The 1,153,433-nt window shown below is 39.3% G+C and overlaps 13 protein-coding genes, 2 non-coding genes and 2 pseudogenes across 43 annotated transcripts in view; 6 read left to right on the top strand and 11 right to left on the bottom strand.

The window, feature by feature from the left end:
• FAF1 (Fas associated factor 1) overlaps nucleotides 1-118,889 on the bottom strand; it is a 487,297-nt gene extending 368,408 nt beyond the window's left edge. For 2 of the 5 annotated variants that reach the window (XM_087445969.1, XM_087445971.1), the window contains exons 1-2: nucleotides 118,478-118,889; nucleotides 33,903-33,971 (exon numbers count right to left, since the gene is read on the bottom strand). In XM_087445969.1, the coding sequence (XP_087302095.1) occupies nucleotides 33,903-33,971; nucleotides 118,478-118,522 (114 nt within the window). In that variant the 5' untranslated portion in view covers nucleotides 118,523-118,889. Of the gene's footprint in view, nucleotides 1-33,902; nucleotides 33,972-109,852; nucleotides 109,957-118,477 lie in introns of those variants that run through there. The other 3 variants (XM_004438535.3, XM_087445970.1, XM_087445973.1) reach the window with 3 other exon arrangements.
• Nucleotides 35,781-55,508, top strand: LOC147914047 (elongation factor 1-alpha, oocyte form pseudogene; annotated as a pseudogene).
• Nucleotides 118,890-125,378: 6,489 nt separating the features above from the next.
• Nucleotides 125,379-131,563, top strand: CDKN2C (cyclin dependent kinase inhibitor 2C). The gene is made up of 3 exons (XM_004438536.3): nucleotides 125,379-126,593; nucleotides 127,047-127,186; nucleotides 130,661-131,563. Exons 2-3 carry the CDS (start codon nucleotides 127,058-127,060, stop codon nucleotides 131,036-131,038), a joined length of 507 nt encoding a protein of 168 aa, XP_004438593.1. The 5' UTR covers nucleotides 125,379-126,593; nucleotides 127,047-127,057; the 3' UTR covers nucleotides 131,039-131,563.
• Nucleotides 131,564-249,422: 117,859 nt separating this feature from the next.
• C22H1orf185 (chromosome 22 C1orf185 homolog) lies at nucleotides 249,423-325,103 on the top strand. Of its 6 annotated transcripts, none has more exons than XR_015555748.1 (6): nucleotides 249,423-249,572; nucleotides 261,649-261,700; nucleotides 262,291-262,740; nucleotides 270,535-270,642; nucleotides 321,681-321,717; nucleotides 323,060-323,121. XR_015555748.1 is itself a non-coding variant. In XM_087445967.1 (5 exons), the coding sequence occupies exons 1-5, from the start codon at nucleotides 294,300-294,302 to the stop codon at nucleotides 323,313-323,315; spliced, it is 735 nt and encodes a 244-aa protein (XP_087302093.1). In that variant the 5' UTR covers nucleotides 293,940-294,299; the 3' UTR covers nucleotides 323,316-325,103. The 6 variants fall into 6 exon arrangements, 1 of the variants encoding a protein (XP_087302093.1); XR_015555749.1 differs by lacking the exon at nucleotides 323,060-323,121 and adding an exon at nucleotides 322,921-322,931; XR_015555750.1 differs by lacking the exon at nucleotides 262,291-262,740.
• A 55,651-nt stretch (nucleotides 325,104-380,754) lies between these two features.
• On the top strand, nucleotides 380,755-419,099 carry RNF11 (ring finger protein 11). The gene is made up of 3 exons (XM_004438538.3): nucleotides 380,755-381,302; nucleotides 415,435-415,604; nucleotides 416,934-419,099. The coding sequence occupies exons 1-3, from the start codon at nucleotides 381,180-381,182 to the stop codon at nucleotides 417,103-417,105; spliced, it is 465 nt and encodes a 154-aa protein (XP_004438595.1). The 5' UTR covers nucleotides 380,755-381,179; the 3' UTR covers nucleotides 417,106-419,099.
• Nucleotides 419,100-427,643: 8,544 nt separating this feature from the next.
• TTC39A (tetratricopeptide repeat domain 39A) lies at nucleotides 427,644-469,453 on the bottom strand. Of its 7 annotated transcripts, none has more exons than XM_087445961.1 (19): nucleotides 469,296-469,451; nucleotides 460,848-460,952; nucleotides 452,565-452,696; nucleotides 451,649-451,725; nucleotides 450,283-450,350; nucleotides 448,482-448,546; nucleotides 446,361-446,460; nucleotides 444,965-445,030; nucleotides 442,888-442,996; nucleotides 442,319-442,386; nucleotides 442,183-442,242; nucleotides 441,097-441,258; nucleotides 436,159-436,250; nucleotides 434,554-434,674; nucleotides 432,139-432,250; nucleotides 431,613-431,727; nucleotides 430,380-430,496; nucleotides 429,998-430,082; nucleotides 427,644-429,815 (listed from the first exon to the last, which is right to left on the bottom strand). In XM_087445961.1, the coding sequence occupies exons 1-19, from the start codon at nucleotides 469,415-469,417 to the stop codon at nucleotides 429,369-429,371; spliced, it is 2,223 nt and encodes a 740-aa protein (XP_087302087.1). In that variant the 5' UTR covers nucleotides 469,418-469,451; the 3' UTR covers nucleotides 427,644-429,368. The 7 variants fall into 7 exon arrangements, 6 of the variants coding, with proteins under 6 accessions (XP_087302087.1, XP_087302088.1, XP_087302091.1 ...); XM_087445962.1 differs by lacking the exon at nucleotides 469,296-469,451 and adding an exon at nucleotides 468,562-468,708; XM_087445963.1 differs by having other exon boundaries at nucleotides 429,540-429,815; nucleotides 430,011-430,082; nucleotides 469,296-469,449.
• Nucleotides 469,454-488,795: 19,342 nt separating this feature from the next.
• Nucleotides 488,796-627,232, bottom strand: EPS15 (epidermal growth factor receptor pathway substrate 15). 6 transcript variants are annotated; one of them, XM_087445955.1, is made up of 25 exons: nucleotides 627,082-627,231; nucleotides 589,696-589,737; nucleotides 585,790-585,879; nucleotides 584,791-584,838; nucleotides 581,299-581,394; nucleotides 579,031-579,096; nucleotides 577,455-577,580; nucleotides 575,034-575,093; nucleotides 565,214-565,303; nucleotides 563,114-563,259; nucleotides 560,607-560,763; nucleotides 556,063-556,148; nucleotides 540,399-540,471; nucleotides 526,672-526,833; nucleotides 526,059-526,256; nucleotides 520,431-520,634; nucleotides 519,144-519,260; nucleotides 518,827-518,917; nucleotides 516,185-516,244; nucleotides 514,749-514,885; nucleotides 509,930-509,996; nucleotides 498,912-498,988; nucleotides 497,184-497,346; nucleotides 494,305-494,489; nucleotides 488,796-491,222 (listed from the first exon to the last, which is right to left on the bottom strand). In XM_087445955.1, exons 1-25 carry the CDS (start codon nucleotides 627,112-627,114, stop codon nucleotides 491,076-491,078), a joined length of 2,721 nt encoding a protein of 906 aa, XP_087302081.1. In that variant the 5' UTR covers nucleotides 627,115-627,231; the 3' UTR covers nucleotides 488,796-491,075. The 6 variants fall into 6 exon arrangements, with proteins under 6 accessions (XP_087302081.1, XP_004438599.1, XP_087302083.1 ...); XM_004438542.3 differs by having other exon boundaries at nucleotides 516,209-516,244; XM_087445957.1 differs by lacking the exon at nucleotides 565,214-565,303 and having other exon boundaries at nucleotides 627,082-627,232.
• Nucleotides 627,233-645,677: 18,445 nt separating this feature from the next.
• Nucleotides 645,678-645,784, bottom strand: LOC147914046 (U6 spliceosomal RNA). Its single transcript, XR_015555888.1, has one exon. It is a non-coding gene; the product is annotated as a U6 spliceosomal RNA (small nuclear RNA).
• Nucleotides 645,785-646,732: 948 nt separating this feature from the next.
• Nucleotides 646,733-646,840, bottom strand: LOC147914045 (U6 spliceosomal RNA). The gene has a single exon (XR_015555893.1). It is a non-coding gene; the product is annotated as a U6 spliceosomal RNA (small nuclear RNA).
• Nucleotides 646,841-656,812: 9,972 nt separating this feature from the next.
• On the bottom strand, nucleotides 656,813-689,170 carry LOC101402385 (calreticulin-like). Its single transcript, XM_087447077.1, has 9 exons — nucleotides 689,071-689,170; nucleotides 677,680-677,868; nucleotides 674,874-675,077; nucleotides 672,097-672,191; nucleotides 670,631-670,840; nucleotides 668,082-668,195; nucleotides 667,228-667,371; nucleotides 662,299-662,391; nucleotides 656,813-657,729 (listed from the first exon to the last, which is right to left on the bottom strand). Exons 1-9 carry the CDS (start codon nucleotides 689,168-689,170, stop codon nucleotides 657,481-657,483), a joined length of 1,398 nt encoding a protein of 465 aa, XP_087303203.1. The 3' UTR covers nucleotides 656,813-657,480.
• Nucleotides 689,171-709,089: 19,919 nt separating this feature from the next.
• On the top strand, nucleotides 709,090-879,881 carry OSBPL9 (oxysterol binding protein like 9). 5 transcript variants are annotated; one of them, XM_087445950.1, is made up of 25 exons: nucleotides 709,090-709,226; nucleotides 741,577-741,627; nucleotides 760,567-760,645; nucleotides 800,397-800,473; nucleotides 831,218-831,313; nucleotides 832,095-832,142; nucleotides 833,161-833,190; nucleotides 833,990-834,040; nucleotides 844,909-844,947; nucleotides 847,088-847,129; nucleotides 848,453-848,543; nucleotides 849,592-849,696; nucleotides 853,203-853,362; nucleotides 861,939-862,051; nucleotides 862,171-862,289; nucleotides 866,838-866,923; nucleotides 869,963-870,134; nucleotides 871,376-871,460; nucleotides 872,643-872,753; nucleotides 873,052-873,115; nucleotides 873,239-873,379; nucleotides 876,340-876,418; nucleotides 877,237-877,328; nucleotides 878,785-878,920; nucleotides 879,172-879,881. In XM_087445950.1, the coding sequence occupies exons 1-25, from the start codon at nucleotides 709,116-709,118 to the stop codon at nucleotides 879,244-879,246; spliced, it is 2,253 nt and encodes a 750-aa protein (XP_087302076.1). In that variant the 5' UTR covers nucleotides 709,090-709,115; the 3' UTR covers nucleotides 879,247-879,881. The 5 variants fall into 5 exon arrangements, with proteins under 5 accessions (XP_087302076.1, XP_087302079.1, XP_087302080.1 ...); XM_087445953.1 differs by lacking the exon at nucleotides 847,088-847,129 and having other exon boundaries at nucleotides 709,094-709,226; XM_087445954.1 differs by lacking the exons at nucleotides 844,909-844,947; nucleotides 847,088-847,129 and having other exon boundaries at nucleotides 709,094-709,226.
• On the bottom strand, nucleotides 819,140-819,641 carry LOC101405360 (H/ACA ribonucleoprotein complex subunit 3 pseudogene; annotated as a pseudogene).
• Nucleotides 879,882-880,190: 309 nt separating the features above from the next.
• Nucleotides 880,191-981,481, bottom strand: NRDC (nardilysin convertase). Of its 2 annotated transcripts, XM_014793780.2 has the most exons (33): nucleotides 980,985-981,481; nucleotides 947,587-947,911; nucleotides 944,425-944,558; nucleotides 943,487-943,556; nucleotides 943,249-943,330; nucleotides 942,005-942,158; nucleotides 922,024-922,097; nucleotides 917,236-917,331; nucleotides 916,086-916,208; nucleotides 914,119-914,176; nucleotides 912,081-912,154; nucleotides 910,140-910,209; nucleotides 906,937-907,014; nucleotides 905,461-905,581; nucleotides 905,322-905,380; nucleotides 904,984-905,038; nucleotides 900,006-900,110; nucleotides 898,076-898,199; nucleotides 897,430-897,516; nucleotides 895,513-895,632; nucleotides 894,356-894,407; nucleotides 892,964-893,114; nucleotides 890,610-890,737; nucleotides 888,519-888,681; nucleotides 886,586-886,617; nucleotides 886,196-886,334; nucleotides 884,292-884,339; nucleotides 883,948-884,000; nucleotides 883,442-883,525; nucleotides 882,771-882,861; nucleotides 882,386-882,502; nucleotides 880,972-881,061; nucleotides 880,191-880,803 (listed from the first exon to the last, which is right to left on the bottom strand). In XM_014793780.2, exons 1-33 carry the CDS (start codon nucleotides 981,326-981,328, stop codon nucleotides 880,606-880,608), a joined length of 3,699 nt encoding a protein of 1,232 aa, XP_014649266.1. In that variant the 5' UTR covers nucleotides 981,329-981,481; the 3' UTR covers nucleotides 880,191-880,605. The 2 variants fall into 2 exon arrangements, with proteins under 2 accessions (XP_014649266.1, XP_014649267.1); XM_014793781.2 differs by lacking the exons at nucleotides 943,487-943,556; nucleotides 944,425-944,558 and having other exon boundaries at nucleotides 980,985-981,480.
• Nucleotides 981,482-1,019,446: 37,965 nt separating this feature from the next.
• On the bottom strand, nucleotides 1,019,447-1,082,260 carry RAB3B (RAB3B, member RAS oncogene family). 2 transcript variants are annotated; one of them, XM_087445948.1, is made up of 6 exons: nucleotides 1,082,122-1,082,260; nucleotides 1,074,457-1,074,684; nucleotides 1,040,734-1,040,852; nucleotides 1,037,770-1,037,894; nucleotides 1,025,537-1,025,724; nucleotides 1,019,447-1,019,702 (listed from the first exon to the last, which is right to left on the bottom strand). In XM_087445948.1, exons 2-5 carry the CDS (start codon nucleotides 1,074,682-1,074,684, stop codon nucleotides 1,025,537-1,025,539), a joined length of 660 nt encoding a protein of 219 aa, XP_087302074.1. In that variant the 5' UTR covers nucleotides 1,082,122-1,082,260; the 3' UTR covers nucleotides 1,019,447-1,019,702. The 2 variants fall into 2 exon arrangements, with proteins under 2 accessions (XP_087302074.1, XP_004438605.1); XM_004438548.3 differs by lacking the exon at nucleotides 1,019,447-1,019,702 and having other exon boundaries at nucleotides 1,022,120-1,025,724.
• Nucleotides 1,082,261-1,104,552: 22,292 nt separating this feature from the next.
• Nucleotides 1,104,553-1,128,703, bottom strand: TXNDC12 (thioredoxin domain containing 12). The gene is made up of 7 exons (XM_004438551.3): nucleotides 1,128,474-1,128,703; nucleotides 1,116,454-1,116,514; nucleotides 1,110,783-1,110,835; nucleotides 1,109,885-1,109,958; nucleotides 1,108,384-1,108,453; nucleotides 1,107,366-1,107,449; nucleotides 1,104,553-1,105,373 (listed from the first exon to the last, which is right to left on the bottom strand). Exons 1-7 carry the CDS (start codon nucleotides 1,128,568-1,128,570, stop codon nucleotides 1,105,294-1,105,296), a joined length of 519 nt encoding a protein of 172 aa, XP_004438608.1. The 5' UTR covers nucleotides 1,128,571-1,128,703; the 3' UTR covers nucleotides 1,104,553-1,105,293.
• Nucleotides 1,112,745-1,116,471, bottom strand: KTI12 (KTI12 chromatin associated homolog). Of its 2 annotated transcripts, none has more exons than XM_004438550.3 (2): nucleotides 1,116,386-1,116,471; nucleotides 1,112,745-1,114,541 (listed from the first exon to the last, which is right to left on the bottom strand). In XM_004438550.3, exon 2 carries the CDS (start codon nucleotides 1,114,370-1,114,372, stop codon nucleotides 1,113,311-1,113,313), a length of 1,062 nt encoding a protein of 353 aa, XP_004438607.1. In that variant the 5' UTR covers nucleotides 1,114,373-1,114,541; nucleotides 1,116,386-1,116,471; the 3' UTR covers nucleotides 1,112,745-1,113,310. The 2 variants fall into 2 exon arrangements, with proteins under 2 accessions (XP_004438607.1, XP_087302073.1); XM_087445947.1 differs by having other exon boundaries at nucleotides 1,112,745-1,114,497; nucleotides 1,116,386-1,116,445.
• Nucleotides 1,128,704-1,129,789: 1,086 nt separating the features above from the next.
• Nucleotides 1,129,790-1,152,790, top strand: BTF3L4 (basic transcription factor 3 like 4). Of its 2 annotated transcripts, XM_004438553.3 has the most exons (6): nucleotides 1,129,790-1,129,888; nucleotides 1,133,129-1,133,195; nucleotides 1,136,706-1,136,819; nucleotides 1,147,733-1,147,934; nucleotides 1,148,930-1,148,989; nucleotides 1,149,527-1,152,790. In XM_004438553.3, the coding sequence occupies exons 2-6, from the start codon at nucleotides 1,133,142-1,133,144 to the stop codon at nucleotides 1,149,571-1,149,573; spliced, it is 477 nt and encodes a 158-aa protein (XP_004438610.1). In that variant the 5' UTR covers nucleotides 1,129,790-1,129,888; nucleotides 1,133,129-1,133,141; the 3' UTR covers nucleotides 1,149,574-1,152,790. The 2 variants fall into 2 exon arrangements, with proteins under 2 accessions (XP_004438610.1, XP_004438611.1); XM_004438554.3 differs by lacking the exon at nucleotides 1,133,129-1,133,195 and having other exon boundaries at nucleotides 1,129,867-1,129,888.
• The last annotated feature ends 643 nt before the right edge of the window (nucleotides 1,152,791-1,153,433 follow it).

Here is a 1,153,433-nt window from a genome sequence, read left to right as displayed (position 1 = left end):
ACAAAGAATCCTAAAATTCATATAGGGCAACAAAAGACCCCGAATAGCTAAAGGAATCCTGAGAAAAAAGAACAAAGCTGGAGGCATCACAATCCCTGACTTCAAAATATACTACAAAGCTATAATAATTAAAACAGCATGCTACTGGTACAAAAACAGACACACAGATCAATGGAACAGAACTGAAAGCCTAGAAATAAAACCACATATCTACGGACAGCTAATCTTCGACAAAGGAGCTAAGAACACACAATGGAGAAAGGAAAGTCTCTTCAATAAATGGTCCTGGGAAAATTGGACAGCCACATGCAAAAGAATGTAAGTAGACCATTATCTTTCACCATACACAAAAATTAACTCAAAATGGATCAAAGACTTGAAGGTAAGACCTGAAACTATAAAACTCCTATAAGAAGATATAGGCAGTACACTCTTTCACATCAGTCATAGAGGGATCTTTTCAAAGTCCACGCCTACTCGGACAAGGGAAACAAAAGATATAATAAACAATTGGGACCCCTCATCAGACTAAAGAGCTTCTGCAAGGCAAATCAAACCAGGATCAAAATGAAAAGACAGCCCACCAGCTGGGAGAAACTATTTGCAAATTGTATATCCAACAAGGAGTTAATCTCCATAATATATAAAGAACTCACACAACTGAACAACAACAAAAAAAAACCTGATCAAAAAATGGGCAGAGGATATGAACAGACATTTTTCCAAGGAAGATATACAGATCGCCAACAGGCACATGAAAAGATGTTCAACATCACTAATCATCAGGGAAATGCAAATCAAAACTACACTAAGATATCACCTTACACCTGTTAGAATGGCTATAATCACCAAGACAAAAAACAGCAAACGTTGGAGACGACGTGGAGAGAAGAGCACCGTCATTCACTGCTGGTAGGAATGCAAACTGGTGCAGCCACTAGGGAAAACAGTGTGGAGATTCCTCAAAAAATTAAAAATAGAAATACCTTATGATCCAGCTATCCTACTACTGGGTATTTATCCAAAGAACCTGAAATCAACAACCCAAAGAGGCTTATGCACCCCTATGTTCATTGCAGCATTATTCACTATAGCCAAGATGTGGAAGCAACCCAAGTGTCCCTTGACTGATGAGTGGATAAAGAAGATGTGGTATATATATATATATATATATATATACATATATACAATGGAATACTACTCACCCATAAAATAGACAAAATCATCCCATCTGCAACAACATGGACGGACCTAGAGCGTATTATGTTAAGGGAAGTAAGCCAGACAGAGAAAGACAAACACTGTGTGATTTCACTCATATGTGGAAGATAAACACATGGACAAAGAGAACAGATTAGTGGTTATCAGAGAGGAAGGGGGTTGGGGGTGGGCATAAGGGGTAAGGGGGCACATATATATGGTGACTGACAAATAATAATGTACAAGTGAAACTTCACAATGTTATAAACTATTATGACCTCAATAAAACACTTTTAAAAACACATTTAACCTAAAGGACAGATATAAAATACAACACCCGCAAAGTGAACATATTTCTAAAAACATAGAAAACAATAAAAAAACTGGATCACAAATTGAGCCATTAAGCAAGGTATTAGTTATCTAGTGTTGTGTATCACATTACCATAAATCTAGTAGCTTAAAACAACAAATACTGATTATCTCATAGTTTCTGTTGGTCAGCAACCTAGGCATGGCTTAGCTGAGATCTCTGTTTCAGAATCTCTCAAAAGGTTGCAATCAATGTGTCTGCCAGAGTTGGGGTCTCATCTGAAGGCTCAAGTGGGGAAGAATCCACTTCCAAGCTCATTTATGTAGTTTTGGGCATGATTCCATTCCTTTTGGGCTGTTGGATTGAGAGTTTCAGTTCCTTGCCACTATGCCTCACCAACAATGGTAACCTGCTTTATCAAAGCCAGCAAGGGAGAGAGTCTGTGGCAAGATGGAAGTTAAAATCCTATGTAACCTAATCACAGAAATGACATCTTGTCACTTTTTTGTATTATACTGGTTAGAAGCGAGTCACAGGTCCCACTCAACACTTAAGGGAAGGGTATTAAACAAGTGCATGAACACCCAGAGGCAGGAATCACTGGGAGCCATCTTAGAGTAGCCTGCCACAGAAAATATCAATAAACTGCAAAGGACTGAAATCATACAAAGTGTACTCTCCCATAATGCTGTAAATATGGCAGAAAACATTAACAAAGATTACTTTTAAAAAATCATATATTTGAAATTTTATACATATACTTCTATCTGTTTTTTCACTTTTACATTAAAAATTTTTAGGTTTTTTTTAGCTTACAAAAGAAATACTTGTAAAAACAAAAAGTAACCATTATGAAGTACAGTAAACAAAAATTGAATGTTGTCCATATTGCCATGCCTCACAAATATTTTGATACACATTATTCCATATTCTTTTCCCATGCATTTGCTAATTTGTCTGTATATGTATGTACACATACTTCTAAATGTATCCATTTGAACTCTAACTATAGCCATGTGAATTCTACATAAACCCATTTGAATTTGTTTTTATGTTTCCATTCCTCTGCTTAAACTCTCTACTGTATCACATAATAACATATTTTTTAATACTTGTCTGATAATTGAAATATTCGGATCTCCTATGGATCTGTTTCTATTGTCTTTTTCTCTTGGTTTTCAGTAAAATTTTTACTGCTAAGCCTTATTTTTCATTAAGTATCAAACATTGGGAATAAAAAACTGAGAGATCTATTTGAGGCTGAATTGGCTTTTGCTCTCGAAAGACATGAAGGCAAAAAAACAGATCATAGTTTAGTCAAAGATTGAAATGATTCAAAACTGAGCCTCATTTCTTCTGAGGGCTGGTCTACTTATAGTTCATTCTTATTCCTTAGGAGTATCCCTTCAGGGTCCCGAATGAAACTGTTTGGGGTGACCACTAGAGCTCTTTGATAGAAAGTGACCTATACTCTCCCTCATCCCTCCCACCCTCTAACCTGTGAGACTATGGCAATAAAAATACAATAACTGAAATTAAAAACTTATTAGATGGGTTTAACATCAGATTAGACACAACTAAAGAGATAATTAGTAAATAGAAGATAAATCAGAAGAAAATATCCAAATGAAGCACAGAGAGACAAAAGAATGGAATTATAGAATAATGAGTAAAAGAGACATATGGGACACAGTAAAAGCTATTACAAATATGTAATTGGATTCCAGACCTAGAAGAGAGAGAGAATGGGACAGAATCTTTATTTAAAGAGACAGTATTAATATTTCCTAAAATTGATGGACATCAAGACACATATTAAAGAAACCCTATGAACTCCAGGCAAGATAAATAAAACAAAAGCCACATCCAGGCACATATTAGTTAAACTGTTGAAAACCAAAGACAGAGAAAATCTTAAAAGCAGCCAAAGAGATATACCTTCTATGAGCAAAAATAAACCCAACAGCTGCTTTCTTCTCAGAAACAATGGAAGCCAGAAGAAAATAAAATGTCTTCAAAGTAACAAAAAAAATAGATAAACTTTCTAACCTAGAATTCTATATCCAGTAAAAACTACTCTTCAAAAAAGAAGTTAGGAAAAACATACAGTGAGATAAAGATATTTTTTTTTATAATTTTTTTATTTACGTTTTTTCCCCCAAAGCCCCAGTAGATAGTTGTATGTCATAGTTGCACATTCTTCTAGTTGCTGTATGTGGGACGCGGCCTCAGCATGGCCAGAGAAGCGGTGCGTTGGTGCGTGCCGAACCCGGGCCGCCAGCATCGGAGCACACGCACTTAACCGCTAAGCCATGGGGCTGGCCCAAGATAAAGATATTTTTGAAAACATATTTAAAAAGATAATTTTTTGTTAATAGACCCAGAGTAAAGCAAAAATTAAAAGATGTTCTTCAAGCTGAAGGAAATGGTAAACTAGATAGAAGGAAGGAAATACAAAAAGGAATAAAAAGCAATAGAAAGAGTAAATAGGAGGTAAATCTAAATGCATATGAACAGTATAAAACAATAACGTCTTTTAGCACTCAAAATGTATATAGAATTAAAATATATAACAAAATATATAAAATGTAAGGAGTAATAACTGGATGTTAAATGTTGTTCTAATGCCCTTGCTTTGTCTGGAAAGTGGTAAAACTCTTCATTTATATCGGGCTTTAAAAAACCAGGGGTACATGTTTAATCTGTATTATAATCACATTAAAAATAATAATAAAAATATATAATAAACAAAGATTGTATATCCTTGCAGGATACAAGGTTAATATATAAAAGTTAATTGCTTTCCTATATACCAGCAATGAATAATTAGAATTTGAAAGTAAAAACACAATAGCATTTACATTAGCACCCAAAAAATGAAACATTTAGGTCTAAATCGAACAAAATTCAGGCACAGATAGCTTCACTGATGAATTCTACCAAACATTTAAGGAAGAAAACATCAATCTTACACAAACTCTTCCAGAAAAAGAGAGAGGGGCAACATTTCTTGTTGCCAGATAAAATATAGGACACCAAATTAAATTTGACTTTCAGATAAACAATAAGTAGTTTTTAGTATAAGTATGCATGGGATTTTTATTTGCTAAATTTGGCAAGCCTTTATAAAGCCGGATAACCTTGATACCAAAACATGTTAACAACATTACAAGAAAAGAAAATCGTATATCAGTTTCTCTCATGAGCACAGATGTAAAATTCCTAAACAAAACATTAGCAAAGTACTTCCAGAAGTAAATGAAAAAGAATAATATATAACATTCAAATATCAATCAATGTAATTCACAACATTAACAGAACAAAGAAGAGAATTTCTATGGCCATTTTAATCTATGCAGGAAAAGTATTTAGTAAACCTGAATATCAATTATTAATTGCTAAAAGATAAATTTTTTAAGAATAGAAAGAAATAGTCTTAACCTGATAAACGGTAGCTACAGAAAATCTACAACTAACATCACTTTTAGTTTAAACACTGAAATCTCTACCTATAAGAATAGGAATGCTTCAAGAACGCTGACTAGCATCACTCTTTCCAACACTGTACAAGCAGTCTGAACAGTATAATATGCAAGAAAAAGAAATTCAAAGTATTTAAAAAAATGAATGAAAATTTAAAAAAACACCATTTACAACAGTAACACAGAAGTTTAAGTACCTAGAGAATATTTAATGAAAAATGTGCAAGACTGCAACAAAGAGAACCAGAAAAGAGTACTAAGAGACATTAAAGACAAATTCAATAAACGAAATGATTAATATTCTGTGTTCATGGATTTGAAGACTTTATGTTGTAAAGATGTTAATTCTCTCCAGATTCATCTTCAAATGCAATCTAATCTCAATTATAATCCTGGCAGATTTTTTGTGGAAATTCATAACCTGATTGTAAATATATACGAATATGCAAAGATCTAAGAATAGTCAAGACGATCTTGGAAGGGACAAAGTTCAAGGACCTACACCACCAGATTATCAAGATTTCTTTTTTAATTTACAGTAAATAAAACAGAGTAGTATTGAAGCAAGGATAGACAAACAGAGCAATGAAACAAAACAGAGTTCAGAAACAGATCCACACATATAGGAGCACTTGATTTATGACAAAGATGGCACCACAGAGAAGTAAGGAAAGAATAGTCTTTTCAATAGATGATAGTAAGTCAAATGGATAGCCATGAAAAAAAAACAAAACACAAAAAAACTTGAGCCTATCTCATACCACACACAAAAATCAACTCCAGATGAAGTACAACTCTAAGTATAAATGGCAAAAACAGTAAAGCTTCTAAAAGAAAACATCTAAAAGAACATCTCCATGAGCTTAGGGTAGGCAGAGCTCTCTTTAAAAAACAGGACCCAAAAAGCAAATTCAATAAAATAAAAGATTAATAAAGAGCTATATTAAAATTAGTCCTTCCTGATCATTAAGGACCCTATTAAAAGAGCAAAAATGCAAGACACAGAATGGAAGAAAACCTTTACAACACATAAAACAAAGAGCTCAGAAAATATATAGAATTCTTGCAAATCAACAGCAAAAAGATACACAATCCAAAAGAAAAATAAGCAAGAGATCTGAATGAGTATTCAGAAGAGAGCATACTCAAATGGCCATTAGTAATCAGGAAAGTACAAATTAAAACCGCAATGAAACACCTCTATATGCCCAAGAGAATGGATAAAACAAAAGGTTGACAATACCAATTACCAAGAAGGATGTAGGGTAACTAGAACTCCCATACTCTGCTGACAGTAATGTAACTGATACAGTCACTTTTGTGAAAGAGGTAGTGTGATGCAATGAAAATGTGGAGAGGACTGGGGGTAGAAAGGTGCATTACTGCAAGGAGCTATACTCTAACACAAAGGTGAAAAATGGAACCAGGCCAGTCTGAAGGATCTATTGTTTGGTGAGGCAGAATACACAAAAAAAGGCCCTATCCTTTAATTACTTGTTCAATAAAGTCTCACAATTTGGCTTTCACAGTGTTACCTACCGTGAAACACTAACATTATATGCTATAAACCATAAACTGCTTCACCCTCAACTAAGCACCCTCTCATTTGAGCCTAACCTCCTCAACAATGCTGACACCCATCTACTGCCTTCCTCAACACATTCCACCAGAGGAAAACAGGCATGCATGCCAGGCTAAGTAGGAAACCAAGACTGCTGCTCAGGATTAAAGGCAGTCAAAGGCAACACCCCTTCCCAAAAGTCCATTCCTCTTTCAGAGCATTTTGTACTACTGAGTGGAAACATCAGGAAACCAAGAAACTACCCACATACCCTTTTCATTTTTCCTATTCCACTTGTTTCTCCTCAATTTGGGCAGCTATATTGCATCCTGTAACTGAGCTGCCAATTATTGACAAACCAAGGGCCAGCATTTCAGTTGTTTAAACATCATGAGCCAAACTGCTTTTGCAAGTGAGTAAAATAAGAAAACTATCATTCTAAATAAAAAAGCATTATTAGTAGCGTGAAAGGAATTGTTAAGTTACAAAAGGAATAATAGTTTGGTCATTAGAATCTGGCATGCACGCACCATCCAAACCTTGGTGCCTTGCTATGTCTCTTAGTGGGTCAGGTAGGCTGGTGGAAAATATCTGCACCCACATCACAGAGATCTAGATTAAACACAGTCTGTTTAACCCTCTCCTCATGATCCATAGCGTGTCATTTAAGACACAGAGACATTGAAAAAAGGGCTGTCCTTAAAAATTTTCTGTGACAATCATTAGATCAACTCAGATTGACCACTAGGATCAATTCAGATTGACCACTTTGGCAAGCAGTACATCTTTTATAAAACATTTCCAAGTTTTACCAACCTTCATTTCACAATCTGAATAGAATTAGTTACTAGTTTATAACACAGATAAGCTATTCTATATTGTGGCTTCCTCCAGGGCTCAAAGTCTTGTTTATCAACTGCAACAGCTTCTTCTCTCACTTTAAAATAAAAAATAAATACATCTAAAACTTTACTGAAGAACATAAAAAAGAACATTTGAAGAAGTGGGAAGCTATCCCTGAACAGAAAAGACTATTGGAATGCTGCTAATTCCTCCCAAGTTGCTTTATAAGAATAAAGAAGTCCCAATAGTAATACCAATATTTTGTTTTTCTAACCTAAACAAAACAATTCTAAAGCCTATCTGGCAGGAAAAAAACAGGTGAGAACAAGCAAAACATTTTTGTAAAAGAAGTGTAATGAAAATACATTTTTCCATCATATGTAAGTATATCTTATGAAGTTACCTTAAGGAAAACGACTTGAAGCTAGTTCAAGAACAGATTTTAATAATCAAAGGGACCAAAAGAAACCCCAGTATATAGAAAGATCCAACATATGCTAAAAGTGACATTTCAAGCTGGAGAGAAAACAGGGGCTGTAAAAGAAAAAGTTCCTAAATAATTGAAATTAACAACTGATTGAGAAAAAAGTTAGATTACTGTTTACACAATAACAGATCCTATGTGGATTAAAGACTTAAATGTGAACAAATATGAAAACGCAGCAGTGCTAGGAGAAATATATGTGCATGTGTAATCTGATCTTGTAGTAAAGAAGCCCTATCTAAGTATACTAACAAAGGAAAAAACAAAAAAGAAGCTGACACACTTGACCACACAAAAATAAAAATGTGACGTCCAAGAACACCATAAATAAATTTGAACAAATAATAAGATAGGAAAAAAATACGTGCACATACATGATCATTAAAAAAAAAAAAGTCCATGTCTTTAATATAGACAGAGTTATAGAAAATCTCTAAAAAAATTTTTTTTAAATAACTGAAAAAATGGACAAAGGATACAAACCTCACAGGGAATCAATATAAATAACCAACGCAACATATGGGGGAGACAAAATCTCAACCAAAAAAATAAAAATTAAAACAAGATAACACGCTTACTTATCAGACTGGCAAATGTGTGTGTGTGCGTGCACGTGTGTGTGTACACATGTATACGAAAATATCTAGTGTTGCTAAGGATACAGTGAAAAGGCTTTCATATATGTATACTGTTTGTGGGATGGCAAATAGATGCAATCTTTCTGGAGGTTAATTTGATATAGTATCAAAAACATTAAAGAGGGTCAAGGAGGGAGATCCCTTTAAACCAGCAACTCTATCCTTAAGTATTTGGTTTAAGGAAATAATTAGGGATTTTTTATGTGATTTTTCTATAAAGATATTCTCTATGGTATTTATATTGTAAAAAACTAGAACAAACCAAATGAATAATAATTGGAGGCTGGTTAAATGCTACATCCCATGATAGGATATGACGGGGCCATTAAAAATCATGCTTTATAACAATATCTTATGACATTTAAAAGGAAATATTAAAAATAATTTATAAAAGAATCATTTGGGGGAGAGACTTATTTAAGCCAAATTACGAATAATACTTATTTGTAACCGGGTGGGGAAATAGCTACTCTATTTATTTTTCTAAATTTTATAAAAATGAACCCATATGACTTTTATAATTATAAAAAAGAAGTTTGAAACATATAATTATATTTGAAATATATTTTCAATCTAAAATGTAAAACTAGCAACTAGTTTCCTCTGCCATTTTTATTTTTAATTTGGGGGATATTTACAGGAAGTTTTAAAAAATTACACAAGTCAGGATAGCATAAGCTATGCTGCGGTAACAAATAACAGTCCAATTATAGTGGTTTAACAAATCAAAAAGTTTCTCACTCATGCAACACCTGCTGAAAGTATGGGCAACTCGCCAAGATAACTGTCTTCCACAAGGTAACTCAGTGACTGAGGCTGCTCCAATATTATAGCTCCATCATATGAACACAGCTTCCATCACGGCCACAGCTTAGGAGGAAAAGGGGAAGGAAGGAGGGAAGGAAGGAAGGAGGGAAGGAGGGAGGGAGGGATGTCCCATCTAACTTCAAAAGAGCTAGAAAAATCAACTTTTCTGTTTGCCAAAGAAGGAGTAATATGAAAAGGGATTTGGATTCATTTATTATAATACTATCTTTGTCACAGTGTTCATAGAATTATTGCAATCCAGGAGTCAATGCTGTAAGCAAACAGAAGCTTATTACTTATTCTCATTCCTCCATATACATTCTATGATCCAAGGGCACTTTAGAACCTGCAGTTTCCTAAGCCACTCTCTTTCAATTCATAGTGCCTTTACACCTGACATTACCTCTGTCTCAGCAACTTCCTTGTCTTCTTTCAAGATTCAAATGTCATTTCTTTTGTTAAGTCTTTCCTGATTCTCCTCTTATCTCCTTCCTCCTGGGTCCCTCAACAACAAATACAGGAAGAATACATAGGTGTATTCAGCATGTGGTATAAGCCTCTATTAACCAGCTTGTCATACTGTATTGTAGATACTGAGGTCTATATCTACCTTCCAACTACATTGGGAGCTCCTTAAGAGCAAAGAAGCTAGCTGGCCCACCTTTCTCTACACCAGCAGGTACATACAGTGTTGGGGTCCATTAAATGTTTGTTGAGCAAATGAATGAATATGATCAAAAGGAAACAAGGTCTCCACCAATAAGAGTTATCTCAAATTGCCAGCACTTTGCTGTAGTGGGTTGAATAGAGTGTTAAAAAAAAATCATGTCTACCTATAACTTAAAAATGTGACCCTATTTGGAAATAGGGTCTTTGCAGATGTGATTAAGGTAAGGACTGAGATGAGATAATACTGGAATAGCATGAGCCCTAAATTCAATGAGAGTATCCTTATCAGAAACCAAAAAAAAGGACACACACGGAAGGCGGCCATGTGAAGATGGAGGCACAGACTGGAGTTATGCTGCCACAAGCCAAAGAACACCAGCAGCCACCAGAAGCTGGAATAGGCAAGAAAGGATTCTCCCCCGCAGATCCTTCAGAGGGAGTGTGGCCCTGCCAACACTTTGATTTTGGATTTCTGGCCTCCAGAACTGTAAGAGAGTAAATTTCTCTTGTTTTAAGTAAATGTTGTAAATTGTTTAAGTAAACCTCGTTTTAAGACATCTAGTTTTTGGTAATTTGTTACAGCAGCCCTAGGAAACTAATACACTTGCTATCAGAAACATGAATGTGTAGTATGGAAGGGAAAATATGAAGGGTAAAAATGGGAGAAACCAACACATTTCCTCTCAACATATTTGCAAATACAGGGGAACAATTATTTTGAGCTTTTAGAGTGGTAGAGACATTAGCAACAGCTGCCTCAACAGTTGCTACTATTGTCCTATACTGGCACAGAATCCAGCAGGAGCAACAGGAACAAAGCGATCACCCATGGCACTTCTCAGACTTAGTATCAATTTTGATACTAGAGAGTTTTCTGGATTTCTTGATTGCCGGAGGTAATAAGTGCCAGTAGCATCCTTATAATACAGTACAGATGTTTTCTAAAGCTCCCTGTAGGACAAGTATGAAAGCTCAATAGATGTTAAATTTAAGTTTGCAATTGCAATAATACTAACAAGGAGACGTTCTCCACAGTGCATGTCCCAGTGAGGAAAATCTTAAAACCCAAACTTCACAGCCTTTGAACTCGATACGCATGTTCAGATAGTTAAGTTTTAAAAAAAAAACCTCTTTTTCCTGTCTTTCTGCTGCTTCAGACTGATAAACCTCTCTCTATGTTTTTAGGGAGCTGTTTCCTGAAGTGGGAAAATAACGTATTTTCCGTGTAAATCTGGAAATGACTATGTCTCTGGTTATGAAGTTCCATTTCTTAGTCTCTTTTGAAGCTAAGGCAGAAATGAGAGAGAAATTTTAGCTATTTACTTACCTAGTTTCACTTCTCTGAAAATAGAAAATATAGTTCCTTACAAAAATCAACATAGGCTTTGAATCTTGGAATCAATTGGGGGTGGGGCGCAGCAAGCAGAAGACGACTTCCTCTACCCTGCAGTGACCATTTTAAATTGTAAAGCTTCTCTCATAATTATTTCTGCTTTCCCAAATACTGATCCTATCCCAGACGCTCATCAAACCACATTATTCTTTTACCTGATCTCTCTGCATCTATCCAGTCTATCCCACTCCAATCCACCTACACGTTCTGTCAAAGTGAAACTTACAACACAAATGTCAATATGTCACATCTCTGCTCAAAAACCTCCCAGATGAAATCATAAAATAAGAGTCACTGGGAAAGATGGGGGGTGGCGGGGTACGTCAGAAAACATTTAATTCAACCTGTCATTAACTGGATGAGGTAACTGAGGCCTAGAAAGTAACAATGACTTGCCTAAGAGAGTATACCAAATAAGAGGCAGAGCCAAAAGTAGAAATCAGGTTCCCCAATTACCATTCCATTACTGGGGATGAATAAAATAAATAAATATAAAAGTTACAACTATGAAAAACTGATATATGCCAGCTTCCCTAAGGAAAAGTGTTTTCATAATGTTAGGATTAGATGGAGGTCCATTAACCTTTACTGAACACCTAATATGTGTGAGCTATGACTCTCAAGGAGTTCACAGTTTTATAGTTAAAATGTAGTTCTATAACAGAAATAGGCATAGGGCAAAGAAAAAGCACATAATTCAACCAGTGAAGGTGTTATGAAGACTTCCAGTAGGAACTTACACTTTAGAATCTTAAATGATAAGTGTAACAGATAACATGGCAGAGTGCAAGAGCCAGGGTAATAACAAATATGAGGGCATGCAGTCATGACAAACTACAACAGCTACAATTCCGTTTTTCAATGTGGCTGGAGAGTAGTAGAGATGTGAGGAAGCATGTAAAGAAGAGGAAAGAGAAGTAGGTAGGGACTAGATCATATGAAGTGCTTTGTTTGCTATTTCCATCCTATCAATGAAAAGAAGCAATATAATCAGATTTGCTTTTTAGAAAGATCCCTCTGTCAACAGCATGGAGGCTTAACTAAAGAAAATGAGGTTGACAGCAGAAAGACTGACTATGTAGGCTCTTTCAGTAATCCAAACTGAGACTTAGGCAACGGTAGTGTCCTAAAGAGTAAGAGAAAGATTTCAGAGAAGTGTGCTAGGAACATTGGAGGGAATGCAGACTTTAGAAACTAGAAGACCTGAGTTCAAACCTAAGAGTCACTCCTTACAAGCTCTACAACTTAGGGCAAATCACTTAACTTCTTTGAGCCTATTTCCTATCCTCTACTATGGAACTGTAAAAATGGAGACACCATCTAAATACAGTGGTTGCTGAGAGAATTTATTACGATTTATGAAAATCAACAAACACACAGAATAGGTTATTGAATAGGTACGTGAAAAATATTAGTTCTCTTCCCCAATTTCTTCTCCCCCTGTAGCCAATTAAATAAGAGGATAGGAACTGTAGGATGATACGCAGGTGGCTGACTGGTCCATCTGGGTAGATCAAGGAACCACAGAATATAAAGAGAGAAGTTTGCAGCACATTTCATTTAAGATACCTGTGTAACATCCAGGTGGAAGTGTCTAATGAGTGATTAGATAGACGACTCCAAGGCTTAGGAGAGAAGTCTGGGCATGAAGGTAGCTGGCTATGACCTGGGACACATTTCTCTAAACCTCACATTGTTCATTTGTAACATAAGAAAATACCACCTATCTTATCTATTTCACAAAACGGGAATAGAGTGTATATGATACTCTACATATGTTCTTTTAAACTGTAAAACATTCTAAAATCATGGAGTGGCATTATTAAAATGCAGAAAATCAATTAATAAATAATTATTGAGCATATAACGTATATTCAATAATCTCTTGCAAAAGATATGATTAGAGACAAAAATCAAACCAAAATAAAGTAAGTTGCACCATCCTAATGCCAAAGTTCACTTTTTGTGGAGATTTTGTCCCCAACATTCTTGTTTTGAAAAGCTTCAAGCCAGAGAAAAGCTGAAAGAACAGTACAATGGACACCAATAGACCTTTCACGTTGATTTAATAGTTGTTAACACTGCCAAATTTACTTTCATTCTGTCTGGCCGTATGCATATGCCTTTTCTTTTTGAAACATTTGAAAGTAAACTAAACATTATGAAACTCTATCCCAACATCTAATCTTAAGAACAAGGACATTCTCCTACATAACCACAACACCATAATGACATCCAAAAAATTTAATACTGACACTACATTGCATCTAAGATGCATCAAACTTCTCTAATTGTCCCTGTATATGTTATTTTCGTTGTTTTGGTCATTATTGTTTTGTATCTGGATCCAGTTAAGTCTTACATTGCATTTAGCTGTCTTCTCCTTTAACCTACAACAGTTTCTCTATCTTTTTCCCCTTTTTTTTTGGTTTTACATGTCATTAACGATTTCAACCAGGTATTTCACACAATGATCCACAGTTTGAATTTGTCTGACTGTTTTCTCATGATTAGATTTATTTAAACATTTTTGGCAAGAATATTACATAGGTGATGTTCTTCTTTATGAAATTTATAACATACTACATGTATTGATTTTAATGTGGAATCTACGTTTTCTACAAAAGAGGTAAAAGGCTAGTCAAATAACTTACATTATGTAAGTTCAAACACAACAACTGAAGCATAATTCTATGATCCAACACTTAGCCACAACAACTTGTGTTAAATACCTATCCAAACCAGAAACTCAATTAAGTCATCAGCTTTATGAAAACAGTAGAAAATAAGGTTGGGAAAGGGAAAATTCATTTATACTATGTGCCCTTTAAACTATACAGTGCCTCCCACAACCCCTCAAAAAAATCACATCATAAAGGCATGTTCAACTTCTTAAACATTCTTTGGTGTACTACAACAGGATGGTTTTACAGACTGGTACTGACACTACATATTGCTGAAACTGGAAGTCCCCTCGGACCTAGCCCCTTGCTACACGGGTGTCATACTCGACAAAAATAGCTAACAGTGAAGACGAACTATCACAATGGTAACTGTAAACTTATACTCCAACTATAGTATTACCATGGCCCAAAGATCTTGGGCAGCAATGGTTCTACTGCAGCAGTAAGAACAAGATCTAAAAGAACAGGTTTCAGCAACCACATATGACAGTAAATGAAAAAGACTCACGCTGAGAGACTGAACCTGAGTCCTCCTGAAAATATATATAAAATTCTGTCTTTAACTTTTACGTATTTTTCTTTCATCCATAGGTTTCAAAAATTTTTAAGATATTTGTAACCCAAAATAGTTTAAGAAAAAGTGATATATATGTATGCATGTTTATACACAAGCATAGTAGGAAAAAAAAAGACTAGAAGGAAATACACCAAAACGTCAAACAAAAGTTGTAACGTAAGATTACAAGTGACTTTCTCCTTGTTACTTTTATGTAGTTTTCAATTTTTCCAATAATATCTATGTAGTGTTTATTAAAACACAAATAATTATATTTTAAATATATGATTAATAGTAGTAAACTCAGAAGAAATAGGCTAAACCTAGCTTTGTTGTTCATCATTTGTTTCTTTACCTTTAAGGTTTTAGTAAAAAGGAAGATACAGGTAAGAACTCTAGGCCTTTGACTAGCAAAGAAAAAAAAGAGAAAAAGATACGAAGTTATCTGCAAAGCAACATTTTAAATTAGCCAGTCAATTAATATGATAAGAAACAGAAATACCTGGAGACAATGAAAAGCCAGATAGTAAAAGATTTTTTTGAAGAAGTTATTAAGGTAAAAAGAAAAACCCAGATATGAGGCATAAATTTTGAGATCAATCAAAAGCATGGCTTGAATAAATGAATAATTCCAAAAACTTCACTTGGACTATTAGTTTCTGTTTCCTTTCCATCAAACCTTCATACCAGTTGCTAAGCAATATCTGGCTAAGTGCTGGACTATTATACTTCCTGACTAACTAGGAATGCTGGATCATTACATTTCCAGACTAAGTAAGAGATTTGGACTCTGTTACATTTCCTGACTGACTAGGAATGCAAGGGCCTCATTATACTTTCTAACTCACTTGGAAGTCTGAACTTCATTGCACTTACTGACCAAGAATCTAAGATCCTGTTATACTTTGTCTAAGTATATTGAGTCCTGTCACCCTAAATAGGAGTGCTGGGTCCAGATACACTGACTAACTGCACTGAGGCTTATTATACTCAATAAGAGTACTTAACCATTTCACACTGAGTGATCAGAACCAATACTCTCACTCTGATGTAAAGCTCTAGATTTTGAGTTCCTAGATCAATGCAATCCAAATGGTCAAAGACAAGTAGGTACAAAAAGAACTGAAAGTCTGGGTAATGACTGCTTCAGAACAATAACGAGTTCTTCCATTGTTTCTTCACTGACAGGTATTATATAGCTTGCCATTTGAGGTCTTCTAAGAGAATACTTCTTTGTAATCCAAACCAATAAAATTTTATATCATTCTTAAGCATATATTTAAATGTTTCATGCATTAATGAGAAAAATCATTTTTGGACTATGAGTTATCAAATTGAAATGTTCTTGATACACACAAAATTCTCATCTACAGAGTCCTATAAAATCAGGCCCCAATCTCTTGTTCTGACTTCTCTTAGCATCCTCTCTCCTTTGCTCACTATACTCTAGCCACATCAGACTTCTATCTCTTCCTCAAACACACATTGGCTCTCACCTCAGGGCCTTTGCATTTGCTCTTCCCTCTGTCTCTACAATGCTTTTTCCCCAGATCTTTACATGGCTGGCTCCTCATTCCCAGGTGTCATCTAAAATGCTACCCCATAAAATAACATTACCTGAATCCACAACATAAATAACCCTCTCTCTATCTCTACAGTCCTGTTTGGTTTTCTTCATGGTATTTATCATATTCTAAAATTACATTATACATTTGTAAAATAACTTGCAGATAAGCTAGCTCCCACCCACCTAAGACTGTAAGTTCCAATAAGAGCACGAAACTTGTTTGTCTTGGTCACTGCTATATTTCCCAGTGCCTAGAAAAGTGCTGGCACATAGTAGTGACTCAACGTAATATCTGAATTAATTAATTAATAAGCAAAGGAGATAAACTCATTTTGGAATTACATATTAGCTTTACAGAACATCAAGGCAGGTGGTGAGAATAGAGACGTTACCAATGTCAATTAGCTTTGTCTAAAACCAAAACCTAAATTTGCTACTTGAACATCCTAGTGACAACATCTGACTTTTAAGACACTTTGAAACAAATGTGGTTACAAAAAGAAACATATGTCCATGGTGGAAGCAATTATGTCACTTTTTCCTGCTTCTGGACATGATCCCATAAACCTTAATACACCTCCTGAGGCAGACACTATCAACTGCCTTCACACACAGTGAAAAAAAAAATTGAAGAGAGTTGGCTTGCGTGGTAAAACTGTTTGCCATCGCTAGTATAGACTCTAGAGTCAGAAGACCTGGACTTCAAGTTTTGGCCCTACAGCAGTGTCAATATAATGATGGAACCAAAAAAATCTAGTCAGGAAAAGTGGACACATGGGATCTGAAAGACAGTGTAAAGGTGGCAGGCTCAATGAATTATGAATCCTAGTGTGCTTGAAGGATTTTCCAAGTCAGGTTATTAAAGGGTATGAGATGGGGGTGGGAAAGAGGGATGCTTAAAATTAATCTTATGAAAGAGGTGGCTGTGATTGGTAATGAAAAGGTTAAGGTTAAGATTATAACAGAGGGTGCCTGAGGCAGGATAAATGTTTGACAGGCTAGGAGGAAGAAAAGGTTTGAAGTGCTAAGAGATGGCATTCCAAATGAAAGGTTTAATAAGAAAAAAGGTACAGATATATAAAATTTGGTGGGACTTCCAGGTAACTGAAGTCAACAGAGGCTGCCTAACTATCTGTCATCCAATATTTCCATCTGTGTCATTTATCAATTTATTGACTCTCAGGTCTGAATACATATTTCAATTATGTTCTGTGATTAAAAAAAAAAAAAAGAATTCCTTTAAACATCACTATTTTAAAGTGAACACCATGTTAAGTTTTCTCAGTAGAGGGCAGTGGAAGGACACTGCAGAGGGAAAAGGCTCTCCTGCAAATTCTGGCTGCAGCATAGGAGACAGCAGTGTGGGAGTGAGGACACTCAACAGAGCTCTGCCCCAATTGTGGGCCCAGAACATGGTCCCTCTGCAACTCTGCACTCTTAGCCTAGTAATAAATCTTTCCAAGACCCTATCAACACGAAAACCAGGATCCAAAGGTTTCCTGCCCACCCACCAGTACCGATTCCCTCTGCAAGCCCGGGTGCACAGCTTGCCTATGGCCAGAGGGTTCACACCACACTGCTGCTCCTTCTGCAAGTCCCCCACCCTCCACATGCAGCCTGTGCCCAAAGGATCTCCAACTCCATGCAAGCCCACTCCACACCCACACTACTGACTGCTGATTTGCTCCCCGAACTGCACACCAGAGGGTGCCAATTACTTGCCCCGTGACTCCAAACCAGTTCTGGCCTGGCCAAACAGTGAACTTCTCTTCTATTCAGTGGGCTGAACTACTTCTCCAACAAGGTCTGAATCCCTTCTAAGTTTGTCCTTCCTGGCCTACCCTCCCTCAGCCCTAGGGTACAATACAGAGTTTAATCATATTTTCTACTTACTTGTTTATCATAGTTAATAATTCATTATATTAAACTTTACCTGTTTAAACTACTGCGTGGTTTTCTATGTCCTGATTGAATCTAGACTGTTATCCATCCAAAACAATACTAAACAACAAGGGGAAAATAAAGCTAAACGAAAATCATGCCCTCATCATGACTTGCAGAAAGAGAATATTGAAACTTTAAAACAACTATGAATAAAAAGAGAAAAATTATCAAATCCCAGTACACGATTTCTCATGTTCCTAGTCCCATTCCTACCCCACAAAGACAGACTCAGAAAAACTGAAGGGAAGACAGAAAGAGAGGGAAGCTAGAGAAGGAGATTAAAACTACTGACTGAGAGCCTAAGAACACTAAAAAGTGTATGAACAGATCACAGCAAAGATTACAGGAAAGGGACTTCAAAAAAGGCACAATTTAAAGCGGCAGGGATGACTTAAAGGGGCACTTTAAGAAACACATAGCTTCTATAAAAAGCAAAAAAGCAAAATGAAAGTGAGAAGCTCTCTTTGGCAAACAAGTGGTAAAGGGGAAAAGAATCAAAATGGGAAAATTTATGGTCTTATAAGACAAAAGAGAACCATAAGATCAAAGCACTCATTACTTCTCACCACCCCTCTATCCCCCCAACACAGACCAAAATAAACCAACCAAAAAACTGGCTAAAGTATCTGAACTTTTTTTGCTAAACTGACAGAAGAGGGCGCCATTAAATAAAAATCTTGTAAATCACTATTTTCATACTATTTCATACTATTTTCATAAAAATGAATATATGTATACGTTCAACAAATATATATAAGACCTATTGCAAAAAATCTGGAAATGAAATTTTATCTATATCTACGAGGAAAATTCCCTCCCAAAAAACAACCATGAAGCAGGAAGAAACTGTAAATCAATACTCCAGTATATTTAAATATATTTAAATAAGCATTTGAGGATATGAAAAACCACCTTGAATCAGAAAATTCAAAAACTATGAACAATAAAAATTTTAAAAGGCAGGGATAAATGAAAAAAAGTTGATGGTACTCGGGAAAAAAAAGAAAAAGACAAAATTCTCTCAGAAATGAAGAATAAATCACAAGGTGTCCAAGGGAAAACGGATGCCAACAAAATTAAATGCAGGGCATTGAGGAAAGGCAGAAAAACAACCAAGAGAATGAAAATAACATAATGAAAAAAATAAAAAGGATCAGAGAGAAAGCAGTGCAAGTGGAAAAGAGACAAATTAATTATATTTATATTGGCAAGTCTCTGAAAAAAATACAAAGCAATGGAACAGAACTAAAATTTAAAATTATAACCTAAGAAAGCTTTCCAGAAATACAAAAAGACATGAATCTATACACTGAATAGCTCACTCAATGCCTGAGGAAAATTAATCTAGAATGACCAACTCTGAGACATATTCTACTAAAATTACTAAACTTCAAATATAAAGATAAAATCCTCAAGGCCTCCAGGCAAAGATCAATAACTTACAAAAGCAAAAGAATAAGACTGGCATCAGCATTTCCGAACTAATATATAAACCAAGGCAATAATGAAGCAGTCATTTTTTAAAAATGCAATCGAAGAAAGTATGAGCCAAAGATTTTATATGCAACCAAGTTGTCCTTCAAATATCAGGGTGATAGAAAAATAGTTTTCAACATACAAGAACTTAGGGAATTCTGCACTAATCAGCCCTTCTTGAGAAATCTACTAGAGAAAGCTTCATCCAATCAACTGATGACTAAGAAAACTTTAGTAAAAGGACTGATGATTAATATTTTACAAATATATAAATATACACCACTAAAACAAAGATGAGATGCAGGGTGAAAGACTAATGGACAAATTTAAATGTTCTGAAAAAGTATAAGTAATACAATTTTTTAAATGGAAGAAGGAAGAGGGAAAAAGGAAAATAGAATAAGCACACTGATTGTTATATAGGCAAAAGGTAGGACTAAAGAATACTTAAAAATTGATAAATCACATAATAAAACACTTAAAAAGAAAACATGAGACTAAGAACATTAAAAAAAGTTTAAGTATAAAAGTAACCACAAGAACAAAAAATATAACCTATAAATGAAAGCAACAGCTATAAATAATAACTACAATAACTAAAAGTAAAATACTAAATAAAATAATACTATTTATTTTATAAATAAAACCATACTATATATTTTATAAATAAAATAAACCTATAAAAAAAGCAAAGAAAATATATCTCATAGAAAGCACAGCAAATACAGCAAAGCATGCATAATTTAAAAATATGACAGCATTGAGACCAAACACATCAATCATATTAGTGAATATGAATGGACTAAACTATTAAAAGAAAAAACTTTTCAATTCAGCTCATGAAACAAGACTCAACTATCTGCTGTATACAAGAGATATACCTAAGACAAAGTAATTCAAAATGACTAAAAATAAAATAAAAATATCAGGCTAATGGAAACAAAAAAAAAGAGAGCAGAGGTAGCCATCTGATATTAGTCCAAGTCTAAAGCATTAAATGTGACAAAGGTCACTTTTTAATGCTTAAAACCCACAATTCACAATGAAGATATTATGCTTTGGGATATGTATGCATGAAATAACAAAGTAACCAACTTCATGAAGGAAAATCTACAGGAGATTTAAAAAGACACTGAAATACACTAAGAGCAGACTAAATACACCACTCTCAATACAAGACAGATCAAGTGGACAAAACTTGATCAACCTGATCAAACAAAAATAAGAAAAGAGGTAGAAGATCTTGGATATATATTAAACTTTACATTCTGATAATAGGGAACACACCTCTCAAAAGACAATGACACATACACAAAAATGAATCATATGTTAGGTCACAAAGAAACATAATTTCCACAAAGTAGAAATGTTATAAACAGTACTCTCTAAATGCAACACAATGGAACTAGAAGTTACTAACAAAAACAAGAAAATAGGATCTTGCATCTGGAAATTTTAAAACCATCTACTAAACATTTATTGGGGAAAGAAGAAATACAAACTGAAATCACAGTGGTTTTTCAAAATAATGACAATGGATCATTAGAGAATTGGAAAGAGTATTGCTTCCAACCTTATTATGGAGAGAGAGAAAGCACAAGTTTATGACTTTTCTGGAACTCAGTGAAATGACAAGGTCACAGGGCAAATAACGGGCCCAAAATCTAAGACAGGTGCATGCAGAGAGAGACAAGATGTGAGCACTAGCTTACTAGGTAAGAGTTACACTAGGGTGATTGACAAATTGGTGGAGACTAACAGTGCACTGGTGAGAAAGAGTTAAGGCAAATATAGGGTGTCTGCAAGTTCTTGCAGGCTTTTTTTCCATGAACACCACCAAGTGCTCACAGAAAAATAATCAGCAGAGTCCTCAGAAAGTCTCTCCCAAGATGCAGAACAAAGGGAGAGGAGGAGCACACACTGTGAGGGGGGCACAGAACTCTGCCAGGACCCTTCCATCTCCCTCACAAAACAAAAGCCTTAATCTGAGAGGAGAAGAACAAACATTGTCACCTGAGGGCACTGGTGATATCCATGGGAACCAGATGAAGAGAAGAGTGAGAAAAATCCTCTACCTCAGGAAGAGGGGCAGGAAACCATACTAGGCTCAGAATTATAACTGGAGAGAGACAGTAGCTTTGAGAAGGTCACAAACCCAAGACCCAGGGACTCAATGCCTGCAGAAGACTTAACTATTATCAGAAAAACAGACTGCCCTCCAGTCCCCATGGCCAGGCTAGTTAGCAGAGTAACAGGTAACTTGCAGGAGACACACCATCTCTGAAGCACAAAGGGAAAATCAAAAGCTGAAGGTGAAGTGAGTATCAAAAAAAATCTCTAGCCAACCAGTCAACACCCTAAACACAAGGTATCAAAGAGGAATTTAAAGGTTTTGGTGTAGTAAGCAAAGCCATAGGAAAAAAAATCTCAAACCCAACCCTACTCAAAATTAGATCAACTCAAACACTTGCACTAAAGTCTTCCATTTCCAGACATAAAAATCATTTATCTTAGTCTCTACTATCCTACATAAAATACCCAGTTTTCAACAAAAAATTGCAAAGCATACCAAAAGTCCAGAAAAAGCACATTTGCAAGTGACAAGCAATCATCAGAAACAGATTCCAGGGCTGGCCCTGTGGCTTGGTGGTTAAGTGCGCACGCTGCGATGCTGGTGGCCCGGGTTCGGATCCCGGGTGCGCATCGAGGCACCACTTCTCCGTTCATCCTGAGGCCGAGTCCCACATACAGCAACTAGAAGGATGTGCAGCTACGACACACAACTATCCACTGGGGCTTTGGGGGGAAAAATAAAATAAATAAAATAAAATAAAATAAAATAAAAAAAAAAAGAAACAGATTCCAGTAGGATACAGACGTTAAAACTGACAGGGAAGGGCCGGCTCCGTGGCTTGGCGGTTGGGTGTGCGCGCTCTGATGCTGGCGGCCCGGGTTCGGATCCCGGGAGCGCCCCGAGGCACCACTTCTCCGTCCAGCGCGAGGCCGGGTCCCACATGCAGCAACTAGAAGGATGTGAACCTATGACATACAGCTATCTACTGGGGCTTTGGGGGGAAAAAACTGAATAAATAAAATCTTAAAAAAAAAAAAAAAACTGACAGGGAATTTATTTGTTTTTAATATTTTTTTGAGGAAGATTGGCCCTGAGCTAACATCTGTTGCCAATCTTCCTCCTTTTTCCCCTTTTGCTCCCCAAAGCCCCAGTAGATAGTTGTATACTATAGTTGTACATCCTTCTAGCTGCTCTGTGTGCACACCGCCTCAGCATGGCTTGATGAGCAGTGCATTGGTCCGTGCCCAGGATCTGAACCAGCGAAGCCTGGGCTGCCGAAGCAGAGTACGAACTTAACCACTACGGCACCAGGCCAGCCTAGACAGGGAATTTTAAATGACTATGATTAATATGTTAAAGGCCCTATATATAAGACAACGTGGGTAATTTTAGCAGAGACATGGTAACTATGCTAGAAATAAAAAACAGAGATGAAGAATGTCTTCAACAGGCTTATCAACAGAACTGTCACAGTCAAGGAAAGAATCAGGGAACCTGAAGATAGTCTATAGAAATTACTCAAACAAACACATAGAAAAAAAAAGATGGGGTAAAAAGAGAACAAAGAGCATCCAAGAACTGAATGACAAAATCAAACTATTTAATATATGCATAGCCAGAAACACAGGAGAAAAGAGCAGAAAAAAAATAACAACCAAGAATTTTCAAAATCAACTAAAGAGAGCTGGTGGTTGCACAACATTGTGAATACACTAAATACCTCTGAACTGTACACTTTAAAATAGTTAACTGTATGTTATATGAACTTAGTATCAGTAAAAAAAGAAAAATCTTCAAAACCACAGATCCAAGAACACCAAGCAGGGCTACAAATGCTACACACACACACACACATACACACACACACCCTTAGGCAGATCATAGTCAGACTGCTGAAAAATAAACACAAAGAGAAAAATCTTGAAGGTAGCCAAGGGGAGGAAAAAGACATTACACACAGAGGAGAAAATATAATAATAGCAATAGACTTCTCTCCAGAAACCATGCAAGCTAGAAGACAGTGTGACATCTTTAAAGTGCAGGAGGGGAAAAACAGAATTCCAGACCCACTGAAAGTACCTTTCAAAAATGAAGAAGAAATAAAAACTTCTTCAGACAAACCAAAAACTGAGAATTTACTGCCAGTAAATCTACTCTATAAGAAATATTACAAGAAGTAGCTCAGGCAGAAGGAATATGTCACCAGACAAAAACTTAAATATACATAAAGAAATGAAACAAATGAAAGTAAAATAAAATAATTTTCTCCTTATATTTTACTAGTCTAAAGGATAACTGACTACCTGAAGAAAAAATAGTAGCAACATATTGTGTTTATACCATATGCAAAACTAAAATACATAACAACAATACAAAAAATGGGTGAGAAGAATTGGAAATACAATGCTACAGGGCCAGCATGTTGCGCATGAAGCAGCATATTATTATTTAAATGTAGATTCTGACTGTCTAAAGATTATATTGTAAAACCTAGAACTACTAAAAAATAATTTTATGGGCCAGCCCTGGTGGCCTAGTGATTAAGTTTCACACACCCCACTCCAGCAGCCTGGGTTCAGTTCCCGGGTGTGGACCTATACCACTCATCAGAGGCCATGCCTTGGCAGCAGCTCACATACAAAATACAGGAAGACTGGCAACAGATGTTAGCTCAAGGCAAATCTTCCTCAGCAAAATAGAGGAAGATTAGCAACAGATGTTAGCTCAGGGCAAATCTTCCTCAGCAAAAAAAAACTTCTTTAAAAAAATAATAATAATTTTATAAGAGGTACAATGACAAATCCAAAGAGGAGATAAAATCAGTGGGCAAAAGTTTAATGAGAAACAGGATATTTGTATAGTCTCAACATATCTTCCCTTACAATATTTACTAACTACAAAGGGAAACATAGTAACTTTAAAGTGGAGAAACCTGAGAGACATCACCTTAAACCAGGTGTCACAAGTTAACCTCACCCGTAATAAGACATATTGACATCATGCACCTCCTGTTACACTGAGAAAGGCACAAAATCACATCTGTGGTATTCTTGCCAACAACGCATAAGCTCAGGCTATCATGAGAAAATACCAGACAAATCCAAACTCAGAAATATGCTACAAATACCTGATGAGTACTCTCCAAAAGTGTCATGGTCATGAAACAAAGAACTGAGGAATTATCACAGATTGGAGGAGGCTATGGATACATGAAAACTAAATGCATTGTGGATCTTAGATTGGAGCCTGAACCAAAAAAAAGTACATTACTTGAAAATTTAGTGATATTAGTAGTAAGGTCTGTAGTTTATAGTATTGTACCAACAGCACATAGTATGTAGTAATATTGTACCAAAATTACCAATAGTACTGTACCAATTGCTATCAATTGTATTGTGGTTATGTAAGATGTTAACAGGAGAAATTTGATGAAGCGTATCAAGAACTCTGCACTATTCTGCAACTCTTTTGTAATTCCTTAACATTTTTAGATATGCTCATGTTTCAAACATGCTGTTATCAGTCATTATACATTTTAAAAGTAGTCAGCCTCTCTGCATTAAATCAATTACTAAGAAAAACAATCCCAAAATTTAACCCTAGAATTTGTGAGGGTGCTATTAGACTTGCCATGTCCCTAAAATACAGACCTCTGACTATAAAGACTACTGACCTCTAGAACTATACCTCAATTTTGACATTAAGAAAAAGATAATAAACTTCCTGGTTTAAAAAAAAAAAAAAAGGTCAAAATGCCAACATGTTGGTAATAATGTGGCAATACATTAGGACTACTCAAATATCTTCAAAGACATCTACACAGTTGCTAGCCATGGATTTATTAAAAGTACCATGTAATGCATATTCCCAGCTATATCTATGAATCAAAGCGTATGCTTCTCCATAAAGCCCTTCCTTACGCACCCTAGCTGGAAGTCATTTTAATTCTTTCAACACTTATTACACATTCTCTTTAAATGTATATATGTGAGTATGTGTATGCATGGCCCATGCATTGGGGTGAAGGGAAGAGGAACAATGTAGCAAAAGCTAAATGTTAAAAGAGTAGTACCACAATAAGGGATTCAAAGCTTCAGAGACAGGAGAGAGGAGGCTGTTAGGGATTGGAAGGGACTAGACTTCAGGTGAGCCTTAAAAAAAAGGATAAAATCTGACTGGTAAACAACGAAGAGGGGAGGAAATCCATGGGACTCCTATAAAGCAAAAAGCTCAGTGGTAGGAATACATATACTATGTTTGAGATTATAGGCTAATTTGGCGGTATGAAGTCATACAGGCTCCAGAGTTATGGAGGCTCATTCATAATGAAAAGGCAGGGTTAACAGGTAGAGGGCCTTCAACATTAAGCTAAAGAAGATGTCCCAAATTCTATAACAGAGGCATTCAAAGAACAACTCCAATGTTCAGTTTCCTGTAACTAAAATGGATGCAGACAAAGCATAGTTAATCTTAGAGTACCTTGGTATCTCAAGAACTATAGAACTATTTACCATGTAGAGAAACTTTAAGCTTGGCTATGATTTTTTTTTTTTAAGACACAGAACAAGCGTGTGTTTGAGAGAAATCCATGCACAAGAGAGAAAGAAGTATTAGATGAGTACACCAAAAATATAAAAAATTACTAAAACATCAAATTAAACAAACCACACAACAAAATCCAAAAATAAGATTAAAAGAGAATGAAGTTGCTGAGAGTAGATCTTAAGCATTCTCACCTCCAAAAAAATTTTTTAATAAAAAAATAAATAAAAGAGAATGAAGAAAATGAGAACCTGGGGAGATATAAATAGGAAATACAAATTTTTGTATGTGAACATTTTAATTACCATTTTACTTAAATAAAGACAGAGGTATAACTAAACTTTCTAAGAAATTATGTTACCATTAAGTAGCAAATTTTTAAAAAACTGTCAGTATAAATATAAAGAATTATAAAAACAGATATTTTAACTGCCATATTATTTTCTTTTCCAAGCACACACTGATTTATGTCAGATGATCTTTGAAACCAGCAGGAGGAACTGCAAGTCATCACATTTACAGGTGTGCTAAACCACTGACTCGGCTGCAATGATACTTTGTTTAAACCACTTTCAGTAATAGAAATACATTAGTTAAATATCATAGCAAAGCAACTTGTTGAAAATAACTTCATTTTTAAAATCAAGCTAACTTATAGGTTAGCAAGCTTTATAAAATATCAAGATCAAACTGCATCTGATTGAACTGAACAATTTTAAAAACAAAACCATTTAAATTTTTATTTTCTTTTAAATGTTCAAGTCATAAGTAGCAAATACTACTTCTTTCAGAATTAGCATAAAGCCTTTAGCTTAGTTTCACAGCAGTGAGATGACTCCTTACTATTTCATTTAAGTATTTTGTGCTCTGAAACATAGGTTAGATAAACTATACTAGAAATCAGAAGGCAATAAATATTAGCCACATTTCCAAATTTCATTTAACAATGGGCACATCTTTTCCTGCTAGGTGATTAACACACCGCATTTTTACTAGGTCCTAAAGCCTCTCAACTTTTATCTACCATCACAGATTGGAGGAGGCTATGGATACATGAAAACTAAATGCATTGTGGATCTTAGATTGTATCTTGAACCAAAAAAAAAGTACATTAATTGAAAATTTAGTGATATCCTAACAATGGCAACAGATGTTAGCTCAGGGCGGATCTTCCTGAGATTTTGTAAAAGAGATGTTTGGTTCATGCAATAAAGTAATTCTAGAACTAGATTATATTTAAAGGAAAATACAACATATGGAGCAAAATCCAGTGAAGAAATACCTCAAGCTGCAACTCAAGGGGAAAAATGTGGACCTCAGACAGTTTTGATTTGATATGTGAACCACCGTGAGTTTAGTAAACTGGAATTTCGTGTCTGTACAAACTTAAGTTTTCCTTTGAAAGGTAAAAACCAATTCTTGCATACCCATTTAATTACACTGTAAGTAGCAGTAGTCTTTTATCGCACTAAGTTTTCTCCTGAGGCAGAATTGATCAAAATTTTCAAATAGGTTGGGTTATATGATGTGCTTTCTTTACGTTAGTATGGTACAACCAGCATAAACAGAAGGGGGGATAAAGATTTTTATGAGATGCTTGGGAAAAAATTGCAAAGGAAAGAACTTATTTGTGAAAAATATTTCTCAAAAAGCTACAACAGATAGAGACCATGTAAATTTTACTAGTGAGATAATGAAATCAGCCCAATCCTTTTCCTTGGGTATCTGGGTTATTCTTCCTCTTTCCTCAAACCTGATGTTTGCCAGATAAGGAAGAGTAACAGCAGTAAGAGTCAGAAGTCTTAACAGCAAAGACTTTTCAAATATCCAAATGATAGAAATGAAAAATAGACTTAAAAATGTGTGCTAATGATAAAATCGATCAGTCAAATAAGCATTTATTAAGCAACTACCATGTGCCAAGACAAGATTAATAAGAAACACAATTCTTTTCCTCTAGAATCTTAGAATCTATTTGAAAACAAAGTATAAACATATTTAGAGTAAAGTACCACTATGTAACTATAGCATAAAGTCTTTCACTTGACAACGTGAAATTAGTTGTGAGCAGCAGAAAGAAAACTATAGGAGTTCATAAAAGAATAACACTGGGTACAGAAAATGTAATAACCTTAAACCATGATTTTAAAGCTATGAAAATGTTTATGGACTGACAGACCTGGGTCCAAAATCAGTTTTACCCTTTATTAGCTGTGTAAGCATGGACAGTTTCCTTAACTTTGTTGGGCCTCAGTTTCTCATCTACAAAATAAAGATAATATCTTCCTATCCACCTTTTGAGACTGCTATGAAGAGTAAATGAAATAATGTAGGTAAATCACTTGACATGATACCTAGCACAAAGCAGACCCTCAACAAAAGAAGAGACAGTAGGAGTGGGATGGTGGTCAAATTACAAACTGAGAAATTGAAAAATTCTGTAAATAATGGGCTTCTAGTCCCTTAAAAACAAGGGAAACAAAGAAGGCTATAGCAAAGAAGGAGAAATTGATATGATGGTACATTCCCCTTCACAGCAACTTCTCTTCTGTCATAGCAAGGATCTGTGCAAACATAAGCCAGTGTCTAATGGCCATTGCTGAGGGGGAGCGCTCAATGCCTGGCTGCTTTGTGACGACAACAGAGACTCATTATGTCACTGGTTAGACTAGCTCATTCATAGAACTGCAGGTGTTCATAACACTGTATAAAGTAGAGAAGCAGTGCACACTCGAGGAACTCTATAGCCACATCCTGAGTAGGTATTAGAAGACAGTATTCTAAGGAATTTTAGGATAATCGTTAAGATATATTTCTTCAAAAGTGAAAATTGGTGGAATGGAAATGTCTCAAAACACCTCAATGAATCTTAAAATGAGACATTATGTGCATGATAATTTTCCTTGCGTTTGACTTTTCAGCGTTTATGACTTTATTGCACGCTTCTATTAATGCAAAATTATCTCCGAAGACTAGAAATTCAGTAATGATCCAGAAATAGGCTGATTTATATCATTTTTGCCTTAAGTTGAAACATGTAGCTAAAGATAAATACAAGCACTCTGAATAGAGTCTTTCTTCAACAAAATAGCTATGTCAGCACAGGCAGCAAACTAGAGCAGAAATGGAGTGCAAAGTTCAAAAATCATTTCCTAAGAGCATAGAGTACTTAAAATGTAGTATGGCTAGGTTAATGTTTACTTTTACTTTATTTCACTTAGCATTGGGTTATCAAGTATGTCAAATATCTTTCCCTGGATCTCCTAGAGCTTACTGTAAATTTTAATTTATTGAAGGAGTTTCATAAATACAGACCTTCTGTACAACAACTGGTATAGCATCTTGTCCTGTCATTATCTACATCATAAAGTTGTTAAGAGGATTAAACAAAATGGTATGTGCACAAGTGTTGCAAACTTATAAAGTTCTATTAAAATGTTTGTTATACTACTATTCATAATTGACTGCTTTTTATAGAATCTTGACAGAAATTAGGACATAGATTCCTCATAAATATTTCATGTATCAAAGAATCTTGAGTATGATCTAGTCCAAGCCCTTTATTTAATATGAAGAAGTTCAGAAGTTCAGAGAGAAGTAACTTGTCCTAGGCCATACCCAATATAATAATGACAAGAGGTTTGAAAAGCCAGGGCAGGCTCCTGATTCAAGATTAATGCAATGGGTTTACCACTATAGTTAGCTGTCTCACATTTTGATTACTCAAAATTAAAACAAACGATATAGATTTCTATTCTCCACTGGCCCAAATTCTTCTATACTGAAAACAGAAAATGAGCAGTGGGTCAATTCTGGAGCCCGGATTACAATTTATAGTGATCACATAGCATGCTTCCACGTAAGAAGCCAATCCTTTGGTAAAAGATTCTAATTCATTGCCAACAATTCTTCCTTACTTATTCACCTTTGTAGATATAAATAGAAAATACTCATCCGCAAGGAATGAATCAACTATAATGACATTAATCTTCCCTTAACTCTAAGTGCAAAACAATGTGAAAAATGAAAGTCTGAGGTAGATGGAGGCAGGGAGAATACTACAGGCTTCGTGTCAAGTAAAACAGTAGCTTGAGATGCTTCTCAATACTCTTCAAGTTCATGTTACTTTGTTTTCAGAATTTTAGCATATATAACCCAATATGCAGTTGTCCCAAAATAAGAAGAATCAACTCTGGGGTACTTAAAACATAGGGTGTAGAAGCACTGTTTTGTGGATAGCTATATAATGAAAATAATGTGCAGATCAAGCAAAGTGACTAATGGGTAAAATTCCTGGGACTGGGTTATATTTTCATATAGAATACTTTTTATTTATGTGCCTAAATCTATAAAATAGATAAAATACTTGCAATCATTTTTCAGGAAGTTATTCTCATTTCTGAGTATAACATACATGTATAAAAGACCATGTGTCTTATCAATTTTTCAGTATACTTCTCAAAGTCAGACACCATACATTATTACGTTTTTTTTAAGCTCCCACTGTATCTAGCATAAATCTGGATATACTGTAAGCACTCAGTACTGACAGAATGAGGTTTTTTTATTGGATTTTCTTATATTCATCACAATTCCAGATTGTAGTGGCTAAGTCACATTCCTTTATACTTCTCTAGCAAAATGTCCACAAACACTGAAGGAGAGGGCAGATATGTGCAGGAAATTTAAAATACAGGCATGTCCTAGGTTAAAGATTCAAATTATGCAAACTGTTCCACAAGGCCCATCAAACAGAGCAGTGATAATCATAATTTAGAAACACAAAATATAATGCACAGGCAAAATATAGAAAACACCATATAAAAAGTTCCATGATCCTAATGAAAAGTTTGGATTATTCAAAATATATAAACTTCATTTTTAAAAAACCACAACGTAAAGTGAGTGCTGTATAAAAACAGGAGAAATGAGAAAATTTATAGGGCAAGAGTTACATAACAGAGCAAACCTTTACTGTGATAAAAGTGGATTATTTGCAGAGGAAAGCCAGCTAGCACATATATTTCAAAAGAAAGCCCAAGTTTAAGGTTGTGAAAGATAGCCTGATGCTTTTGCTTAGGCCCAATACAGTATGAGATTACATTTCTGCAGAAATATAACATCACTGTTTTTAACCCAAGTGCTATTATAATATTTTCCCAAAAAAATAACACACAAATAGTTAGAGAACACCTGTACCATTCAATTATTTAATACTATCTGGGAAAATTCTCCCTTTGCAATACTCTAGATAGATTGGATTGAGAAAATATCCACAACCAACAGATGTTTTAATCTTCAAAACTAATGAACATGGACCAATAGGATGCAAATAAGGAAAGAACTTACATCCACCCCTTCAAATGGTAATTCTCACATCAGAGACTTATAGTCAATTACTCCCAGCCCACAACCTCCCTTTACTTCCACCTCATACCCCTCTCATCAGTACCATGCAATGGCTTGGTGGGATTTTTAACCTCAACCAATAATCTACATCAGCCTCTCCAAAAGATACCCTAAAAATACACAAACTAAATAAAGCGATGCACATGCTATTACAAAAGAAGCTTCAAGACAAGAAACCTGGGGACATCATTACAAATAAGTTGCTGCTCCTTCCCCCACCCACCCACACATAGAAATCATGGACATGTCACCTATACCATGCTTTGTTAAGAGTATAGCACAGTGGTAAAAGCCTGGATTTGGAGTCAGGCCATACAAATATCTGTAAATTTTGACAAGTACTAGAACATAAAAAAAAAGGAAGCACTGGCTTAATAAAATAGGCAATCTCAAAATGTACATAGTTGGTAAAAATCTAAATTAGTGTCACCATCCTGTAAGGCAATTTAACTACAAGTATCCAAAAACCTAAAAATATGTATATAATTTGACCCAGAAATCCAATTATGAATTGAATTTATTCAATATCATCTAGGAAAATAATAGGTTAAGTATGCAAGAATATACGTACCAGAATATTCTCTACAGTAATGTGTATAATAGGAAATATTGCAAAAATCCTAAAAGTCTAAAAGCATAAGACTGATGGGTAAAATTATTATGCTACAACCACACCATGAAATATCACGCAAACATTAAACAAACATTAAAAAGAACAATGAACAGTTACATTTGCTTGGATAGAAAGATATTCATAATAGATTAAGTGAAAAATGTAGATTACAAAATGGTAGCAATAGAACAATCTCATTTGTATGAAAAGAAGTTAATCACATAAGAGAAAATATCCTGGAATAATACACTCAAAAATGTTAAACAATTACTATCTCTAAGTGATGAGATTAAAGGTGATTATTACTTTCTTCTTTGTAAATTTCTATATCTTCTCATTTCATACAATGAACATTACTTTTACAAACTGAAAATAAAGGCTTTTTATAATATGAGTAAAAAAATTAATAGTAGTAAATCTACACAAAGCATATAAATAAATGATAGCTGATTATGTAAGTCCATGTATGAACCTGAATATACCTACATATCTAATCTCAGCTCTGTAAATACACATCTCAAGTTTTGACTTTCAAAAATTAGCACTTCTTTGAAATTGTAATTTAGGCTTTTTAAGGATTTCAAAGGATTTCACTGAGGGACATCTGTGTCATCCCAACACAACCAATACTGCTCCAATACTGTTGTACAATTCATTTTCAGTCTGCTTTGCAGTTGTAAATAAATTACAATTTTGTGAATGTGTAGTGCTGTGCTGGGCCTTGCCTTTTAAGTCAGGCCCCCCTGTCCCCCACGAAAAAAAATAAACAACTTCTACATTAAAATGTCAGAAGTTCATAAGGAAAACCACAGCAGAATGCCACTTCTTTAACAGCTTTAGAAAGGAGTAATCATCAGTAAGGGCCCCAGGAAATGAGGCAGAAACACCAAATAGAGTTATTCAGACATTCAAACAAGTCTGACTTTTCTCTCCTTCTAAGCATCTCCATCACAATACTACAGGGGAAGATGAACCTTAATACACAGTAAGATAAGAAAACAACTTTAAAAATTTTTTTAATTATCTAAGAATTCATAATAATTTAGTAATTTAACACTGAACTAAATAAGAACTTCATCTCAAAGATAAAATATTTAGATTTTATTTACTCAGATTAGAGTTACAGATGGGCGATGGTACACTGAACAACCTATAAGGAATGTTAAAGACATTCAAGAACTCATAAAATTTGATTACTGGTCAAATAAAGAAAAAAGTACTTGAAATAAGTCAGACAGAGAAAGACAAATACTGTATGATCTCACTTATATGTGAAATCTAAAAAGAAAACCAAACTCATAGAAACAGAGCAGTTTAGATTAGTGGTTGACAGGGGCAGGGGAGAATGCGTGAAGGTGGTCAAAGGGTGCAAACTTCCAGTTATAAGATGAATAAGTTCTGGGGATCTAATGTACAGCATGGTGACAATAGTTAACAATACTGTACTGTATACTTGAAAGTTGCTGAGAGAGTAAATCTTAAAAGTTCTTACCACAAAAACAAAAAGTAATAATGCAAGGTGATGGATGTGTTAACTAACATTGTGGTAATCATCTCACAATATATACATATATCAAATCATCACATTGAACACCTTATATGTCGATTATATCTTAATAAAGCTGGAAAAAAGAAGAAAGTACTTACCACTAAGTCCCAATTATTTTGTTCAAGCAATGTAATAGCTTCATCAATGTTTTCAATGCCAGTACATGCCTGGAAACAAAGTAAATAAGAATTTTAGATATAATTTTGGGAACGGGGAGGTTAATTAGTCTTAAAAGGTAACTAGCATGTGTAATTGAAGTTTGAATAGCTATATAAATAAAGCCACGACACTAAATGCCTAATACTTCTGAGCATTTTACACATATTGTTTGAAAACTGTTAATTACAAAGTAAATTTACATTACACTGAAATAAAAGACAATAAAATAAGGCAATAAAAGAAAGTATGTTTAAATGTTGACCTTTAGAGCCCAGGATAATCTCTAGATCTCTAATCGCCGAGAACAAACTTTTATTTAAAAGTTTCTGATGAACAACCATATGTAAAAAAATGAACTTCAATCCATACCTTGCACCTTATACAAAAATTAACTCAAAATAAATAACAGACTTAAAGTAAAACCCAAAAGTATAAAACTTCTAGATCTGTGCTGTCTGATATGGTAACCACTAGATACATGTGGCTAGTCAGCCCCTCAAATGTGGCTCAACTGAGTTAAGATGTGCTGTGTTAAATACACACGAGGGTAGGACTTAGCACAAAAATAAAAATGTAAAGTATCTCATTAATAATTTTTCTGTTGAATACATGTTGAAATGATCATTTTGAATACACTGGCTTAAATAAAACAGAAGATTTAAATTAATTTCACTTGTTTCTTTTTAAATTTTTAACATGGATACTAAAAAAATTAAAATTACATATATCACTTTCAGTCTATTTCTAGCATTGTTCTAGAAGAAAACATAGGAAGAAATCTTTGTGACCTTTAGATACAACAGCAAAAACACAATCCAAAAAACTGGTAAAATGGACTTCATTAAAATTAAGAACTACAGCTCTTTGAATGACACTGTTAACAGAATGAAAAGGCAAGACAGAGACTGGGAGAAAACATCTGCAAAACAAGTCTAATAGAGGACTAATAACCAAAATATAAGAAGAATTCTCAAAACTCAATTTAAATAAATTATAAATAGCAATAGGTTTTAACAGATACTTCATCAAAGAAGATACAAAGACGAGAATAAGAAAAATGCTCAACATCATTAGTCATTAGGGAAATGCAAAACAGAGAGAGAGATACAAATACTGACAATATCAAGTAATGGTAAGGATACAGAAGAACTGGAACTCTCATACATTGCTAGTGAGGATGCAAGATGATATAGCGCCTTTGGAAAACAGGTTAGCAGTTTCTTAGAAAGTTATGACACAGTAATCCCACTCCTAGGTACTTATCTAAAGAAAATACATTCATGTGAAAATTATACATGAATGTTTATAACAGCTTTATTCATAATCACTGAAAACATAAGACACCCCAAATGTCCTTCAACTGTACATTCATATAGTAGAAAACTACTCAGCAACAAAAATGAACAAATTATTGATAACACAAAACAATGTGGAAAAATCTCAAATGTATTATGCTACGTGAAAGCCAGACTCAAACTGTGATTCCATTTACATGACACTCTAGAAAAGGCAAAGTTCTAAGAACAGAAAACATATAAATGATTACCAGGAGTTTGGGTGAAAATAGGGGTTGACTACAAACATCAAGACAGAATTTTAGGGGGTAAGGGAACAATATGAATCCTGGATACCATAAAAAAACAACAAAGGCAAACAAGTGAGAGAACATTAAAAAATGCAATCTTCATTTTAAGCTAAATGAAAAGACAGGGATAAGCCAAAGATTCCAAAATACTAATAAAAGCTGCTAAGAACAGGTAAGATAGGGCAGAAGTTGCACAGGAGGAAGTGGAGAGAAAAACTACAGGGAATGCAGAATGGTCCCAACAGCAGCAAATATCAGAAAGTGCAAGCAAAAACACACTTCCTTAATGACAGGTGTAGGAGGTAAGTTCCAAGAGCCCATCCCTCCAAAGAAACACCAAAAAACTGAGCAAAAACTGTCACAATCAAATTTGTCAGAACTCTGGAAAATAGTCAAAGATTTACATCAAACAAGCAAATGCTAAAACAACAAAAAGGTGACATAAAAACAGTAGGAAAGCTTTGTGGCATTTTTATTTCCTTTTCCCCACTCTCAGCTCAGTGGCAGTCTTGAATACACTAGCCCACATTCCAACAGTTGGACCCTGGTCCCAAGTTCTACAGGGAACAGAGTAGACTTTGTTCTCAAAGAATTTGTGTTTGTCTGTTGTGACCTGTGTGAGAATACGTGAAGGACTGACTCAAGGCACTCTCCTTTGCTTCACCAAGTTGGAACTCTCCAAGGGCAGAAAAGCAGCTATACAGAGGGCATTCTTCAAAAACATTTTAAGGCAAACGAAAAACCCACTGCCACATGAGACAAAATATTACAGTTGAGGCAAACAAGAGACATGCCAAAAACCTGGAGGAAAAGCTGGAAAGAGTTTCTTTGGGCAATTAGGGCATTGAAAAACAATTTGGGAATTTAGAAAACCATGCATATGTCCAAGGCAGGACACCTACTCAGAGAAGACCTGAGAAAACTACTGGCTCATCTCTAGACTCAGCACAAGCAGAAGTGAAGGCTAAGAGAGAGTTGTAAAGAGCTTGCCTAAGGGTCAGAACACCCCAACACAGAGCCAGTCTCTAAAGATTGGGAAAGAATTTTCTTTCTTCTCTTCTTTTTCCTCTTTTCTTTCTTCTCTTCTTTTTCCTCTTTTCTTTCTTTTTATTTTCTTTTTTACTCCAGGTGTTCAAGGAAATCTCTCTCATAACACCAGCAGACCACAGCAAAAAAGAAAAAAAGATTTCAGAGACTGTTATGTACTAAATGTTTCTGTCGCCCCTCCCTGTAAAATTCCACATGTTGAAGCCCTAAGCCCCAGTGTGATGGTACTTGGAGGTGGGGCCTTTGAGAGGTAATTAGGTTTGGATGAGGTCATGTACGTGGGGCTCTCGTGATGGGATTACTGCCCCTTATGAGAAGAGATACCAGAGAGCTTGATCTTTCTCTCTCTCTCTGCCATGTGAGAACAAAGTGAGAAGGTGGCCATCTGCAAGTCAGGAAGAGAGTTCTCACCAGAAACCAACCATGCTGGCACCCTGATCTCAGACTTCCAGCCTTCAGAACTGTGAGAAAATAAATTCCCTTCTATGATATTTTGTTATGGTGGCCCAAGCAGACTAAGACAGGGACCACCCATGACAAAAAAAACCAAACATTACAAAAATAGTTTAGGGGGCCAGCCAGGTGGCACAAGTGGTTAAGTGCACATGCTCTGCTGTGGTGGCCTGGGGTTCGCCGGTTCGGATCCCGGGTGTGCACCAACGCACCACTTGTCAAGCCGTGCTGTGGCAGCATCCCATATAAAGTGGAGGAAGATGGCCATGGATGTTAGCCCAGGGCCAGTCTTCCTCAGCAAAAAGAGGAGGATTGGCAGATGTTAGCTCAGGGCCGATCTTCCTCACAAAAATAAAAAAATAGTTTAGGAAAGTCACTAAACAAACAAAAGCAACAAAAACAAACCATGAGAGGGAGGAAGAATCTAATTTCCAGAGTTGTTCCAGAGTTATCACATTTTAATATCTAAAATGTCCACTTTTCAAAAAGAAATTGTGAAGCATGCAGAGAAAAAAGAAAGTCTGGCCCATTCAAAGAAGAAATGATGTCTGTGAGGAAGAACGGACATCAGACTTACTAGACAAAGACTATCAATCACTATCTTAAATATGCTCAAAGAGCTCAAAGAAACCACGGACAAAGAGCTAATGGAAACCAGGACAATGTGTCAACAAATAGAAAATATCAATAAAGACATAATTATTTTAAAAAGAACCAAAAAGAAATTCTGGAACTAAAAAGTACAATAACTGAAATGAAAAATTAACTACAGAGTTCCAATGACAACTTTGGGCCGGCAGAAGAAAGATCAGAGAACTTGAGGAGAGGTCAACTGAAATTATCCAGTCTGAGAAACACAAAGAAAAATGAATAGAGACGAAGAGATATGTGGAAGCCCACCAAGTGTACCAACATACACACAACAGGAAGTCCCAGGAGGAAAAGAAAGAAAAGGGCAGAAAAAAGAAATGTGAAGAAATAATGGCTAAAACTTTTCAAATTTGAAAAAAGACAAGAAATGACACATTCAGGAAGTTCAACAAGTTCCAAGAAGGATAAATGCAAAGACATCCATACCAAAACACATTATAATCAAGCTATCAAAACCCAAAAAGAGGGGCTGGCCCAGTGGCGCAAGCAGTTAGGTGCATGCACTCTGCTTCGGCGGCCCGAGGTTCACAGGTTCAGATCCCGGGCATACACTGACACACTGCTTGTCAAGCCATGCTGTGGCAGCGTCCCATATAACGTAGAGGAAGATGGGTATGGATGTTAGCTCAGGGCCCATCTTCCTCAGCAAAAGAGGAGGATTGGCAACAGATGTTAGCTCAGGGCTGATCTTCCCCACACACACACACACACACACACACACACACACACACACACACAGAAAAAAAAAAAGAATCAAGAAAGTAGCAAAAGTGTTTCACATACAAGGGATCCTCAATAAGATTAACAGCTAATTTCTCATCAGAAACCACAAAGGCCAGAAGGCACTGGGATGATATATTTAAAGTGCTAAAAGAAAAAAAAAAACTGTGAACCAAAAAAACTGTCCTTCAAAACTGAAGGAGAAATTAAGACATCCTTAAACAAACAAAAGCTGAAGGAAGTTGTCACTATTAGACCTATGCTACAAGAAATGCTCAAGAGAGTCCATCAGGGGAAATTAAAGGACATGAGACAGCAACAGGAAGCCATACAAAGAAATAAAGAATACTGGTAAAGGTAACTACATAGGTAAATACAAAAGCCAGTATTGTACTTTCGGTTTGTAACTCCTCTTTCTTTTCTATACAATTTAACAGACAAATGCATAAAACAATAATTATAAATTGATGTTAATAGGCACATAATGTATAAAGATGCAAGCTGTGAAACAACACAAACGGGGAGAGATGGAGCTGTACAGGAGCAGAGTTTTTGTATACTATTGAAGCTAAGCTGGTATTAATTCAAAATAAATTTTTATAAATTTATAAGAAATTGGTTATTTCTTAGAAATAGCTAAAATATATACAGAATATATATATATATATTACATATATATATATATACAAAATAACTAAATAATATACAGAAAATAATTGAAAAATATACAGAAAAGGAAATGAGAAAGTAATCAAAACAGCACAATACAAACAAGTCAATTAAACACAAAATAAGGCAGTAATGAAAAAATTGAGGGGATAAAAAGATATGACACAGAAAACAAACAGCAAAATGGCAGAACTAAATGCTTCCTTATCAGTAATTATTTTCAGTGTAAATGGATTAAACTCTCCAATTAAAAGGCAGAGATTAGCAGGATGGATAAAAAGACATGATCCAACTATATGCTGTCTACAAGAGACTCACTTCAGATCCAAAGACACAAAAAGGTGGAGAGTGAAAGGATGGAAAAACATGCATGCAATTCGTAACCAAAAGAGAGGTTGGGTGGCTTTATTAATATCAGATAAAACAGACCTTAAGTCAAAAATTTTAACAAGAGAATAAGAAGAGCATTATATATTGATAAAAGGGACAATCCATCAAAAAGATATAAAAAATGATGAACACATACACACCTAACAGAGCCTCCAAAATATATGAAGAAAAAACTGACAGAATTGAAGGGAGAAATAGAGTTCTACAATAATAGTTGGATATGTCAATACCCTACTTTCAATAAAGAACAGAACGAGACAGAACGAAATAGAGGACTTCAAAAATACTATAAACCAGCTAGATATAACAGACATTTACAGAACACTCCACCCCAAAACAACAGAAACACATATTTTTCTTAAGCACACATGGAACATCCTCTAGGACAGAATACATGTTAGGCCACAAAACACATTTCAATGAATTTTAAAAGACTGAAATCACACAAAATATGCTTAAGACCAAAAAGGAATTTATAGCTGTAAACATCTTCATTTAAAAATAAGAAAAATCTAAAATTAGTAGTCTAACAATACACCTTAAGGAACAGAAAAAGAACAAACTAAACCCAAAGCCAGCAAAAGGAAGGAAATAATAAAAGATTAGAATAGAGATTAATAAAATAGAGAAGAGAAAAACAATAGAGAAAATCAACAAAACCAATGTTGGTTCTTAGAAAAGATTAACAAAATTGACAAACCTTTAGACAGATTGACTAAGAAAAAAGAAAGAAGACTCAAATTACTAAAATTAGAAGTGAAAGTGGGGATGTTACTACTGGCCTTACAGAAATAAAAATACTATGAACAATTATACGACAACAAATTAGATAACCTTGATGAAATGGAAAAATTCCTAGAAACACACAAACTACCAAAACTGACTCAAGAAGAAACAGAAAATCCAAATTGACTTATAACAAGTAAAGAGACTACATCAAAAGCCTCCCATCAAAGAAAAGCCAAGGACCAGATGGCCTCACTGTTGAATTTTATCAATCATTTAAAGAAGAATTAACACCAATCCTTCTATAACCCTTCCAAAAAACTGAAGAGAGAACACTTCCTAAGTCATTCTATGAGGCCAGCATCACCATAATAACAAAGTCAGACAAAGAGGGCACAAGGAAAAAAAAACTAGAGACCAATATCTATTATGGATATAGATGCAAAAATCCTCAACAAAACACTAGCAAACAGGAAACAGCTACATATTAAAAGGCTATAGACCATGATGAAATAGGATTTATTCCAGGATTGCAAAGTTGGTTAAACATAGAGAAATCATTACCCCACATTCATAAGCTGAAGGAAAAACAAAACAAAAAATCATGATCAGTTCACATGATACAGAAGAAGTAAAATCCAATAACCTTCCATGATAACACAAACTATGAATAAAAGGGAAATTCTTTAACATGATAAAAGACATTTATGAAAAACCCAGAACTAACATCATAATCAATGATGAAAGACTAAAAGCCTTTACCCTAGATCAGGAACAAGATAAGAATGTCCACTTTTGCCACTTCTATGAAACATTATTTTGGAAATTCTAGCCAGATAATTAGGCAAGAAAAGGAAATAAAACACAATAAAAATTGGAATAGAAGAGGTAAAACTATCCTTATTCCCAGATGATATGATCTTATATATAGAAAATCCTAGTGAATTCATACATTAAAAAAAAACTATTAAAGCTAATAAATTCAGCAAATTGCAGGATAAAAGACCAATACACAAAACTCAGTTGTATTTCTATATACTAGCAATGAACAATATGAAAAGGAAATTAAGAAAATAATTCCATCTGTGACATAGTCTAAAAGAATAAAATATTTAGGAATAAATTTAACCAAGGAAGTGAAAGACTTGTATACTGAAATCTACAAAACGCTGCTAAAAGAAATTTTAAAAGACCCAAATAAGTGAAAAAACATCCAATGTTCATGTATTAGAAGACTTAATATCATTAAGAGGACAATACTACCCAAAGTAATCTACAGATTCAATGAAATTCCTACCAAAATTCCAATAGCCACTTTGGAGAAATGGAAATGCTGATCCCCAAATGCATACAGAATTGCAAGGGGCCCAGAACAGTGAAAATAACCTTGAGAAGAAAAAAAAAATCAAAGTTAGAAGACTCACACTTCCCTATTTCAAAACTTACTGCAAAGCTACAGTAATCCAAACAGTGTGAAACTGATGTAGGATAGACATATAGACCAATATAATAGAATTGAGAGTCCAGAAACAAACCCATACATCTATGGCCAATTGATTCTTGAAGAGTGCCAAAACAATTCAAACGGGAAAGAATAGCCTATTCAACAAATGGTGCTGAGACAACTGGATATCCACATGCAAAATAATGAAGTTGACCCCTGCCTCACACCATATACAACTATTAACTCAAAATGGATAAACAACCTAAATACAAGAGCTAAAATCATAAAACTCAGAAAAAAATATAAGGCTAAATCTTCATGACCTTGAATTTAGTAACAGATTCTTAGATATGACATCAAAAGCATGAGCAAAAGCAAACACATACATATATTGGATTTCATCAAAATTAAAAATATTTGTGCGTCAAAGGACATTATCAAGGAAATGAAAAGGCAACCTATATAATAGGAGAAAATATTTGCAAATCATATGTCTGATAAGGGTCTAGTATCCAGATTATATAAGGAACTCTTAGAACTCAACAACAAAAAAACAAACTACCCAATTTAAAAACAGACAAAAGGGGCAGGCTCGGTGGCGCAAGTGGTTAAGTGCACGCGCTCCACTGTGGTGGCCCAGGGTTCGCCAGTTTGGATCCCGGGCGCGCACCGACACACCGCTTGTCAAGCCATGGTGTGGCAGCGTCCTATATAAAGTGGAGGTAGATGGGCACGGATGTTAGCCCAGGGCCAGTCTTCCTCAGCAAAAAGAGGAGGATTGGCAGATGTTAGCTCAGGGCCTATCTTCCTCAAAAAAAAAAATGGACAAAAGACTTGAATAGATATTTCTCCAAAGATATATAAATGGCCAACAAGCACATGAAAAGATGTTTAATATCACCAATCATTAGGGAAATGCAAATCAAAACCACAATGAGATACTACCTCACACTTACCAGGACGGTCATAATTAAAAAAAAAAAACAAACAGAAAATAACAAATATTGGCAAAGATATAGAGAAATTGGAACCCTCGTACACTACTGATGGGAGGGTAAATGGTTTTTCACGGCCGCTGTGAAAAAGCTTGGCAGTTCCTCAAAAAGTTAAACATAGTTACCAAAAGACCCAGCAATTCTACTCCTAGATATATATGACCCAAGAGAACTGAAAACAACTATCCAAACAAAAATGTGTACATGAATGTTCATAGCAGTATTATTCACAATAGCCAAAATATAGAGACAACCCAACTGTGCATCAATGGATGTCCAAACAATGTGCTATATCCATACATAGAAGGAATGAAGAACCGATACATGTGAATGACTCCAAAAACATTCTAAATGAAAAAAGTCAGACACAAAAGGTCACACATTATATGACTCCATGTATATAAAACATCACATATTATATGATTCCATGTGTATAAACATATATTCCATGTATATAAAATGTATATAAAACTAAGGGGTAAATCCATAGAAACAGAAAGCAGATTGGTAGTCGCCAAAGGCTGGGAGGGAGGAAAGAATGGGAAGTAATAAGCACAAGATTTTCTTTCAGGGTGATGAAAATGTTTTGGAACTTGATAAAGGCGGTGGTTGTATAACACTATAAATGGACTAAATACTACTGTATTGTACACTTTAAAATGGTTAATTTTATGTTACGTGAATTTCACCTCAATCTGAAAATTGTATTTCCTGAACACAAGGAGTTCACCTAAAGTGCCAAATAATATCCCTTGTTTTCAAAAACCAGTAATCAATCTGGGATAGCAAGGGTAGGATCAGACACAATATGTGCAAGAAGAGGTGTAGGCAAGAAACTTGGGAAAGGAGGATCCCAGTAGAGGCAGATGTCAGAAAATACCAGCCAAAAAAATAAACATACCTTGATTTTGAACAAATGAGGGAGCTATGCACTCATTTGTAGCAGCTTAGAACTATAAACAGAACCATACAAAGGAAACATATTGAAGGAACGGATCTTTGTGGCAGAGAAAGAAAGAAACTATAGTTTGTGGTGCCTAGAGAGATATTCTGGGTCCTTCTCACCATAGGAATCTCCTGGCGGTAGGGGTCAGGGGGGTCTGATCCAGAAAAATCCAACACATGCAATGATAAGTAATGAAAAAGGAAGGGGCACTGCATCAATACAAAGATAGTAACAGAACAAAAAGGATAAGGGGGCAGAAAAGGGCAGCAAAATATAGCAACAAAAATTACATTAAGGAGCAGATAAAAACTGTAACCAAACATTCTACCATAAATATGGCATATTTAATGAAGCAATGAACTCTAGGAAGTAAGACCATAAGGACAGACATCAAAACTCAAGGAAGAGACAATTTAAAAATAGAAAGAGATAAAGCACAAGGTAGCAAAATTCAGAAAAAAATTTGAGGGAAAAACACAAAACAAACAAAAAAGAAGACTAAATGGGAAAAACAAAGGGGAGAATAAACCATGCAAAACATACTACAGTAGATCCGGAAGAGAAAACAAAATGAAATTTACATTAAAAGATGAAGTTAAAAACACCTGAAAGAAATGCTAAGTTGGCAAAATTCTGCAGGTTTCACGGACATTCTATTGGTGAGGATTTGTAGCAATAGGCAGTCTTCTACGTTCCTAAGGGAAGTGAAAATTGATACAGCCCTGAAGGACAAGTATTGGAAAATATTTATCAAAATTACAAATGCAAATATTCATTGACCCAGCAGTCCCACTTCTGGGAACTTATCTATTTGTATACTTGCAAAATGATAAATGTACAGAGTTATTCACTGCAGCATTATTTATTATAGGAAAAACTGTAAATGATATAACAGTGAGGCCTGCCGCTCCTTCAGTTCCCATCAGCTTTCATCCTTTAGTCACTGTGAATCTCCAGCCACAGAGACAGCAAAAGGTAACAGCTTCTTCTATACATCACCTACATCATCAGGGTTAGATGTGGCGTCAAACATAAACATGGTTCTCCTTCGTACTCGTGAATTTCAGCTTTTCTTCCCAGCCGCCTGCCCTAATGACCTACAGTGACTTCAGGCCCACTACCATACACAGAGGCAGCAGCCTTTCATAAACTTCTTCACCAGCTTCCCTTTTTGATTCCTAGTTAGTGACTTTTCTCTCATCTTGGAACTGTCCCTGTCTGGATCTGGATCTTTACTTCCTCTCAGCTTTTTCCACAACTGTGTAAAGAATAATCCCTGTAATAAATCCTTTTGTCCATACTCACAGTGTTTTTCCCCAATCTAACCCTAACTGATACAATGAACCAAAAGTGAAAACAAATGACAAGAGCTTTATACGTCCAGTTGCAGATGCTGTGTATGCCTCACTCAAAGTTTCTTTCCTTGGCTGTTGAACCCATTTCCCACTTGCTACAGGTATTGGCTGCCAAAGGCTCAAAAAACCCTGCGCTATTCTCTGGAGGATTGCCCTTGGCTGACAGCCATAGAGCCCAGAGATGCCTGAGACATTACATGCCCCTCCCCAGGAGTGGGTCCTGGCCAATTAATTACTGATGCAGAGGTGTAACAGGGCCGCCTCCTTGACCCTGGGTGATTACAATCCTGTAGTGCAATTTTAGGTTCCAGAGCTCCCTATGTGAACAAACTGAGATAGACTTCTGAAACCATATCTCCATCTAGTTTTTTCCTCTGCCCCTACTCCCTTAACAGGTTTTCCTGAAGCCACTTTCTCAATAAATTACTTGTACGAGAATCGTTGTCTGAGACTTTGCATCTAAGAAATCCAACCTAAGACAGTTCTTGAACATAAAAGAAAAACAATCAATTCACAGTGAGTGCCATCAACTATCTGTGAGTATACCTAGTTCCCAAAGCTTTGACAATACCGAGCTTTTATTACATTTACCAATTTTTGTTAGTTTCATTGGTCATTTCTAATACTTTAAAGTTGTTTTAACTAGCAATTATTTAACCATGTATCAGAATTCCTACTGATTATTATTTCACAGTAGAAACATTGGCTCCCAGTGAAATATCCCAAAATGTGGTATATACATACAATAGAATATTATTCAGCCTTAAAAAGGAATGAAACTCTAATACATGCTACAACATAGATGAACTTGGAAAACATTATGCAAAGTGAAATAAGCCACACATAAAAGGACAAATATTATATGATTCCACTTATATGAGGTACCCAGAATAGGCAAATTCACAGAGCCAGAAAAGAGAATAGAGGTTACCAGAAGCTAGTGGGAGAGGAGGATGAGGAGTTATTGTTTAATGGGTACAGCATTTCTGTTTCTGATGATGAAAAAGTTCAGGAATTAAATACTGGTGATGGTTGACATTGTGAATGTACTAAATGCTCCTGAATTGTACATTTAAGATTGGTTAAAATGGCAAATTTTATGTTATGCATATTTTACCACAATTTTTTTTAGAAAGTCCTAACCAAACTGAATTACCATGGCACCTTTGGCACAACTCAATTAATTAACATATGTGTGAATCTATTTATGGACTCTATTCTGTTCCATTAATCTATATGTCTCATCTTCTCTCAATAAGGATACTATAGCTTTATATTAAATCTTGAAAAGAGATAGTGTAAATACTTCAACTTTGTTTTTTGAAATTATTTTGGCTATTCTATTTTAGGTCTTTTCTTCTCCATATAAAGCTAGGATTAGTTTGTCAATTTCTACCAAAAAAGCCAGGTAGGATTTTGATTGGGATTGCAGTGACTCTATAATCAATTTGGGGAGAACTGATATCTGACCAATATTGAGACTTCTGATACATAAAAATCCGTCCATTTAATTTAGGTTTTATGGGCCAGCCCCATGGCTTAGTGGTTAAGTGCGCGCACTCCGCTGCTGGCGGCCGGGGGTTCGGATCCCGGGCGCGCACCGACGCACCGCTTCTCTGGCCATGCTGAGGCCACGTCCCACATACAGCAACTAGAAGGATGTGCAGCTATGACATACAACTATCTACTGGGGCTTTGGGGGAAAAAAATAAATAAATAAATACATAAAATTATAATTTAGGTTTTATTTTTCTAAGAAATACCTACTTTGCACGTTTTATTTGATTTATCCCTAAGTGGTTTTTTTTAATGCTACTGTAAATGGTATTTTTAAATTTCTTTTTTAAATGGCTGGTATATACAAATACAACTCATTTTTGTATAGTGAATTTGTATATCGATTTGCTACTTCAAGTAGCTTTGCTGTAGATTCCTTATGATTTTAACTGCAAATAACTATGTCGTATAAGAATAGATACTTTTTTCCTTCTTCCTTTTCAATTTACAAATTGAAGTCTTTCATTTCTTTTCTTTGTCTTATTCTACTGGATAAAAGTTCCAGTAAGATGTTCAATAAAAGTGATTAAGAGCAGACATCCTTGCCTTTATCCCTATATTTGGGGGAAAACATTCAATCTAACTACGTTATTAGCTGTTGGTTTTTCATAGATACTCTTAATCAGGTTAAGGTTCTCCTCTATTCACAGTTTCCTAGGAGTTTTTACCATGACTTGGTGTTGCATTTTGCCAAACATCTTTCTGTATTTATTGAGGTGATATGAATTTTCTCCTTTAATCTATTAATATGGTAAATTCCATTGACTGACTTTAAAAATGATAAATCAACCTTATATATCTCAGATAAACCCCATTTAGTCATGCTATATTATCTTCTTTCTATATTCCTGGATTCAATTTGCTAATATTTTAAGGATTTTCACGTCTTCATTTTTGAGGATTTTGGTCTATAGTTTTCTTGAAATGTCTTTGTCTGATCTGGGTACCATAGTAACCTTGGCCCCTATAGAATATAAAAGGAATATGGACATGCTCCTTCCTCATCTATTTTCTGAAATAATCTGTGTAGAGTTGGTACCATTTCATCCTTAACCTGTTTGATAAAAATCTGCCAGTGAAGTGATTTGTGCCTAGAGTTTTCTTTTCTTTTTTTTTTTGAGGAAGATTGGCCCTGTGCTAACATCTGTTGCCAATCTTCCTCATTTTCTTTTTTCTTCCCAAAGCCCCAGTACATAGTTGTGTATCATACTTGTAGAGTTGTAGCTCTTCTACATGGGACGCCACCTCAGCATGGCTTGATAAGCAGTGAGTAGGTCCATGCCCAGGATCTGAACCTGAGGACCCCGGGCTGCCAAAGCAGAACGCGCAAACCCAACTGCCACACCGCTGGGCCAGCCCCTGTGCCTAGAGTTTTCTCAAGGGAAGTTTTTAATTATCAATTACTTTTTTTAAATTTTATAAGGATTTTCAGATTTATTTCTATTGGTAATGTGTATCTTCCCAGTTGTTGAATGTATTGGCAAAAATTGTTCTTAATACTCTCCTACTGTACTTTTAAGTCTGGAGGATCTATAGTTATGCTCCCACTTTCATTCTTAAAGCAGTATTAAAGAATTATCTTGTGAAGATGAAGAATTATCCTATTGATAATTTGTGTGGGAGGTACGCTCTTGATCAGCCTAGTTAGAACTCTATACTGGGCCAGCCCCATGGTTTAGTGGTTAAGTGTGCGCGCTCTGCTGCTGGCAGCCCGGGGTTCGGATCCCGGGTGCACACCGACGCACCTCTTCTCCGGCCTCATGGCCACGTCCCACATACAGCAACTAGAAGGATGTGCAGCTATGACATACAACTATCTACTGGGGCTTTGGGGGAAAAAAATAAATAAATAAATAAAATTAAAAAAAAAAAAGAACTCTATGAGTTTTCTTAATCTTTAAAAAATATCAGGGGCTGGCCCCATGGCCTAGTGGTTAAGTTCGGAATGCTCTGCTTCAACAGCCTGGGTTTAGTTCCCAGGTGCGGACCTACACCACTTATCACCAGCCATGCTGTGGTGGAGACCCACATACAAAATAGAGGAAGACCGGCACAGATGTTAGCTCAGGGTGAATTTTCCTCAAGCAAAGAGAGGAAGATTGGCAACAGATGTTAGCTCAGGGCATATCTTCCACAGTGGGAAAAAAAAATCAGTACTTTTTTTCTTTATTATTTGTTTTTTATTTCACTCATTTCTGTATTTATCTTTGTTCCTTCCTTCCTTCAACTTATTTTGCATTTCAGTTGCTCTTCTTCTAGCTTAAGGTAGAAGTTTAGATCAATGGTTTTAAACCTTTCCTCTCTTCTAAAATAAGCATTTATAGTTATACATTTACCTTTAATCACTGCTTTACCTACATCTCACAAATTCTGATATATGTGTTTTCATTATCATTTAGTTCAAAATATTTTCTAGTTTTCTTCATAATGTCTTCTTTGTCCCATGTATTATATTACTTAATTTCCAAATATTTAGCAGTTTTACAAACATCTTTTTGCTACTGATTTCTAATTTAATTTCACTGAGGTCAGACAATACATTCTCCCACTATACTTTTAAGTCTGGAGGATCTATAGTAATGCCCTCTCCTTCATTCTTGATAAGGAATAAAAAAATTATGAAGATGAAGAATAATCCTATCATTAATCATTTCTGTATGATTTCAACCCTTTAAAATTTATCAAGACTTCTTTAATAACCCAGCCAATGATTTGTATTGTTAAATGTTTCATAAGCACTAAAATAAAATCTGTATTCTGTTGTTTTTGTGGAGTACTTTATAAATTTACAACACATTGAGATTATTATCAGTTCTCAATTAAGTCTAGTTGTTGATAGTTTTGTTCAAATCTTCTCTACCTTTACTGAATCTATTTGTTCTATTAATCACTGAGAGAAGACTGTAGAAATCTCCATTTATAATTTTGAATTTATCTATTTCTGCCTTCAGTTGTGCTAATTTTTGCTTGATATATTGAGTGTACACAAATTTGGGGTATTGTCTTCTGGAAGAATTGATTCTCTTATTGTTATAATACGTTCCTTTTATCTTTGGTAATATCCCTTGTCCTAAAGTTTACTTTATCTAATATTCATATGGCCACCTAGCTTTTCAAAGATAGTTTGATAATATATCCATACTTTTAAGATAACTGTGGCTTTATTTAAACAGTGCATTTCTTTTAGATAGCCTAATCAGGCCTTGCTTTTCTCCAGTCTGACAATCTCTAGCCTTTAAATAGTGTGTGTAAACCATTTACATTTAATGTAATATGACTGGGCTTAAGTCTATTATCTTCCTATTTGTTTTCTAACTATTCTACTGTCTGGTAGCTTTTAGTAGTTATTTTTGATTTTGCTCTTCTGCAGTTCCCATATATAGATAGCATGGTGTTTGATTGTTTGGGGGTATTTTTATGACTCTGGGACAGCCTCCACTTTTATTCATTTGAATATTATCTCTCTCACATAATCTATTCTCTCTTTTCAGATCTTATACTTGTCATGTTGGTGCATCTTATTATAGCCTCTATGTCATCTTTTAAATTTTCTCCAAATATTTTATTAGTGATAAATTGCTCTAATTTATTTTCTATTTCTTTCTCTTTTTTTTGCAAATCTATGTAGGTTTCTAATTTACTCATCTATCAAGTTTTTTTTCTTTCAGGACTTTCTTTCAGATTCTTTATAAAATCAAATCTATTCTATTTTTCACCATGCCCTGTTCCTGCCTTATGAATTCTATTCTTTGTCACTCTATACAGTTTAAACATATCTACTTTAAAGTCTCTTTGAGATTGTTATCAATTCTCAAATTGTTAGTTCTTCAGTTTTGGCATCTGCTGACTGTGACTGTGGTTTCCCTGTGGCATATAATTTCTGACATTAGACTCATGTTTAGCAAGATTTATTTTCATGCTTTGGGTTTGGTGGTGTCCTTATAAAGTGTTTCTTGTATTTGCCTTGCCTGGAACTTTAGGGATTTCATTAGTTCTAGACCAGTTCTTATTTGTATGAATTCAGAATCTTAACCTTTTGATACAGTCTTGTAGCTCCAATTTTTTGAAGATGGTGCCTTTTCCCCCTATGTTCATATGTGAATGCTCACTTTCTTTACTACTTCCCTGAATCTATGGGTAGAATTTTACTAGATATTATTTCAAAGGTAGACACCAGGCTTTTCAAGTTCCTTGCTTATATAGGCTTAAGGTCTTATCCTTCATCTCTGGGCATGAGACCAGTCTCTAGCCCCTAATATCTATATCCAGTTTAAAAGGCCATTTGCCTTCAGTAACTGGTCATTGCACTGGCACTGATTTGCCTTTCAGGTTCTAGTATCTGAGAACTGTCCTTTCTTGCTTTCTAGCTTGACTAAATTTAATTTTTTGTTGTTGTTGCTGTTTTATTTTATTTTTTTGGTTGATTTTATTTAGTGTAAGCGAGGGTCTTTAGATCAATCTGCCATACTATTTGAAAGTCTATCATTCACTCTTTTATTTTCCTTTTTATGATAAAAGTAATTTCTTAGACATTAAAAGAAAAACATCCCATGCCCTGGTGTACCCCTTCACTCACATTTAACAATTTTATTATTTATCACATATATTTCAAATCCATTTTTTAAGTGAGAAAAGTTTACAGATGGTTTAAGTCCTCAACTCTTCTTCATTCCATATCCCTTCCTTCTTCCCTCCCCAGAAGTTTGACAGTTACACCATATGTTTTTATATTTTTACATTATATATATGAATTCAGATATAACAAAGAATATTCTATTTTTAAAGTCTTATATAAATCTTATCAATCTGAAACTATTCTTTCATTATATTTTTTAAAAATCTATGATATGGGGCCGGCCCCGTGGCTTAGCAGTTACGTGCGTGCGCTCTGCTGCTGGCGGCCCGGGGTTCAGATCCCAGGCGCGCACTGACGCACTGCTTCTCTGACCATGCTGGGGCCGCGTCCCACATACAGCAACTAGAAGGAAGTGTAGCTATGACATACAACTATCTACTGGAGCTTTGGGGGAAAAAATAAATAAAATTATTAAAAAAACAAAATCTATGGTATGTTTTCAAATATGGACACACTTTGTTTTGTTTTTGCTTTTTTCCTGAAGAACATTAGCCCTGAGCTAACATCTGTGCTGGTCTTCCTCTACTTTATATGTGGGATGCTGCCACAGCATGGCTATGGTGTAGATCTGAACCTGCTAACCCGGCCCAGCGAAGCAGAGTGAGCCGAACTTAACCACTACACCACGGGGCCAGCCCCTATGGACACTTTTTTTTTTTTTTTTTTTGGTGAGGAAGATTGGTCCTGAGCTAATATCTATTGCCAATCTTCCTCTTTTTGCTTGAAGAAGATTGGCCTTGAGCTAAATCTGTGCCAATTTTCCTCTATTTTATACATGGCATGCCACCACAGCATGGCTTGAAGAGCACTGTGTAGGTCCACGCCCAGGATCTGAACCCATGAACCCCAGGCCGCCAAAATGGAGTGCACAAACTTAACCACTATGCCACCAGGCTAGCCCCCTTATGGACACATTTTGAATATACAGATCTAGTTCATTTAAACTGTGGTAGAATATTACATTGTATGACTATCCCACAGTTTGTTTATTTTGGTTTTCATGAGAAAGAATGTTTGCAAAGCAAAAGCTGAGAACAATGCTGCAGTAAACACCCTCGTTTATGTCCTCTTGTGCACATGTTCAAGAGTTTTTCTTGAGTAGACACCTAAAAGTGAACTTAATGGGTTGTAGAATATAAATATCTCCAACTTTTCCTGGTTTACCAGATTTTTCTTTCAAATCCTCATAGTAATTTGTATGTCCAACAGATTTCAGTGAGAATGTATCCTTATCTGCTCAGCATGGTGCCTAGCACATAGATGTTTACTTTAAATAAACGACTAAATTAACGAAGAGAAAAAAATTTGACTACTTTATGACTACATGTGATATTACCTTTTTGGTTCCATGTATCTTTTCATTTCATGTATTACATTGTCATTACATCTATGCCATTACATTAGGCTTGATCTGACACAGTGGGGTCTATTTTAGAAGATACATGTATAAAATGTGTATACTTTTTTATTTTAAATTTTAAAATTTTAATTTTAAATTTTTAAATTTTTAAATTCTAATTTGAAAAATATACTTGCTTTATTGCTTTTTTTTTTCCCTCCCCAAAGCCCCGGTGCGTGGTTGTATATCCTAGTTGTAAGTCCTTCTAGTTCTTCTATGTGAGCCACTGCCACAGTACAGCAACTGACAAGACAGGTGGTCTGGTTCCACGACTGGGAAACAAACCTGGGCTGCTGAAGCAGTGAGAGTGCTGAACTTTATAACCACTAGGCCATCAGGGCTGGCTTGCTTTATTGCTTTTTAATTGCTTTCCTTTCTCTCCATTAAGTGACTGCGTGAGAGTTTATTTTTATAATTCTTAGTGGTTGAAAATTTAGTTCATATTTGTTAGCCATTACAAATAATGTGATGAACAATAATGTAATGAACATCTCTGTGCATAATATTTCTCTATATTTAAGAAGTTTTCACTATGATATAGTTTTAGAATTGGAATTGGTAGAGTAAATATTATGGATATTTTAAGTGGTGTTCACATTCATGTTGATAACATATTTTCCAAAAGTACAGTGTTGATTTACATTCCTTCCAGGAAAATGCTGAAAAGTTTAATTTACTATACTCTCATAGGATTGAATATTTTCATTTTACAATAAAATTTTCTTAATTTAAAAGGTGAAAAGTGGTATGTAATTATTTTAATTTGCCTTTCATTTCCTATTAGTAAGGTTGAGTATTTCTCCTCATCTGTGATGAGTAATTATATATCTATTTATGTAAGTGTTGGTTAAAGTTCCCCCATAAATAGACTCCAAAAAAGATTTCAAGTGCAAGTAGTTTACCTGAGAGGTGCAGGAGTCTCTGGTAGAGAAATGAGGACTCGTTATACAGGGAAAGGAAAGCAGCCTATAAACGGGTGTTAACAAACCAGTTACTACAATGAACAACCAGAGTTTAATCCTACAGGGAAACCCTGAAAATCAGTACAAAACACATCTCAGAATCAGTGGATGGGAGAGAGAGATGGCAGTGAGATGTGGTGAGTAAGAAATGTAAGCCATGAAGTACCATAAATGTAACCTATGAACATAAAGGCTTGGCGTGGGAATAGGAAAAGGAGCAAAAAGGAAAAAACAGAGAAGTATTGGGAAAAGGAGCACAAAGGGAAGGCTAAGCATAAAACAAGGATAATCAGTTTTATAATTTTATGTAAATTCAACTGCGTGGCCACATGTTATTACATCAGATAATTCCTTGAGAATTTTAGAGATAGACAGAGTCATTCCCCATTTCATTCACAGTCTCCTTAGGGCAAAAGTGAGATTAAACCCAAAAGCTGTTAGAAGTAAAAAATAGGGTTGATGCCTAAGTGACCAAGAAGAACTGTGCCCACGAACACTAGAACTAAAATGAGGAAAAACTTCAAATTTTATACAGCACTGAGCTCTCGAAAAATCAAAGTCAATTTTTTAAAAAAAGCAAGTGCTAAGGAGAGATTTTAAACATTATTAACTAAAGTGTATTCTAAGGAGAGATTTTAAACATTATTAACTAAAGTGTATTCTACTTAATCTCAGGGGTTAATTTTTCTTTTAAAGAATGAATGTCAGGGCCGGCCCCATGGCTTGGTGGTTAAGTGCGCGCGCTCTGCTACTGGCGACCCGGGTTCGGATCCTGGGCGCGCACCTACGCACCGCTTCTCCGGCCACGCTGAGGCCGCGTCCCACATACAGCAACTAGAAGGATGTGCAACTATGACATACAACTATCTACTGGGGCTTTGGGGGGAAAATAAATAAATAAATAAAAATTATAAAAAAAAAAAAAAAAAAGAATGAATGTCAAACACAGTCAAAAGTTTCCTTAGCAACCAGCTGAAGACAGATTCCCAGCACAACACACTGAAATATACTACTCTGTTTAAGATATTAAAACAAGCTCTCTCCCTATATTATTTTTCTCTCACCTTAATGTATTTTAATATTAAAATTATGGTTTTAATTATCTCATTCAAGATTACTTTGAGGAGATCACCAAAGAGGTGAAGGTCTATATCAAGAAGATCAATTACAACTCTGAGGCTATGCCCTTCGTGACCATCTCACGCTGGCACAGGGACAACATGCTGGCCAGCGGCAGCAAGATGCAATAGTTCAAAGACTGGAAGATTATCAAGAAAGAAGGGAATGTGGCAGGTATGACACTGCTAGATGCACTGGACTCTATCATCCCCACTGCTTGCCCCACCAACAAACCCTTGTATGTTGTCTACAAGATCAGGGACATCAGCACAATGCCTGCGGGCTGGGTGGAATCAGCTTCCTCAAGCACAACATGGTAGTAACCTTTGCCTCCTGCAACATCACTACGGAGGTCAAGTCCATACAGATGCACCACAAGCCCCTGCCCAACTAAAGCTTGGGCATCAATGTGAAGAACATGTCAGTGAAGGACATCAGGTGGGACAACAGGCAGCAAGAACAACCTGCCCTCAGAGGTGGGTAGCTTTCTCTCTCAGGTGATCATTCTCAGCCACTCTAGTCACATCACAAATAGCTACTCACCACTACTGGACTGCCACATGGCCCATATCACCTGCAAGTTTGCTGAGTTGTGACAGGAGAATAACTGCAGCTCAGGCAAGAAGCTTGAAGATAACCCAAAGCCCTGAAGTCCAGGGACTCAGCCATCATCCAGATGATCTCAGGCAAGCCCATGTGGCTGGAAAACTTCTCAGAATATCTGCCCCTTAGTCACTTTACTGTGCATGACATAAGGCAAACAGCGGCTGTTGGGGTCATCAAGGCCATAGAGAAAAAAGCAGCTGGTGCTAACAAAATCACCAACTCAGCCTCAAAAGCAGACAAAAAGTAAGTGGTGACAGCTATTTCAAGCCCTTCCAGACTTGGAGCAGCCTGCAGATCCTGCAGGTCCTGTTTACACAGCAGTGAGTGCCCACTCTCAAGCACCATCACCATGACCACATGCAAGCTTTCAGAATGCACGCTCCAGCACTGTGCTGAAGAATGCTGATGTAACTGTAGGTGTGGTGGACTGAAAAAATGGCCTAGAACCTATGAATATTACCTTATATGGCAAAAAATGTGATTAAATTAAGGATCTTGAGAGGAGAGTCTTATCCTGGATCATCTACGGGGGGGCCTAAATGTGATTCTCATAAGAGAGAGGCAAAGGGAGTTTTGAGATAAACACACACACAGAGGAAAAGGTGATGTGAATACCAAGACAGAGATTAGAGCTACGTGTCCCCAAACCAAGAAATGCTGACAGCTACCAGAAGTTGGAAGAGGCAAGGTAGGGATTCTCCCCTGACACGACCCTAATGAGTGTGAGCCTGCTGACATCATAATTTTTGGACTCCCAGTATCTGCAACTGTGAGAGAAAAAATTTCTGTTGTTTTAAGCCACTAAACTTATGATAATTTGTTACAGCAGCAATAGAAAACTAATACAGCAGTCACGTAGTTAAACAAATACTGACCAAGACCGAGCTATCTATACGAGATGACAAAAAATTAAAATCCCAAACCCAAAACTTTAGTTTACAAGGAAATGCCATTAAAATGCGGTAGAGATTCTTTAGAGAAATTCAAAATGTGAAAACCTAAACCCTCAACTCCCTGATTCTCCATCAATGTTGCAATCCTACTAAGAGGTTACACACAAAAAAAAAAATCAAACCAGTATTTAATAAGCACTATTTGCCAAGAATGCAAGTACTAGGAATAGAAACAACTTTTTACATTTGTTAGAAGTGACTAAAGAGCAAAAGTTTAACAAGATGTCAAAGTGAACACTATATACAGCTTTCTCCAAAAATAAACAGAACTTCCTTCAAACACATAAATACACACTGACACGTTTTTCTATATATTTAGTACACATCTCCCACTCGACCAAATTCTTTAGCAATAGCACCCATCCTCAATTAGCATTAAACATACTTTTAAACAAAATGATAAAAATAGGACATTAAAGACAGTCACATGAGTTGTCATGTATATGAAAAATCCCCCAGATTCAGTTAATCCCAGCTAAGAACCAAAAAAATAAAATAAAATAATCCTTCCTTACATCAAAAAATAAAACCTTAATCAGACTGAAGACATGAAGTTTGCCATGGCCTCCAAGTGAGCTCTTACAAATCACTGGCTTCAAAACTGCAAATAGGTGAGATCACAGGCAGTATTTCGAGCTAGCCCTATAATCACTTATTTCCTGAAAGCAAAAACCTTTCTTCTCTTACCCAGCCAAAGGTTTCATTAGCATCTAACTCCATGTATTAAATCCCTTCTTGCGTAAAATGTCTAGAGGTCTATTTATTATTTTTGTTTTTTACCAAACTCTGATAGAAAATGGTCTTCCTTTACAAATGGCCTCCATTGAGCAACAGTTGTATTAAAAGTAAAACAGGTTAAGCATAGTAGTAGTATACAGTCTTTCAGACTCTAGTTTTGATAAAACCATTCATCCAAGTCTCCCTTTAATTACCATCACCTCTATCTCTTTTCCTCTCAAAGACAAATGTTTTTGTTTTGTTTTGTGGGTTTTTTTAAACAAATAAGAATGCCCCAACCACTGCCCTGAAGAAGCTCAAGGTCTAAGAGGGCAAATAAACAGGTAACAAACAATACTATACCAGGATACGTGCTATAAGAGCATGTAAAATGTGCAAAAGGATTAAAAAGAGAGAGTAAATGACTCAGAGAGAATTAAGGAATGCACTCCAGTGAAAGTAGTACTTGAGCAGGCTTTTGAAACATAAAATGGAGTTTGTACCAGGCAGATAAAAAAGGCAGAGAACATTCTTTATAGAGAAAAAACATCATGGCCAAAGACGTGGATGCATGAAATTGTAGTATGTTTGGGAAAGTAAAAGTAGGTCAAAATCAAGAACATCTAGCACCCAGATCTTGGTTTCTAATACCATCCTCCAGTAAAAGGAACCAGGATTCCTTGGAGAAATGGCTAATTCTAGGATTGGGGCAGGCAATATACAAGATGAGCCTGGAACACCTTGTAGTGCCAGAAAGCAAGTGCTCAAATACAAAACACACACACACACACACACACACACACACACACAATGATAGGAATACATCAAAGGGATTCAGTAGCTAACTGAAAGAGCTCGCCATAGTCAAAGCTGGAACATTTGGGCAACAAAATTAATAAAGTAGCATTGAATTATAACTCAAAGTATAAAAGAAATATCCGTGGGGCCGGCCTGGTGGCGCAAGCGGCTAGGTGCACGTGCTCCGCTGCGGCAGCCCCGGGGTTCGCAGGTTCGGATCCCGGGCGCGCACCAACGCACCGCTTGTCAAGCCATGCTGTGGCGGCCTCCCATATAAAGTGGAGGAAGATGGGCATAGATGTTAGCCCAGGGCCAGTCTTCCTCAGCAAAAAAACAGGAGGATTGGCAGATGTTAGCACAAGGCTGATCTCCTCACAAAAAAAAAAAAAAGAAATATCCGTAAGTCCAGACTGACATATATATATACAAACACACAAATAAATAAATGAGAAGAGACAAATCTCCCATATAGAATTCCAAATAATTTATGTACTAAGCCTTCATTAAAGTGGAGTATAACTCCCCACTCCCTAAGTGTGGAATGCACAAAGTGACTTCCTCCCAAAGAGTACAGTATATAAAAGGGGGGATAAAAGAGTAACTTTACAGTGGAGAAACTTAATAAAAACTATCTCAGCCAGGTGATCAAGGTCAATGTCAACAATGCTAAGTCATGTAATGATATGCTGTGATAAAAAGGATAATTTACCTCTGTGGTCTTCCTCCCAAAAAAACCCATGTCTAATCATGACAAAAACACCAGACAAATCCCAACTGAAGGATATCCTACAAAATACCTGACAAGTACTCTTGAAAATTGTCCAAGTTATCAAAAACAAGGAATGTCTGAGAAACTATCATATAAAGAGGAGCCTAAGAAGACATGACAACAACTAAATGTAATGTGGTATCCCAGATGGAATCCTGGAACAGAAAAGAACATTAGGTAAAAATATTATATATTACATATTATGTAAAATATCCAGGTACTAAATGTTCCACTAGTTTCCTCTTTCTACCAACATGTAACAGTTTGGTTTTGAAAGTGTCCTCCTAGCCACATGCAAAAGAATGAAAGTGGACCATGTGCTATCGCCATTCACAAAAATTAACTCAAAATGGATCAAAGACCTGAAGGTGAGACCTGAAACTATAAAACTCATAGAAGAAAATATAGGCAACACACTATTTGACATTGGTTTTAAAGGAATCTTTTCGGATGACATGCCTACCCAGACTAGGGAAACTAAAGAAAAAATAAACAAGTGGGACTTTATCAGATTAAAGAGCTTTTGTAAGACTAATGAAACTAGAATCAAGATGAACAGACAACCAACCAGCTGGGAGAGAATATTTGCAAAACATACATCTGACAAGGGGTTGATCTCCATAATATATAAAGAACTCACATAATTGAACAACAAAAAAACAAACAACCCGATCAAAAAATGGGCAGAGGAAATAACAGACACTTCTCCAAGGAAGATATACAGATGGCCAATAGGCACATGAAAAGATGCTCAACATCACTAATCATCAGGGAAATGCGAATCAAAACAACACTAAGATACCACCTCGTGCCTGTTAGAATGGCTATAATCACCAAGACAAAAGCGCCTGTTAGAATGGCTATAATCACCAAGACAAAAAACAACAAATGTTGGAGAGGATGTGGAGAAACAGGAACCCTCATACACAGCTGGTGGGAATGCAAATTGGTGCAGCCTCTATGGAAAACGGTATGGAGATTCCTCAAAGAATTAAAAATAGAGATGCCCTATGATCCAGCCATCCCACTACTGAGAATCTATCCAACGCACCTGAAATCAACAATCCAAAGAGGCTTATGCACCCCTATGTTCATTGCAGCATTATTCACCATAGCCAAGAAGGGAGTCATATACATGGTGATGGACAAACAAAAATGTACAACCCAAAAATTTCACAATGTTAGAAACCATTAAAACATCAATTTAAAAGAAAAAAGAAAGTGTCCTCCTGACCTGGAAAAAAATGCTTCCTCATTCCAATTAGCTGTTTTCCCCCTTTAGTTTATTGATGACTAACAAAAACGGCCATGCTCTTTAAGACAAAATATAAGCATGAACATTGTTTTTTTTTTGTTTTTTTGGTGAGGAAGATTGGCCCTCAGCTAACATCTGTTACCAATCTTCCTCTTTTTGCTTGAGGAAGATTGTCGCTGAGCTAACATCTGTGCCCAATCTTCCTCCACCTCGTATGTGGGATGCTGCCACAGCATGGCTTGATGAGCAGCGTATAGGTCTGCACCCAGGATCTGAACCTGCAAAACCCAGGCCACCGAAGCGGAGCGCGCGAACTTAACCACTACACCACCAGGCCAGCCCGTTGAATGCTGTTTTGATGAGTACTGGTGTTGTATATTAATAGTCAAAACTATCTGCTTCTTTAAGTAATAGTCAGGGAACTAAATTAAGCTATTACACAAAAGTCCAAGAAACTAATAAAAAGCTAAGATTCTAGTCAGATAATAATTGTTTTTTGAAGCAGACATAGAGTGTCTGCTCTAGGTGGTTTCTTCTCATTTCACCCTAAGACCTAGAGATGAAATATAAAAGTTAACTATCAGAACTCAGCAATGAACACTCAAGTAACATAATTCTCAAACTAGGGAAACGAAGCCAACAGAGAACACACAAAATCAATTTGGTACTCCCAGCATAAAACTCTTACCCATTAGAAGCTAACTAACGATGTTATTTATTATGAGTCAAGCAATTTACATTATCTTTTAATCCTCTCAATAACCCTAAAAGGTAGATATTATGTCCCTTAAAATCCTTACACATAAAAATCTAAGTTATTTATTGTGAGCAAAGCAATTTACATTATCTCATTTAATCCTCTCCTTTAATCCTAGTATGAGGTGGATACTATTATGTCAATTTTAACAATGAGAAAGTTTCAAGGAGGTTAAGCAACTTGCCCAGAATCACACTGGTAGTAAATGAGATCAGAATTCCAAAGCCAGAACTCTTTCCACTCCACAGCATTGCCTCTCTCAATAAGTGTTTGCTAAATGAAAGTATAATGAATCAGAGAGATCAATGTAATTCATCTGTGACTAGTTAACTCAATTCATTAGAAGCCAACCAGAATTTGGTGAGTGCTCTGTGATGGGGGGGCAGACACAAAGACAACTATGATATATTCCCTATACTCAGGAATTCACTATAGAAGACACATGTGAACAATTAGCTCTACAAACCAGAATAAAATGGCTTATAATTATAACCTATAATACAGGTTAAAAACTATATCTCATGGAAGGGAAAAGAAAAACTCATTCCAATTGGATGGATGGGGAGGCATCATGGAGCAGAAAACATTTAAGCTGGATCATGAAGGATGACCAGGATTTCAACAACTGAAAAAGGAGAAACAGGTCATTGTAAGTGCTACAAGTGTATTTACAATGGGATGACAAACTTAAATGTCCTTTGAGGCTAGGTAGGTCCTTTAATCTGTGGTTCTCAAAAGTGTTATTCCCAGACTAGAGGACATCAGTATCACTTGACAACTTGTTTAAAATCTAATTTCTCAAGCCTGACCCCAAACCCCTGAATCACAAACTCTAGGGTAGGGCCCAGCAACCTGCGTTTTAACAAGCCCAGAGACTATTCTGATTCATGCTAAAGTTTGAGAACCACTGCCTTAAATGCCTGCGGTAGCCAGGTTTAGTAAGTTAATAAGATGTGAAAGGGACTGTGGAGGAACTCGCCTAAGAAATTCAAATTTCTAAAAATGTTACTGCACAAAGGGCATGATCTGCTCGCCACAAGACAAAAAGCCAACCGTCAAGAGGCAAGATGGTGACAGAGAAAGGGCAGTTTATTATAGCTTACTAGCAAGCAGGAAGATGGCCAACTAATGTCAGAAAGAACCATCTTACAGAACAAAGATTACAGGTCAGTTATATAGGGGGCAGGCCTTAGGGTGGGGGAGGCATCTGATCTCAGGGTGGGGCATCCATCTGATCTCCGGATGGAGGCAGACATCTAGTCTCAGGGTGGGAACATCCATCTGTTCTTAGTTCCTGATAAGTCTTTTCTTTTACTGAATATGCATCAGAGACCAGGGCAACACCCTATACCCTGGTCTTTCAGTTGTCATTGATGACGGCCATTTCTGCCCAGAGGTCATCACATTTCTAAGGAACTCAAGAGAAGAAAGTTATCAACTTATAGCAGCTGGGAGGGGCCATAAAATCGACAGAGTATGTCTGAGTTAATTAATCAGACGTCATTCAAAGCAACAATAGGATTTCTTTTCTACAATATGGCTTCCCTCATGTCAACCTTGTGTTGAGCTGGTATCAAAAACACCATGCCATACCATCCCATTTACAATTGCAACAAAAAGAATAAAATACCTAGGAATAAACTTAACCAAAGAGGTGAAAGATCTGTACACCGAAAACTATAAAACATTTCTGAAAGAAATTGAAGAAGACACAAAGAAATGGGAAGATATTCCGTGCTCTTGGATTGGAAGAATTAACATAGTTAAGATGTCCATACTTCCTAAAGCCATCTATAGATTCAATGCAATCCCTATCAAAGTTCCAACAACATTTTTCACAGAAATAGAACAAAGAATCCTAAAATTTATATGGAACAACAAAAGACCCCGAATAGCTAAAGGAATCCTGAGAAAAAAGAACAAAGCTGGAGGTATCACACTCCCTGATTTCAAAATATACTACAAAGCTATAGTAACCAAAACAGCATGGCACTGGCACAAAAACAGACACACAGATCAATGGAATAGAATCTAAAGCCCAGAAATAAACCCACACATCTATGGACAGCTAATCTTTGACAAAGGAGCCAAGAACATACAATGGAGAATAGAAAGTCTCTTCAACAAATGGTGTTGGGAAAACTGGATAGCCACATGCAAAAAAATGAAAGTAGACCCTTACCTTACACCATACACAAAAATTAACTCCAAATGGGTTAAAGACTTGAATGTAAGACCTGAAACTGTGAAACTTCTAGAAGAAAACATAGGCAGTATGCTCTTCGACATCGGTCTTAGCAACATCTTTTCAAACACCACGTCTGACCGGGCAAGAGAAACAATAGAAAAAATAAACAAATGGGACTACATCAAACTAAAAAGCTTCTGCACAGCAAAGGAAACCATCAACAAAACGAAAAGACAACCTAACAATTGGGAGAAGACATTTGCAAACCATAATTCTGATAAGGGCTTAATCTCCAAAATATATAAAGAACTCATGCATCTCAACAACAAAAAAACTACCAACCCAATTAAAAAATGGGCAAAAGACCTGAACAGACATTTCTCCAAAGAAGATATACAGATGGCCAACAGACACATGAAAAGATGTTCAAAATCACTAACTATCAGGGAAATGCAAATCAAAACTACAATGAGATATCACCTCACGCCCGTCAGAATGGCTATAATTAACAAGACAGGAAACAACATGTGTTGGAGAGGATGTGGAGAGAAGGGAACTCTCATACACTGCTGGTGGGAGTGCAAACTGGTGCAGCCACTATGGAAAACAGTATGGAGATGCCTCAAAAAATCAAGGATAGAACTACCATATGATCCAGCTATTCCACTGTTGGGTATTTATCCAAAGAACTTGAAAACACCAATTTGTAAAGGTACATGCACCCCTGTGTTCATTGCAGCGTTATTCACAATAGCCAAGACTTGGAAGCAACCTAAGTGCCCATCAAGGGACGAATGGATAAAGAAGATGTGGTATATATACACAATGGAATACTACTCAGCCATAAGAAACGATGAAATCCAGCCATTTGTGACAACATGGATGGACATTGAGGGTATAATGCAAAGTGAAATAAGTCAGAGGGAGAAGGTCAAATACCGTATGATTTCCTTCACTAAGTAGTAGATAATAACAACAATAAACAAACACATAGGGACAGAGATTGGATTGGTGGTTACCAGAGGGGAAGGGGGGAGGGAGGAGGGTGAAAGGGATAATTCGGTACATGTGTGTGGTGATGGGTTGTAATTAGTATTTTGGTGGTGAACATGATGTAATCTATTCAGAAATAGAAGTACAATGATGTACACCTGAAATTTTTACAATGTTATAAACCAATGTTACTGCAATAAACAAAAAATTTAAATAAATAAATAAATAATTTTCGATGACTACCAAAAAAAAAAAAAACACTATGCCAACAACAAAGAAAAGCATGGGCCCTGACACAACAGAGAAAAACACATCATTTTATATTCTCTTTTATTCATGTTAAAGTAAACGCAAGACAGTCTGGGTTAAAACTTCACTTCTGGCCAAGAGACAACTTCTGATAAACACACTCCTTTCTAGGCTGCTAACAACAAAGGATGTTACTGATTTCCATCCAGTGGCCTCTAAGAAGTTGTTTTTATGAAGAAGAATGAAATGGATGTCTAGCAACAAACAGACCAACCAAGGAACTGGCTGATATTCATGTTAAGGATAATAAAGCAGATTTCTTTTCTGTCAAAAAAAAAAAAGGAAAGGACTGTGTAAGAATGTCATGTTCCAAAATATGAGATTTAGACTGAATGTTTGTATACTACCAAAATTTGTATGTTAAAGTCCTAACCTCTATTATGGCTGTATTTGGAGTAAGGAAGTAATTGAGGTTAAATGAGGTCATAAGGGAAGAGGCTCTGATCCCACAGGATTAGTGTCCCTATAAGAGGAGACACTAGAGAATTCACTGGTTCTCTCTCTCTCTGCAAACACACACCAAGGAAAGGCCACGTGAGCAAACAGCAAAATGGCAGCCATCTGCAAGCCAGGAAGAGAATCCTCATCAGAAAGCAAACCAGCCGAACCTTAATCTTGGACTTCCAGCCTCTGCAACTGCAAGAAAATAAATTTTTGTTGTTTAAGCACCCAGTCTGTGGTATTTGTTATGGCAGCCCAAACTAATACAGATTTGGTAACAAGAAGTGGGGTTCTGCTATAACGAATACCTAAAAATGTGGAAGCGGCTTTGGAACTGGGTGATGGATGGAGGCTGAAGAGTTTTGAGGTGCATGCTACGAAAAATCCAGATTGCTGTGAAGGGACTGTCGGTAGAAATATGGATGTTAAAGGTGATTCTGGTGAAAGCTCAGAAAGGAAAAAGGAGAGATGGGAAGAAAGCATCCACTTGCTTTGAGAATACACAAATAATTATGAACAGAATGTTGGTAGAAATATGGATATTAAAGACCATTCTTATGAAGTCTCAGACCTTAAGAATAGGTTATTAGAAACTGGAGAAAAGTGATCCTTATTATAAAGCAGCAAAGAACTTGGCTGAATTGTATTCTCGTATTTTGTGGAAGATAGAACTCATGAACAATGAAACTGGATATTTAGCAGAGATTTCTAAGCAGAGTACTGAAGGTGCAGTTTGGGTCCTCCTCAACGCTTATAACAAAATGTGAGATGAGAGAGAGAAATTGAAGAAGGAATTGTTAAGCACAAAGGAACCAGAGGTTGAAGGCTTGGAAAATTCTCTGCCTATCCATATTGCAAAAAATGAGAAAGCTTGCTCTAAAGAGAACACTGAGGGTGCGGCTGAACAAGCATTTGATAAGGAGATTAGTATGGGTGTGAACCACAAATTTAATCAGCCACCTCAGCAGAAGGCTGAATAGGAATGTCATTATACTAGCAGAAACACTGCCAGCTGAGACTAAAGAGGACAGAAAAAAACAAGACAGAATGAAAGAAGGCTGTCAGACTGCTGGGATTTTACAGGACCAAACCATAGAGCTATACCACTACAAAAATTCAATATCCTTCAAGAAAAAGGAAGCATGAGGTCAGCCCCATGGCCTAGTGGTTAAGTTTGGCACCCTCTGCTTCAGCAGCCCAGGTTCAGTTCCCAGGTGCAGACCTACACCACCCATCAGCAGCCATGCTGTGGTGGCAACCCACATACAAAACAGAGGAAGATTGGCACAGATGTTAGCTCAGGGCAAATCTTCTTCAGCAAAAAAAAAAAAAAAAAAAAAAAAAGGAAAGGGAAGAATGACCCCAAAGGCAGTTTAGACATCTTCAGGGATGCCATTACCACCACAGGTCCAAGAAACAAGACTGCCTCCACTTTCATCTACAAGCCAGGAAGAGCTGTCGCTGGAAACCAAATTGGCCAAACCTTGATCTTGGACATCTAGCCTCCAAAACTGTGAGAAAATAAATTTCTGTTGCTTAAGACATTCAGTCTGTGGTATTTTGTTATGGCAGTCCAAACTAATTAATATATGAGGCAAGCTAAAATGTGGCATAATTTAAGAGCAACTAAAGTGGAGGAGGGGGGGGACAAAAAGAATAAATTTGACTTGTAAACTGTGATAAATTTCACATGAATGGTCCAGTTATGGAATTACCATCTTAGAGAGGAACAAAAATGAAATTCAAGCACACTACTTGGCTTTGCAATCTCAATAAGGGAAATCATACTTATTGCTTTTCAGCTTTGGAATCACCTTCTGGACCAGTGGTTCTCAATCCTGGCCACCTAAGAGAATTATCTGGATATCTTTTTTAAAATATCATTGCCACTAGCCCACACACTCAGAGATTCTGATAGAATGAATCCAAGTGGGATTCAAGTATTAGCATTGTTTAAAAAGGTCCACAGGTGATTCTAATGTGAAGCCAGAGAGAGAACCACTGCTCTAGACAACCTACAGGTATCATTTGGTAAAACTTAAAAATGAGAGAAAAATGAAAATTCAAAGGCCCCATTCCCAGAGATGCATTTTCAGATAATTTATGGAGGGCCCAAGAATCTGCATTTTAAAAGGTTCCACAGGTGATCCTGTCATACTTTCCACTACAAGAAGGGTTTTGTTCTTGTGCATAGGCTATTTACTCTGTTTGGAAGACTGCCTCCAAACTTGTCCAGCTGGTGAAATCATCTTGGAAGCCTGAGAACTTAAATACTTAAACACTTAAAAATAAGTTTGATGGTAATGCCCAAGTTAATTATTCCAAAAATCTGCCTATCTTTTCTTCTTTCCACTCCCCCACACTACCCAACAGAACAGTGAAGTTTTGAGTGAATACTTACTAAGACATACCAATAAATTGAAAGCAACACTCTGGAAAATTCTTGGCCACACCTACAGGTAACTTTTCCAGAGCCAGGATTGCTCACCATAAGATAAGAAACAAGCTCATCACTATTATCATCTTTCCCATTTATATAAGTAGTTTCTAGAATATCTGAATAATTTCATCCACCACACAGGAACATATTGAATACCTATAAGGAATTTCAATACTGAAGTGAGGAACTCTTTCATGGCTATAGAAAAAGTACATTTATGAGGAGATATACATTGAAAATATATACAAATGAAGCATAACTTTTTCAGCTACAACCACTGAAATTGGTAAGGTTTTTGCTATTCAGTTGATGTATTTGGAAACCATCTATGATTTTAAGTGTATTTTAATGATGACTTCCCACAAAAGGCATTGTTTGAAGAGCCACTATAGATAATAATGAGTAAGAAACAGTAAGCATCTAAAATGTGCAAGTTGTTATACTGAGCAATGATTAATGGACAAAAATAAATAAACATATGCATATTAACACATATATTTTTAAAAGAAATCATGTCCTACAATAATTAAGCTCAAAAAGAATAATATACTACAAAAAAATCTTTGGCCAACAAAACAAGAATGGAATATTTATATTGTAAAAAAAGATCTAAAATGGAAGATTGGATTCTTGCATGAAAAAAATACTAAAATACTAGGTTAATGCATATTCTTTGAAATGCAGTTAAGATATCTAGAATCAGGACTCATAAATGCCCACTACATTTGATAATTAGAAGAGCACTGTTAGCTATACCTGGAAAACCCTATTTACCTTGTTAAGACACAATTCAAATGCCTCTATAGTGTACAAAACATTGGGCCAACTAATCATTGTACAGGACAATTTGAATATCAAAAATAAAAATGCCTATACTTGATTGTAACATATTGAATAAAATAATCTATGAATCCACAGTCATTCGTTTAAAAATTAGATTTTTCTGAGGCTAAGTGTAGAAGAAATAACTGAACAAGGAAACTACTATTTTGTTATAAACCAATGTTACTACAATAAAAAAAAATTAAAATTAAAAAAAAAGAATACTATTTTGCCATTCCCAATGTAATACCTAATTCAGGGAAAGATCATAAATCGAGGCTAAAACCATTATGCAAACAGTTGTTGGAGATCAGAATATTTCTAAAATGCTAAGATTATCCACATCCTTATATTCCCAATTACTACGTATGGGTGCGAAACCTGGACAGTGAAGAAGGTTGACAGGAAAAAAATTGATTTATTTGAAAATATGGTGTTGGAGGAGAGCTCTACAGATACCCTGGACTGCCAGAAAGACAAACAAGTGGGTCCTAGAGCAAATTAAGCCTGAACTATGGCTGAGGCAAAAATCATAAAACTGAGGCTGTCCTACTTTGGGCACATCATGAGAAGGCAGGATTCTTTGAAAAAGACAATAATGCAGGGAAAAGTATACGGCAGCAGGAAAAGAGGAAAACCAAATATGAGATGGGTTGACTCCATAAAGGAAACTATAGGCATGAGTCTACAGAAGTTGAGAAGGGCTGTTGAGGACAAGACACTGTGGACATCACTGTCGCCAGAAGTCGGAGCCAATTTGATGGCAAGTAACAATGACAAAAGTATCACCCCCAGATTACTTGCTAATTTGCCAAACATTCATCCCCTAAACCAAATGATCAACCTAAACATCACAAATAGTGAGACAACATGAGGCTATAAGCTTTCTGATATGATAAAATATGCAGTCTACAATATCACACCACTCATCAAATACTTCTGCCAAAATGTTCAACTTAAGTCTAATTAAGCCTCTACACCTACAGGAGATAGAGGAACAAGTCGAATGACATCATGAAACAAGTGTATAAATCCAGAATGTGCAACACTCTACAAGACTATCCTGACTTTTCAACAGTCAATGTCACTTCCTCCCAATACCCCAAGAAAAAAGTTAGGGGAATTATTCCAGACTAAAAGAGACTAGGGACACAACAATCACATGCAATATATGAATTGCAATTGGATCATGGTTAAAGAAAAAAGTTATAAAAAAAAATTCTTGGCATAACTGGGAAAATTTCAGTGTTGACAAGATTTTAAATAATATTACGGAATTATTAATTTTCTTAGATGTAAGCATGGTACTGTGTATACAGAAAATTGTCCCCATTCTTAGGAGTTGCAGGCAGAAGTATTTAACAATGATGTATAATGACGTCTACAAGTTACTTTCAAATACAAAGCAACAAAACATATATGTATACAGTCATGCACTGCATAACAATGTTTCAGTTAAGAATGGAGTGCATATACGACAGTGGTCCCATAAGATTAGTACCTTATAGCCTAGGTGTGTAGTAAGCTATGCCATCTAGGTTTATGTAAGTACAATCTATGATGTTCGCACAATGACGAAATCACCTAACGATGCATTTCTCAGAACATATGCCCGTCATTAAGCGACGCATGACTGTACATAGAGAGAAACAAAGCAAACATAGCAAGGCATTAACTCTTGAATCTCTAGATAGAAGGTATACAAGTATCCACTGTGCTATTCTTTCAACTTTTCTGTATGTTTGAAAATTTTCATAATAAAAAGGTGAGGGTAGGGCCAGCCTCCAAGGCCTAGTGGTTAAGTTTGGCACGCTCCACTTCAGCGGCCCTGGTTCGGTTCCTGGGCACAGACCTACACCACTCGTTTGTCATTGGCCATGCTGTGCCAGAGGCTCACATACAAAATAGAGGAAGAATGGCAGTGGATATTAGCTCAGAGTGAATCTTCCTCAACAAAAAAAGAGGAAGATTGGCAACAGATGTTAGCTCAGGGCAAATCTTCCTCTGCAAAAAAAAGAAAAAAAAGTTGGGGGTAAAATAAAATCATTTCTTCTCATCTTAAAATGTTAAAAAATTTCACTTGAAAAAGACTTTCAGTAAATAAACTAAACAGCAAAACAATGAAATCTGTCAGATTTCACAATAAATCTCCATGAATTCTCACCAAAAAAATAAAAAACAAAAAGACACTAGATTTAACAATATCCAACATCTACTCAAAATAAAAATTCACAGCAAACAAGGAACAGAAAAAAACTTCCTCAACTTGATAAACGACAGCTATAAAAAAAATACCACTGGCCTAACACTTAATAGTGAAAAACTAGATGATTTTCCTCTAACATCAGGAATTAGACAAGAATGTTCCTTCTCACCACACCTATTCAACATAACACTGGAAGTTGTAGCTAATGTAATCAGATGAGAAAAGGAAATAAAAGAAATACAAATTGGAAAGGAAAAAATAAAACTGTCATTGTTAACAGATGACATTATTATTTATATAAAAAATCACAAAGAATCAACAACAATAACAGAAAACTCCTGGAACTACTAAGTGATTATAGATTTAGATTACAGAATACAAGGTTAATATTCAAAAGTAAATTGCTTTCCAAAAAAGATTCTAGAAAGATGGCAGAGAAGGAAGCACCAACAATTGGTCTCCACACCTAGACAACAATTACACTGGCAGAATCTGTCTGATGTAACTATTTTGGGGCTCTGGAGTCTATTCAAAGGCTTGCAACGTCCAAGGGAAGTAGTGGACTGTAAACTGCATTTAATTTCCATCAATTTCAGTTACTAACACAGTAGCAGCTACACCCCCATACCCCAATGCACACAGCCAGGCAAGTGTTCAAAAGAGCATGTTGACGCAGCTTACGGGAGCCATGGTGGGCAATAAGGACCCTCTCCTCCAAATATCATGGAATCTGTGTTACAGTAATCAAATCTTATCACTTTTGATCTCAGAGACACAGGCACAGAGGTGAGCAGGCATTTCTGCATTTAGCCCTCCAGCTAAAGTGACTTCCAGGGAATTTAAAGGGCTCAGCACCTTTTTTCTTTTCTTCCTGCTCTTTATTTTTCTCTTTTTCCCCTTTTGTGAGTTTAAGAACAAGGAAATTCGAAAGCTAACGCAAATACAGAATTTAGAATGCCACTGGTCATAACCAAGGAAAGGTGGAGTTTCAGAAAAGACCTGAGATGATCTTAAGTATAAACCTTAGAGTGATCTCTGGAACAGAGACAGCCTACAACAATTTAAAAATCAAACAAACAAAAAGAATGAACAAACAAACCAGCAAACCCTAAGGAAGGGGGAGAAATCTGATTTCAAGAATTACCACATTATTCACAATTTTCAACAAAAAATCACAAGGCATAGAAAGAAAAGAGGAAAGTAGAGCCCATTCAAAAGGAAAAAATGAACCAATAGAAACCACACCTGAGAAAAACAAGATGTCAAACCTACTAGACAAAGACTTTAAACAACTATCTTAAAGATGAAAGAACTAAAGGAAAACATGGAAAAAGTAAAAAAGATAACGTATGAAGAAAGTAGAAATATCAATAAAGAGATAAAAGCTAAAAACAAAAAAATTCTAGAGAAAAAAAGTATAACAACTAAAATAAAAAATTTACTAGACAAATTCAAAGGCATATTTGAGGAAGCAAAAGAAAGAATCAGAGAACTTGAAGACAGGACAATGGAAATTATCAAGTATGAGGAACAGGAAGAAAACGGAATAAAAGCGAATAGAGCCTAAATGACCTGTGGGACACCAGAAGCAGACTAATATAAGCACTGTGGGAATCTCAGAAGGACAAGAGAAAGAGAAGGGGGGAAGAAAAATTATTTGAAGAAATAATGGCCAAAAAGTTCCCAAATCCAATGAAACACATGTATATAAACATCCAGAAAGCTCAATGAACTCCACATAGGATGAATCAAAGAGTACCACACAGAGATACATAATCAAATTGTCTAAAGAGAAAGACAAAGAATCTTAAAAGCAGGAAGAGACAAGTAACTTGTCACATACAAAGGTCCCTCAATAAGATTACCAGCAGATTTTTCATTAGAAACTTTGGAGGGCAGAGGCAGTGGGCTGGTACATTCAAAGTTCTGAAAGAACAAAACAGTCAACCAAGAATCCTATATCCACCAAAATGTCCTTCAAAACTGAAAGAAGAAATTAAGACATTCCCAGACAAACAAGAACTAAGAGTTTTCCATTAGACTTGCCCTGCAAGAAATGCTAAGGGATGTCCCGCAGATTGAAATGAAAGAACACCAGACAGTAACTCAAAAATATATGATTAAATAAAGATGTCAGTAAAAGTAAATACATGGGCAATTATAAAGGTTACTATTATCGTAACAATGGTGTGTAACTCCACTTTTTGTTTTCTACATGATTTCAAAGACTAACGCATTTCTTTAAAAATCATTACAGTCGTGTCGCTTAACAATGGGGATACATTCTGAGAAATGTATTGCTAGGCAATTTGATCACTGTGCAAACATCATAGAGTGTACTTATACAAACCTAGATGGTATAGACTACTACACATCTAGGCTATAGTACTAATCTTATGGGACCACCGTCATATATGCAATCTGTCACTGACTGAAATGTTATGCAGCACATGACCGTATTAATGTAAAACCTAGACTTATTGTAACTTTGGTTTTTAGCTCCCACATTAGTTAGTTTTCTCCATAATTCAAGAGACTAACAATTCAAAACACTAATAGTTTATGTTTTTGGACAATGTATAAATATTAATTTGGGGATATCAATACCTGAAACAAGCGGGGTTAGAGCCGTTAAAGGAGCAAAATTTTGTATGATGTTGAAGTTAATCTGGTATAAATTCCAAACAGAGTGTTATAACTTTAGATGTTAAATGTAATCCTATTAATAACTACAAAGAAAATAGCTAAAGAATATACACAAAAGGAAATGACAAAGGAATTTTTCATTTGTTTCAAATGTTTCAATACAAAAATCATCTAAACACAAAAAAGATAACACGAATGAATACTGAGAATATTATGCTAAGTGAAAAAAGACACAAAAACGCAAATACATTGTATGATTGCACTTATATGATGTCATTTGAGTAGTCAAAATCAAAGAGACAAAGTAAAATGGTGGTTACCAGGGGCTAGGGTAACGGGGAGTTACTATTTAATCGATAGAGTTTCAGTTTTGCATGACGAAAAGAGTTATGCAGATGGTGGTGATGTTTGCACAGCAATATGAATGTACTTAATGCCACTGAACTGTACATTTAAAAATGGTTAAGATTGTAAATTTTATGTTATGTGTTCTTTACCACAATAAAAAAATATTAGGGAAAAAAAAGGATAATGGCAATGGTGCACAGCTCAGATTTGAGACAAAATTTTTAGTTACAATTTATACAAATTGAATCCAATACTTCTGAGGCATCTGTAGGATTTTCAGAATGCACTGTTCATGAGTTGGAAATGTGGGTCTGGAACTACATTTCTGGTAGTCACCAGTGTATTGTTCATAATTGAAGCCACTGGTATGAATGATGTTACCTAGGGAAAGCAAGTAGAAGACTGAGAATGGAACTGTATTAGTTTCCTACTGCTGCCGTAACAAATTACTACAAAACTTGGTGGCTTACAGCAACGTAAATTTATTATCTAACACTAAAGGAGGCCAGATGTCTTAAAATGGGTGTCAATGGGAATGCTTTACTTCTACAGACTCTTGAAGATAATGTTTACTTGCTTCTAGAAGCTTCCAGCTTCTGGAGGCTATCCTCAATCTTTGGCTCCTGGCCTTGCATTACATACCCTTTTGTGTGTCTGCTTTTGTTGTCAAATCACCGTCTCTCTGAATTTGACCCTCTTGCCAAACCCTTATAAGGACCCTTGTGAGTACATTGGGCCCATCTGGATAACACAGCATAGTCTCTCCATCTAAATATCCTTAACTTAATCATCTTCAAAATAGCTTTTGTCATATAAGGAAACATATTCAAAAGCTCTTGAGACTAGGATGTGAACATCTTTAGTTCTTCCTATCACAAAAATCCTGAGGAATATTTAAAGTGAAAGACCCTTCAAAGGCTTCTTTGCTTACGTTAATGGAAACATTCTCTCAATCATTCAGATTTGAACCTTAACCATCTTTGAATCACTTCTTAAGTAACTTCCACTCCCATTCCCATTCAGTCACCCAATTTTGTTCGCTCTTTCTTAGTGATGTATTTGAAATTCACTCCTATTGCACTCCCCATGTCACTACACTTGTTTAGATCCCCTGAAATATTATCATAGTGTTATTTCTCTCTGTGTGTTTTATATTTTTCCTCTTTTGGTCCATTCTACCCACCGACGTCAGACTAACCTTTGTACAATTCTGCTTTGGCCACTTCATCTCTTCTATTTAAAAATCTTCCATGGGTATCATTCCATCATTATGCAGCTCTCTTCTTAACTTCCAAAGCATTTAGAACATACATGTCACCTCTTGACAACTAGTATATACACCATTATACTATAAACTTTGTTTCAATGTATTTAACATGGTGGTTTCAGATGCTATTTTCCTGAATTAAGTTTTCCCAACCAGTTTTCTTTCGCCTTTAAATTGCCAACTGAGATTATCTTGTTTGAATGTTACTAAGCCACTCAAGAGGTAGAGATCTTGATTAACCCCCAGGTGTGGTGCAGCTAAAGAATGGAGAAGCAAGCAGGAAAAAGATGGTGGACCTGGAAAAAAGCATGGGGATAGTCTGAATTCACTCTTCGGCATGGCAAGGAAATGCAATTTTCATATATATTGAATGACCATCTCTGTAGATAGCTGTGGCTTCTGCCATCATAGTGGAACCCCCTTCCTAGAGGTCTGCCCAATGAACATGAGTACTCCAGCCTCAAGAGGCTTCCGGGTGGACGCTGGTAATAGGACCTGGGCTATAAAAAGACATGGATAGGGGACAGCCTGGTGGAGTAGTGGTTAAGTTCGCGCACTCCGCTTCGGTGGCCCGGGATTCGCAGGTTCGGATCCCAGGCATGGACCTACGCACTGCTCTTCAAGCCATGCTGTGGTGGCATCCCATATACAAAATAAAGGAAGATGGGCACAGATGTTAGCTCAGGGCTAATCTTCCGCAACAAAAAGAGGAAGATTGGCAGTGGACATTAGCTCAGGGCTAAGCAAAAAAAAAACAAGGCCTGGATAATATATAAGGTAACTGAGGACACTGTCCTACTTCTGAGGAAAATCTCAAGAGATGAGATTATAGTTATAGCAACTACTCAGAGAAGAAAGCTGGCCACATCTTAAGACCTATGAAACCCAAGAGAGGGAGCACCTAAGGGAGTTAATTTGGTTTTGACAAGAAGACTGAACTAAAAGGCCTATACAAGTGTAATCAGATTTTGGCTATTCTTTCTCTTTTACATACATTGTTTCTCTGTTGTTGTTGTTGCTGTTAGAAGTGTTGGTAATTATATTAAACCAATGATCAAAAGAATCTTAGTATTTGTCAGTCATGGAGAAATGAAGGTATCATATTCGCCACATGATGTGTTGTGGGAAGAATCTGACAAGGTGAAGAACCTATAAAGTTAGTCTTTACCTAGTGATTTAGAATTAGGAGATAATAGTACCACTTTTCAATGGAGCTCTTTTTGGTTTTCCTCTACTATTCTGATGAGTGTGTCAGAAGGCAAAAAATTACTACACATTTGTAACCAAGTAATCTATCCTGAAGAATATTCCACGTCTACTTGAGAAGAATGTATATTCCGTTGCTTTTGAATGGAATATTCTGTACATGTCAGTTAAGTCCATCTGGTCTAACACGTTGTTTAAGGCCAATGTTTCCTAATTGGTTTACCGTCTGGATAATCTATCCATTGATGAAGTGGGGTATTAAAGTCTCCTAACATTATTGTATTGCTGTCTATTTCTCCCTTTAGGTATGTTAATATTTGCTTTATATATTTAGGTGTTCCTATGTTGGGCACAGAAATATATACAGATGTTATATCTATTATTGGATTGACACCTTTATCATTATATAATGACTTTCTTTGTGTCTTATTAAAGTCTTTGTCTTAGAGTCTATTTTGTCTGATATAAGTATAGCTATTCCAGCTTTCCTTTGGTTTCCATTTGCATGGAATATCTTTTTCCATCCCTTCGCTTTCATTCTGTGTGTCTTCCTTAAAGCTGAAGTGAGTCTCTTATAGGCAGCATATAGTTGGCTCTTATTTTTGTATTCATTCAGCCACTCTATGTCTTTTGATTGGAGAATTTAGTCCATGTACATTTAAAGTAATTATTCATAGGTATGGATTTACTGCCATTTTATTAAGTGTTTTCTGGCTGTTTCATAATTCCTTTGTTCCTTTCTTCTTCTCTTGTTCTCTTCCTTTGTAATTTGATGATTTTCTGTAGAAGTATGCTTACATTCCTTTCTCTTTATCTTTTGTGTATCTACTACAGGTTCTTGTTTTCTGGTTACATAAGGCTTACATAAAACATCTCATATTTGTAACAGTCTATTTTAAGTTGATAACAACTTAAATCTGAATGTATTCCAAGGCTCTACATTTTTATTCTTACACACACACACATTTTATGTTTTTGATGTCACAATTTACATCTTTTTATCTTGTGTATCCATTAACAAACTATTGTAGTTACAGTTATTTTTACTATTTTTGTCTTTTAATCTTCATACTAAATTTATAACTGATTAACCCACCACCATTACACTAGGTTATCTTGAATTTAACTATATATTTACCTTTACCAGTGAGATTCATACTTTCATATGTTTTCCTGTTACTCATTAGCACTCTGTTGTTTCAGCTTAAAGAAGTTCTCTCCACATTTTTTGAGAGCCTATCTATTGGTGATGAACTCCTTCAGCTTTTGTTGTCTGGAAAACTCTTTATCTTTCCTTCAATTCCAAAGGACAACTTTGCCAGGTACAGTATTCCTGGTTGGCAATTTTTTTCTTTCAGCACTTTGAATATATTGAGCCACTCCCTTCTGCCCTGCAGTGTCTCCTGAAAAATCTGCTTATAGTCCTATGGGGATGCCCTTGTACAAAACAAGTTGTTTTTCTCTTGCTGCTTTTCGGATTCTCTCCTTGTCTTTAATTTCGATGATTTAATTATGTGTCTTGGAGTGGGTCTCTTTAGATTATCTTATTTGGAACTCTCTGGGATTCCTGGATCTGGATGTCTGTTTCTTTCCCCAGGTTAAGGAAGTTTTGAGTCATTATTCCTTCAATTAAGATATCTGCCCTTTGGGCCGGCCCCGTGGCTTAGCGGTTAAGTGCGCGCACTCCGCTGCTGGCGGCCCGGGTTCGGATCCTGGGTGCGCACCGACACACCACTTCTCTGGCCATGCTGAGGCCGCGTCCCACATACAGCAACTAGAAGGATGTGCAACTATGACATACACCTATCTATTGGGGCTTTGGGGTAAAAATAAATAAATAAATAAAATCATTAAAAAAAAAAAAAGATATCTGCCCCTTTCTCTCTCTTCTCCTTCTGTGACCCCTATAATGCAAATATTGGTCCACTTGATATTGTCCCATAAGTTCCTTAAGGTATCTTCATTCTGTTTCATTCTTTGTTGTTTTTGCTCCTCTGAATGAATGAATCCACTGCTCTGTCTTAGAGTTCACTGCTCCTTTCTTCTGCTTCATCTGGTCTGTTTCAGAACCTCTCTATTGAATTTTTCAGTTCAGTTATTGTATTCTTCAGCTCTTTGATTTCTCTGTGGTACTTTCTTATATTTTCTGTCTCTTTGTTGAAATCCTCACTTCGCTCATACAATCCTCACTTTGTTCTCCTGACTTCAGTGAGCATCTTATGACCATTATTTTGAACTCTTTTTCAGGCATATTGCTTATCTCTATCTTTTTAAGATCTTTTCCTGAGGTTTTATCATGTTCTTTCATTTGGAATATACTCCTGTTTCTTCATTTTCCTTAACTTTCTGTGTTGGTATCTGTGTATTAGGTAAAACAGCCATTCCTCTCAGTCTTGAAGGAGTGGTCTTGTATATGAGATGAACCCTATTGATTAACCCTGCCCTAGCTCTTGGTTATTTCCCAAACCTTTGTGATTATTCAAGCAGCCTTCTTTGTTTAGAGGTAGTTGAGGGTGTGCCAAGACCTGTCAGTGTCCCAAAGAGGTGGATCGCAGTCAGCACTTACATGCAGGCTGACTGGAAATTGAATCCTGGGGCAACAGCTACACTTCTTTCAAGGGAAGACTGGGAGATGGGTTGTCTGTCTGCTCCCTCTGCACTGAGCCCTGGGGTGACTGCCAGTTAACAACTGTTTCATTGTTTGCTACCATCCTGTTGAACCCATGAACACAAGCCCTGCTGACCACCAGAGCCAGGCTATCAGTATACGTGTCCTCTGGGTACCAGCCACAAAAGCCAAGGTACCCAACATGTCCATAAGCTCCTTTCTTACAGCTAGCAGTATTTGGAGCAGGGCAGAGGGTGAGCATAAAGATGGCACCTGCTGGCCTCCTCATTCTCTGGAAAGTATTGCAGTCAGGCCCTTTATGTAGGTTAAAATAAAAGCCTGCCCCTCAGGGTACAAGCATTAAGATAAGCAAATAGGCCTCTTTCACAGAAAGTCTGGGCATCTCTGTCTGCTGCCTTTGCACAGTGCCCTAGAAGATAGCTGGTTAAGAACTGTTTCTGTTTGTTACAGTCCTGTGTGACCGATGAACGTAAGCCATGCTGGTCACCAGAGCCAGGCAATCAAGGGTTATCCCCTCATCAGTAGCCACAAAAGCCAGGGTGTCAAATGTATGCATGAGCTCCTTTCTGAGAGACAGCGGGACCTAGAGCAAGGCAGAGAGCAGGAAGATGGTGCCTGCTGGCCTCCATGGTCTCCGGAGACTACTGCAGTAAGCCCCTAGATGGGTTTTAAATCAGAAGCCTGCCCTCAGACCAAAGTTTTTAAGATAAGCAAATAGGCCTGTTTCATGGAGAGACTGGCCACATTTCAGTCAGCTGACTGTGTGCTGGGCCCTGCAGGGTGAGCCACGGTGAGCCCGCCCAAGCCCTTTAAGAACTGTCTCTGAGTTCTCTATAGCCCTGGACGCAAGCCCCAGCAGCTCTCAAAACTAGATGTTTTGGGGGCCCAACTCTTAGATGAAAGTCTTAAAAGTTGGGGCGTCAGATGTGGGATCCAAACCCTTCGCATGTCAGAAAGAAGCTGGGAGTTGTTCGTTCCCCCCCGGTTGTGTGTTTCTACACGGAGGGTGGGTTTTATGGCAATATTGTGTCTCAGCCTTTCCTAATCTTTTCAATGTGGATATATCTAGTTCGCCCAATATGTAGGAGTTGCGCAGCTAGCTTCTGGATTTCTTTCAGAGGAAACTGTACTGTATGTAGCTGTAGATTGGATGTCTCCATGGGAGGAAGTGAGTTCATGAGCCTCCTATGTCACCATATCAAACCAGCGGTCTACATACCAATTATAACCTTCATAAAATAGGTAAATATTGCATAGAGGAAGAAACTCCATCTACAGTTCTGTCCTTAGGTATTGAGACCTATATATATAGACACACACATACAAACACACACACATACACATACATATGTATGTATATTCCCCCTAGTTTGGAGCGTGGTTCTCACAGAGCGAGACTGCTTTAATATTTAAAACATTATTCCAACCTTGGACTAATTCCAGCATCCTTAACCTTTCTCCCTACCACAATGCCTCTTAGTAAGAACACAAAAACCAACTTTTAAAGAAAATAAAATAAAACAAAAAAAACTCTTAACTGGAAAGTTTCATACATTGTTTGAAGAATTCTGAAACGTTAAACTGCTTTGAATAACTGTTGGACACTTTCTCAAATAGTTAAAACATTACCTTATGATCCAGCAATTTCACTCTTAAGTATTTATTCAAGAGAAATAAAAATCTTCATAAAATGAAATGTCCACAAAAATATTTGTACAAGAATGTTAATATCTCCTTCATCCATGTCAAAAAGCAACCAATGAGAGAGAGAAGTCAAGATGCCGGCGTAGGCAGACTCTGAACTCACCTCCTCCCGCAGACACAGCCAATTTACAACTACTCGTTGAAAAATTACCCGAGACAGAACTGAAAACTGGATAAGAGGAACTCCTGCAACAAACGACAATCCTAACTGAGGTGGAAGAGGTAGAATTCCCTTCTGGAGACAAAAAACGCCACCTCCACAAGCCACAAGTTTCACGGCTGCCCAGGAGCAGCCCAAAGGTACGCAGCCCTCCCTGGAAGAGCAGGGCCCTGAGACAGGGAGCGCTCCCGCTATAGACATTTTGTGGAGCCAGCACAATCCAGACAAGTGGCATAATATGTGACTTTGCCTGCTACTAAAACATTCGGGAGTACCACCAGAGAAGCTGGTTCACAAAGAAGTTAAAACTGGCTCTTAAAGGGCCCACACACAAACTCACCCGTTTCAGAAAACAACCTAAAATCACCAGAAAGAAAGGTGCACGGTGCTTTGATGAAAAGATACCCACCTGATAGGATCTGAGTGCATCGCAGTGAGAGGTGAGACCTCTCCAGGGACTGGAACATTGGCAGCGGCCACTGTTGTGGCCTGGTGTGGGCGTACTGTCACAGACACTATAGGAGTTCTCCCTGGGGCCGGCTAGCCCAGGGTCTGCCCCAACCACTAGAGCACCAATTTAATCCAGCTCAGCCAGGGCAGGAAGCCCACCCTAGAGACTGGCCCCACCCAACAACAAGCCCTCAGGCAACTTGTGGGCTTGCACAGACTGGTGACTACATTCTCTGCAGTCTGGCAACTGAGCCCACTTCAGAGGGGTAGGGCGTGCACAAGGAGAGGGTGGAGAGTGTGGGGCGGTGGTGGAGTGTATGGGGCTCCAGCCATGGAGAGACTGGGGACACTTATGAAGGTTGGGGTGTGCACACAGGGCAGGACTGTGTTGACTGTGTGTGTGGACCTGTGGGCAGCAGGGCTTGTCAGCTGCAGAAGACTTGTGCTTCTCAAACACCCACATAGGCTTTGCCCGACCTTCCAAAGCCTGAAACAAATGGGTGCTCCCGTGCCTGAGGCCAGCCCCACCCAGCTGCAATCCTCAGAGAGCTGACAAGAGACCTAAAGGCTGGAGGATTATAGCAATTGTAAGCCCCTGAGCCCAACAACCTGCCACGCTGGGGGTCTACTCACTTAAAAGAAATTCTGAAACACAAATGTGGTATTAGAACTTGCAGCAAACTGTGCTGGGGCTCCCCACACCCAATAAAGAGACTGAAGGCCCCACAACAACTACAAGCAGCTGAGCATTACAACAGCTGGCCAGGAGCATAACTCGGCCAACCTGGGCGCCTACAGGGAGAGCAAACAGGCCACAACAGAAGGACACACGTAGCCTACAAAGGGGTCACTCCTGGAACATTCAGAACTGAGGGAAGCACACTGCAGACCTCCTAAGGCATCACTTGTATAAGGTCACCTATCCAAGAGCAGGAGATGTAGCTCACCTACCTAATGGAGACACAAGCACAGGGAAAGAGGCAAAGGAATACATTCCAAGTAAAGGAACAGGACAAAACCCCAGAAAAGGAACTAAGTGAAACAGAAATGAGAAACCTACCCGACAGAGGGATCAAACAAAGAGTGTTAAGGATGCTCACTGATGTGGGGAGAAGAACAGATGAACTCAGTGAGAATGTCAACAAAGAAATGGAAGATATGAAAAAGAACCAATGAGAAATGAAGAATATGATACTGGAAATGAAAAATTCGCTAGAGGGACTCAAAAGCAGAGTAGAGGATACAGAAGAATGGGGGTCGGGCCTGTGGCTTGGTGGTTAAGTGCGTGCGCTGCAATGCTGGTGGCCCGGGTTCGGATCCCGGGTGCGCATCAAGGCACCACTTCTCCGTCCATCCTGAGGCCGAGTCCCACATACAGCAACTAGAAGGATGTGCAGCTATGACATACAACTATCTACTGGGGCTTTGGGGGGAAAAAATAAAATAAATAAAATCTTTAAAAAAAAAAAAAAAAGAAGAATGGATCTGCGAGCTGGACAAAAGACTAGAAGAAATCACCCAAGCTGAACAGGTAAAAGAGAAAAGAATTAAAAAGAGTGAGGACAGCATAAGGGACCTCTGGGACAACAGCAAGCGCACTAACATCCGTGTTATAGGTGTCCCAGAAGGAGAAGAGCGAGACAAAGGGGCAGAGAATCTATTTCAAGAAATAATAGATGAAAACTTCCCTAACCTAAGGAAGAAAACAGACGTCCAGGTACAGGAACCACAGAGAGCACCAAACAAGATAAACCCAAAGGGGCCTACACCAAGACACATCATAAGCAAAATTCCAGAATTAAAGATAAAGAGAGAATCCTAAAGGCCGCAAGAGAAAGACACGTTACATACAGGGGAAACCCCATAAGACTCAGCTGACTTCTCAGCAGAAACCTTACAGGCTAGAGGAGAGTGGCAAGATATATTTAAAGTGCTAAAAGGAAAAAACTTACAGCCAAGAATACTCTACCCAGCATGGTTATCATTCAAAACGGAAGGAGAGATAAAAGGTTTCCCAGACAAGCAAAAATTAAAGGAGTTTGTCACCAAAAGACCAGTACTACAAGAAATGTTAAAGGGACTGATTTAAGGGGAAAAGAGAAGACCACAAATAGGAAAAATTATCTATTTCCATGGTAAGAGGGTAATGGATACAAATGCACAAAAAAGAGCTTAGATATGATATCAAAAATAAATATCATGATATATATGATATAAAAGGAGGGAGGAGAGGAGTTAAAGAGCAGAGCTTTCAGACAGAGGTCAAACTAAAGAGGCCATCAATTCTGTATAGAAGGAGAAAGGAACAGAGAAGGACTACTAAAACACTGAGACAAAAAAAGTTAAAAAACGGCAGTAAGTACATACTTATCAATAGCTACTTTAAACGTCAATGGACTAAATGCTCCAATTAAAAGGCATAGGGTGGGGCCGGCCCCGTGGCTTAGCGGTTAAATGCGTGTGCTCCGATGCTGGCAGCCCGGGTTCGGATCCCGGGCTCGCCCTGATGCACCGCTTCTCTGGCCATGCTGAGGCCGCGTCCCACATACAGCAACTAGAAGGATGTGCAACTATGACATACAACTATCTACTGGGGCTTTGGGGGAAAAATAAATAAATAAATAAAATTTTAAAAAAAAGGCATAGGGTGGCTGATTGGGTAAAAAAACAAGATCTATACATATGCTGCATACAAGAGACACACTTCAGACCTAAAGACACTCACAAACTGAAAGTGAAGGGATGGAAAAAGATACTCCACGCAAATGGCAATGAAAAGAAAGCTGGGGTAGCAGTACTCATATCAGACAAAATAGACTTTAAAACAAAAACTGTAAAAAGAGACAAAGGGCATTACATAATGATCAAGGGGACAATCCAACAAGAGGATATAACACTTGTAAATATCTACCCACCCAACTTAGGAGCACCTAAATACATAAAGCAATTATTAACAGACATAAAAAGAGAAATAGATAGTTACACAATAATAATAGGGGACTTTAACACCCCACTGACACCAACGGAGAGATCATCCAAACAGAAGATCAATAAGGAAACACTGGCCTTAAATGACACACTAGAACAGATGGACCTAGAAGATATATACAGAACATTCCATCCAAAAACCAAAGAATACACGTTCTTTTCAAATGCACATGGAACATTCTCCAGGATTGATCACATATTAGGCCACAAAACAAGTCTCCATAAATTTAAGAAGACTGAAATAATACCAAGCATCTTTTCTGACCACAACGGTATGAAACTGGAAATCAACTATAGGAAGAAAATCAGAAAAGCCAGAAATACATGGAGATTAAACAAAATGCTACTGAACAATGATTGGGTCAATGAAGAAATCAAAGGAGACATCAAAAAATACCTGGAGACAAATGAAAATGAAAATATGACATGCCAGAATTTATGGGATACAGCAAAAGCGGTTCTAAGAGGGAAGTTTATAGCAATACAGGCCTATCGCAACAAACAAGAAAAATCTCAAATAAACAATCTAACAATGCACCTAAAGGAACTGGAAAAAGAAGAACAAACAAAGCCCAAAATCAGTAGGAGAAGGGAAATAATAAAAATTAGAGCAGAAATAAATGAAATAGAGACTTAAAAAACAATAGAAAAATTAATAAAACCAAGAGCTGGTTCTTTGAACAGATAAACAAAATTGATAAACCTTCAGCTAGACTCACCAAGAAAAAAAAGAGAGAAGGCTCAAATAAGTAAAATCAGAAATGAAAGAGGAGAAATTACAACAGACACCTCAGAAATACAAAAGATTATAAGAGAATACTATGAAAAGCCATATGCCAACAAATTCGACAATCTGGAAGAAATGGATAAATTCTTAGAATCATACAACCTTCCAAAATTGGATCAAGAAGAAATAGAGAATTTGAATAGACCAATCACCAGTAAGGAGATCCAAACAGTAATCAAAAACCTCCCCAAAAATAAAAGTCCAGGACCAGACGGCTTCCCTGGTGAATTCTACCAAACATTCAAAGACTTAATACCTATCCTTCTCAACCTCTTCCAAAAAATTGACGAGGGGGGGAAACTCCCTAACACATTCTACAAAGCCGACATTACCCTGATACCAAAACCAGACAAGGACAACACAAAAAAAGAAAATTACAGGCCAATATCACTGATGAACATCGATGCAAAAATCCTCAACAAAATACTAGCAAATCGCATACAACACATTAAAAAGATTATACACCATAATCAAGTGGTATTTATTCTAGGTATGCAGGGATGGTTCAACATTCGCAAACCAAACAACGTGATACACCACATTAATAAAATGAAAAATAAAAATCACATGATCATCTCAATAGATGCAGAGAAAGCATTTGACAAGATACAGCATCCATTTATGATAAAAACTCTGAATAAAATGGGGATAGAAGGAAAGTACCTCAACATAATAAAGGCCATATATGACAAACGCACAGCTAATATCGTCCTCAATGGTGAAAAACTGAAAGCTATCCCTCTAAGAACAGGAACCAGACAAGGATACTCACTCTCACCACTCCTATTTAACATAGTACTGGAAGTCCTAGCCAGAGCAATCAGGCAAGAAAAAGAAATAAAAGGGATCCAAATTGGAAAGGAAGAAGTGAAACTCTATTTGCAGATGATATGATTTTGTATATACAAAACCCTAAAGAATCCACCAAAAAACTTTTAGAAGTAATAAACGAATACAGTAAAGTTGCAGAATACAAAATCAACATACAAAAATCAGTTGCATTTCTATACACTAACAACAAAGTACCAGAAAGAGAAATTAAGAATACAATCCCATTTGCAATTGCAACAAAAAGAATAAAATACCTAGGAATAAACTTAGCCAAAGAGGTGAAAGATCTATACACCGAAAGCTATAAAACATTGCTGAAAGAAATTGAAGGAGACACAAAGAAATGGAAAGATATTCCATGCTCTTGGATTGGAAGAATTAACATAGTTAAGATGTCCATACTTCCTAAAGCAATCTATAGATTCAATGCAATCCCTATCAAAGTTCCAACAACATTTTTCACAGAAATAGAACAAAGAATCCTAAAATTTATATGGAACAACAAAAGACCCCGAGGAGCTAAATGATCCTGAGAAAAAAGAACAAAGCTGGAAGTATCACACTCCCTGATTTCAAAATATACTACAAAGCTATACTAACCAAAACAGCCTGGTATTTGGCACAAAAACAGACACACAGATCAATGGAATAGAATCGAAAGCCCAGAAATAAACCCACACATCTATGGACAGCTAATCTTTGACAAAGGAGCCAAGAACATACAATGGAGAATAGAAAGTCTCTTCAACAAATGGTGCTGGGAAAACTGGATAGCCACATGCAAAAAAATGAAAGTAGACCCTTACCTTACACCATACACAAAAATTAACTCCAAATGGATTAAAGACTTGAATGTAAGACCTGAAACTGTGAAACTTCTAGAAGAAAACATAGGCAGTACGCTCTTCGACATCGGTCTTAGCAACATCTTTTCAAACACCACGTCTGACCGGGCAAGAGAAACAATAGAAAAAATAAACAAATGGGACTACATCAAACTAAAAAGCTTCTGCACAGCAAAGGAAACCATCAACAAAACGAAAAGACAACCTAACAATTGGGAGAAGATATTTGCAAACCATACATCTGATAAGGAGTTAATCTCCAAAATATATAAAGAACTGATGCATCTCAACAACAAAAAAACTAACAACCCAATTAAAAAATGGGCAAAAGACCTGAACAGACATTTCTCCAAAGAAGATATACAGATGGCCAAGAGGCACATGAAAAGATGTTCAACATCATTAACTATCAGGGAAATGCAAATCAAAACTACAATATCACCTCACGCCCGTCAGAATGGCTATAATTAACAAGACAGGAAACAACAAGTGTTGGAGAGGATGTGGAGAGAAGGGAACTCTCATACACTGCTGGTGGGAGTGCAAACTGGTGCAGCCACTATGGAAAACACTATGGAGATTCCTCAAAAAATTAAGGCTAGAACTACCATATGATCCCGCTATTCCACTGCTGGGTTATCCAAAGAACTTGAAAACACCAACGAGTAAAGAAACATGCACCCCTGTGTTCACTGCAGCGTTATTCATAATAGCCAAGACTGGAAGCAACCTAAGTGCCCATCAAGGGACGAATGGATAAAGAAGAGGTTGTAAATATACACACAATGGAATACTACTCAGCCATAAAAAACAGTGAAATCCAGCCATTTGTGACAACATAGATGGACACTGAGGGTATTATACAAAGTGAAATACGTCAGAGGGAGAAGGTCAAATACCGTAAGATCTCACTCATTAACTAGTAGATAATAACAACAACAAACAAACACATAGAGACAGAGATTGGATTGGTGGTTACCAGAGGGGAAGAGGGGAGGGAGGAGGGCGAAAGGGATAATTCGGCACATGTGTGTGATGATGGGTTGTAATTGGTATTTGGGTGGTGAACAAAATGTAATCTATGCAGAAATAGAAGTATAATGATGTACACCTGAAATTTATACAGTTATAAACCAATGTTACTGCAATAAACAAAAAATTTTTAAAAATAAAAATAAAAAATAAAAAAATAAAAAGCAACCAACAACGCAAATATCCATCAACAAATGAATAAATGGATTGTGATACATTTGTACCATAGAATACTACTCAGTAGTAAAAAGTAATGAATTTCTGATACATGCATCAATATGGATAAATCTCAAAAACATTACGTTGAGTGCAAGTGGGAAATACAAAAAATTATATGCTATATGATTCCATATACACAATATTCAAAACTAGGAAAAGCTAATCCATGGTAACAGAAATGAGAACACTAATTGCTTCTAGAGGTGGGAAAACTGACAAGAAATGGACATGAGGGAACTTTTTAGGGTGATGGGAGTCTTCTCTATCTTAATCGGAGTTACAGTTTCAAGAGTATACTTATGTTGAAATTTATTAAACTGTACTCTTAAGATCTGTGCATCTTATTTTACGAAAGTATGCCTCAACAACAACAAAAAAGGGTTTTGGGGGGAAAAAACTAAAGAGCAACAGGTCTCTTGAAACCTATTTCATTTCATGCCTTCATTTATGCATTCAACAAATATTTATTGAGCATTGACTATGTTCTAGGCACTGTTCTAGGTGCTGGGGATACAGAGAATAAAAATATAGAAAACCCTGCTCTCATTACACATGTATTGTAAAGGGGGATATAGATAATAAACAAGATAAATAGTTTAAATACACACATATATTTAAGATAGTGATATATAGAGAATTAAAGTTGGGAAGGGGGATACGAAACATTGCGAAAGGTTGAAATTTTTAATAGGCTGGCCAGGGAAGACCACACTAAGAAGATAACTTTGGTTCGGGCCGGCCCCATGGCTTAGCAGTTAAGTGCACGCACTCCGCTGCTGGCAGCCCGGGTTCGGATCCCTGGCGCGCACCGACGCACCGCTTCTCTGGCCATGCTGAGGCCGTGTCCCACATACAGCAACTAGAAGGATGTGCAGCTATGACATACAACTATCTACTGGGGCTTTGGGGGGAAAATAAAGAAATAAATAAAATTATAAAAAAAAAAAAAGAAGATAACTTTGGTGCTTGTATCTGTGACTTGATTCTGTAAATGGAATATGCTTGGACATGGCATTATGACAATTTTGAGCCTAGGCCTTTAGAGGAATCATGAGTTTCAGCTTGCCCTCTTATATCTGTGTCATCATCACAGATGTGGACCCAGATAATCACTGGCTTATCTGCAGTCCCTTAAGAGGATCTTAGAATGAATACGCATGGAACATATCTGAGCCTAACGTGCTCAGGAGCCAAGTCCAACTAGACCTATAACTTGAAGCAGAGCCACCCAGACAAACAGCCTAGATCAGTCAACTCATAGCAAATGCCTAAATGAGAGTAAATAATTGTTGTTTTTAAGCCACTGAGTTATAGGGTAGTTTGCTGCTAAGCAATAGCATTACTTTGGAGTGAAATACTATGTCTGGGATTTACGTTTTAAAAAATACTCTATTAGTACTATACAATCATAAAAAGGAATGAGTAATTGTTCTATATATTACAATGAAGAGAACTTCAGAATGCACCCTTGAGTGAAAAAAAAAGTTGTAGAAAAGTTTGTATACTATGCTATCATTTAAGATTGATAATATGAAAATATAAACATATTCACCTCTATTTTTCTACAATGAGAAAGTAAAGAATAATTTTTTTAATGTTAAAAAAAAGGGAGAGTATGGGCAAAAGGGAAAAGAAAAGGAGCTAGACTGCTTTGAATATACTTTGATTTATAGATTTCACTTTGTAACCATGGAAATATTTTACATTATTATTCAAAAAAAAATTTTAAGGAATGTCAAAGATAGAGTAACAGTGACTGGATTTTCTCTCCTATCTGAAGCAAATTTAAAAATGAGACAAACTAAGTGACAAGAGTCCCAGTCAATTCAGTTATCTAACTAAATTAAACTTTGGTGGTTATTTCTGGTAATCTAGGTCCTTCTCCCTACTACTCTCCAATGAAACCTGGGCATTTATCAGACTACATTATAATTATTTCTTTACAAATCTCTCTTCTGTCTCCCCTACTAGATTCCAATATCCTGAAATGTAGGACCCATGTCTTAGTCATCTTTTTTATCCCAAGTGCACAGCCAAAATAATATTTGTTCATATCTAACGCATTTTCAAACTATCCCCACCCTTTGCTCAAGTTATTTCCTGTTTAAAGTGCCTTTAACGGCTTTTCTACTACTCAAGACACTTTATTCTGTAAAGCCTTCCCTTCTCTAACCATCTCTAGCCTCTAACCCATGAAAGAATTACTTACTTGTATTTTCTTAGGACTTTGTGTGTATATATCTCAAAGTCTCTGAGATATACATACGCATTAGCACACTCTATTCATGTGCTACTTAAGGACGGGAATGCATTCTGAGAAACGTGTCATTAGGCAATTTCGCCATTGTGCGAACACCACGAAGTGTACTTATACAAACCTAGATGATACCAGCCTATTACACATCTAGGCTATATGGTACTAATCTCATGGGACCAGGGTAGTATATGCAGTCCATCACTGACCAAAACATCCTTATGAGGCACATGACTGTATATGCTAATCATTTGTTTATACTGTCAGCCCTTCATACTCTCGGATTCCACATCTGCAGATTCAACCAACTGCCGATGGTGTACTATGTTTACAGTCTGCAGTTGGCTGAATCAAGGATGCAGGAACCCTCAAATATGGAGGGCCAACTAAAGGACTTGAACATCCACAGATTTTGGTATCTGCAGGGGGTCCGGGAACGAATCCCCTGTGGATACCAAGGGACGACTGTATATTTTCTCCTCAAAGATATAAACAGCATCTTGTTTATTTTTGTAGCTCCATCACCTATAACTATGTCTAGTATAATTGGTGGTAAAAATGTCTTTCAAAGGAATTAAATAATGCATCTTTAGTATATGCATGAATTAAATCACTGTGCATTATAGCAAAAATTCTGGTTTCATAACAAAAAAAATGTTGGAATATTTAGATATCTAATAGAAATTGCAATAAATAGAGGAGTCTAGATGTAACAGAGGATTTAAAGGGAGGAGGGGAATAGACTAGAAAGGACTCCATTTGCTAACCAACCATGTTTGTTATATGGTAATATACCTCTGGTAACAAATCCAGAAGCAGCAACAGATACTAACTACCACAGAGTTTAACTCTCCCTGGCTTCCTAGAACAAGAACTGACTAAGGAATAGTCTCCACTCCATTCTTTGTAGTCTCTTACTGGCTTGGTTTCCAGCTTGCTCTCTCAAAAGACTGTACATATAGGCTACTTCCTCCAAGTTCCTCTTCTGGAGCCTCACAAAACTATCTGTGCAAATGAAAACTGCATAAAAAGTCTGTTTAAGTACGGCAGTCCTCAAAAAATTAAACAGAGAATTATGATCCAGCAAGTCTAATCCTGGGTATATACCCAAAGAATTGAAAGCTGAGACTCAAATAGATCTTTGTACACTCACGTCCACACCAGCATTATTCACAACAGCCAAAACATGGAAGCAACCTGTGTCCATTGATGGAAGAACAGATAAACAAAATGGGGTATATATATATGACAGAATATTATTCAGCCTTAAAAAGGAAGGAAATTCTAACACATGCTCCAACACGGATGAACTCTGAAAACACTATGCTAAGTAAAATAAGCCAGACACAAAAGGACAAATGTATGATTCCATCTATGAGGCACCTAGAGGAGTCAAATTTATAGAGACAGAAAGTAGAATGGATGTTGCCAGGGGCTGGGGAGATAAGGGAATGGGCAGTTATTGTTTAATGGGTAGAGAGCTTCAGTTTGGGAAGATGAAAAAGTTCTGGAGATGGATGGTGGTGATGGTTACACAGCAATGTGGATGTACTTAATGCCACAGAACTGAAAACATAAAAATAGTTAAATGATAAATTTTGTTATGTATATTTTATTATAATAAAAAAATCCTGTTTAATTAAGATAAGCCCTTAGTAAGGCTTAGTCATGCTGAGAGTTTCCTACCAATGTCATCACAGCCAAGTTTTCAAATATCTCCTAATGCATTTCATTGTGGGGTTTACCATCCGAAGTTCAGACATATTCCTTCTTATATTACAGACGGTCCTAATAAGTCGGTTTATATTTCACTTTTCCCTATTTTGAGCAAAGATGAACAGCCAGTTTCCAAATGAATACTGATACCAATATACCCACCACCCAACTAAAAAATTACATAAGTATCAGTATTTTTGAAGTCTTCCAAGTGCCACTTCCTAATCACCTTCCTTTCCCCACTAAGTTAACTACTATTCACAATTTTGCCTTTATTATTATCTTGTTTTTAAGAAAAACCTCTTTCCATGAATGGGTAAAACAGTCATGAAACTTTTTTTTTTTTTTTTTTTTTTTAAAGATTTTATTTATTTAATTTTTTCCCCCCAAAGCCCCAGTAGATAGTTGTATGTCATAGCTGCACATCCTTCTAGTTGCTGTATGTGGGACTCGGCCTCAGGATGGAGGGAGAAGTGGTGCCTCGATGCGCACCCGGGATCCGAACCCGGGCCACCAGCATTGCAGCGCGCGCACTTAACCACCAAGCCACAGGGCCGGCCCAAGTCATGAAACTTTTATTTGACTAATAATATTTAGAAAATTCAAGACTTATTATTCACTTATTCATTATATTTATTAAGCACCTATTCTATTCCAGGCTTAAGAAGCTCACAGTTTGGTAAGAGAAACATAAACAGAAGTGATGGAAGAAAGGAGGGGTAGAGAGGAAGATACGAAGTGGAAAGAGGAGATAAAGACAGGGAAAGAGCATTCACGTTAGGAAACTAAAAATAACTCACTTTTATTAAAGCATAAATTTATGTCAGAGAAAAATTTTAAATTTAAGAATTGTTGGGAAAAATGAAAAAAAGAGTAATAGAGGAGTCATCCCCACATTATGAGAAAATTCAGATATATCCAAGGGATATTCAAAAGCAGAACACTTAGAGGACCTGAGCACAACACAAAGCAGACCATTATTGTCAGTGCTGCAATGGTAAGGACAATATGATTTCAAGAAGGTCACCAACTTCAGGAAAATAGACACAGAGGGTTTGAGCAGCAGCAAGACAAGTCACTACCACAGAGAGCACAGGATTGCACGCCATATGACTTCATTTGTATGAAGTCCAATAAAAGGCAAAACTAACACATGGTGATAGAAATTAGACCTGTGGCTTCCTATAAGGCATGGGGATTGACTGAAGACATCTTGAGGGAATCTTTCTGGAGCAATGAAAATGTTCTACATCTTTATGGGGTAAGGAAATACTACTCAGCAATAAAAAACTACATGTACACTCACATATGGATGAAATGCAAAAGCATTACGTCGAGGGAAAGCAGCAAGACACAAAAGACTGCATGCTGTATGACTTCATTTACATGAAGTCCAATAAAAGGCAAACTTGTTGTGACAGAAATCAGAACAGTGGTTTCCTATGAGGCAAGGGGACTGACTGGAATAAAACATGAGGGAATCATTCTAGAACAATGAAAATATTTTATATCTTTATTAGGGTGATGTTTAGAGGGGTATAAACAGTTATTAAAACTCATCAAATTGTCTGCTTAAGATGAGTGCATTTCATTGAATGTCAATTTCACATAAATTAAATATTTTTAGTTATAAAAAGTAAAATAAATGGACTTCTACTTACCAAAGGAAAAAAGCAAAGTAATAAAATTATGAAGTGGCAGAGATGTGACTTTCCTAATAATTTTCTTTAATATTCTTTGCCAAAACGTTTTTACATACCCAACACAGTTAAATTTACCACTGCATCTAAATCCTTAATAAAAAATTAATATATAACGAAAAGGCAAAATAAAGAAATTTTCAGGGCCGGCCCAGTGGCTTAGTGGTTAAGTGCGCGCGCTCCGCTGCTGGCGTCCCAGGTTCGGATCCCGGGCGCGCACTGATACACTGCTTGTCCAGCCATGCTGACGCCGCATCCCACATACAGCAACTAGAAGGATGTGCAGCTATGACATACAACTATCTACTGGGCTTTGGGGGAAAAAAATAAATAAAAATTAAAAAAAAATTAATATATAACGAAAAGGCAAAATAAAGAAATTTTCAGGGCCGGCCCCGTGGCTTAGAGGTTAAGTGTGTGCGCTCTGCTACTGGCGGCCCAGGTTTGGATCCCAGGCGCTCACCGACGCACCGCTTCTCCGGCCATGCTGAGGCCGCATCCCACATACAGCAACTAGTAGGATATGCAACTATGGCATACAACTATCTACTGGGGCTTTGGGGGAAAAAAAGGAGGAGGATTGGCAATAGATGTTAGCTCAGAGCCGGTCTTCCTCAGCAAAAAGAGGAGGATTAGCACGGATGGTAGCTCAGGGCTGATCTTCCTCAAAAAAAAAAAGAAATTTTCAGATAAACAAGAGTTGAGAGAATGTCTCACCAACAGATCTTTCTTGCATACAAAAATAGCAAAAAGTTTTTCATACAGAAGGGAAATGATACCAGATGGAACCTCTAATCTACACAGAGTGCCCATAATGGCAAATATGTGAGTAAATACAAGACATTTTTTTCTTGTTTTTTGTATTCTTTAAAAGACAACTAACTCTTAAAGCAAAGATAATAGCAATGAATTGTGAAGTTTATAACATATATAGAAGTAAAATACATGACAAGAATAAAACAAAGGCTGGGAGGGGGTAAATGGAAGTATGCTCATAAAATTCTTACATTATACATGAAATGGTATAATATAATTCAAGACAGTGTGCTAAGTAAGCTATGTATATTGTAATCCCTAGAACAACAAGTGGAAAAACAAAGAGGTATGAGAGGGATGGCCAAGATGATATCTGCTGGTCTCAGACTTAGGTAACCTGAAACTCTATTTCTGAAAACTTGTTCCCTGAGTAGTGTCAGGAATGGCCGTAAGAAAAATTTCGCACAATTTAGAAGGCAGAAGAGAAGCAGCCAGTATTACTGCCCTCAAAAAGTCTAGCTACGGCACAAGGTGCTATTGTAGCTCACACACACTCTCACTGATCTGCTGGCTTACCTCACTGACATGGAGCAGCAGACGGGTCTACAATTTCTCCAGATCTGGCCTAATTTTCCTCATGAACACAGATGTAAAAATCCTTAAAATCAAATCCAGGAATATATAAAAAGAACAACACATCATGACCAAGTGAGGTCTCTTCCAGCAATGCAAAGATGATTTACCATTAAGAAATCAGTGAAATTCACCATATTAACAGATCAATGGAGAGAGAATCTATATGATCATCTCACTAGAAGAAAAAAGCTGACAAAATTTAACACCCATTCATGACAAAAATTTTTAGCAATTTGATGAAATTTTTTCAACTCGATGAAAGAAATCTATGAAAAATCCACACTAACACCACACTTAACAGTAAAAGACTGAATAATTTCTCCCTAAGACTAGGAACAAGGCAAGGACGTTTGCTGTCACCACTTCTATTCAACACTGTAGGGGAGATCCTAGTCAATCCAATAAAGTAAGATAAAGAAAGAAAAAAGTCACAAGGACTGGAAAGAAGTAAAAATATCTTTTATTACAGACAAATGACTGTATATAGAAAATCTTCTGCATTCTTGAAAAGGAAAAACTCTCTAGAGTGATAAGTAAACTAATAAGGTCGCAGGATACAAACTAAGTATATGACGAAAGCCTTGTATATCTTCAAGAAATTAAACATAGAATTACCATTTGATCCAGCAATTCTACTCTGGGTATATACCCAAAAGAATTGAAAGCAGAGACTTGAACAGATATTTGTACACTCATGTTCACAGCAGCACTGTTCATAATAGCTAAAAAGTGGAAACAACCCAAATGTCCATTGACAGATGAATGGATAAACAAAATGGGGTATATACATACAACAGAGTATTATTCAGTCTTAAAAAGGAAGAAAATTCTGACACAAAGATGAACTTTGAAGTCATCATGCTAAGTGAAACAAGCCAGACACAAAAGGACAAATACTGTATAATTCCACTTATATGAGGTACCTAGAATAGTCAAATCCATAGAGATAGAAAGTAGAATGGGGGGCCAGCCCCATGGCTTAGTGGTTGGGTGCGCACGCTCCGCTGCTGGCGGCCCGGGGTTCGGATCCCAGGCGCGCACCGACGCACCGCTTCTCCGGCCATGCTGAGGCCACGTCCCACATACAGCAACTAGAAGGATGTGCAGCTATGACATACAGCTATCTACTGGGGCTTTGGGGGGAAAATAAATAAATAAATAAAAATTTTAAAAAAAGAAAGTAGAATGGGAGTTGCCAGAGGCTGGAGGAGAAAGGGATGGAGAGTTAATGTTTAATCAGTATGGAGTTTCAGTTTGGAAAGATAAACAAATTCCGGTGGTGACAGTGCACAGCAATGTGAGTGTACTTAATGCCACTGAATTGTACACTTAAAAACGGCTAAAAAGGTAAATCTTATGTATTTTTTACCACAATTTTTTTAAAGCCTACTGTATGGTTTCATGCACATAAAGTTTTAAAACAGGAAAAACTAATATATATATATATATATATAATGTTAGATTCAAAGTACTGGGTTATCCTAGAGCATAGGAGGATACTGACTAGAAGGAGGTTTCTGAAGTTCTACTTATATTCTGTTTTCTTAACCTGAGCGTGGCTTTCATGGAGTGTTCTTTTTGTGCAAGTTCATGAAACTATACTTTCTTTGCTATATGAATACTAAACCACCACAAAGTTTTGTTCATTTTTTTGTTTGCTTTAGTTAGTGACAGATAAACTGTGACTTTGCTGAGGTGAGGATCTGGATCATGCTCACAGCTAGACTGGTTTCAGGAGCAAGTCACCTGTCTAGTAAATGAGCCCTATTGAGAGTCCAACATCCACACTACAGTACCCATTTATTGCATGCTATTTGTCTTTGGCACATAGAGTACAATTCTTCTGAAATGGTGAAAATATTGTTTCTATCCCAAAAATAGTCTCAAAATGAAAGTCAACTTCTACTATTAAAGACAGAAGTAAATATAAAATGGAGAGGTCTAAGACAGTAATATGAATATCTCTAAGTATATAGAGAAAAGAAAGTCAAGGATATATACGTGAGTTAAAAAGATTTTTCTACATGTTAAAGCATTCCCAAGGCCCAGCTGCTTATAGTCTCAGTTGCATTAATTCTTTAGAATAAAAATATTGGCCCCGTGGCTTAGCGGTTAAGTGCACGCGCTCCGCTACTGGTGGCCCAGGTTAGGAACCCCGGGCGCGCACCGACGCACCGCTTCTCCAGCCATGCTGAGGCCACGTCCCACATACAGCAACTAGAAGGATGTGCAACTATGACATGCAACTATCTACTGGGGCTTTGGGGGGGGGGGAGGAGGAGGATTGGCAAGAGATGTTAGCTCAGAGCCAGTCTTCCTCAGTAAAAAGAGGAGGATTAGCACGGATGTTAGCTCAGGGCTGATCTTCCTCAGAGGAAAAAAAAAAAAAAAAACCTGTTTGGTCAGGTGTTCTAAATTTAAAAGCTGTGAAGGCAAACAAAATGATTAAGCTTTTATTTTTGCTTTGATCAAAACAAGAAATGCATTAGGAAATAATACTCTCACATATATCCAGAAATATCTAATATAGTTTTAGAATTAAAACAGAAAAAATTTATTCATGATTCAGGTAATTTATATGCAAGAAAGCAGAAAGGGTGTGCTCAAAAAGTGCTATTAAGTTCTGACTTGAGTAATAGTATACAAATTTTAACCTGGACATTAAAAAATGATACTTCAGGGACCGGCCCTGTGGCCGAGTGCTTAAAGTTCTGTGTGCTCAGCTTTGGTGGCCTGGGTTCGTGGATTTGGATTCCAGGCATGGACCTACTCTGCTCACCAGCCATGCCGTGGAGTCATCCCATACACAAAGTGGAGGAGGACTGGCACAGATGTTAGCTCAGGGAGAATCTTCCTCACCAAAAAAAAAAAAAAAGATACTTGAGCATGAATTCTGCCTGTTTTATGAATGTATGTGAACCAAAAAATTTATTTTCATAAAGTTGTTTTGTGAATGTATGCAAACCAAAAAGTTTATTGAGTTGATAAAGTTGCATAGATTAACATCCCTCCAAAAAGAGAAAAATTGGGGTAAATTTTACACACTAGAGAACAGATTCATTATAAGAGCTTCCATTCTCCTTTATATCCACAAGAGGGAGCAAACATTTAATACATCTTTATAGGGATGTCATTACATACTAATTTTCACACAAGACTTCAAGGGACACTAATTGGAAAAAAGAAGAAGAAAACAACAAAAAGTAATTAATTGAGTGTCTACCATGTGCCAGGAAGTGTCTGGAAATATAGCAGGTAAAAGATATAGCTCCTACTCTCAGGCTTCACAGTACTTCAGGCAATAAAGTATATCTAGAGACTTAAAAGATTCTTTAACGAACACAAACAAATCATTCTCAGCTTTTTTATAACATTACTGTAAAGTATAATTTATAAGTATTCAATCTGACCAGATACCACAAAGATGATGAAAAAGACTAAACAAATATCAGTAATTTATAGTCTACAACTCTAAGAGGCAAATAACATGGATTATGCAACTTATTATTTAAAGAATTCCCAGGAGGCTCTAAGATGCCATTATGTTTTTTCCAAGTGGACTCCAACGATCTAAGCTACTCTATCTTTTTCATTTACCTAAAGCGAAATGTAAGCAATTTAACATTGACTTAAGGGAATGTGGGTCTGTAGTTAACCGAGTATTTCAGGAGATGAGCATCTTTGAAATGTACTGATGAATAGTAAAATCACAATGCCGAACACTGAAAAATCTCAATCAGAGCCTATTTAATAACATTTGAATACAGCTATTTTTATACAAATTAAAGAAGAATGGATTCCAAAAGGGCATGATGAACTAGGTAGGCGACCTCAAGAGAGGTCTTTCAATTAGATGTGTCTATATAGAAGCAAAGGATAGGGTACAGTCCTTTTCAAGCAGGTATATTGTGCAGGAAACAATGTGTAGTGAAAAAATTCAAGTCTGAATCATAGCAGAACTGGCTTCAAATCCAAGCCTTGCCACTTACTAGCCCTGTGACTTTAGGAAAGTTATTAACCTCTCTGAGCCTCACTATTCTCACCCAATGGGAATAATAATCATCTTTCAAGGCTATTACAAGGATTGATGATAAAGTGCCTAACATAAGAGCTCAAATTAAACTGCAATTTATAGATGAGAAAACAAAAAGAAGGCCATATGATTTACCCAGTATTAGAAAGTAGAAAAATAGTGGGCCAGAACTTCCTTATTTCCAGTATGCTCTTTATCTTAAAGTCTACTGAGTCTGATATTAATTAATCAGACCAGCTTTCTTATCATTAGTATCTACCTGGTATAGCTTTTTTCATCCTTTTATTTCCAACCAAACTGGGTATTTATATTTCAAATGTCCCTCTCGTAAGCAATGTATTTCAGTTTTTCTTTTTTATCCAATCTGACAGTCCCTACTTTTGATTACTGTTTAGTCTATTTACATTTAATATAATTATTGATATCGTTCGGAGTTTATTAATACTGATAGAGTTTAAGTCTACCATCTTTTTTGTTTGTTTGTTTGTAATCTGTCCCAACTGTTTTTCTTCAGTTACTCTTCCTTATCTGCATTCTTTAAGGTTGAGCCTATTTGTAGTATTCCATTTTACTTCCTCTTTGGACTTTTTAACTACAGTTCTTCTATTTATTAATGGTTGTTCAGGAATTATGACAAGGCATCCATAACTTATCAGTCTACCTTGAGCTAATATTATTACCATATCCCATATAACGTTAAGAACCTTAAAAGAGAGTCCATTTACTTCTTTTCTTTCAGCTACTGTTGTCATATATTTTTACTTCTAAATAAAATGTAAAACTCCACAATATATTTTTATTATTTTTATGTTAATTGTTCGTTAAAGAAATTATGAAAACAGAAATATAATTTTTTATATTTACCCACATATATGCCATTTTCAGTGCTCTTCACTTCTTCCATAGATCCACATTTCCATATGGTATCATTTCTCTTCAGCCTAAAGAACTTCCATTAGCATTTCTTATAATATGCAGGTCTGTTAGCAACAAATTCTCTCAGGTTTTATTTTCTGAAAGTGTCTTCACTTTTACTTTTGAAGGATAATTTTGCTAGATATAAAATTCTAGTCTGATAATGTTTTTCTTTCAGCACTTAGTTATCATTCCATTGTCCCCTGTATTCCACTGTTTCTGATGAGACATTAACTACCATTCTTGTCATTATTCTCTTCATGGAACGTCTTTTTTTTCCTCTGGATGTTTTTAAGACTTTTCTCTTTATCTTTGCTTTTCAGCAGTTTGACTATGATGTGCCTATGTGTGACTTTCTTTATTTTAATCCTACTTGGTGTTCATGGAGCTTCTTGAACTTATAAATTTATGTCTTGCACCTAGTACCTGCAAAGATACTCAAAAGTCTTGCTAATAAGATCCACACAACCACAGGACATCTTTGGGGACTTTTTTTTTAATAGGAGGAATACTAGGAGCACTTCAAAAGAAGAGAGAAAATAGAAAAATTAAGACAATTACACACCTATTACTTTGCCATCAATTCATGTCAAATTTTAGAACAAATTCTTAAAGAGACGCTGGCCTATAAATCCTTAGAAGGGAAAGTGTGATCTTCATGAATAAATGACACCAAACATTTTTTGATAGGTAACTTGACTTGCATGTCAGGAACATAACATATATTTCCTAAATCTGGATTTCAATAAGGCAACTGACAAAATTTCTCCGATTTATTCTTAAAGATAAGATAGAGAAATAAAGACAAATGCTATCAGTCATATATTATCTTTGCAGTATGAATGTCTTCATCTAATTTCAATTTAATTTGCTTCAGTTCAATAAACACTGGTAGCCTGACATTTGGCAAGCACTGTGTTAGGTACTAGCAATACAGAGATGAATATGACACAATTCCAAATCTCAGGACACTCCGAGAGTATTAACAGACTGATGTTCATTACATATACAAATGACACAAAGCTAAAAGAGCTAATATTCTGATGACAAAATCAGGATCCAAAAAATCAGGATCCAAAAACTCAATCATATCCTTCTTATCTTACTTCATCTTATTTCAACAAGCTCAAAACTAACTAGTTCAGTTCAATTTAATATTCAGTGAGAAAACACTATGTGCCAGAAAGTGTGCTAGACATTAGGAATACTAAAATGAATAAGATCCAGTTCCTGGCTGTAAGGAACTCACAAATTCGTAAGAAAGACAAGTAAAATATTTACAAAGTAATGTGATAGTTGCAATGACAGATGTATGTATGTATAAGAATGAGAAATACAGAGGAGGGAGTAAGCAACTGCTAGGGAAGCCTTCATAGGAGACAATGTCTATGCACAAGTCTAAGGGATAAATAGAAGACTAAGAGGCAGGCAATGGCAGAACTCACAAAAGCAAAGAGAAACAAAATGATATAAGTTTAAGAAAATTACAAGCATCAAAGTATCACTATAGAACAAGGTATTGAGAAAAGTATAGGCTACATAAGGCCAAATCACAAAGAGCTTTGTCAGCCATACAAATGAACTTGATTTTCATCCTATATAAGCTATTGGATATGGAGTTCAGGAGAAGTTAGGAATGAGGCTGCTGCTTTGGGAGTGAATAGCACATATATAAAGGATGTTTAAAACCAAAGAAAAGATGATTATCCACAGAAACCATATGTGACGGGATAGAGTGGAAAGGAGAAGGGAACAAAGGCAGACCCTTAAGGTACATTAACACTTAAGAGACATACGAGGAAAAAAGAGAGAGAAATATGGAAGCATTCAGAATAGGACATAGGATCAATGAAGGGCATTTTTAAACTGAGAGAAGCTTGGCAAGTTTTTAAATTGGGAATAGGTTGAGAAGAGGAAGCCAGTAGAAAGGGAGATGCAGAAGCCAAAGGAAATATAAGGAAAAACTGACGTGGAAATTTCCAGATAAACGATTAGGAGCAGGTAGAGGCAATAGAAGTTAATAAAGATAAATATAAAGTTCTCTACTCAGCTTGGGAAATTCAAGTGATTAAATTTAGGATGAGGGAGATATGCCTTACCTGCTTGTGCAGCATTTTATGTTACTACCTATTAAATACGTCTTAAAATTGTAAGGTGACTGCATTAATAGTAATATAATGTGCAAAACTAGAGGGGGAGACCATTTTACTCTACTCCAAACCTCTTTTGGAATACTGTGTTCACTCTCAAGCTCCTCCATGGAAGTGTGCCATTAATAAGTAAACATCCAGAGGAAAGCAACCAAGTAATGAGTAGTGGAAAAAACTGGAAAATTAGGGCTCAGAGAATAAAAGTTAATGGTAACACAGTTGCCTTCATGTGGGGGGGAGGGAGAAAATCTGCATACGCCTAGAGTAAATTAGTAAGTTATAAAGGGGTAAACTTTTATTAGCTATACTAGCTGCCTTATAAAGTAGTGATCTCCCAATTACTTAGTATAATACCTGGCACAGAGCAGGTATTCAATAAATTTTTGTCAAGTGTATGAAAATATGAATGAAAACCATGTCAGTTAACATAGATTTCTCTGTATTCCTCACATCCTCACATCACAATTACATGTGAAATCATTCAATTATCTGTGGAATAAATGAATGAATGGTATACTCTCAGTACATACTTAGAGATTTAAAGCAATAAGAATTAAAGACACTGTTCATATATGAAGCACTATCACTAATACTATCAAAACTCCATGATATTCCCATCTCTTTTATCTCACTTATCTGATCATAATACCAACCAGGAAGAGAGGTATTTCTGAGTAAACACCTTGTTGGGCAAGCTCAGAGCATCCTATATGGGATTACTACAGCAATGGTGGAAAAGCAATCAAGATCCGTAACTCCACAGTTTCATACTTTCCCCATGAGTAACAAAAAGCACCTGCAACTGTAAGATGTGCCCTGGCAAGCAGGGAGTTCCTTGCAGCTATCTTCATGAAGGTCTCCTTAAAAACGCAGAAGGACAGCATCGGGAACTGAATCCTATGGCCAGCTATGTATATTACAAACGCCCTTTCATCAAAGGATGACTCAATAACCATGTTAAGCAGTGTACCTTCAGGATCCATCCCCTGGAAATGCCAAGGCTCTGCTATGATCACACACACACACACACACACACACACACACACACACACAAAATACGCATAGATTAAAAATAAATAAATAAATAAAAATAACCTAGTAGACCAGGAAAGGATGTGGTTGTTTCTTAGCATATTAATATTTTTATCTTGGCAAATTAAATTACTCCTGAATTATAGGTAGGATTTATGATCTAACAAACTCTTTAATCTTAACAATAAAAATATACTTAATTTTGGCATAATCCACACTTTAACTTTACATACTCTCCATGCACGTGTAAGTGGGAAGACTAATAACTTATGCAGTATTTCTCAGTTCTTAAAACAAAGCCATATTTAAACATTATCATCACGTGTTGTTCTATTGGAACAATAAAGGCAGAATAAAAAGTAAAAAATCATTGCAAAAGCAGATTGTACCAATACACACAGAAAATGACACATCATCTCACTGGCCTTTTCGTTTTGCTTAATATATCTTTTGTACCCTTTTAGGTTTCTGATTTTGTTTAAATATTCATTAAAAAGAGAAAAAAGCTGTTAGCACCTCTTTGCCAAAATAACACGTCTTCAGTTATTCAAATTTAGCACATGAAGTTAATTCCTTTCAAGTTTCTACCTTTTATTTTGGTTAGACAATTAATTAGTTTTAGGAAACCTTTATTCCACGACTACAGCTAAGGTTTTTACAAATAAAATTTAACTAGTAAACTACTTTAAATTTTCCAGGGACAACAAATACAGGCAAAAATTTACCAACTATTTTGGTAAAATGCTATGATTACATAGTATTACTATGATTGCTATGTTATTACTTCCTTGTAATAATCTCATCATCAGCCCTCTAATCCTATAGTCCATTAGAACATGAAGAGATCACACTAAAGCTTACAATCACCCCAAAGTCATTTTTATTTTGGCAGAACATCTTATTTACTTCTTATTATGGAAAATTTCAAGCATATATAAGAGTAGAGATAATAGTAAAAAGAACACAATAGCCTCTTCAACAATTACCAAGTCAAAGCCCATCTTGTTTTACTCCCCATCCACCTCACCCCAAACCCCTCCCAGATTGTTCAGAAGTAAATTCCAGACATCATAAATATTTCAGTATATCTGTAAAGGATAAGAATTTCTTTTTTAAAAATATAACCCAATATATTATCACACTTAAAAAACATAATTATTTAATTTCATCAAATATCCAGTCAGCTTTGGCAAAATGCTTCTTACTACATTATTCCAAATTAAGTACTAAGTAATGTTTTCCTCTTCTAAAATACAATATAGTTTAAAACAAAGTTCATGCGTATCAACTTGGGGCCAGCTTGCCTTGGCTGGAACCAATTCTATTATTTTTACCATAACATTACTACTCTTGTTTCAAGTTCCACTACTAGGACTTTAGGAATATACCCAAAACTGACAGTACTCCCAGAAAAATGAGGCAAAATTACTTCACATACATATAGATTTCACTAACACAATGCTTTACAGATACTGATAAACGCAAAAGTGAAGTAAAAAAATACCAGTGACAGGCTAATCTCTTGCTGAAGTACTAAGTAATCCCAATAGCAACCACTGCCACATACAGCTTCAAGATAAGAAGTAAATGCATCCCAGTTTTTTCTTCTTTTGATCCTTCTATTAGCCTCAGTAAATCCAGGGACACCAAAAAACTTTGTTCCTTTTGCTTTCCACAGAACTACAACAGGATGAAGGAATCAAAAACTAACTGGATACAGCTTTGATTTAAAAAAAAAAAAGGCAACCTTGTAAAGTGCAGTACTTACTAATTTTTTCCATGACTGTATTCATAACGATAGACAAAGGGAAACATGTTCCCCCATTGGAGGAGGGGAGGAGATGATCCAAAGAAAAGCAAGCCACATCCTCACAATTTCTTTGAAATTTAATTTCTATTTAAAATTCATGCAAATTTTATATTTACTTCATAATTGTTTTTAATTTTAAAAAACCACATATTTCTTTTTAAGTTACTCTAGTAAATTGGTGCTACAAGAAGACATGTGTATTTATTCTGTAGCTTTGAGTACTCCCTAGCATACCCATTTGAGAAATGTGGATACATGAGATCATAGACTTGCCTTTGGAGTAGAGCAGGCCTGAGTTCCAAACCCAGCCCTGTTATGACTATCTGCCATTAGATAATTACTTAACCTCTTTACACCTCCACTTTTTCATCTTTAAAATGTGAATAATAACAATGGCAATCAGATTAGATGGTATATACTGATTAGGTTGGATAATGCAAATAAAACACTTATTACAGAGGCCAGCAGAAAGTAATGCTCAGTAAACAGTAGTAGTAGCAGTTATAATTACCATCTCCAAAATCAATCTGTAAAATGAGGGGTTACCCACCTTAGAGGGTGGTAAAAACTGTGAAGGATCTAATATTTCACTCCACATACTTCCAAGCTAATAATTTAGTTTGTTACAATTTCATTGATGCTGGAGGAAGACACAAGACTCCTAGGTCAAAGACAAAGTACTTTATTATTCACAGCAACAGCACTAGACAGAGTGTCAGCATTTTTTTGCACCATTTCCCGAGTCCCATTTCCCACAGGGTAATACAGAGTGGGCCAGGTGACAGCTGCACACACAGTGGATTACATTACATGAGAGGAACCCTGAGCTTAGAGAACATGAATCTTTTATAATAGACAGTAAGCATGCCTATCCCTTCCTTTGGAGGAGAAAGTATCTTTATCTTCCACGCTGTAAGCAAACTTGTCATTTGGTCTGGAAGGAGACATTATCTAGGCTAGTTACAATACAACACCCTTGAAAAGGGTGTCTGGAACAATCAGTGCCTCTATTCGTAAGATGTGCAGAAATATAAGACACATGGAGAACTGTCTCCCAATAATATCCACCCCTGACTTCTAACTATCCTTGCTGTTGACAGTTTCTCAGGAGTATGTCACTCCAACAGCCACTGATTAATCTGACTAACAGAGGCTGGGACTACATCCATTCAAGTTGTCTCATACAGCATTTAATTAAGGCAGCTACTCATAGGCAGCAGGATGAGGCTAACCTTCAGAATTGATTTCAACCATGTTCCTCAGGGTCCCACACCCAAATAAGACAAAGAAATTCCATAAGCCATCAGGGTCTACCTCAGAAAGTCCAGTGGCTTTCTCCCTAAATTTCTGTATTAACCTTTCCACTTGGCCCAAGGCATTAAGCTAGGAACAACACGATGTATTAACACCTATACAGACTCTGCCTTGGCCCACAAGGAAAAAGTCTAGAACAATTTTATCATCCATAACAACTCTGGTCAGTGAGTTGAGGTTGACCTGAATGCTTTCCAGGGCCAAGGTGTGTCACTGATAATTTCAGCTAAAAAGTCAGAAATAAAGTTGGAACTACCTGTTCTAACTGAATGACTTCCCCCATAGGGATAATGGTCCACAGGGTACACGTAAATAACAAATCAGTCATCACTCTGGGAAGCTTCCCTAAGAAACCAAAGATAGCCTCATTTTGGAGACATCTCCGCAGTCATCTGAGGACTACAAGATCTACTGGTGGTGTTTCCTTAAACATTCAAACATGTAAGAGTCCATTATTTTTAGGAGGTAAACAAGTTAATGCCTGACTTCCACACAAGAAATACAGTCCTGAGAGCAGAGATAATGCACCTAGAAAGCGTGGGTTGTTTACAATTATTGGGTTCCTCGAAGTGGGACCAACGTCAGTCTGGGAGGTACTATCAACATGTGTCCCAACATGGCCTCCCAGCCAGGTGGCAGGCCTTAGAGTTTTCAGTTCATTTCAAATAATTGAGTCTACTCTTTGTTTTTGAAAGGACTGAATGAAGACAGTCAGTCCAAACTGTCCCATTTGTCCAGGCCACCAGTAAGCTGCCCCACAGAATCTACATGGAGGCTAGGGAATGGGGGTGGGATAGACATCAGGAGGTGCAGACAGGTGTTTTGCATGGAAGGTCCAGAAGCTGGGGCCAACCCCTGCTGTTTCCAATAGACTTCTCAGTAAGGTTGACGGGAATGAGAATCAAATGGTGATCAGAGCTGTCTAATGGGGAATGAGAGACCCAGTAGTCAATTAAATTTAATGTGCCTGCAACAGTTTGGAAGAGCTGTACCAGTGTATTTTCCTGCATGAGAAAGGCTTCAACTGTGGTTCTGAAAGACAAAGAATATTAATGTCTTTCCCTTTCCCAAAACTTCTGGGATCTAAGGTGTTTCCTCCCCAGGTGTCGAGATTGTTGTTTTCCCTCCACTGCCACATCATCAGTATGTCCCATTCCAGTAGCTATATAACTTCATCTTTTTTCCAGGCATCTCCTACTCACACTCAGTCCTTTCATCTGGAAATGTCAGGTGCAAGAGAGTCAAGGGAATTTTTATAAAACCTACAAAAACCCATTTATGATCTCCACTGACATGGGGATCATAGGCCACCATAGGGGGATTCAGCAAGCAGTGTCTTTAGCCAAGTGGTCATTATCTTTATGATCTAGGACCATGTCAACCCAACAAGAAAATCCAAGTGGCTGAACCAGAATTTAGTTTGAATCCCTAGGCCAACTTTTGGCAAGCTGCCATATAGAAGGCATAGACCAACAGGCTTGGGTTGCTGCTAGGAGAAAAAAAGATGCATCATGCCCAAAAATGGTCAGGGTGGAATACTGAATTTTCAAAATAGGGCTATATAACCTCCCACTCCTTCTGTCCTGATCATTACCCAGGAAGTGACCAAGATGAGATGATCCCTTTCTGGGGACAGTTGCATTCAGTGACCAAACTGACTTACGAAGGAGGAAGCTGTTCCAACATTCGACATACATCCACATACCAGATGCCTGTGGATGGCAGGGAGCATGGAAGGTCCCTCAAATATCTTGACTATCAGTTTACGGTTGAGCGGCTTCTGCGATAAAAAGTGCACCCCTGTCAGATTGTAAATGGTCCAGAAAGCCCAAAAGCATAACACAAATTAGTTTCAGGAGCCATGGTTGTGTGGCCAGTCAGCTAATTAGACTGGAACAGTAACAACATAACCAGAAAAAGCGTCAACAGCAATAAGGCACCACTGATAACTCCGAGAGGGAGGTCAAAGGTCCAATGTATTCCATCTGCCAAGCAGGCAGGACCCTCATTCCATGCAATGTGGCTTCTCTCATTATGTGACAAAGAAGTCAGCTGTTGGCAGGAGTCACAAGTCTGGCATGCAGTGGTACCTTCTGCATCAGAAACATAGAGTCCTTTACTTTGCACTCAGTTTATGATAGTTGATGTACTGTCACATCTGATACGACGATGCATCCAGGCAACAATGATGGCTCTGGGTAGTGCAGGCTCAATCAAAAGCTTGATTACAGTGGGCTTCATCAGAGAACAGGCCCTTATTGTGAGCATCTACATGAGTGATCCAGACAGTTTGATCAGCAGCTATAATTTGTTTCCATAGTTCACAGCTTCAAAGAGAACTGTTCTTTAATCTGCCAGTCTATAGTTTGCAAGTGGCAGACCAAATAGCTAGGCCATTGGCAACAGGCCAAAGGTCAGTAGAAACACAAGTTTCACGAAAGAGAGTACTGGCAAGAGCTATAAGAACAGCCTTGAGTTCTGTCCACTGAACAGAGCAATCCCATCCATTATCAGTCTGCATAGCTAGTGCAGAGGCTGAACAGCCCCAGAAGATGAGCAGAAACAATCAGTTTCAGCTTAGCTGAACCATTGGTGAACCAGGCCCAGGTTTAGGGAAACCTCTACAAACTGAGGACAGACCTCATTGAGTCAGTAGCTTTGCTTCAGACAGTGAAGTGAGGAATAATGCTTCCTCCAAAGGAGGGGCTGAGCCATAAGACATTATGTACCCCCATCGTCTTATCTCTCAGACAAACCAGTGATAGTTCTAACTTTGCTTTCTGCCCACAAAGGTTGCAAATTTGCCTCCTCTCACACTCAAGTGCAGGTGCACACACATCCGTAAATGTTGTCTGAAAGGAGGCAGAACCTTCTGCCCAGCCAGGACGATGTTAGTACTCACTGTCACATTGGGGAGTCTGAACCTGAGTTTCACTGATAAACTGGTAAAAAAAATTCCCTCTACCAGAAAGGAAATTTGAGGGTTGTTGAGAATTAGCAACAACCAAAGGAATGTTCAGGCAGCTGTCTTTGAACCTATTTCCTAGGACTCAGTCTGCAACCACCTCCCTAATTCCTCCTCATTAACAGGCCATAAAGCAGAGGATCACTTAACATGTTCCAGTTGCTACCAATTTCCATGAACTTCCCTCAAATTCTGTTAACCAGCCCATGAGGCCCTCACCCTTCCTCTTCCAGAAAGCCACGTGTCTGTCAACATCTCATCCTTGCTGCTAAAACTGTTAAGAGCAGTGAAGGATCTAAGATTTTATCCTACTCACAAGCTGACAAGTCAGCCTACCAGTTTCATGCATGCTGGCAGAAGATCTAGACTCCTGGGTTGGAGACAATGAACATTATGACTCATAGCAATATCAATAGTCAGAATATTAGCATTTTCTTACGCAGTTCCTCAGTCCCACTTTCCAGAGGGCGATGCAAAGTAGGCCAAGTGACACCTGCACATGCAGTGGACTGTGTTACACAAGGGGAACCCAGAGCCTAGAGAACCTAAAACTTTTCAAATGGATACTATGCATGCCTGCCCTCTGCTCCAGATGGAGACATTATCTCTGTCTTCCAAGGCTGCTCACTATACAAGCATCCTTGAAAAGACAGCCAGAAACAAAAGCAGTCAGTGCCTCTGCTCACAAGACATACAAAAACCATGGAGAACTGTATCACTGGATCCCAACACACAGGCACCATAGAATTTAGATGTTAAGAGTCTAGCACAGTATCTGGCACATGTAAAGCAATCAAAAGCTAGATGCTAATATTATTATTCCTCCACCATTAAACCTAAAATAAGAATGCTCAATTGTGTCTCCACCTCACTTTAACTAGATGCCAAAGAATACAACTAAAATTGACTTTAAAAAAAACAAGTTCAACCACTACTTTTCCCTTGGGAGAAAGAGGGTGGAGAGCCAGGAGGGCACAAGAGACAAAGCTTTACTCTCACTAACATTCTTTTATTATAGCTCAATCATTAAAGAATCTAGGGAACCAGGGTGAATTGCAGAGGAAAAAAAATAGGTGACTGGAACCTAATTTTAAAGCCATTAAGGTACACATAACCTGCAAACTTCTCTGCTTTTCTTTACCACAACTTGACATCTCATTCTTTTTTATTCCTCTATAACCATAAGTAAGTATAAAGGCAGGTGCAATTATCCTGTTATTTTTGCCAGACTGCTTCTCGCAGTTATCTCAAACTCACCTTAAAATCAATGACTAATGATTTAACATGGTAAACAATTTTGATTTGAAATTAAAATTTCTGCATAAAAAAAAAGTTTGAGAGTGAAACCATAATCAGGAAGAGTGACTGACACATGGCAATTCAATAATAGCATTCAAATTTTACAAAGTTCTTGGCCTTGTAGGGGAGGAAGAATTATTCCTCTACCCTCTAGGTTCTTCTGGCTGGTCTAAGAATTAAATTGACATGAGACAGAATAATAGTAAAAAATCAAACAAAGTTTCCACGAAGCTAGCTTCACCAATATTTTCTCCTGCTAATCTAAATTTAGAAAAGGAAAAAAACTCACCACTCTCACTTCCATTGGACCCTGCAGGCAGAGATCCAGGAGACTGACATGGTAAGAACTCCTACCTCCTGCCAGCTCTTGTCAGGAGTCCAGGATCTCTCAGCTGCAGTAGCCCAGGAGCGAACAACATCCAGCGAGTGAAGTTTTATCCCATCCTTGTCGCCAGACTGTAGGGGAGAAAGAACTATTCCTCTACCCTCTAGGTCCTTCTGGCTGGTCTAAGAATTACATTGACATGAAACAGAATAACAGGAGGAAACAAAAGTTTAATAACATGTATACATAGGAGAAACCCAGGAAAACTGAGTAATTTGCCAAAATGGCGAAAGCCACCACCTTAAATACCATCTTCAGCTAAAGACAAAGGAGGATGTTGGGGGTAGTGCTTTGGGACTTCAAAGGGGAGGAAGGCAATTTACATGCAGATGGAAAAGCAAATGTTTGATAAACAAATGTTTCCTGGGTTATCTATAGACAATGTAACCCAAAGAGAGAACTTTGATAAAAACGGGCTTAGCAAGGATCCTCCCAGTGTACCAGACCCAGAGTTATCTATGGTGATGGCCTGTCCTGAGGATAGGCTTTCTATCTTAAATTCTTTTAGGCAGTTAGAGGGAAGGTCAAAGTTTCTTTCAGAATCTTTTGTCCTTAAAAATAATCAAATCAAAGAGATACATTTTGGGATGGCAAATTCTGATCCCCCACAGCCTCAAGCCCTATTACCTTACTGAGTGCTCTATAAAAGCTAAACCAGAGGGGAGGTGTTTTGCACTTCTCTATAAATGGGTCACTTTGAGGTTATATCCCTCAATTCAACAAAATAGTCCAATTTTTATTCTCTCAATGATAGATTTTATTATTCAAAATCATATATCAGCAAATGGTAAATGCTTGAAAATACATAAAAATTTACAATTCTCCTCTATTTATCTGTACCATGACAGCCAATATTCATAACATTCCTTCAAAAAATATTCACTGAGCACCTCTTACTATAGGAACAGATGGTTAAGACACAGGCAGTTGTTCACTCAAAGAGCTGACAGTAGGGGAAAGAAACATGTAAAGTTATTAAAATCTGACATAAGACTTAAAAGAAGAGAAACATGTAGAAGATACATAAGAAGAAATGATTAACCCTAACTGGGCACAGACTACTGACGTTACAAGCAAAAGGCAGGTGATGGGTTTTGAAAGATAAATAGAAATTTTCCAAAGGGACATGAAAAATATGAGTTCAAAGACACAGAATCATGAAACAGCACATTCTATTGTAAGCATCAAGTATATACTCAAATATTCGATTTTCCTAAGTCATAAAAATGTACCAGTAGTTAAGATCACAAAATCAAAGAATCACTGGAATGGATGTGACTTAAAAAGCCATCTAGATCAACTGTTCTCAAGTATAGTCCTTGGATCAGCAACATTAGCATAACCTGGGAACCTGGTAGAAACGCAAATTTGCAGGCCCCACCCAAGACCCACTGAATCGGAAACTCTGGGGTGGGGTCCAGCAACCTGTGGTTTAACGAGCCCTCCAGATTATTCTTACACAAGCTAAAGTCTGAGATCCACTGATTTAGATCAGGGTTTTTCAGCACTACTAACGTTTTGGGGTGGATAATTCTTCATTATAGGGGGATGTCTTAGGCTCTATAGAATGTTTAGCAGCATCCCTGGCCTCAATCCACTAAATGCCAGTAGCAACCCCCAGTTGTGTCAGCCAAAAATGTCTCTAGACATTGCCTAATGTCCCCTGGGGAACAGAAATCACCCATGGTTGAAAACCAGTGATCTAGATCAGGAATCAGCAAACTTTCCTGTAAGGGGCAGAGTAAATATTTTAGGCTTTGCATGCCATGCGACCAACTACTCAGCTCTGCTACTGAGGGCAAAAATGGCCAAAGACAATATGTAAACGAACATGCATGACTGTCTTCCAAAAAGCCTTTATTGACAAAAACAGGTGGTGGTTGGCTTTCAGGATGTAGTTTGCAGACCCCTAATCTAGATCAATTACCTAAATTATAACTGAATGTCCTCAACCCCACTGCTGCCAAGAGATTATCCAGACTCTGAATCCCTGATCTAGTGCAGTCTTGTTTTCAGGTAGATATGGCTCTAGGCAGATCTCCATTTTATAGACTGAATAACTGAAACCCAGAAAGGATAAAATGACTTACTCAGAGAACCACAGCAAAAAAAAAGAAACGAGAAACTACAGCTCTGGTCTGCCTAAGCACGATGCTCCTATCTATGGAGGTGTGATCATATAATGCTACCTGTGAGGCATCCAAATGTTGTAGCACTTTGCAGTTAGTAAAATCTAGAAAGAAAAGTACTGGTTTCATAGGGGAGCAGGGGAGAATAACTATGTCTTAAAGGCCCAGATAGTAAATATTTTAGGCTTGTGGTCCATAAAGTCACTGTCTCAACTACTCACCTCTGTCACTACGGCAAGAAAGCAATCATAGACAACAGGTAAACGAATGGGTGTGCTGTGTTCCAATAAATCTTTATGTACAAAAACAGGCAGCCAGCTTACAGGTTACAGTTTCCTGACCCCTGATCTACAGAGTCCATAAAACCAGTCTGGCAAACAGGTATCAACCCAATCATGCTCAACAAATTAAAGACTTTTCACTCCATGGCTTCTGACCACCTGTGAGCTTAGAAGCATGGCAGTAGACTGGAGTGAATGGTAGACTAGAACAACTGGACAAAGTGCCAGCCACCCCTCCTACCCCCCCCACTTCCTTCCTTATGGCATGTCTGCTAGATGCCAGGCACTGTTAATTTATTTTATATGTAAGAGTTTTATCATTTGGAGAAATTACTGAATGTTGGGTCTTGTTTTCCTCTAGAATTCCAAGATATCTGACAAATTAAGCTAAAAAAGTGAACACTCTTACGTATACCTGGATAAAATCTTTGTTTCAAACCAACCCATGACCTTAGACAAGGCACTTCCTTCTTCTGGGTCTCAATTTCCACAAAAGGAAAAATGAGAAGCTGGAAATAGATGGTCTCTGAAGTTGCCTGCAGAGAACAAGTATGTAACTTAAAACTGTCACAAATGAAAATAACAGCTAAAATTTATTGAACACTTTCTATGTCAGACACCTGTTCTAATCACTTGACATGCATTAACTCATTTTTCATATGGGGAAACTGAGGCAAAGAGGTGTGAAGTGATTGGTCAAAGATCACAAGATGAGTGAGTGGCAGAGCTGTAATTCAAATCCAAGTGATCTGACCTCAAAGTCCATGCTATTAACCACTAACTACTAAAGTTCATTCTACATGCCAAAACCTTATTTTCCCAATGACCAACAATCCAAACACTAAAACAACATGATCTGTCCCTCTAATAAATAAAAAGGATGGTGGAGAAAGGAAAGAAAGGATGGTAACAAAGCTACTTTCAGCCATAGTATTCAATCTCCTGCCCAAGGCAACCTCCCAGAAAATACGCATGATGTTTCATGGATACTTAGTTCCACCCCTAACCCACAACATCACAAAGGATACCTATTTGTTTGGATCTATACCATTTCTACCCCCACAGTCTGGCATCCTCTTTTGTGGAAGATATTTCTTTATGCCAAACTAAAAGACAAAAGAAGAGGGATTCACACTTCATTTAGAAGGAAAAAATGTTATAAAGGGCCAGAAACTACTTACAAGCAACTTAGCAGTAGTGTCATGGAAGAGTCCATGTTTCAAAGAGGAGTCGATAGGCCAACGAAAACTTAAAAGTCCCATAGTGATAGTCCAATATATGAAAATGTATAAAGCAATTTAGGCAGCAAAGGTATTACTAGCTAGAAAGATCAGAAGTGAAAAGCAAAAGCACAATTGTGTTGTTTAAGAAACAACTGGAAGTAACATCAAAATCAATGCCAAATTAGAGAAGAAATAAAGGTACTCAATCTGTGACCACTGGAACTAGGTTCAGAAAGAATACTTTTTTAGCAAGGCAGATAAGGTTTTGTTTCTGAAAAAGTCTGAAAGAAAATGTTACTATAGTGACAGTTGTTCCTTTTTTTCCTTCACTTGAGTAGAACTATGATCTATGTATCTCTATTATCAGTAACAGAGAAACACAAATAGAAAAATATATGAGACCAACATGTGAGACTAATCTACACAGCTACACCCCCTTTTCTGTTCCCAAAGAAAAATTATGTTATAAAAATGTATCTTAGAGGAAAAAGAAATTAGCATGACATTAATTGAACGGCTGAGGGAGGGAGAGGGAAGACTCATTTTTTTGTTCATCTAGACCCAAAGTAAGACAACTAGCATTATTTAAATTAATTTGATAGCAACTATAATTCTGTTTTGGATAACTATTTTCACATTTGTAAGCAAACCAAATATGGTCTCAAAAGTTTCTTTGATCAAATGATTTTTGCTCTACACCTCAACCTGAAAAAAAAAAAGTTAAAGAATTCTACAATTACAAAAAGATTTGGAACTTTCACCTGAATGCATCTCTTTGTTATAAAAAGACATTAAGGAAGAAAAAAAAATTCTCATGATTCATCAATGCCTGCCTGTTTTTTAAACCCAGGAAATTCCTTTACACCCCCTCCTGGCTCTGGCCAGCCAGAACTGTAGGTGTACTACTCTATTCATTCCTTTACCAGTAACATACTATGCTAACATTATGTACGTTTAAAGCTGATTTTTGTTGACTATTCCAAATTCTAAACTCATTTGCTCAGAGTTGAATTTACAAATAATTTATTAAACAGGATGCTGTCATTCTCTCGATTCAAAATTTTGGTAGTGCAGTGACTATGGAAAACAGTACAGCAGTTCCCCAAAAAATTAAAAATTAAAATATCATATGATTCAGTAATTCCACTTTTGGGTATATATCCAAAAGAACTGAAAGTAGGGACTCCAACAGGTACTGGTACACCCATGTTCATAGCAGCATTAATGATTCCCAATAGCCAAAACATGGAAACAAGTGTCCATCAACAGATGAATGGATAAACAAAATGTGGTATATACATAGTAAAATGGAATATTATTCAGGCTTAAAAAGGAAGGAAATTCTGACACATGCTATAACATGGATGAACGTTGAGGATATTATGCTAAGTGAAACAAGCCCATCACAAAAAGACAAATACTGTATGATTCCACTTATATGACGTACCTAGAATATTCACATTCATAGACAGAAGGTAGAATGGTGGTTGCTAGGAGCTGGGGAGAAGGAAGAATGGGAAGTTATTATCTAATGGGTACAGAGTCACAGTTTTGCAACATAAAGAGTTCTGGAGGGCCCGCCCCGTGGCTTAGCAGTTAAGCGCGCACGCTCCGCTACTGGCGGCCCAGGGTTCGGATCCCCGGCGCGCACTGACGCACTGCTTCTCCGGCCATGCTGAGGCCATGTCCCACATACAGCAACTAGAAGGATGTGCAGCTATGATGTACAACTATCTACTGGGGCTTTGGGGGAAAAAAATAAATAAATAAAAATTAAAAAATAAAAAAAAAGAGTTCTGGAGATGGATGGTGGTGATAGTTGTACAACAATGTGAATGTACTTAATGCCACTGAACTGGACACTTAAAAATGGTTAAGTCGGCAAATTTTATGTTATGTGTATTTCACCACAAGTTAAAAACCTTTTTAATTGGCAGCTGTTTTTATTTGGGGGAAAAAATCTTTTAGAGGACAATTTCGAATATATTTGCTTATAATGACTTCACTCATCTATAAAGTCCCAAACCTATCCCCTTAAGTCTGAGCTGTAATCTTCCATCCACTACTTACCCAGTTATAAGAAACAAGGTAATTTATTTTTAAAATTATAGCTCAAGACTTGGGATGTAGATACTTGGATGATACTGGTTTCTTCTACAACTGAGCAAATCAATTTCCCCACCCAAAAGTGAACATAGCAAAATAACATTCTATTTACCCCATATAATTGTTATCCACTCCTCCACTGATTTCAACACAAGTCCTTTCTCAATATATTGAGTTGAAATAGTTAAAGAGAATACAAAAATCCTTCCCAAAATCTTTTCCATATTTAGACATTGTATTTATAAGAAACTATTATCTAGCAATAATCAAAATCTGAAACTTATTTTTAAAATCTAATCACATTTAAAAATCATGCCTCGGCCCGGCCCCGTGGCTTAGCGGTTAAGTGCGCGCGCTCCGCTGCTGGCGGCCTGGGGTTCGGATCCTGGGCGCGCACCGACGCACCGCTTCTCCGGCCATGCTGAGGCCGCGTCCCACATACAGCAACTAGAAGGATGTGCAGCTATGACATACAACTATCTACTGGGGCTTTGGGGGGAAAAATAATAAATAAATAAAATCTTTAAAAAAAAAAATAAATAAAAAATAAAAATCATGCCCCTTTCTACAAAAACAGCTCTAAGCTCTCAAAACTATTATTAACTTTCACAATCATATGAAGTAAATAGAATATAATTTAGTATATTCACTTTTGGGTGGGGAAACTGATTTGCCCAGTTACAGAAAAAATCAGTATCATCCAAGTATCTACATTTCAAGTCTTGAGCTGCAATCTTTAACGTAAATTACCTGGTTTATAATAACTGGATAAATGCTTATTTTTAATCCCATAAAAACTTGACATAATATAAAAAAAAAATAGGAAGAATAATCAATTTTAAAACTGAGTCCACAAGAGGAAACTGATCTGGAATCATCATTTGTAAGAGGAATACAAAGTTCCTAAACACACAAAAGGCTAATGTGCTTAACATGTATATAGTTTTTTAAATAACTTTATTCTACCAACAACGTTCTCTTACCTATTTGACAATATGAAATTAACTCTCAACATTTGGCAAACAATTGTTCACTGCACTACCATCAATGTGAAGAGAAAAACTTATTAGCATGTATTAATGTGATCAAAATAAAAGCCCAAATGCTTGTCAGAAAATCTTACTTTGCCTCCCAGCACAAGAATCCTAAATTTCCTGTCCTTGGCCAATATAAGGTTCACAGTAAGCATAATAATTGTCACAAATAATAAGAGAGCAAGCAGCTACAAGTTATCAGAGAAAGTAAAAAGTTTGGTGAAATCAAAACAAAGTTATAATTACCTTAAAACTCTTAATAAGGTAAACTACACTTTTTGTTGTTGTCTAAAGCCATTCCTACCAGAACATAACAATTTTATAACAGGATAAAACTACTAGAAATATAGAGTCCTTTTTCACACAACCGAATTTCATGTTAGATGAAAGACTGAATTACAGAATGAAAAAAGAAGAAAGATTTAAGACAGGCAAAAAAATCTCAGGCCAATCCTAATCCCACAAAACATCAAAATCTTGTAGTCAACTTTTATTTTCAGAACGCTTCTTTTTGTCTGAGTTTGGAATTATAGTATAATCAAGTGCAGATATATGCATATTCCTAAGATATCAGATACCACTGGGCAACCAGAAAAGTAAACTCTGGAAATGGCCAGCAGAATATTAAGCTGTAAAAATAAGAAACTTAAAACATCAGAAAAAGAGAGAGGAGAAAAGCCCAACAAAATCTCAGTAAGGAAAAATATTGCCTACCATGCAAGACTAAGTACCACAATGTCAGTTAAAGAAAGTGGGAAAAGTCTGCCTATACATAACAGTAGCTTCTAAGTGAACGCCAAAATGAATGGTTAAAAATCTCGCTACAATATTTTCTTCACCAAACATCAAAAGGCAAAGGTGGTGTTCACAAAGCATTAGTTATAACTCCAAGTCTTTCATGATGCATACAGCTCTACTTTCAAACTGCCTCCCTAAGATACTTATATGCCAGTATCACTACAGTTGGGTTCGGTACGGAAATAACATTTTCTTATCCTTTAAATTATTCCTGGAGAAAGGACATCAATCAAGCAATTCAAACCTGTAGAAGGGGAATCCGCAAATTTGAATTGGTAATTTATCAAGCTTCTGAATTCGCTGCAAAGATACTTTGGTGTATATATATATATATATATACACACACACCTACAGTCTACTTGCCTCCTCATCTTCCTACCCTCCAAAGATTCCAATAAAGCATCAAAGTCTCAAATGCTTATTTCTTCTTGAAAACGACCACAATGCCCCGCTACCCTCACCACCTCCTCCTCATCGTTCTTTTTTACTCAACCCTTAACACAATACACCACATCCACACCACCACACGCTCCACACCCACACTGCATACAGCACACACTCTCCTCATGGAACAACCCAAAACTCCTGACCCAAAACACCCATACTTAATAGCCCCACACTTAATACCACCAAATTATACACATTCCCCATATAATACAAGAAACACTACACAGTCCACACACAAAATAACCCCAATATCAAACACCCTTCAGCCTACAAATCCCATTCAAGCCGTACATAACACATTCTACACACACTCAACACAGCATATGAATTACACGTTCGCCCATGGCTCACAACGCGCGCGCGCGCACACACACCCCAAGCCACGTACCGTATGAAAGCCCAAACCACACACCACTGCAGTGCTCAAACAAACGCTGGGGAGAGGCCACCCTTCTGGCCTCGGGAACCCACGAGGTTGGAGACGGGAGGGGAACCGGGCCAGATACTTCACCTGAAAATCCGCCAGGATCATCTCCCGGTCCATGTTGGACGCCATGGCGGCCGCCGAATTCCGCGGCTCCGGGAGCGAAGCGCGCACCTGGGAGGGAGACGGCGCCTCCTGCGGCCGTCGCCCCCGCCGCCGCCGCCGCCGGGCGCCGAGGGGCTGGCGGGCGAGCCGGCGGGCGGGCCGGCGGGCCGGCGGGCGGGGCAGCGCGGGAGGCTAGGCGCTCATGCACTCGGTAACCTTCAGGCGCCCGGGCCGCCCGCCTGCGCCTCGCGGAGCCCGCGCCGCAGCCGCCTCGACAGGGAGGTTGGTCTGGATGCGGGTCCGATCTTACTGTCGCCGGCCAGGATGAGGGCAGGGTGCGCGGCACCCGGCTCCCTTCAGCGGCGGCGAGACCGGGGGGGGGGGGGGCGGGGAAACCGAGAGAACGAGCAGGCGGGCGAACGCCACGGCCGCCTCCGCCTCCTCCGCTTCCTCCCTAGCCACCGCCTCCGCCCCTGGTTGGCCAGCGCCACGGCTGTCGCACATTTTGCCTGTCATCGAGGTCGCAAAGCGCCGCTTTGCGGCTGCCACGTGACTGCCCTCCTGTCAAGCGCTGGGCGCGCGACTACCGGGCGGGGATCCGCGCGCCGCCGACCGGAACGCCAATCTGCAACTGCGGGAGCTTCAAGTCCCGCAACAGGTTATTCCGGTTTGGATTTGGAATTAAGCAAAGGCCTCGGGGTACCGCCTCCCTCAGGCTGGGGCGGGGATCAGATTCTGCGCCTTACCTGGTTACATAGTCACACACAGACACATCAAGCAAGCCTCACAAACGAACTCAACACACTCTCATAACCCGTCTAACAGCGTTTCATAAATATCCATTTTCTGTAACAAAATTTCACTAAAATACAATTTCAACAAAATACACTCAACCTCACTGTCAAAACCCGCTTACACACTGTCACACTCAATCCCAAGCCCTCTGATGCCTGCATCCTCAGACTCTCAGTAACACAGAGGTCACCAGACTCCCACGGAGAGACATGGAAGCTGAAAAAGGTGACAATATCAACCCCCAAGAAAAAGATGAGCATTTTTTGTTAGTTATGAGAAATAAAAAGCATTCTATTCCTGCAGCAAATTTATTTTGTAGAGCTGAGACAACATCTTACAAATGGGGAAAACTTGAGTCCAGCTTTTAATATAGTCAGCCTATTTAAAGTACTTTCATAAGTGAAGAAATTATATTTCTTCATAAATTGACAGGCTTTGAGCCAAGAATAGCCAAAGACTATGTACAATGAAGTGTGACAGTTTGTAATTGTCGTCCCAGCTGGAAGAAGAGTGACAGTGGAATATGTTCAACTTTGACCTCAGAAAATATTATCTTCTGGACTGTAATAGAGCATTTCCTTGTCTTGGAAAGTATTCGAAATCCTGAAAGTGTTAAGTAAGATTGTTGATTTTATGCTGTAGACTTAAAAGAAATACTAGGGAAAACACCATATAGACTCAAGGCCTAGGTCTTTCTATTCCCTGAACACAAAGAAGAGCACTACGGTGTTCTAAAGATCTAGGTTTATTCTGTGTGTTTTCTTTAAATGAATAGTCTGGCCTACAACTTGCATGTGATAATCTGTATTAAGACCAGAATGAGCTAGATAAGGAATAGAACCCTCCATTGTCACATTAATTAAAGTGTCTTCTTTAATTGCCATCCCTAAGGAAGTTAATTCCAAAATATACCACAAATGTGAATCTTGAAGTGAAATACAGTACCAGCGATTTAAGTGTGGCAATTCAGTTGTCCCATTCATATATGTCACTCTCAGCACAAGGCAGGTGAATAATTGTCTATAATTAAATGACCAGAATTAATGCAGCCTTGAAAAGTTGAGGTGTTTTCTGTGATGACATGGGTGTATACCTCAGAGCCCATTCAGATTCAGTGCTGCTCCCCTTCTCCCTCCCTGCTCTCCTTCTTGAAATTAAAACAGTGTGGTAATGTAGAAAGATGGGAAGAATACCCTAGACATTCAGGCATGTGGGTTCTAGTACTGCTTTCCCAACTAATTAGCTGGGGAAATTAGTTGAATGGGTTACTTAGTCTCTCTGACTTTCACATCTCAGGTGATGAGAAAACAATTATGAAAATGCATGGAAAATATAAAATATTTTTCAAAATGAGCATAGTCAGCATTTCTAGGCTTGAATTCTAACTCTGCCCCTTGACAAAACCTCTCATAGTCTCAATTTCTTTATCTCTAAAATGAGCTTATAAAACTTACCTCAGTGATTGTGAATATTGAGTGATGTAATGCTTGCGAAAACTCTTCAGAAACCTTAAAGCTCTCCAAACATATTAGTTGCTATTACTCTATATACCGATTCGTAGATGCTTTTCTCAGGGCCACCTCTTTCATAAAACTTAAGCCAACAAGGATTCGTTTCCTTTCTAATCATTGCTTTGACTATCATTACAACACAATTTAATGCTCTGGTAAGTTTTGTAATTTTTTTCTCTAATTGTTTCATCTATGTATGTTTTAATCTTTCCCCAAAGATTGAAAGTTCATTGAGATTATAAGCCATTTCATCTCATGTATTTTTATATTCATAGTTCATACACAGCAAAGTCTTGGGTACACAATAATAAATACTTTTGAATTTATTTTTATTGGATGTCTAGTATGTACAGGTACTTCACACACCTTATTTCACTTAATTTAATTCTTACAACAACCATCTTACAGAATAAAAAACTGCTCTGTGAAGTTAAGAATTTGCCCAAAGTCATGCCACAAGGTGACGGACCTAGTATTCAAGGCTAGGTCAAACTAGTGCTCTTTCCACTTACCCTATTGCCTCGCTGCAATTTACCCTCCATGCTGCAAAGTTTGTATAGTTCCTGAAGAGACTGATTCTTCCCTCTGACCTAACTATTCATGGTTGGATACCCAGCATACAGAGTAATTGTCCGCTACAGAGAAGGAATGAAAGAAAAATAAATCCTGAATTAAGAGAAAAAAAAATTCATTTTTCATTTCCACAGAATTCTTTCCTTAAGAGAAACAATTTCATTTCAGTGTCACAAACTGAGAGAATAAAAATGTATAAAGATTCTCTGTACATAAGTATGAGCAAAGAAAAATAATTTTAATCTACCCGTTACCATAGTTGGCCCACTGCATTAATTTATGGAGCTCAGCCTAATTCAAATATAGATCTGCTCCTAGAATCTCCATGTTCTTTGACCTTACCATTACTTTTTTTAAAGAAACTTGTATTTCATCTTTCTTTCAAATGCATATACTAAAGCTTATTTGTAGTTATTTTGCTAAAATTTTATTTGCAATAATTTTAGATTTATAGAATAGTTGCAAAGTTATATAGTTGCAAAAAAAATAGTTTACCTTTTATTCAGCTTCCTCTAATGCTACCGTCTTACATAACCATAGTACAGCTATCAAAACTAAGAAATTAACATTGGTACAATACTATTAATTATATTCTAGAGACACTATTCAGATTTTTACATTAATATCCTTTTTCTGTTTCAGGATCCAATCCAGAATACCACATTACGTTTAATCATCATGTTTCCATAGGCTCTTCCAATCTGTGACAGTTTCTTGGTCTTGACTTTCGAACAGTAGTGGTTAGGAACTTTATAGAATGTCCCTCAATTTGGGTTTGTCTAATGTTTTCTCAGAATTATACTGAGTTTATGGATTTAGGGTAAGGACACCACAGAAGTGATGTGTCCTCATCACATCATATTAGGGACACATGATATCAACATGACTTATTACTGGTGGTGGTAACTTGATCCTTTGGTTAAGTTAAACAAGCTTTTTAACAATACTGCTTGCTTATAATGTAATTCATGTGAAGATAATGTTGCTACAGAGTTAGACCCACACTTCAGTAACCAAAAATATGTTTCATCTAATGATTTAATATTCTTTAGGAACCTAGTGCCTGATCCTGGACTCTTAAGTAATGGAAAAAACATAAGATTTGGGGCCCCAATATCTGAGTTCAAATCCTATCCACTACTTGCTGGCTTTAAGTCACAATTTCTGTAAGTTTCAATTCCTTCACTTGAAAAATGGGGATGATTATCATATTTACCTCACACAGTTGTTAAATAATGTGTGCATCACATGTTATAACCATGAAACACTATACAAATATTAATTGTTGCTATTATGTTTAAGCTTTTGAATTGCTTACTGGGCATTTTTTTTCTTCACAAAAAGACTTTCATAGGTAGCCTGAGTACCTCTAGGAAGAAGCTTGCTGAATCTCAGAAATAAAATGCCAAAGCCACAATTATGAAATGATAGAAAGGTCCTCTGAGGGTACCAATCTGTTTTCCACCTCTGGTGGATCCATAAACACAACAACGAGGAAGACTTTGAGACTAGATAAAGAAACTGTAAATACCACATAAACATTTCCGTAAGTTAATCATTCAGAAACTGTGCATATTTGAGTCAATGAGGGAAAAGCACAAAATAATTTGATTACATTTCTATACCTTTTAAAATTAGTATGAACTGCTGAAAAAAAAATTCCATGACTGTTAGTATTTAATATCTAACTATAAAGCCTCTGTTTCAGTGTTTGAGAGACATGTCATTACTATGTTAAAAGAGAAATCACTACTTTCAATATAATAAATGCTTAACTGTGACTCTTTCTTGTACACCATGTTAGAATGTAAGCTTATTGAGGGCAGAGATACTCACCTTTGAATCTACTTTAGTGAACTAGTACTCAATAAATATTAGCTTTTCATTGCAGGTACTTTGTAGTGCTTACTTAGGCTCTCTAAACTAAGACTGCAACTTATGTGCTGCCAGGGCTGGTTTACACAATAAGCAGACTTAAGCATAAGCTTTAGGGCACCGGCAAAGTCAGAGTAAACAAAACAAAAACTTCTTGAAAGAATTTAAGATTTCAGTAAAATTATTGAAGAAGTCATCATGGGAAAAAAATCAGAACTTTGTTGGACTTCTTTACACTTATCTTTTGGTTTTGTTTTATTTTTATTTATATATGAGGTGCGGGTAGGACATCAAAATCTTTTCAGTGCTTAGGACCTCTAAAAAGCTTAATCCAGCTCTCTGTGCATCTTAAATTACCATAAATTTTATTTACTCAGTTATTCAGCAAAAAGTATTTTCACAAAAATTATAACACATGTATACCTATATTTTACATAACGAGTACAATTTAAGATTCTTACTCATTCCAGTATCTTCGCTTACCAAGGAACCATAATAAATGCTAGAAAGCAACTCTCATAAATTGGACTAATGCCAGTTATCTCTTATCAGCCAACAGTGCTACTATGTCATCACACCCTCCAGCTGAACTAAAAAATTACATAGTAAGTTCCCAGAATAATCAAAAGTAAATTATATTATTTATGGTATTTCCTGCTATAAGTGGAATCCTAAATGTTCTATTTGAAATGTCAAAATATATGTAAGAAAAGGGAGGAGTTAATTTCTTGTGTTGTAGTTCACGCTTGATTCACAATTCAAGTTTTGTTACCTAAGAAAAGAACTCTGGTTATTTTTTCCTCAACAATTCAGTTAAAGAAAACACTGCCAGATTCTTCCCAGTTTCCACTCTCCCTCCACCTACCAGCCAATCTGTTGCTAGATGATTATCCAGATGTTTCTGGTGTGTTGTTGCTAATACTCCCCTTATACTTCAAGGAGCTGGGTACAGATGTTTGAGAATATGCTTGCTAGAGGCCGGTACTAATTAGACTTGTCATTTTTTTGCTTGGTTTCATTTTGACCACTGGGTGCATCATGCAACCGTGTTGGATATTTTTAGGAGCAAAAACTATAGAAAGCAGTAGTTAATTAATCTTACATAGCTAAAAGAGGAAGTTAAAAGTACAGAGAGAACTGGTGTTTCAGATGATTGAAATAAACGATTAGGGAAGAGGCTATTCCTTTACGTTTAGACACCCCCTCCCCCACCAAAAAACCCATAGGCCCCCATCTAACTAGTCAAAGAGAGAACTTTGCCAGTAAAGAAACGGCCTTGTTAGAAAACCCCTCCCAAGACTTATTTTAAATTTTGCTTTAAAGTTAATTGCTTTTCTCCCTTTCACCGAAGAAATGGAATATTTCACAGTTTGGAGTCTCTGGAACATTAAGGCTTCAGAGTTCGTCATGATTTCTTACGTAAATCATCTCTCTAGTTTTCGTAAAAATCGGTCTATAAAAGACTTCTGCTTTTTCTGAGCACCATTCTTGCTCAGTCCGGGTCTCGCCCTCCAGCCCCACGGCCACCTCTGCCCACCGCGGCCCTGGACGTTGATCTGGCAGGTGCGAGGCCGAGGCCCGGGGCTGAGAGGAGGCCGAGCTTACACAGCGCGCGCCCCACAGGAGGCGGCAGCAGCGTAGGCCTGGCCGCCCGAACTTGGAGAGCCTAGCGGGGGAGCGCGGAGGCGGGCCGGCCTGCCCCGCCAGCGCCGGGGGAAGATCGCTTTGCGCCAGCTCGCTCTCCGCCTTCAAGCAGCCAGCGCCGCCGAGCCTCTAAGGCCCTGCGGTTCTCCGCAGCCGTCTTAATTAACAAGTCTCTTCCCCTCACCCCCGCCCCCGCCGGGCCCGGGGCAGCCCGGGGTTTCGCGTCGCAGATTCCATCCCGCCCGCCAGCCCGAGGAGGCCAAACCCGGCTCTGCGGGGCCGAACGCCGCCCCAGCTGGGGCCTGGCCGCGGGGCTGGCGGGTGGGAACCGGCGCAAGAGACGCGAGGAGGGAGGCAGGGAGCGAGGAGGCGGGAGAAAGGGTGCGGGGCGGGGGGCGGGGCGCGCGAGGCGGCGAGCGAGAGCGCCACCAGGGCGGAGGGCGGGGCGTGGGCGGCGCCCGGCCTTCCCGCTCCCGCGGCGCTGCAACTCCGCCGAGCCTCCTTAAAACTCTGCCGTTAAAATGGGGGCGGGTTTTTCAACTCAAAAAGCGCTCAATTTTTTTCTTTTCAAAAAAAGCTGATGAGGTCGGAAAAAAGGGAGAAGAAACCGGCACCGTCTCTGCAGCGGCAACAGAAGCAGCAATTGTTTGAGCGTAAAAAGAAGCAAGGGAGGGAGGGAAGGAAAAGAGCAGAAAGGGGGACGACGCGCAAGTGTCTGTAGGGTTGAAGGGAGCAGGGACCGGCGATTTGGGGGGACCGGCTACAAAAGAAACTGTCACTGGGAGCGCTGCGGCTCGGGAGGAAGCAGTGCTGCCCCGCTCGGCTCCAGGGCACAGCTGGCTGGCGGCCGCTGCCCTGTCGGCGGCGTAGGCTGGGGGCACAGGCCAGGGGACCGCGAGAGGTTGGCGAAGTGGCACCGGGCGCCGAAGCCGCTGGGCTCTCTGCGAGAGGGCAGCGGGACTGGCTGCGCCCTGGGATTGTGGCGACTCCCCATACTGAGAGGTTGGCCTGCGCTTCCCAGGACCCTCCCGATCTCCGGAGGCCCTCAGAAAACCGGGAAAGGAAGGAAAAGACAGCGGCGGCAGCTCAATGAGCGTCTACAGTAGGAAGTCTGAACTGGCTCGGTCGTAGGCGGGAAGTTACCGGTGGGCTGCCCTGTGCAGCCGCGATGCTGCCGCGCGCTGCCGCAGCAGCCCGGGCCCCGTAGACGCTTCCCGCATCGCTCTCCCCTTCCTCACGCTGCTGGGAGTCCCGGGACCCGGTGGGGCCGGCATGACCGGCTTGCCGGGGGCCCGCCGCGCGCCCGGCTGTCTCCGGAGACGCGCGCCGAGCCTGGCTCCCACGGCCTCCGAGGCTCGGCGGGGCTGCGGCAGCGCGGCGGGCGGGCTCCGGAGCCTTCCCGCGCGGCGTTAGCCCTCGGCTCGGCCCGGACGCGAATAAAGGCTCCTCTGGAGAAGCCGAGGCCACTGAGGAGTCGTTACAACCTGTAACTTGAGGGCCACGGAACTGCTACTCTCGTTTGCCTTTGGCGATCGTCTTTAACCCCCCGAAGCACGTCAGCATCCAGCCTTTGCGGCGCTCTCCCTGCAGCGGAGGACTCAGGACTACCCCTTCGGCGAGACGGATGGACACCGAGCCCCTCCGAGGACCTGCCCCTGCAGTTCTGGCTGTCGCGGCTCAAGTCACCACCGTGAACAAGGGTGGGTTAATACCTTTTCTTCCCCCCAACTGTCTTTTCTTCCGCGGTATTTTATGCCGTGATCTAGTCCCTTAAGTCTCCGCGCACATTCCTCACAGAGGTCTGTAGCGTAGGTACGTGACAGCTCTGCCTACATTTTACCCAGAGTAATTTACCAGGAATATATGTGTGTCTGTGTGTCTCTCTGTTGAATCACCAGAATTCTTCATAGGGGTTAAGCTAAAAAGCGAGGAGCGGAGCCCCTCTCCAATGGCTCAGTTTTGCTGAATAATCACGTGTGAATCGAGGGGCGGGCTTTTGGCAGGCAGATCTTACTAGTATTTACTACCAAGCTCTACTCCAGATTAACCATCCCAGTCGTTCTGTCAGTCTCCGATGCCATCATGCAGCCTGGTTAGGAGCAAAGGAAAGGGGAAAAAGAAAAACAACTAATTCATCTTTTCCCGATCGTCAGGACCCTAAAGAATGGCCGAGCCTTGGGGGAACGAGTTGGCGTCCGCAGCTGCCAGGGGGGACCTAGAGCAACTTACTAGTTTGTTGCAAAATAATGTAAACGTCAATGCACAAAATGGATTTGGAAGGACTGCGCTGCAGGTTGGTATCCAGCGAGGTGGGGAAAACAGGTCAACAATGTTGCCTACGTGACCCGGGTTTCTAGAATAACAGCTTTTAAGCTTTCAAGGGTGCAAAATTTCACTGTTTTTAAATCTAGTTGGTTGCCATATTTTATATCTTTAAGTGGGTCCAACTCCCTAAAATGACGTACTTTGAACAAACTCGTCAAATCCAGTAACATCCTCGATATCAAGTGGGTTCCAGGTTTGGTCTTAATTTTTGGAATGTTTTTGTGACGGTGGGGATGTTCAAGTAGTCGTAGTAGAGCCGAGTTTTTTGGGTTTTTTTTTTTTTTTAGACAGCTCTGTAAACACATTATTATGATTATTATTTGAAGTAAATACACTGCTATTAGTGGTTTCCGTACTTTGCTCCAATAATTGACTTTAACGTTAATTTTCTTGACTACTGGCGAGGGTGTTTTTCCTTCAAATGCTTCAAGTTTTGACAAACGACCTTTCCTCGTTTGGAATGGGTGGCCTGGGCACGGGGACAGGATGTACATTTCACAGTTAATGTAATACCATCCACCCATTCAGGATTGAGGAGGAATAAAAAGTTGAATTTTCTAATCGGAGCTCAGCTTGTAGTGTTTTTGTCTCTGCGGTCATGCCGTGGTATGTTCTAATTTTCAGTAATTAGATTTACAAGAAACAAATGAAACATGTCCAGCTGCCAAGTATTATACCTGATAATATTTTTTCCTCCTCTGAATGCTATGATGTAACTTAGTTGAAAGGCATAGAAACAGAAAAATGGCAAAGTAGTCTCAAATAGTTGCTTTATCAGAGTTCTGATGATATTCTTATGAGCTATTCTTATTCGGAAATGCAACACTTGAAACTGTTTTTGAAAATCCATTGGGGAAAGGGTTTTTAGAGTGCTTTGTTTTAGTTACAAGAATTAGAAATTTAAGTGTCAGAAGATATACTATTAACAGATGAAGTCTATACAGTCTGTACATTTTAAAATCAGAATACACCAACCTTGCAAAAGCTTCAGTGTTAAGGGAGCTTATGCATAGATACTAAATTATTTATCTTGTTATTTCAGGTAGATTAAGTGGGGAAAGGAATTTTTATCTTTTTCGACCTGGTGGTTTACCGGTGATGATAGCAATGCCACCAATTAAATATATTGAAAATTTTCCTGTTGAAAACTCAAAAGATTATATAAATCTCACAGAGAATGAGCCACTTAACCCATGTTCAGAATAAGATCTTACAGGACTTTTGACGAACAGGAAGACTGGGAGATTAATACTGGGGAAAAAAAAAGTTTTGACAAACATTTTTAATACAATTCTGCAATCTTGTTTATATTAAACATACTTATCGAGATACTAACACCCACTTATTGTGGCTTAGTCCTAGTACATATAATGAAACACACACAAATAGGAGTCCCAAGGCTTATTTTCAGTATGTATAATCCTGACTCTGAAGTTGTGTCATAACTCAAGAAAGAATTCTTTCAAAACAATTTCTAACACTACTATTATTTTCTGTGAAAGATGGCAAATTTTCTTCTTCAATTATGTTTATTTAACTCAACTGCAAAAGCTCCCCCCCACACACCCCTTCCTAGTGTAAGCTTTTCAATCAGGATAATATCAAAGGCCTTAATCGTACATTTCCTTCACAAAGATCCAAGGTGTGTCTGTCTCCTATTTTTCCCAGTCCAGGTTGTTAGATGTAACTAAATCTTTAGAGGCACTTGTGGTAAAAATGAGATTGTGTTAATTTTTAATAACCAAAAAATATATTTCATTGAAGTTCTTGAAAAATAAAGTGTGTCATTTTTACCACTGCCCCAAAGGAAGGGCTAAAAGTCAGCAGGGTTTTATCAACAGGGAGGCTTAATATCTTGGTCATCTATATAGTTTGCACTTATAAAATATTATCCATTCTAAATACATTTTATTACTTAATTTGTGATTATTTTTAAAACAAACATTTTAAAGAGATAGATCAACTTCGTATGTATTTTCCAATGGATTATATTTAATTTCACAAATGTTTGTGTCTCCTATGCAATCTATTTATTATAAATTTAGATTATTATGAATATACCTAAATATAAATGAAACCAGTTAAAATGCTGAAATTTTCTGGCATGTTAATGAGACTATATTTTTCCACAACTAAATTATATGTATTGTATAATTGCATGCTGCTCTACAAGATATTTTATAATTATGAAAGCTTAATAGAGACCTCTTATTAGAGTGAAATATATTCAAACAACAGTAGATAAGTCTTTGTCATGTGAATTATTTGTATGCTGATAGCAAATTTTAATACCACATTCTAGCTTTAAAAATGTTGGCAGTTTACAAATAGCTATTCCTAAATGCCTGATAATAACTGCAAAAGGAAATAAGATGGGATCACCAGTTGATTATTAAATGGGCTCAAACCACAAGACAAAGCTGTCTGTGTCCCAAAATACACATTAAATATCTTATTTTCTCTTCTTTTGCTCACTCGAAAATCAGGAGGCTAGTTAGAACTTTAAGAAACAGTAAGTAATATAGTATGATGACTGTTTCATTCTTTTCAAGAACAGTTGCCATACAATCATCTCCTATCTAATACACGGCATATTATGAACTTAGTCTTAGATAAATCAATATCATAAGCAATGGAGAACACAGTTGCTTATTACACACCTCAATAATCAGTAACATTTTAAAATTTCAAGTGAAAGATTCTAAGCCCTGAATACACCTACTAGTCAATATGAAATAACTTGCAAAGAAAAAAAAATTTTAAAAAGAAACACTTAGAAATTTAGGGCTATATCTATTTTGAGAGAACTTGTGAAAATTAATCATTTAAGGAAATACCAGGTCTGGATTCGTAACAGATCATTTTTACACTAGGTGATGGAGTCTGGTGTGTGGAAACACTTCTTTGGAGATTTAAAGAAACTCACTCTTCTTATTTATTTTCAGAAGCTATTTAGAAAATAAATTTTACCCACATATGATTTTCCAGAATTAATACCCCAGGCACATTTTATGAGCATGAACAAGCAACAAAAGAAGACTCTTATTTAAATCTCAAATTCCGTTTCTTTTATTTAATAAATTCATGAAATTACACAATTCTTCATGGGATCTAGAGAACTGAGTTGTCGCTGAATTTTATACAAGTTGGACTCGTTCTATTTTATTGATCAATTTATCCTACTTTGGGGACCGTTTAAGATATTCCATCATAGAAGCTCAATTTTTAGAAGTTTTCTTCTACTTTTACCTACTAGTACTTTCCTTCCTGCAACTGAGCCCTTTAAACCCCATCATATGGGTCTTCTCCAAGCACTCCTTAGCCAAAAATAAATAGTTCCATTAATAGAAGGAGAAATGGGTATTTTAAAATATTCTTGTGGTAGGAGCACTTGAAGGATTCTACCGTTTTAAGCATTCTACCGTTTTTTCTTCTTTTCTAGGTTATGAAACTTGGAAATCCCGAGATTGCCAGGAGACTACTACTTAGAGGTGCTAATCCCGATTTGAAAGACCGAACTGGTTTCGCTGTCATTCACGATGCAGCCAGAGCAGGTTTCCTGGACACTTTACAGACTTTGCTGGAGTTTCAAGCTGATGTTAACATCGAGGATAATGAAGGGAACCTGCCCTTGCACTTGGCTGCCAAAGAAGGCCACCTCCCAGTGGTGGAGTTCCTTATGAAGCACACGGCCAGCAAAGTGGGGCATCGGAACCATAAGGGGGACACCGCTTGCGACCTCGCCAGGCTCTACCGGAGGAACGAGATCGTTAGCCTGATGGAGGGAAACCGGGCGGAGGGAGCTGCGAATCTGCAATGAATGTGGGGAGGGCTCTCCTACACTGCGTTCTATCTTGTCAGTTAAATGGTTGGCTGTCCTGTTTTAATATCATTTGTTAAAATTCAGTTTTGTCATATTTTAAGCAGCTAGTTAAATCTGCTGAAATTGCTAAGTGGAAATCTTACTACAGGATTACGAATATATTTAAGCAACATCTTTTTCACCTGCAAAATCTTGAGTTCTAACATGTAATTGCAAATAGCTTTGGCTTTCTTCTGAATATTTTATCTTTCCTTGACTTTTTCCTTGCTTCTCCCTTTGCCCGTCTCAATACCCAACTTGGAGACTTTGTTTTAAAAATGGTTTGTCCTGATGCTTCTTTTGCCTAATTAAAACACTTTTCCAAAACAGGACAATGTTTTTCTGTGATTTCCACTCCTCTATAACCCCCACATAATTTGCCACTTGCTAAGGAGAACTGTACTAAAAGATGATGATGTTTTAAGTCTTGACATTAGAAAAAGTAGACCAATTGCAAAACTGGACACATTCTATTGATGCTTCAGTTATTCTTTTCTTCCTCTCCTCATGCCTCCCCCAAAAGATTTTACTTGGTGGCTAATATTTCTGCTTTAAAACAGAATAAGAACAATATGTTTTGAAGATCAAACCTGAAATTATTTCAGTGTGAATTTATCCTAATGTTCAATTTTCCCTTTTTCTCAAAGTTGAATAGTTGAATACAGGTTTCAGAAGTAGCGATCTGAAAAGAAATATATGTTAGCTGTAAAAGCCACTTTTAAAAGAAAATGCCACCTTAAAAGTCCTTCCCATTAGTTGAGTTTTAAAAAAAATTACAAAATGAAACAATTGGTTAAACACTATATTTCCAAAAAATTATACCATAAGTATACTAAGTGTAACACTGGCTTTTTCTCTCTGAATGTCAGAAATGTAAAATGTTTAACTATTAAAATATAATGCAAATACCAATGTTTAGGGGATAAAAAACTCAATAAGAAAAATATATATAAAATACATATAAGGGTCATAACTAATTTAGGGGCTTCAGTATAATAAATAGAAACTTTTTCAAGAAATAAATAGGCCACTCCTACATATAGTACTTGATTCTCACAAAACTTTTTAGAAAAAGCATATAAAATCTTTTTAAGAATATATTTAGCTAAAAATGAAAAATTTTGAATGAAATAGAAACATCAAATTTCCAAGAGAGTTTTCAAGCATCTACTACTTACTCTGTCATTTTAATTAAAGATTTTCACCAAAGGATTTCAATGCAATTACCGTTTATAAATTTATAAGTACTTAATTCATCATCTCCCACATGACCAAAGATGTTGTATGTGAAAGTTCTCTCCTTCTGCTTCATAAGCTCCCTGCCCTTGCTCCAAAAAGAACAAAATACTTCAAGGTTTATTGAAGGACATGGTTCTGATGCCTGCCCTAACAAGGATTGGAGTGGTTGCAGGCAAGTGGTTAGCAATAATTTATTTTCCATGATAGTATAAAAGAATATAGGAGAAAAAGTTTAATCCTTTTCATTTAGCACTAAAGTTCACCTTCCCTAAGTGCAACAAGACTTCAACTTCTGCCACCTCTAACCACAAGTCACTGAATAAATTTATTTTTGACAGCAACATGAAATTAACTTTAAAACATTTATTTTAAAGTTTAGAAAAAAGTAGAAATTGAGATAGTTTTGAAGGAAAAAGTGTTGCATTTTGGATTTAAAAACTAGAATCAATATACAAAATACACTGCTTGAGTAAGCTGATTTTCTAAACACAAGACTTCCTAAAAAATAAAAACAACCGTTCTTACAAGTTGCAACTGTAAAAATGGACGTTTCTGAATTTAAAGTCGAGTTTAATGGACTTTTCAGTATCCACCAAGTCTCGGCATTACAATTTCTCTTTAGAGATTTCGAATATAAAGACATAGGACGTTCATAAAGCTAAACAGAAGTATTTCTGCAATTGCTTTGTTCTCACGTGGTCGGAGCACAATAAGGAGAGAGGGAGCTCTATCTCTCTCAACAGCCTAAAATTTGCTAGGCATTAAAACATCGCCACATTTCTCTGGCTCTTCGCAGGAAACAGCTTTGCTAATCTAAGTATTTTAGAAATGAGTTATGTGGTCCCCTCTAGGAAATATGAAAAGCCATTATTCAATCTCTCAGAAACCTCGACAATATTCAGTAAGACTCTTGAATATGCCGAAATGTATAGGATGGAAGAAACGGTGCTGCTGAGTTTGATGGGGTCTTGTGTGCAGCGAGCTGAGGCGGGGAAGGGTCTTAACTTATTCAGATGCAGACTGGAGAGGCAAGTGCTAATTAATACAATAATCAGAGCCCCAAGGGACCACGCTATAGAAAGGATGGAGGATACTAAGCAGAGATGCGCTCTCCAATTCAGTTCTTCACTGCGTCCGCATCCACGTCGGGAAACTCAGGTTCAGACTTTGCCCAGTAAACTGAATCCGGGCTTACGTCTAGGGGGTGGGGGGAGAGCACTAACAGGACCTTAGTCCACGTTCTGGTCCCCAAGCCACTAAGCAAACTGCATTTTACCATATTTCGGCAGTGAATCAATAGTTTTCTGATAAACATTACGCATCTCGCAATGGTGTGATGAGCTCGTACACACACCACGCTGGGTGATTAATAAATAGATAAAAGAATTCTGTCCCGGGAAAGCAGTTCAATTGGTAATACTATAAATTCCCCTTATCGTGTTGATCAAACGAACGTTGTGGAATCCGTGGCCCGGGACTAGTTTCGAAATCTCAGTTCCCAAAAAGGTGTTTTCGGCTTTTGCCGGGGTTAGAAGTAATAGTCCAGAAGCACAGTGCTGGAGCGAGCAAGGGTCGTACTCGCAGGCTTCCTGACTGCCCTAAGTGACCTTCATCAAAAGGCTGCAGATGGGGAGAGTCCCTCTCTTGGTCTCTCGAGAATGTTTTGATTTTACACGACACTTCCAAAAAAACAGATCCACGCAGGGACCTAGTGAGAGGCAGGAGACAATCTTTCAGCCTGAGACCCGCGGTAAAGCTCTGCCCATAGCCAACCCAAGCCCTCTATGGAGGGGCTGCGAAGACATCCTTTGTGTCCCTTCGAAAACTCTCCAGACTCCAAACGCAGCTCCCGGCTCCCCAGTGAGGAAGCTAGAGCCCAGAGCTCCCTCAGGGCGCGCAGAAAAGCCCGGGGTGGGGGTGGGGGAGTTTCAAAACCGTTAGCTCGCGTTGTTTTTTTTTTTTTTTTCCCCTCCCTCGCTAAGGTTTCTTTTCTTTTCTCTTCCTGTCCAAATATTTCAAATTTCCGCGCCTTAAATAACAGTCTCCTTTTATTTAGTTAGTTTCCTCGGCAGGTTTGGCCGCCCGCTTGTCTCTGCCCCCCAGCGGGCCCGGGGCGCCTCGGGCGCCTCGGTGCTGCCTGCAGCCCCTGCGCGCTGCCCCCGGCCCAGCCTGCGCGGCCCGGAGCGCGCCCGCCGGAGCCACAGCCCCCTCTTGCCGCGACCTCGCCTGACCTGGCTCCCCGGGCACCCAGAGCCAACTCAGGCCGCCCCCCGCCCGGACGCCTGTCTGCCTCCCAGCTCGACTTCCCTCCCCGGACTTTGGAGCCTCTTCTGCTTTGGGGTTTGGATCCCGGTCGCCCTGGAGCGGCGGAAGGGCCGCGGCGATAGGAAAGCAGCGGAGGAGGCCAGTGGCCGGAGCCTGCCCCAGCCCCCACCCCGCGGGTAACCTTGGAGGCGCCCTCGGAGTGAGTGTGTGCGCTGCTGCGCCAGCCGGCTGGGGCGAGCGGGCGCACGGCGCAGCGGGCAGGAGGCGGGAGCGGGGGGCGGGGAGGGGGAGCGGGCCCCGGCGCCTCCCGGCCGCCGCCGCAGCGCCGCGGGAGCTGCAGGCTACCGGGGCGGCCAGGGTCCCCCGGCCCTGGCCCTCAGGCAGCGGTCCCCGAAGAGGCGGCGGCCATCCCACTGGATGGTTCCGGCGACCTGTGCCTGAGGACTGGGGCCGGAGGGCGCCGTGGGAGCAGGGTAAGGGGACCGGTGAGTGCCTAGCTCTCTGCAGAGGTGAGCTGGCGGCGGGACACGGCGCGGTGGCTGGAGCAACTCCATGCCCAATGCCAATGCCAGCACTCCCTCCTCCTCCCCCCATGACAGCTGAGGACAGCCGGGCTCCGAGCCTCGCGTCCAACTGCGAGGAGGCAAATGCCTCTCAGTCTTCTCAGCCCCTTAGACTATTCGGGAAGTTGCCCTAGGGTATTGCCTTTCCCCCTATAAATTACTGGACGTCCAGGAGTGAAAATGCACGTTCATTCGGAAAGACCCTCAGCGTGAAACACCGAGAATTGCAGGCCCGCCGGGACTTTGGGTGGGGCTGGGGCGCGCAAAACACCTAGAAGGGGTCTTGTTTTTTCAACCCGGAAAAGATCCGAAAATCGAGTTTTGATCTTCGGCGATGCCTCAAAAGAATAAAACCTCCTCAGGTCTGGATATTGACTTGGTAAATTAAGGTTCCAGTGCAGTGTTTTGCCATCTGCTATAGAAACATGGTGCGAGCTTCAGGTGTTAGGATGTGGGTTTGGAATTTTCTGTGCTGTCTTTAATCCTCAAAGACATTAAATAACAGCATGGTAACACACCCGGCAAGCGAGCAAAGGTTATCCTTGCCACCACAGCACCTGCAAAAGCACAAGTGGAACTCACATATTTTGCTTTCTGAATTCTAAAATGGCTTCTGAATCGTCCAGAGGTACCAGCACATACGAGGAGGGGGACGGGGGACGGGAGAATTTGTACATTTCTTAAAACTACACAGATATTATTACACTTCGGTTGTTCCACCTCACCTCTCTCTCTCTCCCAGCCCCCATCCTCATTGGTCAAGGAAGAATTTTAGTGTAGGCCTATTCAAAAATTCTATATACAGCCTTTTTCTCTTCCCTTACCCGCCCCCCCACCACACACACCAAAAAAAACCAGTCAGCCAAAAACATCAGCTCTTTTGGGGAGGAAGTAAAAAAACCACCAATCCTTATCCAAACTACCCGTCATTTCTTTTGAGCACTAAGAAGAAATTCTACATATGACCAACACTATGAAAGAAGAGATAATTTATCAGAACCTCAAACGCATTCAATTGGTATCATTAAAGTGATATTAATTGTCTTTTAACATTTAAATAATGGGACTGTTTCTGGAATTGATAGGTGAAAAGCTCAAAAATCTCCACTGAGATGTTTGGAGATGGAAGCTTCTGCTCTTCTTTATATTCCCTCAATACAGTAGTTATGTAGGAAAAAAAGGATACTTTATCTTGACCATATAAAGCAGTAGCATGCTAATTTTATTCGTTATATGCCTTAGTTTCTCAGATTAGTTATATAAATAGTGAAAGTTCACATATAAAGCAAAACTGACAATATCTTTTGGTTAATTTTTTAATTTAGAAATGCAACCAAATTATCACAACCATATTAAACTGCAGTCCACTCCCCTATTTCTTCTAAGTGTACACTTTGCACAACTTGCTGATAAAGAAATCTGCCCTGAGTTTAAAATGTATGCCTTGGAAACATGATTTCCTAAGGTAAAAAATAACTCACTGGTCCTTAGGAAAAATTATTCTATAATTTGGCTATTCTCTGTACAGCTAATGTAACAGTATCTCCTTCTCTTACATTTTGGAACTGTTGTAAAAGTCATTTGGGCCCAAATACTTCTTGTTCCATAGTTTTCTCCCTCAGATATTTTTACTAAGAAGTGAGTGTCCTCAATGATGCAGCAGCATTCTGATGCCCATTCTGCTAATTCAGACCAAACTCACACAGGCTGTTTAAAAAGGAACATGCATTTCTTCTTTTGTCAAAGTTTAGAACAGATATGAATGAATGTTAACATTTGAAAGGCCTAGAATAATTTTGCAAATCAGTTATTATAGTGTGGTGATGATTCCAGATGAAATTTTTTAAATCTCATATATTAGAAGAATAAATGGGATCAAATTATTAAATTAAGCAGCATTTGATGATGATTCATAGTACAGTGTTTCCTATCTCAATATTAAAATAAGCAATAGTGTGTATTGTGTTATGATTTTTAACTGTGAAAGATATTATATAATAATCACCATGAGATATAAAAGTAATTGATTGTTCCAGAGTCTCTTTTTCAATGTTAAGTAAAATATAATGAAAATACAGTAGGTTTTTAAAAAATATACTTCACTACACCATCACCTATATTTTTGGCTGTCCCCATCTTTTTTTTTCCCACTGTTTATATTTTTTTGCGTCCACATTTTAGATGATGAACAAAAATAGCATGTAGAAAGAGGTTTCCAATTCTCCTTTATTCCTGCTTCCTCAGCCATCTATTTCTCAATTCACAAACGTTATTTCAACTTTAAAAATCATGTTTTGTGATGCTAAAAATTATTATTCCCATTAATTTAAATTTATCACAGGCCTATGAGTGAAAAAGCATTCAGTGTGTATTTTGTTTAAAATAAAGTTAAGTGAAAAAAGTGTGGACATTAGGTTTAGCAAGTGTGTATTTATGTTTTGAATATAAATTAGTTGGAATCTTAAAACTATTTACTGTTTGACATCTGCTAAGATTTTCAGCATAGAATCAAGATCTAGAAAATCTTAAATTTAATTTCTGGTCTTCTGAAAATAATTTAATATATTTTAATTTGCTATATTAAGATAAGGCTAATTTTTTAACTAATAAAAAGTTAAAATGTTGATACTTAATAGAAAAATATGAAGAGAGGACTATGATATCAGATCCAAAGCAATGATTTTTTAAAAATAAATTACACCTACTGGTAAATTGTATATTTTAATTGTAGTGTTTATTATTTTATAGTTAAATTTTGCACTTGGCATGTGGACCAAAATTATCTATATTTATCTATAGGCATATGGTTGGTATTATGCAGGTAATCAAGATAATACTTTGTGGTCTTGTCCTATATGAGTATTTTTATGTATATGTGTGTATGTTTAGATATTTCTTACTAAAGTTCAGTACTGAGCCAATAGATATTTTGAACAAATGCTACCAATTCATTTCACATTACTATTTATATGTTAAATTATGATCTGCTACAGAAATATAAGCTGATGATTTTTTAGATATAGGTGAGATCATTTTAATTAATGATCCAGGGAAAGATAGAAATTAAAATCTTAGAACTGAAAACACTGATGCAGGTCCTAGTTCTACCTAGGTTATTGTTTCAAATTCTTGTCATGAGGCAAATATATATGAAAGCCACTTAACATCTACAATTAATGTAATCAAATTTGAAATATTAGGAATAGAATTATGATAGTGACAAGAGGAAGAATGGATATTTTAAATGTTTTAGATAGCCATGCTTGTAGGTTAATTTAATATCAGTTACATGGTGGGCAATTTGCTAAATAATCCAAAAGCAAGGACAAAACAAGACCAGTAAAAGATATTTGCCCAAGAATTCAAAAGCAGGGCAAGCAAGACTAAAAAAAATTTTTTTCATTATACTACCTTGGGAAATATAAACAAATTAATTTTCTTGGTATGGATAATTTTACAGTTTCCAGTGAAGTTTTCTACCATTTCATTTGGATAATGCTTTTAAAACACATAGCTAGAAAATAACCACTTACTATTTATGGTCATATTTTTAAATTACATATATAATATGTTTTAATTAAATACAACAGACACATATTCTGTCCAAAAATAGTAAGTTCAGCACCGTTCTGAAAGGGTGCGTGGATACAGTTGGACATCTGGACTAGACTGAGGGGCTGTTTAATGTGAAGCCGGAGTAGGGCCACATGGGAGAGAGCACTGAACTGACTGAATGCTGGCTAATTTGCTTAAGAGTAATCAGAATGGCTCTGAGCTAGTATAAATTGCCTACAGTTGTTTAAATACACCATGTACTTACTGGAAAAGCAAATAACTATATACAAAGACAATTAAAAGAAGGAATATATATTTTTTGCGTCCAGAGGGATATCACAGATGTCATGGGGAAAACATTAATGTAGCAATATAAAAGAGAACTGTACAGTATAACATCAGCTGAAGATAAAATCATTGCTTTCAGTTTCTTAAAAAAAAGCTTATTTATCATGTTTTAAAGATTTAAAATGCACAGTTCTTCAAACATATGACTAATATCTATAAAATACACAACACATACTAACTTAATATTCTAATTTTTTAAATTTCCACAAAAAAAGTACTCCAGAGTACCTTTTAGTTCATCAAATCTTATTGAAAGATCATACACCATACCCTAAGATCAGCAAATAAAGTTTGTGGCTTACCAACATAAGAGAATTTTAAAGATCAATGCTTTCTAAGGAAAACGTTCTGACTTGAATTACCAGGATGAAGATCTGGGAAATTTTAGTGGCACGTTTTGTCTTCTATGAACAAATAGATTATATTTAGGATCAATGTAAGATTAATTTAAATTTCTACAGTAAAGTAATATTTTATATCATTGTTTTGAGTTTAAATATATAGAATTTAAACAATAGAACTCTATATGGCCATGGTGAGATTTCTCTTTATTCAGCAACAGAATAGATTAAAGAGAAATCAGATCAAAACATAAAATTCAGACATAAAATTCAAGTTACAGAACAGCAATGATATTAAATCAACCAACAGAAAAATTGTCTCACACAAAAATCTTCTATTAATTTAGGGAAAAAGAGTGGTAAGAAAAAAATATTTAAATCTCTTCCCATTAGATTAAAAGATTACTAGTTTCTCATGTAATATTGTAAGAAATAAAATCCTAAACATTTAGGAAAGGGATATGAACATCCTAAAAAACAAGTGGGTCTCTGTTTAGGAACTGTGATAGTAATTGATCTGAGAGGCTTTTCTGAAGATATTTTAATGTAGTTATGAATATGTTAGCATGTAAAAAGTGCTGAATTATGTTGAATTTTGTCATCATATAGTAGGCTATTAAATTATATGTATACAAAGAAAAATGGAGATACTTTAACAAATGTCTTTTCTTTTTGGTACTTCTTAATTTATATATATATTATTTCAGCTTACATTTCAGTAAAAGGAGAGAGAAAAAAATCAAACACGTTAATAAATCAATACTTATTATTTTGCATTTGTATTACCTAATTTAATATTCATAACCCCCTCAGGGATTGGGCTTTATTCTCCCATTTTACAAATCAGGAAACTCAAATTCAATGATGCTGAATAACTTGCCCATGGTCACAGGCTGGTAATTTATAGCATAAGGATACAAACCCATGTCTTTTTTTACTTCATTATGGCCAGATGGAAAGATCTTTCAGGGAAATTATCACAAATCAGTCAACTCAACAATCATATATTAAGGACTCATTATTATAGTCACTTAATAGGTTTACGACCTTGGGACTAATTATATTCGAGGCTTTCCACATCTGTAAAATGGGGGTAATGATACCTAATTTGCCATGTTATTGTAAACAATAAATGAAATGTGTGTAAATTTCCTGGTACTCAGTAAGCCTTGAATAAATGGCAACTATTGTTATGGGAAATACAAAGTGACAGAAAATCCATTCTTGACCTCAAGGAACTTAAAAATTATTTGGGTAAATAAAGTTTACATATGGCATACATATAACAACTGGAAAGCAAGCAGGGTATGAGCAAGTGTGTAGTAGTATGTGGTGTAGATTGCACCAAAAAAGCAGCTTTATTAGGGAAAATCTTATTAGAAGGCTTATGATATGGACTTAAACATCCTACAGTGGAAAACTTCCCTTACTGAGAAGAAAAAGGAAAAACCACCTTAAAATAATTAACTGTTTTTCCAGCATGTACGCTGTGAGGGTGTCTATATCTAGCAAATATATCAGATGAACAATGGAAAGTGACTGCATGGACATAAAATATATTATAGAAAGCATACATAAGCAAGTATTTTGAAAGGTATCTTTCATTATCTTGGAATAAGTGACTATGATATTGTGATTCAAATGGAAATAGGAAAATACCTAGGAGTCTCACAATCATTACATAATGGGATCCATAACATAGTCAGTGTAGGATAGTAAATGAATGGCCTTAGAGGCAAATAAACTTTATTTCTAACGCTGGTGCTTAACTATGTATGTAGAGGAAATATTGGAACAGGCATTTAACTTTTCTGATCCTCATTTTCTCATTTGTAAAATGGGTATAATAATATTTACTTTACAGAGTTGTAATAATTAGGAATAATATTTATTAATAAGTCATTTCATACTCTAATATAGGAAACTTGGAAGTCCATAAGCTAATAAGTTTGCTGAGACTTAGATTTACATTTAAGGTAATTATTGATATGTTACAGCTTAAGTTGCAATTTTATTTTTTATTTTCTATTTATTCTCTCTGATTTTCATTTTTCTGTTTTCCTTTCCTGGCTTCCTGTGGGTTACTGGAATATTTTTAGAATTCCATTTTGATTTATCTATGGGGTACATCTCTTTGTATAGTTTTTTAGGGATTGCTTTAGGTATTACATCATACATACGTAACTTATCACAGTCTACTGATGTTGGCGTCTTATCAGTTTGAGAGGAGTGTAGAAACCTTACCTTCCTTTGTATTCCTTTACACTGCCCCCCCTTGTACTATAACTATCTTCCATATTTCCTCTACATACATTTACAACCACATCAGTGTTACAGTTTTCCCTTCAGGTGTCAAATATATTTTAGAAACCTCAAAAAAAGAAGGAAAATCTATTACATTTAATCATATTTTTGCTTATGATATTGTTTCATCCTTTCTAATGCTCCAAGGTTGCTTCTTTTAGTTCCTTCCTTTCTGTTTAGAGAACTTCCTTTATTCTTTTAGTGTAGGTCTGCTGGTGACAAATTCTTAGTTTTCCTTCATTCGATTTTCCCATCATTCTTGAAGGATGTTTTTGCTGGATATCAGATTCTGGGTTCAGAGTTCTTTTCTTTCAGCATTTGAAATTGTTGTGCCACTTCTTTCTGACCTCCGTGGCTTTTGATGAGAAATTCATTGTCATTTGAATTGTTTTTCTCTGATAAGTAAAGTGTTGTTTGTCTCTCTCCCTGCTCTCAAGATTTTTAATTTGTCTTTAATTTTGAAAAGTTTGACTATGATGTGTTTTGGTTTGGATTTCTTTGGGTTTATCCTTTCTGGGGTTCACTCAGATTCTTGAATATGTAGGTTTATATCTTTTGCCATATTTGGGAAGTGTTCAGCCATTATTTCTTCAAGTACTTTTTTAGCCATACCCTCTTTCTTTTTCTGGGACTCTGATGACATAAATATTAGATTTTCTGTTATAGTCCCACAGGTTCTTGAGGCTCTGTTCATTTTTTTTTCTTAGTCTAGTTTCTCTTTGTTCAGATTAATTTCTGTTGTTCTATCTTGCAGTTCACTGATTGTTTCCTCTGATCCCTCTATTCTGCTGTTGAACCCAATCATTGAGTTTTTATTTTGGTAATTATATTTTTCAATTCTAAAATTTCCATTTGTTTCATCTTTACATTTTCTATTTCTTTGCTGAGGCTTTCCATTTTTTCATTTGTTTCAAGCATGTTTGTAATTGCTTATTGAAGTATTTTTATGATGGCTGCCTTAAAATCTTTGTCAGATAGGTCTAACATCTCTGTCATCTCAGGTTGACAGCTATTGATTGTCTTTTTTTTTTTTTTTAATTCAGTTTGGAATTTTCCTGTTCTGGGTAGGATGCATGATTTTTGATTCAAACTTGGACATTTGGGGTTTCGTGTTATGAGACTCTGGGTCTTATTTAAATCTTCTGTTTTAGTCGGCTTTCTCTGACACTGTTATGGCAGGGGAGGAGAGGGGGCACACCACCTCATTACTGCCAGGTTTCTGATTTGGACTCTGCTGACAGGCAGAGTGGGGGCTATTCACTACTGCTGGGCAGGGGTGGGAGTTCTGGCTCCCCACTAGTGCTCCAACTGATACCTCCCTGCCTGGGAAAGATAAGAGTGCTTCATTACTGCTCCCCAGGTGACCTCCATTGACACTATGGAAATGGAGGGAAGTAGCCTTATTACTGCTGGGCAGTGGTGGAAGTCCTGACTCCCTACTAGGCCTCCTCTGACACTGCCCCCATTAAATTTTTAAAAATGTAATGTATTTAATTGTAAGCTTATATAATTTAAATTTTTACATGGCTATCTCTAACAACTGGCTCACAAAATTCTTGAAAATTTGACAGTCAGCTCTCATGAGCCAGCAGGAGCTGGCTCCAGCACAGTTCTGTAAAAATGCACATAACCTTTGATCCAGCAACTCTGTTACTAGGAATCTACCCTAAGGAATTCTAAATTTCTCTTAAATTCATCTGTACAACTGTTTACTTGACATCTCTTATTGTGTGTCTAATAGACATCTCAAATTTATTATGTCCAAAACTAAACCCTTAACTTTTATTCCATAAAACCTGTTTCTTCTCCTGTGTTTCCTATCTCAGTAAATGGCCCACAATCATGCAAATGCTCAGGTTAATCAGTCTTAACTCTTCTCTTCCTCTTACGCCATCTAAACTATTAGCAAATCCTGTTGACTGCATCACCAAAATGTATTATGAATCTGATGACTTCTCACCTTCTTCATCATTGAGCTTCATTGATTCTAATTAGCTAGTACACCAATCTCTGAAGTAATCGCTGTGGCTTTGTCTGACCAAGCCTGAGTTACACCCATCTCTGGGGGAATTGAGTCAATTCCACCCAAAGCACCTGGATGAATGGATTCTGGCAAAAAGACAATTTTGGCTATAATGTTGCAGCATGATCATTTAATTGTTTATGTTCTCTATTTTAAATATTAAATAATTCTATACATATATAGTAAACTAAGTAGGAGAAAAGGAAAGAAAAATAAGCATTTAGTTCTTATAATGCTCTATAAAATATTTTCATGTGTAGCATATTTTCAAATGTGAATTAATTTATGTGACCTAAACAAATTCTTTTTTTTAAAGAGATATTTTTAATTATCTAGAGCCAATTTGTTCTTTTTAAAAGGCCGTTAATGCTTCATCTATCTTTTTTCACATAGAATAGAACAATGTGATGATACATATGCAAATTCATGGCAAGTTTCTCTATATGGCAAAAGTATTTTTTTCTAAGGTGCTCTTTAATTCACTGCTCACACTTTTAAGTATGCTTACTTAAAAGTAAACATAAAAGAAGTCCTATTTTACACCTTTGTGCCAGTATCCATTTAAACCTTGGTTCAGTTTATTGCTGATTTCTCTGGTTTCTTCACTAGACCCACAAGAGAATAGTTTTCTTCATTTGAAATATATAATTGCCAAATAGGACATAGTTCTAAACTTGAAACATTCAGAGTCTTATAAAAGTTACCCTGACTTGTTAACTGCCGTAACTACTTTATATGCAAAATTTCAGAAGAATTATAACTCTTTAAAAGTGATAAGTTCTCTCCATTTAAACATATATGATTATTGCTGTTCAAGAAAGTTATGTCTGTTGGATGCAATTTACATATTTGATACACATGTAAGTGCTACTACGTGTGAGGACTTTGATAGGTGCTGAGATAGTCAAGAAGATGAACTTGGTTTTTGCCTACATGGAATCATAGTTTTGGCCTCTTTATATAGATGTTGTTTGTACTGCCTGCATATGATCTAGATGCTTAAATATAACTCTTTCAGCCAACTTTCAATGCCTTGTCCTTCAGGTATAAGGGTGCTCATGACTTCTGGCTGTCTTTGATTCTTGAGATCATCTCCTTCCCTTATTTCTTCTCTTAAACTTGTCCACATGTCTGTAAATAGTCCCTTTATAAAACTCTCTTAATTTAAGTGCTTTTGAACATGCCATCCATTTAATGCAAGGACTTTGATTAATATAGCCTATTTCAACATGCATTCTGAATGAAGGTTGATGTTAGAAATATTCAGATTCTGGTTAACCATTGACTTGTTTGGGAAAATGCTTTAAAGGGCTAGCTGCTTATCTTCTAAAATATGATTCCAGTCACCTCCTTTATCTCCACCTCAACATTGTGTTTGTTTCCATAATCACTTTTATCTAAGTTTTTTTACTTACTTATTTACAATCTTCTCCAGGAGACTGTAAGTTACATAGGGCAGGGACCATGTTTATTTTTTCACCATTGTATTCCTTGTGACTGGCATACAGTAGACACTCAACAAATATTTGCTCATCCATTTATTTAACAAATATTGCATACTGACTATGTGCCAGGCCTGTTTCAGATTCTGAAAACAGAAAAAATAAACCAAGTGTGTTCTCTTATGAAATTAATAAATGTATTCCAAGTCTAGATCTATGGGATATTAATAGCCCTTACATGAAAAAAGCATTCCATGGACAAATAAATTTGGGAAACAGTTCCTCAAAAATAGAATTGATTTTTTTGTTGAAGGTTTTCTCAGTTACTTTAGTAAGCAAATATGAATTTGCAAGAGGGGGTTGATATATCTGCAGTGTTTCCCAAGCTCTTTTCTCAGAGCCCCTTTTCAATGACAAAGTCAAAGATCAAGATTTCAAAGTAGGCCATAATTTGGGGGGGGGGGGAGCATGATTGTTGCTTTGGGTTTTTTAAGTGGGTCAGGAAAATTTTGACTAGAAGTGCAATTTCCCTATCTAATTCACTCCTATTTATCATCTTTTAATCAGTTGATTTAAAACGTACAACACAAAATTATTTTTATGATTTAAGAATAAGTCAGGCCTCTTTGAGAAGATATAAAACAAATTTAAATAGTTTTGCAGTTGACTCATGGAGTGATGTATAATTAACAACAGATCTTCAATATAATAGTTTACTCCTTAAAGAGGTGCAAACAACATTGAAACAATTGGCATAATTTCAAATTCATCTGTGTTTAATTCAGGGCCATGCCAATGTAGCCTTAATCCTTTTTACCAATTCACCAGGGTGGCCTACTGCACAAACCATACACCTTCTTATTTCTGTGCCTTAAATGTTCTTTGTCTCCCAGAAAAGGTCCTAGTTTCACCTCTTAATCGCTATGTCTTTGAAAAAATGTATCATCTCTGAGCCTCAGTTTCTTCAACTATAAAATGAGATAATAATAGCTACCTCACAGCATTAAATAAGATAATATGTATATTATTATATTAAATATTATATATATAAAATTCCTCTCATGAGTGGGAAATTACAGACAAGCCAGGGAATAGGCTAGAATGATGGATGTGGTAGTGGATTAGAGTTGGAGACATCAGTAAGAATGCATGTTTAATTAATACAGATACTGATGGTTAAATATGGAAATATTTATAGATATGCGTATATACATGGGTTAGTATATGCACACATACTTCTTTGTTCCATCAGCTGAGAGGGTTTAGAAGAAATGACACGCCAAACACAATGAGCAGCACTTAGCACCTAGATCTTGGCTTCTTATACCACTTTGCATGAAAAGGAATTGGGGCTCCTTGGAGAAATGGCTGATTCTAGGATTGGGGCAGGCAATATACAAGATGAGCCTGGATCATCTTGTGGTGTCAGTAAAGAATTGTTCAAAACACACACACACATTGGTGGGATACGTCAAAGAGGCACAGGGGCCAACTGAAAGAACTTCCAATGGCCAAAGCTGGAGCAATTTGAGCAACAAAATAAAAGTATTATTGGATTATAACCAAGTATAAAATAGATATCCAAAAGTCCATACTGATATAAATAAATGATTGAATAAATTAATAAATGGGGGAGAATAGACAAATCTCCCATGGGGAATTCCAAATAAATTATGTAGATACTCCAGCCTAAGGGAAGGGGAGCATAAGTATCCACTCCTTAAGTGTGGGCTGCATGTGGTGATTTTCTTCCAAAGAGTACAATATGGAAAGGGGAAAAAAAGAATAGCTTTCCAGTGGAGAAGCCTGACAAACACTACTTTAGTCATGTGATCAAGGTCATATTGGTGGTATGTAACCTTGATGTGATATAATGAAAATAGCACATTACGCTTGTAATCTTCCTCCAAAATACCCATAACTCATATCATTACACATCTATTAGCATGGCCAAAATCCAGAACACTGACAACCCCAAATTTGGGCAAGGATGTGCATCAACAGGGATTCTCATTCATTGCTGGTGGGAATGCAAAATCGTACAGCCACCTTGGCAGTTTCTTATAAAACTAAACATACTTTTACCATTTGACCCAGCAGTTGTACTCCTTGGTATTTATCCAAAGGAGTTGAAAACTTATGTTCACTCAAAAAGCTGCACATCGATCTTTATGGCACCTTTCTTCATGATTGCCGAAACTGGGACGCAATCAAGATATCCTAGGTAGGCGAATGGATAAATAAACTGTGGGACAACCAGACAAGGGAATATTATTCAGCACTAAAAAGAAATGAGCTATTAAGCCATGAAAAGATATGAAGGAATCTTAAATACATGGTACTAAGTGAAAGAAGCCAATCTAAAAAGGCTGCATATTGTATGATTCCAACCATATGACATTCTGGAAAAGGCAAAACTATGAAAACAGTCAAATGATCAGTGGTTGCCAGGGGTTGGGTGTTTGGAGGGATGAATAGGCAGAGCACAGAGGATTTTTAGAGTAGTAGAAATATTCTGTATGACACTATAATGATGGATATGTATCATTACAGTATATATTTGTCCAAACCCATAGAATATACAACACCAAGAGTTAACTGTAAGGTAAACTATGGATTTTGAGTGATTACGACATGTTAGTGTAACTTCATCAATTGTAACAAAAGTACCACTCTGTGAGGGATGTTGATAAAGGGAGAAACTACATGTGTGGTGGCAGGGGGTGTATGAGAAATCTCTGTACTTTCCTCTCAATTTTGCTGTGAACCTAAAACTGCTCTAAGGAAATAAAGTCTTTTTAAAAATTAACAAAATAAACCATAACTCCAGTCTAATCATGAGAAAAACATTAGACAAATTCCAATAAAGGGGCATCCTACAATATACCTGACCAGTACTCTTCAAACTTCTCAAGGCTTTCAAAAACAAAGAAAGCCTGAGAAAATGTTACAGGCAAGAGGAGCCTAAGGAGACAAGACAAGTAACATAGGTTCCTGGATGGGATCCTGGAACATAATAAGGACATTAGGTAAAAACTAAGGACATATGAATAAACTACAGACATTTAGTTAATAATAATTTATGTACTGGTTCATTAATTATAACAATGTACCATATTATTAACATCAGATGTTAATAACGGGAAACTGTGTGGATGGGGGGTATATGGGAACTCTCTGTACTATCTATTCAATTTTTCTGTAAATCTAAAACTGTTCTAAATGATGAAGTCTACTAATAAAAAAGAAAATTCCTCTCAACGATGCCTGATACGTGAAGCATGTTCAATAAGTGGTCTGCATAATCATTGTTATCATCATTATGATTAATAATGTAACTAATATTTTTTCCAGTTTGCATCAGTTTATGGTCACAAATATAATCTTATTTACAATTATCATCCTTGTTTCAATGGAAGCCACTTATAGCATTTGAGCTTTAGGGAGAATCAGACTGAGATTAAAAGCCTGGCTCTGAAACTTTACAAGCTTTGTGAACTTTGGCAAGTTATTTAGTCTACCTCTCCAATTTCCTCATTTTTAAGATGAGACTAACAGTAGCACCTACAACAATTGTCAGAATGAAATGAGGCAATTCATTCATTTTACTGATTTTTTTTGAGTGCCTACTATGAGGAAAAGCAAGAAAGGACAGGTTTTTTGGGGGGTGGGGGTGGGAATAGTAGGAATTTAGTTTTGGACCTGTTCAATTTGAGATGCTAATTAGATATCCAAGTGGAAAAGTGAAATAAATGGTTATATATGAGTGTCTTGAACACAGGGAAGTGGTCAAGGCTGGAGATGAAATTTAGCCTTACAGTTTTGAGACTGAATAAATTGACCTGGGGGATACTCCAACACTTAGCTCTCAAGTACAAGAAGAATGAGCAAAAAAGCCTGAGCAGGATGAACCAGAGAGGTAGGAAAAAAATTGGGAGACAATGATGTCACAGATACAAGAAAAGTTCAAGAAGAAAAGTGTTGAATGCTGCAGAAAGGTCAAGTAAAATGAGGAAAGAGGACTATTCATTGCATTTGGTAATACTAAGGTTGTTGATGACATTGACAGAGTAGTTTCAGTGAAGTGATAAGGGCAGAAGTCAGAATGAAGTGGGATGAAGAGTAAATGGGAGATGAGCAAGAATGGGCAGAAGGTGTGACAAGTTTGAGAATTTTGCTGTGAAAGGGAGCAAAGAAGTGAGGTGGTGACTGAAGATGAGTTTAGTGTCAAGGGAGGGTTTTTAAAGATGGGATACTAGAACATATTTGTAGGATTGGAATGATCCTGTGAAAAGAAAGAAATTTTGCATATACCTAGGTACTCAAAAAGTTTTTTGTTGTTGTTTTAGTTGTGTTATTATTATAGGATCTCCAATCTCCCACCTCCCAAATCTTACCCAGTTATATCTGGAAGTCTGAGGGTATCTCATGTGAGATCATGAATGGTTCTGCTACCATCTGTCATGTGATACTCTCCTGCCAGACTCCCTTCAATGAAATCTCCGGACTTCCAACTGCCCATGAAATTATTTAATAATGTTTCTGTACTGCCACTAGTCCTGAGGCTCATCTGGGATTTTCTGATGTCCATTCCAAAGGCAGTGTTTCCTGATGCTCCCAAAGCTGCTAGTGCCAATATGCTAAAATCTCTTAGGTGCCAAAATAAGTGGTGGATTTCTTGGAGTCTTGGATGGGCAATATTTAGAGCAGAAGAGGAGAGAATGCCCCTCTTCCTCACTTTTTATACCTGGGAACCAAGGTCTCCCCAGAGTAATTTCTAAAAATAGCCTGTTCTGTTTCTGGTTAGAGTACCAAGGGCCTCAAACTTAAGTCCATTAGCTGGAGCCCTTCTCTAGGACATACCTCGTGTTGGAGTCCCAATTTTTCTTTTCATCCTACTGCTTTTATGAATTCTGTATGCTCCCCAAACTTCATGCAAATCAGTTCATGCCAATTCCTGGTTAACTTAACACATTAGTCTTTTAAGTCTAAATCCCAGAAATAGGGATATAGTTTAGGCTAAAGCTTGAAACCTATCTAGAGTTAGCGGTGTACCAAGGATGGGGCAGTGGGATTGGTCTGCTCTGAATGAAGGCAATAAGGGGGTAAACTAAGTGTAGAGAATTAAAAACAATAATAAAACTGACTAAAAGTAGATCTGCTTTCTACTATCACAATGCACCATCACGTCTTTTTTTTTTTTTTTTTTTTTTTTGTGAGGAAGATCGGCCCTGAGCTAACATCCATGCCAATCCTCCTCTTTTTTGCTGAGGAAGACTGGCCCTGGGCTAACATCTGTGCCCATCTTCCTCCACTTTATATGGGACACCGCCACAGCGTGGCCTGACAAGCAATGCCTCGGTGTGCGCCCAGGATCCGAACCCGGGCCGCCAGCAACAGAGTGCATGCACTTAACCACTACACCACAGGGCTGGCCCCTCACCAGCACTTCTAAACCACGTCAGTGATAAAATACCCCTCTCTCCAAAATATTTTGTTAGTATAACTTCAAAACAATTCTGCAGTTGCACTGTGAGTTTTAATAATATATACACAAGCTTCCAATTAGCACATTTTTATCATTTAAACGTTGTAGTCTACGTGGAAGTTAATTTGGAGTCAGCCTCCAGAACACTCAGACTCAGCTACACATTTATTTTTAGAGTAAGTTCATAACGGTTCAGAATTGCTTGAGTTCACTACAGATACTGTTTTTGTCTCCAACTCCTATGCTACTACATATTTCTGCATTCAAACAGTAAATTTGATATAAATAATGATAACGCAGAGATAGTAAAGATGAAGAAATGAACTTGAGTTTCTTCAATTCTGTCATTTTACATGAGTATACGGCGTTCTTTTTTTTTTTTTTTATAATTTTATTTATTTATTTTTCCCCCCAAAGCCCCAGTAGATAATTGTATGTCATAGTTGCACATCCTTCTAGTTGCTGTATGTGGGACTCGGCCTTAGCATGGGCGGAGAAGTGGTGCGTCGGTGCGCGCCCGGGATCCGAACCCAGGCCGCCAGCAGCGGAGCGCACGCACTTAACCACTAAGCCATGGGGCCGGCCCTACGGCGTTCTTATTTATGTTTACAATTTCAAATTTAAAATGCAAAGGCATTTGAAAGCTGCTAATGTCAATCCTAAAGAAACAAAGATGTGTAATTTCTAGTGAAATGGGATTTTTGTGAATGTCTGCCAAGCTTATCCCTTTTTTTTTTTTGCAGGTAAAGATTTGCCCTGAGCTAACATCTGTTGCCAATCTTCCTGTTTTGTTTTGTTTTTTTTTCCCCTCCCCAAAGCCCCAGTGCATGGTGGTATATCCTAGTTGTAAGTCCTTCTAGTTCTTCTGTGTGAACAGCTGCCACAGCATGGCAACTGACAGGTGGTGTGGTTCTGCAACCGGGAAACGAACCCAGGCTGCGGAAGCAGTGAGAGCGCCAAACTTTAACCACTAGGCCATCAGGGCTGACTCCAAACTTATCCTTTTTGTTTAAGACCTTTCCTAACTATTTGTAGATATGTTGCTTCATTTGAAAGAAACTTTTCAAAATTAAAGTCAATAAAAAGAATTCTTCAATCAACAGTGAGTAAAGATAGATTGACAAATCTGGCTATGTTCTCTATTGAATATGAGTATGTGATGAAGAACAATTTTTATGAAGTCAATGACAAATATGCAGAAGTTAAGACTCAAAAACAAAATGTTATTCATTACTTCAACAGACAGATATGTAATTATAAGTTTCTTTCTCCTTTAAAAAATTAATTAATTAAAAAGTATTAACGCTTTGTTTTTTCTTCTTCTGTGCTGTAATATTTATTAATTTTTAATTTTTTTGTTTCCAACAAAAGAAGATTTTCAACCCATGTATATATGGTCAATTAATTTAGGACAAAGGAGCCAAGAATATACAATGAAGAAAGGACAGCCTCTTTAATAAATGATGTTGGGAAAACTGGACAGCCACATGCAAAAGAATGAGACTGGACTCTTATCTTACACCAGACACAAAAATCAACTCAAAATGGATTAAAGACTTGAATGGAAGACCTGAAACCATAAAACTCCTAGAAGAGAACATAGGTGGTAAGCTCCTTGATGCTGGTCTTGGCAATGATTTTTTGAACCTGACACCAAAAGCAAAGGCAACAAAACAAAAATAAACAGCTGGGACTACACCAAACTAAAAGCTTCTGCACAGCAAAGGAAACCATCAACAAATGAAAAGGCAAGCCTACTACATGGGAGAAAATATTTGCAAATCATATATCTAATAAAGGGTTAATATCCAAAATATATAAAGAACTCAAACAACGCTATAACAAAAAAACAAACAATTTGATTTAAAAATGGGCAAAGGACCTGTATAGACATTTTTCCAAAGAAGATATACAGATGGCCAGGAGATATATGAAAAGGTATTCAACATCACTAGTCATCAGGTGAATGTAAATCAAAACCACAATGAGACATCACCTCACATCTGTTAGAATGGGTATTATCAAAAAGATAAGAAATAACAAGTGTTGGCGAGGATAGAGAGAAAAGGGAACCCTCATGCACTGTTGGTGGGAATGTGAATTGGTGCAGCCACTATGGAAAACAGTATGAAGGTCCCTCAAAAAATTAAAAACAGAAATACCATATGATCCAGCCATTCCACTTCTAGATACTTATCTGAAGGAAACGAAAACACTAACTTGAAAAGATATATGTACCCCCATATCCATTGCAGCATAATTTACAATAGCCACAATATGGAAACAACCTTAGTGTCCATTAATGGAAGAACGGATAAAGAATATGTGACACACACACACACACACACACACACACACACACACACACACACAATGGAATATTATTCAGCCATAAAAAAGAAGGAAATCTTGCCATTTGCAACAACATGGATGGAACTTGGGGGCATTATGCTAACTGAAATAAGTCAGTGTTATGAGAGGTTTGGGGATTTGATCGGAGACGTAAAAGACATTTTTTATTTTAAACAAATGAACTGAAGGTATATTTTATTATATAGAGGATAGTAAAGGTGATAGTCTGTAAACAGATCTGAATAGGTCAAATATTAAGAGGGAAAAAATATTAGCTCGACTGGAAAGGGAAAATATTTATATTGAATGAAGAGAAATGACATAAATTAACTGGAAAGAGAAACACTAGGTTGACCGAAAAGAGAATATATTATTTTATATTAAATTAATTATTTTATATTAAATTAATTATTTATAATATTTATGCCCCATTGCCGGGAGAGTCCTGTCAATTGATGCGGCTGGGCAAGGATCCATGTCCTGGGCAAGGTGTCCCTTTCATAGGTGGAACTCTTATTGGGTCTTAGTTTTTAGCAGTTTTTATACCATCAGTAATTTTTAGAGTAAGCAATTACAGAGTTTGTAGAGCAAGCATTTAGTGTTTCTATGCACAAATGGTTATCAATGGAGTATGTGTACTGAGCCCCCTGGCTAAGGTCCCAGCCCAGTAGTTGTGTACGTGCATTGTTCTCTCTGGTTATCGTCCTAGCCCGGCACAGATGGCCAGTCTGTCCCGCGCTGTGACGCCCAAAGAGCCTTGAAATGTTACAACTTGCAACTCTCTCCGTGGGAGAAGGGCCAGTTTTCACCACGCAGAAAGTAGCTTTTATATTTTTTTTGTGCTGGTGGCTGTAGGTCAGTGGAGCGGCCAAACATGGGTGTACTCATGTCAAGACATATTTGGCCGTGGCCGTCTCTATTAAGTATAAGACATTATATGCATAGACAATGAACTTTGTACTTAAGTATATAAGGCATATCCAAGAACCTAGCATCTAATGACTATAATAATTATAAAATTATCTCACAATAAAGGACCCAAACCCCAAGGTAACTAATTAAACAATCTCTTAGAATATGAAATATTATTAACTTGATCTTGTAAATTATATATAGTATCAAAGATAACATTAGATAAGGTAACATGTAGGCCTAACAAATTAGCTTGTAGAAGTCCAGACCAGCCCCCATTACGGAGGGTAGCAGAAGGCAGGGCAATAGAGAAATTATAACTAGTTTTGTGTGACTGATTAGATATAGGCTTATACTGAGAAGTTGCTTGATGTTTCTGAGACCAAAATTTTTTGGCCAATCATAGTCCAGGTTACAGGTCCCACTGATGTAGAGCAGCTGCTCCAGCAGTGTAGAGTCAAAGGCTGTCCTACAGAGACATTAGTTGGTGTGTAGGTCTGCAGCAGACATGGAGTTGCAGCATAGCATAGTGAGCATAGCAGGAATATTTATTTACGCAAAGAAACAGAATTTTTAGGAACATGATATAATTGTTTATTTTTTGGATATATAACTATGAGTGTTGTAGTGGGCCCTTGGGCCACTACTTTTGTGGCATGGGGAGTCGCATTGGGTGGGTGGGTTACAGGCAACTGTTTTTTATTTTCTTGAGCCCGATATCATTTTGGCAGAACCATCCATAAACCAGGTATGTTTTTGTTGTTTTTTAGTCAATTGATCATATGAGACATTCCATTTAACAGGTGATTTTGTTATATCAGTCTTAGGCGATATAGTTGGCTCATTGCTATATTGAGACATTTGTTTATGTAATAGAGACAACCCTTTTGGGCCAGGTTTGGCCCGATCTTGAATATACCATTTTTATTTGATGCTATTAAATTTTTGTGTATGTCCAATTTTATGAGTAACAGGCGTGCTATGAATCTATTGTATGATGGGTATCTGGGGTCGCATAATTACTTTATGTCCCAGGGTAAGGCTTTTTGAGTCTCTTAGAGCCTAATAGTAGGCTAACAACTGTTTTTTAAAAGGACTATATCTTTCACTGGAACAGGGAAGCTTGTGACTCCAAAATCCCAGAGGATAATCACGGGCATCTTGTTTTTGCCATAAACTCTAGCTGGCATATTGATCAATGACATTTACTTGTAATTTAATGGGTCCTGGTTTAATTGGCCATAGATCTAAAGTAGTCTGAATAGCATGCTTGGCTGCTTTAAAGGTTTTTTTTGTTTTATTTTTTATTTAAATTTATATACATTTTTGGTAACTTTATATAAAGGTGTAAGGAGCCGACTTAAATGTGGAATATGTGTCTTCTAAAATTCAAATAATCTAATAAATTTTTGTGCTTTTTTTTTTGGTTACGAGGTGCTGCAAAATCTAATATCTTTTGTCTAGCTTTAGGTAAAATTTTTTGTTTTTTATTATTTTAAAGTATTTTTAAAAATTTAACATTTGAACTTGGGCCAAATCTGAATTTTAGCTGGATTAGTTTTTTATCCATCCTCCTCAAGTGTGTCTATTATTTTTTTTAACTGTTGTTGTACTCTTTTTTTTATTTCTTTGGATCATAATATTATTTATATAATGTATTATTTGGACATTATCAGAAGTAGCTACTTTTGCCAAGGTTTCAGCAACCTGTCGATGGCAGATAGTGAGGCTATGCACATATCCCTGAGGAAGCCTAGTAAAGGTATATTGTTGTCCCAGCCACGTGAAAGCAAATTGTTCTTGGACACTTTTAGGTATAGGTATGGTGAAAAAGGCATTAGCCAAGTCTATAACAGCATACCAAGTGCCTGGATAACATTGTATTTTTTTTATAAGAGTAACCAAATCAGCGACAGTATCTTGAATAGCTGGAGTCACTTTGTTTAGCTCTCTGTAATTTATAGTCATTCCCTATGTCTCATCATTTTTTTTTAACAGGCCAGATAGGATTATTTTAGGCTGTAGTTACCCTGTGAAGGACTTTTATAGCCAAATAATCTTTTATGGTTTCAGATATTTTTTGTTGTCCTCCAGGGATGCGATATTGTTTTTGATTGATCACTTGTGTGGCAGGTGGAATTTTTACTTTATGATGTAAATATTTCATAATTATAGTATTAATATGAAAAGACAAAGCTCTGACAGCAAATTGGTATTGTTTATTAGTCAAATTTAATGTCAATTTTTTTAGAATATTAATCTCAATTATATATTTTGGTATTCGCACAATTATAATTAGATATGTGCACCGGGGTAGTTGCCCAATTTGGATAGAAAGATTAGTGGTAACTGTCTGGATGTTTTTTTTTTTTTTTAATTTAGTTATCAGAATTGATGTACCTTGGAACTTAGTTGGATTCTCATAGATAAGGGTGGCCTCTGCCCCTGTATCTACAAGTGCCTGCACACTAGTTGTAGATCCATTCTTCCAAAATATTTTAATTGGTACATGTGGTCTAAGATCTTTTCTTATAGTGGCACTAATCGATACAGAGGTTTGGCCTTAAGTCAGCAAGAAGAGGATCCGAGGGAGGAGGCGGTGCACTAGGTGCAGTAGGCACTGGGTTGGAAGCATTCTCTATATTGTCCCTTTTATTTACTTGTTTTACATTCAGCCCTTTTTCTTTATATAGTTTCCATAATTCTTTAGTGTCAACTCTATCAATCTGGTCTTTGGGTACTCCTGCCCGAAGTAGGGCCAAAAACATATCACCTTGAGTCATTTTATCCTTTTTAAAGAATGTTTCTCTTTTTTTCCCTTCCTGGAGAGTTTTCAGTTGTCTGCCAGTCTCCCAAGTCTGCTAGCTGCATAATCTTCTTATCTGCAAGTGTTGATATAGGGTTTTCAGTTTTATTCATGAGAAGGGTTGTAATTATTTGTTTATATGCCAGAGGTGCAGTTTTTATCAACTTGTTTCGCACCTGGACACTTAAAGTCATTTCATTTAAAGCTTTACCACACCCCAGAAACACAGCCCGTTTCATGGTTTCTTCTCTCATCTTTTGGACACAATCTTTTAAAGTATACCACGGTCTATTAGTGTCCGGCCACATATCATTCGTGGGGTATTTATCTTGAGCTCCTTTTACTGCAAGAGCCAATAAAGTTGTACCATCAGTGTCTTGTCCACGATCATTTGGGGGGTGAGCATTCATGCTCCAATCTCTGAAAGCTCCCCGTATTACTGGATCATTGGACAAAATTACAAATTTAAAAGCATCTCCTGCATCCAGATTAATTTTTGTAGCGCCCATATCATATAGGCGAACAAGCCAGGTTATAATGGCTTCTCCAGGCTTTTGTGTAGCCCGGGCTAAAATATCAGAAATTTCTTGTTGGTTAAAATCCTCAATCACATCCTTCCTTACAGAATGATTACCATCCATTTCCATCCGCCGACAGCAAAGAGGATGTGCCTCTGTGTGTTTGGGCGGTTTTTCCTTTTACTCATAATCAGTTTCAGAATCATCATCCCAGATATCACCATCCCATGAGTCCGGGTCCCATTTAGGACCAGCTGATGCTATGGCCATATGAACTTTTCATTCATTTACCTTTCCTCTCCTCTTTCTATATTTATATTTGGCAACTCTTACAGCAGCCTTTTCTGCTATAGCTTGGTAGTTATGAGCCTGATCTCCCAGTGCATGATATTGACATTGAATCATAGCCAAGCGAGACTGCAAATCTGAATTTTCTTTTTCCAAGAGTGCCTTCTCTTTCTGTATCTTATCCCTATCTTCTATAGCCTGGCGATAAGCAGTCAACAAACACCAACCTCGCCGTGGCAAAAAAGAAACATCATCTTTCTTTTTCCTTTCCACCGTCTGCAAAGCTTTGGTCATATCCAATGGTTCAAATCATCGCAGACGAGCATCCCAAGCTTCACATAACCCTGACCTACGAGCCCACTCCCCAGCCAGAGTGCAAAAGGGAGGGTTCTCCCATCCTGGAATTTCTTCCACCTTGGCTTCAGTTACCTTTCGTTTGAATAGGAAAGGCATCTCCTTAATCGAATCCTGCTCACAGCACCAATTATGTTATGAGAGGTTTGGCGATTTGATCCGAGACGTAAAAGACACTTTCCACTCCAAACAAATGAACTGAAGGTATGTTTTATTATATAGAGGATAGTAAAGGTGATAGTCTGCAAACAGATCTGAATAGGTCAAATATTAAGAGGGAAAAAACATCAGCTCGACTGGAAAGGGAAAACATTCACATCGACTGAAGAGAAATGACACAAATCAACCGGAAAGAGAAACACCAGGTTGACACATTAAATCAATTACTTCATATCAAATCAATTACTTTACATTATTTTTTTTAATAATTAATTTATTTTTTCCCCCAAAGCCCCAGTAGATAGTTGTATGTCATAGCTGCACATCCTTCTAGTTGCTGCATGTGGGATGCGGCCTCAGCATGGCCGGAGAAGCGGTGCATCGGTGCGTGCCGGGGATCCGAACCCGGGCCGCCAGCAGCGGAGGGCGCGCACTTAACCGCTAAGCACGGGCCGGCCCTTCATTAAATCCATTACTCACAACATCTACGCCCCACTGGGAGAGTCCTGTCAATCGACGCGGCTGGGCAAGGATCACACGTCCTGGGCAAGGTGTCCCTTCCACAGGTGGAACTCTCACCGGGTCTCAGTTTCCAGCAGTTTTTATACCATCAGTAATTTTCAGAGTAAGCAATTACAGAGTTTGCAGAGCAAGCATTCAGTGTTTCCATGCACAAATGGTTATCAGTGGCGTACATGCACTGAGCCCCCTGGCTAAGGTCCCAGCCCAGTAGTTGTGTACGTGCATTGTTCTCTCTGGTTATCGTCCTAGCCCGGCACAGATGGCCAGTCTGTCCCGCGCTGTGACGCCCAAAGAGCCTTGAAATGTTACAACTTGCAACTCTCTCCGTGGGAGAAGGGCCAGTTCCCACCACGCAGAAAGCAGCTTTTATATTTCTTTTTGTGCTGGTGGCTGTAGGTCAATGGAGCGGCCAAACATGGCTGTACTCATGTCAAGACAGTCAGACAGACAGAGAAGGACAAATACTATGATTTCACTTATATGTGGAATCTAAAAAAATAACAACCCCAGACTCATAGATATAGAGAACAGATTGGTGGTTGCCAGAGGCCAGCGGGTAGGGAGTGGGCAAAATGAGTGAAAGTGCTCAAAAGGTACAAACTTCCAGTTATAAAATAAATAAGTCCTGGGGTGTAATATACAGCATAGTGACATTAGTTAACAATACTGTTTTGTATATTTGAAAGTTGCTAAGAGAGTAGATCTTAAAAGTTTTTCACAAGAAAAAAAAATTTTGTAACTGTGTTTGGTGATGGATATTAAGACTTACTGTGGCTGGGCCGGCCCTGTGGCTTGGTGGTTAAGTGCGCGCGCTGCGATGCTGTTGGCCCGGGTTCGGATCCCGGGTGCGCATCGAGGCACCACTTCTCCGTTCATCCTGAGGCCGAGTCCCACATACAGCAACTGGAAGGATGTGCAGCTACGACATACAACTATCCACTGGGGCTTTGGGGGGAAAAATAAAATAAATAAAATCTTTAAAAAAAAAAAAAAAAAAAAGACTTACTGTGGTGATCATTTCACAATATATACAAATATCAAATCATTATGTTATACACCTGAAACTAATATAATGTTATATGTCAATTATGTCTCAATTTCAAAAAAGATTTTTACTGTCTGCAGTTATTTTCTGGCCATTACTATTATTCATTTAATTTTCTGAATTTTACTAAAAATAATTTTGTCATCTAGAGGAGTAATGTGTTAACAAAATGATCCAATTCTGGTGTCAAATACACTAAGTATACCACTTCCTATAGTAGCAACAATTTAATATTTTAAGAATGAGGTTAAGAATATTCTCCTTTCTTGAACACTCCATGTCTCCAAATTTATGGCACTTTATTTTTCATATTTTATTCTGAATCATTCACCAATTAGTACATCTTACAAAATCACAAGTTGTCTTATTTCTCCAAATAGACTGTAAATTCCATGAGGGCAGTTCATGTAATAGGCAATCAATAAATATAAACGTAATAAATATTCTCACCTCATCCTAACAAGATCGAAAATTGAATTTAATTTTGAGGAGGAAAAAGGTTAAACACTGAAATGTAATGATTTCAAATTTAGCTGTTCACGTTCTGAGGCAACTCCATTCTTAATTAAAAGTAATCATTATTATAACAGTGGCACTCTCCCCCTCTGTAGCAGATGTCTCTGGTACCACCCATGTCACATATTCACAGCCCATCTCTGATTTCAGCTATATCTGTGTTAGGTCATTCCAATTCACTTCATATTGCCAGTGTCCTACTCAAATAAATCTGCATTCTGCCCGAGCGCTTTCTCCAGACATCATGGGAGCTTGCACAGCCCATTTGGCCAGCACAGCCCAGATGAGTGGAAGATTTGACCCCTATCTGGGGCACCACTCAAATGATAGGGTGTGGAGTTTGTGGATAAATGCTCCAGCTTCTTTGAAGTAGATTACAAAAACTCAATAACACGTCCTTATTTTTGATTTCCTCTTTCCCTGTTTTACTCTACTCACTCCCTCCCTCCTGATTCCTGGGATTACCTCCTAAATAAACTACCTGCCTCCTAAATAAACTACCTGCATCCAAGACCATGTCCACGACTCTGCTTTCAGAGAAACACAAATTGAAAATACTCTCCACCACTATATTCCAGTAACATTAGGGATTTTGTAGTTCTGTGAAAAGGGCAAGCTCTTTCTTGCCTCAGGACTTTTGTATATGCTATTCCTTCTACTTTTATGCTTTTTCCCATCTCATCAGTCAGGTATCAACTTAAATATCACTTCATAAGGGAAACTTTTCTTGAATCCTTAGAGCAGGTTTGATGGTCCCTTGTTTAATGCCCTTATATCAACCAGTAATTTTAGTTTAGTGGTACTTATTACAACTGCAGTTGAATATTTATTTGGATAATTTTAAAGTTGGTTTCCTGAATTAGGCTCTAAGCTCCATGAGGGCAGTGATGATGACTGTTCATGGCAAAATGCTCAGCATCTAGTAAAAAGTCCTGTGGATAGTCAACAAATATGTACTTAGTGCCTATCATTTGTTCAGCACTTTTCTAGACTCTAGGGATACAGTTAAGAACAAATCAGTCAAAAATTCTATCCTCATGGATCTTACATTCTAGTAGAGAGAACCAAGACAAAAATCAAAATATACAGATAAAATATGTAGTATGCTAGAAGATGGTAAGTGCTATGAGGAAAATAAAATAGCAAAGGGAAAAAGAGAGTGTTGAGGGAGTTGCAATTTTAAATAGGATGAACATGGAAGGCCATGATGAGGCGAGATTTGAGAAAACATCTAAAACATATGAGCCATATTGATATCTGGGTTAAGAGTGCTCAGGCAGAGGGAAAAATAGGTGCAAAGGCCCTCAGGCAGGAGAATGCCTGTCATGGGCATATTCAAAGGACAGCAATAAAGCCACTATGGTAGGATTAGTAAAGTGAGTGAAGGGAAAATAGGAAGAGATGACATCAGAGGTAGTGGGGGATTGTGAGGCAAATGATGTGTGACCTTGGAGAGTATTGTCAGGACTTTTACTTTTACCCTGAGTGAGATGAGAAGAAGCCATTGAAGTTTTGAGCAGGAAAGTAATATGATGTGACTTCTATTTTAACACTATGACTGAGGTTGCTATGTTGAGAAGGAGGACAAAGACAAGGATAGAAAGAGAGAGATCAGTTAGGATGCCATTGCAATAATCTGGGCAGGAGATTAAGATCACTTGGACCAGGAAAGTAACAGTGGAGGTAGTGACAAATGATCAGATTCTGGATATGTTTTAAAGAAAGAGCCAATAGGATTTGCCTCCAAGGTTTTGGGTTTGAACAAATAGAACTGAGATTGGAAAGACTGTAGGAGAAGCAGGTTTGGGGGTAAGATGTAACATATGAGATGCCTATTATATATCCAAATGGAGATGATGAGTAGGCAGTGGGATATACATAAGTCTGGAGTTCAGGGGAGAAGACTTAGCTGGAGATATAAATTTGGAGGTTGTCAGCATATAAATGATATTTAAAGCCATTAGATTGGATGAGATGCCTGAGAGTGTAAGTTTAGATAGAAAAAAGAGTAGGTAAAAGGTTTAAGTTCTGGGACCTTCCAATATTTAGAGGTCAGGGAAATGAAGAGGAACCAGCAAAGGACACTGAGTAGAAGTGGTCAGAGGGAAACAAAGAGAGTGTGGTGGGAATTGTGGAAGTTCTTTTCTGATTGCTTCAACTTTTGCAGTAAAATAGGAACTAAAGTTATTAGCTGAAAGTGCAAAAGTGGGAGAAGGAGGTGGAGATCTGAGGAAATAGAAGATATGAGTAGTTTTCTAGGAGAGTGGAAGAGTAAAAACACTAGGGTAATATAGAATGATTTCTAAATAGCATTGAGGGCCCACTTAAGATTAGTGATAATGGATTTAAAGTGAGAGCAGTCAGTATAGTTGTGTGTTTTTCTCCAGTCACATTTAGCTGTGTGAGTGTAATCAAAGGGTAGAAAGAGAGCTGAATTTAAGCACTTTTGCCACAGGAATATGAAAAAGTGAAAAAGAAGCTGGGTTGAAGATGTGTGGAAGGGAAAAATTATAATCATTGGCCATGGAGTTTAAATTAGGTAAGAATAGTGTGAGGTCATAAGAGGGATGAAGGACAATTAAAAAGATTCCCCAGAAATTGGAAAGAGGGGTCTATGAAAAAGCCCACAAAAATGCTATAAAAGACACAGCCACTGATTGTGCAACTACCATAAAGAAGATCTTGAAGGCAGATTATAACTATATCAGTTAAGTGAGATTTTTCTGCCTCTTACCTCTCCTCCTTCTCCCTTGTTCCAATCCAGATATAGCTTAGTGAATGGGGGAGGAGTGAGAGAGCAAAACAGTCAAGTAGAATAGAAGTCAATTATGTTGCTCCTCCCAACACAGGGTTTTACATCTGACACAGGTCAAGCTGGGTAAAGGAGAAGTTTAAATTGTATGAGAGTTTGAAGTAGGAGAGTTTGGACTGGACATTTTTTTGGTTTCAAAAAAGAGACATTTATTTGACTGGGGGATTTTTTTTTTTTAATTACTAAAAGTGACCTGCAAAGCTATGGAACCTCCTGAGATATCATGCAGGGATGAGGAAGAAAAAGTTGAGAGAGCAGTCTTGAAGGACTCAGTGGGAAAGAATAAAGCTACTTTCTGCTAGCACTGTACCAGGTCCAGCTTGTTTAGTAAAAAGGCTATAATTATATTATAAGGTAGGAAATGGTAAGTATAATAGGAAAGGAAGAGGAAAAGTTCTTTGAGAGTTGAGTGAAAAAAAGAATTCAAGAAGTAAAATGGAAGAGTTAGCATTTGAGCAGGACCCGAAAAAAACATTGGATACTTCAGAGTAGATAGAATTTAAAGGTGAGAAGGAAAGACTACTAACTAACAGGCTGTATTAGCCTGGGTTCCCTGGAAAACAGATCCTGAGGCAAAACTGAAGTGCTAATTTAAGAGTGAGGAAAAAGGGCAGTGAGGTAGGGAAAAGTTAGTGTCAAATACAATGTGGTACATTACTAAACTGGCCATTACTTCTCAAAGTTACACAGCCAGATACTTACCCAAACAGGACATCTCCAGACAGGTTATACCGAAACACCATGCCTTGGAAAAGTCTATTGAAGAAGAATGAAGAGGGAATTTACTGGCTGGCCACTCCTGTGTCCTGTCCCCCATTGTCAAATTTTGTCCCTCACAGAGTTAATTACCCTATACTTTCCAGTCACTTGGCCTCTCCTTTACTTTCTGGATAAGCAAGATCTCATACTCTGTGGCATGACCCTTCATCCTAGTCTGGAATTTGTGGGAGGAGTCAGAGACTTCAAGATTCAGTTGTGAAACCACTTGGATCCATTGGAGTCTGTAGAATTGGTCATGGAGGTGGTGGCTGGGGCTGAGCAAGCCACTGAGGGCCAGGAATACTAGTGGAAAATCTGCGGCAATGCATAAAAAGTGTCCAATATACTTCCAAATCTATCACTATAGCCTAGACAGTCCCACTTGGATGGCCCACAGGCCTCTCAATCTCAACGTGTCTAAAATCTTTTCAAACCCTTTTTATTATGATATATTACATATCAATAGAAAAGTAAAAAATAAAAATAAAAAAAAATAAAAGCCACAGAGGGAGAGAATGTATTTGCAACACATAAAACTTACAAATGACCCATTCTAGTAGAGTATATAAAAATCTCCTTCATATCATTAAAATGTAGACAACCCAGGAGAAAAAAGAGGCAGAAGGTTTAACATATATTTCACAAAAAGGGAAATCCCATAAATACATGAAAACAGTTCAACTTAGTTAGTAATCAGGAAAATTCACTTTAAATCATAATGATAATTCCCCTTGTAGATAGGATATAGTGAGAAGGATAGACCAATGTTCAGCTGCAACAACTGGAAAAAATGGATAAATTACAAAAATCGTATTTTTAAATACATCAGTGTTCATTTGGATGAAATAATATTCAGAGGGAAGAGCCTTTTCCAGGTAAGCTGACAATAGCCAACTGTTCTCTTTCCTCATTACACTTGCTGATTCTAGGCACAGACTGAGGAGTTGGGCTTGGCCTAGTCAGAGAGACTCCCTTGGGAGAAAGACGAACAGAAAACCATTTGACAGCCACATTGGCTGGCTTAGGGATTGGAATTTAGGGGCACCCCAAATGTGCAGCCAGTTTATCATATAGGACATTTTCTGACAGAGTGGAGCAGGAAGCTGGTGGATGTGGTCCTGGGCCAGGAAGGCAGAGTGAAATTTCATGATGCTTAGGAGACAGAGTCTTGCTAAAGTGAATGGGCCTGCAACAAAAAGACAACAGGTCTCCCACTCAAGAAATTTGCCAGATTTTAAACCTGCATGAGGAGAGAAGCAAAAGAATTAAGTTTAAAGTTTCCAAATATATTTCAGAGCTGAGGAGACAGAGACTCACCAGGCTTTCAATCAAAATCCTGGGATGGTCACACTTGAGGATGGGGCTGGAAAGGTAGAGTGAAATCTCTTGTGGTTTCATGGTACTCAAACCTCTGAATGAATCTCCAATGGTATTTCAGTCTTCTCTCACAGTAGGTCAGTACTGCAGACCTACCAAGCTTTCAATTAAAAGCTCAGAAGGGCCACCTCTAAGGAACAGTGACAAATCAGAGGTGGACTGAGTTTCACTAAAACTACATCTCAGCTCCAACCTAGCTGAATTCCAGATTGTACTGAGGTGATCTTCACTTTACTCCATTTACTTAACAGAGAAAAGAGTGATCTATCTCTGGGGGAAAATAATATCATCCATATTCTCTATGGTCCTATTATATACAGTGTATGCATATAATGAAAAAGTACAATACATATAAAGAGGAAAAAAAAATGACACCAATAATCAAGATAAAAAAAGAAACAAAAATGGAGCCAGAACCACAGATGATCCCTATGCTGAAATTAGCAGACAAGGACTTTAAAATAACTATTACAAATATGTTTTTAAAAATCAAAGAAGAGATTTTTAAAAAGTGGGTGAAAAGGTAGAGAACTTCAAGAGTGAGTCAAAATTTATAAAAAAGAATCAAATGGACAATCCATAAATCAAAAATACAATAACTGTAATAACAAACTCATTAAATAGGTTTAAAGCAGACTAGAAAGACTAGTGAACTCAAGACAGTTCCAATGAAAATATCCAAACTGAAGCATAGAAAGAAAAAAGAGTGAGAAAAACAGACCAGTAATAAAAGACATGTGTACACAGTCAAGTAGTCTGTCTAACATACATACAATTGGAGTCTTGAATAGAGAAGAGAAAGAGAATGGGGCTGAAGCAACGTTTGAAGAGATAATGACCAAAGACTTTCCAAAATTAATAAAAAGATAGCAATGCAGATTCAAGAGGGTCAGGATAAATGCAAAGATAACCATGCTCAGATACAATTTATTAAAATTGCTGACAATCAAAGAAAAAAAACCTAAAATCTTAAAAGCATCCAAAGAAAAAGGGCACATTCCCTTTAATAGAGCAACAGTAGATTTCCAACTGACTTTCAGCAGAAGCCAAAAAGATCATGAAATGATATCCTTAAATTGCTAATAAATAAATAAATAAATAAATAAATAACTCCCCACCTAGAATTTATACCTAGCAAAAATGTTCTTCAAAATGAGATAAAATAGGGCCGGCCCCGTGGCTTGGTGGTTAAGTGAGCGCGCTCCACTGCTGGCGACCCGGGTTCGGATCCCGGGCTCGCACCGACGCGCTGCTTGTCCGGCCATGCTGAGGCCGCGTCCCACATACAGCAACTAGAAGGACCTGCAGCTATGACACACAACTATCTACTGGGGCTTTGGGGGGAAAAATAAATAAATAAAATCTTTAAAAAAAAAAAAAAATGAGATAAAATAAAGACAGAAAACAAGCTAAATGAATTTGTTGCCAGTAGACCCACACAACAATACATTTTAAAAGATCTTCAGGCTAAAGGAAAATGATCCCAGAAGTACACAGCTGTAGAAAGGAATGAAGAATACCAGAAAAGTAAATATGTGGGGTAGTAAAAAAGAATACATATTTTTTAAAAAGCAGCAATAATACTGTCTTTTGGGGGTTATTACATATGTAGAAATAAAATATATGACAACAATGCCACGAAGGGAGGATGGGGGATAAATGTAGTTAGACTATTGTAAGATTCTTCTATTGTGGTAGAAATACTGATTTACTTTGACTATATTTACTGACTTATTTACTAATGATTATAGTAAGTCAAGGATAAATACTGAAATCTCTAGAGTATCATCCAATTTGATAGCTACTAGCTACATGTGGCTATTAAGTACTTGATGTGGCCAGTTCAAATTGAGATGCACTGTAACAGTAAAACACACCAGATTTGGAAGACATAGTATGAAAAAAAGAATATAAAATATCTCATTAACAATTTTTTATGTTTGTTACATGTTGAAATGCTAATATGTTAGATATATTTGGTTAAATAAAAACATTATTTAAAGTAATTTTACCTCTTTCTTTTTGCTTTGTTAATGTGTCTACTAGAAAATTTAAAATTAGGTATATGGCTTGTATTATATTTCTATTGGACAGCACTAATCTAGAGCAGTGGTTCTCAAACAGGGTTGATTTCACTACCCTAGGGAACATTTGGCAATGTCTTGAAAATTTTTGGATGTCACAACCTTGGGGGGAAGATGCTGCTACTGTGTACAGGTCAGAGATGCTGGTAAACATTCTGTAATGCACAGGACAGCCTCCATAACAAAGAATTATCTGCTCCAAAATGTCAATAGTGCTGAGGAGGAGGAAACTCTGCTCTAAAGTGATCCTTAATATAATAATGCCAAAAAAATGTGTAACTAAAAATTCACTAGTCCAAAAGAAGAAGAAGAAGATGATGACAATAGGAAAAGAAAAATAAGGAAACAAAAATTAGACAAGACAAATAGGAAACAAATAGCAAGATGACAGATTTAAGTCTAAATATATCATTACTTAAATGTATATAGACACTCTGATTAAAAGGTAAATATTGTCAGAATGACTAAAAAGCCAGATCCAATTATACACTGTTTATAGGAGAAATGCTGTAAAGATAAGAATAGATAAAGGTTGAAAATAAAGCCTAACCAAAAGAAAACTATTATGGCTATGTTAATGTAGGAAAAAGTAAAGATAACAAGTATTGTTAGATATAAAGGGATACATTTGACAATGATTAAAGTATCGATTCCAAAGGAACACACAACAATCCTAAATTTGTATGCATCTAACATAGCTTCAAAATATATAAAGGAAAGAAAGGAAAAAAGGAGGGAAGGAGAGAAGGAAGGAAGGGAGGGAGGGACAAAAGAAAGAAAGAAAGAGAGAAAGAAAAGAAAGAAAGATTGAAGTAGTCTTATATCTGTTAAAGAAATTGTATTCAAAATTAAAACCTTTTCCACAAAGAAAACTCCAGGCACATATGTCTTCACTGGGAAATTATTCCAAACATTTAAGGAAAGAAATAATACCACTATTAACAACCTCTGTCAGACTATAGTGAAAGAGTGAACACTTTCCAACTTGTTTTATGTAGCCAGTGTAACCTTTATTACAAAACCTGACAAAGACATTATAAGAAAAGAAAATTATAAGCCAATATATTCCATTAACCTAGATGCCAAAATCCTAAACAAAATATTAACAAATCAAACCCTGTGATATGTAAAAAGGAAAATACATCATGACCAAGTTAGATTTATTCTAGGAGGCAAGCGTGGTTTAACATTTGAAAAATCAATTAATTTAATTTACCACAATAGGAAGGAAAACAATATGATTCTCTCAATAGCTGCAGCAAAAGCATTTGATAAACTTCAACATGTATTCATGATAAAAACTTTCAGCAAACTAAGCAAAAAAGAGAACTTTAAAACTCTGATAGGGCCAGCCCTGGGGCTTGGCGGTTAGGTGTGCTCGTTCGACTGCTGGAGGCCGGGGTTCGGATCCCGGGCGCGCACCGACGCACCGCTTCTGCAGCCATGCTGAGGCCGCGTCCCACATACAGCAACTAGAAGGATGTGCAGCTATGACATACAACTATCTGCTGGGGCTTTGGGGGAAAAAATAAATAAATAAAATAATAATAATAATAATAATAAAACTCTGATAAAAGTTATCTATACAAAACCAGACCAAGGTTAAATTTCCTCTGAATTTGGGAAGATGTCATCAATGTTCACTACCATCTATTCAGTATTATACTAGAGGTCCTAGCCAGTGCAATAAGAAAAAAAATTTTTTTAATGTATGAAGATTGGAAAGGATGTAAAAGTTGCATTATTGGCAGATAATATGATCATGTATATAGGAAACCCAAGAAAAGTCTACAAAAAACAGCTGAATTTAGCAAGGTAGCTAGATACAAGGTTAATATATGAAAATTAATTATATTTCTATATGCTAGCTACAAATAATGGAAAGTGAAATTATAAAGCTATACCATTGACAATAACATGAAAAAAGTCAATACCTAGGAATAAATCTAACAAAAGATGTGAAAGATCTCTACACTGAAAACTACAAAACATTGCTTAGAGAAATTAAAGATCTTCATAAAAAGAGAGGTAATCCATGTTCATGGAGAAAAACCCTCAATATTAAGATGTCAATTCCCCTCAATTTTATCTATATATTAAATCCAGTCCCAATCAAAATCCCAGAAGGTTTGAGTTTTGTGAGTTTTGACAAGCTGATTCTAAAACTTTATAAAAATGAAAAGGACTTAGGATAGCCACAATAATCCTGAATAAGAACAACAAAATTTGAAGTCTTACTATAAATGTACAGTAATTAGTACATTGTGGTATCAGCAAAAGAATAGATATTTGGTCCCCCCAAAATACATATGTTGAAATCCTAACCCCCTATGTGATAGTATTAGGAGGTGGGGCCTTTGGGAGGTAGTTGGATCTTGAGGATGGAGCCCTCATGAAAATGGGATTAATGCCCTTATAAAAGAGACAGGAGAGCTTGCTCCTTCTCTGCTCTCCACCATGTGAAGATACAATGAGAAAATGGCCATCTGCAAACCAGGAAGCAGGCACTCACCAGACACTGGATCTGTGGGCATCGTGCTCTTGGATTTCCCAGCCTCCAGAACTGTGAGAAACAAATGTTTGTTGTTTAAGCCACCCAATTTATGGTAATTTGTTATAGCAGTCTGAAATGATTAAGACAATAGACATATAGACCAACATTGGTACAGAATAGAGAGTTCAGAAACAGATTCACACATATACAGTCACCTGATTTACAATGAAGTTGTAACTGTGATTAAGTAAGGGAAGGATTTTTTTTAAACAATGGTGCTAGATAAAGTGGATATCTGTTTGAGAAACAATGAAACTTAACAGCTAATTCATACCATCTGTAAGAATTAGTTGAGATGAATCATGAATCTAAATGTGAAGGCTAAAACAATTCAGTTTAGGGGCCGGCCCCATGGCTTAGCTGTTAAGTGCACACGCTCCGCTACTGGTGGCCCAGGTTCGGATCCTGGGCGTGCACCGATGCACCACTTCTCCAGCCAAGCTGAGGCCGCGTCCCACATACAGCAACTAGAAGGATGTGCAATTATGACGTACAAAAAAAAAAGGAAAAAAAGGAGGAGGATTGGCAATAGATGTTAGCTCAGAGCTGGTCTTCCTCAGCAAAAAGAGGAGGATTAGCATGGATGTTAGCTCAGGGCTGATCTTCCTCACAAAAAAAATAAAAAATAAAAAATAAAAAAACAATTCAGTTTAGAGAGGAAAATATAGGAGAATATCTTTGTGACGTAATAATAGAAAAAGACTTAAACAGGACACAAAGAAACACTAACTCTAAAATAAAAATTAATAAATTAAACTTCATTAAGAATTTGAGTTCATCAAAAACACTAGTAAGAGAGTGAAAAGGAAGTCTAGAGTCCAGAGAAGAGATTCACAAAAGATACATCTAACAAAGGACTTATATCCTGAGTTTACCAAGAACTCCCACAAATAAGATAAAGGAAAAAATAATTTTAATTTAAAAATTGATAAAAGAATTTAACAAATACTTCCAAAAGAATATGTCCAAATGGTCAAGAAGGATCAACATCATTATCATCAGGGAAATGCAACTTAAAACTACAATAAAATAACACTTGGGCCAGCCCTGACGGCCTAGCAGTTAACGTTCAGCGTGCTCTGCTTCAGCAGCCTGAGTTGGGTTCCCAGGCACAGAACCACACCACTTGTCTGTCAGTAGCCATGCTGTGGTGGCGACTCACATAGAAGAACCAGAAGAATTTACAATTATACACAACTATGTACTGGAGCTTTAGGGGGAAAAAGAAAGAAAAAAGGAGGAAGATTGGCAACAGATACTGGCTTAGGGTGAATTTTCCCTTGCAGGAAAAAAAAAATTAAAAATAAATACCACTTTGCATCCACCAGAATAGCTAGTAATGAAAAAGACTAAGAACATCAGGTATTGACAAAGATGTGGATCAACTAGAACTTTTCACATTGTTGGTGAGTGTGTAGATTGGTACAACCACTTCAGAAAACTTTTTGGCAGCATCCACTAAATCTAAACATCCAATTTCACTCCAAATAACCTATCCAACAGAACTGAATGCATGTATCTATCAAAGAACGCAAACAACATATTAACATATGCCAAGTATGTTTATAATACTTTTATCATGGCAAAAAATTGGAAACAATGCAAATGTTAGTGAACAGCAGAATGGATAAACAACTGTGATAAAATCACATGAGAGACTACACAGCAGTAAGAAATAAAACTAGTACTATATGTATTAATACTGATCAATCTCACAAATATTATCTTGAGTGAAAGAAGAGAGTCTAAAAAGAGTCCAAGAACAGGCAAAACTAATCCATGGTGATAAAAGCTAGAATGGCAGTTACTGGGGTGAGGGGTGGTTACAGATAGGGAAGGGGCATAAGAGAACCTGGAGTACTAGAAATGTTTTATATCGTAATCTGGGTGATAGTTAAAAAGATGTTTATATATCAAAAATTCATAGAGTTGTACACAATGCATTGTGCAATATGTATGTTATAGCTTAATGAAAAATAGTAGTATGGCTACCATTAAAAGTCTGACAATGGTCATATTCAGAACAAAATTTTAAATTATAAGATTTCATTGAAGACACTTCTTGACCTGGACCTCGCCTTTCCAGAAATATTTCTTCATTCTATCTACAGGCTCCTATTTACTTGCTATACGTATTTAGTGTTTTTTATAATATACCACACACTCTTGAAACTCTTTGCCTTTGCAAATGCTGTTCTCTGCCTGGAATTCCCTTTTCATCCTCTTATCTTACCCCAAATTTTCCCTAGTAATTTATACAAGATTTAAAGTCTTAATTCAATCAGTAAGTCTTAATTCAATGAGTATCTCATCCAAAAAAACCTTCCCTAGCCATCTCAGGCACAATTAGGTACCTCTTTGCTATTTTCTTTTAGCACCCTATCATAGCATTTTCAAACTGTATTATAAGTTTTGTTACCTGTCTAACCCTCTCGCTAAATTGTAAATCCTGGAGAACAACCATTATTGTTTGTTTGTTTTTTTAAAAAAAATACTATTAATACGTAGCATAGAGTCTGACATAAATTAGGCACAATAAATGTTTTTGTAAGTGACTGAACAAGAGAACAATTAGGGAAAACACTGGTAAGCTACTGTATTAAGTTTCTTCTAGATAGTTAGTAGTAGAGTCTGGGGCTTTTCTATGACCCACAGGCTGAAAAGACACAACTCCATAATTTCTGACTTGAATACTACAAGGATGGCACCCAATTTACTTCCTTCAGGGAGCCATTCAAGTATAGAAAGTTGTTCATATTCCCAGAAACAACTTTAGCAGCCAACTGATTTAAATAGAGGATAGATGATTTTCCCCAAGGCAGGCCCAACAATCGGTAGATTTACAATCTTTCCTTAAGAGTCAGGATGAGAGAAATAAAAACGAGAAAATCAGGCTAGCATAGTTTGTTCATACAGTCATTCATCAGGAATACAATGGCATTAAACATTAGAGAGTATAGAAGTGACTATCTTCATAGCACTTTTAAAATTAATTTATCATATTTAAAATTTTGAAAACAAAAATTTTCATTTAATTATTAACAAAACAGTATTTTCCTAAAATATCACAATCAGAGTTATACAGGATTAATTATCTTGTACCAAAATGGTGGGCATTTGATTGACAATCTGTGTAGGTAAACCTATAATTCAGCCTAGCTGTATCATTGCAGTACAATACACTCTTTATCTTTAAATCAGCAGAAGATGTTTTCAGTATCACACCAAAGCTTACTGGAAACCCTGTGGTTAGTCCCTATGTTCACTTTTTTTTTTTTAAACAGTTTTATTTATTTATTTATTTATTTTTGTGAGGAAGATCAGCCCTGAGCTAACATCCATGCTAATCCTCCTCTTTTTGCTGAGGAAGACCAGCTCTGAGCTAACATCTATTGCCAATCCTCCTCCTTTTTATTTTTTTCCCCCAAAGCCCCAATAGATAGTTGTATGTCATAGTTGCACATCCTTCTAGTTGCTGTCCTATGTTCACTTTTAAAGTAACTTTTAAATTATAAAACATTAACTTAGCAAAGATATAGTCAAATGTGTTTTTAAGATATGATTATTGTGGGCTGGCCCCGTGGCTTAGGGGTTAAGTGCTCGTGCTCCGCTGCCGGCGGCCCGGGTTCAGATCCCGGGCGCGCACTGACGCACCGCTTCTCAGGCCATGCTGAGGCCGCGTCCCACATACAGCAACTAGAAGGATGTACAGCTATGACATACAACTATCTACTGGGGCTTTAAGGGGAAAAAAAAAATAAATAAAATCTTTAAAAAAAAAAGACAATTATTGCATTTATTTTATTGTAAACTATTTTTTAAATTAGAATTGAAAGACAAATTGGCTGCTAGTCAATCTCTCAAAAATAAGTGTAACAGATCACGTTATAATCTATAGTAGTTGCTTATTTTGGTGTAATTTATATTTGAGATTGCCTCATCCATTACATTCCTATTGGTTTTGATAGTGATCTGATGTAATTTCTTTACCAATCTCTAGAACATGTTACAAAATCTGGTACAGTTTAGTCTGAATAACTTATGATGTTTTAATAGGAAATCCTGTTGCTGAATTTGTTAATATTCATCTACTTCTACTAGGATTTTAATGGTAATTTTGTTCTTGTAAACATAAGGTCAAAAGTATTATTTGGGAATGTGAATGCAAAACCAAATTTGGAAGAAAATGAACTACAGTAAACTTTTAACAGAAATGCAATTTGAGGATTTAGAAATTTATCATTTTAATGACACAAGAAATAAGCATTTCTCCTAAGAAGCCACCTGTAACACATTAAGTATAAATCATAGTTTCTCAAGTGCTGTTTTGGGACCTTTATGTTGCAATTCCAGATGCATAAGTTAAGTTGATTAAGCAAGGATATTGTTGCATTTGGGGTGAGCAAAAAGAAAGTGATGAAAGACAGGCCTTAAAATAAGTTAGAGGAGAAACACTTTGGAATTTAAACTTGATATAGAGTAAATGTGGGGAAAAAATAATCTAACATAAAGTAATTAAGATTTTAATGTATAAACATCTACATAGCAGAGGATCATTAATTTACGGATCTTATTAGATTTATTATTTTAAAATTGTGGCATGAAAAGTTTCCCTCCTATTTAAAAATATAACAAGACAGCACCAAAAGGTGTAAATTAGAAGAAAAACTATGTATTTTAAAATTTAAATGCACCATATAAAATACAGAGTTCAGTCTTAACCATAGAGCCTCTTAAACTTATACTAAAAATCCTTGTTATTTTTAAACAGCACTTTTACAGTGCTTACAAAGTACCAGTTGGTGTTCTAAGCATTTTACAAATATGAAGTCATTAAATCCGTCTAATAATCTTGTGAGGTAGGTACTATTATTCTCAATTTACAAGTGAGGAAGCATATTGCTTTCGGCTGGGTAAAACTTCCAACACATTGAAGTTTGATAACTTGCCCAAGGTTGCAAAGCTGGTAAGTGGCAGAACCAGATCTGAACCCAGATAATTGCTCCAAAGACTATAATCTTATCCACTATATGCCATGCTTCTTCCCCAATGCCTAATATTAAATCTTCAGAAGATTAACTGGTATCAGGTATAGAACCAAACTAAAATGGAGTCACTTATGTCAAGGGCAAAATGGAGATGGTCAATGCAGGTGCATAAAGGAAACTTAACCTAACCTTACAGAAATTTACAGCTCTTCTCAGAAACCAGCAGACGACACCAGCCATCCCCAAGCTGACCAGTCTATTCATGCCATCTCTGGACTTCCTTGTCCCCCTGACTCAGCTACCCTGATCCAAATAAGAAAGAAGACCACTAGGCAACCAATCAGCTGAAAAAGCCAAATAACTTCCGTATTTATCCCATAAAAATTCCTTAGTCTGTGAGCAACTCGGAACTCATTGCTCCCATAGCTTTGAGTTTCCCACCTTGCAGGTTAGAAGCTATGCAATAAACTCGTCTTTCTGCTTTGTTTTATTCAGTATACAGTTTGGTTTTTGACATTTCTTGGCATCAGAAGTGGAACCTGAAGCAGCAACCACGGTGACTTCCCTCCGGACATTGGACATGGGCACTGGTACCCGCCAAGCCCTTTAGGCTTGCTGCCTCCTTGGTGGATCAAGAGTCACAGGAGGTAAGCTCACTCAGATTCCAGGCTCCACTTTCTTGTGTTGATAGCCCTCCAAGTTTTATGGCAAGTTTGTTTGTGCCTAGCACATTCTACTGTCATGATGTCTGGCCAATCTAAAGAGGCTGCAGTTCCCTCCACAAGCCTTGTTCATGTTTTTTTTTTCTGGATGGCATGATCTAACAAAAGACAGTTTGGAAAACAATGGCCATTTTGGGGGATCTTTTGATCTTATTAAATTAGTTTTTCTGTGCAATAAATTAGAATCAGAAGGATCCAAAATTTAAAAACCACTTTGGGACTGCTGGTGGTGTGCACCTAAGGCCTTCTTTTGGCCAGTCTATAGTACCACCTCTTTGGTTACTGCTGGTATCCACAGTTCTGTTTCCTCAGTTACCACTGGTTTATGTTAATGTGCACGTGATATAAAGGAATAATAGATCTGTTGTTCATAGGATCTCAGAAGTCAAAGCCACAAAATTAGTGAGCACAGGTCAAATATTTAAAAGCTGTTAGAGAACTCACCACCTAACTCTAAGACTCTCATGCTAGGATAAGTTGGTCAGAGAATGGGTTAGGTTGACACCCGGGCACCTATCAACCTCAAGAAAATGTCTATGCAACGAGGTACGCTGTAAAACACCACACAATCCCCAACCTAGCAGCACATCCCTCCTAGGTATTAATTTGGCTCTGAGAGACCCATAGCCTAGCTAAAGAAATGGAATCCTCAAGTTTCAAAGAATTGAACATGCCCCCTTTCAGCAAAACTGCTTATTTTATATCTGAGATCTGTGGTCCCAGAAGCTGTAAATATCTACAAAAAAGTGGCAAAATCTTACAAAGATAACCTAGAATTACATGTGCTGCTTGACGACGGGGATACATTTTGAGAAATGTGTCATTAGGTGATTTCATCATTGTGTGGATGTCATAGAGTATACTGAAGGGGAACAAAATTTGCCACTCCAAAATGTGTCTCTTTAACATCCGAATTATTTTAGGCTGACTGTTTTGTTTTTTTTTTTTTGAGGAAGATCAGCCCTGAGCTAACATCTGCCAATCCTCCTCTTTTTGCTGAGGAAGACTGGCCCTGGGCTAACATCTATGCCCACCTTCCTCCACTTTATATGGGACACCGCCACAGATGGCTTGACAAGCAGTGCGTCGGTGCACACCTGGGATCTGAACCAGCGAACTCTGGGCCGCTGCAGTGGAGCGCGCACACTTAACCGCTTGTGCCAATGGACTGGCGCCTAGGCTGACTATTTTTAAGAAACAAAAGACTTAGAAAGTCTTTCTTGTTAACTGCCAGTTAACAAGACAATTAACTAACACTTAACCCCTTAACTGCCTAAAAAAATTCAGATAAACAAATCCTGTCTCAGAAAGCAAGCTATCACCATAGCATAACATGAACTCGGTGGTAGACAGGGAAGAACCTAGGAAAGCCTGTTTGTTGGGCTCCCCTCTGTGTTCTTCTGTTTCTGTGTGGCAAAACAAACTCTTATTTTCCAAATATTTGCTCCTTTTCACCTACCTGTGAATTGCCTTCCTTCCCTTTGAAGTACCTGACTCTCCTCACCCCCAACAACTTCTTTTGTCTTTAGCTGAGGATGGTATTTAATGTGAGGGCTTTGGTCATTCCAGCAAATTTCTCAGTTTTCCTGGGTTTCTCCCATGTATATACATTATTAAACTTTTGTTTTTCTCCTGTTAATCTGTCTCATGTCAATTTAATTCTTAGACCAGGCAGAAGAACCTAGAAGGATAGAGGAAATTTCTTACCCCCCTACAGTACTTATGCAAACCTAGATGGTATAGTCTACCATACACCTAGGCTATATGGTACTAATCTTATGGGACTATCATTGTATATGCAGTCTGTCGTTGACCGAAACATCGTTAAGGGGCACATGACTTTACAATGGCTGTTATGGTGAACATTCCAATTAGATAAGATTGTTCATTTAAGAAGTGCACTTGAAAGCAAGGGCTCCCGGGCCAGCCCCGTGGCTTAGCGGTTAAGTGCACGTGCTCCGCTGCTGGCGGCCCGGGTTCAATCCTGGGCGCACACCGAGGCACCGCTTCTCCAGCCATGCTGAGGCCGTGTCCCACGTACAGCAACTAGAAGGATGTGCAGCTATGACCATACAACTATCTACTGGAGCTTTGGGGGAAAAAAAATAAATAAATAAAATTATAAAAAAAAAAAAAAAAAGAAAAAGAAAGCAAGGGCTCCCAAACCAAACAAACAGAAAGGGATACCTATTTTAATTGGCATGTAGAAGCCTCCAAAATGACTCAAAATTCCAAAATAGCTTCATTGAAAGATTCATTGCAAAAGGCTAATGAAAAATTAAAGAGACAAGAAGTACCAAAATCAAAAGACCAAGACTGACTTGGCTCGTACCACTCCCCTCTATTCTCCTTTACCTGAGTACTCACAGTCTACTAATCCTCTGTCTGAATTGTCTTTCCACTCTGAAGAGACTACAAGACTGTAAATAAAAGTCTGCCAAGTTAGTGGCCTTACAGACACCCCCATTTCTACCTTCAAAGGAGGGCCCCCATATGGGGCCCTCCCAGGTTTGATGGGACTCTGAGGGATTTTCTGGTAAACTGCTACCAGTTATTCCCTTAAATAGCCAAGGGGAAACTAAAATTAACATTAATGGAAAACCTTGCCAAATTCTGGTAGATACTCTCTACTTTAGAGCCCACTTGCTCAGGAGTGTGCAGATTGGATCCTGGGAAAACTGGCAGAAGCTGGCAAAGGTTGAGAATTCTTATCCGAGTCAGCTCTCCCAGATCTCTGTCGGTAGTGCCCAGTCTATCTTTGGGAGTGGCTCTGAATCTTGGGAGGGTAGTATCTTTTTCACCCTCTTTGGGGACACCTCTTAGATTCAACAGGTTGTTCAATACTGCTAGGAATGTTTACTGTTTGGTCAAGCTGAAACCTGACAAGATATTCAAAAGGATTTTTTTTTAAAGTAGCTCTCCAGAAGTTGGTCAGATTCAAAGCTGATATTCAGAGCCTGATAGCTACTTTCTTGTTTTAGGCCTTCTCCCCTAAGCTAAAATGAAACTATGTACCCAGAGGGAAAGAAAAGTCTTCTGAAGCCTTTGTGGAAGGATTTACTAAAATATTCCAATGAAATCTAGAACATAGAAATCTTTTGATTTCCATGTTAGTTGAAGATCTTCTCCCTGATATAAAGAAGCAAATTGAGGATAATGTAGTTGGATGAGTGTGTCAGCCTAAGAAGTTATCAGGTTGCAACTCAATTCTTTGAGGAATTAAAAATAACTGTCCTTGTCTTATAAATTGGATCTTTACAAAAACAGAAAATGTGGCCCTAAGGATAGGTAAAAAGCCCACATATCCTTTTTACCAATCCCCAACGTCGCCTATTCGTCTCAAACAGCTTGTAAGTATTGTAAAATTCTGGATTTGGGAAACACACATCCTTCTTAGAGGAACTTACATTCTTTCCCTGTGCCTTTGAGATGTAAATGTTCTACCCAGTCTTCCCCAGAAACTCTAATCTAGGCCATCTCTTTGAAATGCAAACTTCAGGGAGGTAGTTCTTATCAGAATTTTGAAAAGGGAGGACAGGTTATTTGTAAACTAGGCAAATGAAAAATCTTAAAAGTTTTCTCCACAAAATATTAGTAAAAATTTATGTCATCTGAGCAGGTAAACTTAACTTCTTCCCTCTGTCAGCAACATGATTTGGATCCAACTGTTCTCTTATAAGCTAATGAGTTTTGCATTATTGTACCTGTGTCATGGCTACAATTTTTTCTGGTAACTCTTTTAAATGAATTATTTAATTGAAATACAACACACAAGCTTACAGCTCAAGGATCTTCCCATAATATACACATATGTATTCATCTTCCAGATGAAGACACCAAGAATTATCAGGTCACAAAATCTCCCTTCATTCAGCCTTCAGGTCAGTCCCTGCAAGTGAGCCCGCTGTCCTGATTTCTAAAAGTATAGATTAATTGTGCCTATTTGTCACCTGACCATGAAGGGAAACATATAAATGTAAAGTTTTTTTTTCTTTTATGTCTGGCCTCTTTCTCTCCCCATGTTTGTGAAATTCATTCATGTTGCTGTATGTAACAGTCATTCATTTATTTTCATTGCTCTCTGGTTTTCTATTTTAAGAATATACCACACTTTATCTGTTCTACTAGTATATTTGATTATATTATATAGCTTCTCTTTGTGTTTAGAATAGAAAAAAACTGACTATAATTCCAAAAGAATATTATTCCAATGCAGAGAACAGGTAAACACATAGGCATTTTTCATCTTTTTCATTTATCAGAGAAGGCGGAGATGTGTTGATGTTAACTTAGAATATTCTGTCAAATTTCGGTTTACTAGGGCAGAGTGAATTTAAGGCTGATTAATCCTGCGTATTACTTGGTGAAGAGGGACACAAGAGGGTGGATATTGTAGAAATGGACACATACAGCCATATTCTCTATAAAACATAAATTTATAAATTACTATTAAGAAATTTTATTATAAGCACCTAGTTCCTATGTTTCAGTAGAACCATATTTTAGTATTATTCTGTTGTTGTGTGGATGAATGAAGTATAAATAGTTTGAAGTGAAATTTTTTATCTTCTCCATGTTTCTTTTTTTTTTTTAATTTTTTGTTTATTGCAGTAACGTTGGTTTATAACATTGTAAAAATTTCAGGTGTACATCATTATACTTCTATTTCTGCATAGATTAAATCATGTTCACCACCCAAATACTAATTACAATCCATCACCACACACATGTGCTGAATTATCCCTTTCGCCCTCCTCCCTCCCGCTTCCCCTCTGGTAACCACCAATCCACTCTCTGTCTCTATGTGTTTGTTTACTGTTGTTATTATCTACTACTTAATGAAGGAAATCATATGGTATTTGACCTTCTCCCTCTGACTTATTTCACTTTGCATAATACCCTCAATGTCCATCCATGTTGTCACAAATGCCTGGATTTCATCGTTTCTTATGGCTGAGTAGTATTCCATTGTGTATATATATCACATCTTCTTTATCCATTCGTCCCTTGATGGGCACTTAGGTTGCTTCCAAGTCTTGGCTATTGTGAATAACGCTGCAATGAACACAGGGGTGCGTGTATCTTTACGCACTGGTGTTTTCAAGTTCTTTGGATAAATACCCAAAGTGGAATAGCTGGATCATATGGTAGTTCTATCCTTGATTTTTTGAGGAATCTCCATACTGTTTTCCATGGTGGCTGCACCAGTTTCCACTCCCACCAGCAGTGTATGAGAGTTCCCTTCTCTCCACATCCTCTCCAACACATGTTGTTTCCTGTCTTGTTAATTATAGCCAGTCTGACGGGCGTGAGGTGATATCTCATTGTAGTTTTGATTTGCATTTCCCTGATAGTTAGTGATTTTGAACATCTTTTCATGTGTCTGTTGGCCATCTGTATATCTTCTTTGGAGAAATGTCTGTTCAGGTCTTTTGCCCATTTTTTAATTGGGTTGTTAGTTTTTTGTTGTTGAGATGCATGTGTTCTTTATATATTTTGGAGATTAAGCCCTTATCAGATGTATGGTTTGCAAATATCTTCTCCCAATTTTTAGGTTGTCTTTTCGTTTTGTTGATGGTTTCCTTTGCTGTGCAGAAGCTTGTTAGTTTGATGTAGTCCCATTTGTTTATTTTTTCTATTGTTTCTCTTGCCCGGTCAGACATGGTGTTTGAAAAGATGTTGCTAAGACCGATGTCGAAGAGTGTACTGCCTATGTTTTCTTCTAGAAGTTTCATAGTTTCAGGTCTTACATTCAAGTCTTTAATCCATTTTGAGTTAATTTTTGTGTATGGTGTAAGGTAAGGGTCTACTTTCATTTTTTTGCGTGTGGCTATCCAGTTTTCCCAACACCATTTGTTGAAGAGACTTTCTATTCTCCATTGTATGTTCTTGGCTCCTTTGTCAAAGATTAGCTGTCCATAGATGTGTGGGTTTATTTCTGGGCTTTCGATTCTATTCCATTGATCTGTGTGTCTGTTTTTTGCCAGTACCATGCTGTTTTGGTTACTATAGCCTTGTAGTATATTTTGAAATCAGGGAGTGTGATACCTCCAGCTTTGTTCTTTTTTCTCAGGATCATTTAGCTCTTTGGGGTCTTTTATTGTTCCATATAAATTTTAGGATTCTTTGTTCCATTTCTGTGAAAAACGTTGTTGGAACTTTGATAGGGATTGCATTGAATCTATAGATTGCTTTAGGAAGTATGGACATCTTAACTATGTTAATTCTTCCAATCCAAGAGCATGGAATATCTTTCCATTTCTTTGTGTCTTCTTCAGTTTCTTTCAGCAATGTTTTATAGCTTTCGGTGTACAGACCTTTCACCTCTTTGGTTAAGTTTATTCCTAGGTATTTTATTCTTTTTGTTGCAATTGTAAATGGGATTGTATTCTTAATTTCTCTTTCTGCTACTTCGTTGTTAGTGTACAGAAATGCAACTGATTTTTGTATGTTGATTTTGTATCCTGCAACTTTACCATATTCGTTTATTACTTCTAAAAGTTTCTGGTGGATTCTTTAGGGTTTTCTATGTATAAAATGATGTCATCTGCAAATAGTGACAGTTTCACTTCTTCCTTTCCAATTTGGATCCCTTTTATTTCTTTCTCTTGCCTGCTTGCTCTGGCTAGGACTTCCAGTACTATGTTAAATAGGAGTGGTGACAGTGGGCATCCTTGTCTGGTTCCTGTTCTTAGAGGGATAGCTTTCAGTTTTTCACCATTGAGGATGATATTAGCTGTGGGTTTCTCATATATGGCCTTTATTATGTTGAGGTACTTTCCTTCTATCCCCATTTTATTCAGAGTTTTTATCATAAATGGATGCTGTATCTTGTCAAATGCTTTCTCTGCATCTATTGAGATAATCATGTGATTTTTATTCTTCATTTTATTAATGTGGTGTATTACGTTGATTGATTTGCGAATGTTAAATCATCCCTCCATACATGGAATAAATCCCACTTGATCATGATGTATAATCTTTTTAACGTATTGTTGTATGTGATTTGCTGGTATTTTGTTGAGGATTTTTGCATCGATGTTCATCAGTGATATTGGCCTGTAATTTTCCTTTTTTGTGTTGTCCTTGTCTGGTTTTGCTATCAGGGTAATGTCGGCTTCGTAGAATGAGTTAGGGAGGTTCCTTGCCTCCTCAATTTTTTGGAAGAGTTTGAGAAGGATAGGTATTAAGTCTTCTTTGAATGTTTGGTAGAATTCACCAGGGAAGCCGTCTGGTCCTGGACTTTTATTTTTGGGGAGGTTTGTGATTACTGTTTCGATCTCCTTACTGGTGATTGGTCTATTCAAATTCTCTACTTCTTCTTGATCCAGTTTTGGAAGGTTCTATGATTCTAAGAATTTATCCATTTCTTCCAGATTGTCGAATTTGTTGGCATATAGCTTTTCATAGTATTCTCTTATAATCTTTTGTATTTCTGAGGTGTCTGTTGTAATTTCTCCTCTTTCATTTCTGATTTTACTTATTTGTGCCTTCTCTCTTTTTTTCTTGGTGAGTCTAGCTAAAGGCTGGTCAGTTTTGTTTGTCTTTTCAAAGAACCAGCTCTTGGTTTTATTAATTTTTTCTATTGTTTTTTCAGTCTCTATTTCATTTATTTCTGCTCTGATTTTTATTATTTCCCTTTTTCTACTGATTTTGGGCTTTGTTTGTTCTTCTTTTTCCAGTTCCTTTAGGTGCGTTGTTAGATTGTTTATTTGAGATTTTTCTTGTTTGTTGAGATAGGCCTGTATTGCTATATACTTCCCTCTTTGAACAGCTTTTGCTGTATCCCATAAATTCTGGCATGTCGTATTTTCATTTTCATTTGTCTCCAGGTATTTTTTGATTTCTTCTTTGATTTCTTCATTGACCCAGTCGTTGTTCAGTAGCATTTTGTTTAATCTCCACGTATTTGTGGCTTTTCTGATTTTCTTCCTATAGTTGATTTCCAGTTTCATACCGTTGTGGTCAGAAAAGATGCTTGGTATTATTTCAATCTTCATAAATTTATGGAGACTCGTTTTGTGGCCTAACATGTGATCAATCCTTATTGGAGAATGTTCCATGTGCATTTGAAAAGAACGTGTATTCTTTGGTTTTTGGATGGAATGTTCTGTATGTATCTACTAGGTCCATCTGTTCTAGTGTGTCATTTAAGGTCAGTGTTTCCTTATTGATCTTCTGTTTGGATGATCTATCCGTTGATGTCAGTGGAGTGTTAAAGTCCCCTATTATTATTGTGTAACTATCTATTTCTCTTTTTATGTCTGTTAATAATTGCTTTATGTATTTAGGCGCTCCTAAGTTGGGTGGGTAGATATTTACAAGTGTTATATCCTCTTGTTGGATTGTCCCCTTGATCATTATGTAACGCCCTTCTTTGTCTCTTTTTACAGTTTTTGTTTTAAAGTCTATTTTGTCTGATATGAGTACTGCTACCCCAGCTTTCTTTTCATTGCCATTTGCATGGAGTATCTTTTTCCATCCCTTCACTTTCAGTTTGTGAGTGTCTTTAGGTCTAAGTGTGTCTCTTGTATGCAGCATATATATGGGTCTTGGTGTTTTAGCCAATCAGCCACCGTATGCCTTTTAATTGGGCATTTAGTCCATTGACGTTTATAGTAGCTATTGATAAGTATGTACTTATTGCCATTTTTTAACTTTTTTTCTCAGTGTTTTAGTAGTCCTTCTCTGTTCCTTTCTCCTTCTATACAGAATTGATGGTCTCTTTAGTTTGACCTCTGTCTGAAAGCTCTGCTCTTTAACTCCCCTCCTCCCTCATTTTATGTTTTTGATATCATATCTAACCTCTTTTTTGTGCATTTGTATCCACTGCCATCTTATCATGGAAATAGATAATTTTTCCTATTTGTGGTCTTCTCTTTTCCCCTTAAATCAGTCCCTTTAACATTTCTAGTAGCACTGGTTTCTTGGTGACAATCTCCTTTAATTTTTGCTTGTCTGGGAAATTTTTGATCTCTCCTTCCATTTTGAATGATAACCTTGCTGGGTAGAGTATTCTTGGCTGTAAGTTTTTTCCTTTTAGCACTTTAAATATATCTTGCCACTCTCTTCTAGCCTGTAAGGTTTCTGCTCAGAAGTCAGCTGATAGCCTTATGGGGTTTCCTTGTATGTAACTTGTCTTTCTCTGGCAGCTTTTGGGATTCTCTCTTTATCTTTAATTCTAGACATTTTGATTATGATGTGTCTTGGTGTGGGCCTCTTTGGGTTTATCTTGTTTGGGGCTCTCTGTGCTTCCTGTACCTGGATGTCTGCTTCCTTCCTTAGGTTAGGGAAGTTTTCATCTATTATTTCTTGAAATAGATTCTCTGCCCCTTTGTCTCGCTCTTCTCCTTCTGGGACACCTATAACACGGATGTTAGTGTGCTTGATGTTGTCCCAGAGGTCCCTTAGACTGTCCTCACTCTTTTTAATTCTTTTCTCTTTTACCTGTTCAGCTTGGGTAATTTCTTCTAGTCTTTCGTCCAGCTCACAGATCCGTTCTTCTGTATCCTCTACTCTGCTTTTGAGTCCCTCTAGCGAATTTTTCATTTCCAGTATCATATTCTTCATTTCTGATTGGTTCTTTTTTATATCTTCCATTTCTTTGTTGACATTCTCACTGAGTTCATCTATTCTTCTCCCCACATCAGTGAGCATCCTTAACACTCTTAGTTTGAACTCCCTGTTGGGTAGGTTGCTCATTTCTGTTTCACTCAGTTCCTTTTCTGGAGTTTTGTCCTGTTCCCTTACTTGGAATATATTCCTTTGCCTCTTTCCCTGTGCTTGTGTCTGCGTATTAGGTAGGTCAGCTACGTCTCCTGCTCTTGGATAGGTGACCTTATACATGTGATGCCTTAGGAGTCCTGCAGTGTGCTTCCCTCAGCTCTCAATGTTCCAGGGGTGACCCCTATGTGGGCTATGTGTGTCCTTCTGTTGTGGCATGTTTGCTCTCCCTGTATGCGTCCAGGTAGGCCGAGTTATGCTCCTGGTCAGCTGTTGTAATGCTCTGCTGTTTGTAGTTGTTGTGGGCCCTTCAGTCTCTTTATCAGGTGTGGGGAGCCCCAGCTCAGTTGGCTGCAAGTTCTAATACCACATTTGTGTTGCAGTATTTCATTTAAGTGAGTAGGCCCCCAGCGTGGCAGGTTGTTAGGCTCAGGGGCTTAGAATTGCTAGAAGCCTCCAGCTTTTAGGTCTCTTGTCAGCTCTCTGAGGACTGCAGCTGGGTGGGGCTGGCCTCAGGCACAGGAGCACCCAATTGTTTCAGACTTTGGAAGGTGGGGCAAACCCCCTATGTGGGTGTTTGAGAAGCACAAGTCTTCTGCAGCTGACAAGCCCTGCCGCCCACAGGTCCACACACACAGTCAACACAGTCCTGCCCTGTGTGTGTGCCCCGACCTCCCGAAGTGGACCCAGTCTCTCCACGGCGGGAGCCCCACACACTCCACTACCGCCCCACACTCTCCACCTGCTTCTTGTGCCTGCCCTGCCCCACTGAAGTCGGCTCAGTTGCCAGGCTGCAGAGAATCCAGTCACCAATCTATGCAGGCCCACAAGTTGCCTGAGGGCTTATTGTTGGGTGGGGCCAGTCTCTAGGGTGGGCTGCCTGCCCTGGCTGAGCTGGATTAAATCGGTGCTCTAGTGGGTGGGGCAGACCTGGGCTAGCAGGCCCCAGGGAGAACTCCAATGGTGTCTGTGTCAGCACGCCCACACCAGGCCACATCAATGGCCGCCGCCAATGTCCCAGTCCCTGGAGAGGTCTCACCCCTCATCGAGATGCACTCAGCGCCTATCAGGTGAGTCTCTTTTCACCCAATACTATGCACCTTTCTTTCTGGTGATTTTAGGATGCTTTCTGAAACGGGTGAGTTTGCACGCGGGCCCTTTAAGAGCCGGTTTTAATTTCTTTGTGAACCAGCTTTTCTGGGGGTACTCCCCAATGTTTTAGTAGCTGGCAAAGTCAGATATTATGCCACTCGTCTTGATTGTGCTGGGTCCACAAAATGCCCACAGTGGGGTCGCTCCCGGCTCAGGGCCCCACGCCTCCAGGGAGGCTGCGTACCTTTGCGCTGCTCCCGGTTGGCCGTGAAGCTGGCGGCTTGTGAAGGCAGCGTTTTTTCTCTCCAGAAGGGAGTGTCTGCCTCTTCCACCTCAATTGGGATTGTCTTTTGTTGCAGAAGTTCCTCTTATCCAGTTTTCAGTTCTGTCTCTGGGGTAATTTTTCCACGAGTAGTTGTAAATTTGCTGTGTCTGCGGGAGGAGGTGAGTTCAGAGTCTGCCTACGCCGCCATCTTGACTTCTCTCCTCCAGAGTTTGGTTTTTGACACGGGAAATTATAATGTATTTTGAGATTTTTTAATTGAATGAAATGTCAAAAAATATAAAAGTTAAGGGCATTAACTACATTCTACTAAAACTCCCCATAAATACTACAATTCCTCATGAAGATTTTCAACAAATGATCATAGAGATTTTACTTGAACATCTCCAGTGACAGGGAACTCACACTGAGGTAAGCAATTTTATTTTCAGAAATTAAATTTTTTTCTGAAATCTGGCTCCCTCAAGCTTTTATCCTATTCCTATCTTATCTTCCAATGTCACACAAAATTAATCACATTTTTCTTTTACACTGCTGCTCCTCAAATATGTGAAGAAACCAATTATGTTCTAATTTCCCCTCACCCAGACTAAACATTTCATTTCCTTCAAAATTTCTTTATGTATACAGTGGAGTTTACTCACATTTCTACTTTTTCTCCTCTGGACGTGCTCCAATCTATCTTGTATCTTTTAAAGTGCACCATTCCCAAACCAAATTCCATATTCAAGGAGTATTTTGACCACAGTAGGGTAGCAACATTATTTTTCATTCTAAATACTGTTAATGTAGATGAATATTGACTTTTTAGCCTTACAGACTCACATCAGGTTTATCAAAAAATAAAGCCGCTAAGATTTTTTTACATATACTACAGCTAACAAACATAATTTACTTATGCAATTTATTTTTGGACATAAATTCAAAATAATTTAACCTTATGAAATTGCATATCATTGGAGATCAGTATACCATTCCAGTCTGTTAAGATCTTTTAAAATCCTGATTATCTTACTTAACAAATTATCTATCTCTGCTCATTTTTCTCAGTCAAACTAGATTGGGACACTATCAATGTTTATCCAAGATAGCCATTTAAATACCAAACATGAAAGAAACAAAGCCCTACTACTAGCTTTTTAAAAATTTATTTATTAAATTAACTGTTTATTTTACAACAGTTTTAGATATACAGAATTATTTCAAAGATAGTTCAGAGACATATATCCCACACCTAGTTTCACCTATTGTTAACATCTTACATTGTTAGTATGTACATTTATCACAATGAGATAAGACTGATACATTATTATTAAGTAAAGTCCATAGTCAACTCAGATTTCTTCCATTTTTTTCTACTGTCCTTTTTCTGTTCCAAGATCTCATCTAGGATACCATATCATATTTAGTAGTCACATCTCATTGGGCTCCTCTTGGTTGTGACAGTTTCTCAGACTTTGCTTGTTCTTTATGACTTTAACAGTTTTGAAGAGTACTGGCCAGGTATTTTGTGGAATTTGTCTGATTTTTTTCTCATGAATGGACTGACGTTATGGGTTTTTGGGAGGAAGAGCACAGAGGTAAAATGCCATTCTCGTCAGAAAATATGACTACTATCAATACTATCAGTATGATTTATCATTGTTGATGCTAGCCTTGGTCACCTGGCTTGAGATAGTGTTTGTCAGGATTCTCCACTGTAAAATCACCTTCTCTCTCTCTTTTTAAGAAAATCTCTTTACATAATTTACTCTTTGAAAGAAAGTCAATATGTGCAGCCCACACTTATAAAGTGGAGATTTATGCTTCATCTCTTTAAAGGTGGATTATCTACATAAATTATTTAGAATTGTTCTGCATGAGATACTTGTCTATTCTCCCCCATGATTCATTTATTCAATCATCATTTACATCAGTATGGGCTTGTTGATATTTATCTTAGACTTTGAGTTATAATCCAATGCTACTTCATTTATTTTGTTGTTCAAATTGTTCAAGCTTTGGCTATTGAGAGCTCCTTCAGTTGGCTACTGTATGCCTTTGACATACCCCCAACATTGTGGGTGTTAGTTTGAGCTCTCTCTTACTTTCTGTCGCTACTTTCTTACTTTTTGGCTCATATTGTATATTTCTTGCCCCAGTTATAGAATTAGCCATTTCTCTAAGGCCTTCCACTAGTTTTTAATAACCAAAGACTGCCTCCAGCTTAAAACAAACCTATGATTCTTACTTATTGAATATCGTTATTTCTTCATTGAGGTAACTTTGGTTTATAAAATTATATAAATTTTGGGTGTACATCATTATATTTAGATTTATGTATAGTCTACATTGTGTTCACCACCAATGAGTATTATTTTTAACATAAATACTCATTTTGTTGCTTAATTATCAAGTCAACATGCCTATGCTATCCACTATCTGTTGTCAAAAGAGATTAGGTCCAGAGAGTGTTAGCTGAAATAATGGTTTCCTTCTTCTAATAAAGTTCTATTAACACTTTCTAATCACATTATCCAAAGAAAAGAAGAGGTTTATTTGATATGACTTCTTTTTAATTGAACACAGGCTATGTGCAGGTATGACTGAAAAGGATTAAGAACAAGGTATCACAATCTGAAGATAAGTCCAATTAAGTAAGGCTTTTAAAAATGCAAATACAATCCTAACATCCAGAAATGAAGAACAATATCTGGCAAACAATTTGTAATTATCCCTCTTTGTACTGGGTAGATACTTACTACACTGATTGTGAGCCAACAAACAAGTTCTATAACCTCAGAAAACAGGGCTTTTAGAGAAAGCTTACAAGATAGTAATGAAAATGATGAAAGGGTTGGGAAATAGGAATTAGTAGTAAAGGTTAAGGAACACTATATTACTCTAGAGAAAAGAAATATACAGGGTTATTTAGTAGTGCTCTTGAGGATTAAGACACCTCTTTAAGTGCCTAAAAGAGATTTAGACATTACTGAAAACATTAAAATCATTTGGTATGGTGGATTTTTGAGGAGGGCTTAGGATACCCTTTTGAGATTCCAAACCATGAGTCTCTCCAGAGATCAAAATCAGGATGCAATTAATTTAATCACTTGGAATCTAGGTCCAAAGAGAAATCAAATCTAAAATCAACTTATTGTTGGCATAACTTGCCCTCCTAATGGTATCTAAAGGACTAAAATATCTGCTCAGAGATAATTTTAGTCAATTATTTTATTTCCAGTTTTGGTATATGCTACATAGATATCTTATATCTTGAAAGATTTTGGTGCGAGAATATGTAGCTTTGTGATAGTCATAGCCAATGCATCAAGACGAAAGGACAAAATAGTAAGGACTAATTTAGAAAGGAAGAGGCAAAAGTAGTATTTGCAGATAATATGATTGCATATCTAGAGAATCTGAGAGAAACAACTGAAGATTTTTAGAAACATGAGAAACTTTCCTACAGTAGTTGGTTACAAAATAAACATGCAAAAATAAAAAGTTTTACTATATATGAAAATAAAACCATTGTGATGACAACCACCACCAAAAAAACCCATCCAAACAATGTCTAGTTATGAATTTGATAAGAAACATGCAAGACTTATATTGAAAAGCATAAACCTGATGGGGATAAATGAAGCTGATTAAATAGAAAAAATGCCTTATACAAGCATAAAAAATGCTATTTCTCCCATTATTAATTTGTATATTTAATACACTCACAATCAAAATAAATTTATTTTTTGGAATGTAACACATCATTCAAAAATTCTGAAAAAATTAATACATGAAAGGTCTGCTTCTGGAAAAATGTTGGACTTCACACTCTGAAGGGCTTTCCTACTATATTATAATCACATCCTGAATGAAATACAATACGCATCTTTTTAAAACTTTGGTGGGCATTCAATAAAGTGAAAGAAATTTCCAAGAGCCAAAATAAAGACACAGTGATATAAAACCTGAATTGTGAGGGGTTAGTAAATTCTAAAGTGGAAGTTCCATTGGAGTTAAATGCCAATACCAACACTAATATTGGGAGGTACAATGTGGATCCTGCCCCAAAGTGAAAGAGCTGAATTTTAAAGACTCCAATAATTAACTAGAGTTCATGAATGGGCTAAAGTAGTCCAATATTTATAGCATCCCTGGTTATTAGAAGGAAGCATAAATCCTCTTTGGAGGAAAGCAATCCCAATTTAGACCATCATGATTCTATATATTGAATTCAATAGATTATATGAACTCATAATATAAAACACACAAGGAAACAAGTCACCATGAATAAGAGTCAGCAAAATGACAACAAATTTAGGCCTTTAGGAACTTCATATACTAGAAGATCAGATAAAAGATACAAAATAAGTAAATTATTGATATATTTTAAAATTATCAATAAACAAGAGATAATCAAAATGATCAGACAAATTTGAAAGTAAATAAAACTTCTAGAAATTAAAAATTAAATAAAAGAAATTTTAAAAAATTGATGAGTTAAAGAATAGATTAGCTAAAGAAAAATGTGGACAATAGACCTGAAATATAAAGTAAGACAGATATAAGGCAATTTCCAAGAATTGCATAAAGAGTAATAAAGAAAATAGGAAAAAGAGCTTAAGAGCTAACATATGTCTAAGAAGATTCCAAGAAAGAATGGAGGAGATGTAATATTCAAAGAGATTATAGCTTGGAATTTTCCAGAATTGATAAAAGACATGAATATGCAGATATAAGAACCATAAAATGTACCATGCAGTATAAGCAAAAAGAAGACAAAAAATCCACTCTTAGATATATTGCTAAGAAACTCAAAAAACAACATAGATGAGAAAAGAGAAATCTTAAAAGTAGCCAGAAAGAAAGGGCAGGTCACTTATAAAGGAATAACATGTAGGGCCAGAGAGAAGACCTCTCAGAAGTAATCATAGAAGCAGAAGAAATAGAATAATATCTTCAAAGTGCTCAGAAAAAATAACCATAATATAATATAATATAATATAATAACCACAAAATTGTATTTCAAGAATGATGGTTTTTATTTTTTTTATTTATTTATTTATTTATTTTTAAAGATTTTATTTATTTATTTTTCCCCCCCAAAGCCCCAGTAGATAGTTGTATGTCATAGCTGCACATCCTTCTAGTTGCTGTATGTGGGACGCGGCCTCAGCATGGCCGGAGAAGCGGTGTGTCGGTGCGCGCCCGGGATCCGAACCCGGGCCGCCAGCAGCAGAGCGCACGCACTTAACCGCTAAGCCACGGGGCCGGCCCAAGAATGATGGTTTTTAAACAAAAAAAAAAACCATGCTTTTAGATTAACAAAATTTATGAGAGTTTACTATTAAGAAACCTAAACTAAAAATCTTCTAAAATAATTAATTTTAGGAATAGGGAAAATGATACCTGCAGGGTAGTCTACAATACATAAAGAAATAGTGTTTGTGTCTATATATATATATATATATAAAAAAACATGTAGAAAAATCTAAACAAAAATTGCCTGTAAGCAACAGTAACAACAACAATAACATTTACTTTGTGGTGTTAAAAATATAGAATTAAGGGGGAAGAACTTCTAGCTGTGGCAGAATGAAAATTTTAACAAATCCTCTCACCTCAAAACAACTATAAAACTGGACAAAATTGTTAAAAACAACTTTCACTACTCTGGAAATAGACCAGAGGGAAACAGCAAATTGAGAAGTGTTTGTGAAAACTGCTGAATAGTAGGAGTATGTGGAGTTCTTGCCTGGGGCTGCTTGTATCCATACATAAACAGGAAAGTATGACCCACACTCAGGAAAAATGCAGTTAAGGGAAACTTAATCTAGGTGGGTCAAGATGTTGGATTTAGCACATAATGACTTCAAAGCAGGTATTATAAACAAGGTTAAAAAATTTAAAGGGAACCATGTTTAAAGATTAAATAAAAATATGATGACAATGAGTAAACAAACTGGGAATATGAATATAAGTAGAAATTATTAAAAGGTAGCAAATGGTAATTTGAGAGTTGAAAAGTAAGATAAATAAAATGAAAAAATCACTAGATAGTCTTAACTGCATATTTATATGCCCCTTTCCCAAAAAAGGAATCAGTGAACTTGAAGCTAGATCAATACAAATAATCCAAACTTAATAACACAGAGTAAAATTGTTGAATAAAGATTAACAGTGCCTCAGAGACCAGTGGAGCAACATCAAGTAAACCAACATACATGTAGTGGAACTCTCAGAACGAGAAGAGAAGGAGAAAGGGGCAGAAAAATTATCTGAAGAATAATGGCTGAATCCTTCCCAAATTTGATTAAAAGAAAAAAAATTAACTTAGATATTCCAGAAGCTCAAAAAACCCCACATGTACTAAGAGAAAATCTTGAAAGTAGCAAGAGAAAAAACATTCATCAAGTATAGGGAAACAATAAGATGATTAACAGCTGACTTATCAGCAATGATGGAGGACGATAGGCAGTGGAATGACATATTCAAAGTGCTGGGGGGAAAACTGTCACCAAAGAAATCTATAATAAAAATTCAGGAAAAATAAAGATATTCCCAGATTAAACAAGATTGAGAGAATTCACTGCTAGCACACATACCTTATAATAAACACTAAGGAAGACCTTCAGGCTGAAAAGAAATAATATCAGACATTAACCTGAATCCATAAGAAGAAATGAAGAGCACTAGAAATGGTAAACGTGGGTAAATATAAAAATCTGTATAAATATCTATATTTCTCTTTTCGTCTGTTAATTTCTTTGAAAGAGAAGGCTGTATGATGCAACAATCATAACATTATATTGTTGAATTTATAACATATGTAGATATATATAACAATAGTAGTACCAAGGAAGTTGGTATATTTTGCTGGAATTGAGTCAGTATTAACCGTAAGTGAGATGGTCATAAATTAAGATGTGTGTTGTAATCCCTAGAGAAAACATTATGAAAATAATTACAAAATATTCTGTTAAAAAAATCAACAGAGGAATTGAAATAGTACACTAAAATGTATTTGTTTAAAACAAGAATGAAGTAAAGAAAGAATAGAGGAATGAAAACAGACATTAGACATATGGAAAACACATAGTAAAATAACAGATGTAAATCTAGCTACATCATAATTAATTAAATATGAATGGACTAAATACTCCAATTAAAAGGAACAGAATTTAAGGCTGTATAAAAGGCAAGATTAAACTATATGCCATATATAAGAGATACGCTTTTTTTTTTTTTTTGGTGAGGAAGATTGTCGCTGAGCTAACATCCATGCCAATCTTCCTCTGTTTTGTATATGGGACGCTGCCACAGCATGGCTTGACGAGCAGTGTGTAGCTCCGTGTCCAGGATCTGAACCCGTGAACCCCAGGCCGCTGAAGTGGAGTGCGTGAACATAGCCACTATGTCACCAGGCCAGCCCCAAGGGATACACTTTAGATTTAAAGACACAAATAGGTTTAAAGTAAAATGGGAAAAGACGTATCATTGAAAGAGTAACTATAAGAGAGTTAGAGCAACCATGTTAATATCAGATAAAATATATTTTAAGACAAAGAGGCACATTTTGTAATGTTAAAAAGCTCAATACATTAGGAAGATATAACAGTGAAAAATGTACACACGTCTAACAACAGAGGCACAAAATACACGAAGCAAAACTTGACAGAATTAAAAAGAGAAACGGAAAAATCAACAGTTTGGGGTGGAGACTTCAATACATCATTCTCAATAACTGAAAATCAATAAGGAAAGAGAAAACTCGAACAACACCATCAACCAACTTGTCCTAAGGCATTTTTAGAACAGTCTACCAAATAACAGCAGAATATACCTTCTTTTCAGCAATATATAGACTATTTCCCCAAACTGACCATATACAAAGTCATATGGTCATATGAAACTAGTCTCAGTAAATTCAAAAGGACTGAAATCATTTAGAATATGTTTGCCAATCTGTGGATTTAAATTAGAAAGAAATTTAGGAAATCTCCAAATATTTGTAAATCAACATAATTTTAAATAACCCATGGGCTATTAAACCCATGGGTTTCTTCGTTAACAAATCACAAGAGAAATTAGAAAATATTTTGAGAGGAATGAAAATGAAAACACAACATACCAAAATTTATGAGACAAAATCAGGGCCTAAAGGAAAATATGTAGCTTTAAATGCATATATTAGAAAAGAATAAAGATTTCTAGCCCATATCTAAGCCATAACCTTAACAAACAAACAAAAAAGCAAATTAAACCCAAAGTAAGCAAAAAGAAGGAAGTAATAAAGATCAGAGAGGAAATCAATGAAATAGAAAACAGAAAACAATTTTAAAAATCAATGAAACCAAAAGTTGATTCTTTAAGAGCATCCACAAAATAGCTAAACCTTTACCTAGATTGACAAAGAAAAAACAGAGAAGACAGAAATTACCACTGCCAATCCTACAGAAAAAGAGAGGATTAAAGGGATTATTTTGAACAACTTTATGCCAAATTAGACACTTTAGATGACATGGACAAATTCCTAGAAAAACAGAAATTACCAAAATTGACTCGAAGTAATAGAAAATCTGAATATACGTATAACATGGAAATAAACTGAATTAGTAATAAAAAGACTTTTACATACAGACACACATGCATGAGCACATGTGCTCAGATGTCTTCACAGATAAATTCTATCAAATATTTAAAGAAGAAATAATGCCAATTCTACATCAACTATTTCAGAAAACAGAGGAGGAACACTCCCCAACTCAACTTATGAGGCAGTATTACCCTGATACCAAAGCCAGATAAAGACATCACAAGAATATAAAAATACAGACCAATATCCCTCATGAATATAGATATAAAATCTTTAACAAAGTATTAGCAAATAGAATCCAGCAACATATAGAAAAGATTATACACCATGACCAAGTGAGATTTATCCCAGGAATTGGTTTAATATATGAAAACTCATTAATGTAATATATTGTATTGATAGAATAAAGGATAAAAACATGATAATTTCAGAAAAAACATTTGACAAAATTCAACATTTATTCATGATAAAATCTTTTAAGAAACTAAGAATAAAAGAGAACTTCCTCAACTTGATAAAGGGCAGCTAACAAAACCTTACATATGTAATATCATATTTTAATGGTGCAAGACCAAATACTTCCTCCTAATATCAGCATCAAGTCAAAGAAGTTGTCTCTCACCACCTTCTATTTAACATTTTATGTGAAATTCTAGCCAGTGTCTTATGGCAAGAAAGAGAAATTAAAGGCATACAGATTTAAAATTATTTCCTTTATTCCTATTTAATGTTTGTACTGATTATTTTATTGAAATGTAATTTTATGTTTGTTGAATCTAATAATAAGAAGTTTGGCTTGCTTTCTGTATGTCTTTGTTTTTAACTATTTCATTTTTTAAAATAATACATTCTTATTTTATTTTTTCAAAAGTATTGGTATATAATAGATAGGGAAATTTAAAAGAACTTTCACCATACGGAATTTGAGAAGTACTGTTCTATACTAGTTTGCTGTCCCTGTTTCCTACCTATATAGAGATTCTGGAACCACTTCTGCAGATTCTAAAGTTTCTGTTCAACAGGTAGAGCCAGTGCTCTAAAACAAAGTCTGTTAGATCAGCTACACATTACTTATTAAATGTATTATTGAATGTAAAAGAAGAAAGTTATAAAAGGGAGATGTTCATCAACAGCATAGAAAAGGAGGAATAAAACTATAAATATTAGCAATGCCTGTCTAAGCAATGTCCAAGGGTAAAAGGAGGTGGCCACATTGTTTGTTCCAATCAGATTTGCAAAGCCATGCCTACAAGACAGATTGATACAAGAAGCTGTAGCCACATAGCCAAAGGAAGTGACATAGTCTCATTCTTTTGGTAATACCCTTCTTTCTATAGAATCTTAATGGTGGCATTAACCCTTACATTCAGACTGTGGGTTTGTGGTTTCAAACAGAATGGTGAACCAGCAGCAGTTGCTGGCTGTCTCAGTGATTGTGCTACTGTCCTTGAGCTCCAAACCTACCCTTGTATACTCTGCTTTGTTAGGTTACAGCTGGGACTTTGCAAACCCTGGCTGGGTAACTGATAGGTTTCAGGACAATTCTCGCAACTAACACAGAAACTGTGAGAAAATTTCCAGGAGATTGAAAGTGGCTCTGCGAATAGGTAGCAATTGAGAGAGATTGCCAAACTTGAGGAGAAAGAAGAAACCTGCTCTTTTCTGTTTGTTCCATTTGGGCTTCTGTAGGCTTCCTGTGTACTCACAGTTCCTATAAGTGGCATCCCAGCAATTCTTCACTCATGCAAGAGTTCCTTCCTATCACATGAACTAAATACAGGATTCAGTCATTCCAACTCTTGTAGAACCAGCTTCATTGTTCCCTATTCCCCTCAAAGGCACTAGCTTCAGCCTGTGGTGTCCCCTCCTAAGAAGTTTTGGTCCCAGCCCCACAAGGCTCCCATTCAAACTTAGTGCCATCAGTAGCAATCAAGCAGCACTGCCTCCTGAGATGGCTGAGTTTCATCTCTGGCAGCCCTTTTTTAAGTTTCTAAATTTTAGTAACTGCAATCTCTTCCCAGTGTTCTCCCAGCACTAGGAGTGATAGCTGCTTTCTGCAGTTGCTGCTTCTGGGATACCTTAAAGTTCTCTGTTTACTCTTTCAGTTGCCTAGTTAAAAATATTTATATCAAGTTCTTTATATACAAATAACTAGTATGGTTGCTGTCTCTTGACAGACTCTGATCCATTGGCTCCCTCCACTGAATGCTTTACGGGAGAGGCCACAGGAAACGGGAATTGATAGATCTCAGGTCCATTCTCATCAACTAACTCAAGAACTGTGAGAAAACTTTAGAGAGATTGAAGGTTTTGGGGACAAAGTGTAGAAGAAAGAGTGTCCTGGAGTCAGAGAGGGCTAGGGACCACAGGTGGACAGAGATTTCTTTTTTTTTTTTTAATTTTATTTATTTATTTATTTATTTACCCCAAAGCCCCAGTGGATAGGTATGTCATAATTGCACATCCTTCTAGTTGCTGTATGTGGGACGTGGCCTCAGCATGGCCGGAGAAGCGGTGCGTCGGTGCGCGCCCGGGATCCGAACCCAGGCCGCCAGCAGCGCAGCGCGCACACTTAACCGCTAAGCCACAGGGCCGGCCCCAGAGATTTCTAACTGCACTCTTTTCTCTTTACTATTTTTTACATTTTTATTGAAGTCATAATAGTTTATAACATTGTTAAATTTCAGTTGTGCATTATTACTTGTTAGTCACCATATATATGTGCCCCTTTACCCCTTATGCCCACCCCCCTGCCCCCTTCCCCTCTAGTAACCACTAATCTGTTCTCTTTGTCCATGTGTTTGTTTATCTTCCACGTATAAGTTAAATCATGTGGTGTTTGGCTCTCTCTGTGTGGCTTATTTCACTTAACATCATACCCTCAAGGTCCATCCATGTTGTTGCAAATGGGATGATTTTGTCTTTTTTTTATGGCTGAGTAGTATTCCATTGTACATATATACCACATTTTCTTTATCCATTCATCAGTTGATGAGCACTTGGGTTGCTTCCACATCTTGGCTATTGTGAATAATGCTGCAATGAACATAGGGGTGCATAAGTCTCTTTGAATTGTTGATTTCAAGTTCTTTGGATAAATACCCAGTAGTGGGATAGGTGAGTCATATGGTATTTCTATTTTTTAGGTTTTTGAGAAATCTCTACACTGTTTTCCACAGTGGTTGCACCAGTTTGCATTCCCACCAGCAGTGTATGAAGGTTCCCTTTTCTCCACATCCTCTCCAACATTTGTTATTTTCTGTCTGGGTAATTATAGCCATTCTAACAGGTGTAAGGTGATAATCTCATTGAAGTTTTGATTTGCATTTTCCTAATGATTAGTGACGTTGAACATCTTTTCATGTGCCTGCTGGCCATCTGTGTATCTTCTTTGGAAAACTGTTCATATCCTCTGCCCATTTTTTGATCGGGTTGTTTGTTTTCTTGTTGTTGAGTTGTATGAGTTCTTTATATATTTTGGAGATTAACCCCTTGTCGGATTTATGATTTGCAGATATTTTCTCCCAGTTGGTAGGTTGTCTTTTCGTTTTGTTCTGGGTTTCCTTTACCTTGCAGAAGCTCTTTAGTTTGATGTAGTCTCATTTGTTTATTTTTTCTTTTGTTTCCCTTGCCTGAGTAGACATGGTGTTCAAAAAGATGCTTCTATGACCGATGTCACAGAGGGTACTGCCTATATTTTCTTTCAGGAGTTTTATGATTTCAGGTCTTACCTTTGAGTCTTTAATCCATTTTGAGTTAATTTTTGTATGTGGCAAAAGATAATGGTCTGCTTTCATTCTTTTGCATGTGGCTGTCCAGTTTTCCTAACACCATTTATTGAAGAGACTTTCCTTTCTCTGTTGTATGTTCTCGGCTCTTTTGTCGAAGATTAGCTCTCTGTAGATGTGTGGTTTTATTTCCGGGCTTTCAACTCTGTTCCGTTGATCTTTGTGTCTGTTTTTGTACCAATATCATGCTGTTTTGATTACTATAGCTTTGTAGTATATTTTGAAGTCATGGATTGTGATGTCTCCAGCTTTGTTCTTTTTTCTCAGGATTGCTTTAGCTATTCGGGGTCTTTTGTTGCCCCATATGAATTTTAGGATTCTTTGTTCTATTTCTGTGAAGAAACTCATTGGGATTCTAATTGGGATTGCATTGAATCTATAGATTGCTTTAGGTAATATGGACATTTTAACTGTGTTTATTCTTCCAATCTATGTGCATGGAATATCTTTCCATTTCTTTATGTCATCATTGATTTCTTTCAATAATGTCTTATAGTTTTCATTGTATAGGTCTTTCACCTCCTTGGTTAAATTTATTCCTAGATATTTTATTCTTTTTGATGTGATTGTAAATGGGATTGTATTCTTGAGTTCTTTTTCTGTTAGTTCGTTATTAGAGTATAGAAATGTGACTGATTTTTGTAAGTTGATTTTGTACCCTGCAACTTTGCTGTAGTTGTTGATTATTTCTAACAGTTTTCTGATGGATTCTTTAGGGTTTTCTGTATATAGAATCACGTCATCTGTAAATGGTGAGAGTTTCACATCTTCCTTGCCAATTTGGATCCCTTTTATTTCTTTTTCTTGCCTAATTGCTCTGGCCAAAACCTCCAGTACTATGTTGAATAAGAGCGGCAAGAGTGGGCACCCCTGTCTTGTTCCTGTTCTCACAGAGATGGCTTTCAGTTTTTCCCTGTTGAGTGTGATGTTGGCTGTGGGTTTATCATATATGGCCTTTATTATGTTGTGGCACTTTCCTTCTATACCCATTTTATTGAGAGTTTTTATCATAAATGGATATTGGATCTCATTACTATTTTTTATACTATGTTGCTTCATACAAGTTCAACAGCAACAACAAAAGTGCAATCTTAGTTGGGAAGACTAGGTTTTTACTGGCTGGTGACTATTGCTTTAGCACACTGAGATAAAATAAAATAGTACACTCAAGCAGAACTGATCAAGAGAAAAGAGAGAGATCAATAAAATGAGAAAGAGAGATATAAATAAAGGAAGAAAGAAAATACAGAATTAAAATCAGAAAAAAATCACAGATATAGCCAAGATTTTAAACTTATGTAAGCTATGATGAAAACTATATGCCAAAATATTCGAAAACATAGATAAAAAGAGAAATTCCTGAAAATATTTTTTAAATGGAAAAAATAGCACAACATGAAGTAGAAAACTTTCAGAAACAAATATCATTTAAAGAAGATGAAATGGGAGTCAGTTCCCTCTTCCTTTCCCTATTTCCCCTTTCCAAATGCTAATGTCAAAGAGTAGAGTTCTACCAAGTTTTCAGAGGACAGAACAAGGAAAAAGAGGGAGCAGTAATTCTTTTCATGAGGGAACAATAACCTTGACAGAGCATCCAAATAGGGATAATACAAGAAACTTACAAGCCAATTTCACTTATGAAAATACATGTAAGAATCCTAAATATTAGCTAACTGAATCCAATAGTGTATTTAAAAAAATGCAACATGGTCAAATGAAACTTAGCTTAGTAATGTAAAAAAACATAATTGAAATTAGCCACATTAATAGACTATGGTGGATATTTTGGATAGTTCTCTCAACCTCCATTTCTCTCTTCATATATTTGGAGAGGTTGGAAAGCTTAAAAAAGTACATCTCCCAGACTCCTTTGTGGCTAGGGTTCTGGATATGACTCAGGTTCTACCAATAGAATATACCCATGTGAGATTTGGAAGGTAAAATTGAGACCTGAGCTATAGCTCATGTCTGTTGCTGCTAGAAAACAGCTTTTGTAAATGTGCAGCTTTCTGCAAAAGCATTCCAGTCTCCGTTACCCTGTGAGTAAAGAAGCAATAGTCATGGCAATGCTTCTCCATCTGAATTTAGACTTTTTAATCTCTAGTTTCCTGTGTTAGACACTCATTCTTTGCCTTCTTGGGTGTAAGAGACCATTGCAGCAGCAGCTTCTTAAAGCATAGATGCAGTGGCCTCAGTGGTAGTTGCCCCCTAATGTATCACTTCAGACTTATTCTGGTAGTAATTCCAGGATGCTTATTCTAGAAGCTGCTCCTCAACTCTCCAAAGATTTGTAAGCACCTAATTCCCTGCGTTAAATTATATCCTGCTTAAAATACCTAGTATTGTTTCTGTTATCTGAAGCAAACCCTTATTAATACAGTATTCATTATAAGAAAGGGGTAACACTAGGGGCTGGCCTGGTGGCACAAGCGTTTAAGTGCGCACGCTCCACGGCGGTGGCCCGGGGTTCACCGGTTCGGATCCTGGGCATGCACTGATGCACTGCTTGGCAAGCCATGCTGTGGCGGCGTCCCATATAAAGTGGAGGAAGATGGGCATGGATGTTAGCCCAGGGCGAGTCTTCATCAGCAAAAAAAACAGGAGGATTGGCAGATGTTAGCACAGGGCTGATCTCCCCATACACACACATACACACACACAAAAAGAAATGGGTGACACTATAACAAAGTTACTCAAATATGCAGCATTTGCTTAGTAGTCTGGCAGTAGATGAAAAGGAAACAATTGCGTGCAGGAAAGTTAATTATCTTCATATGCTGTGGCAAAAAATTTGGTAAAATTATTGTCTTTGATATCTTGGAAATAAAACTATGTGCTGACAGAATCTGGAGCTCTAGATGAAGGGGTTAGAAAATAACAGCATATAGTGTGTCTTGGCTATTCCTTGCTGCTTGTAGCAAGATATTACAAGAAAGAAATTTGTTCAGACAAGAACTGGCCAATTTTCAAGCAGAGATGAAAGAGAACTCAGTAATCTCTTAAGGGAGATTCTCGCTGCCTGTGGACTACAGTCTAAGTTGACTCACACCCAGCAGGATTGGAAAAATACAACTACTTATATTCCTCCAAACCAAGAGAGTATATAGCTCCAGATTTTTCTCAAGCTTCTTCCATCAAGACTTCTCTTCTAGAAAATGGCAGTTAGACCTGCTGTAAAGATTAAATTAAGGGTGATGCTTTCCCACCCAAGCCTGTTATTAATTGAAATGGACTCACTATAGCTGCCATTAAATGAGAAACGGATAGGTCTTGTACAGACAAAAAACGTAATTAAGTTAATCTCAAGAAAGCAACTTGGTCTGTGATTATTAGCACATATAACTGCCTGGAAGTAAATCAGAAACCTACTAAATATTTTAGGAAATTGTGTTGCCAAAGAAATCATAAACCTGGCTTGTAGAAGCCTGTGATTGTGTCTAGGGGTGGATATCTTTGAATTTATCCTTCTTGGAGTCTGTTGAGCTTTTTTTATGTGTAGATTAATGTTTTTCATCAAATTTAGGAAGTCTTTGGCAATAATTTCTTAAAGTATTTTTTATGATCCTTTCTCTCTCTGCTCTCCTTCTGGTACTACCATTATGCATTATGCATATATACTATTATGCATGTGAGAATACATAATTGAGATTATCTAGTCTGAGGAACAGAAAGAAAAAAGAATTGACAAAAATGAACAGAGTCTCAGAGACCTATGAGACACCATCAAGCACATCAACATACGCACAATGGGAGTCCAAGAAGAAAAGGAGAGATAGAATAGGCAGAAAGAATATTTGAAGAAATAGTGGCCAAAATCTTCCCAAATTTGATGAAAAACGTTAATCTACACAACCAAGTAGCAGAATAGACTCCAAGTAGAATAAACTCATAGAGATTCACACCTAGAAATTTCACAATAAAACTGTTGAAAGAAAAAGAGAAAATCTTGACAGCAGCAAGGGAGATATAACTCATCAGGTAAAAGACGTCCTAAATAAGATTAACAGCTGATTTCTAATTAGAAGTCATGGAGGCCAGAAGTTGCGGGGTAACATATTCAAAGTGCTAAAAAAATAAAGACTGTCAAACAAGAATTCTATATCCAGTAAAACGATCCTTCAAAATTAAATGTAAGACATTACCAGATTAACAAAAACTGAGAGAATTCATCACTAGCAGACTTACACTAGAAGAAATACCACAGGAAGTCCTTTGGGCTAAAAAATACGCTCTGATACCATTTCTTACCTGTCAGATTGACCAAACTTTGCAAGCTTTTTAACACACTGTGTTGGTAAGGCTTTCAGGAACCAAGTGCTCTCATAAATTGCTGATGGGAATGAAAAATAGTACATTCCTTATAGAGGTGAATATAGCAATATCTAACAAGTCACATATATATTTATCTTTTGACCAGTAATCCCATGTCTGAGAATTTACCCTCAAAATACATCTCCAATAATACGAAAAGACATAAGCACAAGGTTATTCATCGCTCCATTATTTGTAATTACAGAATACTGAAAAAAACTTAAATGCTTATACATAGGAGATTGGTTGAATAAATCATAGTACAGCCACACAATAGAGTATGCAACTGTAAAAGAGAATGAGGAAGATATCTATAAACCAAAATGGAAGAATTTCCGGGATATACTGTTGAGTGAAAAAAAGCAGAATATATATAAGAAGAGTAAATATAATATGCTACCTTTTATGCAAGAAATAAGGGGAAATAAGAGAATATACGTATATCTACTGATTTTTCCAAAAAAGTAGCATTGGAAAACAAAGCAATAACTAATGTAATGACAACGTAACATATGTAATGTAATGGGACAAACTGACATCATCATTATGTAGTATTTGGCCAAAATGCATAACCTGAATTTAATCATGAGGAAACATCAGACAAACACAAATAGAAGGGTAAACTGACCTGTACTCTTCAAAAATATCAATATCATGAAAGACAAAGGAAATTTGAAAAACCATTCCAGACTAAAGGAGACTAAAGAGCCATAGCAAGAAAACGCAATGTGTAACCCTGCATTGGATTCTGTTTCAAGGGAAAAATGGCACAAGGACATTACTGAGACAACTGCCAAAAACTGAATATGGACTGTACATTAGATAATACTAATTTATCAATGTAAAATTTCCTAAATTTGGTAATTGTATTGTGGATATATAAGCAGATATTTTCCTGTTCTTAGGAAATACACACGGATGTATTTAGGGGCATTATGTCTACAACTTTCACTCTCAAATGACTCAGAAAATATCTTAAATATACTAAATATACGTGTACATGCGATCTAGCAATTCCACTTTGGGTATATAACCAAAAGAATTGAGAGCAGGGTCTCGAAGAGATATTTGTTCACCCATGTTCATAGCAACATTATTCACAATAGCTAACATGTGGAAGCAACCCAAGTGTCCATTGACATATAAATGGATAAACAAAATATGGTACACACATACAATGGAATATTATTCAGCCTTAAAAAGGAAAAAATTCTGCAATATGCTACAACATATATGAACATGCTAATACGTAGGATATCATGCTACAACATAGGATATCATGCTAATTGAAATGAGTCACAAAAAGACAAATACTATATGATAATACTTATATGAAATACTTAGAGTAGTCAAAATTACAGAGGTAGGAAGTAGAATGGTGGTTTCCAGGTGCTGGGAGGAGGGGAGAATGTGGGGTTATTGTTTAATGGGTATAGAGTTTCAGTCTTACAAGATGAAAAGAGCTATGGAGATGGATAGCTCTCCGTCTACATAGCCCCATCTCCATAGCATAGGATAGTTGCACAACATTATAAATGTATTTAATAGCACTGAACTGTACACTTAAAAATGGTTAAGATGGGTAAATTTTATGTCAAGTGTATTTTACCACAATAAAAAAATTGAAAAAATGCATATATGTATATATGTGTGTGTGTAGAGAGAGTGAAAGAAAAGAGCGATAATGAAAAAGTATCAAAACAAAAAATTAGTAAATTTCAGGGAAGAGTATACAAAACTTTGTACTATTCTTGCTACTCTTTTTTAGGTTTGAAATTATTTCAAAATAAGTTTTTAAAAAAGATACCAATTATCCATAGCCTTCAAATGGTTTTTTTTTTTTTACCAGTGTTTCTGCATTAAATGAACATATGATTTGATGATGAGTAATGAGAAATGACTATTGAAAGATAGGAGAAAAGAGGCAATAATTGAAAGGTTGCAAAGTTCAGAATGAGTCCAAAAGGAAACCAGATTTTTGAATAGTTATATCACCAAAACACAATTTATGAAAAGTAATTCTTAAGCAATAGATTATGTTGAAAATAGGCTACTAAATTAAAACCTGGGAGAGTATATAAGTTTTTTTACAAGTAATTCAGGTTTTTTATAAGTTTTTTAAATAAGTAACTCAGAAATGAGGCAGAAAACATATTAAACCTATTACACAGAGGAAGAATTGGCAAAATTTTGTGATGGGTAAGTAATGTCAAATAAAGAACTGGGAAATCAAAGAAGACTTTCAAGGTTTCAAGTAGAGCTAACTAATAATAATTGCATGCCGTAATAGAAAAATGCAAAGAGATAAGAGTTTAGTGATAAATTTTTTAAATAACGACTTTAGGTGTTTGTAGGAAATCCAATCAGAGACATTTTCACACTTCCTCTTTTCCACAGTCAAGTTTTACATTTCACTTTTACCCATTTCCTGGCTTCCCTCTTCAGCGCTTTCTTAAATTTCAAGGTATTCCTGCTATACACGTTTGGCTATTTTTGGAAATTCTCTCCACCCACTCATCAAATTCTCCTGTAAATTTTTCCTTCAGAACACTCTCTTGAATGATTATATTAGATATTTCATGAACATACCATTATTACTACAGCTATGGTGAACTCAAAACTGCAACAGCCTCAACTATTATTAACAATTATATATGATTAACTATAAATAATAGTTAATTATTATTAATAATATCAATTTCCATCTACTGTGCAAACAGGCTTTATTTTTAATAATTGTTTTCTTCAATTTTGATAATTTTCTTTGTTAAAGACTGTCTTAGTCTGCTCAGGCTGCCATAACAAAGTACCATAGACTGGGTGGTTTAAACAATAGACATTTATTTTCTCACAGTCCTAGAGGCTGAAAGTCCAAAATCAGGATGTTAGTACAACCAGTTTCTAGTGAGAACTCTTCCTGGCTTGCAGGTGGCCATCTTCTGGCTGTGTCCTTAATATGTTAAGCCTTCAACATATTAATTTTGGGGGGACACAATTCAATTTACAGGAAAGACCTGTCCTGTATATAAGTTTAACTTAAGCTAGTCAATGGGATGCCATTTGGATGTTATTCTTAAACTTGGCAGTATAGATGGAGCAAGAGACGATTAAAAACATATCCATTAATTTGTAAAGCATAAAAGGACCAATTTATGTCTCTATTAGCAACTTTGAGTATCATTTCATTGTTTAATATTCCTTTTGAAGAAATATATTTGTACAAAGAATAAAAAATTTGATACTAAAATGTAATAACTTGAACATTGGAAATGCATAAATGAGTATTAGTAGAGCAAATGAATCAAAATTTGGTGGTAATTTTGTCACACACAATGCTGTGTCAAACACTTTTCTCTCCAAGTTCTCAAATTCCCATGTTAACATGTTAACCATGGCACCATCTTGTGGATATTTTATCAAATAGCTGGGCTGGGCAAACATTTATATGGAAACACTGAGAACGTTTTATGAAACATTTATGAAAAAAATAAAAGTTTCAAAATTAAGTTGATAAAATAAAATGTTGGCAAGTAATCTTCCTCAATCTCTTTCAAAGAGCTCCAACTATGTAAGTAAACTCAAACCAGCTCCAGCAGGGTTACTTTTTCTTTTTAAAACATTTCTTGCATTAACTGCTTATATAAAATTTCAAACTGGCCAGTTTGAATACAGTTTTGAATACAGTTTGAATACAGTTTTGAATCTAATATACCAAATAGATTATATTTTAGTCTGATATATTTTAATGTGTATAGCCTATGTGTATGCTTGTTTACATATGTAAATATAAACGTGTGTGTGTATGCTACTGTAATTTTATATTGATTTAACTTCAGGATCTGTTAAGAGATGGAAATTGATGTAGAGTAGGTTTAAAAAAAATGAAAGAAATGTTTAAGAAATTTAAGTTTAATCACTCACTGGCTACAAACCACTTACTTTGAATCTAATTTTTCTGAGGTAGAATGAAACACACTGGTGATTGTCAAATATTAGAGGAGATATACCAAAACACATCAAGCTCTGACAATATCAAATCAAAAAGTATATATTATTTTAATATGAAGGATTTAAATATTTATTGACTATGATAGGAAATTACATTAATTATTATGATATTTTAATTAGAAAAGTACTAATCACACAATGTTTTAATGACTTCTTCAAAGAGTATACAGACAAATCATTGGTGTAATTAATGTGATTTTTCAAAAAGATTACTGAAAGTGTTTTTTCTGTAACACTTATATTGTAAAGATTCAGAATTTAGAGTTTACAATTACATTTAAAACTTTTCATTATTACATTTACACAAAGGAGAAAGAAAGGGGGAATAGTATTTAGGGTAGACCCTACTTAAGCTAGGCATTTAGATACATTATCTAATACAATCCTTCCAACAATCTTTTGAATTGGTACTGTTATTTCTACTTTGCAGATGAGGAAAATGGAGACTGAGTAGTTATTTAACTTACCAAGGTCACACAGCTAGTAAGAAGTCATAATTTTCACTCAAGTCTTCAAGCCCCAAATTCTTGTCCTAATACAATCCTGCTTCTTAGAAATTCAGACAAATATCAGAGATTTTAATCCAGAGATTAAAATAGAATTTAAAGATCTTTTTACTCAAAGTCCTACAGCATGCCAAATTAAAATTATTTAATTTTTCTTGTGCAAATTTTTAAATGTACTAAAATTAATGTTATTGCATTTTGAGACAAAATTCTTCCAGAATACAATACTATGAAAATATTGGAATGCTAGGTATATTATAACGTTCTAGATAGCTATAAACAAGAGTAGAACATAAGTAGCAAATTCCCTTAATTGTAACTCTCTTAAGCATTTTTTAAAAAATTTTATTTATTTATTTTTCCCCCAAAGCCCCAGTGGATAGTTGCATGTCACAGCTGCACATCCCTCCAGCTGCTGTATGTGGGTCGCGGCCTCAGCATGGCAGGAGAAGTGGTGCGACGGTGCGCGCCCAGGATCCGAACCCGGGCCGCCAGCAGCGGAGTGCACGCACTTAACCGCTAAGCCACGGGCTGGCCCTCTCTTAAGCATTAATATCCTTTTAATCATTATTTTCTTTTATTAAGTACTATAGCTTAAAACTCTTTATAAGTCTTTTAAAAATTAAAAAAGAATTATTATGGTAAGAACATTTAACATGAGATCTATCCTCTTAACAAATTTTTAAGTGTATAATATACTATTGTTAACTATAGGCACAATATTGTACAATAGATCTCTAGAATTTGTTCATCTTGTGTAACAGAAATTTGATACCCATTAAACAGCAACTCCCCATGTCCCCTTCCCCCCGAACCCCTGGCCACCACCATCATTCTCTCTATTTCTATGAGTTTGACTATTTTAGATACCTCATATAAGGGAATCATGCAATATTTGTCCTTCTGTGACTGGTTTATTTCACTTAGCATATTTGTCCTTCTGTGACTGGTTTATTTCACTTAGCATAATGTCCTCTACGTTCATCTATGTTGTGCGCCTATGGCAGGATTCTCTTCTTTTTTTTAAGGCTGAATAATATTCCATCACATGTATATACCACATTTTCTTTATCCATTCATCTATTGATGGACATTTAGGTTTTTTCCACATCTTGATTATTGTGAATGGTGCTGTAATGAACACTGGAATGCTACTATCTCTTCTAGATCCGGATTTCAATTCTTTTGAATATATACCCAGAAGTAGGATTTCTAGATCATATAGTAATTCTATTTTTATTTTTTGAGGAATCTCTGTACTGTTTTCCCTAGTGGCTGCACCATTTTATTTTATTTTATTTTTTTAAAGATTTTGTTTATTTATTTTTCCCCCCAAAGCCTCAGTAGATAGTTGTATGTCATAGCTGCACATCCTTCTAGTTGCTGTATGTGGGATGCGGCCCCAGCATGGTGGGAGAAGCAGTGCGTCAGTGCGCGCCCGGGATCCGAACCTGGGCCACCAGTAGCGGAGCACGCGCGCTTAACCGCTAAGCCATGGGGCCGCCCCGTGCACCGTTTTAGATTATTGCCAACAGTGTATATGGGTTCCAACTTGTCCACATCCTCACCAACACTTGTTACCTTTTGTTTTTTTGACAATAGCCATCCTAACAGCTGTGAGATGATATCTCATTGTGGTTTTGATTTGCATTTCCCTGGTGATCAGTGCTATTCAGCATCTTTTCATATACCTATTGGTCATTTGTATGTCTTCTTTGGGGAAATGTCTATTCAAGTCCTTTGTCCATCTTTAAAATAGGTTATTTGTTTTCTTGCTGTTGAGTTGTAAAAGTTCCTTGTATATTTTAGATATCAATCTCTTATCAGATAAATGGTTTGCAAATATTTTCTCTCATTCTATAGATTGCCTTTTCACTCTGTTGATTATTTTCTTTCTTTGCTGTGCAGAAGCTTTCTAGTTTTATGTAGTCCCACTTGTCTAATTTTGCTTTTGTTGCTTGTGTTTTTGGTGTCATATCCATATCAGTATCATATCATATCAATTATTGCCAAGCCCAATGTTATGAAGCTTTTCCCCTATGTTTTCTTCTAAGAATTTTTATGTCAGTGCTCTGTGTGAAGTGATATAGAAACCAGCCCCTTGGGTGGCACACTAAAAGATTGGGGACTCTAGGGGCATGCTCTACTCTTTCCTCTCCCTTCTGGGGGAGATGCCTCAGTTATGTGCCTTTTTCCAATCTTGCAGAGCCATGCCAGCTACAGGAATATGTCCATTCCCTTAGCTACCCCAGGCATCTGGACCATGCAGTTCTTTCAGCACGCCATGTGAAATGAGACAGAAGCTGGCTCCTCTAGGAGTGTACTGAAGGGCCAGGGATGTTGGAAGTTTGCCCCGCTCTTTCTGCTCCCCTCCCCCACAACAAAAGCAGAGTCACAATCTCTCTTGGTGCTGTGTTGTGATACAGGTAAAATGAAAATGATCTTTTTTACCCATTTCAGCAGCTGATCTCAGCCTTGTGTTTGTCTGGAGTACTCCAACTTCTTAACTGGATTCTGTACTTCTCATAAAGGTATTTTGTTGCTTATATCATAGTCAAATCTGTGTATGTGTGGGGGAACAAGGGCTAGGACTTCTGCCATCTTGCTGATGTCATTCCAACAACTCTTTTAGACATAAATTGTCTGACTCACTTATTAAGAAGATAAATGTACTAGAGGTTTGATAGAAATTGTTCAATTTTGTTCTGTGTTACATATACAGTTAGGTCACTGCAGCTATCATATATCAGTAGAATCACTGTTCCTTATAAATTTCCCCAACTCTTTTTTGGGATATTTTTTCAAAATAACCTAAAATTAAATGACACATTTTCTGGTCTACAATATCATTCAAAAAAAGCATTCTGAAACTCATTTTTTCCCTTAAAAAGTCTTCAAGCAATAGACAGCTCACAGAAAGAAAATACAAATATTTTCATACATTATTTTAAACGTTATTTTAAAAAATATTATTCCTCATAAGAAGAAAAACAAATTAAAACTACACTGTGATATCATGTTTCCCTATATTGGTAAAAAAGGTTGAATACAATATTATACGTGTGAGGATGTGGAGAAATATAGGCTTTCTCATACATTGTTTTGTTTTTAAATTTTTTATTTTATTTTATTTTTTTTCCCCAAAGCCCCAGTAGATAGTTGTATGTCATAGCTGCACATCCTTCCAGTTGCTGTACGTGGGATGTGGCCTCAGCATGGCTGGAGAAGCGGTGCATCGGTGCACGCCCGGGATCCGAATTCGCCCGGGATTCGAACCAGGGCTGCCAGCAGCGAAGCGTGTGCACCCAACCGCTAAGCCACGGGGCCGGCCCTCTCATACATTGTTTTAATTGAGCATTTTATTTTATTTTATTTTAAAAGTTATTTATTTATTTATGTCGTGAGGAAGATCAGCCCTGAGCTAACATCCATGCCAGTCCTCCTCTTTTTGCTGAGGAAGACTGGCCCTGAGCTAACATCTGTGCCGATCCTCCTCCACTTTATGTGGGATGCCGCCTCAGCATGGCCTGACGAGCGGTGTGTCGGTGCCTGCCCGGGATCTGAACCCGGGCCGCCAGCAGCGGAGTGGCACACTTAACTGCTACGCCACAGGGCTGGCCCTAATTGAGCATTTTAAATGATTCCATTTTTGTCTTTCTTAGCATATTAGTTATACTCCTTTTAAAAATCTTTTTTGTGGTTGCCCTAGAGTTTGGAATATACATTTACAGCTAATCTGAGTCCACTTTCAAATAACACTATAACACTTCATTGGTTGTGTGAGTACCATATAATAACAAAATAATCCCAATTCTTCCCTCCCATCCCTTGCATCATTGTTGTCATTCATTTTACTTATATATATGCATACATAAGCACACACATATAATTGAATACATTGTTGGTATTATTTTGAACAAAATGTTATCTGTTGGATCAATTAAGAATAAGAAAAACAAAAATTTTTAATTATTCTTTATTCCTTTTCTGATGCTCTTTCTTTATGTAGATTCAAGTTTCTGACCTATATTATTTTCCTTCTCTAAAAAACTTCTTTTAACATTTCTTGCAAGTCAAATCTACTAGTGACAAATTCTCTCAATTTTTTTGTTTTTTGCCTGAGAAAGTCTTTATTTCTCCTTCACTTTTGAAGGATAATTTTGCAGGGTACAGAATTCTAGGTTGTTGTTTTTTTCTCTTAACACTTTAAATATTTGTCTCCATTCCCTTCTTGCTTGTGTGGTTTCTGAGGAGAAGTCTAATGTAATTTATTTTTGTTCTCTTATGGGTAAGGTGGGTTTTTTTCTGATTTCCTTCAGGATTTTTTCTTTATTATTGATTTTCTATAATTTGAAAAAAATATGCCTAGGTGTAGTTTTTTGGGATTCATCCTGCTTGATGTTCTCTGAATTCCTGGATCTGTGATTAGGTGTGTGACATTAATCTGGGGAAGTTCTCAGCCATTTTTGTTTCAAATATTTCTTCTGTTTCTTTTTCTCTTCCTTCTCCTGTCATTATACAGATGTTACATATACAACATATGTAACACACATATGTTACAAGATACAACATTATACATATGTTATACCTTTTGTACTTGTCCCACAGTCCCTGGATATTCTGTTCTGTTTTTTTTTTTTTTCAGTCCTTTTTCTCTTTACTTTTCAGTTTTGGAGGTTTCTATTGATATATACTCAAGCTCAGAGATTATCTCCTCAGCCATGTCCAGTCTACTAATAAGCCCATCAAAGGCATTCTTCATTTCTGATATAGTGTTTTTGATCTTTAGCATTTATTTTTAGTTCTTTCTTAGGATTTCTACCTCTCTGGTTACTTTGCACATCTGTTTTTGCATGCTGCCTACTTTATCCATTAGAGCCCTTAGCATATTAATCATTGTTGTTTTAAATTCCCATTCTGATAATTCCAACGTCCCTGTCACGTCTCATTCTGATGCTTGTGCTGTGTCTTCAAAGTGTGTTCATTGCCTTTTAGCATGTCTTATAATTTTTTTCTTGATAGATGGACATGATGTACTGGGTTAAAAGAACACCTTAAATAGGCCTTTAGTAATGCAGTGGTAAGGTGTCAGGGGAGGGAAGCATTCTGTAGTCTTATGATTAGATCTCAATCTTTTAGTAAGCCTTTACCTCTGGGCTGTGAACTTCACAAGTGTTTCTCAGCTTTTTTCTCCCCGCTTAGGTGAGGCAGGTTGCCTACCGGGGGCTAGAGTTGGGTATTTCCCTTCTCGTAGAACAGTTAGGCTTTGATAATATTCCAGCAGGTTATGCTCTAGTTAACTAGTTTTCCCTGAGGGCAGGCCTTGTTAAGAAGAACAGAGTGGCCTGGCATATTTCAAAATGGTTCCTTTTCCCTTCCTCCTGCTGGAAACAGGAAGGGGATTTTTCTCTGATATTTATTGTGGGAACCGGGTCAAACATAACATTGTCGGGCTTTCCTATGACTGGGTCCCCTGAAGTTTTTAACTCTCATACTTGTCCACAATGAGCCTCCAGCAACTCAATTACAATTCAGGTTTTCCAACCCTGGCACTGGTTCCTGGTGTGGTGTCCACTCATGAGTCTCCGCTCTGGTAAGCTGTGACTCCCTGTATTCTCTTGTCTGTCTCTCCAATCTTGGGGGCAGTGGTTTGCCCTGTGTCCTCCTCTCACTTATGGATCCAAAATGATTTGTTTATTTTTCAATCTGTTCAGCTTTTTACTTGTTGTTAGGATGGAGTGGTGACTTCTGAGCTCCCTATATGCAGAACTGGAAACCAGAGGTCCTCATACATTGTTGATGGAAGTGTATGTGATATTTCCATGGAGAACAGTTTGGCAAAATCTATCAAAATTACAAATGTACATATCCTTTAACCCAACAAGTCCACTTATAAGAATTTATTCTACAGATTTATTCACATATATATGAAATGACATATGTAAAATGTTATTCATTGCAGCACAGTTTGCATTAGCAAAAGACTGAAAACAGCTTCATCTTCATCAACTGGGAGCTACTTATGTTCGTGTATTCATATTATGGAAAACTAAGCAGCCATACACATGAAACTGCTAACACTTGTTGCTTGAGGAGAAGGGAACAAAAATGGAAGGTAGATATTTCATTATTTACTCATTTGTATCCTTTGAATGATGAACCACCTGAACTTATAACCTCTGAAAAACAAATAATAAAGTTAACCCCTTGCTCCCCAACTTCTTTGCACCTACCTGCTCTGGTTCCCCAAGGACCTTAAACCAGAGATGGGCATATCTAACATATGGTAACACATACTCACCCTGAAGATCCAACTACGTGATGTGGACAATCTCTGCAACACAGTGGCACCCTGGCCCCTGCCCTCCCTCTGCCCCAGCTCTTTGTAAGATCAGCCTCTCCAAGCTCTGGGTGCTCTGGTATACTAGGTGGGGTCACATTTGCAGCCTGTAGTTTGAAAATTCAAGTCCAATGGATCCAGAGCAGAGCAGTGACTTGTCCAAGGTCACACAACCAGTGCAGTCCAAGAACTATGTCACCTGCCTCCCAGACTGTGGTCCTTTTCTCTGCCCCCCATTAAACCAATTTTGCCCTTTGGGAATGAATGAATGAATTTTTAAAAATCTCTAAATGTTGGAGTACTTCAAGACTCAGTTCTTAGACCATTTCTTTCTTTATAACTTCAGCCTGGACCTCTCCCTTGAACTCCAGACCTGTTTAATTGCTTCCTTGGTATCTTCAATTGGATGTTTAATAATATCTCAAAATTAATGTGTTAAAAACTGGACTTGATATTCATCCTCAAACCAACTCCTCCTGGCACTCCATACTTTCATTTATACAGACAAAAAACTTGGTCTCATCTTCTGACTCCTTTCTCTCATATCTCACATTCAATTAGATAGCAAATCCTATTGGCTCCAACTATAAAATATATCCAGACTTTTATCATTCTTACAACCCCCACTGTTACCACCCTGGTCCAAACTGCCATCATCTCTTATTTCAACTGTTTTAATCTCATCTCTTAAGTGATCTCCTTGCTTCTGCTCTTGTCCCCCCACCCCCGCCCCACCTCCCAGAATCTAGTCTTGATACACCAGCCAGGGTAATCTTGTTAATCTGCGAATCAATTCTCTTTTCAAAACACTCCAGTGGAGTCCCATCTCACTCACAGCAAAATTTAAGTCCCTACTATGACCCAGATGGCCTTCATGATCTAGACCTCCTCTCTTTAATCCTCTAACTTTATATTCAACAATTCTACCTTTTGCTCTCTCTGCTCCTGCCACACTGCCCTCCTTGATGTTGCTTGACGTGTCAAGTATGCTCCTATTTTCAGGGCCATTTGCATCTGCTTTTCTTCTTGAAATACATTTCCCCAAGAAATTTATGTAGTTACCTCCCTCACTTTCTTTAGGACTTGACTTGAAAGCTACCTTCTCAGTGTGGTCTTTCTTGGCCAACTTATCAAAAATTTCAACTCCATCCCAATGTTTCGTATCCTCCTTCCCTGCTTTAATTCTTAACTTAGCAATATGTTAAATATATGTGTGTATGTAAAGATAAATATATGCATTTATTTTGTCATTGTCTGTTCTCCCCATTACCATGCATGTATAATGAGAGCAGGGTTTTCTATATTTTATTCCCTGTATCCCTAGCATCTAGAACAGTTTTGGTGCTCAATAAGTATTTGTTGAATGAATAAATAAACGCATGAAGTGAAATAGGTTGGGGAGAACTACCACTCATTAGTTTTTTTCCCCCAATAGTCTTTTCTTATTGAAGCATGCTTTTATAAAATAAAATACACAGATCTTAAAAGGATAGTTTGATAAGTTAACAAACATTTACTCATTAAACTATAACTCCAATCAAGATAGAGAACACTGCTATCACCCTAAAATGTTCCCTTATATCCGTTTCCCATCAGTTCTCCCACCTCAAGTTCTCATTTCTTTCACCATAGATTAGTTTTGAACATCATGTAAATGGAACCACATAGTATATACAAATTCTTTTGGGTTTCCAACTTGCACTCAATGTAATGTTTACGAGATTTATCCATGTTGATGCATGTATCAGTCATTCATTCCTTTGTACCTTCGAGTAGTATTCCATGGTATGAATATATCACAATTAATTTATCTGTTCAATTTTTGATAGATATTTGGATTGTTGGCTACTTTTTGGCTATCATGAATAAAGCTGATATTAATATTCTTGTACAATATTCTTTTTGTGGACATTTCATTTTATGAAAATTTTCATTTTTCTTAAGTACTTAGGAGTGGAAAGTTCCTGGGTCACAAGGTAATGTATTAATTATTTAAGACAGTGACACAGTTTTTCAAAGTGGTTTACCATATTAGAATTCAACCAGCAATCCATGAAACTTGCCAGTTAAGTTTGTTTTGTCTTGTTTTCAGTTTTAAAATGTTCTTACTAAGAAGCAATGTGGCAAGGAGAAAGAATGAAGAATTAGTCCAAGGTTGGAAAGTTTTTTAAATATTAAAGCAGTCTTCCTGTTTGTCTGAGAACCAGGATCCAAAGTGTGGGGTAGAATTATATATTTTATATATATAATCATAATTATTATATAATATATTATATATTTATTATGTATTATATAATATATAAATATGTTTTTATATTTATAACAATATATCCTATATAAATTATATTACATATAATTAATATATTATATTATAATTAATATAATATAATAATTGATATAATATACATTATATATTATACATATACATTATATTTTATATATTATATAATCGGTAACATATATTGTTGTATATTAATATAATACATAATATTATATTATAATTAATATAATATACATACATTTATATACAGAGAATACAGATATATGTATAAAGTTTATATATATAAGATATATAAAAGCCTCAGTACCTAGGGCTGACTGTAGATGGAGTTTCTTCCTGTGTAAAATATCTACCTATTTTATGAAGATTAGACTTAGTACATAAAGTTTCTAGAAATGTTCCTGGTGATAGAAGTTCCTCCATAAAGCTATTGAATGAATAAATAAAAAATTATTCTAGTTGAGTTCACATTTATACTTCATAAACTGATGTGTAACACTGGCTGTTTCCCAGAGAATTCAGACAGCACAGAGGGCTACTTCCAAGAGGTTGTTTATTTTCTAGTAAGTTGAAGGAAAAATGAATTGTTAATTTTCTTCCTTTCAATTATTGAAACTAATAACTTAATTCTGGATAATTAATATTCAGAGTTATGATTATCTAAAAATATTAATTGGAACCACAAGTAACTAACATTAAAAGTGTAGACTCAAACAAAAATATAGAATTCTCTTATGTTTATTTTTTTCCTATTAGAAATCATCTAAAGAATTTTATTTTGATATTTGAGAGAGATACTCTCATTCTGCCAATAAGTAAAATGAGATCAAATGAAATGAAGTTTCATATCAAAGGTCAGATACTATCTTAGTTGCTAGTAGCAGGACAACATTTAGCACAGTGTATGGCTTACCGTAAATACTCAATAACACTTGCTGAACTGGGAATAGCACCAGATCTTCTGATTTTTAGTTTGGCACTCTTTCCACTCTATCATACCACCCTTTGCCATTTCACAGTTTGCAAAGGAAGTGTTAGATTTTCAGAAAAAACATTTTAGAACTAACAATTCAACAATGATTAGTTTTTATGTAATTTCAGCTCTTTTCTTAGAAACCTAGCTTCAAATACAGTAAAATCCACTGATAATGAGCTAGCAGGAGAAAACCAGAACGAGCTCCATTGACAGGTGGCACTACTGTCTCCTAATTTTAAATCACAAGGTAAATAAAGACTAACTCTATAGGCTCCTCACCCTGTCAGATTCTTCCCATGATACATCATGTGGCAAACATGATAATCTCATTTCTATATGAGTGACAAATCCTAAGACTCTATTGACAATCATTGGTTTAGTATAATTACCAACACCTCTAACAACAACAGAAAAACAATATATGAAAAAGGAAAAGAATAGCCAAAATGTGATTACACTTGTACAGGCCTTTTAGTTCAGAGTCTCCTTGTCAAAACCAAATTAACACCCTAGGTGCTCCCTCTTTTCGGTGTCATAGGCCCTAAGATGCACAACTTTCTCATCCTCTGAGTAGTAGCTATGACCACAATCTCATCTTTTAGGATTTTCCTCAGAAGTAGCAGTGTCCTCAGTTAACTTATATGTATTATTCACTTCTTTTTACACCCATAGGCTTGATTACCAGTAGTCTACCCTGGAGCATCTTGAGACTAGAATACTCCTGTTCAATGGGCAGTCCTTTAGGAAGGCAGTTCCAGCAGGGTGGCCGAAGCCCCAGCTATCTACAGAGACGATCATTCAACATACATGAAAATTGCATTTCCTTGGCATGCCAAATAGTGTGGATACAGGCTATCCTTGATATTTTTTTCGGATCTTTCTCCTACTACTTTCTGCACTCCTTAGCTGCACCTGTCCTGGGGACAATCAGAATCTCAACCGCTTGAGTGGCTCAGCAATTTGCAAAGAAAATAATCTCCAGTTCCTAATTTAAGGGGAAAAGAGAACAGTTTGGGCAAACTCAGTTCAGGAAAATAGCATCTCACACCACCACGTTACATACTTAGAAACAAAGTTTATAATATAATGTATACACTAAGGGTCAAGTAGTGGTATGCATATTCTAAATGCTATAGAAGTTCAGAAGACAGCTGCATAATGATGGATTGGGATTATGAAGGAAAATGGTTATAACAGCTCAGTCTTAAAGGAAAGGTTAGAAAGGAAGGAAGAGATAGATAAGAGTACAAAAAGGAAAATCAAGATGGGAGTCATAATGTGCGTGTGCATGTCATGTGTTGGGAGACGAATTTAAGTGAAGTCAGGTGGGATGTGTTCGTAGAGACCAGACAACAGAGGGCTTTGAATACCATGGAAGATTTTTAAGTAGGAGAGGTGAAATGGCCAAAGCAGTATTTTACAAAAATTAGTCTGATATTGGTGGTTAGAATAGACCAAAAGGGGAAAAGAAAAAACATACAGAGAGGAATAACACTATCACAGTATTTCAGGCATAAGGTACTGAGGATCCGAACAAGTGTAGTGACGTCTGGAATGGAAAAGGAGCGGATTTCAAATACATCACTAAGAAATGATGAACAAAACTGGGTCACTGAATGGGAGTGGCAGTAGAAGATAAGGTGAAGGATGGAGTCAAAGATGACTAAGGTTTATATCTGGATAACTGGTAGAACGACAGTTCCATCAATAGAAACAAAGAAGCCTTTGTGGGCTCCTTTATCTTAAATTTTCCTCAGGGTTTTCGTGATAGGCAGAAAAATGTCTCCGCAAAGATGTTTATGTCCTAATCCCAAGAACCTATTAATCTATTACCTTGCATGGCAAAAGGGACTTTGAAAATATAATTAAATTAAGGATATTGCAATGGGGATATTATGATGGATTATCTAGATGGGCCCAATGTAATCATAGGGGTCATATAAGAGTGAGGCAAGAGGGAAAAGTTAGAGAAATCATGATGTGATTACAAAAAAATAGGGACATGAAGCTACATAATGTGGGGCCAGAAGCCAAAGAATGATGGTAGCCAAAAGCTTCTAGAAGCAAGGAAACAAATTCTCTTCTAGAGCCTCCAGAAGTAACACAGCCTTGTTGGCATCCATTAGGACTTCTGACCTCTAGAATTGTAAGATCATAAATTTATGTTGCCATAAGCCACTAAATTTTGTGGTAATTTGTTAAGTGGCAATAGGAAATTAATAGTTCCATTCTCAGTCTTCTTGCTCTCCCTGAGTAATATCATCCATACCAGTGGCTTCAACTATGGCCTATACACTGATGACTTCCCAAAATAAAGTTCCAGACCCATATTTCCAACTTATGGACAGTGCATCCTGAAAATCCTACAGATACATCAAAACCACTGAACTCAATTTATATAAATTCTAACTCAAAAGTTTCTCTCAGATCTCACTGTTCTGTGTTCTACTGCTACTGCCTTCATTTTCATGCTCATTTATTCTAGTTTTACCAATTATAATGGCCTCTTAACTGATTTTTCTGCCATTACTCTCTCTCTAATTCAATGTATCTTCCACCCTGACATCAGTTACATTCTTTAAAACATGAAATGTCATTCTCTGTTCAAAAAACTTCAATGGCTCCATCTGCTTATTGAGTGTATAAAAGCCACGACCTACTTCTCTAGTCTCATCTGTCATAACGCAGTACGTATTCCATAAACACCTGCCTATTGAGACACCACAATTGCTGTTACAGCCTGAACATGTTTTCAGTTCTCACAAGGCCTTTCTCTATGACTGCTGGAATTTTTCCTTATTTCCCTGTGTATCCTTAGTATAAACTGCCACCATACCTGACACTTGAAACAACTTAACTTTCAGAAAGATAATCAGAGTAAAAAAATCAGTATAATTGATTTTGACCTATAATATCTTGAATAAATTACTTGTTTTCTGTAGTTCTGTAATCATATAGAACTTGTTTCCCATCTTCCAAAGAGAAGAAAATTCTGTTGGTGAACATGTGGGAAGAGCATCGCTAAGTGAGGTGATAAAGCCCACGTGAGGTGAAGTGGGTATCCTTGTAGAAGGTCTCTTAGGTGTAGAGTGTCAGAGCTTGAGCAGGGTGACAAGGAATATAGAAGGACAACCTGGCAAGGGATGTCAGACCCCAAGCAGGGTGAGACAGGCACTTGCATGGAAGGGTGGCTTGGCTTAGGATGTTGGAACCTGAGTGGAGTGAGGAAAAATCATCACAGGGGAGAGCAGCAAGAATGGGAGATTGGTTACATGCCTTCTCTAGAATGTCATATAAATAAAATCATATAGTATGTAGCCTTTGCATCTGGATTCTTTCCCTTACCATAATGCTTTAGAGATTCATCCATATTGTTGCATAAATTTTAGTTCATTCCTTTTTATTGCAGGGTAGTATTCCACGATATGAATGCAGCACAATTTGATTTACCACTGATGGACATTGGGTTACTTCTAGTTTTGACTATAATGAGTAAAACTGCTGCATGTACAGGTCTTTAGGCAGAGCTGTATTCATGTTTCTCTTCAGTAAATACCCACCAGTAGGGTTGCTAGTAAGCATACGTCTAACTCTATAAGAAACCGCAAAACTATTTTCCAAAGTGGATGTACTGTTCTCTATTGCCATTGGCAAGTAGAAGAATTCTGTGCCCTTGCAATTATTTGGTATTTTTAGCTATTGTTTTTAAAAAAATTTATCTATTTTAATTAGGTGGGTAGTGGTATCTCATTGAAGCTTCAATTTGCATTTCCATGGTGACTATGGATTTCAAACAAATTTGTATGTGCTCATTTGCCATCCACATATCCTCTGTAATATCTGTGTAAAACTTTTGCCCATATTTAAAAATTGGATTTTGCACCTTCTTATTATTGAGCTGAAAGAGTTCTTAATATTTGGACACAAGTCCTTTATCAGATATGTGTTTTGCAAATATTTTCTTACCATCTGTGGCTTGTCTTTTCATTTTCTTAACATTATCTTTCAATGAACAAAAGTTTTTAATTTTGAACAAGTTTTACTATTTTTTCTTTTATGGTTTATGCTTTCTGTTTCCTAAGAAATATTTGACTAATCTGAATTCACAAAGGTTTCCTTCTAGAATTTTTAATAGTTTTAGCTCTTACATTTCAGTCTATGAGTCGCTTCAAGTAAACGTTTGTAAATGGTATGAGTTAAAGGTTAAAATTAATTCTTTTGCACGCAGATGTTCAATTGCACCAACATTTACTGAAAAGATTATCTTTTCCCCCACTGAATTACTTTGGCACTTTTGTTGATAATTAACCATACATATGTGAGTCTATTTCTGGAATATCCATTCTGTTCCACTGATCTGTATGTCCATCCTTAGGTCAATACCACACTGTCTTAATTACCGTAGCTTTATAGTAAGTCATGAAATCAGAGACTGTGAGTCCTCTACTTTGTTCTTTTTTTTCAAAAATCATAGAGTATATAAACTTTTGTATCTGGATCCTTTCTCTTACTTAGCATGATGCTTTAGAGATTCATCCATATTGCTGCAAAAATTAGTGGTTTGTTCCCTTTTATATCTGGGTAGTATTCTATGATATGGATGTAGTATAATTTGTTTATTCATCAGTTGACAGACATTTGGGTTGTTTCCAGTTGTTAACTATAATGAATGAAGCTGCTGTGTATATCCACATATAGATTTTGTTTAAATCTGTGTTTACATTTCTCTTCCATATAAATTTTATAATCAGCTTGTCAATATCTTTTTAAAAAAGCCTAGTGAAATTTTTGTTGAGATTACTTTGAACCCATGTATCAATTTGAGGAAAACTGGCCTTTTAACTACATTGAGTCTTATGATTCATGAAAATGGTATCTCTCTCCATTTATTTATGTCTTTTAAATTTTCTATCATCAATATTTTGTACTTTTTAGCTTACAAGTCTGGACATATTTTGTTAGATTTATCCCTAAGAATTTATTTTTATAGTATTATAAATGATGTTTTTAAGGTTCCAATTTCCAATTTTTCATTGGTAATATATAGAAATACAATTTAGTTTTGTATATTGATCGTGTATCCTGTGACCTTATTAGACTCATTTAGTAGGTTTAGTAGCTTTTTGTAGATTCTTTGGGACTTTATACACAGACAATGGCTTTGTCTATAAATAAGGATTGTTTAATTTCTTCCTTTCCAATCTGTGTGCCTTTTATTTCTTTTTATTATCTTATTGAATTGATTAGGACTTCCAGTGCAATGTTGAACAGAAGTAATGAGAATGAGTATCCTTGCCTTGTTCCTAATCTTAGGGTAAAAGCATCCAGTATGTTAGTCGTAGGTTTTTCATAGATATCTTTATCAGGATGCCCTTTATAGATAGGAAATTTTAGCAAAGGCTTTAATTACCTCTGTTGAGATGATTATTTAGTTTTTAATTTTTCTCTCTTAATATCCTGAATAACATTGATTTACTTTCAAATGTTTAACAAATCTTGCATTCCTAAGATAAACCTTGCTTGATCATGATGCAATATCCTTTCTATAGCATACTGGATTAGATTTGCTATTAACATGTTCAGGAATTTTGCAACAGTGTTCATAAGGAATACTGGTCTGTAGTTTTCTTTTCTTCTAACATGTTTTTCTGGTTTTAGTGTCAGGGTATGCTGGTCTCATAAAATGAGCTGGGAAGTGTCTTGTCATCTTCTGCTTCCTGAAAGAGTTCGTGAAGAACTAGCATTATTTCCTCTTTAAACGATTGATAGAATTCACCAGTGGAGTCATCTGAGCCTACAGATTTCTTTGTGGAAATGTTTTAAATTAGAAATATAATTTCTTATATATATATATCTGTATTTGAATAAATTATTCTTTATATATATATGGCTACTCACATTATATATTTCTTCCTGAGTGAGCTTTGTTAGATCCTTTCAAGGAATTTGTCAATTTGTTCTAAGTTATCAAATTTATTGTTATAAAGCTGTTTATTATATCCTCCTTTAACATCTGTAGTAATGTGTTCTCTTCATTCCTAATATTGGTAAATTACATAAATTGCTCTTGATCAATCTTGCTGGAAGTTTATATATTTTATTGATTCTTTCAAAGTACCTGCTTTTGTTTTCATTGACTTTTCCCCATTTTTCTGTTTTCAGTTTCATTGATTCTTCTCTTTATTTCCTTCTTCTGCTTGCTTTGAGTTTAATTTGCTTTTTATTAAGTTGGAATCAAATATTATCTATTTGAGACATTTCTTATTTTCTGATAGAGGCATTTAATCCTACAAATTTCCCTCTAACCCCTGCTTTGGCTGCATCCCACAAATTCCAATATGTGTATTTACTTTCTTTTCTTTTTCTCCTCAGGTTGCTTTTAAAAAGTTTTTGGGGGCCGGCCCAGTGGCGCAAGTGGTCAAGTTCGCGTGCTCTGCTGCAGCGGCCCGGGGTTCGCCAGTTCAGATCCCGGGTGCGCACTGACGCACCGCTTGTCAAGCCATGCTGTGGCAGCGTCCCATATAAAGTGGAGGAAGATGGGCATGGATGTTAGCCCAGGGCCAGTCTTCCTCAGCAAAAAGAGGAGGATTGGCAGATGTTAGCTCAGGGCCAGTCTTCCTCACAAAAAAAAAAAAAATTTTTTTGAAATAAAATTCACACATGATACAATTCACCTATTTAAGGTGTTTAATTCAATAGCTTTTAGTGTATTCATAGAGTTGGTAATCATCACAACAATCTATATTTAGAATATTTCATCACCCTCAAAACAAACCTTGTGGGGCCAGCCCTGTGGCCTCGTGGTTAAGTTTGACATGCTCCATTGCTTCGCCGGCCTGGGTTCAGTTCCCAGGCACAGACCTACACCACTCATCAGCAGCCATGCTGTGGCAGCAACCCACATACAAAAACTAGAAGAAGATTGGCACAGATGTTAGCCCAGGGCAAATCTTCCTCAAGCAAAAAGAGGAAGATTGGCAACAGATGTTAATTCAGGGCAAATCTTCCTCAGCAAAACAACAACAAAAACAAAAATAAACCTTGGACTCATTAGCAGTTACTCCTCATCTCCCCCCACCACCCTAGGCAACAACTAATCTACTGTCTGTCACTATGGATTTGACTATTCTGGATATTTCACATAAATTTAACCATACAATATGTGGCTTTTCGTATGTGGCTTCTTTTATGTAACATAATGTTTTCAAGGTTCCTCCATGTTGTAACTTGTGTCACTATTTCATTCCTTTTTATGGAGAATAATATTCCATTGTTTGGATATACTACATTTTGTTTATTCATGCATCACTGCACATCAGGTCATACAGCTCTTCTCAACTTTTTAATGGCTGCATAGTACTCCATTATGTATATGTACCACAGTTTATCCCAATCAACCTCCTGTGGATGAGCAGTAAGTTTTTAAATTGGGAAGTGTGTGTACTTGAACTCTGTTCTTCTGTTTCAAGATCGTTTTGGCTATTCTGGGTTCCTGGCATTTGTATATGAATTTCAGTATCAACTTATCAATTTTTGCAAAAAAGACAGCTTGAATTTTGATAAGGATTGCTTTGAATCTGTAGATCAATTTGGAGAGTATAGACATCTAACAATATCAAATCTTCCAATCCAAACATATGGGCTTTCTTCCATTTATTTAGGTCTTTAAAAATTTTCCTGGGGGCCGGCCCGGTGGCATAGCGGTTGAGTTCATGTGTTCCACTTGGCAGCCCGGGGTTCACTGGTTCAGATCCTGGGTGTGCACCTACTCACTGCTCATCAAGCCATACTGAGGAGATGTCTCACATAAAAGAGCTACAACTCTACAACTATGATATACAACTATGTACTGGGGCTTTGGGGAGAAAAAAAGAAAAAGAGGCAGATTGGCAACAGATGTTAGCGCAGGACCAATATTCCTCAAAAAAATTTTTTTTCAATGATATTTTGTAGTTTTAGTGTACAAGTTTTGCACTTTTCTTGTTAAATTTACTTCTAAGTATTTTATTCTGTTTGATGTTATTGTAAATGAAATTGTTTTCTTAATTTAATTTTCAGATTGTCCATTGCTAGCGTATAGAAATACAATTCATTTTTGTATATTGATGTCTCTGCAACCTTGCTAAACCTGTTTATTAGCTCTAATAGTTTTTTCACGTGTGTTGGTGTGAATTTTTTAGGTTTTTCTATATACAAAATCATGTCATGTTCAACTAGGGATGGTTTCACTTCTTCCTTTCCAATCTGGATACCTTTTATTTTGTTTTCCTGCATAATTGCACTGGCTACGATCTCCAGTACAATGTTGAACAGAAACGGCAGGAGTGGACATCCCTGCCTTATTCTTGATCTTAGGGAAAAACTTTCAAGTCTTTCACCATAAAGTATGATGCTAGCTGTGGGTTTTTCACAGACACCCTTTATCAGGTTGAAGAAGTTCCCTTTTATTCCTTGTTTATCAAGTGTTTTATCATGAAAGAGTACTAGACTTTATCAAATGCTTTTTCTGCATTTATGAAATGATTTTGTGGTTTTTGTCCATTATTCTATTAATACCGTATATTAAAATGTATGTTGAACTGAGCTTGCATTCCTGGGGTCAGTTTCACTTAGTCGTGGTGCATAATACTTTTTATATGTGACTGAATTCAGTCTGATAGTTGATATTCATAATGATAATCTATATTCATAAGATTACTGGAAATAAATAGGCTGTTAATTTTAGGATATCTCATACATCATGAGTTGCTACTCTCTGGCTGCTTTCAAAATTCTCTCCGTGCCTTTGGCTTTCTATGTTTGGTTATGCTGTGTCTAGGTGTGGATCTTTTTAAGTTTATCCTACTTGGAATTTGTTGAGCTTCTTTTATGTGTAGATTAATGTTTTTCGTTAAAATTGGGAAGTTTTTGGCCGTTATTTCTTCAAGAATATTTTCTGCTCCACTCTCTTCTCTCCTTCTGGAATATCATTATGCATATGCTGGCACACTTGATGTTGTGCCACAAGTCTCTGAGAATCTAGTTATTTTTATTCATACTTTTCCTTCTGTTCCTCAGACTAGATAATTTCAATTAATCTTTAGGTTCTTTCTTCTACCAGCTAAAATATACTGTTGAATCCCTCCAGTGAATTTTTCATTTCAGTACCCTTCAACTCAAGAATGTATATTTGGCTCTTTTAAATAATTTTTATCTCTTTATTCACATTCTCTATTTGGTGAGGCATCATTCTCATACTTTCCTTTAGGTCTTTAGACATGGTTTTCTTTAGCTCTTCAAACATATTTAATATAGCTGATTTAAAATCTTTATCTAGTAAGTCTAGTGTCTGGTCTATCTCAGGGGCAGTTTTTATTGACTGCCTTTTTTCCAGTATATGAGCCATACTTTGTTTCTTTGAATCTCATAATTTTCTGTTGAAAATAGACATTTTAAATAATATAATGTGACAATTATGGAAATCAGATTCTTCCCCTTCCCAGGGTTTTCTTTTTTTATTGAGGTCATATTGGCTTATAACACTGTATAAATTCATTATTATGATATTTATTATATTATTATATTTCAGTTTCTGTATAGACTGCATCGTGTTCACCAACAATAGTCTAGTTTTTATCTGTCACCATACATATGTACCCATCTATCCCTTTCACCCTCTCCTTCATCTCCCTCATCCTCTGGTAACCACTAATCTGTTCTCCTCATCTATGTGTTTGTTTCCCTTCCACATATCAGTGAAATCATACAGTATTTATTTTTCTCAGTCTGACTTATTTCATTTAGCATAATACCCTCAAGGTCCATCATGTTGTTGCAAATGGCACAATTTTGTCTTTTATTATGGCTGAGTAGTACTCCATTGTATATATATACCACATCTTCTTTATCCATTCATCATTTGATGAGCTCTTGGGTTGCTTCCACATCTTGGCTATTGTGAATAGTGCTGCAATGAACATAGGGGTGCATAAATCTCTTTGAATTGTTGATTTCATGTTCTTTGGATAAATTTCGAGAAGTGGGGTAGCTGGATCATATAGTATTTCTATTTTTTTTTTTTTTAAAGGTTTTTTTTTTTTATTTATTTTTTGCCCCCAAAGCCCCAGTAGATAGTTGTATGTCACAGCTGCACATCCTTCTAGTTGCTGTATGTGGGACTCGGCCTCAGGATGGACGGAGAAGTGGTGCCTTGATGCGCACCTGGGATCCGAACCCGGGCCACCAGCATCGCAGCGCGCGCACTTAACCACCAAGCCACAGGGCCGGCCCAGTATTTCTATTTTTTAAGTTTTTGAGAAATCTCCATACTGTTTTCCATAGTGGCTGCACCAGTTGGAATAGTTAATTATCGCCATTCTGATGGCTGTGAGGTGGTATCTCATTGTAGTTTTGATTTGCATTTTCCTTATAATTAGTGATGTAGAACATCTTTTCATGTGCCTGCTGGCCATCTGTATATCTTCTTTGGAAAACTGTCTGTTCATGTCCTCTGCCCATTTTTTGATCAGGTTGTTCATTTTTTTGTTGTTGAGTTGTATGAGTTGTTTATATATTTTGGAAATTAACCCCTTGTCAGATATGTGATTTGCAAATATTTTCTCCCAGTTGGTGGGTTGACTTTTCATTTTGTTGATGGTTTCCTTTGTTGTTCAGAAGCTTTTTTTGTGTGTGTGAGGAAGATCAGCCCTGAGCTAACATCTGCCAATCCTCCTCTTTTTTCTGAGGAAGCTTGGCCCTGAGCTAACATCCATGCCCATCTTCCTCTACTTTATATGAGACACTGCCACAGCATGGCTCAACAAGCAGTGCATCAGTGCATGCCCGGGATCCGAACCGGTGAACCCCAGGCTGCCACAGCAGTGCATGTGCACTTAACAGCTTGAGCCACTGGGCCAGCCCCCAGAAGCTTTTTAATCTGATGTAATCTCATTTGTTTATTTTTTCTTTTGTTTCCCTTGCCTGTGGAGACATTCAAAAAGATATTACTAAGACTGATGTCAGGGGCCGGGCCAGTGGTGCAGTGGTTAAGTTCAGCACGATCTGCTTCAGCAACCCTGGGTTCATGGGTTTGGATCCCAGGCGTGGACCTACACCACTCATCAAGCCATGCTATGGCAGCATGTCACATGCAAAATAGATGAAGATGGGCACAGATGTTAGCTCAGGGCCACTTTTCCTCAACCATAAAAAACAAAAAGAAACACAGAAGATTGGCAACAGGGGTTAGCTGAGGGCCAACCTTCCTCACCAAAAAAAAAAAAAAAGGCTGATGTCAAAGCGTGTACTGCCTGTATTTTCTTCTAAGAGTTTTATGGTTTCAGGTCTTACATTCAAATCTTTAATCCATTTTGAGTTAATTTTTGTGTATTGTGTAAGATAACGGTCTACTTTCATTCTTTTGCATATGACTGTCCAGTTTTCCCAAGACCACTTACTGAAGAGATTTTCTTTCCTCCATTGTATGTTCTTGGCTCCTTTGTCAAAAATTAGCTGTCCATAGATGTGTGGGCCTTTATTTCTGGGCTCTCAATGCTGTTCCATTGATCTCTGTGTCTGTTTTTGTGCCGGTACCATGCTCTTTTGATTACTATAGCTTTATAGTATATTTTGAATTCAGTGAGTGTGATACCTCTAGCTTTGTCCTCTTTTCTCAGGATTATTTTGGCTATTTGGGGTCTTTTGTTGTTCCATATAAATGCTAGGACTCTTGTTCTATTTCCATGAAGACTGTCATTGGGATTCTGATTGGAATTGCATTGAATCTGTAGATTGCTTTCGGTAATATGGACATTTGAACTAGTTTATTCTTCCAATCCATAAGCATGGAATATCTTTCCATTTTGTTATGTCTTCATCAATTTCTTTCAATGATGTCTTATAGTTTTCAGTATATAGGTCTTTCACCTCCTTGGTTAAAATTATTCCTAGGTATTTTATTCTTTTTGTTGTGATTGTAAATGGGATTGTATTCTTGACTTCATGTTCTGCTAGTTCATTATTAGTGTATAAAAATGCAATGGATTTTTGTATGTTGATTTTGTATCCTGCAACTTTACTGTATTTGTTGATTATTTCTAGTAGTCTTTTGGTGAATTCTTTAGGGTTTTCTCTATATAGAATCATGTCATTTACAAATAGTGAGAGTTTCACTTCTTTTCCAATTTGGACCCCTTGTATTTCTTTTTCTTGCCTAATTGCTCTGGCTAAAATTTCTTATGTTGAGTGAGAGTGGGCATACTTGTCTTATTCTTGTTCTCAGAGGAATGGATTTCAGTTTTTCTCCATTGAGTATGCTGTTGGCTCTGGGTTTGTTATATATGGCTTTTATTATGTTGAAGTGCTTTCCTTCTATACCCATTTTATTCAGAGTTTTTATCATAAATGGGTGTTGGATCTTGTCAGATGTTTTCTCTGCATCTATTAAGATGATCATGTGATTTTTATTCTTCATTTTGTTAATATGATCTATCATATTGATTGATTTGCAGATGTTGAACCATCCCTGCACCTCTGGAATAAATCCCACTTGATTGTGGTGTATGATCTGTTTAATGTATTGCTGTTTCAGTTTGCTAATATTCTGTGATGATGTCTGCATCTATTTTCATCAGTGATATTGGCCTGTGATTTTCTTTTTTTGTGTTGTCCTTGTCTGGTTTTGGTATCAGGGTAAATTTGGCCTTGTAGAATGAGTTACGAAGATTCCCCTACACTTAAATTTTGTTGGAAGAGTTTCAGTAGGATAGGTATTAAGTCTTCTTTGAATTTTTGGTAGAATTCACGAGAGAAGCCATCTGGTCCTGGACTTTTGTTTTGGGGGAGGTTTTTGATTGCTGTTTCAATCTCTTTACTTGTGATTGGTCTATTCAGATTCTCTATTTCTTCCTGATTCAGTTTTGGGAGGTTGTATGATTCTAAGAATTTATCCATTTCTTCTAGGTTATCCAATTTGTTGGCATGTAGCTTTTCATAGTATTCTCTTATAATCCTTTGTATTTCTGTGGTGTCTGTTGTAATGTCTCCTATTTCATTTCTGATTTCATTTATTTGAGTCTTCTCTCTTTTATTCTTAGTGAGTCTGGCTAAGTGTTTGTCAATTTTGCTTATCTTCTCAAAGAACCAGCTCTTAGTTTCATTGATCCTTTCTATTGTTCTTTTAGGCTCTATTTAGTTTATTTCTGTTCTGATTTTTATTATTTCCTTCCTTCTGCTGACTTTGGGCTTTGTTTGTTCTTCTTTTTCTAGTTCTTTTAGGTATAGCATAAGCTTATTTATTTGAGATTTTTCTTGTTTGTTGAGGTAGGCCTGTATTGCTATAAATTTCCCTCTTAGGACTGCTTTTGCTGCATCCCATAAATTTTGGTATGTTGTGTTTTCATTTTCATTTGTCTCTAGGTATTTTTTTAATCTCTCCTTTGATTTCTTCATTGATCTAATAGTTGTTCAGTAGCATGTTGTTTAGTTTCCACATATTTGTGACTTTCTTAGCTTTTTTCTTGTAGTTGATTTCTAGTTTCATAGCATTGTGGTCGGAAAAGATGCTTGATATGACTTCAATATTCTTGAATGTATTGAGGTTTGTCTTGCTTCCCAACATATGGTCTATCTTTGAGAATGTTCCATGTGCACTTAAGAAGAATGCGTAGTCTGCTGTTTTTGGATAGAATCATCTCTATATATTTATTAAGTCCATCTGATCTAGTGGTTCATTTGAGGCCACTCTTCCCTTGTTGATTTTGTGTCTAGATGATCTATCCATTGATGTAAATGAGGTGTTAAGGTCACCTATTATTATTGTGTTGCCATCGATTTCTCCCTTTAGGTCTGTTAGTAGTGGCTTTATACACTTGGTTGCTCCTGTGTTAGGTACATATATATTAATGTGTTATGTCTTCTTGGTGGAATGTCCCTTTTATCATTATATAATGCCCATCTTGTCTCTTATTATCTTTTTTATCTCAAGTCTGCTTTGTCTGATATAAGTATGGCTACACCCACTTCCTTTCACTTGCCATGCGCTTTGACTACCATCTTCCATCCCTTTACTCTGAGCCTATGTTTGTCTTTAGACCTGAGATGTGTTTCCTGGAGGCAGCATATTGTTGGGTTTTGTTTTTTAATCCATCCAGCCACTCTGTGTCTTTTGATTGGTGAATTCAATCCATTTACATTTAGAGTGGTTATTGATATATAAGGGCTTAATACTGCCATTTTATCTTTCGTTTTCTGGTTTTTCCCTTTCCATTGTTTGTTTTCCCTTGTATTTCTGTCTGCCATTTCAGTTTGGTGGTTTTCTGTGATAGTGTTCTGAGTTTTCTCTTTATTTATGATTTGTGACTCTGTTCTGATTTTTTCTTTTGTGGATACCATAACGTTTGTATAAAAGATCTCATAGATGAAATAGTCCATTTTCTGATACCATCTTGTCTCCATTAGACTAAGTAGGTTCCATCCCTTTCCTGCTCCCCTCCTATGTATTTGTTGTCATAAATTGCTCTTTTTTGTGTTGTAATTTTTTGACCAAATTGAAGTGTTTATAGTTATTTTTGTGGCTTTCTTTCCCTTTATCTTTTGTCTTATAATTAAGTGTTTGCTAACCTGTTCTGATAGAGAGCTGCAGTTTTCTGATTTTTCTTTCTATTTATCTCCTTGCTCAAGACTTTGTAAACCTTTGCCTTTTTTTCTTTTTTTTTTTTCTGGTAGGAGGGCTTCCTTCATCATTTCTCATAAGGCATGTCTAGTGGTGATAAACTCCCTCAGCTTTGGTTTGTCTGGGAAAGCTTTTATTTCTTTGTCATATCTGGAGGATAATTTCACTGGATAGAGTATTCTTGGCTGATAGTTTCTGTCTTTCAGTATTTTGAGTATATCATTCCACTCTCTCCTATCCTGTAATGTTTCTGCTGAGAAATCCACTGAAAGCCAGATGGGGGTTCCCTTGTATGTTACATTCTTCTCTCTTGCTGCCCTTATTATTATTTTTTTTTTGTCATTGACTTTTGACAGTTTTAATATTATATGCCTTGGAGAAGTTCTTTTTGCACTGATGTAATTAAGAATTCTATTGGCATCATGTACTTGCATGCCCAATTCCTTCTCCAGGTTTGGGAGTGGAGAGCTATTCAAAGAAAGCTATTATTTCTTTGAATAAGGTCTCTGCTCCTTTCTCCCCGTCTTCTCCCTCAGGGATACCTATAATCCTTATGTTACTTTTCCTAATTGAGTCAGATATTTCTCAAAGAATTTCTTCATTTTTCAAAAATCTTAGCTCTTTCACCTCCTTCACCTGGATCATTTCTAGGTTTCTATCTTCGAGCTCACTAATTCTCTCCTCCATAAAATCTGCTCTATTTTTTATGTTTTCTACATTATTTGTCTCATTAATTATGTTCTTCATATCTGGGATTTCTGCTTGTTTGTTGTTGTTGTTGTTTTTGAGCTTCAATCTGTTTGGTGAAGTATTATTTCTGTTCATTAATTTTACTCGAGCTCATTGAGCTGTCTCTCTGAGTTTTCTTGTAACTCATTGAGTTTCTTTATGACAGCTATTTTGAATTCTCTGTCAGTCAGATTGTAATCTTCTGTGACGTCAAGTTTGGTTTCTGGGGAGTTGTCATTTTCCTTCTGTTCTGCTGCATTATTGTAGTTCTTCATGGTGTTTGATGAATTGATCCTCAGCCAGCACATTTGTGGTAGTAATCACCTTTTCTTATTTGGGTATGGTTTTGGGTGCTTTGGTTCTAGTCACCTGGGACTTGTGTTCTTCCATTGGCTCTCCATGGGTTTGGATGCCACTGTCCCATGCACCACCTGCGCTGCTATTCTCAGGTTGTTTTAGGGTGCTGGTTGCACCGCTGCCAGGGGTGCTGGGTTCAGAGGTGTTGCTGTTGGTGGCAGGGACCTAGGGACCTAGGAACTTGTATGAAGCCTCATCTGCTGGTGGAGTTGGTGTTGAGGTTGCTGCCACTGGGGGCTGGGTCACCAGTTCTGCTGTAGTTCCTGATGCTTTTGGTTGCAGATTCCACCTGCCACCACTGCAGGGGGCAGGGGCTGTTTTTTCTGTTCCTGCCCAATCTTCTTGTAGTTGTGCTGATCCAGCTGCTCCATGTTTGCATGGGCAGGGCCACTGCCCCTCATTGGGTGCTCTCATGGGCCAGGCCACCCCCACTCCATGAGCATTTTCAGGCAGGCCAGGCTGCCCCCTCCTTCACTCACAGTTGTGCTGGCCACTGCATGAGGATCTGCATCCTTGATAGCTGCCACTGGGGAGGGCAGGGAGCTGCTCCCGTAGTTGCACTGCTTCCCAGGGGTTCAGTCCACCCACCTACGGGTGTATAGCTGAATGGATCTCTCAGGTGTCCTGTTGTGCTGTGTAGGGAATTCTCTGTTGGTCAATGGATGTCTATTTGGTTGTAACTTAGAGAGAAGAGACAAAGGGAACAACTCACTCCACCATAATGCTGATGTCACTCCTTCCCAGGGTTTGTTATTGCTGGTTACTTATTTATTGTTGTTTATTGTTGCTGTTGCTCTTTATTTGCTCAGTGACTTTCCTTAACTAACTCTGTAAAGTCTGCATTGTTTTTCATGTGTGGTCACTGAAGGCTCTGCTCACTTACCTTAGTGGTCAGCTAATGATTACAGAGACTTCCTTAAATGCTTAGAATCAATAAGTCTCTCAGTGTTTACCAAGGGGCCCTGTGTGCACATTGGGTAGGCGGTTTACAATGCTGCTTTAGCTGTCACTTCATACTTGTGCAGACTCAAGTTCAGTCAGAGGTGAGATCTTAGTGCTTTATCAGATCTTTTCTGAGCACATGCACAGCTCTGTCATGTTCACAACCCTATGCATGTGCGTGGCCTTCTAAATTTCCGGGAATATGTTAGAGATTTTCAAAGCCTCATATGAACTTCTCTTTCCCCAGATTTTCCATTTAAGTTTTTGGTCAACTTCTTGTTTGCCTCAGATGTTATTGCCATGCTAGGCAGCTGTGATATTCAACAATTGCCTGTGACTGTTTATGAAAAATACTCCCAAAGAAAAGTCTGTTCAAACTGGGTGAGCTCTGAATCAGGTGAAATAAAGACAAGCTCCTGAGTGGGATTTCCCAGAGAACTGTCAGATAGCTCAAATAATGACAATTCTCTGATAATGGGGATTTGGGGGAGCTACAAACGTGGTCTGCCCATTAGTGGCTGCTAGGCTTCTGATTTTCACCATGATTGTGATACTGTTGGTTTTCAAGGCTACCAGTGAGCTAGAGAGAGGGAGATGAAAATAGGACAAGTTAAAATGCTACAAAGCTCACTGTGCTTACCAGGATCAGTCATTTTTCTTGAACAAATGCTCCCTGGATTGCTGCAAATATTTGGTTAATTTCCAGAGTTCTGAAAAAGTTGATTTTGATCATTTTTGCCATTGTTCTCTTTGCTGTTAAAGAGGGGAGGATATTTGGCATTCTTCATCACTCCCACTGAGGGCCCTGTGTTTTCATTTTCAGTCAATTTAGAATACTTCTAATCTCCCCTGAGATATTCTGTTTGACCTATGGGTTATTTAGTAGTGTTTTCCAGATATCTTTATGTTGTTTATGTCTAGTTTAATTCCACTGTGTTCAGAAATATACTTTGTATTATTTTAATTCTTTTAACTCTCTTGAGGTTTGTCTTATGACCCAGAATGTGGTCTATCTTGGCAAATGTTCCATGTTTAAGTACTTTTAAGTCTTTGATGGTGACACTCTTCCACATCATTCCAAAGAAGTTCTCGTATCTCAGTCTCATTAAATATCAGCCACTGCTGTGTCCAAGTTCAGTCAACAAATCAAGTAAGCTGTTAAGCTGCCACTAGCTAACACATTAAATCCATGTTATATTTCACTTGCCTTGGTCCAATTCCCTCAGAATTACTCTCACATTTCCCAGATTTCTGCTTATATATATTAGCAAAGTCTTTCAATCTTTTTGGTGGTGTATAAGCTGTTTCCTCCTGGGTCATAGTGTGTACTTGACCCCATGGAGCATGCTGATAATTGACCCTTAATTAAGGGTCTAATGGCAAAAGGGGGTGGCTGTAGTGGGTCTTGAAGAGAATGAACATTCCCTTTCAAGGCATCTGTACCATATAAGGTTATCACAATGTTTTCAAGCAAAGGAAGGCTAGTCTCCTTAGAAACAGAAGGGCAACTATTTTCATGTCAAGGGAGGCCCTCAGTGACTTGAGGGCTCCCGAGTGCTTCATCTGGGTTCAACCAAATGTCCCCATTCCAAGTTTCAAGATCCTCTTCTTTCCCAATTGCCATAGTCTGAATGTTTGTGTCCCCACAAAATTCACATAGTGGAATCCTAAAGCTTAATATGACGGTTAGGAGGTGAGGCCTTTGGAAATGATTATGTCCTGAAGATGGAGCCCTCATGAAAGGGATTATTCTCTTATGAAAGAAATCCCAGGGAGCTTCTTAGCCCCTTCCACCCTGTGAAGATACAATGAGAAGTCTGCAACCTGGACGAAGGCCATCACCCAACCGTGTTGTCGTCCTGATCTCAGACTTCCAGCCTCCAGAACTGTGAGAAGTAAATTTCTGTTTTTTATTAGCTACCAAATCTGTGGCATTTTGTTATAGCAGCCTGAACAGACTCCAATCAATTTTCTAAGTTTTTTTGCAGAAACTTGGTGGAACTATGAATTCAACTGATACTGTAATTCAGCAACATGCACAATTAAATTTTACATTTTATTTCTAGCACTATTAGCTCTTTGGCCATAAGAAATAAGAGATTATTTTATGATCATTAAAGCAGCTCTCTGGTTCTTAGACCACGACTTCAGCTGAGAGATAAAAGATATGAACTCATCATTTTCTTTCTGTAAACACTCCAGTGCACTCAATAGAACATATCCTGTACTAGTTCTTTTAGTCATCATTACCATATTGTTCAAGTGCAGTAGCCACTTTGGCTCACAAGTGAGTTGTTTCAGTTGTTATTTCTTGACAATCAACTGCAGGTGAAAGCATGATTATTTGTGATGATTTTGCATGGCATGGACTACTAGCATCCCACTTCCCATTGACAAAGATCTCAGCACTGCATTCAAGCCCAAGGGCATGACTAAATAAGTCTCCAAGTTCTATCTTTTCTGGTCTATCTCTTGGGACCACTCCCAGTACCACATCTGGATTAGTTAGGGTTTACTCAGCAGAAAGAAACCACATAGTAATTTGAAAAGAGAAAGTTTAATATAAAGTATTATGAATTACAACAGAGATTACTTACTAAGAAGAAGAGAATTCTAAAGAATACAGGAATAGTAGATACAGGGAGCAGCACTTACCTCTGTGGCTGAGCAGAGCATTCCAGGAAAGAACAAATTTGAGGGTCTCCATCCAGGATGTGATCTAGCCTTCATTGGAAACGGGGCAGCTGTGGCCCACTGGGGCCTGGGGGAAGTCATCTAGGAAGATTCCCTACCAGTAGAACTCACGGGAGTTGCTGCACACTGTGCAGGAAGCTGCCTTCTAAGGGTCCAAGGGAAGTTGTCCATGGGGAGGTGATATATGCTTGTGGTCACTGTATGCTGTTGGCCACCACACAGTTCAGAAGCTGTGTACTACAGAAGCCTGCCAAGGAAAGCATACTAAAACCAGGAAGAGAAACCAGTTCTTTCATCAATGTCCCTCTAGCACCCTGTCCTGAAAAAGATTGACATTGTATCACCAGGCAAAAGATAAATGTTTATATGTTCCAGTTCCATTTTTCAGAGCAGGCAAAAGAACTGAGGACCCGGAGCTGAGAAGTACTCGAAATATCTCTCAACAAATTACTTATTAATCATAATGATAAGAAACCTGATCTCTTACTCAAATGACCAAGGTTAACGTCATCAATGATGGAACAAATCAGCATTATGTGCCACCTAATGGGCAGATTAAAAATCCAAAAATTATTTTTTATATTCCTGTCCAAGATGCATAACCTCAATCTAATCAAGAAGAAACACTGATAGGTAAACATCTACAAAATAAGTCTCCTGCAATGTTCAAAACTATTGAGGCCTGAAAGTCAAAGAAAACCAAGGAACTCTTCTAGATTTAAGGAGAATAAAAGAAATCTGACCATCGGGATCCTGTTGCTATAAAAGACATTATTGGGACAGTTAGTGAAGCTTGAGTGGGATTTCTAGGAGTTCTTTGTACTGTTCTTGCAGGCTTTCTCTAAGTTAATATTATTCCAAAGCAAAATAAAATGAATAAATAAAATAAATAAGAGTCCCATCTGGTAATGTTGCATGTCTCATGAGAGCAAATGCAAATTCCTTAGAATGCCTTCAAATAATTAAGATAAAGTTCAAAAAAAATAAGCTCATAGTAAAAACAAAAATCATACAACACCCAAGGAAACAAAATATATGTGAGAGCCAACAGTAAAAACAGGTAGCAGAATCACATCCACAGACTTCAGAATCATTACAAACATAACATGAAATGTCCATGTTTGATATATTTTTTAAAAAGAAGGGATTGAGAATATGAATAAAGAGCAAGAGATTTCTGTTTAAAACAACAAACATAATATGGAAAACAACTGAATTTCTAGAAATGGAAAATGTTATACTCAAAATGAAGACTAGGAAGATAAATTTGAAGGAATTATTTTAAACTTAGCACAGGAAGAAGTGAAAGCAATTGATACACATGGAGGTTAGATTGAGAAGGTCTAATGTACATCTAATCAGTTTCAGAAGGAGAGGATAGAGGGAATGCAGAAGAAGCAGTATTTTAAAAGACAATGCCTTAGAATTTTCCAGAATTTATAAAAGACACCAATCCCAACAAATACCAAGCATTATAAATAGAAAAGTTTTACTTAGATACCTGGTAGTGAAACTGTATAATATAATGCCATGAAAATCCCCAAAGTAGCCAGAGAAGCAAAACATTCTGCCTACAAAAAAACCTGCTATTAGACTGACAGATGACTTCATAACACTAACAATAAAAGCTGAATGAGAATAGAGAAAGTAAGTTTCAATCTAAAATTGCCATTCTGGTGAAAATATCATTTAAGAAAAAATTCAAACAAAAGATAATTTTCTTTTTTATTATTATTATTTTTTGTGTGTGTGTGTGAGGAAGACCAACACTGAGCTAACATCCAATGCCAATCCTCCTCTTTTTTGCTGAGGAAGACTGGCCCTGGGCTAACATCCATGCCTATCTTCCTCTACTTTCTATAGGACGCCGCCACAGCATGGCTTAACAAGTGGTGCGTTGGTGCGCGCCTGGGGTTCACCGTAGTGGAGTGCCTGCACTTAACCGCTTGCACCACCGGGCTGGCCCAAACTAAAGATAATTTCAAACATACAAGAATTGAGAGACTTTGTCACCAATAGATCCTCAGTAAAAGAAATTCTAAAGGAGAAACTTCAAGTAGAAAGAAAGTAATCACAGATGGAAGGTCTGTGAGATGTGAGATGCATTATGTGCAAGAAGGGATAAATAATTATAAATATAAAAAGAATAATAAATAATTCTTACCTAAAAAGGTAATTCTAAACAAACATTGCTTTTGTAAAAGAATAACAGCATCATGAAGGGTTACAAAAGCAGAACTAAAGGACATGAAAAAAATAGTATGGAATCAGGAGGTTTTAATCTGAATTAAACTATTCTAGCCTCCCTATGATGTTTGGGAAAAGGATAAACATATAAAATAGTTTTAGTCTTTGATATAAGTATAAATATTAAAATATAAAATAATTTTATATAAATTATGAAAAGTATTTTAAAAACCACTAAAATATTAGAAATAGAGTATGTATTTTCCAAAATAATAGTAGGTAAAAAAATGAAATGAAAAAGATTCAAAAGTTGCAAAGAAAGTAGAAAAAAGAAACAATAAAAAATAGGATAATAGATAACACAAAATAAGATGATAAAGCAAAATAAGATGACAAATAGTATACTTTATACTATCGATAAAGTATATCAATAATTGCAGTACGTAGAAGTGTATAAAAGCTCCAGTTAAAAGACAGACATTGACAGACTTGATGAAAAAAACAAAATCTGGGAATATCTGGTTTACTAGTGACACATCTAATACCAAAGAATACAGGTTAAAAACTAAATGGATGGACAACGATGTACCAGAAAAATATTAACCACAAGAAACCTGGTATCATTATATTAATATAAAAATAGGCTTTAAGGGAAAAAAATATTAACAACATAGAGGATCACAAAGCAATTTACCAGAAGATTTAATAATTCTAAATTTGTATGTGCCTAATAAATTGCCTCTGTCTCTCTCATATACAGTCATGTGTTGCTTAACAATGGGGATATATTCTGAGAAACGCAGCATAAGACAATTTCATCATTGTGTGACCATCATAGAGTATACTTACACAAACCTAGATGTTATAGCCTACTACATACCTAGGCTATATGATGCTAATCTCATGGGACCACCGTCATATATGTGGCCCATTGGTGACCAAAACGTTGTTATGCAGAGCATGACTGTATGTGACATCTATGACAAAAATTGAGAAAACTACAAGGAAAAATATGCAATTCTACCAAGCATAGTGGGAGATTTTGTTTATTCTTTTTTTTTGTAAAATAAAACAAAGATAAAGAGAAATACATGAATATATAGCTTATTGTACTATTATAAGGTGAACACACTTGAAACTAGGTCAGAGGAACATACTGAATTGCATGTTCCTCTGATTCCTGTATTTCTTGCAAGGTGGCAGCTAGATCCAGAGGCTTGAACAGACTCAGGTTCATTCACATTGGCAAGACCATAGGTGGTGTTGCTGTCCTTCATTAAGAGGCACATCACATCTGGTTGTGATTTAACAACTATTGCTGCTTATAGCCATTAATTCACTGAGACTTCCAAATTGCTGATATTCTAGTTCTAACATTTTTTTATTATTATTTGAAATACTTCATTAAAGTGATGCTTCTCCTTGTCTATTATTTGGTTACCAAATGATATAGCTCATGGTAGGAAAGACAGGATAAATTCTTGATCTTTCCCTTTGTCAGTTTTCAAGTAACAAATTTGTTTCCTATCATTTTCTGAATATGACCAATTTTTTTTCTCACTATGAACTCATGGATTCTATGAGACTCAACTTATTGTAATTATGATCCTTATTGAAGCTCAATTTGTCACATATATGGCCAGTGGGAGCCTCTTCAACTTTAGGCCTGTATCCTTTTGATTTAATCCCAGTAGTCTTTGATAGCTTCCCTGCTACCTAGTATGACAAGATTTTCCAGGCTCATCTTGCACATTTCCTGGAATGAACCAACTTTCTAAGAAGCCCTGGTTTCTTTGAATGGCAAATGTTAATTCTAGACCACAATCTGGAAATGTGGGTACTAGAGTTGCTCATTATTACTGGGTTGGTCATTTTTCTACTCCTTTTTAGTGGACAGAGGCAATACATACATGTGTATATGTACATACACACACATATATATATATACACACATACACCTATATGACATCTCACAAGTTCCTAGTAGTACTTCCAATTCAAATTTAATACTACAGTGTTTGTATATGACTCTTCTATCTTCTATGTTACTTCTCTGTTTCCTCTCTTCCTTACTGAGAATCTGGGTTGTTAAAGACACAGGGTATGATAGTAATATTGGGAGATTTTAATATACTTCTGTCAGTAACTGATAGATCACATGGATATTTTTAGATACAGTAATATAGAATATTTAAATAGAATTAACAAGCTTGATTTAATGGGAATACTTAAAACATTGCATCTCAAACTGAAAAATTCATGTATCATTAGGGTATCAACAGGAAACATATGGCACACTTGAAAAAAGATAATTCAATGAGAGTTAATTTATAAGATATAGGTATAGGGAAATCATAAGGAATAGTTTATTAACCCCAAGTTTAATAGTAGCCAAGCTATCACTGCCCCAAAGAGCAAAGGGAAGTGAAGTTATCATAATTTGGAAGGGAAGAATTGTGTAGAATTAGCTCTCTTGAAAAGAACAATCATTATTTGTCAAGAGAGACAGCCAGGTGATCTTGCAGGAAGTAATTCCCTTGCAGGGGAATAATTCCCCTGACCTTAGTCTTATCTCTTCCTCCAATCTCCTGTTGGGGATCTTTCACTTTGATTACTTACTGCAATAACCTGATAATTGGTGTCCATACTTCCTTCCTTGCACACCTTCAGTATATTCTTAGCACAGCAGCAAAAATGATCCTGTTGAAACATAATGGAAAGAGGATGCTGATTGCTGCTTCTGATCACAGGTACAGAAAAAGAAGTGGGTAGCCATTGTTGCTACATTTCCCCCTATTGTTGCAAGCCCCTCCCCCTCCTGCTGAAACGACTTCCAGGAGATTTAAAAGGCCAGTGCCCTTTTTTCCACCCTTCATTTTTTGCTTTTCCTTTTTTAGGAGCTGGACATTAAAGACTAGGACCTTCAAAAACAACTGCATATATGGAGAAAATTACAAAGTGGCTGTGCATGCCCGGGAAAAGCCTTAGAAAGGCCTAAGAAGACATTAAGTTTATATGTCAGGCTGAACCTTGGCAAAGAAAGAGTCTACAACAATAAAAAAAAAAACAAAAACAAAACAGTAACAAAAAAAACAGCAAACCCTGGGGAAGGGAGAAAATATGATTTCCAGAGTTACCACATTATTAGGTTCAAATGTCCAACATTCAACAATAATCACAAGGCATACAAAGAAACAGGAAAATATGGCCCATTAAAAGGAAAAAAATAAGTCAACAAAACCTGTCCCTGAAAAAGATTTAATGGCAGATATATTAGACAAAGATTTTTAAACACCTGTCTTAAAGATGCTCAAAGAACTAAAGTAAGATATGGAGAGCCAAGAAAGCAACGTATGAACAAATTGGAAATATCAATAAAGAGATAGAAAACCTAAAAAGAAACTAAAAAGAAATTCTGGAGCTGAAATGTATAATGATTGAAATGAAAATTTCACTAGAGGGATTCAAAGGCAGATCTGATTGAGCAGGCAGAAGAAAGAATCAGTGAACTTGAAGATAGGACAATGGAAATTATCAATGCTGAAGAACAGAAAGAAAAAAGATTGAAGAAAAGTGAACAGAGCCCAAGGGACCTGTGGGACACCAACAAGCAGATCAACATACCCAACACAGGACTCCCAGGTGAAAAGAGAGAGAAAGGGGCAGAGAGAATATTTGAAGAAATAATGGCTGAAAACTTCCCAAATGTGAGGAAAGACATGAAAATAAACATCCAAGAAGCTTGATGAACTCTAAGAAAGATGAATTCAAAGAGATCCATACCACAACACATTATAATCAAACTTTCAAAAGCCAAAACAAAGAGCAAATCTTGAAAGCAGCAAGAGATAAGTGAAATCCTCACATACAAGGGATCCTCAATAAGATAACTAGCAGTGGGCCGGCTCCGTGGCTTAGCGGTTAAGTGCGCACGCTCTGATGCTGACGGCCCGGGTTCGGATCCCGGGAGCGCCCCGAGGCACCACTTCTCCGTCCAACGCGAGGCCGAGTCCCACGTACAGCAACTAGAAGGATGTGAACCTATGACATACAACTATCTACTGGGGCTTTGGGGGGAAAAAACTGAATAAATAAAATCTTTAAAAAAAAAAAAAAAAAAAAAGATAACTAGCAGATTTCTCATCAGAAACTTTGGACGCCAGAAAGCAGTGGGCCAATATGTTCAAAATGCTAAAAGAAAAGAACATCAACCATGAATCCTATATCTGACAAAATTGTCCTTCAAAAGTGAGGGAGAAATCGAGAGATTCCCAGATAAACAAAAGCTGAGGGAGTTCATTACCACTAGAACTGCCCTGCAAGAAATGCTCAAGGGAGTCCTGCAAGGTGAAATAAAAGGATACTAGACAGTAACTTGAAGCTATAAGGATAAATAAAGATCTCAATAAAGGTAAATACATGGGCAATTATGAAAGCTAGTATTATTGTAACAATGGTTTCTAACTGTACTGTTTGTTTTCCACATGATTTTTTTTTTTTTATTGCAGTAACATTGGTTTATAACATTGCAAAAATTTCAGGTGTACATCATTGTACTTCTATTTCTGCATGGACTACATCATGTTCACCACCAAAATACTAATTACAACCCATCACCACACACATGTACCGAATTATCCCTTTCACCCTCCACCCTCCCCCCTTCCCCTCTGGTAACCACCAATCCAATCTCTGTCCCTATGTGTTTGTTTATTGTTGTTATTATCTACTACTTAATGAAGGAAATCATACGGTATTTGGCCTTCTCCCTCTGACTTATTTCACTTTGCATTATACCCTCAATGTCCATCCATGTTGTCACAAATGGCTGGATTTCGTCGTTTCTTATGGCTGAGTAGTATTCCATTGTGTATATATACCACAGCTTCTTTATCCATTCGTCCCTTGATGGGCACTTAGGTTGCTTCCAAGTCTTGGCTATTGTGAATAAGGCTGCAATGAACACAGGGGTGCATGTACCTTTGCAAATTGGTGTTTTCAAGTTCTTTGGATAAATACCCAACAGTGGAATAGCTGGATCATATGGTAGTTCTATCCTTGATTTTTTGAGGAATCTCCATACTGTTTTCCATAGTGGCTGCACCAGTTTGCAATCCCACCAGCAGTGTATGAGAGTTCCCTTCTCTCCACATCCTCTCCAACACATGTTGTTTCCTGTCTTGTTAATTATAGCCATTCTGACGGGCGTCAGGTGATATCTCATTGTAGTTTTGATTTGCATTTCCCTGATAGTTAGTGATTTTGAACATCTTTTCATGTGTCTGTTGGCCATCTGTATATCTTCTTTGGAGAAATGTCTGTTCAGGTCTTTTGCCCATTTTTAATTGGGTTGGTAGTTTTTTTGTTGTTGAGATGCATGAGTTCTTTATATATTTTGGAGATTAAGCCCTTATCAGATGTATGGTTTGCAAATATCTTCTCCCAATTTTTAGGTTGTCTTTTCGTTTTGTTGATGGTTTCCTTTGCTGTGCAGAAGCTTTTTAGTTTGATGTAGTCCCATTTGTTTATTTTTTCTATTGTTTCTCTTGCCCGGTCAGATGTGGTGTTTGAAAAGATGTTGCTAAGACCGATGTCGAAGAGCGTACTGCCTATGTTTTCTTCTAGAACTTTCACAGTTTCAGGTCTTACATTCAAGTCTTTAATCCATTTGGAGTTAATTTTTGTGTATGGTGTAAGGTAAGGATCTACTTTCATTTTTTTGCATATGGCTATCCAGTTTTCCCAACACCATTTGTTGAAGAGACTTTCTTTTCCCCATTGTATGTTCTTGGCTCCTTTGTCAAAGATTAGCTGTCCATAGATGTGTGGGTTTATTTCTGGGCTTTCGATTCTATTCCATTGATCTGTGTGTCTGTTTATGTGCCAGTACCATGCTGTTTTGGTTACTATAGCTTTGTAGTATATTTTGATATCAGGGAGTGTGATACCTCCAGCTTTGTTCTTTTTTCTCAGGATTCCTTTAGCTATTCGGGGTCTTTTGTTGTTCCATATGAATTTTAGGATTCTTTGTTCTATTTCTGTGAAAATTGTTGTTGGAACTTTGATAGGGATTGCATTGAATCTATAGATGGCTTTAGGAAGTATGGACATCTTAACTATGTTAATTCTTCCAATCCAAGAGCACGGAATATCTTTCCATTTCTTTGTGTCTTCTTCAATTTCTTTCAGAAATGTTTTATAGTTTTCGTGTACAGATCTTTCACCTCTTTGGTTAAATTTATTCCTAGGTATTTTATTCTTTTTGTTGCAATTGTAAATGGGATGGTATTCTTAATTTCTCTTTCTGCTACTTCGTTGTTAGTGTACAGAAATGCAACTGATTTTTGTATGTTGATTTTGTATCCTGCAACTTTACCATATTCGTTTATTACTTCTAAAAGTTTTCTGGTGGATTCTTTAGGGTTTTCTATATATAAAATCATGTCATCTGCAAATAGTGACAGTTTCACTTCTTCCTTTCCAATTTGGATCCCTTTTATTTCTTTCTCTTGCCTGATTGCTCTGGCTAGGACTTCCAATACTATGTTAAATAGGAGTGGTGACAGTGGGCATCCTTGTCTGGTTCCTGTTCTTAGAGGGATAGCTTTCAGTTTTTCACCATTGAGGATGATATTAGCTGTGGGTTTCTCATATATGGTCTTTATTATGTTGAGGTACTTTCCTTCTATACCCATTTTATTCAGAGTTTTTATCATAAATGGATGCTGGATCTTGTCAAATGCTTTCTCTGCATCTATTGAGATGATCATGTGATTTTTGTTCTTCATTTTATTAATGTGGTGTATTACGTTGATTGATTTGCGAATGTTAAACCATCCCTGCATCCCTGGAATAAATCCCACTTGATCATGGTGTATAATCTTTTAACGTATTGTTGTATGCGATTTGCTAGTATTTTGTTGAGGATTTTCAGCATCGATGTTCATCAGTGATATTGGCCTGTAATTTTCTTTTTTGTGTTGTCCTTGTCTGGTTTTGGTATCAGGGTAATGTCAGCTTCGTAGAATGAGTTAGGAGCTTCCCCCTCCTCAATTTTTTGGAAGAGTTTGAGAAGGATAGGTATTAAGTCTTCTTTGAATGTTTGGTAGAATTCACCAGGGAAGCCGTCTGGTCCTGGACTTTTATTTTTGGGGAGGTTTTTGATTACTGTTTCGATCTCCTTACTGGTGATCGGTCTATTCAAATTCTCCACTTCTTCTTGATCCAGTTTTGGAAGGTTCTATGATTCTAAGAATTTATCCATTTCTTCCAGATTGTCGAATTGGTTGGCATATAGCTTTTCATAGTATTCTCTTATAATCTTTTGTATTTCTGAGGTGTCTGTTGTAACCTCTCCTCTTTCATTTCTGATTTTACTTATTTGTGCCTTCTCTCTTTTTTTCTTGGTGAGTCTAGCTAAAGGTTTGTCTATTTTGTTGATCTTTTCAAAGAACCAGCTCTTGGTTTTATTAATTTTTCTATTGTTTTTTGGTCTCTATTTCATTTATTTCTGCTCTGATTTTTATTATTTCCCTTCTTCTACTGATTTTGGGCTTTGTTTGTTCTTCTTTTTCCAGTTCCTTTAGGTGCATTTTTAGATTGTTTATTTGAGATTTTTCTTGTTTGTTGAGATAGGCCTGTATCGCTATAAACTTCCCTCTTAGAACCGCTTTTGCTGTATCCCATAAATTCTGGCATGTCGTATTTTCATTTTCATTTGTCTCCAGGTATTTTTTGATTTCTTCTTTGATTTCTTCGTTAACCCAGTCGTTGTTCAGTAGCATTTTGTTTAATCTCCATGTATTTGTGGCTTTTCTGATTTTCTTCCTATAGTTGATTTCTAGTTTCATACCGTTGTGGTCAGAAAAGATGCTTGGTATTATTTCAATCTTCTTAAATTTATGGAGACTTGTTTTGTGGCCTAATATGTGATCAATCTTGGAGAATGTTCCATGTGCATTTGAAAAGAACGTGTATTCTTCGGTTTTTGGATGGAATGCTCTGTATATATCTACTAGGTCCATCTGTTCTAAGGTGTCGTTTAAGGCCAATGTTTCCTTATTGATCTTCTGTTTGGATGATCTATCTGTTGGTGTAAGTGGAGTGTTAAAGTCCCCTACTATTATTGTGTTACTGTCTATTTCTGTTTTTATGTCTGTTAATAATTGCTTTATATATTTAGGTGCACCTACATTGGGTGCGTAGATATTTACAAGTGTTATATCCTCTTGTTGGATTGTTCCCTTGATCATTATGTAATGCCCTTCTTTGTCTCTTTTTACAGTTTTTGTTTTAAAGTCTATTTTGTCTGATATGAGTACTGCTACCCCAGCTTTCTTTTCATTGCCATTTGCGTGGAGTATCTTTTTCCATCCCTTCACTTTCAGTTTGTGAGTGTCTTTAGGTCTGAAGTGTGTCTCTTGTATGCAGCATATATATGGGTCTTGTTTTTTTATCCAGTCAGCCACCCTATGCCTTTTAATTGGGGCATTTAGTCCATTGACGTTTAAAGTAGCTATTGATAAGTACGTACTTACTGCCATTTTTAACTTTTTTCTTTTTTTTTCCTCAGTGTTTAAGTAGTCCTTCTCTGTTCCTTACTTCTTCTATACAGAATTGATGGTCACTTTAGTTTGACCTCTGTCTGAAAGCTGTACTTTTTAACTACCCTCCTCCCTCCTTTTATGTTTTTGATATCATATATAACCTCTTTTTTGTGCATTTGTATCCATTACGTTCTAATCGTGGAAATAGATAATTTTTCCTATTTGTGGTCTTCTCTTTTCCCCTTAAATCAGTCCCTTTAACATTTCTTGTAACACTGGTTTCTTGGTGACAAACTCCTTTAATTTTTGCTTATCTGGGAAAATTTTGATCTCTCCTTCCATTTTGAACGATAACCTTGCCGGGTAGAGTATTCTGGGCTGTAAGTTTTTTCCTTTTAGCACTTTAAATATATCGTGCCATTCTCTTCTAGCCTGTAAGGTTTCTGCTGAGAAGTCAGCTGATAGCCTTATGGGGTTTCCTTTGTATGTAACTTGACATTCTCTTGCGGCTTTTAGGATTCTCTCTTTATCTTTAATTCTGGACATTTTGATTATGATGTGTCTTGGTGTGGGCCTCTTTGGGTTTATCTTGTTTGGGGCTCTCTGTGCCTCCTGTACCTGGATGTCTGTTTCCTTCCTTAGGTTAGGGAAGTTTTCATCTATTATTTCTTGAAATAGATTCTCTGCCCCCTTGTCTCACTCTTCTCCTTCCGGGACACCTATAACACGGATGTTAGTGCGCTTGATGTTGTCCCAGAGGTCCCTTAGACTGTCCTCACTCTTTTTAATTCTTTTCTCTTTTACCTGTTCACCTTGGGTAATTTCTTCTAGTCTTTCTTCCAGCTCACTGATCCGTTCTTCTGTATCCTCTACTCTGCTTTTGAGTCCCTCTAATGAGTTCTTCATTTCCAGTATTGTATTCTTCATTTCTGATTGGTTCTTTTTTATATCTTCCATTTCTTTGTTGACATTCTCACTGAGTTCATCTATTCTTCTCCCCAGATCAGTGAGCATCCTTAACACTCTTAGTTTGAACTCTCTCTCAGGTAGGTTGCTCATTTCTGTTTCACTTAGTTCCTTTTCTGGGGTTTTGTCCTGTTCCCTTACTTGGAATGTATTCTTTTGCCTCCTTATTTTGCCTCTTTCCCTGTGCTTGTGTCTACGTATTAGGTAGGTCAGCTACGTCTCCTGCTCTTGGATAGGTGACCTTATGTAAGTGATGGCTTAGGAGGCTTCCAGTGTGCTTCCCTCAGTTCTCAATGTTCCAGGGGTGGCCCCTATGTGGGCTACGTGTGTCCTTCTATTGTGGCCTGTTAGCTCTCCCTATAGGCGCCCAGGGAGGCTGAGTTATGCTCCTGGCCAGCTGTTGTAATGCTCAGCTGCTTGTAGTTGTTGTGGGCCCTTCAGTCTCTTTATCAGGTGTGGGGAGCCCCAGCACAGTTGGCTGTAAGCTCTAATACCACATTTGTGTTGCAGTATTTCTTTTAAGTGAGTAGGCCCCCAGTGTGGCAGGTTGTTAGGCTCAGGGCCTTAGAATTGCTGTAAACCTCTAGCCTATTAGGTCTCTTGTCAGCTCTCTGAGGATTGCAGCTGGGTGGGGCTGGCCTCAGGCACAGGAGCACCCAATTGTTTCAGGCTTTGGAAGGTGGGGCAAACCTCCTATGTGGGTCTTTGAGAAGCACAAGTCTTCTGCAGCTGACAAGCCCTGCTGCCCAGAGGTCCACACACACAGTCAACACAGTCCTGCCCCGTGTGAGCGCCCCGACCTCCCCAAGCGGACCCAGTCTCTCCACGGCGGGAGCCCCACACACTCCGCCACCTCCCCACACTCTCCACCCGCTCCTTGTGCACACCCTGCCCCGCTCAAGTCAGCTCAGTTGCCAGGCTGCAGAAAATCCAGTCACCAATCTATGCAGGCCCACACGTTGCCTGAGGGCTTGTTGTTAGGTGGGGCTAGTCTCTAGGGTGGGCTGCCTGCCTTGGCTGAGCTGGATTAAATCGGTGCTCTAGCGGGTGGAGCAGACCCTGGGCTAGCAGGTCTCAGGGAAAACTCCAATGGCGTCTGTGTCAGCACGCTCACACCAGGCCACAACAATGGCCGCCGCCAATGTCCCAGTCCCTGGAGAGGTCTCACCCCTCACCGAGATGCACTCAGGGCCTATTAGGTGAGTCTCTTGTCACCAAAGCAGTGTGCACCTTTCTTTCTGGTGATTTTAGGATGCTTTCTGGAACGGGTGAGTTTGTGCGCGGGCCCTTTAAGAGCCAGTTTTAGTTTCTTTGTGAACCGGGTTTTCTGGGGGTGCTCCCCAATGCTTTAGTAGCAGGCAAAGTCAGATATTATGCCACTGGTGTCGATTGTGCTGGGTCCACAAAATGCCCACAGCAGGGGCGCTCCCGGCTCAGGGCCCCGCGCCTCCAGGGAGGCTGCGTACCTGTGCGCTGCTCCGGCGGCTGTGAAGCTGGCGGCTTGTGAAGGCGGCGTTTTCCTCTCCGGAAGGGAGTCTCTGCCTCTTCCACCCCAGTTAGGATTGTCCGTTGTTGCAGGAGTTCCTCTCATCCAGTTTTCAGTTCTGTCTCAGGGGTAATTTTTCCACGAGTAGTTGTAAATTGGCTGTGTCCACGGGAGGAGGTGAGTGCAGAGTCTGCCTACGCCGCCATCTTGACTCCGCCTCAAAACCTGTTTTCCACATGATTTAAGAGACTAATACATTTAAAGATAAAAAAAATATTGATGTAAAAGCTATTATTACTGTAACTTTGGTTTGTGTCTCTAAATCTTGTTTTCTACATAATTTAGGAGACCAATGCATTTAAAAGAATTATTAGCTTATTTTTGGGGGCATACATGTATAAAGATAGAATTTTGTGACATCAACAACCAAGAGGTGTGAGGATGGAGGTATAAAGGAGCAAAGTTTTTGTATGTGTTGAAGTTAAGCTGCTATAAATTAAAGGAAATTAAAAGGGAATTTAACACTTCACTACAAAAAAAAACACAACTAAACACTAAAGAAGACAGGAATGCAAGAAATGAGGGACAAAAAATCTATTGGGCATACAGAAAACAAATAGCACAATGACAGAAGTAAATCCCTCCTTATCAGAATTAATTTAAATGTAAATGGATTAAACCCTCCAATCAAAATACAGAGATTGGCAGAATGGATTAAAAACACATGACCCAACTATATACTGTTTACAAGAGACTCATTAGAGATCCAAAGACACAAATGAGTTGAAAATGAAAGTATGGAAAGAGATATTCCATGCAAATATTATCTACAAAAGAGCAGGAATGGCTATACTAATATCAGACAAAATAGACTTTAAATCAAAAAGGTTACAAGAGACAAAAAATGACATTATATATTAATAAAAGATTCAATACAGCAAGAAAATATAGCAATTGTAAACATTTATGCACCCAATGACAGACCATCAAAATATATGAAGCAAAAACTGATAGCATTGAAGGGAGAAAGATACACGCCTACGATGATAGTTGGAGACTTCAATACTTCTCTCACAATGATGGATAGAACAACTAGACAGAAGATGATTACGGAAATAGAGGACATAGCCAACAAAAAAAACCAACTAGATCTAACAGACATATACAGAACACTCCATAACATCAACAATAACATACCCATTCTTCTCAAGTGCACATGGAACATTTTCCAACATAGACCATATATTAGGCCACAAATTACATCTCAATAGACTTTAAAAGGTAAGTATACAAAGTATCTTCTATAACCAACAGCATGAAGTTAGAAATCAATAACATAAAGGAAACTGAAAAATTCACAAAACTGTAGAAATTAGACAACACTTTTTTTTGAGTTAACATTGTTTTACAACATATATAAATTTCAGGTGTAGCTCATTATACTTCAATTTCTGTATGGACTGCATCATGTTAACCACCAAAAGTCTAGCTACCATCTATCACCATAAAATTATGCCCTTTTACCCCTTTTGTCCTCCTCCCCTCTTTCCTCTCTGGCAACCACCAATCTATTCCCTATATCCATGTGTTTGTCTATCTTCCACATAAGAGTGAAATAATACAGTAATCGTCATTATCCATCTGATTTATTTTGCTTAGCGTAATATCCTCAAGGTCCATCCATGTTGTTGCAAATAGCAAGATTTCATCTTTTTTATGCCTCAGTAGTATTCCATTGTATGTATATACCACATCTTCTTTTTTTTTTTTTTTGCAAGGAAGATCAGCCTTGAGCTAACATCCATAACAATCCTCCTTTTTTTGCTGAGGAAGACCGGCCCTGAGCTAACATCTATTGCCAATCCTCCTTTTTTTCCCCCTTTTTTCTCCCCAAAGCCCCAGTAGATAGTTGTATGTCACAGTTGTACAACCTTCTAGTTGCTATATGTGGGACGCTGCCTCAGCATGGCTGGACAAGTGATGTGTTGGTGCGTGCCCGGGATCCGAACCTGGGCCGCCAGTAGCAGAGCATGCGCACTTAACCACTAAGCCATGGGGCCAGCCTCTACCACATCTTCTTTATCCATTAATCCATTGATGCACCCTTAGGTTGCTTCCACATCTTGGCTATTGTGAATAATGCTGCAATGAACATAGGGGTGCATATATCTTTTTGAATTAGTGTTTTGATGTTTTTTGGATAAATACCCAGAAGTAGAATAGCTGGATCATATGCTATTCCTATTTTTAATTTTTTAAGGAATCTCCTTAAAAGTTGGCTGCACCAATTTACATTCCCACCAGCAGTGTACAAGGGTGTCCTTTTCTCCATGTCCTCTCCAACACTTGTTATTTCTTGTCTTTTCAATAATAGCCATTCTGATGGGCATGAGGTAATACCTCACTGTAGATTTTATTTGCATTTCTGTAATAAGTAGTGATGTTGAACATGTTTTCATGTGCCTGTTGGCCATCTGTATATCTTCTTTGGAAAAATGTCTTTTCAGAGCCTCTGCCTATTTTTTTGATTGAGTTGTTCATTTTTGGTGTTGAGTTGTATGGGTTCTTTATATATTTTGGAAATTTACCTCTTATTGGATATAGGATTTGCAAATATCTTCTCCCAATTGGTAGGTTGTCTTTTTTGTTCTGTTGATGGCTTCTTTTGCCATGCAGAAGCTTTTTAGTCTGATGTAGTCCCATTTGTTTATTTTTTTCTATTATTTACCTTGCATGAGGAGACATATTTAAAAAGATATTGCTAAGACCAATGTCAAAGAGCATACTGCCTATGTATTCTTCTAGGAGTTTTATGGTTTCAGGTCTTATATTAAAGTCTTTAATCCATTTTGAGTTAATTTTTGTGCATGGTGTAAGATAATGGTCTACTTTCACTCTTTTGCATGTGGCTGTCAAGTTTCCCCAACACCATTTATTGAAAAAAACCTTCCTTTTTCCATTGTGTGGTCTTGGCTCCTTTGCTGAAAATTAGCTGTCCATAGATGTGTGGGTTTATTTCTGGGCTCTCCCCCACTTACATCAATGGACAGATCATCCAGACAGAAAGTCAACAAGGAAATAGTGGATTTAAGTGAAACACTTGATCAGATGGACTTAATAGATTTATAGAGAGCATTCCATCCAAAAACAGCAGAATACACATTCCTCTCAAGTGCACATGGATCATTCTCAAAGATAGACTGTATGTTGGGAAACAAGACAAGCCTCAATAGATTTAAGAAGACTGAAATCATCTCAAGTATCTTTTCCAACAACAATGCTATGAAACTGGAAACCAACTACAAGAAAAAAACTGGGAAAGTCACAAATATGTGGAGAATAAACAACATGTTACTGAACAACCATTGGATCAATGAAGAAATGAAAGGAGAAATTAAAAAATACCTGGGTTCTCAATTCTGTTCCGTTGATCTGTATGTCTGTATTCCTGCCAGTGCCATGCTGTTTTGATTACTATAGCTTTGTAGTATATTTTGAAATCGGGGAGTGTAATACTTCTAGTTTTGTTCTTTTTTCTCATGATTCTTTTGGCTATTTGGAGTCTTTTGCTGTTCCATATAAAGCTTAGGATTCTTTGTTCAAATTCTGTGAAAAATGTTGGGATTCTGATTGGAATTTCATTGAATCTGTACATTGCTTTAGATAAAATAGATATTTTAACTCTGTTTATTCACCAATCCATGAGCAGAGAATGTCTTTACATTTCTTTATGTCTTTAATTTCTTTCAACGATGTCTTATACTTTCAGTGTCTTTCACCTCCTTGATTAAATTTATTCCTAAGAGTTTTATTCTTTTTGTTGCAATTGTAAATGGGATTGTATTCCCGATTTCTCTTTCTGCTAATTCATCGTTAGTGTGTAGAAAGGCAACTGATTTTTGTATGTTGATATTTTACCCTGCAAATTTACTGTATTTGTTAATTATTTCTAGTAGTTTTTTGGTGGATTCTTTAGGGCTTTCTGTATATAAAATCATGTCATCTGTAAATAGTGACAGTTTTACTTCTTCCTTTCTGACTTGGATCCTTTTTATTTCTTTTTCTTGCCTAATTGCTCTGGGTAGGACATCCAATACTACATTGAATAAGAGTGTCAAGAGTGGGAATCCTTGTCTGGTTCCCATTCTTAGAGAGATAGCTTTCAGTTTTTCACAATTGAGTATGATATTGGCTGTGGGTTTGTTATATATAGCCTTTATTATGTTGTGGTACTTTCCTTCTATATCTATTTTATTCAGAGTTTTTAACATAAATGGATGTTGTATTTTGTCGAATAGTTTCTATGCATCTATTGAGATGATCATGTGATTTTATTCTTCATTTTGTTAACATGGTGTATCACATTGACTGATTTACAGACATTGAACCATCCCTGCATCCCTGGAATAAATACCACTTGATTGTGGTGTATGATCATTTTAATGTGTTGTTGTATTTGATTTGCTAACATTTCGTTGAGGATTTTTGTATCTATGTTCATCAGCAATACTGGCCTGTAATTTTCCTTTTTAGTGTTGTCCTTGTCTGGTTTTGGTATCAGGATAATGTTGGCCTTGTAAATGAGTTAGGAAGCATCCCAACCTCTTCAATTTGGGGGAAGAATTTGAGAAAGATAGGTATTAAACCTTCTTTGATTTTTTGGTAGAATTCACCAGAGAAGCTATCTAGTCCTGGACTTTTGTTTTGGAGAAGGTTTTTGGTTACTATTTTAATCTCTTTGCTTGTGATTGGTCTATTCAGATTCTCTATTTCTTCTTGATTCAGTTTTGGGACGTTGTATGATTCTAAGAATTTATCCATTTCTTTTTGGTTATCCAATTTGTTGGCATATAGCTTTTCATAGTATTCTCTTATGATCCTTTGTATTTCTGTGGTATCTGTTATAATGTCTCCTCTTTCATTTATGATTTTATTTATTTGAGTCTTCTCTCTCTTTTTCCTAGTGAGTCTAGCTAAGGGTTTGTCAACTTTGTTTATGTTTCCAAAGAACCAGCTCTTGGTTTCATTGATCTTTTCTATTGTCTTTTTTGTCTCTTTCATTTATTTCCCCTCTGATATTTATTATTTCCTTCCTTCTACTGACTTTGGGCTTTGTTTGTTCTTCTTTTTCTAGTTCTTAGGTATAGTGTTAGATTGTTTGAGATTTTTTCTTGTTTGTTGAGGTAGGCCTGAATTGCTATAAATTTCCCTCTTAATACTGGTTTTCCTGCATCCCATAAGTTTTGGTGTGTTGTGTTTTCATTTTAATTTGTCTCCAGGTATTTTTTTATTTCTTCCTTGATCCAATAGTTGTTCAGTAGCATGTTGTTTAGTCTCCATATATTTGTACTTTTCCAGCTTTCTTCTTGTTGATTTCTAGTTTCATACCACTGTGGTTGGAAAAGATGCTTGATATGACTTCAATCTTAAATTTATTGAGGCTTGTTTTGTTTCCCAAAATATGATCTATATTTGAGACTCTTCCATGTACACTTAAGAAGATGTGTAGTTTGCTGCTTTTGGATGGAATGTTCTATATATATCTATTAAGTCCATCTGATCTAATATTTCACTTAAGGGCAATATTTCCTTGTTGACTTTCTGTTTGGATCATCTATCCATTGATGTAAGTGGGGTATTAAAATCCCCTACTATTATTGTGTAACTGTCAATTGTTCCCTTTAGGTCTGTTAATAGTTGCTTCATATACTTTGGTCCTCCTAGGTTAGGTGCATACATATTAATAAATGTTATGTCTTCTTGATACATTGTCCCCTTTATCATTATATAATGTTCATCTTTGTCTCTTTTTACCATTCTTGGCTTGAAGTCTATTTTGTCTGATATAAGTATGTCTACACTCACTTTCTTTTGGTTGCCATTTGCTTGGGGTATCATCTTCCATCCCTTTGGTTTATCTTTAGAGCTGAGTTGGATTTCCTGGAGGTAGCATATTGTTGGGTCTTATTTTTCAATCCACCCAGCCACTCTGTGTCTTTTGATTGAAGAATTCAATCCATTTACATTTAGGGTGATTATTGATATATGAGGGCTTAGTACTGCCATTTTTTGTTAGTTTGTTTACTAGTTATTCTATTTTTCCATTGTTTCTTTTGCCTTGTGTTTCTGTCTGCCATTTTAGTTTGGTGGTTTTCTGTGGTGTGCTTCCCAGTTTCCTCTTTTTTTTCTTTTGCTGAGGAAGATTCGCCCTGAGCTAACACCCATTGCCAATCCTCATCCTTATTTTTTTTTTTTGCTTGAGGGAGATTAGCCCACTAACATCTGTGCCAATGTTCCTCTACTTTGTATGTGGGTCACCACCACAGCATGGCTTGACAAGTGGTGTAGGTCTGCTCCCAGGATCCAAACCCATGAACCCAGGCCACTGAAGCAGAGTGCATGGAACTTTAATTACTGGGCCAGGGGGCTGGCCCCTCCATTTCCTCTTTTTATGCTTCATGATTCTGCTCTGAATTTTTGTTTTGTGGTTACTATGAGGTGGTTATAAAACAACTCATAGACGAGATAGTCCTTTTTCTGCTGACAGCATCTTATCTCCACTTGCCTATGCAGGTTCCATCCTTTTCCTCTTCCCCTTCTATGTTTTTGTTATCACAAATTATCCCTTTTGGTATTGTGAGTTTGTTATCAAGTTGAAGTCATTATAGTTATTTTTCATGCTTTCTTTCCCTTTAGCCTTTATGATTAAGTGTTTACTAACATATTCTGGTATAGAGTTGCAGTTTTCTGATTCTGTCTGTCTATTTATCACCTTGCTTATAGCTTTGTATACATCTGATTTTTTGTTTCAGGTAAGAGAACTCTTTTCAAGATTTCTTGTATTGCAGGACTAGTAGCAATGAACTCCCTCGGCTGTTGTTTGTCTGGGAAAGCCTTTATTTCTTCTTCATATTTGAAAGATAACTTGGCTGGATAGAGTATTCTTGGCTGACAGCTTTTATCTTTCAATATTTTGAATATATCATTCCACTCTCTCCTAGCCTGTAGAATTCCTGATGAGAAACCTGCTGATAGCCTAATGGAGGTTCCTTTGTAGGTTATTATTTTCTTCTCTCTGGCTACCCTTAATATTTTTTCTTTGTTATTGACTTTTGACAGTTTTAATATAATGTGCCTTGGAGAATGTCTTTTTGTGTTGAGATAATTAAGTGTTCTATTAGTTTCATGTAGTTGTATATCCAGTTCCTTCCCCAGATTTGGGAAGTTCTCAGCTATTATTTTGCTAAATAAGTTCTCTGCTCCCTTCCCCCTCTCTTCTCCTTCTGGGATACCCATTATCCTTATGTTGCTTTTTCTTATGGAGTTGGATATTTCTCATAGAATTTCTCCATTTTTAAAAAATCTTAGTTCTCTCTTTTCTTCCACCTCAATCATTTCTAGACTTCTATGTTTGAGCTTACTAATTCTGTCTTCTATTGGGTCTGCTCTATTTATAATGCTTTCTACTTTATTCTTCATCTCATTTATCATGTCCTTCATCTCTAAAATTTCTGTTTGGTTTTTTTTTTGTAAGAGTTTCAATCTCTTTGGTGAAGTACTCCTTCTGTTCATTAATTTTATTCCTGAGCTCATTGAACTGTCTTTCTGAGTTTTCTTGTAACTCGTTGACTTTCTTCATGACAGCTAGTTTGAATTCTCTGTCAGGTAGACAGCAATTTTCCATGACTTCACGTTTGGTTTCTGGAGAATTGTCATTTTCTTTTTGTGATACCAGTTACTTCAGTTTTTCATGGTGCTTGATGAGTTGTTCCTCTGCTGGCAGATTTGTGGTAGCAACAACCTTTCTTATTTGGGTAAGACTTTGGTTACTTTGATTCTTAGCTGCTTTTTCTTGTATTTGAGAGCCTGCACTTTCCACTCTCCACTGCCCCTGCCAGAGGGGTAGTCAGTGCCCTTGTTGTGCTGCTTTTGCCTCCAAGGTTGCTGGTGCCTTGCTGCTTATGATGTCTCTGAAGTCATGGTTGTTGCCACTGGGGTCACTGGGCTGGTGAGCACTTCTGCTGCTTCCAGGGTTGCCTGGGTCATGGGTCTCCCCACCAAAGTGGGGGAGAGTGGGGTGGGAGCTGCGTTCACAGGCACCTCCACCATGTCTGGGGTTGTTGTGTCTGCAGACACTGCTGCTCAGGTGGGGGAGCCAAAATTTTGGGAGGTACTGCAGCTGGGAAGGACTGGAGTCATGGACTCTGCTATTGCTGTTACCTGGCTCTCCGTGGGCTCTCCATGGGTGTATGCTGTGTGTGCCACCTGTGCTGCTGCACATGGGTTTTCTGGGGTGCTGGCACCAGTGCTGCCAGAGACACTGGGTTCATGGGTGTCACCACTGTTGCCAGGTGGGCCAGGGTCATGGACAACACTGCCACCACCATGGGGTTCCTGAAGGCGCTGGTTTTGGGTGCTGGTGCAGTTCCTCAGGTCACAGGCACTGCCACCACTGCTGGGGACCCAGAGTCTTGTATAAAGACCCCTCTTCTGGAAGGGACAGTGTCTGAAGCACTGCCACCGGGGGGGGGGGGGCTTGGGTTGCAGGTACCACTGTTATTCCTGAAGCCTTAGGTCTCAGGCACTGGCACTATTCCTGGAACTTCAGGTCACAGGCACTGTGTTGCTGCTGGGGGTCTCGGGGTCTCACATGCAGCCCCCACTGCTAGGAGGGCCAGAGTTGAAGGCACCACTGCTGGGGGCTGTGTCATAGGTATCATTTTTGTTCCCAGAGTTTCTGGTCGTGGGCCCTGCAGCAGTTCCTGGCACCTCTGGGAGTGTGAGCTGCCTGGGTTCCTGGGGCCTCTGTTCACAGGTGTTATCACAGTTCCTGGAGCCTCTGATCTCAGGAGCTGCTGCTGCCGCTCCCGTGGTTCCACTGCCTCCAAGAGGTCCAGTCCACACACCTTCAGATGTATAGATGTATGGATCTCTCAGGCATTCTGATGTGCTGTGCAGAGAATCCTTTGTTGGTCTATGGATGTCCTACTGGTTGTAACTTAGAGGACAGAGACCGAGGGAACAACTCACTCTGCCATGATGCTGACATCACTCTCCAACAACAAGCTTTTAAACAACCAATAAATCAAAGAAGAAATCATAAGGAAAATTAGCAAATACTTAGGGATGAATGAAAATGAACACAACATACCAAAACTTAGGGGATGCAGAAAAAGCAGTGCTAAGTAGGAAATTTATAACTATAAATGCTTACATTAAAAAGCAAGAAAGATCTGAAATCAATAACCTAACTTTAAAACTTAAGGAACTAGAAAAAGAACAAACTAAACCCAAAGCCTGCAGAATGAAGAAAATAACAAAGATGAGAGCAAAGATAAATGAAATAGAGAATAGAAAAACAATAGAGAAGTCAATGAAACAAAAAGCTGGTTCTTTGAAAAGATCAACAAAATTGACAAACCTTTAGGTAGATGGAGTAAGAAAAAAAGAGAAAACACTCAAATTACTAAAATCAGAAATGATAGTGGGGACATTATTACTGATTCTACAGAAATAAAAAGGATTATAAGAGAGTACTATGAACAATTATACCCCCCAAATTTGCATAACCTAGATGAAATGGACAAATTCCTAAAAACACAAAACCTACCAAGACTAGATCACAAAGAAATAGAAAATCTGAATAGACCTATAACTAGTAAGGAGATTGAATCCATAATCAAAAATCTCCCCACAAAGAAAAGCCCTGCACCTATGGCTTCATTGCTGAATTCTACCAAATACTTAAAGAAGAACTAATACCAATCCTTTCATACATCAAATACCTTTTGTACATCAAAAGACTCTATCCACAGAGTAAAAAGGCAGCCCACAGAATGGAATAAAATATTTGTAAATCATATATCTGATAAAGGATTAAAATAGAAAATTATATATAGAGAGAACTCCTAAAACTCAACAACAAAAAAACCCAAACAACCCAAATCACAAATGGGCAAAGGACTTCTCCAAATAAGATGTATGAATGGCCAATAAGCACATGAAAAGATTTCAATCTTTTCATAGGGAAATGTAAATCAAAACTATAATGAAATACTACTTCACACCCAGAAGATGGCTAACATAAAAAAAAAAAAAAAAAAACAGAAAAGAACAAGTGTTGACAAGGATGTGGAGATATTGGAACCCTTGTGCACTCTTGGTGGGAATGTAAAATGGCAGGCCTGCTGTGGAAAACAGTATGAAGTTTCCTCAAAAAATTAAAAATAGAATTACTATATAACTCAACAATTTTACTTCTGGGTATATACCCAAAAGAATTTAAAGCCGGATCTCAAGGAGATATTTGTACACCCATGTTCATGGCAACATTATTCACAATAGTCAAGATATAGAAACAACCTAAATGTCTATCAACAGATGAATGGATAAAGAGAATATGGTACAGTAATGTGCCATATAACAATATTATGAAAGTACATTGGTTTAGGAATCTGAGAGTCTTGGATTCCGATGTAGTTGTGACTTTGGGCAAGTTAGTTAATATATCACCGTCTCAATTTCCTCATCTATAAAATGAGGATAATACCTCCTTCATAGTGTTCCTGTAAAGATGTACGGTAAAGCACCTGACACAGAAGGTAACCAGTAAATGTTCATTTCTGTTACTACTAGGATAGTCATTAGTTTTCTTCCCAAGGTAACTTTGTTCATTGGTAAGAAAGCACCCACCCTAGAGGTATTTTTTTATGACTGCTATCCTCCTAATGAGTCTAGGGAGATTGTGTTTCAATACTACTAATAACCCATATCACTAAAGACTAAAACCAGAAGCGTATTACTATTAGCAAGATTTTACCCACAAATATACATTCCTCAGGGAATGGAAGGCAATAGCAAGCACTGCCAGCTTACAACATTCCTTTCGCATCCACTTTCTGTTTTCTATTACAGGTGGAATCTCATTTTAATGAATACCATTTTAAACATCTGTTTCTACATAGTGAGGCTATTTTTGTGTTCTAGCAGATGGGCCACAGGAACTGTGCTTTGTTGACTTGGCTAAAACAAATTATAAAAAAATGAAAATTCTTTCTTTACAAGTACATCTATGCAGAAACAAGTATCTTAATAAGAGGTAATCATCATTTGTAAGTTATATATCCTGGCCTAGGCTACACGCAAGAAAACAGAACAAGGGCTGGGTGGGTGTGAGTGGGAGGCAGAATGGACTGGAAAGCCAGAGAGAGTAAAAGAAAAATAGATCAGAGTCTTAAAGTGAGATCTGTTAGAAAGTACAAACCTTAAGCCAGAACTCCACTTGTAAACATAACCCCTCCTCTTCCAGGGCATTCTTCACATGCTACCTCCTCTACAAAGCTTTTCCAATTCCCTCTAGACATATAACTCAGTTCTCTGCTCCTATACTCCCACTTGTTCTGAATCTGTGTAGTAGCATTTCCCAGTGTTCATTTTATACTTTTAAAGATAATTGTTTTGTGCTCTGTCCCTTTTCTCCACCAAAACTATGAGTTTAGATCTCTAGGATGAAGATGATTCAACTTCCCATGACCAACGTCTAGCAACAGGGCTTAATACACAATAGATGTTTAATAAATTCTCATTGAATTTAATATATATGAAGTATTGATATGCTGGAATTGAGTATTTTTACTTATCTTGGAAGCTCCTTGAGAGGAAAAAATGTGTTTCATTTCCACAGGCTTTGACACACAGATGCTCAGTGCCATGTGTTGGTTGAAAAAATTACTGAAATTAGTATGCCAAAGTTGGTAAAAATCAAACTTCTGACATTTAATATCTTTCAGGACTTGGATGCACAAATAAATCTACTACATGCTGCTGAATTAAATGCTAATAGTAAGTGACTAAAATATACTGTGTGCTCTGGGGAGACGCAGCTTAAATTAAGGCTCTTCATTCTAGCCACCACGGGGGACATGGGAGGGGGTGGTGGGTGTACCATGGGGGACAAAGGTGAAGCTCCCCAGGACAGGGGCTTGGAAGGGTTTGGTGGGCAGAGGAAGCTGGTTACCTCAAAAGAACCAGAGGCTAGAATACGGACTGTGGAAATTGACTCAAAGGAGCCCACCAGGAACACAGTGGAAACCTTGGTCCCCTTCCCTTAGATACATCAGCCCACGGGCTGGTGCCAACTTGAGCCAACCATTCCGAACGAGGCTCCAGGTTCCGATCCCCCACCCTCAGGTTTATCGCCCTTACGGCTTGGCTTGACACTGCATTCTGGGCCGAGGCTTTCCACTTGAAAGTCGCGCTCCAGCTTCCGGCCATCCGCGGAGGCACCTCTCAGTCACAAAAGCGCTGAGTGCGCGCCTCACCCGCAGGCTGTCGGCAGAGTGGCGGCCACAGGGGCGGTTGGCTTTGAGTGTCTTCCTGGTGCTCACTTGTCTAGCCGGAATTTCTCTCTTTCTCCCTTCCTGCCGCCCTAGGAAGCTTCAAACCGTTTGGAAAAAGAAAATGCCCTGGCTTCTGTCACTCCTATGGAGATTGGCGGCTTCAGTGGAGTTTCCTACTGCAGGCCTGAGTTACCGATATGGCACCCATTTTCGCCCTAATTTTCTCTCGCTCCCTTTCTTTGGCACCGCCTGGGCTTTGGAGTTTTGGAGTCTATGACTTCCCTCTCTGACCTAGAGTTCCTGGAAAAGCCAGTGCTCTAGTTTACTGCTTTGCCTTGCAATGAGGAGCCTCTTGCCCTGTTTGTAAGGGATAGGCCTGAATCTTAAAAGGATGAAGAAAGTGCTTAACTCTAAACTAAAAAACTTGCCCCATCTGGCCCTTCCACAATGGTCTTTGGAATAATGGCATGACCCTCTTTTCCTCTTCCTTGCATCTGAACACTTTCTGGAAAGAAACTAATTTTCTACCACATGCTAATTAAGGTAAAGGTTAAGAGCCTCTCCTTCATGTATGACCTCACTTTTGCAGGGGCTGCAGTGGTAATGAAGTGTAAACATTTTCCGGGTACAAAGTAATATCTGCGACTAACTTATTCCAAAATTAAGATTTGCTTAACTTTACAAAAGAATAAAGCATACAACATGAGAAAAGCAGCCAATTCCACTTGAATATATTTTCCATTATTATAATCCATCAAATATGTTTTTCAAAATGGAATTCCTTTTATTCACCGTCAGGAATGTGTATTCAAAGTTAACATTCTGCTCTTGAATCTCTACATCCTCACTCTTCTCTGAGTGTATGTCACACATAAATTTAATTGTGAGCCTATCTAATGTGTCTATTGAATAGGAAAAAGAAAGTTCAAAACAAGTTAGGAGGTGGTATAAATAGAGTGTGGGTTAGGTGGAGTTAGATGGACCTAAGCTCACTATTTATTAGCTATGTTTAACTGTAAGAAACTTCCTTATCTTAAATTGGGTTCCCCCACATCCAAGACTCTGAGACAAGGATTGGAGTACAAAGAACTTTATTTGGGAAGTATGGTGAGGAAATGAGACAAGGGAGGGAGGAAAGCCAATAAAAAGTGTGTTAACGAGCAGGTTACCACCGAGGGCAATCAGAACTCATTTCCACTGGCGATCTTCTGAGAGACTATATAAAATAGAACTCAGAATTGTCCCACTGAGAGATAAGAAAACTGGGATATTTATCTACCAGTTCCCTTCCCTCTGTGCTTGAAGGTTACTCTTGACACTGTTAACTCACTGGTACTTCCTTTGGGAGCCGTCCCTTGAGTAGCGTGCTCCTGCTGCTAGAGAAAACCCTCAGGCAGAAAGACAAGTGATTGAGATAGGAAGCCATTGGCATGGCATGAATGGGAATTGCCATTGAAACTGCAGGTAGTCTCCATGTAGGCCAGGAGGATGTGGGCAGGGCACTGGTAATGTTTGATACATTAATTAAGCCTTAGTTTCTTTCTCTGTAAACTGAGATAATAATTAGAGATTATAGTAGAGTGATATTAAGTACTTAGCCCATAAAAAATATTAATTGAATATGTTAATGTAATAATGTTGTATAATAATAATTAGGAACATCTTTTTTTTTTTTTTTAAAGATTTTATTTATTCATTTTTTTTCCCCCCAAAACCCCAGCAGATAGTTGTATGTCATAGGTTCATATCCTTCTAGTTGCTGTACGTGGGACTCGGCCTCGCGCTGGACGGAGAAGTGGTGCCTTGGGGCGCGCCCGGGATCCGAACCCGGGCCGCCAGCATCAGAGCGCGCGCACTTAACCGCTAAGCCACGGAGCCGGCCGTGGAACATCTTTTTAAATTTTTTAGCATGCATTCCTGTTTCCTCTAGTCTACTTCTATTCACACGTATTAGGATGCTTAGCTATCACATTACCTGGAAGATATTCCTAACCTGATTTCTTAACACCCTGCTCCTTCCCCTAAAATTATTTATGTCACCACACCTACTGTAATGAGAACAAAGACAGTGTAATTTTTCCTTCAACAAAAATATATGAAGCACTGTGACAAACTGAGGAGCATAAAGATTAAAAAGAAAGCCCACTTTCAGGATTTTACAATTCAGGCTGGGTATAAACCAAAAGTTAAACAACTAAAATATATTATGACACTCTGATAAAGGTAAACTCAAGGTTTTATAGAAGCAAAGAGGAGGAGTTAACTCATCCTGTCTATGAGAGTCAGAGAAATCTTCAGGAGATGTACCTAAGCTTACAGTTGATGAATAGGGAGAATTTAATGTGGAAGGATATAAACCAGATGGTTAATAATAGTTATCTGTGGAGAGGCAAGTGTATGTGTGTGTATGTGTGGAATTTGGAGGAGAGAGGTCAAGGTAAAGGAATACTTAACTTTTTTTTTTTTTTTTTGTGAGGAAGATCAGCCCTGAGCTAACATCCATGCTAATCCTCCTTGTTTTTTGCTGAGGAAGACCGGCTCTGCGCTAACATCTATTGCCAATCCTCCTCCTTTTTTCCCCCCAAAGCCCCAGTAGATAGTTGTATGTCATAGTTGCACATCCTTCTAGTTGCTGTATGTGGGACGCGGCCTCAGCGTGGCCGGAGAAGTGGTGCGTCGGTGCGCGCCCGGGATCCGAACCCGGGCCGCCAACAGCGGAGTGCGCGCACTTAACCGCTAAGCCACGGGGCCGGCCCAGGAATACTTAACTTTTTACTCTGTGTACTCTTTGTGTTGTATGAATCCTTTATAAAGAATGTGTACTCTACGATGTTATAAACCATTATGATCTCAATAAAATTACTGGAAAAAAAAAGATTATGTTGAGTGAAATAAGCCAGTCACAGAAAGACAAATACTGCATGATTCTGCTTATATGAAGTATTTAGAGTAGTCAAAATCATAGAGACAGAAAGAATGGTGGCTGCAAAGGGCTACGGGAGGGGGAAGTGGGGAGTTATTGGTTTACAGGTATAGAGTTACAAGTTTTACAAGATGAAAAGGATTCTGGAGATGGACAGTGGTGATGGTAGCACAACATTATGACTGTATTTAATACCACTGGGCTGTACACTTAATGGTTAAGATGGCAAATTTTGTTACGTGTATTTTACCACAATAAAAAAATTGGAGAAAAAACCCTAAATTAATGAATAAAATATTGTTGGGGAAGAGGATATTCACACAGTATGAAGGTATCACACACTCCACCCCACCCGGTTTAGTTATTAACTACAAAAGGGAGAAGTGATCTTTACAAGGGAGAAATCTGGTCACTGACCACTTAACCAAATGGTCAAACTCGGCATCACCAACAATGGAGCAAACTGACATGGATACACTGTCACCTATGTAGTATTCCTGCTGAAAATGCTTAATCTGAATCTAATCAACAGGAAACAATCAGAAAAGTCCAAACTGAGGGAAATTCTGCAAAGCAAGTCTAGCCTAGACTCTTCAAAAATAAACAATCCGTGAATTTCAAAAGAAGACTAAAGAGATGTGACAACTAAATGCAATGCATGATCCTATACCAGCTCCTGGATCCAAAATAAACAGTTTAAAGTGACAAATTCAGGAAAATTTAAATTGCATTTCAGACTGCATATTAGATAATATTGTGTCAATGTTAAATTTTCTGAGCATTAAATTTTGGTTACAAAAAAGGAAAAAAAAAAAAGAATGTGTGCTCTAAATTTGCTTGCGTAGTTAAACAAAAAATCATTAGCTTGATGAAAGAGGTTGAAGGGATACCAGAGAGAGGAAACAGCAAAGACACAGAGACTTCAGCTCAGGAAAATGCATTATATTCAGGGAGGTACATGTAGCATAGTATAGCTGTCGCATAATGAGCCTAAAGGGAAGTGTCAGGAAATCAAATTAGAGAGTTAGATTTGGGCCAACTCAGATTTGTAGGCTATTGTAGTAGTCAAACAGAAACGCACATGAGCATAAACTAACAAAGTTGGGGGGTGGGGCCAGGAGTGGAGGATACCAGAGATAAGAGGCAACAGCTACATAATGGTGCATAGATATAGAAGGTAAATGAGCACCTATCTCAACTAAGTTCTGTGAAAGAATTAAGCCCTAGTGACCTAAGGCATCTATTATATGCAATGAATTAATTTCCTGTGCATCTGGAATAGTACTAATTATGTACTGATCCTTGGAGAATTTGAGAAAATAGTCACTTAAATAATTTTATGTGGGCTGGCCCCGTGGCTTGGTGGTTAAGTGTGCGCACTCCGATGCTGGTGGCCCGGGTTCGGATCCCGGGCGCGCACCGAGGCACCACTTCTCCGTCCATCCTGGGGCCGGGTCCCACATGCAGCGACTAGAGGGATGTGCAGCTATGACATGCGGCTGTCTGCGGGGGCTTTGGGGGGAAAAAATAAATAAATAAAATCTTAAAAAAAAAAATAAATAATTTTATGTGTTCATATAAAGAAACTGGATTGAGAAATGCCTTGGTAATTGTATGGAAGATGGTTGCTTATTATTGGCTAAGATGGGTCCTGTATGTGTAGAAGCAAGTTTGAGTTTAGTTTTCAGTATATTGAATTTGAGGTATTTATGGGACATTTAGGAGGAGAGATGTGATAGCTAATTGAGTAAAAGATTCTGGAGCTTGGACTGGAGATCTAGACTGCAAACAAAGTTTAATGAATCATCAGCATATAGGTGTTGTAGTTAAAGCCATAGATTCATATGGATCACCCAGCTAATGTGAAAAAAAACAGATTCAAAATAGAGTCTTAGAGAACTATGACATTTGGGAGATGGACATTAGAAGATGAACCTTATAAGAAGACTACATCAAGAACTGGAAACCTGGAGAAAAATATGGCATAGAAGCCAAGGAAGAGAAAGAAGAATTGCAAGAATGATGGAGAGGTCAACTGTGTCATTACTGCAGAAAAGTGTCCATCGGCCATGGCAATATGCAGATCAGTGTTGACCTTAGTGAAGAGCAGGTTTGGAAGAATGGTGTGGGCAGAAGTAGTATTAGAGTGAGTTGGGAAGTGAATGGGAGGTGAGAAAGCAGAAATATTGAGAGTGAACAACTCTTCAAAGATGCTTAGCCATGAAGAAGAATAAAGGGTTTGTCTTGAAGACAGAAGAGGCTTTTGAATAGTACGTTTATATCTTAAGGGGAAAGATCAATAGAGAGAGGGAAGGAATAGTACAGAAGGAAGAGAGAAGTGATGATTAATGGTTTCTGAGCTCAGGTGGAACATTAAGCCATAGACAGAAGGGAGATTCTTCCATTGAAACTGGAAAGAATGAGATAAAGATGAGTACTGTTGCAGATTAATTTATCAGTGGCATGGAGGAAATTAAAGGAGTCTTGGCCTAATGGCTGGAATTTTCTCTATGAAATAGGAAATTAGGTCATCTGCTGAGCTAGTGGGAGGAAGCAATTAAATGAAATTTTGAAGAGAGACATGAAATTTTGGAATAGTTACTGAAGGGAATGAGAGAAAGGAACTAAGATTTATTGAAGGTCTACTATATGCCAGCCTCTATGGTAAATGCTTTACATACGTTATTGCATTTACTTCTAACAATCATCAGTATACACATATCAAGAAAGCTAAGGGCCGGCCCCGTGGCTTAGCGGTTAAGTGCGCGTGCTCCGCTGCTGGCGGCCTGGGTTCGATCCTGGGCGCCGCACCGCCGCACCGCTTCTCCGGCCATGCTGAGGCCACGTCCCACATACAGCAACTAGAAGGACGTGCAACTATGACATACAACTATCTACTGGGGCTTTGGGGGAAAAATAAATAAATAAAATTATAAAAAAAAAAAAAAAAAAAAAGAAAGCTAAACATCTTGCTCAGTTCTCATAGCTAGGAAGTGACAGAGCCAGCTTTTAAACCCAGAGTTTTTCTGGTTTCAAATCCTAAAACTGATACACCTCTAGGGTTTAACAAAACCCAAGGGAGTGCAATTAAACTTGTGGACCATGGGGTTTTATACTGGTAGGGAGAGAAGCAGGGCTGGAAGTAAAGCCAGAGAGTAGTAATAAATTGGAGGGAAATGGGAAGATCAAAGATTTGGAAATATCAATGTAGTAAAATTAAATTTACAGTGAGATTAAAGTAGTAAAAGCTGAAATAATGACCAGAGAAAAGCACATTATAGTCAAAGAGCAGAATATAGGAGTTAAAAATTCAGAGGTGAAGCATTTTGAGACTGAGGTGGGGCGGAGGTGGGCGAGGGCATGGAGAGTAGGGGAGAGTGATTATAGCTCGCATTTATTAAGCTTTTAGACTGCTAGATACTGTACTAGGCACTTTGTATGCATTATCTTATCTAATCCTCACAGTCCTTAATAAGGTAGATACTATCATTATTTCCATTTGAGAAACGAGGTGATTTTGATTGTTACTTTCCTGAATTAAGCTAATGGAATCAGATCTTCATAAGGCAGCTTCATTTTATGGTTAATTTTCTTACTACCTTCTTTAGCAGATTTTTTTCCAATGGTATTTTTACCTAGTTCTTAGAATTTTACAAAATAATTGTAATCATAATAATTAATGATTTAATATTGAATAACAAAGTGATTTAAAATATCTAATTTATTATATTATGGTTGTATTTCATTATGCTTTTCAGGTCAAATAAAAGGACTTGAATATTAGTGCTGAACTAAACTACTTATATTAGGCAGCTACCATCTTCAAATTCAGAGCAGGCCACACTTAAAAGAATTTAATTTATTAAAGTGTTGGGAAGAAAAATGATTTTATAGATGTTAGAAAAACAGAGAGTTTCAACAAAAAATATGACACAAAGGCAAGAATTAGCAACAAAAACTTTTATTTGGAAATATTTAAGGAATCGTGTTATAAGATGGACAATAAGAATATCAGTGAAATCAAAAATATCTGTTTTAAAAAATATAAACAAAAAGAAACTCAGTTCTATTTTAAAAGCAAAAATGATGTTGTTTGGAATTATAAGAAGTTTGAAGAAATGCAGGTATCAGATTATATATTATAAAGGAATTTTAAGTTACTTTAAGAAAGAAGGCAGTTGAAAAGAATATCAGTCCAACCCAGCTTAATAAATATTAACAATGTCATCTGACACATGGTTGGTAAATGCATTGAGAAAAGCTCATGAGAATAAAAAAGACTTAGTAAGCATCTCAGTATTAAATTTAACCAACTCTCTTCAGGATGATGAAAACTACCATTTGAAACCAAAAATAAATATTATGTTTTTAGTACATTGCTAATATTTCTTAACTCAAAGATAATTCATCAATTTCAGAACATAGAAACCATATGATATGTTTAAATTACTGCATTAAAAAATGTTTTATATGTTAAAGAGGAAAATAAAAGAAAAAAACCCCACAGTGTTTTATTTAAAGCATGTCATGAGGATTATGGTTTTTAAGTAGTTTAATAAATGGTAGAAACATTTGGCAAGTCTTCTCAGAAAAATCGTTTACCAAAATTTACCCAAAAAGGGAGAGTAAAAGTCCTTCAGCCTTCCTAATCTCAGTGAAACAAAAATCAACCGAAGTTCAGAGTCACCAAAAAGCATGCACAAGGTAACTCAAGAAAACTTTAGAATAAAGTGAATAACAGATTTTGGAACAGTTATTCAATATACTTTAAAAAGTAAAAGTAGAGCAGCAGCTTCAGAATTTATTTAAGAAAAGCTAAAATTCCTGTGTTCATTTAAATTGTTGAAGAATATGAGATTTAAATACAGTCAGATAATGGAATCTTCAGAACATTTTGAAAGAATTTCTTCCATAACTACAAAATAATAAGTTGCTAGGGCAAAATGGAAGATGTCACCAAAGAATCAAAAGTCGTATATGATATATTTAAATTGATAAGTGGTAGGAATGAATCACAAAAGAGATAGGTATCTAAAATAAAACATTCTGAAAAAGAAGCAAAATGTAAATCTAGAAATGTGATCTGTAGTCAACATCACATTTGAGTTATGAAATCACATTCAGATAATGCAAATATATCAAAAAGGATAATCACTCCATTCATTGGAAAATTCATGACAGTCTCCTAACAAGTTGAATGTATTACTTAAAGCTGTAAAAACTGCAGTCTTCTCATAAATATAGTTTTTTTTAAACTACAGAATTGCAGCATCAGGGGAAAACACAGGAATGTTTTTTATGAATGTAAAGTATAATTTTCTTCTGAAGGATTTAAAACTTGAAGGCCAAGAAGTCTTATGCCAGATAAACAAGATGAGAAAACCAATAGTTAATTTTACATATTCCTTAATTAGATGAAAACTCATCATCAAAATTGAACTTTCATAAGCTTGCTCCTTCAAGTTCCTGAAGTAAAAGAAAGAAGTGCTCCACAGATGATGAAATTGTCACAGTAACTGTTGGTAAGCTTTAGATCACAATGTTTTTTCTCTATATGAATGTGGTCTATTTCTCCCTTAAGATCAGTTAGCATTTGCTTAATACATTTAGGTACTGCCATGTTGGGTGCATATGTGTATACATTTGTTACACTGTATTGAATTACACTTGTTGAATTACACTTGATGAATTGACGCTTTTATCATTATGTAATGACCTTTTTTGTCTCTTGTTACAGTTTTTGACACAGAGTCTATTTTGTCTAATGTATGGTATAGCTTACAAAAGAGAACAAGAAACCAAGAGTTTGGTTTCCAGTTGCATGGAATATATTTTTCAATCCCTTCACTTTGAACCTATGTGTATTCTTAAAGCTGAAGTGAGTCGCTTATAGGCAGTATATAGTTGGGTCTTGTTTTTTAATCCATTGAACCACTCTATGCCTTTAGATTGGAGAAATTAATCCATTTACTTTAAAGTAATCGATGATAGGTAGGGACTTACAAATGCCATTTTATGAATTGTTTTCTGGCTGCTTTTTAGTTCCCTTGTTTCTTTCTTCTTCTCTTGCTGTCTTCCTTTTTGAACTGATGATTTTACGTGGTGGTATGCTTTTTATCTTTTGTGTATTTACTGTCAATTTTTTCTTTGTAGTTACCATGAGACTTATGTAAAACATCTTATAGATATACCAGTTTAATTTGATAATAACTTAAGTTTGATTACATACAAAAATTACCTTTTTATTCCCCTCCCACATTTTATTTTTTTGTCGTCATAATTTACATCTTTTTATATTGTGTATCCATTAATTATTACTAATTATTTTTAGCACTTTTGTTTTAACCTTTATACTAGAGTGAAGTAATTTACACCCCACTATATTACAGTATTGGAGCATTCTGAATTTCACTATATACTTACCTTTACCAGTGTGTTTTATATTTTCATACGTTTCAAGTTATTCATTAGTGTTCTTTCATTTCAGCTTGAAGAACTCCTTTCAGCATTTCTTGTAAGGCAAGTGTAGTGGTGATGAATTCCCTCAGTTTTTGTTTGTCTGAAAAAGTTTTTCTCTCTTCTTCATTTCTGAAGGACAACTTTTCCAAGTAAATTTTTCTTGGTTGGTAGTTTTTTCTTTCAGTACTTTGGATATATCACCTCACTCTCTCCTGGCCTGCAAGGTTTCTGCTGAGAAATTCACTGAAAGCCTTTTGGGGGTTCTTCTTGTATGTGAGGAATTTTTTTCTCTTGCTGCTTTTAAAATTCTCTCTTTGTTTTTTATTTTAGACGGTTTTATTATAATGTTCTTGGAGAAGATCTTTTTGAGTTGAGTTGAGTTGGGGACCTATGAGCTTCATGAACTAGGATGTCTAGATTTTTCTCCAGATTTGGGAAGTTCTCAGCCATTATTTCTTTAAATAAGTTTTCTGCCCCTTTCTCCCTGTCTTCTCCTTTTGGGACTCCAAAAATGTGTAGATTGTTTCTCTTAATGGTATCTCATAGTTTCATGTAGGCATTCTTCACTCTTTTTCATTTGTTCTCTGCTTCTTTCTTTCTTTGTTGACTGGATAATTTCAAATGACCTGTGTTCTACTTCACAGATTCTTTCTTCCACTTGATCAAGTCTACCATTGATCCTCTCTATTGCATTTTTCATTTCATTCACTGTATTTTTCAACTCCTGATTTTTTTTTTTACAATTTCTATCTCTCTGTTAAACATCTCATTTTGTTCCTGTATCATTTTCCTGATTTCATTGAATTGTCTTTCTGTGTTTTCTTCTTCTTTTTTTTTTTTTGTGAGGAAGATTAGCCCTGAGCTAACATCTGCCAATCCTCCACTTTTTGCTGAGGAAGACGGGCCCTTAGCTAACATCCAGCCAATCTTCCTCCACTTTATGTGGGACGCCGCCAAAGCATGGCCTGACACGCAGTGCATTGGTGCGCGCTCGGGATCCGAACCTGGGCCGCCAGCAGCAGAGCACACTCACTTAACTGCTATGCCACAGGGCTGGCCCTTCTGTGTTTTCTTATAGCTCACTGAGCTTCCTTAAAACAATTATTTTGAATTCTTCATCAGGTGAATCGCAGATCTCCATTTCTTTGAGGTGGTTACTGGAGAATTATTGTGTTCCTTTGTTGGTGTCATATTTCGTTTATTTTTCACCTTCCTTGAAGTTTTGTGTTGCTGTCTTCACATTTGAAGAAGCAGTCACCTCTGCCAGTCTTTACTGACTGGCTTCCATCAAACCTACTAGGGATTCTGAGGCTTTCTCAGACCTTTTCTATGGATACACCTTTTCCACACTTCTTGTTCCCTTTTACCGGGGGGATTTCTTAAGAATGTATGCCTTTTCTTGATCCTGCAAAGCAAGGCCAGGTGCTGACAGCCTGCCATTTGCTTTTCCTAGGGCAGGGCTAAATGCTCAAGTTTGTGTGCCTTCTCCCAATCCTACAGAGTCAGGCCAGCTTTCTGCATGTGCTCACTACTCATCTGCAAAGACTTGCTCGCATGGCCGAGATATGCACAGGAGGTCAGCTACAGGGCGTAGGGGTGTGGATGAGGCATGCAGAGCGTTAGGGCTGCTCATGGGCAAGCTGTGGTATCCAGAGGCAAGGTGTCCCCAGTAGCTTGTACATAGGCTTACTGTTGGAGTCCACAGAGTGGTTAGTAGGATCTGTGTCCCTTTGTTATAGTCCCCCCTGAGCCCTGGCTGCCATTCTTACAGCCCCTCCCCACCCCTCAGTTGTGCAATTCACAACTCAGTATTCTGGATGGGACAAGAAAGTAATGGGCCTCTATGGCAGTGCCCTGCACAGCTGGGGATACTGGGCACTCACTCACATGCTCTCACTTTCCCCTGTGGGAGAAACCACTGGCCGAGAAGATCTCTCTTGGTACTGAGCTGTGCCACCTTGGGGGAGAGGTGACATGGATAAAATGAAACTGTTCCTCTTACACACTCTTCAATGCAACCAATCTCAGATTTTTTATCTTTTGTTTTTTTTCCTGAGGAAGATTCACCCTGAGGTAACATTTGTTGCCAGTCTTCCTCTATTTTGCATGTGGGTCACTGCCACAGCATGGCTTGACGAGTGGTGTAGGTCTGCACCTGGGATCTGAACCCACGAACCTGGGCCACTGAAGTGGAGTGTGCCGAACTTAACCACTACTCCATGGGGCCAGCCCCTAGATTTTTTTGTTTTTTGCACCAACAGTGTGCTGGAACTTCTCCGCTGGATTTCCAGACTTTCACAAAGGCATTCTCATCTATGGGTGATTGTCAAAATCAGCGTTCTTTGAGGGGAAGATGATAGAAAACTCCTATTTCACCATTTTGGTGATGTTATTCCCCCAATAAATAAAGCCTTTTATTTTAAGTTCAAGGTAGGAATACATCTGATTAGCAGAAGATAAGTAAAAGTGTATTTAATAAGATGAAAATCATTCAGATTATGTGTAGCATAAGCTGAGAGAGTCATGATTAAATTTATGAAACAGCAATTTTGTGATGGGGTAGAAGAAATAGGAGACTTCCTAAAACATTTAATTATCTTTAAGAGCTTTTGGTTAATGATCTATGGATATTTTTGGTCATTCTTTATTCTTAACCCACCCAGATCTGGGTGGGACAGTAAGAATTTTAGTGGAATTTATAACTAAAATATAAAACCCAGAAAATTGGGAGATTTAACATTTTGAGTAAATTTTAAATCATTCAAATTAACCCAATTTTTTAAAATTTAGTATTATTTAAGAATTTTTGCCATCTGTAATTCCTGTCTTTTCTCAAACAAGGTAGATATCTATTTTTAAAAATATTGGCTTCAGGGTCCAGCCTGGTAGCATAGTGGTTAAGTTTTCCCACTCCGCATTGGTGGCCTGGGGTTCACAGGTTTGGATCCCAGGCTCGGACCTATGCACCACTCATCAAGCCATGCTGTGGTGGCATCCCATATACAAATAGAGGAAGATGGGCACAGATGTTAGCTCAGGGCTAATCTTTCTCACCAAAAAGAGGAAGATTGGCAACAGATGTTAGCTCAGAGGCAATCTTCCTCACGAAAAAAAAAAACAAAAAACAAAAAAAAAATTTCGGCTCATTATGTTCAAGAAACAATGGTTAATTTTTATATCTGGATAACTTCACAAATAAATGAGATTAATAAGGTGACAAAAACTAGCAGTTAGAATGTAATGACTAAGGCTGGAGGCTCTGGAGTTTAGCTCCAAGTAGGTTAAAAACTTTATCTAAGACTAAAAAAATGGTGAAGAGAGGGAAAAAGAAAGTATGTACAGCAAACAGAAGCTTTTCCTTAGTTTGCCTAAAACTATTTTATGATGAAAATTTAGTCTAGTTGTAGACATTTACAATTCTGAGTAAGAAGTAAACTCCAATTTACTGTCAATCTTGGATTTATTTTCCCTTTAAGATAAGGTAGGAAGCACTGGAATATTACTAATAGAAACATTGAAAAGATAATGGCTGGATCTGGCCCCGTGGCGTAGCGGTTAAGTGCGCACGCTCTGCTGCTGGCGGGCCGGGTTTGGATCGCTTGTCAACTGATGCACCGCTTGTCAGGCCATGCTGTGGTGGCGTCCCCTATAAAGTGGAGGAAGATAGGCATGAATGTTAGCTCAGGGCTGGTCTTCCTCAGCAAAAAGAGGAGGATTGGCATGGATGTTAGCTCAGGGATGATCTTCCTCACAAAAAAAAAAAAGAAAAAGAAAAAAGAAAAGATCATGGCTAAAGCCTCCTTCTTTTCAAGGTGTAATAATTTTGGAGTTCTTCTTTGGGGGTAAGTTGGGGGCCATCAACAAAGGCAGGCAGAATCCATTAGGTATGTCACCAACCCTACTTATTGTTTCTCAAACCGTTTTTATGTTACCCTTAGATTTATTTCTAGTACAAATAATAGGATACTTGTAAAAATAGCAAATTTAAAAAGTAACCCCAGCACTAGCCCAGCTAATTAACTATTACACTTCCTGATGGGGATCACAGGATAACCCGAAAACTAAAAATCAGGTATTATAACTATGCTGGCAGTTCCATTTACTTATTATTTTATTGAGGCCGCGTTGGTTTATAACATTGTGTACATTTCAGGTGGACATCATTATATTTCGACTTCTGTATAGACTGCATCGTGTTCACCACCAAAAGTCTAGTTTCCATCTGTCACCATACATATGTGCCCCTTTACCCCTTATGCCCTCCCCCAACCCTTCCCCTTTGGTAAGCACCAATCTGTTCGCCTTATCTATGTGTTTGTTTGTTTGTCTTCCACATATGAGTGAAATCATACAGTATTTGTCTTTCTCCATCTGACTTATTTTGCTTAGCATAATACCTTCAAGGTCCATCCGTGTTGTCACATATGGCAAGATTTCATCTTTTTTATGGTATTACACTGTGTATATATACCACATCTTTTTTATCCATTCATCCGTTGATAGGCACTTAGGTTGTTTCCAAGTCTTGGCTATTGTGAACAATGCTGCAATGAACACAGGGTGCATATATCTTTTAGAATTAGTGTTTTCATGTTCTTATTTTAACTTAATAAATACTCAGAAGTGGAATAGCTGGATAATATGGTATTTCTATTTTTAATTTTTTGAGGAATCTCCATAGTGTTTCCCATGCTGCACCAGTTTGCATTCCCACCAGCAGTGTATGAGGGTTCTCTTTTCTCTTCAACATCTGTTATTTCCTGTGTTTTTAATAATAGCCCTTCTGACGAGTGTGAGGTGATATCTCATTGTAGTTTTGATTTGCATTTCCCTAATAATTAGTGATGTTGAACAACTTTTCACATGCCTGTTGGCCATCTGTATATCTTTTTTGGAAAACTGTGTGTTCATATCCTCTGCCCATTTTTTGATCGGGTTTTTTGTTGTTGTTGAGTTGTATGAGTTCTTTATATATTTTGGAAATTAATCCCTTATCAGATATATGATTTGCAAATGTTTTCACCCAGTTGGTAGTTGTCTTTTTGTTTTGTTGATGGTTTCCTTTGCAGTACAGAACCTTTTTAGTTTGATGTAGTCCCATTTGTTTATTTTTTATTTTGTTTCCCTTGCCTGAGGAGACATGGTATTCAAAATGATACTGCTAAGACCAATGTCAAAGAGCATACTGCCTATGTATTCTTCTAGGAGTTTTATGGTTTCAGGTCTTACATTCAAGTATTTAATCTATTTTGAGTTAATTTTTGTGTATGGTGTAAGATAATGGTCTACTTTCATTCTTTTGCATGAGGCTGTCCAGTTTTCCCAACACCATTTATTGAACAGACTTTCCTTTCTCTATTGTATGGTCTTGGCTCCTTTGTCAAAAATTAGCTGACCGCAGATGTGTGAGTTTATTTCTGGGCTCTCAATTCTGTTCCATTGATCTGTGTGTCTGTTTTTGTGCCAGTACCATTCTGTTTTGATTACTATAGTTTTGTAGTATATTTTGAATGCAGGGGGTGTGATACCTCAGCTTTGTTCTTTTTTTCTCAATATTGCTTTGGCTATTCAGGGTCTTTTGTTGTTCCATATAAATTTTAGAATTCTTTATTGTATTTCTGTGAAAATTGTTGTTGGGATTCTGATTGAGATTATATTGAATATATTGCTTTAGGTAATATGGACATTTTAACTATGTTTATTCTTCCAATCCATGAGCACAAAATATCTTTCTATTTCTTTATATCTTTTTCAATTTCTTTCAATAATGTCTTATAGTTTTCAGCATATAGGTCTTTCATTTCCTTGGTTAAATTTACCCCTAGGCATTTTATTCTCTTTGTTGTGATTGTAAATAGGATTGTATTCTTAATTTCTCTTATGCTAGTTTGTTGTTAGTGAATAGAAATACACTGATTTATGTATGTTGATTTTGTACCCTGCAACTTTACTGTATTCATTAATTATTTCTAATGGTTTTTTGATGGATTCTTTAGGGTTTTCTATGTGTAGAATCATTTCATCTACAAATAGTGACAGTTTTACTTTTTCCTTTACTATTTGGATTCTTTTTATTTCTTTTTCTTGCCTAAATGCTCTGGCTAGGATTTCTAGTACTATGTTAAATAAGAATGATGAGAGTGGGCATCCTTGTCTTGTTCCTGTTCTTAGAGGAATAGCTTTCAGTTTTTCACTGTTGAGTATGATGTTGGCTGTGGGTTTGTCATATATGGCCTTTATTATGTTGAGGTACTTTCCTCCTATACCCATTTTATTGAAAGTCTTCACCATAAATGGATGTTGAATCTTGTCAAATGCTTTCTCTATGTCTATTGAGATAATCATGTGATTTTTACTCTTCATTTTGTTAATGTGGTGTATCATATTGATTGATTTGTGGATTTTTAACCATCCCCGCATCCCTGGAAAAAATACTACTTGATCATGTTGTATGATCCTTTTAATGTGTTTTTGTATTCAATTTACTAATATTTTGTTGAGTATTTTTCATCTATGTTCATCAGCGATATTGGTCTGTAATTTTCATTTTTTGTGTTGTCCTTGTTTGGTTTTGGTATCAGGGTAATTTTGGCCTCATAAATGAGTTAGGAAGCATTCTATCCTCTTCAATTTTTCGGAATAGTTTGAGAGCAATAGGTATAAAATCTTTGAATCTTTGGTAGAATTCACCAGAGAATCCATCTGGTTCTGGGCTTTTGTTTTTGGGGAGGTTTTTGATTGCTGTTTCAATCTCTTTGCTTGTGATTGGTCTATTGAGATTCTCTATTTCTTCTTGATTCAGTTTTGGGACATTGTATGATTCTAAGAATTTATCCATTTCTTTTTGGTTATCCAATTTGTTGGCATATAGCTTTTCATAGTATTCTCTTATAATCCTTTGTATTTCTGTGGTATCTATTGTGAATTCTTCTCTTTCATTTCTGATTTTATTTATTTGAGCCTTCCCTCTTTTTTTCTTAGTGAGTCTAGGTAAAGGTTTGTCGATTTTGTTTTTCTTTTCAAAGAAACAGCTCTTCATTTCATTGATCCTTTCTGTTGTTTTTTAGTCTCTATTTCATTTATTTCTGCTCTGATATTTATTCTTTCTTTCCTTCTACTGACTTTGGGCTTTGTTTGTTCTTATTTTTCTAATTCTTTTAGGTATAGTGTTAGAATGCTTATTTGAGATTTTTCTTGTTTCTTGAGGTAGTCCTGAATTGCTATAACCTTCCCTCTTAGTACTGCTTTTGCTGCATCCCATAAATTTTGGTATGTTGTGTTTTAATTTTAATTTGTCTCCAGGTATTTTTTGATTTCTCTTTTGATTTCTTCTTTGATCCAATAGTTGTTCGGTAGCATATTGTCTAGTATCCACATATTTGTGACTTTTCCAGCTTTCTTCTTGTAGTTGATTTCTAGTTTCATACCATTGTGGCTGGAAGAGATGATTTCAATCTTCTTAAATTTATTGAGGCTTGTTTTGTTTCCCAACCTATGGTCCATCTTTGAGAATATTCCATGTGCACTTAAGAAGAATGTGTAGTCTGCTGCTTTTGGATGGAATGTTCTATATATATCTGTTAAGTCTATCTGCTCTAGTGTTTCATTTAAGGCTACTGTTTCCTTGTTGACTTTCTGCTGGATGAGCTATCCATTGATGTAAATGGGGTGTTAAAGTCCCCAACTATAATTGTGTTACTGTCGATTTCTCCCTTTGTGTCTGTTAATGGTTGCTTTATATACTTTGGTGCTCCTATTTTATGTGCATATGTATTAAGAAGTGTTATGTCTTCTTGGTGGAATGTCTCTTTTATCATTATATAATGCCCATCTTTGTCTCTTGTTATTTTTTTTTGGTTTGAAATCCATTTTGTCTGATATAAGTATGGCTACATCTACTTTGTTTTGTTTGCCATTTGCTTGGGGTATCATCTTCCATCCCTTCACCCTGAGCCTATGTTTGTTGTTAGAGCTGAGATGGGTGTCCTGGAGGCAGAATATTGTTTGGTCTTGTTTTTTCATCCATTCAGCCACTCTGTGTCTTTTGCTTGGTGAAGTCAATCTATTTACATTTAAAGTGATTATTGATATATGAGGACTTAGTACTGCCATTTTATCTTTTGTTTTCTGGTTGCTCTATATTTCCATTGTTTCTTTTTCCTTGTATTTCTGTCTGCCATTTCAGCCTCATGGTTTTCTGTGAAGTGTTTCTCAGTTTCCTCTTTATTTATGATTTGTGACTCTGCTCTGAATTTTCGTTTTGTGGTTACCATGATGTTTGTATAAAAGATCTCATAGATGAGATAGTCCTTTTTCTGCTGAAAGCATCTTATCTCCACCTGCCTATGCAGGTTCCATCCTTTTCCTCTTCCCCTCCTATGTTTTTGTTGTCACAAATTATCCTTTTTCGTGTTGTGAGTTTGTTGCCAAATTGAAGTGGTTATAGTTATTTTTGATGCTTTGTCTCCCTTTAGCCTTTATATCATAATTGTTTACTAACCTATTCTGATATAGAGTTGCCATTTGCTGATCCTGTCTGTCTATTTATCACCTTGTGCAAAGCCTTGTAAACCTTTGCCTTTTTGTTTCAGGTAGAAGGGCTCCTTATACCATTTCTTGTAAGGCAGGTAGTGGTGATGAACTCCCTCAGTTTTCACTTGTCTGGGAAAGCCTTTATTTCTCCTTCATATCTGAAGGATTACTTTGCTGTATAGAGTATTCTTAGCTGACAGTTTTTATCTTAATATTTTAAATATGTCATTCCACTTTCTCTTAGCCTGTAGAGTTTCTGCTGTGAAATCTGCTAATAATGTGATGGGGCTTCCTTCCTTCCTTCTCTCTCCACCTGCCCCAGTATTCTTTCTTTGTCATTGGCTTTTGACGGTTTTAATATAATATGCCTTGGAGAAGGTCTTTTTGCATTGAGATAATTAAGAGTTCTATTAATTTTATGTACTTGTATATCCAGTTCCTTCCCTAAGTTTGGGAAGTTCTCAGCTATTATTTCTCTGAATAAGCTCTCTGCTCTTTTCTCTCTCTGTTCTCCTTCTGGGATACCTATTATCCTTATGTGGCTTATCCTAATTGAGTTGGATATTTCTCATAGAATTTCTTTATTTTTTTTAAATCTTAGTTCTCTCTCCTCTTCTACCTGAATGATTTCTATATTTGAGCTCGCTAATTCTCTCTTCCATGTAGTGTGCTCTCTTTCCAATGCTTTCTCCTTTATTTTTCATCTCATTAATTGTGTTCTTCATCTCTAAAATTTGTTTGGTTTTTTTTTTTTAGAGTTTCAGTTCTTTTGGTGAAGTACTCCTTCTGTTCATTAATTTTATTCCTGAGCTCATTGAACTATCTTTCTGAGTTTTCTTGTAATTTGTTGAGTTTCTTCGTTACAGCTATTAGAATTCTCTTTTTTAGTTAGATTGTAATCTTCTATGACTTCAAGTTTGGTCTCTGGAGAGTTGTCATTTTCTTTCTGTTCTGCTGTGTTACTGTAATTCTTCATGGTACTTGATGACTTGATCCTCCGCCAGTGCATTTGTGGTAGTAAACACCTTTCTTGTTTGGGTAAGGCTTTGTTTATTTTGATTCTGAGCTGCCTCTGGTTCTATTTCAGAGCCTGGACTTTTAATCCTCCACTCCCTCTTCCAGAGGCATTGTCAGTGCCCTCTTTGTGCTGCTTGTGCCTCTGAGGTTGCTGTTGCCTTGCTATTTACAATGTTGCTGCAGTCTCAGATGTTGCCACTGGAATCACCAGGCTGTGAGCACTTCTGCTGATTCCAGGGTTGCTTAGGTCTTGTTTTCCCCCACTGGCTATCTGCAGGCTCTCCACAGGCTCAGGTGCTGGCAGCACTGCTGCCAGGGCAATGGGTTCACAGGTGTCTCTGTTGCGGCAGGGGGCCCAGGATCTTGTATGTAGCCCCTGCTGCCAGTAGAGCTGGTGTTGGGGTGCCACCACTGGGGGCTGGGTCATGGGTTCTGCTGTGGTTCCTGAAGCCTCAGGTCACAGGTGCCACCTGCCACTGCTGGAGGAGTGGCAGGGGCTAAGCCACGAGTGCTATTGCTGCTCCTGCAGCCTCTGGTCACTGGCACGCACCAGTGTACTTTTTGAAACCTCAGGTCAGGGCACCCTGCTCCTGCTGGGGAAATCCACATTTTGGATGCTGTTCCCACTGCTAGAAAGACTGGCAGTGCCACTCCTGAGGGAGGGAGAGGGGGCTGAGTCACTGGCGCCACTCTGTGTCCTGAAGCCTCAGGATATATGCACTACCCACCACCACTGGGGAGAGGGTCAGGGGCTAAGCTGAGAGTCCTGAGTCTGCTCCTACAGCTTCTGGTCACCAGCATGTGCACTGGTGTGAGCATCCCTGGTGTGGATTGCCATGGCTGGGGGCTGGTGGCTGCTCCCCTAGTTCCACTGCCTCCCGGAGATCCAGTCCACCCACCTTCAGACATATGGATGCATGGATTTCTGAGGCATTCTGGTGTGCTGTGCAGAGAGTCCTTTGTTGGTCAATGAATGTCCTACTGATTGTAACTTAGAGGGGAGAGACAAAGGGAACAACTGATTCAGCCATGATGCTGATGTCACTCTCAGTTCCTTTTATTAAATTGTTAAATTTAACATTTCTTGGTTTGACATATGCAATGTGTCAAGTTTTCTTGCATATAGGTCAATTTTTGCATAATCTCCATACAGTCATCTCTCAGTGCCAAAAGTGCCATCCCTCGGGATGGTATCAAGTAAGGAAAGTGTTTTTCTTCATTTGTGCTTACTTTTATGTTAGATTTCAGTTAGTCCTCCTAACTTGTTGCCTTGCTTATCCAACATGGTTACTCCTTTGTAATAATCTCTTCAAAGGATAGTTTAAATTGTTTGCAAGGTTTTTCCTTGTTTGTTAATATTATCATTTAAAAAATCAACCTTAAGAATAGAACTTTGTTGATAATAAAAGATCAAATGATAAATTTCAGTTCTAGCATATTGGCTGAATAAATGCCTCATTGGAACTGTGCTGTAAAAAAATTGTAGTTGCTGGGGTAACCTACCAGTCACTTTTGCTGATTTGCGGCGGCTCCAAAGTAACAGAAAATAGTTGTCTAAGATGGAACTATCAACCTTATTGACAACTATTATAGACACTTGTTTTAACTGTATTACCTTGAATGAGGTATGGTGAAACCAGATGCAAATCAAAAGAGAGAAATCAGAAAGAGTTTTACGGTTTATTATACTCACAGCTCCAGGGAAAGAAACAGCATGTCACACAGGCCCATTCAAGGGAAGCACCAGGGTTGGTCATGAGGCAGAGGGAGCAAGGGGAACAGTGGGGAAGTGCCTCTATTTTGGTTTCTTCGGGAAGGAATGGGGTGGGGCAGGGTAAGCAGGCTTAAGGTTGGCTAGTTTGAATAATTTCAGCAGGCTTTGGAACCTAGGGGCTGTTCTTGCTTGTGTGGTACACTAGGGCAATTAGGGTGCATGTGCAGTGGCCTGGAGTGTGAGAACTCTATAAGAGAGGTGATTGGGAGTATGGACTTAATTGGCTGCTCAAGAAGAGGAACTGGCCAGTCTCTAGCCAGGACCTCAAAACTGGGTCAAGATAGCATTTATAAAAACTGTATTACAACACTGAATATAAGGAAAATTTTCACATATATAGTTTCATGAATGGCATTATATAAAACATATTTAATGTGTACAGACACATCTATAAGGTTGCTTGCAATAAGGTTTGCTAATTGTATTGATTTGATTCTCTAAGGCTTGGAAGTTTCAGATTGTTGTGGAATAGATTAGTCTATTTTTTCCCTTTTGTTCTTTTGCCAGTTTTGAGGAGGTTGAATTAATTTATATTCCCTTGGATAAAAAGAGTTATTTAAATATAACTTTTTACCCAAGTTATATTTAAATAACTCATTTTACCTTTTCCAGTTGTGCTTTTTAATTTCTTTGAATGGATATTACATGTACATGGGATAGAAGTCAAAATATACAAAAGGATAGGCACAATTAGAGAATTTAAATTGCATGAGAAATTTGTTTTCCTCTTAAAATTCAAATTGAAGACTTTCCAGAATAATGTATTGCCATTTATTAGTAGTAGTGTCAGTATTATTTGTACTTAAGTAATTGAATATCTCTCAGATGTTTGTTTAAATCTAATGATAAGCACTAACATAATGTTTTATGAAGTTGATAAGAATGAAAATAATGAAGCACTATATATTTTATTCCCATGCTAAATGCTATAAAAGCTATTTCTCAAAAACTATAAAAGCTTTTCTCAAAAGCTATTAAATAAATTAATGCCCACCAGAGGATGCTGCAACTGCATGCAAAAAAGCAAACAATGGCCTCAATGATATCATACCTGTCTAATTCGCACCAGGGAAACTAATACTTAAGTAGTTTTCCTAGCTGATGATGCACGTTTATCTTTTGGCCTATGACTCACTCACCTTTTGGAAGAAAGGTTATAGTGAAGAGAATCTGGGAAAATGCAGAGGAAAGTTCACGGATAAAACTAGAAGACTCCTTTAGTGAAAGTCAACAGACTGTTCTGCTGTTTGTACAATGAGCTTAAATAACATAATTGCTTATGTTGATTTGATGCTCTAGCAGCATCATAATGTTTACCATCTCTACTTCTACGTCCTTAAACAAGACTCCCCATCGCTGTAAAAAAAAAAATTGCCTCCAATGATTGAATTGGTGACAAATATAGGCAGTATCCCTTTCAAATTGACAATTCTGATCTTTTTATGGATGATAGTATGAAAATACACATTATCTTGAGGCAGCCTTTCCAACTTTCACTTAGTTAATAGCTGATTTCTTCAAGACTTTTATCACTCTCTGATAGTATTTTATTTGTTTATGTGTTTATTATTTGTCCCCTCCTCCTAAAATATGAGTCTCAGGATCACAGTGTCACTGGCTTTAGCACAGTGTCTGGCACATCTTGTCAGGTGCTCAGGAAATAATTGTGGAATTAATGAATTCTACTCCCATCGTGTAGCGAATCTTTGAATGGTAGTATGAACCATTCATAGTTAAATCCCTACTATGTGCTATGCTGCAAGCAAAATTTAAGGATAAATTTAAAAGTGTCAAGGGACACAAAACTGAATAATATGTAGCCCTTTTCTTTGAAGTAATAACCAAGTTCCAGAGAGGTTTTAAAATGTGTACCTTTCTTACTTTAAGAAAGGATTTAAAGTAGCTTCCAGTAAAAGTCACATGTAACAGAACTGATAAAGATATGAAAGATGAACGCTAGAAGGATAAATAGAAAAGTCATAATTTTAAAATTTGAGTTAACGTAATTCCCATAATCAAGGATGAATTTTAGTTTGAACTTTCTGATATTCAAGGCGAAGAAACACTAGGTGTATAATTATTACCTGACAAATGAGCACATTGTCTGTTGGTCTAAAAAGAATGTTTCTTGATATTGAATTCTAAAGTTTGTCACAGAATCCTTATATAAGGGACACTTAGAATTATATGATGGGTAATATAGTTAATGTTTAGATGATTATTCCCCACACAATCTTTTCTTTATTATATCCCTGCTAAAATATAAAGATGTAATATTAAAATATAACATTATATTAAAGGCAATTCTGTATAAATACTAATCTATTGTGGCTTAGGTATATTTTCTAGTAGTGTCACTTAATACAGGTATTACTTGGTTGTTATAGCCTTACTATTTCAAATTTCATTTGTCTGCACTGACTTTGTGAGAAGCTAGATAGCAATCAGTTCAAGATAACTATCTGATACAAAGTCATTTATTACTTTATTGAAGGAAAATCAATGTATTATATGGTAGACATATAAGTAATAAAGTAGATGATCTGTTTTGAAAATTAAGGTTAACTTTTACTCTCACCAGATTAATAACATATTTGATAACTTTTTCCAGCTCTTAATATGTTTTTCATTTATTAGCTAATTTAATCATTCCAAAACTCCCTGAGGTAGATGTCAAGAGGCAGAAACAGAATTCAACTCAGAGCTTCTGCTCTGAAGTCTGGTACCTTTTCCACTAGGGCTAGCCCGTCCTCAAAAATAGACGAGTCCCAAAAGTATCTGCAACGACGATGACATTTCCTTCTGTATTTAAATATCAAGGGGTTTCTATTTGTATTATTTATTTATTTATTACTGTTTTTTGTTAGTAAACATGATATAGATTATTTTGGCTTGAACTTCTTTTTTTGAAAGAATTCTTGTCACAATTTGGCATCAATCATTAAGGACTTGCTTATAATTTCTGCCTATCTGATTTTTAATATTATGTCTGGATAGACCCTTCCAGATAGTTACCTGTAAATTTATCCACAATAATTGAAAACACAGATATAACAAATGAAATTAGTTAGTATTATCCATTTGAAAATGGAAAGCATTTTCCATAAGTAGAAATATTGATTTTGGCATACTTGATATTAAACTGTTCTTTCTAGTTTGTGATGGTAAGGCTAGGACATTAGCTGTACATCATATACTGGTCTTCATGTCAAGAATGCAACACAACTTACAACAAAGTCTTATAGCAAGAACACATTCAATAAAATAATAGAAATAAGGAGTAAAGATTCAGGATTGGCAAAGTATTTTTTAAATAGAAAATCTACATATTAACTATATTTAACCTAAAATTTACCTCTGAGCTTCCTAGAAGCCAAAATGTAAAAGGAAACATGGTCAACTACACTGTTCTCCTTGACAAAAAGAAAAAAAAATTTTCAGTTACAATGTTTTTTTCTTGTGATAAGAACTTTAAAGATGTACTCTCTTAGCAACTTTCAAATATACAATACAGTATTATTAACTGTAGTCACCATGCTGTACGTTACATCCCTAGGACTCATTTATTTTATAACTGGAAGTTTGTGCCTTTTGACTACCTTCACCCATTTCACCCACCCCCTGCCTCTGGCAGCTACCATTCTGTTCTCTTTATCTATGAATTCAGTTTTTTTTTTTTAGGTTCCACATATAAGTGAGATTATATGGTACTTGTCTTTCTCTGTCTGACTTAACTCACGTAGCATAATGTCCTAAAGGTCCAGCCATGTTCTTACAAATGGCAAGATATCCTTCTTTTTTATGACCAAATAATATTGCATTGTATATATATATACCACATTTTCTTTATCTATTCATTCATCGATGGACACTTAGGTTGCTTCCATGTCTTGGCTATTGTAAATAATACTGCAATGAACATGAAGGTGCAGATATCATTTCAAGTTAGTGTTTTCATTTCCTTTGGATAAACACCCAGAAGTGGAATTGGTGGATCATATGGCAGATCTATTTTTAATTTTTTGAGGAATCTCCATACTGTTTCCCACTGTGGCTGTACCAATTTACATTCCCACCAATAGTGCACAAGAGTTCTTTTTCTCCACATCCTCGCCGACACGTTGTTTTCTGTCTTTTTGATAATAACCATTCTATCAGGTGTGAGGTGATATCTCATTGCGGTTTTGATTTGCATTGCCTTGATGATTAGTGATGTTGAGCATCTTTTCCTGTACTTGGCCATCTGTATATCTTCTTTGGAAAAATGTCTGTTTATATTCTCTGCCCATTCTTTAATTGGATTGTTTATTTTTTCACTATTGAGTTGTACAAGTTCTTTTTTTTTTTTTTTTAACTCTGGAAATGCTGTTTTTAAAGATTTTATTTATTTATTTTTTCCCCCCAAAGCCCCAGTAGATAGCTGTGCGTCACAGCTGCACATCCCTCTAGTTGCTGCATGTGGGACGCGGCCTCAGCATGGCCGGAGAAGCAGTGCGTCGGTGCGCGCCCGGGATCCGAACCCGGGTCGCCAGCAGTGGAGTGCGCTCACTTAACCACCAAGCCACGGGGCCGGCCCACAAGTTCTTTATATATTTTGGATATTAACTCCTTATCAGATATGTGATTTGCAAATATTTTCTCCCATTCATTAGGTTGCCTTTTCATTTTGTTAATGGTTTCCTTTGCTGTGCAGAAGCTTTGTTGATTGATGTAGTCCCACTTATTTATTTTTGCTTTTGTTGCCTTTGAAAAAAATTTAATTTCTCATGTAGAATTTCATTTAGAGACTATTTGGTGATATGGCAAAATGCACCCCCAATAAAAATCTTATAGAAAATACAGTAATGTTTCTTGTCAGTTCATGCAAAAGCTGACCTAAGTTATTTAAAAATAAATTTAAGAAGAAAGGTTGGATTACCTTATTTTATATATGGTTGGAATTTTATGCAATTTCTGTAACTATAAGGTTTATAACATTTAAAAATGTTTATAAGTGGGAGGAAATTCATGCTGTAAAGCATGAAATGGACAGAGGTCATATCAAATTAAGGATTGTTGTAGATGGGGTTGAAAACTTGAGGAAAAAAAGGAGAAAGATTAGAATATCGCAGTGGAGAATAAGTGACTAAAAATCTGCATGATTCATTGGATTTAATTTACTTAAATAAATATAGGCAGAGCATGAGCCAGTCCTGATCGCCTGGTGGTTAAAGTTTGGTGCTCTCACTGCTTCAGCAGCCCGGGATTGGTTCCCGGTTGCAGAACCACACCACCTGTCTGTCAGTTGCCACGCTGTGGTGGCGGCTCACATAGAAGAACTAGAAGGACTTACAACTGGAATATACAACTATGCACTGGAGCTCTGGGGAGAAAATAAATAAATAAATATAGGCAGAGCAGAACTCATCAGAGAAATAATTGTTTCTAAAGCCTCTGACCATCCATATAAGCTATTAGATTGTAGGACCTAGATCCATAGTTCATTGAGAATAAAAATTCTCATTATTCATGGTAGTTATGTTCTGTAAAGTTGCTGTGAATACTGAATTAACAAGTACTGAACCATTGCTCCTAGGGGAAAATATAGGGTTATGTTCCTGCAAGTCTGTGATTATAACATTTTCATCAACCAGTCAATACCTAATCTTGTTTTATGTGTGTTTTTGTTTAAAGACACTTTATATAGTATTGTGTTGATTCATTAACATTGAACTCACAGCCAACAGCAGCACCATAACTCATAGGTGAATGAAGCTTATCTAACATATTTCCTCTGTAGGGCACATCACAGCCTTCTTGCGCTTAGGACACTATATGGGTATTCTGCATTATGCTTGGGGACCATTTTAAACAGTGAAATCACCAGGAAAGAGCACAAAAATGCAGAAACCACGGCACTAAATAGATCATAAAAAGGGCAATTGTTTACAGTATGAGAGCTACATCAAGAAGGCAGAATGTCACCTTATTTGACCTCAGCTGAAAACACACACGTTGACAAGTTTTTCACCACTCTGCCCATATGTATGTCTGTAAATGACTACGAAAGCACTGTGAGTATTGATTTGGTAGTTACAAATAAATTTTAATGATTAGGTGAATTCACAAATACAGAATCTGTAAATAATGAGAATTGACTATAATTACTTTAGCAAGGTTTTAGATCCCTCTCTCATTGCAGAATTTAAATGGTTCTGAAAACAAAAAAGCTCCCAGAGACTCTTCTACTTATTTATTTTTTAACGTGTAGTGTTTTATTTCATTTCCATTGTCTTCAAATTTTTCTCTTTTCCATTTCTTCTTTAAAAATATTATAATTTAATTTTTTACTTTTTAAAACTGCTTTATTGAGAAATAATTGAAATACATATTTTTGACACTTTTGACAAAGTTTTAACGTACGCATACATATACATCACCACAATCAAGATAATGAGCATATTCATCACCTCCAAAAGTTTTTGCGTGTCCTTTTGTAATCCATCCTTCCCACCCTTCCCTGTCCCCCATCTCCAAGTAACCACTCATATGCTTTCTGTCACTATTGATTAGTTTGCATTTTCTAGAGTTTTATATAAATGGGATCATAGAGTATGTAGTCTTTTTTTTTTTTTTCTTTTCTTTTTGGCTTCTTTCACTCAGCAGAATTATTTTTAAATTTATCCATGTTGTTGTGTGTATCAATAGCTTATTTCTCTTTATTGCTGAGAGTATTCCACTGTATGAATATACTACAATTTAGTTACCCATTTATCTATTGGTGGACATAATAAAGCTATGAAAATTGTATGGACATATATTTCCTCTTCTCTTGGATTAATATGTAGGAATGGAATGGCTGGATCACATGGTAGATATATGTTTACCTTTTCATGAAACTGTCAAACTATTTTCCAAAGTGATTGTACCATTGTACTTTCTCACCAGCAAAGTATGAGAGTTCCAATTCCTCCCCATCCTTGCCAAACTTTGGTATGGTCAATTTTTTTAATTTTAGCCATGCTAATGGGTATATAGTGGTATCTCACTGTGATTTTAATTTGCCTTTCTCTAATGCCTAATGATGTGAAGAATCTTTTCATACACTTGCTTGTCATATATATATCTTGTTTGGTGAAGGATCTGCTCATATCATTTGCTGATTTTTAATTGGGTTGTTTGTTTTCTTATTGTTGAGTTTTGAGAGTTCTTTATATAATCTGGACACAATTCCTCGATTAGATATATGCTTTCTAAGATTTTCTCCCAGTCTGTGGCTTGTCTTTTGATTTTCTTTCTTAGTAGTGCCTTTTGAAGAAGAGAAGTTTTAAAATTTCATTTGACCATCTATTTTTTCATAGATTGTGCTTTTGGTGTCATATCTAAGAAATCTTTGCCTGGCCCAATGTCACAAAGATTTTTCTCCTATGTTTTCTTCTAGAAGTTTTATAGTTCCAGGTACCTTTAGTTTTTTTTTTTTTTTTTTTTTATCAATTTTGAGTTAAAATTTGTGGGAGGTATCTTGGGAGGTATAGAGCCAAGTTCATCTTTTGCATATGGTTATCTAATTATCCTGCACTATTGCATTGCCTTAGACACTTTGTCAAAACGCAGTTGTCCTCTTATGTATGGGTTTATTTCTGGACTCTATTCTGTTCCATTTTTCTATTTGTCTGTCTTTAACCAATACCATGCTGTTTTGATTCCTGTAACCTTATAATAATTATTGAAATCAAGTAGTTATCCCTCCAAATTTTTCTTCTTTTTTCAGAGATGTTTTGGCTATTCTGGGTCCTTTGCAATTCCATATGAATTTTAGAATCAGCTTCTCAATTTCTACAAGAAAGCTTGCTAGGATTTTGATTGGGGTTGCATTGAAACTATAGATCAATTTAGGGAGAGTTGACATCAAAACTGTACCATGTCTTTCAGTCCATGAGCAAAGTATATCTCTCTATTTATTTAGGTCTTCCTTAATTTCTCTCAGCAATATTTTGTAGTTGCCAATGTACTGGCCTTTCACACCGGCCTTTCATGTCTTTTATCAGGTTTACTCCTAAGTATTTAATATTTTTTATGCTGTTGCAAATTGTAATTTTTAAACATTTCAATTTCTGACTGTTTTTGATAGAATACAGAAAGATGATTTTTTTCTTTTGTTTGATTTTAAAAAATTTTTATTTTATTGTGATAAAAACACAACATGAGATCTACCGTCTTAACAAATTTTTAAGTGTATAATATAGTACTGTTAACTATAGACACAATGTTGTATAGATCTCTAGAACTTATTCATCTTGGGTAGTTAAGACTTTATGCCCATTGATTAGCAATTCTCCATTTTCCTCCTTCTCCCAACTCCTGGCAACCACCATTCTACTCTGATTCTATGAGTCTGACTATTTTAGATATCTCATATAAGTGGAATCACTCAGTATTTGTCCCAAGGTGACCAGCTTATTTCACTTAGTAAAATGTCCTCCGGATTCATCCATGTTGTCATATATTGCAGGATTTCTTTCTTTTTTAAGGCTGAATAATGTTCCATGGTATAGACCACATTTTCTTTATCCATTCATCCACTGATGCACTTTTGGGTTTTTCCCACATCTTAGCTATTGTGAATAGTGCTGTAATGAACATTGGAGTGCTAATATCTCTTCAAGATTTTGTTTTCAATTCTTGTGGATAAATATTCATAAGTGGAATTGCTGGATCATATGGTAATTCTAATTTTAATTTTTTGAGGAATCTCCATACTGTTTTTCATGAGCAGCTGCACCATTTTGCATTCCCACCAACAGTGCACAAGAATTTCAATTTCTCCACATCCTCGCCAACTCTTATTGACTTTTGTTTTATTGGAAAATAGCCATCCTAACAGGTATGAGGTGATATCTCATTGTGGTTTTGACTTGCATTTCCCTAATGTTTAGTGATGTTGAACGTTATTTCATATGCCTGTTGGCCATTTGTACGTCTTCTTTGGAGAAATGTCTATTCAAGTCTTTATGGCATTTTTAAATTGGGTTGTTAGTCTTTTTTGCTATTGGGTTGTAGCTTTTATGTTTTGGAAATTAACTCCTATCGTTTGCAAATATTTTTTCCCATTTTGTATGTTGCCTTTTCACTCTGTTGATTATTTCCTTTGCTGTGCAGAAACTTTTTAGTTTGATATAGTCTCACTTGTCTCTTTTTGCTTGTGTTGCCTGTGCTTTTGGTGTCATAGTCATGAAATAATTGCCAAGACTAATGTCATGAAAGTTTTTTTCTTGTATTCTTCTAGGAGTTTTACAGTTTCAGAAGACAACTGATTTTTGTATATCGATGTTGTTTCCTGCAATCTTGTTAAACTCACTTAATTGTTCTACTAGTTTATTTAAAATTCCATAGGATTTTCTACATAGATGATCATGTTCTTTGTGTGTCTTAGTCTATTCAAGCTGCTATAACAAAGTACCACAAACTGGGTGGCTTATGAACAACAGAAATTTGTTTCTCACAGTTCTGGAGGCTGGAAGTCTGAGATCAGAGTGCCCATGTGGTCAAGTTTTGTGCCTGGTGAGAGCCCTCTTCTTCCTTCTTGCTGTGTCCTCACATGGTGGAAGGGGCTAGGGAGCTCTGTAGGATCCTTTACATAAAAACACTAATCCCATTCATAAGAGCTCCACGTTCACATCCTAAGCACCACCCGAAGGCCCCACCTCCTAATACCATCACACTGGACATTAGGATTTCAACATATTAATTTGGGGGCACAAAATCATTCAAATCATAACAGGAGAATATAAACACTTATTTTCCCTTTTTAATCTAGATACCTTTTATTTCTTTTTCATGTCTGGTTGCACTGGCTAGAACCTTCAGTGCAGCATTGAATAGAAATTGTGAGGGGTCAGCCCCGTGGCTTAGCGGTTAAGTGCGCGCGCTCCGCTGCTGGCGGCCCGGGTTCGGATCCCGGGCGTGCACCGATGCACTGCTTCTCTGGCCATGCTGAGGCCGCGTCCCACATACAGCAACTAGAAGTATGTGCAGCTATGACATACAACTATCTACTGGGGCTTTGGGGGAAATAAATAAATAAATAAAAATTAAAAAAGAAAAAAAAGAAAGAAATTGTGAGAGCAGATATCCCTGTATTGTTCCTGATTTTAGGAGGAAAGCATTCAGCTTTCACAATTAAGTCTGGTTTTTTTTATTGTAAATGACCTTTATAAGGTTGAGGAACCTGATAACCAGGAGAGAGGTTCCCTTCTACCTTAGTTTGCTGAGAGTTTTTTTAAAATCAGGAATGGATGTTGGATCTTGTCAAATTTTTTCATGTCTATTGACATAGATCCATATTGATCATATGGATTTTCTATTCTAACTTGTTAATATGGTGGATTGCATCAATTGGATTTTTAATGCTAAAGCAACGCTGTATTCTTGGGATAAATCCTACTTGGTCATGATGTCCTTTCAATATAATTTTGGATTTAATTTGCTAAAATATTGTTTAAAATTTTTGTATCTATATTCATGATGGATTTATAATTTCAATTTGTAATTTCTTTTCTCTGTCTCTCTTTTTTTTCTTTTGGTCTGGTTTTGGTATCAGAGTAATGTCAGCCTCATAGGATGAATTGAAAAGTATTCTCTTGTCTTCAAATTTTTGGAAGCATTGTATAGAAGTAGTATTTTTTCCTTAAATGTTTGGTAGAATTTACCAGTGAAGCCACTTGGGCATGGAGTTTTCTTTGTAGGGAGAATTTTAACTACAGTATCAATTTTTTAAATAGATATGGGTCTATTTATGTTACCTATTTCTTCTCTAATGAGCTTTGGAAACGTATGTCTTTTAAGGAATTTTTCCATTTCATCTAAGTTGTTAAATTTATTTGCATAAAGTTGTTCATAACATTGCCTTATTATTCTTTTAATATCTGTAGAATCTGTAGTGATGTCACCTCTGTCATTTCTGATATTGGTAATTGTGCTTTTTTTCTTTTTATTGATCAGTCTAGCTAGAAGTGTCTCAATCTGATATATCTCAAAGAACCAGCTTTTGGTTTCATTGATTTTCTCTGTTGTTTTTCTGTTTTCTGTTTCATTGGTTTTCACTTTGGCTTTTAATATTTTTTTCTTCTGTTTACTTTGGGCTTAATTTTCTCTACTTATTATAGTTTTTAAGGTTATTCACACATTTTTTTCTAATATTTCAGTTTTTTGGGTATAGATTTCCCCCTAAGTACTGCTTTAGTGACATCCCACAAATCCTGACATGTTGTGTTTTCATCTTATTCGGGTTGAATGTTCTGTCAATGTCAATTAGATCCATGATGACACATGGCTTCTGAAGTTCCCTGGGGATCATCTCCATCCCAGTCAGCTTAGAGGGAGAAAGAACATGGAGCAAGGTGCTTGGGAGGTTTTTTTATGACATCACTTCTACTCAAATTCCATTGGTTAGAACTCAGTCATATGGCTTCACCTAATGGTATGGGAAACTGGAACATATAGTCAGTCTAGCTTGTTGCCTGGGAAGAAGAGGAAAATGTATTTGGACAAATAGCCAGCAATCTCTAACTATTCTCTAGAAGAGCTTCTATAAGATAAAAAATACTTGAATCATGGGTATACAGTAGAAATTGTAAAGTTATTAGGAACTGCTGTTTTCTTTGGGAGAAATGTTGTAACTGCTGATTCACTTTAAAGGATACATGTTCATTTAGGTTTTCTATTACTTCTTGAGTCACATTTTGTAAGTCACTTTTTAGGTATATATAATTTAGTATGTTTTAAAATATATTAGAATAAATTTGTTGAAAGTATTTTCTTATTTTAATTTCTACTTTAACTATAATTATGTTTTTTATTCATTTTTAATATTGCTTAATTATGCCTTTTTTTTTGTTTGGTTAATCTTACTAGAGATTTGTCAGTCTTATTAGTATTTGCCAAAAATCTTAATTTTTATTTCATTAATTTCTGTTCTTTATTTCCTTCCTCTACATTATTTGGGCTTATTTTGCTGATCTTTTTTCAACTTGTAATTTGGATGCTAAGCTCATAATTTTTCAGCTTTCTTTTCTAATACATGTATTTCGGGCCATACATTTCCCTTGAATTTAGCTCCAGCTTTGTTGCTGCAACTGTTTATACATAATGCTTTCATTATCGGTTAGTTCTATGTATTTTCAAATTTGCATTGATTTCTTCTTTAATACATGAGTTATTTACAGTGTGATTTTGAATTTCTCCAAGTATGGGAATTTTTCTTAGGGTATATATTAGGTTATTAATTTCAAAATCAATTGTATCATTATCAGAGAATGTGGTATATATAATAATGATTCTATAAAACTTGTTAAATCTTGCTTTATGGCTTGATATATGCATGTTAAATTTGAGATGTTTTCTCATTTATTATGTTATTAATTCCTTGCAACATTATCTCATTTATTCCTTACTTTAATTCTGTGAGATAGATATTTTTCAACTAAGAACATTAAAATCCAACCAACATGAGTAACTTCCAAGTTCACAGATCTAGTTAGTCTTTTATCCAATCAGAGCAGGTACCAACTATAAAAAATCAGTATGGTCAACTTTTTATAGGGTTGCATGTGAGCCCTGCTTATACTTCATTATAGATTTTTAAACCTTCAGAGCAAGGATTTATTCTTATTTAAGTAAGTGGCTTTTTATCCCTCACTTGGTGCTTCAAACAGTATCTCATACATATTTGGTGTTCAATAGATGTTTGTTGAATCGGAGTAAACCTGAGACTGAAATCTGGCAAAACCTTAAAAGAGTATAATAAACAGGTAATTTATGAATGAATACTCAAAAAATAAACCAGGACTTGTAGTTCTAGAAGCATTGCAAAAAATAATCTGAAATACTCCTGGCACAAATACCTAGTAATTCTGGTTAAAGATATAGATGTATATAGGTAACATATATATCTATATCTATCTATATACTTCATATATCTATATCTATACCTATCTGTCTATAGATATGTTAAAGGATATATAGATAGATCTAGCTAGATATGTTAAAGGATATATCTATATAGATATATCCTTTATATAGATATATAGGATAGCTCTATGTATAATATATAGATATGTATATAGATATACATCTATAGCTACAGCTATATAGATATATACATATAAAGGACATATCTATATCTATATATAAATATAGATAGATATGTTAAAGGATAGATGGACTGAGGAAGAGGGACCTACAAAGGCAATAAAGGTATAGACAGAGAAATGGGAGGAAAACCAAGTGAATTTAGTTTACAGATGCCAAGGCTAGAGAGAGAGAATGGTCAATAATGACCTTTCAATTTAGTGTTAATAAAGTTATTAATGAGCTCATAAATAGAAGTTATGAAGAAGCAGACATTCTCATTTTAAGAGTTTTGGCTTCAAGTGGTAAGGAAAGGATCAACTGTAAGCTGGAGGGTGCTATGGGTAGAGAGAGAGTTTTGTTTAAGATGGAAGAGTCATTACCTGGTTTAGGACGTGCTCTCTTTGGCTAGCTATCTCTTACTCATTCTGTAAGATTCAACTCATGTGTTATCTCTAGGAAACTGTTCTTGCACTGGTCAAACTGCCTCTGTTGTCTTAGCACTGTCAACAAGTCATTATCATAACACTTAGAATATTTTAATGAACATATAAGTTTAAATGTCTTGTCCCCTCCAGACTGTGAACTCCATGGTCACATGTTAACTATCTTTGAATTACTAATTCTTGGCAAGGGTTTGGCAATAGAAAGTCTCAGATAATGTTTAAATAAACTATGGACCCTTTTTTTTTTAACTTCCTCCTATCTTTCTGTAGATCTTCCTATGTCTGTATTTTGTATTTATTTCTTTCATTATAAAACCTATGATAATTTTTAATTGCATTTATTCCTTTTTGCATGTATGACCTACCTACTCACCAACATACTTGTATTATTCCTTTTTCTAATACTAGTGTCTAGCACAGTGCCTATCATTCATTCATTGAATAGTCAATCATTTCTTGAGTAACCAATCATTATCCTAAACTCTGAGAATATCACAGTGAAAAAGACTTATCTTCCAGTATAGGAAGACAGAGAATAGACAATAAACCAATAAGTAAAGAAGGTTATTTGTGATAGTAATTATTAAGGACAAAGAAACAGGGTGAAATGATAGAGTGACTGTTGAAAGCAAGGAGTCATTACTTAGGATACTTAAGGGCAGAATCAAGAAAGTAAAAATACTACCTTTGTATATAATGTTTCTTTATAATTATATTGACTAAACCTTCAAAGTGAGAGGGGATCTTAATGATCACAGAGTCAAGCCTTTTCATTTTACAGTTTGATTTAGAGAGGAAGTGTGTCTTGTTGAAGGTATTAGCAAATATGTAATTTGTTTTTCTCTTGGTAAAGTGGTTTGGAAACTTTCAGATTCTTCATACCTTATTGGAATTCCCCTGAGATGTAAATGGCCCCATTTAAACCAGGGACTGAAATGGTGTACTAATCACACCTGTTTTCTTCCCTAACAAGAGAATTTAAAAAGAGATAGTGAGGAGGACAGAGATCTTCAGGAGGAGAAAGCTAAGTGGGCTATAAGCACAGTAATAACAAGAGAGAAGGTGCTACAAGGAGACTTAGAGCATCTAAGTAAGGGAGTCAGGAATTACATATGAATCTTCAAAATTATTTTTCCTGATTTTTCTAAAATACTTACCGTAGAAAATTTGAATATACAGAAAGGTTTGGAGTGGAAATTATAACTATAAACCCTTACCCCAGGAATAACTAAATGTTGATTATTTTCCTTATACAAATATGTTTCTCCCTTTTTCTTTTTTTTACAAAATTGAGATCATATTGTTTTTATTTTTTTTAAATATTTTTTTAAAATATTTAAGAGAAAACCAGAGAAGTGAAAAGAAAAAAGAAAAGGACAAAGAATAACAAACACTCATGGAATCTCCTACTAAATAAATATTTTTGGGTCATATAAGCTTCAGATCTATAATTTTTTAAAGAAGTAAAACATTATAGATAAAGTCTAAGTTCATGTTCCGTCCATAGTCCCATTCTCTTTATTTCCTCCCCAGACACAACTAGTATCATGAATTTGGTGTATTTTAATACTTCTATTACATTAACATTTTAAAAATGGTATTATTTTGTGCTTTCTTTTAATGTGCATAAATGGAATCAGTACGTAATTGGAATAATTGAATATAAATTTATGGAAATTGCTTTTTCACTGAACATTGTTTTTCAGTTCTATTCATGCTGATACATATAGATCTACTTTATTAATGTCATAAGTGTTAAGCTTGATGAATTTTCACTGAACACACCTATGTAACCAGCACCCAGTTCAAGAAACAGAACGTTATCAGCATCCCTGGACTCCCCCTTATGTCTGTGTTTGAACTTTATGTCTGCTTTCTTTTGCCCGACATTATTTATGAAATTTATCTATTTTGTTGTGCATAGTTGTCGTCTGTTCTTTCCCATTGTTATAGAATAGTTTTTCTTAAGTCAATTCAAATTTTTTAATTTATCCATTCAAGTATTGATGGACATTTGGGCAGTTTCCAATTTGTGCCTCTCTCAAATAGTGACGCTATAAACATTCTAGAACATATGTTTGTGAACATATGTATGCACTTCAGTTTAGTATATGTCTAAGAATTGCTGGGTCGTAGGGCATGCATATGTTCAGGTTTAATAATAGTACCAAACAGTTTTCCACAGTATTGTACAAAATTATATTCCCACCAGCAGTGAATGAGAATTCAGGTTACTCTGCCTTCTTGGCAACACTTGATATTTTCTGTCTTTTTCATTTTAAGCATCTAGAGTTGTTGTTATCTCATTGTGGTTTAATTTGCATTTCCCTGATTATTAATGAAGTTTTCATATGTTTATTGGCCATTTAGATATTCTCTTTTATGATAATCTTAAATATTTAGCATTCATACTTAAATGTTTTTTCTAATAAAATCTAAAGATATTCAGTGTCTCTATTCTTCACCCAATCTAGACAAGGAAGGACGTTAGCAGTTTTTAAATTACCACTGTTCCCTCATTTACCAGTTGTATACCTTTAAGCAAGTTACTTAGCCTCGTTTTGCCTCATCTGTAAAGCGGGGAAATAATAGTTCTTAATTCATAGAGTTGTTGTGAGAATTAAATGAGTTAACATACATAAAGCACTTTGAACAGGGTCTGGCATATAGTATTTGCTATACAAATGTTAGATATTATTATTGTTGTTATTGGTGAAAGGGTAGACAACATACATCCAGGGGACAGAATAGAGAGTCCAGAAATAGACTGACATAAAAATAGCTAAGTGATTTTTGACAAGGGTGCAAAGACAACTCAATGAAAAAAGGATAGTCTTATCAACAATGGTATTGGAACCACTGGATATACATATATGCAAAAAAAAAAAAAAAAGAACTTGACCCATACCTCACACCTCATGCAAAAATCAATTCAAAATGAATCATAAATTAAAACATAAAACCTGGGTTAGGCAAAGAGTGCTTGGATAGGACCCATAGCACAATCCATAAAAGAAAAAAATTGATAAATTGGACATCACTAAAATGAAAATGTTTTGCTCTGTGAAAGACACTGTTAAGAGAATTGAAATGACAAGGCATAGACCGGGAGAAAATATTTCCAAATCACATATCTGACCAAGGACTTGTAGCTAGAAAGTATAAAGAATTCTGAAAATTCAGCAAAGATCTGAACAAATACTTCACGGAAGAAGTTATATGGATAGCAAATAAGCACGTGGAAAGGTGCTCAACATCATTATTCACTAAGGAAATGCAAAATAAAACCACAATGAGATACCACTGCACGTAAAATGGCTGAAATAATACTGACAATACCAAGCGGTGGTGGTGATACAGAGCAGCTGGAACTATGATATATAGCTGGTGGGAACGCAAGATGGTACAGCCACTTTGGAAAGCAGTTTGGCAGTTTCTTATAAATTTAAATATATACTTGCTACATGACCTTACTGAAATAAAAACTTATGTTCAAACACCTGTGTTGAAGTATATAGTAGCCTTATTTCTAACAACCCCAGATTGGAAACTGGGGTACATCTATAAAATGGAATGTTACTCAGCAATAAAAAGAAACAAACTATTGATACACACAACACAGATGAATCTCAAATGCATTATGCTAAGTGAAAAAAACCAGACTCAAAACGCCATATGCTATATGTTCCATTTATATGAAATTCTGGAAAAGGCAAAAGTATAAGGAAGGAGAATAGAGATGGAAAATAATCAGTGGTTGCCAGCAGTTAGTGCTTAACTGCTAAGAGGGAGTAAGAGGAAATTTTGGGGGGTGATGGAAATGTTCTGTAACTTGATTGTGATGGTGATAAAGCACTCTTTGTAGTTGTCAAAACTTATACAACTGCACACACACACACAAGTGAATTTTACTATACGTAAATTTAAATTTTTTTCATAGTAAAAACCTTCTTAGGTTGTATCTCTAAATATTGTTTCTCTGCTACTTCTCTATTCTCTCTTTTGGAACACTGATTAGTTTTACATTACAGCTCTTAATTTTTTCCAAGCCTCATAATTTCTTTATCATATTTTTTATTTCTTTATGTAATTGGGTGAATTTCTCAGTATTATCTTTCATTTCATTAATTCTTTATATTCAAAGAAGAGTTTACTCCATCTTAGGGGCCAGCCCGGGGGTGTAGTGGTTAAGTTTGCACGCTCCGCTTCAGTGGCCCTGGGTTCTTGGGTTCCAATCCCAGCCACGGGCCTACGCAACACTCATCAAGCCATGCTGTGGCAGGCGTCCCACATACAAAGTAGAGGAAGATGGGCACAGATGTTAGCCCAGGTCCAATCTTCCTCAGCAAAAAGAGAAGGATTGGCAACAGACATTAGCTCAGGGCCAATATTCCTCACAAAAAAAAAGAAGAAGAAAGAAGAAGGAGGAGGAGGAGGAGGAAGAAAGAAGGAGAAGAAGAAAGAAGGAGAAGGAGGAGGAGAAGGAGAAGGAGGAGGAGAAGAAGAAGAAGAAGAATTTACTCCACCTTAAAATTTTTGAGTTTTTCATTTCCGAAATTCCTCCTTGGTCCTTTTTTGAACTGGTCTTTTATTGGCAGCTCAGGACTCCTTTCTCTCAGAGATTTTGGTAACATAGAGTCATTCACTGTGACAGAGGATGGTTTGGTCTAGGTCTTGTCTCAATGATTTTCTCTGCTGCTTCTAGCTAATTCCTGCTTCCAGATCTCAGTGCCTAGCGTGCACTAGTGGTTTTAGCCTCTACTTATTTCTCCGTATTGCTTTTCTTTTGTCCATAGAGATCTTTATCTTATATTTTAGTACAACTATATCTTTTTAACTTTTTTTAAGTCATGGGTTTTATCTATATTGCTTTTATTGTTTAATACTATCTGATATTTCCTTATACCACTTATGGTATATACCATACTATACCACTTATACCACTTGACAGTGATTCTCAACTGGGGCAATTTTGCCCCCTAGAATACATTTGGTAATGCCTGGAGACATCTTTGGTACAATACACAAGACAGTCCCTCACAACAAATTATCTGATCCAAAATATCAATAGTATTGAGTGTTGAGAAACCCTGTACTAAGTAATTAAAGAATACTGTATTTTTCATATATAACATCATCATAACTTATTTAATTGACTTCCTAATGTGGGGCATTTAGAGGTGTGTTTTTTTGTATTATAAGTATCACTTTGATAAATAGCCTTATATAACTTTTTTGGTACCATTAATTAATCCCAAATGTAGACATTTCTGAACCCAAAGAAAACTAAGATTTAAGAGGCACCATCTTGAAAGCTGGAAATTACCTAGGAAGCAGCATAAGTATGGAGACAACTAAGTGTTTATCATGTCATATCCTCAGCAGAACTTATATTGTGTTCACACATTTAGATCTTCTATTGGTTTTATACTTTTAAACTCTTTTTTTCTAAATAATATACTCCAAAGTTGTCTTAAGGCCCTTCAGGTTCTATACAGCCTTCTGCGAAAGCTTTCTACAGTTTGCTTTATGCTTGGGTAGCAGAGTTCAGAATCTTAATGAATACTTGACCAACCTGACTCTAATTACCTCGTGCTTTCTTTATTTTTAATTTTCTTTAGTACGTACCGGTATTAATACAATTGGTAGCAGTGATAAGAAAATAGAAAAGAATAGAGGACTAGTTTTAATTTGCTACCTAACCCTAGTTCAGTTACTTCTCTTATCTGGGCCTCAATTTTATCATCTGTAAAAAGGAGTTACACCACATAATTCCTGTAGGCTTTTCCAATTATAAACCTATGATATGCTATTATTTTATATTGCTTTTATTTCGCTTTTGGCTATGATTTTTTACTGTTACTGCAATAAGGTAGAGATAAAATGTTTAAACATTTATAAGATCTTAAAAATCTCCTCCTATTTGTTCCTTATTACACTCATCTACCTCTTTGCAGTGATTGATAATACAAATCTCAAAATGAAAAGTGTTTTATGTGGGAACAATACTGGAAAAATGACATAAAAATTCACAGCTAGATTGCGAAGGGAGAAAACTAGATAAGAAAAAAGGAAGTGACACGTGTACAAAACAAATAAATCCTAGGTCTCAAATCCTGGCAGGGTCAGAGAAATGCACCCTGGGCCCTAATCAGCCAGAAGCTCTGTGTAATTCTCAAATTCAGGGTCTTGAAATTTATTAGAATTGCACAGGACCAGAATTCAGGCCTCCCAACCTCCTAGTTAATGTCTTAACACTACACAATGTAATATCATTTGAAATATTATATCATTTAATCTTACCTAGAGAATGAAGATACATGCATGAAATAATCTTTTACAATTTATTTGTATAGGTGTTTTTAGCCACTTAACCTATTTTCTGGCTGCTGGTGCTGTTACTTTGGGAATTGGTTTCTTTGCTTTGGCATCAGCTTTGTGGTTCCTGATTTGCAAACGAAGGTAAGGTTTATTAGAACATTTTACTTTTTTTTACTTCTAAAAATTCAATGAAAGACTTTTTCGAATGATATTAAACTTAAATAACTATAATAGTGTTGACTCTATAATTTGAAGTATGGTAGTAGACCCTTTGATTGGGGAGGGAAAGCTTTACATGTTGAAAATAGCCTGAAAAGAGAAGACCTAGTAGTATATAGTCTGGGTAGCATAATAGCAATTTTCATGCATTAAAATTTTAAGGAGTAATGAGATCGATTTTATTCTCTACAAGACATGGATTCGAATTATAATATAAGGCTAGAAATTTTCTAAATTTTTGACTACTAATTTAGAGTTTAAAAACATTGCTGAGAGGGAAAGACTCCTTCTTTAGGAGATATTTATTTGCTGACAGAATGCTCTGGTATGGTGTAAATGTAGTCTTTTGCCAGAGACAGAAAAAAAAAAAGATACTTGATGCCTCAGTTCCTTTCAACCCTAAAATTTGGTATTTTTAATTATTTAATCAGTTCAGTATTTGCTTTCTCTGATGTTAAAAAAAAAGTGTAAACTGTAACAAGATCCCATACACCGCTCCAGTGTTCCCTGTCTTAGCAAATGAATACATACTATCTACCCACTTGTACAAATCAGAAACTAGAAATTACTCACTTATTCATTCAACAAATATTTATTGAGTGCCTGCCATTGTTCTAGGTACTGAGGATACAGCTATGAACAGGTCAGACAAATTTCCTGTTTCATAGACTTGCATTGCCACTGGGAGGAGACAAACAATGAACAAATAAAGTAGTCAGGGAATGTCTCTTCAAGAGGGCAGTATTTAATCTGAGACCTGAGTTAAAACAAGAAACCAGACACGTGAAGATCTTGTGGAAGAGCTTTCTAAGCTGAAGGGATAACGAGTACAAAAACCCCAAATGGGAATGATCTTGGTAGTCAGTAAACAGAAGGAAGGCCAGTGTGAATACACTGTGGTGAGAGAGGGAAATAACGATGAGATTGAAGAGGTAGATAGGGGCCAGATCACATAGGAATTTGTAGGCTAGAGTATGGAGTTTGGATTTTATTATTTGTGTCATCAGAAGGTGTTAAGCAGGGGAATGACTTTATCATCATCATAATAGCTAACACTGAGTGCTTACTATGTACTAGGCATTGTTCTAAGTGCTTTACATGTTATCTCATTTAGACTTCCTAATAGCCCATGAAGTAGCAGTAATATTGTCCCCATTTTGAAGATTCTATAATGTCACCTGTAGGTGATTTACATTTTTATAACACTTTTTAAAATTTGAGATATAATTTACATACAATAAAGTACATAGATTTTAAATGTATGATGATGAACTTCAACAAATATATTCCCACGTAATCACAACCCCAGTCAAGATATAGAACTTTTCCATCACCCTGTAAAGTTCCCTCATGCTCCTTTCCAGGCATCACTCCCTACCTCCCACCCAGAGGCAATCATTATTCTAATTTTTAACACCATAAATTAATTTTGGACTTCATATAAATGGAATCATATGGACTTTTTATGTATGCTTTTTTCACTTAATATTTTTGAGATTCATTTCTGTTGTTGCATTTATCTGTAGTTCTTTGTTTTTATTGATGAGTAGTATTCCATTGTATGAATATACCTCAGTTTATCCCTTCTTCTATTAATGGACATTTGGGTCATTTCCAGTTTTTAGCTCCGAAGAATAAGGCTGCTATGAACATTCTTGTGTAAATCTTTTTGTACATGTGCTTTCATTTCTCTTGGGTAAATATCTAAGAGTGGAATAGCTGGATCATGCGATTAATTTTGTAAGAAACTGCTGACCAGTTTTCCAAAGTGGGTGCACACTCCCATCATCAATGTATGCGAGTTATGATTCATATTTTTAAAAGACTTTTCTTGCTTCTCTGTGGAGTCTGAATTTTAACGGAGCAAGAGTGAAAGCAGAGAGACAATTTAGGAGGCTATTGCATAGTCCAGGTCAGAGATGATAGCGTCTTGGACTAATTTGGAAGTAGAGGAGACGAAAAGAAGGGGCTGGATTTGATAGGCTTTGCAGGTAAATTTAGCAGGGATTCTTGATGGATTGGATGAGGTAAGGAAAGATAAATGAAATGGCAGAATTAATGCTAACACCTACATTAATGCTAACACCTCACGTTAAAACATGGGCAACTGAGTAGTTGATCATGCCATTTACTGAGAGGAGGAGATGATTAGGGTGGGGAGCAAGCTGAGAGAGTGATGATAAATGAGGAGTTGTATTTTGGATGTAAGTTTGAAAGTCTATTAGACGTCCGAGTGGAAATGTCAAATAGACACTTGGACATACATGGATGGACTTCAGGAGAGAAGTCAGGGCTGAAGATTTAGGTTATCAATGTATAGAGAGTATCTAAAGTCATTGAACTGGATGAGACTAAGCAGGGAGTGGTTGTTGAAAGAGAAGAGAAGAAGCTAGGACTGTGCCCTTCAGCACAGAGATCTAGCAGGAGTAGAAGAATCAACAACATCTGAGAAGGAAAAGCATAAGGGTGTAGTATCAAGGAAGTCAAGATTAGAAAATGTTTCAAGAAGCAGGTTATGACCAGTCATGTCGAAGATGCTTAAGAAGTCTAGAAAGATAAGAGTAGAGAAGTAATTTTTAGATTTGGCAACATGGAAGTTGTTAGTGACCTTGAACAGTTTTAGTGGAGTGATGGGTTCAGAAGCTTACCTTTGAGTAAAACATAAGACATGAGAAAATTGAGACAAGTATAGATATCTCTTTCAAGAAGCCTGCTTTTGTGAAGGCGAGTTGATAAATGGGGCAGTAGCAGGGGAAAATGTGAGGTCAAGGAAGGGTTTGGGTTTTTTTTCTCTCTGTCTCCATAGAGATGCTTGATAGCTCCCTCTCTCTTTCCTACCCCCACTAAATATGAACCATCACCAAGTTCTATTTATTTTACCTCATCAATTGCTCAAATCTATCCATTTCTCTCCATTACCACTGCCACCACCTTATCCTCCACATAGACTCCTGCAGTAGAAGTTATAACTGACCCTCTACATTCACTACGGTCCTCATTTAACCTCTTCTCCACACCTCAGCCAGACATTTCCAAATGCAGATCTGATCGAGTCACCCCACCCCTCCACCCCATCCCCACTGTATTATAAAGGACTTCCCATTGCTTTTCGGATAAAGACAAAATTACATGACTTCTAAGGCCCTGTGTGGTCTGCCCACGCATGCTCCCCAATTTCATCTCCCACTTTCTCTCTTGCTTTCTGTGCTTCTGCTACACTGTCCTAATCTGGCCATAGGTCTTGATACTTGATATTCTCTTTGACTAGGACATTCTAACTCCTTCATCTCCCATCCTCCACTGCACTCTACCTAATAACTACTACTGTTTCTTCGGATGTCCAATTCAATCATTCTTCCTCAGAAAAGCCTTCCCTGACATCCTTAGCCAGGTTAATTCCCTTTGTTATATAGTCACGCAGTACCAGGTAGCTTTCCGTGATAACGTTTTCCTCAGTCGTAATTTTTCGTCGTCTTGTGATTATTTTATTAACGTCTGTCTTCCTTACTAGTGTTTAAGCTCCATGAGAGCAATGACGGTTCCATAGGGGTAGTGGCTGTGCTTTTTGTCCCCCTGCCACTATATGTACAACATACTTGTTAAGTGAATTGAATTCCATGAACGAATGAGTCCTAATAGTTAATACCTCGTTAAGTAACATAACACGATCTCTAGAATTAATCTGGAAATTTTCTAGTACCTCTGAAAGAAGAAATGGCAATCAGCGTTACCTTTTAAATTGTTAAGTTTAGAATGACTGTTAGACGCTACAATCCCTTATACTTACCTGTCTTTGATCAGCTGGGGTTTTACTTGCTGCTTCATTATTTTTAACCCTCTCTCAAAATTGTTTGCGGTTGCATGGATAAAGATCACAGGTACTCTTCCCTTGTAAGTCATTAGTTTGGTTCAACTTCCTTCCATTTACTTTTGCCAGAGATATTATTAAATATAAAATTGACCAGTGAGTTTCATTTCATTTAATTTCCTTTGCTATTAAAGGCAGATTTATGAAAAGACTAACATTAAAGTTGATTGATTATCTCACAGCCAGAAAGAAGGATATCAAAAACTTCTTGTTAATCTTTAAACTAGAAATATTAACCATGCATAAGAAGTAGCTTAATTTACATTTTGTGAATAAAATAGGTGTAATGAAATCAATAACAGATAAGAATGGAATATATGATTTATGCTTTTAAAAATAAATATGTAGCAATATATTTATGCTGATTTTTAAATCTTTATGTATAACTATTGGGAACAGAATAATTTTAATTAGTTTATAATATAATTCATGTTTAGTAATAGTCTCTGTAAAATATGTTTCAGAGAAATATTTCAAAATTCCAAATTTAAAGCAACTGATGAGAGATGCAGGCAAAGACCATCAAAGGCGAAGAGTAAATCTCATGCTCAGTGTGTTTTTATTTCTCGAAATTTTCATACTGGAAGATTCCAATTACAGGTAGAGTGTAATAATTTATAGCAATCTTTTCAAATAACTCCTTTTGACACCACATCATTAGCACTGTTGTCTTTAAATTTGAAAGACGGAATATCCACTATTATTTTTAAATTCGAGAGAAAATAACATGGAGCTAAATTTAAATTACCCAAAGAGTTTATACTATAGGAAACTGAAAAACTAAATGGAAATGTCTCCTTCTACAGTTGCTTCTCTGTATCTCTAGCCTGAAAACCTACATTCCCCATATTGAAATTGTTATATGAAGATAAATGCCATAAGAAAAACAAAGCAAAATTGCCAGGCATCTCAGAGGAAAGAGATTTGGAGCTATGAGGATACTCAGATAACCAAATAACCTAACCAAACCAACTAATTGAAATTAAATACAATTTAACAAAGATTTATTAAGGCTTCATTATATTCGAAGCTCTGGGTCCCCCCTATTGAGGATAGTAAGATACAAACCCTACCTTTGAGGTACTAGTATAGCACAAGTGGGAAAGGCAGACACATAATTAACTTTCTGTAGTGTGCTGTCAGAGCAATGTTATATGGACAAATAAAATGAGGGAGACACCAATGGAAATTTAAAACTATGATATAGCTAAACAAAACACATACTCTAATGGTCTTACGGCATTACTAGATAAATAGCAACAAATTGATGGGATGTCAAAGTTTCATTATACCTCTTGAATATTGAACTTAAGTTGAACTCAGTGTTCATTTGTTTAACAAACATTTTTTGAGTGCCTTAAATATGGCAACACTAGTTTTGGCACTGAGGCTACACAAACAAATAAGTTATGAGTCCAGACCTAGATGAGCCCAAAGTTAGGAGAGAAGAAAAACATAAACTAAAAATTACAACATAATGTGATAAGAGCCGCAAAATTAAAGAAATGCAGACAAAGGAGCGTGAATTGAGGAAGGCTTCACAGAGAAGACATTTTTAGCTGGGTTTTAAGAAGTGAAAAGAAGTTTGCCAGGAGGAAAGGACATTCTGTGTTCAAAGGCTGATCTTCCTCACAAAAAAAAAAAAAAGAAGAAAGAATTATAATGTTTAAAGCCTAGGGCTCACAGAGGGGAGTGGTGGGAAAAGATCCTGGAGATGAGATCATGAGAAGCCTCATTTGCAGCCTAAGGATTTTGGATTTTACCCCATAGGCTATACAGATCCACTGGAGGCATTACGGGTTTATGGTCAAGGGCATAGACTGACGAGCCAGATGGTACATGTTAGAATCCTGGCTCTACCGCTACTAGCTGTGTAATTTTAGGCAAATTCCTTAACTTCTGTGTGTCTGTTTACTCATCTGCAAAATGAGGATGATTTCATCTCCATCGAATTGTTATGGAGAGTAAATGAATTAGTATGTAAAAAGCACTCAGAATAGTGCCTGGCCACATAGTAAGCACCATACGAGTATGCTGTTATGATCACTGGAGGGTTTTAAGCAGGCGGGTTTAATGATCAAGTTAATTCTAAAGATTATTAGCTCTGACTTTCAAGGAAGTTTGAAATAGAGATTGCATTGCAGAGAAAAAAATTGTTTCTGCGTTTGCATTTAATATTAATTGAATTTACTGTGTTCCCATCACATGCTAGGCATTTTGCTAGGAACTATTGATATAATGATGTCTTCATATCTAATGGTGGATACAGACAAATAGACAATTACAAAAATGTCATGAGTGCTATGGTGGAAGAAGTACATATATAGAAGTACTAAATTTTAGGTAAGGTTGTTTAGTCAGGTTATTCACTTGACAAATACGTAACAAGTGCTTATGTGCCAGGCACTGTTCTAGGCAAGTGGAAATTTGGTAATGATCAAGCAAGACAAGAGTCCCTGCTCTCATGAGATTTATAGTCTAGCGGGAGAGATAAATAATGTACAAGTAAACACAAAATATCATTCAGGACTCTTGATAGTCAGAGATAGGAACCTAATTCAAAAGAAAAGATAGTATAAAACGTAGTAGGAAAACATAGTATAAAAAGAATAAGGTAGTGCTGCCTTCAGCCACGATCAGATTCAGTACAAAAGAATTCTTTTTCATACTGTCCCTCTTTTTCTCGTCTCCGTTTCTGCCTGTGTATTGGCCTCTTTCTCTCCTACTACAGACAGGCAGGCAAGAGGATGAAAATTATAACGAAATTATGGTTTAATATAACATAGAACTAGATCTTGGTTTCTATAAAAGCTTTTATTGTGAAATACAGCATACGTACCTGATAACACACACACATAGTTTAAAGAATAATAAATGGAATCTTTTATACCCACCACCCAGAATAAGAAATAGAATATTACTAGTACCTTTGAGGCGTCCTGAGTCTTCATCTGTCTCTTACACTCTGTGCCCCCATCCTTCACTGAAGGACCCACTATCCTGTAATTGCACATTTCCTTCCTTTTATTTATGGTTTTACCACAAATGCTATAGATCCTTGAACAATGTATTATTAAATTAAATATGTTTTTGGACTCCATGTCTAATATCTTCTTCCCTTTTTGTACAATATTACATTTCCGAGACTCGTCTAGATTGGTGCATTATTTTTATTCTTATATGGTATTCTATTGTATGAATATATTAAATTTTATGTTATGCACATTTAGGTTGTTTTCAGTAGTTTTTTAAAGAAAATTTCTATAGGGAATATACCTAACAGTGGAATTGCTAACTCATGGGTTATGTGCATTTAATATTATTACATAATTTTGAATTGTTTTCCAAAGTAGCCGTATCAATATGCATTCCCCCAAGGCATGCATAAGTGCTAAGATTGCTCCATATCTTCAACAAATAGTGATATTTTTAGGCTCCTAAATTTTCGATGGATGTGTAATAGTATCTCACTGTAGTTTTTTCTTAATAAACAATTTTTTCAAGCAATTTTATATTCACAGCAAAACTGAGCAGAAAATACAAGTTCCCATATACGCCTTGCCCCCACACATGTGCAGCCTCTCCCACTATCAACATCCTACACCAGAGTGGTATATTTAACAATTGATGAACCTACATTGACACATCATCACCCAAAGTTCGTAGTTTACACTAGGATTCACTCTTGGTGTTACACATTCTTTGGGTTTTCACAAATATATATATACACACACACACATATATGTATGAGGGGAGAGAGAGAGAGATTGGAGAGATGTATCCACCATTATAGTCTCATACAGAATAGTTTCACTACTCTAAAAATCTTCTTGTTCTCTGCCTGTTCATCCCTCCCTCCCCCCAACCCCTGGCAACCACTGATTGTTTTACTGTTTCCGTAGTTTTGCCTTTTCCAGAATGTCATATAGTTGGAATCATACAGTATGTAGCATTTCACTACATACTGGCTTCTTTCACTTAGTAATACGCATTTGAAGTTCTCCCTGTCTTTTCAAGGCTTGATAGCTCATTTCTTTTTAGCGCTGAATGATATTCCATTGTATAGATATACCTCAATTTATTTATCCATCCACTTACTGAAGGGCATCTTGTTTGCTTCCAAGTTTTAGCAATTGTGAATAAAGCTACTATAAACATCCTTGTGCAGGTTTTTGTGTGGATATATGTTTTCAACTCATTTGGGTAAACATTGAAGAGAGTGATTGCTGGATTGAATGGTAAGAGGTGTTTAGGTTTGTAAGAAACTGCCAAACTGTCTGCCATAAGTGGCTGTGCCATTTTGCATTGCCACCAGCAGTGAAGGAGTGTTCCTGTTGCTCCACATCTTCACCAGCATTTGGTGTTGTCAGCGTTTTGGATTTTCACCAATAAAATAGTGTATAGTGGTACTTTGTTGTTTTAATTTGCGTTTCCCTAATGACGTATGATGTTGAACTTCTTTTCATATGTTTATTTGCCATCTGTCTTATCTTCTTTAGTGAGGTGTCTGTTCAGATCTTTTGCTCATTTTTTAATTGGGTTGTTCATTTTCTTCTGGTTGAATTTTAAGAGTTCTTTGTATATATTCAATAACAGTCTTTTATCAGATATGCCTCTTGCAAACATTTTTACTCATTCTTGTCTTCTCATTCTCTTGATATCTCACCACAATTTCAATTTGTATTTTCCTGGTCAAAAATGAGGTCATTGTCTTTTCTAAAGTTCATTGGCCATTATGGTGTTCTGTTATGTAAAATACTCGTTCAAATCTTTTACCTCTTTTTCTATTAGTTTGTTTTGTCTTTTTATTATAAAACTTCAAAAGAGTTATTTATTCTGAATAACTAATCCTTTGTCAGTTATATTAATTTCGATATCTTCATCCATTTTGTTGCTTATCTTTTCACTATTTTTATGGTGTGTTTTGATGAACAAAAAATTCTTTAATTCTTAATGTAACATAATTTCCCGGCCCTTTCCTTTATGATTTAATTCCTTCCTTACTCCGAAGTCATAAAGATACTCTTCTATGTTGTCTTCTAAGAGTTTTGTAGTTTTGACTGCATAGGTCTTTACTCAATCTAGAAGTGATTTCTGTGTTTGACGTAAATAGCAATCCAGTTTCACTTTTTTCTTTATGTTTGCCCAACTGTCTAGTAGCATTTACTGAAACTTTTTTGGAATTTTGAGGGGAACTGCAGTGCAGTTTTAGATCTATTTGGGGAAAACTGATTCTTTACAATATTAAGTCTTCTAATCCATGAACGTGATGTTTCTCTGTACTTCTATATGTTATCTTTAATCTTTCAATAAAGCTCTATAATTACTTGCATGAAAGTTTTGCACATCTTATACTAGCTTTTATTACAGGAAATTTTATGTTTATGCTTTTGTGATATGATTATTAAATAAACTCTTTATTTTGGAATAATTTTAGATTTATAGGAAAGTTGCAAAGATAATATAGAGTTCTCTTATACTTTTTACTAGATTTCCCCAAATGTTAAAATCTTAAGTTACTTAAGGTACATTTGTCAAAACTAAGAAACCAACACTGGTACATTACTATTAACTAAACTCCAGACTTTATTTGGGTTTCACCAGTTTTTACACAAATGTAATTTTGCTCCTTCAGGGCCTAATCCAGGATAGCACATTGCATTCTCTCTAATTTCTTCTGCTCTGTGACCGTATCTGAGTCTGTCCTTGTTTTGTCTGACCTTTACGCTTTAGAGGAATACTGATCATGTATTTTGTAAAGTGTCCCTTAATTCGAATTTATCTGATATTTTTCTCATTATTATACTGGGTGTATGGATTTTTGGGGAGGAATACCACTGAAGTGAAATTGATATGATTTAAAAAATATTTTATTGATGTATAATTACTTGCAACAGAATGCAAAGACCTTAGATGTTCCACTCAATGAACACTGACAATTGTATATACATTCAACCAATACCCAAAACAAAATACGGAACATTTTTATCTTCTGAAAAAGTTCCCATGTCCCCTTCCAGTCAGTTTCTCTGCCTATCCTAGGTAAGCACTTTCTGATTTCTATCAACAAAGTTTAGTTTTTATCTGTTCTCAGATTTCATACAAACGGAATCATATAATCTGTATCTTTTATATCTGGCTTCTTTCACTTAATACAAGTTTTGGGGATTCACCCATGTTATTTTGTGTATTAGAACTTCATTCTTTCTATTGATAAGTAGTATTACATTGTATGATAGACAACAGTTTGTTTATGTATTCTCTTGCTAGTGGACATTTCAGTTGTTTTCAGTTTTTGTCTAGCATGAATAAGGCTGCTCTAAATATTCATGTAGTTTTAGTGAGCATGTATTTTCGTTTTGCTTGGGACAATACCTGACCTTCCAATTACTCCACATCCTTGCCAACATTTGGTGTTATTAGTATTTTTTATTTTAGCCGTTTTAATGGGTGTGAAATGGCATTTTAATATACTTTGAATTTTTTTTTTTTTTTTGGTGAGGAAGATTGGCCACATCTGTCGCCAATCTTCCTCTTTTTGCTTGAGGAAGATTGTCCCTGAGCTAACATCTGTGCCAGTCTTCCTCTATTTTGTATATGGGATGCCACCACAGCATGGCTTGATGAGCAGTGTGTAGGTCCACAGCAGGGATGCAAACCTGCGAACCCCAGGCCCCCAAAGTGGAGCGTGCAAACTTAACCACTATGTTACTAGGCTGGCCCCTTAATATAGTTTTAATTTACATTTCTCTAATAACTAAAATGTTGTTGGACACCTTTTCATGTGTTCATTAGTCAGTGGTATATTTTCTTTTGTGACCTGTCTGTTCAAGTCTTCTGCCCATTTTTTAATTGGGTTGTTGATTTTGTTTGGTCTGTTTTTTAAATTAATGGCTTATAGGAGTTCTTAGAACAATTTGGATACCAGTCTATTGTGAGATATATATGTTGTGCGTATTTTTTCCCAGACTGTGGCTTGTCTGTTCATTTTTATAATGGTATCATTTGATCAGCAGAAAGTTTTCATGTTCATGAAGTCCAATCTGTGATTTCTTTTCTTTTAAAAGAAATTTGCATCCTGTCTAACAAATATTTATCTTTCTAAGTTTGTGAAGATATTCTGTGTTTTCTTTTCATTGCTCTATAGTGTTGGATTTTATGTTTAGGTCTATGAGATAGAGGTCAATGTTCATCTTTTTCCATGAGGGTACCCAGTTGTTCCAGAAAATTTTGTTAAAAAGACTTTTCTTTCCCCATTGAACTAATTTGTCACTTTGAACAAAAATCAACCTACTATATATATGTTGGTTTATTTGTTGAACTCTGTATTCCTTTTAGTGAACTATTTGTCCTTAAACAATACTATACTATCTTGATTACTGTAGCTTTATAGTTAAGCCATGGAATCAAGTATTGTAAGTCCTGCAACTTTATTCTTCTTTGTTCAAGAATGTTTTGGTTGTTCTAGGTGCTTTATTTTTCCATACAGTTTAGAAAGCAGCTTGTTTAGTTCTTCAAAAAGGCTGCTTGAATTTTTATTGGACTGGTATTGAATCTACAAATCAATTTAGAGAGAATGGACATCTTAACAACGTTGATTCTTCCAATCCATGAACATGGTATTACTCTACTTTTATTGAGGTCTTCTTTAATTTAAATTTATTAATTTAATTTGTTGAGGTCTTCTTTAATTTTGGTTCACAGTTTTCAGTATAGAAGTCTTTCACATTTGTTATATTTATGTATATATATTTTTATGCTATGGTAAATAGTATTGATTTTTAAATTTTATTTCTCAATTGTTTGTTGATAGTAAATGTAAATACTATTGATTTCTTTTATCTTCTTATTCTGAATTATAGATCAAGAAGTTAACAAAAAAATTTACAAAGATGTCCTGTATACCCATCACCTACTTCCCCTGATGATGAGTCTTACATAAATATACTTTACCAAAAGTATACTTTATACTTTATCATAAGTATACATTATCAAAACCAGGAAATTTAGACTATAGGCCTTACTCAGATTTTACCAGTTTTTGCACGTACTCATTTTTTTGTTGTCTTTGTATATAATTCTGTGACATTTTATCATACGTACAGATTTGTATAACCACCACCACAATCAACATACAGATTATTCTGTCACCACAAAAGAACTCCCTCACGCTACCGTTTATATAGTGACTCACTCCGTCCCTTTCCCTAACCCCTGGCAACCACTGATTTATTGTCCATCTCTATATTTTTGTCATTTCCAGAATGTTATATAAATGGAATCATACAATATGTGGCCTTTTGAGACTTACTGTTCTTCACTTAGCATAATACCCATACGATCCCTCCAAGTTGTTGCTTGTATCAATCGTTTTTTCTTTTTTATGGCTGAGTAGTGTAACATTGTGTGGATGTACCACAGTTTGTTTCACCATTTACCGGTTGAGGAATATTTGAGTTGCTTCCAGTTAGGAGCTATTACAAAATAAAAATGCCATGAACATTCACGTATAGGCTTTTCTGTAAATGTAAATTTTAGTTTCTCTAGACTAAATGCCCAGGAATGCAGTTGCTGGGTCATATGGTAAGTATGTTAAAGAAACGACCAGATTGTTTCCCAGAGTGACTGTACCACATTACATACTCACCGGTAATGTATAAGAGAACCACGTTTTCCACATCCTCACCATCATTTGGTACTATCAGTACTTTTTATTTTATCCATTCTAAAATATGTGTAGTGATTTTAATTTGCATTTCTTTAATGGATAATGATGTTGAACAGCTTTTCATATTTTTACTTGCCGTCCATATGTCTTCTTTGGTAAAGTGTCCAAGTATTTTGTCCATTTTCTAATTGGATTATTTTCTTACTGTTGAATTTAGAGAGTTCTTTGTATATTCTGGATACAAGTGTTTTTTGTCAGATATGTGATTTACAAATATTTTCTCTCATTTGGTGACTTGTATTTTCATCCTCTTAGCAGAGAATTTTGCAAAGCATAAGTTTTTAATTTTAGTAAAGTCCAACTTATCCATTTTTCCTTTTTAGATTGTGCTTTTGGTGCCCTGTCCAAGAACTCTTAGCCTAATCCTGGGTCATAAGGATTTGCTTCTATGTCCTCTTCTAAAAGTTTTATAGTTTTAGGATTTTTTTTTTTTATATATAACAGCTTTATTGAGACATAATTCACACACTATACAATTTGTCTGTTTAAAGTGTATAATTCAGTGGTTTTTAGATGTTCACAGAGTTGTATAACCATCTTCACACTCAATCTAGAACATTTTTATCAAGAAATGCCGAGAGGCCAGCCCCGTGTCTTAGTGGTTGAGTTTGGTGTGCTCCGCTTCGGTGGCCCAGGTTCGAGGGCTCAGATCCCAGGTGCGGACCTACACCACTCATCAGCCGTGCTGTGGCAGCGACCCACATGCAAAATAGAGGAAGATTGGCACAGATGTTAGAAGATGGTCAGGGCAAATCTTCCACGGCAAAAACAAAAAAACAAAACAAAGCAAAACAAAGAAACAAAAAAGAAATGCCATATCCTTAGCAATCACTACCCTCCATTTTCTCCCAACCATCCTAGGCCCAGACAACCACTAATCTGCTTTCTGTATTTATAGATTTGCCTATTCTGGACATTTCTTATAAATAAAAGCACACAATACATGGTCTTTTGCATCTGGCTTCTTTCATTTCGCATAGTGTTTTCAAAGTTCACCCAGGTTATTGCATATATCAGTACTTTATTCTTTTCCGTGGCTGAATAATGTTCCATTGAATGGATATATCACATTTTGTTTATCCACTTATCAATTGAAGGATATTTGGGTTGTTTCCACGTTTTGACTGTTATGAATAATGCTGCTATGAACATTCGTGTACAAGTTTTTGTGTGGACATATGTTTTCATTTCTCTTGGGTATACACCTAGGAATGGAAATGCTGGGTCAAATGGTAACTCTATGTTTAACTGTTGAAGAACTGCCAGACTATTTTCCAAATTGCCTGCACCATTTTATATCCCCATAGGCAGTGTTTGAAGGTTCCATTTTTTCACACCCTTGTTAACACTTGTTATTATCTGTCTTTTTTATTATAGTTATCCTAGTGGACATCAGGTGATATCTCATTGTGGTTTAGATTGGCATTTCCTTGAAGGCTAATAACGTTGAGAATCTTTTCATGTGCCTGTTGGATATTTATATATCTTCTTTGGAGAAATGTCTATACAGACATTTGTCCATTTTTTCACTTGGGTTGTCTTTTTACTGTTGAGTTGTAAGTCTTCTTCATATATTCTAGATACAAATCCCTTTTCAGATATATGATGTGTAAAAATTTTCTCCCATTTCATGGATCATCTTCTCACTTTTTTTTTAATTAATTTTTTATTTATTTATTTTTTCCCACAAAGCCCCAGTAGATAGTTGTATGTCATAGTTGCACATCCTTCTAGTTGCTGTATGTGGGACGTGGCCTCAGCATGGCCGGAGAAGCGGTACGTCGGTGCACGCCCGGGATCTGAACCCGGGCCGCCAGCAGTGGAGCGCGCACACTTAACCACTAAGCCACAGGGCCCTCTCACTTTCTTATAGTGGTGTTTGAAGAACAAAAGTTTTTAATTTTCATGAGTCCAATTTATCCATTTTTTTCTTTTGTTACTTGTGCTTTTGGTGTCATATCTAAAATCATTTCCCAATCTAAGGTCACAAAGATTTATGTCTAAGTTTTCTTCTAAGAGTTTAAAAGTTTTAGCTATTATATTTAAGTGTTTGATCCATTTTGAGTTAGTTTTTGTATATGGTGTGAGGTATAGGTCCAACTTCATTCATTTGCATATAGATGTCTAGTTGTCCCAACACCATTTGTTGAAAAGACTATTCTTTTCCCATTGAATTGCCTTGGCACCTTTGTCAAAAATCAATTGACTGTAAATGTATTTATTTCTGGAATCTCAGTTTTATTCCATTGATCTATATATCTATCCTTATACCAGTACCACATTGTCTTAATTATTGTAGCTTTGTAGTACATTTTATTATCAGAAAGTTCTCCGACTTTCTTCTTCTTTTTAAAAATTGTTTTGGCTATTATAGTTTTACATTTTATATTTCTATCTTTGATCCATTTTTAGTTAATTTTTGTACAAGGCATGAAGTTTAGATCAAAGTTCATTTTTTTGAGCTACCAATGTCTAATTGTTCCAGCACTATTTACTGAAAAGTCTATCCTTCTTCCATTGGATTTCTTTCGCAAGTTTTGTCAAAAATCTGTTGGGTATATATGTGTGGGTGTATTTCTGGATTCTCTATTTGTAACATTGACCTGTGTGTCTATCTCTACCAATACCACACTCTTGCTATACAGTAAGTCATAAAATTGAGCAGTATGATTCCTCCAACTTCATTCTTCTTTTTCAACATTGTTTTAACTTTTCTTAGTCTTTTGCCTATCTGTATAAATTTTAAAATAAACTTTCTCTAGCTATAAAAAATTTTGTTGAGATTGTGATTATAGATTAGTTTAGAGAGAATTGTCATCTTTACTACAATTAATGTTTATATTGACCTGTGTTCTGTGACCTTTATAAGTAAATTTATTACTTCTAGTAGTTTTTTATGGACTCCATAGGGTTTTCTTCATATACAATCATATCATCTGTGAAAAACATCAGTTTTACTTCTTTTCCCATCTTTATGGTTTTATTCTATTTTCTCATCTTATTGCATTGGGTAGGACCTCCAGTATAATGATGAATAGATGTGTTGAGAGCAGATATCCTTTTCATATTCCTGATCTTAGACAGAATACATTTAGCTGTTCACCATTAAGTAGGAGGTTAGCTATAGGATTTTTATAGGTGCATATTGTCAGGTCAAGGAAATTCCCTTCCATTCCTGGTTTCCTGAGGAATTTTCTTTTCAGTCATGAAGGATTGCTGAATTTTGCCAAATGCTTTTTCTGCATCTTTTGAAATTGTCCACATGGGGTTTTCTCTTTTATTTTGTTAATGTGAATTACATTAAATTTCAAATGTTAAACCAACCTTGTATTTCTGGAATAAACCCCACTGGATTTGAATTTGATTTACTAATATATTTTAAATACTTTTTGCATCTATGTTCATGAAGGATATTATTCTATAATTTTCTTATCTTGTAATATCTTTGTTAGATTTTAATATTAGAGTTATTCTGGTCATGTTTCCTACTCCTTTACTTTCTGAAAAATTTTTGTGTAGAATGGGTGACATTGCTTTCCCAAGCTTTTTTCTAGAATTCACCCAAGAAGTCATCTAGGTCTAGAGTTCTCTTCAAGAGAGAATTTTTTATTATGAATTTAGTTCCTTTAATAGATATTGGGCTATTTAAATGTTCTATTTTGTATGTTTTAGAAATTTATGTTTTTCAATGAATTTTTCCATTTTATCTAATTTGTTAAATTTATTGGCATAAAGTTTTTATAGTATCCTCTTATTATCCTTCTAATATCTATAGAATCTTAAGTGATGGCACTCTTTTTATTCCTGATTATATTTCTCTTTTCCTATCAGTCTTGCTAGGAGTTTTCAATTTTATTATTCTTAGACCTTTCTTCTTTTATAATATAAACATTTATAAATATTCAAATTTCCCTCTAAGCACTGCTTTTGCTGCATCCTCCAAATTTTTATGTTTTGTTTTCATCATTATTCAGTTCAAAATATTTTAAAGTTTCCTCTCTTCGTCTTTCATGATATTGACATTTTTGAAGAATGTAAGCCAGTTATTTTATAGATGATAGACTCTTCCTCATTTTATCTTTTCCTTTTGATCAGATTCACTTTATCACATCTGAAGGCATACAATGTTCATTTGCTCTTCACTAGTGATTTTTAGTTGGTCACTCAATCAAGATGATGTCTGTTTTTCCCACTGTATTATTCCTATTTTTACCCTAGCAATTAATAAACAATCTGTTTGGTGACACTTTGAAATCATGTAAATATCTTTCTCTTCATCAAACTCTACTTACCAGCTATATAAATTTTTCTCACGTGAGCCAATCTTTACAAAACTGTAGCAAAATTATGATTTTCGAATTCTACCACTCCCATCCATATTTGACATTTGGCCTTCTACTGTAAGGAGGAAGCTCTCCCTTCTTCCTTATTTTATTTATTTATTATCAGTATAAACTCAGGGATTTCTATTTAATCCATTACTATCATTACTTTGATGCTCAAATTTTCCCAAATTTAACCAATAGACACCCCTTCAAGATTGTTTCTCTGTCTTTTTGATGTGTCCCCACCAATTTTTGAGTCCTTACTTACTTCTGTTACTATAGCATCATTTTTAATAGTTGAAAGAATATTCATGGTACTAATATCCATATATCATCATACATTTAGCTATTTCCTTACTCTTAGAATTTTAAATTGCAGGTTTTAAAAATGCTAAACAATGTTGTGATGAACATTCTGGTAACTGAGTATTTCCATAAATCCAAAATTATGTACTTGGCATAATAAATTTCTAGAAGTGGATTTGTTAAATTGCCCTCCAGAAAAATTCTACCTATTTATATGTAGCAATACATAAGAATGCCTATTTTGTCGTTCTCTTAGTTTGGGTAGAATTTTAATCAATCTAGGGCCTTACTCTGTGGTTCCCAGACCAGCAACATCAGCATTACCCAGGAGCCTGTTAGAAATGCAGAATCTCAGACCCCGCCCAGATCTACTGAGTCATAATCTGCATTTTAACAAATTTCCCAGGTAATACATAGGCACATTAAAGTCTGAGAAGCAGTGTTCTAATATAATTTATATGGGACTTACAAATTGAATTGGTCCTAAATCCAGGTAAAGTCAGTCAGGAGCCTATATTGGCATTTATATTAATAAAAGGTGAAAGTGACAAAGAAATAAAGTTGGTTATTAAAAAAATGCTTATGTGTTAACCTATATATATGTATATGCTATATATATGTATACCCTATATATATGTATATCCTAAGCGAGTCTTTTGGAGGGACAAGACAATGCAGATCAGCACAGAATACTAAGACTGTTCCCCCAGAACACAACACGAGACAATGTTATTATCTCTCCAGCCTCATCTTCCCTCACTCCATCCCAGCACCCAATGTACTAGTCCATTGTGTATCTAGTAGTCTAAGGAAAACTTGAATCAGAACCACATGTGGAGTGTGTTACAATGCATACTCCCAGCCTGCACTCTCAGAGAATCTCCTTTAGTCGCGTCTGATATTATGCCCAAGAATCCACATTTTAACAAGCACACTGGGTGATTCTGATGCCCTGAAGTTTGAGAACTACTATACCATCACCCTTCCCAGAACACATCTGGAATGTATTGTTTAAGCAAATGTTTTATTTGCTTCAAAAGAATAAAAGTTGCATTTTTATAAAAGCCTTCATCCAGAATTGACTTTTTGTTGTTGTAGTTTAATGAAATGAGTAAGTCTAAGAAGTCTGATTACTTTTTTAGCCCTCTCTAGTTCTGACCAAGTGACTCTAGTTAGTGAGGATGGAGAGAAATAATCCTGTTGAACTCTATTTCACCCTTTATTCCCTGTGCTGGAGACTGCCTTCTTGAACTAATTCACATTCTTTTCAGAGGATACCTCAAAACTTTTCTGTCAATATAGTTTGGTGAAATAAATTCATATTGTAGGAAAAAACCATTATTCCATCAAAATGTTATTATGGTGTTAAAATATGTTATTATTATATGTCTAACATATTATAGAAATTATATAAAAACTATTCAGTTTTTAAAATACAAATAATGTTTTTTTATGTAGGAGGAGCAAAGAAAAAAGGAAACAGCACGTATAAAAGGTACTTTTTCTCAACAGTTTATTAGAAGAAATCGTAATCGACTTACAGCAATTTGTAACTTAAAGAATCAAAAGGCTACCCTAAATGTTATCTAAATATTTTTAAAAACCATGAAAATTCAAGGAAAACATTAATTTATTAGCATATGAATGGGCATATATTTTTTAGAAAACAAAATTTGCAATGTCATATCTTAAATTAAAATGTGAAATTTTAATTTTTGTCCCTTATTTATACCCAAAAATATCATAGTCAATGCCATATGGTAATGGTGGAGGGTCACAAGACATGAGTGTTTTGTAACCCTTTAGATATTGCTTATTATGTCTTAGTAGCTTGAAACATTAACCTCCTACATAATTTTAGAAATACTGAATGTAAAATGTAATAAGATATTTAAAACAGCTTTAAAACTTAATGTTATACATTAATATCAAAAGTTAATATGTAAAATATTATAAAAGATATTTTAGGGCATTGTATAAATGTGATATTTTCTAAAACTTAACATTTTTAAATACCAACTGTGCAGCATAAATAATGTAACAGGAGAAGTATGAGACAGAGTAACAAAAATCTAGATTGAAGTCCGTTTTGTATCTGATTTGTGATGAGTCATTTCCTCAAGTCTCAGTCTTCTCTTTTGTGAAGTGGTGCTAATAACTACCTTGAAGAATTATTGAGAGGATAAATTAGATATGGAAGTATGTCAAACTGCTTTGTAAATTGTAAGGCACTATAAGAATGTTAGTTGTTACTTTTATTGGTGTAAAGCCAGCCCATAGGCCGGTCCCGCTGTGGACCAAACATTTTGTAATCTGCCTACTTAAGGCGGCATGTATTTTTTAAATAAGGCAATATTTAGCTATAAATAGTTAAGAAACTATCTGCCTTTTCTGATTTTAAGGGACATTCCAGAACTGAGATTTCTAGCCTGTTTAGAATCTTTTCCTGTTAAAACAGGTTGATTTTATTTAGAATAGAGTTTTCTACTCTTGATTATCATGAAAGTATTGCTAATTCCCAGTTACATATTTAACATTGTATGGAGGATGGTAGCAACTCAGAATTTTCACTATAGCATCATCCTGTCCATTATAACCCTAAGAAGAGTCTGAATTTTAAAAAGAAACATTGCTCTTATAATTAAGATTTGGCTCACGAATATATAATATTCACAGTAAATCTAATTTTCCTTTATAGCAATTAAAGAGCACTCTAAAGATGAATTCTGCCTTGCAACAAAAAAGGTCATTTGTGACCCCCCAGAGTCCAGCTCGGCAACGAATCGCAGCAGTGTTACCTTAGGCTTATCAACATTACCATCTGATTCTCATTACAGCCAAAGCTTAGAAGCAGCTGATGACTGGTTTTCTGACGATTCTCTAGCAAAAAAGAGCTCTCCAGTGCCTTTTCTCAGGGAACCTCTAATGGAAAAAGTATTTTCATACCTGTCAACCATTTCATTAGAAGAATGTACTGAAAATGTACTGAATATGTCACTTTATGATGATCAAAAAGATGACAGCATTAAGGAAGTATTTTCACGAGGAAATACAGAGGTTGAAATACAAAACCTTCAACATAATGTTGAATGACTTTTTTCTTTTGAAACTTTGTATACACTGAAATCATGTAAAGTTAAAACTGAATTACCAGCTTCTGAGTCTCTTAACATGTCCATGCTAATATTGTTTTTTCTGTTCTTTACCATAGAGCGGTCCTACTTCCCTTGCCATTTCTTATTTCTAGAAACAAAATTACAAGACCTAGAGTGATAGGAACATTAAGCCTAACTCCTTGTATCTCATCAAAGGACATAATAAATAATACAAATGTATTTCAACATCAAGGAGAAATTCTTTAAGAAATCTTCAGTACAAATACATTTTTGAATAAAACATTCACAGCATTTCCTTATACTTTTGACATTTTCAATTTTATTTCAATGTGGGTAGGGCTGGACAGAATACTTCCATCAGCTTTTCTGGATTTTAAATACAAAAATCACCTACCATTCAAATCTTATTATGTCATGATTTTGGTAAGCAATATAATTTTGCTCCTCTAGGAGAGCCTGGAACACTGTGAAGAATCCAGAAAACAATTTTCTTTGCCCTTTCCTATGTCAGTTTCTCAGAATGGGCCCCCAACCCTTACCCTTCTATGATGAAAATGTGAGCCGCTATGTTCATGCGCACCTGACTCAAGCTCGATGAATCAGAGTTCCTCTCTAATCTGAGACCCTTGATCAAATTTCTATTCATGGTTCTGAGGGATTTCTGACATCTACTATATAATTAATATTTTTTCCTTTCTCCTAAATACTCTCCATGTAATTAGTCTCCATTTTTCTTTCTCTTGGGGAAAACAATTAATTAACAAAGTATAATATTACCTTTTGTGCTTAAATTACTCATACCAATATTTGTGCTTAACTTCCCAAGAAATAAATCATACCTATTACAATAAATGAAACGAAACTTGTCTCAAATAAGATAGTAGCATTATCCAGGCCTATCATTTCTGTCTGGGGGGAAATATTAAAAAGGATTAGAATACCTCTCTCGTTTGAAGCACCTGTCATTTCTACTGGCTGTGTGTTGTGAGAACATCTTATGGATTGTGAGAACATCTCTCTATATCCACTCCTAAATCTAAATAAGCTATTTCAGATCAAGGTCTGTAAGGAGCATTAAAAACAATTTTAATTGGTCTCTGTCTCTTGGTGTCCTACCAACTTCTGTCTTACTGCCTATCCTAGATAAGAGAGTCCTCTCTAATTTTGGTCAGATCCTAAAACTTCTCTAGGAATTTGGAGTTGGAGATAAGAGATTCTAGCTTTGGTCTCACTAGTCTCTGGAATAGATGAAACATAAATTGGGGAGCTGTGGGCTGCCATGTCCCACCTTTTGGTTTGGAAATAAAAAACAGCAAATCTACAATGAAAGTTCAGTGAAGCATTTGCAAAGTGAAAAGCAGAGATGAGAGATCAGGAGAATGTGATTCCTGACTTTCTAATAGTGCTCCTTTCCCTTGTTCCAGCCCTGCATAAAGCCTGCCCTTGGCTTGGTAAGGCTCCTTTGTATCCTAGTTATAAATACCTGTTTATGCTTAAGTTAGCAAGATTTGATTTCTACTCCTGGCCACCATCCCTGAGGCCTGTTTTTAACTGTTGTTCTTGGCTTTGGTAAGGTACTCTTGTAATTTTATAATGAATTATCCTTTTTGTATAAACTAGAAAGAGTTTTGTTTCTGTTACTAGAATCAAAGCATTCTGACCATAAATCTTGTCATTACAAATGAGAAATAAAGAGATCTATGCTTATAAAGTAATTGTTATACTATAATGATATAATAAATTGAATTTATTTCTTAAAAACACATTTACTTGTTTATTAATATGTTACTCTATATCATAGGTATATACATTGTTCTCTTTGAAAAGCCTAATGAGCAGTACCTATGAAATTACACCAGCCTAAAATAACCTTATTTTCAAGAACTGTGAAGAATCTCACCATCCATGCCAGCTGACAAGTTAGCCTGCAACAATTTCATGTCTCTTGGGTCAGCGACAAAGGACAGTTTATTATTCATAGCAATAGCAATAGCCAAAGTATCATCATTTTTGCATCATTTCCTGAGCCCAGTTCCCACTGGGGAGTGCAAAGAGGCCCAAATAATGGCTGCACAGTGGATTGCATAACAGGAGAGGAAAGGAACCTGAGATTAGGGAACCAAATTTTTTATAATGGGCAGTAATCATGCTTTTTGCACCATAAGAAGGTGCACTATATCTTCCAAGACTGTTTGCTATATAAACATCCTTGAAAAGATAGTTTGGCAGTCTGTGTCTGCTCACAGGCATGCAGAAATACAAGAGATCCATAATTAGCATTGCCATAGGGTATTAATTACAGTTCTTTTGATCACAAATACCTGAAAACCAACTCAAATTAGCTTAGGAAAAAATATTTTATTCTGTAAATAGAATCCAAATAATGGTTGAACAACTACATGTAGGAAGCACAAGGTTATAACTGGACCTGAAGAACAGAAGGAACAGGCTCAAATTCCATCTAGATTTCTCTATTTGTACCAGTCAAGGTTCAATGAGGGAAAATGAACCACTATCAGGTATGGGCTAAGGGATTTATTACAGGAATTATCTTAAACAATTGTAGGAGGAGCTGGGGAAGTAAAGGTTCAGGAGAGAAGTTGGAGAGTCAGAGAAGAAGTCACCAGTTAATCCAAGAAGCCACCTTGTCCAACTGCCACAATGAGACTGGGGAGGAAAGGCTTGTGGGAATGTCTACAGGAAGCTGTGCCTCTGAGTAGCAACTGCCTTGACAGTGTGCTGCCAAGCATCTGGTGGTGGCCCTTGGGCCATTGTGTATCAACAGGGTCAGCAGTTAGGAGGAAGAGCTGGACATTGGGAAGAAGAGCTGGACACATGGCAGAGGAGAGTGAGGACAATTCGGAACCTACTGTCCTCTCTGCAGTCTGTTACCATATCTAAGCATGATGACCTTCATAGAGTAATGGCTTCTGCTTAAATTATGCCTTCCAAATATTGCACAAATTCCTCTTTTGGCCAACTTTATCCCAGAATCATACAGGGAAAAGGATACTGGGAAACAGTTCTAGCTTAACAAGTTAGAGTACAAACCACCACTCATCAATTTGGCATTCCTTTACACTTTAAGCATATTTAAAACTTTCAAATAAAAAACAATAGCAATCATGTCCCCATCTTACATGATGCAATATCCCTCCTATAATAAAAAATGCATCAACTCTCTCTCCAAAGGAGGATACAAAGTCCCACATGTCACTTTATCCATCTTTGAGTGATGTTTGTTTCTCTTCTATGAGTCACAGACTTCCACTGATATTCTGTAACCCAAATAATGAAATATAGGGTTAGCCACTATTAACATATGCTAGATAGTAGAGGAATGAAATAGGGAAGAAAAGGAAAAGAATTGATATATATATTCATTTCAAAGTAAAAGTGAAATGCTCATAACTACTACTATCATTTCTATAACTTGTCACATGGTCTCAACTGAGACAGAAAGCAAAAAATTCACTACTGGATTACTAGGAGTAATAGTGAGAAGAGTCACTCCACTTTTCACCCCTTCTTTCTTGGACCTGAGAATCCTGGCCATGAAACAACCAGCACCATATCTTGGTATTTGAGTGTGTACCACATCCTGGAGGACATTACCTGGGCCATGCAAAGTATTGCCAGCCAGGGGGCACTAAAACTAGGTCTTCAAAAGGCCTCCCACCATTATATCAGGCTCTTGCTTCAGGTAATGGGAAAAATGGTAAGAAAAATGAATTCCCTGAGCATGAACCCACTGACACATCTCATTTGATGTGAAGTACAATTATTTCCTGGTCAGAAGCAAATCTTTCAGAATACCATGATGATGAATAAGGTACACCGAAGTCCAGGGATAGCAGTAATGGGAGAAGCATTTATGGTCTGGAAAAGCAAACCCATATCCAAAGTAAGTATATATTCCAGTGAGAACAAAGGTGATGTCTTTCTCATGGTAGAAGTGGTCCAATAAAATCAACCTATCACCAGGTGGCTGACTTATTCCCTCCAGGGAATGGGGAGCCAGTGTTGGTCTCTGCTATTGGCAAGTTGGGCTCTCAGAAGTGGCTGTAGTCACATCAGCCTTAGTGAGTGGAAGTCCATATTGCTAAGCCCATGAGTAACCTCCATCCCTTCTACCATGGCCACTTTGTTTATGAGTCCATTGGGCAAAGACAAGGGTGGCTGTTGAAAGAGGCTGACTGACAACCATGGAATAAATCATCTTGTCCACTTGACCATTAACATCTTCTTCTTACATTGCTCTTTGGGGAGCGTTTACATGGGACTCAAATTTATCTTCACATTCTATGCCCATTCAGAGAAATTTACCTACATATACCTTCCCTAGACTCCTTGTCACTAATGTTCTAATTGTACTCCTTGCAAGTCCCAAACCACCCAGCCAAACTGTTAGCCACTTCCAATGAATCAGTGAAAATCTATACCTCTGAACCTTTATCCTTCCAGACTACACAGTTAGATCATTGCTCAAAGTTATGCCTACTAAGACCTTCTTTCACCACTCCCATCAGGGCCGTACATGAGCAAAGCTGTAGTACTCCAGCTGTGAATTTTCAGATGATGCTGGCATATCATGCCGAACTGTCTGTAAACTAGTCTCAAGTATTTTCTTCCTTAGTCAACTGGTGACAAGTAACTCCACTTGATGCCATCAGTATGTGTTGAGAGAGAGAAGACCATGTAGCAGGAGTAAGAGCCATGGTTGTCTTAACCATTTCCTCATGCAATTTCTTTGTGCCTTCAGAATCTGCTCAAATTCAATTTTATATGTCCTAATGCTATTTGTGATCAAGTGCGGATCTACATGCCTAAGTTCATGTCTTAGTGAGTCAGCACCCAGTTCATGGTGAGGAGCTCAACTCAAAGGTAACTTGGTGGCCATGGTCACATATTAAGTCTCTACTAGTCTAATAGCAAGCCAGAAGGTGTTTCCAAAAGATAATAATTATTGGCAGGTGATAACATAGCTTTGTTTGGTATCCTATTGACTCTCATTAACCTATAGCTGCCTGCTGAAATCTCCATGCTGAATCCCTATCTGCTACAGACACTTCAGATAGGATGGATGTGCTGCGCCATGCGGCCCAAGTGGCAGAACAACTAACTTGGCAGGCTGGACCTGTTGCAGAGTCTTCTATTCTTCTGGGCCACACTCAGAACTGGAACTCTTTCAGGTTATTCAGTAAATAGGTCAAGGTAGCACAGCCAAATGAGGTATATGTCGTCTCCAAAATCCAAAAGAGCGCACTAGGCATTGCGCCTCTTTCTTAGAGACTGGAGAAGTCAGATGCAGCAACTAGTCTTTCATCTTGGAAAAAATATCCAGACATGCTCCAGACCTCTGGATGCCTTGTAATTTTACTGAGGCAACAGGCCCTTGAATTCTGTGGAATTTATTTCCACCTTCTGGCATGCATATATCTTTCCAAATTATCTAGGGTAGTTACTAATTCTTGCTCGCCAGGTCCAGTTACCATGATATCACACATATCCTGTGGTGTCCATTAATGTGGCATAGAGAAGATCAAGGCCTATTTGGACTAGATTATGACAGAAAGAGAGATAATATAGCTCTGGAGTAGAACAGTGAAAGTATAGTGCTGACTCTTACAGATGAAATAAAACTGCATTTTGGGGCTGGCCCGGTGGCGCAGCAGTTAAGTGCGTGTGCTCCGCTTTGGCGACCCGGGGTTTGCAGGGTCGGATCCTGGGCACGCATGGATGCACCGCTTGTCAGGCCATGCTGTGGCGGCATCCCATATAAAGTAGAGGAAGATGGGCACGAATGTTAGCCCAGGCTCAATCTTCCTCAGCAAAAAAGAGGAAGATTGGCATTGGATGTTAGCCCAGGGCTGATCTTCCTCACAAAAAAATAAAAATAAAAAAATAAACATTAAAAAAAAAAAAAACTGCGTTTTGTGGTCCATATTAATAGGCATTAAGAAAAAAAGCATTTGGGTCAGCCCCGTGGCTTAGCAGTTAAGTGCGCATGCTCCGCTGCTGGCGGCCCAGGTTCGGATCCCGGGCGCACACTGATGCACTGCTTCTCCGGCCATGCTGAGGCCACGTCCCACATACAGCAACTAGAAGGATGTGCAGCTATGACATACAACTATCTACTGGGGCTTTGGGGAAAAAATAAATAAATAAAATTATAAAAAAAAAAAAGAAAAAAAGCATTTGCCAGAGGAATAGCTGGATAGCAGATACAAGGGAAAGTGTTGATTTGCTCCAGCAATGAAGCAACAGTAGCTGTAATTAGAGGGACTACCTGATTAAGTAGTTTGGAACAGTCCACTTTCATTTTCTAAGCTCTGTCTGCCCTCTGCACAGGCCAAATAGGTAAATTGAAAGGAGATGTGGCAAGAATCACCACCCGTGCATCCTTCAAGTGGCATTAATCTCCCCAATCTCTTTATGTGATATTGCTTTTGGTTTACTATTTTGGTGGGGAGAAGCAGTTCTAATGGCTTCCACTTGACTTTTTTTTTTTTTTAAGGAAGATTAGCCCTGAGCTAACATCTGTTGCCAATCCTCCTCTTTTTTCTTGAGGAAGATTGGTCCTCAGCTAATATCCGTGCCCATCTTCCTCTACGTTATATGGGATGCCACCACAGTATGGCTTTGATAAAGCAGTGCATAGGTCCGTGCCCGGGATCCGAACCTGCGAACCCTGGGCCACCAAAGTGGAGTGTGCGAACTTAACCACTACACCACCAGGCCAGCCCCTCCACTTGACTTTTGCTACCATAATAGCCCTCATTTCATGGGTTAGGTAACCAATGTGGAGATTTTTCCATTTGCTAGGCATGTCTATTCCAATTATGCTTTCTAGAACTAGAGAAATAATCGTGGGTTGGATTTGGAACCTACTGGGCCCACTGAGATGGACCCAAACCAAAACTGCATTAATGACCTGACCTCAATAAGCCCCTATTTTGACTCGTGGACCACTGTGACATTTTAGGTCTCCAGGGATTAGAGTTAGTTCACAGCCAGTGTCTAGTAATCCATTTTAAAAATCTGATTATTTCCCTTAGCCTAATTGCACTGTCACACTGGCAAATGGCTGCAAATATTTTGAGGGAAGCCCTGGAGGAAGATTAACAGTGTAAATTTTTAGAGCAGCAGGGTCCTTCTTCAAAAGGCATCTTTTACCCAAAGGGCTCTGGGTCTGAGAACTAGCTCAAACCTGGAATGTAGTTGAGGAGCCACAACACTATATTGTGGTGACTCAAGTTAGACCTATTTATCAGACCTACAGCTTTTCCTCTTATTCAAATCAAGTAAGTCTTTATAGATTAAATCTGTTTCCACTGCGGTAAAAAACAGCTGAAGTGTCTGCTTGGCTGTTTCAGCCATCCGGCTGTTGTTTTGCCCCTGGATACCTTAGATTTTCACCTATGCATGTAAGAGTTCAAGAGTGAACTATGGCAGAGGAACTGAATAGACATTTTTCCAAAGAAGACATACAAATGGCCAATAGGTAAGTGAAAATGTGCGCAACATCACTAATCATCAGGGAAATGCAAACCAAAACTACAATGAGATGTCACCTCACACCTGTTAGAATGGTTGTCATCAAAAAGACGAGATATAACAAGCATTGGCAGGGATGTGGAGACAAGGGAACTTTTGTGCACTGTTGGTGGGAATGTAAATTGGTGCAGCTACTATGGAAAACAGTGTGGAGTTTCCTCAAAACATTAACAATAGAACTACCATATGGTTCAGCAATTCCACTTCTGAGTATATATCTGAAGGAGATGAAATCACTATCTCAAAGAGATATCTGCACCCCCTGTGTTTATTGCAGCATTATTTATAATAGCTGAGACACAGAAACAACCTAAGTGTTCATCAACAGATGAATGGGTAAGGAAAATGTGGTATATATATACAATGGAATATTATTTGGCCATAAAAAAGAAGGATATCTTGTCATTTGTAGATGGGCCTTGAGGGCATTAAGACAAACAAGTCTTTTTTTTTTTAATTTTATTTATTTATTTTTTCCCCCAAAGTCCCAGTAGATAGTTGTATGTCATAGTTGCACATCCTTCTAGTTGCTGTGTGTGGGACTCGGCCTCAGCATGGCTGGAGAAGCGGTGCGTCAGTGCGCACCTGGGATCCGAACCCGGGCCTCCAGCAGCAGAGCGTGCGCACTTAACTGCTAAGCCACGGGGCCGGCCCGAAGACAAACAAGTCTTAATAAATTTTAAAATATTGAAATGATACCAAGTTTCTTTTCCAACTGCAATAATATGAAAGTAGAAATCAATAAAAGAAAGAAAGCTGGAATATTCAAAATACGTAGATATTAAACCACATACTTCTGAACAACCAATGGGCCAAAGAAGAAATCAAAAGGGAAATTTAAAATTTTTGAAAGACATGAAAGTGGAAACACAACATTCCAAAACTTATGAGATGCAGCAAAAGCAGTTACAAGAGGGAGGTTTATAGTGATAAATGCCTAGATTTTTTAAAAAAGAAAGATCTTAAATAAACAACCTAAGTTTACACCTCAAGGAATTAGAAAAAGCAGAATAAATTAAGGTCAAAATTAGCAGAAGGAAGGAAATAACATGGATCAGAGTAGAAGTAATATATAGACCAGAAAACAATAGAAAAGATCAATGAAATGAAGAGCTAATTTTAAGATAAACAAAATTGACAAACTTTTAGCTTGACTAAGAAAAAAAGAGAGAAGATTCAAATAAATAAAATCAGAAATGAAAGAGGAGACATTACAACTGATACTGCAGAAATACAAAGATCATAAGAGATCATTATGAACAATTATATGCCAACAAATTGAACAATCTAGCAGAAACAGAGAAATTCCTAGAAACATAACCTACCAAGACTGAATCATGAAGAAACAGAAAATATAAATAGACATATTACTGGTAAGAAGATTGAATCAGTAATCAAAAATCTTCCAATAAGGAAAAGCCCAGGACCAGATGGCTTCACTGGTGAATTCTAGTAAACATTTACAGGAAAATTAATTCCAATCCTTCTCAAACTCCTCCAAAAAAGTTGAAGTAGAGGGAACACTTCCAAACTCAATTTACAAAGCTAGCATAACCCTGATACCAAAGCTAGACAAGGATACTATAAGAAAAGAAAATTACAGACCAATAACCCTGATGAACATAGATGCAAAAATTCTCAGCAAAATCTTAGCAAACGAAATTCAACAGTACATTAAAAGGCTCTTTCTTACACCGTAATCACGTGGGATTTATTCAAGGGGTGCAAGGATGGTTCAATATCCACAAATCAGTCAATGTGATACACCACATTAACAAAATGAAGGACAAAAATCATATGATCATCTCAATAGATGCAGAAAAAGCGTTTGACAAAATTCAACATCCATTCGTGATAAAAACTCTCAACAAAGTAGGTGTAGAGGGAATGTCCCTCAGCATAATAAAGGCCACATATGACAAGCCCACAGCTGACGTCATACTCAATGGTGAAAAGCTGAAAGCTTTTCCTTGTCTGACAAGACAAGCATGCCCACTATTGCCACTTTTATTCAACATAGTACTAGATGTGCTAGCCAGAACAATTAGGCAAGAAAAAGAAATAAAAGGCATCCAAATCAGAAATGAAGAAGTGAAACTGTCTCTATTTGCAGATGACATGATATTACATACAGGCACACCTCATTTTATTGCACTGCGCTTTATTGGACTTTGCAGACATTGTGTTTTTTACAAACTGAAGGTTTGTGGCAACCCTGCATCAAGCAAATCTATCCGTGCTGAAGGCTTAGGTGATGGTTAGCAATTTTAGCAATAAAATTGTATTTTTCAAATAACATTGTTATTTTAGACATAATGCTATTGTGCACTTAATAGACTACAGTATAGTGTAAACATAACTTTTATACACACCAGGAAACCAAAAAAATTGTGTGACTTGCTTTATTGCAATATTTACTTTATTGCAGGGGTCTGAAATCAAACCTGAAATATCTCTGAGGTACACCTGTACAGAAAATCCTAAAGACTCCACCAGAAAACTGTTAGAACTAATACATGGGACTCAGTAAAGTTGCAGGATAGAAAATCAACATATAAAGATCAGTTGCATTTCGATACACTAACAATGATCTGAGAGAAATCTGACAGAGATTTTAAGAAAGCAATCCCATTTACAGTAGCATTCAAATCAGGTACCTAGGAATAAATGTAATCAAGGAGATGAAAGGCCTGTACACTGAAAACTAAGACATTGGTGAAAAAATTGAACAAGACACAAATGGATTGGAAGAATTAATATGGTCAAAATGTCCATACTCCTCAAAGTGATCTACAGATTCAATGCAATCTCTCTTAAAATTCTAATGGCGTGTTTCACAGGCATAGGAAAAACCATCTTAAAATTTTTATGGAACCACAAAAGACCCTGAATAGCCTAAGCAATCTTGAGAAAGAAGAACAAAGCTGAGGCATCACACTTCCTGATGTCAAACTGTACTACAAAGCTATAGTAATAAAGACGTTATGGTACTGGCATAAAAACAGACACTTAGACCAAGGGAATGAAATAGAGAGCCCATAAATAAACCCACACATATACAACTAATCTTTGACAAGCGTGCAAAGGACACACAATGAGGAAAGGACAGTCTCTTCAATAAATGGTGATGGGAAAACTGCATATTCACATGCAAAAGAATGAAACTGGACCCCTATGTCACACCACTCACAAAAATTAACTCAAAATGTATTAAAGACTTAAATGTAAGACTTGAAACCATAAAACTTCTAGGAGAAAACGTAGAGAAAAAGTCCTTAACATTGGTCTTGGCAATGATTTTTTGTATTCGACGCTAAAAGCACAGGCAACAAAAGCAGAAATAAAAAAGTGGGACTACATCAAAACTAAAAAACTTTTACACAGCAAAGAAAACCATCAACAAAATGAAAAAGCAACCTATAGAATGGGAGAACATATTTGCAAACCATATATCTGAGAAGAGATTAATATCTAAAATATATGAGGACCTCATATAACTCAATAGCAAAAAATAATAATAATAATCAGATTTAAAAGTGAGCAAAGCAGGGCTGGCCCGGTGGTGTAGTGGTTAAGTTTGCAGGCTCTGCTTTGGTGGCCCAGGGTGCACAGGTTCAGATCCCAGACGTGGACCTATGCACCGCTTATCAAGCCATGCTGTGGCAGGCGTCCCACATGTAAAGTAGAGGAAGATGGGCATGGATGTTAGCCCAGGGCCAATCTTCCTCAGCAAAAAAGAGGAAGATTGGCAACGGATGTTAGCTCAGGGCTAATCTTCCTCAAAAACAAAACAAAACAAAACAAAAAAACAAGAACAAAGTACTTGAATAGATACTTTTCCAAAGAAGGCATACAATTGGCCAATAGGTACCTGAAAAGATGCTCAATATCACTAATTATCAGGGAAATGCAAATCAAAACCACAATGAGATACCACCTCACACCTGTCAGAGTGGCTATTATCAAAAAGAAAACATATAACATGCTGGTAAGGATGTGGAGGAAAGGGAACTTTTCTGTTGGTGAGAATGTAAATTATTATAGCCATTATGGAAAACAGTATGGGGGTTCCCCAAAAAAAATAAAAATAGAACTACCATATGATCCAGCAATCCCACCTCTGGATATATATCCAAAGGAAATGAAATCAGTACCTTGAAGAGATATCTGCACCCCCATGTTCATTGCAGTATTATTTACAGTAGCCAAGATATGGAAACAACCTAAGTACCCATTGATAGACGAATGGATAAAGAAAATGTGGTATACACACACACACACACACAGAGGAATATTATTCAGCCACAAAAAAGAAGGAAATCCTGCCATTTGTGCCAACATGAAGGAAACTGGAAGGCACTATACTAAGTGAAATAAGCCAGACAGAGAAAGACAAATACTGTGTGGTATCACTCATATTTGGAATCTTAAAAAAAAAAAGTCACATTTATAGAAACAGAAAGTAGAATGGTGGTTGCCAGGGGCTGGGGGGTGGAGGAAATGGGGAGATGAATAAGCTCTCAGGATGTAATGTACAGCATGGTGACTATAGTTAATAATACCGTGTTGTATACTTGAAATTTGCTGAGAGGGTAGATCTTAAGTGTTCTCACCAAACACACTCAAAAAAAGGGTAACTATGTATGGTGATGGATGTGTTAATTTGATTGAGGTAAATATTTCACAATGTATATATATATCAAATTGTCATGTTGTACACTTTAAATAATACTATTTTATTTTTCAATTATACCTCAATAAGACTGGAAAAACAACAACAACAAAACATTCCCCCAAAGCTGATGCATTAAATTCTATGGCTTTAGGAAACCATCAAACGCTCTTGAAGATCATGAGAATATCTTCATCAGCAGCCCAGAGATGAAAAAAAACAACAACAAAAACTGGAAAGCAGTAAGACTTGTGTTCTTTGGGGGAAATATCTTATCTGGTTTGTTTGGTTTTGTATTTTAAAATACAGAAAAGTACCATGAAAAATATAATAAAAAGTCATATGCGAATTCCCAGAATAAACAAATATTGATATTTTCTCAATAAAAAAAAGATTTGTTAGGTTGCATCCAGATCAGCCTTTAGTCTAGGCTTACTTTAGCTCCACTACTAAGGCGTTCCTTTTCTGAGAACTCTATCTGATGCCTAGGTGTTACCGCGTCCCACTCCAGCTTTGCACATAAAATGTTCCCAGCCCTGGGTGAGCTGTGGGAATTGTTTGGCCTACTGCTTTCTAATACTCTTTCCCCAGCCTCGGGTAATTTCCTCATAAGCATGTGCAGATCAATACTCAGCCAAAGACTCAGGGAACCCTCTGTAGATCTCCAAAGAGATTTCTTTGTGCCATTCCCCTGCCCTCTGGCACCCTGCCTCACCAGTTGTAGCTGCCTTCACCTCCCAAAACTCCAATATCCGTCTCCTCAACTCAACAAGACCACCAGACTCAGAATTTCCCTTCCCTCCTCCTCAGTGTGGAAACTTCCTCCAGGGAGTAAGTTGGAGAAATCAAAGAGTTTGCTTCTTTTATTTCCCATTTCTCAGTGTTCACAGTCCCACACTCCCTGTTACCCAATGTCTGAAAACATTGTTTCATCTATTTTGTCTGGTTTTCTAGTTCAGTGGAAAGGTAAAACTAGTCCCTGTTACTATCTCATGGCTAGAAGTCCAAGGCTCTCCTACCTCTGATTTTGTGTTCCTCAAATCTATTTTCTTCCTTATAAAGCCAGAGTGATATTTTATAAATGCAAATCTAATATTATCTCTTCTCACTTAAAACCCCTCAATTGCTTCCACCTGACACTAATCCCTATCTTGAACTCTGGGTTCCAATCATCCTAAGCGTTCCAGAAATTCACCAGGCTGTTTCATGCACCTGTGCCTCTTTTACTCCTCATTTCTCTATCCTTTAAAGGACAGCTCTCTGTGGTCAAAGGGTATAAACTTCTAGTTATGAGAAGATAAGTTCTGGGGATTTAATGTACAGCAGGGTTATTATAGTTAATAATACTGTATTATCCACTCGAAAGTTTTTAAGACAGTAGATCTTATGGGGCCCGCCCAGTGGCTTAGCAGTTAAGTGCGCGCGCTCCGCTGCTGGTGGCCCAGGTTCAGAGCCCCGGCGCGCGCCGACGCACCGCTTCTCCGGCCATGCTGAGGCCACGTCCCACATGCAGCAACTAGAAGGATGTGCAACTATGGCGTACAGCTGTCTACTGGGGATTTGGGGGAAAAAAGGAGGAGGATTGGCAATAGATGTTAGCTCAGAGCCGGTCTTCCTCAGCAAAAAGAGGAGGATTAGCATGGGTGTTAGCTCAGGGCTGATCTTCCTCACAAAAAAAAAAAAAAAAAAGACAGTAGATCTTAAAAGTTCTCACCACAAAAAAGAAATGATAATATGTAAGGTGATAGAGGTATTAGCTAATGCTATGGTGTTAACCATTTTGCAATATATAAATATATCAAATCAACATGTTGTACACCCTAACTTACAAAATGTTATATGTCAATAGCCTGGAAATAAAAAGGACAGCTCTCTGTATCCTTTATGGAGACTTCTATGTCCACTCCCTGCATTCAGGCACAGCCAAAGTCCCTCTTCCTTCATACCTACATTTTATCCAGCATTAAATTCAATTGTTGTTATTATTGTTAACCCTATTATTATGTGTTCATCACACGGTATTAAAATTATTTATATATCTATCTCCCCTGCTAGATTATGAGCTCCTTAAAAGTAGGGCTTGTCTCTTTTTAATGTTTCTATCCCCAGGACACAGCATAATGCATAGCACATAGTAAGTGTATAATAACCATATGAGAATTCAAAATTAGTCCACTTGGTTCTACCTCCAAAATATATCTCACATTTATTCTCTTCCATCTTATCTGTTGCTACCCTAATCTATCATCATTTTGTCTTGCCTATATTGCTGCAAATCTCATAACTATCTTCCTGGTTTTTTCTTGCCCTTGAACAATTCATTCTGTATACAACGTCCAGAGTAATATTTTGAAACATAAATCAAATTACTGTAGTCCCCTTCCCAAAAACTTCCAATGTCTCTCTATTGTACTAAAATAAATTCCAAACTCCTTACCATATCCTGTACAGCTTTATATGAGGCAACTCCTTCCTGCCTCATTGAATTCATTTCAAACCACCTCCCTGTAGCTCACTCTGGCCATTCTGTTTCTCAAATGTACCACACTTATTTCTGCCTTAGGCCTTTGTACTTGTTGTTCCCTCTGCTTGTAATGACCTACTTCTAGAGTTTTGCATGGGTGGCTGCTAAATATTATTCTGACTTCATCTCAAATATCACTTCCTTAGAGGGGCCTTACCTGGCCTTCATGCAGAGCAGGACCCCAGAAGAAAAAAAAAAAAAAACCTGTGATGTGGTATTGGGTTGGAATTAGAGGTATCAGTATGTATGTGTATGTATTATATGTGTGTGTATGTTTATTTATGCTGATACCTTTAATACTATAATACTAATACTATAATACTAATATATATATCCATATATATGTCCATAATATATATGTTAGTATCGATAACTCATCCCAGGGGAAAGAGCACAGGTAATGCCTAGATCTTGGTTTCTAAATACCATTCCCCACTCAAAGGAAACAACATTCCTTGAAGAAATGGCTGATTCAGGGCTGGGGCAAGGAAAGTAGAAAGTGAACCTGGAACATTTTCTGTGCCTAAAGTAAGGAAGTGCTCATAAATTGATGGGACCACGCCAAAAGGACACCAGAGCTAGCTTGAAGGGGCTCCCACTGGTCAAACTAGGGAAAATTTGAGATCAAAATGAATGATAATGGATTATAACATATTGATTAGACAGGAATCCATGGGTCCATACCGATAATTTTTTTAAAAATTTAAAGGGGATAAAAATAGAAAGCCAACTAATAAATGTAGAAAGAACGATGGAATTAGGAAATCACCAGTTTGCAACCTCCTTAGTAGTAATTGATTTATGCAAGAAGTCAGTTTAAGGTTTAGGATTAGGTTTAAGATTGTTGAGAACATGATATTCACAGTCCCACAGTCCCACTATATTCACATGCTAATCACTCACATTATGTGTAAAAGGGAAGAAAATACTTTTACAATGAAAAAATCTAAAAGTGATCAAATTTATATCAGGACATTATTGACCTCTTGAAATGATGCATTGAGAAGGATATAGCAACTCTCATGTAGTATTTCTGCACTATTTGCACACCCATGTTCAGAGAAGCATTATTTACACAATAGCCAAAAGGTAGAGCAACCCAAATGTCCATCAAGGAATGAATGGACAAACACAAAATGTGGTATATACACACAATGGGATATCAATCAGTCTTAAAAAGGAAGGAAGTCCTGTCACAGGCTACAACATGGATGAACCTCGAAGACATCATGCTAAGTGAAATAAGCCAGTCATAAAAAGACAAATAATATATGATTCCACATATATGAAGTATCTAAAGTAGTCAAATTCACAGAGACAGAAAGTAGAGTGGTGGTTGCCAGGGGCTGGGAGACAGATGGAAGTTATTTAATGAGTAGAGAGTTTCAGTTTTGCAAGATGAGAAAGTCCTGGAGATGTGTTGCACAACAATGTGAATATACTTAATGCTACTGAACTGTACACTTAAAAATGGTTAAGATAGTAAATTTTATGTTATGTGTTTTTTACAATTAAAAATAAAAATAAAAGGGAGAGAGAGAGAAAAGTACTTTAAGTAGTGGGAATGAACATAATTGATGCAAACAATACCGGTGCACTTAACCTATGAAAATTATAATAATAATAACAACAAACACTGACAGTGTTTATTATGTGCAAGGCACTGTTTTAAGCATCATACTTATATTAACTCATTTAATCTTTCTAACAACCCCATGACATGGGATCTATTATGATCTCACATTACTGGTGAGGAAATTAAGGCACAGAGACTTTAGATAGCTTGCCCAAAGAATGAATGAATGGTTTTAAGACTTTTCAAATTATTGACAGATAAATTAAATAGATGTTTTAGTTGGTCAGGCACGTGGGTAGTGATGATAGGCATAAAAAGAAGTCAGAGGAAGTGATAAAATCAGTTATAGGAAGACCCACAGGTTGGAATCTTCACTAATTTGCGGTGTTCCAAGCAGTGAAGTACTCAAAAGATTTAATTTTTGAGTACTCTTGGAATTATATTCTTCATATTTGATGTATATCTTATACGTTGATACTCTACAGAGTTGTATACAAAAAAAAAAGCCATGTATATAGTACTTGATTTAGCATTTTAAAGAGTAGCTTTGAGTACATTCAGTTTTTGTCTTAGGCCTAACGTTAAATACAATTATTCCCTCTCCCCATTCATCATTAAGATAGGATTCAATTGTATATTCACCTCTTTACTTCCTAAAAGAGTTTTCATTTAAATTGTTAACTTTTTTGTGAAACATTTATTTCCTGAGATTTATTTTATAAAGAGAAATGCCAGTGTTTATTTATTAAAGTAATAATAATACCGTTTAAAGTCCTTACCAATTGGAACTGGAAATGTGTATTACATTTCAGATACTCATTGGGTCGACTTTTGGCATGACTTTGGTGGTATGTAGATGATATATTCACTCAGGTAAATATGAATAATAATGAACAAATGAATGTTTGTTAAAATAATACTCATCTTAAATAATACACATCAAAATGCTTCCAGATGACAGAGTATGAGACATGATAACAATACCTAAGGGCCAGCCCCGTGGCTTAGCGGTTAAGTGCGCGCGCTCCGCTGCTGGCGGCCCAGGGTTCGGATCCTGGGTGCACACTGACGCACCGCTTCTCCGGCCATGCTGAGGCCGCGTCCCACGTACAGCAACTAGAAGGATGTGAAACTATGATGTACAACTATCTACTGGGGCTTTGGGGGAAAAAAAATAAATAAAATTAAATTAAAAAAAAAAAACACAAAACAATACCTAAGAGACTTAGAAGAGATGTTTATAACGATTGTGTACAAGCAAGTAAACTTCTGCAAAAGAAAACACTATTTTGTTATTGTTGTTGTTGTCATCAAGGAGAAAAAAATACAACATTTTATATTATGGATTATCATTATACAAAAATATAGCATATAAAGACTTGAAGGGAGTGGGAAGAAAAGGAAAATGCTTGCTGAGTTAGGGTTTAGAGATTGTTTTTATTTTAATAAAATTTTAGAGTTTAATTAGAAGTAAACATTATTAAAATTCTATTTATAAGGCAAATTAAAAATCAATCTTTATTTTGCCATGTTAAAGAGAGAAAATATTTTAAAACTTTTAAGAATATTGAAAATAACAGAAAGCAAAATCTTAAAAATGTTCTTTAAAAAAACACTTCAATCAAACTGTTCTTTTAATCAAAGAAACTGTCAATCTTTCTCAGGGGTGGGAAGAAAACAAAGGATTTAGATGAAAGCACTCTTTGATTTTGTCCAAAAGAATTTAGGCATTTAAAAATTCCGTATGCTTTTATAACCTTTTGATTTATTTAGTCTTACGTTTCCTGCCGTAGTTGAAACTTCCATAGCTGGTCTTCATAAGAGGTGGGTGCCTACAGTAATAGAAGAATGGAACGTGTGTTCGAGAACTACTATATTAATTTTCTATTTTGAATACTTTTTAAGAAGGCTAATAATGCTTTTTTTCTTTATTCAACAACTTTTGAGATAAATTTTGCAATTTTTCATTTTTCAAAAGGTTAAATAGTGTCTTGGATGGAAAGTTTGAATAATGTAATAAACCATGTAAAGTTTTCAGAACCTTGGGCAAAAACCTACTGCTGGGACTGAGGAAGAAGGGGACAACAGTGACGACCTCAAACACAGAGAGGAATCAGGTACTGTTGAAGCTCCTAAGATCTTTATTGACTGGGTCACTGTCCTCAGTCACAAAGACTGAAGGAGACGCCCCTTGCATTTTGGCATTCTCCTTTGCCTCAGAGGAGAACTTCCAGGACTATCCCTGCTGTGTATTTGGGGAGGTGAGGCGGGCAGGAGTTTGGCAGGATTTGGGAGATGGAGGAGACTTGGATAATACTGTTCTAGGCTCTCCTGGTATGATACTGCAGTGAGGACTTACCTGGAGAGGGAGACAGAAAACCCTCTTCTCAAAGGAGGAGAAATGCAGGTATTGTAGATGTGTTTCTATGTGACTGCAGAGCTCTTTGCCCCTTCTTTGACATCACCTCCCAGCTTCAGCTCTTGCTGTAGAGGTTAGGTGGCCATGACTGTACTAGGTGACCCCTCCTCAGCATCCCTTTGACTACAACAGAATGGATCAGAGTTCACACCTGGTCCAAGTTGAGTCAAATTCTTTTCCTCTTAGAAATTTCAAACTGGTATTCGAGAGTGATCAGATTCAACAGGGGAGACCAGAGGCTATCTGAATGTACTCCCGAACTAGAGGGTTGCTGGGCTTTTTCAGCATGGCTGTGTGAGGGTGAGGGCAGGTCAGGGCCATTTAAGGCCAGGCATTCTGAGTTTGATTCTGCCTCTGCCACGCATTGGATGTGTAACATTGGGCACATTAATCTTCCCCAAGGTTAAGTTTCCAAATAAGAAAGATACAATTAAGAGTGCTTACCTTGCAGCACTGATGTGAGGATTAAATGAGATAAATGATGTGAAATCGGTGTGGTTGATTGTGGGCAATGTTTTTGTAATGAAATTGAATAAAGTAGAAAATATCAGACCGTACAACGCATAGTAAGAGTTAGTATTGTTTTGTGAAAGTTTTGTTTCAGATATATGTGTGTAATGTGTGTGGTGATGGGTTGTAATTAGTATTTTGGTGGTGAACATGACGTAATCTATGCAGACATAGAAGTACAATGATGTACACCTGAAATTTTTACAATGTTATAAACCAATGTTACTGCAATAAACAAAAAATTTAAAAAAAAAGATATATGTGTGTATAAATGTGTGTGAGAACTGGATCATGTTGTAAAATATATTTCTTAGTACAGGTTGTGGTATTTTTTTTCTTACACTTAAAACCAGTGTTGCTCAATATATGGACCAGAGATGCTTACATTAGAATCATCTGGATGCCTATTAAAAATATAGATTCTTGAACTCCACTGCCCAGAATCAGAATTTCTGACAGTAGAGTCCAGGAATCTATATTTCAACTACTTCCCCAGATAAGTCTCACACACACTGAAACTTGAGAACCAGTGCTTTAAACCTACAGAAAGTATTCAAATGTTAGCTATTTTATAATTAAACTCATTCCTTCATTCAGACACTATTTATGGAACACAACTGTACTAGGGGCTCTGTGAGGGGCACAGAGGAGGGGGCAGTTACTCTATTTTGAGTAACGTAGCATCTGTCAACATAGTGTTCTGGAATTTTGGTTGGTCTGATATGTTTTGTTGCATCTGACTTCTTGCTTACAAAAGACGACTAACTCTAAGGCAAGAATTTCCAACCACTATGCCTCAAAGAGTTTACAAAAGTTCCCAAGGTATTGATCCCCCCTGCTCTCAGAAAGTTGAATTATGAGAAGCCTCCCATATTTACCCCAGTGTGTCATTTTGGGAAGCACTACTAAAGGGACAGGATGGTTAAAAATGGTGTAATTAATAGTCAAATGTGGATTAGAATTCATACACACTAAAGCCTACTACTCAAAATGTGATCCACAGACCAGAAGCACTGGCATCACCCGGAAGTTAGAAACACAGAATCACAGACCCATCCCAGACCTACATTAATGTTTGAGAAGCACTGAACTGAAGGAAACACGTAATCAGTTACCTAACTTTTGTGAACAAATTCCCACAAAGGTAACAATTTTCTGAAAAATAATTATTTAAAGTACACCTACTTTGTGCATCAGCAGAAACATTGGTGTTTCGTGGATATTGTTTTCTGACTATAAAATCATATGATCATTGTAGAAATTTATGAAAATTTGAAAAGTGGGAAAATTTATCCATAATAAGAAATGTATTCATAATTCCATTCCCTTTTCTCCTATAAAATATTAAAAAACATAAAAAATTTACGTTTCACAAAATTGGAATCATATATATACAAGATTTATATCTTACTTTTTTCATTTAATTTGTCGTGAGTATTTTCAGCAGTGCTTTTTAAAAAAATAAGATAGAGTGGTAGCTAGTTAAGATTTCCTTAGTATAGACAAGGTAAAGTGATGAATGTAGGCAGGCCATAAATGTGACATCCAATTCTAAAATGTCAGAGTTAAAAGGGGCCAGGCCTTAGATATTATTTTGTTTAAACTTTTTAGTTATAGTTGGAGAAATTTAAGCCCAGGAAGCAAAAGTGACTCACCAAAGATAATTTGCTTAGGTAAACAAATTTATTGATTGAACTATTATTATGTACCAAGACCTGTGGCAGGGTGACCAACTGGAACCATGGGGTTCCAGAGACATGGGACTTTCAGTGCTAAAACTGGAACAGTCCCAGGCAAACCTGGATGGTTGGTCACCCTAGTGCTACACATTAGAGCCAGAGCAAATTATGAGATCTGGCCTCTGCTCTCACGTGGAAGAGACACCTTTGTGAACAGATCATTACTATACGGCATGATAAGTACCAGAAGAGCACCCAGACTGTGAAGGAAGCAAGACTTCCGGGATCCTGAAACCTACAGGACAAGAAGGGAGTTAACCAGATGAAAGCCAGAGTAGGAATGGGGCAGTTTAGAAAGCATTCTAGTCTGAAAGATCACTACAATACAAGACATAGTAATGAAAAATAATACTAAGAATTTACTGTGCCAGGCACTATGCTGTTTATTACCTCCTTTAATCTTCACAAGGTTGAATTTGTCATATGAGTGATGAAGATGCCATTGGAGGGTTGTAAGCAGGAGAGAAATATAATTGTGTACTCTAAAGACAAAGGATCACTCTGGCAGTATGTAAAGTGCTTTAAAAAGAAAAAGTCGGGCCGGCCCCGTGGCGTAGCGGTTGAGTGCTCGCACTCTGATGCTGGCGGCCCGGGTTCGGATCCCGGGTGTGCACCGACGCACCGCTTCTCCGGCCATGCTGAGGCCGTGTCCCACATACAGCAACTAGAAGGATGTGCAACTATGACGTACAACTATCTACTGGGGCTTTGGGGGGAAAATAAATAAATAAATAAAATTAAAAAGAGAAAAAGTCTATTACATGTATGCTATTTTCAAATACCTGTAACTTAACATCATCCCCCAAACCCAGTTTCATAAGAGGGATTCCAGATTCCCAATACAGTTTAAAACCAAATTTGTCTAATACTTTAACTCTTCTCTTCTATTTCTTCTATTTCTTTCTATTTCTTTATTGACTTTCTACCAGTGTACAAAATTCTGTAAGGAAATTATGTTGTTAGGTTTTGTAGCGTGGGCTCCCTCTGTTGACTGTGTAGCAATATAACAGCAACCATCTGACATCTAGCAGAAAAAAATTGCTTTGGATCTTTACAGCAATTCTTTTCTGCTTTTAGGAAAATCAGAGGTCTTTGCCCCTAAATTACAATAACTTATAAAGTATTCAAATGCATATATGACCCAGTTATTGGTTCAGTTTTAACCAAAGAAATATTTTCATACTTGCAGTCACCATTTTCATTGGCATTGTTCCATTTCTTCATTAAAGAGCCATTTACATTCATTAAACTGGACAGCTATTTGAATTTCATAATAGAATTATCTAGAATTTCATTTCCTATTATGCCCATAGTCATACAAATGAACTTTATCATTAACATTTATCGGTAATAATCATTCATATCGGTAACAATCATGTCATTTCTATACAGCTCTCAGATCGCCTAAATCCGTGACAGGTTGGCTCCCAATTGCTCCAAATGAATGCCTGGCAGAGGCTGCAGTGAGAGCTTACCATGTGGGCCTGCCCTTTAGGACTGTAGACAGAGTCATTTGCTCATTCAACAACTGCCCAGTGGCACTTGCTCTGAACCAGCTGTATGCTTGGGAGACAGATTAATGAGATCATAGACCCTAATCCCAAGAACCTTCGGTCTAGTGAGGGAGATATTTGACATCTGAAGCAATATCTCTAACTCGAAGTAGACCATAAGTGTAATTATAATGATACAACATGCCATAAAAGCAGAAGGAAATATTAAATATGATTGAGAGAATTCAGGCAGACATCTTGGAGAGGATACCATCTGGCCTGAATCGGACATAAGCTCCATGATGGCAGGAAATTTTGTCTGTTTTGTTCTCTGCTATATCCTAAGTTCCTACAACTGTGACTGGCACGTAGTAAATGCTTAATAAACAGCTGTTGAATTAAGGAGTAGATTTTAAAATCAATAAGAATTTTACTGACAGAAAAAGGCAGGGAAAAACAATTTCCCTTTTGAAAAAGCTTATCCTCAAAACCACGGAGATTATTACCTTTTGCTTGTTTAACCTGCCTAAACCCGCCCCTTGGCTTCCAATATCTTTAGGATAAAATATTGTGCCCTGTCCACTTCTCCAGAGTCATATCCATGCGTGCCATCCCAAGCCATTAGGGTTGTCAGATGTCTGCTGGGGAATTGGACATTCTGTATTTCATCTATCTGTCCCAGAAATCAAAAATACAAAATATGATGTTATGATATGAATTGCTCATGTACCAGCTAATATAAAATATAATGTAGGTTATTAATGAACATTCTGATCCTGTGTATGTGTGTGTCAAATTGAGATCCATTCAGTTTCAAGTAATAGAAAAACCAGTTCAAATTGGCTTAACTAATGAAAGGATTTATTGGCAAATGTAACTGCAAGTCAGGCAATAGGGCAAACTTCAGGGCAGTTCAATCAGGGCTTCTCCTCAATCGCTCCTCAGTTGTCTCATCTCTGACCCGCTACGTATGTAGCCTGTATCCTTGGACTGGTTTCTCCCGTGGACACAAATTAGCAGCTAGCAGAAAGGAGATTATATGCTTTCTTGTTTACATGCAGGGAGAGAGAACATTGTTTCTCAAAACTAATGAAACTCTAACATATATAACTTTTTTGATTGGCAAATGTATAGTATCAACTATTACTAGTATTTTTGTTGAGGTCATCTAGAATTCCTGCTGGCTGTAAAACTACGAACAGTTCTGAGCTTTCTTTTACCTTTGCCCCATCACATATTCAGCTCTCTCTCCCCAGAGACCCCCCTTTGCCTAGCAAACTTTTACTGACCTTTCAGGACTACTCTTCCCTGGGAGATTTTCCCTGACTCTCAGTCTGGTTAGGCACCTACACAAGGCTCTTATGGCCCACTGGTATTCCTCCAGGGTAGCAGGTGACATACTGAAATGTGATTGTCTGTTTCCCTGTCCGGCTCTCCACAGGCAAGGAGCTCCTCAAGAGTAGCGTTATCAGATGCTTTTGGTTGTGAATAACAGAAACCTAATGCAAACTAACTTCAACAATTGGAGAAATTATTATTTCTCAAAATAGGAGGTGTATGGGTAGGGCAGGCTCCAGGACCTGTGATAGAGTGGTTCAACAGTGTCATCAAGAACCCATGTTCTTTCCCTCTCTCTACCATCTTCAGTGTTAACTTCATCCTCAAGCGGCTAACAAGATGGCTACAAAAGTTTCAGGCATCACATAATCTAGAGGAAGAAGAGGAACTTTCTCATTCTTTGGAATAAGGAAGTGTTTCCAAGAAACTTCCCAGCAAACTTTCCCTCATCTTCTTGGCCACCCCTAAACTGCTCACTGGCAAAGGGAATAATGTTACCACAAAGAGTTGAGGCTAATCATCCAAAGTAGGGTGGAAATTAGTAACTGTTTATGTTAGTTACTACAATAAGGTCTTGCTGTTGCTCCTCATCCTCTAGACTCTGATACTCTGTGGCTCTGTGCATCTGCCTTTGTGACTCCATTTCCCACCCCACCCTGAGACTCACTGCCATGGTCATATCCTAGACTCTAACCTTGCCAAAAAATGCATGTCTCCGTAATTTCAACTTCAAGCATCTCACTCTCTGACCTCCTATATTTCCAGCTCACTTTCTTTAATACTCCATCTCCAATAATCTTTCAATCCCACAGGGACTTATATTCCACTGATGATCCTACCTTTTCACAATCCCTTGCCCCCTTCATGTCCTCACTTCCCTCCCTACCCAGCTTAAATTCCATGGTCAGTCATTATAATCACTCCCTTGCGTATACTATCAACTCTCTTGCCCCCCTTCATTTCATGATACTCTTTTGGCAAGACTACAACCCTGCTCATATCCAACTCTCAGCTTATTCTGTGCACCAAGACCCCTGAGTGTTTCTGGAAAAAAAATACGTAACAATGTTAATTAGTCTTACTCTACTTTTAATGGGTCTTTACTGCTGAATAGTAAAGCTGGTCAACAATCCCAAGACATTTCACTAGTCCGTTTTGTCTTTCATTCTCCTAGATGAGCTCCCATCCGACTCCGTCTCCTAAAACCTCCAACATTTCCTTTCATGTGCTCGCGTTTAGCTACTTAACTCTGCTTATTCTCCTGAGAAAATAAAGGCAACTAGAAGAGAACTTCTGTAAGTTCCTACCACCATGCCTAGCCACTTAGCTGCGTCTACGCCCATCCCCTCTGTTTTCTCTGTTAATGTGGATTCACAGTCTATGAAACTAGCAGACCCATCCCTCTTCTTGTGCAGTAGATCATCCGTTCTCATCAACTCAAGGATATTGCCCCAGGAATTCCCCCATTCTCTATCTTGCATCACCAATATTTTTCTTTTCCACTAAATCAGTGGTTCTCAACCAGGGATGATTTTGCCCACCTCCCCTCTACCTCCCAGGAAGCATTTGGCAATGTCTAGAGACCTTTATGGTTATCATAACTGGGGAGGTGGAGGGATGTTACTGGTATCTAGTGGATAGAATGCTAGGGATGTTTCTAAACACCTTATAATGCAAAGGATGGCCCTCCACAACAAAAACATTATTCTGCCCAGAATGTCAATAGTGCCAAAGTTGAGAAACCCTGCACTAGATCATTTCTACAAGCACACACACAGAAATGCTGGTATTTCTCCCATCTGAAAAATCACCCTCCCCTGACTCCACATCCACTTCCAACTCCAACCCTATTTCCTGCTCCCCTTCACTGCAAAAGTCCTCAGAAGTCTTATCTAATCTCCCTGTGTCCACTTCTTTTCCTCTAAATCTCACTTAAACTTTTCCAGTCTGGCTATGGCCCCAACATTCCATCAGAATTTCTCTTGTCAAGGTCACCAATGACTTCCGTGTTGTTAAGTCCGACAGTCAATTCTCAGCACCACATGACTGAGTTGATCACTCCCTTTTCCTAGAAACATTTCCTTCATTTGATTCCTAGAATCCACCCTCTTCTGGTTTTCTTTCTAATTTTGATAATTCTTATCAGTCTCCTTTTCTGGTTTCTCATGTTTTAACCTCTAAAAGTTGGAGTGCCCGGAGCACAGTCCTTGGACTTTTTTCTTGTATATACTCACTTCCTTGGTGGCCTCGTAGAGCTTCAAATATCATCTATGTGCTGATGAATCCCAAATTTTTGTCTCTAGCCTACACCTCTCCCCTGAACTCCAGACCCATATATGCGGTTGCCTACTCATCATCTCCACCTTAATATTTAATATGCATATAAAGCTCGGCATGTCCAAACAGATTTCCAGATCTCTTCCTTAAAACCTGCTTCTTACTAGAAGGATGTGCAACTATGACATACAACTATCTACTGGGGCTTTGGGGGGAAAAAAGGAGGAGGATTGGCAATAGATGTTAGCTCAGAGCCGGTCTTCCTCAGCAAAGAAAAGAGGAGGATTAGCATGGATGTTAGCTCAGGGTTGATCTCCCTCACACACAAAAAAACCTGCTTCTTCCTCAGTCTTGTTCATCAAAGTAAATTACAGTTCTCTTCTTCTATTTCCTTAGGGTAAATCCTTGACTCCACTCTTTCACACTCCAATTAGATCCATCAGCAAACTTACCAAGCTCTACCTTTAAAATACAGTATATCCAGAATCAGACCACTTACTACCTCTAGCGCTATCATCCTGATCCTAGCCACCATCATCTCTCCCCTGGATTATTGCAATAGCCTCCTAACTGGTCTCCCTATTTCCATCCTTATCCTCCTTCAGTCTATTATTAACACAGCAATCAGAATGAAAATGTGACATAGTAAAGTAAATCATATCACTTCTTGGTTCAAAACACTCCAAGGGCTACCAGTCTCTCTCAGAATAAAAGTCAAATGTTTATAATGCTTATAATGCTTACTCTGCCCCAGTTACACTGGCCTCTTTGCTGCTTCTGGATCATATCTGCATACTCTAGACTCAGGGCCTTTGTACTTGCTCTTCCCTCTACCTGGAATGCTCTCCTTTTTGCAAAAATGCAAGGTCTTTGCTCAAATATCACCTTCTTAGAGGGGCCTTCCCTGACCTCTTTATCTCATTGATACCTCCTGTCTCTCTTTCCTGCTTTATTTTTCTTCTTGGCTCTTACTATCATCTAAAATACTATATATTTTGCATATTATTTGTCTGTCTCCTGCTAATAGAATGTAAGCTTCCTGAAGGCATGTCTGTTTTATTTACTGTTGTATCCCCAATGCCTAAAACAATGCCTCACACATAGTAGGTTTTCCATACTTGTTTTTGGAAAGAATGAGTCAACCACAATGACCACTACAAGCAGGGACTGTGTCTGACTCTTATCCGAATCCTTGGTGCCCAACAGAGACACAGAATAAGAACTAGTAACATAAAGGAATCTTCATTGTTGTTTTGAATAGTCGTGCCTGTCATGTGTTTCGGTGCTTTCTTGATTCTGATGGGCAACCGTTTCTCCCCTTTCTCCATCCCTCAGATATTCCTGTGGGGAGACAGAGATCTCCCTGGGCACTCTTCCTAAGTCACTTGATATCTGGGATCTGTCTATTCTCTTTCTCCTTTTCCTGGAACTTTTACCCTGACACCCTGTACCGCAGCCAAGCCCTGGGCATATATGACACCATCACTCCTGCGGACTCCATTTCTGGAACACCTATGCTTTCCACGTAATTTTAGGTGGCTGACACCCTTATCAGACTGATTTCTCCTTCAAGGCAAAGATGATATTTGCCTTTCCTGAGTCCCTAGTACTTGGGATAGGGCCCAGGACATACTAGGCACTCTATGAATGGTACTTGGACTAAACATTTGCCTTTTTCTACTTTATTTCCTGTCATTCTCTCCGTACTTCCATAGCCACCATAATACCTTAGTAAATTTATTAGTAGACATGTCTCTATGGTTTTGTGATTAAGAGCATAGGCTTTGGAATCCAATAGACTGACTCTGGGCTATGTAACTTACTGGTTATATAACTTTGGGCAAGATACTTAACCTCTCTAGCTTCTCTTTCTCTATTGGCAAAATGGAAATAATAATGCCACAGAAAGTTATGGTGAAAATTAAATTCAATAGTGTACACTAAGCCCTAGCACTCTGGCACATAATAGCTCAATGAATGATAGCCCTAATATTCTCTAGCCAACAACAATAATAATAATACAACTATGAATATCTTGAAGGTCAGGGACTGTATTTCTATCTAGAGGGTATAGACCTTGTGAGGCAGGAAAATGATGAGAGATGGGGCTAGTGATGCCAGTTGGAGCCACATTATAAAGGGTTAAGGAGTTTAGTCTTTATTCTTTACATAATGAAGAATAATCAAAGAGTTATGTCACACCTAAAGCAAAGAGCAAGTAAAGGTGAAATTTGTGAGTACCAAATGAGGAAGGCCAGGAGAGCTGCGTGGGGCCATGTTAACAACTCATTGAACTTGACGGTGACTGACATCAGTAACGCACTCAGGCTACAGTTACATGATGTCAGCCTTTCAGATGAAAACGGAAAACTTCAGTCAAACATCTGGTTGTTTAGTCTGCCCAACATCAAAGACCTGGCTGTTCTGGAACTTTCGGATGTTTGGCTGAACGGTTTAGTTTTCATCTTCATCTAAGGGGCCTGGTGGACACAATCACTATGATTTTTGTCAGCTTTAGGCTTGAGGTTTTTTTTTTTTTAATCAGAAAAACATTTTTATGACAACATAAAAGGGATTTTTTAAAAAGAAAACAAAACCCCCCTAATGCTACCTCTCTAAAACAACTGGTTTTATTTTTGCATATTCCCTTTATAGCATTTAAGTTTACATTGCTTACCCACAGTGAGCACTTGTGTCCTTTTCTTCGTACTTAGTGTAATACTGCAACATTTAAATTTTAACATGATTCATATTTGAAAATAATTACTATGGACTATTATCAATTGGATACGCTAGACATCTACTGAATTTTAATATACTGAGAGTGTTGGAAATTTTTGTTGCCTCCAATTTTTTATTAAAATGAATAACTTTTTTGTTTATTGATTTTTTTCTCTAAATAATTTCATAGGATAACCAGTTAAAGGCCAAACTATTTTTATGACTCAATATAGATTTCTATATTCCAAAGGAATTATTAACTTATATTGATAACAATAACGAATGAGTTCCCTATTTCACCACAATCTTAACATTGATGTTATAATTTCAGTGCTTTAAATTTTGGCCAATTGAGCCAGTTCTAACATAATATCATATATGTGATATGTTATAATATATTGTATATAATATGTATTATACATTACATGTAACATGTTTTATATATAATATATGTATATATTGTAATCTATATATGTACTTATCTCTCCTCTTCTCCCCAAACATCAGTAATTGAGAACAAATGATTATTTTAAAGGTATCAACTCACAATGAAAGAGAATGCAAGAGAAGTTGTCAGTGGACACATTTTTATTTCTTTATTTTTTATTATTTTTGTGTGTGTGTGAAGAGATCAGCCCTGTGCTAACATCTGCCAAACCTCCTCTTTTTTTGCGGAGGAAGACTGGCCCTAGGCTAACATCCATGCCCATCTTCCTCCACTTTATATGGGACGCCGCCACAGCATGGCTTGCCAAGCAGTGCCTCGGTGCGCGCCCAGGATCCGAACTGGCGAACCCCGGGCCGCCTCAGTGGAGCATGCACACTTAACCACTTGCGCCACCAGGCTGGCCCCTGGAAACATTTTTAGAAGAGGGAAAAGTTAGCAGAGTTGAGAAAGCTGAAGTGTATGCTGAGGGGAGATTTCAGGGGGAAGCTATAGAAACTAATAAGAATAAGAATAATATTATATTAGTATGTATCTTAGTAGATGTCAGGCATTGTTCTAAGCATTTTATGTATATAAACACATTTAATCCTCACAACATCCTTTGAGGTAGCCACTATTATTTTCGCCATTTTACAAATGAAGAAAGTGAAGCATTAGGTCAAATAACTTGTCCAAGTTCACATAGCCAGATTTCAAGCCCAGGCTATCTGGGTTCAAAGTCCATTCTCTTAACTACTACATTGTACTGCTTCTTGAGCAAGGCTCAATAATTTGAGGCACAGAGTATTGTGGAAGGCAGAGTGGTGTGGAGATTGCTGGCAAGTCTGTGTAGAAAGATGTTAGACTTGCAGCTCTCTTCCCCCAACTCATCCAACCAGGCTACTGTATCTCCCTACCCCAGCAGGAGACCAGAGATTTGATCTACAGAAAAAGTGCACCTGAGAGGCCAAAGCCCGGAGAAATTAGGCACCATAGCAGGGGGAGAGAAGGGTCAACTGAAAACAGGGGAATTAAGTGAATGTCTACTTACTGAATGGTGAGGCCTCTGCCTGCCTTGTCCTGCCCAGCTTAGAGCACTTGGATAGCCGGGCAGCCACACCCGCCTCTGACACCCGAGGGAAGAGACTGGAGAAATTGACCAGCTTCAGAAAACACAACTACAAATACTGATATTTTGGGGTCCCCAGCAAAATAGTCAGGTAACCTCCCTATTACTCTATAGTGAAGCCACCAATCAACAAGTCCCATGTATTCACACAGAGCTTCCAACTGACTTTTTAGTACCTCGCTACTAAATATGAAGGGCTGCAAAAATTCACCAAATATTTGAAAACAGACTCCAAAATGAAAGAATCAAAAGAAACAAACAGAAAAATGGAACTCCAAGGAAAAAGACAAATTAGGGAGTAGAAGAAAATTTTTAAATGATCATCAATGTACTTAGAGAGTTAAGAATAGATTTTTTCTTGAAAAGAAAAAATTTTACTCATGAAACAAGACTAGGATGCTTTCTTTTAATTAAAAAAAAGGAATAATAAGAGAATAAGAACTCATGAAAATTAAAAAACATGACAGCAGAAACTTTTTAAAAAATCAATAGATGTGTTGGAAATTAAAATTGAAGAAATCTCCCCCAAAAACAGAACAAAAAGATAACGAGTTCAACATTAGAAGAGATAAGAAAACTGGAAGACCAATTCAGGAGATCCAACATCCATGAGTTTCCAAAAGAGAAAGCAAAGAGACAAAGAAAAAGAAATTATTAAAGAAAGAATACAAGAAAAAATTTCCAGAACTGGAAGAATACGTTTCCAGTTTGTAAAGGCTTATTAAGGGCTGAGCACAACGAATTAAAAAAAAAAATCAAAAAACTATGGCAAGGTGCATCATTAAGAAATCTTAGGGGCCAGCCCCGTGGCTTAGTGGTTAAGTGCGCACACTCTGCTACCGGCAGCCCGGGGTTCGGATCTTGGGCGCGCACCGACACACCGCTTGTCTGGCCGTGCTGAGGCGGTGTCCCACATACAGCAACTAGACAGATGTGCAATTATGACATACAACTATCTACTGGGGCCTTGGGGAGAAAAAGGGAAAAAAAGGAGGATTGGCAATAGATGTTAGCTCAGGGCCGGTCTACCTCAGCAAAAAGAGGAGGATTGGCATGGATGTTAGCTCAGGGCTGATCTTCCTCACAAAAAAAAAAAAAAGAAAGAAAAGAAAAGAAGTTTTAGAACACTGGGAGATACAGTATGCTCAAACCTCCAGAGGAAAATAATGGTATCATACAGGGATAGAGAGAGAATTGAAATAACATTAAATGTCTCAACAACAAACACTAGAAACAAAGTAGCAATGCCTTAAAAGTTCCATGTAAAAATTATTTTCAACCTAAAATTCTATATCCTGAGAACTACCAATCAAGTGTGAAGATAAAATTAAGACATATTGAGACTTGCAAAGTCTCAAAAAAAATTACTTTCCACATCTTTTTTCCAGGAAGCTACTACAGGATATACGCCACCAAACTGAGAAAGTAAAAAAACAGAGAGAGAAAAACATGGGATTCATAAAACAGGAGATACAACACAGGAGAGAGGCAAAGAAAATCCCTAAGATGATTATAAAGGAGAATCCTAAGATGAAAACTGTTTAGCACATATAACGTTTGGAACAGGAGAATGGAGGGCTTCAGGACTCATATCTTTAGGAAAATAAATGGAACAGATAAATTACCTAGTATGTTTTAAATGTAGAAAATAGTGACACAGAGAACTAAGTAAATAAAAAAATAAAATTATTAACATCTCCTATAAGAAAAGTGTGCTCAAGAAAGGAAATATAATTATAGCACAATGCTTAGCTTAGCAGTAAACAATACTCGCAATAATTCGAAGAGTGAATTTTGATTTAGTAAAAAATTATATTTTGACTACAGTACAGAGAGGAAACAGAGACCTAGAGTGATGGAAGAGGGCTGAATCCTCATCTTTCACAATAGGAATTCAAAAGATAATGTCTAAAATTGGTAAATCGAAAAGAATCAGTATAAGCATATTATTTTTTAATGGAAGTAAATACCAGAAGAAATAGCTAAAAGAGTTTAAGGAAAAGGTTTGAGGTTAAGGATGGGTAGGGCTAGAGATCACAATTTTTCATCATAAGACTTATAGTATTATTTGACTTTATAAACAATGTGAATATATTATTTTGATTACTTTCTTAACTTTAAAATAATTTTTTTAACATTATATCATCTTCAATTCAAGTTCCTTAGCTGAAGATTTTTATCACGGGTTTATGTGCTGACTGCGAGTTACTTAACAAATGTTTATGTATGTGTTAGGTGTCTTCCCTGGCACTGGAGATAAATAAATGTGCAAAATTAAATATTTACTCTTAAATAGCTCACAGTACAGGTGGGAGAGAAAGATAAGTAATCAAGTGGTTATTAAACAGATGACAAGGGCTATAATAGAGAAATACGGAGGGTGCTATGGGAGCAGAAAGGAGTGTGTCTCTGGCTTGCCTTGAGACGGGGGGAACTGAGCTGCATCATAGAGGAAGATAATGGAAGGGAGAACTTTCCAGGCAAATGGAATTGATGTGAAAAGGGTTGGAGGTGTCAGCAAGTTCCCTTTGCCACATTTGTTAAGGTTAGAAGGCAGGATGTGCAGAATGCGGGATTTACCTCAGCCTTTGTTCAGTTTTATTTGGGTCAGGTCAAGTTTTTGTGGCCTTCTGTGGACATTTTAAAATCTCAGAAATGTTCTTAAATGCCCTCATTCTTAAAATGCTGCTGGGGTCCTGTCTTTGAGGTAGAAATAATGCATACAGCTATAGATGGCACAGCGTCACAAATGGGAAGGCCAGGAAAACTAAATATTCAAACTCTTTTGGTCCATGTGTCCTCTAATGGCCCCAGTGTGTCTGATTTGCCCTGTGTGGAGGATCACTGAGTTGTAGGCAGGTTCCTGACTTTCCAAATTATGAAAATGAGCTTTTTATCCAAGGCTTTCCAAGCAAAAAACAGGCAGCATTTAACTATCTTCCAAAATATTATGCCCAATAGAAAATAGATATTAGCTATGAAAATAAACACCAGTCCACGTACCCCTCAGTCCCCTTTCCTCCATCCCCACCACCACCATCCTAGTTCAGGCCTCGATATCAGACATTGCCACTGAGTCCTGACTACCTTCTCTGTGCTTCCAGACTCTTCCATTCAATCTATTTCTCCTTGCCAGCAGATTGTTCTTTCTAACAGAGACCTAATCGTGGCAGTCCTTTGATTAAAAAAACAAAAAAGAAAAACAACTTCAATGCCTCCCGGTGGCTTACAGAATCAAGTTCAAACTCCTTGGTCCTTGGGCCGGCCCCGTGGCTTAGTGGTTAAGTGCATGTGCTACACTACTGGCCTCCGGGGTTCGGATCCCAGGCGCGCACCAACACACCGCTTCTCCGGCCATGCTGAGGCCATGTCCCACATACAGCAACTAGAAGGATGTGCAACTATGACATACAGCTATCTACTGGGGCTTTGGGGGAAAAAAACAAGGAGGAAGATGGGCACGAATGTTAGCTCAGAGCCAGTCTTCCTCAGCAAAAAAGAGGAGGATTGGCATGGATGTTAGCTCAGGGCTGATCTTCCTCACAAAAAAAAAACTCCTTGGTCCAGCATTCCAGGCCTTCCATTACTTAGCCCCAAACTATATTTCTAGCACCCTCTCCTATCATTCTTTTATCCTCTCTCTCCACTTTCTACCCACTCCTCTCCATACACACACACAATGTTCTTTCTCTAAATTTCATCTTCCCTGAAACATTATTTTTAGAACACAGTGAACTTTCATGCCCTCAAACATCTGCATGTGTTTTTCTCTCTTAAAAGCCCTTTGGCCCACAAATCCCCTCCTTATCTGAAGACTTAGTTTATAATTTTATTTATTTATTTATTTTTCACCCAAAGCCGCAGTAGATAGTTTTATGTCATAGTCGCAGATTCTTCTATTTGCTGTATGTGGGACGCGGCCTCACCATGGCCGGAGAAGCAGTGCATCGGTGCGCGCTTGGGATCCAAACCCGGGCCACCAGCATCGGAGCGCACGCACTTAACCGCTAAGCCACGGGGCCGGCCCTGAAGACTTAGTTTAAATGTCCCTGCTTATGGTTAAAAGCATGACGTCTGGTCCACCAGAATCCAATCCAGGCTTACTAAATATGTGACTTGAGCAAGTTACCTAAGTTCTCTTTCCTTTGGAAATAATAGTAGAAAATAATAGTACCTACATCACAGGGTTGTTGTGAGACATAAATAAGAAAATACATGTGAAACACTTAGAACAATGCCAGGCATATAGTTAGAGTTCAATGGATGTTAGCTCTAGTTTAAAATAATAATAAATGAATAAGGAATAAATAAATAAATAAAATGTCCTCCTTTCTGAGAAGCTTTACTCATTTCTCCAAGGAAAATTAATCATTTTTTCTATTTCCCCCAAGGAAAATTAACCATAAGCAATGCAGATTGCTTATGACATTTACTTTCACATCTCTTCTACTTTATACAATTTCAGGCACATGGAATTTTTCAAAATGATTTTTTTTAAATAAAGTTATATTCGCTTCTGAAGTCTTTTTTAAAATATAATTTCAAAACTATTAAACATGGACTCAAATCCTGGATCAGCTACCTACTAATTATGTGATCTTGGACAACTGACAAAACTTCAGTTTCTAAATCTATAAAAAGAGGGATAATATCATTTATCTGACTGAGGATTCAGTGATAATTTTCCTTTTGAAGTTTCCCAGGGTCTGCAGATAAAGCCTAAAACACTTGGCCAGGCCCACAAGTCTCTCCACCATTTGGCCCTTGTCTACGTTTTGAGCTTTATCTCCCCCATTCTCCCTTGTACTTGCTGCTTCAACAATTCTGAAATGCTTGCAATTTCCTAAGCTGTCTAGTTGTCGCATCTTTGCACATGCTCTCCATTCTGTCGGAAGTGTCCTTCCCTTCACTTCTGCTTACTCAGTTCATCTTTATCCTTCAAAACTCATTAGAAGATTTATCGAGTACCTAATTATATATATTCTATGTTCCTGTGGTCATCCAACAAATGTCTAAATGCCATCTAGAGTGGTCCAACCACCTTCAACTGCATCAGAGCTATTAAGGCCCTTATAATTCACCTAACCTAGTCTAACACTGCCCCAGCTGAAGAAATAGTTCTAGAGAGAAGAGACTGACCCAGGGTCATGGAGATCTCAGTTATCTACTGTTGTGTAACAAACTATTGCAAAGTTTAGTGGTTTAGATCAACAACTATTTTATTATTTCTCACAATTTTGTGAGTCGGGAATCCAGTCACGGCTAGGCTAGTCTCTTCTTCTGCTCCACAGGGAGTCAACTGAGGTCGGTCAGTGGTATTCATATGGCTTCACTCACATGCCTTGAACCTTGGCAGAAATGGCTGGAAATCTAGCTTCATTTGGGCCCCTCTACCCTCCACACAGTCTCAATATGATCTCTCCAGCAGGGTACACAGTGGCTCAGGGCTCAAAGAGACAATGTTCCTTAGAGACAGGAAGTGGAAGTTACAAGTCGCTTAAGACTTGGGCTTGGAAACTAACACAGTGTCACTTCTGAAGTATTCTATTGGTCAAAACAATCGTAGAGCCCACCCAGACTCCAGAGAAGGAGACATAGATGCCATCTGTCAATGGTAGGAGGATCAAAGAATTTACAGCCATCTTTAATCTGTCACTGTCTGCCCTCTGGCCACAAATTATTTGCATTCTTCCCACATGCAAAATACATTCACCTCCTCAAAGGACCTATCCCCAGAATTCAGCCCATTACAGCATCAGACTCAGGATCAAGATCCATGATCTCATCATCTGAATAAGTTCCAGGTATGGATAAGGCTCCTCAGATGGTAGTTCCTAGGGTGTAGTTTCTTAAGCATTGTTCCTTTCAACCTGAAGATATCTGAATTAAAGAAATAAGTTATCTTTCCCTTACACATCCAACTACAATGGTGAGACAGGCATAAGAAAACTGCAACTGATACTGCTGTTCAAAAGAGGGGCTTGGGGGTGGTTGGTAGGGGGAATGGAAGCATATAGCAGTCACTGGTGCATAGAAATTCTGAAATCTAGCCAGGCACATGTTGCCAGTTCCTTAATTAAGGCCTAGTTCTGCTCCCTGGGAATGAGTCTCTGTGACTTTTGGTTCTGCCTCTAAGTCATCCTTCTTTTTCCATAAGAAATAGCCCATTTTGGGCCGGCCCCGTGGCTTAGCGGTTAAGTGCACGCGCTCTGCTACTGGCAGCCCCGGTTCGGATACTGGGCGCGCACCAACGCACCACTTCTCCGGCCATGCTGAGGCCGCGTCCCACATACAGCAACTAGAAGGATGTGCAACTATGACATACAACTATCTACTGGGGCTTTGGGGTTAAAAAAAAGGAGGAGGATTGGCAATAGATGTTAGCTCAGAGCCAGTCTTCCTCAGGAAAAAGAGGAGGATAAGCATGGATGTTAGCTCAGGGTTGATCTTCTTCACAAAAAAAAAAAAAAGAAATAGCCCATTTTTTTAGTTGAGTGGTTTTCTCAGCCTGTTCTCTGCCCATGGTAGATAGGGAGTCCAAAGACCTCCTTTCATTTTGTACTGTCTCTGTCAGTTTCAGGCCAAGCTAATGTAATCCTTTCAAAATTTGAGGAGTTTCCTGTGTATCAAGTTATACTTTATTCCATTATCCAAAAAACACACCCACAAATCTCTTTCAGATATAGCCTTTCTCAACCCTGTGAAGCTGCAGGAAGCTGAAGGAATGACACACTTAAGACTCTTAGAAACCCTATTGTTTAACACAGAGGGTCCATGAGGCACAGCATTAAGATCCTCAGAAAAAAAAATTTTCCCCCTAGGAATAATTTTGAAAGGATCTATGAGACTCTGCCTTAAATCCTTCTGAGGCCTTAACAAAATATTTTATAGTTGTGCCCTTGACTTGTCTTTACCCTGTGACCTCATTTTGCTGGCAAGACCTTGGATTTGATCTCCACCATGAGGCCATTTGTTCCTTTGAGATCCTTGTGCTGGCTGGAAGTACTATCCTGGGCCATTCTTTAATCTACCTCTGTCTTCTCACATTTTATCATAGACAGCTAGAAAAAGCCAGCTGACACTTCACACTTTCTGCCTGGAAACTCCCCAGCCAGATCCTCATGTTCATTAGGTACCTTTCTATTTTCCATGTTACCACAAGTGACCATGTTGCCAAACCTTCCTCCAGCTTCCAATAACAATTCCTGACTGTTCTGCAAGTCCTCACCAACAATCTTCTCCATGCCTCAAAGCCCTTCAAGTCTCCACTCATTGCCCAGTCTCAAAATCGATGTTGTATGTCATGGGCTTTGTGTTATAGAAGTGCCCCATTTCCAGGTATAAACTTCTATTGTGCTTACCAGTTGTTGCCTAAAAAAAAATCATTACATCTCTCAATTTTGTAGGTCGATGTTTGGGGTATGGATTGGATGATTGATTCTTCTGCTCCACATGGAGCAAAACAGGGTCAGCTGATGGTATTCAACCGGCAGTTGGGCTGGTCTGGAGGATCCAAGATAGTTTCACTCACATGACTGAGACATTGGCAAGGACAACTGGAAGGCTGGATTCGGCTAAGCCTTTCTTCCTCTCATGAAGGCTGGGCTCAGTCAGGCCCTTCTCTGCATGTAGTCTCAAAGCCTGTCCATGAGGTCTCTCCAAAGGGGATGTCAAACATGTTATATGACACCCAGGGCTCCAAGAGGCAGTATTCCAAGAGATAGGAATTGGAAGCTTCCAGTTTTTTAATCCCAGGCTTGGAAACTGACAGTATCGTTTGTGCCATATTTTATTAGTTAAAGCAATCAGAGTTTGCTCAGATTCAAGGAGAAAGGACACAGACACCATCTCTTAATAGGAGGAGCATCAAAGAATTTGTGGCTATATTTAATCTGCCACATAAAGAAACTTAACAGTAAAGCCAAGAATTGAACCCAGATCGTCTCTCCAGATGCATGCATGTGTCATTATAGCACTCATTCATTCATTCATTCATTCATGTTTCAACAAACATTTCTGGAATGCCCCGTCTGCATGTTAGACACTACGTTAGACACTGAGACAGGATATAAACATAAAAAAGGTATAAACTCTATTCTGGAATAGCCTACAGACTAATGAGGTCAGTAGACATGTCCACAGATAATGCTAGGTCTAATAGAGAGGTATGCCAAATGCTGGGTCAACACAGAAGAGGTAGGAAATATCTACAGTGAGGAAGAGGGAGTATCAGGAGAGCTTCCTAGTGTTGATTTGAAAAGCCTCAAAACGAATTTATTCGGGAATAGCCAAAAAAATTGCTATTTGGAATGTGCATGCTATGGCAAACCATAGGCAAATCCAACAAACAAAGAAGGGGAGCTGCCTTTATAGAGAAAAGAGGAGTGGTTCTAAAGGAAAGTCCATTGAGGGAAAGTAACAGTTCAGGGCAGCAATGGCTTCTCATTGGCTGAGCTGCAGCGTTTCCCATTGACTAGGCCATTCCTGGGTGAGGAGAGAAGTCTTCGTTTGGTATTAAAGTAGTTTTACTTCCTGTCCAAGATGCAAGTGTCAAGTCTCTTCCTGATGTACTTTCTTCTTGATGTAATTGATGATGTGTGATAGGGCATGAGAGCTCCCCCTAGAGGCCTTCCCAACTCCAATTTAGTTCATTTCCACACTAGAGAAATGAACTTATAGCTGAGTTTTAAAAGCCGAAGAGAATTTGCTGAGAAGAGAAGACAATGAAAGACATTCTAGGCATGGTCCAAGGGGCGGCAGGGTAAGAGAGCATGATATGTTTGGGAAACATTGAGGAGCTCACGTGGTTGATGTAGAGGATGTGAGGAGTACAAACCACTCAGAAATTACTTTAATGTTTTTTCCTGAGGCAGTCAGAGGTATAGGGAGAAAGTGATTGGAGACTTCATTTCAACTTAATGTTTTTACTATTGATGATTCTAAGAGTTGTGACTCCAAAGCTTTCCTTTCTGTGCTCCCATATGCAACCTCTCCCCCACTCCCCCATTTCTTCATCAAATCATGGCAATAGGGTTAGAGGAAGATAAGGTCATTTAGTGATATGTATTTACATCCAGCACATAAACTCCTGTCTTTCAATATGTGTGCAAGTATGGGTAACGGACTGTGTGTGATGAATATTAACCATGCCTTTTCATATGGTTATTTGAAGACTACACAGTGAGTCTGACCCTAGTACTTGCTGGAGTAGAAATTGACGTGGTGCAACTAAGAGGTTATTTTACTTGGCATCAGACTTCAACACACTAAGTCAGTGGTCCATTCCACTACCTGTCCTCTGAGATGCCTTTGTGAAAATTAGAAAAAGGTACATTCTCTTGGCAATACAGCCCCACACCAGGTTTCAGTGACTTGAAGAATAGAGTAAGGTCTGAAGTTCAGCTGCCACTTGTTTCCTGGCTTGGCATGTCCTTGTGACATGTACAAAATGTGCATCTCTATGTTCTGGCCTTGCCTGATTATTGGTGTTCCATTGTATTCCATCCATATTCAGAACAGAGCCTGTGGACACAAACCAGAGAAGCTAGTTTCCATTCCCTTCTCCTCATATCTCTTGATTCTAATGTATTCTGTGACTTACTGTTCAAATACCAAGCAAATCATCCTCTTTCTCTGTGCTTATTTTTCTCTCTCTGAAAGTTCCAACGGGTCTGGCCCCGTGGCATAGCGGTTAAGTGCTCACGCTCCGCTGCTGGCGGCCGGGGTTCGGATCCCAGGTGCACACCAATGCACCGCTTCTCAGGCCATGCTGTGGCGGCGTCCCACATAAAGTAGAGGAAGATCGGCATGGATATTAGCTCAGGGCCAGTCTTCCTCGGCAAAAAGAGGAAGATTGGCATGGATGTTAGCTCAGGGCTGATCTTCCTCACACACACACAAAAAAAAGTTCCAAGGACTGTCCCCTCCTATCCTGGAATATAGAGCCCCATTTGTCAGCAATAAGTTTGGCAAGCATAATACTCTATCTGTACTTTCACCTACCTCAGGAAAATGGTCTCTTTTTAAGTTTTTTTTTTTTCATTGCACAAACCATTTTGAAACACTAATACCAGGAATAAAGAGAAAGAGAGAGAGAGAACATTGCCAACAATCCTGTCTCCTATCAAATAAACCATTTTCATTTCTCCACATTACCTTGTTGACTATTGTCTCCAAGTTCCTAAATTCCAAACTCTGTCAACATGTATGTCATTTTTTCACTGTTTTAATGAGAGAATACATTTCATTTTATTTCTGTATATTTTACTAAATAGTATTTCCCAAAGGATTCTGGGAAGATGTCAGCATAGAAGAACTCTGAACTCACCTCCTTCCACAGACATGACAAATCTACAACTACCTGTGAAACAATTACTTCTTAGAGAGATCTGGAAACTGGATAAAAAGAACTCACAGCAAGGGACAACACTGACAGAGGTGGAAGAGGCAGAAATTCACCTCTGCTGAGGATAAAAACAGATCCTAGCTGTGGCGCAGGAACAATCTCAGAGGTATGAAGCTTTTCCCAGAGGAGCAGGGGGATCCGAGCAGGGGATCTACGCCACAGTAGGCATCCCAGCCTTTGGATTCAGCACAGTTGAGATGAGATCCCATAATAGCTGGCTTTGCTGGCTTTGAAAACCAGCAGGGAATACCCCCAGAAACACTATTGAACTTCAGAGAAAGAAAAGCTTGCACTCCAAGGGCCCATGCACAGATTCACCCATTCTGGAAATCAACACAAAAACACCAGAAAGAAAAGCACATAGTCCTTTGCTGAAAGAGCCTCGCTTGTTAAGCTCTGAGCACATCTTAGAGAGGCAAGAGTTGGCTTGGCCCACCTCCCCAGGGACTATGACACTGGTGGCAGCCATTATTGTGACCTAGTGCAGTCATGCTGACACAGACACCTGCAGACACCATTGGATTTCTTCTTCTGGCCTGTGAGCACAGGAGTTTGCGCTGCCCACTAGAGTATCAATTTAATCCAGCTCAGCTAGGGCAGGCAGCCTGCCCTAGGGACTGGCCTCACCCACCAGCAAGCCCAAGGTGAACTTGTGAGCACCTGTAGGCAGGGTGAGTGGGCCTGCCTCTGGCAGGGTGTGCATGTAGGCAGGCCGTGGGCAGTAGGACATGTCAGCCACTGTCAACTATTGCCACTGGCCATCTCAAACAGCCACACAGGGGATCAGCCCCACCTTCCAAATCCTGAAACAATTGTGTTGCTGCACCTGGGGCCAGCCCCATGCGTCTGCTCACCTGAGAGAGCCAACAACAGCTGCATGCTATAGAGAGCTGCACCAGAGGCCTGAGCAATTGTGAGCCCCTGAGCCTAACAACTAGCCACACTGGGGCCTGACTCACTTAAGAGCAAAACAGTAGCTGTGTGCTCTTAGACTTTGCAGCCAGCCATGTTGGAGCTTGCCCCACCCAATAAAGTGACCATAGCAGCCACACATGGCTGAGCCTTACAACCAGCTGGTTCCAGGGCCAGCCTAGCCTACCCGTGCACCTGTAGCAAGAGCAACCCTGCCACAACAGAAGGGTATATGTAGCCCACAGGGGACACTCCTGCAATATTTGGAATGGGTGACAAGAGGGAAGCACATTGCTGGGCCCCATAAGGCATCTCTTACATAAGGCCACATTTCCGAGATCAGATTATATCTACCTAATACATAGAAATAAACAAAGAGAAGTAGGCAAAATGAGGAGACAAAGGAATATGTTCCAAATAAGGGAACAGGACAAACCTCAGAAAAAGAACTAAGTGAAACAGAGATAAACAATCCACCTGATAAAGGGTACAAACTAATAGTCATAAGGATGCTCACTGATCTTGGAAGAAGAATAGATGAACACAGTGAGAACTTCAAAAAAGAAATGGAAAATATTAAAAAGAACCAATCAGAACTGAAGCATGCAATAATGGAAATGAAAAATTCACTAGAGGGAATCAATAGCAGAGTAGATGACACAGAAGAACAGATCAATGATCTAGACGAAAGAGTAGAGGAAATCACCCAAGCTGAACAGAAAAAAGAATTAAAAAGAATGAGGACAATCTAAGAGACCTCTGGGACAACATCAAACATACTAACATCCATATTATAGGTGTCCCAGAAGGAGAAGAGAGAGATAAAGGGGAAGAGAACCTATTTGAAGAAATAATAGCTGAAAACTTCCCTAACCTGAGGAAGGAAACAGATATCCAGGTACAAGAAGCACAAAGAACACCAAACAAGATGAACCCAAAGAGGCCCATACCAAGACACATTATAATTAACATGTCAAGAATTAAAGATAAAGAGAGAATCCTAAAAGCTGCAAGAGAAAGGCAACAAGTTACACACAAAGGAAACCCTCATAAGGTTATCAGCTGACTTCTCAGCAGAAACTTTATAGGCTAGAAGGGAGTGGCACAATATATTCAAAGTGCTTGAAGGAAAAAACATACAACCAAGAATATTCTACCCAGCAAGGTTATCATTCAGTTGGAAGGAGAGAAGAATTTTCCAGACAAGAAAAAACTGCAAGAGTTTATCACTACTAAACCAGCCTTACAAGAAATGATAAAGAGGGGGGAGGGGCAGCACGGTGGCATAGTGGTTAAGTGTGAACACTCCACTTTGGTGGCCTGGGGTTCACAGGTTCGCATCCCAGGCGCGGACCTATACACTGTTCATCAAGCCATGTTGTGGCAGCATCTCACATACAAAAAGTAGAGGAAGATTGGCACAGATGTTAGCTCAGGGCCAATCTTCCTCACAAAAAAAAGAAAAAAAAGTTAAAGGGACTTATTTAAGTAGAAAAGAAAAGACCACAAATAGGAATAAGAAAATTATCAAAGAAAAAAGTCACTGGTAAAGGCAAATACATAGTAAAGGGAGTGAATCAACCACCTATAAAGCTGGTATGAAGGTCAAAAGACAAAAGTACTAAAAATATCTATCTCCGTGATAAGAGGTTAAGGGATACACACACAAAAAGAGAGGTAAAATATGATATAGAAAACATAAACTGTGAGTGGGGGGAGCAAAAGTATAGGGCTTTTAGTAAGAGATCAAACTTAAGAGAACATCAACTTAATATAGATTGTTATTTACATAGGGTATTATTTATGAACCTCATGGTAATCACAAACCAGAAACCTATAATAAATATACAAAAAATAAAGAGAAAGGAACCTGAGCATAACACTAAAGAAAGTCATCAAATCACAAGGGAAGAGAACAAGAGAAGAAGATAGGAATAGAGAAGAACTACTAAAACACCCAGAAAAAAAGTAACAAAATGGCAATAAGTACATACTTATCAATAGCTACTTTAAATGTCAATGGACTAAATGCTCCAATCAAAAGACATAGGGTGGCTGAATGGATAAAAAAACAAGACCCATATATATCCTTTATATAGGTCTGAGACACACCTCAGACCTAAAGACACTCACAAATTGAAAGTGAAGGGATGGAAAAAGATATTCCATGCAAATGGAAACAAAAAGGCTGCTGGGGTAGCAATACTTATTTCAGGCAAAACAGACTTTAAAACAAAAACTGTAACAAGAGACAAATAAAGGCACTGAGTAACAATGAAGAGAACAATCCAACAAGAGGACATAACACTTGTAAATATCTATGAGCACCTAAATATATAAAGCAATTAGTAACAGACATAAAAGGAGAAATTGACAGTAACACAATAATAGTAGGGGACTTTATAACACTCCGCTTACATCAATGGAAAGATCATCCAAACAGACGATCGATAAGGTAACATTGGCGTTAACATTAACTAGATAGACTTAGTAGATGTATACAGCACATTCCATCTAAAAACTGCAGAATACACATTCTTTTTGAAGGCACATGAAACATTCTCCAGGATAGATCACATATTAGGCCACAAAACAAGTCTCGATAAATTTAAGAAGATTGAAATAATACCAAGCATCTTTTCTGACCACAATAGTATGACACCAGAAATCAACTACAAGAAGAAAACTGGAAAAGCCACAAATATGTGGACATCTGCTGCTAAACAACTATTGGGTCAACAAAGAAATCAAAGGAAAAATAAAAAACTACCTGGAGACAAATAAATGGAAATACGACATACCAAAATTTATGGGATACAGGAAAATCAGCACTAAGGGGGAAGTTTATAGCAACACAGGCCTACCTCAAGAAACAAGAAAAATTTCAAATACACAGTCTAACAGTACACCTGAAGGACCTAGAGAAAGAAGAACAAATGAAGCCCTAAATCAGTAGAAGGAAGGAAATAATAAAAATCAGAGTGGAAATAAATGAAATAGAGACTAAAAAAGCAATAGAAAAGATCAATGAAACTAAGAGCTGGTTCTTTGAAAACATAGACAAAGTTGACAAACCTTTAGCTAGATTAACCAAGAAAAAAAGAGAGAAGGCTCAAATTAATAAAATCAGAAATGAAAGAGGAGAAATTACAATGGACACCACAGAAACACAAAGGATTATGATAGTATACTACAAAAAGCTATATGCCACCAAATTGGATAATCTAGAAGAAATGGATAAATTCTTCGAATCATACAACCTTCCAAAACTGAATCAAGGAGACATAGAAAATCTGAATAAACCAATTACCAGTAAGAAGATTGAAACAGTAATCGAAAACCTTCCAAAAAACAAAAGTCCAGGGCCAGACAGCTTCCCTAGCGAATTCCACCAAACATTCAAAGAAGACTTAATACCTATCCCTCTCAAACTCTTCCAAAAGTTGAAGAGGACGGGATGCTTCCTAACTCATTCTATGAGGCCAACATTACCCTGATACCAAAACCAGACAGGGACAACTCAAAAAAAGAAAGTTATAGGCCAATATCACTGATGAACATAGATGCAAAAATCCTCAACAAAATACTAGTAAATCAAATACAACAATATATTAAGAAGATCATACACCATGATCAAGTTGGATTTATTCCAGGGATGCAAGGATGGTTCGACATCTGCAAATCAATCAAAGTGACTCACCACATTAACAAAATGAAGAATAAAAATCACATGATCATCTCAATAGATGCAGAAAAAGCACTCAACAAGATACAGCATCCATTTATGATAAAAACCGAATAAAATGGATATAGAAGGAAAGTATTTCAAAATAATAAAAGGCATATATGAGAAACACACAGCTAACATCATACTAAATGATGATGTACTGAAAGTTATCTCTCTAAGAACAGGAACAAGACAAGGATGCCCACTTTCACCACTCTTATTTAACATAGTATTGGAAGTCCTAGCCAGAGCAATTAGACAAGAAAAGGAAATAAAAGGGATCCAAATTGGAAAGGAAGAAGTAAAACTGTCACTATTTGCAGATGACATGATTTTATATATAAAAAACCCTAAAGAATCCACCAAAAAACTATTAGAAATAATAAACAAATACAGTAAAGTTGCAGGGAACAAAATCAACATAAAAAAATCAGTTGCATTTCTATACACTAACAACAAAATAGCAGAAAGAGAAATGAAGAATACAATCATGTTTACAACTGCAACAAAAAGAATAAAATACCTAGGAATAAACTTACCCAAAGAAGTGAAAGACTTGTACACTGAAAACTATAAAACTTTGTTGAAAGAAACCAAAGAAGACTACAGAAATGGAAAGACATTCAGTGCTCATGGATTGGAAGAATTAACATAGTTAAAATGTCCATACTTCCTAAAGCAATACAGATTAAATGCAATCCCTATCAAAGTCCCAGTAACATTTTTCACAGAAATAGAACAAAGAATCCAAAAATTTATATGGAACTACAAAAGACCCCAAATAGCCAAAGCAATATTGAGAAAAAAGAACAAAGCTAGAGGTATCACACTCCCTGAATTCAAAATATACTACAAAGCTATAGTAATCAAAACAGCATGATACTGGCACAAAAACAGACACACAGATCAATGAAACAGAATTGAGAGCCCAGAAATAAACCCACACATCTATAGAGAGCTAATTTTCAACAAGGAAGCCAAGACAATAGAGAAATGAAAGTCTCTTCAATAAATGGTGCTGGGAAAACTGGACAACCACATGCAAAAGAATGAAAGTAGACCATTATCTTACACCGTGCCTAAAAATGAACTCTAAGTGGATTAAAGACTTGAATGTGAGACCTGAAACCATAAAATTTCTAGAAGAAAACATAGGCAGTATGCTCTCGAACATCAATCTTAGCAGTATCTTCTTGAATACCATGTCTGACCAGGCAAGGGAAACAAAAGAAAAAATAAACAAATGGGACTACATCAAACTGAAAAGCTTCTGCACAGCAAAGGAAACCATCAACAAAACAAAAAGACAACCTAACAATTGGGAGAAGATATTTGCAAATTGTTTATCTGATAAGGGGTTAATAGCCAAAATGTATAAAGAACTTATACAACTCAACCACAAAAAACAAACAGCCCAATTTAAAAATGAAGAAAGGTTCTGAATAGGCATGTTTCCAAGGAAGATATAGTGGCCAACAGGCACATGAAAAGATGTTCAACATCACTAATTATGAGGGAAATGCAAATCAAAACTACAATGAGATATCACCTCCCACTCATTAGGATGGCTACTATCAGAAAAACAGCAAGTGTTGGCAAGGATGTTGCCAGGAAATTGGAACCCTCGTGCACAGCAATAACTGGAGATTTATTGTTTAATAGGTATAGAGTTTTGGTTTTACAAGATGAAAAGAGTGACAAGAAGGGGTGGTGATGATGGCTGCACAACATTATGAATGTATTTAACACCACTGAACTGTACACTTAAAAATGGTTAAGATGGGGGCCTGGCAGTGGCGCAAGCAGTTGAGTGCACTTGCTCTGCTTCAGCGCGCACCTGGGCACGCACCGACGCACCGCTTGTCAAGCCATGCTGTGGTGGCATCACATATAAAGTAGAGGAAGGTAGGCATGGATGTTAGCCCCGGGCCAATCTTCCTCAGCATAAAGAGGATTAGCAACGGATGTTAGCTCAGGGCTGATCTTCCTCACACACAAAAAAATGGTTAAGATGGTAAATTTTGCTTATGTGTATTTTACCATAATAAAGAAATTTGGAAGAAAAATTGTTACCAAGAATCTATATATGTTCTATTTTCAGTTTCCCAGCGTGTCATGACATTTGTCTCTACTATGCCTTCATTCAAGCTATCCTTTCTGCCTGAGTCCTTTGTCGTCAGTCCTCCCCAGCTGCTCCTGGTCATTCTACAAAAATCAAGTGTCAAGAAGGTTTTTTAACCCTCTATACCAGTGTTACTCAAACTTTAATGTGCATATAAGTCACCTGAGGATCATGGTAAAATGTACATTCTCATTTACTCAGTCTCTGGTGGGGCCAGAGACTTTGCATTTCTAACAAGCTCCCAGGTGATTCAGATAATGCTGATCCATGGACCACACTTTGAGTAAGAAGGCTTTAGACCAGCAATTCTCAAATTTTTTATCTTAGGACCCCAATACATTCTTAAAAACTTTTGAGGACCCCAGGGAGCTTTTGTTTATACAAATTATAACTATCAATATATGTCATGTTAGAAAATACATCTAAGAAATATAAAAATTATTTTTAATTCATTTAAAAATAATGATACTAAGCCCGTTACATGTTAATATATATATCACATTTTTATAAAAAATAACTATATTTCCAAGAAAAATGTTCTACATTTTTGTGATATCTCTTTACTATCTGGCTCCACTATATCAGAAATGGACAGATCCAGCAGGCAGAAAATCTGTAAGGACATAGTTGAACTCAGCAACATCATCAATCAATTGGATATAATAGATTTCTATAGACTACTTTATCCAACAACAGCAGAACATACATTTTTCTCTAGCTCACATGAAATATTCACCCCGTTAGACCACATTCTATGCTATAAAACATACCTTAACAAATTTAAAAGAATAGAAATCATATAATGTCTGCTTTCAGACCACAATGGAATTAAACTAGAAGTCAATAACAGAAAGATAGGGGGAAAATCCCAAAATACTTAGAGATTAAACAACACACTTCTGAATAACATATGGGTCAAAGAAGAAATCTCAAGAGGGCCGGCCCCATGGCTTAGCGGTTAAGTGCGCGCGCTCCGCGGCTGGCGGCCCGGGGTTCGGATCCCGGGTGCGCACCGACGCACCGCTTCTCCAGCCATGCTGAGGCCGCGTCCCACGTACAGCAACTAGAAGGATGTGCACCTATGACATACAACTATCTACTGGGGCTTTGGGGGGAAAATAAATAAATAAAATCTTAAAAAAAAAAAAAGAAATCTCAAGAGAAATTAAATAATATTTTGAAGTAAATGACAATGAAAACAGAACTTATCAAAATTTGTGGGATATAGCAAAAGCAGTGCTTAGAGGGAAATTTATAGCATTGAATGCATATATTAGAAAAGAAAAAAGATCTAAAATCAATCACTTAAGCTTCCACCTTAGGAAACTAGAAAAAGAAGAGCAAATTAAATCCAAAGTAAGCAGAAAAACAGAAATAATAAAAATTAGAGCAGAAATCAATGAAATTGAAAGTAGGAAATCAATAGAGAAAATCAATGGAACCAAAAGCTGGTTCTTTGAAAAGATTGATAAAATTGATAAGCCTCTAGCCAGGCTAACTAAGAAAAGAAGAGAGAGAACACAAATTACTAACATCAATGAAATGAAAGAAATGACAGAAGAATGAAATTTCAGAAATGAAAGAAATTCACTACAGATCCCATAACATTAACAGAATAATAAAGGAATACTATGAACAACTCTACACCCGTATATTTGATAACCTAGATGAAATGGACTAACTCCTTGAAAGACACAACCTGTCAAAACTCACACAATAAGAAATGGACAATTTGAATAAGCCTATATCTATTTAAAAAATTGAATCAATAATTAATAACCTTCCAAAACAGAAAGCACCAGGTCCAGATGGGTTCACTGGTGAATTCTACCAAACATTTAATGAAGAAATTATACCAATTCTCTATAATCTCTTTCATAAGATAGAGCAGAGGGAATATTTCCTCACTTATTCTAAGAGGCCAGCATTACCCTAATACCAAAACCAGACAAAGACATTACAAGAAAACTACTGACCAATATCTCTCATGAACATAGATGCAAAACCTCCTCAACAAAATATTAGCAAATAGAATCTAACAATGTATTAAAAAATTATACACCAAGCGAGATTTATCCCAGGTATGCAAGGCTGGGCCAACATTTGAAAATCAATTAATGTAATTCATCACATCAACAGGCTAAGGAAGCAAAATGGCAAGATCATATCAACAGACGCAGAAAAAGCATTTGACAAAAATCCAACACCGATACATGATAAATACTCTCAGTAAATGAGGAATAGAGGGGAACTTCCTCAACTTGATAAAGAATATCTACAAAAAGCCTACAGCTAGCATCATACTAAATGGTGAGAAACTGAAGGTTTTCCACTAAATTAAGGAACAAAGCAAGGATGTCCCCTCTCACCACTGCTTTTCAACATTGTACTGGAAGTTCTAGCTAATACAATTAGACAAGAAGAGGAAATCAAAGGTATACAGACTGATAAGGAAGAAATAAAACTGACTTTGTTCATAGATGACAAGATTACCTACGTAGAAAATCCAAAATAATCAACAAAAAATTCCTGGAACTAATAAGTGATTATAGCAAGATTGAAGGGTACAAGGTTAATATACAAAGGTTAATTGTGTTCCTATATACCAGCCATAAACAAGTGGAATTTCGGGGCCGGCCCAGTGGCATAGCGATTAAGTGCATGCGCTCTGCTGCTGGCGGCCCGGGTTCAGATCCTGGGCGCACACCAATGCACTGCTTGCCAGGCCATGCTGTGACTGCGTCCCATATAAAGTGGAGGAAGATGGGTATGGATGTCAGCCCAGGGCCAGTCTTCCTCAGCAAAAAAGAGGAGGATTGGCATGGATGTTAGCTCAGGGCTGATCTTCCTCACACACACAAAAAAATACAAGTGGAATTTGACATTAAAATTGAAATACTATTTACATTAGCACCACCAAAATGAAATACTTATGTACAAATCTAATGAAATATGTACGATATCCATATGAGGGAAACTACAAAATTCTGATGAGTGAAATCAAAGAAGAACTAAATAAATGGAGAGATAGTCCATGTCCATGGATAGGAAGACTCAATATTCTCAAGATGTCAGGTCTTCCCAACTTGATCTATATATACAATGCAATCCCAATCAAAATCTCAGCAAGTTATTTCATGGATATCAACAAACCAATTCTAAAGTTTTTCTGGAGAGGCAAAAGACCTGGAATAGCCAACAGATAATTGAAGAAGAACAAAGTCAGAAAACTGATGCTATCCAACTTCAAGACTTACTATAAAGCCAGAGTAATCAAGACAGTATGGTGTTGGTGAAAGAATAGAAAAATAGATCAATGCAACAGAATAGAGAGCCCAGATAGTTCCACGCAAATATAGTCAACTGATCTTTAACAATGGAGCAAAGGCAATACAATGGAGAAAAGATAGTCTTTTCAATAAATGTACTAGAACACTAGACACCCACATGCAAAAGAATGAATCCAGACACAGACCTTACACTCTTCACAAAAATTAACTGAAAATGGATCACATTTAAATGTAAATGCAAGTATATAAACTCCTAGAAGATAACATAGGAGAAAATCCAGATGACTTTGGGTGTGGTGATAATTTTTTAGAAACAATCCATGAAAGAAAGAAATGATAAGGTGGATTTCATTAAAATTAAAATTTTCTGCTATGCAAAAGACATTGTCAAAAGAATGAAAATACAAGCCACAGACTGAGATCAAACATTTGCAAAAGACATATCTGATAAAAGTCTGCTCTCTAAAGTATATTTTAAAAACTCTTAAAAGTCAACAATAAGAAAATAAACAACCTTCTTTAAAAAATGGGCCAAACATCTTAACAGACACGTCACCAATTAAAATATACAGATGTCAAATAAGCATGTGAAAGAAAATTTCAGGGAAATGGAAATTAAACAATAATGAGATACCACTACACACCTATTAGTATGGCCAAACCCCAGAACACTGACAATGCCAAATGCTGGTGAGGATATGGAGCAACAGGAACTCTCATTTGTTGCTGGTGGGAATGCAAAATGGTACAGCCACTTTGAAAGACAGTTTGGTAGTTTCTTGCAAAACTAAACATACTCTATCCATACAATCCAGAAATTGTGTTCCTTGGTATATACCCAACTTCACTGAAAACTTATGTCCACACAAAAACCTGAAAACAGACTGTTGGTGGGAATGTAAAATGGTACAGCTACCTTGGAAAAGAGTATGGCTGTTCCTCAAAACATTATACATAGAATTACTATATGATCCAGCAATTCCAATTTGGGATATACAGCCAAATAACTGAAGTCAGAGTCTCAGAGAGATATTTGCACACCCATATTCATAGCAGCATTTTTCATAATAGCTAAAATGTGGAAGCAACCCAAGTGTCCATCAATAGATGAATGGATAAGCAAAATGTGGCGCATATATATACACAATGGAATATTATTCAGTCTTAAAAAGGAAGGAAATTCTGCAATAGGCGACAACATGGATGAACCTTGAAAACATTATGCTAAGTGAAATCAGCCAGTCACAAAAGGACAAATACTATATGACTATACTTACACAACATACTTAGAGTAGTCAAAAACATTAAGATAGAAAATAGAATGGTGGTTGCCAGGGGCTGACGGGAGGGGAGAATGGGGAGTTATTGTTTAATGGGTAGTTTTGCTTTTACAAGATGAAAAGAGTTCTGGAAATGGATGATGGTGATGGTTGCACAATATTATGAATTTAATACCACTGAACTGGTATGGTATTTAATACCACTGAACTGTACACTTAAAAATGATTAAGGTGGGGGCCGGCCCCGTGGCTTAGCGGTTAAGTGCTTGCGCTCCGCTGCTGGCGGCCCGGGTTCCGATCCTGCGCGTGCACCGACGCACCGCTTCTCCAGCCATGCTGAGGCCGCGTCCCACATACAGCAACTAGAAGGATGTGCAGCTATGACATACAACTACCTACTGGGGCTTTGGGGGAAAAATAAATAAATAAATAAAATTAAAAAAAAATGATTAAGGTGGTAAAATTTATGTTAAGCGTGGATATTAATAAAAGAAATCTTGGGGCCAGCCCGGTGGTGTAGCAGTTAAGTGTGCACGCTCCACTGCTGGCGGCCCAGGTTCGGATGCCTGGCATGCACCAATGCACCGCTTGTCAGGACATGCTGTGGTGGCATCCCACATAAAGTGGAGGAAGATAGGCACGGATGTTAGCTCAGGGCCAGTCTTCCTCAGCAAAAAGAGGAGGATTGGCATGGATGTTAGCTCAGGGCTGATCTTCCTCACAAAAAAAAAAAAAGAAAGAAAAAGAAATCTTAACTAAATTGGAATTGGGAAGGCCTGTACGGGGAGCTCTCACGTCCTATCATACGTCGTCTATTACACCGTCAGGAAGAGACATACACTTGCATCTTCCTCAAGAAGTAAAACTACTTACTATTGAAGGAAGATTTCTTCTTCCACCCGGCAACAGTCCAGCCAGCAAGAAATAGTGTAGCTCTGCCAATGAGAAGCTGTTGCAGCCCTGAACTGTTACTTTCCCCCAGTGGACTTTCCTTTAGAACAGCCCCTCCCTACTCCCCCTTTTTCTCTATAAAAGCAAGCTTTGTTTTCCAGATTTGCCTATGGTTGGCCATAGCAGGCACAACCCAAATTGCAATTCTTTTGGCTATTCCCAAATAAACTCATTTTGAGGGTAAAATAACAGGTGAACTTGCTTTTAAGTTGACATAAGTGTATCTTACGACAATTAAAAAAATGGGGAAAAAAAAACCCTGTACACAGATGTTTATAGCAGCTTTATTCATAATTGCCAAAATTTGGAAGCAACTAAGATGTCCCTCAGTAGGTGAACGGATAAATAAACTGTGGGACATCCAGAGAGTGGAATATTATTCAGCGCTAAAAGGAAATGAGCTATCAAGCCCTGGATAGAGCTGGAGGAAACTTAATTGCGTATTACTAAGTGAAAAAAGCCAACCTGAAAAGGCTACATACTGTATGATTCCAACTATATGACATTCTGGGAAAGGTAAAACTATGGAAACAGTAAAGAAATTAGTGGTTGCCAGGGGTTAGGGGTGAGGGAGGGATGAATAGGCGGAGCATAGAAGATTTGGGGGGCAGTGAAACTATTCTGCATGAGGCTATAATGGTGGATACATGTTATTATAAATTTGTCAAAACCCATAGAATATACAACACTGAGTGAACTCTAACATAAGCAAGGATTTTGTGTGATAGTGATGTGTCATTGTAGGTTCATCAATTGTAACAAATGTACCATTCTGGTGCAGAATGTTGATAATGGGGGAGGCTAGGCACGTGTGGGGGCAGGCTGTATATGGTAAATCTCTATACCTTCTCGATATTGATGTGAACCTAAAACTGGTCTAAAAAATAGAGTCTATTTTTTTAAAAATGTGGCTCAATAGAAGATACTGGATTCTCATATCTGCTTCTGCATTAGATCTCCTGCTGTCAGAGAAAACCAGAGCCAGACAGAAGTTAAAGCAGTAAAGGCAAATTTTATTCAGGAACTATTGCAATAGGGGAAGGGAGACCTAAGTATAGAACTGGACTCCATTCTGAATACAGAAAGGACAAGTCGGGATTTATGGGCAAGGAACAGGGTGGGAGTCAGTGGATGGAAGATGGAAAATCACTAAGAGGAAACATCAGGGATAAGGGGAATTCTGATTAAACCTACTTGATAGGATTTTTGCTGAAGGCAGGCCAAGGTGGTCAGATACCAAGGATGGAGGATTCTGGCTAAACTGACTCAGCTAGATTCTTGCTAAAACTGGAATAAGTGGCAAGGACAGAGCCCAAGGTTAGGGCCTTAAGGGCTTAGAGGAGCCCACCTGGAGTTAGGTCATGGAGAGTTTTTGTCACTGCAATAGTCCTGGTTACTATTTTCAATTTTAAATTGTGTTTTGTGAGTAGGTCATACTCTCTGGTCTATAGGGCATTTCCCAAGGGCTCCTTTCTAAAGCCCGGTTAGGAAAAAAAGATCATTGAATAGCTACTTCCTTACAAAGGTATGTGTGGATGCCAAAGGCATTCAAGAGAAGTCTTCTCCCATTTCCTTATTTTTACACACTGAGGGAGGAATATCAGGATGAAAAAGACGTAGCCCCTTCCCACAACCTAATAAAGGCAACTGGTATGTGATTCAAATCCTGGCTTTACCCCTGAATAGCCATGTGAAGCCATATTTCTATTTCCGTAAAACATGAATATCAATACATACCTTTCAGGGCTCTTATGTGTCTGGCTCAGGCTGACAAATAGCAGTTATGATTATATATACTAAAAATTGTGTTAAAATATTCATACATGATATATAGATATACACAATATAATACAATAATAGATCCCATTTATTTTGTATTGTTACATATATTCCAACTAAGTGAAATCAAGGACAGCTACATGAAGAAAGTGATATTTAAGGAAGGTCTTAAAAGATGGCTGGATTTCAATAGAAGCGAACAGCATGGTAAAAGGTCAGAGGTGGAAAAGTATAGGGAAAATCGAGGGCATGGCAAGCAGAGTGATGTGGCTGGAGTTAGGATGCCTGGTCGAAGTCGGAGTCAGAATCACACAGGAGGTGAGGATGGGACGAAATGGTGCAAGGCCTTAATGCCATGCTAAATTTCTGAACCAAAAGTCTATGAATGCTCTCTGATCACATTTTTCATGGCAATAATGTGGAGAATGGATTGATGGTGCAGAGGCAAGGGCTTCATTAAGAAGCTGTAGCAGGGGCCGGCCCCATGGCCTAGTGGTTAAGTTTGGCACACTCTGCTTCAGAGGTCCAGGTTCAGTTCCTGGGCGTGGACCTATACCACTCGTCAGCAGCCATGTTGTGGCAGCGACCCACATACGAAAAATAGAGGAAGATTGGCACAAATGTTATCTCAGGGCAAAAATTCCTCAAGCAAAAAGAGGAAGACTGGCAACAGATGTTAGTTCAGGGTGAATCTTCCTCAGCAAAAAAAAAAAAGAAGCTGTTGCAATAGTTCAGAGGAGTCAAGGAAAATGGCAATGGAGGAAAAGAGGCAAATGCCTGAAATTTTCCTCCCAAAGGATCCAATAATTGCACTTTTCCAAGCTAGAGAATGAAGCAATGATTCTTGATGTATGGAAGACTCTGATATAAACCCAACATTAGGGATACACCTATTTATGTGGGAGCTATTAACGGGAAGGAAGGCAAGTCTAGCAGAAGAGGACATACAGCAAAAAGGCTATATTTAATATGGAATATGAAAGTATTTAAATAAGATAGTGATTTTGTAAAATAGGGACGTTTCTATTCTACAGTAGAACAGAAAAGCACTCAGGCCCATACTAGTTTAACACAGTCCTACCTCCAAGAATCCTCTCTGATTCTCATCCAAATGATCTATTCACTCTCCTCTGGGCCCTCTAAAAACCTTTGATGACGGGAGGCAGAAGGACTCATCTGTTTACTTGTCTTACCAGCTGGACTCTGGGCTCCATCAGGAACAAGTCAGGTCTGGTCAATCAGTTTCCCTAGTGCCTAGCATAGGGTCTGGAGCAAAAAAAAAAAAAATCAGTAAACGGTGAAAAAAAGAAATGGAGTCAAGACCAACTTCTTGTCTTCTTGTTGAATGAATCACTCTTAGGAGCATTCTCATCCTTCTTGTTTCCTTCCTTTGCACACATTGCTTCTTGAGCTGTTTGTTCATTCAACCCAGAAGAGAGCCTACTCTACCTTAGGCAATGTGCCAGGCTTTGCACAAAAAGAGGGACAGATGATTCAGCTTGATCAGGCTATGGCAGAGAAAAGCTCAAGGACTGAGAGCACAGAGGAGGTGACTAACCCAGACTGGAGGGTTAGAAGAGCCTTCCCAGGGGAAATGAAGCCGAGTCCAGGAAGGACAAGTGGGAATAACAGCTAGCCTGATGGGAAGTAGAAGGCTGCGAGTGGGGAGAAGTGAGTTTCTGTCAGAGAAACAACATGGGTAAAGGCTTCAGCCAGAGGGAACAGTTTTCTAGATAACCGAAAGTACTTTATTTAGACAGCCTAGAGTTTAGAATAGGTGACGAGACAATGCTGGTAATGAGATTGGGGAGGTAGTCAGATTTGAAAACCATTTAAGAATACTTATAACAGTATCGGGAAGCCATTAAGGTTTTAAACAGGGGAGTGACATGATCAGATTTACATTTTAAAAAGATAATTCAACTGTGCAAATAGTGGATTGGATGGGGGCAATGGCGAATGCAGGGAGAATAGCTGAGAGTGTTGCAGTAGTGTGGGCAAGAGATAATGGTGGCTTGGACTATGGTGGTGGGAATGGAAAGAAACAGAACAATCTCAGACATACAACTGGAGGAAGAATCTCTCTGGTTGTGACGGACGAGGATAAGGAAGTGACTGGAGACAGAGGGGAAGGTTCATTAGTGAGCTTGGACTTTATTCCGAAGGGATAAAGGGGAAGCCAATTAACATTTTAACCTAGGGAGCGAAAGAATCAGATATGGGTTTACAAATAGATCACCCGGCAGAAGGCAGTGAGAAGCCCGTCAGAACAGTGCACAGGTAAGAGCTGAGGTGAGTGGAGAAGAAGAGTATGTGGGAGGCGCGAGAGACCGAGAGAGGTTTTGGAGTCAGGTACCCAGCCAACTGTCAAAGAAAGAAAGAAACTGACGCAGCCCAGGAACAGCTGGGAGAGGGTGGGGGTGGGGGGGTGCGGCCGCGCGGCCGGAGCTGCCCACGCCTCCCGGCGCCGGGGGCGGGACCAGAGCACGCAAGGCGGCATGACGCAGGGCCGCAGCTGGCCTCGTTCTGGGCGCCGCCGCCGCTTTGAGGCGGAGTAGGATGAGGCCCGCGGCCGCGGCTCCGGCGTCGGCAGGGGCGGCAGCAGCTGAGGCAGCAGCTGAGGCAGCCGCGACGGCCGCGCCCCCCCCTCCTGACCTGGATTAGGCCCAGCAGCTCCGTGGCCGCCGCCGCCCCGCGGGGGGGCGGGGTGGGGAAGTGCTTCGTCTCCCCGCCCCCCCCGCCCCCCATCGCCGCCTCACAGGAGGCAACCGCCGCGACCCCGGCGGAGCCGGTGGCCCAGCCTTGAGCCCCCACCCCCGGGGACTGGCATGAGCGGCCCTTCGGCGGCGCCGGGGGGCGGGGGAGCCGCCGCCGCCGCCTGAGCCCCGGCCTGCCGCCCGACCCCACCTCGCTGACCGCGGCTGACCGCGGAGCGTGCGACACCCCGCCACTGCTTTCTTACTCCCCCAGATCACACACCCCAGCTCCGGAAGATGGGGAACTGCCTCAAATCCCCCACTTCGGATGACATCTCCCTGCTTCACGAGTCTCAGTCCGACCGGGCTAGTTTTGGCGAGGGGACGGAGCAGGATCAGGAGCCGCCGCCGCCATATCAGGTAGGGGAGGGTGTGTATTGGGGAGGAGGGGGTGCGAGGAGCAAAAACAGCTCCAGCCCAGATTGAGGGGGCTTCGGGGCTGTCACTGCCCCTGGCCTCGGCAAGGCCTGGCCTGGGGGGCGTTGACCCCCTTAGGCCTGGATCCAGGAGTGATTGCTCCCTACTTCCAGAATAGAGGGGATCCTTCACCTCCCCCTCGAGCATGGTGTGGGGATGGTACCCTCTGTCCTTGAGTTCTGGGATCCGAGTATGTGATCATAGCCCCTTGGCCAGTGACTGGTGGTTCGCTTGTGGAGTTTGGGAGTGACATTTTCCTGCCTTTATGCCTGAATCGTGGAATCTGAGCTGTGAGGTTTGGGGATGGTTTTCTTATCGCACCGGCAGCTGGATTGTGAGTTCTGGATAGGTGGTTGCCCCCCGCCCCTTTAAATTTTCATGTGTGATCGTCGTGTCCTGTCTCCCTCCTCCCCTCTTCCCTTGTCCGTTTGTGTCAGTTGGATCCGGTAGATGTTCATTTCTCCTTCTACTTGGGAGAAGACCTTTAAGTGGTCTTCAAGTGATTTTAGTCCCAGCGACATCGAGAGTTACTTGTTTACTTATATGTATATATTAATTTTTAATCCCTCCTCCTTTTGCCCCACCCCTATGACACACCTTTTAATCACGCTGACTTAATAAAACTTGATTATCTTGAACTTTGGAAACCTTTAAACCTGACTTGAGAAATACCTTCTGTTACTCGTTTGTCTCCGTATGTAGCAGACTTCCTCCTAAATAGTTTCATTGCTTTTTGTTCAACAATCAGCAGCCCCAGATGTGTTTACACAATTAATAAAGAGCTAAGACCTCTTGAGAAACCTCAAAATAGATACGTAGATGTTATAATCCGTAATATATATAAAAACTTTTCCTCTGCTTTTTCGATTTTAAATGATGTTGATTAAAAACTTTTTCCAGAAGGGCTCGGGTAGTTAAGTGGCTTAATGTTTTTCCTGAAGGAGGTTTAGTTTTCTAACTAGGCAGTTTCCTTTGTTGTTTCATGTGGTGACATCATTATCTAGTGTTATTCTTTTCTCATTCTTGTGTAAACCGGTGTCTCATCACACCAGAAAAACCTGATCACTTATGCTGGTTTTCTGGATAAAACCCTTCAGGGGTTTCATATATACCAATAAAGTCCAGTCTTAACTGTGTCATACAGAAGCCTCCATGACTTCTCTCACGTTAGGTATTCCAGGCCTACCAAATACACCAGCCTGTTCACACCCCTCTGCCTTTGCTCCAGTTGCTCCCTCTGCTTGGAGCCCTTCCCCCAAGGTCAGCCAGGTGAACATCTAATCTTCTTTGAGGACTCAGCTCTCTTGTGTCACCTGCTACCTGAAGTTCCTGTATTTCCCTCGCTCCCCCCTGAATCCATGCACTTCCTTGTTTGTGTCCCCCCCGAACCCTCCCTCTACGCTTCCATGAGCAGCACATATAACACTTGAGTGTTTATCCTTGTTTAGTTAGATGTATGTCTCATCCTTGGGCATTTCCCTCCTCCCTCAGTGTAAGCTGCATGCAGGTGGAGACCCTGTGTCTCTTGTTTGCTCTTGTATCCCCAGCATCTGGCTCACAGTAAATACTCAGTAACTCTGGGATAAGTGAAGACTATAAGCCCTTGAGAACAGGGTCTCTGTCCCCAGTGCTTCCAGCAATTTCTGGAATATAAGAAGCACTTAAATGTTGAATGAATTAATGAATTTGAATTCCATCTTATGTTTCGTAAGTTTACACACCCATTTCTTACAAAGAATTGTCACAGGGGAAGTCTTAAAAAATCCAAGCTAAATCTGGATGTCTTTCCACATCTTTGAAGCAAGTGAATTGTATTTCACTCTTCGTTTCCCTCATAACGTGCTTATTTCAGTTTCATGAGCAAATTTTTTTAGAGGTATGAAATTTTATTTCAAAATCTCCTTACACGTTCCCTAGCTCCTTTCCAGACAAATTGAGTATCTTTGATTTATTGCCCTCTTTCTCTTATCCTTATGATAATATAGTGTTAAGGATAACTCTTTAGAATTTATGGGAAGTGTATTTGCCTTTTCCAGGAGGACTAGATGATAAGGAGAGTTTTGTTGTTATCATGAAGGAACATTCTTTGAAACATGTTATTTGTGACAGTGGGAGTTTTTTGTGGTTGCCTTTTCCTGAAGTGAATGACCCAGATACTGATATGCAAATTTGGTATCAGTTGGAAGAAGAAAATTTCTTTAAAAGATGGTAACATAAAAAGAAACTTTTGTGGAAAAAATTTTGTCACCCCTGAAGGAAATAAATTCTTAGGAATGATTAATTTACATGATCTGAAAAACACCAATCTAAGGTAAATGATTTATATTTTCAGTGAACAGAAGTAACTTATTTTTTCTTCAGAAATAGTATATAATTAACAGAGCTGCAGGAGTATTGGCTTATTTCTTTAAAGAATAGTCTCAGCTGCAATAAGATTAAAAAAAAATTCTCAGGGGCCAGCCTGGTGGCATAGCAGTTAAGTTCCCGTGTTCAGCGGCTTGGGGTTCGCCCGTTCAGATCCTGGGCGCGGACCTAGTCACCGCTCATCAAGCCATGTTGAGGAGGTGTCCCATATAGAAGAACTGGAAGGTCCTACAACTAGGATATACAGCTGTGTACTGGGGCTTTGGAGAGAAAAAAGAAAAAAAGAGGAAGATTGGCAACAGATGTTAGCTCGGGGCCACTCTTCCTCAAAAAAACAAACAAAAATTCATAAAGGTAATAGCTGATTATAAAGGAACACACTTGGTATTTTGCTGTAGTGAGTAGTTAAAAGATGTCCTTTGTGTTTGTGTTGCACAATGTGCATATATGCCAAGAGCTCTGTATGGTGAACTTCTGTAAGTTCCAGTTATTTCCTATTAGCAGGATCTGACAGATTTGTTTTATTTGTTCATTTATTTATTTATGGTTAAAAGTAAGTGCTGCACCATTATGGTCAAAATTTATAGGCAGTACATGTTTCTCTCCTGTGTTTCTTTAGTGGCCTTCCAACAGGTCTCCCTGCTTTCACCATTGCCCTCCCTATACAGCCATGTGGTACCTTTCAGTCAGCGACCCACCTCATGTCCGACCTCATGTCCGACGGTGGTTCTGTAAGATTAGTACCATATGGCCTGAGTGTGTGGTAGGCTATATCGTCTAGATTTGTGGAAGTACACCCTATGATGTTCACACAACGACGAAATCAACTAACCACACATTTCTCAGAACATATCTCCGTCATTAAGCAACGCATGACTATTCTTAACCCACTAATGACCAGTCTGTTCTTAACCCAGCAGTCAGAGTGATTCTGGTAAAAACAGATCGTGACACTCTGCTCAACCTTCTGTGGATCCCCATTTCATTCAAAGTAAAAGATAAATTCTTTACAGTGTCCCATAAACCCTACATAGTCTATACCCCCTGCCCCCACACATACTTCTCTTGACACCTGTCCTACTGCCTCCCCCTGCTGGCTTCCCTTTAGCCTCTACGGCCTCTTTGTCCTGGGATACTCCAGGACCTTTGCCCTGGTTGTGTTCTGTGCCTGGAGTACTCTTCCCCCAGGTATCACCATGGCTGACTCCCTCACCTCCTTCAAGTCTTTACTCAAATGACACCTTCTTAAACCCTCTCTGACCACCTATTTAGAATTGCACCCTGCTTCAGCACCCTAGCATTCTCCCTTACCCTGTTCTGTTTTTCCCATGGCATTTATCACTTTCTAACACACTATCTTTACTTACTATATTTATTGTTTATTATCTGTCTCTTCCCACTAGGTGGTAAGCGCCCTGAGGAAAGGGGATTTAAAAAAAATTGTTTTCCAAGTTCCTAGAACAGTGCCTGGTACACATTAAGCACTCAATTACTGATTGAATAAGTAGATTTCTTTTAAATAAATTAACATATTTATTTTGAGGCAAGTGCAGTTGAATATCTTATAAGAACTATCCAGGGCCGGCCGTGGCTTAGCGGTTACATGTGCATGCTCCGCTGCTGGCGGCCCAGGTTCGGATCCCAGGCCCAGGTTCGGATCCCAGGCGCGCACCGACGCACCACTTGTCTGGCCATGCTGAGGCCGCGTCCCACATACAGCAACTAGAAGGATGTGCAGCTATGACATACAACTATCTACTGGGGCTTTGGGGGAAAAAAATAAAATAAATAAAATTTAAAAAAAAAGAACTATCCATATTCTTAGTGCCTTTTTTCCTTCATTATGGATCATTTTTAAGGAATCAATCCTAAAAATCAAATCCCAATAATATTAAATATAGGAATTGGTTTAAAATCATTATTGATAAAATAATTTAGGTGTTTTTTTTTCCTCCCTGTATATATTCTACAAGAAATTGTTTGTTTTTTGAGAAAGTAGTTGAATCCTTATCCTTAAAGAAATGGGAGGGAAAGATTAGAGCTTTTCTTGAATTAGAAGGTAAAAACAAAGAAATTTGGCATGCTCTCTGCTCTGTCCTTCCTGAATGTTTAAAAAGAGTAAAATGAAATCTGCCCTAATGGCAGTCTTAGAGGGGTTGTGGAGAGGGAGGATAAGTCATGAAAGGCTGGAGAATGAAGGTCTATAAGAGAGAAGGGCCAGGTAGGCAGCCCAGTGCTGAAAGGTATATGTGAACAGGTTGAGGTACCACTGTGACTCTTAAGACCCCCATTTGTCATATGCTAATTCAAGAGTGGCACTCTGTTAAAAAGAGCTTAATATTCATTGAACAAATTTTAAAGCCACTTTACAGTATTTCTATCTATCTGTATGTAGAAATAAAGATTGGTGTTTCTCAGTTTTGCAGTAGTTATATAGTTGGAGATTTACTAATCTCTTCCTCCTGTCATACCTACACTTTGTGATGAATACATTTGAGATTTTAAAATCAGAAGAAAAGAAGGTATTGTTAATACAGCAGTGAGTGCAAATATAGCTCTGGTTTTGAAGTCAGATGGAACTGAGTTCAAATCCTAGTTGCTACTTGCATGTAACATAGGAAGAGAATTTTATATCAGATTATGTTGTGTTTTGAGGAACTTCTTCCGCAAATACCAAAACATAACATTTTGGTTATTTCAAATTGTGACTGAGTAAAGCTTTCTTCAAGATGTTTTTTTTTTTTAAAAAAAAGCTTGGTCTCTCCTATAGAACTCATTAAAGTAATCTTCCTCCTTTAAAAATCTAGGATATAATAAAATACTTATTTTTAAGAATTCAAAGCTGTAATAATATATTAATACCTTGTTTTTCTGATATCTTTGTGAAGTTAAATTCAGGTAATTGAAGTTTTTTTTTATGTATTAGCATTTTGTTTACCACTTTGGTGGAAATTACCCAAAATGTATTTCACATATCTTGTTCTTATTAAACAAATTATTTAACTTAAAAAAAATTTCCTTTGTGTGAAATTTTATCCCTCCTCTTGAAGTTCTACCTTTTCACTGAGGTGCAGATGAACTCTAGCCTCTTTAATAAACCTTCCCTGACCACTTTTTTTCTCTCTCACTCTTTATCAAGTTTTTTTTTTTCTTTCTTTTTTTTTGTCTTTCTGAGGAAGACCAGCCCTGAGCTAACATCCAATGCCCATCCTCTTCTTTTTTGCTGAGGAAGACTGGCCCTGGGCTAACATCCATGCCCATCTTCCTCTACTTTATATGGGACACCGCCACAGCATGGCTTAACAAGCAGTGCATCGGTGTGCGCCCGGGATCCGAACCGGCAAACCCCGGGCCACAGCACCAGAGTACGCGCACTTAACCACTTGCGCCACCGGACCGGCCACCTCTCTCACTCTTGATTTCTTCAAGTACAATACTTTTTGTTTATGATATTTATCTGGAAATCATATGTTACCTTATTAATCAGGTCTTGGTGCTTTAACAGTTACTATTTTTCCGATTACAGTTTACTTAAAAATTAGAATGATGTGTTAAGATTTAAAAATTTTTTAAAGTGGAGTGGAGTGGTACCTTACACATTGTAGACACCCAGTGACTACTGTGCTGTCAACACCGTAATTGAAGTCCTCATTACCTCCCGGATGACCTAATTGATGTCTCCTCTCCTCCTCATTCATTTCATTCCTCACTGCTGATAAATTCTATCCAGATCAGATCCCTTGCTCTTAATCCTTAATGATTCTTCATGACTCATCACTGAAGATCTCTGTCTTAGTATTCCAAGTCACGATCTGGCTCCTTATATACTTTTTGAGCTTTTTGTAGCCTTGTATACAAGCTATACTCTAGTCAGACTGAACAGTTTGCTATATTCTATGAATGCCTTGTGCTTTCCACCCTCTGCCTTTGCTCATTCTATTCCCATTTCCCAGAATGCTCTTCCCTTAATAGTTCCCAATGTAAATTCTAGCTTTCAAGGTCCATCTCAAATGCCATGACTCCTTCTCTGATCTCCCCCAACACGAATAACTTTTTAATCTGTACTTCTTTAGCACTTTGTTCGCTATTCTTAGGACACCTTACCCTTCCTGTTTGATTTTAATTATTTATAACAATGTCATGTCTCCTCTACTAGAATCCAAGTCTGATGATTCATCTTTGCACTGCTAGAACTATGCTTTTCATATAGCAGGCCCTCAAATACTTGAATAAATGTGAAAATCAATGATTATGTCTTTCTGTAAGAGTGTGAACTTTTGGAGTTGTTTCCCTCTATATGTTATTCTCAGAATCCTGTGCTTTAGTATTTGGCCTTTGTACTTTAAAGGGTTCTGCTATTTTTCTCTCCCACATTAACTATTTTATCTGACTATATTCAGTTTTGTCCTGTCACTTCTAATTTCTAAAGTGCATGAGCTTTGGGAAAGTTAATCTCTTTACATCTTTTTTTAGTTGAGTTTGGTTTGTGCTCTGTGTTGTTCAGCTTGCCTCCGTCTTTATTTAGTCAATAAGCAAAGATATTTGCTTATTTATTTGTAACTATTGTTGCAGGGGTTTGGTTTATTTGTTTATGCCTGATCTCCCACTCTGGATGTCCTTTAATTAAGTCTGATTCTTTGCCATTAAGAATGTATGCACTTTTAAGACTAGGACAGTCTCTGTGTCAGAGTTTAATTCTAGAGCTAATTATAGGGTAACTTGAGAAAGTAGGGGTAATGAGTTGCTTGGTAAAAAAGATCTGAGAACTTGACTTTCTTAAAATATTTTTTAGTTAATACTTTCTAGAAACCTCCATATTTTATTGTAAAATTTAGGTCTTTTAAAATCTTAATATAATACTTTAGGTAGAATGGAATTCTTTTTTTAAAGATCTTAATTATGTTTTTTTCTAAATGGAAAAATTGTCACAGAATGGCTACTGTAGGTTCTCCCTGACGTTTTTCTTCAACTTGTGCCACTTCTTTCTCTCTGTCTTCTGTCTTTACTGTGTCTCAGCCAAGTTAAATTTTAGAAATGAGGAGGGACGTGAAAAGAGGATGGTTGTAAATACAGTTGGAATTAGATGTTATATTTCTGTCATCTTGCCTCAAGCCATTTGGGAATATAGTTATCGTCTATGTATTAACCTTCCTTCAAGCAAAGAGTTAGGGATGATGTATTTCTGTCCTGTGTTCAAATAGGTTATTAAAATATAGGCTGTAACAAATTTCCAGAGATTGATTCCTTACCAGTAACTTTTAATATTGAGTTTAACAAATATTTATGATATTGTTAACATGCTCAGAATTCAGAATTTTTGCAGTTGTGATATAAATGAAAGAAAGAATGAGGTGGTATAGATACTAAAGACTCAGAGTAGAAATATGAGTGAAAGATGTGAGGAAAAGCTGGCTTATAGACAGCCAAAGTGTGTGTTTTTGATAGCAGAAGAGATCGCTACATGCAATTGAAAAGTAAAGTGATAAGGGAGAACTAAATATATTTTCTGCTCTTGGGGAATCTGCCTGACCTTTTGATTTTGATATTCAAGTTGGCTTTATGGTGTGTTGCTTTTGAAGTCTTAGGAGAGTTCCTTATTTTAACTGATTAAAGAATGCTTTGAGATCAGTTTAATATGAATGCACATATACCTATCTTTTAATTAAATAGCCAACCTGGAGTGTGATCCCAGGGGCCAGTTGAGTAATTATCTTGTTACTTAATCTAGAGAGCATACAGTAAGATAACTAAGGGATCTGGAAGTCTGAGAATGAAGAAAGCAATATTCCAGGTATATTTGTTTCTAAATTTATTAAAGTTTTCTGAGTTCTTATGAAGCTTTAATGGCTTTAAAGCAGAGTGAGATTTTTATAACTGACCCAATTAGTTAAAATTGCATATAATTTTGTATAACAATTTAATTCTTATATTTGTGGAAAAAAAGAAGTTTATCATAAACTGAGTGGAAAGGCTTAAGGATAAAAACCAGGACACCTAGTTTCTTCTGTCAGTCAACAAGTATGTGTTAGGCACCAAGGGGAAAGGAGAAATGAGTCCTTTACCCCTAAGGAGTTACCATTTTAGTTAAGGGGACAAGATTAATGTCTATACATGAAGCATTTATTGGTTCATTGTGAAATAGTAATAATCAAGTATTAAATAGTTTGATGTAGACTTTTGAAGTTGAGGAATCAATTTGTGATAGCAGTGAATCACAGATTTACTTTTTAGCTTTTGAAGACTTCAAATGAAATCTTATGTGAACATTGGTGTAAAAAATGAACATAAGCAAAAGATCTTTCCTGATTAAACTGTGGGGTGCAGGGGGGTTTTAGACCTGAAATAATCATCATCAGTAGGTGATGAGCATGAATTTAGAGGGAGTTGTATAATCTTGTACAGTGAAAGTGTAATATGTGTATGTGTGTGTGTAAGTAAACCTTTTTATTGTTTATATACAATAAAGAGTACATCTTTAACAGTACAGCTAATAGTATCTTAACTGTATGGCCCAGTGAACTTTTACATATTATAACCACCATCAAGATATAGCCTATTTCCAACCCCCCAAAAGGCTCCCTCATACCCCCTCCAACAGTCAATACCTGTTTCCCAAAGGTAACCACTATTCTGACCTCTTATCACCGTATATTTGTTTTGCCTGGTTTTGAGCTTAAATAGAATAATTTGTTCAGCATTGTTTGTAAAATTCATTTATGTTGTTAAATATATGTGGCAGTAGTCCATATTGTTTTTCATTGCTGTACAGTATTGTATAAATGTGCATTTTAAAAAATCCATTCTAGTATTGGTATATATTTGGGTTGTGTTGGTTTTTGGCTGTATAAATCTATGAGCATTCTTTTTGTGTACGTAAGCACCGATTTATTTTGGGTGTATACCCAGGAGTGGAATTGGTGGGTAGTGGAGCAGATATATATTTAGTTTGTCCTACAACATTTTATTACAGAAATTTTCAAAAATAAAGAGAAGTCACAGAATTGTTTGAACACCTGTATTCCCACCACTTAGATTCTGTAGTTAACATTTTGCTGTATTTGTCTTAACACATATCCGTCCCTCTATCGATCCATCCTATTTTTTGACACATTTCAAAATAAGTTGCCAAATAGTTTTCCAAAGTGATTTCACCAATTTACATTCCTGTCAGCAATGGATGAGAATTCTGTTTGCTCTACATCCTTACCAGCACCTGGTACTGTCACTCCGTTTTATTTTAGACATTCTGATAAGTGCGTAGAAGTATGTTGTTGTGGTTTTAATTGGCATTTCCCCAATGAGAAATGTATACCAACATGCATACTAGTATGTGGTCTTTTGTGGCTGGCCTGTTTCACTTAGCATAATGTTTTCTCAAGATTCGTCTATATTGTAGCATGTGTCATGACATCATTCCTTTTTATTGTGAAATATTCTGTTCTATGGCTCTACCACATTTTGTTTAGCCATTCATCAGTTGATGAACATTTGGGTTTCCACTTTTGGCTCTCATGAATGTTGCTGTGAACATTTGTGTACAAGTTTTTATGGACGTGTTTTCATTTCTCTTGGTTATACACCAAGTGGTTATACACTTAGCGGAATTGCTGTGTCATGTAATTCCATGTTTAATCTTCTGAGGAACTGCCTAACAATTTTCCAAAGCACTTGCACCATTTTACATTCCCACCAGCAGTGCACAAGGGTTCCAGTTTCTACACATTGTCACCAAAACTTGTTATTATCGTCTTTTTTATTATAACCATCCTAGTGGCTATAAAATGGTATCTCGTGGTTTTGATTGCATTTCCCTAAAGGCTAATAATTTTGAGCATCTTTTTGTGTGCTTTTTGGCCATTTGTATATCTTCTTTGGAGAAAGGTCTGTTCAGATCCTTTGCCCATTTTTAATCATGTTGTCTTTGTATATTGAGTTCTAAGAGTTCTTTATACGTTCTAGTCCCTTGTCAGATGTATGATCTGCAAAAGTTTTATCCCATTTTGTTGGTTGTTTTTTCACTTTGTTGATGGTGTTATTTGAGGCACAAAAGTTATTCTGATGAGGTCCAATTTATTTATTTATTTTTTGTTGCTTGAGCTTTTGGTGCTGTGTCTTAGAAAGTTTTGTCTAACCCAAGGTCACAAAGATGTGCTTCTATGTTTTCCTGTAAGAGTTATATTTTTAGCTCTCACATTTCGGTATATGATCCATTTTCAGTTAATTTTTGTGAGTAGTGTAAGGAAGGCTCAGATTTATTCTTTTGCATGTGACTATCCTGTTGTTATTGCACCATTTGTTAAAAGAACATTCTTTCCCCGTTGTCTTGGCATTCCTGCCCAAAATCAGTTGTCCATAAGTGTAAGTGTTTATTTCTGGATTCTTCAATTATGGCCTATTGACCTATCCTAATGTTAGTACTACATTAGCTTTATAATAAGTTGTGAAATCAGGAAGTGTGAATCTTTCAACTTTGTTCTAATTATTCAACATTGTTTTGGCTGTTCTTAGTCCTTTGTGATTCCATATGGATTTTAGGATCAGCTATTAATTTCTGCAAATAAGCCTGCTGGGATTTTGATAGGGCCACTTTTAATTTTTCTTTTAATGAACCTACTGTGAAACATCATTATCACCCAAAGTCCATAGTTTACATTAGGGTTCACTCTTGGTGTTGTACACTCTGTGAGTTTGGACGAATGTATAATGACGTGGGTTCACCATTATAGCATCATATAGAATAGTTTCCCTGCCCTAAAAATCCTCTGTGTTCCACCTATTCATCCCTCCCTCCCCACTAACCCCTGACAACCGTTGATCCTTTTGCTGTCTCCATAGTTTTGCCTTTTTCCAAATGTCATATAGTTGGAATCATACAGTATGTAGCCTTTTCAGATTGGCTTCTTTCACTTAGTAGTATGCATTTAAGTTTCCTTTAGTAATATGCATTTGAGGTTCCTCCATGTCTTTTCATGGCTTGATAGCTCATTTCTTTTTAGCACTGAGTAGTTATTCCATTGTCGTCTTGTATCACGGTTTAGTTATCCATTCATGTGCTGAAGGACGTCTTGCTTGCTTCCAAGTTTTGACAGTTGAATAAAGCTGCTATAAACATCCATGTGCAGGTTTTTGGGTAGACATAAGTTTTCGGCTCCTTTGGGTAGATACCAAGGAGTACAATTGCTAGATTATATGGTAAGAGTATGTTTAGTTTTGTAAGAAACTGCCAAACTGTCTTCCAAAGTGGCTATGCCATTTTGCATTCCCACCAGCAGTGAGTGCGAGTTCCTGTTGCTCCACATCCTCACCAGCATTTCATGTCACTGTTTTGGATTTTCACCATTCTAATAGGTGTATAGTAGTGTGTGTGTTTTAATTTGCAATTCTCAGTGTGCCTACCCTCCCCCCACTTAGGTGGGACAGGATGGGAAGAGGGGAATGGAGTTGGATATTTCCCCTCCCCCATGTAGAAGGCTAGGGCCAGCTGGATTTGAGTATTTCCATTTCCTCCAATAGGTTAGGCTCTGATAATACCCCAGCAGGTTGGCTCTGGCAAAATAGTGTCTCCTGAGGGCAGTCCTTGTTAGGAAGAATAGAATGCTCTGGCGTACATCAAAATGGTTCCTTTCCCCCTCCCCCTGTTGGAAGCATGAGGGAATTTTTCTCTGATACTCACTATGAGGACCTGGTGCAGCTCCTGGAGATAAAACTTTAAAAAGTGTGAGGTCCCCCTGGAGTTTTTAACTCATACTTGTTTACACTGAGCCCCAGGAGTCCATCAATTACAGTTCAGGTTTTCCTACCCCAGCACTGGTTCTGCTGATGGGTTTCTGCTCCAGTAAGTTGTGATTTTCTGTATTCACTTGTCTGTCTCTCCAATTTTGGGATCAGCAGTTTGCCTTGTGACCTCACTTCTTTGACAGATCTAAGAAGAGTTGTTGATTTTTCAGTTTGTTCCGCGTTTTTATATTTGTTACGGTGGAGTGGTGACTTCTAAGCTTTTTACATGCCAGACCAGAAACTAGAAGTTATTAATTTTCATAATAATTCTATGAAAGTGAATATTATTATTCCCATCTTACAGATGAAGAAACAGGCTTAGCATTAGAGCTGGGCAGCCATGAGAATTGAGTTTTAGACAGTAGAGGTAATTGCACCATGTGGCAGAGGAATAGTAGAAGAATGGATATAGATATGATACACTAGATTTGGCTCAGAGGCAGTCAGTCGTGGGAACCTGGGAGTCCATGTCCAGTAGAGTGAATCTGTCAGAAGAATGGGATATTGGAATGAAGTGGTTTATACAGTGATAATTGAGGTAATGAGAATCCTTTATAATGAAGTTGGTTTTCTAAAAATATTTCATAGATCATATAAAGGCAGATTTCATATAGCACAACGGTGTTCTGCTAAATTAACAAAAATGCTGAAGGTAGCAAAGCGTGTTTTTGATGTTCTGTGTCCTTTTTTCTATCCTCAATTGATGATTCCCCTTTCACCTTTCTTTTCTCCCTTGGGGCTCCCTGTCTAATCTTTCTTTCCGAATTCAAAATAAGAGATGGTTGTAATCTTTTATCATTGATAGTAAGATACCAATTCCTGTCTATTAATTAAGGCTAATTGCAGTATAGTGGGATGTGTTTAATTTAACATTATCTCTGCTAGTCATTTGTATCCACTATGTTTCTTGCGTTTCACTGTGATATTTTTTAAAATGTAGAAGTAATAGCAGCAGATCTGGAGCTAAGAGGGCCGTGAAGCCATTGGTACTGATAAGTAATCCGTTCAGATTCATGGAGGCGCAAGGAGGTCCAAAAAAACAGGACTCTTAAAAAAAGTAAAAAAGAAGATGGGGTACTAAAATCACACAGGAGAATCCAGTGGATTCAGCTGTAGAAAGTACACCTGCAATTAGATTTAAGTGAAATGTTCCAGTTTAAACAAGATTTATTTTGGATAGATAAGTTTTGGATAGAAAACCTAAAATTTTATTATACATTTTTAACAACATTTTTTCAACATTAGTTGACATTAGCAAGACATGAGGTCATAACACTAATTTTTGTTCCAATACACTACCTTTGGTAGTAGTGTCTTACTAAACTGATTCTCAAGTGGATCCTTTTTCAAACTTCACAACCTTCCCCTTTTATTCTCACTCCTTCCCCTATAAATCACTGAAATATTGACTTCTGAGCAGATTTTCATCCCATTTTGTTGACTCAAAATTGTTAGAAAGATTAGTTTATTATACTCTGGAGGTAATAGAATGGTGCCTCCAGAGTCTTGAATTATGTAGGATTATTTGTGTTATTGAGTGAAGTCTATTCTGCTTTTAATTCTTGTACCTACTTTTTATCATTTTTTTCTCTTTGTCTTTTCCCACTGTCAGATGGTTCTTCATCTGCTGTTAATATGTCTGCCCTTGCAGTACCTCTTCTTCTAATATTCTGCATATTATAAAACCAGATAATCAAGCTTGTCGTAATGTTTCCTAGCAGCTGCCAATAGAGACAGCCCAAAGGCAGTATCTATGAGTAAAGCAGCATTTTTATTTGTGAAGAAACTATTTGGGGATTTGGATACATGGGTACCTTGTATTTTTTTTTAAGTTTAAATTTATTTTTAAAATTTCCTTGGCACAAATTTGCTTAAGTAAAGTTGATTTTAGCAGGAAGTCCATATGCATATGAGAGTAAAAAAATAGAGAAAGGGAAGGAACCGTCTTTAATGTTGAGTCAAGCTTATCAGTGTTGCATTTTTCACATGCGCATCCCCTCTTCCCCCCCCACTGCGTTTCATTATCTAGAATTTTCTCTCTTCCCTAGATTTTATTTCTCAAAATACTTTTTATTTATCCCTTAACACATGCTTTAATTAGCCAGGACTCCTTCTAAGGTCTAAGTTCCTAAGCTTGATGTAATCTTTAGATTGATGAATACTTTCCCTTAGGCCCACAAATCCCTATAGGATCAGGGATAGAACTGCATTTCAATGTAACTGATTTCCTTGGTAATCTTCTGTATTCATTCATTCAAAAACACTAAGAAGGGGTCCGTTGTCAGATTGGGGTCCCTGATCAGATTGCCAAAGGTTTCCATGCCACAAAGAAGGTTAAGAATCTCCCAGAGGCAGTCTTTGAGTTGCAAGACATGAGGGCATATCACTGCTGCGAGAACAACAAAGCCTTTGGGGTTTGTGCCACAGTGTTCTGATAGGTGTGTGGTATAGGAATTCAGTTAAATTTTGCCATTGCAACACTATTAGGTAAGTTATCAGACCTCATTTAAGATTAGGTAGCATGAAATGGGGCCATTTTAAAATGGCTGAAATTCTGAAATCCATTGAGAAAATGAACTTGAAGTATAATTTCTTAGTCACAGATGAAAAACTTTTGTATCACGAGGAAAACGGCAACATCATAATCTCAAAAAAAATGCTAAGACTGTGGGCTTTCAAACATTTTTTGGCAATTCATACTAAAAAATTTTACACCGTACTTCAGTTTATAAAAATGGAAACAATTTTCATATAACAGTGTTGACCCTTACTATATATTCTGTATGTTCTATTTCATTTTCTAAAAAGTCCTAGTTGTGACCCTCTAAAACCAATTTCAGAATCCACAATAGGTCATGACCTGCAGTTTAGAAAACACTCCAAGATATAGAGCCAAAAAGATAAGATTGTGAAATACATTTAAAATATTTTGCATGTCCGGTATCTCAAACAAGATCTCTTAGGAATCCAAACTTGCCTCTCTGTAAAAGAGCATTTTAGAGAAGTGGTTATGTGTTTATCCTGGGAATAGTCATTAAGATGCTTGTGCCAGGTCCTTTACATTTATTATCTTTATTAAGGATTTTGGACTTTATCCTAGATCAGTGGAAAGCTAGCCACTAAAGGATTTTAAGTGGGATGGTGGGGGGGTGACTATATAAATTGGATTTGCATTTAAAAAGTCTCTGAGAACAAATTGGAAGGGGATAGTGGTTATGGGAAAACTAGTTAGGAAGCCACTGCATTAGCGGATATTGTTGGGTAGGGTGTTGGCAATAGAGATGAAGAGTTATGAATTCTGTTGATAATTGAGACAAAAACAGCAGAATTTAGTAATGGATTATATGGAAAGAATATCCAGGAGATTAGGATAGAAACATCAACAACCAATTGTTTTGGGAGAAGATTGGCTGTGAAGTGGTATAGGAATAGGGCAATAAGGGGATGAGGAATTGAAGGTGGATTAGTTTGTTTTAGTGAAAAAGACTTGATTATGTTTATAAGCTGATGAGAAGGATCCAGCGAAAAGAAGAGGTTGAATAGGGAGAGCAGCAAAAATCTATAGTGTAAGGATTCTGACAAGGTGGAAACAGATGGAATCCAAACAGAGGTAGTAGGCTTGGCCTACATAAAAGAAAATAAAATCTTTAAAATTATTTTTTAATAATTAAGTATTAGGTAATACATTCATGTGGTCAAATTCTACAAGAGTACAGTTGAAACATCTTACTTGTGTTCTCCAGCCACTCAGTTCCACATCCCATAGGCAACTAATGTTAATGTTTTTGTGGATCCTTCTAGAGATTTTATACACATGTGCAAATACAAATAGTCCTCCCCCACCCCTTTATACAAAAAATAGCCCACTATACACACAATTCTAGACCTTGGTTTTTTTTTTCCACTTAGTGTATCTTCAAGCTATTTCCCTATCAGTACATAAAAAGTTTCATTCTTCTCTAGGGCTGCATAGTATTCATTGTATGTACTATTATTTATTTATCCAGTTCCCTATTTGATGGACATTTAGGTTGTTACCATTCTTTTGATAGTGCCTCTATTTTAACAAGATGGAAAGACTAAATGGAGATATGTACACATGTGGGCAGGGCTGTTGGTTCATTCTAGAAGTTAAGGGGCCCAAATGATCTAGGTGCAGAGAGCTAGAATGGTCCATTTTGGGGCCAGCAAATGGAAATTGAATATTTAGGTTAAAGAGCTGATATGTGGAGACTTACTTGGTCAAATGAACAGGAATTATACCTTACCTAGGGAAATCTAGCTGGGTCAGTAAACTAGATGGAGGTGAAGAGTCACTGGACCAAAGTTGGAGATAACAGCCAGGAGAATTCCTGAAACTGTGTGTTTTGTCAGTCAAGAGTCACTTTCAGTAGTCACCTTTTAATAACGAAGAATTAGGCCTACTTTTGGTAGCCTTAAACTGGGACCCTTCATTCAAGGGTAAATGGATCTATCCCATCTGGAGGGCAAGGAGCCCTTTTTAGGGCAAAGAATGTGTTTTGGGTTCAGAAACTCTCTAAGAAGATATTTCCACAGAATTGCCTAATTTCCAAAGAATTTCAGTTTTCTACCAGTGTTTATCAGTTATAGAACTTGTAATTGTAACCTAAAATAGAAAAATTGGTTAAGCCTAAATTATAAATTTGTTTGCAGAATTACTTAAGGCGCCTTCAAATGGTTATAATTTTTTCAACAATTTTAGTGGGTCTGTGATGTCACTCACACTGTTAGGTATCACGGGCCAAGTATAAGATACATACAAACATGAAACAGTACCAAGTCATGGGCACAACAGGTGCTACAGGAGGCTTGAGGTGCGAGAGCTAACTTTCGGTTAGAGTTGTCTGAGAGGGCTTCTTGTGGGACTGGTGTTCAAGTATCAAAAATCAAGACTTCCCTTATCCCCTTGTTTGGATTTTTTCCTTATATTCCTTCAAATGGTTTTTCTGTTTCTCTGGCAACCATCTAAGTTCACATAAGTGTTTCTTAACCCTTTCTTTGTTTAATAACTCTTGAGAAGCTGAAAACTATAAACCATAAATCCTCTTCCTAGAAAGATGCACAGAATTTTGCATGCAATTTCAAGGAATTTGTGTACAGTCACGTGCCACGTAACGACGTTTCAGTCAAGGACGAACCGCATATACAGACAGTGGTCCCATAAGATTAGTGCCGTATAGACTAGGTGTGTCATAGGCTATGCCATCTAGGTTTGTGTAAGTACACTCTATGATCGCACAGCAAAGAAATCAACTAACGACGCATTTCTCTAAACATTTCCCCATTGTTAAGGGATGCGTGACTGTACTCGCTTAAGCCCTGGACTTCAGATTAACAACCTCTGGTCTGTTATCTCAAACTTCTGTTCCTACCTGCTTTCATTGCCTTCTTCAATGTATCTTGTCTACACTGCCAGGTAACCTGTTAAAATACAACTTCTATGTTATACTTCTTCAGTGATTCCTCAATAGCTGCCATTTAATATAAAAGCCAAATCTGTAAGAATATTTGATTTCCTCTACTCCTGGAAATTTGACTGAATGGATGTGACAGGTCACATAGCTATTTTGTAACACCAGACAATTTTCTTTTCTTTTCTTTTCTTTTGTGAGGAAGATCGGCCCTGAGCTAACATCTGCCAATCCTCCTCTTTTTGCTGAGGAAGACTGGCCCTGGGCTAACATCCATGCCCATCTTCCTCCACTTTACATGGGACACCGCCACAGCATGCCTTGACAAGCGGTGCGTCGGTGCGCGCCTAGGATCTGAACCGGCAAACCCCAGGCCGCCGCAGCAGAACATGCGCACTTAACTGCTTGCGCCACTGGGCCAGCCCCCAGACAATTTTCTTGACTTATGGTACATAGCATGTTCTGTCATTGGATTTCATTACGTAATTCTAAACTGAGAATGGTTTGTGCGCTTTAAAAAGATATTTTGAAATTTGTTAACAATCTATCCTTTTTCTTTACTTTTATACTTTTAAGTATAAAAAAGTTAATTTCCACTGATTTGTATATCGTTGCATTCCAAGTTGCATTGTTGAAACTAAATATTGCTTAGGTAATAGTAGGACCCTGTATACAAGGGACTCTCAAAAGAAAATTAGACTAAAAACATATATATATGTATTTTTTGACTGATTCACTATATCTTAAAAATGAAGTTAATGTATGCTACAACACGGATGAACCTCAAATAATTATGCTAAGTGAAAGAAGCCAGACACAAACGGTCATGTAGTCTATGATTCCATTTATATGAAATATCCAGAATAGGTAAGTCCATAGAAACAGGTGGTAGCCAGAGGCTGAGGAAAAGGGGGAATGGGTCGTAACTACCTAGGGGAGACAGAGTTTCATTTTGGAGTGATGAAAGGGTTTTGGAAGTAGTTAGAGTAGTGGTTGCACAGCATTGTGAATATACTAAAGGCCACTGAATTGTTCTCTTTAAATTGGTTAATTTTATGTGATATGAATTTCACCTCTATTTTAAAAAAGTAGAGTTAGACTCAGCTGTGAAAGTCATGTTTTTAGCAGAATTAAATAGGCATTGTGACTTGTCTCTATTTTGCTTTCATTTTTCTGTTCAGCTTATAAATTGGATTTTCTAACAATAACTTTTAAAATTAGCTACTTAGTGACACCAACTTTATAAGGTTTTCTTTCCTTTTTTATAGTAAATTGCAAGTTAAATGCAGTTACTTAGAAATGAAAATTATAACTCATATTTTCAATACTCTGTTGCAACCACAGTTAACATTTCAGTGTATATTTCCATACAGTTTTTTCCAATGTAAAATATTTTTAAATGCATGTGTAATAGTACTCTCTAATATTTTTGCATCCTTTTAATTTTTACTTAATGTCATTTTATAAGCATTTTCTCATGTTGCCACAATTTTTAGAGCTCTAATTTTTAAAAGCTGTTAAGGGCTGGCCCCGTGGCTTAGCGGTTAAGTACGTGCGCTCTGCTGCTGGCGGCCCGGGTTCGGATCCCAGGCGCACACCGACGCACCGCTTCTCCGGCCATGCTGAGGCTGCGTCCCATGTACAGCAACTAGAAGGATGTGCAGCTATGACATACAACAATCTACTGGGGCTTTGGGGGGAAAATAAATAAATAAAATCTTTAAAAGCCGTTAAATAATCCGTTAAGTCTGTATTATTCTCCTGTACATTTAGGTTATTTCTTGATATTCCAAGGTAAGTTTTCTTGATTCCTGGTGGTGGTAGAGGAGATGATGAGATGTGTTTCATTATCTAGAAATTGTGCCAGGGAGCATTTTATGAAAAAGTAGTGTGCTGACAGTTTCGGTTGAAAATAAGTTACAAATAGCTGGCTGGTGAGTAGATAGCCTTGCTCAGAACAACTTTACATTTGGATTCTAAGATTAATAACTCTCCAGTAATCTTAACTTTTGTTTTATTTACATTTGTACTACCAAGGTCAAGTTAGGATGCTTTTTTTTTTTTTTTTTGAGGTGCATTGCCAAAAGGACTTAAGCACTCTAAATTCCATATTCTGCTAGTCTCCATTTCTCTTACTAGTTAAAACAGTTTCCTGATGTCCTGACCTGGAATTGAGCTCGAGGAAGAATCTAAAGACTAAACCTGATTTTTCACTTCCAGACTTGTAAGTGCTGATGTTTGGCATAATCTGAGTAGTCTAGTAGACAGATACCAGCATCTCACTACTCATTTAGTATAGCTCAACGTTGAGATCCAGGGCATTGTCGGTATCTGTGTCTTAAAGAGGATCATCATAAGACAACTGTAATTTTTCTTGTTTCCTATGTTAGGGTATGTTACATGAAACAACACAAACAATTAGAAGGCAAGCATTAGGAATATGATATTGAATGACTAGTGCATTAGAAAATAGGAACCACCTATGTAGAAGCTGCCACAGCTGATCTGACTAGAGGATGTAGCAAATGTCCTTGGTCAGACTAATTTTAGGCCTCCTCAGGAGACCCTGGTTGCTTCAGATAAGCAGTATTATAAGATCCTTATTCTTTTCACCTCCATCCTAAAATATTTCACTAAGCTTCTAGGAAAAATACCACAATAAAATGTAGGCGTTTTCAAAACAATTTTCAACAAATGGTGCTGGGACACCTGCATGTCCACATACAAAGAATGAAGTTGGACCACATACAAAGAATGGAAGTTAATGGTTCATCTACCTAAATATAAGAGCTAAAACTATAAAACTCTTAGAAAATATAGGAGTAAGTCTTCATGACCTTGGATTAGGTAAAGCCTTCCTAGATATGATACCAAAAGCACAAGTGATGAAAAAATAAATAAGACAGATATCATCAAAATAAAAAACTTGTGCTTCAAAGGACACCAATAGGAAAATAAAAAGACAACCTATAGAATACAAGAAAATATTTGCAAATCATTTATCTGATGAGGGACTGATGTCTGGGATATATAAAGAACTCTTAGAACTCAATAAACAAAACCCAATTTTAAAAAGGGTAAAGAATCTGAATAGTCAGTTCTCCAAAGAAGACATACAAATGGCCAGTTAGCACATGAAAAGATGCTTTACATCATTTGCTATCAGGGAAATGCAAATCAAAACCACTAGGGTGACTGTAATAAAAAAGACAGAAAATAAGATTTGGCAATGATGTGGAGAGATTGGAAGGAACCCTCATACACTGCTGGTGGGAGTGCAAAATCGTGCAAGTGCTTTGGAAAACATTTTGGCAGTTCCTCAAAAGACTGAACATAGAGCTATCATATGACCCAGCAATTCTGCTCCTAGGTGTATATCCTAGAGAAATGAAAACGTACGTCCACACAATCTTGTACACAAATGCTCATAGCAGGATATTCATGATAGCCCCAAACTGGAAACAACTGAAATATCCATCAGCTGATGGATGGCTAAACAAAATGTGGTATATACATACAATGCAGTATTATTCAGCAATAAAAAGGAATGAGGTTCTGATACATACTACAACATGGTGAACTTTGAAAACCTGCTGTTTTAGGCCTCCAAAGACCACATTAGTATGATTCCATTTATATGAAACGTCCAGAATAGGCAAATCTATAGAGACAGAAAGCAGATTAGTGGTTGCCTGGGGCTGGGGAATTTAGGGAGAAATGGGGGAATGACTGCTAATGGGTATGGGTTTTTTAGGGGAGTGGGGCGGAGATGATGAAAATGTTCTAAAATTGTAATGATGGTTGCATAACTCTGTGAACATACTAACAACCATTGAATTGTGTACTTTAAATGGGTTAGTTATATTGTGTGAATTATAATGGGGTGGTTTTCCACTTAGCCTTAAAAACTTTTAGAAGCCAATATACTTCCTAAAGAGTTAGTTTTGCAAAATTCTGACAACTAAAGTTCAGCAGTCTTTGGAGGAGATTAATTTTTATTGGTGATGTTAGCCCTGGTCCTTCAAAAAATAACTTTAGAAAAAAAGGAGGAGCGTGTCTGTTAGAGAACTTAGTGCAGTAAATGCAATACCAGACTTCCTGAGCTCCAAAGCCAACCCTTGGCTGCTACAGACATATTCTTTTTAGAATTAATACCTTTTTAAAAAACTCTCATCTTTTAACTCCTTAAAGGCTATGTGTATTCTGACTCTTGGTTTTGCAAAGAATTCTTGGGCTTATTAATCCTAGCTTTCAAATACGACTTGTATTTGCATCTTCCATTTAAGGATGAAAGGCAAAATTTTTGAAATGTGTGTTCTTATTCTTTGAGCTGGTAAAATTCAAAGATAGGATGCTTAAATGAGAAAAATTCTAGTATATTTTGGCTATAGCAAAGAAATGGTTCCAACAACAACTCATGTATTAAGAGGAATATCTCTTAGCCTACAACTAACCTGGAGATCTGCCTCACTGGTAAGCAATTCTTTGTCGGTAAGTGGTTGTCATTTCCCCTCTGGAAACCAGTTTGCTTGGTGAGAAGGAAAGAGTAGTCTAATTTAGGAAAGAAAATGGTGGTGGTGCTTAGGAGACTCTTGTTTTAGACAAAATTAATTCAGAGGAAAGATGCTTTATTTTAATAATACACATGGATTAGAATCAGAAAGCTGTCAATGAACCAAGGCAGCCACTCTCCCATTTCTCTTACCCAGGGCTTCAGCGTTTTTCATTTGTGAGCTCTCCTAATGACTGCTTCACTCAGCATTTCTAATCTGTCTTACATACCATCAGTTTTCTCATAACCTCAATTTACATATGCCTCTTATTTGCTGCTTGATGACCTTTCAGGTCACTTGATTCAGTTTTCCAATTCTAATTCTAAAGAAAGAATCTGATTGGTTCAACCTCTCTTCACCAGTCAGGAGGTGCAAGTCATCAAATGTTGGCTAGCCTATGGGTCCACTGGAATGCATGCCTGTCGCAGAAGTTGCCAGGTCCTGGGCAGTTTGGGGATAGTAGGATCTGTGAGTGAGGTAGTTATCTTTTCTTGTTTATTCCCTCTGTGTGCCGCTACTATAAGGGATTTAAGCTTCATAAGGATAGAGACCTTACCTTATCTGTCTTGGTCACCACTATATCCCGTTTGCCTAAAAGAGTCTCTGAAATGTGGTTAGGTGTTCAAGAAATTGATGCTTAGGCTCAAAATGTGACCTTGATTTCATTTGTCTTGAGCTTTAGGTGGATGAATAAGCTTATCTAATGATTTGCTAATGCTGAGTGCCTGTGGTGATAATGCCTACCAGCCCTCCCCCAGTTAGGATAATGTATATAACCCTGTAGCCAGCGCTGGTGGTCTAGGGGTTAAGATTCAGTGCTCTCACTGCAGTGGCCTGGGTCATTTCCCGGTCAGAGAACCAAACCACTTGTCTATCCGTTGTCATACTGTGGCGGCTGCGTGTTGCTGGGATGCTGAAAGCTATGCCACCAGTATTTCAAATACCAGCAGGGTCACCCATGATGGACAAGTTTCAGCGGATCTTCCAGACTAAGACAGACAAGGAAGAAGGACCTGGCCACCCGCTTCTGAAAAATTGGCCACGAAAACCCTATGAATAGCAGTGGAGCACTGTCTGATACAGCGCCGGAGGGTGAGAGGATGGTGCAAAAAGACCAGGCAGGGTTCTACTCTGCTGTGCACAGGTCTCTAAGAGTCAGATTCAATTCGATGGCACTGAGAAACAACAACAATGTATAACCTTGTATAGTAAGTGCTCGGTGAATATTTTATGCAATGAATGAAAGAAGCCAACTTTTTCATTTCTTTTAAAAAAAGCGGACAAATGCCAAACCACCTCCCTGGAAGCAGTGCTCTTTTTCCATCAGATCACTCTGGTTTATATCACTTTTTCATTAAATATAACATCATATCATTTGTCAGTATCATAGATGGGATGTTGACTTTTTTTCCCTTTCTATGTGTAATTGTTATCCTTTATGGTTCAGGAACTGCATTAATACTAATCTTTGGGGTTTTTTGTTTATTTGGGTTGGGTTTTTTTTGGTCAAGATTCATTGAACATCAGAGTTAGAATTTGCATTGAAACCATCTATTCCAAATCCTCCATTTTATGGCCTTAAGTTTCAGTCTGGCAAAATTCAGAGAAAACATTCCCAGTAGGAGACTGCAGCTTGGGAGGGGGTGGTGCCAGCAGCAGCTTGTAAGGCTGTAAGGAGAAAATCAGAAGAGCTGACTCTTATTTCCTACTGGAGGAAAGGATACAGCTTTTGGTGACAAGCTGCATTCTTTAGCAGTGACTTTATTTTTCCTTCACCGCAAACCAGACTTGTACTATTTCCAGCCTCAGCACATTATTTAGGCACTTCCCCACTGCATTGTTTTAGTTTCTGAAATTGTATCATATTCCCTAAATTGGGTCCAACTTTTAATGCAGTGCCTTTCAGATAGACATGTTCACTCTTTGATCTGTTTCTGTCTTTCTTGACTTGTAAACTCCCTGAGATTGAGGCCTATTGTATTTTTCGCAACATTCCTCATTTTATAAATGCTTCATTATATATTAACAAACAACTGGAATACGTCAGAGGTTTTTCTCATCAGAAGGTCAGACCTTACTTTTTTGTGTGACTGACCCTGTCTTTTCCCTTTGCTCTGCCTCAGCATATTTCCTAATCCTTTGTTCCTTTTCTATTCTACCCTCTTCCATGATGCTGCATTTCTTTTCCTAACACACATTTTAATTTTACATTATTCCTTTTCTTTAAGGCAAATAAATGCTTTTCCTTGGATTCTTTTGTTTTATTGTTGTTATTGTTTTGCGAGAAGACTTATGTGGAAAATTAAAGAAAGCATTAAGGAGAAAAGAATTGTTTAAATTTGTTTGAAATATATTTGCTTCTCTTATTGTGAATTCCCCCTTTCTCAAAATTTAAACTCACAGGGCAAGTACATGTGTGTCTCCTATCAACACTGAGGAAATGGTAGTTAGATAACATTTATAAGACATTTAAGTAGGTGATGGGGATAAAGGGAAGGGGGGAAGTCAGAGGAATCAGGAAGAATGAGATGTCTACCTTGGATGACTAGTGATGTCATTATAGGAAGGCCCAGATATCAAGCCCCTATCTTGGTGTAGGTACTTTACTTACATTTTCTTAGTTGTTCCTTACAACGCTCTTTTAAGACAGGTATTCTATTAATTTCTGATGAGAAACCTTAGGCTTAGAGGTATTAAGTAACTTAGCTATGGTCAAATATCTGATAAGTCCGAGAGCTGAAATTCCATGAAATGTCGTTGTTCTTTCTTCTGTACTTCTTTATCATTAACCTAGATAGTGGGCATAGAAATTCTGAGTTTGAGAAAGGTTGTAGAAGTAGAAAGAGATATTTAGCTTGGTTTTGGACATATTGAAGTTCTTGTGGGATGGGTAGGTAGAAATTTGAAAGAGGTGATAAACCAGGTATTGTCCCTTGGAGAAGGAATGTTGGTTGTAATTTGTATTGAGTTTTCATTTTTGGTTTTATTGTGGCTTAATCCAAATCATTAGCAATTTTTTCATAACATGGTTACAAAATCTTGATATGAATATCTGACATGGATTCCAAGAACATACTTTGATTTAAATCATTCAGTTATCCAGTAATGTTTATGGAGTTCCTACTACATGCCAGATACTGTGCAGAGTAAATAGTATACATTGGTAAGCAAAACAGACACAGTCCCTGCCCTTATCATGCTTATAGCCTAATGGTGTGGGAGTACATTAATCAAATAATCGTGAAGATAATCACACACCTTTTTAGCCCAAGCACAAAATACCTCATGAATTATATTCATAGAATAGAGGTGAGGGCAGCCAATTGAACCACCCTTGAAGGTGCCAGCATTTATATTAATTATCAATTTAATACTTGAGTGATTTAGATTTTCATAAACTGATTCATAGTATTCCTTTCTGTATTAAGCGCCCTTGTATGTTGGGAATGATTAATTTGTAAGCATTATTTTCCACAGGTCTTCAAAATCATATTTAGTGTTCACATTTGGGGGGGAACAGTGGAGGTAGGTGTCCTTATTATCAATCATTCTTAAAGAATATACATAGCAAAACAAAAACAACTTTATAATCCCGATGTTGTGGCATGTACACTAGCTTTATTAAGTATTTAACAATTGGCTAGGGGTTCCAGGAAATTTAAAGAAACACTGAAATGAAAGGAAACACTGGAGTAAGTTAATGGGTGACTATTTTTAACTATTAGTAGGTAACATTTTTAGTGGACCATTTATTCATCTATCCATTCAGTGAGAAGCAAAAACAGACATAATTCCTATCATGGATCTTACAGTCTGGTAGGGAGGACAAACATTCAAATTATAACTAAATGTAAAATTACAACTATGACAGATGCTGTGAAGGAAACTTACTTGGTGTATAAGAGCCTGTAATAGAGAATGGTTAGTAGGGAAGGTTTTTGAGAAAGTAGAAGTTGAACTGAGCTCTGAAGGAAGAAAAGGAGGTATATAAGCAGTGGTGATGGGGGAGAGTATTCTCATGCAGAGAGTACAGTAGGTGCCAAGACTTCATGTAGGAGAAAACAGGTTCTTTAAAGGATCTGAAAGAAGGCCCGTGGGGCTAGACAGCAGTGAGTGAGTTGTTAGATGAGGGAGGAGAGGTAGGTACATAGGTAGGTTATCAGACTATGTAGGGCTTTGGGGGTCTTGTGAAGGACTTGAGCCTCCATCCTAAGAGCAGTGGGTAGCTATTGAAGGATTTTTTAGGTGTGTGAGAGGAGGGTATAGGGTTGGATTTGTTTTGAAAGGATTGCTCTAACTTCTTCTGGGTAGAGAACGAATTGCGATTTTGCTAGCTAATATTGCATACCAGGGAAGAAATGGGAGCTTAGACTGGAATATTGGGAGTAGACATGGAAAGAAATGAACAGATTCGGTCAGTATTTCAATAGAAAATAAATTCACTGGAACTTGGTGATATTGAATATGAGGAGGGTAAGGGAGAGGAAGGAGCCAAGAATGTCTGTCTTACAGAACTAGGAAGATGATCATGTCATTCACTGAGACATGGAAACCTAAAAGAGGACCAGATTTTAGAGAGGAGTTCATTTTTGGACATGTTGCATTTGAGGTACTTTTGGAACATCGAATTGGAACTGTCAAGTAGAGCCTGGAGTTTAAAAGGGAGATCTAGACTGGAATATAAATTTGGGAATCATCTATATCTAGGTGGTAATTTTAGCTGTCAACATGGATATAGTTATTAGGTGAAGAGTATAGGGCAGGAGAAGAGGCCAGGACGAAGCCAGTTACATTTGTGCTCCAAATACAGTCACGTTCAGAGGTACTAGAGATTAGGACTTGAACATATGAATTTTGGGGGACACAGTTCAGCTCATAACAACATCTCTATCTCAAAAATGTTTTCTCTATGCTAAATAAATATTCAAAATAATAGTTCCTTCAGGTGTCTTTTTAAACTTACTTTGATAAAAGGAATAAAACACAAGTACTCTGTAACCACCATTGTCAAAACACACCTTTTTTCTCAAAGGAGCATTTCTAATGAACATTGCCAAATAAACTATTTGAAAACAAAGGAGTCAGTGCAGGCACTATCCATCACTCTGAACCTTATCTAGAATGTTCATCAATTCCATAGGAAGACTCACAGGACTTAGCATATAATTGTAATAACAGCTATGATTTATTACAGCAAAAGTACACAAAATCAGCAAAGGGAAAAGGTGCATAGGTTCACAGAAAGTAGGCACAAGCTTCTAAGAGTCCTCTCCCAGTGGAGTCATACAGAATGGGCTTAATTTCTCCAGCATGGAATTGTGCCAACATGTGTGAAGGGTTGTCTACCAGGGAAGCCCATGGTACTCAGTAGGCATCCATTGCCCAGCACATACCAAAATTCCAGACTCACAGAGGAAAGCAGGTGTTCAGCATAATTCCTACTGTTTACACAAAGATTTTAGGCACAGTGAGCCATCAGTTAGAGAGTGGTAGGAACTGTCCCAGAATCCAAATCTTTTAAAAATTGCTGTTTTTATATCTCTGTCTAATCTTCCTTTCAATGCCCTTTAGCCTAAGACATTAGAAACAAGATTCCATTTTGCCACCTAGAAAATACCAGTGGATCTCTAGTTACTAAACAATTAATAACTCATACCATACCTCAGTCCATTTTTAACAAGTATGATAGGAATTAAAATTAGGTGTGTGTGGTAAGAAGCGTGAGGCCACATCCATCTTTAAAATATCAGGAGTGGGCCGGCCCCGTGGCTTAGCGGTTAAGTGCGCGTGCTCCGCTACTGGCGGTCTGGGTTCGGGTCCCGGGCGCGCACTGACGCACTGCTTCTCCGGCCATGCTGAGGCCACGTCCCACATACAGCAACTAGAAGGATGTACAACTATGACATACAACTATCTACTGGGGCTTTGGGGGAGGAAAAAAAGGAGGAGCATTGGCAATAGATATTAGCTCAGAGCCGGTCTTCCTCAGCAAAAAGAGGAGGATTAGCATGGATGTTAGCTCAGGGCTGCTCTTCCTCACAAAAAAAATTAAATAAAATAAAATATCAGGAGTTCTTAGTCATTTCCTTCCCTCTATGGCTTTCTGAAAAGTTGCACGTAGACTGAAATTAGAATGTTGAATCATTTTAAATATCTAGACAGTACTTAGAGGGTTCTTTGGGTTTAACAAAAAATACCAAAGAAGAAAATATATCCATAATGTGAATAATGAAAAGGTAGAGTTTTTATTTTATTATTTTTGGGAGTAAGATTAGCCCTGAGCTAACATCCATTGCCAATCCTCTTCTGTTTTGCTGAGGAAGATTGGCCCTGGGCTAACATCCAAGCCCATCTTCTACTTTATATGGGACGCCGGCACAGCATGGCTTGATAAGCAGTGTGTAGGTCCACGCCCGGGATCTGAACCTGCGAACCCCAGGCTGCCGAAGCAGAGTGCACAAACCTAACCACTATGCCACCAGACCAGCCCCTAGAGTTTTTATTTTATATCTATTAATATGTTCTTCATTAGGTAGAGCTTTCCTTTTCTGCTGTCAAGGATTTTGGAGTCCCTTATTACCATAGTCTTATACCAGTTGTTCCAGTGTGAGTTCATATCCATCATATCTTAGTGTGAATCGCAGCTCATTAAGACTGGTCAGCTGGACTGGGACTAAGAATCAGGAAGGTAGTCTAGACTAGAAATGGTAATCCAAGGGTTGAAAAACTCAGAGCTGGCAGGGGTCATAACAGAGGCCAAAGAGTTTCTTCTATTGAGGGATAAGCCAGAAAGCCAGGGACAATAACAGTTAGCTTAAAGTCTGCAAACCAGAGTCGCTTGATGATGGGGAGAAAACAAAGGGTTAGAATAATTTACAAATGTTGGCATTTTACTAAACTCTTTGATGTTATCTTATATGATTCTATCATCACCCTCTAAAGTGGTGCTATTATCTCCTTTATTCAAAGATATTAAGAGACTTGGCTTAGGTCACCATGGTAAGTAGCAGAGACTCAAATCTTGTAATTTAATTTTTCAGACTGAAAATCCCATTTGCTTAAATAGCAATGTTTTTAAAACTGTGTTCCACTGATTCCTAGGATTCTGCAGAGGTACTCCAGATAGGGGTTGGCGATGGTAATCCTCATCCCTCCTAGGTCACATTCCATCCCAGCTGCATTCCACCCAAGTAGCTTAGTGCTAAATATTGTGATTATAAAGAAGATTCCTTTGAACAAAAGTTTCGTTGCTTAAGAAACTCATTGGATTAGTAGGCTGTGTTACCTTTTTAGACCAGGTAGTTTGAGAAAGTGACACTGGGTGATGGAAATCCTAAAGTTAGCACAAGGAGAAACTGTCCTTTAATGTTTTAAAACAACTTGCTGAGCATAGGTATCAGCAGAATTTGACCTTACAGTAAGAATTACCTAAAGTAGCTCACAGGAGTTCCAATCAAAGGTCAGACAGAGAAGGTATGATTAGACTTGGGAGTTTATTTTTCTATCAGTAATAGAATCTATTTTACAGAGACAATTAAAAGATGGATTTGATGTTCTTTGAAATTCTTAAATTCTAGAAGTTATTGAAATTATAAAACCTTTATCACAGATGAAAAACCTTTTATACAACCATTTATTAGAAATGCCTTATTTTGATGGCTTTCTTAAAATATCATTTCAATGTACTGTTCTTCAAAGTAATGTAAATGGACAAAATCCAGATCATTTAACTTACAGAATCTCCTTGCTATCGAGCAACCAAGCATGGTGTACTGGAAATTACTGGCTTAAAAGGGAAACCAGAATTCTAATTCTAACATTGTTAGTAATATATGACTGTAGGCAAGCTTGGACCTATAAAATGGGAGCGATGGTCTTAGAGGAGTACTAAGATTCTTTTTTTAAATGTTTTGCTTATCCTTTTCTTCTTCCTCTTTTTTTGATTAAATTTTATTTATTTCAATTTCAGCTTTATTGAGGTAGAATTAACATATAAAATTATAAATCCAATCCACTTCTTAAAGTAAACTTGGGATTGCTATAGTCATATAGTAGAGCTGCAATAATAGTAGCTAACATTTATTTAACAAGCTTTTATATGTGTGTCTGAGCTATGAAACTTTTCTGCATTGAAAATTTGCCTACTAGGTGTAAAACCTTGAAGAGGTGAATACCTAAACCAGCAATGCAACAGCCATATTTATGATCATTAATAACTAAAGGGTCATGCACCTTTTATAGGCACTATAAAGCCTGGTCAACAGTTATTTTTTCTAGTGCATAAAATAGGGCTTTAATGTACATGTTGCATATAAAAGATTTTCTGAGTTGGAGCTACAAACTGAAAATTTTTATATAGGTACAAAGCTCATTTAAAAGGAAATACTTATTTAAAAAATAACTTATTTATAAAACAAAAAATTGCCTATAGTCATAGTGCTGTAGATATACAGGGCTGAAACAAAGCTTTCAACCTGTACTAGAGAAATGCAGTCAGTTTGGTACTACCTTCCTGTGTGAAAATTAGAAGAATTGACATCAAGAATTGTCACTTGATGACTGCACTTGATAACTGAAGTTTCACTGTATTCTGTGTAATGTTCCTAATTCTCTTGTAGGTAGATAACACTTGTATAATTAAGCTGAGGCTAGAGGCAGAGTCTGTCAATATTGGATGGCAGGGAGGAGGATTGGGTAAGGCTTTATTCATGTCAGCAACTTGCTGGACAGGGTAGAATTTGGACCAATAGACCTGCAGGGAAAGGTAGAGGGAATAGCAAGAGCAGAGGCAGTAAGATGGAAAAGCATGGAACTTATAGGAAACAGCTAATTCGGCTGCAGTAACAGATAAAGCTCTTTGAAAGCAGTAATAGTTATAATAGCTACCATTTATTGAGTTCCTGCCATTCCAAGGTTCACCAGCTTCCTCAGTTAAGCCTTATAGTAACCCTATGAAGTAGGATCTAATCCAGATATGTTAAATAGCTTAAACATGGTCACTCTGTTAAGTGGCAGAGAAGTATCTTTTTTTTTTGTGAGGAAGATCAGCCCTGAGCTAACATCCATGCTAATCCTCCTCTTTTTGCTGAGGAAGACGGGCTCTGAGCTAACATCTATTGCCAGTCCTTCCTCCTTTTTTTTGTTACCTAAAGCCCCAGTAGACAGTTGTATGTCATAGTTGCACATCCTTCTAGTTGCTGTATGTGGGATGCCGCCTCAGCATGGCTGGAGAAGCAGTGCATCAGTGCGCGCCTGGGATGTGAAACCAGGCCGCCAATAGCAGAGCGCGCGCACTTAACCGCTGAGCCACGGGGCCGGCCCGCAGAGAGGTATCTTAAGATTGAAGTTATCTGGATCCAAGAGCCATACTTAATATTAATAATATGATGTCTTCTTCACTTGTTTGTTGTTGGTGTTGTCAAGTCGATTCCCACTCCTAGCGCCCCTGTGTACAGCAGAACGGAACCCTGCCTGGTCTTTTTGCTCCATCCTCTCACCTTCTGGTGCTATATCAGACAATGCTCTGCTGCTATTCATAGGGTTTTCATGGCCAATATTTTTGGAAGTGTGTGGGACCAGGTCCTTCTTCGTAGTCTGGCTTAGTCTGGAAGCTCTGCTGAAGCCTGTCCACCATGTGTGACCCTGCTGGTATTTGAAATACTGGTGGCATAGCTTTCAGCATCACAGCAACACGCAGCAGCCACAGTATGACAACTGACAGACAAGTGGTGTGGTTCCCTGACCAGGAAACAAACCCAGACCACAGCAGTGAGAGTGCTGAATCTTAAACACTAGACCGCCAGGGCTGGCTCTTTGCATGTAACATGCAGTAAATAAATATTTGGATGAAGAATATAGTTCTGGTAAGCATTCAGATGCTTGGTTATTGTTTCCTAAATGTTGAGATAGAAGTATGAAAGCACTTAAAGTAACCATTAATGATTTTATGTGGAAATTCATAAAACATGAAACTTTGAACTACTGGCATTTTACTAGTACCAGAGAATATACTCTTAATTATTTGATAAAGGATTTACTGGGTTTTGAGATCTTTAATTATACACTTGTTCTGAATCTCAGAGAAAAGGAATATTTAAAGTCTTAGATTGAACTGCCTTTGACAAGAAACTCAATAACTACTGTCAGATAAGGGGTTTATAAGAATAAGGCTAATTTAAAGGCACACAATGGCATCTTTCTAGGAGACATTGTGGTAGTTTCTTTCTCCTTGAATTAAATATTTCAGTATTTGAGCCTAATTTATATGTATGAGACTTTCCTCTAAAATTACTCTTTGAAAAGGATATTTATACTTGAGTCCTTATAGAGTGTCTCATTATGAGTGCTCCCTCACTTATTTTATTTTGAACCATAGAAGCCATTAGCTCAAAACAGCCTGAATTGATGCTAGTTCTGTATGATTATGGAGGTCATCTCACAGAATTTTTTTTCCCAAAGCTTAACACAAATTTAGCAGTTATTCCTGGAGGCATAATCTCACAATTGCAAATGTTGGCTGTCATTGTAAACAAGTGCTTAAATTGTAGAGATCATGAGTGATCCTACAGGGTGAATGGAAGTAACATTTTCTAACATAACATGGATAACTAATTGTGATTTGATGTAAAATTTCCCATGAAAACTTCATACATGGATTCAAAGTGTTGTGTCTCAGTTTATTCAAGTAGAGATGTTCTCTGGAAAACCAAATTATGTGGCTCAAAAATGGTTCTAACCACAGGAAATCATTAGGTCAAAAACTCACTGTCTTCCTCATACTTCATTGAGGTCTCTTAAAATGTCTTATCAGAGAGATTTTCCCTGAACATCCTGTCTAAAGGAGCATCTCCCATCACTCTAGGAACTTTATTTTGTTACTGTCAACTCATCACCTGGCACATAATAGATACTCAATAAGTATCTGTTGAAAGATTGTACAAAGAGTGTGAAAAAAATTATTTCATAAATGTGAGTTGAAAGAAAGCCATATGTCTAAATTAATATATTTTATATAGTAATATATACAAGTAAATGAATGTTATAAGTAGATATTTGGCTTTTTTTTTTGGTGAGGAAGATTAGCCTTGAGCCAACATCTGTTGCCAATCTTGTCTTTTTGCTGAGGAAGATTGGCCCTGAGCTAACATCTGTGCCCATCTTCCTCTATTTTATATGTGGGACGCCTGCCACAGCATGGCGTGATGAGCGGTGTATCAGTCTACTCCTGGGATCCAAACCTGCAAACCCTGGGCCGCCGAAGCGGAGCGCGCGAACTTAACCACTACACCACCAGGCCAATATTTGGCTATTTAATTTACATCCCCAAAAGCTTATGTATTCCATTTGGGAGAAAGGGTGGCCTCATTTGGCTCACTGTTATCATATCCAAATATGTATCCAAGATCTAAAAGGAATTTTAACAAAATTTATTGCAACAATCTCCAATCTTTCCAAATAAATAATAAATTAATTTTAAAGTTGTTGTCTATATGGAAAGAAAACAACAAGTTTGCAAATAAGAACAGTCTGTAATGGCCGGTTCTAATGTAAATAATGGTATACTGCGGCCACAAAATTCCATTGCGGCCTACAGAATATTGAATACAGTCAATTTGGTTAATTAATTAATTATATTGATTTATCTATTTGTGTATCAGGACTGAATATATCTGGGTTATATGATTTTAATGTAGAAATACTTCAAATAACATTCCATGCCAGTTTTTCAGTGAAGCTTGTGTTTATATCCTTTAAAAGTAGGTCACATATGCTAAGGTTAAGGCAGGGTAAAAAAGAATCTCATACTGCAGCACACTAGCCCAGCCTCCCTCTCTCCAAGCCCCCTCTCCCACCACCCCAGCCAAAAAAAAAGAAGAAATAAAAGGAAAACATTACCCTAGAAAACAGATTTTTAAAAAATAATCCTTTTCTCTGTTTTTTAAAATTTAGGAACAAGTTCCAGTTCCGGTCTATCATCCAACACCTAGCCAGACTCGCCTAGCAACTCAGCTGACTGAAGAGGAACAAATTAGGATAGCTCAAAGAATAGGCCTTATACAGCATCTGCCTAAAGGAGTTTATGACCCTGGAAGAGATGGATCAGAAAAAAAGATCCGGGAGTAAGTTTTAATAAATTTATATGTGCTTCAAAGGTCTATCTTCATAGATTTGCTTTTGGTAAATATTCTTCTGCATTTTGGAAGTCAGATACTTAATATAAAGAATTTTCATATAAAAAGAGCTAAGAAATGATGGTGTATTCTGACCATTTTATGTTGCCTGTGTCCATTTGGGTAACAGTTGACGTCAGTTAAAAATGATTCACCCGTGTGAGTGCAAACTAGTACCAACAGTGCTGGTGGCCTTGTCAGCTGAGAAAGCAGTTTAGCAATATGTCAAGGACCTTCAAGTCTATACCCTTGGAGACAGTTAATTCTAGAGATCTAGCCCAAAATGTGTACCTCGCTCTAACCCCTAGAGCTTTATGCACAAAGATATTCATCATGGTTTTTTTTTATTTAGTGAAAAACAACAGTAGAGGTATAGGTAATTGTGGTATAAGAATACTTTGGTAGGTTATACAGCCATTAAAATTGTTTGCTAAGGGATTTTAGTGATGTGAGGAAAACCTTATATCCATTTCTTAACTTGGAATAATTTTAAGCCTGATGAATATAAAATTTTACTTCTGGGGAGTTTTTGTCCTCTGAGCTCTTTATTGTCTGAGAATCCCTAATGAGGACAGACATTCTCCTTTTTGGATTGAGAATGGTTTTGCCAACACAGACATAATCTGATTTGCTATGTTGATTTTGGCTATTTGAGCCATAGCACCATTTAGTGCTCATAGTTAAGATCATAACCTATCTAGAATTCTGACTTCTGAAACACTGCAGAATTGGGTTGCTTCTTGAACCTGTAGAAAAGTGCAGTGAACTTGAAACTGGGGTTAATGAAGAAACCTTTAGCCTACAGCAGCCCAGTGAGTAGGCTGAAATTAGTGGTTCTGTTTTTACATATAGTTATTAAAATGAAAACTGTTTTACTCCTGGTTTACTGAAAACTCAGTTTAAGTAAACAAAGTTGATCTAACTGATGGTTTCCTACCTAAAGCATCACATTCTCCTTCAGGTGTCTTCTATAATATGTAGGTGTTTTTCAAGCACAGTTCTAGCAATGGACTTGGTCCCCATGTGGTCCATTTCTCTTTGCTCTGTTGATTTCTCTCAAACTCTGCAAATTCCCAGGGGATTAAAATAAGAGATTGTGGATGGATTAACACTTGTTAGGAAAAAAATTCAATTTGCATGCTTTGGTGGAAGGATGACAGGCAAGCCATTTTCATCTGTTCTGATTAACATTGGCTTTGTAATGGGATTTTAAAGAGTGTTCTAGGTAGATCACTTCTCTAAAAATGCTTTCTGATTTCTCTCCCTCACCCCCAACAGGTGTGTGATCTGTATGATGGACTTTGTTTATGGGGACCCAATTCGATTTCTGCCGTGCATGCACATCTATCACCTGGACTGTATAGATGACTGGTTGATGAGGTCCTTCACGTGCCCCTCCTGCATGGAGCCAGTTGATGCAGCACTGCTTTCATCCTATGAGACTAATTGAGCCAGGGTCTCTCGTCTGACTTCAAGTGAACCATCATTTTTTGGTGGTTTTGATCTTTTGTCACTGAGCCCAAAGAGCCAGGGATTAGGAATTAAGATCATGCACAAAAGTTTCCTAGAAATTCCTGAATGGCTGCAGATGTTGGGGAAAAGTACGTGATATTTTAGAAACTTAGGGGGAAAAGTAGGATGGTATTTTTATGTAAAGCCTTGACCCAGTGTTTAAAAATATAATTGTATTTAGATCTTGTTACTGCTCCAGTACATAGGAATTGTGTAAAGTGTTACAGCAGCTGTATATGTTTAAATTGTGTGTGTTGAAGATTAGGAAAAAGATAGTGGTTGTTTTTCCTAAATGAAATAACTTTGTTCTTCCCCCCTCCCAAATTCTTTTCTGAAGTTGCTGGCATTTGGGTCAAGGTTTTATTAAAAGCTACATTTTATAACACTGGCACAAAAAAAAAGTAGTTTTAAGCTTGTTTGCACAGTTATTTTTTTCCATTGGAAATGGAATTCATTGCCTTAGGTCTTTTTAAATAGTGTATTATCGTTGGGGCTGGCTCTATGCTTGAAAACCAGTTTATTTATAACCTGTTATAAGTGCTATATCTGTTTGCAGTTAGGAAATGCAGAATTCAAAGTGATCTCCTAGCTTGTAAGCAAACTGAGATGCACTATCCCTTTTCTATAAAAAGATGAGTTAATGTGTCAAGGAACCAACTCTAATAAAGTGGGGTTTAATATTACCCTTTCCTATATGTTTTATCTAATTATTTTGGTTGTTAATATGGTGATAATTAAAAGTCAAGGTAAATTTTAAGTATTAAGATTTCTGATTTATTGAGCTTGAATTATGCCACCATGCTTATGTAAAAATGAAAGTGGCACCATGATGAAACTGAGAAAAGTTTCTCAGTTGTAACAATTTTGATTTATTCTTTCCTGTGACCTCCTTCCCTGTTGTCTTGAACCATAGCAAAAGGATACTGCATCTCTTATTATTGTAGTGCTGAGGTTATTGAAGTTATATCAAACACATCTCAGTCTCTGTTTCTTGGAAAGGAAAGTCCTGCTAGCTGACTGGCAAGTCTAAGCAGGGAGAATTAAGATAAATGTATCTCATGTCTTGCACACATGCAGAATTTGTATAACCACATGACTTCATAGTTGTGATCTCAAAAAAGAAGGAATTTCTCCTTTTTCTTTTTCTTGCAGTTAATGTAAGAACACTCTGAATCTCTAAGCTTCTTAAGTGTTAGAGGTAGAGATGGTCTAGTAAAGATATAGTTGTAATGTTTTATCCATTTAGCATGTGTTTATTTTTCCTTATGTACTGAAAGGTGACTTATTTGTTCAGCTCAGTGATATTACAGCTAAAAATCATTCATTAGCAAAAAAGAGACGCAATCTCAACCTAACAAATCAGAAATGTTTCTTATTATTTTATATTGAGTTGAATATTTGACTCTTAACACTTTTCTACATACAGAACACAAGTTTCCTGAAGGTTCTTCATAATTGCATCATAGACGAATTTAAGTATGTCATAAGTACTGCTTAAAGATTCGACATTTGACTGCAGTATCCATATGTTGGTTAATTTTTTTATGAGCCCCATGATGGAAAGACTTAAAGATGAATTTGAGAAAAATTGAAAGAAATTAGATTATCAGGTTCTGTTAAATTGTTACATGTATCTTGCTTAAGTTTTTGTTCTAATTTATATCCACCCAATTACATAAAACAAATTTGGAGGAAACACCTAAAGTTGTGCAATATTTTCAGTGATATTACTTTTTCTATCCTTGTGTTTTCTACTTAAACATGATGTCTGTGTCATCAAGTATTATAGTCAGACTTTCTTTTTTCTAGATTGTTAAAATTGGTAAATGAACTTTTTTTTTAAAATCATCTTCTATGTTGCTGTTACTCTTTCTTTATTACAAGGCTTCTTTCACAGAAGTTTGGCAATAATATTGAAGGAACCAGTATTGAGCTGAATGCTTTTTTTTTTTTAGGTGCTTTGTATTCTTTAATTTTAATCTCCACATACCATGTTAAGAACCATCAATTTTGGCTTTTATTAAGTTAAATAAAGTTATAATACAGTTATAAAGGGCTAAAGTTAGAGTTGATTACATAAAAATATTCCCCAGGTTATCTAATCCTTCCTTTAAAACAGACATGTAAATTTAATGAATTACCTTTAAAGCTCTAGGTATATATACTTTTTGGGAAATATATTTTACGGCTTGGCATTTAATACCATCTAATCATAAATTTAGAAGTTTGATAGCTTTAAATTTTCTAAAGCCAAATAATAGGCGCACCATATTTAGATTTGGGCAAAATGTGTTCAAGCTTAGTTGTAGGATTTGATATGTCTGAAAAGCCTGACCAGGAAAAAAATAAACTCATCTTATTCTTTTAAATATAAACCCAACAAGTTGAAATACTTTCAGATATTTATAGTTTGGTTCACACAAACCTTTTCAATTCTATGAGTATTCTTTATGGGGAATCTCTTAAACTAGGTATTAGAAGACTCTCCCCCTACCATGTGATCTAAAACAGTATGATTTTACAGAATACAGTGAGCATTGAGGTACAAATTCTCGGCGTACAAAGCTCCTTCATAAGAAAGCATGCATTTTTAAAAAGGAATAACAATAAAACAGTAGTCAAAAGCAGAGCTGCCTATGGGCCTGAAACTATAAATGGTAAACAGTAAAGAAGGTAAGTTTCTTTGGCATAATTCAGAAACGTAGGCAGTTTGGTGGCTACCTCTGCTTATAAAGGCGTTGGCTAGCCATGAATTTCTTAGAGTTAACTGATTACACTTGCATGAAAGTGCATCATAGCCAATGCAATGACCTCAGCTAATTTTTTAAGCCTTTAATTTTGAAATTAATGGACATGAGAAAAGGTGGATTTTTGGTTAGTATCTCCTGAAATAATATTAAATTTACTCATTTGAATTTAAAGGTCATCCACTCTTTCACTGAGTGGGGAGACAGTCAGAGAAGATAGTTTGTAAATCCTCCTTCTTTACAACTCCCCTGCTCCAGTCTTACAGTCAACTAGACTTCCCTAAGACACATGCCTGGTTTGGATGTCCCCATCATGAGAGGCATGGGCATGAGAGCCATTAGAGTTCTGAGCAGTCTTCTCCTGACTGCATGATATTAATCGTTTGGAGACTTAGCCAAATTCCTTCTCATTTCTTCCCTCTTGGTCCTAGTTTCTAAGTATTTTGCCATTGAGGTCTCTCGTTTCTATCAATTTCATGCCCCTCTTACTGATGAAGGCTATTTGATGCTCATGCTTTCTTGAGAAAATGAATCAGTATTACATGTAGTCATGCACCACATAATGTTTTGGTCAATGACAGACCGCATGTACAGTGGTGGTCCCATAAGATGAGTACCATATAGCCTAGGTATATAGGAGACTATGCCATCTAGATTTGTCTAAGTACTGTAGGGGAGGAAGGAATTTTCCTCTACCCTTCTTGGTTCTTCTGGCTGGTCTAAGAATTAAATTGACATGAGACAGATTAACAAGAGAAAAACAAAAATTTAATAACATGTATACATGGGAGAAATCCAGGAAAACCAAGTGACTTGCCAAAATGGCCAAAGCCCCAAAAGATGCTGGGGGTGGGGAGAGCCAGGGACTTCAAAGAGAAGGAAGGCAATTCACAGGTAGGTGAAAAGGAGTAAATGTTTGGGAAACAAGTGTTTGGCCGCACAGAAACAGAAGAACACAGAGGGGAGCCCAACAAACAGGCTTTTCTAGATTCCTCCCTTTCTACCACCTACTTCATGTTATGCTAAGGTGATAGCTCGCTTCCTGAGACGGGTTTTTTAATCTGAATTCTTTTAGGCAGTTAAGGGGGAGGTAACAAGAAAAACTTTGTCTTTTGTGTCTTAAAAAGAATCAGTTTAGGGGCCGGCCCCGTGGCGTAGTGGTTAAGTGCACGTGCTCTGCTGCTGGTGGCCCAGGTTCGGATCCCGGGCGCGCACCAACACACTGCTTGTCAGGCCATGCTGTGGCGGCATCCCATATAAAGTGGAGGAAGATAGGCACAGATGTTAGCCCAGGGCCAGTCTTCCTTAGCAAAAAGAGGAGGAGTGGCATGGATGTTAGCTCAGGGCTGATCTTCCTCACACACACACAAAAAATCAGTTTAAAATAATCCTCATGTTAAAGAGACATTTTGGGGTGGCGAATTTTGCTCCCCTTTAGTACAGTCGATGATGTTCACACAGCGACGGAATTGCCTAACGACACATTTCTCAGAACATATCCCCGTCATTAAGCAACGCGTGACTGGATCGGCTGGCCTGTTAAAAGATTGGATCCACTCATTCATCTCTTTAAATACATTTTTTTCCTTAGGAAGATGTACACAAAACCTAGGTGCTTAATGAATGCTTGTTAAATAAAAAAGTAGAGAGTAAAAATGTCCAACTATAAAATTTCCATTGTTGCACTGAACATAATTACTGATTAACCTATTTGTTAGGTGAGATTTTCTTGAGAGCTATCAAAAATGCTCTCTGTAAGAATTTTTTCTCAGTTCTGCATATGTCAGAATAGGTATTTGCCTGTGGTCAGGCAATGGTTTAATGCTCACAATTCAGATTTAGACAGGGCTTTAGTTTGTGGTAATTCTAGTGAAACATAAGGGTTTAATGGAGTAACTGTAAATGTTTCATTGCATTATATAAACATCTTAAAATAGTACTTTTCTAAGTGGTTCAAAAGATATAGTAAGTGAATTTTATGCATTTAGGAAAAGTTAACTGGACTGTTTGCTAGCTCTGCACATAAAGTATTAATTTTAACTAGAGAAAAATAACCTCTATCTTTTCCTTTTTTTTTTTTTAGCTCCTAAGAGTTACATTACAGTACATTAAAGTTTATATTAAAATGACATGTAGAAGTTAGTAAATCGATGAGGCACATGTATTTTTGGAATATTAATTTAAATATACTTTGTAGTTTCTATTCTGAAAGTCTTGGGGTCTAAAAACATCCCACAAAAAAATGATTAGCCTGCTTAATTCTAACCAGTCCTTTTCTAAACCATACAGGGGTAATGTAAACAACAACAGCAGTACTAGGTGCTTGTTGATTATTCAGAGGTTGCTTGTCCAGATACGAGTATCCAGACTTTGCTTTTCCATTTGTCCTTTGACTATTTCCTTGCTCTTTAGCACTGAAACAGAAAATCCAGATGAATCCCTTTACAGCCCATTTCCTGATCCATAAAATTTTTGTTAGTGGCATCAGTGAAATTTTACAGAAGGGGTTTGGATTTATCTGCATGTTTTAATTGTCCACATTGTCCTTGTTTGTATTATCACTCTGAGTAATAGGCATAATCCATCTGATTAATGTTAATGATGATAGACTAAAACCATTTACCATTTCATAAAATTTTTAAGGAAACTTTAAGAGAGATACTAACTTTTCTTTAGATTTTTGTTTCTTGAGAAAAGTTTACTGTCCACTGAAAGATTCAGTCATCTTTGGATGCTTTCCACAGAAAGTTTTTCTCTGCATATGAATGAAGCAGCATTATCAATAAGGTACAGATTGTAGGCATCTAAAAGTGATTCTAATCAAAGGAGGAGCAGCACGTGTTGGCTTTGAACCCCTTCCATAACATCAGTGCTTGTAGGCCCCAGATTTCTTGGCACTGAGAAAACAGTTGAAAAAAGTAACTGAGGGTTTGCCTCAAGAGTCTGGTCATAGTGATGAACTCGGAATACTCGTGAGAAGACTTGGTTGGGTCTGCAAAGGTGATGAGCCTAGCTTTTCTCTGGGGGCCCACAGTTAATCTAGTCATTTAGGATCCAAAAGCAAGTCTTAGGCATTGTGTGAATTGGGAAGCCTGGACTATGCTATCAGAAAGACACTGAAGTTGGCTTCCAGCACTATCCATACTAGAGATGTGGGAATAGGCTACATTCTGCCAATTCCAGAATCAGAGCCAATCTTTCAGCTTTGAAACAGTGCAGAATAATGATCTCTGTTCATGAGAGTAGCTGAACTCAGCAAACATTATAAATTAATAGCTACAATTTTCTAGGGGTGTCCAGTGTGTGGGGAAGGGAAATTGTTTTTCACAAACCACTTGTCCTCATGGCCCTTGCTCACACTGATAATATCTATAATGTTATCTTGACACAAGGAAGAAGAATTCATCAACATTCTTCTTTCTGGTAGTGAGACAGGTGCTACTGTAGTGGGTATTTTCAGATGGGCTGTTATTGTAAGTCCTGTTCTCAGGACTATTTATTTCTTAAGAGTTAATGGTTTTGAAGTAAGAAATCGTATTTATAGGTATAGACTTTGATAAACTGGGTTTCTGATTTACTGTGAAGAGCCAAGAACATGAAATGCCAACTCACATCGACTCTTAGAGCCTGATTATCAATCACCTAGCATATTGAAAGTACTTTTTTCCCTAAGTCTAGTAGCTGGTGAAGGGACGATACGGTATTTTTATCAGCAGTTCACAGGCAGCAGAAGCAATTGGTGCTGGAGGCCTTTGGCATGGCACCAGCCTCTGAACGAACTTCCGTGTTTAACCCTATATAATCCATTCTTCACACAGCAGCTAAAATAATTTTGAGTAAATTGGATGATATCATTCCCTGCTGAGAACTTTAATAGCTTCCCATTATGCTGAAAATAAAATCCAAACTTCTTAAGGGAGATAATTGGCTTTCTGCCTCTTTTCATAGTACTCTACATTCTAGCCTCCTAGACTTTCTTTTTGTGCCTCCTGAAATGCCCAGCTCTTTCCTGTCTGTCTTTTGGGACTATAGTTTCTGCCCTGTAGTTCACTTCCCCAGATTGTTCAGATGGCTGGCTTCTTATCCTCTGGACCAGACACATCCCCTGTTTATTTACTCCATGGCTCTGAATCTTTGTTTACTTGTATGTCTTCCTTACCAGAATAAACTCCATGAGAGCAGGACAGTTAGATGCTCAACAGATTTATTAAAGGAAGGTAAGGAGAAGGTGGGGAAGAGGAGAGGCTCTAAGGAATCTGAGCATTTCTGACAGAGAGGAAGCCACCATCAAGGAGGTTCCCTTTGGAAAATAGGGATCTTATGATAAAGATTTCTGAGAGCGGCAAGAAGGGCAAAGGCAAAGCTCTTCCTGAGTGGGCAGCTTTGAAGAAAGGACATATAGTGAATACATGTTTTTGTCTGCCCAGTACCCCATCTTCTTTCTTAGTAATTATCCCCAACTGAACATATGACCTAAGTCGGATCAATTATAGTACCTCGCTCCCTTTCTAAGGCAGTGGTTTTCAAACTTCTATGTGCATCAGATCCACCTGGAGAGCTTATTAAAATTCAGATTGCTCAGCCTCACCGCTACAGTCTGGGTGGGGTCTGATAATTTGCATTCCTAACAAATTCCTTGATGATCTGATGCTGATCTGGGGAACCGCTGGTCTAAGGGATGGACATTTGAGCCAAGACAGACTAATCAGAATCCATATCTGGGATTTTTCATACAGGAGGTAGGAAAAGAAGCCCTTTTCTTCTGATCACAGAGCTGTAAGGATGTGAGGTCTGAGCTGCCATGTACCCTTGCCATGCAGAGAAGCCAGTTCAAGAGAATAGCTCTAACACGGGAGCAAAGCCAAGAGGTGGAGAAGCCCTAATTAAGGCACTAAAGCCCTTGATTTGATCATCCCCCAGGCCAAACCCACCACTGCCTTCCCACAATAAAGGGCCAGTAAATTCACCTAATTAATATACTAAGGGATGAGCTATGCTTTCTATTTATCCTCAGCAACCCTGTGAAGCAGTTGGCATTAGCACCATTTTACAGAAGAGTACACTGACTCTCAAAGCAGTGAAGTACTTCCAACTAAATTTGAATCCAGTCTGTGCTTTTATCCACTACCCCATGTAATTAATAGAACTTAAAGCTGGTATTTTCAGTAGATCAGGCTTTTATCTTACTATGAATTTGCTCACAACCTCTCTTCCATAGATAGTTGTCTGAAAGTCAACTCTAGTCCAGGGGAACAGACTTCGGGCCCATGGACCACTTTGACCCACAGATGTGATGTTTGGCCAGCCAGCACTCAAGTGCTTAAACAAAATTCTTTGAGTGCCTTTAGCATGATATGCTTCCCAGTTTGCCAATGTTCCTACCTCTTATTGTCTTATACCAAACCTCTTCTAGCTTGCTACCCCTCAGGCCTCCCTGCAGGCCTGAGCCTCTGCATCTGTTCAGGCTTCACTTCCCATCTCGGGAGTACCTGACTGGAACTCTACCTACCAATCTGGGGATTAGATCATGCCTTTTCCTCCAACAGCCCTGGATGATTTTATGAGCAAATACTGTTGCTTAAAGGTTGCCTTTTTTCTTTTGGCTTTGTCCAACTTAGACCCTATCCCTACCTCATGATGCCAAGTGGCTGGGGGAACCGTGCCACACAGACACATGCTCCATGTGTTCCTAGCCAAGGATTTCTAGTGTTTTGAGTTATTAGCCCGTACCTTTTCCATCCCTAACAGAGGCCCAAGAGTGAATATAAGTTAGATCCAACTTTAAACTGATAATTCTACAGCTTGACCAGCAGTTTAGCAAAGCACCGCCTTTAAGAGTTCAACTGCCTGGCTTCAAATCTTTCTGCTACATAACAGCTGTGTGATCTTAGGCAAGTTATGTAACCTGTGTCTCAGTTTTCTCAACTGTAAAATGGCAGTAACAGTCCCTACTTCATAGGGTGGTTATGAGGACTAGATACATGTAAAGTACTTAGAATAGCAATTGGTAAATAGTGAGCACTTAATATTAGCTATTATTCTTCCACCCAGAGCATACGGTGTCTGGTGTTCTGAAGTGTTTGTTAATCATATGAAGAAAAACAATCCAGTCCAGTCATTTGTGAGGTGTTAGCTGTGATGTGTCTGATGATCAACTTTTAGAAGTCCATAGCGATCTTCAGTAATTGTATGTCTTCTCAAAGGAAGGGCTCTATTACATTTCGTCGCTTAACAGTTGACTTATACAGTAGAAGCAATTCATAGATTGCCCATTTAGAAATGGATTTTTCAAGCCCCTAAACGTGGCTCCTTGTTTGTGGACTTAACCTGTTGGGCAGTAATGAACTTTGCATAGATTTCAAAGTTGCTGTGCTAACCCAAACAGAAAGGCACCTTCCACCCTTGGAACGCTGCATCTGAGGGCAGGGATGTGAAGTTTTTATTTGCTGCTTGGTTTTTGGAATCCAGGCACCTTTCATTTATTATTGAATTAATGTGATGTGGTAAGGACATAAGGAAACAGTTGTTGAAAAGGCACACTGTTAGGCTTTAAATTTGAAGCAAACAAGAAGACTGTTGTCCACCCCATCATCTTAGAAGTACACTTGGGAGTAACTCGGGAGAAACATGTCTTTGGATTTTATTCCCTTGTTGAATGATTCTAGCATTCAGCAGGCTGCGGCTTTCGGAAAACCTGGCGCCATTCTTCAGTTGCTGGGAATCTCCCACCTGGACCTCAGCCAACTCTTGGATTGGCGTTGGCCTTTTAGGGTCCTGGTTTTGTGGTCAGGTCATAGCTTTTTGCTGTGAATGACGATAGCTGTCTTGGAAAAACTCCCATTCTGACTTGAGAGATAAGGAATAGGGCATCCTGCCAACACGTGGGAGAGCTGATAGGGACCAGCACACTGCTGGAAGCCGGCATGCCAGTCCAAGGGCCTGCTACCAGCGAGAGGCAGACGCAGACTTTCTGTTTCCAGGGGCCTGTTCAGATCATGTTACACAGTTGCTACTTCCTAACAACTGAGTTCCTCTGTGGGGCACAGGATTTAGACTTTTCCCAAATGAGGAGTATTTGCTCTCCAGGTCTCCTGGGCTACTGTAGAGGCCCCTAATTGAGGAAGCCTATCATTTCCACTTGAGTTGCTTGGGGATATAGGGCTTTGGCAAAAGGTAGGGGTGGTATATATCTGTTGCCTCATTTTGGAGATGAAAACTGAGAAACAGATTCTAACTTGACCGAAGTTAGATTCAGAACTGTTGACAGCAAGAAAGAGCCTTAATCTAGTCCAAATTACTAATTTTTAGAGGGTCCATGACTTTTCCAAGGTCACTCCAAAAATCAGTAGCAAAGCAGGGACTAGAATTCAGGTCTCCTTATTTCCAGGCCAAAACTCTCCACCTGATCAGCTGCCTCTCTCGGGGCAGATGTGCTGGAAAGGTCTGCCCTATTAGAGAGAAGCAACGACCAAAAATTGTTCACAGAAGACACAATGAGAAGCCCGTGACAGAATTTTCACCTTCAAAAGCCTCTGCACAAGGATATGGTATCAGACACCCAAAGTTTCCACCCTCCTTCACATCCATGTTTTTGATAGACTATCTCAAGCTGCAGGTGGGATCAAGGAGGCAAAACCCACGGATTTCTCTTATCAGCCAGACTGCAGCCAAGGTAAAGGTGACTAGGCTAATTAATGAAGCCCAGCAGGAAATTAGCAACAACAAACACTGACAAGGAAACCACCCTGGCATAAAATTTTAAAAATAAAAGCAAAAACACATACAATGAATAAAAGGTTTTTTGAACTGCAATTTTGCAAATTATATCTTTGGTATCCTGTGACCAGGGCTGCTTTGACACAGCAGTAGGAAGCTTCTAATATGGAGGAGCCACAAAAGGCCCCCCTCATTCAGCAGGCTGGCTCCAGTTCACCCCATTCACCCTGCCCTGCCCAACAACCTAGGAGCAGGCTGGTCTTCCAGCATCCAGGCTTTGGTAGAGAGAGAGCTTGCAAAGGGCTCACTCTCTATGGAGAGCATTCTCTCGTCTGGTTCTAACAAAATGAGAAATTTTTTTGTCATAGCATTTCTGCTTTGACAGTACTCAGTGCAAAAGTAAGGGTTAGATGCGAGTTTTCTGCTTTTTTTCCTACTGAGAATATGCGTTACCTAAAACCCATGACTTCATTCAGTATCAGTCACAGGAGGCTGGTTAACTGTATATTAATAGATTAACCCACCCAGCCCCTGGCAAATGTTCAGAAGAGTTTGCTAAATACAGCAATGCTGGAAGACTGGGAAAGCTGTCTGTGGTTCTTCCCTTACAGAAATTGCATTCATGTAGATGAGGAGTCATATTTTCATAGATGAATCTTTTTACTGTGTACAATTTTCCTCCAGGGAAACAGTTAAATTGAAGTATGCTGTCATTAGATCGTGAATGGTGGAAATTGGTGGTGGTCACTGAACTTGAGTTCTCACTTGAACAGTCCCAGAGGCTGCAAATTCAGATACTTTTAGGGGCCAGAAAGGTAGGGTGTGTTTGAAGCAGCCTCTACTCTGCTGCAACTGATTGTTGGCTCATGGGAATAAGGCCCAATGTTGCCAGATCATTTTTTTTAAGTAAGAGGCCAGAAACCATATTTATTTGTGAAATCTCCCAATTTTTAAATGTTAATAACTTATTCTAAAAATTTTAAAACATCATGTTGTCTAAATAAAACATACATGGGCCATATGGCTTCTGCTCCAGACTTTCTGCCCTGCCCAGGAATTCAAGCAACACATATTTTACGGAAATAGATGTTGCATGATCTCTTAAGTGTGTGAGTTTTATTACTTAAATATTTCTTTTATCTTAACTGAAAAATCTAAGACACATACAACAAGCCAAGAATAACTATTCTACTTCTAAGAAAAATGCTGCCAGTAAATAAATGTACCTCAGACTGAAGTACAGAAGATTTTTACGTTTCATAAATTACTCCCAGTGGTCCAGTTTGGCATACAGTGAAACCTCCCCACCCCGAACTTCTTGACTTTGGCATAGAAAGGGCCCCTTCCATCAGGCCTGGGCATCCCCATTCCTTACCGGTGGAGACTGATTTTTCTACAGATGGACTCAAATGAAAATTATCTCACTAAAAAGACATGTTTGATTTTCTTAAATTGGAAAGTTACAAAGGGAGTGACAATGAAGTGCAAGAAGTAAAGTAGTGGGTGTCTGTGTGCGACCTCTATGCCGGACCCCAAAAGCCTCAACGCCTGAGGTGCAGACCCTCCTGACAGGAAGGGTCCTCTCAGCCCGGAAGCTGAGACCTTGTTGAAGTCTGAACAGCAGTCTGGCCTTTGGCATCATATAGATTTACCTCTAGATCAGTATGGGTTAAAACAAAGATTTACAGGTGGTTGGTTGTTGGTCTTTTTTTTTTCTTAAAAGCAAACTATGATCCCATCAATGTATTTCTAAGGAAAATGTAAACTGTTCATACATTCTGTTAAACATCACAGTGAAAAACAAGTACCCGTATGTGTGATAGGGCAGGCGGAGGGTCCACCTGCTCTGTCCTTGGCAAAGGCCCTTGGTCACACTGGTGACAATGCCAGCTTCGCTGCTGCACGGATACCTATGTCGTGCCATCCCATTGGAGCACCAGTGGACCCCAAAGGCAGGGCAGGGCAGGGCAGGGCAGGGCAGGGGGAAGGGGGCTTTCTGAAATGTTTCCAGGAGCTCTGTCCAGCTGTCTCCGTCTTCCAGCCCGGGAGTGCTGCACCAAACTACAAGGACACTGAGGAGACCATGGATCTGTTGCCATTCTCTAGGGAAGATTTGGCTTGGAGTGTGGCTGCCTGGATTCGAAAATGTGTCCTTGACTCCATGGAGTAATTCTTGTAGTTTTGCCTGGAAGACACCAGAGAATCAGACATATGAAGCTGCTCCAGGAAGTGCTTTTCCTTCCGTCTGCGCTGTGGGAGCCCACCAGCCAAGGAAGGTTTTTATAGGCTTAAATCCCTGTCCCTGTCCAAAGAAAGAGTTGGGCCCTGGCCAATAAGGATTAGCAAAAAGGGTATGTAGCCTCTCACCCAGGTATCATACCCTCTGGAACCACTCTTGGTCCTGTTGGGTCCCCAAGCTTGAGGGAGTCGTTTCAAGTGACAGATCCCTGGGCTGGAAGGCAGGAGACGTGGGTCTTCACACCAGCCCTGCAGCTAGCTTGTGGTATGACCCTGAGTGACTCACTCCCTGCTTCTGGGATTCCAATTCCCTGTTGGTAAATTGAGGAAGAAGCCTCCCTACGCCAGGTGAGAGCTGGGTGCCCAGGGACACGACCCTGGCCTCTGGACTGCCATACTGCCCTTGCCAGCGTCCCCCCCAATGGCTGCCTGGGCTCCTCTGCCCCCAGCCAGCTGGATGAAGCTGAGCTCAGGGGCGGCAAAGGACAGACCAAGGCTACCCAAGCCTTACTTGGCAGTTTCTAAGAGTTTGACAGCCTCTTCGTTTCTGCCTTGCTCCATAAACAGCAGGGCCAGCTCCAGCAGGGCATTTGGGATCAAGTAGTGGTCATATTTAATCTTCTTTTCACTGCAGGAGAGAGGAGGACATGGCTTACGGGCTCAGCCCTCGAGATGTCCTTCAGGCTCCTCCCGAGCCTTCACAAGTGGGAGGATCCAACCCACGCCCTCACTTGAGGTTTCCTGACCTGAATTCCAATTTAGGAAGGTTCCCCCTACCTAACCCCAGAAAGGCTTAGGATCCACAGCAGAGCCTTCCAGTCCTCTGCAGCTGGGGCCCCAGCTCCCTGACAAACCTATGGCTCATGTCGTGTCCTGAGCCTACCCCTGCCTCAATCCCCAAGCCCCTTTGCCAGGTTGAATGGTTTATTAAATTGGGAACTCTCTTGTCTCAAATCTGGCCCCTCTGACCCACCCTCCGTGCTGCCCTGCAGACATCCTTTTAAAACCCAAATCTGCCCTGCCCGGTATCCTTCCTGGCTCTCTTCTGTCTACAGGATAAAGTTCAGCCTTGTAAGCAAAACATCCAGGCCCTTCTCAGTCTAGCCCCCCCTTACTTCATCTGCAACTCTTTCCCTCCATAACTTCACCCAGGCAGAGAAGGACCATTAGTGACCACTGTCACTCTGATCTCAGGTGTCTCTCCTGTGTCCAGGCATTTGCACACGCTGTACCTACTCCACTTAAAACTCCTTCTCCCTTGCTTTCTCTGCTTGATCCACTTCCCAATTTAAATAGCATCCCTGGAAAGCCTTTCCTGGTACCTCACATTAGGCTGAGGCCCCTCCTCAGGGCACCTGCTGTCTTCTCTGCTCTCCTCCAGCACAGCCCTAATTATACCAGATTGGGTTGCCCCGGCTGTCCATCTGCAACATTTGCGCTCCCCGAGGGCAAGGGCAGGGCTGCTGAATTACAAACTCCAGGGGGCACCATTCACAGGAAACTCAGTGTGGATGGACTCCTGTAGCTGGGCAATCTGGTGGCCCTGGGGGACCAGGGCTGAATGATCTGTACCCAGCAAGGGTCCTGGCACAGGGTAGACACTAGTGCACGTGTGGTGAACGGGGGTGGGCTAGGGTCAGGCACTGGAGTGCACGTGAGGGTGGAGAAGCTCTGAAAATTCCACCCAGGAGACCCGGCCCAGCAGCAGGCCATCTGCAGCAGGAGCAGCCACAGAGGCACTTACTTGGCAGGAATGCTCCTGAAACTCTCCTCGGCCTCCTGGACACGGCCCAGATATTTCAGACACAGGCCTTTCAGCAGCTTCACCAAGCACTCATCATCCACTGCATACTCGTTCTCTGGGGACAGGCAGTGAGAGGGGAGACAGGCCTATTCACTTCTGCAGAGGTACTCACAGAGCCCCTACTCTGTGCTGGGCCCTGGGGACACAGAGGGACTCACACATGGTCCCCGTCCTCAGGGAGCTCACATCTGGGAAGGAAAGACGGATACTGAGACGATGACAACACAGTGAGGTCAGGACTGACTGAAGGAAGCCCGGGGGCTGCGGGAGCCCAGAGACCTTGACCCTACCTGGGGACAGGGGACAGCTTCCTGGAGGAGCTGCCACTGGAGCCCAGTCTAGAAAAGCAAAGGATAGTTACTAGGTAGAGAAGTAAGGAAGGACATTTTTGGTAGAGGGAACCTTCAACTGTAAAGGCCTATGGTCTGACCCAGCCTGGCAGGTTCAAGGGCCTGGGGGTAATCACCTGGGCCCTTTTCCAGCATCTCTTCAGCCTTGGTGATAACCTCAAGCATCCCGTCTGTCAGTTCCGGCTGCTTCCCAATCACAGCGTAGCCATTCCAAATGTACATCATTTCCTGAGGGCAGGGGAGCAAGTCAGTCCTAGGTTTCCTCCCCAGTGGGGCCTCAGTTTCCCCATCTGTAAAATGGGCAGCTGAGATCAGAGGATCACTAAAGGCCCTTCGAGCTCTAATCTTCATGACAAGTCTCAACCTAGCCTCTGAAGCTGTGGGCTTGAGAGGATTATGGAGGAGCCTCATGACTTATTTATTACTGAGATCTCACCTTACCCCAGGGAGGAGCTAAGAGGGACCCATATCCTCGCTGTTCTGCTCTAGCTGCGAAGAGTTTTCAGCTACTTTTCTGCTCGTGATTTCCCGGGGCACTATTATGCTCTCTCCCCAACTTTCTGTGTCCAAACTCTTCCCATCCTTTGAGGACCAGGCCATGCCCCACATTCTCCAGGAAGTCCTCCCTGCTCTAGCTGGCAGGGCCTCCTTCTATGTTGGAGGGACCATAATTTACTTAAGCACTTCAGGATTTACAATAGAGCTTAAGAATATGTCATCTCCTCTCCTCTTCCCCTAAAGCCTGGACTTGAGTCACCATGATGAAAACTATGAAACATATCCTGATTCCTTTTTTTGCCTTGACTGCCAGGAAGCTCAGAATATTAAACTAAATTTTCATTCATAGTAATTCTGTTAGCATTCCCTAAACTATCAAACCAGGTAATGGCTGTGAAAGTAACTTGCATACATAAAGTTCTAGAAAGACATTATTGTTATGGTTCTTGTTATTATGTTTTAGGAAGGGAATTGGAGTTTACACCAGTATTTCTCAAATTATTATATGGTCCCAAGTTAGCAAACGTTCCATTTAAAAAAAATGGTTCTGGGGCCGGCCCTGTGGCGTAGCAGTTAAGTGCGCATGCTCCGCTGCTGGCAGCCCGGGTTTGGATCCCGGGTGCGCACCGACACACCGCTTGTCAGGCCATGCTTTGACGGCATCCCACATAAAGTGGAGGAAGATTGGCATGGATGTTAGCTCAGGGCTGATTTTCCTCACAAAAAAAAAAAAAAAAAAGGTTCTGTGGCCCAATAAGTTAGGGAAAAACCACATCTTCAAGCTTGTTGGGGACTCACCATGCAGGTTAACATATAAAGGCTCCAAGAAGGTCTACAGTATATAAACTTTGTTTAGGCCAGTCTTTCCCAAATATATTTAATCACAGAAATCATTTTAGGCATAAATAGCATTTTGCAGATTATAGTTTGGGAAATTCTCCCCTAAATTGTTGGTATAGTTGCTTCCCCTGCTCTTTCTTGCAACATCCCACCCACCCCCATTTTGACAATAATAGCTTTACAGTATATTTTAAACTATAAAATATTTTAAAATTTGTTTAGAGATATTCAGGATATAAGCTATAAATAAATTCTATATAAATATTGAACCTTTCGATTTATAAAGTGTTTAACACATTTTATCAGCTCATACTCATAACTGCTCTAGGAAATGGGCAAGGTATATATTATTCCCACTTTACATTAAGGGAAGGGGGACCCTATCCAAGGTTACACAATTAGTAGATAGTAGAGCCAGGACCAGAGAAAGGTCTCTGAAGCAAGGCCCTTTCTACTTTTCTGGCTGCCTTACTATTTGAATAACAACAAGGACTCTAAGCAAACTGGAACCTTCTCTGACGCCTGCTCAAATCTTGCAGAGGATTAACACTATAACAGTGGTTCAGAATACGGGCTCTGGGACGAGACCATCTGGGTTCAAATTCTGACTCTCTAACTCACTAGCTGTGCAACCTGAACAAGTGATTTTATTTTTCTACTTATCTATTAGGCCTTATTATCCCCATCTGTAAAATGGGGATCCCAGCAGCGCCTACTCAGAGGGTTGCTGTGAGGATCAGATGAGGCAACAGGCAATGGGTGTCAGGAGTCTTGAAGACAGCACGTGCCCAACAGCAACGTCAGCTATTGTTGTTATTATTGCCGTCGTTTCAGAGATGAATACACCCAGTCCCAGGCCTCAGAAAAGCTCAGTCCAGTGAGGGAGGCAGTGTAAACAGTTATAATCATGGGACAAGACTGAAACAGACAGGGTGGGAACACCAACAGCTTGCCTGTCGCCCCACCCCACCCCCAGGAGACCAGCACTTCCTCAGAGGCAAGGCTGGCTCACACTCCTCTGTGTACCTCCCCCCAATCCTAGATGAACTGGGAAATCCTCACCAAGCCCCTGAGGCATGAGGTCTTTCTCTCTCATCCACTGGCCCCCGGGGCCATCGCTGTATCCCTGGCTCTCAGCTGATGCCCACAATCCCAGACTGGAGTGCAGGCCCAGTCAAGACTATCCTACCCACCAGAGCAGGGACTGGCAAGGAGACAGGGTTCGGGGAGAGGTAGCGTCTGGATTTCCGGATGGCAAACTTCTCCGTGGGTAGAGATTTCCCAGCAATCTTGAGTTTCAGGCCTGGCACGGCTCTGCAAGAGATGAGGACAGGGAGAGGGCAAGAAACAGCTAGAGAGGACCGACAGTCCCCAGCCTCTGCCTGGCCCCTCTCTCAGCCTCAGCTTCCCCAGCGGTGTGACGAGTGTTGGACTCACAGCCTGTGGCTGTGGCCTTATTTCACAGGCCCTGTCCCAAGACCTGACCACTTCCTGTGGCTTGGCAAAGGGCTCCTTCACACCAGCTGGCAGAGGGGACAATGTACCCAAACATCCCCAGGCCTCCTACTTGTCTCTCCTCCACTCCCAGGCCCCACTTCTGGAGGGCTCAGAGGAAATCTGACCCCAATTTTAAGGGGGGGACCAACAGCCAGAGAGAGGGCAGGACCTGCCCAAAACCACACAGCTCAAACCCTCAATTAACTCTTGCCACGTGAGCTGTGGCCTCCTCCACTGTTTCCAAAGGCAGAGAAAAGTGTGCATGTAGCCAGGCGAGCCTCTACATCTGGGGCCTCACCCGCCCACTCCATCCCACCCTCCAGTTTCTGCCACAGTCACCAGGTCTGGCTGTGACCCTCAGGCCTGAGCTGTCCAGGCCCAGGAAATAGCTGGACCTAGCTGTGAGGTCCCCCACCAAAAACGTCCCCTGCTTATTCACTCTGGAACCTCTCTGGGCCTCAGTTTTCTCATCTCTAAAATGGAGATGATGATACCTACCTTCACGGGCTTTCTGGAAGTTATATGAGACGGAGAAACAGAGCCAGTCAGTAAATGATCAACACCCTATGGCTGTGACAGAGTGGCTCAGGAAGCTCGGGCTACCTCCGCTTCCAGGTCTGCCAGGCGGGGCCGACCCTCACCACGACCAGGGGAGGGCCTCGGGTCCATCCTCAGCCTGCCAAGGCTGAGCCCTGCTCTCGACTCTTCACAGAAGGCAGATACAGCAGTGCACATAAGAATAAACACAGCCACCATTTAGTGGCTCCAGGCCCTACGCCAGGCTCTTTAAATATATTCTCTATTTGATTATCAAAACAGCCCCGCAAGGTAGAGGTGGTTATTCCCATTTTATAGACGCTGATATTGTCCACGGTGACACAGCTAAGACATAGCAGAGGCTGGATTTAATACTGCTTGCTTGATTCCAATTCGGGCTCTCTACTGCACTTCTCGGAGTGTATCAGGTTAACTCAGCAGAAGGAAGGACCCACTCCTCTCTGGACCTCAGTGTCCACATCTGTCCTACTGACCAGACGACAGAGGCCCAGTGGGAAGGATGTTAACAAGACCACTTTTGCAAAAGAAAACCTCTGACCAGATTCAAAGGGCTCTAGCAAGCAGCAGCAGGAGGTGATGGAAGGAATAACCGGCACATGGGGTGATCCTGGGGGAGGGTCAAGAAGCTCAGGGCCAGGGGAGATGACAAGCCCACCACCTCCCTCCCTGGCGCCCACAGCTCAGGGTGGCTGTGGGCAAAGCCTGGCTGAGGCCTATGACGGGGGTGAAATAGTAGGACCCACCTAAACAACTCCACTTCATCATCCCCGAACGGCTTGTAGTCTTCCTTCCCAAACATGCTGAGGTAGGCGGCCTTCATGTAGATGTAGGTGGCCTGTGCAAGGCAGAGCAAGTCAGATGTGAGCAACCTGCCCTCCAGTCACAGCCCCCAACTGGCACAAATCCCTCATTCAGCCCTCACTATGGCCCAGCAGAGTAGCTAACGTTATCCCCACGCCACAGGGGGGAAACTGAGGGAGAGGAAGCTTAGGGACTTGAGCTGTCAGTGCAATCCAGGACGGGCCCAGGTCAAAGCAGCCACCCTCTCCACTGTGAAGCAGCAGAGAGAAGGACCCAGGCAACCAGGGATGCACAGAGAGTGCTGAGGGTGGGATGGAGACACAGGGCAGGGCAGCAAGGGCTTCTGGGAAAGAATTACTTCAGACTGGAAGGCCAATGAGAAGATTCACAGAGACCCAAGAAAGGACCTTCCAGCAAGGGGAACAGCCTGAGCAAAGCCAGAGAGGGGCAGAGATGTGTATAAGTAAGATAGAAATAGGTAGTATAAAGCACGAGATGCACAAAAGAAAAGCTGTGAGGCCAGAAGAGTGCGCAGGGCCCTGGGTCAGGGCTCCGCTCGGGGTCCCTTGGTGAAACTGCCTTACTGTGTGCCAGGCACTTGACATATATCACCTCACTGGACCCCAGAGACAATGCCAGAAAGGCATCCATACCCCACCTCTGCTTCCTGGGACCGCAGAGCTGCTGGCAGCAGAGCTGGGCGTGACCCTAGGTTTGTGTGCCTTCAAGCCAGGTCCTTGCCCACTGGATCCACAGCCACTCCTGACAGGGAAGGTGTGGCCGTGCAGAGACCCCCTCCCCCAGCCGTGGAGCAGCCCTGAAAGCCACGCCCCTGCGCCATTGGTTCCCGGCGAGGAGCCTGGCTCTGTGCTGCCCTCCAGTGGCCGAGCCTTTCACTACAGCTCTGCCTCCCAGGGCTGCTGCCAAGGAACTAATACCTGCCTGTAGCGGAGAAAGAAGGGAATGGCGGGGAGGAGAGGGAGCTGGACATCCTGGAGTCTGCTCTCTGGAGAAGGCGGAAAGCGGCTTCCACCTGACGGCCCTACCCCTGCTGGAGCCCAGGGCCACGCCCAGTTCCACTCTGCCCTCAGCACTCACTCAGCCTGCGCCTCACAAGAGGAGGAGAAGCTGGTCTTCGCAGGGTGTGGTGGGCAGAATCTCCCCTCCCTGAAACCTTCCCACCACACCTTCATCGCGCTGTCATCCCTGCCTTCTCCCCCTCCCCGCCCTGGCACTGAGTCACCAAGGCCACCTGAGTTTACCTCCTATCTGGCTCCTGAATCCACTGGCCTTGCCCTCTCGCTCCCCTCCATGACTGCACCAGCCTCTACACCGTCTCCCGGCCCCAGGCCACCGGGGATGTCTTCCTCCTGTCCTAGTCCATAAGGCCTCCTAACCCTTCCCCCTGCTCCCACCCCCGCCCCCCTGCAAGCCACTCCCCACACCATCACCACTCTGGTCTTTTTAAGTCAGATCATGTCAGTCCCTCCTCGAAACCGTCTCACGACAGCCCATCGCACTTGGGATAAAATCCAAACTCCCTCTCACGAGGTCACGAGACCCTATTCCGTCCCCCCCAGTTTCTCTCCACTTTCATCTCCTACAGTCTCCCCCTAATTCACATCATTCTAGCCACACTCCTGTTTCTAGAATACATCAAACGCTCTCATCTTCAGCTCCCCCTCCCCGCCCTTTGCCTCCACAGCGCCCTCTGCCTGGAACTCGCTTCACTAAGATATCCGCGTGGCTGCTCCTTCACTTCATTCTGGTGTTTCTCAGGCCTCCCCTGACCACCCTGTACAAAAGAGCCCCTCCCATCACACCCTGCATCCTTACTGGAGCCTGACATTATATTTACTGTACACCTATTGTTTGTGTGTTTCTTGTCTCTCTCCTCACTAGAACATGAGCCTTGAGATGGGGTCTTTGTTTTGTTCACTGTTGTATGTCCTGGCCGAGAACAGGACCTGGCACATGGAGGTGCCCAGTAACTGTGGGAGGGATTTCTAAAGCACAGATATAAGCCACAAGCATCAAGGGCTCCCCCACGGTCAGCCTAAAGCCCAAACAGCCACTCACGGCCCTCCTGACCTGTGGCCCACCTTCTTCCATTTCTTCCCCATCACTCCCTAAACTCACCCCAGGCCTTTGCCCACGCTGTCCCTCTGCCTGGGATGCCACTGTCCCTTTTCTGCCAGGCTCATCCACTGGCTTCCACCAAGAGCCTTCTCCCCTCAGACAGCTCCCCCCACTGAGTCACCAGGAGTTAGGATGAGTGCAGCGACCTAGGGTTGTGAGACCCACGGACATCCAAGTTATCAAGGGACGTTATGGGGCCACACTGATGGAAAGCAGCAGCCACCTCCCCTGATGAAAGTCTCGTCCCCCAGGGTTGTCTGACTATTTGCCCACTGATTCTACACCTATTTTGCTGGATTACTCTACCAGCGTCTGTGCAGTCAGACAGTCCTTGTCCTCAAGAAGGTAACAGTGAGTGGCTTAGAGGGGGAAGGGTCCCTCTGCAGGCCCCCTGCACCCACACACCCTCCTCCCTGGAGACACACCACTCTGGGCGGCAGGCACCCTAGTTTCTGAGGCTTGGCCTCGCTGTTATGTTGGACTGGAGGGTCCTTTCATTTCCTCTACTCAGCCACCCTAATTCCTCCTCCAAGACTCAGCTCAGATGTCTCCTCTTCCAGAAGCCTTCCTTGTCCCTTGGCTAGGCTGCCCAGGGCTGCCTCTGAGCTCCCCTTGGATTCCCTCATTACAGCTCTGAGCACACGTGTCACTACCTCATTTCTGGCCATCTCAAGCTGCAAGTACTGGGGGAAACGCGAAGGCTCCACAGGGACAACAGGGAATAGTCCAGAGAGAGGGAAGGCTGAGGAGAGGGGCCGGCGCATATGGCAATGGCTACAGGCCAAGTCCCTAGAGCTGGAAGTTGGTGGACTCTATGGCGGCCAAGTGCTAGAGATTAGGAATGAATGAGGCCCCAGATTTCAGAGCGCTGCAACCCCCACTTTCACAGGAAACCCTTCTGAGGAAAGTGTAGCAGCGAGAGAGGGGCTGACCTCCCCAAAGTCACACAGCGAGCTGGAGACTGAGCTGACTCAGCCAGACTTCCTGACACCTGGGAGGCCTGGTCCTCCCTCTGCTTCTCACAGCAGCTGTGTGGCCACCCCGGGCCTCTTGCCGTGATGGTGGACCCAGCTTCCTGCCTCACTCCACAGGAAGGCTTCTACGTCACTTTAGCTCAAGAACACAGCCCCAGGCTGTGTTCTTGTTAGGAGTGGGAGATGGTGAGGAACAGCAGAGGGGGTCTCAAGGCAAGCTGGCCTCCTCAGGACTTGAGGAACAGGGGAAAAGCAGAGGCCCCTGAGTCACACAGATGTGTCTGTCACCAACAGCTGTGTGGGCCAGAAAGTCACACACCCTCTTTCAGCCTCAGTGTCCCTCAAGTGCTCGATGGAGGTAATAACTCCCACCTCACTGGGTGTGGCGTGGAGGAAACGGCAAGTGCTGGGCACACAGCTCAGTGGAAGCTGCTCCTCCCCCCGCCCCACCTGCCCCAGACCCAGAGACCTCCTTTCAGTCTGGTCGCCAGCAGGGTTACTGGAAAGGGACTTCCATGCAGAGGTGGTGGAGGGATGAGAAAGAGGGACTAGATGCAGATGACAAATAGTTCTCCCAACATGTGCCAACTCAGATCATTTCTAATGGCTGCCTGGAGTGTAGTGTGGAGAAGGCTTCTAAGGTCATGGTCAGGCTACGGGGAAGAGTACCAGGATTGACTAGCAATGTCTGCTGTGGGCAAGGGATAAGGTCATTGAGACATATGTGCTGTGTATTTGCCAGTACCAGATGAGATGCTCTCTGATGATCTAGATGATTCTAAGACTCGTGGTTCAGAATTCTGTGCTATCATTACCGTGAGGATAACGACTAATGCTCATTTCACCACTTACCATGACATTATAAGTTTTTGTCTATGGTAGGCATCTGTTTTGCTTTCATGGCATCTCTTTAATGCCCACCTCCCCACCAATACTTCTCTTCTGCAGAACCACCCCTCTCCTACTCCCACTCCATGAGGAGTCTTCCCACCCCTCTGTTTCCAGGCAATGACATGCAATCTATGCCAGACCAATGAGACTCCGCTATGGGATTTTGGTCGAAACCAAAGGGAAGATGGGAGTTAGGGGCAGGCAGCCCATGGCCATCCTGCCTGTTACATGGAAAGAACCTGCCGGCATAACAGATGTCATAGAGGAGAGCACAGCCACAGATAGAAAAACCAAGCTCAGATGATTTAATTTGAATTCCTGGATCCAGCCCTACCTTAAGTCAGATGTGCCTAGAATTTTCAGGTACTGAATATGAACCAATGAACCTTTTGTGTTTTAGACCTGCATAGTCCAACACGGTGGCCATCAGCCCCACGGGATTTTTAAAATTTAAATCTGAATTAATTAAAATTAAATAAAATTTAAAACATCCAGTTTCTCAGTTGCCCTAGGCACATTTCAAGCGCTGAGTGTGCACAGGCAGCTGGTGGCTACACCCTGGATGGTGCAGAAATAGAACATTTACACCCTAACAGAAAGTTCTATTAGACAGCACTCACCTAGACAGTGTGAGCCATGTTTCTGTCCTTGTGACTAAAACTCAACTGACACACTGTAGTTCTAAAGTTTCCCTGTTCCTCATGGTCTTTAGTTCCTTCCAACCCTGAGTCCTATTAGAATTTATGGTTCTGTTTCAATTCCAGCTGGGACATCTGTGTTCAGTTTGGGCCAGTTAGACTGGCTGTGTTCTGGGGGCCGTGGCCAGTCTGGGTTGGCCTGGTCTCCCACAGTCCCCGACACATGGTGTCAGCCCACCTTGGACCAGGAGTTCTCCTTGCTGAGCAGGTCGGCGTAGAAGTAGGCCATCTTCCACTGGCCCTTGTAGGTGAAACACCACATCAGCTCCCAGTAGCACATGTGGTGGAACTGCTTCCAGTGCTGCTGGGCCTCGCAGCACTCCTCGAACCGCCGGATGGCCTGTGGGCACCTGCTGGTCAGCCTCCGTGGGCGGCCCCCTGGCCTGCCCCCGCCCACTCTCTGCCCCCTCTGCCCCGCCCAACTCCACAGAGGTCCAGCCTCCTCCAGCGCACAGTGGTCCAGCCCCGCGCCAGGCTCAGGGGGCAGGGGCGCAGCGCTGGGGAGACAGGCGATCTGGCCTCCAGGCCTGGTGCTGCCCCCTAAGGCTTACACGACCTTAGGCCCAGTTACTGCCCCTCTCTCGGACACGAGTCTTTCAGCACAAAATGAAAGGACAGGATTGAGCTATAATGGAGGGATAACAGGCAGTGGAACGTGTTAATATTCAAGTGATATAGTAATGTCTATGCCTCAGACCAAACTCTGAAGGTTCCAGTAGCTCCCGCGAAGGGACCTGGACCTGAGGCATCTGTCCTGGGGCCAGCTGGAGGCACCAGAACTCCACGTTGTAGAGTCCGTCCTGGGCCCTGGCTTAGTGCTAGGGATTCTGCCAGGACCCTGATTCCCCACTCCCTCACCCCTTCGATGGCTCCCGCCCACCTCTGGAGTCTAGACTCCCCAGCAAGGCCGTCAAGGGGCCGGCCTCACCCCTCTGCTCCCTCCCGGCACCACCACTCCATTCACCAGGTTCCGGCCTTTCACCACGCCCGGACAAGCGGGTCTTCCCACCTCTCTGCGTCACCCGGGGATCTCCCTCTCCAGGAAGGCCACGGTCCTACAGCTCCCTGTCAATCCTGCTCACCACAAATGCCACCTCCTCCTCGTCGTCTCCGTCGGAAGTGCCTCTCCCGCCCCTGCTCTCTTGCTGGCTCCCTCTCGGGCCCTCCCTCGTCTGCCCCGTCCCTGAGCATGTCTGTGTGCGTCTTCCTGCTGACCTGGGAGACCCCGAGGGTCTCCAGCACCGGCCCGGACTCCATTACTCACGGCGTCTACATTGCCTTTAATGGCTTCAATCCGCCCAGCGAAGAACAGGAAGATGGCGCCCTGCAAGGACAGGCAGGTGGTCCGCGTGGGTCCACAGGGGCACGGGCTGTGGGGGTCTGGCGGGAGGGGGGCTCACCTTAGGGTATCGCTTCAGGTAGGGCTTCAGGAGCTTCTCTGCCTCCTCGATGTTGACATTCCCGGTGCCTGAAGGAGGTGGGGGGGACAACAACACATGTCACCACCACTGGCTCCTGTGACTTCCCAGCAAGCTACCAGGGGCTTCTCAGGGCCTCCGCCTCCCCCTCTGTGAAATAACTCTTCCGTCTCCAGGGAGATGTGAGGAGTAAATTAGTCAGTGCAGGTACCGGCCCCGGCACACCACAGGGCTCACCAACCAAGAACCCCTGCCCACCAAGGCTGGGCCCAGAACCCCAAGGGCCTGCCTGCAGCGTCCTCACACCCTCTACAAGGTGGCCATGCCCGACCCCATTCCACAGACGAGAAAACTGAGGCTGGACCCGGGTCACACTGTGAGGAAGTGAGTGGTCAGCCCCAGGACAGCTTATGCGGCTCTGTTGTGTCTGTTTTCAGCGCCCACCCCCAGTCCTGGGCGGAGCAGAGTCTGCAGCCCCTCGCCCTCAGACACCTGCCCTTAGAGCCAACCAAACCCCAGAGGCCCCAGTCCTCGCCCCGGGGTGCTCCTACCCAGCACGAAGGTGAGGAAGGTGTGGTAGCACAGCAGCAGCATGACGCAGAGCACGGCGCGGAAGCTGTGTCCCGCTGCGCCCTCCTCCAGCTGCAGCAGCCCGTAGTCCTGGTGAGAGAGGGGACAGGCTGAGGCCAGCAGGGCCTGAGCTCCCCAGGGCCCACCCTGGGACCCAGCCAGGGGCAGGGCCTGGGAGGTCACTGGACAGCTGTGAGGGCAACACTGCTGGAACAGAGGCAAGAGAGCACTGGACTCTGAGTCGGGAACCCTGGAGGCCGGGTCAGCTGCTCCCAGGCTGTGCAACCCTGAGCAAGTGGCTGCCCCTCTCAGTGACTCAGCCGCCTTCCTGGGGGCAGAGGACATTGCTGCCAAGGCCAGGGCAAATGCTTGGGTCTGGGAGTCCCCCGCCTCCTGAACAGTCCCTCCCCCACTGCCCCCTTTATTCACAGGCTCAGCCCCCCACCCCCCGACAGTGGGCGCTGAGGCCCTGAGCAGCCCCAGGTCTGATGGGGGAAGAGGAAAGAGAGAGACAGAGAATCCTAACCACAGGCTCAGGGTATAGATGGGGCTGTGAGGACTGCAGTCTGGGAAGGCTTCCTGGAGGAGAATGCTCCAGAGGAGGCTGGGGAGGAGCAAGAGGCCAGACCTCACTTGTTTCCCTGCCTGCAGTCTCTGCCCCTCTGTCTGTCCTCCAGGGCCTTCTTGTTCTTCCTAACACACAAATCTGACCTGCCTCACCCCCGCCTCAAACCCTCCATCACTCTCCTGCCTTCAGGATAAAATCAAAGCCGGAGCTGGTGCTGGAAGTCTCTCCCACTCTGGCCTCGCCACCCCCTCTTCCTGGCCAGACAGGCCACGCTGTCCCACCTCTGGGCCTTTCTCGTGCTCTTCTCTCCTGTCATCATCCTGAAATCCTACTCACAACCACGGGCCTTCTTATGAAAATAAAACCGAAAGGGATCTTCAGAGCCTCCGGGCAGTGTTTCCCAGGAACAGGGCCGGGGCCATGAACCACAGATGGCAGCCAAGATTTTAGGGGCCCGCGGACAGGCACGAGGCAGGGTCCCAAGTGAGGGTCTTCCCTTCTCAGCTCTCTGTCTGTCCTTCCGACAGCATCTAGGAGAGAGCCTCGGTCCTGTGCAGGCGTGCGCCGTGAGCTCCCTCTCTCACAGAGAGAACGGCCTCGGCAGACCACACAGTCCAGCTGGGCGTTCGTGAGACTGCCTGGTCATGGTAGTCGTCATTGTTATGATTACGTTCTTATCATGCCAAATAACATGGGTTTTCTGTGTAGTAAAGTTTTCTTTAGGTAAGTTTAAGTAAAAAATATGAGCCACTTTTGGGAAAAATAATACACAAATAATAACATAGAGGTCAGTGGACATGGCAAAAATCAGGAAGGGCCAACAAAAATCCAAGTTTGAAAAACACTGACCTGATCTAAAAAAAGCCTCTTGTTTTACTGAAGAGAGGCCCAGAGGAGGGCGGGACTTGCTCAGAGTCACAGAGAGAAGGGGGTGAGGCTGGACTGACCCAGGGCTCCTGACTTCCAGGCCAATGCTCCTTCCACCACACTGGGCCTCCTCCACTAGGGAGCCCTCCCTGATCTGCTACCTGGTACTCAGGTTCCTGTCCTCAGTATAGCCTCTGGGCACTTGAGTCCTCCAGTTTCTACCCTCAAGGCCTGATGCAGAGTAGGGCTTCCCTTGGGCATCTCTCAGACCAGAAAATGGTGCGAGGGGAAGGGACTTGCTCAAGATCTTCCTAGGGGAGAAGGACCAGTTTCCTGACACCTGTTAGGCTCAGAGAACACGACCCCAGGCCACTGCATGGAGTTGCCCTTCACACCCACCCTTACCCTAGAGCCTCTTCACCCTGTGAGAGGACAGGCAGGGATCACCAGCCCTATTTGACAGGAGAGGAGACTGAGGCCCAGAGAGGTCTGGGCCTTGTCCAGGGCCACACACTGAGGGGGGTGGAGGCAGGACTGGCACTCAGGCCCCGCAGCCCCACCCTGTCAGCCAAGCACCAGTCCTGGGGCTGAGCAAGCTGGGGGCCCCAGAAGGCAGGTGGTACCTTGTTTCCTGAAAACCCCACGAACTCCAGCAGCCGCAGGATCCTGGTAGGAAGCATGGACAGCGTCTGCAGGAACAAAGGCAGGTGGGCACGTGTATGGGGGGCTGCCCCTCCCACTCCCCAAACCCCCGAGTCCTGGGGTAACTCGGGGCTGCAGGCCCTGCCTGCAGAATGTCCACGAGGCCCCAGCTTTCCTGGAAAGCCAGCGTCCCCAGATAGAGAGGCGCCACCATGTGACAATTAGGAGCAGACTGCATCCGAATCCTGACCTCACCACTGCCAGTAGGGTCACCTTGGGTAAGCTACATATCCTCTCTATGCCTCAGTTTCCTCATCTGTAAAATGGGAATAACAATAGCCCCTATCTCACAGGCGTACTGTGCAGATGGATCAGATTTCTGTACGTGAAGCATGTAACAGGCCTGCACATAACTGTTAGCTATTCAGTGTCAGTACACTGAATCCCAGGGGCTTTGGCACTGCATCTGATCCTCAGAACAGTCCCGCAAAGAAGGGATTACTGCCCCTTTTGACAGATGGAGAAACAGAGGCACAGATAAGTGACAAGATACGTCCAAGGCCCCGCAGCTCCTCAGAGGACAGTCCGGCTATAAGCTGCTAAGGCGTCCCACGCACCCTGCAGCTTGTACCTCTCAGCACCAGGCCAGGATCTCTGCTCCCACTCTACACGCAAGGAAACTGCAACCCAGAATGAGGCAGGGACCCCCGCCCCAGCGCCTGCTCTTTGGACACGCTTTGCCCAGAGGGGAGAGAGCCACTCCCCACACACACACTCTGGACAGGCCCCTGGCCACCCAGGGCCAGGAGTCTAATCATCCAGGAGCAGCTCCTCCTCCCAGAAGCAGGCACAGCTATTCCGAGCCTCCCTGCCTCGGCTCACACTGTTCCTTCTGCCTAGAATGCCCTTCCCTGCCTATGGATCTTCCAAGATCCAGCTCAAATACCACCCCCTCCAGGAAACCTTCCCCACCTCTCCCAGGCAGGGTCTTGGCTCTCTGCTCGCTGTGGGTCAGCCACTGTTTCCAGGCCTGTCTCCTTCCCTGCCCGCAAGTCAATCTTTAACCGCCGGCTCTCCAGGGCAGAAAGGCCCTGACTTATTGTGTTTGTCAATTTCTGATGCTATAAACACTGCCACCATGGTGGATTTCAAGCTTTCAACTTGACTTGGAAAAGACTGCATAGAAGAGACTCTGGAGCCAGAGCCAGCACCCACCCCCACCCCAGCTGTGAGCCCCCCAGGCTGGCAACACGTCTGCTTCACCGCTGGGTCCCAGGGTGGCACAGGGCCCAGAACAGCAGCCCAGCAGACCACGTGTAGGGCTGGGCCGTGCAGGGGCCCAGACACGGTGGGCACGGGGAGGGGCACCCCACTCACCAGGTTGAAAGCCCCCACACCGAGCTTCACTCCTCCTTCAAAGTGCCTGTGGTTCTCTCCCTTGCAGTACTGTGAGGACTGCACGAGGCTGTCCAGCTCCCTGTGGGGGGATGCAAAGGCTGTTTCAGGCACATACTGGGGGCCTAAGGTTGCCCCCCACTCCCAGCTGATCTCAGAACTCGCTGCTGGTAGATTTATAACAGTTCTGGCAATCCAGAGAGCTGATATTCGAGGAATTCCTAACCCCATCTCCCATGGTAATAACACATTCCTTGCCCCTGAATTTCAGCCATCTTGGCCCTAGTGCACTTGCCTTGTCCAATGTCTGGGATTTGCTTGTGCTCTCCATTCTGTCTAGAACACTCCTCGGCACTACTAACATTTTAGGCCGGATAATTCTTTGTTCGGGTGGGGATGCTGTCCTGCCCATCGTCGGATGTTTAGCAGCATCCCTGGCCTCCACCCAGGCAGTGCCAGGAGCAACCTCCCCGCAGCTGTGACAACCAGATGTCTCCAGACATTGCCAGATGTCTTGTGGGGGCAAAATGCCTCTAGTTGAGAACCACTGGGCTAACTCCAACACCCCTCCTCCTTCAGGAAGTCTTCCTGGAGTCTCTTGGTTGGAATCCAACCCTCTTTCTCCTGGTCACCAACTGTGCAGAGCCCATATTCCAGCCCTCCTGGGGCAGGACAGAGGCTCTAAAGACATGCCTGCCTCCTTCCCGGACCATGAGCATCCTGAGGGCTTTCGATCAGCAAACTGAGGCCTCTCTGCGCCAGGCCCTGGAGGACAGCAGGGTGCAAAGCCACCAAGCTGCTGCCCTCACAACCCTCCTACTCTAGTGGACGGACCCCAATAAGTCACTGTGAGGGTGAGGAGGGCCTCAAAGGAGAAGAACCCTGGGGCCTGACCTAGTCTGGGGTTCAGGGAAGGCTTCCCTGAGGAGCCGACATTTGAGCTGAAACCAGAGGGATGAGGAGGGGTTAGCCTGGCACTGAAAGAATGCTCCTGGCAGACAGAACAGCATGTCCAAAGGCCCTGAGGTAGGAACGAGCTTGACATGTTTGAAGAACTGAGGGAAGGCCCAAATGTCTGAGGTAGAGAGGGGTGGGAGATGTGGCCAGGAAGGCAGGGGGAGCTCCCAGGAATGTCTCAGCAACGACCAGGGACTTTATTCTAAGAGCAAGAGGAGCGTCAGGAGTTGGCAGGGGGTGACCTGACAAGGTTTGTACTCTGGAAACGTTACTCTGGCGGCTGGTGGAGAGACTGGAGGGGCCAGAACACTTGCCTGGTTCCCTCCCACAACTCCAGCACAGAGCCACCAGGTAACGCAGTGCCCATGTATACTGCACAGTGTGGAATACCCCCGCAGTACCCTGAAATCAAGCTCGCAATATCTCTACAGGGAAATGGTCACATTAAATGGGGAAAATAAAGATGATAAATAGTCTCAAGTCAATTCAGGTCAACTTTTAATGGAAAATGAGTTTTAATGCCAAACTTGAGGGGAAAATGGGCTTTCAGAGCTTTTTTGATTTTGGAACTGTGGATAAGGATTGCAGCACCACGCTGGGTAAAAGTGCTCTGGACTGAGTCTTCATTCTTTCATCCATAAACATGGCCTATGTCCGGCCCAGTGCTGAGAAATCACCTGGCCCTTGGGGAGCTCCCAGCTTGGGGGGGGGGGGGGCGTGTGTGTGGACACCACCCCTGCGTACCGGAGAGCTCGAGGAAGGCTTCATGGGGAAAGTGGCATTTGGACAGGGCCTTCACAGACGTGTAGGAGTTCTGTGGCTGTTCTCAAAATTACTGTCCCTGGGTCTTTCCCACCGCCCCCACCACACCGAGCTGTTCGTGCAGATTCTGTGTCTCAGTTTCCCCTGCCTCAGGATCAGGCACAGACTAAGCACTCAGGGGAAACAAATGAACAGATACACCCAGAAAACCAGGGGAATAATATTCCAGAAAACTGAGGTCCTGAGGGTGCAGAAATCTGAGGTCACGCGGCATTTCAGGCTTCCTGCCTCTGGCCAGCGCTCTCTACCTCCCACAAAGCAGCCTGAGGGGCGAAGGGTACTGGATGCTGTGGCCCCAGGCACCCCCAGGCCAGCCCCACTCACTTGTAGGTCTGGTAGCTGTTGCGAACTTTGATGCCGCCCTTGATGAAGCTCACCATGTTCTCGTCCTGCAGGAGGGAGAGACGCTGAGAGCAGGGCCTGGGTGGGTAGCCACAGGCTTGAGAGGGATCACACAAGGCTCTGGCCCTGCCTGCCCTCTATCAGGGGCCCTGGGGGGATGGGGGTCAGAAGTCAGCCAAACCAGGCCCTCTACCCCTAGGACTTGAGATGAGGGTCTTGCTTGCCAAACAAGACCTCCAAAATGCCCACGGCTCGACCATCATCCCCCTTTACAGTCTCGCATGTACACAGACTACACTCTGGGAGAAAGCGCCGGAGGAGAGCTCCCGGTGATTAGCAGTGCCTCCTCCTGGTGGGGGAAGGGTGGGAAAGGAAGAGGGATGCTCATTTTGGGACTGTTTGGGTTTTTTACAAGTAGGTATTTATCACATTTGTAATTTAAAGCACCAATATCCTCAGCCCGCCCGGTAGTTCCACTCCTGGGTGTACCCCCAAGAGAAAGGGATGAACACGGGTTGCAGAGTCACCTTCAGGAATGTTCACGGCACCACCGTTCATGGTAGCCAAGCATGAGAAACAGCCCAAATGCCCTTCAGCAAGAGAACGATGGACAAACTGGTATATTCATAGAAGGGCATACTACATAGCCACAAGGCTGGGGGAAGGAACCAAGTCCACACAGCCTGAGGCCTTAACAAGCTCAAAGCCAACTAAAACATAACAATATGCTGTGCAGACATGAATAGGAAGCCGAGAAACCTATTGTTTAAAAATAAGCTGGACAATGATACCCTAAGCTCTGGGTGGCGCTTCCCCCTGGAAGGGGGGCAGGGGCCAGGTGGGAGGAGCCGGGGTGAGGAGACTGCCTGGCGGTGTCTGTTCTCTGGGTGCAGTTTGTGGGCGGTTGTTCATTTATGATGTGTAATAATAGAATCAACAAACAAAATAAAAGGCCATTCACAATGCAATTTTTACAGTGATCCTAATGAAGAATTAGGATTAATCTAATTCTAATCACCTGAGATCCAAAAAGTAGCTAACAAAAATAAACAGCACCCCAAGAATAAAATTTATATGTGCCTCTTCACCCCAATACACAAATTTACATGATTATACGTCATAATTATAACTCAGGCTTTTTGGTAAAATCATGAGGTAATGGTTTTCATAATTATTGCTGTGTGGTGAGGAGCACGGGCTCCGAGTTGGCCAGACCTGGGTTCAAATCCCAGCTCTGCCTTTTGCTAAGCATGTGACCCTGGGAAAATGGCTCCTCTCTTCTAAACTCTGCCTTTGCAGGCCTGTGAGGTGAAGATTAAATTAAACGCATGTAAAAACCAACATGCCATGTGTGTAAGGTAGATAAAGACTACACACCTGTCAGGTATGCACAAAGCCTGGTCCATCATAGGTGCTACAAGTCAACTTTTTGAGTGAATCAAGTTTGATTCACTTACACTTGTTCGTTGAATGAATCAAGTGTAAAGCAGGCTTTGTGACAATGCCTGTCACCCCATGTGACCCGTAGCGGGAAGACAGCAGTCCCGAGGTGGAAGTGCATCCTGGTAGTGGACAGGAACTCGTGTGCTCAGTGTGGACGAGGTAAAGCCCCTCCCCTCTGCCACGGAGACTGGCCAGGGCCGGGAGTGTTAGGGTGACTGAGCCCCAGTCCTCGCCTGAACCACAAGGGGGCTGAGTGTGGCTGCTACAGACCCTTCTGGCTTGGACATGGTGATGGATCTTCTAAATCCCCAGGCTGCCTGTGCAGGTAGAGGGCTCCTACCTGCAGGAAGGTCAGGGCGGCTCTCTGCAGCAGGCATTCCGCGTAGCACACCTCCGCGTGGATTTCCTCTGCGGGGAGAAGACCAAAGCCCTGTGGCCTCCTGGGACTCCTGGCAGGAGGCCCAGGCCAAGTCCTCCAACCCCCACCTCCCACAGGCAAAGGGAGCCTGAGTCAGCAATGCCCTCCCCAGCCCCCAGCTCTGGGTCTGTCACTGCACTCACCACTGTCCTGAATTCGCTTACGATTCCCCCAGTCTTCCACCTGGTTCCCCACCCCACCACCCAGAATGTCAGCACACGGCCCTGGGCCTCGCTCTCTTGTTCTCCGAGCATCCCTGTATGTGCCGTGCAACAACCCCCTAGGGTGCTGGGCAAGGAGAAGGCGCTGGGCTGAACGGATGAACAAAGATGCTGATCCAGGGAAGCCCACTGGCTGTGGGAGGCACGGAAGGAGAGCTAACACAGCCTGGGGAGTCAGGGAAGACTTCCAGAAGAAAGGGCATTTGAGTTGGGCCCTTGAATTGAGAAAGGACTGGAAGGATGAGGCAGAAAGAGCTTTCTAGGCAGAGGCCCAGGAGAGCCAAACAACTCAGATGTTGAGGACAGCTGAGCCATGGAAGGTTGAAATGGGGATGAGGTGGAGAGAGATTTAGGGGGCAGGGAAAGATGAGGAGAGGCAGAGGTCTGTTTGCAAAGGGCCTCGAACACTGATGGAGGACGGCAGGCTTGGTCCCGTGGGCAGCAGGGAGCCATGGCAGGTATGGCGGAGGGAGGGGCACCATCAGATGCACTGTTTCGTGCTGGAACCCTCAAGGGCTCTCGAGGTGGGAAGGCCATCCGCCCTGTACTGAAGAGCCCCACACTTGGCTGCTGCTGCCTCCAGGACTGCCACACGTGGCCACAGCACAAAGACGCCACGTGGGCTCTGGCAGCCCAGACCACCTCTTCCACTGCTTTCAGCTCTCACCCCAGGCTGTCAGCCTCTAAAACCACGTTCCCCTCTGGGGCACAGGAGATCACCACGATAATTAAACCAGTGACGGTAGTTTAACCACGCACAATTCTAAGCCCACCCTGGCCTGAGGAGCAAAGTGCACTGACCATGTGACAGCATTTTCTTTCCCCGACTTCCAGGTCCTCGGCAGGTCATGCTGTCAGGTCAGTGAGTCTCACCTGCTCCCCCTCACCTGAGAGCCACTCCTCAAAAGGCCCCAGGTCTGACCCATCTGTGTCCCAGCATCTAGGCCAGGGCCCAGCACCCCCTGGGCAACGACTGGGAGGATAACTGTCCCTTCCCGCCCCTCCCTGGGCCTGGAACCAGGCTGCCTGGGGTCAGTGGGCTGGAGAGGATGTCCCGAGTGCCATACCTTCTGTGAACTGCTCCATAGTGGGGCGGTGCACCAGGTTGCTGAAGGAATCTGTTACAGAGGACTTCCTCCGGTGCCTGAAAAAGAAAAGGGGCCTCAAGTCATTCAGTGAGGGTGAGCGAGGCTCAGACAGCATCTCCCGCCCCTCCCAAAGGACTCCACACGCACTGAACTGCAACTCCCCAAATCCAGGCTTTCTCACACCCCCGCCCCTCCTCCCTCTACCCTGGCCAGTTCCTAGTTACCCTTCAGGACCCAGCTCCGGCATCACCTCCTCCAGGAAGCTTTCCTGTTCCTCCAGCTGGACCCCTAGGGCCCCTTGAGCTCCCGTGAATCATGCCGGGATGCCACTGTGTGCGCCTTTCTCCCCGCCCAAGCACAGGGCATCAGAGGGGCCGGGGTCGGGTGATTCCCGGGGTGGCCAGTGCCCAGCACAGGGCCTGGCCTAGGGCAGGCATGAGAGTGTGCCCAGTGAACGATGACCACCTGTGCACGAACACAGGGTCTATTCATTCATTCGTTCAAGCAGTTAATGTGCACTGAACACCAATTATGCACCAGATCCTGCGACCAGTGTCTTCATTCAGTCCCACAACCTCCCTATCATCACACCCATTTTACAGATGAGGAAAGTTGAGTCCAGAGAGGGACTTGCCCAAGGTCAAAGAGTTAGTACGTGACAGAGCCAGAATTTGTCTCCTTCCAGTCAGGCCTGGCCCCTGGAAGCTGCTCAGTGACTGGCTCAGACAAGCCTCCTGAGGCAGTGCTGACAGGAACCGCTCTTAGCACCTGGGGACACGTCCTCTTAGCCAAAAGGAGAAGCACTAATAGTGGCATTTTAGGCACTGGGATAGGCCTAGGTGACAGAAAGATGGGCCTCACAACCCCTCATCCCTGCCCACCCCACAGCCCCGACCTCTGACACAGCGACTGCGCCTCCTTCATCATGTTGCCAGCAAGCAGGATGTCCTGAGGGTCAAAGGTCATCATGGCCTGCATCTCCAGGATGGTCGCGTACGTCAGTGAGTGGTACATGCTCTCCTTGGTTCTGCCAGAGAGAAGGGACACGAGAGTGCCAACTCCTAGGACTCCAGAGGTAGCTGACCCTGTGTTGATCACTCACCATCCCCCCCGCATCCTGCATGGGAGGAACAGAGGTCCAGAGAGGGGAAGGGACTAGCCCAAGGTCTGACCCTTCCAATGCTGCTCAAAAGACCTCGGATCCCAGCTCCTCCTCTTCCTGCTGAGTGGCCCTAAGTGACTTTCCAAATCTGAGCTTCAGTTTCTCATCTGTTCCACAGGCATGGCAGCAGCAAGGCTGGCCAGGACTCAGAAAGGGCTTAGCAATGTGTTGGCCTGAGGCCAGACTCCCCTGTGCCCAGGGCCTGCCTCTCGCCTTCTGCCCCACCTCCCACAGGCTGAGCCCAAGTCCCATCTGTGGGACCTCCTCTATCCTCAAGCCCCACCCCTGGACTTACCCCATCCTTCGTCCCTGGACCTCACTGGCCTCGCCACCTCCTGCCTCTTCCATCCCATCATCTGATCACGCTGCTCTGCTTAAGCCCTCTGGTGGCTTCCACATCCTATGAGATGATGCTCGAGCCTGAGGCTCCACGATACAGGCCCTGCCCACCTCTGCAGCCCAGCCCTCTTGGCACTTCTACTTCTGCCCCATGATCTGGTCACATTCAAGATTGTACCTCTGGCCACACTGGACCACACACGCTCTCCTCAAGAAAATCCCACACTTTCCGTTCTCTAGGCCTTTGCCCATGCTGTTCCCTCAGCTTGAAATGCCCTTCCCCTACCCCCACATCTCCTGACTCATCTGCCAAGGCCCTCAAATGCCTCAAAGGCCACTGGGAGTCCAGGGCTCCCTCCTCAGGGAGGATGTGTCTATAACTGAGGCACGAATCACACTGAATTTTTATCAGCAGAGGCTTGCTCTCTCCCCAGACCATGGGCACCTCAAGGACAGAGCTGGTGTGGATTCATCTCTGTCCTCAGCACCAGTGTGACAGGACTGGGCCAGCCGGCCTCAGGAAGCCTTCCCTCCGGCCTCCCTGCTCCTCCACAGCCCCAGGCCTCCCGACTGAAGGGTGTGTTGGCAGAGGGGGAACATTTAGTCTAACACATGGAAACAGCAGGGGGCAAGGAGAAATAGGAACGATGCCAGTCCCTCTCTGTACTTGGGGAAGTCACAACGAGTCTGGGCCTTGATTTATGCTTCTGCAAAATGGGGACAATAAAGCTGGCCTGCCCCAGTCTGCGTGGGACTGGCTGGGATTCCCAGTGCCTGGCACACAGTAGGCACTGGAGCGGTTGCCAGCCCCTTCCCCACACCCCTCGTTAATTATTTACAAAACTCCTCAGTGCCAGGCTGACGCTGGGAACTTCAGGGGAGAGAGTTTATGAGTAAGGTTTATAGACTGTTCTATTGTAAAATCACATGACTTTACCTATTTTCTTGCCTTTTTCATTCATAAAACACCTCTGTAAATTCAGTTACTTTTTTACTTCTGGGTGACCCTCAGGTGATATTAACCTTGGGAGTCAAAGGTTTCTGAAGGAAACCAAAGGCTGATCCACCCCTCACCAGCCCTGGTAGCTGTCAGGACACTCCCAGGTCTTTGTTAGAACTGTTAATCTGAGGGCAGTGGCTCGTGGAAAGGCGGCCATGGCCCACAGTGGGGACAGAACTCAGGCTCAGAGTCCCTCAGAACAGGCTGGAATCGTGGCTTCACCAGTTACCAGCTCTGTGATCCGGTGAGTCTCGTACCCTCTCTGAGCCTCAAGTTTCTCCTCTGTAAAATGGATACAATAACCCTTCCCTCTCAGGATTTTGTGTGGCTTAAATAGGATGCCCAGGCCAGGGCCACATCGCAGATGCTCAATAAATGTGAGTCCCTCCGTGTCCTGCCAGGGTCGAGTCATTGCCCCGGATAAAAACTTTCTACCGGAGGAGGGGTTTCCCTGGCAGCACAGGACCCAGCCCGGAGATAATGCCCTCCCCGCAGGGTTCTCCAGCTCTCAAGCCCCTGCCTCTCTCTTCCTCTCCCTGCCCAGGCGGCAGGCCAGGACTCAGCCCCACCCATCCAGCCCCACTGCTGAGCCCTCACTGGTGCTGGGCCCAGAAGGAGCGACAGCCCCGCCTGGGCAGCTGGCAGGCAAAGTGGAATTTCTAGTTTGAGGCCCAAGGCCCTGACACGGCCTCTGCAGCTGGGAACCCTGGCCCCTCCCCAGCCCCCCACTTGGAAGCCCAACTATGGGCTGGATGGGAATCTGGGACAGAGGTATGACAACCCCCCAGACCTCAGACACCCCAAGTTTAGTTTGCACTCCACAAAGTTCTTGTTTGCACATATAGCATCCAGACCCCTGGGAGCAACAGTCCCCTTACCTCTGAGCTAGACTGAGCTCTGGGACATGACGCCCACTGGGGTCCCACCTTCTGGGCCCAGACCAGCTGTCAAGATGGGGAGGGCACTGGAAGAGCCATCAGAAGAGCAGGGTGTTGGAACCAGCGACTCCATGGCCACCTGGAGGTCAGCTGAGCCCAGTGGCCCCCAGTCTTTCTCTCCTCTGCCAGTAGCCAAGGCTCAGGCCCTTGTCAGCTCCTTGTCAGCCATCCTTATCCCCACCATCCAGGCCTCCTGACTCTGACCCAACCCCCCTGGCTCCTTCATGGCCCCGCCTCACCGCCCCAGTCCCAGCCTAAGCCCTCAGTTCCCAAGGACTTCTTTGGGTGAGGCTGCTCCAGGCTGGAAGGCAGAGGCAGCCACCCCGCCTCCAAGCGGCTTTCCTTCACCCTTATATGCCCCCACCCCACTTCCTGGTTCTCTCAGGATCCCACCTCACTGCCCTCCTCTTCAGCCCAAGAATCTTCTGGGGGACCCACATCCACAGTCCACCTTCCATCACCCTGCCCTCTCCCTTCTGGGACCTGCCTCAGCTCTCTCCACTCCAGCCAGGCCACACGTCTCTGTTCCTCAAATATACTAGACTCTCATTCCCTGCCAGGCTTTTGCACAGGCTGTTCCTCTGCCTGGAAATGCCCTCTCCATCAGGTTGACTCTCATCCAGCCTATCGCAGCTTAAATGTCACTTCTTCCAGGAAGCCATCCAGGGCTGGCTTCAAGGGTGTGTGATCTGTGCAGTTACACAGGGCTCCATGCCTAAAAAGGCCCCGTGCTTGGTTTAATGCTCTGCTGTTGCTGTCTTGAAATCCTTAACAATTTTTGAACAAAGGACCTCACACTTTCATGTTGCAATGCACCCAGGAAAATTATGTAGCTGGTCCTAAAGCCTTCCTGACCAGCCCCTCCCTATATGAATTGGGGTCCCTGTATAACTCTCAGCACCACCCCTTATTGCTTCTTTCACTGTTTCCCTGCAGAAGGAACCCTGAGAACAGCCTCCGTCTCACTCAGTCCTGCAGCCCCAGCACCCAGTACCCTGCGAGGCACACGAGGGCACTCAGGAGGTATCACCAAATGAACCAGCGACAGGTGCCCAACCACCCCATCCCACACATCACACTTTGACCTCCTCATCGTCTCACAGAGTGGCTCTGCTTCTGGAGTCTTAAGTGATACCACCCCCCTCCCAACCACAACCTCCCCACCTCCCCGCTCTCTCCTTTATCACTCCCACTGCCCCATCACCCCACCTCCAGCCTGTCCTCTCTTCCTGCCCACCCAACTTAGCTTCCTCATACCAGCCACTCTCTTGTCAAAATACTCACTGCTGAGCCTTCCAATCTCCTGCTGCGCCCCATTAGGAAGCCCGGCCCAGGAGCCAGCCGCTGTCCACTTTCTCCGTGTTGCCACCGAGCAACGCTGGAGGAAGCCACCAGCCAAACGGACAGGCACACCCTGAGCAGGGGCACCAACCTTGGCCAGGCCACACACGCTACTCAGAAACTTCTCCCCTGGGGCCGGCCCCGTGGCTTAGCGGTTAAGTGCGCGCGCTCCGCTACTGGGGGCCCAGGTTCGGATCCCGGGCGCGCACCGACGCACCCTTGTCTGGCCATGCTGAGACCGCTTCCCACATACAGCAACTAGAAGGATGTGCAACTATGACGTACAACTATCTACTGGGGCTTTGGGGGGGAAAAAAAAAAAGAAACTTCTCCCCAGTCCCTGTCACCCCCCGCACCAGCCTGGCCCCTCACTCTCGGCAGGGGACTTTGCCTCTTCCCTCGCTGGACGCACCCAGAACTTCCTGCCCACCCCCCCCCAACACACACCTGTTCTACCTCCTTCACTCCGGGTGGTGGAGGAGGCAAGGGTGACGCCTCCCATCCAAGGCAAAGGCCTCCACTTGCTTGAGATCCAAGACGGCCCAGGAGGCAGAGCGTGGGTGGTGGAACCGTATGGGCCCGGATTTGAATCCTGCCTCTGCCACTTATCAACCGCGACCATTTATTTATCAAGGAAAACGAATGGAGTAGCTACCATGTGCCAGAGACAGTGCTCAGGGACAGACACGGCGCAAAGTAAAATAAACTAGAAGCTACTCAAAGAAGGGACGAACGGAAGGCAAATGCTGAGGGTGCGGGGAGGAGAGCTTGATGAGCCCTGTTACTCCCCATGGGCAAAGCACGGATAACAATTAAATGAGACATTGTGTGTACAATGAGGAGCAGGGAATGAAACTGGACCCCAACATCTTTGAAGCTTATAGGGTTACAAATGGGCAGGGGAGGCCATTTTTTAGCAAGAATTATTTCCTCTAGACCAGCGGTTCTTAACAGAGATGGGGGGCTGGCCCGGTGGCGCAAGCAGTTAAGTGCGCGCACTCCGCTGTGGCGGCCCAGGGTTCACGGGTTTGGATCCTGGGCACGCACCGATGCACCGCTTGGCAAGCCATGCTGTGGCGGCGTCCCATATAACGTGGAGGAAGATGGGCACAGACGTTAGCCCAGGGCCAGTCTTCCTCAGCAAAAAGAGGAGGATTGGCAGATGTTAGCTCAGGGCCGATCTTCCTCACAAAAAAAAAAAAAAAACAGAGATGGGGAGGTATTTTTATACCACCACCACCCCCCACACACACACGTTTGGCAATTTCTGGAAACATTTCTTCGTTGTCACAAGGCAGGGTGGGGAGTGTGCTAATGAAATCTACTGTTTGGGGAGAAAGCTCTTAAACTCAAAAAGAAAGGAAAGGTCTGTGTCTGGAACAGGGCAGGGGTTAAGATAAAGAGAAGCTACACTGCCTTAAGTGTGAGATAAACGGTGGCCTCATGGGAAGACCGCTTTCTCTGTGGTGCCTCCTTCAGGGCAAGCATTTCTTCTCAGGGGCCTGAGTTGCAGGACTCCTGGGAGAATGTCCCTATGAGGTGAAGGAGGGTGAGGCAGCCCCTCAACCAGGAGGGGTCTGTGCGGGGAGGCAGGGAGACTGGCAGGAGGGGTAGTGAGGCAGGCAGCCACTTAGGGACAGGTGATGACCAGGAGAGAAGTGGAGCCAGGTACCCTTCCAAAAACACTGGGAGGGGCACCTGGCTGTTCGGTGAGAGAGCAGGATGGGGCTTGGCCTGCCTCAGACGTGGCCACACTCTTGCTGCAGACCCGGCCCTGCCCCACCTCAAGCCCAGATCCCCTCAGAGGGTGGGGATGAGGTGTGGGGACTGCCACTGGAAGGACTGTTATAAGACTCATGATCATCACACCCCCGGAACCCTGACCCCCTCCAGAAGCTGGGCCACTGACCCCAGACAGGAGAATGACGGGTCAGTCAAGTCTAGAGAAATTGAACAGGCCAGACTTGGGGACTTGGGGAAAGCAGTCCCCCTGCCTCAGCATCTGCTTTCCCTGGGGGCTTGGGGGAACCCAGCAGGCCAACCTAGAGCTGAAAAGAGGGGATGAGGCAAGTAGGCAGCAGACATGATCAGACCCCTGGCCCCTCACCCCTACTCCAAACCCTGAATTCAGACAGCCAGGGCTTCTCTGCCCAGGCTGAGGAGCAGAGGATTCTTGTCTGGAGAAGCTGACATCTGGGGCAATAACATCCAAAAGCCAATCCCACCAATTATAAGGCTGCTTGGCCCAGACTTTCCAGTAGGCCTTTAAGCAAACTTGCTCTTAAATATGATCACACAGACAGCCAGGGACCATCTGGCATTTGAGAAAAACCCCCATGAGAAGAAGATTCCCCCATTAAACAGAAAAAGGGAACCTGGAGAGAGCCAAGATTATGCAGAAAAAGAATAAAACATTTTTAAAAGAGATAATATTCTGTGATAATAATACTTATTAGAGTACTTAACATGCCAGGCCCTGTCCTACGGATTCTCATATTCCAGATACAGATATAAAGAACAAAGTGCACTCATAAACCAGGAATGAGATGTTTTAGGGAAAAAAAGAACATTCAGAGAACAATACAGAGTACTAGGAAATTAATCATACGATTACACAAAAAAAGAAAAGTCAATAGAAGGATTTAATGATAAAGTTAAGAAAAGCTCCCAAAAATCAGAGGGAAAAAAAAAGAAATGCAAAAAGTGTAGGGAGAGATAAAAGCTTAGAAGAGGAATGATCCAGGAAGTCCAATATCTGACTTAAAAAAAGCCCAGGAAAGGGAAACAGAACATGGAGGGATCATATGAGAGAATTTCCTAGAACTGAAAGACAGAGTCTCAAAAAAATAAAAAAGACCTACATTCCAGGAAGCACATCACTGTGAAATTTCAGAATTGCAGGAATAAAAGAGAAGATCCTAAACATTTCTGGAGAGGGAATAAAGATCACATGCAAAGTTAGAAGAATTCAGGTTCTCACAGCTACAGTAGATGCTAGAAAACAGGAGTGTAATGCCTTCAAAATTCTGAGAGGGAAGATTATATCCATGCAACTCTTTCTTAGGAAATTTCTAGAGGACAAGCTCCGGTTAAATAAGGGAGGATACAAGAGAGAAAAAGCCGGATCAAGGAAACAGGAAAGAAGCACAGCAAGTTCCAGGAGACAGCTGGGAGCTGGCCAGTAGACAGGTCTGTCCTGCAGGGGACGGGTTTCCAGGAAAGGGAGGGACTGAGCACTTACCTGATATGTCTGAGCATTTAGGGAAAAACTCACAATAGGAGGATCGGATGGAGTGGTTATAGAACATTCAGGATAAATGTATAGCAAATTAGGCAAATGAAAAACAAGACAATTATTAACTCCAGAAAGGGAATGTGATCTTACAATGTACAACTTGTCTCTGCAATGAACACTATTACTGTTACAATAATGTAAATATTGATCATTGATTTAGCCAAATATTGTGATAGAATGATAAGAGGAAGATGAGGGAAGGGAGGTGGGGCAGGGGTACAAGAAAGCTAAACTCTTATCTACCAATAGATGATGTTTAAAAGTAAAAAACACTGGCGGGCCGGCCCAGTGGTGTAAGCGGTTAAGTGCGCGTGCTCCGCTGCGGCGGCCCAGGGTTCGCCGGTTCAGATCCCGGGTGTGCACCAACATACTGCTTGGTAAGCCATGCTGTGGCGGCGTCCCATATAAAGTGGAGAAAGATGGGCACAGATGTTAGCCCAGGGCCAGTCTTCCTCAGCAAAGAAAAAAAAAAAGAGGAGGATTGGCAGATGTTAGCTCAGGGCCCATCTTCCTCACAAAAAATACATAAATAAATAAATAAAAGTAAAAAAGCGTGAATTTTGTACTATGTGAATTATATATCTCAATTTAATTTCAGTCTCTAAAAAATTGAAAAAAGTGATAAGCAAAGAAAGAGCAGTAACAGCATACTATTTAGAAATAAGGCAGTAAACACTAGAAGAAATGGTTAACCATCGTGAGCACCCTAAACGGCTTGAGTAAAGGCAAGTCAAGTCTTGAGCAGGTTGCGGAAAAATACAGAAAAGGGGCTGTGTTAGAGCTGACGGGGAGAAACCCCGAGTGGACTCAGTGGCAACAAGAAATCAAAGTGGAAGAGGCCGAGAGAACCTAAGGGGAAGGAAGTCACAGTGACCTTGGGGAGGGCCTGGCTGCTCATGGCTGTGGAATGGGAGCCTGAGCCATTTTTATGAGATTCTCAGGGGTCACAGTGACCCAGAAGGCCAAAGGCATTCAGTTACACGGGGTTGCTCTCAGATAAGACCGCTGGTTCACTCTGACACCGCCCACCCCTACACTCACACGTGGACTCATGCACGCGTGTGCACACATGCCCCCACCCCCAACCTGGGCTGAAGCCTCACCTGGGCTTGAGGTAGCTGAGTGCTTCTGAGAACTGGTTGGTGAGGAAGAGGTCCAGGGCGGTCATGCACTGGTCCAGGGCCTCATGGAGGCTGCTCACAGGAGTCCTGATGGGAGAGATACAGGGTGTGACTCGGGAGCCCTCAACCCCCATCTTGGCCACAAGAGAGCCTCACAGAGCCCACTCGACCTTCCTGGTGGGCCTTGGACGCCTGTCACGAGCTCCTCCAGGCTGCCCACTCCATACCGGGACACAGGGACAATGTGAACCCACCTCTAACGTTCCCGAAGGTAGGAGGAGAGCACAGTGGGGATGTCATCTGAGATTTGGTGGAGGGGGCTGGGGAGGGGCCAAGGACAGGGGGGCAAAGAAGCCTGAGGAATAAATTATCTTACCCCCTACAAGGGTAAAGGGAGCCTTTGTGGCCCCTCTGACCCATTGGGCTTTCTGCCCCCCTAGGTGGGGCACAGCCCACCCACTAGGTCCCACTTCAACTCTTTTCTTCCTCTTTCTTCCCACCTTCTCCTGCCCTCCTCAGGCCTGCACTCTAGAACCCCAGAGACACTGTCACAATGGGCTATGGTGGCAGCAGACCTATAAGAGCTTCCCAGGGCCTTTTGTGCTCAAGGGTCACCTTCCCAACAGCACCTCCAGTACACCCCCCCCTTCCAGTCCTTACACTTACAACTCTTATCACTCTCTGACATGTGTTTTTTTACTTATTTTTGTATTTATTGTCTGTCTCCCTCCACTAAAATGGAAGCTTCCTGAGAGCAGGAATCTTTGTGTAGTTCACTGTTGTATCCCCAGTATCTAGCATCTGCTACAAAGTGGGCTTTTGATAAATATGTTAAGTGACTAAGTGAATGAATGAGTGAATGAATGAAGAGTGTAAAGCTAGGAGACCAAATCCCTGACCTTTCTGGGCCTCAGCTTCCCAATCAGAAAAACGAGAGATGAAAGTAGGAGATCCCAAAAGTCCTAGCTGATGGTCTTGAGAATGTCTCTTCTCAAGAGGTCTCTTTTGAGTGAGAGCAGGTTCCAAAAAAGGGCCTCAAGGATCTCAGTGAAAGGAGACCTTTTTCCCCAAGTTAGTTAAGAGCAAGTTCCTTCTCCGCCAGGTGAACGCCTACACGTACCTTAAGGCCCAGCTCTAACGTCTCCTCCTCTGATGCATCAGCAGATCTTCCCAGGCAAACTGAAATGTGTCCTGTTCAAACCTGAACTCCTGTTCGTTCTCCCAAATCTGGTCTTCCCCAATCTTTGCCACCTTAATAAATGACACCCCTTTACCCAGTTTCTCAAGCCAGAAATCTGATAGCCATCCTTGACACATCTCACTCCCTGGCCTCCCTTGCCTACTCCATCACTAAGCCCTATCAGTTCTACCTCCTGAATATCTCTAAATCCACCACCTTCCACGCTCAGTGCCCTCCGGTGCAGCCCACTACCATTTGTACCCAGGTCTGATGGAAGACCTCCTCATTCTCACCCCCCTCATCCCTGCTCTCTCTCCGTTAGACCAAGTTACCCTGTGTTTCATGTCTTTTAACTCTCCTTTGCCATCTCTTTCACACTCCCTGTTAGATTCTGAGTAACTTCTTTAGATCTTTCACTTCACTAATTCTCTTTAGGGTGTCTGATCTGCTACTTATCCTGTTTACTGATTTTTTTTTGGTGAGGAAGACCAGCCCTGAGCTAACATCTGTTGCCAGTCCTCCTCTCTTTGCTGAGGAAGATTGGCTCCAGGCTAACATCTGTGCCCATCTTCCTCTACTTTTTATATGTGGGATGCCTGCCACAGCCTGGCTTCATAAGCAGTGCGTAGGTCCACACCTGGGATCCAACCCTGCAAACCCCGGGCCGCCAAAGCAGTGTGTGCAAACTTAACCACTACGCCACCGGGCCAGCCCCTCTACCGAGTTTTTAATTTCAGTGATTATATTTTCATTTCCAGAAATTGCACTTGGTTCTTTTTCAAATCTGCTTGGTCATTTTGGGCAGTACTTTGTTCCCTGCTTATTGTTTCAAGTCCATCTTTGATTTCTTTACACATTTTTTTTTTTTTAAGATTTTATTTATTTATTTTTTCCCCCCAAAGCCCCAGTAGATAGTTGCGTGTCATAGCTGCACATCCTTCTAGTTGCTGTATGTGGGACGCGGCCTCAGCATGGCCGGAGAAGCAGCGCGTCGGTGCGCGCCCGGGATCCGAACCCGGGTCGCCAGCAGGGGAGCGCGCGCACTCAACCACCAAGCCACGGGGCCGGCCCTCTTTACACATTTTAAACACAATTATTTATATTCTATATCTCATAATTCTAGCACCTTACACTCTCAGAGAAACTAATTCTGCTCTTTCTTCTTTCCAGCGTCTATTGCTCACAATGACTTGTTTCTCTCTGTGTTTTGTAATCTTACCATGAGCTCCTATTTGACTGATCCCAAAGGGATCTTAGGATGAGGATCTATTCCTCCAGAGAGGATTTGCATTTACTTCAGCCAGGTTCCCTGGGGCACTACCACCTTGAGACACTTAAGTTCCTTTTTTAGTTTAGTATTTCCAGGACCACAAAGGGAGTATGTATTCAAACACAAAATCTGTGGTGAGGGCCGATCAATATGTATAATTTTCTAGGGAGCCTTTTTTCCCCCCACCACCACTGTCATCTGTCTTTGCAGGCGGGTAGATATTTTTTTCTGGTCAGTGCCCCTTCTTGCTGAGGGTGTGGTCCTTGAAGGTCCTAGATTCATGTGGTGGTGGTAGGAGGGCTCAGTTCCAGCTCTTCACGCTGTCACTGGGTAGGCCCAACACCTTCTTTCTCATCCCTTGAGTGGCTGTTAAAACTCAAGGTTCTGGGTTTCTGGAATCTGTAAATACTCCCAGGTTCCTGTGGCTTCCTCTTGTTTTCCACCCTGATTTCAGCTCCCTCCTTATTCTTGGCTTGAGAGGAGTTCTGTTACCTCTGTGGGAGCTCAGGAATGTATTTTAAAGGATGTTTGCTGTAAACCATCCAGCCTCTGGGTAGTTTTTATAAGGGAGGATGTTGGAAGCATTATTCCCTCTAATCCGTCTGTCTCATTATAGCTAAAGTTAAAAACCCAAATCTGACCATGTCGCTTCAGGACCTGAAATCCTTCACTGCCTTCCTATTACTCTTAGCATAAAGACCAAGCTCCTTTCCATGGCCAAAAAAGGCCCGAACGCAAGCAGCCTCTGTCCCTCTCTTCATGAGGCGGGGACAGTGTTTTCCTTCGTGCCCAGGGCTTCACCTAGTAACTGCTGCTCAGTCCACTCATCTCTGTTGGATGAATCAATGAAGAGGCAGTGAGTACCTACTGCCCCAGACATATAACTGCATTCTCTCCTTGAGCCCTCACAAAGCCCTGTGAGGAGGGCTTATCACCCTGAATGCAGATGTGGAGACTGAGGCACAGAGGAGGGGTGACTTTGCCAAGATCACACGCCCAAACACGGGTTCTAACCTGTTTCTGACTGAGCCAGTGCCCACCAGCTCAGCCCCAGAGAGTCAAGTCCATTGTCCTGGATTGTGTCCGTCTCTAAACAATTCCAGAGTCAAGAGCCTGCCTCTCATTTCTGCACACACCCCACCACCATCTGCACCCCCCAAGGAAGAGGTTTTGCCCTCTTGGTCTACCTGGAGAGACAGACGGACAGACAGCCAAGAGCCTTATTCCCTCCCCTGGCAGCCCCAGTACCTCTTCTGCTTAACTGTAGTGAGGGGGTCTGAGGTGACCTCTCCAGACAGGGAGCTGCTTCAGGCTGGCCCTGGGGCTGATTTCTTGCCTCCTTCCCTTTCACAAACACCCACTAATCTCTGGCTCTGGGCCAGGCCTGGGGCTGAGCTCTAGGGACACAGAGCTGACCCAGACCTGGGCCTGCCCTTAAGGAACTCATGGTCTAGAGAAGTGACAGATACAGGCAGAGGCAGTGACAGCCAGAGCCATCAGGGCTGCGATCACGGAAATGACTGGGTGTGAGGAGGTCCAGAAGTGGGGGTGGGGCACTCAAGGAAGCTTTCTAGAAAAGATGGCACTGATTTGAGGACAAGACGGAGAAAAAAGTCAAAGAAGGGGAAAGAGTGCGAGCAAAGTGCTGAAGGCATGATACCATAGTGAGGAGGAGGCACAAGGCAGGGCAGGAAGACAGAGGCTCTGGAAGGCCCGCTAAGTGGAAAGGTGAGGCAGGGGCATCCTGGCCAGCTGGGGAGCTCCAGAAGGCAGGAGACACTGGCCCTACTTGACTTAATAACAGCATTTACAACTACCCCATCACCACCATAAGAATATCGCTTCAAGTTATCTAAATTGATGACTGCATTATGTCACTCAGTCCTCCCACCAGCCCTGGGAGGCAGACGCTCTTATCTGCATTTGACAGATAAGGAAGTGAAGACAGTGAAGACAGGAATCTAGTCTCCCCCTCCTAGGAGCCTGAGAGAAGACAGAAATGCCTTCTGCAAAAGCAACCTCACCAAACCTTTCTCCTCCCCTGGCTGTGACTGACGTCCCTACTTCTCTGCCAGCTGCCCCCGTGTCTTCAAGGTGTCTCTGCTCCAAGCTACCTTGCCAGGCCATGGCCAATATAAGCCTGAGCTCCCGAGGGGTGATGGTGGCCTCTCCACTGTGCCTTGAGGAAACTGAGGCGTGGGGAGCACTGAGCTGGATGGAACGTGGAGCAGGGCTGGTGACCAACGCCAGGAGCTTTGGCATAGTCGGGGAGGGGGGCTTGAGGCCCAAGTGAGAAGGGAGCTGGAGGGTGGGAGGGGGTGTCAGGCAGCGTGGAGCCACCCCACTCTCCTCTTCCTTCCCACCTCCCCGCTGTAGTCTGCCTGGAAGCTGCTACCTTAGCGCCTGATGGGCAGAGCTGGGTGGAGCTGGGGGACTCTCAGTGTCCTTCCTACCTTGACCGCAGTCAGGGTGAGGTGGCTGTGGGGCAGCGGAGGCAGGGCAAGGAAGTCACTTGGGGAGCAGACCGGAGTCAGAGCTGGCTTTTCCTCCCTGCTCCACCATTCGGGGGAAACTTTGGCTCAGAGGGTGAGGCAACCTGTCCATGGGGGCCTGTCACTTCCAAAGAGACCTTTGTAAATTGCAAATATGATTGTGACTCTGCTTCCAAAGAGTCCCCATTAGCTGCACATAAAGTGAGTATCACGTGGCCCGGAGTGGTGCGGCGCGGCCTTGGAGAGTTTTGAAAGCAGACAACCCTGGACTCAAGCTGCAGCTCAGCAATTACTTGCTGGAGAAACTTGGGAAGGTTCTTTAACCTTTATGAGCTTCAGTTTCCTCATCAGTGGAATGGGAACGACAGTACCTACCTCCCAGGGTTGTTGTGAAGAATAACCGAGACAATGTAAAGCACAATAAGAAGTACTCAGGAAATGGTAGCAATTGTTATTTTTTCCTAAGATGATGTATTTCATCAATTCTTTTCTCAAGTAGCACCACTTTCATAATGAAACTAAGTAACTTTAAAAGATTGAGGGCACCTATCCAATGACCCAACGATTCCACTCCTACAGGGCAACCTAGAAGAACACCCATGTATGTGCAAAGGACAATCATACGAGAATATTCACTATTCAAATAGCAAGACACTGTGAACCACCTCAGGGTCCATCAAGAAGGCTGGCTAAATGAACAGATAAGGGTCTCCGCATCGGGTGGCATATCATACATCAGGGGAAGTGGGCACTGAAGCTAGGAGGATCAAGAAGGCTAAACCTTGGGAACCTGAAGCTGAGTGAGAAAAACCAAGCTGCAGAATGATTCACGCTGTATGACTCCACTTATATAAATTTTAAAGAACTACATATTTTTTAGACTTATACACAATCAGCAAAGGAATACAAACAGAGAAATGATAAAACCCAAACTTCAAGAAGGTGATTATCTCTGGAGAAGGAAGGGGGAGAGGCGTCTACAGGGGCTTCAAAGATCTCTGCCACCTAGTTCTTAAAAAGAGGAGTAGGAAATAAATGGAGCACAATGTTAATATCTGAAAAAGTGGGGTGGCAAGGGCATGGGGTTCATTTTATTATTTGCTATATTCTTCTGAAGGTTTAAAATATTTCATAATTGTTAAAGTGGTGGAGATGTAAAGCTGGTGTGTTCACCACTGACTCTCAGACATGGGGCCCAGAGCAGGCCTCGGAGTGTTGAGTGACTGGATGAGTGTCTATGGTGAAGGTGGAACTGCTTTGCCCTGCTCTGCTCAGACCCCACCAGGCTGGTTCTGACCAGGGGCAGGAGCAGATGGACCTGAGTGGCCTCAAAGAAGAGTGGGACCTGGGGAGTACGCAGCGGGGCAGGAAAGGTTCAGTATGAGGAAGACCTCCCCACCCCCACCCCACCGCCAGCGCTACCAGAGCGAGCTCCAGGGGCCACAGGAGCCTGGAGTTGTAGAGGGGACTCAGGCAGGGATGTGAGCGCGCAAGGAAGAGGGATGAATGTGGGAGTTCAGGATTCTTTGACAGGTGTCCTGTTCCATGCCTGCCTTCTCTCCTGGAAACCACTCTTCTGGGCCCAATGGGGTGGTGCTCAGTCAGGGCTAGGCAAGAGGGACCTCACCAGGCCCCAGATTTACAAATCCAGCCCAGAGCAGGAAGGGAGCAGCCAGCTCAGCCTCTGTATTGTTCCAGGAGGGACCAGAAGTCTGGAGAGGATAAAGGATTTGGCCAAAGTCATACAACAAAAATGGTCAAGAGAAGACTCACCAGGCAGCCCTTCCCCAGGCCAGGGTGTCCCCCAGCCACCCCACTTCCAAGCCCTCAGCCTGGGGCGCACACAGGCCCTGTGGAGGCCTCCAGCTGACAGCTGGCACCAGCCTCGTCACCTCCCTGTTCGTGTATTTGCCCTGAGGCCCTTGGCAAATATTGTCCCTGGCGGTGAGGCTCCAGATACGGCAGGCACCCCTCCCAGCTCACCTGGGCCGGATCTCCACCCAGCAACCTCCCAGCAGTGGGGGTTCCCAGCAGCCACCCCCTACCCACTGGGGCCCAGGAAAGGAAAGAGATGCCCAGGTCTCCCACCAACTGGCAGCTGTCACTGCTACAGAGGCAGTGTCGGGGTCCTACAGGGTTCCTCAGTGAGGTGGAGGTGGGGGTGGGGGCAGGCAGGAGAGCCATGTTGAAAGTGACAACACCCACTTGCACTACTCCGGTTCCTGCTGCGCCCAATGGGCCGGCCGGTTCATATCTTAGCCTTTTAACTCCTCCAAATATCCCTGAAGATGAGGCAGTGTGGCCTGCGGGTGGGGGCTCTGGCATCTGGGTTCAACTCCCAAGCCCACCTCTCACCTCTCGGGGGACCGAAGACAAGTCACCTAAGAGCTATGCCTCAGTGTCCTCATCTGTAAGGGAGGGGCTCAGTGAGCCCACCCACAGGTGTAACCGCCACGAGAGGAGGAAGGCGGCTCTGAACGTGGCTGTTACTACAGTGAGAAAGTTGGGACCCAGAGGGGAGGGGCCGCCCCGGGCGCCCAGCGCCTCCACTCCGCTCGCGCCTCTCGGCCGCCCCCTCCTCCGCTCCCCGGCGCGGCCCGGAGGCCGGCGGGCGGGGGCGCGGGGCCGCCGGGGGCAGCGGCTGGAGCCGCAGTGCGGCCGCGGGCGGGGGCGCGGGAGGCCCGGCCGGCGCCCGCCCCACGCCCCGGGCCCAGCGCCGCCCGCGTCCCCGGGGCCGCCCTGCCGAGCACTTACCCCGCGGGCGGAGCGCCCGGGGCGCCGGCCGTGGTCATCGGGGAGGGCGGGCGGGCCGCGCGCCCCGCCGGACGCCAGCCGTGGCCCAGGTGCTGCCGCCGGAACCCCGAGCCGAGTGCGGTGCGGACGCGGCGGCCGGGGAGGGGCGCGCCGGGGGCGGGGAAGGCGGCGGGGCCGGGCGGGCCTCGGTCTGCCCACCCGCGCAGTGGGGCCGCGCCGCCGCCCGGGGCTTCGGGCCCAGCGGGGCGGAGTGCGCCCCCATCCCCGCCTCCGCCAGGCGAGAGCAGGGGCGCCCGAGGTTTGCCGGCCCAGGCCTGAGCATCCTCTGCGCGCAGCCCCCGGGATCCGGAGCTCGCGCCTGCCGCGCACGGCCCCGCCTCTTTGGGGCCAGAAAGTTCTCCTAGACCTGAGGTCTCCCTCCCTGTCACTGTCCCCTCCCCCACAGCCCCGCCTCGCAGGGCCCCCGCCCCGACCCTCCATCACCCCACCGCATTGGTGGGGGGCGTTCATGCAGAGAGGGACGCTGCCTCCAGAGTCGGGCTTGGATTTTAATCCCACCCACTTGCCCACTGCCATACTGTGTGTGCAGGAGGCCAGAGGGCGGGAAATAACGCGGTTTAGCACTCATGCTAGCCAGCAGTTCACACTCGCCTTCTCAAATAATCCCCATAACTGCCATTTTACAGACAGGGAAACAAGCACAGAGTTCATGTGACTTCGTCACGGCCACTCACCTAATAAATGTCAAATTGCGGTTGGAACCCAGCCCTCCTGACTCCACAGTGCACACTCTTGCCTCTTGCCCCCTTGGTCCCCTCTCCCCTGAATCCACAGTGCCTATATGGGGGTCACCCATGACACTCCTCAGATATCCACTGTGAGCCCAACCTTGAGGTACACGTCTAGGGTCAGGGGTGGAAGCCAACCTGGTCTTCTGGCAAGAGCCACCGGCCCATGAGGAGTTAACCAGCCACCACCTCCAGGCCCCAGATGCTCTTAACAGTGACTCATCAGAGCACGTGGCAGCCATTAGAGCTGTCCCTTCACAAAGGCAGGGGACAGAGGGAGGAGGGACTCCAGCGCCCCTGGATCAGCCCTGAGCACCAGGATGTCAGAAGAGGAGAGAGGAGGAGCCTGCAGAAGCAGCCATAGTGGGAAGAGGGCTCTGCTTAGGTCCAGGAAGAGCCAGGCAGATTGGGCCTGGTGGCAGAGGGGTGAGGTTTAGGGGATTACTGTTTAAATCTAAACAGGCTGCCTGGAAAGGTTGTGAGTTCTTAATCTTACCCATATGTGGGCAGAGGCCAGATGCTCACTTTCAAGGATCATCTCACCTCTGGGATTCTCACACATAGGCATAGGAAAGATAATCAACTATAAGGAGCAGGCTATCATGACTTCCACCATCAGCTATAAGATTCCAGATAAGGGAGAGTGCCACCTAGGCTGGAGGAGTGGGGGCGCTTCGTGGAGAAGGTGGGCACAGAGTTGAGCCTTGAAGTTTATTATTTATACACAATGAAGTCGTGGAAAGGGTGTACCAGATGGGAGAACAGCATGGATGAAGGCACGGGGGTGGGCAAAAGCACACTGCTGACAGCTGGAGTTTGTGACGCTGGCGAGAAGGCCAGCAATGTGTGTAAAGAGGAGCCTGGGTGATGAGGCTGGGGGGCCCTCACACACGCCATGCACATTCAGATCTCTAGGCATTTGCACATGCTGTTCCCACCCTCTGGAACACACCCTTCTCCCTTGTCACTTTATTATTCATTCATTTAACCAGGTCAGTCCAGAAGCTTACAATTGGAAGTCTTCTTTTAAAAAAAAAAGAATACAATTTTACCAATATAAAATTGCCAGGGTCCTCCCAGAGCCTTGGGAGGGACCAGGTGAGTGAGGAGTTCTGAAGCTAAATCTTTACTGTATTCGACCAATATTTATTAAGAACCTGCCATATGCCAAAGCTTCTACTCACCCTACAGGTGTCAGTTCAGACGCTGCCTCTTCCAGGAAGCTCTCCCACGCTGGATGGGTCAGGGGATTCCTGGGCACACACTGCCCTAACCCCTTCTGACCTCCCCACATCACCCTGGGCTGACACCATCTGCGTAGGGTGATGGGGGAGTGAGGTTTGTATGTGACTGGCTCTGCCATCAGACTGGGAGCTTCTGGAGGTCAGACCTGGTCAGACGTCTCTGTGTCAGACACTAACACTGGGCCCAGCACTTGACAATTTCCTCTGAGGTAATGATTGTAATAATGACTGACGTTCATCAAAGGCTTATTACGTGCCACACATGTTAAGTGTATAACACGGATTATCTCCTTTACTGCTCCCTTTTCACCACCTCTCTGAGCCTCAGTTTCCTGCTCAGTAAAATGGAAATACTGCCCGCTTCAAAGGGTTGCAGGGAGGATGAAGAAGTCATGCCTGTAAAGTGCCCAGAACAGTGCCCGGCGTGTCGCACAGTGCTGTGTAGGTGCTCTGAGGGTGGTGGTGAGGTGCGTGCTGTCATTCTCCCCCTTTCCAGATGACAGCTGAGGCTCAGCAAGATAAGCAGCCCGGCTGCTTTCAGAGCTGCAACTCTCCCCACACCACAACAGCAGCAGTGATGCGGGGCCACTCACCTGGTGAGTCAGAGCATCGGAGTGGTCCACCCTCAGGAGGGCTCCACCTAGGCAGCCCCCAGGAGCTATGGCCCAGCCCCAACCCGGGGAGCCTGTGAGTCACCATGATTTCTGCCTCCCACCCAGGTGACCCTGCTCAGGTCACCTGCCCCTCCTGACCTCCAGCTGACAGCCGGGCCCTGGAGACCTGGATAGCATCCTGAGTCCTCGGCCCCTTCCCCCACTGCCAGGGCACCTGTTTCCCGGTGCTTTGTGCCTGAGAGATGCCAGGCCTGCTTTCCTCCTTCATTTTCTCCCCAACTTGCAAGAACAAATCACCGGGCTCACGCACTTCTCACTGGCTCTGAGGACCTCCATGGACTGTTTCACCTATACCATCTCTCAGCTGAAGGCGGCCCTCAGTAAATATCTGTTTAGTGAAACCTCCTCAAGATGCTCCAGAAATCTCTGTAGTAGCTTTATCTCCCATCCTACAGAGAAGAACACTGAGGCTTGGATCAAGTGTGCCTGGGACTCACGTATAGCCATAGCCTGAACCCAGGTCTCAACTCTATCCTGTAGGGGAAGTGTGTGGAAATGGGGGCGGGGGTCACAGAAATGGGGGTGCGAGCATGTGAAAAGTGATGCCATTGTAGTAGAAAGAGCTCAAGCTGTGAAGTCAGCCCTGCCTCTGCGTCTCTGAGCCTCAGTCTTCCCGTCTGTAAACCTGGGATAATAGTGCCAAGCTCTCAGGGATGTGTGAGGATTACTGAGCATTACTCGGGTGACCCCCGACCCCCTTCCCCATCTCAGCCGCCTTCTCAGTCCCTTCCTCCAGCCCTTTCCCTGACATGAAGTGCCCTCACCCCAACCCCCGCTGTCTCTACCAGCCCACAACTCCCCTTCTGAGACTCCAGAACCCTCCCAACCCAGCTGAGCTGGTGACTGTGAAGCGGGTTTTCTTAAAGTGAGTGAGCACCACCCAGTAGGTTACAGGCTTGGGCTCGTTAATAATTCACAAGTAAACAGGCCCATCAACAAAGGGCCCAACGTTCCCTGGCGAGGGGCCCTTAGGGAGGACCTAGACCTGCTCCTTGGGCGAGCCTCCTCCCTTCCCATGGACTCGGACCCCCACTCGCCGTGTAACCTTGGGCAAGTTTCTGCCCCACTCTGGCCCTTAAGTTCCCTCTTCCCACCAAATATAAAGGGGAGAGAAGGTTGGACCTGGAGCTCAAGGGCCCTCCCTGCTTGGATGTTCTCGGTTCTGGGATCTGAACTCTTCTACAGTCTGGTCTCCAGGAGCAGCCAAGGGTGGGTCTAAGGAGCAGCCGTGGTCAGGCACCAGAGACCAAGAACAGTTCTGACTGAAAAGAAGAGGCAGAGCTCTAACGAGGGGTTTCCGGCATTGAATGGCATCCTCTTGGAGGTTAGAAGTTGGGCTGCAGAGCCAGGAAGATCTGCTGGACTCCTGGCCCCACTACGTCCTAGCTGGCAGCCCCAAGCAAGTCAGCCTACCAGCTGGAGGCAGGGCAGGGAGTGGCTCAGAGAGCAGGTCTGACCTGCTCACCTGAGCTCTGACACCCTGGACCAGCGACTTCATCTCTGAAACGGGGATCATGACAGCACCAACCTCACTGGGTTGTCACAAGGATTAAATGAGGCAATATACACAAAGCACTTTGAACAGGGCCTTATCATTGTTGTTTGAGCTTTAGTTTCCTCACCTATAACGTAGGGATAATAGGATTGGCGTGAGCGTTAAATAAGCAAATGGACCTGAAAGCACTTTGGAGCCATGCAGGGCTGTCCAGAGAAGAGAGATTTCCCCGAAGATGTGCACCCAGACCTGGCCAGGAGCACGAGGACAGAGCAGCATTCACTGGACACCTACTACATACCTCAGGGCAAATGTGCTTCCTCAGGCACTGCCGGTGGGGATAGAAAGTGGCACCGTCTTTCTGAAGGGCAGGTGGAATCATGGACTGACAGCCTTAGAAAGATGACCCAGTGACACCTGGGCAGCAAAAGTGTCTTAAGAAATAACCACAGACACAAACAAAGATTTACGGGACAAGGATGTTCATCACAGTGTTTTCTGTAATAAAGATACAGCTGGAAATAACCTAAATGCCCATCAACAAGGAATTAGTTCAAAAAATTATGGTGAATTTGCAGGGTGAACCATACTGTAGATATTTAAATTGTGTTCATAGAGAATTTATTTGCCTGGATTACTGCATTGTCTCCTAACTAGTTTCTCTGCTCCTAGCCCTGTCCCCTTATTGTGTGTTCCTCATGCAGCATCAGACCCATTTGGTCAGAGCATGTCACTCTTCTGTGCAAAACCCTGCACTGGCGCCTGGTGTGGCTCAGTACAATGCTAACGTCCTCCCATGGCCACAAGGCCTGCACGGCCTGCACCCCATATCTCTCTGATACCATCTCCCTTCACTCTCTCTCACTCAGCCGCACTGGCCTCCTTGCTCTTCTCCAAATATGCCAGGCACGCACCCAAATATGCCCTTTGCACTTGCTAGTCCCTCTGCCTGGAATGCTCTGCCCACAGATATTCCCCTTATGACTCCCTCACCTCCTTCACGTCTCAGTTCAGATGTCACCTTCTCCGTGGGGCCTTCCCTGATTATTCTATTTATAATGGAACCCTCGCCCTCATACTCCCAATTCCTCTGCCCTGCCTTATTTTTTCCATAGCACTTGTTATCTGACATCCTGTATATTTTGCTTATTCATTTCTTCTCTGCCTCTCCTCATTAAATTCTACACTCCACAAGGGCAGGGATTGTTTTTTCTGGTTTTGTTCTCTAATATATTTCCAGTGCCCACAACAGTGCCTGGCACATAGTAGGTATTCAATAAATGTTGGTTGCAGGAGTGAGTTTTCTAGAAAGTGGGAAAATATTTAAAAAGTAGAATACATGGGGCCGGCCCCGTGGCTTAGCGGTTAAGTGTGCGCGCTCCGCTGCTGGAGGCCTGGGTTCGGATCCCGGGCGCGCACCGACGCACCGCTTCTCCAGCCATGCTGAGGCCGTGTCCCACATACAGCAACTAGAAGGATGTGCAGCTATGACATACAACTATCTACTGGGGCTTTGCGGGGGGAAATAAATAAATAAAATCTTTAAAAAAAAAAAAGTAGAATACAAAATTAGCACTGAAAAGAAAACCCTCATGTCTATGCATTTGAGAAAGCCTGAGGAGGCCTCAATTTCCTCATCTGTTAGAACTGGAGACAGCAAGGCCTCCCTGGTCAGAGGCGGTGGATTGAAGGTGATGACGCGTGTCAAGTCAGGCACAGTCGAGGGCAGATCTCGTTGTTATTACAGATGACTGAGGCAGCAGGGGGCAGGGTATGGGGGCATTCTGGAGGCAGGGGCTGAGTTCAGAGGGTGTCCGAGGAGAGAAGCTGGGGCTGGAGGGAGCAGTGGCAAGCGAAGGGGGAGAAGGGTGACGATTTGAAAGCAGTGCTGTGCACTGAGCCTGTGGAGACATCATCCCCCTTGACTGGCCTGTCCTGTGCTCAGGGACAGTGCCTCGGTGTGCCCTTCAGTGCCCTTCAGGAAGTACCCCCCGCTCCTTTACTTAAGAAGGCAGCAGAGTTACCTTCAATGGGAGACTCAGTTGCTCTATCTGGGGCGGGGTGTTTCTTAGCTGGAGATGAATTCTTGCAGGGGGTGGGTGCTTGCCAGAGCTGACTCTGCAAGGGAGAAGGGGACACTTGAGGCTGTGGGAGGGAACAAGCAGGGACAAACTTCATCTTGTGGGGAAAAAAGGGAATCAAAAGGAATGGAGTGTCTGACCCAGGTCTACCTGGATGGGGTGCCTGGTGTCCCATCCGCTGTCAGAAGTCCCAACATAATTGTCCTGGTTATAATATAATCAGTCACTTAGTAGGGTGGAGGAAGGATTTCACCTGAAAGCAGTAGATTTCTGCACCGCCATTCACCTGGGAAAAGGCTGATCTTGGGAAAGGAAAAGAAATCTTGATTGTCTTGGGTTAAGCAAGAAATTTCCTCCTCTCTCCTGGGAAGGAAGATGCTGGAAGACATACACTGGGCCCTCCCAGAAGAGGAAGTTCTCCAGGATGGCTGAGGGGCTTGAAGAGGGGCCACAGAATGATAAAAATCTTCTGTTGCTCACTCCCTGCTTCCTAAGCTGCTCTTCAAAGGTACAGCCAGGTCCTAGTCAAGCAGTGGGGAATGAGAGGAAGGGTCTGTCCCACCCTGGGGATGGGGTGATAAAGGGAAGAGCCTGAGGGACTACTCCCCCAGACCCCCTCCAGGTCAGGGTAGGGGTGGTCGTCAGGGAGAGAATGGGGCTGGGGCTGGCAAAGCCACAATTGCAGAAGGGTGGTAGGTGGCACAGGCCCCCAGAGGGGGGCCATGAGGGACTAGTTCCCAGCTCCCAGGGTGCCAAAAAACAGCTGGAAGACTCTGAGACAGATGGGCAGGGGTGCTCCAAGTAAGTCGTAACTAGGGTACTTCATGAAACTGTGGCTTTATTTCAAGGCCCACTTAGTGGCCACATCTATGCTACACCCCTGCCCCATCCAGCTTGTTTTCAGAGAACTATTTCTCCTTCCCTCCTCTCCAGCCCCATTGGCTGAATGGGAGGTGCATCCTCTTACTTGACCCTACCTCTTAGGACACAGTGATTGGTTGAAGGGAGGGCTGGTGGCGATGCCCCTTCCTGGCCTGGCCTGGCCTGGGGAGACGAATCAGAATAATCGGGAATCGCATTGAGGCACCACTTCTCTGTCCATCCTGAGGCCGAGTCCCACATACAGCAACTAGAAGGGTGTGCAGCTATGGCATACAACTATCTACTGGGGCTTTGGGGGCAAAAAATAAAAAAAAAAAAAAAAAAAAAGAATAATCGGGAACATTGGTTGGTATAGCACTGACTACGTGTCAGGCACTGTGCTCAGTGCTTCCCATAAACGAATTCATGCCATCCTCACAACAACCCTGTGAGGCAAGTGCTAACATTACCCTCATTTTACAGACGAGGAAACTGAGGCACAGAGAGGTTAAACAACCTGTCCAAAGTCACACTGCTGGGAAGTCCCAGAGTCAGGATCCAAAAGCAGCTTGTGTGGCTCCAGAGCACTTTGCGCTGCTTTGTCCTACTGTCCCAGGGCTGGAGCTTGGAAGCTGCTGGCAGCCCGGCCTTGCACTGAGCGGAGAAGTCCGTGAGCATTGAGAGAGAATGGAGCTGACCACAGAGACAAACTGAGTTGAGAGGCAGAAGTTTTCGGGAGAAGGACAAAGAAACTCAAACAACTAAAGTCACAGATTTGAAGATACATCAGAAACTGGCATGCTGGCAGAACTGAAATTGCAACCTAAATAATCGATTTCCCATTGACAACCTCAAGAAAGGACCAAAAATGTCCCAAGTCAGAATCCCTCTGGAAACGATAAAGAGGGACAAAGGTTACTTGGAGATTTCCATGGTATCCTTACCAGGGATTGAGGATCCGAGGGACCACAATGTGCCTCCAACACCAGGGCCCTCTCCTACCCTAGGCAGCTGCCCTCAACAAAGATAGATCAGAATCCTGGGATCAGTAGCTCCAACATTGTAGAACCTTGGAATTTTAAATCACAAGTCTGGTAATAAATGCCTCAATTCGCAGAATTTGGCAATTACAGAGTGATAACTCAGCACTGGCCTTGAGTCCAGATCCAGTCCCAAGGAAAGGACCCCAAAGCCGCCCAAGAGTTCCAGTCACCAAATGTGAAACACCCTACCCAAAAGCATCTGAGAACTCCTTGAGCTTGGGTTCAAGCTACGGCGAGAATTCTGTGGACAGCAGTCCCAACAGGCCCCCAGCCTTTCAGCTGGGCCCCTCCATTCTTGGGGAGACCCCTCCTCCCACAGCAGCTTGCCACTTAATTGCTCTCTCAAAAGCAATCTGCCTGCCTGCACTTGCCTGCTCCTTTGTTCCTGGTGTGTCTCCTGCAGGAACAGCCATGAGTGGGGGCTACTGGTATGGCTAGAAAGGGGCCCTATTTGTAGGCTGAGTAGATGGCAGTCCCCATCATAACATGCATGGGCATCATTTTCCTATCCTAACAGTTCCCAGCTAGTGCCTGGAAACCCACCATTGGCTCCCGAGCCTTTCAGAATTCCCTCTGTTCAATGCAAATACCTTAGAAGGAAGATTACCTCATGGCAGTGAACTCACTATTATTTATTTATTTTTTTGTGAGGAAGACCAGCCCTGAGCTAACATCCGATGCCAATCCTCCTCTTTTTTGCTGAGGAAGACTGGCCCTGGGCTAACATCCATGCCCGTCTTCCTCTACTTTATATGGGACGCTGCCACAGCATGGCTTGCCAAGCGGTGCATCGGTGCGCGCCCAGGATCTGAACCCGCGAACCCCGGGCCACCGCAGCAGAGCGTGTGCACTTAACCACCTGCACCACAGGGCTGGCCCCTGAACTCACATTTACTGAATACCAAATATGCCACGGTGGCTGTCTGTTAGGTCTTTTACCAATGTGACTTCACTAGGTTTCCCACCGCTCAGTGAGTAGCCATTATTTTACAGCTGGGTAAACTGAGGCTCACACAGATCAAGTAACTGAATCAAGGTCAGAGAGCCAGTAAGTAAGTGGCAGAGTAGGGGATGAGCCCCGTCCTAAGCCCTTCACCCTTCCGCCAGGCTGTGGGAGACGGGTGAGGGGCTGAGGTGGAGAAGTCACAGGTCCTGAGCTGGGAGAACAGAGACCTAGGTTTGTGCCTCAGGTGGGAGACCTTGTGGGGACAACTGAGAGTGAAAAATTCTCTGGGTATTTGTGTCCAGCAAGTTCCACCTGAAGTACAAGGCACATGTGTCCAGGCCCTCACATGTGTCCAGGCTCCCTACTTGGCCAGAGGGCCCCTTCTCCCCTCCTCCTCGCTGTCTCTCACGTCCCTCCCATCAGTAGTGATTCTGGGTCTCGCCTCCCAGCCTGTCCATTCACCACTTCTCAGTTCTGCCTTCTCAGCTGCTTTTCCCCCATTGCCTCTGTTCTCCTAATCCACATTCCAGCGTCCGTCCTGGGTCACCACGCCAGCCTCCCTTCAGGACTCCCGGTCTCCCTCCTCACTGTGACATCAGCAACATACACACATTTGAAACTCTGAAGGCTCCCCGGTGCCTGCAGGACAGAGCACAACTGAGTTCTCACGGGTAGGGCGGGCCTCGGGCAAGAAATCCATCTGGACACGGCCACTCCTCCCCATCCCAGCCAGGGGATCTCACCCTTCTCAGAAATCATTCCCCCATGTCCTCATCGGAACTGTGGCCCACTCTAAGCTTCATTGTGTGCTGGGCTCCGGGATCCGGGGGCAGATGAACTCTGTCCCCCACCCATGTGTAATGTGGAGACAGAAGAGGATGACTGACCGTGACCCAGCGCTGAAATGGCCTATCTGTCTGAAAAATCCTTTCTCCATAGGGTAGCAGGGTCATCTTTCAATATGTAAATCCCCTCCCTGACGCCCTCTAGTGGCTTCCCAACACAAAATGAAATCCCAACTCCTTGCTGTTCTGGGCAGCCTGCCTCCCCAGATCCCGCCAGGCACTGATCCTCAACCACCCACCCCACTTTCTGCTCCTCAGGCACACCTCAGGCTTTGACATGAGCCGTCCTCACTGCCAGGAATGCTCTGGACATAGTCGATTTTAGTGTCCATCACATTGCCCTATTTTAAGCTTTACACAGCATCAACTTCTGGTGTCCACTTGTTTACTTGCCTACTGGTTTAGTCTGTCTTTCCCACTAGAACACGGTCTCCTAGAGCACGGACCTGTATGTCTGAAGTAACACCATCTCTGCAGTGCCTAGCACAACGCCTGGAACAGGGTAAGTGTACAACAACGTTTGTTGAAAGTCTGAATGAGAGCCATGAGAGCAAAGCAAAGATGCTGGAGCCCTGAAAGCTCCTGAGCCTGACTCTAGGCTGGGGTCAGACAGGCTCTCTAAAAGAGATCACCTAACGTTGAGTCTTATGGGGTGAATGTCAGGCGCGGAGGATGGCATTCCAGGCAGAGGCAACCTGTGAAACCTGGGCCGCCAAAGCGAAGCACGTGAACTTAACCGCTATGCCACCAGGCCAGCCTGGTGGAAGGGTTTTAAAGCAGCAAAATGACAAGGTCTGGTTTGTGCTTTAGAAGAGACCAGTCTGGGGCTGGCCCAGTGGCGTAGTGGTTAAGTTCACACGCTCAGCTTTGGCGGCCAGGGTTTGCAAGTTCGGATCCTGGGCGTGGACCTACACACAGCTTATCAAGCCATGCTGTGGCAGGCGTCCCACATATAAAGTAGAGGAAGATAGGCAAGGATGTTAGCCCACGGCCAATCTTCCTCAGCAAAAAGAGCAGGATTGGCAACAGATGTTAGCTCAGAGCTAATCTTCCTCACCAAAAAAAAAAAAAAAGAAGACGACGACACCAGTCTGAAGGATGCATGGAAATGGGGAGACTGGAGGAACTGGGAAAGTTAGGGGCTGTTGCAATAGTCCAAGGGGAATGAACAGCTTTGAGAGACATCCAGGAGATAAAAATCAGCAGGACTTGGAGCCTGGGGTGGGCGGGAAGGAGGTGAGAGCCATGACTTGCAGGTTCTGGGCTTGGGCAACAGGGTGGATGACTCTGCCATTCACTGAGATGGGGACACAGGAGGAGGAACAGGTTTGGGGGGAAGATGTGGAGTCTGATTTGGGGTTTGCCAAGTTTGAGGTGCTCATAGGACAGTCAGAGGCACTGGAGGGCAGGGGGTGGGGGGGCTAGCAGCAGGGTGAACTTGAAATACGTAAATATGAAGGAATTGGGGGTCAAAGCTCAGAAGAGAGATCAGGGCTATCCCCTCTCTCCTGGAAACACATCTCAAGACACTAACTTATCCTGGAGGTGGGGACAGCTGGGGAGGTGGAGGCGACACACAGGAGGCAGTGCCACATCCCTGAAGGTTTGACCTTGGAGGAGCTGCGGAGCACATAATTCCACCTGGGACCCGCACTGGGTGGGACCCAGGATTTCCCCCCACATTGTGCCCCCAGATGTGGACAGCCCCTGGGAGGACAGTGTGCTTGCTGTCACCTGTCGGGGCACACGGTGCCGCCCAGGTGTCTGCTCCTGAGGCGCCGGGGAGGACCAGGTGCGGGAGCGGCCGGCTGAGGGGAGGCGCGGCGCCCAAACCTGACTCGCAGCGCGCGCAGGGTCCAGCTCCCGAGCGGCCCTCGCAGGTGGCCCACAGGCTGCGGCACTGGAGGCGGGGCTCGGGTAGGACCGGGCTGGGGGGCCGCCTCCTTCAGGCCCAGCACTGCCGGGGCCGTCACACGCGAACAGGGGGCACGTGGGGGTGTGCGAGGCGCCGGGCCCCGGCCCTCCCGCTGTGACCCCGCGCCGGGGAGCGCGCACACTGCTGTCCCCAGCTGTGCCCCTCAGCTGTCCCTGCCGTCGGCTCTTCCCCAGCCGCCCCTCCGTCCCATCCGCGCCTCCCGCCGAGTCCCCGCCCCCGCCCGGTACCTGCGGTCGCTTTTCCCGCAGGCCGCCCCCTTCCGGGCGGTCAGAAAGGCCATGGGCACGGGCTGGACTCGGACGGGGACGCGGGCGGCCCCTCGTGGCGGCGGTGGCGGCTCCGGCGGCAGCACCTGGGCGGGGCGGGACCGGCGGCTCCTCCCCGCCGCGGCGGGCGCCTCCTGCCTGGCAAGGGCGTCGGTGTCCCGGAGCCGAGCCAACCTGGGGTCCCATCGCAAGACCACTCCCGTCCAGAGCCGTGGAGACCCATCATTAGTCACAAGGAGACACCGAGGCCCAGGATGGCCAAGGATTTGTCCAAGGTCACACAGAGGGCCAGTGGCTGCACCAGGACCTACCCCAGGCCTCTCCACTCCCAGTCTAGAGCCCTGCCTCTGTACAGATGGGCGATGGTGTCACCAATGCCTTTCCCTCCTGCCGAAGTACAGAACCTACCTTAACCAGGGCTGCACCTAAATGGCGCCAGGGGCTTGGGACAGCCGCAAGGGCAGGGCACAGAGCAGGGGAGCAGGGAGGTAGGAAAGAGCTCTGTGGGCCTGAGAGCGGAGTCTGCTGGCCAGGCAAGGCACTGGGGCATGACCCCGTTCCCAGACTTCTGATTCCCAGACCCCTGTGGAGGCGGCAGTCAGAGGGGAATGAGACACTGCCTGTCTCCAGTAGAGACTTTCTTTGAAACCCCAGATTTTGTCTTAGGTCATGTGCATTTTTTATTTTTATTTTAAATAACTACTAACAAGTAGAAGAATCAGCTCTGGAGCGAGGTGAGCCCCCGGCAGTGCAGTCCAGCAGGCTTCCATGGGAAGCTCAACTACGGACAAAGGAGCAGGGGAGCACCTTGAGGAGGTATTTGAGGATGGATTCACCGGTCCCTAGAGACTTCTCTCAGTAAGAGAGGATGGGGGTTGAACACAGGGCGGAAGCAGGGTGGCTGACGGACTATTTCTGTCTCCTTTTGGGCTGGGCCTGTATCCTAGGCACTTGTGCAACACAAATCACGTGTCTAACAAATGATGACTGATTCTGACAAGTCTGAGACATTCTCTAATGGGCCAAGCCCTAGTTTCATCTTACTAAATACTCGCTTACTCTCACATTACAGTTGATGAAACTGAGGTTTAGAGGGGTTAACTGACTTCCCTGAGACCAAGCTGTGGAGCCAGGTCTTACACCCAGGTCTGTCTGCCCCATCTGGCGCTTCCCCCTAGCCTGCCTGTGGTCCGCAGGTGGCGTAGGCATGGAGTAGGAGGCCGAAGCAAAGCAGAGGGCAAGTGCCTCAAGGATCATCTGGGCAGGTTCTCTCACTATTCCTTGGTAGGCAGCAGAGAAAATACCTTTCCTCCTTTCTCTGAGCACTCATGTCACGGTCCTGGCAAATCAACAAGGGCCTGAGAATGCTGCCTATCTGACCACAAAGCTTGAGCTTCCAGATCTGGAAATTCCAGTTACAGTGCACCCAAGAGCCCAAACCCCTTCAGCACACAGAGCGTTGTCCAGCTTGGCAGCGTTGGGCACTGCAGATAGCCAACTTCCTCCTGGGCTTACAGGAATCAATACCACACAGCCTCAACGCTGGTCTCCTATAGGCCCAGAGCTCAGTCTAATCCCAGGTGGGATTCAAGTCCCTCCCAGCCTCTGCGCCCACAGCCAACACCACTTCCTCCAGGAAGCCCTCCTGTCTCTTCCCAATGGAGGAATCTCTCCTTATTCAGAGGTTACATTTTTATGTCTCTCCACAGCATTCAGCACTACATATTTTTCAACCCTTATATTAGTCATCAATGACCATATTAGTCCCACTCTTCAGATTTCTATCTGAAGGTACAGAGAATGTCTCACATCTGGGTCTTCCATGGAGCCTAGCACCACTGCTACACAGAGTAGGTGCTCAGTGTTGAGTAAATGAAGAAGGAACTACTATTTATCAAGTGTCTACTCAGTGGCAGGCACTGCGCTGAGGACCTTTAATTTAGCTCTAATCTGAACAACAACTCTGTTTTGAGAATGTTTGAGTCAGAAGTTTAGAAATGTTCCTGAGCTCAGCACAGGAGCTGGGATTCAATCCCAGGGTTCCCAAACTTCAAGCTTTGTTTCCTGTTCTCCTTTTTCTCCATCGTCTTCACTCTCATTATCTTCTTCTTCATCATTACCATCATTTGTTTAGAACTATATTAGGTATTATTTTAAACCCTTCACATGTACCAATTCATTTTATCCTCAAAATAATCCTATCAGGTATGTCCTTTTACAGGCCCAATTTTTATACTTGAGAAAGTGCAGCAGAGGATTAAGTAATCTGCTCAAGATCACAAAGGCCAGTTAAGTGGCAAAGCTAGGACCCAACCCAAGCAGCTAGATTTGAGTCTATCTCTTAACCCCAGTCCCAATCTGCCCCCCACACAAGCTCCTAAAATGCACATGGCATTTATAAACCACCTTCCCAAAGCTTATCTCATTTTTAATCTCAGAACAACCCCAAGGTAGAGCAGGTTTTATTCTTTCCCTTGCTCTGGAGCCAGACTGCCTGGGTTGGAATCTTGGCCTCACCACTTGGTAGTTGTGTGAAGTTCAGGCAAGTTACTTAACCTCTCTGTGCTTCAGTTTTCTCATCTGTAAAATGGGGATAACAGCACCTATCACAAAAGTTGCTGTGAGGATGACATGAGTTAATGCAAACAAAACAGAACAGTGCTGGACACACAGTGTGTGTCATGTGCACCTCCTACTATGTGACAGTTTTATCCAGAATCAGTGAGGAATGAAGTGTTCTGTATCAATAAACTTTCGAGATCACTGAATTTTATTCCCTTTCATTTAATCACAGACATTTTCCTAAAATGTATTATTACCTTTTCTGTCTTCTTAAACAGACATGACAGCTCTTACTTAGTGAACATCTGCCATGTAACAGGAACAAAGACTTTATATCCATCATTTTTAATCTTCACGACAACATTGTGAAATAACTGTTATCCCCATTGAGGTCCAGAGAGATTGAAAGATTTACCCAAAGTTACACAGCTAGCAAATGGTAAGGCCAGAATTTAGACCCATGTTTATAAGACTCCAAGGTCTGAGTTCTTTCTACAAGGCCAGGAACCTTCTCAGAAAGCTGGAATGAATCAGGGTTTTCTCTGAGAACATCAGTTCTTGCTTAGAGCCCAGGGTTGCTGCGTTTGACCTCTGTTACTGCTTAGGCCCAAAGGGCTGCTTTTAAGGCCAGGTGTGCAAAAGGCAGCCTGGTATGGTGCAAGAGCAGGTCTCAGAGCCGAGGCCCCTGGGCTGGAACGGGCTTGGTCTCTCCTAGGTTGGGGGGTCTTAGCCATGTCACTTCCATCTTTCCATACCTCATGTTAGAATTCTAAGTGTTGTGAGGATCATACAGGGTAATCTATTAAGAGCCTCAGTGCCAGACTCAGAGAAGGTCCTCAGTAAGCGTCAGCTACTTTTCCTCGTCTCTTCTCTTTTCCACAAAAGAACTCAGTCCTCTCAAGTTCTGACTCCAGAGGAAACAGAAAGGAGAGGCTGAGACTAGGCCCTCAGGTCTTGGGCAGCTGAACACATTCTATACACTTATTGGGGTGGGAAAGAAAAAGAGGTGGGGTCTCTCTACAAAGACATAGCTCCCCATCCATGAGATAATCTTTTATATTATTAACCTGAATACATAACATTAGGACCCACATTTCTTACTTGAAAAGAGATGTTTACAAAATCACTGGCTTTCAAACATTTTATCTTGTGACCTAGTACATATTCAATACCAAATTCCATTTCATGATTTTTAAAATACTGCTCATTAACATACTAAAAAATTTAGAAATGAAGTATAAGATATGCTTCAAAATAACATGAGAGGGAAGTGGGGAGGAAAATAAACCAAATAAGATTGGATGTGAATTGGTAATTACTGAAGCTGATTATTGGTACATGGTACTTCATTCTACTATACTACTGTGCTTACATTTTTTCCATGCTGCTCAATTCACTAAACTGATTTCATGACCCAACTAATGTATTACAGCCTGTTGTCTGAAAAACATCAAGTTAGAGAGTAAAATTATGCACATTTCGAAAGGATTCCATACTCTACAATCAGATTAGGGGTACTTTATTTCCTTCAAGTAGCATTTTCTCAAAATTTGTTTAAAGGGGAAAAACCAGCTTACATATTCAAGCCATTACTGATTAAATACCAGTCAGAAATTAAGATTACGAAGGAAACGCATTCTAAGGAGTTAGAATTTCAACATGAGTGTCATAGGAATCAGTGGCATGTTTTATTGTAGGAGTGATGGGGCAGATTTCCAAGTCTAGAAGAATCTGATTGCAGCATGGAGGATGGTTTGGAAGCAGAGAGAAAAACAGATCGGTGGCAAGGACATTAGGAGACTTTGACAAAAGTCTAAAAGAGATGAAGAAGACTTGAACTGGGGCAGTGGCACCAGGGATGGAGAGGACAGAGTTGAGAGACAGGAAAAGGCAGAATTGTTAGGACATTGTTGATGGTTTGGAGGAGGATGGGTCAGGGAGAAGGCCTGCACATATCCACTCAATAAATAATAAGATCAATGAAAGGGTGGAATCAGAGCCCAGGGGCTGAGATGTTTCACTAAGAACTCAGAAACGGGAATATCTACCTTAGGAGGAGGTAAACTACAGAGGCCACATAGAATGAATGAAAGCAAAAATATGCAAAGTCACCCCAAAAAGACATTGTAGCTACCCAACCAGCCAAACCAGACTGTAGCCTGATTAAACATACTAATCTAAAAAAACGTGTTCATCAGAGGGGCCCAGGCAGCCCTGGCTGCAGAGAGGGAAGAGCCTCCGAGGCAGGAGGCATCCAGGCACCAACAAGGGAGAAGGAATCTTGTTCAACCAATTGTGGGCACTCCAAACCTTGTGGCGACTTTTACTGGAAACTGACATTCTGGTCTTTACATCAGTCCCTGTGAACTTGCTTAATGGGAGCTCTATCTCTGTTTTACTAATGAAAATCAGGTTTCTACACTTGAAGGTCAGACCTCAGACCAGACTGAATTCACTAAAGTAATGAATGCCCTTAAATGAGGCCTCCTGGGAGACCGTCTGCCAGCCTTTTCCAGTCAACAGAGCCCTGACACCCAACAATGCAGCCTTGGGAGAGCTGTGCTTTTTTTATTTCAACGGTCACCATCTAAGAATACTGTGTCCTGGGGACATCTCCTCTAGGAAGCCTTCCCCAGTCCTCTCAGCTAGAACTACTCTCTCTGTCCTCTGGGTGTCCCAACATTTCTATCATAATCCTCAATATGCAATGTTGTGAAATTAACTGTAAGTAAATGTCTTATCTCCCCTGATGGCAAGGCCCTCATAGGAGTCTTCTGTCCCTGGCCCAGCACAGTACCCAAAACACAATACACCTTAGCAAAAGTGAATGGAATGACAACGATTTTCTCACTGGGCATTTCCAAAACTCACACAATATAGCACTTTCTGGCAGTAAGAGGTACATTATAGATCCATGCATGGAAAGTACTTTAATGTAAGTTTCCTTCAGCAGAGCAGACTGACTGAGCATGGATTCTGGAGCAAGATTGCCGGGGTTTGAATTCTAGCTCTGGCACTTTTTTGGCTCTGTGATCAAGTTATTTAACCTTTTTGCACCTCAGCTTTCTCATCTTTAAACTGGGAATAACAGTACTTAAAGGACTGCTATGGAGATTAAAATGAATCAGTATATATAAAATGCTTCAAATAGTACTGGCACATAGTAAACGTCATCTGTTAGCTTGCAATTATTACTGTTTTTTGAAACTCTATCCACAAGAAAGACTAGAGGTGCGTTACACTGTGAAGCAGAATCCACAGGTCAAGTCTAGAATAACAAGGTGCCACAACACTGCAAACTAACTGAGTAGATTGAATAAAACTAGCAGGAGAACAAAGAGAATTAGAAGTTAGCCCCTACTCCAGTGGCTCTCAAATAGAGGTCCCTGGGCCAGCAACCTGAGCATCATCTGGGAACTTGTTAGAAATTCAAATTCTTAGGTCCCACTCTAGACCTGCTGAAATCAGCAACTCTGGGGATGAGGCCCCACAATCTGCGGTTTCACAAGCCCTCCAGGTGATCCTGATGCTTGCTAACATTTGTGAGCCACTCCTTTGCCCTCACCACCTACATCTAATCAGACTCTAAGGCCTGTTAATTCTCCTAACTTGGTCCCCTTCCCTCAGGCCTCAGCCACAGCCACACTTTATGTCCCTACCATCTCATCTGAAGGACTCCAACAGCCTTTACGTGCTCTTCCTGCCTTACCTGGTTCCTTCCCAAAGCAATCCTCCAAATTGCCACCAGTGAGGTCTTGCTTACATACAAACACAAATACTTCACTCTTTTGCCCACAAACCTAAACTCTAGTCACAGTGGACTACTTCAATCCTTGCTGCTTGCTAGCACACTATACGGTCCCCTACCCCTTTGTCTTATTACAGAGCCACAGCCTCTGCCTAGAATGCCTTACCCTGTGAGGCAAACTCTTCAAAACCTACTCTTTGCCTACCTTCTTATGTATTCTTTCCAGGGCTTTGCCAGCACTGATAAATTATTTTTTTTTTTTGGTGAGGAAGATCAGCCCTGAGCTAACATCTGTGCCCATCTACCTCTACTTTATATGGGACGCCACCACAGCATGGCCTGACAAGCAATGCATCAGTGCGCACCGGGCATCCAAACCTGGGCCGCCAGCAGTGGAGCGCGCGCACTTAACTGCTATGCCACTGGGCCAGCCCCTAAATTATTTTTCATTTTTGCTAGCTTCATGGTTTTAAAATTTGTATTTCCTCAATAAAAGCAAGGTTGGCCATCTCCTCTACATACTTATCACTTATGGTAATATTAATAACAATGGTTGAGTGCTTTCATGTGTCAGAAACTATTCTAAATCCTGATCAGGATTAAATAGAATGAATTGGAAAATGTTTTATAAGATGCCACGTGCTACGTAATAGGTCTATTTCATTAATCCTCAAAGCAGAGACTACATGGATTATTCTATTTATGATATTTCTCCTCTGGCTCCTCACCTTTATCAGGAATAGAGAGTAGTGGTTAGAACTCTACAGCCAGTCTCCTGGGTTAATTCCCGCACTAGCCGCATAACTATGGCCTAGTTAGGGCACCTCTCCTATAAAATGGAGACCATAATAGTACCTATACATTACAGAGTTACTGTTGTTGTGAGGATTAAATGAACTAAGACATGTAAAGCACCAAACGATCCTGCCTGAAGCTTATCATGTTACTTGTTGTTATTATTTATCATGTCCTGTTCCGAGCATTTCCTATAAGCATATTTTTTCCACACAAAATGAGACAAAGCATGGTAAACTGGAAAGAGTATGTTTTAGAATCACAGAGATCCGAGTCATTCCTGGCTCATCTACTTATTAGGCATATGATCTGAAGCACATTATTTTAACCTTTTTGAGCCGCAGTTTCCCCAGTTCTAAAACACTAGAGGATAATAATAGTGCCAGTTGGGGCTGTTGTGAAGATTAAACAAGAACACACACAAAGTGCTTGACACATAATGTGCATTCAATAGCCAACAGCTATTTTCACTATTAATAACATGGCTGAATTTGTTTAATTAAAATAAATAATATTAAAAAGCTGTCCAAGTACAATCCTTCAGGACAGTCCTGTGAGTTAGGTGTTATGATGTTCATTAGATGAGGAAAATGAGGCTCTGGGAGGCTAAATAACTCTCAAAAATGGCAGACCAGGGATTCCACCCCAGGATTGTATGAATTTTTTACACCACAGTGCCCTCCTAGAGTCCATGTCACAAATCCTCCTTCAACAAACAGATGCTAAGCCACCTGTTTCAGGCACTGTCTCTATGCACACACATTTCCTATTTTTCACGAAACCGGACATGATAACTAAAAATAATAGTTAACATGCATTGAGTATTTATTCTACAGCAGGTACTGTCTCAAGCACTTTACACTTATTAATCTGTGCTGATTATATACCTGCCCCTCCTTGGACACAGCATGGACATGAGAGAACTATGTAAAACTCCATTTCAAATAGGATGTGGATAGTATGCTTTATTATTACTTAAAAGTTTATTGTTCTCATAATTACAAGCTACAATTTAGAAGTTTGAAACATAAGAGGAAATTCTACAAAGAGAGCACAAATAAACCTGAACAAGTATGTAGAAGATGGTTAAAACTTTCTTAGTGCCACTTTGCTCTCAGGAATACTTATCTGCCCTTTTCCAACACAGGCTCTGGAGCCAGAGTCAACAATGTAAAATATAACCACAAACGACTCTAAGACATTCACCCTACACAAGAGAGCATGGAGATATAGATACATACATATATATATATTTATATAATATATACATACTTTATATTGGTCCACTGAGTATACATATTTTAACAAAAGATAAGAATCTATGTAATCCAGTTAAACATATATAAGATTAGGGTACACTTATTACATTGAAAGTCGGTGTTTATAAGTTACATATATTTAGTTTTTCCAGAGTGTTTTTTTAATTAAAAAAAATACTTTAAAAGCATTTCAAACATCTGTTCATTTTACCAGTGCAAAAGAAGGTTGTTCAAGTCAACTTACCTTTTTCCTGAAGTGTAAGGGGAAGGAAAAAACCCAAAACCACTACCTATCACAACTCCCAACACTACCTTCTCAATCAACTTTTGCAATATATCCTTAGGTCACTGAATTAGTTTATCAAAATTAAAGCCTTGTCATTATAATTCAGCTCTTGCTTGATATGTATGACTTCTATGCTGAAATGTTTCAATTTATAAAAGTAGAAAAAGTTAGCAGTGCAAGAAAGTGGTTTAAGTTTGTTTTAAACTGCAGCAGTCCAATTGTGTGTGGAGAGAAAAAAAGCACCATTTCAAGTTGAAACGAATTGGATATTTTGGAATTTATTCATAGGCTAGGCAATAAGTTACTCTGATTAACACAAATCAATACCACCTTGACTTGGTGACCACAGAGACTTTTAATTAGTTTTTAGGTGCATTTTTCTTTATCTTAGTATTCAATACACTATCTAAGTCAGTAACTGATGTTAAAAAAAACTAAGATTACTCTGCAATTTACAGCCTACTTCACAGTCTATTTCAATTCAGCTTGTCTGCTAGGTCAGTTTTACAGGAGATAGGCTTTTATCACATGAAGAGCTTGGATAATTTGGCAGGTCCCTTCTCTCCCAATTAAAAAAACAAGATTTGTTTTGCTAGTCTGCCAATTTTATAGGTGAAAAACAGAGAAGAAGAGAATAAACTATTTTAAACCACAAAGATGGACAAAAAGCAATAATATGATTTAATACATGTCACTTTTTTCATTTGTATTCAGTGAAAATTATTACATTTCAAGTAATTGAGCCTTCATTAAAGAAAACAAAAATATATATATACAAAAAATTAAAGTACCTTCCAGTTCTAGCTTGCTGAAGTTTCTTCTGCAAAAGTAAAAAAATAAACCTACCATCAACTAAAGAAGACAGTGCCATAGCAGTGGCAGAATGGTTGCCATGTTAAGATTTTTGCTTACCTTATACTCTCATTGGTATATTTTAGGTGATAAATTTTCTCCACTGTCTAGCACTTAAAATTATGGAGAGGTATCTCTTTATCTAAAATTCTTTAAATCCAGCGAATTTTTTTTTAAGTATATTTCACACATGAGGCTTTAACATTTTTCTTTAGGAAAAGATTGAGTCCAAAGCTACAATGGTTCAACCTAAATTATCTCTTTTTCAATAGTGGAGTCAATTTACGCAAAATATTTTTCCTTGTCTATAAAAAACAAATTGAACAAGATTTTGATTATCAGGAAATACAAACATGCTCTTTAAATTGGCCAATGTGCACTATCAGAAATAGCATGCTCTTTCTCTTCCCCTCTCTCAACCATTCAAATCGGGAGAATATTGCAAACTTTAAGAACCCACTGGCTATCATTGGAGTAACTACAGAACACAGGTACCACAGGTGAAACTATTTCTCTATATTCCAGAAGGCAGAAGCTTGGGTGCTCTAGCTTTACACAGTAAAAGTAGCATAGGCAGGCAGAAGCTCACAGTAAATGCACACCAGAACAGGGGCCTAGGTGAAGTCTGACTGTGTTACTGCTTTTACAGGGGGAAAAAAAAAAAAAGACAAATCTTAAATGGAGTAAAAAAAAACCCAAACTTTTGTCACAGTTACAGGTATCTCAAACGTTTTGTATTCCCATGCTCATAGGTAGTTTTGATACACACTGTAAATAGCTTCGGTATTCAGGAAGAACCGTGTTGTGTGGTTGGCAAAGGACAGGAGAATTCTTCATGCTTCTGATATCTCAGATTTGCTGAGTGCAATAGCCAGCTCTAAGTCTTCCTGCTCTTGCTGATTCAGTCGGGCAAGCCTTTGCTCTTCCTCTCTCTCACTCTCCCTCTTGGCCCATTCAATCATATCTTCCTCAGAGGGATACTGCCATTTAAAAGACAAATGAAGGAGTGAATGAATAAATTAATGAGTAAAACAAATAAAAAGAAAAGAAGGAAAAATACTTTTTACAAAAGGACATTACTTGTTTCACCTGAAGGACTCTGAAAACAGTCTTATTTGTTACTTGTTGAATTGTTTTTCTGAAAACACATTCAGTTTTACTACTTATTTAACTTTAAAAATTAATGTCTACATATAGAAAATCTATAAAGCTAAACATTAAAACATTTAAAAAAAGCAGAAATACTTCAGGTGAATTAGATTTAAAAACAAGAGAGGGCTAGCCTTTTTATCTAATGTAAAACATTTATTACTTCAACTTTAGTGAGCATCCTCACATGATAAATCATTTTCAACTTAATCCCACTGGTGATTTCCTACCTTATCCTAGCCCTTCAGGTACAGAAGAAAGAATATGTTGATTTTCCTATATACAAAATAGTAGTACTGGTATATTAAACAAGATGTGGACCAAATCATTAAATCATTTTTTTAAATGCATTATCAAGATTTTGGCAGGCATTGAGAACTTTTTGACCCAGTCTAAATAAAACCTTAACACTGGTAATTATTAGGTCAGGGAAATATTTTTATCCACTCAAAACAGCAACCTTGGCAGTTACTAAATAAAAAAGTCTGGGGCCAACCTGGTGGCGTAGTGATTAAGATCATGCACTCGGCTTTGGCGGCCCAGGGTTTGCAGGTTCAGATCCTGGGCGTGGACCTACACACCACTCACCAAGCCATGCTGTGGTGACATCCCACATACAGAAAAATAGAGGAGGATGGGCACAGATGTTAGCTCAGGGCCAATCTTCCTCACCAAAACCTACATAAATAAATAAATAAATAAATTCTACTTGGTTTCAAGTCCTGTCATACAGAGGCATACCATAATAGGATGAAATGAAATTACTTTCCAGGCTTTTTGAAAATGGTGCCTTTTTTCCTAGTGAATTAGAGGCCCTTTGAAATTTATAATACTTAACAAATCTTTCATAATGAAAAAAGGAAGACATTCTTATTATGAGCTGCTTTATATTATATACTATATTGAGATTTTGGAGTATGAAATAAGCAAAAGTGCCTCAGCTACTACTCAAGACTTATTCCAACCACGTTTTGACTTGCTGAAATCATATTTAAGATATTAAATACCACAAACTGCCAGAAGGTTATTTTATACTAAGAGGATTATAATCTAAAAAGAGCAATTCTGGATTCTCTGCTTGAAACAACTCAAATTCCATCTAACAAAAATTAAATCAATATAATTCTGACACTCTATTTTCCAATATTCAAAATATTGATTCCTATTCTGTTCCTTGACATTCAGAAAAAGCCACTGGAACTAAAAGCCACTGGAACTAAAAGCCACTGGAACTTAGAGTACAGATTCAAAAGGTGGGTAGCTCAGTCTATTCTGTCTGCCTTAGTTGCATGCAGATTCCTGCCTACCTCCTTTCTAACTAGAAACGGCTGCAAGGATAAAGTGACTGGTTGAGCGACCCAGTGCTACACTAAGGGAGACATTTGGCAGACTGCGGCCAGGGTCACCTGGTCACTATATCTCCTATTTCCAAAACCATTTCAAGGGCTTAAGGTGATAAGTAGAGGAAAATTCCTTTGTTACAGAATAGGTAATGATAATGAAGGTCATTTCGCCTGAAAAAAAATTTGGGCAAATGAAACTTTGTTACTCTAAGAATTTTATTAAAAAAAAAATCCTTGTTTTTACCTGAATAATGGTGGAATATATGTCATTGCTTTATGTCCCTCCAGAGTTTGTTGCCCCATTTCTGTGATCTTATATGCCAGGCCCTGCCTATGCTGTTATCACAGCATCCTTCCATTCTTTTTTTAAAGATTTTATTTATTTTATTTTTTACCCCCAAAGCCCCAGTAGATAGTTGTATGTCATAGCTGCACATCCTTCTAGTTGGCTGTATGTGGGACTCGGCCTCAGGATGGACAGAGAAGTGGTGCCTCGATGCGCACCCGGGATCCGAACCCGGGCCACCAGCATTGCAGCGCGTGCACTTAACCACCAAGCCACAGGGCCGGCCCTATCCTTCCATTCTTTGTTTGTTTTTTTTTGTGAGGAAGATCAGCGCTGAGCTAACATCCATGCTAATCCTCCTCTTTTTGCTGAGGAAGACCGGCCCTGAGCTAACATCTATTGCCAATCCTCCTCCTTTTCTTTTTTTCCCCAAAGCCCCAGTAGGTAGTTGTATGTCATAGTTGCACATCCTTCTAGTTGCTGTATGTGGGACGCGGCCTCAGCATGGCCGGAGAAGCGGTGTGACAGTGCGCGCCCGGGGTTCCAAACCCGGGCCGCCAGTAGCGGAGCGCGCGCACTTAACTGCTAAGCCCCGGGGCCAGCCCCCTTCCATTGTTTTTACTGGTCTATTTTAGTCATTATGGGAGAATGCAGAGTAAATATGGAAGGCTAGTGAATTAGAGCACTCCAAATAATTAAAGATTGTTTAGCTCCTGACATTCGTATTTATTTCATAAAACTGACATTTACATTTTAAAAACGCTACCATATAAAACCAGACTTTCACTTTCTATTCAAAGAATCCCTGGCCCTGTCCTCTCATATACTAGTTGCTGACTGATGTCCAGAAATCATCAAAGCTTTATACACAAACACACATACACAGTTACAAATACACAAGCTCATTATTGGCATTATTCATCCAGTGGGCAGATAGCAAATGACTCTCTAATGGCCCATCATCCATAACAATTTGCAAAATAATAACTGTCAGGATTTTATTTATATTGTTTACCAAGACCAAGAGAAGAATTTGCAAAACAACTGGTATATACCACGAGAACTGAGATTACTAAAATCATTTGTGCAATTGAATAATTCTACAACCATCAAAACAGAATCAAACAGAAGCTCTGGTTGGGAGAAGAAGAAAGATCATTTTTAGTATGTTGATAAATTTAGTTTAAATGATGCAAATTTGGCAGATTCCAAAGTAATCTTTGAAAACTCTTCAAGCTGTCAATGGAAAGATTTTCCCCCAAACAGCCCATTCATAGTACTTACAGCACTGAAGTCAGCAAAATTGCTTGGGTCAGCCTCTTTATTGGTAGTGGTAGTAGTAGAAGTGAATGGATCACAAAACACATCAGGATCTTTTTCTTTGGGGCTGTCATTGCCTGGGAAAGGCTGAAATGGATCATTCAGTTTAAAGGGATCAGAAGAATCCAATTTGTTGATGGGTCTTTTCCCTGGATCAAAATCATGACAATTAACTCAACCAGCAAATATGGCAAACACAAACACACAAATATGAACATAGGGAGCATTAAAGAACTGGGGGTGAAGGATGGGTGAGTGCCTAAAACACATTCTTAATATGGTCTTAAATGGCCATAGCAGTCTGTCCTCAAATTTTTCACAATCTCTCAAATACATTCCAGCTCTATGTAGCCAAAAGAAAAAATAGCAAAGGGGGAGGAGATGGGCCAGAAATCATATTTTTGCCCAAAGAGTAAACCTTTTCTTCTCCAAAGCAGCATGTTCCCAAGAAGAGAGAAAAGGATAAAACAGGAGGAGAATGACAAAGAATAAAGACAGAAATGGCCTCTGCTGTTAGGACTTCTGCCTGATAGTTATCCACTAGTAGCAGTAAGGGCAAATGACCTTTGAAAATGCCAATATTCTTCAGATTTTTTTCTGGATCTATATACAACACCTGGGAGCATAAAATTAAAGATTATCTTGACAAACCCCACCCACTTTTTGCCACCTACAGTATTTCAAACTTAAGAATAAAGAGAATGTTTTGAAGCGCAGAGCCTAAAACCTTTGTGGTTGCTGACAAACTAATCTTTGACCAAACAACAGCATAGTGTTGCTCATTAACTCATCACTACTTTCAAACAAGTTGTCTAATTTTAAAGTCTTAAACTTAGTACTTCTTGAAGAAAAGATAAGAATGTTAAAATGTGGGCCAGCCTGGTGGCACAGTGGTTAAATTCACGAGCTCCGCTTCTGTGGCCCAGGGTTTGCAGGTTCGGACCCTGGGCATGGACCTACGCAACGCTCATCAAGCTGCGGCAGGCATACCACATATAAAATGGAGGAATATGGGCACAGATGTTAGCTCAGGGCCAATCTTCCTCACCAAGAAATAAGACAAAACAAAAGAATGTTAAAATGTCTTCAAATATATATTTTTCCTAAAATGGGATAAGCTGGTAATAGCAATCATAACAACAGATTTTTTCCATCACTGTAGCAGCTTACAAAAGATGTTCATTTCTCATATTTCAATAGATCCTTCCAAAAACCCTGTGAAGGTAGGCAAACTTAGAATTAGCGCCACCATCTAACAGCTCAGACAGCTGTTGAAATTGCACACTTAAGATCACAGAGCAGGTCAGAAGATATCCAGAATTAGAACTCAGATCTTTAAGCTCCCAGTCCAGTGCTGTCTCCAACAAACCATCCTTCTTTCCTTGACCTAGAATTTCTACAGTGATATATACTTGCTTTGCTGAAGATTCTTAGATTTAGTTAAAGCACTAGTATATTATTTTACTTAGGACTTAAAAAAATAACCTATTGGCATCATAGGTGTAAAACTTAAATGAGCAAATTGACTCATTTGTTTTTTAATATATTCTGACAACTTTACCCTCTAGCGATATATATGTAGGTTACTTTTCCTGAAAAGATAGAAATCATTTTACTTGTTTACCTGATTTTTCAACAGATAATTGAGTATTAAAAATTATACACGCAATTCTTTAAGTCAAAGAAGAAAAAAATAATCTGCCCAATAAATACCATAGGGAGATACTATGAAAAGGCAAGAATAATAATCTATAACTACTGTGGCTGAAAATTTATCAAGGAATGATATGATATATGATTAAGACAACAATGTACCAGATGTGTCTCCTCGCATAACAGCCTACCAGCAATGCAACCACTCAGGGGATTGCCTTTTTAGCTACTTCTCATGAACTTTATTATCTTCATTAAAAACAAAACAAAAAAACCTTTCCTTTGTATAGTGCTAAAAACAAAATGAAACAAAAAACAGAAAAATAAAAATATTAAGAATTTGTTTCTGGGGGCTGGCTTGGTGGCACAGAGGTTAAGTTCACGCATTCTGCTTCGGCGGCCCGGGGTTCGCCGGTTCGGATCCTGGGCATGGACCCACTCACCACCCATCAAGCCATGCTGAGGCGCCGTCCTGTATAGAAGAGCTACATCTATACAACTATGATATACAAGTATGTACTGGGGCTTTGGTGAGAGAAAAAAAAGGAAGATTGGCAACAGATGTTAGCAAAGGGCCAATCTTGCCTTAAAAAAAAAAAAAAAGCATTTGTTTCTGGACCAAAAGTCACTTTTATAAAATAAAGGAGTCTCTTATTAAGTGAGGTAAATAATATTTTCCTTCAAGAAAAACAATACTTTCTTTTAAATCACTATACTGCTGAATTTTGGATACCAAAAAGGCTATATAGTCTCACATTAAAGGATTTAAGAAAGACTTTACATTTGGCAGGAAAAGAAGGGGACTCTGAATTACTCTTGTCTTATAGAAATTAATTAAAACATCAAAGTGCAGGAAACTGTATTCAAATGGCAACCAATGAGCTTCCAAAAAAGCAAGAGATTTCATTGATACTTTCCTCTTCCCATTTACTGCCTCCCTAAAATAATTTAAAAAGAAATTAGCTCTTGCCAGAAAAGTAACTCAAGACAGTTACACATGCTGGTCTCTTAGGCACATGTCCGTAATTCTGTATTGAGGTCAGAACAGACGATAGCAGCAGGCTTCTGCCATGTTCTTTAATGTGTTTTGTTTAAGACCCTTTATATAAGTCTATAAATAAGGCCCACACAATACTTTTCAGAAAGCAAAAAGCATCTAGTTGACGTAGGAAAGGTACCAACTCTCATACCAGGTGGTGGTGGGCAGGGTCTTGTTGGAGTTCCGATCTTCGGTGGCAGTGCTGGGGGTACGTCTTCACTTTTGACCAGTGTCTCCTCAAGCACATTTTGTGTAACAACCATGCTGCTGACAGAGCTCGATGTGGCTGAACTAAAAGGATCTTCATTGTTGACCTTTGTTTGAAAAGAAATGTTTATATGTGGTTATATATATTATACCAACCAAACTGTATATGTAGTCTTTGGAAGAATGATTTTCAATATTATGCAGCCTTATTTCAATTCTGAGAGTTTGAGGGCCATTTTGTATTCAGGGCCAAAGGGAAAATTTTTTTAAAAAAATTGTTCTATATGAGTAGTGATTATAACATCACTACTTACTAAGGGCAACAGATCATACCAAAACAAGACAACTCTGGATTAAAGGTTTGTTAAGCTTCAGGCAATATAAAACCACCTGAGGCCCATCGTAAAGGGACTGTATGGTTTTCCTCAAATGAATATCTATTCCAAATGATAATCAAAGAAAAAAATATTGATTCCACACTTCCCAATACACTTAAATATAGGAAATTTAATACTAATACCAAAGAAAATGGCATCTTGAAAAACATGAGAGACACCTTAAAAGTCAATTTTTGAGGGCCGGCCCCGTGGCTTAGCGGTTAAGTGCGCGCGCTCCGCTGCTGGTGGCCCGGGTGCGGATCCCGGGCGCGCACCAACGCACTGCTTCTCCGGCCATGCTGAGGCCGCGTCCCACATACAGCAACTAGAGGGATGTGCAGCTATGACATACAACTATCTACTGGGGCTTTGGGGGACAAATAAATAAATAAAATTAAAAAAAAAAAAGTCAATTTTTTAAAGCACACTGATCCCATGGAATGATAAGTCTTAATGTAGGTCTGAAGACCCTGCCTTTCTAATATGAATCACTTTTCTATAATGAATCAGACATTACAATTTTAGATCTACTTAGGCCAGTGTTTCTCTACAATAGCACTACTGACATTTTGGGGTGGACATAATTCTATGTTGTGGGGGGCTGAACAGTGTGTTTTAGGATGTTTAACGGCATCCCTGGTCTCTATCCACTAGATATGAATACCCCTTCTCCCCAGTTGTGACAACCAAAAATGTCTCTAGACATTGCCAAATGTTTCCAGGGGTTGGGGGTTGGGTGGTAATTCACCCAGTTGAGAACTAGTGATATAGACAATTTGACATATATTCTAATTTTACTCTTTTGGCCTGAATCAATCCTAGAGCTACAACTGGAAAAGAGGTAGGGGACATATAGTGCTGGACTATGTGTATTAATTATCTTAATATTAACCCTAACAGCCTCAGAACATAAAATCAAGTAACCAACGCAGAGGAGATGGAATGAATGCCCAGATTTTACCAGCTATTGACCCAGGCCATATTAACAGGGGAAAAATGTAGTTCAGTTGGAAGAAACGTGTTTAAAAACACAGAAGACTCTTAAAATGAAGTTGTTGAGCAAACCCGTCAGTAGAAAATTATAATTAACTGTACCATTCACCATTGTCTTTATGTATAGAAATATGTCTACTTTAATTACATCTTATCTTTCATTTCTATCTAGAATCAACATTTGCTGTGACTCATTGAAATCAGGTTGCACTGTCTGTGAGAGGGTTATATAACTTAAAGGAAGGACTGCTGCTTTGGTGGAAAGAGTACATTTTACCTTCCCAATAGTCACTGCAGATTACCTTTGACAATATGCTGAAGTCAGCAAATCCATCTTCAAATGTTTCACTTCCAAAAACAGAAGCAAAGGGGTCTGTGGCTAAAATGAATAAAGAAAATCAATGCAACAGGACAGAAAGACATCAAATTTCATGTCTTTTTTTTTTCCTTTTTTTGTTTTTTGTGAGGAAGATCGGCCCTGAGCTAACATCCATGCCAATCCTCCTCTTTTTTTTTCTTTCTTTCTTTCTTTTTTTTTTTTTGCTGAGGAAGACTGGCCCTAAGCTAACATCCACGCCCATCTTCCTCCACTTTATGTGGGACGCCGCCACAGCATGACCTGACAAGCGGTGCATCAGTGCACGTCCGGGATCCGAACTCGGGCCACCAGCAGTGGAGCACGTGCACTTAACCGCTATGCCACGGGGCTGGCCCCCATGTCCTCTTTCACTTGGTAACAGTCAGACAGATGAAAAATATCTAATCCCAAATATTAGTTCCTGAATTTATGACTTACATCCACAAAGACAGTAAGCACATTGATATCCCCTCAAGATATATTCCTTTGTATAAATCAACTGATGAATGATTTAAGATCAAGAGCAGGTAAACTAACTCGAGGTAAAGTGTTTAAGGCTTTGGAATGCATGTCAAATAATATAGCTCCCATGTGCTTAAACTATTTCTCACAAAGACATCAAGAAGTAAAAAAAGCTAGACACCATTAATTTCACATTTCACACTCATCCTTCTAGGCCCATTTTAAATGCTACCTCATCCACAAAGCCTGGAATAACCTAGGTGTCTCTAATTCCCACAGCAAGAAGTGATTTCTTCCTTCTCTGTGGCACTGACAGCATTCTAGTTTGTACTATGGTTATCTGTGACTGATACATCACCCCTACTGGATTGTGAGGTCCTTTAAAACAGGGACTAAGCCTTATTTAATGAAGAATGAAAGGTCAAAAAAGATTTGTTGACCATACAGTAAATCCAAAAAAATAAGAAGATATAGTTCTTATCCCTGAAAATCTCACAGTCTAGTGAGAGACACGGAAACAAATAATAATAAAACAACCTTAAATGAGCTATTAGAGAGGTATGAAAACCTGTATAAGGAGTCACTATCCATCTGGGAGAACAGGAAGTGTCAAAGAAGGCCTGACATTTGAGCCAGGTCTTTTAAATAAGGAACAGAGTTTGCCAAATAGATGGTGGTGAGGGAGAGAAAGCTATTTCAGGCAGAAGGAACAGTAATTGTGAAAGCGATTATCTAACCACTGTTCCACAGGCATGAGAAGCTATCTGTTCCATCATAGTGTACTTACCAAATGGACTAACATTTTCAGCTGGAACAAACTGCTCTACTTTGAGACAGGCTTCACCTGTTCAGGCATAAGGGCTACCAATAAAGTCAAAGAATGTTTATAGGAATTGCTGCTTGATACAGGAAAATAGAAAGAAACAAAGGAAGGAGGGGAAAGAGAACTGCAAAAGAGAGGGTAAGACAGCAAGCAAAGAGGCACAGAAAAATTCTCCTAGCTGGACAGCCACATGCAAAAGAATGAAAGTAGACCATTATCTTACACCATACACAAAACTTAACTCAAAATGGATTAAAGACTTGAATGTAAGACCTGAAACCATGAAAATTCTAGAAGAAAACACAGGCAGTACACTCTTGGACATCAGTGTTAGCAGCATATTTTCAAGTACCACGTCTGACCGGGTAAGGGAAACAATAGAAAAAATAAACAACTGGGAGTATATCAAACTAAAAAGCTTCTGCACAGCAAAGGAAACCATCAACAAAATGAAAAGACAACCTAATAATTGGCAGAAGATATTTGCAAACCATGTATTTGATAAGGGGTTAATGTCCAAAATATATAAATAACTCATACCTCTCAACAACAAAAAAACTAACAACCCAATTAAAAAATGGGCAAAAGATTTGAACAGACATTTCTCCAAAGAAGATACACAGATAGCCAAGAGACACACAAAAAGAAGTTCAACATAGTGATTATCAGGGAAATGCAAACCAAAACTACAATGAGATATCACCTCATGCCTGTCGGAATGGCTATAATTAACAAGACAGGAAATAACAAGTGTTGGAGAGGATGCGGAGAAGAGGGAACTCCCATACACTGCTGGTGGGAGTGCAAACTGGTGCAGCCACTATGAAAAACAGTATGGAGATTCCTCAAAAAATTACGAATAAAACTACCATACGATCCAGCTATTCCACTGCTGGGTATTTATCCAAAGAACATGAAAACACGAATGCGTAAAAATATATGCACCTCTAGGTTCACTGCAGCATTATTGACAATAGCCACGACTAGGAAGCAAACTAGGTGCCCATGAAGGGACGAACTGATAAAGATGTGGTATATATAGACAATGGAATACTACTCACCCATAAAAAATGATGAAATCATGCCATTTGTGACAACATGGATGGACCTTGAGGGTATTATGCTAAGCAAAATAAGTCAGAGGGAGAAAGTCAAATACCATATGATCTCACTCATAAATAGAAGATAAAAACAAAAACAAACACAGAGACAGAGATTGGACTGGCGGTTACCAGAGGGGAAGGGAGGAAGGAGGAGGGTGAAAGGGGTGATTAGGCACACGTGTATGGTGATGGATTGTAATTAGTCTTTGTGTGGTGAACATGATGTAATCTACACAGAAATCAAAATATGATGTACACCCAAAATTTATATAATGTTATAAACCAATGTTACTGCAAAAGGAAGGGAAGGGAAGGGAAGGGAAGGAAAAGGGAAGGGAAGGGAAGGAAAAGGGAAGGGAAGGAAAAGGGAAGGGAAGGAAAAGGGAAGGGAAGGGAAGGAAAAGGGAAGGGAAGGGAAGGAAAAGGGAAGGGAAGGGAAGGGAAGGGAAGGGAAGGGAAGGGAAGGGGAAGGGAAGGGGAAGGGAAGGGAGGGGAGGGGAGGGGAGGGAAGGAAAAGAAAAGAAGAAAAGAAAAGAAAAGAAATTCTCCTTGTTCTTCCTCAACTCTTGGTCTTTACATCAAATCAGTTTCAGAACAAAAGTGTGCCCACCCAGCCATTTAAATGTGTAAAGTGTGCCTTTACCTCTAAAAATGAGTACACCAGGGACGTAAACAGAAGAAGGGGAAGGAAGATATATATTATTTTTGTTTGCATTGTCACCAAGACAATCACAGGGTGGAGGAAGTAAGTAAAAGGGGGTGAGTAGAAACACAGAAGAAAATCAGTCCATTAGGGATACACCAACAACTCTGAACCTGAGGGCAAGGTTGCAAGTCCAGAGTTACAAGAAATCCTACAGCTTTAGCTATGAAAGATGTTTTATCACTACATTATCTGCTGAGTCTCACAGCCTGGGGCGCAGCCTAGCCACGGGTGCTGTGTCAAGCTTTCCCTTCTTTCTCCTCCCCTTCCTGTAATTCCTGATGCCACAGCAGCTGAGGTACGGCCTCAGCAGGGTGCAGACGCTCTCCTGATTGGTAGAGGGTGACAAGGGAAAAGCAGTTGGGCTCATTTCACTGGACTGAAAAATCTGCTTCATGCTTTTTCTCCACCGCTGTCCCACAGCTTTTACAAGAAGGCATAACACATGTGGCAATAGTACTGAGTTAGGTCAGGTTTGACTGAAATATTGTGAAGTATATATTGTAAAAGAAATTAATAAAAAATATGACATTTGTGTATCAAGAATATGCTACATGTAGCCTACTGGAGTTTTTCTACACTTTCTTCACTAGAATAAATGACCTATTCAGCATTGGTCCAAACACTGGGGCACATATCCTGGATGAATGACAAAGCACTTTTGCCCCAAATTAGAGAATTACGATTTCGGCAAGAACTTTCTCACATACTGATCATGGCTGATATGAAACAGAGGCCTATACAGACACTGGAAGGACTCACTGAATGTGAACTTGTTCAGACTGCATACAAGACACCTGCTGAGGAGTCCCAGAAACACTTGGAGAAGAACTCAGAAGGTGGCTTTCTTCCTCTTGATGCACACAGGAGCTATGGGCCAGCAGAATGAGGCTTTAAATGCAAACATGACCTCACTAACACCCTCTTCTCCCCAAGAATAAAGGTAATGAACATTTTGGAAAAATACATAAAAGCATAATAAGAGAAATATCATCTATAAGCTCATTATCAGATATAACCCTCACTAATATTTTAGCATACTTCTTTAACAGCTTTTTTTCCTGGTATTTTTTTCCCTTACATATTTGACGATCATACTATGCTGATACGCTTTTTTTGTGAGGTGTGAATGATAAAGCTACATTTTAGGCATATCACTTTTTATCCCATTACCCTGATTTAATTCACAGCATGCATCAGTACTCGACATATTATATATTTCTTTATTGCCTATCTTTCCCATACAAGCTCTATAAAGACAAGAACTTTGTTTTGTTCACTACTGTATCCTTAAGGCCTAGAACAAGGTCTGGCAAATAGGAGATGCTCATACTTATCGAAAATGTTCAAAGAAAAAAGGGACAGAAACTGTCTATTTATTAAGGATCTTCCAAAAAGATAACATAACATATCTTAGCACAACCAGCTGACCAACAAGGAATAAGGGAAACCAGTTTTAACGCTCATAAATAATCTCCATAAAACAGCTGTCTACCCGAGAATCCTGAGAAGAGGAAGAAAACTTTTTTCCCCCAAATGACCCATTCATGACCCACAAGATAATCAAGCTCAAGTTCAGAGAAAACTTTCAAGAGATACTCATGAATAATCTGAGGTGTAGATGTTGGTCATTAACAAAGGATCCATTTTCTCAAGCTGGTCTCCAATTCATTCATTCAGTCACTCACTCACTCACTGACCCATTCATCCACTCACGTTTACTAAGCATCTATTATGTTCAAGGCTAGGTACTGCGGATTTAGAGTGGAATAAGACACAACACCTACCTTCAAGGAACTCATGATTTAATTGAGTGATATACATGTATACAACTGCCACACAGTAAGTGTTCAGGTTCAAAGAGAGCAAAAGAGAAGCAATACCTAGGTTTATGAGGAGGAAGCAAAGAAGACTTTACAAAAAATGTTTCACTTTCTTTTATTTGTGGACAGAAAAGAGGTGGGAGAAGAGGGAGACATATGCACACTATACACAAATATATTCATGCACTACATAGTGACGTTTTGGTAAACCACGGACTACGTATAGGACGACGGTGGTGTCATAAGATTAGTGCCACACAGCCTAGGTGTGTAGTAGGCTATACCATCTAGGTTTGTGTAAATACACTGTATGATGTTCACACAACAATGAAATAGCCTAACGATGCATTTCTCAGAATATATCCCCATCATTAAGCGATGCATGACTGTGCACAAATCCACACCTGTTCACGCACACACATTCTTTTCATTCAAAAAGTTAAGTGGCCTTGAAGAGACAGTTACGGCCTGTGGTTTGTGGAAATGGAGAAAATTAGAGAACAAACATGAAAGAAAGCAGAGCCTAAGAATAGTAAAATATGCGAACATCTGTGTGCTTAGCCTGAGTCATTGTCTACAAAAACGAAGACCTACTTGGCATTTTACTACTGCTGGAGTCAAAGATGCTCTGGGGAGGCCATGAGCTCCCTTCTACATCCTCAGGATATTATAAAGCTTTAGTTAAGAGTTGGACTGAGAAACTGCATTTTCTCAGTCAGGAGTTAGTAAAATATTCCATGCAAAAAATTTTCTAGCACCAGAACTAATCTCCCTTTATACTGAAGTGGAAAAAGAATTTTTACAAGTCAAAATAAAAATAAAAATCTCTCTCTCTCCATTGTCCCTATTTAACTTGGAACTAACAGAGTATATTACAAGTAACATTAGTTTGTGTTTGGAAACCATTAAACCAAAAAGTAGTAGTAGTAGTAATAACAGCAGCTACCATTTACTACGATAGGAACCACAATAAACACTTGAACATGCATTATCTCATTTAACCTACCCAACAAATCATGAGGTATAATTATGAACCTCATTTTATAGTTTAGGAAACTGAGACTAAAAAAACCTAAGCAACTAGCAATTTTATCTGAATAAGTGCAGGTAGCTGGACTCAAGCACCCATGTTCTAATCATGACAACCCCTCTGTAGACTGTTTATGTTTGCATTCAATTCAAAATCTTATGACAATGCAGCAGATTTGAGACAAATCATTAATTCATTTCTTCAGCAGTCAACTGGTAAGCCTCTGCCACGTCCCAGAAGCTCTGGAGTAGAAGAATAGGGATGCAACCAAGCCTCCCAGGTCTCTACTTGGGCAACTGAGTCAATGATAATACTATTCACAGAGATGTTTAGTATTGTTTTATATTTCATAGGGTGGACAACTTTACTTTCAGACATATACCTATGACACATTAAGTAAAAGACCATCAAATATAAATATATATTATACAAATATAATACAGATAATATAATAAATAATACATAATAATATAGGTAATATATAACATAAATGACAATAAAAATTATACACACATAAACACATATCTGGAGCACAAGGCTAGTGACCTAGACTTGTGGTTAGTAACATGATCAAATGTTAAGACAGACAACTCTGGCAGTCATGTAGATGAAGGACTGGCAGGTAAAGAGACTGGAGGCAATTTAGTATCCTAGTCCACGTAAACCACGATGAGGACCCAAACAAAGCTGAGCATAAGGAGGAACAGACAATCACAGTCCATTTGGGGGTAAAAAATCAGGAGTTGGCAATTTATTGGAGGTGAGGAATGATAGAGAAGAAGTCTAGGATGATTGGCTGAGGGTAAGTAATAGTGTCATTAATACAGAAAGAACATAGGAGGAGGTAAAGATTTGCTTTTGATTTTTGTTCATACTATATTTTGAAGGAGAGACTAATTAGAAAAGATGACTATTTCAATTTTAAGCATTGTTGAGCATGACACCTAAAAGGAAATATCCAGTAGGTAACTTGAAGGTACTGGAGGCTCAGAAGAGAGTTCAGGACTAGAGGACTAAATCGAGGAGTCATCACAAAATAGGCTGTAGCTGAAGGCACAGAACTGGAAAATGCCACCCCAGGAAGTGAGAAGAGCAGAAGCACCAGGCTAAATACAGAACTAAAAAGATAACCTCTACTCTTTAGCTTTTTCTCCAAGACTTTGAGATTATTCTCTTGCTCTCGTTTTGAATAAAAGGAGACATCTGTCCCAGATACCTCCTAGGAGCAAGCCGTCCTAAGGGAACACAGACCAGCAGAATATAGGGCAACAGGAAAATCTTTTAGAACATATTAGATTAGCAGTTCTCAAAGTGCGGTCCATAGACCCCCGAGTCCCCAACACCCTTTTAGGGAGGTCTGTAAGGTCAAAAATATTTTCAGAATATGAAGATGTTATTTATCTTTCTCATGGTGTTGATATTTGCAAAAATGTCACACAACCAATGGTGGGTAAAACTGCTGATGGCTTAGTGGGAATCAAGGTGGTGGCACCCAACTTTACCGGCTGGTAGCCATTGTATTCTTCCCCATCACAAACTCGCAGGGGGAAGAAAAAGGCCAACTGCACCTAAGAATGTCTGTCCTTGATGAATCAATAAAAATTATTAGTTTTAATAAATTGTGACCCTTTGGTACACACAATTTTTAAAATTCTGAGTGACAAAATGGGAAATATGCATAAAGCACTTCTGCTGAGTACCAAAGGATGATGGTTATCTGGAGGAAAAGCACTTGCCTGATAGTCTGAGAAAGAAGTTAACTAGCTGCTTTTTTCATGGAATGTCATTTTTACTTGAAAAAAGTGACAGATAAACAATGGTTATTCAGATTTGAGTATCTGGCAACATTTCCTCCAAAACAAATAAAGCTGAGTCTATCACTTTAAGGAAAAAAGATGTGGTTAGAGATATAAATCAGCATATAGATGGTATGGAAAGCCACGAAACCAAATGAGATCCCCAAGGGAGTACAGATAGAGAAAAAAAGAGGTCCAGAGTCTACGACCTAAAGCAACACAACACAAAGAAGTTGGGGGAAAGCAGAAGAATCAGCAAAGGAGACAAAAGGAATGACCAAAGAGGTTAGTAGAAAATCAGAGACCTCATCTGAATGTAGGTCCTCCTATTACTACTTCTTTAACTTTGTGAAACAGCTTCATCTCCCCATGTCTTGATTTCCTTGTCTGTACAATAAACATAATACCAATTATCTCATGTAGTTGCTGTGAGAATTAAATGAGACCAAGTACATATGAGAAAATGGTTAGCACATGGAGTGCTGGAACCACACAAGTGCTCAATAAATGGTATCTATTATTGTTACGATTAACAACAATAAATCTTAGCCCCCTCCTAGGCTATTATAGTCATTTATCCTACCACTTTACAGGAAATGAGCTGGGAGCTGGAATTGAAAGAGAAGACCAACAGAGGTAATAGAAACCTCTACAGTAAGGCTGCAATCGACCACTTCAGCCCTAACCTGACCATTCCTCTATCTATAAATAAGCTTTATCAAAATGTCTATTTTCCTTGAACATGTCTCCTTCCTCCACTCCTTGCTCATGTTACTCTCTCTGCTTTACATACTCTGGTTCCATATCTACTTATTAAAAATTCTAGCCCATTCTTTCTTTTTTTGTGTGAGGAAGATTAGCCCTGAGATAACATCTGTTGCCAATCATCCTCTTTTTGCTGAGAAAGGTTGGCCCTGGGCTAACATCCATGCTCATCTTCCTCTACCTTATATGGAACGCCACCACAGCATGGCTTGACAAGTGGTGGGTCGGTCCACGCCCGGGATCCAAACCTGCGAACTCCAGGCCACTGAAGTGGAGCACACAGACTTAACCACTACGCCACAGGCCAGCCCCCCAGCCCATTCTTTCAAGGCATACCACAAAAGCGACCTTCTGCTTTAAAATCATTCATGATTTACCCCAAATAGAGGTGATCTCCCTTTCCTTTAAATTTCTGCAGCTTTATGAACTCTCATAGCACTTACCATACCTTAGTGTGGGCAATCAGAAGTTAATTATAAATGTATTAACGTTTCATTTTATTCTCTTAGGTTACCCCTTCTAATCACATAATATCCCAGCAATATATTACTTTATCAGTTCAATAATGAGAGTCTAAAAAAGCACATATATTTTAAAAAGATATAATTTAACCACTGTTACTACAATAAGCCTTTTAGAAATCTTATTTGCTATCATTCTAAATTTTGGTTTAAACTAATACCCAGTACTACATTAAATCTTGTTTTCTATATATCTGCTTTTTACATTCCTTCTTCTTGCTACTCACGTGGGAAGTTAATTTTCAACCTGAAAACAAGTAACACACACTGCTAAATCTCATCTTGTTACAATTTGTACAATACAAGAAATCCAAACTGTGAAGGTATTTCTACTAATCTTTCTCTATGCTCATAATCCTCAATTTGCCACCATCAGCAAATTTGTGTACTGCATAACTCACCCTAATTTCATGTGGAAAAATAAGGCAACCAATTTCCAGCATGATATGTACACGTTTTGAGTCCACTTCCCTCTAATTCCCTGCTCTCCTACACAATAGCTGGTCTGTTTAATTTTTAAATGAATAGTGAGAAAGAAGCCGAGTTAGTTGAAAAAGCTTTTAGACTCTGTTAGACTTAGGTAGACTTAGGTGTGAATCTTGGCTTCACCTGATTAAAATCCAGCAAACCCACACCAATAGAGTTAAAATTAATAAGATTGAAAATGCTAAGTGATGGCAAAGATATTGAACAACTGGAATTCTCATACATTACTGATAGTAGATAAATTTTTACAACTATTCTGGTCATCTATTTGTCAGAATCCACTAAAACTTAACATCTTTCTAGCCCCATGATTCAGGAACCCCATTGCTGAGTATATACCTGCTATGATATATACTCAAGAGAACTGCATGCACATAACTATGATAATACATGTTCATTGCAACTTTATTTATAGTTGCCAAAGCCCACTAACTCAAAACCCATTAACAAGAGAATGGCTAATGAAATTGTGGATATAAATACAGAGGAATAAGTCACAACAATAAAAAACAATCTACTGAAGTATTCAAGAACGTTAGAGATAAACCTCACAGATGGTGTGTTGAGCCAAAGAATTTAGATATTAAAATTTAGACCTGATTCCATACAGTATGATTCTTTGAATATATTGGAATTCAATTTTGCAACAATCAAAATTTATGGTGATGCAAGTCAACATAGAGGATATTTATTTCCTGGAAAGGGACACAAGGGAGCCTTCTGGGATGTTGGAAATTTTCTATATCTGATCTGGATAGTTTTACCTGTGTGCATATTGACTGAAAAAAAAATTGAGCTGTTTACCAAAGAATAATGAAATTTATATATGTTTCTGTATTTATATTAAACCTTAATAAAAAGTTAAATGATAAAAAAAAAAAAATCCAGCAAACCATATAATCTTGATCAAGTTACTTAATGTTCTGGTCCTCAGTTTGCTGATCTTTAAAATGGGAATATTACTTAAAAGGTTATTAAAATAATATGTGGAAAATTAGATATCATAAATAAAGCATGAAGACTGGATGCTAGAATAACATTTAGCTTTTCTTTGTATTATTAACACAACCTATGCACTATTTGTAAAGTTATTATCATTACCTATTGGAAACCACTAATTTTTTAATTTAGGCCAAGATCCGTAAGAGTCAATGCTGACTTTGAAACTGCCAAGCAACACTGCCTTTTATGAAGCAAAAAACTTTTACTGGTTTTACTGATATCAGCTATGGGACATATTCTAGTAAAATACTTAACATGAACAATAAATGAGAAGATAAGTAGAAAGTGATACACAAACACTTATCATAATTATTATTGGTAATTACAATTGGGTATAACTGTGCAATAAAAGTAAATAAACAGGACAAATATATTTGGAGACCAAAATAAGTGTAAAAAAAAAGGGTAATGTTTACTGTTCAAAGAAATTGATAAATTATTTCCTTACCTGAATCGTTAGCTGCAACAACTGTTCCACCAGGAGCAAAAGGATCATTGTGCTTCAACATTTCTACCTAAACAAATTACACAAAACTATGACTGAGAGAGGCAATATTTTATAGCTGAACCCTCAGTGCCACACTAAAGAAAATATTCTTTACAAACTCTAAATTAAGGAATACAAGACATTAGGAACAAATGTCTCCCACTACTGATTTGCAATCTTATTAAATCGAAACCATCACGTATCATTTTCTTTTTATTTATTTATTTATTTATTTTTCCCCCAAAGCCCCAGTAGATAGTTGTATGTCATAGTTGCACATCCTTCCAGTTGCTGTACGTGGGACGTGGCCTCAGCATGGCTGGACAAGTGGTGCGTCGGTGCACGCCCGGGATCCGAACCCGGGCCACCAGCAGCGGAGCGCGCGCACTTAACTGCTAAGTCACGGGGCTGGCCCCATATCATTTTCTAATCTTCTTTTATTGTGAAATATAACATCCATTCAGAAAAGAGTATGAAACATATGTACAGTTTAACAAATAAGTATCAAATGAACATCTATGTAATCATCTCCTAGGAAACTGCCAATACCTCAGAAGTCTTTGCGCACCCCTTCCCAATCACAATCCCATCTCTCCTCTGTAGAGGTAATTACCATCCTGACTTTGGTGGTATTCATTTCTTTTCTTTTCTTCATAATTTTGCTACTTGTATAGATGCACACTATTTCAAATTTTTATTTTGAAATAATTTTATATTTTTAGAACTGTTGTAAAGCTTATACAGAGAGTTCCCATCCACCCTTCACCAGCTTCCTCTAATGTTAATATCTCATAAAATCATGGTACATCTACTAAAACTAAGGAATTAACACTGGTACAAAACTATGAACTACAGACTTTATTTGAATTTCATCAGTTTTTCCATTAATGTCCTTTTCCTATTCCAGGGTGATATGCTGCATTTAGGATGCATACTATTCTAACTCAAATATCCTAGTACTTAAATCAGAAAATGCTAGATTTCCATTTTCTAATTGTTATCTAAAAATACTTCTAGCATTCTGCCCCTTGGAGGAAACACACATGCTTGAGAGGGAGAGAGAGTGAGAGAGCAAGTGCAAGTGTGCTTCCTGCTAAAAAGATCCTGCCACTTTCAATAATAAGCCGTGTAAAAATCTGGATCAAGTGGCAAAGGTGAGTGGTTAAAAGAGTGAGGACTTTACCATAAGCCAGAGATTCTTGCTAGTGAATTGTCTTCTGACTTTACTTTTTAACCTTAGTCAAACAAATTGTATATTTAGGAAGATAACTGAACTTTCTCTTTCTCTTAAAAAAGGCTCTTTTTAAGAGGCCAGCCAAAAGACAGGTGAAAGGGGTGTGAAAAGAGTTTTAGAATATTTATCTCCTACTCTGACTCATGGCTATCAATGTCCTCTGTATTACAGGCTCTATTTCTATTTTTTTGTGTGTATGATTTTTCTGACTCCCAGCTTTTTATTTATTTATCTTGTGAGGAAGATCAGCCCTGAGCTAACATCCACGCTAATCCTCTTCTTTTTGCTGAGGAAGACCAGCTCTGAGCTAACATCTATTGTCAATCCTCCTCCTTTTTTTGCCCCAAAGCCCCAGTAGATAGTTGTATGTCATAGTTGCACATCCTTCTAGTTGCTGTACGTGGGACACGGCCTCAGCATGGCCCGAGAAGTGGTGCCTCAGTGCGCGCCCGGGATCCGAACCCGGGCTGCCAGTAGTGGAGCGCGCGCACTTAACCACTAAGCCACGGGGCCGGCCCCTTACAGGCTCTATTTCTAATCATCAATAAAATGGATATTACAACCGAATGTCAGAGGATATTGCAGAGCTCAATTTATAAATTTCTAAGTAAAACAAATGTATTTGAAAAAAGAAAAGTAATGCTAACCAGGGCTTATAGTATATTCTCTCTTTATAGAAGAGGACTCATTAAAACTACTAGCAAAAAGAAGTAATTAATACTAATGAAGTTTTCAGAACTGAACATGATAGTATTTATTTTCACTAATGCCAGTGATATTATTGTAAAACTTGCACTCTATCTTATACTGATTGTATCTGCTGAATGAATAAATAGCAATTGAAGAAAAAAAATTAAGCTGGTCTATATAGCAAAGTAACTTTCCATGGTTCCTAATATAACAGTCAAAATACTACTGTGAGAGAGTCACTGACATGATAACTTAAGTCACCAACTATAACCGCTTCTTCTCTTAATGTTAAGAAAAGGAAAATCTAACAGGCCTGGTTTTTAACAATAGCTTGCAGATTTTATTTGCCATCACAGAGAGAAAGAGAAAAAGCATGCCTATATGCACGTCAGGTTTAATTACTAGTCCTTCATCACACACTGTGCAACCACTCTAAAAGGCCATTGGCATAGCAAGGGAAACACGACAAACTGTGCAGCCCATAAACAAAGGAGCAAGTGGTCACAAAACTCTCTTTAGTTTGATAATTAGGCAATTTAGTACACAGAAATAATTTTCATAACTAAAATTCAGATGGTATGATTTTATAGATTTATGTTCCAAAATCCTCCTACAAGGTCACCTAATTTATCACTGAAATTCTCTCTCTCCTACGTCAGCCCTCCACTCCCTGCTTTCACGGCATGACTTAGCACCCACACAACGCTACCACACACTAGCTTGGAGGGTAGGAAATGACAGTTGTTTGTTTTGATTTGGTTTGGTTTTTAAAATTATGTCCCTCTGAGAGCAGAGACTAGCCTTGAGGGAATAGGAAAGACTTTTGGGGAGAGATTCATGTCTGGAGGCATAATCAGAAGAGGCCTCTGTTTAAAAAGAAGGAAGATCACAAAAAACAGAGGCTTTGTAGCCAGGAGGAATTACGCTTAAATCATAGACTATAGTGGTAAAGACCTTAAGATTTTGGTCAGAGAGACCAGAGTTTGAATTCAGTTCTACCCCTTATTAACTTACTACCACTTAATCTAAGTCTCATTTACTTTACCTTAAAAATGAGGATAATAACATGAGCATCAGAGAATTATTGTGAAGATTAAATGACGTAACACATGAAAAAAGCTTAGCACCATGCCTGTCACACAGAACACATTAGCTAAACGTAGCTATTATTACATTGCCAATTCGGTTTTTTTTTTGTTGTCTTTTTAATGGGGAAATTAAGAGCTGTCGGCAAGGGCAATGTTGCTTTCAAAAACTGGGGAGAAAAGAGAAAAAGTAAGTAGAAAGAATGGCAGAAAAATTTCACCAGGGGAGAAGAACAGGAGAAACTTGTTTATTTTTAAATTAGGAAGAGTTGCTTTGGCTTTCTTGTTCTTGAAATGCTAAGAGTGGAGAATGAGAGACTAGAATAAGGTGAGAGGAAAAGAATTCAGGTTGCAGCCAATTTTACAAGAATTTGGCACATGGGTCCACACTGCAAACTAACTGTTATAGGAAAACAGACTATCCAGTAGCCTGTGGAAACCACAAATATTCAGTTATGGAGGCATTCGCTCAGTTTACATCAATGGAAAATACCAGTTGTTGGCCAAGTAGCTCTTTACTGAGGAAAGTAAGGAAGCAATTCAAGAATACTAAAATCTACTACCTTTAAAAGAATCGATTACTCTTTTAAGGAAGTATTCTTAATCTAAGAGCATTAAAAAGACAAAATTTTTGCTTCAAATGCCTGTCAATCAACTGTTCCTTTCCGGGTCTGGTTTACTTAAAGACGTGAAACATCCTGCCTCAAAAATAAACCTCTAGGGCCGGCCCCATGGCTTAGCGGTTAAGTGCACGCGCTCCGCTGCTGGCGGCCCGGGTTCGGATCCCGGGCGTGCACCGACGCACCGCTTCTCTGGCCATGCTGAGGCCGCGTCCCACATACAGCAACTAGAAGGATGTGCAACTACGAGATACAACTATCTACTGGGGCTTTGGGGAAAAATAAATAAATAAATAAAATTTAAAAAAATAAAAAATAAAAAAATAAACCTCTAAATAAAAATTAAGAACAAAAAACTCCGAAATCATTCATAATTATTGAAATTGCATGATGGATACATGGAGGTTTGTTAAAATATTTCATTATATCACTCTGAGTATGTTTAAATATCCATAATATAAAGATTTTGTTTTTAAAGCCTTCAGATGATAAAGCACTTAGCTGTATGACCTTGGTTACGTTAATTTCTCCAAGTCCCAGCGTCCTTATTAATAGTTAAAACAGGGATACCAACACCTACTCTGCAAGGTTCATGTGAAGATTAGAAACAATGAATGTAAAGCACACAGAAGTACCTGGATCATAGCATGTTGTTATTAAATAGTGATTGTTGTAGTATGTATGTTCTCAAGCGAGTCTGACATTTAGTGGGAATTTGTACTTTTTTACAAGATTAACATTCCACATGTGTTTATAAAATAACAAATGATTTTTCTAAAACATTAATGCTCTTCCTTTTAAACTGATTTTCATTATTTCAATAATGCATACCAAACATTTCTGAAAAGCTTTACTTAAGACTGGTATATGGACTTCTACTCATTTATTTTAAATATCCCCAAGGGATATTTGGTCCTTTGAAGGATGGACTTGATTTTTGGATGACATAAGCTATTCTAGTCAATTCCAGTGGATGATCAAGCTGTGAAATACCAGTCTGAATCAAAAACTAGATGGGCTAGATGAGACTGAAATTTTTATATGGCCCATTAGAAGTAATATAAAAGAGGATTCTTTCATCACTGTATATTTCAAGAAACTCACTTAGGACACTTGTTATCCATTTGACAGTTTTTAACTCTCCCACTTACGGATGTATTACTGCTATTGCTGGTTGCACAGAAAGGGTCAGTACTTGAAGTGGCAAAAGGATCAGTAGAAGATTGCTTGAAGAAACAGTCAGACGCAAAAGGATCTGAACCTTTGAAAGGATCACCTCCAAATGGATCTAAGAAAATATAGCATAAATTTAAGAGACTAAAAACTATTACACTAAATTTCCTGTCACCTGAAGGCATAATTGCCTTAATTAGAAGACATTTTGAACTCCTGGAGAATCTAAGTTAGGTACTTTTATTATGATAATGATCATTAAAAAAGTACAGACATTTGCACCTAGTTAAACAGCTTTAATGAACGTTCTTTCCTACTTGGTCATCATTAACCCAAAGCAAATCAATAATTCCAACACTTACTACACAAATGTTACCTGTATGCTAGGTTTAAACAATTCCTCTAAGCTGGTGATTCTAATTTTGGGTGGGGATCACAGGTTCCTTTGTGGTTTTGATAAACGATACAGTCTTTCACCTAATAAACTTACTTTTTTTGTTGTTGTTGTTTTTTGTTTGTGAGGAGATCAACCCTGTGCTAACATCTGCCAATCCTCCTCTTTTTTTGCCAAGGAGGACTGGCCCTGGGCTAACATCCGTGCCCATATCCCTCCACTTTATATGGGATGCCGCCACAGCATGGCTTGCCAAACAGTGCATCGGTGCGCGGCCGGGATCCGAACCAGCAAACCCTGGGCCGCTGCAGCGGAGCGCACACACGCTTAACCGCTTGCGCCACCGGGCTGGCCCCTAAACTTACTTTTTAAAATTAGCATAGAATGTCAAGGGGTCCCATTTTAAAATCCTTATTCTATACTATCATAATTAAAGAAACAACAACAAAAACTTCTAAATGTATTTCTCTCCCTGAGTGCAAGGGTAACAGCCAATAGTCTGGAACAGGTTTGGGAAGCATAACTAAATGGTACACAAGATTTGCTTCCTTCTAATGCAAAAATCCCAGAGAAAGAATATCTTAAGAAGTCTGACATTTAGTAATTCTTTAAGATGTTTCCTTTTCCCTCATTCATACAAATAGGCTATAATCTTAGGAAAACAGAAGTTCTAAACCCTGCAGTAGTGTAGATCATTATACTCATCTAATCCTTGGCTAAGAAGGAGAAATCAGCCTAAATATTATTAAAAAGCACCTAAGTATAAACACTAATGTCAGTTTTAAAAGAGTAAAGCTAACAGTTTATTAAGCAAATTCACAAGAATCTACCACTTTCTCTCTGAAAATACCAGGCACATACAACATCTTAGTGAGGCCTTAGATAGTTTCAAAACTGAATAAAAAGCAAGTCCATTTCCTATAACTACCCAACTGTGATCTCTCATTCCTAAATACAACATAAGCTTATAATTAAGCAGAATCAGACTAACACTAAGATGGACCTCAACAATATACTGACCAATTTTCCCAAAAGTATACTGACCAATTTTCCCAAAAGGATCATCCTTGAAAGGATCACCTGTGATAAAATAAATTAGCAGAAATCAAAATAACAATATTTACTGTTGTGACATCATTACTTAAAGTTCAAACAACAGCAAAGTTTCTTAAAGCAAAGTTTGTTTCATTAACTCTGTCGAAGTAGATGAAACAATGAATGTCATCCACCTCCAGGAAATACTTAAAATAATAAAGAGTAAAGACAGAACATCAACACACCTCATAAAGAAGGCAAATTTTAGTTAGAGCCAACTATACTTACCTTTTGACTACAAGTTGAGGTTCCAGATGGAGGGCAAAAGACAAGCACAACAGCAAGACTTTTACTAACAAAATCTCTACCCTTCACAAGAGTAATGGATGCGTATTACCATCACCACATCAGAAATGAAAGACACTGACATTCACTGAAGTTTAAAAAAAAAACTCTTATGGAATTGAAGAGTCCAGAAACAAACCCTTACATTTATGGTCATTTGATTTTTGACAAGAGTGCCAAGACGATTCAAAGGGGAAAGAAGAATCTTTTCAACCAATGGTGCTGGGACAACTGGATATTTACATGCAAAAGAATAAAAAATCAAGTTGGACCCCTATCTCATACTATATACCAAAATCAACTCAAAATTGATCAAAGATCTAAATGTAACAGCTAAAACTATTAAACGCAAAAGAAAACATAAGAGTAAATCTTCATGACTTTGGATTTTAGATATGACATCAAAAGCACAAGTGACAAAAGAAAAAAATAGGTAAATTGGACTTCATCAAAATTAAAACAACATTGGGGTCGGCCTGGTGGCGCAAACGGTTAAGTGCGGGCATTCCGCTGCGGCGGCCCGGGGTTCACCGGTTCAGATCCCAGGCACGCACTTTATATGGGACGCTGTGGCGGCGTCCCACATAAAGTGGAGGAAGATGAGGCACGGATGTTAGCCCAGGGCCCGTCTTCCTCAGCAAAAAAAGAGGAGGATTGGCAGATGTTAGCACAGGGCTGATCTTCCTCACACACACACACACACAAAAATTAAAACAACATAAATTCCAAGAAAATATGTGCAAATCAAATATTTGATAAGGGGCTTGTATTCAGAACATGTAAAGAACTCTTACAAGTCAACAATAAAAAGTCAAACCACCCAATTAAAAAATGGGCAAATTATTTGAATAAACATTTCTTCAAGAAGATATACAAATGGCCAAAAAGCACATAGAAAAATGCTCAACAGCATTAGCCATTAGGGAAATACAAATCAAACTCACAATGAGATACTACTTCACACCCACTAGGATGGCTATCATCAAAAGGATAGATAATAACAAGTGTTGGTGAGGATAAGGAGAAATTGCAACCCACATACACTGCTGGTGGGAATGTAAAATGGTACAAACACTTTGGAAAACAGTCTAGTAGTTCCTCAAATGATAAACATAGAGTTACTGTATGATCTGATATATACCCAGGAGAAATAAAAACATATATCCACACAAAAATTAGTAATAAATGTTCAGAGCAGCATTATTCATAATAGCCAAAAAAGTGGAAACACCCCAAATGTCCATCAATCAATGAATAAGTAAAATGTGGAATATCCATCCAATGGAGTATTATTCATCAATAAAAAGGAATGAAGTACTGAAACATACTAAAATATGAGTGAATCTTGAAAATATTACAGTCAGTGAAAGAAGCCAGACATAAAAGACAATATATTGTATAATTCTGTAAATAGGCAAATCTACAGAGACAGAAAGTAGATTAATGGTTGCCTAGAGCTAGTGGTTAGGGGAACGGGAAGTGAATTCTAATTGGTATGGAGTTGCTTTATGCGGCGATAAAAAATGTTCTAAAATTAGATTTTGGTGATGATTATACAACTCTGTGAATATACTAAAACCATTTAATTGTGCACTTTAAACATACAATTTAATATATCTTTTAACACTTTATATATCTCAATAAGGATGTTTTCTTAAAAGGAGTTCTAATATCTAGGCTCATTTCTGCCAGGACTCTAAGGAAGTTATTTTATCTATGTGCCTCAGTTTCCCATCTTTAAAGCTGATATAAACTGACCTATCAGTTTCACAATTTGATTTTTGAAATAAATAAAATGCAAAAAGAGCTTTAACACAAGTAGTATTTAACACAGTTTACAGCGACATCAGATGTTTTAATTTATTAAATTATATTTCTTCAATAAGACTGCAGGCACCCTACGGGCAGCAATCAGGCTTCTAACTACTCTGACTTCCACTGGTTTAAAACCATGGTGTTGGCACTTTTAGTAAAAAATTGCTACTTGACTTAAGAGTATCCAATCTCCTCTTCTGGTCCACAATGTCTTCCTTTTGGTCCTTATTCTGAAGGAGAAACATACGTTTTTAATCAGGGGCTCCTAAGACACAATCAAAGGCTTAGTCTCAGGATTTGGTTGCCTGAAGAGGACAAATACTAGCAAATCTGAGCATATTACATCACTCTCCTCTACTTTTGTTACAAGAAGTAGGCTCTCAAAACAGAAGCCCTAATTCTTATACAGTTTATATATGAAAAAGCCTCTTTTTGTAAATCTATGATATAAAAATAAGAGTACTTACTGCCAACAAAAGGATCAGACTGGAAAAAATCCAAGTTTGTATCTGTAACTGGATCTGTCAGTGAACTTGATTCTACATTAAATGGGTCTTCCTAAAAATAATTTTAAATTAAAAAATGTTTTAGGAACCAAAGTTTTAAAAGGTAACATTTTAAAATAAAATAACAAGCTTTGAAAAATCAAATGATGGTAATATAACAAATATTTCCATAGTCATAAAGTCCACGTAACACATTTTTCTCTTTCCTTAACCTGAAATAGTATAACCCATCTAGGGAAAAGAGTGATAAGAACATTTACATACAAAATTATTTTTACCTCTTTTGAACATCTGTCACTGTTAAATTCAGGACAAACTTTTTCATTAACAGCTGCAGTCACCATTTCATTTTCATCAGTCACACCAGAAGGTGGTATTTCAGGACTACTTCTTGCCTACAAAATATTAATGCTACATGGACTAACAATGTATTTTCTACTTGGCAGAGAAAACTGACAAAGGATAACCAAAAATTACTAAAAAATAAAAAAAGACAAGCAGAACATATTCATTGAAGGACTTCTAAAATCTTTCTTAGAAAAATGGTATCACCAAGCATCGAAGTCATTCAGGCTCAAAACTACAGGTCATCCTTAACCACTTCCCTTTGGTCATCCCCTAGCTAGCCTCCAAGTCTTGCTGAGTCTACCTCCTACCTCTTTCTCAAATCCTTCCCTTCTTCTCCAACCCCAGTGACACTATCACCCATTTACAGTATCATCATTTCTCATCCAGATTACTGTAGTAACCTTCCAACTGCCTCCCTGCCTCCAATATGTGCCCTTCCAATCTATCCTCCTTATAGTAGCCAAAGTAATAGATCTAAAATGTGAATCTGATCATGACCCTTCTGGTTAGAAATCCTTCCATGGCTTCCCATTACTTTCTGGATTTAGACCAGTAGGTAATAAGGCTTAAGTGGCAGGGGGAATCTCTATTTTCTATCATCCTGTGTCTTTGAACGATAACCTAGTAATTTGCCTTCTGTGCTTAAAAGAATATTGTGTAATGTATCAAGACTGCACTGCCTAAATAAAATCATGTCTGTTAATTCTATATCTTTAATATCTCTCAAACTTGTATTCTTCTCATCATCCCTCCTGTTACTGCTTTTTGTTTTTTTTTTTTTGGTGAGGAAGATCAGCCCTGAGCTAACATCTGTGCCAATCCTCCTCTTTTTGCTGAGGAAGACTGGCCCTGAGCTAATACCCGTGCCCATCTTCCTTCACTTTATATGGGACACCACCACAGCATGGCCTGCCAAGCCGTGCATCGATGCACGCCTGGGATCCGAACCCTGGCCGCCAGCAGCGGAGCATGCGTACTTAACCGCTACACCACAGGGCCGGCCCCCCTCCCATTACTGCTTAAGTTTAGGCTAACACAACTCCCATATAGACCATTATAATAGTCCGTTAACGTATCTCTCTCTGTCCAGTCCCATTCTCTACTCCATTTTCTACATCTTCTAAAAGGTAAATGCAATCATGTCACTTCTTGCTTAAAATTCTTCAATGGCTACTCACTGCAGTTGATTATGAAGGTTATGGAACTATTAGACTCACTGGAGACTCCTGGTGGATGGGCTCAGACTCTAGATTGGCCTGGCCTTCAGCATGCTCATTAAGATTGGCTGTTTCACTGCTGCTGGTGCTGAGGCTGCAATAATCTGTAGCGCCATTTACAAGAATACTGTGTGGGCTACTGCACCAATTTAATTGATTATTCTGGTTTTCCAGTTCTTTCATTTCTATCAGTTTCATTTGCATCTGTCAACACAAAGCAGAAACACAAAACAAGATTTATTACTAGAAAGACACGTAATCTAAAAATGGCTATACCTTTAGACTTGGTCATGGATAAATTTGCTTCCATTAAGGAGAATCCTCTGGGAATGCAGCATGACTTAGAGAAAAGATGTTAGTAATCCATCCCAGTATATATAGATTCACTTCTGTACATCTTTTGAAAGCTCCAAGTATTTTGATTCAATTATCTGCATACTGGCAGTGCTTTAGGGTATAATTAGAAAAAGGGTCACAGTATTGGGGAAAAAACAGCAAAAGGACAAAGCAAGAGAAGATTTTGTGACAAAGCCTTAGGAGAGATAAAAGAAGTTGAAGGGGAGTACACAAGGCTTTGGAACCATCCATACTCCCATTAGGAAGGAGAGGAGTAAAGACAAAGGTAAAACGAGCTAGTGACCTATGCTCTGGCATTATTTATTAAGGGGCTAGAGCCCTAGGAGGTGGTCTCACAATCTAAGCTATACTAAACTGGTTAAATAAAGAACACTCAAAGTTTTTTTGACCACAATATCCAAGTGACTTTATACTCTTGGGACAATGGCGGGACACAGAAGGCAAGATTCAATAAGTTGTAATACATATAAAAGAAAAATGTTGGGAATCAGAGGGAGGAAAAAATGCTTATTTATACCAACACGTATAATAAAGAAAAACAAATTTACAAATAACAAAGAAACTGAAGAGAAGGCAGAATCAAAAAATGTTTCTAGTGAAAAATAATAATAAATGGAATTTTACCAAATAGTTCTCATTTCTCATAAAATATATATTTTTAATTACATTGGAATTCCTTTTATTTATTAGCATGCTATGTTTTTTGTTTTTAGCAAACATAAAAATTACCTATTGACAGTTCATAAATCAAGGCTCTGTTTCCCTAATCTTATTTTCCCCATAAGGTTTTTAAGTTGCTCAATTTGGAATCTGTAATTCACCATAGGTTTTTTCAGGGTCATAACCTGGGGAAAGAACACTATACTGGATTGAGAGAGAGAGGTAAATCTAGCTCTGTCACCTTCTAATTAGGTGATCTTAGTCAAAGTAACCTTTCCAAGCCTCCATTTCTTAATCCATAAAGGGAATAAGAATTATCTCCACAGATGATTATTATGTGAAGCAAAAAGAACTCTGTAAAATGTAAAGAAAAGTAAATGTATATAAATGACAGACAATGTACGTAAAAGTGCCTAGCACACTACATTTCTCACTATTACAGTAATTAAGTCTTCCTCTGTTCCTTTTCCACTAATTCACTCCATTTTTAAAAAGTTAAACATCTTGAGCTCTTTGAGGGTAGGGACCACAAATCTTGTTACCTTGTATCTCCAACACCTAGCACAATGCTGTACACTGTAAGTGCTTAGCATATGTTCAGTGAATGAACACAAATATTGTGCTTATAAATTTAAACACTGGGCATCAGTAAGCATATATATCTACCAAACCTGTATTTAGAACTTAAACTAACAATCCAAAAATACTACACATTTGTAACACACAGCTTATGCTTTGTATATTCCTAGTACTATAGAGCTGTGGCTTGTAAACTTTTTTTTACTATAATCCATAGAAAGAAACAGATTTTACATCCTAATCCAGTAAATATATATGTATATATTTTGATATGTCTGTGTGTGTATGTGTATACATAAATACACATGTGTAATAGAGACGTACACGCATATATATATAATTATACATACACACACATACATGCACATACAGTGGTGAAACAAGTGAAGTAATACTTACTCTTAACTATATATAATACACTCTGATGTTTCCTATTTTCTCTTATTTCTTTTTTTAAAAAAATTTTTATCATGACCATTAAATCAATTTCAATATCCACTACAACCTTGCAGTCTAAATTTTAAAACCTTAACACTAAAATAATACCCATCATAGAGATGAAGCAGTAACTGGAAATACTTGCCTATCAAATAGTTCTATTTAGGACAGTTTGTTCCTTAAAGTTATTTCTGAGACAATCAATAGAGATGAAGCAGTAACTGGAAATACTTGCCTATCAAATAGTTCTACTTCAGACAGTTTGTTTCTTAAAGTTATTTCTGAGACAATCAATAGTATCTTAAACAAAACTAGGATTTCTTGTGTCTGGCTCTCTCATGCAACTATCACTAAGCCCATGTTCTTCCTTAGTCTCTGCATAAACTTAAGAGGATATAGAAAAAAAAAATCATGCAACTAACACCAGCTCTTTGCAAATTGTGTAAGAGAAGTGCCAGGAATGCCAGGAACATTTGAATAAAAATAGTATGTAATGTATTCGCATAGAGTTAAGGTCAGAGGTTCTTTGCTTTTTTTTCTTGCTGCAAATACGACGTAAGAAGTAAAAATGAAGATTCAGCAAGTCAGAAAAATTTTCTTCGGTTATTCCTTTTTCCAAAAAAGCTATAGGTTAGCTTTAGAGAGCAATGAAAGTCTCGGGTTAATTTACAACTGGATTTTCATGTTTACAGACCCATGGGAATATACTGCCCTCTGTGGGAAAGACGCACAAGCCACTCAAACGTAAGAAATTGGTATATTTATTCTTAAGGTTTGGAGATCAGACACGAGGATATAATTCTTTCCACAGATATCAAATATATTCTAGCACACTTGGTAGTATAGTTTGTTGAGGCTATTTTCCTTACTCTCAAACACTGTTTTATTTTCTCAATGATAATTTATAATACCCAGAGTTCTTTCTACTTTTCTCATTTATACTCCTTCCTTTGGAAGAAGTCCCCTTTCAAAAAAAGTCAAAGAAAAGAAAACGAAAAGACAAGCCAGAGATTGGGAGAAATTATTTGGAAATCAAATATCTGATAAAGGACTTATACCCAGAATATATTTTTTAAAAACTCTTGTAATTTAATAATAATAAGACAACCCAATTTTTAAAAATGGGCAAAAGACTTAGGCATTTCATCCACAAGGATATACGCATGGCTAATAAGCACATGAAAAAATACTCAACATCACTAGTCATTAGGGAAATGCAAATCAAAAACGATATGAGGGGCCGGCCCGGTGGTATAGTGGTTAAGTTCACATGCTCTGCTTCGGCAGCTCAGGGTTCACAGGTTCAGATCCCGGGCATGGGCCTATACACCACTTATCAAGCCATGCTGTGGCAGGCGTCCCGCATATAAAGTAGAGGAAGATGGGCACGGATGTTAGCCCAGGACCAATCTTCCTCAGCAAAAAGAGGAGGATTGGCAACAGATGTTAGCTCAGGGGTAATCTTCCTCACCAATATCACTCTACAATGATATAAAAAGTGGTATCTCATACCACTTTATATCCACTAGAATGACTATAATCAAAAAGACAGACAATAAAAGTGTTGGTAAGAATGTGGAGAAACTGGAACCATCATATATTGCTAGTGGGAATGTAAAAAGGTACAGTCACTTTGGAAAACATTTTGGCAATTTAAAGTTTAAAAAAGTTAAACATAACCTTACAATATAACCAACTACGCCATACCCAAGAGAAATGAAAACATATGTCCACACAAAGAACTGTATATAAATGTTCATAGCAGCATTATTCATAATAACCAACAAGTAGAAAGACTCCAAATGCCCATTAACTGGTGAATAAACAAAATACTTTATAAACATACAATGTAATATAATGTTGATACATGCTACAAAATGGATGAGCCTCAAAACATTACCCTAAGTGAAAGAAACCACATGAGAAAGACTACCACATGAGAAAGTGTTTGATTTCATCTATATGAAATGCTCAGAAAAGGCAAATGTATAGAAGCAGAAAGCATATTAGTGGTTACCTAGGGGTAGGAGTGGGGACTGACTACAAAAGAGCACAAGGGATCTTTTGGGAGTGATGGAAAAGTTCCAAAAGTGGACTGTGATGTTTGAACAACTCTAAATTTACTAAAAATCACGAATTGTACCCTTAAAACATGTGAATTTTATAGTATGTAAATTATACTTCAAAAAATCAGTTTTTAAAAAAATTAAAAGAAGAAAACTATGTTAAAGAACATCCATTCATCTGGTAGCATTCCCACTAGGATAATTTCTTTTGGGTTATGTGTTTATTGAGTTTATTGAGCACCTACACTGGGACAAGAACTCTGCTAAATGATAGAGATAAAAAAAAAGGCTCAGTCTGCTGGGAGACAGACACATAAACAAATATATAGGGAAAAATGTTACTAGTGGTATAACAGAAGTATAGAGGCCAATAAAGGCAGGGTTCAACAAATGTCATAAAGAAATAAGAGGTTAAGCTACGTCTTACAAGATGAATGAGTAGGTAATTCATCTGCTAGACAAGGGTGGGGAAGGAAGCACATCGAGGGGAAGGACTTCATTATATATAATAATTAACAGAGAACACTAGACTAGGTTTGAGAAGATCTGGATTCCAGGCTGCAGCTCTTTTAAAGGCTATGTAACCACAGGCAAGTTACTTAACCTTCCTTGGCTTCTGTCTGTTCAAATTCAAAATGAAAGGAATGGACTACACAATCTCTATGCTTCTACCTAATCATCTTACTACCATTCTATAAAATATTATTCTCCATTTAGGGAAGCCTAGAAATAACAAAGCAAAGGATCTATCCTCTGGACCCACCACAACACTGCACATTTATCTGTATAAAGAACAATTTCCTAATTTAAAAAAGTAATCACAAAAGGGAAGACACTGGGTTATTATTTATTAAAAAAAGCATGACTTACTGAGCATTTATATACCAAATACTATGCAAAAATGTCTCACAGGTTTTGTCTCATTTAATCCTTACAGCAGCCCTAGGGGGTAGGGGTACTGTTAATGCTCCAGTTTTAAAGATGAAGAATCTGATACTAAGATAATTCAGGCAGTAAGTGGCAGAGCCAGCACTTTAACCTAAACTATCTAACCATGACTCCAATGATAATCATCAGATGTACAAAATGCATGATAGTTTTAACTCATGACCAATGACAAGAAACCTATTTGTAAAAAATGACTGAAAAAATGAATAATAAACTAGACAGAGGGAGAAGGAGCAAAAGTTGAGAAAGTATTATTTACTAAAAGGATATGTGGGGGCCAGCCCAGCGGCACAGCGGTTAAGTTTGCGCACTCTTCTTCGGTGGCCTGGGGTTTGCAAGTTCGATCCCAGGCACGGACCGACGCACTGCTTGTCAGGCCATGCTGTGGTGGCGTCCCATATAAAGTAGAGGAAGATGGGTTCAGATATTAGCCCAGGGCCAATCTTCCTCAGCAAAAAGAGGAGGATTGGCATCGGATATTAGCTCAGGGCTAATCTTCCTCACAAAAAAATAAATAAATAAAATAAAAGGATACGTGAGGGCCCATCTGAGTGTATTTCTCACTGACACAAAGACTTACTGAACTGATTTCCTGCTGTGAATCTTGCAGGTGCTGCTGAAGAGGTCCCAGCTGAGCCTTCCCTGACTCCACACTCTCCTCCAATTCTGCTGTTTCTTGCTGTAGGCGATTCAGCTCTTCCCTAGCTTTGGCCAGCTCTTCTTCATAAGTGGAGATCTGCGATTCTTGACTAGTTAATTCAGCTTTCAGGGATGAGATCTATAATACAGAGGTGAATTAGAAGAAAGGGAAATTAAAAAAAGAAATGTCATTAATATGTTCCATAATGCAATATGTTTATTAGTTTAGTTTACTATTTTAGTCTTTTTTGACGTATATTTTTGGTAGAAAAGGGCAATTAGGGGACAGATAGAGGAGAGTTGAAGGCATAGATATACCATACTTCCAGCTAAAATCTGGAAAAATAGGACATTAAGTGCCCTATGTCCCCTAAAGAGGGCCTGTAATTTCTGGATGAACCGTACTCATCTCCTTCATGTGCCCAAACTGTTGACCATATTGCCACCTAACAACAACAACAACAAGCAGCAGAGAACGTTTCCATCTTAAGATCTTAAGCCAGGAAAAGCAACTAAGGTATAGACACAGGCAGCAGTAAACGGCCAGACTTTACCAGCTGGGCCTCCTCAGCACATTTCTTTCTGACTTCCTTGAGCTGTTCCTCCAGCTGGGCTTTCTGCTCATCCAGTCCATCAAGGAGTTCCTGCACTTGCTGTTTCTGGGCCTGTAGTTTTTGCAGATTAGTATTCTCCCTTTGAACTTCATCTTGAAGATCCTGAAATATAAGAAAATTAACATATTTATTCTCTTTGGAGGCAGGGGAAGGTCAACAATTTTTAAAAGCCTATCTTAAGGGAAAATAAGGTCTTGTCTTATTAAGTCTATTGTGCTGGTGGACTGGAAGACTCGTAGCTTTAAACACAATCTCTACTTGAGGACTTCTTCCCTACGCTCCAGATTTAGAAATCCAATTTGCTTACTCACACCTGTCCTTCAGTGTCTGACTAGCTTCTCTAACATGTCAAAAACAGAACTCCTGGCATTTCCTCCCTAAATCCACTTTGTCCTCAATCTTCTCCCTCTCATTTTTTCTGGCCAAAAAATACTGCATCCTCTTTGACTCTTCTCTTCCTCTCACATCTCATCTCCAATCTGTCAAGCAAATCTTGCTGCATCTTCCTTCAAAATATATTCAACAATTGACCACTTTTTTCTTCAACCTTGGTCCAAGTCACTTTTCTCTCACTCCTGGACTGCTGCCTTCTCATGAGTTTCTGTGCTTCCACCCATGCTACCTTTCAGTTTATTTTCAGCACAGCAGCCACTGTTAAAAACCTATGTCAGATGATGCCATTCCTCTACTCAAAACTCTGCATTGACTCTCCATCTCCCTTACTGTAAACACCAAAGTCCTTACAGTGGCCCTACATGATCCCCTCTCCCAGCTTCTTTTCCTATTGCTCTCTCTCTTGCTCACTCTATTTCAGCCACACTGGTCTCACTGCTGCTCCTCAAACATGCCAGATATGCTCCCTTCTCAGGATCTTTCACTGATTATCCCCTCTTCCTAGAAAGTTCTTCTCCCAGGTTCCACACGGCTCAATCTCTCAACTTTTTCAAATCTTTGGTCAATTGTTACCTTCTCAGTGAGGCCTTCCTCACCACCACCAACCACCACCTCCCTCCCCTAATTCTCCTTCATATATAGCATATACTTTTATTTTCTAGAACAGCTTTGAGATAATTCACGTACCATAACATTCACACATTTATACGGTATACAATTCAATGGTTTTTAGAGAGCTGTGCAACCACCACCACAACAATTATAGAATATTTTCATCACCCCAAAAAGAAACTCCATATCCATTAGGAAGTCACTCCCTATTTCCCTCCCAATCACCCCAGATCTCGGCAACTACCAATCTACTTTCTATCTCTATAGCTTTGTCTGTTCGGGATATTTTATATAAATGGAATCACATAACGTGGTTTTTTGTGACTGGCTTCTTTGTGACTTAGCATGTTTTGAAGGTTTACCTGTGTTGGCATAAAATAATTATTTTAAACAGCTTTACTGAGGTATAAGTTACATAACATAAAATTTGCCCATTGTAAGTATACAATTCAATAAGCTTTAGTAAATCTACATCGTTGTGCAATCATCACCACAATCCAGATTTAGAACACTTCCATCACCTAAAAAGTTCCCTCAAGGGCCGGCCTGGTGGCATAGTAGTTAAGTTGACGCATTCTGCTTCAGTGGCATGGGGTTCACTGGTTCGGATCCTGGGCGCAGACCTACTCACCGCTCATCAAGCCATGCTGAGGCGGCATCCACACAGAAGAACTAGAAGGACCTACAACTAGGACACACAACTATGTACTGGGGCTTTGGGGAGAGAAAAAAAAAAAGAAGAAGATTGGCAATAGATGTTAGCTCAGGGCCAATCTTTAAAAAAAAAAAAAAAAAAAAAATTTCCCTCATACTTTTTGCAGTCAATCCTCATTCCCATTTCAAGCCCCAGGCAACCAGTGATCTGCTTTCTGTCACTATAGTTTTGCCTTCTGTAGAAATTTCACATAAATGGAATCATATAATATGTAGTCTACTGTACCTGGCTTCTTATACCTAGTATAATATTTTTGAGCTTCATCTGTGTTGTCGCATGTAAAAGTAGTCTGTTCCTTTTTATTGCTGAGTAGTATTCCATTGTATGGATACACATTTGATGGACATTTAGATTGTTCCCAGTTTTTGGCTACTATGAATAATAGAGCATATAATTTATTTATCTTGTTTATGGTCTATTTCCTTCCACTAGAATGTAAGCTCCATAAGTCCAGGGATATCTGTGAGTTTTGTTCAATGCTGTATTCCCAGTTCCCAGTATACAAGAGGTACCCTATAAATATTTAGTGAATGATGAATGATAACATAAAGATGTCAATTTTCTCCTAATTAATCTATACATTCCAATAAAAATTCTAGCAAGATTTTTCAAGGAGCGTGACAAGCTGATTCTAAAACATATTTGGATGAAAAACAAAAAAACACAGCATTATAAAATGTTAATGGACTTACCCTACTAGATATCATGAATTATTGGAAAGCTAAAATAATTAAGACAGTTTGGTGTTGATGCAAGGATAGACAAATAGATCAAAGGAACAGAAAAGAGAATTTAGACACAGATCTAGGCACACAGAAAAAATGATGGAAAGACATGACATTAAAATTAACTAGAGGAAAAGAGAACTAACTATTCAGTAAATGATGCTAGGAAAACCCATATGGCAAAAAGAAAAAAAAAATTAAAGTAAGTTTCTAAATCATATGAAACAGAAAAATAAATTCCAGGTAAATTACAGACCTAAACATGAAAGACAAAACTTTAAGATGTATAGAAGAAAATACAGATCTCAGTGTAAGAAAGAATTTCTTAGAACAAAAAAACATAAATGATTTTGAAAATGCTATATTTATTTATTCATCTATGTGCCAGACCTTATGCTTAACAATAAAGGCTACAGAGATTTTTTTTTTTAATGCAATGGGAAATCTCTGTACCTTCTGCATAATTTTGCTCTCAACCTAAAACTGCTCTAAAAAATAAAGTCTATTTTAAAAAAATACAAAGGAGACCCTAGGAGATAGATGAAAACAGCCATTGCCATTATCGTTACCACTACGAAACACAGCAACCAAGATGGTCTGACTCACTTATCCTCTGGCAATTGAGGTTTCTCATCTGAACCACAGAAAATCATTTCAGTGACTATTTTCCCATTCTCCGAAGAATGGTACATTACTAGCACCACTGTAGATGCAGAGTAGAGAGATTCATTCATTATATATAAATGATTCCATATAAAGACTTAATTCTCTCAAGGAACCACAAGTGAGAAAGATAACTCTAAGGCATGTGTCGGCAGGAGGTGTGCAGAGATCTCAAGGAGGGTGAAGTAAAATCGTGAACACAAATTTCTAAAAATAACAATATCTTTTTAATAACATACCTATTCAAAGACCCCAATAATCATTCATCAGAATAAGAATCTAAGAACAATGGAAGAAAAACTTATCAGAAGAAGGTCTCTGAATTATTGCATGATTTAGACAAGACAGCATCATCATCATAATAGCAAACACTTTCAATAGCGCTTACAATGTGTTAGGTACTGTCCCAGGCTCTTTACATATATTAACTCAATTATAATCCATAGGACAGATCTATGAGATAGGTACTATTGTTACTCACATTTTACAGATGAGAAAACTGAGGTACAGATGGGCAAGTAACTTGTCCAAAGTTATAGTCAGCAAGCGATGGATTCAAACCAGGTTCTGATTCCAGAGTTTGAGCTCTAAAACACTATGCTGTATACTGTCTGTAAACTAAATGTCTCACACGTGTGCCACCATTTTTCAAATATATGTAGATGCTTCTGTGACTAAATAAAACAATGAACAATGCCTAGAATAACTGCTTTTTATCTTGTATTTTCTCAACTGATTAATCTAAAAGTACAACTACTATCATGCTGCTTTCTTTAAAAAATTCCTTTAGAGGCCAACACAATGGAGGATCATGAAAGACTCTTCTTGGGCTAACATTCCATGAGTCTACGTAATTACAGATTCATAATGGTGAGCTCCACTAGTACTTTATCATTAATTTACCGGCATGCCTAACTTTGTTTATACTGTTAACTGATTCATACTCAAAATGGAGATATAGCTTTATTTTTTTTATTTTTTTTTAAAGATTTTATTTATTTATTTTTTCCCTCAAAGCCCCAGTACATAGTTGTATGTCATAGCTGCACATCCTTTTAGTTGCTGTATGTGGGACGCGGCCTCAGCATGGCCAGAGAAGCGGTGTGTCGGTGCGCACCCGGGATCCGAACCCGGGCCACCAGCAGCGGAGCGCACACACCCAACCGCTAAGCCACGGGGCCGGCCCAAAGAGATATAGCTTTAGATATGTACCTAGCACTGGCTCTCAATAAATACGTGCTAGTTTTCACTTTCCCTCCCTTGTTTCATAACTGGTTTTTCTGCCTTTGTTTCTTCCTATTCCAAATGTCCAACTTCCTTAAAAAATAATTCATTGCAAAGGAAATTTCTTGAATCACTCTGCTATTTCAAAAACATATGATGGTTCCCTCTTATCTGCAGGATAAAGTAAAACTGGCTACAAGACATTAAAACTTTCAAATCTGGGCCCCTTCCTCTTCTACCACCTTCCTTTCCTCATATTCACCTGTGCCTCAGCCTCAACAGACACTCTTCTTTCTCCAATAGACCATATATTTCAATGTCCCTGTGCCTTTCCTAAGCGATTTCCTCTGCCTGGAAGGCTCTTCTACACCATCATTATCTGGAATCTCACTACTCATTCTTCAAGGTCCAGCCAAATTTCATCTCCTCTGACCCACCTGGAGCTTCCTTTACTGGTTTTATAGCTCTTTACTTTGCTGTGCTCTCACAGCAGTTTGTACCTAACCTCTGTTACCACACTAACTACACTGTATTATAGCTACCCCCCTAAATAATAAACTGCTGAAGGACAGAGCCAATGCCTTATCTTTCTTTGAGGTTCCACAACCTAGTATAATGCCTAGCACATTCCAGACAATCAATTAAGCCATGATTTGCAACTATCACAAGGATTCTAGTATCTGGGAGAAACTTGGGAGATGTGCCTGAGGTTGACAGAAAGAAAGGACTTTACTGTCTTTCAATATACACTGAAAGGCTTCGCTCTGTATTTAAACTATAGCTAAATATTAATATTAGCCTCAAACTGACCTATGATAAATGCTTTTTGTTAAATTAAAATAATACCTAAATTTCTATACTGATTCAATATTTTTATAGTCTAGAGACCAAGATTGATCTGACATTTCAAATTTCCATTATATGGGCCAGCCCCAGTGGCCTAGTGGTTGAAGTTTGGAGCACTCCACTTCATCGGCCTGGGTTCGGTTCCCAGGTGTGGACCTATACCACTTATCTGTCAGCGGCCATGCTGTGGCGGCAGCTCACACACAAAAAGAGGAAGATTGGCAATGGATGTTAGCTCAGGTGCACCTTCCTCAGCAAAAAAAAAAAAAAAAAATTCCACCATATGGAAATAATTTTTACTGCATTAGTACATCACTGTGGCATGTACCTTTCTTGCGTTTTTGAGCTTATATATTTGTTTTTTTACATTATATTATGTGCTATTCTTACTCTTCACGAAGGCAAAACAACAGCTTCACTTTAAAATAGTAGCTTGAAAAAGCACAGTGGTTAATAATTTTTACTGCATTAGTACATCCCTGTGGCATGTACCTTTCTTGCGTTTTTGAGCTTATATATTTGTTTTTTTACATTATATTATGTGCTATTCTTACTCTTCACGAAGGCAAAACAACAGCTTCACTTTAAAATAGTAGCTTGAAAAAGCACAGTGGTTTGAAAAATTCTTATAATTCAATTTTAAAATATTTTAAAAGAATGTCACCTGCAGATCTAAAGTAATTAATTTTATTACTTTGGAAATATAATCCATTATAAATACCTTACTTTGTTGATAAAATTATTATAGAGTTTATATATAATGATATGCTGGCCCAAAAACCATTTTTTTTTTTAAGAATCCTGGGAAAAAATTTTTTCCCTTTCCTTTTAATTAAAAATATTCGGGGGGGGGGGGGACAGGAAAAATATCTGTTACCTCTTTCTATCTTCAAATATTCTAATCTAATTTCCTACCCTCTCTCAAACCCCAAAGAAAAATCTTGGACTTGAGGTCTCTAATCATATCTAGTCTTTATAATTAGATGCAATTTTGATGCCTCTGCTTTTACTGTAAATTCAATTAAGAAAAATAAAATTTACCTTAAAAGGGTCACATAATATAAGAAAATGTCTAGGACATAATGCTAATTTTTAAAAGCTGAATACAAAGGTGTATACAGTATGATCACAAATAAATATAAAGCCATTTATGTATATTCATAAAAATATAGCAAAATGTTAAAAACAGCTCTCCCTAGAATTGTGAAATCATGGAGTTTTCTCTTTTTATACTTTTCTATATTTTACGGGATCACTAATGGACTCATTAGTACTACAATCAGAAAATGTCACGTTTGGGCCGGCCCCGTGGCTTTGCGGTTAAGTGCACGCGCTCCGCTGTTGGCGGCACAGGTTCAGATCCCGGGCGTGCACCAACGCACTGCTTCTCCGGCCATGCTGAGGCCGAGTCCCACATACAGCAACTGGAAAGATGTGCAACTATGACATACAACTATCTACTGGGGCTTTGGGGAAAAAACAAAGCAGGAGGACTGGCAACAGATGTTAGCTCAAGCCGGTCTTCCTCAGCAAAAAGAGGAGGATTAGCATGGATGTCAGCTCAGGGCTTACATCCTCACAAAAAAAAAAAAAAAAAGAAAATGTCATGTTTGCAGTTTTTCAAGAATCACATATCTCTGGTGGATTCATACCAATATAAAAATATACTGATATGACTTAATTTTTATGTAAGAACTACCAATAGTAGGATTTCCTTTAATAAACTGAACCATTTTTCAAAACTAGTATTTGTAGTGAGCCACTTCAAACACACTGAAGATAGGTTTATGCAAGAAGAAAGGGAATAAACAAGCCAATATAATATTTACTCATTCTTGCCCTTTCTCTTCCAAAGAGCAAACACATTCACTCAAATTTCCCAACCTCACTTTTTAGCTACAGTAAAAATCCACACAGTAACACAAAAGTACAGGCCTTTAAGAGAAAGGCTACTGAGAAAATGCCCCATATTAGTGATATATTTTAAGCTGAATAGACATCCATATTAAAATTAATTATAATTAATGTTTCCCCATATCTATGTCTAAATAAGAGAAAAGAGATTCTCTAAAAAATTCCAATACTAATCTATATACAAAAGGGTCTTCTTTTTCAGTAAGCAGACTTAAAATTATTGAACTACACAAAATCAAAATGAACAGATATAAACACATGCACTAACAAGAATAAGAATCAAATTTCACTGCAAAATTACTTGTAAGGCTACCACCACTGCAACGCAATTTCCACATCAATATTGGTATCCAGATATAATTGGCTATTTTATTTTGGTACAGGTTTACTTATCCTGAGACTAAGTGAAGGCAACAGATGCACATCTCCCTCCCTGGCCCCCCACGGCCCCACCCGTGATTAGGGCAGTGGCAGGTTCTCCCAGCAAACAATGTCTTCTACTAAAATAGGATAATTTTCTTTTATCCTTAAGGTAACCCTTTGGGAAAATCCTCTCCTGAATCACTGCACGACCTCAGCACTACCAAATGCCATACCATCAGGTGAGTGACTAAAGGTGTTTGCAGGTGCCTTCCTAGTTATGCTCTATTTTCATGATTGTACTGTATTTGCCCACCTGTGCCATCAACAGCAAAAGAAAGGAGGATAGCAGCAATGAGAGAATGGTAAGGATGAAGTGAACAAGACTACTGTAACACAGTGCCAAGGTTTGTTTTAGAAAAATACCAAAGCAAGCCACATCCAAGGTTCCTTGTTTAGGAATGAAGGGATCCTTGAGCTGGGATCTTGGCTTTATTTAAAAAGAAACTTTAAGGAAAATGCCCTGTTTTCTAGAAATCACACAAATTACTGAAAATGATAAACTCATCCTCATCCTGCCACACTTCATGAAGTGCTAGGTGGGTAGCAGAAATAAAATTTAAACAAATACATAAAAACTCTTAGCTATATTAAATAGTAAAATAATTCGTTTTAGGAACCCAAGGCAGTTGTACAACTGAAGAAGTTAAGCATTAAACCTATGAAATATTAGCAACATGAATACATTTGCATTTGTTTCATACAAAATACAGAGTAAAAAATAAGCAAAAAAAGGACACTAATTCATGAATAAAATACTTAAAAACAAATATCAAAGCATATATACAGACATATACTAGTATATCTATACATGAAGAATTCTTAAAGAGAACAAGGGGAATTTTAAGTATTTTGGTAATCTTATAGAAAATGTTAATCATTTAATTGATTAAAAAAATCTCTATAGACTAATCCAAAACTAGAAATAATCAGGTACATTTATTATGTTGGCCTAATTTTCAAAATGGGAGTTATAGGCATATTCTTAATATAAAAAAAGTATCACCTACAGAGCAAGATGTTTAAGTCAAAGAACAGAAAGAGAGTCTATTAAACTAGGGTGGGTGTTAGAAAACCTCACTAACAACCTGCCTTTAGTTTCCAGTCATATGCTTCGCAGCATGTTCTAAGAACATTACCGCTAGGAAAAGAATGTTGAGCTCATGTATCTAATTTTATTTCCACCCAAAATAAGTCATCCCTCTCATCTAAGAAAAAAAACAACTGAGTGAATTAAAATGTAAAAAAACATGGACAATTACTATGAATTACTGAATCTTACTGATAAAGTATAAATAATTGGGAGTTTCTTTTGCATGAGGGCAGCTTGAACAATATGGAGAAGGCTGACTCTTCATGACATCTACTGAGCTCCCAGTCCTTTCTGCCTGTGGTTTCTGGATGTGTCTTGTCCTATTTTTAATTTCATGCACAAAATTGAAGTTTAATTATTTCTATTGTCAACAGCTTCTTTAAATTTACCTCTATCTAACAATATATTACCAAATATAGTGAAAGATATCATCTAAGGTACAATTTCTAAGCTAAGGAGCTCACAACACAGGCCTCAAGATATTGGAATCTATATACATACACACTAAACTAGTACAATAAGGTAACATACTGGACACACCATATAAGTGTATACACACTCCTCTGGGATTTCCAACACAGGAAAGACTAGTGTAGACTGAAGGGACAGAGAAGGGAAATTTTTTTTTTTTTTTAAATGTTTGTCATGGAAATTGTTTTTTGTTTTGTTTTTGAGGAAGATTGGCCCTGAACTAACATCTGTTGCCAATCTTCCTCCTATTTTTCCTTTTTTCCCCCGCAAAGCCCCAGTAGATAGTTGTACATCATAGCTGTACATGCTTCTAGTTGCTCTATGTGGGACGCTGCCTCAGCACGGCTTAATGAGCGGCGCATAGGTCCACGCCCAGGATCTGAACCAGCAAACCCCAGGCCGCCGAAGCGGAATGCGCAAACCCAACCGCTATGCCACCAGGCCAGCCCCAGAAGGGAAAGTGTTAGAGAAGTGGTGCGATTTGAGCTGAGGTTTAAGGCCTGGGTAGAACTCACATGAGCAGGGAGGTAAGGAACATTCTAGATTACAACAACAAAAGGTATAAGGGTGGGAATAAGAAAGAGAATGTGTTTGGCACACAGTTCAGAGGCAATCAAAAAATAAAGTAGTACAATAGGAGGGTTTGTATCTCATCTTCTTTTCTACCTCCAATATACCCATGAGGTATGAGATCCTTCCATCATTAACAGTGGCAGTGGGTAGCAGTAAGGATTTTCACATCTGAGAGTCATGATACTAAAAATGGTTTAGGAAGAAAGGGAAGAAGAGGATGGGATAAGCATTCATAACCTGACTTTAAACTTTTTGATGTTAGGTGATAAGGTGACAGTAGTGAGAAAGAAAAACACTGACAGAAATAGGAAAGTTCAATTATCAACAAGATCAGATTCATTTTAGACATACTGATTTTGAAATGATAAAAATCAAAATGCCTAACTGGAGATGTGAGACTGGCACTCAGGAGAGTCGAAGGCTTGAAAAATATTTGGGAGTCATCAGCAAATGGATGACAGAGGGTACGGAAAAGGAGGAGGTGAGGAAGGGAGACAGTACGGCAGTCAGTCCCTGGCAAAGGCAACAGAAACAGAGAGTCAGAGAGGCAGGAGAATATCTAGAAGAGCGCCATCCAAGAAAGCAGTAATCAATGCAGGAAGGACCAATGGATTTGGCCTTGCGATTATTGCTAGTCCTGGGGAGAAATATTAAAGCAAAGTGGCATGGTAAACAGCAGATTAAATAGGGTTACTGAAAGGATAGGAAGGGGAAAAACGGCCACACAAAGCAAAAAAAAAAAAAAAAAGAGAGAGAGAGAGAAATAGGTTGGTAGCTAAAGTGGCAGCAATAGCAAAAAAAAAAAAAGAGCATTTTCAAATTGGTGAGCCCTATGTGCAGATAGCCCTGAGTCAAGACAGAAGGCAGAGAAGAAGGAGCTTGACCAGGAAGGGAGGGTAAAAAGGAGATGACAGTAGGCTATAGAAAACTACTACCAATCAGAACATTTACTGAACTCTTACGTGGTGCCAATCACTCTGTGAGGCACTTTACCTGCAGTATTTCATTCTGTTCTTATAGCAACCTTAAGTGTTTGGTATTTCTATTATCCCATGTTACAGACAAGAAAACTAATGTGCAGAGTGGTTAAATTACTTACTTAGGATCACAAACCTAGGAAGAGCCAGAACCAGGAACTGAATTCAAGTTTGTCTGATATCAAGTTGTTCCTATAAACTCCTATGCAACACTGAAGAAAGCATACATATGAGGATGAATTCCTAAATATTTCTTGACTTCTCAGAAGAAAAATTTTAATAAAATGGTACACAGGCAGTTTAAGGTAGGAAAGAATGTGTGTCTACCTTTTCCCTTGAACAACAACAAAAAAGCCCAAGCCATAAACATTTGAGATAGAATGGCCTTTTATAGCTTTCCCTCCTTGGATCACTTTGGGCCTAACCTCTCCATAGAACTTGATGAACTAGCAGTGTACCTCATATGAGTTAACAGTGATCATCTCATGAAATAAAATTTGAAGGTAATCACTGGTTTGGTCTTCAAGAAAAAAATCTTGAACTGAAAGTTTTCAAGATGGTAGAATACGGGAATATACATAGGAAACAAAAATTTAGAAATTATGTAGTAGATTTTCTAATTTAACTAGATTAGGAAGATTAATATAAATGCAAAACAAACAAAAAAGAACTAGTCTTTTGGTGCTTTGGTCACATCTAAAGAGGCTTTGAAAGTTTGATTTCTGTGCTTGAGATTTGAGCTTGTATAATCTTTATCTGTGACTTTATAAATATGGAGAAAAGCAAGAACACTCGGAAAAGCCAAGTTTGGATTAGGCAAACACTCACTGATAGGTCAAAATTCCCTTACTTCTCTTCTGATGTCTTTGTTTTGGCATTTCTCATTAGCACCTACTAGAAAATAGGGTCAAAAACAAGCAGTGAAGTACATATTCTTTGATTCTGCTATTTATTAATAGCTCTAGTAAACTACCTTTGGCCAGAGAAATTAGAAAATAAGCACTAGGAGCTGGAGTTATTTACAGATTTTAATTATCTCTATTATTCCTAGGCTGTGCCTCATTACCAAAGGGTAAATCAGAGTTAACTCAATACATATCTACTTACTACCACTTCTGCTAAGTTGTTTTGTGCTTTAGAAAATTGAAAATGATCACTAAAATAAAAAGTTTCAATTACTTGTAGATGTCAACTATCCATGTCATTTTTAGTCCGGTGTCTCATTACCCTGGATAACACAGAGATACCTGTATTGGGGTGGAATGAGTAATAAATCTACCAATGCAAAGCATTAATCCACTGTTCTTTTTCAATGAACTTATGTTCAACCATTACAACTTTGTCTGTACTAACCATGCCCCAAGATGCCTTTTATTTACAGCATGCTATGTAGAAAAATTCAACAATTTAGACTTCCTCTGTCAATCATAAATTTTGAATTTAGCAAAGCTTAAGGTTTAACATATATCTTACCATCACCACTAAGTAAAGAAGGACAAGCAAATCCCCAAGACACTTTGACTGACAACAAAACTTCTATAATTATAAGAAATCACATATCTAAGGATAGCATTTGGCCTGAAAGGAATAATGTAAATTTGAATGTTCTTCTAAACTGGCTATTTAAATTCACATCCTTAAAAGATGGAGCAGGGAAAAATCAACAGGTAGACGTAAACAAATAACAAAATATTATCTATCACAAAAACCTTTGTACTTTGAAACATTATCTGGCTAAATTTAGAAGCTGTCCAAGATTATATCAGTAACTATATCTCTTCAGATTGAGAAAAATTTTGTAGATTATTTTATCTTCCATTCTTAAACTATTTTTAGGAATGACTCTTTTGCATTTCTTAAGAAGCTCAAAAACTGCACAAAAATAATATAATGAGGTAACCACCCTTCATCTCACTGCCACAAAGAGAAATATATTAGAGACGATCTCCTGACTTCTGCATCACCTCTAGGAAAATTCCAGAATATATAATAAATGCAGTCATCCAATAAGAGAAGCAACTTCCAACAAGAAGTCTCTCTGGCTTCTTCCTCAATCTCTCAGTAAATCATTCTCCGCACTCTAGCACAGTCCACCTAATAGACAATCTCTGGTGAATGTCCTACCTCAAAACAAAACAAAGGATCTAACAATTTGGAGCTGTCACCAATTTAAAACTAGCAAGACAAGCAGGGAAATCCAACATACAAGTAACGTGTTAAGAAATGCCAATCCGTGAGCTCTTACTGGCAACTGCTGCCAGTGCTTCTACATCCAACCTCCTGTATTTGCTGGTGCAGCATTCAGGAAGCGGTGCCCCAATAACACTGTCACATGCATTGCTTACTGCTCTAAAAGCAACACTGCCCAATTTTCTATATTTTTAATGTTTGAAATACCCCTTTTTGTATCATTTCCCAGTAGGAAACCAAAGTTTTATTTTCTTTTCTATTTGTAAAATGAAGCTACTTAACACAGCACTTGTGAAAATGAATTAAATCTCCTTATGTCAAAGTTTAAGATATCTTGGCTACTAAGCAACTTATAGTAGCAATTTAAATAGCAATTTTAAATTGTTCCATATCATTTCCCACCCTACCAGTATTACGAGAAACAGTACTTTAAAATAGTAGGTCTCTTAGCTAAAAAAAAATCTCAAATCCATGAAAAAGCAATTTGTGTTTTCATGATGATGATGATGATCTCACTCATTTAATTTTATTGGTATAATATTTACATTGTAAGTCATTCAAACTTACCTTTAATGATACAATATGCAGGTAAATATTATCTTAAAAATACTTTTAAAACTAGAAATTTATGCTGAAAAATATTGCTTTCTCATTGCAGTGTAATCTTCACAGGCCAGAATTCAGAAAAAAACAATCATTTTGCAAAGATGAATATTTCTATCATATAAATAATAGGTATTCCCTTGACCTATTCATCAATACCACAACAGTCACATAGTAAATGACCCTATACATTTAAAATGAATCCTCCTAAATCAGAAATGAAACACTGAATTTTACAGTTCACGTACCTGAACCTCGCTTGTCCTCTGTTTAATACTATCTTCTTTCTCCTTAAGGTCCTGTTCCACATTATTCTTTTCCCTAGAAGACCAGCAAACAATGCAAGAATATTTGAGAACATCAGCTACAGCCGGTATGGTTATCCATCCTCCTAATCCTGAATCACTTTTTAAATACATAGTGAAACATTCAATTTTTAAACGAAGGGCAGACTTCTACCCTCTTTTAATTATTTATGGAATAGAAATCAATATAAGCTCTGTTTGTAAAAAATAAATAAATAAAAACGCTTTCTCACTAAAATGTGGTGAAACGAGAATAGATTAAAAAAGGACGAGGAGAAATATAATCAATGAAACACTCAGGTTTCACTGACCTCACTGTTGCTATGGAAATGCTGTCCAATGAAAACTGCTGGTGAATAAAAGGAGGGGTTGCATCAGCTCTGTAAGCTTAACCCTTAAGTATACTGTCAAATCAAATGAAAATGGCTAATAGAAACAGTCAACAATATTAAGAAAAGGATATTTACTGAAGTGTTAATTTCCCCTTAAATCACTGGTGTGCACCAATTTTAGAATTAAAAATTCTATTTTTTCATCTATGTGGATGAAACAACATAGAGAAAATGGAAAAGACTGTCAATACACAGGCCATTTGCTCCATCATATACCGCATCTGCTCAAAAAGCTATTTTAGGACCACCTATCAATCTCAATTGATCAAATATATACAACAATGTATACTAAGTAATAAAAGAATCACATTAGCATTTATCTCTTTCTACTCTTCAGATCAAACATGCTAGGATCCACTTGCATTTTGAAACATCATTATCTAAATTCTTATATGGTTCCATCAAAGATGGATTCCTAATGAATGAATCTTAAGCAACCTTAGATTCACAATTACAAAATAAAGCTATTTCTTTTGATGTCATAAATTTAACTGCCTGTTTGTACTGATATCACACACACGCGCGCGCACACACACACACAGAGTCCTTCTTCACTTTCTTTTCTACAAAATGAGAGAAAAAGCCATAGAACTCTGCAGCAGTACATTTTTGGGTTAGGGGCAAAGGTAAAAGAAGGCAGCATGAAGAAGGGAGGATGGCATTCAAGAAGTCCTCCAGACTAGTATTGCAGAGTTTCTCCTTAGAGCTTCATGACTATATTTCAGTTTTGTCCCAGACATAACTCAAACATAAGCTCAGGCTCCATTAAGCTGTAGCATAAAAGAAAGTGCGAAAATTAGACCAAATGAGATACTTAAGGGACAACCGCATGCTACATTCATATTTCTCACCTTTTTGAGGTGAGATTTAATGTAGACATAAATCAACTGTTTTGGATATACAGACACAATGTTCTTAAGATTTGTATGGGAGAAAAAAAGCACAAGAATAAAGCTATTTGTACACTGCTACTTTTAAACACTTCAGATGGCCAAGGAGCTCAATAACCGTTTGTCAGATGGGTCCCAATGTGGGTCTCGATGTCGTGGAGATTTTAAACAGTCCCTTACCATGCGAACCATTGTTGCAACCCATTTCTCCCATACCTCAATCTACTTATTATGCAAAGGTCATTCCCCACCTCCAACCCTTATAAAAATTAGGTAAAATGGAAAAATAGAAAAACACAGGAAGAAAAATCTAAATATACCCCACAAATTCTGCAAACTCAATCTTGGAAATTTTTTCTTTCCTCCTCATGCAGGCAGAAGAATGTTTTCAGTCCTGTTGCAGCATGTCACACATAAGTCACATGAAAAACCAGGCCCCTCCCCGCAGCCCAAATCCTCAGAGGCATTCCATACAAGGTCAATATCAATTCAGCTCCTCATTTCCCACAGTAGATAACAACAAAAACAGAAAACATTACACGGTATCATAGATCAGCATTGCACACACTCATGTGCATGCTTGTATTCAATCCTTTCTCCTCCATTGTTAACTGCTGTTACTGACAGTGTCTGCTCAGAAGATCAAGTGTGCATGTAGGAAAACAGGGCTGCAAGAAGGCAGCGAGCTGACTTAACGTAGCCAAGGCAGAAGAATGGGAGAGCAAAAGAAGGAAGCTCACTTGGTAAAAAAGGAAAACAGATTACAAAGGATTCTCAGCTCTAACCAGCAAACACAGTTTATGACTGGGTAGAATGGAGGAAGCTTAGAAAGCATAAATTTCTCTTCATAATTTTGGGTGTTAGAGCGGTGGGGAGCAGTGGTGATATCTCCGAACATATTCTGAAGATCATTCCCAACTAAATAAAAGATGGGAATCTTCAGGTATTAATTTCTCTTAGTACTAAGATCAATTAAATTTAATTTTTGATCTACTTTCATCTAGTAAAATTCTGGTCTCATAATAACTCCTTTTATTACCAAGTAGTGTATAACATACATTACTAAACAGAAAACTTAAACAATAAAATGATCAGTTGTATTACTTTCTATAAAAAACATTACAATTGAAAATTTGTCCTATAAATGAGACTGAAAATCAAATAATTTTCTCAGTAACTTATATTATAATTTCACAGATGCCAAACTGTCATTCTGTGATATTCCATAGACTCTTAAGCTCTATAGCTATCCTTCTCATTTCATGCAAGTAAAAATACCTAAACACACATTTGGGTGCGCTAAGGATGCTTGTCCATATTTTTTACTTCCTCTCTTTCAAATAACAGGTATATTTTTCTAAAGGTGACAGATGCATAACTATACAAAGCGTTCTGTTTAACATTAGTAATTTAAAAACTTAATTCTTTCCAGATTCTGTGCCACAACAAAAAACAATAATTAGATGTAGTTTCCTAAGGAGCCCACCAATATATGCGGATGAGACAGACATAAGATATATTTCAAAAACAGGTATGTGAGCATTTTGCCCAAAGCACTAGTCATCTTGGATATCAGAAAAAGCTATTGCCTTAACCTTAGTAATATCCAGGAAAGGAAAAGGAAATGTCCCACACACCCTCTATCTTAAACTTTCTCCCTGGCCCTATTTACTCCCAAGATGCTGGCACATCCTAAGGAATACCAAAGCCATAAAGAAGGGCCAGGGATAGAGCTCCCTGGTGTTCCAAAGGCTCACTGTCCTATGGATCCTAGTAGCTGAATACGCAAGGAAAGCAAAGCACAAGTCAGGCTTTCAGAAGCCTCAAGTTGATAACTGCATAAACCTATTATGAAGCAGTGAAAAGCTATTCGTAAGGGCAGTCAAGCTCAGGGACCTTGAGTCCATGCAATTCACTTTCATTTTCCCAGGCTCTGTTTATGGGAAGAAGGGAGCAAGCAATCTGTCTTAATTTTGATATAACGCTAATATTGTCAGAGAAACAGGATTAAGTCACCTTCAAAGTCCTTCCCAGATACATAGTTTATGTCTTTTTTTCTGAACATAAGCATCTATTACTTTCCAACCAGAAAATAATAAAAATAAGAAACCAGCTGGAAACTTAGAAAGTTGTGAAACTCATGAAGGTATATTTTTCAGTCCTGAAACTTATTTATGCTCTTATTATTAAGTAGTTTAACTGCCAATAACTCTCTCACAAGCCAACACAGAAAAGCATGTTATTCTCATTATGTAGTCTTCAGGAAGGCATCTGGGTCTTAAGGAGAGCAAGAAAAGGGGACTAAAACTGGAGACCTGGGCTCTAATCTGGCTCTGCCATGAAGTAGTTTTTCTGACTCTGATTAGGTCACATAACCTTTCAGAGCTTCAGTCTCATTTTTCGTTATGCAGATGCTAATATCTCTACCATCTTAAGATTTGCAAGGTGAAATGTACAAGATGTCATGTAATTACGAAAAAGCAGGCTTTGAGCTTATGCTGTGGTTTCTTTTTACTCATGATATTAACATTACTTAGAATTTTAAATAACATTGATAGAGTAATTTTTAAATTTGTTAAAAAGAATTATGGGTTACAAAAAAGTTTAGAAAACATTGATTCTAATACACAGTTGTTGAATATGTAATGTAATCACTGAAATCTCTGCCCAAAAATCTTGTCTAAATATTCAAAATAATCTAACTACTCTCTACTTTTAGAAACTTATTATATGGTTTTCAAAGCATAAGACTTGGAATAAAATAGTCCAGAATTCAAATACTGGCTCCATGAGAGGTCATCTTAGTTAAATCACTACAGTAACAGCTATTTGTTCTGGCTGATCCTCCCTTACCCTACCAGCAACCCTTCTTTTGGGAGACTGCTCCTCTCCTTCTCCCTCAACTATCATCTTTCTGCCCATTACGGTTCAAGTAGAAGATGCCATCTTTTTACAGACTCAACCTTTCGGAGCAATGATTGGCCGGGGACTGACTCCTGTCCAGAGCTTAACCAGTCACCAGTATCTCACCTCACAATCACAGGAATTAACTCAAGAACGGGCCCATGACCAAAGCCAAGGCAGTCAGAATCTTTATCTAGGAGGTCTTTATTTGGAACTAATGGAAAACTACTACTACCACTATGATATCTACCACTACTACTACTAATAATAGTAATAATTACAGAAACTAGCATTTATTAAGCATTTACTAAAGGATAGGTGTTACGTGATAAGCACTTTAAATGGATCTCATTCTTAAGAAAAATCATTCCTGTGAAATGATGAAGATGGACAATTGCGAGTCCAGGTGCTGCTGGCACTTGTTGTCCCTGCCTAAAGAATAACAAACTTGTCACACAAAGAAGCTGAGGAGAAAGGCAGAGAGACAGAGCATCTTTTAGGGCTTAGGCCTTGGCTCCTATCACCCTCTCCAATGGTTAATTTTATGTACTAACTTGGCTAGGCCACGGTACCCAGATATTTGATCAAACACCAGTCTGGATGCTGCTGTAAAGGTATTTTTTAGATAAAATTAACATTTAAATCAGTAGACTCTGAGTAAAGTAGATTACCCTCCAAAGTGTAGGTAGGCCTCATCCAATCAGTTAAAGGTCTTAAGAGAAAAAAGCTGAGGTCCCTCAAGGAAGAAGGAATTATATCTCCAGACTATCTTTAGACTTGAGCTGCAACATCCACTCCTTCCCTGGGTCTCCAGCCTACTGGTCTGTTCTACAGATTTCAGACTTGCCAGCTCCCACAGTCGTGTGAGCCAATTCCTTAAAATAAATTGAAGAGAATATCTACTTTACATATCATATGTGGGGATTGCTGTGAGGAGTGAAAGAGAAAATACACAATGAAACCCAATATATCTCTGTGCAACTTTAAGACCTATCTACTGATTCAACAAAGAAATATTGAATCCTACTACATACTAGTCACTGTGCTACACTTTAAGGATACAAAAAACAATGAGACAGGTCCCTGACATTAAGAAAGTCTCAATTCAGTGTGTGAGGATTGGGCAGAAGAATACAAAAAGATAATTGCAATGTAGTGTACCGGGTGCTACAACGGGTAAGCACAGGGTGCTGTGGGAACACAGAAGATGGGTATCTTGACTGTCCCTGCAAAGGGTCAGAAAAGGGTTCCTTGGTATCAGTGAAGGCAGGTTCACTAACTGCAAAACAAGCTGTGCAGATAGTAAATGGTATGTTTATCAACAGAAAGTACTCCACCTGGAAATGCTTTGTGAAGGAGGTGAGACGTCAGCTAAGCCTTGAAGCAAAGAATGAATGTTGGGTAGGAAAATGGCATTTCAAATGCAAGAGAGAGCTTATGCAAGAAAGCACAGAGGATGTAAGCAAAATGGCAGACTAAGGTAGATTAAGAAAATTTCTCAAATTTTATGAAATACACAAATCTACCCTGCAAGAAGCTCAGTGAACTCCAAGCAGGAAAATCCAGAGAGACCCACACTGAGACACATTATAACCAAACTGATGAAAGACAAAGACAGAATCTTGAAAGCAGTAAGAAAAGATTTGTCACATATGTACAAGGGATCCTCACTAAGATTATCTGGATTTCTCAGCAGAAACCTTGAAGACCAGAATGCAATGAGATATTTAAAGTGCTAAAAGAAAAAAATTGTCAACTGAAAATATTCTGGCAAAACTGTCCTTCAGAAATGAGGGAGAAACTAAGATATTCCCAGATAAACAAAAGCTGAGGGACTTCATTACCTTTAGACTTGTGCTACAAGAAATGCTAAAGGGAGTCCTTCAGGCTGAAATGACAGGATGCTATTACATAGTAACTCGAAGCAATATAAAGACCTCCAGTGAAAGTAAATACATAGGGGGAAAAAACCCAGTATTATTGTAATTTGGGGTTGCAACTCCCCTTTATATTTTCTATAGGATTTAAAAGACAAATGCATAAAAAATAATTACAAATCTATATTAGTGGATATACAATGCATAAAGATGTAATTTATGACATCAATAATAAAGTGGAGAGGATAGAGCTCATAGGGTAGAATATTGCATGCGACTGAAGATGATAGCAAGTAAATCATTCAGTTTGCGATGATCAAATTCTGGAGATGAATAGTGGTGATAGTTGCACAACAACCTGAATGCAATTAATGCCACTGAATTGTACACTTAAAAACGGCTAAAACGGTAAACTTTATGCTACGTATATTTTACCACAATAAAAAAATTAATGAAAAAGAAAAAAAAGAAAGCACAGAGCTGAGAAAATTCTGTAGGCTAATTTATCTAGGATGGAGGGTTCATGTGTGTTAAATAAAGTTGGAATGGTAGCACTTCAGTGCTAGGTAAAGACATATAGAGTTTTAATATACAGGCAATGGGAGTCCCTAAAGGTTTCTGAGCCATGCATTTTCACACTCTGAATGGCATTATTTAGCAACACGGCTCTGAAGTTCCCTGCTGGCTTCTGCCCTGTGGAAGCAAAAGGAAGCAGAGGCTCTCATTGCTCAGAAAGCTGACGACAACTGCTGGAAAGGCAACAGAACACTCTGACACTGCTTATCTTGCGAACTGTCAGAAGTCTTGAGCTAGATTAGAGTAACAACTATAGACAGTTAATGAGAAAGCCTTGGCTTGTAATTCAAACCAGTCTGAAAGTCAGAGGTCCTTTTACTCTAAGAATTCTTGGTGAGTTGATAAAAACTTAAAGTTTGAGAGTCAAGATACCGATTTGTATCTTAAGTTTTTCTCTAAAAGTTGCCTTAATTACACACTCTCTGTATGACTGTGTATTATTTCATTCTTTCAACAACTAGTTATTGAATATCGACTATATGCCAAACAAAACTAAAGTTGGGCACCTACTTATAATTTGCTGGGAAAACAAACATTGCCATTAATTATAAAACTATAAGATAAATACTATAAAAGTTTAAGTGCCTATGGTACTATGGGAATAACTAAACTTAGTTCTGTTTTAATGAGTTTTATTTTTGAAAAATAAATCAGAAAATATGTTCATGGGCACAAATTATTAAAAAGAAAGCCTAACTGGAATCAAGAAAAACTCAAAGTTTGGGGTGTGGCTCATACGACCACTGCCCTGTCAGTGGCAGGATCCAAAATTAGATGGTTCATTTTTTAAAGAGGGAAATAAAAGTTTATTTTGCAAACCCCAAATAGTTAATTTATTCTACTTATCTAGCAGGACAAATGAGATTAAAAAAAGTAAAAGAAAAGAATTTTAAAACTAGGCCTTAGTTTTCTTAATTATAAAATAGGGATAATAAAGTTGATGCGGAGGACTAATTTATATTACATCTAGAAAGAGTTCAGCACAACGCCTAGCAAACAATAAGTGCTTAATAAATGTCAGCTATATTATTACCATTATACTATTTACTAGTATAAAAGTACCTTTACTGGCTTGTTGAAAAGTTGTAATGAAGCATCCAGAGTGACTGCAGTTAGGAATTAAATATGTTCGTAGAGACTGACTCCATCAAAATCCTTTAGGTGCTAAAATTTCTTGGTAGCTATTTTTGTCTCCCAAAGACATACTGTAACACATCTTAAAAACTACTGCTTGGGGCCGGCCCCGTGGCATAGTGGTTAAGTGTGCGCGCTCCACTGCTGGCAGCTTGGGTTCGGATCCCGGGCGTGCGCTGATGCACCGCTTGTCAGGCCATGCTGTGGTGGCGTCCCATATAAAGTGGAGGAAGATGGGCCCAGATGTTAGCCCAGGGCCAGTCTTCCTCAGCAAAAAAGAGGAGGATTGGTGTGGATGTTAGCTATGGGCTGATCTTCCTCACAACAACAACAAAAAAAACTACTGCTCTCTTAAAAGAGGTAAGTGCCCCTTAATAAGCTACCAGTGCTACAAAATAATGCAAGCAAATGAAACATAATTTTTACAGAATACAATTGATTCAGACCAAGGTGGTCCAAGAGAAATATAATGCAAGCCACACATGTAATTTTAAATGATCTAATAGCTATATATTAAAAAGTAAAAAAAAAAGTGAAATTTATTGTAATATGTTTTATTTAACCCAATATATCCAAATTCTTTTTCTGAAATCCAGTATACTTTATACTAACAGTACATCTTAATTTGGATTAGCTGTATTTCAAATGCTCAATAGCTACATACAGCTAATGGCTACTGTATTAGACTGTGCAGACTCAGACTTTAGCAAAGAGGGTTTCAAATAAGGGAAGTCTCCCTAAACAGAGGTTTTAAATGATGAGCCATGCACTTTACGTGAAAATGAATTAAAATGCCTCCTTACTACCAAACAAATGCATACTACAACCTAGAGCTTCAATTACTCAATCAGTAATGCCATTCTTGAGTCACAATTGAGAGTTTCTAGTATCAGTACCACAGATACTAGATCTTTACAGGGCTAGACACAGATCAAGTTGGATTATATAAGCAAAAGAGCTCCAGATTCAACACTATAAGCAACGCTCTCTCCAGAGCTAGAGCTAATGGTTTCTAATGGTATTTGAACTGAACTAAACCAAAAACATAAATTTTTAAAAAATTCAAACCATATGCTAACACTGTCAAATATCCTTTAAAAAATCAGTTCCTAAATATAACTTAGTAGAGATCTACAGATTCTGGCTGCACCATTCTAGTCTCTCTTCAACTAGGGCAAGTGTTCTTCAGCTTCTCCAACCAATGCTTGCTGAGAACCTGTTCAGTAAATGCTGTGCTCTACGTGCTGAGCTGGGTGTTGGGGACGATGATGATGAAGATGATGATTTATATAAAGCAGACATAGCACAATGTCTAGTAATTATAATTATAATTATCTATCCTGTTTACTGGTCCAAGACCAGGATAACAAACTGGCCTGACAGGATATAGCTTTTACTTCCTGACGTTCTTGCTAAAAGGACAGAGACAGGAAGGAAGTAGAAGACAAATAAATATTAACTTCTGCCTCAGCATAATTCACCACCAAACTATCTAAGTGACTGAAGCAATTTCTTGGTATGTTTTGCTTTTTCACTGCCAAGAACTTCTCTATTTGAGCCACTTTACTTTCAGAGCAAGGGTTCTTAAAAACCGGCCCATGGATAGTTTTTAAGCATCTGGGACTCCTGAAATAAATGCAAATGGTTCACATGGATACACATGTTCTTTTTATCAGGAGGCAGAGTCTAATAGCCTTCATCAGATTCCTAAAGAAAACCCCTGACACAAAAATAGGTCGACAAAATATGAAAAACCAGCCCTTAACCTTAATGTCCCTGTGAGGATTAAAAATCCTTTTGTCTATAAAATCCTCTTCTATAGTCTTCAAAATAAGCTATTATTCAGAAGATCTTTTGCCTTGTTTCATTTAACATATGGCTTCTAGTCTGCCATAAACTTTGTAGGATTTAAGTCTAGGAAATATTCTAATATTTATAACATACTTTGATTCATTCATTTAATCGACTAACCTATACTGAGATTCTGTGATGTCAGGCACTTGTGTGCATTAATTTCTAGACCTATGCAAATAAGACATAGCTCCTGCCCTGGAGGTGTTCAAATTAAAAAAAAAAAAGGATATATATAAAAAAAGACCACATGAAATGTGGTGAGTACTATTATAAAGGAATAAAGTCTCTAGAAGTAGAAAGGAAAGTGCAACTGGCAATCAAGGTTTCAGGGAACATTTGACAAAGGAGATGATATTTAAGCTGGGCCTTGAAGCATGAGTAAAAGTTTACAAGGCAAAAAGGTGTGCTCAAGCAAAGGGGAACAATAAGAATAGAGGCACAGAGGAATAAAAAAGTGGTGGCATGTTGAAGTGAGAGGTAATAAGCCCAGCCACCACATGGCTGGAGAAGAGGGATAAAACTGAAATGATAGCTTAGAGCACTCTGCTGAACACTGAGAGGACAAGGGCAAACACAGTGTCTGCTCTCAAGGAGCTTTACAGTGTCACAGGGGGAGATGATTCTACTTTACTGTGGGAGGTGGCTAAGGCCAAAGGATAGTCAGGATGCCAAGGGAGCATCGTGAAGGAAGAGCCTTTACACCATACTCAGAAAAGTAAAGTGGATCCAGTGGGGGATGGGGAGTCACTAAGGGATCTGAGTTGTATTTTATACAGCAGTTGGAGGTAGGATAGTCCAAAGGAAAGAAGGAGACTCAAAGCAAAGAGTCAATCAGGAGGTTATAGCAGTGATCCAGATAAGAGATAAAGACTAAAACTAAGACAGAAGCAGTAGAACAGACAGATTTCCACAATATTGAACAAACTATTTTCTCATCTATTATATAAGCTAAGCACTAGGGCTACAACAGTTAACAAACAGTCCCTACACTTAAGAAGTACATATGCTAGTGAGAGATCCAAATAAAATAGACAATTATAATAAAGTACAGTAAATGCTATGACAAGTGTAAATATAAATACTATGGAGCCAGCCCTGATGACCTAGTGGTTAAAGCTCGGCACGCTCCACGGCACGCTCTGCTTCAGCGCCCTGGGTTCAGTTCCCAGGCACAGAATGACACCACTCATCTGTCAACAGCCATGCTGTGGCAGCAGCTCACATAAAAGAACTAGAAGGACCTATAACCAGATATACAACTATGTACTGGGGTGTTGGGGAGGGGGGAAAAAAACTATGTAAGATAGGCTCTTTAAATAAGATTTGACAGATACGGGAGTTGGGAGGTAAAGTAGTCCGAGAAGGCTTCCCTTCCAGAGGAAATGATGTCTAAGGTGAGATCTGAAGGATGAAAAGGAGTTAATCTGGCCAAGGAGATGGGAAGGTAGGAATGATTTCAAGAAACATTTCAAAGATAAAAGAATAAAGATGAGAGGAAGAAAAATCTCAGGTTTCTAGCTTGAGTGACTAGATGGTAATGTCACTGAGAAAGAGAAATAAAAGAGACAAGGACAGTGACCAGCAGAAGATTAGGAAGTCATGTCCAACTGGACATTCAGATGAAAACACTAGCAGACAATGAAAAATATAGGTCTTGAGCTCAGGTGGGAGATCCAGGTATTTGATAAGATTATTATATACAACCATTGCTTTTCCTTCTTGAAGTCAAAAATATCATACTAATTTAATCTGATCGACATAATTAAATCCCTATATAGCAAATGTTGTAGTAATCATATAACAAATATAAAGAAAAAAATGAGGGGCCAGCCCCGTGGCCTAATGGTTGAGTTTGGCGCACTCTGCTTTGGCAGCCCAGGTTCGGTTCCCGGGCGTGGACCTACACCACTCGTCGGCGGCCATACTGTGGCAGCAACCCACATACAAAACAGAGGAAGACTGGTACAGACGTTAGCTCAGGGAGAATCTTCCTCAGCAAAAAAAAAAAAAAAAAAAAGGAAAAAAGGTATCCTGCCTCAAGCTCTCAATGTCTTATATTTTCAACTAGAAACAATTTGGTGAACTAGAGATGAAAACAACGTCTCATTTTCTGACCAATAACACAGAACATTCTTTACCCAACTAACTGTTGAGGTTATATAGGCTTTCCATATCTCCACTGATTTTCAATGCTCAAAACAAAATATTAGGGGCCGGCCCCGTGGCTTGGCGGTTAAGTGCGTGCGCTCCACTGCTGGCGGCCTGGGTTCGGATCCTGGGCGTGCACTGACGCACTGTTTCTCCCGCCATGCTGGGGCCGCGTCCCACATACAGCAACTGGAAGGATGTGCAACTGTGACATACAACTATCTACTGGGGCTTTGGGGGAAAAAATAAATAAATAAAATTATAAAAAATATATATATATATATTATTCTAAGAAACATATTGCTTTCTTTATTATGCTTTTCTGTATTTTCCAAATTTTTTTATGAGTATGTATAACCATCATCAAGGGAGGAAAAAATAAATCTTGTAAAGCACCATATTCATTATATTCATTATAATTCCATATTATGTATGCTGCTTATTTACAGGTTTGGTCCTTGGACTAAAATTAAATATCTTCATCTGAAAACCAACAAATTATAAGGGGCTAACCTTTTGTCCAATAACAATTTAGTAAAAGCCACAAACAAAATCTGTTTAAATTCTCTTTTCCTGTTTGTAGTTATATCCATCACATCCTGATATATTAATAAAAGATTTAAAGGCCGAAGAGCAGTACCATTGCACAGAAAAAACTGTTACTCACAATAACAAAAGCCAAGGTTTATAATGTAATATCTTGAAGATTTGGTGATAGTGACCTAATACAATCATTTACAAAAGTGAATTTTAACAACCATATTTTTAGCTTGAGTAGATGAGTCTCATTATGACATTACTGGAGTTAACAGATGATGGAAGTTTACCTACAATGTAGATCTCACCTAAAATAAAAGCCTAGGGAAAATATTTTCATAAATGTCAAATCATGTATAAATGAATGACACATTTATAAAATGTGACTACAACCTAAAACCTAAGAAGGTTTTGGCTCTCTCTGATTTTCTTAATAAGACAGATAGTCACAAAATGTTATATATGTCTGATCTTATGTTGGTACCTGTGATTCACTATACAGGACTGCCACTAGTACAACTTAATATTAGAAGTGACCGAGGGCCGGCCCCGTGGCTTGGCGGTTAAGTGCGCGCGCTCCGCTGCTGGCGGCCCGGGTTCGGATCCCAGGCGCGCACCGACGCACCGCTGCTCCGGCCATGCTGAGGCCGCGTCCCACATACAGCAACTAGAAGGATGTGCAACTATGACATACCACTATCTACTGGGGCTTTGGGGGGGAAAAAATAAATAAATAAAATCTTTTAAAAAAAAAAAAGAAGTGACAGAAAGCTCAGTTGACCAAAATGTAACTAATATTACAAATGTTTGCACCAGTAAGTACTTTATATGTATGATGCTCTATTCACTGCAAAAACATTTCATACATTAAATTACTACTGTTGAAGTCAAACAAGTCCTAGAATACTGACATATGTGTCCATTTTCATAGGTTTGAAAGGCACAGAAGACAAGTACTTTCAAATCTAACTACTATTCAATATTCATTCCACATAAGGCAAGAAAAAATGTTAACAGACCATTTATGGACCATATGAAAATGAAAGTCCACACACTATTATAGACTCAGTAATCAAACGTTTATTACTCCTATCCTGAACCCAAGGAAAAATTTTTAAATCTTAATGAGAAGTAGACTTATATAACAGAAAGAACACAGAACTAGAACTTACACAGCTGGCATGGGTGTCAGCTAGCACTGTTGCTGACTTGATGTGTGACTTTGGATCTGATTTTTTTTTTTTCCAAGAGTAAGGAAGAAATTGGACTAAATGACCTCCAAGGGTTTTTTGGTTTTTGTTTTTTACTTTCTAGGATTCCAATATTAGAGGCTTTCTATAACAGGCAAAGACCAATTTTCGAGCAGAAGATAAGAATTTGGTAGAATTTAGTAGAAGATATGTTCAAAACTAAACAATGATATATATATATATATTTTTTTTTTTGGTGAGGAAAACTGGCTGAGGTAACATCCATTGCCAAACTTCCTCTTTTTGCTGAAGAAGATTAACTCTGAGCTAACATCTGTGCCCATTTTCCTCTATTTTTGTATATGGGACGCCACCACACATGGCTTGACGAGCAGTGCATAAGTCCGTGCCCAGGATCCAAACCTACGAACCCCGGGCTGCCGAAGCAGAGTGCGCAAACTTAACCACTACGCCACCGGGCCAGCCCCAACAATGATATTTTTAAAAGGTGCCCAGACTGAGTGTACATAATGTCAAGTCCTACTGTTCAAAGAGGTAGATGATACTAAGGCCAATCACTGAAATTACTGTGGATTTGAAGTTATACTGACTCCAGCAGACATTTACCTCTCCAGAATTCAATCTGCCTTCTGGCAGAATTTTCATGTGAGGATACCCCCTCCTCCATGTGGCAAACAACCCCACCTCCATCACTCCCAGGACAGAGTTCATGACAAATCAATAAACTATACATGCCTGGCCACTGATTGTTTCAGGGGTAGGCATGATCCTAAGATCCTAAAATCCAATCAGATTGAATCTTACAGCTTAGGCAGGAACTGCCAGAAAAGAGACACTCCACTAGATTTGAAATTATAAGTACATAAGGCTAGGTGTGCTATAGTCCCCTTGATAACATAATGGGAAAGTCTATGTGAGAATGGAACAACCCAGTGGAAGTGCAAACAGGAAATGGAGAGAGCAAGAGAACTGATTATATTATTTGAGCCCCAGTATGAAGCTATGCCTTAAGCCATCCCTACCTCTAAGAGGTCTTAGTTTCACAAGTCAATAAATTCACTCTCTCTTAAGTTAGCCTGGGTTGAGCTCTTTCTCGCAACTGAAAAAATCATAACTAAATTTCTCTACAACAATCTCAGTGTAGTCTCATGGATGAGGAAAGATCATTGCCAAGTTCTTGCCATATAGCCCAGATAAATCATTTAATCCCCTTGTGTCTCAATACCATCAAAGGAGCATCAGCCAATATCTTCTTCAAAGTGTTGTGAAGTTAAAAAAACAAAAAGGTTTGCAGTAAATACAAAGTGATATTTAAATCCAATGCCTTGTAGACGGAAAAATGGTCTAACCTTCTAAAAAGTAATTTTAGGAGGTCATTTTTACGATGAGTATTACCATAAATTTCCCAGGGAACAAGAGAATTAAGGAAATATCAATAGTACCTCCTGTATTTAGATTCAAATCTACTTGTATTCAAGTCTGTTCCACACAGTACCTATGTATAAGAAAGAAGATTCAACTCCAAATCAAGTAGTCCTGAGATCAGGTATTAGTTCTACTGCTGACAGGTTTGTATGACTTTAGGCAAAATAACCTCTCTAAGCATCTTAACTCCTTACCTGTAGAATAGGAACAATAACATCTATCTCAAATTACAAGGTTTTTGTAAGGATCAAATGAGAGAACAGTTATGAAACCTCTTGGCATGGTGTCTGCATTTAACATTCCTTCCATAAAATGTATTAATGTTTTCCTAATATGTTATTCAAATATCTGAAGTTGGAAGAAAACTACATTTCATTCATTCTAAGATACACATTTTTCACTGTACATATCAAATAGTATCTTATAGTTGATGGCATGCCATTGTTTATATGGCAATGATTTTTCTTTTTTTAGTGCTATGTAAGAAAATAAGAGCATCCTGCAATTAAAATTTGTCTTAGATTTGAGGAAATAAGGCACACTGATTCCCAGTTCAAGAACCATGGTACTTAACCAAATAAAGTAGCATTTACCAATTAGAAACAGAAAAGAGTGTGTGTGTGTATTTACATAATCAGTTGTAATTTTACTATACATACCTCTGTAGGTCAACTATTTCATTGTTAAGGGTATCTAGCTCCTTAATAGCAGAGAAATCTGCAACAGGACTTGATCCTATGATGTTCTAAAAACAAAAAGTTCAAAATCATACATTATTACTATAAAATTATATGTGGCAAAGCATTAAAAGTGTTTAAAAACACGACATGGATACAGGGTATTACATATTTTATGGTAGTACTAACACTTTTAATTCATTTGAGGAAACCACATCTAGTGCAATTTATACACACACGAACATACAGTTATATACTAAGACATTTTCCCTTAAATTCTCTAAAAGCTGTTGTTGTATAATATGTACCACCACTTCAGATCCCAATGTCCTTGTCATTCGATCCCAGACTGTCCATAACCTTACAGTAAAGCAGATATCAAATTTATAAACTAATTTCTGAACGGAAGTATAAAATTCTTGGGGAGATGGATGGTGATTTATTTGTACTTGTATCATATGGCACAGAGTAAGTATATAAATTTTTGTTGACTCTCAGAATTATAGCAGTGGTTGATTTTATTCAATTCAACAAATATTTACTTTGTTAAATACTTAAATACTAAAATGGTCTACCCTATTTAAAGTAAAACCAACTGCTCAGCATGTTCCATAGTAAATATTAATATCACCATATATGAAACTGTCTTCAAATATGACATCCTTTAGGGCCGGCCCTGTGGCTTGGTGGTTAAGTGCGTGCGCTGCGATGCTGGCGGCCCGGGTTCGGATCCCAGGTGCGCATCGAGGCACCACTTCTCTGTCCATCCTCAGGCCGAGTCCCACATACAGCAACTAGAAGGGTGTGCAGCTGTGACATACAACTATCTACTGGGGCTTTGGGGGCAAAAAATAAATAAAATCAAAAAAAAAAAAAAAAAATATGACATCCTTTATATGGTTTTCTTTCAATAATGAAGGTGTCAAAGTTGGTCTCTGAACGGTCCTTATGGCACCAAAATCTAGCTGGGTTTATTCTGGACTCTGCTATTTTACTAGCTGCATGAGCTTCACTGTAAAATAGGGGAATCATCTCTGCCCTGCCCACTTTAAAAATTAAATGAAATAAATATTGCATGTGAAGTCACTCGACAAACTTTATGATATTTTATAAGTGTAATATTATAATTCACTTCCTCAACAGAATATGCTCTTAAAAGATGAATGGCCTCCCAATGAGTTGCTTCCACTCTGGCTCAATCTCCTTTGTGAACCACTGCTGATTCCTTATTTAGCTGGGTGAAGTCAGAGCAAAAAGATAACTGCTCCTTCAAGCACTACACCCAACGCTACAACCAGACTGACAAATAACAGAATAATCACAGTTAGGAAATGTTAAAACTGAGGTCTGAACATGTAAAACTAAGATACACCGGGCACCTTACCAGCAGAGCATAAAACTTAGTATTAATACTTATATTGCTAGGAACTTAATGTATGTCACCAACTTGCACAACAGAAGAAGAAACCTTAAAGTTCACAATATCCCATCTCCTCACGTTTATATGATGGTTTACAACTTAATAAGCACTTTCAAATCTATTAGTCAATTCTCAAAACTAATCTGAAAACTGGGCTGTAGGTAGGGCAGATATTATTATTTTGGAGCTAAGGAAACACATTAAATGACTTGCTTCAAGTTGAATGGAGCTAATAGGAGATATTGATCAGAAGACGTCTAATTAAATTCAAGTGCTATTTTACACTATGCCCCATACTATTTGCATATCAAGATCATTTAGGTAAATGAAACCGTTGCCCTAAAAGCCAACCTGATAAACAGGTACTTCATAAAATTTGGCAAATAATTCCTTCTATATTTCTTTATGCTACACTGCATTACTAGTCCTCAGATGTTTTGGGGGTTGTTTTGACCATAAATACTAAAACTCATATAATAGGATTCAATTAATATTATTTTCAATTTTATATTAACTACAGATTTGTATCAAATATCTCTTACTGTTTTACTGCGTTTCACTTCTACACAGACCGTTATCATCCTAAATTAAATCAGAAATTTTAAAGTGGATTTCTAAATGTGACAGGTATTCACTAGGATTTTAACTCTGTCTAAACCTGACTTATGAGCTAAGCCTGGCCAGACAGTCTGACAGGTGAACAAAATGAAAAATCAGCACTTGGTCTCACTTCTATCACTAAGAGTAACTTACATCCCCTAAATGTTACTGAGAAATTCACTATCAGAGGTGCAAGCGTTCCAAGAAACTCATGACTTCCACACCTCTTCTGTCACTCTAAAAAAGTGACTCACATGTGACAGTCTTTCACTATTACAAATATCATCGAATAAGAAGAGTGAGACAAATAAGTTTAACCTCAAACAAGTTATAAGGTGACACCACAGATGACTCTAGAAGGAAGATTAGTGCACTGTAGTTGGTACTGCTTGTGTCACTCCTCAATTGCTGACACAAAAATTAAACTCCCATTCTAAAGCAATAAAATGGCATGCAACCAGGAAGCATGGAAAAAGTTCAGCTAACAATACATAAAGTATAAGAAGGGCATATGAAAAAAAATGTAGCATGTCCCCTTCTTTCAGAATATTTTCTCTCACCCTATTTAGTGCATCACACAAAAACTCCACTTTGGTGATTTTAAGCGGATCACAGAGCCTAGGGACGGCAAGTTAAAATGCACACAAGGACCAAGTGACAGACATGTGACAAAGCATGCTGTTTAGGTATTTTCTCTGCATCAACTTTGCTGCATAAAAAACCTCTAACTTCAAAACGTATCTGGTAAACCAAAAACTGTAACGCTAAAAAAGGCATAAAGTAAAGCTCTGACCTTGAGAGAGGAGAGTTAAGAAACTGAAAAGCAGAGTGCTGCAGAATGGAAAAAATAGTCCAAACTAGAAAAAACACAGAAAGGAGAGCGAAATTCAAAAAGGGATTAGTCAAAGCTGCAAAAAATGCAGTTCTAAAAAAATCAGATTATAAAGAGATTATTTGAAAGACAAAACCAAGGCAAATTTTAATTTTTAAGGTTAAAAATTTTGGTTAATAGATAAGACAACAATGATAAAATCCCATTTTAATGAATAATACTGATATCTGACAAATAGACAAGGGTGTCTATGCTCTAGTTAATGGACTTCAGACAAAAAACTTGGTATAGCAGATGCAACTTGAAGTGTCTACTAATGTTACAGAGATTTCAATGAACAAACATAATTTGTTCAGAAAGTTCTGTCGTATCTGTAATTTGTGTTGGCGGGAGATTCAGTAAAGGTGGCAAGGGGAAAAAACCACTCTATGTAGGTGAAAGAAAGGATGAAACAACAATGTTCCATAACTGAGATACAGTTATAGCAGAGGACATAATACAATTTTGTAACCTTTATCTTTCTAGGTGGCATCACTTTTAGCCTTCTCCACAATGTAGAGAGCTCATGTCCTATATCACAAGAAATCTCGAAAAATTCACAAAATGCTTCCCCCACAAAAACTCACAAAACAGATAATCAAATATTGATTTTATTTAAATAGGATAAAAACTCATTAAATAACTTCTATACTTGGTGGCTGTGAATTTCCACTTAGTTGACTTAGAAAAAGTCCAATTTTGACTTTTATTAGGTCTGTTAAAATGGGATTCTTTAACCTATGTGACAAAATTAATGCAAAACCAAAATATTCTATTGACATTTTAAAGAGAGCTTTCCTCATACCACAAATTTAACAACTCCTGTTATATATAACTCTGAAGAATCACCACAGCAATGGTTACTTTACAGGTCACAAAAGATTTAAAGATACAAACTATGTATTTTTAAAGGCAAATAGCCACTAGAGTATACAAGTTCTTTTAAGGCCAAGATATTGTTAATGCACTATACTAGGAAGCGTTTCTAGATGAGGAAAGAAAAATCAAGGCACAACATGGCTAAAACAACGTAGTTTTGAAAATTCCCACTGCTGACCAGAAACCAAACGTAGCTAAAACCTGCTTCTAGCCATTCAGATATGAAATTCAGTCATATGCCCAGAAATAGATGGTCATATGTAAGACAAAACCACACAGATTTCTCCTCAACATAATGTTTTTCTTGGGTTTTTTAAAATTTATTTATTTAAAACTGCACCAAGCAATCATAATCTCCTAGATTTTGTTTTCAAATTTGTATTTGTTTTCCGTAAGAGTGAATCATAAAATGAAACACAATAATTTAATTCTTAGAGATTTCACTTAAATTTTACACCCTATTCATAAAAATTAATTCACAAATCCAGAAGGGGAAAAATCACATTTTTCCAATTTTAAGATTGGAACACACGGCTGCCATATGTGTAACGCACTGGGGTAAACAAGCTGTAGCCCAAGGGTGTTATACAAGGCATTCGAGCATACTTCTAGGCACAAACTAATCCACCAACAGTATACTGCTCTGCTCCTAGCCTGATACATTTTCTCCTCTATTCCATCCAAATTGAGTCTATCATCTGACATAGCACTTGTTTCTCTCTTAGTGCATTCAGGTTTTCTTTCAAGTTGTCTTACCTTTTGTAAACTGGCTCTGTCTGATGGTGGAATCATCTCAGGAGTAAGAATGTGAGGAGGATCAATGCCCTTTATTAACTTTTGATTGATTAAGTGAAAAGCCAAAGCAAACTGATCCTTTGAAAGCTTCCCACAGCCCTTTGTGTCACATAATGCCCTGTACAAATAAACAAAATGAATAGTATATAAATGCCACAACTACCATTCCAAAAATCCAGGCGAAAAGTAATATGACTATGTACCTTTTTAAAAATGATCAGTTGAATTAAAAAAATGTCACAACAACTTGTGGCTTGCCCAAAATGCACTCAAATGTTAAAAGAGAGAGATCAGCTAAAAAGGTATAAAAAAGAGAATGTTCACCCTGGTGCTGAGCACAGGCCTCTAATCTGGGATTGCTTTGTGCCTTCCTTCAAATTTCCTGAACCACTACAGAGTAGGAGTTGTGTTGGGCCAAAAAATCCCAACATTCTCTACTCCCACCATTTTCAACATTAAAAGATATTTAAAATGAAACGTAACTTTCAACAAATTTCATTCATTAGTGGCATTAGAATGATTCTAAAACAAGCAAAAATTTCCATGTCGGCTTGCTTCCTGCAACTCTTAAGAGTAGGAGGATATAAGGATCACCAAGTCAAAGCAGAAACAACAGCTGCAAACACAGATCACATGTGAAGAGAAGGCAGCAATCTGGAAAGCTTTACAAAATCACTTGAAAGAAAACAGCAAATGTTTTATTCTATTTGCTTTTTCTTTTCTTCTCCTTTTTCTTTTTTTTAAAGCTCAGCTCTCTGAAGTCCTGATCTGTTTGATTCATTGAAAGCCAACATGGCCTGACAAAAAGACTACATACAGGCTATGATGTCAAAGAAATCTCGAATTCCAGCTTTTCTACTTATTTCTTGTGATCTCGGCCAAATTTTTTGACCTCGCCAAGACTTAGTTTCTTCATCTCTAAAGTGGAGATGACACCCATCTTGCAAGGTTACTGTGTGAATTAAAGACAAAATACATAAAAAGTCTGGGGATAATGCCAAGCCCACGACAGCTGACATTTACTGAGCATAGCGCCTAGCCTAGGCACTCAAAAGTGGCAGCTATTATTAGTTAAACATATTTAATCTTTCCCAGTCTTGGGTTCTTGTTCCTTTTAAGGCAGATCTACTGTCCCACTTTGTTCTTTTCTAAGTTTCTCTTTGCAACTGTGTGCAACTTCACTTCTGATGTCTGCTGTCCTTTGAAAACCTCAAGATAACCTCTGGTATAGTAAAGTGTAACAGTGGCAGGCACACGATAAAGCATTTTCATATACATTATCTCATTTAATGTGAAATTCACTAGAGACACTAAAGTTTGTCTTTTTTAAGGATGAAATGTGTAATTCCTATGTAAAGGTACAAAAGTATACATATACCCTACAGTATCATATGAGGATGCCTTGAAGATACTTTTTTAGGTTTTTTTTTTTTGTGAGGAAGATTGGCCCTGAGCTAACACCTGTTGCCAATCCTCCTCTTTTTGCTGAGGAAGATTGGCCCTGGGCTAACATCCCTGCCCATCTTCCTCTACTTTATATGTGGGATGCCTGCCACAGCACGGCTTGACGAATGGTGCGTAGGTCCACACTCGGGATCCAAACCTACAAACGCCGGGCCACTGAGGAGAATGCACGAACTTAACCACTATGCCACCGCGCCAGCCCCGAAGATACTGTTTTTTATACTGTTTAAATTTCAGATTTTCAGATTCTCCCTTAAAAATTTAAGGTTAATTATCTGATATAAACAGATGAGGCATTTTAACATTCTAATAATCATTAACTGGCACTGTTAATCTTATAAAACATCAGGTAACCCATTCTCAAGCTTTTGTCCATTACCCAGAAGAAATCCTCAGATTTCAATTTTCTCTATAAAGAGTTCTGAAACAGGGGCTGGCCCCGTGGTGTAGCAGTTAAGTGCGCGCGCTCCACTGCTGGCAGCCCAGGTTCGGATCCTGGGCACACACCGACGCACCACTTGTCAGGCCATGCTGTGGCAGTGTCCCACATAAAGTGGAAGAAGATGGGCACGGATGTTAGCTCAGGCCCAGTCTTCCTCAGCAAAAAGAGGGGCATTGGCATGGATGTTAGCTCGGGTTGATCTTTCTCACAAAAAAAAAAAAAAAAAAAAAAAAAGAATTCTGAAACAAAAACTATCCTATTTACAAACGCCTAAAAATAAGAATGCACAAAACTAGAGTTGATACAAAACTATATTTGTTTTTTAAATTAATTTAGGGCCAGCCCCGTGGCTCAGTGGTTCAGTGCACACGCTCCGCTGCTGGCGACCCAGGTTCGGATCCCGGGCGCGTACCGACGCACCACTTCTCCGGCCATGCTGAGGCCGCGTCCCACATATAGCAACTAGAAAGATGTACAGCTATGACATACAACTATCTACTGGGGCTTTGGGGGAAAAAAAATAAATAAATAAAATTATAAATTAATTTAAATAAAGTCTTACCAAATATGGGCTAGTATGGTAGAAGGTAAACCTGTCTTCAGGAAGATTTCACGGACTTCCAATCCAGACACAAATCCATCCATATCTTTATCAATTCTCAGGAAGATTTCATCATATTTAGCTTTATCTGCAGGGGATACAACCCACTACAAGAAAAAATATATATATATAGTATTTCTGCCAAAATGAAACAAACTTTGAAGTGTCACTCTTTCAACCCATTACAGTATCTGTCACAAATGCTGAGCAATTCTACCCCACTAACTACAGCAACAGTGTATCACTTCCATCACACCCCAATGGAAATGCTGTGGTGAAGAGAATATTACAGAAGAAAAATATAGGTCAGTTGGGATTATATTTACAGATGCCCATTTTACTTTTTTTCTTTTAAATAATAAGTAAACGCCCATCAGAATGGCTATAATTAACAAGACAGGAAACAACAAGTGTTGGAGAGGATGGGGAGAGAAGGGAACTCTCATACACTGCTGGTGGGAGTGCAAACTGGTGCAGCCACTATGGAAAACAGTATGGAGAGTCCTCAAAAAATTAAGGATAGAACTACCATATGATCCAGCTATTCCACTGCTGGGTATTTATCCAAAGAACTTGAAAATACCAATGTGTAAAGATACATGCACCCCTGTGTTCATTGCAGCGTTATTCACAATAGCCAAGACTTGGAAGCAACCTAAGTGCCCATCAAAGGACGAATGGATAAAGAAGATGTGATATATATACACAATGGAATACTACTCAGCCATAAGAAATGATGAAATCCAGCCATGTGTGACAACATGGATGGACATTGAGGGTATTTTGCAAAGTGAAATAAGTCAGAGGGAGAAGGTCAAATACCGTATGATCTCACTCATTAAGTAGTAGATAATAACAACAACAAACAAACACACAGAGACAGAGATTGGATTGGTGGTTACCAGAGGGGAAGGGGGGAGGGAAGAGGGTGAAAGGGATAATTTGGCACATGTGTGTGGTGATGGGTTGTAATTAGTATTTTGGTGGTGAACATGATGTAATCTATGCAGAAATAGAAGTATAATGATGTACACCTGAAATTTATACAATATTATAAACCAACGTTACTCCAATAAACAAAAAATTTAAAAAATAAACAAATAAATAATAAGTAAATTCAAGCACAGTTAACTCTTGACTTATGAATGACCACATTAATATGGGTAACTGGGAGAGTCTGTATAAACAAAATATTCAGATAATTCTCAATCTCCACTTTTTTTTTTTTTTTTGTGAGGAAGATCAGCCCTCAGCTAACATCCACGCCAATCCTCCTCTTTTTGCTGAGGAAGACTGGCCCTGGGCTAACATCTGCACCCATCTTCCTCTACTTTATATGGGACGCTGCCACAGCATGGCCTGACAAGCGGTGCATCGGTGCGTGCTCGGGATCCAAACCCAGGCCGCCAGGAGCAGAGCATGCACACTTAACCGCTATGCCATGGGGCCGGCCCCTCAATCTCTACTTTTAATAGTTTCATTCAGCATTCTTAACTGCAGCTGAACTGGCTGATTTGCATATCCTGTCATTATTTTTCCTTTACTCAGCCTGACAAGAAGCAGGATGGAGGGACAAAAAGCTTTGGGCAATCTAAAATTGGATAATTTGATCCCAAAGAATCAAGAGTTAACTAGAGATTAAATAAACAAAAACACCTATTAACTATGCCAGGGCAAGCACGCCAGATTAGCATGGAGTATCTTCTATCTCCAACTTTAATTCTAGGTAGATCAAGGCAAAGCCAATGAAACATCCATATGACCTAAGCAAGGCCAAATGCAGGAGAAGGATTATCTGTCTTCTCTGGGACATCACATTATGCAGGTTCAACCAGAGGGAGCTCTAAACCTTTGCTCCCTTTGCTCCTTCTATCTTCATCAAGCAACCAACTGTTAAATGCCATGCATTTTGTTTTTAAAAAAAGTCCTCTAACACTGATAAATCTATACCTGTCTTAACGGTGCTTTGGTAGGTAAAATGCCTACAGGTGGTAAGGAGTGGTAAGGTTCCTTGGCTGATGCTGAAGAGGAGGTCAACCACATAGAGCCTGATATACTGACCGTTTTTCTCTTAGAAGGTGGCACCAGGGCTGGAGGCAAGGACATTGGCACAGGTTCTTTCTCCAATGCACAGTATACCAAAAACATGGCCTTCAAAATAGATGAACCAGGGTCATATATATTAAAATCATTTAACAACATTCACTCATTGAATTGATTATTGTTCAACAACAAAGCATCGTCAAGCTGTCTCAAATCCTTTTTTAAAGAAATTAGGCTGGGAAGGAAAGGAGGAGAAAGAGGGAAAGACAATAGGAAGGAGGGAAAAAGGAAATAAATCAAAGCTAAGCAACTTTTAGGAAGATATCCTGAGTAGCAAAAACTTAGACGCACACTCTTCACCTAAAGTTCTTGTAATGTCAAAAGCAAACAACCTGGGGCCAGCCCGGTGGCTCAAGTGGTTAAGTGCGCACGCTCCGCTGCGGCAGCCCGGGGTTCACCAGTTCGGATCCCGGGCGCGCACCGACGCACTGCTTGTCAAGCCATGCTGTGGCAGCATCCCATATAAAGTGGAGGAGGATGGGCACGGATGTTAGCTCAGGGCCAAGCTTCCTCAGAAAAAAGAGGAGGATTGGCATCAGATGTTAGCTCAAGGCTGATCTTCCTCAAAAAAAGCAAACAACCTGGGAAAAAATATTTGCAAGGAAAGAGCTAATCTCCCTAATATATAAAAAATTCCTAGAAATTAACAGAAGATAAACCAAAATCCAAGAAGAAAATAAGTAAAGTATCAACAGATATTTTACAGAAAAGTAAATACTACGAATGGCCCATCCTTTAAAACATACTAATATATGCTCATTTTCACTCACAAGAAAACTGTAAAACTATATTAAAATACTATTTTCCACCTAATTGGCAAAAATTCAAAGTTTCATAATATACTCTGTTAGCTAGGCTGGGCAAACAGGCACTCTCATACATTGCCAGTGGGAGCTCAAACTGGAACCAAGCCCATAAAGGGCAAACTGACAACATCTACCAAATTTATTTATTGCCCCTTTGGCTCAGCAATTCCAAATCTGGGAATCTATCCTCAGACTTACCCGTCTACAAAGGTAACGTGGTATGAAAAAGGTTATTAATTACAGAATTGTTTGTATCAGCACCCAAGTGCCCATCAACAGAAGACTGGTTAAAAAAATTATGGTACATCCATACAATGAAATAGTATGAAATACTATGAAACAACTACAAAAAGCCCATGGGAAACACTCTGTATCATAACTGTGGTGGTACCTTCAAACCTTCACAGGTATATACAATTGTCAAAACTCATGAAAGTATATACATAAACTAAACGTAGTTCATAGTATGTAAACCAATCCTCAACAAAGCTGACCAGGAAAAAGAATCATAGAGCTCTCTATGTGAAAACATATTGAAGATATTGTTAAACATGAAAAAAGTATAGTGTTGAGCAGTGTGTATAATGTGTTATCTTTTGTGGTTGGGGGTAATAATTATTCATATTTGTTTATATTTGCATTAAGAAATTCTAGAAGGATAAACAAGAAACTAAGAAAAGGAGTTAGGTGGTTTTAGAGTAGGTGTAAATGGAGCAGTTGAGGACAAGGTTGGAACTGATATTTTTTCCACTGAATATGTTCTTATATTGTACTGATTTCTGAACCATGAGAATGTATTACCTATTAAATTAATTTTAATTATTAAATACATAAAGCACTTGCACAAAGTGGGACAACTTGCATACAGACTGACCTAGGATATACCCTCCATCTTAAAGAATTCAAGGCACCTTTAAAACTTTCAAAAGAAAAAAGTTCCCATGACTATCTTCAAGCATATGAAATTACACAAGGCAACTTGGAACCTCCAGAAAGATTCCAACAGGAACTGGGAGGAAGCTTGAGTGTTTCTTCTTAATATTTTTTATTCCATTGAAAATGACAATTCTCCCCAAAAAGAAGTTTGCTTCTAAGTTAAGTTTTGTGGGGCCTTCAAATCAATATTGATTGAGCACCTAATACAACAATGACCCATGATTTCTGAGATTACTAATATCATTTTACAGATGAAGAAACTGAGGCTCAGAGATGATAAGTAGCCTGCTCAATATAATTTTAAGAAATGATAGAGAAGGGTTCAAACCAAGATTTTCTGGCTACAAAGCTCTTGTTTTTTCCAGATTTGATCAGCTTTATTAGGAGTGCAAGTGTAATTTTACATTACCATGCTCTTCCCTACAAGCGATAAAACTAACCTTTAACCCATTGGTACCCAAATTTAGCAAGCATCAGAATTATCTGGACAGCTTGATAAAGCACAGATTTCTGTGCCCTGCTCCCAGAATGCTAGAATCAATAAGTCTGGAGTTGGGCCAGAGAATTTGCATTTCTAACAAGTTCCCAGGTGATGCTATGCTGTCTGTCCTGCACTAATCATTTAATCATTTGACCCAAACCAAGAATTCTCCTCTCCCCGTTCACTAGTCAATTTGAAGAATTTCAGTTTTAGAAACAAACTTTCCATCTCCAAAAGCTTAAAACTCTAGAAAGAAAACAATCTGGCTAATACACACTTTCAAGCAAATTCACAATATATGTAATATTATTAGATTGGCACTGATCTGAAAGTGACTAACATGCACATTAAAGGTCAGCATCCCCCTTGCTGCAGATGGGAGTCATTTGCTGGAAAAGTGGACACTAGAAGCAAAAAAGCAATGTCAGCCTTCTGATGCCAATACACAACACCTTTTTGGAAGTTAAAAAAATATATTAATTTCATGTTGCCTTGAAAATAGTTTGCCCGACAAAACTGAAGCCAAAAATTTTTCCACCAAATACAACAGAATAAGCAAACAATATACTGCTGGGTTGTGATTTTATTTGTTTTCTTATTATATTGAACTTTATCCTAATCAAAGTCTGCCACTGAAACAAATACAGCAACTACATCAAATGATGTACCAGACTCACACAAAAACATCTGGCTGGCAACTTGTTTTTAAATTGAAATGTACTAGCAAATTCATTTATACAGCTAGAGATAGACACTTAACTAAGAAGCATTTAGAACATCTTTTTGATGATTTCAAAGTAAAAGCATCAAAAATAAACTTGCGCTTATTCAGGGATAGCAGGGAAAGAGGGGATTTAGTTTCACTGTTGCAGTCAATTACCAGTAGCTACTTACTTTCTTTGATTTTTTTTTCTCTATACTTTTTTGGGAGTATTTCTCAAATTTTAGTGGCCATCAGAATCACCTGGAGGGTTTGTTAAATCGCAGGTTTTTCAACCCTATCTCAGACATTCTGATTCAGTTGGTCTGGGGCAAGGATTGAAAATTTGCACTTCTATTAAGTTCACTAGTGATGCTGATATTGCTGATGGGAGATCATACTTTGAGAACTAGTATTTTAGGAGTTTCCTTAGGAGTTTTATTTGCTCAATGGTCTACTTAATTATTTGAATTGCCAGTTATAATTTCTTAAAATAGCAATTTGGGATGAAAATATCAGGTGTTTCCTGTGTTTTCCAAGTAACAAAAGTTTCTTTCACCAATTTAGTTCAACAAAACATTTACTGAGAAATTTCTAGTCACCAGGCACTGTGCTGGGCACTAGAAATACAAAAGCAAAAACATTTCTCAGTTATACAACCAAATAAAAGAAGCAAACATACAAAGTTAATTTCCATACAACGTGAACACGTTAATATTAGACACGTACAGGTCCTTTATAAATCTCCAAATGCCAAAAACTCTTCGCATGATAAGGACTCAACAAATGCTGACAAAATTTAGACCACTTTCAGTCTAAGAACTTACCTGACAGAAAAAGTTAAGGCTTGGTGAGAAGGTAAAAACCAATAGATAGATATGAAGACAGAATACAAAGTCAAAAGGGCATGAGACTATCTGTCCAAAGAATAGAGTAGGAAAAGGGGAAAAAAAGTAACTTTATAGTGGAGAAATCTGGCAAACATCACTTTAACCAAGTGATGAAGGTTAACACCACCAGTGATGGCATGTGGGCATCATGTACCCCTCTGATAAATGTGATGAGAAGGTCACTTCACATATGCAGTATCCTTTCAAAAAACCCATACCCCCAGGCTAATCATGAGAAAAACATCAGACAAACCTAGATTGGGAGACAGCTAGGATACCTAGCTAGTACTCCTCGATAATGCCAAGGTCATAGAAAAACAAGGCAAGATAGAAACTATCATAGACCAGAGAGACTGAGGAGACACAGCAATTCAATACAATGTGGTAGCCTAGAGTGGATCCTGGGACAGAAAGGAAAAACTGGTGAAACTCAAATAAAGCCTGGAGAGTTTGATTAACAGTAATGTACTAATGTTGGTTTGTTTTAACAAATGTACCACAGTAATGTAATATGTTAACAATAGTGGAAAGTGGGTGAGGGGTACTGGGGAACTCTCTGCACTATCTCTGCAACTTTTCTGTAAATATAAAACCATCCCCAAATTTAGTTTATTTAAAAAAAAAAAAAAAACACGACCTCGAAAGCCCAGGTTCAGCCCTGGCTCTACTACTAACTGCTCTGCTTAGAGGAACTAATTTATAGGATCTTGTCCAACTCTAAAAAACATGAGCATAAGTTCATTTACCAAATACTAAATTACTAGATTTAGAACTCTTCTCTTTAAGTTTAAAAGCAGTAGTTTCAGCCTCAATAAAACAAAGAACTATTTCACAGAACAGTACTGCAAACTTGTGGAATTCATCCCGACAAAGAAAACAATAAACTTTAACATGATTATTAGTCACTTCCCTTGGTTCAATACCAATACTAAAATTTTATATACATTTTGAGTTTTCAAAATGACATCAGAGAGGAAAATCTGGCCCTTTCGCAAAACTTAATGCCCTGTCAGAGACTTTCTACTAAGCTAAATGAGTCAGAAGTAAAACTCAGGAAGATATATTTCCAATATCCTTATACTCGAGTCATATAATTCATCAATAAGCAAAGAGAATACTGGCAATAGTCACAGATATTTAAAAATCCACATTCAAGGACATGGGAATTATTTCTAAAATCCATTTTATTTTTTGGGGTGTACATACACACACACACTTCTCAAAAGTCATTTTAGTTGTGGCCAGAACACCCAAGGCATGCCAAGGCCTGACCTTTACAAATCCAGCTAAAAAAAAAAATCTCAAAGATATTCTAGATTCTGGATTTTTAATTAATCCACTAGGTTTCAGAAAATATGAAAAAGCATTTACATTTGAAAAGAAACAAGGACCATTCATTAAAGGTTCACACAGCAACAGAAGTTATACAAGTTAGAATCTCTCACTAACTTCAACTTTATTTACTCCAATTAAAAAAATAAACCCACTGAAAATCTCATTTATGCTATAAAAGGAAAGAAAGAAGTTGGTTAAGAAGTTTAAAGGCAAGTCTCAAACATAAAGATTCAGGTTCAATCAAGTTTTGGTTCATTAGTGAAAAAAGAAGTTACTGAAAAAAAAAATCCATAGTGTAATTCAACAAACCAAGTTAGAATCTTTCATTAACTTCATATTTATTTGTTCCCATTCAAAAAATAAATATAGAGCAGATACTAGGTCTTTAAAACCAACAAAAAGCACCATTTAATCCAAAAAGAAAAGGGTAAGAATTTTAGAGGTAAGTCTTGAACATATTCTCATATTGAATCCAGTTTTAATTAGTAATATAAGATATTATGAAAAAATCTATGCTATACTTCAACAAACCAGAAAACTGGCAGAGTATAAATTGCCACAGTCCAAAAGAACTGATCATGTGAATAAGTACATTACCTTTATATTTAATTATTTAGGAAGATAATTTAAAATGTTCAGAGTTATTCCACTATCGCAAGTGTATTTTAAAAATTACTTCAATTTTCAAAGAAGCCTAAGATCAACGCTTTTAAAAATACTGATGCTTGTAAACAAAGATAAAAATCAATGACTTACAGTTTAAGTTACACTGGCTATGTTGTTATAATTATAATTTTTTTTGGAGGAAGATTGGCCCAGAGCTAACATCTGTTGCCAATCTTCCTCTTTTTTTTCTTTTTTCTCCCCAAAGCCCCCAGTACCTAGTTGTATATCCTAGTTGTAGGTCCTTCTAGTTCTTCTTTGTGGGATGCCACCTCAGCATGGCTTGATGAGTGGTAAGCAGGTCCATACCCAGGATCCAAACCTGCGAATCCCGGGCCACCAAAGTGGAACGTGCTGACTTAACCGCTGTGCCACTGGGCCAGCCCCAGTAATTATAATTTTTAAAAACAGTATGGACTATGTTGTCCCATTCATGAAAGTAAAAAGATGGAAAAAAATATATCAGGCAAATTCTACCCAAAAGAATGCTAGTGAGACTATTAATATTGACAAAACTACATGGAAAATCCTAGAACCAAAAGAAGTAAATTAAGTAAAATCTAGAATTTTAGTTGCAAAAAATGTTCTAAAATCTTGAGAAGTCGAGCTGAAGGAGAAAGAAAAGAAGCGAAAATAGTCTAAGGGTCTCGTTTTACTGGAGTGAGGGTTAACAATCTTGTTTTCAAATACTGGAGAAATAAGTATGGTAAGCACAGGGAAAGGTATATTAACCATTAATGGAACAGACATTACAGAATTTCCACACTAATAAGATGGGAAAAATGAATGAACCACAACTTGATAACCAGTAACAATAAGAAACTAAAAAAAAGAGAGAAAATAATAATGTAAAATAAATAGATAAGGTAGGGGGAATAAAATCAACATATCTGTCGTTATCTTAAAAGACAAAAACTGTCAAATTAGGTAAAAAACTAAAACACAGTAATGCCCCATTTTCGAGAGAGACATTCTAAACCTTAGAACTATCAGGTAATCCAAATAAAAAAGAGCAGAAGCAATATTAGTATCACACAAGCTGGATTTCAAAATTAAAGGCACTAAGCATGATAGAGTTGGAAACAAGTGCTGATGAATGCACATAGAAAGAAACCAAATATGGCAAAATAGTTAAAAATAGTAAATCTAGGAGAAGGTATACGGGTTTTCACTATTTTTTTAAGTAGTAATTTCCTACAGATATGTTGTTTATTCTTAAATTACTCTTTTAATAAAGGTTTACTTTTATTAAAAAAAGAGAGTAAGTTGCCTAAGAAAAGGCTTCAGGGCATATAAGATAAACTGTGTTTATTCACTTACCTTAACATATACTACAGTTTGTCACACGAGGATAATACTATTCCCTACCTATCCTAACTATGCTTATACAAACAAACGTTCCTTTGAAATTCTTAATTTTTGTCTTTTTAAGAAAAAAAATCCCTCTACACATCTTACCAATGCAAAGATTTTGTACTAATATTCTTAACACAAAAACCATTTTAAAAAAAGTTAATATAGAGAGTTTGACAGTCTTTCAAAGTACCTCATCAGCCAAATCTCTTTGATACACCACCTTTCCCTAAAACATCCCACAAACATTCAACCCTTGATATATAGCTGGGATAACTTTTGTTAACATTGTGAGGGAGTATCCCCTGCCATGGCCCAAATATCACCCAAATTAAAATAAAAAAGACTAGGGACCTATGACCACCAACTCAAGTAACTTGAAGTCTCTATTTCTGTATTTTTTTTTTTCAAATGTGATAACATGCATTCTGCCTATTTCATTTGGCTCTTGGGATATAAACAGAATAAAATTTATGAAAGAGCAAAAAAAAAAAAAGAAACGGACAAAGAGAAACTGGAAAATAATCAATAAAATCAACACGATAGATTTCTAGAAGTCTAATATCTTCCAAACAGAAATGTAAAAATAGGTCATGAACTTGGCAACAAAGAAAACCTTAACAAATTTGTGTGTGTGTGTGTAAGACTGGCCCTCAGCTAACATCTGTTGCCAATCTTCCTCTTTTTTTGCTTGAGGAAGATTGTCCCTGAGCTAACATCTATGCCAATCTTCCTCTATTTTTTTTGTATGTGGCATGCCCCCACAGCACGGCTTGATGAGCTGTGTGTAGGTCTGCACCGGGATCTGAACCCATGAACCCCGGGCCGCCGAAGCAGAGCTCGAATTTAACTACTACGCCACAGAGCTGGCCCCAGCAAATTTTTTTAAGTAGAGATTTTAAAGACTACATTCTCTAGTCATAATCTAATCAAGCTAAAAGTATATACAGGGCTGGCCCCGTGGCTTAGCGGTGAAGTTCGCGCGCTCCGCTGCTGTCGGCCCAGCTTTGAATCCCGGGGGCGCACCGACACACCGCTTCTCCTGCCATGCTGAGGCCGTGTCCCACATACAGCAACTAGAAGGATGTGCAGCTGTGGCGTGCAACTATCTACTGGGGCTTTGGGGGGAAAAAAATAAATAAATAAAAAATTATTTTAAAAAATAAATAAATAAATAAATAAAAATAAAAGTATATACAAAGTTAACAAAAACCAAACAAACTTAACTACACTGAAATCAGGAAATATATTCCTAAACAGATGATCAAAGAAAACTAAAAATTATCTAAAAAGTAGTGAAAAGGAGAATACTTTGTACCAGTATCTATGGAATCCAGCTAAATCTGTATTCAGGGAAAAATATGTCCTTTAAATGATTTTAATATTCAAGATGATAAAAAATAAAGTGACTTGGTACTCATCTTCAGAAATCAAAAATAAAAAAGTAAACCATAAGAAACTAGGAAGAAGAAATTAAGCTAAAAGCTGAAAAGAATGAAATAAAAAGTCAAAACATAATAGAAAAGATAAATAAACCCAACAGATGGCTCTTTTTAAATAAAAAAAAAAAATCAATAAACTAGATAAAATCCAATTAAGCCAAAACTGAGAGGGAACAAAAACACATAAGATTTGGAATGAGAAAGGAGCACAACCACAAACCCAGAAGAGATTAAAAAGAATAACACAAATCTGTGATAACAAGTTTGCAAGTCAAAGCAATGGACAATTCCTTAGCAAAATAGAGAGAGAAAATTTGAACAGACTAATTATCAAATAAGAGATTAAAATGGGGATTAGAGATTTACCATTCATGAGCTCACAGCAGAGCATTATCTAACCTTTAAGGAAGAGATGAATACAACTCATTTTGCAATTAACCATCCCATTACTAAGGACAACATGTCTTCAGATAAGATGTCAAAACACTGTCTGCCTTCCTAAATGACATGAAACTGAAGTGTTATTCATGTTTTCCTTTAATGAAATAAATGTGAAAATTTGGGGGTATATTTGAAGTGATATTATTCCATTGGAGAAGCAGGTACTGAGATGCCTGGTCAAGTGGGGATACAAAAGATAATACCATTCAGCATCTTTACAGTGCATTATCCAAAGCATATATTCCTGCATACTTGAAGGTCAAATAAAATGAAGACGGCAAAAACATACATTTTCTATTATCCATTTGTTTAAAAATATTTATTGACTACCCATAAATTCTAGGGAAAAATACTCATACTGGGGCCCGCCCGGTGGTGGAGCAGTTAAGTTTGCGTGTTCCGCTTCGGTGGCCCGGGGTGCACCAGTTCAGATCCTGGGCACAGACCTACTCACTGCTTACTAAGCCATACTGAGGCAGCATCCCATGTAAAAGAGCTACAACTCTACAACTATAATACACAAGTATGTACTGGGGCTTTGGGGAGAAAAAAGAGGAAGACTGGCAACAGATGTTAGTGCACGGCCAATCTTCCTCAAAAAAAAAAAAAAATATTCCTACCAAGAATCTTAGGGAAATACAGTTTTCCTCTAAGGATGAACTAAAAGAGGAAATTTTCACTTGAGAAAACCATTAAAATGTTTAAGATTTTCAGAGTAGTAGGTTACTTACAACTGCAAACTCATCTCTGTCAAGCATACCATCATGGTCAATATCACTCAACTCCCAAACCTTAAAAAGCAAAGAATTGAGAAAGATTAATGTTCTTTCATTTCATTTGCTACTCGTAAAAACCAAATACATAAATGGGGGGAAAGTTTCGCCTAAACACTATAATATCTATTTCTCTGAGAAATTTCAATTATGCTCATCATTTTACTATATCACTATTATGTGCTATATTAACATTACTGTAAAAAGAAGTAATAACTCTTAATATTTTTTAAATAGAAATATCTTTACAGATTTTTAAAGAAAATATTTTGTTCCTCTCCAGTTAGAAAACAATTACGTACACAGTACTTTAAACAAACTACAATGCTTCTTCACAAACGTCATCTCAGTTAATTCATGCAACAAATCCATGTGGTACTATCAACCCTGTTTTAGACATGACTTATCCAGGTTCATGCAACTATTATTAAGTAGCATAACTAGTTTTCAATGTGAGGACTTCCAACTAAGTCCATTATTGTTTTCCCTATACTACAGAATCTCTAATCAACTAAAAGAAATACCCAACGAATACTGCGTCATTAACCTTTAACTAGCTAATGTCCAGGGCTTACAAAGAAGAAATAAAATCTAAAAGGTCCTGGTAGATTTGCTCTAAATCTAGAGTAGTTCCCATAGCTTTAGAACCATTATAAAACTATGTTAAATCCTTGGAAAAAAGATATTTAAGTCATTCAACAAAATTTTACTTGGAGGAGGAAGAGAAAGTGTACTGGTGAGAAACAGGAATGGAGATAAGCAAGTGCTTGGTCATTAAATGCCTTGAAAGGAGTTTGGACTTCAGCCTAAACACAACGGAAAGCTACTAAGACGTTTTAAGTCAAAATATAACAGGACTCAGGCCAGCCTGGTGGCTTAGTGGTTAAGTGTGCGCGCTCCGCTACTGGCGGCCCAGGTTCGGATCCCGGGTGCGCACCGACGCACCGCTTCTCCGGCCATGCTGAGGCTGTGTCCCACATACAGCAACTAGAAGGATGTGCAACTATGACATACAACTATCTACTGGCGCTTTGGGGAAAAAAAAGGAGGAGGATTGGCAATAGATGTTAGCTCAGAGCCGGTCTTCCTCAGCAAAAAGAAGAGGATTAGCACGGATGTTAGCTCAGGGCTGATCTTCCTCACAAAAAAAAAAAAAAAACCATAACAGGACTAAATCTGCAGTTTAGAAATCTCACACTGACCACAGAGTGGAGAAATGATTAGTGGGAAACAATACTAGAAAACGAATTTTAAATTAATACTGATTGAGCACCTAACCTATACAACACTGATCCAGTAGTACTACTACTGGTGGTATGGTGGTAGTCGTTGTCACCTTCATCATCATCATCATGGCAGCTAGCATTCAAAGAGTACGTACCAAGTGCTGTGCTAAGTACTTTACGTACATTATCACATTTAATTCTTACAACCCTATAAACCGGAAATCATGCTCATTTTAAAGATTAAGAAACTAAGATATGGTTTTCTAATGATTTGCCAAAGGTCACACAGCTAAGAAATGGTGCAGCCAGGATTTAACCCTATGTAGTCTGACTAAGCCCTGGATTAAAGGGCTGGAGGTTTAATGAAAGGAGATAAGGTTTGAAATACGAAGAGGGATAGAGAGAAATCACTATCGAAATATCACAAGAGTAGCTGGCAGTAGGGAAAGCCCCAGTGAAGTTGGTGATCATGAAATTATGATGATACCAATCTTTATTAGACTTTCTCAGTACTCCATATGCAACCACAGAGAAGGTAGACAATTAGCTTCATGTAAAGTTGCATTTTCACCAGGCAGGAGAGAAGTCAGAAAACATGGCAAAGAGAGCTAGGATACTGACATGAAACTGTGGACCAAAAAAATCCAGGTTGGATGAGGAAAAAAGTAAATTCAAAAGATGGGGAAAGTAAAGCAGTCTGAGATTTAAAGGTCTTGATGAAGTCAAAGAATTAGTCTTGCAAGTGTCTAGGAAAGAGATCTAGAAAGACAGGAAGTTCTATTTAGAGAGTAGACGTTACAATTTCAGACATGAAACTATTCCTTATGACAAGGCCCCATGATACAGCCACGGAGTAGGTGGCAAATGTAAAATACCAATGGTCTCTGGAAATTAAGGCAAGGAATTCAGAGGTCAGAGTGTACAGCACAAAGAAAAACGGACCTACTTAAGGGGCTTATCAAACACTCATATTTTAGAAGGAATAACCAAAGAAATAAATCAGCAGTAACTTTACATATTAAGTCAGAACACAAAAAATTCTGTAACAACGCAACTTTAAAAGAAGATCTTTGTATTTTTTAACAATGAGCTATAAGTGCTCCTGGTAGTTAAAATACATAAAAATTACATTTCAAATTTAAGAATATCTTACTCTTCCAAGGATATCCACAGGTAACTTAGAGTTGAGCAACACTGGTTTCACTTTATCACCAGACAGAAATCCATTCACTGGGCTTAAACTATCAAAAATCGCATCATATTTGACCTTATCTTCAGACTGTAATATAAAAAAGATCACAAGTTAAATAATAGTGAAACGGATTTAACTGCAGTTATAAAAAACAAGTCCTCAAAGAATAGACAACATATTTTTTTAAACTATCATTTAAAAAACATTCTTCAGGGCTGGCCCCGTGGCTTAGCAGTTAAGTGCGTGCGCTCCGTCACTGGCGGCCCGGGTTTGGATCCCGGGCGCGCAGCGACACACCGCTTCTCCGGCCATGCTGAGGCCGAGTCCCACATACAGCAACTAGAAGGAGGTGCAGCTATGACATACAACTATCTACTGGGGCTTTGGGGGGTAAAAAAAAAAAAAGAAGGAGTGGCAATAGGTGTTAGCTCAGAGCCGGTCTTCCTCAGGAAAAAGAGGAGGATTAGCACAGATGTTAGCTCAGGGCTGATCTTCCTCACCAAAAAAAAATAAAAAACATTCTTCACTTTCATCAAAATATATTATAGTAAATAATAATTTAAGTTACTCCACTCAAGAGTTCAGTATCCCTTCCATTCCTTTAGTAGCTGGAACATTATCTTTGCTTTTCTACTGTTAGGTTAGAATCAAAAGATTTCAGTGATAGAAGGGCTTTGAGAAGAATATCTAGCCCAACACTCGCACTTAAACAGATCCACAGCAAGGAAGCAATTTTTATAACAACAAAGCTAGTTAGTGACTTTCTAAAGATGGTGCTATTCACACCGCAAACTCAAACAAATTTTAAATAGAAAATTACCGTCTAGGAATATATCAAGTTTCCCCCATTTTTCCCAAAGCAAGATTTCTTCTTCTTATCAATAAAAAGACATTTCCTAAAATCCTGGAAAGTTACTTGTATAACATAAAAAACTATTTTTCATGATTTGCTCAGTCAAGGCCAAATCCCTACAATTTTTAAAATTAGTTACTAGCACACAAGCATACAAACCAAAATGGCTTTCTGACAAAACTATACACATCTATTAAAGGTCATTTGATCTGCTATTTCTAATACTATTCTAAAATTACAATTTTTAAAATCTAATAAGATAGCTATAATCAGTATGATGCCTCCAAATAGCTATAATGCAAAATACTCATCTCAGAAAAAGATTTCAGAAAGAATTGTTTGTTTTAGAGCCATAAAGAGACTATATAGTTAACCAGAATTTTCAAACAAGAAATAATACTAGTGGGGTAAACTATCTAATCATCAAATATTTAGTTAATACAAGATTATGACATCACCATTTTTAGTTTACATTATAACGGAAATGAGATCAAGCTAATACTAACTGTCACACAATGGCTGACAGAGCCATAGGATCCTTCAAAAGATTTCTAGTACCAGTATTCCCCCAACAGTAAAAAATGAAACTCTAGTGCAGATTGCAATATATTTTGAAAGTAGGGGGAGAGGATTATATGGAAGCAAAGCAGGGGTAAGGAGAGAATAGTTACAAAGTTTACTTACTTTTACAGCCCATGGGAGCTCAGCTGCAGAGGTTCCACTGACTAGCAAAGGACTACTGGTATCATGCTAAAAAGGAAAATACAGTATATGAAGGTTTGAAATCCTCACATCAATAAAACAATGGAGAAAAAGTGGTCTTTGGATTTAAATACATTCATACAAAATGTTGGATCTCAATGCACAGGACATACTATTTTACATTATCTCTATTAGACTTTCATCTAAGTACAAATGAAAAAAAATTGAGTTAGCTGCATAAATGATTGTGGAACACTAACTAAAACATATAAGTATTATAGAAGAAATCCTATTACAACTGAAATCAAGATAAAGATATCTGAATGTAACAAAAATATTTATGGCCCTGTTAACTGATGAATTTTTCCCAACACTATTTAAGGAAAACAAACTGGGACAACAATCCAACTCAAGATTTTTAAGTACATGAACTTACTAACAGCATGCCCAACTTATTATTTTTATCTGCTTACAGACACAGATGAATATATTTGAAAAATTTTTATAGTAACATCTTTAGGCAACAAATCCCTAAATTAACCTCTGATTCCATGCCTAAACTTTGAAGTGCAGAAATTCTCAAAACTGAAGGTAAATTCATAATACTCAGACCAAATACTTTTAAAATACTGAATTTAAAAACAAGGAAGAAGAGGGGCCGGCCCGGTGACACAAGCAGTTAAGTGCGCGCGCTCCGCTGCGGCGGCCTGGGGTTTGCCGGTTTGGATCCCGGGCACGCACCAACGCATCGCTTGTCAAGCCATGCTGTGGCGGCGTCCCATATAAAGCAGAGGAAGATAGGCATGGATGTTAGCGCAGGGCCAGTCTTCCTCAGCAAAAAGAGGAGGATTGGCAGATGTTAGCTCAGGGTTGATCTTCCTCACAAAAAAATAAATAAATAAAAACAAGCAAGAAGAGCCATGAAACTTCTGAAAAAAGGGGTAAGGGTGGGGAGGACTAGCCCTGACAGATACAAAAATAAATTACCAACTATGATAATTAAAACAATGTGAGATCAGCATATGGATAAACAGATCAGTGGGTAAGAACAGAAAAACCCAGAAAGAAACCAAAATACACATGAGCATTTAGCACATGATTGAGGTGGCATTTCAAATCAGTAAGGAAAAGATTGATTATTCAACAAACTGTATTAGGTCTCTAAAGTAGCCATCTTCAAAAAAACATAAATTTGAATCCATACTCCTATCTTATATCAGGACAAACAAAAATGTGAAAAAAGAAACCACAAAAACAATTTAAATCCTGATAATTCATTTACATAGAAAACAACGACTTCTTTATGGAAAAAAAACCATCACAAAGTCAAAAGAAAAAGGACAAATTGGGAACAAATATTTGCAACTCATATAGACAAAGAGCTGTTTTCCTAATATATGCAGAGCCTCTGGAATTCAATAAGAAAAAGATCAACAACCCTAGAAAAATAGGCAAAGGCTATAAATAGACATTTCACATGAAGGCAATGTAAATGGCTCATAAGTGTGAGAAAAACTACTCAACCTCATTCTACAAAACCAAAAGGACAAATTAAAACCACACTTAACGTTCCATTTGTCACCTATCAAATTGACAAGGATCCAAAAATTTGACAACAGTATGTTAGCAAAAGTACACTCAACCAATTGCTGGTGGGAGTGCAAACTACCACAACCACTATGGAAGACAGCTGATATTATATGTGAAAATTACAAATGCACAAACTTTTGAAACAGCAATTCCACTTCTGAGAATTTATACATATAAATATACTTCTGCACTTGCAAAATGATATATATTCGAGGTTATTATTCATTGCAGCATTTTTTATTATAAAAGATTAGAGACAAGCTAAAAGCCTATCAATAGGAAGTTAAATAAATTATGGTAAATAGAAGCAAGGAAATACTATGCAGCTATAAAAAAGAATGAGAAAGCTTCTGTGTACTGATATGTAAAGATCTCTAAAACATATTAAGTTATTAAAAAAGGTATAGAATTGTGTATATAGTATGCTACAATTAACAGAAAATGAGGAAATAAGTATTTATATTTCTTTATATACACATATAATAACTCTGGAAGGATACACAAGAAAACTAATAACAGCAGTAACCATTAAAAAAGAAATTAAGGTAGCTGAGTGATAGCAGTTAGAGAGAAAATTTTTTAATATAGTTATGTTAATTTTCAAATTATGTGGTATTTTTTTTCAACTAAATAAAATTTAAATTGAAAAGCATTTCTTACAAATCTTGGTGGAGGAACAGCCAGGTTCAAGCTACTCAGTGAAACCTCCAATCCATTCTGGGCACATGCCACAAGACGCAAAGCAACAAAGAATTCCTGAGAAAGAGAAGTATGAATGTTAAGAGCATTATCTATCTATCTATCCATTCACCCATCTATCCCTCTATCTACACACATACTTATAACCTGAAAATACAAAACAATTCACAATTACTCCAAGGTTTTTATGTAGCAGCAAATATAACAGTATATTTGCTTGAAAAATACTTGCTTTAAAATTGAGAAGAGATTCATGTACAAAGATGTTCCTAACGTACTAAATAGAAAAAAAAGTGTTAATATACATGGGAAAATACACAAATTGTGATACATATAGTGGAAATCATACAAAATTAACAATCATGCTTCAAAGAACATTTAATGATGTTAAGAAATGCCTTTTATCATTTAAGTGAGAAAGAATCTGAAAAAAAGCCCAGAAGAAAATAATACCTAAATGTTATCAAAAGTCATCTGTGGATTTAAGATTATACATTTTGAAACTGGATCAATCCTTCAAGTGACTCAATTATTGCTATTCCAGAAAAGCTACAGAGAATAACTGCGTGGCATCTAAAACAATAATATAACTGCTTGACTTCAAAATACTTGTAAACCTCTCCCAAAGGTCCTTGGATTTTTGGCATTTGAAGTCTGAGTTAAAATTTAATAAGTAAATGCAAAGATGCTGAAGCAACTGGTTTTCAGCTGTTTTAGTTAAAATTAGGTCTGGAAATAGACATAAAAAAATCTTCACTCCAGTTATAATTACTTGTAACTTGTCAATATCCTTGTACAACTGCTGATGCAATCAATCCTTCACTACTTTTCTCAAACCTCCTACGCTCACATATACCCTTCTCACCCAATTCCTAACATATTCTTAGAAACTTGCTTTGTCCCCACTCATAAATTCCTTGAGAAAATGCTATTTCAAGATCTCTCCTTCTCTTTTCATTCACTGCACAAGCTTCTATGCAAGTTGACTTCAACTCCCACCATTAGAGAAACTACCACCTATGTCACAAATAACCTCCTAGCTACCAAATAGAATAGACTCTTCAAAAAAATAAAAAAGAAGCCTCATCCTACTTGTTTTCTTTGGCAGCCTGGACAGTATGATCCTCCCTGAAGCTCTCCTCCGCCAACATAGCTTCATAAAGCTCTCCTCTGACCTTTTAAGTCTCTTCTGTTGAAGTCAATGCCTCCCCCAACCTTTAAATGCTGGTATTCTAAGTATTCCAACATTAATCCTCTTTTCCTTCCCATTCTACGTGTGATTCAATTACTCTTAGGTAATCAGGTCCACTTCCATAGTATAGATTGGATCTGAAGTGAAATAGTCCTGCATTAAATTCTAGTTCTGCTCCTTAGAAGTTGTGAGGCCATGGGCAAGTTAAATAAAACTCTTCTAGGGGCCGGCCCCATGGCTTAGTGATTGGGTGCGCGCGCTCCGCTACTGGCGGCCTGGGTTCGGATCCCAGGTGTGCACCAACGCACCGCTTCTCCAGCCATCCTGAGGCCGCGTCCCACATACAGCAACTAGAAGGATGTGCAACTATGACATACAACTATCTACTGGGGCTTTGGGGAAAAGAAATGAGGAGGATTGGCAATAGATGTTAGCTCAGAGCTGGTCTTCCTCAGCAAAAAGAGGAGGATTAGCACGGATATTAGCTCAGGGCTGATCTTCCTCACAAAAAAAAAAAGAAAAAAAAAACTCTTCTATAAGAGGAGGGCTAATATCTACCTTGCAAGGTATTATGAGGAACAAAACAAAAACCATACTACGGGAAAAAAGCACCTTCCGTCATTTTTGACACACAGAAACTCAGTAAGCATTGGGGGGTTTTTCTTTCACATGTTAATTCGAAAATCTATTTCTCCAACGCAAACATCAAAGCTTAACTGCAGACCCATAAGTCCAGTCACCTGGATGTAACAAAGACCACTCCAAGTCAACACCCAAAGTCCAGGAATATCAGTGAAGAATTTATTACACTGTAAACTCACAAAGATAGGGACCACATCTGTCATGTTCACCTCCGTATTCCCAAAGCCTGGTTCAAAACAGTTACTCAACAAAAACTTGCTGACTCAGTGCAGAGCACCCTAGGAGCCCACATGAATTTAGTTTTCCTATGTCTCCAATGTACCAAACTGGCCCTCCTGCCCAGGGGGCAGGGGGGACTACAATCTAGCCCTGGAATCTTAATTAAGAGAGTGAATACTCTGGCCTTCTCGACTAATATTTTCCATCCCTTTTCTGAGTTTCATCCTGCTTTAGCTATCCCTAAGGGGGAAATTAGCCTTGAGTAGCAATGCTCAGCCAATGTATTAGCATGTAGCAAGCTTTGAATCCAATACTGCAGAACTCTGAAATCCATCCCCAACAAGCAAAACTTCAAAGTACACTGATGGTGTCCAATACCTATAACCACTTTCATGTATTTCTAGTCTAGGGCTTACTTCTGGCCTGTAAACCATTTTTTGGTTTATATGTCAGAGGTAAGCCCTAGACCAGAATACTTAAGATTTGATTAGCCAAGAGCTTCCTTTCAAATGTATAAAGCAATACCATCTTCACATTTAACTAATAATATCCACTTTTATTTATAACCCTGTACACATACAAAATTTATTAAAATACAAAGAGCGAAGTCTCTCAGAATGACTGAGAAAAATAAATTCCATGTTATTGTTTGAATGTGTCCCCCCCAAAACTCATATATTGAAATTCTATCCCCCAAAGATAATGGTATTAAGAGGTAGGGCCTTTGGGAAGTGCTTAAGCCATCCCCTCACGAATGGGATGACAGTCATGCACCCCTTAACCACAAAGGATAAGGGATACATTCTGAGAAATGTGTCATCAGACAAACATCACAGAGTGTACTTACACAAACCTAGATGGTATTAGCCTACTACACACTTAGGCTATATGGTACTAATCTTATGGAACCACCATCATATATGTGTTCCGTCGTTGATCGAAAGGTCATTATGCGGTGCATGACTGTAGTGCCTTATAAACAGAGGGTCCAGAGAGATCCCTAGCCCCTTCTACCATGTGAGGATGCAACGAGAAGCCTGCAACCTGGAAGAGAGTCCTCACCAGACCACGTTAGCACTCTCATCTCAGACTTCAAGCCTCCAGAACTGTCAGCAATAAATTTCTGCTATTTATAAGCCACCCAGTCTGTGATGTTTTGTTATAGCAGCCCAAACAGACTAAGACACTCCAGAAGAATAATGTCACCAAACTAACACTAATCTTTGGGAATTAGTTACTTTAATGTCTACTGGTTGGAAATATTTTCATTGTTATGACACTTAACCTTGCAAAACCCGACTGGTGGAAAAAACCAATTCTTAGTTTAAAAATACAAAAAACTGCTATCTTTTATTCTGAATCACTCAAAAATATTTTCAAATCAATTCTCTGAATCTTACTTGTTTGTTCAGGATACCTTTGCCATCTGTGTCAGCTAAATCCCAAATCTGAAATTTAGAAAAAAAAGTATAAATCTATATTTTAAACAAAAATTATCATAAAGATAAATTAAATCCCTGCAATTTACAACTTCATGCTCTTTGGTACTCAGATTTAAGAATCACAGAATTAAAAGTAGAAAGAAACCTTAAAGATAATTTAGTGCAATCCTTCACAAAGATACTAAGGCCCAATGAGGTTAAGTGACTTACTCAAGAACATTCAAGGCATCAGGGAAAGAAGTGAAACCCAGGTTCTAACTTCCAGTCCAATGCCGTTTTCATTAACCCAAGCTCTAACTCCAAGTCCAATGCTCTTTCTACTAGAACATACTACCTTGAATTTAGACCCTTATAAGATGATATTCTTTCTTAGGGGCAAGTTGAAATAGTTATTGTTGTGAATAATTTGTTATTTATAATATTTGTGAATATGTTTGTTTGTGAATAATTAAATTATTAATAATGATTATTTTTCAGGATTTTGAATACATAGCAATATCATCTATAAGGATTCGAAAGGAGATCAAGCCAGGAGAGGGACTTTCCACCTCTTTGTGCTCTTTCCTAAGCCTCTCATCCCCCACTCTATTCACCACGTATTAAACACAAGTTAGAGACAGTTATAATAGAGGAAGTAGGGATACAGCCAACTCTGAGTGAGTGGCAAGGGTCCCCGTCTGCACTATTTCTCCCCACAATAGCCAAATGTACTATTACTTACTCATTTCATCCTACTAAAAAGTAATTTGTTTAATAAAAATCTAAAAAACACCTTACTTTTACTTTTCAAGGGGGTAAATCACTATACCACAAATTCCTTCCACCTCATTACTATAACTGCTTCTATGACTTAGTTCTAACTTCTAAGTTTCTTGACAGTATATTTCTGAATTTGCATCCAATTCACCTACATTACTAAATACTCATTATAATCTAGTTATAGTGAACAAATACTACCTTTCCAAGTATCAGGTCTGGAAGCCCTGACTTTTTCAGGAAAGCAGCAGCATCAGAAGCTAATACCCTTCCAGTATTACCGTTATCAACCTGAAAAGATACAAACTGGTATCAACCTGAAAAGATACAAACCGTAAGTTGACAACAAAGACAAAATTATCACTTACCTGCCTTCCTCCCTGTGATTTGGGAACTGGCTTTTTCAAAAACGGAACAAGAATCCTTTGACTAACAAAAGGTCAAGGAATATGTGCAAAGCCCACATGAGTATAGAGTACCATCTAGACAGCACGGGCAATCTACAAAGTGTTTTGACCGCGCCCATTAGACAAATGAGAAAACTGAAGCTCAGAGGGAAGTAGAGCAAATCAGTAGAGTCATAACATTAACACATATCTGACTCCAAGTCTTCTACAGTTGCCATTTAAATTCCAATAAACACAAATGGCAATAGGAGGAAAAGGGCATTTCCTGGAGAGGTCTTTTCACAAATGGGAATAGCTACATGTGTTATCTGATTTTTCAAACATCCTAAAATCATTAACTTCTGCTTTTATACTTACTCTTAGAAACTGCAACACTTTAAAAAAAAAAAAATCAAAGCAATATCAGCTCTAAAACCAGCAATGATGCCATAATACACTTAAAAAGACATTTTTAAAACTGTTAGGTTCCTAAAGCACTTTAAGGGACACATCATTTTAACTGATGGGGACTTTCCTTTAAGACAGAATGAGGTCACCAAGAACAGAAAAACAGTTCAAAAAAATAATCACTCTCACTTCTGTAAAGATTTCTTAAAGTTCTATTTTGTAAAAACGAAAAGTAAATTTTAAAAAGTCACAGGCAATGTAACATGATACTAAGTTATTTGCGAGCTAGATGTCTTTCCGGTTTAGTTAGAAGATTAGTTTGCTTGTAAACATATACAAAGCATTCCAGACAGGCGAACCCCAGCAAAGGAGCAAAAGAAAAATCCCTTCTTTCAAGTGCTAGAACATGGGTTAAATCAGGCACTCAGCCAAAAAGAAAGAATTGCCCAATCCAAATTTGGGGTAACAAGGAAATACAAAAAGGGTTGGAAAACCTGCCTCTAGAATTCTCCAGAACTCTTCTTCTTTGCCTACTTCCTGACAGGGGGCGGGGGGGGGACCTACCCCAAGCATAGCCTAAATATAGAGGCACTCAGGGAAAACAGTGATCAAACTCTTACGAAATACTTATGTACTATAATCCAATAAAGAATTTTACTATCTTCCATTCTTTTGGTTCCTATAATAAATTAAACACAGCCATTTAGTCTTTGTCATCTACAGGCAGTTTCTGTTTACTCTGATGCTTCTCTAAAGGCTCTGCCATAAGCTACCAGCTAGAATCATGTCTTCAACAAAGACAGACAGTCTCAAAGCCTCACGCACGTACTCTGAATTATTAACACTTGAAAATACAGACTTTTGGGTAAAGACTTCTGAGCTGACATCACTTAACTTCAACACTGTACTGGTGGAGTAAGTCAGAATTTGTAGAACTCTTTGCAGTCTGGAAGTAGATACATTTGATGAAAGCAAACTCCTGACCCAAGGTGCAGGGGACCAAGAATTAACTACACAGGAGTGAATGAACTGTTGAGGAAAATTTAATTATGGTTATTTACTTGGAATATTGTTGGTATTATTTTTATTATTTATTCTATTTTCTGTTTATTTATTTATTTATATTTTTGTGAGGAAGATCAGCCCTGAGCTAACATTTGCCAATTCTCTTTTTTTTTTTTTTTCGCTGAGGAAGACTGGCCCTGGGCTAACATCCGTGCCCATCTTCCTCCACTTTATATGGGATGCTGCCGCAGCATGGCTTGCCAAGCAGTGCGTTGGTGCACACCTGGGATCCGAACCGGCGAACCCCAGGCCGCTACAGTGGAGCGCGTGCACTTAACCACTTGCGCCACCAAGCCGGCCCCGTTAATATTCTATCTTCTAACGGACATGTGGAAAAGCCCTTTCTTTTTCTTACACACTCTCTTACCCTCAATTTAGTGAGCTCTGCTTTTGTAAACTGAAAGAAATAGTTTTCAATGGTATCTGATTCTCACTGACCTTTCAGAATTCAAAAAAATACCCCTTTAACTGAATGTCCTTATTTTTTATGGTAATATAATTATTACATAGGTTAAATAATAATTTGTTCTTCTTTTTATCAGGATATAATTGAGTAAATTGACTTTGCAAAACAAGGCCATATTTGAGAATGATTTTCTTTTATTCAGATAGAACAAGCCACTATCAAGGAACAAGGATTGACTTTATGTGGAGCCAATGTCTACAAACCCCTCTCAAGAAAACTGGCCCGCAACCTGGTTTATAAGGTCCCAGTCTCTCAGGTAGTAAAGCAAGGTCACATAGCAGGCCAGGAACCTAAGCAGAAATGGGAAACCTCAAGATGAGATAAATTCACTCATATTTATACGTACTGCAGGTGAAACAGGGGGGAGGGAATTTCTAAGGTTTGAATCCTAGCCTCAAGATAGAGGAACAAATAACAGAGGCTTTAAAAAGTACAATCTGAGATTCTTTAGAAATTTCAGGTAGAAATTAATTCTTTGGCGATCGAAGTTTTTAAAAAGTGAGTGTGGCTCTAGATTTGCAAGTTACACTCAAGACCTATAATGGTTCATTAACATTTGCTGCAACTAAGTAGACAGCCAAGCCAAATATAATGAGACTAGCCTTTTCTGTCATCATGATCAGAAAGTGAGGAAGAGATTGTTAGGAAAAATGATCCAATATTTGGAAACAGGCAAATGAGACTGTCTATACCCTTAGATTATCTGATCTATGGTATGCACCCTTAACTGACTTTCTACCGACTAGGTTATTTTACACTCTGTAGGGCAGGAGGTTAAATAATAGAAAACGGATAGGAATGCAATGATTCCTGTTTACACCAATGAATTTTGTCTGGTGCCAAATATAAATCTCTATAACTCATATTCTCATTTTTACATCTTACTGGTTCTCCCAATAATTAATGAGTTGAATAAAATATCCTCGACACATGTTCATTTTATATTTGTATGAGAGTCATGGTTTTAATTTTGTGAAAATTAAACTTTAATAAGTCTTAAAAACAATATGTAAGTCATTTCTATTTGGCTTATAAATTAATTTGGATATTTATACCTGGATGAACATATCTAATGTTATATGGATTTTTAAGATAGATATTTAAGGGCCAGCCCAGTGGCACAGCGGTTAAGTTCACGCATTCTGCTTTGGCAGCCCGGGGTTCACAGGTTCAGATCCTGGGCGCAGACCTACTCACCACTCATCAAGCCATGCTGAGGTGATGTCCCCTATAGAAAAGCTACAACTCTATAATTATGACACACAACTAGGTACTGGGGCTTTGGGAAGCCAAAAGAGGAAGACTGGCAACAGTTGTTAGCTCAGGGCCAATCTTCCTCAAAAAAAAAAGAAAAAAGATAGATATTTAAGACAATTAAATGTTTGGGCTTAATCATCTTTCTGAGAGCTTGTCAAAAGCATTAAGTACTCAAAGCAGGAGGCTAAAGCACAAGAAACTGAAAACAAGACATGTCAAATTTATCTACCTGGCTAGTAATCTGCACGTATACAATCAAGAGTTGAAAGCATTTTTTAGGGCCGGCCCCGTGGCTTAGAGGTTAAGTGCGCGCGCTCTGCTGCTGGCGGCCCGGGTTTGGATCCCGGGCGCGCACCGATGCACCGCTTCTCTGGCCATGCTGAGGCCACATCCCACATACAGCAACTAGAAGGATGTGCAGCTATGACATACAACTATCTACTGGGGCTTTGGGGGAAAATAAATAAAATTAAAGAAAGTATTTTTTATGTTCAATCTAAGAAGACAAAGAAACAAAAATCTTACCTGTCTATAGTATTTTTCATATACAGGATTCCCACTTGATAACTAAAACAAATAAATAATTAGAAATTAAACGCTATTCAATAACTTCTTTAATATATTTGCATTCATTCAACAGATATCTGAGCAACAACGATGAATAAGATTAAAATATCCTTGATTTCAAAGTTTGGTTTTGTTTCTTTCGCGGCGGAAGGGGGAGTGAATGAAGGCAACTACATAGATGACTGAGAATAAGGTAGATAAGAAATAAAACAAGAATCTTAAAATTATTTTTGACATCAGAACTCTTTTCCTCATGTAAAATTTTACTCAGAAACCCAAAACACAAATTAGGGGTGAAATGCTTTGGTTAAAGACAGTTGAAAGGCCCAAATCCTTAAGCATTCATCCTTCACCGAAGTGCCCAAGGTACCTACGAATACAACTCAAAAACCACTTCAATAAAATAATCAAATGGGGGGCCTGCCCAGTGGCGTAGCGGTTAAGTTCGTGTGCTCCGCTTTGGCGGCCTGGGGTTCGCAGGCTCGGATCCCAGTTGTAAACCTACGCACCACTTATCAAGCCATGCCGTGGCAGCGTCCCATATAAAGCAGAGGAAGATGGGCACGGATGTTAGCCCAGGGCCAATCTTCCTCAGCAAAAAAAGAAAAGGACTGGTAACAGATGTTAGCTCAGGGCTAATCTTCCTTGGAAGAACAAAAAAAAAAAAAGAATACACAAACTGATGTACAGAAAGATGATACTGATATCATCAGATCTGAAATGCTTCTAGGCAAGGAGTGCCATTCAACTCACACCACAGTTCAAAAGGCTCCTTGGGTTGGGCCGGCTCCGTGGCTTAGCGGTTAAGTGCGCGCGCTCTGATGCTGGCGGCCCGGGTTCGGATCCCGGGCGCGCCCCGAGGCACCACATCTCCGTCCAACCCGGGGCCGGGTCCCGCGTACAGCAACTAGAAGGATGTGAACCTACGACATACAACTATCTACTGGGGCTTTGGGGGGAAAAAATGAATAAATAAAATCTTAAAAAAAAAAAAAAAGGCTCCTTGGGGTCAGCTGATGAACAGATTGATTCTCTCATCTGAAAGGCAGTTGAAGAGTATCAATGTTTGAAGGCTCAGTTTTGCTTATATATGAATGTGTACGAGTGTTCTGGAACCAGGAAGGGAATCCAGGAAGGCTTCATGGGGATGACAATAGTACAAGAATTTGAAGTATGAGGGGAAGGAGAGACGGTGAGTCTATATAGAGGTACCAGCATGTGCAAATGCATGCAATCAACAGAAAGCTCGGTTATGTTTGAAAAGAATAGCAAGGAGTCTGAATGGTGACAGGGATTGGAGATAAGATTGTGAAGTTTTGTAGAAGACAACTTACGAAGGGCTTCACCTGCCATTGTAAAAGTAAAGAAAATGAAGATAAAAAAAGAGGACAAATTCAAGAGTTATTAACTTAGAGTATTAATTCTAGGTGATTATTTATATATAAAGAGGGAAAGTAGGATGAAATGTAGAGGGCTACTTAGGAAATAGTTTTAATGGCCCAGTAGACAATCTGAACAGAGGCAATGGCAGAAAAGAAGGGTATGATTTGAAGAAAAGTTTATAAGATAGATTTGACAGGATTTATTAAGTAGATGAAGGGACAAGGGAGTCTTGATTAGAAATACAAAGATAAACAGGGAAAAAATCTTCAAGCATCAAGGTTGAGCCTATAGTCTTAATGGGTACAAAACTGGATTAAGAAAGAAACATTCATTCAGTGCCTACTTTGAGAACACATTTTGCTAAGGGCTTTATAAATACTACCACACTTAATCCTTGTGAGCCACATATTATCATCCTAGTTTGCAAATGAGGAAACCTAGTGTGAGGGTTAATTTTATGTGTGAATTTGGCTAGTCTATGATACCCAGTTGTTTTGTCAAACACAGGTCCAGATGTTACTGTAAAGTTATTTTTTTAGACATGATTAACATTTAAATCAGTAAACTTTGAGTAAAGCAGATTATCTTCCATAATGTGGGTGAGCCTCATCCAATCAGTTAAGGCCATGAGAGAAAAGACTGAGATCCCCTGAGGAAGAAGGGATTCTGCCTCCAGAATGCCTTCAGACTCAGCTCTTCCCCGGGTCCCCAGCCTGCTGGCCTGCCCTGCAGATTTAGGACTTGCCAGCCTCCAGAACTGCATGAGCCAATTTCTTAAAATCAATCAATCAATAGGAGTGTGTGTGTGTGTGTGTGTGTGTGTGTATCCTGTTGGTTCTGTTTCTCTGGAGAAACCTATTACACCTAGTTTCAGAGAGGTCACTTGTCCAAGCTTTTAAATGGCAGAGCCTGGACCTAAACACAGGTCTGTCCCACTCCAAGCTCCATGCATCTTTCACAATACCATGCTGATTCCATATGCCCTAGTTTGTTCAGGACAGTCTCGATTTACAACCTGTTGTCCCCATATCCCATCCAGTTTACCATTTACCTCAGGTTTCTCATTTTCTTAAATGAACTATTATTATTAATCACTACATTAAAATACACCAAAATGGATTTAATACACCTCTACTGTACACATCTAGCTTCTGTCCAAGGTATCAGATAGTAGCATGTAAGTGATTTAACCACTTGAACGAGTGATGAAATCTGAAAGAAGACTGTGATAATTCCATCTTTCTTTTCCTGATTTTTTATAGATACAACATAACTAACACCTTCTTTTCAAGGACAGCATGAAGAAGATTCATTGAAAAGTATCCTCAGACAAAAACAACCATGGACAGCTACCTCCTTATAGCCTTCCAAGGTAGTGAAAAAAGTATTGGCACTGGTGCTCCTGCTGGCTATTTGATGTGCCAGTCAGTACAGTGACATGTGCAACGATCTACAAGATGCACCAGGCCACCAGCTGGCTAAGTTAGCAGGAAATTACAGGTTAGGTACAAATGAAGTACATGCAAGGAGTCAATAGTCTGAAAACTCTTGAGGTGGCTTCGTCATTTATTATATGGTATAAATCTACAACTGCTTATTTATTTTGTTGTTTGGCAATCATTTTTTATTATCCAATAAGCCCTCTCAGGAGCAATGAGCTAAAAAGAAGAGACTGTATGTTTAATGCAAAATTAAGTACTAAAGTTTTGTTTCTCCAGAAAACGGATAGACAGAATTTGCATTAAACGTTTGAGGCTATTTCTATTTATTATGGAGCTCTACTGTCATCACTGTTAGTGAGTTAGCTGCAACTTGTAAAAATTTATAAATGAGAGAGTGACATCAGCATAATGGCAGAGTGAGCTCTTCCCTTAGTCTCTCCCCACTAAGTTACAATGAAAAGGACATTCATAAACAAAGAGAGGACATTCACACAACACATCAGACGTCTGAGAGATCCACACAGCCACACATCTGAAGGTAGGGGTGTTGGACCACCCCAGGAGGCAGTGGAAGGAGGTAAGCAGATCTCCTCTCCCTCCCAAGTGGCAGCGATCTAGGACGCGGGACCTTGGGCAGTGGCCGGCACGCGATTCTGAGAGGAGAAGGGGGAAAAGGCAGCCCTCTGTGGGAACACTTGCACTCGCAGAGCTGCCTCCCAGTCTGTGGGAACACTCCATGCCAAGGTGGCTAAGGAATTGTAGGGGCATCCACACCAAGCTGAGCAGCCCAGGCAGGCAGACAGTGAGCGCAGAGCAGGAACACGCAGGCTCACATCCGCAAAAGAAAGCCCCCCCCGCCCCTTGCCTGGCACACCAGCTCAGCCGGTCGGCCAGAGCAGGGGATCCCCACCAGAGTGCCTGTGCCTACGTGTGTAAAGCAGCACTGGCCAGTGGGCAAAGGCACATGGTCCCTGTCAGCACAGTTTCCAATGGACAAGCACAAGTGCCAGGGGTCACAGAGGGCTCAGAAAATACAGCTCCTGCCCCCCGGTGGAATCTGTGCCCAGATACTACCACTATGTGATGGCAAAAGTCCATCCCACCAAATAGGATGAAGAAGTATATTAACACTCCAGACCAGAAGGAAAATGACAAGTACTCAGAAATCAATCCAGAAGTCACAGAAATTTACAATCTAAATGACAGAGAATTCAAAATAGTTACCAGAAAGAAACTCAATGAGTTACAAGAAAACTCAGAAAGACAGTTCAATGATCTCAAGAATAAAATTAATGAACAGAGGGAATTCTTCACAAAAGAGACTGAAACCATACAAAAAAAACAATCAGAAATGTTGGAGTTGAAAAACAATGAATGAGATACAGAAAAATCTAGAGTCCTTAAATAACAGAACTAAATTATAGAGGACAAAATTAGTAACTTTGAGGAAATACCGAAATGCTGCAGATGGAGGAAGAGAGAGAACTAAGACTAAAAAGAAATGAAGAAATTCTCCAAGAAATATCTGACTCAATTAGGAAATGTAACATAAGGATTATAGGTATTCCAAAGGAAAAAGGGAGGGAGAAAGGAGCAGAGAGCCTGTTCAAAGAAATAATAGCTAAGAACTTCCCAAACCTGGGGAAGGAGCTGGAATTAAATGTAAATGAAGCCAACAGAACTCTTAATTACATCAATGTAAAAAGACCTTCTCCAAGGCATATATTAGTAAAACTGGCAAAAGTCAATGACAAAGAAAAAATATTAAGGGCAGTAAGATAGACGAAAATAAACTTCAAAGGAATCCCTATCAGGCTTTCAGCAGATATCTCAGCAGAAACCTTACAGGCTAGGAGAGAGTAGAATGATATATTCAAAATTCTGAAAGACAAAAACTTTCAGTCAAGAATACTCTATCCAGCAAAACCATCCTTCAGATACAATGGAGAAATAAAAACTTTCCCAGATAAAGAAAACCTGAGGGAGTTCATCACCACAAGACCCTCCCTACAAGAAATGATCAAAAAGGCCCTTATACCTGAAAAAAAAATAAAAAGAAAGGTTTTACCAAGGCTTGAGCATGGAGATAAACAGACAAAATCAGAAAATTGCAGCTCTCTATCAGAACAGGTTAGCAAACAATTATAACATAAAAGAAAATGGAAGGAAAGCATCAAAAATAACTATAATCACTTCATTTTAATCACAAACTCACAACACAAAACAGAATAAGTTGTGACAACAATAACTTAGATGGGGAAGAGGAAAGGGATGGAACCTGCTTCGACTAAGGAAATAAGAGGCTATCAGAAAACGGACTATCTAATCTATGAGATCTTTTATACAAACCTCACAGTAATTACTAAACAAAATCAGAACAGAGACACAAATGATAAATAATGAGAAAACTATCATAGAGAAACAGCAAACTGAACTGGCAGTCGGAAATACACAGGACAAGAAACTAGGGAAATTCAGAACAACCAGAAAACAAGCGATAAAATGGCAGTATTAAGCCCTCATATATCAATATAAATGTAAATACATTGAATTCTCCGACCAAAAGACACAGTGGCTGCATGGATTAAAAAACAAGACCCAACAATATGCTGCCTCCAGGAAACACATCTCATCTCTAAAGACAAACACCGGCTCTGAGTGAAGGGATGGAAGACAATACTCCAAGCTAATGGCAAACTAAAGAAAGCAGGTGTTGTCATACTTATATTAGACAAAGTAGACGTCAAGATAAAAAAGGCAATGACAGTGGTTCCACATCTGCAAATCAATCAATGTAATACACTACATTAACAGAATGAGAAATAAAAACCACATGATCATCTAAACAGATGCAGAGAAAGCATTTGACAAGATCCAACATCCATTTATGATAAAAACTCTCAATAAAATGGGTGCAGAACAAAGTACCTTAACATAATAAACACCATATATGACAAACCCACAGCCAATATCATACTCAATGGTGAAAAACCGACAGCCATCCCTCTGAGAACAGGAACAAGACAAGGGTGCCCACTCTCGCCACTCTTATTCAACACAGTACTGGAGGTTTTGGCCGGAGCAATTAGGCAAGAAAAAGAAAAGGTATCCAAACTCGAAAGGAAGAAGTGAAACTCGCACTATTTGCAGATGACACGATTCTATATATAGAAAACCCTAAAGAATCCATTGGAAAACTATTAGAAATAATCAAAAACTACAGCAACGTGGCAGGGTGTAAAATCAACTTACAAAAACCAGTTGTGGGGCCAGCCCAGTGGCGCAAGAGGTTAAGTGCGCACGCTCCGCTGCGGCAGCCCGGGTTTCGCAGGTTCGGATCCCAGGCGCGCACCAACACACCACTTGGCAAGCCATGCTGTGGCGGCATCCCATGTAAAGTAGAGGAAGATGGGCGTGGATGTTAGTCCAGGGCCAGTCTTCCTCAGCAAAAAAAGGAGGAGGATTGGCAAATGTTAGCTCAGGGCCGATCTTCCTCACAAAACAACAAAAAAAAAAAACAACAAAAAAAACCAGTTGCATTCCTATACTCTAATAATGAACTAACAGAAAGAGAACTCAAGAATACAATCCCATTTATAATCGCAACAAAAAGAAAAAATATCTAGGAATAAATTTAACCAAGGAGGTGAAAGACCTATACGATGAAAACTATAAGACATTATTGAAAGAAATCAACGATGACATAAAGAAATGGAATGATATTCCATGCACCTGGATTAGAAGAATAAACATAGTTAAAATGCCCATACTACCTAAAGCAATCTACAGATTCGATGCAATCCTAATCAGAATCCCAATGACATTCTTCACAGAGACAGTGTAAAGAATCCTAAAATTCACATGGAGCAACAAAAGACCCCGAATAGCAAAACCAATCCTGAGGAAAAAAAAACAAGGCTGGAGGCATCACAATCCCTGACTTCAAAATACACTACAAAGCTACAGTAATCAAAACAGCATGATACTGGTACAAAAACACACACACAGATCAATGCAAGAGAATTGAGAGCCCAGATATAAAACCACACATCTATGGACAGTTAATTTTTGACAAAGGAGCCAAGAATATACAATGGACAAAGGAAAGTCTCATCAATAAATGGTGCTGGGAAAACTGGACAGCCACATGCAAAAGAATGAAAGCAGACCATTATCTCACACCATACACAAAAATTAACTCAAAATGGATTAAAGACTTGAAGTAAGACATGAAACCGTAAAACTCCTAGAAGAAAATATAGGCAGTACCATCTTCGACATTGGTCTTAGAAGCATCTTGTCAAATACCATGTCTACTCAGGCAAGGGAAACAAAAGAAAAAATAAACAAACTAACTTCATCAGACTAAAGAGCTTCTGCAAGGCAAACAAAACCACAAACAAAATGAAAACACAACCCGCCAACTGGGAGGAAATATTTGCAAATCATTTATCTAACAAGGGGTTCATCTCCAAAATATATAAAGAACTCACACAACTCAAGAACAAAAACACAAAGAACCCAATGAAAAAATGGGCAGAGAATATGAACAGATGTTTTTTCAAAAAAGATACACAGATGGCTAATAGGCACGTGAAAAGATGTTCAACATCGCTAACCATTAATGCAAATCAAAACCACGATGAGTTATTACCTTACACCCATTAGAATGATTATAATTATCAAGACAAAACATAAATGTTGGAGAGGATGTGGAGAAAAGGGAATCCTTGTGCACTGCCGGTGGCAATGCAAACTGGTGCAGCCACTATGGAAAACAGTATGGAGATTTCTCAAAAAATTAAAAATAGAAATATCACATGACCCAGCTATCCCACTAGTGGGTATTTATCCAAAGAACTTTAAATCAACTATTCAAAGAGGCTTATGCACCCCTATGTTCACTGCAGCATTATTCACAATAGCCAAGGCATGGAAGCAACCCAAGTGCCTGCCCATCGACTGATGAATGGATAAAGATGTGGTATATATATACAATGCACTACTACTCAGCCACAAAAAAAGACAAAATCGTGCCACTTGCAACAACATGGATGGGCCTTGAGGTTATTATGCTAAGCGAAATAAGCCAGACAGAGAAAGACAAACTCCGCATGATTTCACTCATATGTGGAAGATAAACAAACAAATGGACAAAGAGAACAGACTGTGGTTAGCAGAGGGGAAGGGGGCTGAGGGGTGGGCATAGGCGTAAAGGGGCACATACATATGGTGACTGCCAAATTATAACGTACATCTGAAATTTCACGTTATAAACTATTATGACCTCAAAAAAAATTTTACAAATGTTTTCACATATCCACAGTTAAAATTTTAAGAATAAAAATGGTACTGAATACAAAGAAATACTTCAACATGGCAGTATGTGTGCTCTACTTGCAACCTGTCATCAGATTTTAAAGTCTGGAATCTCTGAAGTATTGACTTTTTGAATCCAACCTAAGTGTCTCCGTATTGAATCTTTTTGAAACCAAGTCCTCTAAAAATTGGTTGCATATTGTTCAAAATCAGTTGGAAATCTTCAATTAAAGATTAAAGTTCAGGAAGGGCCCAGTGGCGTAGTGGTTAACTTCGCACACTCTGCTTCAGCAGCCCTGGGTTAGCTAGTTCGAATCCCGGGTACGGACCTACGCACCGCTCATCAAGCCATGCTGTGGTGGCATCCCACATACAAAATAGAGGAGGATGGGCACAGATGTTAGCTCAAGGCCAATCTTTCTCATCAAAAAAAGAAAAGATTAAAGTTCAATGAATAAAGCTCCAAAGAAACTTCAGCTTTTGAAGCTTTTAGCAAATACCAATTATTTTAAACAAAGTTTGCCAAGACATGAAGCATATCCCTCAAAAGCAAGGGAAGAACTGAACAAATTAAATGATGAGAGCTCAAATAGTATACAAAATTTGATTTTGAAATTTTATAATTACACTTTGTAATAAATTGTAGGAGTTCCATCAAAAGAGTCTTCCTATTTTTAACTGGATAAATTTATATTCTGCACTGGAAGGAAATGAAAGCCTACAATTTTGCAGCATCTAAATTTAGTGGAAAATGTAAAACAATCATAACATTGACAACTTATATGACAACATTTGCCTTATAAAAAAATTTGTCAAAGAGAGTAACTTTACTAGAGGCAAAAAGACACTGCCTGTGAAAATACTGGAGCTGATAAATTTATAGTTTTCAATAAGAAAAAAATTAGAATGAAGAATATTCTCCATCTTGCACCCGGTGGCACAAGCGGTTAAGTGCGTGCGCTCTGCTTCAGCAGCCCAGAGTTCGCAGGTTTGGATCCTGGGTGCGCACCGACACACCGCTTGTCAAGCCATGCTGTGGCAGCTTCCCATATAAAGTAGAGGAAGATGGGCACGGATGTTAGCCCAGGGCCAATCTTCCTCAGCAAAAAGAGGAGGATTGGCAACAGATGTTAGCTAGGGGCTGATCTTCCTCACAAAACAAAAATATAAAAGAATATTCTCCATCTTGCAAAATTTTTCCTGAGCTAACCAGGTACATCACAACATATACAGAGAATATATTAGCAATTAAAAATATTACTGGTTATCGGGCCGGCCCCGTGGCTTGGTGGTTAAGTGCACGCGCTCCGATGCTGGTGGCCTGGGTTTGGATCCCGGGCGCGCACCGAGGCACCACTTCTCCGTCCATCCTGAGGCCGAGTCCCACATACAGCAACTAGAAGGATGTGCAGCTATGACATACAACTATCTACTGGGGCTTTGGGGGTAAAAAATAAATAAATAAAATCTTTAAAAAAAAATATTACTGGTTATAGAGAAGAGTCAACTATAAGGATTAACACCCACAAACCATAAAAATGTAACTGAAAAATACTACAGACAATTTTATGAAAAAATTAAAACTAGTTAAACTACATTGGAAAATAATTACATTTTTCAGAAATCCATTAGTGACACAATATGAGAGACAGATATGACTCAAAGTGATAAAAAATATGATCACCAAAAATAATTATTCTGCTTATGTTTTTTAATATTCTGATAATCAATGTAAAGACTATCTTGTAACATAGAACAAATGTTTTAGAAAATTTTATTTTTGAAAACAGACTTGGAATAGAATTATTTTACTGATCTACCAATGTAATAAAACCATTTTGATGGCCAAAAAAACACATATTTCAGGGGCCGGCCCGGTGGCGCAAGTGGCTAAGTGTGCACATTCGGCTGCGGCAGCCCGGGGTTCACCAGTTCGGATCCCGGGCGCGCACTGACACACTGCTTGTTGAGCCATGCTGTGGCAGCATCCCATATAAAGTGGAGGAAGATGGGCACGGATGTTAGCCCAGGGCCAGTCTTCCTCAGAAAAAAGAGGAGGATTGGCATCAGATGTTAGCTCAGGGCTGATCTTCCTCACAAAAAAAAAAAATACATATTTCAAAAAACTTATAGAATTTTAAATATTTGTAATGTCCCTTTCATTCTCAAAAACGTCCCAGTTTGAATAAACAATTATATATTCCCCCTACTTACAGACAAGGGTGTAAATACTTTGCTAGAGAAAGCAAATAAAATACGTTCCATCAATAATGAAGAGTTAAGTTTTAAAGACAATTCAGTTGAATTTTTAGTACCCAGGAAAAAAAATCATACGTAGTAAAAAATCCTGAGCTCCAAACTGTACCTTATTAATCATCGCACTAGACACACTGGTTACTACATAAACACATTTGAGAAGGCATTAGCTCACTAATGTGATCTAAAGTACACTCTACGCTGATTACTATATACTTATACGATACAGCTAAGTGAGAAAAAGCCATCCAAATTGCCAATTCACTTGTCAAGCAAGATAACCAGAGTGTTTTTGGTGTGTCTCAGTAAAATTGGCTTTTTTTTTTTTACTGAAATATGATCATTTTATTTTTTATTTATTTATTTATTTATTTAATTTATTTATTTTCCCCCCAAAGCCCCAGTAGATAGTTGTATGTCATAGTCGCACATCCTTCTAGTTGCTGTATGTGGGACGCGGCCTCAGCATGGCTGGAGAAGCGGTGCACCAGTGCGCGCCCGGGGTTCCGAACCCGGGCCGCTGGCAGCGGAGCGCGCACACTTAACCGCTAAGCCACGGGGCTGGCCCGAAATATGATCATTTTACATTAAAAAAAAAAATCACACATACACAGCACATATAAATGAATGCAAAGAGAAAAAAATTGGAAAGGCATAGCTAAATGGGTAACAGTGGCTATCTCTGGATAATGGGACCATAAATGGCTTTTACATTCTCCTTTATACTACTCTGTATTCTCTGAAAACTTTTTTATAATAAGCATGTCCTAATTTTATAATTAGAATAAAACAATAAAGTTATGTTTTGAGGAAAAACATAAAAATCCAAAAACTTGAAATCAGTATGCAAAATTGCACATGAATTTTTAGCAACTAAATTAGTTTCCAAAAGAAAAGTTTCAACTCAAGTTGTCAAAATCAAAATCTGACCTTTTAAAATTCTAACATTATTATAATTTAAAAGCAATTATGTACTCACTAGCTATATCATAAACTCTAATCAGTTGCCACAAAGTAAAATATTCACAAATATAAGAAGAATTCCTTCTGAACAGTCAACAGCTATTTATTACTACTCTGAAAAAATGTTAAGTGCTTGTAAATAAGAGATGTTAGAAAGCCACCAAAGTTTTGTAAAAAAACACTCAGGTTTTGGTATCAGAGAGGCCTAGACTCAAAGCCCATTTCACTACTTCTTAGGTGTGTGATCTTGAGAAACTTATTTTACCTCTTTGAAAAGCCTGTCTCCTTATCTGTCAAGTGCTAATAATATACATTTTTCATGGGTTTTGTAAGAATTCAATTAATTGAAATAGAAAGAGATAGCTAGTTGCTCCCCAATATCCTTTCTTCTCTTCTTTCTTTAGTAATAGTATTCCTAAGCTTTACGCGGACATGTGGACACCTAGCTAAAGCTACATTTCCCAGCCTCTCTTGAAATCCCAGTTCTCCTCAATGAAATCTGAAAGGAAATAATGTGTCCAACTCCCAGGCTGTGCACTCACAGGGGAGGAGAATGCCTTCTACCTCCCAGCCCTTCCTCTACCCGGCCAGAACGCAGATATGGTGGCTGAGGAGCTGTCCAGACTGAGAGATGGGAAACATGGTTGAGAATAAAAAAGCAACGAGAGAAAGGGCCTAGGGCCCTGACACTATCACGAAGCTGCCATATCAGCCCCACACCACTTATCCTACTTGGACGGTTACTTGAGGGAGATAAACTCTCTCTTGTTTAAGCCACCGTGATTTTGGCTTGAACCAATACCCTAACTAATGCAACAAAGACCAAAAAAAAAGCTGCTCTTTTTATTAAGAAAAAAAATCAAGTAAAGTATAATAAACTTTACTATGGAAAAAGTTATTACAGAAGTACAGCATAGTATACCACCCTAAGGCCTGGTAGGTTGTATTATAATTCTCAAGCATTTATTCTCCTCTTACAAGAGTATTAACATCCCTGCCTGTTGCCATGTGACTTTTAGTGCCTCTGTGGGTACCGTACTGCTGGCCTGGCCATGTGACTTACTTTGGCCACTGAAATATGAGCAAGTTTCAGTTCCAAGCAGAAGCTTTAAGAGTTATTGTCTGTTTTCACCAGCTCTTGCTCTTTTCTCTCTGCCAAGAGAACAGTATGTCACAAACAGGGGGTGCTCCTTTAGCCTAGATGCTGAAATGAAAAAGAACCGTGGAGTAGAACTATAGCTGATTACTATGGAACCCATAATGTGATCAATAAATAAACCTTTTTTATTGTAAGCTACTGATATTTGGGGTTGTTTCTCATTGCAGTATAATCTAACAAAAATTAATACATAGGTAATCTAATAACAAAGTATACCAGGCAGTAAAAAAAAAAGAAATAAACAAGGAAGAGGTCCTGGTTATTAGGGAACTTCATAGGTTAATAAATAAATGTCGAGAGTTGCTTCATATGGAATTTTTGGTTTCATTTTTAGGGGGATTATGTGGGGGGTGGAGATGCTGGATTATATGACTTTGAGAGTCTATGATTCTATAGTGTACAAAATGAACTGAAACTTGAAATAGTATTAGGCTTATTGTAACTGGTTATAGTACCAATGTGGAAAAGGTAAAAATAGAGAGATATCCTGTAAAACATAATGCCAATCCTTTTTTTAGTTAATCACAAGGTCATATGATACAAAGAATAACCAGTGAATAAATTAATAAAATGGAGAGGGGAGTGGGTATGAATATAAAAGAGCAGCATGAAGGACCTCTGTGATGAAACAGTTCTTTATCTTAACTGTGGTTATAGTTACATGAATCCATACATGATAAAATTGCATATGCATAGAACTATATACATACAAACGTACAAATAAGTATCTATACAACTGATGACAATTAAAAAGGTCCGTGAATTGTGCCAACGTCAATCTCCTGGATTTACTATTGTACTATAGTTACACAAGGTATTACAATTAGGGACAACTGGGCGAGAGGTATATGCAACCTCTCTGTACTACTTTTTGCAACTTCCCATGAAAAGGTAGTGTTGAAGACCATTGTGAAGTAGAGAGAAGGTTACAATCTAGACAGAAAGAACACTGTGTGTAAAGGCAAACAGATACAGAAGTCTAGGTAGTGAAAATGAGACAATGGAACAGGTTTTATTCTTTCAAATAAACCACTCAAAATCTTTTTAGTTTTGCTCTCTCTAAAAATTTAAGGAAATGAGTAACAATTCAGTACCAGTGAACATAAAAACTAAGTGTTATAAGGCACACAATTTTCTGGGTAATTTGCCATACAAGTATTTTTGACACATTAACACACAAAAAATCAGCTATTTAGAATTCAGCCTTCTAATATTCCATTTTCAAAAGAGCTGAGACGCAGAAGGGGAACTAGCCCCTACATCCTTTCAACTCCTCCACCACAGCCACCACCACCACTCCTTTAATGGTGGAACAGCAGTTCCTAAGGCCAAAGTACCAAATGAACACAATCAGAGGAGCCTATGCTTTTATACACGTATGTTTACACAATGTGAATGGCTTGTAGGGCAGGAGACTAAAATCTTCTGATAGGCTTGTGATGTCTAAAAAAGACCTAGGTCTTTCACAATACAAAGGAAAACACAGTGAAAGCTGACAGTAAAGAGAAAAAGACAAGAATGAAAAAATAAAAAGGAGCAATAGGGATCAATGGCAACCCAAACTTACAAAGGAAATAGCAAGCAGAAGCTGTGTGAAGAATCAAGGGAAAGTCAGTAATAAAGAAACTTTAGAAAGGAAAACAACTTTGAAGCTGGGTAGAAAGGGTGGAGAAAAGCAAGTCATCTGAGCAGTCCTCATCTTCAGAGCTGGTGGGGAGGAGGAGTTCAAGGAAACACAAGCAGCCATCCAAGCAGTTCCCTTAGAGAACGCACAGTATTAACCCTCAGCTCTGTTATCCACAACTCATTTAACAGTTTAAGAAACATGTACTGGATGCCTTATAGGGACAGAACAATAGGTTTGTGTCTGCGGTTACAAAAATCATATAGGGCTCCTGCCCTCAAAACAGTTTACATTCAGGGCCGCCCCAACGGTGTAGCAGTTAAGTTCGGCACGCTCCACTTCAGCAGCCTGGGTTCGTGGGTTCAGGTCCTAGGCGTGGACCTACACCACTTGTCAGCCATGCTGTGGCGGCGACCCACATATAAAGTGGAGGAAGATTGGCACAGATGTTAGCTCAGGGCTAATCTTCCTCAGCGCAAAAAAAGAAAAAAAAGTTTACATTCTAGCAAAAGTTGCAACACACCCTTCTGCAAACATGCTAACATCTCACGTTGGTTCCATAACAAACCATTACAAATTGATAACACAGCAGGCAAAGACCTAGGAATACTCTAAGTACAGTAATCTAAAGAAAGTTTTCAAAATCTGGATCTAAAAAGACATTTGCTTTGGAGATTATCAGAAATGAAAGGTTAAAGGGGCTTTAAGTAGGGCAGACAAAAGAATTTCAAAAGATAGTACAGCTGTATATCACTGAAAAATAACGGGTGTAAACAGACAATACCAGCAACTCAAACCAATAATGGTCTAGCTTTTGTTAAACCCAATTCAACCTGATCAAAAATCTAGGTGGCAGCCGGCCCCATGGCTTAGTGGTTAAGTGCACGCGCTCCGCTACTGGCGGCCCGGGTTCGGATCCCGCGCGCACTGACGCACCGCTTGTCCGGCCATGCTGAGGCCACGTCCCACATACAGCAACTAGAAGGATGTGCAACTATGACATACAACTATCTACTGGGGCTTTGGGGAAAAAAAAGGAGGAGGATTGGCAATAGATGTTAGCTCAGAGCCGGTCTTCCTCAGCAAAAAGAGGAGGATTAGCATGGATGTTAGCTCAGGGCTGATCTTCCTCTCACACACACAAAAAAATCTAGGTGGCAAAGTAACAAAGAATAAATAGAAAGAGTAGCTCTGGTCTCTCATCAGAAGACAGTGAGTCCTACAAGTGCCATTCCAGCCAGTCCAAAATAAACAGAAATGAGTGGTAGAAGCATTATCTTTAAGCATGAATAAATAATACATGGATTTATAAAAATTCATATAAGGAACAAATGAAACAAAATAACTATTTCCTGTATTTGTATAGCACCTTACCTCTTACAAAAGACATTCACAACCTCATCTCTCACATCCTTTTTCTACACTAACCCAGCTGATCACATCAATTCCCACGGTTCAAATACTACATGATATCTTTAGTTTCTTCTCTGAACTCCAAACTTATATATTAACCACTTACTTTACATCTGCACTTGGATGTTTCCCAAACATTTAACAGAACTTATATTTTTCTTTCTCCAAAAACCTGTTCCTCCCCCACCACCAACCACCTACATGTACAAGTAAATACCTAAGTGTCACCCTGTCCCTCACTCGCCGTTTTCACTCCATCAGCAAGTCCCATCAACTCTAATTCCAAATCATATGTTGAACTCATCCACTTCTCTCCATATCTTAGTCCATATCTTGTCTTGACTATTACAACAATCTTTCATCCATCCTCTCTGCTTTTAATCTATTTTTCTCTCCACACAGATTGCAGAGTAGTCATTTAAAAATATAAATCAGGACATAACTTTCCTCTGTTTAAACCCCTCAATGGCTTCTCATTTGACAAAAAATAAAATCCAAACTACTTGCCATAGATTCAAGTCCTTGCATTATTCAGCCTCTGCTCACCTCTCCAGCCTTACCTAGGGCCACTAACTTCACTCTGATATTTTGGTTCTTCTAAAAGAGCAAACTGTCTCAACTCACAGCCTTTGCACATGTCACTCCCTCTTCCTGAAAAGTATAGTTGGTGTCTTCATTTTCTTTAGGACTCAGCTTAAAAGTTACCCACTCAGAGACTTTTTTGATCATTAGAAAGTAGGTGGCCAGCCCTGGTGGCCTAGTGGTTAAGTTCAGCATGCTCTGCTTCAGCAGACGAGGTTCAGTTCCCGGGCGCAGACCTACACCGCTCTGTTAGCAGCCATGCTGTGCTGGCGGCCCACATATTAGAAAATAGGGGAAGACTGGCATGGATGTTAGCTCAGGGTGAATCTTCCTCAGCAAAAAAAAAAAAGGAGGTCCTCTTCTCTCCTATTTTCTACCTCAGCCTTGCTTGTTTCCTTCAAATACCTTACTACAACTTTTTATTTTGTATGTGTGCTTTTTTTTTGTCGCCCTCACTATAATATGAGCTCCACGGGAGCAGAAACCACATCTATCTTGTTCACCATCATATCCCCAATATCTAGCATAGTACTACATACGGAAGCCCTCAATAAATATTAGTTGAATGAATGATCGTTAGTAAAATTACTTGTTGCAGTAAATTCTCAAATATTGCTGGGAGTATGAATTTATTTATTCAACATTTATTGACAACTGAGCTAGGCACAGTAATGAATTATACATAGTCCCCGTTCTCAAGGAGTTTACCCATCTAGTACGGAGAGAAAGAAAAAAGTAGGCAAGTCCTTTTTTCCTTAACTACTTCTGAGAATGTTCCCTCCACCTCTCTACATGAAATAACACGTGGTCCTCTCCTGAAGAGAAAGCCAGACACAATCTTTTCTCAGAATGTTACCTTCAACTCCCAAATGAAACTCAATCTCTCACCTCCCATGTACCCTTCTCAAATGGTAGCTGTCCAGTTTAACAACCTGCCTACCTCAGGATCTAGAAATGGGATTAAATTCCTCTCTCCTCACCTGTGCAACTTGTCCACATTACATCATGCATCACTTAACGATGAACGAGGATACGTCCTGAGCAATATGTCATTGTGTGAACCTCATAGAGTGTACTTACACAACCTAGATGATATAGCCTACTACACACTAGCTATATGATGCTAATCTTATGGAACCACCATCGTATATGTGGTCCATCGTTGACCAAACAGTCATTATGCAGCGCAGTTGAGCACTCAACTACAGTTGAGCACTTGACTGTACTCAACCTCTTCTTTTAAAAACAAAAACAAAATAAAGCTCTACTCTTTTGAGGCCCTTACCTTTCGACAAAATTACTCGCTCCTCTTCCTTATCACTGTTATCTTTTAACCTCTTGGTCACTCTATTTCATTCATCTAACGCTTTGGCACCTGGCTGATTGTCTTCCTCTTCACCCTAAACCTCCATCACACTGGATGACTTCACCACAGACTTGGACAACCCATCCAACAACCTGGCTTCTTCCTTCCCTGACCTCCTTAAGTCCAAGGGTCTCCTCAAAACACAGTCATACAATGCACAACCAGTGTGGACATATGTTATGGCCCAGTCATCCTCTTACTACCATGGTAACATCCTTCCCGGCCCTTCTACCATTACCTGAAACTGCTCTACCTCCTAAATCACTACCTCAGGCATCTTGTTTTCCAACCGTAACCTCTTCTTTCAAGTTATCATCCTTTGACCTCTCTAAGACCTCTTATCCATGGATTATTTCATTCTGACTCTGATCCATCAGATCTTCTCTTTGCTTTACTTTCCTCCTCATTCAGTTTTTTTTTTTAATAATTTTTATTTATTTATTTTTTTCCCCCAAAGCCCCAGTAGATAGTTGTATGTCATAGTTGCACAGCCTTCTAGTTGCTATATGTGGGACATGGCCCCAGCATGGCCGGAGAAGCGGTGCGTCGGTGCGCGCCCGGGATCCGAACCTGGGCCGCCAGCAGCAGAGCGCGCGCACTTAACCCCTACGCCATGGGGCCGGCCCATCCTCATTCAGTTTTGATTCTATGATGCATCATTTCGATAATCCTCTTGCTAATAATCTAAATTTCCTTGCTCCTCTTGCATTTTGGTCACATCAATATAGCAAAATCCCAAACCTAGATGAACCCAACCATCCTCTTTTCTTTGAGGCTGCAGCTGAGAAAAGCACTCAACAGGACAGACTGGTATCACCATAAATTCATGATCACTGTATTAGTTTGCTGGGGCTGCTATAAAAAAGTACCACATACCAGGGGGAAGGGAGTCGGGAGGTGGGCACAAAGGGTGAAGGGGCACATTTATATGGTGACTGACAAATAATAATGTACAACTGGAAACTCACAATGTTATAAACTATTATGACATCAGTAAAAAAAAAAAACAATTTTTAATGTACCACCAACTGGGTAGCTAAGAACAAAAGAAATTTACTGTCTCACAGTCTGGAGGCCAGAAGTCCAAAATCAAGGTGTTGGCAGGGCCACGTTCCCTCTGAAGACACTAGGGAAGGATCTGTTCCAGGTCTCTCTCCTACTTCTGGTAGGTCCTTGGCTTGTGGCAGCATAACTCCAGCCTTCACATGGCATTCTCCCTGTGTGTGTGCCTGGGTCCAAATTTCTCCTTTTGATGATGACACTAGTCATATTGGATTAATGACCCACCCTACTCCAATATAACCTCATCTTAACTAATTATATCTGTAATGACTCTATTTCCAAGTAAAGTCACATTCTGAGGTACTGGGGGTTAGGATTTCAACATATGAATGTGGGGGGAGAGCAAAGGGACACAATTCAACCTATAACAATCAGTAACCTCAATTCTTTCTGATAAACCTACTCTTCAACCTACTCTCTATACCAGCTATTTCAGGGAAAAAGTGATCTTAGTCCAATCAGAGAAAATTTCAGTTCATTTGTGGGAGCTATCAGAAAAGAGGCTCTCTTTTCCACTGGACTTGGAGTTATAAAGTATACAAGCCTGAGCCTTTACAATCATCTTAGTGCTACAATGAGGAAGCCTACCTGAGACTAGAGTCAAGATATGAAGGAAAAACTGAGTAGTGATATCATTGAGATCCTAACACATCTGAAGCCAACTCTACTCCTAGACCTTTCAATTACATAAACACACTCCCTTTCCATTTAAGACAGAATTGGCATTTCCTATCACTCACACGAAAGGGTTCTGATACAAGAATGGATAAAACTGGCTGATAAAGTGAGTTTTATACTTCTTGACTGGTATCTGGAACTATACAAACCTAACCTAAAGAATATAAACCAACAGAAATCTTTACTATTTCAATTCTTTTCATACTACAGATCTAACATTTTAAAAAATATATTCACACAACCTCACTTTTTTATCTCACGTATAATCTGAAATAAACATCACTTCCTAAATAAATCAAAGTGAACTGAGAAAACATACATTTTTGCATGTTTATTAGTTGTTCCATTTCTCATACCCAAAACAGCAAAGAACTTGGTAAAAGGAATTCTCATCAACATAATGACTTACAAAATGGGAGAGAGGGCAAACCCTCAGAGTTTACCACTGACATGCAATATTTGCACTCCTATGTTCACTGCAGCATTATTCACAATGGCCAAGAAGTAGAGACAACCTAACTGTCCATCGATGGATAAATGGATAAAGAAAATGTGGTACATACACACAACGGAATATTGTTCAGCCACAAAAAATGAGGAAACCCTGTCATATGTTACAACATGGATGAACCTTGAAGACATTATTCTAAGTGAAATAAGGACAGATATTGCAAATATTGCATGATTCTACTTAAATGAGATATCTAAAGTAGCCAAACTCACAAGAGCAAAAAGTAGAACGGTGGCTGTCAGCGACTGGGGGAGACGAAAATGAGGAATTGCTGTTCGATGGGTATAATTTCAGTAATACAAGATGAAAAAGTTCCAGAGATGTGCTGTACAACATTGCGCTTACAGTTAACTATACTGTACTATACACTTAAAAATTTGTTAAGGAGACAGATCTCATGTTATGTGCTATTTACCAAAATAAAATTTTTAAAAAATGTCATCTACAAACAAAAATAATTTTACTTCTTCCTTTCTAATTTGCATGCCTTTTATTTCCTTTTCTTGCCTAATTGCTCTGGCTAGAACTTCCAGTACTATGTTGAACAGAAGTGGCAAAAGCAGGCATCCTCATCTTGCTCCTAATCACATGGGAAAAGCATTCAGCCTTTCATCATTTAGTATGATGCTAGCTGTGGGTTTTTCATATATGGCCTTTATCATGTTGAGGAAGGTCCCTTCTATTGCTAATTTATTGAGTATTTTCATCATGAAAGGGCGTTGAATTTTGTCAAATGCTTTTTCTGCATCAATTGAGATGATCATGTGGTTTTTTCCTTCATTGTAATAATGCGGTGTATTACATTGACTGATTTTCCTACAATGAACCATTCTTGCAAGTGTTTCGTTGTCTTTTCCTGGAAATAATCCAAAAGCCAGGAAATAAAAAGCATCCTTTTTCAGCCAAATGACTGAACCTCTGACTGGAAAAATACTCTCAACTCACCTATACTGTAATGTGAAAAGATCTATTGCTTTTCAACCCCTAGTTTAGTAAAATATTACCAGTGTGTTACCTTCAGCCAAACACATTCCACCAATTGTCATTTGGCCTACTTAGCAAACTCCTCTTTTAAAATGCAAACATTGCTCTGGGGGTTGTCTACTGATCACTCATGCAGACTCAGCAGAGAATGACCTAGGCCAGAAATTGTAATTGCTTAGCTTCTATCTGGGAGGTACTAGGAACAGGAATTTCTACTATGGAATTGAAAAAGGGGCTAATCTTGGTGCATGAGTACAGAGATAATACTCATCTAGTCTGAATTTCAAGTATTCTGTATAATTATTAGATCATATGTTTTGATTCCTAGTCAGGAAAATACAATAACTTTGGTTGGAGAACTTACATGTACATTAGACTTAATAAGGTGCTGCTGAGAGAAAGCAGCTAGGAGCATTAAGAGTATCTAAAATGACCTATTTTGCTTAAAGCTCCTAGTTCAGGGTCTATTGGAATATTATACAAATATGATTTATACTATATAATCTATGTGATTTAGTAAAAGACTCAACATATTAACATACTAACATACCACTCATTTATTCAAATAATTGCTGATCTATTATGTCTTATTATACCAGGCAGTCCAGACATGGAGATGAACAAATAGAAGAAGTTCTTTGCCCTCCTGGAACTTAGTCTTAAGACAGAAAAAAAAGAAAAATTAAAACACAACAGCTAAATACAAAAACGTATTTGATGCACTAAGCTGACTGCAAGACAAATAAAGTATTCAAATAAACTGTACTTACTATGGTTATTACCAGGCAGAAACAAAGTACAGAGAGAAATACACTGAGGAAATACGAAGTCGAAAAGATACTAGAATACTAAAATAAATAAGAAACTATAATCCCTGATAGTGAGAATTCAGAGTCTAGTGGGAAAAACAGACAATAACAATACATTGTGATAAGTGCAACAAGAGGGAGCAAACACAGTTGCTATGGCATCAGAGATACCTAAGGGAGACAGAAGAGGAAAAGTCAATAACAGTCATGTCTGAATTATTTCCCAACAAATTAAGATTGAAAAAGCTGAGGAAGTCGCTTACAGGTAACACCTAAACTAAATCTTAAAGGAACCAGTCAAGCAACTACAAAGTGCACTACCTCAAGGCCCGTGCACTTGCTGTTCCCTCTACCTGGAACATTTCCATAAATATTCATATGGCTCAGTTCTTATTTCATTCAGATCTCTGATAGAATATAACCTCCTCAGAGGGGCCTTTCTGGCCACCCTATCTCAAGTAGTACCTTACAGTACTCTCTTCCCTTATCCTGCTTTACTGTTCTTCCTAGCTCTTATCACTATCTATTTATTATCTATTTGTTTCTGTTGGTTTCCCTCACTAGAAATATTAACCCATGGGGCCTGTAACTTTGTCACAGTACAGATACCAGTGCTTCGCAGACAGTAGGTACCCAGTACTTGTTGAACGAATGAAGCAAAGGAGAGGAAGAGAAATTCAGGCACAGCAAGAAAAATGTACAGAAGAAAGGTATGAGAAATGGGCCATGGCTGGGTGCTCTTGACCAACAATAACTGTAATAGCCAATATTTATATTTATTAACGACTTATGGGGCAGGCACTATTCTCAGTGCTTTACTTTTATTATCTAATCTTCACAGGTCTATAAAGCAGACGCTCTTACTCACATTTTACATATGAAGAATTTGAAACACAAAGAGATTAAATGACTTGCCCAAATTCGCACAGCTAATAAACGGCAGAACTAGAATTCAAACCATGCAGTACAATGCTAGAGCTCCCTCTTTTAACCAATGCCCAAAAGCAAGAAAACTGACAACCTCTCTGGGTTGTTTCCACATATGTTAAAAAGAAAGTAAGAAAAATAAAAAGAAAATACCTACTATAAGGAGTCTTTGTGAATATTACATGCTTCATATACTTAAAACCTTGTGTTACTCACTAGCAGCATTATTAGTTTTTTAAAAATATGAACTACATTTACTAAGCAAAAGGCTAAGTAAATTCCCCACCTCCAAGTTTCCGATTCTAATTCAGAGTAGGACTGGGGTGAGGTCTAAGAATTTGTATTTTTAAGAAGTTCTCAGGTGATGCTGAAGGTACAGGACGGCTCTCAAAAACCCCTGAGCTACATAACCAAAATGTGAGTTAAACCCCTTTCAAATAATACTAGGTTTCCTGAACAATCAATGGCTGAATTAGGCACTTTCAAGGTACTGAATATATATATGCACGCTTTCCCCCAAGATCAGGAACAAGACAAAAGTGTCCACTCTGGATACTTCTATTCAACATTGTACTGGAGATTCTAGCCAGGGAAATTAGACAAGAACAAGAAATAAAAAGCATCCAAACTGGAAAGGATACGTTCTGTAAAACTATCTCTATTTGCAGATGACATGATCTTATATATAGAAAATCCTAAGGAATCCACTAAAAAACTATTAGAACTAATAAATGAGGTTAGCAGGGTTGAAGGATACAAGGTCAATATACAAAAAATTAATTGTATTTTTATACACTTGCAATGAACAATATGAAAATGAAATAAGAAATCAATTCCATCCATTCAAATAACTTAAGACTAAATAAAAAAGAATAAAATATTTAAGAATAAATTTAAGAAGTACAAAACTTACACTCTTAAAATACAAGATTGTTGAACAAAATTAAAGATATATATAAATGGAAAAAAGTCCCACGTTCATGAACTGTTAACATTGTTAAGATAGCAATACCCTCCAAACTAATCTACAGAGTCAATGCAATCTCTATGAAAATTCCAAATGATTTCTTTGTAGAAACTGACAAGCCAATGCTAAAATTCATACGGAATTTCAAGGAACCCAGAATAGCCAAAATAATTCTGGAAAAAAAAACAAAGTTAGAGGACTAACACTTTCCAATTTCAAAACTTACTACAAAGCAACCATAATCAAGACGGTGTTGTACTACACAAGGATAGACATATAGATCAACAGAACAGAATTAAGAGTCCAGAAATAAACTCATGCATCTATGGTCAATTGATTTCCGACAAGATCAATCAATGTGGAAAAAACAGTCTTTTCCACAAATGGTGCTGTGACAACTGGATATCCAGGCAAAAGAATGAAGTTGGACTGTTACTTCACACCATATATAAAAATTAACTTAAAGGCCAGCTCCAGCGGCCTAGTGGTTAAGTTTGGCATGCTCCACTTCGGTGGCCCGGGTTGGTTCCCAGGTGCGGCCCTACACCACTTGTCAGTGGCCGTGCTGTGGCTCATATTAAAAAAAAAAAAAAAAAAGGAAAATTGGCAACAGGTGTTAGCTCAGGGTGAATCTTCCTCAGCAAAAATAATAATAATAATAATAATAATTAACTCAAAACAGATCAAAGAATATAAAAGCTCAAATTATAAAACTCTTAGAAGAAAACACATGGATAAATCTTCATGACTTGAGATTTCCAAAAGGATTCTTAGATATGACACCAGAAGCACATGTAACAAAAAAGAACATAAAAATTAGACTTCATCAAAATTTGAAAGTTTTGTGTTGGGGCCAAGCCTGGTGGTGTAGCGATTAAGTGTGTGTGCTCTGCTTCAGTGGCCCAGGGTTCATTGGTTCGGATCCCAGGCACGGATCTACACACCGCTCACCAAGCCATGCTGTGGCAGTGTCCCACATTCAAAATAGAGGAAGAATGGCACAGATGTTAACCCAGGGACAATCTTCCTCAAGCAAAAAGAGGAAGACTGGCCATAGATGTTAGCTCAGGGCCAATCTTCCTCACCAAAAAAAAAAAAAAAAAAAGTTTTGTGCATCAAAGGACACTAGCAAGAGAGTAGAAAGACAACCCACAGAATGAGAAAAAATATTTGCAAATCATATATCTCATAAGGGACATGTATCCAGAATATATAAAGAACTCTTACAAATTAATAATAAAAAGATAAACAACCCAATTTAAAAATGGGCAAAGGATATTTCTAAAAAAGAAGATATACAAATGGCTAAAAAGCACATGAAAAGATGCTGGACATTATTTGTCATAAGGGAAATGCAAATCCCACAATGAGATACCACTTCACACCCACTAGGATGGCTAGAATCAAAAAGTCAGATAATAACAATTATTGGAGAGGAAGTAGAGAAATCCTGATCCTCATACACTGCTGGTGGGAATATAAAATGGTGCTTCTGCTTTAGAAAATACTGTGGCAGTTCCTCAAACAATTAAACATAGAGTTACCACATGAACTGATATATATCTGGCAAAAATAAAAACATATATCCACATAAAAACTTGTAAATGAATGTTTATAGCATGATTTTTTGTAATAGCCAAAAGGTGGAAACAACCCAAATGTCCATCAATGAACAAATGGAAAATGTAGTATAACCATACAATGGAATATTATTCAGCCATGAAAAGGAATGAAGTACTGATACTTGCTACAGCTTGGATAAACCTCGAAAACATTGTTAAGTGAAAGGAACTAGTCACAAGAGTCCACATATTATATGATTCCATTCATACTAAGTCCAGAATAGGAAAATCTATTGAGACAGAAAGTAGATTAGTGGCTGCTTAGGGCTGGGGAAGCATGGAAGAAAAGGGGATGATACCTAGAGTATGAGGTTTCTTTTTGAGGTGATAAAAATACTCTAAAATTTACTCTAGCAATGGTTGCACACATCTATGAATAGACTAAAAACCATTTAATTGTACATTTTAAATGGGCAAATTGTTTGATATGTGGATTATATGTCAATAAGGCTTTTAAAAATTTTAAATTTAGAAATTTTTAAAGAAATAGGGCAGGAAGCTCAAAGAAAGTATCTTAACAACTAAACAATTTTTAAACATTTTATAAATTTAGTACCACTAGTACTTTTTAAAAGTGCTTGATGGTTCACATTCCTAAATGCAGATAGTTCAAAAAATTATCATTAATTTTGACACGTGGATTATTTTTAAACTAGAACTAGAAATTAACTCAGTAAATTTACAATTTGCAGAATACGATTTTCTCTCCACCTAGCCTCATGATGAAAAACTATAATTATACTAAAAAATAATCAATTTTTAAATATTTATTAAACATGTATAAGTATACAAGTCATGTCAATTATACACTTATTTTTTAAAATAGATTGTTTTGTGAAGTTTTCCTTATAAGAATTCCTTTGGTGAGGTTATAAGAAAATAAGTTTTATCCACCTTAATCTATGAACACTGGTAGTGGTAAAATTCCTGTACTAAAATAAGTCATAAAAAGCTGTGAGGGTATAAAAGAAAAAACCTATCAAGCACAGAGACAAACCAGGAAATCTCAAGCAAGTCTGGCTCAAAGTACAGTCAATAGAGTTAAGTTTTTGAACCATTCTCAAGTGCCAGATGGTCCAGAATCCACCCCCAGATCTTACAACGCCCTGCATAAAAGTGTGCCAGAAAAAAAAACAAAAAACACAGAACAGAATGTAGAGAATAGACTAAGAATGAAAGCAACCCAGCATGCAAAGGATGAAAACTGTATGCAAACTGAAATCATCCAATCTTCTTCAAGCTCACAAGGTTTAATGCTAATTTCCTATGCTAAGTGAACTTTTACAAACTACAAATGGCCTTTGCAGCCAAATTACATACACTCAAACTTAATTCCTTCACAACAGTATTTTTGAGATTGTTGCTATCTGCATAAACTACTGTTGCTGTCTGCTTTGCCATTCAAGATCTAATAAATATAAACAAAAATCACTCAAGTTTAATTTTTTTTTTTATAATTTTATTTATTTATTTTTTTCCCCCAAAGCCCCAGTAGATAGTTGTATGTCATAGTTGCACATCCTTCTAGTTGCTGTCTGTGGGACGCGGCCTCAGCATGGCCAGAGAAGCGGTGTGTCGGTGCACGCCCGGGATCCGAACCCGGGCCGCCAGCAGCGGAGCGCGCGCACTTAACCGCTAAGCCACGGGGCCGGCCCTCAAGTTTAATTTTAAAACTCAAAGGTATACATAGAAAAATAATTCATTTATGTATTAAGTACCATCTGTAACTCTACAGAAAAGAATTCAGTGAATGGTATATGAAAGGTTACTTGCAACAGCCTTAATTATAATTGATATATAAATTATCTGTATACATAAGGGCTTAATTAACTATAAAACATCCAATCAATAAATATATTCTAAAGACATTAAAAAGATGCTATGAAGACCACATAGGAAAACACCTATAATGTTAAGTTAAAGAAAACAGAATACAAAATTATACATATATGTATGGGTGTATGTGTGAGACAGAGAGGTTACAATCACATTTAAAAAAGCATGTAAAGAAAAAAAACAAGAAGTAAAAAAACTAAAATTTAAAGAATAGGATGAATGGTGATCCATGCTTTTTCTTGCTGATTGTCTGCATGTTCCAAGTTTTCTTTAATAAGTAAAGAATTCTGGAAATGAAAAAAATTTAAAATAATATTTATGAGTGTCAATAATAATAACAGCACTTCTATTTACTGAATGTCTCCTATATTCCAACAATGTATACACATCATACATAAAGAAAAGGAAGTTCAGAGAGTTTAAAGTAACTTGCCAAGGTCACCCAGAGAGAGTACAAGAGGCAGAGGGAGAATTCAAAATTTCAAATTCAAGGTTTGTCTTGTACTGAGTCCAGTGTTCTTCCTACTATATAAAACTTCTCTCAGTATTCATGGGATAGAAATCTTGCGAGTCTGAATATTTTACATACTATTTTAGAGAAGGTCACAGATCCTTTAAAGCTTATCCTTGAAACCCCTTCCTAACGTCCTATGCTCTACATTTAAAATTCTCGCTTCATTACAAAGAGAAAGCAGGGAATAAATCATAAAAAAATGGATGTTATATCCCCCCAATGTGAACCCTACACACCAAAATACAATTTGACTTGAATCAAACATTCCTACGGCTTTACGCTGTCCCTTTCAATACAATTTAAAATGTCATCTACAGTATCAACGTCAGACATTGTAAAATGACGCAAAAATTAAAAACCTAATTACCACAAAAAGTTCCATCATAATCATAGGATATTCCACAGCACCCAGTGCCTTACTTCTATCATCCTTTATGTTAGTACATATCACGCCAGAGAGTCAGTGTTTATCTCCCTAAAAGATTAAAAGGTACTTCAGTGCATGAGTCTAGGTCTTATACTCTTTTATGTCCAAGGCCTAACACAGTGGTGACACACAGGAGGCATTCAGTAAATGTTTGCTGAAATAAAACAGGATAAACCAGCAATAAGGGAAGCACCTTTAAAGCCTGTATCATATTTTTAGTATATGCATAATGATATACCTGTGTTGTACCTAGAGAATATAAGATAGAATGAGGCTACTAATAACCCTTAGTATCAGTGATCTATGAAAATTCCAATTAAGTGCAACATTTCATAAAAATTAACAGCCCTGTTAATAACTAAAATCTACCAATTTTAAATAGTTGGCTAGTGGTGGTAGTTGTTGTTGTTGTTATTGTTATTTTATTATTATTATTAATAGCTGCTACCATTTAAACTGATTCCGGACCTTCATATCCACTATTTCACATAATCTTCACCACAAATCCTAGAGGTTAAATTTATTCCCCATTTTATAAGTTAAAAAAAAAATAGAGGCTAATAAATTTGTTACGCAATCAAATAAAGGATTTAAACCTGAGACATTCTGACTGCAAAGCCCAAGGTCGCCCTTTATTTCACCTTCTCAACAATGTTCATGTCTGGAGCATCAGAAATCCTTAGACTTAGTGGTTCTAGGTTTTCTTTAATAAAACAGTTTGTTTCTCAGGAATTTTTCTCTGACACATGGTATCGTCTCCAGCAATAAAATATTGAAGAAACTCCAAGTCCAAACTACTATCTCCAAGAGACTATTAGCTTGAAAGTAAATAGTGGCATGATGTATATTAACCCAGACAGGCTTAGGTTTTCACGAGTAATCAATTCCTAGAGGTTGCAAAAATGTAAAACTACCTTCTATCATGTCTACAAAAACCCTCCACTGTAACTTGGTACAACAATCACTTTCTAGAGATGTGATCTATGCAATGATAAGTTGATTTTCAAGTGAGAAAATGCTGCAGCCTAGAACTTATATTCAGTTATAACCAAGGAATGGCACTGTCATAATTAGTTCTGTCAGAGATATTTTGCCCTTAAAAATACACAGACGCATTCAATTTATACGAGCTGCTTACACCACCTGGGTTATAATCCTGGCTCTACTATTTGGCAGCAGCTTGACTTGAACAAATTACTTCGCCTCTGTGCCTAAATTTTCTCTTTTTTGTAAAACAATGATAATACGGATGATCCAGTTATCAGGTTGTAAAGATTATTGAAAAGTTCATCAGGTTGTAAGGATTATTGAAAACAGTGCTTGACACATCATAAATGCTCAATAAGTATTAATTATTGTTGTTATTATCCCAGTATTGATCTCTTCTCTCTCTCTCTCTCACATGCACACAGACCCCACTCTCTGAATATTTATTCCTTTTACATAACAACAGAGGAATATAATATCATGTGCATGTTCATTCTTATCCCTAAATTTATCTGAAATATTGTCAATGACTATTTACAGAAAGCAGCATAGCAAATGTGATTGAGAACAGATGTGCCTGGGTTCAAATCTCAGATCTACCACTTACAACACAACCCTGAGTAAGTAATTCAAAACATTAATTCCTACTTGTAGAAAGGCTGTGAAGAGTAAGTGAAATAATATATGTAAATCACCTAAAAGTACCAACTGCTTATTAGGAGTTTAAAAAACATCAGTCCTCTTCCTTCTCAACAGTGGCATAAGAGTGTTTTTCTTCCGGGATCTTTGCGTTAATATTTAGCCCACTAGGAAATTGTTCCACAACTAAAATAAGATCATGCTAAGAAAGGCAGAGAAATCACACATAAAATTAAGTTCACAATTTCCAGTTGTATCATCAGTTAAGTTTTTTAAGCTCAATATCTACGCATAATTAGTCATTCATGGTTTATGGCAGGTTTAAGAATTAAAATATGAAGATAAACTATTCCCCCGTCACTATCCCAAGAAAACATATACCTCTGTATCTCCCATATACCTTAGCGCATCACTAAGTGTAAAAAGCATATATTTAAACCAGTGATTCTCAACTAGGGGCAATTTTGCCCCAGGAAACATCCAACAATGTCTGGAGATTGTCTCAACTGGAAAGAGTGCTAACAGCATCTTGTGGATAAAGATGCAGCAAAACATCCCACAACGCACAGGACGGCTCCCCACACCAAAGAATTTTCTGGCCGTAAACGTCAATAGTGCCAAGACTGAGAAACCATGATCTAGAAAAAACCAAAGTATTGTAATATAGAAGCTTTCCCCCCAAAAGTATGTTCTTAACCAAATTTGTATTTTTATTGCACACACAAGAAATAAGCAGCTTGATTATTTCAGATGGGAAACTCCGGGTACCATTAAATCCCATGATAAAATCCCCAATCTAAATAGGGAGGAACAAAGGCTTACTTTTCTTTCTATATTTGTACCACATAAAAATGTTTTTAAAAGAGCTCCAGGGCCAGCCCCGTGGCTCAGCAGTTAAGTGTGCGCGCTCCGCTGCTAGCGGCCCGGGTTCGGATCCTGGGCGCGCACCGACGCACCGCTTCTCCGGCCATGCTGAGGCCGCGTCCCACATACAGCAACTAGAAGGATGTGCAGCTATGACATACAACTATCTACTGGGGCTTTGGGGGAAAAAATAAATAAATAAAATTTAAAAAAAAAAAGAGCTCCAACCTTTATTTTTTAATTGCAAGTCCAATTTATGAAAGCATTGTTTATATCACAAAGATAAGTTTCTTATGCCTCACTTCTACCTTACTTTTGTACAAGATACTAAAATGTTCAAATTTATGTGGTAGGAAAAGCACAGTGCATAAGGCAGCCTTTTAACAAATATCATTTTTATATATCAAGTTGACAATGACCAAAAGTTTGATAATATACTATGTTGATGACTGGAGGAAAAGTTGCTGGTACAACCTTTCTGAATGCAAATTAGCAATATCCAAATTAAAAACTGGCTCAACAATTATACCCACTAAAAACTAATGCACATACACACGTGCACAAAGATGTGTAAAAGAATATTCACTGCAGCACTGTTGGTAATAAAAGCTTGGAAATAACATAAATGTCCATCATTAAGTGCCTAGTTAAATAAATTAAGTATATTCATTTAAGAGAATATCCTGAAGTTTTTAAAATAATGAGGGAAATCTATATGTGCTGGTATAGAACAATCTCCTGGATCAATTAAGCTAAAAATAAATAAATAAATGTAATAATAAGCCACTACATATATACACACATTCACACACACACACACACACATATATATATTTGCATATACATCACAGACTTCTGCTGGAAATACACACATGAAACTGGCAAGAATGACTGCCTCTAGGGAGGAGACTGAAGGCCCAGATAAGGAGACTCTTACTCCTATTGTCTGAATTTTTAGCATGGGTTTATGCTGGCTTTTATTCACTGGCTATAAAACTTGAGTCACAAATTCTGAACCTCAGTATTCTCCAATTTGAAATGATAGTAATAATAGCCTAGCTCACTGGTTATTGTGAAGATCAAATGAGAGAGCATAAAATGCTTTGTAAATTATAAAGCGGCACACAAAATTATAAATTAGTCCTCTGACTGAATTCCAAACCAATTATAATAATAATTATTATATTATTCTGACCAATTTCTCTAAATCCAAACACAGGAATGTTTAAGATGAAATATGAGTATAGATGCAATCTTAAAACACAGATTTTTTACTTTACATAGTTATTAATTTCAATTTAAAATAATAAATTTTCCAAAAAATCGTCATGTAGAAATGCTAAATCAAGTGAAATAAGTCAGAGGGAGAAGGTCAAATACCGTATGATTTCCTTCATTAAGTAGTAGATAATAACAACAATAAACAAACACATAGGGACAGAGAGTGGATTGGTGGTTACCAGAGGGGAAGGGGGGAGGGAGGAGGGTGAAAGGGATAATTCGGCACATGTGTGTGGTGATGGGTTGTAATTAGTATTTGGGTGGTGAACATGATGTAGTCCATGCAGAAATAGAAGTACAATGATGTACACCTGAAATTTTTACAATGTTATAAACCAATGTTACTGCAATAAACAAAAAATTAAAAAAAAAAAAAGAAATGCTAAATCAGCTGATTACAGAAGAACTACACGCTCACTATTGAAAGGAAGGTATATAAAAACCATAACCATACTATAAAATCTTGGTTTTTTTTTCTTTGTCTTTTTTCTATGCATGCTTAACTGGGTTAGACCATTTGTCTAAATAAAATGTTTCTACTTTACTGAAATACAGCATTCAAATTATAACATTCCTCAGATTATCACAAGCTCTTAATAAACACAATTTTTAACAAAGGCATAATATTTTATCTTGTTGAAAGTTCAACCACTTTAAAATGAAATTCCAGTGTATGGATTTGCCTAATGAACTCTGCCTGGATTAACTTTTCATTTATTTCTATCAATTCTCCAAGTAACCAGATATCTATCTATCTAAACAATTTTTTATTTATTTATTTTTTCCCCCAAAGCCCCAGTAGACAGTTGTATGTCATAGTTGCACATCCTTCTAGTTGCTGTATGTGGGACACGGCCTCAGCACGGCCAGAGAAGCAGTGCGGCGGTGCATGCCCAGGATCCGAACCCGGGCCGCCAGCAGCGGAGCACGCGCACTTAACCTAAGCCACGGGGCCGGCCCCTATCTATCTATCTATATCTCTCTCTCACTCGCTGGCTCTTTCTCTCTCTCTCTCTCTCAAGCCATTTTCCTGCCTTTGGTTGCCAGAGTTCCAATTTTATTAAGTCCAAAACTCACAAAACAAAGAATCGTATAAACTGTGTTTATTAATTCCTTGAAGAGTAAGTAAAACACCTTAGATTGAGCCCTTAAACCAGACTATTAGTGACAGCGCAGATTAGAACTATGATTGATCGCTAAATAAAGAGGCTCAATCTTTTTCTACTACATGTTAGTCTGTTACTATCACTGTGTCTGCAAACAGAGTGAAAACAAAGGAATACACTCTTAGGTTATTCCTAGGAGATCTTCTATTGGACAAACCCAACTGTTCCTAATTAATTTTAACTGTGACAACTCCTCCCGAATGTAGAACATTCCAAGCCATTTTTGAGAATGGTTAGATATGGCTCAAGGAAGCACGGATTTCCTGAGTATACCGGAACGTAATTGCAGGCAAAAATATATATATCATTATTGTGCCTTTCACATAATAGGAAGTAAAATGTCATGCTGAATAAATAATCCTTTTCTGCTTCTGAGAACATGTTGTAATTTTCATACTCCACCCTATATTTACTGTCATAATTGTTAAACCAGATCACTAAGGTGAAAAACATTTATTAACACACATTGTGTACTTTTTTTTTAATGAAATTGAAAATAAACACCAGAAACTGTGAAATTATGGGACATTTTTCCTCCAATTTCCAAATTTTCTGTAATGCAGTTATATCACTCTTGCAATTTAAAAAAAGGGTTGGGGCCGGCCCCATGGCGTAGCACTTAAGTGCCCACGCTCCGCTGTTGGCTGCCCGGGCGCGCACCGAGGCACCACTTGTCACGCCATGCTGTGGTGGTGTCCCATATAAAGTGGAGGAAGATAGGCACAGATGTTAGCCCAGGGCCAGTCTTCCTCGGCAAAATTTTAGAGGAGGATTGGCATGGATGTTAGCTCAGGGTTGATCTTCCTCACAAAAAAAGAAAAAAGAATTAAAAAAGGGTTAAAAGGAAATGTATTCTTATAGTATTGTTTCAGACCATATACTAAGATTTTTAAAATTAAGTCCCATTCTAACGGCTTTTTCATTATTAAAAAAAGAATCCTTGCTAATTAAAACAAAAGTTCAGCATAAAGCTGCTGGAAGATTATTTTAAAAACTCATATCATGCCATAGTTCAATAAAATAAAACCTTTATCATCATCAAGAGCTCTACTTGCACACAAACAACTGTATTGTTAAGATACCATGAAAGGCACTGGAGACTCAAGCAAAAGATATGGCTTCTATCCTCAAGAAGTTTACTACCTAATTAGGACAACAGGGCATATACTGAAAAAGAGAATCAAAAATTCAAGGGAGCACTGGATATGCCAAGCATCTAGTACACAGAGAAGTACAGTGAAATAGCTCCTGAAGTCCTACAGACCTTGGTTCAAATTTTAGATTTACCACTTACTGGTTTATGTAAATTACTTCCCCCATTTGCAAAATGGAGTGTTAGATTAAGTGAAGTACAATTCCTGGCATAGAGTAACTCCCAAAGAGAAGCTAACAGTATTATTGTTATTATTAAGCTTGAGGAAGAAATAGGCAATTGGAAAAGTTTAAAAAGTATTAGTATCTTTTTTGTAATCTACCACCATAAGCAAAAATCACAAGATCGTTCTCACTCGTTTTACTTCTTACTGTCAAGAAGAAAACAGAACATCTAGTGAAGACAACTGAAATTAGAAAACACTAAGGGTACACAGCAAAGTCACCAACAGATCTACAAATCATAGAATATGATCTATAAGAAAGAATGTTAGTTGGAAAGGTCCTTGAATCAGCTACTAGAATGTAAGCTTCATGTTTTGTTTGCCTCCAAGTTCTAAGAACTGGTATCTATTTTGTTAATTACTATATCCTTAGTTCCTAGAATAATGCCTAGCACATGAAGAATGCTCAACAAATATCTGTTGAATGAATATTAAAAGTTAAGAAAACTGAGGCCTGGAGATTTAACTCCATGCCATACAGCTAGCTCTTGGCAAAGCTGGGGCTGGAACTAACATTTCATTTCTCTAGTGTTCTATCCTCTCTAGAAGCTAGAATATGAAAATTTAGATAATTTACTTTGGTGGTTGGGGAGCTGGAGGGTTGACAGGCAGGCAGAGGAAGAGGAAGGAAGGAGTAAATTAAAATATTTTCACATTTTTCCCCCAACTGTCAGTTTTGCTTAATAAAAACAAAAAATCATCAACGAGACAATCCCAGCACAGCGCCTAGCACATAATCGGTCCTTAACAAATACTTGCTGAATGAATGAACCTACTCCAAAACCATCACTATCTCATGACCAGAGGCAGAAACTAACTTCAGCATCTGTTTAATCTTTCTAACTGTCATAGAGCCCTTTAAAATTTTCAGTCAATCATAAGACAGTCATTAATCACCTTCTTCCAGATGGGCACTGACAGGAGAGAGATGAATTAAAAGGGGTCCCTGCCCTGGAGGATCTCTCACTTAAGTATACCTATGTCTAAGGGTATGTGTTGGAACGGGGGGGGGGGGGGGGGCGCGGCCGCAGCGCGACAAACACAGATCAATAACGAATGTGAAACCAGGTTGCATTGCTATCTCAGTTTATTTGCCTCAAACAAATTTTTTAATTTAAAAATTTTTTAATTTAAAAAATTAAAGTAAAAAAACACAAATCAACAAAGTTTTAAAATAACGAGGCATATTATAGTATAGTAACACTTGGAAAGGTTGTTTTTCCTGTGCCTTTACAATATATCTTATTTCCTCTTAATGTCTTAAAGTCAAAATATTTTAAATTGACTTTTTGAATTATTAATATAAATGAACCATCAAGGTATGTTCTCTCATATGTGAGACATTTAAGGATAATACTCCTGATTCAGTATTTACTCTGTACATAACACAGGAATATATTTAAATTATTTAACTGTCTATAAAACTGACAGAGCCTGAAGAAAATCTCCAGAGATAAATGATAGTAATTAGAAACTAAAAACACAGTATTACCCAGAGAATTTATGCACACAACTAAGAAGCAAATCTACAAAAGTCTTCAAGAGAACAAAATCTTCAAGAAGGGAAAACTCCTGCCCAACTGGCCAACAGAGCCAGACAGCAACAGCCTGCCAAAGGGATCTTATTTAATGCAAGTCACTAACTAGACTCGTAAAGTGAACACCAAAAAGTCAGTGTTCCCATTCCTCCAATTTGAGTTTCAGGAGGGTCCCTTCCAAAGAGATTCACAACCAACACCACATTCCAAGAATTCTTCCCCGTTACCTGCTTGTCAAAAGAGGATAAGCAACACCAAACAAACTGCAAAATAGCACTTATGAGTCTGATAATTCCTGTAAACTCAAGTTAGTTATTTCACCTGAGGCACATGTTTAACTGTGACTCCTGGTTTCTGGGGAGAACATTTTTCACTCAGTCTCCCTATCCTAGAGTGCTAGGTGAACCTCCCCAAAGCCTCCTGATCCTAACACAGACAACTCGATGACCCAAATGTATACCCTATCTCACTGTTAAAGCCTTAAAGCACTGACAAATCCAGGCCAAGGAGACTACAAAGGGGCAGAGAGATACTACCAGGCAGGCAGGAAGGTTGGGGTGGGCCCAGACAGGGAAGTACATGGCCACCAGCTGTGGAAAAAAGAGGATGAGAAAGTGAGAGGCTGGGGTGAGTTTGGTCAGAGAAGCGGCAAGGGACTGACGGGTGCAGGACTCCTTATCACCCTGGACATCATGGGAAGATTGTACTGGGCTTTCTTTGCAGAGAGGGAGGAACGAGGCTCCCAGAGCGAGTGATGTAGAGAGGCTTCCTGGGAAGCACAAGGACTGGACTCTGAAGGAAGCAAAAGGCAACAGGAAACCCCGAGAACAGATTCTGGTGAAGATTCCCCCAGGACGAGTGATCTCTACGGTCGTTCCCAGCCCCAAGACCGGTGGAACCATCACACCTGTTAAAGGATGTTTCCCTGTTATCCGCTTGGATAGCGATCAAGTGCGAGTCCACCGGGTGGGCGTGAAAGCAAACTTGAGTAGGAAAAAACTAATAGGGGGTCTGACCCAGAAGGAAACCTGATCAGGAGAAGAGGCTCAATTCGGGAAGGAGCTAGCAGGGAAGTACCTGGGTGAGATGAGACTTTCCTGGACGAGAGGCGCCTGGAGGAAACTGCTGGGGAAAGCAGGGCTTTCGTTGAACTCCAGGGGGAAAAGGCCGGTTTAGACAGGAAAGAGGGGGCCCTGAGCGTCTGGCTCGGGAGGGTGACTCTAACCGGGGGAAGCGCGCTGCCCGGCCCGGAGGGCGAGCCTCGTGCGGGGCGAGGGCTGACCGGCGGGTGAGGCTGCTCCGCGCGAGCTCCACAGCTCACCTGGGGTGCGGGCCTGGGATCAGGAAACTTCCTGGGTGGGGGAAAACTAAGTGGAGCGGAGCGGGGACCCCGGGGCACGCGGCACTCAGCTGTGGGGCGCAAGGGCCGGGGGCGCCCCCGACCCGGGCGGGGTCGCGGCTGCCGCGGCGCAGCTGCCGGCTCGGGATGGCGCCCCCCCTCAGTCACACGCACGCTCTCGCTCTCACTACCGGCCGCCCCGCCCGGGCCGAGAGAACCCGCTCGGGTCGGTGAACCGCAGGCGGTGGGGGAGGGGGCCGGGCCGGGGACAGCGGCCGAGCGAGCCCGGCGGGCGGGCGGGCGGCGTTACCTGTGTCAGGGAGAGCTGGGCCGCCGCAGCCATGGTGTTTCCATCATGCACGGCAGGGGAAGGAAGGACGGGCGGACGGGGGCTCGGGGCGGGGAGGAGGCGGAGGGAGCGGCCGGAGGCGAGGCCCGGGCGAGCGGGCGGGCGTCTCCCCTAACTTCGACAACTTCCCTCCTCTCGCCCGCCCCGCCTCGCCCCTCCTGGCCCCGCCCGCCCGCCCGCCCGGCGCAGGCCGCGGCGGCGCCCAAATTCTGGCGCCGGCGTTTCCGCCGCCGGACCGGAGCTTGTCCCCTGGGGCAGCCTGGGAAAACCCGGCGCGGAAGTCAAATTAGGGCGGACTGGCTGCGGAGGCGGAGGCGACTCTGGATTGTCCTGTGAACTTTAGGCAGGTCACCTACCTACTCTAAACTTCTGCCTCTGCCAAGTGGGGGAAATTATACCGAAAGTCCAGGATGCTTGTGAGGATTAAATGAGATAATGATAGAAAATAATAAAAGGACTTTATGGCAGGCTCTGTGCTACTCGCTTTACTTTTGAATTGTATGAATGGAAGGAATTGAAACACAAATAAATTGTACAAATGAGGAAACTAAGACACAGATTAGGTCATACGGCTTATTAGATAGCCGGATTAGAATCCAGGTCTGACTCCAAAACCTTTCATTTAACCATCTGCTATTAGGGTGTGATATTGAAAAAGTCATTTCCTCCAGGAGCCAAAAATCTAGGTGAGAGAGAGAAGAAATACTTTCCTTGCCTGCTTGCCGCCTGCCACACTTAGATTATCCAATAAAAGAACCGAGGGCGGGGGCCAGCCCGGTGACGCAACCGGTTAAGTAGGCGCGCTCCCCTTCCGCGCAGCCGGGGGTTAGCAGGTTCGGATCCCAGGTATGCATGACGCACCGCTTAAGCCATGCTGTGGCGGCGTCCCATATAAAGTAGAGGAAGATGGACACGGAGTTAGCTCAGGGCCTATCTTCCTCCAAGAAAAAAGGGGAGGATTGGCATCGGATGTTACCTCAGGGCTAGTCCCCTCATAAAAAAATTTTTAAAAAAAGAACACTGGGACCTGCTCAGGTGCCTGCAGCACTCCTAACTGCTCCCACAGTTCACCTGGCAAACTCCTCCTACTTTGTCAAGGAACAACTCAAGTATCATTCCCTTTGCAAAGCATCTCCCGACCTCCCCAAGTCAGTCACACACTCTCCTCTTCTTTTTAACATTTCTTCCCTACCTTCTGAAGTCATTATCACCTTAATGACTGTTTACATCTGTCTACCCCTCTAGACTGAGAGCTCCTCAATGGCAAAGACTGTTTCTGATATATTTCCATATCCTCAGACCCTAGTATGTGGTATGTACTCAATAAAGGCCTTAGTTTCTTTCTTTTTTTTTATTTTATTTTATTTATTTTTTTTCCCCCAAAGCCCCAGTAGATAGTTGTATGTCACAGCTGCACATCCTTCTAGTTGCTGTATGTGGACGCGGCCTCAGCATGGCCGGAGAAGCGGTGCCTCGGAGCGCACCCGGGATCCACACCGGGGATCCGAACCCCCGGGCCGCCAGCAGCGGAGCGCTCCCACTTAACCGCTAAGCCACAGGGCCGGCCCATGGCCTTAGTTTCTGCCTGTGTTAATCGTAACACAGCCTACACTTTCTCACGCTGCCATCTTCAGTCAGACTAACCAACCAGTCACTTGGAACTCTCATCTTTACAGGCTTGGCATATATGCCACCTACTTCAAGCAGCCTTCCAGGAACTCCCACCTCACCTCTTAGTTGTTCTGATACGATCCTCATTATACTCTGCCTTGCTTCTAAGAGTTAGTTGAGGGCTTTTCGGTACCCCACTAAACTGTAAAATCCTTGAGGACAGGGGGATGACTCACTACTATATCCTTCTCACAGCTTAGACTAGCATAGAGTAGGCTTCAATAATGTTTTTGCCCGCCGGCCCCGTGGCTTAGCGGTTAAGTGCGTGGGCTCCGCTACTGGCGGCCCAGGTTCCGATCCCGGGCCCGCACCAACACACCGCTTCTCCGGCCATGCTGAGGCTGTGTTCCACATACAGCAACTAGAAGGATGTACAACAATCTACTGGGGCTTGGGGGGCGGGGGAAGGAGGAGGATTGGTAATAGATGTTAGCTCAGAGCCGGTCTTCCTCAGCAAAAAAGAGGAGGATTAGCTTGGATGTTAGCTCAGGGCTGATCTTCCTCCCAAAAAAAAAATAATAATAATGTTTTTGCCAAGAATTGGTCTTCCTTTCTCAGTCATGGTAGCTTCCCACAACAACAAACCACAACTCTATCAGGCCCTAACCCGTTTCCATTATCATAGCAGTCCCCACTTGACGTACCATGAGGGCCAACTGAACTAGGCCCAGGATGGAGTTAGCCCCACCCAAGTTTTTAGACCTTTGCCACCACAGGCAAACCATGCCAGAAATGCCGCCAGAACCCCATGACTCTACTTAGACCCCTTTTACAAGGTCCAGCCACGAAGAGCCAGACATGCAGGTCTGGTGAGCAACCACTTGACCTTGGCGTCTTTTTGCTGTTATTCTTTTTAACTCAAGGGAGAAGGGGAGATACTGTTTTAAATTACTCCACCTTGGTACATTTATCACCTGTAACCACAACTGATGTTTCTACTTGACTTTTCTATTTTAGATTATCACATTTGAGCTTCACAACAACACTGAAAGGTAGTAATCATCATACCCACTTTACAGATAAGGTAACTGAAGGTCATAGAGGTTAAGTGATTTGCCCAAGGTTATACAGCTAATAGTCAAAGCAGTATAGTGTAGTGGAATAAACAAGGCTTAGACAACAGAAACATCCAGGTTCCAATCCCGGCTGTACCGTTTACCAGCTGTACAACCTTAGGGTTGTTGTGAGGATGAATGAGATAACATATATGAAAATACCTAAAGATGTAGATACACGAATTTAGTTAAGAAATCCGAAAGTCATGGAATAAATTGCTAATGGAGTACAAATTCACTTGCTATTCAAGGAGACTCCTCCAAACCATATGAGATACAAGATATTACTCTTGGGTGAATAGAGGGAGTCCCTGGTGTACAGAGGTTCCTAGAAAGGCAGTGTGGGGTAGTAAGGAGAATATTGGAGTCACTTAGTGTATGATCTCAGACAAACCCTTTAACCCATTTGAACTTCAGTTTCTGATGTGTAAAAATGAACAAATCATTGTGGAAAATGTTGAGGAAATATAAGAAATTGTTATTGTTATAATTATTGTGTGATGTAAAGTTAAAAACAAGTTGTATTTATACAATATTGCTTTTCACAGTTTATAGATGTTTTTACATACAACATCTAGTACAACTCGTGGAGTCAAATAGGTACTTGATAAAAGTCTGTTGAACTGAACTGAATGTATAGTCTCATGCGTAGCTATTTTTTGGATCCTCATTTTATCCCCGTTTCACAGATAAGAAAACCAAGGAACAAATATTTTATAAATAACTTAAGTAAGGGCCACTTAAAGCAGGTTTGGGCCTTGCTGAAAATAATAGTAATGATAATCAGACTCCTCAGCAAGAGAAGACTAGCTAAAAATCATTATATGGGAATTGCCCCAGGCCCCCTTCTAGACCCCCAATAATTTGTACTGGCTTCTTTCTCTGCTCATTGGTTCTGGTTTAAATTAGAAACTTAACATGTAGTGGGGGATGGGAGTGATGGTCCAATCTCCCAAAAAGGCCTAGACCTTCTGGAACTGAAGTTTTTTTAATGACACACCAATGACAGATTGCAAATGCATGTCCCAGATCTCATCAAAGCACTGGGTCATATCCCAAATCTAGTTTGAGAGAGTAAAATGTAGCTAATAGAAGATATGTTATGATCTAATTCATTATAACAAGAATGAGCTTCACGAAGCAGAGGAAAATGACTCACCTGTTTTTTCTAGGGCAATTTAATGTCTCTGGGTCTCTAAGCCTCATATTCCTCATGTGTACATTGGAGATGATAATACCTTGTAAGGATGGTGTAAGGACTAGAAATCATGCATAAGTGTCCTGTCATAGAGCCTGGCCTGGAATAGATGTTCAATAAGTGGTAGTTATAAGGACACCATTCTTCTAGATCAACATTTAACTCTCTACCCCTCAGACAACTCTCCAATTGCTAAGTCAGTTGTGCAGATACATTGGCTATAAGAAAGGAGTGCCTTGAACAGCTGACACACACATCCCTGTCATTGGAAAGGTAGATGTTCCCTACGTAAGTAAAGTTGTATCTGATGACTTAAATCTGGATACTGATAACCACCACTAGCTGCTTTCATATGTGTTATTTCATTTAATCCTCCTGACAACCCTATAGGGATTATTATTAATTTTGTTTTACAGAAGAGGAATTTGTCCAAATTCATAGTCTCAAGGCTAGGAATTATACACAGATCTGACTCAGATGTGCTTTTTGCTAGGGCATGTTGCTAGAGTCCTACAGACGTTGATCACCCCCACGAAGACTTGATAAAATGGTGCTTTGGACCAGGGAAAGCTGAAGATGAGGTTCTGGATTTCTAATAACCCTAAATGCAAAGATGATCCTGAAGAGGAGAACTTAGATCATGAACAGCTTGGTCAACAGCCTGTCTTTCCATCTTTCTATCCTGCTCTAACTCCCACTCCCTCTCCCAACCTACCCTTATGGGAAACCACGGCTACTTTTATTTCTTTATTTTCCAACTTTTGGAGGTGGCTGTCATATCAGCTCTTTATGAACACTACATGTCTGTGATGTCAGCATTTAGAAATGCAGGATGATTAATTGAAACTATGGAAAAAAAACAACTGTGAAGAGCTGTCTGAATATACAAAGAACCAGTTTATTTGCATGAGACTTTGAGAAAGGCCTTCCACATAAATGGTGCTAAGCTCCCAAAAAAAAAAAATGATACTACAATTGTAATGGTAATCTGGAGTTCATGCTTCCAAGCTGCTGGTTTCATAAATATAGCCCATTATTGTTCATGTTTGCCCGGGGCAGAAAGAATATGTGAGGCTGCACAATAATAACAATTGTGCTGCACAAATAACTGTCCTTGTGCCAGGGACTGAAAAGAACAAGCAGTAAGAGATTTTTAAATGCCACACACACCCAGGGTGTGATAGGACAGTTCAAAATTGTCGTCATCACTAATTTTTTAGGGCAACAGGGTGTCTTGGGAAGAGCCTGAATTTAGATCTGGGAAGGCCCAGCTCGGTCCAGTCTTGGCTCTGCAACTTCCTGGTTTTGTGACCTTGGACAAGTCAATGAACTATACCAAGCCATCGTTTCCTCTCCTATAAACTGACGGTAATAATAGCACCTACCTGATAATGCTATTATGATGATTAAATGAGGTTTCATGTGAAAGCAGTTAGTCTGATACTTGACACACAGCAGATACTAGGTAAGCGTTAGCTCCTTTTTTCCTACTGGAGAATATTTAGGTTTAAGAAGACAGAAATAAAACAGGAATCGTTTTTAAAGATCTTCAGTCATTTACCAAAGCCTACTCTAATGGTTTTTTGAAAAAAAATTTATTCACCCATTAGTAATATTTATTGAGCTCTATAGAACAAGGGAGATTATTACATTTATGGCCCAAAAGTTTCATTGGCTTCTACTGAGCAAGCAAATGCAGTTTTACACTTGTCCTATTTTCTTTCCTTTTCCCTTTATTTATTTATTTTTCTTTCCTTATGAAGGGTCCTGGAAGCTATAAGAAACCAAAAGAGCACCATGGGAAAGAAAATATTTGTACTCAAGGCTGTAGGTCCTTTCATCTGCAGATTTCAAAGCATTGTCTCCATCACTAATTACTAGCCCTGCTTAACATGTGGGAATGCTGAGACACCATCAAATTAAGAAGCTTGCCCTAGATCACAAGGCAAGTCAGTGGATGGGCTACAGAAAGAACAAAGCTGTCCTGTTTGCCAGCCTCAGGCTCTAAAGTAGGACACATGAGAGTCAACAGAGAGGATTCAAGTAAAGAGGAGGAAAGTTTGGGGAATTCTGATTCTGTATCTTTGAATCATTGTGGTGACAAGAGCATGGGCTTTAGAGTCAAATTTGACTTCAAATCTCAGCTCAGCTCCTTATTGACTCTGTAACCTCAGTCAAATCATAAATTGTCTTAGTTTCCTTCTCTGTAAAATGGGGATTTTAATTCTTACTTCTAAGGCTTTGGGGAAGGTTAAATGATGAAACTTTTGTGAAAGAGCCTAGCACAGTGTCTAGCGCTTAGCAGGTTCATGTAGTCGGAGAAAACTAAGACACCATACACCCACATAATGACAAATAGACAACTCTTTCAGGCAAAGATTTTCTAAGCCATAATCACAGTTGTGTCTCAGTTTAAAATGATGACTGTATTGAACATCTCATAACACAAATAGAGGGTGCCTTGTTCATCGGTTTTCTTCCTTGATTCTGTGCTTTCTTTTATAGCCCAAGCCAAACCTATCGACAAGTTTTGTTGGCTCAACCTCTAATATATATCCGAAATTCCAATTCTATTTTCAAAATATATTCCAGATCTGACTATTTCTCACTATCTTCACTACCACCATCATCTTTCTCCTAGACCACTGCTAAAGCTCCTTAACTAACCTCCCTAATTCCGCGTTTGTCCCTACATCTATTCTCCTTATCATGGACAGAGTGATCTTTTTATTTTTATTTTTATTTTTTTGTGAGGAAGATCAGCCCTGTGCTAACATCTGCCAATCCTCCGCTTTTTTTGCTGAGGAAGACTGGCCCTGAGCTAACATCCGTGTCCATCTTCCTCCACTTTATATGGGACACCGCCACAGCATGGCTTGCCAAGCAGTGTGTCGGTGCGCACCCGGGATCCCAACCAGTGAACCCCGGGCCACCACAGCAGAGTGTGCACACTTAACCGCTTGCACCACCGGCCGGCCCCCCAGAGTGATCTTTTTAAAACACGAATCGGATCTTATCATTTCCCTGTTTAAAACCCACCAGGGACTTCTCATCAAACTCCTGACCGTCACCTACAATGGGGCCAGGTCTTTCCAGGTAAAGCATGTGTCAGCAAAGCAAGAAGAGCAAGTATGTTCAGGGCATGTTGAGATGTTTGGTGGAATGGAGTATGGTGGGGATGGTAGAGGAAGGAACTAGCAGAGAAGGATGGAGGAAGTGTTAGGAAATACCCAGAGGCAATCACCGCTGGGCCAGAAGAGGCTCAGAGAAGTGTGTCTGTCTGGAGATTCTCAGAGATGCAAAATCACCCTGGAAGCAAAGGGGACCATTATTGTTTTGTGTTGATGGCATTTTCAAATCTAGGGGCCTTGATTTTTAAAAAGCACAGTCAGGAATCTATTTTTCCCTCTCAAAAGAAGGTTGGGTTTATAGTCCAGGAACCCTAACATCAGGACAGCAGTTAAGAGGATGGGCTTTGGAATCAGCCAAATTTGAGATTGAATCGGGGTCCTCCACTTATAAGCTATAACACCATGGACTAGTTATTAAAAGTCTTTGAGTCTCAGTTTTATGCAAACTACATCAGAGTGATTAAGAAAATTAAATGGATAATGATTATAAAGCACTTTGCCCAGTGTCTGGCACATGGGAAGAAGTGCTCAACAAATGTGGACTACCACATTATGGTTATGACAATAATGTGTAAGGATTTGACTATCTTTATAACTGCCCCGTGTTCATTAGCTTTACTAATAAACACTGTCTGTGTCTCTCTCCTAACAGATATTTGAAGTAAATCTGTCAAATTTTAAACATCTGTGGAGACTGTCCCAATTCACGGCAACATTTGGCACTGAAAGATACAAAAAAGGGCATGTACTTGCTCTCGAAGTACTAACCACTCTATCCCCCAGTCCAGAAAATCAAAGTATGTAAATAGAAGAGTAGCATCATGTTTGCATTTAACTGTCTATGAATGTAATTATACACCCTCAGTATGCAGTGTTTAAAGAAAGGGTTTTTTGTTGTCATTTTCAATATTGTCTCTATATGCAAGCCAAGGATTTCAGCTGATGCTCAACCAAAGAAGCAAGGATTTGACCTAAGGCTGAAGAAAAAATTGGCTATGTTGACCTTATGCAGACACAATGTATTTCTGTATTATACTGAATAACTTCAAGAATTGTTCAGGGATAATTTTGACAATATACAATTTTTGACTTACTGACCATCAAGCTTAACCTCAAGTAAGATACAACCGTTCTATTTGCAAAATTATACATTATAAGTAGGTAAGATGAAGTAAGTAAATGGTTAAAAGCATGATTTAGTGTCAAACAGGCTTGGGTTCAAATCCTGTCTCTGCCCCTGGGAACTTGGGCAAATTGCTTAACCGCTCTGTCCTTCATGTGTGAAATGAGGATGCTAATCCTCACTTCACTGAGCAGTTGTAAGGATGAAATGATGGTAATTTATATAAAGTTTTTAGTACCATGCTAAGTGTACAACAAGCATTCAAAGAGCTACATTTTTTTTGTAATTTTTGCTACATCAAAATGTAGTGGAGTCGGGAAAATCCTCAACCTTGAAGAACTGGATTCAAGAAAACCAATTGTGGGCCGGCCCCATGGCTTAGCAGTTAAGTGCGTGCACTCTGCTGCTGGCGGCCTGGGCTTGGATCCCGGGCGCACACCGACGCACCGCTTCTCTGGCCATGCTGAGGCTGAGTCCCACATACAGCAACTAGAAGGCTGTGCAACTATGACATACAACTATCTACTGGGGCTTTGGGGGGAAAAATAAATAAATAAAGTTAAAAAAAAAAAAAGAAAACCAATTGTTTTTGAAAGGTTATAGGGGCCGGCCCTGTGGTGTAGGGGTTAAGTGCACACGCTCCGCTGCTGGCAGCCTGGGTTCAGATCCTGGACGTGCACTGACACACTGCTTGTCAGGCCATGCTCTGCCGGCGTCCCATATAAAAAAAAAAAAAAGTGGAGGAAGATGGGCATGGATGTTAGCTCAGGGCCAGTCTTCCTCGACAAAAAGAGGAGGATTGGCATGGATGTTAGCTCAGGGCTGATCTTCCTCACACACACACTAAATAAATAAATAAATTTGAAAAAAAAAAAGAAAAGCTATAGATCTGAAATTTTATATAAAACAAATTATCCCTATAATTAAATGTCCACCCAAAGGCTATTGTGAAAATTTTTTTTATTATTTAACAGAGAAGATTCTGATTCAAAGATGCAATATTACATTCAAAGATACAATAATTATCTCAGTCCCATAATGGAACACTAAACAACATCCTGCAACTCCTAGCCTAGCGGGCTTATTTTCAGACTACTCATTAGGATTCCCAAGGACAAGTTTATTGAAGAATGGGACTTATAAAGAACGTATCAATGGGCTTCTTTCTATTAATTAATTCCTTCAACGTGTAAGTTTTTAGTACATACTATGCCCCAAGCACTCTGCAAGGCAGAGGAGTCACAAAAGTGAAAAAGACGTAGTCCCCACCCTCAAGAAGCAAAAAGTCTAGAAGTCAGACAAGTAAAATGGCAGTTACAAATACCATGTAATAAAGTTAAAAGAATAAGATCCCAGTGATGTGGAAACACTGGAGGAACACAACATCTGCACTATGGGATAAGGGGAGGCTTCCTAGTAGGAGCTATGTGTAAGCTGAGACCTGAAGCATGAGTAGAAATTACCTTGGTGAAGCAAGGGATGGAGGACGGATGGAGAAAGGAGTGTATCAGGCAGCAGGAACAACGTGCACAAAGGCCCAGAAGCAAAAGAGAGCAAGCAGCTGGGAAGAGTATCGTATGTAATTCAGTTGGGCTAGATTTTAGCTTAGAAGGGTGCAAGGCTAGGGTGAGATGCAACCTGGCCTCATAAGCTAATAAGAAATGAGGTCTATTTTAAGGGCAATATGGAGTCATTGAAAGGTTCCAAAGGAGAGAAATAAAAATCCAGAATTGTGTTTTAGAAATTTCACTCTCTTCAACATTGTACTGGAGGTTCTAGCTAGGGCAATTAGGGAAGAAAAAGAAATAAAAGGCATCCAAATTGGAAAGGAAGAAGTAAAACTATTTTTATTCACAGATGAGATTATCTTGTATATGTAGAAAATCCCAAAGAAACAACAAAAGAATCTATTAGAATAAAAAGATTCAGCAAGTTTGCAAGATACAAGATCAATATACAAAAATTTCTATACAGTAGCAATGACGAATCTGAAAATGAAATTAAGGAAACAATTTTTTTTTACAATAGCATCAAAAAGAAAAAGTACTTAAGAATAAATTTAACAGGGCCGGCCCCGTGGCTTAGTGGTTAAGTGCGCGCGCTCCGCTGCTGGCGGCCCGGGTTCGGATCCCGGGCGCGCACCAACGCACCGCTTCTCTGGCCATGCTGAGGCCGCGTCCCACATACAGCAACTAGAAGGATGTGCAACTACGACATACAACTATCTACTGGGGCTTTGGGGAAAAAGAAACAAATAAATAAAATTATAAAAAAAAAAGAATAAATTTAACAAAAGAAGTATAAGACTTGTAACTGAAAACTACAAAACATCATTGAAAGAAATTAAAGAAGATCTAAATAAATGGAAAGACTTCTCATGTTCATGAATTAGAAAACAAGTTTGAGATGGCAGACTCCCCAAATTGATCTACAGATTCAATGCAATCCCTATCAGAATCCCAGCTAACTTCTTTGTAGAAATTGACAAGCTGATTCTAAAATTCCTATGGAAGTGCAGGGGACTCAGAATAGCCAATCTTGAAAATGAAGAACAGAACTGGAGGACTTATGCTTCCTGATTTCAAACTTACCACAAAAGTACAGTAATCAAGGTAGCATGGTACTGGCATAATGAGAGACATATAAATCAATGGACTAGAATTGAGACTTCAAAAATAAGCCCATACAGGGCCGGCCCCGTGGCTTGGTGGTTAAGTGCGCGCACTCCGATGCTGGTGGCCCGGGTTCGGATCCCGGGCGCGCACCGAGGCACCACTTCTCCGTCCATCCTGAGGCCGAGTCCCACATACAGCAACTAGAAGGATGTGCAGCTATGACATACAACTATCTACTGGGGCTTTGGGGGGAAAAATAAATAAATAAAATCTTTAAAAAAAAAAAAATAAGCCCATACATTTATGGTCAATTGATTTTCAACAAGACAATTCAATGGTAGAAAGAATAATCTTTTCAACACATGGTACTGAGACAGCTGGATATCCACATGCAAAAGAATGAAATTGGGCCCTTGCCTCATACCATATTCAAAAACCAACTCAAAATAGATCATTGATATAAATATAAGACCATAAAACTGTTAGAAGAAACTGAGTTTCTTAACTATAAAACTCTAAGAAGAAAACATAGATCTAAATCTTCATGACCTCGCATTTGGCAGTGATTTCTTTTTTTTTTTTTTTCTCCTTTTCTCCCCAAAGCCCCAGTAGATAGTTGTAAGTCATAGTTGCACATCCGTCTAGTTGCTGTATGTGGGACGCGGCCTCAGCATGGCCGGACAAGCAGTGCGTTAGTGCGCGCCCAGGATCTGAACCAGGCTGCCAGTAGCGGAGCGCGTGCACTTAACCGCTAAGCCACGGGGCCTGCCCCAAAATCTTTTTCTTTTTTTTTTTTTTGTGAGGAAGATCGGCCCTGAGCTAACATCTGCCAATCCTCCTCTTTTTGCTGAGGAAGACTGGGCTAACATCCATGCCTCTTTTTGCTGAGGAAGACTGGGCTAACATCCATGCCCATCTTCCTCCACTTTATATGTGACGCCGCCACAGCATGGCCTGACAAGCAGTGCGTGTGTGCGCAAGGGATCCGAACCTGCAAACCCCGGGCTGCCGCAGCTGAGCATGCGCACTTAACCGCTGCTGCCACTGGCCGGCCCCTGACAGTGATTACTTAGATGTAACACCAAAAGCATAAGCAATAAAAGGAAAAATAGGTAAATTGAACTTAATCAAAATTAAAAACTTTTGTACTTCAAAAGACACCACCAAGAAAGTGAAAAAACAGGGGCCAGCCCCATAGCATAGCGGTTAAGTGCGTGCGCTCCGCTGCTGGTAGCCCAGGTTTGGACCCCAGGCGGGCCCCCATGCACTGCTTGTCAGGCCATGCTGTGGCGGCGTCCCACATAAAGTGGAGGAAGATGGGCATGGATGTTAGCTCAGGGCCAGTCTTCCTCAGCAAAAAGAGGAGGATTGGTGCAGATGTTAGCTCAGGGCCGATCTTCCCCACAAAAAAAAAAGAAAGAAAGTGAAAAAACAATCCAAGGAATGGGAGAAAGTATTTTCAAATCACATGTCTGATAAGTGAATTATCCAGAATATATAAAGAACTCTTACAACTCAACCAATTAAAAAATAAGTAAATGATTTGAATAGATATTTCTCCAAAGAATATATACAAATGGCCAAAAAAGTGCACAAAAAGATGCTCAGCTTCATTAATCATTAGAGAAATACAAATCAAAACCACAATGAAATACTGCTTCACACCCACTAAAATGGCTATGATTTTAAAAATGGACAATAACAACTGCATATCCACATACAAAACGTTGAAGTTGTTGAGATTATTGCAATAATTCAGTGTTGGCAAAGATTGGAGAATTAGACCCCTCAGACATTGCTGGTGCAAGTATAAAATAGTACAGCCACTTTGGAAAACAATTTGGCAGTTCCTCAAAGAGGTAAACACAGAGTTACCATATGCCCCAACAATTCTATTCCTAGGTATATAGCTTAAAGAATTAAAAACATATGTCCACAAAACTTGTATATGAATGTTCATAGTGGCATTATTTATAATAGCCAAAAGTAGAAACAACCCAAATGTCCATCACTGATGAATAGATACCCACACAATGGAGTATTATTTGGCTCTATACAGGAGTAACGTACTGATATGTGCTACAGCATGGATGAACCTTGAAAACATTACGCTAAGTGAAAGAAGACAGACACAAAAGACTACATATCATACGATTCCATCTACATGAGATGTCCAGCATAGGCAACCCGTGGAGACAGAAAGTAGATTAGCAATTGCCAGGAGCTGGGAGAAGGGGGAAAGGAGAGTGACTGCTAATGGATACAGGGGTTCTTTTCGGGGTAATGAAAATATTCTGCAATTAGATAATGGTGATGGTTCTGCAACTCTGAGAATATACTAAAAACCACTTAATTGTACACACGCACACACAAAAAGAAATGTCACTCTGCCTCTGTGTAAAGGATGGAACAGTAGGGTCAAGGAGGCTTTAAAGAGATCCAAGTAAGCGTTATTGAGGCCAAAACTATAGCAGAGGCAGTGGTGATAGACTTAAAAGGACTGATTATAGGGATATAGAGAAGGCAGTATATCACAGTGGTTAAAGTTGTGGGCTTTAAAGGAAAACACCCCTTGATTCCAGCTTCAGCTCTGCCAGTTGCTAGTTGTGTGATCCGAAGCAAATTCCTTAGCCTATTCCTTAGCCTCAGTTCCCGCACCTATGAAATGGAGGTGATAAAAATAGAAGCTACCTCATAGGGTTATCATGAGAATTTGTTCATTAATTTTAAAAATAGTTATTGAGTACCTACTATGTGCTAGGCACTGTTGTAGGTACTGAGTATACAGCAGGAAACAAAATAGACAAAACTCTGTCTTCATGTAACTTATATTCCAATGGAGGAAGAGTGACAATTATATTAACTATATATAAAATTATAAATAAATAAATTATATGTATATATAGGTATATAAATATAATCCTGAGTTGATAAGGAGAAAAATATATCAGGGAAGGAAGAAAGATAGGTGGGAGCATATATGAGAAGGGGGAGGGGTTGAGATTTTAAGGGTAGTCAGAAAAGTCCCCGTGGATAAGGAAACATTTGCAAAAAGACTTAAAGTAAGAGAGTGACCAAGAGTATATCTAAAGTGGGGAGCAATCAAGGTGAAAAGAACAGCAGATGCAAGGCAGGGTGTGCCTGGTGGTTTGAGAAACATCAATGAAGCCAATATGGCTGGAGCAGAGTAAGGGAAAAGATGAATAATTAAGAAAGGAAGTCAGAGAGGTTATAGTGTCCCATATCCAGTGGGGTCTTATAGGCCATTTTAAAGACTTTGCTTTTTACTCTGAATGATATGGAAAGTTACTGGAGGGTTTTGAGCAGAGGAAGAATATCATACAGCTTGGGTTTAAAAAAGATTATTTGGGGGGCTGGCCTGGTGGTGCAAGCGGTTAGGTGCGTGTGCTCCGCATGGGTGGCCTGGGGTTCACCGGCTCAGATCTGGGCACGCAGTGATGCACCGCTTGTCAAGTCATGCTGTGGCGGCATCCCATATAAAGTAGAGCAAGATGGGCACTGATGTTAGCTCAGGGCCAATCTTCCTCAGCAAAAAAAAAAAAAAAAAAGAGGAGGATTGACATCGGATGTTCACTCAGGGCTGATCTTCCTCACAAATAAAATAAAATAAAATAAAAAAGATTATTTGGACTATTATGGGAAAAATAGATCACAGGTAAACAAGGGCAGAACTCAGTAAAACAAATATGTGATTGTTGCCATAATCTGGATATGATGATGGCTTGGGGCAGGGTGTTAGCATTATGTGGGAGAGGTGGTAAGAAGTGGTCAGATCTATATATATTTTGAAGGTATGGCCCACTGGATTTGCTAATAGATTAACTGTGAGGTATGAGAGGAAGAAAAGAATTGAAGATGATGCCAGATTTTTGGCTGAGCAACTGGAGTGATGGAGTTGCCTTTTATTGAGATAGGGAAGACTGTAGAAGAAACTAATTTAGGGAAAACATCAGGAATTTGGCCTTGGACTAAATTTGAGATACCTTTTAGACATCCAAGTTGAAATGTCAAGGATGGAGTTGGAATAAGAGTCTGGAGTTCAGGGGAGAGGTCTGAGTTGGAGATACAAATTTGGATGTCATTAGCATATGGGAGCATTTAAAGCCATGAAACTGGGTGAGACCATCTGTACAGTGAGTGTCTATAGATCCAAGAAGTCCAACTAGTGAGCCCTGGGCCACTCCAATGTTAGAGATTACAGAAATGAAGAGGAAATAGCAAAGGAGACTGAGAAGGAACAGTGAGTTTAGAGGAAAACCAGGAAAGTGTGGTGTCTGTCCTGGAGCCAAGGAAGAAGTGTTTCAGGAAGGAAGTAAGCAAATGTTTCTAATCTGATCATAGAGCTAGTTAGATGAGGACTGAGAATTGACCTCCAGATTTGTCAACATGAAAGTCTTTGGTGACATTGGCAAGAACAGTTCCAGTTAAGGGAAGGAGTAAAGGCTGATTAAAGTGGGCTCAAGAGAAAATGAAAGGAGAAAACTTGGAGTCAAGGGATATAGATAATCCTTTAGAGACGTTTAGCTGAAATGGAGAGCAGAGAAATGGTGTAGTAGCTAGAAGGGAATATGGAGTCAAGAAAGGATTCTTTTTTTTATAATTTTATTTATTTATTTATTTTTCCCCCAAAGCCCCAGTAGATAGTTGTATGTCATAGTTGCACATTCTTCTAGTTGCTGCATGTGGGACATGGCCTCAGCATGGCCAGAGAAGCAGTGCGTAGGTGCACACCCAGGATCGAACCCGGGCCACCAGCAACAGAGTGTGCGCGCTCAACCACTATGGCACGGGGCTGGCCCGAAAGGATTCTTTTTTTTTTTTTTTTTGTGAGGAAGATCAGCACTGAGCTAACATCCGTGCTAATCCTCCTCTTTTTTTGCTAAGGAAGACCGGCTCTGAGTTAACATCTATTGCCAACCCTCCTCCTTTTTTTCCCCAAAGCCCCAGTAGATAGTTGTATGTAATAGTTGCACATGCTTCTAGTTGCTGTATGTGGGATGCAGCCTCAGCATGGCCGGAGAAGCGGTGAGTCAGTGTGTGAGTGGGATCCGAACCCGGGCTGCCAGTAGCGGAGCACGCGCACTTAACTGCTAAGCCAAGGGGCCGGCCCTGTTATCTCTTTTTAAACAATGTATTGCCATATGCCCATTCACTTTCTTTCCAATGGCCTTCAACTCCATTCCCCAGTGTTGGTAGGAAAGTCTAACATGTGAACCCTTAGGGTCCTGCCAGAAAGCTCCTGCCAGAAATGGGTGAGAAATAGGTTAGATATGATCAGAACTATCCTGTCCAGAGCATTAGGACCAGTTGAAATGGATGAGAGCTGAAGGTGAATAGTCATATCTTCCCAGGGGAGAGGAAGACACAAGGGGCACAGTCTCACAACTGAGGTGTCACAGTTCTTTCAGGAACTCCATATCAATACCAATGGTGTGGTCAATGTCTTGGCAAGCTATATTTATGGTGTCATTTGAAAATATCAGAACCTCTGTCGTCAAAACTGACCAGACAAGTGTGAAACCATTACTTTCTCTACCATGTCAAGGTGGCTTTGGCCAAGCCCCTTCCCTCCTCTGGACCCAAGGTCCTGTCTATAAATGAGGAGGCTGGATTTATCCTTCTCTATGATCCCTTCCAACTCTGACATGCTCTAATTTTTCTATTGTCATATAACTCATAACGTGTGCCAGGCATTTTCCTAAGCACGAGACCCTTAGAAAAACCTCTCCTCTCCCCAAACCTCTGTCATGAATTATATTGGCCTTTTCTTGTTTAAAATATTTGGAAAAAAAAAAAGATTGGTTTGTTAGATGGAGGTTTATTTCATGTCACATTTGAGAGAAAATCATGTAAAGGGCTTTGTTTTGTTCCAGCTGCTGAAACAATAAAACCACCAGAATGACATGCAGCATCATTTTGTACTGCCCTCAAGTGGCGGCCCAAAGGTCTTTTCCTGGTTGTAGTTTAAGGAATAAAATGTGTTTTCAGAGGAGCTCACGGTGTCTAAAGGTAGGAGAGTCTTAGAGGGCCTGGGGGAGGGTGTCTGAGTGAATCTCTCTTCATAAATAGGAGGGGCTGAGACCCATCATTGTTCTTCTCAGCACAAACCTATTCTAGTTTCTCCTATCTTTAAAGAACTATTTTATAACACTCTCTCTCCAGTCCTATTTCTCTGCTCCCCTTTACTTTTCAAGAGTCATCTGCATACTGTTTCTACTTCCTCATTTCTAATTTATTTTTTAACTTTTTACTTTAAAATAATTTCAAACTTCAGAAAAGTTGCAAAAATATTACAAAGAATTCCCATATGCTCTTCACCCAGATGCACCAGAAGTTAATATTTTGCTGCAATCTCTTTATCTGTCTGTGCATGTGTGTACGTACACATGCATGCATATATATGAATGTGCTTTTTTTCCTGAACCATTTGAATTATAGTATTTACCCCAATACTCTAAATACTTTAGTGTGTATTTTCTAAGAACAAAGACATTCTCTTATATATCTGTACAACCCCCACCCAAGTATAAGATCAAATTCAGAAAATTTAACATTAATATAATCCTTATATACAGTCCACATTCAAAGTTCACTAATTGGCCTGATAATATCATATACGTCAGTTTCCACTCAAATGTGGAGTCCGATCCAGTGCCTGATCCCTAATCATGTACTGCATGCATTTAACTGTCATGACGCTTTAGTCTCCTCTAATCTAGAACAGTTCCCCAGTCTTTCATTATTATTCATGATATTGACATTTTTGAAAAGTACAGGCCAACGTTTTGTAGAATTTCCCTATTTGGTTTTGTCTCATTTCCTTATAATTAGATTTACACTGTAATTTTTTTCCGAGGGGGCAGGAATACTACCTGTGGGATGCTGTGTCCTCAGTGCATCACATGAGGAGAAACATGGTGTCCCTTGGTCTCATTATTATTGGTGTTCACTTTGATCTGTTGGTTAAGGTGGTATCTGCCAGGTTTATTCACTGTAAAGTTAGCATTTTTTCCTATGTAAATAATGAGTAATATGTGGAGATGTACTCTGAGACTAGGTAAATATCCTGTTCCTCTTCAAAACTTTTGCCCAAAAGTTTCAACGTTCACTGATAATTCTTGCCTGAATCAATTACTATGATGGTTGCAAAATGGTGATTTTATAACTCTATTATTCCATCAGCATTTTTTTTATTGATGTTTTAATAGTTTTTAACGTTGTGAAATTTGGGGTTGTACATTTTTGTTTGTCCATCACCATATATATGACTCCCTTCACCCCTTGTGCCCACCCCCCACCCCCCTTGCCCCTGGTAACCACAATACAGTTTTCTCTGTCCATGTGTTGGTTTATATTCCACATATGAGTGAGATCATACAGTGTTTGTCTTTCTCTTTCTGATTTATTTCTCTTAACATAATACGCTCCAGGCCCATCCATGTTGTTGCAAATGGGACAATTTTGTCTTTTTTATGGCTGAGTAGTATTCCATTGTATATATATATAAACCACATTTTCTTAATCTAATCGTCATTCAAGGGACACTTAGGTTGCTTCCACTTGTTAGCTATGGTGAATAATGCTGCAATGAACGTAGGGGTGCATAAGCCTCTTTGGATTGTTGATTTCAGGTTCGTTGGATAGATTCCCAGTAGTGGCATGTCTGGGTCGTAGGGCATCTCTATTTTTAATTCTTTGAGGAATCTCCATACCGTTTTCCATAGAGGCTGCACCATTTTGTATAAAGATATGGATCGCTTCATGAATTTGCGTGTCATCCTTGCGCAGGGGCCATGCTAATCTTCTCTGTATCGTTCCAATTTTAGTATATGTGCTGCCGAAGCGAGCACTCCATCAGCATTTTTTAGTTCGGCATTCTACTGTAAGCAAGATCTTTCCCTTCTCTCTTATTTATTTATATATATATCATCATCAGTATAGACTCATGGATTCTTATTTTATTTAATACATTATAATCCATTACTGCCATTATTCATTTTAATGTTCAGCTTGTCCCAGATTTGGCCAGTGACAGCCCCTTCAAGCTAGCTCTGGTTTCCTTTTGACACATACCCATCTTTTGGGGGGGGCACTTTCTTGCTTTCTGGTATAATACCATATTCCAAGTTCGTCTTGCACTCTCCCTGCCTGCCTTTGGAAATCATCCATCTCTCCAAAGAGCTCCTCTTTTAGTGGGGAATGGTAGTTAGAACCCAAGATCTGGGCACCAGATATGCTCATTGCTACTGGGGTGTAATTGCTTCTAGGCCCTTTAAGTAAACAGAGCTGAGGGCGGGGAAATGGCAATATGGCGATGTAATATAGTTCAACTATTTTTAACCGCGAATTCATTACTGGTACTCTAATTCCAATTCAGCACCACAGGGCTCTCACCCATTCCTTATTTGCACCTCCTTTACCCACAGTGAGAACTCTGGCTCTCAACAGCATCAGTGTCTTTTTTCATTTGCTCAATGTTATGATACACACAAAATAGTTTCAGAATCACTACGTCCATTCCACTACCAGAAACAGTCTACTAAATAGAGTTTAAGATTTGTTTGCAGTTTTGTCTTGTTTTTAGAATAAGGATGTCTATTCAAAATATGGTGTTCAAAAGTTATTTGGATTAGTTTTTTTTTTTTCCTTCAGAGTGGTCATATTGCTTACTTAAATTTAGTTAGGTTTATTTGTTTCTGTTTATGTTTAGTTTTAGGATCTCTTTCATTCTTGTTGATGCGATTTTCTTTTTTTAATATGTAAAAGCTAACATTGTCCAAAAGTCAAATCCACATACAAAACATAGGGACTGCTTCACGAATTTGTGTGTCATCCATGTGTAGGAGTCATGCCAATTTTCTGTGTATTGTTCCAGTTTTAGTATAGGGTGCCGTCAAAGCAAGAACACCTCCAATTCATTTTTCAACCTATTTGATGCTTACTTATGCACCCCTTTCACTGAAACTGCTCTTGTCAAGGTCATCGGTGACCAATATTTTTCTATCTTTACCTTACTTGAGCGTTCCACACTCAGCTGATCTCTGCAATTTTCTTGACATGCTCTCCTCTCGGTTTTTGTGTGTGTGTGTGTGTGTGAGGAAGACTGGCTCTGAGCTAACATCCATTGCCAATTCTCCTCTTTTTGCTGAGGAAGATTAGCCCTGAGCTAACATCTGTGCCCATCTTCCTCTATTTTGTATAGGGGACACCGCCATAGCATGGCCTGACAAGCGGTGCCTAGGTCTGCACCCAGGATCCGAACCCGCCACCCCCGGGGCCGCCTAAGTGGAACATGCAAACTTAACCACTACGCCACGGGGCCTGCCCCTCATCTCTTGGTTTTTGATAGCACATTCTTCTGGTTTTACTCTCTGTTCGCAGGCCTCTCCTCATTCTCCTTGTCTATTCAATCACCCTAAAACTGGTTGCTCCTCAGGCCTCTTCTTGGCTCCCTTCACTTCTCTCTGTATACTCTCTTCCTACATCTTGACTATTTCTATGTCTTCAAATGCAGATTGTGCTAATGAATTCTAAATTCATATCTTCATCCCAGACCTCTCTTCTGGTCTCCAAACTTATAACCAACTGCCTAATTGACACCTACTTGGATAGCTCACTGACATCTTAAGTTTCACATGTCTAAAATAGAACTCCTAATTTCCCTGCCAAATCTGCTTCCCCCAGGCTCCTCCCTCTCAGTAAATGTCATCTCCATCCACCTGGTTGCTCTAGCCAGAAACCTAGGAGTCATTCTTGATTCCTCTATTTTCCTCAACCACAATGTCTAATCTGTCAGTAAAATACGAAAATTTTACCTGCAAAATTATGTCAAATTAGTCATTTTCTCTGTGTCTCCACTACCACCATCTCACTGATCATCTCTCACCCCAAGTACTCATCAGCCACATGACTGGCCTCCCTTTTATCCCCCACACATTCATTCTCCATATGGTAGCTATAATGACCTTTTAATTAATTTATTTATTTTTGTGAGGAAGATCAGCCATGAGCTAAATCCATGCCAATCCTCCTCTTTTTCCTGAGGAAGACTGGCCCTGAGCTAACATCTATTGCCAATCCTCCTCCTTTTTTTCCCCCCTCTTTCTCCCCAAAGCCCCAGTAGATAGTTGTATGTCATAGTTGCACATCCTTCTACTTGCTGTATGTGGGACGCCGCCTCAGCATGGCCGGACAAGCGGTGTGCACCTGGGATCCGAACCCGTGCTGCCAGTAGTGGAGCGCGAGCACTTAACCGCTAAGCCACGGGGCCGGCCCCATATAATGACCTTTTTAAAAACAAAATAATAATACAAGCTTATATTTATTGGGTGTTTATTATGTGCCAGGAACTGCTATAAGCACTTTAAATATATATTTAATCTTCACAACTCCATAAGGTAAAACTCAATTCTTCAATTTTATAGAAAAGGACACTGGAGCACAGAGAGATTAAGTAATTTGCCCAAGCTCACACAGCTGATAAATGGTAGAACTTAAGTTTGGACCTGGACTGGTCTGCAAGCTTATCTACCACATTATACTGGATAATGTTTCTATCCCACCTCAAATACTCTAATGGCTTCTCACTCGGCTGGGACTAAATTCCAGCTCCATACTGAGGCCTGCTGGGTCCTGTGACATGCCTCCTGCTTACCTTCCAACTCATGTTGCTTCCCTTTCCTTCACTTTTCTCCAGTCATGTGGCTTGTTTTGTTTTGTTTTCCAGCTTCCTTAAACGTGTTAAGCCCTTTCCTCCCGGCAGGCATCACACATCCTCTACCTCAAATACTCTTCTCCCTGGCTCGTTCTCATTCTTCAGGTATCACTTTAAGTATCTGTTCTGAGAGAACTTCCCTCACCATGCTATTTCTTAAGTAGCTCTCTTCCTGGCATGTTCTATCTCAGCCCCATATTTGTTTTTTTTTTTAGCCCCTAAAATGATCTGTAATTATTTATTTGTTTGTTTACTTGTTTTGTTTGTCTTCCCCACTAAAATTAAGTGCTGTGAAGACAGAGGCTGTGTCTTAGTCACTTTTGTATATTCAGAGCCTAACAAAGTGCCTAGTTCATAGAAGGAACTCTAGAAATATTTGTTGAATAAACATATATTATCTTTTTCTATTGCATAGCTTCTGTTTACTCATAATTTCTGCTTTCTCATCACTTTGGTTTGTCACAGCGCAGACTCTGTCTCCTCCAACAAATACCTCTACTCAACCTTATGGCCTCTCTCTTCACATCCTTTTAGTCATAGTTTTTATTGCTACTAATTGCCTCAATCACCTTGTATTTCCCAACTCAAATTCCTGAGAGAGAAATATTGATTTGTCCAACTCATTTTTTTAGGAACCAGGCCACATTTGTAGCTCGTTGGAAAGCTCATGTGTTGCTTGCCTTTGGGTCAGAGTCCCAGTCCTGCTCCAAACAGCTGTGTTGGGCAGGGTGCAGTTGGGGATGGCCTGCGCACTGCTGCCTTTCCACAGGGCTGAGGATTTAGCAGGGACGGTAATTGATATTTGAGGACAAGTTGTAGCTGCTGCAGCAGCAGTAAATAGTTAATCAGGTCTCACTTAAAGGCGTGCTCTCTAGGAGGCAAGTCTCAGGTTGTCTTGAGTCCTGTCTACTCTCCCTCTGAGGAGAATAGTAAACACAAATTGAAAACCCTCACATTTACATAGTGTTTCTAAAACTGTAAAAAGAGTGTTTGCATCCATCTGCTGCATTTGTACCTCCAGCAATCCCGTGAGGCAAAGAATATTGTCTCCATTTTATAAATAAGGAAACTGAAGCTCAGGGAGGCAGCGTGCCTTGCCCAAAGTCACATACATGCCAAATAAGAGCCAGCACCAAACCCCAGGTCTCCAGACTCCCCTACCTGGGCTCCTTTCACTGTATCTTTCTGCCTCATTTCTTTTCTGGGACTGTCATCTTGAATCAGCCCAAGGGATTTGTAAGGCTAACCATCTGAATGTCTAGTGAAACGTTCTAAAGGAGCCTCATGATGACTCTCGTTTCCTCTAAGGCAGCACGATGGGTGGCCCCTACGGACTCTGGGCTCCCAGCACACTTATCAAGTACCTAAGGACTTATGGAGCCCCTACTGTGTGCCAGGCACTCTGCTTTATGTATAGTCTCTCAATTCAACCTCACAACATTCTGGTGAGGTAGATATTATTATAATCCCCACTTTACAGATAGGGAAACTGAGATTCAAGAGATTAGGTCACCAGGCCAAAGTTCAAGATCTAGTAAATGGCAGTGCTGGGATCCTAATTGAGATCCGACTCCAAAGCCCTTCCTCCTTACATTACACTAGACTGTCTCCCTTCCCCTTATCCACTGTGTCACCTTGGTCAAGTTACTTAATTTGTGTGACTGTCTATTTCCTTATCAGTAAAGTGGGGTCATTAGTACCTAATTCAAGGTATTATTTTAGGTTCATGAGCAGTCATGTGGCAGAAGAACCTAGTCCAGTAAACATAGCAGGTACACACCATCCTTCACTTTACTCTGAAACATTCAGTTTAGTCTGAATCTAAATCTTCGTATGTGAAAAGAAGCAGAATTATCAACTTCAGTCACCTTTAAAGAACAGGATCTCTTGTGAGACTCTATCCTGCTGGCAAGTTATGGTCCAAATTCTGAAGACATAAGGGATGGAGACAACAGTTATTCTCTAAGGAAACAGAGCAATTCAATGTACTTCAGAGATGAGAAAGAACCTGCACTCAACCTAGCCATAATGTAGTAGAATGGAGATTAGTAAGTGCTCAATAAAGAGATTTGAATCTGTGTCTGACAAGCTTAAGACTTCCTCCAAGACCAGGGCATTTTACATATAATCTTATTTAACCCTACCACAATTTTAAGAAGTGGGTCTTCTTATGACCTCTGTTTTTCAGAGAGTTTAAGTGACCCGCCTAAGGTCACACATCTAATATGGGGTAGAGAACGAACTGGAGCCCAGTTTGGCACCATTGCACCGAGCTTTCAGCTGTGTGCAGTCTGGCGAGTCTAACTAGCAAGTTACCCAGCCCTGCAACTTCAGGACTCGTTGGATGGAAACTGACTCCCAGGTCAAACATGATCCTGACATCTTGCACATTCATTATTCTTGGGAAAGGAAAATTAATTCTACAGGCATCAGTACAATTTAGGGAAAATGCTGGCTAGGATGTACTTCCCCATGTAGCAGAACAGATAAATACCAACATCTAAACAAATGATGGTAATACCATGTGAGGAATGCAAGAGCAAGAATAACAACTAATTTTGGTACAGAACTTTATGATTCATAAGGGACATTCATATCTATTACCCAATTTGCTCTTCACATCACCCCTTTGGGATAGGTATTATCATTGCCATTTCACAGATAAAGAAACTGAGACTCAAAGAAGTTTATTGAATATAAAGAAGAAGTGGATATATATTGTTTTATGGTCTCCCAGCCTCTGTTCCACCTTCTTTTGGTAATGGTACCTTGTGTTTCCTTTGGAGATCAAACACTTCCCACCTCAGCAACAGTGACTGGGTCAACATGAGCATGTGATACATCAGATCTTTGAGAGTCAAGCTTAGAACTTCTGTTTGGGCTTTTGTTCAAACTGTTGAAATGGAGGAACTCTCTTAAACCCATGGGTATGAGTCTGAAGTTAATGGCTACCACCACAAGGTAAAAATATTATCTATAAATTTTAAACCCACAGAAGAAAATTCAGCTTAGCCAATGGAAAGCAGAAATGGAGGTTAAAAAGAAAAAAGAATGCATAGTAAATGGATGGTTGGATTAAATCTGAATATATAGTGATTACATTAAATGCAAATAAGTTAGTCTCACCAACTGGATTTTTAAAAATTACCTCCAACAATAAATGGGCTATAAGAGACACACTTAAGGGCTGGCCCCCTGGCATAGTGGTTAAGTTCAGCACGCTCCACTTCAGCAGCCTGGGTTCACGGGTTCGGATCCCAGGTGAGGAGCTACACTGCTCATCAGCCATGTGGTGGTGACCCACATGTAGAGTGGATGTTAGCACAGACGTTAGCTCAGGGCTGATCTTCCTCAGCAAAAAAAAAAAAAAAAAAAAAACAGAGAGAGAGAGAGACACACACACACACACTTAAAACCTAAAGAGATATAGGGGCTGGCCTGGTGGTGTAGTGGTTAAGTTCACGTGCTCCACTTCGGCAGCCCGGGATTCACAGGTTCAGATCCCAGGCACAGATCTATGCACAGCCTATCAAGCCATGCTGTGGCAGGCGTCCCACATATAAAGTAAAGGAAGGTGGTCACAGATGTTAGGCCGGTGCCAATCTTCCCCAGCAAAAAGAAGAGGATTGGCAACAGATATTAGCTCAGGGCTAATCTTCCTCACCAAAATAGAAAAACCTAAAGAGGTAGATAGAAAGATGAAAAAAGATACACCAGGAAAATATGAACTGGGTTGTGATCTTAACATCTGTCAAAAAGGAATTTTAGTCTCAATAGATAACAAGTGACAAAAAGTCATTATAGTGGGCACAAGGGGTGGAGGGATGCACTTACATGGTGACTGATAAACAATAATGTACAACAAAAATTTCACAATAAAAAAATTAATTAATTAATTAATTAATAAAATAAAATAAAATCCTGGGCAGAGGGAGGGGGTCTGGGTGCCCTGTTGAGATAAGGGGGAGCAGGCTGAGACAGTGGGCAGAGCCCTGTCCTCCAAGCTGGTCTTTCCGCTGTTTGTCAAGCAGTTGGTCATTGATAGAATTATTGTGCTTGCTGACACATGCACAGGCTAGAATGAAGCACAGACTGTATAACAAAGATCACTGTTACGTTGGGTTTCTTTCTGAAATCTCTTTTATTTCATTTTGGAAACTAACAAGCAGAACTGGTTTGAATTAAAAAAAAAGTCATCATATACTCGTAAAAGAAACAATAGGGAAACATACATGCAACAGGCAAAACACATAGATGCACCGTATTATACAGTCTTAAAATATACAGAACTGCAAGGAGAAGTAGATAGATGCATAATCATAGCTGAAGATTTTAATATCCCCCTCTCAGAAACTGATATATCAAGGCTTGAAGTATAATTACCATATTTCAACAATTCTGCTCCTTATACAAGGTTGGACTCTAGGAGAATTAAAGATATAATAAATGTGAAAAATAAAATTATAAAAAAAATGGGAGACTATTATCGTTTGTGACTGAAAGAAGGGAAACGCAAAACTTCAAAAGCACAAACTATAAGACATATTGATGAATAATAAGGATTTCTGTTCAACAAAAGACGCTGTGGACAAAGTAACTAGATGAGAGAATGAGAGAAGATACTTGAAATACTTAATACACAAAACTCTTGTGAGCAAATGAGGGCAGCAACCCCTAGAAAAAAATAATCAAAAAGTACGAACAGAGAGGAAATCCAAAAATCAAAAGGCATATGAAAAGATGCTCAAAAATATCAGAGAAATGTTAATTAAAACAGCAATGTGCTATCCTTTTCTATCCGTTAAACTATAAAAATTTCCTAATGCTAGCTGGTGGGGTTGTGGGGACGCTGGAAGCTTTATGCATGGTGGTGGGAATATGGACCAGTTTAGCCATTGTGGAAAGCAATCTGACATAAATTATGTAAGTTAAGAACTCATATATTCCATGAGCCCTCAGTAACACTCCTGGGATATATTCCAAAGAAATTCTTCTGCAGGCACATAAAGGGTTGTGCGTTAAAATAGTCATTGCTGTGTTCTTTATGACAGTGGGGACTCGAAGACAACCTGGCTGTCTATCACTGGGAGAGTAGATAGCTAAAATGTGCTAAATGTTGGATAATGAGATATTACGCAGCAATCAGAAGCAATAGATTAGAGATATACACAGCAACATGAATGCATTTTTGAAACAGTGCTCAGTGAAAAATATGAAGAAACAAAATGAGATTTAAACACTATACTATAATGGGCCGGCCCCATGGCTTAGCGGTTAAGTGTGCGTGATCCGCTGCTGGCGGCCCGGGTTCGGATCCCGGGCGTGCACCAACGCACCGCTTCTCCCGCCATGCTGAGGCCACGTCCCACATACAGCAACTAGAAGAATGTGCAGCTATGACATACAACTATCTACTGGGGCTTTGGGGGGAAAATAAATAAATAAATCTTTAAAAAATAATAATAAAAAAAAATAAACACTATACTATTTACATAAATTAAAAATACATCCATGCAAAACAAAAATTCACATTTTGTAAGAACATGTACAAACAAAAAAATATACATCAAATAGAACTTAGTTGCTTGTGTGTGGAAAGGAAACGGAATTAAAGGGAAAAAATAAATAACGAAATTTAAAAGGGATAATGACTGGGGCCAGCCCTGGTAGCCTAGTGGTTTAAGTTCAGCACCCTCCACCTGGGCTGCCCGGGTTGGGTTACTGGGTGCAGACTTACACCACACATCTGTTAGCGGCCATGCTGTGGTGGCAGCCCACATAAAAAAAGGAGAAAAAGAGGAAGACTGGCAACAGATGCTGGCTCAGGGCGAATCTTCCTCACCAAAAACAAAACAAAACAAAACAAAAAACCACCTCATCTGGAAGAGTATGGTTCAGCAGCAGAATGATGGTGTTCAAAAACAACTCCTAGAAGGAAATGAAAAATATTTCAAAGTCTGTGTGCAGAATGGGTGGAACTATGCATGAATTTTTTCTTGTTAAAATTACCTTAATTTCTGAAATAATGTTTGTACAATCATTCAAAATAAAGGCAAAAGAAAATTTAACAAAAGTAAAAGCAACAGCTTTAAAAACAATATTCAAATGGATCCTTATTGTTTACTCCTTCCCCAAAATTCTGCATGAAAATCAGTATCTTTACCTGGTGATATTTGAAAATATGTAGCAATTGATAGAACATATGCTTGACCAATCAGAGCAGACATTAGTAGTAAACAATGCTCATATCAGACTGGCAGCCCTAAAATGTGGATCACCCCACACACCAGCCTTCCAACCCCAAGACCATGTTCAGACTCAGCACCTGAAGCCTTGCCCTTTTTCATAATGAAAGACTCACGTTATAGAAACAGATAGAAAGGGGAAGGGTGCCAAAATATGTCACTCCAGAATATGCCACTTTGGCATAAGGATTCTATTGAGCTAAAGGCACTTGAAAAACAGCAGATACAAAAGGGACTCTCTGATCTCCCCTTTTCCTCCTGAAAACAGGAGATAAAACTCCCATGTGAGAGCTGCCCTCCATATACCAGGAGAAAAGAAACATTCTTATCATCAAGGACAGGAAGTTGATACCGAGAGAATTCTACACAAACAGACCTTGTTAAAATAGTTCTTATCTTCCTTCAGCCTCCTTGTATAATTTGGTAACTTTTCTACAACTGCCTCTTTTTGTTTGACCTAGTATTAAAGCATTTAGGTTTTGCCACTTCTTTGGGTCTTGATTTCCTTATGAGGGCTCCAGTGTCACATAAAACTTCTGTTAAATAAACCTGTATGCTTTTCCCGTGTTAACCTGTCTTATGTCAATTAAATTCTCAGGCCCAGCTGAAGACCCTAAGAAGGTAGAGGTAAAGTTTTGCTTCCCCCACGAAGGCAAGTTTCCTAAACCAGAATATTCCAAAGATTGTAAGGCCCAGAAACTACACCAGGCACCAACCTACAGGAAAGAAGGAAGAAGGAGTTCCTGCTGCTCCTTCCTGACCTCACCACCCATACCTGTAATCCTGGTCCCCCGCTCTTGGACTCTGGAATTTGGTCCACACATACCCTTCTCCACTGGACAGACTCTTACACATTCTTCAAGAGTTGGCTCAAAACTCGCTTCCTTCAGGGGGCCGGCCCTGTGGCCTAGCAGTTAAGTTCGGCGCTCTCTGCTTCGGCAGCCCGAGTTTGGTTCCAGGAGTAGACCTACATCACTCATCAGCCATGCTGTGGTGATGACCCACATACAAAATAGAGGAAGATTGGCACAGATGTTAGCTCAGGGCGAATCTTCCTCAGCAAAAAAAAAAAAAAAAAAAAACAAATAACAAAAAAATCACTTCCGTCATAAAATCTTCCCTGAAACCACTAGCCACAGTTTTACTCATTCTTTCAACTAATATTTATTGAGCACCTACTACAGACCCTGTGCTGTCATATGACAGCTGTGACTAGGCCTGACTCTCATTAGCCTTTGGTGTAGTCCTAGTAAAACAAAGGACAGAAGGAGTCAGCATTTCATCCTCACAGCCATGTTTACAACGAGTCCTGTTATTAACCCCATTTCACAAATGTGAAAAATGAGGCACAGGAAAGTTAGATTACTTGCCGAAGGTAATACAACTGGTAAGTAAATAGAACCAGGAATCAACCATGGTGGCTTAAACAGCTGGCAACCACACTGGCTGTATCACTTCTTAATATAAAAAGGCTGTCACACTTCACTCAATTGCTTGTTTGCGTGTTTGGTTTTTTTGAGAAAATTTTTAAAAGAGGAAAATTACTTTGTGCTTATTTTCCTTAAAAGAGTATTTCTTCCGTGTGGAACATTGCCTACTATCTGTATTCAATAGTGCTAGATATTCAGTCACTCACTCAACAGCCTAATGCAATGGAAGGATAATCTTTGGAACCAGAAAAACTTGAATTCAGATACTGGCCCTGCCCCTTATCAGCTGTTTGACCCAGCTGGTAACCTGAGCAAGTGACTTGACCGTTCTGAGCAGTTTCTGCATCTGTAAAAGGAATACAATAACAGTTTCCTCTACAATGGCTGCTATGCAGGTTAAAGGAGTGCATTGCAGGAGCTCCTCAAATTTATAGGAAAGTTTATTTACAGAAAACTTTGCAATCTGTAAAGAGCTACATGAATGCATATGATAATGATGTTGTGAGCAGATGGTACAGAAAAGATAAATGTAAGACCAGCAAACCAGCAAACAAGTAATAATTAATTAAAAATTAGGTCACAAAACAGCAGAGAAGCAAAAGAACTTTCACCAAGTATCTTTCCTTATGTTAAGAGGAGGTCTAATTTTGTTTTTAAGGCTTGATACATCTACAAGAAGAAAACATACCACCCACAAGTACAACCATCAGAACTGCTCAGTAAATACTAAGTAATACAGATATTTAAACAAAATAAAATCCTGGGATGTACTGGGATAAATTGAAAGTGAGGATCAAGTTTATACAGAAGCTTATTTACCAACAGTTAGTTTTAGAAACACCATGATAATGCTAGTAGTAACAGGTACTATTTGTTGACTGTATATTTATATGAGGCACTTTACACACATAGCTCATTTGATCCCTACAACTTCATGAACTAGTAATCATCACTCCCTTTCCATGGACAAGGAAATAGAGGCCCCAAGAGGTGGTGCGACTTTCCCAAGGTCGTACAGAGCAAAGGAGGTGGGGTAGAAATACAAAGCCGAAGTTCATTCAAAAAGAGCAAGTAATGTTGCTCCCCAGATGTTGCCACCTCATGAACACTTCTCCTTGTAAGCCACATCGTTTCCTCTGAGCGTAACCATGCTATCGTTACAGTTCATCCTTCTGGTCAACACCGACTTCCTCATTTCCACCCAGAAATGCTCTTGCAGCATCATCTTCCTTCATCTGCCTGTCAGTTCCCGCTTCCTCAGCAGAATCCTCTTCACTTCCTTCTTCTTCAATTCCCCAGATGTCATCTTCCCTTTCCTCCTCCTTTGCCTTTTTCTTCTTGGCCTCTTCTTCCTGTTTTCTTTTTTCCATTTCTTCGTACACTTCTCTCCATTGCTTCTCTACATCCTGTTAGAATGTGGAATTTCAAAATAATTTACAGATGGTACAAACAAAGTCAACCCACTTTAGAAATGTCTGGCATCTTCCCACACTCTTAAAGATTTCTGGGATGGTGTTTATTTACATACAAATTTTCAGTATGTGTGGGGTGGAGAGAAGTGTGTGTGTGTAATTTGTTCATAAATAAAATTGGTTCTGATTCAACAAACATTTACTGAATGCCTAGAGCATTGCTAAGCATGGTGCGTGACGATCTACACACATTACTTCTACTCCTCACAGCAATATATGAGGTAAGTGTTACTAGTCCCACTTTCTAGATGAGGGATCTGAGGTTTGGACTGATTAAATGACTTGCCCAAGATATATAGCTAGTGAGTGGTAGAACTAGGATTAGAAACTGGGTTTACTGGCTCTGAGTTTGGCCCTCTTTCTGCTACACCACAGTAATACAGTCTTTAGGGAACTCTTTCAATTTGCTTTTGAACTGTGACCATTACAAACTTGTATTAAGTCAAAAATGGGACTCCTTCTGCGTTCTCTAATGTGTTCATCCAGATCCCAGAATTGGATCCCTAGAGCCATCTTCATAGATTTTTCTATTCAGAGGGGCCTTAAAAAAAGGATACCATCAAAACCCGTCTAAGACTTTAATCCTCACCTAGAGAATCTAGGCCAAGTGGTCTTTTACCCAGTCTTGGGGGACAAAGCTAGATTGAGAACCTACATGCCCAGTAGGCTGGGGCCTTCTAGAATCCTGCTGGGAGCATCTTCCCACATTATTAGGGGAAGAAAATCTCTCTTTCGATCAGACCTTCATTTTCTTCTGCCTGGAAAGCACTGACTACAATTAACACCTCTATTTCTTCACTTCCCTCTCACTGCTCTACTCCCTGATCTGTTTCTACCCTCCATTCTTCACCAAAACTGCTCTTGCTAAAGGTAACCAAAGACCACCAACTCCAACTCCTCAACTCCACACAGGCCTACAACAATCCATTAAACCTGTCTCGTTTTCATTAGACCTCAACCAACTCACGTCCTCACTTTTCTCCTTTATTTTTCTGTGATCACTCACTTGCATACCTCTTCAACTCCCTTGCCCTTCCCTCCCTTAGTTGGGCAGACCTTCAACTCTGGTTAAATCCAACTCTCCATTGCCTGCACCTAAGCAGAGAAGATGGCTAGAAAAAACAAAAAACCAAACTGATTGTTCCCTTTTTAAACTCACTATAACTAAACTCAAGTGAGCCCTTACTGCTAGCCTGTGAACCTGCTATATTTCTGTGGTTGATTCACTCTCCTTCTCCTTGGTTAACTATTTTTCACCTTCTTCTTCTCCTCAAACCTCCAACGCATTTTTCCCAATCTGATGCTAAGTTGTTGGCCTTACTTCCTATTCCACAATCAGAAGAAATTTTCCACATACTCTGCTGCAGCCATGGAGGTAGGCCACTTGGATTTCCCTTGAAGAACTTGTCAGTCAGTTGTGAGGAGTGCCATGAGCTAATAGCCTATAGCTGCAACACCTGGGGATCCACGGCGGCATTTGAGCCCAGGACACGCTGTTCCAAAGCAGCCCCTAGCCAATGGCTGAGCATGGCGGGGGTTCTAGGGTCTGGCCATTTCCTACACAGTACTCTTCTATAGTCGATCTTTCCACTGGAGCCCTGTTGGGCTGGTGAGACTTTCTCACTGCACTCGGCCAGCAATTCCTACCCAATCCTCCTTCTTTCCCCCCCCTCTCCTTTCACAGGTGTCAGACTTGCCTGTCTATTCCTGCACCCTCTTACCCTTCTTCTTTCCCAGGCATTATCCCCAATAAATCTCCTAGATTTCTAACTCTATCTTGGTGTCTGCTTCCTAGAAAATGCAACTGACACATACTCCCACCACCACATCTACCCACCTACCTGTATTTATTCTCAGATAGTCATTCTTTCCTTTTGTGATTTCGGATGAAATATTTGTACTCCTATGGAAAACCAACCCATCTTTTTGGGCAATACATCTCATCCACTGTCATAGTCTCAAGAACATTGTTCCAGAAATTCTCTTTCTCTCCTATATTCTCTCTCCCTTTATTGGATGATTTCCATTAGCATACAAGTAGGCAGGAAGATCTTCTATATATAAAAAAATCTTGACGCAACATTTCCCTTTACCTACCATCCCATTCTCTCTACATTTTTTATAGCAAAACTCCTCAAAAGACTACTCTATACTTGCTGTTTCTAGTTGTTCTCCTTCCATTCTTTCTCGAACCCTTTTTTGCCTATACCTCTCCACTGAAACTGCACTTGTCAGAGTCACCAATGAACTCCATGTTACTAAATTCAGTGGTCCATTCTCAGTCCTCATCTTTCTTGACCATTTGAGATAATTGATCTCTCCTTTTCCCCCTTAAACTACTTTCTTCACTTGGCCTACAGGATACTGCTCTGTCTTGGTTCTCTTCTATCTTGCTGGCTACTCTTTCTGTCTTCTTTGCTGGTTCTACTTTATCTCCCTGATCTCTAAATATTGGGGTGCCCCAAAGCTCATCCTTGAATCTCCTTTTTATATATTCCCACTCCTTAGGAGATATCATCCAGCTTCATGGGTATTATCTGTAGGCTGATGACTCCCAAATTTATATCTCTTATCCAGACTCATATCCAACTGCCTCCTTGACATTTGGATTTCTAATAATCATATCTGACTTAACGTTTAACTATTCTGTCATTTATTTCTGTCTCCATCCCCACCCTCAAATATGATTCTCCCTTGTTCTTGCCTATCTTGGTAACTCCATCCTTCTAGTCACTCAGTTCAAAAACCTTGGCGCCATCCTTGTTTACTCTTAGTCTTGTTCCATATCTAATCCTAAATTCCATATTCCATATCTAATTACTTCTGTGAGTTTTGCCATCAAAATGGATCTAGAATCTGAGCATTTCTCTTTATCTCTGCTACCACCACCTACTTCTGCCTTTGTTCCACTACAGTCTTTTTTATTCCTATAGTCTTTTGCAACACAACAGCCAGAGTAATATCTTATACTGTGAACCAGTTCATACCACTCCTTCACTAAAAATGGCTCCAATGGCTCCCATTTTACTCAGGGACATGGCCCCAACTACTCTCCTTCTCTCTCACTCAGCTCTAGTTACACTGGCCTTCTTACTCTTTCTTGAACAAGCAAGTTATGCTTCTATTTCAAGGACTTTGCATTTGCTGTTCTCTCTACCTAGAAGGCCTTTCTTCTTCAGATATCTGCATGGCTTGCTCCTTACTTCCTCCAAGACTCTTAAATGTTACTTACTCAACGAAGCCTCCCCTGACCACTCCTGATCACAGCCCTCTGTATTGCTTTATTGTTCCCCATAGTTTGTCTCACCAACTCACTGTATATATTTACTTCTTTATATGTTTCTTGTTAGTGTCCCCTAACTGAATATAAGTCCCACGAAGGCAGAAACTTCTCTATTTCACTGATATCTCCCCAGCAACTATAATAGTGCCTTGAATAGGTACTCAACAGCTGTTTGTCAAGTGAATGTCTGGTTTAATAATAATAGGTACCAGGTATTGAGCAGTTACTATATGCCAGGAACTTACAAGACAGTTGCTATCATCATTCCCAATTTATAGATGACAAAACTGAAGATCAGAGAAGTTAAATAACTTGCCCAGGATCATACAGCTAGTAAGTGATGGAGCCTGGATTTGAACGCAAGCAATCTAACTCTAAAACTCACACTCTTAACCAATATGTAACATTGCCTCAACAAAACAATATTAGATGATAACCCCAAAGTAAGAGCAATGCAAAACCAGACTAAAAAGTATAAGAAAGTCTAATAATTTTTTATTTTTTCCATGATGACTAACTACTTCAATGTTTCTTTGGAAATATTGAGTATCAAAGTTCTCTCAAAAAATTTTTTTTGGTGCCTGTGCTTTGCTGGTACTCTAAACACAAGCTTAGTCTGCCTATTGGGTAATCCAGTACTGGCCACAAACCTGCTTGAATGGACCTTCCTGCAGAACCAGGAAGTCTGGATGGAGGGTGTCACCATCATGAAGCCAGTGGACCAATTATCACTCCACTCACAAAACAGTTCTAGGAGAGCAGGGAAGCTGGTAAACAGCACTAACACCTTCCTTCTTTCTCCAAGCCATCCATCAGAAATGGGTTCAGTGGCTCCTTTCAAGATCACCACACGGTGAGCAGGGAGTGTGACACAGAAGGAGCATCAGTTCTAACTCAACAAGTTAAAGGCTGTATGTGACCTTGGGCAGTTTATATATACTGTCTATATCTATCTCAGTTCCTATATCTGAAAAACAGGAATTATAGTATCTGTCTTGCTGGGTTGTTTTAAGGACTAAGTGGGATAACTTTTGGAAAATGCTCAGAGAGTCAAGTACCAAGTTGTAGATGTCCAGTGAATATGAGTTCTTTCCCCCACCCCTCAGGGCCATGTGACCAGCAAGTGAGACAATGACTATGAGGCTGATTTTTAAAATGCAAAGAACAGTATACAACTGAGGAGTTAGACTCCTGGAATTCAGAGTGGGAGAATATCTTACTTTTCTTATTCCCCAGGTCTTATTTCCAACCTCTTCAGCAAACTCTTCATCAGTTGTAAGAAGGAAATTGTCAAAGATGCTGCCTGATTTCACCTGTTGAAACGAAAACAAGGGGATTAGAACTAGGGCGCAGGGCTTAAAAAATCACCTGGGGGCCTTGCTAAATGCAGAGTCTCAGGCCACGGGCCCAGAGATTTTCATCAATAACTGAGGTGGAGTGAGGGAATACAAAGGTGATTAATAATACAGAGGGTCCAGAAGGCTGTACCACCATAGCTGATCCACTCTAGAAAGAAGTTAATTTACTGTTTCCCAAGGTTCTGTGCTCCTCAAGCCTCTGACCACTATTTTAGAGGGTTGTGAAGAAATTTTCAGCACTCTGCTAGGCTCCAAATTGCTATCCACTGGCTGTTGCCCCAGCTCAGATTGACAGCACCTACCTCTGATCCACTTATAGATGCCCTTTTTAAGGTTTCCTCCTTAATATAATCAAAAAAACTAAAACATAAAGAAAAGGTTTGACAAGAAATGTGAGCACAATTTAGACTGTCTACCATATTTCTCTATTTTCTTAAAATTACATATTTAGTATTTACAATTAAGGGAAAAGATGAATTAAGTCAATGGTATATAATAATCTCAGTGTTTGTTGATTTAATGAAAAAGGAACAGAATAGAAAGAGCACAAGTCGGGCCAGCTCCGTGGCTTAGCGGTTAAGTGCACGCGTTCTGATGCTGGCGGCCCGGGTTCGGATCCCGGGCGCGCCCCAAGGCACCGCTTCTCCGTCCAGCGCGAGGCTGAGTCCCACGTACAGCAACTAGAAGGATGTGAACCTATGACATACAACTATCTGCTGGGGCTTTGGGGGGAAAAAAGTGAATAAATAAAATCTTTAAAAAAAAAAAAAAAAAAAAAGAAAGCACAAGTCATGGAGTCAAACAGACCAGCTCAACCACATACTAGCTGTGTGACTTTAGGCAAGTTACTCAACTCCTCTGAGCCTATTTCCTCATAAAGTAAAGTATTGAAAATAATAACTCCCTTGCAATGTTGTCATGAGAATTAGAAATAATATACATATCGAAAGCACAGTGTCTGGCAGATAACAGTCACTGAATAGGTGGTAATAATTATTATCATAACTTTTCAGTATCTGGATATGTTGCAAAAAGGAAGGTCATTCTGTATTTTTTTACTTTAGCAGTATGTTAAATGAGTCATCAAGCTAATTGTGCAGGAGCACTGGTGTGACCAAGAGAAAATTTGCAGCATGAGTTATCATGTGTCCTTCCTCCAGGGTTTGAAAAAAGTTTTGTTTTGTTTTTTTAAATAAGAAAAACTTTTATTTGGCTTACATCATCCCACCAACCCTGCTTCCAACAGAAAAATAAATTACAAAATAGCCACTTTGAATAGAGACCGTTATTTTGCTCTGAGCCATTTTTTAAATCAGTTTTAATAATCCCTTGTGCAACTGAAAAAAAATTTTTTTTGTGGAAGATTGGCCCTGAGCTAACATCTGTTGCCAATCTTCCTCTTTTTCTTTTTTCTCCCCAAAGCCCCAGTACCTAGTTGTAGGTCCTTCTAGTTCTTCTGTGTGGGACGACACCTCAGCACGGCTTGATGAGTCGTGAGTATGTCCGCCCCCAGGATCTGAACTGGCGAACCCGGGCAGCCGAAGCGGCATGCGCGAACTTAACTACTACGCTACCGGGCCAGCCCCCTAAAATATTTTTTTACCGGTGTGTTTTTTTTTTTTTGAGTTGTCAGCAGTCTTGGTTCGAGAACTGCTCATTTGTTGGCTCTTCCATTTTCCCTACTCCCATGAGAAATGTTCCTAGTCTCCCCTGTTCCCTTCAGTGCCCTCTTGTCCCCATTCCCCTTACACTACACTCTCGGCTCTGCCTCCAACTAAGAATCCGGATGTGAGGGCCAGTCCTGCCTCCTAAAACTTTCTAGTGGAGTGACCTCAGTCTACTGACATCCTTTCTCTGCTCCATGTTTTCATCTGGAAAATGGAAGAAATTATACCTTCCCTGCTTTCTTCATACAATTCTCAGAAGAAAAGAACATATGAGAAAGAGCTTTGTTAGACTGTAAAGCCTAAAAAGTTAATTCACTGAAAGTTACCTAGTTTCCTATGCTATCCCACTTGAATCATAAAATGGAAAGAGGATAGGTTTGGGGACTTGTTAGCTATGGGATGTTGACAAGTCAAGTCACCTCTCTGAGCCCTCGGCTCATTCCTGAGTAAAACGGAGGTGGTAAGTCCTACCCTCCCAGCCTCGCAGAGCTGTGACATAGACCATATGACTTAAGGGATGTCACTGTGCTTTGTATATGGCAAGGATATACTCATTGCATTTTGTGTCACTATTCCTTCAAAGATCAAAAGGAGTCCCAAAGGTAAGAAAAAGAATTTTCTTTGTTCCCTGCCATCTCCTCCCAGCCTCTGTTCTGACGAAAGAATGCAATCACTTCTGCTCAAGCAAAATAAAAAAATAAAGGCAAAGGGATTGAGTATGGAGGTGTCAGAACAGAGGGGAGTATGGAGGGGTCAGGGACTAGGCAGGAAAGTTAATCAGCTTACTAGGTTGGGACTGAGCGGGGACCTGAATGGCAAATGCGTTCCGAGCATCTGACGGCCGGAAACCGAGTTGGGGCGGGGCAGGTGAGGGAATTCCCGCCCATCTCCACGCTGAGAGTCACTAGGCTTTTCCAATAAGGCGCAGGGACCCTGCTGTGGTGAATTGGCTGTGCCTGGTTGGCTGAGTGGGGAGGGTGGAGTAGGCCCTCTGAGTGCCAGACCCAATTAAAACTTAGAAGGAAAGAGATGCTTGCAAAGATGATGTCAGCATTGTGCAGAACTGTGTCACAAGAAAAAAAAAAGGTAAGGAGATAACTGCTGGAGTTTTAGAAACATGGTCTCTCAGGCTTCATCCCAGACCTGCTGGATCAGAATCTGCATTTTAATAAGATTTCGGAGGGATTCATAAGCATGTTAAAGTTTGAGAAGCATTCTCTTCAGCATGGTGTAAATTCTCAAATAAAAAGGTTTGCCTGCTTGGAGAGGTTAAGAGACCTGAGAGCAATTAGTGCCAGAAGAATTTTTACATTTTGCAGATGAACAAAGATACAGTTTAAAATGTGTAAATTAATGTTTTCAGTGAAAAAAAAAAAACCCAATGCATTTTAAGGAAACAATTAGATTAGGCATATTAATGACCACATATTTTTACGAGATGTAGAAAGTTCCAATTATTTATTAACAAGGGACAAATGAAGAAAAAAGAGGTAACACTGGGAACTTGTGCAAACTGTATCCACATTCTTCAGATAAGAAAGGAAGGAAAGAAGGACATATGTCCCTTCCTCCCTTTCTTCCTTCCTTCCTTCCTTCTCTCTCTCGACCCCCTACTATGCAGGTGGTAATTTACATACCTCATATTCTTGCACTCCTGTGCTGGTCTCACTGAGCCAGAAAACCAAGAAAGTGGAAATAAATAAAGTGGAAAATAAATAAATAAACCCAAAACCTTCAAATAGGGAATGTCTGTCCTAGAGACCTTTGGTGGCCCTGAACTGTTGAAATCACTGGTCAGAGACAGAGATTTCCCTGGCCATGGGACCTTCCAGGATACACCCAAGGACTAGTGGCTATGGTTTCTGGAGTCTCTATTGTATAGTGGGGGGGCAGTCATTAAAGCAAGGACTTTAGAGGCTGACAGACCTACGTTTGAACCGTGTCTCTACCATGTACTACCTGTGTGCTCTTGGGCACATCACTTGACATTTCTGAGTCTCAATTCTCTCAAATGTAAAATGGGGTAATAATAAGGGATAATAATACTTACTTTCCAGAGTTTTGAGGATTAAGGGAGGTAATATAGGCCAGGCCAGTGTTTAACAAAAGTGAGTGCCCTTCCTCTCCAAGGGAATTTTTTCGAGACTACTTAGATTGTGGTCTCCAAGGCCTTTACTCTGGGGCCTGCTCTTGAGGTGCTTTCTTTTCTCCTGAGTGGGGGAAGAGTCCTCCCCATCTTCAATAACAGGTTTCAGGGAAGAGAGAGATGGCGATAACAACTCTCCAAAGGCCTGACTCTCTGAGCCCTCCTCTTTCCCTTCCAATCAGAGCCTGGAAAAATGACTGGCAGAGAGAGGGAGGCTAGGTCAGGACTTGTCATGGCTGTGACAATCACCCCAACATCTGTCTGGGGATTTTAATACATCAAGGTTTTACCACATTTCTGATTCTTCTTTATCCCCAGAACCATCCCCAATAATCATGTAGGACCAGCAGAGGCCATATAAAGTACTGGAACCCCAAACCCAGCGTCAGAAAGACCTACACACAAACCCCAGCTTTTCTGCTTATCAGATGTACGTCTTTAGGCAAATTATTTAACTTTTCTGACCCTCAGTTTTCACATTTAGAAATAGGAGATTTTCATAGTCAGAATTAAATGGCATATGCAAAGTCTCTAATAGAGTGCTTGTTACATGCACTCTATAATAGCTAAAATGTTAGCTATTATAATTACCAGGATGAATATAATTAGCCCCATTTTTTTGTGTTTCTTTTTTTACTTACCATATCAAAGTTTTCCATGTTTCTCATAATTTCATAATTATGCTCTTTTTAAAATTGAGATATAATTGATATATAACATCATAATGAGCTTCGGGTATACAACATAATGATTCGATATTTGAATACATTGCAAAATAATCACCACAATAAGTCTAGTTAACATCCGTCACAATGCATAGTTACAAAATTTTTAGCCCCATTTTAAAGATGAGCAATTTGAGGCTTAGAAAGATCAAGACGCATTCAAGTCTTGTAATTTCCAGCCTGGAGCTCTTTCCAGCTTGTGGAAACTTTAGAGGGACTGTTGATCAGTGGCTCTGAACCCAGAGAGCTTTACCTGCCAAAGGTCCAGGCCAAGAACACCGATGTTATAATAGTGACAAATGGTGGGGTCGGGCTTATATTTAGGGTTGTCTATTTCTGGATGAATCCATTCCCCCTGGTAATTGGGATTGTCGATGATCCGAGGTTTCCATTGTCCCTAAGCAAAGAACCAAAGAGTGAATGTGGCATTAGTATTTTTCCATTCTTCTGACCTCATGCAATCAGAAAGACCAATCAATTTATAAGGACAGTTGTGTATTAGGCATAAGGATTTAGAGCAGGATTCCTGGAGCTTCTTTCCCATTCTTTGAGCAAATGCACAAGACTCTTCCAAGTTCCCCTTTCTACTCAGAGGGAGCTGAACAAGGTTACAGAGACCCATTTTGAGCCTGGCCCCATCTCTCGGCATAAGTTTATTCACGATGTTAAGAAAATGTAGCTTCACAGGGAACATCATCAAAGGACTCTGGCACTTGGGGCCATTCTCTTCCTGATGTGTAGCATAGAAAACTGTGGCCAAATAGAATCAGGCATCCTTCAGTCATTTTATCTCTGGACCGCTTGATAGCTGATTCCTTTAGTTCCCTCTTGCTTCTGACAAGAGGTCAGGAGTTTGCCCTTAAAAAGAAGCTCCCCCTCCCCCCAACACTTTTGGCTCATTCATGTCCTACCCTTTCCCTTTCTGGACCACTTCTGAGACTTTCAGTTCCTGACCCGAGACCCATTGCCTATTTTGACCATGTTCCTTTGGCTGCTTTCCACCACTCTGGACAGACCTCAGGATTTCAGAGTTTCTTTTTTGTAAATTAAAATTTACATTTCTTCTGTCTTATTTCTCACACTCGTTGGAAGGAAAGACCCCCTCACCTTATAATTCAGGTTTGGTATCAGGGGCCCTTCCCATTCCCCATCCATCGCCTCATTCCAGTCGTCTGGCTTCTTGGCATCTGGGTCTGGGATGTACTCAAAGTCCTCCCAGTCCTAAAACAAAACATTCCTCCATGAGGACAGATGTGTGGGCTGGGATGAAACTGGGGTCCTTAGTACAGTGAGGCTGGACCTGGCTCCCTACCCCACCACCCTCCTGTCCTTACCCCTATAAAAGCCCAGCCCATGACTCTAAATAAACCCAATACAGGAGAGAAAAAGCCTTCAAGCAACTCTAGCGTACTTTAAGCTCAAATAAGATGAGAATTTCCCTTGTCTCTGACCCCATCCCTTCCCCAATCATGTGCCCCTGTTGTCAGAACAGATCTTCTAGCCTGGGTCTCTCTTCCTGAAGACTTCTCTTGGTGACCTTCCCTGTACTCCAGGATGCTCCCAGACCTCTATCAGTCCTCCCTTATGCCCTAGGTCCCTTCTATTTCCCAAGATAGAGCTCCAAGTCACAAACAGCTTACCCCAACTTGCACATTTCTTTGGCTGTGGAGCCTCCAAAGTTTTGCTTTGTCTACCTGGCAGTTTACCTTGGTGCTAACCATTTGCCCAGACTGACTGAATGAAGGCTTCAATGCCAAGCCCACTAGACTCAATCATCAAGCAGCATGGCAACTGGGAAAAGTTCCCTGCTTCCTGGGCTGTCTCAGCTGCTTCGTGATTCCTGAGCCATAACAGTCAGCATCCTATCCTGGGGGCTATGATAGCCCTCCCACCTGTCTGACTAGTTTCCATCTTCTCCAGGTCCACTCAGCAGGGAGCGTAGAGGCCTACATCCTCTCCCTCCTCCTCCAGGCCTTGAGCCAGTCCTGACTATATCAGGTACATGGTCCTCACCAGGAGGGAGGGTCTGTGGTTAGTCTTGCTGTCCCTGAGCCTGCCTGCTGGGCCTAGAAGAAAGCTATCCCCTAATTTTCCTACGGTGCCGACGGCCCAGACACTGCCTGATCATCTGCCTTAATTCCCTGACTACAACTCCCTCCCCCTGGGATCGGAGCCCTTTGCTGAATCTCCCTATACGTGGCTGGGCCACTGCCCACCTCTCTGCAGGCCTCTCCTTGGGCACTGCATTCCAGCTGCTGGGTCCCATGCTTCCCTTGCTTAACCCCGAGCATCTTCTCTGCATGAGGCTGAATCTGCTCTGACCTGTGGAGTAGCAACGTAGCAGGCGAGGCCCTCCATGACCTGGCTCCAACAGACCTTCCCAATCTCATCTCCCACCACTCTCCGCCTTGAACTTTATGCTCCCAAAATACTAGACTGCTGCTTTCAGTTCTTCTTTTGTGTGTGTGTGTGAGGAAGATTAGCCCTGAGCTAACACCTGTTGCCAATCCTCTTTTTTTTTTTTTTTGCTGAGGAAGATTGGCCCTGGGCTAACATCCGTGCCCATCTTCCGCTACCTTATATGGGATGCCTGCCACAGAGCAGCTTGATAAGCGGTGCACAGGTCCATGCCCGGGATCCGAACCTGCGAACCCCGGGCTGCCAAAAGTGGAGTGCGTGAACTGAACCACTACATCACCGGGCCGGCTCCTGCTTTCAGTTCTTTATACAACCATGTTACTTTCCACTCGACTGTAGTGCCTTTGCTCCTGCTGTTCTCTAGGTCTGAAATGTCTTCTCTTCAACCCAACTCCCCACTTCTTTTGCTCTAGTGAATCACTGTTTGAAATTCAGTGTATTATTAACATATAAATGCCATATATTAAGGACTTACTATATACGAGGCACTATATTATGTATATTAGCTCATTTAATGTTCACAACAACCTTCACACATAGGTATTATAATAATCTCTGTTTGTGAAATTGACTTTCACAGCAGTCATGTTCCTTGCCCAAGGTCTAACTGTTAGTAGGTTGGCATCTCATAGTTAGTAAATGGTGGAGCTTAGATTCAAACTTGCATCTGTCTGACCCCAGAGTCTGTGTTTCCAACCTCTAGGGTAATCTAATCACTCAAGCATTGCCTTCCCAGACCACCACCTGCACCCCAACTCAGGCTGGGTTAGGAGCCTCTTTTGGGCTCCCACAGGATTTGGCTTCCCTGACTCAAGAATTTTCAATCCGTAGATTGTCCTAGTCCTAGCTGTATCCGGTACAGATTTCCAGCGAATGATAATGAATCAATGAATATACTCCACACACTCCCCACATCAATAAATTTGGAATCAGAGAGATCCAGGTTGAAAAGTTGGTTCTAACGTATGCGTGCCTGGGCAAGTCACTTCATTTTCTAAGTGTCAGTTTCCTTAACCCTAACATAGACATTATAGCACACTGGTCACAGAGGCTGCCAGAAGGATTAATAGATCCTCAACAAATGCGAGTTGCTTCCCTCTTCCATCCAGGTCTCTTTGGATACCAATATTTAGCTTGAGGGATTGATGCCCCCAGTTTCTGCACCATTGTTCCCAGCCTCCTTTACCCAACCCCACAGCTGAGATCTCCTCCTGCTTCCCAGCCAAACACCTTCTGACCTCAGGTTTCTTATCTTCAGGATCCTCTATTTGCAGACGTTCATCCCATTTCCTTGGTTTCCGGGCATAGGGATCTTTTATCTTCCTGGGAGGCAAGAAGTCCCAGTCGTCCTCCAGACCCCCAGCTGCTACTTGCTGGTTGTCAATTTTGACCTCATAAGTAGCATTGGGGCGAATGATCAGAGTGTACAGGTGAGTGTCTTTATTGATCTAGAAGGAGAATGGGGAATATTTCAGTTCCATATTGTACATCTTTATACCTCAAGCATTAAATGCACCACCTAAAACAGACACAGTTCCTGAATGCCAGCCCTACATATTCACAAACACACTTTACCACATCTCTCATCCCATTTCTCTGGTTAACCCAATAGAGACCCTGGGTCTCATTCTCCTAGTACACACTCCTCTGGTCTCCCCTAGCTCCCGTGCTTCCCTCCATCACAGCTCTGGTCATTCTCTGATCTTCTCCATCTTTCTGTCTGTCCCATTAGACTGTGAGCTTCTCAATGGCAGGGGTCTGTCTGATTCATCTGCTGTATCCGCAACTTCAAACACAAGTCCTACCCCAGAGGAGGATCTCAGGGAGCCCCTACGTGTACTACCCCTGTACAGTCCTGCTAGGGAAGGCCTTGGGCCTGAACACAGGTTCTACAATGACCCAGGACCCATGGGCTTCTCTAGACTCAGTCTCTGCCTCTCCCCTGTGCTCTAGCTGTGCCAAACTTCTTGCAGTGCTACCTTTTTTCAAGTCTCCTTGACTTTTCACATGTGATTACCTCTTCTAGGAATTCAGTCTTCCCTAAAATTGTCACACTCCTTCACAAGATCAATTCATGCTCATCTTTCAAAGCTCAGCTCATCTTTCAAAGGGGGAAACCTTCTCTAAGAAGCATTTCCTAAGCCTCCAGGTCAGGTAGGGGGTCTGCTCTGTGCTCTCAGACACTACTCATACCAGATAGTTATTCTTCTCTGCTTGACTCTTACTTTCACTGGACTGTGAGTCCTGTGAGGTCAGGGGCCACGTCTGGCTCGCTCTATCCCTAGCCCAAGGCCCAGCACAGAGTTAGCATTTGGTGAACGCCTATTGAGTTGCTGATGAAATCCAGCTATTATCCTTCAGTCAACCTAGATCTCTCTAACCTGATGTTACTAAGATAAACCCGCCCCCCATTTCTAAGCCCAGCACTCCCCACCTCTCCAATTTCTTCCACAATCTAGCAGTGGGGAACTGGGCCATGCCAAGCATTGATCCAATAGAGGACCTTATATGACTCCCTAGGCTTCCAGATCAACTGCTCCTATGTGAACTCCTGTAATTTACAGCATTTCTCTAGGTCTACTTCCTAATCTGTAAAATGGAGATGATAGAATTTAATTTATAGGGTTTTTGTAAGAATTAAATGAGATAACATATACAACATGCTTACCCTTCCCCCAGGCTGGGAACCAGCCCACACACTCACCCTGCACTTGATGGTCTTGTTGTTCTCATGGTATTTCCCTTGGTGACGAAGGATGACCTGTACTTTGTTGTTGCCAAAGCCACAGATGTCAGGGCCTGCAAATTAAATGCCAGTGCATGATTTCACATCACTTTTAGGCAGTTTGCCTGGTCTGAGGCCAAGACACATACAAGCTGTGTGTTTATCAGGGTCTCAGCAGGAAACAGATAATAGATTCAAATTTAGGATTATTTGAGGAGAATTTAATAAAAGGACTATTTACAACAGTAGGAGCAGAACATTGAGAAAATATAAAGAATTTTCCTATGCTCTGGGCTAGCCACAGTAGGGCTGCTCCCACGCCTAGGCCTGAAGGAGCAGCAAGAAGGAGTTACCAGAGCCCAGAAGAAGAAGTCCTGTGGAGAGGGCAGCCAGGAGAGAAGCTGTGACTTTCAGTCAAGAGACACAACCCACTTTCCTCCCTCTGATCTCCTGCTAGGGCTCCCACTGACCAAACTCAACCAGAAGCCCCTCCTGTGCCAGGCACCTTATACCATGTCATTTAATTCTCACAACAAGTAGGTGTTACTGTCTTCACTTTTAGCTGGGAAAATAGTGGCTCAGAAAAGTTAAGCAATTTGTCCAAGGTCAAACAGCTAGTAAGTAGCAGTACTGGGCTTCAAACCCAAGCTTACCTAGAAACAGAGCCTGGGGCTCTTTCTGCTTTGTGAAAACTTTTAGGGAACTGTTGATCAGTGGTTCTGAGCCCAGAGAACTTAACCTGACAAAGGTCCAAGAACAAGTTTTAACCTAGTTTTCAACCCATCTCCCATATTATTGCTCTCTGACTATTCTAAACACACACACACACACATACACACACACACGATGTGCTCTACCACACTGGTCTTATCATTTTTCTACTTGCATTTTATTTATTTATTTATTTATTTGTGAGGAAGATTGGCCCTGAGCTAACATCTGCCAATCCTTCTCTTTTTTTTTGCTGAGGAAGACTGGCCCTGGGCTAACATCCGTGCCCATCTTCCTCTACTTTATATGGGGTGCTGCCACAGCATGGCTTGACAAGTGGTGCATCAGTGTGCACCCGGGATCCCAACTGGTGGACCCTGGGCCGCCACAGCGGAGCGCGTGCACTTACCAGCTTGTGCCACTGGGCTGGCCCCTCTACTTGCATTTAAATTTCTTGTCACTGAGCTTTTGCACACACTGTTTCCTCTGCCCTCATTACATTTCCTCCATCTCCTGCCTATTAAAATCTGACTCATTCTTCAAAGAACAATTAATACCTCCTCCTAAAAGCCCCCAGTTGGACTAAGTCATGCCATCTTTTGTGATCTCATAGCACCTCAACAATACCTTTTTAAAATATGCCTTTTATTCTGCCTTTCAAAAAAATCACTGGGGCTGGCCCCGTGGCATAGCGGTTAAGTGCACACGCTCCGCTTCGGCAGCCCGGGGTTCGAAGTTTCGGATCCCGGGCGCGCAGCGATGCACCGCTTATCAAGCCATGCTGTGGCGGCATCCCATGTAAAGTGGAGGAAGATGGGCACAGATGTTAGCCCAGGGCCAGTCTTCCTCAGCAAAAAGAGGAGGATTGGCATGGATGTTAGCTCAGGGCTGATCTTCCTCACAAAAAATAAAATAAAATAAAAATAAAAAAATTATTTACATCCCTGTGTCCCCACCAAACAGAAGGCTAAAGGGTGGAGTAGAAAAAAGCACAGGCTTCAAAGCCGGGCAGATTAGGGTCTAATTCTGGCTTCCCACTTCCTCACCTTGGGCAAATTTCTTGCCTCTGTTTCCTCATCTGTAAAATGGAGATGATAACAGCTCGAACTTGGGTTCTTTGAGCATATATAAATAATATTCACATGAAAAGAAAAAAAATCACATTTAAAAAACATTATTTCCAATTTTTCTACTACAACCACTCCCTGTGAGAAGGGTGGGATTCTGAAAAAAAATAGAGATGGGCAAAGACACACATTTTAAATACCCAGAGTGCTATATTGCTCTACATAAGAAAGAGATCGAAAAATAAGAAAGAAAGAGTTGAGGGAGAGGGGATGTGGACAGAAAAAGGGCAAAGAGACTGAGGAGGAGGATTTTGGCAAGGGCTTGAAAAAAGAGATCTGAAGCTCCCTGGGGGAAAAAAAGAAATGTTTAGAGAGAATTTTAAGGAAATTTTGCTGTATGACGTGTAATGTAACCATTTCCTCCAACTTTGCACAAAAATATTTGGTGAAATCCACATTCTTCATCAGTGCTTTGGGAGATGGATTAGTTGTTGTTGTTTGTTGTTTTTTTAATATCAACCACGTTGAAACTGGACTGGAGTTTGGGGCTAAGTAAGATCTGGACTGCCCCAGGGTTGAGGTTACAAATGCAACACTCTGGACTCATTACAGATGCTTGACAGAGGTCATTTCCCTGACCTTCTGTGGGCAGGAACCTCTTTCAGAGCACAAAGCCTTAGTGTAGGAGGTGCATTTGAGAGAGTCTACACAGTTTATGATCCCCTTCTCCTTTTCTGAGAACTGGAGAATGTCTCTCTGACTGTAGACTTGTTAATACCATGTGACTCTACACCTCTTTGGTCTATTTATACTAACATTTAGGTTTAGAGTTGCTTTTTTCAGGTCTTTGAAGAGTCTTACTACATAGGGAAGTGGATTAGAAATTTCGTGTTCCAGATCCATCTGAGCCTTTTCAACAAATCCAGTGGCCCTCATTAAGACCTCATGGGGCTGACAGCGACTGCTATCAGAGCTTACCAAACATGATGTAATACTCGGATTCTGAATGCATATCTTCCTGGTTCAGGGTGTCAGGAAAGAGCTTCACATACCCGCCACCACAATCAATGCCTTGCTCGTGTTTTACTGAAAACTGAACCACCAAGGTCTCATTCTCATTGCTGAATGGCTTAAACCTGGTGGAGAGGGCATAAAACTTGGCATCTTCGCTGGTCTGGAGACCTAGGAGCAGACAGCACAGAGTCTTTAGGCTTAAATACCCAAAGGGCAGCCAGAGAGACACAGCATTTGGTCGCACTGGTGCTTTCTTACACACCTATTGAGTGCCAGGTACTGTTCTGGCTGCTTTACACACATAATCTTATTCAAGCCTCAGAGCAACCCTGCAAAATGGGTATTATCTCCACTTTACACGTTAGGAGTCTGAGTCATCGGGAGGTAAAGTGACATGCCTAGGGCCATACTGCTAGTAAGGAACTAAACTGGGATTTTTAAGCCATGTTTGTCTAATTCTTTCTTTCCTCTATGCCATACGGCCTCTGACTTTCAAGAGATACTTGAATATCATTCTTCAGCTTTACAAAACAAGGCCCTGTTTCTTCTGAGACCCCCTGGGTGGCCAGAATCAGGTTCTGCCATGCACAACTGCTGTGGTAGGAAGAGGCTCAGCACTGCCTCTTAGAACAAATAATAACCATTGCTAATATTTATTGAACACTTCCTCTTTACCAAGCAATATGTTTCTTTCATATGTATTACTGCACTTAATCCTCATAATAACCCGCATGAGGTGGGCTCTACTGCTATCCCCACTTTACCATGAAGTCATTGAGGCTATTTCACTTGCCCAGGATCACACAACCAGTCTAATTCTAGAGCCCCTACCCTAAGATTTTCCTCCTCCTCCAGAGAATATCAGAGCTATAAGGGATCTCAGAGCCTTTCCAGTCTAACTACATTACTTTATAGATGAGGAAACCAAGCCCCGGAGAGGGAAAGTTACTTATCCAAGATCATACAATCACAAATGACAGAAATATAAGCCAAGTCTCCTGACTTCCAGGCTAGTGGTCTTTCCATTATTCCATGCTGCTACCCAGCTAACTGGTTATGGCTCTGACTGTTGCTTTAACTCTCTGAGCCTCAGTTTCCTCATCAGCAAAATGTGGATAATTCTTCCTACCTCATAGGGTTCCCATGAAAGTCAAATGGGTATGAGATGTGAGAAGCACTTTGTAAACTGTCAACATAAGATGGAAGAGGCTATCATTATTCATGCTCTGTGAGGGTCCTTCCTTCATGATCCCACAGCACTCTGTACTTCCCTGGGTCGTGCTAGGTTGCAAATAGATTTATCTCGTCTCTTTGAATAATTTTTAAGCTCCTGAAGAGCAGGGGCGTCTTTATATTCCCAGCATCTAAGACAATGTCTGACACAGAGGAAATGCTGAATAAGTATGTGTTAAATTACACAAAAGGATCACAAGTCCTGATTCAGATGTCTCTTGAGCATTTATTGCACACCAAGCTCTGTGCTAAGCACTTTCATGTCTGATATTGCATTAGGAGCTGTCTGCATTTTAAAGAGTATCCTTACTTCCCCAAAGACCTCAAGTGAGGCTAGAGTAGCCAGAGAAGACTTTAAGGAAGAGGAAGCGAGCATAAGGGAAAGAGCACTGAACCGTGGGCAGAAGACCAGGCTTTGAATCTCTGCTCTACCAAACCTTGCTATGTAGCCCCATGTAATCTCCCCTCTTTCTGAGCCTCATTTGTACACAAGAGCCCTCCTCGACAATCAGGGGGAACCTAATGAACCTAAGTGGGATGAGATGTGAGGAGCAACAACCAAGAAATCAAACTGAGAGGAGATGGGTGGCTGTGTAGACTGCTCTAAGAGCCACCAAGAAGCAGACATCCCACGGGTCACTCAGTCTCCACTTCTCTCTCTGCTGGAAACAATTTTCCAGAGTGGATTTAAATAAGATTTTAAATGCTCAAGCCAGTTCGCAATTCTCTCCTTTTATAAACATGAAAATGAGATTCATAACAGTAGCCAGGAGAGAAAAGATGGGAAATCACTCCAGGGGACAATCAATGTATTCTATTTATAGGACAAAAGCTTTCTCAGACAAAAACCCCTTGCCTGCAGACCTTGTCCTCAGAGCTCCCCCTTCCCTCATAATATTATTTGGCTCATATAGCAGCTCTAATGATCATGGCAGGTGATGATTATTATTTCCATCTAATATCAAGGCTCAGAGAATTGAAGAGACTTGCCCAAATTATGCAGCCAGCAAGTCACGGGAGTTAGCCCTAGATCTGTCTGCTCCACTCTCCATTGTACCAAGCTGCTCCAGGGCAGAGCAACATTTGGAGGTTATACAATGCTCTTCCCTGTTTCAAGTGCAGTGTTATATAAAAAATTCTAAGCTTGAGGAAAGCAATATAGTCCACTGGTAATGAATACAGTCCTGGAGTCAGACTTAGAATCAGATCTCAGCTCTGCCTCTTGCCAGCTGTTTATATAGCCGTAGGCAAATTACCCAACCTCTCTGAGACCCCTCTACAAAACTGAGAACATAATAGTAACCATCTCATAAAGTTTTTAGGAAAATTAATGAGGATAATGTGTCTAAGGCTTAAGTTTTAAATACCTCTCACTAAATAAATGGACACTATTATTTTTGTGGAGAGTTCATCCTTCTCCATCTACCATTTTTTTACTTCTAAGAAAAAAATGAATTGGTAATCATGCATAAAAACAATTGTATGAAAGTTAGAATTTTCCCAGTCAATTAGTATATTTCTGAATTCCAGTATTTACCTTTATCTTTTTCTTTGTCTCCATAAAATTTTCCTGCAGTGAGCTGAAATTTACCATAATCCGGCCTATGTTTAGATTCCACCCAACGTTTTTTCCATCCATCTACGGGGTAAAGAAGAAAAAAAGCAACACATAGAAATAATTTTTGTTTTCTTAAAGACAATAAGATGCAGCTAAGGCTGACCAAGACTTATGGGAACAGTAAGGGAATATCGGGATAACTCCGATATTCCTGAAATCCCCCTCACTATCTGATGCCTGAATGCCACCATTTGTGTGCTACCACATGGAGTGGCTCAACTACCAAATAGTTGAGCCACTTATACATTAATGTTCCACTCCAGTCTCCTCTATGAGAGTTAGGTCCTGAACCACCATGGGAATGTATGGTTGAAAGGCATGGGACATTCTCATAAAAGTAGGTGGAAAATATGTTCATGGGGACTAAGCCATTGTACATATTTATGTTAGTAAAATAAAATAATAAAATCAGCTCACCAAGTAAAGAGATTAGCAATACTATTTTATCCTTCTTGAATTAGTAATGATGATATTGAACAATCAATTTCCATTTACCCTTTTTTATTGCTTAAACTTTTTAGACTCTCCCTTGCAGTTTCAAGGAGATGCTGATAAATTTGTTTTGCTTTGGCATAGATGGCATGTAGACAAAGAGGCATTCTTTTTGGGACCTGGCACTCCACCCAAACATTCAATGCCTTTCTGATTTTATGCCTCAGAGTTGCTGACTCCCATTTCCTGGGCTTGCTATGGTCTCAGAGTCACAGGGCAACTTGGCAGCTTGAGAAGGAAGAGGCCTTAGAGGTAGCCCTTATTTCATCTCCTCCCTGCAGCTGAATGGATATTTCTCAAATCCCACTATCCAATATCTAGGGTTATCTTAGCTCTGCCCATGAAAACCCCACATCAACATACATCCAATAAGACCACCCTGAGCTGGCTCTGTCAGCTCCTGTCACTCAAGTCTAATGACTCAACTACCTCCCCTCAGGAGGTCCAGAAGGTGCGCTTGCTTCCTATGGACTTCCCTTGTCTCTCCCAAGATCTGAGTGTTGGAAAGGCCAGGAAGTCTTAGTGACCACCTCACCCATAACTCCTGAGGGAGGGGCCCCAAGAGGTTCTTTCTGCCTAAAGTTGCTGTGGCTTGAATGAAGTGGATCCTGCTTCCCTGACCACAGTTGACTCAGTGAATAATAAGGATTGATGCCAAAGTGGAAAGATTTGTTATTACACATTAGGCCCCTGTATGACTAAAATTTCGCCTCGTTTACTCCCATGGACAATGTTATGAGATAGGTATCATTAGTTCCATTTTGCATCTAGTGAATGGTGAATTTGAGATTTGAACCCAATTTCTGTCTGATTTCAAACACTGCCTTTCCTCTGGAAGAAGAGGAAGATACAGGGAAAAGTGCTATGAAGAAAAAACATTGTATAATCACAGTAATAGCTACTGTTTAGCAACTGTATGTCAGGCATTGTACCGCATACTTTACATGCATTATCTCATTGTGTTCTCATAATAGCTCTGTGATGAAAGTCTTATTTTTTCCTCCACTCAAAAAATGAGGAAAGTGAAGCTCAGAAATTTGTCCAAGAGCCCAGTTTGTAGGTAAGTGTGTAAGCCAGGCTCAGACCCAGGCCTATCCAACAGCAAAATCTGTACTTTTAACCCTTATACTACATGGCTTCCCATGAGGTTATGTGCATGAAAATCCCTTTATAACCTAAAGAGTACGCAGCAAATGCAACAGTCAATCATAGTACTTTACAGTTTGTAATTAACAAAGTTATTTGTGTATAATTTGAGTAATGTCTGTCTTCTCCACCAGATTATAAGTTCCATAGCTATTTTACTTACCATTGTGTCCCCTGTATCTAGCATAGAGTAAATCACCAAAAATATTTGTTGCATGATTAAATAAATGCATGATCATGTCTTTTGCCTATGCCATAAGATTCTCAGCCTTGCAAATGGATTGATTCATTTCTTAATCCATTTGGCAAATGTTAATTGAGCCTAACAAGCATGTAGAAAGCCAACAACTTTGACCTTGAACTTTATGGTTGGAGACTTTAGAACAGAACTCAGAACTTCTTATCACTAATTATTTTTCTGGGTGAATAGTATTGATACATATCAAACTTGACACAATTTGAGATGTCCAAAATAAGGAGCTTTTCTTGTTAGGAGAATAATGTCACATGGCTAATAAAGTCCCACTTTAATGTTTTATACTTTTCCTCTTAACATTGTATCATCTTAACATCATACAAGGCTCCAGCCAGCATGACCCTTGGTGGTCATTTAATCTGACCTCCTCATATTACAGATAGAGAAATTGAAGCCCAGAGAAGGAAAAGACTTGCTCATGGACACAGAACTGTCAGTTGCAGAGCTGAGACCAGAACCCAGTTCTTCTGCACCCTGGCTCTGGGCTTATTATTCTTTCATTCAACAAGTATTTCTTGAGCATTCACTCTGTGCCAGGCACCAGGTGCACAGACATGAATCTGACAAGGTCCCTTCAGGGACATACGGACTTCAGGGAGCTCAGAGTGTGGTGGAAGAGACCAACAAGTAAATTATCACAATACAGTGTGGTAAGGGCAGTGATAGAAAGAAGCACAGGGCAATGAAATTCACTTACTGGCCTCCAGAGTCAGGATAGATTTCAGAGAAGGCAAGCCTGAAGAAGTAAGAATTGAAAAGGCAGAAAAGATGAAGAATGGCTGTTCCAAACAGAATGACTTGCATAAGCAAAGGCCCCGAGGCATGAAACAGCCTGGTGTTAAAAGGGAAACACAAGCAGTACTGCATTGTACAGGGGAGAGGAGAAGAGAGGAGACGGGCCAGCTCAAGGAAAGCTCTTACTAATTGAGAGCAAGAGAGCATTGTATTAACCAAGGTTGGATATTATTATCTTTTTTCCTCTGCTAAATCTTTCCTTCAAATTGGTCAAATATCTGTATGTCCCCAGAGATCCATCCAACAAAAAGTAACAGGTATTTGGGAGCTGGCACATCTAGTTGATAAATGTACATAATCACAACCAAGTCTCTAAAGATACAGAACCAAGGGGGCCACATAACCATGATTCCTCCGTCAAATGGACTTATCTCCACATTGCACCTCCCAGGATGTCTGGCTTATAACCAAAAGACTGGGCTAGGGACTCATCTCTGCCACCAGCTTCAGCAGTATCTTTAGGCTCTCTGAGACTCAGTTTCTTCATCTCTAGAAACACATAGATACAGAGAACAGATTGGTGGTTACCAGAGGGGAAGGGGGGTGGGGGGAGGATGAAAGGGGTAAAGGGGACGTTTGTATGGTCACTGATGGCAGCTAGATTTTTGGGGGTGAACATGATGTAGTCTATACAGAAATCAAAATATAATGACAGGTTGGCCGGCCCTGTGGCTTGGTGGTTAAGTGCGCGTGCTGCGATGCTGGTGGCCCGGGTTCGGATCCCGGGTGCGCATCGAGGCACCACTTCTCCGTTCATCCTGGGGCCGAGTCCCACATGCAGCAACTAGAGGGATGTGCAGCTACGACACACAACTATCCACTGGGGCTTTGGGGGGAAAAATAAAATAAATAAAATCTTTAAAAAAAAAAAAAAATATATAATGACAGGGCCTGCGCCATGGCTTAGCAGTTAAGTGTGCGCGCTCCGCTGCTGGCGGCCCGGGTTCGGATCCCGGGCGAGCACCGACGCACCGCTTCTCCGGCCATGCTGAGGCCGCGTCCCACATACAGAAACTAGAAGAACGTGCAGCTATGACGTACAACTATCTACTGGGGCTTTGGGGGAAAAAATAATAAATAAAATTATACAAAATATGACGACATATACCTGAAACTTATATAATGTTATAAACCAACGTTCCCTCAATTAAAAAAAGTAAAAAAAAAAAAAAAAAACGGGGGGAGGTTACCTAAATCATGGAGTTTCTGGGAGAATTAAATGAAATAGCTTGACGGGCCAGCCCCGTGGCTTAGCGGTTAAGTGCGCGTGCTCTGCTGCTGACGGCCCGGGTTCGGATCCCGGGCGCGCACCGACGCACCGCTTCTCCGGCCATGCTGAGGCCGCGTCCCACATACAGCAACTAGAAGTATGTGCAGCTATGACATACAACTATCTACTGGGGCTTTGGGGGAAATAAAACAAATAAATAAAATCTTTAAAAAAAAAAAAAAGAAATAGCTTGTAACACAGTGTCAGGCACATTGCAAGTGCTCAATAAATAGTACTGGAAGCTGGATCTGTATATATGCGTATGCGTATGCAAAGATACATAACATCAAAGGTAAAGAGAGAGAAATATTTTTAGCTTTGAAGGTAAAAGTTGTCCCTTCTCTAGCACCTAGTCTGAGCCTAGGACAGACTAGGACTTTTAGAAAATGCTTGCATAATTAGATGAAAATACATATTTGCTGCATTTATTCAACATCATAAGATTGTATTCTGCTAAAGAGAATTTGCTAGATAAACTAAAGCTTATCTCTTCCAGTGCCAACCTTTTGTCTACCATTTTCAATGGAAAATTTCTGTAGACATTATAAAAGAGCCTGACCTCTTATATAGAGAATTCTAAACAAAACATAAAGCTTCTTGAAGACTCAAGCTCTGTGTTAGGGTGGAATCTACAGGAGGTATGTGGGTTTCCTTTGAAATTTTTCTGTCTCCACTGTTCCTGTTCTGCTGTGAGCACTCACTTCTCTCTGAGGTCAATGTGCAATCTAGCAATCTGCTCAGCTCTCATGAGACCAGTGGATCTACGCCCCTGCTTACCTGCCTGCCAGCTTACCTGCCCACTTCCTTTCCTTACTTTCTGCCTGCCAGTCTATCTGCACATCTGCCACATAGGTCAGAGTCACTCAAATATTTATCAAGAGCCTTGTTGGGTGGTGAACAGCACTGGGTAAGAATCTGAGCCTTCCCATCTATTTCTGTTTATGACTTGAGCCAATCACTTTTCTGAATCTGTGTTCTTACCTATAAATAAGAATTATAATTAAACTCTTTAAAGAAAGGAACACTGTAAACATAGACGGTGCTCAATAAATGTTTGTTGAATGGTAAATGGACATGAGGACCAAATTAATTAAGATAATAAAAATAACTATTTTTGCTGTCATTGAATGGGCAGCTCTGGTGGTTCCTCCATTCATTTTTAGGTGGTCATTTCTAATCAAGGAAGCAGATAGTCAAGTCTGCTAAGAAAGTGGGCATTAAAAAAGGAGCTTATATGTTTGAAGCAGAAGAGAATACAAGTCAACCACTTAAATATTTACAGAGCACCTATACTCTGCCAGTGTGAGCGCTCAACGCCAGGGTACCAACAAGACGGAATTCCTCCAGCCCTCAAGCCCTTAAGGAGCTCACAGTCTGATGAGAGAGACAGGCAAATAAAGTGTCTGCTTTCTTATTTTACATTTCTTGATTTTTCAAAGTAAAATAATTTATTGTAGAATATCTAGAAAGCCCAGAGGAAGCAAATAAGCGGTAAAAATACCCATAATCAATCTCCCAGAGATGACCGTCATCAAGATTTTGATATATTTTCCTCTAGCCTTTTTTTTCTGTATGTTAACAACGGCCCCTGCCCTCGCCTCCACATCCCTGCAGCCTCTGGAGAGATCCTTGCCATCAGTTTGTACTTGAGACCAGGAAAGGCCAGCTGGATCAGGCCTCTGTGGTTTGGGCATCTGTCCAGGGTGATTCTTCTCCAGGCCCAGCATGTCCAAGTATCCACGATTTGCAGCCGGTCCCAATTGCTTATCAATCAGAGGCCTGAGCAGCAGGCTGTTCCTCAGCCCTGCTGGGCTGTCCTCAGTGGGTCTGAGCCAGCTGGGCACAGAGGCCCTTTGTCTCAGAACATTTCCTCGGCCAAGTTTTCATGGTCAAGTCTGAGAGCTGACAGAATTAACATTCACACGCGTGCACGCACACACACATACCTTGTGACTCCTGCATCATTCAGCCCTTCATCTGAATTCTAGTTTCTTTCTGCCTGAGTTTGTACTTTTACAATGGCCACTGCCAGCACGATTAGCCCTCCCCTCACACCTATTTGTATCACTAATTCAATGATTCTCCAATTCAATCAACCAACATTCCTGCATATTTTAAAGTGCCAGTCCCTATGCAAGGCCTGGGATTCCAAAAGCTCATATTACCCCTGAAGCCCCCGGTTCTATTACCTGCTGGCCACCTGACACTTGACAGCTTGCAGCAGTGGTCAGTGCATCCTTTATGGAGGTAAGTGACCTGGGTTCAACAAACATCTCTGCCATTGACTCACTGTGTGACTTTGGGAAAACCACCTCTGTTCTCTGGGTCTCAGTTTCCCCATCTGTACCATGAGATGATTAGATTCTAAAAGCCTGGCATACTTTCTGGTTGCTGAGTTGCTCTGTGGCCTAGAATAGTCTGAGAAAACAGCAGAAAGAAAGGAGCCTGAATCAAGCTCTGCCACAGACCTATTAGATGACTCTGCCTTGTCATATCCTCTGTCTGGTCCTCAGCTTTGTCATCTGTAAATGGGGAGAAGGAGGCCATTTTGGGCTAGATGAGCTCCAGGGCCCTTCCAGTTCTGCCATTCACAGATTCTAAGATTTACCTTCCTTGAGGTTGCTAAGCACTACTTAAAATGTGAGCTAGAAGATTTTCAACGTATTGGACTCATGGGAGGCAGTGGGGTGGGAAGCAAGAGAAATGCAAGAAAAATCAGCTTTGATATACAGTCCTGGGTTCCAATCCTGGCTTTGCCATTTAATAGCTGTGTGACCTCAGACAAATTATTCAACTTTTCTGGGCTTCAGTTATACTATCTGTAGACTGGGAAAAATAATAACTACTTTGCAGAGTTGAGGTGAGGATAGGAGCATGTAAAGCATCATGGTTAGCAAGGAATACTGTGCTTAATAAGGGTTACTTAAGGCATCAGGTACAGTTTAGCGGTAAAAACCAGAGTTCAAAAGGAGGAAATTCAGCTTCAAGAAGAAATGGAAAGACAGAACAGTTTTCTTAATTTTAAATATTTTTTTATTGAAAGAATAACACGAGTTCATTGTAGAAAATAAAGAAAAAATTAGAGTCATCTGAAATTCCACTATTTACCATCTACATTTTGTTATCTTTTCTTCTATTCCTTTCTTTATGCACAAATATATTTTACATAGTGACAATATATACTTTATATATAATTTTGTACCTCTTACATCTATGCTTAGATCATAAATATTTTCCCATGACATTAAAAACTTCCCAAACATTCTATGGATATATATGCTTTACTTAATTGGGCCCCTATTATTGGATATTTAGGTTTGTTTCCAAATGATTCCAATTATTAATAACATACCCCCATCTCCACTGACCTTCTCTCCACTTTAGTTTAGCCACCCGCCCCTGTATTCACACCCTGGGCCTTGTCATCACCAGAGACTGCTCCACCTCTGAAATCTCAAACTCAAACTCCCCCTCCATGACCGTGGCCTCCTATCCTCCAATTCTCACACTTTGTTACTTGAAGTACACCTGTTCTTTGACCTCCTCCATTTCTTTTCAGTCACCGGCTCCTTCCTGCCTAACTCTCACAGTCCTTCTTTCCTCCCTCCCTCCTCCTTTTTTTCCACAAACTTTTTAATTGGGCATTTTCTACGTGCCAGGCACTGTATCAAGTGCAGGGGTGGTAAAGTTGAAAGAGATGTGGATTCATCACCTTGCCCACACTTCTCAAATCCCTTGCCCATTTGCCTTTTGGCAAAACCCCCAACCTGGGTCAACCAAACCTTCCACCTTCACTTTGCATCCCAAATTACCTACTTGAGCTCTACTTTACTTCCCCTCTCAGCCAGAATTCTCCATTACATCTCTTAAGGAGACATTTAAGCAGAAACCTCAATGACGAGAAGGAGAAAATCATGTGAATACCTAAGAGAAGAATATTCCAGTCAGAAGTCATAGCAAGTGCACAGGCCTTGAGATGTGACTGAGCTTGTGGTGTCTGAGAAATAGCAAGAAAGCCAGTGTGGCTGGAATGTCATGAAGAAGCAGGAGATAAGATTGGAAAGGTAGGCAGGGAGCAGACCACGGAGGTTCTTTTTTGTGTGTGTGAGGAAGATCAGCCCTGAGCTAACATCCACGCCAATCCTCCTCTTTTTGCTGAGGAAGACTGGCCCTGGGCTAACATCTGTGCCTATCTTCCTCCAGTTTATATGGGACACCACCACAGCATGGCCTGACAAGCTGTGCATCAGTGCGCGCCCGGGATCCGAACTCAGGCTGCCAGCAGCAGAGCGCACGCACTTAACCACTACACCACGGGGCCGGCCTCTCACAGAGGTTCTTGTAGGTCATGGTGAGAAGGCTGGATACTTATTTTATATCTAATAGGAAGGCAGTGGCAGTTTTTAAGTTCCAGAATGATACAATCTGATTTATATTTCAAAAGGATTGTTTTGAAATTTATAGAGGAAGAGACTAGGGGAAAGCAGAAAGGGAAGCAGAGAAGCCACTCATATTACTGCAATAGTCCAGATGAGTAATGATGGTGGCTTGGACTAGAGTGGGTAGCAATATGGAAGGTAAAAAAATACCATGTGCAGAATATATTTGGAGGGTAGAATCAATTGAACTTTCTGCTGGATTCAGCGAGGGAAAAGAAAATAAAGGGATCAAATATGACTTTTAGATTTTTGACCTAAACGATTAGATGAATGTTTGGGTCACTTACTAAGATAGGGAAGACCACAGGGAGAACAAGTCTGGAGTTTGTTTTGCACACACAAGTGTTTGATTTAAACATGTTAAGTCCAAGATGCTCATGAACTTATGAACATCTGGTTTATATAGCAGCCTTGTGTGAGTTTGGTAGAACAGTCAGCGCCTAAATCTTCCCAGCTCTAAGTACCCACCAGTATTGGATTTCTGGATCTTCTAAACTGAGGATAAGCCTCAGAACCCTGGTGACCCCACTAGCCAAGCCTCCGCAGCCAGTGAGCAGCATCAGCCCCTTAGCACGTCTCTCTGACCTTTCTCTGACCTCTCTCCTTTCAGCAGCTAATTACATTTTGGGTTGATTCCTTTAAGGTAGGCACTTGACCTCAACAATTACATGTCTCTAAGTCCTATCAACTGCAGGAAGATTTCTTGGAATATCAATTCTCTTCTGGGGTGTGATTTTTTGGTGTGTGTGTCAAAGTTCAGGTCAATCATTCAATCATTCAACAATCCTTTTCCAGGCACTTCTCTAAGCCAGGCACTGACTTTGACGCTGGAAACACGGAGGAGAATTAGGTAACTAAACAAACATCGTGTGAGCAGGGCTGACACAAAGGAAGCACAGAAGTTGAGGGAACTAGGGGAGGCCTAGGCAAGGCTTCCTTGAGGAGGTGATGTCATATACAGCAGCCTTTCCTGCATAGAGGGTGCTGGATTTTGTTCATGATTTTGGCCTCATCAACTGTCTTGGGGCTTGGGACTTGGACACCCCCCCCCCTTCTTTGATTCCAAGGAGTATTTCAGAACTAATTGTTGATAGCACCCTTGGGCATTTCACGCCTGCCACATTGGGCAAGAGGAAATCAGTCCTTGGGGAAGTGACTGCAGGTCTGTGCGTGTTCTCTGCCTTCTGACAGGAGGAACTGCAGTGTAAGCAAAGCCACACCAGGCAGGGGGGTAGGCCCAGGAGCTAACAGGCAGAAGCGCAGCCTCACAGGGCTCACTGCCAAGGATGGCTGAGGTCAATCAAGAAATGGGGGACCACTAACCTACCCTTGGAAGAGGCTTGTGCCTTGTCAAAACATTCCCCCACAGCCAGTCAGTGAAACCCAGGTCTCCCTACATCCCACTCTTCCGCCAGCTCCCAACATCTCTTCTGTCTGCCTGCTCTTCTATATTCACCCCCTCCAACACACACACCCCTCCCACCCTTGCTTTCCAGGCCTCTCCACTTTATTTTTTTTTTTATTTAAAGATTTTATTTATTTATTTTTTTCCCCCCAAAGCCCCAGTAGATAGTTGTATGTCATAGCTGCACATCCTTCTAGTTGCTGCATGTGGGACTCGGCCTCAGCATGGCCGGAGAAGCAGTGGCTCGGTGCGCGCCCGGGATCTGAACCCGGGCCGCCAGCAGCGGAGCACGCGCACTTCACCGCTAAGCCATGGGGCCGGCCCCAGGCCTCTCCACTTTCCACCGAGAAGATTACCATAGCCTCCCAGAAGGTTTTTCTGTCTCCAACCTCAACTTTGGTAAGCTTCACAATATATCCTCCACATTTTTGCTGAAGTGCTCTTTCTAATACCCAGGCCAGATTTAGTTTCCCCCCTACTTACCACCTTCACTAGCTCCCCACTGCTCAGTGAAAGGCCAGGCTCCTTAGCCCCTTGATCTAGCCCTGCCTCTCTCCAGCCTCACCTTAACTACCCTCCCCTTCATACTCTCCAGTGCCCTGAAGATGCCACTGGGGTTGTGTCATAACTTGGAACCTTTGTACATGCTGTTCTTGACTGGAATGCCCTTCTTGCCTCCCTGCCCACCTGATAAATTCTTATTCATCCTTCAAAATGCTGACTGAGTTTCACCTTCTCCCTGAAGCCTTCCTGTCCAGTCTCCTTGTCTGGGCTTATTCATCTCTTCTTCTGCACCTTGTTCTCAACACAATGTTACTTGTACCACAGATTGGGAAATGGACTCCCAGAAAGGGGAAAGGGCTTATCTAGGCTTTTAGGGTGGAATATGGACTAAATTAAAAAAAAACCTGATTCCTAGGCAAGCGCCCTATCCACTGCACTCTCAAAGAATTAATCAGATTTTATACACACACATCAACAGTATACACATCCAGAGTACTTGGTGGTCTGAAACGGTGCCATTGAACGTCTGTCCTTGGGTAAGTAAACCCTGCGGTAACTGCCTGGTGTTCCTGAGGCATTCTAGGAGGAAGGCTGGGCAAGGTGACCTGCAAGATCCTCTGAGCTCTGATATTTTACAAAATACAAAAAATTTCACTATCACAATTAGTGTTCACATTTTCCCTCCAGAGTTCCCTTGTTTGTGTTTTTAGGACGATGGGAAGGGAACAAGCTTTTATTGCATGCCTACTATATACTAGGGGCAATGCTTTACACACCTTATCTCATTTAATTCTCAGAACAATTTTGCAAGATCCATATTGTTGTCCTGATTTTATAGAGAAGGAAATTGAAACACAGATGGGGTGAGCTACTTGCCAGGTTAACGCAGCTAGGAAGGAACGAGCAGAGATTTGAACTGTAGAAGGCTGAGGCAAGTGATGGAGGAGGAGCGGGTAGAGTCTGGTCTTGCCCCCTACGTCCCCACCCTCGCCGGGCATCTTACCCCCGTCTTCGAACTCCTCGCGCAGGTAGACCCGGCGCTGCGCTTGTGCCCCCAAGGTGCAGGTGGTCAGTAGCAGCAGCGGCAGCAGCAGCCCCTTCATCCTGCGGACCCCGGCGTCCCTGCACCCAGACTCGGAGGACGGCTACCCTGGCCAGGTGCTCCGCGCTGCTGTCGCTGCCTCTGCCTGGACCCTGCCGCGGGTCCTGAGATCACCTGCACCCGGCACCAGCTGCCTCTCATTTGTGGCCTTGGGCATGATAAGGACCACAGCCAATGGTTGAGAACCACGCGCTGAGCGTGCTGGAGGATGGAGGTGGGGGGACCCACTAAGTGTTGAGGGAGCTACAGGGCAGGATCCCTAGGGAGCTGGGGAGTGGCAGGGCCAGCTGAGGCTGGCCTCTGGGGTCCTGTGAACCTGCTCAATGTTGGTGTAGCCGGTTTCAAAGTGCTCTCACATGCTTCCTTCCATCATCCCTCTGTCCTTCCATCCCTCTGTCCCTCATTCCCTCCCTCCCTCCCTCCATCCATCCATTCACTGGGCCAATGCAGAACAGTAACAGTGTGATGTCTCTTTATTTTAACAGAAACACCTAAGGCCTGAGGGGGCCCGGAAGAGGCCCTAAACCAGCATAAGATCTCAGGGAAGGCTTCCTGGAGGAGGTGACACTGAAGTTAGCCAGGCAGGAAGAAATGGGGGGAGGGGGGAGAGGAGTAAAAGAAATACTATGTGCAAAGGCCCAGAGGAGGGAAAGATGTGTAAGTTAATATCACTTCTGCAACAACCCAATACTATGCAATCAGTGTTATTTCCCCTATTGTAAGGAAACTGAGGCTGTAAGAGGGCAAAAAGCACCAACATTTGTTGATTTTCATAGTATGTGCTAAGCACTGCACCAGGCAGTTAACATGCGTTATATCATTTAATCCTCACACCAGTCTTGTGGGTTTGGTGTTATTGTGCTCACTTTACAGATGAACAAACTGAGGCTCTGAAAGACAAAGTGACTTGCCAAGGTCACACAGAGATGGCATAGGGATTAGAACTCGGGCCTTCTTATTCCAGTGCCCTCACTATACCTTCATTCCACTATTCATTTATTCAGTATCTATTTATTGAGATCCTACTATGTGCCAGGCACTAGGCTGGGGCAGACAATACAGTGGAGAACCAGGCTGACGAGTATCCTGCTTTCACGGGGCTCACTGTCTAGCGGGGGAGACAAAATCATCAAGGAAGCAAATAAATATCAGATAATGATATGCATTCTGAAAAAGTAAAACAAGATTATCACTTAGAGAGTTAGGGAGAGATGAGGAAAGGCTGATGGGCTGGGAGAGGGGAGGGAAGTTCTCCTTGAGGTGACACTGGTTGTGATCTGAATGAGAAGCCATGTATTGATCCAGGGGCAGGTGTTCCAGGCAGAGGCAACATCAAGGGCAGAGGCTCAGAGAAGGGGAAAGATGGCCAGTGTGGCTTGAGCACAGCGAGGACAAGGTCAGGAAGTGAGAAAGCAAGCCCTCAAGTGGGCCTGTAAGCCATGGGAAGAATTTGTAACTGGTGCAATGGGAAACCCTTGAAGGGAGTGACATCATTAGATTTATATTCTTAAAAAGATCACGTTGGGGCCGGCCCCGTGGCTTAGCGGTTAAGTGCACGCACTCTGATGCTGGTGGCCTGGGGTTCGGATCCCGGGCGCGCACCGACGCACCACTTCTCTGGCCATGCTGAGGCCGACTCCCACGTACAGCAACTAGAAGGATGTGCAGCTATGACATACAACTATCTACTGGGGCTTTGGGGGGAAAAAAATAAATAAATAAAATCTTTAAAAAAAAAAGATCACGTTGGTTGCTGTGTGCTAAGTTGAGGATGTCAATATATAATCAATTGAGGATATCAAGTAGACAGAACATATACATCTGGAGTTCACAGAAGAGGTGTTGGCTATAAATATAAATTTGGGGATATATAAGTGGTATTTTAGGCCACATAGCTAGATGAGATCTTTCTAAGAGAGAATGGAGATTGGCCAAGAATCATGCCAAGTACCCCAGCCCTGGAGAACGCCAACCCTGAGAGGTGGGCAGAGAAAGTGGAGGCAGCAAAGGAAATCACGACTGGCTCCATAGAAAGAGCTTCCTTTAGATTTCTAGGTTTTTTACCAACTGGCAGAGTGGTCTTCTTCTAAAGTGAGTGGCAAAATTGCAATTCTACTAATATTTACTGATCACATACTGTGGGCAGGATGCTGTGCCAAGTCCTGGGGAGACAAAGAACCCAATCCTTGCTCACCAGGAATTCTCAAGCCAGCAGGAGAGACAGACCTTTAGGCAACTAACTTAGGACCACGGAAACCTGAGTTCAGTGCTATAGTAAAGGCAAGAACAGCAAGAGCACAGGGGCAGAGAGTTGTGCCAGACAGTGTGCGATGGCATTACTTGCATCATCTCTTGCAGTCCTTGCAATAACAATAACTATTGTTATCTGCATTTTACAGAAGAAGGAACTGAGCCTTAGAGATGGTGGGTAACTTACCCAAGGATACACAACTGACAGGTACTAAAGCCTGGATACACAGCCAGGTCTGCCTGACTTCAGAGCCCAAGAGCTGAATCGATCTTAACTTTTGTGACAGTCTGACAGGGCTGGAGTGTAAGGTTCCTGGGAAGATGGAGGGGCCAAAGGTGGGAAGGGCCAAAGTGGTCCAGGCCGTGAATGTCAGCAGAAGGAGTTTGGATTTGATGCTTCCAGCCAGGGTTTTTCAACCTCAGCCAATTATTTTGAGCCAAATAATTCTTTGCTGTGGGGGGCTGTCCTCTGCATTATAGGATGTTTAGCAGCATCCTTGGCTTTTACTCATTAGATGCCAATAGCACCCCCCACACACAGTTATGACAACTAAAAATATCTCCAGACATCGCCAAATGTCCCCCTGGGGTGGGGGTGGGGGGGTTGTGTGCAAACTGGTCCCCAGTTGAGAACCATTGCTCTAGGCACTGATGGGGTTCCTGGTTTTTAAAGGAATGTGACATGATAAGCACTAGGATTCTCTCTTAACACTAATAACCTCTACCATTGTTATGCTCATAATGTGAGAAATTGTATTGTGTTTCCATTTTGATAACTTGGAATCATTCATACTACTTTGGTAACACTCCCACAGAGTCTGTTCATTTTTTTGTGAAACAAGTAGATTAAGTTAACCATGTGCTCCTCAAGGGCAGTGACCGCTGTGGCTTCTTTGTTTTTATATTCTCAGTTCCTAGCAGAGTGAATGTTAAATGAATAGATGGATTTTTAAATTTTATTATATACATAATTGTATTTATTTTTAGGATATCATGCTGACATCAGAGATTTGTCAGAGGTCTGATATATAGTATAAAACAAGTGGCTTTGTTTGCAAGCAAAGAAAGATGTCTGTTTTAATCTTTTGATCCCAAAATTCTGCAAATTCATAAAATGCATAGACTTATTTACATGTTTATTTTCCAGATGGGAAAGGCCCACGTGATTTTTGCTGCATCCACAGAGTTTTCTTCAATCTGTAAGAATGCACTGTTAATTGTTCACTATACAGAGCACTTTGGGGTAACTCAGTGCAATTTAATTCAGCATTTATTGAGCTACTCCTATGAGGAGGAGAGAAATAAAGGCACAGTTTCCATCCTCTAGATGCATCTAATCAAAAGGGATGTCAGGCTTACCAGGGCCTGCCTGACCTTGTTCTGTCCCTTACCAGCAGTGTGACCTTGGGCCAATCAGGACTATATTATGGTTTTTTTAGCGCTAGGCACTTTTGCCTTCATGGGCCCCTTCCTCCTTAAAAAATGTATGTAGGGGCCGGCTGGTGGTGTAGCGGTTAATTTCGTGTGCGCCACTTCGGCAGCCCGGGGTTTGCGGGTTTGGATCCCAGGCGTGGACCTACCTACTGCTCATCAAGCCATCCTGTGGCAGCATCCCACATACAAAATCGAGGCAGGGCTGGCCCAGTGGTGTAGTGGTTAAGTTTGCGCACTCCACTTCGGCAGCCTGGGGTTCGCAGGTTGGAATCCGAGGCTCAGACGGACATATCACTCATCAAGCCATGCTGTCGTGGCATCCCATATACAAAGTAGAGGAAGATGGGCACAGATGTTACCTCAGGGCCAATCCAAAAAAAAAATAAAGTATTTAAAGGTATATTTATGACTGCATTGAAGTAAAGACAAATATAATGCAGGCTGGATTCATGATTATATACTCATTATTATTATATTCATTTTTTTCTTCTGAGTTTAAGAGAAATTAACGTGGGCCCTAAGCCCTGTGCCTACTGTGCCTAATGGATAAGTTGGCTCTGGGGCCAATTACCGATTTCACTTAGTTCTCATTTCCTTCTCTTTAAAATTCCAGTTTCATAGGGTTGTTATAGAATTACTTGAGATATTTAGAAGCTGCATAAAGGCAGAAAGCAAGTCTGATTTATTCTCCACTGTGTACCTAGAGCACTTATCACAGAGTAAGCACTCAATAAGGCGAATGTGAAATTATCCACACAGTGCCAGAATGCAGTCAACACTTGATAACTATCAGATTTCTTTCACCAGACCTCCTAGAGAACAGTTCAGGACATACATAGTAGATATCAGAAAGCTGGAGTATATGGTATAGACCCCGACTAACAGGAATTTGGGTTAGGAGGGATTGTGTGGATCAGTCAGTTCATATGCTTTTTTGTGTGTGAGGAAGATCAGCCCTGAGCTAATATCCATGCCAATCCTCCTCTTTTTGCTGAGGAAGACCGGCCCTGAGCTAACATTTATTGTCAATCCTCCTCCTTTTTTTTTTTTTTTTTCCACTTTTCTCCCCAAAGCCCCAGTAGATAGTTGTACGTCATAGTTGCACATCTCTCTAGTTGCTGTATGTGAGATGCCGCCTCAGCATGGCTGGACAAGTGGTGCATCCATATGCTTTTTAATTTTTTATTTGTCAGTGCATCCAGCCCCTGGGTCCACTTAATTGCATTAGTAATACAATCTATCATTAACTATAGAGATAGGAAAAGAGAATGTTTAAAACCATCAATTTTATGCTCTTGTATGGTGTATTTACATATGTAGGGAGTTGTACTAGGATTGCTGTGTCTCCAAATCCTCTGCAGATTTAATTACAAGGCTACAAAGTGAGTGCATAAATTATGCACCAAGGCCCATGTTTTGAAAATCACTGTGTAGTCCTGGGAATTAGATAGGAGGTTAGATCTTTGTAACTGATATGCTCCCACGTAAGGGTGGAAACCCTATGGATCTGTGAGAACTTTTTTCTGTCTAAAAACAGTGTGTCTGCAGTTCTGCAGGGCTAGCTAGACATTTAAACTCCAAACAATAGATATCAAAAGGAAAAGAACTTTACAGACAGTTATCCAATCTGGCCCAGGTCTCCCTCTCTAGCCTCATCTCCCACCATGAGGTCACTGGCTCCCCTTGCCCCACTGCATCTAGAAGGATATACCATTTCCCAAACGCACAATACGTAGTCTCAAGCCAATATGCCTTTACCTGTACTATTCTCTTTGGAATATTCTTCCCTTCTTCATTCTGGGAAACCCCAGAGAAAGTGCCTATTCCTGGTAGCTACTCTACTAGTGTTTAGTTTCATTTCTCTTCTCTGAGTAAGAAAACAAAGTTTTCATGTTGGTAAGCTCAGTTCAAATGCTGGTAAGCTCAGTTCAAATGCTATTTCCTTTGGAAGCCTTTCTTACCTTTCCCAGAAAGAAAGGAGAAAAAGAATGCACTTGTGTTGGACACCAATTATGTAGAAGCACTGTGCTGGGTCCTTTGCATTTATCCTCTTATTTAATCCTCAGGACAATTTTCTGTGGAAGGTATTCTCATTCTCAGTTCCCAGGCTAAGAACCTGAAGTTTAAAGGTTAAGTATCTTGGCCAAGGCCCCACGCTAGTAAACGGGGGAGGCGGCACTGGAATCCAGTTTTGCCTGGCTGTCTCTCTCAGGCAAATCAGTTCCATTATTGGAGCTCCCACAGCCTTTCCATCATACCCCTACCCTAACACATGTTTCACTGTATGGTAGTTTATTTATATACCGTCTTAATCTGTCTCCTTCACTAAACTCTTGAATCAGAGACCAAATCTTACTTCTCTTTGTATTTTTAGTGCATGGCACAATGACTGGCATACAGTGGGTGCTCAAAATACATTGATAGAATGAGGTGAATGAGGTGCATTTTGCAGTCTGCACACCACTTTCAAATATGTGACTTCATTTAATTATAAACGAGCATAAGATAAAGCCCCTGCCCTTGGAAGCTGGCAATATAAGTGAGAACACAAGCTATATGCAGGTGAAAAAGATAATGAACAAAACAGTATTAGGAATAGCAACAGTATATACAGATATCATAACATAAATTAACTGAAGCTGAGGAGAATGAGGACTGAGAAAAAAATTTTTAGACTTGGAGAGAAAACCGTCTTAGAGCTCCATTTAGGAGATTTGATGGGACATTTTGAATGCCTTATCATATTTTATCTTCACAAAAACCCAGTGAAGTGAGTGATATTGCCTCTATTTCCCAGAAAGTGAACAAAGTCTCATTGTTTGAGAGGTTAAGTGTTTTGCCCAAGGTCACACAGCTGGTTTATAGCAGAGCCCATTCTGTGTTCCAGTCTCTAAGAGCCTCTTCTTTTTTTTTTTTTTTTTTTAATAATAGCTGGATTATTCTGTGACAAAATTTAAGGGGATACTAATAATTTATATGTTACTCTTTACAGGCAACAAAAACATTTTAGCAGGGGTCTTCTAGCTAAATCTCTGAAACTCCCAGCTTGCTCTTTGCACAGGCCAAGTATGTTCTCTGGCCAGAGAGAGAAAAAAAGTCTTCGGGCATAGAGCTATAGGAATTCTCTATAAGTGGCTTTCGGTGTGTAAAAGTGAATACCAAGAAAATATGGACAGAACAGTGTGTAGAAGTGAATACCAAGAAAATATGGACAAGAAACCAATAGCATCCGCTACATAATGTAATGGGATACAAATCCTGCCTCTACCATTTCATTCTACATTCAAAAGAAATTCATTAGGTATTTATTGTTAAGTCCATAATACACTGGGTCAGGGATCACTAACTATGGTTTGAAGGCGAATCTGGCCTGCTGCTTGTTTTTGTAATTAGCGTTTTACTGGAACACAGCCATGCCCATTCGTTTATGCTTTGCTCTACAATGGCAAAGTTGAGTAGTTTTGATAGAAAATATCTGGCCAAAGCCTAAAGTATTTACTATCGAGCATTTTACAAAAAATGTTTGCCAACTCCTGTGCTAAATACTTGTGATACTGAGATGAATAACATTATTCTTCTGTCTTCAAAGAGCTTATAATTTAATGAAAAAGACAAATGTATAAACAATAAATTCAGGAAAGTGTTACAAGTGCTACAATAGCCATTTAAATGAGGGATTTGTGGCCTGGCGGTTAAAGTTCAGCGCACTCCACTTTGGCGGCCCAGGCCCAGTTCCAGGGCACAGAACCACACCACTAGCCATGCTGTGGTGGTGGCTCACGAAGAAGAACCAGAAGAACTTATGACTATACACAACTATGTACTGGGGCTTTGGGGGGAAAAAGAAGAACAAAGGAGGGAGATTGGGAACAGATGTTAGCATAGGGCGAATCTTCCCCTGCCAAAAAAAATGAGGGAATGGTGATTTCTAACTAGTTGGTGAAGAAATTAAAATCTTCATAAAAGAAGTGACAGACACTTTAGCAGAACTCTGAAAGATGAGTAGGTATATTCTAGTCTAAGATAGAGGAGGAAAGATATTAAGTAGCGGAGGCAGAAGTAGCAAAGATGTAACAGATCAATAATGAGATGAATTTAGGAAACTGGTGTCATATTTGGAGGTGCAGGGAGGAGCGACACAAAAAGTAAGACTGGAAAGTAAGGAGTTAAATTTTATCTTTTCTTTTGAAGTATGCACGGTTCTCACAGTCAGTCTGGAGGCCGAGCTGAAGGGGACAATAGTGGAGTTGTTAACTTCAAGCTCCTGCAGCTATCCAAGCATGAAGTGGTGCAGGCTTGAGCCAAGGTGGTAGCGGTGGATGTGGAAAGGAAAGTCTATTTGTTTCCTGTGCAGACTGATACCCTCCACCTGTCACTAGGCTGGCTTAGGTGCCTCCTCCGTGCTCCCGTAGCACCCGTGCTCACCACCAGTTTAGCACGAATCATCCTGTGCGGCAACACGTTGTGTTTCCCGACAACCTCTGAGCTCCTTGAGAACAAGAACCATGCATTACCGATCTCTGTCCTCAAGTGTCCCCCCAGCACTTGGTCCGGGTGAAGGCTACTTCCCTGAAAAAAGGAATGAGTGAAGACACTGCAAATTCATGGCTGTGGTGACTTGTCTCTAAGTTCGCAAAGTTGACATGTTGCAGCGTCAGCTCATGGAGACCTACACTGATACAGAATGAAGAAGAGGGCCTGGGAATTCTGCAGGGCTTGTGCTTGGCACAGAAGGCTGTTGGGATCTGGCAGGATATCGCTGTTTGAACTGTGATGCTTGTTTATTCCAGCTCCTTAAGAAGGCAGGCATATTATGATCATAAATGGCAAATGCCTGGCAAATTCAGAGCTGACATAATTACCCGATGGTGTTTTTTTATTATATATTTTTTTTATTCCTTCACAAAATGTCATTTTCTTCTCATTTTAAATACAATGTCTATTACTTGTAGAAAATTTGGAAAATACAAAAGAAGTATAAAGGGCCGGCCCTGTGGCTTAGCGGTTAAGTGCGTGCGCTCCGCTGCTCGCGGCCCGGGTTCGGATCCCTGGCGCGCACCGACGTACCGCTTCTCTGGCCATGCTGAGGCCGCGTCCCACATACAGCAACTAGAAGGATGTGCATCTATGACATACAACTATCTACTGGGGCTTTGGGGGAAAAAATAAATAAATAAAATTTTCAATAGAAGTATAAAGAAAAAAATAAAACCAACCACAATCCCACAAACTGATTTTTTGTATATCCCTATAGTCTTCTGGGAAGATATGTACATTTTTATAAAATTAGATTCTTACCATATACAATTTTCAACCATTTTATACATACGTATAATTTTGTATCATAATTTTTTCGTTTATCATTATATCTCAAACAATTTTTAATGGCTGTACATCAGCCCATCATATGGATCTATTATGATTTATTTAACCTTTTCCACATTGTTCCATTTCGGTTGTGAAATGCTTAAAGCCCAGGGTAGCTGGGATGTGGGTCTCCAAGGGGACGTTAGAAGGGGAAGGCAAAAGATGAGTACATTCCTCTTTTCTTTGCTAGAACACTTACAGAGGCTAGATCTCCTAAATATTTTCTCCCTTCCCTAGGTCCCTTCTGCCTCAAAATCATAGCCACATTTTCCTAAAATTGATGTTCACTTTCTTGCTCTCTACCTAGAGGAAAGGATAGGAAAGACCTGGGACTTGCTTATGGACAAAACAGGCTATGTCTTATTTTGTTTTTCCCATATTGAAGCTTGATCTTCTGTTTCCTCTACACAGCAAAGGACAGTCAAGTTTTGGTAGGTTTCTATGTTTTCCCTTAAGAAGGCAGCATTTTGTAAATGTTGTTTTATTCGATGCCCAACAAATGCCAATTAAGACACATGACAACAATAACAGCAATAACAAAAAGCAGTTGGTGGGAAGTTTAGGAAGAGAAGGCAACAAACCAGCAACAACAGAATGCATTATGAAGCAATTTGCACCTACAATCTTGCTGTGGAAAAGTTGGAAATCATTCTTGCTAGAAACTAAAAAAAAAAAAAAAAAAAAATCACATTTCTAAACAGCTGTGTAAAGGAAGGAAACTTCATATGGAGAAACACAAGCCATTTTTGTTCTTCCCCTTTTTTTAAAACAAAACAACTTGATTACTTAAATAAGCATTCAGTTACACAAGTTAGAAAACTTGTTATTGTCTCTGACTCCCCTTACTCCCTTCTCATTTAATTCCATTGTTTAGTGAGTTTTATAATCTTATCTCCAAAATGTTTCTCAATAAATATACAGTACAGTATCTTTCCCACTCTCCATCCCTGTTGTCATTGTTCAATGACAGAGTTTAGACTCTTTCTACTGCTTGCTTGGCTTTTTAAAATTCTGTTAGTTTGTCTTCTTGTCTCCAATCTTGCCCCTTTCTGATTTGTTGTCAATTTTGCTGCCAGCATGATCTTTTAAAAATCACATCTTTAGTTTAAAATTTATTAATATTCTAAGTGGCAGGATGAGTTAGTCCCAGTTTGTGTCCTCGATGAGCTTATGGTGTTTAATGATTAACATCGTCTCTACCTTCTGATTCTGAGTCTGATTCTCATTTTCTGCTCTACTTCAGCTGCCACCTCATTCTACGAGAGGCAGCCACTGAGGAATGTGGGAATGAGAGCCAATGTGTCTCCGCCATGTTTAATTTTAGCTGATGATCTAAAGCATGTAGTTTGACACCTGGTGTAGAATGTAGACAAAGTGCTGTGTAATTGGACATGGTCTTAAGAGTCAAGAACTGCCCTTGCTTGTGGCTCTTCCTGATGACCTGTGTTTTGACATTTGAAACTAAGTAGAACCTGTTGATGCCTGGTGACCCTGATAAAAGTGAAAACGTATTTAGAAGTTGATGATGCTGCCTGTGTCACGTCCAAGACGTTTATTTACAAATAGACAACGCAAATATAGCTTGCAGCTGGGGTGGAATGAATCTGGGGTGAAAGATCTAGATTCTAACTCTGGTTCTGCTGTTACCTAGCTGTGTGACCTCGGGCAAGCCACTCAATAACTCTGTGTCCCAATGTCCTCATCTGTAAAATGGATGTAATAATACAAATCTTAAAGATTGTTGTGGGAATTAAAGGAGAAAATGTAGGTGGTGGTGCTTAGCACAACCCCTAGAACTTATTAAATTGGTTTCAATGGAACACATAATTCAGATCAAACAATAATTATTAAGCACCTTCTGTGTACCAGGCACTGGGCTAGTTTCCAGGGCTGTGAAGATGAATAAAACTTAGTTCCTGCTCTTTAGAAGCTAATACAAGAGTAGTAATTAACTTGTAAGTTAACTAGTAGTAAGTTAACTACGTAAATCTTTTAACTTAGTCTGAATCATGATGTTTCAAGACCTCAACACTTTATTTATCCCAAAAAACATCAGCAACATGAGGCTTTCTGCTGAGTAATGTTTCTGGAACATCACGTTTCTATGAGAAGTGTGTACAGATGGTCCCCAACTTACGGTGGTTCAACTTAACGATTTTTCAACTTTACGATGGTCTGAAAGCAATACACATTCAGTAGAAACCATACTTTGAATTTTTATCTTTCTCTGAGCTAGCGATATGAGGGTACGATACACTCTCGTGATGCTGGGCAGCAGCAGCAAGCCGAAGCTCCCAGCCATGCGATAAACAACCGATATCCTTACAACCATTCTGTCCCCATATGACCATTCTGTTTTTCACTTTCAGTATAGTATTCAATAAATTACATGAGTTATTCAACACTTTATTATAAATTAGGCTTTGTATTAGATGATTTTGCCCAATTGTAGGCTAATGTAAGTGTTCTGACTTCATTTAAGGTAGGCTAGGCTAAGCTATGATGTTTGGTAGGTTAAGTGTATTAAATGCATGTCCCACTTACAACGGGTTGATCGGGATGTTACCCATCATACATCAAGGAAGATCTGTACTGTGTTTTGAAGAGGCTGTGTAACATAATGGAAAGACAGATATGTGTTTATATGAATTCAGATTCTCACCAGTTAATACTATTGGTCCCTGAGCAAGGTGGTTAATTTCTTTGAACTTCAGTTCCTTATTTGTAAAATGTGGAGACTAATACACTCACAGGGTTATTGTGATGATTAAATGTGATAAAGTATATAACACTCCTGACACAGTCCCTGACACAGGGTAGATACTCAATAAATGGAATTAATGAGAAAAAAATATATTCAGGGGCCAGCCCCATGGCTTAGTGGTTAAGTGCGCACGCTCCGCTACCGGCGGCCCGGGTTCAGATCCTGGGCGCGCACCGATGCACCGCTTGTCTGGCCACGCTGAGGTGGCGTCCCACATACAGCAACTAGAAGGATGTGCAACTATGACATACAACTATCTATTGGGGCTTTGGGAAGAGAAAGGGAAAAAAAAGGAGGATTGGCAATAGATGTTAGCTTAGAGCCGGTCTTCCTCACGAAAAAGAGGAAGATTGGCGTGGATGTTAGCTCAGGGCTGATCTTCCTCACCAAACAAACAAACAAACAAAAATATATATATATATATTCAAAAAGAAAGAGAGTGGCTTTGTGTTACACTCAGTTGCTTGCATGGTTAGTGCTACTGGTTAGCTCCTGAATAGGAAGTGTCTTTCTCTCTCTTTTTTTTTTTGTGAGGAAGATCAGCCCTGAGCTAACATCCATGCCAATCCTCCTCTTTTTGCTGAGGAAGACTGGCTCTGAGCTAACATCTATTGCCAATTCTCCTCCTTTTTTGCCCTTTTTCTCCCCAAAGCCTCAGTAGATAGTTGTATGTCATAGCTGCACATCCTTCTAGTTGCTGTATGTGGGACACGGCCTCAGCATGGCCGGACAAGCGGTGTGTCACGCCCGGGATCTGAACCCAGGCTGCCAGTAGCCGAGCGCACGCACTTAACTGCTAAGCCACCGGGCCGGCCCTGGAACTGTGTCTCTGAATCTTTCGCTTTCTTGAAGGTGCCAAACATGTGCCTCGTTCTCAACAAATTTTGTTGAATTGTAATCTACAGGAAAGAGGCTATCCCCTAAAAATGGAAGGAAGGGGGAAACTGGAAAGTAACTTTTATTGGCTGCTATCCTCTTTACTTCTTAAATTAGAAAGGGATGATTACCTTCATGACTACAGAAGACGAATTGAAGTCCGACAAAGGCTTACCCCAGGCCCCACAGACAAAATGCCAGAGCCAGAATACTTCGTCCTCATTTCTTTAATTCTAGGGTCAAGTTCTTTCTATTCCATTTTGCTGCCTCTTATGGAAAAGTATTGAGAAGTCATGTAAATAAGGATAAAGAAAATATTCCTCATGTTTATCAAGATCAGTGGAATTCCTTAAAGAAGACCAATTGTAGCTTGCAATGAATAATATGAAGAATTTAAGTTGCCAGTGGGTCAGACTGACTCGAGTGTAGGAAACATCTTATGTGATATGCTTTCAATAATTACAAGAATGGCCTTTTCCTAACAAGCACCTCTGCTGCTTGACCATCTGTTCCAATTCCCTGACCAGGTTTCTCCTTTCTATAAGTTCCAGTTGTATTTCCTTTGTACCTCTTTGATGGCTTTTGTTCTCCTCTGACTTTTGTGTGTGTGGCTCATCCTTCCTACTAGATTGGAAACTCCCTGAGGGCAGAGACTGCATCCACACATCCATAAACCAGTATCTTTCACTCCATCCGATTTTAAGGCGTTGAATTGCTGAATTGAACTAGATCAGAAGCTCTCTGCAAGGGAAGGGAGAGCTTTCTTTCAATAAATATTTATGGAGCCCCAACCATATTTCAGGTACTGCTTTTGTTGCTGGGAATACGGTTGTAAGCAAGACAGATAAAATCTCCATTCTCATAGAGATTACATTTGAAGTAGGAGATAAAATAATAAATATGTATGCCTCCCAGCATCTTCCATAATATCTTATATTCGGGGGGAAGTGCTAACTAAATATTTATTTATCTAGGAGACTTGAGAGTGAATTCAGTGGAAAGAGCATTAGATTAGAGGAAGAAGTATAAACCACTTATCACATGGTCTTGTCATTGTTTATATATTTTCTTCTGTATTAGACCCCTCACGTTTACGGGAGGGATCTTACTCTCCTATATAACATCAGTGTCTAGCCCGGTGCCTGGAACATAGGAAGGGCTCAATAATTCTGTGCTGAATGATAGCATTGTTATTAAGTAATTCTGTGAACTTGGGCAAGTCTCTTAAGGTCAGTGTTCTCATCAGCTAAATGAGGTGTTACTATCTCTCCCACAGGGTATTGTGAGGACTAAATACTTCCCTACCTCCTCCTTCATAACCCTTAGCTCCTTTAATTTCTTACTACTCCACTTTACCACCAGCTATTCTGCTTTGTTGCTGTCGTCCACTCACCTCTGGGCATTATCCCTCTTTCAGGGGTGATTTTAACGCCTAGCTCTCTCTTCTTTTACATTGCTATTCCTGTCATTATTCTGGGTGACCTCAACATGTACTTGGACAATACTTTGCAACTCTTTTGCTTCTGTGTTCCTAGACCAACTCATCTCCAAATACATTCCTCTACCTGACCTCAATCGTCCATGTCTGTGGTCATACTTCAGTCTTTGTCCTCATCAACAACTGTCTTACTTCCAAAATCTCGACTTCAGGCGTCCCATCTTTTTTTGTGTGTGAGGAAGATCGGCCCTGAGCTAACATCTGCCAATCCTCCTCTTTTTGCTGAAGAAGACTGGCCCTGGGCTAACATCCATGCCCATCTTCCTCCACTTTATATGGGACGCCGCCACAGCATGGCTTGCCAAGCGGTGCGTCGGTGCGCGCCCGGGATCCGAACCGGCAAACCCCGGGCCGCCACAGCGGAGCATGTGCACTTAACCGGGCCGGACCCAGGTGTCCCATCCTTTGACCACCACTTCTTACCCTTCCATGTCACCTACTCCCCCTCTAGCACTTCCTTGACCTTAACAAGATCTGGAATTCTTCATTCTTTCCCCTCCTGTTTTCACTTCCTTCCTTACCCAAACTAGGTTTCACAGTCTGTAATTATAATCACACTCTTGGATATCATTGTGAACTTACTTGTCCTTCTCTCCCTTCATTCGGCTTAGGTGGGTAAATCCAGCTCTCTACACACTCGAGTTTACTTCTGAATATCATGACATTGCTGGACAAAAGCTGATATCCCTGTTGACTGGTCTCACTTTAAATACATGACCATAAATCTTAAATGTGCATACAACACTGCCCAGCAATCCTACTCTACTTCTATTGCTTTCTCACTGTCAAATGACTCTTTCAAACCTTCCCCTTTTCTCATGCCACATTTCTTTGGGAAAATTCTAAGAACTAATATTTATTGAGTGCTTACTATCTACCAGGTACTGTTCTAAACTCTTTACATGTATGAGCTCATTTACTCCTCAAAATAATTTACTATTATTATCGACATTTTAAAGATGTTGAAACTGAGGCACAGGGAAGTTAGAAAACACGCCTAACGCTACATAGATACTAAGTAATGGGTCTGAGGATTCAAACCCAGGTACCGTGCCACCAGAGTCCACATTCTTAACCACTAAGCTTTGAGCCTCTCCTCAACTAGAAGCAGATAGAAGCTCATTCATCTCTCTACCACCAAACCACCAATGTATGGCACTGAAATATACTCTCTGCTCTTTCTCTTGTTGCTATGGATGAGGTATCCTTGCTCCTGGTTTCACTGGTGAATTTCACCAAACATTCAAAGAAGAATTAATGCCAATCTTTCTCAAATTCTTCCAAAAAACTGAAGAGGAGGGAATACTCCCAAACTCATTTTATAAGGCCAGCATTATCCTGATACCAAAGCCAGACAAGAACACTACAGAGAAAAGAAAACTACAGGCCAATATCCCTCATGAATATAGATGCAAAAATTCTCAACAAAATACTAGCTAATCAAATTCAGTAGCACATTAAAAGGATCATACAAGGGCCGGCCCTGTGGCTGAGTGGTTCAAGTTCCACACACTCCACTTTGGCGGCCCAGCTTCGCAGGTTCAGATCCCAAGGGCAGACCTACTCCACTGATCGGCCATGCTGTGGAGGCAATCCCACATACGAAATAGAGGAAGATTGGCATAGATGTTAGCTCAGGGCTAATCTTCCTCAGGCAAAAAAAAAAAAAAAAAGAGGAAGATTGGCAATGGATGTTAGCTCAGGGTGAAACTTCCTCACCAGAAAATATAAAAAATAAAAATAAAAGGATCATACACCACAATCAGTGAGATTCATCCCTGGGATGAAAGGATGGTTCAACATGTGCAAATCAATAAATGTGACACACCATATTTATAAAATGAAAGATAAAAATCATATGATCATCTCAATAGATGCAGAAAAAGCATTTGACAAAGTTCAACATGATAAAAACTCTCAACAAATTGGGTACAGAAGGAACGTATCTCAACATAATAAAGGCCATATATGAAAAACACACAGCTAACATCATACTCAATGGTGAAAGGTTGAAAGGTTTTCCTTTAAGATCAGGAACAAGACAAGGGTATCTACTCTCACCACTCTTATTCAACATAGAACTGGAAATTCTTTCCTCTGGAAAGCCAGAGGAATCAGGCAAGAAAAAGAAATAAAAGGTATCTGAATGGAAAGGAAGAAATAAAATTGTCTCTGCTTGCAGATGACATGATTTTACATATAGAAAATCCTAGGGGCTGGCCTGGTGGCGTAGCAGTTAAGTGTGCACGCTCCACTTCGGCAGCCCAGGGTTTGCAGGTTCGGATCCCGGGTACACACCAATGCACCGCTTGTCAAGCCATGCTGTGGTGGTGTCTCATATACAGTAGAGGAAGATGGGCATGGATGTTAGCCCAGGGCCAATCTTCCTCAGCAAAAAGAGGAGGGATGGCATCAGATGTTAGCTCAGGGCTACTCTTCCTCACAAAAAAAAAAAAAAAGAAAGAAAGAAAATCCTAAAGACTCCACCAGAAAACCATTAGAACTAATAAACAAATTCAGTAAAGTTGCAGGATACAAAATAAATATAGAAAAATCAGTAGTGTTCTATACACTAACGATTTATCTTAAAAAGAAATAAAGACAAGCCCCTTTACAATAGCACCAAAATTATTGGTGCTATTGTAAAGGTTTAGGAATAAATCTAAATAAGGAGGTGAAAGATCTATACACTGAAAGCTATAACACATTGATGAAAGAAACTGAAGAAGACACAAATAAATGGAAAGATATTCTGTTTTCACGGATTGGAAGAATTAATATCATTAAAATGTCCATACTATTCAAAGCCATGTATAGATTCAATGCAATCCCTAGCAAGATTTCAATGGCATTTTTTACAGAAATAGAAAAAACAATCCTAAAATTTTTTTGGAACCACAAAAGACCCTGAGTAGCCATGTAATCCTGAGAAAGAACAATGCTGGAGACATCACACTTCCTGATTTCAAGCTATATTACAAAGCTATAGTAATCAAAACAATATGATAGTGGCATAAAAACAGACACATAGACCAATGGAACAGAATCAAGAGCCCAGAAATAAACCCATGCATATACAGTCAACTAATATTTGACATGGGAGTCAAGAATACTCACTACAGGAAAGACAGTCTCTTCAATAAATGTTACTGGGAAAATTGGATATTCACATGCAAAAGAATGAAATTAGACCCCTATTTTACAACACTCGCCAAAATTAACTCGAAATGGATTAAAGACTTAATTGTAAGACCTGAAACCATAAGACTCATAGAAGAAAACATAGAAAAAAAGCTTCTTGACATTGGTCTTACCAATGATTTTTTTGGATATGACACCTAAAGCACAAGCAACAAAATAAAAAATAAGAGGGACTAATCAAACTAAAAGATGGTCAAAAGGTAAAAACTTCCAGTTGTGATGCAAAATAACCAACAACCATTCTATAGATAAGAGAGATAAGGTGAGTTTTACTTGAGCCAGGCTTGAGCACTACAATCTGGGAGAGCAGTCTCCACAAAGAAGACAGTGTCCCAGAAAAGCATGGTTTTCAGTACAGTTTTATACATTTTCAGAACAAAGAACATACATTAAACACGCGCAGGATACATATTCCTCCAAGTTTCAAAGAGGTATTAAATTGCAAATTGGCAGATCAACAGGACCCTGATGTCTGGGGAGAGGTAACTTATCTTCAGGAGTACTAATGTGGGTGTTACTGGTGGGTGTAGGAGGGGAAGTATGCATTCTTATCTTAAAAGTGTGCATTCTTTTACTTCGAGATAACCTTTAATGCATTCTTTACTTCAATGGTTTAAGCAGATGTACAATGTATGTTTGATAGGCCATAAATCAGGCTTCTTTAGTTCAAGCTGAATTATTATGAATCAGAATAGCTACCCCATATATCTCAATATGTGAAAATCTCTTATCATAGTTATAAGATAAAAAATTCTGGGGATGTAACGTACGGCATGGTGACTATAGGTAACAATACTGCATTGTATATTTGAAAGTTGCTAAAAGTAAATCTTTTCATCACAAGAAAAAAAATTATAAGGTGAAGTGATAGATGTTAACTAAACTTAGGGTGGTAATTATTTTGCAATATATACATATATCAAATCATTATGTCATACACCTTTTTTTTTTTTAATTTTTATTTATTTATTTTCCCCCCAAAGCCCCAGTAGATAGTTGTATGTCATAGCTGTACATCCTTCCAGTTGCTGTATGTGGGACGCGGCCTCAGCATGGCCGAAGCAGTGCGTCGGTGCGCGCCCGGGATCCGAACCTGGGCGGCTAGTAGCGGAGCGCCCACACTTAACTGCTAAGCCACGGGGCCGGCCCATGTCGTACACCTTAAACTTATACAATGTTATATGTCAATTATATCTCAATAAAACTGGGGAAAAAAGATATCGAACAGATCAAGCATGATCAATTTAATATTACTTCAGAACTTCATCCAATTTGATTAGCTAGCAAATAGGTTCTCTGTTTAGTTCCTTCAGTGATATTCTTTCTCCTAGAGTTTCTGTTATCGGTAAAGAGAAGGGATTCACAACACCTTACCTGAATAAACAAAATACTTTTTAAGTCCAAAAAGAAGACAGACAAAGAAAACCTCTCCCTTGACCTCACCACCACTTCTAGCTAATGCCCCACCCCACTTCCCAGTTCTCTTTTTAGCTCTTTACCTTGATATTTGCATGGCTGGCGCTTTCTTCTCCTTCACATCTCAATTTAAATGCCATTTCCTGAGGGGCCCTGCCCTGGCCACCCAACGTAGCCACTCATTGGCTTCCAATTACATCAACTTAAAAAGTTCTCTGCAAGTCATTTATCAGTAGTAGATATTTTTCTCGTTTACTTGTTTAGTGTTTGCTTTCCATCACCCAATTTAAGCTCTTAAAAAACAAGGAACCTGGGTCTGGCTCTTTCCCTGTTACATTCCCAGGACCTTGAACAGTGCCTAGATATAGCAGGACAATATTTCCATTGTCTTTATACACTCTAACTGATCTGCCCTTACTTCTCTGACCTTGTCTCCTAGTACTTTCTCCCTGGCTCACTGAATCACTCACACCGAACTTGCTGTTCCTTCAACATGCCAGACTCACAGTCTCTGCCCTTGCTATTCCTTCCCCTTGAAAGGCTCTTCCCCAAGGCTCCCTCCTTCACTTTCTTTAGATCTTTGCTCAAAAGTTACCTTTTCTTTCAGGCTTTCCCTGTTTGGGAGTTTAAAATTGCAGCCCCTACTCTCTGCCTCTTTCCTTGGTTAATTTTTCTCCATAGCACTTACCAATTTTTAATACACTATACAGTTTACTATTTATTTTATTGCCTGTCCCCTCTACACCTCATGAAGTCTCTCTGCTGAATCCCCAACAGCACAAAACAGCAAATATTTACTAAATCAATGCATACATGATTATCAGATGTGAAATCTTTTGGAACTGTAAGGCATCATCATGGGTAGTAAAATTATCTATGTTAATAAACAACAACAGTATTCATACTTGCATCCCTCACATCCCTGGCACGGAGTCCTACACACAATTTGTGCCCAAAGAAAGCGCATTTGAGGTTGATAACCGGTGGGCGTGGGTCTGAAAGTCCACTCGAGGAGGAGCCTCTGGCACCGCCCCCTCCCCTCCCCGCCTCGCCCCGCCCGCGCAGGCCCCGCCCCCCGCAAGCCGAATCTCTTATAGGCGAGTGACGTCAGGCCGTTTGTTGTCACTGGCGGCTCCCAAGATGGCGTCCATCATGGAAGGGCCGCTGAGCAAATGGACTAACGTGATGAAGGGCTGGCAGTACCGTTGGTTCGTGCTGGACTACAATGCGGGGCTGCTCTCCTACTACACGGTGAGTCCTTGGGGGCTAAAGCGCCGAGCGCCTCGGGGGTCGCGGTCCCCGAGTGGAAGGCGGGGCGGGCTTTTCGGTAGCCGGGTTGAGGTTGCTAGGCTGGGGGTGCCGCCGTACGAGAGTGTTCCCTCGTTGGGGAGGGTTTTACGTCCGAGATAGCCAATGAGGGTGAAGGAGATGCTGGCGCAGCCAATAAGCAGGCCCTGGCTGTCTGATTTATGAGTTGGGGGCGAGCCGTTTCTATTTTCTAGAGTCGGGTTTTAAGCGGTGGTGGGGTCGGGCGTGGTGGTAGGTGCGGGAGGGTGGTGGTAGTCATGGTTTAAAGGGTCTGGTCGCTCGGTCCGTGCGGTCTCCGCACGCTGTCATGGACTTGACACTGTCCCCCCGAAGCCGTGTAGACAGCCGCGCCCCTTAGCTTCCCTGCAGGGATTGAAGAGCGCTGCTTTCTTGGGGCAGTGGCCAGACGAGCTTGGTCAGGTCCAAAGATGACTGGCCCTCGGGCAACACGAAGGCGTCCGAAATCCCTCCTGTTTGCCCGAGTTGAGTGTCGTAGTCTAGGGACGCACTCCTCTAGTCAGCGGGAAGCGACGCCTTAACTTTTGAGAGCCGACGATTTCCTACACAGGAGTCTCTTGTTAGCGGAGAGAGAGAATGGGTAGTGCGGGCTCTCTTGCAAGTTATATTCTGGGGAGGGCTGAGTTCAGGGCTTCACTGTCGTTAAACACGACCCAGTGGTCGTGGGCAAGTCCATGAATTGCTGTGAATCTTGCGTTCTGATTCTCCTCTTCACCCCCATCGCATTAGAAATGGAAGGTGGGTGGTATTAGAGAGAAAAATTACTTCCAAAGGTACTTTGTCTGAGTAGTGTATAGTTAATAATAGCCAATGAGAGGAAGGAAACCATTTAAAAGGACAAAACAGAATGTCCTGACGGCTTTAGAAAATAATAGAAGACAGAAGGAAAAAAATTGTGATTATGGAAGAAGGGTTAATGTTGATAAAACACATGAGGACACTGGTATTTGTTCATTAAAAATTATTTATTGAGCTCCCACTCTATGTTAATTATTATTGCTTTAGGCTAGGGGGGTGTGTGTGTGTGTGTTGGTGTGTGTGCACAGCTATGTGCATGTGATCAAGAATCAACAGAGATCAAGACATTCACCAGTCCTCATCTCTGGAGCTTATATTCTAGTCTAGTGTTTCCTTTAATTCATTTTACTCACAATAACTCTGCAAGGTAGGTTTTCGTTATTTCCCTTTTATATCTCCATTTTACATTTTGGAATCTGAGGCTCTAGGCTTTTACATAATTTGCGCAAGATCACAGAGCTAGCAATATGTGATGTAATCAGGATTCCAAATTCCTGGCTTTCTGACTTTTTCCACTGAACTTCACTTTCACTACAGGAAGGAGAAAAGTGCAAGCTGTGGGTTACTAAAGGCAAGCCTGCAGGAGTAAAAAGTGTAACTTTCAACATCCTTCAATTATCACCTTTCTTTCTTTTTTTTTTAAGATTTTTTTTTAAATTTTTATTTATTTATTTCTTCCCCCCAAAGCCCCAGTAGATAGTTGTATGTCATTGCTGCACATCCTTCTAGTTGCTGTATGTGGGACGCGGCCTCAGCGTGGCCGGAGAAGCGGTGCGTGGGTGCGTGGCCGGGATCCGAACCTGGGCCGCCAGCAGCGGAGTGCACGCACCTAACCGCTAAGCCACAGGGCGGGCCCCACCTTTCTTTCTCTATGTAATTTTTAAGATTTTATTTATTTATTTATTTTCCCCCAAAGCCATAGTAGACAGTTGTATGTCACAGTTGCATATCCTTCTAGTTGCTGTATGTGGGACGCGGCCTCAGCGTGGCCAGAGAAGCGGTGTGTCGGTGCACTCCCGGGATCTGAACCGCGGCCGCCAGCAGCTGAGCGCGCACACTTAACCGCCAAGCCACGGGGCCGGCCCGCTCTATGTAATTTTTAAAGGAGAGAAAAAGACCAAACCTGAATGAGATTTAAACACATTGTTCAAGATTATCTTTAGGTAGCCATGAAAGAGAGGCAGCTGAACATTATATCCTGAAAACTCGGGAATTATAAAATCTCATGGCTCAGATAAATGAAGAGTAATATTGGGCTTCAGTAGATGTGATAATCAGAAAATCCCATGGACCCTTTCCAGCCTATTGAAGGTGCAGTAATTTCAGTGAGTGGCACTATAGAATTGTTTCTCTACAAATCCCAAATTTCTGTGCCCATACTGGAGAGGCCCCAAGCTAGGGTTCTCGGGAGCTCCTAGTCCAGACAGAATCTTCCTTTTTCCTGTTTTTCTTCCTATTTCTGCCTCCTTGCCCTTTTAGTTTCTGAATACCTTGACAAATCTCTCCTTGTCTTATTGGCTAAATACAGGTTTTTCATATACATCTTTTTTTTTCTCTCCTAATACTTATCCTCCCTCTGAGACTAGACTCCATAAAACATCATCCTTCCAGCAGAAGGGATATATTTCTCATTAATGGCTATTTAGAAGTTTTTTTTTCTTTTCTAGTTCTTAGGTGTTAATGTATTGCTTGCAGAGAAACAGCAGAGAAATACTGTAAAATAAAATGATACCCAGTCCCAAGTTAGAGGAGGTCCAGTAAAGATGGGAGAAGGATAGGTATTCACTTAAAGAGAATGTAGGAGACACGTTGAATGTTGGCAGCGAATTCTGTACATTTGGACATTGTTTCATTACATTAGGATTCGGAAGGATTTGAGGATGCATCTTAATGATTTGCATGTGGCTAGTAACTTGGAGCTACATCTTCCAGGAAGAATATCTGAATTAGCTGCACAGCCTTTTAAGCAGAGCAGTAAATAGCAAGTCACTCTTGTTTGTTTCCAGAATCACTTGGGCTTTGTTCTGACTCTGTGGTTGGAGATTATTCTAGGGTGGCCATGAAACCCTGAACTAAACTAGATTGGCCTTGCTTTAGAGTCAGCCTGTGCCGAGAATTGATACTGGGATAACCTCAGGGTTAGGTTAGGATCACTGGGATTGCTATGAACTGAATAGTTTCACCCAAACCTCACCTCAGCCTGAATTTTCTCCTCTGGGTTTGGGCCCAGACCCAAACCTGTCTTCTGGACCTGGATGGTGTTTTTCCTTTACAATTATTTTCATAATCCGTGAATTTTCAGTTTTTGAAAAATAGCTTAATATATTACTATTCTGCTCAATACAGGAACAGAGAAACTGATTACCTCCTTAAGGAAAGTAGATTCAGGCAGTCTTTTCAGCTCTAGCTCAGTCTCTGAATCATCAGAAACAATATAATGTAGTTCATTCAGCAAGCATTTATTTAGGGCCAGCTTTGTCATACGCATTGTACTATATATGCTGGAGGTGCAAGCATGAAGGAGAGAGTCCTTTCCATCTAGGAACTCACAGTCTAGCAGAGCAGACACCTAAACAATTTCAAAACAATGTGATAAATTCTACATAGAAATAAGAATAGACTGCTTTGGGAACATTGCCTGGAAAAGACTAGAGAAACATTTTAGCTGGGACTTAAAGGTAAAAGAGAAGAAGGGCATTTCAGACAATGGGAAACATGCACAAATTGGGAAGCTTGAGAACATAAGATGTATTAAGAAGATATTGAGAATTTCTGAGCAGCTCTATTGTAAAGGTGTGTATGGGAGATAACAGGAGATTGAGTCCAGAAGATATTTAGAGCCATAGATCAGCCCTGGAGATGAAGATCTGTTAGATTGTAGCACCGAATTTGTTAGTTGAATTTTATTAGGTGAGATGCTCAGGGAGGGCTAAGGATATAAGTTTGGGAACACTGTGTGAACAGCTAACCATTTGTGTGAATCATGATCACAAAGGAAGATGAGAAAGGAAGGAAAATTGAGGGAGGTATAGGTATGTGAGGAGTTGGGAAGTTGGAAAGTTAGTGGAAGTCATGCCTTTTGTAAATTTATCAAAAGTTTAATGAGTACCTACTGTGTGCCAGGCATATGCTAGGAAGAGGGGTTAAAATGGTAGATGAGATGGAAATAGTCCATGCTGTCATGATACTGAGTCTACTGGGAGATGCAGCAAGTAAAAGCTGTGATATAGGATGTTTGGGGGGGTACATAAGTGGGTTACTTGATTTAGTTTTGGAGGGTCGGGAAAGGTTTCCTAGAAGAAGCAGGTTTGCTGTGACCCGAATGATGAATAGTGGTTAGCCATGTGAGCAGAGAGAGAAAACTGCTTGAGATAGAGGGAATACATGTTTTCGGATGAGACGAGTAAGGAGCTTGTCAGTCTTGGAGTTTGGGCTGTTGAGGTGGACAGCAGTGAGATGAGGTGGAGAGGTAAGTAGGGGCCAGATAATGAAAGGCTTTCTTGGTAAACCATGCTAAGGAATTTGAACTTTACCCCCAGGGCAGTGGAAAGTTATTTAAGTGTTGTAAGCACTTTTTATTATAGAAAAAAGTTTTATTATAGAAAATTTCAAACCTACATAAAAGAGGATATAGTAAAATGCATTCCTGTCATCCACCTTGTCCAGTTATCAACATGTGGCTAGTCTTGTTTTATTAATACTCCCATCAACTTCTTCCTTCCCCATTGGATTATCTTAAAGCAGATTCCAGACACCATATCATTTCTTTTTTATTTTATTTTATTTATTTTTCCCCCAAAGCCCCAGTAGATAGTTGTATGTTATAGCTATACATCCTTCTAGTTGCTGTATGTGGGACGCGGCCTCAGCATGGCGGGAGAAGGGGTGCGTCGGTGCACGCCCGGGATCCGAACCCGGGCCGCCAGCAGCGGAGTGCGCACACCCAACCGCTAAGCCACGGGGCCGGCCCACCATATCATTTCATTTGTGAATATTTCAGTATGTATTACTAAAAGTTAAGATCTCTCTCTTTTAAAAAATATTATCACAATACCATTATTACAACTAAATAATAATAATTTGTTAACGTTGTCAAATATCCAATTTCCTTGATTATCTCAAACATCTCTCCCTCACCAGTTGTTTTACTTGAGTCAGGATTCCAAACAAGATCTACACATAAAATTGAGTCTCTTTTAATCTGTAGGTCCTCTATCCCTGCTTTTTTATTTGCCATTTATTTGTTGAAGAAACCAGATCATTTGTTCTGTAGAATTTTCCACATTCTGGATTTTGCTGGTAACATTCTTGTGGTATGTTTAAACGTGTTGCTTTGTCCTCTGTATTTCCTGTAAACTCATCATTAGAGCTAGAGGCTTAATCAAATTTAGGTTTTTTTTGTTTTGTTTTCGGCAAGAATACTTCATACGTGGAACATATTACGTCAAGTGGCACATGATGTCTGGTTGTCTCTCGATGATTTTAAAATTGATCAGTAGGGTCAGGTGAAATTTGTATTCTTTAAAGAATACTATTCTTACAGAGAAATAATCGGGTCTTATTGACAGGACTTAGTGATTGATTGGATATTAGTGAAAGGGAAGGAGGAGTCTGATGAAATCCAGGTTTTCGGTTTTACGTGGGTGAATGATGATAGGGAAGATAGGAAGAACAAGCTGGGGGAGAAAAAAGGTGGTTGCTTTGGGACATGTGGAAATTGACATAAAGATGTCATATAGTCTGGAACTTAGAAAAAAATCTGGATTACAGATAAATATTAGCTTTACACATAAGGAGAGTTAAGAGAATGAGTGAGAATAATAGAGAGCTTTGGATAGGAAGCTGAGAAACACCTTTGGATTAGTTATCTATTGCTTTGTAACAAATTACCCCAAAATTTAGCAACTTAAAACAAGAAACATTTATTATTTGATAGATTCCGTGGCTCAGAACTTTGAGAGTGACATAGCTGGGTAGTTCTGGCTCAGGGTCTCTTGTGAAGGTGCAGTCGAGACATTGAATAGAGTTGTAGTCATCTGAAAGGCTTGACTGGAGCTGGAGGATCTGCTTCCAAGATGACTCACTCTCACAGCTGTTGGCAGAAAGCCTCAGTTCCTCACCAGCTAGCCTCTCCATTGGGCTCCACGAGTGTCATCATGACAGGGCGTCTGGCTTCACCCAGTGATCCAAGTGAGAGGAAGGTACAGTGCCTTTTATGACCGCGTTTGAGAACATTGCTTCTGCCTTCTTCTGTTCATTAGAAATGCATCATTAAGTTCAGCTCATGCTCATGGGGATGGGGAGGGGAATTAGGCTCTACCTTTTGAAAGGAGTGTCAAAGCATTTCTGGACAGATTTTAAACCACCACAATCACATTTAAGGAATTGGCAGAGAAAAAAGCCTGTACAAGAGAGTGAAAAGAGACAGCCAGAGATAGTATAAGAGAAAAAGCAGAAGAATGTGGCAGTCAAGGTGGGAATAGTGAGTTGGCTCGAATACCGTTGAGAGGATTGAATAGATCTTAAATCTTAGAAATATCCATTGGATTGATCAATTTGCACATTATTGATGCCCTTAGTGAGAGCAGTTTCTATGGAGTAGTGGGTGTGGAAGGCATATTGGAGTGGTTTGAAGAGTAAATAGGACGGGGCCGGCGTAGCAGTTAAGTGCGTTAGCTCTGCTGCTGGCAGCCTGGGTTCAGATCCTGGGCGCCAACACACCGTTTGTCAAGCCATGCTGTGGCAGCGTCCCGTATAAAGTGGAGGAAGATGGGCACAGATGTTAGCCCAGGGCCAGTCTTCCTCAGCAAAAAGAGGAAGATTGACATGGATGTTAGCTCAGGGCTGATCTTCCTCACAAAAAAAAAAAAAAAGAAGAGTAAATAGGAGGTGAAAAGTAGAGGAAGTGAGTGTAGATTACTCAAGATGTTTTGTTGTGAAAGAGGCAGAGAGGGATATGGAATTGAGGGGAAAGGCTTCTAAGATACGAGTATGCTTAAATGTTGTAGGGATGGGAAGCAAGGTCCATGTTAAAAATTAGGGCAGAATCAGGACTTAAGAGGTGTTTTAGATCAATGGCCTTGGGAACTGGAAAAAGGAATAACTAGGGACATGTTAAACGTTGATCAGGTTGTATGAGGAACTAATTGAAATTATAAAATATGATTTAGTCACTACACATAGATGTTTAACTGGCTTTCTTGCTTTGTATTGTTTTTGTAACATTTTGGAGAGAAAGAAACAGTGAATTAGTAAATTACAGGGTCCTTAAGGTATTCTTTGTAAAAGGAATCATTAGAGAAATAAGATGTTCTTTGCTATTAAATGCTGACTGGAAGAGACTCATAATGACTTTACATTTCACAATGGTAGTCAAAACATGTTTATTATTTGGCAGTCCTTAACAATGTCTAGAAGATTATCAAAAATCTGCCATCTAATTCGTAGATTTTAGGTTTTTGAAGAGCTTAAGTGTATGTATTTCTTTTGCAAAGATGTAAAAGAGGTAGTCTCAGATTCTCCTAGAAAGATATCAGCACCACTCCCATCAAACAATTAAAAGTGAATTTGTAGTTTTCTAAATAAACTGTTCTTGAATATATTAAATGTGATTTTTATTGTTTACATGGTACATATTAATAGTCCAAATCTAATAAAGTAGACTTAGAATTGTAAAAGGAACAAAAGAAAAATTGTATCTAATCTAAATGTCCTGAAAAGAAAACAAACAAACCTCCTAAAATGGAATCAGCAGCAAGAAGCATGTGGAAATTTTATATCTTTTGCTTTCCTTGAATTCTTTAGTCGGTCTTGATTTTTCCCTGTTCTAATACTCTTGAGCCTTGCTCTATAATTCTTTTGAGCAGTTAATCATTTTACATCTGTTATAATTAACTAGCCGTATCTCTACTACATTCTTTATCTGTACAGCAAGCGTGTCAACTCCTTGATGGCAGTACTGAACATTGTAACCTTCAAGCCCTACAATGTGGCACATTGTTCTTGTAGTGAAAGGAGTGTCCAAGGCCCTTCAAACTAGGCTTGGAGATGAGATGCAGAAGGCTGTTTTGGAATTGCTGCTTATACAGCCTTGTAAGTTTTGCATAATATACTAATAGCAAATACATAACGTTTCCATGGTTTGTGTAAAACCTGATTGAGTTTTTATTAACGACGGTGGCTTTTATTTAATCATCCAGAGCCTGTAGAACTGTGTGGGATCTTTTGCTTTAGTGTGTTATATCAGACAAGCAGTCAGTTCTTGCTCTGTTGCAAGCGAGTTTGTTGATGGTAATAATTTGTGGAAGGACGAAAAGTGGCGTTGTTCTTATATATGGCGCTCCTATATGAGACAATTGTCGTAGGATTAGATTTTAAATAGTTATGTAATTCCAGGCAAAGCTAGAACAATGCACAAGTGATTTAGATTAAGGGTTAATTCTTTTTACTGCTTATAGGGAAAAACAAATGGCCAGCCCAATCAATTGTTTTCCTTTTCATTTACTTTATTGTAAAGATTTATTTATTTATTTATTCCCCCCCCCCAAAGCCCCACTAGATAGTTGTATGTCATAGCTGCACATCCTTCTAGTTGCTGTATGTGGGACGCGGCCTCAGCATGGCCGGAGAAGTGGTGCGTTGGTGCGCGCCCGGGATCCGAACCCCGGGCCGCCAGCAGCGGAGCGCACGCACTTAACCGCTAAGCCATGGGGCCGGCCCCACATTTACTTTATTGTAAAGGATTATCTTCTTAGACTAGTTTGAACTGCCTTAAAAAAAAAGAGAATTTACTTTTTTTTGCAAAAGTTAAGTTTACATGGTACATGGAATCATATAAAAGGAATCATATAAAAGGAATCATATTCAAGGATAGTGTTTTGAGGTAGTCACAATTTTTTCCCATTCTCATGACAGTGTTAAGATTATTATGAAAATTAATTTTCTATTTCCTGGAGTTTTGTTCACATTAAGCCTTTATGCTAAGATTGTCCACTTATTTCATTTCTTCTATTTTGTTTTGGTATTACTATTATGGCACAGATGGGTAAATAAAATGTGGGTGAATACTTGCTTTGTCGCTGGCAGCTATCTCTGCAATCTCTCAATCCTCCTCTTTCTTACATCACTCATGGATGCCTTGCTTCCCAGAGACAACAGAGTCCCTTTGGTGGGAACTCCTCAACTCCTTGTACCCCCACCTGTTAGTATATCTACTTTCCTGCCTGTCCTTGTCTGCATCCTTCCCCATCATGGTGGAAGAGTTAATCCTTGGGTGTTCTGGATTCCATCTGCTCACAGATTTTTTCAAGGACTCAGTCTATAGATTTTTCTCCTTTATCTGCTTTCTCTCCTCCCTCTCTATCTTTAGCTTCTTCCTTTCTATGTACGAACTTTTGTTGTTTGTTTATTTTAAGAATATTGATTTTGCAATATAACAACTAAACATCTTAATTGTAAAAATTTTATATGGAAATTTTTAGGAAATATTTGGGTTGCCTGTTTCTTTTCATTCTTTTTTTATATATAACAGTTTTATTGAGATATAAGTCACTTACCATGTATTTGAAGGATACATTTCAATAGTTTTTAGTAGTATATTCACAGAACTGTGTAACCATCTCCACAATCAGTTTTAGAAAATTTTCATCATCCCCCAAAGAAACCCTGTTTTCATTAACAGTCACTCCCCAATATTTCACCTCCAGCCCTAGGCAACTACTAATCTACTTTCAGTCTCTGTAGATTTACCTATTTTGGGCATTTTATAAAAATAGAATCATATTATAAAAGTGTTCTTTAAACAATTCTTTTTTGTTGTGTGTGTGAGGAAGATCAGCCCTGACCTAACGTCCATGCCAATCCTCCTCTTTTTTGCTGAGGAAGACTGGCCCTGAGGTAACATCCGTGCCCATCTTCCTCCACTTGATGTGGGACGCCGCCACAGCATGGCCTGACAAGCGGTGCCTCGGTGCACGCCTGGGATCCGAACCCCGGGCCGCCAGCAGCGGAGCGCCCACACTTAACCACTATGCCACAGGGCCAGCCCCTAAACAATGCTGATATGGCTTCTTTCATTTAGCATAATGTCTTCAAGGTTCATCCATATTGTATGGCACAAATCAGTACTTTTTATTGCTGAATAGTCCATTGTATGCATATTCCATGTTTTGTTTATCCATTCACCAGTTAATAGACATTTGAGTTGTTTCCACTTTTTGGCTGTTATGGCTAATGCTACTATGAACATTTGTGTACATAAATTTTGGTGTGGACATATGGTTTCATTTCTCTTGGTTATATATCTAGGAGTGGGATTGCTGGGTCATATGGTAATTGTATGTTTATTTAACCTTTGAGGAGCTGCCAGACTGTTTTCCAAAGCAGCTGCGCTGTTTTGCATTCCCAGTAGAGGTACAAGGCTTCCGATTTCTTGACATCCTTGCCAACGTTTGTTATTATCTATGATTTTGATTATAGCCATCCTAGTGCGTGTGGAGTAGTATCTTATTACGGTTTTGATTTGTGCTTCCCTGATAGCTGTTGAAGTTGAGCATCTTTTCATGTGCTTATTGGCCATTATATATCTTCTGTGGAGAAATATCTGTTCAGATCCTTTGCCCATTTTTAAATTGGGTTATTTGTCTTTTTTAAGAGACAAATTCTTGAGTTGTAAGAATTTTTTATATATTCTAGATACAGGTTCCTTATTTGGATACATGATTTGCAAATATTTTCTCCCTTTCTGTGGGTTGTCTTTTTACTTTCTTGATGATGTCCTTTGAGGCACAAAAATTTTTTTTTTAATTTTTTTTTTTTTTGAGGCATGTTGGCCCTGTGCTAACATCTGTTGCCTATCTTCCTCTTTTTCTATTTTTTCTCTCCAAAGCCCCAGTACATAGTTGTGTATCATAGTTGTAGAGTTCTAGCTCTGCTGTGTGGCACACCACCTCAGCATGGCTTGATGAGCGGTGAGTAGGTCCATGCCCAGGATCCGAACTGGCAAACCCCGGGCCGCTGAAGTGGAATGCGTGAACTTAACTGCTACGCCACTGGGCCAGCCCCCACAAAAATTTTTAATTTATCTTTTTTTGTTGCTGTGCTTTTGGTGACATCTGAAAAAACATTGCTTAATCTAAGGGCACAGAGTTTTATACTTATGTTTTCTTCTAAGAGTTTAATAGTTTTAGCTCTTATGTTTAGGTCTGTGATCTATTTTGAATTAATTTTTGTATATGGTGTTGGCTAACAGTCACATTATTCTTTTTTTAAATTTTACATTCTTTATTATTTTTATTATTCTTTTGCATGTGGATAACCAGTTATTCTAGTACCATATATTGAAAAAGCTATTCTTTCTCCGTTGAATCATCTTGGCACCTTGTTGAAAATCAATCGACCATAAAAGTGAGAATTTATTTCTGGATTCTCAATTCTATTCTGTTGATCTTTATGTCTGTCTTTATGCCAGTGTCACACTGTTTCATTTACTGTAGCTTTGGTAAGTTTTGAAATTGGGAAGTGTAAGTCCTTCAGCTTTGATCTTTTTCAAGATTGTTTTGGCTATTCTGAGTCCCTTGAATTTCCATATGGATTTTAAGATCTACTGACTTATTTGTTAACAAATTAACATGGTCATCTCTCTCCTGAGTTGAAAAATGTCTCTACTAATTTTGTGTCTCCCTGGAAATACCATCCTAACCTCTCTTCTTCAAGATAAGTAAACCTATTAAAAGAGTTTTTCTACACTGTCTGTCTTATTCATCCATCTTGCATTTACTCTAAGCAGTCTTTTTTACCTCTAGATTTTACTGAAAATCCTAGCAAAGGTCTCCAATGATAGCTTTGTTGCTAAACCCAGTGGGTGCTTTTTCGCTCTTAATTTTAATAGCGCCGTCTCTGCAGAATTTGATGACATTGATTGCTCTTTCTTTTACAGCTTTAAAAGAATAGTTTTATTGTTCTTGAAGAAATGATGACACACTCTCAATTTTAAAAAATTGAAAGAATAGTGAAAAATATATACAGTAGAAGGAAGAAAGGTCTCATCTGAAATCCCACTCTCTGTGTTTTGGAGAATAGCTTTCCTAACAACTCTTTATGCTTAAATATGTATGTATATTTTATACAAATGGAATCATTTTATACTTGATATTCTACAACCTAATAGCATTTTATTAAAATTTTTCTATATAATTTTGTATTACATTTCTTCAAGTAGCAAAATGAACAGAGGATATCATTTTTCCTTCATCCTTACTTAATGAGATCTCAGTCATGTGGCTTTGGGAGATTAATATTCCTATGCTGTTGTGATGCTGCAAGAGAAGGTACAATAATCTGTATTATCTACCATAATTCTGCTCAGCTGGGTTGTACTCAGTTTATTGAGTTAAGGCAGTTTCAAAGACCCACCCACAGACAAAAGGCTCCACTTCTTAATGAGGGAGTGGCGAAGTTCTAGAAGAGCTTGTGGGATGAGAAACATTATTGTAGGCCATTTTTGGAAAATACAATCTGCCACAAGCCTTTACTATATGTTAATCATTGTTCTAGGTATTTTCTAATATTGTCAAATGTATCACCTCATTAAGCCCCACAACCTCTTCCATTTATCCTACCACTGTAGCATATGAACTACCATCATGTCTCACTTGATCTGTTGCAAAAACCTTGTAACTGTTCCCTTTGTTTCCATTTTTGCTCTCTGAAATCCATTTTTCTATCAGCAGCCCAAGTGATCTTTAAACAAAAGAAAAAAAAACAGAGCATGTTTACTCCCCTGCTTAATATTCTCTAGTGACTTCAGGAAAAAAATCCAAACCCTTTACTATAACTTACAGGTGCTCTGTGTCTGCCTCCATTGACCTTTCTACAGTACTCTCTTTGCTCACCACTTTCTATCCACTCTAGCTTTTTTTTCTGTTTGTAGAGCAACTCAAACTTGTTCCTGCCTCAGGGCCTTTGCATATGTTTTCCGGCTTCTTGGACTGTTATTTCCCCAGGTGTGTAGCAGGGCGGATTCCTTCATTATACAGATCTTCATTCAGATGTCACTGCTCAGAGAAGCCTTTCTGTAACAAGTCGTCTAAAGTAGACCTCACTGTCAGTCACTTTACTATTACAAAGATCTTGTTTTATTTTTTCATGGCTTTTATTGTTAGCTGCTGAAATTATTCTGTTTTTCTTGTTTATTGTCTCTTTCTCTCCTCTGGAATGTACTTTACTTGTGGTGGGGCAAATAAGCAATAACCATTCTATAGATAAGAGAGATAAGGTGACCTTTACTTGAGCCAGGTTGAGGACTATAATCCGGGAAGGCAGTCTCCACAGAGGAAGAAAGTGTTCTGGAGAAGCTTGGTTTTTTGTACAGTTTTATACCTTTTTTAGAACAAAGAACAGTTTTATACCTTTTTAAAACACACCCAGGATACATATTCACCAAAGTTTCAAAGAGGTATTCAGTTGCAAATTAGCAGAGCTGTAGTACCCTGATGTTGGGGAAAGGGAACTTATCTTCAGGAGTACTGATGCTACTCTTGCAGATACTGGAAGTATTCGTTCTTGTCTTAAAAGAGTGCATTCTTTTACTCTGAGACAATGTTTAATGCATTCTTTCCTTTAATGGTTAAAGCAGATGTACAGTGTATATTTGATAGGCCATAAGTCAGGCTTCTTTAGTTCAAGCTGAGTTATTTTGAATCAGAATAGCTACCCCATATACCTCAATATGTGAAAATTTCTTGTCATTTGTCATTTTATCTCCAGCATCTGCAGCAGTGCCTGGCACTTAGTGACTATTCAGTAAATATTTATGAAACGAACAACAGTGTGAAGTAGTTAATATTATTTCCTTGACACATGAAGAAATTTAGACTTAAGAAATCGCACAGTAGTTTCTACGTGCATGATCAAGTCCTCTAACTCCAAATAGAATGTTCTTTCTGTTGGAGGATACTGAATTACATGAGCAGTGATATTTTAAAATGATGATAAGCCCAGGTTATCACTAGTCTGCTGACAGGTGATAAATAATTTATATCATTATCACAATGACGTAAACTTATACATAGCCCTTCTAAAATGCAAACTGCATTGATTAATCATTAAAAAGTACTGAATCCTTTTACATCTAAGACATAAGATGGGGATTTAGATCATCCCTAATGAAATGCCAAAGGTAAACAAGACTCTCCCTCCTATTCCAGTTCACGGAAAGCCTACTAGGTTGGGGCAAGGGGAGGGAGAGCAGATACTGATTAGACAAACTAATTAGAATTTGTTGAGTGATAAGTTTGTTATATTCATGAAAAAAGTAGTGGTAAATTCTCGAAGATAATTCTATTTTGAAATTTTTGTCACTCAGAAGAGGAGTAAGTGTAAATTTCTGATAGGTGACATCCTGTGTGGCTAACCCATCATTTGTGCTTGCATGTTAACTCCTCTGCCTTCATTCTTTTTGGAAACCCATAAATTTTGAAGTAAAATTAGACCTGATAAAGAATGAGTGTTTTTAAATTGCCTTTTTTTTTTTTTTTTCCTGTGAGGAGATCAGCCCTGTGCTAACATCTGCCAATCCTCTTTTTTTTTTGCTGAGGAAGACTGGCCCTGGGCTAACATCCGTGCCCATCTTCCTCCACTTTATATGGGACGCTGCCACTGCATGGCTTGCCAAGTGGTGCGTCGGTGCACGCCTGGGATCCGAACCGGCGAACTCCAGGCTGCCGCAGCAGAGCGCGCGCACTTAACTGCTTGCGCCACTGGGCTGGCTCCTTAAATTGCCTTTTTTAAAAGTATTTTTTCCTGATTATAAAAGTAAAATATGTTTATTGCAGACCATTAACTTCTCAAGTCCTTGAAAGTTTCATAAGTCCTTTGGCGTAGCTCTTCAATTCTTGACCTACTTCCTTATTCTCTTTCATAATTGTGCTTTCCCTTAAGCACCAACATCTAGGAGAAATTCTTTAAGAAAATCATTTCTTAGGCAATGTTTGAATTTATAACAATTTCCCCCCATCTTTTGATAGTCACATAGTGTATTTCAAGTGCTTTTCCTACCTAACCTGGAAACCATTTTTCAGCAGTTTCTTTGCAAAAATTTGTTCTGAGTCCCAAACTCCAAATTTGAACAAGGAGTTTTTGGAGCATAGCCTCATTCTAAATTGGGGCATGTAGCATGAGTCTTAGAATTAGGACTAAAAATCCAAAATTCCATGGTTCTGGCTATTGTTCTTGCTAGCTAGATTATTCTGTGTGTTGTACAAATTTTCCCATCTTTAAATTTTTGTGGTGCTCGTCTTCTTGTTCATCTTTTCATGATCTTACTATTTTGGGCCCTGACTTAGTCTTTTCCAATTAAGGAAAAACATCTTTGGGCAATTTTTGATAGAGAAGTGAAGTTGAGTGATGATAATGGATTATCACTGCACAGTTTTGTGGGAGAAGTACTCATATACAGCACAAACCACCTGGAGTTTAACACGCCTCCATCATTTCCTTCAATCATTTTTTGTGAAAGTAACATTAATCATTATTTAGTATTTTGGGCAGTGTTTGAGAAACAAAACAAAAATAGAAAATCTACATTGAGATCCAGCATATATTAACATGCTTTAAGTCACTTACAGAACTTAGGCTACTATTTAGTATTTAATATTTAACTTTAAAAAGGATGAGAAAACCCCAAGTCATCATAGTTGTGCTTAATTAAAACCTGTGAAAGTGGTTTTCTTCACTGATCTGTTGGCCTGAAATTCTGACTTGAAGATAAAATTGTCCTTTTTAAGAAATAGTGAAAGACCTGGGACTTTCTACTGTAATAGGTCACCAGATCAAAATATAAGTCCACAATCCTTTACCCGTGATTCTAAAATTCCTCAATCTCTGAATTCCAAAAATATTTTCCTGAATTTATTATATTCTCATTTGGAAGTAAAGACTGCCTTTTTTGTGTGTGTGTGTGAGGAAGATCAGCCCTGAGCTAACATCCATGCCAATCCTCCTCTTTTTTTTTTTTTTTTTTGCTGAGGAAGACCGGCCCTGAGCTAACATCTATTGCCAATCCTCCTCCTTTTTTTTTTCCCTTTTTCTCCCCAAAGCCCCAGTAGATAGTTGTATGTCATGGTTGCACATCCTTCTAGTTGCTGTATATGGGACGCTGCCTCAGCGTGGCCAGACAAGCAGTGCATTGGTGCATGCCTGGGATCAGAACTCGGGCCGCCAGTAGCGGAGCGCGCACACTTAACTGCTAAGCCACGGGGCCGGCCCCAAGACTGTCTTGAATTATGTGACTGTTTATAGTCTTTATCATACTTAGTGTAAATATATGTTGTACTACAGAAATATTAATATGCTTGATTGTGAAATTAATTAAATACTTGATAGCCCAGACCCACCTGTAGGTATGGCACAGTTTATGTACTATATGTATATTACTTATCTAAAATTGTGAGTACCACCCTCTGAGGCACTGCTGCAAGGCTTTGTAGGGTGACATTTATACTGTTGAATTCAGAAGGATCGCTGATTTGACACAGCCTTTGTGGCTCAGAATAATTTTGAAGGAAGACTTAAATTAGCCAGACTTATAGTAACTGTGATAGAAATGCATGGCCTTTGGAGTCAGACCTGGATTGGAATCCTATCTCTTCCACTTGTTATCTGTGAGTCCATCGGCAAGTTACTTAAACCTTTCTGAGTTTTTGATTCTTCAGTTATAAAATGGGTATAATAAAAGAACCTATAGCATAAGATTGATGCGAGAATTAAATAAAATTGTATTTAAAGCACTAGCACACTTGGGCCGGCCCTGTGGCTTAGCGGTTAAGTGCGCGTGCTCCGCTGCTGGTGGCCCGGGGTTCGGATCCTGGGCGCGCACTGACGCACTGCTTCTCCGGCCATGCTGAGGCCGTGTCCCATATACAGCAACTAGAAGGATGTGCAGCTATGACATACAACTATCTACTGGGGCTTTGGGGGAAAAAATAAATAAATAAATAAAATTAAAAAAAAAAAAAAGCACTAGCACAGTGGCTGGCATTTAAGTGCTCAGTAAATGTTTATTAACGTTAACAAAGCTAATGTTTATGACAGTGTTTGACATAATAATATTTACTAAATGTACATTGTGGTCACTATTATATAAACTAGTGTTCCAATTTATTAATTCATAACCAGAAATATAACTGTTAAGGAAGCTGTGTAGTTAGGCTATCTGATTAGTAGATATACTCTCTGAAAGCAAGCTATATGGGATGCAAAATTTATGAGCAGAAGCAGACCGAAGGGAGTTATGTGTTATAGATATTTAATGACATCAGACATTGATATCAGGATGCAGTACCTCCGTATTACAGACACACCTATTACGAGAATCGAACAGGTCTGATCTTGCAGTCAGCAAAACTTCTATTCTGGCCTTTTGGTTCTAGTTCTGGCCTTCTTACTCTAGTTCTATTACTATTAATACTTTCTGATACTTAGTATAATTAGTCATAATTACTATAATGAACTCCAGGCTGTCCCAGCTCGTAAAGACGATGTTGTATATATCCCTGTTCTAATATATGTCTGTTTTCTCTAAAGGAAGTCAACTGTCTTCCCAGGATCTTGGAGAGACCTCTAATATCACTGTTACCTTGTGTACTGATTCAGTATACTTTCCTAAGGCTTTATCTGTAGTATAAATAGACACTAAATCTGCTGCTCAAAGTGAGGGCCTCTATAATGGGGGTGGGGAGTGGGAGATGAGGGAGTTATCATAGATATCTTGAGGGATGAATGATGGGGAAAATTCCTTCATTATTGTGGGTCTGTGACTCCTCAAAGCTTTGTTGGTGTAGTTTTCCAGCAGCATGATGGCATTTTGGGCTATTGAGTTCCCACAAGGCATTAACTAGTGAAGGTTTTCTGGTACATTAAATACTATCAGGATGGTTCAGGTGCTGTCTCAAATAGGAAGGAGACAACAGGGGGTGTTACTGTTGTCATTTCCCATTTCGTAATTGTTGTAAGCAGTGTATCTGTGTGGAATTCTGGCAAGTACTATTTATTTATTTATTTACTTTTATTGAGATATAATTACATTCAGTAAAAAACACAGATTGCAGGTGTACAGTTAGATGAGTTTTGACATTTGTTTATTCCCTTGTTACTAGTATCTCAATCAAAATATAGAGCATTGCTGTCATCCTGCAGAATTCCCTCCTGTCCCTTTCCTGTCCATCCCACGCCCTAGAGCCACAGCCTCTTGTGATTTCTGTCTTTATAGGTTAGTTTTGTCTATCAGATTGACCACCTGTGTTCCGGGAGTGTCTGGTCCAAGGTGCAACACTAACTAGGAGCACAACCTCTTGTGCTGTTGGGAGTGAACTAACATGTGACTCAATACTGAAGTAGTGTTTACATTTATGTTGAAAGGAGGGAGAACATTTTGACATTTATCCACGTTCATTGTCCACATGTCTTCTAACATCAATTTATTAAATGTTTATTCTTTGCAAAGGTGTAGCAGTGGTGTTGGGTGGGAGAAGGCACAAGGATAAACCAGAAACCTTGCCCTCCAAGAGAAGTGATGAGGCATGCACATCCATTATTTTCTTTTTTTTTTTTTACCTTTTTTTTTTTTTTTTGTGAGGAGATCAGCCCTGTGCTAACATCTGCAAATCCTCCTCTTTTTTGCTGAGAAAGACTGGCCCTGGGCCAACATCCATGCCCATCTTCCTCCACTATATATGGGATGCTGCCACAGCATGGCTTGCCAAGCAGTGCTTTGGTGTGCACCCGGGATCCGAACCAGTGAACCCCGGGCCGCCACAGCGGAGCGCAAGCACTCAACTGCTTGCGCCACCGGGCGGCCCCCGCACATACATTATTTTCATACAAGATAGAAGTAATACGTACCTTAAGAAAGGGAGGTTGGAGTACTATGTGTTTAAAAGTTCAGAAGGAGAATTCATTTTTAGCTGTAAGATATTCAGAGCATGAGATATTCAGAGATGAGACTCTCACTTGATCTTTTTTGTTTTTTAAATAATTTTATTTATTTATTTTTCCCCCAAAGCCCTAGTAGATAGTTGCATGTCATAGTTGCACATCCTTCTAGTTGCTGTATGTGGGACGTGGCCTCAGCATGGCCGGAGAAGCGGTGCGTCGGTGCACGCCTGGGATCCGAACCCAGGCCGCCAGTAGCAGAGCGTGCGCACTTAACCGCTAAGCCACGGGGCCGGCCCTCACTTGATCTTGAATACAGATTTATTTTATTTTAAGCAAAGTTAAATTAACATTCAAATAAAAATTTGTCTTTTTTTTTTTTTTGTGAGGAAGATCGGCCCTGAGCTAACATCTGCCAATCCTCCTCTTTTTGCTGAGGAAGACTGACCCTGGGCTGACATCCATGCCCATCTTCCTCCCCTTTATATGGGTCGACTGCCACAGCATGGCCCGACAAGCGGTGCGTTGGTGTGTGCCCGGGATCCGAACCTGCGAACCCTGGGCCGCTGAAGCGGAGCACACGCACTTAACCGCTTGCGCCACTGGGCCGGCCCCTAAAGTGTCTTTATATAACGTGTTTGGGGAGGCTTGTAGAATTAGCTGAAATAGCAAGCTAATCTTCCCTAGTGAATTTTGAATATGTGTTTGTGTAAAACTTTTCCAGATGCATTTGCTTTGTGAAGCAGAGTAAATCCATAGTTATATTTCCAATTAAACAGGTTTTCATTGATGACACTATGTACCAGCACCAAGCTAGATTTTGTGATTTTGAGATTTAATTCATTAATTTAAGATACTTTTGAATACTAAGTAAATGCTAGGAATATACTGAGCAAATAAAAGCTTATATAGTCCTATTGGGGATTCAATTAGTTATAATTAAGATACAATTAAATGGTTACTTTGGTGCTAAGTTTTATTTGATTTGGTGCTTATCTGCCATTATTAGAGATTATTATTGCCCTCTAATTGTTTTATGGTGATATTTTTAAATGCAATTGTAAAAATTTGTTTAAAGGAGATGGAAAAGTATCAGAAATGGGAAGAATGTTTCCGCGGTCTCACTCGGAATTGTTGAGTAGCCTGAATTGGGAATAAATGGGCATTTTTCGAGTGAATTATGTTTGTTGAATGTTCTGGGTGCCTGGGAGAGGAGGCTGGGGCTATTCATTCAGCAGACATTTACCTAATACCTTCCAGGTCCCAGGTATTAATTAGGTTCTGGAAGATAGGGTGGGAAAAATAGTAATACAAAGATAATTAAATCCACTGTCTGACAAGAAAAACAGATATGCAAATAACTATAATACAGTATAATAAATAGTGCAATAGCAACATCCATAAATTGAGGAGAACGCAGTAAGTTGTACCTGGGCATAGGAGCTTGATTGAGAAAGGGTCTGCAGAGGAAGTGTCTGAGCATGAAGGAGGGAAAATATATGTTTTTTATTTTGTTGCTTATTTGGATTTTGTAGGGGCTGTCTATGTATTATTGCTAAATAGAGTGTGTGTGTGTGTGGTAGTGTGTGTAGGCGGAACTGAGTTGATGGTAGGAGACATGTCTGAAGGAAAGTATGGTCCGATGGGAATTGGATTAGCTTAGGTTTAGAGAAAATGATTGCAGCTCTCTGTTTGCTATATTTAAGGTAGAAGCAAGGAAGGGGTGTGAATCTTGTGCCTTTTATGTGCCAAGTGCTATGCTAAATGATTTACTTGTATTAGCTCAGTACTTTAATGATCCTACGAGAATAAGTAATATCTCAATTTTACAAATGAGGAAACAACAGCTCAGGGAACTTAAGTGACTTGGCCAAGGTCACGCTGCTAGCATGTTCGCAGGGCTGGAATTCAAAATCTTGTCTCTCTCACTCCACAGTCCATGTTATTTCATTAAATTGTACTGTTTATGGGACAATATAAGTTGCATATCTCTGAGTATACTTTTATTTTAGTAATTTCTTCTAGAAATTGTACTTTTTTTTTTGTGAGGAAGACCAGCCCTGAGCTAACATCCGATGCCAACCCCCCTCTTTTTGCTGAGGAAGATCGGCCCTGGGCTAACATCTGTGCCCATCTTCCTCCACTTTATATGGGGCACCGCCACAGCATGGCTTGACAAGTGGTGCCTTGGTGAGTGCCCGGGATCTGAACCTGCGAACCCTGGGCCGCCGCAGTGGTTAAGCGCACTTAACTGCTGCGCCACCGTGCTGGCCCCTAGAAATTGTACTTATTAAAAAAAATTTTTTTTAAAGCATATGCTTGTGGGATTGAAACAATTTTGTACATTTAAAGAGAGATTTCACATGAATGTATCTATAGACTTAGAAGCCTAAATGGAGAATATTTTGAGCTGTTCTCAATTTAAATTACTTTGAAATGTATTTAGCTATCCCTTCAGAAGATGTTTCTTTTGTGTGTGTGTGTGTGTGTGTGTGTGTGTGTGTGTGAGAGAGAGAGGAAGATCAGCCCTGAGCTAAGATCCATGCTAATCCTCCTCTTTTTGCTGAGGAAGACCGGCTCTGAGCTAACATCTATTGCCAATCCTCCTCCTTTTTCTTCCCTAAAGCCCCAGTAGATAGTTGTATGCCATAGCTGCACATCCTTCTGGTTGCTGTATGTGGGACACCTCCTCAGCATGGCCGGAGAAGCGGTGTTTCGGTGCCCGCCTGGGATCCGAACCTGGGCCGCCAGCAGTGGAGCACGCGCACTTAACCGCTAAGCCACGGGGCCGGCCCTGATTTGTCCTTTTATTTCTTTGTTGACCGAATAGTTGTTCAGTAGCATTTTGTTTAATCACCACCTATTTGTGGCTTTTCCAGTTTTCTTCTTGTGGTTAATCTCTAGTTTCATACCGTTGTCAGAAAAGATGGTTGGTATTATTTTGATCTTCTTAAATTTGTTGAGACTTGTTTTGTGGCCTAATGTGTGATCTATCCTGGAGAATGTTCCATGTGCATTTGAAAAGAATGTGTATTCTGTCGTTTTTGGTTGGAATGTTCTGTATATATCTATTAAGTCCATCTGGTCTAATGTGTCATTTAAGGCCAGTGTTTCCTTAGTGATGGTCTGTTTGGATGATTTTTCCATTGATGTAAGTGGAGTGTTAAAGTTTCCTACTATTATTGTGTTACTGTCAATTTCTCCTTTTATGTCTCAATAATTGCTTTGTATATTTAGGTGCTCCTGTGTTGGGTGCATAGATATTTACAAGTGTTATGTCCTCTTGTTGGATTGTTCCCTTGATCATTGTGTAATGTCCTTCTTTGTCTCTTGTTACAGTATTTGTTTTAAAGTCTGTTTGGTCTGATATAAGTATTGCTACCCCAGCTTTATTTTGTTTCTATTTGCATGGAATAGCTTTTTCCACTCCTTCACTTTCAGTTTGTGAGTGTCTTTAGGTCTGAAGTGGGTCTCTTGTATGCAGGATATATATGGGTCTTGTTTTTTTATCCATTCAGCCACCCTATGTCTTTTGATTGGAGTGTTTAGTCCATTTACATTTAAAGTAGCTATTGATATGTATGTACTTATTGCCAGTTTGTTACTTTTTTTCTGGGTGATTTTGTAGTTCTTCTCTGTTCCTTTCTTTTTCTCTTGTTGTCTTCTTTTGTGATTTGATGACTTTCTTTAATTATGTTTGGGTTCCTTTCTCTTAATTTTTTGTGTATTTATGATAGGTTTCTCATTTGTGATTACCATGAGCTTCATATATAATAATCTATGTATATAGCATTATGTATTAAGTTGATGGTCTCTTAAGTTTGTCCTCTTTCTAAAAGCCCTACACTTTTACTCTTCTCCCCATTTTTTGTTTTTGATATCATATTTTATTTTATTTTGTGTATCCCTTAACCTCTTTTCATGGAAATAGATATTTTTAGTACTTTTGTCTTTTGACCTTCATACTAGCTTTATAGGTGGTTGATGTACTACCTTTACTACATGTTTGCCTTTACCAGTGTTATTTTTTCTTTGATAATTTTCTTCTTCTTCTTTGTGGTCTTTTCTTTTCCACTGAAATAAATCCCTTTAACATTTCTTGTAAAGCTGGTTATTGGTGATAAACTCTTGTAGTTTTCACTTGTCTGGAAAACTCTTTATCTCTCCTCCATTCTGAATAATAACCTTGCCAAGTAGAGTATTCTTGGCTGTAGTTTTTTTCCTTTCAGCACTTTGAATATAGCATGCCACTCCCTTCTAGCCTGTAAAGTTTCTGCTGAGAAGTCAGCTGATAGCCTTATGAGATTTCCTTCATGTAATTTGTTGTTTTTCTCTTGCAGCTTTTAGGATTCTCTCTTTATCTTTAATTCTCAACGTTTTAATTATAATGTGTCTTGGTATGGGCCTCTTTGGGTTCATCTTGTTTGGTGCTCTGTGTGCTTCCTGTATCTGGATGTCTGTTTTCTTTCTCAGGTTAGGGAAGTTTTCAGCTATTATTTCTTCAGTTAGGTTCTCTGCCCCTTTGTCTCTTTCTTCTCCTTCTGGGACACCCATAATACAGATGTTAGTACACTTGATGTTGTCCCAGAGGTCCCTTAGACTGTCCTTGTTCTTTTTAATTCTTTTTTCTTTATTCTGTTCAGCTTGGGTGATTTCCTCTAGTCTTTCATCCAGATTGTTGATCTGTTCTTCTGTGTCCTCTACTCTGCTATTGATTCCCTCTAATGAATTTTTCATTTCCATTATTGTATTCAGTTCTGATTGGTTCTTTTTTATATTTTCCAATTCTTTGTTGAAGTTCTCACTGTGTTCGTCTATTCTTCTCCCAAGATCAGTGAGCATCCTTATGACTGTTAGTTTGTACCCTTTATTAGGTAGATTGTTTATCTATGTGTCATTTAGTTCTTTTTCTGAGGACTTGTCCTGCTCCCTTGTTTGGAACATATTCCTTTGTCTCCTCATTTTGTCTACTTCTCTGTTTTTATATCTATGTATTAGATAGATCAGCTACATCTCCTGGTCTTGGAAATGTGGCCTTATGTAAAGATGCCTTATGGGGCCCAGCAATGTGCTTCCTTCCTGTCACCCATTCCAAATATTCCAGGAGTGTCCCCTGTGTGGGCTGTGTGTGCCCTTCTCTTGTGACAGGGTTGCTCTTGCTACGAGTGCATGGGTATGCTAGGCTGGCCTCCAGGCCAGCTGGTTGTAAGGCTCAGCTGTATGCTGCTGCTAAGGTCACTTTATTGGGTGAGGCAAGCCCTTGGCACAGCTGGCTGCAAGGTAAAAGCACACAGCTACCGCTGTTTTGCTGTTAAGTAAGTCAGGCCCCCAGTGTGGCTAGTTGCTAGGCTCAGGGACTCACAATTGCTGCAGGCCTCTGATGCAGCTCTCTGTGGCATGTGGCTGTTGTTGGCTCTCTCAGGAGCACAGATGGGTGGGTCCTGCCCCAGTCAGGGCAGCACACAATTGTTTCAGTCATTGGGCCAATCCCTGGTGTGGCTGTTTCAGATAGCCAGTGGCACAAGTCAGCTGAGGCCAACATGCCCCACTGCCTGTGGGCCCACACGCCCTGCCCAATGCAGGCCCACCGCACACACGTCCTGCGGAGGTGGACCTGCTCCCCCTTACCTCCACCCAGGTCCCACACACCCGGACTATGTGGGCCCACAAGTTTGCTGTGGGCTTGCTCGTGAGTAGGGCCAGTGCAGTCCCAGTTGGTGGGTTGTCTTTTCTTTTTGTTGATGGTTTCCTTTGCCATACAGAAGCTTTTTAGTCTGATGTAGTCACATTTGTTTATTTTTTCGTTTGTTTCCCTTGCTTGAGTAGACTTGATATTTGAAAAGATTGTGCTAACACCTATGTGAAAGAGTGTATTGCCTAAATTTTCTTCTAAGAGTTTTGTGGTTTTAGTTCTTACATTCAAGTCTTTAATCTGTTTGGAGTTAATTTTTGTGTGTGGTGTGAGATAACAGTCTACTTTCATTCTTTTGCATGTGGCTGTCCAGTTTTCCCAACGCATTTTATTTTATTATTTTATTTTTTTGGAAGATTGGTCCTGAGCTAACATCCATTGCCAATCTTCCTCTTTTTGCTGTTTTTGTGTGTGTGTGTGTGAGGAAGATCAGCCCTGAGCTAACATCCATGCCAATCCTCCTCTTTTTGCTGAGGAAGACTGGCCTTGAGCTAAAATCCATGCCCATCTTCCTCCACTTTATGTGGGATGCCGCCACAGCATGGCCTGACAAGCAGTGCGTCAGTGCGTGCCCGGGATCCGAACCCGGGCCGCCAGCAGCGGAGCGCGCGCACTTAACCGCTACGACACAGGGCCAGCCCCCCAACACCATTTATTGAAGAGACTTTCCTTTCTCCATTGTATGTTCTTGGCTCCTTTGTTGAAGATTAGCTGTCCAAGTCTTGTACTTTTAAAAATTAAATTTGTTACAAAGTATTTTTATTCTTTTTCATATCATTATAAATGGAATTGTTTTTTAAATTTCATTTTCAGATTATTTCTTCCAAGAGTATAGAAATTCAGTTGATTTTTGTATATTGGTCTTGTGATCTGGAACCTTGCCAAACTCTTTTATTAGCTCTAAATTTTTTTTGTGGATTCCTTAGGATTTTCTATATATAAGATTCTATATGAAGATCCATCTTCAAATAGAGATAGTTTTATTTCTTGCTTTAAATCTGGATACCTTTTATTTCTTTTTCTTGCCTAATTTCCCTGGCTAGAACTTCCAGTACAGTGGTGAGCAAAGGGTTGAGAGAGGACATCCTTGTTCTTGCTCTTAGATGTAAAGCTTTTAGACCTTTGCCATTAAGTATGATGTTAGCTGTTTTTCATAGGTGCCTGTTATGAGGTTGAAGGAGTTCCCTTCTATTTCTAGTTTGTTGAGTAGTTTTATCATGAAAGAATGTTGGATTTTGTCAAGTGCTTTCTCTGTGTTTTTTGAAATGATCATGTGATTTTTGGTCTTTATTTTATTAATATGGTATATTATGTTGGTTGATTTTCATATGTTGATGCAACCTTGTATTCCTGGGATAAATCCCTCTTGGTCATTGTCTTAGTCTGTTTGGGCAGCTATAACAGAAATACCATAGACTGGGCAGCTTATAAACAACAGCAATTTATTTCTCATAGTTCTGGAGGCTGTGAAATCCAAGATCAGCGTACCAGCAGATCTAGTGTCTGGTGAGGACCTGCTTCCTTACATGGTTACATGCTGTAACTTCATGTTGTGGAAGGGGCAGTAATCACCTCCCAAAGGCCCCACTAATCACCTCCCAAAGGCCCCACCTCCTAGTAGCATCATATTGGTGGTTTCAGCATACGAATTTGAGGGGGATACAAAATTTAGACCATAGCAGTCATGGTGTATAATCCTTTTTATATGTGCTGGATTTTGTTTGCTAGTATTTTGTCAAAGATTTTTGCATCTATATTTATAATAGATGTTGGTTTTGTGATATCATTGTCTGGTTTTGGTATCAGTATAATACTGGTCTCGTAGAAAAAGTTGAGAAGTGTTCCCTCTTCTATATTTTGGAAGAGTGTGAAAGGTTGGTGTTAATTCTTTAAACATTTGATAGAATTTACCAGTCAAGCCACCTGGACCTAGGCTTTTCTTTGTGAGAAGTTTTTTGATTACTAGTTCAATCTCTTACAGATCTAATCAGATTTTCTGTTTCTTCTTTAGCCAGTTTTGACAGTTTGTGTCTTTCTTGGAATTTGTCCATTTCATCTAGGTTATCTAATTTGTTGTTCATCATATTCTCTTAGAATCCTTTTTGTTTCTGAAAGGTTGGTAGTAATGTCTCCTCTTTCAATCCTGATTTTAGTAATTTGAGTCCTCTTTTATTCTTGGTTAGTCTAGCTAAAGGTTTGTCCATTCTGTTGATCTTTGTAAAGAACCAAGTTTTGGTTTCATGGATTTTTTTTCTCTGTTGTTTTTCTATTTTCTAATTTTATTTCTCCTCTAATTTTTATTATTTCCTTTCTTTTGCTTGCTTTAGATTTAGTTGCTCTACTTTGTGTAGTTTCTTAAGGTAGAAGGTTAGGTTATTGTTTTGAGCTCCTTCTTTTTTAATGTAGGCATTCATAGTTATAAATTTCCATCTAAGAATTGCTTTCATTGTATCCTTTAGGTTTTGGTATGTTGTCTTTTCATTTTCACTTGTTTCAAGTATTTTCTAATTTTCTTTGAGATTTTTTTTTGATCCATTGGTTATTTAGGAGTGTGTCATTTAATTTCCACATATTTGTGAATTTCCCAAATTTCCTTCTGTTATTGAGCTCTACTTTTAAAAATTTATTTATTTTTTGTGAGCAAGATCAGCCCTGAGCTAACATCCATGCCAATCCTCCTCTTTTTTTGCTGAGGAAGACTGGCCCTGAGCTAACATCCAGCTGATCTTCCATCACTTTATGTGGGATGCCGCCACAGCATGGCCTGACAAGTGGTGTGTGCCCGGGATCCGAACCCGGGCCGCCAGCAGTGGAGCGCATGCACTTAACCACTACGCCATGGGGCCAGCCCAGAGTTCTACTTCTAATCCATTTTGGTCAAAGAAGATGACCCAACATCTGGTCAATCCTAGAGAATGTTCCATGTGCACTTGTGAGGAATGTGTTTTCAAGCAGTTCCCTTTTAAAAGCAAAATCTGTTGCACACATTGTCATCACTCACAGTTCACTGGCCAGTATGTAGATACATAGCCTATACCTAGGTGAAAGGGAGGCTGGAAATGTAATATCCAGCAGGGGAGCCATGTATTTAGTTAAAACTTGGGGTGGAGGATAGTAATACTGAAAGGAAAAAGAGTAGAATGGATATTGGAGGACAAGTAGTCTGTCACAGGTGGAAATATATTATATTTGTGGTAATTTACTTTGAAACTTGAATATGAATTATAATCTGAATCAATACTTTGGGGTTAGCTGATGAGCATAAGGATTATTAGAAATAATTTTGATTGCATGGGGTGGTGTAACAGGACCCATTGCCCTTGCATTAATAAGATATAAGAAAACAGCAAACCCAACCACCAAACCCAACAATCTTTGCTAATCCTGGAACCCCTTAGGAGTAGAACACATCAGCTGTGTATTTTTCCACTTTATGGGAGATCCTGTTTTTTCATCCAGTTGAAAAGACTGTAGCATCCATTTCTGAGTGATCCGTTCTTGAGATGCTGGGCCTTGTAGCTGGAGGCAGAGAGAAGGATCTTACCAAAGCTGTAGGTTGCATGATGATATTTGTGCCAACTTGCTAAAAAATACATTTGTTAGCAGGTTTCAGAACATTGGTAAGATGACACCTGGTAGGAAGATTGCTGGAGTGGGATTAGGTCAGCCCTACCTTTCTCTCATCACCAGAAGCTAGTATTCATCAAAACAAAAACAAAAACAAAAAAATCCTGATATTCAGTGAATGGTATTGGCTTTGGCAGGTTTGCTTCAGACCAGGGTATGCATGGAGAGCACTGGCAGCTAGGACTTTCTGCCTCTTCTCTCTCCTTCTCTCATCATGTATACTTAATTTATTGCTTTCTTTGTGTAGAAGGCACATGACTGATGGCATCTGTACCTCACAGCTTCAAGAGCAGATTGAAAAGAGCTCTTCCCTCAGCCTCAGTAGAAAAACTCCCTGTGAAAGGACTCTGTCCTGCCTTGCGGTGTAGTGTGTCCTGTGTTTGGCCAGATAACCATCCTTTCAGCACTCACTGTGCCTGGGGAACTTAGTCACACCAGGTTCCCTTTAGCCCCACATTAGAGCTGAGTGGGGAGAGAATGAGGGAGAGGGGCCTGTGTGATTGTGGAGGAGGAGGAGGATTCGAGGCTAGCAGAGTACAGATATGGTCTGCGAGAATGATTTGTAGGGCGGCCAGTCCAAATTGTGCCTGCTGTGCCAAACTCTGCTACATTTTACATGTGTAACATTGGGTAGTTTACTTGACCTCCCTGGTGTCACTTTCATTTATAATATGTGAATAATTCTTTTTTTTTTTTGCAAGGAAGATCAGCCCTGAGCTAACATCCATGCCAATCCTCCTCTTTTTGCTGAGGAAGACTGGCCCTGGGCTAACATCTGTGCCCATCTTCCTCCACTTTATATGGAACACTGCCACAGCATGACTTGACAAGCGGTGCCTTGGTGTGTGCCCAGGATCCGAACCGGGGCTGCCAGCAGCGGAGTGTGCGCACTTAACCGCTACGCCACGGGGCTGGCCCCTATGTGAATAATTCTTAGCATGCAAGGTCTTGTGAGGTTTACTGTATGTAAAGTGCCTGTCACATAGAGGGCATCAATAAGTGCGAAGCTGCTGCTGCTGTTGCTATTATTAATGTTGCCATCATCCTGCCAGCATCCTTTTTCCCCAGGTTCTCACATTTAACAGTGTTATTTTTCCTTCTTCTTCTTTTTTTTTTTTTTTTGTGAGGAGATCAGCCCTGTGCTAACATCTGCCAATCCTCCTCTTTTTTTTTTTTTGCTGAGGAAGACTGGCCCTGGGCTAACATCCATGCCCATCTTCCTCCACTTTATATGGGATGCCACCAACAGCATGGCTTGCCAAGCGATGCGTCGGTGCGCGCTATGGCTCCGAACCGGCGAACCCTGGGCCGCCGCAGGGAGCACGCACACTTAACCGCTTGCGCCACCGGGCGGCCCCTAATAGTGTTATTTTTCTAAAACACACCTTTGAGAATGTTATTACCCTCCTCATAAACCTTCAGTCGCTCTCCATTAACTGTTGAATAAAGTATGATTTTCTTAACTTCTCACTACTTTTTTCATACCCTTCATGATCTGGTCCCCATATCTCCTTTTCAGCCTCATCTCTCTCCGCCTTCCTCTCTGCACTCTGTGCTTGGGTCTATCAGCCTACTCTCCTATGAATACCTCATGTAAAGTTTCCATACCTGTGCTTTTGCTGATGTTATTCCCTTGGCTTGGAATGCCCTGTTTCCTACCTTCCCTCTCTTCTTATCAGAACCTTTTTTTTTTTTTTTTTTTTAAGTTTCAGATTGAAGTTTGGAATGTGGTCACTTCAATATTGCCTTCCCTGATCTTTTTCCATGGCAGGGAGCCTTCTGTAGTTCACAGCACTTTCTACGTGTATTCATGTAACTTATTTTTGCTCTGTATTACAACTATTTACATGCTAGTCTTTTTTTTTTTTTTTACATTTTTATTTTTATTTATTTATTTATTTTTAATTCTTATTTATTTATTTATTTTTGTGAGGAAGATCCCTGAGCTAACATCTGCCAATCTTCCTCTTTTTGCTTGAGGAAGACCGGCTCTGGGCTAACTCCGTGCCCATCTTCCTCCACTTTGTATGGGACGCTGCCATAGCATGGCTTGACAAGCAGTGCGTCTCTGCATGCCCGGGGTCCGAACCGGCGAACCCCAGGCCGCTGCAGCAGAGCACGTGCACTTAACCACTTGTGCCACGGGGCTGGCCCCTTTTTGACATTTTTAAAGAGTCTAGGCCAGTTATTTTGTAGGATGTCCCATATTCTGGAGTTGTCTCATTGTTTCCTAGTTATATTTGTTTTAATTATTTTCATTTAGCTCTTTCAGTGTTTTCTAATTCATAATTCTAATAGTGGTACCACAATTGGGGCCTGTCTTGCCCTTTTTCTATTTACTATAGTCTTATTTTTAAAAGTGGAAGAGGATCAAAGATGAATATATTGGTTCTTACCTTGTTTGAGTTGCATTCTAGCTCTTACTGGGTATTTTCCAACCTAATTATTATTTTTGTGTATTGCCTTGACACTTTTGGAGGGAAGATAAGTATAGGGTATGGTTAAAAGGGCTATTAAATCCTTAGGGAATGTTTTGGTTAACTGTGTTTTTCCTAACTGTATTGTTAGTAAAGAACTCTTTTCGATCTTGCTTGGTATTGAGAAATTTTTAATAAAATGTATGAGTCCTTATATTTTAAGTAGAATCAAAAGAGGAGTCTTTTCAGTACTTCAGTAATCATTTCTGAACATGAATTTCAGTGGCTCAGTACTTTTTTTTTGAGTCAATTTTGATTTATCATTGTAATGTTACATTCATAAGTTTAGAATCAATGAAAACAATGACATGGGCTATGTTCATAGAATGTACTGCAGTGAATGAAAGAGACAAGGCAGATCTTTTTGTACAGACATGTAAATATCCCCAAGAAATATGAATTTATTTATTTTTTCCAGCTTTACTGAGATGTCATTGACATATAACATTGTGTAGGTTTAAGGTATACAACGTGATGATTTGGTATACATATATATTGCAAAATGATTACTACAATAAGGTTACTTAACACATCCATCACCTTACATAGTTACCTTTTTTGTGGGTGTGTTGAGAACTTTTAAGATTTACTCTAAGCAACTTTCAAGTATACAATACAGTATTGTTAATATAGTTATCATGCTGTACACTAAATTTCATATAGTCATCCTATAACTAGAAGTTTGCCTATGGCTCAATACATGGGATGTAGGGCACCTATAGTTTAAAGTGGGACAATTTTCTTTAAAACATAACACCATGATATTGGTTTGTTTTACTTCTTTTTCACGTAGGGGAATACAGAAAAATACCAGTTGATGAAGTATTAAATATTTGAAAAACTGATTATTTGAGGTTTTATTTTATGTTATTATACATGACTAATTTAATCCTAGGAATATTTACTGAATGTCAACATAGGACTTATTGTGGAGAGCATAGCCTTTGCTTGGCTCAGTCTAGTAGGGGAGACATAAAAGGTAAGCAGCGTTTCATCAGTAAATAATTTTTGAGCACCTAATGTGTACCAGACACAGTTCTGAAGCATTAGATAAGTCAGATACAATTCCTACCCACTAAAGGAATGTGCAGTCTTGTTGGTGAGTCAGACAAGGAAACCAGCCATTATAGCACAGGGAGGTGCATGTCATGACAGAGGAACAAGCAGGAGACTCTGGGAGCCCAAGGATGGGAATCCAAATCAGACAGAGGTAAGGTGCTTGATCAGTGACAGTTAGCAAGGCAGAAAATCAAGGTCAAGGATATTCCAAGCTGAGGATTATTGAAAGAGAAATCTCAGAGGCAAAAAATGTGACCCATTTGGAGAATTGCAAAGAGATAAAGCTAAAGCAGTGTTTCTCAAATGTGGTCCTCTGTCTGCTTGAGTCAGAATCATCTGGGGGTGAGTCTTAAACCCATAGGTGATTCTTAGCCTTCCAGGTGATTCTCACACTCACTAAAATCTGAGAAACCCTGGGCTAGAGTTAAGGGGCATGAAAAAGGAATGAAAATTGTAATATAGTGTATAGTGTAACATATGCTACATTAAAGGTATGCATAATATTCTATGATTAGACTACAAAACATTTTCATTTTAAGCCTGCTAATTCATATCCTTAAATAACTTGGTGGGGGGAGGTGACTGGGGAAAAGGGAGGGACATTACTGTAAATTGTCTCTTTATCCCTAGGTGATTCTAAAAACAATCAGTCTGTTAATCTTTTATTCATTGAATGTTTTTGTTTTTCTTTTAGTCCAAGGACAAAATGATGAGAGGCTCTCGCAGAGGATGTGTTAGACTCAGAGTGAGTATTTATTCATTGTTATGAAAACCAGTTTTGACAGAATGAAAAAAAAATGTTTTGATGGAGTCATGGAAGTCTAAATTTAGTTTAGTTTCCTTACTTAATTGTTGGGACAGGCAGCTAAGGCTCAGAGAGAAAAATAATTTCTCCAGGGTAACTGCTAGTCAGTACCAGAACTAGAACTCAGTTCTTTTTTTTTTTTTAGCTTTTATTTATTTATTTTTCCCCCCAAAGCCCCAGTAGATAGTTGTATGTCACAGCTGCACATCCCTCTAGTTGCGGTATGTGGGACGTGGCCTCAGCATGGCTGGAGAAGCGGTACGTCGGTGCGCGCCCAGGATCCGAACCTGGGCCGCCAGCAGTGGAGCGCGCGCACTTAACCGCTAAGCCACGGGGCCGGCTCTCTTTTTTTTTTTCAATGTGTTTTTTTTAATCAAGCTTTTCTTTTCTTTTCTTTCTTTCTTTCTTTATTTTTTCCCCCAAAGCCCCAGTAGATAGTTGTATGTCATAGTAGCACATCCTTCTAGTTGCTGTATGTGGGACGCGGCCTCAGCGTGGCCGGAGAAGCGGTGCGTCGGTGCATGCCCGGGATCCGAACCCCGGCCGCCAGCAGCGGAGCGCGCGCACTTAACCACTAAGCCATGGCGCTGGCCCCTAGAACTCAGTTTTTTTGGCCCGTGATTTGATATTGTATCCATGACTTAATGCAGCTACTGATTTTTTTTTTAACCTCTATTTTACCGCCAGGGACAGGGGCTGGAAACTAAATGAGTTGTAGTGTTGGTGGTAGAGTAAACAATAGGAAAAAAAACTGAAAAATCTCCACTTTTAGCTGCTTTTTTTCTTCCTGTTCAACACTATTTAATAATGGTCTGTGTAGCAGTGATGTCCAGTAGAAATATAATATGGGCTACATATATAATTTAAAATTTTGTAGTAATCACATTTAAAAAGTAAAAACAAACAGATGAAATTAATTTTAATACATGTTTTCTTTAGGCCAGTATATCCAGACTGTTATTATTTCAATATGTAATCAATAAAAAATTATTAATGGGATATTTTACTTTTTTTGTTCATACTAAGTCTTCAAAATCCATTGTGTCTTTTGCACTATTGCACATCTCAGTTCAGACTAGCTGCACCTGCACCTCAGGTGTCCATTAGCCACATGTGGCTAGTGGCTACCTTATTGGATAATGGAGGCCTATAGCTTCATGCTGCTTTTAATTTCTTGTTCAGTTTCCACCATTGGCCAAATAGCTAAAGGCAAGAAAGAATGCAGGAGGGCCGCAACCCACGTACAGCAACTAGAGGCATGTGCAGCTGTGACATACAACTATCTACTGGGGCTTTGGGGGAAAAATAAATAAATAAATAAAATTAAAAAAAAAAAAAAAAGAAAGAATGCAGGATTGGGGACGCAGTTTCTAGTACTCGATTGTATCTAAGGAAGGGCCTACCTCTATCATAACTAGGTAAGTCAGCTTCTAGTAGCCTTTTCTTCTTCAGGCTCCTGTTGCTTTCTTTCTGCCATCTTTTTTCTGCAGCCTTACTTTTCTTTTTTTTTTCCTTTTAAAATAAATTTTATTGAGGTATATTTTACAAACAATCAGATATATCCATTTCAAATATACAGCTTGGTGAGATTTGACAAATGTGTACACTCATGTAACTACCACCACATCAAGATACAGGACATTTCCATCACCCGTCACCATCCCTTGTGCCCTTTACTGCATCCTTACTTTTGAAGATGTGAATGTATTTGGTAAACATATTATTGCCTTTATTAGCAGTAGCTAATTGGTAGAAATGGGAGTTAACTCTAAGAGAGAAATCAAATTCTAATGGAAAAATTCTGATGCTGAGATAGGAGTAAATATGGTGAATTTGCAGGATGGAAATGAGGTCTGTTTTCAACAGATGATGTATATGTGATAGCATAAAGATTTTTAGAATTTCAACTTATTATATTGTTTACTGTTTTTTTCTTTCCTCTGGTTTCTCTTTTACCTTCGTGGTTTAATTGCTTTTCTAAGCACTTGCTATTGACCTCAGTCACCACTCAGTCTGATATTAACTGCTTTCTTGGCTTGAGATAAACTCAGTAGTGAGACTTTAGCAGAGCTGCATTGAGACAGCTCTTCAGTTGAATTCAGTCTGGATGTGGACCACTGTCTCTTACATTTAATGCACTATTTTTTTCTCTTAAAAAAAGCTTAATTAATTATTAACCCTTGTGACTACCACCCAGGTTAAGAAATAGAATTTTGCCAGCTACCCGTAAATCCTCTCTGTGTACTCCATTCAAATTACAGGCCCCTCCCTGTTTCCTAAAGTAACCACTATTCTATTATAGTAATCACTTCTTGGATTTGCATTCCTAAATTCTATATTTTTACATTGCCCGTTTAAAAAATTTTGATATCTTTTGTTTGCAATTTATCTATTGAAGAATCTAGACCTTTTGACCCGTAGGAGTTTTCCATAGTGTAGATTTTACTGATTGCATACTGGTGCAATTTAGCATGTTCCTCTGTCTCTGCTTTTTCTGCAAATTGGCAGCTGGATTCAGAGACTGGATCAGACTCAGGTTTGATCCCTTTGGCAAGACTATTGGTGGTGGTGTGTTCTTCTATCAAGAGCACATAATGTCTGGTTTTTGTTCTTTATTCGTATTAGCAGCTATTGATGCTCAGTTACCTAGATCCATTAACTCATTTGGGGGTTGCAAAATTATGTTATTTTATCATGTTGTTTAAATTTTTATCAGAAATAATCATATAAGGAAACACTTTTCTTCATCTATTATTTGGTTACTCAATGGTACAATTCAAATAGAGAGGATAAATGCTTGATTATTTCCTTTTACTTACCCAATTTTCAAGATAATGAATTGACTTAAAACAACAGTCGTTCATATATATATCCAAAGGAATTGAAAGCAGAGACTCTAACAGATATTTGTATACCCATGTTCTTATAAGCTTTACTCACAATAGCCTAGAGATGGAAGCAACCGGTTGTCCATCCGGTAGATGAATGGATAAACAAAGTGTGGTATATACATACAATGGAATATTATAGTCTTTAAAAAGGAAGGAAATTCTGACACATGCTACAAGAACCTTAAGGACATTATACTAAGTGAAATAAGCCAGTCACAAAAAAGACAAATACTGTATAGTTCTAATTATATGAGGTATCTAGAGTAGTCAAATTCATGGAGACAGAAAGTAGAATAGTGGTTTCCAGGGGTTGGGAGGAAGGGGGAGTTCCTTGTGTAAATGGATACAGAGTTTCAGTTTGGGAAGGTGAAAAAGTTCTGGAGATGAATAGTGGTAATGGTTGCACAACACTGTGAATGTACTTAATGCTACTAAACTGAACACTTAAAAATGTTTAAATGGTAAATTTTATGTTATGTGTATTTTACCACAATTTAAAAACTCCCACCCATTTATTATCTCACAGTTCTGCAGATCAGACATCTCAGAAGGGTTCTCTGCTTAGAGTCTCACAAGGCTGAAATGAAGGTATTCACCAGGTTGGGCTCTTATCCGGAGGCTCCGAGGAAGAATTTAAGGGAGAATCTGCTTCCAAGCTCATTCGGTTGTTGGCAGAATTCAGCTCCTTGTGGTTGTAGGACTGAGGTCCTCATTTTCTCGCTGGCTGTCAGCTGAGATCTGCTCTCAACTTCCAGAGGCTGCACGTACTCCTTGTCATGTGGCCCCTCCATCTTCAAGTCAGCATGATAAATCAAAGCCTTCTAGTGCTTTGAATCTCTCTGACTTCCCATTCTGCTATCAGCTGCAGAAAACACTCTGCTTTTAAAAGGCCTCATTTGATTAGATTAGATTACACCCACCAGATAATTTCCCTTTTGCCATATAATCAATAACTCCAGTGATAATTCATCCTATAATATAATCACTCCAGTGATAATTCATCCTATAACATAATCACTCCAGTGATAATTCATCCTATAGCATAATCACTGCAGTGATATCATATTTACAGTTTCCACCCACACTCAAAGGAGAGGAGATTATACAGGGACCAGGTCATCTAGGGTCATTTTTAGAATTCTGCCTGCCACACAGCATGACGAAGAAGCAGACATACCTGTGTTTGAGTCACATTTTTGCCTTTTGTTTTGTTGATTGGAAGAGGGAAGCTATATGTAAACTTCCTGAGCTTGAATTTTCTCTTCTTCAAAGTGGGGATTATAATATGCTTGCAGAATTTTTTTCAGGATTAGGCACTTGGCACACAGATGGAAGCTTTTAATTAGTAGTGTGTATGTGTATGTATGTATGTTTTAAGAGGCTTTGTGGTATTTTCAAAAAACTGGACTGTCATTTGGCTTCCTATTTAAGAAACATCTGGAAAGTTTGTTTACAATATAGGTTCCCAAGTCCCTCTCTAGACGTACTCTCTAGACGTACTGTTTACTGTCTGGAACCTTTATTTTTAAACAGATTCTCTAGGTGATTGTGTTGTGCAGCCAGGTTTGAGACCACTAGTGTAGTAGAAAGAATCAGAGAGACCTAGGACTGAATCTCACTCAGCTCTGCCCTTTAGTGCCTCCATGTCACTGGGCATACTTCTTAACCTCTATAAAGATAACATTATATAACTTGCAGGGTTGTGAGGCATAGCAATTATGTATGTACGGAGTTTGGCACGTAATACACATCCATTGAGTGATAAGTGCTATGGATGATGATGATGATGACAATGGTAGTGATAAATAATGCATCTATCATCCAGATTCCAAATGAGCTTAATGAGCTATTGTTGACCCCACCACAGATCTCTCCCCCTTCTCCATCCATCCCATCCTTTGTTCCAGCAACACTATGCTTCTTCGTGTTCCCTCACTGTGTTTCTTCATTCCTCATTGCTTCTGACATATATTATTTTTTAATGTCAGGAATGTTCTGTGCCTTTATCTGGTGAGCTCATCATTTAAGAGACTTTTCAAATGTTGCTTCTTCTGTGAAGGCTTTCTGATCCACATCCTTCCAACAGGTTTGGTCCTCCCCTCCTCCTCTACCTTTTCATAACGTTTGTCACTTACAGCAATGAAAGTACTTATTGCATGGTATTACCTGTTAACTTGTCTGTTTTCCCTGCTCAATAGTGAGTTCCCATCCACTGTCTCAAGTGCTTGGTACATAGTAAATAGGTACTCAAAAAGTGCTTATGGATTTTATGTATTTATAAAAACAACGAATAAAGGTTGGGGAATTTGCCTTTACTATAGTTTACATTAAAAAAAAGGAAAAACTTTTGAAGTTATTTATCTTAAACACAACATGAGCCAGTGGTTTGATGTGTTTTCTAAAAAACAAAGCAAAACACCCATGTGGTTTTGGCTACATAAAAGGAGAATGGGGAAAGGAAGCAGTAGTTATTGAGCAAGCTCTTTGGATCAGGCACTGTGCTGGACGATTTTCACTTGTATTCCCATGGTAACTCTGTCAAGTAAATGGTGTTATTTCATTTTACAAATGAGGAGACTGAGACTTAAGTTACTTTTAGTAATTTACCAAGATCACACAGTTAGTAAATGGTGAATATGGGATTGACCTTGGGTCTGTCTCATTCCAAAACCCTGTTCAGTCCTTAATGTTACAAGGCTGCTATTCTTCTTGACCAGAAGAGTTAATGCCAACACCCTGATGTGTTGTTGCAAGGCAGTATATAACTAGTGGAGGAAAGCAGAAGAGTGAAAAATCATTTCCTTCCTGTCTTTCTTTGTGTTGGTGGCAAAGTGCGTGCCACTAGATGGTGCCCTTGCCTTGATGGAAAAGTAAAATATTGGTTGAGTCCTGGGGTCTGATTTTTCCCCCCATATGCTAGCCCCAAGTGAAATATTGACATCTCCAGGTAATATCTGCAAAATGAAAAAGTAGTAACATTAAAGAGGCAGTGTGGGGTAGAGACAAGAACAGGCCATATATGAAATGGAATTCAAATCCAGATTCTGCCACTTATTAGCTTTGTGACTTCAGGCAGCTCATCTATTCAGCCCTGAGTCCTATTTTCTTTTTTCTTTTTCTTTTTTGAGGAAGATCAGCCCTGAGCTAGCATCCGTGCTAATCCTCCTCTTTTTGCTGAGGAAGACCGGCTCTGAGCTGATATCTATTGCCAATCCTCCTCCTTTTTTTTTTTCCCCCAAAAGCCCCAGTAGATAGTTGTATGTCATAGTTGCACATCCTTCTAGTTGCTGTATGTGGGACATGGCCCCAGCATGGCCGGAGAAGCGGTGTGTCTGTGCGCACCTGGGATCCGAACCCGGGCCGCTGGTAGCGGAGCATGCGCACTTAACCACTGAGCCGTGGGGCCAGCCCAAAGTCCTATTTTCTTTATCTCTGGAATGGGTATCATGCTATTTACTCACAGAATTATGAATTTTAAATTAATTTATGTATTAAAAAGTATCCAAACACAGTGTGCTGTGTTCAGATTCTTAATAAATAGTAGTTATTGTTGTAATTAATAATTACCATTGATAAGATGAATCTCAGATTCTGAAGAATTCCACAGGGGCTTAGGAATCACCAAAGTAAGGTGAATTATATTCAAGAAAGTTTTAATGCTAAATATATTGTGAATTTTTGAAAACTTTTAATCCATATGTGACTTAAAGTAACTCTTTTTTTACCCAGTCCAATGAAGCCGAGTACTCCATTTATCTATTGTGCTGGGCATCAGAGCTGACTGATACCCTGAGGGATGTGTCATCTGTTCTCTTCTCTGTTAGTCCATCACGGGAGAGGTCAGCAATGTACCTTGACAGATTTATTAATAGTTGTAGCACTGACTTCTTCTGCTAGTACCTTATTTCATTGATTCTACATTATTTTTCATATCTGATATTTTTTCACGTCTCTGGCGTTGGATGCATCTTATAATCATTGACATCTTAAAATAGATGAAAGAAGGTATTATTTTTAGGTTAATATATGACCTTAAGAATGTCCTTCCCCTTCATTTCCTTAGATCTACATCTTATAAGAACTTTCGTCAGTTGTCTTGTCATTTCATTATGAAAAATTACTCTATTGATTTCTGCCTTTTTAAAAAATTTTACTTTTATTTATTTATTTATTTTGAGGAAGATTGGCCCTGAGCTAACATCTGTTGCCAATCTTCTCCCTTTTTTCTCCCCAAAGCCCCAGTAGGTAGTTGTATGTCATAGTTATACATCCTTCTACTTGCTCTATGTGGGATGCGGCCTCAGCTTGGCTTGATGAGCCATGCGTAGGTCCACACCCAGGATCTGAACCAGCGAACCCCCGGCTGCCGAAGTGGAATACGTGGACTTAACTGCTACGCACTGGGCCAGCCCCTGATTTCTGCCTTTTTTGTTAAACTCAGTAGCTTTTTTGCAAGTGTCATTTCTTCTCTATGAATTTGACACTGGAAATGTCCTCTCTTGGGCATTTATTAATCTTTTATTAAACATTTATTTAATCTCTATAATTGGAATATAGGTGTCATTAGTGCTATATTTTCTGAATGTTTATAATATTTCATAATTACAAATTAAAAATTAAATAAAAAAGAAAGTGATGGAAAAAGATGTCCCAGGAAAATGTTAAACAAAAGAAAGCTAGGAAACAGTATTAATATCAGACATAATAGACTCTAAGAAAAGAAATTAAAATTGTTATGGAAAAAGAGAAGACCAAAAACCCACTATCACATAGATAACATTCTTTGACAACAGTGGAATAAATTAGAAATCCCTTAACAAAACAGTAGCCACTCACCGCCTCACACACAACTTCTAAATAATTCATTGGTGAAAGTAGAAATCATAATGGAAATTATGAAATATTTAAACCTGAATGATAATGAAAGGACCACACGTTAGAACTGCATCTAAGGCAGTCTGTGATTTATAGTCTTAAATGAATATATTATAAAACAGAGATTGAAAATTAATGAGCTAAGCAGCTAAATTAAATTAATCAGCAAAAGGAAAAAGTAATGATAAAGAAAGTAGAAAGAAGGAAATAACGAAATTTTTAGACCAGAGTCCCTTATTAATGTAGATGTCAAAATCCTGAACAAAATACAGCAAACTATACACAGTAATGTATAAACAAAAAGTATTATGACCAAATAGAGTTTATTCTGGGAATACTAGGATGCTAATTTTAAATTAATTGAAGTAATTTACCATATTAACAGATTAAAAGAGGAAAACTACATGACCATCTGAATAAATGCAGAAGCAGCGATGAATAAAATGAAACGTGCATTCAAGATTAAGCAAGCTAGGAATAGAAGAGAATATTCTTACCTTGTTAAGGGGTATTTGCTACAATGCTACAGTGTACTTAATAGTGAAATAGTAGAAGCATTCTCTTTAAAATCAGCAGCAAGATAGAGGTGTCTGCTTTTGCTGCCTCTTTAAATATTGGACTCTGGCGGTCCTAGTAAATGCCAAGATACAAGACAAGATACAAAAGATATAAGGCTTAGAAAGAAGAGTCAAAATTAGTATTTGCAGATGATGTTTCTGTTAACTGTACTAGAGGTGGTGGTAAACATATAACGTAAGAATAAGAAACAAAAGAATTCAAAGAAAAAGGATTAGAAGGGAAGAATAAAACATTATTGGTATTTGCGGATGATATGATTGTCCACGTAAAAATATCCACAAGAATCTACAGAAAAACTATTTGAATGACTAACCTTCAGCAGAGTTTTTGTATATGAAATCAATAAGCAGAAAACACTTAGTATTCCTCTATTTGACCCACAAACAATTAGAAAAAAGTTATTAAAAAAATTCTATTTATAATAGTACCAAGAGCTCTAAATTACCTGGGAATATATTTTACAAGATAAATGCTTTCCTTTTATGGAGAAAAGCTATAAAACATCATTGAAAGACTAAAGGAAAATCTGAATATAGAAAAAGCTGTATCCTATTCCTGCCTATTAGACTCAAATCATGTATGTGTTTATTTCCTCTAAATTAATCTATAGACACATGTGATTCTAGTCAGAACCACAATTAGGCTTATCAGAGAACTTGAAATGATTCTAAAAGTCATTTAAAATGGTAAAGGGGCAAGACAGTTTTGAAGAATAAGGAGTTGGGGGACTTGCCATTCCAAATATTAAGACTTTTTATGAAACTATGGTAATTTAAATGATATGGTGTTAGTATAAGGCAAAGATATAGGTCAGTGGCACAGAAGAGAAAGCTCAGAGATAGAACCACACATCTGTGGGAATTTGGTATATGACAGCATTACAGATCAGACACTATCACTCAGGAAGTGAAGCTGGATCAATTGGCTGTCCATATGGAAAAAATAGAATTACTCCCTACCTCATGCTGTATGCAAAAATAAATTCCAGTGGTATTAAAGGTATGAAATGGAAATTTATATTTTTAAGAGTGTATGGAAGAATGTCTTTATGATATTAGGACTGAGGAGGATGTCTTAAAGCACAAACCATGATAGAAAAGATTGGTAGATTTGACAACATTCAAATTTTAAAACCTTTGAACAAAAACAAAACAAAACACTACAGTCAAAAAGAAAGACAACCCGTGGACAGGAGAGAAAATATTTACAATACATACAACTGACAAAGAATTAATATCCAGAATATATAAAGAACTCCTACAAATCAATGAAAAAGAAAACCCAAAAGGACACATACAAATCAGTAAAAAAAAAAAAAAAAAGAATGCCCCAAAAGAAAATGTACAAAGGATACGTACACTCAGTTCATGTAAGGGGAAATTAGAATGGCAATAAATGTGACTAGATTTTTATTCTCAGTGATGTTAGAGAATGCAAGTTAAAACCCCGGTAAGATTGCATTTTCATGAGATTGCCAAGGATTTATAAAATCTCATTGTACCTAGCGTTGGCCATTGATTGGGGCTATAGGAACTCTCATACAGTACTGGTGGGGATGTAAATCAGTACAACTGCTTAGAAAAGCAGTGTTGCAGTATTTAGTAAAGTTGAAGGTATGCCCAACTCTACGTAAAAATGGAACTCTATTACATTTTAGAATGTATGTTTGACATTTTCTTGTAGAAATGTTACCAGAAGACATATACAGTGATAGTTATTGCTGCATTATTGGAATAGGAAACATTAAAAATAACCTAAATGGGGCCAGCCCAGTTGCGTAGTGGTTAAGTTCGTGCGCTCCGCTTTGGCAGCCTGGGGTTCACAGGTTTGGATCCTGGACATGGACCTACGCACCACTCATCAAGCCATGCTGTGGAGGCATCCCATATACAAAATAGAGGAAGATGGGCACAGATGTTAGCTCAAGACCAATCTTCCTCAGCAAAGAGGGAGATTGGCAACGGATGTCAGCTCATGGCCAAGCTTCCTCACACACACAGACACACACAAAATAACCTAAATGTTCTACTCAGGGAAATTGATACATTGTGATATACTTATATAATAGATAAAATGTATACATATATTCTCAACATGGATAGTGTGTGTGTATGTACGTACACATACACACATATATTCTCTACATAATGTATATATATATACTCAATATAATATGGATATATATGTATTTTTTTCTGACACGAATAAACCTGAACACAATATTGAGTGAAAAAAGCAAAGCAAATTCTTCACTGCTCTATGACTGGTGCCTAGAAAATTCAATAAATACTGTTGAATCAATAAATGATGCTAGAGCAGGTCCTCCATGCAGCAGCATCTTTAGTAGGCAGGCTGGACCTTGAGCCTTCCTGCTTTCTTTTGTAGTGTTGATTCCTCCCTCTCCCCTCTAGACTATGTGCTCTTTCAGGGCTTATCCGTATTTATATTCCCTGGCTATTACTGTTCCTGGCCCAGAATAGGTGTTTAGTAAGTGTGTTGAAGTAATTAGTGAATATTGCCTATTATAACAATGTCCTATTAAGAAAGGGCTTAGGATCGGGAGTTGTAAGACTTGAATTCTTTTGTTTTTTAGTTGTAGGACCTTGGGCAAATTTTTTTTTTTACTTTCTGAGTCTCAGTTTTCTGATTTCTAAAGAAGAGTAATACCTGTTCTGCCTAAATCTCAGAGAGCATATTTAAATGTGTTATATGAATGTAAGATAGACTTCTAATATCATTTCAGCAGTGAGGGAAAGTATGTGGTTGTGGAGTTACAGTGGGAGTAGCTGAGCTATGTATTCTTAGCGCTGTCTACGTTCCTTTTAGGAGATATGTGAACAATCTATGTCTCAGAGGAATCATTATTCCTTTTTTATTATCTTTGGAGCCAGTTTACCAGCCCACTTTTCTCTTCTTACAAGGGAAGATTGGCCCTAAAATAGCCAGAATTCTGTTTTTTCCAAGCCATGAGAGCAAAACTGTGTTTGGCAGCAGAACTATGATTCATGTCTGAAGTATGTCTGTGTGTGTAGAAGAAAGGAGAGCTTGGCCATGAGCTAACATCCGTTCCCAAGACTGTGCAGCTCCAGTTAACTTTCTGCTGAGAACTTGGATAGTGTGACCCTCGAGCAGTGGGCACCTTGGTCAGCCTAAGTACTGATAGACCCGAAAGGTTGACCATCTGAAACCTTCAGAAGAAAAATCTTGAGAAGTCACTGAAAGATATATGTTGGCACAGTGGGTCATAAAAGCAGGGCTGAAATAAAATCTTTGATATTTTGGTGGGTTAACATAACAAAGAACTTTGCTTAACAATAAATACTGTTACATATATGGATTATCAAAGGTAGTTTTACCTTACTAGATGTAAAAAATAGGTAGTATAAACCCAGATAAGGGGAGAGGAAGGATGTTTCAGGCAGGGGGAACATGTGTAAAGGTGTGGTGGTGCAAGAGAGCTTGGGGCAATTGGTAAACCTCAAGCTCCTCAAGTGTAGAATTTGATGAGAGATGAGACTGGAGAGGTGGGCATGGAGCAGATCACTGAGAGCCTTGTAGGCTAGGCAATGGCAGAGTGACCATGTCCCCTAAACCGTGACACTCTTGGGAGTGAAAGGGAGATCTATTCATTATTATGCCAGGATAACAGGAATAATCCAGAACTGTCCCCAGGCAAACCAGGTCATACAGTCACCTTATATGAAGGTGAAGAAGAGCCGTTGACGTGGTTACTGTATCCTACAAGGAATGTAAGGTTAAAATAAATTTTAGGTAATAGGCTTGGACAAATCTAAATAATAATCTTGATTGGAAGGGAATGAGAGAGGTGGGCCAATTGCTAGATGAGGATGTGTAATTGGAAAGGATTGTTGTTGTTAAAGAGAGTGAAGACTTGAGCATGTGTAAATGCGGTTAGGAAAGAGCCAGTACAGAGAGAGAAAAGTTGAAAATTGGTAGAGTAAGAGACGTGAGGAATGGTGATAGCGGATGGAGCCCCTTTTCCATTATGACAAGAGGAAAGGAAGTAAGAATGGGTATAGAGGCAGATGAGTCTTGAGGTGAGAGGGCATAGCAGGTTTAGAATTCCTACCCAAGGAGTGCTTACGTTGTTGTTGGGGGTTCAAGGAAAGTAGAAGAGGTTTTAAATAGCTACAGTGGATGATGAGAGAGAGACTAATAACAAGACAGGGATACCTCCATCACCACTTATACATAACATTTTCTGCCACTCTAGTGGCAGTCTTAAACCAGGTAGTCCTAGCCAATGAATAAAGCAAGAAAAAGAAATATAAGGTATAAGGATTGCAGTAGAAGAAATAAAACTATTATTATTCACAGCAACTTAATTGAGCATACAGAAAATCCAAAAGAATCTACAGATATACTAAGTGAATTTAGCAAGATTACTGGATACAAGGTCACTATATGAAAATAAATTGTATTTCAGTATACCAGCATCTAGTAATCAGAAAATGATTTTTTTATTGATGTTTTAATAGTTTATAACATTGTGAAATTTTGGGTTGTAAATTTTTGTTTGTCCATCACCATATATATGTCTCCCTTCACCCCTTGTGGCCACCCCCTACCCCCATTGCCCCTGGTAACCACAGTACAGTTTTCTCTGTCCATGTCTTGGTTTATATTCCACATATGAGTGAGATCATACAGTGTTTGTCTTTCTCTTTCTGGCTTATTTCGGTTAACATAATACCCTCCAGGCCGATCCATGTTGTTGCAAATGGGACGATTTTGTCTTTTTTTATGGCTGAGTAGTATTCCCTTGTATATATATACCACATCTTCTTGATCCAGTCATCAGTCAAGGGACATTTAGGTTGCTTCCACTTCTTGGCTATAGTGAATAATGCTGCAATGAACATAGGGGTGCGTAAGCCTCTTTGGATTGTTGATTTCAGGTTCGTTGGATAGATTCCCAGTGGTGGGATGGCTGGGTCATAGGGTATTTCTATTTTTAATTCTTTGAGGAATCTCCATACCGTTTTCCATAGAGGCTGCACCAGTTTGCATTCCTACCAGCTGTGTATGAGGGTTCCTGTTTCTCCACATCCTCTCCAACATTTGTTGTTTTTTGTCTTGGTGATTATAGCCATTCTAACAGGCGTGAGGTGATATCTTAGTGTTGTTTTGATTTGCATTTTGCCTGATGATTAGTGATGTTGAACATCTTTTCATGTGCCTATTGGCCATCTCTATATCTTCTTTGGAGAAGTGTCTGTTCATTTCCTCTGCCCATTTTTTGATCGGGTTGTTTGTTTTTTGTTGTTCAGTTGTGTGAGTTCTTTATATATTATGGAGATTAACCCCTTGTCAGATATATGTTTTGCAAATAGAAAATGAATTTTTAAAAATAGAGAACATTTATCATAGCATCCAAAACATTAACTACTTAGGAAGAAATATTAATAAAAGATGAGCAAGACTTCTATTTAGAAAACTATAAACACTATTGAAATTAAAAAAGACCTAAATAAATGGCAATCCCAGTTTGCTCCCAGTCAGTCCAGTCAGAATCCTAGCTGATGTGTGTGTGTGTGTAACTTGTTCAGCTGACTCTAAAATTTAAAAAGGGCCAAGAATACCCACTTATGATTCCTGCCTTCTCAGCCAACAAACAGACCCTAGGAAATATGTGACTTGCTCTCACCTGCCACTCTCGAGAAAATTGGCTTTGACTATGGTGATATTGATTTATAATTTATAAAGGCCAAGAAAAAAAGTTGGAGGACTTACTCCAGCTGATATCCGAATGTAAAGGTTTCTAGAAGATAATATAGGAGAATATTTTCATGGCCTTGGGATTGGGAAAGACTTCTTAAAGAAGACCCAGAAAGCACAATCAAGTGTAAAAGACATTATACTACATTCAAGTTAAGAACTCTTCATGAAAAGACAACATTATGAGAATGCAAAGGCAGGCAACAGGATGGGAGAAGTTATTTGCCTAATTCATAACCAATGAGGGCTTCAATCCAGGATATATAAAAAGTTCCTACAAATAATTAGAAAATGATAGTTCAGTCTTGTCAATGGGCCAGAAACTTGAACTATTTCACAAGAGGATATTCAGATGGCCAACAAACATGAAAAGATACTTCACTTCATTAGTTATCAGGGAAATGGAAATTAAAACCACTCTAAGATACCACTACTTACTTACCAGAATGACTGAAGTAAAAAAATGTTAGTGAAGGTGTGGAGCAGTTGAAACTTTTTTTTTTTTTTTTTTGCAGTTGAAACTTTTATACACCACTGATTGGAGTGTAATTGGCACAGCCACTTTTGAGAACTGTTTGACAGTGTCTATTAAATTTGGCATATACATACCCTATGACCTAGAAAATTCACTCCTAGATTTGTATCTAATAGAAGTAGAAGCATAGGTATAACAAAAGATATGAATAAGAATGTCCTAGCTGGGCCGGCCCCATGGCTTAGCGGTTAAGTGCGCGCGCTCCGCTACTGGCGGCCCGGGTTCGGATCCTGGGCGCGCACCGATGCACCGCTTCTCTGGCCATGCTGAGGCCGCGTCCCACGTACAGCAAGTAGAAGGATGTGCAACTATGACATACAACTATCTACTGGGGCTTTGGGGAAAAAGAGGAGGAGGATTGGCAATAGATGTTAGCTCAGAGCTGGTCTTCCTCAGCAAAAAAAACAGGAGGATTAGCATGGATGTTAGCTCAGGGCTGATCTTCCTCACACACACACACACACACACACACACACACACACAAGAATGTCATAGCAGCATTATTCTAATAACCTAAAACTGAAAACAACATAAATGTACATCTGCAGTGGAATTGATAAATAAATTGTGGATATCTGTACAGAAAAATACTATATATAGCAATAAAAATGAACAAACTACTGGTACATGCAACGACCTGGATGAATTTCATAAACATTAACTTGGGTGTAAGAAGCCACACAAAAGAAAATATATGGTATGAGTCCATTTGTATAAAGTTCAAAGACAGACAAAACTAATTTGTGATGTTAGAACTAAGGATGGTGTTTACTTTTGGGATGGAGGGCAGGGCCAATGATTAGGAAAGGTTTATAAGGGGGAGCTTCTCTTCCTTGAGCTTGTACAGTTATTATTGTTTATATGTTACCTTTCAATATAAAGTTGTTTTCAAATTATACAGTATATGTAAAATGCTTATCGTAGTGCCTGGCTCATTGAAAATATTCACTACCCGGCAGTATTAACATACTGTGGTTTGGTTCTCTATGATGCCGAAGATCTAGGGCAATTCTGTCTAGTAGAACTTTCTGCAGTGATAAAAATGGTCTCTATCTGTACTTCCTCGTTCATAGCTGCTGGCCACACGTGGCTGTTGAGCATCTGAAATATGACTAGTCTGACTGAGGAACTTATTTTTTAATTTTACTTAATTTTAATGAATTATAATTAAAATTTAATTACCCACATGTGGCTAATGGCTATCATATTGGATAGTGCAGGTTTAGGTATTGCCACAGGGAGTGAGTGACTGAAGGAGAATGGCAGTGAAGTTATTTGAGTTGAACAAATGAAGAAACTGAGAGGCCAGGCTGTCAGATGAATTGTACATCTGCATATTGAAGTGAAGAATGCTCCAGGTAATGGCAAGACCCGATTGGAGTGGGAGATTGTTACTTAGGTTCCAAAGTCTTCAAAGAAGCCTTTAGATAGAGGAGGAGGAAAATGTAATGGACAAGAAAGGAGTGCTTTCTCCCATATAGGTTGTCAAAGGTACTTAGGTAGAAATGTTTCTGAAGCACACTTAGAGTTTCAAGAAAGAAGTGGTCAGCAGCAGCAACAGTGCTTCAGAGTGGTGCCGTATGACAAAACTAGAGAGTAGTAAAGTGGTCATGGGAGACCTGTGAGAGTGCAGTTTGGTGCAGTGGTAGGGAAGGAAGCTAGATTGCAGGAGTGGATGAAAGGTTAAGGCATGGCCAATTTTCGAAAAGCTCCTCTGTAAAAGCAGTGAGAGAAGAGGTGGTAGCTAGAGGGAGATGTGGGGTTTTGCTTTTGTTTAACAAATGGTGGGGAATTGAACTTGAGGAAAGACATAAAAAAGTGAAATTGCTTGGTGTTTTTTTTTTCGGTGCGTGGAAGAAGTGTTGAGGCTAGGTACATACTGGGTCTCTGTGAGGTGAGGAGGAAGGGCTGGGTGATGACAGTGAAAGGGTTGGTTGGGCCAGATTTTTAACAGTCTTGAATGGTATTATGAAGAAATGTTGACTTTATCTAATAGTTCGTGGATAGCCAAGGAAGGTTTTAAACGTCTGGGTCTCCTGTAAGAGTCTGTGCTTTGGAATATTACTCTGGCAATAGCAAGGACTGTGGACTGAAAGGTGGACAGGCTGAAGGCAGACAAATTGCCTTAGCAAGCAAGAAATAAGAGCCTGAATTAGGCAATTCATAGGATGGAGAAGAGTTGGCAAATTTGAGATTATAGTTCAGAGGTGGAATGAGCACAACTTTTGGTGATGGAATGAAGGAGAATATGTATAGAACCCAGAAGTTTCTATCTAAGTTTACTAGATAACTGGTGAATTTATGTTAAAGGATCCAAAAGAGAGAACAGACATTTGGGATTGGGGTGAGTTATAACAGCTTTGCTGAGATATAATTCACCTACCATACAATTCACCCATTTAAAGTATACAATTCAATGTTTTTAATACATTCACAGAGTTGTGCAACCATCACCACAATCGATTTTAGAATGTTTTCAACACTCCATAAAGAAACCCATACCCATTAGCAGTCACTCCCCATTTTACCCCAACCTCTCCAGCCCTAGGCAACGACTAATCCACTCTCGGTCTCTATGAATTTGCCTATTTTGGACATTTCATATAAATGAAATCATACAACATGTGGGTCTTTGTGACTAGTTTCTTTCATGTAGCGTGATGTTTTCAAAGTTCATCCATGCAGAGATCACTCTTTGCCTTGTAGTATACTCACCTCTTTGCATGTTTTATCTCCACTGGAATATAACAGAATATATTGGAATATAATAGTGCCTGAGGGCAGGGACTATTGTTATGTATTCCAGAACTGTATCTAGCGCATATTTTTGTATTTAGTTATGACTTAGCAAATATTTGATACATCATAAGTTAGGTTAACTCGGTTAACCACAAAATTAGGTTAACTAGAATGAGCTGCTCCCACATCTGCTTACCCATTGAGGTATGTCTACATTTGCTATCATGGAATAGGTAGGTACCATGCCAACGGTTCTGGCTTTGCTATTAACTCTTTGTGTGACCTTGGGTAAGTCATAATACTCTCTGGAGACACTTTCCTTATCTGAAAATGGAATGAAAATCCCTACCCAGTCTGACACTGAGGAATAACTAAGATAATTCAAGTAGGTGGAATTTGGATAGAGTTGGGTTCATCCAGCCAACCTCTGGGAAGAAATAAATAAATGTTTGGCTCTATTACCTATTTCTCTTAGGATAGGACTAGTCCCCCTACGTAGCCTTTTTTCACGGGATTAGATATTTTGGCCCCTTGAGTCTTTTCAGCCCCCATTTTCAAGGTCTCTGGTTTTGTCTGTGGCACAGTGCTTCTTTTGTCACCATCCTGGGGCATTTAACCTATCCCATGTTCTCTAGCTTTTCTCTCTGGAATACTTACGACACTTATTTCTTAAGGACGCTGACCAGTAGACTCTCTATTTTGCATAGCTTCCTGTCTCTTCCCTTAATTCCTGCTTTCTTAATAGGCTGTGTGTAGTGGAATACAGAAAAATAAAGGTTTAAAACCCACTCTCCTGAAACAAACAAGTTATAAATGCAGCCCTCCCCTGCCCCCTTTTGCAGAGTTGTTCATGCTTTTATTTAGAAAACATATACTGAGGGTGTACTTGAGTGCCATGTATCCAAATAAATAAAATAGTTCTTGACTTCCAAGATCTCATAGCGGTTTAGTAGGAGGAGGCAGACATGTAAATAGGTTAACAGTATAATGTGGAAAGTGCAGTAGCAGAGCCATGTACCGGTGGTTATCGGAGCATCTGGAAGAAGTGATTGGGACAGTGTTTTGAAGCACGTGTCACCTGGCATTTTCCCACTAACAAGCATAACCACAGAAGCAGCCTGATGAAGAGCACCTGCTTTCTTTGAGCCTCACAACAACCTGGTGAGGTGGAGGTTTCTGACTCCCATGTTAGAGAGCAGTCTAAACCTCAGAAAGGCTCAGTGGCTGGCTCTTAAACACAGAATCTAGACTCAGCTTCGATGGTTTTCCCTTTCCCCTCACATTACATCCATGCCCCTTGTGCTAGGATAGAAAGTACCCATGCCAGGTACTACAGTGCCCTGTTATCCCCTCTCCCTTAGTTCTTCCTCTTTAAGCAAAACTAGAGTCTCAGATTCCCCTTTTTTGTGTCTAGCCTGCTTCTAGTGTCATCGGTGCATTGAGTATTCCGGGGCTGTAGCAGTAGTGAATATTGCTGATGTCATTGTTTGCCTTATTGGGATTTTGCTCTTTGTTTCACAGGGAGCTGTGATTGGTATAGACGATGAGGACGACAGCACCTTCACAATAACTGTTGATCAGAAAACCTTCCATTTCCAGGGTGAGCTGAAAGAAGAGATTCTTTCTCTTCATAGTCCCAACTGCTGCTTTCCTTCTCTTTTGGGTTGTTTGCTGGATGACTTGAATGGTTTTGCAACTGATCCTGCATGAACGAGCGCACAGGAACGTTCTGGATGAAGTGGTACTGCAGGTTAGGCAGGGATTTGTATCTGCAGTGGATACAGATCTATTTGAAACGACTGTGGATCTGGCTGCAATTGGAGATTAAAAATTTAAAGAATAAAAATCAGTGAAGGGAGAGAGTAATGGGCTGCTGCTGCTGCTGGCTTGTGTTTACAGAAGGTTGCTGATCTTCTTTATCAAGGAGTATGGTTCTGCTTCTGCATGAAGAGTCTAAAGACTGATTGTGAAGGTTGCAGTGTTTGTCCATGTAAAAATCAAAATGCAAATTAAATTGAAGCTAGTGGCAACCTTTGGCTTAAAGGTTTTGCTTTGCTTCAAGAACTACAAGTTTGCATTCATTTCATCTGCATTTCTGTGTCTTGTCTGCCAGCTGTCATTTCTCTGCTATTATCCTTTTTATAGTTAATAATACCAATGCCATCTGCCACTGCTATGTTTCGGCATTGCATGCTGTGGTTCACCAATAGAAAGGGTAAGGCACTGTCTGATTGTTCTCATTTCATCTTGCTTTGAAAACTCTAAACCAGCAAATAAAGGTTGATTTTAATGATCCTGTCCTAATGTACCACTCATCTCCTAGGAGTGTCCATTAGCTTTGTTACTAACGTTTTTGTTATTTTGCCTATCCAGAGTAACCTCTATTTTATGTTTAAAGCAGTCCAAGAAACTTAGAAATGAGAAGATTTGGAGATGATAGCACTTTCTCTGAACTATGAGTGACAGTGCACTGTGAAAGATGCTAGGTATACCAAGATGAATAAATATTACATAAATTTATAGCTTAAAAATGTTTTAGTTAGGAAGTCTAACCGTGACCAGATGTGTTATACGGGATGTTCAGATAGCTCTTGTCCTTCTGTGCTGGGATAGTGTATTGCAGTTATTTTTCTTCATTGTCTTGGGTAAGAAATTGGCACATAGAAATGAAGATGTAGCTTATATACAATAAAGACAAACCAGTGTACTCAATAGTGATATCTCTAATGCTTTTAGGAAAAAGTATCTTTAAAATAGTTACTGTATTTGATCATATTCTTTATTCACAGCTGCTTAACTAGTGAATCTCTCCTGAAATTTTCTTCATAGAACATTTTAAATCTTATTATGAAAGCCCAAGGCCTTTATTTTTAGGTTAAGTATATAATGCTGCTTATAAACTGAAGCAGATAATACCCACATGCTGGAACTCTTTACTTGAGTGAAGTTGAATACTTTAATGCATTTCAAGTAATAGCTGGTGGATGCAGGTGAAGGCTGCAGTATAAAATTCTCCCCTCTGCAGTTACTAAGGAGACACCTTCTTTGGACTTCTAGAAGCTGTATTGTTTGCCTGTTTAAGGGAAAGGAGACTCAGACCTCTAGAGCAAAGGCACCTCTACCTTCTAATTTACTTTTAAATTGTTAATATTAAACTGATCTCTCCTTTATCAATCCCATATTTATGTGGCTTGCTTTAAAATAATTCCTTTAATGAATTATTTAAATAACAAGGATAAATAAGAGTTATATGTATTTTTAAAATGAATTCTTAGTTCTGAGACTGTCAGATTGGTTAGTTTATTTTCTACTGTAATAGTTATGGAAGTCTCAGGCAACATGAGATTGTTTGGCTTTTGTAAAGAACTCGGTAAGAGTCTATTCTTGTCAATAATGAAAGTTGTTTGACATTCATAGGTCCTTGTTCATAAGAAAGTCTCTGAAAATTTGATAAAAAATTATCAGTGTCTGATAGATATTTTATTCTTTTTTTTTTTTTGTGAGGAGATCAGCCCTGTGCTAACATCTGCCAATCCTCCTCTTTTTTTTTTTTTTGCTGAGGAAGACTGGCCCTGGGCTAACATCTGTGCCCATCTTCCTCCACTTTATATGGGATGCCACCACAGCATGGCTTGCCAAGCAACACGCCAGTGCGTGCCCGGGATCTGAACCGGCGACCCCCGGGCCGCCGCAGCAGAGTGCGCGCACTTAACCACTTGCACCACCAGGCTGGCCCCAGATATTTTATTCTTGATTAGAATTTGGAAGTAAGTTTGGCTGATGTATATTAGCATATGTTTAAATGTGTTGAAGTTTTTATTTAATATACCAGAATTTTTTGAAAGCAAATGAAGTATCAATTGATGTATCTATAAAACAAATTCTACCACTGTCAACTATTCTAGGGAAAGCTAGAATTTGTTCAGATACGTTCATTTATTCAACGTCTATTTTAGACAGTATTTTAAGTTCTGGGGATACAGTAGTGAACAAAACAGATAAAATTCCTTGCCCTCTTGGGTCATTTATTCTGGTAGAGGAGAAAGCCAATGAATAATATAAATTAGTAAAATATTAAGTAAATAAGAGAGTGCTAAGTTCTGGGGAGAAGAAAATAAAGCAGGAAAGGAGAAAATGAAATAGAAGCGAGGTTGTATATGTGTGTGTTGGTGGGGTGCTGAAACTTTAGAGTCGCCAGGGAAAGACTCATTGGGATCGTGCCTTTAGGTGAAAGACCTGAAAGAAGTGAGGGAACAAGCTATATGGCTTTGTTGGGGGTGATGGTGGGGAGTACATCATTCCAGGCAGAGGGAACAGTAAGTGCAAAAGAGTGTACCTGCCATATTTGAAGAACAGCAAGGAAGCCACCTCTGGTTGGAGTGCAGGTAACCATGGGGAAGGGTAGTAGGGGATGAGATGTGAGAGGTAACAGGGAGCCCAGTCATGTGAAGCCTTATGTGCCACAGTAAGGACATTGAATTTTACTGAGATGAGAAGCCAATAGAGGGTTTTGAGCAGAGGAGTGACATGATGTGATTTTTTTAACAGTATCACTCTGGCCACTGTGTTAAGAATAAAATGCAGGAGGCAGGGAACTAGTTAGGAGGCTGTGGTAATCCAGAAGAGAGATGATGGTGGCTCCCACATGGTAGCAGTAGGGCTAGGGAGGTAGTGAGAAGTGGTCAAATTGTGTATGTGTGTTCAATCAACTTTATTGAGGTGTAATTAACATACAATAAAATGTACACATTATAAAGTTCAGTGAGTATTGACAAATTTATCTGTTCATATAACTGCTACCACAATCAAGATATAGAACGTTTCTATCACCCGAAAGATTCTTTTACTCTTCTTTCAGTCAGTCCCCACTCCCAGCCCCTGCCCCCAGGCAACAACTGATCTACTTTCTATCGCTGTAGATTAGATTTTTCCTTTGGAGAGCTTCACATAAATGGAATCGTATAGTATGTGTTCTCTTTCGTCTGGCTCTTTTTTTTTTTTTTTTCCTGAGGAAGATCAGCCCTGAGCTAACATCCATGTTGATCCTCCTCTTTTTGCTGAGGAAGACTGGCTCTGAGCTAACATCTATCGCCAATCTTCCTCCTTTTTTTTTCCCCCCAAAGCCCCAGTAGATAGTTGTATGTGATAGTTGCACATCCTTCTAGTTGCTGTGTGTGGGACGCGGCCTCAGCATGGCCGGAGAAGCAGTGCGTCGGTGCGCGCCCGGGATCCGAACCCGGGCCGCCAGTAGAGGAGCGCACGCACCTAACCGCTAAGCCACGGGGCCGGCCCTCGTCTGGCTTTATTTTAGCTCAGCATAATGTTTTTAATGTTCGTCCATGTTGTTGCATGTGTTGGTAGTTTGTTCGTTTTATATTGCTAAGTGGTAGTCTGTGATATATTATATTTATTTTGAAGGTTGGACTATAGCATGTGATTGACACCAAGATTTTTGACTTGAGCTATAAGAATGGAGTTGCCTTTAACTGAGGTGGGGAAGATTGCAGGAGGAACTAGTTTGTGTGTGTAGGGGGGCGGGGGGTGGTGTGGGCATCAGGAGCTTAGCCTTGGGCATGCTTATAAACAAGTTCTGGATGCCTATCAAACATCCAAACGGAGATGTCAAGTAGGCAGTTGAAGTGTGGAGTTCAGGAGGAAAGTTGAGGCTGGAGAAATAAATTTAGGAGTCATTGGCATATAGATGGTATTTAAAACCACAAGAATTTGGGAGTAAGTGTAGAGACAAAAGAAAAGAGGTCCAAGTAATGAGTCGTGAAGCACTCCAACATTTATTTAGAGGCGCAGAGATGAGGCAGAAGTGGCAAAAGACGTTGGAAAGAAGCAACCAAAAAGGAGGTGAATGTGGTACCCTAGAAGCTAAGAGAGAAAGTGTTTCTCAGACGAGACAGCATCAGCAACTGTGTCAAATGCTCCTGATAGATCAAGTAAGTTGAGGGCTGAGAAATGATCACAGGATTTAACAATTAGGAGTCTATTGGTAAGCTTGAAAAGAGCAATTTTAAGATAGGAGTATAGACAGTGTGTTCAAGTTTTGCTGTAAATGGAAGGTGAGAAATACAGCAGTAGTTGGAGAGGAGAATGAGAACAAGGGAGTTCTTTTTAGATAAGAGAAATAATAGTATGTTTTTATGCTGTTGGCGATGATTCAGTAAAGAAGGAAAAATTAATAATGCAAGAGAGAAATGGGAGAATTGTTGGATCAGTGTCCTTTGAGAAGGCAAGAGAGGATGGTACCTAATACATACAGGTGGAGACTGCCTTTGGCTAGGAGCATGGACACTTCATCATAGTAACAAGAAAGAAGGTCAAGTGTATGGAAATATATGTAGGTAGGTTGTTACCCTCACCTTCATTTCCACTGTGGTTTCAATCTCCAGCTGTCATACATGTCTTGTATCCTGAACATTGTTTGTTTATAATAAAGAGGGTTGGTGCCAGGAAGAGAACAAACTTCCCTGAAGCAATAGATAATTTGTCATTACAATGATTCCCATTTATGATAACTTTATTTCAGAATATCTCCAATTTTAAAGAGATGCCATAAAATTCTCAGTTTAAATTAACTTTAGTTTTAAAAAAGAAAACTATAGTTTTTTTTTCTTTAGGCAATTAAAATTACAATTTAGCATATTAGAGCTTTAAAAAGGTTTGAAAACTACAACTTCATTCTGTCCTTTTTTAGAGATTAAAAAGAAAAATGAATGACTATTGTATATAAGCTCTTATCTTTTGAACAAGGACAAAAAATCATCCCTTTTCCTATCAGTCTACCAAAGTTGTTTGCATATAGATTCTTGACTAGACATTGGGTGGAAAGCAGTTTTGGTGTTAGATTGGCTGTTGGGTTCAAGCATTTATTGTGTGTATAGTATGTGTAACTCCCTGTGCTCAGAACTGAGGGTATACTGGTAAATAAGACATGGGCTGTGATGTCAAGGTGCTTGTAAAGAAGTAATTATAATGTAATGTGAAATATGCTGTAGTAGTAGACTATGTATAGGGCCCTGAAATAATGGAGAGGCAAAAGAGGCAATTACTCAGTGCTTCACAGAAGAGCAGAGTTTTTCTTGTTACTAAGTAATTCTTTTTTTTTTTTTTGTGAGGAAGATCAGCCCTGAGCTAACATCTGCCAATCCTCCTCTTTTTTGCTGAGGAAGACTGGCCCTGAGCTAACATCCGCTAATCTTCCTCTTTTTTTTGCTGAGGAAGACTGGCCCTGAGCTAACATCCATGCCCATCTTCCTCCACTTTATATGGGATGCCGCCACAGCATGGCTTGCCAAGTGGTGCGTTGGTGCGTGCCCTGGATCGGAACCGGCAAACCCCGGGCCGCCGTAGCGGAGCGCGCACACTTAACCACTTGTGCCACCAGGCCAGCCCCAAGTAATTCTTTTTATAATAATCAAAAATAATTTTACTAGTTCTAAAAATTTCAAGTTCAGAATTATAAAATGTAAAAATTGAAAGTTCCTTGTCACCAGACTCTGTCTTCCTCCTCTCCCTCCTTACCTCCTCTATCTGATGGAGTTCTAAAGATTGAACAGACGTTTACCAGGCTGAGGGATGTTGTAGCATGTACAAAGGTATGGAAATATGATGCTACTGAGTGTGTTCAGAGAATTACGAATATTTGCCACTGTTAGAACAGTGGGCAGGAGATGAGGCTGTAGAGATAGGCAGAGGGCTACGTCTAATATAAAAAGGTCATATTTTTATCCTGAGGTCACTGAGGAGACAGTGAAGCAGAGTTTTAAGCAGAGAGGAGATAGAGTAAGACAGGGGCTTTAGATTAACAACTGTGGTTATTGATAAGACCCTGAATGGGTTAAAGCAGTGGTAATGGAGAAGGAGAAGAGAAAATAGACTTGAGATTTTCAGGAAGTAAATCTATAGGAACTGGTGACTGCTTGGAAATGGGAAGTGACAGAATGAGAGTAGTAAGGGTGACATTCTTGGTTTGGCTTATTTGGATGTTGTCAACATCTGAAGTAGAGAATCCAGGAGAACAGAGGTGGTGGGAGTCCTCTTATGTTGGAGGTGTCTGTGGGATGTACAGATATCAATGGTGATGGCAATTGGATCTGAGTCTGGGCTGAAGGTGGAGATTTGTGGTTATCAGCATATTGCTGGTAGGTAGAACTAGAAGTTGAAAATTTGAATGTCTAAGGGCTAGCAGATACGTAAATGAGTGAAGAGTAAAGCTGAGTGAAGACTAGCAGTTTGGAGAGCTCATGCCCTGTTTGAAGGGGTAGCAGCTATATAGTTCCAGACAGTTGTGGGCTTTTGGTATTGTTTGTCCAGTGTTGCCAGATTCTCCAGTTTTTTAAGAGAAGCCAGACATCCAGATTTTTGGTGGTGGGGAGGCGGAGTTTGAGTATGTGTGTGTTAAATTTCTAGATTAAAAAAAAAATTATGTAGGCCAACAAAATGCATCTATGGGCTAGATAAACCTCTGGATTTTCAGTCTCTGGTTAAAACCATGATAGTATTGGGTATGAACCTTCTGGGTGATCTGAGTGAGAAGAGAGCTGAGGACCAAACCTTGGAGCACACTAGGGTGGAACCGTCAAGAGGCTCAAAGGAATGATCAGAGAGGTTGGGGTGAAAGCTAACAGCTTCAACCATATGAAAGTGCTGTTTTTATAGGTTACAAGTAGTTGCATATCAGCAGTTCATATGGCTCAACCTAATATAAGAGGAGATAGTCTATAATTCAAACTAATAATTTAAAAAATACCCTGTTTGAATTTTACCTTCAACTAAAATTGAATCTATTTAATGCTTTAATATGTATAATAACTTATAATGTTACTGATAGTGTATTGGGATAATAGTGATAATGATAGCTACATTTATTAAATGTCTATTTTATGCTAGGCACTAGTCAGAGTTTTATTTATGTTAACTCATTCAGTTCTCACAACCTCATGAAGTAAGTACTATTATTGTTTTTATTTTATAAATAAGGAAACTGGGGGCCATGGACGCATAGGTAATATAAGGCAGAACTGGAATTGGAACACAAACAGTTGTGCTCTAGAGCCATTCTCTTAACTACTACAAAAAATTATTGTAGAGATTTGTCACCTAGTTTATAATTAACTTTTATAATTTTATCAGAAAAGGAATTAATGTAAAATATAAGGAACTTTACAGCACAGTTTAATGCAATTAAATTTTGCGACGCTAATTTTCTACATGTTCCGTTATTTAGTAGAAATAGTAGCAGTAGTGGCGATTAACGACAACTACCATTACTACTGCTATCTGTCATGAATCAGGCACTGTGTTCAGCAGGCACTGTACATTACTTCCATAATTCCTAAACTCCACAACAGTGAGGTAGTTTTATTTCTGGTTTTAGAGGTAGAGAAACTGAGTTTCAGAGAAGCTAAGTGAATTAGTGGTTTAGTGCCCAGGTCTGTCTAGATCAGTAGCTCTTGAAGTGTGGTCCCAGCCCAGGAGGATCAGCATCACTTGGGAACTTGTTAGAATTCTACACAGAATCTCTGGCCTGGCCCCAGACTTGCTGAATCAGAAACTCTGGGATTGGGCTCTCTCTAGTGATTCTGATGCACTCTAAAGTTTGAGAACCATTGGTCTGGATCCAGTGGTTTCACATGTTATATCAATTTGCTCTCATAACAACCTTATACATTAGATGGAATTATCCTTAATTTATATATGAGAGAAGTGAGACACAGGGAATCAAGTAACCTGGCCTTGACCTTAGTTTGTCTCTTACTGTGTCCTAATCTACATGGAACGGGTGTCTTGCCTTAAGCAAATCTGGTGTGTGAAAATCTAAATTTTTTAAAGATGAAAATTAGGGATATGTATGTTATTAGTTCTTCATAAAATAATCTTTCACTTTCAAAGGACTTTATTGGACATCCTTAAAGCAGTATGTTTTCCAAAACGATTTCAAGTATGAAATTTGTTTGCAAATTTATTTGAATATACTTTTAAAGCAGTGTAAGTTGCATAAGACAAAATACAACATTTTTAAACATTAAAAAATATTTAAATTAGAAGAGCCTTCAGGAACTGTGGAAGTCTTAGTGGAAGTCATCTGTGGTTGGGCTGATAGCTGACCTTTTCAACTCAGTCCATTAGAGTTTGCTCATTTATTAAAATGCAGAATTACTACAGATCAGCCCAGTGGTGAAGGAAAGTGTTTAATTCAGAAACGTTATACTGATCAAGTATATTAGGGCAACATCACCCCTACTGCATTAACATCAATCAGTACAGCATAGCACATCCGCATCATTAATCATTTAGAATAGATAGTACCTCATTAGACTAACTCTTGGTTGCAGGCTTAAGTGGCTTCTGCTTTAAAAATAACCATCTCAGCATTATCGTTAGTAAACAGATTCCATTATCTTCTGTTGATTATTGACTTTAAAAAATTTTTTTCTCTGCGGTTTTATATTTTTGATTTTTACGTGGTAACACCTCCTCAAAATAACCCTTTACAGACTTCATGTAAGGGAAGTAAATCAGCTGTAACTAATTCTCTAATTAGATGTTGTAATTTCAATAGATGTTAAATGGGGAAATGCCACCAAATTCATATATTGGGAGTTTGTTGTGTCATTGCAGGAGGATTGGATCTGAATAGTGTACCTTCCTTCTTCTTGATTTGCTTTCTGTTCAAGAGCCTCCCTGAATATTTGAAATTATAATTTTCCCAAGTTTAACCAGTTGTGAACTGTTTGACTTAGTAGCTTGGATTAGAGTGGATATTTAGTTTTATTTTTTGTTAGTAATGTATATTTTTATCCCACCATTCCCTTTTCCATAATTTATAAGTAGTAAAATTATTACCTGCCCACTGTAGAAATTTGGGAAAATATAGAGTAGTATAAAGATGATACTAATAATGACCTATAATCCTACCACTTGAAGATAATTATCAGTAACATGTTTGTAGATTATTTCCTGCTGATCTTTCAGGTGTGTGTGTGGGGTGTGTGTGTGTGTGTGTGTGTGTGTGTGTGTATCTTACAAAATTGAGTCATTCTGTGTAAATAAAGTTTCCAGATTTTCAATTTTAAATATTATATCATGAAAACTTTCCCATGGCACTAAATGTTGTAGGAAAACATAATTTTTAATAGCTACGTAATATTCCATTTTATGAATAATCATATTTAACCATTCATCTTCGTTGTACAAGTTATTCTCTATTTTAAATAATGCTTTGTTGAACATCCTTGTACATAAATCTTGAACCAAATCTCTGTTTACCTTAGGTTACATAGATTCATAAAAGAATTTGTCAGAACAAAAGACATAAATATTTTTAATATTCTTGAAACAGTTCTCCCCAGTTGCTTTCAAGAGAGATTGTATCGATTTATACTGCCCTCTGCTTCGTCATACCCTTCATCAACCCTTAGTATCATAATTTTAAAAGAATGCGAACCCAATGCTCCCCCTCAAAAATATATTTTAATGTGTTTATTTCTTGCTTAATGAATTGTTCATTCCTTTCTCTGTTTCTTTGTTGTTGTTGGCATGCTCATCTTTTTCTTATATCCTTCTTTTTGAAAGGGAATAGGGAATAGTCTTAGACTTATGTATTAACCCTACTATCTAAGAAATTGCTAATATATATTGTTAAGTAATCTGTTTTACCCAATTTGGAACACATTGCTTGGTAGGTATCAGGGTGAAGAGTAAATGAAGATATATAAAGAAAAGTATTTCTCTACTCTAATATAGAATGTATACCTGAAAATATGCATGAAAGTAGACTGTGTGACTTGAACAAAGACCTACAGGGTATAAGGGGGATGTGTTCTCACCACATATTACAAAGTCCTTAATGACACCTTGCCTTTTAGACACGATATTTACTCATAAGATATATTCATACGTTTTACTCCTTTCCTTCAAAAATGAACATATAGGCAATGGATCAAAGTCTTATGGGCCACGGGTTCGGATCCTGGGCATGCACCGACGCACTGCTTGTCCACCCCTGCTGAGGTGGCATCTCACATACAGCAACTAGAAGGATGTGCAACTACGACATACAACTATCTACTGGGGCTCTGGGGAGAAAAAGGGAAAAAAAGGAGGAAGATTGGCAATAGATCTTAGCTCAGGGCTGGTCTTCCTCAGCAAAAAGAGGAGGATTGGCATGGATGTTAGCTCAGGGCTGATCTTCTTCACACACATACACAAAAAATGTCTTCTGGGCCAGAGTCTAAAGAGTGTTCTGTTGATGGTAAAGATTTGCTGTTTTAAGAATGCCTAATGATTTCTCAGTTATATTATATTTATAAAATTTATGTTTATTGTCACTCCTATTGGCACTTTAATTTTTCTCTTTTTCTACTATTCAAAAGAGTGATAGAATAGAATGCAAAATATATTAAAGTAGTTGCATGAGCACTGCTCTTCAGGTGGAGATGGTGATGCTGCAAGAACTAAACTGTTGCCTGGTGGGCTTTGCACAATGTGATGACACAAAATGTCCATTTGTTGCCTGATATAAGAAAATTCAAATTATTCTCTGAGGAGTCAGTGTACAAGAACGTGCAGGTTTTATGAAAGTTGAATGGTCAAGTACTGTTTACATAAAATGTAATCTCATACTTGAAGAAATTTTGGGGACTGAAAACTAGCTTGAGGGACAATTAAACATTAAATTGTGTGCACTTGTAACTATAATAGTTGTTCAGGGAAAGGAATGATGTTGATAGATTTTTTCCATAGTATTCAAACTTTTAATAAAAGCATTTTACAAATGCAACCCTATTTAGAAGCCCAAAGGCGAGACAGAAAAAAGTGCAGTTGCTCTGGTTGAAGAGAGAGGGTTGAGGGCTTAGAGCCCTTCCCCAGGCAGCCCCTAGGCACTTTGAGAAAATACCAGTATTCAATTTATTGCATCCGTTCATTCTTTTCATTCATTCATTCATTTTTATTGTCAACAAATATTTGAGTGCTTATTGTATACCAGGCACTAGGCTAGTTTCTGAGTGTAGTGAGCAAAGCACTCACCATCCTCAAGGATCTCACATTTTGAAAATCATTATTCTGGAGGAGGCTTCCTGGATGCACAATTTCAGGTAGTTCTCTGACCCCGGGTGAAATATCCCTGAGTTAAAGCTCCATTTTCTGGTAATGCCTGGACTGCACTCACCCTTGTTTTTACTTTTAGATAGCTAACTAGCTGGTAAGTTCTCTAAGAAAATGTTCACTTCTGCCAAGGTCATCTTTTTCTTTTCAACCTACTTCATTAACTCTACTTGTAGTTTATGAACATTCATTCTCATGATCATGACGCTGTAATCAGTGTACTCCACGTGTAACATTGGTCCAGCATATAAATTCAAGTTATGTTTCATCATTGCATTTTCTTTCTTTTTTTTTTTTTTTTACTATTTTATTGAGGTCATATTGGCTTATAACATTGAAACTGAATTATTATAAATACAAGTCCTAAATTTTAGGGAGGACTGAATCAATGACATTTTACTGTATCTAGATTGTTTCACAAGATAGAGTTAAAGCTTGTGGAATGGACTAAGGTTATGTCTGAGTTTATACTGCAGTCTTGGTCTGGAAAAATATGCTTTCCTAAAGGAAGGTAAAGATATCATATTAACAGCTTATAGCTAAATATAGAGAAGGAAGGAAGTAGCTTATTGCTAGCTCTCTGCCCTGAGCAGAATTCTTTGGAGAGTCACTGGGGGCAAAGAGTGAAGCCTTCAGAAAGGTTGTTCACTAGGAATATTGTAAGATTATAGTACAGAAGTGCCTCTACTGTACTTTATACCCTGAAGATAGAATTGCATAATTTTTGTAAGTCTAAAGTGCTTCCCTACCCTCAGTTTGTAAAGAATAACATCTATTGTCAGAATACTCTAGCATTTTATTTAAAGTAACATAAATCAATCATAGTTTCTTATTAATATGATTCTGTCACTTTGTTAGGCTACATCTGTTTTTGCCTTAGTTGCTTTGGAAGTGGTCAAAAGAATTAAGTGGCAAATTCTCTTTTCCTATAGATGTATTTTATTTGCCTTGCTTTAGTTTTCTTCCTGAATTTTCTAACATGTATTAATTTTTTTCTCTCATTCCTTTTATTACCTAATTCAAAACTTGGGTGATTCTGTAACATCATTCTTCCTTTTTGAATAGCCCTTAACCTTGGTAGTCAGTGAGGTATTTTTGAAATTCTATATTTCTCCTCATGAACTGAGACTTGGCTTCAGCTTCTCAAAATTACCATTCTTATCCCTCCTCCCTTCCCTTCCCCAGAATGCATTGAAGATGTATTCTATTTTTTAGCTTCTCCTGTAGAGGGAGTATTTTGTAGCAACATATGTTTGAGTACGAACTGTTAATTAATAAATTCAGCAAAACTTTTGATAATAAGATTTTTCAGGAGGTCAGTTTTATCAAATTTCAGAATTAATTGAATCTGAGTCTCTTCAAACCTAAAATTTTGCAACCTACCACTCTCAACCTGGTTTTCCTTCTATATTCTCTATGTTGTAAGAAAGCACTTCCATTTACCCAATAACCAAATTTGAAACCTTCTCTTTCCCTACATCTGCATTCCCTACATTCTCTCTACATGAGAGTCACCATGTCCATTGGATTCTACCTTTTCTTTATTCCTCAAGTCACTGACATAGTCCAGGTCTTTATCACTTTTTTTTTTTTTTTTTTTTGTGAGGAAGACCAGCCCTGAGCTAACATCCGATGCCAATCCTCCTCTTTTTTGCTGAGGAAGGCTGGCCCTGGGCTAACATCTGTATCCATCTTCCTCTACTTTATATGGGATGCTGCCACAGCATGGCTTAACAAGTGGTGTGTTGGTGTGCACCCGGGATCCGAACCAGCGAACCCTGGCCCGCTGCAGCAGAGCGCGTGCACTTAACAGCTTGCGCCACAGGGCCGGCCCCAAGGTCTTTATCACTTCTTACTTTCACAGTTTCTGTGTGTGAAAGTATAGTTAAAGTACTTTCAGTATAGTACAGTTCAGTAAAGTACAGCACAGTTTCCTTTTTAACTTCCTTCTCTCCCTTTTTCTGGTCTCTCTTCTGCCAATTCATCTTCCTTATTCATATCTGGGTGAACTCTCTAAAACCATCCTATTCCTAATACTTTTTTTCTATTCCCTGCAATATTGTAAGTCTTAAAGATTGAAAACTCAAATCCTATTTCTCTGAAATCCAAGATTAAGGAATAGTGACCCCTTTACTAAAACCTGGAGTTAAAGTAGTTAGGAAACATCTTCTGCGGGAGCTAAAATTGTTAGGATATATTTACATATAGATTTGGTGAGGATTTTCCTTGACCGGGAATAAGTTCACTTAGAAGCATGTGATTGTAGAATGAATTGAAGAGAACCCATTAATCTACATGTGACTTGCATTGTCTGCTTTGACTGAATCAGAAATATCCAGTTGCCCAATACAATGCTGACTCTGTCTAGGAGAAGCACAGTATTACTTCAGATAGTCAAAGCAGAAGTTGTGGGGGAGAAACACTTTTGTAAATATTTGCTTGTGTTTTATTCAACAGTTTAGAGACTTCAGCTAAAACTATTCATAAATCTTTGAGGGAGCCAATTATGGCAGCTTTAAAGAATACTGAGCAAAAATAATGATTTCTTAGGAAACCCAACCTATTTTTAGATTCCAAATATAAAAAGGGAACTATACTCTGAATAATGAAATCAGTGGATCATTATTCCGCATTCAACAAATATTTATTGAACACTTGTTTGCCTGGCATGATTCTGGGGCCTTGGGATACATCAATAAATAAAACAAAGACCCCTGCCTTTGCGGAGCTTACATTCCAAAGGCAGGAGACAGGCAGTAAATAATAAACATACATAAACATACATAAATATATATATATATATATGTTAGAAGGGATAAGTACAATGGAGGAAAAAAAGTAGAGCAGGATACAGGGAATTAGAGATGGTGGGTTGGGAGGCCAAGTTTTAGTATATGCTGCTTAGAAGACCTCACTGAGAAGGTATCATTTAGAAGATGACAAATCGTCATTTGTCTGGTAATTGGGAGTATCAGTTAGTTGCTAAGAACATGTCAGGCTTTGAGAATTAAGAAAATATGCATCAGATTCCATCCCAGAACTTGGGGAGTACACAGCTGAGCAAGGGAAGGGAAAAATGTAAACAAACAAGCATTATAGTGTTAGAGATGCTTTGACAGGAGCCTATACAAAATATAATAAGGTACATAGACTTTTTTTCTCTAATCTGATCTCACCCCTGTTGTTATTATGATAAGCAGTTTATTTAGACTAGGGCTCTTAAACCTGAGTATTAAAACATGGGTTTAGATTACTTTAGATTTAGAGTCATGTGAATTGGTTTTTCTCTCTCCACACTTCTTTTATTACCATCTTTAAAAAACACTGTCTAACTATCCAGCCTGTCCAAACTTGTTACAAATTATAGTCAGTGGCACTTTGAACCACCTAATTATCTAAGTGGAATGTTTTTATTTAGTATCTGTCCAGCTATCCATCATATACCACCCACAAATACATAAAGAGTACCTATAAAATGTGCAAGGCAGTTTGCTAAGTGCTAGAAATACAGCAACAAATAAGACTGACAAGCTTCTGCTTTCTAGGAGCTTACATTCTAGTGGACAAGGCAATCAATAAGAAATCAAATAAGATGTCACATATAGTGTATACCAGTGGTTCTCAAACTTTTTGGTCTCAGGACCCCTTTACAAACTTATTGAGGACTCCAAAGAGCTTTTGTTTACGTGGGTTATATATATTGATATTTATCACGTTAGAAATTAAAACTGAGGGATTTAAAAAATTATTTATTCACTTAAAATATCAATAACAAACCCATTATACTAATAACATTTTATGAGAGAATAACCGTTTTCAAAAACAAAAAAAAAATAGAAAAATGACATTGTTTTACATTTTTGTGAATCTTTTTAAGGTCTGGCTTAATAGAGTATTGGTCGAAGTATATGAAGAAAATATAGTCTTATACAGATATATATTTAGAAAGTGGAGAAGTATTTTAATAGCCTTTTCAGATAATTGTGAGTATTCTTCTTTGATACTTCACCCAAGCCTAACAAGTTGTAGTTTCTTAAAGGTTTCTTACAGTGTAGAATCTGAAACTATAATAATGAAATTTATATGTGAAGTACTCTATTACATTAAAATCCATTGGTCTGTCTGGCACTTTGAATGGATCTTTTACTCTATGTATGGTTTTGTAACATTAATCTTTGTTCATATGTGGATCTTCCAAATATTGACACATTTCATCATACAACATAAAAAAATTACATTTGTTGATATTGCCCCAAACTCATCAGAAAAGTCTTTAAGTATTGAGAATCTGTCAGGTTCATGGTAGCTGGCAAATACTAGTTTTCTAAAATGCTAATGTTTGCTTAAAAGCCTGAATTTTATAATTGGCAACAAAAACTGTCAGTTTTCCCTGAAATGAGAAACTCACTTTCATCATTTTCAGGGAAATGTCTGCCAAATATCCCACTGTAAATAATATAGTTTGTCACTTGTTCTTTCAGGTAAAAATGATGTTCCATTAGTAAAGTGCCTCTTAGTTCACAACTCAGACAAGTGCTTTTCCTTGAGATAATCATTATACCTTGGTATGCAGCAGGAGCACTTTATAGGTACTTTCCATGTGTCACATAGACTGTTTGAAAAGCATATACTCAGTCGAGATTTAATAATGTTTGCTGCCCCTTCAAGGGCGTTCTTAAGTGAAACAGGAATTTTTTTTCTTGCGTGTGCATCGTGGTGAACAATACAGTGACTGCCAGTTCAGTTTGGTGCCATTGCCTCCATTCGAGTTAAGGTTCTAGCAGTTTTACTACCATTACTCTTGCACCAACAGTGCAAATGTCAACACAGTGAAAAACACAGATAGTGTTATTAGCATTATCACAAGAATAGTTGTGCCTAAGGACCCCTTGACCTCACTGGACCCCCAGTGTTGTTATATGTCTTATTTCACCTGATTTTCACAGTAGACCTTTGAAGTAGTTGGTAGTGTTAACCCCTTTTGAAATTTGTGGATACAACTCAGATGTTAAGTACTATCCTCCTGAGGTCACACGACAGTAGTGAAACTGGGACTTGAAACCAAGTTTTCTGACTACAGTGTTTGGCTCTGGTTCTTTCTGTTTTATACACTATCTCCAAAGTGTGGAGAGGTTTGTACTGTATCTCTTAAGAAGGACTTTGTCTAGGAAGAAGGGCATGGGATAAGGCTTATTTAACAGGGCTAGGGTTGCTTGAAGCGTAGAGACTCCATTTTTATTTGCTGCTTTCTAGGTACTGTGTCATTGCAAAATACTAAACTTCTCTGTTTCTTTATTCTTGAAAATGAGAGTAATAATAATACCTATCTCATGTAGTTGTTGGGAGGATTTAATTAGTTAATACATGTTATATGTTTACACATGTGTCAGACCGTGCTGACACAAATTAAGTGCTCAATAGAGTTAGCTTTTATTATTTGCACAGGTAGAGACAAGACTCAGGCATTTCAACAGAGGGAACAACTTGAGCAAAAGCTGGAAACTGTGAGTCATGTGAGCAGTCAGTACAAGGTAACTGAAATGTAGTGGCTCCTGGAGGAGTATATTGGGAAGTAAGATAGCAAATGTAGATCTGGTCCTGATTATTACTGGACCAGAGCTATAAACTATTGCTCAAAATTGTGCCTCTAATGCCTAGGACAATGACTGGTATATGACATGTATTTATATACTACTTGAATATTGGAATATTTGAATAAATTTAAGGAAGGAGAGAGCAGGTCTTCTTATAATGAGCAACATAGATGGAAAAGGTGGCATTTCAGTGTAGCCCAGAAAAATGAATAGGATTCTAATAAGCAGATATTAGAGGCTATTAGAATGGGTGAAGATAACACGTCACTAAATAATGTGCCCAGCCAAGTGATAGTACTTTCCAGGAGACTAAATTACTTGAGATCATGGATTGTCATTTCCTTGCTCATATCTCCGGCAGAGTACCTCGTGCATCTTGGGGCTCAGAAGATATTTGAGCAGTGTCTCAGCACTTAATCTTGTAGATATGGTTTTTGCGTAATGTTTTCATTTCACGATAACTTTCAGAGAAAAAGAGGCCTTCCTGATTGCTAATTCTTCTTTTTACTTCAATTACAAAACAGGCAAATAACCACTTCCTTTTGCAAACAGGCGGTAATTTATTCAGAGTTGTCGTATGTCTTAAAGGAGAAGATCAGGAATGGCAATGTATAGGAGTTTTGGAAACTTGTCTTAAAATCTACTTCAAATATGTGTAATGTAGGAAACATGAATAGATATGTATTAAAAGAGCTAAGATTAGGGCCAGCCCCGTGGCTTAGCGGTTAAGTGCACGCGCTCCACTGCTGGCGGCCCGGGTTCGGATCCCGGGTGCGCACCAACGCACCACTTCTCCAGCCATGCTGAGGCCGCGCCCCACATACAGCAACTAGAACGATGTGCAGCTATGGCATACAACTATCTACTGGGGCTTTGGGGGAAAAAAATAAATAAATAAAAATTATTAAAAAGAGCTAAGATTATAGAATCCTGAAAAATGTGTTTTACTTACTGGATGAATATTATTTTTCCTTCTGTGCACCTTATATTGTTTCCATATAAGCCAGGCATTATTGGGAATTAGAAGTTACCGGTAATCCCTTCCCTACTCATTTTCTCTGGCTAATCGTTTATTTGATTATTAATATAACTTGTTTTCTCTTAAGGCTGTGTATGATAATAATAACATATTGATATTTTAGTATATGTCAGGCACTGTGGTAAATATTGTACAGATTATCTCATTTAAGCCTCACAATAACCTTCTAAGGTCTAGGTACTGTTATCATCCCCATAAATAATATCATCATCCTCAGATTATGGATGAGGAAAGTAAACCTCAGAGAGTTTAAGTAACTTACTCAAGGTCTGAGTGAATACGGGCAAGGCTAGGTATGAGAGCCAACCTTCTGATCCTTTACACTACGCTACTTAAGAGATACTGAAAAGCAGTAGCTTTGTGGACCGTTGGGGTAGCTTAAAGCAGTGTTTTCCAAACTGAACACAATCTGTTAGTGGATTGTGAATCTTATTTAGTGGGCCAAGATCAGCACTTTTAAAAAAGTGAAATACAACACAGTGAAAATGTCAATGTGTATGGCATATCATAAGAGCAAACGTTGTTTTGTGGAACTAATGTTTCAGTTGTATATGTATATGTTTACATATATGCTTATATATATTTGTGAACTGGTTCATGTTATAAAAAGTATTTCTTTTTTTTTTTAAAGATTTTATTTATTTTATTTTTTCCCCCCAAAGCCCCAGTAGATAGTTGTATGTCATAGCTGCACATCCTTCTAGTTGCTGTATGTGGGACTCGGCCTCAGGATGGACGGAGAAGTGGTGCCTCGATGCACACCCGGGATCCGAACCCGGGCCACCAGCATCGCAGCGCGCGCACTTAACCACCAAGCCACGGGGCCGGCCCTAAAAAGTATTTCTTATTGTGGGCTATAGCCAAACAAAATTTGGAACCCACTGGCTCAGAAAATGGAAAGAGAGCTTTAAGAATGTAATAAAGAGGAAAGATAGGTGCTAGAGAAGAAATTCTAGAGACAAACTGTATAAATAACATTTTTAAAAAAGGGAGAAAGAGTTAACCTGTATTTATATATTTGGGGAAAACAATGTACTATTTATAAGTTGTTTTAACTAATTTATTAAATTGGGCCCTTCTAGCAGGGATTCACTCAGAATTAGTATAGCTTTATTTTTTTATTTTTTAAAATAATTTTATTTATTTATTTTTTTCCCCCAAAGCCCCAGTAGATAGTTGTATGTCATAGCTGCACATCGTTCTAGTTGCTGTATGTGGGACGTGGCCTCAGCATGGCCGGAGAAGCGGTGCGTCGGTGCGCGCCCAGGATCCGAACCCGGACCGCCAGCAGCAGAGCGCGCACACTTAACCACTAAGCCAGGGGGCCGGCCCAGAATTAGTATAGCTTTAATTTTATTTCTGGAGAGCTGCCTCTGCAGGTGGTTTGTGAATTGTGTATATTATTACTGTATTTTTATTTCTCATTTGAACGAATAGTTTAGTATGATTGAATAATAACCAGACATCTCATTGGTGCTTCATATACACAAAGATAGTTTTCCTATTAAATTCAGTAGAGTAGAGGTTTGTTTACTGGCTCATGGGAGAATGGGAGAAGGTGGGTTAGGTTAGTCAGAATATTAGAATATTCGATTTTCAGCTGGAAGGGGCAATTTAGTCCAAGCCTCCAATTTTTAAAAAAATTATTGTAAAAAACATAACATTAAATTTACCATCTTAACCATTTATAAGTGTACAGTTTAGTGCTGTTAAGTATACTATTCACATTGTTGTGCAACAGATTTCTAGAATTTTCCATCTTGTGACAAACTCTATACCCATTAAACACTAATTCCCCTTTCCTCCCCTCTTAGCCCTTGGTAACCACATTTCTACAATTTTTATTACTTTACATATTTCATATGAGTAGAATCATACAGTATTTGTTCTTTTGTGATTGGCTTACTTCACTTAGCATAATGTTCTCAAAGTTCATCCATGTTGTAGCATAAGACAGGATTTCTTTCTTTTTTTAAGGCTGCATAGTATTCCATTGTATGTGTTTTCCACATTTTCTTTATCCATTCATCTGTTGATGAACATTTGGATTGCACCCACCTCTTGGCTATTGTGAATAATGCTGTGATGAACATGGATGTGCAAATACCTCTTTGAGATTCTGCTTTTAGTTCTTTTGGATATATACCCAGAAATGAGGTTGCTGGATCATATGGTAATCCTATTTTTAATTTTCTGGGGAGGCTCCATACTGTTTTCAATAGTGGCTGTACCATTTTACATTCCCACCAATAGGGCACAAGGGTTCCAACTTCTCCACATCCTCTCCAACACTTAGTATATTCTGTTCTTTTGATAGTGGCCATGCTGATGGTTGTGAGGGGACATCTCATTGTGGTTTTGATTTGCATTTCCCTGATGATTAGTGATGCTGAGCATCCTTTCATGTGCTGATTGGCCACGTGTATGTCTTTGGAGAAATGTTTATTCAAGGCCTTGGCCCATTTTTTAATTGAGATTTTTTGTTGTCATTGAGTTGTAGAAGTTTCTTATATATTCTGGGTATTAACCCCTTATCAGATATATAATTTGCAATTATTTTCTCCCGTTCCTTAGATTGCCTTTTTTCTCTGTCGATTACTTCCTTTGGTGCACCAAAATTTTTAAGTTTGTTGTAGTTCCATTTGTCTATTTTTTTATTTTGTTGCTTGTGCTTTTGGTGTCATATCCAAGAAATCCTTGCCAAATTTAATGTTCTGAAGCTTTCTCCCTATGTTTTCTTTTAGGAGTTTAATAGCTTTAGGTCTTACGTTTAAGTCTTTAGTCCATTTTGAGTTAATTTTTGTATATGGTATAAGGTAAGGGTCCAACTTCATTTCTTTGAATGTGGATATCCAGTTTTCCCAACACCATTTGTTGAAGAGACTGTCTTTTCTCCATTGTGTAGTCTTGGCACCCTGGTCAAAAATCATTTGGTCATACATGCAAGGGTTTTTTTCTGGGCTCTCTATTCTATTTCACTGGTCTGTATGTCTATCTTTATGTTAGCAAGCCTCCCATTTGAAGGTGTTAAAATGAATATTCGGGTGGTATAAGTGACTTGCTAAGGTTAACAGTGGAAAAAGTAGTAAAGCGTGGGCTGTTTTGATGCTTAGTTCTATATTCTCATATAGTAATTTGCCACATATTTGCTTTTGCTTATTCTGTCCTCTTTATCTTGAATGCCTCCCCTGTCACTGCCCACCGCGCCGCCCCGCCCCTCCTTCCATTTTCCCTCCCTCTCCCCCCTCACATAGCCACACTCACACCTTTGCCTCTAATTTCTACTCAGTTTTTAAAACTTGACTCTCATCTCCTTGCCTTAGAAGCCTTCCCCGAGTTTATCTCCACACACACACATCCCTTGGGATAGGTTCTTGCACTCTATGCTTACACTGATTTTTCTCTTTTTTCTCTCTGGTAGTACCAGTCATTCTGTATAGTAGCAGTTGTCAGTTTGCATTTATTTCTCCTTGTCACTTGCGTGTAAGCTCTGTAAAGACAGGGACTGGATCTTACTTGAATTTATATCCCCAGTGTCTACACAGTACTTGGTACACAGTAGCTTCTCAGTAAATGCTGGCTGAATGGATATATCTAGTACTGTGATAAACACTATGGTTAATATGATCAGATAACCTAAAATCCAATCATAGAGGCAAAACATAAACATGTGAAAAATGTAAATAACAGTGTGGGAGCAGTATAAGGTTAAATTTTATAGGTAGTCAGTAAATACTTGATCAAAGAATAATTGGGTGATGTGTTGGCATTTATAAGTCCTATAGGAGTTCAAAAGAGAGAGATCACTGCTATCGGACTAGTCAGATAAGGCTTTCTTGAGGAGAACTAAAACTTGTTCTGAGGCATGTAGGATTTAGATAGACGGGAAGGAGGTTAAAGTCAGTGTTAAGGATTGTGGAGGGGAGTATGCCATGAGCAGGAACATAACTCAGAGTGTTTAAGGGTCAGTGAGAAGGTGGTTTGGTTCATGTAAAAGAGGCATAAAGTAGAAGGTGTGGAGGGCTTTTACTGTTAGACAGGGAGGCTAGGTGGGGAATGTTGAGGTTTTTATGGAAACAGCATTTTGATATAAGCTCTCTGAGTGAGGTGTGCAGGCTGTGTTGGAGGTAGCAGAATCTAGTGCATCTCCTACATTTGTGATGACGTTTTGTTTACAGGCATGAGACTGTATGAGTGCTTGAACCAGCATGTTGTCAGTAGTAATTAAAAGAAAAGATAGGGGGCCGGCTCCGTGGCTTGGCGGTTAAGTGCGCGCGCTCTGATGCTGGCGGCCCGGGTTCAGATCCCGGGCAAGCCCCAAGGCGCCACTTCTCCGTCCAACGCGAGGCCGAGTCCCACGTGCAGCAACTAGAAGGATGTGAACCTATGACATACAACTATCTACTGGGGCTTTGGGGGGAAAAAATGAATAAATAAAATCTTTAAAAAAAAAAAAAAGAAAAGATAGGGACTATATCAAGGAAGAATCTGGTGAACTTGGTATGTGATTTCATTTGTAAGGAGGTGGCAGATTTAAAGATGATTGAGATTTGGTGCCCTGATGGAGTGAGAGTGGTGCCTCTTGTCATGTCCTGGTGATTTCTCAATTCAGGGCTCACTATTACGACCACTTCCTAACTGTCTTGCCACCCCCATTTTGGCCCCATTTCTCATTCTCCACAGCACTGCCAGATTGATGTGCCTAATATGCAGATTAACCATGTCGCTCTCATGCTTGAAACTCTTCAGGGGCTCCCCATTGTCGTAAAGATAAAGTCCATTCATACTCCTTGGGCTGGGATCCTAATCTTTTGCCATTTCCTCCTCCCCAAATCAGCCCAGTGTTCTAGACACATTCAAATCAGTTTCCCAAATGCACCTTTTTCATGTCTCAGTGTCTTTATTAGTCTTCTTTTCTCTTTCAGGATGTCCTTATCTTTCTCTACTTGACAGACTAATTCTTATTCTTTTACACCTAACTCCTTAAGGAGCTCTTCCCTGATTTTCCTTCACTTCCTTTGGTGGTGGCATAAGCTATGTATTTATACAGCTAAATGCAAATCTGTCTTCTTTACTAGATTGGGAGCTCCTTGGAATCAGGGCCAGGTCATGATAAATGCCCAGCAGTAATAATAATAATAGTTAATGCTTATTGAGTACTTACTTTATGTCATTTACCCGTCCAAGTGTTGCATTTGTATTGACTCATTTAATCTCTGCAGTAACCTTATGAGTAGATACTATTACTCCTTTTACAAATGAGAACATTGAGGCTTAGAAAAGTTAAGTAACTTACTGAAAGTCGTATGGTTAATAAATAGCAAAAGCTCAGAGGTGAACCTAGGCATTCTAGCTTAGGAGTCCATGTTCTTTAACTCCATATGTCACAGTAGTTTACCATGGCATTCTCTAAGTGATGTCTTTTGATGAACCAAAATTCTTAACTTTGATGTTGTTAAATTTATCAGTCATTTTCTTTATAATTAAGAGTTCTGTATCTGGTATAAGAAGCTTTTTTCTAACACAAAGTTACGATGATATTCTTCTGTTTTACCTTCTGGAAGCTTTATTGTTTTTCAGGGAATCACTTGGGATTGATTTTTGTGTGTAGTACAAGGTAGGGTCTGGTTTCGTTTCTTCCCCGTATTGGCCTAGCACTATTTATTGAAAGATTGTTCCTTACTGCTTTTAGTGCCACATGTGTCACAAATCATGTCCATATATGTATATGAGTGGGCTTATTTGTGGGCTCTGTTCTATTTCATTGGTTTATTTATCTGTATTTGCTCCAATACCACATTTTCTTAATTACTGTAGCTTTATAATAAGACTTTATATTTGATAGAGTAAACTTTCTAAGAATGCTTCTTTGTTCTCAAGAAAGTCTTTGCTATTCTTTACCTTTTGTACCATTTTGTATTTGTATTTTAGAATCTTGACAAATTCCAAAAATGCCTTTTGGAATTTTAATTTACGTTACATTTAATCTTAATCTATAGGTCAGTTTGAATGTTGTTACAGTATTGAATCTTCCAATCCATGAAATGATATTTCCATTTATTTATGTCTTTTTTGATTTATCATAATAATTTTTTTTTTTTTTTTTGGTGAGGAAGATCAGCCCTGAGCTAACATCTGCCAATCCTCCTCTTTTTGCTGAGGAAGACTGTCCCTGGGCTAACATCCATGCCCATCTTCCTACACTTTATGGGACACCGCCACAGCATGGCCTGACAAGTGGTGCATTGGTGCGTGCCGGGGGTCCGACCCAGCAAACCCTGGGCCACTGCAGTGGAGCGCACACGCTTAACTGCTTGCGCCACCGGACTGGCCCCCATAATAATATTTTTGTGTGTGTGTGAGGAAGATCAGCCCTCCATGAGGGCTAACATCCATGCTAATCCTCCTCTTTTTGCTGAGGAAGACCGGCTCTGAGCTAACATCTATTGCCAATCCTCCTCCTTCCCCCCCCCCACCAAAGCCCCAGTAGATAGTTGTATGTCATAGTTGCACATCCTTCTAGTTGCTGTATGTGGGACGCAGCCTCAACATGGCCGGACAAGTGGTGTGTCGGTGTGCACCAGGGATCCAAACCTGGGTCGCCAGTAGTGGAGCACGCGCACTTAACCGCTAAGCCACGGGGCCGGCCCATGATTTTTTTTAAATATAATTTTTAAAAATTTGAAACAATCTCACACTTACAGAAAAGTTGCGAGTACAATACAAAGAACTTTTCCCCTGGAACTGTTTGAGAGGAAGTTGCTAATAGGATGTCTCATCACCCCTGAATGCTTTATTGTATGTTTCCTGAAAACAAGGAAATTTTCCTGGATATACACTATACAGTCATAAAATCAGGAAATGAACATTGATGCATTAATACCATCTAATCCTTAAACTCTATTCGAGTTTTCCCAGTTTTCCCAATAATGTCCTTTATAGCAAGAAGATCTGGTTCAGAATCACGTTTGGCATTTAGTTGTCATGTCTCTTTATTTTATTTATTTATTTATTTATTTATTTGTGACGAAGATCGGCCCTGAGCTAACATCTGCCAATCCTCCCCCCCTTTTTTTTTGCTGAGGAAGACTGGCCCTGGGCTAACATCCATGCCCATCTTCCTCTACTTTATATGGAATGCCGCCACAGCATGGCTTGACAAGTGGTGTGTCGGTGCACGCCCGGGATCCGAACCAGCGAACCCCGGGCCACCGCAGCAGAATGCGTGCACTTAACTGCTTGCGCCACGGGGCTGGCCCATGTCTCTTTAGTCTCCTTCAGTCTGGAACAGTTCCTCAGTCTTTCCTTGAATTTTATGACCTTGACACTTGAAGATTGTAGGCTAGTTATTTTGTAGAATATCCCCCAGTTTGTTTTTTTCTGTTGTTTCTTCATGATTTGATTCAGATTAAATATCTTTGGCCTGAAGATCACAGAAATGATGCTGTGTTCTTATCACAGGATTTCAGTTTGTCTCATTACTGATGGCATTTACTTTGATCACCGGATTAAGGTGGTATTTGCCAGGCTTTTATGGTTAAATTTTATCTTTTTCCCTTCTTAATATTTTGTGGGGAGATATTTTGAATCTATGCCAATATCCCATTCCTCATCAAGCTTTCAATTTATGTGTATCAGTAGTAACTCATGGTTTCTTGTTTTACTCAATAGATTATAATTCTTTACTATCATTATTTATTTTGATGCTCAAATTGTCCTTGATTTGGCCAGTAGAATTCCTTTTAAGCTGACTTCTGTATTGTTTTAACATGTTTCTGTCATTCTCTGAGTATTACCTTCCTTACTTTCTGGCACAAAAAAGATGTTCCAGGCTTATTTTCTACCTTTCCTGTCCTAGTTTTGGAATCAACCATTTTTCCAAGGAGCCCGGGTTCCTTTTAATGGAGAACGGTATTTGGAAATCAGCGCCTGGTGCTAGGTGTACTTATTGCTATTGGATGTCATGGTGCCCAGGCCCTCTCAGAGCTAAGAAAACTGTGAATGTTATATACATGTGTGTGTACACACATGTGCGTCCTTTTCCATATTTCCTTATGTGTTTACATATGTGTTGAAAACCGTGAGTTCATGCTGATAGCTCCATTTGCAATCTCACACTTCAGAATCATTTTGGTTTTCTCCCTTACCATATTTGTAACTCTATTTTCCAACAATGAAATCCTTTATTCTTGTTATATTTACTTACTTGAGCAATCCTTCTGTATGTGATTTTTCCCATCATCACCCACTTCCTTGTGTGGATGTCACCCTCACTCCACTCAGCCTCGGAAACCTTGTGCTAGGCTGCCCCATCCCCTGCAGTGTGGACTTCCTCTTCACCTTTCTTGGGCCCCGATGCCCCATGCTGGACTTTTTTTTTTTTTGTGAGGAAGATCAGCCCTGAGCTAACATCCATGCTAATCCTCCTCTTTTTGCTGAGGAAGACTGGCTCTGAGCTAACATCTATTGCCAATCCTCCTCCTTTTTTTCCCCCAAAGCCCCAGTAGATAGTTGTATGTCATAATTGCACATCCTTCTAGTTGCTGAATGTGGGCCGCGGCCTCAGCACGGCCAGAGAAGCGGTGCGTCTGTGCGCGCCCAGGATCCGAACCCCGGGCTGCCAGTAGCGGAGCATGCTCACTTAACCGCTAAGCCAGGGGCGGGCCCCACGCTAGACTTTTCCACTGTGTAGATTCCCTCTTCATCCTGCTTTGGCCTTTAATGCCTATGCCAGGTTGTCCCTTGGTGTGATGTATGCCCTCCTCTCCCTGCTCAGGCTCTGTTGTCCTGAGCTGGGTCTTCCACCCATTTGGTACAATACTTTCAACTAAACCACAGAGCTCATTTGATTTTTCCCTCTAAAGCCCTTTTTCTGTTCCAGGATTCAATCCAAGATCCCACATTACATTTAGTTATAACAATTCTCTGTTCTCTGCTTGTCTTTCATGACCTTGACATTTTTGATGAGTATTAGTTATTTTGTAGATATCTCTCAATTTGGGTTTATCTGATGTTTTCTCATGATTAGATTGAGATTATATATTTTTAGCGAGAATACCGCAGAAATGATGCTGTTTCCTTCTCAGTGGATCGTATTGGGGGATATATGATATCAATATATTTATTACTGGTGATGTTCACTTTGATCACTGGATTAAGGTAGTGTCTGTCAGATTTCTCCATTGTAAAATTACTGTTTTTCCATTTGTAATTGATAAATATCTTGGGGGAGATACTTTGAAACTCTGCTAATATCCTGTTTCTCCTCAAACTTTTGCCCACTGATTTTAGCTATCAGTATGCCATCAGTGGAGCATCACTGCAGTGATTATTGCTGCGGTATTTGTCTAATGGTGATTTTTAAATTTCTTTCGTTCCTTCTATACTTAGGAATTGTAATTCTTCTGAAAGAAGAGCTGTGCCTTCTTCCCCATTTACTTTCTTATTCAATTATTTATTTAATCAGTATTAGACTATTGGATATTTATTTTATTCTAGGGGCTATAATCCAGTACTATCATTTATTCTGTTGCTCAAATTCTTCAGGCTTTGGCCATTGGAGCTCCTTCAAGTTGGCTCCTGTTTCCTTTTGACATGCCCTCATTCTTTTTCAAGCACTTCCTATCTCTATCTATCTCTCTAAAACTATGGGTTCATATTGATACCTCCAATTCTGGATCAACACCACATGCTTCATTCTAGCTTTCTTCCTTTCCTTATTTGTAATTTTTTTTTCTCTGATGATGAGAAACCTGGTTCTTATTATCTACAATGTATTCATTTGTTTGTAGTTACAGATGCTAACCTATACTCCTTTGAAAACCAGATTTACTAACTAGAGTACAGTATTTGTGTGCAGTTCTTTTTTTATCTTTGCATTATCTAGTCAGAGTACTGTTTTCCAAGTCACTTAGGTTTAATCTTTTCTTCCTCATTCCCTTCAGTATGGTTGTCTTATTCATTTGTAATACAGTTAGGTTAATTTGTTATTGTTTGTATTCTATTTTGGATTTCCCTTCCTCATTCTGGTTGATTTTAGTTAATTTTTTTTTTTTTGAGAGTATGTGAAACATTACTATGGTTCCATAGAGTCTGAGTATATACAAAAAGATACATTTGGAGAAGTGTTGCTACCTCCATATCCTTACTAACTCATTCCTATTTTCCTTGGCTTTCCATCCTTTCCCACTCATGCCTTGTAGCTTACTATTCTCTTTAGTTTCTAGTTCATCCTTCTAATATTTCCTTTGCACAAACAAGCAGATACATGTATATTTTTTTATATCCCTTTCTTTCTTATGCTAAAAGTAGCACACTTTGTTTTAGTTCATTCCAGTGTGTCTGGAAATCACTCCAAAGAGATCTTCCTCATTCTCTTTTTTACACCTGAATAGTTCTCCGTGATTTATTCAACCATTCTCCTCTGTATGAGTATTTAGAGTTTTTCTAATATTTTGCGATTATAAACAATGCTACAGTGAATAACTTGGTTCATATGTATTTTCATATTGTTGGATATTGATTTTTTTGCATGTTCAACTAACCTGTATTTCTAGAATAAACTCAACTCAGACATGATATATTAATGTTTTATATAGGGTTTTTGCACGTCTATTATTGAATTAAAATTGCCTATAATTTTTTTCTCTTGCAATAGTCTTGTCAGGTTGGTATCAAAGTTATACTGGCTTTACAAAAGAGTTGGGGAGTGTGTTTTCTTTTTCTATTTTCTGTAAGATTTTGTATTAGATTGGCATTATTTCTTCTTCAAATGTTTGACAGAATTCTCTGGTAAAACTTTATGGGCCTGGAATTTTCTTAGTGGGATTATTTTCAGTTACTTTAACATTAGAGAATTTTTGGGCCGGCCCCGTGGCTTGGCGGTTAAGTGCACGCACTCTGATGCTGGTGTCCTGGGTTCGGATCCCAGGCGCGCACTGACGCACCGCTTCTCTGGCCATGCTGAGGCTGCGTTCCACATACAGCAACTAGAAGGATGTGCAACTATGACATACAACTATCTACTGGGGCTTTGGGGGAAAAATAAATAAATAAAATTATTAAAAAAATAAAATAAAATAAAAAAATATTAGAGCATTTTTGATCTACCAAAAGGGCACTTTCCTATGGTCCCACGTAATAGTTATAGAACTATCCAAATTTCAAAATATCTTCTTGTGGCAGTTTTGGTATGTTGTATTTTAAAAGAAAAATTTCCATTTAATTAAAATTTTCATTTTTGTCGTCCTGGAGTTATTCATAACGTCCTCCTATGAACTTCTGGATGTCCTCTTTCTCCTTCATGACATTAATGATCTGAGCTGTCGTGTTCATCGTTTCCTCCTCCTATCAGTCTTCCTAGAAGTTTATCAATTTCATTACTTATTTAATGAAATAACTAATGCTTTAGGCTGTATTGATTATGTTTACTCTAGTTGATTAATTTATGTTCCTTATCATTTCCTTTCTACTTAATTTGAATTTAATTTCCTATTGTTTTCAGCCTTTTTGTTTTTCTGTATATACATTTAAGGCCATACATTTCCCTTTTCTGCACTGCTTTCAACTGTATCCAAATTTCAGTATGTTACGTTTTCATTTATGCAGTTCCAAATATTTTCTAATTTCTAGTGAGATATTTTTCCTTTTATTTGTTTATTTATATTGAGTAACATTGGTTTATAACGTTATATAAATTTCAGGTGTACATCATTATATTTCAACTTCTGTGTAGACTGCATCGTGTTCGCCACCAGAAGTCTAGTTTCCATCTGTCACCATACAAATGTGCCTCTTTATCCCTTTCACCCTCCCGTCACCCCCCTTCCCCTCTGGTAACCACCAACCTATTCTCTGTGTCTATGTGTTTGTTTATTGTTGTTTTATGGTTGACATATGAGTGAAAACATATGGTATTTATCTCTCCCTCTGACTTATTTCGCTTAGTATAATACCCTCAAGGTCCATCTGTGTTGTGGCAAATGGCAAGATTTCATCTTTTTTATGTCTTAGTAGTATTCCATTGTATACATGTACCACATCTTCTTTATCCATTCATCCCATTGATGGACACTTAGGTTGTTTCCAAGTCTTGGCTATTGTGAATAATGCTGCAGTGAACATAGGGGTGCATATATCTTTCTGAATTAGTGTTTTCCTGTTCTTTGGATAAATACCCAGAAGTAGGATAGCTGGATCATAGGGTATTTCTGGTTTTAGTTTTTTGAAGAATATCCATACTGTTTTCCATAGTGGCTGCACCATTTTACATTCCCACCAGCAGTGTATGAGGGTTCTCTTGTCTCTACATCCTTTCTAACACTTGTTATTTCTTGTTTTTTTTTTAATAATAGCCATTCTGATGGGTGTGAGGTGGTATCTCAAAGTAGTTTTGATTTGCGTTTCCCTAATACTTAGTGATGTTGAACATCTTTTCATGTGCCTGTTGGCCATCTGTATATCTTCTTTGGAAAAATGTCTGTTCAAATCGTCTGCCCATTTTTTAATTTGGTTGTTTTTTTGTTGTTGAGTTATATGAGTTCTTTATATGTTTTGCATATTAACTCCTTATTGGATATGTGATTTGCAAATATCTTCTCCCAGTTGTTAGGTTGTCTTTTTGTTTGGTTGATGGTTTCTTTTGCCATGCAAAAGCTTTTTAGTTTGATGTAGTCCCATTTGTTTATTTTTTCTTTTGTTTCTCTTGCCTGAGAAGACGTATTAAAAAAGATACTGCTAAGACTATGTCAAAGAGCATACTGGCTGTGTTTTCCTCCAGGAGTTTTATGGTTTCAGGTCTTACATGTAAGTCTTTAATCCATCAGGAGTTAATTTTTATGTATGGTGTAAGATAATGGTCTACTTTCAGTCTTTTGCGTGTGGCTGTGTAGTTTTCCAAACACCATTTATTGAAGAGACTTTCCTTTCCCCATTGTATGTTCTTGGTTTCTTTGTCAAAAATTAGCTGTCCATAAGGCCTGCCCCGTGGCTTAGTGGTTAAGTGCGCGTGCTCTGCTACTGGCGGCCCGGGTTCGGATCCTGGGCGCACACCGACGCACCACTTCTCCGGCCATGCTGAGGCTGTGTCCCACATATGGCAACTAGAAGGATGTGCAACTATGACATACAACTGTCTACTGGGGCTTTGGGGAAAAAAATGGAGTAGGATTGGCAAAAGTTGTTAGCTCAGAGCCGGTCTTCCTCAGCAAAAAGAGGAGGATTAGCATGGATGTTAGCTCAGGGCTGATCTTCCTCACACACACACAAAAAATTAGCTGTCCATAGATGTGTGGGTTTATTTCTGGGCTCTCAATTCTGTTCCATTGATCTGTGTGTCTGTTTTTGTGCCAGTACCATGCTGTTTTGATTATTATAGCTTTATAGTATACTTTGAAATCAGGAAGTATGATGCCTCTATGTTTGTTCTTTTTTCTCAGGATTGCTTTAGCTATTCAGGGTCTTTTGTTGTTCCATATAAATTTTAGGATGCCTTGTTCTATTTCCATGAAAAATGTCACTGGGACTTTGATAGGGATTGCCTTGAATCTGTAGATTGCTTTAGGAAGTATGGACATTTTAACTATGTTAATTCTTCTAATCTCTGACATGGAATATGTTTCCATTTTTTTGTGTCCTCTTCAATTTCTTTCAACAATGTTTTATGGTTTTCTGGATACAGGTCTTTAACCTCCTTGGTTAAATTTATTCCTAGGTATTTTATTCTTTTTGTTGTGATTGTAAATGGGGTTGTTTCCTTGATGTCTCTTTCTGGTATTTTGTTATTAATGTATAGAAACACAAATGATTTTTCTTTTTAAAGATTTTATTTATTTATTTTCCCCCCAAAGCCCCAGTGAATAGTTGTATGTCATAGCTGCACATCCTTCTAGTTGCTGTATGTGGGACACAGCCTTAGCATGGCCAGAAAGGCGGTGTGTTGGTGCACGCCCGGGATCCGAACCTGGGCCGCCAGCAGCAGAGCCCGAGCACTTAACCGCTAAGCCACGGGGCCGGCCCCAACACAAATGATTTTTGTATGTTGATTTTGTACCCTGCAACTTTACTGTATTCATTTATTATTTCTTATAGTTTTTTGGTAGATTTTTTAGGGTTTTCTATATATAAAATCATATCATCTGTGAATAGTGATAGGAGATAGGAGAGAGAAAGAGTTTCCCAAACAACCAAAAACTAAAGGAGTTCATCACCACTAAACAGGCCTTAGAAGAAGTGTTAAAGAGACTTCTTTAAGTGGAAAAGAAAAAGCCAGAAATAGAAATAAGAAAATTATCAAAGAAAAAATATCACTGGTAAAGGCAAATATACAGTAAAAGTAGTGAATCCACCATCTTTAAAGCTAGTATAACAGTCAAAAGACAAAAGTACTAAAATAATCTATGTCTACAATAAGAGGGTAAGGGATACACAAAATCAAAAAAGGTAAAATATGATGTAAAAAACATAAAACATGGGGGTGGGGTAAAACTCTAGGGCTTTTAGTGTGGGGTTGAACTTCAGAGACCATAAACTTAATATAGATTGCTGTATACATAGGTTATTATATATGAACCTCATGGTAACCACTAAACAAAAACTTATAATAAATACACAAAAAATAAAGAGAAAGGAACCCAAACAAAGTCATCAAATCACAAGGGAAGAGAGCAAGAGAAGAAAAAGGAACAGAGAACTACAAAAACATCCAGAAAAAAGGTAACAAAATGGCAAGAAGTACATGCCTATAAATAATTACTTTAAATGTAAATGGACTAAATACTTCAATCTAAAGATACAGGCTGGCTGAATGGATAAAAAAACAAGATCCATATATATGCTGCATATAAGAGACACACTTCAGACCTAAAGACACTCACAAACTGAAAGTGAAGGGATAGAAAAAGATATTCCATGCAAATGGAAATGAAGAGAAAGCTGGTGTAGCATACTTATATCAGTCAAAATAGACTTTAAAAGAAAAACTGTAACAAGAGACAAAAAAGGGCACTGCATAATGATAAAAAGAACAATCCAACAGGTGGACATAACACTTGTAAATATCTATGCATCCAACATAGGAGCACCTAAATACATAACGCACTTATTAACAGACATAAAAGGAGAAATTGACAGTAACACAATAATAGTAGGGAACTTTAACACCCCACTTACATTAGTGGATAGATCATCCAGACAGAAGATCAATAAGGAAACATTGGCCTTAAATGACACGTTAGACCAGATGGGCGTAATAGATAGATACAGAACATTCCATCCAAAAACTGCATAATACACATTCTTTTCGAATGCACATGGAACATTCTCCAGGTAGATCACATATTAGGCCACAGAACAAGTCTCAATGCATTTAAAAAGATTGAAGTAATACCAAGCAAAGCATCTTTTCCAACCACAACAGTATGAATCTAGAAATCAACTACAAGAAGAAAACTGGAAAAGTTACAAATATGTGGAGATTAAACAAAATGATAATGAACAATTACTGGGTCAATGAAGAAATCAGAGGAGAAATCAGAAAATATCTAGAGACAAATGAAAATACAACAGACCAGAATCTATGGGATAGAGTGAAAGTGGTACTAAGAGGGAATTTTATAGTGATACAAGCCTACCTCAAGAAACAAGCAAAATCTCAAATAAACAATGTAACTCCTAAAGGAAATCAAATTACTCCTAAAAGAACTCAAAAAAGAAGAACAAATGAAGCCCCAAATCAGTAGAAGAAAGGGAATAATAAAAATCAGAGCAGAAACAAATGAAATAGAGACTAAAAAGACAATAGAAAAAAATCAGTGAAACTAAGAGCTACAAAATTGACAAACCTTTAGCTAGACTAAGAAAAAAAGAGAGAAGGCTCATGTAAATAAAATCAGAATTGAAAGAGGAGAAATTACAATAGATACCACAGAAATACAAAGAATTATAAGAGAATACTATGAAAAGCTATATGCCACCAAGTTGGACAACCCTGAAGAAATGGTTAAATTCTTAGAATTATATAACTTTCCAAAACTGAATCAAGAAGAAATAGAGACTCTGAATAGATCAATCACTAGTAAGGAGATCAAAACAGTAATCAAAAACCTTCCCCAAAACAAAAGTCCAGGACCAGATGCCTTCCCTGGTGAACTCTACCAAACATTCAAAGAAGATTTAATACCTATGCTTCTCAAACTCTTCAAAAAATTGAAGAGGAAGGACACTTCCTAACTAAAATGAGGCCGACATTACCCTGATATCAAAACCAGACCAGGACAAGCCAAAAAAAGAAAATTATAGGCCAGTATTGCTGATGAATGTAGATGCAAAAATCCTCAAGATATTAGCAAATCGAATACAACAATACATTAAAAGAATCATATACCACGATCAAGTGGGATTTATCCCAGGGATGCTAGGATGATTCAACATCTGCAAATCAATTAGTGTGATACACCACATTAACAAAATGAAGAATAAAAATCACATGATCATCTCAATAGATACAGAGAAAGCATTTGACAAGATTCAGCACCCATTTATGTATGATCAAAACTCTGAGTAAAATGGGTCTAGAAGGAAAATACCTGGTGTAATAAAGGCCATATATGACAAACCCACAGCTAACATCATACTTAACTGTGAAAAACTGAAATCTATCCTTCTAAGAAGAGGAACAATAGAAGGATGCCGACTTTTGCCAATTTTATTCAACATAGTATTGGAAGTCCTAGCCAGAGCAATTAGGCAAGAAAAAGAAATAAAAGGGATCCAAATTGGAAAGGAAGAGGGATTTTTCTTCAAACAGTGGATTATTTAGTATGTTTCTTTTTTTAAATTTTCAAAATTTCTGAGTATTTTCTATCTATGTTTTTAACTGATCTCTAGCTTAAATTCTCACTATCTACTGCATTTGATTTTAATCCTTTGAAATTTGTTGAGACTTGTTTTAGGGTCTATTATGTGGTTAATTTTTAGAAATGTTCTGTGTGTGCTTGAAAGAATGTCTGTTTTACATTTGTTGTATGCAGAGTTCTGTGTATGTCTGTTGGATCAAGTTTATTCATCAGAGATTGTTCAAATCTTCTAGATCCTTACTAATTTTTTGTCTGCTTGATCTATTAGTTAATGAGAGAGATGTGTTAAAATCTCTCACTAGGGGCGAGCCCTGTGGTGTAGCGGTTAAGTGCACGTGCTCCGCTGCTGGCGGCCCAGGTTCGGATCCCGGGTGCGCACTGACGCACCACTTGTCAGGCCATGCTGTGGCAGCGTTCCACATAAAGTGGAGGAAGATCAGTATGGATGTTAGCTCAGGGCCAGTCTTCCTCGGCAAAAAGAGGAGGATTGGCGTGGATGTTAGCTCAGGGCTGACCTTCCTCAAAAAAAAAACAAACCAAAACCTCCCACTATGTTTGCGATGTTCTGTCTGTTTTTCCTTATATTCTGTAGGGTTTTGCCATATATACACACACACACATTTTTATGAATCCATGGTATTAGTTACATATAGATTTACATTTATTATATCTTCCTGATCATTTGAATCTCTTGTATTTACAAAGTGAGTCTCTTGATCTCCTTTTGTGGTAAAGTCTATTTTATTTTATTTTAATAACGTCACCTTTTTTTGAGTTAGTATATTTTTTTTTTTTGAGGAAGATTTGCCCTGTGCTAACATCTGTTGCCAGTCTTCCTCTTTTTCTTTTTCTCTCCAAAGCCCCAGTACATAGTTGTGTGTCATAGTTGTAGAGTTGTAGCTCTTCCATGTGGGACGCCGCCTCAGGGTGGCTTGATGAGCGGCGAGTAGGTCTGCGCCCAGGATCTGAACTGGCAAACCCCAGGCTGCCAAAGTGGAATGCACCAACTTAACTACTACACCACCAGGCTGGTCCCTGTATTTTTTTTATACTCTTATTTTCAATATTTCTATATACTTATATTAGTAAGTGTCTTTTGTAAGCATCATTTGTTTAAATTTTATTTATAAACCTTTCTTTTTTATTGTTGTTGTTGTTGAGGAAGATTGGCCCTGAGCTAACATTCCTTGCCAATCTTCCTCTTTTTGCTGAGGAAGAGTATCCCTGAGCTAACATCCGTGCCCATCTTCCTCTATTTTGTGTATGGGATGCCATCACAGCATGGCTTGATGAGCGATGCTTTGGTCCACACCAGGGATTGGAACCTGTGAACCCTGGGCTACTGAAGTGGACCATGTGAACTTAACCACCATGTCACTGGGCCAACCCCTAAACCTTTCTTTTTTTTTTTTTTTTGTGAGGAAGACCAGCCCTGAGCTAACATCCATGCCAATCCTCCTCTTTTTTTTTTTTTTTTTTTTTGCTGAGGAAGACTGGCCCTGGGCTAACATCTGTGCCCATCTTCTTCCTCTGCTTTTTATGGGACACTGCCACAGCATGGCCCAACAAGTGGTGCATTGGTGCGTGCCCAGGATCCAAACTGGTGAACCCCAGGCCGCTGCAGTGGAGCGTGTGCACCCAACCACTTGCGCCACCGGGCTGGCCCCTAAACCTTTCTTTTTTAATTGGAGCATTTACTTCATTTACACTTAATTTAATTATTAATGATTTTAGGCTTAAAATTTACCATTGTACTATATGTTCTCATTTTTTTCTTGCATGGTTTTTTTTTTTGGTCCTTGTCAATTTTTGGATAGATTGCTTCTCATTATTGACTTATTAAAAAAATTTTATTATTCTGAAAGTTAAACACTTAAAAACAACCTTTTTTTTTTTTTTTTTTTTTGCGAGGAAGATTAGCCCTGAGCTAACGTCTGTTGCCAGTCCTCCTCTTTTTGCTGAGGAAGATGGGCCGTGGGCTAACATCCTTGCCCATCTTCCTCTGCTTTATATGGGACGCAGCCACAGCATGGCTTGACAAGTGGTGCATCGATGTGTGCCCGGGATCCTAACTTGTGAACCCTGGGCTGCCACAGCTGAGCGCATGCACTTAACCACTGTGCCACCAGGCTGGCCCCTTAAAAAAACCTTTTAATGATTACTCTAAAAGTTGCCACATAAATCTTTCAGTTTTCAAAATCTTAGATTAATTGGTAATTTTATCTTGTTTCTAAACAATGCAAGAACTTTAGAATTCTTTGACTTTATTTTCACTTTCCCAATCTATTTGCAATTGTTTTGTATTTTAATTTTGTGTGTATTTATTTAAAACCTCACAAAGTATTATTATTTTTTATGCAATCAATATTCATTTAGTTTTACCTACATACTTATCGTTTTTGTTGCTCTACATTCTTTCCTACATCTACCACCTTCCATCAGACATTATTCCTTATGCATGGAGAATACTTTTTCAGATTTTCTTTAATGAATGTCTACTGTTGACAAATTCTGTTTCTGTTGGCCTGAAGATGACTTTATTTCATCTTAATTCCTGAAGGATATTTTTCACTGAATTCTAGATTTCAAGTTATTTTCTTTCAGCCATTAGATATAGTACTCTCTTGGTTTGGTTCCCACTATTTCTTTTGAGACCTTAGCTCAATTTAATTGTTGCTTCTTTGAAAATAATCTATCCACCCCCACCTCCCCCACCAGCTGTTTTAAAGATATTTCCTGTATCTTTGGTTTGCAGTAATTTTTTCTGGGATGTGCCTAGCTGTGTATTTCTTTGTTTTATCCTGCTTGGAATTCTTAGGGCTTCTGAAATCTGTAGCTTAATGTCTTTCATCTGTTTTGAAAAATTCTCAGCCAGATAGTGGTTCTATTCTATTCTCTCTTTTGTCTCCTTCTGATATTCCAATCACATGCATGTTATACCCTCTCGCTCTCTATGTTGCTTACCCTTTCTTCTATATTTTCTATCCCTTTGACTCATTGTCTTTTGTTTTGGTCAGTTTCTTCTGATCTTTCTTGAGTCCTCTAATTGTCTCTTTAGTTGATTTAATCTGCTCTTAAACTCATCCATGAAGTTCTTAATTTTGCTTGTTATGTTTTTCAGTTTTAGAATTTATATTCAATTATTTAAAAAATCTGTATCATTTATAAAATGGTTTCTAAGTCTCTGTCAAAGTTTTCAGTCTTTTATTGAATGTGTTAAGCATAGTTTTAAAGTGTGGGACTGTTTGTTCAAATATCTGGAGCTCCTGTTGATCTGTTTCTATTGTCTTTTGATTCTCATTTATATGTAATTTTATCTCCTTGTATTCTTGGTTATCTTTTCTTATGTGCTAGACATTGTATTTGAAAATTGTTTTTATTTTTTATTTTATTTATTTTTTTTGAGGAAGATCAGCCCTGAGCTAACATCCATGCTAATCCTCCTCTTTTTGCTGAGGTAGACCGGCCCTGAGCTAACATCTATTGCCAATCCTCCTCATTTTTTTTCCCTTTTTCTCCCCAAAGCCCCAGTAGATAAATGTATGTCATAGTTGTACATCCTGCTAGTTGCTGTATGTGGGACGCCGCCTCAGCATGGCTGGACAAGCAGTGTGTTGGTACGTGCCCAGGATCCGAACCCAGGCTGCCAATAGCGGAGCGTGCGCACTTAACTGCTAAGCCACGCGGCTGGCCCCTGAAAAATGTTTTTAGAAATCATTCAGCAGCTAAGATAATATCTTCCTACAGAAAAGATTTTCATTTGCTTTTGCTAGCTAGGTGCCTAGAGTTGCTAACAACCTGGGGTTGTTTTAATCCGTTTCAGCATCAAGGTTTTTCTGGGCCACTTAGATGACTGAGCGATTGTTTTATTCTTAATCCCAAGGTGCAGCCCTTTGAGGTCCCAATCAAAACATGACCTATTTAGCAGAGCCCTCACTCTTGGTGGCCCCTAGTCTCGGACTTTTGGCCTGATAAGCCTTTTTTTTTTTTTTATAGAGTTTATTTTTTAGAACAGTTTTAGGTTCACAGACAAATAGAGCAGAAAGTACATAGAGTTCCCACATATCCCCTGCCCGCATATACTGATATACAAGACTTTTAAGTATATTGCTCAGTCTACAGCTCTCCTGGAATTTACAGTGCTTCCAAGAGAAAAGTGGCCCTAAATACCAGGCTTATCTTCCAGATGTTTGTCTTCTCCTAGAACTTGGCCTGTTAATTGTTTACTACCTTGTTTTTTGATGCCTTCAACCCGTTATTTTTTAATAATTATTCCAGCTTTTCTGATTGTTCTCAGTGGGGAGGTAGCCTACTATTATTGAACACGATTATTCCCTCTGTTATAAATGGCTGCAAGTAGATCGCTTATTTGGAAAGTATAGAAAGGTGAACCTAGGGCCGGCCCCGTGGCTTAGTGGTTAAGTGAGCGCGCTCCACTGCTGGCGACCCGGGTTCGGATCCCGGGCTCACACCGACGCGCTGCTTCTCTGGCCATGCTGAGGCCGCGTCCCACATACAGCAACTAGAAGGATATGCAGCTATGACACACAACTATCTACTGGGTCTTTGGGGGGAAAAAATAAATAAATAAAATCTTTAAAAAAAAAAAAAAAAGAAAGGTGAACCTAGTAAGGAAATAGCACAACTAAAAATCTTTTCTATTAGCATTATGGTTTAAATTTTTTACTTTCAAATGTGGAGCTATATTGTAGAAATTAAGGTTTTAATTTTTCCAATCTTTTATTCCAGCTCGTGATGCTGATGAGCGAGAGAAGTGGATCCATGCCTTAGAAGAAACAATTCTTCGACATACTCTTCAGCTTCAAGTAAGAATCTTTACATGGCTTCTGGATTGTTCATTAGTTTTTTTTTTCTGTTTTCTGTTTTTTTAAATAACTGTGATATGATGTAATGAAAACTTTTGAAAACTTTTAATTTCTAAGTTGTTTATTCTTGCCTTTACAGTGTTATAATATATAGGAAAGTTATGGTCATTTTCTTCTGCTTTCTAAAGGGTAAAATACTGATTTTTGTCTAGAAACAAGACAGTGCAAGGCACTCTTGAAAGAGAAATACTATGTTAAAATGTGCCAGATTCATTTTTTAAATTTAGTATCTATATTTGGTTATTGATATAACCAAATTATTATAATAATGTGTGATAATAGATAAGTGCTGAGAAGTTGACCTACTTTTCTTGTTATAGGATTTGGCAGTTACCATGTATGTTGGGTAGTACTCTTTGGGATGAAAGTGAAAGAAAAAACTCAAACTGGTTTAAGAAAAAAGCAAATCTGGTTTAGGTGTGGTTTGAGGTAGGCACTTAAACAATGTCATGAGGACTCAGATCCCCCATCTCTATTTCTAGGTCCCATTTCTTCTGGGTTGGCTTTATTTTTAGATAGATTCTCCCTTTGTGCTGGTAAGGTGGTTGCAGCAATTTCAGCTGCCCATTGTAGGAACTCCAAGTTCATAGGACCATAATACGATTAATAGGATTAATGCTGATCACCTTAATCAGTCATTTTCCCAATCCTGACCAGTCATAATTTCACAGTCATACGCTCCACTCCTGGAGCTGGGATGTTATCTGCTTCACTAGAAACACATTGCTGGTAGGGTAGAAGGTGGTCTCCCCAAGCAAAATAGGGAAAAAAAGATGCTGGGTGACAAAAACAACAAATGTCTACTCTACCATACTGAAGATAGTTTTCTATGTTTATTCTCCAATGAAAGAGCTTATATTGTGGCATACAGAGGATTTTGTTTTGATTATTTTGATTTATAGGATTGAATTGTAGAAAACTGATGTTTTATAACCCTTTCTCTCTACTTATCTTTGTCCTATACCAGGAATTGGCTTGATTAGACAAGATAGTATAGGGCATCCCAGCTCCTACAAGATGAAGTGTTCAAATAGAGGCTTAAAAAAATTATTCGAGGATGTGGTTATTAAGAGACTGTAAGAAATGAATATGGAATTGAACTATGAGATATACAAGTTACTGTATGAGCTATGCCTTTTAAAAGCAACTTCATAATTTCTATAGGTTTCTTTTTAATTTAGGCAGTTTTATAAATGACTGTGGCATCATTTCAGCAAATTTGTGATTCAGTAAGAAGATACGTGTTTTAAGAATCATATTAGACTGAATGTGGCAGATGAGATTCCCTTCACAGTTGGTTAGACTGACATTCAAGTCTCTCTATGATCTATTCTCAGCCTGCTTTTCTAGACATTTCTGCCACTATACCCCTACATAAACCTTCTGCCAGTGTGCTGCTGCTTGCTTGCTTTCCTCTGAACTCATCTTTTCATTTCATTTTTTTTTTAAATTTTTTAAATTTATTTATTTTTCCCCCAAAGCCCCAGTAGATGGTTGTATGTCATAGCTGCACATCCTGCTAGTTGCTGTATGTGGGACACGGCCTCAGCATGGCCGGAGAAGCAGTGCATCAGTGCGCGCCTGGGATCCCAACCTGGGCCGCCAGGAGCAGAGCACATGCACTTAATCACTAAGCCACGGGGCTGGCCCCATCTTTTCATTTCTGATCTTCACATTCTTGCTCGTGATGTTCTGTCTCTGAAATGCCATCTGCCTTTATTTACTGCCCCTTTTCTTCAAGCCCATTTCGGAACTGACCTCTTCTGGGTCACTTCCCTGACTGACCCCTCCTCCCCCACCCCCAAACTCAAAGTGATCTCTTTTCTTTGAATGCCATACTTGTTGCACAATTCACTAAGTCCTTATCATACTCTTCTTTGTCTTTTAAAGTATATATGGGCCGGCCCCGTGGCTTAGCGGTTGAGTGCGCGCGCTCTGCTGCTGGCGGCCCGGGTTCGGATCCCGGGCGCGCACCGACGCACCGCTTCTCTGGCCCTGCTGAGGCCGCGTCCCACATACAGCAACTAGAAGGAAGTGCAGCTATGACATACAACTATCTACTGGGGCTTTGGGGGAAAAAAATAAATAAATAAAATTATAAAAAAAAAAAAGTATATATAACTTCCCACCTTAGGATGCAGATTCCTTAAGATCAGGTGCCTAATTTGATCCAATTTTGGAATTTATGAGCTTTTGCTAAGAAGAGAGCTTACATGTTTTTGGGAATAACAAGACGAAAAAGATAAATTTGAGAAATCTTAAACTCTGATAGCTTTGATATTTTAAAATAGATGTAATACAAAAGAATTCTTTATATATTTTTTTCTAAAGTTCATGCAGAAGATAGAACATTTAGAAATATGTAATTAAATGTTAATTTGACTGGTAAAAAAGTAAAGATTCTCTTCCCAGAGATAGTGAAGTCTGGTAAAGAACTTGACTCTGGAGCCAGAATGCCTTGGTTTGTATCTCATCGCCACCACTTACATTTACCTCTTGACATTGAACTTACTCTGAGTTCCAGTGTCCTCATCTGTAGAATGAGGATAATAAAACCTTATTTTGTAGGGTTGTTTTGATGATTAAATGGGTTAAATGCAGATTTGTTGTAATAATACCTATCTATAGTAAGAACTTGATAAATGCTAGCTACCATTACTACAACAACTACTTTTACCATTCCCACTCCCGTTAATTGGCATTCTAAATAGTGCTCAATGACTGTTAATTAAATGAAGAAATAATTGAAGAAATTAACAGACAAACAGATGATGTGTCGGTTGTTTTTCCATTGCTGTTTACTGAGTACTCTGAGATTTATAACATACTGTTTGGTATTGTGGAGTAGGCACTCATGGAGCTCTCTTCCAAATGGGCGTGAAATTGAATTTCATCTCCACTTTAGCCATTAAACTGTACTGCTTTGACCTTGTCATTACTAAGAGCTGCACCACCTCCAAAATATTGAATTTAAAAGTGTTTTCTCTTTGACCACAATTTTCTTACCTTCATCCTCTTCTAGCACTTTACTTCTTCTGAACTTTTCTCCTTTCGTTTTGGTCTAAGCTCTACTTCTCCATTTTTCCTGGCCGTTTAGTACCTTTCTAGTTTTGCTTTTCTCATTCCCCAGTGTAGACGTTATGGTCTGCTTCTTTGACATTGATTTTGCTATCACCTTTAAAATTTCTTGTCACTGGGTGTTTTGTGCAGTATACCATTCTGGTTTCCATGCCCCAGAGCCCCCATTGTCTGGTTTCTCTGCTTCTAGTACTGTGAGGTCACCAAATTGAGATGGCTTTATCTATTACAATTTAAATTTTGTCTAACTTTAATTGGATTTCTATAACTATTTAATAGTCGTCTTATTGACTTTTTTTTGATTTTCAATTAAATCCCCACAGTGGAATCTTTTTCATTAGTGTTCAGTATCTAATACTGCCTGCTCCCTTCTTTATAAAAAAAGGTCTCTCTTCTTCTTCAGCAGTTCTTAGTGACTTCACCTATACTTTCTTTCTCTGCTTACATATTTCAAAGAAAAAATTATTCTCACTCTTTCCCAAAGTTAACACTATACTCATACTCTTGACTGCATGATGTTTCCTTTGAGACTGTGACCTTCTCTATCAGCCACTACTGTTTTCATGGATTCAGCTAAAACTTGTGTATAGATGACTCTTCCTCCCCTCTCTTCCCCTCCATTTTTATCTCTCTTTTGATATTTAGCTTTAGTCTTTCCTTTTGAATTTTGCCAGTTAGCTGTCTCCCTGGAACTCAGCCTCAGCATGGATAAAACTGAGCTTATCTCCTTCCTCCTCAAACCCATCTCTTTATCCCATTTTTCTGTTTCTGTTAATGACAGCATTATTCTCTGAGCCACTGAGGTTTGAAAGTTGAGAGTCCTCTTAGGTGATAACTTCTAACCTGCCAAACCTGGAGACTCTTTTTTTCTTTTCTTTTGTTTTTTTTATAGAATCACTCACACTCCTCCACTCATTTGACTATCATTTTTGTTACCTCTTGCCACCTCTATTTCTAGTGCCCTCCTAATATTCTTGAATTTATTCTCCTCTTTATCCTATAAATGAGCAACTATAATTAATGATCTTAAGACATCCACAACTGTGAAAAACCTGTAATGGTTTACATTTGCCTGTAGGATGAAGTAAAACTTCTTTTTTTTTTTTGTGAGGAAGATCAGCCCTGAGCTAACATCCATGCCAATCCTCCTCTTTTTGCTGAGGAAGACCAGCCCTAAGCTAACATCCGTGCCCATCTTCCTCCACTTTATGTGTGACGCCACCAAGCATGGCCTGAAGAGCAGTGCGTCAGTGTGTGCCCGGGATCTGAACCCGGGCTGCCAGCAGTGGAGCAGGAGCACTTAACCGCTATGCCACGGGGCCGGCCCCCCCGAAGTAAAACTTCTTATTAGGGGATTTCAGGCTCTCTTTGATTTGACCCCAGCCTACCTTTCCACTTCCTGTCCCTACATGTACCTGATGCTCCACATAGAAATCGCTTCTGATTCCATGCTTCTGCTCATGCTACTCTTAAGTCCTCACCATCCCCACTCCTCAAATTTGCCTCTGTAAGACTCATTCCAATCATTCAAGACCCAGTGCACATATTACCTTTTCATTTCATTTTTTCTTATCACTGTAATAAAAAGTAGTATCTTACGTCCTTAACCTCTGCTATAATTCCCACTTCTGTTTTAGCCCATATAACATTCTGCTTTGTAATAATACATAATAGTAGCAACTAATATTTGAGCACTTTTTATGTGCCAGGAACTGTGTGGGCTTTACAGGCATTATCTCTTTTAACGATACCTTATTATTTAACTCATCTCCCACTTGAGATTATAAGTTTCATGAGGCTAGAGAGAATCTATCTTATTGATAGTATGTTTCCCATATTACCTTTGCAAAACCTAGCTGGCACTGTCCAAGCTTCTGAATATGGTTTAGGAGGCAGTATATTATAGTAAAAAATCTTTAGAGCTAGGCTGACCAGGACTTGGGTCCTGGCTCTGCCCTCTTACCAGCTGTGTAATCTCAAGTAAGTACTTAATTACTCTTAAACCTCTTTTAAACTTTACCTGATCTTTAAAGGTAGGTATAAAACCTCAGTAAAGTAGTTGTGGTAAGATCTTACACCTTGTACATAGAAGGTACTCATAAATATTAGTTCCGTTCTTCCTTCCATTCTGATTAACCCTAAATTCATCTGGAGCATCTCTTTTCCCTTTCCTTCTATCTTTCCTCTGTTCTTTTCTTTTCCTATTGTTCCTGCTCCTCTGTGGGTATCTGCAGATTGCAATTAGGATAGTCTGAGGATGGGAGAAGACAACTACAATCTTCTCTCTCCTTTGAATTGCTCTCGAAGTTGAGATTCCAGTAGTCATTCTAAACTTGTTGCATGTTAGCTTGTGGTATCTTTTCATGTATTTACACCCAACTAAATTAGGACACTCCTTGAAGAGAGGCCAGAGAGGCTGCTGAGCCTCTTAATCCCCTCTTCTTAGCCTGTAAGAGGCATTCAGTGGATATTTGATGATACTGATTAAGGGAGGGAAACCTTTTAGATTCTTTATTTACCCTACTAAGCTTTAGTACAAACCAAATGCTGAGAGGTTGCCAAGGAAGGGATTGATCACTGGAAGAAGACAGGATTTTACATCCTGTAGGTTTTGCAGCATCCTGTATTTTTTTTTTTTTTTTTTAAAGATTTTATTTATTTATTTTTTCCCCCTAAAGCCCCAGTAGATAGTTGTATGTCATAGCTGCACATCCTTCTAGTTGCTGTACGTGGGACTCGGCCTCAGGATGGACGGAGAAGTGGTGCCTCGGTGCGCGCCCGGGATCCGAACCCGGGCCACCAGCATCGGAGCGTGCGCACTTAACCACCAAGCCACGGGGCCAGCCCAGCATCCTGTATTATACAAAGTATAATGAATTATTGCCGCTTGTCTGGATATCATACAGGTGTAAAAATCAGTTTTGTAAATTTGGGCCCATTTTAGAAAAAACTCTTGCAAGCCCAGAATTCCAATGTTTAAAGTATTATATCATGATGTTATTTAATGTGGACAAACATAGGGGCCGGCCCCGTGGCTTAGCGGTTAAGTGCGCGCTCTCCACTACTGGCGGCCCAGGTTCAGATCCCGGGCGCGCCCCGACACACCGCTTCTCCGGCCATACTGAGGCCGCGTCTCACGTACAGCAACTAGAAGGATGTGCAACTATGACATACAACTATCTACTGGGGCTTTGGGGAAAAAAAAAAAAGGAGGAGGATTGGCAATATATGTTAGCTCAGAGCCGGTCTTCCTCACCAAAAAAAATAAAATAATGTGGACAAACATAAAGCTAGGTATGAACTTCTTAGGTTTAAAATCTTATAGAACTAACTATATATCCAAAAGAAAATTGCAAATTAAATACAAACAAAACACAAAGTAATAAAATCTAAATTAACATTAATGTGATGAATGATATTATCTTGCTAAAAGTAGGTTACTACTTACAATGTGAAAATGGTACTGCCTGTTAGGGTATAGAATCGTTTTAAGTTTGGCATGCATACACTACTGTGTGGAATATGATGACTCTGTCTTCTCCCCACTTTTCTCTGTTCTAACTACTGGGAAACCTTCCTTAGTACAGCATGTGCTATGAGGTCATTTGGCCTTCACTTCACACATATGTTATTTTCGTGGTCAAGGCTCTTCTGTGACAAGTAGTAGTACTTCATGCCAACTTGATTATAAACAAAAACATGGGCAGTGAAATAACTTGGTAGCATTTGGATTTAGGGTTGACACTGAGCTGATTCAGTGTGTGGTTATACTAATTTTTGTAGGTTATCAGAAATGAAAACACAGAAGATTGTGGTAGAGACTTTTTTAGATCCCCATTTGAAAACTCTCATGTAGATGTTTAATTGAGTAGTATAGATCTTTAAGTTTTCTACTCTTATGCTATAAATGAATTGATATTTTAAAAAATTTTATACTAAATGGCTTCTGTGATTATTCTTTGGGCCAAGAAATTGGGCTATAATTGTCCTTGTTGTCTAAGTTTACGTAGGCCACGATAGATTGTATCTTTGGTGGTTATCAAATTGGAATTTCATTCCTACTGTCTTATAATTTTATAATTTTTGTCCTTTGCTTTTTGTTCACTGTCCATTGGCTTTGATCTCAAGCCTCTAGAGAGAAAGGACATGATACTTGTGTAAGAATATGGCTGAAGGAAATAGGGAGGGCTGGTAGAAACCTCACCAGAAATGTCAGTGAATCTGTGGGTGAATGGGTAAAACATCATTATAAATAAAGGAGATGTGATAGAATTCAGATTGCAAATCATTATCGAGGCTGGAAAAAAATAGAGCCATTCTGAAGCCTTTCTTCAAAATTAGATACTTTGATAATTGCGTATGTGCCAAACTTTGACTGTAGACAAACACAAATTTGGTATTTAAGGTGCAATTTAGTATAGTGGCTGAGAAATTAATCTTTAGTATTAGGATACCTTGATTCTACCCTCTTTTCTATAATGGCTTATATGTCTAACTGGGTAGCTAAGATTATAGTCAGGCATCCCTTAACGACGGGGATACGTTCTGAGAAAAGCGTCGTTAGGCGATTTTTGTCGTTGTGCAAACATCATAGAATGTACTTACACAAACCTAGATGGTAGAGCCTGCTACACACCTAGGCCATATGGTACTAATCTTATGGGACCACTGTCGTACGTGCGGTCCACCATTGACCGAGATGTCATTGTGCAGCACATGACTGTAATAGAAATCTGTTGAGTGTTTTTCTTGTGTGTTAAGCTACTTCACTGAAGATTAGTTTTTTGAACATACATTTCAATTCCTCAATATATAAAGACTTGTTTAGTACCACTGTATTGTTTACCCTGGCCTCATTAGATTTTATTTTTGTATCGTATAGAAAAATAGATATGTTTATTTTCCTCCCTTGAAGCCCTTTGTTTCCCAAAGGAAATGATTGCAATAAAGCTGTGTCACTGCTTCCACAGGTAAAGTGGTATGGAGAAGTAGCCAGTTGCTTGGGTTTCCTATAACAAAGGAAAATTCCCCTAAGGGCTGTTGCCAATGTCATTGCTATTACTGAGGGCAGATGAATTTCTGGCTCCTAAATTGGAATTTAGGATTCTAGGATTCCTTTTTTTAATCAATTCTATTTTACTAGTGGTAGCCCATCTATTTTGAACTCTTGGAAAACAACTAAGAACAGATGGTCTAGTTTTATAGATGTTTAAGGTTATTCCTTTAATTCCCAGTTATTTTAACTGTGTTGTTATGGAAATCTTTTAGAACTTATTATATATTTTCCTGCTTTCTCTTTATACAAATAAGGTTTAAAAGTTAAAAAAAAAAGTAGGCCATGCTCAATTCAGAACATATAGAGAATACAGAAAAGTTATTTATCTAGTTAATAAAAAACAGTTAAATATTTATCGAACACTTAATGTGTTCCGTGCGCTATACTAGTTGTAGAGGATATAATTGTGAATAAATGACATATTGTCTTTCTCTTTATGGAGCTCAGTCTAGTATAAAGAAGAAAATAAAAATCATGAGGATTGGATTTTTGAAAAACTACAATAAAGCAATGACATAAGTAAGTCATGTTCTAAAAAATTTTAAACTATATAGAAGTATATAATATAAAAGCAATAGCTTTTCCCACACCTTTCTTTAGAGATAAACACATAGTTCTCATTTGTTAACTTCCTAATCCTAATGTAAAGTCAGAGTGCATAAAAGCTGGAACATGTAAAAGAAGAGTAGGCAAAAGACCTGAACAGACATTTCTCCAAAGAAGATATACAGATGGCCAACAGGCACATGAAAAGATGTTCAACATTATTAACTCTCAGGGAAATGCAAATCAAAACTACAATGAGATATCACCTCATGCCCGTCAGAATGGCTATAATTAACAAGACAGGAAACAACAAGCATTGGAGAGGGCGTGGAGAGAAGGGAACTCTCATACACTGCTGGTGGGAGTGCAAACTGGTGCAGCCACTATGGAAAACAGTATGGAGAGTCCTCAAAAAATTAAGGATAGAACTACCATACGATCCCACTATTCCACTGCTGGGTATTTATCCAAAGAACTTGAAAACACCAATGCGTAAAGATACATGCACCCCTGTGTTCATTGCAGCGTTATTCACAATAGCCAAGACTTGGAAGCAACCTAAGTGCCCATCAAGGGACGAATGGATAAAGAAGATGTGGTATATATACACAATGGAATACTACTCAGCCATAAGAAACGATGAAATCCAGCCATTTGTGACAACATGGATGGACATTGAGAGTATTATGCAAAGTGAAATAAGTCAGAGGGAGACGGTCAAATACCATATGATCTCACTCATTAAGTAGTAGATAATAACAACCACAAACAAACACACAGAGACAGAGATTGAATTGGTGGTTAGCGGGGGGTGGGTGGGGCGAAAGGGATAATTAGGCACATGCGTGTGTTGATGGATTGTAATTAATATTTGGGTGGTGAACATGAGAACATGATGTAATCCATGCAGAAATAAAAAAATATATGTAAAAAAACCATAAAAGAAAATAAATAAATAAAAATGAAGAGTAATTACACAATACAAAGCCATCTCACCCATTTGTGGCAAGGAGTTGTGTACCTTCCAACCATTTTTGGCAACTCCTGTATTTTTTGTGTGTGTGAGGAAGATCAGCCCTGAGGTAACATCCATGCCAATCTTCCTCTTTTTGCTGAGGAAGACCGGCCCGGGGCTAACATCTGTGCCCATCTTCCTCCACGATATATGGGATGCCGCCAAAGCATGGCCTGACAAGCGGTGCATTGGTGCGCACCCCAGATCCAAACCGCAGCCGCCAGCAGCGGAGCAGGCGCGCTTAACCGCTACACCACTGGCCCGGCCCCCCAACCCATGTATTTTTAGTGAAATCTACAAGTTGTTTCAGAAGAAAGTTAAGTGACCAATGCAGAATTTTACCTGTAAAAATTGGGGCAATAGTACCTATCTAATATAATTGTAAATTTTAAATGGTACTTAAGGGCCGGCCCTGTGGCTTGGCGGTTAAGTGCGCGCGCTCCGCTGCTGACGGCCTGGGTTCGGATCCCAGGCGTGCACCGACGCACCGCTTCTCCGGCCATGCTGAGGCCGCGTCCCACATGCAGCAGCTGGAGGGATGTGCAGCTATGACATACAACTATCTACTGGGGCTTTAAGGGGAAAAAAATAAATAAATAAAAATCTTTAAATGGTACTTAAAAGACTCATAGAAAAACGGCCCTCTGCTGCTCCGCTTTCTCTGTTCTGCTTGCTAGACTAGCCATTTTCAATCTTTTTAGCTGTTTATGCTGCTGTTTTCATAGTATAATACCTAGCATTTCATTCATTCAACAGACATTTATTAAGCACCTCATACATGCCAGTCCCTGTGTGAGGAGATGCTAAAGATTCAGTGGTGAACAAGGCAGTACACTATCATAGTCGTTGTGGGATTTATAGAGAGTGTTCATTCCTAACCTTGAACCAAATATTTCTCTTTTGATAATGCATTGGGAATTGCAAATAATTTACAAACAAACTTTTGGAACATGGTTGCCTTGATCATAAGGTAGGGACTGCTTCTACCATATGCCAAGTGGTGTATTTATTCCATCTGGCCAGAAGTTTCTATGTGGAAATTTATTGGCTACCTTTAGTTTTGAGACTTCTGGGTATACTGGTCAGACAAAATAGTGGAGCTATATATTCTCCTTCCAAGAGTTGTCTTTTAATGTTATCTGCTCCAGTCATTTGGCCTGAATTACTAAGCAGATTCCTAGGGAAACTATGATTTTTTTTTTTTCTCTATTTTTGCTTCTTTCTGTTTCTTCTCTTGCTACCAAAAGTATTTGTCATCTATATCTGAGATGACATCAGAGAAGAATGTGATTTGTAGGTAAACATTATTGGGCTGTCTAGCAGAAATAGTATCTTTGAAAGTAGTACGTGACTTCTATATAGTAAAAAGTTTCTTTTCATCTTAATAACTCTGGGTAAAGTTCGCCTATTTTTTACTTAATAGACTTCTTGCCATTTTAACAACTCCCTCACCCTGAACCTTAGTGTTTTGATTTTTCTCAGATTGTTTTTTATACTTCTTAATCACCATATTGTATTCTTCATCTTGACAACAACAAAAAACAGGTACCAATTTAATTTAATCACTTAGTAGCCTTAGTTATGTAGTTCAGGGATAAGTATTGAAGATTTTTTTGATACATGGGTTGGAAATCAGTTGTCATATCTGAGTGTAAGGCATCGGTCACTTAACTTCCTTCTGAAACAACTTGTAGATTTCTTTAAAAACACTTGAGTTGCCAAATTTGCTTAGAAGTCTTACAGCTTCTTGGCATAAAATGGGTAAAGTTGCCTTATATTGTGTAATTTTCATTTTATTTTATTTTATTTTATTTTTTTTTTTTTAAAGATTTTATTTATTCAGTTTTTTTCCCCCCAAAGCCCCAGCAGACAGTTGTATGTCATAGGTTCACATCCTTTTAGTTGCTGTACGTGGGACTCGGCCTCACGTTGGACGGAGAAGTGGTGCCTCGGGGCGCTCCCGGGATCCGAACCCAGGCCGCCAGCATCAGAGTGCGCGCACTTAACCGCTAAGCCACGGAGCCGGCCCAATAATTTTCATTTTAAATGCTACATCTTTTATGCACACTAACTTTACACTAGGATTGGGAAAATGAGAACTATATGTCTATAACAAACAGTTATCTTTAGTATGAAACTCTGAAAAGGTAGACTTTAGACTGTAGCTCTGACCTTTTTAAATATGTAACTAGAACATAGATGTTTATATATATGCAGTTGAGGAAAACTCAATATTATTGTTGAGAGACTGTCATAAATCATATTCTCTATTGCCATTACCTCCAATCTTAACACTTAAACCTATCAATAAAACAACTAATGATAGGGGCCAGCCCCGTGGCATAGTGGTTAAGTCCGGCACACTCCGCTTCGGTGGCCCAAGTTCTCGGGTTCAGATCTCAGGCGTGGACCCACACCACTTATCAAGCCGTGTGGTGGCGGCAACCCACATACAAAATAGAGGAGGACTGGCACAATTGTTAGCTCAGGGCTGATCTTCCTCAAGCCAAAAAAAAAAAACAAAACAAAACAAACTAATGATAATTGAGTCCACTAAACTTTTCCTACAACTTAACTATTTACACTATACTATCAAAAATGATGGTGCATTAGATTTTGAAACTACTGACCCCTGATGATGATGATGTGAGATTTGGAGAACACTTTAAAAGAAAATCTGACACTTTGGTAGGTACTATTAAATACAAAGTCCTTGATGACCCCATAGGTCTTTCTGTCTAGTTGGGGAGATAAGACATAAGCACATGAAAGAACTAGTAAGCAAGAATCATATAAATAAGTATTATGTTTCTTATAGGGTCAAACAGTACAGTATGTAGGCAGAATTAGAGATGTAGGCTTTTTTCCCCCCTGGCCTGGAGAACTGTTTGGTCAGCTAATACGGAATTAAGTCCTGTAGGCTGCACAGGCACAAAATGAACTGTTAGAAAAGCAGATATTAAAGGAAAATTTAAAAGGGAGGGTAGACATTGACCTTCTCCATCTGGCAAAATTAATGTATTTTTTCTCCCTCACTGTTTATAGTTTAATTGATATTTATCATAGAATTGATGTCTATTTTCAGAATCTATTACCATAGGAAATCCATTATGAGCATACCTCATTTTATTGTGCTTCGCAGATATTGCATTTTTTACAAGATCCTCCAGCAAAAAGATTACAACTTGCTCAAGGCTCACATGATGGTTAGCAATTTTTAGCAATAAAGTATTTTTTAATTAAAGTTTGTACTTTTCTTAGACATAATGCTGTTGCACTTAAAGACTATAGTATAGTGTAAACATAACTTTTTTTTTTACATCTAGAAAATAGGGTTTTATTTAGTGGAAAATGATTAGTCTGGTATTTTTTTTTTTTAATTTTTTGTTTATTGCAGTAACATTGGTTTATAACATTGTAAAAATTTCAGGTGTACATCATTGTACATCTATTTCTGCACAGACTACATCATGTTCACCACCAAAATACTAATTACAACCCATCACCACACACATGTACCGAATTATCCCTTTCACCCTCCTCCCTCCCCCCTTCCCCTCTGGTAACCACCAATCCAATCTCTGTCCCTATGTGTTTGTTTATTGTTGTTATTATCTACTACTTAATGAAGGAAATCATACGGTATTTGACCTTCTCCCTCTGACTTATTTCACTTTGCATTATACCCTCAATGTCCATCCATGTTGTCACATATAACTTTTATATGCTCTTGGAAACCAGAAAATTTGTGTGACTTGCTTTATTGCGATATTAGCTTTATGGCAGTGGTCTGGAACTGAACTCACAATATCTCTGAGGTATGCCTGTGTTGAACACCTAATATGTGCCAGGCATTTGGCTAAATATGAGGATATGATGTTGAACAAAATCATATAAGATCCTTGCCTCATATACAGTCTAGTGGTGAACATAAACATTAATCAAAGAATAATGCAAATAGATAGAAGGCAGGGCAGTGGTTAGTGGGATCAACTGCTTTAGGGGCACAAGGGAAATTTTGGGGTGATAGAAATGTTCTGTCTTAATTGTGGTGGTCACGTGTGCATACATTTATCAAAATATATTGAACTGTACATGTAAAATGGATGCATTTTATTGTATGTAAATTATAACTCAATAAAGATGATTAAAAAGAAGATTAACTCAAATACATGTAAAATTATAACTATGATAAGTTTAACAAAGGAGAGGTGCATGGGCTATGAGAACATAAAATAGGAAGAATTCACATAGGCAGGGAGGAAATGATGATGAGTAGGAGTAAATTAAGTGAGGGGTGGGGACTGGTGTCAAGGGGACAGTGAAAAGACAGAAATCACAGCATGTGCCAAGGCCTTGAGGTTGGAAGGTCTGTGGCAAATTGAAGAAACTTGAAAAGGCCATTGTGTGGAGGGCAGAAAATAAGGGAGTGCAAGGTGTAAGATGGAGCTAGGATGTAGGTAGGGCTAAACTTTGCAGGCCATTGTTAAAGATTGAGTTGTATCCTAAGCATAATGGAAAGCAGTTGAAGTTCTTTAATTAGGGGGGAGGAGGATGATGATGTGGTAATGCAATTGGTTTTGGAAATACTTCTGTGGCTACAGTGTTGAGAATGAGTTGGAGGAGTTAGGGTAGATTCAGGGAGCCTTTACTAAGGAGATTATTGCAAGAGGCCAGAACCTGTAATTGGGTGGTGGTAATGGAGAGAGGTGGACAGGATTGAGAATGTATTTAGGAGGTAAAAATGACAGAAGTTGGTAAAGAATTGAATGTAGAATGAAGGAGGCGTCAAGGATGGCTAGGTTATGGTTTGCGTGTTAGAGTGGATGGTAGTGGTTTTTCATTAACTGAGATGTAGGGAGAACTGAAAGAAGATTTGGCTTTTGAGGAGTGGGTGCGGGAAGAAGAGAGTGCGTTTGGTATTGGATATTTTGGAAATTTTTACATAAACAAAGCGAAGGTATCTTTGACACTGAATGCAGCAAGCCTTTATTGAGACTTTTGTGCAGCGTGCACTATGCTGGGTGTTGTACGGGGTACCAGTAGAGCTACAAAAATTAATTAAATGCCTAAGAGTTTAGTAGCGTTAAAGGTATATAGACAACTGTAAGGAAAAATTGTAAGAGCAGAAAAGAAAATTGTCCTCCAGATCAGTAAGTTCACCTTTTATGTCTGTGATTTCCTGCATTTTTGGGTATTTTCTGTCGAAGTCCTCTAAGCCCGAACTTTTGATCTAATTTGAAGTTATGCCATTTGGATTCCTGAAGCATCTTCATAAGCCACCTACATTCCTTATGGAGCTGTGGCACAACAGCAGGCCCACGATGTTTCACTGGATTAATAAAATAAAGCAGGCACCCATGCTTTTGTTTATTGATATAGTATCTCTTCCTCCCCTCACTCCCTCCCCCTTCTTCCACTTCTCCACCACGCGACACAAACAACTTTCCGGAAGTAAGCAAAAGCAGTTATCAAGATGAGACTTGGCTCCACAGCTGCCAAAATATTGGGGATGGCAGGCTAGAAGCCAGTGGGTGTAGGTGAAGCACGTCTGTGTCTGTGACCGGGTCCTTCCCCAGTCGCCACCCAGTGGGAATCCCCGGGGCCAGTGCCCCGAAGCCAAGCTGAGCTCCGTTGAGCTACGACCTCCCTTTCCTGGGGGCGGCGTTGGCGCGGTGGGGTGGCGGCTGCGTGCCCAGAGGCACAGGTCCCGGCGCGGGCGCGGTCGCAAGGTGAGCCCTTAGGGCCCGCAGGGAGCCTGCTGGGTCGTGTCTGGGCTGGGGACCAGGGAGGAGGGCCTTCCGCGTCTGCGCCTGCTGCTGCCAGCCCCACCCGGGGGTGGCCTGCTCCCTTCCGCTCTCCACCCCAAAATTGGCCCAACCGCCAATCGTCAGCGCTCACCTCCCCTACAGCAGGTGACCCATGGCCAATCGCCAGGGGTCTCGTTACCGGGAGCCGGCAGCGCCAGCCAATCGGGGAGGCCTCTAGGCCCGGGCGGAGGCGGGGCTGGGAGAGGAGTGAGGTGGTGGACTGGGGGACTGGCTGAACCTGGCTGGACGGACTGCGCCGCAGGCCGGGATTCCGGCCGAGGGAGGAGAAAAAGGGGTACTCGGAAGAGGCCCCCTGCTCCCTCCCCTGGAGGCACAGAGGGCGGGGGCCTTGGCGAATGGCTTTCTTGCTGGCCAGTTGCGGAGTGAGTAGACCCCGAGGGTCTGGGAGAGGGGCCGGCCCCCACCTCTGAGCCCCAGGGGTCCGTGTTGCCGGCCCCGGCCGTGGGCGCGCAGGTCGCTCTCTCCCCGCCTCCTTCCCGCTGCCCTGTGGGGTGAGTAGGTCAACGTGGCCGCTGGGGCCCTCTCTTCGCGGGCAGCTCGCCTCACTTCCTCCGCTGAGATGGGTTGGAGGCTGAGGCTAGGGCCCTCCTGTTCCACCGAGAGATCATTCGCCACCAAACCAGATTTTGGAGTGAATCTCTTCCCCTTTTTTGATTTGTATTTGTGGAACTCTGTTTTCCTTTCCAAAGCTGTGTCAAAATATTTTAAACACAAAAGTTGAGGATTCTCTTAATGTGAAAGCTTAATTTTGACCAGTTGCTCATTAATAGATTCTCCAGTTGCAGGCCAAATATTTTTTGTTTTATTTTTGGCACTGTGTTCTTTCCTGGGCCAGTATTTTTGTGTGTAATAATTATGGATGCTATTATTTGTGAATATGTGTGTGGGGAGGGAGGTGGTTTATGCTCTTTGGGTAGCTTGTGCAAAAATATTGGAAACTTTGGATGAGGATCACATAAAAACTGAAGGGAAAGGTTTAGATCTGAGCGCAGCTTAGTTATGGAAGATTGAGTATAATAAATAGACGAGGAAGCATGTTTTAATCATCATGCTTCTTTTTGTGGCATTAATACTGTACTTCACAAGTATTTTTGTTATAAAACGTTGAGAGATGTATTGAACAAGAAAACTTTGCTGGTTTAAAGTAACATTTGGTTTTGCTTGTTGATTAAACTGTTTATGTTTAGCTATGTTCAGGTAATTAAAAACAAGTCAAGTAATTACTTCTAATTTTCAGTGGAAAAGCTGGGAGGGTTCTTGAAATAGTAGTTGCAGTTTTAAGAGCTTTTGTAGTGAAGTTTAATTGGAAATTCTCATCTGCTGTGAATCATCTCTCAACACTGCCTGTATTGAACTGAGTAGGTGATAAAGCCCTTTAATGAATAGTGTAACATCTGTCATTTACTTCTACTTAGAAAAATATTTTTTAAACTTTTACTTTTTGTGCAGCCCTGCAAGAGACAACTTAAATAAAAATATTATATTACCTTTCCTAGGCTAGGGAAGATACAGACCACTAAAAATCAGATTTTTAGTCTGAGAGCTTAAATGGGAAAAAAGAAAGATAACGGAGAAGCTGGATTTGTTTCTCAAGTGTCCTGAGTTTCGTTTTGACAGAGATCACATTATTCTTAAAGTGCCCCTCAGTAAATACTAGGCTGCAAAGGCTGTTGGTCACTCCACTTTGATATTTCTAAAGTTCTAGGTGTTATTGTTTTTTTTTAATGTGAAAACATTGTATTCTGTAGTAGTCGAACGACTCAGCCATCCCCAGTTGATAGGAAGATCAGCAGAGACTTTATTTCAGTGTAAGTTTGGTTCAACGAGGAAAGAGCATAGTGATATTATCATATTCTGCTGACTGGAAATCAGACAGTTGCATGGTTTGCAGTCTATTGCTTGAGAAAGAGGATATCAGACTTTAATTCTAAAAAGCAAATTCTAGGATGTCCCCTGAGATGTGTCGAGTTCTGTCAGTATCTAAACTTCATGATGTTGAGTGATAACTGATGTGTATGGAAAGTCCATAGAAAAAAACAGTTTTCATGATTATTGTAATGCACTTAGCCTCAAATTATATTTGGGAAGATTTTTCAATAAAGGTTTAAACAAGATTATGTTTGAAAGTCTAGTTCTTAGGCTGAAATGTAATTAAGCCAAGTATCTTTCCCTAAATATTTTAATTAATTGAAGTTCCACCACACACAGGCGATGAGTCATTTAGAGCCGTTTTCTGTCTCCAGTCACCAGGTACTGTTAATTTTGTCTTAGTAATATCTCTTGAATTTGGCCTCTCTTTTCCACATGATAATGCTTTAATTCAGGCCCTCATCATCTCTCACCTAGGCTTTTGCAGAACCTTTTCTTAACTAGATTTTTGCAAAACCTAACTAGTCCCCCTGTCACTGGACTCCCTTTACCCATACTCTTTACTCAAAATCAGATCCAACTGAGTCTCTCCTGCACTTAAAAATCTATTTTGGCTCCCCTCTTGCCAAGGTCCAGCTGCCTGACATGTCCTTCCAGGCCCTTCACAACCTGGTCCCAATTTCTCTTGATTCTGGACTCAGCTGCAGGTGCTCTACCCAAGGCATCCACTCTAGCACTGTGACCTGTTAGTTACTTAGAACATTCTATAGCCTCTCATAGCTCTTTGTCCTTTCACAGCCTTTCCCTCTTGCTTCGAGTTATAATTGTTAGAATTCTGTCAAGTGATAAACCTCTTTCTTCCTTTAACATGGTTTGTGTGTGACTTTGTTTAATATCTTCCTTCAGGCAGAGTGAGAGTTGCTCTTGTCTTTGGTTAGTGCTACAGCATGTTCATATCGTTATATTACAGCCTTCACTAAGTTTATTGTAAATTTTTTGTTCACATGTCTGACTCTTGCATTAGACTGTAACCTAGAGATCAGAGGTCCTTACTCATCTTTGTATCCCCAGGGCCTTTGTCCCTAGTCAGTGGTTGGCACATAGTAGGTGCTCAAGGAATGCTTGTTAAATGATCAAAATATGTGACTTATTCATGTCTGTGTGTGCAAACCCTTGGCACACTCCTCGGTTATACTGGAGTTAGGTTTTTTTTTTTTCCTTCAAATCATTTTAATAACTTGGCAGTGACTGAAAACATGAAAAGAAGATTCAAACTTGTTCCCTTTAAGGGAGATGCTACCATGATTGCCTCACACAAGCATGATCAAAAGCAATGATGAGACCGGATTCCACAGAGCAAGGGTGGTCAGAAGGCCTCAAGGCTCACAGATTGAAGAGCGTGGTTTCGGAAAGTCTCTTGAGGGGTAGCAGGCGGCAGAAGACACACGAAATTTAAGGGACTCTCAGAGGACAGGGCGCGGTTGCTGGGTCATGAGCACCTTGAAGCGTTTCTTGATGGTGATTCGGTGTCAAGAGTATTTGTTGTCTGGGGAGAACTGAGCAGGATGGGCCGAGCAGGTCTGTTGTCCCACAGGGTCAAGCTTCTTAAGCGTATAGACCCGGTCTCCCTGCTCGTTGAGATAATACTGGAGGAACATGATCAGACTACAGCCAGAACTTCCAACACCGTGCGCAGCTCCATCCAACAGACCGCCTCACGTGTTTTGGAGTTAGGTTTATCCCTGTGATTTAGAAATGTTTTCTAAGTCACCAAGCTCCCTGGTTGCTACCAAGCTTGCAAGGCAGGATTGGAGAAAATGTTCAGAAACAATGTTACAAATGGTGAGCAGATTCCCAGGCAAGAGGACACCCCCCCACCCCTTGCAAATCTACGTGACCTCTACTGTAGTTGAAAAAATACTAATGGCTGTACCAGCATAAATTGGTTCTGTGGTAGTATCATAGGAAAAAGAAGGCTAGAGAAATGAAGGGGACTGCTTGTAAGGGGTGAAATTTGAGCTCATTCCAGATTAGGTAATGATAATTATATTTGCTATTACCTGTATTGTCCTTAAAGATGTCCTTTGAGGATGATAGTACCTGACACATAATGGATATTCAATAAATATTTGTGTCATGAATGAATTGTAGTGGTTGCCGTGGGTGTGGGTGTGGGTGGGGTGGTGGGGAGGGAGAGAGAAAGACTTGGAGTTCATTTATGTCTGGAGACACCTTTAAGAACCTTGCTTCTTTGCTGTATTGACTGAGCAACTCATTTTGTTTTTTCAGAAATATGCCACTTCAACCAAGTTATTCTGCTTACTTGGTTGTTTCTTTGCATTCTCCGCATTCCGGAGCCTGTTTTTAAATCTGGCTGCATTAGTCTTTCTCATTCAGTTTCAAGGTTACACTAAATGATAACGGTTTGCTTGGGTTTTAACATTCTTTGTGATTCCATGGAGGACTTGGCTGCAGTTGGAACCTGTAAGTTGTTATTGTCTTTGTTTAAACAAAATTAATCTTTTTCCAAAGGTGAATAAGTGGACCAGGTTTTTCTAATATGCTGAGGTATTGACTTACCTGGTGAACATGGTTACCTGGAGATATTGGCTTTGCAGAATCGTAGAACTGGAAGGAATCTTAAAGTTTGAATTCAGCCTCTACCTCTTTTTATAGTGGTGGAAACAGTCTCAGTGAATTCCAGTTCAGCTACTCATTTTGATTTACTTTCAGATTCAGCATCTGAATCTGAAAAATATCATCTTCTGTCCTTCTGCAAGAGAATATTGTTCCTCAGTGGGCCTTGTGCTTTTCAGCCCTCTTTGTACTTAATACTAGCTCCTCAGTCTGGGAGCATGCCTTTTCTGGTTATTCTACATTTTCCTGCAGATTCATTCTTGGCCCTTCTCTGCTTTCTGTTCCAGGAGGCTAACTTTTACAGCCTATGTCACCTGGGGTCCTTTATCTTCTGGCTTTTGGTTGGGTTTAGCCAATGGGAGGCAGCGACAGAAGATGGAAGGAAAAAAAGAAAGAACCTGTGAGGTATTTATTCCTCCTGCTCCTTCTCTGCTTTGGTGCATTTCTAGCAGTGGCAATGTCCTACACCTAGGGTCTCCTGTGAGTAGCTCCTCCTCTGATTGGCCTCTGGTGCCATTTCCTTCCTTGGTCCTTCAGGCTTGAGGTGGTGAGGGCTTCCTGCTGTTCCTAATTCCTGGATTCATCAGCATCCCTTGTTAGTTTCCTTAACCTTGCCCTCATTTCTCTAGTCACTTCATTAAAGAAAAGTTCAAACATTCCATCTGATTGTGCTGTTTCCACCCAGGCCCACTGCTGTAATACTTTTCTCCTCCCCATCTCTGTCCAAATCCTGGCACTCTAAAATGCTACCTCTGTGAAACCTTTCTCATCCTCTTAACTTATCCTTTGAATTTCTTGGTACCTTTCTCATAACACTTATTTTACCATGCTTGAATCAGTTACTTGTAGACGGATATTTATCTCCTTTAATAGATTTGAAACTCTTAGGGCAGGGTCTGTATCTTCTTTATCTTGGCATCCCCAAAGCATCCAGCATAGTGCCATAGTCATAAGAGATGCCTAATGAACACATCATTATTGTAATACTGAATTCTAAGGCCAGAGTAGTATGTGTTAAAGCTCAGGAGTATGTGCTCATGAGAAGATTTGGCTCAAGAGAATGAGTTTTTAGAGGGACAAGTCAATTGTCATTGCCTAATCTGGCTTCTTGTACTGCTTGTACAGTACAATGTCTTTCTTCTATTCAGTTTCTTTTTTTCTTAAAAACTTTTAATTAGACTTAAAAAAAAATTCAGCATCCAGGGGCCGGCCCAGTGGCGCAAGCAGTTAAGTGTGCGCGCTCTGCTGCAGCAGCCCGGGTTCACTGGTTCGGATCCCGGGAGCGCACCAACGCACTGCTTGTCAAGCCATGCTGTGGCGGCGTCCCATGTAAAGTGGAGGAAGATGGGCACGGATGTTAGCCCAGGGCCAGTCTTCCTCAGCAAAAAAGAGGAGGATTGGCAGATGTTAGCACAGGGCTCATCTCACCAAAAAACAAAAAAAAGAAAATTCAGCATCCATACTTGTAATATAATAAATCCTTTATAATAACTGAGTTATTTATGCTTTTTTCATGAGTACTCTGGTTTATATCTGCAAGAACTTCTTGTTCTTTGACTAAATGTTTAAATGCTAACAGGTAGACTCATTTCAGAATGCCTTAATTCACTCACTTTTGTTGAGCACTTGCTATAAACCAACCGCTAGCCTAGGGGATACAGTAGAGAGCAAAACAAAGTCTGTCCTCATATCTTTCTAGTCTTATTTTAGACCATCTTGATAGATTCCTGACAACAGTTAAACTAAATCATGGTAATTTTGGATTACGCTTTTAGCAGCTTGAGCAAAAACTGAACCTGTTTCCTTCAAACTGTTTGATATTCACTGGCAGCAAAAATCAGATACACAAAAACTGCTTTGGCATATACAATTTTTAAGGGATAAATGTGAAACCAATTATAGAATCTATTCTTTTCAATTCAGGGTTGTTTTTTGTTCTCTTGTGCTTGGTTGGTTCTTGTGAGATATAAGCCTTTTAGTATTGATTGTCTATTGGTCTGACTAGTTTATCATTTAGCTCCCCTTGGATGTTGTTTCATTTTCAATGTGTTATACTTTGCTACACAGATCCAGTTTTATTAGAGAAATATATCAGGTTTTCTTTTTGAAAACATTTTGTAGTCAAATTTTCAACAAGCTTTATGCTACGTATATGAGCATTCTTCAGTTATTTCAAAACTTGAACTATTAAAATACTCGGTATAAGTATTCATGTGTTTAATGTGAATTTCTCCTGGTTATGTGTAGAGCAAATTTCCAGGAAACTTTCCTAAAACTTTTGTTTCTGGTAGACCCTTAAATAGTGAGACTTTTTGCTTACCAAAATGCTGTTAAGCTGAATAAGAGGCAGTAGTCTGAGGCTGGGGAGGGTAGAATGTATTTTTTTCATTCCACACTAGTAAGCCACTCAGAGCTTATTTGGATCTTAGAATGACTTAACCTATGACTTTTAATAAAGATATTCCTGGTAGTCTGACCAACTAGTGTGTGAAAAGAAAAGCTTTGGCTGATTACCAACACCACATGGTGAAACAATGCTTTGTTAGGGGGAGTGATGTAGTGGGTGTTTTTGTTTTTTGAGTTTGCTTTCTTGAATGTTGACTCATGATCATATTATTGACAGGAAGGATGTAGAAAGAAGTTTAGGTATTCTGCTTTGTTTTACTGGCCATTTTTCTCCTCAGCATTTATTCCAGTATAGTGGTGATTGCTAATTTTTAAGTGCTTTTTTTTGCAAGTTTGTGCTTTATCTGTAAATGATGTTATAAATTTGTTAAGCTACATTTTATTTTGCTTGGAAAGGTGTAGCTGAGCAGCTTCAGCGTTGCCAAATTTACTCTCTTAAGACATTTCAGCATTTTAATTTTAATTTTAAAAGAATAATGCTGATGATTTTTGCAAGCTAAAACAGTTATAAAATTTTTGAAAAATATTTATAACCTGCATAGTTTCTGAATATGTTTTACTCCAAGCTTTTTTTTTTTTTTTGTGAGGAAGATCAGCCCTGAGCTAACATCCATGCTAATCCTCCTCTTTTTGCTGAGGAAGACTGGCTCTGAGCTAACATCTATTGCCAATCCTCCTCCTTTTTTTTTTTCCCCCAAAGCCCCAGTAGATAGTTGTAGGTCATAGTTGCACATCCTTCTAGTTGCTGTGTGTGGGACGCAGCCTCAGCATGGCCGGAGAAGCAGTGCGTCGGTGCACACCCAGGATCCGAACCCAGGCCTCCAGTAGCGGAGCGCGAGTGCTTAACCGCTAAGCCACGGGGCCGGCCCTTCATGCTTTTGATTTTAAGTTAAATAAATGAATGCATACTTATAAAAAATAATCAAACAACGTGAATGTATAAAGTAAAAACTAAAGGAGTCCTTGTCTCAAATGCCCCTTTTCCTCAGTCTCGCTCCCCAGGGATAATATATGCATTTCATGTGTTTTGTTTCATGTGATTTATTTCACATTGTGTGTGTGTGTGTGTGTAAATAAAATAACTTTTTAAAAATGTAACTTCTATGTTATTCGTGTCTCCACTTATCTAGCATAAGGTAAGCACTCAGTTAATGTTAATTGACTTGAATTCTGGTGTCTGTTTTATTTCTGTAGTTTGCTTTCTACATTCAGAGCCTGTAAATTCATGTTTCATTTTTGTTCTTTTGTTTTAGTCATTTGCTGCATTTTGAAACCTCTCAGGCAATCTTATATGCCTTCCAGGCATTTATATCTCTAAAATGCTAGTTATATCCTTTATAGAGAGGGAGAACATATAATTTATTGTCCAAACGGGGCCACTTTTGAGAGTGAGGAGGCTGCTAATAATTTTGTTGAGACAACAGGGATAAACGGACTGTCCCAGACAAACTAGGATATATGGTCATCCTGTTTATAAACTTCAGGTTTTGTTTGTTTTATTTAGTTTCAACAATAACATTTTTACATGACTATTGAATAAATTGGGAGTTGGAAAGACAAGCTATCAATGATTTAAATAGAGGAAAATGGTACAAATCCCAAACCTTTTTTGTACAGTTGTTTGAGTAACCAAATATTAGTATTTTGTCCTATAAATCAGGGTTACATAACAGTGCCAGTATTAGATGAAGAGATCCTGAAGAGTAAGCAGTTGAGCTGAGTTAGGATTAAAGGTCATGAATTTTGGCACTGGTGTCTGTACCTAATGCCTGTTGGACAAAGCACTTCTTTTCTGTCCCAACTATATGAGCAATTCAGATTTGTTTTGTGATTTTTTTTTAAAAAACAGAAACTTAATAATATGCATAAACTATTTTCTTTGTAAATTTAAAGATAGGAGGGGTTCTATTTTTCAAACAACTAATGTATTTTCAAAAATCAGATTATATTATAGAAAAAAAAAGACTATATTGTTTGACTCTTTGTGACCAAGTTAATAATTCAGTACCATTTAACTTTCGTGGTTCAGGCATAATACCCAATACTTTTCTGAACATCTCACGTGAAATTTTATTCTGATCTATTTTCCAAGACTGTATTACCACTTGTTTTGTCTATTGCTCATACCTTTTTTATTACTATTATCTATTATCTTCTTTTGAGTTCATCACCTTACTGTTTGTTTTCCTTTTTTAAAGGAATGTTAAATACAATTTAACTTAACACTTATATCCTTTTTTTGTGATTATAGATCTCTGTTAAAATTGCATGTGTTTTATGGTATTATCTAGTTATTAATTCATTTTGTTCTTATCCTTCAAATATTCATTGAACACCTTCTATATGTTAGGCACTAGTTTAGAGGGCCTGGGGATATAGTGGTGAATCCTGGTTATTTACAATTACAAATTATGAAGAGGAAGTAGAACACCTACTATTGTGTTACTTTACGCATATTATTTCATGTCATCTATCTAACAACCTTGAGTGGTTTGTTATTATACCCATCCCTTGATGAGAAAATGGAGGCAAAAGACCTTACCTTTTAGGGCATTCCTCGGGTACCTAGCAGTGCTGGTAAGGTAGCTATAGCCACCATGTTGATAAAAAACCTAATTTGAGAGTTTAGATTATCAGAACATTGACTTAATTGGAAAATACCTTCCTGAAAGTACAGTGGAAGAAAGAGTTTTATAATAGGCTCAATTTTATGGACATTTTTGAATCGATAATCTTCACTTCAAGTGAATTGATAGTTGAGTATTCTTTAGGGTTAAAAAATAGCGAAAAATTCTTACCATCAGAACTTCTCTATACTTCTAAATCCTGTTTTTCCTTTAGCTGAAGTGGATAAACCACAGACAACAGATTATAAATGTTACCAAAATTTCAGTAATCCAAGGAAATCACAGATTAGTATACCCCACATAAAATCATGGTCTTATTAATATTCCTGGTTTCTTTAATAAACTTTTTTCATCATTAAACCAACTTTTAAGTCATTTGGTAAGGAGACAAAATGGTGTCATTTTTCAGAATCTTAATTTGCTAACAAATTTCTAAGGAATAGAGAAGCCATTAAGTTTGGCATAAAAACTTAGCAAATGTTCTTTTATTTATTTTTTTTAACTTGCCACTTGCTACTCATGTACCTGCTTTTCCTCTGTGTAGTTACAGATTTTTCTCTTATTATTCCTTTACTTAATTATTGATGTCAGACTCACAGCATGGTAACTTTCTATTCTCTCTTTTCCTTACCTTTATGGAAGATCAGTACTACACTTGCTTTTTTCCAGTCTTCTGGTATCTCTCCAGTTCTTGAATTTTCAAAAATAATTGTAAGTGATTCAATTGTAAGTATGCACTATACTTCTTTCATTAGATAAAAGCGTTATCTGTGATGCATGTCATCTCAAATTACTGATTGTGAACATAAACTTTCCAAATACTCTCATATTTTAATCAAAATGACATTTTTGCAAAGTTTATTTTAATTATAGGGTATGTGTTTTGCTAATTTTTAAAAATCATCTACTTTTGTCTGGATTCAAGGCATTTATTTTTTGTTAGGAGGCTTGTTTTCTTTGGTGTTTTTCCTTTGTTAAATTTTTAAGCAGTTACTCCCCTTTACAGTTCTGCTACTGATAACTTACTCTGTTTTCTTGTTATTCTGAACTTTTCTGAGACTTAGATGGAGTAATTTCTCTATTTCTAATGTATTTTCCTTTTCTCTTTTTGCAACATATTTTTATTATATACTGTTTTGTCCTGTGTAAGAGAAAGCACTGAACATAGGGTACTTAGTCCTTTAAGTTTTTGCTGTGAAATAAGATTTGATATGAAAATAACCACTCATTTGTGAATTTCTTTTTACAAAGTTATTATTCAGCCATAGCCCTTCCTGTTCTACATTATTCTCCTCAGTTCCTCAAATTACCCATAACTTTCTTATTTCCTGATTCTGACCTCAAGAAGACCTTAAACCACCTTTTACCACCACTGTTCATTACTCTTCCTCTGTCAGCAGGAATTACTTTAAAAGCTCTTACTCCTTGCCTCAAAAATTGCCTCCTGTACTATTTTACTGAGAGGGTCTCTCCAAAGCAGCCGCACTTCCTGTGTACTTCAGACAGTTTTAAGGCCATCCCTGGCAGTACTCTTCTTTTCAATGGTGGTGAAACATTTCATTTGTGTGGATGTATATAAAGTATAAACAGTGTTTAATGTCCCAACTAAAGTCGTTAATAGGAATTCACTTAATTTTGCTGAGATTTGTTAGCTTTGAAGTACCTTCTGAGAGGAGAAAAGTGATACTGTTCACAAGTATTACGAAGATAGTAGGAAGTACTTATATACAGTTTTGAGGCAGTTTGATATTCTTCTACTGGTCTAGCTATTATTTTAGAAATTCCCCTTAAATTGGGCCAGATGTCTCTCTCTCTCTTTCTGTGTATATATTTTAAACTGCATACATAAATCCTGGCTGATACGGAATCAGTGTTACTCTTCTTGACGTTATATATGTACTTTAGCTTTCTTTATTACAAAGTGCTCTTGAATACTAGAGACTATTTTGTTTTTAGCATTTTTGCCACAGAAGTGGTTTTTTTCCTTTATATAGATTTCTAATTTTATGGTTAGATTTAGGTTTAATTTCTGTTATTTTTTCTAATTTAACTTCCTTTACATCACAGACCATTTTGGCTTTTTTTCTCTATAATAGTTGTGTTTAATTTAAACTTTAAATGAATTCATACAGACATCATCAAGTTAGAACTATGGCTTGTCAATATTGTAAATTAGGAAGCAGCAGCAGCCTCTTTGGTCCTGACTAAAAAGGCAGCATAACCAGCTCAGTAACTGCTGAAGGACATGGACAAAGAGAAGGAAGGAAAGACACGAAGAAGGGAGTGAGGGAGGAGAAAAAGGGGAGAAGAAAAAGGACAGAGAGACAAGAGAAATGTAGGGAGAAGTCATGGGGAAGACTGCATCACGGCATCAGCAGTTGCCAGATGCTGCGGTCTGTGCCACATACATTCACTCAACACTTGAGTCCGCCCTAGGAGATACAGTGTTGAATGAATGCCACAGTTCCTGCCCTAAAGGAGTTTATAATTCTTCAGAGAAGTCAGTCAATTAAATATTGATGATGAAGTGTGACAGATATTAAGGCAAGTACAAAATATTAGAATGTATATTTACTTGACTACCAACCTGCTTGTTCTCAAGAGCGACTGTAAGATGTCACTATGAGTAGGAAGTCACCCTCTGTCTTAAAGGGTCTGCCCTGTTCTGAGTTCTTTTCAAAGGAAGACAGACCACTCTCAACATGGTAAAGGACTATATCCTATTTTTATGATCTGTTTTAAAACAAAACTCCATTAAAAAGGATATGAATAAGTGTAGTGCCTTATATTGTAAATGCTGAGTGGAAAGAGGAATAGTTATGATTTTAAGGGAATTTTTATGAAATAGTGTATGTTAGGAGATAATAAGTTCCTTGTCTCTTGAGATACTCAAGCAAAGATTAGATGACTTTCAAAGACATTATAAAAGTTACTTCTATGAGTGGGAAGTTGGACTAGGTGGCTTTGATTCTGTGTACTCTACATTACTATATATGGTGAAAACTTGTATTTTCTTCTAGTGCATTTTTCTACAAGATTTGAGAAAACACTTTAATTATTGCCAATTACTTGTCCATGTTTTAATAAATTTGTACATATTATTTTATTGATTGCATGTGGAGCAACTATATGTGTAGAATTTCTTTTTAAATACACCAAAGATTTATGGATTAACTGTGCAAGGGAGTTTAGGCCAGTTCTGGGATTTTAAGCTAATAACGGTTGTTGTAAACCTCCCATTATAAATTACGTAAAAAGTGGATTGGTGAGCAGATCTTTGACTTGCATGTTGTGACGTATGGAGTTTATTCTAAGGGTAAAGGAATTTTGTGGAAGACTATCTAGAAGCAGGTCTGAGAACAGAGCCAAGGTGAGGTTCATATGATTATAGCAACATCAAAGGTTTGTTTTTTTAAGAATTAATTTAAGTGGATTTCAGATCTCAGTAGTAATTTAAATCTAATTTGTCTCCATTTATTCAGTGGAGGAGTTTTAATCAGATAGTGACTTGTTCAAAAGGATATGTTGGGTTTTTACAGCGGTAGTTCTAAATATATTCAGAAGAGGGAAAATTCTTAAAGATCTCTTTTTCTCCCTTATTTAGGTGCTTCACCTCTTATTCATTTGTGACTATGCCATTGACCTTTTTGATATTTAGCAAGAACAATGTATTTAGCTGATTTTAACTGGGTCTTATGGTTAAATTATTATTTGTTATGTTACATTGCCTTGTGAAACAAAACAAAACAAAAATCAAGCCAAGCAGTCCTAATTTTTCTGTGGTATAGTAACATGGAAAGAAATTACTCCTTTCTTAATACAGTACTATAGTGTCTCTGAAATGTGAAATGTCTTCCTTTTCCACATCTTTTATTATCATACTATACATAGTAAATGTTTCTAATAGGTCGTTTTTGGGTTATCTTTAAAAATAAAGATGTTTAACCACAATTTTATAAATATATCTGGATTTTACATACATGATTTATGATTTTTTCTTTTCTTAAACTTTGTTTTTATACATGACATCTCTCATTGGGAAAAAGTTTTTCAATACTCATTTCAAGTGGTTTCTTTACGTGTATGTAAAAAAAAAAAAGTGGGCAGTTTTATTGCCTTTGAATTTGAAAAAGAAAATGCGTTACAAGATAAATTAATTTTCCCATGGTCGTAATAGGACTTTTTTAATGTTTTTAATGTTTTGGTTCAGAATTCAAATTTTAGTTTGAGAAGAGCAACAATTATAATTGATAGTGTTAGTAATTGTCGTCTGTAGTAGAGGTAGTAGCTGCCATGCTAGTAATAGAAGGAAGGCGACGACTGTATTTGGCAGGTAAGAAAACAGAAGCTTAGAGACACAGTATCTTATTAGTGGCTGAGCTGGAATTAGAGACCACGTTTATCAAACCCATTGTTGTTTCCCATAATACTGTACTGTCTTGTTCTGGTGTTTTGAGATAATGGCTGGTGCTTTAGTAATGATAAAGTTTTATACAAAGATGAGGTGTTGGTGTAATATAAAATGAACTCTCGCCTCAGTTTACTAAAATGGGGAATGTGAAAATGATCAGCGTGTTTTGGCCAAAGGTGAGGAAGATATGACAAGTGAAGGTCAAGTGTGGTATGTTGAACCACTCTATTTAACCCATTTAGTACAGAATTTTGTGCTTGGGTTGGGATTGTGACATTAGTGGTTCCTGACCATTATATTATTTCCCTGTTTAACTGCATGACAACTGGGCAAGCAAATATGGCACGCTGATAGTCTTGTTCAGTATCCAGCTGTTTTGTCTTTTACAGCCAGAATTGATGTGTTTTTTAGTCAGGGATGATGAAGAACTCAAAAGTTTCTTTTGAGTAAAGTTAAAATATGAGAATCCCATGCTCTTGGAGCTTAAATTTTTTAGTGTACAAAAGGTAGGGGATACAAATGCCAGACTATTAAGCTGATAAATGAGTGGGCCCTCTAAATAAACATTTACACCGAGTCCAGAGTGTAGTGTTCATGCTAAGGGTGAAAGTGAGTAGGGACCTCAATTAAGAGAGAAATGTTATCCCTTTCTCTTAGAGAGGGGCCTCTTAAAAGAGGTGGGAATTTTGAGGTTCGTTTTTCTTTTTTTTGTTAATAAGGGAGGAAGAAAACTTCAGAGTTGATGGGGGTAGGTTAGAGAACGTGAGAACTAAATACTGAGAATATGAAGTTAAGATTGAGGGACTGGAGGAATGAACTGAATAAAAAATAGGGGGAGAATAGGAGGTAATCTAGGTTATTTTGTATGTATTCCTTTAGCTAAATTACTATTGCTGTGGAGGTGACTGGGAGCCATTATGGGGCTTTTGGGAGAGAAGAAAGTGATTCTGAAGAGCTGAATAGATCCCTGTTTGAGCAGCTGCACATGTAATTGATGAGAAGAAAGTAGTGCTAGAAGTTCATGAGGGAGATTGATGTACTACTATTCCTGGAGAATTTAGAAAATTTAAATAGACCTACTATTCATGTAAAAGTACTATTTTTATTTTAAAACTTGAAATGTCATGTATGAAGGATGAAGTATCTTTTTTACTATTAAGCATTGCTTGGGTACTGCTTGATTTATTGCAAATGTTCTTTTTCTCTAGGGTTTGGATTCAGGATTTGTTCCTAGTGTCCAAGACTTTGATAAGAAACTTACAGAGGCTGATGCTTACCTACAAATCTTGATAGAACAATTAAAGGTATGGCATTAGTTTATATGTTGAATTGATAATAAAATAGTAAATGTTACTGAGCTTGATTTTGAGTAAGAACAATTACTTGATATTAATTTACAACCCTTATGTGGTTTTTCAGCAATTTTGAAAGCTGACATTAAAAGATCTGTGTGACTTATTAAAAAATCTTGAATCTAATTATTATTGGTAAATAGTATATGTGTATAATGGGTTTTTTTGGTCATTAAAAAAGGTAAATATTTAGACGTAATTAGAAGAAAATAAGACAAGCTTAGATTCATATTCTGTTTAAAAATTCTATGAAACTGGTAAATTTTAAGTGGCTTGATTTCTGTGGCCTTGCTTTTTCCATTTTGGGGGAGTAGGGGGTTGGGAGAGGTGATTTCTCAATTTCCTTTATCATTACTGAAATTAATTATCTCCTTCAATTCCAACCTTAAAATTAATTACAAGCAAAAGTCCTGGGAAGAAAAAGTAGGGTTGATCAACTCAGATGACAAAGCAGAAAAAACTTAGGTTTGAATTGGTGTTTTAAATCCTTGAAAGTCATCTGTTTTCTTTTGCTTGTAATTCTACCAGAGTAATTGATCTTGACTGTTTAAAATAATTCAGTATAATTTGATTTGAAACAATGGCTTGAAAAAATATGTTATCTTGAAAATACTTATAAATCATCCCTGGAAGAAATGTGTTTAACAACTGAAGTTTGCTTTTCTATGTTTAGTAAATGTACACAATGTAGTACAGTGGCTTGATACTAAATCATTTTTTTTTAATCCTGTAGCTTTTTGATGACAAACTTCAAAACTGCAAAGATGATGAACAGAGAAAGGTAACTTCTATAATCATGATTTTGACTTTAAAATTCTTAAATCCAAGAGCCTTTTGGAGACATAACAAAAGGACCTCAGTGTTTAGACTGTTGTAATAGTACTGTTGACCTGTTACAATAGTGCTGCCATATAGACTTCAAGGGGAGTTTTCTGGTGAATTTCTGTTATGGTTTCATAATTAAACAAAAGGGTGTAATGTACAAAATTTTAATATGATACCCTTTTGGTAAGTACCACTTTCCTAGGAGTAAATTCTGTCCTCTTCAGGTAGAAATGTTGAAGGTAGAAAGTTATTTTATTAAATTTACATGTGGTCAATTCAGATATTAATAAACCAACTGGTGAGAATTTTTAGAATAAACAAGAAGCCACAGATGAGGAAATAAAATGAATGTTGCTTTAATTATAGTTTTGCTGCTGTTTTTCCCCCCTGTGGATTTCTGAGGACTGCTTTGTAGTTTGAATGTTTTCTTTTTTCAGTTAACGTTTTTCCTGTCCTTGACTAGATTTCCTGATGCAGCATCATTTTTTTTTTGTAGTTCTGTTGACCATAGCCTTGCGTTTGGCTCTTTTACACTTGGTAATAGTAGTAACTCATGTTTAACTCACCTTCCATTCTTAGTTTTGAGGTTTAGTCTAACCATGTCATTTTTAAACAACTTAGCAAAGTTTAAGGTGATTCTAAAATAAGCATTTTAAAATGACATAGTAAAATCTATAGAAAAGACAAAACTTGTTTTCAGGTAAGGAATAAGAATGTTTTATATTATTCTGACAAATCTTGAATTGAATCACATGAATTTTATTTGAGGATTTAACCTATATAATGTCTGAATTTTTTATTTAAATGATTTAAATTAAAAAGTATAGCAAAAAGTACTCCCCAGCCTGCCAACACTTGCGTAGAGTAATGAGTACATTTTGGTAAAATTCTTTAAATGGCTAACCAGTAAAAAACAACAACAATACCTCTTTGTGTTTCTGATTATTTCTGTTTACACTTATTATTTTTCACAGAAAATTGAAACTCTCAAAGAGACAACAAATGTAAGTTATGTGTTTGATAAACTCTGGCTTTGCGTTAGAAAGTACTTTAAAATGTTATTTCTATTTTAAGCTGCTACTATTAATAATAGCGATTGCGATTTTAACTTTATGAATTTTTACAAGAATTTATTTATATTTAAGTATTGTATTATTTTCTGAAGGAATTTAAATGAATAGAATAATCCCACTAATTGGAATTGACTTCATGTGCCATTTTATGTGTTTCTGGTCTTGTCTGTTTGGGATCCTTGGATAAAAGGTGTCATCCGTGCACAACATATATTCTCTTTCTTATAATTAAAATATATTGTGATTCAAGTTTTTTGATGTAGTGACTGACCTTCTGACATTATATAGTGGGCTACTAATAAGACTTTTATTTTGATAAAAGCTTTTTAAAAAACAGGCAAAATAGTATTCTAGGTTTACCAGTATTTTGATAAGATCCTTTACTCTCCATAGTTCCATAAAAGAATAGACATTTTTGGAATTTACACTGAGATTGCCTACTGTTGATCTAAGAATTTGGAAGTTAATCAGACTCACATCTCTTTCTGTTTGAAGTGTTGAAAAACCATTTAGATGTCATTTGGTATAAATTAACAATTTTTTGGCATTCCTTAACAATTCATAGGATTGCTGATGATTTCACTAGCAGCATATTAGAACCCACTGGATATCCAGAAAGGGTATTTCTTGTGTAGTACAGACTTAAACCCTGTACATTTGAACCAGTTTTAATATTGTATGACCATTTTATTTGGGGCAAGATCCTAAAATCAGTGTTTTGTTTTTATAGAACATGGTAGAATCAATTAAACACTGCATTGTGTTGCTCCAGATTGCTAAAGTAAGTACATTTTGCTTTTGATTACTTTCATTTAATGAGATTTAAAAATTACAATGACCTTTTTCTTTAATAGCCAAAAAACTCAGTTCTGAAATATATTACCTTTCTGCAATACATTGTATTGTGGGGTTTCTGGTACTATTGAACAACTGTTGTGTTTGGAGGGTTCTTTACCAGCATATGCATGTTTTTGATAAGGTATTTTCTGATGGTGGCTGGGAAGGAGGGGAGCATGTTTGGATGACTCACCCCTTCCTTCCATTTTATCCATTATTAATGCTTGGAACAGGGACATATTTTGCAAAACCTCTCACAAAAAAGTTTTCCTTAGGAAAAAAGGAATTAAATTTTAGCAGAGTTCTTTTTCACGTCCATGATGAAGAGTATAATAAAGATATTTTTAAAAGTTGTTTGTGATAGATTTTTTTTCTGGTACTGAGCTATACTAATGACCACTACTTTAATTGCTGTTCCTTATTCATGAAATAAAATATATTTTGAATTATTGTGATGGGTTAAAAATTTCTTGGATATTGTCTGCTTTTCTGAAAAATTTTGGTCTATTTAACCTACATATATATACTTTATTGCCCAGTATTTTGAAAAACAAGAATTTTAGTGTTTGAAAATAGGAATTAAAAAAATTTTTTCCCCATTATTTCTATCTGACTTGTACCTCTGTATTTCTCGCCAGTGGCTAGAAGTGGGTGGGTGGCCAACTCAGCAGCTAAGTTTGGAATGTTTGTGTGAGTTTTTAATTACTGGCCTGTTTTATGTATTCAATTGCATATATTTGTTTGCCCAGTAATGAATACTTTTTATCTAGCATTGTTAATGACACAGTAGCACAGGGCAATCCATTTGTGCTTAGAGAGTAAGGATATTCAGCTTATAAGTTCAAGGAGGGCAATGTCATTTTCTTTTGAGGCCAGATTCAGTGTTAAAGTGTCAGAACTTCAGGGCTTGTGTTCATTTTCTAGGCATTCTTGACCACTATGCCTGATTTCTTATGTATGTGTCTAAATTGTTCATCTGCTTTTGTGGATCAGAATATATTCTAAAGCTTAAGAAGGGAGGATAGGGTTGGAAGCATAAAAAGGGTAAGGTTTTTGCTTTTGTTTTTCTTGACTGTGAAATTGCATGGGTGGGTGGGGGCACCTGCAGTTACCCAAAAGCCTATATATAGGTAACCAGTAAACTACACCAGGCCCAGTGTGAGTAGGTTGATGTTTGAGGGATTCATATGGCCTTCTCTATAAGATTGAGGAAGTAGAAGAGCTCATAGCTTTTAGGCCAGTTTGGATGATCTCTACAAATCATTCAGGACTTCAGTAGTTGTAAAACGGGGCAGCCTAGCCTCTTTCAGTTGCTCACCTTTTAATCACCCATCAAGAACATTTTTGGTGCTCTGTCTTTGGAATGATTTATAATTCAAATTACTAAAACTCCTTTCTAGAAATTTCTACAATTTAGTCTGTACCTGCTACTGTCTATTGCATCCCAGCTTGATAGACCTACGTTTCAAGGTCCTTCAGAATGGGTAACATGGATCAAATAAATGGAGTTTGGCTTTTTAATTTTTTCCAGAAAGAAGTTTTATTGTTGTTAAGGCTTTTTATGTACAAATACATCCCTTAAATTATATATGTACCCTATATGAGCTCTGTGTATCTTTAAACCTAATTTAAATGTAAATCAGACCGTGTCATTTGCCTGCTCGACCCCCCCTAGTGGTTTCCCATCTCCCTTGGAACGGAATCTAAGCTACTCACCATACTCATCATTTGAGCCGCTTGCGTGATCACGCCATTCCAACAACATTGGCCTCTTTTCTTTTTCTCAGACAGGCCAGGCTTTTTCTCCTTCAGGGATTTGTATTTGCTTTTCCCTCTGCCTGGAAGACATTTCCCCCAGGTTTCCAGGGCTCACTCCCTCACTATATTCAAATTTCTGCCCACATGAAACCGCTTTGGAGAGACCTTCCTGACCACTCTAGCTAAAATCATCTCTACATCCCGTTAGTTTGTCTTCATGGCCTTGCACCACTTGCCAGATTTACATGATATCCTATTTATTGTCTCTCTATACCTGTCTATAATCTCCATGAGGACTGTTGTTCTATTTACCACTTGTATGAGTCTGCTTGGGTTGCCGTAACAAAACACCACAGACTAGTGGCTTAAATAACAGAAATGTGTTTTCTCATAGTTTTGGAGGCTAGAAGTCCAAGATCAAGGTTTCTGATGATTCAGTTTCTGGTGAGGATTCTCTTCCTGGCTTGTAGATGGCCACCTTTTTGCTGTGTCCTCGCAAGGCTTTCTCTTGGTGCGTGCATGCTGAGAGAGAGACAGAGAGAGACAGAGAGAGCGCTCTGGTGTCTCTTCTTATTGGATCAGGGCCCCACCCTTAGTACCTTGTTTAACCTTAATTTACTTTTCCATAGGCCCCATTTCCAAATATAGCCACACTGGGAGGTTAGGGTTTCAATATCTGAAATTTGGGGGGAGAGAGATGTTCACTCCATAATACTACTGTATCCTCAGTGCTTAGAACAGTTGCCTGCCACATAGTAGGTGCCTGATAAATAATTGTGAATTTTGAATGAATTTTTCTAATAAGTAATTTTTTTTTCTTTTTTTTATTGATGTTTTAATACTTTATAAGATTGTGAAATTTTGGGTTGTACATTTTTGTTTGTCCATCACCATATGTATGTCTCCCTTCACCCCTTGTGCCCACCCCCACCCCCATTGCCCCTGGTAACCACAATACAGTTTTCTCTGTCCATGTCTTGGTTTATATTCCACATGTGAATGAGATCATACAGTGTTTGTCTTTCTCTTTCTGGCTTATTTCACTTAATACCCTCCAGGCCCATCCACGTTGTTGCAAATGGGACGATTTTGTCTTTTTTTATGGCTGAGTAGTATTCCATTGTATATATATATACACCACATCTTCTTGATCCAATCATCAGTCGAGGGACACTTAGGTTGCTCCCACTTCTTGGCTATAGTGAATAATGCTGCAGTGAACACAGGGGTGCATAAGCCTCTTTGGATTGTTGATTTCAGGTTCGTTAGATAGATTCCCAGTAGTGGGATAGCTGGATCATAGGGTATTTCTATTTTTAATTCTTTGAGGAATCTCCATACCATTTTCCATAGAGGCTGCACCAGTTTGCATTCCCACCAGCTGTGTATGAGGGTTCCTGTTTCTCCACATCCTCTCCAACATTTGTTGTTTTTTTCTTGGTGGTTATAGCCATTCTAACGGGCGTGAGGTGGTATCTTAGTGTTGTTTTGATTTGCATTTCCCTGATGATCTAATACGTAATTTTTAATGGTTGCGTGGCTTAGTATTTCCACTATATGTATGATTTTTGTATTTAGCCACTTCTCTGTTGTGCTGTGATGATCATCCTTATAAATTAATCTTTGGGTAAATCTAATCAGTTAACCTGTGATTAAGGTATAAGATTTTTAAATAATGAGAGGCAACATGACATCATTATCTTTTTTTTTTTTTTATAATTTTATTTATTTATTTTTTTCCCCCAAAGCCCCGGTAGATAGTTGTATGTCATAGCTGCACATCCTTCTAGTTGCTGTATGTGGGATGCGGCCTCAGCATGGCTGGAGAAGCAGTATGGCGGTGCGCGCCCAGGATCCGAACCCGGGCCGCCAGCAGTGGAGCGCGCGCACTTAACCACTAAGCCGTGGGGCCGGCCCCTCATTATCTTTAAAAGCATGGACTCTGGAGCCCAGCTGAGGGTTTGAATCTTTGCTACACCACTTGAGCAAGTTTATTTATCCTCTCTGTGCTTTGGTTTCTTCCTATATAAAATGTGGATAATAATAGTAGCTGTACTCTTACTGGTATTGTGAGCCTTAAATGAATTAGGATTTGTAATGCTCTTAGTACCAGGCATATACACAAGTCCTAAATAAGTATTAAATTTAAAAAAAATTGAGGGCATAAATTTTTTTTTTTTTTTTTTGGTGGGGAAGATTAGCCCTGAGCTAACTGCTGTTGCCAATCCTCCTCTTTTTGCTGAGGAACATTGGCCCTGGGCTAACATTTGTGCCCATCTTCCTCTACATTATATATGGGATGCCTGCCACAGCTTGGCTTGATAAGCAGTGTGTAGGTCCACGCCTGGGATCCAAACTTGCAAACCCTGGCTGCCAAATTGGAGCAGGCAAACTTAACCACTATGCCACCGGGCCGGCCTGAGAGGGCATAAATTTTAAAGCAACTCTATCACATGTTGGTAAAAATGGGAGAACTTCCATCTAATATTGATGGGAATACAAATTGTTATAGGCACTTTGGAGGACTATTCTTCACCATGAGGTTAAGAAAATATTGGAATCACCTTCCTTGAGAGAACTATTGCCATCTGTGAGCCCAAAGGGATATATGAAGATAGATAATTTGATACCTTTCTTGTTTGGGGTTGATTTAGTATTAGGTGCTTAGAGGCAGCTGTAGGTAGAATTTAAGCTCCTTCCAGTTTTGATTCTTTCATTTTAATTCTCACTCCCAAAAGCTTCCCTCCTGCCTAAATAATTAGCGCATTGGCTCCCAAAGTTTGCTGCACATTGGAATTACCTGGGAATCTTTAACAGTTCAGATGCCTGGCTTCCACTTCCAGACATTCTGTTGTAATTGGTATGGGGTGTCACCGGGCACTGGGAGTTTTAAGCTTCCAGGCAATTCTAATGTGCAGCAAAGTTTGGGCACCACTTGTCTAGTGGGATTTTCAGGTGGACTGTGTTAGCTCAGAAGACTTCCTTCTTCCTTTGTACTATAGATGGAGACAGCTAGCGTTCCACTCATGGGGGGAACTGCAGAGGAAGTGAGGAGTTGGGGGAGGGAGCGGAGCAGAGACCCCTACAGCTGGGGACTTGACCAGTTCTTCTTCAACATTAGGTGATATGACTATATGCCACAACTCATAAAAGCAAGTGAAATTAATTTTAATAATGTGTTTTATTTAACCCAGTAGCTCCAAAATATTATCATTTCAACATGTACTCAATATAAAAATTCATTAGTGAGATTTCATATTCTTTTTTTTTTTTTCTTTGCACGAGTCTTCAATATCTTGGGTATATTTTGCACTTTGAACTAGCCACATTTCAAGTGCTCAGTAACTACATGTGACTAGTGGCTACCAAACTGAACAGCACAGGTCTAGATTATCCTTTCTGAACTGAGTTATCTGACCATAGATACTTTTAAAGTAGATTGTGTAGGGGCCGGCCGGGTGGCGTAAGTGGTTGAGTGTGCACGTTCTGCTTTGGCGAACCAGGGTTCGCAGGTTCGGATCCCAGGTGCGCACCGACACACCGCTTGTCAAGCCATGCTGTGGCAACGTCCCATATAAAGTAGAGGAAGGTGGGCATGGATGTTACCTCGGGGCCAATCTTCTTCAGCAAAAAAAGGATTGGCATTGGATGTTAGCTCAGGGCTGATCTTCCTCATACATATACAAAAAAAAAAGTAGATTGTAGAATTAAGTTGTCCTGGTTCTCTCCCCAGAACATTTTTCTGCTTAATCTTTTTGTTTTCATCAGTATTCATTAATTTCTCATCAGACTTTAATTTTTAAACAGGTTTATGGATATATAATTTATATACCATAAAGTTCACTCATTTAAAGTGTACACTTTAATGGTTTTTAGTGTATTTACAAAGTTGTGCAGCCATCACCATAGTCTAATTTGGCACATTTTTATCACCCCAAAAAGAAAAACCATACCTATTAAGCAGTCATTTGCTATACCTCTTTGCCTCAGTACCTTGCCCCCACACCTCTTCCAGTCCCTTGCAACCGCTGATCTCCTTTCTGTCTTTAGATTTGCCTATTCTGGACATTTCATATAAAATGTTCATCCAATATGTGTTTTTTTGTGACTGGCTTCTTGCATTTAGCATCGTGTTTTTGAGGTTCATCCATGTATCAGGACTTAATTCCTTTTTATTGCTGAATAATGTTGCATTGAATAGATATACCACATTTTGTTTATTCATTAATCAGTTGATGAATTTGAGGTTGTTTCCACTTTTTGGCTATTCTGAATACTGCTGCTGTGAACCTTTGCCTATGTTTTTGTGTGGATGTATATTTTCATTCCTCTTAAATATATACCTAGGAGTGGAGTTATTGATCACATGGTAACTCTCTGTTTAACTTTTTTTTTTTTTTTTTTTGTGAGGAAGATCAGCCCTGAGCTAATATCCGTGCTAATCCTCCTCTTTTTGCTGAGGAAGACCGGCTCTGAGCTAACATCTATTGCCACTCCTCCTCCGTTTTTTTTTTTCCCCCAAAGCCCCAGTAGATAGTTGTACGTCATAGTTGCACGTCCTTCTAGTTGCTGTATGTGGGACGTGGCCTCAGCGTGGCCGGGCAAGCGGTGCATCGGTGCACGCCTGGGATCCGAACCCAGGCCACCAGTAGCGGAGCACACGCACTTAACCACTAAGCCACGCGGCTGGCCCCGTCTGTTTAACTTTTTGAGAAACTGCTAAACTGTTTTCCAAAGCACTCATACCATTTTACATTGCCACCCACAATATCTAAGGGTTCCATTTTCTCCACATCCTCACCAACTTTTGTGATTGTCTTTTTGATTATAGCCATTCTAGTGGTAACTCACTTTGGTTTTCATTTCCCTTAGAAATAATGACGTTGAGCATCTTTTCATGTGCTTATTAGCCATTCACATATCTTCTTTGGAGAAATGTCTATTCAAATTCTTTGCCCATTTTTTAATTGGGCTTTTTATCTTATTATTGAGTTGTAAGAGTGATTTTACATATTCTGGATACAAGTCCTTATCAGATAACATGATTTGCAGTTTTTTTTTCTTTTTGTTTATTGCTGTATCCCCAGCACCAAGAACTGTTCCTGGCACATAGAAAATGTTCAGTGACCTTTTTTTAAAAATTTATTTTATCGAGGTCATAATAGTTTATAACTGTGAAATTTCAGTTGTACATTATTGTCAGTCACCATATGTATGTGCCCATTTACCCCTTATACCCAACCTCCAGCCCCCTTCCCTTGCAATTTTGTTTTTCAAGTCTGTGGATTGTCTTTTCACTTTCTTGATAGTGTCCTTAGAAGTATGCATATTTTAAATTTTGATGAAGTCCAACTTACCAATCTTCCTTTGCTTATGCCCTTGGTGGCTTATTTGAGAAATCATTGAGTAATCCAAAATCGTTAAGGATTTATTCCTGTGTTTTCTTCTAAGAGTTTTATAGTTTTAGCTCTTGCATTTAGGTCTATGATTCACTTTGAGTTAAATCTTTGTGGTGTGAGATAGGAGTCCAAATTTATTTTTTTGCATGTCATCCCAGCCCCATTTGAATCTCACCAAACTTGAATCAGAAATTTTCTTTCATCACCTAGTGTGTTTATTTTTTGTTTCATATAATTAGTAAGTGTATAGGTACGTAATTAAGAGAATTTTCACTGGACTACATTGCCTCATTAGAAAGATGGGGTTATATTTCATGTATTTTGTTAGTAGTCATGGTTTTAAAAATAGTGGAGTCTAATTCTGGTCAAAAGTCTTCCCAAATTATGTGGTGTTGATGTTTTTGTTCACTATCATATTTCCAGATCTCAGTCATGCTGGTGTGTTCAAAAAAGAGAATAGCCATTGCATTAAGGAATGAGGGCTTTGTAACCAGAAGAACATATGGTATAATTTAAGTGAGAAGTAGCATTAGACCCTTTTCTTTGTTTCATTAACATAATTCCTATTGAATTCAGTCAAATCTGTGGTTCAGTAATACCTGAGATTTAGCTTTAGCTGACTCCGATAAAAGCAACTTGTGGTTTACTTAAAAAAATGTGTTAAAAAAAGAAAGGTGGAAGGAGAGAGGGAGAAAAATGAATCTAAGCCTTCTTAAGTAATAGAACAAAATCCCTAAAGTCCATGATGGGAATGGATTGATAGTAAGGCATTTAATAGTCTATGGGTTCATGTAGATTTAACTCTGCCTTAACAGACAAACTACAACAGTAACAAAAATAATAAACAGTAAACCCTAATTTAAAATATCCTGTAGATAGCGTGCATTATTAATTGAGAACATTTTGGGGGAAAAAGTTATCAGATATTTAAGTTTATTTTAAATTATACCAGAAGTAGAAATGGTGGTTTTCTTAGAAAATGTAATATACTGTATCAGTAATCTATTGCTGCATAACAGACCACTCCAAAACTGAGTGTCTTAAAATAGCAACAGTCATTTATTTTGCTCACAAATCTGCAGATTGGGTAGGCGTTATGATTTGTTTCTGTTTCATGCAGCGTCACCTATGGTGGCTTGATTGGGAGCCCAGAGGATCTACTTTCAAGATGGCTCACTCACATTCCTGGGAAGTTGGGCCGGGCGCCTAGGTTCTTCTCCATTTGGTCCCCTTCATGGCTATTTGGGCTTTCTCACAGTGTGGTGGTTGGGTTTCAAGAAAACAAGGTAGAAGTGTGTGGTATTTCCATGACCTAGTCTCAGAAGTCACATGTAGTCACTTCTGCTATACTTATTGGTAGAGGCAGTCACAAAGGCCCGCCTAGGTTCAAGGGTAGGGGACGTGAACTGTACCTCTTATTGGGGCCATTTTTGGAAAATTCAATCTACTACATATATATAATATTTCTTTCTAAGAAATCCTTTGGAAAAATCAATTTTGTTTATTTTTTTATTTTTTGTGAGGAAGATTAGCCCTGAGCTAAGATCCGTTGCCAATCCTCCTCTTTTTGCTGAGGAAGGTTGGCCCTAGGCTAACATCCGTGCCCATCTTCCTCTACTTTATGTGGGATGCTGCCACAGCATGGCTTGACAATTGGTGCATTGGTGCGCGCCTGGGATCCCAACCTGCGCACCCCGGGCCGCTGCAGCGGAGTACACGCTTTACCACTGTGCCACTGGGCTGGCCCCTGGAAAAATCAATTTTTAATGTTTAGAAATTAATAAAGGAAAGCTAAAAGTAAATTAAAATACATCTGAGCAAGAAACTTTCTTTTTAATATCTGTTTTATTCTGAATAATTTATTTTCAGCTGTTTCTATTAAGAATTATTGACTTTGGATATTCTAAATATGTAGTTAATTCAGTCGTGCAAGTAAATGGGAAAATTCCAACATGCATTATGTAGATATCAGAATGCAGTTACTCTCAGGGATATGCAAAGGATATGCACTGTGTCAGAGGTTCCCAAGAGTACCCCTGGGTTTGATGATTAGCTTAGAGGATTCGAATCACAGGATACAGTGTATAGTCCTACCCGTAGCTATGCTTTGTCACAGCAAAAGGATCCAAAGCAGATTCAGCAAAGGGAAAAGGCACGTGGGGCAAAATCCAGAGGAGACTAGGCACAAGCTACCAAGAGTCCTCTCCCAGTGGACTCATACAGGATATGCTTAATTCCTCCAGCAACCAATTGTGGCAACATGTGTGAAATGTTGTTTACTGGGGAAACTCATTAGAGACTCAACACCCAAGGTTTTTACTGGAGGCTTGTAATGTAGGCACCCTCTACCTAACACTTACCGAAATTCCAGACTTCTAGAAGGAAAGTGGGTGTTCAGTATAAACCATATTGTTTGCTTTAACAGTTTAGGCACAGTGAGCCACGCTTAAAGTTAGGGTAGTGGGAACTCGCCTGAAATACAGTTTCCCAGACACCAGCCAAAGGCCAGCTTTGTAGGCATGCTTTTCTAAGGATAGCTATTTCATGCCTGGTATGTAAATTCTTTTCTGCAAATGTACTTTAAAAAAATTATCCCTAAATCTTCAAATTGCTCTTGGTTGACTCTTTAACATGTAGATTTCTGAGTAACCTCAGTAGTTAAAGAAAAAGTTATAGATAAATGAGATATAATTTGGCCCTTGTATTTAAAACCAAGACCAAATATTGGGATCTATTAAGACTTGAAAACTTCCTGATAGTATAGAGTTAAAACTGTAGACAGTTTTATTTAAAGTTAAATGTATTGTCTGCATAACACTAGTAGATTATGGTTATGGGAAGGAATATGTGTTGGTAACTTTTCACCACAGTCTTCCTCAAGTGTATCCTTGGAGAGGCAAGGCAAAATAACATATTAAGAGCATGAGTTCTGGAAGTAGACTACCCCTGTATTGGAACCCTGGCTCCCTACCCTCTGTCTGTCTCAATTTTCTCATCTATCCAGTGGGGATAATAATAGTATCTAACTGATAGTGTTGTTGGTGGAATAAATGAATTAACATATATAAAATACCTGCTAGGTAGTAGGTGTTAGCCCCTATATCATCATTCCGTGGATACAGTGATTATGTTTACTGAAACAAAATCAGACTATTTAGAAAAGTATTAGTATAGTTCTGGAGCCAGTAGCCAAAATATGGGAAATTGTGTCTAGCCTGAGTTTTTAAGAGTATATGACTGTCATACTGTTAAAGTGCACTAAGAGTTTGGGGGTTGTGAGGAGTTGGCATAATTTACTATAGACTCAAACCCAGAAATATTCAAGATCTTCCATCCTAAATTAGATGTCTGCTTCTAATTGTTGGTACCAACGTGACTGCACAGTTCAGTAGGATATTTCTACAATGAACTTCATTAAATGCCTTCGTAGAAGATTAATTGCCATGCTGTTAGTGTTGGTTGTCTTGTAGCCAGTGATGGAATTACATTGGCTAGGAATGTATAAATGGAATTAACATCTTAGTGGAAACAGAGAAATAGTTTTCTAACATTGTTACTTACCTAGTAAAATAAGCTTTCTTAGTAGGGAAGAAAGCACACAAGGAGTTACTGAAATGAAAGAATGAAGTTAATATTTTTAACATTTCTCCTTAAGGACCAGTGTAATGCGGAGAAGCACGCAGATGGAATTATAGTAAGTTTAATCTAATCTTTTTGTTTCCCTTTACTTCTGCAGAGCATTATAACCAGTCATGTCAGGAGAAGCCTGAATTTCTACTCATTTTTCAACGCAAATTCCTCTTTTCACCTACTCACTGCTTTTTGTTGTTGACTCTTGCAATTTTCCTTGAGCTTCTAAAGTTGGCCATCTTTCAGCAATCATTTGGAGGGGAAATGTCAATCTTAAATTTTTCTAAGTGTTGGTTCAGATTGAATCACTTTGCATGTGTTAACTTGAAGGGTTAATCATGATATAAAAATGCAGCTTTTATGGCTAAATAAGGTGTAACTTAGAATGCTACATGTCTTGTCAAACTTCTTTTTTTCTCAGATGAAAGCAGATGGGGAGGGATACAATACTGAAACATATCTTAATCTATTTAAATATGTTTGTAGGTTTCTATTATTTTCTTATCTTTTACTTTTAGATTTTGTGTAGTAACTATCATTGCTACTGTGGTGTATTGTGCATTTTTGTTGGAACAAGTTGCAACATGAATTCTTTCACTTACAGCCATTTTCTTATTCTTTCCTCCTCCTTGGCTTTTTACTAATTCCCTTATATTCAACTTCTCCTCTAAAAGAAAAGAAAATTGTATTGTTAGTATTTCCTAGCTGGAAATAAAAGTTAGAGTTTGAAGTTTTGTATTTTGAGCTACCCTAGTTTGATGGTAACCGAGTGACTTCTGTTGAGACTGTATTTGTGAAGTAGGAGGCAGCCTCTTCCTTTTGTCTTCAGACTTTGCAAATGCCAGCTTGTCTGAGATCTGGAAACCCATTTGTAAATCTTCAAAACCATCTCATGATTATACTTGAAAGGATGAGCATGTTATCTTTATATTTGGTTTAAAATTTAAAAAAAGTTAAGTATCTATGTTGTTTGCATATTTCTTAAGAAAACAGAGATAAGAGAAACGTTTTTGAAATTTGAGTTAAACACATTGGAATTTTTATTTCTCTTCTCACAGTGTGAGTTCAAAGTTTGAGCCATGGTGATGTAATACTATTATGTGATATAAATACAGTATAATGTAATATGTCTCTTCCTGAGATATCAATTAAGATTGTAAGCCTCATGGAAAAAGACTGAAGATGTTGTCTAGCATCTCATGGTCCCCCAGAAACCCTAAGGAAAATCATATTGGCAGTTATTTTTATCTCTTTCCCTCAAGGCAAAATTAGTTACTTTTTATTATGTTAAAAAATGGGCGGAGTTTTATAAAGCATACCAAAAATGTTCGATCGTTTGCAATTAAAAAACATCTAGAGGGCCGGCCCCGTGGGTTAGCCGTTAGGTGCGCGCACTCCGCTGCTGGCGGCCCGGGTTCGGATCCCAGGCACGCACCGACGCACCGCTTGTCCAGCCATGCTGAGGCCATGTCCCACATACAGCAACTAGAAGGATGTGCAGCTATGACATACAACTATCTACTGGGGCTTTGGGGGAAAAAAATAAAAATAAATAAAATTTAAAAAAAATCTAGAAAGTGTATACTCATAGAAAATCTAAACTTGTAGAAAACAAACATTTGAATCATTTGATCAGAGACTATAGCATTTTTCCTTAAGAGTTTTTATTTTGAAAAAAGAAAGGAAGTATTTATGGTTTAAGCCTTAGACTGCTAGGACCCAGCCTTGCCATTCGCTAGCTGTGACCCTAGGCAAGTTACTTAACCTCTGAGTCTTACTAACCTCTGAACCCTCATAGTACTTCATAAATGGTAGCTATACATATATATGAATTTTATTAATGTCACAAAAGTCTAAAAGCATTTTCTTTGGTTGACAAGCCTAATAGAACACTTCATCTGGAAAACAAAAGGTTAAATTCAGTAATTTTTTTCTTATATCATAGGTGGGGATAAGGAGGGACTATATTCTCATTCCTATGGATCAAAGTGTTAATGGCAGGATTTTGCCCTTATAAAAAGCACTTGGAGTCCTTTGGAGAAAACCACTATGTAAAAATAAGGAATTTATTTTAAGAATAGCTCCAGGAATTGTTGAGACACTTAGTTATTATGGCCTGGTCTGGTATCTGAAAATAGAATCATAAAGTAATAACCAGAAAGCCCTTCCAGACCGTATAATCCAGATATTTCTTCATTTTACAGACTGGGAGGCCCACAGCAGATTGGAGACTTGCCAAGTCCTTGGTAGAGCAAAGATTCTAAGGAATTAAAATTCCAAGCTTCTGCTTCTGTGCTTTTCCCAATCCTTTAAAACCTTTCCCACTTCACTTTACTAGGTTTTGGATTATTAATGATTGTTTTCAGGGTTTCTTCTCCAAGTGTTCTTTATTTTCCAATCAGAATATTTATGATAGGAGGACTGTTGTAGTGACAAGAATCAGAATTCTTGTGTTCAAATACCTTGATTTAAGAGATCTGATTTAATTTTAAAATATTTATGCAGAGAGTTTAATTTAGACTTAGAATGCTACAAAAACTTTACCATTATCTCAGATTCCATTGTTAGGCACTTGTAAATTTTTGTCAATACTTTTTGGGTTCATTCATCAGCAAAGTATTTCTCTTCTAATTCTGTTTCAGTACTTGTTATAAGCTCTACCTAATATATATTTGAAGTTTAGTTTTCCAGATCAAAGAAAGCTAAAGAACTTTTTATTTCTTGGGTTTTGTCTATTGTAGTCTTGTAAACAGTGATTTAGACTTTATTCTGCCAGAGACCTTGGTTTAAAATCCCCTCTCCTCCAAACAAAAATGCCTCATGGAGTCTTGTTTTGAATATGCCGTCATGCTGGCAGAGTAGTTTCTTGGCTTGAAATCACAGAAATCTAGCCTTTTTTTTTCCTCTAAGATTGTGACTACATGTTTGAGTATTTTTTTCCGTCTAAATCCTCAAAAAAAAAAGCCTTCTTCTCTACACCCCCTGAATAGAAGATACATCTCTTTGTCTTTAGTGACCCTAAAACTAGATTTGCCCATACTGTGCGATACACAATATGGGAGGTGGCCGTAGTGTAGGATGGAAAGATAAGATCCTAATGGTGCAGGTACATTAGCTAATTGTGGGTGTAATGTTTATTGACACCAAAGCAAGAGAGAGCATTTCTCTGTCTTTGACAGAGAAACAGTATTTCTGGTGAATTAAGAATTTGAGAAGCACTGACTTGAATTGAGAGGTTATTTTTTTAGCTTCCTGAAATCTTCCTATACCATTTTACAACTGTTTTCCAAGTTTTTCCATTTAGCTTTACCTTTCTATATGACAGGGATTCATTCATTTTCCCTCCTTACTATACTGTTTTTAAAAAATAAGAAACTCTTAGACTGTTGTATAGAAAAGGTGTTTTATTTCCTCTTTGTATTTTGACCAGTGTATCTATATAGCTACCCTCAGGACTTTGCTGTCAGATATCTGGGCTTTTCATACATTTGGGAGGGTCAGCACTGGAAGGGCATTTAATTAAAAATAACTATACTGTGTTGTTGTTGTTTTTTTTTTTTTAATCTCAGAGTACTATTAATCCTGTAGATGCAATATATCAACCTAGTCCCTTGGAACCTGTGATCAACACAATGCCTTCCCAGACTGCCTTACCTCCAGGTATAGTATTTGGAAAAATGTTTCACAGATTCATTGATAAGGAAAAACTTAATTTGTATGACTGTTGTAGTAATATTGAAGGGCTCTTTCTTTTTTTTAGTAAGTAAAAGGAATCACAAAAAAAATAATAGAGCTAAAAATGAACTGGGAAAAGATGATAGTATTTCTGGTATTGGGACTTTCTAAGAACAAGGAAAGGGCTTTTGGTTTTCAAAGTGAGATGGAGGATAAACATGTACTAAGGCTTCGAATAGCTGGTGGGACAGAATCCTATGACCCAGGATTCATGACTACCAAGGAAAACTTAATATACCTTGATCTGCCTGAAGGTAATCCAGGAATGTTCTATTTTGGGGTATATGTTAATAGCTCTGAAGAGTACAAATGGTTTCTTCATGGTGGACTTGAAGATAATGAGAAAGAGAAGAATGAAATTTGTGATGCCTACTGATTAGATAGACGTGTATTTTTAAGTATAGAGTAACAAACAGTTTTTAAAATCTGGCAAAGAAGGGTTTAGGACCAACACCCAGATACACTGATTCCTTTTACTTTTTTGTTGCATGTTCTCAGTGATGACTTAGTTCAGTGTGAAATTGTACTGGAAAAAAGAAAATCCTTTTCTAAAATACTTACAAGTATGTTAAATCCTTTTGTGAATTTTTACTGCTTAAGAGAATGAGCTTAATATCTCTTATGGGGCTAAAGAGGAAGATACTGTGCCCATTTCAGATTTTATGTAGTTTGATGCTTGGAAACACTTTATCACAAGAAGCGTTTGCTGTTTTTACAGGGCAGTTGTACTAAGGTATTGGCCTTCCATGACTGGTTTCTTGATATCCTGCCTAGTGTCTTAGTACTCGGTAGCATATCATTGAGTTGAACAAGGATAGGAGGTCAAAAAGAAGAAGTAGCATGGAACTTGACTTAATGGAGTATAGTTTGAAAAATTACTGATCTTGAGGATTTTGAATCCCAGACAACTGCAGTTAATAGAGTTGTGTTTGGACTGTTTCTTTAACTTATTTCATATGTTCACATCTCCTAGAACCTGCTCAGTTGTGTAAGTCAGAGCAGCGTCCATCTTCTCTACCAGTTGGACCTGTATTAGCTACCTTGGGACATCATCAGACTCCAACACCAAATAGTACAGGTACAGATTTGTGTATCTTCTTTACTTCTCATAACTTCCATTTACATTTAAGATTTGTGTTTGATGACTGATGAGAAAAAGGTTGAAGAAATGTCTTGTATGTTCTGTTGGTGATATCATAGTTTTAGCATTACAGTTCCATACGTGAAGTGGTTAACTTTGTGACTGAACCAGAAGCTTTAGTGATAATTAAAATTTAAATAAATAAAATATTGGAGGATTTTATTCGTTTGTCCTAAGATTTATTTTGAAGATCTATATTAACTTTTTTTAAAAATTTGCTCATGTTAGACTTGTATACCTTCTTATTGAAAAAGGATCAGACAGTGCAAAGTCATAGAGAACAAAAGCTGAAAGTCCTCTTTACTCTTCCCTCTGTTGTTTGCATACATGTATGTACATATATACCTATATCGTGTTTTTTTTTTTTTTAAGATTTTTTATTTATTTATTTATTTTTTTCCCCTCAAAGCCCCAGTAGATAGTTGTATGTCATAGCTGCACATCCTTCTAGTTGCTGTATGTGGGACGTGGCCTCAGCATGGCCGGAGAAGCGGTGTGTCGGTGCGCGCCCAGGATCCGAACCCGGGCAGCCAGCAGCGGAGCGCGCGCACTTAACCACTAAGCCACGGGGCCGGCCCCCTATATCGTGTTTTTTTATTGTTGTTTTTGTTTTAACCTAAGTAAGATCATGTGTTTCTGTGACTTTTTCTTTTCATTTAACAGAGAACGTTTAGAGAGCTTTCCATGTTACATTTAGGTCTACAACATTCTTTTTACAGCTGCCTGAGCAGGTATTACCTGTTTTTCCACTGATGGATGTTTAGGTTGTTTCCATTATTTTCCTATTATAAGCAGTACTTTAGTGAATATCCTTATACAGCAACTTTTGACACATATGTATTTTTTTAGGATAGATTTATCAATCTTTCACACCTTTGCCAATATTATAGGCAAAAAAAGGATATTTCATTTTAATTTGCATTTTCTTAATTTGTTTAGACATATAGTCTTTATTTTTTCTCTAATTTACAGAGATATCAACGTTAGTATTAGGTTTATTTCTTGTTTTAAAACTAATTAGATTTACTTTGAGTTACGTGTGGAAACGGACTCAAGGGAAGAGTTAGTGCTTTGTTCCTGTTATACCTGGAGGCCAAAACCAAAACCCCTCTTGAGGAACAGGGAGCTCAGCGCCTGCTGTTGCTCCGAAGATCTCTTCCCTAGGAGGGACTTCTATTGAGTGAAAAGTTACCTTGTGATTTTAGCCCATTTTGAGATTTGAATTAATAAAGGCACTGATGCTGTTACTTTGGTCTTTCATATTTAATAGCATGGACAGATGTCTTCTGAATTTTGCAAGAAAGCAAGCAACAAACATCGCTCTTATTTGAAGCTCTTGGGAATGCTGATATGTAAATAATGAGCAATTTAAATAATGAGGTTGAAATATTTTGGCTGACTTTTTTCTGTATCTCATTACCTGTATCACCTCTTGTTCAATTTCAGAAAGTACTTGTGTTTTATTTTGTTTTTTATAAGGAGGGATTATGTCAGTTTTGAAATACAACCAAAATTTATTTGGAGATATACAGAACTAGTTATGAACTTTGAACAACTGAGTGCTCTTTCTTGTGTACTTTAACTTTAGGATAATTAATTAGTTATAAATAATAATTTAGGATAAATTATTTCAGAAGAAGAAATTTCAAAAATACATTTTAGAATAGGTGGATTTGAAGAAATTTTAAAAATTAAATTAGTATCTAATTTGTGTCTTATTTGATTTTTCAACCTAATTTCTTGATCTTCTCCACCTTTCTTTCCTTTACCTCTCTTACTAATATAAAAAAGAAATGAAGGAGCAACTGAGAAAAGAAATAATATTGTTTGCTCTCTTAAGGAAAACTCAGTTCTTTTGTTTGCAGTTCCCATTCAAACTCATTTTCTTCTTGGACACATTTTCAATTGTGTGATCACCTGAAGTATTTGCATGTTACTTAATCATTTGCACTTCTTTGGTCCCCCCCCCCCCATTTTAATAAGAGAACGTTTCTTTCGCATATTATTGCTGCTATTGGCGGAAAAAAATAAAAGAGAATTTAAAGTTATTTGCTAAGATGAACTATCTTTGGAATTTCCACAATAAGCATTACTTTTTTAGGTGGCAAATGTCTTGTGTTACATTTCAAAGATATCTTTGTGAATCGGGCAGCTAAGTGTGGTGGGTGAATGTGCTCTTTCCCTGACTATTGAACCATAGACACAGGAATGGGCTCAAAATCCATGAGTGGCTCTGCATTCATTTTTATTGCTACAATTCTCAATTTCTTCTAGAACTCTGGCTTTGGCTTTTAGATTGCCAGCAGTGACTTAAATTTATTCTCTGCCAGGCGTCTGTAGCAATTTGGCATAAATTGCCTGAAAGCCCTTAAATGCTCAGTAAACACTTGTTAAATTGATCTCGATACTCCATTGTTCTTTTTTTTTGTTTGTGTGAAGAGGATCAGCCCTGAGCTAACATCCATGCCAATCCTCCTCTTTTTGTCGAGGAAGACTGGCCCTGAGCTAACATCCATGCCCATCTTCCTCCACTTTATGTGGGGGCCGCCACAGCATGGCGTGACAAGCGGTGCATCACTGCTTGCCCGGGATCCGAACCCGGGCTGCCAGCAGCAGAGCACGCACACTTAACCGCTACGCCACGGGGCCGGCCCCCAATACTCCATTGTTCTGTTTGATACTTTTATTGTTATTACTTTATTACTAGACAGTGAACCACATGAACATCACAGAGATTAGATAGTAGTCTTCTTTGGATCTCTGTTAATTTTCATTTCCTTTGTTAGACTGTTTAAGTATAGAAAGATGTTCCTCCTAGTGCTTTCTTGTTCTGCATTCTTCCCTTAGTAGCTCTCTGTTTTCTTTGCCTTTGAGCCCCAGGTGCCTGACTTAGGTGGAGAAGAAGTGAGGAGTTGGGATGATGAGCACTCAGGGCTTCATGCAGAGCTTCTGTGTTTTCATGTGACTGCCAGAACATACCGACTAGTATGGATGTGGTATCTTGAACAATATCTTAACATTCTTTTCAGTTGGCATTCCCGTTGGCTCACTGCTGCTTTTTTTAGGTATCTGGATATACAGTATAAAATAAGAGCCCTGGCTTCCCGCTGGTGCTGGTGTCTGTTGTGGGACTTCCAGCACCAGCACTTACACAGTGTAATTATAATCAAAAGAGCTCCCTTCCTGATATTAAAGATAATTATAGAATGGTGACATAGCATTTTTACATTTATCTAACAGGCTATGTCCCATTCTGTAACATGATTTACCTTTTTCTTTGTCTAGTTTAAATGTTGACTTTCTTTACATGTAATGTAGAGACTTCTACCAACTTAACTCAACTCTTTCTTGATTTTAGAAAGGTCTGCTTTAACCCCATCTCCCTAATTTCCTCCCTCTATTACCAACATTGTCCCCTAATTAAAAGCCTTTTAACTTCCCAGGCAGTGGGCACTCACCACCTAGTAGCAGTCTTACTTCTCCAAGCCATGTGAACTTGTCTCCAAATACAGTCCCAGAGTTCTCCTATTCTAGCAGTGAAGATGAATTCTATGATGCTGATGAATTCCATCAAAGTGGCTCATCCCCAAAGCGCTTAATAGAGTAAGTAGATGAACTAAGTATGTATTTAAACGGCTCTCTTCTGATTTTTAAAAATGTAATTTGATTTTGAGACTGTTGTTAATGACAGACTCCCTTATAAGTTATTATTTGGAAAAAGCAAAAAAGACAGCTTATTTTTAATTGGCTTATTGAGCAAAGCCAGTTTTGTGAGAATGTTGATTTTACTCCTGACTTAATTGAAGTGGAATAAATTAGCATCAGCTGTAGTAACATGCCGATATTGTTCATTGCACTCTGGGCGTTATTTCTGTAGCACCAGCATTAGGAGAGGGTCAAATGAGAGTGAGCCAGCTAGGAAGTATTATACAAATAAGAAGTTACCGTACTCGTTTTTGTATGAGAGTGGAGATAGACAACACCTATAAGCCAGGTACTACACAAAGGACCTAGTCTCTGCCCTCAGTGAGCTTACAGTCTGTTGGGGGAACAAGCAGACATTTCTAATCCAATGGGATACATAGGACCGTAAGAATAAGCACAGAGGGAGCCATGGGAGCGTTTTGAAGTCCTGAGAAGTCAGGGAAGGATTCACAGAGGAGGGAGGGGATGTCATCCTAAGATGAAATGTGGTTCAGTAGAGAGAAGGGACATGGGAGTGAGGAGAGGAGGGAGAAATGGGAATGTTCTCATGGAGATGGAACCCTGTGAAGAAAGGCCTGGGGGCAAGGGGAGCTTGGTTTCTTTGGAGAGCTTAAGTGTTGAGTGTGGCTGTAGCGTAAGTTGTGGGGAGTGGTTAAAAAAAGATACAGAAGAGGTTGACAAGGGCCATGTTGTAAAAAAGTCCATTAGCCTTTTACGAATTTTGAACATTTTCTGGTGAGTGATGGCAGTTGCTGGTCAGGTCTGGATTTTAGAAAAATAGATTTGCCTAAATTGTATAGAATTGAATGCAGTGGGGCTGCATTACTCGTAGGGAGACCAGCCAGACGTGGGTAGTAAATTGAGAAATGTTGATAATCTGAGCTGAGGTAATAGTATGGGAATGGAGGGAAGTCTGGATTCCAAAGATACTAAGCAGGCAGATTTTGACAGATATTGATGATAGATTTTCCCTCATTAGAAAATATTTGACCTATTTTATACCATTAAATCAAAGCTAGGAATGTACCATTGTACAGAAAAGGCTTTTATGTGTAAGGTCATTTACATGCTAGCTGATAAGCAAAATATTTTTTAGCTATACTGGCATATAAGTTGCTGTGGTTAAGACTTTGGATTTTGGAATCATAGAAGGAATAGGGTCTAAAACTGTTTTGCTTCAAAGGTGTGTGATCTTGGTCAAGTTATTTAACCTATGTGACCCTCAGTTTCCTTGTTTGTAAAATGAGGATAATAATAGTTTCAACTTAAGGGGTCACTGTGGACATTTAGATGAGAATAATGTCAGTCAAGTGTTTAATATAGTGTCTGGCATGTAATAAGCACTCAATAAATGATAGTTGTTATAGAAAGCAAATTAATATTTATTTGCTTTAATGTTACTTGTATTTGTTGACTTATAGTTGGCTTAGTTTTTGTTGGGTATTTTTTCCAACTCTTCTGCTTTCTCAGGGGTTGATACTATTGTTGTAGCTTGGGGTTTGCTTTGTAAGACAGTACAAAGTTGGAAATGATTATATGTGAATTTGCAAGCTTAGTACCATCAGCCAGTCCTTAGACCTCGAATTTTTTTTTTTTTAATAAGAAATACTGTGTAGGACTCTAGTTCTCTTAAGAGTACACATGAACTGCGAAATACGGTAGTCATATATAATCACATCATAACTGCTCAGAATCTCAAAATTTATGAGGACAATGACTATGTTCCTTCAGGAAGTTTTGTGACTTAGTGGATCAAATTCTGCTTTTGAATGTGGGCAAAAGTGAAATATATGTGATCTAGGTGAACAGATACTGTTAAGACATGAGACTTCAGTTAAGGAAGAGAGGTTTGAACCCACAAGTCAAGAAGGCCAGAGTAGCAGAAAGGGTTTGGTTTAGCATGTTTGTTTCTCAGTGTTATATGTGGGGACATAAACTATTGAGAAACCATTATTAGCAGTTTGCCAATAACAATTTCACTTTAATTTTTTTAGATGTTTTTTATGGTAGTGGGGTTAAAAGAAAATAAGCTTTTGGAAGAAAATTCCAAAGTAAAGGTTATTATTGATTTTTGAAGTATTCAATCTTTGTTTTATTTAAACTGAATTCAGGACAATCTTTTATGCCGAACATGAGCTGTTACTCTAAACAGAGTACAATTATATATCAAAATGGTCTCTATCTATCTATTCTCTAGAAGCTTATAACTATATATTCAGTGGAAGCCTGATAATATGTGGTTAGCCTCCTTATAACATCACTGATAGTCAATCTCTGGCCCCAGTTTCAGGGATTCTCCTGAAATTTTTATTAAATAGAAAATTTTAAAATTTCCTGTTGTGCCTGAAATAGGCATGTCTACGAAGTCACCTACAGCTTCATAGGCTTTTCTCTTTTTCCCTCCTTATAACCTTTCTTCTCTGTGCTCTCCCAGTACCCATCCCATAACAAGTACACAGTTCATGAGCTTCCATTTGAAGGCATCCAGAGTTAAGTTTTATGCCCAGCTAACCCACTCTGGATTTCTTTTCTCCCTCAATTTCGTGCTTTCCTTTTATGCCCTAATCTAGATTCCCAAACTGGTGGGGACTGCAGATGTTTTATTTGGCCAGCTCAGTGTTTGTTGACCTTTTGAATTGTTGTTGTTGTTGTTTAAATGGGGCTTTAAATCCCTTCAGATTTGAGTATGCTGGCTCCAGGTCGATCTTATCTTATAACCTGGCCCTATTCACATATTTATGTGTTCTGTCTGACCTCTGTAGGCATTGAACTTGTAACACCTGCTGGTCATCAGCTGCTACCACTAGTTTTCTAACTCTCGGGTCAAGTTTCTATTTACTGTTTCTCTCTCTATCTGAAGGAAGAGAACTTGAAAGCTTAAGTTCTTTCACTGTTCAGTTTCTGAAGACCTGTAGTAATGACAGCTTCTGTGTGAACTGGGTTATTGAGCAGTATAGTTTTACACGTTTATTAACTAGATGAAAGTGCAGGTTGGAAAGAACTTGTGCTTTGGAGCCAGATAAACATTTGAAATGGCTCACTTACCAGCTGTGTTACCTCGGGCCAGTCATTGAACTGTTGAGCATCTCTATATGAGAAGAATCATCATGTCAACCTTGTAAGGTTGTTATGGAGGTTAGATTGTTCTGAAGATAAACACATACAGTGTTTGGCACATACTAGGTGCTCCATGAGACTTTGGATTCTGTTATTATAATTAAGTTTAGAGCTTTAAATTTTGAGTTTTTTATGATCTTATGATTAAGTTCTATACGAGTTAGCACGTTGCAGATAAACCTTTCCTGTATGCATATCATTTTTGTTAATGTTGCTGTTGTTTTTTAACTGTTTTCTTTAAATCCTTTGTCCTGAGCAAGGTAAATTATGAAATGGATAAATGAGAATTTATCCCATTTTTTCCATTTTGATCTTTATTGAGCATTTCACTTGGCCCAGATATGGTTTCTAATCTGAGTAAGAAGGAAAAACACAGCACAAACAAATCTGACCTTTGGAATTGCGTCTCAAATAAGATAAATGTTTTAAAGGACTCGGCAAACTATGTTTAAATTAGAATACGTAGTATGTTTCACACCTATAAATTTGTAATAAAAAACTGATTATTATACGTATATCATTTTATAAATATCTACAGTGTGAGAAATTTAGTTTCTGTTTTTACCCTTAATAAGTAAACTGTAAACCTTTGATTATTCTTTTTTTTTTAATTATTTAATTTATTTATTTATTTATTTTTGTGAGGAAGATCAGCCCTGAGCTAACATCCATGCTAATCCTCCTCTTTTTGCTGAGGAAGACGAGCTCTGAGCTAACATCTATTGCCAGTCCTCCTCCTTTTTTCCCCCAAAGCCCCAGTAGATAGTTGTATGTCACAGTTGCACATCCTTCTAGTTGCTGTATGTAGGACGTGGTCTCAGCATGGCCGGAGAAGCGGTGCGTCTGTGTGCGTGCGGGATCCCAACCCGGGCCGCCAGTAGCGGAGCGCGCGCACTTAACCGCTAAGCCACAGGGCTGGCCCATGATTATTCTTTTATTAATATACAAATACTAATCCTGGGTAAGTATGATCACAGATATAATAATATAAGAGGAAGCTTTCTTTAGACCCTGTTAACCAGTTGATAATGCTATTTACCATAAATTTACTTGTAAAAAATAATATGCTTTTTTTTTTTAATTAATGTTTTAATGGTTTTTAACATTGTGAAATTTTGGGTTGTGCATTTTTGTTTGTCCATCACCATATATATGACTCCCTTCACCCCTTGTGCCCACCCCCCACCCGTGACCCCCACTGCCCCTGGTAACCACAGTCCAGTTTTCTCTGTCCATGTGTTGGTTTATATTCCACATATGAGTGAGATCATACAGTGTTTGTCTTTCTCTTTCTGGCTTATTTCACTTAACATAATACGTTCCAGGCACATCCATGTTGTTGCAAATGGGACGATTTTGTCTTTTTTTATGGCTGAGTAGTATTCCATTGGATATATATACCACATTTTCTTAATCCAGTCATCAGTCGAGGGACACTTAGATTGCTTCCACTTCTTGGCTATGGTGAATAATGCTGCAATGAACATAGGGGTGCATATAAGCCTCTTTGGATTGTTGATTTCAGGTTCGTTGGATAGATTCCCAGTAATGGGATGGCTGGGTCGTAGGGCATCTCTATTTTTAAGTCTTTGAGGAATCTCCATACCGTTTTCCATAGAGGCTGCACCAGTTTGCATTCCCACCAGCTGTGTATGAGGGTTCCTGTTTCTCCACATCCTCTCTAACACTTGTTTTTTGTCTTGGTGATTATAGCCATTCTAACGGGCGTGAGGTGGTATCTTAGTGTTGTTTTGATTTGTATTTCCCTGATGATTAGTGATGTTGAACATCTTTTCATGTGCCTATTGGCCATCTGTATATCTTCTTTGGAGAAGTGTCTGTTCATTTCCTGTGCCCATTTTTTGATCGGGTTGTTTGTTGTTTTGTTGTTCAGTTGTGTGAGTTCTTTATATATTATGGAGATCAACCCCTTGTCAGATGTGTGTTTTGCAAATATTCTCTCCCAGCTGGTGGGTTGTCTGTTCATCTTGATTCTGGTTTCGTTTGTCTTACAGAAGCTCTTGAATCTGATAAAGTCCCACTTGTTTATTTTTTCTTCAGTTTCCCTAGTCTGGGTAGGCATGTCATCCAAAAAGATTCCTTTATAACCAATGTCAAATAGTGTGTTGCCTATATTTTCTTCTATGAGTTTTATAGTTTCAGGTCTTTGATCCATTTTGAGTTAATTTTTGTGTATGGCGATAGCAGAGGGTCCACTTTCATTCTTTTGCATGTGGCTGTCCAGTTTTCCCAACACCATTTATTGAAGAGACTTTCCTTTCTCCATTGTATGTTCTTAGCACCTTTGTGGAAAATCAGCTGTCCGTATATGTGGGGTTTTATTTCTGGGCTTTCAATTCTGTTCCATTGATTTGTGTGTCTGTTTTTGTACCAGTACCATGCTGTTTTGATTATTATTGCTTTGTAGTATGTTTTGAAGTCAGGGATTGTGATGCCTCCTGCTTTGTTCTTTTTTCTTAGGATTTCTTTAGCTATTCGGGGTCTTTTGTTGCCCCATATAAATTTTAGTATTCTTTTTTCTATTTCTGTAAAGAATGTCATTGGGATTCTGATTGGGATTGTATTGAATCTGTAGATTGCTTTAGGTAATATAGACATTTTAACTATGTTTATTCTTGCAATCTACGTGCATGGAATATCTTTCCATTTCTTTATGTCATCTTGGATTTCTTGCAATAATGTCTTGTAGTTCTCATTGTATAGGTCCTTCACCTCCTTGGTAAGATTTATTCCTAGGTATTTTATTCTTTTTGATGTAATTGTAAATGGTATTATCTTTTTGAGCTCTCTTTCTGTTAGTTCATTATTAGCATACAGAAATGCAACTGATTTTTGTAGATTGATTTTGTACCCTGCAACTTTGCTGTGGTTGTTGATTGTTTCTAATAGTTTTCCAACAGATTCTTTAGGGTTTTCTATATATACAATCATGTCATCTGCAAATAGTGAGAGTTTCACTTCTTCATTACCTATTTGGATTCCTTTTATTCCTTTTTCTTTCCTAATTGCTCTGGCCAAAACCTCCAGTACTGTGTTGATCAGGAGTGGTGAGAGTGGGCAGCACTGCCTCGTTCCTGTTCTCAGAGGAATGGCTTTCAGTTTTTCCCCGTTGAGTATGATGTTGGCTGTGGGTTTGTCATAAATAGCCTTTATTATGTTGAGGTACTTTCCTTCTATTCCCATTTTATTGAGAGTTTTTATCATAAATGGATGTTGTATCTTGTCAAATGCCTTCTCTGCGTCTATTGAGATGATCATGTGGTTTTTCTTCGTTTTGTTGATGTGATGTATCACGTTGATTGATTTGCGGATGTTGAACCATCCCTGCGTCCCTGGTATAAATCCCACTTGATCATAGTGTATGATCTTTTTAATGTATTGTTGTATTCGGTTTGCCAATATTTTGTTGAGGATTTTTGCATCAATGTTCATCAGCGATATTGGCCTGTAATTTTCTTTCTTTGTATTGTCTTTGTCTGGCTTTGGTATCAGGGTGATGCTGGCCTCGTAGAATGATTTAGGAAGTGTTCCATCTTCCTCTATTTTTTGGAATAGTTTGAGAAGGATGGGTATTAAATCTTCTTTGAATGTTTGGTAAAATTCACTGGAGAAGCCATCTGGTCCTGGACTTTTATTTTTTGGGAGGTTTTTGATTACTATTTCAATCTCTTTACTTGTGATTGGTCTATTCAGATTCTCCATTTCTTCTTGGTTCAGTTTTGGGAGGTTGTATCAGTCTAAGAATTTATCCATTTCTTCTAGATTGTCCAATTTGTTGGCATATAATTTCTCATAGTATTCTCTTATAATCCTCTGTATTTCCGTGGTATCCGTTGTAATTTCTCCTCTTTCGTTTCTAATTTTATTTACTTGAGCCCTTTCTCTTTTTTTCTTAGTAAGCCTGGCTAAGGGTTTGTCGATTTTGTTTATCTTCTCAAAGAACCAACTCTTTGTGTCATTAATCCTTTCTACTGTTTTTTTGGTCTCAATTTCATTTATTTCTGCTCTGATTTTTATTATTTCTCTCCTTCTGCTGACTTTGGGCTTTGTTTGTTCCTCTTTTTCTAGTTCTGTTAGGTGTAATTTAAGGTTGCCTATTTGGGCTTTTTCTTGTTTGTTAAGGTGGGCTTGTATCGCGATGAGTTTCCCTCTCAGGACCGCTTGTGCTGCATCCCATATGGTTTGATATGGCATATTATCATTTTCGTTTGTTTCCAGATAGTTTTTGATTTCTCCTTTAATTTCATCGCTGATTGTTCAGTAGCATGTTGTTTAATCTCCATATTTTTGTCACTTTCCCAGCTTTTTTTTCATGGTTCATTTCCAGTTTCATAGCATTATGGTCTGAAAAGATGCTTGTTATGATTTCAATCTTCTTAAATTTATTGAGGCTTGCTTTGTTTCCCAACATATGGTCTATCCTAGAGAATGTTCCATGCGCACTTGAGAAGAATGTGTAGTCAGCTGTTTTTGGATGGAGTGCTCTATATGTGTCTACTAGGTCCATCTCGTCCAGTTTTTCATTTAAGTCTACTATTTCTTTAATGACTTTTTGTCTGGATGATCTATCCATTGATGTAAGTGGGGTATTAAGATCCCCCACTATTATTTTGTTCTTGTTAATGTCTCCTTTTAGGTTTGTTAATAGTTGCTTTATGTACATTGGTGCTCCTATGTTGGGTGCATATATATTTATACGTGATATGTCTTCTTGGTGGCATGTCCCTTTTATCATTATATATTTCCCTTCTTTGTCTTTCTTAACCTGTTTTATCTTGAAGTCTACTTTGTCTGAAATAATATGCTTTTTTGTTTTGTACTTTCAAACAGTTTTTTAATGACTGGGAAAAGTCAATACCAATGTGGGCTTTTATCAAAGAATCTCAGAAATATAGACACATATTTCTAAGACTAGGTAATAGACTTGCCATTTTTGAGGTTCTGGAAATTGTTGCCAAGAATTATGACGTATCTACGTTTATGCAAAGTAACAAAATCAGAAAATGAACTCTAGTTTTAAACTTAGATGCAGAGGCAAAGTCTTACTAGTTTTTGGTGACCTTTCAACATGGCTTGGTTGAGCAGCACACTATGCAAAAAGCATAAGATGAGAGATCCAGTCATCATCAGACTTTACAGTCTCAGGATGAGGGTGACAGTGAGATAGTTGGAAAGCATATGTACGTATGTATGTAAGCAGCTAACTGTAAGAGTCTAGTTTGTTTCTGTCAGCTATCTGCATATGTTGGTTTTAAGTAGCTTTATAGGGTAATATCTTAGTGTGGTTCTAAATTGCTTTCTTAAAAGTCTTAAGGTAATTAATTTTTTTTTTTTAGTTCCTCTGGATCTGCCTCAGTCTTGACACATAGCAGCTCAGGAAATAGTCTAAAGCGCCCAGATACCACAGAATCACTTAATTCTTCTATGTCCAATGGAACAAGTGATGCTGGTAAATGACCTTTGAGAATTTAACTCTTTTCTTCTTAAAAACATTTGTTTGGAAAAAAAATTTTTGTCATACTGGTAGCCCAACGTAATATCAGTCTAAGAAGATCTGTTTTATTTTAGAGCTGTTCGATTCACATGACGATAGAGATGATGAAGGGGAGGCAGGGTCAGTGGAGGAGCACAAGAGCGTTATCATGCATCTCTTGTCACAGGTTAGGCTTGGAATGGATCTCACTAAGGTAAGAATCAGATGTAGCCTTTGCTGTAAGTCTTTATGTGTCTGTGTGGATTCTTCGTGATTGTGTGGTGAGTGTGCCTGCAAATGTAGTACAATGACATAATTTCTGTTGATAACTTTTGTCTTGTTATTTAATATATGTGCAAATGAATAAACTGAAAGTTTTTATAATTGGATGAAATAAGTAAAGCTAGAATAATTTCATAGAAATAGTATGTATGCATTGTATGGATTAAGATTTGGATTTTATTGGGGGCAAACAAGAAATAATACTAGGCTTGGTTAGTGCTTTGAACAAAACTTAAAGCAGTCCAGTGTGCACAGAATCAAAATGAGCAGAGTTCTGATCTTGGAGTTAGAGGACCTGTGTTTGCATCCTGCCTCTGCTATTACCAAACCATGTGACCTTGAGCAAGCCTCTTCCTCTGTGATTTTTAGGTTTCTCACATGCAGGATGGATATACAGTGACCTGCGTTGCAAGGTTGTTGTAGGGACTGGAACAGGTAGTGAATGAAAATGGTAGGATACACATTGAGCCATACGATTGTTATGGGCTGGATTTGAATTTTAATGTAAACTTGACGCTCTAAACAGAATGCCCAATTGACTTAGGAGACTGGTGTGTGGTACCTTTGTACATCCCTGCCACGTCCTAGAAGCCTCGTCCCTTTTACGTAATTCTCACCATAGCACTCAAAGTAGGTGTTATTGTTAACTCCAGTTTTAACTTGGCTAAGTCCTATTAAATGGCAGAACTGATTCTAATCTGGTCTGTGATTTCAAAATCTGTAATCTTTCCAGTACTGCCTCTTGTCTTAAAGACTTGATCTGCAGTAGCTTTCATATTGGTTAAATTATTATTCTACTTAGCTTTAAAAATGTAATAAAATTTAAGATTCTCACTTTTGTTATGACCAAATCAACTCCAGTGCTATATAGTCTTTGTCAGTAGTGAGCCTCATTTTGGTTTTAGATTTAGAGGGCTGTTAAGAAAAAACTAATCCGGGGCCGGCCCGGTGGCGCAAGCGGTTAAGTGGGCACGCTCCGCTGAGGCGGCCCAGGGATCGCCGGTTCGGATCCCGAATGCACACCGACACACTGCTTGGCAAGCCATGCTGTGGTGGCATCCCATATAAAGTGGAGGAAGATGGGCATGGATGTTAGCCCGGGGCCACTCTTCCTCAGCAAAAAAAAAAAAAAAGGAGGATTGGCAGATGTTAGCTCAGGGCCGATCGTCCTCATACACACACACACAAAATTAAAAATTTAAAAAAAAAAAGGAAAAACTAATCCATAATACTTTCTAGTAAGTGTCTATAATAAAACCTTTTACCCCAAATCTAAAAGAGAACAGAAACACAAGGATAGCATTAATCTGTGGAATCCAACATACTTCCCAGGAATGTTCTAGGTAAGAGAATATTTGCAGAAGTTTGCCCCCAGGATGTTTTCACTGATTATTAGATTGCATAATTGCTAGAGCAGAATTGTCACTTCAAATTTGAAAGTTATAGTTTAATTTTAGATGTTAACATCTATAATATGTTTCTTTTCTGTGTCTTCCACCTTGGTTGGTTTTGGTTTCCCATAATGGAAGACCCACTTAGAGGTAACTTGAACATTACTAGGCTTGTATTATCTCATATAATGAGAAGTCCAAAAGTAGAGTAGTTCCAGAATTGATTAATTAAGTGGGTCAACAATGTGAGAAAGGACCTACGTTCTTTCACTCTCTCTGCTCTGCCATCCTTAGCATGCTGACTTTCATACTCAGGCTTGTCTCCTCATCACTGCAGAATGGCTGCCACACTTCCACTTATCACGTCCTTATACAAATACGTCAAGAGGCGGGAAAATAATTTCTTTTCAAGGATTTTTTTGTTGTTATTAGGAAGGACATTGTTTTCCTAAAGTGGCCCATCAGACTTTCAGTTGAATCTCATTTGCCAAAGCTAAGCATGTGTCCATGCCTGAGCCAGTCACTGGCAAGGGGGGTTAAATGATTGGTTTAGATTAATCCACATTTATCCCTTGAGATCTGGGAGGGCCCTGTGACTCTCATGGCAACCTATAGCCTAAACCTGAACTGAATCAGAGCTCTGTTTTTAGGGATGAAGTAGGGGTGTGCATAGGCAGCCAAAAGTGTCTGCCACAGTCAAGTTTGTAATTCTTGGCTCACATAATTTCCTCTGCCAGATAATCCATATTTGGGTCTCTAGCCATAATAGCTTTTTATATTATGAATGATATTATAATAATTGTTATTTTTTACCAAATATGTTAAAAATTAGCTATTTTAGAAATCTTTATTGGCACAAACAAATGGTTGTGATTGCCAACAGATTCTGAAATCTTGATTCCTTTTATGCATTTTAAAGTATTATTACAATAATGCCTTAAATTTATATCTCATTCTCCTATTTATAAAAATATTTTCTTACTTCAGATACTTTGTAGAAAGAGTTTTTTCCCAAATACTTTGTAGTGTTTTGAAATTCTATAAAGTCACATCCCATTTACCTCACTTCATCTTTAAAACAACAGTAAGATATAAGCAGGGCATGTAATTAACCTCCTTTTACAGAAACTTAAGAGAAGTTGAGTTAATTTTCCAGAGCCTCCTCATGCCTAAGAAGTGGCAAAATAAGTACTTGACCCCAGGTCAAAGACAGCTTAGCCCAGCTCACTGTCATCACTGTTGCAGCAGCTTGACATACTGGCATGTATCAGGATAGTGCTAAAAACATTGAAGAAGATCTGTTGAGTGAGAGTTCTCAAGAAAAATTTTAAGTAGGGAAAAAAAATTCTTATTTTTTTCTTTGATTACACATCAGATCAAATTTTATGTTTTGGTGGCCATTTCTTCTTTTTTGAATTGCTTCTTGTGTTCTAATTTCCTACTGATGGTAGTAATCATTTTCTTGTTTATTTGTAAGAGCTGTTTATATATTAAATGTAATTACTCGTTTTTTTCTTCAGCATTCTTACTTGGTGATTTATAATTTCTGTGTTCTCCAAGAGTTGTAGGAAGTTGCACCAAGTCAGTACATAAGCTTACCTGCCAGTCTAACCATATTTAGATTATGAACATACATGTTCTATGGAAGGAAAATGTTTACTTAAAATTTAAACTCTGGAATCTGATAATAAACATTCTAAATGTCATAGCCATCGTGTCCCTTTCCAAGCTTGTGTTTCATCTGCCCTCTTTACATACCCAGCCACACTGGTCCACTGGTCAATCCCTGTCACACCCCATTTCCTGTCTCTCTGTCTTGTTTTTTTTTCTGTCCCATCTCCCTGTCTTGTTCTGTTTTCTCTCTCTCTGTCTGTTACAGCCTTCCTCTTCTCGAAGGCTTTTCTCTAGTGCAACCTCAATGAATTGTTTCCCAGCTCTGCCCTCATTTTGGTCCCCTAAACAGAATATGATCTTTCCCTCTTCTGAACTTCCAGGGTACTTCGAGCATCTCTTGTATGAAATTTGTGACATTTCACATTTAAAATGCCAGTTTTATTCTCTCATACTTACCTTTACCTTCTCCATAGCACTTAACACAGGATCTTGAATATAGTAGATATGTAGTAAAAAGGAATTTTTGCTTACTATGGTGATCCTCTTCTGTAATGAATAATTGATAATCTGATACACATTTCAAAAACTCTTCTTTCATTCCCGAATGAAATTCTTTCTTTTTTTATTGGTTATTCTTAATCTTTCTTATTTTTTCTTCCCATATTCCAATTTTCCATTTTCTTTACTTTCTCCTCTGCCACATTCCCAGCCCCTCAGCATTTTTCTTCATGTGCTTAGCCCCATGGTGCAAAGAGTTTGTTGATTCCCATGTTTATTCTCTTCTTCCTTTTGTTTATTCCTTCAATTGCTCATTTAAAAATTTCTTACTGTGTAATAGTAGCTGACAATGCAAGTGTTGAATAAGTGTAGTCCTTGCATTCTAGGAGCTCTTCAGTTATTTGAGGACACGGATTCGTAAGTAGATAAATTTCCTAACGCACCTAATGATGATGGAGAAGCAGCATTAGAGGGGAAAGTGCACAGATCCCCCAAAGTCAGACGGAACCAATTTTGAATTCCATATTAATAACAGAGCAGTGAGAAAATTTCTCACCCTCTTTGAGCTTCATTTTTCTCCACCCGTAAAGTAGGGATGATAATTTCTTCATAACAGGATTGTTGTACAGTTTAATAAGATAATGTGTATGTAATGCCCTGGCAGGTAGACATCAAACGATTGCTACTGAGTAGTTTGTTACTGTTGTTGTTGCACTGATTCAGGGAGCTAAAGGGCGGTTGCACAGAGGAAGTGATATTTGAATATTCAAAACTACTACTCTGTTTTTCATCTGCTGGGCAGTTAAAGGGCATTTCTGTATTAAAACAGTTTGGGAAGTAGGTATCAGAAGCATGCCTGGGCCATACTTTGTGGGTGTTACCGTGATTGAAATGAGTTGTTTTTTTAGCAGTTCAGCAATCTGTTTTTATTTGTAGTGGAATTTGATCCTCACGGGTCAAATGTGTATGTTTTTCAGGTAGTTCTTCCAACGTTTATTCTGGAAAGAAGATCTCTTTTAGAAATGTATGCAGACTTTTTTGCACATCCGGACCTGTTTGTGAGGTATTTGACACAGTAGTTTCCAATTTTTTAAGATGTTACTCAATAGCTTTCTGCTTTTGCAGGATAGGTAGATTCCATTTTGCCTTTCAGACATTTCTGGGGAAAAGTGGCATTGAATATTTTGTTTATATTAGATGTCTGTCTGTTTGCTTAGGTTATGTGGTGGTGATGTTGTTAGGCACCCAAGTTAAACATTTTAAAAAATCTTGAGAGCCTATTAATAGGTAGCCAGAAGGCTATGAGTTTGTTTGATCCAGGGATTGGTAATCACTGTTTAATTATTTACACGATATCCTGATGTTTAGTTAACTGAGTTCAGCAAACTTTTCTAATGCACCTGTTGTTTGCCAGAACTTTTATGAGTTGGAGAAAGAAAAAGTCAGTGTCTTCCCTTGAGGAGCTTACAGTCTAATGTCCAGATTACAAACTGATTGACAAATTTTAAATATAAAGCTTATAGGGGCCAGCCTGGTGGTGTAGTGGTTAAGTTTATGTGCTCCGTCCGCTTCGGTGGCCTGGGGTTTGCAGGTTTGCATCCCGGGCGCAGACGTATGCACCTATTATTAAGCCATGCCGTGGCAGGTGTCCCACATATAAAGTAGAGGAAGATGGGCACAGTTGTTAGCCCAGAGCCAGTCTTCCTCAGCAAACAGAGGAGGATTGGCAACAGATGTTAGCTCAGGGCTAATCTTCCTCACAAAAAAAAATAATAATAATAAATATAAAGCTTATAATATTAGATATATATACAAAGGACAGAAGTAATCTGAAGGTGGCCTTGATTTACAAGGAGGTGAGTTCACGTTGCTTTTCAGTGGAAGCAGGAAGATTTGATTTGTATTGGGATGTTCTAATCTGTCTTCTCGGATGGCATTCCTTGGCCTTGGACTGTGGTTTATTGAAGCCAGATACAAATCACTGAGGGTTTCACAGTGGGTGGGCTCATTGGCTAACATTGATATATATCTTTCCTTCTTGATGAAGATTTAAGAAAACCATTTAACCAATTCCCAAAGGGCAGAAATTCAAATAAATATGGCACCGTTTAAATTAATACATAATTGAACAAATAAAATGTAAATATTTATTGGTAACATGCATAACTAAAGATGGAAAGTACCAGTTATGCATTAGATATAGATTTCAGATTTAAGGATAGTTTCTATGTATGAGAATTTAAACTTTGAGGTCCCTAGAGGAACCACTTAAAAATACAAAGTACAGCTATAAAGGCAATAGATAAGATTAAATGGAATTCTAAAAATACTCAATTGCAAAAAAGGAGGAAAGGAGAAATAATGGAACAAGGAACAAAGGGGACAAATACAAAACAAATACCAAAATGGTAGAGTTAAACCAGCTATATCTGTAATTATGCTAAAGGTAATACACACTCCATTTAAGAGAATAGTTCTTGTCAGGCTGGATAAAAAAGTAAGGTCCATCTGTATGCTATTTGCAAGAGAGAGACTTTTAATATGAAGACACTTAATTAAAAGTAAAAGGATGGGGGCTGGCCCCATGGCCTAGTGGTTAACTTCGGCACACTCCCCTTTGGCGGTCCGGCTTGGTTCCCGGGCACAGACCTGCACCACTCATCAGCGGCCATGGTATGGTGGCGACCCACATACAAAATAGAGGAAGATTGGCACAGATATTAGCTCAGGGCAAATCTTCCTCAAGCAAAAAAAATACAGGAAGATTGGCACAGATGTTAGCTCAGGGTGACTCTTCCTCAGCAAAAAAAAAAAAAAAAAAAAAGGATGGACAGAGACCTATCATGCAAAACACTAAGCATAACAAAGCTGGTAGTGTCAGACAAAGGAGGTTTTTTAAGATGAGAAATATTACCAAGGACAAATTAGGGATATTTCCTATGATAAAAAGAGTCAGTTTATCAGGAATAAATAATAATTCTAAATGCATGTGTACTTAATAACACAGCTTCAAAATACATGCAGCAAAAATTAAAGGAAGAAATTGGGGCCACCCAGTGGCGTAGTGGTTAAGTTTGCACCCTCTGCTTTGGTGGCCCGGGGTTCGCAGGTTCAGATCCCAGACGAGGACCTGTGCACCGCTCATCAGGACATGCTGTGGCGGTGTCCCATATACAAAATAGAGGAAGATGGGTACAGATATTAGCTCAGGGCAAATCTTCCTCAGCAACAAGAGGAAGACTGGCAACAGATGTTAGTTCAGGGCTAATCTTCCTCAGAACAAGAGGAAGATTGGCAACGGGTGTTAGCTCAGGGCTGATCTTCCTCACCAAAAAAAAAAATTAAAGGAAGAATTAGACAAGTACACAATCATGCTTGGAAATTACTCCCTCAGGAATTGATTGAACAAGTAGCTCCCAGTGCTTGCTGTGCGTGCCTTCTCCCTCCACCTCCCCCTGCCCCCCGAAAATGAGTAAGGCTATAGAAGATTGAAACAGCATTATCCATCAGCTTTGACCCAATTGACCTTTCTAGACACTATCAATTTGTATAACATAGTCTTTTCAAGTGCACAAGGAGCGTTCATCAAGATAGACCATATACTAGATAGACTTAATAAATTTAAAGTAATTGGAACTGTACAGAATATGTTCTCTGACCATGAAAGAGTTAAATTACGAATTGATAACACAAATATATCTAGAAAATCTCCAACAATTTGGCAGTTAAACAGTGCACTTCTATGAAGTTCTGGAACAAACAAAACTAATCTATGGGACTAGAAACTAGAAACAGTGTTTGCCCCAGGGTGAGGGGTGGGGATTGCTTGGAAGGGGGGATGGGGAAATGTGGGGGTAATGGAAGTGTTCTGGGTCTTGATTGGATGGTGATTAAGTGGATATATACATTGTCAAATTCATCAGACCAAACACTTAAGACTGGTGTGTTTAATTATGTATATTATACCTCAGTTTTTAAAAAAAAGCTTTGAGGCAGCTCCTGGTCCTGGGTCCTCAGCCTGGCTCATCCGTGCTGAGGGGTGCTGCATCAGCTTGTCTCCCGTCAGAAAGCAGATAGTAAATTTTGTCTTTCTCCCTTGCAGCATTAGTGACCAGAAAGATGCCAGAGACCGAATGGTTCAAGTTGTGAAATGGTACCTCTCAGCCTTTCACGCAGGAAGGAAAGGATCAGTTGCCAAAAAGCCGTACAACCCCATTTTGGGCGAGATCTTTCAGTGTCACTGGACACTACCAAATGATACTGAGGAGAATGCGGTGAGTTCTGCACTGATATTTTTAATTATCTTCAGTTGTGTACTGAGTTAAGATTTCATTTTATTGGGGGACAGCTAATGATAAAGGCAATGATCAGAAGATGCTCACCACCCATAGAAAAACAGTGTTGTTGGATCAGCATATTTTGTATATAGTGAGCGGGGGGAAAGAGTGGCATGAGATGTGGATAGAGATTTAGAAATCAGATCATGCAAAACCTTGATGTTAATTTTATGGCTTATCAGGATCTCATTTTTGTTTTTGAAAACATAATTATAATGATTTTGTGAAAAATCAATTAGAGAGGGGCAGAAATAGAAGCAAGGAAACCATTCATGAGGCTTTGGCATTATTGCAGGAGAGACAGGGTTGATTCAAGCTGTATTTTGGAGGTAGAACTTATAGATGGCTTGGGGTAGGTCAGGGAAAGGGGGCAGTCAGAGTTGAGTCGTTGCATGTGGGCTTCAGCAGTTGGTTGGTGCCATTTACTAAAAGGAAAAGATTGGATTTGGGGAGAGAAAAATCAGGAACCTGAATTTCAAATATAAAGTATGAGGGGTCTGTTAGATGTGTAAGTGGAGCTGTCAAGTAGGGAGTTACTCTGGAGTTCAAGGGAGAGGTCTAGGATGGAGATGGGGCTTGCAGAGATTTTAGTATATTTAGGTGGCATTTAAAGCTCTGAGATTAGATGAAATATCTAGGAAGATAGCATAGCTAGAGAAGAGTAGGTAACCCAGACCTGAGCCCCAGGCTCCAACATTTAGAGGTTGGTTTGAGGAAGACAGCCAGAAAGGAACACTCAAATTAAAGGGCCTCTAGGCATGGAAAAAAATGCCCCAAGCCAACAGTGCCTGGCACATAATAGTCTCTTGGTAAACGTAACTCTCTGTAGCTTTCCCTTTCCGAGCAACACGTTACACATAGTCCTTACTGAAGACAGAGGCAGTGTGTGTGTGTTCTTATTCATTTGGCAGACGTTGGTAAGTGTCCGCTCTGTGCCAGGCCTGGCCGAGTTAGGCACATGATCCTTGCCTTCAAGAATGTCTTAGTCAGGGAGACACAAAGCAATAATTCGAGTAGTGTAATTAAGAGCCATAATAAAAGTGTGTGTAAGATGCTTTGGCTGTATGTGGGCGGGAGCAGCTAACGACCTTGGGAGGCAGAGACACCAGTTATTAGATTCTCTGCAGTGTCATTTGTGTTTCCACATCAAAAGAAAATGATGTTATATTTGCTTGCAGGAGCTAGTTGCAGAAGGACCAGTTCCCTGGGTTTCCAAAAACAGTGTAACATTCGTGGCTGAACAGGTCTCCCATCATCCGCCTAGTAAGTTATAGCACTCCTCTGCAATATCCACTTTCAAACTGTTCTGTTTAAAGAGGGTCGTTAAAAGCTCCATAGCTGAAGTCACAGTATTATCAGTTTTATGGCTGCCTGTATCGTCCCAATCCTGTGAGAGGATTGGTTCCTCATATCTATTGCTTGTATAAGTTTCAGAGACTCTTAGCTTCACTGATTAACTACGTACAAAAAGAAGGTATTTGGGAAACCAACTTTTTTTTTTTTTTTTTTTTGTGAGGGAGATCAGCCCTGAGCTAACATCCATGCCAATCCTCTTTTTGTCGAGGAAGACTGGCCCTGAGCTAACATCCGTGCCCATCTTCCTCCACTTTATATGGGACGCCGCCACAGCATGGCCTGACAAGCGGTGTGTCGGTGCGTGCCGGGATCCGAATCCGGGCCGCAAGCAGCGCAGCGCTCGCATTTAACCACTACGCCACGGGGCCAGCCCCAGGAAACCAACTTTTAATGCTTCTAAAGTTATCTCACGTATAATGAGCTGTGCTGTAGAGACCTCAGCAACTTTGAGATGGTTTGTGTAAATGAGATGTAGTTTCCTTGCAGTATATTCCTGGCATAGTGGAGAGAGTGCGTATCTTCAACATCATCTTGTTTGCTCAATGCAATGTTAAGACTGGAAATATGGGATGGGTCCAGGTTGGGGCTGGGGCAGGAACATGCATGCTGGCCAGAACAGACAGACCTTTTTTTTTTTTTTTTTTTTGTGAGGAAGATCAGTCCTGAGCTAACATCCATGCTAATCCTCCTCTTTTTGCTGAGGAAGACCGGCTCTGAGCTAACATCTATTGCCAATCCTCCTTTTTTCTCCCCAAAGCCCCAGTAGATAGTTGTATGTCATAGTTGCACATCCTTCTAGTTGCTGTATGTGGGACGCAGCCTCAGCATGGCCGGAGAAGCGGTGTATCGGTGCGCGCCTGGGATCTGAACCCGGGCCGCCAGTAGCGGAGCGCGTGCACTTAACCGCTAAGCCACAGGGCCGGCCCCAGACAGACCTTTTGATTTTAAGCCTCTAGGATTGGCCACAGTCTCATGATTTAGGGAAGTTCCTGTCCATGTGGCCCTGAAGGGTTGCTTGCATTGGGGGAAACAGGGTGTAAGAAGCAGTTAGTTACCTCCTGGCACTAATTGAAAATAATTTCTATTCAGTTTCAGCCTTTTATGCTGAGTGTTTTAACAAGAAGATACAATTCAATGCTCATATCTGGACCAAATCAAAATTCCTTGGGATGTCGATTGGGGTGCACAACATAGGGCAGGGTAAGTCTATGGGCATTGGGTGGACTACAGTGTTAATAGGATTTTATGTCCTTCTAATATATGCTGGACACTTACCTAGTAAGAGGAAATGGCCCCAGAAAGCCAGACTGGATGTCATTGTTTGCATGTTAGCATGTGAATTGGGGGTGAGAGCAGGGGTGGGGTGTAAGATTGATTTTTCCTAAATTGAATGGAGTATTCTGGAGTATCCATCAACCAGACAACACAACCTTATTGTGTTGTCACAATAAGGCCAGTTGACACTACTCATCAGAGATTCTGTCTCTTCTGTCCACAGGCTGCGTCTCGTGTCTAGACCATGACGAACATTACATTCTCACATTCCCCAATGGTTATGGAAGGCAAGTAGAGCTGTGTTCATTTCTTCTGATCAGCAAGCAGCAGACCCTGCTGTTCCTTAAGCAACACCCCTCCTCTCTTTCCTCTGAACTGTCAGCCTTACCTGAGAACTTTTGATTTTGCAGGTCTATCCTCACAGTGCCCTGGGTGGAACTAGGCGGAGAATGCAATATTAATTGTTCCAAAACTGGCTACAGTGCGAATATCGTCTTTCACACTAAACCCTTCTATGGGGGCAAGAAGCACAGGGTTACTGCTGAGATTTTGTAGGTATTTTGTTTTTCTGCTTCAGTGCTTTTCTGCTGCTCTGAAATACTTTTCCTTTTTTCTTGAACTGTAACTTCTGTTAGGAATTGACCATTTTATTGGTTTCTGTCTTTGAAAACTTGTTTCACACCTTATGTGATATGTCTCTTCCTAAAATCCCATATCAGAGGGAGACCCAGGGCCGGCCCAGTGGCACAGCAGTTAAGTGTGCGTGCTTCCCTTTGGCAGCCCAAGGTTCGCAGGTTCGGATCCCGGGCGCGCACAGACACACTGCTTGTCAAGCCATGCTGTGGCAGCGTCCCATTATAAAAGTAGACGAAGGTGGGCACAGATGTTAGCCCAGGGCCAGTCTTCCTCAGCAAAAAGGGGAAGATCAGCATTGGATGTTAGCTCAGGGCTGATCTTTCTCCAAAAAAAAAGGGAGGGAGACCTAAAATCTGGGTTCAGAACAATCAGAGGTCATTGGTGGGATTTCCTTCCTAGGAACTGGACTTGCGAATGGGAACCTGAAGGGGGTCTTCCTAGATCACCTTGCTAACCCAGATCATGGATTCCTGACTCATTATTGCCAGTTTGGACCGTGAGCTAGTCCATACAATAGATTCTCTTGACTCCCAGTGAAGTGTCTCCAAGTCCTGAGTCCTTTTTTCTGTGCCTTTGCTGGGGAAAAACAGTAGCCATCACATCTTGGCGTGGTTCTATTTGACACTCTAGGGTCAGATGAAGACAGCTCTGCTGTCTGGGTAATAGTCACTTGGATGGGTTCACAGCCTGCCTGGAAGAGGAAAATGTGCAGGACTTGCTCTGCCCTTGAAGGCCTCATTGGGAACAGTGTTGCAGGTAGAAGACACATCGCTAGTTAACCAGTTTTCCAGGGAGATAATTTAATTTGGATGACAGAATCAGCATCCAAAAAAATCTTGAGCAGGATGGGATCATGAACACCAGATGAAGTTTACTAAGGATCAGTGTAAAATCCAAAGAATTATTGCAGTCAGAAAATATGGGCAGAGCTTAGAGAGCAACACAAGTTACTACTGTAATGCTGCCCTACCCCCAAGCAGGCAGGTGGTGGAAATATATGATGTCCAGAACAAAGACATGGGTGGGCCTGCTTCTCAGAGTTCCTTCGAGGTAACCAGCACCAACAGGAACTGCTAGCTTAGCAGAATCTTCTGCCAGTCATAGCCATAGATAGTAGAAAGACTGCCCTCAGAGTTGTGAGTTGAAAGAGTGCTTGATGGGCTCTTAAAATTAGGAATTTGAGCATCTGATGAAAGATTGTACTAGCTGAGTGATTCTCAAGTTTTTTGGCCTCTTGACTCTTAACACTTACGAATTTTATGTCGATTATATCCATCAATATTTCTCATATTAGAAATTAAAACGGAGGGCCAGCCTGGTGGTGTAGTGGTTAAGTTCATGTGCTCTGCTTCGGTGGCCCGGGGTTCGCAGGTTTGGATCCTGGGCACGGACCGATGCACCACTCATCAAGCCACGCTCTGGAGGCATCCCATATACAAAATGGAGGAAGAAGGGCACAGGTGTTAGCTCAGGGCCTGTCTTCCTTAGCAAAAAGTGGAGGATCGGCAATGGATGTTAGTTCATGGCCAAGTTTCCTCACAAAAAAAAAATTAAAACAATATTTTTAAATATTTATAAAGTCATTTACAAATGACAATAATAGCATTTTTACGAAAAAGAAAAAACTTTTCCAAAACCCCGGTACGTAGTTGTGTATCACAGTCATAGAGTTGTGGCTCTTCTATGTGGGACACCGCCTCAGCATGGCTTGACGAGCGGTGAGTAGGTCCGTGCCCAGGATCCAAACCAGTGAACCCTGGGCCGCCAAAGTGGAATGCATGAACTTAACCACTACGCCACCAGGCTCGACCTGCAAAACTCTTATTTAAAAAATTTGTGAGAAGAGTGGCATTGTACGTTTTCTGAGTTTTGTAAATCTCTAATATAATTAATAGAAGACAGCTGGATTCTCCTGTCTACTTTTTGAAGTCAGTCTGTTGCTACATATCACATAGCCTCTGGGAAACACTGTACACTTGTGGGATAATTAAGAGTGAAAAAGGCAAATAATATCTTGATATTATGAAAGTAGTTTTGACCTAAGAGGGTCTTGGGAACCCCCAAAGGTCCCCACACCACCCTTTGAGAACCGCTGCACAATGACCTTCTAAAGCTGGGTGGGATTCTATCATTTTTCTTCCCCTTTGCCCCTCTTCCCCCAAAACTCCTAAATCATAGAGAAAACAAGTTCCAGTCCATTGGTAACAGCTTTCATCTCTGCAGCCTGTGTGTTTCTCTCTTTCTGACCTCTTTTAGCCTCCGTCTGTGTTCATGCCTTGCCTTTCCTAACCTGTCCTTTGCTGTGATGCTTATCTTTCCCAGTGCCATACCTGCTGTACATAGCACTGTCATGTCCAAGGAGAGGCTCGTTGGGGCTTTTGACGAGAGGATCCTTGCTCAGGAAAAGAAATCAAACCATTTGACCCAGAGGTCCCTGTGAGCCCAGGGATGAAAGCCTGCTCTGCAGCGTTATATCTGTCCTTAAACAGAACCTTTCCTGACCCATATTCGGGAGTCTTGCCCTTATTTCCAGGGCTCACGTAAACTCACCACAGCACTTACCACCCAGAATCTCAATGGCAATGTCTCTCCCCACTAGGCTGTGAGCAGCTTGAAGGCAGGGACTGTCTGTAGTCTGCTGTGGCCCCAGCCCAGGGCTCTCTTGCTCATCTTATACCCACTGTTCATGGGATCTTCAGTTCATTAGCATCTTGTTTAGGGCCCTTGTTCTTACACTTGGCTCTGGGAAATCTTCTATTAAGTTGCCTTTACCAAAGTTGTCACGTGTGTGCTCTGTGTAGGTAGGCCACACTGACCAGATTCTTAGAGTAATTTTCAACTTGAGACTAACACAAATGTTTTCTTTTCTGTTTAGTTCTCCCAATGACAAGAAGTCTTTTTGCTCAGTCGAAGGGGAATGGAATGGTGTAATGTATGCAAAATATGCAACTGGGGTAAGAACCTATATTTTGCCACTTGTTTTAGGCTACATTGAACTGTAGCCTATCCCTTACTCTGGCTTCCTTTATGTGGGAATGTAACCACCGAGGCCAGCTCCAGTGCTCTCTTCAGGTCAGCCTTTTTCCTTCCTCCACCTCTTCCCTGGCAGTACAGATAGTAGAATGATCTTTACTTTCCTCTCTCCTCTCAGAACGCTCAAGAATAATACATGTAAAAAAAATGCTTGGCACATAGTAAGCACCCAGTAAATGTTACCTATATCATTAGAATGTGTGGTGAGTATGTTTATAAAATGAAGAGCTAAACTAGTGTGCGTTTATATATACAGTTTGATTTTGTATAAAAATGCATTAACTACCTGGCACCAGGGATACAGAAATGAGTAAGATAGTCTTTGCCCTCAAGGAACTTGCAAACAGTAACTGATTAAGGTAGGAGGAAGGTGGTATGGGATTAACAGGAGCCAGTAAACTGGATTTTGGACTTGGAGAATTTGAAATGTAAAAAGCATGTCAGCCTACTTAACACTAGGATTAGTTGTTTATGGGTCTAGCTCTCCAAGAGATTACATCCCGAGCACGTAGCACATAGCAACATTGAAAACATCTGTTGAATTGAGCCTCTACCAAGACTTAAGGCACACCACTGTATTTTAGGCTGAAGATAGCACAGGAAACCCCTTATCCACATCATCTTCATATGTGAGATTTGATGATTAAATCTGTTAATTAAAGTCTTCTATGAAGAGTTGACTTTTCCTTCTAGAACAGTTTGAACAATAAAACTTCTACCTACCCTTTCTGTTTTCTAGGAAAATGCAGTTTTTATAGATACCAAGAAGTTGCCTATAATCAAGAAGAAAGTGAGGAAGTTGGAAGATCAGAATGAGTATGAATCCCGCTGGTAAGATGATGACATAACTAGAGCTGTTGGGGCAGTGCTGCTGCCGTTGGCTGGGCATAGGTGCAGGGCTGGGGTGTGGAGATAGTAGAGCCGAGTATAACAGAGCACAGACTAAGTGTGAATGCTTGGAGTCAGTCATTCATGTGGAGCTGCGCCACTTATTAGCTTTGTAACCAGGACTGTAAGCTAGCCTCTCTTTGCCTTCTTTTTTGAAATGGGAACTACCTCAGAGTTTTTGTGAGAACTAAATGAGATAAACATATTAGCATATATATGATGCTTGGGAAATAATAAGTACCCAGGGTATGTTGGCTTATCACCATCTTTGTGGTTTATAAGAGAAGGCAGTGAGGCTCCAGTTGAGAGGTGAGCAGTACAATATATTCAGATCTTTTTTTTGTTTGTAAGAAACTTTTTTTTAAATTTCATCCCTAAGTATTTCAGTATGTATCTCTAAAACGACTTAAAAAAAACCCCAAAACACTAAACTACAATATCATTATCATGCTTTTAAAAAAATGAATTCCTTAATGTCATCAAATATCGAATTGTATTCAGTTTTCCAGTAGTCTCAAACATCGTAATTTTTTCCCTTCTCATTTGCACGATAATATCAGGTTCTTTTAGTAGTATGAGGAATCACGCACTGAAGTTCTTTGTTTAGCATATCAGGAGATTTCTTAAGTGAAGAAAGGGGACCTTACACATCATTAGCATGCTTGCTGTCTCTAACTTGTTAAGTCTGCTTGGCCGGACTGCCTGCTTGTAGTTATGTAAGTAGAAATCTATAGAAATTTATGCTCTGCTACTCACCATAAGGGGATCTTAAGCATGGCCACTTTTCTATTCCTTAGGAGCCTTCACTTGTAAAGTGACACATTTGAACCAGACTTGTCTAGTTATCATCTTCCAGGCCTTGAGAGGAAGCGAAATCTCCTCCCCCTTAAACCTCTCCAGTTCACCTCTTGACACTTATTCTATTCAAACTGTTTCTCCAGAATCTCGTTAAATCTAAGGGAGTTCTTCTGAAATGGAACGTCTCAGCTTCTTTGATCTAACCCCTTCAGTTTATAGTAAAGGACACTCAAGCCCTGGAGAGGTGAACTGACATCCCCAAAGTTGCATAGCTAGTCAGAGGTAGAGCCAGAAGTAAAATCCCAGGTCTCATTTCTCACTGTTTCTCCTCTGTTGTCATCACCATACATCCAACTTTCTGCCCATCCTTTATTTCCTCCTTTAAGAACTACCAGTGGAATCTTCCAAGTCCATTTCTCTGTTCTTTACTCCAGTGCCCTGCTGCCAGTTTAAGGAGATTTAGTCTGTGAACTTTAGCAGTTAAAGCCATTTGACTTACACAGTAATTATGCTATATTCAGTGTGGCTCTAGACTTTCATTCTCAAGATTGCTAACTCCTGTGTCCATCTAGTACTTAGCACTTTGACTTCTTTTCTTTAGCCTTTGGAAGGATGTCACTTTCAACTTAAAAATCAGAGACATTGATGCAGCAACTGAAGCCAAGCATAGACTTGAAGAAAGACAAAGAGCGGAAGCCCGAGAAAGGAAGGAGAAAGAAATTCAATGGGAGACAAGGGTAAGCTTGCTTTGGGAGAGCCTGCCCCAGCCTCCCAACTGCTACTTCTGTACCCTGAGCTGTAACTCATTCATTCATTCAGTGAATGTTGAAGTCCAAACACTGTGAAATAAGCATGGTGATGAACAAGATGAGTCCTGGTCCCTGCCTGAAACTCATTTCAGTGTAACGGGGGGAGAAGACATAATAAAAAGAATGATATAGAAGTACGAAGCAAGTGTGTAACTGAATTCTCCCCCTTTCTCTTACAGTTATTTCATGAAGATGGAGAATGTTGGGTTTATGATGAACCGTTACTGAAACGCCTTGGTGCTGCCAAGCATTAGGTTGGGAAATGCAAAGTTTACACCTGATGACCAGGGCAGTAGGCATAATCAAGCAACAATCTTCCTTTGGGAGAACCGATTCACTCCCTTCTTATTACAGTGGTTCCTATCTCAGGGATACTGGACTTTCCGATGCAGATGAACAATTAAAACGAGAAAAAGCTTCCCTTTTTCCTCTTTTGTGGCAGTTGTAATTTTGACTTCAGTCCTGAGAAAAACTTCAGGTTTTGAAAACAAGATGTCTGCTCCTTTTCCAAACCCCATGCTTTGAAAAGCATTTGTAAATCCCAGTCTCAGACTCTGCACTCTAGTACTGCTGTTGAGATATACAACATCTTATAATCTTGGGTTATATATATATATATATATATTACATACACATATATAATATACCTGAAGCCAGATTTTTCATAAATACTCCATATACTGTAAATATTGGTTCCTCTGAGTTGTTTTAGAAAATTAGCCCAATGTATTAAAATCAAGTCTTAGGAAATTTCATGGCTTCACCTACAATAACTTTTATTTTGGAATTGAACTATTATTAAATTGTATCTAACTCTGGACTACAGTTTAATTATACTCAGTGCTTCTTAAGGCTTCATAAAGTAATTTTTCCAACTTTTTTTTTTTAATGTGTTTCTTTTATTTTCTTTATGGTTAAACCTGGAGTCAGTTATTTGGCAACCCTGAATACAGGAGCTAGCTAGCTAGCTCTTCACAAGGACTCTCCTGAAATAACAGGGCATCCCTCCTTTGTTCTGACTTGAGCCCCACCGTGCTCTCCTCCAGTCTTCATTGAACTCATAGAGCACACGTAGGGCTCCCACCTTTTTACCCAAAAATATTTTATTGCCTTAGAGGATTTGGGAAGAGTGTTTTTTAGATCCCCACCCCACACTGAAACAAAACATAAGAAAAAGAATGCTACAGCAGCAAATGGCTCATTCTGAAGGGTAATACAGAACTATCTTTATTTAAAAATACACTTAAAAAAACAACAGGTATTAGTATTAGCACCTAGCATTTAGGTACTAAGACATTGGTTACGTAGGGCCTCTCAAGGCTGTCATACAGAACTGGATTCTCAATCTGAGAGGACCAGGCCAGGCCAGACCTTCTCAAACTGCTCATGTAAGTTTTTAGTCACACTTGGCCCACCTTGCTAATTTCCTTCTGCCAGCTGCTACAATAACCCTGGGTTTGTTAGTCACAACGAAGAGGGGGAAAAAGTAAATCAATCAAATTCTATAATACCAGTGCAAAAATTCAATGGAAGCCCTAAGACAGTAGTGGTATAACTTCATAAAATATACACACATTTTTAAATACACAATTTCAGGCCAATGAGACTGCAGTTTATTTGACTATTTTATGGTAGGGGAGAAGGTTAAGTGTCGATGTAAAAGCCCTGATATCAGTAATGGGGGTGGTACAATCCGCCAGCAGAGGAGAGGTTGGCAGGTAGGTTAGCTGCATCACTTCACAAGAAGAGTTTGAATCCTCACCGGAAGGGTTACCATCCTCTTCCAGCTCATACTTCCCAAATCCAACAACCTGAAAGAGGGCAAACACTCGAGGTGGGAAATACGCTGACCAGATTTGGGCACAGACCTGTTTGTTTGTTAGGATCTCTGATACCAACCCAAACCCCATGAATGGTAACTGGGCTAAATGATAACTCTGGAAAGCACAGAACTATATAGCATAGTTAACCATACTCACATGGACGCCGAGCATTTTACATCCTGGTCCTCTATGAGCCTTGAACCAGTTGACCAGGTCTGATTTTGAGAATGACTTCAGTGCTTCAATCTTACAGCAAGAAGGGAAAATAGAAAAGAGATAAAGTTATAAAAGACTAGCAATATATTTTCTGTAAAGATAGTTTGTTTTTTTTTGTTTTTTTTTTTTTTTTGGTGAGGAAGATCAGCCCTGAGCTAACATCCATGCCAATCCTCCTCTTTTTGCTGAGGAAGACTGGCCCTGAGCTAACATTTATTGCCAATCCGCCTCCTTCCCCCGCCGCCCCACCTTTTCTCCCCAAAGCCCCAGTAGACAGTTGTATGTCATAGTTGCACATCCTTCTAGTTGCTGTATGTGGGATGCCGCCTCAGCATGGCCGGAGAAGCGGTGCATCGGTGCGCGCCCGGGATCTGAACCTGGGCTACCAGTAGCAGAGCGCACGCACTTAACGCTAAGCCACAGGACCGGCCCCTAAAGGTAGTTCCTAACACCCTAAGCAGACCTCCTTGGGCCGCCTTATTAGCACCTGAACACATCATTTTATTCTTCCACGTCTCGGCTTGCCCCCAACCTTCCAGAGAAGGATGAAAATGAGCCTCTGTGACACACTTTCATGTTTTCGTAGTAATGACTGACTCTGGCAGATAAGCAAGAGAGGGTAGTGGATGCTGTAATTACAGCCAAGTACTATACACTGAGCCAAAAACCCATCATCACCTTAGTGTTACCTCTCAGGTACATGGTACCTGTATATTCTGGCTTAAGAAAAATACAATCACTATTGAAACAGTGAAGAGAACGTTGTCTGTCCTGCTTCTAGTAGGAAAACGAGTGTGTCTGAAGAGCTGGACTGAAACCTCTTGTTAAATACCTCTTCTGCCTCAATGTCCTTTGCTAATTTACTGCATAGGGTTATATTATCAAAGAGCACTGGATTGCAGAACGCAGAGCTCTTTTTCGTGGGTTTTATTACTTTGGGCTAGAAGTTATCAAAAGACTTACACTTGGAATCATTAAATCTGGAGGAACTCCGCGTTCATAAAGACCAGAGATTCTTGATTTTCTTTAAATAGCAGAACTCTTTCTTTCTCAACAAATTTTGTAGTGAACCTCAATCTATAATACAAAAATGGATCTGCTCTGACTGAAATTGGTGGTGGCGGGAAGGTAAGGATAAGTATCCTACTCACTTGGCCACCTAAGGTGCTAAAGAGGCCAGTCTGGAAAGAAGACTTGATTAATCAAGTCAAGAAATGGGCAAGTAAAAAACCAAACCTGGACGCGTGCCCCAGCTTCCTTTCTCTTGTACACAATACTGACTTGCTTGGAATTGTGACTCCTATAAAATCAGGAGTCCCTATCAGGGCTGTCTTACTCTGAAAACTGTTACTACCTCATGGGCAAGGCGGTCAAAGAGATACTGCTGTGTCACCACTTCGTTCCAGTTCCTATCCACTTCCTCCCCAAGGTGGGTATCCTCGCACTCCTTCAGCTTGATCAGAGCTGTGACCTGTTACCACCAAAAAGAGAGACCTTCAGCATGGCGTCACACCAGTTCCCCAAGAACACACTTGGCCCTGTCCAGCCTAGCTTGTGATGGATCTGTTATGGTCCCTTCACTTGGGACCTGCCAGTATATGAGGGAGGATGAAGTTAGGAAGACATTATGGTCAGATTAAGGTGGGGCTACAAAGCTAAAAAACTGGCCAGCACTGGTGTCTAATTATTTTAAGGGCTTGTGTAGGCCAAGGAACAAAAGACAAGGCCAGCACAGTCACCTGGGTGTTGAATGCGTCCTCAGTGAGGTTCTCAATCTTCTCCTCAAAGCTGGAAAGAAACTCTTCTATCTTCTTATCAACAACTTCAGAACTAAAACAAAACATCTTCAATTAAAAGTTATCAGAGACCTGGTCTCAAGCAGTAAGCAAAAGAGAGAATTAGGGCTATGGCATATTTCCAGCAAAGAGGCTGAAGTGTTTTCTTCCCAGACCTCAATCATTTCCCCTAAGCTGAAGGAGGGAAGAGAATGGGGAAGAATCCTACTGCTCCCCCACCTCCAGGCCAGTTTCCTGGTATCCCCAATACTGAAGCAGTGAGGGCCATGCTTGACCATTCCAAAGCTGAAGACCAACAAGGCCCTATACCTTGGTTCTAGCATGAATGTCAGGTCAGGCACCTTTGCCTTTCTGTCCTCAGGTCTTCCTAAGAGAGAAGAACTGGCAAGCCCTGCACAGTGACCACAGGACTTGAGTCAAACCCTATGGGACCACTAGAACCAATCATCAGTCCTGGATCAGGCCATTTATGAACCACCCCCCACCCCCCACCCCTGCAGCTGTGACTAAATGAAGCAAACTGTATTTGGTCAGAGTTGCCTGAGGTTTAAGGAAGCACCTGTAGCCCCTACTCTCCACGCCAAGAATAACAATAGTTGGGCCCATCTACTCACTTGTATTTGGTTGCCTGAGTCCCCACGGTGACAGAGAATCCTAGAATCCCAGATGTGTTCCTACAGGTGGGGTAGACATGGTACCTACAGCCAGAGCAAAAAGTTCTATGAGCTCAGGTGGTCACCTGGGGCCTGCCCTCAGAGGCACTAGAGATGAGTGGGAAGGGTTTCTGCACATCCTGACCGGACCTGGAGGTCCTGAAAGAGGATCCATAAATGTGAATGCATCTATTTCATTCTCAGGTTAGGGTGTCCACCCCACTCCTGAATTGAGGACCACAGGCTAGCTTTTTCTCTTTACTAATCTTAAAACTTGACCAAACTGAAAACCTGATCATAGTCCAAAATGCAAATTCCAGAAGTTCTGACTAGCAGGTATGACTTGAAGGCACGGAAGGACCAAAGAGCTCTGAGAGGCTGCTCAATCAGAATGTCAGATAAACCTCAGCCTGCAAAGTAAGCCCCAGACCCTTATTTGAGCTCAGTGCTCTTGCCAGCAGACTTACCCAAGGGTCTGCTTGGTTCGAAGGAAGTCAAAACAAGGCTCTTCCATATGCATCTGTAATTCAACATACTACCCATCAGCCCAACTCCTCCCAACAGAAGAACCTCCATTTCTTCCCCCAAAAGTGTTCCGTATACCCCCGAAGTCCAGCCTCCCTTACTGTCTTCCTAAATCGCCCAGGCACCCTGGCCTTGCTCATAATGCGTGAGAATACTGAACCACCATCTCACCTACCCATCACAGGTCTCTGACCACTCCCAAGTCCCTAGCCCCCAGGCAGAAAGGCCAGTCCTCGTAGTGGGTCAGGGGCTCCTGAACACCTTGATTCTCCTTTATACAACTTACCACAAGCAGTTCCATAAGAGTGTATTCTCTCAGACTCCTGGTACCTGACTGAAAGGAGAAGTTGTTCAGACCAACTGAAAATCCAATGGCTTAGGGGGTTTCTTAACAATCCAGCTATTCTTGGCAACCGTTTATTCAGGTATCCACCCCACTCTTCTCTTGCCGCAAAAGAAATGATCATACCCTCTACTGCCATACTTTCGACAATTTTGATTATACATTTGCCTTACAGCTAGACTGAAGGTCTGTGAGGACAGGAATCATGCTTGATCATTTGTATTTTCAGCCTTAGCAGGCAGACATGGAGGTGAGTCCAATAATCCCTGACCTGCCAGCTCCTGCCCAAAGGACCGAGAAGACACAATCTAAAATCAAGTACTTGCAGTTCAAGGTCCTCAGGAGGAGAGCAGGAGGTGTTTGGGGATCAATGAAGGGTATCTGGACCTATTCCTCAGATGGAGAAGATATAAACAGGAGCTTCTGCAGCCACACACTGGGACCCAAACCAGCTGATTAAAAAATGTCTAAAAGAGGCAGACAGCACACTTGGAGACAACATCCGGGCCGTCCTGGAGACTGGCACAAGAATGCAGTGAGAGTGGAAGAGGGCAGGAGGCCAACAAGCAAGGATGTTGTCAGTGCATCCCCCAGTCAGGGTCCTGCGGGCTCGTCAGACACAGCTTCATTCCTATTCCTTCCCACCTCACCGAAGGAAGAGGCCTGTGTGCCCTGCGAGCCTTGGTTAGTCAGCCAAGAGATTTCCTGTTTGCCTCTAAAAGGACGGCAACAAAACCAGTCAAAACTGGGTATCAATTTCCTGTGCAAGATGCTCCGTGTAAGGAGGGAAGTGGTTCCCTGAAGGAAGCAGTTTGTATTAGAAGCCAGTGCTAAGAGGTGATCAATGGAAAGCGCAACACGGTCTTACAATATGAAATCCTGCCTAAAACTGGAGAAGTACTAAGCTCTCTGGGTTCTGAGCAGTCAGAAGCACTGGAAACGTGGGCAGGGCTAAGCAGGGCCAGGTCATATCATTTATGAAGTTTGGGGGCCTGCTAGTCATTTTAGCTTCAAATAAGCTGAGAACCTGGAAAAAAACCTCAGGTAGCTACAGCCAGAGGGAGACAAGATCTACAGACAAGCTGGGCCTCTAGGGAAAGATTCAGGCCCAGGGCCAGAAACACACTGAAGGACAAGGTGACAGTAAGGCCATGCAGCCCTGCCCAAAGCCCAGACCAGGGGTCTTCACAGCAGGGGTCTGCAGTGACTGCAGCAGCAGCTAGCTACAGGAGCCCCAGAGTTTAGGAAGTCTGAGATCAGTCTAGATAGGCAGAGGTCACCACAGTCCCAGAAGTGAGTGGGACTAACCACTGGTTAAAGTGGGCTATGGGCCAATGGAAATTGTTGGAAAGCTCTTCCTTATTTTAGGCCCATCCCACATTTCCAGAATGGTGTGGAAAGAATACAGCTTCTAAGGACAGAAGGAATAAATTTAAACCCCAGCTGGTATGACCTCAGGCAAGTAAGGGACTCTGGCTATGTTTATTTATGTCTCTTTTTCAAAACTGTCCTTGTAACAAATGTCCTCCTGCTGCTTGGGGTTCTGTCAGGGGAACATGTAGGAATTTCCAGCCACACTTCAGTCTCTGTCCCTCTGGACTAGTGGCTAGGTGATTAATGAAGCACTGTGATTGAAAAAGGATCCATTTCACTGACAGGAGCAATTTTTAAATGTAGTTACTTCAAGAGGACAAATGACCCCAAGCATGAAATTACAGAGGCAACTTCAAAAGGGCCTTGAAGGTTACAGAGTCATGACTCTCAGGTACTTTGGACCTTCCACCAGGCTTTAAGTACCCTAAGATACTTAGCCATGAGGATGGCTGTGTGCAAAGGGGCCAACTGACCTGGTAGTACACAGTGACTTCAGAGTTGGCATCACCCTTGTTCAGAGCTCTCACTTTGCACAGGTGGTGGCCACTGGGCAGCTCTACCACCTGGAACTGCACAGGCATCTCCTGCTCAAGAGGCATGAAGTTCAGCTTGCTGCAAAAGAATCAGTGTGGGTCACCGAGGCAGTGCCTTTATCCTCTTACCCCCACCCCAAAAACTCTGAGGAAGAGGTCAGGCCTTCCACAGTTGCTTCTAAACTGCCTTGTTTATATAACTAGCCTCAAGAAAACCTACTACAAGAAGCATCTCCATTGTGGATTTAGTAACAACTAAGTTGTGGCTCAATGCCCTGCTGCTGGTAAGAAAACATAACTCCCACAGAGAAAAGTCAAACCAGTACTCACTCAACAACGTATTTCAGGAAATCCATAGATTCCTAGGAGATAAAAGAGAAGACAATAATTACATCAGGCTCTCTCGACATTAATTTCACTCAGAACCAACTAATATCAATATTCTAATTGCTTGAGAAGTCCTGGATAGCATTAGGAAAGCAGATATAGTCTGACACCCAAAATGCTGGGCAAGTCATTCATTGACTGGGCTCATTATTCACTGATTTGATATTGACTTTGCTGAATACCAAGTGGCTCTCAACTGATCAGCTCCTCTTCTGCTCTCCCTTGGCACTCTGTTTACCTGTACACTGTGACCCTCTCCCCACTGGATCAGACTTAATTGTTCAGCTTACCCCACTAGGCTGTGCCCTCTATGACAACAGTGACTGTGTTTTAGAAACATGGGTCTATTAATACGGAACTTGGCAGAGAGTGAGCAATAGAATAACACTTAATACTAAGTGAATGCATCCTCTCCCCTCTCAAGATTTCTGTTTTCTTACCTATAAAATGAGGGATAAGTGGAGGGGTGAGTTCATGTCTAAAGTGGTCTCTGCCTGGGGCAATTCATCATACTAAGTCCTCTGGACCAAAAGGACCCCTGCCCAGTACTCCCACTGTGCTCAGAGAAGCAGGCAGCTATTCCTGCTCTTCTCTATATGGCTTGAGGCTTTTAAACTTCTTTCTGTGGGCAGGACAGAAACTAAGGCTGGTTTTGGGGTTGGAGGATAAAGACAGAGAGGAAGAAGGGAGGACAGCAGCTAGTCTCAAGAGTGACTATTTATATATTCCATCAAAGGGCCAGTCCTGAGAAATTGGAAGGCCATGGAGGAAGATGGTCAACAGCCAAACAGTTTAGCGAGCGTCCCAAACAAAGACTCTTGGCTGGAAGAGGCCTCAATTAGTTACAAGGTCCCACAGACACATCCTACTCAATATATACCAGAACAAACTCCTCATATGCGCCCAAACCTACTATTGTTCCTACTCCTTCACCAACCCACTGGTTTAAGCAAAAAATCTGGGCATCATCCTAGACCCCTCCCTTATCCTTCACCCCTACATCCAATCAGTCACTGAGCTTTGGCCATCCTCTACCTCATTATTTCTTAAGTGCTGCTTTTTCATTTATTTTGCCTAATCTCAGGCTTCATCATTTTTCACTTGAATTTTTTTTCTTTTGTAGTAAAAACACACGAAGTTTACTATCCTAACCATTTTTAAGTGTACAGCTCTGCAGTGTTAAGTATATTCACATTGTTGTGAAACGGAACTACAGACCTTTTTCATCCTGCAAAACTGAAAACTCGATACCCATAAAACAACAACTCCCCTTTCTTCCCTCTCCCCAACCCCTGGTAACCACCATTCTTCTCTCTGTTTCTATGACTTTGACTGCTCTAGATACCTCATGTAAATGGAATCATACTTCATGTCAACTTTTATAACAGCCTTATAACTGGTCTCTCTGGAGGTTTCTCAACAACAAATCTTTTAAAGAAGATTCTCCATTTACTACAGGATAAAGCCCAAGCTCCTTAGCTTAACACACTGGCCTGACACACAAGCTTGACACACAAGTTCTGCCTAAGTACGTGTGTGTGTGGGTGTGTGTGTATACATCCCTCACCACTCTCCAGCTCCCAATTTAATCTCTAAATTAAACTGTAGCTTCCATACACAATTTTCAACAAATGTAACCAACACCATATATATTTACCAAACCCGTTTCACTCCAAGTCCTGTCCATTACCAGCAGTCTCCTTCATAAGAAAGTCTTGCCCGGCGTCAGAGGGGCCAGCTTCCCTTCTAAACAGACTACGACAATGCTGGCCCGCCAAAACTCCAGAGCTTTACCTTCAGGGAAGAACTAATGCAATTCCAGAGCCCAAAACAGCATTCAGACCGGGCCAACAGCAACAGAGCACCTCACACTTACTGTGCTTGTGACATTTCCTTGTACCAGGCCCTCAACAAAGAGCTGAGATTTGAACTCTTTGACAAAGCTCAGCAGAGACTCAAGGGAAAGGCCATCCATCAAAGCCCGGTACTTGTCAATCATAGACCAACGAGCATATTCCAGGATTAAAAGCCGCACATCTCTGTACAAAGGGCAGAAAAAAACAAAGTTTTGTTGTAAAAAATTAATCTTGAGGGTAAAGGAAGATTTGGTTAAGTTTCTGTACATGATATGTTTCTAAAAAGAGAGAATTTCTATCACAACTTAAGATGGGGAAATAACGTCATAATTACCAAAAAGCATTTAAAATTGCATATACAAACTTATACATAGATTTCTTCACTGGTATAACAACTCACTTATCTGTCTCAGTCGCAAAATAAAATATTTCACATAAGTAAAGTTGCTAGATGAGTCGCTTACCAATTTAAAATTTAAATCAATTTAGAATTATTACTATTTTGATTTGAAATCTTACTAATATTTTATTAATTACTGGAGGCCACCATTATGGATATCTATTACTGCAGTGACAATATAGTATAGGTAGTGGCTCTAGGCCAGAATCTGACTAACCCCCAACTCTCAACCCCCCTACCCTCTCCCCACATTAAGTTATTTGAACTTAGCAAGTTACCTAACATCTGTGACTCGATTTCTTCCTTTGTAAAACAAGGGAAATAATAATGGCTACCATTATAGGGTTTTGGTGAGAATTAGATAAATAAATACCTTTAAAGTTCTTAGATCTCACACACAATGAATATTCAATAAATAGGTGTTATTATTATTACTATACTACGTTTTAATATAGTAGTATTCAGTAGTTACTGAACACACAGGGCTATTTTTCATCATATCAATAGCTCTAGACAACTCTCCTTTCCAACTTGTATTTGGTTATTAGTTTTTATAACTTTTTGTGATCAGATTATTGGTTATTTCATGTCTCTTAACTGCTCCTTCCCCTGCTTTCGAATTTTGGTCATTTAGGGACTCATTATAACTTTGTCAAAAGCAGGGCCTCTATAAGGTTGTGCTGTTTACCATTTATAGATGCTCAGCGAGGAGGTCAAGTAGGGGCTTGCAAGCCATGTGCACAAAGGGCTGTGTCTGCTCAGATGGGACTTGTTTCTCCCTCCCACAAAGGCTCCATTTGCTGATAGAAGGTACCCCAAGGGGGTACTTTTTTCTGATTCACACAAAGCTACTCTATAGACTACCGTTAGCTCTGGACCAAAGAACAGGCTCTGATGAAAGGCCTAAAAGGGTTGTCTACTAGCAGAGGGTTTAAGCCTTAGTATACAGACTGTCCAGAAGCCTTTTTGCTCTCTTCTGGAACCCTGGCTGAATTCTGGATAGTTGCAGTTGCCAGCTAAGTGATGTGTTAAGCAATTTAACTCAGCTAATGGGCCTTAGCAGTTAAGTGCGCACGCTCCGCTACTGGCGGCCTGGGTTCGGATCCTGGGCGCACATCGACGCACCGCTTCTCCGGCCATGCTGAGGCCGTGTCCCACAGACAGCAACTAGAAGGATGTGCAACTATGACATACAACTATCTACTGGGGCTTTGGGGGGGAAAAAAAAAAAGGAGGACGATTGGCAGTAGATGTTAGCTCAGAGCTGGTCTTCCTCAGCAAAAAAAAAAAAAAAAAAGAGGAGGATTAGCACAGATCTTAGCTCAGGGCTGATCTTCCTTACAAAAAAAAAACAATTTAACTCAGCTACTTATCACAACAGCCAACACACTAAAATCACCAGTAAGCAACTTTGAGCTACAACAAAGCCAGCACTTCTTTAACTGTTATTTATTTATAAACTTAGGAAAAAACCTCCTTTTTATGCCTCTAATTAAGTATAGTAGGCTGCTTTCAGCTCTACTCACAGATGGCTACTTAAGCTGGGCTTAGAAATCCTATAACCCTTTGGATTGGTTTCCTAAACCACAGCATGATTCTCACATGTCTGAAAATTAGCACTGAAAATTAGTGCTCATCCCCCACGCCTGACCTCTAGGAAGGCAAATACTTTCAGGCCTTCAAAATATAAGGTGATCCCACATATACTCACTTGGCCAGAGTCTCAGGCTTGATGAGGATGTTAAAGTAGGTCTTCTTCAACTGCTCAGTTATCATTGTAAAGACAGCTGGTGTGGAACTGAACTCCGCTAAGTAGTCAATAATGAGCTGAAACAGTAGCTAAAAAGAAAAGAGAGAAGTACTTTAAGCGGAGAAGCATGGAAATCCACTAAGTTTTAGGGGGACAAATGTTTCCCGTTGATTTTAATCAGGGGCATAGCATGGTAATAGGCACTGTGGGGACATAAGAGACTGACGACTCAAAGAATCTTCAGGGGCTAAAATTCTCAATAATTGTCAAATTTAGAGCAAAGATTCTTCTTCTTTTATAATTTTCATGGATATTCTTAAACATTTCTTCTTCCAAATGAACTTAAAAATAATTTTATCCAGCTCCCCACTGCCCCTAAATGTGACTTTAATTGGAAGGATACTACATTTATATATTAATTTTAGAAGTAGTGACAACTTTATATCAAACTGTCCTATCCAGAAACTGATGAGTCTCTCCCTTATTTAAAAGTTTTTTATATGCTTCAAGATTTACAGTTTTCTTTACATAGGTTCTATACTTTTCTTATTTATTCCTAGGTACTTTATTGTTTCTATTATTATAAATGGAATATTTTTCTCATCCATTTCTAAGTGGTTATTGCTACTAAAGGAAAAAGGGCCACTGATTTTGACATACTGATCTTGTGACCAGCCACATCACACGTTATTTTTTAAATTTTAGTAATATCTTAGAGGTTTTCTAAAAGTACAATCATATTTCATCTGCAAAGAAAAATACTTTTTCTTTTCTAAGTGTTTTTATTTCATTTTTTGATTTTAAAGTAGTAACCAGAACCTCTAAAATAACGTTGAATAATAGAGGTGATCGTGGATGTCCTTGGCTTGTTCCTGATTTTAATGTTCAGCATTTCATCAGTTAATGTAACATTTGCTGTTACTCTTTTTAAATTAAGGTTTTATTGTGTTTAAGTAATTTCCCCCCTCCCTACTTAGTATGAATGCCCACTCAAATTTATCAAATCATTTTTTGGCATTTATCACTATATTTATATAGTGTTTCTCAATTGACCTCTGCTATAATGATCCACGTTTGTTAACTTCCTAATACTGAACAACAAACCCTTTGCATTACTGGCACTTGGTCATGGTGAATTATTCTTTTTGTTATGTTGTTGGATTTAATTTTCAAATTTTTGGAATGTTTGCATCTATATTTTATAGGTGAAACTGGTCTCTAGCTTTATATATATATACTTATATTCTCTATCAGGTTTTAATATTAAGGCTAGGTAAGCTTCATAAAATAAAGAGCCTCAAATAGTTTTATATGGTTTGTAGTTTTAAAAAGCTCTCCAGGTAATTCCAAAACATACCTCCCAAATGACAACCACTGCAGTAGCCTTTAATCTGTTTGGATCTTAAGCTACATTATATTTAGGCTTTTGAAGGTTGACAAAAGTAACATATTCCATGGTGTCTCCTCTTAAGACCTATCTTTGTTCTCTGGGGAGAGTGACAGAGATGAGGGTATAAAGGAGAGCACTATACTCTTCTCTAGGGTTTTTGCTAACATATGGATGCTATCACCTCTTAGCACAGTTTAACTTCTGCCAGGTCCTTTCCTCCAGATTTTTTCTTGTGTGAACCCAGTTTCCTAAACCTTAATATATGTTCTATCCAAGAAATCAAGATATAAAATTTTTTGGGTACATTACGTTTTACCTGGTATTTAATGATCTAACCCTCTTAGACAGCATCCCATATTATTTCTTCCTCTGCTTATGAAGTTTTTAACAAGCGACACTGAAACATATTCCTTACCAAAAGATAAATTACTGACAAGATATGGACCCTGTTTCTAAAAGGCTCATAAACTTGGAAGGGAAACAACACATACATACTTGAAACAAAGGGAGACAGTGAAGAAGAGGAAGAAAGGACACAAACATTTGAGTTCCACTGTCAGGCAAAGTGCCAGGTGCTTGAAATTTGTTATTGCTGTATGGTGTGAAATGAAGCTCAAACCAGTCCTAAATGCCAGTGTTGGCTGCAGAGAAACTGACAGAAAAGGGAAGTGAAATCGAGCCCGAAGCACAGGCTGTGCTGTATGCATTGCTAGTAATTAATGAATATAGGTTGCTCGTACATGTGGCCAAAGTCAGACAGCTGTCATCAGCCAAGAAAACATGATAATCCACATTAATAAACAATTTCTTTCTATGTGCAGCACCCCAGGCATAAGCCTCTATGCTTGGTGTAATAGGGGCAACAAACATAAATACGAAATTTTAAAGCTCTCTGTAAGGAAGAAAACAGAGCACTTGTACTTACAGGTAGCTTGTGGTTGAATCCTTTCACTCGAATAATTAAACCATGTTCTCCAGCTACCAGCTTATACTCTAGCTGCGCCACATCTGCTTCATAAGCTGGTTCCGCAAGGTTATGGGTAAGGATATTGACAAAGATATCAAAAAGGACCACACTGAGAATATAAAATGCAAATAGCATCATTAATTGGCAAGAAATAGACATGAACAGATTTGCTTCGATTTAGAGTAAGAAACTTCACTTTTTTTTTTTTGTGAGGAAGATCAGCCCTGAGCTAACATCCATGCTAATCCTCCTCTTTTTGCTGAGGAAGACCAGCTCTGAGCTAACATCTATTGCCAATCCTCCTCCTTTTTTTCCCCAAAGCCCCAGTAGATAGTTGTATGTCGTAGTTGCACATCTTTCTAGTTGCTGTATGTGGGACGCGGTCTCAGCATGGCCGGAGAAGCGGTGCGTCGGTGCGCGCCTGGGATCCGAACCCGGGCCGCCAGTAGCGGAGCGCGCACACTTAACTGCTAAGCCACGGGGCTGACCCGAAACTTCACTTTTAGAAGGATGTTAATTCACTACTCCAGAATGTAAAATTGAATACTAATTGAGTTCAAAGGTAAATACAGCTTCCCCAGGACTCAGTTTCACAGGGACATTACAGAACTCCTACCTTCAGCAGTGCTTCCCAGTCTTTCTCATGTCACGCACACATAGAAAATGATAATATTTATATCACACAATAGATAAGTGTGAAAGGCTTCAAAGGCAACTGGCCTAAAGGCTCTGGTTATTCCTGCAGCCTCAGTTTTCTGACTGACAAATTAAAAATCTGAGGGAAGGGGGGAGAGTAATGCATTTTTCAAAGTGGATATTAAATGTTAGTGCTGCCTGTCATTTTAAGGTTGCATTTTACAGTTTAAGTGGCAAAGGAAAAGAAGGAGGACACTAATATTTCCCGAGCACCTCCTATGTTTCAGGCACATTTTAGGCTCTCTGACCTTCCACAATGCAGCTATTTAGATAAATATATAATTTGCTAAGAACAAAGTATAATCAGATTCCTTGACGGTCTCTAAATATAGCATCAACAGATCTATTAGTCTTATTATAGACTGGCAGCTAACCCAAACTCATCTCTAAGGAACTTTCTCAATCTAGTAATTCTATGACGAGCCTATACTATCGCTTTACAGATGGATGCTGGAGATGCAGCAGCCACAATTCCATTTTAATGGTTAGTATTAATACAAATAATTTGTTTTGGGGCACAGAAAAAATACATAAATCGGCACCATAGCTCAAAAACTGACAGAGAAAATGACAGAATGATTCAGAATGAAACAAACAAAATAGTTTTTCAATTAAAAAAATATATATTTTCCAGAAAAGAGGACAATTGCTTACTTTGCTGCAGACTTCTGTATCAAAGGGGAGATCAGATGGAAACGTATATACGCTGAAAGAAAAGACCACAGATAAGAAAATATATGCCAGAGGCCTCAAATATTTTATACATATGCTATTTTCCCCTAATATCATGTTTTTTAAAAATTCTAAAATAAACTATTAATCCTTAGATCCTCATGACATTTTTATCTTTAACAGTCTTTAAAAAGTAATATTTACCATTCCAAATAGTGTCCAGAAGGCACACTTTAATCTATGGAAAGACAAGATATATAGACAGATATACAGAGAAGCCTATGAATACTCATATTTATCAAAAGCTTTGGTCAAGCTTTACAGAGGTATATATGTCAACAACATTAAGGGAACACAATCCCAGTGCTCACAGAAAGTTATAGCAGAGCTTTTCCAAAAAAGCTGAATAAATATTAAGAACATTTTTACAAACTCTTACAAGCTATTTAAGAAAAATTGAGGAAACACCTTCCCAATAAACTTAAGATTCCCTCAGAGCTACAGTACAGTTGTGTTGAGGTTAGGGATATGGGTTAGATGGCAACCAAGAACATTCAGCCTTTAATTCCAGGTTGCTTCAGTAAGTTCCTATGCTATACATGAGAATAAAAAATAAAAAAGCAACACAGTTTGGGCTAACGTGTTGAAGATAAGAACTTTGGAGTCTGGTTAACTACAGACTATGCTTCCTTTATGCTGAAAAGCAAAATGGTAGAGGGAGACAGATGGAGGATATTTCACATTTGTAGTGCTGGATTAGGCTATCTATTGTGTCTAAGAATAATTTCCTTCAGCGTACTCTTATTCTATCTCTTTTTAAAAATAATGTTTAAAAAATACTACCTATTCCCTAAGATGGCCAAACAACTGGCTCTGCTTTCATTTAACTGAAAGAAAAATATCTGAAAACAATTTCATTTTAGGCTTGAATCTCTATTTCCTGGAATCTCTAGTGTCTACAAGGATTTCTGTGATAGCACAGGAGCACAGTATGGATCTGATAGCTAAGCCTAGAAAAGGTCTTCAAATGGAAGGGGAAGGGAAAGAGGGGTAGGTGACAGACACAGGGAAAAAAGGTTGCTACAAAGTAGAGACAGATTTGCTATACTTATTTCACTTCTTTTAGCGAAACATTTTACCTTTGGGGATTTTGAATTTGTTGTCTTTCTTATACCACAGGCAACCTTGTGGAGTATTCACAATTTTAACAGGGTATTCTGTCTCAGGGCAATCAAAAGCCTTCAACATGAAGTCTGTGGCTAACAAAAGAAAAAAAGTAATAATTCATTCAGGTATTTCAACAGGATTCTCAGCAATCTGTTCTTGGTTTCAGAAGTCTAGATAACTTTTCTTTGTGGCAAAAATAAGCCAAATTCAAATGCTGGAGTACAACAAATTAGTAGAACAATACTGAAAAGAAAATTCTTTGGCCTTGAACTAAATGAACTCTGAAGGTCTGTAACTTCCCAAAAATCGATTCTGATCTGTCCACATTTTGCTTCATTCCCTTTCTCAAAGACAATCTTAACTGTGAGAGGGACCCTTGGTCAGGATAACTGTATAAACCAATTTACAAATGAATCCATTTTTGAATGAGAATGTCTTTTACTAACCCTATGGGCATTTGAAAGGTTACAAAAATAGTTCTACTGGAACAAAGTTAAACTTGTCTTTTAAATTAATGAAAACAAAAATTGTTTCATCAATATGTAGGTGAGAAATAGCTAATTTAGGGAAAACAAGAATAAAAAAAGTACTTGCTATATTTATTGAAAAGAACTAAGCTGTTTAGATACTTTATATATGTACTGTTAGATACACATCTGGAACTGAATTGTCTAAAATATGCAAGATTCCAAAGGTTTTTTTTTTTTTCCTCATTGAGGTTAGATTCACACAACATAAAATTAGCCATTTTAAAGTGAACAATTCAGGGTCATTTAGTATACTCACAATGTTCTATCTAGTTTCTACCTAGTTTCAAAATATTTTCATCACCCCAAAAGGAAACCACTATACCCACTAAGCAGTTGCTCTCCATTACCCACTCCCCCCACCCACTGCAACCATCAATCTGAGTTCTGTCTCTATGGATTTACCTACTCTGAATATTTCACATAAATGGAATCATAAAATATGTGACCCCTTATGTCTGGCTTCTTTCATTCAGCATAATGTTTTCAAGGTTCATCCATGTTGCAGCATGTATCAGTACTTCATTTCTTTTTATGACTGAATACTCCTCCATTGTATGTACATACCATAATTTGTTTGTTTATTTGTTCACTGAGGGACATTTGGGCTGTTTCCACCTTTTGGCTATTGTGAATTATGCTGCTATGAACATGCATGTACATGTATTTGTTTGAGTACCTGTTTTCAGTTCTTTTGGGTATATACCTAGGAGCAGAATTGCTGGGGAAAATGGCATTCTAAGTAAATTAGTTATATACAACTGTAACCTTGACCCAGACTAGTGGCTTTCTCATAGTTAGAAATGTTTTCCACTGCAAGCTAGGAGACAAACAGATCCACACATATATACCTATCTAGAACAAGCGTTCTTGAAATAATACTCTTTCTTTATGCAATGAAACATTTTGCTATTTTCCATTCTGATTTTTTTAATGCTTTCACAACTCATTATACTGTTCACAACTCATTATACTGATTTCACAACCCTCTGGTGGGTTGCAACCTGTAGTTTAAAAACATTAGAGCAAGATAATGGCAATTCCTAGAGACTAATGTGAAAGGATCAGCTATGATATACAAGAAAAAGCAAAAGCTTCAGAGAGTCCCAAGAGCTATGTTTAAGTCCTGTTTCCTCCATTCACCAGGGGAATAGTCTAGGACAATTCACTTCGCTTTTTTGAGCCTTGGTTTTCTCATTTGAAAAAGTAAAAAAACAGTAATGCCCACTCCAGAGTGTTACTGGGAAACTCAAATATGAATTTAAACGACACTTTGTAAAATGTAATGTACCATACAAGTGCTATTTGTTTTGTTTATTAGTACACAGATGAATTATGTATAATGACTGCTGTTTCACTGACCTATGTATTTGTTTTCAGCGGGAAGATGAAGATCTGGATTTAATTCGAAATTAGTCTTCCACAGTTCAGCCCAAGAGTTTTCAACATCTGTAGAGATGAAAAAACAACTGATGCAATAAACAATGCAATGTTCAGAATTCTCTTAATAACAAACTAGTTAACAACTGGCCTTCACAAATCAATTTTCGTTTCTCAGAAAAACTGTCAGTGACATATCCAGGCATTCTAGACTCTTGCTATTCAAAGTGTGGTCTCAGCAGCATTGGTACCACCTGGGAGTTTGTTAAGACATGCAGAATCTCAGGCCCGACCCCAGAGCTACTGACTCAGAATCTGTATTTTAATAAGATCTCCAGATGATGCATATGCATACTGCAGTCTGAGAAGCACTTTTCTGAAACATAGTTCAAAACTCTGCCCCCAAACCACCAAGATAACAGGATTTTTTTTCACTAGCTAATAAATATGGATACAAATGTAGCAAAAAAAAAAATTCCTGCAAAGTAGTATAAATAATTTTCATTTGAAAGTAAACTTATAAAAATATGTTTCCCCCCAGAGGAACCATCAGACAAATTATAAAGGAATAAAAATTTCCAGGCGAGTCAGATATACCTAAATGTAGTACAAGTGTTAAAATATTTACCTTCCATACTATACTGAGTCCCAAACCATTTCTCCTTGAGGTCACATTTTCCCTCATTAGCACCAGACAGTAGAACAAGATTTGCTTTTTGAGGAACTAGTTGATTAAGGGCTTCAGCAATGACCTAATAAGGGGCAGGAGGGGGACAGGGGGTGGGGAGAGACACACATACAACAATAACAACTTTAACCTAATACATCTCTGTTAAAAAGGCAAAGTCACATCCCAAAGATCCTAGCATCTTGATGCTCATGGAACTATTTATCTATAGTCCATGAACACCCTAATTTATAAAACTTCATTAGTCTATCAACTGTTTCAAATATGTTTCTCGATAATACTCATAAACAGTGCTCATCTCAAATAGTAAGAGTATACGAGCAGAAAAAATAGCTAACATTTACTAAGCTTTTACTATATGCTATGTAGTGTTTAACGTACGTTATCTCATTTAACCCTAAAAACAACTCTAAGGTATACTTATTTTATAGAAAATAATACTCAGCTTCAGAGGTTAAAGGTTAAGTAATTTGCTCAGGTTAAAGATTATGTAATCTGCACAGAACAACACAGCTACAAGTAAGTGGCAAAAGTGGACCTGTAACCAAGTTTGTACATGATTCCAGAGACTAGGCTCTTAACTGCTAGGTATTATACTACCTCATACCCAAGAATCAGTACAATGTTCCCAATGTAGGGCCTCCTTCAATAATCCTTCAGCTATGATAAGGACTAAACACAAGATTTTGTGGGTTAAATTTGAAACCCTAACTACCATTAAACAGCATTTCTTTGAGAAAAAACAACAAATGGTGGTTCAGAAAAAAACACTTGGAGCCCTGGGTACAACCGTCCTAAGGAGACGACAAGAACGTGTGGTTGCTGTTTCTTCCTTTCCCTTTCCCTATCCTCTTTATTTTTTATTTTTTTTGTGAGGAAGATCAGCCCTGAGCTAACATCCATGCCAATCCTCCTCTTTTTGCTGAGGAAGACTGGCCCTGAGCTAACATCCGTGCCCATCTTCCTCCACTTTATAAGGGATGCCGCCACAGCATGGCCTGACAAGCAGTGCGTCAGTGCACACCCGGGATCCAAACCCTGGCTGCCAGCAGCGGAGCTCGCGCACTTAACTGCTACGCCACGGGGCCAGCCCCCCCCATCCTCTTTAAATAGTAGTTTTGGAATACTCTATATCAAACTTTCTCAACCTCGGCATTATTAACATCTTGGGCCAGATAATTCTTTGTTGTCAGGTGCTGTCTTCTGCATTGTAGGATGTTTAGCTACATCTCTGGCTTCCACCCATTAGACGCCAAGAGCACCTCCCAGCTGTGACAACCAAATGTCCCCAGACATTGACAAATACCCCCTAGGGGGCAAAATCATCCTTGGTTGAGAACTGCTACCTTAAATGGAGCAAAATGACTCATTCCCCAGGAGTAGTGGAGGAAAGACCCTCACCAACTATTTATTTGTATGTAACATTATCTCTAAGTCATATGTTTCAAATTCAGAGAATCTCATATTTTCCTTGTACATATTTTCAAAATGATTAAAATTTAATTGTCCAGAGTCTCCAACTGAATTAAAAGGTAAGCTAAACAATTCTGAGTATGCTTAGCAGCAAAAGCACATAATTCTTAGGAATTTAACTTTAACTCTTTTAGTAGATGTTTTAACACTTGAAAAATAGTGAGAATAGTACCCAAAAAGAGGACTTGATTTTCTCCTCATATTAAAACAAAAGCATACAGAAGAATCATGAAAAATTATCCATGAAACTATTGATATTTCTTTTGTTTAAACAAACAAAAAACTTGACTAAATATAACCAAGTTTTCTCCATTCCCACAGTTCTTAAATACATCTCTGCACTTTCTCACCCTCCTCTTTCTTTAAAAGTAAGTTTTAGAAATGGAAACCTCCTTACTTCTGGCTTATATTCAAAAAGAAGCTGGTCTCCAGTGAGGAAGTCCTGCAGGGGGTACAGCTGCATGTTTTCACACATGTTTTCCACATACTCAACTGGATCTGTCTGTAAAGAGGTAAAATTATTTCACACCAGAAATTCCCCATTATTATCCCTAATTTGCCACAAATGTAAATACTTTTTCTCTTTTTTAACAATGAAACCAAAAGATTCTGAACAGATATAACCAGATATAACTGCAGTTTAAGAATCTGATGCTCAGAATTCTAAGAAAATTTAGCCAAAGCTACCATTTTAAGGGCTTAACCTAACATCCCCCCTGTCCCCATCCTGAGCCTCACAACACAACTAGGCTCTAATCATGTCACAGCCTCTTCAGGAGAGCAATTATAACACTGAATGTCAAATGCCCCCCATGACTGTGAGGTCCCTAAAGGCAGAGTCTTCATCATTTTATCACTACAGCACTATCACCTAAAACCTATTTGTAAGCATGAATCAGATCGATGTAGAAATCAAAATGTGTCATCAGATAAATGTCTTGATTTAACAAGTTATATTAATCAGTATATTACTTCAATTTAAAACTGAAAGAGTGACCACAAGTTCTCTAACCCATGAAATGGAAACACTTCTCTAGAGGAAAGCAATTAATTCATGCATTTATTGAACACCCAGATGCACAAAATCTTAAAACTGACAGGTTCTTCAGATACCAAGTAGTTCCAATCCTATGTTTTACAATGAGGAAATATACTCAGATTGACTGGGTGACTTGCCCAAGGTCACGCAGTAAGTGACAGAGTAGACACTAGAACTCAGGCCTCCTAATGTAGCAGCAAACACTGTTTCCAAAATACCACACATGCCCAGTCCTTTACTAGACAATACGGGTTATTCTCTCATCTAATGGAAGACAGAATAGAAGTGAAGGTTACTGCATTCATGGAGGAGAAATGAGACATGCATCCATCAAACTAGAGACCATAGGTATATGTTATCTACTACATTATCACATACAAATAGAACAAGGAAAAAGGAAAGATTTATTGTTAGCTTTTTTTGCCCTACTTCAGGAAACATTGCTGAATCACCAAGTTGACTAGTCACTAAAGTGCTATTATTGTTTAAAATGACTCCTCCTACTTTGTTCTAATTTTTTAAATTAGTTATTTTCACCAGCCACTTATTTATAAGTTAACTGCTCCAATCTAATCAGGACCCTGGGCTAAAAGCAGACCTTTGGTGCCAAGGCAATGGAAAAGGTACTATGAAAAACACTTAAATGCTATCCTTTAATTTTTTTAAATATTTAATTCACATACCCTAAAATTCACACTTTTAAAGTGTACAATTAAAAATGAAATAAAAAATAAAGTGTACAATTGAGTGGTTTTTAGTATATTCACAAAGTTGTGCAACCATTGTCCCTATCCAGTTCCAGAATATTTTCATCACCTCGAAGGAAACATCCATACCCATTAAGCAATCGCTCCCTCCTACCCACTCCCCCCAGCCACTGGCAACCGCCAATCTGTGTTCTATCTATAAGGATTTACCTACTCTGGATATTTCATACAAATGGAATCATATAACATGTGACTTGTATCTGGCTTCTCTCATTCAGCATAATGTTTTTAAGGTTCATCCATGTCATAGCATGAATCAGTACTTCATTTCTTTTATGGCTGAATAATACTCCAAAGTAGGCATATTCTAAATTCTGTTTAACCATTCATTCGTTGATGGACACTTAGGTTGTTTCCATTTTTTTGCTATAACGAATAATGCTGTTATGAACACTTGTGTACAAGTATTTTTTTTTTTTTTTTTTTTTTTGTGAGGAGATCAGCCCTGGGCTAACATCTGTGCCCATCCTCCTCCACTTTATATGGGACGCCGCCACAGCATGGCTTGCCAAGCAGTGCGTCGGTGCACTCCCGGGATCCGAACCAGCGAACCCCGGGCCGCCGCAGCGGAGCGCGCGCACCCAACCGCTTGCGCCACCGGGCCGGCCCCATGTGTACAAGTATTTGTGTGGACATATGGTTGCAATTCTCTTGAGCATATACCTAGGAGTGGAATTGCTGGCTTATGTGGTAACTCTATGTCTCACTTTTTAAGGAACTGCCAAACTGTTTTCCAAAGCTGCTGTACCATTTTACATTCCCACCAGCAATGTATGAGGGTTCTAATTTCTCTATAGCTTCTCCAACACTTGTTATTATCTAGCCTCTAATTTTTTTGTCTACTACAAACTCTCACTACCTTCCATCAATGTTACATTATTTCTGTTTTTCTGCCTACAGAAAAGCACTTAAACAGCTTTCCTCTAGTTCAAATAGTTGATTTGTGAGACATACTGAGTCCAAGTTCTTAGATGAAATAAAAATTTTTTTTTAATTTTTTAATTTAAAAAAACTGGTTTGCAAAGTTTGAAAAGGACATTCCTATTTGCCTTTATTGATGAAGACCAGAAAAAATCTGAAGAAAATACATTCCAACTTTGTTAATAAAACAGAAATGTATAAAAGCCGAAATAAACAGAGCTGCCTGAGTTAACTAAGCAGTCCACGTAGATACAGACCTTTCTGATCTGTTCTGACTTTGCACTGATTAGGTTTTAATCTAAGACGTTTTAAAAACAAGACAAGCATTCATGAATACTGCTAAAGGTGAAAAAAATGAGGAGCTACAAAATGGGGAGATGTCAGTTAAAAGATATCTTGAAATGTCTTGCCAAGAAGGAACCAGAGGAGCAGAAAGAAAGTGTCTCACTCAACCAATGCTAGACAGCAGATACCCAAAAAAGGAATTTGGGTATCACTATGGTTGTAGTCCACAGTTCTTGATCCCACTCCTGCCACAGTTCTGGCCCACATGTTACCACCACAGCTGATAAGGACATGGATCAAAATCACTCCTCGTAAGGGGGAGGGCAGGACTTGTGGGTTCTATGCGTATCAATCTAATCTACAAATTATAGGGAGGACTGTTTATAGGACTCTCTAATGGTCAATAGTCACAGCAGTCTTTCTATTTTCATAGAATAAGATTTCTATCTCAATTTCAAAGGACTTCAAGTATAATAGAGCAGATTACATAGGAATCAATAACAACTGAAAGCTTATCGTTTTTGTGACCTTGTCCTCATGTACTTAAGTCTTCTCTACTTAGAGTAGATATTCAGGGAATTGTTTCTGGTGATGATCCAAAAAGGCAGCTTTCAAGATGCTCTATAAACTGGCTCTAAATCAGGGGCTCTTAATCTAGGGTCTGCAGACATCTTCCACAAGATATCAGTGGACAAATTCAGGGAGGGGTGGTGGTGCATGAATCTGGTTAGGAAGAAATTACCTATTTATTTCCACTAACCTCTAACTTAGCATTTTTATTCAATTATGAATATAGACAACAAATCCCCATAGTATTAGCAGCATCTGTGACTATAACCAGTAGAAATCACAACATAGTTGTTGCCGATATCTCAAAATATCACACTCACTGCTACTTAAAATTATAGTAATTACTAGACCTTACTTAATATATTGATAAAGAGTCACAAATTACTATTTTTTACTATTTTGAATACTTCATTTCAGTATTACTTTGTAAACTACTGTATTTTATTTTACTCACTTAAAAACATTATTCTATGGACTGTATAATATTTAACAGTATTATTTCAACGTTAAATTTCCCAAGTGTGACAATTTTAGTGAGGTTATGTGAGAGAATACATTTGTTTGTAGCACATACATGCAGATGTATGCATACATGCTAAAAACATTCAGGGGTGAAAAATCGTGATATCTGTAATTAAATCTCAAATGCTTTGGGAAAAAATACATGTACACACACATATATACATATATAAGGGGAGAGAGAGAGAAGAAAGAAAATATGGCAAAATATTACCAATTGGTGAAACCAGGTGAGGGATATACCAGTGCTCATTGTACTAACTATGACAACTTTTCTGAGAGTTGAAAAAGTTGGAGGGATGAAATATTATTCTGAGGAGGGGTCCACATGATTCAATATATTTCCAAAGGGATCCAAGGCACAAAAAGGGTTTAAAAAAAAAACCCGCTCTAAACTCACCTTTCAGCCTTATATAATACCCTCATTTCATATACCCCATGCTACAGACACAAAGGAAATTCACTTTTTCACAGTACCCCAGAGTTCCTTATTCATGTGCTTCCCATTGCTTAGAATTTATCCAAACTTGACCCATTTTTTTAACGCTGAACTCAACTGAAATTTACCATATATATGAAGCCTTCCCCAACCCTATTCTAATCAAGGCAAATGCTCTCCTGGCCCTAAAATCCCAAAGCACACTGTTTCTAATATTATATATGGTAATTACTACAGATTATCTTGTAGAATGTCTTCACAATATTTGTTTTTTTTTTTTTTTTTGATTTTTATTTATTTATTTTTTTCCCCCAAAGCCCCAGTAGATAGTTGTATGTCATAGTTGCACAGCCTTCTACTTGCTGTATGTGGGACACGGCCTCAGCATGGCCGGAGAAGCGGTGCGTTGGTGTGCGCCCGGGATCCGAACCCTGGCCGCCAGCAGCAGAGCGCGTGTACTTAACCGCTAAGCCACAGGGCCAGCCCCGTGTCTTCACAATATTTGAATCCCCAAAATATCAAGTACCATAGCAAGCTCTCCACAAATGTTTATCAGAAAGATAGACACATGGATGACTACGTAGATAAATAATTGTCACACAACATGATCTGTATCAATCTGCCTAATCCTCTCACTGTTATTCAGTATAAATACTCAAAAACACAAGAGTTAATCTTCAGATGGCCTCAAGGCCATCTTGAGACTCACATGACAGAGAGTGGCAGAATTAAAACTCCAGTGACACTTCCAAAAAGAGAAACAATGTCCACACCAGTTTCAACTTGGTCACAAATAACATTCAAAAAAAATTTGACTTCCACTAGAAGTCATTACCTGTTCTTGGTAATGAAATTCATTATCCTCAATTTTCTGAATCTCTTCAAAAATTCTGTGAAAGAAGAAATTATAATAACTAGAAGACATATTTAAATTTCTCATTAGAATCATCAGCAAGAAAAGAGAAGCATAAAAATAAACAGACTGGCCACATAAACCAAACCCTTAGTGTACATTCACATACAGAAGTATAAGGATATGGAGCCAGTATAGGAACTTAAGCAGGAAACGCCTGAAAAACCATTCAGGCAGGACTAAAGCATGTCTATCGGCAACTTGAAGGCTAAAACATACAAGGATTGGCGTCTGGCCTAATTCTAATAAGTATATATTACCTTTTTTCTGGGCCTAGCTTCTGCAGCATTTTTAAATACTGGAAGACAGTATGAGCAACCTGAAAATAAAACATCTTATTATACTTTTGCATAAAGTGATATCTATATATTAAAAAAAAACTTCACTTAAATTATTTACCTCATAGAAATGTTCATAACCCTCATCAGTCAATGTAATAGAAATGCTGAACACCGAGTAAGTAGAATTTTGCTCAAATCCTGTCTCACCATTTCCACCAAATAGCGCAAGAGCCCAGCACCTATAGTTAGAAAAAAATTAATCCAATCAATATCTTCAGATTGATAGTCTACAAATACTTCAAATTAACAAAATAGGTAGGCTTTCTATGTAAAATTTGGGAAGCTCAGTCTTTGATGCTAACATGCTTTCCAACAGTAAGTTTAAAAGCACAAATTTTAAAAGCACAAGGCCTCCCAAGGATTGTAGTGCATGCAGGAATCACCAGAAGGAAATAATAGCCGTATTTATTTATTTAATGGAATATTTAATGGAAATATTAATATATTTCCATTAAATAAAACGTTAACAGTTTTATGAAGCCATAGTAATTTCTGTTGAAGAGAACTGTACAAACATTAAAATTAAGGTTGCTGGAGGCATTTCACTCATCTCTTTTTGAACCTGTCTCCCAGGAGAAGATTGACAACACTTCAGATACACCCCTACTTAGAAAGTCAAGTGAGCTCTGAGACTATCAGCTAACCTACATAGCTTGTCTAGGAAAGAAGCAATGAGACTCTATCTTTTTCTGACTAGAATAATCCTGAAAACCTAAAATGAGGAGGGAAGAAGCCAGAATGAAGCATTTGAAATTTTAATAAAGTTCAGTAAGGTAAAAAGGCTGTGCATATCTCAAAGCATATTACATTTACTGTGTAAGACATATACAGACCTAATATCATTAGTTTATTCTTTCATAATAAACTTGCCCTTTCAGCTTTCTTTGAATGTTCTGTACACATCAATGTTTTAAAGTACTTATTGACATTTCTCATCCACCTTTCCAGTCTTGAATTGGTATACAGAAAAATCAAACAATGAATTACTTTAACGTATCGGTCCTGATTCTAAAGCTATATTTCTATGCTTTGGCTAGGCAACTTAAACAAGTGCTTAAATGCATTAGGAAACGTTCTGCTAACACAGCTGCATATACTATTCACAGTCCCACATATTTATTATGATTTATCGGCCCAGTGAAGTTTTCATTCAAGGCTACCTTTTAGGTTGGAAATGCATGGAGATCCACAGCATTTAAACAATTGACTTCCTTACTATTCAAATCTAAATTCTTGATTTAGAGCTAATCTTTTATGTAATTCAAGAATCTACTAGTTTAATTATGACTTTAAAAATTTTGTGTACAACTACTTCCAACACGGGCTAAAAGGTGGCTGCCAAGGAAATTTACAAATATAATATGGTCGTTAAAATAATCTAGGTTATTAAAGTGACTATAATTAAGCATTAGGTTTGATTCTAGGCTTCCTGGCAGATAAAACAAAAAGAGAAAAGAATAGGTTATATAATACTTAGTGTCTATTATTTTTCAGAGATTGCTACACTGAAAACACTTATTAATTGAATACTTGCTTTTTTCTAAGATAAGAAAGAATGCTGCCTTTGCCTTCATGTCCAACCAGCCAAGAGATATAATGAAGTGGCTTCACCCTTAAAAAAAAATGTCAGAAATAAAAAAATTAAGGTATAAGTACACCAAAAAACCTTACTTGTAAGACTACGATATTTGAGAATATGATTATAAACTTATTCTCACATAAATTCCACTAAACATGAAATTATAATTTGTAGCCACAAGACTAAAACAGAAAACATGGTAAAATTTAACTTCCTCACCTGAAATCACTGAAAGAGTACAATCATTCCAAAATTTAAGGTGACTACTTGCACGCCAAACTTAATTCTTTTCATGGGAAAATATTTCATTTTTGTTTCACCCAAAACAAAAATAACAGAGCTTCTGTATCATTTTAGAACCTAATACAGATACGAATGGCTCTGTAGCTATAAAAGCTTTCAGTATTGCATCAGGCTCTATGATAAACTGAAATGTGTTGCTTTAAATGTCAGAAAATCTAGCCTGTAGTTTTAGTTTTTCCTTTAAGTAAAAGCATAATCTCGAGCAAGAGCCTTGACCATATTTTTCTTTTTCTCTTCACCTGCCTAATACCTACCCATAGTTTTCATGAAAATTCAATAACAGATGCAAAAATGCCTTATAATATAAAATGCCTAATAATAAACTTTAACAGTCTGAGTAGTTATATATGTTATTCAAATTGTTTTTTACCACTGGCTTCTACTATAATTTCAAAAATGTATTCCTATTAAAACAAAAATATACAGAAAAATCGAATTAGGAAATCTAAATTTTCTTAAATTTTAAAATTAGTTTATAGAATTTATTCAGTAAACTCTTAAAAGTCAAGATATAATATTATGATTTCAACTATGTTAAGCAATCCCCAAAGCCCATACAACATTGTTTAAAATATAAATTTGAATTACATCTATAGTAAGACTGATGTAGGGGAGCAAATCAGTTAAAGAATGAACCCAGTTAATTACACAACATTTGCATCTGAACAAGGCTAACTGTACTATATTTGGTAACTCTGGAGGGATAAACACGTGCTTCTTTCTAAATAATGGCTCCCCAGGGGCTGGCAGAGTGGTTAAGCGTGTGCACTCTGCTTGGGCAGCCTGGGGTTCGCAGATTCAGATCCCGGGCACGCCCCGATGCATTGCTTATCAAGCCATGCTGTGGCGGCGTCCCATATAAAGTAGAGGAAGATGGACATGGATGTTAGCCCAGGGCCAATCTTCCTCAGCAAAAAGAGGAGGATTGGCATTTGGTGTTAGCTCAGGGCTGATCTTCCTCACACACACACAAAATATCTCCCCAAAAAAGCTTATTTACTGGGAATTCAAAATGACTCATGATGAATGTCATGTTAAAACAAATAAACAGTCTATAAAAAAAATAACTGGATGGAAACAAAGAAATGTTAACAGTCTTTGAAAAACAGAATCATGGATGACTTTTTTTCTACTTTTTAGTAATTTTCAAGATTTCTACAATGAATTACCTTAGTAATCAATCAGAGGATAAACAAGGCTTTGTTAATTGAGAAAATAAGCATTGCCAAAAAAAAAAAAGGAAGACTAGTATATATAGTATAATTCCATTTCCATAAAAAAGATATGTGTTTTATATTATTTTTTTTTCTTTTTCTTTCTTTTTTTTTTTTTGTGAGGAAGATCAGCCCTGAGCTAACGTCCACGCCAAGCCTCCTCTTTTTGCTGAGGAAGACTGGCCCTGAGCTAACATCCGTGCTGATCTTCCTCCACTTTATATGGGACACCGCCACAGCACAGCCTGACAAGCGGTGCGCTGGTGTGCGCCTGGGGTCCGAACCTGGGCCACCAGCAGCAGAGTGCATACACTTAACCAGTGCGCCACGGGGCTGGCCCTATATTCATTATTTTAATGTCTGAAAGATATATATGAAACTATTAATGTTGGGTATATCTTTGAGGACAGAGACAAAGAAAAGGAGAAGCACAGCTTTACTCTTTTGTCCTATTTTAATATTTTACAAGCATGTATTATTTTTATAGTAAAAATTTAAAACAAATTTTTAAATATGCATATAATGATTTTAACACTTTTGGGGACACTCTAACATAACTATACAATCAATATATATTACTTTTTCCTATATTATCCTTACACCAAAAGCACGTAGACAATACACATGTTCTCTACTTTCTCACTGGAGGCATACCATTCTTCTTAACTTTATGGGACTTGAGCAATTGAATATTCTAACATATACGTGAAAAAAAGCATTTTTACTGAGCTTAAGCAATACACATTACTTTCCTTCCTTCTGCTTGCATGTGTGTCCTCACGGTTTTGTTTTGTTGATAATGGTTTCAAAAAATAAGTTAAATTTTTACCAGTTCATTAGCATTTGTTTCTAATTAGAAAAGCATTTGCAGGCACTGACTGATCCTTATCTTAAAGAAATTCTTGGCCTATGCTATATTGCTCATATAAGATAACATAAATAAGTTGAAATGTTTTCCTAATTTGTATAAATCTGCCCTATCTCATTCCCAACTCATAGTAGTAAGTCCTCGAGATTTATGCTGTAGTCCTTTTCCAGGCTAAAAATTATTCAACTTTACTTTTGACAGGATCAAACTAAATGGTCACCACTGAGAAATACATCATAAGCTAATATATTTTTGTGCTCAAAGTACTAAAGAAAATAATTACAGAAGTTAGCACTCATGGGCCAGCCCCGTGGCTTAGTGGTTAAGTGCGCGCGCTCCGCTGCTGGCCGCCCGGGTTCGGATCCCGGGCACGCACGGACGCACCACTTCTCCGGCCATGCTGAGGCCGCGTCCCACATACAGCAACTAGAAGGATGTGCAGCTATGACATACAACTATCTACTGGGGCTTTGGGGGGAAATAAATAAATAAATAAAATCTTTAAAAAATAAAAAGAAGTTAGCACTTACACTAAGATATTTAATTTCAAAGACTCAGGAAAGGCAACCAGTTATAAGAAAATTCTAGTTTTTATACCCAAGAAGACATTAAATATACAGCAAGGCTTGAAAAATTCAGGAGTAGTGAGGTCCCAGTTTACCACATTACCTGTTTATAAAACCAGAACACTCAAATGTAAACCATTTAGCATGCTTTAAAAATATGACTCTCACTCAGTATCTAATGGAATAAACTTGCCCTTGAACTCTTACCTGTAATGTTGCTGTTGAGGAGGAAGTGCCCATGTGATGGTCAGAGCATGAATTTTTCTGATTGGAACAACTGAACAAAAATATTTTTCAGAAGAACAGATATAAGTGTTTATCCATAATTTTTACTATGTTACACAAAAATTTTTTTAATTCAATATACTACATCCTCCAATAAACAGGGGAAGGTTAAATACAATGCAATTATTATTTCAAGCTGCCAATTTTCCAATTTGAATAATGCGATTTTCATAAATTTCTTTTCAATTTGGTTTCACAAGTAGAGAAAGCATGGATAAAAGAACTATTAAAATATGAAATGCTCCTAAAGATGGATCCCTTCTTGCAAGAAAGGATACAGGACTAGGAGTCAGGAGACCCATGGTCGAAATCCAGCCCTACCCTCTCTCTTGCTATATGTGTTTACATGACCTTGAGAAAATCACTTGCCTTTAAATCTTTCTTTCTTTTTTTTTTTTTGGTTGTTGTTGTTGTTTTTTGTGAGGAAGATAAGCCCTGAGTTAACATCCATGCCAATCTTCCTCTTTTTTTTGCTGAGGAAGACCTGCCCTGAGCTAACATCCATGCAGATCTTCCTCCACTTTATGTGGGATGCTGCCACAGCATGGCTTGACAACTGGTGCGTCAGTGTGCGCCCGGGATCCGAACCCAGGCCGCCAACAGCCGAGCACGCACACTTAACCGCTACACCACAGAGCCAGCCCCGCCTTTAAATCTTTCTGAATTTGTTTTCTTATGGTATAGTGAGTGGGTTAGGCTGAAGTGCTCTAAGATTCCTCCCAGGGCCGGCCGCGTGGCTTGGCGGTTGAGTGCGCTAGCTCCGCTGCTGACAGCCCGGGTTAGGATCTGAGCGCGCACCAATGCGCCGCTTCTCCGGCCATGCTGAGGCCGCCTCCCATGTACAGCAACTAGAAGGATGTGCAGCTATGACATACAACTATCTACTGGGGCTTTGGGGGGGAAAAATAAATAAATAAAATGATAAAAAAAAAAGATTCCTCCCAGTGTTATTATCCTATGATTCTATGAAGAGAACATCTAAAGCCAGAAAGAATACAACCAAAAATAAGCTGTCTCTGGGAAGAGTCAGCGTAGATAGAATGGAGCCAGCAGCAGATAAAGGGTGTGACAAAACAATCATTGATCAGAGGAAGGGAAGAGGAAAGAGACTGGCAATAGGGCGAAGGAGGAGGAGGAGGAGGGAATACCTAGGCAATTAGGAGAAAGAGAAAAAAATCTGCCGTGACAAAAAGAGCAAGGAAAGAGAAAGGGAGAATTAAGAATGTTTCTGCAATATTCACTACGGGCAAATTGTTAAGTAACTTATAGCATAACCATGTAACGGCTCTTTGGCAGTTATTACAAATATAATATTAAATGAAAAAAACCAAGAGACAGAAGTATATATATTTTATAATCTCAACTACATTAAGAAAATATACCTATAGAAACTCAAGAGGAAATTTTCCAAAATGATTTCTCTGGGTGATTTTTCCCCCTATTTCTTTACACTTAAAATTTTTCTTCATTTAACCAAAAATTGTTTTTATAATGAAGATAAAGGAAACGATTTCCAAACTGTTTTCCCCTCTTCTATTTTTCTCTCTTTAAAGGCAAAAAAGAGCAGAATATAGATAAAATGAAATAGGAAAGAAACAAAAAACCAAAGAACAAAAAGAACAAGGGAAAACAGAGAGAAAGCATGAAACAAACTCAGGTAGCAGCAGGTCCCAGACCAATCAATCTGCTGCTAGTTAGTGGCCTGCTATCCGTCACTAATTGAATCTCCACTGTCCATCTACTCCCTTTCCAACCCAGCTGTACTTTCTGTTCTCATTTTCAAAGAAAATTGGCAGCCTCAATTAAGTTTTAGAGAATGCGCTCAAGTTATTTCAAACAGTTTTAAACCTTTGGTTCACGAACCTCTATAAAGTTTGTTAAATGCTGGTGTGTCAAATGGATCCGTTAAATGGCCAAAGTTTGGTTTGGGTAACCCACTGAAAATAAAACAAATACATTAAAATTTAATTGGCAAAAGTGTTTATAAGCAGTATCTTTAGGGATGCGTAACTGATAGGTATTTATAATCTAGTCTACATACTCCTGGCTGAAAAGCATTCTAGGCATAAACGAATAGATGGCAACAAAGCCACAAAATCCTAAATAACCCATTCTTAACCTCAGTCCCAATAACTCAAATACCTTTAAAACTCACAAGAGATGGAAAACAATGAATTGACGAGACCTCTCCTCCCAATATTTACTGCCTCTATCAGCCCCATTCAACTTCAGTTCTCTTCCTATACAAAGCCATTTTAGAAAGAAAACTTATAGAGATATAAGATACATAAGCAGAGATATTTTTTTAATTCAACAAATATATATGGAGTGATTATTAGGTATAAAGCACTATATTAGGCACTGTGGTATTTAAAAGACATGGGCTCTCCTAGAGGCTTCAAGCCCATCTGGTTGAAGATATCATTGCTAATATTTCTTCTAAAACTGGTCAACACAAATTAGTATTAAATACCTAGAAGACTTCTTAACCTGTCTGATTAAGGAACCAAAGTTATTAGTGAATAATATTTAAGAGAATTTTAAAAAATGCTTATCAGGGATTGATAGGACCTAATGAATCCCTCTATTCAACATACCTCTGATTTTATTAGTAAAGTTTCACAGTAAAACACGTTTCAATCTGCCATTTGACATTTCCATAGCTCACACTCATTTCTTATCAAAACAAATAAAACAATTCCACAACTTTGGCATGGCTTTCATTATCTTTACATACATAAAAAGTACTGCTAATTATCAATGGAAATTTACATAAAGCCAAGATAATGATAACCACTCAGTTGTTATTACTAATTATTCTAATATTTTTAAAGCTAATTTTTCTTTCAAAAATTTAAAACAAATTATGTTTTAGAATGAGGAACTAGAAAAAGTCTAGCTTACTCACCTGATGCAAGAAAAAAAATCTGATTTCATTTATTTTACTAAAATGCAAACTGCTAGGAGTGGGAAGAAAGAAAGAATTGCTTCAGAATTAAAATTTTTGTATTCTTTGTAACAAAAATGTAAGAATAAAGTGTCTTTCTTTTTTTTGTGAGGAAGATCAGCCCTGAGCTAACATGATGCCAATCCTCCTCTTTTTTTGCCGAGGAAGATTGGCCCTGGGCTAACATCTGTGCCCATCTTCCTCTACTTTATACGGGATGCTGCCACAGCATGGCTTGACAAGCAGTGCGTCAGTGTGTGCCCAGGATCCGAGCCTGCGAACCCTGGGCCGCCACAGCGGAGCGCCTGCACTTAACTGCTGCGCCACCGAGCCGGCCCCCTAAAGTGTATTTTAAATACTAGTATTATTGTGATAAATTTGATATGGACAAAAAATAGTAGCTTTCTGAACTGGAACCCTATATATAATCTCTAATAAAAGATTATTTGGTTCAACCAAATGAAATAGACCTTTCAGGCAGTATGGAAAGTCAACCATCATCTACAAGATTATTTCTTTTATGGGGAAAAGCATTCCACGTTCCAAACAACTGACTTAAAAAGCAAACTTTCAGGACACAATTTGTTCTAAGGCAGGGGTACAAGCATATACATATATTCTGCCTCTCAATATAACACTTGCTTTCATATCACAGTTTCAAACACTCTATACAGTAACAGAAAAGCTCTGAATAAATGTAAAAGGAGGCATAAATTCTTCAGAATTACTGCTTACTATAAGTTTACAAGCTTATAAATTTTAAACTACAGCAACTGTGGAAACTTGGGTTCTCATCTTATTTTTCCCACTCAATTGCTGTAGGAAACCACTTTAGGTCTTAATTTAATCACCTGTTTAAAAAAAAAAAAACCCACAAAAACCTTTGGACCCATACAAGAAGGTATGGCCGCTTTAACTCTAAAGGCATATGATTTATGAAAATAAATGTCTTACTTGTTTGGTATCTGAGAGAAGATTTCAGTCACCCACTTTTCCAAAGTATCCAGTGTTTCTTAGTGGGGAGGGCAGGAAGGAGACAGGGAAATACAATGTTGTTATTCCAGGTAGACATGCAATTAGATTTCTCACAGATCTTTAACTATAAAACAAAGGGATACTTTAATTTGGGCATTACTTGCCACTCTTAACCAGTAATGAGTAACAGGAAAAATAGCAATAGTCAAGAAAACCTTAGGACACATATAATTTGTTAGACTCCTTTATTTCTACCTGGTAAAGTTAGAAAAAGCACACAAGTAAAAAAAAAAAAAAGTTTTTGTTTATCATTAGGCTAGTGTGAAGGGCCAAGAGATAAGAATATACCACTCATCTTCCTACCCCATTCCAAAACTTGCTTCCTCTAGGAAGGTTTCTCCGAATTAACCCACACTACACGGATCCTTCTCAGCATCTCATCAGTACTTTTATACTCCATTTATTTTACACTAATTTATACTTGCTGAGGTTTTAATCCACAAGTCTTCTTCTTAGGTTTCATATTCTATGATTTCTATCTTCTTCTGATTTTTTTCTTATATTTCATAAGAAATTCTTTTGAAATTTCTAGTAAAACAGAAGATCTAATTGAAAAAGGAAACCTTTTATCTTTATCCCAGTGACTCATTACCATCATTGGATAGTATTTGTTAGTTCCACCAGACACATGAGTTTCATTAATTCTCAAATGAGATGCCCAAGTACATAAAACACAAGTTGCAAATTAGACTTATCAAGTTCTGAACTTATTCTATACTATTTATACAGATAGTTCACTCTTAAATGGTATAATAAATGCTAAAGCTCCAAAAATCAATTGAGTGTAGATTGTACGAGGTTCTCTTATCAAATATCTGGGGCTTATTTTAGAAATTTGCAACAAGCACTAAAATGCTCTTATATTTGTCATCACAGAGGAAGAGACTGTAAAAGAAACAATACCTAGTTGAAGAAAAATGCATGTTCATGACAGATTTAGAAACAAAAATTAAAAATTATAAATTACATACTGAATATGGAATTGCCTATTTTAACAAATGTTGTAAAAGGAATCGAGAATACATTTGTAGTTTGAACAAAAGACTCTACCATACCTTATCCATAACTTTACATTCAAGTCAACTTTAGTGGACTAATTTTGATCATAAATGCAAAAATGTTTTATATTTAAGTGCTAAGCAGCTCTGATCTTAATTTCGACAATAAGAGAACAAAATTTTATAAAAAGGAGAATCACGTTCGGGTGAGAGGATTACTTTTTCAAAAAGAAATGTGCAAACTATAAGGTATGTCAAAAAGGAATAGTTCAGCAACTGACTGACTTTGAAAAACAGTGTAAGGAGACTGAAATGCAAAGAAAACAAAAGAAAGCTACCATGATTTCTCTAATAAGAAAAAGTTAACACAAGTTATTGAAGATAATGATAAAAGGAGGAGAAGAGTAGAGGTATTGATCAGTATTTTACATTTAAGATACTTCTGCTATCAGCACCATGAGGGATTTCAATTAATAAGCCCATTTTACTAGACTCTATGTAAGGATGAAAAGACAGATATCTTGCCCTATAAGAGTTTATGATCAACATAAATTAAATGCAAAACCAGAGATAACAGAGGCAGTAGCTGAATGTGGCTTAAAAGACCAATTCATGACCTATTAGTACATTAGTATGCTTACAGACTTGCCTAGAGACAGGACATATATCTATAAGAGAAAAAACATTTGCCTGAGAATCACACGATTTTGTGCTTTCCTGAGCTTTGCCACTTGCTATACGACCTCTCCAAATCCTGATTTCCTTTAGTTCATATTAGGGTCAAGCACTAAAGTAATTAACAGTGCACTGCAACACTGATCAAAGTAAACAAATCCTAAGAAAGCACTACTTCAGAGTAATTCTAAGGGCCATAATAGATAATATTACCTTTGGATTGAACCACTAAAGTCATGTAATGAGCAGAGTAGTAACGCATCCAGAATTCTCTCAGTCTAGCATGTGTATCAATACTATTCCTTTTTGGCTCATGTTTGAGAGTCTCAGCGTTTCCTGTAAAAAGATGAAAAAGATTATAGAAAAAACTAAGTTTATTTGGTTAAAAGTCTCTACACCAACAACACATGCTCTGCTACTATACATAGCTAATGAAATAACCCAAGTGACTCAAGAATATTGAACCAGAGTGTAATAATAATATCAGTATAAGACAAAAATTCACAAGAAACAATTCTGAATAAGGAATTAATCTTTCATTGGCAATGTCTTAACAACAGTAATTGTCTTAAACTTCCTTTCTTAATAATTAGTCTAGTATTGAATTCAGGTTTTATCTCTGAATTATTTTAATAATATTCTCCATAATTCTTAAAAATAAACCACATAAAGAAAGGATGTCATATAAAATGTATATAACTGTACAAAATATACAGGGAAGCAAAACATCCTTTGAATGAAGTGCCATTTAGATCAACTTATCCCAGATTCTACTTATGGTCAAGAGGATTAATATGAGGCTATAAATGAATTCTAACACTAAGAAAAAGCAGACACCATTTAAACAGTTTAGCAGTCAAAAATTAGGTCACAGCTCAAAAACTATTAGAGAAATCATTGTTGAATCTCTGTTGATAAATGGAAATGTCAGGATAGGGTAAAGCACAGACTTTATAATCAGATAAAGAGAGGTTCAAATCCCACATCCACCACTGTGATTTAAGCAAATTAAATAACTTCCCTGAGCCTGTTTCATCTTTAAACAGGGATGATAATGGTACCCAGCACATAACACTGGTAGTAAATGAATAAATGCGATAATTCATGTAGTGTTAGCAGAGTACCTGGCACCCAGAAACCATTCACAAAATTCTTGATATATTCTTGATATATCCAGTGTCAGAGAACCAAATATAGACATACTTTAACCACTTTTTATTTGAAAAGCTACCTACCTACCTTAAAAGGTAAAAGGTTCTCAGCTACCCTACCTTTATAACCTTCTATTCTTTATCAACTTTTCATATTCTCAATCTTCCTCAATTAGAAAATATGAAATATGATGAAGTATTTAGTATCTTACCCCAAAAAAATTTCCCCATAGGATGTCCAGGTCTAGCAAGGCTTCCAAACAACATTTCCTTTCGGTTTGCATCAGAAGGTCTTGCAAGTTGATACTCTGTCAGTTTTAAAGAAATACTTTTAATAAAATGAAATTCAGTATCTGCTTTATTACTGGAAATTCAAGCTTACAGAACTGAAAGAGGAGAAGTCACAAAAATTAATTTTATGAATTATGTGTTATAAGACTGAGGTGATCTAAGCCAGGCTCTATGACTTAACATATTCTGTAACTTTGCAGAGTCAATTCACCTTTCTAGAGGTTTTCCTTTATTTTCAAATGAAACAGGGTAGTTAATGATCTGAAAGTTTCAACTCTAGGACACTATGTCCAAGATTTTACTGATGAAAGTACTAATAAAATGTTAAATCAAATTCTTGATTATCTGGGAACTTTGTCATATATATTGTTTACATTTCCCCCAAAGCAAACTATGTTGGTAATAAAATATTAATGGTTAAGAACAATTGCTTTCAAGTCAGAAATATCTCAGCTAGAATTCAAGGTCTGCCATTTACTAAGCTGTACAATCTTGAGGAAGTTATCTAACTTCTCTGATTCTATTTCTGCATCTATAAAATGGAGTTACTAGTATCTAGTTCATAGGATTCTTATAAGGATTAAATAAGACAAGATATTTTCCTTTAACAAATATTTACTGAACATCTACTATGTGGCAGGTACTACTAAATTAGTTGCTGGAGGTAGAAATGTGAATAAAAGGGACCAAGTCCCTGCCCTCAAGGAGTTTACATTCTAGCAGGGGAGACTAACAATAAATAAACCAACACATAGATTCTAAACATAATGTCAGTCAGTGATGGGTGCTATAAAGAAAAATAAAGCTGGGTAAGGGAAATTAGAGTGATGACAGGGTGATCATAGAAGGCCTCTCTGAAGAGGTGACAAATGAGCAGAAACCCAAACAAAGTAGGGATAATGTCATAAGAATATGTGGGGGAAGTTTTCCAGGTATGGGAATTATGAATTCAAAGGCTTTAAGACAAGAAATAGCTTAATGAATTCAAAGGCAGCAATGAGGCCAGTGGAGTTGTTTAATAATTGAAGGAGCTTAGTTAGAGCCCAGTAGAAAGTACAGTTTGCTATGGCTAAGTGCTACAACACATAGAGTATTATGAAAATATTTAAGGACTATCATCTAACCTAATTTTGTCTTATTTTTGTGTATGAATTTATTTTGGGGGATGGGCTCATGGAAAGAGGTTTCCCAGGGAGTGACTCAAGTTGAGCCCTGAGGGACAAACTGGAGTTTTTTAGGGAATAGAAAGGGAGGGAGAAATGGGAGTGTGCAAAACATTCTAAGGAGAAAAACTTAAAAGAGATAGAGAATATGGCACCACTGAAAAACAGAAAGAAGGTCAATATGGTTGAACAACGTTCAGAATCAAAGCAGAGGCAAGATATCAGGCTGAAAAGATAAAGAAGAAATAATTTTTGAAAGAGCCTAGTAAGACCTCTGGGAAGCAGTATTGCATGTGTAATAGTACAGATCTTGGTATCATACAGTCATTATTGACTTTGGATCCTCAGTGAAATGACTGATTCTGGGACTTTGGGTTAATTACTTAACCCCTCTAAGCCTCAGTTTCATTATATGTCAAATAAGGATAATGGGGATAATAACAATCACAATAATGCATGCAATAAGTGCTCAATAAATGTTAGCTATTATTATTTATCATAGGAGTAATGGTAAGGCATTGTAGATGTTTAATAAAGAGAGTGACATTATCAGATTTGGACTGTAGTAAGTTGATTCTGGTTGTAAATGTGGAGAACGGATTGAAGGGAAGCAAAAGTAGAGATAGGAAAACTGATTAGGGGCCATCACTGTTATACTTGGTGAAGAGAGTGGAAACTAAAGTGGTGACAGTAGGGATGGAAAGAAGCAGAAGTAAGCATATTCAATGAAATACTTCAGTTATGAGCCATAAGTCTAAATCAAATATGAGACAGTAAAAAATATATATATAGCTTCAACAGAGTAAATAAAAAGAAAATCTCTGTAAAAAATATGAAGATATGGCTATAACACAGGACAAACAACTCCACTAAGTATAGTAGGTTGAATAATGGCCCCCAAAGATGTCCACATCCTAATCGCCAAAAACGATAAATATGTTACCTTATGTGGTAAAAAGAACTTTTGCAGGTGTAATTTAATTAAGGATCCTGAGAAAGAGAGATTATCCTGGATTATCTAGATGGTCCCAATGTAATCATAAGTGTCCTTATAAGAGAAAGGCAAGAGGATCAAAGTCAGAGAGAAGATGTGAGGATAGAAGCAGAGGCCAGAGAGGAGAGAGGATTCCACACTGATGACTCTTAAGATAGAGAAAGGAGCCATAGCCTAGGAATGTAGGTGGTATCTAGAAGGTGGAAAAGACAAGGAAACAGATTTTCCCTTGGAGCCTCCAAAAGGAATGCAGCCCTGAGGAAATATTTTAGACTTCTGACCTCCAAAAGTTTAAGAAAATAAATCTGGGTTATTTTAAGCCACTAAGTGTCTGGTAATTTGTTACAGCAACAACCGGAAACTAATAGAGTAGACATGTAAACATATCCACGAAAACTGATTTAGGACCCCCTACAACTGATAAAAAAAGAGTATAAATATCTGAACAGTTGGAGAACACACTCTGCCATTTGATTAGATAAAAAAAGGCTTTGGCCATATCTTCAATCTCAATCACTAAGATACACTATGTAAGCAATTACACATATTTACATGAGAGCATGAACTATCATTAAAATAAAGATCTAATTATTAAGAATAATTTTTTTCTCTACAATCTTCTCTAAGCAATAAATTAATCCTATTTTAAAATCTACCCTGTGGACATTTACATGAGCTTCTCTTAGTCAATGTATTGAAGAAAATTGTAAAACATTGAATAGACCTATCTGCATTGTACAAATAAATGCTTATAAATGTAGGTGTATAACCACTCCACTGAAAGATTAGACGAAAAACAGATTGTCAACGCAGGGCACAGTGATAAAGTAATGATGTTAAAACTAGGTAATAAATTAAAAACCCAAGAAAGAGAGAATCTCTTCCATAAGCAGATGGAGAGGAATAAAGGAAAAGGAAAACGAGAAGATAAGAGTTTCCAAACTGGCTAATGAATGATAAAGTAGGTTATTACACCAGTTACAATGTAAGAGCTCCCTCATCGCCCTAATCTCAAGTAAATCCTTCATACTTAGAAAGGTAAGTGACTAATGATATATACCTAGCTATTTGGGTCAGATCACAAATTGAAATCTAGGTCTCCTATCATCAAAAACAAACAAATGAAAAAAACAAAAAGCAATGCCTTTAGCTTAAGTTCCTTTTAAACTAAAACAACCTATTGTATGTGTGTGTGTATGTACATATCATATATCACATATGATATTTGTGTATAGGTATCTATTTCTGCATAATATTTCAAAATAAAATATATTCTGGTTTAACTTGTAAAATTGAATTAGAGGTTTAATTTTTTAAACACTGATTTCAAACCACTCTAGAAACTGTATGAAGAAAAACATACTTGAAAGCATTTAAGACACAGAGAATAGTTCCTAGGTCTCAAAAAGTAGGAAAGGCTTTTAGAGTTTTCTTTGGTTATTCTGGTTTTTCATCTACTCAACAAATATTTATCTGGGCTTAGGATAAAACAGACACTGTGACAAGCAAGTAAGAAAAATAAAGAATATAAATGCTTGATCACAAGGAGCTACTAGAGCTGGGAGGAATCTAACTCCATCCCACCCTCTTTTACAAATAAATTGAGGGCCACAGTTAGTGACATTTCTATAAGTAAAACACAAGTCTGGTCGATTCTAGACAGATGGCTCTTTCTAGCCATCTGCAGTTTAGTCAGCCTAGTGAATGCATTAAGTCATTATTAGAGCTAGACACTGAATCAAGCCAAGGAGGAAAATGCTACAAAAGGAGAAGTACAGAGACTTGCCTTTTCAGTTGCTGCAAGCCAAGCCTAACCTATACAAACTGGGTCTCCCCAAGTATAGTATTACATGTTTCTAATGCTAAAATAAAGCAAGCAGGGTTATTCTACAGTGGTGCTATTTATTGATACACTGTAATTAAGAGCTATTTATAGCACAGCTCTATAATGAAGCCTCACCCTATATAAGCACACAGTTTTTCTCATGATCTTCATTCTTTAAATCCCAAAGATAAGAAAGATAAGAAAAGATAAGAAAACTGCCAAAAAGTAAAATTAAATGCATTTCATGCTCAGAGATTTAGTTTCTTTGTCCATAAATATATCACAATTGTTTTCAGAACTACCGAAATTCAAGCCACAAAGCACCTACACATATAGGTAACAAAGGATAAGCTATTTAAAATATCACGATGGTACTTAAAATAAAGCCTCAGAGAAAATGTCTCTTCAAGCAAAAAGAGTATGTAAACTTTTAACGTTTTAACACTCAGTATTAGCTTTAAGAATTAGGCTCTGGTCTTGCACAGGTTAGTCACTATGGTAAAGCCCTCAAAAACAAAGGCTGAAAAACTAAAATCTACCATCCTTTTGATTTATTTCAAATCTATGCTAGACATTTAATGGCTTCAGGAATAAACATGACACATCTATTTCCATTTAGCCCTTCATGATATAAAGATAAAATGGTCTAGTGATAAAGAATGATAAATATGCTAAATAACTGGTTGAATGAAGGAAAGAGTGGTAAGATATGAAGCACTTCTCTTACCACTATCAACTGCTTCAACTTCCCGGTCAATTGCATCTCTGATCATTAGTGGATGGATAAAGAACTGGGCCCATCTGAAAAACAAACAAAAAAACCCCTAGCATTTCTGTTTTTGTTCAGTAAAAGCTTTTTATCAGTCAACGTCTATTTTTTTTTTTTTTTTGTGAGGAGGACTAGCCCTGAGCTAACATCTGATGCCAATCTTCCCCTTTTTTCTTGAGGAAGACTGGCCCTGGGCTAACAGCCATGCCCATCTTCCTCTACTTTATATGGGTCGCCACCACAGCATGGCTTAACAAGTGGTGCATTGGTGCATGCCCGGGATCTGAACCTGCGAACCCCGGGCTGCCGCAGCAGAGCGCACTGATGGTGTTCAGGGCAGGCCAACCCAAGATGCACCACTCTGGTATGTGGATTATTTCGAGCTGAAGACAATAAAGACTCAGAAAACTCAGGAAGAACATTTGAGTTTCCCCTCCCAAACTGCCTCAAGAACTTAAAATATCTGTTTCAGGAAGGAGTTACTATCATGATGGCTGTAATATAATGTAAAATAGATGTTACAGTAGGAAAGGTACCAAGCCCCTCTTATCAAAATTCTGTCTCTTCCGGGCTACATTCTCTGGGTGGCCCTGCTGGGAGTTGCCAGACAAACATTTACATTTATAAGGGAAATCTCCATTTGTAAAGGTATCTCCCTCTCTGTGCTGGGAGGAGGGGGGGATGACCTCATCTCTAAAAACTTATCAGTGTGAAAGCTGAGGCCTTAAATCTGCATAATAACCTTACTCTTGTTTACTGTGCTTTTCTGGTAATCTCCCGTAACTGACTCCCCCCATCCCCAACATCCTCCTTTGTCTTGGGCTGAAGATGGTATTTAAGAGGAGAATCTCTGCTATTGTGCTGAGAAACTCAGTTTCTGTGGTTTCTCCCATATATACATGTTACCAAACTTGGTATTATTTTCTTCTGCTAACCTGTCTTTTTAATTATTTGGCCAGCCAGAAGAACCTTAAGGGAAAGGGCAGAGGGGGATTCTCCCTCTTCCCCTACAGCGTGCACTTAACCGCTGCATCACCAGGCTGGCCCCTCAACGTCTATTTTTTAATTAAGAAATTCTACTAAGTTGGAGATTTAGTTCCTAATCACGCATATGTAAAGTGTAAGTAATATTCTGCATTTCTGTATTTTGAAGTCTACAAACTACTTTTTTTCATTACGAAATATAACCCCCATACAGAAAAATATGTAAACCATGAACATACAGACTAATGTATAAGTGTAAGGTAAACACTTGAGTGGCCACCACCAAGGTCAAGAAACAGACTACTGTCACAACTCCAGAAACAGCACCTATCTGATCTTCAGAGTTAATATCCTGAATGTTATGGTTCTCACTTCTCTGCTTTTCTTTATAGTTTTATCACCTATATATGTATTTCTAGACCAGTGTTTCTTGATCTTTTTTTTTTTTCATTATCAACTGTAAGGAGCTTTTTCAAAAATTTTCTCCTAATCATTCTCCTATGAAATTTTAATACCTGGATATACTATCTGTTTATATACTGTAAGTCTATCTGTGATTTTACAAATAAAAAGTGTATAAAGCCAACTCTTTATTCAATAGAGGGTTACAAATGATTAAATAAAATTTTTAAGTTAAAATTTTAAAGGCTACTACATAGTATTTCACTTAACTTTATAATGTATTTGTTTTTTAATATAATTTATTTACTTAAATTGCGATACATCAAATTACATATGCAAATTATCCATTTATACAATAATAGTGATGTAATCAAATTTTAAAAAATTAAAATTTATTTTTCCAGCAGAAGTAAAACCATTGAAAGGATTAGTTTCCTAAAATATTTAATAAACTTTTTTTGCTTGATCTGAGAAGAAACTTTTAACTTAGCTACTAGATATTCCTTAAGATACTTTCAATATTTTTTTCTTTTCAGTACTTGGTATAACTAATGATAACTATTCAACAAAAGCTGAATAACTTTTGTTAATTAATAAAACAGATTTTTATTTAATTCTAAAAACCCAATTCACACACAAAAGCATGGAATATCAAATATAAACAACATCCACAAGACAGCCAATGGCAACCAAATGGCATGTGCAGACCACCTCTAGCAATGACTTCGAGATAAGCAATCATTTGAAAGTCCTCCAACCATCTATCCACCAGTTTTGTAGCACTGACTTTGCATACGCTTTGTATATCTTCCCCAAACTCAATGTCAGTGTAAATGGTGCTCATGTGATACTTGAGAAAACTCAAAGAGAAATCAAATACTAAGTAAAGATTTTGCCAGGTAGGGTTAAGCTTTGGAGGGCCAGAAACCACTATAATATTGAACATTTTTCTACCCTCCAAGAACCAATTTTTGCCACAAAAGCGAACAATAATCACCCCCACTGAGAATGCATGTTCTAAACAACAGTTTTGTTTTTCAACTTTATATAAACGGAAATATACTGTACATATCCTTTATGTCGGATGTATCTTACAATACTATGTTCTTAATATTCATCCATGATGGTATATGTGGCTATGGTTCATTTATTTTCATTGTAGTAGAATACTCCACTGCATGGTTTTATTCATCCATTCTACTGCTGATGGACATGTGGGCTGGTTCTGGGTTTGCACTATTACAAACAATACTGTCATAAACATTCTTATAAATGTGTACTGGGGCACATGAGCACAAGTTTGTCTAGATATAAATCTAGGAAAGGAAGTCCTTGGTAATAGCATACGCATGCATTAGTTCTACATCACTAGATAATACCAAACTTTTCCAAAGTGACTGTACCAACTTACACTTGCATCAGCAGTTCCAACTCCTCTACTCCTCCACAAACCTCACCCTCACTTGGTATTGTCAGACTTTAAAATTTTCTGCAACTTTTAGGATACTTAAATCTCATACTGGTTTTAATTTACATTTTTCTGATTCCTAATGAAGTTGAACACCATTTCATATAATTATTAATAATTTTAATTTCTTTTCTATTAGGTTGTATTTTTTCTTTTGATTCTAATAGTATATATAATTATCCATTTACATATGATATATTACATATAATCTAATAATTAAAAATCAATAATAGTTATTCTAAATTAATTTCTCTGTTATACGTGTTGCAAATAATTTTTTCCACTTTATACTTGCTTTTTTCACACTTTATGGTATCTTTTGATGAACATAATGTACTATCATTTTTCCTTTATGTTTTATGCTTTTTGTGTCTTGTTTGATAATTTTTACCTAAGCTAAAGTCATATTTATCTCTAAAAGTTTTAGTTGTACTTTTCAATTTTTGGTCTATAATCCATTTAAAATTGATTTTTTGTGTATGTTGTGAGGTAGAGAGTCAATTTTGTTTCTGCCTTTATAGAAGCCCAACTGTCTTGGCATCATTTCTTCAAAAAGTCCTTTCATCACTGCTCCATATTGCCCCTATCAAAAATCAAGTGTCCACATATGTGTTGGTGTATTTCCAGTATCTCTATTCTATTCCATTGGTCTCTTTGCTTAGCCCTGTGCTAACACCACAATGTCCTAATTACAAAACAATATTAGCATCTGGTAGGTCAATTCTTGCTACCTCGTTATTTTTCCAATTCAAAAGTATCTTGGCTATACTTAGCCCTCTACGTTTCCTTATAAATTTTAGAATTAGCTTGTCTATTTAAAACTAAATAAATCTTCTGAGATTATGGTTTCGATATCACTGAATCTGTACACCAACTGGGGAAAACTAACATGACTGAAAAAATAAGGCTTCAAATCCATGAATAGTATCTCTCTCAATTTATTTAGGTCGTCTTCAATATCTCATTATAAGGTTTTAATATATTTTCCATAAAGAGGTCTTATAAGCCAGCCCTGGTTGTCTAGTGGTTAAAATTTGGCACTCTCACTGCCACAGCCAGGGTCATTTCCGGTCAGGGAAGCATACCACCTGTCTGCTGGCTGTCATACCGTGGCAGCTGCGTGTTGCTACGATGCTGAAAGCTATGCCACCGGTATTTCAAATACCAGCAAGGTCACCCATTGTAGACAGGTTTCAGTGGAGCTTCCAGACTAAGACACACTAGGAAGAAGGACCTGGCTACGCACTTCCAAAAAAATTGGCCACGAAAACCCTATAAATAGCAGCAGAGCACTATCTGATATAGTGCCAGAAAGTGAGAGGATGGTGCAAAAAGACCAGGCAGGGTTTTGGGGGGCCAGCCCCGTGGCGCAGCGGTTAAGTGCATGCACTCCACTGTTGGCGGCCCAGGTTCAGATCCCGGGCGCGCACCGACGCACCGCTTGTCAGGCCATGCTGTGGCGGCATCCCACATAAAGTGGAGGAAGATGAGCACGGATTTTAGCTCAGGGCCAGTCTTCCTTAGCAAAAAGAGGAGGATTGGCATGGATGTTAGCTCAGGGCTGATCTTCCTCACAGAAAAAAAAAAAAGACAGGCAGGGTTCTGCTCTGCTGTACACAGGATCACTAGAAGTTGGAATCGACTCGACAACACCAACAACAACAAAAAGAAGTCTTATACATAACTTTTGGAATGATTTCTGAGTGCTTATTTTTATAGCTTTTATAAAGGTTGTTTTCTTTATTTCGATTTCTAACTGTTGCTGCTACATACAAATACTACTACTTTCATATGTTAAATATATTATCATTTTTATTTTGCATGCAAAGCTACATTACTAAATTCTGTTAATGTTAAGAATTTATCTGTAGATTTCGGATTTTCTATGTTCACAATCATATCATCTGCTATGACAGTTGTGTATTTTGCTTATTTTTCTTTCCTGCCTAATAGAATGATAACAGAAGCAAACACAACCTGCATCTGTCTTGTTCCTGATCTCATCTTGAAAGCTTTCAAGGTTTCTCCATTAAATATAAGGTTTGGTTTCAAATATCAAATATCGTATTTAGAAAGTTGCCTTATACTGTTTGCTAAGAGCATCTTCGTGGATACTGAATTTCATCACACATTTTTTTCTACATATATTGAGACATGGTTTTTCTCCTTCAATCTGACAATGTGATGAACTACATTAATTGATTTTCTAATGTTAATCCTATTCATATTTCTAGGATGAACCCAACTCAGTATTGCTATATCATCCTTATTATATATTGCTGTTTGTGAGTGAGTCTGGTCTATAATTCTTCTTAAATTATACTTTCTTATATCAAGGTCATGCTACCTTCATAACTGACATAAGAATTATTTCTTCAATTTTTTATAGAACTCTAAAAGTTTATTTTTGAGATTATTCATTACTGATTCATTTCTTTAATGATTATAGATTATTCAAACTTTTTCATTATAATTTCTCCTTGTGAGTTTTATAAATTATATTTCTAAGAATTTACGTACTTCACCTACTTTTTTCATTTACTGGTATAGGTTGTTCAAAATACCTTATTATATTTTTAATATCTGCAAGATCTGGTCACATTCTTTTACATTCCTGGTATTTGCACATACTCTCTTTCTTCTCTTGACCAGTCTTGTGAAAGGTGTATCTTTTATCAGTTTTTTCAAAGAACCAACATTTAGCTTTCTTGAAACTCTATCATATGTTTGTTGTTTCTATTGAGAAATAATTCACATACCACAAAATTCCCCTTTTAGGCTGGCCCGGTGGTGCAAGCGGTTAAGTGCGCACGCTCCAGTGCGGTGGTCCAGGGTTCACCAGTTTGGATCCTAGGTGCACACCGACACACTGCTTGTCAAGTCATGCTGTGGCAGCGTCCCATATAAAGTAGAGGAAGATGGGCATGGATGTTAGCCCAGGGCCAGTCTTCCTCAGCAAAAAAAAAAAAAAAAAAAAAGAGGAGGATTGGCAGATGTTAGCTCAGGGCCAATCTTCCTCAAAAAAAAAAAATCCCCTTTTAAAGTGCACAATGAAGCGGATTTTACTATATTCACAGGATTATGCAAACATTACCGCTGTTTAGTTTCAGAACATTTTCATTACCCAAAAATAAACTCTGTACCTGTTAACAGTCATTAGCCATTCCCCCATCCTCCCACCCCTGGCAACTACTAATCTACTTTTGGTCTCTATGGATTTGCCTATTCTGGACATTTTCTATAAAAGGAATCATACACTATGGGGCCTTTGGTGTCTGGCCTCTTTCACTTAGGATAACGTTTTCAAGATTCATTCATACTGTAGCATGTATCCCTTCTTATTGCTGAGTAATATTCCTTTGTATGGATATACCACATTTTGTTTATCCATTCATCAGTTGATGGACATTTGGGTTGTTTCTACTTTTGACCTAGTAAGAATAATGCTCTCGTGAACACTCATGTACAAGTTTTTGTGTAGACATATGATTTCAATTCTCTAGGGTATATACTAAGAGTGGAACTGCTGGGTCATACGGTAACCCTATGTTTAACTTTTTGAGGAAGCACTAAATCATTTTCCAACACTCCTGCACCACCAGTAATGTATGAAAGTTCAAATTTATCCATATACTCAGCAATAATTATTATTATTGCTCTTTTTGAAGTGGTGTGAAGTGGTATCTGATTGTGGTTTTGATTTTCATTTTCCTAGTGACTAATGACCTTGAGCATCTTTTCATGTGCTTATCGGCTATTTGCATATCTTCTTTGGAGAAATGTCCATTCAAATTCTTTGCCCATTTTTAAACTGGGTTGTCTTTTTATTGTTGAGCTGTAAGAGTTCTATATATATTCTGGGTACCAGTCCCTTATCAGATATATGATTTGTAAGTATTTTCTTCCATTCTGTGAGTTGTCTTTTCATTTTCTTCATAGGGCACTTTAAAGCAAAAAAGTTTTTAATTTTGAATACAATTTATCTAGTTTTTCCTATGTTATTTCCACTTTTGGTGTCATATCTGAAAAACTATTGCCAAATCCAAGGTCACAAAGATTTATGCCTGTTTTCTTCAGAGTTTTATGCGTTTTGCTCTTATATTTAAGTCTATGACTCAACTTGTTAATTTTTGTATATGGTGTGACTAAAGAGTCCAACTTCATTCTTTGGCATATGGATATCCAGTAGTCCCAGTATCATTTGTTGAAAAACTGTTCTTTCCTATTGAATTATCTTGGCACCCTTGCAACTGACCACAAATCTAACAGTTTATTACTGGAGTCTCAATTCTATTCCACTGATCTATATGTCTATTCTTATGCCAGCACCATGTTGCCTTGATTACCATAGCTTTGAGAAAGTTCTGAAATTGTGAATATGAGTCTTTCAACTTTGTTCTTTTTCAAGATAATTTTGGCTATTCTTGGTCTCATCCTTTCCATATGAATTTTAGGATCAGCTCATCAATTTCTTCCAAAAAGGCAGCTGCAATTTTGATAAAGACTAAGTTGAATCTGTAGATCAATTTAGGAAGTACTGCCACCTTAATATTAAGTCTTCCAATCTATGAACGTGAGATGTCTTTCCATTAATTTAGGTCTTCTTTAATTTCTCTCAACAATTTTTTGTGGCTTTCCACATACAACTCTTGCACATCTTTTGTTAAATTTATTTCTAAGTATTTTATTCTTTTTGATGCTATTGTAAAAGGAAATTTTTTCTTAATTTCATTTTTGGATTTTTCATTGCTAGTGTATAGAAATACACTTGATTTTTATACATTGATTGTATCCTGCAAAAACACTTGATTTTTGTACATTGACTGTATCCTTGTATCCTGCAACCTTGCTGAACTCAATATTAGCTCTAATAGTTGTTTGTTTTTTTTTTTTCCCCCAAAGCCCCAGTAGACAGTTGTATGTCATAGCTGCACATCCTTCTAGTTGCTGTATGTGGGACGCGGCCTCAGCATGGCCGGAGAAGCGGTGCGTCGGTGAGCGCCCGGGATCTGAACCCGGGCCGCCAGCAGCAGGGCACGCACACTTAACCGCTAAGCCACGGGGCCGGCCCTCTAATAGTTCTTTTGTGGAATCTGTACTATTCTCTATACACAATGAGTTCTTGTTATTTGTGGTAATGTTCTCTAAAGTTGCCATGACTGCTGAATTAGTGAATACTGAAGCACTGTCCTATGAGAAATATGTACACACACACAGATTATGATCTTAAGTCCTAAAGGTATCTCATCCTAGTAGATTCTCTTTTCCTTATTTCACAAAAGAGAGAATGAGGTTTGGAAGTGTTAAGTAACTTGCTTGAGGTCACCTCACTAATGGGTGCCAGAGTTGGGATTCAAACTCCGTCAAACTTGCTCCAGAGCTGGAGCTTCTTTTACTATATTGTACTGTCCCCTTTTGTCTCCATGCTCTGGTCACCTCTGTAGGGAGGCTGAACAAAAAGGCAGGGTGCTGCTTTGTTCGACCTCAGCTAACAACGTGTGTGTCAGGAACTCAAATTTTTCACAACAATTTTCAAAAATTTTCACATGTCCATGAATGACTGCAAAAGCACAGTGAGTATTGATTTTGGAGCTACAAATAAATTTTACTAAGTAGGTGAATTCTCCACAAATAATGAGAATCAACTGTACAAGATTATATTATCTGCACATAGAGATAGTTTTACTTCTTCTTTTCCGACCTGCATGCCTTTAATTTCATCTTCTTGTCTAACTGCCCTGGCTGAAACCTTCGGTACAATGTTGAATAGAAGTGGTGATAGCTGACATCTTGATCCTGATCTTTGGGGAAAAGCTTTCAATCTTTCACAAATAAGTATGATGTTAGTTGTTGGTTATTCATAGAAACCCTTTATCAGGTTGAGGAAATTCCCTTTTTTTGTGTGTGAGGAAGATCAGCCCTGCTCTAACCTTTGCCAATCCTCCTCTTTTTTTGCTGAGGAAGACTGGCCCTGGGCTAACATCCGTGCCCATCTTCCTCCACTTTATGTGGGATGCCGCCACAGCATGGCTTGCCAAGCGGTGCGTCGGTGCGCGCCCAGGATCCGAACCAGCGAACCCCAGGCTGCCACAGCGGAGCGTGTGCACTTAACCGCTTGCGCCACCGGGCCAGCCCCAAGGAAATTTATTAAGTGTTTTATCATAAAAGGGTGCTAGATTTTGTAAGATGCCTTTTCTGTTTATATTAAGATGATATACTGAGATAACATGGCATATTACATTGATTGATTTTTGTATGGTGAACTAATCTTGCATTCCTGGAATAAATCCCACCTGGTCATGGTGTATAATCCTTTTTATAAGTTCCTGGATTCAGTTTCACAGTATTTTGTTGAGGAATTTTGCATCTATATTCATAAGGGATATTGGTCTGTAGTTTTCTTTTCTTGTAACGTCATTGTCTAGTTTTGGTATCAGAGTAACACTGGCTTCATAGAATGAGTTAGGAAGTGTCGTCCTATTTTTTAGAAGAGTTTATGAAGCATTAGTGTTAATCCTTCTTTAAATGTTTGGTAGAATTTACCAGTGAGGCCATGTGGGCCCACACTTCTCATTTGGAAAGTTCTGATTACTAATCCAATCTCTTATTACAGGTCTATTCATATTTTCTGTCTTCTTGACTCAGTTTCAGAAGATTATGTCTTTCTAGATATTAGTCCATTTCATCTGGGTTATCTATTTGTTGGCATACAAATCATTCACAGTATTCCATTATACTCTATTTTGGTAAGATCATAATAATGTTCACTCTCTCACTCCTGATTTTAATAATATGAGTCTTCCTTTTTCTTGGTCATTCTAGCTGAAGGTTTGTCAATTTTGTTCATCTTTTCAAATAACCAACTTTTGGTTTTCTTTATTTTCTCTATTGTTTTTGTATTCCCTATTTCATTTATTTCAACTCTAATTTTTATGATGTCATTCCTTCCGTGTACTTGCTTTAGATTGCTCTTCTTTGCCTAGTTAATTAAAAAAGAAGTTTAGGTTATTGACCGGAGATCTTTCTTTTTTAATGGAGATGTTTACAGCTATAAACTTCCCTCTGATCACTGCTTTTGATGCATCCCATTAGTTTTTGTATGTTGTTTCCATTTTCACTAGTCTCTAAGTATTTTTTAATTTCCCTTGTGATTTCTTCTTTGACCCACTGATTAAGAGTATATTGCTTAATTTCTACAGATTTGTGGAATTACCCAAATTTCCTTCTGTTATTGATTTCTAATTACATTCCACTATTAGAGAACACACTCTAAATAATCCTTTCAAATCTATTGGGAATTGTTTCATGACCTAATATATGCCTATGCTGGGAAATGATCCATGCTGTATGTGAGAAGAACATGTGTTCTGCTGATATGGGGTGGAATGTTCTATAGATGTCTGTTGGTTTACATGGTTGTGCACGTCTTCTATTTCTTATTGATCTATCTAGTTCTATCCTTTATTGAAAGTTGGATATATATATTTTCAACTATTATTATTGAATTGTGTATTTCTCTCTTCAATTCTGTCACTTTTTGCTTCATGTATCTTGGGGCTCTTTTGAGAAATGACTGTATGTTTATAAGTGTTATATCTTTTTGATGAATTGACCCTTGCATCATTATAAAATTCCCTTGTCTCTAGTAACAATTTTCATCTTAAAGTGTATTTTGTTTGATGTTAGTATAGCCACTTCAGCTCCCTTTTAATTACTATTTACATAGTATATGTTTTTCCATTTCTTCATTACCAAACTATTGGTGTATTGTAATCTAAAGTGTCTCTCTTATAGACAGCATGTATAGTTGAGTCAGGTTTCTTTATCCGTTCTGCCACACTATCTGTCTTTTAATTGGAACACTTAATCCATTTACATTTATTTTAATTACTGATAAAGTAGGATTTATGTCTGCCTTTTGCTATTTGTTTTCTATAAGTCTTATATCTTTTTTCTCTTCTCTTCCTCCATTGCTGCTTTTTTTTGTTAAAATAGATATTTTCTAGCATACCATTTTAATTCCCTTATTATTCTTTTACTGTATGTTTTAAGTTATTTTCTTAACTAACATATTAACTTATAACAATCCATTTTGAATTTATACCAACTTAATTTTAATAGTACACAAAAACTTTGTTCCTATATACCTGTTCTCTCTCCCCTCCTTTGTACTATTATTGTTATACAAATCATGTCTTTATACATTATATGTCTATCAACACAGATTTATAATTTTTACTTTATTTAGTTAGATGTCTTTTAAATTAGATAGAAGGAAAAAAATTTACAAACAAAAAGTATATTTATATTTTTATATTTATCTATGTAGTTACCTTTACCAGTGCACTTTATTTCATCATGTGGATTTGAGTGTCCTTTCATTTCAGCCTGAAGGACTACATTTAATATTTCATATAGAGAAGATCTGCTGGTGACAAACTTAGTTTTTAATTTACCTGAGAATATCTTAATTTCTCTATTTAGAAAGATATTTTTGCTGGATATAGAACTCTTGGTTGATAGTCTTTTTCTTTCAGCACTTTGAATGTCATACTACTGCCTTCTTGCCTCCATGGTTTCTGATGGGAAATCAGCTGTTTACCTTATTGAGATAATCTTGTATGAGAAGAACAGCTCCTCTTGTGCTACTTTCAAGATTCTCTTTATATTTGGCTTTTGACAGTTTGATTATACAAATGGTCCCCAACTTACAATGGTTTGACTTACAATTTTTTGACTTAACAATGGTGCAAAAGTGATACATACTCATAGAAATCATATTTTGAATTTCGATTTTTCCCAGGCTAGTGATAGGTGGTATGATACTCTCTCGTGATGTTGGGCAGTGGCAGTAAGCCACACCTCTCAGTCGGCAATGTGATCATGAAGGCAAACAACTGATACAATAATTCTGTACCCATACAACCATTCTGTTTTTCACTTTCAGTACAGTATTCAATAAATTACATGAAATATTCAATACTTTATTATAAAATAGGCTTTGCGTTAGATGATTTTGCCCAACTGTAGGCTAATGTAAGTGTTCTGAGCACACTTAAGGTAGGCTAGGCTAAGCTATGATGTTTGGTAGGTTAGGTGTATTAAATGCATTTTCAACTTATGATATTTTCATCTTATGATAAGTTTATAGGGACATAACCCCATCGTAAGTCAAGGAAGATCTATAATACATCTTTTTGTGGTTGTCATTGTGTTTATCCTTCTTGGAATCTTTTGAGCTTCTTGAATGTGTAGATTTTTGTCTTTTCTCAAATTTGGGAAGAGTCTGGCTGTTATGTCTTCAAGAATTCTTTCTACCCCTTTTTCATTTCCTTTTGGAACTCCCATGATGCATGTGTTAGTATGTTTAACGGTGTCCCACAGATCTCTGAGGCTCTATTTACTTTTCTTCTTTTTTCTTTCTGATCCTCAGATTGGATAATCTCAATTGACCTATCTTTAAGCTGATTGATTCTTTCCTCTGCCAGCTCAAGTCTGCTGTTGAACCCTTCTAGTGAATTTTTCATGTCAGTTGTACTTTTTGACTCCAGAATTTCTATTTGGTTCTATTTAATAATTTGTATCTCTTTATTGATATTTTCTATTTAGTGAGACATCATTCTCATACTTTCCTTTAGTTCTTAGACATAGTTTTCTTTAGTTCTTTGAACATACTTAAAGCAGCTGATTTAAAGTCTTTGTCTAGGAAGTCTAGAATCTGGGCTTTCTCAGTGACAGTTTCTACTGACTGCTGTTTTTCCTATGTATGGGCCATACTTTGCATCCCTTGTAATTTTCTGTTGAACATTTTAAATAATATAATGTGGCAACTCTGGAAATCAAGATTCTCCTCCCTCCTCAGGATTTGTTGTTATTCCTGTTTGTTGTTGTTACTGTTTATTTATTTAATGATTTTCTTATCCTAATTCTGTACTGTATTCTTTGACAAGTGTAACCACTGCTTGGTTAGCTTAGTGGTACTCTTTCCTTAAATGCCTGGAATGAGTAAGTCTCCCAGCCTTGCCAAGAGGCTCTCTGTGCATATTGAGGCATGCCCTCAGCACTCAGTCAGGTAGTTTACAACTCTGCCTTAGCCATCACATCCTCCTTGTGCAGAGACTCAAGGTCAGCCAAGGTGAGAGCATAAGGCCTTTTCAGGTCTTTCTTGAGCATGCTCACAGCGCTGGACATGGCACAGCCATATGCATGTATGTGGCCTTCAAGATTCCCAGGAATATATTGGAGCTTTTCAAAGCCCCTTTGGACATCTGATTTTCCAGTTCTTCCTTTTAAGCTTTTTCAATAGCCTATTTGTTTGCCCCAACTGTTATCTACTGCCTCAGGCAGCCACAACGTTAAACAGCTGTCTCTAAATGTTTTGGACAAACACCTCCAGAGAAAAAGTTTTGCAATGAGTGAGTTCCCCGTCAGGTCAAATACAGAAAAGTCCTGTGAATGGTGGTTCCCAAGGAACTGCTAGACAGATCAAATAATGACTATTATCCAGAATGATGTTTTCAGAGAGCTCCAAATGCATCCAGCCCCCTCCAGTGGCTGCTAGACTGCTGGTTTTTACCGATTGTGGGAACTCATGGTTTTCAAGACCACTGTGGACTGGGTAGAGGGAATGGAGATAGGGCAAGTTAAAATGCCACAAAGCACTGTTCTTACTAAGATTCAGTCACTTGCTTTAATAAATACTCCTTGGATTATTGCAAGCTTCTGGTTATTTCCAGAGTTCAGAAAAAGTTGATTTTTGACAGTTTTGGCAATGTTCTCATTGCTTTTATAGAGGAGAGGCTTTTCAGAGGTCCTAACTTCACCATTTCTGCTAATGTCAGTTTGCTTTATATTTCATTAATTTCTGCTCTTGTCTTTATCATTTCCTTTCTTTGGGAATATTTTGCTAGTCTTATTCAGACTTCCTGAGATTAATTACCTCATATATTTTAAGTCTTTTTTCTTTTCTAACATATACATTTAAGATTATACATTTCCCTCTAAGTACCACTATACTCGCATCCCACAACTTTTGCTCTATATTATTTTTATAATTCAGTTCAAAATGTTTTCTAATTTCAGACATGCTTTCCTCTTTTATCCACGTGTTTCTTTTTTTTTTTTTAATAATTTTATTTATTTATTTTTTTCCCCCAAAACCCCAGCATATACTTGTATGTCATAGTTGCACATCCTTCTAGTTGCTGTATGTGAGACGCGGCCTCAGCATGGCCAGACAAGCGGTGCGTCGGTGCGCGCCCGGGATCCGAACCCGGGCCGCCAGCAGCGGAGCGTGCACACTTAACCGCTAAGCCACGGGGCCGGCCCTATCCAGGTGTTTCTTAAAAGCATGCTTAATTTCCAAACATAAGGGGATGTTCTAGTTGTCTTTCTGCTACTGATTTCTAGCTAAATTTTAATTATGCACAGCAATCACAAAACATAATTAATATGATTTCAATTCTTTGAAATTGGAGACTGAATTTGTGGCTTAAAATATAGTCAACTTTAGGGGCCGGCCCAGTGGCGTAGTGGTTGGGTTCGCATGCTCCACTTTGGCAGCCCAGGGTTCACGGGTTCGGATCCCAGGCACAGACCTACACACCGCTTATCAGGCCATGCTGTGGCAGGCATCCCACATGTAAAGTAGAGGAAGATGGGTGCAGATGTTAGCCCAGGGCCAATCTTCCTCAGCAAAGGGAGGAGGATCGGCAACAAATGTTAGCTCAGGGCTAATCTTCCTCAACAAAACAAACAAAATATGGTCAACTTTTTAAAGTGTTCGATTACACTGAAAAAAATCTGTAGTCTGAAGCTGTTGGTTAAGCATTCTATATATGTCAATGAAAAAAAACAGTGGTAATCCTGTTGTCCCAATCTTCTATGTCCTTACTGATTTTCTTTATTGTTGTTCTATCAATTACTGAGAAGGAAGTGTTAAGTCTCCCACTGCAGTTGGTTATTTGTGCACTTGTCCTTATATGTGATTTATTTTGAGGCTATGTTATTAGAGTGTTCAAACTGGAAACAATTATGTCTTCCTAGATAAGTTTTATCGATATGAAGTGAGCCTCTTGAACAACAGTAATTTTTTTTTGTCTTGAAGTCTATTTTTTTCTGATAGCAATGAAATGAAATCTCTGATAGGAGATTGGTCTTCTTTATACTGGTATATATATCTGCATGGTATGTTACCTTATGACCCTTTATGTTCAACCTTTCTGTATCTTTACGTTACATCTAAGTCTTAACAACTGTTTGATTGGGTTTTTAAGAATGCAGTCTGACAATGTTTGTCTTTTAACTAGAAGTTAGTCCATTTACATTTAATGGGAATTATATGTACACAGTATATATATATATGGATCAACATCCACCCCCATCCTACTTTGTACTGTTTGTCCCACTTGTTCTGTTTTTGTCTCTTCCATTTTTTTCTTCTTTGAATTTACTTAAAAAAAAAAATTTTATTAACCTAAATCTATTATGAGGAAACAATGAAATTCAGAACATAAGAAATTCTATGACTCTTCACAACAGTAAAAATCATGAAAAAGCAAAAAGAGCAGAGAACTAAAGACTAAAGAGACATAATAACTGTATGGAATTCATGTATCTTGATTGGATCATAAGTCAAAACAAATAGCTAAAAAGACATTTTGGGTACAATTCAGTTTGAATATGCTCTATATCTTAGATAAGGTTATGGAACTATTAAATTTTCTTAAGTAGGATAATGGTATTGTGGCTTTGTAGGGGAATGTCTATTTTGATAGGAGATGAATGTTGAAGTATTTAGGGGTGAAGTATCGTGAAATATGGTCACTTTGAAATTGTTCAGAAAAAGAATATAGAGAGAGAGAGATAAAGCAAATTTCGCAAGGTAAAGGGTAATGAGTCTTATTTGTACTATCCTTTCAACTTCTCTGTATATTTGAAATTTTTCAAAATAAGGTTGAAAAAATTATAGAAAGATATCTATTGATGCAATGTACTGTTAAGTGAAAGTGTATGTATGGTACAATTCTATTTTTGTAAAAGAAATAATATTTATACATATGCATAAACATATGTTAGGGAAATGCTAGCTGCTCTAACAAAGGGACCAAAAATGTGATGACTTGATCAAAAAGGAAGTTTATTTCTTGCACCTGTGAATGTCCAGGTTGGATGAACCAGATCAGTAGGCAACTTTCCTCCACTTGGACTTTCAAGGACTCAGGCTCATGATGGTTCTGTTATCTTCAACACATGACTTTCAAAGTTGCTGCCTTTCCAGCTGAGGTGCAGGGCCAGAGATTATCTCTGAAGTAGGCTGCACATATCACTTCTGCTCCCACTTCACTGGTGAAACGTTCCTCCTAAGGCTACACCTAGTTGCAGAGGAGGCTGAAAATTTCGGTTCAAGGTGGGCAGCCACCTCCCAGCTTCAACTTTTATCACTTGAGAAAAGATTTTGTTGGAAAGCTAGTAGTCTCCATTACAGTCATTAAAAAGGGCTTGTAGGCTGCCTCCAGCCTAAGCCAGTTCCTACTCATCCTTCAGGTCCCAGAAAACACCACCTCCTTCATGATGCCTCCCTTGACTTCTCATCTTTTCTTGTGAGTTCCTTTGGAATTTAGAATTGGTACCACCCAATTTATCACTTAATTAAATGTTTTTTTTTAATTATTCCAAATATCTTCCTTGTACTGGGTTGGAATTTTTACACCCAAATTCTGTTCTTTTAGAAGCTAACCTAGTAAATAACTTATCAACGTCTACCTTACAAAAAATCTTTTTTTCCATTTACCATTATTCCTGACTGATATGTTATTGTTGTTGTTTTAATCATGTACACTTTTAAATCTCACAATTATTGTTTTAAGTAATAAATGTACATTTATATTTACTCACATAAAATGACTTTCATTGTTCTTCTATTTTTTTGTGTGTCTGTGACCTTGATTTTCCTTCCGCCTGAAATAAATTCTTTAGAATTTCCTTTGGTAAGTTGGCTGATGGCATGCTTTCTCAATTGTGTGTCTGAAGGTCTATTTTACAACCACTCTTAAAAGATATTTTTGCTTGGTGTAGAATTTGTAGGTGATAGTTATTTTCTTTCAGGCTATTGCAGGTATCCCACTCTGTTTTAGCTTCTACTATTGCTGTTGAATAGTCACCTATCAATCTACCTAATATTCCTTTGAAGGAATTCTGCTCTCTTATCTGGCAAAGATTTTTATACAGGCATACTTCGTTTTATTGCACCTCGCTTTATTGCGCTTTGCAGATACTGTGTCTTTCACAAGACCTTCCACCAACAAAAAGATTACAAGTCACTGAAGGCTCAGACAATGGTTAGCATTTTTTAGCAATAAAGTTGTGTGTTTTTTTTTTTTTGGTGAGGAAGATGGGCCCTAAGCTTACATCCATTGCCAATCTTCCTCTTTTTGCTGAGGAAGATTAGCCCTGAACTAACATCTGTGCCTGTCTTCCTCTATTTTGTATATGGGATGCCTCCACAGCATGGCTTGATGAGTGGTGTGTAGATCCACACCCTGGATCCAAACCCGAGAACCCTGGGCCACCGCAGCAGAGTCTGCAAACTTAACCACTATGCCACTGGGCCATCCTCTACAATAAAATATTTTTTAAATAAGGTATATACATTGTTTTTTTTTAGACATAATGCTATTGCACACTTAATAGACCACAGTGTAGTGTAAACATAGCTTTTATAAGCACTGGGAAACCAAAAAACTTGTGTGACTCACTTTATTGTGATATTCGCTTTATTGCAGTGGTCTGGAACTGAACCCGCAATATCTCTGAGGTATGTCTGTATTTGGTTTTCTGCAGTATCACTGTTTTTCTACATATGGATCTCTCTCAATGCATACTTTTGAAATTTGTTAGACTTCTTTAACCCATGACTTGATGCTCTGGAAAATATCCAATGATCAATCCTTCAAATATTGTGTCTACTCCATTTTTCTCTATCTTCCTTCTAGAACTCTAAATATATTGAACATTTTCACTCTATCCTCTATGCCTCTTTTCCTTTTTTCTGTAGTTTTCATCTTTTTTTTTTCTCTTTATGCTGTATTTGGGATTTCTTTTGGACTATCTTCTGGTTCATTAATTCTATCTTCAGCTATATCTACTCTTTTCTTAAACTTGTCCATTGGGTTTTCAATTTCAATTATCATATCTCAGTTCAAGATATTCCTTTTTTATTTTTCAAATCTCAAATGTCACATTTTATAGTTTCGTATTCCTTGCAACTGTATTCAAACTTGTCCCTCATTTCTTTAAAAACAGAAAGTACAATCACTTTTATAATTTGTGTCTAACCATTCCAATGTCTAAGATTTCTAAAGCATTAGAAATCTTTTTCTGTTATCTGTTCTCACTCGTGTTGTCTTGTTTTCTTGTGTGCCTGCTTATGTTTGACTGAACGTCGTCATTTTACTTGAAAAATTATTATAGGAGCAATGTAAGGGCTAGGATGAAGCATTTTCCTCTTGAGAGAATTTGTGTTTGCTTTTCTCAAGAGAACACTACCAGTTCTGGCCCATGTTAAATCACAATCAAGGCTTGACGTTCATCAGAAGACTCAGGCATTTTGAAAGTAGGCTGTAATTCCTCAGGATGGCTGGTCCATTTCCTCAACCAGAAGGTGAAGTCTTTTAGAGTCCCAGCTTATTATGAGGAGGGTCTCCTGTAAAATATCCCACTTTGTGGACATCCTGGGCTTTGATATTTCTTGCCCTTGCCCTGAAATACTGATAAAGCAAAGATCAAATTTATTGAAATTAGCAAATGCCACCAGGGCAAAAGCAGCTTCCATTCTTATTTACTTACTGAAGTAAAAATTCAGTCATTTCCTCAACTTTTTACTTAAATGATCCAAAATACTAATAAACAATATGACCTGTGTGAAGAAACTGGATTTTACTGACCTATTAAAAAATACTGGCACTTAATCCATGCTATATAAGAGTACTTTGCAAATAATCCAAAGACTGTTTTCTTACTAATTGTAGAAGTATAATATTATCATATTTAGTATAGTATATGCAATATTTAATATTCTACCACTAACTACTGTTTATGGCATTGAATTTATGATCTGATATTCTTATTAATTTCTCCTATTAATGCAGTAGCATTCTTCTTATTAATTCTGGCCAGTTCTTTTTTTCTAAAGTAGAAATAAATGTGTAATAAATATGTAAATATCTTGATTTTCTGAAGCAGTCCTTAGATCAAAAATGTATAGAACCTCTTTGAGAAGAAATAAAACAAGTTCTTTAACTAGACTTTACATCAAGTTTCATCATCTCTGAGGTGGTCAGAATTTATTCAACATATCCTTTGTCTATTCTTTTTTCCAGTGAAGTGGGTTTTTTCCTTCTTTGTATTTGGACATAACCAAATTTTTGTTTTGTTTTTAACCAAATAAAAAGTCATGAGAATTCAGCTTGTCTACTGCTTAAGATTTCTTCACACATATAAAGACCCGTTTGGATTTTGTGAATCTTGGGAACTAAGAACTTTGAAAACAAGAGCAAACATGCAGTCATCCTCAGAGTATACCATCTAAGGCTATACCATCTAAGTTTGTGTAAGTACACTCTATGATGTCACACGACGACGAAATCGCCTAACGACACATTTCTCAGAACAACTCTCCGTCATTAAGCAATGCATGACTGTATGTTAAAAAATACAGATAGCTATATACCAAAACATTAACCATGGTTACCTCTAGATTATAAAATTAGGAGCAATCTGTTTTTCCATATTTTCTACTAACTTAGAAAAAATAATTGCAATAATGAGTCAATAGAGAATACATTATTTACAAAACTCAAAAGGTGTTAAGGGTTTCAGTTTAATCTTCAATACAAAAACTAAGTATTACAGAACAAGAGCCAAGGTGTATTTAATAGTTTGCTCTTTTCTCCAAACCAAGTATTGTAACAATTCTACAGAATTAGCGTACTGCTTGAAAAGAAATATCATAGAACAATGCCCAATATTTCCATTTGTAAGGTGGCATTAGATAATTAAAATAAAAATACATTTTGAGTTAGTTACCTATCCAGGGCTTCCTTGAAGTATTTTCTCTGGACATCAAACTGAAAGACTGTACGTTCACAATCAGTTGAAGCATTATCACTACCTCCATGTTTCTTCAGGAAGGCATCAAACCCATTCTCATCTGGATATTTCAAACTACCCATGAATACCACTAAGTGGAAAGAACACAAAGTCACAGAACACAAAGATATAGACAATGTTTTTATTTTCAAAGTAGAAATTTCTCATATGCAAAAAAAAAAAAAAAAAAAAATGGAAGAAAATATACCAACACATTAACAATGATTATGTCTGGATAATACTTACTTTCTTCATTATACTTCTGTTATTGTAATTTTCTATAATGCCCATATATTACTTTTACACCCAAAAAAACTAAACTTTTTTCTTTTCCAGAGGAAGATTTGCCCTGAGCTAACATGTGTTGCCAGTCTTCCTCTATTTTGTATGTGAGCCACTGTCACAGCATGGCCACTGATAGACGAGTAGCGTTAGGTCCCCACCCGGGGAACTGAACCCGGGCCACTGAAGCGGAGCGCACTGAACTTAACCACTAGGCCATCAGGGCTGGCCCTAAACATTTTATTTTTAAAGAAAGAAATATAGAATTTGTTTGTAAAAAAGGTTAAAATGTAAACATAAGCATATATGCAGATTAATTGCTACTATAAAAACCCATAAGGTGAGAAGTTTACCCTCAAATAAGTTACAAAATAAGAATATTAAAAAAAAGTGTAATTTCAGGAAAACAAATATGGATTTAAATATTTATAGCTGTATGGCATCCACATAGGTTTCACTTAGGTACATTCATAATTAAAGTGAAGATTTTGTATTTTGTTTTGGTATTAATCATGCCTTTTTATTTACTGTATTTCTGATGCTTTAACATCTTGGGGCCTTGCTAACCCTGGAAGAGACTGCCCCTCCCAAGGCTATAGCCTAAATTCCTAGACATTGGCAATTGTTTCCTGATCTGTTAGCCTTACCACACCTGAATAATGATAAAATCTACATTTTAAAATAATTTTCTAAGTGGTTTCATTCTAATCCTTAAAACAAGTACACTCAAGGAGATTAAAATTGTCTTCCCCTATGATATTCATAAAGATTTTTTCTTAGCCTTTTCTCTTCTTAAACATATCATACTTCTATCAAACCAGTTACTTATCTTCGAAATCAATTCATACAAATTTGGAGGAAAAAACATGTCCGGGAATGATATTTTACAAAGATCTTACTGTGCTCCAAAAAGTGTGCCAGCCCTGGCAGGTCATCCGGATCAGCAAAACTCCCAACTCCAACACAAAGAGCCGCTGCAGACTGGAGTAAGTAGAACACATACAAACAGTGAGTCAACCCTAAAGGAATAAGCGTGTGGTCTCATCTTAAGGATTCACTTGGAGATGGATGTTTTCCAATAGAAAGTATCAAAATTCTTTCCCTGAGAATCAGGAGGAGCAGCAAAGTGAAACTCACCAGAACTGTGTCAGTTTCACCCTGCTGCTCCTCCTCTTGCCATCCTGCCAAATGCTGAACAGGTGCAGACCTAAGGGAAAAAGCAGAAACAGACAGAAAAAAAGGAAGGGGGACTGGCCAACCTACCCAAATATCATTTCGTGTCAACATTTCAGAGTTCTGAACCAAGTCTGCTTCCTGATTTATCAGATTTTGGAAATGTGCAGAAGTAGTATATCTAGGTAGATTATCTCTAAAGATCTCTAAGCAATTAAAAGCTCTATGTTCAGTAACTCAGTTACTAGATGTGAAACTTCTCAATGTTACTCAGAAAATTTTTTTTATTAAAACAGAGTGTAAAATAATATGTCAGGAAAACATCTAACAAAGATTATAAGTCAATGGTTAAAAAAGAAAATTTTTCGCTATTAAAAAACTACAAAACTAAACTTTAAAGAGGCTTTTTAGTTCTTCATATCTTATTGAAGATACACAGAATACATTACTTATCAGTTTTTAACAAAAGAGATGGTCAAGAGGTACACCAAACTCCTCCTGACATTATTAGGGCATACCATTATGTCATTGTAAGTTCAAAGATACAAAAAAGGAGAGAAAAACAGTCAATTCGAATCCTTGAGCATAGGAAATTAATTATTAACTTTCTCAAATTTTAAAAATGTCAATTTTAAAGAGTTAACACATTTGGTGACACATTGTTTTGATAAATGGTTACCCTCTTAGAAGGAGAGACTGAAAAATTAGTATGTACCTGGTAAAAAGTCTAACCATGTGTCAGAAAACAAAAGTATGTTTTTAGAAGAACCAAACAGCCTCATTTGATACTGTAAATTCCATTTTGAAGGCTTGGGGACATAAACTCAGTTATAACATGGGAGAATATCCACTTCTTCAAACCACAGTCTAACCTGTTCTGTGATGTTTAATAGGTGCCTAACCTGCTTTCAGCTCCAACTACCCCATAAAGATTTCTTGTCTCGACCAGCAGGGTTGAAGATATTTTTGTATAAGTTGACTTAAACCACAGTCTATCAGTCAGCTTTGACCACAGCAAAAACAGGCTCTGCGATTGCTAGAAAAGAAATTCATACTTGAGAATTATCTACCCAAGAAATTCATACTTGAGAAATTCATACGTGAGAATTGACTTAAGAAAGCCCTGAACAAATCATAATTCAGTATATATCATACTTAAATTTCAATCTTTTTAATTCATCAAGCCTTTCAGATCAAGAACAACTTTCAGGAGGAGGAAAACGGAGGGGGATAAAAATGATGCCTCAGAAAAGTAGTTAACTTAATTAGGTAAATGAGGGCCGGCCCTGTGGCTTGGTGGTTAAGTGCGCGCGCTGCGATGCTGGCGGCCCGGGTTTGGATCCCGGGTGCACATCGAGGCACCACTTCTCTGTCCATCCTGGGGCCGAGTCCCACATGCAGCAACTGGAAGGGTGTGCAGCTGTGACATACAACTATCTACTGGGGCTTTGGGGGCAAAAAATAAATAAAAAACCTTTAAAAAAAAAAAAAAATTAGGTAAATGATCTCTAAAACCTCGAAGTTTTTTTCTTCCCACTTTTTTTTATTAATTCTCATATTTACCTTAAACAAGGTTCACATTTTTCAAATAAAAATTAAATCATAAAAATCCTATACTACACACTGCAAAACCCTATACTACTCTGAAGTCACCTCTTATCTAGATTATAGACTTTATTTCCGTTTTGCAGACACTTATTCATTCAATAAATATAAACCATTTTCCATTCTTAGAATCATAGAACCTTTCCTTTCACTAGTGTAACCACTGCATCTGAATCAACACAATTTGATCGCTTCATCAAAAACTACATTGGGTTCCAGCATTCTTTCCTAATATGATCCAGAAAATTAGCTATCAATATCTTATGAGGGAATATATCACACTGAGTTCTCAGAAAACAAAGGCAGCATCTAATTTTTTAATGATCACTAGAATCTGACCCTGCTGCTTCTAGAAGAGGTAAACATTTAGAGTTTGATCCACCTAAGCAAAATAAAAAGGGGTACCAAAAATACTGGATGCACATCTTCATTTGTCAAAGGGGTTTACAATTGCTGTATAAACCTAAGGTATTTTATTGTCTTGACAATAAAATTGGCTCTGAAAACAATTTTTTAATTTAACCCTAGACTTTTGCTTATCAGTTGACCCAAGATATAAAGAAGTCCAAAGCACGGGAAAAGCTGATAAAAAGAGATAAAGAAAGTAAGTTATAGATAGGAAATATTCACTTATGAAGATATAACAGTCTTAGAGCTAAAATAGGCCTCAAAAATTATGTAATCTAATCCTCTTGTTTTAGAAACGAGAAAATGAAAAGGCCTAAGATCATCCAGAAAGATAGAGAATTAGACAGAGCCAGAATTAGAACTCAGGTTTCCTGTCAGTGTTTCTTCCACTCTGTGACTTTTATAATTTCTTCCTTTCTACTATTGCTCTATTTGGAATTATGATATCTATTTTAAATTAAAAGTGAATTTATTAATTCTCAATTTATTTATAAAGACCTTAGTATAGACAATCAAGTGACAGATATATACTTTTGTGTGTGTGTGTGTGTGTGTGTGTGTGTGTGAGGAAGATCAGCCCTGAGCTAACATCCATGCTAATCCTCCTGTTTTTTTTGCTGAGGAAGAGCAGCTCTGAGCTAACGTCTATTGCCAATCCTCCTTTTTTTTTTCCCCAAAGCCCCAATAGATAGTTGTATGTCATAGTTGCACATCCTTCTAGTTGCTGTGTGGGATGCAGCCTCAGCATGGCCAGAGAAGCGGTGCATCAGTGCACACCCGGCTGCCAGTAGCGGAGCGCGCACACTTAACCACTAAGCCACGGGGCTGGCCCTACACTTTTTTTTTTTTCTTCAGTATTTTGGTTTTCATCTCTAAAGCTTTCCAAGCTAAAACCACATGGCCTATCATGCTACTCCAAAACGGGCATCATTTAGAATCTGAATAGCAAGGGGCAAATAGTTTCTTAAAAATATGACTCAGTTCCCCCAACAACTTAGTGAAAGAACTGGCACAATCTTCTATAAAAAAAATATTATTTTCCAGGAAGAGTGACTATCAAAGGATTTATTTAAAACATATCTACTACTTGTATCTCCCATCTTTACATCTTTGAAGGCTGACCACTTGACAACATAATAATTTGACATCTAGATTTTAGTCTTAATAATCTGAACTTTACTTCACTTGTATGCAGACTACACCATGTTGAATGTATTACCAACATTCAAGAAACGAGCTTTAACAAACATTTGCTGATCAATTCCACTGTATGCCTCCAAAATATTATCCTCTAATATAGGTACTACCTACTGAAAAATGGAGGCATGCTTTAAAAGATATACATTAGCTCAGGGCTGATCTTCCTCACAAAAAATAAATAAAAAAATTTTAAAAATTAAAAAAAAAAAGATATCCAGAGAGGAAAATTCTCCATATCAAGCCCTATTTATCTATTCATTTACTGTTATTATATATTATACTAACTAAGCTCAACTGCCCATTTCTATTTCAGGTCTTCCAATTTCCTTGTTATTTATCCAGACGTTTGGTGCTTTCCCATAAAAAGAGATAAATCACATTCAATCACCTAGATAGAAATTACCCATATGAGGACTCTTAAAAACATAGGCCCAGGTTAGGATTCTACACCAGCCCTGTTCTTTTTTCTTTTTCCAATCTCTCCAAGGATAATACACTCTCTTATTCCTCTATCCCAGGCTAAGAATTATACAGATCCTTGCTTCCTGGCACTTGCTATTAAAATATATAATGTGCACAAATACACATAAATTCAAATATTATCAGTGATTACCTCTGAGAGTTATGATTATGTGTGATTTTTATATTTTTCTTTATCTATTAGTTTCTATAATGAGCATTTGTCACTGTTATAATCAGAGCAAAACATTTTTAAAATGTAATCTTTTACTGAAGATCAAAAAGTAAACATATACTTCCTTTTTGCCATTAAGAAATAAATCATGAGTTTAGAACTTATCCCAAAGAACTCCCAAATTAGAAAAAGATACGATAAGGGACATGATTCACACCTGTTTTTCAGTGGTTTTCTTTCTAGCTTCTGCTCTCTCTTCTAATTCTTCCAATTCATTATCCTCAGTATCAAGATCATCATCATCATGTTCATCATCATCATCAAACTCATCTTCATCATCAAAACCTTCTTCATCATCGTCTTCTATTTCGGCTCCAGAATCTTCATCATCATCATCATCTTCTTCTTCTTCTTCTTCTTCTTCCTCCTCTTCCTCTTCCTCCTCTTCCTCTTCATCATCTGTTGCATCTCCCATTTTACCTTCCATATTACTTAGGTCTGAAATCAAAAGTGCCTGCAAGCCATTCCGTAATTTGATGTAACTAAAAGAAAAAAAATAATAATAATAACAAAATATTTTGAGTCAGGTATTCATTATGCTACACCAACACAAGTGATCAACTTAGCAGAATTAAAAAAAAAATCCAAGTACACACACACACAAAACAAACACTATTTTTAAACAAATAAAACTGGTTGCTTCTGGGAAGGGGAACCTCAAAAGCTTACCAGTGTCTGAGCAGCTGGTGGGAAAGGATGAGACACTTCACTGTTTGTAATTTTTAATTTTTAATTATGAGAATATATTTACCTATTCAAAAACCAAATTTTAGAAGTTAAACATATACAACAAACTCATCACTTGGCTTCCTTTACTATTTTTTTAGTTTATAAGTACCTAATAAACATTCTACCATAACAGAAGACTTAACTAAGAGAAACATATTCCTCAATATACAGAGTGGTCATGACAGCTTAAATATTAAAGCAAAATCTCATATATTTAAACTCTGCTGATTCCTTTCAGTACAATGTACTTGATATTTTTACCAGTCTCCAAACCTGTTTTTATGGGCTGAAAAAATGGCTACGTTTCTAAGAAAACTAAATCTCACAGATTGGTAGTAGCCCTGCAGGAAGATGATTATTCTATTTAGTAAAACTGCTATGCCAGTTTGATGACTGGGTGCCTACTACAAACGTCTCCCATTTATATTCATTCTTTCATGTGTTATTCAATAAGCATTCACTTAGCAGATTTTAATGTATCAGATACTTGCTACATTAAGGGTAAAAAGAATAAAACCACATTCCTCACCATCAGGCACTCACTGTCTAGTACAATACACTGCAATTAAGCCAGTACGATACAGAATGATAGAGTTAAACAGAGAATGTTAGAAAGAAGGAAGCAGTCAGAGAAGGCCTCTGAGACAAGGTACACTTAACTTGAGCCTTGAAGATAAAAAAAAAAGTTAGTTGGAGAGTGACATCAGCATCATGGTGGCATAAGTTGTTCCTTTTTTCTCTCTCCTTTGATTTACAATTAATTGGACATCTATAACCGAAAAAAAGTATCTCTGCACAGCATACCAGGACATCTAAGAGATTCATCCATCTGTCCACCCGAAAATGAGTAGACTGGACGATGGAGGAGGTTGCAAAGCGAGGGGAGTAGAAGTGGAGCCTGAGGCAGTGGCAGGACCAGCAGCAGGACAGCGCGATCTTCCTAGCAGAGGAGGTAGAGGCCAAAGGTGGTGAGTGGCAGGTCTACCGGGCCATGCACTTTGCAGCTGAAAGGACTCATTGCTGTCTGAGGAAAAACTGCAGTGACTGAGGGGAGGGAAAGGAAAGGGAAGAAGGCAAAGAGAACTGAAGGGAAGTGTCTCCTGCTGCCTGCCCTGGGATTCTGGCAAGAGGAATGCCCAGGGACCACTGCGACACTCCCAATCGAGGATCCCCCTAACAGGCTGTGGGCAGACCCAAAGCCCCAAGCGCTAGGCATACACCTCCTGCCACTCTGCCTCCACCCTTTTCTTGTCTCTGTCAGCTTTTTTTTTAATATGCATGCTCCCAACCTTAGCAGTGAGTCAGCTTTGTAAAGAGAAACCAAAAACTTGTGCTATATAGTAAAGGCTCCTAATCACCAACTTGTTGAACTTTAAGAATCAAAGTAAACAAAGCCTTGCCTAAATAAGAAAGGTGTTTGCTATTTCAAATATGGCAGTGGAGGTACTTTTCCTCAAACACCATGAAAAACCACAGTAATAAGGTATCACAAAAAGAAAATGACAATTTTCCAGCAACCAAACCCAAAGACATGGAATATTACAATCTAACTCATAAAGAATTCAAAATAGCTGTTATGAAGAAATTCAGTGAGCTACAAGAAAACTCGGAAAGACAATACAATGATCTCAGGAATGAAATTAATGAGCAGAAAGAGTACTTGACCAAAGAGATTGAAATTCTAAAAACAAACAAATCATGGAGCTGAAGAACCAAATAAATGAGAGGAACACATTAGAATGCATTGGAAATAGAGCAGATCAGACTGAAGAGAGAATTAACAAGCTAGAAGATAGGAATCTAGAAATGATTCAGGTGGAAGAGGAGAACTAACATTTTTAAAAAGTGAAAAAACTCTACGAGAGCTATCAGACTCCATTAGAAAAGCTGACATAAGAATAATGGGTATACCAGAAGAAGAAAAGAGGGAGAAGGGGGCAGACAGTTTATTTCATGAAATAATAGCTGAGAACTTCCAAGACCTGGAGAAGGAACTGGATATACAAGTCCACAAAGCTAATGAAACATCTTATTATCTCAACACAAAAAGACCTTCTCCAAGAGACATTATATTAAAACTGTCAAAGTCAATGACAAAGAATTTTAAAGGCAGCCAGGAGAAAAAAGACAGTAACCTACAAAGTAATCCCCATTAACCTAGCAGCAGATTACTCAGCAGAAACTCTACAGGCCAGGAGAGAGTGGAATGACATATTCAAATATTGAAAGATAAAAAGTGCCAGCCAAGAATACTCTATCAAGCAAAGTTATCCTTCAGATATGAAGGAGAAATAAAGGCTTTCCCAGAGAAACAAAAGCTGAGGGAGTTTACCATCACTAGACCTGACTAAAAGAAATGTTGAAAGGAGCTCTTCAACTGAAACGAAAAGAAAAAAGTTCACAAAACTCTGATTAAGGTGTTACATAGTCAGAATCAGAAAACTGTAACTGTTTTTAGAATAGTATATTAAACTCTTAATTATAGCATAAAAGTTAAATGAAAAGAGAATTAAAAATAACTATAGATACTACACCTCGGTGAAGAAATTACATATAAAGAGATACTTTGTGACATCAAAAACACAAAAGAGGGTCAGCCCCCTGGCGTAGCAGTTAAGTGCGCACGCTCTGCTGCTGGCAGGTGGAGTTCAGATCTCGGGCAAGCACCGACGCACCACTTGTCAGGCCATGCTGTGGCGGCGTCCCACATAAAGTGGAGGAAGGTGGGCACGGATGTTAGCTCAGGGCCAGTCTTCCTCAGCAAAAAGAGGAGGATTGGCGTGGATGTTAGCTCAGGGCTGATCTTCCTAAAAAAACACACAAAAGAGGGGCTGGTCCAATGGCATAGTTGTTAAGTTCATGTGCTCCGCTTTGGCAGCCCGGGGTTCACAGGTTCGGATCCTGGGTGCGACTAACGCACCGCTTGTCAAGCCATGCTGTGTTGGTGTCCCATATAAAGTAGAGGAAGATGGGCACAGATGTTAGCCCAGGGCCAATCTTCCTCAGCAAAAAAAAACAGGAGGATTGGCAATGGATGTTAGCTCAGGGCTAATCTTCCTCATAAAAAAACAAACAAACAAAAAACACAAAAGGAAAAGAGAAGAGTAAAAAGATGAAACCTTTATAAGCAAATGAAGATAAATTGCTATCAGCGGAAAAAGGACTATTTTACCCATGAAGTGTTCTATATAAACCTCATGGTAACCACAAAGCAAAAATCTAGAGTAGAGACATGAAACATAAAAAAATGAGAGACTGAGGAAATCACCATGGAAAACCACCAATTTACAAAGAGAAACAGAAACAGAAGGAAAAAGAAACAATAGAAAGACAAAAAACAGAAGGCAAAAGATAAAATGACAATAGTAAATCCTTACATATTAATAATTACACTAAATGTAAATGGATTGCACTCACCACTCAATAAACACAGAGTGGCTGGATGGATTAAAAAACAAGACCCATTTATATGCTGCCCACAGGAGACTCATCTCATCTCTAAAGACACACATGGGTTCAAAGTAAAAGGATATAAGATGATAGTCCAAGCAAATGAAAACCAAAAGAAGGCAGGCATAGCCTTATTTAATTAGACAAAATAGACTTCAAGCCAAAAAGGGTAACAAGAGACAAAGGTCATTACACAATGATAAAGGGGTCAGTACCTCAAGATATAACAATTGTAAATATATATGCTCCCAACACCCAAGCACTGGAATATATTAAGCAAATAATAACAGATCTTAAGAGAGAAATAGGCAATACAATATTTATAGTGGACTCAATACCTTACTATCAGCAATGAATATATCCTCCAGACAGAAAATCAACAAGGAAAGGTTGGAATTGAATGATACTTTAGAATAAATGGACTTAGTAGACATATTCAGAACATGCAATCCAACAGCAGCAGAATACACATTCTTCTCAAGTGCACATGGAACATTCTCCAGGAGAGATCACATGATAGGCCACAAAACAAATCTTAGCAAATTTAAGAAGATTGAAATCATACCAACTATCTTCTTTGATACCACAATGGTATAAAACTAGAAATCAATATCAAGAGGAAAGTGAGAATATCTACAAATATGTGAAAACTAAATAACACACTTCTAAACAACCATTGGGCCAAAGAAGAAATCAAATAGGAAACAAAAAATTGCCGTGAAAAAACTGAAAATGGAAATACAACATATCAAATATTGTGGGATGCAGCAAAAGTAGCTCTAAAAGGAAAGTTTCTAGAGGCTGGCCTGGTGGCGTAGTGGTTAAGTCATGTGCTCTGCTTCAGTGGTCCGGGGTTTGCAGGTTTGAATCCCAGGCACAGATCTATGCACCGCTCATCAAGCCATGTGTGGTGGCATCCCACACACAAAATAGAGGAAGATGGGCATAGATGTTAGCTCAGGGATAATCTTCCTCAGCAAAAAGAAGAAGATTGGCAACAGATGTTAGCTCAGGGCCAATCTTTCTCACCAAAAAAAAAAAAAAAAAAAGGAAAGTTTATAGCAATAAATGCATATATTAAGAAATTAGAAGGTTCTCAAATAAACAACCTAACTTTACACCTCAAGGAACTAGAAAAAGAAGAACAAACTATGCCCAAAGTTAGCAGAAGGAAGGAAATAATAAAGATCAGAGTGGAAATAAATGAAATAGAGACCAGAAAAACAATAGAAAGGATGAAAAAACTAAGAGCTGGTTCTTTGAAAAGATAAACAAAATTGACAAACCTTTAGCTGGACTACGAAAAAAGAAAGACGACTCAATTAGAAATGAAAGAGGAGACATTACAACTGATACTACAGAAACACATAGAATCATAAGAGGGGCAGGCCCAGTGGCGTAGTGGTTAAGTTCACGCGGTCCACTTTGGGGGACCGAGGTTTGCCAGTTCGGATCCTGGGCACGGACCTACACGCTGTTCATCAAGCCATGCTGAGGCGGCGTCCCACATAGAGCAACTAGAAGGATGTACAACTATGACATACAACTATCTACTGGGGCTTTGGGGATAAAAAAAAGGAAAAAAAAAGGAGGAAGATTGGCAACAGATGTTAGCTCAGGGCCAATGTTCCTCAAAAAAAAAAAAAATCCTCTCTTTCTTAAAAAAAATTAAAAAAAAAAAGAATCATGAGACACTACTATGAACAATTATATGCCAACAAATTACATATCTAGAAGAAATGGATACATTTGTAGAAACACAACCTACCAAGACTGAATCAGGAAGACACAGAAAATCTGAACAAACCAATAATGAATAAAGAGATTGAATCAGTAAACAAAAGACTCCCCAAAAGAAAATTCCAGGACCAGATGGCTTCACTAGAGAATTCTACCAAATATTTGAAGAAGAATTAACACCATTCCTCTTCAAACTCTTCCAAAATATCAAGGAGGAGGGAACTTCCAAACTCATTCTACAAAGCCAACGTTACTTTGATACTAAAACCAGATAAGGATACCATAAGAAAAGAAAACTATAGACCAATATCCCTGATGAATATAGATGCAAAAATTCTCAACAGAATATTAGCAAACTGAATTCAAGAACACATTAAAAGGATTATACACTACGAACAAATGGGATTTATCCCTGAGATGCAAGGGTGATTCAACATACCCAAATCAATTAGTGTAATGCACTACATCAATAAAATGAAAGATAAAAATCACACGATCATCTCAATAGACAAAGAAAAAGCATTTAACAAAATACAATATCCTTTAATGACAAAAACCCTTAACAGATTGGGTATAAAAGGAACATACCTCAACATAATAAAGGCCTTATACGACAAACCCACAGCTAACATTATACTCAATGGAGAAAAATTGAAAGTGTTTCCCCTAAAATCAGGAACAAGACAGGGGGCCCACTCTCATCACTCCTATTCAGAAGTCCTAGTACTGGAAGTCCTAGCTAGAGCAATTAGGCAAAACAAAGAAATAAAAGCATTCAAATCTGAAAGGAAGAAGTAAAAGTGTCACTATTTGCTGATGATATGATCTATAGAATTCCAAAGAGTCAGTCAAAAAACTATTGGAATTACTCAACAATTTCAGTAAAGTGGCAGGATATAAAATCAATGTATAGAAATCAATTTTATTCCTTTCCACTAATGAAGAAGCATCTCAAAAAGAAATAAAACTATCCCATTCACAATAGCATCAAAAACAATAAAATACTTAGGAATAAATTTAACCAAGGAAGTAAAAGATCTGTAAAATGGAAACTACGAGACTTTGCTGAAAGAAACTGAAGAAGACACAAATAAATGGAAAGACATCTCATGTTTATGGATCAGAAGAATTAATATTGTTAAAATAGCCATACTATCCAAAGCCATCTACAATTCAACACAATCTCCATCAAAATATCGAAGGCATTCTTCACAGAAATAGAAAAAACAATCCTAAAATTTGTGTGGAACCACAAAAGACCCCAAATAGCCAAAGCAATACTGAGAAAAAAGAACAAAGACAGGGGTATTATGCTTCCAGATTTCAAACTACAGTCATGTGTTGCTTAATGACAGGGATATGTTCTGAGAAATGCGTCATCATTCGAACATCATAGAGTGTACTTACACAAACCTAGATGGTATAGCCTACTACATACCTAGGCTATTATATGGCAATAATACCTAGGCTATTATATGGCAATAATCTTATGGGACCACCATTGTATATGCAGTCCATCACTGACCAAAATGTCATCATGCAGTGCATGACTGTATATTATAAAGCCATAGTAATAAAACAGTATGGTACTGGCACAAAAATAGATACACTGACCAATGAAACAGAATAGGGAGCCCAGAAGTAAATCCCAGTATATACAGGCAACTAATATTTGACCAGAGAGCCAAAAATACCCAGTGGGGAAAGGACAGTCTCTTCAACAAATGGTGCTGGGGGGCCAGCCTGGTGGCGTGGTGGTTAAGTTCGCATGCTCTGCTTTGGCAGCCTGGGGTTCACAGGTTCGGGTCCCGGGTACAGACCAATGCACTGCTTGTCAAGCCATGCTGTGGCAGTGTCCCATATAAAGCAGAGGAAGATGGGCACAGATGTTAGCCCAGAGCCCGTCTTCCTCAGCAAAAAGAGGAGGATTGGCAATGGATATAAGCTCAGGGCTAATCTTCCTCACACACAAAAAAAAATGGTGCTGGGAAAAAGTGGAGACACACCTGCAGAACAATGAAATTGGACCCCCATTTCCCTATTCACAAAAATTAACTCGAAATGGATCAAGACTTAAACCTAAGACCTGATACCATAAAACTCCTAGAAGAAAACGTAGGGAAGAAGCTCATTGACACTGGTCTGGGCAATGACTTTTTTAACATGACACCAAAAGTACAAACAACGAAAGCAAAAATCAACAAATAGGACTCATCAAACTAGAAAGCTTCTGCATAGCAAAAGTTAACTACAATGAAAAAACAACCTACAGAATGGGAGAAAATTTTTGCAAACCATTTATCAGATAAGGGGTTACTATCCAAAATATATAAAGAACTCAGTCAACTTCATAACAAAAACCAAATAATCCAATTAAAAAATGGGCAGAAAAGCTAAATACACTTTTTACCAAAGAGGACATCAAAATGGCCAACACATGAAAAGATGCTCAACATCACTAATCATCAGGGACATGCAAATCAAAACCACAGTGAGCTATCACCTCACACGTTAGAATGGCTATCATCAAGAAGACAAGAGACAACAGGTGCCAGCAAGGATGTGGTAAACAGGTAATCCTTATATATCGTTGGTGGGAATGTAAATTGGTCTAACCTCTGGAAAACAATAAGGAGGTTGCTCAAAAAATAGATTTACCATACAATCCAGTAATTCCACTTCTGGCTATACACCCAAAGGAAATGAAAACAGGATTCCAATGAGATATATGCCCTCTCATGTTTATCGCAGCGTTATTCACAACAGCCAAGATATGGAAACAACTCAAATGCCCATCAACGGATGAATGCGTAAAAAAGATGTGGTATATATATATACAATGGAATATTATTCAGTTACGAGAAAGGAGGACACCTTTCCATTTGCAACAACACGGACAGACCTTAAGCACATTAAGCTAATCAAGATAAGTCAGAGAAAGATAAGTACTATATGATATTGCTTATATATGGAATCTAAAAAAGTTAAACCTGTAAAAAACAGAGTAAAATGGTGGTTACCAGGGGATGGTGGGGGGAATGGAGGGAATAAGAGTGCTCGTGTTTATGGGTATAAATCCATAATAAGTAGTAAATAAGCCATAGAGATCTAATGCACAGTATAATAAATATAGACAATAATATTGTACTATAATTACATAATGTGATAAACATCACTACATTGGCAATCGTATTACACTATATAAACGTATCAAAGTAACATGCTGTACACCTTAAACTTACCCAAAGTTACATCTGAAATTTATTCAATAAACAAAAAGAAAAAAAAAAAGAGTCTTAACAGAAACCGGGAAGAATAACATGCAAAGAAAGACAAAGAAGGGAGCCTCTGGCTCAAGAAGGAAGACTGAACAAATAAATTTATCTCATTTCCGTATCAAAAATCACACTTTAACAGGAAAAAAAATTTGTGGTTATTTTTTGTTTTGGTTTGTTTGAGAATAAAATCATGACAGACTTAGAAAACAGAAAAGGCCACTGTCAGCAAATCAGAAGTTTTTAGAAATTATTAGAAGATAATATGCAAATCTAATCAGAATAGTGGAGGAAAAAGAAAAGAGAACCACAGGCCTAAATACATGTGATAAGATATTAGTTCTTCCTGAGAAAGCCTAAGCTCCAGATCAATAAATGAAAAGAGTAGGAATAGCCTCAGGACAAGAAGCTCAATTATTAACTGAACTGGAAACAATCCAAATGTCTTCTGCCAACAGAATGGAAAAACTGTGGTATGTTCACACAATGGAATTTTTTTTCACATAATGGAATATTGTAAAACAGGGAAATACATAATCCAATAAAAAGCTACAACAATGGTGAATCTTAAAACATAATAATGAGTGAAAAAAGGAAATCAGAGGACTACACACCATATGGATACTATTTATATAAAGCCAAAAAACAAGCAAAAGTAAACAGCATATTGTTTAGATATACATATATATGTGATAAAACTTTTAAGCAAAGGAATGATAAACACAAAACTCAGAATAGTTGTTGTGAGGGGGAACATGGGAGGATACAGAGAGAGCATGGGGAAGGTGACGTAAGTAGATCTTAGTTTTTAAGTTGAGTGATCAGGTTATCCATTTTGGGGGTTTATTATCCACCACTTACATAAAAATTGCATGTTTTCTTTTGTATATATCAAATACTACAGTCTTACAAATTTCTTAAATGATAATTAAAGAACTTCATTCAGTAATAACTACCCCAGTCAGGCCATGCTCCTCCATGCCAAATAAGTAACCAAATAGCAGCAGTAGGACACATTAAAATGGAAGAGCTTGTTTTCTAAGAATGTAAACAATCTATCCAGAAATGAATTCTAGGATGAATCTTAGAGACAAAGAATCTTAGAGAGGCAGACATAAAGGCAGGTTAAAAAGGGGAGTAAAGGGGACTCTGCTCAGCTTTTGTAAAGTACATATTTTTACTAGCTTAAAATTCTCAAAAATAGAGAACGGAGGGGGGAAAAACACTAAAGGTATTCTACTTTCAAAATAATCCTATGCATCCTACTTCCAAAGTAAATCACAAATCTGATAACTTCTCATCGACTCCACAGCTACTTCCTTATTCCATGCCGTCCCTATCTCTAGTCTCCTTCTAACTGGTCTCCCTGTCCATTCTCCTTCAATACCCCAGCTTACCCTCCACCCCCACCCCATACATATACCTCCAGTCTATCCTCAGCAGCCTGAAGAAAGCAGATCAGGCATGTTCTCCCAAAAGTCACATGCTGAAGTCCTAATCTCTGATACCTCAGAATGTGACTGTATTTAGAAATGGGGCCTTTAAAGAGGTGACTGAGTTAAAAGGAGGCCATTAGGCTGGGGCCTAATCCAATCTGACTGGTGTCCTTATGAGGAAATTTGGACTCAAAGACACTGGACATGTGTGCACAGAGATGAAAGGCCATGTGAGGACACAGCAAGAAGGTGGCCATCTGCAAGCCAAAGAGAGGCCTCAGAAGAAACCAAACCTACTGACATCCTGATCTTTGTCTTGAGCCTCTAGAATCGTAAGAAAATAAATTCCCATTGTTTAAGCGACCCTGTCTGTGGTATTTTGTTACGGCAGCCCTAACAAATTAATACAAGTCCATTTCCCTTTTCAAAAACCATCAATGGCTTCCCATCATACTTGGAAGAAAATCCAAAATCCTTACCAGGGCCTATAAGGCTCCAGATAATCTGGCCCCCCACCACTTCTCCAACCTTCTTTCCCAGCAACTCTTCATGCTCTTTGCTCTGACCAAATGACTTCATTGTTGTTTCTTGAACATACCAAACAGGCTCCCACACCAGCACGCCTTTGTGCTTGCTATTCCCCCGGCCCTAAGGCCCTTGCCCTAGATACAGTATTTGCATGGCTGCTCTATCTCTTTGAACTCTTCGCTGAAATGTCCCCTTTTCAGAAATGTCTTTTCCGATCACACTATCCAAAAGAGCACCCGAGTCAATCTCTATCCTCTTTTATCCTGCTTTAACTTTTTTCGCGATTTATCATTACTTGGTTTTTGTTTTGTTTTTTTTTTAATTTTCTGTCTGCACCTTTAGAAAGTTAGCTCTGAGGGCAGGGCTTTTTGTTTTCTTCACTACTATATCCCCAGCACCTAAGACATCACTTAGCACTTAGGAAACATTTAAGAAACCTTTGTTGAACGAACAAAAGAATGTTAATGCCTAAATGAAAAGAATGAACAAAAGAATGCCTAATACATGATAGGTACTTAATATCTGCTAAAAGAAACAAAATATGAGATAAAATCTAACACCTAGTTTATAAAAATAAATAAAACCATGTGTACACACAAATTAAATGTATATAAAGGTATAACAAAAGAACTAACAGGATATAAACCAAATGTAACAGTATCGGGAGAGGAATAAAAGTAGAACAGGATGCAAGGAAGAACTTGCATGCTTTACTCTACAATTTCTATACTTTTTAAATCTTTTGTAATAAAAATATACACATTATTTGTATAATAAAAATAATTTCATAAAAATCCAAAACCCACTCCTTAACAAATTTAGCTTTATAGAGGATTAGCTTCCATAAAAAATCAACATCAAACCCATTTAAAGACAGTCATGGACAAAATGCTCTTTATCATCACTTCTATTCAACACTGTATTGGAAGTCTTAGATAACGAAAAAAGATCCAATATATAAATAAATAAATAAGAATTATGAGGCAAAGATATTGAAAGCTAAAGCAATTCATTGCAAAATATATGATTACCTAAAGAATGCAAGAGAATTAAAAAAAAAAAAACACTATAAGTTCTAAACAGAGTTCAGCAAAGTATCCAAATCAAGAACCATGAACAAAAATCATGAACTTTCCTATATATCAAAGGTAACCAATTAAAATGAGATTTAAATAAAAGATTCTATTCACAAAAGCAAAAGAAACTATAAAATATCAAAATATATACCTAATAAAAATAGATCACATTTTAAATGTATTAACTTATATGTCTTAACTCATTTAATCCTCACAATAACCCTAATAAGTTACTATTCCCACTGTATAGATTAGGAAACTGAAGCACAAAAAAGGTTTTTTATTTGCCCAAACTTATTTAGCAGGACTGAACCCAAGTAGCACAGCACTAGAACCCATTCTTTTCCCTACTACTCAACACAGCCAATATAAGGAAAACTAGAAAACTTCACAGCAGAAAATAAAAGACCTAACTAGTCATACCATGGTGTTGGGTCGGAACACCCAATATTGCAAAGATATAAATTCTTCCTCCAAATTAATCTATAAATTCAAGGCAATTCCATTAAAAAATCCCAACAAGATTTTTTTGTAGAACTTAACATACTGATTCTAAAATTTATGTAGACGAGAAATACAAAAATGCCAAGAACATTTTGAAAAAAGAAAACAATGAAGGGGAACTGCATTATCAATTATAAAAATACAGTCTTTTAAAGCAATTGAAATTAAATAGTGTACTGGTACAGAAACACCTACAGATAAATGAAAGAGAACAGGTTACAGAAACAGAGCAGTGTTTATAATACTGTTGCAATACTTTATTATGCTTCAATAAATGATGCTGAAACAATAGGCAATTCATTTAGGGAGAAAAATAGCCACCTCTACCTTACACTCAACACATAAAATTCCAGAGAGATTATAGGGCTAAAAGGAAATAATGTTTTAAAAGTATTTAAGAGACGGGCCAGTACGGTGGCGTAAGCGGTTAAGCGCGCGTGCTCCGCTGCAGCCGCTGGGGTTCGCTGGTTTGGATCCCAGGCGCACACCAACGCACTGCTTGCCAAGTCATGCTGTCGTGGCATCCCATATAAAGTAGAGGAAGATGGGCATGGATGTTAGCCCAGGGCCAGTCTTCCTCAGCAAAAAGAGGAAGATTGGCATGGATGTTAGCTCAGGGCCGATTTTCCTCACAAAAAAAAAAAAAAGTATTTAAGAGAAAATCTTGTTATAATATTGGGGCAGGGGCCGGCCTGGTGGCGTAGTGGTTAAGTTCACACACTCCACTCTGGCAGCCCAGGATTCGCAGGTTCGGATCCCGGGTGCGGACCTATGCACCGCTTATCAACCCATACAGTGGCAGGTGTCCCAATATAAAAAAATTGAGGAAGCTGGGCACAGATGTTAGCTCAGGGCCAATCTTCCTCAGGAAAAAGAGGAGGATTGGCAATGGAGCTTAGTGCAGGGCTAATCTTCCTCACCAAAAAAAAAAAAAAAAAAAGAGGAGGATTAGCAACAGATGTTAGCTCAGGGCTAATCTTCATCAGAAAAAAATGAATAAATAAAAATAATAATAATATTGGGGTGAAGAAAATTTGTGCTAAACAAGACACAAAATCCAGAAGCTTACAAAGGGAAAAAATGGAAAGATTTCACTATGTTCTAATTTAAAACTTTTCTAAAACAAAACATCATAAACAAACTCAAAGACCAAATTGCATACTGAGAGAAAATATTAACAATACATGAGTTCCTTCAAATCAATAAGAGCAAACAAATAAAAACTAATAAAAATAGGCTTAAAAATATATACAAACATTTCAAGAAGAAATATAAGATGTCCGATAAATGATGCTGAACCTCACTAGAAATCAAAGATAATCAAATTAAAACACTGAAATATTTTTCATCCAGCAAATTAGCTAAATAAATAAGTAACAATTATTGCTATCCAGTACTGACAAGAGGACGGTATTCTCACACACTGCTTATGAGTCTCAATTGGTATAGTATTTTTGGAGGGGAATACGGCCATATCTATTTTCTTAAAATGTAAATTCTGCATATCTTTTAACCCAGTAATTTCATTTCTAGGTATCTTATGGAAATACTCACACACAAGCACAAAGATATGTCAACCAAGTTCACTGCTGCAACGTTTATGATAGGGAAAAACTGGAAATTACCCAAATGTCCACAGATAGGAGGATATGCAAACAAATTATCCTAAAGCCATACCATAGCATACTACATAGCCTTTGAGACCTCATTTTCATATATACAGAGAAAATAATTAGTGACTCAAGTTCTAGCCTTAAATTGTTATTTCTAGGCCTAGAGAGACAGTGCTAAATCATTCTAGGTCAAAAGAGGGTACCTGGAGGGGGCTTTGTAATTACATAACTTTTCATTATCTCCCCCTAAACAATGTGGGCTCAAATATTTACGTGTGTGTGTGTATGTGTGTGTATAAATATACATAACATTTTTTGGAGAGGTGGGACTCTTCTAAGATGTCAATCTTCCTCTAAGAAAACCTCTCTTCTAGCTTATTCAACCTGTCTTCTTTATTTGGTCATTCTCCTACTACTCCTATACTGACAATAAAGACTGAAGTAGATGTTCCAAACCATGTCCAAGAATCAAGAATATGGTATTTTTCTCTTTATAATAAAGTACCTACCCACTCATTTTTATTTGTTCCTTAATAAAATAAACCAACCTTCTGTGAAGAAGCCACTTTCAGTCACTAAAATTACCACAGTGAATAGCTCATGTATTTAAATCCAAAAATACTTAAGACCACAGAGGAGGTTGTGACAAGTTACATAATTACGAAGTAAGCCCCCCAAGTACCCTCTTTTAACCTAAAAAGATTTAGCACTGTCTGTCTAGACCTGGAATTAACAATTTAAGGCTAGAGACTTAGTTATTAATTACCCTATAGCACATTTGGAACTTCAGACATCTTTGCAGTTTAAATCTGCAGACCTGGCTTAAGAAGTCAATAAAAGCATTAAATATTGTTATGCCCACCAAAGCATTAAAAAAATCAAATCCCTGTTTAGCTTTGCCTATAACTCTAGGCCAGCTGCAACTCTGAAGTTAGAAGAGCCCATATGGTAAAGCTGATATAGCCTGCCTGAGTCAGCTACAGCCTTCTCACGCAAGCTGCGTTAGTTTAAAGCTGACCATACTCACTGCATGGTAAAATTTAGTTTTACCAAGCTCAAAATATCCATATGCCTCTCTACTTGTTAAAACATAATACCAAACTACCCCATTTAGGACCCACTAGAATCCCACTTTGCTCCTCAAATTGCAGTCCTTCCTCGTTTCTCAAAGTTTTTGCACCAGCTGTTAGATTATTAGGTGTGACTGATCATTTTAATAATGGCCCCCACTGTGATGTGGTCAATCTTCCCAGCAAGAATTGGAGTCTATTTTTCCCCATCCCTTGAATCAGGGCTAGCTTGGTCAACTTTGCCCTATACATTGTGCTGAAATTGATGTGTGACTCCTGGAGCCTAGGCCTCAAGATGTCTTGCAGCTAGCTTCTGCCTTCATTCTCTTGGCACTCAGCTATCATGTAAAGAGGTTCAAACTAGACTGTGAATAAGGAGAGATTACATGCAGAGAGAAGGCCCACCTTCTTGTTTTCCTCACCAAGGCCCTAGACATGTGACTGAAGCAATCTTAGGGGCCGGCCTGGTGGCACAAGCAGTTAAGTGTGCGTGCTCCACTGCGGCGGTCCGGGGTTCACCGGTTCGGATCCCGGGCACGCAACGATGCACCCCTTGTTAAGCCATGCTGTGGCGACGTCCCATATAAAGTAGAGGAAGATGGGCATGGATGTTAGCCCAGGGCCAGTCTTCCTCAGCAAAAAAGAGGAGGATTGGCATTGGATGTTAGCTCAGGGCTGGTCCTCCTCACAAAAAGAAGCCATCTTAGACCCTCTGGCTCCAGCCAACCCACCAAATGAATGCAGCCACAGAAGTGAGCCCCAGGTAAGAAAAACAAAAAAATTACCCAGCCATCCCACAGAACTGTAGTAAATAATAAATCATTGTTGCTTTAAGCCACTTAAATTTTAAGGTGGATTGTTACAAAGCAATACTAATACACCGGGAGAGCTCAAGTGATTGAGCAATTCCACTTCTGGATATATACCCAAATGAATTTAAAGCAGGGCCTTGAACAGGATTTATAAACCAATGTGCATAGCAGCATTACTTACTATAGCTAAAAGGTAGAAACAACCCAAATGTCTATCAAAGAATGAATGGATAAACAAATGTGGTATATACATACAACAGAATATTATTCAGCTTTAAAAAGGAAGGAAATTCTGACACACGCTACAACATGGCTGAATACTGAAGATATTATGCTAAATGAAATATCCCAGACACCAAAAGACAAATGTTGAATGATTCCACTTTTATGAGGTATCTAGAGTAGTCAAATTCATAGATATCAAGTAGAATGGTAGCTGCCCAGGGCTGGAAGGAAGAGGAAATGAGGAGTTATTGTTTAATGGGTACAGAGTTTCAGTTTGAGAAGATGAAAAAGTTCTGGAGATGGATGGTGGTGATGGTTGCACAACAATGTGAATGTACTTAATGCCAATGAACCGTACCCATTTAAAAATGGTTAAAATGGTAAATTTTGTTATGTATAGTTGACCATAATTTTAAAAAAAAGCACCTCTTTTCTTATTTATAGTTTACCACAATTGAAAAAAAAGCACCTCTGCACTTGATTTCAGAATCAAACAAGAGAAAGACACAGGGAACAGACAAATAGAGCAAAATGTCAGCTTTATCTTAGATAAAACGCTAGGTTGAAGAACATGGCTTAAGAGTGGTTTGGAAACGGCTTGCTAACACACTGTGAATTGAAGTTATCTGCCAGAACAGAACTATTTCCCCCAAAAAGGTAGAGCTTGTCCTGCACTGTTTACTGTCCTGGCCAAGAATATGCCAAAATACTGCAGTCTGCAGACCGGAATGAAGAAAGAGATGAAGCGGTTAAGCTGAGCATGCCCCAGGTCATTCTACTGCACTCACTAATCAGCTAAGTCACTCCTCCATTGACGAGGAATAAAAGGTAAAGAAAGAAGCTAAGAATGTTACCATAGTAAAGTCCCTCCACACTGAACCAGTGTTCCTCACATTACATAGTAGTTTCAAAAGAAAAAAAACAGAAGGGAAGAATTAGCAAAGAAAACTCAAGAAAATTTCCTAGAACTGAAGAACATACATTCTAGATTGTTTGAGGAATGAAGATACAAGAAAATAGTTGAATTGACAGACTACTTGATGTGTTTGACCATAAAGAAGTTTTAAAGCTCTGGCAGAGAATTAGGGTAGAATTCATATTAGATCATGAAGGGTACTAAACAAAAATAATAATAAGGCATCTTAGGTGTGACACCAAAAGCACAAGCAACAAAAGAAAAAATAAACTAGACATCATCAAAACTAAAAACTTCTGTGCTTCAAAAGATATCATCAAGAAAAAACTTTTGCAAATCATTTATCTAATGAGACCTGTACCTAGAATATACAAAGAACTATTACTACTCAATCAAAAAAAAATAAAGATGGGCAAAAGATTTGAATAGACATTTCTGCAAAGAAGATATACATAGTATAAGATAAGAAGATGACCAATAAGCACATGAAAAGATATTCAACATCATCAGCCATCAAGGAAATGCAAATCATAATGAGATACGACGTTACACCTACCAGGATGGCTATAATCAAAAAGACAGATAGTGGGCCGGCCCCGTGGCTTAGCGGTTATGTGCACACGCTCTGCTGCTGGCGGCCCGGTTCGGATCCTGGGAGCGCACGGACGCACCGCTTCTCCGGCCATGCTGAGGCCACGTCCCACATACAGCAACTAGAAGGATATGCAGCTATGACATACAACTATCTACTGGGGCTTTGGTGGAAAAAATAAATAAATAAAATTATAAAAAAAAAAAAAAAAGACAGATAGTAACAAGTGTAGATGAGGGTGAAGAGAAATTGGAATTCTCATACACCGCTAGAGGGAATGTGAAATGGTACATCCACTTTGGAAAATAGTCTGACAGATCCTCCAACGGTTAAACAGAGTTTCCGTATGATCCAGCAATTCTACTCCTACTTATTACATACTCAAAATAAATGAAAACATATGTCCACACAAAAACCTGTACATAAACGTTCATAGCATTATTCATAAAAGCCAAGGGGCCAGCCCCGTGGCCTAGTGGTTAGGTTCGGGGCACTCCACTTCGGCAGCCTGGGTTCAGTTCCCAGGTGTGGACCTACACCACTCGGCAGTGGCTAGGCTGTAGCAGCAACCCGCATACAAAAAAGAGGAAGATTGGCACAGATGTTAGCTCAGGGTAAATCTTCCTCAACCAAAAAAATAAAAAAGCCAGAAAGTGCCCATCAATTGTTGAATGGATAAATAAAATATTATATATCTATACAAGGGAATATTAGCAATAAAAGAAATTAAGTACTGATACACACTATAACATGAATGAACCTTAAAAACACCATACTAGGGCTGGGCCCATGGCTTAGCGGTTAAGTGCGCGTGCTCCGCTACTGGCAGCCCAGGTTCGGATCCCAGGCACGCACCAACGCGCCGCTTGTCTGGCCAAGCTGAGGCGGCGTCCCACATACAGCAACTAGAAGGATGTGCAACTATGACATACAACTATCCACTGGGCCTTTGGGGAGAAAAAGGGAAAAAAAGGAGGAGGATTGGCAATAGATGTTAGCTCAGAGCTGGTCTTCCTCCGCAAGAACAAACAAACGAAAAAAAAAACAAAAACACCATACTAAGTGAAAGTAGCCAATCACAAAAGATGACATATTACATGATTCCATTTATATGAAATGCCCCGAATAGGTAAATCTAGGGAGATAGAAAGTAAATTAGTGTTTGCCAAGGGCTGTGAGGATGGGGGAACTGAGGAGGCTAACAAGTTTAAGGGGTATGGGATTCCTTTCTAAGGTAATGAAAATTTCTAAAATTGTGATGATGGATGTACAACTCTGTAAATATACTAAAAGCTACTGAGTTGTACACTTTATTTTTTTTTGTTTGTTTGTTTATTGCAGTAACATTGGTTTATAACATTGTATAAATTTCAGGTGTACATCATTATACTTCTATTTCTGCATGGATTATATCATGTTCTCATGTTCACCACCCAAATACTAATTACAATCCATCACCACACACATGTGCCTAATTATCCCTTTTGCCCTCCTCCCCGCCCCTTCTCCTCTGGTGACCACCAATCCAATCTCTGCCTCTATGTGTTTGTTGTTGTTATTATGAGTTGTACACTTTAAATGGGTGAATTATAGGTATGTGAATTATATCTCGATACAGCTGTTTTAAAAAATAAGGCAATTTTAACTCTAGAGAAAACAAAGTTGTTCAAGAAAGAAAATGTAATTGTAGTAGACTACATATCTCAGTATGAACAACATTTTGATATTATAAATACTGAATATTGGTTTATCAAAAAAAAATGGGATGGGCTGGCCCAGTGGTGTAGTGGTTAAGTTCATGCATTCCACTTTGGCAGCCCAGGATTCATGGGTTCAGATCCCAGGCGCGGACCTACGCACTGCTCATCAAGCCATAATGTGGCAGTGTCCCACATACAAAATAGAGGAAGATTGGCACAGATGTTAGCTCAGGGCCAATCTTCCCCCATCTCTGGTCCCCCCAAAATTGGGACCTATTTTAGAATAGGTAGAAAAAGTGAGAGTTAGATCTAAATTTCATTATCAGAAAAGACCTAGTTAATGAAAAATTAATAAAGAAATTATTGATTTTAGCAACATAGCTAGATTAATTTAAGATTTGTATCAAGTAAAATAAATGGAAACAGTAAGAAATCAATTTTTTTAGTCTACATACATGAAGATTCTTTGACAAACTCTCTCTACAGGTAAAATATGAATTTTTAGGCCATGATATAATGAAATAAGAAATCAACAAAATGGAACATAATAAAGATCCCTGAAAAAAAGATCCATGCATATATAAAAACCTAACATATGACAGAGTTGGCACTATAGGAAAAAAGATAAATAAGAATTAGCAAACTACAGCTTATGATCTTCAAACTAAGAATGGTTTTTACTTTTTTAAATGGTTGAAAATAATCCAATAAAAGAAAAATATTTTGTGATATCTGAAATTCAAATTTCAGTGTCCATAAATAAAGTTTTATTGGAATACCGCCACACTCATTCATATACGTATTGTCGACGGCTGCTTTTCAGTTACAATGGCAGAGCTGAGTAGCTGTGACAGAGACCATATGTGGCATTTTCACTGCTGTGCACTGCTGTTCCATACTCTAAAAACTGCAGCAATGCATTTATAACTCAACAGCATTTCGAGTGCCACATGTATCACTGTACAACTTTTTTTTTTTAAAACAGTAGTGCATATTCATCATGTCCAACAGTAGTGCATATTCATCATGTCAAAATAAGGAAAGAAGGGAAAAATGGAATTCAAACATCACACTTTTAGTGTGGATTTTGTTACCAAATTAAATAGCAAAGCATTATGCTAATTATGTAATATTATAGCTGTGCTAAAAGAATAAAACGTTATTACTAGACTAAGCACTCATTACAATATTCTCAACTCATAGGAAAGCAACTATCGGAAAAATTAGAAAATTTAAAATGAAATATCTCATTACAAAAAATTAAAAGTGAAAATGAGACTGTAACCAAAGTAAATTTCTGAGTGGCTCATTTGTTAGCCAAGCAAGGAAAGCTATTTACCAATGATGAGTTAGATTGTGTTTGTTTGTAGCAGTGGAAGAAATTTATCCAGAGAAAACAAACTTAAGACTATTAGCCTTTTTGGTGAGAACTATCACTCAAAGTGTTGAGCATTAGTAACAATATCAATAATCAGTCAAAAACAAGGTAAATGATGTCAAGATTTTTGGCTCCTGATGTGTCAACAGATGTTACCAACACCGCTCAGTTGTTGTTTATGCAAGAAGTCAGTGCCAAGTTTGAAGTGACTAAGTAATTAGCCTCTATGAATACTCTGTGTGGAAGAAATACAGACAAGAATATCTTCTAAGAGGTTGATAAAACAAGAATACAGTACAACCTGAAGCAGAATATAATGTGTTACCACTAATGTTGGTAAAAATATGTATGGAGCAGAAAAAAAGGTTTAGTTGGACAAATGTGCCTTCTGTGAGGTATTTCCAAGCCTATGATTCTTCACTTTCTTATTCAACAGCAATACTCTGCAGAAAATATTTGACTCTATCATGCATCAGAGAACCAGTAGTGTCATTTGCTCTTGTAGACTTTACAATCATCAGTTCCGTGAATTTTTGTCAGAAATAGAAGCTGAATATCTTGAATTGCCCTTACTGTAGAGGCTTAGTGTTTGATGGCTTAGCAATGGGACCATTTTATTGCAATTTTTTGAGCTCAGGCTAAGACTGAAATTTTTCTGAAGAACTATTATCAAACACCAAATGGCTTTGGAAATTAGCTTTTGCTGCAGACTTGATAACGTTTCTTAATGAATTCAACCCAAAATTACAAAACAGCACTTATATGCAAAACATGGTAAAGTCATTTCAACAACTAATGTTATCAGAAACACAAGTAATGGCAAGCTGCTTTATACATTTCCTGTGCCGTCAAAAGTTAAAACAAGAAGCCATATCTCCATTCCCACACAAATTTGCAGCAGATATATTTTCCAAGCAAACTACAGTTCCAGCAGTGTTTTGCAGACCATGGCGCAAGCACAGAGGAAATTTCCTTATTTCATTATTTAACTGTGCAACTGACGAGCATCCACTTAATTTTCAATCAGAAGTGATTAATCTACAATATAATGACATGCTAAAAGGCAAAAATATCAGAAAAGAATTTAATAGAATTCTATAAATGCCTTCGAAGTGATGAATATGCTCAATTAAAATCATATTCTCATGGACTGATATCAGTATTTGGCAGTATCTGTCAGTGTGAAAATAAATTTTCAAAGATGAAATATGTAAAATCTCATTACAAATCAGTATTAACAGATGAACATCTGCAATCAACTTTGATGACAGAGAACACTAACTATGAACCCCCAAAAAGCAAAATGTTATCGCAATAAAAAGAATTTCACTCTTCTCACTGGTAGACCTGTATTACTAAAAAAGTACTATTATTATATTTTGAACTTAATTAAAAATTTTATTAAAATTTGCAGAAATTTGTTTTCTTTCTTGTTGCAAGTACCTACACAATTTCTTTAATTTTGCCTCTTGACTGACAAAGCCTAAAGTATTTATTATCTAGCCCTTTACAGAAAACATTTGGTGACCTCTGGGATAGACTTTTCAAAAGGTATGCTTGGACAACTAGTTGCCCATGTTTTTTAAAAACGGCAATAAAATTAGGTCCTTACCCAAACGTAAAAAGCAAAACTGTAAAACTTTTAGAAGAAAATAAATAAGATGAAAAAAGCACAAACCATAAATAAAAAAACGAATAAATCTGATTAAATTTTAAGACTTTATAAACAAAGGGTAAAAATAAGCTATATAGACTTAGAGAATATATTTGCAACTCACATAACCAACAAAGGATTAGCATTCAAAATACATAAAGAACTCTTACAAGTCAATTTAAAAAGGCAAAAGAAACAGCCCAATAGAAAAATGGGCAGTTCATAAAACAAGAAATCCAAATGGCCAGGAAACATGAAATAATGCATGATCTTATTAGTAATAATGGAAAACACAAACACAAAAAGATTTTTTTAAGAGAAAAATATTTCCCACAGATCAGATTCTCAATAATTTTTTTAAAAAATCTAACAATATCAAGAGTTGGAAGGAATGTATAGAAGTGAGAACTTTAATGCTTTATTGGTATAAATGTAAAATAGTACAACCAATTAGAAGAGTACTTTGGCAGTATGTAGTAAGATTAAAAATGAGTCGTTTCACTTCTAGGTATCTGCTTATAGGTATATGCTTACACGTATATAGATAAACTCTCAAATATGTGCACAAGGAATCATGCATAAAAATGTTCACTGAAGCACTGGAAACAAATGCCCAACAATCAGAGAAAAGATAAATTATGGCATAATCATAAAATTAAATATAAGAGAAAATTGGGAATAATCTAAATGACCAGTAATAGGAAAACAGGTAAGTAAATTATGATGTATTCATACAAGATATTATTAAATAGGACCTAACACACAAATAACTAGTATTATACTCATTAGCACGGACAAATCTCAAACACAATGTTAAACCACCCCCCCCTCAAAAGCAGGTTATGAGAATCCAATGTGATATAATTTCTATTTCTGCAATGTCTTAAGACATGCAATAATATACACTGTTTACAGATAAGTGTATATTTAACAAGTATAAAAAATACACAAGAATGACATATATACCAAATTCAGATAACGGTTAACACTGGAAAAAGAGTCCGAAATGAGATGGAAGGGGCAGTATCAAAGAGCTTCAACTGTATCTGTATGATTTTATTTCTTAAAAATTTTTTTTGATCTGAAACAAAAGCAAGAAATAAAATGATTAAAAAAAGACTGAAAAATATATCCTTATATAACAATCAGGCCAGAGGAGAAAAGGATGAAGGAGTCAGAGATGGGAGGGAGAGACTATGAGACAGGCACTATTCTAGGCACCGGGGATACAGCAGAGAACAAAACAAAGTCCTTGTTCTCATGAACAAGTAAATATATAGTATATCAAATAGCAATAAGTGCTACGAAGGAATATAAGAATAAGAAAGAGTATAGGGTGGAAAACCTGAGTAAAATTGTTATTTTATACAAGGTGCTATTTAAAGCCATGAGATTGGATGAGGTAACACAGGGAGCAAAGGTAGACAGGGAAGAGAAGAGGTCTGAGGACTGAGCCCTAGGCACTACAAAATTGAGGGGTCAAGGAGATAAGGAGGAACCTGCGAATGAGGCAGAAAGAGAACTAAGAACAGTATGACCTGGAAGCCAACTGTAAAAAACATTTCAAGAAGGAAAGAATGACCAACTGTGTCATATGATACTGAAAGGTCAAGTAAGATAAGAACTTGAGAACTGACTAATTGTAAAGGTTATTGGTGATCTTGAAAATAGCTATTTTGGTATAGCAATAGAGGCAAAAGCCCACTCTGAGTTCCAGAAATAATGAGAATAGATGAACTGCAAATTGCGAGTACAGACAACTCTTTTAACAAGCTTTGCTATAAAGGAAACCAAGAAACTTGAGTAGCTGGAAGGGCATAGTTCAGAGGGGATGCAGAGTAAAGAAATGTTATTCCCCTGAAAATAGGAACAATTACATCATATTTGTATGTTCATGGGAATGACCCAGTAAAAGGGGGAAATTGATGCAGAATGGAAGGGGAACAATTACTGGAATAATTGATGGGTGGGATCAATAAAGAGGGGATGAGATCTAGTGCACAAGTAGAGAGATGGGTCTTAGATAGGAGTATAGACAGTTGATTTATTAGTAACAGAAGAGAAGGCATGCAAAGACTCAAAGAGACAAAGTCCCTCCCTACAAAAATTTCAGCATAATAGAGGGGAAAGACAAATTGAACTTAAAAAATATGGAACAGTTTGAAAAAAATTGCTACAGGGGCACTCAAGATTGTAAATAATTCACATGTGGGAGGGGAAGATTGAAGGAAGAGAGAGTCAGAAAGGATTCACAGAGGAGGTAATGCTTGAATTCACAAGGCAAACATGACCAAAGAATACAGCATGTGCCAAGAAAAGGAAAACAAAACAGCACAACACAAGACGAAGCTAGAAAGTTAAGAACTGAAAAATGGAGAGCTTCGGACCTTTTCTGCCATGGCAAGAAGTTTGCTTAGAATGAACCAAATGAGAGAGCACAGTCCATTTACACTCTAATTAGCGCTCAATACCTGCTCAGTAAATGTTTTTTCACAGAACAGCATTTTAGGCTAACATGTAATAAGAGCACTATCTAATAGGGTTATTGTAAAGATTAAATGAGATAATCTATGTAAACTCCTTAGAACAGTACTTAGTACATAGTAAGCACTCCACAAATACCAACTATTAGGAGAAGAAAGATTATTGGTGGTGGTGGTAATAAAAATGTAAAATCTCTCTAATCACCTCTCCAGAGAACCAAGTGAACTTTCCAAATGACAATCTACTTCCAACCCTTCTGAAAACAGTTTAATACTGGTCCAGCCATGTAACTGAGTGCCCCCCCCCCAAAATACTAGAAAGGGATTATAATCTACTCAGTTTCCTGTGAGTTGGATAGGCCTAATGATTGACTTCATTCTGGGAAACAGTATGAATATGAGACCTATGTCAGAGTGGAAGTCCCAAAATAAAACATGGTCTTGTCTGTTAGGTCTCCCAATTAGAGAATATCCTAGAAACAGACCAGATCACCAGAGATTACCCTATATATCTACCAAACCCATTATGATTGCGTCCACATCCAAAGGATTCAGTTGGGAATAAACAGGCTTCTTAGGTAAAGAAAATTTGACAATCTAAATATCCCATAAAATGATAATGATTAAATTATGGTATATCTACACAATGGACTTCAAAGTAGACAAAATATATTCAAAAACAATAAGAAAATGTTCATGACATTGTTAAATATGGTATTATACAATTTTTTAAATATATAAATTATAAATGCATAGCAAAAAGGAATAAAAATTATAAAAAGTGTTGAGTGGTTAATGCTGGGTGGAATGATTGTGGGGAATTTTTAAAATTTTCTTCTTATTTTAATTTCCTACGATGACCATATAATATTTTTATTTATTGGTTGATCTTTTTTAATTACTAAAAAGTAAATAATACAAGTCAAATCCTTCCTTCCTTTCCCTAGAGAAATAAGCTTGCTGGGCCGGCCCCGTGGCTTAGCGGTAAAGTGCGTGCGCTCCGCTGCTGGCAGCCCGGGTTCGGATCCCAGGTGTGCACCGACGCACCGCTTCTCCGGCCATGCTGAGGCCGCGTCCCACATACAGCAACTAGAAGGATGTGCAGCTATGACATACAACTATCTACTGGGGCTTTGGGGGAAAATAAATAAATAAATAAATAAAATTAAAAAAAAAAAGAAAAAAGCTTGCTGAATATCATTCCTAATCATTTCTGTACATATCTAAACATAAAAAATGCTATTTTAGGTAAACATATAATGGGAGGTGTTGTTTTGGGGGGTTTCCTTTTAAAAATGGAATTGTACAATATATTTTGGTTTGCAACTGGCTTTTTTCATTCAACAATAAATCACAGGACATCTTTCCATATCAATATATAAAACCATCTCTCTTTTTCTATAGCTATATATTATTTTCATTGTAGAACTGTATAACTTAATCTTTAGGCAATCAACGGACAATAAAGTTGTTGCTAATTTTATGCTATCACAAATGGTGCTGCAAATATCAGTTAATAAATGTCAACATATTAAAACAAATAGCTAACATTTGAGTGCTCACTATGTGCCAAGCACCACAAGCATCTACATGAATTAAATATACTACAATATCACCATATATATTACTATTTGTATAATTCACATTTTTTCTTCTGCAATCTGCCTATTCATACTTGTTTTCTCTGAAATTCAAGTAATTATTTTTTAAAACTGGCCAGGATGCAAATTTGATCTAAAAGATTTCTGGCAGAATATCTCAAAGGGTTCCATGAAAATGGTATATGGGCACTCATGCATTTATACATTCTACAAATATTGAGAACCTACTATGTGCTGGACACTGAGTGAACAAAACATATATGATCTCCATACTCAGGGGTTTTTAGCTTAGCTTACATTTGTTAGATTGAGTTAATAAGGGGAAAACAAAAAGAAAATTGAAGAGGGGAACACATCAATTAGAAGAAGAGTAGTACCATATATATCAGTGCACATCATTCAATACACAATTTTAATTCCCTCTTGAACCAGTCTTGCCACATCTTATGGATCTGAGCTACTACCTTCAGATTAATCTTCCTAAAACACTGCTTTACTTACATCATTTTCATGCTCAAGAACCCACAACTTCTCTCTTAGTATTTCCCAAGTACACTTCATCCATTCTTTACATTAGCTACTTCAAACCTTCACCCCTAAAGGCTTCCCCTAGGTTTCCCACTACAGACAGTCCCCAACTTACGATGGTTTGACTTACAATTTTTCGAGACTTTATGATGGTGCGAAAGCAATACGCATTTAGTAGAAACCGTACTTTGAATTTTGATCTTTTCCTGGGCTAGCAATATGCAGTACGATACTCTGTTGTGATACTGGGCAGCGGCAGCGAGCCACAGCTCCCAGCCAGCCAGGTGATCACAAGGGTAAACAACTGATAGACTTACAACCAGATTCTGTACCCATATGACCATTTAATTACATGAGCTATTCAACACTTTATTATAAAATAGGCTTTGTGTTAGATAATTTGCCCAACTGTGGGCTAATGTAAGTGTTCTGAGCACATTTAAGGTAGCCTAGGCTAGGCTATGATGTTTGGTTGAAAATTAAACGCATTTTTGACTCAAGATATTTTCAACTTAAATGGGTTTATAGGGACATAACCCAATTGTAAGTCAAGGAAGATCTGTACTTCCCCTACAACTTCTTAAAGGACTACTTAAGTAAACCTCAACGCCTACCTTACAGAACAAAAAGTCTATAAAGCAAGAACATTTTCAACACCTCACTGCCTGCATCCACACTCTTCATTATACCTTCCTCCACTTTCAGTGAAGAAATTTTCTCTTCCTTCTAAAATCAATCTCTGTGAATATTCTTGATTCTGTCACCTCACTACCATCTAAGGATCTTGTTCCATCTAGTATCTCTTGTTATTTTCAACCTTTCCCTCTCTACTGATTCTTTTTTTCTCAGGCAATAAACCTGCTCATGTCTCTTCTATCTTGAAAAAACTCTCCCTTGACCCCATATACTGCTCTCTCCTAAAACCTCCTCCCTTCCTCTCCCCTTTAAAACCCAACTTCTTTAAAAATGTCTACCTTGCTATCTAAAATTTCTTGCTTTCATCACTCCTTAACTCACTACAATCTGGCTTCTGCTTCCCTACCATTCCTTTAACACTGCTTTCACCAGGAATGAATAATTTCTTGGATCTCCAAAAGACTCTTTTCAGTTCTTATATTACCTGACTTCTCAGTATAATCTAACAATGATCACTCCTTGCTTAAAGCATTCTCCTCCACTGGGTCCTCTTTAAAAAAAAAAAAAAAAGCCACTATCATCTAGTTTTTCTCCTGCTTCCTGGCTGCTCTTTTTCAATTTCAATGGTTTATGAGTTGCTCTTCTATGTCCTTAGCCTTAGAGAGATTAGTTAAGGTGTTCAAGGTCACATAACTAGAGATGGGAAACTAGATACACAAATGACTAAAAATGCCATACTTCACGCATTGTAGCATCAATTACATTTCATGCTTTTCTGCTTCAGTATCTGCTCTCTGACTCCACCCAGAGTGTAGATGGACTAGAATTATTTGAAGGCAAGAGAGCTCTTACCATTGCTCAGTTCTTCAAAAACAGAGATCTTTTTAATGCTAAATCTTATTCCCAAAAGAAACATTTTAGTTAAGAATGTTCTTCCTGTTCTTACCAGCCCACACTGTGGAAATCAGTCTAACAAACGGTAACAAAGATACATTTGTTAAAGGCATATTAGTATTCAGTATATTTAATGTATTTCAACCTTACATGAACTTACTTTGTTAAATGAGCTGGAATCGCATACAGTAAGACCTAGCTTGCTTCTACTTTACATTACAAGATTAAGAGGGTGCAATCGAAATCGAGTTTTGGCTTCAGGTATCAGACGAAGGGATTGGGGATGGTGTCAAGTTCCTAGAATTTATATACATGTAAGTACATGATTTCTTTTGTAGCTCTAAGATTCTATGGTCTTATTATTAATGTGTATATATACTACAAATGCAATTGCTGCCTCATATACTGAAAAAAAGCATTACTATTCCAGAGGTTTTAGTTGAAAAGATCAACAAATAAACCCATGTTCTTCTCATCCAATACAAAAAAAAAAGTTCTCTGATGTATATTCTTCTGACATCTGAGATTTGCCTAAAGCTTCTGCTCAGAAGTGAGCCACTCCACTCCTATTTGGAGAGCCAGCAGATGTTAAGTGTTCTCAATGCAGTTGTCCTGCTCACTTGGATTGTGAACCTCCTTCTATTCATCAGTGTACAATAGTAAACAACATAATAAATGTTTAGAAATAACCTGTACCTTATTCAGCATGCTTCTATTATTTTCTAGAGTGTATTGAGAATTTATTAAGATAACCATCTCCTCACTTGTAACAGCTTGACCAAAATTTAAATTAAAAGGGTTCACCCTTCAGAGGCCTACGCACCTTTTCATATGTTCTGCTCCCTTCCCCCAGCCATAGAAATACATGGCTTTTTACAAACCGGGTAAACATGGAAAGTGTTTTATATTTATTTAAGTCAATCCAAACTTCCTAAGCGCTCTTCATTATTAAAATAACTTACTATTTAGACTGCACTGCCATTAATCCTGTCCATCTAGAATTTCCACTTTACACCAATAAAGATTTGAACAATAGTTCCCAACCTGGAGTCCCTTAACCCTTCCAGAGGAAAAAGAAATCAACACTTACCAAGCATTTATACAGATCCCTTAAAAAGCAGAATAGATGTTCTGAAGCTATGCTTAACATTTCAAAAAAGCTGAATACAAACTACACATCTAAAGAAGTAAAATTTCACAGGCTATTACTTAATAAATGCAGACTGGTAAATAAATCTTTCCAGGCATTATTTCACCATAATATTCCTTCAATGAGGTCCATCTCTGGTGCTTATTCACACATTCAAAAGACACATGATTATAATGACATATACATACTAAAATAGACCATGTAGGGCCAGCCCCATGGCTTAGCAGTTAAGTGCGCACGCTCCGCTACTGGCGGCCCGGGTTCGGATCCCAGGCACGCACCGACGCACCGCTTCCCCGGCCATGCTGAGGCCACGTCCCACATACAGCAACTAGAAGGATGTGCAACTATGACATACAACTATCTAGTGGGGCTTTGGGGAGAAAAAGGAAGGGGACTGGCGATGGATGTTAGCTCAGAGCCGGTCTTCCTCAGCAAAAAAAAAAAAAAAAAAAAGAGGAGGATCAACACAGATGTTAGCTCAGGGCTCATCTTCCTCACAAATAAATAAATAAATAAAATAAAATAAAATAGACCATGTACAAAGCCCTACTGAAATAGAGTGAAAGGGGGGATTGGTTCTGCCTGGAAAGTCTCCACAGAGATAACATCTGAGTGGGTCCTGCAAGGATAATTCAGCTCTCTAGGCTGCAGATGCCTCATGTCTGTTTCTGGTTAGAAAAATTCACAGAATTTAACCTTAGGTTGGATAAGTCTTTAAAAATCATCTAGTATTGATTCCACCTTTATTTTAAAGTAACAATCTTTTCGTTAAAGATCTTATTGAAACTTCAGTATATTAGACAGATAAAAGTGGACCTGCTCTTTTGAAAAGAGAGGCAGTTACTGGAAAACAGTGCTGTTCTAATCAACCCCCTTGATTTTAAAATAAGAAAACCGAGACACTAAGAAGGACAATGATTTGACAAAGACCACATAAAGACAGAAATGCAACAACTTACTCAAAGAATACCTCTTAAGCATTATCTCCTCTTGGAAGTCTTTCCTAACTTTCTCCCCAGGTGGAGTTCACCATTCCTTGCTCTATTCCCCAATATACCTAGCATATACTTCCAGTATGGCTTCTATAAAACTTCAGCGACCTAATTTTACCTTTTTTATGTGTCTGTATCCCTCTACTACATTGGAAGCTCCCTGAAGCAAATGACTGTCTTAATCATCTTTGTATGCCTAGCACACAGAATAAAATGTTATTAAGTTATATTTGACCAAGTTTCAGAAATGACTGAAGATAGCTCAGTGCCTGGCACACAATAGAACTTAACAAGTACCTGCCAAATGAATTTGCCGAAAATGAGGTCATTAAACAAAATAATATCTCTAAAGCAGGTAGAATAGTATCTGACACATAGTGTATATTCTATAAACATTAGCTGTTATCATGTAACTTTATGTAGGCAGAAAAAAACTGAAGCTGTTATTGAACATTTAATCTGGAAGGCAAAAACCAAGCACCTTTTATTAACGTTTCAACTTGCTTATTGCCATATTACTAATACAACCACATCTTTGACAAGAAAAAGAGAAAACTTAGCACATCCATAAAGATCTCTTGACCCTGGGCCGGCCCTGTGGCTTAGCAGTTAAGTGCTCGCGTGGCTTAGCAGTTAAGTGCTCGCGCTCCACCACTGGCGGCCCGGGTTTGGATCCCAGGCGCGCACAGACGCACCGCTTCTCCGGCCATGCTGAGGCCGCGTCCCACGTACAGCAACTAGAAGGATGTGCAGCTATGACACACAACTATCTACTGGGGCTTTGGGGGAAAAAAAGGAGAAGGATTGGCAATAGATGTTAGCTCAGAGCCAGTCTTCCTCAGCAAAAAGAGGAGGATGAGCATGGACGTTAGCTCAGGGCTGATCTTCCTCTCATACACACACAAACACACAAAAAAAATCTCTTGACTCTGTAAACTTGGGAAAAAGAGTACAAAAAGTCGTGTACTGTTAATCTCTAGACTTGGAGTGAAAGAAGAAATTAGACCAGTCTTAAACTTGGGGCTAAATCACTTCTTTCTAGACCTCAGTTTCAGTCAGCTGTCAAATGGGGGTAGTGGGGAGTGGAAAGGATTCTAAGGTTCTTTCCTGCTCTAACAGTGTAGGGGCTTATAACAAATTGGGACCTAGAATCCTTCAGCTTTCAACTCAATATAAGTAAGAATTTTATAAATATCAGTAAGTGGTGCACTAGATTTGGTGTCAGATGAAGAGGATTTTCATACTAGCCTTGTTAATTATTTAGAAATGTAACTCTGGGGCCGGCCCTGTGGCTTGGTGGTTAAGTGCGCGCGCTGCGATGCTGGTGGCCCGGGTTCGGATCCCGGGTGCGGATCGAGGCACCACTTCTCTGTCCATCCTGAGGCCGAGTCCCACATACAGCAACTAGAAGGGTGTGCAGCTGTGACATACAACTATCTACTGGGGCTTTGGGGGCAAAAAATAAATAAAATCTTTAAAAAAAAAAAAAAAGAAATGTAACTGAGGATGAAGCAAACCCTCTTGATCTCAATTTCCTCAACCTGTAAAAATGAAGTTGTAGGACAATATGGTCTCTTTTTAAAATACATCACAGGCCGGCCCCATGGCTTGGTGGTTAAGTGTGCGCGCTCTGATGCTGGTGGCCCGGGTTTGGATCCCAGGCGCGCACCGAGGCACCACTTCTCCGTCCATCCTGAGGCCCAGTCCCACATGCAGCAACTAGAAGGATGTGCAGCTATGACATACAACTATCTACTGGGGCTTTGGGGGAGAAAATAAATAAAATTAAAAAAAAAATAAAAAAATCTTTAAAATACATCACAGTCATGACATTCTATGAAATAAGCTACCGCTGAAGGAAATACTCAGGTGGGGACTGAGCCACCAATTATTAGAGATGTTTAGAGGATTCCCATAAACCAAAAGTAGAGAATTTCAGGATTAGAAAAAACTTTACAAGTCTTCTAGGACACACCCAACTGAGACCCAAATTCTCTTTAAAATATTCTTGGAAGAGGTCACTCAACCATTAATGAGGAACAACCCATGGAAACAAACCACTTCATCTTAAGCCAACTCTGATGCCTAAATTCTTTTACTGAAACCACATCATACTCTAGGAACTTCCACCGATTAGTTCTACCCCTCTTTCAACTAAGGGCATCTAAAATATTTGTGGATGGCGATAATATGCCCCTTATACATCCTCTCCAAAATTAAAACCCCCAACTGATTCAACCTTTCCTCATAATATAATACCAAGACTCCCTCACCATCCAGCGTGCCTTCCTCCGAGAAACCTCCCTTCTTGCTTTAGGCCAATGTCAAGATTACTAGAACAGCCTTTCCCATTCTGACATTCTGATTCCTTGTGGAACCCAAGATTTCCCACTTGTCTAGCTGACACCAGATGGAAGCCCCTAACTGCCCTTGCCACCTCCATCCAAGGAAGTATTTGGGGGTGGGAAGTGCGCCCCTGTTGCTCCTTCGGGAGATACGGAGACAAGAAGTGATGGACGCAACAGAGGCCCGCACGCTGCTCTCCTCCCCGTCCAAACCTCCTCCCTCACCGGTATTGCTTGGGGTCGCTGGGAGACTTCACGATCTCAGGGTCTCCGGCATTATTGATAGACAGCCTCCGTCCCTCCTCCTCAGATTCATCGGCTCCTAGACGGGCAACCCGGCCGCTCTCGCCCAAATCCTGTCCATTGGGCTGCAGGTCAGGGCAGCTGCAGGTAGATTTCGCCTTGTTCCTTCCAGGCATGATCAGATTACGACAGGGTCTGACAGCAACCGAGTCTTCGCACCGACCCCGTGCTCCAATTCTCCTCAGAGCCCCGAGCTCCCGCCCGGCCTCACACCACAACTTCCTCCCGGTGGCACAGACTGCAGCAACCGTGACTCTCCTCAGCATTCACCACCAAGCCGGAGCGATGGGCATCCCGCTCCCCAGGGCCCACCTCCTCCTCCTACTCCTCCAGCCGCTCCTCCTTCTCCGCGACCCAGAGGCGGTGGCGGCCGGCGCTGGTGCTGCCGCAGCCGCGGGGAAGGACAGGCCTGAACCCCTCCCCCAACCCGGTCTCCCCCACGCTAACTTTCCTCATCCCCCGCCCTCTCAGCCGCCGATGACGCTACTAATCCTAGCCAATCAGGAGGCAAGAGAGCAGTCACGCGCACGTAAGCAACCAATGGGAACAAGAAATAAAAGGAACCAAAGAGACCCGGCCGGATTCTCAGAGCACCCAGCGAGCTCTTCGAAACCTAGGGTGGGCGGGGCGAGGAAGAAGAGGCGGGGAGAGTGGCGCGGAGGACGACGGGAGCAGGGAGCTTGAGCGGCCGCTCCGTGTTTATGACGTACGTGGGGAGTTGGTTGTGGCTGCAGCCACTGAATGGTGCTCTGCGGCTCAGAGAAAAATATTCCCCTGATGAGAAAACTGAGAAGCGAGTGAAGAAAATGAATTCCCAAGTTTTTCTCTCCGTTCATGTCATATTTTGAGCATCCTGCCTCTCAGACCCGGGGCGGAGCCTTTGGGCGTGACTCAGCACGTAAAAAAGCAGAACGCCGGAAGTATTTTTCTTCGCCGCCGGATGGAAGCTGCTCGGGAATGAAGCTGAGCTAATCTGAACGCCAGAAATAGCCCTTGGCTTCTCCGCTTTATCGCGTACTGTAGTTTCGACCTCAAGGCCTAAGAAACTGCTTAAAAGACCAGTGTAGATGTGCTCACTTTTGTAGGCGAAAACATTTTTTAGCTCCCGCACAGGCTAGAGTCCACAGTTAGCATTAAGTTCAGCCAACTTTTAGCGAGCAACTACAGCGTGTCAGGCTGCTGCCCTCAAGTCCCTTTTCCCAAAGTTTTTTCTGCTTGTAATGGCCTTTGGGGGGCAGTCATCTAAAATGTAACTGAAACAGACATACTTCAAAAATAAAAAGCAACTAACATGTTAATAAGAAGCAATATACTGACACCGTGGAGCAAGAAATCCCAGAACATGAAAAGAATATATGAATGAGTGGAGAAGGACTTGAAGCAAGGAGAGGTATTGATGGCTAAGTCTTTAAATTTTTCTAGGCTTTTGGAACTCGAGACACGGAATAAAATCGTTAAAATTCTTGCCTTATGGAGCTTGCTTTCTATTGGGGAGAAACAGACAATGAAATAAATGATATACTTTGAAAACAATGAATGCTATGATGACAAATAACGCAGGATAGGAGAATAAGAAATTGGGAAGGAAAAGTGCAAGGATTCAGGGAGGCAATGATGAAAACCTGAACTAGGGCAGCAGATGAGATCAATTAATTGAAAAAATATTGTTTAAATATTCCAGTTTGTTTTCATACGTCTTTTCAAGAAACTATCAATTTTTAAACTAAGCAACTCCACTAGACTGCTCTCCTTCAGAGCAAGTTTTTTTGGTTTTTACTCTCTACAGCAATAATGCTGTAAGTACAAAAACTTCAAATTCAGCCAGCAATTAGAATTTTCTAACTAGAAACAAACACATCCTAAAGTATGACCTGTTAGTTTTTCCCTTTAAAAACAGGCCTCTGAATCTTACGGGTCACCAAACTGTAGACATGTGTTAAAGCTCTGTAGTGAGGCATTCATTTATTCATTCAGCCAACAAATTGAGCTCCTAATATGTGCCAGACACTGGGAATAGAGTAATAAACAAGAAATTTCCCTGTTCTCTTGGAGCTTACAAGAGAGCTAGCAGGAGCGATATTAAGCATGCAAATTTTTAAATTTATCATTGTGAATATTCTAGAAGGAGAAATACACAGGGACCTAGTCTGGTCAGAGAATTTTTCTTTTTTTTTTTTTTTTAAAGATTTTATTTATTTTATTTTTTGCCCCCAAAGCCCCAGTAGATAGTTGTATGTCATAGCTGCACACCCTTCTAGTTGCTGTATGTGGGACTCGGTCCCAGGATGGACAGAGAAGTGGTGCCTCAATGCGCACCTGGGATCCGAACCCGGGCCGCCAGCATCGCAGCGCGCGCACTTAACCACCAAGACACAGGGCCGGCCCAGAGAATTTTTCTTAACAAGAGACATTGAAGCTTACATTTGAAAAATGTATAGGAATTGGTATAGGAATGTATAGGAATATACTTGTTCAAAAGCTCTGAGAAAGCAGGTCACTATGACTACACAGTAGTAATCTGGGAGCAAAGGGGAAGTGAGTCAGTGGCCAAGACCATACAGAACCTTCCTAAGAGTAGAAAAAAGTCATTGCCTTGTCCATTTTGTGTATCACTGGATTCCTAGCTTCTAGAATAGTGTCTTGCACGTTATAGGTACTCGGTAAATAATGGTTGAACGGATGAAACAGAAAGACATGATTACACGTGTTTTTCAAGTAGATTACTCTGGTTGATATGTGGAAAATAGTTTGAATGGTGGAGGGTGAGGACAAGAGTGGAAGTAAGAAGAGAGAGAGCAGTTAAAAGGGTCTTAAAGTAATATAGGCACCAGAAAATGACAACTGGGGTTTGAGGAGTGATAGTGGAGATGGAGAGACGTATGCAGATATGTCATATATTTAGGAGGTGAAATTGACTAGTTTTTGATAGTAATTGATTTGATGTGGAGGAATGAAGAGAGAGGTGTCAAGTATAACTCCCTGGTGTCTGGTCTTCTGGGTGGCTAGATGATGGTGCCAGTATCTCAGTAAACAAGAAATTCTGAAAGAGGAACAGGTTTGGGAGGAGAAAAGTATAAGGTCAGTTTTGGATATGTTAAGTTTGAGTCATTCGTGTGCCATATAAAAGGAAGATCAGGTCTGGAGCTCAGAAAAGAGGCCTAAATTGGAGATGTCAATTGGAAGTTTATCAGCTTACAGGTGGTAAGCAAAGCCTATTGAATGAGATCACCTACAATGAGATTGTGAAGTGAAAAGAGAAAAGGGCCCAAGGACCAAGCTTTGGGGAGCTTGCAGAAGAGAAAGAACTCCCAAAAGAGACTGAGAAGGAAATGACAGAATGGGAAGAGGAAAACGAGAAGAATGTAATATCACAGGAAGAATACCTGTTTCATGTTTGGCCCAGTACAATTCTGACCCCATAGCAAATGTCAAAAGTGTCAGGTTAGTTGTATAAAATATGATAACTAGCAAGGGATCACAGAAGTACTTGAGTCTGGCCTCTTCAGATTTAAGGAGAAGTACCTACCCAGGGAGGTGAAGCTCACAATGACCTGTGGCACAGCCAGGACTTCCAAACCAGAAGTATTGTTTTCCCATTTAAAATAATCTAGATAGGGCTGGCCCCGTGGCATAGCGGTTAAGTGCGCCCGCTCCGCTGCTGGCGGCCCGGGTTCGGATCCTAGGTGCGCACCGATGCACCCCTTGTCAGGCCATGCTTTGGTGGCATCCCATATAAAATGGAGGAAGATGGGCACAGGTGTTAGCCCAGGGCCAGTCTTCCTCAGCAAAAAGAGGAGGATTGGCATGGATGTTAGCTCCGGGCTGATCTTCCTCACAAAAAATAAAATAATCTAGAAATTTGCCATCCTCCATTTGAATATTCATAATTATAGTAAAAAGTGTTCCTCAGACAAACCAGATAAATTAAGCTATTACCATTTTATGAGAAATTGAGACATTAGGAAGGTAAAAAGATCTTGAGATGCCCAAGAAAGATGAATTTAGACTATAATTTTTAGCTTCATTTGCCCAGGCTCTCTTAGAATATTTAAGTGCTTTTTTCCATCCTCAGCTACCCTATACTCCTTCCCATTTCTACCTCAAGGATTTCCTTCCCATGAGGTTTGCTGACCCTTCTCTCCCTATTTTTCTGATGAGAGGTCAGAAATCATGAAAATTAAAAACATCACATTTTTATGTTTGATGCTTGCCTCTTAAAGTTATTTTAGTCAATGCAATGGCTGTCTACCTCCCAGAGGGACAGATCTGAGCCCTACTTCTAAAAATTCAAGGGTGAATTATTTTATTAACCCCATTATCTGCCTTTATGTTTGAGAGTCAGGATAAGTCAGAACTATGAAATGTAGATTCTAGGTTGAGTAGATTGGGAGTGCTGTGAGCCCATTAAAGTCTCAAGCCCAAAATTATCTGTCTCGCTTTGGTGTCTAAAATTCTCCCCTTAGTGATTCATTGTCCTCTTTAGAACTCCTCTTAAATGCCAACCATACCCTTGAAAGCAGTGAAAAACTAGCACCATTTTGTGAATGAATTTGTTTTATTTTCCCTTTTTTGACACATACTATGGGCAATTGAGATCACTATGAACATGAGACAGGTGAAGAGTTTGCTAAATGTGGCACAGAAAGAGGAGGTAGGTCACAAGAGAAATGCTGTTTACTTTACAATTTTGTCCTGAGCCCACACTCTAAAGAATTATATCCTTGGGCCAGCCCCGTGGCTTAGTGGTTAAGTGCGCGCGCTCCATTACTGGTGGCCCGGGTTCGGATCCCGGTCGCGCACCAATGCCCCGCTTCTCCGGCAATGCTGAGGCCACGTCCCACATACAGCAACTAGAAGGATGTGCAACTATGACATACAACTATCTACTGGGACTTTGGGGGAAAAAAAACGAGGAGGATTGGCAATAGATGTTAGCTCAGAGCCGGTCTTCCTCAGCAAAAAGAGGAGGATTAGCATGGATGTTAGCTCAGGGCTGATCTTCCTCAAAAAAAAAAAAAAAAGAATTATATCCTTGGAGTCCTAGTTATTAAGTGTCCTGCCCAGTGATTGCTCTCCACATTTGGTAGCTTTGTATCTAGGTTAAGAAGTAGGCATGTTTTTACAGAGTCTTCTCTTGGGAGAGCAAATGTGTGCATAACATACCAGGAGTTTGTGTGACCACAAAAATAGTTTTCTCCTGTACTACAAACATAGTTCTAGGAAGAATTTGGTATTCAAACTTCAAAATAAATTAGGAGTGACTCTAGGGGTCGGTCTGGTGGTGTAGTGGGAGATTCTCCCTCTTCCCCCGCCAGTTTTGGCGTAGTCGCCAGGAGCCACACTGGCTGGCAAGTTGCCTTCTGTGGCTGGAAGACCTGCCTTCTCCCTGGACTACTGCAGATGATGAGATACGGGAACGCCTGACAAAAGCCGGCAAAAAGGTAAGACTTCTTACCATGTCAGCCTCCTGGAATCTCTATCTGCGGAGTCCGGCGGAAGGAAATGGTGAGAATTTTTTCTCTTTCTAAATTTAGATTGGCAGGAGAAAATATTTGGGAAACTAGTTTCTTGGGCTTTTAGTGACTCTTGGTTTAAATTTGGTAGAGTACTCTTGGTTTTGATCTTGATCCCTTTTCCTCCCAGAGTAATCTCTGTCTTGTTCTGTGTCCTGAGAAAACTTGGATTTGTGACCAGTGAGAATATTCTCCTTGGTCTCCACCATACGGAAGGTGCATTTACCGGAGTGCACCTTGGTGGCCAGTCGAGTAGACTGGGATTCTGAACTGTCTCTTTGTCCGGCTGTGCCAAGCTCTTGGGGGAGTTTGTCATAAAGGACCCAGTCCATAAGGGCTTTTGTCGTCTTAACCTTCGTTGCTTGTTAGTGCTGGAAAAATCCCATTCCAGTATCGTCCGCCCGCCCGGTGTCACAGATTAGCGGGTCTGTGACTGGAGGCATCCCACACTATTGTGGGAGACCGGAGACACCATCCTTACCGCCTGTGCAACGAAGGTCTTTACTGTCTCTGAATATCTTTGGGAGTGAAGTCTGTGGATCATGGGGGCTACATCATCTGCGCCCTCACCAGGGATGCCTCTTGCGTCCATGGTAGATTTATTCTAAGCGTGGAAAGTTACCTCTAGGTCTTTCCTTAAAAAGGCTTATTGGTTCGAGTCACTATTGGAATAAATATACAAATGAAGATCCTACTCGTCAATGGCCAGACGACGGATCCTTTGAATTGGAAAAACTTCTAAATTAGGGGAAAAAAATTGTTTTGAGAGCTCTCACATAATTGTTTAATTGGTACCTAAAAAGGCCAGAAAAAGGAAGGGAAAAATTTGACTAGCCTTAAGACCTTGACTCAGGTTACAATTGAATTGAGAACATGTAAAAGTGTAAGTGTTGATAAGATTATAAAGGTTGGAATGTTTGAGCTAATTTTATATAAAGAGGTTACAGCAACTTTGCCTGAGTATGTTTTAAAATGTCTGACTGGGAATGCTTCCCTTGTCCAAAATTAGAAGACCAAGACCTATTGATAGAAATCTTAATGATAACTATGTTTAAAGGTATAAGAAGTGATGAAAATTGCATGAAATTTTGTAGGAAAAAACTGATGTTATTTCTATTACAGTCCTAGTTAACAAAAATAGTAATTTAAATGATGGCTAATTTTATCTAATGTCTTACGAAGTCTTGTAGGCAATCTAAATAATTATTGGGAATAAGTAACTAAATAGTTGTGAAAAAGATAAATGTTGGATGAACTTTAAACAATAATTATGTGTTATGGTGGTTACAGCTTCCAAACTCTTTTTGGTGACTTTTAGAGTTTTGCTAAATTTTATGAAAAAAATTCTCTGAGTATCATCATTTCCAAATAAGATCAGATATTAGACATTGATTGCTAAATGTACATTTGTCTACTTTTGGCTTTTCATTACAGGAAAACTAAAAGATGTTTTGGGTCTATTGGTACACATGTGTTTTATTAAAAGATTGTACTATAAAGTAACATATTTCTAGAAGTTATGAAGTGTTCATAAATTTTCCAAGCCACAAGATACTAATGTAAAAGAAAGTTTATAATTGTTTAGTTTTTGCTTACAAATTAAGGTTTCTAAGGGTTAAAATTTCTAATTAATATATGTGATTGAAGCTACTAAAAAATTAAGAAAAATATGTCTGTGTACAAGGAAAGTAAGATGTATAAAGGTACAAAGAATGGAAATGTTTTGTTTGGTTGATTAAGAAAGATAAATTTGTCCTCAAGTACTAGGAGGGAAAAAAAAAGACATGGGACAAATTCTGAATGTAAAAAGAAAGTTATAGGTTTGTGGAAGAGAAATTCTGGAAAAAGAGTTTTTGCATGGTCAAGTTGGCTAAGATTAAAATGAACTTAAATAAATGAGTTTTAATAGCAAAAGTAAGCTGGTGCAAAATTAAAATTTAGTCTTCTGTCTCTTAAAAAGATAATTTGCTTAAACTTGATAAAGAGGTTACAAAAGATTTTTCTTTACCTTTGAGTCAGTGTACCTAAAAAAAAAACCTGTTAAAATAATTTCCTGTGTTCAAAAGACTGAAGTCTCTCTATTAAGGCTTTTTAGACTGTTAATGCTCTGTTTGCTTTGACTGTTTATATTTTTGACCATCTCCACCAAAATTCATATCTTAAAATAAGTCTTTTTTTTTCTTTGAGAATTTTCAAAGGGCCCTGGAACTTCTCAAAGAAATTTGCTCTCTTCCTATAAGGAGAAAGATACTAAACTTATTAGGCTGATTCAGTATGTTGAATTACATGGAAAGCATTGTCAGACAAGTGATGATAAGTCTGCTTAGGTGCTATTATGTGGGCAAATGTTATTGACATAGGTGTTTTAAAATTGTATAACATTACTGAAATTCTGATCTGTCCTGGTTATTAGTCATAATTCTGGTTATTATTATTTTAAAATGTTGTATGTCACAAAATTAACCAAATTTCTCCGTCAATTGCCATTTTGAGGTCTTGTTCTTTACAGACATTTCTTTGCTCTAATGCTTTTGCAAAATATGTTTCAACTTCAGAAAAATTCATGGAAAGAACTCTGATATTTACACTGGAATACAGGTTTCTGACAAACTTTCTGATCATAAAACTGAACTTGGTAAGAAATTACAGAAATCTGATGGAGAGACTGATAACTTCATGAAGCTGCTAACAAAAAGACTGGGATCGAGAATGGATTACACAGGACTGAATGAACTGATAAGGATGATTATAATTTTTATGATTTTTCATTTGAACTATTGCTGAATTTTTAATGTTTTGTTTTTTCAGATTTAAGGAAAACTTTTTCTCTTTTCTCCTGAGCTAGCTATGATTTACAGCAATTTGGTAAATGATACTTTTGTAAGTAAAATTAAAATATTTATCTTTTTCTCTCTATCTGATCCCTCGAATTTGGAAACTCTTAGTGAGTGAGTATTGTTGTTTTCATGGCAATATAGTTATTTGCATAAGTTCAGTAAGAATCTGTTCTCCTTATAACAGGACACAATTGGAAACACTGGTTTTATTACCAAGGTTGTGACTGGAACATCATATTTGTGATATAACCATACGGCTTTTGAGGAATGAAGATTGGACTTTATGGAATAAAGCCACGTGGAAATATTGGCCTGGTACCTTTATGTTCCAAGCAGCACTTACCAGGATAAGTAAAGAATGTCACTTATCTGGCAGGTACAAGGAACCTTGAAATATTTTGGGGGAACCTCGGAAGAGAGGAATTCACCCAAATCTATAGGTATTGCAGGCAAAGTCTGATGACAAAATCCTTGGCTTGGCTTTCCTGGCCTCGAGAGACCTTTAAAGTTCAATCTGAGATTCCTTATAAAAAGTTCCAGCAAAGCAGATTTAAAAGAGCCTATGTGATCAATTGCTATTCTTGCTGTACTTATGTAAATAATTGTGCCAACTGTATTGGAACTAGACTTATTTTGCAAACTAGTTAGTTTTAATTTGGCCATCTTAATGAAAATGAGGGTGATTTTAGAGAGAAAAATTATATTTCAGTAAAAACTCTAGTATACATTTACAGATATTAGATCCTAGTTTTGTTGTCTTTTGAGGTTTTTGTTTTATATCTGTTGACTGGACTGGATCCTGATTTCTTCTAGTCTCCTAAAATATCTGGCTACAGATCTCCAAACTAACGTTTTTTATTTTTTCCATCATTTTCATTTGGAATCACTGAGAACTGAACCTGCCCTTTTTCCTGAAGCCTTACAAACTGAAGCTGATGGACTTGATATAAACTTAAGAGATGACCTGACGACACCATCAGAGACATTTTAAACTGCAAAAGATACTTTGATGGTGACATCTAAAAATCATCTTAACTGACTGTCCTCTGACCTCAAAAACTGGTTTACAATTTGCTCCAACCGTTAACCTTGTTTTTCTTTTGTTTACATAGAAATGCTTCTTATTAAATACTTGATTGCTTGCTTCCACAATATAGGCGTAACCTTGAGAGCCCACCTGCATCACCACCTTCTGAAATGAACTTAATTGAACTGATCTATTATCAGGACTAAGAAATGTGTTCAGTGAGATGAAACAATCTACCAACTCAGCTTCTGGACTATGAAACTTCTTTAAGTTTCAAAAGGACTGTGAAACTTTTAGTTTCAAAGGCGGGACTGTGGGAGATCAAGATTTGGCCACACTGAAATATATCTCTTTACCTTGATTGTTTTCTCTGAGGGACATTTGACCTCCCCCACTAACTGCCTAAAGAATTTGACATGGTGGCTCCTTCCTGGAACAGATCTTCTATCATGATGGCTATAAAGATAACGTAGGATAGAGGTTACAATAGCAAAGGCACCAAGCCTCTTTTATCAAAAAACTATGTCTCTCCCTGACCACATTATCTATAGATGACCCCAAAAAGAATTGTCCTCCTGCCCTCTGAAGTCCCAGGCCACTACCCACCCTCAACACGCTCCTTGCCTTTAGCTGCAATACTTAAGCAAGCAGCTTAGACAGAGGGACGAGTTGCTCATTTCTGAGTTTCTCCCATGTATACATGTTATTAAACTTGGTATTATTTTCTCCTGCTAACCTGTCTTGTTAATTATTTGGCCAGCCATAAGAACCTTAAGGGAAAGGGCAGAGGGGGATTCACCCTCTTCCCCCGACAGTCACATGCTCCAATTCAGCGGCCCAGGGTTCGCAGTGTGGGGGAAGAGGGAGAATCCTCTTCTGCCCTTTCCCTTAAGGTTCTTATGGCTGGCCAAATAATTAACAAGACAGGTTAGCAGGAGAAAATAATACCAAGTTTAATAACATGTATACATGGGAGAAACCAGGGACACTGTGTTTCTCAACACAATAGCAGAAATTTTCATCTTAAATACCATCTTCAGCTAAAGACAAAGGAGGATGTTGGGTGTGGGGGGAGTCAGTTACAGGAGATTACCACTAAAGCACAGTAAACTAGAGTAAGGTTATTATGCAGATTTAAGGCCTCACCTTCCACATTGATAAGTTTCTAGAAATGAGGTCATCCCCCTTCTTCCCAATACAGAGAGGGAGATACCTTTACAAATGGAGATGTCCCTTATAAATGTAAATGTTTGTCTGGCAACTCCTTGCAGGGCCATCTAGAGAATGTGACCAGAGAGAATTTTTGATAAGATGGGCTTGTTGGTGCCTTTCCTAATGTAACATCTATTTTACATCATGTTACAGCCATCAGATAGTAACTCCTTCCTGGAACAGATCTTCTATGTCAAATTCTTTAGGCAGTTAGTGGGGGAGGTCAAATGTCTGTCAGAGAAAACAATCAAGGTAAAAAGATATATTTCAGGGTGGCTAATTTTGATCTCCCACAGCGGGTTCAGATCCTGGGCACAGACCTACACACCACTTGTCAAGACATTCTGTGGTGGCATCCCACATACAAAACAGAGGAAGATTGGCACAAATGCTAGCTCAGCGACAATCTTCCTCAAGCAAAAAGAGGAAGATTGGCAACAGATGTTAGCTCAGCGACAATCTTCCTCACCAAAAAAAAAAAAGAAAAATTAGGAATAACTCTAAAAAAATACTTTCTTATCAAATGGAAGATTATTCTATCACAAATCCAGCTAGATGTTCCTCATCTCTGATCTAAAGATACAGATATTGAGACTCTGCCTGGAAGGGAATATATGAAGACACATTCCTAAATATAAATGATATTTAAAATATATAAATCAGAAATCAGATCATCTTCCTCTTCTTTTTAAAACCCACCAGTGGCTTCTCTTTGCACTTTGAATAAAATCTAGCCGCTTGCCATAGCCAGTAAGGCTCACTTATAGTTTCCATCCTTCCTCTATGTTTACAATCTCATCTATCATTCTGCCCTTTGCTCCATTCATATTGGCTTTCTTAACATCCTTCAACACACTAGGGTAGTTGTTGCCTTAGGGCCATCACATGTGCTCCTCTGCCTGGACTGTTCTTTCTTTAGATTTTGCATCATGGGCGCCTTCTCGCCAGTCATATGTAAGCTCAAATGTCACCTTTTTTTTTTTTTTTTTTTTTTGTGAGGAGATCAGCCCTGTGCTAACATCTGCCAATCCTCCTCTTTTTTTGCTGAGGAAGACTGGCCCTGGGCTAACATCCGTTCCTATCTTCCTCCACTTTATATGGGACGCTGCCACAGCATGGCTTGCCAAGCAGTGTGACGGTGCACGCCCCGGATCCGAACTGGGGAGCCCCAGGCCGCCACAGCGGAGCGCGCGCACTTAACCGCTTGCGCCACCGGGCCGGCCCCTCAAATGTCACCTCTTAAGGGAGGCTTTCTCATATCATTCTGTCTAAAATGGTACTCATTATCTGAAATTATATTATTTACTTATCTATTAGCTTATTGTCTGTGTCACCTCTCTATTTTATAAGATCTATTGACGAGTTGATAGTTTGTCTGTCTTGTTCCGCACCATATCCCCAGCATCAAAAATAGTGTCTGCCACATAGTGTATTCAGTAGATACTTGTTGAATTAATGAACGAGTGATACAGGAAGAAGAGGGACAATTGAAATTGCGAGGTCTCTAGGGAGGCAGAAGAGAGAGATTAGCCTTAAATTAGAAAGGAACACCTCTATCGTTGGGCCTGGGGGCAAAGAGGCACAGACAGGCACAGGAGCAGCAAAGATTTTAAAATGTTGTTAGGAGGAAGGAAGGGTTAGGAATTTAAAGGAGTTCCTATCTGACAGCCCCCGACCTCCATTTTCTCTTTGAAAAGTGATACAAAGTCAATGCTGGGAATGAGAGGATAGGTAGTGATAGGTCCTGCTTCCATGGGAATCAGTAAATAAGGTATTTCCTTTTTTTTCTTTTTCCTCCAGAAAGCCCCAGTATATAGTTGTATATCCTAGTTGTAAGTCAGTCTAGTTCTTCTATGTGAGCCACCGTCACAGCACAGCAACTGACATGGTGGTGTGGTTCTGTGACCGGGAGCTGAACCCGGGCCACTGAAGTGGTGAGCGCTGAACTTTAACCACTAGGCCATCGGGGCTGGCTCAGATATTTGCTTTTTTGTTGTTTTTTAAATTTCACACATCTTGAAGCCAAGCCTGGTTGGTATTTTTCATTTCCTGAGTAACTATAATATGTTGGGCCAAGCATTTTACTTACATTAACTCATTTAGCCCTCACAACAACCTAAGTCTGTTATTCACCAGTTTACAGATGAAGAAACTGAGGTTCAGAGAGGTCAAATAACTTGAACAAAATCATACAACAAGATATTGGGATTACCAAAATTGCAAACCACATGAATCTAATTCCAAAGACTTTACTCTTTTGTCTCTTGCATGCTGCCTGTCAAATACTTAGAATAAACAGACTTCTAATTCATTAATTGGATCATTGATATTCCCTGTGGTTAACCCCCAATCTAGTTCTTAAATGCAATATGCAAAGTAACAAATGTCATAACTTACATATCCCAAAAGGACAGTTCATAACTATCACTAAGAAAGCATCTGGAGGGCCGGCCCCATGGCTTAGTGGTTAAGTGCGAGCACTCCGATACCGGCGGCCCAGGTTCGGATCCCCGGCGCGCACTGACGCACCACTAGTCCGGCCATGCTGAGGCGGCATCCCATATACAGCAACTAGAAGAATGTGCAACTATGACATACAACTATCTACTGGGGCTTTGGGGAGAAAAAGGGAACAAAAAAAAAAAAAAAAAGAAAGCATCTGGCTTTTCATCAGCCTTCCTTCCTTCCTTTCTGAATAATTATGTCTGAAAGCCATTTTCTTAGGTGGGGCTAAGCAAGCTAGGCACCTGCACCCAGGGTGTCCAAGAGCAGCCTCTCGGTCTTGGAGCATGAGCAGTGTGAGGAGGGTGAATATATGTGGGCTGATGGTGCGAGGTGTCAGAGTCTAAGCCAAGTAAGGAGGGTGAGAGGTCAGGGCGGCAGTGGCAATGGAGATTGGTTGCATACAGAGGTGATTTATCAAATAAGTAAATATATTGAAGATAATGGGATCCAGGTTTCTCACTGTAGGAGAGGGGAGTTACAAATATGGAAAGGCAGAAATTAGAATGAACTCTGTGGTGTTGGATTGAAATTATATGTATTAGTGTGAACTCATAATTTTTAATAGATAGATATAGAAGTAAATACAGATGTGGATGTCGTGTGTGTATGCATATGTGAGTATGTATATACATACATATATTCTCAAGCCATGATCATTAAGAGGGCCTGGAAGCAGTGACATTCCAATTGCAGTGAGCACACCTAATACCTCCATCTTGGTTTCTAAATGCTGTTTTCCACTAAAAGGAATCAGGGCTTCTTGGAGAAATGGCTGATTCCAAGGCTAGAGCAGGAAAGGTACAAGATGAACCTGGAACATCTTGTATGCCAGAAAGTAAAGAGGTATTCAAAGAACGATGAGGACATATCAAAAGGACACAGAGGCCAGCTTGAAAGCACTCCCATTCTCCCCCAAGGACCAGAATGGGGACACTTTGAGAATCAAAATAGATAAAATAGTTAACAGATTATAATCCATTGTTTAAACTAGGAATCCAAGTGTCTAAACTGATATAAATAAATAAATAAATAGGGAGAGAAGAAAGCTTTTTGTTACAGTGGAATGCCAACAATGAATGTAGAAGGGATGATGGAATTAGAAAAATCACCATTTGACAACCATAATAGCAATAATTAATTCAACCAAGGGACATCTGTGTATGCTAAGCTAGTTGGTGAAAATTTGATGAGGAATGGAATATTTACATCATCTCAAAGTACTTCCCTACAAAATACTTAACACAGTTAAGTGAACACAGTTAACATCAATAACGGGACCAGCTGAAATTTTTACCAGCTGATGGTGTGCAATGAAGAAAAACTTCTATGCTACTCCTGCTAAAAATGTATAACCTGAATCTAATCAAGAGCAGGGCTGGCCCTGTGGCTTAGCGGTTAAGTGCACGCGATCCGCTACTGGCGGCCCGGATTCGGATCCTGGGCGCGCACTGACGCACCACTTCTCCGGCCATGCTGACTCTGAGTCCCACGTACAGCAACTAGAAGGATGTGCAACTATGACATACAACTATCTACTGGGACTTTGGGGGAAAAAAAATTTTTTTAAAAACCTTTGTTGAATCTAATCAAGAGGAAACATCAGACTAACCTAAACTGAGGAACATTCTATAAAATAAAGCACCTATACTCTTTAAAAGTAGCAAGGTCATGAAAATCAAAGAAAGACTACAGAACTGTTTTGATTAAAGACTAACAAGATGAGATAATTAAATGCATCACTATAAAGACATTATTGGGACAATTGGCTAAACTTAAATGGAGTCTGTGGATTAGATGATAGTAATGCATCAATGTTAATTTCCTGATTTTGATAATATGTGGGTGATGAGGCATCATATGGGCAACCTACTCTCAAAGATGCAGAAAAAAAAAAGTGCCTTTTTTGTACTATTCTTGTAACTTTCCTGTAAGTTTGAAATTTTTTTTTTTAAATAAGAAGGAATGGGCCGGCCCCGTGGCTTAGCGGCTAAGTGCGCGCGCTCTGCTGCTGGCGGCCCGGGTTTGGATCCCGGGCGCACACCGACGCACTGCTTCTCCGGCCATGCTGAGGCCACGTCCCACATACAACAACTAGAAGGATGTACAACTATGACATACAACTATCTACTGGGGCTTTGGGGGGAAAAAATAAATAAAAATCTTAAAATAAGAAGGAAAAAATATTAGCAAGGGTGTCCAAAAGAATACCATTGGAAACCTTGGAACTGACTACCAATGTCTTAAGTGTAAAATGTGATTCTTGGAATTGTGGGTAAAAAAACAGTGCTTTGTGGGAGTAATAGTAGCAATTGTTCTCCATCTAACCACACCCTCCAAGATCCTGCTCAAGACCTACCTCCTCCTAGAAGCCGTCTTTGACTCTTCCAGTCCACACTCATCATCTATTCCGTACCTGAACTCAGGGTACATATTTTTTGCATCACTTCCTTGGCACTTAATCATATATAACCTTGTGACTTCTCTTGTACTATTATCTTACATAAATTTTGAGTTCTTGTTTAAATCTTCTCGGGAATATGTTACCTCCATTATCATGTTGTAATCAACTGAGGAGCACATACCATATATGATCTCTTTTTCTTCCCAAGTACCTAGCATATGTTTTGCAATCAATTTCCACATCCCGAGGACTGTCAAAAAACAATTATCTCACTTAGCAAACACTTCTTGCATATCAACTATGCATTAAGCACTGTAAATAATAATTCCTTACATGTATAGAATGCTTCGCAATTTGTGCAGTACCTATACATCCGTTTATCTCATTTGTTCTACATAACAACTCTGTGAGGTAGGCACTGCCACATGATAAACATGCTCAGGAACTGTGATTTACTGGAAGTCACACAGCTAATTTAATAGCAGAATTGGGATGCCAACCTTGGTCTTTGGATTCCAGGTCTGGTGCTTTTTCCATACCACCAGAGGAAACAGGCAATAAGTCTGGACACACTGATGGTCATAGGTGTTATATTAGTTTCCTATTGTTGTTGTGACAAATTACCACAAATTTAGTGGCTTACATAACACAAATACATTATCTTACAGTTCTGTAGGAACTGTAGGATAGAAGTCTGACACAGGTCTCACTGGGCTAAAATGAAGGGGTCAGCAGGGTTGCATTCCTTTCTAAAGGCTGTAGAAGAGAATCCATTTCCTTGCTTTTTCCTGCTTCTAGATGCTGCTCACATTCTTTGGCTCGTGTCCCCCTTTCTCAGACATCATCAAAGCAAGTAACAAGGCATGGCTCTGTGCCTTTCTTCTATAATTACATCTACCTCTGACACTCTCTTCCACTTATAAGAACGCTTGTGACTAAGTTGAATTTAGCTGGGTAATCTAAGATAATCACCCTATTTTAGGGTCAGTTGATTAGCAAGCTTAATACCTTCTGTAACCTTAATTCTCCTTTGCTATGTATCCTGACATATTCACAGATTCCAGGGATTAACATGTGTACATCTTTGGAGGGCCACTATTCTGCCTATCATGTGGATGTTCTTCACAGTTTCACTTCCCAAAGATCCACTGAGCACTTCAACATCTTAAATCATGATGTGAACAATTCTTTCATCTACTAAAAATTAATCATCAGATCCCAACAGGACACTTTGGATTTATTGATATGTTATTAACTTTTAGAAATTAGTTTCTATGAAAAATAAGCCACAGTTTGATTTACAAAAGTTAGTATTCCTTAAGCCCACTGGTTTTTAATTCAACAAATAAGAGAATTGAGGCCGGCGATGTTACATAACTTGCCCAAAGACACACAGCTAGTAAGTGGCAGAGAAGGAATTCAAACTTAGGTCCTATTACAAAACTCATGGCTTTTCCATTACACCATTTTCCCACCAATAATAGCTCCTCCTAGGGTCTAATGCCCTAATCTAATGCCTGTGATTTAAACATTGATTTGTTCCTTTGGATCATCCATTTCTTAGGGACTGCCTTGAAAATGCAAATCCCTCCAGTAGAGGATTAATTAAGATGATGGATGTACACGTGTGTTGTAAAGGGAAAGAAAAAATACATGTGATATATGCATGCATTAGTGTGCACATAGACAGTTGTGAAAGAAAAAAGAGGCCTAGAAGAGGCTATTCAAGTCCTGACTCTGCCGCTTGTATGATCGTGGACAGGTCCTAAACTCTGGTAAACTCTGTTGACTTTGGTTTTCTCATCTATAAAATACATCCTTCATAGGGTTGTTGTGAGGATTAAATGCCATAATTCTTGAAGAGCACTTATGACAGAGCTTGACGCAATGTGTTCAAGAACTGTTTGCAAGTGTAAAGATCCTGATGGCTTTACCGCTTCACCTGATTCTGGAATGGGTGATTTCTTGATCAACCACAAGGTGGAGCTAGAGACATAGGAATGTATGTCTTGTTCTTCAACAGGAATTTTGGTTGTAAGGGGAAAAAAGAAGTAGCCTTTCCATCTGGGTCCTGACAGAATAGATGCTACTTCCCTTTAAGCCACCGCTCATGTGCCTCCATCTTGACAGCCTTTTTCTGTTTGTTTGTTTGTTGTTTTTCAAAAAGGGATACTCAGCTAGACAAAGGAGCTTTTAATAGATGTTCTTTAATAATGTGAATTTTACTACCCCTTGGAGAAAATATAGTATCTGGGACAGAGGAGATGACTGTACAGTCATGAGAGAAAACCATTCATACACTTCATTTTCTTCTTCCTCAGTCCAGAGGCCAGAGGCAGTTTTTGTCTACACTCTTTGCTCCAAAATGCATACTTATCATTTCTCTCTAGAAGCCCATTGGGTCCCCATGAAAATAGGACTCCTAGAAGTCTATCTTAGCATCCCAGAGTTCTCAGGATGTAGATTAGGCTTCAATTGTTCTCAGAGGATCACTTTGAAGGTATATTTTGGTAAGCTCATTAAAAACTCAACGCTCATTACTTTCAGGCATGATCTTATATGCTATGTACCTATTATAATTAGAATCTCAAGAAAATCACAAAGTCCACTTAAAAGATGAAGGTACTATCAAATACCAACCTCGAAGTGCCACTACTTTTAGGACTCAAGAAAGCATTGTTATAGAAACAGAGCTTAGATTCCCCCCAAATCTCACTGGATAAGAGAAACTCCTTCATTTCTATGTAAAAATAAAGGATGAATAGGCATTAGCCAAGTGAAGGAGAATGAAAGAGGAAAGATCCTTCCAGGCTGAGTTCCAGGACATGCAAAGGGTCAAAGAAGAGAAAACTATATTCCTGCAGGTTTGCAAGCAATTACATATGGCTTGACATTATAGGTTGAAAGGGGAGTGGCAATAGTTAAAACTAGAGAGGTAAGCTAGAGATAAGTCAGTAGACCCTAATATTTTATGTTGAGTATGGACTTTATCTGAGGGCAATGTGGAGCCACCAAAGGACATCGAGGTGGGGCAAGACAAGATCAGATCCACTCTTCAGAAAGATCATTCTGGCTGCAAGATAGAGAACAGAGGAAGGCAAGACTAAATGGAAGACATGCTAGATATTTTCTGTTTGCCTCTCCAAATATCCTCTCCACCCTACTCTACTTGTTCTGTGTCTCAGAAGTTTGATCTTTGTGGGCTCCCAACAGACTCCCTTGTCCTCTGGCTTCTGGTTGGGTCCAGTGCTGGAAGATAGCAGCAGGAGATCAGAGGTCAGGAGGAAAGAGAGATCCAAGTATTTATCCCCCACCTCCCTCCCTACTGAGTCACTTTGTGAGGATATTTCCCCCTGCCAAAGGCCACAGCTCTTGTCAGGCAGCACCCTCCATACAACTGCCCTCTTTAGATTCTGGTAATCACTCCCTCCCCTTATCCTTTCATGCCTTTGGCTAGTAGTGATTCCCACTGTTGCTAGCACCAGGTGAACTTTATATCCAGTGTTGGTCTCCCAAAACTCTGATAACATTTTGTGAATAGTTCTTTTATTAACATACTACAAATTATCTATTTTGAATGTGCCATGTATTTCCTGCCAGAACTCTAACTGATATAGAAAGAAACAAGTAATAATATTGATAGCTAACATTTATTATGGTCCAGGCATTCTCCTCAACAATTTACATACATTAACTCATTTAATGCTCATAGCAACTCTGTGAAGTATCCCTCCTTTACAGATATGGAATCTGAGGAATAGTGGGATTAAGTGATTTTCCCAAAGTAACACAGCTAGTGAGGGCCTGAACCAGAATTCAAATCCACACTATCTGTTTCCAGGGTCTGTGTTTTTAACCACTATGCTCCTTTGGTGAGGTAAGAGTTGATGTTGTAAGCTGAAGCAATAACAGTGGGATGGAGAGAAATGAAAGGATTTAAAAGATATTATTGCTGGGCCGGCCCCGTGGCTTAGCGGTTAAGTGCACGCGCTCCACTGCTGGCGGCCCGGGTTCGGATCCCAGGCGTGCACCGACATAACGCTTCTCCTGCCATGCTGAGGCTGCGTCCCACATACAACAACTAGAAGGATGTGCAACTATGACATACAACTATCTACCAGGGCTTTGGGGGCAAAAAATAAATAAATAAATAAAATTATAAAAAAAAAGATATTATTGCTAATCTCAGCATAATTTTGAGGATCAACTGGTATCAAGAGGTAACAAAATGCATTGGTTTAGGAATGAGATGGATCCAGGTTCATATTTTGGATCTTACTACCTGGGTGCTCTTGAGTAAGTCACTTTACTTTTCTGGATTTCAGTTTCCTAATCTGTAAAATGGGACCAATAACACCTACTCTATAGAGTTACTATAAGACTTAAACAAAGTATTGGAAGACCTAGCCGGAGCAATTAGGAAAGAAAAAGAAATTAAAGGCATCCAAACCAGAAAGGAATAAGTATAACTGTCTTCTATTTGCAGATGACTTGATTTTATATATAGAAAACCCTAAATGGGGCCGGCCTGGTGGTGCAAGAGGTTAAGTGCATGCACTCCACATCAGCAGCCTGGGGTTCGCAGGTTTGGATCCCAGGCACACACCAACGCACCGCTTGGTGGGCCATGCTGTGGCGGCGTATCATATAAAGTAGAGGAAGATGGGCACAGATGTTAGCTCAGGGTCACTCTTCCTCAAGAAAAAAGGGGAGGATTGGCATCGGATGTTAGCTCAGGGCTAGTTCTCCTTACAAAAAAAAAAAAAAAGAACGAAAACCCTAAAGACTCCACCAGAAAACTGTTAGAACTACTAAATGAGTTCAGTAATGCTGCAGGATATGAAATCAATATATGAAAATCAGTTGCATTTCTATACACTAAAAGTGAACTATCAGAAAGAGAAATTAAGAAAACAATCCCATCTACAATTACATCAAAAAGAATAAAATACCTAGGAATAAATTTAACCAAGGAGGTGAAAGATCTGTATGCTGAAAACTATAAGACATTGAAGAAGACACAAATAAATGGAAGGACATTCTGTGCTCATGGATTAGAAGAATCAGTATGGTTAAAATGTCCATACTACCCAAAGCAATCTACAGATTTGATGCAATCTCTATCAAAATTCCAATGGCATTTTTCACAGAAATAGAACCATCCTAAAATTTGTATGGAACCACAAAAGGCCCAGAATAGCCAAAACAATCTTGAGAAAGAACAAAGCTGGAGGCATCACATTTTCTGATTTCAAACTGTATTACAAAGCTACAGTAGTCAAAACAGTATGATTTTGGCATAAAAAAGGACTTAGATCAACGGAATAGAATAGAAAGTCCAGAAATAAACTCATACATATACAGGTCTTCCTCAACTTACAATGGGGTTATGTCCCGATAAACCCATTGTAAGTTGAAAATATCATGAGTTGAAAATGCATTTAATGCACCTAACCTACCAAACATCATAGCTTAGCTTAGCCTACCTTAAATGTGCTCAGAACACTTATATTATCTTTCAGTTGGGCAAAATCATCTAACACAAAGCCTATTTTATAATAAAGTGTTGAATATCTCATGTAATTGAATACTGTACTGAAAGTGAAAAACAGAATGGTTGTATGGGTACGGAATGGTTGTACGTGTATTGGTTGTTTACCTTCATGATTGCATGGCTGACTGGGAGCTGCAGCTCACTGCCCTGCCCAGCATCACGAGAGAGGATTGGACCACATATTGCTAGCACAGGAAAAGGTCAAAATTCAAAATTCAAAGGACACTTTCTACCGAAGGCATATGGTTTCCACACCATCGTAAAGTCAAAAAATCTTAAGTCAAACTGTCATAAGTTGGGGACTGTCTGTATGGTCAATTAATTTACAACAAAGGAGCTAAGGATATACAATGGGGAAAAGACAGTCTCTTCAATAAATGGTGTTGGGAAAACTGGACAGCCGCATGCAAAAGAATGAAACTGGACCCCTATATTACACCATACACAAAAAACAACTCAAAATGGATTGAACTTAAGACCTGAAGCCATAAAACTCCTAGAGGAAAACATGAGGAGTAAGCTCCTTGACATTGTTCTTGGCAATGATTTTTTGGATTTGACACCAAAAGCAAAGGCAACAAAAGCAAAAATAAATAAGTGGGACTACCTCAAGCCAAAAAGCTTCTGCACAGCAAAGGAAACCATCAACAAAATGAAAAGGCAACCTACAGAATGGGAGAAAATATTTACAAATCATAAATCTAATAAAGGGTTAATATCCAAAATATAGAAAGAACTTATATGACTCAATAGCAAAAAACCCCCAAACATTCCAATTAAAAAATATGCAGAGGATCTGAATAGACATTATTCCAAAGAAGACATACAGATGGCCAACAGGTACATGAAAAAGTGTTCAACATCACTAATGAGCAGGGAAATTTGAATCAAAACCACAATGAGATACCATCTCACATTTGTCAAAATGGCTATTACCGAAAAGACAAGAAATAACAAGTGTTGGCAAGGATGGGGAGAAAAGGGAACACTTGTGTACTGTTGGTGGGAATGTAAATTGGCACAGCTACTATGGAAAACAGTATGAAGGTTCCTCAAAAAATTAAAAATAGAACTACCATATGATCCAGCAATTCCACTTCTGGGTATTTATCCAAAGGAAACAAAAACACTAACTTGAAAAGATGTACCCCCACATTCACTCTAGCATTATTTACAATAGTCAAAGCATGGAAACTATCTAAGTGTCCATCAATGGATGAATGGATAAAGCAAATTTGAGATATATATATATATATATATATATATCTCACACATATATATACATACACATATACATATATATATACATACATACATATTATACACAATGGAATATTATTCAGCCTTAAAAAAGAGGGACATCCTGCTACTTACGACAACACTTGGACCTTTTCTTCCTTTGGGTGCCCACAGTACTTTGGTCATCTTTATGGCATTTCTTTAACTCTGTCTGATGGTAGATTTAGTGGTTTATATGTCTCTCTCCCCTGTCAAGCTCCATTAGGCAGGAACAGAGTTTTAAAATCCTGATTCATATTCTTATCCTTAGTTACTACTATAATATGTAGCACACAGTAAGTGCTCAGTGATATTTGTTGAATGAACGAATGACACATACTCCTAGGAAATTATTCCCTGAGTTTTATCTCAATTTGCCTTTCCTGCCGTCATGAAGATGAGAAAATTACTGTGCTGCTTTCTTGATTACTTTTCTTATGTATCCACAAAGCCTGGCACACACTAGGTGCTTAGTAAATATTTGTTAAATGGATGAACTAACATCAAACAATTACAGTAATAGGCAGCCTCGCACAGTGGAGGCTGTGGCGTCAGATTAGCTGGATTCAAATCCTGGCTGTAATGCTGTAAGACGTCAAACAAGTTATATATTCTCAATGTCCCTCAATTTCCTCATGTGTAAAATGAGGATAATAGCACCTATCTCTTAGACATAAAAGAATTGTGAGAGCTAAACAAGACAATGTTGGCTGGCTCATAGCAAGGGCTTAACTAATGTTGGCTTCATGGTGCTGAGGGCGGGACCACCATCCATTATTTCTTTTTTTTAAGTCGGTATGTGAAGCCTAGTACACAGGGCATTACTCTGAGTCTGGCCCCCTCAACACTAGACAAACACGTCTCAGACTTTAGAGGACTTAAGAAACAACAAGGGAGATAGTTTAAAAATCAGAAACACAAATTCCTAGGTCCATATTTTGAGGAACACTGCACTAGGATCTTAACAGATCAATTTAATAACTGAAATTGGTTTGACATTTGCTACCCTGTCCTTGACCTTGGACTGAATTTTCCTGCTTCTCCAGAATTGACCCCAGTTAGCCCTAAGTTTCAATCTCTCGTGGGCCGTCCCCATGGCTTAGTGGTTAAGTGCGTGCACTCCGATACTGGCAGCCCGGGTTCGGATCCCGGGCGCGCACCCACGCACCGTTTCTCCAGCCATGCTGAGGCCACATCCCACATACAGCAACTAGAAGGATGTGCAACTATGACATACAACTATCTACTGGGGCTTTGGGGGAAGAAAAGGAGGAGGATTGGCAATAGATGTTAGCTCAGAGCCGGTCTTCCTCAGCAAAAAGAGGAGGATTAGCACGGATGTTAGCTCAGGCTGATCTTCCTCACACACACACAAAAAAATCTCTCATGATCCGCTGCACAGCCAATGTATGATATTTTCTGCTCCTGCCAGACGTTTCCTCTCTGCTCACTGCCCTAAACAACATGCTAGTTTCCATTTCCACCTCCTCACCTTGGCTAGCTCCTCAGCCTGAAATGCTTTTTTTCCTATTCAAATTCTTCCCGTCCACCAAGATTTAGCTCAAACTACCTGCTTCCTGACCCATCAGAAGCCCTCCTTGGCTGTCTCCGCAGTACGTCTCTCTCCTCCCCATTCTGAGAAAAATAACCTCCCTCATCCCTTGCTTGTCCATCTGTGCTTCATTCAAGCACTACTTTAAGATTAAATGGAATGATTCTCATGAAAAATAAGGTCTTTCCAAGTTTGTTTTCCAGAAGGGCATCCATCTTATATTAGTGAACCAAGAGGGTTGAAGTTACCAAGCTCATAACTGATTCCAAAGCTGTATCATGTTGTGACCGTCTAGTCTCTGTGAAACTAAGGAGCCCCTGTGATATTTAGACTAAAAACTAATATAACAGTCTAGATGTTTTGACCCAGAGTTTCTGTCAAAGAATAGGAAAAGTAGGTGGTAGACAAAACAATGTTTGAGGGATACTGTTGGTGAAGGTCTTAGTTCCCTGAAAGCCAGACCTGGCCTTTATCAGCAACATCTTTGTATCCCTTGCAATACCTAGCAAAATACTTTGTACCAAGTAGGTACTCAATATGTGTATTATTGAATCATGGCCTGCCAATCCAAGTTCTTGATTTTGTTACCCCAGGGGATAAACACTAAGGCCTGTGGAGTATGATTTTACTTATGTGATGAATTGTGTAAAGATGAGGTGAAAGGGAAAGGATAAAGGTGTGACACTACTATGGATTGAATTGTGTCCACCCAAAATTCATATGTTAAAACCCTAACTCTCAATGCCACCACATTTGGAGATCGGGCCTTTAAGGAGGTAATTCAGGTTAAATGAGGTCACAAGGGTGGGGCTCTAATCCAATGTGAGTAGTGTCCCTATAAGGAGAGAGAGACACCAGGGATGCATGTGACAGAGAAGAGGCCATGTGAGAACACAGCAAGAAGGTGGCCCTTTGCAAGCCATGGAGAGAAGCCTCAGGGAAAACTACACTTGCCAACACCTTGATCTTGGACTTCCAGCTTCCAGAACTGTAAGAAAATAAATGTCTGTTCTTTAAGCCACCTAATCTGTTGTATTTTGTTATGGCAGCCCTAGCAGACTAAAATAGACCCTATTCTACTTTCTAATGACAGTAGAATTTCCCCAAAGTGTGTTCAGTAGAACTTCAGCAGAATATTAATGGAGGTCCAGAAAAGAGCTTGTTCAGTGGTCAAATAAACTTGAGAAACCACAAGGTTAAACAAAGTAAAACTGATCCACAGTGTCTTTAATTTGCTAACATTTGTTTTGATTCTTCAAGAGGACAATATAATATGCAGCATTTCCCAAACTTGTGGCCTAGTGGTTAAGTTTGGTGTGCTCCATTTCAGCAGCCCGGGTTTTCTTCCTGGGCGTGGACCTACACCAATCATCTGTCAATGGCTATGCTGTGGCGGTGGCTCAAATACAAAAAGAGGAAGATTGGCAACAGATGTTAGCTCAGGGCAAATCTTCCTCAGCAAAAAAAAAAAAAAAAGAGTTGTTTACTGTCATTTCACCAACATTGTTTCTTCAAAGCCCAACTGAGTAAAAAGGTTGTAATGACCAAACCCAAAGGAAGATTAGTTAAAAGAGAAGGGCTAAAATCGAACCTGATTTCCTACAAAGTCAAACCACAGTCTGGCAACCAAGATCTTTGTAAATACTTCTTGGTTTTTTTATTCCTTTTCTATTGCCCCAAGATTGTTGGTAATAAAATCCTTTAAACAACATGATTCTTTGAGCTTGCTGTCTAAGAAAGAAGAAAGAAGAGAGAGTGTCTAATTCTGCAGCTGAATTGAGAGAGGGATGGGGTGGAGGGGTGGCAGAGTACCCCAAATGCAGAGTGTGTGGTGGTAACAACCAAGATGAGAGGGAGAGAGACAGAGTCTGTGGTGCTTGTAACAAGGAAGACAGAATAAAGGAAGCTATTCCTGGCTTTTGCAATGGGATTTAGAGTTCAAAAAAAAATGTCTGAGTGAAGATTCCTTGACTCCATATCATGGACGGGGTGGATCTGCCAAAGTTAGATATCCATTCAGTCAATCGTTCAACACATTTATTAGTACTTACTATGTGTCAACATCATTCTAGCAAAGAAATAAGACAAAAATCTCTGCCCTCACAAGCTGTCATTCTAGTGGGAGTTTATTATATTTTAATTTTTATTGTAAGATATATCATACATACAAAAGGTCATCCACAACATACGGGACCATATTAGAGAAAAATCATAAAGCAAATACACATCTACAAACAGCCTAGCTTAAGAAATAGCATATTACTAGTACATAACGAGTCCCCATGTGGCTTTTTTGTGTCATGTTTCCCTCCCCCACAGAACTAATTACTGTCCTGAATTTTGTGTTAATAACTCCTTTGCTTTTCTTTATAAGTTTTACCACAGCGTCTGTGTATCCCTAAACAATATTGTGTCAGTCAGGGTCCTGACAGGAAACAGACGGCACACTCAAATTAGGATAATTTGAGAAGAATTTATTAAAGGAACTATTTACAAAGGTGCAGGCAGGGTATAGTAAGAACACAAGAATAGGATATTGTCTTGAGGCTAGTAATAGTGCTCTCCACCCTAGGCTTGAAGGGGAAAGCAGAAAGTGGTTACTGGAAGTCAGAAACAGTGGGCTGTGTGGAGAGGGCCACCTGATAGGAGCTGAGACCTTCAGTGGAGGGAATCCAACCAGCCCACAGCAACCAGCAGTGAAAGTACCAAAGAATAAATACCTGACCCCACTCTCCTCTAGCTCCCCAATCTTCTGCTGGTGCCGACCATCAGCCAAACCTAACCAAAAGCCAGAAGTCAAAAGAGCCCTTTGACTCAGTTCATGCAGCTGACAAGAGATTTTCACATATTGAGGTATATGGTTGAGGTATATGGGTTAACTATTCTGGTTCAAAACTGACTCGGTTTTAACTAAAGAAGCCTGATTTATGGCCTACCAAACATACATTGTACATGTGCTTTAAACCATTAAAATAAAGAATGCACTCTTTTAAGATAAGAATGCATACTTGCCCCCCCAACCAGTTTGGGTAACACCCTATAGGTAACTCCCTTATTAGTCCCTTTCCCAACATCAGGGTCATGTTGACCTGCTAATTTGCAACTAAATACCTCTTTGAAACTTTGATGAATGTGTATCTTGTGTGTGTTTAGTGTATGTTCTTTGTTTTAAAAAGGTATCAGACTGTACTGAAAACCGTGCTTCTCCGGAAGTCTTTCTTCTTTTGTGGAAATTGCCTTCCCAGGTTATAATCCTCACACTGGCTCAAGTAAAACTCACCTTATCTCTCTTATCTATAGAATGATTATTGGTTATTGTGTGTCGACATAGCTCAGCCTCCTGGAACAGAAGTGTGGAGAGTGAATCTGGAAGGACAAACTGAAGATATCCGGCCAAAATACATTGCTTAGTTTTGCCTGTTTAAATTTACATAAGTGGAATCAAACAGTGTGTATTCTTCTGTGACTTGCGTTTTTTGTTTATTCATTAGAGTAGTTCAAGTGTGTAGATGTAGTTCATTCATATTCGGTTCTGTATAATCTCCCATTGCATGAATCTACTACAATATATTTATCCATTCTACAGTTGATGGACATTTGGACTGTTTCCTGCTTTTTGTTTTTACAAACAATGCTGCGGTGGACATTCTTAAGTACATCTCTTGGTGGACAAATGCAAGAGTGCATATATATGTGCAATTTCTGGGTAATAGGATTGTGCAAGTTAAACTTTAATAGCTAATACCAAATTATTTTCCAAAGTCATACTAATTTACACTACAGCGAGCATTAAATGAGGGTTCCTGTTGCTCCACAATCTCACTAACACTTGGCATTATCAGACTTTCTAATTGTTGTCAGTCTGATAGGTGGGAAATAGTATCTTTTGGTTTTAATTTTCATTTCCTTGTTTCTAACAAAGTTGAACATATTTTCACATGCTTATTGGCCATACATACGATGATTTTTTTTCTTTTGCTCATTGAAAAACTCAATAGAAATATAGAGGTTTTCTGCCTTTCTTTTGTCAGTTACATGTGTTATAAGTATCTTCTTTCTCTTAGTGCCTTGTTTTTTTCACTCATAATATGGATCTTTTGGTGCACAGAAGTTGTTAATTTTAATGTAATTGAATTTATACTTTTTTTTTCATGGGTTGCACTTTTGGTCCCGCTTTAAGAAATCTTTTTCTACCCTGAGGTCATAAAGATATTTCCTATTTTGTCTTCTAAAACTTCGTTTGTTTTATATTATACTAAAAGCTTTGAGTCTTTCATATTTAAGTCTTAAATCTACCTGGAACTGATGTTTGTGTATTGTGTAAGACAGGGATCAGAATTAATTTTTTCCATATAGATAACTAATTATTGAAGAGTACATCTCTTCCCAACCGATCTGCAAATACTTTCTGTGACAAAAATTTTGTTTCCATATTTATATTTCCTGTATTCTCTGTGTATTCTTCTAGCCTGCCACAGTGCCTGAGAGTCTACCATTTGGGATGCAGGTCCTGAAGACTCTTATCTGATATTCGTTCCCCTGGAGATATGATATATTAAGCCATTATTTTTCAGATCATCTCAGTAGGCGAATAGTTTATTAGCATTTATCGTCTAGCAGTATCTGAGAGTATGGTCACTTTAATGTTGGGGGAAGGGAGAACAGACTCTAAGGCAGCATGAAGACACCCATTACCTGAAAGGTGATGCCCTTTGCAAAGGGGAGCAGATGAAGGAAGATAGAGAGGGATGACCTGATCCTAGTAGCTAAAGGATATTTATGTAGATCTAATCTGCTGAGGATGAGCAGGTTTGTGGAGAAGAAGTATTTCTAGAATCATATTTTCAATATAATGTAAAGAAATCTGCTTATGTGAAGAGTAAAAAAAATATATATATATACCTACATTGAAAAAAGCTACTCTTATTTTTAGCTGTTCTTTTAAAGAGTCAGTTTATTGAGTCATGCATAGACAGTGCAAGTAGTTAATTTAGACAATTAGCACCTGATTCACAGGCAACCTATATATCCACTATGAAAAGCAGAAAGATACCATTAAAGAAGGTGCAGAGGCCTCCCTTTCATTAGGCACAACTGTGATCCAGGCAGCTCTTGCAAAAACTGGGAGCTTGGAAAAACAGCTCCTCATAGGGGCCTGATAGTGGACTCTAAATGCTACAGCCAAGTTATCCTTGAAGAAAAACGGGAAAAAAAGATTCTCCAACTTAAGCAGACCATAGAAGTTTTAGGAAAGGATTTAAATAAGACCTTTGGCCATGAAGGGCTTTAAACTCATGACCACCTGAACAAACGATTTCCTTCAATGGCCCCCTCCAGAACTAGCTTGACTGTGATTTCTCCACCCTCTCAACGCCCTTCCAAAATACCATCACCACCACCACCCTTCAGCTAAAAATCTAGGATATTAGCTGCTGCCTTGTCTGGCATCATCCCATCTGTTCAGAATGAGCATTTAGGGCCTGCCCCGTGGCTTAGCGGTTAAGTGCGTGCGCTCCGCTGCTGGTGGCCCGGGTTCGGATCCCGGGCGTGCACCGACGCACCGCTTCTCCGGCCATGCTGAGGCTGCGTCCCACATACAGCAACTAGAAGGATGTGCAACTATGACATACAACTATCTGCCAGGGCTTTGGGGGAAAAATAAATAAATAAAATTATTAAAAAAGAAAAAAAGAATGAGCATTTAATTCTCTTCACTCAACAAATGGCCATTGGACATCCTTAATGTGCTGGAACACGTGGGGGTTCCGAGGATTGAGAAAGAAAGAAAATCCTCTTCCCTGACCTCCAAGAGCTCACTCTGTAGTGGTGGCAAAGACAAATCGGCTGGGTGCCCTAACGTTTTATTTCTTAAAGAATGCCCCAGTAGTGTCCCATAAAGCACTGGTGCAGCTGCCAAAGCCAGAGGGGGCCGAAACACAGGCAGTTGAGAGAGACCCTCTCCCCTGCTTCTGTTACTGCTGGAGTGGGTTGCTTTGGATGTGTCCCATGTGATGCGATGGGGGCTGGGTCTCCAGCACCAGTCCCTGCTCTTGCCACTAGTGAGAATCCCTGATCAGGCTTCAGAGGCTCTTCAGGATGTGAGGGAACACAACACCTCATCCCAGCGCTACACTCAGCCAAGAATTACCTTGCTCCTTATCGCTTTGTAAACTGACCCTCACAGCCATTTCCCCAGGCACAAGCCTGCCCACAGGAAGATAAAACAGATGCAAATTCCAGTATGGCTGCATCACAGACCTCAAACCACTATACCCTTCAATACTTGTCTCGATTTTTGAGCCAGTCCACTTGTTCCATCTCTTTTCACTCTCTCGGTGATTTTATTCATTCAAAAAGGATTCATATTAGGAGCCAGTACAGTGTTGTGGTTCAGGGCAGGAACTCTGGAGTTTCAGTCCCTGCTCTGCATTTACTAACTATGTGACCTTAGGCAAGTTAAATATCCTTTCTGTTTCCTCATCTATAAAAATGGAGATAATAATAGTACATACCTATCTCATAAGGATAATAATAGAACCTATCTTATAAAGTTGTTGTGAGGATTAAATTAACGTAAATGTAAAGGGCCTAGAATAGTGCCCGGAACATAGTAAGCACAATGTGAATGCCAACTAGTATTGACTATCAACTATGTGCTGGGCAACCATCTAAGATCTCACGTTAACGCATTTAATCCTGACAATAACCCTATGAGGTTGGTACATTTTACAAACGAGAGGTTTGTAACAGAGTTTGTAAGTAAAACAGAGCTAAAGTAACTTGCCCAAGGCTCTGAGAGTCCAGCAGTGAACCAAACAGGAAAGGTCCCTGCTATCATGAAACTTCCATTAAACAAATAAAATAATTTCATGATGATTAATGCAATGAAGAAAATAAAACAAGAGGAGCGGGTGTGATAGAGTCAGAGTATAAAGACTTCGAGGAATGACATTCCAGGGACACTTCCCTGTCTCTGGCCTGTGTTCAGAGCCACCCTGGTTTACCTCAACACACTTCAATAATTCTGAATCTTGTTAGTGAAACTATTGGAGTCTCATTTCCTTTGTTTAAGTAGGTCTCAAGACTACTTATGCACATTTGCCTGCCTTTTGCCTGGTTTATTTCACAGAAAAATATGTTTATTTCACAGAAAAATGTGTTCTGTATCATTGGACAATCTACTCCCACAAGTAACCAGAAAATTACAATATGGCAAAGGAAAAGAAAGAGGGATGTGGTTTTCCAGAGGAGGTACCTAACCGAGCTTGGGAGACACAGGATTAGAAAGAACAGCATGTGCAGAGGCTCAGATTTAAAGTGTACCCCAGTCCTCTTCTCAAACTAAGGAGAAGTTGCTGCTCGTTTTATTGGCAGCCTTCACTCTGTGAACTATTACAGTTTGAAAACACTGTTTACTTTCTGTGTGAAGGTGGAGGTAACAAGCGCTTCCAGGATACTCCTATGTAGTAGTACCCATGAGGAAGCCCAAATACTTCTGCTGGGACCTCTTGAGCACCTGGGTTTTCTATATCTTCCAGTAGGACACGAGGGTAGATGCAGTCTCGGGGCTATATGGGTGCTAGCCCGTATAGCACCTGTATTCATTTCCTAAGGGTGCCATAACTAAGTACCACAAACTGGGGGGCTTACAACAACAGAAATTTATTCTCTTACAGCTCTGGAGGCTGGAAGTCCAAAATCAAAGTGTGGGCAGGGTTCGTTCCTTCCAAAGACTTTGAGGAAGAGTCTGTTTCATGCCTCTCTCCTAGCTTCTGGTGGTTGCCAGCAATCTTGCACATCCCTTGGCTTGTAGCTGCATCACTCCAGTCTCCAGTCACTCCATCATCACATAGCCTTCTTCCCTGTGTCTCCTCTATGTCTCTTTGTCTAAATCTCCCTCTACTTTCTCTCATAGAGACACCAGTCTCTATACCCTAATCCAGTATAGCCTTATCTTAACTTGATTACATCTGCAAAGACCTTATTTCCAGATAGGCTCACATTCACAGGTACTAGGGATTAGGACTTGATATATCTTTTTTTGTGTGTGTGTGTGAGGAAGATTAGCCCTGAGCTAACATCTGTCGCCAATCCTCCTCTTTTTGCTGAGGAAGACTGGCTCTGGGCTAACATCCGTGCTCATCTTCGTCCACTTTATATGGGACACTGCCACAGCATGGCTTTACAAGTGGTGCGTCAGTGAGCGCCGGGGATCCGAACCCCGGCTGCCACAGCGGAGCACGTGCACACCTAACTGCTACACCACCGGGCCGGCCCCCTTCCTCTTTTTCTTTTTTCTCCCCAAAGCTCCAGTACATAGTTGTATATCCTAGTTATAGGTCCTTCTAGTTCTTCTGTATGGGACGCCACCCCAGGATGTCTTGATGAGTGGTGAGTAGGTCTGCGTCCAGGACCTGAACCAGCCAACCCTGGGCCACCGAAGTGGAACACACAAACTTAACCGATATGTCACCAGGCAGCCCCAGACTTAATATATCTTTCGGGGGACACAATTCAACCCACTATAGCACCTTGGTGCAAATTGGAGACAGGTGACCCCTCTGGATGGATGCTGCTCCTCTACTCGTGGCTTAGTGAGCAGATAGCACCTTTGTGTGAATTACACGCAGGAACTCTTCCTCCTGGTGGAGACAGCTCCACACTAGGACACAAAGCTTGGCACTCGGAGCCTAGGCTGGATTTCAACCCCAGTCAGCCCTCACTGCCCCCCTTGGCAGGACATAGTATATTTAATCATATATACTGACCCTGCCTGCTCTGCCCTCAGTTGGCTGCCTCAGGTCTGCCCCCCAATCCCCACCCACTTTGTTCCTTTCATTCTCATATCCTGAAGGTAAAACTCATTCTACTTTTCCTCTGTCCAGTTTTTGGATGTCTTTTGTGGAATGATCTGATTCTGTATCTCCTGTGAATAGCTGGTGTTTTTTGCCTGGCCAACACCCATTCTCTTTTCTGGAAACAGCACCCTAATTTTCCTTTGGGGCAACCACTCCTCTCGCACTTGTAATTCACCTGGTATGAGTGGGACTGACCCTACCCTCAGAATCCAGAGACGGGCACGAGATCCAGGCTTAGCCAATCAGAACACCTCTCCTCCTGGCATGATAATTGATCCTGGAATAGGTACATGACCCAGGACTTTGGCCAAAACTTTTGAAGCAAAGGCACTCCCTTTCTGTCCACATATCTGTATTGGTGGGATAAGCTTGGAACGCCTGAGAATGAAGCCAACCCAGAGAAGAGTGAAACTGAGAGATAAAGAGAATCCTGATAATATAATTTAATCACCTGGTTCCAGCTGACCCTGAAGCAAGATCCACCCCTGGACTTTACAGTAACATGAGCTAACAAATTCCCCTCCTACCATTACCTCTTCTTTTTTTTTTCTTGTGATCATTAAAAGTGGGTATACGTTACTTATAATTGAAAGAATCCTGACTGAATGCAGTATGACACTTTTATCACCTCTGCGCTGCGTTTCCAAAGTTCTGCATCTTCTCTGGCCACCAGAGTCTCCATGCCTGAGTGCTGACAGATGAGTAGGTGTCAACCCAACTAAAGAAAGGGGAAGGGTTCCCCACTGTGGTGTGGTGGGGATGGGTGAAGAATTGAATTTGCTACCTGCTTAGACTTGTTATACTTTTGGGGGTTGGTGGATGGGGAGTGGGTTCTGCCCCTCCCCAGAGCTGCCAATTCTGTCCGCATTTTATTTCAGTTTCCTGCGGGCTCAGCACTTTCTGTCCAGCTCAGCAGCCTCGCTCCCACAGGCTGTCCAGCAGTGTATCCTAACCCTCTGTTGGGAGTTAATACCGAGCTAAGCTGGTTGGAGGCGCGCACTGCTCCTTGTGACTCTCTGCATCCCCCGGAGCACCCAGCACAGAGCTAGGACCCACGGGGTATTCAGAAGTGCAAGCTGAATGGCTATCCCTGACCCCCTGCAGCCCCAGTCCTTCTTCCTCCATTAGCCTTCCCTGACCGTTGTAGTCCCCCCATGATCTCCCCCTTTTCTGAGTCATTCATGCACTATTGCCTTATATTGTGGCTTTCGTTGCATTGGTGCTGGACTTGTTTTCTCAGTTCCCAAGATTTCAGAAGGCAGGAGTCTCCTCCTGAAGTTCTTAGCACAAACTCAGGGAAGAGTCACTCCATAAATGAGGCATAGTTCAGATGAACTTTAATGCACATACCATCACTGCCACTTCAATAAGGATAGGAGCCACATTAAGACAGCCAGTTTGTATCAATAAAACATATCAACACAGAACAAGGAGACACCACGGATATTCGCAAATGAGATCTTTCATTACTGTGTATACCCCTATACACCCATATATCTCTTTATATTTGTACAAACTACAACACCACATGACATTTCATATTTCATATGTCACTGAGGTGTCAGTATACAGAAAAGTAAAACAAATACAGAAAAATAACACAGCATGAAAACATCCGCTTAGCTAGAATCTGATGGGTAGAGACATAAGGGTTATTATGCCTCTCTCTGCTCGGTCCTATAGAGGGCTAACTCTAATTTTTGCTAATTGCTCCTCCTGAGGAATTCTGCTCAGCCTGTTATGGTGCATCTTCTAGGCTGGCATGAGACCAGCCTCGTCCCTGGTTGAATAAATTAGAAACAGCAATTGGGGGGAATTGAAGATGGTGTGCAAACTGAGTAAGGGGACATTTTCGTCTGTGACTGCAGAGAGCATCTGCTCCTGGCCCTGTGATATGAGGAAGGCCTCTGCTGCTCAACCCTGCTCCAGGGTTTACTTTTATTGAGGGTGTGAGGGGTAGAGAGGACATTGTATGTTTGTCTCCTTCCTTCTCTCCCACAAGCAGAGAAGCACCCAGATGTAGATACAACTGATGCTTAGGTTTTCTCTTCAGCTGCCCGCCCCCCCACACTCCCAGTAAGCAAAGTTCAGGATGAGGACTGCCCACTGTTGGGGGCAGACCCTACCTTGTTCTGAGACCAATCAAGCCTTTTGCTGCCTTTTCTATGTACTCTTGGGCTGATTGCTTCACTGATGCAGGCTTCAGTTTTCCTCCTTTGAGTACTGGGAATAATAAACCCATAACACAAGATTGTGTGAAAGATCATTGGGACTTCAATGAGAAAGTGCTTTGGGAACTGTGAAGTGCCCAACATATGATGGATGACTTTTGTTATGGTATTCTAATCATAGTGCATACAGATTCTACTGTCTGTCCCTCCTGGGCTCCAATCATGTCATAGCTCACTCCTCTGTTCATCCAATCCCAGCATGCACTGGCTGATTCTCTTTGGCTGCTCTTAGCCTCCGGAAGTTTCTCTGAAGCCAACCAAATCTCTGGGTGTAAGGCATCTTGGCCCTGATATTTCCATGTGAGGCTAGGTTCCTGGGACCAAAATGTCGGGGGAGTGTGGAGAGAAGGTGGAGGGAGGAGGCAACCCTTGGAAATGGCTCTGGGAGGGGTATGCTCAGTTTCATTCTGGATTGAATGCTGCCTACCCAGCCCCTCACAATGGCTCCATCTTATATGTCCACAACATTCCACCATTTATAAAATGCACTTTTGTTTGACTCTTACAACTATTTTGTGAAGTAGGCAAGATTATTAATCTCGTTTTATAGATGAAAATATGTTTGTCCAAGGTCACACAGTTAGTATGTTGGAGAGGCAGGACTCAAACCCACGTCTCTAGAATCCTGGTTTTCTGAGCATTGGAGGGCACCTCTAACAAAGGCTCCAGAACACTCTAAACCCTCATTTTTGGCTTATCCCTCACTCTTGGAGGCTAGTTTCTGGGGGGAAGGAGGAAGTACATGAGGTATCATTCTGTCAGGTGTGTGGTGGCAGCCAGTCCAACAAGGTCATGCAACACAGCCGTTCAAGGCCATTTTCCTGGACTCTCCTCCCTTGTCCCTAATGAGATTCTACCTTGATCCACTTTCCAAGTCCAGGCTTCATCTCCTACTTAAAACCCCCCTTCTTTTGCTCATAGTGTTTACACGAGGTCTCTCCAGTCTCTGTTCTTAGTGCTTTTTCTTACAAAGATTTTGGATTGGATTTGCCTCCCTGGCTCTGTCTGATTGGAATGACCTTGTATGATACAGTGGTCAACACCACATGTTCGACCTGTATTATGTGTCAGGCACTGCACTAAGGTCTTTACACCCATTCTCACATTTATTCTTCTCAACAACCTCTTGAGGTAAATATTATTTTTGTGTGTACAGGTGAAGTAATTGAGGCTCTGAGAGTAACTTGCTCAATCACACTACTAGTTAGTGATGAAGAACCAAGAATTGAACCCAGATCGGTCAGACTACAAGCCCTATGCTCTTAACCATGCCATATTACCTTCTCAGTCCTCATCCCGTGGTCTGATGTTGGAAGGGATTGGAAGATAGTTCTGCGCATGCAAATCTCTCAGCCCTTTAGTTTCTAGGCTTCCAGCTGCATGGCAGAGATTGTCCTTAGAAAGATCTTGCCCAGTTGAGCCTGGCACACACTTAGTGCTCTATAAATTAAGTCTTTCTTGAATTAGAATACATTTCTGGCTCTTAAACATGGCTGCCTGGTTTCTCTTCTCAAACACATGGGTCTGTGCTCCCTTCTCAACCAGTATTCTCAGACATTCTTGTTTTTCCTCTTCTTCTTGCTACCCTTCAGCAACCTCTGGCCTGTGACAGGCAGTCATGGACCATCCAGATGCACTTAATTGCTAAGATGCTTTCTGGCAGCCTCAGAAAGCAGGGCCACAAGCCTGGCTGAGTGATGAGGGGATCACTCAGACTTGGCTGTTTTCATTGTACCCAAGAAAAAAGCAGGCTTTCATAATGAAAGGATTCCTGCCAAAATCCTGTTTGCCACTTGCAGATCTTACAGAAAATGGGCATAAAATCACAGAGCATTAGTGCCAAGAGAGCCTGCAGAAACCATCTGATCTTAGCTCCTGAAGCCCAGAAATAGGGAGTGACTTAACCAAGGTTGCACAGCCTATTAGCTTTATCCCAGTCCATTGGTAAACCCCATGAAGAGATGCATTAGAATCTCAAGGGAGCTGGGAATCCTAATCACACCCCTCAGGGACTTGCTGATTTACTTTGCCCAACATTAGTATTTCTATGACATGATTTTATACCAAGCAAAGGAAACTCTTTTATTCAAGTCTCCCAGAGACTTTCTATTTGGGTATTTGCTGTTTGACGACTTCAAAATGATAGGAAAGAAGCAGGCAAAAGCATATACCACACAACTCAGTCCAATCAATGGTGTTCTCTCAAGATGGTGGGTGTTGCCGAATTGGCAGAGAAATAGGAACAGATGTAGAGAAATAGCGGCAGTGGTGTTAGATGTTTTGTCTAGCTTCTGAGTACCTGGGAAGCCAGACCCTGTGTGGACCAATGACCTAATCAGAGGAACCTTTGCCTGTTCTGTCATCAGTGTTCCTGGAGAACTGCTTCTCACCTTGTGAAATCCTTCTTCCTCATGCATTCAGGTACAAGAAGTGAAAATGCTGAAGAGTAGGCTTTGTTTCAGATTATACAAAGTCTTGATCAGAAAGTCTACAGAAGTAGGATTTTCTGAAAGATTCAGTTTAAAAATTAGAATTACTGCACTTTGGAGCAGTAAGAAAATTGAGAACCAAAGAGGGAAAAATATATTTTTGGTTGCAAGTGATAAGAACCTAACTCCAATGAGCAAAACTAAATGGGGGCTTTATTAGAAACATATACTGAGGCATCTAGCAGAATCAAAGGGAGAGGTGATCAGCCAAACCTCAAGAAGCCAGAATCAGAGTCAGGAAAGCCACAGGACACACTCTCTCATCTTATGCCTCTGCTTCTCTCTGCATGGTGGACTTGTTTTCTCTTACTACAGACTAGCATTCTACACCTAGGTTGAGGATAACCCATCACAGTTTTAGAGCACACATCCTCACATATTTGCCACTCAAAAGAAAATAGCTTCAGTTAAAAAAAAAAATCCTAGGGAAGGATCCTGATTGTCCCCACTTGATCACATGCCCCTTTTACCAACAGTCTTCACTAGAATCACCGGGTTTAGATGAGGAAGTAGTAGTACTACAAAAGAAGAGGTTGCTATTTCCTGAAGAAACGTGGGGAAATGTGATAGCTAGCTGTTACAGGAAATTATTTATTAGAGGTCCTACAGCAAGTTAGGGGCAGATTCAGGGCTAAAAACAGAATCAATAAAATAATAATTAATAGCAATGGAAGTCTCTGGATTCTTTTCATGTGTGGTATTGAAGTAAACCTCAGTGTTACTGAGTTGTTCATTCATTTATATTTTCAAGATTGCTGTTGTGTGGAGAATGGACTGTAGGGGAGCAAGTGTGGAGTAGGGAAACTGGTTAGGAGCTCTGTGGTAGCTCCCTAGAGGAAAAACAATGGTGGCTTGGGCCAAGGTCAAGGCAATGGAAATGGGGAAAAGTGGGCAGACTTGAGATATATATATATATATATATATATTTTTTTTTTTAAAGATTTTATTTATTTTATTTTTTCCCCCCAAAGCCCCAGTGGATAGTTGTGTGTCGTAGCTGCACATCCTTCTAGTTGCTGTATGTGGGACTCGGCCTCAGGATGAACGGAGAAGTGGTGCCTCGATGCGCACCCGGGATCCGAACCCGGGCCGCCAGCATCGCAGCGCGCGCACTTAACCACCAAGCCACAGGGCCGGCCCTTGAAATATATTTTAGAAGTAGAATCATAGGACTTGCTGCACACTAAAAAAAGAGAAAAAAATAAGAAATTAAGAATGACACCTAGGTTTCTGTGAAGACTAGAGTCGAAATAATTTGTGACAGAATCAAGAGTTCCAGTGTGGACATGTTAAGCTGGAGACGTGGAGATTTCTAGTAGGCACTTGTGTATGCATGTCATTACCAAAGACTTGGCATCTAAAGCCTCAAGAGTAGATGAAGTCTCCAAGGAAAAGAGAATAGCTAGAGCAGAGGACCCAACTGTTCTTTGAGCTATCTCTTCTACATATCCTTATTAGCAAACATGAATCCTTCTGCTGGGCTTCTGGCCAGGAACTTCAGGTGGGAATCACAACTATTATTATGGTGAATCTCTTGGAATGAAAAGCCAGACTCATTCCTCAAGGGATAGCTAAGAAGTAACCAAATGGACTGTTAAGCATCAAAACTTCTCCATCCAGATATATCTTGATTCCTCCAATGTAGACCCTTTGGACAACTAGACAAATGATGAGACGGCCCTGCTCTAAAACATTTTGACATTTGTCTTTGGGGATATCTTCAGAGCCAGGTTTTGAGACACAGGGAAATTTACCAGACTTAGTTTCAGATGACTTAGGGCTGATTTCCTTTGGTAGATTGAAAAAATGGCCACAATATTTTGCAGTTCCTCCCATCAAGAGATAGCATCTATTTCTCCACCCCTTAAAATTGGGCATGGCCATGTGACTTGCCTTAGTCAATGGGACATTAGCAAACATGATGCAAACAGAAGCTTGAAAAGTGCTTCTGCGTTGGAGCTTGCCCTCTCTTGCTGCTGGGAAAACTTTCACCACCACGTGAATAAGTCTGGGAAGACTTCTGGAGGATGAGACCACATGGAGAGAGGCCTCAACTACCCCAGTCATCTCAGCTGGGCCCCAGACACGTGAGTGAAGCCATTCTAAACTACCCAGCCTCAGCCAGAAGAACCATCTACCCAACCCACAGAATCATGAAAAACAATGTTTGTGGCTTTAAGTCACTAAGTTTGGGAGTGGTTTGTTATGTCCCTCAGAGGACAACAATTAACTCTGAACCAGGCAGTCTAAAGATGTTTCACAGGTACAGATATTCTTTCTCTCACCCTTACTTTTTTGGGAAGATTTGTGTTTGATCAGCCATCAAAGGTTTGAACTAAAAGATGAAAGCTTAATTCAGGAATGTGAAGCAATGGCCACTGGGTAGTGAAGTTATTAGTGGGCAGTGGAGTCTTCCTAGGGCCTGAAACAGCTCCACAAAGGTGACTCAGATTTCTCAGTTATGTGTTCTCATAGAATGATGTACATTTCCTTCAGAGCACTTTGTAATTATATTTGGGTGATTACAATGTCTAGACTAAATCACAAGCTACTAGACTATAAACTTTATGAAGGCAAGGTCTGTGTCTGATTTGCCGCTGATTGTGTCCTGGCACATACTAGACACCACTTTGTTGAATGATGAATAAATTTGAGTTTTGCCTATTCATATAAGGGATCCAGGACTTCAAAACATCACTTACTATTTGTATCTCCCAGTCACAGGCTGCCGCTGGATTCTCCAGCTGTGGCAGGTAATCAGGTGTAGGTTTGGGATGGGGAATCTGAAATTGATGAGATTCCAGGACACTGGTTGCTGTAATTAGTTCCCCTTATCTTAAACTGTTGGCAAACAAACTCAAACAAACATTCCTTAAGACACTCCAGGAAACTTGATACCCAAGCAAGGAGCTTTGCGGCAGGAGCAGGTGATGTGAGTGGGAGAGTCAAGTCTGGAGGATGTTCATATAATTCTGTGGACGTTACAAGGCTGCAGTCACAAAGGAATTGTGAAACCAATGTCCCAACTGAGGTTATTTAATTAACTCTGAGAATCCTTGGGAGTCTCTCACTACCACCATCCTACATACCCTTCATCTGAGAAAAAATATGAAGAGGAAAATTGAAAGAGCATGAGTCAGACACAGGTGGGTTCAAATGATCCTAGTGGGTGACTTAGGCATGTTAACTTTTCCAAGGCAAACTTTTCCCTGCCAGATTGGGATAATAATATCTTAGAAACACACCTCCATTAGACTACAGGTAACTGGCAAGCAGAGATCACTTGTTTTCATTTATATTTATTGAATATTTAATAGTGCCAGGCCCATAGTAGATACAGAACAGGTGAATTTCTTCTTAGAGGTGATCCAACCTAGTTCTGGCTCCATCACAAACGGCCCTGGCTCTCAGGGTCACCTTAAGGAAATTTGCTCTCCCTCCCTGGACCTCAACCTTCCTTTTTGCAAAACGAAGAGCCTGGACAAGATTTTCTCTATGCTCCCTTCCATATCTAATATTTGATGAGTCTGTGACCATGTTCAGTACATTCTACCCCATTGCTGCTCCTAGAAGTTAATAATGCTACAGACTGAGGAGACAATAAGTCACAAATCACTCTGTATTTACAGATACACACGCATTTAAAACAGATTCTATAAATAGCTACAATACTGTATTACCCTTTTGGCCTACTTCTGCCTCTTTAGAGGTTAAGAGTTTTTTAATCTTCTTTTATTTGGATTGTTAAGCAAGATGAAAACTGGGACAAGTTGCCACTAACACACATTATCAGCTTGAACCTTGCTGTCTAATTGCACTATTACCGTGATTGATGAACATTGCATTGCAATCAGCTAGAAGCGGCTGCCTTCCACACTCGGCAGAAACGAGGTCACAGAGCAGGGCTGGGGAACTGCCATCTAACAAGCAGGTCTGTTTGTCTGTTGCCCAGCAGAAGAGTTTGCCACTCTTACATTTAGCTCCTGATTCCATCTGCTGTGAAAATCCTTGCTCCCTTGAACTGGCTCCTGAGTTTTAAAGAATTTGACAGTTTTTAAGTAAAAATTTCAATCTTTGCCTGGATAATCAGTAGGAGAGAAAAGATTATTTGATTTATGTACTAACTATCCAGGGATCATGAAGACCTCAGTCTGAAATCCTACTATGAGGGTAGATGGATGTTACTGCTCAGAAAAATAGCAATTATCTCTGACTTGTATGGGATTTTATGGGACTATAGTGTAAAAAGCACATCCAGAACCACTGCCCTGTGAAGGGACCTCATGCTTCCAGGTCAGGAGTTAATCAAGTTGCTCCCCCAAACTTCGCCATTGCTGGAGCAGGAAGGCTGCTCAAAGCACTGCTCGAGAGCTAGATAAGCATTGTCTGACAGAGGCAGAGACAGGGAAAGCCAGAACTTGGGCCTGAGAAACAATGGGAATTTTTTGCTCAGGCCCATGGGACCTGGTTGCCTCAGAGACTGACTCCTTTCCAGAAGCATTAGACATTCATCACCTCAGATTAGCCTGAATAGTTGAGCAATTTGTCAACAGATTAGAGACATGTCTTTTCTCCAGTGGACTTGGCATCTGATGGCCTTGGGATTAAATCCTAACGTGGCTCCACCACTTGCTAGCTGTGTGATCTTGGCCAAGTCTCTTAACCTCTTCAGATCACAGTTTATCTATAAGAAATGTAGTATAGAATGTGGTGAAGAGCACAGACCTCAGAGCCGACTGCCTGAGTTTAAACCTCAGCTCTCCCATTTATCATTATGTGACCTTAGCCAAGCTAGAGGACCTCTCTGTTCCTTGGTTTGCTCCTCTTTAAACGAGGCTGATTACAGTGCTTCTCTCATAAAGGTGTCGAAAAGATAAATGAGTTAATACACGTAAAGTGCTTGGAACAATGCCTAGTACTGAATAAGCATGACATCAGTGTTGGCTACAATGACATTGGGGTGATAATCCTCATCTTTCAGGTTTATTTTGCAGATCAACTGAAATGATGAAGGTGTAAAAAAGAATCGCAAAATGCAGCGTTATTTGTGCCAGAAGGGACCTTAAAGATTACCCAAATAACCCCCCTCATTTTATAGATAGGAAATCAAGACTCAGAGATGGGGAATAACTGGTCCAGAGTCACACTTGATTTAAGGGCAGAGTCTGGGTCTCCTGATTCCAAGTCAAAGCTCTGTCCTCTGCACTGCATCAAAGAAAGCAACATCTCCATGGGGCTGACTCTGGAGGGTCCTTTTATGCAGTCATTGGCCCTCTTGCTAGTTAATGCACTTTCCTAGGACAATGAGCTGCATTTGAAATGGAGGGAAAACTTGGAAAAGACTCTCCTCCCTCCTCCATGTTAGTGCAGAGGGAGGCTGGGGATTCAGGCCAGGGCTGGGAGGAAAGATTTTTAGGAATCATTGCCACTGCCATGTCATCATGTCAGCTAAAAACCAAACATGTGTGGTGTCCAAACAAGCTAGAATCATGAGCTAATCCATTTAGTTTGTTTCTGACATCAGAGAGTTTTTTGTTTTTTGTTTTTGCTTTTTACTCCAGGCGTTTAATTAAGTGGCTTCCACCAGGAGTGGTTTCACACCTGCTCTTTGGTAGAAACTAAGGTTTCACTCCCAGGAGAGTGAGGCTGGGATGGGACCTCTGAGTTCAGTTTTCCCAATTTTTTCAGGGTCATGCCCCCTTAGATTTATTCTGCTTTGAATCATGTTTCCCAGTTGGACTACTCAGGAGTGATTGAAAGATGGGTTGGAGGAAAGAGTAGGATGGGGGAAGGCCCTGGGAAGAATGGCAGATGGAATTAGAACTTTTTGACTTAGAGAAAGGGCAGATCCCAGGAGTCATGATTTCTGTTCTCAAATCATCTAAGCATGTCACGGGGCAGAGGGAGCAGAGACTGTGAGGTTTCCGACAACAGAGCTGGTACAAATGGGGTGGAAAGAGGAAGAAGAATTTCCAGCAGGCAGGTTTCAGCTTAAAGCAAGGAAAACCTTCTGATTATGAGAGCTGCCCAAAGATGGTGTGGACAATGATCTCCCATCCTTGCCTAGAAGGTGTGCTTTAGAAGAAAGATTTGGTTGTGAGGCCTGACAGCCACTTGTCAGAGATAGGAAGATTGGAATTGACTAGTCAGACTAGGTAAAATTTGGGATCCCATCAACTCTAAATTTTTCAGATTCTGGGAGTCTAAGAACCAATGACCAACTTTATGGAGTTCCCACAGTTAAGAACCAGCTGGATAGCAGCAAAATCAGAAATTCAGGACCTGTTTCTTTATCTTGCCTGTGTTTCTCTTTTTCTTTCTCTTCGTCTTTCTTGAGTTCACTCACTTGCTCTTTCATGTAGCAGGAACCTTTGACGTTTGGCAAGAGATAATCTCTTTCTTTTGTGTGTTTCTGATTCAGCCTTTGCTCCTTCAGCATCATTAGAGAGGCTGAGCTCTCTGGAGATTAGCTCTGGCCTGTCACCACAGCAACTGCCCAGGCCCTGTGGGGATCTGTGGTAACAGGCATAGGGCTTTGAGGGCCAAAGCTTGACTTGTGGTGGAAGGAAGCCCCACAGGGAGCCTGATAGGAAACAAGCATGTTGTGTATGGGGAGGTTTTCTTCAATAGGGTTAGCTGTGCCAGTGGGCCTCACTTTACACAGTTGGCCAGGCCCTGAAAAGTGTGTGTCAAATTTTGGTAAATGGAGGAAACCTTATTATAAAGGCAGAAAAGAGACTCACTTTCCAAGTCCCTGTAGTATATCCCCTTTGTAAAATGGAGTGTTCTTTTGTAAAGCAAATCTCCACCCATCTGTGACCTGGCTGTTAGTCTAGTGCTAAGTGTCTGTAAGTGGGGCCATCTGCAGAGAACTCCCAGGGCATGCTTCCACCTCTGCTGCAGGCAAAGAGCAGCAGCAACTCAGCTTGCTTGGGGCTGGGAGTGGACAGAGTGTAACTGAGGAGGCAGAGAGGGTGTGGGGCCACAATGAGGGGCGATCAGGAGGGTAGGCCTTGCCTAGCACGAGCAGTTCTGCTGCAGCAGCGGTGGGGTGTCAGAGAGACGAGTGTTCTTGGAGGCGCCCAGCATGGAGGGGTCCGTGTCCAGCGAATCAGACATCTTGTCGCAAATGGCATCCACCAGGCGCTCAAAGGCCTGCCTCACGCTGATGTTCTCCTTGGCACTAGCTTCAAAGAAGTCAAACCCTGAGGAGAGAAAAGAGACACAGGTAAGAATTTTTCCCTTCCCTTTTATGCCTCCTGGCCAGAACACTCTGGATTAATACAGCCAGTGCTCAGGAGTGAAGCAAGGAGGCCTAATTCCGTGGGCAGAGGATTCTGTTCCAAGGAGACGGTACAGGACAGGGATTACCTACACTGGTTTTAAAGTCAGATCCTGGCTCTACCATTGATCAGCTGTGTAACCCCTGGCAAGCCATCTATTCTCTTTATGAATCAATTCCCTGGTTTATAAATAGGGATAATTTTACCTATCTCATAGAATTATTTCAAGGATTAAACACGATAATGCATGTAAAGTGTACAGCCCTGTGCCTGACATGTGTGTGTGGGGTCATTACGTGTTTTCTGGAAGAGCAAATACTTCAATATGTGTGCACAGCACTTCACAGTTTCCAAAGCATTTATCATACCCATTATCTCATTTGATCCTTATGTCAGCCCTAGGGGAAGGAGTGTCCAGGCAGACCCTTTCCATTTCACCAGTGCAGACACTGTGGCTTAGAGAGGTAAGCTGACTTGCCCAAGATAAGTAGAGGCACCAGTATGAGAAGCCCAGGCTTTGGCCTTTTTGACCAGAGCATTTCCTCCTCTTTCCCCTGCCTCCCACTCACCCCAGCCTGGCCAGCTCTAGTCTCAGCTCTGGGAGGGACCTCAAGATCCACAATAAATAAGCAAAGCTTCATTTGCTCTTTCTACCCATAGACACACAGGCTTATCTCCACTCAGTGGGGTTCCTCCACCCTGAATTCCCCTGGAATTCCCCTGTATCTCCCCCCCACCACACAAACCCAACAAAAGGCCCAGGGGAAACTGTACCTGAAGGATGAGACATTCTTGTCTGTTCTGGACCTTGAGATCCTTAATGACACTTTCTGTGACAACGAACAGAACTTGGTTGTCCCAGGAGACACAAGAAACGCCCTCCTGATTCAGACAAAGTGGCTGCTTCCCAACTGAGGAATCTTGGCCAGGTTGGTGGCAGCCCTTAGAAGCATAAGCTGCCTTCTCCGTCACATCCCCCCCCAGCCTGCTCCCTCCTCTTTTGTCCATCCACCTTCCTCTTTCTCTTCCTTCTGAACCCATCTTTACTTCTTCTCCAAAGCTTCTCTCTTCCCTTTTTTTTCATTTTAGCTCCTTCTTTTTCCCTTATATTCCTCACACTCTGCTTGGGATCCCTCATATTTGTCAAACACCTACTATACGCCAGATGCTATGCTAGGAGCTTTACAAGTCTCATCTTACTTAATCCCCCCAAAGCCTGTTGGGCAAATATAATTATCTCAATTTATAAATGAGAAAATGAAGGCTCCAAGAGATTACATACCTTGCGTGAGGTCACATAGCTGTATCAGTGGGAATTGGGTTTAGGTCTGGGTTTGGCTGGCTCTAAAGCCATACTCAGCCTGCCTCCCCTTTCTTTCTCTTTCTCCCTTTCTCTTTCCTTTTTGATTCCCTGATCATATCTTTTTCTGCCTTTATAAGTCTCTTTGACCTCCTTTGCTTTTATCTGACTACCACCACAGTATCTGAATCTGGGCAAGTCACTTTGCCTTTCTGAATCACTTAACCCCTCTAAGTCTCAGACTCCTCGTTTGTCAAGTAGGAATAACAAGTGTCTTCCTGCTGAGAGCAGCTGGGAGGATTGAGTGAGACGATGGATAAATTGCTGTACAAAAGTTGCCTGTTAGAATGACAGTTTCTTTCTGCTCTTCTTCTTTCATCTTGCTCCTCTCACCTCCTTTTAGCATCTTCTCCCACAAAGGGGTCTCCGTCCTCCTCCCTCCTTCCCCCTCTTATCCCACCGTCCACAGAGAGGGCTGAAGCCCCCAGGTACAAACAAGGCTCCTCTTCCCCTGGCCTTCCGAGCTTGAAGGCACTCACAGCTCCTGTCAGCCCACCTCCAGTTGACAGCCTCTCCTGTGGCCCATTTCCCAACCTGAGAAAGGCAAGCTGAGAAGTGCCCACTAATTGCAGACATCGGATGAAGAAGGAGGAAGTTGCTGGCTCTTTATCCTCAGGCCTTAGAAACCTACTCGGCTTCAGAGACCCTCCAGCATGTAGCTTTTCCTTAATGAATATCATAAAAATTGACTCTGGCCTTTGACTCACTATCACGAGTGACAGTGTTTGGGGAGGTGGGGGGAGTGTGTTGCTTGCCTAGGAAAGGGGCAAACAGGTAAACAAGTAAATAGGCTTAAACTATCAGTTTGGATGAAGATGAGGACACAGATCAAGGCCAGGGGCACAAATCCCTTCTGATGATTTGGGTAGAGGCACAGGAGCCATACACCCTGGATGTGAATAAAGCCTCTGTCAGTTACTAGCTGTGTGACCTTAGGCGAGTTGCCTAATTTCTTTCAGCCTCTGTTGCCTCATCTGTAGAATGGGGTGAATATTACCTACCTCATAGGGTGATAATGAGAATTAAATGCACAAAATTATGTGAAGTGATTGGCATGTGGAACACATAGCAAGTCCCTTTCCCTTATGTTCCCAGACCACTTTAGTCCCAGCTTCCTTGCTCCTGGATCATCTCCCATGACCTCTGGGTAAACCCTCTTTTTCTTCATCATTCGGGGTCAATCAGGTCTTTATTGAATATTGACTTTGTGCCAGGTCTTGTGTTGAGTGCAAGGGACAAAGAGAGACCAAATCTAGTTGTGGAGAAAAGACACACTAATCAGAGTATTAACCTTCACATGTGCATCACCCTTATTAGTTCACAATACCAATTTTAAAACAAACTTATGAGGGCAGTAGGGCGAGGCAAGGGTTATACTTGTAATTTACAGATAGGGAAACCAAGGCTCAGAGATGGGTCATGAGCCAGGGCTCTATCCTTTATGCCCTCTTGTCTTGCTCTCAGTTGGAACAGTGGCAGAAAACACTATAATATTTCTAACCTAGGTAGAGCAAACCAGAGGCTGTGCAAGAATGTGGTGCAAGGAGAGAGTGACAGGGGAGAAAAAGGAGAGGAAGCTTCCAGAAGTTAGTGGGGATGGGAGACTTTAAGGCCAGAATTGAGCAAAACTCTTCACCTAACTAACCTCTCATTCTTCAGGACTCAGCTAAAATATGGCCTCTTCATTCTCCTCTGTGCTTCCCTCTGTCATAGCATGTGTTAACCTGCATGGTAGAAGTCCATTTGACAAGGAGCTCCCTGAGCAGGGACCATGTCATTCACCTGAGCTCCAGCACCAGCTGGAGGAGTAGGTGCTTGGTGAGTGTTGGTTGAATGAATAGATGAATGAAGTAGGTGGGAATGAGCACAGAGGGTGTGGTTGAGGGGAGGTAGACAGTGTGGGTCATGAGAGCGCAGCTGAACAAGCATGGCAGACCCTGTGCTGGGCACTGGGGACACTGAGGTGAATCAGACACAGTTCCCACTCTTGAGGAGCTCCTAGTCTAGTGTGGGAGATAGACACAGTGACAATATTATAGTGATAAATGCTGGAATGGTGGGAAGCCAGGGGATTTTCAGGACACAAAGGAGGCATCTAAATGAGCATGGGGTCCAGGGAAGGCTTCTTGGAGAAGCTGATTCCTAAGCAGATATCAGCTAGATAAAGACATGTAATTGTGAGTGTATGTGTGAGCAAATGCATGTGTAGCACACTATGCAGGGAAATAGCATGATAATGGGGCAAAAAACAGCCTTAGTAATGTTAGAATGACCATAGCAGTTTGCTATCATTACAGCAGAAAGCTCAAAATGGTGAGAGATGAGGCAGTAGGTGGTCAAACATGCAGAGTTCACATGTCATGCCAAGGAAATGTAACTCTGATTCAAGTAACCAGCTCATGGGTCTCTTCTGCAGCAGATGCATCCCCACCCAATTACTGTCAGATTCCTGGAAGGCTCTTCATTAGTAGGCCCAGAAGGTAGCCTTTTCCTCAGGTTCATTAGTAAGGATTCTCAGGAGCTGAGAATCTAGTGAGGTCAAGATGACAACCAATTAATCAGACTAACCCCTAGTCCTTTCCTCTCTCGAGTTAGCTTCAGAACAATGAGATTTATGCTGTCTTTAATGGAGCCCAATTCTTAACTGAATCTGAGATGATCTGCACCCCCTAAAGTGATCGTGTTTACCTATCCTGTCCAAAGGCAGCTATCGTGGACCCACAGACTATGTCCACACTGCCTGCTTCTGAATTTGACCTCAAAATTCTATTCAGAAACTTGCAACCAGCTAAACTCGCCTCTCTTCATCCTGACACTGCCCCAAAACATTTCTCCTCCACCTTTGTGTTCAAATACCTCCTTCATCCTGCTCTGATATCTCCTCATCTCCATCATGTATCAATCTTCAACTCATGCCCTTCTGGTCACTGATGATTTTAGCAAGGGACTCCCTGTCTTCCTTTCCGTCTATGCTTGTTCTCATTCTCAGGAACTTTGGGTTTCATATGGACAATCCGTCTAACACCCTGGCCTCTTAATTTCTTGACCATCTCATCTCCAGCAGCCTTCTCTTCCATTTTGCTTTAGCTGTGCCCCTGTCCTTATAATTTGAGCTATTTTTTTTTTTTTGAGGAAGATCAGCCCTGTGCTAACATCTGCCAATCCTCTTTTTTTTTTCTTTTTTTTTTTTTCTGAGGAAGACTGGCCCTGGGCTAACATCCATGCCCATCTTTCTCCACTTTATATGGGACGCCGCCACAGCATGGCTTGCCAAGCGGTGTGTTGGTGCGCGCCCAGGATCTGAACTGGTGAACCCTGGGCTGCCACCACAGTGGAACGCGCGCACTTAACCGCTTGCACCACTGGGCCGGCCCCTAACTTGAGCTATTTTGACTTGGATTTGAGTTACTGGACCTGAAAGAGCTCTAATTAATGCAATATCCAGCCTCATTGGCCTAAGACCAATAACTTACTTGGCTTGGCCTCTGTCTGCTTCTCCAGCCTCATCTTTCTGGCTCACATTCTGCTCTAGAAACAATACTTTCTCATTTGGGCCTTTGCTCATGCTATGATTCTCCAGCTCCTACTTCTAACCATCTTCATTACCCCTCTGTGCAATCACTGATTCCAGAGAGCCTTCCCTTTCTCCTCTCACCTCATCTCCACCACTCAGAACACACATGTACCTTTCCCCTGTACTCCCATGGCATCTCACACAATCATTTCAGTCAGATTCCGACCAGAAAATGGGAACAATTCTTAACATTTAAACTAGTGGCAATTGGTTATAAAGGTGATGGGAGAACTGAGAGGACAAATAGAATAGTGAGGAGACCCAGAGATTATCAATAGCAAAAAAACTAATACTGGAGCTAAAGGAAGCTAGAACCAGGGAGTCAGAGAAGTGGAGCAGCCTCTGCTGGAGGAGCCAGCCAAGGCAGAGGGGTGGGGTGTGGGAATACGCAGGATCGTTCCTCTCCCCATCTCTAATCATTTGCCAGTGTCTCTCCTTGGCTAATCCCAGCTGGAAGCCACTGTCACAGGAGCCTGGGAAACACAGCCTGCAAAGGTCAACCTCCCAGGGGGGATTGCAGGAGAGAGAGAGAGCAAGAGAAGGGTAAAGAATGATAACAAATAGGCTAAGGACTGGCACAGCCATCTACTCAAAAGATGTTGAAATTATCTCTCTACTATTTTGTTTCCTTGCTCAATGAGCATCTTGAGGGCAGGGAACCCATTCACCTCTGTGTCCTCAGGGTCCACGTGTTCAGTGACTGTGGCAGATTATTCACTGCCCTCCCTTTAGAGGATTTTACATCCCCATCCATGCCCAGTGGTTTACAGTCCCTCCTTGTGGGAGGAATATATCCCCCATCCATCGACATCTGATCTGATCATGTGACTTGCTTTGGCCAATGGATGTGGGCGTTCCAAGTCCCAACAGAAGCTTTAAGAGCCTTTGTGTGGTTTAGCCATCCCAGACTGGATCCCAGAGTGAGACGACAGATGGGACAGAGTTGCAGATGACTTGCAGCTGGCATGTAATGTGAGTGAGAAATAAACCTTTATTATCTAAGCTCCTGACTCAGGTTATGTGTTACCACATATAATCTAAAGAAGTCTCACTAACATTGTGACTGAGGGTCAAAATTTGAAGAGAAACTGTGGAAGCCTTTTGGGAAAACACCATTGGATGATATACTGGGAGCATTAGAATTTTGAGTCTAAGGGCTGAATTTGAGTACTGGGCCTGCCACCTACTTCCTGTATGGCTTAGAAAAGATATATAATCTTTAAGTGAAAAAATAAACACACAGAAGTGTGGCACAAGCACACTGCGTATAAGAAAATACAAGTGGTCTGGACTCAGCTTCTTCATTAGTATAATGGAGCCGATGATAATGCCACCTTCCAGGCTAGGAGGGAAAGTGAGGTCACAAGAGAATTGCTGTGAAAGTACACTGTGAACTCTAAGTCACTGCACCCAAGTTAGTTATTATCAATGCCAACTAGGTCTTTGTCTCTCTGCAACCAGGCTCAGTGATGTAAGGTTTCAATTGTTCATCCCAATCCAAAAAACATTTATGGAGCATCTACAACAAGCAAGGCAGTGTATAAGGGTCTGCAGGGTCTGAGTGATAAGTGGAAAATTGTGTGAATTGAAATCATGGAATCAAAGAGGGATAGCGCCAAACAGACCTTCCCACTCAACTAATCCAAATCCCTTGTTTTCCAGAGGGGCAAATTGAGATCCAGAATCAGGAAACAAGGTGCTCAAGGTCACAGAGTAAACGAGTGGCAGAAGCAGGATGAAACCCTCAGTCTCCTAACTCCCAGTCTGCTGCTCTTCCCACTACACTTTGCTGGAATGCACGTGTGTGTGTGTTTCAATACCACATTCTCAATGGGTGGTGTCTCCTGCCTTTGTAGGCAGAAGTGCATTTCTCTTTTACTTCCATTCCCAGTCAGATCCAGGGAAGGGAATAAGAAGCCCCTTTCTGAGGGGCACAGGGAGGCAGAGGCCCTAAAATGCTTCCTGGAATAGAAGTCCCTGAAACTCCTCCATCCTCCCGAAGACCCACATGCCTCAGCCTCTTTACTGCCTCACCTACGTCCCAGACACTTTGAGGATATAGAAGACCTGTTGCTACTCATAGCTTGAATAAATGCTGTATCAATAGTCTGGCCATATCAATAGTCTTGGCTGAGTGAGCTGAGAAAAGCTAAAAAAAAAAGAGAGTCCTGAAGAGGAATCCCATAGAGCAGGAATGGCACCACTGCAGTGGCAAGCAGAGCACTGAAACTTACTTAATAGCTGGCATAGCAGAGGGATAGGACTGCGGGGCGGAGGTGGTGGTTAGGGGGTGGGATGAGGAAGGCTGAGCATTGTCCCTCACTGTTCCCAGATCTGATCACATTCTTGCAAAATGGTCTGCAGGATCCTGCATGATCTGGCCCCTGCCTCCCTCTCCACCTTCATCTCACACTAGCCTCCCCTTGGTTATTTAGTCCCTGCGACAAGGCCTTCTTTCAGTCTCATGAGTGTTCCACGCTCCAACCCACATTAGGATATTCTTGATGTCGAACACTCCCCTCCCCCTCCCCAATTCTTTGCCTGGCTAACTTTTTCTCATCCTTTAGTTCTCAGCGTAAGTGTTACTTTCTCAGAAGAGCTTGATCTCCAGTCTAAAATTAGGTCTCTCTTTTTCACTTTCTTCATAGCACTTGTGGTGGACTTATGAAACTTATCTGCCCACCTTTCCCTCCTTTAGGGAACCACTATTGTAAACAGTTGTGGTGGGACTATAGGTTACAATACTTGCCTCCCCTAGCTACTGGGACAGGCATGTGACTCACAGGGGGCCAATCACAGTCTTCCCTGAGATTGACATATGGTAGTTGGAAGGGAGAAGATGCCCTTTTGCAGGAGTTGGAACAATATATATCTGGAGCTGCCATCATCCATCTTATTCCCCACGCAGAGTCTGGCTACAGAAGGAGGCTGAGGGATAAGCAAAGCTGAGAAATGGAGAGTGCAACTGAGTCCTGGGTCTAGTGGACTTCCCAGCTATGAGCTAATAAATTCCATTTTTTAAATTAAAGCTAGTTTGATTTGTGATCTTATCACTTGCCATAACAAGAGTCCTAACTCATGCAGAACTTATCATAATTCTTAACAGTTTTATTGTGATATAACTTACATACCACACAATTCACCCATTTACACAATTTTTAATTATATATTTATCTGTATAATTATTTATGTCTCTTTCCCCATTAGTTCCATGACAGTAAGGATCATAACTGTTTTGTTCACCGTTACATCCCAAGTCCTAAGACAGAACCTGACTCAGAGTATTTACTCAATAAATATTTTTCAATGAATAAGTGAATAAATGTATGAATGAATGAATATCTACCCTGTGCTAGGTGCTTTGGATAATGAAACAAATTAGACATAACTCCGGCTGCTTTCAAGGCCTAGGATGAGAGATAGACACGTAGATAGGCAAGTCCTGGTAAGCAATGAGGAAAGCTCAGGAAGTTGTGTAGGACAGAGATGGGTTACCCTGACCTGCCCAAATCTCACCAATTCATTAAGGCCCTTTTCAAGTGCCTCCCTAAACCCTGTAGTAAGAATTAACCTCACTTGCGTCTAAGTTCCTACATAAATTTGATAGATCTATACTGACTCCACAACATCCTAACTGTGTAACCTTGAGCAAGTTAGTTAACCTCTCTGAACTTCATTTTTCAGAGTATTGGACATGCCCTGAAGCACTTACCTTGAAGGGTTATAGTGAGAATTAAATGAGATAATACAAAGCCTTTCATATAATGCCTGGCATATATCACCTATTATTACCATAGTTGCTGTATGGTGAGGTTAAGTGGTTAGGAGCACTGGCTCTGGAGCCAGACTACTGCTTGGGTTCAAATTCTGATTCTACCTGTTACTAGCTGTGTGAACTTAAGCAAGTTACTCAACTTCTCTGTGCCTCAGTTTTCTCATCTGCTAAAAAAAAAGCAACTTGGAATTACGAAAAGTATGTATCTCAGAGAGTTCTAGGGGGATTAAATTAAATGAGTAATACTTTAAAAACACTTAGAATAGTGCCTGGCACATGATAAACACCTAATAAATATTTTACCCAACTTGTCTTTTTAAAATCTTAGTCATAAGGGCCTGGCATGCTGGCTATATTTTATCCTAATATAAAACTAACTCACCTTTTTAAAGCAGTCTTGTTTAAGAGTTTGACATGCTGATTATATTTTTTCTAACACACATCAAAATATATACATAAAATCACCTTGCACACTTCCAGTGACATGAATCTCTCTCTTTGGGAAACGCTACTCTAGGCTCACACGATCCAGTGATTCACAGTTTCCCGGACTCACGGTGCTGGTCCTCGCCTTTGCCAGTGTTATTCTCCTTGCCCAGGATGTCCTTGCCTCTCTTCCTCACTTGGCTGCTCCTCCTTGTCTTCAGGACTCAGCTTGGCATCGTGTTCTCTGACCCCCACTGAATTAGGTGCCTCCTCTGTGCTCCCACAATCCCCGGGCACACCCCTCTACCACAACACTGATCACTGGGGTATCACTGTTTCTGTCCTTCAGACCAGGGAATGTATCCTATTTCACAGCACCGTAGCTGGCATAGAGTAGGTGCTTAGGAAGTCTTAATTGGATTGAAGTAAAATGAAGTAGCCAAATACTTAATAAAAATTTAATCAAAACATATTTTTGCAGTGTCTACCCAGGGTCAGGCCATATGCTAGGCACTGTGGGTACAAAGATAAACAAGACTCATTTCCTGTCCTCATGGAGCTTTCAGGAGATGGACAAGTAAACACGTGCAGCCAAGCGTGATGGGTCCTGTGACTGTTGTGTGTATGGGTACATTAAATTGGGACACAAAGAAAAGAGCTCTGTGGGGCCAGGAAAGGCTTCATAGAAGATGGGAAGCTTGAGCTGTTGTGAAAGCTGAGTGGGGGTTCACTGGCTGATGAGGGTAGCGGATGGGGCGTAGTCGGTGCAGGGAGAGTGCTGGGAGTCTCCCTGGGAACAGTAGATTGAAGACATAAAGAGATAGCCTGAGGTCACCCAAGTGTGGGCTTCACCATATGCTTACTGTTCTGTGAACCACGGATGGGTGGAGGTACTTTTTGCACCCAGAAAACCTCTGTGATGGGGTAGGAACAGCAAGACCCAAGATGACCCAAACTCCCTGTTTATTAAGCACATACATTTTGCTAATTTCTATCCCCAGGCCACCCTGGGGAATAGAGAAGAGGAGAAAGAAGTATAGGACACTGCCCCCCACACACATGCACTCATAATACACGTAATACAAATATACACAACACACAATTCACACTCGTATATTATACAGTTTACCCACCTACCAGCCCAAATATCTGTACTTCAGAAACTTTCAGAGAGTATAACTCTAAACTCCCTACTCCTCAATACTTACAACACCGAGGTTGTGAGAAATACTCAGGAAGACTGGCTAAAAGCTAAGCAGTACCTCCATTCTTCTAGAGGAAGATTTCTCTAAGGCGATTTTGCACTCAACGCCAATACAGAAAAGAAAAGAAAAAGCTGCTATTTTAAGGGAGTGTAGGTAGGAGTCCTGCTACGGGGCCACTGAGACATACCTAAGGGACCTGGGTCTCAGTGGAGCACAAGGATCAAGATGCTTCAACCTTGGAAAAAGTCAGAGCATCCCTGAGCTGCATACTTTTTTTTTTTTTCTTTTGTGAGGAAGATCAGCCCTGAGCTAACATCCGTGCTAATCCTCTTTTTGCTGAGGAAGACTGGCTCTGAGCTAACATCTATTGCCAATCCTCCTCCTTTTTTTCCCCCAAAGCCCCAGTAGATAGTTGTATGTCATAGTCGCACATTCTTCTAGTTGCTGTATGTGGGACGCGGCCTCAGCATGGCCAGAGAAGCGGTGCGTCAGTGCGCACCCGGGATCCAAACCCGGGCCACCAGTAGCGGAGCATGCACACTTAACCGCTAAGCCATGGGGCCAGCCCCTGAGCTGCATACTTAAACCACATTGTTTCATCCCTCCATACAAATACTTTTGTTGTGAATGGTGTTTTGGTGAGGAAGCATCAGTTTACATTGAGAGAAATTGTAAGACACGGCCTATGATGTTCAGTGTTGTACTTGCTGTAAGGATGTTTGATATTAAGGACATTGTCACATGCAGCATTTAGAGTCTGCTCTGTTGTTGCCAATGAAGAGCAATGTTTCTCTGGAATAATGGGTTTGTTTTAATCTTAAGGACCATCTCTGAACCATGTAACTGATTATGTTTCCCTCTTTGGGATGGTTGCTAGGAAGCTCAAAGCCAATATTTTGGCCCAACTCTTGCACATGCCCAAGAATTTACAACATATATGCTAATCTCACCCCTGGCTTCCTCTATTTTCCTCCTACCCTTGCTTTCCCTTTGCTTCAATTTTCTCACTTATCTAGTTTTTTATTGATGTATTATAATGATTTTTATAAGACACCTTAAATCCTTTGTGGAAGGAGCTGGTAAAAAAAAGAGTTTATAAATTTTTGTGTGTGTGTGTGAGGAAGATCAGCCCTGAGCTAACATCCATGCCAATCCTCCTCTTTTTTGTTGAGGAAGACCAGCCCTGAGCTAACATCTATTGCTAACCCTCCTCCTTTTATTCCCTTTTTCTCCCCAAAGGCACAGTAGACAGTTGTATGTCATAGTTGCACATCCTTCTAGTTGCTGTATGTGGGACGCCGCCTCAGCTTGGCCAGACAAGCGGTGCGTCGGTGCGTGCCCAGGATCTGAACCTGGGCCGCCAGTAGCAGAGCATGCACACTTAACCGCTAAGCCACGGGGCCGGCCCCAAGAGTTTATAAATTTAAGTTCTACTTATACATTCAATGTAACAAAATATACATGTATCATAAATAATGAATTATATAGCACGAAGCCCAAATGTACATCACACAAATATAAAACAATACACACAGAGCCCATATGCACACAATTGACAATCGCAACACACCCTTGATGTCACACTCCCATGCACATGTGCATGCACACACACGTGTTGTGCACATACCAAGCTGCTCTGCGAGGAGCCGTCCCTTCTCAGTGGGAACAACCCTTTCTTCCTCCATGTCACACTTGTTCCCCACCAGGATAACCTGCGCATTGTCCCAGGAGTAGGTCTTGATCTGAGTAGCCCTAAAGAGAGACAGAAAGAGGATCCTGTTAGGGACACCCTTCTAGGCTGAAAAGGACCCCGTGAAGTTTCAAGAAGCCAATTCCCTTCCACAGGGTTAGCAACATCCAAGTTACTGTCAGTCAATTCAGCTGAGGACAGACAGGCAGATACTTGCCCCGGCTGGCTCTCACAGATGCTGACCCCCGATCCCTGGTTGCAAACTTCACCCAGTTCCTGGAGCCCTCCTCTAATGCATCTGCCCATCCCTCTCCTCACTGGGCAGCGAGTCCTTTCTAAAATGTCTATCTGACCGTGATACATCCCTGCTTAAAAGCCTTCTCTGGCCCCCTCTGACTAGCTATGCAATGAAGTCTAGAATCCTCAGTTAGGCGTTCAAGACCATTCATGTTCTGTCTCTCCAGCCTCATCACCTTTCCTCCTACTCCACAAACCTTCTCACCAATTCCCCAAATGTTCTTCCATGACTTGTTCCTTTGCCTATAGTGGGAATCCCTTCTCCACACTAACTCATCCCCCAAGGCCCAGGGCTGATCCCACAATTCCTTGCAGGGAGCCTTCCCTGGCCCAGCCAGCCTCTCCCTCCTCTGTGACTCATAAACCTTCACTGAGGCCTTAGATTATGATTACCGCAGAAACCAAAATGTCAGCAGTGGTTTCCTTCACAAAGGATGATTATTAAACTTTTAAAAAATACTTTACTGTACTTTTCAAATTTTTGAAAATTTGAATATTGTGGAGACATCTTTTTGTGGGGATGGGCCTAACTCTGTCCCCAACTACCCCATCAGGTAGAAACGATTACTTCCCCTTTGGATCCCCTACACTTTTACCGTGGCACCTGTTACATTTGGCTGAATTTATCTGCCCCTCCTTGAGGGCAGGGACAGGCTTATTCACGTTTGGGGTGCCAGCTCCCAGGACAGAGCACAGAGCAGAGAAGTTGTCAGTGAATGTCTGATGAATGAATAAGACAGCAAATGGTTAAAGCAGATCTAAAATATGACCCTATTCTGACATTGACACCCAATATAACTCAACCCTAACTACAATCTGGACCTGTTATTGACCTGGCTCCTAAAGCTGATCTCATCACCAAACTTCTTTTTAAGGGTGAGAAGCCATTCCCTCAAAGAATGGAATGTACTCAACTACCATTTGTTGTGGGCTGACAAAGAGCCAGATTCCTTGTTGGGCACTGCTGCTTAGATGGCAGGTGGGGGTAGGCTAGGACCAAGTTTCCCAGAAACAAATCTCAAAGGCCAGGGCTTGAAAGAGCTAGACACTAAGTCTTTGGTCTCAAGGCAGGTAACTGGAGGCAACTCTCCATGTGTCCCAGGCTACTCTTCCTGTCATCTTCCTCCCTCCACCCACCTCCATCCACTCTCAGCTCCCAGATTAGCAACTCAGGTTATTCTTGGAGGAATTGTCACCAGGTGTTAAAGTCACTATGTTCCTGAGGCAGAATGTACAGGGACTGATTGAGAAAGGGAAGGAGGTCAAGGCCAACAAGGAATGAGCAGTGTAGAGACACTTAAAGAAAGAGCTAATCACTCATGGTAGGAGGTGGGGGGCAAGATGGGGAGGGAAGGGGAAGGGAGGAGGGGAGAAAAGTCTTGACTGGAAGGAAGAGAGGGAATAAGAAAATGAAGAAGGAGGAGAAAAGAGAGGAAGGAAAGGAGAAAGAAGGAAGGTAGAGAGAAAGTTATTAAAAGGGAAGGGGGAGAAAGGAGGAAGAAGAGAATGACTGAGAGTCTGAGAAGGAGAACATAGACCACCATGAATGACAGATATGGGGCTGGCACCCTGGACTGCTGTTCAGAACAGGGGGTGCAGCAGGCAGCTTGCAAGGTCACTCTCAGCTCAAGGCCCCAAGATGCCAACAGCGCTTCACATAGTCATGACAACTGTTCCTTGGGAGAAGGAAAGTCCTCAAAGGGTAGCTGTTGGGTAGAAGGGAGCAGGAGACAAGCTTGGCACTGGCCAGCACTGCTGCTGTGTGCCCGGCCTGCCAAGCCTCTCTGATTCTGAAGAAGGGCCAGGGCACAGATGCTCCACCTTCCCCCATCCTCCTCCTTTCCACTGATTAGGGGCACAGGGTCCTGGCCCCTCTCTCTCACCTGTCCTTCCCCTCACGCTCCCTTCTCCCTGTGAGTAATGCTCCAGGAAGAAAGACATAAGTTGCTCAGAGGCTGTACCTCTGGGGAGCTGTGCTGATTTCCATCATATATTGAAACTTTACGAACTTGGACTGGACTTGTTCTTGGACCTCCAGCCCAGCCCAGGGATAAACTTTATAGGGAAACAGTATGGGAATTTGTTCACCACTATAACCAGATGATCCTTCTAAAACATTAATCTGAACCTGTTGTTTCCCTGTTCAAATGTCACCACCTACAGGGTAAAATCCAAACTCCTTACTCCAACACAAAATTGTTTATGACCTCTGCTCTTCCTATCCTCTCACGTACTTTCTTGCCTTTGCCCATCTGTCATCTTTTCCTGGAACATTCTTACCCATTCACCCCTCTGGCTAACTCCTGTTCATCTCACAAAACGCAGCATATGCGTCAGCAACTCCAGGTCACCTTCCCTGACTCCTCAAGCTGGGTCAGAGCCCTCCACTGAGTTCCCAGAGCCCCTGGTGCCTCTCTTCATCACTGCACCTGTCACATGATATTTTCACGGCCTGCTTATTGATCAGTCCTCTCCTCTCATCTTTGAACTCCTTGAGGACAGGAGCCATCTCAGATTCATCTGGGTTTCCCTAGCACAGTACAAGGCCTAGCACATGTTAGGTTTTCATGAGCAGTTTGATGAATGAATGAATGAATCTCATACCAGTCTTGGACAGCATTGAAGGACTCCTCATTGGTGATATCATACATCAGAATGAAGCCCATGGCCCCACGGTAATAGGCTGTGGTAATGGTCCGGTACCGCTCCTGCCCAGCTGTGTCCTGGGTGGGAAAAGGAAAGAGTCAGCCTCCTAGAAAGTCTGCTTTTGCTCCTAAAAAGTCCCCAGGACAATTAACTAATAATCCAAGATATTTATTTAAGGAGCACCTATTATGTGTCTTGTATTGTACGTGGTAACTAGAATAAAATGGTTTTTAAAACCTCACAGAAATAATAAGAAAATAATTAAAATCCCAATAGAAAAATGCACAAGAGGAATGAACAATTCACAGAAGAAATGTAAATGGATAATTATTATATAAAAAGGTTTTAGCCTTATTTTTAATTATAATTCCCACTATAGATGAGGATATAGTGAGATGAGCAACCTCACACCTTGTTTGTGAGAGTGGAACTTGGTTCAATCTTTCTGGAAATCAACTTTGAAGTCTCGAGAGCATTAAAAATATTTGTACCATTTGACCCAGAAAGTTTCCTTCTAAAAACTTTTCCTACAAAAATAGAAAATCAGACAAATACTTATGCACAAAAATGTTTGTTATAACTTTAGACAGTGAAAATATCATCAACTTATATATTCAACAATAGGAGAATGGTTAAAATACAAGAATGTTTTATGTGTTTATTTATATAAGAATATTTAATGACATGGGACAATGCTTTTACAAATGATATAATATCAGTTTTACACCTATGTATGCAGAGAAGAAAACTGGAAAGAAACACATGAAAAGGTTAACAGTGATTATCTATGTTATGAGAGATAAGAATTATCAGGATTTTTATTCTCTTTATGTACTTTTATTTTCTCTACAATAAGCATGTATTACTCATATGAGGAGAAATAAACATTTTTACTGAAAAAACCCACTAAGACAACTGTTTTGTGTGTGTGTGTGTGTGTGTGTGTGTGTGTGTGAGGAGATCAGCCCTGTGCTAACATCTGCCAATCCTCCTCTTTTTTTGCTGAGGAAGACTAGCCTTGGGCTAACATCCATGCCCATCTTCCTCCACTTTATATGGGATGCTGCCACAGCATGGCTTGCCAAGCAGTGCGTCAGCGCGTGCCCGGGATCCGAACCGGCGAACCCCGGGCCACCGCAGCGGAGCGCGCGCACTTAACTGCTTGCACCACCGGGCTGGCCCCCAAGACAACTCTTTATCTCAAGCAGCTCACTGTCAAGTTGGAAACACAAACATATAAGGAAGCAAAGACAAGACCAACAATAAAGTGCTACTGGAGTACACTGGGTACTGAGTACACAAATGTCCATATAGTCCTTATGAGAGGGACCAGCCAATCTTCTCTGTATCATTACACTTTTAGGTGTGTGATGCTTGAGCATGTATAAAACACTTCCTCATATATTATCTCATTTAAATTTTATGAACTCTCTGTGAGGTAGGTCTCAGTATTTACATTTTATAGTTGAGAATACAAAAATGCCGAGAGGGTAAGTGACTTTGCCAAAGTCACAAAGCTGGTGACAAAAGCTATCCCTTAAATCTAGGACTTCTGATTCCAAGTCCAATGCACATCAATGAAAGATTTATCCACAAACACTCACTGAACATCATCTATAATGATTATGAAAATAAATAATGAAAACAATAATAACTACAGCATGCTATTATTTGTATATATGTTGCACCTGTTAGCCACAAATTTTAGAAAAACCTTGTAGGGTACATATTATTATTCCCATTTTACAGATAAGAAAACTGAGGTTCAGAGAGATTGCCCTCTAAGCATAAGAATTGGGATTCAAAACCAGTCTGTCTGACTGTATGGACATTCTGCCTTGGCCGCGAACCATACTTTGTGTGATATAAAAATGGAACAAGCACCATCCCTGCCCTCAGCAAGCCTCAGTTAAAGTGTAGAGGTGGCTAAGGCAATATGTGGCAGTATGTCATCAGTACCAGATAAGCAGTATAAAGAAAACGTGTCACACAGTCGGGTAAGGTAGAAATGTGATGGTTTGGGGTGGTTATGGAAGATGTCAAAGCAGAGATAGTGTATCAGTTAGGATAGACTGGATCGTTAGGTAAAAAGTAGTCCCAAAATCTCAGCAACTTAAACAACAAGGTTTTATTTTTCACTATTGTTACATATCCATTAAGGGCTGGCTGGGTGCTCTGCTTTTCGTCTTTCTTATTCCAGGATAAAGACTGACAGAGCAGCTACCAGAGGGAAAGAAAGTGTGAGTCATGTGTTGGCTCTTAAACTTCCACTTTTTCCATTTCACTGGCCAAAGCAAGTCACATGCCCACACCCAAAAAAAAAAGAAGAGAAATGGAAATGTGGTAGACACCATAACGACTCCCACAGGCGGAATGTGTACAGAGCCCAGGAACATCGCCTCAAGATGTGCTTATTTGGCAACAGGAGGACAACAGAGACTTTTCAAAAGAAGAATTTTCCCAGCACAGCAGTGAAGGAAAGGTATTTTGGCAGAAGGAAAAGTTTCTGCCAGTGAGTACTGCAGAAGAACTTAATGAATGGTGGGGAATAGGTAGGCAATAAAGCTAGAAAGACCTTTGAATGCTGTATCAGGGGGTTTGGACTTTATCTTTTAGGATCAAACATTTTGAGGCCGGGGATTAATGTGATGAGATATGAATTTTAGAAAGATCTCTCTGACTATGATATGGAGAAGGGACTAGGAGAAAAGATGGGAAGCAGGAAGGCTGGTTAGAAGATCTTGGCAGTGATTCAGGTGAGACCCGATAAGGATTTGAACCAGAGTAGTAGCAATGGGGAAGGAGTAGAAACAGATTCAAGAGGTATTTAAGAAGTGAATTACAGGGCATGGAGATGAATTAGATGTGAAGAAATGAGAAATCAAACATAACAGTTATGTTTCTGGCAGGGCTAAGCTTCTCCACGTTCTCAGCAATACAGCTCTGGCCCAGACTTGCACAATGTTACTCAGCAAAACAAAATCTGCACTTAACACACCCAGCATCCTTGGAGAGCATATGAATCGCCATCTTCTGTTCACTGAGCACGGTCTTTGGGTGTCTTACACTTTACCTCAAGCAGCTTATCAGAGTATTCCTTCTGACCATATATAGTACTTCTTCCTAAGAATTCTGGCAAATACAATTTTCTCCAGCTCATGAATAAGTGAGTGGATGAATGAATTAATGAAGGAATGAAGAAATGGATGAGTGAGTGAGTGAACATCTAACACTGGGAATTTTAGGCACTATTGAGAAAAATATTCAGTCTGCCATATCTACACAAAAGCTCTGTGTGTTGGTACCTATGAAACACTGCAGCAGTATTTGGTCCACCCCCTCCCATGCCCTTGCCTCTGCTTCCTGAGCGCCTCAGAACCAACACCACAGATGAGACTCCTCCCATCGATCTACAGGCTCAGACCCTAAATCTTGTCCTCTAGGGTTTAGAATTAAGCCACCCTTCCAGACTGGTGATCTAGAGGACCCAGGTAGGATTTCTGAGTTCCTGCACTGCCACCAGGTCTCAACTCTTCTCACTCTACCTGTGTTATGTCATTTCTCTGTGGGAATTTCTAGTCTCCCATCTCTGCCTGGAGCCCAGCCCTGTGTCCTAGCTCTTTGACAGAAGAGTCCTGTCACCCAATTGGTGCCAAATTAATTGGAAATCCAGGTATGGAATAAAAAATGAACTTGGATACGGAATGAGTTTCATCTCTGTACTCCTAGTGCCTAGCACAAGGCTGGGCACATAGTAGGGATTCAATCATTGCTTGGTAAACAAAAAGGCCACATAGTCTTGAGGTTAAAAGCATGGTCTCTGTAGTCTGACTTCTGGGTGCGAATCCCTGTTCTACCACTTACTATGTAACTATGGTAGGCAGCCTCTAAAATGGCTCCCAGTGATCACTGTCTCCTGGTATTCATGCTCTTGTGTAATCCCCTCCTTGGGCAATTTACCTTTTTTGGGCCTTAGTTTCTTCATCTATAAAATGGGCATAATAACAATGCCTACTTCTTAAAGTTCTTGTGAAGATTAAGACAGTTGTTATATCTAAAATGGTTCATAGTAAGTGCCATATAGGCATCAGTTATTATTATTATTATTATTTATTATTATTATTATTATTTTTGTGTGTGTGTGAGGAAGATCAGCCCTGAGCTAGCATCCATCCAATCCTCCTCTTTTTGCTGAGGAAGACTGGCCCGGGCTAACATCTGTGCCTATCTTCCTCCATTTTATATGGGACGCCGCCACAGCACGGCCTGACGAGCAGTGCATCAGTGCGCGCCCGGGATCCGAACCCCGGCCGCCAGCAGTGGATCGCACACTTAACCGCTACGGCACGGGGCCGGGCCCGTCAGTTGTTATTTTTGCACTTCCAGAGTCAGCCCCAGGAGAAGGTCAGCTTCCCAGGGTCTGGATGAGTGGATGAGTCTTAGGCCGTGTGTCACTTTCCTCTCATTCAAACCTCCCCAGGGCTGTCTCCAGCCAGAATCTCAATATGATGCTTCCCTCAAAGAGTAGCAAATGGTTTGATAGAAAGGGAATGGAGGAGCATAAGAGGTGAACAGGCTTTGGCCTGATGTCCAGCTCTGCCTTTCATCGGTTGTGTGATTTTGGACAGCTTGGTTTTTCATCTCTCTGAGGCTGTTTCCTCACGACTGGAATGGAAATAATAACACCTACTTTGTAGGGCGTTTGTAATTAAATAAGATTTTTTTAAATGCCTGGCTCATAAAAGGAACTCAAATATAGGAGTATTCATCATTTTCATTATTATTTAACTTTTCTAAGCCTTAATTTCCTCATTGGTAAAGTGGTGATAATAATACCAACCTTGAAGTGGTTGTGTTAGGATTAGAGATAATGTATGGGTAGCACCTGGCAGAGTGCCAGGCACATAGTAGGTGCTCAATTAGCTCGTAGGAGCTGCTGTTATTACTGTTGATACTGTTGTTATTGTTATTTCACCAAAAGAAAAGCAAGGTTGGAAACAACAACAGTCCAACTTTCACTATCCTGTGCTCAATGGAAAGTAGCCCAGAAAATCGCTCCTGAAACGCCCTCTCTCTGTTATTTTTAAAAATCACTTTGACAAACACTGATTCCCCTCCCGCTGATGCGAGTCAGAAATAGAACCAAAGAGGAGACAGGAAGGAGGAGAGAGAAAGAGGCATGACTCACTGGCTACTTGAGGAAGGAGACCATGTCATCAAGAGCAATCAGTTCACTTCTATGAAACAGACTTCACTGAGATCTTCATATGGGCAGAGCATTATGCCAGAGTGGACCCCAGGGTGAGCAAGCCACTGTCCTGGCCTCCAGCAGCCCTGTCAGTGTGGCAGACACATGGGAGGGGGAAAGGAGCTAATGTCAACTGAACACCTACTGTGTGCCAGACACTTTGATAAGTGCTTTATATATGGGATCTCATTTATTATTTGTCATAACAAAATAAAACTGCTAGTTGAGCATTGTTATATGCCAGGCACTATGCCAAGCATTTTTCCTATTTTATTTAATTTTCAAAACAGCCTTGAAATACCGTTATCTCTATTTACAGATAAGAAAAAGTTAAATAACTTGCCTAAGATCTTGCAACCAGTTCATGGCAGACTGAGGTTCAAGCCTGGGTCTGTCTGATTCCAAAGCCTGTGCTCTTCCCAGGATGCCCTTTACTCTACATTATCTCTCTTAATTGTTACATCAGCCTAAAGCAGAACAAGCTTGAGTCCCCATTTTATATATAAATTAACTGAGGGTCACAGAGGTTAAGTAAATTGCTAGAGTCACAAGGTATAAGGAGGCAGAGTCAGGATTCAAATTCTGTCTTTTGATCAAAGCCTGTGCATTTTCCACACAGCATACAGCCCAACCAGACTGTGTATTCTTGATCACCTTCCCCTGCTAGGGCAGGACGCAGCCCACTCTGTAGCCTCGCAGAGAGGAGGTCCTCCAACTATGTCTTAGGCTTCCTGGGGCCAATCTCCCCTCCATCAGAGGGTAAGGCTGGAGCATCACTCACAAACCTTAAATGGAATCACATGGGCCTGACACACAGGTGCTCAACCATTATTAGTTACCTTCTCTATCTTCCATGGAATCATCAATCCAACATAGACCCTTCATTTCTTTCTAGAATTTCCTTATGGTCGTCCACACATGCCACACTCATTTTTGCTCCATATTTCTGTTCATGCTACTCTCTCTGCCAAATATGCCCTCTCTCAGCTCCTCCACTATCAGATTGCCGAATTCTAAAATTAAAAGGAAACCTTAAAAGTTATTCAATCCACCCTCTCACTCAAAATAGGAATTCCTTCCACAGCATACTTGCATAAGTGTTTCCGATGTTGGATGCCCACCACCTCAAAAGGCAGCCATTCCGCTGATGGATAGTTCTGATTATTAGAACACTTCTTCCTTCTCTTGAGCTGAAATCTGCATGTGGTAATTTCTTTTCATTGATTTAATTCTGTTCTCTGGAGACACAAAGAATAAATCTAATTTTTCACTCATGTGGCAGCCCTCCAAATATTTAAATCCTATGTTAGTTTAGCTCTTAGAGTTACAAAGTTTTTTCTTACTATCTCAGTTAATTTCCAGAGAAATCCTGTGAGAGACAGACCAATATCCCCATTCCACGAAAGAGGCAACTGAGGCTTAAAGAGGTAAAAGACACTGAATGATGAAAAGGGGCTTAAACAAAGCCAGGTCTTCCGGCTCCCAGAGACCAGTGCTCTTTGCTCAAGGCTATATCGCTGATGTTTTAAATCACCTGTCACAGGGACCTTGACGATTAGCAGAATGACCAGAACAGTGATGGGAACTTGAAACAGCATCATGGGAGAAACAACTGAAGGAAGGAAGATATTTAGTACTCTAGGGAATAGTACTGCTATCTTCAAATATCTAACATGCCTAACGGGTTTTCCTTGTTTTCTTTCAAATCCTCACTGGGCACTGATTCTGTGGCAAGCGTTGGCTAGGTCCTGAAGATCAAAGGTGAAATACTACACGATACCTGCATGAAGTGTACAGCATCTTTACTGGAGAAGGTAAGCATGCATTGGATGGGGATTCTTTAAAGATTTTTTTTTTTAATTTATTTCCCCCCCCAAAGCCCCAATAGATAGTTGTATGTCATAGTTGCACATCCTTCTAGTTGCTGTATGTGGGACGTGGCCTCAGCATGGCCGGAGAAGCGGTGCGTCGGTGCGCGCCCGGATCCAAACCCAGGCGGCCAGCAGCGGAGCGCGCACACCCAACCGCTAAGCCACGGGGCCAGCCCTGGATGGGGATTCTGAAGCAGGAGAGGTCCATTCCCACAGACCCTTCTAGAGCCTTTCCTTGAGGCAACACTCTTCCTTTGGAACACAGCTCAGCAGAGAAGCTGCCCTGACCATCCTGGCAAAGTCAAATGCTCCAATTACACGCTTTCCTGGCACCATGTGCTTCTCCTTTGTAGCACTCATCCCCATGTAATTTTGTATTTATTTGTGTAATTATTTGATTAGGGTCTGTCTCCCCTGCCTAACTGCACATGCCATGAGAACAGGGTGTCTGGTTTTGCTTACTATTGTGTCTCCGTTGCCTGGCACAGCACTGGCACATGGGGTGGGGGAGATTTCCAATAAATACTGCTGAAATGGTGGATTTTTTGGGTGTCTGCAACATTTTTGATAGAGCACACTGAATGCCAGACGGGTCTTTCTAAAATCCAAATCTCATCATCTCCCTCTCAGTCTAAGTCCCTTCCCTGGCTTTGCATAGCCCACACAATGGGGTCCAAGCTTCTCAGTGGAATATACAGACCCTTCAGGATCTAGCTCAGGCTTCCCTTCCAGTTCCTTCCCTCTTGTTTCTCCCCTGAACCAATGAGTTCCAGCTGTGCCTAACTACTTGTGGTTTCCCAAACACACTGCTCCTGGCCTCATGTTAATATGCTAAGCTTTGCCTGGAATCCTCTTCTCTTATAATTCACAACCTTATTCAAGGTCACATCCTCTGAAGCTTTCCCTGACCTCTCTCTCCACAAAGTAACTTCCTTCTTTGCCCTTTTATGGTTTGGCATTGCATCATTGCACACATCACATTTATTATAGTTACTGGTTTATTTATGTTTCCTCTTTCAGACTCTGAGCATCTTGAGATCCAATCTTATATTTAGCTAAATCCCAGGCCCTCAACTATAGCACCTGGCACATAGTAGGCACTTAATAAGAATGCTGGTGAATAAAACTCAGGGGCTGACTATGTGCTGAGTAGAGAAAACTCATTTGGAACCTCAGGACTGGTTGGAAAAAGGTCTGTGAGATCATACTAACCACCTCCTCTTTCTGGTTCCTTTCCATGTTATAGACAAAAGTGGGAGGTCCAGAGCAGTGACAGATTCGGGAGGTCACACAAGTAGTAAGAGATTATCTCTGGGGCCTCCATCCCTGGATCCTGCCCTGTTGCGTGCCCGCTACCCCAGCCAAACTCCTCCCTCCCCACTCTTCAATTCACTCCCTCCAGGCCAGGTTGGGGGTGGGGATGATGAGCACCAGGGAGGCAGGTAACGAGAGCTTCCTGGCTGGCTCTCCCCACACCCCACCCTCTGACCCACAGCTGCCATGCTCCAAGCCCTTTGTAATCTGCAGCAGCTGGGAACCGAGGCATTATGTCTCGCGGGAATGAGCGGAAACTAGAGGGCGAGAGCTTTTCAGGGAGGTTCAGTGGTGTCAGGGAGAAGCAGAGGACTGAGGAATGGAGAGAGTGATCCCTTCGGGCTGGCTTCGTGTTACACCCACCTGTCCTTAGTAGTATAGACCACGCTATAGAGCACCCCACAGTTTACAAGCATTTTTGTTGCATCATCTCATTGGAACCCAGCAATGACCCTGTGATGCAGACTTTTTTGGAGCCACAAGAAACCAATCTTAGAGGTCATGCAGTTTAACTGCTTTATCTTGCAGGCAGGGAAACTGAGATCCAGAGAGGTAAAGTGACTTACCCAAGGTCGCACAGCTACTTACTTTTTGCCTGGGCTGGGGGTCAAATCAAAATATTCTGACTCCACACCCAGTGTTCTTTCCAGCACATCATGCATTACTGTCACTATTGATTTACAGATGAGAAAATTGGAGTCCAAGGGCACATAGGTAGTAACTGATGGATCCTTTTCTTTTTGGTGAGGAAGATGGTCCCTGAGCTAACATCTGTGCCAATCTTCCTCTACTTTGTATACGGGATGCCACCAAGGCTTGGCTTCATAAGCAGTGTATAGGTCTGTGCCCAGGATCCAAACCTGCGAACCCCAGGCTGCTGAAGTGGAGCGTGCGAACTTAACCTCTATACCACTGGGCCGACCCTACTGGTAGATCCTTGAGGGCAGAGGACAGGAAAGAGGTCACTGGAATCCAGGACTGGGGATTATAAAGCACTTCCTTGCCCACTGTAATCCTAACCAACCTTTAAGGTCCAGGTCAGGGGGCAACTATTCTGGGAAGTTCTTTGGGATCCAGCATCAAAATTCATCATCATTCCCTCTGGGCTTCCACGGAAGCTACTTAGGCCTTTATTTTAGTGATAGCACAGAATATTAGAGCTAAAAGGCCCTTGTGAGAGTGATCAATTCCACAAATATTTACTGAGTCTACACTGTGCCGGTGAATAAGACCCATGTGATCCCTGCCCTCGGAATTCTCAGTCTAGCAGGGAAGTTACCTCATATGTCACAAAGCCTATGATAGGTACATAGAGGGTCAATGCTCTCATATTACAAATGAGAAACCAAGGCCAAGAGAGATGAGGGCCCTGGATTCCTACTTTTGGCATTGGTCTCTCACACAAAACCTTCAAAAACTCAAAACTCAAAACCTCTCACAGCTATGACGATTGATTTCCATGACTTCCACTAAGATAACAGGCACTACATTTTACTTCAAGCAGATGAACTAAAGGTCATAGGGCTTCCTTTCATTGCTCCTCAATGTATTTGGCATATCTTAGGTGTTCAATAAATATTTTTTGAAAGAATGGATCATAGCACCTATATCAGGGATTTGTTTCCACTCCCATCTCTATCTCCTCATTTAGACTGTGGGTTAAGGACAGTGATTTTCATTTCTGTACCCTCAGCAATGTCTAGAGCAAAGCCTGACACCTGGCAGGTATTCCAAAAATAACGAATGAACAAAGGAATGAATGAATGAGAGAAGAGTGGATAATGTGATCTCTCTGCTGCCCTAAATAACAGAGATAACATCCCCTAAATGCACACTCCTCTTCTTGAAACCCCTCCTTTCCTCAGCTTCTGTGAAACCTCACTTCACCAGTTCTTTCCCTTCATCTCCTCCTGCTCCTGCTCTGTCTCCTACACTGGCTCTTTATCCTCTCCTAAGCCCCTCACTTTCACATTTCAGATGGAAATTTCCAAATTGGACATCTCTACTTAGGCTGAATGCCTCTGACATGTACATAGTTGACTATTAATTATGACCTATTTCATTTATGTCTTCTCTAGCTTATAAGCCCTCATTAGCATTCGGCACAGAACTGGGCACACAGCAGGTATTTTAAAGATGCCTGATGAATGACCCATCATCCATAACACCCCAGTGCTTTGGCATGGACAAATTTAGCATCAGAGTTGCCAACCCATTTCCTCTTCACTCTTTTTGCCTCCAATTGACATCAGCACCATTCACCACATTCTGAGAAGTCTCTCTGGGAATTCACTTAATTTGCCACCTGCTGTACCCTTTACGTGACTCACCCAATTCCCCTTCAAGACAGGAAGAGGTGGGGGAAGAAGTGAGGTGGAAGAGGGCCAGGAGGAAAAAGAGAAGCTTGGAACAAGATTAGACTTAATATATCCCCAGGTCACACTAAGTGAAAAGAAGTGAGAGTCAGGTCTTGTACTGAAAAATTGCTGGTGATAAAAATAGGACCCTTGTCAGACAGTTTACAGAAAACAAATGGTTAATAAATATATAGATGATTGTTCAATAAGCAATCAGACAAATGAAATTTGAAATGATGAGAACCATTTTTTAACCTATTGAATTAGCTAAAATTAAACAGATAATATTTGATGCTGGCAGAGGTAGAGTAAAATAGGAATTTCACTGAAAATCTGTCTAGGAAATAATCTGAAACCTAGGAAAAGTTTTACATACAAGGATGATCCCTGAAAACTGCAACATGATTCATAACAGTCCCTAACTGAGAAGTAGTTAAATGTTCAAACAATGGAGAACTAAGCTTCCAGAGGCCAGAGATTGTGCCTCATTATTTGACCACTGTTGCCAAGTGCCCAACACATAGTAAGTGCGACAAATATTGCTGAATGAATGAATTAATAACTGAATATGGTAATCTTCCCTATAAAGTACAATAAAGTCATTAAAAACATACTCATAAAGATTTTCTAACAATGTTAGTTATACTTATAATTCTACATAAAAAAAACAGGATGTAAAGTTGAATATACAGTATGACCTCAACTATTTTAAAAATTCATAGAAAAGAAACTGGAAAGAAACCAACCAAAATGTCAATAACATTTTCTTCTTTATGCTTGGCTATGATTTCAAAGTATTTTTTTAAATGAGCATATATTACTTTTATAATTAAGAAAAACTAAACCCATAGTGAGTACTGGCTATTATCATTAATAGTCCAGAGAGAAGGAAATATGGGAAAAACATGGGGACGAACCAAGATTTGATCATTGTTATAGATGGAATGAGAGAGTTCAAGTACTGTTTAGTCTCCCTACTTGAGTATATGTTTGAAATTTTCCATAATAAACAGCTAAAAAAAAAAAATAGTAAGGCCTGAAACAGCATGGTGTCTGGGGAGAGTACAAGCAGTTCCATTTTCCCTGGAGTGTAAAATACTATATTTTATGGATTCTAAGATGTCCATTTTTTCACATCAGCATCTCTGAAATAAGGACATATCTTACAATTGATAGTATTTTAGATTTGCTGAAACACAGTACTTAAAATACTAGGTGGAGGAGGAGGTAGAAAGTGAGGCTGGAGCTAGATCATGGAGGTCTTGAATGCCAGGCCAGGGGCTTGGACATTGTCCTGAAGAGAACAGGGAGCCACTGAGGGGTTTAGTGGTGCCCAACATAGGGCCCATGGCCTGGAGGACATTCAGTGTGTGCTAAATGGTGAGACCATTGAGGATGGGGACTCTGCTGCTTATGCCAAGGGGCAGGGGACATCGACTTTTACGGGAGAAGTGTTTGAGGCCTTGCTCTCCCTTCCTTCTTGTCATGTCATGAGTCCCAGTTCTCTCCAGCTCTGCAGGGCAGAACCTTTGGGTTGTCTGACAGAGTTGTCGTTCTCCCTCTAATCCCCATATTACATCCATTTTCCTGACAGTAAGAAACATTTCCCCAGAACCTGAGTGGGTACCACAGCTGAATAGCTGATGTGAATGTCCACAGGACTGGTTCCACGGCACCTTCTGACACGACATTCCAAGGGCCAAAACCTCGGCTTGGAGCCCGGCCCAGGGACCTACTTATGAACTCATTTCCAAACAGAGACACAAGGAGTTAACATATACAGGGCAGGTAAGAGACTAGAATGAGCCTGTGGATTTAACTAGAAAGATAGTTCAGGATCTCCATCCCACCCTGGGCTGTGCTTTCCCTTTGGTCTCATAGCTGCTTTCTTTTGGGAGTTGGCCCGAGTCACCACAGCAGACAAGTCCCCTAAGGATCATTTGCATACAGGTGCCAGAGTGTTCTAAAAATAGGATAAACACTTAGCTCCACAAAGCAAATGCCTTGAAATTTACTTACAAGGGAGGGGAGATGATCATCTGAAGAGAGGGGGGAACCTGTTGGAGGCGGCCTGACAACAGTAAGGGAGCCACATGGTGCAGACTGGGAGTCAAGAGGCCTGGGTATGATTTCATTCTACCACTAACTTGCTTTGTGGGTTTATGAATACCCCCCCACTCTGGACCTTGGGTTTTCCATCTTTAAAATAGGGATATTATACTAGATGATTTTTTAAGGCCCCTTCTAGCTCTAAGGAATCAGGATGAACAGTAATAATAATAATTGCTAGCATGAATTGAGTACTTGCTAAGTGTCAGGCACTTTGAGATGGGTTTTTCATGCATTACTTTGTCAGTCCTCACAACCAGCTCTTTGAGGCAGGTAAGACAAAGAAACTGAGGCACAGAAAAAGTGAAGTGCTTGCCCAAGTTAGCAAATGTTGGAGCCAAGAGTCTAACCCCTGTGCTATAAACCTTCCAGAATGCTAGGATGCCAAACTTATCCCTGGTTTTCTAAGCTAACAGTTACTGCCTTCAGCTCATGCCACCCCTCCCTATTATTTGTCCCCAGATTCTAACCACCATAGGCTACTCCTGAGGTCCCAAACATTGTGTTCCTCAAAGTCTCTGCACTTTGCTCAAGTTGTTCCCTCTGCCTGGAACAGCCTGACTCTTGCCCTGCTGAACAAGTCACTCCTTACCATTCAGAATTCAGCTCAAGTGCTTCCTCCTCTATGATTCACATTTCCCCCCAAGACCCACGGGCAGAAGTGATGACTGGCTGCCACCTGTTTAGATTCAGAGTGTGCCAGGCACGGTGCTAATTCTTACAACAACTTTCTGAGAGAGGTTCCATTATCATACCCATTTTACGGATGAAGTTACTGAGACTCAGAGGTTAAATACCTTGCCTAAGGTCATACAGCTGTAAAGATCTGAACTGGACAGTCTGACCTCACAGCCTTCCTAACCCCTCTTCTACCCTCTCTTTAAAGAAACACCATATGAACTGCCAAGGTGTTTGTCTCCTCCACCAGACTATAAACTCTTGTTTTGTTTTGTTTTGTTTTTTATGATTGACTGAACTGCTGGGAGGCAATATGGAGCAGCATACCTATGGGAAAAAATCAGGTTAGAATCAGAACCAAACTGGGAAAAAAAATAAAAAGATGAAGCCCCTCATTCTGTCTAATCTTTCTTTGCCACTTTAAATCCCCTTGGGAACAAGGCAAATAAAACATTCTACATCTTGGATTCACTTCTGTTCCAGTCTCAGGGGAGGGATCACCTCCTCCAAGAGCCTCTTAAAAGCCTCATTCTCCTCATCCCCTTAATTTTAGTGTCCCTTCAGCACTTATGTGTCATTTAATTAAACACTGTAAGCATTTAATCAGTGGGTACTGTGAGGGGCAGCGGTAAGAGTACGGATTTTGGGGTCAAGCATATCTGAACGCAAACTCTTGGCATGTGACCTTGAACCAGTTATCTGACTTTCCGAGCCGATTCGGTAGCTGCAAAATGGGATTGATAACTCCGAGCCGATTCGGTAGCTGCAAAATGGGATTGATAACAATATCCTTTTCTCGGTGTTGTTGTGAGGCTAAAATGAGATACGTGTGGTGACAGTGCTTGGGCAGCTGTAAAGCTCTGTAAAAACATTAGTCAGGTTCATTCGTTTACAGCTGGCCCTCGATAATCTGTTCTTCCCCTGGTGCCACACCCAGGACAGGCCTCAGATTCCCCGAGAGCTGGAGGTGTAGGAGAGTGTGAGGGAGGAGCCCAACAAAGCAGGGGTGGTAACTGCCTGAGCAAACTTCCGCTGGCCGGAAATTAAAGGGCTAATTATGCCTCTGCTGGTGGTAAATTTCCAGGCCAGCCTTTGGGCTCAATCAGTTAACACAGCAACACACTGGTGGGGGAGCACAGCATCCCGAGAGGGCATTTTCTCTCCTCATAAAATGGCACCTCATGGGAGCCTGAACACAATGTCCAAACTTAGAATCACCTCTGATTTACTCTAGTCACTCTCTCTTCTCTCCTACCTCCCTTTTCTCTCCCTCCTGAAGTCCTAGCTGAGGGAACTGAAGGGTTCAGCCAGTTTATGGTGCTGTGGGTTCAGCCTCGAGCCCTATTTAAATGGTTCCTGCAGAGGAGGCTGGGATGTACTGAGATGGCTTGAGTACAGCACTTAATTGTTGCTGGTGGTTAGGTCCCCCTTTTTACATGCAGAAACAGTGTGGTCCAGTGGGAAGGGCCCAGGCTTGGGACTGAGTCATAAAAGCCTGGGTTCAAGTCTTACTTAATCCATTTATCAGCTGCATGACCTCTGGTAAAGTACAAACACTTTACCTCTTTGGGCTTCAGTGTCCTCGAGTGTATAATGAGAACGACAAGACCTCCTCTCAGGATCAAATGAGATCACGGATGTATCAGATGATCTAACTGGACTGGTGTCCACATGGCCCTGAGAGGAAAGCCAGGTAAGAAAGCAGCATGCCCATTCTACAGAGAGGCTAACTGAGAGAAGCCGCAGACCTCTCAGCCACTGAGGGGCAGAACTGATCAGAGGAGGTTCCTGGGGGAGACAAAACTTGATCTGGGGCCCAAGAGAAGGGTTACATTCAATGTGCAGGGAGCATAGGGGGTCTCAACTCTAAGAGGTGTAAAGCCATAGCCTGAGTGCTCACTTTCATTTTGCTAGCCTCTGTTGAACACTTACTCTTTGTCAGAGACTGTGCTGGGTGATGGAACTGTAGACATGAATCAGACCTGGCCCCTACCCTCAGGGAGCTTGCAATCTAGGAGGAAGTCAGACAAGTTCCAGTGACTTGCAATATAGCTGGTAAGTGTGGAAAGTAAAGGAGGGGCCCTAACCCAGGCTGGAGAAGAGACAGGTCAGGAAAGGTTTCCCAGAGGAGGTTATACTTGAACTGAGTCTTTAAAGTCAAATGGAAATTGGCGGAAAATGGAGAGCAGGGGTAATTCCTAGGGGGAAGGGAAAGCAAGGAGCAAAAAAGTGCATCCTAACTCTCACAGCCCAGAGGAGCCTAAGGAGACATGGCAATTAAATGCAAAATGGTATCCTGGATGGGATCCTGGAACAGAAAGGGATATTAGGGAAAAACTAAGGAAACTGAATAAACTGTGGACTTCAGTTAATAATAAGGCATCAACATCGGTTAATTAGAACAAATGGACCACCCTATGTAAAATGGCAATAACGGGAAACTGGGTGTGGGATAAACAGGAACTCTCTGTACTATCTTGGCAATTTTTCTGTAAATCTAAAACTGCTCTGAAAAATAAAGTTGTTTTTTTTTGTGTGTGTGTGTGTATCCTGTGTTTGGATGGGGGCTTTGGAGAACACGTGGGTGTGGACTGCCTGAAGGATGAGTGACTGACGATGGAGCTGGGCAGGCAAGGAAGGTCCCGGAGTGCCAGGCAAAGGCATTTACTGCAGATCCATGGACAGCCCTCCCTGGGCTTTAAGCAGTGGAGTGACAGTGATCAGAGCAGATGGAGGGAGCAAGACTGAGAGCAGGGAGATCCATTCGGGCTGCTGCTGCAGTCTAAGGAGGAGATACCAGAATCTGAGGTGGGAAAGGGGCAGAAGGAGAGCCAGGCTCACAGTTGGTCCTCAATAAATGTTAATGGAACAGAACTGAGGAGGGGATGCACTCAAGAGAAATTTGGGAGAGAGAATTGATAGTGCCCATGAACAACTGGATGAGTAGGACAAGAGCTAAGAGAAATGAAGGAGGACCCTCAGTTTTGAGCTGGGGGCAGTGGTTGGGGTGTTCAAGAGAGGGGGCATAGACATCCCCTTGGATTTGACCTCCCATCTATAGCCCCTCTCCTCCACCTCCACCCCTGGGCTTGAGCTCAGAGCCTCTGCGTCACTAGCACAGAGTTGACAAACTGCACAGAGGAAGGTGAGAAGCACAGGAGTACAGAGAGGATAAGAGTTTCCATCTGTCACCTGGCAACCTAAGGTGTGAGGCAATGGTGTGGGGGAAGGGGGAGTCTACAGAAGGAAGGATTATAAATTCTCAGTTGAATGGCCTCCCCTACTCCCACTCCTGCCCTTAGCAACACTTCAGGCAGGACCCAGGCAAGCTAGGAGAATCTCTCACCGTCTAAGGTAACGGCATCTTCTGGGGCAGAGCACTGCTGTTCTCTCCACTCATTGAAAATGGGGGTAAAATGGCCATGACTCATATCTAGTTTCTCTGCTGATGAATTTTACCCTATAAACCCCACAGCTCACAATCTTAAAAGTGGTTGTAACCAAGATCAGTCTCAACAATATAGCACAATAGAACATTCATGAACTTATCCCGGCTCTACCACTCACTACGTGACTTTGAGCAAGTTTACTGAGCACCTAATATGTTACAGGTGCCATGACAGGTCCTTTCCTTATACGGTCTCATTTAATCTTTACTGCACTACTAAGAAGTAGCCATTAATATCAGTCCTATTTCACAGCTGAGGAAACTGAGGTTCAGAGACATCTTTACTTGTCACACTGCTGGTGCCATGTATTCATTCTACTTATACCACAGCTAAATAAACCAAGCTCCCAGCCCTCCTCTCACCCTGTGCCAGATCGTGCAGCAGCTCCTTACAGACCGCTACACTAAGGGCCAAGTCACTTAATTACATACCTATATATCAGTGTTGCACAACCTTGGATGGCCACCAGAATCACCTGTGAAGTTGTAGTGGGGTCAAGAGAGGACAGCGGGTAGAAAGGGAGGGGAGCTGGGAAGCAAGCATCAGATAGTTTGCAACAGATAACCCAGCCCTCTCTGAGTGTTTGCTTGGAGGCTCCAAACTTCAGTTGTGACATCGGCTCTCAATCAACCACCTGTGAGGTTCTGGTTCTGTGAGGTCCTTCCCACAGACAGTGGGAAGAGTGGGGAAGGCGGTTGGGTGTGAAAAGAACACAGCTCTGGCGGCAGAGAGCCCTCATTTTGAATTCCTGCTGTGTCGTTTCCTAGTCTTGGTAAGATTTGGTCAAGTTCCTGAAGTTCTTCCTCATCACCTTAGTTTCCACAGAATAGTTGTGATTACAAAAAACAAAAGATGCATGTAAAGTACCTGCACAATACACAGTTGCTGCCCAAGAAATTATAACTCTGTACAACATTTTCACCAACTATTGAGTACTTTCCAAGCACCCAAGTCCTTACCTATGTGAAGATATAACAAGGAGGAGAGAGGTACAGGGCACGGCACATGCACAGACCAACAGAACCTGAAGTCCAACAGACCTAAATTCAAATCTGGACGCTGCCACTTCTTATTTGTGTGAACTTGAGTAAGCTATCTGACTTCTCTGGACTTCAGTTTACTTATCTGTAAAACAGGGATAATAACAGCACCTAGCTCACAGGGTTGTTTGTGAGGATGAACTGAGTTGATAAAAGCACGGAGCACAGTGCTGGGCATTAGCCAGTGCCACTGTCAGCACACACCAACCCCATTTGACAGGAGAGGATATTTTACATAAATGATGGTTGCTGTTTATCGCCACAATAATTATTGATGTGTGAAATGAGACAAGCACCAGGCGTTCTAAGAATGGCACCTCTGCCAGCCTCTGGGCCTCTAAAAGCCGGGATCCAGAGGAAGCAAGGCCCTCACCCCTCCTCCCACGCCCCCCACACAACCCCTGTCTGTCTTGGGACCATCTGTCTGCATTTTGTTGCCCCTTTTATCCCCCTATTCACGTCAGTCATGGCGAGAAGCCCATCTCGCAGGCCATCCCTGGGATGGGAGGACTCTGATTCCCATACAGCTCTGTACATCATCTTTTCTAACCCTATCTCCTCCTCTCCCCACTGGAACCTTTCCCTGGGCCTTCTGAAACCCACAGCCTGTCATCAGAAAAGTCTCTGTTTCCTCATCCTCTCTGAATGTTTTCTTCACCTCCTTGCTGTAACTGACACCTGGCTCCCCCTGAGGACACAGCTTCCCCTAAAGCCTCCAAATTGATAGTTATTCCTCCCTCACCACCTTCGAATCTCTGGGCCAGGAGGTGGGAGACATGTCCTTGCTTCTCACCCCTGCTTCCAGATCATTCTCCTTCCCTCCTTCATAAAACAAAACACCTCCAGCTTTGAATCTCACATCATGAGATTAGGCCACCCACAAATCCCTCCACTGACCAGTGACCAGATCCTGGTTCATTGTTACTCTCTCCATAATTCTTGGTGATTTCAATATCCACAGAGATGAGACTTCCAACATCATGACTCTCATTTCCTCGAACTCCTCTCCTCCAGTGCTGCTGATCTCTAACCCTACCTCAGCCACTCACTCTCACATCATACCCTGCACCTTGTCATTACCAAGAGTAATTTCAAGCCTCCTCCTCTCAGATCTCTATGATCCTTCTAGCTCACTCCTTCTAGATTCCCAGCTTCAATCCCTACTATCTTTTCCCTGTCCTTTACCCCCTTGTGTCCTCACCTCCCTCTCTGCCCAGTTTGAATTCTACGGTCAATTACGACAATGGCTTCCCTGCACACACTCCTGACTCCTTTGGCCCTCTATTGCTTTGTCATACTCCCTCAGCAAAACAACACTTTCACTAAAGCCAACTCTCTGCCTCTTCTATGACTGTATCCACAGAGCAAAACAGAGTTGGAGAAAAACACAACCATGCTTCAAATTCATGAATTCAAATTTATGATCACTAATTTCACGTGGAGCCTTAATGCTAATCAGCCATCAAATTACATTTCCCTAGTCTATTCACTCTCCCACCTTCCTAGATGACATTCTTCTGAATCTCTTCCTCCCTCATCCTCACTCCCAGCTGATGACCTTGCTTCCTACTTCATCAGAAAATTGTATCCAAGAGAACTCCACTAGCACATGTAGCCCCGGCCACACCTGTGTCCATAGCCTCTGCTCTCTCCCCTGTTAACGTGGATGCACAGTCTGCGCTCCTAGCAAGGACTCACCCTCCGCTTGTGATCCTATCCTCTCTCACCAACTCAAGGATATTGTCCCAGCAATTCTCTCTCTCCTATAGCATCTGGTTTTTTGTTTGTTTCTTTGTTGGTTGCCTGGTTTGCTGATCTCTATCGGATTGTTCCACCAGCACAGGAACATGCTGCTACTTCTCCCATGTTAAAAAACAACAAACAAAAACCTTTTCTGACTCACTTTCCCCTTCATTTCAGCTCCCACTCATTTGTATCCTTTTCCTAAGGGCAAAAATCCTTGAAAGTGCTATATATACTTTGTGTCTCCAATTCTCTTCTCCCTCTCTTATTAGGCTTTCATGCCCATGGCTCCGCCAAAACAGCCTCTGTCAAGGTTAGCAACAAGCTCCACGTCGCTAAATCCAGGGGTGGATTCTCAGTCCTCATATTCATGACCTCGCAGTAGCATTTGACACAGTTGATCTCTCCTTCTCTGTAAAACTCTCTGTTTGGCTGCAAAGACACCACACTTTCCCTTCTCAGTTGCTCTTTTTCCATCTCCTTTGCTGATTCTTCCTCATCTTCCCAACATCTTAGTGTTGGAACGTCTCTGGGCGCAGTCCTCAGAACTCTTCTTTCTTCTTCTTCTTCTTCTTTTTTTTTTTTTTTTGGTGAGGAAGATTGGCCCTGAGCTAACATCTGTGCCAATCCTCCTCTATTTTGTATGCGGGATGCCACCACAGCATGGCTTAATGAGCGGTGTGTAGGTCTTTTTTTTTTTGGTGAGGAAGATTGGCCCTGAGCTAACATCTGTGCCAATCCTCCTCTATTTTGTATGTGGGATGCCACCACAGCATGGCTTAATGAGCGGTGTGTAGGTCCATGCCCGGTATCCAAACCGCAAACCCCAGGCTGCCAAAGGAGAGTGCGCAAACTTAACCACTACACCACTGGGCCAGCCCTTTTAGAACTCTTCTTTCTATCTTCATTCCCTCCCTTGTTGATCTTATTTGGCCTCAGGGTTTTAAATACCACCGATATGCTGATGACTTGCTAATTTATATCTCCATCCAGGGCCTCTGCCCTGAACTGCCAACTCATTTATCCAACAGCCTATTCTCTATCTCTACTTGGTTATCTAACAGGCATCTCAAACTTAACATAACCAAAACTCAGGCCCCAACTGTCTCCCCAAATCCTGCTCTCCCGAAGTCTTCTCTACTTCAGTTAGAGGCATCTCCAACCTCCCAGTCACTCAGGCCAAACCCTCAGCATCATCTTTGACTCTTCCCCTTCCTTTTCTCCCACATGCAATTCACCAGCCAATCCTGTCAGCAATGTTTTCAACATATACACAGAACCTGACCACTTTCACTACCACCACTATTACCATCCTACTTCAAGCCACCATCATTCTCAGCCTAGATTATTGGAAATCCTAACTGATCCTCCCTGATTCTGCCCTTTGCCTGTTTATAATTTATTATTGAAATAGGCATAATCCTGCCTCAGAGCAATCCTGTTAAATATTAAAACATAAGTCACTAAAATGTTCTGGAATTAGTGGTGATGGTTGTATAATTTTGTGAATACTAAAAATCACTGAACTGTACACTTTAAAAGGGTGAATTTTAAGATATATGAATTATATCTCAATTTAAAAAAATATGTTTTTAAATGCAACATGGGGGCAAGCCTGGTAGCATAGTGCTTAAGTTTGCGCACTCCGCTTCAGCAGCCTGGGGTTCACAGATTCAGATCCCGGGTGCAGATCTACACACTGCTTATCAAGCTATGCTGTGGCAGCATCCCACACACAAAATAGAGGAAGACTGGCAATAGATGTTAGCTCAGGGCCAATCTGCCTCACCAAAAAAAAAAAAAAAAGCAACAAGGATTGGATCGTGAAACAGTAAAAGAACATTAGTTGAAAAACTACTGAAATTTGAATAAAGTCTACAGTTAATATTGTACCAATTTTAATTTCTTAGTTTTGACAAATGCGCTGTGGTTATGTAAGATGTTAACATTAGGGAAACTAGGTGAAGGATATACGGGAACTCTTTGTACTATCATTGCAAATTTTCTATAAATCTAAAATTATCCAAAAGTAAAGATTATTTTAAAAATGTAAGTCAGATCATGTCAATCCACTGCTGAAAACCCTCCCATCAGGGGCTGGCTCCGTGGCCCAGTGGTTAAGTTCAGCATGCACTCCACTTCAGCAGCCTGGGTTTGGTTCCTGGGTGTAGACCAACACCACTTGTCAGCAGTTATGCTGTGGCGGTAACCCACATACAAAATAGAGGAAGATTGGCACAGATTTTAGCTCAGGGAAAATCTTCCTCAAGCAAAAAGAGGAAGATTGGCAGCAGATGTTAGCTCAGGGTGAATCTTCCTCAGCAAAAACAAACAAACAAAAACCCTTCCATCTCATTCTGAGTAAAACCCAAAGACTTTTGAAACTTTTTTTGAGGAACCTCCACACTGTTTTCCATAGTGGCCACACCATTTTACATTCCCACCAACAGTGTACAAGGTTCCAATTTCTCCACATCCTTGCCAACACTTATCACTTGTTTTGATAATAGCCATCCTAACATGTGTGAGGTGATATCTCACTGTGCTTTTGATTTGCATTTCCTTGATGATTAGTGATGTTGAGCATTTTTTCACATACCTGTTGGCCATCTGCAAGTCTTCTTTGGAGAAATGTTTCTTCTATTCAAGTCCTTTGATAGAACTACCATATGATCCAGCAATCCCATTTGTGGGTATATACCCAAAAGAACTGAAATCAGGATCTCAAAGAGATATCTGCAATGCCATGTTCATTGCAGCATTATTAACAATAGTCAAGATATGAAAACAATGCAAATGTCCATTGATAGATGAATGCATAAGGTAAATGTGGTATATACACACAATGGATTATTCAGCCTTAAAAAGAAAGGAAATTCTGCCATTTGCAACAACATGGATAAACCTAGAGAATATTATGCTAAGTGAAATAAGCCAGTCACAGAAGGACAAATACTGCACGATTCCACTTATATGAGATATCTAAAATAGTCAAACTCAGAAGCAGAGACTAGCGCAGTGGTTACCAAGGGCTGGGGTGGAGGGGAAAATTGGGAGTTGTTCAACTGGTATAAAGTTTCATTTATGCAAGAAGTATAAATGCTAGAGATCTGCTGTGCGACACAGTGCCTACAGATAACAATACTGCACTGTGCACTTAAAATTTTGTTAAGAGAGTAGATTTCATGTTAAATGTTCTTACCACCAAAATAAAGGGGGGGAGGGGACACATGGGAACTTTTGGAGGTGATGTGTCTATGTCTTTTATCTGGATTGTGGTGATGGTTTCACAGGCGTTTGCACTTGTTCAAACTCATCAAATTGTATATATTAAATATGTGCCATTGTTGTATATCAATTACACCTCAAAAAAGCTGTTTAAAAAAATAAACTCAAAGCCTGTACAACGGCCTCCAAGGCCCTACACAATCTGGCCCTCCCATTAACTCTCTGGCCTCGTCTCTGACCACTCTCCCCTGCTGGCCCTGCTCCAGCTGCACTGGCCTCCTACTATCCCTGGAATGTGCTAGGATACCCTGTCTCAGGGATTCTGCATTTGCTATTCCTTCTGCCTGGGATACTCTTCCTCCAAAATATCCCCCACCTCCTTCAGGGTTTTACTCAAAAGTAAAACCTGTTCAGTGAGGCTTCCCCTGACCACCTTGATTAAATTCGTAAACACCCCCCTTTCTATTCCCCTTATCCTGCTATATGTTTCTCCAGATCACTTAGCATCAGAGAACACAGTGTATATTTTATTTGTTTATTGCCAGTCTCCCCCTTAAATCCAGGAGAATGTGGGCTAGGGGATTTTGTCTGTTGCTCTCACTGCTGTATCTGTAGCACCTAGTCAATGCTTGGTGCGTACAATGTAAATATTGCTGAGTGAATAAGTAAATCAATGACCAAACACATAAAGGAGAAGTTTTGTGTGGCCGGAATGGCTGGAGCATGTGGTATATGCAGCAGAGGCAGGGGCTGTGGCTGGGACATGCGGGAGTCCAGTCACCTCACAGTAAGAACACTGCACAAAACACAAAACACCTCAGCTCATGTTGACCCCCTTGCTTAGGATGTCTCTATTACACCCTCTCCCGCTTTCTCCATCCTGCAATGCCCCCCACCTCCCTTCCTCCCAGACGCCTCTCCTACCCACTCTATCCAATACTGAACTCCTGCTTTTAAACTTCTACTGCATTCACTGAGCACCACACATTTTAGCTCTTTATTGTTTTCTAAATTGCTTTATCTCCCAGCTAAATTGCATGTGCCATCAGGGCAGGGCTCAGCCAAAGGGGTCAGCCACCAACCACCGCAAACTCAGCTCAGGACTCAGAAAGAACTCAGCTAGATAATCACCAACTCCTAAAAAGGATGCAGAGTCTAGCTCAGATCACATCCTGACTCTAGGCTGCCACAAATCAACCCTTGAGAGGAATAGTTAATAACAATAAAGGCTACAATTAATGATCATATACTATGTACCAGGCACTAGGCTAACCATTATCTTATTTCATTGTCTCAACAACGCTATGTGGTTGTTACTAAAATTATCCTTATTTTAGAAAGAAGAAAGTGAAGCACAGGGAGGTAATAGGACTTGAACAAGCTGACAGCGGCAGAAATGAGTTTGGAGCACAGGTCTGGCTCACTCTACAGGCTGTGCTCCCAACCACACGCTGCAATGCTTCCTGAACATGGAAATCATTGCAGGGGATGTCAGCACACTGTCTGAGTCCACAACTGAGGTCAGCCTGGACCACAAAGCCAGATGAACGAGACAGAGAGCCTGGCCTCTGAGAATGTCATTATCTGCTAGAGCCACCTCTCATACCATAAGGCCACCTTCTCCATGAAGCCCTCCCCGATGCTCTCAAGCTGAGAGGGAGCATTGCCTCTCTGAACTCCCTTAAAACTTTCTATACGTCTCTCAAGGCATCATTCATGTCTGTGGCATCATTGATATTTGCGTACATGTTATACGTCTCTTACTACACTGAGCGCCCCTTAAAGGTAGGGATGTTGTTTCACCAATCGCTGTAGAGACTACTACAGCCAGGCACATAATGGGTCCTTGAAAGCAATTGTGCTTTTGCAAATGTCACTTCTTCTGCTTGTAAAGATATTCCCCAACATTAACCTGAAAAACTCTTACTCATTTGCCAAGACCCAGATCAAATGTCCCCTCCTTTGTGAAGCCTTCGATAACTTCTCCAGGCAGAGGAAACTGCTCCTTTCCCTGTGTTCCTACAGCACTTTCTTCATCCTTTTATTATATCATTTATGTTGCATTGTAACTGTTTATTTGCCCTCTTATGACAGCGCCTGGCACATAATAGGTACATGACATACGTTTATTGAATGAATGAATGCACAAGTGGCTGGTAGGCTAATTCTCTTTCTCCCACACCAATTTGCGTGGAGGGAAGGGGGTGGTGGCCCCAAAGAGTGGAGGCCCCTTGAAAAACTAGTCAGAATTGCAGGTTAATTCATGTGCAAATTACGAAAGCAGACTATGCCTGCAATTCTGATTTGACTTCCCATGGTCTTTGTTGTGATTTTAAAAATCAGATTAAACCTCCTCGAGCAGCTGGCTCCTACAGGCTTTGGAGAGATGAAAGTGTCAACATGTTTCTGCAGGCACACCAGGAAACTCGCTGCCTAGAAAAATCAATTCTCATTATCATAAGAGCTGAGTACGGGATGTTATACACAGGAACTGTCTCCATATTCCTGGAACCACAGGGACCTGTCAGAGTCCCAGAGCCCTTATTCATCCTCCAGCCTCTTCTTTGCTGCCCAGTGGTCTCTCTATAGGTCCCCAGCAGGTGGCCAGATTTCACCTTCCTGAAGGCGGCAGGAGGAGCACTAGAAGGTGTTAGGAAACCTTGCTGTGGGCCCTTAGGAAAGTCTGTATCTCTCTCTGGACCTCAGCCTCCTCAGGTCTAAAACAAGAGCCTGAGATGTGATGAGCTCTAAACTCACAGGCTCGTTGGCATCTAACAAGGTGACAGGCATTCTCAGCAGGTAGTGTGAGCCTGAGACACAAACAGTGTCTGTTTCAGGCAGTTAGCAGAGAGGGCTGTCACCAGAGGGGAGGGAACTTGAGTTAGGGCCTTGAAGGATAGAGAGAATTTATGTTAGATCTTTTCCATGTTATCAGTAGATGCTATGGTAGTCGGAATAATGGCCCCCCAAGGATATCCCCAGAACCTGTAAATGTGTTACTTTGCAAGGCAAAAGGAACTTTGCAAATGTGATTAAATTAAGGTTTTGAGATGGGAAGATTATCCTGGATTATTTAGGTGAGCCCAAGGTAATCACAAGGGTCCTTACAAGAGAAAGGCAGGAAGGTCAGAGAGAGAGATTGGAAGATTTTATACCTCCAGCTTTGAAGATGGAAGAAGGGGCCCCAAGAAAAGGAATGCAGGAGGCCAGCCAGGTGGTGTAGTGGTTAAGTTTGCACGCTCTGCTTTGGCAGCCCGGGATTCACAGGTTCAGATCCTGGGCACAGACCTACACACTGCTCATCAAGCCATGCTGTGGCAGTGTTCCACATACAAAATAGAGGAAGTTTGGCACAGATGTTAGCTCAGGGACAATCTTCCTCAAGCAAAAAGAGGAAGATTGGCAACAGAAGTTAGCTCAGGGCCAATCTTCCTCTCACACACAAAAAAGGAATACAGGTGGCTTCTAGAAGCTGGAAAAGGTAAGTTAACAGATTCTCTCCTAGAGCCTCTAGAAGCAATGCAGACCTGCCAAACCCTGATTTTAGCCCAGTGAGATCTATTTTGAACTTCCAACCCCCAGAACTGTGAGATAATAAATTCGTGTTCTTTTAAGCCACTGAGTTTGGGGTGATTTGTGAGAGTAGCAATAGGAATCTAATATAGATGCTGATTAGACAGCTGCCCAATCTCACATAATCCATTATTATATATTCTTAAATTCTAGGGAAAAGTCAATCTTTCTTGGTGTCCTAGTTTTCTTCCCTTAACCAGAACAAAAGAACTATGCTACTCATTTTATTTCAGTTTTGGAGCTCAAAGATAAATTCAGTCTCACTAGTTCCCGGAGAGCAGAGAATGTATCATATTCATATTAATTTCTCTATCTCCAGTGTATGGCATAGTAAATATTTGTTAAATGACTGCTCAAGAGCCACAGTCCTCCTTAGTCTAGGTTTCTGGTATTATTATCTTTCCCACATTCCTAAGCTCCATTACATTTTATTGTACTCTCATATTACTGGTCCTAAGATATAGGTCTTTGACATTCCCAGATTTAATATTCACTAGTTTAATATTATAAGTGACTCCAAAGCCATGTGGTGACCTCATTTCATCGAGGCTGCTGTGTGAGAATAAGGTAGTTGGCTAGTGAGTGAACCTAGCTGACTGCCCAACAGCCCCATCTCACCTGGTCTTGTTGTTCTCAGCTCCGGGTTACATAGAGTCACTCTCATCACTGTGGAATTCAAGATCTCTTAAGATTCCTTCTCCTATTTGTCCCAGCTGTCATCATTCTGTCCAGTCTCCCCTTGGACCTAATGTTTACTTCTATCTATCTCTTTAATTATAAAAAGAGCTGTTGGAGGAAGAACTCTCCTTTCCCCTTCCATAAAGAAGACCATCCATGGAGAGAGAGGCTTCTACTTATAGACCTGGGTGGGATGCTTTAGGCCTTGAGCATTAGTAAGTCTGGGCCACATGGACTTTGACCCTGGGTGCATGCTGTATGAGCTAATTGCAGCTAGCGCCCCATGATGGCCTGTGATTGGGTTTGTATGTCTGTCCGACTCCAGAGTGAAGTACTGGCAAGCTCTCCTTCCGTAAGGACTTGGGCCATGTGCTTCATCCTAGCTGTTATCAGTAATAAGGCTGTCACATCACTCCCCATTTTCTGATTCCTGCATCTATCTCAATTGTTTCCAAACTTACATGGAGAAGAAAAGGAGTATCATTTCTTTTTTTTTTTTTTTTTGTGAGGAAGATCGGCCCTGAGCTAACATCCATGCCAATCTTCCTCTTTTTGCCAAGGAAGACTGGCCCTGGGCTAACATCCGTGCCCATCTTCCTCCACTTTATGTGGGACACCGCCACAGCATGGCCTGACAAGGGGTGCATTGGTGCGTGCCCGGGATCCAAACCCAGGCCGCCAGCAGCGGAGCACGCACACTCAACTGCTACGCCACGGGGCTGGCCCCAGGAGTATCATTTCTTGATCTCCCTAGAACCTTAATAAAAACTACTATCTGTTGAGTGTTGACTCCATGCCAGGCACTGTGTTGGTGCTTTATACATATTATCTTTTTGTGTGTGTGTGTGAGGAAGATTAGCCCTGAGCTAACATCTGTTGCCAATCCTCCTCTTTTTGCTGAGGAAGATTGGCCCTGGGCTAACATCTGTGCCCATCTTCTTCTACTTTATATATGGGACAACTGCCACAGCACAGCTTGATAAGTGGTGCATAGGTCTGCACCCAGGATCCGGGCCTGCAAACCCCGGGCTGTCGAAGCAGAGCACATAAACTTAACCACTATGCCACTGGGCTGGTTCCCACATTATCTTTTTAAAATCACCACCAACACAGCAAAACAAGTAGAATAATGAAGGTACACACAAGTACCATAGTGACTGAGGGCTTCAGAGGAGGGAGCTGAAGAGGAAGAAAGAGGAAGGAGAACAGCGATACCAGGACATGCCCAGGAGGAAGGACAGCGGCCTATAAGCCCTTCACAAACAGAAAGTTCTTGAACCCTCAATAGAAGAATGCTGGACAGGCCAGCCAGTCCATTTCCCGGTCTTTATGCAACTATCCTCAGACACAGGAAACACTCCCACCTTTAAAGTCTTCTTGACATGCAGGTCACCAAAAAGAAGCCTCACTGGTGGGACTGGAAAGCAGGATATTCTGTCTCTCCACAATGCAGGCCCCTGCCACCACGAACCCTGACAGGGACAAGGCCTGGGGTGAGCTGGTATGGTGAAGTTCATCAGCTAAGCTAGCCTTTTAAACCATGAGTACAGTTGAGCCTGAACCTCAGCTGCAAGCCCAGGGATGAGACCTAAGTCCAGTTCAGTGATTCCTGAGCTTTGAGTCCCAGTGCCTGAGTTTGAAACAAGTCTATTCTTTTCCTTCAGGGCCCTCATCACGATGAAATTAGATATTCTTCATTCATGTACTTAGTGTCTATCCTACTGGAGTGTACACTCCATGAGAGCAGGAAGGGTGTTTCCCCACAGCTGGCACAATGCCTGGCACAGAGTGAGTACCAGATAAATGTGTATTAAATGAATGAAAGGATGAAGTTGTTTACTGTTTGGCTCCGCACAAGTAACTTGACTTCTCTGGTTTCAACCAGCCATTAAGGAGATAACTACCTCCCTGGGTGAGGGGGAAGGTACGAAAGACACAAAGAATGATTTAAAGCACATACATGAAGGGGCTGGCCCGGTGGCACAGCAGTTAATTGTGCGCGTTCCGCTTCGTCAGCCCGGGGTTCGCCGGTTCAGATCCTGGGTGCGGACCTACTCACTGCTCATCAAGCCATGCTGAGGCGGTGTCCCACATAGAAGAGCTACAACTCTACAACTATGATACACAACTATGTACTGAGGGTTTGAGGAGAAAAAAAGAGGAAGATTGACAACAGATCTTAGCACAGGGCCACTCTTCCTCAAAAAAAAAAAAAAGCACGTACGAGAAGAAACACATTCATATATTGCTGACAATATCCATAGTCCTTTGTATCTACTCAAGTCTTCATAGGTCTCCTGGGCTTTCCCTTCCATTTCCTCATCTGATCTTCATAACAACCCATGAGGCAAGCAAAGCAAGGATTACTTTTTCCATTTGATAGTTGAGGAAACAGGCCCATGGAGGGGAAGGGTCACTCCTGATCACACAACGACTGCAGGGCAGAGCCAGGACTGGAACCCAAGAATCCAGAGTCCTAGGTCAGCTCAGTCCTCCCAGACCCCCGATTCTTCCCTTGACCAACAGCCTCTGCAATGGGCCCCCGTGGAGGTAGTAGAAGGCCCTCTCCCACTCTTCTCTTCCCACAGGGCTCTAGTGGTTGCTTAGCAACCAGCACCCAGCAGTAAGTGGCCTCTAGTCAGGTCTGTTGCTGTGGAGTTACCGAGTCTCCTTCCCTTCACACCTGTGTGTGCTCTCACTCCCTATTAATGAGACTCCTCCCCTATTTCCACCTCCCCAGTAAGAGTCTCTTCTCTGATCTACAATAATTAACCTCTCAGAAAACAGAGGGGGCTCTCAGGGACCTATGTGGGGAGGGGCCCCAGGGAGCAAGGCACTACCAATGCCCTCAGCATCCAACATCCCCTTGAGATGACAGAATCTCCTTTTGTGAATGGTCCTGCTCAGCAATGCTCATAACCTCCTCTTCTTCCCTCTCCACCTTCCACCCTGACGATGGCTTTCTGAAATCCCCTGGGAGAGATTAAATGGGCTGGAGGAATTTAACTGAACACTTCATATAGCGCTAGTGAGTCCCTGGATGCTGTTCCAGCACTCCTGGAACCACAGGTGGGAAACCTTGGGAGGGGACCCAGTCATCCTTTGCATGTGAATCAGGAGCAGAGAAAGGATAGAATCTAACATTGACTGCATTCCTGATATGTGCCAGGCACAATAGTGTGTTATCACATGCAGCCCCCCCCCCCAACCTGTGAAAGTCTCTTTTACAGTTGAGGATATCATCTATTCATGGAAGTGAAGTGACTTACCAAAGCTCACACAGCTTTGGTAAAATCATGGAAATTTTGTGTACAAAAGTAAATACATGTAAGCAGATATAGATAAGTAGATATGTGTTCCTCCCTCTCCCTGTACAATTAATTGATCATCAAAACCTGTAAATTCTAGTCCTAAACCTCTCTCCTCATTTCCATCCCTTATATAATTTTGACACTGTCTTAGCGTTATGGACTAAATATTTGTGTCCTCCCCAAATTCAAACTTTGAAGCCTAACGTTTAGTATGGTTATATTTGGAGATGGGGACTCTAAGGAAGTAATTAAAGTTAATCGAGGTCATATGAGTGGGGCCCTGATAGCTCTCTCAATCTCTCTCCATGTGTATGCACCAAGGAAATGCCATGTGAGCACACAGCAAGAGAGTTGTCTGCAACCCCAAGGGGAGAGCTCTTGCCAGACGTCAATCCTGCTGGCACCTTGATCTTGGAATTCTAGTCCCCAGAGCTGTGAGAAAATAAATTTCTGTTGTTTAAGCCACCCAGTCTCTTATATTTTTAGTAGTCCAAGCAGACTTATACCCTTAATTCAGGCCCTTAAACTTACTGAAACCACTAGTTTCTTTGCCTTGCTTCCATCTGCCCTCCAAACTGAAGCCAGAGATTTTTCTAAAATACAAATCTTATCTTTTTAAAACTCTTCTATGGCTCCCCAGTGCTTACTGTAGTGGTCTCCAAATTTATACCCCTGTAAGTCAGAAAAATGTAGGCACAGCACCCGCAATATTTGTACATTTACTTAGATTATATATACAATATATCTACAATACATTAAATAACATAAATAATACATTAAAATGACATAAATAATATTTAAATGTTTACATTTTAATGCAATTATGTATTTAATGGATTTATGAACAGTACAGAAAACTTTATTTTTTGCTACAGAAAAGCACATATAGACACATACACAAAAACTCTTTGCTAATATTTTTTTTAGCAAGAGCAATGTGATTGATTATGTCAGCTCTAATTAGATCATCATTGATTTTACCTCGAAATGTGGCTGACAATGAACTTGTGCTAGGAGTCGGAGAAACATCAGTTCAGCCATTTTCTTGGGCTCACTCGGGCTCACTATAATTAGTATCATCTTCAATCAGAAGTTCCTTTGCAGGACTCTTTTAAAGCCCATATCCACTGTGAGGGTTCACTTAGTTAAAATTAGGTAGTACAATCAATAAATCCACATAACCAGACACAGGAAAACTGCAAAAGCTCACAATGGGCTGAAAATGATAGAAGGAGTGAAGGAGCCGCCACTGCCAACCCCTTAGGAGGGCAGAATGTCTCCTACCTGAAGATTTTTCAAGTGTAGGATATGTGACCACCTGATGTGGAGATCAAATGAAGACATCTGTGTCAATCCATGTAGTAAACATTAGTAAAAATTTATTTCATATTAATAGATAAAAATAAACTGTAATAGTTTCTTCAGCTCCCTAAGGAGTCTTCAGACATGTGCCCACCAGCCCACGGCCAGAACTTTTTGTTTGTTGTGCAAGGTCTCCCTGATCCACAAGCTGCTACCTGACAGCGTCACCAGCAAATTTGTCTCTGAGCACCCCTAGCTGCTCTTTCACAGCCTTGCTCCAGTTTCACTAGATTGCTCACCATGCCCCAAATATCCTGTGCTCTCACCCACCTCTGTGCATGGGGTGCAAGGAGGATGTCAGATAACACAAGTGGAAGCGCTCGCACATAATAGGTACTTAATAAAGCTTATTGATTCTCAGCATGAAGAAGTTAAACTAGATCAGTGGTTCTTCAATTTTAGCCTGCCTCAAAACCACCTGGAAGGCTTATTAAAACACAGATTGTCGAGCCATGCCCCAGAGTTTCTGATTCAGTGGGTCTGGGGAGGGGCCTGAGAATTTGTGCTTCTAACCAATTCTCAGGTGATGCTGATGCTGCTGATCTGGAGACCACACTTCTAGAACCAATGAACAAATGGTCTGTATAGCTTCTCACATTTCTAATGATTTATGATTCCTCAATACTTTCAATAGAGATTAAATGAACAAAATGAACTTTTATCTCTATATAAATTAATATTTAACATTATCATTAATGGAAATATGGGCTCTATAAGACCTAACATGCACAGTGTAGAGAAAAGAGCACACAATTTAGGATCAGGAGATCTGAGTTGGAATCCCACTTTGCAGCTGTGTGGTTGACCTAACGCAAGTTAATTAATCTCTGAGTCTGAATTTTTTTCTTCTGTAAAACAGGAATGTATTAAAAGAATACCTGCCGGAGCCCGCCTGGTGGTGTAGCCACTTCCTCTTTGGTATCTTGGATCTCTCCCTCTGGGAGAAGCTAGCTGCCATGCCATGAAGACACTTAAGCAGCTCTGTGGAGAGGGCCAGTTGGGAAGGAACTAAGGCCTCCTGCTAACAGCCAGCACCAGACACGTGAGTAAATCACGTTGGAAGGGGATCCTCCAGCCCCACTCAAGCCTTCAGATGACTGCAGCCCAAGCCAACATCTGGATGTAACCTCATGAGAGGCAACAAGCCAGAAACCAAGCCACTCTCAAATGTCTGATCCACAGAAACTGTGTGATAATGAATTATCATCGTTGTTTTAAGCCATCAAGTTCTGAAGTGATTTGTTACATGGTGACAAATTATGGATACAGTAGCTAATATTTATTGTGTATTTACTATGTTCCAGGAACTATGCTAAGAATTCAACAGCCCTATGATGTAGATGCTGTTATAATACCCAAAGAGGAGATGGTAGCCCAGAGATGTTAAGTAATTTAGTCAAGGTTCCATGACTTGTAAGTGGCAGAACTGGAATTTAAATCCAAGTCTCTAACTCCAAAGCCCAGATTCTTGGTCACTCACTTATACAGACCAGGACAAAGCTTCTTGGACAGTTAAGCAGCAGAAGCAATTGAGCCCCCAGAGGAGAGCCAACTTGTATAAAACCAGCAAGAGGCAGCCCAGGACCCAGACCTGCAGCAGCATTGGTGCCAGATGCCAAAGACCCAGAAGTTCCAAACTGGTCCCACCTCCCAGCCAGCCCTTGTACTAGCAGACCAGTTACCTCTTAGGACAATCCTGCCCAGGATGCCCAGTACTCACCCAGATCTGCAGCTTCACTCGCTTCTCATGGCGGTAGACTGTCTTCACCTTGAAATCGATGCCCACAGTGCTAACAAAGGCTGGAGTGAAGGTGTCATCAGCATAGCGGAAGAGGAAGGAGGTCTTGCCAACACTGCTGTTGCCGATGATGAGCAGTTTGAACATGTAGTCAAAATTCTGGTCGGAGGCATCCTTGACTCCTGCTTTACCATCAGTCACTGAAGCCATCTGCAGGAGAGACTTGTAGTTATTCAGGAACACACCTCCAGTGTCACTCTGAGTCACCAATCTTTTAATGGTCACCCCGCCATTCACTTACTCCCCACCCCAGCATCACTGAGGAAACGCACACTACTCAGAATCACCCCATCACTGCACCTGCCCCAAATGTTGGTTCAGGATTGGGGTGGAACACAGCTCCTCCCATTCATTCCTTCAACAAATATTTACTGAGCACGTTGCTCTGGGTCGAGCCCCGTGCTGGGCATGAAGAATACAAATATGAATCAGACATGGTGTCTGACCTCTGAGTGGCCACAGATTAGCATAAAAAGCACATAAACACAAAGTAACAATGCAATAGATAAGTGATAAGACAGAGGGACGCCTTGGCTGAGGAAGCCCACAAGAAGCATCTAACCCAACCTGGAGGCAGGTGGTCAAGGAGAGGCTCTTGTAGAAGGCAGCTCCTGAGCTGAGGAGCTTTGAAAAGAAAAAAAGCCAAAAACAGCAATCACATGAACATTCCAGGAAAGGCCCATACAGGGCTATCATTCCTCTGTTGCAAAAACTTTTATGGCTTCTCAAAGCTCTAAAGATCAAGCCCAAACTGTTCAACTTGACAGAGAACCAACTAACCAAAGAATAAACTCTCTGAACTTTATCTTCCCCTAAGCCATCTCCCACCGACCTGTGCTATTTTATACCAAATTACACACTTTACTCCAAATATGCCACATTATTTTTTTGCTTTTGTCCCTTTAGACATGTATTCTTTCTTTCTGCCTACAACCCTTTTCTCCTCCTAATAGACTCCGATTCATCCTTGCAGATCCACGTGAAGTCTCCTGTTCCTGTGCATGGAGAGGATGCACTCCTGCCCCTGCGCTGCCAGAGCACCCTAACAGCATTTGTATCATTTCAGAACTGTTTACTATTCCAGCTCCTCCTTTAGACTGAGCATGTAGGACTTAATGTAATTCATTTCTGCATCCCCAGCTTCTAGCACAAGTCCTAGCACATAATCCACATCCGCACCCAGTAAATGTGTGTTGAATTAATAAAAGTCACATCACCACTCTGGGGCCCAAATTCATCATCTGGAAAATGGGGAGAACAATTTCTGCCCTGCTTTTCTCACAGGGCTATTAGAGGAGTCAAATGAGAGAACAATGATTAAGACCTTAATAAACTGGTAAATCCCCCACAGGTGTGAACATAAGTCATTACTATTCCAAATCCTTCAAAATCTATAACTTTTGTTTATTTTTGTTCATTTGCTCATTCATTCAACAAGTATTTATTACGCGCCAGCCATTCCCTGAGACCCCAGCCCTCTCAGACCTGCCACCATCCTCTCCTTTCCTAGAACACTTTGGAGCAGAACCCCGTAATCCAGCAGTTGGTCCCATACTCTTATTTGAGTCTTTAATTGCATCTTCTGCATTTCACCAGCCACAGGTGCCCTGCTTCTCCACTTGCAATCTCTCCTTGCGCTCAGCACTGGGTACTTGGATGGGTTCGGTAAGTGGTCAGAGGAGGGTGGGAGCATAGCCCTAACGTGAGATAATGTCCAGGGTATCACTCTCTTTAGGAATTCCTGCTTTTTTCCCCAAAGGAAAAGAAAGAGAGTGAGACTGGTGGATTGAGCTTTATCGGCCTCTCAGGTGAGCTGTAAGGACAAGGAGCTGACAAATATAGAAGGTTTAAAGCCCTCTTGAAGAAAGGTCAGACACACATGGGATTATTAGCAGCCCTTTAATAATACTTCTTTGAATATGCCACCACAAGCCTCTGGTAGCCTCTGTTCTCTTTTCTCCCAGCTCCCAAGCCTTTATCTGAGACCCTCAGCCCCATTCCTGTATCAATCTGCCCCGTGACAAGGCTCACTGGGTGGGTGTGGAACATGCTCAGCACACTTGGAGACTGAGGCGTAGCATTTACATGGAAGAAGAAAGGGAGATTGGAGGGGAGGGTGCCATCACCTGCTAAACTGTTTTGTATCCCTGACTTTGAAAGTACATATTCATTATAAAAAATTAGAAAAAAATGAGTGTGAAAAAAATTTTTTTAATTACCAGACATCCCACTCACTCAGAAACTACCATTGTTAACATTTTGAGTGTATTTCCTTCCTTATTTTTTCATGCAACAAAGTGCCATCTATTGGGCCAGCCCCATGGCTTAATGGTTAAGTGCACGGGCTCCACGACTGGCAGCCCGGGTTCAGATCCCAGGCACGCACCGAAGCACCGCTTCTCTGACCATGCTGAGGCCACGTCCCACATACAGCAACTAGAAGGATGTGCAGCTATGACATACAACTATCTACTGGGGCTTTGGGGAAAAAAAGGAGGAGGATTGGCAATAGATGTTAGCTCAGAGCCAGTCGTCCTCAGCAAAAAGAGGAGGATTAGCATGGATGTTAGCTCAGGGCTGATCTTACTCAAAAAAAAAAAAAAAAGTGCCATCTATTTAAATTATTTTAAATTATAGCTTATTATTTGTTAATTTAAAATGTAACACACATTGAGAATAATTCAAACACTTTTACTAACACACTTTTACTATCTGCAACTACTGCAATTACTTTATCACTATCTGTAGTTTGCATTATTTTAATTTTTAGCATAAAAAATAAATAACATGGAACCTAAAGGTTTACAGTGAAAAGTAAGTCTTGCTTGCACCCTGATTCCCAATCCCCAGTTCCCCTCCCCAGAGGCAAACATATTACAATGTATGTATCCTTCAGAAATAGTCTTTGCATGTAAAAGCATAGAGGTCTGTTTACATTTGTTAACAAATATAGCATACATTCTAGTCTATATCTTCTATGTATATTTTAATAGCTGAGATCATCTTTCATTAGTTTTGTATCCTGCTCCTTTTCACTTAACATTATATCGTGAATATTTTACTGAGACTTTTAAAATTCTTCATAAATATCATTTCAATTGGCTACATTATATTCCATCCTGTGGATGTGTCATATGACCAATTCTTTAATGTTGTACAAATAAGTTATTTTTCTATTCTTATTATAAATTTGAGTGCAATGACCATTTCTTTACATAAATATTTATTCACTTTCCTATTTATTTCCTTAGGAGAGATCTCGAGAAATGGAACTCATTCCTCAACTGAATTCTTGGGCAAGTCATATCGCCTCTCCAAGCCACAGCATTTTTACCTTAAAATAGAGAAAATACCACCTACTTCACAGAGCTGTGGTACAAGTAGAATGAGCAGCTACCGTATGTAAATAATCTGGCATGATTTCTTGGCCCATGGGAGGTACTCAAAAATTATTTCACTGGCCCCTTTAATTCACCTCTGCAGTCAAATCTTCTTCAACCGCCCTCTCCTCGATCTGGGCTCCATTATTTGAGCTTGTTTTACAATTAACTGCCTCCCCTTGTGGATTCAGCTGAGTTTTATCCATCCTTATACCCAGTCAACACTGGACCTGTAGCAAATCCTTAGGGCATGTTACTCCTTTCAATAAACATTCATTGAGTATTTGCGTGCACCAGCCTATCGATGTAAACGTCATACGATTGATCTTCATTTTTCTGATGCAGCTGTTTACACTCTTAGAATGCTGGAATTACAAGGGATTTTGGAGCAGCATCTTTATCATAACAAAAGCCTGGCTACCGCTTCCAGCTTTCCCAGTAATTCAATGTATGAACTTGGGCAAGTCACTTAAACTCTGAGCCTCAGCGTCTCATCTATGATATAGTAAAAATATCTACCTCACAAGGCTGCTGTGAATTTTACATAAGACAAAGTATATAAATGTGCTCTGTACAGTGTTGAGAAAAATGCACATGGCCTCGTGCAGAATCAGCAGGAAATGTGCCTGTCTTTATGAGCTATGTCTGCCACAGGTGTGAGAGTGGGCAGTGAGGCAAAAGTCAAAAATAGATTCAATTCCTGGTCTGATCCACTTCCCTTCATTTTATAGGTAAAAAAATTGAGGATCCACAAAGAGAAATGATTTGTTCAAGGTCATACAGCAAGGCAGCCAGAGTGTCATACTAGAACTTCTGTTATCTAATGACTTCCACATTGGGCTGGGTTTAGGGAAAATAAAAACCACAACAATATTAGGGTAAGTAAAGAAGCATCTCCAGCACCCTGAGCGTCTCTTTCCTAGCACTTGCCACACTGTGCTGTCAGCATCTGTTTATGTGCACACAGCGTAGCTTTCCCAGTAGGTGGTGTGAGAATAAGGAGAGGCAGAGGGCCAGAGGTTCAGTTGGAAGGCACGTTCAGATGGAAGCCCCCAAGGGGTCTTTTCAGGAGGTGGGGGCAGGGGCTACACAGACATTTAGAAGAGAGGCAAAAAGCATCCCAGCAGGCAGCTGCCTGAGGCAGATCTGAGCAGACAGGTCACTGCACAGTGATGCGTGCAGAGAACCGCATTTGTAAGATAAGCATCAATCAGATCTTCCCTCTCTTTTGTGACAGTCACATAAATGATAGAGTTGGGTAGCTCACTATCTCCGTGACAAGCAAGACAGATGAAGGCCCAGGGACCATCTGGGGAGTCATCCCTGGTCCCAGGCTGGAGGAAAGAAGGAAATGGCTCCTCCAAGGGTTGATGCGAAAAGCAAATAACGCTTTCAGTCCGATAGGCAGCAGGAACAAGCACCTAAGGAAGAAGACAACTTCAGCCAGGAAAGAGGGGAGAGAGGAGGAGAGAGCCCTAAAATCCAGCAAGAAGAGATCAACTGGATACATGTAGTGAAGAAGTGAATGGATGAACTTCTCTTTTGATGGAAAGAGCACAAGATTGAGTCAGAGAGACCTGGGTTGAGCCCTGGCTCTCTCAGCACTTGTGTAACCTTAGGCAGGTCAGTTTCCTCATCTATAAAAAGTTAATAAAATGACTTCCTGGCAAACCGTTGTAAGAATTAAGATCTGTGTATGGGAGAGTGCTTTACAAACCCCTTAAAAATTTTTTTTTTGGTCTGTGTGCTTCATGTTTTCTTCTACCAAGTCATCCTGGGTAGTGGAAATAACTTGGAGGTCCAAATCACACAAACTAGATTCAGTTTCCAGGTCTACCATTTATTAGCTATGAGATCTTAGCAAGAAATTTTACGTAAGACACAGTTTCCTCGTTGATAAAACAAGCACTGTTGGGAAGATTATAGTCAATGCTGATAAAGCATCTAGATGACATATAGCAGGTGCTCAATAAATGTAATTCATCTTCCTATTGAGAACATTTATTAGTGAGGATAAGGAGGGAGGTGGGCAAATGTGGACCTCACCCTACTACATGCAACCTCCTCTTTAAAGCCACATTCCACCAACTTTTCTAATTCAACCTTTCTTTAGACCATTCCCCACTGCCAACCTATCACCACCAGCCCAGCCCACCTCCTCATGGTTTCCCCAGGTCTCTCAGAGCCACAGAAACAGTATAATAGCTACCATTTATCGCGCACCTACTAAATGCCAGGCACTCTACTGGGCGATTTTAATGCATTCTATCTTGCACAGAATGTAGGCACACCTGCGTAATAATATTAGTGGCCTCTCTCTTTTGCACAGTGCTTTACAGTCCACGAAGCTCTTTTCACCCACATTATCATATTTGCTTCTCACAACAATTCTTGGGGGTGGAGGAGGAAATTGAGGCAGGAGCACCACCACGGGTCAACTGTTCATTCAATCAACATTCACTGAGCACCTACTGTGTGCCAGGCCCTGTGCTGCACTCTGCAGTGATGGAGAGGAACCTTAGGAGTTCTGAGCTCAGAGGGGAAACCCTTGTTAAGCATCCTCTATAGGTTACTGATGCTTCCCTTCATATCATAATCCTTAAGAAACTGGAGATTTATTTCTTGGACTGGAGATTATTTTAGATTTTTGCCTTTTTCCATAGTGTTTCCTTTGATAAGAATATGCCTTCCTCCGCTGCTAGCTAAACCCTTCATGACCAGGAAGCCTTCCCTTACCCATGGTCCTCTGGCAAAATGTCTCTCCTCTGGCTAACACAGTGCCAAGACTTCCACTTCCATGATAGGGCTTTTCACGGACTTCCATTGTCTTCCTCCCTTTATAGGCAGAGAACAGGTGAGCATCCACCTGTGCACACACACATCCTCTCATTTTACTGTCCCCCACCCCTTTCCATCTGGATTCCAGGAGGTTGGGATGGAGGGCCCTGTCTTTCTCCCACCCTTCTGTGCACCTCTATTAGCTTCCAGATGCTGCCGCCCTGCCCTCCCTAAAGCCCCTTCCCACACTTGGACTCCAGAACAGAGCTGCCTGTGGATGAATTTTTCTGTCCACGATTCTCTTCTTGTCTGTGATCCCAGGTAGCATGTAACAAGGTCCAGTGCTTGTGCCCCCTCCTCGGCCTTCTGAGGAGCTAAGACACAGCCAGCACCTGGGTGCCCAAGGACTCCACTCCAGGCCCCCATTATCTTTCCACTCTCACACCACAACCCACACCTGGCCTCCTCCCCAACCTGACCCAGCGCACCCACCACCCTAAACTCTCCAAGTTCCTTAACAGTTCCTCCACTCCCAGCCGCCAGACCCCTGCTCTATTCCAGTGCCCCTCCACCCCCAACCCTGCCCAGAACTCAGGCGCCAGGGCCCAGATCCAAGGCCACTGCCCTCTCCCTCCGCCAGTTCCCTGCCCCCTTCCTCTGCAGTCAGGGTAGACCCAGCCTTGCCTCCTACCTTCCCATTCTTCCAGGCTTCCCGCCTCCAAGCCCTACCCCTTGCCCCCCGTCAAGGTTACCCCACCCTGGCCCGTCCCTAGCTGGGCTCCGCAGCCTTTTCGCTCCCAGCTCTCCACACTCACGTCCCCTCGCCCCTCTACCTTGTCCCCGACCAGCACCCCCTCTTGCACAGCTTCCCTTCCTCTCGTCACCTCACTCCTCTCCAGTTCAAAACGACCCCCGCCGACCCAGTCCTCTCCCCTTAGCTCCTCACCTCCACGCCTCCCCCCTGCCTCGTCCCTTCAATCCTCTCGCTTCAGGACCCCTTTCGCCCCTCGGCTGTCCGGTGTCCTCTCCCCGCACCTCCCCGCTCAGCTCCCTCCTTCCATCTCCCCCGCCCCCAGCGCCCCGCGTTTTCCCCTCTGCGATCCCTCACTGCGCTCCGGTTGCTGCTCGCCCTTTTCCCCCAGCCGGGGCGCCCTCTTTCTGGCTCCCCTTCTCCTGCTGCCCCCCACCCTGGGAGCTCCCCGTGCGGCCCTGACGGTCCGGGTGGACCCCTCAGTGCCCCCTCCCCAGGCTAGCGCCCACCTCCTCACCGCTGCGGTGCCCCCTCCTTAGCGGCCTCCCTCAGCCCCTTCTCCTCGGGGTCCCCTCCTCTGCCCTGCGCTCCTTCTCAGTGCCACTCGCTGTCCGCAGCGCCCCGAGCCGGGGACCGGTCCCTGATCCTCCTGGGCGGGTGCCGGGCCGCGCCCCTTACCTGGGACTCCGGGCGCGGGACGAGCGGCTCGCTCCAGCAGCGCAGCGGGGCGCGGGACCTGGCGGCGGCGGCGGCAGGCGCAGCGGGGTTCGCGGAGCAGGCGGTGCGGGGCGGGTCTGGGGCCCACAGCCGCGACTTAGGGCTGAGGCTCGGGCTCGGGCTCGGGCTCCCGCTCGGCTCCAGCCGCGTCCAGGCCCCACCCACGCCCCGCCCAGGGGCGGAGTCCGTTATCGCCCCGCCCCGGCCCCCAGTTCCCCACAGTTGTAGAGAATCCAAGGTGTCTCGGGGGCCGTGAGCTCCCCAATATCTGGGTGGCTATCGTGATTTATGTTAATTTTCCATAGACTGAACTTACTAGGGTGATGAGGGAGCTTTGGGTACCGAGCTTTGCCATCTCCAAAGCACTTTCCTGTCAGTTATGTCGTTTCATCCGCACAAAAGCCCAGGGAGAGAGGCAGAACCTGGACTGCTGACGACAAGAGGACACTGAGCTGGAAACCTGGGCATTGTCCTCCACCCTACGCACTCCTTCATGCCCACATCGCATCAGTCTGGTAATAACACCTCCTTAACTATCCTATCCCTACCCTTCCTCTCTGTCTCCACTGCTCTCACTCTGGTTCAGGCCTCATCACTTCCTGCCTGGACTAATGTAACAGCCTCCTAATGGGTCTCCCTGCCTCCACTCTCCAAACATCCTCTACACCAGCAGGCTGAGTGATTGTTCTAAATGTCACCATGTTACCATCAACGTTGTTAAAACAAAAGAAAACAAAAGCTTTCAATGGCTCCTCATTACCAGCAGTAGCTGGAGTGAGAAAATGTTCCTGCCATGTAGTTAGGAAGTCTCAGCTCCACCAGGGGAGGCAGGGATAGGAGGCAATTAGCACTCCACCCTCCCATCCTGACTTAGACTTCACTTCAAGTCTTCCTGAGGTCACAGGAGCCAGCTGCCAGCTTTGGTTTAGAATCATTGTCCTTCCCCACACTCTTCCCCCATCTCAAATCTTAGAGGTCTGAGTCAAATACCAAAACCTCTTTTTCCGCAAGTTCCTTTATGACCCTATCTACAATTTGTCTCTCCAATCTGGGGAACCACCCAATTGACAGCCCCTCTGGTTCTCTGACTTCTCTCTCAGACTCATCCTTATATTGTTTTCACTCACTTTCCCACTGGCTACCTCCCTGGCAGACCTTTCCTCTGTGCCCCGTAGAACCCTGTTCCTTTGTCAACAAACTCTCCTATACCCTCTGCTTCTTCAGAGTACTCAGTGACTGCTTTGCCTTTATTGAAACTTGAACCTCCCCCAGGACCTCTTGTAGCCCTCTGCAAGAAGCCTTCTCACTATCCCACTCCCCACACACTGAAAAACCAGGAGATGGGGTCAGCATTGCCACTTCCACCCTTGTAGAAAAACTCCTTCTCCTTTGCTCTCCAGTCATACAACCTACCCCTCCTCATCAAGGACCTCACTGACCCCCAGTTGCTCCTTATGCATTGAAAATTTCAGCTCCTGGTCCATGGTTGTCCTCATTAGCCCCTGTCTGGCCATGCTCCTGGTGACTTCAGTAGCCGTGTGGTTTCCTGATCCCTCAGTCCTTGGTCTCCTCTTCACATCATGTTGCCCACTGACTCCCATGGTCGCACCCTGAACTTCTCAATCACCCAGAGCTAGTGCCTCTGTGATCTCAAAATCAAATATCCTACCCTGCGTGCTCCCTCACTCCCTTTCTCCCACAAGGCCCTAGTTTGCTCATTTCAAAATGGATGTGATGATAATGATTATTCATTCTTCACAGGAATAATAATATAAAACCATCCTTTTAAAGTTGTGAGACAATGAGAACAGACAGTATCGCGTTTATGTAGCCCTGGGTCTTCTGATTGATTGCTTTCTCTTTCTCCTGCTCCTTCCCCTGAAAGGCCATGTAGTGAAGTGGAAAAAGCACAGACTTGGGGCCAGACAGATCTGGTTTTCAATCCTGTTCTTCCACTTGCTTGCTGTGTGATCTTATGCAAATTACCTCATTTTTCTGAATTTGTAGAAATAGCAATTATGAGAGGTACCTCCCAGGGTCCTTGTGAAGATCAAATAAGAAAATGAGATAGGCCTTGGAAAGCATGTGATAGAGTGCCAGGCACATAGTAAGCACTCAGTGAACAGGAAACATTAGTTATTATAACAACAAAATGCTATTTTTAACCACAACTGCCCTCCAAGAAGGATAGACCCTAATACATAGAAGGTCCTTTTGTCCTACTTAGGGCCTTGAGAAGTGTGGATATGTAAGTGTGGGAGGAGAGGGGGGAACACTAAACTGCTCTGTGTGAAAAAGGGAGGACAATTTGGAATTCACTTGACAAAATAGGAGAGAGAGGTCAAAAGAGAGCTAGGAGGGGGAAGGAAAAAGATGAGTAAGAAAATCAGCATAAGGCTAGGTGCTACATGGGTAAAGGGTCAGAAGAAACACTCCCGTGGCAGGCGGACAGAAGGGTGTTTAAGCACTGGAATGCACAAAGTGGGGTAAGTTGTTTGTCACACACATGAAGTAACCACTTTCTGTGACTCAAGACTTCAGTAAAGGCCATTGCACACAAGAATGCTTTGTGAGAGAGGGGAGTTGTGAGGGTGAGTGAGTAGGGATATTGAGCAATGGGCTTTGTTTTTCTGAGTTGAAAAAGGAGACTAGAGGTAGAGACTATGAGAGCACAAGCCCTCGTGGAATTCACAGAAATCCTTATAAACTTACAAGCGTTATAAAACGTGAAAACCGAGGTTCAAGCCCATTGCGTTTAGATCTTAAAGGGGCAAAGAAGCACATCTGACATTTGGGCTGTATCAATTATGCCCCCAATAGCTACCTCCCTATTGACTAGCAGGTGACCACCAGAGAGAAGAACAAAACAAATCAAATTATATTAGACTGTCTTCAATTCCAGATGCAAATGCCCAAGTAAGAATAGGAAGAAAGACAAAATTCTACCTTTGCCTTGGATCAGATTCGTTAGCAATGATAATCATGAAGACTTTAAAATATACTGGGCTTGGGCCGGCCCTGTGGCTTAGCGGTTAAGTGAGTGCGCTCCGCTACTGGCGGCCAGGATTTGGATCCCGGGCGTGCACCGCCGCACCACTTCTCCCGCCATGCTGAGGCTGTGTCCCACGTACAGCATACTAGAAGGATGTCCAGCTATGACATACAACTATCTACTGGGGCTTTGGGGGAAAAATAAATAAATAAAATTATTTAAAAAAATATATACTGGGCTCATTCACGTCTTTTATCTCATTTAGTTCTCAATACAATCATACAAGGTATGGATCGTCATCCCCTTTTTACAAATGAGGAAAGGGAAGTCAGAAAATTCAAGTGACTGCCTAGGTCACATATCTGGTAAATGGCAGAACCAGATACCAGGTCTGTCTGACTCCAAGTTCAGGGCTTTTTCTATTCGACCCCAGAATTGTGGTTGCTCAGTGAATACCTTTGTAATTAAGAGTTCTACAAACAAAATTTCCTTAAATCTTTTCTAGTTGCCAGACTAATCAGCCTGCTCCAGCTCCTGGTTTTTAGATGAAATATAAAATTTATGCTTTTTATTGAATGAGAATCCATCACTTAGAAAAGGTAATAGCATAAGTATGGATGTCACTTGGAACGTTCAAATCATCACAAGGTTCAAATTTACCCCCCAGAGTGAGTCCCTCATGGCCAGCCTAGGGACTTAGATGTGTTGACAGGTCAAATGTTTTCATCTGACTCCTTCAGGGGGTTGTCTCATGCAATGGGGGAGCCAGAGCAGGTGCCAGAAGGTCACCAGAACCTGTGAAGCAGTTCTAGAAACATAGGGTTCCATGAGAGGAGTGGTGGAAGTTGGGGCTGGAAAGAGAGGCAGGGGCCAGATAGATGGTCTAAGGCCCATAAATCATGTTAGAGATTTGGGAATTTACCTTGCAAGCAAAAGGTTTAAACGATGGTTACAAATGCATGCAAGAAAAATAGCTCTGACTGTAGTGGGTATGACGATGGGATGGGAAGGGCAGGGAGCAGGGAAACAGGAGATAGGGAACACAGGGATTGCTGTAACAATCCAGGTGAGAGATGAAGAAGACAAGAACTCATGTCATAGAAGTGGGGAAAGTATAAAGTAGAGGGATTTGATATGGATTTAGGAGATAAAATTCCCTGGGCGTGGTGACAGATTAAATGTGAGCTATGAGGGAAAGGGAATTGGCATAAAGAACCAGGTAAACAGTGAAGTCCTTTAATATGATATGATATGATAATGGGAGCACAGAAGTTGTTTCAGTTATCTATTGCTGTGGAACAAACCACTCCCAAAAATTCAGTGGCTTAAAACAGCATAATTTATTATTTCTCACAAGTCTGTGGGTGGCTGAATAGGTTTGTCTCCTGGTTTTACCTGGGATCGCTCATGAGCAGCATTCAGCTGGAAGGTCAGCTGGACTGGAAAGTCTAAGATGGCCTCACTCGCAGGTCTGGCAGTTGGTGCTGGCTGAGGGTTGGGTGTCATGTTTCTTCTCCACGTTCTAATCTACCAGTAGGCTAGACCAGCTTACACAGTGGTCTCGGGGCAGCGTTCCAAGAGGGTAAATGCAGAAGATACAATCTCTAAAGGCCGAGCCTCAGTAATTGCATAATGTCACATATACTTTATTCTATTGGCCAGATCAAGTCACAAACCCAGCCCAGATTCAAAAGGGTGGAGAAATAAACTCCACCTCGGACTAGGAAGAAGTGCAAAGTTGCAAAGGGGCATGGATACAGGGAAAGGAGGAATCTATGGCCTTTAATCTACCACAGGAGTGGGAACAGATGTGGATAATGAGAAAAAATGATGAGTATCTCAAATGCCACTTCATGCACTAATCATTCTTTCCTTCTTCTCTGTGCTTCAGTTTCATTTGTAAAATAAATGAGTGTGCAGGTCTCTTCTCTCCACCTGCATCAGTTTATGAGATGAAACTGGTTAAAACGCACACTGAGGACACTGTCCCATCACCAGGGCACACCACTGTCAGCAGGGGTGGAATCTGAGACACACACAAGGCAAACATTCAACATATGAATAGTCAGAACCCGGGTACCACCCACCACTCCTCCCGCTCCCTTGCCCACTCTGCCAATCCTTCTCCAAAGCCTGTCCATTCTACCTCCCAAGAGCTCTCCATGCCATCTCTTCCTCTTCATTCCACAGCCACAGCCTCCTTACCGTCCTACTCCCACGAAAGCCTCCAATCTTCCCCTGTAGTCCACACTCCACATTGCAGCAGAGGACTCTTCCTAAACCCAGTCTAAAATCACTCCCTTTGCCCTACTCTGAAGCCCATCTGTTTAATATGCACATATGGCCCCTTTGGTCTGGCCCCATCTACCCTCTAGCCTCATTACTGGACACTCCCCCGTCATGCCCTAAGCTCCAACAATATTAAACTACTTGAAGTTCTCTAAATGTGAACTGCTCCGTAACATCTCCATGAATTTGCATCTGTTTCTCCCTCTCCCTGGAATGCCATTCACTCATTCATTCATTAATTCATTCACTCACCCACACAGCAAATATCTCCTAAGTACCTACTCTACACAGGGGTGAATAACAAATGGTCCCTGACCCCAAGTTGCTCAGTGCTGCTGCAGGATAGCGGGCTGTAAGATGCACTTGTCTGAGTTCCACAAGGGCAAAGGTGACACCACTACCCAACACGGTGCCTCCTAGAGCATTCTTAGAAGGGGTCTGGGGATATTTGCTGAATAAATAGGCATAGAAATATTTACAAAGGATTTCTCACATCCACCATCTCATTTAACTTTCACAATAGACCTATGAAGGGGGGACTGATTCATACCATCTCGGATGTGAGAAAGAAACAACTAGCCCATGGTTTCTTAGCTACTGAAAGTAGGGAAAGCCAGCACTATAATCAGCCACATTAATGAATTTGGCAAGACATGGCTGTTTTCTCATTGTGGGACATGTCAGGAGGGAGGAGCCTGAGAGTTAGGCTAGGCCCACGCTGGGATACAGGTCCTGGGATGGAGAATTGAGACTTAGCTGAGTCTTCAAGGATAAGTAGGAGTTAAACTCATGGAGAAGCAACCCAAGGCAGATGGATCAGCACGAGCAAAGGCCCAAAGGTGTAAAATGATGTGAAGTCTTCAGGGAACTGCAGGAGTTGTGAGTCTCTGGAAGCACAGACATGATGGGCACGGTACAGGATGAGTGAGGTGGGAGGATAAGTCAGAGTCAGCGGTCAGCCAGGGCCAGGGGAGACACGCTAAGGGTGATGGACTCAATGATCAGGGCAATGCCGGAGCTGTTACAGCTCTTTATCCCGGGGGAAGACGGCCAAATTCATGCTTTAGAAAGAACTCAGCCTGTACAATGGGAGAGGGACTGGAGGTTCCAAGACAGGGGAAAAGGAGGCCAGAGAGAAGGCTGGTGAAGAGACTTCAGAAGAGATTATGAGACTTGAGCTGGAAGATGCAGTGGGACATTAGAGGGATGAAAGGGTCAAGATTTGGTGACTATTTGGATGTAGACGGGGAGAAAGGAAATTGAGGCAACTAGGAGAGCTTTCTGACTTGGGTGGTGCCATTCTCTATGAGAAAGGGAAACAGAAGAGACAGCCATCGGGGAAGCAGGGTCCAGAAGAAGGGGAACAAGAGCCCAGTGGTTAAAGTAGCAACCGAACTGGAAATGATTATTCATAATTATCTTCATTAATTTTGTTCAAATTTAAGCAAGCCCACCAGCATCTCAGTCAGGCCTCTCCCCTGGAGCCCAGAAGCAGAATCTAGCACCGTCAATCCCTTGTTTCCGGGCCGGCCCCGTGGCTTATCGGTTAAGTGCAGGCGCTCCGCTGCTGGCGGCCGGGTTCGGATCCCGGGCTCTCACCGACGCACTGCTTGTCAGGCCATGCTGTGGCCGCGTCCCACATAAAGTGGAGGAAGATGGGCACGGATGTTAGCCCAGGGCCAGTCTTCCTTGGCAAAAAGAGGAGGATTGGCATGGATGTTAGCTCAGGGCTGATCTTCCTCACAAAAAAAAAAAAAAAAAAATCCCTTGTTTCCCCTTCCCCTACCCTTTGGGCCTCTCTTTCCCTAGTCATTTTATAGAGAATACCCTGTCGATAATTTAACACAGACAATGACTAGACAGCACCCTATTATCAGGGTTTTAGTTCAAAACCTAATTAAGATTTTCCTAAGGAGCCAAAGGAACCTCAAATCAGCCGTCCCCACCAATCTAACACAGGAGCCCCCTCGATAGCACTGGCGTGCTCACTTCCAAGGATGGGGAGACCACCTCCTCCAGAGTGGACTGCTTTGTCTTTGCACAACTCTTATTATCAGGAAAGTCCTCTTCTTTACTGAAATCTGCCTGTTTGTAGCTTTTACCCTCTGGTCCTAGTTCTTCATCATTATATCATCCATTCATTCCATAAAGATCTGTTGATCACTTAGTATGTGCTAACACTTAGCAGTGTTCCAGGCACAGAGTACATACACGTGAACTAAACAGAACCCCTGCTCACATGGATGTTATGAATCCTAGGAGAAGAGACAAATAATAAATAAGTAAACAAAATATATGAGATAATTTCAGCTGGTTATGAGCACATTTAAGGAAATATTCCAACAAGATGTTGGGACAGAAAGTAACTAGGAAAGGGAGCTATTTTAGAATGATTAAACAGGGAAAATCGCTGTGAGGAAGTGACATTTGAGTTGAGACATGATGGAAGAGAAGGAGTCAGCTCATTTTAAAGGTGAGACACTTAAGGGGCAGAGAGGACAGGAGATGCTCCCAGGGTGAGACCATGGCTAAATGACCAACCCTAAAGCCTCCCCCTCTTGCAGGGTGTTTACACAGCAGTGGCAAGGGCACAACTCTGGTCTGTGGTCAGCGGCACTTGTGTCCACGAGCCCAATCAACTACCCCTGGTCTCATCAGTTAGCACTCACCACTGACCAGTCCCTCTCCGGACTATCTCTGTTAAATAGGAGAATTCAATTAAAATAAACTCCAAGGCTTTCTAAGGTAAACCTGTGTGGGATAATTAAAAGGACATAAGCTCTGGAATCAAGAGATCTGTGTTCAAATCCAACTTTCACCATTTGCTAGTTATGTGATTGAATTTGTCTTGATCACATAGATTGTTCATCTGTAAAATGGGGATGAGAATTATTTCATTGGCTCTTTAAGAGAGTTCAACTAAAAGTGAAAATGGATGTAAAATAGGTGGTGGGTGCATAATAGGATATTCAAAAACATCAGCTACTCTAAGGGACCTGACAGCTCTCAGAACTAAGTACATCATGCTTGTCAACGATTTCCCCCTTCAAATACATGTCCAGGGAACTGAAGAACAGTTGCCACTTGTGTAGAATCTATAAAATAAGTCAGGTTGCCTTTCTAATTTTAAAAGAACAGTTCCTATTTCCTCTTTCTCAGAGGCCTTGCAAAGGGAGGCAGCCAAGGCTGCCTTGTGATCCTTTGCAAAGGTTTAGTCTCTTACTCCCCCTTGTGCTCTAAATGGAAACTACATTCTCTCAGGACTGACCACTAGTGGTAGTGCTGAAATCAGCCTGAGTGGGCTGAAAGGAAGAGAACTAACATTTGATTGGCACCTACTATATCCCAGGAACCTTCTGAATTGCCTTGCACACATCATCTCATGTCTCTCGTCAACCATTCAACAAGAGGAAACGGAAGCTCAGCAAGGTTAAATGACTTTTCCAAGTATTCATGGATAATAAGAGATGAAGCTGATCTAAACAAAGGAAAGAACTGGAAAAATCAGTGATGTGTATTGCATGATAGGATAAAATCCAACCTCCTTAGCCAACTCAATCAGGTCCCTTTCTTTCCAGCTTTATCTCCCACCACTAACCCCCTTGGTCCTTGTTCTCTGGCCACACAGAATGACTTAGAGTTCCCAGAAACTGCATTTTACCTCTGGGCTTTTGCACAGCCCTTTGTCTCTACCTTGAGTGCCTTCCTGAATTCCTCTCCTTTATCTAGAAAACTCCTTCCTGCTCATCCTGCCATCCATCCCATTCTTCTCACTTGAGGAGGATTTAATCACTCCTTCCTTTGTACTACTTCTGGGCGTTAGGATTGCAGTTGGTACACGAAGGCTAAAGTACAATGTTCAGCCCCAGGAAATTCACACTGCCCAGGCTTTCATTCAACAACTATTCATTTATGCTGTACAGGCATGGCTGCAGGTACTGAGCACTAGAAATACAATAGTAAGCAAAACAGTTACTGTCCCTATTCTCATAGAACTTACATTCTGATGAGGAAATCAGACATTAAACAAATAATCACGTCAATAATTAGTTACCATTGTGATCATTGTTTTGAAGGAAAAGCAGTGAGAGATATAAAAGAAAAAGCTGTTTTGGTGGCATGATCAGGGAAAGTTTCACAAGGTAACATTTACATGGGATTTCTTTTTTTTTTCTTTTTGAGGAAGATTGGCCCTGTGCTAACATCTGTTGCCAATCTTCCTCTTTTTCTTTTTCTTTTTTTTTTTCTCCCCAAAGCCCCAGTACATAGTTGTATATCCTAGTTGTAGGTCCTTCTAGTTCTATGTGGGACACTGCCTCAACATGGCTTGGTGAGTAGGTCCACGCCCAAGATCCAAACTGGCGAACCCCGCCCAGGCTACCAAAGCAGAATGCGGGAACTTAACCGTTATGCCACCGGGACGGCCCCAAATGGGATTTATGAAGAATGAGTTAGGCAAAAATATGGAGAAGGACATTCCAAGTAGAGGGAACAGCATGTGTCAGAGCCACGAGGAACTTTGAAAAATGGAAAGAACATAAATGTGGCTGGAATACGTGACAGAATGAGAGAATAACATGCAATGAAGCTGGAGAGAGACTTGGGGGCCAAATTACACCATCCACTTAAACAATATTACTTTATCCTGAGAGTAATGGAGAAGAGACAATGAAGAGTTTCAAGCAGGGAAATGATAGAACCAGAATTATTTTGCAAAGAGAGCCGTCCCTGTGGAGAATATTTGGAGAGAGGGGCAAGGATGGATGCAAGGAAACTAGCTAAATCGCTATTCATTTATTTAACCATCTCATTAATATTTATTGAATACTCTCTACGTGCCAGATTCTATACTAGATTTTGAGGATACAGCAGTGAACAAGACAGATAAAAGCCTCACCCTAATGGATCTTACACTGCAAAGGTCTAGGCGACAAATGCTGGTGGTTTAGACCATGGTGGTGAAGATAGGGTTGAAGAAGAGCATATTTGTTGCCTGGGCTGCCATAACCCAGTACGATAGACTGGGCGGCTTAAACAACAGAAATGTATTCTCTCACAGATCTGGAGGCTAGAAATCTTGAGATCAGTGTTGGTTTCTAAAGGCCCCACTCCTTAGCTTGTAGATGACCATCTTCTCCCTGTGTCTTCACATTGTCTTCCCTCTGTGTGTGTCTGTGTCCTAATGTCTTTCTGTGAGGACGTCAGTCATATTGCAGTAGGGGCCACCCATATGACCTCATTTTAACTTAATTACCTCTTTATTTTTTTTATTTTTATTTATTCATTTATTTATTTATTTTTGTGAGGAAGATCAGCCCTGAGCTAACATCCATGCCAATCCTCCTCTTTCTGCTGAGGAAGACCGGCTCTGAGCTAACATCTATTGCCAATCCTCCTCCTTTTTTTCCCCAAAGCCCCAGTAGATAGTTGTATGTCATAGTTGCACATCCTTCTAGTTGCTGTATGTGGGACGCCGCCTGAGCATAGCCAGAGAAGCGGTGCATCAGTACGCACCGGGGATCTGAACCCGGTCACCAGTAGCGCAGCACGCGCACTTAACTGCTAAGCCACGGGGCGGCCCCTTAATTACCTCTTTAAAGGCCCTATCTCCAAATACAGTAACATTCTGAGATGCTGGGGGTTTGGACTTCAACATATTAATTGCAGGGGCAGGAGAGCAAGATTCAGCCCATAATAAGGAGTGGATGGATTTAAAAAATATTTAGGAGAGAGAATGAACAGTAATTCTCTCTTAATGATTAAGGAGTAAGAGAGAAGGTGATGTCAAGGATAGGTCTCAGCTTCTGACTGTAAAACAGTGGAGGGTGGTGCTATTTACTTATTTGATAAGGAACACTGCAGGAAAGTTCACTGTTAGGCCCACCAGTATCCATTTCCTCTTTTTCAGTAGTTGTGGTCCTTTGGGGGTACTAAAGCAATGTACAAAAATATAGTTGTTTGGCCAGCAGCATATCAGAATATTTACTGGCACATGATATCAAATATGCGGGGGCGGGGAAGGGGTTGTTGGATCAAGCATTATCCCTGCAAGTCTGAATTAGAAAGAGAACTTTCACAAATGATTTTATTGGCCAAACTTCCTTCACTCACTTCCCAATCCCATATCTCCTCCCATTACCTGAACGGGAGCCATTTAGGTGGAGTTGTGAAGGCAGAAGCCAGGGTGGAAGAGGTAGAAGGTTGAAGAGAGAATGAGGTAAGGAAAGGTTGACAGTGTGGGTCAGGCTGGAGAGACACATAAAGTCCACAGTTGGTTTATTTTTAGATGAGAAATACCAGTGCTTGCTTAAATTTGCATAGGAAAGATCCAATAGAGATAGAAAGGTTAGTGATATAAAAGAGAGAGACAGGAACATTTATGGTGAAAAAAAAAACACCTGAGGACAAGGAGGGGATGGCTCCAAAGCTCAATGGAAGGATTAGCCTCTGATAAGTAGGAGCCCTCTCCTCCACTGAACAAGAGGAAAAGAGGAGAGGATGGGGCAGATGTAGGGGAGGTCTGTAGATTTACCAGTAGAAAGTTGAGGGAATTACATCAGAAGGGCTGTATAAGATCAAAGTGTAGTGGAAGATGTTGACCCATTAGGTTGAAAAGATAAATAGGTGGTTGTGGTCAGAGAGTGGAATTTCTGAGTTTGAGATTTCAAATGTAGAACAGTTTTGAGTGATAACAAGATGAGACCATTGGAGTGGGTGGCTGAGATAGAGTGGAGGTCATTGGTGATGAAGAAGCAAATAAATGAGAGGCCAAGAAGTTAGATGATGTTTTTCATGGTGTTTCATGGCACGTAGTGGGAAGCAGAGCTTCAACTGGCTTAACTATAAGGGAATACGAGCTCACATATCTCAAAGTCCAAAAGCAAAGTGGGATCCAAGGTTGTCTTAATCCACAGGCTCCAACCATGTTTCATTGCAGCTTTCTCAGTATTTCTCTCTCCATGTGTCAGCTTCACACTCAGTCTGGTAGCAAGTAAAAATCTCTTTCCTGTGAGACCTCTCAGAATTTCTAAAATATTAATTTGAATTATGAATCATTCCAAGAGATACATTGCTATCCAAATTTATTTAACCATGGAATCCTTTACAGGAGAGACTAGTGTTCCATGGAATATACTTTGGAAGATACTGCTATAACCTTGTTAAACAACGGTTATTGACTATTACGTCAGTCACAGTTAGTGGCTAGCCACAGAAATTTACTCTGGCTTATTTAAGAAAGAAAAGAATTTATTAAATAACGTTGAATAGATCATAAAATACCCAGCTGGAGAACCGGGTTTGGGGTACACGCTGCAGACATGCTGGGAAAGACACTACTGCTGTTGACACTAAGCACTAAGCTTGTACTGCCAACACCACTGGCCTCCAACACTGGACACCACCATGAGCACCACAACCACCATTGCGCCAAGAACTCCATATTCCTGCAAATGCTGTTGTCTCTGCTGTGGAGAGCTCTGGAGGGTATATCTGATTGGCTGAGCCTAGGTCATGTGCCTATAGTCTAGCTGCAAAGAAGGCTGGGAAAGCAATTATCTGGTATTTCTAACTTCTAAAATGGAAAGCAGGTTCTGCCTCCCTCCAAAATTTATAAAGTGAAGGATTTCCTGAACCTAAGAAGGGGATTTTAATACAGTGGCCAAAAAGAATTTTAAAATGTCCACTTAATCCACCAATTTCTTTGCCCTCCATGAGCTATATCCTTTTTTCCCCATATTTACAGTTAAAAAAAAATCACAATTAATATAATGCAACTCAAAGTGCAATTACCCATCATCAAAAATGGTGCAACCCAAAGTCTCATCACTTACTACATCCAGTTACAAATCTAGAACCTCTAAGTGATGACTTTGGAGTCACATCTGTATTTGTGATATCTTAATTAGGAAGTTCACCAGTATAACCAGCAAGGTTCTATTGTGAATAACAGAAACCATTCTAGCTATTTTAATCAGAAAGCATTTAATATAGGGAATTAGATACTAAAAAAGGGCTAGAGGAATAGCCACTGATCTGGGCGTCAAGGAATGACTGCCAGAACAACATTGCAGACTGTTCTGACAAGGGAAATGAAAGCTTTACATCAATTAGAAAGGTGGAGAATCAGGAATCTGCTCTCCCCAGTCCTGGTTCCAGGATCATACCACCTTGGCCACAATCTGGGAATAAGGAAGCCATTGTCCTCCTGGAACACACTGCCATCGCTACAACCTAGGATCAGGAAGCTGCTGCCAGAACTGTTGGCTCCAGAGCCATGTTACACCTGCAAGGTCATGCCAGCATGATGGAGGCCTCACACTCTGGCAATTCTCCTCGCATAGTTCCCCATTCAGCTCTCACATGAAAGCATCAGTGTAAAGTGAGTGCACTGCTCAGAGGCAATATTGTGAGATAGCATGATGGTGAATAAGTGGCCTGTAAGTCCAGAGACAGTGGTACTACAGCAGAAGCTGGGTGGGAGAAAATCCAGATTAAGACTCTATTCCAGTAAAGTCAAATCGCTGCTTCATCCATGATAGAATGAATCCAGCGCAATCAAACTGACACTAGGTGCCTGGCTGCAGCCTCTGGATTGTGGTACCAAGTCCAGAGGCTCAGTGTCAGTTGCTGCTGCTGGCAAATTAGGCTTCCAATAGTGCCAAGTGCCAGGTCAGCCTTGGAGAGGCTGCATAACTATGAGCAGTGGCTCTGAAGCTATACTGCTCCTCATGGCCCAGGGTGGCAGGGGAGAGCAGCCCAATTTTCCTGCCCACTGAAGGGAGTAGAAGGGGTGCTGAGGGGCTGATGGAGCTGGAGGGGCCTTGCTGACAGGATAAAGGGGCAGAGTGAGTGGACTGACCACTGGAGGCTGATAGAAAAAGAGACATTTCAGCAGATGCCTTCATGGAAGTATGTGCTAGGACCAGGTAGGATGTATTATGCCTCAGATGATGCTAGAATGGGCAATGTCTCCTCTCTGATGTCATGACACTGTATAATTCTCTGAGACTTAGACACCACCCTGGGGAGCAGAAAATAGAGAAAAAAATCCTAAAGTTGACCAAGTTTAAACCTCAAATTCCTGAAAAACGTTGGACCTGACTAAAAAAGATTGCTCTGTCTTCAGGCAGAATGGCAGTTTGAAAAAGAAATGTTATTGGAATATACAATTACATTTCATTTTTTGCAGTTATATTAGTTGTCTTGAAAATTTATATCTGTGACAAGCGATTTTCACATATCGAGGTATATGGTTGAGGTATATGGGCTAACTATTCTGGTTCAAAACGGATTTGGCTTGAACTAAAGAAGCCTGATTTACGGCCTATGAAACATACATTGTACATGTGCTTTAACCATTAAAGAATGCACTCTCTTAAGATAAGAATGCATACTTCCCCCTCCTACGCCAGTATCCAGTATCCAAACATCCTATAGGTAACTCCCTTAATTGTCCCTTTCCCAACATCAGGGTCATGTTGACCTGCTAAGTTGCAACTGAATACCTCTTTGAAACTTTGATGAATGTGTATCCTGCGTGTGTTTAATGTATATTCTTTGCTCTAAAAAAGTGTAAGACTGTACTGAAAACCATGCTTCTCCAGAATGCTTTCTTCCCTTGTGGAAACTGCCTTCCTGAGTTATAATCCTCACCCTGGCTCAAGTAAAACTCACTTTATCTCTCTCTCTCATCTATAGAGTGTTTATTGGTTATTTTGGGTCGACACCTGCTACACAGCATAAGGCATTGATGCTACCCTTGAGTTGGTTGACTTGAATACAAATTGCATAGTGTGGTATAGTGGTTAAAAGCATGGATTCAGGAGTCAAACTGCCCACACCTCTGATACCTACTAGTTTAGGTAAATTACTTACCCCTGTGTGCCTCAGTTTCCCTATCTATAAAGCAGAGATGATGATGATGGTAATAGAACCAAATCCATCAGGCTGTTGTTAGGATTAAATGAGTTAATATGACTAGAGGGTTGAGAACAGTTCCTGGCACATTGTGCTATATAAATGTTTGCATTATCAGGTGAGGAATGTTTGAAATCAGTAGTCTTTTTGAATGATCCCTGAAAGAATTTTGGAAAACTATGTACTTTTAAGCTGACACTTTTAAGTTGACATCTAAAAGTTTCATCATTTAAATAACTGCAAAGGACATAATTTCTGGCATACTGTAAATATTAACATTTAAAAATAAAACTATGTCACTTTTTTAAACGTATCTACTAAAATCAAAGTGCCATAGAAATTTTATACCCACCTTATCTGCTTAAAACTAATACATGCACAAGCTCCTTTTAACAGTTGGGGAGCCGGCCCAGTGGCATAGCGGTTAAGTTTGTGCACTTTGCTTTGCGGCCCGGGGTTCACCAGTTGGGATCCTGGGCGTGGACCTACGCATCGCTCATCAAGCCATGCTGAGGCAATGTCCCACACAGAGCAACTAGAAGGATGTACAACTATGACATACAACTATCTACTGGGGCTTTGGGGAGAAAAAAGGAAAAAAGGAGGAAGATTGGCAACAGATGTTAGCTGAGGGCCAATCTTCCTCAAAAAAAAAGCAGTTGGAAATTTTACATCATTCTGTTTCTCCTGGAATTTATTTCTTTCACTCTACCCACAGATTTTTAACCTAATGTAATGCATTCATATGCTTAAAAGTCTCTTACTGACCACCGTGCCATATTTCTCAATAGTAAAAATATGTATTTAATTGGAATTAAAGTGTTAAAATTTCCTTTGACTATAAGAATCTAAGTTATGTTAGACAAGTTTCATACCCTATTTTACAACCTCTTGATCTTTTTCTCTCCTTTGGCTATCGCTGTTGTAACCAGCTACATTTGGAACTGCATTCCCTTATCTCTTGCTTTCTGCCTCAAGGGCTCTCTGTCACCTCTGTGTGTCTGTTCTCTCAGGAAATTAACACCTCTGGGGCAACCCTTGACCAATGGGAGAACCAGCTCAACAGTAAATCCTGTTTTGGCTCTCCCTCCTGTGCTTCACTCTTCCTCATCCCCACTCTTTTTTTTTTTTTTATAATTTTATTTATTTATTTTTCCCCCCAAAGCCCCAGCAGATAGTTGTAAGTCATAGCTGCACATCCCTCTAGTTGCTGTATGTGGGACGCTGTCTCAGCATAGCTGGAGAAGCGGTGCATAGGTGCACGCCCGGGATCGAACCCGGGCCACCAGCAGTGGAGCGCGCGCACTTAACCGCTAAGCCACAGGGCCGGCCGGCCCCCCATCCCCACTCTTGTTCCCTAGAATCTCTTCCTGAAATATTTGACCTGCACAAAAGGCCTTATCTCAGGCCCTGCTTTTAGAGGCACCTAAGCTAAAACACAAGAGTTAAAATATTTTCTTATAAATTCAGTTATCATTACAAGAATTATTAGTATGTCAATCAAAACAACAAATATTACAAATGCTGATAATTATTAAACATAAAAAGTAAAATTTTATTGAAAGTGCATCTCTTAGTGAGGGGACTTTTTAAAAATGTGAGTCATGTTATTTGTGGGAAGAATATTACTTATAGCTAGAACGAGACAGGATTCAGCATTAACTCTATGTTTTATATCAAAAGTCATTCTTGAAATGTTAAAAACTTAGTTCTCAAACAGATTCTGAGCACATGCCAAAATTTTAATTCATTAATGAGAACCAGCAAGATGTCAAAACCAATTCAAAGGAGGATATAAGAAATGTACATATATATTGTCAGTGACAAAAAGGAATCCTGAAATAAGACTGCTCAATCAGATACAAAACTAATTGATGACCTAAAGGCAATAAAGCCATAACCTTTGAGGGTATCTTTCCCTGGGAAAGAAATCATTTGCATCTTATTAGCTTTCTATAAGTTAACATCTAACTCCACCTGTAGAGTTGTAAAATGTCTGTACCCTAGTTAATAGTAAGTAAATCAAACTAAGCTGTATTCTCTTGGAAAGTCAGATAACCCTTCCAGCAGACTTGTTACAACAATGCTCTACAATGACATTAAAAGTTTCGAACAATTTTTCTTAACAGTAGTTATTACTTTTAGAAATATAAGTGCTGAGAAATGTTCACATAAATAATTACATGAGGGGCCAGCCTGGTGGCACAGTGGTTAAGTTCGTGCATTTCCCTTTGGCAGCCCGGAATTTGCTGATTCGGATCCTGGGCGAGGACTTACAGCTCATTGAGCCATGCTGAGATGACGTCCCATATAGAAGAGCTACAGCTCTACAACTGTAATACACAAGTATGTACTGGGGCTTTGAGGAGAAAAAAGAAAAAAAAAAAAAACAACAAAGAGCAAGATTGGCAACAGATGTTAGCACAGGGCCAATCTTCCTCAAAACAAAACAAAACAAACCAAAACAAAACAAAAAAATTACACGAGAATGCAAGGAGTTTTGTTATTGCAATGGCATTAAATTCTTTGAACTCTTACTGAATTATGCCAAAAAATCACAGTGATCTAACATCAAAAATTTTAAATGATAAATCAGTTGATAATTCAATTAGATCCTCTTTCAATCATGTTGTAAGCAAAGAAATAGGAAACTTCTACCCTGCAAAAGAGTTTGTTACCTGTTCATGAGAGTCATTCACTGTCTCAATTTCTGGGAAGTGTACTGCAAAGACTTATCAAATGCTTATTAACTACATAGACTTTTTCACTTGCCTTAAGAGGTAAATTGCATAACCCAAATTCCTCAGAAAGGGCTAAGAAAATCTCTTCCAATACAACATGCTTTGATAAAATGCATTTATCTTATCATGTGCTTTAAGTATATCTTAGCCAAACACTTGTCTCATTCAACTTCTGGGAAAAGCATTATATATTACCTAAGTGGCCAAGTCAGTCTTCATTGTTAAATCAGTAAGCTACATCAGACTTTCTTTTAGAAAGACTTTATTTTGGAAAGCTGGAATAGTGTTTTAAAATCAAATGTATTGACGTATGAATTACATACAATAAAATGCTCACATTTAATTTACAGTTCTTGAGTTTTGACAAATGTATGCACCTAGGTAACCATCACAACCAACATTTCCAACACCATAGAAAGTTCCTTCCTGTGATATTGCAGTTAACTCCATCACATCCCCAACCCCAATCTCAGGTAACCACTAATTTGATTTCTCAGAGTATAGATAAGTTTTGCCTGTTCTAAAACTTCATGTAAATGTACTCTTTTTTTAAAAAATATTTTATGTATTTATTTATTTTGTGAGGAAGATCAGCCTTGAGCTAACATCAATGCCAATCCTCCTCTTTTTGCTGAGGAAGACTGGCCCTGAGCTAACATCCGTGCCCATCTTCCTTCACTTTATGTGGGACGCCGCCACAGCATGGCCTGACAAGCGGTATGTGGGTGCGCGCCCGGGATCCGAAGCCGGGCCGCCAGCAGCAGAGCGCAGGCACTTAACCACTACGCCTTGGGGCCAGCCCCTAAATGTACTCTTTTTGTTCTATCTTTTCACTCAGCATGTTTTTGAGATTCATCCATGTTGTTGCTTGTGTCAGTCGTTTGTTCTTTTTTATTCTGAGTAGTATCTCTTTGTATGAATATACCACAATTTATCCACTTATTTGCTGCTGAACATTTAGGTGGTTTCCTGTTTTTGAATATTATGAATAGAGTTGCTATGAACATTCTTGCACAAGTTGTTTTTGTTTTTGTGGACCTCTGTTTCATATAACCCACATAGTCATATAATCCTGGAATTGCTTGGAAGGACGTTCAAGATATTTAACTTTACAAAACACTCCCAAACTGTTTTCCAAAGTGCTTGTACCATTTTACATTCCTACCAGCAATATACAAGAGTTCCAGTTGCACTACATCCTCTCCAACACTTGGTATCATCAGTCTTTTTAATTATAGCAATTGGAGCAGGTGGGAAATGGTATCTTATTGTAGTTTTAATCTGCATTTCTCTGTTGCCTAATAATATCACACATTTTCATGTGCTTATTGGCCATTCATATACCTTCTTTTGTGAAGTATTTGTTCAAATCTTTTGCCCAGAGGCAACATTGCAACTCCATTTTTCAATTCAAATGAACATGTTAATATGAATCCCTATGACAACTATCTTAATTCCAAATTCTAATTCCAAGATTAATTCCAAATTCTAAGAGGTGAAGACTTTTCCTGAGTTTGTCACCTGGATGACTTCAAACTTTTTCTATATTCTCTTAGAACTCTCCTCAGGAGAGATGCTTCTTTAATAATAATTGGGGATTGGAAGAAGCAAATTTTCATCACTTTCCACTATACAACATGCCTGAATTCAAAATACCTCCAAATGGTGCAAACTGCCCAAATCTAATGTTAGGTTTTGCTCTTGACAGAACTGCACTTAAGACAGAACTACGTATAAGACAAAAAGCGTTTAATCAAGGAAGCTTGGGGCCAGCCCCGTGGCTTAGTGGTTAAGTGCGTGCGCTCCGCTGCTGGCGGCTGGTTCGATCCCAGGCGCGCACCGACGCACCACTTCTCCTGCCATGCTGAGGCCGCGTCCCACATACAGCAACTAGAAGGATGTGCAGCTATGACATACAACTATCTACTGGGGCTTTGGGGGAAATTAATTAATTAATTAATTAATTTAAAAAAAAAAAAGGAAGCTTGGTACTATTTCAGTTTCCCTTTGTTGGTACCCCAGAAGTTTTTACATAATAGAGCCATGCACCACAATAAAATTCAAGGTGAGAGGTATGCCATTTTTCTGTAAAGTGGAAAAAGGTGAATAGTGAAAAGGGAGGTGGAATGAACTATCTTGATGACATTTCCTGGGAAATCACTTCTTTTTAATTGTGGTTAAATATATATAAACTACTTTTAAGTGTATAGTTCTGTAGCATTAAGTACATTCATATTGTTGTGTAACTATCACCACCATCCATCTCCAGAACTTTTTCATCTTTCCCAACTGAAATTCTATACCTGTTAAACACTAATTCTCCACTCTCCCCTTCCCCTAGTCCCTGGCAATCACCATTCTATTTTTTTTCCCCCCAAAGCCCCAGTAGATAGCTGTATGTCATAGCTGCACATCCTTCTAGTTGCTGTATGTGGGACGCGGCCTCATCATGGCGGGAGAAGCGGTGCTTCAGTGCGCGCCGGGGATCCGAACCCGGGCCGCCAGCAGCAGAGCGCGCGCACTTAACTGCTAAGCCATGGGGCAGGCCCCGCACCATTCTATTTTATCTCTATGAATTTGACTGGTACCTCATATAAGTGGAATCATACAATATTTGTCACCTTGTAACTGGCTTATTTCACTTAGCATAATGTCTTCAAGGTTCATCCATTTTGTAGCAATTTCCTTCCTTTTTAAGCGTGAATAACATTCCATTGTATGTATACACCACAGTTTGTTTATCCATTCATCCATCAATGGACACCTGAGTTGCTTCCACCTTTTGGCTCTTGTGAAAAATGCCACTAAGATCATGGATGTGCAAATATCTATTCGAGTCCCTGCATTCAATTCTTTTGAGTATATACCCAGAAGTGGAATTGCTGGATCATATGGTAATTTTATGTTTAATTTTTTGAGGAATCCTGGGAAATCACTTTTGCGAAAATGAAGATCTAGATATAAATTCACTAAAGTTTCTGTGCTCATGTATCTCTTGTAAAGTCTTTATGTACCACAGATTGAAAATTACTGTTGAGTCACACCTTGAAACATAAAGGAGGTAACGTAATGTATGGTGGGAAAAGCATGAATTTGGAGTAAGATTGGGGTGTTCAGACTCCAGTATTTACTTAGTCCAGAAACTGAGGGCAAGCTACTTCCCTCTCCAAAGTTTCCTTTTCCATAAAATAAGGCTAATAATACCTATCCCATAGGACCATTGATGGGACTTAAAGAGAATGAAAAGAACCTACCATAGAGCTTGGCAATTCACTTGAAAGTACATTGTTTTAAGACCTTGGTACACAGGACTGAGGAATAGCCTCTGCCCTAGAGTATGGCCGCCCGATGACAGCCACAGATATGCAAACAGGTCAACTAGAATATAATGTGGTGTGGGGTCAAGATAGGTGTATTGGGGGAGAGGGGCATTTTATCCTTAGGAGAAAAGTCAGTAAAGTTTCTAGAAGAGGTGGGTCAAAATGTGAAGAATGAGTAAAAACAAAAGATGTTTTAGGCAGAGGAAGCAAGCCAAACACACTAAAGCATAAAAGAGCATGTTGTGAGGGGTAACTTGAAGCAATTTGGTGTCATCACAACACAAAATGCAAAGACATGAATGGGAACAAATGAGGTTGAAGAAGTAGGCAGCTCCTTAAAAAACCATGGTAAAGATCTTGACTTTATCCTGTGCCTTGGTTTCCTCATATGCTTCAAATCTTCTTCTATGAAATGGGGATTATAATACTACCTTTCTCACACGGCCGTTGGGACTAAAGGCAAAAGAAATGGGATAACACACAAAAAGCACTTAGAAGAGTGCCTGGCACACACTGAGGCTCAAATATTTCCTAATGTTAATACTATTACTTTGAAGGTGGCGGGACAGGTTTCAAGCAGGGGGGTGACATGGTCACATTTGCGTTTGGAAAGATCACTGAGGGAAGCCAGGAGGATGGACTGATTGTAGGAGAGAATACTGGAGGCAAGTAGGCAAGTTACAAGGCCATCGCAATAAATAGTCTAGGAAATAGAGAAGGTCTGCCCTGTGCTAAAACAGTGACAGTGCGGAGGGAGGGAATTCAGGTATTTAAAAAGTAGAAGAGGGGCCAGCCCGGTGGCGCAAGAGGTTAAGTGTGCGCACTCCGCTGCGGCGGCCCGGGGTTCGCCGGTTCGGATCCTGGGCGCGCACCAAGGCACTGCTTAGCAAGCCATGCTGTGGCGGCGTCCCATATAAAGTGGAGGAAGATGGGCACGGATGTTAGCCCAGGGCCAGTCTTCCTCAGCAAAAATAAAATAAAATAAAATAAAAAGTATAAGAGGTGAACTCTGATGCCCATTTGAATGTGGGTCACACAGGAGCGGGGAGAGTCCTAGATTAGGCCCTCAAGGTTAGTTTTCTTCCTGAAGTGACCTCCACCCCTCCAATAACAAAAAGGCCATCACAACACATTTTCTTTTAAAGTTTTATTAAAGTTCAATGGGAAAATTAATATTTTCTTTTTTTGTTAACCGCAGTACAAAAATACAGTTGACAACTTAACAAAAATGGCTCCACCTAGGGCTTGAAGGTTTTAAGTTTCTCCAACAGTAACAGGGAAAGCATGCTTCCAGCTGGGGCTGAGTCAAGCACACAGTCATTCCTGCACACGCATCATGAAAACAGGGAAGCCCAAGCAGGAGAAGAGAAGGGAAGCTGCAGGGATTCAGGAAGAAGCCCAAGATTATTCCCAGGAGAAAAAGAGAAGAAACAAGCTAGTGTCCTTGGTGGGGGTAGAATTACTGATTTTCTGCAATTTTTTTAACATTGTAGAAAAAATGCCACTGGTCTCCTTTCACCAAGGTGAGTACAGCGGGAGGAAATGGAAAAAGATTCAAATACTTAAGTATGCGGAGTAAACTTCCAAATGGCTCAAGTTTTGTGTCAAAAGGTGTTACTCTTTACATTCAATGACAAACAGATGTTCAGGTGAGAGGGGGCAGGAGAAGGAAGTCTGCCACCCTCTGCTGGATCCACAAACATGGACCAGCTTCTGCTAGCAAAACTCTTCCACAGTGAGAGAGCTCCTTCCCATGAGGGCAGGAGCAGGGTCTCCTGGTAGGTTTATTGTTCACAGCGATTCCTTAATATTCCCTCCCCTGCTGCTTTTCTTTCAAAACACTAACTTTGATGAAAGAAGGGATACATTCATGTTACAACTCATCTTCAAGATGTTTCTCCCTGAAGGCATCACCCGTCAGCCTTTCCTGAGCTTCCTTCATCCCCTGAACAACTGTGAAATAAAAGTTGGGGGGAAAAAATATAAAGTAGGTCTTTAGTATTTGACATTTGACATCCAATATAGGATTTTTATGTTTTAGGAGAAATATAAGAGGAGCACAGGATCTGGACTCAAGGTCTAATTCTAGATTTTAGCCCTGGAAAGTCACTTACCTCTTTGAATTTGTTTCCTCGTCTACAAAACGAGATAATGCCACTTACATCACACAGGATTGTTATAAAAATTAAATGGAGAATGGGTAATAAAAGTGCTTTATGAACTAGGAAGTCCTACAAAAACGTTAGTAGTTACTTTGGCTTACCCTCCGGGATTAGAGTTGAACCGCTGTCATAGACTATAGATGTTCACTTGACACTAAGGGAGCAACAAACACCTTCCTACCATCCCCATCACATCTTTTGGGTGAATGTTGCATTTATTTCATTTCCTGTGGAGGTTACAGGTTACACCGATATGTGAGTGTGTGCATGTGCTGGGAGGCGGGATGGTCTTCACTGAAGGAGGTGGTCATTTCTAGTATCAACTATACATGGAAGAAGCCAAGTTCTCAGGCAAAAGAGAAACCTAGAAGGAAGGCCCTAGGTAGACGGGAGATGAAACTTGTTTATCTCAGGGCATCCCTTCAAGGAGGGCAGCTGTTTTGGTACAGACTCCCTGTACAATGGCAGGCCAGGAGTTAGGTTAAGCCAGAGTCTGAGAATCTCAGAAAGCAAGCCTATAACCTCATAAGAGCCAGGCAGTATAGTTTGTTATTTCCCTTTTGTTTTGCCTAAGCCTTTTGTAAAGCCAGGTTTGAATGTTCCAGTTTCAAGTCAGCTGAGCCACAGGGGATTCAGGCAAGGGTCTTGTGTCTACATTTGGACTAATGTGTTAAAGGAGGATGCCAAGGTGGAGATGGCAGTGGTAACCTGGATGAAGTTCTAAAGGGACGGTGAATCTCAAAGGTCAAGAGTTGGGGACCTAAAGTCCAGCTGCCCTTCTCCATGTGGAAAATTTCCCTCTAATACCAACCTCCAGTGATCTGCATTTTGGTAAGGAAGAAGACATTCTCCTTACCCATGGGAAAGAGAGGATCACCTCTCTAGATCTCTTTTCTCCCCCTATTCTGAGAAATAAGAGTTCCAAGGACTCAAAAGATAAAGTGATCAACAACCTAGCAGCATGGCAATGGGGGACACATGGCAACTTCGCAAACAACCCCCTTTTAAAGATGGCAGGGGGAACTGTGGAAGGAAAACAGTGACAGTACATGGCATGAATTCCAAACCCTGCTTCTAGAATGACTATGCTCCAGGATTAGAGAACAGAAAGCATGACTGCCTTGTGATTTCAACCTTCCTTCACCTGATTGTGCTGATGCTGCTCTCTCTGCCTGGAACATGCTTTTCATGTTCTTCTGCTGGCTAAGTCTCATTCTTCAGGATTCCATCCCATCATCAGCTTCTCTAGCAAGCCTTACGGACTCTCCATGTTGGGCTACACCCACCCCGCTTGCTTCCGTAGCCTGAAATGTCCTCCTCATACCTGTCCATAGAGACAAATTCTTATCCTTCTAGGTCCAGTTCAAGTTTACTATCTATAAAACCTTTTAGACTTGATCAGCTAACAGCTGGCATTCCCTTTCCTTTGCATTCTTACAAGAAGAGTAGCATTAGTGCAGGGGAAAAAATTAAGTTCTGGACTAAAATCTTGACTCTGTAACTTAGTAACTATGAGACCATGGGCAAGTGATTGTCTTTGGGAGATTCAGTTCTTCAGAGTTTCCTGTGGGTCAGTTAGCTCTCAATTGGATTCTAAGTAGCTAGGGAAGGGGCTCAGTCTTATCTTTCTCCTACATTCTACACAAGATCTAGCCAAAAGCTACTCATGCAGGAGATGCTCAACTAACATGCTGAATTGAGTTCCCCATCATAGACTGTGCATGGGTTCATCCTAGTTAAGTCTAGTAGCAACCCTCCCTCCTCTCTCTCAACATAACCATACCTTGCTCAGCACTGATGTAGAAATACTTGTAGCTGGGGTTTCCATTTTCGTTGATGATTTCAGGACGCACTTTGCCACTGGGATCTATTATAGACAAAATGGCACAGGGGTTGCAATAATCACAACAGAGAGGTACTTCAAACATCATATGGTACACTAGGGCTTCTGGGAAATGAGACCTGTCCATCTCTCACCACCTTACTCCTTGTGTTTCATGTTCCAGTCAATAAATTCCTTGAAGTTCCCTTAACATAACCCCTACTCCATGCTTTGGCATATATTGTTCCCTCTCCCTGGCATGCTCCTTTTCTGTTTGGTGATGTGGGATACTATATATATATTTTTTTTTAATTGTTTTTTATTTATTTTTTTCCCCAAAGCCCCAGTAGATAGTTGTATGTCATAGCTGCACATCCTTCTAGTTGCTGTATGTGGGACGCGGCCTCAGCATGGCCGGAGAAGTGGTGCGTTGGTGCGCGCCCAGGATCCGAACCCGGGCCGCCAGTAGCGGAGGACGCGCACTTAACCACTAAGCCACGGGACCGGCCCTGGGATACTATATTTTTATTTGTATCTCCCACAGATTCTAGCAGGATGGTGAGCAAATATTAGGTGGTCATTAAATATCTTTTATAAAATTGTTTGTGGAAAGACATTTGTCCGGTTATAGTATTCCATTGCCTCAGCTGCACTGTGGGGTCAAGGGTGGGAATTGTGGCTTATCTCTGTGCCTGTAGTGTCTAGCACCAGTCCTTGACACATGCCAGATGCACAAATGATTGCTGAATGAATAAATGGATGGTCAATACTCTGTCATTGCTCACAAAAACAGTTAGTTAATGGGAAAAGTTTTCCTTCAGACTTGACATTCTGGCATTCAGAACTCCCCCACTCTCTCTTAAAACTGGTTTTTGTTTTTAGCCATCCCAGTATAATTTCACTAGGTGAAGTCAGTGCCTTGATTCATTTCTCTCTCCTTCCACATCATGGATCCACAGATCAAGATCTTTCGCCTTACCCAGGAAAAGGATTCGTGGAATATAACCCCCATCAGGGCTGAAATCTTCATCCTTGGGCTCCTCTTCATCCTATTAAGTGTAAACCTCAAGTCAGATCATGTTCCCTCTCTCCTCAAAACCTTTCAGTGGCTTCCTCTCTCATAGGATAAAACCCCAAGTCCTTGCAGTGACCTACGAGGCCCTACATGGCACTTCTCTAACTTCATGTCTTGTTCAGTCATTTATTGTCAGTCATATTTTATTTTACTTACTTATTTGTCTGTCTCCCCATATTCAATTCCCCATATGTAACTTCAATGAGGGCAGGGAATTTTGTCTGTTTTGTTTATTGTTGATTCCCAATACCTACATTACCAACTTGCACATAGTATTTCTTGAATGCATGAATTAACAAGACTGATATCTGAGCTACAATTGTGGAGCTATAGTCCTCCCAGGAGACACAACCACACAATTAGCTTTCTTTGTAAGAAATCTCCAAAGTTGGAGAACCTCATTAAGACATTTCTGTTTCCTGTCAGTGGTGATTCTAACTTACCATAGAAAGTGGTGAGGAAGTCATATGCATAGGAATCAACAGTAATTTTGTCATTTATGGTGTCGTCTCCATTTCAGAAGTTCAATGGGGTCATTTCTTCAAACAGTTAATATAACTTTGCCTTGAGTGAGGTGTATTAGTATTCAGGCTATCCACTAGCTATATAAGCAATCCCTTAACTGCCTCAACATTAACTGTTAACGTGTGCAGAAGAGTCCCAGCCTATGTTTAAGTAAATGTTATTTTACAGAAACTTAATGTGACAAGGTGGTTGAGTGGTTAAGCGGATGGACTATTTTACAGAAACATAGGGCTAGAAGTATCATCATAGAGCATCCGAGCATCCCACATCTGAAGAGGCAGCACAGCTAGGTCATAGTACCTATTCTTATCACTTATTAAGCTCTATGATGTTGACTAAATCACCTAACTCCTTCAGGCCTAAGATGCATTTTCTGTAAAATGAGGATAGTGCCAATAGCCTAAAAATCCCTTCTAACTCAAAGACCTGGTATCCTGACTTGGGATTCTGAGACCTCTGGTCTATGTGAAGTACATAAAGAATATCTAATGAAGAAACAGGAACGTTGTACATATAAGCACAACGTAGGTTTTCAACTGAATCATATTTTGCAGGGAGTTGTGGCCTGCAAGTGTGACTATACCTTTAGTTCAGCTATACAAAGATGTAAAACATGTCATAATCATAGACTAAAAATGAAAGGACCTTAAAATCTTGTCATCTTATCCAATGTCTCCTCTCCTACTTCCTCCCACCAGTGGAGGCTGGATGGCTTTCTACCATATCTGACGCAAGCCTTAGTATTAAGAGGTCAAGAGAAAAACACATACATACAAGTAGCCAGCTCTGCTGAATAAGATTTTATACCATTAATGATGCTAATTCTAAAATAGTAAAGACTTAAAATCATAGCAGAAAGGAGAAACTCTGGAAGTCTTACCTCAAGATTTACCATAACAAAATTATGGGAAAGTTCTGAAATTTCTGTAGACTCTGCAAATTTGGGCTTTAAAGCTAGGAGGGAAAAAGATTTTGGAATAGAAGAAAACATCATTGTCATATCCAAACTGTAATTTGCTGAGTTGATTCATGTAACTGACCTTTCTTTTTCCTTTTTTTTTTTTTTTTTAATCTTAAGAACCAAAAATCAAGACACTTGAATTCTGGTCCTGCTTCTGCCACTTACTTGCATAGCTATGTGACCTTGAATGACTGACTTCATTTCTCTGAAGCTTTTACCTCATTTATAAAATATGGATAATGGCATACAAAAGAAAAAATTATTACTATTTGCTTTTTTACACATTTCAATAACTTCTATTGAAGAAATAGACAATAGAGTAACAATACTCTATCACTAATGTATATATATTATTACACTATTTACATTAATTTTATACTCTTTTTTCCAACTAGGATTTTATTAAGTGTAGCATACCAAACAAAAGAAAAAATCTGACTGGGGAGTGGCAAGGTGGTATAGCAAGAATACATGCTACCAAGTAAGATAATCTTGGGTTTTAATTTAGTTCCTCCAGAAAGACTTCATTAACCACTTCTCATGTCTCTCTCTGCACATTTCAGCTTCTTCTAATATTTACTGCCCATACGACTATTGTAGCACTTAATCCCATAGTCTACATATCTTAATTGCCTCACCCTCCAACCTCTTGCAAATGTAACTGCAAATTTCATGAGGGTAGGGAATCTATGTCATATATTTCTTTGGTATTCCTTAAAACAGTCACCAGTGCTGGGCCAAAGTCAGTGCTAATATTTTTCAAATGTTAAGTGTTAATATTTGAGAACACATCTGAGGTTTGATCATTTGCATTTACCTTTGCAAGCTCCACACCAGGACTTATGGATAATCACCATCAGGGGCAATCCACTTAAAAACAAAACAAAGAAATTATAATCTAGTAATTCCACTTCTTGAAATCCATCCTAATAAAATGACCAACTTATGAAGACAAAGATTAATGTACAGAGATATTCATGTAGTGTGATTACAACTGGGAAAATTTTAAGACAATAATTGAGTAATAGTAGATTATTATAACAAAATTATTGGTAAATTCTGATAGTCCTGTAAATTCTTCATATTTGGCTTTAAAAAATTATTGGTAAATTCTGATAGTCCTGTAAATTCTTCATATTTGGGCTTTAAAGGTAGGGACAAAATATTGCAGAATAGAAGAAAACATCAAATTACAGTATTTCTAAATGTTGTGGTTATATAACCATTTAAAAAATTAATAAAATTTTTCATTGTTATAACGTTAAATTAAAAACTAGAATATAAATTATCTAGTTTGCTTTTAATTATACAAATATAAACAGAGAAAAGAGCCTAAAAGGAAACGTACCAAAACATAATAGCAGTTTTCTTTGGATAATGAGATTGTGGATTTTATTATACTTTTTCTGTATTTTCCAATTTTCCTACAATTACATGTAATTTTTAGAATCAGGTAGGAAAAAGCTTTTTCTTTTTAAAAATAATTAGCAATATAATCTATCTGAACCAGTCTTGGCTAGATGAAGCTCTTAAGCTCTCAAGGTTCAAATGCCAATTTGCCAACCTAGATTTTAGGTTCTGCCACTTACTAGCTAACTCATAAGTCTGACTCCAAAACCAATGCTCTTTCTGACCATTACAGTTTACTTCAATTTAGAATAGCAATCCAGAATTCACGGGTTTAAACCCAACTCAACCAATAATCAACTAATTTAGAATAAGAGAATGAAGGTTGGAAAAGGCCTTAGAGGTTGCCTAGACCAAATCTCCATCTTATGCAGGAATCCTCTCTTGTATATCAGAAACAAAAGGTGGTCCAGATTGCCTGATGAGCAAGAAATACATCACCAGTCAAGGCAGCCCATCCTTTTAAGAGCTCCACGAACTTACAGAGCAATTTAGAATGTCTTGCTCCCTCCTTTATCCCAACCAAACTCCTATTGATCCTTCTAGAGCAGAGGTCAACAAACTACATTCTGCAGGCCTGATCTAGCCCATTGCCTGCTTCTGTAGGGCTGTAAGATACAGAATCTTTTTTATATTTTTAAATGACTGAAAAAGAATAAGTACCTCTAAAGAATAGTACCTTGTGATGTTGAAATTAAATGTAATTCTCATTTCAGTGTACATAGTTTTATTACAACACATTCACACTCATTTGTACACTGTCTATGGCTGCTTTTGTGCTACAACGGCAAAGTTGACAAGCTGCAACAGAGACCCTATGGCCCACAAAGTCTAAAATATGTACTATTTGGCCCTTTGCTGAAACCTCGTTCTAGAGTGACAGTTCAAATGTTAACTCCTCTGTGAAGCCTTCCCCAAACCACCTTCTCCAACAGCTAGTTACTCCTTTCCTCCTCTGGGCTCCCAAAGCATTGTCATCATCCTCTAAACACCAGCCCTCTTCATCCTGGCAACATCTGTGTACTTGTCTGTATTTCTCATCCAACTATTAATTTCTCAAGGGCAAAGACTGTATCTAATTCATCTTTGAAAATCACAAGTGCTGGTATGGTGGGTACCTACCATTCACTTAATGAAATCAATGAAGGAATGACAGACAAGCTTAAATTGATATTTGTCTTGAAATACAGAAGGAAGCAGAAGTTATGGAAGTTGTCATAACCACTCTAGGCTAGACCAAAACATCTAGTCTCTCACTATCAAACTATTTCAGTCAATGGCATAACAGTGATACATGTGTATCTAAAATGTTACATTGAGTAAATTATATGAAGAACATTGTTACATTATGTAAAAGACATTTCAGCAGACATTCTTTTAAAAGACTTTATTGGATGAAATAATCTAGTAGTTATGTCTTTCACTTCCACTAGAACCAAAGCTTCCCAAGGACAGAAACCAGTGGATTTATCTGTGACCCCAGTCCCCAGGACAGAGATCAGCAAAAAGTAGGCACAGTACTCAAAAAACTGTGGTATGAAAGAAGGGCCAGTGCAGATATGGACAGTTACTCTTCACAATTGTTTTAAAACAATTCATCCACCCAGTCTGTTCTCCCACAGTTTAGATGCGGAAAATCAACGCTGTGCACTATCTCAAGTAGAACACAATCTAAGCAAGTCCTGTCCACCTGAACTCTGTCCTCTGGAGAAATTTGCCACCATCCTCTGAGCTAGTTCTCCATTCTCTCTAGTTTCAAATTTATGCTGTAAACTCAAGGCCTGGCACAGAGGCATTCAGGAAAGCGTGAGTGAATCAGTCACAACAGCTCTAGTACCACACATCAATATGCTCTGCAGACCTTCAGATTATTCTTCCTAGGGAAAGAGTGCAGTGGAGTTAGATAAGGAGCCATGGTCTTCCCTCTGCCCTCTCTGGTTAGTGCAGGCTCTGGCTCAGATACTGCAGAAACATGTTGGCCAGTTGAGGCAGGTTCTCATTGTTGGGATGCATTTTGGTGTAGGAAATAAACTGGCGACGGAGGCGACTCAGTTCTGCCATGGTCAACGGCCGGGTAAACCGCAGGTGCTCCGTAGTGCCAGGAAGTTTAAGCAAGTCTCCGGGGACTGCGTTCTTCTGAGCTTCCATCAGTCCCGCCAACACCTGGCTCGTGACCTGATCCAACTGGTGCAGAAAGCTGCCGGAGGCAAGGGGCTGGGACTGTGTGGACTGATGGGGTGGGGGAGCCCGGTTCTCAAACAGGGCAGTCCGGATCTCTGCCAGGGGCAATGGCTCCTCTAAGCCCATCAAGGTGAATAAGGGCCGGTCCCAGCGGTTCCGAGAGTCTGGAGCCTCGAAACGCAGCATTAGGGCCTCCAGCAGTTCGGGAGGGTAAAAGGCACTGGACACATGTTTTGCAGATTTCTCGAATTCTGGAGTCACGAGAGCTGGAAGATCAGGCGCCCTGGTTTCCTCCTGCTCCAGTTCCTTAGGTACATCCTCCTGGCCTCTCCCATTTACCACCGACTGCACAGCCTGCGGCTCCCTGAGGACACCAGCGCCTGCCGCCAGAGGTCTCCCTCCCTCCTCAGCGTGCGGCCTCCAACTCACACTGACGTTCCGGCTCGGGTTCTCTCCGCCCGCCACCCGAGGGCCCCCGCTCACACCGCCCGGCCGTACGCAGTAGACCAGGCAGAGCGGGGTACGCGCCGCCCGCGCCAGGCAGTAGAGCTCGTAGCGGAAGCCCTTGATGTAGTTAAGCGAGTCGAGGATGACCACATCGTGGCGACTGAGGCGCCGCTCCACCGCGGCTCGCAGGGCCCCGCGCAGCGCCTTCTCACGGGCCGCATCGCCGTACACTGTCGCGTCCTCCGCGCCCAGCACCGCCGCGTCGTCCACCACGTACACCGTGCGGCCCTCGGCCGCTAGGGCCCCGCGAAGCTCTTCCGCGCGCCGGCTCTTGCCGCTGTACGGCAGGCCGCAGAACACCACCAGCGGCATACTCTTCCGGCGCGGCCATGTGCAACCGCGCCGCGTCAACTTCCGGGTTGTCGCCGTCTCCGACGCGAACCGGAAATGCAAACTGCACTTCCTGCCTCCCTTGACTCGTCAAGGACCTCTTGTTGCTATGGAAACAGGAGTTCTACGCTAATTAGACCAAGGTCCTGCCCTTTAAGAAAGGAGATGGAGACTAGGATGGCATCAGTTACTTATGTCAAATGTTAAAGGTCTCAGGAGAAGGTGATTTCCTTTCGGCCAAAGACTATGCCCATCCATTTATAATGGGGCCTTAATGAGCATTAAATATTGCAAAACAATCGGTGCTATAAATTTAGCATATAGAAGGCAATTCACAAATGCTAGTTCTCCTTCATTCCTTACACCCAGTGACTCTCCGTAACTGTTTCTTCAATAACTATTTCAATCATTCAGCATTTTCACAGTTGGGGATTTACAGATGAACATAAAACAGTTCCCCCAAAGGAGATCAAGGGTCGAGTGGGAAGAGTTACGCACCTACAAGCAGAATAATATATACTCTAATGCATAGATGTAGATTATGTTGTAAAAGTACAGAAGAGAAAAACAAACTGCCCAGAAAAATCGCTGAAGACTTTATCTAAGAATAGTCATTTGATTTAGAACCTGAAAAACTAACAGGAATTTTTCTCCTGGGTAAGTTTGCCAGATAAGATATAAGATGTCTAGGTGCCTGCTGACGACATAGCCCTTAAGTTGGCAGGCTCCGCTTTGGCTGCTAGGGGTCCCCAGGTTCAGAGTGGCGTGGACCAACACACCTACCCACTGCTTGTCAAGCCATGCTGTGGCAGCATCCCATATAAAGTAGAGGAAGATGGGCACTGATGTTAGCCCAGGGCTGATCTTCCTCAGCAAAAAAGAGGAGGAATGGCAACGGATGTTAGCTTAGGGCTAATCTTCCTCAAAACAAAAACAAAAACATGTCTAGTTAAATTTGAATTTCAGGTAAACAACAAAAAATAGTTTTTAATATAAGTATGTCTCAAATATTGCATGGGATATATTTAAAATTACTTATGTTTACCTGAAATTCAAATTTAACTGGGCATCCTTATTTTTATTTGCTAAATCAGGCAACCCTACTCCTGCAGAAGGTGTGAGGCTCAGAGCCATGAAGCTGTAGGATCTGTTCTAGCTAAAGCAAGCACTATAGTTTGGTAGGTGCAAAAGTGTGAGTGTTTCTGTGCAAGTATGGGGGTGTATAAAGTAGGTGCACATAAATCAGGTCTTTGTATCTCTCCAGTACAGATAGTAGAGAACATTCAAGACTTGGCTCTACCACTTACTAGCTATGTAAACTACTGTCGAGTTATTTAAACATTCTTTTTTTTTTCCTTCCTAAAGCCCCAGTACATAGTTGTGTATCATAGTTGTAGAGTGGCAGCTCCTCTATGTGGGATGCCGCCTCAGCGTGGTTTGCTGAGTGGTGAGTAGGTCCATACCCAGGATCTGAACCAGGGAACCCCGGGCCACCGAAGCAGAACACACGAACCCAAACACCATGCCACTGGGCCGGCCCTATTTAAACATTCTGTATCTCAATTTCCTCTCCTGTAAAATAATAACAACAGTTCTTATTTTATAGGCTGAAACAACAGCATAGGTTGTGAGAATTAAATAAATTAATGCATGTAAAGCACTTAGGTCAATGTTGAGCCTTCCCTCTCCTGCTCTGCCTTTTCTCCTCCTTTGTATCAATTGTCTGTGCATAGACTAAACCTACATGGAACTTGAGACTATTCAACTTGAGACTGTTTGGCAGTATGGTTTACTGGTTGAGTGCAGGCTCTGAAGCCAGAGTGCCTGGGTCCAAATCTTTGCTCCACCACTTTATAGCTGGGCAATCTGGGGCAAGTTACTTCACATAATTCAATGTCTGGTGCATAGTAAGCACTTAATAAATGTTAGCTAGTATTATGGTTGTTGTTGTCAGGCAACTACTCACTTCTTGCCCTGCCTTGGCATAACCCTTACCTGAAATGCTAAGTTGATGGCTGGAAAGTGTTTTACCATTGTACATAACCTAAAACCATATCTTGTACCTGGCAGCTGCTTCTTTCTTCCCATCTTCCAGTGTCCTCCAATGAATGTGATCTCCAAAACCTGGAAGGAAAGAGCCTTATAAACACTCACACATGCACAAACAGCCAAGACCCACAAAAAAAGTGTGGCATGTTCACAAGATACCCATAAAAAAGGCTTTCCTCTGTCAAGAGCATGGTGTGCGAGTCCCAGCTCCACCACTTTCTAGATGTATGGAACCATGGACAGTCCCATACCTCACGCCTCAGTTTTCATTCCTGTAAAATGAAAATAACATGGCCTAATTCATAGTTTTTAAGGAGATTAAATTAAACGGTTGTGAAATGCTTTCTAAACTAACACAAGTATGCAAATAATGCTATAAGAATGAATAGAATTTTCCATAGAGTAAAAATAAAACAGGTCATAACAAATCATTACTATTTGGAGACAATATAGCAATATAACTTTAGAGTCAGAAAGACATGAGTGCATGACTCCACTTCCCATTAAATGTGTGAATTTTACGAATAAATTAAGCCCTCCAAGTCCCAATTTCTTCTCTGCAAAATCGAGATAATAATATCCACCTCTAAGTGTTGGTGTGAGGATTAAATGAGATAATGTATTTAACGCTATTCTTCCCCACACTTCAACCAGAGTGATCTTTAAAAATCACATCTCTGCTGGGTAAAATCCTTTCAGAGGCTTTCCAATGCCCTAAAAAGAGAGGTCCAACTCTTGTAGTTGGGCTTACAAAGGCTTTCAGAATATGGCACCTGCCCACCTCTCCAGGCTCACTTTTCACACTTTTCCTAGAATCCTACATACAAAACTACTTTCATTTCCTTAAAAGACAACCCACCAACTGGGAGAAAATATTTGCAAATCATATATCCAACAAGGGGTTAATCTCCAAAATATATAAAGAATTCATATAACTCAACAACAAAAAAACAACCCGATCAAAAAATGGGCAGAGGATATGAACAGACATTTTTCCAAAGAAGATATACAGATGGCCAACAGGTACATGAAAAGATGTTCAACATCACTAATCATTAGGGAAATGCAAATCAAAACTACAATGAGATATCACCTTACACCTGTTAGAATGGCTATAATTACCAAGACAAAAAATAACAAATGTTGAAGAGGATGTGGAGGAAAGGGAACCCTCACACACTGCTAGTGGGAATGCAAACTGGTGCAGCCACTATGGAAAGCAGTATGAAGATTTCTCAAAAAAATTAAAAATAGAAATACCATACGACCCAGTTATCCCACTACTGGATATTTATCCAAAGAACTAGAAATCAACAACTCAAAGAGACTTATGTACCCCTACATTCACTGCAGCATTATTCACAATAGCCAAGACGTGGAAGTAACCCAAGTGCCCATCGACTGATGATTGGATAAAGAAGATCTGGTATACATATACAATGGAATACTACTCAGCCATAAAAAAAAGACAAAATTGTCCCATTTGCAATGACATGGATGGACCTTGAGGGTACTATGTTAAGCGAAATAAGCTAGACAGAAAGACAAACACTGTATGATTTCACTCATATGTGGAAGATAAACACATGGACAAATAGAACAGACTAGCGTTTATCAGAGGGGAAGGGGGTTGGGGGGTGGGCATAAGGTAAAGGGGCACATATATATGGTGACTGACAAATAATAATGTACAAATGAAATTTCACAATGTTATAAACTATTATGACCTCAATAAAAAAAAAGACTTTCATTTCCTTAAACGCAGCATGCACTCTTTTCCCTCCAGTCTTCATAATCACTGCTTCCTCTGCCTTTCCTTCTACTCTCACCTCCAATTCATTTTTCAGGTATAAACCTAGAGGATATTTCTTCTGGTAAATCTTCCCTGACTCCCAAAGCACCCTATTCTTGCCCCATCACAGCACTTTCCAGGCTGAACTGTAAATGTTTGTCTGTCTCCCTCAAGCTAAAGGGACATCCCTTAGGGCTGGGACAATATCTGTCTTATTCTCTCCTGTTTCCCTAGCATTTAGCACTACATGTGGCCATAGTAAGTGCTCCATAGAATATTTATTGAGTAAATGAATCTTATTTAGCCTATATCACATAAATTACTTAATTTTATATCTGGAAAATGCTACTGATTTTAATAATGCTAGCTGTTATTTATTGACCACCTTATACGTGCCCGGTGTACCACACACACTATCTCATTTAAATTTGGCCTTAACAATAACCCTCTTTTATTTAACCTCTCTATTATTTCATTTTCTCATCATTAAAATAGGCATAATAATGGCTACATCTCATAAGATTGTTACTGAATATTAAATAATATATACATATAACTTAGCACAGTGCTTAGTATATTATAAATGATCAGTAAATAGCAGCTTTTGTTATTCTTTACAGTTGAGACTTCTGAGGCTTAAAGACCTGTACCAGGTCACATAGCTGGTAAATGGCCAAGTTGGGATTTAACCTTCAATTATATAATTTTCAGATGCTATGCTATCTTCCAGGACTTTCTTTCCCAGAAATAAATTCAAATTTCCAGCAGTGTTACCACAGAGAAATAAACAGCTCATCCAGATTAGCACATGGAGGCAGTATCCAAACCAACTATAATCACTTTTCATTCCCAACAGCATGGGCTGCTCGCCAAGAGAAAATGTGTCACTTGCCCAGGGCCCAAAGTCTAATCCTGAAGAGTGAACGATTTAAGTGAAAGTGAAATTGGGAGGATGCCCAGGAGAATTGGAAGGTGCCTAATGTGATCACCATCATTCTACCTGTCGATACCTAAACTTAGGCAACTGAATCCTGGTTTGGCAGGATGACTGACTAGACAGTCTGCAGGGATATCCACCTACAAAACGATGAAATCCAAGATAAAATGGACTTTCAAAATGTACTCACTTGGCTCACAGTAATAAACACAAAGTAAGCTAAAACCAGATGAGGAACACTGGGCAACAAACAAAAGTTAAGGCTGACCTGAAAGCAAATGTCCAATATGATGTGGCAAAATGGAGGAGATGAACCTGAGATTCCATATTAACCCACCATCAAGGGAGATTAGAATGATCCCAGGTCAGTAGTACCCCCCTGGTTTCCAGATGAATCAAATGCTAAACCTTCCTAGAGGAAAGCATTCCTCGTTTTAGGCCTCCAGGAGAGCCAATGATGAACAACCATTATGAACTCACAATCATAGATCTCCAAACACATAAGAAAACAAGTCACCACAAGTAAGAGTCAGCGGAAGCAACAAATAGATTTAGACCCCTAAGGACTTCAGATATTAGAATTATCAGCCACAGGATACAAAAATAACCATGTATGAACGTTTAAAGAAATAACATGTGGGACCACAAAAATGGGCATGCAACAACAACAAAAGAAATAGGCAAATCTGTAAAGGCCCCAAATAGACCTTTTAGAAATTAAAAACATAATTGTTGAAATACAAAATCAATGGATATTCAGTGATAAAAAGAAATAGCTATTAAGCCACAAAAAGACATGGAGGAAACTTAAACGCATATTGCTAAGTGAAAGATGCCAATCTGAAAAGGCTATATATTCAATATATGGTTCCAACTATATAACAACATTCTGGAAAAGGCAAACCATGGAGATAGTAAAAAAATCAGTGGCTGCCAAAAGTCCACGGAGGAGGGAGGGATGAATAGGTGGAACACAGAATTTTTATAGCAGTGAAACTATTCTGTATGATTCTGTAAAGGTGGACATATGTTGTTACTAAATTATGTCCCCTACACCAAATTCATATGTTCAAGTCCTAACCCTCAATACCTCAGAATGTGACTTCATTTGGAGACAGAGTCTTTAAAGAGGTAATTAAGTTAAAATGAGGTCATTAGGTGGGCCCTAATCCAATATGACTGGTGTCCTTATAAAAAGAGACACATATAGAGAGAAGACCATGTGAAGACACAGAAAGAAGACAGCCATCTACAAGAAGAAACCAACCCTGCCAACCACTTGACCTTGAAGTTCCAGCCTCCAGAATTGTGAGAAAATAAACTTCTGTTGTTTAACCGAGTCTGTGGTATCTGTTATAGCAGCCCTAACACAGTAATACATATGTCATTACACATTTGTTAAAACCCAGAGAATGTATAGCACAAAGAGTGAACCCTAATGTAAACCATGGACTTTAGTTAACAATAATGTATCAATACTGGCTCATCAATTGTAACAAAAGTACCACACTAATGAAAGATGTTAATAATAGGGGAGAGTGCGAGTGGGGGAGGTGAAAGAGTGAGGGCTTACATGGAAACTCTGTATTTTCTGCTCAGTTTTTCTATAGACCTTAAATTGCTCAAAAAACAAACTCAATTAAAAAAAAAGTCAGGCCGGCCCCATGGCTTAGCAGTTAAGTGCACGCACTCCACTGCTGGCGGCCTGGGGTTCGGATCCCAGGCGCTCACCAACGCACCACTTGTCAGGCCATGCTGAGGCCGCGTCCCACATACAGCAACTAGAAGGATGTGCAACTATGACATACAACTATCTACTGGGGCTTTGGGCGGGGGGGAAAAAAAGGAGGAGGATTGGCAATAGATCTTAGCTCACAGCCAGTCTTCCTGAGCAAAAAGAGGAGGATTAGCATGCATGTTAGCTCAGGGCTGATCTTCCTCACACACACACACACACACACACACACACACACAGAAATTCAATGGATAGGTTAAAATAGCAAATTAGAGACAAGTGAAGAGAGGGCTGGCCCGTGGCTTAGCGGTTAAGTGCGCCTGCTCCGCTGCTGGCGGCCCGGGTTCGGATCCGGGCGTGCACTGACGCACCGCTTCTCCGGCCATGCTGAGGCCGTGTCCCATGTACAGCAACTAGAATGATGTGCAGCTATGACATACAACTATCTACTGGGGCTTTGGGGAGAAAAAAGGAGGAGGATTGGCAATAGATGTTAGCTCAGAGCCAGTCTTCCTCAGCAAAAAGAGGAGGATTAGCATGGATGTTAGCTCAGGGCTGATCTTCCTCACAAAAAATGTAAAAAAAAAAAAAAAAAGAGACAAGTGAAGAGAGAGATCAGAAGTTACCCAGAATGCAGCACAGAGAGATAAGGAGATAGAAAATGCAAATGAGAGGCCAAGTGATATAGAGTAGATTAAGAAAGACTAGCATATGTAATATCGGAATCTCAGAATGAAAAGATGAAGGAAAACGACATATTTGAAGAGATAACATCACTGGGGTGGTGCCCTGGGTGACTGGGGAACAACAGTGGAAGGAAAAACATACCATTTAAAGTATTAAACCATGTTAAAATATTACCTATTTAAAATACATTCGCACTATTTAAAAAGAAAAAAAAGAGATAATGGCTGAGAATTTTCAAGAACTGAGATAAAACATGAATCTGCAGGTGTAAGAAGCACAATGTATAAGAACTGGGACAAATTACAAAACAAAATACACACACAAATTGTGGTGAAACTGCAGAACAACAAAAATATTAAGATCTTAACAGCATTTCAAAGAGAAATGACATATTTCCTATAAAAGATCAGTAATTTGGGGCCAGCCAGGTGGCGCAGCGGTTAAATGTTCACGCTCCGCTGCAGTGGCCCGGGGTTCGCTGGTTCAGATCCCGGGTGCAGACTGACGCACCGCTTGTCAAGCCATGCTGTGGCGGCGTCCCATATAAAGTAGAGGAAGATGGGCACGGATGTTAGCCCAGGGCCAATCTTCCTCAGCAAAAAAGAGGGGGATTGGTAACAGATATTAGCTCAAGGCTAATCTTCCTCACAAAACAAAAAAAAAGATCAGTAATTAGACTGACAGGAACAAAGTAAAAATCAGAAGACAGCAGAATATCAGCTTCAAAATGCTGAAAGAAAACATCTCTAAACCCAGAATTATGTGCCTTGCAAAACTATCTTTCAAGAAGAAGAGAAAAATAGACATTTTCAGATAAACTGAGATATTTTTCCACCATCAGGTATTCACCACTCATTATTATTTCAATAAATAAATATTAATTGAGCAGTACTATGTAGTGGTTAAGAGCATGGACTCTGGACCTAGGCTCCCTGGGTTTGAATCCTAGTTCTGTAGCTTACTAGCTGTATGACTTTGGGCAAGTTATTTAACCTCAGTTTCCTCAGCTGTAAAGAAGGATGACAATATCACCTACCTCATAGGGTTGCTGTGAGGATTAAATAAATGAGTACATTAAAGAGCTTAGAACAGTGTCTGGGTCTGGAGAATTGCTAAAGTATTTGCTATTAATATAATCTGCCAGGCACTATTCTAAGTACTTTACAAATACTGATCCTCATAATAACTCTAGAGGTAGGTACTCTTATTAATCCCATTTTACAGATGAGAAAACTGAGGCACAAAGTTTAAGTAACTTTCCCAAGTTCACACAGCTGGGTGAGTATCAGAGCTAGGATCTGAACCTAGGCAGTCAGGGTCCAGAATCCTTGCCTTTTTTTTTTTTCCATGAGGAAGATTCGCTCTGAGCTAACATCTGTTTTGTATGTGGGTTGCCACCACAGCATGGCTTGACGAGTAGTGTACGTCCGCGCCAGGATCCAAACCTGCGAACCCGGGCAGATGAAGCAGAGCGTGCTGGACTTAACCAGTACGCCCCAGGGCTGGCCTGGACTCCTTGCTTTTAAGCACTACATAATGCTGTCCTTCAAAGCAGGAGGTAAAGACAAAAAGGGAAGTGAGGAGCAGACAATGCAGCGCCTGGCAGGCCACTGTCAAGACTCTGGCTCTTACTAAGCTCCCAGAGGGTTTTGAGTCGAGTAGTAACATGATGTGATTTACGTTTTAACCGGGCTTGCTCTGGCTTCTGTGCTGAAAACAGACTGTAGGGGCCGGCCCAGTGGCGCAGCGGTTAAGTTCGCACGTTCCACTTTGGCAGCCCGGGGTTTGCCGGTTTGGATCCTGGGCGCAGACCTACTCACCGCTCATCAAGCCATGCTCAGGTGGCATCCCATACAGAAGAACCACAACTCTACAACTATCACACACAACTACGTACTGGGGCTTTGTGGAGAAAAAAGAAAAAAAAAAAAAGAGGAAGATTGGCAACAGATGTTAGCACAGGGCCAATCTTCCTCAAAAAAAAAAAGGGTACAGTGTTTACCTTGTTACTAAAATCACCTACTCTTGGGCAGGCCGGGTGGCGCAGCAGTTGTGTGGGCGCTCCGCTTCAGTGGCCCGGGGTTCACAGGTTCAGATCCCAGGTGTGCACTGACGCACCGCTTGTCAAGCCATGCTGTGGCAGCGTCCCATATAAAATAGAGGAAGATGGGCAGGATGTTAGCCCAAGGCCAATCTTCCTCAGCAAAAAGAGAGGAGGATTGGCATCAGATGTTAGCTCAGGGCTGATCTTCCTCACAAAAAAATAAATAAATAAAAATAAATAAAATAAAATAACACTCATACCCAGGCCAACGTGGAACATCTGAAGACAGTCCAATTTCCTAAAGTGTCAATGCACAGCCACTTAATTTATGCCAGTTATCTGCAAGTGAGCTGAAGGATCCCACCTCAACAGCTCTTTCCCCAAAACAATAAATAAAAGGGGAAAAGAAAAAAAAAGGAAAGTGACCATTTCTAAACACAGCATTTACATCAGAATTCCCAAGCCCTTCATCCTAAAATTGTTTTCATGAGCATAAGCTAAAGGCACCAGAAAAGTATTATCCACCCCCTCCCAGCTGACAAAACAAAAGGTCAAGTGTCTGGCAGCCAAGCCTCTAAAACAGGGAACACTGTACCTGTGAGGTAGAATAACCTAGTGGCTGAATAAAGTCTGTCTGCAGTCAAACAGACAGGGGTTGGAATCCTAGTTCAGCCACTTACCGCTTTCACAAATGCAAAACACAGCTAACAAAAATATCTATCCCATAGGGTTGCTGTGAATGTGAACAGGACACAGTGTGAAAGTGTGTCACAGTGTGACACTCCATATGTGTCAGTGCCAAATTTTCATTCTGGAGACTTGACAAAGCCATCCATTTCTGTTTCAGATAGGGGAGCATATGAACCGCCCCCACGGACAGCCTTCTCATTTCTCCTTTAAAGTCTTCAAAGGAGTTTCTGCACTCAGAGGCAGGAGTGGTGGACTGCTTAAGAGCACTCACTCTGGGGTTTGTATCCCAACCAGTCTACTTACTAGCTGTGTGACTCCTGGGCCCCATTTTAGGTTCTTCATCTGTGAAATAGGGATGATGATAAAAATATTATTTATCTCAGAGGGTTATTATGAGGATTAAACCAGTCAATACATGAAAAATGCACAGAACAGTGCCTGGAATAGAGTAAATGTACAGTAGATGTTAGTCATTACATTTCTCCCCATAGGTGATATATTCCAAATTTTTTTTTTTTTTTTTTTTTAAAGATTTTATTTATTTTATTTTTTCCCCCCAAAGCCCCAGTGGATAGTTGTGTGTCGTAGCTGCACATCCTTCTAGTTGCTGCATGTGGGACTCGGCCTCAGGACGAACGGAGAAGTGGTGCCTCGATGCGCACCCGGGATCCGAACCCGGGCCGCCAGCATCGCAGCGCGCACACTTAACCACCAAGCCACAGGGCCGGCCCTGATATATTCCAAATTTTAAGCACACAGAGAACAAGATTATTTTAGAACTCTAGAATGTTCGAGTTAGAAAGACTCTAAGGAATCATTTCTAGTCCAACTCTCTCATTTAATAAATGGTTCCCAGGGTAGACTAGAGCTGGATATATGGTCTGACCAGAATTAAAACCTAGGCCTCCTGATGCCTACTGAGTGCTCACACCACACCACTGTACTTCCTCTTCTTAATGAAAACGTAGAGTCATTCAGTCTCTTCTCCCTGCAAACCACCCGGTCATCTTCTGGAAAGAGCCAGAGCTACTTAAACATCTGGGAAGAAATCTTCCTCACCAAGATTTTCAGGAACCACTGCTTCAGGCAGCACTTTTTTGGGAGGTGGGTGGGTGGGCTATAATCTACTTCTCAAGAATCCATACCCAAGAGATACAAAAAACAAAAGTTTCACATATTATTAATTCCTTCCAGGAACAACTAAATATTCTTCCTCGGGAGGACATAATAATAAAACATTAACTAAATACTTTCTAAGTTTATGACACAATATTAGGTGCCTTTTGTTTTCTCTTTTTTTTTTTTTTTTTGTGAGGGAGATCAGCCCTGAGCTAATATCCGTGCTAATCCTCCTCTTTTTTTGCTGAGGAAGACCGGCTCTGAGCTAACATCTATTGCCAATCCTCCTCCTTTTTTTCCCCAAAGCCCCCCAGTAGATAGTTGTATGTCATAGTTGCACATCCTTCTAGTTGCTGTACGTGGGATGCAGCCTCAGCATGGCTGGAGAAGTAGTGCGTTCGTGGGCGCCCGGGATCCGAACCCGGGCCGCCAGTAGCGGAGCGCACGCACTTAACCGCTAAGCCACCGGGCAGGCCCCTGTTTTCTCATTTAATCCTCACAACACAGCTCCCCTGCCTCAAGTTGCCCTCCTACGTGCTCCTACAGTTTCCTGGTATTTCCCCGCTCCCAATACATATCACATTGTCATGCAATTGCCTGCTTACTTGTCTTGACAGTCTTCAGACTACAAACTGAAAAAAGATAGGAATCACAATGATCATGTGTACCATTCATTTCTTCTTTCAACAAACATTCCTAAACAATAAGACAGAAATGGCTCTGGCTCACTGGGGCCAACTATACTTTCCAAAGATGACTGCAACAGTATCTCCCATCTCACATGCTCTTCTTACAATGTGACCTCAACACTCCTCCAATGGTAGGGGGCTGGGGGCGGGGGTTGGATAATTAACGTTCCTTTCCCTTGAACATGCACATACAGAGTACAGTGGAAGTGATGCTATGTGACTTTTTTTTTTTAACATTTATTAATTTATTGTGAGGAAGATCAGCCCTGAGCTAACATCCATGCCAATCCTCCTCTTTTTGCTGGGGAAGACTGGCCCTGGGCTAACATCTGTGCCCATCTTCCTCCACTTTATATGGGACACCGCCACAGCATGGCCTGACAAGTGGTGCTTCGGTGCGCGCCCGGGATCCGAACCCAGGCTGCCAGCAGCGGAGCACGCGCACTTAACCGCTACGCCACGGGGCCGGCCCCCTATGTGACTTTTAAAACTAGATGATAAAAATTCTACACGTTTCCACCTTGTTCTCTCAGGGCACTCGCTCTTGGAATCCAGCTTGCACACTGTGAGGAAGTTCACACTAGCCCATGAACAAAGACCACGTGGAGAAGTAAGAAGCTCAATTGAAGCCCCAGACACCATGGAACCAAGAGATACACCTTCCCCACTGTGTCTTGTTTGATTTCCTGACCCAGAGAATTGTAAGCATAATAAAATTATGATTTCTCTATGTCACTAAATTTTGGGGTGGTTTATTACGCAGCAATGGTAACTGGAACAACTACATAGAGCCTAATGTCTAACAAAGAATAAAGATACTGAATACGTGACTCTAAGGTATTGCCTCCACCTAACACAGTGACTGGAACAGAGTAAATAACTTGTTGAGTGTCTGAGGTAGTTATTATTATGCCCATTTTACAGATGAGGAACTGAGGTTTGAGAAGTTAAGCAACTTGCCCCAGACCTCACAACTAGTCAGTGGTAGAATAAATTAAAACTCAGATCTAAACCAACAGTCCCAACACAATACTCTCCTATCTCCCTCGGCACTTATAATTTTATGCTAAATATACAATAATCTGCTTTAAAATGGGATTGTCAGTATTTAAAACATTCTGGCGTAGTAGAATTCATCACGCAGTTTCATCTCTGAGATGGAAACCCACATACCACCTTTTCAGAGACGACTTTCCTGACCTTCCTAGCTCAGGAAATGCCAGCTCTCTCATCCTCCCCAGCCTTTCTACTCCATCACACTTTCATTTTCTTTCCAGCACTTCTCCCTAGCTGAAACTGTCTAGTTTATTAATTTGTTTACGTGTCTGCTCTGTCTCTCTGACTTGAATATAAGCTCCATGAGAGCAGGAACCTTGTCTGTCCTGTCCACTGCTATATCCCTAGTGCCCAGGACAGTGCCTGGAATATGGTAGGTGATCAAAAATTATTTACTGAATGGAGGAGTGACTGCATTCAGGCACACTGAATGTCCACTCAGTCTCATCACCCACCAATAAATGTGCAAATATGGAGAATAAGAGAAAACAAAATTAAACACAAGAACTGCAGCAGAATCATTCCATACAGTAAGGTCAGTACAAGAAATGGAAGAGAAGCGGAAACCATGCTACCACTGACCCACCTAGGAAAGCATAAAACCTGAGTTCAAATGAAGATGTAGGTAATGGGATGGAGAAGGGGGTCATACCTCCTATCCTCCATTCATATCCACTGTCCCCTCACTAAAAAAAAATCAGTTTCTTCAGACAGACACACTGACTTAACCACACCAAGGACAAATGGTTGGTGACCCTCTAGCATCAGACCTTCTACCCTTAATCTGGCCCTTCCTTAAGCACCAGTCACACCTCCCTGGGATGCAGGTGCTATTCCCACCAGGGCAAGGAGCAGGCAGTAACCTAGCTCTTCAGGGAAGATGTGAGGAGGGGAATCTTCAGACCCAGGGCAAGGGTCTCTGCATATGCAGGTCCCCAAAGGCCCTATTTCTCCCAGGAGGGAAGGTGACAGTTCCTGAGGCCCTACCAAGTGCTAGGCACTATGCTGCGTTCTTAAACATGCTTTTCCTAATTTAAGGGTCATTCCTTACTCCAAACCAAGATTAGGGCGGCCTGAAGTACAACTTGCCCATCTCAATATTCCCCAGACCCGCTACTCCCTACCCCGAGAAATTTTCCTCAAGCTCCGGGAGCAGTTGAGGAGGATAAAAAGAAATCTGGCGTGGCCTAAGAAAGAGAACGAGAGGGGGATTGTGTTAGCACAAGAGGGTTATACTGACTGAGTATAGGAATAAGTAAAGATGAAGATAAGAACGCGGTCTGACCCTTTCCAAGCCCAATATGTCCATCAGAAGAGGTGATAAGGAGCAGGAAACTGAAGCCCAGCAAACAGGTGGCCCCGAGACGAGTCCGCAGCTCCATGGTGGTAGATGCGCGGGGCCACTGGGCTAAGCAGACGCGGGGCCGGAGTCCCAGCAGAAGGTCCGCGCGGTTCCCCAAGTGAGGCTAGCTCAGCCCAATCCCTCCTGTTCCCAGATTTTTTTTCCCCCCCTAACCCTGAAGGAAGTGATGTTAGACGGATGTGGGTGGTGCCTCCGGGGTCCGGTCTGGGAGGGAGTGAGTTTAAAGGTGCAGATCACGTAGAGGGGGGCGGGAGTTGCTCCCGAGCGCGAGGAGCTTACCCTGGATTCTGGATGTTCGGTTTGAGGACCGAGAGGGAAAAAGTGGGCCGAGATAGTAGCGGGTGGGAAGGTGGCTCGGGAGAACCGTTGCTGGTTGCGTCAGCCAGCAGGCTAGCCCCTCCCCCCAAGAACCACTGCACTTAATATTCACGACGCAAATTATTGATTGGTGAAGTCATCCGCTCCTAACAGTGGCCAGGTTGCCCATTGGTCTCGGGTCTCCCTCATCCCTCTGCAAATAAAAACGACTTAAGACAACCGGATTTCATTCTTAGGTTCCCGCTCGGGTCTCCAGGAGACCTGGCAAACCTGTTTCTGCGGTGATGCATGGTCTCATGCCTTGCAAGAATGCCTCTTCCTGCTGCAGGAGAGCTCTGGACCTTATTTTTCCTTGCAAGCGCAATTCTTCCACTCAGGGATTATGCAACCAACTGATGCAAGCTTGGGATCTCTTATTGCAAAACTGACCTAGCTCTTCAGGTAACTAGGACATAAGTCACTGCAGGCATTTAAAGGTTAAAGCTTCTTCTGGTTAGATCTATTTGTTTTTAAACTTTGCGGGTTGAGTATTTCTCCTCAATTTTCCTCTCTGATGCTTAATAAACAGATCAAATTTCCCGTCTCTTCTCCTGTGTGAAGACTAGTTGAGTCTTTACACTAGTGAGTCCGCACTAGTTGAGTCCGACAGTGTGTACTTAATGCTTAGTGAAGGATATCCAACAAAAGTACACACCCAAACAAAAATACACACTGCCCTTTTATTAGGCTTCCTATAACCTGTAGGCACAATAAAACGTTCAGGAGACTGCAAGCTCCAGAATGCAGCGCGGCCAGCTGCACCTGCCGCCTTTCTACTGGGAGGTGCAGAGCAGGCTGGGATTTGTAGTTTGTATCTGCGTTCCCCGGATAGGCTGCTTTGGTGAGAGGGAGGCGGGGCCGACCGTGTCACGTGGGCCCCGCTCCCGCCGCCGCGGCAGCCGTCGTCTTTCTCTGTCTCGACTGAGGCAGCCATCTTGCTCTTGCCGCGTGCTGGTGTCGGAGGACCTTTCCTGCTTCAGGTGAGACCCCCGGCGGTCTCGCCACTCCACGGCCATAGGCCGCTGCGCACGGTCTCCCCCCGCCCTCTTCTGCCGACACCCGCCAACCGCTTGGGCTGCCACTTCCGCCGTGGAGCGCCGAGTGGGGGCGGAGGCGGCTGGCTTGGCCTGTCGGTTACCGGCGGCGCAGCTGGGGGTCGGCACCTGAGGGAAGGTCCCCAGCACCACCGCCCCCTGTGCAGGCGAGCGAGTCCGCGCTGTTGCCGCCCAGATCCAGCCCTAGGTGGCGGGTGGTCCCCCGCCTGTCCTGTTACTCTTCATTATTCACGACAACAATGCTTTGCGTTTTATACAGCCGATCTGTTGTCATCTCATTTGATCCTCCCACTCTACAAATAGGGAAACTGAGGTTAGCAGCCCCCTCGGCCCCAAGCGCTTAGGACCGAATCCATTCCAGCGCTCTTCACCTCGTAATGGCAGTGTTTGTTTACAAGTCTGCCTCCCTCTCTGAGAGATTCATTGCCTTACCTGTCTTTATAGCCCCATTACACTGCCTGATGCGTAGTAGGCTGTCAGGAAATCGATGATTGACCGACAGGCACAGTGTTACAGCTAGTGAATGGCGGTTTCAACTTCCGTTCCCACGTTTTTTCACTATACCTACCATAGCTGTCCCCTCGGGAGTGGTAACAATAGTTACCAATTTTTGAGTATCTACTGTGAGCCATACCCTGTGCTTGATAACTTAACCTTTAAGCCTTACCTTTTCTAATACAGAAGGAACACAATTTCAGAGAATTAAAATATCTTTCCGAAGCCGTAAGTAGTAGAACCTTGATCCTTCTGATTCCAAAGCCTGTGCCTCTCTTAGAGAAACCCCACATAATAAAAACTCGGGACTAAAAGTTGAGATTATTTTATCGCTGTAAACATGATGTATGTGAAAGTGCCTACCATAATGCGTGGAACATAGCACTCAATAAATATTGATTATAAACTTAGTTAACACCCTTTCTTGAGTCCTTGAGGAAAGGGCTAAAAGATCCTAGGATACCTAAAGAAGAACCTACTAATCATATGGCCTTAGGAAGTATTTCTCCCTTTTGGGCCTGGGAAGTGACTTCTCCGTTCTGGGCCTTTATTTCCAAATCTGTTAAATTGGGAGGGAGGTGAACTGTTTTATTTGTTTATAACTTGTACCCTGCTGCTGCTTGCAGGTATTTGAGGTGGCCTCACGTACAAGATAGGAATAATGGGTACAATAAAGTAAAGGTTGATTGAGGAATAGAGAATTAAACCAGGTGATCTTTGAGTTCTAGTCCAGATTCTGAGCTTGAACGTCTCATCTCTGGTAGACTACGTCCAATCCTGTTACCTACTTGAATTCCACACACCCCAACCTGCTAGTAGACAAAGGACCACCCTTCTTTTTCCTCTACCCCGTTGAGCTTCCAACCTCCCTAAGATGCTTTTTCTCTGAGATACTCCTTAGGAACAAGTTTTTTGTTTGTCCTGAATATCTGGAATGGACTATGTTCTTTCATCTACACATTGATATAAAGAGTTAATTTTGTTCTTGCTTTGTTTCAAACAAGTCAGGACTCTTTACCTTGACTTTTGTCTCTTCTCATCCGTCTCTTCTCTTGGCGATTCTTACTTCAAAATACAGAAGAGTCCCAAAAGGTTACCCTGTGTCTAGTTCTAATATTTTCACTTAGCCCCTTTTTTGTAAAAAGTTCCTGAGGCTTGGAGGCGGGGGGGGGAAGATTCCTGAGGCTCTTTGTTAGTTCACTACACCTTTCTGGCCACATTCCTTTGAGAAAAGTGAATATTGGTCCTTTTCTGTGGATATTGAGTATAGAGATTGGGATTTACATCAGCAAATTTAAGTCTATGGCAGAGTTGAGATTGGCACACACATAGGTCTTCTGGTTTTGTACTCTAATCAAACTTCCTCCTGTAAAAGAGTGTTTTTAGCTTCTTGAGCATTGTGATATAGTGGTGAGCAAAGATTGAGGAATCTAATTCTAAATGTTATTTGGGAACTGGACTTTATTTGGCCTTAAAGCAGAGATATAGACAGGTTAGTGCCTAAGTACAGTGTCAGAATACACAATGGTTAATACTTATATAATCTTTCATTCCCTTTCATATGTCAAATGAAGAAAACAGTATCTTTTTCACCTAAATGATGATTATAAAGAGGTTAGAGAATTGGCCAAAAAAGTTTTGATAACAGCCTTGTCCTTTATTCCCTCTCATGTCTCAGTAATGATCTGTTGATCCACAGAACAAGACAAGACTTTTAACAGTGGCTTTTATTTGTTTATATAGTGTGGAATGTTATGACCCATTATAAACTTAAGAACATTTTTTCCTTAGTAGGAATATCACTGACCAGACTAGGATTCATAACTTTATAATGTTCTTAGAATTTTCAAAATCAAGATTGCCTTAAAAAGCTCCTCTCCCCCTCCTCCCCAAAACTTGTAGTATTAATATAGCAGAGATATGTTTTTCTCAGATTGTGCAGTGAGGCATTTTACCCTGTATGCGAGAATATCTTGACAAGTATGACATACTTTATCAGTGCACAGTATTCAATGAACTCTGTGGAAGGTGCTGCAGAAGTGCTGAATGTCTGGAAATCTGATTCTCTTTCCCTATTATTAACATACCATATGACCTTGAATAGAGGATGTGACTACCTCATATCTTGACAGCTGGACAGCCTATTGTTGAATTTCTTCTTTGTCCAGCTTTTTTCTTTCTTTCTTTCTTTTTTTTTTTTTTTGTCCTCCATTTATGGTTTACAAGAAATACAGAATGTGATTTGGGAAAAAAAAGTCTACTGGAAGGTTGTGCTAATAACATTTGCTAACAGCTCTCTGCTGTAAAAATCTTTGAGGGAAAAAACTGGCTTGCCTGCAGAGATTTTATAATTGGTTAGGTTTTATTGAATGCCCAAGTACTGAATCTTGCTTTTAAGGAGGGATATTCAAATAGGTAACTTTGAATCCCATTCTATTTTCTGTTTGTGTATTCGACTTCTGCATGGTATTATTTAATTTTGGTTCTTTTAATGTCTGGTTTATGAAGCTAGAACAAGTCATTAATATTTATTAAAAATATAGACAGTATTAATATGATCATGGTGGTGATGCATATTGCAAGCTCAGTGAACCAGAAGGTACTGTTGCATAAACAGTTATTTTATTTGGTAAAACAGTGACTTTAACAAATCTATTTTTCCCCCCCTAGATTTACCAACAGCATGAATCAAGAAAAGTTAGCCAAACTTCAGGCTCAGGTCCGGATAGGGGGCAAGGTGAGTGTGGCATAAGAAAAATTGATAGGAGAATGTATTATTACCAGATAGTATTATTATTATTTTGGATTTGTGGCTAAAATCTTTTCAATAATCAAGATCAAACCACATTCCAATTTGAAAATAACTTGTCTAGATCTAAAATAGGTAACTAGAAGACTTTTCTCTCTGATGGTGCAATGGAAATAGCCACCTTTGTTTGAATCCTCTTAACATCTGGTAGTTATGTGACATGAACAAGTTACCCAACCTTGTTAAGCTTCCATCTTTGCATCTGCAAAATAGAAATAATCCTGCATAAGATGCTTCTAAAGATTAGAGTAATATTTATAAAACACCTAACATGGTGTCTGGCACAGAGTAGATGCTGAATAAATGATAGCTATTATGATGTTAGACTCACCTGCAGGGCATCCCAGATGTTAAGGTTACCTTATATTGACTGGATAGACCTACTGCTACAGTTAGATTTACAAGTGGTTTAACTGGAGATGCTCAAGCTGATTGTATGTTTTTTCATTGCTAGGTTTTCCCCTCAAATTCCTACCTATTCTTCTATGTTGGTGAATATGAACCTAAGCTTTCTTATTCCATGTACTTTGAAACCTATGGAAGAGCTAGTTCTGAGCACCAGAATCTTTGATTCCCTTCAGCTCTGGCCCTAGGCTCAAGGAGAATATTCTGCTCTCATCTTTGCCCAATGCAATCTTCGCAAAAGGAAAAAAGCAAGAACAGTACTTACCTCAGACCTGGGGAGGGGGTAGGTAAGAAACTATGTAGCAGCCCCACTATGTCATTTACTTTCATGATAACCACAGTTCCTGGGGATGGGGATAGGAGAGGGAGAAGGGAAGAAGTGATTAGTACTTTGTCCTTTCATAGTGATACAGTTATATGACTCTGGAGTCATATTAACACATTCATGTAACCAAAAGTCACATTGTAGCATCAAGTGTATTGTAATGTACGAATGCAAAAACTAGAGATATTGAAGAACCATAGAATATACCCGGAAGAGCTTGATGCAGCACATCACTATTAAATATTTTAAACGAGGTGGTTGGCACATTCATTCATTTAACTAGTTTGAGCACCTACTATGTGCCGAGCACATAGTAGATAAACAAGGTTTCTTGCTCTTGACACAGCTCAGCTTGGAAGAGACATGTTCACAGTTACACTACAGAATAGTAAATGTTAAAATGAGGTACAAGGTGCTCTTGCCTAGGAGACACAAGAAAGTCATCCCTGAGTTGAGATTTGAAGAATAAACAAGAGTTTATCACTAAATAGTGACAGGTAGACAAGTGAGAGGGTGAGTGGGTAGAGTGAAAAGGGATTGTCATTCTCACACATGCAAAGACACATAGGATGCTGAGATAATACAATGCTTAATGGAATGGCTTGCTTTAGTTTGGTGTAGCTAGAGTTTAGAGTATATAATGGATAAAGAATAGTAGGAAATGAAACAACCAGGTAATATGGCGTTAGAGCATTGTCTTATACCATACTAAGGAGCTTAGGATTTTATTCTGTAGGCAAGGGGCAACTTTTAAAGGATTTTAAGAAGGAAATAAGTCATTTTAGAAAGGTAACTGCTGGCAACGTGGAAAATGGAATGAAATAGTTTAGCGTAGAGGAGAACAATTGAGACGCCATAGCTGTAGTATGTGGGACACAAATTTAGGGATTGGAATTGACATGACTTAATGACAGATGGAATATGGAAGATGAAGGAGAGAGAAGAGTTTAGGATGAACCCCAAATTTCTGGTTTTAGAGACTGGGTATGTGGTGGTACCACCAGCTACAACACTTAGGAAATATAGGAAGAATAATTTGATGGACTGATAAGCTTTTAGACATGTTGAATTTGAGGTACCTGAGGATCCTTTGCATTGAGGTATCCAGCAAGCAACTGAGCTATCGCTGAGGGAGGAACACTTCACAAATAAATGACCATCTATGTAAATAGTCACTCCTAGTCCATCCTTCAGCCACTGAATTTAGTCACAATCTCTGCTGCTACTCATAGAGCTCTCTTCTGCTCCCACCACAGTTGTTGAGACTGAAGCCCCTGCCTACCTTCTATAATGCTGATTCCCTGAGTACTACTGCAGGAGCTACCCAGAGATTGAAATCTCCATTTTTTTCCCCCTTATTCCTGTGAGGTCTCAGAAAGATTTAGCCCTCAAGACTTAACGCTGCTTTTGGTAGTGTTTCAGCTCTGCTTTAGATTACATCTTTGTAAATTGGCCCAGGAATTTAATCCATTATTTTAAATAGTTTTTCAATGGAAAAATATATTTAGAGTTTCAGAGTATCCATTTAGAAATGAGCTTTTTCCTATCTGAGTAAATAATATAATTTTCAACCTGTTTGTTCAGGCCAAAATCCAAGCATGATTCTAGATTCCTTTTTCCCTCATATCCCACATCCAATCCATCACCAAATCCTGTTGGTTCTTCTGATAGGCTGATCTCTCACCATTTCCACTGCCACAACTCCCATCTCTCATCAGAACTGCTACAGTAACTTCCTGGTTGATCTCAGTATAGTTCATTTTCCACAGCAACCTCAGTCGTCTTTTAAAATCATAAATCAGATCAAGTCATTTCCATGCTTAAAACCTTTCACTGGCTTCCTATTGCAATTGGAATAAAATCCAACTCCTGCCCATGGCATTCTATGCTATATGATTTGGCCCTTGCCTGTCTTTCTGATTTCATTTTCCTCCTCCTTTCCTGTTGTTCACTCTGCTTTAGTCATATTGGCCTGCTTTCTCTTTCTAGAAACAACAGGTTTACTCTTGTTTCATTCTGCTTGGATCATTCTTTTCCCTAGATCGTCCCAGGGGTTTCAGGTCAAACGTCACCTCTTCAGAGGGGCCTTCCCTGAACTTTCCAATAACGGAATGCTTTCCCCCCACCCAATACTCTTTATCACTGTGGTGGTGGTGGTGTTTTCTTTATCGTGTTTGAAATTATATAATTTGTTTATATATTTATTGCCTTTTCCCCTCCACTGTAATGTGTGCTCTTTGAAGTAAGAACTTGATCATTTTCATTCCTGGATTCTAGGACCCGGGAACACTCACATAGTAGGCATTTGATTCTTAATTATGTCATAATCTCCAAAGGTTCAGAATATCTTTAGACTTAACTATATTGTCAGGGGCTATAAAAAAGCATTCCTCATAATGTTTGAAAGTTGTTATAAAGCACACTAAATTGTCTTAAAGTTATTAATTATTTTTGTTAGAAAACTTTTAAAACATAATGTGTTGAAATGATAAAAGCTGGTTATTGGAAAGAATAAAAATTGGCTAGAACTGACCTTAAAATATCTAGGTTAGGCTGACAGTCACAACTCTGAGCAGTCTAATTAATCATTACTATTAAGTCAGCAATTTCTTATGTGTGTTTTAGCTAGAGTATTGTGGATAGGAAGACATGTGATTGCAGTTGCCAGATGCAAGGCATGCTAATGCTTCTGTTTGGTTACTTTTCAGGGTACAGCTCGCAGAAAGAAGAAGGTGGTACATAGAACAGCTACAGCTGATGACAAAAAACTTCAGAGTTCTCTGAAAAAACTGGCTGTGAATAATATAGCTGGTATTGAAGAGGTATGATCACTTTGTAAATTGTTAAGTTATGTGGACAAATAGCACATTCACAAATAATTATCCACACTTTTCAAATGTAAAATATCAGTTTAGAAGAATCTGATATTGTCATTCACATGTCTGAAGGACTATAGCTGTTGAATTTGCTCATTGTATAAAATTGGGTGATTGTCAAAAAAATGATTTCAGTAGACAGTTAAGGAATTCATCATACTTTTCAGTCTCAAAGTATTTGCATATATGACAAAATTATGGAACTGCTTTTGAGTTTTAATGTAAAATAAGATTTTTTTCTAAAAATATAGAAATAAAGAAACCCCAAGATTTCTTCAAATATGGTGGACTTTTTTCTTTTAAAACCACCTTTCTACTCTACAAAGTCTCGAATTATTACCTCAGCCAAGAAGCTTAGCAATAGCTTTACATGGATTGGATTTCTTATTAGACCTCTTGCACAAAAATTATTGGTTAAAGTTTTTTAATCATTTTATTATATTTTGATGATACTACTTTTCTCAAATATGAAGCCAAAGAAGGATGTTATTTCAAAAGAAACTCAAGAAAAATTATAATAACATCAACTATTTGTGATTTGTTACTATCTAGATCCATTTCTATCTGGTGATTCCATTTCTGATAGTAACCAATATTTAAATTTTCACTGCCATAAGTTATATTTAATTATATCATTACTATGTGTGGTGCCACCTCACAATTTTTAATAGGTTATTAATGCACATGTGCTGTAAAACGCAGATTAGAAATAATGTGGGGGTAAAGATCACTAATAAAGAAATAGCAGAGTACCAAAGATAAGGCAGTGAAATGGCAAAGTGCCACATGTTCCTACCACCATGCAGATATTCATTAACACATCATTTAAATCGGCTTTGTACACTCAATATCACTATACTGATAAAATGGTAGAAAATGTAAGCCATATGTGTCTTTTTTATCTTCAGCTTGATGTGCCTATACATTCTTACTCTCATAAAGATTAGAACTTCATTTGCAAGTATTGAAATTAAGCATTTTATATGCATTTTTTTTTTCTAAGCTATTGAAAGCTTTTATATATTTTCATTGACCTAAAATAATTTTCAGAGAGATTGTCCTCTTTATCTGGGGTGTATTTGACAAAAAACAAATCTAAGCCTCTCTTAAAAAATCCAAAGCTTGGTAAAAAAGAATAAGTTGCAATAATAGACATGAACTCTGATAATGTTAAACCTAACCTACTTATAAGTGTTTAGGCAATCTTTTTTTTTTTTTTTAAAGATTTTATTTATTTATTTTTCCCCCCAAAGCCCCAGTAGATAGTTGTGTGTCATAGCTGCACATCCTTCTAGTTGCTGTATGTGGGACGCGGCCTCAGCATGGCCAGAGAAGCAGCGCGTCGGTGCGAGCCCGGGATCCGAACCCGGGTCGCCAGCAGTGGAGCGCGCTCACTTAACCACCAAGCCACGGGGCCGGCCCTAGGCAATCTTATATCTTTGCCTACCTCTCTACTCTCTGACTCCCCCACCACCACCACTACCTCAGTACTATTGACATTTTGAACCAGATAATTCTTTATTGTGGCAACTGTCCTGTGCGTTGTAGGATATTTAGCAGCATCCGTGGCCTCTACACACTAGATGCCCATAGCTCCCCCGTCCCCAGTTATGATAACTAAAAATGTCTTCAGACATTGTCACGTATTCCCTGGGGGGCAAAATCACCTTTGGTTGAAAAACACTTCTTTATAGAGAGAGGAAAAGATTATATTTACACCTCCTTGAAGTATAGATTTAACTATGTAATATCTCCAAGGGCATGTTTTTCTAAATGTCTGGTTTTGTTCAGATTTGGAAGACTTTATGGTCCTTATAATTAATAAGACTTTTAGTGGTGGGGTAGCATTAATTTTGTAAATGTTTTATAATGAAGTAAGGAACCAATCAGTTAGCAGTCTTTGATCCTTTCAGAATACAGTCAAACTTGTTATGATGCTCTTCTGAGATCATGGTATTTTTGTAGTTGAAATTGTCATAATAAAGTATTTAATGATAGTCAACACTTAGTGAACATCTACTGTGTGCCCGGCATTTTGCCAAGGACTTGCTAGACAATGGTACATAAGATATTATTCATAGTCTCTGTCCTTTGGAGCTTATAGTCTAGTAAGGAAACTAATTAGACAACTAGACAAATAACCAAATATGTATTATGCCATTTCCACTTCACAATATCCCTTTGAGTTGGTTGGTTATAGATGAGAAAGCTGAGATTTAGAAAGTTAGGTACCTGCCCGAGATCACATAGCTAGTAAGTGCTGGATTCCAGATTTGAACTGAGGTGTGTCAGAACCAGAGTTCATTCTATTTGTTAATTTATCCTGTTTCGGTCTTTTCAGTTGTACTTTCTTATACCCACTCTTGGCCTTTTCTCTCCTCCTGCCCCTCCCTCCTCTCTATCCCCCCAAACCCCTACCAAAGAAAGGGAAAATACCTGCCTTATATCCTGTATTATTGAGCACTTACCATGCAGAACTCATTATTTACACCATTATAGATAAAAGAAATCCGCATCAGTATTTCGAAGGACATTGCTGTTTCTTCTTTTTCAGGTCTTAATGCAGGTGTTATTTCCTCCCAGAAGCCTTCCTGGTAGCACACCTTTGCACATTTGTGCAAAGAAGGATTAGATGCCTTTCCTATGTGCCTCCATAATGCTCTGTATTTACTTTTATTGTAGCATTTATTAAATCGTATTGTGAATTCCTTTTTGTTGATATTGCCAATGCAATTCTAACTTTTTGAGGAGTCATAGCTCTAAAACATCGCACAGAAAATTAATGGTACATAATAGGCACATACACACTCTCATTGTGCCCCCCCACCCTGTGAGTGTGTGTGTATGATGTCTTTCGACCCTCACAGACTAGTTGTACACAGAAAATATGCATAAAGATAATTAACAATGCAGGGTAACAGCTGTAAAATTTCTGAATATTTGAACCTAAGATGGGGAGGAGTTTTACGTTTTTCCTTCTTTCTCTTTCTTTTTTTTTTTTTTTTTTGATGAAGATCAGCCCTGAGCTAACATCCATGCCAATCCTCCTCTTTTTTTGCTGAGGAAGACCGGCCCTGAACTAACATCTATTGCCAATCCTCCTCATTTTTTTTCCCTTTTTCTCCCCAAAGCCCCAGTAGATAGTTGTATGTCATAGTTGCACATCCCTCTAGTTGCTGTGTGTGGGATGCGGGCTCAGCATGGCCGGGCAAGCAGTGCGTCGGTGCGCGCCTGGGATCCAAACCTGGGCCACCAGTAATGGAGCGCGCGCACTTAACCGCTAAGCCATGGGCCCAACCCTTTCCCTCTTTCTTAAATTGATTTTTTGAGAACCAAGATATTTGTACTTTATATAACACTTTTCAGATCTAAAATAATTTTTTTTTAGAAATATCTAGTACATATAATCTGGCTTGCCTCAAGCATTATGTTTTGTATTACTATATTTAAAAGTAGAATTTTTTTTTTTAAAGGAAATGATGACACACATGGTTTAAAAACAGCTTCTTGGAGGGAAAAAAGAAATTACTGCATTAAATGTGTACATGAAAACATATATACAGTTTTCAGAAACACCAGGATATATAAAAACATATATGTCTTAGAACAGAAGAAACATTAATTACAATTTTGTTATTTTTAATTTGGGATGTTTTAAGCTTGTTTCAAAGTGCTGAAAACTCTGAGGAATATACGATCTTCATTTTTTGGCAGTTTAACTAAAGCAGATAACTTTTGAAAAGAGAAGGCATCATTGCCATTGTTGTAAAACAAAAATAATATTACTATGTTTTCTGTACTTAGATCTTCAAAACATCAAACAAGGAGAAAGTACTCAGTTTGATGGATCGGGAGCAGGAAGATCAGTGATGGGTTTCACAAACTCATTGAATGCATTTTTGCCAAGTATTTTTGCCAAGCTTACTTTCTAGGCTCTCAGTATTGGTGATTTTTTTCCCCCTTTCAAAGCTTAATTTATATCCTATTTAGAAAATTTAAAAACTGAAGGACTATTTGGATTAAGACAAGCTTCTCTGGTCTTTTTTGTATTCATTAGTTTGTTGATTTGGTGTAATAAATTATTACCATATATAGATTTCTTTTATATGTTGCCAAAGACAGAGAAATCGAAAGCTGTCAAAAAGTCAAGGGCAGGGGAGTGTCAGAGACTGTTTCATACAGAAGCCTAGTAAATAACCAGGTTGTAGGAAGGAATTCCTAGGCAAACTCTGAGAGTGTAATCTAGAACTAAATTTCTGAAAATGTTTTATGTTCTCTGACATTTGAAGATATTTGGATGTGCTTCTTATTTGGTAATCTAGTTGAAATACAGTGACAGTGCTGTCACCTTTCTTCCCCTGATAACATAAGTCTATCAACAATTAAGTAATATCTATTCCATTTCTCAGAGATAATTGATTTTATCAGATTTATTTGGTAAGAAACATCACCAAAAATCTGAATCTCTGATTTAGATGGCCTACTTGCTTCATAGAGTCTTACACTCAGAGGACAGCTTTTATCTTAAGTAGGGTATAATTCTGCCTCTATGGAAACTTCCCAATCTTTCCAAGCCTATTAATCAACCCTTTCTCTGTACTTCCACTGCCCTTAGCTGAAATTGCTCTCCTATAAATACATTTATCATTACAGCCTCATATTGTGGGGTATAATGGTTACTTATTAACCAAGTAGTCTGTTTTCAGTAGATTATAAGAGTCTCATAGTGTGCTGACTCCCATGATAAGTTTGTTTTGGGCCTATTAAGTTTAAGAGGTACTGATTGTTCTGTAAGAAGTTAGCCATAGGGAGCTGGAGCTCAGGAGAAAGCTTAGGGCTGGGAATGTAAATTTCATAATTGTACACATAAGTTTTACTGTTTGTATTTTTCTCTTCCTGGTTCTTATTTTTCCTGAACCACTTGTACAGAAGGAGGACCAAAAGTTATTAATTGACTCTTATCACAGTTCCTTCTTCTCCAACTAGAACCTCAAGTGCTGATGGGTAGACAATTCTGAGTACAGGAGAGTAAAAGGGAAGCACCATGTCCCATTCACCTTATCATTCCACAGCAGCCTTTGTCTTCTAAGATCCTGCTTTTTTGGCTTTTTGTTTTGTTTTTTACTATTTTTTTATTGTGGTAAAATATATATAGCATAAAATTTGCCATTTTAACCATTTTTAAGTGTACAATTCAGTGGCATTAATTATATTTACAATGTTGTACAATCATCACCATTATCTATTTCCAAAATTTTTCATCATTCCAAACAGAAACTCTATACCCATTAAGCAAAAACTCCCTGTTTCCGTCTCACCCGGCGCCTGATAACCTCTAACCTACTTTCTGTGTCTGTGGATTTTCCTGTTGTAGATATTTCATGTAAGTGGAATCATTCAATATCTGTCCTTTCATGTCTGGCTTACTTCACTTAGCTTAATGTTTTCAGGGTTCGTCCATGTTTTAGCATGTATCAGAAGTTCACTCCTTTTATAGCTGAAGAATATTCCATTGTATGGATAATGCCACATTTTATCCATTCATCTGTTGATGAACATCTTTTGTTTTTAGAATAGCCTTTTTGCCCCATCAATATAAAAATATATTGTCATTGTGGAAAATTCGGGGTATACAGAACATATGAAGAAGATACTAAACGTTCAGTCATAATCCCACTACCCAGAAATAACTACTATTAGTCTTGTATTTCTTTCCTATCTTTATATGCATATATTTTTAACATATCTGAGACTATAGCTAGATGTACAATTTGGAATTCTTTTTTTCCCCAAATAGCATTATGTTATAAAAATTGTTTCATATCATTAAAAAACTCTTCTTAATCAACAGTCTAGATGTCTACATATATTGCAGTATATGGGTATCCCATAGTTTAACCTTTTTTTATTTATTTACATTATAATGCTTTGGTAATAAAAGAATCACGTTGGACTTTTATATACATAAATATTTATCTTCATCTCTGATTTCCTTCAAATAGATTCTTGGAAATGTAGTTACTGGCTAAAAGAGCGTGAACATTTTTGGAATTCTTCATCCATATTGCCAAGTTGCTTTTCAGAAAGGGTATGCCATTTTACACTATCTATAGCAAAGCCGTAGAGAATCCATTTCATCAGACTTGCCACCAGAGCATAAGAGAAAATGATCCCAGCATATCATATAGTCTAATGACAGCTGTTAGCTTTAGCTCATATCAACAATAATAGGTTATGCAGGTGCTGAGCTTGGAAGGATTGAATGTGAATGATACTGACTTATGGGAGTGGGCACAAAGCCTGTAATCCTCAGGCTTTTGTAATTTGACAACGCTTAGCCTCACAAAACCCCAGATGTGCCTTATTCTTACATGCCTTTTTCTTAAAATGTCTGTTATTTCACCCCATTAAGATAGAGGCGGAAGGTAATGAAAGATGAGTTTCCTGATAAACATTTAAGTGCCACTACATGCAGGAAGGAGTGGCAGTAAAACTTGATTTTAAGACAACTGTCAGGGGCTGGTCCCGTGGTGTAGTGGTTAAGTTCGGCACGCTCTGCTTTGGCAGCCCTGGTTCGCGGGTTCGGATCCCGGGCATGGACCTACACCACTCATCAGCCATGCTGAGGTGGTGACCCACATACAAAATAGAGGAAGACTGGCACAGATGTTAGCTCAGGGTGAATCTTCCTCAGCAAATAAATAGATAGATAAATAGATAAATAAGTAAATACATACATACATACATACAAAAAAACAACTGTCAATTCTCAGAACTGCAGCTAGCTGACCTAGTGGGGACTTGCATACAAAAAGAAAAAATCACATAGCAGAAGAATTTAAACCTCCTCTCTGAACTGAGAGGGCAGTTATCAGCAAGAGCTATGGAGTCAAGTATATCTTTGTGATAGCCATAAAAAACTTACTGCTGTGTAGGAATAAAGTGAGCATCAGATTTACTAGATAGAAGGCTGCCGTGATTAATATACATGACCTAGTGGGAAGCCAGTGAAGGCAGAGGTTACGGTTTTGATAGCAGCATAATGGGGCCACCCAGCAGTTGCCAGGAATAACTTAAAAATGGCCCTGAATTCTGTAGGGCACTCAGGCTGATTCTGAAAGGTCAGAACGATAGGAAAAATCAGGCCAAAGATATAGCCCAGGAGGTTCTGGACGTCTTCATTGGGGGCACTACTGGTACTATTTCTAAACCTTGAGATGACCCCTCATCTAACATTTGGGGAATTGAGGTCTGACAGCATCTATGATTTTAGAATAAATTATACAGGAGGTGTTCATTCATTCAGCAAATTTGAGTGACTGTTATGTGCTGGATACTTGGGGGCATACTATGTCTAGTAAGGCATGGTCTCTCATCTCAAGGAGTTCACCTTCTAGTAAGGTCAAAGACTTAACAAACACAATTATACAAGATAATTCTATATAATTGCAATACCCATGAAGTGCAGATGGTGCATAAACCACCTTAAGTTTTCACAAAGAAAGAAGCATCTGACCCAAGTCTTGGATAAATGGGAATTTTCAAGGTGGAGAAGCAGGAAAAGGTTCTTCTAAACAGTGAAAACAGCATATGTAAATGCATTAGGCATGGGAGAACAAAATATTTTCTGGTAACTACAAGATATGTCAGTATTGTTAGAGCAAAAAATAAGAGCAGTGGCATCTGACATTTTGGACTGGGGTCTCAAAAATGCCTCCTCCTCCATAGCTCAAGTAGCATCCTTTACCTTCAGCTACCTGTTAAGTGGAAAAAACATTTGGACATAAAAAGGATGTTTGATTGATTGAAAAAGGGACCTGAGTGCTGGTATAGTAGCTAGTTTATTAATACTCTTTTTACTTGTCTGCTCCTTGTTCTTATACTGTATATAGATTGTATGACTTATTTAAACCAAACAGCAGTAAAATCACTGGAAGAAGTGAAGTCTCCATATGAAATGCATACAATTTGCTTTGCAAATTTAAGTTCCTTATCCCTTCTTTTGCCTCTAAAAGGGTGAGGGAGGTGTCTAACTGATCTTGCTCAGCCCAACAATTCATCCTTTGATAGTTTCTGATAGCTTGTGTCTAGGAGCCTTATATAACCGTGTCATTTGCTCAGTAGAGAGGAAGGAATGTTAGATAGAAATAAAATATTCTGGCCTTTTTAACTTTTGTTATTTCATTCTCTCTATTCTAAAATTAACTAAACTCTCCACCCATTTCTGGACTTTTCTATTCATGAAGCTGCATCTTTTATACAACCCCATTTAAAACAACCATTAATAAATTTATTTCTCTTTCACAGTCTGAGATGGAATTCATATTGCTTTTTACACTAAACTCAAACAACATATTTGAAACTACAAAGACCTACATCAGAATGTAAAATATGACTTTTAACATTTAGCCTTTGGAAAAGAAGCTTGAACAGAAGGAAAATTCATGAATGTGTTTATTCTTTTTGGCCCCATTTTAGCCTCTTATTTTTTTTTTTAAATATTACTTATGTTGTTCTGTTTATTTATTTATTTATGTATTTATTTTTGAGGAAGATTAGCCCTGAACTAACATCTGTTGCCAATTCTCCTCTTTTTTGATGAGGAAGATTGGCTCTGGGCTAACATCCGTGCCCATCTTCCTCTACTTTATATGGGACGCCGCCACAGCATGACTTGATAAGCGGTGCATCGGTTTGTGCCCAGGATCCAAACCTGTGAACCCCGGGCCGCCGAAGCAGAGCGCACGAACTTAACTGCTACGCCACTGGGCTGGCCCTTAGCCTCTTATTTATTTATTATTATCCATATATCTGCTGTTTTTCTTTTGCATTCTCCATTTAGTCTATATTCAGAGATAAATAATTCTCTGGCAAGCTTTCATGGGGCCACAGAATTGAATTTTTATAGGCAAATAAACATTTTAAGAATGGGAATGATGTCGTAGGAAGGAAACTAAACAGAAAGTTGAGAAACGCAGGTTCAAGTCCTGGGTTTACATGTAACCAGCTATTTGTCTTGGAAATGTTGGTTAACCAAGGGCTCTCGTGTTTAGTGTTTATTTCTTCAACAAGAGATTTGAACTAGAAGACCTCTAAGCTCAACAAATACATGGCCTGACTTTTTTGGAACAATATTGATTTCAAATCTCTTATGACTTTAGTGTCTATAAATAAAAAATATCTCAAATTCCAATATTTGAGGCTCTTTTCACACCTGGAAATATTGTAGAAATCCTTTACTAAATTATGTGATTTGGAAAATATAGTTGTACCATGTCTTTATTTTTTTTCCCTATACTAAAATTATGTGATTCTAGGGTAGATCCAGAGCAACATCCCATTTCATATCCACTATGCCACCTCCTTCTCAAGCCATTCCTCTCCCAGATTTTCACCTACTTTAACATTAAACTTTTCTACCTAAACTATAATTACCCTAAGAATTATGTAATTTATCTGTTTATAAAGTTAATATAAATTTTTAACTCATGATGATATTTATTCAGAACAGCTGGATTGAATGCTTACTGTGTGTAATATACATAATAGAACCGTAAGTATAATACTGAGAGAGGGAAGGGTATAGAATTGAAATAGTGATTTTTGTCAGAGAAAATTTGGGAAATTGTGGGGTTTAGTTACAATTTTCCAGGGGATTTGCCTTTATTTTCTCTGTGTTCCAGGTCTTGCCTGAAATTTAGAAGCCCCTTTCTTCCCCTTCCTTTCTGGTGCTGTCTATCAGTGGTGGTGATCACCTCTGAGGAAGAAAAGCCCACTTCCACTGACCATGGAGAACACTCAGCATCTCTGCTTGATTGTGACAAGGGCAGTTTTTGGATGGATCATGAAATGCTTCTAAAGTAGCCAAGAGTTAACCCTCCTAACCTTTTTATATAATAAGCATGTTACCACCAAGGTAACTTCCCAGTGGAATCAACTGCATAGTGGAATCACATTATTTACACATTTAACTTATGTAAATTTAGCTCTACTAAAACACAGAAAGAAAGTGCACGAATGAGGGAGAAAAATAGATATTTTAAATAGCGCATGTTCAACCTTGCTTTTCAGTAAGTCCCAGGCAGTGGATGAAATCAAATCTGAAACAGTCGATTCATAGTGGTAGAAGCTATAAAAAGAATGTGAGGATGGTTTTCAAGTTTTCCTATGAATTGATAAAGCATATTCAGGTGACCAGGCAAGTGGGTGGGAGAGCTTTTTTGACTTTTACAAGGGTTATTGCAGGTTGTTGAAAAGCTACATTTAAGAATTAGAGGAACTGGCAAATCCTCTATGAAGAATGACATGATGAGAACAAGTTAAAATTTTTATAAATTTACTAAGTGTTCAAAGGAGTGCAACACCTGATTGATTAAATTTCTGAGTGTTCTTTATGGATTTCCAGTGGTTATTTTTACCATACACTATTACCTACTTACAACCTGTCCCCTAAATAAGATGCTAACCCACCAAATGGTATCTGTACTGATTTAGTTTGATAGTATAAATTGAGTAAGACAGTGGGTAATTTCATTAAGAAGCCAATTCTTGGCTAGTAATTCCATTTTTTTCCTAACTGTGGGCATGAACTTCTTTCTCATAGTAGAAGTCTTTGAATTTAAAATCTAGATTCTATAATAAAATGACTATTTCTTGACCATCCTAGTAATTTGTGCCATCTATATCATTTTACTTTGTTGCTAGAGTCTTTTTCCACCCGTATCCACTGCTTAGATGATTACTACCTTGGGATTGCATAACTACCAAGTAAAACAACATAATTGGTTAAATTGTTTTTTAAATAGATAGTGCTTTTAGTTGTACCAAATATGTGAAGTTTTTCTTCCGTGATCATACAGGTGAACATGATTAAAGATGATGGGACAGTTATTCATTTCAACAATCCCAAAGTCCAAGCTTCCCTTTCTGCTAACACCTTTGCAATTACTGGTCATGCAGAAGCCAAACCAATCACAGAGATGCTACCTGGAATATTAAGTCAGCTTGGTGCTGACAGCTTAACAAGTCTTAGGAAATTAGCTGAACAGTTCCCTCGGCAAGGTAGGTATTTCAGTTTAGTACCTCCTTCCCTCCCCACCTTAATTAAAGAACCTAATGATTTAAAACGTGTCCCATTTTACACTGGAAAGATGTGCCTGTATGTAAATTTTACTTTTTATAACGTTACTTGTATGCTTTATAAATTTTTTTTTTATTTTTTATTTTTTTTTTTTTAATTTTTTTTCCCCCAAAGCCCCAGTAGATAGTTGTATGTCATAGCGGCACATCCTTCTAGTTGCTGTATGTGGGACGCGGTCTCAGCGTGGCCGGAGAAGCGGTGCGTTGGTGCGTGCCCGGGATCCGAACCCGGGCCGCCAACAGCGGAGCACGGGCACTTAACCGCTAAGCCATGGGGCCGGCCCATTCATAAATTTTTGAGTTTGTTTATCTAATAATTATGCAGTGTGGCATATAGAATATTCGGATACATTTTGGTAGTAATATAGAGTTGAGAGGTAATTATGTAAAGGGAAAGTGTCAGGATCTGCAGGCCACATTTTATAAACAGTTAATTTGACATTCACTTCTGACTAATGACAACAAGAAGATAGTGTTATCACAGAACTATATTTTTGTTTAATATTGTTGATTGTACAATACTGTTGTATGCAGCAACCATAAGTTCTGAATTTCCAAAATAGTGCTGGTTTCAGATGTGTCTTGTCACCCCTAAAAATCAAAGAGCCTATTATTTCACTGCTCATACTGCCATAGCTAGATACCTTCTTATACCAAAAGAGATGGAAAAAATCTTGAATATTGATTTTTGATTTAGAGACTAAATTAACCATAATGTCTTTTTATTCAAACTCATCTGAATTATTCCATTTTGCATGTAAATTTTACTGCCCATTGAAATTGCCAGCTGTATTTAGTGTATATCTAATAAAGTTAAAGTTTTATTGATTGTAGTATTAAGTAAAAAATATGGCATTATAAGTGTTCTGTAAAGGTCTTTGTTCTCAATGACTAATTTTAAAATAAACTTTTTGTAGTGTTGGATAGCAAAGCACCAAAACCAGAAGACATTGATGAGGAGGATGATGATGTTCCTGGTAAGTGACATTTCTTTAGTTTTAAGATTTTAGCATCCTGTTTGTCTCATTTAATTCATTACACAATGACTTTCAGTTTTTTATTGATGGTTAGCTCATGAATTTAAATTGATTCACAGTGATGTGGATACGATCTAATGAAAAAGAATAAAAGCCTTCCTATTTAGAACTTAGAATCAGAAATTGTCACACAAAGCTCTGCTGCCTGCATTTATTGGATTCACTGTGATTATAAATTTGCATAGTTATTGTTATAACATTTCTGTGGGAATTATGATTGACATGAAAATGTCGTTCACTTTAATAGTTTGCACAGAAAAAAAGACTAACGTTTCCTTAGGATTACTGTTTTAAGCAAATAAATGAAACATATTAGTGAAATGCCACCAGTTCATTTCTGCCTCTTGTCCCGTATGTTTTCAGGCTAACTCTAGTAGCAACAATTTTGTTTTTATTGTTTTTATTTTAGAAGTTAGGAATTTCATTTACCTCTTTTTCTTTTTTTTGTATCTTTAACTCATTTACTTTTTTTTTCAGATCTCGTAGAAAATTTTGATGAGGCATCAAAGAATGAAGCTAACTAAAATCTTTTCTGGTTTTTGGAAGCTGGCATGGACTAGATTTAACAAATCAGCTATGTGGTTCCAAAGTTTTACAGACACGGAGAACATCAACTGTTACTAGTTCAGTAATATGAATATTTTGTATATTAATAATGCTGTTTGTTCAGCATTTTTTGGTCATTTGATTTTGCATTTTGCACTTCCTCCCAGGATCTGTTCTTTTGGTCAAAATACGAAGTATTGGTGCAGTTTGAGGGTGTTTTGGTTTTTGATTCTTGTTTTTTTGTTTTTTTTTTTTTTGTTGGGGTATTTTTGGTGTGTGTATGTGTATGTTTGTGTGTGGGTATGTGTGTATACAGTGGAGAGCAAATTGGAAAACATTCTATTTATCCTCCTCCTTCCCCCGGTAGAAATAAAACAAATCTTTACGTTTGTTACTTTTTATTTTTTTCTAATAATGCACAGAATTAATGAAAAGTGAGTATCTTGGATTTCAACTCTAAAGAGACTTTACCGTTGGAGGTTTGGTTTTAATTTGCTTGGCTAACATTTTTCATACATTTCTCTGAGTTTGAAATGTCTTGAGATATTTTGCTACGAGCTTCATGCTGGTGTAATGGTTAGCATATCTTGGGTGTAGTTGCCTTAGATTCGCTTAGCTAGTCAGACCCAGAAGAATTTCTTCTACTAGCTTTCTTCCTAAATGCCTTTTTCTTCTCCTCTCCTTTTGGTCTCCAAATGGCCTGGTCAGCCTCTGGTAATGCTCTTTCTCATCTTGCACCTAGCCTGAGAAGGATTTCTCCGTAAAGAGTTAAGTGAGTGCCTAATCCCTCTTTTTGTGAGACTTTGTTCCCTCATCTTGAGGAACAGCAGCTCCATCTCCAAATTTTTATTTCCCCCTTGATTTTACAGTAGATTTCAAACTGGAATAGCTAGCATGTGCTTGCTAAATAATTTTATGCCAGCCTTATCTTGTATCCTAGCTGTTCTTAAAAGCAGGTGCAAAAATGCCTCTTTCTCAGCAAGGTTGAAATTGGGAATGTCCTTTTGAATGAGAAAAAAATAGGCCATAGACTCATCCCCTAGCACAAATGGGGATTCTGTGAAATGGTAGTGGCCCCAGGAGGATTTCTTCAACTACTCTCCTACTCTTTGGCCTTGAACCTACCTCTGGATTGGATCTTACTATTGTAGCTGCTCACAGTATCTTCCTGCATGCTTAGAGTAATGCTTTGGGGGAACCACTGATAAAATACAGTATTTATTTTTTCACCTCCTTTCAGAGGACTTGGAGGTAAATTGCATTCATTCATTCAAGTTTCCCTCTTGCTGTCTGAGGATAAAAGCTGGCGTTTTGCTATATCAACATTTGTTATAGCCAATATTTAAGGATAAGATTTAGAAAATTTATCATTTCCTGGCCCATCATCAAACTATGGCTTAACCTTGCAGCATATCAACTTTTGTTTCAAGCTAGATATCTTTATGTGATATCTAAAGTACAAGACCAACAACATATCAAGAGATCTATAGACACAAAGGCAAAGGTCTTGTGTTTTTTTATCCAGAAACCTCATTTTATAAATTTGTTCATTTTTCCTGTTTTATATAATATATGGACCTAACTATAAAATAAAGTAACAAAATAACAAAAGAGGATTATTTCCTCTTATGCTTCTCTTATTGTTGTCTACAGAATTTCCTTTTGTATTTCCCCTCTACTCCCCACCCCCAAGTGAATTTCAGCCCAGTCATTATTTGAAATAATGTTTCATCCACTGTTAGATCAGTAGCTCTACAGTCTACATAGTCTAGAATTCTATTCCTCTGACTGTCTCCAAGGGGCATATTGTAGGGCAGAGACAGTTAGGAGGACATGAAGTGGTTAGAGACATATAAGAGATAGTATAATGAATGAAAAAATGAGCACTTATATGGAAGTCAGGAGACTTGGGTCCTAGTCCAGACTCTGGCATTAACTATGTGACTTTGGGCAGGTCACCTAACCACTCTGAAATTCATCATCAGTCAAATGAAATGTTTTAAAATCTTAATGTTTCTTCTACTCCCACAGTTCTGTGAATCTCATTTCTGAAAATTCTCAAAGAGGTGATTTTATCATCTTTTCAGAGATGTCTGTTTTTATCAATACCAAAAAACGTGTGTGTGTATATATTTCTTCCACTTTTTCCTTTTTTTGTGTGTGTGTGTGTGTGTGTGTGAGGAAGATTAGTCCGGAGCTAACATCCGTTCCCAATCCTCCTCTTTATGCTGAGGAAGCCTGGCCCTGGGCTAACATCCATGTCCATCTTCCTCTACTTTATATGGGATGCCGCCACAGCATGGCTTGATAAGTGGTACATAGGTCCGCACCCAGGATCCGAACCTGCGAACCCTGGACCACCGAAGCAGAGCTTGCAAACTTCACTACGCCACTGGGCTGGCCCGTCTTTTTTCTTTTTGATCACATTTTAACCACTCACCCAGAGGAGCTCTGGTTAATATCTCCTTTTATCCTGGTGACAACAACTCTTAATGACTAGCCTCTCGTGTGTGCAATGAGCCAATATTCTTTTTTGTTTTGTATTTTCATACCTTTCCCTTTCCTCGACAAAGCATATTAAGATCCTGACTCAACCCAAAGAAATGTTCCTGCTTTCAGAGTGAGTAGGTATAGGTAAGAGTATGGGTGAAACTTTTGTAAATTGTAGTGTTCTTGGTATAAATATGAATTATGTGGTTTTTTTAATGGATGAAGTAGTTACTAAATATGTACTTCTTACTAAGGTTATGTATTGCCAAGATAACTGTAGAAACATTTTCTGGGGAAATTCATCTTAAAATTTTGGGATAATTCAAGAAATGTCTGCAGAAAATTGATTTGTGGTCTTAATTTTTGTGGTTAGTCCCTCAAGTTTTTGGTTTTTTTGTCAGTCCTTTCAGTTTCTGTAAAGCTCCTCATTTATCTGTTTTGGGGAAGCCCATAGTAAATAGTTGGGACCTTATATTTGTTTTATCCTTTTTTTTACTATTAAGTAATGGTTTAAGAATACATGAAGCACCTTGATTTGTTGTTAAGTAATGTTTACGGGATTCCATTAAATTAATTTTAATAAGCCTATCAGGTTCTTGTGGAAACCCATATTGGGATGTATTTGATTTATTTGTTTGTTTTAATTTGGTGTTTAACTCTTAAGTATGCTATATATCCTTAAATAAAATATCATGATGAGACATAGTATGGTATAGTAGGAAATACACAGGTTTTTAGATTGATCAGTTCCATTACTTACCAAGCTATAACCTTCCCAACAGGGCTGCTGCAGTGCACAACTCCAGGGGTCACCATTCATATTTGTTGTATTCTAGGGGTGCCATTTTCATAGAATACAATGTGAATAATGCCTCTGTAAGAGTGCAATGATGGCCTTGCTCTCTGAGCCTGTTTCCTCCTCTGTGAAATGGTGCCTGAGTCAAACAGGGTTTCTTAGAACCCCCTAAATGATTAAAGTGAAGATGAAAAATGATTAAAATGTCTTATCTCCCAAGCCGTGGCAGAAAGGAGCTCATGGTTCTAGGCATAGCAAGGCTCCATTCTACACTGCCACCCTCCTGTTCAACCTGTATTGCTCTGCCACAGAGTTTGCCTGGATTATCATAGCCTCCTTATTGATCTTGCTTATGATTCACTCCCTCTAATCCATCCTCTACACAGGAGCCAAAACTATCTAAATTTCATATCTGAGCATGCCATAGCCTTTCACTTATGCCCAACATACCATTCTGTTTCAAGCTTCCATTCCTTTGCACATATTTTTAGTATAGTACAATATTAAGATTTTTTAATTTTCTTTATACTTTTCCCATCTAGATCATGAGTA

The sequence above is a fragment of the Ceratotherium simum genome, chromosome 22, assembly GCF_057802395.1.
Source record: "Ceratotherium simum simum isolate JZ-2026a chromosome 22, ASM5780239v1, whole genome shotgun sequence".
NCBI classification, from domain to species: Eukaryota; Metazoa; Chordata; class Mammalia; order Perissodactyla; family Rhinocerotidae; genus Ceratotherium; species Ceratotherium simum.
This window is presented reverse-complemented; position numbering and strand designations above follow the sequence as displayed.

What these genes read in the sequence shown, in the direction of transcription:
- CDKN2C (XM_004438536.3), top strand. Translation starts at nt 127,058, where the DNA reads ATGGCCGAGCCTTGGGGGAACGAGTTGGCGTCCGCAGCTGCCAGGGGG. An exon ending in TTGGAAGGACTGCGCTGCAG is followed by an intron (nt 127,187 to 130,660) that starts GTTGGTATCCAG and finishes CTTCTTTTCTAG; the next exon opens with GTTATGAAACTTGGAAATCC.
- C22H1orf185 (XM_087445967.1), top strand. Translation starts at nt 294,300, where the DNA reads ATGACATCACTTCTACTCAAATTCCATTGGTTAGAACTCAGTCATATG. An exon ending in TTCCTGATTTGCAAACGAAG is followed by an intron (nt 302,918 to 307,327) that starts GTAAGGTTTATT and finishes AATATGTTTCAG; the next exon opens with AGAAATATTTCAAAATTCCA. An exon ending in GGAAACAGCACGTATAAAAG is followed by an intron (nt 321,718 to 322,920) that starts GTACTTTTTCTC and finishes TTTCCTTTATAG; the next exon opens with CAATTAAAGAGCACTCTAAA.
- RNF11 (XM_004438538.3), top strand. Translation starts at nt 381,180, where the DNA reads ATGGGGAACTGCCTCAAATCCCCCACTTCGGATGACATCTCCCTGCTT. An exon ending in AGCCGCCGCCGCCATATCAG is followed by an intron (nt 381,303 to 415,434) that starts GTAGGGGAGGGT and finishes TTTAAAATTTAG; the next exon opens with GAACAAGTTCCAGTTCCGGT. An exon ending in TCAGAAAAAAAGATCCGGGA is followed by an intron (nt 415,605 to 416,933) that starts GTAAGTTTTAAT and finishes CACCCCCAACAG; the next exon opens with GTGTGTGATCTGTATGATGG.
- TTC39A (XM_087445961.1), bottom strand. Translation starts at nt 469,417, where the DNA reads ATGGGTGACCCCCATATAGGCACTGTGGATTCAGGGGAGAGGGGACCA. An exon ending in CCGCCCTGACCTTCCTGCAG is followed by an intron (nt 448,547 to 450,282) that starts GTAGGAGCCCTC and finishes TCCCTCCTGCAG; the next exon opens with GACGAGAACATGGTGAGCTT. An exon ending in GTGTGGGGGCTTTCAACCTG is followed by an intron (nt 445,031 to 446,360) that starts GTGAGTGGGGTG and finishes TTGTTCCTGCAG; the next exon opens with ACGCTGTCCATGCTTCCTAC.
- EPS15 (XM_087445955.1), bottom strand. Translation starts at nt 627,114, where the DNA reads ATGGCTGCGGCGGCCCAGCTCTCCCTGACACAG. An exon ending in ATGAAAAATACTATAGACAG is followed by an intron (nt 585,880 to 589,695) that starts GTAAGATTTTTG and finishes GTATCTTTTCAG; the next exon opens with GTTGATAACGGTAATACTGG. An exon ending in ACTTCAGCATATTGTCAAAG is followed by an intron (nt 497,347 to 498,911) that starts GTAATCTGCAGT and finishes TTTCAAACAAAG; the next exon opens with GTCAACAATGAAGATCCTTT.
- LOC101402385 (XM_087447077.1), bottom strand. Translation starts at nt 689,170, where the DNA reads ATGAAGGGGCTGCTGCTGCCGCTGCTGCTACTGACCACCTGCACCTTG. An exon ending in CGAGGAGTTCGAAGACGGGG is followed by an intron (nt 677,869 to 689,070) that starts GTAAGATGCCCG and finishes TGTTCCCATAAG; the next exon opens with TCTTGGTCAGCCTTAGCTGC. An exon ending in TACCAAACCTGAATTATAAG is followed by an intron (nt 667,372 to 668,081) that starts GTGAGGGGGTCT and finishes TTCTTTGCTTAG; the next exon opens with GGACAATGGAAACCTCGGAT.
- OSBPL9 (XM_087445950.1), top strand. Translation starts at nt 709,116, where the DNA reads ATGGCGTCCATCATGGAAGGGCCGCTGAGCAAATGGACTAACGTGATG. An exon ending in GGCTGCTCTCCTACTACACG is followed by an intron (nt 709,227 to 741,576) that starts GTGAGTCCTTGG and finishes TTTTTCTTTTAG; the next exon opens with TCCAAGGACAAAATGATGAG. An exon ending in AAGATGATGAACAGAGAAAG is followed by an intron (nt 832,143 to 833,160) that starts GTAACTTCTATA and finishes TATTTTTCACAG; the next exon opens with AAAATTGAAACTCTCAAAGA.
- NRDC (XM_014793780.2), bottom strand. Translation starts at nt 981,328, where the DNA reads ATGCTGAGGAGAGTCACGGTTGCTGCAGTCTGTGCCACCGGGAGGAAG. An exon ending in AGCGACCCCAAGCAATACCG is followed by an intron (nt 947,912 to 980,984) that starts GTGAGGGAGGAG and finishes TTTTTCTTTTAG; the next exon opens with TTACATCAAATTACGGAATG. An exon ending in ATACAGAAGTCTGCAGCAAA is followed by an intron (nt 893,115 to 894,355) that starts GTAAGCAATTGT and finishes TTATATTCTCAG; the next exon opens with TGTGGTCCTTTTTGATATCT.
- RAB3B (XM_087445948.1), bottom strand. Translation starts at nt 1,074,684, where the DNA reads ATGGCTTCAGTGACTGATGGTAAAGCAGGAGTCAAGGATGCCTCCGAC. An exon ending in GAGTGAAGCTGCAGATCTGG is followed by an intron (nt 1,040,853 to 1,074,456) that starts GTGAGTACTGGG and finishes TTTCCCACCCAG; the next exon opens with GACACAGCTGGGCAGGAGCG. An exon ending in GCTCCTCGCAGAGCAGCTTG is followed by an intron (nt 1,025,725 to 1,037,769) that starts GTATGTGCACAA and finishes TTCTCTCCTCAG; the next exon opens with GGTTTGACTTCTTTGAAGCT.
- KTI12 (XM_004438550.3), bottom strand. Translation starts at nt 1,114,372, where the DNA reads ATGCCGCTGGTGGTGTTCTGCGGCCTGCCGTACAGCGGCAAGAGCCGG.
- TXNDC12 (XM_004438551.3), bottom strand. Translation starts at nt 1,128,570, where the DNA reads ATGGAGCTGCGGACTCGTCTCGGGGCCACCTGTTTGCTGGGCTTCAGT. An exon ending in CTGGTGTGGAGCTTGCAAAG is followed by an intron (nt 1,109,959 to 1,110,782) that starts GTAAATGCAAAT and finishes TTTCCCTCCTAG; the next exon opens with CTTTAAAGCCCAAATTTGCA. An exon ending in CTACATCAGTGCTGAGCAAG is followed by an intron (nt 1,105,374 to 1,107,365) that starts GTATGGTTATGT and finishes TTTATTTCACAG; the next exon opens with TTGTTCAGGGGATGAAGGAA.
- BTF3L4 (XM_004438553.3), top strand. Translation starts at nt 1,133,142, where the DNA reads ATGAATCAAGAAAAGTTAGCCAAACTTCAGGCTCAGGTCCGGATAGGG. An exon ending in AGGTCCGGATAGGGGGCAAG is followed by an intron (nt 1,133,196 to 1,136,705) that starts GTGAGTGTGGCA and finishes GTTACTTTTCAG; the next exon opens with GGTACAGCTCGCAGAAAGAA. An exon ending in GGAGGATGATGATGTTCCTG is followed by an intron (nt 1,148,990 to 1,149,526) that starts GTAAGTGACATT and finishes TTTTTTTTTCAG; the next exon opens with ATCTCGTAGAAAATTTTGAT.